Below are 1,153,433 nucleotides of genomic sequence, written 5' to 3' on the forward strand. Positions count from 1 at the left end.
GAATTAAAAAGACTCAAAAGAACCACAGAGTCGTGCATGGATAGCGGGATTGACAAAGTAGTTCACTAGAGGGTCTTGCATTTGCCCAGTGACCAAGGATAAAAGTGATAAGGAACATAGTTAATACCGATAGTCTTTGAGGCTGCCATCTTGGAAAGACAGATTAGGCTACTAGAGTCAACATACATATAGTGTGTTCCTGAATTTTTCTGCTGTTTTGGTTTAGTGTGGTTTGGTTTGGGTTTAGAGGGTGTTGATTTTGTTTGTTTGTTGTTTATGGTGAATTCTCCCTGGGCAATAGAAGGAAAATATTTGGCTATTGAGGTTTTTGTTTTTGTTTTTGTTTTTGTTTTTTTAACATCTTTATTGGGGTATAATTGCTTTACAATGGTGTGTTAGTTTCTGCTTTATAACAAAGTGAATCAGTCATACATAAACATATGTTCCCATATGTCTTCCCTGTTGCGTCTCCCTCCCTCCCACCCTCCCCATCCCACCCCTCCAGGCTGTCACAAAGCACCGAGCCAATAGCCCTGTGCCATGCGGCTGCTTCCCACTAGCTATCTACCTTACTGCGTTTGTTAGTGTGTATATGCCCATGACTCTCTCTCGCCCTGTCACAGCTCACCCTTCCCCCTCCCCATAACCTCAAGTCCGTTCTCTAAGAGGTCTGCGTCTTTATTCCTGCTTTACCCCTAGGTTCTTCATGACATTTTTTTCTTAAATTCCATATATATGTGTTAGCATATGGTATTTGTCTTTTTCTTTCTGACTTACTTCACTCTGTATGACAGACTCTAGGTCTATCCACCTCATTACAAATAGCTCAATTTCGTTTCTTTTTATGGCTGAGTAATATTCCATTGTATATATGTGCCACATCTTCTTTATCCATTCATCCGATGACGGGCACTTAGGTTGTTTCCATCTCCGGGCTATTGTAAATAGAGCTGCAATGAACATTTTGGTACATGACTCTTTTTGAATTTTGGTTTTCTCAGGGTATATGCCCAGTAGTGGGATTGCTGGGTCATATGGTAGTTCTATTTGTAGTTTTTTAAGGAACCTCCATACTGTTCTCCATAGTGGCTGAACCAATTCACATTCCCACCAGCAGTGCAAGAGTGTTCTGTTTTTTGCGGTACGCGGGCCTCTCACCGTTGTGGCCTCTCCTGCCGCCGAGCGCAGGCTCCGGACGCGCAGGCTCAGCGGCCACGACTCACGGGCCCAGCCGCCCCGCGGCATGTGGGATCCTCCCAGACGGGGGCACGAGCCTGCGTCCCCTGCATCGGCAGGCAGACCCTCAACCACTGCGCCACCAGGGAAGCCCCAGCTCTTAAGGTTTTTAACCTCCAGATATAATCCCATTTGCTCAGTACTCTGAACAAGCTATTGATGACACTGAACTTGGATAAAAATAGTCTTTCATTACAGTTCTTTATGGGTGGTTGTAGGGTATTAGTTCGATCCTGAATTCTTACCTCATTATTTCATTTAACCCCTAAACAATCCAGCAATTTATATCATAACCCATTTGAATGATGAAGCTAAAATAACAGTTTCAGCAGGACAGAACTGCAAGCATTTTAAACCTCTTCTCAACAGGAGGAAGGCACTAGGGAGGTAATCACTTGTGCCTGGCTCAAAGTCAGATTTGGGGAAAGTCTGGAGAAAAATGTGGCTAGTGTCATGTCAGCAGTCGTTCAACATACTCTTCAGAGTGATCAAGGTCTTTGACGGCTCAAGGATACACTTTTCTCCAAAGAGTCTAACAAATCCTTGAACAATGAGGAATATTTTATATTCATCACAGAGCACGTAAACTTGGATAAGTATGTTGGCTGATGAAGAGGTATTTGGTCATGGTGTCATTGAAATGAAAATTATTGATGACTTTTAAAAAATAATGGTGGTAAAAGCCCAAGGGGTTATACAGCAACTGTGAAGATCATGATTGTCTGAAGAATAAGAAAACATCACTTGGCAAAATCTGTAAGCTAAATTTAAGCTATACTGCCCAGGAAATCATTCAGCTTTATGCATTGTTGTATCTTCATTTAAAAAAAAAAGGGCAAAAGACCTAAAATATGATGTTGGGGGGGGAAAAAGCCACTATGCTATCAGACTTATATCTGGCATCATCTGCAATGTAGAGTGTTGGTTTTTTTTTTTCTTTTCCTCTCCCAGCTGCAATCAATGGGCCTTCTTCAGCTGTGCTCTGGGGGTGATAGTTTGCTGCCCTTCCTCCAGCGACTGAAGGCTTTTGTTCCATAGGATCTAGGGTCTGGGTGGGGCCTTCTGTTTTTCCTGCAGAAAGGACCTTTTCCCTCCTCCAGGCCTTCACTGATGGGAGTCTTCTCCAGTCACTAATCCTGCCAGTGATCTTTATCATTAGCACCCACTGGAAGCCCTTAGAGAAGAGACTGTAAATGGGTGTGGATTCCCCTTGTATCTGTGGCTCCCAGGAGTTCTATTATCTAAAAATTGCCTTTAGCAATTTGTGCACATTTTAACTGAATTTTTCTTACCTGCTTGTGTGCACCTGGCATCCATCGCTTCCTCTCCTCACTGGAGACCACAGGTGAAGTGTGCTCATGTCCTTGTCTCTGCTCTTGGATTTCAGGCTACTTAGTTGCCCTGCAAACTTAGCTCTCTGGTACGTTCAAGAGAAGTTATGATTTTGCAGTTTATCAGGCTTTCTTGTTGTTGTTATTCTTAGTGTAGGAGCAATACTCTTTCCACATTTCTACATCCTAAACATAAGCACCAGGCTCTGTAACTTCTCTTAATATTTACTACCTTGCTCTTTTCCTGTTATGTTTTGGGTAAGGACCTCAATACGATCACTGAATTTATCCAGTCTGGAGTTTTTTATTTTTTAGTTATTTTTAGTAATTATAACTTTCTTCCAGGACTACTATTTTTTTTTATATTTCTCTGTTCTTGAATTATATCTATATGTTTTTGATTCTTAGTTTTTATTTTTTATGAGTGTCATTTCTTACTCTTTGACAATATTAAATATATTTATGTAAAGAGATTTTTAGATGGCTCTGTTATTTTCAATTCACTGGCAGTGAATTTGTCTCTTGGATTTTAATTTTTGTGAATTGATTTTCTCAGCAATAGTTTTTCACTTGTGCTTTGGAATACTAATTTGCAAACTTTTTTGAGTAGTTGATTTCTCTCTCTGTGTGCCCGTCACCTGTCTATAGAAATTTTAGTGGTCTCTCTATCCCTGGGTCCCAGGTCTGGAACAAGATCTTATTTTTGTAACATGGAGCTCTTGCTGCACATACAGCGACATTGCATATCTCGCCTCCAAGCCAGCGGGTAGCCTGGCCCATGTCCAAGTTGCACAGCTGCCTCTTACCCTGCCCATAGGAGCAGACCTGGGTAGGGGTCACCACTTTTGTCAGTCCTTATTCCTGATGTCACAGAACGTGGCTCTGGTCATATACAGATATACACACACACCTACATATGTGTATATATATTTGCTGTTTTAAATATTGATTGGTCATTTCAAACCTTCAGTACCCCTTCAGATTACACACTTACACACACAATTTATAGATGTCCTTGGATCTTATGTCACCAAACAAATAGAAACTATCAGGCAGAATCTCCTCAACTTCCCAGCAATTCTACCAGTAAACTTATATCTGCACTTATCTCCTTGTTAGAAGGGCAGTATCTTTTCTCTTAGCTTGAGTATGCAGGCCCTTTTACATTCTCAGGAACCTTATCAATGTTCCTTCTCTCTGTTATCATTAATTTGACCTTCTCTACTAACTTCTTTCCATCAATATTTCAAAATTAATCTCTCCATTAATAAAAACTAAAATAAAAAACAAATCAAAAACACCTCCACTGACCCAATTTCTCTCTTCAGCTACAAATCTCAATCTTTCTCTTTACAGTCAAACTCTTGAGTGAATTTTCCATAACTGCGGTTTTCATTGCCTCTCCTCTCCCTATTAAACACACCTCCGTCTGGCTTCCACTCTGAGTGCTCTTCAGGAACTGTTTTCACCGAGGCCACCCATGTCCCTGCCGGACACCTTCAAGTTCTCATTCTGATCCTTCTCACTAGTGTTGGATACTTTTTACTCAGTCTCCACAAATTCCTTTTTTACCTAAACCCTAAAATTCTGTTCCTTTGATTCTAGGACCTTTCTATTCCCTGTTGACAAACTGGCCCTAATAATCTATCCCAGTCACTCATACAGCTTCAGTGACCACACATGTACCGACAATTCCCATATATATATCCACATTACTCTCACTCCAGATCCATAATCAATTGCCTGGTTGGTTTTTATCACTTGGGTCTCACAAGCACTTAAAATTCAACATGTACAGATAAAATGAATTATTTTTCTCCCTCAAGCTGCTATTTCTTCAGAATGCTCTATCTTTGTAAATGGTACAATCAGCTGCTCATTTCCTCAAGCAGGAAATCTGGAAATAATCTTGAATGCTCCCTCTCCCTCACTTTCTTTGCCGTGCCCTACTAATTCTATCTCCTGAATAGCTTTCATAATTTTCTGCTTACTCCATTTCCACTTCTAGCAGCCTAGAGTATATCAACATCATACTGGTATGAAGGGCGAGAACACCACTGAATGATTGGAATCGCCTCTTAAATGTTCTTCTTTCTAACATATCTATTTTTCACTCATTTATATATTCACAAGTGTTTTTGAAGTATTTATATGTGCAAGATAACCCATGTGACAGGCACTCTAACAAGTATTTGAAAAAAGAACAAAAAACTTTATAAACCATTTTTCAAATAGGGTAAGTGAGAAATGCATAAAAATTCAGTGAGGCAAATTGTTGATGCCTGCAACAAGGGTACTACAGATAAAGTGCCAGACAAGTTCAGAAGAAAAAGTTCTACTTCCACTTTGGGGGAAAAGGGAGGAGGTTTCATGGAAGAGGGAATATTTGAGCTGAACTCTACTGGTTTGGTCTTGAGAGTATTGGGTTGGAAAAGATAAAGGGAAGGGAGTCATGGAAAGGAAGGAAGGAAAAAAAGGAGAAAACAGTGAAGTAAGTAAGACCCGGAGAGTGCAAGGTGCATATCATTGAATCTGGCAACAAGGCAAGGTGCTTGAAGATGTTTATTAGAAGATGAGCTGAGAAGTAAACACTTAACATAATTAATGGAAGCGCATTGTTTCCACATTCCCTGCCCCTCGATACACTGCATTTTGTTACAAACATATAGAGATAGAGAAGGCCATGTATGAAATTCTTAACAGATTGAAGGAGGAAGGAGACCCCTCCAGCCTCTGCAAAAATGATGAAATGACCTTTCAGTGCACATTACTCATCACATCTAACAACTTTAGAGTCACATTTTGCCTGGTTCCTCCCTCCACATGTGATTTTTACAAGAGAAATTTTCTATTGGCGGAGAATCCTTCTAATAGGATGGGAGGCTTCATTACTTCCCAGTACCTGTAGGAACAAACATCTACCACTTTCCAGTGACCAAAATGTTTTAGTTATCGTTCTGACTGCCACATAAATACACAGAAAGCGTATAAGAATATGGGTTTAAGGTAAAGCCTAAAATGTTCCTCTTCATAATTACGTAACAAATATCAAGTTCTTCTAATACATTTTCCATTGTGAGAGCCCTAGAGTAAATATGCAACTGCTACTTTAGGCTTGCAATCTTGTTCATGAATTTTAAAATTATAATTATTATTTTAGGTATCAAATATAGTACTTTTATTTCTCTAAAACGGAGAAAATGAGAAAGAAATGTGAGAAGGCAATTATCTCCAACTTGAATCCTAAGATACTTAAATCATCTCTTGTTTCCTTTGCATTAAATACTTATATTGATTTCCTAATACTGTAAGGGACACTTAACACCTCTATTTATATATAAATGACTGGAAGAACACTTTTATACTTTCTGCTGAAGTAGATTATTAAGAAATAGGCACTCGATATTGTATGAGGAAGTATTCTGTTGCTTTAATGTAGTCCATAAATTATAACTGAGCATATTTAAAACAAAACACAGTGATCCATTATAAACAGAGAAATTCACTCTAATCTTTGCTATTTTAAATTTAAGCCAATTATTTAAAGAAAGGCATTTTCCTATAGCACTTTGTATTTCTTTTTTTTTCCTAAATCTATTTAAGATTTTTTTCCTTAGAAGATTGGCTTTAATGCTCCATTTATTTTCTGAATCTCATTCTCATCTTTCCTGGACCTGAATCTTACATCTAATTTTTCTTAATGAATTTAGTATATCCCATTTTGTATTTTTCTTCAAATAGACTCAGTTCTTCAAATAGACTCAGTTCTCTAACTTAAAAAAAAAGAAAACATCTTTTCTTGACTCCACTACTTTTTAGACTTAAAAACCTAATCTTTCTTTCTTTATGGAAGATCTAAATTTTATATGCTTTATCTGTTTTTTCATTAATATCAGTTCATTCATTTGTTCATCTATTCATTCAAAAAAAAATATGCACTGAATCTCAATCACTTTTAAAAGCCAAATCAAACACTTCCTTCTTAACAAAGCCTTTTCTGAAGTCCATTTTCCCCTGCCCTAAAATGTCCTTGATCCTTTCTTCTCTGAATTCCCATTACTCTTTTTAATTCACTTGCACTGTTTTGTTTCATACTTTGGTTATTTGTATGTGTGTTTTCTCTAACCTACTAATTAAATGCTCTTTGAGGGCATAATCTTGTCTCCTGAATGTCTAATGAATTACTTAGACAATTCCCTTAAATGCACATTCATTCAGCACCTGAAATATGCCATGCATTAGTTTCTAAAATTTATATTTCATCAGACAGGTTTAGAGAAGGAACTCAAAGTAGCATAAACAAATTGAACAAAGACTCAGAGATGGGAAAGTGTGAAATGTGGTTTCACAACATCTAATCCACTTCTGCTAGATAGAAGGAACTGGAAAGGAGCTAATGGGAGAAAAATTGAGAGCAGCATGTGGTAAACTATTATTATGGCTGTAGTTGAAGTCTGCCCAGAAAGCTTTTTCACCTCTCTTCTTCTGGTAACCATCCCCGGGCCTTTCCTACATCAGCCTCCACTGCATGTGTAAGTCTTGGTGGGGCCCCTTACCTGGCGTAGGGGTATACCGTGTGTCAGTGGGCTTGGTACAGCAAATTAATTTAATCTCTTGTCGCAGAAAAAAGGGTGTGATTCAAGCAAATTATTTAAAGTCCTTCATGTGATTTCTTTTTTAGAGTTAACAAGGTAATATTTTCCCTAGGGATGCTTAGCTGAAAGGGCTTATCGGGAGTTGCTGACGGGCATTCAGCCCCAGATATGAAGAGAGTCTGCCTGCTAATAAAGCTGAGGCAAGCCAAGGAATGAAAAAAAGGGAAAGAGAAAAACTTAATGACCTCAGTTAAGTCTCTGAATACAGTCATGTGAGAGCTCAGTGCATCCTGGACTTCTCAGTTACATAACCCAATAAATTGTGTTTTTGCTTTTCAGGAGTTTGCTTATTTTACTTAATTGGACTTGAGTTTCTGTCAGTTACAGGGTAAGAGGAGTGGATGCTGTTGAAAGGTAGTTTGTGCTTTTACTCTAAAGATGGAAGACCATTGAAGAGATTAAGAAAAGTATCAGGTAATCAAAGTTATATCAGCTTTTTATTTATTCATTCTCTAATTAGTTTTCTTAACTCCAATGGTCTTCCCCTGTTTCTTCTACTCAAATGTCTTCCACAAAATTGTTGCTAGATTCAATGGTTCTTTCTCAGTTTGTAGTTTCCTTGATTTCATTATAGTGTGTGATGATATTAATAATTTATTCTTTCAATATAGACTAGGGCCAAAAAGAATGGGATTTGTGCCCGATTTTAGTTTGAATCCAGTTTTATGGTGTTTTAGCTGTGTGATCTTGAACGATTTATTTTAACATGGGACTTTAGTTCCCTCATCTGTAAAATGGGGTTAGTAAACCTACCTCATAGTTTAATTGTGAGGATTAAGAAAGATAATAAATGGGGAGCAACTGACATGGAGTAAATGTTCAATGTGGACATATGCCATACTTTTTATGGCATAAAAAGTAAAAACTGTAAATTCTCACTCTCTCCCAATAGGTAAACACTGATGAAGTATTTTGAGTGAATGCTTTCATGTCTTAGTTTTACATTTATGTGCAGTATTTTTAATTTTTTCTTTTATTAATGAACCATATTCCTAATAACTAGTTTCTTCCTTTGAAATGTTTCATATGCATCCTTTCCTTTCCATTCCAACTGCTACCATGTAAGGTTTGACCTGATCACGTGGACAGATTTCTAGCCCATATTGCTTTCTCTTTTAGCATATCATGTATTTTGCTGTTAATCTTTCTAAAGCATGGATTTTTTTTTCATAAATAAGAACTTGCATTTTTTTCCCTACTGCTAACTGCACTAGGTTCCTTCGCTTCAACTGCAAAACCTTCCATAAGATTTCACATTAGCTTTTCAACTACATACCATTTCTTTATTTTTATTTAGCTCTATTAGGGTATAATTTACATACAATAAATTTCATTCATTTTAAGTACAGAGTTTGATGAATATTGGCAATTGTATACAGGCTTAGAACCATGACTATGATTAAGATACAAAACATTTCCACTGGTCTTAAAAGTTCCCTCGTGACCCTTTGCCATTGATTGACTACGCAACCCTGGTGGTAGGCAACCACTGATCTTCATTCTATTACTATAGTTTTGCATTTTCTAGAATTTCATGTCAATGGAATCATGAAGCAAATGCTGTTTTGTGTTGGATTTCTTTCACTTAGCATAATGTTTTTGAGATTTGTGTTCTTTTTGTTGTTTCTGAGTAGTACCCCAAAGTATGGATGTAATACAATTTGTTAATCCATTTACCAGTTAATGAACATTTAATGACATGTTTCCAGATTGGGGCCATTATGAAAAACTGTTGCTATGAAAATTTGCATACAAATCTTTGTGTAGACCTATATGTTCATTTCTTGTGGTAAATACTTATAAGTAGAATTGCTGGGTCCTAATACAGACCCTGGCATGTATATGTTTGTTGTCATAAGAAGGCAGTAAACTACTTTCCAAAGTAGATGCAGCATTTTGCATACCACCAGCAGCATATGAAAGTTTCAGCTACTATTTAGTCTTTAAATATTTTTGGCACCCTTATTGTTCTTCTCCTTCTGGAACTGCATTATATTATGTTTATTTTCTTTTTATTTTCTCTGTTCTTTACATTGGATAATAGATTCCTGACTACTAGACAAGAATTCTCTGTCTCTTTCCTCAGTCATCACCATCATTTCACTTTCATGCTTATCCAGTGAATTTTTAATTTCAAATATAGTACTTGTCAATTCTAGAATGTCCTTTGGTTCTTTTTATTATTTATATTTCTCTGTTTAAATATTTTGTATTTTTTATGTATTGCAAGCTTATATTCTTTTATTTCATTGAGGATTGTTATACTGGCTGTTTAAAAATCCCAGTTGGCTCATTCCAACATATAGATAATCTAGAGGTTGGTGTCAACTGTTTTCTTTTTTCTTGGCAACCCATTATATTTTCCTGAATTTTTATACATCAGGTAATTTTGGATTCTGTCTTGAACATTATGAATGTTAAGTTGTGGAGACTCTGAATTCTATTGTTTTTCCTCCAAAGAGTATTACTTCTTTTATTTTAGCAGGAAATTATCTTGGTTAGATTCCAGCTGCAAACTGGGCAATGGTTCCAAAACTAATTCAGATCTATTTTCTTTAACTGAACTGTTATGGACCTACTGCACAAGTGTGTGGTTCAGGAGTCAACCAAAGATGTAGGCAGACAGAATTTGAGCATACCCTTTATGTCTATATTCTTTTCCCTCAGAGTCCCCCTCTTTACCAGTTTCCCCTGGACTCAGTCTTCTGATTCCCCAAACCAAGGAATCACTGGTTTTCCTGCCACACTGACTGCTCCTGGCTCCAGGCTAACAACTGCAAAAGAGAACTCATTCTGCAGAACTCTCCTTTTCTGTGTGTGGATTCCCTACAAGAATCTGCCTGCTTCTGTTTATTATAAACTGCCTTTATGTAACTGCTGTTTTTGTGTTACATCCATGAGTTTATAGTTATCTTCAGGAAGGTTAGTCTAATAAGATCCTACACAGCCATTACCTGAAGCCAGTTCTTCATATTGCTTAAAAATACTTGTGTCGATCTAGAAAATGAATTTATTCAGGCCATTAACTCTTTGTCCTTTCCTCCACGTATTTAAGTCAAATTGATACTATAAGACACACCAGAAACTCAATCCTCAGTTGACATTTTTCTAGCTGCAGCTTGTGTTGCTTCTCTCTCAATCTTTCTCTCTCTTCCTTACTCCCTCCCTCCCTCCCTTCTTTCCTTCCTCCCTTCTTTCCTTCCTTCTTCCCCTTCCCCCCCTTCTCCCTTTTCTACTTCCTCTCTTCCTTCCTCCCTTTTTCTTTTTTTTTCTTTCTGTATCTCTCTCATTCTCTCTCTCTCCTGTATGTTTGTTGAGGTTTTGGACAATTCTTGACATCAAACATACTAACTTCTTTTAATAAGCAATGCAGAATATCTAAACTTTACACATTTGCCAGTGATCTCCAGCTGAAGTAGTTTTTTCCTGTACTCATATTAAATACAAAGTTGACCAACTTGTATTTGAAAGGCATAATCTCATACCTGTTCATTTCTTTTCTGTTCAGGAGGATAGTGTGTGATGGTGGTAAGTTAACTGAACTTAAAATCAGAGGATATAGTTTCAAATTTAAACTTTTATGCCTCGGATCTAGTTTCTCCATCTGTGAAATAGGTATACTAAAAATTCCTATTTCGTAAAGATATGATTGACAGTACCATTCATCTAGTTGCTCCTGCTTTAAAACCAAAAGTCTTTTAAACTTTTTCTCATGTTTCCAAGTTTTTCTTGAATTAACACACTGCTCTTAATTCCTTTTTTGTTGTTGTTGTTATTACTGTTGCAGTTGTTACTACGTAATGCAGACACCCCCACCTCTTTTCACTTCATTTCAATAATTTCATAACTGGCTGCCTTACCCTTGGTTTTACCATTTCTTCCAAATCCGTTCCTCATGCTGCTACAGACAGACTTTTCTAAAAGGTAAACATGATCACACTACTTTGCTGAAAGCCCTCCACTGTCCTTGCCTAAGGGTTAAGTCCAAACTTCATTGTCAGACATGCAGGTCCTCTCATTATCTGACCCCGCTTACACAAAACCTCAGTTTTTGCTACTCCTCTACATGCCTCCTATGCTCCAGCTAAACTGAACTGCTTGCCTTTAGTAACACATTTTGCACTCTTGTGAGCTCATGCCTTTAAATATGTTGCTCCTGTGCTTGGAATGCCTTGCCCTGGAAAGTCTTTTTGTATTGTGCATGAAGGCATCATATTGTCTAGGTATTATCCTACCTCAGACTCAGAGGTACTGTACAATACAAGTGGGAAGGGAACACATCTCATATTTCTTCTTATCCTTCCATAATGAAATAATAGGTACAGACAGGCAGTCAAAAGATTGGTGAGAATTCAGTTACTGAATAATACAAAATAATCTTGACTTATTTAAGAACTAACTACACAGTGTATTATTAATGTGATTTTAGGGTTTTATAACTGCTTCTATAAATTTCAAGGTTTTTTTTGGCATTTTTTTTTGGCTGCAGGTATGCAGGGTCTTAGTTCTCCAGCCAGGGACAGAACCCGTGCCCCCTGCTGTGGAAGCACGGAGTCTTAACCACTGGACCACCAGGGAAGTCCCATATAAATTTGTAGTTTTTAAGTAATAACAACAAAGGTATTTTAGAACATAAGTAAAAGAACATTACCTAGATACTCTATTTCAATAGTAAAACTCTGGGAAATGTGCAAATGTGAAATCTAAGTCATATGTAATAAAGTACCACTGGCTCTTAAAGGAACAGAGTATCTTTGGAAGTAGGGTATCTCTGCTTTATGAATACATTTGGGGCTAATAATGTCCATTCTAAACATTATCTCAAAAAGTGGGGACCTATGTAATTATGGCTTTAATGTATTTTAAGTAAGGCATATGTTTTAAAAATATAACTTTCAAGGATACCTGAGCAAATTTCTATGCCTTTATGTTCAATTGTTGGATGAAATCATGATGGTCTGTAATCATGCCCCCAGAATTACTATTAGTGAATCAAATGGACGGCAATCATTCATTCATTTGTTTGTTCAACCATTACAGACCACAACAAGTCAGGCATACTTCTAGGTGCTTGTCATACAGCAGTAAACAAAACAGGCTAAATTCCTGATTTTGTGGCAGTTACCTTCTGGTAAGGGGAAACAAATAAATATAATCAGGTTATAATAAGCATTCTGAAGCAAATATAAGAAGGTAAAAAGACAGAGAATAAGGGAGGAGGAAAATGCTATTTTAGATAGTTAAGTCAGTGAAGACATCTTTTGAAAGTGACATCTGAGCAAAGACCTCATATAAATGAGGGAGGGAGTCATAGAGCCATTAGGAAGAGGAGAGACCTGGGAAGAGGGAATAGTAAATGGAAAAGTCTCAGGGTGAGAGATTGTTTAGTATCCTGTAAACAAGCTAACAGAGACAAAAGATCCAGAAATAATGGTAACAAAGAGAGACTGTGCAACTGCATTATGAAAGGTGCGCATTAGTTACATTCAGAGTAAATAAGGGAAAATAATTTCTGATTGAGGGGATCTTTGAGGTAGTATTTTTGGAAGTGTTTAGAAGGTAGGGATGGTGATTTGAAATCACCATGAGAATAAATCATTAGAATTGTCCTTAGGGACCAGCAAATATTATCTTTCAGGAGAAATGTAGAGATTAGGAAGAGAAGTAATGGGAGAAGCAGCTGAATAAAGGTGTGTGGGATTGAGAGTATGCTAGATTTGGATTTTAGAATAAGGACTTTGTATTTCACATGATAGGAGATACAGGTTCATTAAGCATTTTCATGAATGGCTTGATTTGGTAAGGGCTAGGTAAAAAGATGAATTTGGCCATGCTATACAGACTATATGGGATGGAGAGGGGGTTTGTGGGTATGCTGGACTTGGAGACCAGGTGGATTGTGGCCAAATGGATACTAAACTCTATCAGACTATGCTGGTAATTCTAAAAGTCAGTATCTGTCTTCTCTCTATTAATAACATCTATATCTTTTGTCCAGGTTATAATAGTCTGCCCAGGAAGCTAGGCAGGTGGTCTACCTTGCAATGCCACTTGACAGATTATGAGGCTTCATGTTTTATTTCTTTCACAGCTGAAATGTGAACTCTCATAGCCCCCATAAACTCGTTCTCAGTATATTATTTATATTTAGACCATTTTAAGTAAAATACATATGATTTATGAGAAAGGTTGTAGTAAAATTTTATCTAAGCATAACATTTTATTAATACTTTCTCTTCTGAAGCCCCTTGAAAAAGAAAAAAAATGTGCTAACCTCCTGCTGTGAGCCTTCGGGCTTTTCCAAAGAATGAGAAGTACTCTTGCTTTTTCTTTACTTTAGGAGAACATGCCATTAAATTTTCTTTATATATATAATTACTGGGGAAAAAAATCTTTTGAACCAATATTTTCAGAAAATGCTAATACGTTACATTTGTGTTATCTTAAGATTTCCTTCCAAATCTATGATAAGCCCATATGTTTGGGCAAATTTCACACAGTTTTTATTTGTAATTGACTTTACATAGAGTTCCAGTATTCATTCTAAACAGTATGTAACATGGTAAAAGGCCACAAAGTCCAGCGCGGTTAATGTCACAGCCTGGAAGACTACATGATCTGCAATGTAAATTGAATCCAATTTCTTACATTTTATTGCTGCCTTCATCATCTATTCATGTGTTTAATGTTTTCTTTTCTGTCTCATCCACATTTAATATGCTCCCTTACACTAAAGTTAGCTAATAGAAGACAGATACACACCATAAGGAAAAGAGAAGGTAGGGAGGGCCTAGGGATTCAAAAATCACTAATGATTTTCATGTTATAGATAGCATGTATGCAACCAAATTTCATGATCAGTTTTTAACACTAAGCCCAAATGTCACTACATATATTGATGTTTGAAGCAGTAGAGGAAACACATCCCATAGATACTAAAAATAGAGTGAACCCTGAAAAATTACTTACTCATATGTCAGGTGCTTTACATGCATTATTTTAGATACTCCTCACAACATTCCTGCAAAGTAGGTATTATTATTATCTGCATTTTGCAGAGGTAGAATTTGAGGTTCGGAGAGATTAGGAACATGCACCAGGCAATAACATATTAAGTGTAGATCCAGGATTCAAACCAGGCAATCTGATTCCAGAGTCCCAGCTCTTAACTGCATACCAACAAAAGAAGAAAAAAATAAATAATAAGCAAAATTTCTTGCTTTTTAATTGCTTGTGGGATTCAATGGTATGGTATGGATTTATCTCCCTCAGGGGGTTTGTTTGGGAAAGTGGAGAAGAATAGGCGGGAGAATTTGGTTCATTTGCCTGTATTTACAGATTATGATAAATGCTATTTGTGTGACAATTCTATTGTGTTAAAATTCTTGGGCTTCGTAAGACTAACTCATAAAAATGAGATAATAGTGCCCAGCTGATAAAGTGTAGCTGTGAAAAGAATAATGAAAAAACACAGTAGAACCTATTTAGAATTAATCTATACTACAAATGCCAAATATTAAAAATGAAAAATGTTCAGTCATTACCTTTAGGGTTCTGATATTAACCTCAGCAGATGCATTTAGAATATGGTGCCCACAGCCTTGGGAAACAAGAGAGTATACAAAACTTTACATTCTGTAAATTACAATGGACAGTTTATCAAATAAGCCCTATTTCTTTTTTAAAAGTTTGGTTCTGCAGTTATCATAATGATACCCTCTATTAGGCTACCTTAATTGTGTAGTCCCATGAAAGATGAAAGGATTCAATCAGGTACTTTCACTGACATTGGAATACTTATATCTCATCTTTTCTAGGAAATTTCCAGAGAACTCTCCAGATTCCAGAGACCTTTCACAGGATTTAGGATTTAGACAAACTGGGCAGGGTAGATCTGTCACCAAGAATCAGATACATGCTTTAGTCGAATGAAATTTCACTTTCCTGGGAGCAATATCAAAATCTACTACAATATTTGTCAACACATCACCTAAAGGTTACTTCTAAAAAGAAGGAAAAAATGACAAGATACACTGATGTCTAAAACTATGTCGGGAGAATGTGGTACTGAATTCCTTTTAAGGAAATGGAATGTTATGTCATATTTCAGATCGTTTTTAAAAATCAGATCACATATTCTGGAACCTTAGGTTTCTTATTTATTATTATTGGTAAATTAATGAGTAATACTTCAGAGCAATTGCATTCTAAGTGCTGGTTATTTTAAAGTTCCTTTCTTTGACCTGAATTTTACAGATTAAAGGATACATGCAAATGAGAAATACGAAGCAAGCTCTTAAACAAGAAAAAACACTTTTCAAGACCAAGTGTGACGGACTTCTCTTAGGGATTTCCTACTGGTGAATTTTATTATTATTATTATTACACGTTGCAGTCAATTAATTCAGTGGTTCTGTTGGTAGGCCCCTGTCCCCCAACTCACTTGCATTTAAAATTCACACAGAGAAGCTGGTAGGAGGTGGGTAGGTGTAAACAATGTGGTATAGTGAGTCACACCCGTCACAAAAGCCAACACTGATTAGCTACGATGAATTTTTAAAAATCACCTATCCAGCAGCAGAAGATGTGGGCGCAGTCCGCGGAAAGAGGCCAAAGGCAGTGGCTTTGCATTTACACTACTCCCACATAGGAGACTACAACCGACACGTCAATTCGGAGCTTACTCTGCCTCTAGCTGGTGCAAACAGAAAACAGGGGCGAGTTTGGTGGCAAGGGATCTACCAAGGGGGTGGGGGGGGGAGAGGGAAAAAAACAAAAACAGAAACTGAAGAAACACAGTAGAAGGCTGTTGCCTCTAACTCTTCACTCATACACCAAGACGAAAACGCCTGGGAGGGAAGCACAAGGACTCCGAGAACCGAGAAACCCGTTGCGTCCGAGGCCTCGCGGCTCCGCGGCCGTGCGGCTTCACTCACACGCTCCTCCGAGTGAACGTCACACGTGACGCCCGGGGCCTTTAACCCCTCCTGTCGCCGCGGACGCTGCGGGCGCTGCGGGAGGAGGGAGGGAGGAGGGCGGAACTTGTAAAGGGAGGGACCACCGCCAGCCTCAAGTCTGCCACCGCGGGACCCGCGCCCCTGAAGCCCACCCCCACTGAGATCGTGGCTCCGGACCCGGGGAGGGGACTTGCGGGGCGGGGGCGGCGGGGGCGAATGCTGTGCCACAAACCGGGAGAAGAGACGGTGGCAGGGGTGGGAATCGTGGCTCTGAGGGGGCTGGACGGGGTCGGAAGGATGGGTCTAGCTTGATTCAGACTCCTGCACCCGGCAACGCCACGAGAGAGGGGGGAGAGGGAGAGGAGGTTGTGCTGTGTGTGTGCGCGCGTGTGTGTGCGCGTGTCTACAGGTAGCGGCGGCGGCGGCGGGGACCGGAGCAGGGGACGCATCTGCAGCCACCTCCCCTCCTGTGGCTTTCGGAGGCGATTGCTCACTTAGCTGACGGATCTGTACCTTCGGGAGCTCTTCTCATCCTCTCCATTTCCACGCGTCTTAGGCGTCTTCCAGTTTCAAGTGTGTGTTTTGGGTATTTTATTTTTATTTTTTTTCCTTCTCCCTCTAAATCTTTTCGGGAATTCTTCATATTGAAGCAGGTGGCTCCTGGGACGAAGTCTTTGGATACATTTGGCCTGCCAAGTTTTTCTTTTCCCCGTCCCCTCCCTCTTTCAGAGGCATCTGTGGTGCTTTCTTTTTGGATTTACATGCAGAAAACGTATATATGTTTATATACCGACCGCTTAATATATAAATACATATACGCGTGCCCTAGCGCTTGGTTTTCGTCTCTCTTCCTGACAAAGCGGAATGTTTTGGAGCCGATGGATAACGAGAACAGTATTAACATTCTTTTGAGCCTGTATTTTAAAGAGGGGAGGGAGAGTGAAGAATTAACATTCGGCCATCGTTTGGCTGCACACTAAGCATCACGAAATATTTATGGTTGCAGATCAGGTGCAAACGGGGCTTAGAGAGAAAGGTAAGGGAGCTTCCTGCGTCCGCCGAGCTCCGGTGTTTTTCTTTATCCCGGGGATTGCCGAGAACTTCCTACTCCCTGCCTCTCCCTCTTCTTCCCCACCTTCCACCCACCCTGCCCCGCTCTCTCCTCCGTAAGCTTAACCCTTTCTCAGTTACGTTGGGTTGGGGCGGGGGCCGGGGGAGAGGGTTGCTGGAGGTGTAGACTTCTGTTAGAGTTTAAATGCTTCTTTCCCCTCTCTTCCCTCTCTCTCTTTTCCTCTCTTTCTCTCCCTCCCTCCCCCCCCAGCTGAGTAACTGAGTTTCCCAATCCCCTTTTAGCTGTTTTAGGAAGCCCATTTTGTCGTTTTGAAAAAGAATGCTACCTCGATAGCTGTTTTAAATATTTCTTGGTGCCAACCCCTACCTTGGTGCGTACCTCTATCCTCTGACGAAAATAAAGGCAATAAAAATAACGAACTTTCATGAACTGGGTGGTTTCTTTAGCACTGGGGGTCATGGAACCTCCCAAATGGTCATTTTCATTTAAAGAAGAGCCAATACCTCAGGAGGACTCCACAGTGGAGGAAATTCAGCTTCCGTTTCTGCGTACTGCCAGGTCATTCACTTGGAGGGTCATTTACCAGAGTTGAAGGGGATGGAGCTGAGTCTAGTATAGGAAAAACTACACGACACTTAATGCCTTTTTAAACCCACCCTTTACAACAAGATCAGTCCCTGTTTAACTCTCTCTGTACTTGGGAAGCGTTTTCAGACTCGACCTTTTGGGGAGAGGTGGGAACTTGCCCTTATTTTTCCTTTTTTCCTTTCAGCCTCCTTCCTCCTCCGCTCACCAGCTCTCGCCCCGGCACTTTGTAAATTTCCCGTTTTGCCCACCCCTCCAGGTGGGTGTTCTCGGCTCTTCTCCGCTCCTGCCCCCTCCGTCCTCTCTTCCTTGGCGCTTTCAGAGCAGATGCCTCTTCTCTTTTCTTGGGCTCCCTCTCCCCCCACCCCCTCGCGCCGCCCCCCGCGCTCTCCACCTGCCCCGGCTCGCCTCGCCCCTCCTCCCCGCCTCCCGCGGCGCCCTGACCCTTCCAGCCCGAGACCGGGTCTGCGGGCCGGGGGGCGTCGTGTCAGCGCGCCGACGACCCGGCGGCCGACGCGGAGCGTGCGGCGCGCGCGACGCGGGTGTGAGGAGAGACCGCGGGGGAGGCGAGCCGGAGTCGGGCTAAGAGGCCGGGAGAGCCCGTCGGAGCCGGAGAGCCCCGGAGAGAAGGGAGGAAGCGAGAGTGAGGCGCGCACGCCGCCCGAGCTCGGGCGGAAGAGTGCAGTCGCCTCCGACGCCTTAGAGCGGCGCCCCAGTCGCTGCAGCCTTTCACCTTAGAGCGGTGTCCAGGGACCACAGAACCCAGGAGCCGAGAAATCGGCAGAGAGGTACCAAAGCAATAGGGAAAAGATTACGAGAGAGCGGGGAGGGTTTCCTGGCGAAACACGAAGGCTGAGCTGCTGGAGGAACAATGCCGCCTCCACTAGAAAACCCTTGCTTGAGGCCGGGGCGGAGCGCGGAGGAGCTGCCTCCAGCCTCGGGCTCTCTCTCCCCAGGCCCGCCGGCTCGTTCCGGGACCGGTTCCGCCTCGGAGTTTGGCGGGGATAAGAAAGTTGCGCTTCCGCACATTTCCTGCGAAGTGGTTTTCAGATCTGCCTGGTTTGAGTCAAGATGTCACTCTCGGTAGATCCCCGCGATGAGCAGTTAATAGATTATGCATTATGGGGCAGTCAAGTCCCCTGGGCACAGAAGGTAGTCCAAACATTGCCGACCTTCTCCCTTGGCTCCCGACCGGCCAGCACAATGCTTTGGGAGTAGAGATGAAAAGCCGCCTGCAGTGAATTTAAAATTATTTAGGTTGAGATTTTTCAATTGGGAATGATTTATTCCAGAAGAGGTTGTTAGAGGGTTATAAAGATGAGAAAAATTCTGTGTTTATCTGAATCACGAGCAGTTGGCGTCCACAAAGGTATTCTTTCTTTTTTCATTTCCAGGACCATAGTGATATATGTAGGACTTAGAAAACATGGAATCAGAGAACTAACCCTGTATCTATTACTCTGCCTTTTTATAGGTACTCAATATACTCATTTTTCTTTTTTTTATACTGAAACTACAGTAGACTATTTTTGCTTAAATAAATGATCATGCTCTACATGAAAATTACAGTTATGTATTTCTCAAAAATTAATTGTGCTTAATTATAAATAAGACCATAGGTATAAAAATATCACTAAGGAAAGGTGTGGGTGCATGTGTTTGAGCATAAAACGTATAAAATGTCTCGGCATTTCATTCAGCCATTGTAACCTAGCAGAACACCAGCTTTCTGAAATGAGCTCAGAAGCAAGGGCCATGCACGTACTTAAAATATTAAGTGTTAAGTACAAAAACATTACGTTTACCGTGCCCTTGGCAGAGAATGAATCTCGTCTACCTGCTCTGCGGAGTGATTCACAGAGCAAGTGGAAGTTAATTATTACTCAGGCCTTCTGATTACATGGTTTGATTAAAAGAAGTAACTGTTTTCTGTAAGCCTGCTATTCTGCAGTTACTCTTTCCAATCCTATTAACGTAAGCAAAAATTGAGGGAGTCAGTCTTTCAACCGACTGTACTAGACTTCCTGCAGTGTGGGCTTCAGAAAAGCCCTCTTAAGCAACTCTTCTTTCCATAGTCTCCCTCCTCCCACGCCAAAGTACTTTCTGTCAGTCTTTTATTCCCTTAGTGGCGGTTCATTGTGTGAAATTTTCCTTTTATATTTAGGTATAACATATTTTCAAATATAAATGTCTGAATTGTTTTGAAATTGAAGGTGGAATATATACTTACAGAAGGTAGGCTGAGAACTTCATTTGCTGCAGGCAGAGTGTTTGAAGGTTTGATCACTCTTTGCATGGTTGGCTGACTTCCCTGACTTTAGAAAGTCTCTTCCAACCCTGAAATTCTCATATTTTATTCTATTCTTATTATTTCCACATGGTTATCCAGTAGCAGGGTCTATATCTTCCTTCAAATTTCTTTAAATTAGTTAGATACAATTTTTATAGGATAATTAAGTAGCTATAACTAGAGAATACAGATATAAATAAATCTAAGCTCCAGTGTTATTGACAACTTTTTGAGGGGCAATATTGATATAGTAGGCATAGTTGAAAAATACCTCTCTGGGATTCCGTATGCTGAAACAAACCACTTCTAACATTTTTTTTTTTAAAGCAAAGCATAGTAATTTTTTATTTCTAGAATTCTTTTTTAAAATTTTTACACAAAGGAATTATTTTATGAATTATCAAACAAATACTAATTTGTAGTTTCTGTAAGCAAAACACAATTGGAATTAACAATAACATTGGAAACTGCAACAGTTCAACAGTACACTTCTGCTACATTTTCAAGTATTTTGAAGTGAAGTTTGGTGTCTGTTTCTATCTTATTAGATTGTAAAGAGAAAGATGTGGTTCCTCAGTTATATTTAATTATTTGTAAATGGAATCACCCAAGTCCAGTTCACCAAACATTTATTTATTTTTTTCTAAAACACAGTCTGGTCTTGCAGATCTTCTATCAGCCATGGCCAATGGCTCCTTATAGCTTGGATGGTAATATTTAGACCTCTGAGGGCATTCAGGTCTTTTCACAATTTACTCCCCAACCTTCCTTTTTAGATTAAAACACCTTCCACCTGGAACTCCTCCCAATTTACTCTGCATTCCATTCACCTGACTCCTCCTTACCATTTTCCCCAATACTACTTGACATTTTAGGCTTCTGTGCTTTTCTTATACTAGTCTTTCTTTATGGATTACTTCCCAGCACATATACCCCAACTGTAGGATGGGAAAACATTTTGTTTCCTTAGAGTGGTCTTTTCTCTGTCACCCTGCTGTCCTTACTCTGAGCTCCCACAACATGTTATTCATGCTAGGAGTCCCCCACCTTTCACACTTGCTGATGATTGGCTCCCTCCCTGGAGAGTAAGTTCCCAGAGGTCAGAAGCCATGCCTAATTTATTGTTTCATTCAGAATGCTTAGCTCCATGTCTAAATATAAAGCAGGCCATAAGTGAATGATAAATGTATTATTTAGAAATACGTTTGGCTATGAGGCAACAGAAAATCTGGCTAACCGTGGATTAAGCAAATAAGGATTTATTTATCTCACATTATTAAAACAAAATCAGGAGAAGACAGTTGCTTAAGCATTTAAACAAGGAATCAGGTTTCATCTATCATCTAGGTGCTTTCCTTCTTATGGTCATAAGATCACTGCTCTGCCTCTGGCATCATGTCTGCTTTCTAGACCCAAAGAAGGAGGGGGCAAGGGAATGTAACAAAGGGTTTTCTAGCTCAGGATTTCTCAACTTTGGCGCTAGTGTCATGTGGGACTCATAAGTCGTTGTCTTTGTTGTGGAGGGAGTATCTTGCATGTGGGAGGCTGTTCGGTAGCATCGCCGGCCTCTACTCACTAGATGCCGGTAGCACCCTCCACCCACTCACCCACCTGGTTCTGAAAACCGAGACTATCTCTAGACGTTGCCAAATGTCCCTTAGAGGTTAAATCCTCCTGGGTTGAGAACTTGAGAATGATTAGAGTCTGAAGGAAGGAAATTCCTTGTTTCCTACTTCCCCATTTTTGCATTGCAGTGGTAGTGAGGATCTGTTTGATTTTTGTTTAATAAATGGTAGAGGGCTCTTTATGAGATTAAAAAAAGAAAAAAGGGAGAGGAAAGGACCAAACAAGCCTTCTCCTTGAGCATTTTGTCATTTTTGTGATGTGGACATTCTCCCCGTAGACTTCTATACCTACCAGAACTGTGTCAAATCACTACTTCTACATACCCGACAGGTTGGGAAACATGTTTTTCCTCTGGCATACCACTACCTTGGAGAAAATCAGAATCTGTGAAAAAAGAAGGGGAAACTGATTCGGGGTTGGAAACTAGAAGTGTTTGATACTGTGACAGAATAAATGAATATGTAAAAATCACCTAAATATTTCAGAAAGGAGAAAAAGTAAAGAAAAAGTAAATAGCCATAAAAGGGGATAGATATAATTTTTCACATGCTAAATATTCATAAAATAACTGTGATAACACTGTGATTTTATTTTTCCTCTGGATGATAGTTTACTTGGAAAATAACAGCAGAATGGAGGCATCCTACTCTTCCTAGCATTTTTTTTTTTTTTTTTTTTTGGTCAGAGAGCACCCTGTCTTCTTCAATCTATTGAATAAAGCAATAAAAGTTGCTATTCATGCTTACAAATTAGTCATCAATCATATGAGAAATGTTGTCAAGGAAAGAAAATGCAGATCTTTGTTTTAGTACTCTTTTCTAATGCATGTATAAAGATAGCACATGCGAGTGATGGCATTTGGTAAAATAATGGTTTTTTGTACAGGTGTATTAGCATGGACTGTAGTAACTTTAAATTAGGTTGCTCAGTTATTCACCTCAGTGTAGTTTACCATTATAGGGAAGAATTCTGCCTTACAAAGATGTATCAGTATTGCCCTGATGACCAATGATCTTATCTGATTGATACAATTTTTTCCCATGAGCTTGTTGAATGCTGATTTTTGCTCATGTCTGTGTAGAATATAGAAATATAAAATATGGTGTCTGTTACGAAACCTTGGCATGCAAGCAACACAATACCCAATTAAACATCTAAACAGTAAAGAATCATCTCTCAGGACAAGGATTATGGAGGTATACTGGTCCACAGTTGGCTACCTCAGCAGTTCAAGGATGTCACAGCTCTGGGACAGCTTTGCTGTAATTCTCTTGGCTCTCCATTTTGGAAACAAGATAAACAATATGACTACCACCAAGCCAAACACTACCTCTTCAAACAGTCCCACCCAAAGCAAAAAGAAGAGAGGAAGTCTTCTTCTCATGGAAATGTCTCTTGTAATCAAAAAGGAAAATTTTTTTCCAGAAGCTATCAGCAAACTTCCCTTTATGCCTGATTGACTAAAACTATGACATCCCACTCCTAAACTAATCACTGGCAAAGAGATAATACATTGCATGACTGGTTTTGATCAATCATAGTCCTTCCCCAGGGGCTGGAGGAGAGGTCTGCTTTCCCTGTGGACATGGCAGTGTTACACTTAGACAAAATCAGAGCTCTTGTTAACTGACAGGAAGGAGGCAATAGTTGTAACCTAGGGTACCTAATAGGATGTGCCATAAACATCATGCCCTGTCCTGCTTGAAGTTCTTATAATATGGAATGTCTACACTGGAATTAAGTGCACACGCCCACGCACACACACACACTCATACACACAAGAATTAAACAGTCTTTGGATCCGTGGACATAAACTGTACACATGTCAGGCTGCATGCTTCTGATATAGAATGATTGCTTTCATAATGTTCCAGAGATTTTTTTTCCAGTATTATCTGGAGAACTATTATGCTACATTCCACATATAAATCCAAAACCCTACATTTTCAACTTATAACTGTATCATAATAACAGAAACCACAGTTAAAGCAGAGCATGTTCTTCTTACTAAACAGGTCATCTATGTTTGTCATATTATCTTATATTCATAAATCAGAAATAATGTGAGAAATGACTGAACACTGTTGCCAGTTATTCTCATGAAGGACTTGATATCAGTTATGCCCAATTAAAATTACTTCCCTGCTTTTGATAATTGTTTACTTGGAGAGTCTAGGGGAGGGAACTAATTTTCAGCTCACAAGCCAGTATCTCATTAAGCATTATGAGTCTTTTTTTTAAGCACAGAAAGCCGTATTTTCATTTTTTTTTGGTCTGACTTCATGGAAGCTCAGAGCCAGTTTTGTGTTCAGTTGAAAAAGAGGTCCTGAATTATCTCCTTTTACCCTGTTTCATTATTTGAATCCATTTTAAAACTTAAACTTTGGTTGAAGATTTGATTGTATTTGGGCTTCTTATCATAAGCTGCTTCAAATTATTTTTGGAAGGAGGAAGTATATGTACATGTATATATACATGTACAAAAAATGAATGGTGTCATACATAACTCAATAAATGTTTTCTTCCTGAAAGAATATATGTTTAGAGATTAGACAATATTGTGTGCAATAAACTCTGAATTATGCTCCCATCAACATGTACAATAGGATTTCAGGGAAAGGAGATGTGAGTGATGCCTGGGCCATTCGAGAGAGATACACATTGTACTTTTGCAGACAGATGGAAAATTAAGGCAGGGTGGGTGGAGGATGTATAGCTGAAGTCATTATATGTATTTTGCTCTATGACCAGATAGCAATTGGTTTTCAATTTTTTTACCCTCTATCCTCAGTATTTCAATAACCACCTTTCTACCCTATAACTTCTCCCCAATATAAAGGGGCAATTAAACTTTAACACCAAAGCTACACGGTAAAAGAACCGTGAACTAGAAAAGAATGGATCTGATTTCTCTCTTTGTTCCAAAGCAAATTTTGTGGTCGTTGGCAATCTTCTCTGTTACCCCTGGCGTTTCAGAATGTATGTTCAGAGTCACATCTTTGCATCGTCAGTGCTCTATTTTCAGGCTCCAGGCCTGAAGCGGTTTGCAGCACAGCTACCACCTCTGACCTGGGCTCCTTGCCTCCAGGGAAACTGATTTTTGAATCAAACTTAAAATGATAATGAGTAACTCCATTTGTGTTTGGGGTCAGAAACATATGCTTCCCCTTTTTGTTTTAAGAAGGCATATTTGAAAATGAAAACTGAGTGAAATTGGGTTTTAAATAGTTCACATTTTAGTGGGCACATTTGTATCAAGTAAAGACCACGAGGGGAGGGCGTGTTCTAGGCATCTGTCTGACCTTCTCTCCACTGGACTTAGCAGCGTCTTGTACTTCAGCATATCCACTGTGAAATAGTATGGTTTACAGTATTGACCCTAAGGTACTGCAAGTTTCTGAGGCTTCTCTTAGGGAATAAAATGTTTAATTTTATTGAATACTTTACAAATATTTCATTTAAACTAAGGAACCACTGACTACAGGACACATCGTTATTTTACGAATGCTTTAGAAAGAAGCAGCATCCCAATTAAATCGTTATACAATGCTTTCCTACCACTTAGAATTTTATACTTTAACAAAGAGCAATTTAGACTTAAATAGATGTAGATTTTTCTAATATATTAATCTTATGCATGTATAAAAAGTATATTAAAAAACACATTGGTTTAAGAATTCAAAAATTTTTGTCCTATTTAGATTCTCACTCTTTTGAATCATTTTTTTTTTGACTCAGAGTCATATCCATATCCATGTTTTTCCCGACAGTAGTCTGTGTGTGTTGGTGATGGACCCTTTCTTAAGCGTACTTCATGGTTGTCTTTAGGATTTCATTCCAAGCAGCTGATACCTTCTGAAAGTTTTGATGGTGGTGTTTTGTTGATCTTACTAGAATGTGACAGTTGAAGATTTTCAGACAGCAACCAGATCTCATATTTCTTCCTTCAATTGTCCTAAAATATCAGGAGTGATGGTTGTCTGGTCGTGGCAAGAGAAATACAACCAATTTTCACATACAAAGTCAATGGCAACTATGCCTCCACTACTGCTTGGCTATAAGGAATTATAAAATGCATCCTGATTTCAGAGATATTAAAGGTTAAAAAATAGTGTGTCAGAGTCAGTGAAATATGGCAACTTTAATGATATATGTGTTCTCATTTTTAAACAAGCTAGTGGAATAATGATAATTAATTAACCAAGCTATTTAATTAATCTCTAAGCTTTTGGATAAGAGAGAATAATACGTAATTCTTAGAGAGTGTGATTAGAATCTAATTCTAACCCTTTTTATTCTCTATTTACCCTCCCAGTTTGCAATGTACAAAATGTAGCTAGTCTTCCAGATGGATAATGGTAGGATGAAAAAAGCACAAGACTAGGAATCAAGGGACCTGAGTTTATAGAGCAGACTCTTCTGATAACTATATGTGTCACTTCCTATAATTCACTTCATCTCTCTGGGCCTTGGTTTCAGTGTTTAAAATATATAGTTGGACAAATTGAAATTAAATGTGTCTTTTGGGTCTCAGAACTGTTTTGGGGAAAGATTATCAGTAATAAAGAATGTTTATAATAATAATATATATATATATTTAAGCTGGTATTATATAGGTATATAGTAATAGAGATGTGTCACTCTAAACTGGTAAGCTTAAGATATACAATATGTATTGTATATCTTTAAGATTATACAGCTTTTTTGGAGGTTTACACATGCATATCTTATTTGCTATTTAAAACAACTGTAAGCAATGCAGAAGGTTCAAAAGAACACAGTTAAAACTGAGGACCCTTCTTCTCAAACATACTGGAATGGAAAGATTATTGAATAAATCAAAGCCAAATAAAGGATGTAGACCTGGGAAGAGGCAAGGAGATAATGCATTTTCCATCAAGAACAAAGAAAACTTCCACAAGGAATGAACTATCACTATATATAAATGTTCTGCTTAAAAAGAGAGTCATCAGTAAAAAGCAGGAGAAAATTAGCAGGTAAAAATGAAGTTTCTTTTCTAATTTTTGTTTTATCATTACTCAACGCCATACTACTGATTTTAAAAAATATGAATAAAAGGAAGAGGAGTCTTGGCTTGGATCAGTCAGATGCTACTATTTGTGGATATATCTTGACAGTTCTTACTGTGCAATTCCACAGACAACAGTGATTCTTCTCTGTATTGTATTTGAAAATTGCCACTGCTCTTAAGTGGTCAGAAAGCTGGGTACTTACTTTCTGATGAATAACAAGCTCTCCAAAGGTGCCCCACTCTCTTTTCTCTCATTGTAGCTGTAGTCACCACAAAGAAAACATGATGTTGCCATAAAAGTGAGTTGATTTATACAGCATGAAGAAACCTTTCCCTATTTTTTTAAACTACATATTCTGGAAGCTCTCTTTTAAAATAATTAAAGCGTGGAATATGTAAGATAGAGATATAATATTGCTGCAAGTAAGTAGATTTTTATTGAATAATTAATTAAATTATTTTAATCCTCTATGTAGGTCCATTTGTCCCTAAGAAAAATATTCAAGATAGTAGTATTTAACATGGAGAATATTATTTAATGGTAGAGTCTTACACCATAAAATAGGATGTTGAGATTATATTTACATTGCAATCACTATTTTATGACTAAAAGGGAAAAATCACAATTTTTGACCCCAGATGATCTGTAAAACATGTTTTAAAAAGAGAACAGTTCATTTTTAAAGCTCTCAATAAATATTCAGTGGTATTTCCAGCTGAGAAACTGAATGGGCCATAATGGTTTTTTTAGACAATTATAGGGCAACCTTCTTAGATTGCAGGTGGCAAAACTGAAGCTGAGATAAGAAATGACTTGCTCAGTACATACAATGATAGAACTTGGACTGGAACATCCCAATCTTCATGTAATATTTTCATGCATCAGTTTTACATACAGGACAGTAATACATATACCAGCATCATATATGATTTGTATCTGTGATTATAGAATTATTAGTTTAGAAGTATAGGCAATAATTGCCAGAATATAGGAAGAAGAGAGTTTTATTTTTAGGAAGGTTTAGTGAAGAAAGTGTTACTTGAAGGACATTGGGATATGAATGAATGAATGGAGAAGAAGAGGAAGTAAAGCACGGCTTGATCAAAAGCAGTAAAAATTAAGAATAGGACATGTTACAGAGGTAACTGGTCATTCTAGACTTTTTCAAAAGGAAAAAAGCAAAACCAAAATCAAAAAACATACCAATCCACAGTAATGTTACTGTAGAAAAGAAAGAAATGTACTCATTGAGAAAATTCATCTCATTCCGTGTTCAGTAGTTTGGCTTAGGACCTATGCAGATCAGAAATATAAATTATATACTTATCCTGAGATAAACAGGTCCTTGGAAAAACTGGTTTATATTACTCATATAAGAAGAAACTCATTTCTACCGGAAAGCAAATTAAATTATTTAAAATGGAAAATATGACTTTCTGAGTATGTGTTTATGCATATGTGATTGATAACAAATCCATCTGAGATCATTTGATTGTTTGTCATCAAAAGAGGAGATTCTTATCATAACCTGCCTAGATACTATTTTCTAACCTGGGTACCCTCTCCGCAGGAAGTACTAGAAACACTCTGCCTCTCCAAACATACCTTCTTTCCCAACCTCCCTTTCAATATAATGCTTGAATGAATCCTTCCAGATCTGCTGATTATAGGACACTTATTGAAATGTCCCACTTGCTTAAGGGAGAGAGGCTCTAGTTGGTGCTAATCTGCCTTTTAATACCCAGCAATCATCCTCATCATCACTTAAACAATTGTAACATTTCTAAGGTCTTGGAGGTGCAGTTTCAAGTGAGATACATTCCTCAGTTTCTACTGAATTGCACATGAAATCAACATGTCCCTCCTGACTTTCCTTGAATCCACTCTCTGTAAAAACAGCAGCTCATTTTGGGAATCGGTGAGTAGAATAACCAGCACCCAGGGAACAAGGAAGGAATCAGTTAGAAGAGCATGAGCATGTTTTCTACAGAACTCCATAAACATGATCATGATTTCTCACAAATCGGTGCATTACGACTCTGCTAGTCAGAAATACGCTGGGAATAGTCTTGGTATTCAATTTAGAATGTCATTCCCTCACCAGTCTTCTCTAAAACTCTAAAGAAGCATGAGGCTTCACAGAACCACCTCTCCTCCTGGGGCCCTGTCTGTACCATGCAAACCCATAAAGAACAAGAGAGTGAGGTGATGCTGGTATAGGGCAGAAAGAGGGCATAATCACTGGAATGGAAACCTCTATCAGGGAGATAGAATATAAAGAGCATATTTACGTTTGCAATATGCTTTAAATCTGCTATACTTAAGCTTGCAAAACAGTTTTATATATGTGTGTGTGTGTGTATCTATTATCTATCTACCTGTCTGCCTATGTATCTATCTATCTGATTTAATTGAAAATTGTAGATGACTGCCTGATATCAGAAAGTATGAGAAGAAACAAGTACTTTTCTTGGAAAGGTTATTAATATTCCATATACTCTTTAGATGAGAAAGGGGAGAGACACTAGGAAATGTGCTCCTGGCTGCTGGGAAGATTAACCCAGCATCCATCTATCAGTCTGTATATGTTTTTCTTATCCTCATGAATCTTATTTCTCTCCTGCCTCCCACCCCTGTACTCATGACTCCTGATCCCTGCAGTATATTCTGTGGTTCCCTTTCTGTATCTAAAACCAAAACTCAAATTAAAAATGTTCCATTGTACCATGGGACTATTGCAAAAGCCTCCTAACTATGAATGTCAGCAACTAACACTCTAGTACAAATATGTTTGTCTGAATTTTTCCCTCCCCCATGTGATACTTGGCTAAAATGGATGAAATAAAAAATAGACAGGTATTGATGAGGAAGGCCTGGAAGATCAGTTTAAACTAGGACCATTTCCAGTGAGATGAAGCCTCTGTTCATGCCAGGTGCTTACCAGAAGAATGCTTTAGGGTTCTAGAGAGAGTCCAAGAGGCAATCCCTGGAGATGGTGGGGGATTGAGGAACTGGGCCATGGGAAAGGGGCAAAAAATGAACAAGACTGAGGAAAATGAACTTATTCTGCCTCACCCTTTAGCCCCAAAGGTGATCCTGTTGCCAAGATAGTACAAAATGCATTATTCTTTGTAGTCTTCAAACTTTCTTTGATTTAGTTTATGTATCTGTCCAAAAGGGTTGATGTTGTCAACTTCATAGGGCTGTTGTGGGATTAGATGAAGTAATGTATTATAGCACCTTTGTCTGGCACATAAAAAAATGTCCAAATGTGTTCTTATTACCATGATAACCCTCCACAAATATATACAAACACACTCTCTGCTTACTCAGTAATAGGCACTTGATACATATTTTTTTATGCAGCAGGTTAGACATAGTGCTAGGCATAGTAGAGAAGGCAAAGCTAAGTCAGACCCGGTCTGAGACATTCAGGGAATCTTTCTTTTTGCCTCTGGAGGCTTTGAAATTAGGCTATAGGGTGTTCTACATCATTGTTTTGGCTAATGCAAGGAAGATAGGGCTGTTTTTATTTTACAAGCTCATGGAAGGAAGGGTAAAGCATTTAGAAATGGTGAAATTGGCAGCTTCAAAAAAATTCAAGGACTCTATCAGCATTAGAATGTGAAAACATTTGAGTCAGGCTTGCTAGGGAGTGAGTGTTTAATAGGCGCCTTCGTAAAATCTCCAAACTAAGCTGTATCATTTTCTATACATGCTTAAATCTATTAATTACAAAGCAACTTTAATTATACATAAAGTATGCCTCTTCAATCATGTTTTAATCACACATGAAAAAAAATTAAATTTATCCCAAAGTTATTTTCTGCATTTCAATTCTGATTTTTAAACTCTGGCATATTCTGTACCAAAAAATTGCATTAAGCTAATGTTTATGCTTGCACATAATCCCACACTTTCAAGGCAACACTTAAAATATTCAGAAGAGCTTCACAAGACGGAGTAGTTTAATTCTGTTGTTGACTCAGAGCCATTGTTCTTCACAGTTAGAGCTCTGCTGGCATAGGCTACATATGGTCACTTGTTTTCTCAGTGTACAGAGTGATATAATGCATTAACATTCTGGCTGATGGTGGAAGCTATGCTGTGCTTTAGAGAAATGTATCAGGGAGGATGTACTGCCTCTTGGAGAGAAAGGAGGACAAGATCAACATGGGAGAGCCTGAAGATTGCAGATTGCCTTTGACTAATCACCGTTGCCTTACAATGTGGAGACTGACCTAGGAGCCTAGACTTCAACCATTGGCCGTCTGTGGGTAGGACTTGTTTTGAAAGAGCAGTCATTGGAGACAACTATGGATCGCAGCCATGAAAGGAGATTTTGCTAGCTTCTTTCCCACTGCCATTAAGTGATGCTGTTCTGGAGCCCTCAGTTGCCTTTTGCAACAGACTATTTATGACACCATGTTTGCTCCAATCACTACTATGGAGTCCACAAGTCAAAGTGGAATCCAGGGCTGGAGAATTGATGGCCGTATGGAGGTCTGTTAGAAGTACTTAAGAAGTTTCTTGGGGCATTAGAATTTCAGGAACAAGGATGGGGGTATCTTGCCAGGGTTTAGTGAACATGACTTTTCTTTTACCTTTTGCAGTTCTCTTTGGTGTATATGAAGTGAAGGAAAAAGGCCAAGGAAGAAATTGTGTCTATTCCCATATCATAAAGGATGTCACCCTTCATCTAATTTTATTCCAAGTGGAATTGTATTCCAAGAGACAATTCTAGTGATGCAGGCCCTCAGGGCTTCTACTTACCTCAGGGCTTCTACTTACCTTTCCCAGCAGCTAATCTGGTTTACATCTATGGCTGTGAATATTAAAAACAAACAAAAAAATAAAACAAAACAAAAAATCCCAAAACTAATACTAGTGGCAGCACCAGAGGGAGCCACTTACACAGTTTTGTCTCAAGCATCAGCAAAGCTGACACTAAGGCTTGAAATGCAGAAATATTAAGATTTTATTGTATTTTCTAAAAAAGAATAGCAGAAAAGTTGATGATATGTAAAATCTGTTAGCAGCAATCCCAAATTATGGGACTAGTAGCAACCACTTCATTTCTCCCACTTGAAATATTTGCCAATGGTAATTGCCTGGCTGTAGTCCAGAAAGTAAATCATATTTCAAAATGTTAAATTGTATTTGGAGCAAGAGGTATCTCTCTGATCCTGCCATTGTCCCTTTGCAAAAAACTATCAGCAAGTTTGTATGCTTGAAACTTATGCCAGTTTACTGTTTTTGTAATGTAAATGATGCTATGAAAAACAAAGATGAAGGATAAAATTCTAGATGCACGTTCCAGTGCTCAAACACATCCTCTCTCTCTCTCTGTCTCACTCCCTGTCTCTCTCTCACACACACCCATACACATGCAAACAGACACATACAAACACATGCACACACATATTTGCACTAGAGATTTTGTTGTAAAACAGTGGAACCAGGATTGCTTTAAAGACATCAGGTAAGCTTGTCTTTGAGTCCCATAGTGGGGAAGAGAAAATCTGTACACTGAAAGGAAAATAGAAGGCACATAACATTATTAGCATACTGACATTTTTTATGAAGAGTTAGTCAAGTGCGTACAGTCCTGAAGATAGTCTCTTTAATACCACGCTTGACAAGATATTTCAGGAAAATGTATTGATTCCAACTGTCTGTTCTTGGAGGGGAGATTTCTAGGTCCTCTGTTGTTTTACCTTTGCCAATTCTAACCCCAATCATAAAAACATTGGAAAGGGAGAATTGCCTTTGTTCTTTGAACAGAAGGGCTTTATTCTTAATACTGCTGAGCACCCCCCAGCCTTGACAGCATCAGGTAAATTTCATTACACACAATCACAAGAAAGAATGATTCTATCAAGTAAAATGATCTCCATGCTCATGTAATGGCACTTTCTTGACCTGATTACGGTAAAGTCTGCAGTGCATAATGCTGACAATGAATGCTTTTTCAGGTTCCTTTCCAGGTAACAGTCATTCTCTTCAAGACAGTACTTGATTATTTGTGGTTTGTGCTACAGATGGAAAGGAGAAAATGAGAGAGAAGATTAGTTGCACTTGACTCTCTGGCAGTACTTATCCTTCTTTGTTTATAACAGTCTTTCATTGTCTTCCTGTACTGCCGCCCCAGCCAAACTGCTCCCCTGATAAATTGCTCATACTTAATCTGTTTATGAAGGAAGTGGTTGAGGGAGGGTAGTTGGGGGTATTTAATGTGATCTGATCTAATGTCCTTCTGCCTGTGGGACTTCAGTCATACAAATTTGCCTCTGAGTCAAAGAAGCATGTACCGCTTATTTTTTGGTTGGTTTTTCTATCTGTCTACCTATCTATCTACCCACCAATGCATCTCTGTCTATTTTATATTTCATTTTTAAAATAGTACTTCCAAATCTAGAGCGATGAACCATTACTGGGGAAAGAATCCAAAGGAATTTTGCCAGCTGCCAGGAGTCTAACTGACATCCATTAGCACTTCCTGAGGGAGCCTTGGCTCCCAGATGTCTAGAGAAGTTCTGGGCCTAGGCCATGGGTCACGTGGGGAGGCCTGGATCTAAAGATATCAGGTGATCTGCCCACTCCATGGGCAAGAAGGGAGGAAGAGACCTTTTCTTGCTTGGAAGAGGATGAGGGAGAAATCATCAGTGGCGATAATGTGGAAGGCAGCCATCAATGGCAGAGGGGTTGGTGTGAGCTTTGCAGAGAGGGGGTGCCCCAAAGTGCCTCAGTGGCATCTCCATTCTTAGGTTTCACTGGGATGTGTGACATATCAGAACAGGAATCCCAGAGAAGGGGGCATGTAGGATCTGAAATGGTCATCCTCACACCTTGTTGACCCTGAGCTATGTCTTGCAGCAACGTGGTAGCTGTACCACTGGCTTAAGAGAGAGAGGAATTCCTGAACATTGACTTGAATGTGAGAAAGGAGGTACTTATTATGTAGTACTTGTCTTATTCTGTTCTGGCTGCTGTAACAAAAATACCATAGACTGGGTAGCTTAAACAACAGAATTTTTTCCCTCATACTTCTGGAGGCTGGGGAGCCCAAGATCAAGGCACCTACAGATTCAGTGTTTGGTGAGGGTTTATGTCCTGGTTCCCAGACAACTGTCTCCTGGGGTCTCTCTTATAAGGGCACTAATCTCATTTGTGATGACTCCACCCTCATGACCATATCACCTCTCAAAATTTCCACCTCAAAATATCATCACATGGGTGATTAGGTTTCAATATACGAATTTGGGAGGGACACAAACATTCAGTCTGTAACAGTACTATTATTGGTAGTATGCAAAAAGCTGGGCAAGGGCAGAGGGCAGGGCAAGTAGAAGGCCCAGTCTCTGCTCAGGAATGATTAGATGGTGATATTTGCGTTGGGCTGGCAAAAGAGCAATCTTCAGGCAGCTAGGATAGCAATGGACTTAAGGGATCAGTGTTTTTTTCTTTTAATCTTCCCAGAATTACTGCTATACTTTGTTTAGCAGAGGGCACATGGAGGCTTCAGTTTGCTACCTCAGAGGGAGATCAGGAGCTTTAGATAAGTAATTAGAATGACATTGTGTGCTGTACTACTCTTAGTTTCCCTCTGTGATTAGCAGTAAAACCCTTGAAAGGAAAAGGACCTGCACGTTTATGTCTTTGGGGAGAGCAAGGAAGGAGGATTTGGGGGGCAACGTCTCACTTTGAAGTCAGATTTATTGGAGCTGGACCACAAGGGGTGGAGTGAGTGGTATTAAGGCTGAAGGTGTAGGACCTAAAAAGATAAACAGTAGGAAATAGGAAGTCTGACATGGGAAAGAATCTTGGGAATTAACAGTGGAGAGGCCCTAAGACATCCACATATGAAAACCTCCATCAAAGAAATTCACCTGGAACTCCTAAACAAATAAATTGAAATAAGAACTCACAATAAGATGCAGAAGGAGACAAGGGGCACTGAAGGAGGAAACTGCAAAGTGAACAAAACTCTTCCTTGGTCTTTGGTTCAATGTTTATCAAAGCAAAGTCAGAACACCTGGAGAATCTTGAAAACCATATTTGTTTTTTGAACTAATTGTGATTAAAGGGTGATTTCAAATGCTTTGATTTAACATTCCTTCAAATAATTATAGTAACTCAGTCGTATATAGTTAAATTCTGTACCTTCAAGTAATGGTTTCAGCAAAAACCTCTTTTGTCAAGTGCAAAATAGGCAAATATACAGCTCCCTATTATACAGGGATTGCTGTTTAAATCTAAGGAGATTGTAGGGGATGGGAGGGGGCGATAATTTAAGGCAATTGACAGGCATTATATCTCTTTCTCTGATCCTTATTTTTTTTAGTCCTCGACAAGTAATTTAACAGTGTGAAGACAAATGTTGGTTGTTCCTAGAAGAAGTCAGATGAAGAAGAGCTTGATGCAGTGGATAGTGCACTGCATTTAGAGTTGGATGATGTACATATAGGTCCTGTCCTAACTTTGCCATATATTAATGATTGGTGGAAGCTGCTTAACCTAGCTCAGTTTTTACCCATGAAATGGGAAAGATGACATATCCTTGCCTATTTCACAAAGTAGTTGTGAGGATCAAGTGAGTCAAAGTCTGAAAGGGCATTTTATACACTATTAAGCTCTATGTGAATATAAGGTACTGTTGAATACAGCAGAGCTGAAGGTAGAATCCTCTAGTGGAGTCAGGAAGTGGAGGGATTCAGAGTATAGGCTTACAGTCAGAGGGCCTAACTGTGAATTCCAGCTTAACCATCTGTCATTTGTCCTCTCTATGCCTCAGTTCCCTTATTTATAAAGAAAGATAAGGATAGCTCTACCTTTGAAGCATTTGGAAGTCTAGGGAGAATGTAGATAAAATGCTTGGCACAGAGCGTAACACATAAGGATAAGTGAATCAAATAAATATTAGCTATTACTAGGTGTGATTATTATGGTTGACTCTGCTGAGTTTATTTAACTTGGAAATAATAAACCTTTGAACTTCACAGAAAGGGATCTCGAAACCCAAGCACTATATTTCTATATAATACTCACATCAGTTTATCTGGGTATGTAGTTTGGAAGAGTGAAGGACTGAAATCTATATATTTTACAGCTAACAGTGTACAAGAAGTACATCAATTTTTTTTTTCACTTGGGGAATTTGGTGACCCAGAATTTAGCATTGTATTATTGGGATCTATCTATCTATTTATTTATCTATCTATCTATCCATCTGTCTATCATCTATCTATATCTATCTAGTTTTATGGGCTGCTGCATCCTTCAGCCATCATCTCTTGTGTCACATCAACATCAGGAGGGTGAATGAACATCATGCTGAAGGGGCAGACCTGTTTGGTTACAATGAAGGAATCCTGAGAACTCCCCTTCCCCATTCTATGGCCACAACCATGTTTACTGTGAGGCAGAAAAATACAGTATCCAGTGGTGCACAGATGTTTTGGAAACCACAGATGGTTTAGAAAAGGGAAGTGCAGAGGTGTTTCTTTCAACTCCTTGTCTCTCTATTTTCTGCTATTACCTTCCTTTTATTTTTTTGCTCCTCTTCTTTTCTACCCTAAACATGGCCCATCCACATTCTTCCCATCTTCTCTCATTTTTTCTTTTCTTTTTTTTTTTAACATCTTTATTGGAGTATAATTGCTTTACAATGGTGTGTTAGTTTCTGCTTTATAACAAAGTGAATCAGCTATACATATACATATATTCCCATATCCCCTCCCTTTCACCCTCCCTATCCCACCCCTCTAGGTGGTCACAAAGCACCGAGTTGATCTCCCTGTGCTATTCGGCTGCTTCCCACTAGCTATCTATTTTACATCTGGTAGTGTATATATGTCCATGCCACTCTCTAACTTCGTCCCAGCTTACCCTTCCCCCTCCCCGTGTCCTCAAGCCCATTCTTTAGTAGGTCTGCGTCTTTATTCCTGTCCTGCCCCTAGGTTCTTCATAACCTATTTTTTAAGATTCCATATATATGTGTTAGCATACAGTATTTGTTTTTCACTTTCTAACTTACTTCACTCTGTATGACAGACTGTAGGTCCATCCACCTCACTACAATTAACTCAATTTTGTTTCTTTTTATGGCTGAATAATATTCCATTGTATATATGTGCCACATCTTCTTTATCCGTTCATCTGTCAATGGACACTTAGGTTGCTTCCATTGTCCTGGCTATTGTAAATAGAGCTGCAATGAACATTGTGGTATATGACTCTTTTTGAATTATGGTTTTCTCAGGGTATATGCCCAGTAGTGGGATTGCTGGGTCACATGGTAGTTCTATTTTTAGTTTTTTAAGGAACCTCCATACTGTTCTCCATAGTGGCTGTATCAATTTACATTCCTACCAACAGTGCAAGAGGGTTCCCTTTTCTGCACACCCTCTCCAGCATTTATTGTTTGTAGATTTTCTGATGATGGCCATTCTGACTGGTGTGAGGTGATACCTCACTGTAGTTTTGATTTGCATTTCTCTAATAATGATGTTGAGCATTCTTTCATGTGTTTGTTGGAAATCTGTATATCTTCTTTGGAGAAATGTCTATTTAGGTCTTCTGCCCATTTTTGGATTGGGTTTTTTTTTTTTTTTTGATAGTGAGTTTCATGAGCTGCTTGTAAATTTTGAAGATTAATTCTTTGTTAGCTGCTTCATTTGCAAATATTTTCTCCCATTCTGAGGGTTGTCTCTTTGTCTTGTTTATGGTTTCCTTTGCTGTGTAAAAGCTTTTAAGTTTCATTAAGTCCCATTTGTTTATTTTTGTTTTTATTTCCATTTCTCTAGGAGGTGGGTCAAAAAGGATCTTGCTGTGATTTATGTCATAGAGTGTTCTGCCTCTAAGAGTTTTATAGTGTCTGGCTTTACATTTAGGTCTTTAATCCATTTTGAGTTTATTTTTGTGTACGGTGTTAGGGAGTGTTCTAATTTCATTCTTTTACATGTAGTGTCCAGTTTTTCCAGCACCACTTATTGAAGAGGCTGTCTTTTCTCCATTGTATATTCTTGCCTCCTTTATCAAAAATAAGGTGACCATATGTGCGTGGGTTTATCTCTGGGCTTTCTATCCTGTTCCATTGATCTATATTTCTGTTTTTGTGCCAGCACCATACTGTCTTGATTACTGTAGCTTTGTAGTATAGTCTGAAGTCAGGGAGCCTGATTCCTCCAGCTCCATTTTTCTTTCTCACAATTGCTATGGCTATTCGCGGGTCTCTTGTGTTTCCATACAAATTGGGAAATTTTTTGTTCTAGCTCTGTGAAAATGCCATTGGTAGTTTGATAGGGATTGCACTGAATCTGTAGATTGCTTTGGGTAGTATAGTCATTTTCACAATGTTGATTCTTCCAATCCAAGAACATGGTATATCTCTCCATCTGCTGGTATCATCTTTAATTTCTTTCATCAGTGACTTATAGTTTTCTGCATACAGGTCTTTTGTCTCCTTAGGTAGGTTGATTCCTAGGTATTTTATTCTTTTTGTTGCAGAGGTAAATGAGAGTGCTTCCTTAATTTCTCTTTCAAATTTTTCATCATTAGTGTGTAGGCATGCAAGAGATTTCTGTGCATTAATTCTGTATCCTGCTACTTTACCAAATTCATTGATTAGCGCTAGTAGTTTTCTGGTAGCATCTTTAGTATTCTCTATGTAGAGTATCATGTCATCTGCAAACAGTGACAGCTTTACTTCTTCTTTTCCAATTTTGATTCCTTTTATTTCTTTTTCTTCTCTGATTGCTGTGGCTAAAACTTCCAAAACTATGTTGAATAATAATGGTGAGAGGGGACAACCTTGTCTTGTTCCTGTTCTTAGTGGAAATGGTTTCAGTTTTCCACTATTGAGAACGATGTTGGATGTGGGTTTGTCATATATGGCCTTTATTATGTTGAGATAAGTTCCCTCTATGCCTACTTTCTGGAGGGTTTTTATCATAAATCGGTGTTGAATTTTGTTGAAAGCTTTTTCTGCATCTATTGAGATGATCATGTGGTTTTTATTCTTCAATTTGTTAATGTGGTGTATCACATTGATTGATTTGCGTATATTGAAGAATCCTTGCATTCCTGGAATAAACCCCACTTGATCATGGTGTATGATCCTTTTAATGTGTTGTTGGATTCTGTTTTGCTAGTATTTTGTTGAGGATTTTTGCATCTATGTTCATCAGGGATATTGGCCTGTAGTTTTCTTTTTTGGTGACATCTTTGTCTGGTTTTTGTATCAGGGTGATGGTGGCCTCGTAGAATGAGTTAGGGAGTGTTCCCCCCTCTGCTATATTTTGGAAGAGTTTGAGAAGGATAGGTGTTAGCTCTTCTGTAAATGTTTGATAGAATTCGCCTGTGAAGCCATCTGGTCCTGGGCTTTTGTCTGTTGGAAGATTTTTAATCACAGTCTCAATTTCAGTGCTTGTGATTGGTCTGTTTATATTTTCTATTTCTTCCTGGTTCAGTCTTGGAAGGTTGTGCTTTTCTAAGAATTTGTCCATTTCTTCCAGGTTGTCCATTTTATTGGCATGTAGTTGCTTGTAGTAATCTCTCATGATCCTTTGTATTTCTGCAATGTCAGTTATAACTTCTCCTTTTTCATTTCTAATTCTATTGATTTGAGCCTTCTACCTTTCTTCTTGATGAGTGTGGCTTATGGTTTATCAATTTTGTTTATCTTCTCAAAGAACCAGCTTTTAGTTTTATTGATCTGTGCTACTGTTTCCTTCATTTCTCCTTTTTTCTTTATCATTAGCATAGATGATTTTCTTTCAAGAACCATTAGAATAGTATTTATATATTTCAAATATTTTATAATGTTTTGCCAAATAGTGTTTTTCTTACAGTAGCTTATGACTTGGCAGGTCTGCAAACAAATGCTTAGAAGTATAATGAATGCAAAAATTATTTTTACCTTTATCTTTGTTGGCCCCTCCTAATTCTTATCCTCTGCAGTTCTTTCCCAAAGCTAATGTCAATGGAGCAATAGCTATAGCTATAGCTGTAGTAAGTTACCACCTTACTGCTTGAGAGCATAATGACATAAACTTGTTGAAAGGCTCTGGGGGCTTCCCTGGTGGAGCAGTGGTTGAGAGTCGCCTGCTGATGTAGAGGACACGGGTTTGTGCTCCGGTCCGGGAAGATCCCACATGCCGCCGAGCGGCTAGGCCCATGAGCCGTGGCCGCTGAGCCTGCGCGTCCGGAGCCTGTGCTCCGCAACGGGAGAGGCCACAGCAGTGAGAGGCCCGTGTACCACAAAAAAAAAAAAAAAGAGAGTCTCTGGAATTTGGGGGTGCTATATGTTAGTGGTAATTTGACTTCTGCCCATCCCATTCCTATTTTGTTGTTCAACAGTTGGTAAATGGATACCTGCCTCATAAAGAGATACTTTGACAGGGAATGGGCCCCGGAGCCTTACCTGAGAGACTGAGGTCCTGCTACCTGCTCTCTGCACACCCTGAAGCCAACTCATCATCTGTGTTATGGTACATGCTTCTAAATTTCCCTAGCACCATGCCTGCCCTAACACTGGATATTTTATTGCTCCTGGTTCCCTTCCTGCCCTGATCCATGCCCAAGGCTGTACTCTATGCTTTTGTAGCCCATTACCATCTATCTCCCTCACTCTATCTGAACTCCATGAAAGGGTGGTGCTATGGTCAGAATGTTTGTGTCTTCCCAAAATTCATTATGTTGAAATCCCAATGCCCAATGTGATGGTATTAGGAAGTGGGGTATTTGGCAGGTGATTGCCATGAAGGTGAAGACCTCATGAATGGGATTAGTGCCCTTATAAAAGAAGCTCCAGAGAGCTCCCTTGACCCTTTTGCCTTGTGAGGATACAAAGAAAAATCTGTGACCTAGAAGAGATCACTGAACCAATCTGGCACTCTGTTCTCAGACTTCCAGGCTCCAGACTGTGAGAAATTTCTGTTAATAAACCACCCACTCTGTGGGTTTTTTTTTTTATAGCAGCCTGAATGACTAAGACAGGAGGATAGTGGTGTTTAGCTCAGTATTCCTAATATCAAGCAGATTGAGAGCTTAGTCTACTGGGTTCTCAGTATAAGTTTTTAAGAGTGATGGACCACTCTGATGCCTCCCCCAGTGGTTTGTTGCCATACTACTGGAAGACTTCCTCCCAACCTCTGCTGGTAGATTTGCATAGATAGAGTAGTAAATGTTATTTGTTGATGATTGGTGATGCTGTGACAGAGAAGGGCACATGAATTCAGTCTCTAAAGGAGAGTGGGAGTTTGCCAGTTATTGAAGTCTTGAAGTAGGATATTCAAACAAAGCCATGGTGTTTTTTTGTACCTGTGGATAGTATGGTATGAGAATCCTATTTTTTAAAAAAATTCCAGTTATCTTTGCCATTTGGCTCCAAAAACTTTTGCTTTGACTTATAGCAAAATTCTAAAAGGTTTTGCTTTCTGAATTGTATGAGTGAGCTTTAGAATCAGATAGAAATGGTTTCTAATCCACTGTTTCTGGCCATTTCATGATCTCATTAAGTTAACTAACCTCTTTGAGCATCAGTTTGTTGCTAAGTGCCCGATATGTGATGGAGGATGAGCTCAATAAAGGTTCATTTCCTTTCATTCTTAACTCAGCTTTTTCTGGACAGATATTCACTTGCTTTCTCAGAAAGTGTGTGATACCGTTCACCAGTAGCTTGATAGGCTAAATATTTCAGGTGACTTCTACCCTTTTTCTTTTATTCTCATTCCTTAAGCTTTTGTAGAGATTTTTTTCATGATTCAGATCTTGAAACATTAATTTCCATGTCATGGAAATTAATCTTTCTTGATGACCTTTTGTAGATAATTTTTCTGATTTGTCCTTGCATTTATCTTTCACTCTATTCTTTCACCAGATTCTTTCATACTTGACCATTTTCCTGATTTTGTTCCTCTGGCCATATATTCTTTTTTACTGAGAGTAATAGAAGATAAAGAATTAAGACATTAAGATGGGAATCTCTGCAAAAAATGGCTGACGAAAATTAAGTGGAGGATAGACATTTTCATGTATGAGTCAGACTGGTTAAAACATGGCATGTTTTTATGAAGATTCCATTGTAGCTGAACAATCAGATGTTTATGAAATTTATGGTAATCAATCCCAATTACCATAAACTAAAAGTAAAATTCTCCTTAGTGAGAGACAAACAAAGAAGTGTGGCTAGGTAGAATTAATAGTGAAAATTGACTAATATCCAAGTTAGGTTGATTCATTCACTTTGTCAAAGATATTTATAATGCTAGGCTCAGTTCTAGGATCTTGGGCTACAACAGTGAACTGTACAAAAGGAAATCCCTGAGCTCATGGAGCTCACATCCTACTTTTGGGGAGACAGACTATAAACAAAATGAATAAATAATCGTATAGTGTGTTCAAAGATGATAAGCACCACGGAGAGAAAATGTGTGGGGAATATTGAGGAGAAAAGGTATCATTTCAATTCAAAATCAGATGGTCAGAGTAAGTCTCACTAAGAAGCTGGAAAAGACTTGAAAGAAGAGCTCTTTAGGTGAAGAGAACAGTCAGTGCAAAATTCCGCCTGGTGTGATCATCCAGGAAGCAACTAAGGCAGGAGTTGCTATAAGGGGGAGGAAGAGAGAAGTAGGAGATGAGGTCACAGAAGTCAGGGGAGTGGTGCAGATCATGTAGGACCTTATAGGCCCTTGTAAGGACTTTGGCTTTTAGTCTGCTTAAGATGAGTCCATTGAAGGGTGTGACCAGAAGACTGATGTAATCTGACAATTTAAAAGGACAATTCTGTTTTTTGGGTCAGTAACAGAGTATAGGGAAACCAAGTTTTTAAGTGGGGAGACCAGTTACAACACTATTGCAATAATATAGGTAAACAGTGTCTTTTACCAGGATGGTGATATGGAAGTGGTTTTAAAAAAAATGCTTGGATTCTGGAAATACTTTGACAATAGAGCCTACAGGATTTGTTTGTGGATTAAAAGTAGTTTCTAGGAGAAGAGTTGAGTACAGGATAACTCTAATAAGGTTTTGGGCATGAGAAAATGGAAGGATGAATTTGCCATCAACTGTGATAGAGAAGGCTTAGGGTGGAGCAGGTTTTGAGAGGTGAATTCAGGAGTTCAATTTTGGACATATTGAACTTAGTAGTCTTTTAGGGATTCAAGTAGAGATGTCTTTTGGGCTGTTGTACACAAGAATCCAGAGTCCAGCAAGAGATCTAGGCTTGCTATATCTCTGTCTCTATCCCTGTGTATCTATATCATCTATAATATATCGATATGTATTTGGCAGTTGTTGACATACAGATGGCATTTAAACCATGAGACTGGATTAGATCACCAAAGGAGTAAGCAAGATCAATGTCCCAAATATGCATTCCATTCCGCAAATTTATGAGCTGTATAACCTTAGGCAAGCCCCTTATCCCTCTGAGTCTCATTTTTCATCTGTAAAGTGGAAATAGCAGTATTTTCCTCTTAGCATAAGAAGATTAAATGAGATAGTGTATATAGAATACATGGCACCTCATGGATTGATTTTATTCTGTTCTTTCAATGATAACCCAACCTTCAAAAATGGCATTGAAGGGTCAAATGAAAAACAGGGCATCAAGAAGGAGCATGAATTTTTTTCCCTTAACTCACATTTCTTTTGCTTTCCCAATTTCTAAATGACTGCTTCAGTTCCGAAAATACTGTCTTTGATCACAAAGTAGATGCCTGTCAAGTATAATCCTGAGACTGCCAAGTAAAGCCATGTAAAAATTTACATGTCAAGTAATGTCTTTATTCCTTACTTGGATACCATTCCAAAACATGGAGGAATCAAGATTGGAAAGGAGGGATACAGAGATATATGCTTGCAAATGATAATTGTATTCTTTAGAACTCAGTATGATCAAATTTATGCTGGCATGGTTCAAGCACAAAGATTACACCCCTTTAAAATATATAGCTGAAGTGAGTGTAATATACTTGGTAGAGATATAAGAAAACCCAAGTGTTTATTTTGAAGTCTACAAATATGTTTTTATAATTTTTTATGGAATAAATCCTTTTGTTACCATGGATTGAACTGTAGCATTTCACCTGTATGTTTTAATTCAAAGCTTATGTCCAGTAATATCAATATATGCTCTTATAATTGTAAAATTAAAACTTTTTGTGAGTACAGTCTGGTGACATTGGGAATCGGTTATTTGGAATTAGTACTTTGTGTTATTTGTTTGTTTATAGAAAATGATCTACCTTTTTGTATTAAGTATTGTATTTGGACATATTCTTCCATGTCATGAGGTATTCCCTGTGGCTGCACAAATTACTTTTGTATGTCATTTATGTCATTGAATTTTAGAGTCCTATTTCAAATTTTTAGTCCAAGAAAGTTTGTAGTGTAGAAAATAAATTAAAATAATTTTTCTGATATTTTTTAGAAAAATGGTATCTTTCCCATTTTAAGACTATAGAATTGGACAGTCATTTAAAAGTTTACTAATTGAAATGACTTAAAAATAGTTCTTGATATGATGCTTCAACTCAATTCTTCAAATAATCTATTTACATTTAAAATACATGTTTTCATATTTTGCTTAATTATTTGAATCAAATATAAGCATTTCTAATTTCATGGAAACAATCATTCTCTTCATAAAATTAGTAATTCATATTTTATCGTCATGTGGATTTAAATTATCTCTTAGAAAGTATGATTCAAATACCATTGCTAAATCTTTTGGGTTGCTTAGTTTTATGTCATACATGACACAGAAACGTACAAATTTATAACATTTCTTGCAACAATGACTTGCAGTTTTATAAATATAATGTTGGATCCCTATCAGTTATACAATTCTTCTGTAACTTAATAGCAGATATTTTAAATTGCATAGCAGATAATGTTATACAAAATATGAAGAGAATGCACAATATGAAAAATTAAATTAACTACATTCTTTAGATGTTTTGTTTCTTCATTAACTAAAAATTTTGTAAATTTTCTGCCTCCTTATTCTCAGATTGTTTTCCTCACAACTTTTTAAAGCTTTTATTATTTTTATTAAGTAAGAAACACATGCTCACTTTATAATCATTAGAAAAGAAATAGTGCAGATAGAAAGAAAAACCCTAGAATCCTATCATCCTGAGATAACTCCATTTATCCTTTCAATTTCTTTCTCTGCCTTTCTTTTACTCTTTAATTCTCTCCTTCTGAGAAGTGTCACACACACTTTTTAATACAAAAATGACCTCTTAAGCTCTGTCATAAATTTATTTCTCATGTTTGTATGTGAAATTTTAGATGACATAATTATTAGCTTGTTTTAATGACATAATTTAACACTTAGTTACTTGACTTTTTTAATTGTTTCTAGATTTGTGGTTTGTTTTTCCCGTTATCAACAACAAACATTGCATACACATTATACAGTTGTTTGATTATTTCCGTAGGGTAAATTTTTGATGGGGAATTTTTTTGGTGAGGAATCTGTACATTTCCAGTCTTTTTAATGTATATTCCCAATGTGCTCTCCCTAACGGTGGTGGCCATATATAATCCCTCTGGCAAAGGTTCATTGTGCGCTCTTCAGTACTGTAAATTACATTCCTTTTTAAAAATATTTTATTTATTTTTGGCTGCGTTGGGTCTTCGTTGCTGTACGCAGGCTTTCTCTAGTTGAGGCAAGCAGGGGCTACTCTTCATTGTGGTGTGCGGGCTTCTCTTGCTGTGGAACACAGGCTCTAGGCATGGGGGCTCAGTAGTTGTGGCACACGGGCTTAGTTGCTCCGCGACATGTGGGATCTTCCCGGACCAGGGCTCGAACCCATGTCCCCTGCATTGGCAGGTGGATTCCTAACCACTATGCCACAAGGGAAGTCCCTACATTCTTTTTAATATATGCCATTTCAATAGGTGTGATCTTCTTTCTCATTGCCTAATTGGAAAAACTTTGACTACTAATGATTTAAACACTTTATTAGCCAAATGAATTCCATCTTTGAGATTTTTCTAATCTATTGTCCCTTTATTCTATTTATGGGAATATAGGTCTCCTTTACGGTTTCCTTCTTTGACTTCAAGCTTAGCTTCTGTGACACCAAATTATGTACATATTAACCTATATTTTCTTTAGATACCTTTATGTTTTGAGTTTTTTACAAGTAAACTTTTACTTCACTGTTGTGAAGTAGAGATAAAGCTCTAAATAGCAGTATTGAAGAGCGCATCTTTCCATCCTAATTTGAAATGTGTTCTTCATTATGTCCAAAATACTTACATGTACATGCATCTTCTGGACTTTTTCTTCAGTTTTGTTGATCTGTTTATTTTTGAAAAATGCTACATTGTTATGATTTATTGTTTATTTCTTATATGTTTATAATGTCAAGTAATACAAGTCCTGTGTATTACACTTTTTAAAGTATTTTATTTCTGTCTTATCCAGGCTTTCTTGCAGACGGATTGTAGTATATTTGTTAAGTTAAAATAACATTCTTAGAATTTTATTAACTTAACCAAATGAATTTTAAATAATCTTTATGCTGTTAAATTTTCAGAATCAGGAACCCAGTCTACCTATCACTTTTTTCAAATTATTATACACTTTTTATTTTGAAACAAACAAACTTATAGAAAAGGTGCAAGGAGAAAACAAATGCCTGTCTTTCTTCTAAGCCATTTGAAAGTAAGTTGCCCATCTCCCCTTCAAATACGTTAGTGAGCGTTTTCCTAAGAATAAGGGCATTCTGCTTCCTAATCACAATATAGCCATCAAAATGAGGAAATTAACATAGATATATTACTCCATCTAATTCTCAGACTCTGTTAGTTTTTGTCAAGTGTTCCGTTAATGTCCTTTATAACAAAAGGATCCAGTTTAGAATCATGTTTTGTATTTCGTTGCCATGTCTCTTTAGCTTTTTTCAATCTGATACAGGTTTTCAATCTTTTTGACTTCATAACCTTGACAGTTTTAAGGATATAGGGCAGTATTTTGGTAGTCAGTCAGTTTGTTTCATATTTCCTCATGATTAGCTTTATGAGCATGAATCTTTGGGAAGAATATCATAGACGGGATGTTACGCTCTTCTTCACTGAATCCTCTCTGGTAGCATTGGATTAAGGTGATGTCTGCTGGTTTTCCTCTCTGTAAAGTTACTCTTTTGCCCTTTGTAATGAATAATTACTTTGAAAGCGATGCCTTAAAGTTACATAAATATCTCATTCCCAGCTAACTTTTAATTAGTTATTTAACTGCTTTTTATCAGGATGTACTCATGATATTCAACTTTATTTAATGGGGGTACAACAAGTTAATCTCTTCTTTCTTTTTTCTGCTCAAATTTTCCCATATTTGACCAGTGGAGTGCTTTGGGGCAGAACTTGTGACCTTTTGACATGCCTCTATCATGCTTGGAGAAATAATACCTTGCTTTCTGGCACAGTAAGATGTTCCAGGCTCATCTTGTACTTTCTCTTCTCCAGCCGCGAAACCAGGAATTTCTCCAAGGTGCACTATTTCCTTTTTTTTTTTTTTTTGTCACTTAACGCTTCATTTAGTTTTTCTAGGGAAAGAGTAGTTTGGGGCAAATAGGAAGTCAATATCTGTTTTCAGTCAGTCTACTTTTCTTATCAAATCTAGCGAATATATGTAATATATAATATATAAAATCTTTATCTCATATATATTAATGTTTTTATTTGCATGGCATATTTAGTGACATTTTTGATTAAACCAATATCTGTAAGCATATTTTCATTTTGGTAATTAATTTCCTTTGTATGATTTTGGAAATAAAATAGACTAATTTTGAGAGCAGTTTTAGAGTCAATGCAAAATTGAATGGAAGGTACACAGATTTCCCATACACCCCTTGCCTCCACATACATGTAGCCTCCCTCATTAATGCCACCCAACCAGAGTGGTACATTTGTTAAAATTAATGAACCTACACTGACAAATTGTTGTCCCCCAAAGCCCATAGTTTACATTAGGATTAATTCTGGGGGCTATACATTCTATGGGTTTTGACAAATGTATAATGACATATGTTTACCATTGCAGTGTCATACAGAAATAGTTTTACTGCCCTAAAAATCCACTGTGCTCTGCCTATTCATTCCTCTGTCCCCGCTAACCTCTGACAGTCACTGATCTCTTAACTGTCTCCATAGTTTTGACTTTTCTGGAATGTCATATAGTTGAAATCATGCAGTATGTAGCATTTTCAGATAGGCTTTTTCCATTTAGTAATATGCATTTAAGTTTCTTTTATGTCTTTTCATGTTTTGATAGCTCATTTCTTTTTCGTGTTGAATAACATTCTATTACCTAAGTGTGGCACAGTTTATTTATCTATTCTCCTACTGAGGGGCATCTTGGTTGCTTCCAAGTTTTGGCAAGTATGAATAAAGCTGCTATAAACATCTGTGTGCAGGCTTTTGTGTGAACATAAGTTTTCAACTTCTTTGGATCAATACCAAGAAGCGTGGTTGCTGGATAGAATGGTAAGAGTATGTTTAGTTTTGTAAGAAACTGCCGAACTATCTTCCAGAGTGGCTGTACCATTTTGCATTCCCACCAGCAATGAATGAGAGTTCCTGTTGCTCTGAATCCTCAACAGCATTTAGTGTTGTCTCTGTCCTGATTTTGGCCCTTCTAATAGGTGTATAGTGATAATGTTTTATAGTGTATTAAAGCACTATAGTTTTATAGTGTTTTTTTTTTGTTTTTTTTTTTTGAGGTGTGCGGGCCTTTCACTGTTGTGGCCTCTCCAGTTGCAGAGCACAGTCAATCCAGACGCGCAGGCTCAGCGGCTATGCCTCACGGGCCCAGCCGCTCCGCGGCATGTGGGATCTTCCCGGACCGGGGCACGAACCCGCGTCCCCTGCGTCGGCAGGCGGACTCCCAACCACTGCACCACCAGGGAAGCCCGTAGTTTTATAGTGTTTTAATTTGTATTTCCCTGATGACATATGATGTGGGACATGTTTTCATGAGTTTATCTCCGATGTATGTATTTTCTTTGGTGAATGAGGTGTCTTTTAAAGTCTTTGGCCCATTTTAAAATCAAGTTTGTTTTCTTATTGTTGAATTTTAAGGGTTCTTTGTATATTTTGGATAACAGTCCTTTATCAGTAAATATTTTCCCTCAGTCTGTAGCTTGTCTTCTCATTCTCTTTCACAAAGTCTTTCCAAGAGCAGATGTTTTTAATTTTAATGAAGTCCAGCTTATCAGTTATTTCTTGCATGGATCACACATTTGATGTCTCTAAAAATCATTGCTATACCCAAAGTCATCGAGATATTCTCTTTTGTTATCTTCTAGCAGACTATTTCCTTTTAGAGGAAAATAATATATAAAAGCCAAAATCTGGGTGCTATGTACTGCTATTGGAGTGTCACTCCCTCCAGGCTCTCTCAGTAGACAGATCTGGGAATATATATTCACAGACATTTACATCAATATTACTATGTCTTTCTACCTATTTAAAACAATGAGTTATCATTAATACTTCAAATCTAATCAAATACCACAGAATTCATTCTGGTCTTGTTCCTTTCCATATTTGCAAATTGCTTATCTGTAAGTGAGGAGCACATCTTCCAGTATTCTTAAGATATTTATTCATTTGATCAGTTGCCCTGTATGAAAAATTTCCCATTGCTGCCACTGCTCCTTCCTCTGCATAGATGCCCTCTTCACCCAACTTGTACTCTGACAGTCCTCATTGGGCTGCTCCCCGCATGAACACCCTCCCCATCTCATTTGGGCTCCAACAGCCTGTGTCTGGGCTTGCCCCTCTATGTATACTCTCGTTGCCCTTCTAATGCTCTGATTCCCCACACTGGGTTGCTTTCCTCTGTGAAACCCTTCCTCAACCTGCCAGGGTCTGACACCTTGCTCTGGGCCATCATGGATCCATGCCCTACCTTACCCTGCTTTACCCAGTTATTTTGACTTGATTGTTTAGTGATGAAAAATAAGGGGGAGAGAAGAGAGACAGATTTTTTATGTCCTTTAGTGAAATTTATACTTTGGTGTTATTTTCTTTGTTAGTTTTCTAGCCATTTTATATTTTTGTTTGTATTGTGAATGCTTTTTTTCTATTTTCATGCTATTTTTGGTATATAAGAAAGTTTTATTTATATGTTGAGTGTTTAATTTATAGCCAGCCAACTTCTTAAGCTCTTCTATATAGATTTAATCATTTTCAATTTAGGAATCATAATTTCATCTTCAAATAGTGATCTTTTTGCTTCTTACTCATATGTATTTAATAGAACTTTTCCTAGAACATGAGTTTCTTATTTTATGCATAATGGAAGTTTCCTTAAATAGATAGAAGTCCTTTGCATTTGGGAACCTCTTAGCTTAAGTTGTATAATTTGTATTTATAGGAAAAAAGTTGCTTAAATAAACATTTCTGTAAAATTTATTGCTTAGTATTAAGATTTATTTCTGGTTTATATTCTGATTAATATATTGTATTAATGTATATAAAATTATTAAATTTATAAGAATGAGGGCCTTTTAAATATACTTAAGAATCAGCTAACATACTGATTGATCATTAAGTTTAGATTTTTTTTTCCTTCCAGACTATAGAAGTAGAAAATCCATGATTACACAGAATTCTAGAATCTACTGAATCCAAAATCCTTAACCAGAAGGTGGGGGTCAGGTGGGATGGGAAATGTATGAAATTAAAACTATGTATTATGATTGATTCATATTAGACAATTTTTGAACTACTTAAGTTACTCAAAAGATTCTTCCATCATTTCCTAAAATCTTCTAAAAGTATCAGAAGCATAGCAAAATAGATTCTAATTTTCATATTCTTCTGAAATAATGCATGAGCTCTTTGTAGCAGTGGTTTTCAGACTTAACAGGCATATGAATTACCTGTGTATGGGGGCTGGGAATTCACATTTTCATCAAACATTCCAGGTGACAGCAGGTGTGTGAGCCTCACCTAAGAAACATTGATTTAGAGTGAGACAATGTTTGAATAAATATTTCACTGAACACACAATACACTTTTGTTCCAAGTGTAACAAGCAGTTTCCCAATGAGGATATCAGAATTCATAGAATAGAAGGTATTATGTAGTTGGAGTCAACTTCACTCTATAAAATCTACTTCTAAAATAGACTGTTGATGTTCATCATCTGTCTGGGACCAAGACCTAAGTTCTTTGAATGTTCCTATCATTTTTTTTAGGTTTTTAGGAAAATGACACAATACAAAATAGTCTAAAAGGAGTTGCGAATCTACTCTAGTTATTTATCCAATTTTCAGTCTTTCAGAAGCTTTCTTCTAGGCAAGAGTAAGTTTAGAATTATCTGTGAGTAGCTACAAAATATCTGCTGTTGCTTGGAATTTCCTAAGTATAGCATATGTTTTGGAGGAAATTATTTGGTCATTTAGTCTAATGTAAAACTGAAAAGTGGCCCGAAGTTCGCCCCACAACTTAAAATATGTTGGTGTTCAGTTCTGTGTAACTAACTTTCTCTGTTGGTCTCTTTGCTATCTGTCACTTCTAAGGGCCAGAACTGTGAAGCTTGAGGCCACTCAGGTTCCAAATTTGTGACAAATCCCCCAGGGCTCACTGGAGTGGCAGTAAGTTCTCACAGTTTGATTTCCTTTCAACCACTGAAGTGTTAGAAAAGTAGCAACAAAAGCTCCCATGGAAAACAGCAATTCTGTTTCCTGACTGACCGCCATGGTGATGACTTACCTCTTTTGTTCCATTGATTTTTGTTGTTGTTGAATAATTTTAATACTTTTCTCCATATAATATATGGTATGGTTTTCACAAACTGGTGTAATCCTTTAACTGTGCTGTGAATGTAGCCACTGTTTCTCACATTCTTCTTCCGTCTATCCCCATCATCTGCCATAGAAAAGTTGATTTTATTTTTAAAGATTTCTTTACCCTTTTAAGCTGTTATTTTCACTTTAAATATATGGTGTTTTTATGTTATAAAGTTAGATCCTCTTTTAATAGTATAGATATGAATAAAAACCTCATGTTCACTGAAACATTATTTTGTGGTATTTTAGCATCAGTCCAGTAAAAGAAAGTCATTTTTAGGGAAAAATGTAGTATAGTCTATGCATTCAGTCAAGAAAGAAGGCTAACATTTTTAATGAAGGAGGGATATTATGAGGGGGAAATAATGACTTTTGAGTCAGACAGAAACACCAGTACCAAACCAAACTGCTTGGCTTTTTGTAACTCTATTCAGAAACTGACTAATCTACAAGGACAAGGGCAAAATCAAACGCACATGATCTCTATTACTAGCAGTAATGTTTTTACTTTTGAGCATATGTCTAAAACTTCCTTTTAAAATCAACTTATCAAATACTAGGCACTTGAACAAAAAGGCAGAAATGATTATTATGTAGCCTTTGCTAAGAAATTAAGCATCACCTTTAAATGACCGACATTAAAAGCAAAATAGTTTTTCATCACCATTCAAATATATTAACAAAGAAAAATCTAGACTATATTTCCCAATATTCAAATTATTTCAGTGTTTTTAGAAACAAGCAAAAAGCTGCTACTTATCATACATTTTCTGTTTGCTCTGGCTCATGGTCCCATTCTTTGGCAAATAATGCATGGCACACATAGGAGTTCTGGAACGTATTTTAATAACTCTGAATTCCCTACCACTCATGACCCATCTGATAATTTGGGGACCCCATACTATAGGGAAGTCAAATGGGGAAGACTGTGCTCAGGAGAGTTGATTTCTTGGCCTGGTTTAACTATGCATCCTGTTAATGCTATAAACATGTACTGGTTATTATCTGTTCGTGACCCCACCTCACCCAGGTCCCTGTTCTGCCCTTCTGTCTTGTTCTATGCCCTGGGAGGCTGGCCTTGACCTCTTTGAGCTGCATTTACCCAGGCTCCCTGGACAGCTGGCTTCCTGTTTAAATCTAGCAGGTGCCAGTCAATGGCAGGAGAATGGAGGGTTGTAGAAGAGAGGGTTTTGGGTTATTTTTTCCCCTTTCTTTTCCTCTTTGGGCCATGGTTTCTGGCATCCTTCCATGACTACAACTTCAACAAGTTTCTTTCTTTCCACCCTCCAGCTCTAACTGTACTCCAGTAACACTGTTATTCCTCTTGCTCTGGGCCAGGAAATGACTTCCTTCAGTTGCTCTTCTTTAGGTGCTGCAGCATTCCTTTTTGGTTCCCTTTACCCTGCCCTCACCTCTATAAGATGTCCTCTTAAAATCTTCTGAGTTGGGTTCTGATTCCTGCATGACACAGCATGAACCAGCAATAAGATGCACTACATGACACACTTGATTGACAAAAATTCCATTTTTGGATATAGAAATAAGGTGGGAAACCTAAAGAAAAGTCTTAAGGCCTGATCTACCTAGAAAGTCCTTACATTTCATACAGCTTGACTATTGCTCCCTACTGCTTCTCAGCTCCTGCTTTCTCGATGACTGCAACCAGCTCCTCAGCTACTGGCATTACCTACCATTCCCATTGCCAGGACCCTATTGCCCACAGTGATCAGAAATCTTTTAAGGTGGGGTGAAAGAAGGCAAGGCTATTTCAGGAGCATTAGTAGAAGATAGTTGAGGCTGCAATAAAACATGCATTGGGATTTATCTAGCACTCCTGTGGGCAGCCACCGCACCTCTTGCTATTGAATCTTGATGGAAATGACTTTTCTTCTAATCCCAGTTGTGATCCTGATACTTGGGATCCTGATCCCTACTCTGACCTGACTCTTTGTTTGGCTTACTGGACTTACTCTCCTCTCATTTGTCTGTGCATTTTTGATGTTCTTTTAAGTCCTACTCCAAGACTATAATATGCCAAGTATCACGTAGACGCTACCATCTTTGTCTCCTCTATTGCTGTTCCTGCCACCATCACTCTTGGCTTAGCCTCTGCTAGTGCCTTTACTTTCACCACTGCCATCCCCTACCCTTCACACTCCCCTCTACAACCCACCACACGTGCCATCCTGCTGTTCCTTGGTCTGCCATCATTGCCTTCCTTGACTCTGCCTTCCCTGCCATTGATCACCCTTCAAGCACTGCCATGATCATCTCCGCCACCAGCTCTGTATTTTGCACCAGCTGCCAATTTAACAGTCTGTTTCCTTCTGCATTTCAGCCCTTAAACTGAGCTCCCAAATATCTAGTCCCCACAGATTGTGGAGTTTGGTATTTTAAATTTTGTTTTTAACACTGCAGAAAATATAAAGAGAGGTTAGTTCTCAAGGATTCATTAGTTTGTGGTTTATAGCAGATGCACATGAATATATTTTTCTCTTGAGGAAGTAGGAATATGCCTTTGATCACTTTGTTATTTTGAGATAAATTTCATTTTTATAGTGTTTCTTTTTTCTTCCTTTGGACTCTGTTTCCAAACCCAAACCTTGTTCATTTGACAATGGAGAAAATCTTATATCCTGGATGCATAAATTTTTTTTAATTTTTAAATTTAATTTTATTTATTTTTTTATACAGCAGGTGCATAAATGTTTTGTGCAAAAAAGTTTCTATAATAGAAATCTAATTTCCTGGTTAACACAGGAGTCAAGTTTAAATAAGATGATGAAAAACTGAATAATATACATATTGTCTTTCCTATTAAAACAATGTAAAGAAAAAAATGACAGAAATGAAAGAGATAACTGAACGAGGAGACCCGCCAACTTTCTTCAGAAAAATTTCTCTAGATTCTGGGCTATACCACTAGTGCTGGGATTACAGACATAGTATGCAGCCTTTCCTAAGCAGTGTATAATGTCACACTCTTATTTTTAAAAAATGAACATAATCACTAAGAAAAGCTTTTACTTATTTTTATAGTTTTATTTTCAAAGTTTATGGTTACCATTTTTAAGAAAGTCATAGACAAACTGTAGAAGATTTAGGAAGCATTAAAAATGACTCAAGAATTTTAAAATGGGAGCTCTGAAGAAAGCTTAAAGGAATTAGAATTATTCAGTAGAGAGAAAGATGAAGGTCCAGTTGCCTTCAGGGGATTAATAGGGACTGAATGTTCCTTTTTCTTCCTTAAATGTAAGGAGAGGGAACAGTGATATATGTTAGTAAGAAAAGTAAAAAACAGTTTCTGTGTGGACATTTTTAGCATTCTCTTTTCTGAAGTTCTTCAAAAATAGACTTATCTGGAAAATTTTTCCAGCATTTCCCAAATTACTTTCAGTAGAGACGTGGTTTTTCAGCAAGACTAATTTTTCTAAGATTTCCTTGGTCAGAGATGCTCGGGAAAGGTTGCATACCCCATCCTCTCCTTGGATGTGAACAGTACACATCAGCGTATTGCAGACTCTGAGAAGTCCTGGAAAGACAGGAGCTTGCTGAGGTCTGTTTAATGCTTAGGCGACAGTGTTTATTTCCAGAAGGGAAAATTTTTTATCCGCCTGTAGCACACATCATATTCTTTAGATTTCTCTTTAATACCTGTCTAGGAAGCACTGGTTTAAAGCCTGGAGAATGAATTTCCAAACCTGTTGAGGCTCACTGTTGACTTTTAAGATTACATTAAGAAATGGTTATGAGCTTGTGGAATTTAATCCAAGAGATGAATGGGAGTTACATAAGAAATATGTAGGAAACTATACAAAGGAAGTACCTGGAGGTTGGGTAAATGCTTTATACTTCTATTCCTATGAAATATGTGTACCAGGATGGAGAATGCAAGGAAAAATGTACTGGTTCCACATATTTGGAGAAGCTGAGGTTTATTTTATACTAGTAAAAGTGCTCTCCATGCACCTGCAAAATAACCTATATGAAGTGTATGTTAAATATATTAAGCCACCAGGCCCTGATGTAAATGTCTGGATGCTTTTTGCATTAATCTAATTTTAGAATTTTGAAATAAACCTATTTTTATTATAGAAAATTTTATTATAGAAAGTAGAGGTGCATATTCACCCTTTTAACTTAAAAATCATGACACTTGCATTCAAATTATGTAAAAAGTATGTACAAACAGCAATTAACTTAAATTTGGAGGAACGAAAGTGTCTTTGTAGGTTGGAAAAATGCCAGCAACATTCTGGAGCTTAATTCTATCATCCAGTATTCTTGCAATGATTTATGTTGAGTACATTGTCAATTTACTCTTGATTCTAAAATTATTCAATACTGAAAATTGTAATGCTATAAAGAACTAGAAAAGATTTTCAGTGTATGAAGAATATTGAGTTATTATAGTTGTATTTAACATGTGTTGAATGGTTATTTTTTCCCCTTTGAAATACTAATTATATTTTCCCTCTAATTTGTTCTCATTTTCATTATAGGGTTAACTTGGTTTAGTCCCTCCATTTAATAAAATAGATCACATTTTCCTTTTATCCATCAAAAAATAATGTATAACATGCAAAATGTAAAGTATTCAGTGTTCTCCAAGGAAGGAGAGACTCCTACAGACTAATTTTTGTAACTTTACTTTGTTACCATGTGACTGTATATAGATGTCTGTGTTAAAGGGTTTAACTTTCACTTCAGTCTTCTTGTATATTTTCAGTAATTAATGAGTCTTAACATTAGACTTGAAACAACTATAATATATATTTTCATGATTATGTTAAAACTTTAAAAAATTACATTCTTTTTGAAAGGTGCTTGATTTATTCTATTAAAGTTTTACAAGATATGATAAGCAGTAGGGGAGACAATGAAACCTAGGGGTCTTAAATTTAAGAATATTAATGACCTGTCTCTTTTTATTAGTAGTTATAAATCTTTAAACATTTTTACTCTGACTAATTAATTATAGTATGACTTGGTCGAAAAACTAGGATACACACATTACATACATATATGTGTGTGTGTGTATATATATATATTATATATATATTTAATTAAGCCAGCAATCTTCGGAATTCACAAAATATAACTCTGTATAACCAGTTTAGAGGAATGACAGAGTGGTTTGAAGCTAGTCGGTGTAATAAAGCATTTGCATCATTAATCTTTCCAGGGGATGCAACTAGCTGTATACTTTATTTTATTTTTTATTTTTTTTATTTTTGTTTTTTGCTGTACGCGGGCCTCTCACTGTTGTGGCCTCTCCCGTTGCGGAGCACGGGCTCCGGACGCGCAGGCCCAGCGGCCATGGCTCACCGGCCCAGCCGCTCTGCGGCATGTGGGATCTTCCCGGACCGGGGCACGAACCCGTGTCCCCTGCATCGGCAGGCGGACTCTCAACCACTGCGCCACCGGGAAGCCCTAGCTGATTTTAAAGTGGAAACACAAGATTTAAAATTGAGTACCACATTTTAATTTTTTCTCTTTGATAACATGTATTCTTAAAAGAATAGATTGAGGTATTTTGTGACTTTTGTTTTTGAAAATGTACTTTACTTCCAATACTGTTTTACACAATTGTATCAATTATGATTTCTGTTGCCTTGAGATTTTTCTAAAAATTGTTTCCTAATTCTGAAAGCAGTTGATGAGAAGGGAGGAAGGAGTAAACGAGACATATATGTGTATTTGCAGTATTGACAGATTTGGCCTCAAGTCTCTATAGATCACATCGTTGATTATGTGGAACCGCTATGTACATGCTGGCCCATAGCAGATCTTTTCAATTTATTTTTAGACTTGAACTTTGGATATTTAATTCTCAACTTTCAGCAACATATATTTTTCTGCCAATTTATGAATTTCCATTGCTTAAGGAGGAAAAAAGTGTAAACATTACTGTTAAGCTGGAAATTTTTTCTAGAGAACAATTGCATTGTATTTTCTCAGTAGGAAGACTATTCTGCCAATTAAACCCATTACCATTAAGTACTGAAAATTGGAATGCTGTAAAAAACTAGAAGGGATCAAATTCTTGCAACGTAATTCACTTTTGATATAGATCATTTATACCTACTCATAGTTATTCACTGGCAGCATGTCCTCTGTAAATAACAACTTACTTAACTGACCAGTGAACATACTTTCTTGGCTAATAAGCTATAAATGATTGTATTGACACTTTGGTATTTATTTCATAATTTATGTTCTATTTTATTTTTGGTGATATCTATGTGTAATTTTAACTTGAAAAAATCTTCAAAAAATGCAGTTTGAAAACTATAGCACGTACTGGTCACCTTTTAACAAATCTTGGCGATATTACTGGAAAACAATGCAAAGATTATTGAAAATCAAATTAACAGTCCTCTTCATAAAACTCTGACTTAAAACACCTTTTCAAAAAGTTCAGTATCTGCTTTTTAAAGGTTATTGTGAAATCTATTTCATATTTGATATCATGTTGTATGCCTAGATAAAACGATTGATAGATTTCTGTGACTGTCTGTATAGCAGAAGGAGAGCAGGTAATGCTGCTCATCAAAATGGGTAGACTCTAATATCCATAAAATGGAAGATAAACCTTAGGCTTCTGCTTGAGTTAAATGAGCCACTGATGTAATTTCATGCTAGTCCAGGATACATTTATTTCACCTTTACTTCTGCCATTCTCTTCTTCCAATCTCGACAAGGTAACTTTTATATAGTTGATTTGTGATCTAGATATTACAACTGTTACTTTAAATACAAATGTGTAGATTTTGGTCTTTAAAAACTTCCTGCTCCTGACTCTTATCATTTTGTAAAAATAAAATCAAAAGCCCAAAATATATCTTCCTTATTTTACTTTCTTCAATTTGGCTGCCCTGAAGAAAATGGGTAATGATCAAAAAGGTTAACATTTAAAAGTGCCTTTATCATATTAGTTTATTTATTATACTCTCTACCTTCAAAAGCTAGATGTTCACCACTATAGGCTGCAGGAGTATACTGAGATAATTAATTCATATATACATGCATATATTATATTTTGTAGCTTATTTAAATTATTTTTTAAAGTTTTTTTGGTGTTTTGTTCTGCTGCTTCAGAAATGAAAGCTGTAAGGAAATACATAAAAAACTTACTCGTGTGGAGAATCATCATGGTTTTCTGTCAATCAGTGCCTTTTCTTTTATTGGATATAATAGTAGAATGATCTGTTTCATATGTATGACATTGCCAGGTTAATTAAAGCTTAATTCCCAGGCTCAAAACAACTCTTCAAAGAAGGCATACATGTTTCAGATTACAGAAGCAAAACCTGAGACTTGGAGAGATTAGGTATTTTGCCAATGATCACACAGCTAGTTAATGGCTGAGCTGACTCCAGTTCTGAGCTTGTTGCCCTCCACATACAGTGATCTCAGTTGTTACCCTCTGCAGTAATACACTAATGGTTTTAGATCCTGCTGAGGTATGTTGGACAATTTTCTTCAGCACTAAATAGTTTCAGGTAGCTAAGCCTTTGGAACATTGTGCTTTTTATATATCATCAGCCTTCTTCCCCCTTCTTGGTTGATTCCACTAGGGACTGTTTTCTTTGTGTTTGCACCAGGGCACCTGAGCACTGCTGGAGGAAATCTGAAAACAGAGAAGTTTGGGAATACTTTAAATTCATATTGACCAACCTCAGCTGAGCTCTCAGCATAGCCTAAGCAATTCTAGTGCTTTTCTCTAGTCTCCTGCTCTGCGCAATGAGGATTTCAAAGCTTCTTCACCTTTAGCAGACGTTTGCTCTATCCATCCTCCTATTACTTTGAACAGATAACCCCTCTTTCTGCTTCATAGAGAAAATAAATGCTATCAGATATAAATTCTGTCAACTTTCTGGCCAGCATTCACATTCAAACTTTCTTACTGCTGCATTAAAATGAAACTCATATTTTGTTGAAAACTTATGATATATAAACTTTATTCTGTGCATTGTGTGTGTAGATATTAATAAGCCAAACTAGTTTCCTGGCCTCATGGAGTTATCATTTCTATAGTAGAGACAGAGAGTAAACGCCTGTATAAATATAAATAATAATTTTTAAAAGTGAGAAGTTCTAGGAAAAGAATAAAGAGTGTTTGGGAGAAGGCAGCATTTAATAGGGTGGCAAGGAAAGATGCTTCTTGGGAAGCAATATAGCGTGGTGATTAAGAATATAGATTGAGATCCAAATTCTACCACTTATTGGCTGGGAAACCTTGAGCAAGTTAAACTTAAGCTCTGTTCCTGAGTTTCCTCATTTGTAAAGTTGAAGCCTTGACAAGACCTTTATAATAAGGTTAATGTGAAGATTAAATACATGCAATGTGTTTAGAATAGTGCCTGGATTGTAGAAACTGTTCAGTGATCATAGCCATCGTATCTGTCAAAGGTCAATTAGCACCCTCAAAAGGTTCAACTGAAGAGAGTTTAATGAAGGGGGTATTTACAGAGGTGTGGACTTAGTTAAGGGAACTGGCAGGACATGGCAAATCGCCCAGGTAATAGTAATAATGGGAAGCCATTACTACCTTTAAGCCTAAAGGGACAAAAAGAAGGAATGATGTTATTTACCAGAGCCTGTGGGACAGAAAAGTCACTATGGTTGAGGATCCCCCAACAAGAGCTGAGGTGATGGGGAAACTCAGCCACTGTTTGAAGAATGGCTTGAAAGAGGAGAAACTGGGGATGGGAGTGTGGGCAACACCTTGACCTCTTTCTTCCCACCCTTCAATCTCCTGGCAGTGTTTACTATCAGGACACCCAACCAGAATTCAGGGATAAGAGAATTTAGGTGGGGCCATCATTGGAGGTCCTCCCTCCAAGGCACAGAACAAGGAAGAGAAGAGTAGAGAAATAATTTGGGGAAGACAGTAAGCAATCAGCTGTTATCATCATCATCATCATCATCACCATCATTATTTTGCCATTTTCCAAATTTTCAAATTTTATTTTTTAAAGAATTCAGATTTCAATATTCAACTTTTTAAGTTAGAAAAGCTGCAAAAATATTGGGTTGGTCAAAAAGTTCGTTCAGTTTTAAGTACAAATAAAAGACACGTTTTTCATTTTCTCACCAAGAACTTTATTTATTCATTAACCGAATGAACTTTTCGGCCAACCCAATAGTACACAAAGTTCCAATATCCTTCACCCAGGTACATTTCTTCCATTTCAGAATTGTCATATTTTATTTTATTATTTTATTTTTTATGATTTGATATGCATATATATTGGGAAATCATTGTCATCATTATTAAGTATATTTGGAGCTGAGAAGTCAGGCCATTCAGAGATCAGGGTGAAAGTACCAGAAAGAGAGAAAAGTAAGTAAGTGTCAGTGCTCTGAAGCAGACTTGCTGCGTTGGTTGTGCAGATTTTGTAGGGGCTGGTATTCACAGAGGCTATGTTCCCAAAGCAGAGAGATGAGTATGGTTTGAATAAAATAAATAAGGGAAATTGAGGGAGAGGTGCAACTGAAGAGATAGGCAGGGCCAGGTCATGTAGGTTCTTATAGTCATGCTAAGGAATTTGATTTATTTTAAATGTAATAGGAAGGCCCTTGAGGTTTTAAATGAGGAAGTGGCTTGATTTGGTCTATGCTGATAAAAAACAACTTTGGGTGCTACCTGGAGATTGAATTTTGGACAGGCAAACAGAGAAGCAGGAAAGTTGTCACAGTACTCGTGTGCGAGACTATGGTGGCTCGGACTAGAGTGGAGGAAATGGAGAGAGAAGTGGACTGAATCTGGGTATGTGGGAAGTAAAGCCAGTAAGGCTTTCTGATTGGTTGAATATGAGAAGAGTTGAGGATGATGAAAAAAGAGGAATCAAGGATGATTCCAGACCTTTGGTTTAAACACCTAGGTAGATTAGATTGGCATTTACCAAGAGTGAAGGCCTGGAAATAGAAGAAATATCTGTATTTTGCATGTGTGTGGGGTTTGGGGGAGGGCAGGACTGGAGGGAGTGATATGTGGTAATTGCAGAATCAGGACCAGTGTCTGTGAGGCAAAGAAGTAGGCATATTGAGGAGATAATGCAGCAATCGGGGGTTAATTAAGACCTGAAATATACATTTAAATGTCACCAGCATATTGATGGTAATTAAAATTATGGAAAGTATAGTTAAAGAAGAGGATTAAGGATTGAGCCCTCCGGGTCTACCCCAACACTGAGAGATCCCACAAAGGTATAGACAACATAGGAGAGTGAGAATAAGCTGACAGCGAAGTAGGGGAAACCCAGCAGTGTTTGTGACATGAATGTCAAAAAAAGAAAGAAAGAAAGAAAGAGTTTTAAGGAAGAAGAGATATCCTGTGTCCTGTGGAGCTGTACATATCATTTCCTTTCAGTTTCAGTAAGCTTATGCTAAAGTTGATTCTTTTTTTCCTCTGTATCATTTATCTTCTCCTAAGTATTGTATCCTTCCAATCATCACTTAAGTATATTCAAATCTTTTCTCTCTTAAAAACAAAAACTAACCAAACAAAAGAAAACCAAAAAAAATTTAAAAATCCAAATCTCTCCCCAAACTCCTGTTCCCGCAACTTCCCCACCCCTCAGTATTTCAGTCATTTCCAAGAGCAATCTAAACTCTGTTTCCAGTTCTTTATTACCCAGACAGTTCTTAATCCCCTTAACAGAGATGTGATTCTTTTGGTAGCAAGTTACTAAATGCCCAGCTAAAAGTGACTTTAAAATGAGGGTTTATTTTCTTTCTCAGATGATTTCTATGCATTTTTATGCATGTTTAAGTCAACAATTCAAGGGTGTCATACTCTGTGATCTTGGCTTTCCCCTCATGGTTACAAGGCGACTGCAGTGGTTCTAAGAATATGTCCTCACGTAAGACATGTTTTTATCTCTCAGTGTTTCACATTTCATTAAGGAAGAAAAACCTTTCAAGAAGCCACCAGCAGTCGTCACTTAGGTTTCACTGGCCAATACTAGGATACATTCTCTAGCTACAAGGGAGGCATCTTTAGCTTCAGTGGTGGGAGACAGGCTCTGTCAACAAGAAAAAAGAGGGCAATGGCCATTAGGTAGGCAACAGAATGCTCTCTTCCACACCACTCCAGTATTGCTCTCACCATATCCCTCCACTAAGAAAGCTTTTACATCGATTAGTGATAGTAGCTCCATTGTGGTTTTTAGTTTTGATTTCACTTGATCTCCCTCCTTTTTGGAAAAACTTTTTCCTTTGAATTCAGCGTCACCATGCTCTTCTGGATTTCTTCCTCATGTGTCTACTTCTCAGTGGCTTCCCATTGTTCTTGGGATAACCCCAAATGCCTATCCTACCCTACTAGCCCAAGCAAGTTTCATCACTAGATCTCCTGCCATTTCAGCTCTGCCAAAGAGCACATTACCTCATGATCTCTGCCCTTCAGTTACATGGATCTGCTTTCAGACACTTGAACCACACTCCCATGCCTTAGGGCTTTCCTACATGCTGTTCAGCCTTTTTCCCTGGAGTTCTTGCAATGCCTTTATCTAGTTCATGCCTGTCTATCTTCCAATTTCAGTTCAAAAGTCACTTCATAAGGGAAGTATTTCCTAATTCCCTCCACCTGATCTGCCCCATGCTGCCTGCCTTTTTCAGTCTTATAGTTTTCTGTACTTTTGCATTGTTGCGTTCATCAGTTTGTATATATATTAGATTACCAATGAATACCTACTAGACCAAACTACTTGATCTTATAGCAGTATCTGTTTTGTTCACCATTTTATTCTTGTTTTTTTTTTTTTTTTTTTGAGGTACGCGGGCCTCTCACTGTTGTGGCCTCTCCCGTTGTGGAGCACAGGCTCCGGAAGCGCAGGCTCAGCGGCTGTGGCTCACGGGCCCCGCCGCCGTGTGGCATGTGGGATCTTCCTGGAACGGGGCACGAACCTGTGTCCCCTGCATCGGCAGGCGGACTCTCAACCACTGCGCCACCAGGGAAGCCCCACCATTTTGTTCTTAATGCTCAGCTCATTGCTTAACTCAGTTAAAATACCGTTGTTTAATGGGTGAATGAATGAATTTCAGTGTGTCTTTTCAATTAACTACACTCAAAATTCTAATTTTCTGTTTCCAATTTGCTGGAGATTAGCCAAATCCCCAAGTCCTTTCAGGTGTGTGTGTGGGTGTGCGTGTTCACGCACATGCATGTTGGTATGTGAATATCATAGCAAATAGGCTTGGCAAGAATGACTGACAACTCTCGCATAACAATGCACAAACTCTGTGACATTTATTTAGTTACTCAGAAGCCTTACATGCTAATTTTCTGCTTCTTGAGTTTGTTAAGGTCAGCAGAGATTGACAAACAGGTGGCATCTAGACCAATGAGGTTATTTAATTTCTTGTTGAAAATAAGATTCTGAGAAAGTATGGCAAACTTTCCTGTATTCACATTTTTTCCTAAAACTGAAATAATCTGAAGAAATTAATGTCTGATTGCACTTAAAGAAGAAAAGTAAAACTATTACCATAACTGTATTTATGATAATTTTATGGTAATGATAAGATATAAACAGACCCATTTCAAGAATCTTTATAACAGGTTTGAGTGAAAGGCTAGTCTTAAATAATTTGGAGTTAAACACTGTAACAGCACTTTTTTGTAAGAGTGTCACATACATATTTTTATTTTATTTAAAAAAGAAATTATAATCAGGGACCTTATTTATAAATCTGTTATCCTGGGTTATTGGGAATTTTTAAGCTTTTATTTAAAATAAAAGTATTATATGAGATGCAATTATTTTTTAGCATGTGTGGATGAAAATTGGCTATGCAAAATTATATTTTGCTATGAGAATTCTTAGATACATACCCTAAATAGTAATTTAAAAAAATCAATATTTATTAATTAACATTAATTAACACATATTTAGAGAGCTACTAATGTAGGCTAGGCACTGTGGTAATGAGTTGATTGCACATTTCAGAGTTGCAATATGTATTTTTATAAATCATGTAGGAATTTTGATGTGCTGTAATTACCCTTTGGACTTAGTGTAATATAGGTATCTTAGTTACTTGTGAAGTACTTCTAAGCTAGCTGAAAACAGGCCAAAAGAAAGAAAGAAACAGTAATAAATTTAAAAAGCCAAAATGTTCATAACTAAGACAACAGCATGGCTTCTGGAAAATTCTAAACCTTGAGTATTTTATTGTTCAAACACTGGCATGTGTTCCTCCTGTAATAGTTCAACCAGCTAAGATTGAACTATTAAAATGTTGGATGTTGGACTTCCCTGGTGGCGCAGTGGTTGAGAGTCCGCCTGCTGATGCGGGGGACACGGGTTCGTGCCCCGGTCCGGGAAGATCCCCCATGCCGCGGAGCGGCTGGGCCCGTGAGCCATGGCCGCTGAGCCTGCGCGTCTGGAGCCTGTGCTCCGCAACGGGAGAGGCCACAACAGTGAGAGGCCCGCGTACCACAAAAAAACAAAACAAAACAAAAATGTTGGATGTTGTGACCCAAATATTACCTAGAGCTCAGGAACTCAAGGCATGTTTTATTGATCTTTCTTAGGAACCAGTAAGGGTAGAAGTACCAATCAGTAGAGTTCAGCAATTGATTGGATCCTTGCATTTGTACTGTTTGCCAAAAATTAGATGTGGTCTATATTGCAGAATTCCTATTTCCCTGGCCCAGACAAGAGTTGTATCTACAAAGGATAAAGAAAGTTTAACTTGGTTATAATCAGTTTTTTGGTGTCTACATGACAATAAAAGAGAGGTTTTCAGAGATAAATCATCTTTGGGGATAGGCATTGGTCCCAGGTGACTGTCATGTTCCCACAGTGTAAAGATCTGTCTAGGAATTCTCTTTCCAGACCTAAAGCACAGTTCTGACCATTCTGTAACCATCTTACAGAGTTGGGTTTGAAAGGGACTTAGGCTGTTTCCCCAGGGACATATAGACAGCATTAAACATGAGGATGAATCAGAGAGAAAGGAGTATGAAGAGACAGGAATTTACTCTAGAAATTATTGAGTGCCAGAGAGGTCCATTACAAGCAAGTCAGGTACATCTCCCGATCAACTTCAAGCAATTAACACCTATATGAGCTTTGATGTAAAAGAATCAATCAGACAGATTGAACTGTCTATGCATGGCTGAAATCCTTGATTCTGAATTAAAAGGGTGGTAAAGTACCAAATTCAGTTAGAGCTTTTAGTAGCACTTGGGGAATTTTACAGTCTAGCTAACCATATGGTTATCCAGTCCTCTTGGGAAAATATAGGCTCCTGAGTACACTCGTTCCTCCCACCTCATTGATTTCTATTTTTATTTTTTGAGGCTTTGCATTAGTCAGGCATTGCACTGAGTTTTACACGGACCACATCATTTAGCTCTCAAATGGGGAAGATTCTATTATCACTACCATTATGTAGATATGGAAACTGAGGCTTAGAAAAGTTATCAACTTACTTAACTTCACCCAATTAGAATATCTCCTTCCCCCAGGGCCTACCTTTCAGCATAGCCGCATGTCATACATGTAGTAGGCCTTCAATACATATTTGAGAAATAGAATAATAACTCACAAGTCAACATTAATACCATTCTTTTAATTTTCAGGTTGGTTTTATCATTGTTCTATAAACATTCGTGATTTAGGCCACAGATATTCAACCATGTGCTGTGTACTCACAAAGGAAACTAGAAAGATTCTCTCCCCATGTGATATTTTCTTTATACTTTGAAAGTGTACTGTAATATTCTATGAAAAATCTGTCCTTCCCTTGCTGCTCCTTCCTTCTCCTCATGCATTGTTTTAAACCTTCTATGTGGGTTAAATTTCTTACCACTTAATTGTTGTATGAGTTTGCTCAGTGCCTAAATTCTTCACCTGTACAGTGGGCATGAGAATAATGCTTCATGGCATAGCTTAGAGAAATAAATTAGATAAAGCTTGAGAAATTGTGCTTTTCAGACTATCTCTGGTGAAGGACCATTTTTGGAAGGACTGTTTTCCTTAAGGAAAAATTAAATGAAAAATCAAAAGAAATTTTTATGGTTAGATTCAGCAGATGATGTTACTGTGCCAAATTGCTATAAAATTTTGCAAAGGTTACTCTCATTTCTGTGCCTGTCTCATGGCAGACTGATAGGGAATAGATCCCTGAATGGTGGTAGTCCTCTGGTCCTGTTTTGAGTTAACACTGACATAAAGCCCCTAAAAGACTGCCCTGCACATAGTAAATGCTCGGTAAGAATTTGCATTTCCACTGAAAATAAGCAAGATACCAAAGACACTAGGAGTCATTTCTTGCCCTTTTAACCCTCCCTGTCCTCCAAACTACTTGTTTCTTTCTAGATTTTCTCCCTTAGATTTTTAACCACTTCCTATCTTCCTCTGCACCTTTATTGCTCTTGTTAACTTATTTTGATCTTCCTTAAAATTTAACCCTTGGACTCGAGGCTCTCTCTTTTTCCATGCATTTCCTTGGGTTGTTCATTTCATGAGAAGGTCACTTCTAAATCTGTATCACCAAGTCTCTCCTCCCTGCCTCTACCACTTCCTCCCTGGGTTTTGTGTCTTTCCATAGCAAGTCTCTAATTCAGATAATTCTGCCTTCAGGGTGACTTTAACCTTCAGCTTTGTTATTGCACTCCCAGATTAAGGCAACTACCCCCTACTGCACTCTCTACTATCATTTTCTTTCTGTTTCAAATTATCTCGTATGCAGTGGTTATTATTCACCATCTTAATACCTCCCTCTACTTCAAATGATTGCCATTTATTAATTTTTCCTTTTCAAATTTCTATTAGGAGTTGATAACTTAGTATTTCCAAGCAAATTCAAGAGGAGATGTTCATTTTCTCTTGAGGTTTATTTTAACTCCAACAATGTCTTCTACCTAGCTCTTCTATTAAAAATTCACAATCCATCTCTTCTTAGCTTCTTTCATTTATCCATCCACTGTTCATCCCTCACATCTTCTGTGAAGATTGTTTATAACTCTGGTCATGGTGAATTGTTTTATGTAAGAGAGGCACAGTCTTCACTTTGTTCTAATCCCTCTGGGACATTTTCTTTGTCCAAATCTAGCTCTGTGAAGAAATCGTTTGTTCTCAAACTATGGGCTGAAGATCCTGGGGGAGTGCTAAAATTTCTGCAAGTGATCGGTGACTCTATATGTACCCTAAGCATCAGTATTATTAACTATTCTGAATAATCAAAACTCTACTTTCACTAGTATGAATCATTTTGCTCAAAAACATCAGCAGAAGATTATTCGTCTAAAACGATTTGAAAACAAAATACAAGTCAATACAAAATATAAATACAAGTATGCTTACTCCCAATTTCATTCAGAAGTTTTCACATCCCACATTTCCTTCACCCCTGAGCCCCCCAATTTATCTCCTTTTTTTTCTTAGTTCTCTTCAGTACAGATCTATTACCCCTCCTGACCTGGTTCCCTCATGATATTTTACATTGGGTACGTTCTATTCCACATTTCAACTTTCACCATAGATGTTACCATTGCCTAGAATGTTTCTTTGTAACTTTTCTGCCAATTAGTATTCATTTATTATTGTTGTTATTGTTACTATTATCGTTGTCATCTTCATCATGGTTTGACTTAATGACTCACTTCCTCCAAGAAACTATCTTGACTAACTTCAGGCAAGCTGTTTTCAAAGTGTGATCTGAGAATCCCTCAAAGTTCCTGATATCCTTTCAACTCCATATCTGTGTGTGGACAGATTTTCTTGTAATATATCAAGCAAAACAACATATCCCAACAGATTGAATGTAGAAGTAGATATGACAACCCAGCTGTCTTATAATAAGCCCAGCATTAAAGACACTTAAAAAAGTGTAAACCAGTGCCACTATTCACTTCTCACTGAATAGTTTTGATTTTGAAAATATTTTTATATTTATAAATATATGTTGTTAATATTGATATGTAATGGATTCATTACTGTTTAAAAATAAAGCAGTAAATAAATATTTTAATTAAAAAAATTAATTTCTATTATGGTAATCTGTAGGTGTATACAAAATGAGAAAAAGTCTTTGGAGTACTCCATAATTTTTAAGAGTCTAAAAAAATCCAAAGACCAAAAATTTGAGAACTGTTGTTTTAGGCATTAAGATGTAAGGGGCAGGGCTTCCCTGCTGGCGCAGTGGTTGAGAGTCCGCATGCCGATGCAGGGGACACGGGTTGGTGCCCCGGTCCGGGAAGATCCCACGTGCCGCGTAGCGGCTAGGCCCGTGAGCCATGGCCGCCGAGCCTGCACATCCGGAGCCTGTACTCTGCAATGGGAGAGGCCACAACAGTGAGAGGCCCACGTACCGCAAAAAAAAAAAAAAAAAAAAAGATGTAAGGGGCATTTTGTTACTATTTATCTGCTCATACTCTCTAGCTTTATAAGTAATAATAAATATCATTTACTGAGAGTCTACTATAGAGAGGCATGTTATGTACTTTATCTCTAATCCACATAATAACCCTGTAAATTAGCTTTCTTATTCTAATTTTACAGATCGTAAACTTGGGTTTAGAGAAATCAAGGAATCCTCCAAGTTCTCCCAGAAATTAAGTGGTAGAGTCAGACTACTGCTTGACTCCAAATCCTTAGTGCTTCTTACTATTTTACACTGTCTTTCATAAATGCGTATTATTCCTGAAACCACCTCCTGTGGCATGAGTTAAAATTCTATGCACAAGGAGTTAATGAACAAAATGATTATTGAATAGATATGGACATTCTTCAGAAGCCCTCAATGGTGAAGGTTAATCTTAAAATGACCTGTTTATCTTTAGAAGTATTTTTTTCCAAAATATTTTCAGTTCTGGATTGCCTTCTGTAGACAGTGGATATTGGTTTTACAAATCAATACATTTTAAAGAATGAGCACAATTCATTCAGCTTTTCCTAAGGTAAGCTTTTGAAGCCCAATTCTATATTAATTCACCTGTAGATGCTTAATTTGATCTGGAAACATTTCATAATTCCATTTCTCAATAATATGCTTAGTCATTTCTCAACAGAGGAATTAAGATTTTCAAAGTTGCTAGTGCACAATTAAGCTTTGTTCAATTAACTAGTCTCCTACCATGCTTGCAGGGTGCTGTGTCCTGCAACTCAGAGAACTAAAACAGCATCACAGAGGATACTGGCTTTTGTAGACTGAGCCAACATTGAAGACATAATGCTTAGGGGAAAAAAATGAATAATTGATTTTATTTGTTTCTGAGAACTTCTTGGAGGAAGTAGTACTGCAGGACAACTGACTCATCTTGTAGGAGCCTTACATAAACTTTGTGCTGGGAAAGATCCTAGTGGATGAGACCTACCAGGGCAACAGGGAAAAGAGAAACACCCCAGCTTAGCATACAGAAACACAGTAGTTACCTGAGGAAAGGAATTGGTAAAAAAGATAATACATTTAGTTTTAGTCAAATTTGATGTAAAGACTAGACTTTCAAATGGAAATATCAGAGTAGGCAGTTAGAAATCTCTGCGCTTAAGGAAAGAACTGGATGGAATTTACAGAAGTGAATGTTTGGGATTAGAGGTGAGAGATGAAGCCATATTTTTTTTGAATGGAAATCACAAAGAAATAAGCTTAAAGGGATGACTGCTAAACATTGTCCAAATCCTATGTTAGACTGAAAGATGAAGAAAAGAACAAGATAAAAATGGCCAAAATAAAATATGGTAGAACATGCAATTATAATACACAAGTGCCTTCAAGTTCTAGTGAGAAAGAAGTTTCAGGAAAGAATATCAACAGTATAAAATGTTCCAGAGGATGTGGAATTAAGAGAGGAAAAGAATATTGTGCTTATTAATCAGGAAGTTACTGGTGACCTGTGAATTGTTGGCGTGAAGGGTAGATCCTGGAAACATGAGAATAGAAATGAGACGATAGCTTAAGGAACTAATGGAAAGACAACAATTATAAACAAAGAAATGAAAATAGACAAGGTTTTAAAGAAGACTGATAGATGAGGTTAGGGTGATGCATGGTTGACTTGAGAGAAAAGTTTATCTGCAGGTATCTGGTAAACACATGAAACATATATTCACTGAGCACCTATGGTATACAGGCACTCTTCTAGGTGCTTGGAATACCAGTGAGCATTTTAACTCCAAAGCTCTACACTGTGAAGCCTGATGTCTTTTTTGACTACTTAACAATCTCCTGGCCCTGAGTTAATTAAGCAAAGTTAGAAGAATCATACTGTTGTGTATATGCTGTGGTGTGCTAGTAAACTAGCTCACTGCAAAAAAAAGATAAAAAATAAAAAGCCCCGATGTAGTATTTGAGGACTTCCTAGGTGTAAATATTACACGATGGCCAGTTCCTAGCTACAACATGATACCACTGACATGAGTTGGGGAAGATGTGCAGAATGACCTCCCAGAAGCCAGTACAGCTGGCTCCAGCATGGTCCTGGCATGTCTTGTTTTGTGTTCTAGGTATATATATATATATATTTTTTTTTTTTTTCAAACGTTTTATTTTATATTGGAGTATAGCTGATTAACAATGTTGTGATAGTTTCAGGTGCACAGAAAAGCAACTCAGCCATAAGTATACATGTAACCCTTCTCCCCCAAACTCCCCTCCCATCCAGGCTGCCACATAACACTGAGAAGAGTTCCCTGTTCTAGCTATATTAACATACCTCTCTGCCTTTAGTTCATTCATCTGTACAATGGAGAAAATATTTTGCAATTATTATGGAGAGGGAGTTTATTGTTGAATAGTTTTGGTGGAATCAAAAACAGGAGGAATGCAAGCTATCAAAAAATTTACCATAAGTCATAGATCTTTATATGTGAAAATAATTTTAAATTTAGATGTGAAAAGCAACAGACAATTAAAAAATAAACTCACAGATGGTAGACAACTTTTAGAAATACTGTAATAGCACTTCACTTATCTAACATCATCAGGAAATGAGCTGCTTCACATAAGTGAATTTTCCTATTAGAACTTGCAGATTTAAGCACTAGCACTTTTTAATTTTAAACAAATTTATGTGGAAACTTCAAAAATGGATTAGAAAATTCCTTGCTTCCTTTATTTTTATAACATATGTTGTGAATTCAAAAATAATATATGATCATTATATAACATTTTAAAATAGAGACAGAAGATAAAATAAAGATCTTTCTAATCCCACCATCTAGAGACAATTAATATTAACATGTTGGTTTATTTCATTTTCATCTTCTTATTTGCATTCATATTTGTAACAAGTTGAAATATTTTGTATCTAGCATATGTCACATAAATTTATTTGTAAGCATTTTCATACATTATTAACCATTCTTGGAATACGTGATTTTTAATGGGTGCATAATATTCCATCAAATGGATATATTAGAATTATTTAAAATATATACATAATGTTAGTTATTTAGGTGGCTTCAGTTTTTTTACAATTATGTGCCAAATGGACAATTTTATTTATCTCTGTGTACATCTTTGACATTTCTATTTTTTTTTTTTTTTTTGCGGTACATGGGCCTCTCACTGTTGTGGCCTCTCCCGTTGCGGAGCACAGGCTCCGGACGCGCAGGCTCAGTGGCCATGGCTCACGGGCCCAGCCGCTCCGCGGCATGTGGGATCTTCCCAGACTGGGGTACGAACCCGTGTTGCCTGCATCGGCAGGCGGACTCTAAACCACTGCGCCACCAGGGAAGCCCCATCTTTGACATTTCTGATAATAAGTTCCTGGAAGTGGAATTAGTGGGTCAAAAGATAAGGTTATTGTTTTAGACTCTTAGTGAAATTGGTCAAATTTTAGTACAGATTGGTCAAACCTTGACTTCAGAAAGATTATGATAATTAATACTTCCACAAGAAGTGTATGAGAGTACCCATCTCTTTGTGTTCTTGCCATCAGCAAGTATTGCCATGTTTGCCATTGTTTTCAAACTTTGTGCTGTATGTCATAACGATTCAGAGTCACAATCGTTCATATAAGTGGGATAAATGAGATCATGTAAGGGAGAAAACTTACTATACTCCCTGGCACATAGTTATTATTTAGTAAATAGCTTCATAGGTCCGAGTTGTGAGTTCACGCAATAAAGATTTATTTCTCATTCACATTTCAGTATGCGTCAATGAGGAGTCTGCTCCATGCAGGCATTCAGACATCCAGGCTTCTTCCATCTTTTGGCTCCACCATCACTTGGGGCCTCAGAATCCTTCTTTTTATTTCTTTTTTGTTTTTCCAGCTTTACTGGGATATAATTGACATATAAGTTTGTGTAAGTTTAAGGTGTACAACGTGATGATTTGATACACATATATGTTGCACAGTGATTACCGTAATAAGGTTAGTTAACACCTTCTTCTCCTCACTTAATTACATGTGTCTGGTGAGAAAATTTAAAATTTACTCTTCGCAACTTTCAAGAATACAATACAGTATTGTTAACTATGGTTACTGTGCTGTATAGTACACCTATAATAAGTGAGTTCAATCACTTTCATATTATGGTTGAAGAAACTGCAAATAAAACTTGTTCTAAATGTTATCCACTGCAATTGAATTAAAAGTTAGTGTATAATAGGGAAATTCATTTAAGTATTCTGGAATTGAGAAACTGATCTGAATTGGTGTATGACTAGGGTATGTGAAAGAGCTACTTGTGATTCCACAGCTACTAGATGTGTGATCTTCATCTAAAAGATGTTTTATAATACCTGTTCTATCTCCATCATAAGGTTGTTAGGCTTGGGTGAGATCAAGTATTCAGAAGAAATAAAAATGATATCAAAGCTTAAAGTAATACTACTATATTAAATAATATACTATTTATACTTTTTGTAAAGTTTTAAGTTTTAATCATCTCTTTTTTCTCTATCTATTGCTAGTTTGGATATATTTTACACAAAATTACAATAATTTATCCTTGACATTACGATAGATAATGCACCTTTAAAATAGTTACTGAAACATCTCTTCAAAGGGAGCAACTTTGTAGATTTCCAACTAGGTATCTGACCACCAGTAGGCCACTGAAAGATAGCAGTACCCTCCCATGTTGTTAATTAGTTCTCCTACTCCCACTTATAGTGGTGGTTGCCTCCTTTTCTCTAGTTGTTCCTGGCAAAGCAGTCCCATTACATAGGCTGCTGTATGTTTAGTTGGGTGATTAGCATCTGTCATTTGAAAATGCTCCTTGGCTTGTAGCACTTGTACCTGTTAACCTTCAGAGATTCACGAGAGTATTCCTAGGGTAGAGATTCACGAGAGTATTCCTAGGGTAGCTGGATTGAAACTGGCATTTGGGGGATGTCTACAAAGCAGAATTAAGTCCTCAAACTGTTGGTGTATATATCTATATCTATCTATCGATCGATCGATTGATCTATCTATAGGAAAACACAAAAAAATCAGTGGTATTTAGCACATTCACAGTGTTGTTCAACCACCACCTCCATCTTGTTCTAAAACATTTTTATTACTACAAACTAAAACCCCTAACCCATTAAGCAATTTCTCCTCATTTCCCCACCCTCCCGCAGCAACCACCATTCTGAAGTCTGTGCTTTTAAAAACTTTTTATTTAGAAATAATTTCAAATTTATGAAATGTTGCAAAATAAAAATAGTACAAAGGACACCTATATGCACTTTATCCAGATTCACCTACCATTAACATTTTACCCCTTTTGCCTCTCCCTTTATATATATAATTATTATAATTATATATATATTAATTATAGATATATTTTCTTATATATAATTATACCTATGTATATAGATATAATTATATTCTGAACCATTTTGGGGTGACCCTTGGAGACCCGTGTGGTTTGGACAGATTCGACTTTAGAACTGGCTTGTCTTCTTCCACAAGCCACCAGGGCTGCATCTAAAGCACAGACAAGGCTGTGTCTCTCATATGCTCAAAACCCAATGAAAACTCCTTTTATCTTACAGAGTAATCTGCAAACTGCTTTGTAGGGCATTCAGTGTGCTTCACACTCTGTCTTCAATTTCTCTGCCACTTCTTCTGCTGCCACTATTTCCTTATCTGTCATCAGCTCCATCCATACCGAACTGCTTCTGATTACCTGTGTCTTGCATTATTTTTCTGGAGATTTCTTCTTCCAGATATATACATCTCTTTATCTCCTTGTCAGATTCATCTGTGGCTCAGCTTAAATGCATATTTTTGTTATGGCTTCCCTGACCTCTTCCCCCACCCCTAACACACATAGCGTTTGTAGCAGAGACACTAAAATCATAGATTTGTTTGGTTGAATCCTGACTCTGTCACTTTTTAGGCATGTCATTTTGCTACATTCCCTTGTCTTTTCTTCTGCCGCTCACCTGCAAGGTGATAATAATAGCAGTACCCACCTCCTGAAGCTCTTACAGGATTAAATGACATAAGGATTCTAAGTGCCTAAAGCAGTATGGAAAATAGTAAGCAGTCAATAACATGTTAATTACAGTTTTTTGCAGAGCACAACTCAGTGTATTTTAATTAGTTGTTTATATATCAGTCTCCCATGGAAGATTATGAACTTCTTAACAGTTAAAACCTGTGTTTATTCATCTTCATACCTCTGGCCCAGCCTTCAGTAGAGTTTACTCTTGGATAATAAATACTGCTAATTCTACAGGTAATGCAGAGCAGAGTAGATTACAAGAGGCATCTTGAAGTGACACACTGCATTGAGGAGTCTTTAGTTCATAACTGCTTTTGTAATCTGTAATGAGCAAATAAGAATTCTAATGTTTTTCTAGGAAAAAATCAAGTGAAAGAATATGTTGATCTTCAGAAAAAAAATACAGTAGAAACCCTTGTCATTTCAGCAATTTACTGAAGGAAGACATTACGCTTTGGGATACTTCTGTTGGTGCATGTCATTCTCGAGGAAATAAAGGCCGTTTCTAGGAAATGACTCCCATGCGGTGCAGGTGGCAGAAATATGAAGGAGATAGACTACAAAGAAACACATCCATTAGAATAAAAGTTCACAATAAGCCAACAGTATCTCTGAGTCAGTTACTAAGGTCAAAATTTATCATAGATGTATTAGGGGTGCCATAACCAGGTACCACAAACTAGGTGGCTTAAACAACAGAAATTTATTGTTTCATAGTCCTTTGAAGTCTGAGATCAAGGTGTCAGCAGGGTTGATTCCTTCTGAGGGCTGTGAGGAAGAACCATGCCTCTCATTGAGCTTCTGGTGTTTTGATGGCAATCTTTGGTGTTCCTTGGTTTATAGATGTATCACCCCGATCTCTGCCTTTGTGTTCACTTGGCATTCTCCCTGTGTGAGTGTCTGTGTTTAAAATTCCCTTGTTTATAAGGACGCAAGTTATATTGGATTAGGAGCCCAACCTACTGTAGTATGACTTCATCTTAATTACATCTGAAAGGACCCTATTTCTTTTGCTATAGGTCACATTCTGAGATATTGGGGGTTAGGACTTCAACATATAAATTTTGGAGGGACATCATCAACCTATAGCAAAAGATTTTAGAGAATGTGTTTAAAATTTATTAAAGGCAGAATTTCAATGCATGTGATTTTGTTCTTCTATTGGGCTTGGAATAGCATTGTTTTAGATGCTGCTTTTTGGAACTTAGGTGCTGAGACCAAACCCATTTAATGTTTCTCAACTTGTGTCTGTGATACTTGATATTCCTGTGTACTAGAGCAATTTCCTATCCAAATAGATAGATTTATGATTGCTTAGAGATCATGAACCTGAACTTTGCTGAAGCAGGCAGGTTTGCAAATTTTAGCAGTATTGACATCCCAAGAAAAAAGGTAATGAATTCCAGCTTTCAGAAATTCAAATCTTATTATTCATGCAGAAGTGTTTGGGGTTAATATGAAACTCACCAGAAGTAAAATATTTAGGAGAACTGTGGAGATGTCATAGAATTTAGGGACTTGGGAAACATGCAGTCCTTCTACTAAGATAATTATGTCCAAAATAAAGAATACTGTATTCTCAGTCACTAAGCACAGAGACAGGATGCTGGTTATATTACAGTGTAAGATAAATTTGAAAATGCTTAGCTTCTTAGTGTGCCCAGTGGTGGTATCTCTTAAATTTGACCGTAAACTTTAAAACTATCTCTTTCTTTCTTCTTTCTTTTTTCCCTTTTCTCCAACAAAGAAAACCATCTCCCCTATCTTCTCTATTATTTTATCCTTTTTGTAATGTCTTTATGAATGATTTCATTGTTTTATCTCCTTAAATCTTGACCTATATAGAAAATGTATATGTGAGCCCTACAGGGAATTATGTTCCTTACCCAGAAAGAATATTTCAAGAATAAAATTTGTAGTTAGGAATTATATCAAATATTTCAAATAGAGAATAACTTCAGTTAGCAAATTGTATTTGAGTTAACCTTGAGGAACTGCCAGTATGTAGCATGGTGCCTTGGATAGAAGGAATTTATTAATATTGCCAACCCCCTTGGACTTCTTCAAATTATCCTCTATTCAATATTTTTTACTAAAAATTAATATTTTGCTCTTTTATTATTACTAATAAAGAAATAGTCCTACCTGGAATGTAAACACATAAAAAATGTCACAGGGACACAAGTTCTCAGAGAATTTAATTACTGTGCCAGCAGTGTCCTGTTCTTAGTATTTTTCGATTATCAACTTTAAAAAATCTGTTATTTATACTGTGTTAGGTACTTTTATTCAACGCTGAGTTTTTAACCCAAATAAGATAGCAATTTGTTTTTATCTATCTTCTCAAGAATCTTTTGGGTTGATGGATCTCTCATCATGAATAATTGAACAGTGTTGGATTGTAAATTCCATCGAGAACGCAGTATCTCAGAGATTAGTATTTATTTCACAAAAGACAGCTATATTGAGGAAACAAATCTGTCAGTTCTATATAAAGCTTACTTTCAAGTGTGTAGCATGAGAAATTTTTCGTGGAATGAGAAGTCAAAACCCTTGATAGCCAAAGAGTCAATAAGCACACAGTAGAAATCCATGAATGGTCCATTATCCTTCCTAGTATTAAGATCTATGAAATATTTAAATACTGTCTCTAAGTATGTGAATTTAAGCTATACAAAGTAAAAGAAATATTGAGAAGCTGTATTGATAATTACTGCAAATTGAGAATCTGTATTTTCCCAGCAAGAGTACCAGGCCTTCCCAGAAGAATGAAACAAAACTTCAAGGAAGACGTTGTTTTCACTGTTCATTTTGAATGTTGGCCATCGGGTTAAAAGTAGAGATGAATTCCCCACTGTGGAAAATGAGCTTCGAAGTTCTATAAATGCTGATTTGCAGAAAAGATGTTTAGAATGAATTCAGTTTTCTCTGCTTTGACCTTCAAATATAGACCTTGAATTCCAGAAAGAAAAAAATTATAAACATGAAACTTTAGTGAAATAATTGTCACTTGAGGAATCTGAACCTTGAGTACTGCTCCTCTCAGATAGTGACACAACATGGTCTCTTCCAGAAAACGCTCTCTCTCACCCCTCCCCTCTGATTTTCCCACTGCCAATGGTCTGTTTTTAAATAGGAGTATTATATAATAAAATAATGACTTTCTTTATCCATCGGGCAGTAATTCCTAGTCTACTTTCATGTGTGCATTCCCTTTTCAGTCCCCAAAGAAGTATTCTTAAGTCAGCTTCTCAGCATCTTCTTAATGGTCAGGAGGACAAGCCTGCTGTGTGCTCTACAGCTGCCAGGATGCCCGCAGGCTGATAACACAGGGCTCCCTTTAACGAGGTGGCGGATCTCCTGCCTCTGAAAATTATGAATGTTGGTCTCTACTGTACTTTGGCATAGGGTTGCCTTTCCCTTATAAAATTTCTTCCAGTAGCAGCAGAAAGAGTGCCACTGTCAGCCTCAAACCCAGAACAAAGGAAAGGAAGTAAAATATATGGTTAACCTAGGCCAGGTCTCTAGTGAAGTTTATAGTCCCGTGTATATGTTTTTCTTCCCCTCCTCTCTCACTTTTCCTCCTCCTCCCCCTTCATCATCTTCCCTCAGGTTTGGTTTGTCATCTTTGGGAGTCTTAAAACCACCCTCAGCTAGTATGAGATAGGATCTTTAGTACTTGATAAAAGAATTATCTTTCTTTTACTTGAACACAGAATAAACCTGAATCAGTAGCTGATTGAACAAACTGTTCTGGGATTGTTGCATGGGAAATATGCTGTATATTCTGTGGAATGTTACATCATCCTAAAAAATTAATTCCAAATAATTTCTTAAAACTATCTATGTATCTATAGATATAGATATGTTCATATAGGTACAGACATAGATGATACGGATTTAGATACATACATATATGTATATATAAAGTATCTGCACATATATATATGCAGCATTTAACTGAAATGTTCAAAGTTATTTATAAGAACAGAAAAAAATGAGAACATTTTGCTAATATTTTAAAAGTTATTCTGATGTAGTTTGATATATATATACACACACACACACACACACACACACATACATATACTGATAGCCACAATATTCCATGCTTACTTTAAACATAAAATATACATATTTTTTATTATATGTCCTAATGAAATGGTAGAAGTTATACATAGCAAGTTAATATGGTCTCTGATATTTTGATATTATATGTAAACTTAAAAAGTTTTCACATCAAGTGCAGAATGAAATTTTTTTTCTCTCTTTTTTTTTTAAGATCTTTATTGGAGTATAATTGCTTTACAATGGAGTGCTAGTTTCTGCTTTATAACAAAGTGAATCAGCTATACATATACATATAACCCCATATCTCCTCCCTCTTGCATCTCCCTCCCTCCCACCCTCCCTATCCCACCCCTCTAGGTGATCACAAAGCACGGAGCTGATCTCTCTGTGCTATGCGGCTACTTCCCACTAGCTACGTATTTCACATTTGGTAATATATAGAAGTACATGCCACTCTCTCACTTTGTCCCAGCTTACCCTTCCCCCTCCTCATGTCCTCAAGTCCATTCTCGACATCTGCATTTTTATTCCTGTCCTGCCCCTAGTTTCTTCAGAACAATTTTTTTTTTCTTTTTTTAGATTCCATATATATGTGTTAGCATACGATATTTGTTTTTCTCTTTCTGACTTACTTCACTTTGTATGACAGTCTCTAGGTCCATCCACCTCACTACAAACAACTCAATTTCGTTTCTTTTTATGGCTGAGTAGTATTCCATTGTATATATGTGCCACATCTTCTTTACCCATTCATCTGTCGATGGACACTTAGGTTGCTTCCATGTCCTGGCTATTGTAGCTAGAGCTGCAATGAACATTGTGGTACGTAACTCTTTGAATTCTGGTTTTCTCAGGGTATATGCCCAGTAGTGGGATTGCTGGGTCGTATGGTAGTTCTATTTTTGGTTTCCTAAGGAACTTCCATACAGTTCTCCATAGTGGCTGTATCAATGTGCATTCCCACCAACAGTGCAAGAGGGTTTCCTTTTCTCCACACCCTCTCCAGCATTTATTGTTTGTAGAGTTTTTGATGATGGCCATTCTGACTGGTGTGAGGTGATACCTCATTGTACTTTGATTTTCATTCCTCTAGTGATTAGTGATGTTGAGCATCCTTTCATGTGTTTGTTGGCAATCTGTATATCTTCTTTGGAGAAATGTCTATTTAGGTCTTCTGCCCATTTTTGGATTGGGCTGTTTGTTTTTTTGATGTTGAGCTACATGAGCTGCTTGTAAATTTTGGAGATTAATCCTTTGTCAGTTGCTTCGTTTGCAAATATTTTCTTCCATTCTGAGGGTTGTATTTTCATCTCGTTTATGGTTTCCTTTGCTGTGCCAAAGCTTTTAGGTTTCATTAAATCCCATTTGTTTATTTTTGTTTTTATTTTCATTTCTCTAGGAGGTGAGTCAAAAAGGATCTTTCTGTGATGTATGTCATAGAGTGTTATGCCTGTGTTTTCCTCTAAGAGTTTTATAGTGTCTGGCATTACATTTAGGTCTTTAATCCATTTGGAGTTTATTTTTGTGTACAGTGTTAGGGAATGTTCTAATTTCATTATTTTACATGTAGCTGTCCAGTTTTCCCACCAACACTTATTGAAGAGGCTGTCTTTTCTCCATTGTATGTTCTTGCCTCCTTTATCAAAAATAAGGTGACCATATGTGCGTGGGTTTATCTCTGGGCTTTCTATTCTGTTCCACTGATCTATCTTTCTGTTTTTGTGCCAGTACCATACTGTCTTGATTACTGTAGCTTTGTAGTATAGTCTGAAGTCAGGGAGCCTGATTCCTCCAGCTGCATTTTTCTTTCTCAGGATTTATTTGGCTATTCGGGGGCTTTTGTGCTTCCATACAAATTGTGAAATTTTTTGTTCTAGTTCTGTGAAAAATGCCCTTGTTAGTTTGATAGGGATTGCACTGAATCTGTAGATTGTTTTGGGTAGTATAGTAATTTTCACAATGCTGATTCTTCCAATCCAAGAACATGGTATATCTCTCCATCTGTTTGTATAATCTTTAATTTCTTTCATCAGTGTCTTATAGTTTTCTGCATACAGGTCTTTTGTCTCCTTAGGTAGGTTGATTCCTAGGTATTTTATTCTTTTTGTTGCAGTGGTAAATGGGAGTGTTTCCTTAATTTCCCATTCAGATGTTTCATCATTAGAGTATAGGAATGCAAAAGATTTGTGTGCATTAATTCTGTATCCTGCTACTTTACCAAATTCATTGATTAGCTCTAGTAGTTTTCAGGTAGCATCTTTAGGATTCTCTATGTAGAGTATCATGTCATCTTCAAACAGTAACAACTTTACTTCTTTTCTGATTTGTATTCCTTTTATTTCTTTTTCTTCTCTGATTGCTGTGGCTAAAACTTCCAAAACTGTGGTGTATAATAGTGGTGAGAGTGGACAACCTTGTCTTGTTCCTGATCTTAGAGGAAATGGTTTCAGTTTTTCACCATTGAGAATGATGTTGGCTGTGGGTTTCTCCTACGTGGCCTTTATTACGTTGAGATAAGTTCCCTCTATGCCTACTTTCTGGAGGGTTTTTATCATAAATCGGTGTTGAATTTTGTTGAAAGCTTTTTCTGAACCTATTGAGCTGATCATATGGTTTTTCTCCTTCAATTTGTTAATATGGTGTATCATATTGATTGATTTGTGTATATTGAAGAATCCTTGTCTTCTTGGAGAAACCCCATTTGATCATGGTGTATGATCCTTTTAATGTGTTGTTGGATTCTGTTTGCTAGTATTTTGTTGAGGAGTTTTGCATCTATGTTCTTCAGTGATATTGGCCTGTAGTTTTCTTTTTTTTTTTTTTTAAACATCTTTATTGGAGCATAATTGCTTTACAATGGTATGTTAGTTTCAGCTTCACAACAAAATGAATCAGTTGTATATATACATATGTTCCCATATCTCTTCCTGCTTGCGTCACCCTCCCTCCCACCCTCCCTATCCCACCCCTCCAGGCGGTCACAAAGCACCGAGCTGATCTCCCTGTGCTATGCGGCTGCTTCCCACTAGCTATCTACCTTACGTTTGGTAGTGTATACATGTCCATGCCTCTTTATTGCTTTGTCACCGTTTACCCTTCCCCCTCCCCATAGCCTCAAGTCCATTCTCTAGTAAGTCTGTGTCTTTATTCCTGTTTCACCCCTAGGTTTTTCATGACATTTTTTTTTCTTAAATTCCATATATATGTGTTAGCATACGGTATTTGTCTCTCTCTTTCTGACTTACTTCACTCTGTATGACAGACTCTAGGTCTATCCACCTCATTACAAATAGCTCAATTTCGTCTCTTTTTATGGCTGAGTAATATTCCATTGTATATATATGCCACATCTTCTTTATCCATTCATCCGATGATGGACACTTAGGTTGTTTCCATCTCTGGGCTATTGTAAATAGAGCTGCAATGAACATTTTGGTACATGACTCTTTTTGAATTATGGTTTTCTCAGGGTATATGCCCAGTAGTGGGATTGCTGGGTCATATGGTAGTTCTATTTGTAGCTTTTTAAGGAACCTCCATACTGTTCTCCACAGTGGCTGTATCAATTTACATTCCCACCAACAGTGTAAGAGGGTTCCCTTTTCTCCACACCCTCTCCAGCATTTATTGTTTCTAGATTTTTTGATGATGGCCATTCTGACTAGTGTGAGATGATATCTCATTGTAGTTTTGATTTGCATTTCTCTAATGATTAGTGATGTTGAGCATTCTTTCATGTGTTTGTTGGCACTCTGTATATCTTCTTTGGAGAAATGTCTATTTAGGTCTTCTGCCCATTTTTGGATTGGGTTGTTTGTTCTTTTGTTATTAAGCTGCATGAGCTGCTTATAAATTTTGGAGATTAATCCTTTGTTAGTTGCTTCATTTGCAAATATTTTCTCCCATTCTGAGGGTTGTCTTTTGGTCTTCTTTATGGTTTCCTTTGCTGCGCAAAAGCTTTTAAGTTTCATTAGGTCCCATTTGTTTACTTTTGTTTTTATTTCCATTTCTCTAGGAGGTGGGTCAAAAAGGATCTTGCTGTGATTTATGTCATAGAGTGTTCTGCCTATGTTTTCCTCTAAGAGTTTGATAGTTTCTGGCCTTACATTTAGGTCTTTAATCCATTTTGAGCTTATTTTTGTGTATGGTGTTAGGGAGTGATCTAATCTCATACTTTTATATGTAGCTGTCCAGTTTTCCCAGCACCACTTATTGAAGAGGCTGTCCTTTCTCCACTGTACATTTCTGCCTCCTTTGTCAAAGATAAGGTGACCATATGTGCGTGGGTTTATCTCTGGGCTTTCTATCCTGTTCCATTGATCTATATTTCTGTTTTTGTGCCAGTACCATACTGTCTTGATTACTGTAGCTTTGTAGTATAGTCTGAAGTCAGGAAGCCTGATTCCTCCAGCTCCATTTTTCGTTCTCAAGATTGCTTTGGCTATTCGGGGTCTTTTGTGTTTCCATACAAATTGTGAGATTTTTTGTTCTAGTTCTGTGAAAAATGCCAGTGGTAGTTTCATAGGGATTGCATTGAATCTGTAGATTGCTTTGGGTAGTAGAGTCATTTTCACAATGTTGATTCTTCCAATCCAAGAACATGGTATATCTCTCCATCTATTTGTATCATTTTTAATTTCTTTCATCAGTGTCTTATAATTTTCTGCATACAGGTCTTTTGTCTCCTTAGGTAGGTTTATTCCTAGGTATTTTATTCTTTTTGTTGCAATGGTAAATGGGAGTGTTTTCTTGATTTCACTTTCAGATTTTTCATTATTAGTGTATAGGAATGCCAGAGATTTCTGTGCATTAATTTTGTATCCTGCTACTTTACCAAATTCATTGATTAGCTCTAGTAGTTTTCTGGTAGCATCTTTAGGATTCTGTATGTATAGTATCATGTCATCTGCAAACAGTGACAGCTTTACTTCTTCTTTTCCGATTTGGATTCCTTTTATTTCCTTTTCTTCTCTGATTGCTGTGGCTAAAACTTCCAAAACTATGTTGAATAAGAGTGGTGAGAGTGGGCAACCTTGTCTTGTTCCTGATCTTAATGGAAATGCTTTCAGTTTTTCACCATTGAGGACGATGTTGGCTGTGGGTTTGTTATATATGGCCTTTATTATGTTGAGGAATGGCCTGTAGTTTTCTTTCTTTGTGACATCTTTGTCTGGTTTTGATATCAGGGTGATGGTGGCCTCGTAGAATGAGTTAGGGAGTGTTCCTCCCTCTGCTATATTTTGGAAGAGTTTGAGAAGGAAAGGTGTTAGCTCTTCTCTAAATGTTTGATAGAATTTGCCTGTGAAGCTATCTGGTCCTGAGCTTTTGTTTGTTGGAAGATTTTTAATCACAGTCTCAATTTCAGTGCTTGTGATTGGTCTGTTTATATTTTCTATTTCTTCCTGGTTCTGTCTCGGAAGGTTGTGCTTTTCTAAGAATTTGTCCATTTCTTCCAGGTTGTTCATTTTATTGGCATATAGTTGCTTGTAGTAGTCTCTCATGATCCCCTTGTATTTCTCCAGTGTCAGTTATAACTTCTCCTTTTTCATTTCGAATTCTATTGATTTGAGTCTTCTCCCTTTTTGTCTTGATGAGTGTGGCTTATCAATTTTGTTTATCTTCTCAAAGAACCAGCTTCTAGTTTTATTGATCTTTGCTATTGTTTCCTTCATTCCTTTTTCATTTTTTTCTGATCTGATCTTTATGATTTGTTTCCTTCTGCTAATTTTGGAGTTTTTTTGTTCTTCTTTCTCTAATTGCTTTAGGTGTAAGTTTAGGTTGTTTATTTGAGATGTTTCTTGTTTCTTGAGGTAGGATTGTATTGTTATAAACTTCCCCCTTAGAACTGCTTTTGCTGCATCCCATAGGTTTGGGTCATTGTGTTTTCCTTTTCATATTTTTCTAGGTATTTTTTGATTTCCTCTTTGATTTCTTCAGTTATCTCTTGGTTATTCAGTAGTGTATTGTTTAGCCTCCATGTGTTTGTATTTTTTACAGATATTTTCCTGTAATTGATATCTAGTCTCATAGTGTTGTGGTTGGAGAAGATACCTGATATAATTTCAATATTCTTAAATTTACCAAGACTTGATTTGTGACCCAAGATATGATCTATCCTGGAGAATGTTCCATGAGTGCTTGAGAAGAAAGTGAATTCTGTTGTTTTTGGATGGAATGTCCTATAAATATCAATTAAGTCCATCTTCTTAAATGTGTCATTTAAAGGTTTTGATTCCTTATTTATTTTCATTTTGGATGATCTGTTCATTGGTGAAAGTGGGGTGTTAAAGTCCCCTAGTATGATTGTGTTACTGTTGATTTCCTCTTTTATGTCTGTTAGCATTTGCCTTATGTGTTGAGGTGCTCCTATGTTGCGGGCATAAATATTTATAATTGTTATATCTTCTTCTTGGATTGATCCTTTTGATCATTATGTAGTGTCCTTTTTTGTCTCTTGTCTTTATTTTAAAGTCTATTTTGTCTGATATGAGTATTGCTACTCCAGCTTTCTTTTGATTTCCATGTGCATGGATTATCTTTTTCCATCCCCTTACTTTCAGTCTGTGTGTGTTTCTAGGTCTGAAGTGGATCTCTTGTAGACAGCATATATACCTGTCTTCTTTTTGTGTCCATTCAGCCAGTCTGTGTCTTTAGGCTGAAGCATTTAATCCATTTACATTTAAGGTAATTATCAATATGTATGTTCCTATGACCATTTTCTTAACTGTTTTGTGTTTGTTTTTGTAGGTGTTTTCCTTCTCTTGTGTTTCCTGCCTAGAGAAGTTTCTTTACCATTTTTTGTAAATCTGGTTTGGTGGTGCTGAATTCTCTTAACTTTTGCTTGTCTGGAAAGGTTTTAATTTCTCCATTGAATCTGAATGAGATCCTTGCTGGGTAGAGTAATCTTGGTTGTAGGTTTTTCCCTTTCATCACTTTAAACATGTCCTGCCACTCCCTTCTGGCTTGCAAAGTTTCTGCCGAAAGATCAGCTGTCAATCTTGTGGGGATTCCCTTGTATGTTATTTGTTGCTTTTCCCTTGCTGCTTTTAATATTTTTTCTTTGTATTTAATTTTTGATAGTTTGATTAATATGTGTCTTGGCGTGTATTCCTTGGATTTATCCTGTATGGGACTTTCTGTGCTTCCTGGACTTGATTGACTATTTCCTTTCCCATGTTAGGGAAGTTTCCAACTGTAATCTCTTTAAATGTTTTGTCAGTCTCTTTCTTTTTCTGTTCTTCTTCTGGAACCACTATAATTTGAATGTTGGTGCATTTAATGTTGTCTTAGAGGTCTCTGAGATTGTCCCCAATTCTTTTCATTGTTTTTTCTTTAATCTGCTCTGTGGTAGTTATTTCCACTATTTTATCTTCCAGGTCACTGATCCGTTCTTCTGCCTCAGTTATTCTGCTATTGATTCCTTCTAGAGAATTTTTAATTGTATTTATTATGTTGTTTATCATTGTTCATTTGCTCTTTAGTTCTTCTAGTTTCTTGTTAGACCTTTCTTGTATTTTCTCCATTCTGTTTGCAAGATTTTGGATCATCTTTGCTAGCATTAGTCTGAATTCTTTTTCAGGTAGACTGCCTATTTCCTCTTCATGTGTTTGGTCTGGTGGGTTTTTACCTTGCTCCTTCATCTGCTGTGTGTTTTTCTGTCTTCTCATTTTGCTTAACATACTGTGTTTGGCATCTCCTTTTCGCAGGCTGCAGGTTCGTAGTTCCCGTTGTTTTTCGTGTGTGCCCCTAGTGGCTAAAGTTTGTTCAATGGGTTGTGTAGGCTTCCTGGTGGAGGGGACTGGTGCCTGTGTCCTGGTGGATGAGGCTGGATTTTGCCTTTCTGGTGGGCAGGACCGCGTCCAGTGGTGAGTTTTGGGGTGTCTGTGACCTTATTATGATTTTAGGCAGACTCTCTGCTAATGGGTGGGGTTATATTTCTGTCTTGCTAGTTGTTTGGCATAGGGTGTCCAGCACTGTAGCTTGCTGGTTGTTGAGTGGATCTGGGTCTTACCGTTGAGATGGAGATATCTGGGTGAGCTTTCACCATTTGATATTATGTGGAGCGGGGAGGTCTCTGGTGGACCAATGTCCTGAACTTGGCTCTCCCACGTCAGAGGCACAGGCCTGACACCCAACTGGAGCACCAAGACCCTGTCAGCCACATGGCTCAGAAAAAAAGGGAGGAAAAAAGAGAGAATGAAAGAAAGAAAAGAAAAAGAAATAAAGTTATTAAAATAAAATATATTAAATATAGAAAAATGTGATTTAAAAAAAAAAAGAAGAAAGAAAGAAAGAAGAAAGCAACCAAACCAAAACAGAAATCCACCAAGGATAACAAGCTCTAAAAAGTATTAAAAAACAAAAACAAAAAAAAATAATGGACAGGCTGAACTCCAGGACAAATGTTAAAAGCAAAGCTATACAGACAAAATCACCCAAAGAAGCATACACATACACACTCACAAAAAGAGAAAAAGGAAAAAAAAATCTATATATATAAAAAAAAGAGAGCAGCCAAATCAATAAGCACATCTACCAATGATAATAAACCCTAAATACTAAACTAAGATAAACATAAAACCAGAAACCAGCCAGTTGCATACAGCAAACCCCAAGTCCACAGTTGCTCCCAAAGTCCACTGTCTCAATTTTGGGATGATTTGTTGTCTTTTCAGGTATTCCACAGATGCAAGGTACATCACATTGATTGTGGAGATTTAATTCGCTGCTCCTGAGGCTGCTGGGAGAAATTTCCCTTTCTCTTCTTTCTTCGCACAGCTCCCGGGGTTCAGCTTTGGGTTTGGCCCCGCCCCTGCGTGTAGGTCGCCTGAGGGCGTCTGTTCTTCGCTCAGACAGGACCGGGTTAAAGGAGCAGCTGATTCAGGGGCTGTGGCTCATTCAGGCCGGGGGGAGGGAGGGATTCGGATGCGGGGCGAGCCTGCGGCGGCAGAGGCTGGCGTGATGTTGCAACAGCCTGAAGTGCACCGTGTGTTCTCCAGGGGAAGTTGTCCCTGGATCACGGGACCCTGGCAGTGGCGGGCTGCGCAGGCTCCCGGGAGGGGAGGTGTGGATAAGTGATCTGTGCTTGCACATAGGCTTCTTGGTGGCGGCAGCAGCAGCCTTAGCTTCTCATGCCCGTCTCTGGGGTCCGCGCTGATAGCCGCGGCTTGCGCCCGTCTCTGGAGCTCCTTTAAGCAGCGCTCTTAATCCCCTCTCCTCGTGCACCAGGAAACAAAGACGGAAGAAAAAGTCTCTTGTCTCTTCAGCAGCTCCAGACTTTTTCCTTGACTCCCTCCCAGCTAGCCGTGGTGCACTAACCCCTTCAGGTTGTGTTGACGCAGCCAACCCCAGTCCTCTCCCTGGGATCTGACCTCCAAAGCTGGAGCCTCAGCTCCCAACCCCCGCCTGCCCCGGTGGGTGAGCAGACAAGCCTCTCGGGCTGGTGAGTGCCGCTTGGCACCGATTCTCTCGGTGCCAACCGATCCTCTCCGATCGGTCGGCACCGATCCTCTCCGCCTTGCCTTCTGCACCCCTGTTGCTGCGCTCTCCTCCGCGGCTCAGAAGCTTCCCCCCTCCGCCACCTGCAGTCTCCGCCTGCGAAGGAGCTTCCTAGTGTGTGGGAACCTTTCCTGCACAGCTCCCTCCCACTGGTGCAGGTCCCATCCCTATTCTTTTGTCTCTGTTTTTTCTTTTTTCTTTTGCCCTACCCAGGTACGTGGGGAGTTTCTTGCCTTTTGAGAGGTCTGAGGTCTTCTTCCAGCGTTCAGCAGGTGTTCTGTAGGAGTTGTTCCACATGTAGATGTATTTCTGATGTATTTGTGGGGAGGATGGTGATCTCCACGTCTTACTCCTCTGCCATCTTGAAGGTCTCCCAGAATGAAATTTACTGAAATAAAGTTACACCCTAGTAAGTTTTCCAAAAATGAACAAATAATAATGATACTTTATCTTTTAGTAATTAACTTAAGACTTTCAAGTCACACCTCTATAATTACTAATATTTGTGAAAAATAGAATATAGTTGCAAAAGTAATGTTACTGCGATAACTTGTTAGTGTAGTTAATGCTATTTCTATATGTAAAAAGTTACATGTTTATAATGGTTTAAACTTTTTCTTAAACAAATCATTCTGTTGTTTTCTGATTAATTAAGAAAAAGCCTTATGAAATAACTGTAATCTCTGTGTGTATGCATTTGTATATATACATGCTTGCATGCATCCCTCCATACATGTGTATTTATTGCTTAGTGTTTGATTACTCAGCTCTCTTACCTGACCTTTAAATATGTAGAGTTATTATTTTTTTTCCAAATTTCCAACAAAATATATGAATTGCAATCAGCTGATCAAAAGCAAAACATCTCATATGATATGCTATTTTTTGCTTACAAGTCTGGCTAAATATTAATACAATCTTTTGGGGAGCAAGCACTATATCTTGTCCACCATTGAATTCCCAAATCCTTACATGGTGATCGATATGTAGTGGCGATCTAATAAATATTTGTAGCATGCATCAGTGAATGAATGATTGATTTGCTTAGTGAATAATTATTACTAATCATTCTTCAAGTGTATGTTTCATCTTTTCTGACTAAACACATTACTCTTAGCAAGATTTATAAAATTTGAAGGTGATGTAAATACTTTAATCTTTGCATCTGGAACAGTTTCTAAAAGAGTCCATCTGCTAAATGTTGTTGGAAATCAGTTAATTGGATTCATTTATTAACTAAAGAAGCATTGTGCTTTAAAAGAATTGGCATCCAGTACAGCTAATGGGGTGAAAGGAAGGAAGGGAGTCCTTTTCTACTCTGAGAAATTAGAGAAGTCGGCATGGTGTTATGATATTTTATGACTGTAGTTCTCTGCCTCCAGTGTCTCATAAATATTGATTACTTGAGAGTAGAGTGAGATAAGCTGGAGAATTACCTAAGGAGAAGGCCAAGAAGAGAACAAAAACCCCATTGGCAGGAACACATAATTCAACTCAGAAGCAAGCTGATGTCTCCCTTTGACCAGCAGAGCATAGCCTGAGCAGGGACTTCATCCTCTAGAGACAGTAGTAATGCTGTAAGTTGAAGATAGGTTTCCAGACAGGTATTAGCAAAAAGTCAAAATTTTATAGTAAGCTATATAAAAATGATTTTTCTTCTCTTAACCTGTATGTGGAAGAAAGATTTGGATAATCTTAATATTGTAGCTTTTAGGAGTTAAACCATTAGGCAAGATAACCGCATACATAATTTAAATCTATTTATCAAGTCTTTGAAGATTGCTGTAAAAATTGGTGTTTTTTTTGGTGTATGTGAGCCTGCTTCACAATGGAGTAGGTGTTCCAGGAAGAATAAACAGGATGGGCAGAGCCCTAGAGGCATAAGACAATATGGAGCATTTAGGGAACTGTATAATAAGTAGATGTCATAGGTGGTTAAGATGGAATGCAGAAATAAGAAGGACCTGAAGATGAAAGGTCCTTCTGTGCTAACATAAAGAATCTGTGCCTTATTCATCATTAAAGTGGAGTGAAACATTAAAGTTGTATTTTGAAGGGCCATTCTGACATCTCTATGGAGTGTGAGTAGATGGGGTTGTACCAGAGATACAGAGACCAGTAATAGAATATTTCAGTATGCTAGAAGAGGTAGAAAATTTGTTTATCTGCATGTAAAAGGTAGCATCCATAAGTATTGATTATGGATTGCTTATGAGTTGGAGAAAGAGGGAGGAATCTAAGGTGTTAACTTGAACCAGGGTCATTGTGGGAGCAATTGAATGGTTGGTGGTGACATTGACCAACATAAGGAAGGGAGGAGGAAGAACAGGGGAGAGACAAGTTCATATTTTGATATGTTGAGGTTGAGGTATCTGTAATATCTAAATGGAATGAGCATTGGCAGCCAGTTGTATATATTGCTCAGAATTCAGAAGGGAGATCTGGACTAGAAATGTGGACATGGCTGCCATTTACATATGGGTGGTAGGTGAAGCCATGGAAAGTGAGATGAAGCCAAGAATTAAACTCTAAAAAATAATAAATTTTAAGGGATAGTCATGGAAATGGAGCCTCTATAGGGACCTGAGATTGAATAATGAGAGAGGAAAAGCAAAGAGAATGGAAGCATGGAAGCCAAAGGAAGAGTAAGTTTCAAGGAGTTAGTAATCAACAACATCATGTGTTGGAGATAGGCCAAGTAAAACAAGGACAGAAAAATGAAACTTGGATTTGGAAAACAGTTATATCAATTTTAACTGTTGCATATTGCATTTCAACGGAGTAAATAGGGTTAAAACCTGTTGAGGAAGTGGATGAAACAAGTATAGACTTTTCTTTCAAGAAGCTTAATTGTGAAAGAAAGTAGAATGAGAAGGAGGTAAATAAAGCAGGATATGCCAAGGAAGCTGTCTGTGTTTGTTTGTTATATGAAAAAAGACTTTACATGCAATGGAAAAAATACTTAATAGAAAGCCATGATCTGAAGACATAGAAAATGAAGGCTGTGATGGAATGAGTTGGTGAAGCAAAGTTCCTGAAATGATGGAAGGAATCCTTGGGTAAGAGTGAGGATGAAGGAAGTAAGAAAATAAAGGAGGGAGGCAGAGAGGGAGGGGAAGAGGGAGGAAATCGAACTGATACATATTTTAAAATACCAAACCAAAATATCACAAACAAAAAAGGGAATTTATTGGTTGTCGTTTTTTGTGTAACTCAGGGCTGGAACTGGCTTCCATAAAGCTAGATCCAAAGGATCAAAGTCATTGCAGCTGTGACAATCATGGTCCTTTATGGTTTAATTCTGTACACAGGCTTTCTTTGTGTCATTAGTTTGGTGGTCTCTGAGAGGTCCAGATTCCACTCCTCCCATTTTAGCAGCCTCTGGGGAAAAGATTCTTCTACTCTCAGTGTTGATATATCAATCCAGAGGAGTTCTCTGCTTGACTTTTCCTGGCCATGTGCCTGCCCCAGATTACAGACAAAGGTGGGGGTGGGGAACATTGTTGACAGCCTAGCCAAGACCACGGGAGATGGGAATGGGATGTGGGAGGAACCATCAAAATTGTGTGGGACAGGGAAGAAAAACCAGCAGTATTCAACAGAGAAGAAAATTTGATATGATTTGAGAAAGGGCTTAAGATTGAGGGAGTAAACACACAATCATTTTTATCTTTTGTGTGTGTGTGTGCGTGTAAAGTAGAAAGATGTTATAAAAGTGAGAAGTATTGGCGTCAAGTAGGAGATTTGCAGACAGTGATGGAGGTTTGCAACTGTCATTGAAGAGACCTAGAAAGGAATCTGACCTGAATATGTAAAGCGATGGACAAGTTGTAGGATGTTTCTTATATAAGACAGTTGAAAAGTTACTAGATTTGGTTCAGAGGGATTGGAGTATATTCTAGTGCTGTCACATGTTGTTTGTGTGAGTTTAGGCAACTCCTCTGACCCTCTATTATTTTCTTTTTTTCATTTTTTACAAATGAAATGTGCAAAGCATGTGGATCTCAGGGCTGGCCACAAACTGGATATTACATTATGGATTTGTAGACTCAAAATCAGATGAATGACATTAAAGTGATAGGAGACAATGCATGACTTGCTTCTTGGAAAAGAAATGAATAATGGGTTTCCACTTGAAATGAATATTTAACTTTCACTGAACAGAAAATGTAAAAAAGAAACCAAAGTTCACTTTTCTTTCTCTTGACATATTTAAAAACTGAACCTGTTATATTGGTGATGCTCTGCACGTGTGCACTCAGATTTGAATAAACCGATGGAGAATATAAGAAGAATAGGTCCAAGATGTTACTCACGGGGTCTGGACAGATACTAAGATTTATAGCAGTTACTTTCCATATCTCATTACATAATTACCCAATCAAGGACATCAACAGGATTTAGTCTGATTAAATTGGTAGTAAATTTTCTAATTTGTCAATAGGAAATCTCTGGATAATTTGGTTAGGTGATAATTCTTGCTTTTTAATTATTCAGCTTAGTCAATCACTTATCTTGGTCTCTAAGCTGTTTCTCTAAGCTCATTCAAATGTTACTTGAATTTAGTAACTACAGAATCTTTGAAACTACCTAGACTACAGCAAAACTCCAAACTGTTTAGTTCATTTGTTCATCACAAGAGAAGTAAAATAAGATCAATTGCATATCAGGTAATTAGTGTTTCATGAGCACAATGAGCGTGTGTGTGTGTGTGTGTGTGTGCGCGCATGCACATGCGCCCATGTGCACACGTGCGTGTGTGTGTATGTACACAAACCCTTATACTGTACTTTTTGTGGCAGGCACTGTTATAAATACTTCACATATATTAACTCATTGAAATCTTCACAAACATGCCTGGAGGTAGATATTCATGTTATTATTATTAGTCTAGTGGTAGTATTCTGAATTGTTAGATGAGGAAATTAAGACAGAAAACGCTGGTGTTCAAACCAAGGCAGTCTGGGTCCGGAGTCCATGTTCCCAATGATACAGTGATTATGCTTTAAATATTTGCTATTTTAGAGAGGTTTTATGTACAGAATTTAATTTTTTTCCAGAGTTATTATTTTCCAGTAATGATTCATAACAACTACAGAAATATTTGTAGTAACTACCTACTATTTTAAAATAACATTATTTTTCTGACTATAAAGTAATATGAATCATCATGGAAAAAACAATAAAAACTAAATATTACACATAAACTATCAGGCAGAGCTATTAACTGTTAACCAATTTGGTCTATTCTGGCCTTCTTAGTAAGATATTAATTTTTTTGTTTTATAAAATTTGGATCAAATTTTAAATAAATTTCTGTATTTTGCCTTTTTCATTCAACATTTGATGGGGACCATATATTTTCCTAAATTTATACATATTCTTTAAATTAAGTATGTTTTTGGATATGACATTTTCATATGGGTGTATCGTGATATATTAAATGTCTTCTATTGTTGGATACTTTGTGGATCCAGTATTTTATTTACTTAAATAATGTGATGATCATTGTTATGCATTTTGAAAAATTTGTAAAGGTACTTACTTAGATGTTGAATTGCTTAGTTAAAATACGTGGTTTTTAAGGCTCCTTGAAAGACACTCCCAACTTGCTCTCCAGGAATATTATTATGCCAGTTTACATTCTCACCAGCAGAGTGTGAAAATACCCATCTCATCACACCCTAATTAGCATGAATATTTTCACTTAAAAAAATCTTTGGCACTTTGATAAGTGACAAAATTACATTTCATTTGTACTTTAATTTTCATTTCTATGATATTAATAAGATGAAACACTTTTGTTAGTCATTTTTATGTCTTTTATGAATTGCTGATATCTTTTATTATTTATCTCTTTCTTATTAACTTACACATAGAGACTTTGTTTTCCAGACCCTCTCCACTCTCCCTAAATTGTCATTGGTCTTCCAATTTTGTTTGTAGTAGTATTTGATATTTCCCTTGTATGTAATCAAATAAAGTGGCCCTTTATGTGTTATTTTCAATTCTGATGGCACATGGAAACATCTTCTTCACTCTTATGTTATGCTAATCTATGTATATTTCTAGTGTTTTTATATTTTCATTTTCTACAATTAAACTTTAATATTCCTCAATTTCTCTTTTACATAAGGTGTGAGGAGGAGCTCACATTTCTTACTAAAGTACTTTTGAAATTACTAATTTATTATGCAATACAAATGTTTTAATATAATTGATTATTTTTCCCAGTATGGATCTACCTTTGTCTTTTGGTTTTGGTAATCATTTATATTCCTAACCACTATCCCCTCCATCTCCATACCTCCAATACACTATCAAAAATTTCCTGGATATAGGTTTTCCTTTCTACGTGAATTATAGGAACATTTTTCTATTTCCTCAAAATATCACATAGGAATTTCAATTAAAAAATTTGTAAATCCCTTGGTACTTTGGATGAGCTCTATTGATTTTTAATGTTTCTCTTGGAGCTATTATAGGTAGAGTGGTCAGGGAGGTCACTCTTTTCTTCTCCCCCTTCCCATTTCCCCCATTTCTTTTCCCTTGGGAGTGTTGCCTACTCTGTCAGATGATCCTTATGGGGAAGGCTTAGATGATAGCCCCTGTTAGCCCCAGTGAGCCAGGGAGTGAGGGGGGTGGGTGAACCATAGGGAGTGGAGTGATGCCCAAACAGTGCAAAATCATAAAAAGTCTATCTTGTGCCACAGAACAAATCCTCAGGTCAAGGCCTCCCTCTTTGACCCTCAGGAGAAGCAGCATTAGGGGAAAACATCGGATCAGGGGGCCCATGAATATATAAAACAAAATCACATTTTTATTTAAGGCTCTTTGAAAGACAGTTACTATTATCTAACTGAATTTTAGTATTTTCTTTTTCTTTTTTGGTTAGTATGATAACTTTTTATTTGACACCTATAAGATTGTGGTATATTGAAGCTTTTGACCAGGTTTATACAATCTTAGTTTTTCAATAGTGCAACCTGTGCAAGCAAAAAAAAGGAATGAAAAAAAAAAGAAGCAAAAAGACCAATTGCCCCATCACTTGTTTTTATAAACATCTATTATAGGTGAAACAAAACTTACCCATATTATAGATGTGTCTATTTACATTTGTACATTACCATTTTTAACAGCTTGAGATAAACTCTACAATGTCTTACAACACATTAAACAATATTCAAGTTACTGGGTAACAACAATAACAACAAGAAATAAACGTACAGCAGTGTAGACGTTATCACAGTACATATCACAGATGTTTTCATGCCCCTTATAGTTAGAGATATATCAAGTATTATTTCTGCTTATTATTATTTTGAAATTACAATAAGAACTAGTCTTGTAGCTATCATAGTTAATGCTTTATTTTTTAAGAAAAAGCGCACACAGTGCTATGTCATAAATTTAAAAAAATATTTTGGTGGTTGAATTTTAATTTCTTTGTAATGCTGTATTTATGGATATTTTGAGATGAAGTTTATAGGTTTCAACAGACTGTCAAAGGGGCTCATGGCACACAAAAGCTAAGAACCTTAGACTGTAATTATATGTCCAGGGATTTGGAGCAAAAGTTGTGGAGAAAAGACTTCCTAAGGCTCTTTAGTACTCCTATTTTTTATCCCTCCACATACACGTGGCTCTGTACCACACTGATGTACTTCTTAGATACTGAAGAAGAGCTCTGAGTCACTGCAGCTCTTAGAACAGGCATTATTTGGCTCAAGGCAATGGCAGGAAGGAAGCAAGAGTATAATGCTAGTTGTTCTCTACTATTTTATCCTCCCACACTGGTGGATGGCTGTCTCCTGCTCAAGATGCATACCTGAGCAAAACAGTCCTCTTCAGTTTTGGAGTTTCTGTTTTCTCAGTTTCTTTTCACACAATCAACTTTTGCCTGATTTATTCTAACTAATCTGTATATTTCATTAATTTTTATTCAAATAGAATTTCCTTTTAATGATTTCAAATTTTAAAAAAAATTTCTAATGTCTTAAGTTAGACTTCTACCTTGTTCTTTTTTAATCTTTCTTCTTTTCCAATATATGCCTTTAAGATTATGAATATTCCTCTAAGTACTGCTGTAGGTGTATCCCAGAAAACATGTAGTGTTCTTATTACCATTTCAGATCTATATATATACTAGCTACTTTTGTGGTATCTTCTTTGACCCATGAGTTATTTAAAAGTATATTTATAAAGTTTCAAACCATGATATGGAGGGGTTAAATATTTGTTATTTTGTTGCAATGTGGTTTGTATATCATTCCTTTTGTCTTTGTTAAGCTTTTTTGTGTGATCAATATTTGTAGATCTTCTGTGTGCGTTTGAAATAATGTTAATTCACTAATTGTTCTCGCTAGAGTCTTGTACTTGTCCATTAGATATCATTATTTGTCTTTTCCACATCCTCTGTATCCTAGCTTTTTTGTTTGCTTTGTCTGTCAGATATTAAGAAATCTAGGTTAAAACTGCCAAATTAAATGTTTGTTTTTGTTCATTTCTTCTTGTAATTCACTCAATGGTTTTCCTGGGAAGATATAGGAGAAATATTATTATGTCTTCCTAGTGAACTGTTCTTTTTTTATCACTGTGTAATTAATTACTCATTTTACCTCTAATATTTCTTTTTGTCACAAAATGTATTTTCTCTGATATAATTACACCAGTTTTCCTTTCTATTTGCTTAATTTCTTCTTTTTCATTACTTTTATACTTTCTCTGTTATGTTTTAGTTATTTTTGTAAACAGTATACACTGTCATTTTTAATGCATTCTAAGAGTTTCCGTTTCATCTAAACTTATGAGTTTATTTAATGTATATTCATTGTGGATACTGATCCATTTTAATTTCTTCTTTTTTATCTTATATGTTTCATAATTACTAGTTTTTGTTTTTTTTTTTGTGGGGAGGTATTTTGCTTTTTCATTCTTTTTTCCTGCCTTATGTTTGTTGACATTTTTTGTTCTATTTTGTATGTTTTATATTCTATTTTTCAGTATTATATTTAAATTTAAAAAAAAAGACTTTTCGTGCCAAAACAGTGCCTAACATTAAAGAATACCTGTACCTTCCTTTCTAACAATATAAAATCTTAGAATACTATATACCTTTAATCACTACTACCTCATCATTTTGTGTATTGTTTTACCTTTTTTTGGATTTCAACTTCTTTTGATACATGTGTACTTCTTATGAGTCAATACAGCAATATGTAAATGCAGAAAGGATTGAAAGTTATAAATGGTAGCATTTTGTTACCTTAGGATTTCCTGTAGATTTGGATGTTTTCTAGCGAAGGTTAAGATTGGTGTGCGTATATGTGGTTCATAGTTCTAGTAAAATTATAAATATATTAGAATATAGTAATGAATTAGTCATAATTACATAATAAGAAATAAAGTTAGCAAGGGAAGATAGTCTTAAACATATTGGATCAGAATCCATTTCACATACAATACAGTTGGCCCTTCATATCCATGGATTCTGCATTCTTGGATTCAACCAAACTTGGATCAAAAATACATGGAAAAATAATTCCAGAAAGTTCCAAAAAGCAAGACTTACTTGAATTTGCTGTATGCTGGCAACTATTTATATAACATTTTAATTGCATTTACAACTATTTACATAGCATTTGTATTGTATTAGGCATCATAAGTAATCTAGAGATGATTTCAAGTATATCAGAAGACGTGTGTGAGTTATGTGCAAATACTATGCCATTTTATATAAGGGATTTGAGCATCCTTGGACTTTGGTATTGGTGGGGGGTAGGAGGGATGGTCCTGGAACAAATTCTATGTGGATCTCAAGGGATGATTGTAATTCACTGAATCAGTGGGCCAATAGAAAGGTAGAATAGGTAGAAGAATATCAAAGGATAAAGGAAACAGTAACCTTTGATTTATTTGCACTGAATTATTAAAGAGCATGATAGGTGAATAAATTGGTTTTAAGGCATTGAGCAACTAGGCAACAAGAATGGTGTCTCTTCGAATTTGTGGTTGGTAGTAAAATGCAGACTTTTTAAAAAAAATATACTTACGCCTCTCATTTTTAAAATCCAGAGAGGCAAATAAATTACCTGAGAAGGTGATATCAACTCAAAGTAATAAAATATTCAAACAATGTGAATGTAAACTATAGAGTACTATGCATAATCCATATTTCTCAGGAATTTTTTCAGTCATATTTCTCTCTGGCACTTACACAGTCTTTTGGTTTACATTATAAAAATAACGTAGTAAAAATACAAATAATGGTCTCCATATCTGGAAATTTAATTTTGCTATTGCAACCCTCTTACCTTGGGCTTAAAATTTGGGACACTGATATTCTAACATGGCGGTTATGAGTATCTTCCTAAGAGTCCTGGAAGAAAGAACTTTCTGGATCTTTGAGCCTATCATCCAGCTGCAGGTCATTGTCAGCAGTCCCTGAGACATATTATTATATATATATCAATAAATATTTCTCAGGTAGTAAAAAATGAGAACTCCACTTATTGAGTTTATATTATATGCCATACTCTGTACTAAAGTTTTACATATAGTAAATTTCATTTATTCCTCAGTATATGCCTGTGAGGTATTATCAACCTCATTTTACAAATGAAGAAATCGAAGTTCAGCAACATTAAATATCACGCCCCAGGTCACACAGCTGTTAAGTCACTTGTCTGAGAATTTAATCCAGGCATGTTTATGAAGTATGAATCACAGTCTCTGCCTTCTGGATATGTGCCATAGTTTGCCTGCGTAGTGAAGGAATTCGTTTTTACATGCTCCCTGGTCTAAAGAACATAAAATGGCTTTGTTTCAGCATCTAATAACAGACGTCAATTTGTGTTTATCAGATGAAATTGCTAATAAAAACGGGGATCAGTTATTCAGCAATTTCACTGTGTACTCTTGTCTGTTGCAAATACATGTGGAGTGGATGATGTACTTGAGTTAATTTGTGTATGTCATAATATTATAATAGCTAACATTTTTAAGTATTTACCTTGTGCTAGGTCAAATTAGAAGTGCTTTGCATGCATAAGCTCTTTGAATGCTTACAACAACCGTACAAAAATGGTACTCTTATTACTCATATTTTACAAATGAGGAAATTGAGGCACAGTGACGTTAATTGTTTCATCCACATCCACTCAAACGGTTAAGTAGAAACCTGAAATTAAAACTCAGCCAGTGGAACACAAGAATTTATATACTTGACCGCTACTCTGTAAAACAAATACTACACGTAGAAAAAGATCTAACACATGCACAGTGAATGATTTATTTGCTATATATATATATATATGTGTGTGTGTGTGTGTATATATATATATATATATATATATATATATATATACACACACACATATATATATATATGTAAATAGTATTTCCTTGGGGTTTATACTCTGATTTTTAAACTTTTTTTTAAAAGCTTCTAAGTTGAAAGAAAATTACAAAAAACTTCCATATAGTCACTGCCCATATTCAACAATTACTGCATTTCACCATATCAGAATGATTGTTCTGTAGTTACTGTGGTATCTTATTGTGTTTTTAATTTAAATTTGTCTCCTGACTGAAGATGTTGAGCAGTTTTTCATGTGCTAATTGGCCATTTGTAAGTCTTCTTTAATGGAGTGTTTCTTTCAGGTATTTTACTCATTTGTTTTATTGGTTATCTTTTTATTATTGAATTGTAAGTGTTCTGTAATATATCCTCAATACTAATCCTATGCCAGATTTATGTTTTACATATATTTTTCTGAGTTTGTTGCTTTCCTATTCATTTTCTTAATGATCTTTTTTCTTTATTGAGTAGAACTTTTTGATTTGATGAAGTCTAATATATATATATATATATTTTTTTTTTTCTCTCTCTCTCTCTCTCTTTTGGTCTGTTTTCTGTGGCCTACCTAAGAAATTTTGACTATCCTCAAATTATGCAGACATTCAGTATCTTTCTCCAACAGCTTTTTATTTTGCATTTTATGTTTAAATGTATAAGCTGAATTATTTTTATGTGGTATGAGGTAGGGCTGAGAGTCTTCTTTTTTCCCGCTATGGATATCCAGTTATTCCAGCATCATTTGCTGAAAAGACTTTTCCACTATCATTTAATTGCTTTTACATATTTGTCAAATAAGTGGGAATTTGTTTCTGAGCTCATTATTCTGTTTCATTGAGCTATTAGGTTTTATGCCAGTATTATTTAGCCTTGATTACGGTAGAATTATACAAACTCTTGAAGTCAGATAGTATGAATCCTCTAATGTTGCTGTTCCTTAATAAATTGCTTTGAATGTTCTAGACATTTCCACGTAAGTTTTAGAAGCAGCTTGACAATTGTTTTGGCTGTGCAAATTCCTTTTTATATACATATAAATTTTATAATCTGCTTGTCAATTTCTATAAAAAAGCTGTAGGGATTTTATTAATGATAGTATTGAATCTATGGATTAATTTGGGAGAATAGATATCTTTCAATTCATGAACATGAAATATTGCTCCATTTATTTACAACTTCTTTAATTTATGTCAGCAATGTTTTGTGGTTTTAACTGTCTTGCATAGATCTTCCACATCTTTTGTTAAATTTATCTCTTAGTATTTTGTATAGTGATGCTGTCATAAATGGAATTGCTTTTAATTTTAATATTCAGTTAGGTATTGGTCTATATAAATATAATTTTTAATATTGACCACATATCCTGCTAGTGTTAAAAAATCACTTTCTAGTCTTGCAGCTTTTTGATAGATTCTTTATGGGTTTCTATACATATGATCATGTTGTTCACAATAATGCTTTTACTTCTTCCCTTCCCATATGTCTGGTTGTATTATTTTTTCTTGCCTTGATTCACTGACTAAAACTTCCAGCAAAACTTCCAGGCTGCTGAGTGGTAAAAACAGATATTCTTGATTTGTTTCCAATTTAAGGAAAAGTGTTCAATCTTTCACAATTAAGTAGGTTATTAGCCACAGTTGTTGGTTTTTTAAAGAGACTTTATCAAATACGAGTTTATTGTTTTTTTAACATAAGACTATCTGGAGGTATGTCTCTAATTGCACTTGTTTGGCTAGTTGACTGTGCCAGAGCTATCAGAAATATACATTCATTTTTATACTTATTTCTCAGAAATCTAAGAGATGTCACAAAAGGATATCAGTACCCATTCACTTTTTATCTTGTTTTGAGCTGTAGACTTTAAAAAAAATAGATGCCCTTTATCAGTTTTAGGAAATTCCCTTCTAATCTCCCTTACTAATTTGCTGAGACTTTTTTTTAAACCATAAGGGGTATTGAATTTTCTGAAATTGTTTAAAAAAATATCTATTGAAAAAGTCATATTGGCTTCTTTTTCAGTCACAATAGTTAGTATGACTGGTTACACACTGAATTTCAATCATTAAACCAACCTTGCATTCCCCAGAAAAGCCCCACTTAGCCAAGATGTATCATCATTTTTGTATATTGCTGATTTCAATTAGCTAATATTTTGCTCAGGATTTTTTTGCATCCAGGTTTATAAGGGTTACTCGTCTGTAGATTTCATTTCTTAGAATGTCTTTTTTTTTTTAAATTTTGCTATCCCATTAAAGTTAGCTTCATAAGTTGTAAAGTTTTTCCTTCTATCTTTTGAAAGTGCTTTTGTGGGATAGGTATTATTTCTTCTGTAATTGTTTAGAAGAATTCATAAGTGACAACCATCTGGGACTGGACTTCTATTTATTGGAATATTTCTCAATTTATTCAATTTCAGTTTAACTATTGTTGCGTGGCCTTTATAGATTGTGTCTTTCAAGGAGTCTGTCTGTTTTATCTAAGCTGTCAACTGTATTAGCATAAAGCTGTTCATATTATTCCCTTATTACCCTAATGTCTGTGACAACTGAGTGGTATTTCTTCTGGCGTTTCTTGTTATTGTTAATTTGTGTTTCGTTTCCATATCTCCTGATCATACTGATTATGTGTTTACTGATTGTTTTGAACTTTTCAAAGAACCAGCTTCTTTTTTTCACTGATTTTCTCTATTGCTTTATCATCTCCTATTTCACAGATTTCTACTAACTTTATGATTTTATTTCTTTCTACTTACTTTCAATTCAATTTGTTCTTTTTATTTTTTCTATTTTTCTTAAGATGGAGGTTTAGATACTTGGTTATGAATCTTTATTGTTTTCTAATAAAGACATTTGAAACTATAGATTTCCTTAAAGCACTGCTTTATGGTTTTTTTCCTGTACATTTTGTATGTTGTAACTTTCTTATCATTTAGTTAATTTTCTACTATCCCATGTGATTTTGTCTTTGACCTGTAGATTATCTCTATGATTTCAATACTTTTTTAAATTATTGAGGTTTTGTTTTTAATGGCCAGTCACATTGTCTACCTTGGTGAATGTACCATGTTCTTGGTGAATGTACCAAGAGTGTGCTTTCTGCAATTGTTGCATGCTCTATTCTATAAATATCAAATCTAGAGGATTAAAGTCTTGTTCAGATCATCTATGAGCCTACTTAATTTTGGTCTAGTTTTTAAAGAATATACCTACATATTCTTAAAAATGGGTATCAAAATCTTCAATTGTTATTATGTAAATGTCTTTGTTCTCCTCTAATTCTTTTCATTTTTGTTTCATGTATTTTGAAGATTTCTTATTAGGCCCAAATATCTTTATGAATGTTTTGTATTCCTGACGAATTAATTCATTTATCATCAGTAAGTGCATCCATGGCAATATTCTTTGCTTGAAGTCTATTTATCTGATATTAATATAGATAATCCCCATTATGCTTATTCTTTTGCATGATATATCTTTTTATATCTTTTTACTTTGAAGTATATCTTTATATTTAAAGTGTATCTTTTGTGGCTACCATAAGTTTAAGTCTCTTTTTTAATGCATTTTGAGAAAGTCTGCCTTTTAATTAGAGTGTATATTAGTCTCTTATCATTTTATGTAATTATTATTATTAATACTTGAATCTGTGCATACTATTTTTATTATTTTTCTGTTTGTCTCTTCTCTTTATTTGATCCTCTTTTCCCTTTTTCTGGTCTTCTAGATTATTTAAAATATTTTTAGAATTTTAACTTAATTTCCTTATTAATTTTTTACTATACCTCTTTGCTTTTATTGCAGTTGCTGTAGGGATTCCAGTATATACCTCCTTAACATATTGAAGTATGCTTATAGTTAATATTTTATCACTTCACAGAAAAAAATACAGCAATCTTGAATCCATAAAGGTCCATCTACCCTTATCCCCACCATCCTTTATTTATAGTTGTCATATATATTATACCTACATATATTATAAAGCCCACAATATAATAATGTAATTTTTAAATAGTCATATGAATTTTGAAGAGATTATAAGAAAAAAAAGTCTTTTATAGTTACCTAGATACTTTCAGTTCCAATGCTTTCATTCTTCCCTGAAGATCCAAATTTTCTGTTGGTAAAAATTACCCTAACCTAAAGAATTTTATTTAATATTTATTTCACTATAGATTGGCTAAGAGTGAATTCTCCTTAATTCATCTTTATCCTTGAAGGATATTTTCAAGTGATATAGAATCCTGGATTGACAGTCCTTTAAAAATAACTTTAAAGATGTTTTCCTGCCTCTATAATTTCTGATGAGAATTCGGTGGTCATTTGAATCATTTTGTCCCGCACATAATATATCCTTTTTCTCTATCTGCTTTCAAGACTTTTTGTTTATCTTTGTAGGTGTGTTGTTATAATTCTATTATTTATGTGCCTAGGTGTACTTTACTTTCTTTCTTTCTTTTTGGATATACCCTATGTGTATTTAGTTTATTAAGCTTCTTGAATAGGTAAATTTATGTCTTTTACCAAATTGTGCAATAGTTAGCCATTAATTCTAGTATAATTTGTGTCCCTTTTTCTTCCTTCTATCCTTCCAAGACTCCTATTGCATGTATAATAGACCTTTAGATATTGTCCCTGAGGTCCTTAAGGCTCTGTTAACTCTTTAAAAATATTTTTTCTCTCTGTTCTTCAGATTGTATAAATTCTATTATTGTCTTTAAAGTTATCTGTTCTTTTCTCTGTTGTCTCCATTGTGATATACAATAAAGTATTTTATTTCAAATATTTTATTTTCAATTCCATATTTTGTTAGTTATTATCAATAGTTTCTTTTTTTCTGAGAGTTCTTTAATTTTTATTTGAGGGTATTTTAACTTGTTGTGTACGGTTATAAGGACTTCATTAAATTCTGCTAATTTCAGCCTCAAGATCATCGATCATCTGAGCATTATCCTTCATTATTTTCTTGAGAATAGTTTGTGTTTCTTGGTCTTTCATATGCTGAGCACTTTTGGATTTATCCTGGACATTGTGAATGTTATGTTGTAGAGTCTTTGAGCTTTATTTTCATCCTGTCAAGTGCTATTATTTTTGATTTTATCAACTAACTTGGTTGGATTCAAACTACAAACTGTTTTGGGTGCCAGCTTAAATTTCAGGTTTGTTTTTTTTTTTCTTCTTGGATGTGCTGTTTTTTTGTGTGTTATTGGTTTTTCATGTTATTGATTTTATATGTTAATTCTTTCTTATTTTTAGTTCTTGGTTAACTCTTTATTTTTTCTGTAATAGTTATTAAATCTCTTTTTTTACCCTTTGGAGTTTTGCTAATAAACTATTTTAAACTTTTTTTTTTTTTTTTTTTTTGCTGTACGCGGGCCTCTCACTGTTGTGGCCTCTCCCGTTGCGGAGCACAGACTCTGGACGCGCAGGCTCAGCGGCCATGGCTCAAGGGCCCAGCTGCTCCGCGGCATGTGGGATCTTCCCGGACCGGGGCACGAACCTGTGTCCCCTGCATCGGCAGGTGGACTGTCAACCACTGCGCCACCAGGGAAGCCCTATTTTAAACTTTTAGCTTTTGTTGTTTAACATATTTTTTCTTTATGCTTTAATAAATCATATTTATTAAATCAAGCCAGTCACCATGGATTTAGCAGTAGACTTCCCTCTCACTCATCAAGGAGGATTGGTACACATTTCTTTTATTTGGCTTTCTCCTTAATAAATGCATACTATGTATACCACCCACACCCTGCCATCCCCTTATCATTCTTGCAAATATGAACTCTAAAACTGTAAACAGAGACCCCAAGCCTTCTCCAGTCTTCAGATATGATAATAAGAATAATAACAGCAACAACAACAACAGTAAATGTTTAATATGTGACTATTATGTGAATTAAGGGAAGTGACCACTATGGATTTTATTGAAGGTTTTCCTTTTGAAATTGAGTAAACAGTATTTTCTCAGGTTACCAACTGACAACTGAACAAGGAGGAGAATCATTATCTGGATATATTTATCACCGGTGAAGTTCAGTTTTAGTTTCTTTTATAGTTATCTAGCCAGAAATGACCAGAGTTAAGTACTGAGACCCTGCCATAGGCTCTACTTTCTTTATATTCTTTATATCTGGTATGTATAGAATCTAAAATTGTACCTTGCTTCTGAGACTGTGCTGATAGATCAGTGTGTTGACAGTTGTTTTTATGTCTACCTAGATGTTTTATGTCTATACCATCAGAATATAATTTATATACAAAGGTATTACATGATATTCTGGATAAGCAGAGTTCTATATTGAATCTAATTTCACTCTGTTATTGTTAGAAAAGCTATCTCTGGCATAAAGCAATAATTGAGATTTTAGTTACTCTTACATACAACTCCTTTTTTTCTGTACTTGGTACAAAAAAACCCAACACATTTTCTTAGTTATGGAGTATATATTTTGCCTGCTATTTAACTTAACTATGTAATTAAGTTTTCCTGGATCCTAAGGTCAAGCTCTTCCTTGTCTCTGGATAGCAATTAACAAATATTTTATCCATTCTTTTTGTACCGTCTGTATTATTTATGACAGCTGTACATGTACCCCATCTTCTAAATGTCTTTCCTTGTCACAATTTGGTGTTGGTTCAGCCCTACTTGTTTTTTTCTCTTTCTCTTTTACCCTTTTCTTTTTTCTCTTCATTATATCTTCCCTCCTAATTTCCAATTAATTCAAATAAAGTTTTGTTTCATTACTTATTATCTTTCTGCCATTTTGTTATTTGTCCATATTGCAGATTCTGGCTGCAAAATTAATTACTTCCTTCTCCCTTTCAAAGTTCACAATTCTAGACCTCTTTTTGTTTTTACTAGACAAATCTCTCTATGCTTTTGTTCTCATCTCCCCTCAACTTCCATGGATTTTGTGCTACCAGTTACACTTGGATTTTTATATCTTCATGCCTTTTCTTATGGTTCTTCCTAACAGGATTCTATTTTCTTTTCGTCACCCAGCTCTGAGAATAGAGATCATGTCTTCATCATTCTGTATTCATCAATCAGTCCTTAACTGAGTGCCTGTGTTGTGTCTGTATTGTTCTGAGAATCTAGGTTGCAAAGATATAGTTCCTGTCTTTGCTTGTGTAGAGTGCGCACTCTTTCATCCCTCATCTTTACCACTCTCATCAGTCCCTAACTTAACACTTTGTAATAAAGAGCGTATTACTGAACTGAATAGCCACCAATTATTTAAATAGTCTATAATTAGATGCACCCTCACTTAAAAATTTTTGTCATACTGCATATTCTTTTTAAAGTTATAGTTAATTTTCACTTATGCAAACTTTGAGCTCTAGACTAAACTTCCAACTTCTATTGAAGTTGTAATATTTTATTAAAATTTTTTTCTTATTTAGCCCATAATCGTCACTACTTGCAGTCCATCAATAGTTATCTTAACCTGGTGATTGAGACAGTTGTAAAATATCCTGGTAATTGCTCATCTCTAGTGATACTCAGAAAGTTCTTAGAACAGTGTTTCATAAATTTTAATGTAAGTATGAATTATCCAAAGATCCTGTCAAAAGAAGATTCTGGTTCAGAAAGTCTTGGTGGGCCTGGGTTTCTTTATAATGGGCTATTAAGTAATACCTGTACTGCTGGTTCAAGAATCACAATTTGAATAGCAAACTTCTAGAGTATTCTGGGATATTGGGGACAGGTAAAGGTTAGATCAATAAATATTTTCCCGTCTAATAAAAATAAATGTAGTTTTATGTAAACATACAAAATACTGAAATTTATATTCATCAAGAGGCAGCATATAGCACAGGTGAGCAGGACTGAATTGAAGATATATAAACATGCAGTAAATTTTATTTTTTTTATTTTGCTGAAAATTGGAACCAATTAGGTGATCGATATTAAATAAACAAATACTTTTAACCAAACATGGGAAAATCTGGGATACATCGAAATCATGAGCAGTGGAGAGACTAGCTATGTAGATTTTTCAATCGGGGCACATTAATATTTAGCCTTTCTGTTGCTATCTCATCACAATTAACAGAGATCCTTTGGTTGTGAGTTTGGAATATGAACATAAATATCACTGATAGAGGAAAGAAGAAAAGATTTTTCTTGGGGAGAATACATAAAAAAAGATTGGTGTAGCTATTAATGTTACTCATATGTTTAAACAGAGCGCATACTTAGAGTAAGATTTAAAGAAATATGACTTCTTGTTTTAACTAGATGTCTTTTAATCTTTATTAATTACTAAATCCCTTCTTAATCCAACTCTGAGATTTTGAAGCCCTGGGGCTTCTGTTACTCTACCAGCAGCTTTTTTCAGCTTTTCTTATTCTGTTTTTTCATCTTTTTTAGTAAAGCGTACCAATTACTTCCAAAATGACGGAATAAGACAGTTATGCAGCGGTGTAAGAGCACTGTTCTCCATGAATCACTGTGAATACATTTTCTCTAGACAAAGAATTTTTGTTTTCTGACTTTGTCATTGTTTCTTTAGAAAGCCTTTTATTCATGTCCTCTCCTAAACTTCTACAGATATCCAGTAAACCAGCAGAATCAGCTCACAAGATAATTTAGATACTTCTTTTTATGAAAATCTTGAGATTAAAATTATTCAGATATACATATATACCTATTTCATATCATACTTTTTAATGTACAGTTAAGTAAAACAAAACATTCCCACCTGCAGGGTGGTGAATTCCAGTTTTCTTAAACCCTATCCCAAAACTGAGCAGGATTATTCCTTTAAATAGCTTCATTTGCACAGAGAGGCCTTTTCTAACTCCCCAGTGTTGGTTTACTCCCCTTGCTACTAGCTCCCATGACATCCTAGGCTTATATTTACCTAATCACGACATTTAGCACACTTAGTAGTATCACTTGACCAATTGTGTGTATTCCTTGCTCTACTGTGAGTTTCTTGAAGGTCTGTGTCAGGTTCTTCTTGTTTTACCCCAACACCAAACACAAAGCTTGATACATGGTGGACACTAAAGAAAATATCTGCTGCGTTTCAGTGGTTATCTAATGACTATGTGTATGTACAAGCTGACATCCTCCAGGTTTATTTAACTCTTCCAATAAGATATTTCAGAGTTGTGAACAGGAAATAAGATGACCTCTGAAGACCTGGCTCTCAGAAGTCTAGTACTAATTATTTTGTAAGGACCTAGGCAATATTAAAAATAAGCAAAAACAAAACCCAAAATTGAAGAGGACTTTCCCAACATACTTTTCTCACTTAGAAGTTTTCCTTTAGCATACAACAATAATTGTTTTCTATGTACCATTTCTGTTACCACTCAATTAATGATTTTCAGTTATAGATTTTGTTCAGTTTTGAGAGAAGGGAAAAATGAGAATGGAAATAATTGTAAATATATTAATTTCTTTTCTGTTTAGTGCATGTAAAAATTATCATTAGTGTAAAGAATAGATATAGTTTATAAAATTTTTATCAAAAGAAAGTTGGCTTCTTCCTGGCTCATTAATTAAATGCTGCACAATCACTTAAAGGCTGTTGATTGGAAGTGTTCCGAATGGTTAGCCTACCCAGGACACCCACATGCCTTAGTATAGTCATAGCCCTATAATAATAAGACAGTGTGTTTGAGTACCCACAGTTTGCAAGTCCATGGCTGATCCCAAAATTGTATCCTTTCACTCATTCTTGATTTAATAATACCTGTCATGACCTACACTTTGAAGTTGCTAGACACTTAATGAGTTTATATTTTAACTCATACTGTAATAATTTTTCTACAAAATATTTTTGCAAGTTTAAACATTTCAAGTGGTAAGTAGTTCATTTCGACAACAATCAAACTCTATTATCAAGAATGGATTTCTGTTTTTCAGTGTTCAGAAGTGATTATTAATTTTTTTGGCCATAAACATTAAACTCTAGTTCTTGGCAATTTTCCTGGAGACTTAGGAAGATAGGATCTTATGTGTCAAAATCTCTAAAGTATATAAATAAATCTCCAGGTCTAAAGGGGTAATTTCAATGAAATGTGATACCTTTATTCATGTGTGAACTCTTAGATGACACAAATTAAGTTGATTTGAGGTTTGCGCCATGTCAAGTCATGTATTTAATAAATGCTTCCAGAGAATATGACTACTACTCTGATGTTGCCACAATTCTCAGTTTTTCACAACAGGACTGTATGCTTTTCTAGCTAATGTTTTCTTCCTGTGCCCACATATGTTTCAAGTTCATTTGTGTGTGTGTGTGTGTGTGTGTGTGTGTGTGTGTTGCTAAATATTTTTTATTCTTCATACTGAAAAATATATGGGGGTTTTGTTTTTTTCTATGACATCAGTCACCTGCAGGAGAGGTATTAATAATTTGGTGCAGAGTATAAATACTAAGTGTAGAACAACTGGGAAAGAGATATAGCAAATGCCACACATCACTGAATTTTAATTGACATCCTCTCCCCTGGCAGTACTTATAAGTTCCTATATGACCTTCACAGAGGGGTTTCATGTTAAAACATTTAGAGGAAGCAGTGTTCAGGTTAGCAGTAGAAGCTAAAAATGCACTTCTAAGTCTTGGAGGCTACTTATATTTGAGTTGCTGTTTGTTGTAGTTTTATAAACTAAAGCTGAATTATATGTGAATTACATTATATTTATTAATTATATATAATTTTATAGACCTTTTACAACTCATTGAAGCCTTATTGTGTATGTGTATAGTATCTCCTTTTTTCCACAATAATGTGCAAGAAGATATGGATGTTTGTGTATATACATTATATATGTATATAACATAATTATATGTACATATTATATTTATAAAATTAACCCCATTTACAAATGAGAGAACTGACACTTAAAGACATCCAATGACTAACCTGAAGCCTCATAGCTATTAAGGCCTATACACAACAGCTTGGATACTTAAAATCTTGGTTAAAGCCTACTTCAGTAAATATATAAGAATTAAGCAATATGGCAACAAATAGAACAAATCTATTGGCAAATATTTGCTGAGTGCCTACTGTGTGCAAAGCGGTGTAGGAACCTCATTTTCTCATTGCTTAGTGGCACTTTCTAAACTCCTTGGCCGTTTTATAGTTGCATTTTCCATCATTATAAAGGCATGACCCTCTCCTGGGCTTCAAGCCAAATACTGAACAGCATGAGATAATGTGCAGAAACTTATTCTTGTCGTCTGATAATTTATAAGAGCAAAATTGTCCATGAGAAAGATCTCTATAAATATGCTTTATATAAAATCATGTGTAAGATTTTACTTTTTGAGTTAAACCACTTGTTTTCACTTATATTTTAAGACTGTTGATCAAGGTGGCCTACTTAGTCGTTACAGAAGCAGACATTTCTAGTGCCTGCTGTTCTCCCTGGGAAGGCTTGTCACTTTGCAGGAACCATATTATCTTTTTGAGGCCACCTGGGGATAGTTTATTAATTTGTTGGTTTACCAGTCTCTAATTATCCTGAAATACTTAATGCCATTTCCAAAGGTGCTACAGAGAACAGCACTGTAAGTCTGATACTTGGTAATTTTCACTTTGTGATATCTTTCCATGGGAAATTCTAAATGCATATCTAGAAGGGAGCCGTGGCTAGGGTTCTTTCTCCTTCACTTAATATTCTCCACTGAAGACAATTTGTTTCCCTTGCTCAGTGAAGAGAAGAAATAACACACGAGAGTTATTGGCAGCAAAATAGGAAAATAGCAACATCAGAAATGTGACAATTAAGAGGCCTGTAATGGCGCATATGTGTCGTAAACTGCCAATTAACCTTGATTATAAGAAATGTAGTCAACCTCATTTACCAATATTCCTCTTCCAGAAGATCTTGACCACCGTCAATGGTCAGTGCAGTGTCTAACTTGGCTTTTGTTTCATTGGACCACTATGGGCAAACCTTTTTACTTCACTTCAGAATTCTCATCTGGAGGTTACAAGGGAATGTTGTTTCTAGTTATTGAGTATAATCCATGTATTTGCTTATTTGTACATAATACAGAACACATGTATAAAGCAATTGGTGAATTCATGAAGAAACATGTGGAATATATTCCAAGACTTTTAACCTGATGGTTCATAAGTGTGCTTCAGCATTTCCAGAAATAGTCAATGTTTTGATTTCCTTTACATCAAATTTATTTCAAGCTTATTTTTTCCGTCAGCTTCAATAACTCAAAATTTAGCCTAAAAAGAGAAAAAATGTAGTTTGCAAAATGCATATCTTGTGGTTCAAATGTTCTGATAGTATGAGGACCCGTGAAATCTCTTGACCTCCCATTTATTTTCCACACTAGTCTGCTACCATTCACAGTCCAAGGTTAAAAAAAGAACTGTTTACATCCAAGTTTCCATGTCCTCTTTTCTCATTCACTCTTCAGACCACTCCAGTCTGGCTATACATCAACTCTGCACCAAAATAGATTTGATCAAATAATATCTTTCGGTCCTCTTTATTGTTGATCTCTCAGCAGCATTTGACCTCATTGGCTACTTTCTCTTTTCCTTATCTTTTCTTCTTATCTATCTCATTTCTTCTTTCAGAATTCCCTGAAGGCTTGTATTCTTAAATATAACTGTTAAATGTCAGTTTCTCAAGACCAATAACTCCTGGATGTAAACGGGCGAGGCCCCGATTCTAAGTAGCAGGCTCAGAGATTCAAGATCCTGCTTGATATCTCCAGTTGGGTATCTCATAGATGTCTCAAGTTTAACACATTTATAACTAAATAAACTATAATAAATAAAGTATACCTTTCTTTTCCCCTCACACACACACCACACACACACATCTCACACATCACACACATACCCCACCCCACCCCACAAACACACAACCACACACCACACACTTCTTCATAACCAGCCTTCCTCTTGTGTTCTGTGTCTCAGTAAATGGTGTCCCCCTTCAACCACTGCATCAGAAAACAGGAAATTATGCTGGGCATCTATCTCTTTTTCATCTTCTTTATCTAGTTATAAATTTAAATTTCCAAATCCTCCTTGATTTTGCCTATTTCCAGTTCCCACTGTCATAACCCAAGTTCAGGTTACTTTCTTCTCTTGCCTGGGTTAGGATCTGCAATGGCCGATCCTCACTGAACTCCCTGCATTAATCTAGCCACTGCATTGCAGCCAAAGTGAACTTTTGAAAGCATAGATCTATCATGTCCCTGCCTTACTTAAAACTCTGTGTTTTTTTTTTTTTAACATCTTTATTGGGGTATAATTGCTTTATGTGTTGTTTTAATGTAACACAATTTAATTATATACTATAATTCTTAGGATAATGATCAAGTGTTTAATACATCCCAAGATGCCCTACAGAGTATAATCCCTGCTACCTCTCCAGCTTTATTCTGTGCCATTCTTCTCCTAAGTGCCTTTCAGGGTACCAGGTTCCTTTCTGTCTCAGGACTTTGGCATAGTCCATTCCCTCCATTTAGAAAGCTTTCTGCACCCATTGAACCCTATCTCATCTCCCTTCACCCAGTAAATAACTACATATTCTTTAAAGCTCAGTGAAAATGTTGGTTCCTCAGAAGCCTTCCTGACCATTCAGAATCCTCTTGTTATAAAGTCTCCTTGGCTGTCCTTTTCTGTTGTTGAATCTAACAAAAATATTAAATAATGGCTTAGTTAACTACTTGTTTGAAGTTTTTCTCACCTGCTGTAATATATGCTCCATGGGATGAAGAACTGTATTTATATTGCTTGTTGCTGCACAACGCCCGAATAGTACCTTGCCATGAAAGCAGTTTCATTTATGTGTATTTAATGAATGATCAAACGAACAAGTAACAATTTAAATGATAACTGATATTAGGAATTTCTAAAACACTGGCACATAGTAGGCACTTAATAAATGTTTATAAATCAATCAATGAATGTTTAAAAGATACCATTTTTTGCTTAAATAAAGACTGCTCCTGGTAAATATTGAAACCTGGCCAGATTATTAACTATACCTTTTATTATCAAAATGATGTTTGTTATTTTTTGCTTTGGCAGAGGGAGTTTTCTATTCTCTTAAAAGCATACAATTCAGAGAAGAGAACGTGGAATGCTTGAATGCCATCATACTAAAGCTGATAGTTACCATGTTATATATAGGAAGTTTTTTCCTGTCAGAGTCTACGTATTTCAGATTTTTTAAAAATGCGGTGGAATAAAATTTTCTGCAACTCTTAGGTTTAACTGATTTTGTCATTATATTATTCTAGATGTTTTAAACTCACAAGACTTCACTGACAAACTCAGTAACCTCTGCTGAATTGTAGTATTTTCTTTAATTATGAATTTAGGCAATACACACACTAGTACTAGCTCTAATTGTGACTCCATTACCTATAGAAATTAAAAGCTTTTCATATATTAGAGTTGCTGCAGACATCTCAAATATCATTTTAAGTAATCTCTACTTTGAAATTATGGGTAGTTACATTTTGTTACTTAATGTTCTAATAGAGACATAAAATGCTATATTACGAACTTAATCATTTAAAATATTGATGACTGTATATTGGTTCCTTTGAAATTCTATGTGTTTTTAAAATGAATTTTAAAACATTACTCTGGAACGAGGACTTTAGGTTTTACCAGATTGCCAAGGATTCCATATCACAAAATGTAAAGAACTCCTGCATTATACTATTTTTTTAGTTGTGTCATTCATTGTGTTTAGTGTTCATTCAGAAAACAATTCTTTAGCGGGGAGACTCCAGTCTTCAAAAGAAGGGTCAAAATGAAAAAGAATGCCACAGGTCCTACATTCAAATTCAGTTGTTAAAATCTTGGTTTTTCAAACTGTTTTGTAAATTTCTTGCTTTAACATGTAGTATATTCTTTTCCATCCCTATCCTGTTTGAACCCAAATTCTACTCATTTGAGGCTGAAACTGAGGTTTTGAAGTAGAGCTGGGTCCCTAAACACTTGCCACTTCACACCTCTCTGCATGGAAGTAATTCTTTGGGACTAAATTTTTCTCTTTCCCTGTAGGGAATAAATACATGTTTGCTGACGATGAGAAAGAATTAACCTCAGGCTCACTCTATTCTGGGCCGCATAAGCCTATGGTTCCGAATGGAAGGAGGTTGCAAGAAGCATTCTTATTATTTTGTCACACTGAGGGTGGAGGAGTTGGTCAGTGATTGCTAATGAAAATATAGTCAGACTCAGTATTTCCACCATGCTATAATGGCTTTAAACAAACTAGCAATGAACTGTCTGTTTTAGTGAACTTTCTAGGTAATTGTTGAATTGTTTTTGTAAATGTAGAAACTTTGATCCATATTATTTTATTGATCAGATTATTTATAAATGCATTACATATCTTCTTGCTTTCCTAAAGTGTGTTTGTGGATGTATATACAGATATATACACATCCACACACACACATACTTCTTGCCTGCATTCTAAAAATGATTTAATTGTGACCATAGTATTGCATTCTGTTAATTATGGTTCACTTTTCCTGACATTTTCAGATTACCTATAATGAGAGCAAATGTTGTTATCCCGAAGGACATTGGCTTTGAAGCAAGACATCTGGGCTTGATTTCTGGCTCTTCTGTTCAACAAGCAGTTTTGTGACCACGGGCAATTTATTTAGCCACAGCTCAGCTTACTCAACTGTAAAAAGAGGGTGTTAATACTGCCTCATTAATTGAATGAAATAGTAGATGTACATTGAGAGGTACATATCTGGTACCTAATAAATGGTAGTGACAGAATTAGTGTGTTGTAAAATTCTATCTTCAGGACAACTGAATACTTTGTGCTTTTTCCTGTATGAAAGATCTGTTCTAGTGTTCTTTTGTCTACTTTTAGTGGCTAGCATATCACTGCTGAAAGAGTAATTGTACTTTCTAGCTCCTTCCTTATTTTTGCCTTGTTTTTTTCTTCCTCTCTTTGTAATTTTGGTTCATAACTTTTAGTGTTATGATTACCAATTCTTGCATTTCATAGGCAGGGTTAGCCATTGCACATGCTTTTTCCATTTGATCAATGAACTAATGAATTATACTTCAAAACATGCGATAATTTTTTCTCACATATCCTATTGTCTTTTGGGAAATTTTATGTTGTTCAGAGGCTTTTCTTTTTCTTTTCTGTTTGGTCTCTTTTGAGATTATGGGAACTACCATGAATAAACAAATGTAATCTGAGGTTGCTTTCCTGTGTGATGTCCCCTAGGCTCTGCAAGTCATACATCTGGGGGATGTCACTACTCCTGCTGTCCCTCTGTTACTGTGTATGCTAGAGATTTGGGACATTTGTCAGTCTCCTGAGTTGTGCAACCTACTCTTCTTTTCCTGCTCATTAAGAGAGAAGCCCACAACACTTCAGTTTGCTCCCCCAGGAATATAGTTCTCCAATCATATGAAACTGTCCTCTCCAAGGCAGAGAGCAGCCACAGGGTGAGGTTGGAGGCATGTTGGATCCTGGTGGGGTTGAGTTCAACCTAAACTCTATGCTTGGATTGACTGCACATTCTGACACCCATCTCCATTAGATGTCTCTTACTCATTGTCTCACAATTTTCCTTGAGAGTCTCGCCGTCTTCCTGTCATTCCAAAGTCATAATTCCGTCATCCCAAGTCCATCAGAAAGATGCTACTTCTGGAATAGGTTCAAATGTATTTCCTGCGGGGCCCATATTTAAGAATATTTTGGGACAGGGAGTTCATCAAACACTCACTAATAGAAGGTTTCCTTCTCTTTCTCCCCTCCATCCCAAACAAACACAAAGTAAAATTCTAATAAAACCTTCACCTCTGGCTGAGTTAAAATATGCTGTTACAAAAGTAATTCTGACAGATTTTGATGTTTTCAACATTTAGATATTTTGAAGAAAGATTTTAAAACTCATTTTCATCCTGTGTGAAGCTTTCGCCGTACATTTTTCCTCTTACCCTGTTTTTATGGATTTACATTTTTAAGTCAACTTTTTTGCCATCAAAAATGTACTTAAATTATAAATAGTATTTCTATATTCATGGATTTTTCTTTTCACTAGCAAGCAAAAAGTCAGGATATCTTAGCTGTGTAATAGTTCTAAAACTTTTAGGTAAATTTGTGAATATTAGAAATTGTACTTCACATGAAAATATAAGGTTCATGTGGTACTTTTTTGAATTTAAAAAATATTATGGTATAATTCTTTTTCTTTGAATTCATGAATTGATTGTATTGATGTGTTTTTCATCAACAAGTTAATCTTAGGAGAATGGATTTTCTTTAAAAGGACTGTGGTAAATCTAACTTCAATGTTCAAATGACCCATAATGTGAAGGAGATAAGCACATGGAAGATGCTTCAGTACACAGAACAGAGTTTAGTCATAGGAATAAATTTGATAGGAATCACATTCGGCTGTAATGGGAATTTACATGAGGAGCAATGTAGCGAGGTAAATTCTTCACTTAAGGGATCAAAATGTAAGGCAGACTTACATAGCTTCTAGGTTTGCTGCATTATGATTATGCTGTTGTTTCATCATTCACTCCTAGGGTTTATTTTGTGCCTCAATGTGAAAGGGAGCTTTTGTTTGTTTGCTTTTTGTGGGTTTTTTCACCGTTATTTGTTGTAAGCTGTTTATTTCTTCAGTAATGTTTCACAATTTCATTCAACAAACATTTATTCCATTTGGCTTTTTCCACAGCAAAATCTGGAAAAAACTGTGTCAGGTTCTGTGGAGAAACAGAAATGAATAAGGTATGAATTTGCACTATCTTCTAATCCACTAGCGTAAAGAGACATACAGACAACTAATTCACACAGAGTGGAAGGAAATGAGAGCTGTGGCATGTATGCAGAGGGACAGCGTTAAAGTGGATGTGGAAAGGAATATGTCTATTTCATGAGCGAATTCTTGAAAAAGAGGTGGGATTTATGGTTGCTGGACCTAGCATTCAATTAATAGCTTATGAATAATATGGATTGTTATTAGAGATTTATTTATTTATTTTTGTGTTCAAGAACGTTAGGTGAAAAAAGTAATAAATTTTAAAACCAAAAAATTGTGACAAGTGAAAATGCATACAAGCATCCATGTCACATTTCCTTTTCTTTGGGGAGCAATATTAAGTCAAGTCAGAGAACAGGGAAGTGGCTTTATCTGAAGGGTTCTTTTAGGAATCACTAACATTTGAGTTCAAAGTAGATAATTACTTCAGATAAATGTAGTTTAAATATAGTTTTCACCCCAATGACTGTGTTTAAATCTTAGGCTATCTAGTCAACAGAAACATGAAGTTTCACATTGCTAGACACAGTTAAGCATTCCACAATTGCCCTTTCTTGCCGCTGTGTTTGCAGTTTTGAACAAAACTGATTAACTAAATCCAAAAGTTTTTTTGTTTGTTTTTTTTTTGTTTTTATTTATTTATTTTGAGAATAAGTCAGATGGATTTTAAATGGCTTAGGAAAAGATACTTATTTTTATTAGAGGGCTTACTTTCCTGTAAGAAATACAGCAAGTTTTATGGCCTTATCAGGGGCATATTTAGAAATCAAACAGAGAAAAGGTTTTAACAAAACCATGTTTCACAGTATTTGTCTAAAACTTCCTCATAACCATTAGCTCAGCTACCAAAGCTGGTACCATTTTGTGATGGTGGAACTTTAATATGTGCCCCTATACCCCTCTTCTAATTGTTAGGCCTGAGAAATGTATTAATTGTCTTCATACTAAAAAAATATGCACAAAATGGTAAATCACGTGGCTAAATCCAGAAAAGAAAGCAATAAAAAATATGACTAGAGCCATTCCTCAACATTCTCTCTTCCTTTCCTCAATACTGCACAGTTTTAGCATATTTATTTCTGTACAAATTTTATAAATCGACATGCTTTTTTAGAGTCAGAGCTGTCTTTGTGTTCCTTGCAACAGGTAGCATGGTCCTTGCCTATAAAAGACACTTGGTAACTATTAGACCGAACCACATAAATTGCTCTTTGTATAGAGTCAGAAATACTCAAACACTAGTGATATCAAATGGTTCAATCTAAATTTGTTGAGTGAATGAGGAAATCAGTGCATGAATTATTCTTCCAACTCATAGTCTATGGATTTTTATCACATAACATAGAGCTTTTACTGGATAATGCACCTTACTGAGCTTTGTCACTCTAGAACATTGCTCTCCAAGCTCCTTTGATGACACACCCTCATTAATAAAACATGTTTGAGATGACACATCCAAACATGTATTCTTATTATAATCTATATACTTACGTTTTATTACAATACTAAGGTATTCTTGCAATTCTGTGCACCATCTATCAGTTCCCTGGTGTATGCATGCCTCATTTTGTAAACACCATTCGTAGCTGAGCTCTCTGGTTCTTGCAGAGAACTACAAGTATGTTATAACTGATCTTCAAAGTTAATAATTTCTGAATAATTTCATCTAAAAATATAACTTCTGTGTAAAAATTTAATGATGGATTCCAATCAAAGTGGGAGAAGAGATATTTCTCATATACAGACACATTAATTAAACAACAAAGGGAGCCCTCATGCATCCTAGCAGATTCCCCCTTTTAGGATTCTATTTTAATTCAATTAAATATGGCCGCTTTTTGTTCAAGGTCATGTTGTTTTCAATTTGTATCTATTCAATCTTTCATAAATTGCAATGTATTCTACCTAGGAGTTATGATTTATACCATTTATACTGCCTCATAAAATGTCTTTAATACTTTAGCCTACATTTATTTCTCCTTAAAAATTCTAATGGCATGTATTGTCTAATTCAAACAACTGCAGTCATTACCATATGCTGTTTTTGTTGGGAAATCTAAGGAAGGGACAGAGGCTTGAAGTGGATGATCTGCTAAGTTTGGTTCTAAGATTTGATGCTTCTGAGTTTATGAGAAGGCTTTTAGGACTTGAATGTCACCTTTCTCGATCTATACAAGCAATAACCACATAACCAAAATTATTTTTCTATTTTTTAAAAAAAAGAAAATAAAAAAAGGATGCTGGAGGACAGTTAGAGAAACTGAGGCTCTAATTCGTCCTTTAAATGTGGCTCCTTTATTCAGCGTGAGGATCAACATCACTCACCTGTCATTTAATTTGATACTCTACTCTTGGCAAGGTTTATTCTCCATTAGGCTCAGTGGGTGATATCGTCACTGTCCATATGATTAAATGACACTTAGTAATATGGATTTTCCAAGTTGTGTAATATCTCCCTACTATGTCATCACTATCCCCACTTTATAGCCAGAACACAGGCAAATTTGGCTCTACAGTGAAGGGTTCAGATAGATAAATACGAGAAGGGGAGGTTTTAATTTGGCACTAGCGTTGTTTAGCATTCATAAAAAATTGTTTTACTGCCCAGATGTTGGAAATTTATTAATTATCATATTGGCTCTTGGGCCTCGTTCTTGCAAGAACTATAGTAGGTGCCAGAAGCTAAATAACCTTTTGTCATCTGCTGAATAAAGGATTGTTTGTGCTCTCCAGTTGATGAATTATCTCTGTGCCTTGTCGTTATAAAAAGAAACTCATCTTGTTCACTGGCCTGGCAGGAGATGAGAAGGCCCTAGAGAGAGCACAGAGGATTTTTCCTTTCACAAATCATATGTAGGATGTATGCTGTGAGTCCTGTCTGGAAGTGAAAGTGAAAAGAACTCAGGACAAAACATAAAACTTTCATTGTTAGTAATAGTTGATATATGATAGATCATTACAAATTTATAGGATTAAACATCTGCTTTTACCCATACTAAATTATTTCAAACTAGAAATCAGTTGTAGCATAGACAAATGTACTTTTGCATGTGCTTTGGAAGTCAAGGGAAATTTAAAATTAAAATTTAAAATTCTAATGAAGCTAAGATAATACCAATAATTTTATGTTATTATACTCGTTTATGACAGATTTATGGAAACATTTGATATCAGAGCATATCATTGTGTATTGAAAAGAAAAGGCTAAGTTATTCCTTATAATCATTATGTTTCCACTAAATAGAATGGGTCAAAACCTGCAACGGGATTCATTGCTTTGCTGTTTTTTCTTTTTTAATTAGTGAATAAACTTTATTTTTTAGAGCCGTTTTAGGTTCACAGTAAAATTGAACACAAAGTGCAGAGTTCTCATGTAACCCCTGTCCCCACATTGATAGTGGGTGATAGATTCACCCACTATCAATATCCCACACCACATGGTACATTTGCTATTATAGGTGAACCTACACTAATACACCATTATCACTCAAAGTCCATAGTTTACATTAGGGTTCACTCTTGGTGTTGTGCATACTTTGGGTTTGAACAAATGTATAATGAACATGTATCCACCATTATGGTATCATACAGAATAAACTAAGCTCTCTGTGCTCTACCTATTCATCCCTTCATCCCCACCCCCAACCAATGGCAACTATTAATCTTTTTCCTTTCTTCAGAGTTTTGTCTTTTCCATATTATTGAAAACATACAATATGTGGCCTTTTCAGATTGGAATTTTTTCACTTAGTAAGATGCACTTAAGTTTCCTATGGAGGACTCTCTTTTTAAGGCTTGATAGCTCATTGCTCCTTGTCTGGGTGTATCACAGTTTATTTTTCTATTCACCTACTGAAGGACATCTTGGTTGCTTCCAAGTTTTGGCAAGTATGAATAAAGCTGCTATAAACATCCATATACAGCTTTTTGTGTGGACATAAGGTTTTAGTTTTGAGGGGTAAATACCAAGGAGCACAACTGTGGATCACATGGTAAGAGTATGTTTTGTTTTATAAGAAACTGCCAACTGTCTTGCAAAGTGGCTGTACCATATTGCATTCCTACCAGCAGTGAATGAGGGTTCCTGTGGCTCCACATCCCCACCAGCATTTGGTGGTGTTGGTGTTTTCTAGTTAGCCTGTCTAGAAGCTTATCAATTTTTTAATCTTTAAAAATAATCAGCTTTTGGATTTGTTGATTTTCTCTTTACAATTTCTTTGATTGTGGCTATGATTTTTATTGTTTCTTTTCTTCTGCTTACTTGGACTTAATTTGCTCTTTTTTTCTAGGTCTTGAGGGGAGTTTAGATTATTGATTTTTAGATCTTTCTTCTTTTTAAATATATGTGTTCAATGCTATAAATTTCCCTTTAAGCACTGCTTTTACTGCATCCCACAAATTCTGATAAATTGTATTTTCATTTCCATTTAGTTCAGAATATTTTAAAATTTCTCTTAAGATTTCCTTCTTTGACCCATGTGTTATCTATAAATGTATTGTTTAATCCCTGAGTATTTTGGATTTTTCAGCTATCTTTCTGTTTTTGGTTTCTATTTTATCTTGATTGTGGGCTGAGAGCAGACCTTGTATATCTATTTTTCCAATGTGTGAAGGTGTGTTTATGGCACAGAATGTCATCTGCCTTGGTGATCGTGCCATGTGATCTTGAAAAAAAATGTGTAATCTGCTGTTGCTAGGTGAACTGGTCTATATATGCCCATTTATCTAATGAAGTGATGATACTGTTGAGTACAACTGTATCCTTACTGATTATCTACCTTCTGGATCTGTCCATTTCTAATAGAGGGGTGTTACAGTTTCCAACTATAATAGTGTCTTTATTTCTCCTTGTAGTTCTATCAGTTTTTGCCTCACTAATTTTGATGTTCTGTTGTTAGGCACATACTCATTAAGAATTGTATGTCATTTTGAAGTATTGACACTTTTATCATTTTGCATGACCCCTCTTTATTCCTTATTGTTTTTCTTGCTCTTCCACTGTGAGCTTGTGGGCTTAAATGAAGTAATGAGGAGGGAATACAGCAGGAGTTAGAACGAGAGCATTATGGAGGTTTTAGTTGGAGGAAGAAGGCACAAACTCTTTTCACCAATCTCACTTATTCCTCAACCAAATGCAATTATGAATTCTGCACACATAACTCATTTATGAAATTACTTGTTCCAAGTCCAATTAACTAATATTTAGTCTTTATCTTATTTGTTCCCTCAACTGTATTTGACACACACAGACTACTAGACTACTCTCTTCTTTTGAAATATTCTCTTCCTTTGCTTTCTGTGATACTGCAATCTCCTTATTCTCTAACTTTTCTTTCTACTCTTCTCTGTTTCAGATATTTCATTCTCTCTTACCCTGCAAACTGTGGTTCACTTTATGACATTACTTTAAAGCCTCTTCTCCCTTTGAGTACTTTCCTGGAACAGATGTGTCCACTTCTATGGCTTAAGTTTCAACTGTTATAGTTATGACTCCCACGTCTACACATCCAGCTTAGGTCAATCTCCATAAGCTACAGACCAGCATATTCAAGTGCTTACTGGACAACTCCACTGGGAAATCTTTCAGACACCCTGAACTCAATGTATAGAATACTGAATTCAAAGATTTTCTCCATAACTCTAGTCCTTTTTCTGTGTTCCTTAACCTAGTGAATGATATCAGTCCACCATACCATGTTGCTCTAGCAGAGAAATTTGGGATAATTCTTAGCTCCTCTTTCTCATCTCCAGTATACAATCAATCATCAAATCTTGTGTATTTGAACTCCGTAAAATCTCTTGAATCTATTCAATTTCCCCTATCTTTTCAAATTTGTGTTATTATCATAGTTGAATGGAATTGCCACCATTAGCCCCTAATTGGTCTTCCTCTCTCCAGTCTTTCTACTTATCCATTCTTTATCAAACTCTTTTTTTTTTAACATCTTTATTGGAGTATAATTGCTTTACAATGGTGTGTTAGTTTCTGCTTTATAACAAAGTGAATCAGTTATACATATACACATGTTCCCATATCTCTTCCCTCTTGCGTCTCCCTCCCTCCCACCCTCCCTATCCCACCCCTCTAGGTGGTCACAAAGCACCGAGCTGATCTCCCTGTGCTATGCGGCTGCTTCCCACTAGCTAGCTATTTCACGTTTGGTAGTGTATATATGTCCATGCCACTCTCTCACTTTGTCACAGCTTACCCTTCCCCCTCCCCATATCCTCAAGTCCATTCTCTAGTAGGTCAGTGTCTTTATTCCTGTCTTACCCCTAGGTTCTTCATGACCTTTTTTTTTTTTTTCTCTTAGATTCCATATATATGTGTTAGCATACGGTATTTGTTTTTCTCTTTCTGACTTACTTCACTCTGTATGACAGGTCCATCCACCTCACTACAAATATCTCAATTTCGTTTATTTTTATGGCTGAGTAATATTCCATTATATATATGTGCCACATCTTCTTTATCCATTCATCCTATGATGGACACTTAGGTTGCTTCCATGTCCTGGCTATTGTAAATAGAGCTGCAATGAACATTTTGGTACATGACTCTTTTTGAATTATGGTTTTCTCAGGGTATATGCCCAGTAGTGGGATTGCTGGGTCACATGGTAGTTCTATTTTTAGTTTTTTAAGGAACCTCCATACTGTTCTCCATAGTGGCTTTATCAATTTAATTTACATTCCCACCAACAGTGCAAGAGTGTTCCCTTTTCTCCACACCCTGTCCAGAGTAGTTGAAGTTTCAAACACTTGAAACTTCTTTCAAAAAGGGTAATGGGTTTGCTCTCCTGTCTAAATGTGCACTCAGGTTGTTTTCCTTGAATGGAAGTCATTCTCATGACCAATTCCCTTCTACTTATCTTTCTTGTGTAGGTTAAATGTTGCTTTCTCTTGAAATCACTTTATGGACATCCAAAGTGTGTGTCCCATATGGTCTACAAGTTCCAAATGGTCCTGTATACTCTGTAGTGTAAGACTTACTGCACTGTTTCTTTACTGCCTGATTAGTTGTCTCCTCCCTTGGCCTGCAAGCTCCTTGACACTCCTTGGCCTTTTTCACTATTATGCCTCTGGAATCTAACACAGTGTTTGACATGGAATAGGTAGTTAAAATTATTTTCTTAATGGAGGAATAAAAACTAAGGCAGAAGAGAGAAAACAATATAAATAATAGCAGGGATTTTTGTTTGTTTGTTTGCACTTTTGAAGTTCTTACCCATAAAGATTTCTGACATTTACACAGAGAGAAAGGGGAGGCTACATTTGAAAATGCTTGGAAGCAAAGGAAGGAAGGGGAGCAGCTGGAAGATGCTTCTTAGGAAAGATGTGGGAAAAGTATTGGAGAGAAGGGATATCTCTTACTTTAAATATTTAAAATAGATTTTGTTTATCTTCATGAACTAATTTATACCTGTTTTACAAAATTCAAAAGTACAACAGGGTGTATAGTGAAAAGTTAATTTCCCATGTTTCCTGTCACCCAGCCATCCTTTTACTCACCCTGGGGACAATCACTGTGATTAGTTTTCTTCTTTTCCTTCTATGTACAGTCTATGTATTCCTAAACATCTATATATGTTTATATGTATGTTTTTTAAAATATATTTTATAGAGTCAGCAGCATGATATACACTTTTCTATTCTGTGCTTTGTTTCTGCTATTATCTATCATCTATCTGTCTGTCTATCTAAAGTATGTATCCATCTATCTATCTGTTTATTTATCATGTGCTCATCAGCATAACCTTATTCTTTTTAAACTTTCATAGAATTCCATAATATGTATGTGTCATATTTTCTTTAATCTGCTCCACACTATGGACAATTGGACTGTGCTCTATCTTCTGCAGTGACAAAGAGCATCACAATGTATACCCTATACCAGCATCATTTTGCTTACATGAAATATAAATACTTAACATTAGAAATGTCACATAAAAAGATGGAAATATTTTTAATCTTGAAGGACTTTACTAAGGTGCCTTCATTGGAAGCTGCATTAGTTACACTCCCACCAGCTGCATCTTCAGCTGCCTTTACTGGCACTGTCACCAATGCAATATGTTGCCAGGCAAGTTTATTTTTGCCAAACTAATGGGTTAAAATACATCTCATTTTAGTTTTAATTTAAATTTCTGCTAATATAGCTGAGAATACAGTGTCCTTTTCTATGTTTAAAAGCCATATGTTGTTGATTTTTTTTCTTTTTGGTAAACAGTCCATATGCGTTGCTCATTATTTTCTTAGTGGGCTATGAGTATTGTGATGATTTATTTCAAAGTTCTATATCATTATAAATATTTATGTAACCTATAATTATATTTAAATATTTATAATGGTAACTGTAATTATTATATATGTATGCGTATATATATATATATATATATATATATATAGCTATAGTTACATATCACAAAGATATATGTGTGTGTGTGTGTGTGTGTGTGTGCGCATGAGTACGTGATACGAATAGAAAATATTTCCCCCATTTATCTTTTATCTTCTGACTTTGTTCATGAAGTTGTTACCCCTTTGGAGAATCTTTTAGCACTGCGTAGTCAGACTTATCAGTTTTTCTTTTACTGCTTCTGAGTTTTGTGTAATTTGGGAAGTCATTCCTCATTTTAAATTATGTTTTAAAAATTCTCTGCTGTTTTCTTTGAGTAATTAATTTAATTTTACATCTAAATCTTTAATTCAACAGAATTTTATTTCATTATAAAATATGAGGTCATATCCAACTTTTATTTTTCAGATAGTTTCCCAGATTGTCACAGTGTTATTCAATGTATGATACATATTTTCTTCACTGCTTGGAAATGTTATTCTTTTTATATATGTCAATGATGATTTGCTCAGTTTTCATATGTGATTTATTTATAGGGTTTTTGTTTGATTCAGTTTGATTCTTCTCTCTTTCTACTTCTCCACCAGATCAATTTTTTAATTATTAAAGCCTTATCTAATATATTTTGATATCTAATAAATAGTCTTTCTCATTAATCTTTATTTTTTTACTACCTAGCCTTGATTGTTTATTGTTCTATGTGTTCTTTAGACTATCTTTAGACTAGTTTGCCTAGTTTTTACAAAATCTGTTGAATATTATCATTAACGCATATTAAAATAGATTAACTTACAGATACTAACAACTTAATAATAATTTTGTATCTTCTGCAAGAACATGTTTTTTATTTGTTTTAGTCCTTTTATGTTCCTCAGAGGATTAAAAAATTTTTCTTATATAGAATTTGCACATTTCTTATTAATTTATTCCTCGATCTTTGATATTTGATGCTATTTAAATGGAATATTTTCTTTCATTATTCAGCACGATTGGTTTTTGTATGCATGTATGAAAGCTATAGATTTCTGCATATTAATTTTTCACTTACTCATTGATATCTTTGAATTTCCAGATAAAATAATTTAATAATTATATTAATTGAATTAATATAATATTAATTAATATAATTAAATCAATTGATGTTTGTTTAATATATCAATATCAAATAATATATTTTTCAACTGTCTTCCAATTTGTATTTCTTTTCCCTATCTAAATGTGTTGGATAGTACCTCCTTACTTATGATGAAAAATGTTTGTAAGAGAAACCATCTCTATCTTGTTTCTGACATTAATGGGGGTATTTCTATTGTAAACTTATTAAACTCATGTTGTGAGTTTATGATTTCAGGTAAATATATTTATGTTTTATCATATTAGTAAAATAATTCTTTATTCCTCTCTTCTCATTAACAATTGTAATCATTATCAAGAATAGGTTTTGATTTACATAAAATCTAGTATAGTATAAAAGGTAATATCTGTACATAATAATAATAATTGTATGATTTTTTTCACTTTAGATTTGTTATCATGGTGAATTACACTAATGCATTTCTTAATATTTGGTTTCTTCACATTTCTGGGAAAAAATACTTGGTATTTTAATATGCTGCTGAAATCTGTTTGTACTTAGACTAATATGATGGGAATAGATGGAAAATTATGTTGAGATAGGAACAAGCAAATGTATGCGCTATGTGCTTATTATTAATAACCTTGGTCATTTCACTGAAGTAAGAGGAATGATAATCTCTTTAATTACTAAACATTTTAAATGCCCATCCTAGAAGCGAGGATTGTGCTTAACACTGGGGTTAAAAAGATGAGTAGGACATTATTTGTATCTTCAAAGATCAGTCAGAAAAACATTCAACAAATCATAATGCGTTGTGGTCAGTGCTTTTATGATGATAGCGGCCATGGAAATTCAGAGGCTGGGACAACCTGGATGTATGGTGGTGTTGGGGAGGGCACCACAGATGGTGACACATCATCTGGTTTGGAAGGGCAAGTTTAGGTTTTGCCCTAAACTTGGGAAGTGGAAAGAAAGAAATGCAGAGGGTGGCAGGTGGGACATCCTCAATTCATGATGATGTGCTGGAGACTGAAGTTTGATTTGAGGTGTATCTGGAGCAGCAACAGGGTGTAATTTGTTAGGAAACAAAGTGGAGATGGTTTCTGGTAGCCTGTACACAGAAGGAAGTGCCAACTTGACTAGAATTATTATATAAAGGCTGAAAAGAAACTTAGGACTTATTTCATTTATATGGCTACCTTGGTTGACAGCACCTTTCTCTAGCCTGAGAGATGGTACTAAAATCACCCAGGTGTAACCAGGTGGTAGAAGTCAATGTGTGCAAGAGCCTAGTGAGGTTCTGGGCACAATGAGCATTTCTTCCAAAGAGGGGTAAGAATGATTGCACTATGTAAAGAGAGAGGCATTGAGAATAAACACATTCTGATGGTGTCAAAGAAAGAAATCAGCACTGCTTATTGAAGGGGGCATCTTTTCTCCATTGTATATTCTTGCCTCCCTTGTCTTAGATTAGGTGACCATAGGTTGCGTTGGTTTATCTCTGGGCTTTCTGTTCTGTACCATTGATCTATATTTCTGTTTTTGTGCCAGTACCATACTGTCTTGATTACTGTAGCTTTGTAGTATAGTGTGAAGTCAGGAAACCTGATTCATCCAGCTCTGTTTTTCTTTCTCAAGATTGCTTTGGCTATTCAGGGTCTTTTGTGTTTCCATAAAAATTGTAAAATGGGGAGGGGGAGGGAGGCCCAGGAGGGAGGGCATATAGGTATACATACAGCTGATTCACTTCATTGAACAGCAGAAACTAACACAACATTGTAAAGCAATTATACTCCAATTAAAAAAGAAAAAGAAAGAAATCAGATGAGACTGTGTAGCTAATATTTAACAACTTCCAGCTGAATGCATGCCAGACACTGTATATGTACTATCCCCAAACCTCAAAGCAACCCCGAGAGATAGGTATTTCATAAGTGAAGGGTAAGATACACTATGTAGTGTGCTTAAGTCACAAAGCTGGTAAGTGACTGAGTCAGGATTAGAACCCATGTCTGCCTGGTTTTGGAGTATAGTGAGAGACACAACATCACAAACCTGAAGGGATGCCTTGAGAGGTCACACAAGTCCTGTGTATGTTCATGCCAGTGTGCAGCTTATGTGAAGCTAGAGATCAATTATGGAGAAGTATGTAAGAGCTCCCTGGGGGACCAGCCTTCTATCTCTACAAACTGCCTACGTTAAGATCCCAGTTCTCCTTGTGGCCACTATGTGCCTACAAGTATTGAACACCCAAATGTGGCAGTGACTCTAAAAAAGGGTGGCAAAGCCTAGATTCAACATTGTGCTTATGGTCTGGTCTCTTGTTCTTCACTAATTTTTAAGGTCAAGAATTCTTGACCCCTTTTCTGACCCTCCTAATTGTATCTGCTCTCATAGAAAGTTTGACCTCTATACTTTACATACAAAGTCCTATACATTAGGACTTTGTTGTTTCCAGAACCTACCAGCTCACTTATTCTGAGTCTAGTAATAATAATAATAATAATAATGATAGTGCTTATATAGCATTTATCATTTGCCTGACACTGTTCTAAGTGCTTTACATATTTTAACTTATTTAGTCCTCCCAGCAATGCTGAGGTAGGAACTGTATCAGCAAGAATTAAGCCACAGAGCTTCTAATGGCAGAGCATGATTTGGCTCAGACCTTAACAGTGAAACTAATTTATTAAACATTTTCTATGTGCCGAGATGCAGTAGGTGCTTTATTTGCACTGTTAGCTCTAATTCTCACAATAACTCTGTGAGGTGGATATTATTATCCCCATTTGATAAATGAGGAAAGTAAGCATCATAGAGGTTAAACAACTTGCTAGTAGGTGGTGGGTGAATCCGGGATAATTGAAGCACAGGCCTGTTTGACTCCAAAGCCCAAGCTATCTCAGTCCATCCATGCCTGGAGCCTACCCGTCATTCTGAACTAGCTCTACTCATCCATGTTGGGTCCTAAGAGTGGGGAATGAATAAAGGACGCTGATGGATTCAATGTGCTGTCATACTGGATAATAAAGAGAGATGGTGGGGGGAATGAATGGAACAGAAACTAAACTCACTTAAGGAAGAAATGTTCTCTTCCGGACAGTAGTAGATATTATCCTCATACACAGAAAATATTTGTGAGGGTAATTTACAGAAGTGAGCTTAGCTGGATTACTTTCAGATATTTGAATGAAGAATTTCCATCATCTGTACTTAATTTAGCACTTTTGACTGAGAGCTACTGGTGTTGGTCTTTTACCAGCAGAGAAAACATTACTGAGTTAATTGTCACTTAAGGTGTTAAACTGCTGGTTCTTTAATTTCTCATCTTTCTACTCATAAATCTGATTTGATGCTAAGTAAATGCCTGCTCCTTTTCTTTATTTCTGAAGATAGAGTCTAAATAATTACTTCATAGACTATTTCTTTACACTTCATCACTTTTCTTTTGTCAGTTGCTTAGTGTATAATTGTATTTAAAATATTTGGTTTTAGTCGATGCTCTTTTTTAAAAATTAGCCTTCTTGAAGTATTTTTGATTGTCTTGGGCTTTGCTTTAATTGACATAACCTTCCAGTTCTCCAGCTTTTTTGAAACTTTCCAAATGTTTTTTTTTTACTTCCCAAATTCCTGCTATTGTTTTGGTATTCTGTGACCTATACAGCTCTTCACTTTTAACATATACTGTTACCCTATTCAAAAAATTATATATTCATCTATTGTGACACTTATTTTTCTTGAAAATAACATATATTCCGTAAATTTGGTGTTCAAGCATGTAAATCCAGAGAACTTTTGGATTTCGCCTTTATCATTTTTTATTGCTATTATTTTTCCAAACACCTTGATGTCAGGATATATGTTAGAAAATAGGGGAGAAAATATAGAAGTATAGTGCTTGAAGACCTTGATTTTTCAAGAATTGTGAAACTTGGTATAAACAGAAGAAGAGTATATAGGCAAAATAACATGGCAATAGGTATTGCAAAAACTTTTCTGGAATTTCCTACTATTGCTAATTCTGTAGGACATTTAAAATTACAAGTCTTTATGGTATTCAATTTTGTGAAAAAATTCAATTATTGTCTTTAAATTTTTCTTCATTCTTAGGCTATTTCTAGCTTATGTGATAGACTTGATTTCGATTCCTTTTTATTTTTCCTAAAAATTTTATTAATTTTTACCTGTATGGAAAAATACATACACATTTCTATAGAAATCATGTTATTAGACAGTCAGGTTCTTATCTTCTTTATTGCAGCTAAACTTCCAACTACCTCTAAATCCCATGCCTCCTTTCATTCAAAGGCAAGGTAACCAATTATTTAAACATGTAATTCTCAATAGATCAAAGATTTTACCTTTGGTTGGCAGACAGTCTAAAGCTCTACCTTACATTTTCCTGTAAGGAAATAGGATATTTGATCCTTGGTCTAAGTCCTCTGCTATTTTTTGCCGTGATGCCACTCATCTCCTTATAAAATCCTGCATTTCATTATTAGCTTCATGCAGATCTGCAAATGGCTGTTTTCTCTTATTAAGTTTCCTTGGGCTCTTCAGCTAAAATGGGGCTCTATTTTATAGAAATGCATTTCTACTCTTACTATTACTATATCCTTTTAGTCATTATTTCAATTTCCTCCTCACTAGATTTCTTTTGAATTTCCTTTAATTTGGTCCCTTAACTCATGAATTCACCAAAGCTATATTTCCAAATGTCACTAATAATCATTTCTTGTTAAAAACCCAAAGCTTTCTCTCTGCTCTTGCATTTCTTTCACTCTTGATTACTTTAGACACATTTAAAACTCTCTTTATTGCTTATATTTTTTTCTCAGCTCTAAGACCCTATGAGTTGTAGATGTTTGATGTCATCTCTTTCAGATATGTCTTTCAAACTTTTAAAAGTCATTTATATTATTTGGTCTCTTGAGGACCAACTGTGGACATTTCAAGGTATAACTCTTCTATTTTCAGGAACTGGCAAAGTGAAGGATAATTGGAACTACATTTACATTCCTAATGCGTTTTTTCTTCAGTTTTCACACTGTCCAGAGGACAGATCCACTGGAATAACCCATTGCCATCTTAAAGCAAACCAGAATTTACCAACTCTTTCCTATTTCTAAGCCATTTGTCTTACTGTGTACATGTATATGTGTTTCTTGAGGGAATCTCAGTGATTAATTAGATACTATATATTGTCTGTGTCATCATAATAAGCAAAATCTGCTCTAATACAGTAGTTGCTAGCCATGTTTGGGTGTTGAGCACTTGAAATGTGGCTAGTGATTAACTTCACTTGTTTCGTTTTTATTTTTAAACGCAAATGATATATTTTCTATCTATAGGGATAAATATTAGTAAAAGTTTCACCTGTTTCTTTTTGCATTTTTAAATGTGGCTACTAGAAAACTTAAAATTACATAGGTGGCTTACATTTTATTTTATTGGGCAGTTCTGGGATAGGTTATGCTACAGTTACAACTCCCAAATCTTAGTGACTCACAACTACAAAAGTTTAATTCTCACTCATGCTTCATGTCTGTTGCAGCTTGACTGCAACTTATGCTCTAAATCCCCTCACTTTAGAATCCAAGTTGATGGAACAGCCACTATCTCAAAGTCTTTCAGTCAGTGGGATAAAGGGAAAGGGAACTCCAGGGGTCTTGAACAAATAATGAAATGCTTTAGCCTGGAAGTGACTCACTTTACACCTCTAGTTTTGATTCATTTATCAGCAAAGGTTGCATGGTCCAACACAGCTGTAAGATCAGGAACTACAGCACTACTATGTCCAGAAGGTAGAAAGCCAAAACCATATAACAAATAGCATTAATCTACTATACAGTCTTTTGGAAAGTTCTTTCTGATTGTTTTTCTCCATTGATTTTAGTGTCTTTAATGCAAAATGGCCTCAGTTGTCTGTTTTCCTTTAGTTGCCTATTTGGAAATGCTATTTTCGCAATCATACCATTACATTTTTTATAGAATAATGGAAGTAGTTATTTAATCTTCAGAGGTATCTTGAATTATTTTCAGTTACTGATTAGAACTTAGTCATTATTGGATGTCTCATACAATTGTTATAGTTCAAATTAAATATGTATTAGAAAATTTAGAAAAGTAAGTATTGGCAGTTTTCACTTATCCTCTTTGTTTATAGATTATTTCCTCATGATTTTTTCCCAAGTTAAAGGACTTTTATATTTTTCATAATGCTACAGAGATGTGTTTCCAGTTTAGCAGAGACTTCATAGCAATTAACACACTGTCACGAGCTGTAATCACTAGAAGAACAGAAAATATTGAGTTATTTGTTATCCTATGATCATGGGGGCAACCATTCTTTCTATGAGACACTGCTGGAGTTGGTGTCACCTGGTTCTTCTGGAAAATAAAGCCTGTAATTTTACTTATTCAAATTCACCTTATGCTTTTTTCAGAGAGTTGATGTAAAATCCTATATGAGATGCTCACTCTCCATGAAAACGACCAAACTACATTATTGACACAATCACCACAAAGATCCCATAAGATGCAGTTATGCAGAGAGGTGAAGGGTGATAATGAAAATATCACAGGTTTTGGAACACAGACTTTTTAGCCAGGAAGCACCTCCATGTTACCATTTGCTAACTGACCTTAATTAAAGTATTTAAGCTTATTAAGCTTCATCTGCTCTGGGAAATGGGGGTAGTTCTTACTGTGTAGGACTGATATGTGTCTAACTGACTTCTGGCATGTATTAATTTCTCAGTAAATGCTAGTTGTTATGAGAAGAGCTATAATGTAGCCTCATACCCTAATTGGTGGCAACAAAGAGCATATTACTTTTCACAGATGGATTCCTTTTGCAGAAGAAGTGTCCTCATTATTAGTTTCTTCTCGATAGCTTTTTCATTTTATTTTGAAATTATACAGTCTGTTTCAATTTGTCCTTCAACCCTGAGTCTTGTTGTACCTTTACTATGTGTTCTCAAACACCTTAGGTAGCCCTTCATTTAAATCACTAGAGGCTTTCCTTCAAGTTGGCCTCACAGCTGGGTCTCTGACTTTGATCATTTCTTTCTGCACCTTTCCCCACTATGCTTATGCCACTTTCATAGCATTTATTACATATGCCCTTCTACTATAGTCTTATGTATAAGAGTTATTGCTCTATAAATCTTAGGCTTTTAAGGGAGGGAACTTTCACAGTAAGAATCAATTAAAAGTAAATGGAAAACACATTCTGTACTAAGCTTTCCAATGCCTTTATCTCAATTTAAAGCTCTAAGGGACACAAAAAGACAGATGCTGTGTTATTCCTGTTTTATAGACAAGGGAAACTGAGGCTAAGACAATAAGTACCCAAAGTAATACTGATAGGATTCAAAGCCAAGCTGGCCTCTATTTAAAACTCAGGTTCTAAACCACTGCCCACATTTCCTGCCCCACCTCTGCTCGACTCCTGTGGACCTCTCCACTCCCTGTAACACTCAACATACTGTCTTGATTCATGCTTTCACTTGATTAATAAATAAATTTAACTTTTCTTAAACATCATTACTTTTATTAGTAGTCAACTCATGTTATTCATGAAAACCGAAGGGATCAAAAGCATCAATAACTTAAGAACTACACAAAGTAATACCTCTATCTTCCATTATTTTAGATAAAGAAGACCAGTCACAGAACATGCTGAGAGGGCCTGTTTCAACTGGGCAGGAGCTAACTTCTAAGCTTAGGGCCACAGTTTTGAGCTTCCTTCATGGTGCATGGTTCCTCTACACTCTTGAGAACATTTCCTCTTCTATCTCTATTTATTATCTACTTATTACTTCTACTTTTTTAGCCTATGTTTTGAGATAGTTCATAAAGATACAATTTAATAGAATTACAATGAAAAGATGGAAAAAATAAAACATGGAATAAAGGAAAATAAGAATAGAAAAGCTAGATGCCAGGAGTATGGTTTGTTCACAAGGATATATCATAAGACCCTAGACAGCTAGGGGGAAAAGACTGGAAATTTGTTGCTGGTCTTCTTTACACCTAAGTAAAGTAGAAATGTAATCAAATGTGAGGTCTAGTGTTCCTAATATGGAAAAGACTGCTTTCTCAAGGGAAATTTAACATATGTAGGCATGTTTTGGTGTAGTGAAAAATACCCTTTATTAAATACATTACATTTTCCATGGCTACTTGATAAGTTTTGCTTTGTGTCACAGCAGTGCAACAGAACTCGCTTATTAAATGGTGTGTATTCTGTCTTTCTACCAGATGCCCATCTTATTCCCTACTACATTTAGATATCAGGCTGCAGGTGGCAGTGGCAGGACTGAGGAGGGAACTATGAGTCTTAAAATATACATATAAAATGAGGGGGAAAATGTAGGTAGGATTGTATTTAGGCTACCAAAAAAAAATGTAAGTAGGATTGTGTTTAGGCTACCAAAATGAACAGACTCCAAAACTGGAGTGAGATGGTCCCACCAGACTAAACAATGACCACAGATGTTGACTCACTTACTTTTGATGATGATGAACAAGACCTATTTTCAGTAATGATTTCACGTATATTTAATACTTGCTCACATTTCACTGTTGTTTCTTTAGCACCCATTGCTAGCTTTTGGTTTTCTGCTGTCAAAATAAGTGGGAAAAAGAGAAGGTCAGGGCTTTCCTGGTGGCGCAGTGGTTGAGAGTCCGCCTGCCGATGCAGGGGACATGGGTTCGTGCCCCGGTCCCGGAAGATCCCACATGCCGCAGAGCGGCTGGGCCCGTGAGCCATGGCCGCTGAGCCTGCGCGTCCGGAGCCTGTGCTCCGCAATGGGAGAGGCCACAGCAGTAAGAGGCCCGCATACCGCAAAAAAAAAAAAAAAAAAAAAGAGAAGGTCAAATGGATATGGCATTTTTTATTCCAAAATAGGGCATGAGATTTGAGTATAGCCAAGGACATACACAGATGAGTTTTGACAAAACTAAGAATACGTTCACAGTCATCAGGTCAGCTGTCATGATCTGAAACTGATTAACTGATTTACAGAGTCATGTGGCAAAAACGAAGCACTGTGACTAGGCAGCAGAAGTGAGTTGGAAAATATAAACCAAGTTGCCTTTTGGAGTGATCTTTTTGAGTGGAGTTGGGGTCTCCAGGAATTTGACTGGCTTGGTAATTCCCTTTCTCTTTGACCCTCCTCTGCCTCTCCTGGATGTGTCCGTAGAGATGGGAAGATGGCCATTGATCCAGTTGATATCTTACCAATCACTGAGCTCTTCTGAGAGGTGACCAAGCATGACTCTCTGGTTTCTACTCTGTCTTAATCACAGCCAGTTCTTTAGATGGTTAATCTTCCCTGATAATGAGGATTTAATAATGTTTTAATTGTGATTTTTACTTCCTCCCATTTTCCATTTCCATTACTTTTTTCACTGAGAGTTAATCATTCATCAACATTTGAAGCAGAAAGTAAACAATCTTTTGAACTTTAATGTGTAAATAGTAAAACATTAAGGCAGTATTCCCAAAGTGTGTCTAAGGGCTACCCATATCAGAATCTCTTCATGTGGGGACTTCCCTGGTGGTCCAGTGGTAAAGAATCCACTTTCCAATGCAGGGAATGCAGGTTCGATCCTTGGTCGGGGAACTAAGATCCCACATGCTGTGGGGCAACTAAGCCCACGTGCCTCAACTAGAGAGCCCGCGTGTCACAAGCTACAGAGCCCACGTGTTGTAAGCTACAGAGCCCACGCACTGTGGAGCCTGCACACCACAATGAGAGAGAGAAAACCTGCATGCCAAAACTAGAGAGGAGCCCCAGTGCCAAGGTCCCACGTGCCGCAACTAAGACCCGTTGCAGCCAAAAAATCCCCACTCCAGACTCATTGAAGTTTGAAAAACAGTACCTTATGTAAACTAGCATAGCAAAAAAGTAATTTTTACTTACTCTTCATTGTTTTAATTATTTAAAGGTATAATAATGCTAGCTATCTTTCCATGAGTTACCATACTAACTCCTGTGGGGACTATGGTTCTCAACTGGTGTCCCACAAGGAATTAAACCCTAATGACTTAAGGTATCTGTTATATGTAATGAGCTTTTCTATTATGCCTCTAGAATGATACTAGTTATGTAGCAACTACCAGAGAGTGGAAAAAAATAATCATTCAATTTTCCATGTTCTGAGGTTCAGAGGGGCAACCTTATTGAGAAGGAGAATTAAAATCATTTTATTGAGTTTATAAACTTGGCATTCTCATCCGTTAACAAAGACATGATATTTATGTTACTTAGGACAAATTAGAAATTGGCAATGTCTTTTGATGTTTTAAAATGTCTTATTATCAAAGTAAATCATGCACATGTTGAAAAAAAATCAAGTAGCGTTCTTCCCCTAAATTCTGCTGCAGTGAAAAGCAACTCCAAAATTGCATTGGCTCACAATAGCAAAGGCTTATTTCTAGCTCATACTGCATATCTATCCCAAGTTGTCTGGGGGCTAGCTCTGAAACATGTATTCTCATTCAGAAACTCGGGCTGATGATTAGCCACCAGAGTTTCTGACTAATGTTACAAAGAAAAAGGGAGAGGGTGGTGAATTATGCACTGGTTCTTAAAGCTTCCACATGTCACTTTCACTCAGCTCCATTGTCAGGAAGTTCAGTCCTGCCATATTCTCACAGGGCAGAGACTGGGAATATTTGGTGAATAACACTAATGATTACAAGTTTACTGAAAAGCAAGTTTATTTTTTAAACTCCTCCCTCCTCCCAGGCTCTGTCCCCAAGCGACAACCACTTCTGTTTCTGTGCTTACCTTTTCTGATGTGTATTTTTAAATGATATGTTTATATCTCTTTTTTAAAAAATATACTTACACATAGTATATTGATTTCTGCTATGAAAGAAGAGTTTAGTTCATTCACCCCATCAACCTCTCTGTTCCCTGCCCCTGACCTGTCCCCAACTATCTTGCCTTCTTTGGAAGTGAATTGAAGATGTACTATAGTAAGAAGAGGTTATACCAAGGAAGATGAATACATGTCGAGGAAAGAGTGGGCTTGACTTAGAAGCACAGTCACATGCTGTCCTACTATGATAGCTATACTGCTGACTTAGAGAAGAGTAGAACAACTGGTTTTGGGTAGAAGACTGGAAAATAGGAGTCTGTAAGATACAAAGAATGATTTAACAACTTGCACAAAATTACGAATATGGTAAAGGCATTTGGTGGAGGATTAAAAAATGAGAATTCATTCTAAATGACACAAAAAAGTATTTTCCTTATAGAAATATAGGGGCTATTGGACTTAGATGAAATAAAATCCTAGTATATGACTCAAGGGTGCAACTGACTATACTTGCAGCAGCAGCATCACAGTAATAACAATTACTAGGTTTGAGAGTTTGGAACTAATCTAACTATATAAATATAAAAGTAAATTTAAGGCTGTCAAAGCTTAGGTAGAGCAAAAAAGAGGGTGAGGAATGGGTGGGAGCATTAATGTCCTTTCTCATTCTGCAAAATGTGGAGTCAGTGCGTATTGTCTGTGATTCCTGACATTTGAAGTGGAGGTTTGAAATTTCAAAGGTATCAATGAGGGGACTGAGGATAGTGATTTAATTATATGTGGATTGGAAGATTAACTTCCTGAGAAAGGAAGCAAGAGTGGTAAACTTTCTGATACTTTGCATACCTAAAAATGCCTTTATTCTACCTTCATATTCAACTGATAATTTCATTTTACATAGAATCTTTTTTTTTCATTTATAGTCCATTACTTTGAAGGTTTTGCTCTAATTTGTTTTCATACTTCCAGTATTACTAGAATCCAATCTGATTCATGTTCCTGCATTGCTGACCTATTTTTTTTCTCCTTAAAAGAATTTGTGATCCCATCTTTGAACTTGATGTGGTTAATTTTTACAAAGATGTATCTATACGTGGATTTCTTTTTTCATTCTTTTTACTAGGTACTTGATGAGCTCTTTCAATTGAAAAGTCATATCCTCCAGCCCTGGGAAATTCTCTTCTATTTCTCTGATAATTTTTCCCCTACATTTTTTTCCTATTCTCTCATTCTTGAATTCTGGTTAATCAGATAATGGACTTCCTTGTTTGACCTCCTGCATTACATATTTTCTCTTATTTATTTCATCTTTTTAATATATTTTTACTCTTTATAGAATATTTCCTTTAATGTGACTTTCATTTCTTCTACTGAACATTTATTTTGGAAATTTTATTTGCCTTTTCCAAGAGCTCTTGTTCTTTTATTGTTCCATTTTTGTTGAATCCATTTCTTATTTTATGCATTCAATGTCTTCCTATATCTTCTTCCCAGATACTAATGAAAGCCTCTTTTAAAGTCTTATTCTGTTCTCTACATTTTTTCTATCTCTTTTGGAGTTGATTTTTCCATTTGCATAGTTAGGCCATTTTTTTTCCACATTGCTTTTTTTCCCTTAATGATTGGTTACCTTTTATGGTTAGAAATGAAGTATGTAAACGTTTCCTAGAAGCTCTATAGATGTGGACAGAATTGATCATTAGTTTTCTCTTTATGGTGAATAGGAAAGAGGCCAGCCCTTATACTGGGGTTCTGTAAATGTCAGATACTGAGTTTTCTTATATTTTCATTAGAAAAGAACTCTCTGTTTATTCTTTGTTTGTTTGTTTATTTTTGACCTGGGATAAGTGATGGACTACTGGGTATTTTGCGGGATCAGGAATTTTATTTAGACTTCCGTTTAATCTCCCTTTTTTCAGTCTCATCCCTCAATTTTAGTGTTATTTATATAGAGTTGTCCTTTATATTTAAAGATGTTGTTGCTGCAGGTGTCAACTATTACTCTAAGAGCGATTAAAAATCCATGCTACATGTCTGTTATCCCTTCCATTCCAATAACTATAAAATACATATTTTTGTTCAAATAGCTGTAGCTGGTGTGATTTTTCTCCAGAGTTCTGAATATTTCCTGTAACTTTTCTACCTCATCATACTCACATGACCTGTCTTCAGCTTTTCGTTTGCAGTAGGTGGTCTATTGTATTGAATGTATTGAAGAAAACTCAGTATTTACTTGCATCATTTTATCTAGTTCTCTTGCTACCCTGGCTTTAGACAACTCAGGTGAGCATATTACCTAGCTTAATTTTGTCCAATTTCTTAATTCTGTTTGAAACATCCATTATTGGTTTTATTTTGGGTTTCTTGGGGGGTTATTTTTTGTTTTTGTTTTTTTGCACTAAAATGTCAGAAACTATGTCATTGAAACAGAACTTTTCATCCAGAAAAGAAAAATCATTGCTTATATAGCTTCCAGCTAATTTCACAACATATGTTCAGATTTTCTACTTTTGACTATTATCATAGCACTTAACAATGTTCTACAAATATAGCAAAAACGGATGTGCTACTAATGAAATCTGTCACTTGGATGTGGGGCTTCCCTGGCACAACTTAGTAAAGAACTCAGAGCTTCTTCAAAGATAATGATTAATTTTAGCACTAGTCTGCCTTTTCAAAGCAGTACATAAACTCCTGATGTATATACATATGACATATTCATTAGGATAAAACCAGTTCTTGAATAGTCTTGAAGTTTTCTGATAATTTTGACAGTGTCCAGTGAGTTGAAAGTTTATCAGAAGATAGCAAGCATATTCTAATATTATCTTATATTCTGAAACATGACTAAAAGAGATTAAATAAAGTCAGATATCATAAGTTAAATTCTTATAAGAGTAGCCAAAGAATCTTGGATTTCTGAGACTAAGACATCAATAAGATTGATGATGATTCATTCATTTATATATGCAATTAAATGTTTATTGAACTCAAAATCTGTGCTAGTCACTACACTGAAAGCTAGAAATAAAATGGTAGAGAAAATAGATGCAGTTCTTTCCCTCATAAAGCTTAGAGATAAGTAAAGAGAGAATTGTAATACAATGTGATAGTGTAATAAAATATTGTTTGTCATGGGAACACAGATGAGTGACAGTAAACAAAGACTTGGGTGGAGGGATGGAGGTCAGGGAAGTTTTCTCAGTGAGAATAATGTCTTAGCTGAAATCTAAATGATGTATGGAAGTTAACCAGGTATATAAGAGGTCAGGAGTGTGTTTTAGAGAAAAAGGACATGGAAAATTCTGAAGCATGGGTATAATTGAGTACCAAAATAATGTTTAGAGTGACTGAAGTATTGTGTTGAATCATGTGTGAGAGTGGAATAAGGTGGTAAGTCATAATAGTGTGCTAACAGCAAAGGAAACCATAAACAAGACCAAAAGACAACCCTCAGAATGGGAGAAAATATTTGCAAATGAAGCAACTGACAAAAGATTAATATCCAAAATATACAAGCAGCTCAATAACAACAAAAAAAAAACAACCCAATCCAAAAATGGGCAGAAGACCTAAATAGACATGTCTCCAAAGAAGATATACAGATTGACAGCAAACACATGAAAGAATGCTCAGCATCACTAATCATTAGATAAATGCAAATCACAACTACAATGAGGGCTTCCCTGGTGGTGCAGTGGTTGAGAGTACGCCTGCCGATGCAGGGGACACGGGTTCGTGCCCCGGTCCGGGAAGATCCCACATGCCGTGGAGCGGCTGGGCCCGTGAGCCATGGCCGCTGGGCCTGCGCGTCCGGAGCCTGTGCTCAGCAGCGGGAGAGGCCGCAGCGGTGGGAGGCTCGCGTACCACAAAAAAAAAAAAAAAAAAAGCTACAATGAGATATCATCTCACACCGGTCAGAATGGCCATCATCAAAAAATCTAGAAACAATAAATGCTGGAGAGGGTGTGGAGAAAAGGGAACCCTCTTGCACTGTTGGTAGGAATGTAAATTGATACAGCCACTATGGAGAACAGTATGGAGGTTCCTTAAAAAACTAAAAATAGAACTACCATGTGACCCAGCAATCCCACTACTGGGCATATACCCTGAGAAAACCATAATTCAAAAAGAGTCATGTACCAAAATGTTCATTGCAGCTCTATTTGCAATAGCCAGGACATGGAAGCAACCTAAGTGTCCATCAACAGATGAATGGATAAAGAAGATGTGGCACATATATACAATGGAATATTACTCAGCCATAAAAAGAAACGAAATTGAGTTATTTGTAGTGAGGTGGATGGACCTAGAGTCTGTCATACAGAGTGAAGTAAGTCAGAAAGAGAAAAACAAATACCGTATGCTAACACATTTATATGGAATCTAAGAAAAAAAAAAAAGGTAATGAAGAACCTAGGGGCAAGACCGGAATAAAGACACAGACCTACTAGAGAATGGACTTGAGGATACGGGGAGGGGGAAGGGTAAGCTGTGACAAAGCGAGAGAGAGGCATGGACATATATACACTACCAAACGTAAGGTAGATAGCTAGTGGGAAGCAGCCGCATAGCACAGGGAGATCAGCTCGCTGCTTTGTGACCACCTGGAGGGGTGGGATAGGGAGGGTGGGAGGGAGACGCGAGAGGGAAGGGATATGGGAACATATGTTTATGTATAACTGATTCACTTTGTTATAAAGCAGAAACTACACACCACTGTAAAGCAATTATACTCCAATTAAAAAAAATAAGTGTGCTAAGTCATAATAAAGACTTTATTATCTTAAAAGTAATAGAAAGCACTTATTTGATTTTAAGTAAGAAAGTGCCGTGATTACTTGTGTGTGTATGTGTGTTTATTACTCTGGCTTCTGTTGGAGAATGGTCTAGAGAGAAGCAGCATAGGATGCTAGAAAGACAAAGGGCTATGCCTTCAACTGTGTAAGAGATAAGGACGTGGCAATGAAAACAGAGAAAAGTAGATGTCATAGAATTTGTACATTCTAGTAATTTATTGGATATAATGAATGAGGAAAAAGGACTCAGGAAGCACCATATTTCTAGCTTGGGCAACTAAGTGGTTATCAGTACCATTCCCTGGAAAAAAAAAAAAGGAGTACATGGAAAGAATTGGGTTTGGAGAAATCCTTGAGATAAGTTTGAGATATATTGAGTTTCAAGTACTTGTGGAACATCCAGAAAGAGGTATGTAGTAGATAGTTAGAAAAATCGGTTTAAAAAATCTTTGACATAGATTTGGAAAATTTCCGTATATTGGTGGCAAACTAAGCCATAGAGTTCATGACACAATCCAGAAAAAGACTGCAGAATGAAAAGGGAAAGGGTCCATAATAGAAAACTGAGGAACCTCAACATTGAAGGGATGGGAGACCAAGAAGACCCTAGAGTTAGGAGAAAAAAACCGGGAAGGGGTATTACAACAGCATCAGGGAAAGAAAGTGCTGTGACATGGAGGGAGAAAGTAATCAAGAATGTGAATTGATACTGATAAGTCAACACATGATAAAGAGTGTAAGTTATCTGTTAGATTTAGCGGCAAGATAGTCATTGATGACTCTGCAAAAATTTTATTGTCAAAGATGAACTGACGCCTAAGAGGTAGTGTAAAGGCAGAGATAGAAACAAATATACATCCCAGAAGACTTGTAACTCTAAGAAAGTATGTGAGAATTAGCTTTCTTTGAAGCCCTGTCCTGCAAGAATAGAGATTAAGCTAGGTAGATAGATTAATTTTAAGTAAAATTTGAGACTTTCTCACAAGAGTAATAAAAGAAAAGTGCATATGAATTAGATTTCACTAGATCCTCTGTCTGGTACGTATTGGTATGATAAGCCTGGGCAGTGGGTTGTGCTGTCAAATCTCTGCATTATTGTTCAACTGACAATGAAATGATAACAAATGTTCAATATCATCTCTTTATATATACTTGTACTTATACACATAAGTTGAGCAATACTCACAAATCTGCAAACAGAAAAGTATTCTGCATCTTGAATGAAGAAGAAAATAATTCAGTATCTTACTAAATTCCTTAACAAAAAGAGCAATGCTCTTTTGAAATACTGTTGTAAATTAATACATGCACATGCTTTTTTAAAAAGAAAATACTGGGCTTTCCTGGTGGCGCAGTGGTTAAGAATCTGCCTGCCAATGCAGGGGACCTGAGTTCGAGCCCTGGCCCGGGAAGATGCCACGTGCCGCGGAGCAACTAAGCCCGTGCGCCTCAACTACTGAGACTGCGCTCTAGAGCCCGCGAGCCACAACTATTGAGCCTGCACGCCACAACTACTGAAGCCTGCATGCCTAGAACCCATGCTTCTCAAGAAGAGAAGCCACCGCAGTGAGAAGCCCGCACACCTCAGCAAAGAGTAGCCCTTTCTCGCTGCAACTAGAGAAAGCCCATGCGCAGCAACGAAGATCCAACACAGCCAAAAATAAATAAATTTTTAAAAAAATTTTTTTAAAAAGCAAATACTGCTCAACTCAAAAGGTATGAAATAAAAATATAACATCTTACATTAAGCCCCCGGTTTACTCCCTGGAGAAAACCGTCTTTTCAGAACTTTTCCCTGAGTCTATAAGTAAGATATGCATTTTAGGGGAGGCTTATCCACTTTGGGGCACTTGTTAACTGAACTTGGGACTAGAGTGACTTGCATTATTTAAATTGTTCTTGGGTACAATTACTATTTTCTCTTGTGACTATCTCAGTGCATACCAGTCTGAATCTTTCCAAATCTTATTTTCATACCAGAGGCCACCATCAGCTGTCATTTGAGTTCTCTCTCATTCTGAACTACAGTCTTGTAAATTTTTTATTCACTCAACAGGATTATAGCCCATACTTTGAAAGGGGTACTTCATTCTAATTAGTTCCACAGGTGCCTTTCTTTTCAAAAGGAAATAGTTTCCACAATGTCTCCAGAAGAATGTTTTTGGGTCATTATCCCTTTGATAACTGAACTCATTGCTGAGCTGGGGTTTCCTTAAAGGGTCTCTGTGATGCACAGAAATGCTGTGTTATAACTTTTGATCCATGACTGCTCTAATTTTCTCAATTTATCCAATATTATATCCAGATATGCAATCCCAGATCTCCAATGAACCACACTGATACTTCCTTGTTAATTTTATGTACTTATTTTTTCTCAGGTTGCTACTAAACATAAGTTCTTCTCTTCATACTAGTTATCATGTGTCAGCATTTACAGAATTAGGTTGTTTATGGCATTGGTATGAGAATAAAGTATTTACAGACAATGGATTAGTGGTTTGAATTCTTCCCATGCTATCAGTAATCAAAAGTTGTTAGTACTCTCTTGGGGTCTATATAAAGTGAAGGTGGTCAGAGTACAATTCTAAGGCAGGAACAGAAGTCTTGGTAGAGACCAGATGTCTTCTTTGAATAGCCTGTTAAAACCTGAACATGTTTGAATTTTTTTCCCAAAAGTTATATCCGTGGAGTAGCAATAAAATGTTTCATTCTCTCTTCCCAGCAATTTGCTCATACTATAGTAATTTATAAATTTATTAACTTACCCATTTACTGCTTTCTCCAACGGTAAAAGCTCAAAATGTTCTTTGAGATTGTTTCTGTTTTCCTTGTTCCAAACCAAAGCCTGCCAAAACCAAACATCTTTGGTCCTTCACTTAACACCTGCAGCTACCTTATTACTGATGTTTCTCTGGATCTCATAGTTTATCATCCTGTCAAATGATGGCTGTAAATCTATCCTGCGTCTCTAAAATTAATGGTTGGTCAATATATCAAAGAAGCTTTATGTACATTTAACCAAGTCAAACTAGGATACAGAAATATATATAAGATGATTTTTAAATGCTTCTATGATATCAGCCAGACTTTAAAGTTTTGCATACCTTAATATAATAAAAAGGTGAAAGAGAAAGCATTGAGGAAATCAAACTGGAAACTGTGCTTGAAATCTAGAATGTTTCGATGCGCCTAAACTTTCCTTTCTAGACATGTGATGCTTCTGAAGTGGTTACAGAAATAATGTGATCTGTCTGGAGAGCTAATAGTGGTCAGTATGTTTTAAGACAATTTTCTGAAGGAAAGTACAGTATATGATTTTTGTTTGATAATAAAGACTGGACTTTGATATTATTTATTGAAGAATTTTTCCATTATTTTTTACTGTGGCCCGCAAAACATGTATTATTTTATATTAGGATCAAGTATACACAAACACACTGACACGTATGTGTATGTGTAAATATATATATATAAATATGTTTAGATTTGTATGTGCATGTATATGATATGGAGCAGAGATTTTATTAAACGATTCTTACTTTACAATGTGCAATGCTGTCTGATATATTCTGTTCTATTCTACTGTGTACCATTAAAAAGTAACTAATCATATTCCATTAGATTTATTTCATGCCCGATTAATGGGTTACACGCTACAGTTTGAAAAACACTGCTCTATTGTGATTCCTTGAGAATTGTGAATATATATTTCTATATTATGTTCTTCCTACCACAATTGCTTTCATTTAAGAAAAAGATTTGTCATAAGATATATTTATGTGTTAGGGATTTTTTTAAACCACTAACTCTGAATTTCTATTAGATTAAAGTACCACATGTTCTAAGGGAAGACCACAGGTATGGTCACTATCATTGTGGATCAAAATAGTCCATAACTATCCCTCTTTCACACAACTAGATAGTAAATCCAGGTAAGCTATGTGTTTAAAAGGAGTATCAAGTGAGAGAGTGGCATGGACATACATACACTACCAAACGTAAAATAGATAGCTAGTGGGAAGCAGCCGCATAGCACAGGGAGATCAGCTTGGTGGTTTGTGACCACCTAGAGGGGTGGGATAGGGAGGGTGGGAGGGAGGGAGATGCAAGAGGGAAGAGATATGGGAACATGTGTATATGTATAACTGATTCACTTTGTTATAAAGAAGAAACTAACACACCATTGTAAAGCAATTATACTCCAATAAAGATGTAAAAAATAATAATAAAAAAATAAAAGGAGTATCAAGATTTTTCTTTTCACTTGTGCTTATCTGTTCCCTGAATAAATGAAAGCCTGCTTCCTAGACTAATATTCCAGCATACTTACAAGCTCTAAATATTCTTTAGCAAAAGACAAAAGTAAATATTTCAAATTTTGGTTGAACAAAGTGATTATATAATATCTTTCACTCTGTATATCTATTTTAATATAGTTTCAGTGAGCCATACATGTTTTTTTTCCTGTTTACTGATCTATGCTCCTGTGTCAACAAAATGTTGCCTATCATTTTATACTAAAATTTACTTTCTCCCTGAATGAAAACAATGCTTCCTCTTTTTTTATTAGATTAAATTATTTACAGGAGGGATGCTAAATCATGCAATGCTTGTTATAAAAATTGTTTGAACCGGTTCTTTATGATGCTTACGTTCTTGGAGAAGATGACTGTGCATATTTCTGAACCAAATTTAGCCTGCTGACAATGTTAACCCTTAAAATTTGGAGGACAAAGCAGTCCTTTGTAAGTTATGTTCATATTTCCTTTGCCTGCAAGTCATCCAACATTTTTCACTCTATTACAGAAGTCAGTCACATAGTCTCTCCTAAAAGCTAACCCTTCCCAGTGGGCCATGATTGGTGACATAACCTTATCTTCTACCTTAGTGATTAATTCCACAGGTCACTGGCAGATGATGGTTTTCAAAATGCAGAAAGTGATGAGGAGATTATGAGGATATGTGTCACTTGAGTTAGACTCTGAAAGCCTGAAAGGAGTCATGAATTCTATTGTTGGCTCAGTCAAGGTTTGACTTTTAGTATCTCAATTGAACTTACCCTTTTCGCTTTTCCTGCAGAGTATTGCAGTTTGTTATAATTTTTTTTAGCAATCTTGAAGATTTTTTACAAGTGGAATGTGAATGAGAAGTACATTTAGGCAATTAAGATGGAGAAAATTTTGCTTTTAATAAATACATGCAGAGGTTTAGAGCAAATATCAGTGTAATTGGGTATCGGATCCAATATATGTCACGTTTTGATAAATAGTGCGTTTAGGCACATGTGCCTGGTGTCAAGGAAGGATCTAATGCTTGTATGTCCTTCATCAGTCTTCACAAACGACTGAAGTTTAGGGAGAGCAGGAAGAGTAAAAGTAAAGAAAAGAGGGCTTCCCTGGTGGCGCGGTGGTTGAGAGCCCGCCTGCCGATGCAGGGGACACGGGTTCGTGCCCCGGTCTGGGAAGATCCCACATGCGGCAGAGCGGCTGGGCGTGTGAGCCATGGCCGCTGAGCCTGCGCGTCCAGAGCCTGTGCTCCGCAACGGGAGAGGCCACAACAGTGAGAGGCCCACCTACCGCAAAAAAAAAAAAAAAAAAAAGTAAAGAGTCTAAATGAGTTAATAAGAATAATGTTAGATATTTACCTTATTATTTCCCTTCAACACATTAATCACATAGAATTTTCGAATGACCTGAGAGTCATCATAGTCATCATATGGCTACTGGGTATTTAGTATATTTCCTAAAACTACTGAAAAAATGTTGAAAGTATTTGCTAAATTCTTAAAGTTCACAAGCCGCATTTGTAACCTGTGAAGTCTTTGTGAGACTATTATGCTAATATTTAGTGAAATTAATTTTACTAACATAAACTTTTCTCGTAGACCAGCGACTAGAACAATAGAATGTAAACTAAGATTTTATCATGAAACATCTTAGACATTGAGAAGTTCTGACTCATTAAAATATGCACTACAATTTAGTCACTTATAGCTATATCCTATAAGAATATTTTTAATTTAAATTCCCTGACATTCTTCCAGTTTTTTTCCCTACACATATGGTCTTTTTTCATCGCAAACATTTCTATAATCAGATTTCTTCACTGCACTATCACTTTAATTGAAAAACTTCATTCTGGTTCTTTCTTCTAATCACCTCCACTTCTGTCTTAACCCTCATGTGTAACTTTTGCAGCAGAGGAGTCACAGATTGAGTTGGGCTGGAGTTGCGGACAGGTGGTGAGGTGATGACTACAGAAAGTAAAGGAATATCAGTGATGAGCGGTGTAATTGTCAGATTCTTACCTGAGTTTTTACAGAAAAAAAAATAAGTAAAAAATGGAATTGAAGTGAAGGATTATCACATCTTGGGAAAAGAACACAGAGCTAAGCCAGCTCAGTGCTAGCTTGAACTAAACATTGGAGATGTTAGTTCTGCTACCGTCTATATTATGGATTGATTAAATTGGTTGGATACTCTTCGTCACTTAGTTAATATGCAAGATTTAAATGGCTTAACGGCTGGAGTAATTGTTTTGTGTTTTTGAAAGTATTGTGTTTGACATAAATTTTTTTTTAATGATCTCTGATCCTAAGAAGGGTTATATTTATGCCCTGAGGATCCACCCTTTAAAAGATCCTTTTGTCTTTTACATAAACTTTGGATCTAGTTTGATGTAATCTCTCAATTTTAAAGATAATTATAATTACTTTCTTCAACAGAAAATCTCTTTTTTAAAAAATTTTATTTTATTATTTTTTTTAGCTTTTTATTTTATATTAGAGCATAGCTGATTAACAATGTTGTGATAGTTTCAGGTGCACAGCAAAGGGACTCAGCCATAGATATACATGTATCCATTCTCCCCCAAACTCCTCTCCCATCCAGGCTGCCACATAACTTTGAACAGAGTTCCCTGTGCTATACAGTAGGTCCTTGTGGGTTATCCATTATAAATATAGCAGTGTGTACATGTTGATCCCAAACTCCCTGACTATCCCTTCCCCCCATGCTTCCCCACCCCAGTGTGGTTCATTCTCTAAGTCTGTGAGTCTAACAGAAAATCTTTTATGCATCAATATGAAATCCCTTCCAGAGGCAGGGAGAGTTGCACTGTGATCATGGAATCAAAGCCATCCGGCTCCAAACCCCAACTTAACTATTTACTACTCAGGTGACCCAAACCAAGCTCTTTCATATCTATAAACTTCTGTTTCTTCATCTATATAATGGTACCAATTGTACTTACTTATTCAGAATTCTGTAAGCATGACCAATGACAGTACTTTGCAAGAAAAAGGCACTTAAAAATGGTAGTAGTAGCTGTTTTATTATTTGTTGTTATTAACAAAAGCTCTGTATAAAGTTCCTAGGCACTATAGTAAGTTAGCAGTAATTACAATTTATATAGTTATAAATTACAGTGATTCCTATCAGCAGATTAGTAGAAAACTAAATAAAACAAATATATCCAAAATGATAGAGAATACTCTTTGTAAGCCAGCCATAAGGTGATGACTGTTAAACAATGGATGATCCTTTCCTTAGAGAAGAGAAAATTATTTATTCCATATTGAAATAGATGCACTGTGTAAAATTCATGCTGTGACACATGGGAAATTTTCTGTAGAATGTGTGACTAATCCACTGTATAATAAGTTCATTTTCACCTTTGTGAAAGCATGGAAAAGTCTTTTTGATGGCAAAAGTGAGAGCTGGCCACCTGGGAAGAAAGGAAGTCAGCCTATAGAAATCAGATTCTTAACAGGTACAGGGTCAGAAAAGTTACGGTGGTTTTAAATACAGCATGACTTTTGAGCAATTATTGGCCTCTAAATAATCCAAGATAATTTGAAAGAATATTTTTTTCTTAGCTCAAATCATCCATACTTCAGATAATAATTGTTGGCAGTGGAGAATTAATGTGATAGTCTCTAATTTTTCCTACACATTTGAGATTTTTGTATTAAATAGCATCACTTATTTATATATATGTACTATTGTTAATGTTTTGCCTTATTTATATGTTTATATAATACAGTAGTGTAGAAAAGCATACTATATTTTTGAAACTTAATGATTTCTATATAAGAAACTATTTAGATATTCAAAATATGATCTGTGGACTAGCAACAAGGAAGCTTATTTAAAATGCACACTTTCAGATTCTGCCTCAGAACTATTGAATCAGGTATTGTGTTTTAATAAAATTCCAGGTAATTCAGTGCACATTAAAGTTTGAGAGGCCTTGGGTTAGATCCCAAAGTTATTCCTGACTTCGGAGGTCTTTATATTTCCAAATTATAAATACTTGCAAATTAGTCCTGCAGATCCAAATTTCCAAAGTGATGGGAATTACCATAGTTAAGTGGTTCATTAAGAAAGAAATCCTAATTAAACAAACAAAAAAAATCTAAGTGCACATAAATATGTATGAAAAGGAAATTACATTGTTTACCAAGGCTCATACCAAATCCAAAGCAATGACAAGAGTCTCTAAATATATGAAGGGCTGTTCACCAGAAGAGAAATTGAAATTACTCCATGTATTGTGTATGCAGAGAGAATTACTAGCATCAATGAATAGAATATAGAGGAAAAGAGATTTTGGTGACAGGTAATTGAACTGTGCATATGTGCATTACATTCCTTCACAAGTAATATGTTTATCTCCCTTCCCCAAGCATAGGTTACCCAGTTATCTGTCAGGAACACTGTTGAAAGAGCTTCTTGGGTAGGAGGTTTAAACTGAAACACCTCAGAAGAATGACCTCCGAGGTGACTTTCAACTTTAAAATTCTAGGATTTGTCTACTCAGGTACTAAAAATGCCTGTGAATAGTTGGATATATGTGGCAAGTGAAAAGAGAACTGTTTGAATGAACATAAGTAGTGGTTAGGTTTAACAGCTAATAAGAATAATCAGCTACACTGCCTGTGTAGATTTAAGAGGCAAATTACATGTTTAACAAAGCTGACTAACAGAGGTGCTTCAAACTATTTTGTGAAGACGTGGAAATTCTCTCACTGAGCCCTCTGCTGGCTGATATGCAGGGCAGCACTGATTTTGGGGTAGGAAAGGAGACAAAACTTCCCCTCTGGGTATAATGTTAGCTGTTGTTTGTACATAAAGAGAGGTACAGAGAAAGAGCAGGGATCAGTTGATTAAGATGGCTCGTGAGAGTTGCAACTTGTTTGACTCTTGGAAATTTCTTTTTGATTATCTTTGTTATAGCAAGTTGATTCAGTTGGTGCCATGTGGTGACACCAGTAGATGACTTACCAAATTTTAAATATTAAAACCAAATCTATTTTCAGAAATTATGCTGAAATTTATAATTATATAAAGCTTTAAAAAGTATAATTAATAATTGGCAGTTTCCTAAGTTAAGAGTGAAAGATAATTCAAAGTTACTTTAGAAGAGAAACAAAACTGTATAAAGGTCTACCCCTGCTTCAATATGTTTAAAACTAGGTTTGTTTAAGACTGAATCAACAGTGATGGTTAATTCACTATCATTTTTAGGTTGCACTGGTGCTATTGAGGGAGAATCCAACACATGGGGGGAAAATACCCTAATGTGGAATGTTTCCATTATCCCCCAAAGTTCCTACTGTGCTTTTTTTCCAGTCAATCTCTAACACCTACTTTTCTGAATTGAATCACACTTTAATCAGCATAGCTTAGCATTGCCCATTCTTTTTTTTTTTTTTTTTTTTTGCGGTACGCGGGCCTCTCACTGTTGTGGCCTTTCCCGTTGTGGAGCACAGGCTCCGGACGCGCAGGCTCAGCGGCCATGGCTCACGGGCCCAGCCGCTCCGCGGCATGTGGGATCCTCCCAGACCGGGGCACGAACCCGTGTCCCCTGCATCGGCAGGCGGACTCTCAACCACTGCGCCACCAGGGAAGCCCCAGCATTGCCCATTCTTGAACTTCAGTGTATATGATTTACGTTTGGCTTTTTTGAGTCTGAAAGATTCATTCAGGTTTTTGACTTTATCAGTAGTTTGTTCCTTTTATTTATGAATAATATTCCACAGTTTATTAGTTCTCTTGATGGTGGACATTTAGCTTGTTTAAAGTTTTTGGCTCCTATAAATTAAGTTACTATGAATTTTTTTAATTTCTCTTGTGTAAATAGGTAGTAGAATTTTTACTCCTATGGTAGCTGTGTAAATATAAAAAAACTAACAAACTGTTTTTCATAATACTCAAACCTTTCTACATTCCCACTAGCAATGTCTGAGAGTTCCAGTTGCTCCACATCCTTGTCAACACTTGGTATTTTTAGTATTTTAAATTTTAAGCCCTTCTCGGCTGGGGGGTGGTGATTATGAAAATGTATTTCATTGTTCTTTGAACTTATTTTACTCTAATGATGTTGAACACCTTTTTGTGCCCTAATGGACCATTTATGTGTCTTCTTTAGTGAGTGGTTTGTTCAAACTTTGGCTATTTTTTATTGTGCTGTTTATCTATATATTGTTGATTGCTTAGTGTATTTTATATATAAGTCCTCTATCAGATCAAGAAAAAATCCTGTTCTTGTTGGTTTGCTTATAAATATTTTAAAATCACAAATGGGTATAAAATTCTATAGTTATTTTTCATCAATTGAGATGTTTATATAATTTTTAACATTTAATTGATGAATTACATTGAATTATTTTTGAATGTTAAGCCTGCCTTGAATTAATGGGAAGCTACAAATTGAAGCTTTTCTATATATTGCTGTATTCATTTTACTAATATTTTGTTAAGGACTGTTACTCCTATATTCAGAAGGAACATATGTAGTTTTGTGTTTGATCTCCTTGTCACGTTTTGGTATCAGGATTATGTAGAGTTCATAAAATGAATTGGGAAGTATCCCATACTTTTCTAACATAAAAAGTTTTTTACATAAAGAGTTTTTTAAAGATTGAAAGATTGACATTATTTATTCCTTAAATATTTGATAAAATGCAACAGGGAAGCCTCTAGGCCTATAACTTTTTTGTTGTTGTTACTTTTTTTTAAGAAAGATTTTTAATTATTCAGTTTTTAACATAGATATGGGGCTATTCAGATTTTCTCTTTTCTCCACTACTTTTGATAGGTTGTGCATTTCAAGCAATCTATTTATTTTATTTAAGTTGTCAAATTTATTGGCATAGAGTTCATAATATTCCTATGATTTCCTTTTATTATCTGAAAGTTTTGTTTTTACTTGATCTTACCTCTTTCATTCATGATATCAGTAATTTATGTCCCCTTATTTTGCTTGACCAGTCTTCTAGGTGTTTTTCAATGCTATTGATCCTTTCATAAAAACAGCTTTTGGTTTTGTTGGTGTTTTAAATTATTTCTTTATATATATATATATATATACATATTTGGGGGTATTATTTAGTCTCTTTCTTCTAACATTAATTTATGGCTATTAATTTCTATCTAAACACCATTTTAGCTGTACCTCACAAATTTTGATATTTTATAATTGTATTATCATCTACTTAAAATGTTTTCTGAATTACCTTGTGATTTGTTCTTTGATCAATGTGTTTTCAGGAGGGTGTTTTTAATTTCCAAATGTATGAAGTGTTCTTTTTTAAGATTTTTTTTTTTTTGCTGTTGAATTCTAAGAATTAATTGTGGTCAGAGAAAATACTCTTCATGATTTTAATATTTAAAGGTTTTAAAACTTATTTTGTGCCTCAGCATATATTACATCTTGGTAAATGTTCCATGTACATTTGTAGTTTTTGTTTGAATGAATAAATACATAATAAATATGTAAATAAATAAATATCTATTAGTTCAAGATAGTTGATACCTTAATCCAAATTTCCCTAGACTTAACTGACTTTTTAATATGCTTGTTTATTAGTTATTGAGAAAGTAGTGATAAACTCCATAACCATAATTGTGAATGCATTTACTTCTTCTTCAACTAAGTTTTGAAGCTCATTTATTAGGTATATACATATTCAATTTTTGTGTCTTCCTAATGAATTGACTTTTTATCATTATGAAATAATGATAAAATTTTAATCTCTCATAAAACTCTTTATTTTAAAGCCTATTTTTATGGTATTATGATAGCCACACCAGTGCTCTTATAATTAGGGTTTGCATGGCACAGGTGTTTCTATCTTTTTTATTTTTAACCTATTTGTGTCTTTATATTTGAAGTGTGACTCTTGTACACAGCATATAATTCATCTCACCTTTTAACCTAATTTTAGTCTGGTCTTTGAATTATTTAATCCACTTACATTTAATATAATTATTATAAGATTGTGTTGAAGTCTCCTATTTTCTTTTATTATTTTCTGTTTACCCTATCTAATCCTCTTATTTTGTTCCTGCTTTTTTATATTCTTTGAATTGAGTGTATTTGAACATTCCATTTTATATCTTCTGTTAAAATTTTAGCAAAACCTCTTTGTTTTGGTGATTGCTTTAGAATTTATAATATGGATTATTAACTCATCAAAGTCTACCTTAAATTAAGTATTTATTACTTACCACTTCACAGAGCCCCCTCCCTTATATTTTGTCCTATTGCTACACTTATTTCTATACTATTAACCCCTGACACTTTGTTATCATTTTGCTTTGTTTTTAAACAAATTGAGAAATAAACTGCAATGCAACACCCTCCTACTTCCAATATTGTAAGTTCAAAAAGGCAGAGGCATCACTGATGGTAGTTGGTACACCTAATTGTAGATGAATTTAATCTAATTAAATATGAGTGCCATTGCCAGATCAACTCAGCCTGCAAGGATGCTGAAAGAGCAGTCGCTCATATTAACTACCAGAGAGAGGAAAGAGCTTGTACTTTCAGATATTTGGATTTATTTTGGATTGATCCTTAGCAGAGCCCCCAAATCTGAGGTGCTGGGAATACTGTGCAGTCTCTCAACTTTCAGCCCCTCCTCCACTGCTGCTTTCTTGGAAAGATTCAGGAGGGAAGAATTGATGGTCCAAACAATTTGTTCTAGCATTTGGGTATCTTTTAGATACACACACAACCTACATGCCCTACACTGTTATCTAAGGCATGACTGATTTGCCCTTGTCCTTGAAAAGTCTCTCTGTCTATGACAGACCTAGTCTCTCTCTGCCCAGCTCAAGCACTTAACTCAGTGTGTAGAAGCTGCTACACTCATGGCTCACCTATTAAGTGCCTGTTCTTGTCTGGAATTTGGTTCATCAAGGCTTCCTAGCATCTACCATGCTTCATTCACCACACAGAATGTTATGATTTTTTATTTGTCTAGTTTTTCCTTATTATTACAAAGGTAGTGAAGGTGTTTTGCACTCCTCTACATCCTATTTGGAGGTAGAAGACTCACCAGCAAGTAAATACTTTAAATCAATACTCTCTTTCTCTGCAGATATAACTAGAGATAGAGATATATAGAGAGATAGAGACAGATATACAATAGATTTAAAGAAATGTTTTAGCTTAATGTATGTTTTATGCTCTGTGAATGCTAGAAAGCTTTTTATATATATTTTATATGGCTAGTTAAATGAGAGTTATATATTAGGAGACTTTAAAATAGTATATGAAATATTCTCTCCCATGAAGAGAATACATCTGATCATTAATAAAAGGCAGTAAAGTATATTATCAATTGACTTCAGTGATAAAATTACTTTATCTAGGTCAGCTTTGCAGTAAATCTGAGCATTACGACTTTCCTTATAGTCCTAGAGATGTAGAATTGTAATGAAGAGAGAGAGAAAGAACAGGAAGAAAGAGGGGAGGGAAGGAAAAGGGAGATGCTGTGAAAAGTATAGAGATTACTTGAGACATTATCACTGCCTGGTTATTTACTGCTGTAAATTTAAAGCAGTCAACAGAGTGATTTTTTTTCCTTGTTCAAATACTCACCAGTTTTAGGTCAGTGCTAGTTTTTCTGCAGGCCTTTACATTTTGGACTAGATTCTTAGATATATTCTAACATGTTAAAATTGCAGAGGTTTATAAAACTTACAGAAAATTTTAGTTAGTTGCATTTACCCCAAGATAAAAAGGCAAACATTAGAAATGGTGAAATTACTCAAGATTAACTAAAATGCCAAAATAACTTATATGTATGCATATCTATATCTACCTACCTACATATCTATCTATCTATCTTTATATATATTTGTCTCTGGAAAATTCTTCTCTTCAAGACTGTAAGACTGTTCAGGCCTGGATATTCTTGGGCTTTCACAAGGTAATATAGCCATACCTTCTCATCATTTGCATCAGTGATAAGGATTAAATATGTTGAAGAACACAAGATCATACACTGCTATAAGCGATTTAGCTGAAAAATCAAGATGTTAAAATATATAACAGTTTATCAGTTATCATCTATACAATAAGGTTTATTTTATTTTGTTTTCTGTTTGTTTCCTTAGTCTTATATCAAAGAGAAGCCTAGATTGTTCCTGTCAAGAATCGTCTACAATACACTCGAGAATCAATAAGTACTTCCTTCTGGGCTTAGATTTCAGCCACTGCAAAAAAGTTTGTCATTACTTGACAGAAGCTTTAGGTGGCCTCAGCTTAGTGTTGGCTGCTCTCTAGGAAGGTTATCACTGGGTCCTGCTCTAGCAGGCAAACCATCAGAGAATTTCTATCTGAGGAAGCATCGCCTTCACTTTCAGCCTCTTGTCTCTGCCCTGAACACATTGGTTGCTTATATGGTTGTGATGTTGACTTCTAAGATCTGTGTACTCCCTTCCACATTTTTCCTAGTCTTTGTTTTCAGATCTCATGTCTCCCTAGGTCTTAGCTCAAAACCCCATCCAAAAGCTTTATTATCTTCTGGCAGAAACAGGGGTGTAGGTCACTATGGTTGTAGATATACCTCTCACATCAAGATCCCCTGAGGGCCACAAACAGCACAGGGACTTCCACCTTCAACTTAAAAACACAATAGCAGGCATTACATATGTTTGGCAATAATATAAAATTAATTAAAAAGTACTATATCATAAGAAAAATATTAGTTGAAGACTTTTTGCTGCAAAAGAAGTAAGACATTGCTTAAAACAAACATATGTATTACTTTATTCATTAACTGATTCATTGGATTACTAGTTAATTCATTGAGCCCATATGACATATTAAGCACTAAATTAGATGCTGTGAAAAGTATAGAGATTACTTGAGACATTATCACTGCCTGTAAAGAATTTAGCCATCCAGTAGGAGAGATGAAATATGTACATTAAAAAGTATAATGAGAGGTATAATCTGCTGAAGGCTATACAACATTCTGGGAAAATGCTTTAATGGTCCAATTTCTTCGAAGTGTTGTGGCAGAAGGATTGAAGAAGTTGGGTCATGGAAGATCAGCACAATTGGACTTTTTATTTATTTTATTTTAGTTTTTTAATTAATTTTTATTGGAGTATAGTTGCTTTACGGTTGTGTTAGTTTCTACTGTACAGCAAAGTGAATCAGCTATACATATACATATATCCCCTCTTTTTTGGATTTCCTTCCTATTTAGGTCACCACGGAGCACTGAATATAGTTCGCTGTGCTATACAATAGGTTCTTATTAGTTATCTATTTTATACATAGTATCAATAGTGTATATATGTCAATCCCAATCTCCCAATTCATCCCACCCCCCCTTTCCCCCTTGGTATCCATACATTTGTTCGCTACGTCTGTGTCTCTATTTCTGCTTTGCAAATAAGATCATCTGCACTATTTTTCTAGATTCCACTAATATATGATATTTGTTTTTCTCTTTCTGACTTACTTCACTTTGTATGACAGTTTCTAGGTCCATCCACGTCTCTATAAATGACCCAGTTTCATTCCTTTTCATGGCTGAGTAATATTCCATTGTATGTATGTACCACATCTTCTTTATCCACTCCTCTGTTGATGGACATTTAGGTTACTTCCATGTCCTGGCTATTGTAAATAGTGCTACAGTGAACGTTGGGGTGCATGTCTCTTTTTGAATTATGGTTTTCTCTGGGTATATGCCCAGTAGTGGGATTGCTAGGTCATATGGTAGTTCTATTTTTAGTTTTCTAAGGATCCTCCGTACTGTTCTCCATAGTGACTGTATCAATTTACATTCCCACCAACAGTACAAGAGAGTTCCCTTTTCTCCACTCCCTCTCCAGCATTTTATTGTTTGTAGATTTTTTGATGATGGCCATTCTGACTGGTGTGAAGTGATACCTCATTGTAGTTTTGATTTGCATTTCTCTAATAATTAGTGGTGTTGAGCATCTTTTCATGTGTTTGTAGAGAGGCAGAAGGGTGAAGATATTTCAGACAGCAAAAAGAATGTGAGCCAAGAATAAAGGGGAGCCACTGAGAAGCATATGCTCAAGGAATGAAAAACAGTGCAATTTGAGCAAATGCTAGGGAATGTGGAGATGGTATAGCTGGAGATAATCCTAGAGAAGTAGACCAGGATCAGATGTGTATGTGTGTGTGTGAATGTGTGTCTTGGAAGAGGGTAATGATGTAAGGGGCCTTACATCATTAATTCAACCACTAAAGACTGCAGTAACTAAAATATATATAGCAATCTACATTTATATATATCATCTTATTTAATCTGTCCAGCAATTGTCGTCACTCAGTCTCCTTTGTTGGTTACTCCACTTCCTCTAGACATTTTAACATTGGAGTGCTCTGAGGTTCAGTTCTTTGTTCTCATCCTATGTGTTTACATTCACTACCTTTGTTATTTCATTCGGTCTCATGGCTGAAAGTAGCATCTATACGCTATAGTTTTTCAAAGCTGCATCTCTATTCCAGGAAGTTCTTTTGAATTCCAAATTTTTATATAAAGGCACAAGTCAGTACTGCCTACTGGACACTCCACCAAGATGTCTCATAAACTTTGCCTAACATATCCAAAGTTGCAATCCTTATCTCTTCACATCCTCCGAGAAAAAAAAAAGCCTATTCCACCTGCAGCCTCACCACCTGAGATAATATTGATTCCACCATTCCAGTCACTCAGCTTGTAGTATATATTGCAATAGTAGAGAAACGTGCTTGCAGTATGGGTCATCTGAAGACATGAGCTGGCCACAGCACAAGCCTGCAGCTTTGCAGTCATCAAACATTGTGTAATGAGAACACAGTGTGCCTGCTCAGAGTGAATTGCTGTTCGATAAAAATTCGAAAACAACTTGGAATTATTGATAATATACATGCATTTGCTAGTTGAAAAACATCAACGGGGCCTTTTAGAGATGCTCCGAACTCACCTGAAAAGGTATTGCATGAGAAATTCAGAATAAACAAGTATATCTGTAGGAAAAGATAAAGGAAGTTAAATATAGGTAAATGGGCTCCAAAAGCCAGGAATGATTTAAGTTTATTGACTATCAAGAGACATTTATTTACATCAAGTAGTAAAATTATATTACTAAAAAGATAAGAAAAACAACAACAACTTTATCTAATTAAGAGCCTCTAGCATTACCAGGACTCTAGATTCTCTCCAATCTGCTTGTATATGTTTGCTCTCAAACAGATTTATATTTTACTGAGATCTTTGAAAATGTGATAACGTTATGCAACAAGGGCACAGACCTTAGAGTCATCCTTGAGTCATTTCTTTTTCTCACTCCCTCCTATATTCAGGAAATCTTCTTGCGTCTACCTTCAAAAGATACGGGAATCCCACACCTTTCTCACTACCTCCATTCCTGTCACCCCAGTGAGAGCCATCAGCATCTGCCATTTGGATTTCTGCAACTGGCTTCTCACTGGTCTTCCTGTTTCCACACTTGCCCCTCTACATCCATCTTCAACACAGCAGGAGACTGAGTTTTTACAAAATAAAACTTATTTTCCATTCTCATGTTCAACATCCTGCTAGGGGTTCCCATTTCTCATAATAGTCAAAATCCCTATAATGGCGAGTAAGATCCTATGTGATCTGGACCTTATTACCTGTCTGACCTCATCTTCAGTCTCTTTCCCCTTTCTCTCTGCTCCAGCCACACTGGCCTTGTTACTGCTCCATGAACAAAGATACCAGGCACACCAGGTACTTACTTGCTCTTCCATCTGCATAGAATGTTTTTCTCCCCAAAAGAAGTTTGCTTCGTTGAGCACCTTCCACCTGTTGTAGGCACAGGTTTCTGTTAAATACCTCTGCTTTTTCTCTATGCCCTTTATAAACCTTAGTGAAGGAAACAATATAGGGATATAGGATTAATAATGAAGAGTGCAGGTTTCTATTTATCCTACTTGTTCAAGTAGAAAGACATTAAGTAGAACTATGCTGATCCTACTGAGAAATGGATGCTTAAGGATATCATCCCATCAACTCTGAGCTCCTGAAGAGCTGGAAGCATCACAAGATGGTTCAGTCCTCATTCCCTGAACTCTTCAGTGTCTATAAGGACCAGAATCTCTACTGAGTCATGTTGTACATGCCATGCACAAGAAATCAATCTTTATTGTTATAAATAACAGGGATTTTAAAGTTATTATTATAGCCCAACCTAATCTTTTCTGAATAACATACTATTGTTTTAATTCACTTATCATGTTTACCAAGGTTACAATTAAGAGTTCAGAAAGCTAACAGGAATGAATGAGGAAAATCTTCCATTCAGTTAATATGTGTTAACCACACCTATTTTCTGGATACTGGGAATATAGTGATAAGTAAAATTTCCTGTCTTCTTAGAGCTTACAGTCTAGGAGAAGTTGGAATCAAGTGTTGGGTAGAGGGAACTATGAAGCAAATGTCCTGCCAAAAGGGAAACCCAGCCCAAGGTGATGAGGATGAGGAGCACAGGGCAAAGTTGGACGGGATGTGGAGCTAGATTACAACCATTTTAAGTTGGGGAGGTCAGCAGAGGACCATTAGAACTCAGTCCTGGGAAATGGGGAAAGCGAGCACTGTGAGGATGTGGAAGAGAGCAGGCAGCCAGGTGAGGAATTCAAGAGAGTAGTCACCATATAACTTACTTTGGTCATATGGGAAGATGTTAAAGGTATGCTGTTTGTACATCTAAGAGCCAGTGTGCAATTATCCATGCTTTCTTCTCCTTTGTGAACTCTGAGCTCATGAAGAGACGGCAATATCCCAAGAAGTGCCCCGTGTAGACTGAATAGAGTAAGATAGGCTGCAGGCTGCCTTACAGATGGAGGATAAAGTGGATGCCAAGGTGAGAGCAAGTATTTTGCAGTGGTGCAGCATGGGAGTGGGAAAAGGGAGATTACCCGAAAGTGACTGGGATTTGGTAGCCGAGCAGCAAAATTATATTTTGCAAACTCTAGTAAATCCCAGGATCTGGGCTGCTGAATTCTTACTTGTTCTACTTCCCTGAAGCCAGGAAAAGAACCAGAGTGCATTTAGAAAGCTGGAGCCTTCTTCTAACAATTATGATGGGCCTAGGAAAGGCTAGGTACTAAAAGATGGTGGAAGTAACATGGGCAGTTCTTCAGAGAGATAGCTTTATTTTTCCCATTGCATAGGGAAAAAGAGAGAAGTTGTAAGATATCTGTCACCACAGAGAAAGGAGGAAAAGTTCCAGAAACATGATTTTGAGACATGGCTCTTCAGATTCCTAGTTATATGTAATATCACATAAAGATAAACTGATTCATACTACCACCAAGGTGCTTTGACAGAAAGAAATGCTCTGACAGACTTGACAGTTTCAAATTCAGAATTAATTGGAGTGAAGATGGAGCAGATGTTACAATGAGAATTTTATTAAGACTATAGATGTATGTATTGAAGAGCATTTCCTTTGAATGAAAGAAAACAATGCCAATTAAAGCTGTTTTAGGTATATTAGAATTCAGTGAATTAAACTGATTTTTTCATTAATTGTGAATAGAGATTTAATCCATCACTATGTTCATCCTCTTCAAACTCAAAGCAAACAGAATTATTCATAAAGAAGAGGGCCTGAGAGAAGTGGGATTAGGTAAAGAATTGGCTATAAGGGGTGAGGTATAATGGAGAGATGTAAGCCTATAATTAATGGCACTGAGAGCAGCTGATGTCAGGCAGTTATTACAAAATACTACTTTATTCTTTCAAATTAGTCTGAAGAGGGCTTGAAAGCATGCATCACCGTATCTTGTTTGTTAATGGGTTAACCATCCACAAATTTCATGCGTCATGATTTCAATAGGAAATAGCTTTAGGATGGAGATTGAAGCTACAGAGTCTAGCTTTTCCCCTAGGCTTTTCATTGTTCGGCATTGTTCTTGACCTTCCCTCACCTCAACTTCAACAGCATTCAGACAAATTAGTTAATTATATGGGTTAGTAGGTCACCAAAACATGTATAATTGAACAAACCATATGCAAATCAAGACTAAATTATTTGGGAATTAAATAATGCTTGTAAAATTAGATTCTTTAGTGACACTCATTAACAAAGTTCTATGAAATCCTTAAATTCCGAAAAAGAATCTGCATTCTAAAATAGTATCACTCTCTGCCCTACTTTATATCTCAATACTAACTGATGCTCATCTTCCATACTTAGCCTTTCTCAAGTATTTTTCCCAACATCCTCTATATCCCCATCACACAAATGATTAAACATTTTCTTGTCTATGTGCTGTCAATAGCTCTACTTCAGCAGTTATCTCTTTGGCTCATACCTCTTTATTTTTTTAAAATAAATATTTATTTATTTATGGCTGCATTGGGTCTTCGTTGCTGTGTGCGGGCTTTCTCTAGTTGCAGCAAGCGGAGCTAGTCTTCATTGCGGTGTGCGGGCTTCTCATTGCGGTGGCTTCTCTTTTCGCAGAGCACGGGCTTTAGGTGCACGGGCTTCAGTAGTTGTGGTACATGGGCTCAGTACTTGTGGCTTGTGGGCTCTAGAGTGTAGGCTCAGTAGCTGTGGTGCACAGGCTTAGCTGCTCCGCGGCAAGTGGGATCTTCCCAGACCAGAGCTCGAAGCTGTGTCCCCTGCATTGACAGTTGGATTCTTAACCACTGTGCCACCATTCCTAGACTGCAAATCCTTTAAGGATAAACTGTAACTTAGGCATCTCTTTATCTCTAGGGCTTGGTAGACGGCCTGGTACATAGTGTGTCTTCAAATTTTTTTGGTTAAAAAAGGAATGAACAAATGAAACGTAAAGAAGAATTTTCCTGCAGTTTGAAAACTAAAAAAAAAAAGATTTATCACCCATAAGTCAAATATATAATGAATTATTCTAATATCAAATGGTGTCATTGTTAGACCTGCGCGGTCTCCTAGGAGTTTCGACTCGCCCAGGAAACAACAAGAGTCGGAAGTCGATGCAAAACGCAAGAGGTTTATTGAAGGCCGGTGCACCGGGGTTCCTTGGTCCTCACGCAGGAGGTCGAAGAAGGAACCCTTTTGGGCGCGAATATGTCAGTTTTATAGATTCCCACTTCCCCGTATGTAAATTATAGATTTGGTTGTGTTCTCCTGCTGATTGGTCCCGGCTTAGGCTCGGACCAGAGAGGGAACTTGTCCCCAGCTGCCTGATTGGTCTTTGACAGACACCTTTTTTACATTTTGTTTATCTCCCTCCTTCTCCCCAGCTGCCTGATTGGTCTTTGACAGACACCTATTTTGTTTATCTCCCTCCTTCTCGGAAGGGGGCCGGACATCCTGGAAATTCACCCATTGTCTAAGAAGCCCCTATTGTCTGGAGAGTTCTTAATCATTAGCTGGAACAATGTCCCTCGAGTCCCACATCATAAGATGACACTAATGTAGAAGAAAGGTTTGCAATGAGTTTCATTCTATGACCCCATAGGACCTTAGGAAAAAATTTTAACCCCTTTACCTGTTAAAAAAGGATGATAATACCTATAATACCTACTTCTGTTATCTACTTTAATCTTTGCTTTGAAGATAATTGAGAATTGCATAATCGTGTGTGTATGTGTGTGTGTAAATTCTGAAAACCATGATATGTTAAAACATGTAAGTTTCCACTGCTCCATTAAAAGTGGTCACCTTCTATAAAATAAGATAAATTAGAAAAGGCATTAGTCAATTTCAAGAACCCCTATTTAATATTAGGGTTGAATGTATGAACCATACATATATTTTACTATTAATTCTAAACTGAATCATTTTTTTTTCTTTTGGGGTACTCTTTTTTTTTTTTTTTTCTTTTTGCGGTATGCGGGCCTCTCACTGTTGTGGCCTCTCCCGTTGCGGAGCACAGGCTCCGGACGCGCAGGCTCAATGGCCCTGGCTCACGGGCCCAGCCGCTCCGCGGCATGTGGGATCTTCCCGGACCAGGGCACGAACCCGTGTCCCCTGCATCGGCAGGCGGACTCTCAACCACTGCGCCACCAGGGAAGCCCTCTTTTGGGGTACTCTTAATCTCACTAAGTTTGAGATATTAATGGGAAGGATGGAAAATTCTGTTTTATTTTTCCTTTTTAAAAATCCAGTGTACTAGTTTTATTAAATAGAAATAAGGGAGGTATACATTGATTCAAATAAATCAAATATTTTATGTTTTTGTTATCCTTCAAAATTCTTCAAACCCAAATGTTTACGTTTTTATATAATTGAAAGCAGAGCAGAAATTTAATTTTGAATACTGTTTCCTTTACTTGCATTGTATCTTGAATGTTTTTCCAAGTTGCTACAGAATTTCCTAATAATATTTATCAAGCATATTACCATATTTTACTTAAATATTTCACTAATTCTGGGTATTTTGATTGTTGCTAATTTTGCTATTATAAATTATATTGGAAGGAACATGTTTCTGTAAATAGGTTTTCCTTCTTTGGGATTATTTCTTTGGATTAAATTTCTAGAGTAGGGATAAATTAAACCACTCGGCTAAGTTTACCTCCAGTAAACACCTATATAGGAAAGGGGAAATATTTTCCTTGTTAATAAAGAATTCTTCTGTTGAGCGTCAAAATCCTGAAGCTAAATTAAATAAATGACAAATAAGAATTTGAGATATTTCATGAATATTCAAAACCATTACTTAACAAACAAAATTAAAAAAAGAAATTGGGGAAATAAAGGTAGCTTCAGAAAACAAAAAAAGATTCCAGGACTTATTTCTTCAGCACTATGTGTTTGTTTTGTCACTACTTTTGCCTGAGGTGAAAAATGCAAAATTACAATGGAAATATTATGGTTCTTAAAAAGTTCAGTAAAATTACTCTCCAAAAGTATTTAACACCAATAATGTACTAGTTTATCCTATCAGTTTTGTGAGAGTGTTTTGTACTATGGAAAATATGTTTTATTAGTCTTAATTTTAATAAAATTATTGTATTGTTTACCTTTAAAGCAAAAGAAGTAAAAGAAACCAAGGGAAAGCCCAGGATTGTGAGCCTTCATACAAATGTTTCTTCACAATCTATTATGTATTAGATTTTAAAACGGAGATTTTTACTTCATCTTCAGTTTATGACTTAATCTGTAGCCATGTTCATTTGGTTGCTGAGGGCTTCTATTAAATTTTTCATTTCAGTATTTAAATTCTATAAGAACTCATCATTCTTTTATCGGTATGTTTCAGAGAAGCCTATTTTTGTTGTCTTAAAACAGTAGTCCCTTGAGTCTCATTAAGAGTAACAGGTTAGGGCTTCCCTGGTGGCGCAGTGGTTGAGAGTCCGTCTGCCGATGCAGGGGACACGGGTTCGTGCCCTGGTCCGGGAAAATCCCACATGCTGCGGAGCAGTTGGGCCCGTGAGCCGTGGCTGCTGAGCCTGCGCGTCCGGAGCCTGTGCTTCGCAACGGGAGAGGCCACAACAGTGAGAGGCCCGCGTACTGCCAAAAAAAAAAAAAAAAAGAGTAACAGGTTAAATGAAAAAAAAAATTTCCTCTGTTTTCTTAAATGTATATTTCCCCACCATGGTTTTCTTTCTTTCTCTTTTTTTTCCTATTTATTTGTTCTTTCTTTTTAATGCTATGGGTTTTCCTTAAATGCTTGCTGGTTTTCTGTTCGAATTTATGAATAAAAGATTAGATTGTTTAACATAGGTATCTGGCAAGGTTTTCCTCTCATGGTAATGGAAAGTTTTAGAGCTGTGAATTAGGAGCCGCTGAGGATCATGGTTGCCCTATTTTCTGGCAGTGTGATACAGTATATGCAGCAAGTTCAAGTGAGGCCCACTTCTCTGGAATGTATACCACATTGTCCCACATTCGTGCTTTTTGTAAAAAATTACTTAGAAAATAGCATTCATTCATTCTTGCGTTTTTTCTTTCAACAAAATTTTTTGTTGTGACACTGAATAAGTTCAAAGTGCTTGTGAATAAAGGTGACTCTCTCCCTCAAAGAGCAATTAGTAAAAGTGCAAGTGTGGGGCTTCCCTGGTGGTGCAGTGGTTGAGAGTCCGCCTGCCGATGCAGGGGACACGGGTTCGTGCCCCGGTCCGGGAAGATCCCACATGCCGTGGAGCGGCTGGGCCCATGAGCCATGGCCGCTGAGCCTGCGCGTCCGGAGCCTGTGCTCCGCAACAGGAGAGGCCACAACAGTGAGAGACCCGTGTACCGCAAAAAAAAAAAAAAAAAAAAGTGCAAGTGTGATAAAAGAAAAGGAAAAGTAAAGGTTGACTAAAATTCCTCCCTAACCCAGGTTGGGAGTGAGACCAAAGGCTGGTAAGAGGTGGGGTTGGGTGGAGTGAGTGGTGTCATGAGCTCTAGAGTCAGTGCTGACTATAGTAAGATTTGATGGATCTGTACAGGTAAGAAAGGTGAATTGGTTGAGAAAGAGGGCTTTCAAAGAGAACTTTCGAGACAAAAGGAAAGTCATGTGAAGCCGTCAAATGCTTAAGAAAGGCCATGGTGTATTTGAAAAATCACAAGTAGCTCAGCATGCTTAGAGAAAGTAGTGTGTGCAATGGCTGGACAGGAGGAATCAAGGGACATGACGTCAGTAACTGGATGAGCTTATTGGACGAATCACTTGATTACTTTGTTTTCTTATCTGTAAAAGGAGCAAGTGGTTTTCCAGTGGTGCTCCAAATTGCCCTCCTAGGGGCTGGAGGAGCATGGTGGGCAGACCTCTTGGTCCCCTGCCTCCTTCCCTTCTACTACATCAGTTCTGTTTTCATCTGAAATATTTGACTTATAATTTCACGTAATTTTTTTTGAAAAACTTATCACCGCCAAAAATATTTTGAGAACTAAAAGACTAAACTATTTAGGTCTTTCTGCCAATTTAGGAAAAATAGCAATGTGTACTGTTAGAAAAAAACGTCAGACTGGGAGTCCAAGGTCTGATTTCTACACTTGACAAACCCCTGCGTGACCATAAGGAACTCAGTTTTCCTCTTGGTCAATTTCTTCAGTAATAAAAAGGAACAAATATTATCTGCTCTCTTGTCTGAAAGGTTTTTTTTTTTTTTTTACAAGTCAAATAAAATTAGATATGCTAAAGTACTTAATACTCAAAGTACAACCATGATTGATATTCTTAAGGAAAATATCACCTATACTGAAAGGTCTTTCTATGTGCAAGAATCTCTTATATCAAAGATGCTCTTGGCATGAAGGATTTGGTTATTTAAGGGAAGTATCACACTTATGTCACACATTTCTTGGCTCAAATTCCTTTACCTAGAATTGAGATAAAAATCTCTGTAGTGGACAACTTTCTCCACAACTTTCAAGATATATCAGAATGAGTTTTATTTATTTTAAAGTTTTATTTTAATAAAATTTAATATTAATAAGCATTATATAGTTCATTGACCAGTGATGGTAACCCTGTATCCCAGGATTTTTCCTTTTTTTTTTTTTTTTCCTCTTTTGGCTGTGCTGCACAGCTTGCGAGATCTCAGTTCTCTGACCAGGGATTGAACCCAGATCACCGCAGTGAAAGCACTGAGTCCTAACCACTGGACTGACAGGGAATTCCCTTCAGGATGTTTCCTTGAGTTATACATTCCCTCTCCCAAGTATATAGAGATACTATGTATGAAATAAAATGTATCTGTTGTTCATAGTACATTCCTTACAAAGCTCTGGAGAGTAGGTTTAGATATTTGGTTTTCTTGATTGTTGGCGGTGTTTTAGTAGAGCATTTACAAAAGCAACAAACCTTTCTCTTATTAATGCTGATCATTCCCAATAACAGAACTTAGACATGTGTTAGGTTAAGAGACCTTTCTCTATCCAAGGTGAATAGGTGAAAAAATTGAGGAAAATAGATAATTCTGCTTTTCCACAAATAATGTGGCCATTTCAATATTGCACATGAGGAAAGAGAAACTCAGAGGGAATAAAGTGTCACTAGCAAGTGGAACACTTAAGAATTGAACCCAGATCCATCTGTTAGCAAGCAAATCCTGTGTACATCACTCTGTGCTAGAAGGTCCAGTTTAATTCAGTTAAATATATTTAATATTATATACACTTATACATTATATATTGTACTGTATGTATGTTAAAAGAGAGGTAGAAGGGGAGAAAGCGAGAATGAGAAAAGGAGGGAGGCAAGCTATATTGAGACTGTATTCTGTTTTCTGTTATTATTGCTATTATTATTGTTATTATTTTGTCTTTTACATTGGTTCCTGGTCTACTTCTTGAGGTATTCAGGGAACAAGAGGATAGAGAAAGATTTTTTAATTTCACCAATATTAGGAGTCAAAAAAGATGAAAGAACATTAGCATTATATCATAAAATTTCATTTCAAATGTATGTAGCCAAAATTAAGATTCATATTGAGTTGTAGTTTGACTAGTTTGTTTTAGATTTGGATTAATTTTGAAGCTTTTATTAAAAGCACTCTATTTATAACCCAAAGTTCTTTGTAACTCAATTAAATGCTATCAATAAGAAATACCTTTTGAGTATGGTGTAAGGTAGTGTTCTAATTTCATTCTTTTACATGTAGCTGTCCAGTTTTCCCAGCACCACTTATTGAAGAGGCTGTCTTTTCTCCATTGTTTGTTCTTGCCTCCTTTGTCATAAATTAGGTCCCATATGTGCATGGGTTTATCTCTGGGCATTCCATCTTGTACCATTGATCTATATTTCTGTTTTTGTGCCAGTACCATACTGTCTTGATAACTGTAGCTTTGTGGTATAGTTCAAAGTCAGGGGCACTGATTCCTCCAACTCCATTTTTCTTTCTCAAGATTGCTTTGGCTATTTGGAGTCCTTTGTGTTTCCATACGAATTGTAAATTTTTTTTGTTCTAATTCTGTGAAGAATGCCATTTGTTCACTTTATTGTACAAAAGAAACTAACACAGTATTGTGAAGCAATTATACTTCAATAAAGATCTGTTAAAAAAAAAGAAATACCTTTTGATAAAAATATGGTTGATTAATTAAATAGAAATATTCACATAATATTGATGAGTAAACCAGAAATAAGGAGACCTTACTGCACTATAAGATAGAGCAAGATACTAGATGTTAAAATTTGATTAAATAAAATTAAAATTCAATTTGAAATTTAATAATTAAATAATTTATATCAGGCTTCCTATAAATAAGTAGTTTGAAAAAACATTATTGGAAAGCATATTTCCAAAAACACTTGATCATTTTAGGTATTCTGTTTTTAAAAGCGTATGATCCAAGGCAGGCTCCTACCAAAGTTTCTCATTTATACCCATCATTAGACTAATTTGCTTAATGGACAGTCTTGATTACAAAACAAATTCCTTTGGAAACTTTAATCCTCAAAGAAAGGGAAAAGAGAACAGGTCATCAAAGAACATTCATTGGATGCCACAGAGAATGATTGTTCAACTTTCAAAGGATCTACTCAACTACTCCATCATTCAGCTTCAGAAGAAAATTATGAGTGGTTTTTATAAAAGGCCTTGGATGGAGTCAGGATAAACAAATCGAGCCACATTTTTGATCTGCCACCCCAGTAATTCTAATAAAAAGATTTTATTCTGATTTGTCATACACTTAGTGAACACATGTGAATGTGGGTTCTAGAATTTCAGTTAATGTCCAGAATAGTAAACTTCAGTTTCTGGAATTCTGTTTGAAAAACAGGACAGTTAACAATTTTCATGGCATTTTTCCATGGTGACTCAAAGATAATAGATATTAGTTCCCAGAATACATCTTCATGTATTTTTAGTATCCTATTAGGTAATTGATTTAGACTTGGAATCTTAAAACTAATTTAAATCACCTTAGGCTTTCTTACCATTTCCTCACCATCATATTCTTTTCTAGTTCGAGCATCATTCTTCTCTGTGGAGAAATTGGAAGCTAGGGTTTAATGGTTTGCTTTTCTATTGGTCATTTGTTCATATTACCTAGTTGGCCCCAAGCAATGTCATTCTTATCCTATCCTTGGTTATCTTTTTGCTCTGAAAATATCAGAGAAATTTCTTTTCTTATATCCTTAGCATTTTTCACAAACATCAGACAACTCAGTATTGTTAGGTATTCATATTCTTCTTTCATGTTATGTTGTTCTTCCTTTCCCAGTTTTTCTTTTTAAACATACTTCTTAAGTGCAAAGTTACAAGAAAATCGGCCATATAATCATCCTGATTTCTTTAGATTCCTTTATGATTCTTAATCTAGATTGTTATAGATAAGAGAATATTAGAATCAACTGTAGAATAATATATGAATTTTTCTTTTTAATTTGTTTCTTACTGTCTGATGCTGGTAGTCACTTATATGTGGCTTTTGAGCTCTTGAAATGGAATTGGATACCAAGATGTCCAATATAAAGATTAGATTTTATACTTTGTATGAAAAAATTATAAAATATCTCAATAATTTTTAATAGTGTTGCATGTTGAAATGATACTTTAAAAAAATACATTGAGCTAAATAAAATATTGAATTTACTTTCACCTGATTCTACTTCTTTTTAAAAAACATGTTAGAAAATGTAAAATTGCATATGTCACACACACTTGTTTCTGTTGGGTAGCATTGATTATTCTCAGAATACTTCTAATATTTTTAATTAATTGTATTATCTTCCTATTGCTGCTGTAACAAATTACCATAAATTTGGTGACTTAAACAACAAAAATTTATTAATTTGTAGTTCAGGAAGTCAGAAGTCTAAAGTGGGTTGGCAAAGGCTGTCTTCTTCGGAGGCTCAAGGGAGGAGTCCATTTCTTTGCCTTTTCTAGCTTCTAGCGGCTACCTGTATTCCTTGGCTTATGGTCCTTTCCTCCATTTTCTAAGCCAGCAGTGTAGCACCTTCAAATCTCTCTCTATTTATCTCCCTGTGATCTCTGCTTCTGTTATCACATTTCTTAGTCTGACTCTGACTCTTCTGCCTCCTTCTTATTAAGGACCCTTGTGATTACATCAGGCCCATCTCAAGATCCTTAATCACATCTACAAATTCCCTTGTGTCATATAAGGTAACATGTTCACAGATTGCAGAGATTAGGATGTGGATATTTTTGGAGGGCCATTGTTCTGTTTACTATATTAAGTACATTTAATGTTATGCATCCTTGGTTTGTTTGTTAATTACAATTTTTAAAATCTAGTTTAAGAACAATGACACTTTAATACAAGCAACCAAACAGAAACAGAAACAAGTCTGAAGTGGCATGGTGCAATGGTTTCTCATCTATCAATGCCATGGACCACAGTGTGACCTTAGTTACATCAGTCATTTGCCTTCTTGGGCTTTTTCTATTTAGCAAAAGGAGATTTGGGGTATCTATGCAAGGACTATAAAACTGTAATTCTTTGGGTCACAGTTCAAGTATACTCTACTTTGTTTAATGATTAGTTTGAATCCTGGTACAACTAATTTCAGCTATTTTTCCTGTATCTTTTGTCAGATTTGTGAATGAGAATATGAATTATTAATTGGTTTAATGTATTGCAGATAGCTAAGAATTATACTTGCTTCATTGTATAATAGGTAAACTCCATTTTTCTAAACTACCTTATAGTCTGTTAACTTTGTGACTTATAACAAATCTTGCTTTGAACTTTTTTGACATTATCTTCTCTGCATAATGTACTTAAGCAACTACTTTTTAAAAATTACTATTTTGTCTCTTTCCTTCTCTCCCTCCCTTCTAGTAAACTTAGATATAAGTGGTCAAGATTTCATTTTTAAAATAACAAAACATCATTTATTAGCTTGCTTATCTCTAGGGAGGTTTGGGAAGTTTTTAGAGAAAAAACCAAAATGCTTAAGCTGAAGGTCATGATTTTTAGAATGGATGGTTGGAAGGTTGAACAACTTCTTATGCATTGAGTGTAATGTGGTTTTATCATTCTGTTTGATTGCATCATTCTACTGTTTGTTTCCAGGTATCAGAAATGATTTTATTCACATACAATCAAAAAACAAGCTCTAAATCCAAATACATGTGATTTTAGAAAAACATCCTTTTGAAACATTTGTTACATAATTCCTAGTTCAATGTAAATAATCAAACATTAACTAAAGAGGCAGATTTATGTATTCAGAGATCCTGAGAGGGAGAGACAGACACAAACAGAGAGAGAGAGGGAGAGAAAGAAAGAGATGGAGACACACACAGAAACATACAGAAACAGAGAGAGAGAGAGAGAGAGAGAGAGAGAGAGAGAGAGAGAAAGGGAATATCCATTCCTTTTTAAGATGTAATTTAAAGGTCTCCTTTATTTAATGTTTTAGGAAGTTATGGAACTAAATATTTTGGGACAGGTAGATCATGCTCATTAAATCACTAATTGAACAATAATGAAAATCCAGGCTAGTGTTTACTTTTAATTGTGTAATTGGCATAAAATCCTATTCAGAGAAGAAAGAGTAACCAACCCATGTGTGTGAAGTCAATGAGATGGCAATGCCATTGGGATAGAACTAAAAATTTTTTTTCCAGCTTGAACTACAGAACATTAATTTTCATGTGACTTTTCCATAGTTAGGTCAAATTTTACAATAAATTTTATTAATACTGGAAATAAGACTCAAATAAGCTAATATACAATAAACTTTAATGGATGATGTACAATAGGATGGTTTCCTGGTTTCCTGGTTGTATTTATTTGGTACTAAAGGAATACTTAAGGAATACTTTTAATACTTATTATAAAATACATTTTAGACTGCACTATAATGTATTAAAATTAATCATGGTATGATGGAGTCAAAAGCAGCTAAAATATCAAGAGAATCTGCTGTGACAGTTATGAGAGGGTCAGCATAAATACTATTCAATCTTACAAATATATAAAGATCTACAATTTAAAATAAATCAGATTTTCCACAAAATGATAATGTATTAAGCTATTAACTAAAATCTTTGAAGTTGAAAATGTATATATATATATATATATATATATTTTAAACATCTTTATTGGAGTATAATTGCTTTGCAATGGTGTGTTAGTTTCTGCTTTATAACAAAGTGAATCAGTTATACATATTCATATGTTCCCATATCTCTTCCCTCTTGCATCTCCCTCCCTCCCACCCTCCCTATCCCACCCCCTAGGTGGTCACAAAGCACCGAGCTGATCTCCCTGTGCTATGCGGCTGCTTCCCACTAGCTATCTATTTTACATTTGGTAGTGTATATATGTCCATGCCACTCTCTCACTTTGTCACAGCTTACCCTTCCCCCTCCCCATATCCTCAAGTCCATTCTCTAGTAGGTCTGTGTCTTTATTCCCGTCTTACCCCTAGGTTCTTCATGACCTTTGAAAACGTATATATTTTTAAGTAAAGAATAATTTTACCAATTAAAGATAAGTATCAATAATAGGTATTTTAAAAAAGAGCTCCTTCAAAAAGAAATGAAACAGATTCTTAATTATTAGCATATTATTAGCATAATAGCACAAATATTTGGAAGTTTTTAATAGATCAAAATGATTTAAGCTTGTTTTGAAATTTTGGATGTATTTCTGACTAAGTCTCTGAGCTTTGAAAATATGTTTCATTATCTCATACAACCCTTGATGAAGAAGCCCCATTTCTCTATGTAATAGTTTCATCCTAAAATATCTAGTCTTGATCATTCCTTCTTTGGTTTCCATTACAGGTCTTCAAACCAAGAAATATAAAGATGCATCTGGTAAATTTAGCATTCAAGCAGGTGTGTTCTCCCAATACATACCTGAAATATTCAGTATCAGTCAAGTGTTTTAAGTAGTCTTTTCTAATTAAGCAGGCTTATGTGAGCAGATTCTTCCCTGTAGAAAGAACCTCTTCGTAAACAGCCACCTTTGCAGTAGTTAGACCTTGTAATGTTGCAACACTTTTTATTTTTATGCCTTTCATAATCCCCAATTGCCATTCATTTAGATTCAAGACTTGAGCACTTAAAATGAGGTTACATCAGGGGAGTTCTGAAGATGGTAGAGGAGTATTTTTTCCGAAGACTTGCTTTTGAAATATGTTTTACAATATTTTATAAGGTATTTTTTTTTCAGACATAGACCAATCTTTCATAACATCCTAAAATGTTTACTACCAGGCAGAACTTGATTGATTTGACCTGGTCATTAAAGTGCGCTTTTATATCAATTATCCAAAAAAAAAATTACAGTTCTCTTTTCATAATGACTCTTGTATTAAAAGCAACAATTAAATACTTTCTCATCTAGTTTTTCATAGAACCATGCAATTTCTTTATATGATCCATTTGGTATTAATCATTTTTTAAATTTGTTTACAGTAAAGAAATTGAAATAGGATGTGTAATCCTACCTACTGTGGGTTTTTTCAGCTGAAATTTTAGTGACGCAATCAAATTAGAATCCCATATTCCAATTGGCACTCAAGTTTGCCCTTCTTGGCCCTTCATTTCCCATTATTGTTAGACATAGTAATTTTTTACTTCCCTCCTCTATTTCATTCTCTGAAGAGAGACTAGTGAGCCCATCCAGCATAGAGAATAAATTTGTTTTCTTCATGTACTGACTAGTTTCACTCTTTGATCTATTGAGTCATTCATTCACTAATCATTTGCACTATGAGGAATATAAAGATTAAGTAAGTTTCTATCATCTCTGTAAAATAAACCATCAGGGAAAGAAGTGAATTTTATTCATATTTTATTCTCATCCTCCTACTTCTTTTACTTTTCCACCTTCAGCGACTCTTTCAACCTGTCAAACAAGTTTGCACTTAAACACACTAAAAATGAACCTTCATTTTTATATTAATATCTATATCTCTTCAGTATGCATGGTGAAGTATTAATTCAGAATAACTGGTAACCATTTACAATCAACAAATCAATCATCAATAGGAAATTCAGGGTTTGTGGTTGTTGTTTGTTTTAAAGTCAAGTCTTCTGTGATATGCTTTGTACCGTGCCCAGTATGCAAGAGGTATTCAATAAGTGGTTACTGAAAGAATATGTCAACCTCTCCAAATTTCAGAAATATTGTGTCTGCTTCTTGTAGACCCCTTGTCTGCTCTATTCTCAAAGGAAATTAAATTGTTCTCTTACTCTTTCTTTATAACAAAGCTTCTTTGCTTATTGCCCAGGAACACTGTTCTGAATGGTTGACAATCTATTGTTTGACGATTTGTCCAGACATCTTTCCTGAGTTCACTGTGAGTTGAGAATATTAACTGCTAATATAGCTCATTTTACTTCTAAGATTGGGCTCTAAAAAATTCTTCCCGAATATTTGGTACCTTCTCCTATTTTACATTAATTATGAAGAATACTATCTAATGACTTTGAAATGAGATTTCCAGTTCTCATGTTTCACATCAACAAAGTCGCCTTATTTGAATTCACATGTGTGTTTTAAATGTTCTGGAAGAATCTTCTTTTGTGTTGTAGTTTGGCTTGGGGCTACTCTGAATTTGGTGGTTTCCAGTTAACTGGTCAGAACTGAACATGGTCAATTAATTGCCTGTTTCACGATTTCAGAGGCCCAGTTGCTATATGTAAGATCAAAGGAAAATACCGCCCCCCAAAATAGCTAGTTAAGCATTACTTTTTCCCCCTATTTCAACCATATTTTTCTCATTTAGGTGGTGATTTTTGCTTGCTAGCTGGAAATTTTTATACCCCTTATAGAAATAAATAAGCATCTATGCATTTCCAGTTCTTAGAAATATAAAGAACTACAAATTTAAAAAAATCTGTATAGATTTAAAAAATCTATATAGACTTCTATGCAGACAGTACATTATGAAATTCTGAACTCTCATATTATTTTTTTCACTTCTACATATACTTATTCTAAACAGAAATTTTTCTAAAACTACAAGCGTTCGTAGAAATCACCTCATTTAAATATTTCATTTTAAGAAAATGGTTCAGACCTACAAACACTTTACAATGTGATATTATAAATACCTGTGTGGTCAACATTGAGTATGAGAAAGAAAGCGCTGAACATTGGGTTGAGGCTCCCCACAATGTCTTTCCAATTTCATTAACTTTGGTTCATCCCAGAGATAACCTATGCCCTGAATTTCATGCTTATCATTGTCACGCATGTTTATATAATTTTGCTACATACACATATGCTCAAAAACAATAGATATAATTAGATATAACAATGTTTTAAAACTTGATATATAAATATATCATCCCACAAGTACCTTTCTGCAACTCTGCTTTTGTTGTTGCAGCTCCACATTGCACTTTTGAGGTGCAGTCATGCTAACTCAAGTAGCTATAGTGCATTCACTTTTCTTTTTACTGCATCCAATATTGCAGTATGTGAATATTCTATAAATTCCTTGTTCACTAATATATCCAAAGATGTTTTTATTTTTTCTCTTTCAAGTAATTTTGCAATGGGTATTTTCCATACATGCATAGAGACCTAGAGAAGAATGCATGAGTGGAGAGACTGGATTTTGGGATGGAAAAATCTTTATCGCTCAACTTCTCTTGAAAGTTGTACTATTACCTGTTCTTCACGGTTTCTCCACATCCTCATAAATATTTCATATTGCTGGACTTATAAATAATTTTGCCAATTTCATAGTTGTGAAATGATATTTCATCATTTTAACTTGCATTTCTCTACTAACTAGGGAAATTGAATACCTTTTTCAGATGTTTATTGGACATTGAGAATCCTCTTCTGTCAACTGACTGTTCATCTTGTTGGCTCATTTCTTTTCTATAATATTTTTGTCTTTATCGATTTATAAGAAATCTGTATGTACTTGGATACCAATCCTTCTTTGGTTATATAACCAGAGATATCACATAGCAAATATATTCTCTCAGTCTATACTTTGACTTTTTGTATGTACATACATTTTTTTCATATGCCTAATCTATTGTCTGAATAATTCATCTTTCCTTACTGCCCTCTAATGCCACCTGGTATTTATCAAGTTTCCATAAATGTGGGGATATATTTCTAAGCCCTCTATTTTGTTCCCCTGGACCAACTTCTAGCTATGAACCAAAGCTCCATTGCCTCAATTACTGTCATTATATATTAAGCCTTAATAGTCAATATAGAAATTCCCCATACCTTGTTCTTCAAAATTGTATTGACAAGTTTTGACCCTTTCCTCTTGTATAAACACTTTAGAATTAACTTTTCAAGTTCTATGAAAAACTACAGTGGGCTTTCAGTAATAATTACTTCAGTTTTATAGATTAATTTACAATTGAGTCTTCCATCCAGGAGCAAGTATACTTGTTAGTTTATTTGAGTTTACTCTTTAATTTTAATAGATAAATTAACCCTGGGTCAGAAGTGACTGCTCAAAGTCACATAGCCAATTAATAACAAAACCAGTGGTAGAAGGAAGATCTCTTGACTCCTTAGTAGCTCGTACACTAAAAACGTTTATTTAGTCAGTTAAGAAAGAAGACCTTGGAGTCCTTGCAGCTACTGCACCCACCAGCAGGAAAGTGAATTCAACTTCCCGAGTTTACTAGGCCCTTGATAAATCAGAGTGTAGTCAGAGGGCTTGCTAGAAATGCAGAATTTCATCCCTTCCCTGGTCCTACTGAATCAGAATCCTCATTTTTAAAAGATCCCTGGGTTATTGGTAGGCACATTAAAGTTTATGAAATATTGCTTACCAAACAATCCTGAAATTCATTGCATTGGCTGTTTTTCTCTAAAACCTGCCAAAAATACATACATACATACATATATATATATACACACACACACACACACACACACACACACATATGAATATTCCTTTAAAGGAAACAAAATGTTAAGGGTTTTTCTAAAAACAGCATATCTCAGGAATATTGAGGCTTCTTTTGATATCTGTAGTTATTCAGGAAACAAATACATTTGCTTTGAAATCACTAGCTGCCCCAAATTGGCCTTTTAGCTACTATAAGCCATTGGGGAAAATTCTGTAGAAAAAAGATGGAATACTGCAGAGACAGAAGCACAGAAGATTCAGTCTTTAAAGTAAAACAAAGAAGAAAGATCAGACGATTTTTTCAAGTAGTCACATACTATTCATGTTAATCTCTGTTCAGCCTTCTTCTTGTTTCACTACTATAGCAGCCAGTTATCTACAGGGGGGAGAGGGGAGGGGAAAAAAAACGGTGAGGAGAGGGGATTAAAAAAAAAAAAAAAAAAAAGTGAGATCCCTGCAATATCACGTCAAGCCACTAGGGGTATCTTTGCACCATTTTTCATCCTGCACTGATTTGGAGTAGAAACCTATATTAGGGGAAAACCAGGGTCCTCGGCATTTTTTGCGAGCAGTGCACCCAGAATCCAAAAAAGACTTTAAAAAGAAAGAAGGAAAGAATCCACAGTTCTTTTGGTCATCTGAACAGGGCTACGAAATCGCTCTACTGGACATCAGCACCAGGGATTCATTTTTGAGGTCAATTTCCAATCGAGATAAATCTATTGGATTAGTAGGATTATCTGATTGCAGCTGAAAGAAGTAACGTTGTTTGATCATTTGTATTTTTCGCCTGATGGTCGGATTTACATGGAGGTGGCTTTGAGTCTCAAGGATTCTGGATCGTGGTTGCATCTGGAGAGAAAAAAGGATCAATCGACACGTTTTGGAAGTGTCCGTGGGTGAATAAAAAAAAGAAAAAAAAAGGAAGGGGGGGCGCAAAACTGGGGTTGCGGCTGCTTAGAGAAGAAAAAAATAAATAAAATAAAGGAAGCATCTTGAATTCTGAAACAAGAATTAACCGGGTGCTCGAGATTCCAAAATAAGCGTCTAGAAACTGGTAAATACTTAGAGCAATTCAGCTTGAATTTGACGGCGAAGTGTTACAGAAACTGTCTCCTTGAATTATTGGAAGGGGACTGGGGGAAGATGAGGGGGCTCCTTCTGTGGATTTATCTTACTGAGGGTAAGTGTGGGGTCTTTTATTGGGAGGGGGCTGCCTGGGTCTGTGTGCCGCCGCGCGGAAGGTGCTGCGGACACGGTGCCTGTGAAATGGAAAGAGAAGTGGGGGATGTAGACCACCTCGCGCATCTCCGGTGGATCGCTAGGGAGCTACCTAGATCGAGCTTAAAAACCTTATTTTGTGGCGTCGGTGGGGAAGCCAAGCAACCCTCCAAGCTCTCAAGTTTGCATTGAAAATCTCTCAGTTGGGAGATCCCTCTTGGATCTAGTGCTTTCTCCTAGTGATACTTTAAGGAGAGGCGGCAGCGATGCCTTGGAAAACCTGCATGTGGAAGGGGGGGGAAACCCAAGTAGAAATCGCTGCTGCCTTGGCCGCGGTTTCGGTGGCTGTCTTGGCTTCCAGGGGGAATTGGCCGTTTCATATTGTCTCTTTCTCCCTCGCTATTTCTTCCTTCCCCTTCCCGCCTCTCCCTCCTCTCAGAAACACCAAAGGGTTACAGGGTCACTGCATCGGATAGAGACAGTAGAAGTGGGTGACTGGCCACACATGTTGTTTTGTAATTCACTTGCTCGACTTTGCATAATACAGTCCGAGGTAACTTTCTTCGAGTTGGACGAGTCCAGGAAGGCGTTGCAGCCTTTCTGCCGAGGGCCCAGGCTGGCAAGTGCGCCAGGCAGCCGGCTGCATTTCTGATGGATCCCTACCCTGGCTCCCTCGCCAGTTTACTGGCTTTTCTTTCCAACTGAGCAGTGCGCGCGTTCCCAGACATTTTCTTGCAACTGAATTCAGGGATTTTTTTTCTTTTTCTTTTAAAATGTTATTTCATTGCTCTCAGTAAAAGCTCGTCGTTATTTACAGTAGGAAAATCAATTTCAGCAGATATAATTAAAATTAATCACTCAAATGAGTGAATATTAATTGACTTAGGAAACTGTAAGTTGCTTTGGAATCAGAAAAGCATATTATTCTGAACCAATTTTGGAGTCCACATAGGTTCAGAACAATTATATATAAAGAAGTGGTTCGTTTAAAATATGTAGATAGATATGTTAAATAAGTTAATGCACTCCCCTCCCTTTATAAGCTTCTAATACCTCAGCATCATAGTTTTAGTTGGCTTTTCCTATTTAAGGCCAATTTGTTAAATTTTAAACCTCAGACGTTCAGCTGTATTAGAATAAAATGGAGATATATAATAGTTAAACTATAAAATAATGTATTTTCTACATTTTAATCTTTTAAAGAAAAGCATCAAATATTTTTTCAGGGGTTTCTGTTTATAGATTATGAAATGTGACCTTTATGGTTTTAACATTGAAACCTCTTCATTAAGTGTGAACTCACTGAAAGGCAACTCTTCAATATCATCTAAAGCACTCATCATCCCAATACTTATTTCAGGAATTCCAGATACATCAGACATTCAGGTATTAAAAGAGGAGCCTCACCAAACTTTCTTCCTGGATTTGTGTGTGTATATGTGTTTCGTAAATCTAAACACTGAAACAAGAACAATGCCATTCCTTTTTTAAGATTAAATAGTAAAATATGAAACTCTTGTCTCCCAAGGATTCTACAGTGGAAAAGTTACTTATTTCTGCAGGCTTTGCGTAAGTTTTTCTAGAGATGATAAAAACAGTAAGAAATAGTTTCTACAAGCCTAACTGTTAGTTTTAAGAAGATATCTGAGAGGTTGGGTTTGCCTTTTTTTTTAAAAAAAAACGCAGCTCTAAATCACGTGGTTTATGTGCAGCAAGAACTAGAAGAATGGATATTCTGCATTTTGTTACATTCTAGCCACTGATGCTGGCCACAGAGTCCACTAATATTAACATCTTTTTCAAAGTTTAAGTTAAAAAAGACAGCTAGCAAGTAACACATTAAATGATAATAGTAAATCAATAATGAAGGTGAATGGGAGATGGGCTGGGATTCCTCTTTTTAGACTAGTAGAGAATATAATGTTGATACTATAAAAGTAGATGGAGAATATGAAATATGAAAAAGGAAGTCATTTTAAAATTTAATTTGCATATTTCACGACCACTGATGCAGTGGTCATGGCATGTGCCATAGTGCTAAAGCCAGAAGAGTCAGCTTAAAGGGCCTTTGTAATGGCTGAACAATATTTTCGTTTGTTAAGAATAATCAATACTTAGTAGTCCCTCGTTCCATTTTCTTTTGGCAGTAAAAATGAAAAGGGGGAAACTTCGGCCCACTCTATGGTTTCTACAAGCGGTTCCTACATAAAACTCTGGTAAACTTTGTAGGTGGTAGATCCACTTTGGAAGGTTAATAATGATAGAAATAAAAATAAACAAAATGATACACCACAAAAAAATTTTAAAGCTGTAGCCAGTAAATGAAGAGCAAGTTACCCAGTTACATAAAAGTTCTCTATTAATAGAGTGGATGACTCTAAGAACTATTGAAAAACCTGAAGAGTTCATTTAGAAAATTAATTACATTTGCTCTACTTTATCCAAATACATGTTTTTTGGGTCATGATTATTAAAAAGAACATGGTAGCCTTGATCAGCTGTTTCAGTTTTGCTATTGAATAACACAAAATGTGGTAGTTTGGGGTAAAGAAATAGAAACTCTCAATTAGCCCTGAAAGTTGCAAGCACAGTTCCTAATGTATGTGACAAGAAATAGCGTTGGATTCCCCCAAGCTTATCACCATGGAAAAACTGATGTTGATTCACTGGAGCTTTGCCTCACCTGTCTCTCGAAAGCCTTCCATGTGTTCTAGCTGGCCTGACATTCAGGGGGTGCTGAATACATTTGCTGCAGACTCGTTCCATGATTTTGAGACATTTAAATACAGTTAAATATTATTCTACATTAACTGATTTTTTTTAAAGAAAATTGCTACACACTCTTAATTGAAAGAAAAATGAAAAGGGCAATCCTTTTTTAATGATTTGTTGAAATTTAACACATGGCTTCTCAAAGTGCAAATCTTCCATCTCTTCTGCTTTATCAAGAAATGCAAAAAAATAAAACCCTTAAAACTTAAAAAGTTTCAATATTTAATTTTGCAAAGCACAGAAACATTAAAAAAATTAACATATAGAACACTCACGATGAATTTAAGGTGTCCTTTTAAATGCCTTTTAAAAGGTAATTTAAAACATTTTGAGGTAGCTAACCTCTTAATGTTGTGGGATAGCTACATTCTCAACTGTTCCTAAGAATAATTCCTTAATAGTAACAGGTTTGATTATTTATGCTTTGTTATTAATGGCATCACATTGACAATGTCAAATTTTGCTATGTTGCTATAAAAGGATATGATATATTTCTGCCTTCAATATCTCCCCCCCCAAAGAAAACCCACCTATTTGGTAGCAAACATGTTTGAAAGAGAAAGACTGCCAACTCTAAGCTTAACTAAAGTCAGGGAAACTAGTAAATCACTCCAGACATTTGAAATTATTAGACATTAAACTTTTGGGGGATTTTATATGAAGTCTTTTTATAACAGTCGATATAATCTCTTCTGTGTCTATTTCCGTTGCATGTAAGAGAAATTCTAGTCAATGGCAAAATGCTTTACTGCTGCCATTACTGCAGACTTTATAGATGAGAGATGTGTCAGCATGTTAGCTTTAGCAGTAATACCTCTTTTGTGTGAAACCTTATGGGCCTTACAGGCACTTTCTCATCCTGACACTCATAAAACATTCAATTCCCCATATTTATTATTTAATTTTCTTCCTATATATAGCAACAGAGCACTTCAGTATATGAATGCGTACCCAAAAAAATGACAGGCAAGCATGAATGGGACTAATGAGCTTTAATAATACACATATTAGGGGTTGCTAAAGGAAGTTTAATTAAGAAAAACAAGTTGAGCATGAAATTCATTTTGGAACAAATGCAAGTTAAGTTATTTCTACAGATGTAAAATCAAAAATCACAGGGATACATCACAGGAAATAAAGTTCCAGGCTGAGACTAGACCTACTAAATGCAGTTGACATCTTAGGACCTGCCTTTAAGTTGATGAGCTTGGATCTGACTTATGAAATCGAAGAATATACACTTTTTCACAGTTTTCACTCTTCTATAGCAATTTTGGTTTAGTACATTAACTCTGTATCCAGGCATGTTCTGTATTAGTCCCCTTGAGACAGGCCACACAGTAGCCTTTCATTTTTCTATGGTCTACTTTTCTAATACCACATATGCCTGCAGGTAGGGCTACCTGCCAAAACCCATGCCATCCCTTTGGGTGTGCTGTAAGTGGTGCTTCCATAGGAGGTCTGCTCATATATCAATTTACCTGCACCTATAGTTTAATTTTTGGCATAATTTAGAAAATAAGTGGATTTATTTATCTGTTTGCTTGCTTATTTATTTATTTGGTAGTGGCATTGTATATTGGGGCAGAAATTGAAGGAGGGAGAGAATATTGGGCAAATATTTCCTTAGAATGTGGTTTTCTCATATTTTGTCTGTATTTAAATAATGTAGGTACATTCTGGGAAGAGTGAAGCAGTCAGGCAATAATATGAAGGTCTTATGTGTGCTCCTCAACAACTGCCTTTTTGGAAACATCCAATTGATAGGCTAATTTATTATTCATACAGACCTTTGGCATCACTTGTGTGTAACAGTAGTTTTTTCTTCCTTGAAACACCCAATGAATATTGAGTCTTCAGAAGAAAAGAGGTTAGTTGTAACATTTCAAAATGAATTGAAAATCTTGCCTTTTTTTTAGATAGTTATGGTGAATACTTTCATACTGTTGTATGGAATACTCCATATTGGAACTTTAACATGGTCACACATTAAATCAATAAATACTGATTTGATAAAAAACTAACTTAGAATTATCACTGGCGTAAGTTTTTCCCATAGGACAACCATTCCGCTTACGATAGAACTGACCAGGAAAACAGTGATTACTACATATCACATTGACCAACAGTTATCACAGTATTCACACCTGAAAATAATACTTGAGCCATCAATTCGTTAACCGTAATGCTAAAAGGAGTAAAATTTCACTTCTGTAACCATTATGTTTCAAGTCAGTGCATCTGTCATTTTTAATTTAAATCTATATTACTTAGCTATCCAAAACTTTACGTGCAAGTGACATTGTTATCTATCCTTTCTATTATGGGTTAAAAAAAGAAAGTTACTAGTTTCTTTACCTCTTTAACTGTGCCAAGTATTCTACTGCGTGTGTTGCTCTAAGATTGATGCCAAAAGTTTCTATTATTTAGAGCTGTGGTCTTTAGTAATAAATCTGAGAATTATTTAATATATAAGAGTAAAACATTTTACATGCTGCAATAATACAGTAGTAGTAGTCTGTATAACAGGCATAATGGCAGGGATTTTTTTCTGGCTTTTCAAAGCTATGTGTGTTTCTCCCCAACTCCTAGAACAGTGCCTGGTATATCAGTAGTGACCAATAAATATTGCTAAATAAATATAGAGACCTGGTTCTAGCCTTGGATGTTAACAACTAAATTGGTAACCTCTTGCTTAATACCTGATCTCTTCATTTTTGCTTTTAATTTTTTCTTAACATAAATCGTTGTTTGAATTGATAGATATTTAAAGCTATGTGCAAAATTCCAAAAGTAGAAAAGAATATATTTAAAAGATTGCATTTTAATCAAAGATAAATAATAATTAAAACTTTTTAGTGAAATTTTTATACAGTTTATTTTATTTTGTTAAATTATTTTATCAAGACTCATAAGTATAATAGGATTGTTTGTGGTTATACTTTACTAAAATGTACATTAGAATTATTTTCTGCCATGTAGAAAATGTGATATCTCAAGGAACTTTGGAAGCACTAAAAATTATTTCAAACACTTAGAACACGGGCAGTAAGATCTAAAATATAATGATGTTTGGCATTTTGGCCATTAATTCTTTTTTCAATTTTTAAAGCCATTTATAATTACAAATTCCCTATTGTTCAGTTTTATTTAAATGGTGAAATAATTTAAACTTACTCCATGTGTATATTAAATTCTTGTGAATATATATTCATTGATGTTTTGTTACACAAATGGCCCATGAATAGAGCATTGTTTTGAATTTTGTTATTATTAGTACCAATAATACTGTAATGCATCAGTGTATAATGGATCTGTAATACGAAGAGAAAATAAAAGATGTGGATATCTGAAGAAGATTGCAAGTGTAATAGCCTTTCCCCTTTGGGGCACTGGTTGAGCTCTAAGCCAGGTCAGGAGTGACAGAACCCTTATTGTTGTTTGGTGCCTTACACGAAAGGAGTTGGTGGTCTCAGTCCAGTTCCTAGCAGACAGTTACTGCTTAAACAATGGTAACTATAGTATTTGCCAATTCCAGCAGAAGCCTAGGACTGAATGGGCACAAAGGTTTAACTCCCGCCTCTCTGCTAATCATCCTCCAAGGGGTCAAGATTGACTCACCCTGGCACAGGGCCATACTGAGAAACTTAGCCCTTCCTCTGCCAAAGTTGTAGCTATTCTCTGGCAGCACGGGATTTTTTAAAGAGGAATTTAATTAAACAGGGCACCAGGAATGGCAATTCTCCACTCTTCCCAGGCACAGCAACTCACCACAAAGAAAAATAGGCTTAAATACTGAATTGAGAAGGTAGCACTGCTCTTAGGTTGTACTGTCTTCTCTATAAAGATACTGGCGGGCACAATTAAGTTGCTTCTGGACACGATGACTTGCAACCCAAAAGGGGCTCTTGTCAGACAAAAGCCTCATTAATATCAAGGGAAGTAATCAGCTCTACCTAGCTGTCTCTCCTGAGCTCTTGAGTGATTATTCATTTCTTTTGGGAGAATCACAGGGTCACCAAATGGTTTTAAAAATGTGTCCTGTGGTATTTTACATATACATTAAAACTGTTGCCCATGCTTTTTTTTTTAACAACCTGTTTTACTGTTCTTGCCCTTCTTGCCCCCTTAACCTTCTTGCTCCTCAGTAGATTTTAAATTTAACAATTAATATTTAGATATTCCATCTGAGAATAGGTTCAGAGTAAACAGAAAGTAAAACTTGTTTTATACAGTTAGATGTTAAATGGATTGTTTTACTTGCATACCCAAAACAAAACAAACAAGAACCACCCAATGTTTAGCCATTTGTGTAATGATGGTCTTAGTAGAAATATTCAGTTGCAGAATGCAGAAGGAAACACTACCACTTAGATCTCTTTTTCTTTGTGTTGTCAGAAAGCTGTTATGGCATCTTAAAATCCCAATTTTTGCCAAACAGTAATGGAATTAGTCACCAGTCTATATGACCGTCCATGCACACCTCTGCATGATGAGGAATTTTCATTGTACTTCAACTTGTCATCGCCTCTTCTCTGTTTTATCTTCTCTTGCTGCAACTGTAATTAAGATAATGCCTTCACAGAGGTCAGGTATCACAGATGAATAAATAAAATCTGAGGATAGGGTTAATTAGTGAAAAACAATATAATGAATGAATGGGTTATTCATTCAAGAAATATTCTCCAGTGACCTACAATGTAATAAATTGTTTGGGGGATGGTAGTTACAAATCAGCAATTCAAAAGCCATAGCCTCTGTTCTCAAAGATTAAGGCTAATCTGATTATGTTATTTTTGTGATTATAATTATTCTCATCATACTTGGAGTAAGATCTCACATCCCTAATTTTTTGGCCTAGAATTTCTTGAAATGTCACTTCTTCTCCAGCCTGATGCCCCACCCTTCTCTCAAGTTACACTGATCTCTTTGTTAATAGGGAGCCCCAGGCTTCACAGCATTTGGGTCTCCCCTTGCCTCTGTCTGACACAGTTTGCCCCCTGACAACTTCTACTCATCTTTCAGAACCCAGTTTATAGATCACTTCTTCAGGAAGATCATCCTTTCCACTCCAGACTCATTAACTCTCCCCTCAGAGCATTATCCTTCTTGGCAAAGCATTTATGACTAAATAGTTACCTGTGTGATTGATTTACATAAAATTTGTCTTCCCCATTGAACTTTAGTCTCTTTGGGAATCATCACCATGCCTCTCTCCTTCATGTTGGCCTTCCCCGTGCCTGACAATAAATGATGTAATAATATAAGAATGAATAGGGAATCCAAGTTTACAAATTACTACAGTAAAAAGTACTACAGGTTCAGTTACAAGAAAGGCAACAAATGCTTTGAGAGTTGCGGGGAGGGAGTGTTTTTGTGACTGGGAGGGTCTGAGAAGGAAGTACTGACATTTGAGCCAGACCTTGAGGGATCCTAGCTGGAGTCCCTCCAGGCAAAGTCTGATGGGGAGAGTATTTTTCAGGAAGGAAGATCTTGGTAAACAAGTTAGGTCCAATTCACCGACCATGGCTCCCAGTGCTGTGTTTTGTTTGTTTGTTTTAGTTAATATTGTTTTTTCACAAAGATAGTTTGCTACCAGGTATAACCTCTGTGATATACTTGTGATTTTTTCCTGTTAAAATATTTTGTTGGTAAAATTTTTTTCTCCTATTTCTGTCAAATTTTAGTTTGCCTTTTCTCCGTAACATTCTATTTTCTCTGTTATTTACTTACATCATTGGAGAAGTTCATTCAGAGTAGAAATAGCCCAAGGAGAGAGAGAACAAGTAGAACCCTGCTTACATGTTCTGTGAAGGAAGGGAGAACGGGATGTAACCTGGGAACCCACTGAGGCCTGCTTACCCTTCCTCCTAGAAGGAGGCTCTGGATAGAATTGAGGAAGAGGCAGGGTTTATCTTTAGAGTCTCTAAATTCTTCTGCCTTATCTCTTTCTATTTGTTGGAACTCCCTACGTTCATAAAAATGTTTTCTTTTTTTGTTGAAAAGTGTTTCAGTGGCTTTGTGTTTCTGATCTTTAGTTTAATTATCTGTTACATAGAGTTGATAGTTGTCTCTAACTCATGGTATTTAGACACAGCTAAATGAGATGATATAGTTAGCTCACTGGCCCCAGTCCATACTTGTTGGTGCTAGCATTAATCAAGTTATTAATTAATTAACGATGATCATGCCAGTATATACTTGTCACCATATTGTCCATAGCTACAGGTTGGCATGGCCACAACATGGGCTGTGATAGACCTTGAACTTCTACATGATTAAGGTCTTGAACTTTGATATTCCCATCTTTGTGATTTTTGCTTCTAATTCTTTCTTACGTTTTCTCCTTGTACCCTTCTGGTTCTGCCTGCCTTCCTACCCAGATTTAGTTAATCTATTCAACACTAGAATTACCATTTCTTATAACCTTTGCTCCTTGAAATTCTACCATTCTTGCCTTGCTTATCCCTGTTCCTAACTGTTGTCATTTACTCTCTGACCCAGGTTATGGGATGTTGCTGGAAAAACTTTCAATACCACACCATTTGGAGCCGCTCCAAATTATGCCTATTAATTAACCTCAGCAAGCTAATCAGCCACCTTCCTATTTCCCTCCTGTTGGTGTCCTGTGTATTTCACTCTCCTGAATACCTTCAAACTGAGCGTACGACTTTATTGAGTTTGTCTCATTCAGGAGCAAAGCAAAATGTCATGTATCATAAAGGTTCAGGACATATTCTTTAGAGTTAGGGAGTCTGCCTTTTTATTTATTTATTTTAGCTTTGTGGCCTTAAGAAAGTTATCTAACCACATAAAGCCTCATTTTCCTCATCTCAGATAATAATACTTGGCTTATAATTTTGTTGTGAGGACTGAATGTAAAGTGCTTTGGACAGAGCTTGGCAAATATTTGATGATCTATAATATTAGCTTTTCTTGATGTCATTTTCACATAAATGTGGATGTATTTAGCTGTACTTCAAACTGTACATGAAAATAAAACTGTTTCCAGTTTCTTTCCCACCAATTCATTCACTAAAGTAATGGTTTCCACACCTTTGTGGTCACATAATCCTCTGTTTTTGATAACCAAATCATAAAAAAGTATAAAATATATACTTATACACCTACATAAATATCTCGACCATCAGGTTGCAAAACATACACAAAAATAGACACTAAGTGATGAGAAAGATGTCAGTTTTTTTTTTTTAACATAAACTTGATGCCTTCTTCCCATGATTCATTAATAGCTCAAGATGTAGAGATTCTTAGGGCACAGTTCACAGCTACTAAAATGGATATAAATTTGCATTTCAAAATTATCTTTCTGATGTTTGCAAATATTTTTGTCTGCTTGTTATTATATATGATTAGATAGCCATTATTTTCAGTCTTGCAATGTAGCTGAAAAATAACTTATGCTAGAACTAGGAGAAGTTTCATTTCTGCTGTTTTTGTCCATATATATATATATATATATATATATATATATATATATTTTTTTTTTTTTTTTTTTTTTTTTTTTTTTTTTTGGTACGCGGGCCTCTCACTGTTGTGGCCTCTCCCGTTGCGGAGCACAGGCTCCGGACGCGCAGGCTCAGCGGCCATGGCTCACGGGCCCAGCCGCTCCGCGGCATGTGGGATCTTCCCGGACCGGGGCACGAACCCGTGTCCCCTGCGTCGGCAGGTGGACTCTCAACCACTGCAGCACCAGGGAAGCCCTGTCCTTATTCTATTACTAGTATTTCCTTTAATCTATATCTTGTGGGAAAATCTTAATGTAGTGGCCAATTTTTTGAGTGTTACATGAACTAAAACATGATGAAAAAGGTATACATCTGCTTATCCAGTGATATTAACTCTAATACATCACCAAACATTGAAAAGGAACGGTAACAACAAAATGCCACCTGCTGGCAAACCCACCGCAGTGTAGAACCATCACCTTCCAAAGAACATCTCAAGTGTTATGTGCATCACACAACCACGTGAAGACACTGGCATGAAACCATATATTCATATTAGCAAAGCTTAATTTCTTCCTCTTTTTGCTTTATAAAAAAATTACAATACATAGAAGTTCAATGATTTACTTCCCTTCTCTCATCTGGTACTCTTGTGGTGGGGTATGAACACACTGCTCTGGGTATCTCTGCTCCACAGTACCGCCAGTTTAATTTTCTTGTGAATAGATTTGATAATACTCTTCCCCTGCTAAGAACATTTAATGGCTTTTCATCATCCAGTGAATAAAATCCAAACTCTTTAGCCTTTTAATTAAGGGCTTGCTTGATTTGGCTGTAACCTGCCTTTCCAGTCTCATCCAGTGCTCAACCTCATTTACTCTGTGTTCTGCCCAAACTAAACTGTGCCCTCCTCAAATGTGGCTGCTGCTTTCCTTTCTGTCGTAGGTCAGGTTTCCCAGGGAAAAAAAAATAAAAAGACTCTGAGATGGAGGTTTGCCTGCTAAAAGTTTATTTGGACATACCATCGGGAAAAACACCTGGGAGGGCAGTCAGGGAATCACAACCAACTCCTCCCTCGGCCCCTTTCCACAGGGAGCTTTGCGTCTGGGATGGCCCCTCAGAGTGGGTCTGCATTGAAGCAAGAAGACCAGACCTTTCTACACTGGTGTGGACTTTCTACATGGAGTGTGAGCTGCTCCCAGGGAGGTTGAGCACCACACTACCACTACATATCTTTTCCACTGTTTCTAGAATATGCCCTCTACCTGGAACCCCTTCTGTAACCATCAGTGTTTGTCCAATTCTTTGAGGCCCAGCTCATATTCCCCTTGATTCATTAACTCTTTCCTTATCCACTAATTCAAGGTAGACCTGTCTCTCCTTTTAAAGCCTAAGAACATTTTTTTTTTCTGATTGCATTCATTTGTTTATTCGTCTCATTTTTAATTACTATGTGAATTAATTACACATTATTTACTTTAAGTGGTCAGTTACTGAACTGACCCACAGGACTCAGATAGGTTATACTCACTGGACAGCTTTATTACAGGCAAATAATATAATAGAGCAACAGCAGGAGAAGGGTATGCACTGAATAGGGTCTGTAAATCTCAGACTCAGGCTTCTTTGTTCTCCCGTTCCTGGGTCCCACGGGATACCCCTTGTCTCCAGGTCTTGAACCACCAGCAGTGTGCATGTGAAACATCTTGGTATAGGAAGCCCACAATCTGCTGGTGGTCAGGTTCTCTTACAGTGAGCCGTTCCCATAAGCACATTTCAGTTACATGGCCAGCATTGGCCATTGTAAACTGCCACACTCCACTGAATCCAGTTATTACTAAATGCAATTATTATTAAATTATTATTACTAAATCCAACTCTTAAATCCCATTATTATTACTAAGTGCTGTTGCCAGGCTATGTTCTGACTTCAAAACAACTTATAGATTCATAGGTATGAAACATTGTTTATCTTTAGTTAATACAGTCAGTCATTTATTTCTGGATCTGGATTGCAAATTTGCATGTTCACTAAAATTTATTCATAGCCCCAAAGTCAATACTCACGGTGCTTTTGCAGTCATTCACAGACATGAGCAAAGCAACAAAAAATGTGAGTCACCCCATGAGCGTGCTTCCTGCTGAGGTTGAGCAAGGTGATGATGTGACTTCTGGTTTCAGCTCTCACGCAGAGATGAACAGAGGATGGAGATGGTAGAGAATGCAGTATAGTGAAAGAAGCTCCAGCTCTGGGGCCCGTGGAGGGGACTTGAATCCCAATTCTGGCATCTATCAGTGAGGTGGCCTCAGACAAGTCACTAAACACTTCTGAACTTTGTTTTCTCTTTTGTAAAATAAAGAAAATAGACTCTACTAGGATGAATTGTTTTAAGGGTTTAAGATGATAATTTGTAACTATGTGAAATATGTATATATAATATATGTTTGTGTGTATATGCACATACACATGCACACATGCATGTATGTATACACATGCATTTCCCTCGGAGCAATGGATTCATATTCCCTAATTCAGTGTTTGCAGTGACTTTATAGACATAACTATGGTAAATAACAACCATCAGTTGTGTAGCATTGGCCAAGCTCCATGCAGCTCTGGTGATAAGCGTGTAGTCAATTCAGATCTTTACAATATTGTAGCTGCTTGGGAATAATGACTAGATTGTACTTATCTTTAAATTCTCATAGGATTTAGTACAATAGCTTATACGTTATAGATATCCAATAAATGTTTGTTGAGTGAAGGAAAAATTGGATGCATGTGGCCACCCACTGTGATTATTTAATGTCCTAGAAATTTCTCTCTACTCTCTCCAGCATCATCTCTTTGATCTGGGTCACTCAGGAGCAAACTGGTTGATGGACCAGGTGTTATGATAAATTAATGCAAGGAGGTAATATATTCCCATTTATTATGTTTTTTTAAATGTTATTTATTATTGTTTTATTTATCTCAGTGGGATTGCACATGCTTTAACCCAAAGGGAAGAATAATGGAAGAATTTGTGAGCTAGTATCTCCACCTACTGCAAAGTCAGAGAAAGCTAGTCCTGTGTGGATTGATAAGCTCATCTACTTGCCTGGACTACTGAATAAGGCTTTTCTGACCTCATTATTTTAATGTATTTATTATAAAATATTTCAAACATACAGAAAAATACAGAGAATTCCATAACAAAGATGTGTGTGCTTGTGTGTGTTTGCATGTGTCACCCAACACCATCAAATCTTAGATTTGTAAAACTTGCTGTAGTTAATTGTGGTCTTTTAAGGCCTCATCCCAGATTATCATTCAGAGTTCCGATTAATCAATTAATAACATTAATTGCTAGAACTAATTTCATACCCTTTTCTCCCTACCCATGGATAGCAAATATTCTGTTATTACATATTTATGCATCTGTGAATAATATATAGTTTTGTTTTTCACATTTTAAGCTTTATTTAAATAGCATTTTACTATATCTAATCTTTTTCAAAAATATTGAGATTTATTCTTGCTGATATATTTAGGTCTAGGTTCTTTATTTGCTCTGAAGTATAGAATTCTAATTTGTGAATATATCCTAATTCATTTATCAATATCTGTTAATGGACATTTATCCTATTATGAAGTTGGGCTTTTTGGGGTTACTCATTATTTTAACATGATCTTGCGTAAACACATATAGATACCCAATCACTGCATTCAATGTAAAGTAAAAAAAGGTAAAAAAGGTAACAAAATCTAAAGTGCCAGTAAGAACAAGGTAGACCATTTAAATTTCTGTTTCTATGAAATTGTCAGAGTATTTACCTCCATTCTGTCTTCTGAAGGAACATAAAACACTTTTACAATTCAATTTTAAATGCACTAGGATCAGTTTTTTAAAAAGTGTTCATTGTGAAGTGAGAGACTGTATCATGTGTAATGATCAAGGGGATGGCCTTTAAATTAGATGCCAGTGGGCTCCTGGATCTGCTGTTGTTTAGCTGAGAGACCTGGGCCAAGACACTTAACCTCTAAGTCTCAGTTCCTTGTAAGTAAAAAGGAGATAACTGTTGAAGCTAGTTTTTAGAGTTGTTGTAAATGAGATGTAAATGCCTAAAAACTAAGGGTTTGGCATATACTGTACTAATAAAGCACCAATAAATAGGAAAAAAAAAAACCCTGCCAACAAATTTGAGAGTCTTTATATTTAGGCATATATATACGTATATATGTAAATTTTCAGTTACTTAAACAAGCCATATTTTTACATTAAACTTGGGCAACTGTTATTATTATAACAGTGACCTCTGAAAAATATTTGGGGTCGATACTGTAATTATACAGGTAAGCCCATGTATAATGGGATATTTATGTAACCTTAAAAGCTAACCATTAGAATTTGAAAATTTACCATGGAATGCAGAATTCTCATCCTCCACAGTTTGTGTTAAAGTAGCACATTAAAGTGGGAAACAGCAGCCCTTTTATTTTTAACACAGTTAAGGATTTGTGAGTACAAAAATGAGCGTTATTTTGTTAGTAACCAAACAAGTACTTTTTTTTAATTTTTAAATTTTATTTTATTTATTTTTTATACAGCACGTTCTTATTAGTCATCTGTTTTATACATGTTAGTGTATATATGTCAATCCCAATCTCCCAATTCATCCCACCACCACCACCCCACCCCACTTTCCCCCCTTGGTGTCCATATGCCAATCAAGTACTTTTTATTCTGGATGAGATACCAAGTATGTAAAGAAGAAGTTTTAGAAATCACTGTATTTGAAAATTAAGCTGAATAAAATATGGTGATGGAAATTTTTAAGTCCTCACCACAGGTTCTCTATTTTAGGTGTCAAAATGCTGCTCTTTAACACCAAAAGGTGAGTAGGGAAGACTGAGTCATGCTGTGGCCCACCACGATTCTGTGCAAGAATGAGCATTATGTACTCTTAACAGAAGTGGGTTTGTGTAGCTAAATCTTCAATACATGCTAGAGTTCTGGCACAGAAATGGGATGGGTCTAAGCCTGTCTTTTGTATGTTAATGTGCTTTCACAACAAAGGTATGAGCATTAACACAGACAAGTATTCTTGAAGAAAGGCATTTATCTTATTGCCATCTGTGATGAATTGTTCAGAGCTAAAGGAACACCAGGCTTGAACCAAATCTCCTGCTGCCCTAAATAGTTTTTGCAATCTCCTTTTCAATAATATAAAGTCAGGACAGCCTCACTGCCAGACCAGCACTTCTTCAGGAATCTTCCCCATAATATGACAGGATAGAACCATCTATAATACAAATCAACACTGTTATTTTCAAACTATGCACTTTAAAACATTGCTTGAACAAGAAAAGACAGATTTCCAGTTGTGTGCTATTTTGCAGTTAACGCAAGATTACACTGTGAATTGCATTGCACTGAATGTTACATTTTATTCTGATGCATCCTAAGTTGGACTGGGTAAAGAGTGTTAGATGTTTGATTAATGTCAGTATGCAACGCTATGATTAGGTATGGTTGCTCTTTGAAACTGCCGCACTCTTCTTTTTGTGTTGTTCCTTTGACCTTTAACAGGTAGTGAGAACATTTGTAATTTAAAATATATTGACTGACTCAGAAGTTAATTTTCCTGTTGCAGATTTACTGATATCTAAAATATATAGCTAGCTAGATGGTAAAAAGAAAAAGTCTGCAAAAAATGATGCCAACTTCTGTCTCTTTTTCAAGTTGTGTCTAAAGGCATTTTGTCTTTTAAATTCTTGAATCTTAATTTAAGGTGAATGACCTTATAAGGTAGTTGATCATAGTTGAGCTAATATTGGTTTTCTTGTTCTAGCATAATCTTTGTTTTTTCTATATAGCACAGGATTGGGGAACCATCCTTTTATTTGTTTGTTTAATATATATAGTCATTCTTAAAAAGTTTGTTTATGTTCCACTAATTCCCTACCTATATATATATATATATATATATTTTTTTTTTTTTTTTTTTTTTTTTTTTTTTTGCGGTATGCGGGCCTCTCACTGTTGTGGCCTCTCCCGTTGCGGAGCAGAGGCTCCGGACGCGCAGGCTCAGCGGCCATGGCTCACGTGGGCCCAGCCGCTCCGCGGCATGTGGGATCCTTCCGTACCGGGGCACGAACCCGTGTCCCCTGCATTGGCAGGCGGACTCTCAACCACTGCGCCACCAGGGAAGCCCCCTACCAATATTTTTAAAAAGTTTTTCTGCTACTGAATTCTAATTTTTAGTATGTTTGGTGATTAATACTGTGGTCCCTTAAAGTGATTGAAGACTTTCAACAAAGGGAAAACTTCACACATAACCTTCAGTATTTTAAGAAAATTATATTGTGAAATGCTCCTGAAACTGTATATTTTAACAAGGCCTGCTTTCTATTAAGTGTGTATAAAGCCAGGAGGCAAGTTTCTGAATATTCTAATTATCGGTGATTTCATCTGTCATCTCACATCAAACCATAATTTTCCTATGGTAGTATTTAACTCACCTGAGTCCAGCCACTATAAAAGTATTTCTGTAGCTTGTAAAACATCTAGTTATCACTCTGTCTATTTTAGCTTGTTTGTACTAATGATTTATTTTCATTTTCTCTAGGATATAGACCTGCAGCTAACTGGATTTGATTTATAAGAGGGAAATGTACAGTCAATGGCCACTCTCACTATGTTGCTACTATGGAAAACAGAATGGTCAATAGGATATGGCCTGATAAATAGCGATGATTGAAGATGCTACTTCAATACATGTGAAATCAATGGGAGATACTGGCTGCATGAAGAGCTTTCTGAGCTTTTCTTGACAAGCTCGCCTTTGAGAAATCTGAGGTGTATTCTACCGTTATACGGTTTTTCTCAAGTGGATACAAATACCTTTGCCTCACTGCAACCAGACAACTACACAACTGATGTGGGACCATGGCACTGCCCAGATGCATGTGGCCAGCTTATGTTTGGAGAGCAGTAATGGCAGGCTTGGTACACAGGGGATTGGGTGCCTCATTGACTCTTTGTTTGTTGGGCTGTTTGCTTCAGGCTGCTCACGTGCTCTCACAAAAATTGGATGATGGAGACCCACTGGTGACTACCAACTTCGGCAAGATAAGAGGGATTAAGAAAGAACTCAATAATGAAATTTTGGGTCCAGTTATTCAGTTTCTTGGCATTCCATATGCAGCCCCGCCAACAGGAGAACATCGTTTTCAGCCTCCAGAACCACCATCTCCTTGGTCAGATATCAGGAATGCTACTCAGTTTGCTCCTGTGTGTCCCCAGAATATCATTGATGGCAGATTGCCAGAAGTCATGCTTCCTGTGTGGTTTACTAATAACTTGGATGTGGTTTCATCATACGTACAAGACCAGAGTGAAGATTGCCTGTATTTAAATATATACGTCCCAACTGAGGATGGTGAGTTTACTACAGGAAAAACAGGGAGATATATTTATATTTTTCTATTCTAACAATATTAATTCATGTGTACTGGTAGCATGCATGGCTTTTCCTGTCGGCATGTAGACATATTTTACATGTGTGCATGCAGCTCTTTTTGTTTATGTGTGTTGGCGTTCTTATTTTTTTCCTGTGCCTACTCATTTTCTTTCCTCTGCAGCACGTATATTTAGGTAGAAATGGGTTCCTAATTTCCATTTCCTACCGAATGACTTCTGAGAAGATGCATCAACATTTCTCCATTGCATGTGCAGGCTCACCGAATTGGGGATCTTTCGCACTCAGTAAATGCAGGAGCGTATTAAGTTAGATAGTGGTGTTGCATGTTCCGGCGGTCTGTGATGGAGCGCCATGTTATTTTCTAGTCTTCTATTCATTTTTCAGTAAAAAGAATATCCAAGGAATGTGCCAGAAAACCCGGCAAGAAAATATGTAGAAAAGGAGGTATGTATAAAAGTGAAAATAAAAAATGGGGGAAACAGCTTGCAGAGGAAGAACAAGATATTCTCCCTAAGGATGATTTGCTGACGCTGGAAAGTGAATGGTTAGGCGATATTTGGAATTTATTGAAGGCTGTCAAAGAATAGAAAGATGGTTGAGGAGAGCTCTAGCTGAGTAGATGACATTGACAAAGCTCATTGGTGGTGCCCTGTGTGCTGGCGCTGGTGGCATGGACAGGAGTTGAATCTCTGCTTTGAGTTTGTGTATAGAGAAAAAGATAGTTAGGTTGTTACATTGCCTGCAGGGAACCCAAAGATGCTGCCTTCCCAGCTGTTCAGCTTTGATCTCTGAACGCTTTTCTACAGATAATAGATTCCTGTTTCTCTTAAAATTAATCAGTTCAGTCACAAACCTAGTGTTTTGTTTGTTTGTCCTTAGTTCCTTCTGAACACCCTATGAACTTTCTCATGTCAGGGTAAATTTTCCATAACTGTTGGGCAATTACCATTATTAAGTAATGGTATTTTTTCCCAGACAGTCTTTCTGTTTTCAGTCACTCTTCCAGAAAAAAATGAGATTTTGCAGCTTTTTATACTAAATATTTACAGTCTTAAAATTGCTTTAACATTTTTATATTTATGTTAAACAATTTAAAGCATAGGGAAGAACATGATTCAGAAGCTACAATTAAATCAACCTTCAAAGCATCCTCTAGCCAGATTGAGCAAATGTAGACACTGACAGCTGCAGGCTTGCATCTGAATGTAGCTTGTCCACACTCCATTTTTATAGAACATCTAGTAAATCACTCATAGGAGAGTATGATTTTCTCTGGCAGTAAATTATCTGTGTTATTTTGACCTTATTATAACTTTGTAGAATTTTCAATCTTCATACAGAAGTCATATTAATATTCCAGTTCTGTACATTCTCTCTCTCTCTGTGCATTTCTAATCTCCTGGCTGGACCAAGTCAGATTTCATTACAACATTCTTGTGGGGTGGGGAACGTCTAAACTGCTTTTTTTCACTGGGATTGCATTATGTGGAAGAAGCTTCATATCACCAAATCCTCAATTGCAGATCAGAAGTATTTGCATTAAATTGAATTTTGCTTTGTTTTTGTTCTTATTTCTTTGGTCAGACTGATAGAATGGAATTTAACCTTTATTTTATTATTAATGTCATGATTTGGGTTAAAAGAATAGTATACTTAAGAAGGTGGATATGGAGGCAACAAAGATGTTTTAGATAACTAAAGAAGTCTCTTGTTTTTTCCCCAATGAGAATAACTGCAGTAATTTATATGCTTTCAACTAATGTACAGTACTGCAGTGGTTATTATTATACAGCTTATCAAGCACGTGTAATTAGCTAAGTGACTTTTGCCTCCTATCACAAAGATGTTGATTCACAAAGTCATAAATAAAGATGCCATTGAAGAATGCATAAATATAGCATAATACATAAAAATGTGTACAATTAAAAATTGATAAGGACATCAAAAGGTAAGCTAGTAAGTGAGAAAGTGACCTTCTTCTCATACAACTTCAGAAAGAAATGGATTCATTAAAAAATTCTTTTTCATGGTTCTTTCGATGGTTGGTTCCATCTGCTTTATGAGAGAGTTGGCAAAGAAGTATGTAGGCTGTGCTATTTACTTTGGCAAACTTTGAACTACTTTATAATTAGCCTGAGGACAAGATCTATAGATACCTACATCAGTCTGTGGTTTATAGTCCAAATCTACTGTGTTTTCATATTAAGAATTCTAAAACATTTGTTCACTTTGGTATTTAATATATTATTATAACTAAGTTGTGCTGTTTATTAGCTCTTTGTATATTATCCTAACATCTAAATAACAAATAATTTAAATGTAATTTTCTATATAAATAGTTTTTTTAAAAAATAAACAAAATCAAAGTTTAGAGCTTGACTTTTAAGCAGAGGAATAGAACTTTTTCCCCAAAACTTTCAGCTTTTTTTTCCTTCTCTATCGTGAAGGGTCTATTCACTTCAGGAAATCATATTTTCCTGGTTCAAAAAATATTAGTTGTTTCATATTTATGCATATGCTAATATATATACTGCATATGGACTTTGAGTTCTTCAACAGAATTGTGGAAGTTTAGGAAGTATAGAAATAGTTGTGTTGCATTTTATCTAGGTGCTAATAAAATTCTGGCTTATTATTTATCTCTTTTTTTTTAATTGTGTATGGTCATCTGCAGAGGCAGATGGACCACCACCCTTGTGCCAATCTGTGTATGCTGTATTCATTCAAATCTGTTTCTTAATTGCCTATTATATGCACTATCAGTAATGAATGAAACAAAGATCTCTCTTCCCATAGAACTTATGTTCAAGTAAGTTTACAAAGAACAAAGCATTTTCTGCACTTTAATCTGTATGAAAGGAAGAACATCTTCTCCCTCCTCCAAAAGATGCTTTGCTGTAATTTTTAAACAGAGCTTTTATACTATTTTTCCTATACAATTGAAGAAAAAAACATATTTTTACCAATAGGCTGCCTCTCATTTACAAAAGGTCCCAGTTGCACTTTTTAATCCATCTTTTTAAATTTCCCATGATAGTTTTAGCCATATGTTAACTACTCTTGTAGATATTTCTTCAGGGCTTTATCCTTGACAAACTGAAAGAAAGGATGAGTGCTTAAAATGAGATAACTGTCAGCACTTGGCCAAATAGGCAGGCAACATGTGATAGAAACTGGAATTTGGATGTAGAGACTGACATAATTTATCACCAAACTTTATGAAGAAAGTATATGACTGTCCTTATTTTACAAATTTGAAAGAAGGTTCTCAGAGTTAAGCATTCTGACCCAGTTTCTACTGCTAGTAAGTGGGTGGAGTCAGGTTTGGCCCTAGTTCTTGCTTATATTAGATGCATTTCCATTATGTTAAATTACATCCTGTAGATGATTTCTACAGCAGAGGCTTGTATGTCTCCACCCCTTTACCCTCCTTTTCTTCCTGCTTGCTTTTGCACATTCAAATATATCGTGAATTCTTTTTATTCTATCAGTTGACTCTATTTTAGATGGGTTTAATGCTCACGTTATTGAATTGGGTCAAGCCAATGTTAGCAACTGATTTCCAGAAAACATGCTTAGTACACATTTTAGTGAATACTTTTAAATAGTACACGTTTTCTCACTGTCCAGACAAAGATCCCAGCGTATTCCTCCTGGCTGCTATCAGGAGTAGCTTTAATTTGCTTATGTTTCATTTTGCTTCTCTAGTTCACTCTCTTATGAGAGTTGCCAACAAACCATAAAGTGGTCAAATATTAGGCAGTAAACATGAGAAGAGGAACAAGAGACCCGGAGAATCCACAGCAAATTGATTGGCTTACGGATACCCTAGAGTTGTTTAGCTTTGTATTTCTCCAGTACTTTGACTATAATTTGCATAGCTCGTGTGAGACGAATACCGAATTAATTTTCGTTTCTGCATAAGTTAACTCACTTTTTTCACTTACCCCAGTTTTATTGTATAGAAAATTACAATCTCTGTAGATGACTGTGGTACAGTTCTTGACTCCTTGAGAATTTTATTCCTGATTTTCATAAGTATTTAACATTTACACACTCTGCTTAGTAGTCTTTACCTGAGATAATATTGAATTCATTCAAGAGCCTTTTCCATAAATTTAGGGTTTATTTGGTCATTTGTTGAACAGAAACTGATTTTTTTCCTAATTAGATATGTATAAAAATGACTGCTATCACTGTCAGTGTGTTTAGGATTTTAAAAGGGGATTATATTCCAGAATGCTCTTCCTTCATGCTTATACATTTCTATCTGATTTATTATTCACTTAACAAATGTTTATTGAGTCCTTACTCTGTACTGATTAGATTACTACTCTAGGCCCCTGAGATACATCAATGAAAAAAAAAAGCAATTAAAAAATCCTTGCCCTTCTGGAGCTTATATGCTAGTGTGTGGAGACACATTGTAGACAATAAACACAATAAACAACTAAATTTAGAGGGTATAAGAAGATGAGAAATAAACAGAGTATGGAGGCTTGGGTGTGCTGGTGTGGAGGGTGAAGGTAATTTTAAATAAGTTAGCCAGTATTGTCTTCTTTTGGACAAAGCCCTGAAGGAAACGAAATGAGTATCTGAGGAAAGAACATGACAAAGAGCAATCACAAAGGCATTAAGATGAGATTCTGCCTTGTGTATTTAAGGAACAACTAGGGGTATGGTAATCTGGAAAGAGTAGAGAGAGCGAGGCAATGAGATTCAGAATGATCTGACTTTATGTTAAAGAGATCATTCTGACTGACTTATTGAGAGTAGATTGTAGGAGGGTATGGAGGAACCGGGAGAGCAAAGAAGAGGTTGTTGTAGCTTGGACAAGATGTCAGCCTGGTCCAGGCTCAGACTAGAGGAGTAACAATGGAAGTCATAGTCTTGATATATTACAAACATCACATTTCTTGCTCATTTGGTTATGGGTTGTAAAAGAAAATGAGCAGTCAGAGAAGATTCCTAGATTTTGGTCTGAATGTCTAGGAAAATAGATTTGCCATCAATTAAGACAGAAAAAAGGAATGTAGAATAGTGTAGGAGGAGGCACAGTAGAAGAATGATGTTTAGCTTGGACATGTTAAATCTGAGGTGACTCTTAGACATCCAAGTGTAGACATCAAGGAACAAGTTTGGCATTCAGGAGAGAGGTATAAATGGAGATATATATCTGGGAGTCATTGTGATATAGAAGGTAGAGTTTTAAAGTCATGAGGCTGAGTGAGAATAAAAGGAATTGAATGAAAATAGAGTAAAGAGATGACACTAAAGATTAATCCAGGGACATTCCAACATTAAGAGGTCTGCAAGAAGAGAAGGAAAGACTATGGAGACTGAGAAAGTGTTACATGTGAGATGGGAGGTAAACCAATATATTTTTGTTGTCCTAGAAGCTAAGTAAAGAAAATGCATCAAAATAGACAAGAGTGATCAACTCTACCAAATGAACTCTTGTGGGGTGGTGTGGGTCTGACACACTGGAGTGGGTTGAAGAGAGAATGGCGGAAGATTTGGAATCACTAAGCATAAATGATTATTTTAAGGAGTTTTGCTGTAAGAAGGAGCAGAAAAAATGGAAGTGTAAGGACAATAGAGGTTGTTTTGTTGCTATAGGTTAAGATGGAAGAAATAGAGAAATGTTTGTATGATTAAGTTTGACATAAATACACTACCATGTGTAAAATAGATAGCTAGTGGGAAGCAGCCGCATAGCACACTGAGATCAGCTTGGTGCTTTGTGACCACCTAGAGGGGTGGGGTAGGGAGGGTGGGAGGGAGACGCAAGAGGGAAGGGATATGGGGATATATGTATACATATAGCTGATTCACTTCATTGTACAGCAGAAACTAACACAACATTGTAAAGCAATTTTATTATAATAAAAGAAAATTAAAAAAAGAGAGAAATGTTTGTATATAGTAGGAAGGGAACAATTAAAAATATAGAGGAAAGATGATAGACTTCTAGAATAATATCTTTAGAGAAAGTTGGGATCTAGTATACAATTGGAGGTTTCAGATTAAAAAGAGCATTAGTAGATAATTTAAATTAACATGTAGCTAGGCAGAGTACATGAGTATGAGTACATGGGTAGAAGTAGTAATATGATTCTGTTCTCATCTGATTGTTCCTATTTTAATTGTTCAGTGTGTAACATTAAGGGAAGTGGAGATAGAATTAGCATTGGTGAGCTCTTAATATGTTCTAGATATTTAGCCTTATTCATTTATTTAATATCACAACAATCCTATGAGATTTTTATTCCCACTTTACAAATGCAGAAATGGAGGACCAAAGAGATTAAGTATCCTGCCCAAATATACATAATTTGTTAGTGGCCAACTGTATTTTCTTTAAGGAGATGATTTTAGAACAGAGGGAATAAAGCAAAACAATACAGCAGCAACAATAACAATTCTGTTTATGTGGGATCCCAGATCAAATAGAAAATTTGGTGGCCAATTTGCTAGTAGAAAAATCACTACATACTGAAATAATTAAAACGTCTGGTTTATTTGGGGTCTGAAGATAAATGGGAAATCAGATTAAACCAGAGATTTGGCTTCATATTTGAATTAGTATCCTTGGACAGATGTGGTTAAGTCTTCTAAAAGCTAAACAGTTTAAGTTGGAACTCTGAAATGAAGCAGATCTAAAAGGGTTGTAAAGTTTTAAAAGAACAACATCAATTGTTCCATTGTCTACTGATAGGCAGAGAGAGTCTCCTGAAGCTGATGATTAAAAGACTGTTATAGGTGTCCAACTCATTTTTTCCAGAGAATAAATACTTTTTTTCTTGTAGAAATTGGGGTTGAAGTTGAAAACATATGACATGCCACCAGCAAAAAGAGCTATGTCACAGAATAAATCCTCTGTAGAAAATGCTTTCCTTTCTACTATCCAGTGTAATGATACGTGTTTTAAAGTGTTGTTTTCACATATAGAATATACGACTAGCTTCATAATTATGATGTAATTTTTGCTTTAATTAACTTCTACATTACTTTCTTTTACAGATTTTGTTGATAATCTTTTGTCCTCTCATATTTCTCCCCCTCTTCTTCTTCCTCCCATGGAGGTACATGCTGAAGTAGTTTAGGAAATGACCAACTTCAAAAATCACACCAGTACATATATTTGCTAGTAACAATCACATAATCTCATTCTGGATTTGATCATCTTAAGCTCTGGACTAGATGTGGAAGCATAATTTCTAATCATAAATCTTCACATAGTCCTTTGTAAGTGGACAGAATACTCTATGTAATACTCCCTATGTTAGATTCCTAGGGCTGCTGTAACGAATTGCCACAAACTCTGTTGCTTTAAACACCAGAGATTTATTCTCTCACAGTTCTGGAGCGGAGAAGCCCAAAATCAAGGAGTTGGCAGTTTTGGTTACTTCTGGAGGCTCTAAAGGAGAATCTTCCTACCTCTTTTTGTAGCTTCTGCTGGTTGCCAAAAGTCATTGGCATTCTTTGGCTTGTAGTTGTATTGCTCCAGTCTCTACTTCTGTTGTCATGTGGCTTTCTTCCCTGGGTGTCTCCCAGTGTCTCTGTGTCTTCACATGGCCTTCTGAGAAGCATACCAGTCATAAGATTTATGACCCTTCCCAATCCAGTATGACTTCATCTTAATTACATTTGCTAAGGCCCTATTTCCAAATTAGGTCATTTCTTTGCTAGGGTTGCTGTACAAAGTATCACAAACTGCGTGACTTACACAGCAGAAAATTTTGGCCTCACAGTTTTAAAGGCTGGAAGTCTAAGATCAAGACACTGGCATGGTTGGTTCTTTCTGAGGGCTGTGTAGAAGATTCTGTCGTAGGTCTCTCTGGCTTGTAGATGGCTATCTTCTCCCTGTATCTCTTCACAGGGCATTCTCCCTTTTTCTATTGAGGCATGATTGACATGTAACATTATATTAGTTTCAGGTGCACAACATTATGATTCGATATTTGTATATATTGTAAAACAGTCACCACAATAAGTCTCGTTAACAGCCATCCCTATACATTTTTTTCTTATGATGAGAACTTTTAAGATTTAGCAACTTTCAAATATGCAGTACAGTATTATTAGCTATAGTCACCATGCCGTACCTTACATCCCCATGACTTATTTATTTTATAGCTGGAAGTTTGTACCTTTGACCCCCCCTTCACCCATTTTAACCACCCCTCACCCCCAGCCTCTGTTCTATCTATGAGCTTGCCTTTTCATTTGTTTGTTTGTTTGATTTTTAAATTCCACATTTATAAGTGAGATCATACAGTATTTGTCTTTCACTGACTTATTTCCCTTAGCATAATGCCCTCAAAGCCCATCCATGTTGTCTCAAATGGCAAGGTTTCATTTTTTATGGCTTAATAGTATTCTATTATGTGTTCTTTATCCATTTATCTATCAGTGGACACTTAGGTTGTTTCCATATCTTGACTATTGTAAGTGATGCTGCAATGAACATGTGGGTACATCTTTTCGAATTAGTGTTTTTATTTTCTTCAGATAAATACCCAGAAGTGGAATTGCTAAATCATATGGTAGTTCTATTTTTAATTTTTTGAGGAACCTCCACATTATTTTCCATAGTGACTGTGCCAGTTTACATTCCCACCAGCAATGCACAACAGTTCCCTTTTCCCAACATCCTTGCCAATGATTATTATTGGTTGTCTTTTTGATAATTACCATTCTTATAGGTGGTATCTTATTGTAGTTTTGATTTGTATTTTCCTGATGATTAGTGATGTTGAGCATCTTCTTACATACTCATTGGCCATTTGCATGTCTTCTTTGGAAAAATGTCTATCAGATCCTCGGCCTGTTTTTTAATTGGATTTTTGTGTTTTTTTGCTCTGGAATTGTTAAATTACCACTTTTTATAAGGACACCAGTCATATTGAGTTAGGGCCCACCCTAATGACCCCTTCTTAACTAATTATATCTGTAAGACCCTATTTCTAAATAAGGTCACATTCTGAGATACTCAGGGTTAGGACTTCACTATATGAATTTTGGGGTAACACAATTTAACCTGTAAAGTCACATTCTGAGGTTCTAGTTGGATATGAGTTCTTGAGGGATACCAAGCACTCTTCCATTTTTTTCATTCAAACTGAATCCCCGGAAAGATCTCAAAACGGTGTTATAATTATACCCATTCTATAGTTGAAGAATTATTGCTTGTTGGGGTTAAATAACTTACCCAAGGTCACATGGCTGCTAGTTAGGAATGCTGGGGCTCTTTTCAAATCAAAACTCAAATTTCACTTGATATCCAGTCCTTCTAATAGACACAGATTCTCTCTCCTCTACTGAGAAGTTCCTTTAATTTGTTTTTAAGCATTTTTCTATCAAGATAGTGTACTATGCATTAATCTAGATACTTTTAAATATCTAAGTGTTTGACTTTGTGTAGACAAAATGATTCAGACTTTTAAAAAATTTTCCCTGAATTTTAAACATTTTATCCAGATGGTTGCTTACATGCAAACACTGTTTTAGTTAAGATTAAGATCTTACCAATTTAAAGCTGTAGTAGCATTGATTTTCAATACTGTTTCATTTGTCATATTTAGGAAATTGGACCAAGTTCTTTTTAAAATAATTTTTAATTGAAGAGCTATTTCTTTGTTCACTTTAACCCTATTCATCTGGTATCTATGTAATGATAGCATTAGAGCAATTTAATTATAGCCCATAATTTTCATTAAAGTATGTGAAATGTTACAAAAATTAGTTTTCAACAATGACAAAAAGAAATCTTAATAAAAGGCTGGGGTCTTTGCAACCATTATTATAATTTTCAAAAGTAGAAAAACTGATTAATCAATAATAGTCTTAATATTCTCTTCCTTGTTTCAGGACTGAAGGAAGAAATTTTCACTCTCCCCTTCATCCCTTTCCTTTGAGGCAAAGACTTTTGCCACTGTTACGTCAAAAAGGAAATGACATATTGTCTCCTAGTTAGGAGGATGATACAAAAATACCTTCCCTCTCTTCTTTTTGGCTCACATTCTGTTCTTCCAAAAACGGTTCAGGGCTCCTCTTCTAGAACCTTCTTTTCCAAGTTCTCCAAGTGGAAGGAGGAAGAGAGGATAGAGGGATAAGTGTGCACAGCACAGGGATGACACAAGGACAAATGTAACACTTCCAAGTAGATATGAAGCATTTGTAAATATTGCTGCTGCCAGGAAAGGAAGAGGGAGGCCTGGGTAGAATTATTAAGATCACTTATGCTCCTTCTGATTTGGATTCCTAGGCCTCTCAGGAACAGATATGTCCCCATGAAGCGGGTCTGTGGAAAGGGGAATGCCTCTGGCTAGTGATCACTCTCCATTCCTGCTAAGTTCTCATTCACCATCTTCTTCAAGCTCACCATCGTTCCAGGTAGTGAGAGGTCAGGCCTCAGTCTGCAGCTCTAAGCTTTGGCCAGAAAGAATTGATATGTCCCTTTGGCACAGTAATTTACAAGCCAGGCAGTTCCTGAGGATTCTGAGTGCCAGCGCCTCTCCTGACCCACACCCAAGTCCCCACCATCACCCAGTGCCATGCCCTCACACATCCACACCACCAGCACAACTTGGCTTTCATTCCTTACACATATAGGGAGAGACTACCTACTATGTCAAGATTTCTTAAAAAAAAAAGAAAAAAGGAGGGGCGGGATTCTGTTGTTTAAAAAAAATTGGAAGTCATTTATTTAGGGGATTAACTTTATTTCAATGAGAACTGAAATATCTATAAATTTGGATTCGGAAGAGGAATATTTTCTGTAATGACCATTTAAAATATTTTGTATTTCAATTTACTCTGAAAGACCAGGGATGAGATTTTTTTCCTGTTTTTATTTTATGAAGATCTTTGGTCAGCTGTGCAGTTTAGCAAAGGGCTTTTTGAGGGAAACACACATACACGAACACACACACACACACACACACACACACACGTAAAATGTGGAATATTTACTGGGGCCTCATATTGCCATTAGTGGACTCTTTGACTATCCAAGCCGTGCTTTTCCCTATCTATATCTATCTATCATCTATCTATGTATCTATCTATGTATCCATCTATCTATGTATCTATCTATCTGTAGATCTATATATTTATGTATTATTCTTTTGGTGTTGATGTTGCTTTGCTCTGTTTTGTGTTCTGCATCCAGAAAGCGGTGCTTCAGATTTCCTACATGACTGTTTCTTCTCTCTGCCTGAGCCCACTGTGGACAAAGCACTCATGTCCAGAACTTCTGGAGGCTCAGTTGGGCAGGACATATTCTTTGCTCTCAGGGAGCTTAACCTGCAGTGACAGCCAACAGGACATTTTTGTTAGTGACCATGTCAATATGACCAACCAAATGTAAGCCTGATCTGTATTGAAATCTCAAAACAAAATGAGGGAATGGCTGTTTCTGTGAGAAAAAAAAAAGGTAATGAGGCTGATATTTGGCACTGTGTTCCCTATAATAAAACATTTAATTAAATCTTTAAATGTGTTTGGAGAACAAAATATGCACATCAGGCATAACCAAAACTATAATTATATCAGTCCTGTTGCCTGAGCCCACCTTTGTTGCTCTGCCAAGAAGCAATGGTTTAAAACTTTCTATCCATCTGTTTAAAAAAAAAAAAAAACAGCCTATGCTGTACCTCTGCAAATCTCTGTAAACCTTGGGAATGCTTTGGCTACTGATACAACAGCTGCCAGGTTACTGGGCTGCAGGCTGTCTCCTCTAGAGGTAGGTTGTCAGCTGCTGCTCTGTGGTTCTTTCCACACTTTTGTTGAGCATCTACTCTATGCAGGGCCCTGTGGTGGGCCCTGGAGATACAGAGATAAAAAGGGCATTAAAGAGCTGTCCTCAAAGCGTTCCCTGTCTTGTGTGGGTAGCAGATACAGAAAGAGAAAACAACAAGGTAGTAAGAGCCCTGAGGAAGGGAAGCAAGGACCATTATGGGAACACATAGGAGAGGTGTCTGTGGTGTAGAGATGTCTCGTGGTAGAAAGTTGTCCCCTATGTGAGCACCCAGGAATAAATATTGTAGTCCCTTCATGCCTTCAAAGGCTAGCATGGTCTGTGGGACCATTTTACCAAGTAACCCCAGATTAAAATATTTCTGAGTGTTTATTTCAAATGTTTGCTTGTTTATTTGTGGGTGGGGATGTGTAAGTATGTATATCTGTGTGTCTCCACCTTCTTTGCCCAGATATCAATTGTCTTCTGTTACTGCTCTTACTTTGCCAGGCTTTAGAAACACTGCCTGACCACTTCTGAGGTAATGAATCTGATCTGTCATGGGTTGGGAAACTGAGCAACCACAATTAAAAAGAAACAACAAAAAAAAACTTGTTTGTGAAGTAAAAAATAAATAGGCTCGAAATGACTGTCTCCACTATGAGTAATCCATAGCAACTTAAATATATGGTCTTTCTTCGAAGATTTTTTTTAAATTTTATGTTCTAAATAACTGAGGCTTTTGAAGATCGTAGCCTCCGGATAAATGAGGTGTTTACTAATTGTGAAGCTATAGGAGCCAACCTCGTCCTCATGAGGTGACCCCTCAGGGATGTGTGCAGGCATCACTTACTCCTGATACTCAGGATACTGCAGGCATTATCCCTGCACCTCAGTGCACCCCTTCCCTCCTTCCTTCTCCACGTCCCTTACCTTAATCTAGAACCTCCATCATTTCTTGCCTGAACCACTACAATAGCCTTATAACAGGTCTTTCTATTTCCATTCCTGCTCCTGCAGTACATTCTTCACATAGTGGCCAATGTGATCTTTAAAGTCTGAAATCAGATGCTATCACCCCTTTCAAATCCCTTCAGGGGTTTCCTATTGCTTTTAGAATAAATGTAGTACTACCAACCATGGTCTACGAGATCCTACATGATGATTCCTGCCCATCTCTGCAGCCTCCTTCCATATATTTCCCCCTTGCTCTCTAAATTCTAGCCTTGCTGATCCTCTTTTGATAACTGGAATAGCCAGTTTCTATCCTACCTCAGGACCTTTGCACTTGCTGTTCCTTCTACCTCAAATGTACAATGTCTACCTCTTTTCCTAAGTCTTGTAAATCAAGTCTTGGCAAAATGCCACCTTATCAAGGGAGCCTTTGCTGAACACTCTGTTAAGGTAACCTCACCTCACCATTTTCTTCCACTTATTCTTTTACATCCCCTTGGTTATTTCCTTCATTATATTTTTATCTCTATATGAAATTATCTTGTTCATTTATGTGCTTACATATATACTTTGCCCCAGAAGAACATTTCTCTTCTTCACTGCTCTATCCTCAGTACTCACAAGGGATTCAATAAATATTCATCCAAAACATAAACAACCTTAAGAAACAATGCACTTTGTTGGAGAAAGCCTTCATCTCCCACCATCTACATTTATTTGAGTAATACTACACCTGCTATCATTCCTCACCAGACAGAGCAAGTAATAATATATTCTGCTCCTCTCTGCTATGCAATCACTATTTGTTTATGGCTCCCAAAATAAAGAAAATTTCAAAGCCAACACCAGAGTCCTTAACTAAGAAATAACAGTGTTCAGTGGCTCAGTGTCTGACAGATATAACCTGGACTCTGTTGCAGGGGCCCGAGTGGCTGCCAACAGCCGAGCCGAGGCTCTTGGCCCTCTGCCTTTGCACGTTTCTGCCAGCCTTATTGCCTCTGCACTGAATTTATATTTTAATATAGGACGCCAGCAACGCATTTGTGTAATAGGAGCACGGAGAATGATTTTCCTTTTCCAGGCCAGATGCTTCATTTTCCCTTCCCACCTTCTAATTTAATTTTCTTTCCCTCTTACCCAACCCCAAGTTCCCTCCTGTGACAAATATATCTTCTTTTGTCATTATTTTACCTTCTTTTGTAATTATTTTACATTCTTTTGTCCTTGTTCTACCATCTACCTCTGTGATAGGACTCCTCGCCACTGTTTCTACTAAGGCATTTCATTTGAGGTTACTCAAGAAGCAGCGCCTGAGTGCTAGATGAGCTAAGAGGAGGTCTAACTGAATTTGCTCAAGGGATTTTCTAGATAGTATGAAATAACTCCTCCAGTGGCCTGTGCTGGGGAGCTCCTTCCTTATGATTTAGGCTTCAGTTCGTTCATATCACCATTAGCATGTGCGTGTATCCAGAGGGTTATTTTGCCCTTTTCTTCTTTTATTAGGTATTATCAACTACTGGCTTTCCTATGAAAAACCAGAAATTTCTTTTTAAAATGAGGCAAACCAGAGATTGAGACCTTCCTATATGTACAGCACCATAGGCAGAGTTTTGGAACATGGTTTGTGCCCCCAAATGACTGATAAATGAAGGAGTATTTTGAGCCTGACGAATAATGGGCAGCTTATATTACTGAGATAAATGGAGAGGCCAGTGTCTTTTCTAGTGGATGGTGGAGGCTGGATCTTGTACAATTCAGGGTGGAGAGGCATAGTAAGAGCATGGTAGAACTAGAATCTCTTAATCTAGTTGAGAGAGACAAATCTGGCAGTAACGTAGACTAAAGCTGTGTTTCAGAACACATTGCAGAGCTGATGAGTAGAGGATATTAGATTCCTGATACGGCTGGCTTCATAGGAGGGTAGTCTGTGCAGTCAAACTGATCCCTGTATGCAGAATGTCTTCACACTTAGTTAAATGCTCTACTGTTGCCATCTTGAAATTCATAAGAATTTTTGAACAAGGGATTCTGCATTTTCATTTGGCATTGGGCCTCACAAATTATGCAGCCAGTCCTGCTTCCTGGCTTTGCTGGCATTTTCCCCATTCTGCATACCCATAGATGCTCTTGTAATTCTGAGAGACAGTAGAACAGAAACCCTCTGTGCATGTCGGAAAGTCTGATTAAAACTCTCAACTGAAACGCTATGAACACTTGTGTTTGTACCCTTAAAGTTCCCTTCACGTCTAAGGGGAACAATGAAAAAGGGACATGTTGTAATTTGGGGAAATAAAAGGTCTGTTTTTCTCTTATTGCTATTTTTATGCCTTTGTTCATTTCATGAAGCAGTTACTGTGTCTAATATGTCCTAAGGACTATGCTAGAAGCTGAGAATAAAAACAACTAGATATACTAGACATGGTATTTGCCCATAAGGGGCAATCAAGCAAGGAATAATTTTTAAAAAATAATTATTATAATAGCTACCATTTGTGCAATGCCTATCGCGGACTAGCCATCGATTTAAGCATTTTATATATTAACTTAATTCTCGTAGAAGCTCTTTGAACTTGTTACTGTTTGTGTCCCCACTTTACTGATGAGAAATGTAAGACACAGATAGGTTCCATAAACTGTATGAGATTCCACAGCTAGAGAGCGGTGGAACCAGGATTCAGAACCAAGCAGCTTAACTCCTTTGACAGTGCCCTCCGTCATTAAGTGTAACAGATGTTAGGGGTGCTATGAGGGAAGTAAATAACAGTTATGTGTGGTAGGGTGCTGTCCTGAGGAGGGAATGGCTACTTCCATCTTGGATGGGAGCTGGAGAGAAAAGGGCTTATTGTAATCATCTTGCTTGAAATGGACTGTGAAGCATGAGGAGGTGGCCCATCCACTGAGGAAGAGGGTCTCCTGGGATGACGAGGGAGGGGGCTTGACTAGGTAGAGAGCAGCATGTGGTCAGAGAGTACACTGAAGCCTTGATAAGGCAGCTCCCAGATCTTTGTGTCTAAGGACCTTGGAGGTTTTATCTAGGTGACGCCAAGTCATTAAACATTTTAAGCAAAGACTTGACATGATCAGATGAGCACTTTAGAATATTCTCTCTGACAACAGTGTAAATGGTACAATCCACGAATGAAAAACCACAGTAAAGATGAGTAGAGGGCTATTGTAATGGTGTGTTAGTGACTATGCCGGCCTTACCAAAGGCAATGGCTGGAGGATAGAAAGGAGGAAATGAAGGATAAGAGGTGTTTATTGGCAGCCTGATAGGATTGGGGGGTTGACTAGTGTTGGGACGGCCGAGGAAGGAATGGAGCACAGGATGTCTCTGGGATGTCTCGATGCCCAGTGCCTTCCATTCTGACCCACTGACCTTGCTTCCCCTAACCAGCCTTCTCTAACGTGCTTTTTCACCAGGACTCAAGAGGGAAGGGCAGGATAGAGAGTGAGTTACAATAAAGAAATGAAGTTTGAGGGAATTTCCTGGCAATCCAGTGGTTAGGACTCCATGCTCTCACTGGCAAGGGCCCGGGATCAATCCCTGGTCAGGGAACTAAGATCTCACAAGCCACATGGCAGGGCCAAAAAAAAAAAAAAAATTAAGAAATGAAGTTTGAGAAAAGGGAAAATGTCAGTAGCAGAGGAGAAAGAGAAAAGGAAAAAAGCTTCCAGAAAACAAAACAAACAAAAGGACAGGATAGTACACTGAACAAGTTTTTAATCTCCCATATGCCAAATGTAAGTTAAACTTCTGAAAATAATGCCATATATATATATATATAACTGAGTCATCTTTTAACTGTAGAACTTAGAGGGAGAGAGAAGTATGTCAGCACGAGAAAGACTTAGACGCTTAAAAAGAGTCCTAAGTCTGTAACCTACCCTTGGTTGGTGCAAGCTTGAAAGTGATAAGAAAGAAATGCATAGACAGCAAATCGCAAACTGTCAACTAGAAAGAGAGTAAAATTATTTAGTTACATGTAAATTGTTAAAAAGAACATACAGGTGCATAATTTATGTAGATTTGTATTAATGACTAGACAAACGAACGTAAATTTTCAGAACACTAATAACTCAGAAAATACATGTTGATTGAATTCAACATGTATTTGTGGAGCATTTACTGTGTGGCATGCCTCATGCTAGCTATTGGGATATAAACTCCAGTCTGTACAAATTAATAACACATACAGACGTACACATTATACATGCTGCACTCTGGTACTTAAAATCTAGTATGGGGCTTCCCTGGTGGCGCAGTGGTTGAGAGGCCACCTGCCGATGCAGGGGACACGGGTTCGTGCCCCGGTCCGGGAAGATCCCACATGCCGCGGAGCGGCTGGGCCCGTGAGCCATGGCCGCTGAGCCTGCGCATCCGGAGCCTGTGCTCTGCAATGGGAGAGGCCCCAACAGTGAAAGGCCCGTGTACCGTAAAAAAAAAAAAAAAAAAAAAAAAAATCTAGTATGAAGGTAAATTATAGATAATCAAGTATGTGTACTAAAAGACTAGAGAGGTCATTAAAGAAAGACATGTTATAGATCCTTTTAAGAATGCAAGAACTCATCAAGTTGGTTGTGAATCAGAAAAGTTCCTTAAAAGAGGTAATATTTTGAATCAGCCTTGAAGGATGGGTAGACTCTCAGCAGGCAAAGATGTAGGACTTGTATCCAGCAAAAGGAAAGGCATAGCAGTTAACAAAGACTGGGGACAATAGTATTCAGTTATTTATATCACAGAAAAGATTGAATTATAGTAAAAGATCAATACTAGTTTTAGTGAAATATTAGAAGGCTAAGATGAGTGATTTTACTATCAACGGTTATGCATTAATGATTTTGGGGGCAAGGGATTATGATAAGTGTGGTTTCAGAAGAAAGTGGGCAAGGAACAGGAAGGTTGGAGAATTGACTAGATTACAGGAAAGGGTACTAGATGGGAAATAATGGTCCTATAGTTCAAATGAAAAGTGGCTTGCAGTGGAAACAAAAAGATGATGAATTTGAGAGAGATTTCAAAGCAGAATTAGCAGAATTGGAAATTGATTGCAAAAATATGGGGGTGGACAGTGAACAAGGAGCCATTGTCAAAGTTGACAGAAGATAGGAGACTGTATGATCCTGAGGAAATTGATGCTGTTAACAAGTCATATTTCCAGATCTACTCCAGGAATAGATGAGCTTGTGAAGTTTTCAGCAAAATTGATCATGGAAATGAATATGCCCTCCTTTCCTTTATTCTTATCAAAATGAAAGTACAAGAAAAGCTATTTATGCCTTTGTAGTGTGTTCAAATAAAATATTAACCTCATCAAGGCAAGGAAAGCCCCTGAAAAAAACCCTACATTCATTTTTTTTATCAAAGAGGGGAAAAAAAGATGATGCATCTTCTGCACTAAAATTCCTCTATGACTGTCATTTCAGAGCTGAGTATAGCTCTAGATTTCCAAAAGAGAAATGAATAGGGTGCATAATACTTTGCTCAGAAAAAAGCCACCCATATACTGCCATAGCCTGTGTGAGTATAATTCTCATTGACAAGCCAAGATTGAGAAATGTATACAAGGCCAATTACACAGACTCAGCCTGTTTTTCCAGCTACTTAACTGTTCACATCAAGGGCTGTGTTTACTTGCATGGAAGTGGAATGGACCCAAAGAACCTGAAAGCAGCATAGCCGCATGTCTTGCTGTGAGAAGTACATGCAGGGGCTGGTGAGGCTTTTTCCTGAGACTCATACTCCTAGATCATTAAAACCACATAAACCTCAGAGAAAGACTGAGAATACAGAATGTGGGACATGAGGTAGAAAATTATCTAAAGCAGTGGCAGGAACATCTGGCAAGATCAGAGCATGATAGAATGCCCAAATTGCTTTCTGATGCTGACCTGCTAGAAGAAGAAGAAAAATAGTCCCAGGAAAAAGGGGGAAAAACAATCAAACTCATTTTGAGATTTTAGGAAAATGAAAGTTTACATTTCTAAAGTGATCACAGTGATCACTTTTAATAATAAGTTTCAAATAGGAAAATTACTTATTTGGGGGGATTTCTGAAAAATAAAAAGAGAACAAAGTAACTAGCCAACCCAATTAGTAAACACAGCAAGTTGCCATATTTCCTGCCCAATAACAGATGCAGGCCTTAGGGGAGCTGCACGCCGCCTTCCAGATCATTGAACAAATGACTTCTGCAGTGCACTAATTATGCTGAAAGAGTTAAAAAAGCATCTAAATATGTTCTACACCCAAGGAAATTTTGGGTCTCAGGGAAGCTCAGCTGTGGGAAGAACCAAACTATGACTATTCCTGAAACCCCACATGCCAGCATCCAGCATCCTGTCCCATCACCATCCTGTCCCATCACAGCAATGCATGTTTATTCCTCTCTGTCCATCTTGTTTGCCATGTCCATGTTGGTGGCCTGCCTCTAATATGGGCTTCCACATAAACCTCAGTGAAGGTTAAACTTAGTGAATGTTACGTCATTCTTATGTGTTTTGTCCTGAAAATCCTTTGGCATGAAAGTCAGTGATACTGATTGCATGTTGACAGCAGGGGAGCCTATGACAGGGTTTTAAAAGGGCTCAGTGGATGGCAAAGGAAGTTAGGACAGGTACGTATATAATGTAAGTATAAGGGAGTGTGATAATCTTCATGAAAGAAGAAAAAAGTGGAGTCTTTGGAGGCTTAAAAGATAGGAGGGATGATATCTAATTGTGAATGTGTTTTAGATCAGGTTAGAGAGTGGGCAATCAGAAAATGACAGTATTTAAGGTGACCTGGACTTTTGACAAGCAGATATGGAAGGAGAGCAGGTGTGCCAAGAGGACAGAAGAGCATGAATGAGAAGAGGCAAGGAGGTAGGAAAGAACAAGGATTGTTACTGTCTCCTGGCTGGAGTTGGGCTGGGAAACAGGTAAGGAGTACCAGGAAAGAAAGACTGATTGGGACTTTGTGAAGGACTTTGAATGCCAGTGTGAGGATATTACATTTAATTTGGTAGGCAAAGGAGAACCGCCAGATGTTTGTGCATAAGAGAGTGACATGACTAAAACTGGTTTACGAAGATTAATTTGGTAGTTGTCTTTGGTTAGATTGATGTTGCAAGAGGCTGGGACTTGGAAAAAATTGGTTAATAGGCTTTTACAATTGTGTCATCTGATCAGTAATTTAAAAAATCTTATAAATATTTAAAATTTCCTGTAGTCCCACTGATATCTGTTTAAAAGACTCCAAAAGAGTATAAAGAACATTATTAGCTTTTTCTTTCTTTCTTTCTTTCTTTTTTTCAAAGAAAGAAAGTTGTGCTAGGAGAACCAGTACATGAAGTTGAAAGGTTGTTTTCTGGGAAAGGGGCTGGGCCCTCCAGCCTCCTGTCAGCACATTAGCTGTGGAAAGAGCTCGGGCTGGATTCATGGCTTCCTGTTCTCCTTCTGTCATTGCATCGCTGTGTGACTTTGAACAAGTCGTGTCACCTCTTTGGGCCTCAGTTTTCACCTCATTTATGAGATGAGGTTTGGGCTCCATGACCTCTAGAGTCATTTTCATATTTCACTCTTTCAGTTTTTTTTTTTTCTTTTTTTAATAGGAACAAAGGGAATTGCAATGGATAAAGGATTAATGTCTGTCTACATTTTCTTCCGCCTATTTCACTGACTCACCAAGAATTCTAGAGAGGAGGATGAGTTGAACACTTCACTTCGTGCGTGGATTTAATGTAGCATGAGCTTGTTTCATTTCTTGCAACAGTTTAAATGCCATCTTTAATGTTTTCTTGTCATGCTACTGTTGCTGTTTTTCCCTGTTTCCAGGAAACTAAACTGTTGCAGATGTCTGTTCCCATCTTACAATGAATTAAGGATACCTTAAAGATATAGTTTCTTCTTTATATTTAAAAAGACTTAGAATACCAATTTAAATAAATTAGCTGTGGTGTAATATTGGTATATCTTAGTTTTATCTGCAAGGGAATAATTTAAATCAGCTAGCTATGAAGTGTAATACTTTAAAGACGTGAATGCAAGACAGCTGCCGCATGCAATAAGAACAAACAGAGGCTATTTCTACTAATTAATTAAATTATAACAGAACATAGCTAGCATTAGGCAACCAATGGTAGTATTTCCAAGACTAATTTATAGCTCACAGGTTGCCTAATTTTTCTTAACTGGGGGGGTGATATTGTTTATAATTCTTATATTTTTTTCTTTCCTTCTTTATTTATATATTTTTTTCTGGAGGCTTCCAGATAGTCTTATAAAAGGCTTGTGAGGATAACATTATTAATATGTATTTCATTGAGAATCTTCTTGAGTTGTATATAATTTCATCCATGTAAGTTTGGTCAGACAGATAAGTCAAATATTCTTAACTCTACTCCCTTGCCACTTTCCTGATTCTATTTAGAGAATCATCAACTGTTTCTGGATATAGTCTATTATGTTTAAACAGTATTCAGCAAACAGAGTTTGAGTCATTGGGGGACTGGGGATACTACTGTTAGAAGTACCACTCCCCTTTTCTTTAATTTTACAGAAAAATGGACAGGTGAACTACGGTGGTAAAGAATTAGGGTAAAAGAATGACATTAATACATTAGGAACAGTATCCTTGATATGAGTTTTAGAGATAAGCTAATGTGAACTGTTTTCTGAGACGTGGACAAGTATTTTGACGTTGTAGAAAATGGAAAATTTTTGCCTCTTTCCCACCCTAACCCTCCCTCAGACACACATACCACCATTGCTACCACCCTGGTACTTTTGCTTATATTGCAGTTGAATAAACAAATTTGGATTTATTTATTGGTTTTAGTATATTTGATTAAGTGGGGATATGTGTACATTTACTCATGCTTCTACATCGTCTCCCAGGTAGCATTTCCAAATGGGTCTTGGTCTTTCCCTTTCCTCTTTGAGAAGATACAAAAGACATGTTTGTTTCAAGCTACAAATCATGAACCATTTACTAAATAATCTGTTATGTATTATTTATGAATTAACTAACACATCAATATTTTAGTTATTGATCCAAAATTAAGAGCAACTGTTAACTAGTGAAATAATAAGGTAATTAAGAAGTATTCATTCAACTTGCCTGACCTAGTCACCTAAATCTGCCTCAAAAATCTTGGAATGTTTAACGTAATAAAATAAGTATTTAAGGAGTCTACAGACACAAATCAATTGACTTTTAACAGAGTTATCAGTTTGAAAAGCTCAGTACCAAATTGAAAAAACTTAGTGTTAGGACTATGGACTTTGATTAATATAAAGGGTGATAGAAACATCTTTGAAATTTAGTGTGATTACTTCTTCTTGTAGCTAGATATATAGCTTTGGCAATTGAATTTATATTAGCATCTGTATCACAATACATTCAAATTATGAAGTTTCTTCTCTGTTTATAGCCTGTATATCAATGTTGTCTAATAGAACTTTCTGTAGTCATAGAAATGTTCTATATCTGCTCTGACTGGTATGCCAGCTACTAACTACATGAGGCTATTAAGAACTCAAGATATAGCTAATGTGACTGAGAAACTATTTAATTTTACTTAATTTTTATTAATACAAATTAAAATTTAAACAGCCATCTATGATTAATTGCTACCATTTTGGACAGTGAAGCTAGAGGATGAATACTAGTATCACCAGAAGAAAGATAAGGGTTATCTAGGATTCTCATATATGAGTAAAAACTTAGTGTCTTTATTTTCATGAGTTTGAATTTAGAAGATAATAGCTATTAACTGTTACAAAAAAGGAACTTATTCAAATGGAATATGTCAAGTATGATTATTTTTAATTTCAGGCATTTTTAGAATAGGACACTATAAAATTTATTTTAACCAGCTCTTTGCAAAAGTTTTTCCTTGAAATTTTATCATCAATGAAAAATTGAAACAAAAGATATTCAGAACAGTCTGTTGCATCAAAGGTTATTATTTTATACAGGGTACTCTTGATAATATTTTTTTCAGAGAGATAGATACTTAAGAGCTTCTTTTTGTTATTGAAACTAATGTTTACCAAATTTTCTCTCAAGGACATATACCATTGTGGGCCACATTCCCCTAGCTATTCTAGAATTGGTCTCTGAATAGTGACTTAATCATTTGGAATTATTTTTATTAGTTGTTTTTATGACTCTCAGCTTACAAACTTGTCATATGGTTTGTTTTTAGAGATTTTAAAGTGACCATTATAACTGTTGAATTTTCAAATCGTTTTCTAAGACTGTGCTGATGAATCATAATCTATCCTTCATTTTCAAAAACTAGCTGTTGCCAAAAATGGCAAAACTATCCCAGTGGGAGACAGAAGTAGATTTTCCTCGGGATCTTTTGAAACTCACTGTCTGGGGAACAAAAACATTTTCATGAGATTGGTTCATGAGGGCTTCCCTGGTGCGCAGTGGTTAAGAATCCACCTGCCAATGCAGGGGACACGGGTTTGAGCCCTGGTCCGGGAAGATCCCACATGCTGCGGAGCAGCTAAGCCCGTGCGCCGCAACTACTGAGCCTGCGCTCTAGAGCCCGCGAGCCACAACTATTGAGCCCGTGTGCCACAGCTACTGAAGCCCACACACCTAGAGCCCGTCCTCTGCAACAAGAGAAGCCACCACAATGAGAAGCCCGTGCACTGCAACGAAGAGTAGCCCCCACTCGCCACAACTAGAGAAAGCCCGCGTGCAGCAACAAAGAACCAATTCAGCCAATAAATAAATAAATAAATAATAAATAAATAAATTTATTTAAAAAAAAAGATTGGTTCATGAGTAAGCCAACGTCACCAAAAGTGATGTCTTCTTTCTTGCCTTTCTTTACTCTGATTACTATGGTTTTAAGCTGAATGCATTATATGGAAACATTTGCAATTTGTGATTTTCTAGTATATTAACTTGCAGTATTGCATCATCTCACCTAGCGTGGCTTTTGATGTTGTTGTTTGTTTGTAGCAAATGAGTTCATTGCAGCCCTTGGTACAAAACCTCTTGCTTTTAAGGCTATTATTCTTTTACTCATGATTTTCTTAATAGCAGCTTGAGTTTTTTCTAATTTTTAAGAAGATTACATGTCACTTATTTTGCATACTTTTTTTGTCACAAGGACTCATGCTTTAAGCTTTCAAGAAGCTGGCTGTGCTTATCATCCAGGTGAGACTTTTTATCTGCTGCCTGTTCAGCAAAAGAATCGTTCCTGAAAATCTGTATTCATTGTCTGAATTCTTTGGCTATCTTCCCATGAAGCTTTTGTTGATGTTGTATCTGAATCCAGTATTTGTCCTTTGAACTTCTCTCTTTTATATCTCCGTATCTTTCTCTTTTACGTGAATGCTTGCTTCTCTTCTTGTCAGATACTGCTCTCATTTTCTATCATTTGCATAGCTGGGAGTTTAAGCAGTGAAAAATAGTTCTTATTGACTTGAGCCTGTCCTGCCTGAATAAGCAACCTTCCTGAAGCCTTCCTGAAGCCCCAGGGTCATCTGAACCGGCTTGGATTCCTCACCTGTGAGATAATCTTGCTCTGTAACATGCTCTTCTTAGTGAAGACTGTTTTCTGTTCTTGTTTATAGATGTGAGGATGTCATTTGACATTAACCTTAGGGTGAGCTCACTCATCTGGAGGGAAAAAACCTCTTTCTTATTCTTTCATTATTACTGAGTTTTTCTGCCTGCAATTCATATGAATTTCCACACATTTCACGAATTTTAGGTTTTGCCTTTTAACAATAGTCATCGAGCATCCAAGCTGTGCAGAGCAACATATTGGCCTTGTGATTGGTTACATATGAAGGAATCCATGTAAATATGCACATAAAGAAAGGAGTTAGAGGGTATGCCAAATGAGAGCTTTAAACATATATTCACTCAATATGTAAAACATTGTATAGTTACTGTCTAATAAAATTGAGGAGAATCTTAGAGATACTTCAAGCCACATTATTTTTTAGGAAAGTAATTTGTTTGGGACCTGACATAACTTTAAAATTTTGTCTTAAGAAGCTAAATGTAATATTTTCATTACTTAATGAAGTCAAGGCACTTTGTGGAGCTTTATATAAGTAATTATTATTACTTTATAAGCAGTTTTAGGATTCCTATAATCTTTTTCTTTATTGTTTATTTTAATTACAGTGGTAAGGGGCATATCTGACTTGTAGAATATCTTGTTGCCTTTTTTTTTTTTCAGTCCTCTAACCAGGAGGATCTAATTATTTCCTTGCACATGGACCAAATCCTCAGACTAGAGTTGATCCAATGTTAATTAGGTTGGCAAACACCATCTCTAAGTTCTTAAAAATTAGACTTCAAGAATAGCAAAATGATCAATAGACAATTACCTTTTTAATTAACAAGTACTTCTCAAATTAAAAAGAAATATTCTTTATTCAGAGACTTAGCTTTGGTTATCATTAAAATAGAAAAAAATAATTTAGGTTTAAAGGAAGAGCCATGTAACAATAGGTTGTAAAATATCCAATGAAAGGTTATTTGAAACTTGGGAATCCTTAGATAAAGGGCTTTTAAGCAAGTTTCTATTAGACAACTCCCTTTGAGTCATGTATGCATAACTAATCCCTTTATCTCCAACCCCTTCGCGTCTTGTTTAATATTGCTGGTTTAAACATCTGTACCTTCATTGCTTTAAAAAAAGAAAAGAAGGCTTGACTCTGTTAAGACATTGAAGAAATCGATCTCCATTTCAGACTTTATCAGACTTGTATAATTATAGTTGAAAAAGCCTTCAAAATTCAATAAATTCTTTTTCTAACCTTTATAGAAAAGTTTTTTAATACTGTATACCAAAAATTCAAGAGAACTTGAAAAATGCTGAAAGTTAAAAAAAGGTAGGAGTTGTTTGAGGAGGATTTCTTTTCTCTAGCAAAGGAAACGAGAGAAAAATGCATGTCTTTAGAATAAACTATGTTTCTTGGTTACTTATGAGACATGCCTGGGAAAACGAACAAAGGCAGAGCCAGTCAAGTGTAATTGGGAAGCTAAGCTATTTTGGAAGGAATTACCAAGTCTACACAGACAAGGAGAAAAGTATTTCCAGGGAAGCGCTTAAATGGCTGACATTCTCTCCAAAGGATGAGGAAAATTTTCAAGGCACAGAGCTCATGTTTTCCCCTGTTGGCATCATGAATAGAGAACAGTAATGTTTTTTAAAGTAATGAATATGAAGTTCTAGAACCCCTAAGTGTACTATAATTATTCATAATCTTACCTGTTTTTCTTTAATTTTGGAGTAAGTCTGCTATGTTTAAGGAGATAGAACCAAAAAAAAAAAAAAAAAAAAAAGAGAGAGAGAGAGAAAGGAAAGAAAAGAAAATTTTATTAAAATATGTGTGGATGGCAGTGTTCTGCATTTCTCCCCAAATCAAGTGGTTCAGTATATTCCTTTCAGGTAGTTCCTACTGACCTTAGATACTTAGACAACACCCCCCACCCCACCACCAATTTTGTGCAGTAATCAATTTAACAGCATTCTTATTTAATATTATCATCCTTCAGAATTTCTTCTTTTCCATAGAGGGAAGCTCAATCCTTTGTGAGGTCTGTCTCTGCAAGGGCATCTGTCAGGTACCAGCATTCTTTAAATTTCCTTTCTTACATGTATCCTCGATGTAGAACAATATGCTTCTGACGTGCCTTGCTTACATTTTATTTCAAGTGTTATAAACCTCCTTGACTTTGTTACCCCAATTAACACTGCATACAAATATTAGAGTTGTTGAAGGTTGAGGAGGAAGCCTCTTGAGAGAGATGAGACTTGAGGGATGTAGTAAGGAAGAGATATGGTTTGGTTGAAGTTGGTCCAGATGGGGAGCCTCAGATAAAATTCCAAGATAAGAGCCAGTAGGTAAGTTGCCTTCTCAGGACTTAAAATGTGGTATGACAATTTGGCCTTCTCAGTGATCTTTCTGATTGGTAACTTCATAGATAGTTTTAGATTTCAATGATTGGAGAGAGACAAGTCCATTCTGAAAGTGGTTACTTTATATCAAATGTGTGGTTCAAATCATTATTATTAGCAAGTATCTATTAACTGATCACTGAATAAGGAGTATTCTATTAAGTAAGCAGGCAGGGGATTCTTACATGTAGAGAATACAGATTCTTTGTTTTGAAAAAGATTGTTTATAATGCTATTTGTTCATCCTAAGTGTAGATTTAAAAAAAATCTTTAGGGTTAACTTTTCTTTCCTTTTTTTCTTATTTATTTTGGGACTTAACTTTCCTTTTACTCCTGAACAGCCAAAAACAACAAAAGACTTTGTGCTTGGCTCATATGTTTCTGTGTTTCTGTGTGTGTATGTGTATGTGTGTGTTTGGCGGGTAGTAAATATTTCTATGAAATATGTATATATGAAAGAAAGTGCTGCTACTAGGAGCAAGGGTTTCACTTCTATCTTTGTACTTCAGAAATGTTGGTTTTTGTCTGAGAGTTATTTTTGAAGTATAATATCATTTGACAACTCAGTAAGTGTAGCTATTTGTAGTTACCTATAACCATGGTTACAAGAGTAAATCCAGTCCAACTACAAGTAAAATCTACTCTGGAATAACAGTTATTTACTTGGGAAATTATTTTCCAGCATGCCTTCAGAATAAGTGAAAATGGGTTTCCATCTCACAAATTTCTGGTCATTATTTTTCTTGCATTGTACATTAAAATTAAGTTGTGGCACAAAAGCCTTGAAAATTGTTTTTTGGTAATTTATAATTTAAAGATGGAGTTTAAAAATGTTCCTTATTTCATAATGAACTTTAATATTTTTCTCCTTTCTTAAGCCTACAAAACTTGATCCAGGAGCAGATTATTTTACAGCTGGGGTATAAAATTTTGGAAAATGTTTTTTATAATAGAAATGCTGCCATAACTTTAAATCTAGCAGTGAAAGGAGGCAACCTTCAATCTTCATGATTTGCTGACAACATAGAAGTTTGTTTTCAGATGCATCTGCAATGTCTATCTTGAGCAGTCCAGATTGTAGGAAATAAAGTATCTTCCTCTTAGAGAAAAAAAATTCATTTTGCTGAGGGCAGCATCAGTGGAAATGGGTTTAGTATGCTGTACATTTCACTTAGTGCTTCTTGAATTTTGCTATATATTTTGGTTATAACATGGGGCTTCCCAAATGGTGGTTGTGCAAACATTTGTTCTGCATTATTTTTTCCCCAGAGTGTCTGGAAACCGTAGCTATGAAGTTTCTAGGAATAGAGTAAAAAATTTCATCTTACTTTCCTTTCAAAAATTTTGGTGCATCCTAGACTTGTGGAAAATGCCTGAAGTTACTGTGAGATTATTTTATCTGAAGGGATGCTTCTGTTGATGGTCTGTATATTATAAACACTCAGAAAAAATGGCCATAAACTGCAGCAGAAAAAAACGACCTTGGTTTACTTTTCGCCTTGTCATTTTGTGCTTTATGTTCAGGTGAAGGCCAGAGAATTCAGTCAATCAATCATTAGATATTTGAATACCAGCTGGGTGCTTGACTATTTCTTAAAATTTTTATTGGGGTATAATTGCTTTACAGTGTTGTGTTAGCTCCAGGTGTGCAGCACAGTGAATCTCTGCCTGTCTAGCAAAGCTCAAGGAGGCAGGGTTGCTTACAGGTCACTCTGCTCCCCCTGTCCATTCTTTCTCTCTTGAAATTAAGAGACAGGGAAACCAGCTCCCAGATATTTGTGTTCCTCTAATACTGTGGGCTCACTAGGTACACAGACAGGATTTTTGATAACTACAGAGGGTTCACCTTGAAGGATGGTTTTCGTAGTTGTCTTCCAAAGAAGGATTGGGATGAGATAACTTCAGTATCTAGTCTCAGAGAACTATGAGTCTAAGTGCTTCTGGAAAGTTTTTTCGGTAGTGAAAAGTTTGTAGTTCTTAAAATATTCTTAACTTTTGATACGATGAAATATTTGTTATATAAAAGAGGTTCGTGGGAGCTAAAATCTGATAAATGGCGGGGGAGGGGTACGGAGCAGATCATAGAAAGCCTTGTAGGCTACATTATGGACTTTAGCTTTTACTCTGTTTGAAATGAGGAGTCTTTGAAGGATCTTGAGTCAAGAATCATAATGAGCTGACTTTTTTTTAGCTCCTTTCAATCTTAATAATAGTATATCCAGAATTGATATCTTCAAAACATGACAGATTATTTTACCATCCTTTCATACTCTAGTTAAAAACCTTCTGTGGTGTTCATTTGCTCTTCATATAATATCTTTCGTGGTTTGGTCTCTGCCAATTTTTTCTAGATTTATCTGGTTCCACACTCACCCTTGCTATCTGGACTGCCTTCACTTTGTCCTTCCTTTAACATTTCTAATGTACTTTCACTAGGACAGTTTCTCCTATTGTATGCTCTTAGCCATATATATGTATATCATTAAGTGGCAAGATGGGTGTTTACAACTGATCTGATAGGAAGTGGGAGATTTTGTAAGTTCCTAAAAAGACGTATTTTGTAGCCCAGGAGTTCACCCTTGGAAGAAACTTTGGAGGTATCTGGTTCAAACAATTTCCTAGCATTCCAAAATGGCGACTTGGGTTCTATGTGGACACCTCCAGCGACAGGCAAAGGAATTGCCACCTGTGAAGAAAGCCCAGTCCTTTGAGCTATTAGAAACAACTTCTCTGAGAAAAGAATTCCTGGTGAAGTGTATCAGGTAAAGAAAATTAGACTTCTAGGGCCACAACAGAAAGAAACTTCCTGATTCTCCTTCTAGCTCTCATTTAACAGTACAGTATTTATAGAAAAACAGAATATATTGGTCTGGATTTATTTTTACTCTTAACCCTTACTGATCTCCCACAGCTTGTTAAACTTCTTACGCATAATCTGCTTCTCTTAGCTTATACTAAAAACGACACTGCAGGGCATTGTTCTGTTGCCTATTTTAGTAGAATTCTGAGATGGTGTGATGAATGACAACTTGTCTAAATAGTTCCCTACTATAATAAAGACAATCTACTCAAGGCTTTATATTCCAATAAAGGTAACCTTGCCTAAATCCATATTTTTAATTTAAAACATTATAGGCCCTTAAACTTTTCAAATTACTTGTGAAATACATATTCCTTGTTTTTTTAAAAAACAAACAATATAATACTAGATAAAACAGTAAGTGAAAATCTCCATTGACCTCTTGCATCTTACTAGATAATTTACTGACAGAAAATATGAAAAATATGGTTATAAAACACAAATTAAACAAAATGCCCATTATATGCCCCATAAAAGAAATGAATAATTAAATAAAATCTCCTCCCTCATGCTCCCCAATCCCATCCCACAAATATGATTACTATGAACAAATTCATAATCCTCTATATTTACATATATTGCTGTGCCTCATGTAATATATTCTTACATACATATTACAAATATCTATCATATGAATAAGTATATAATTAACTCTTTTACAAAACGGGATAACATAATAGATGTTATTCAGCAATTTGCTTTTTTTCACTTAGCGATAAATTATAGACATCTTCCCACATTCCCTTTTTTTTCTTTTTTACTAATTTTTAAAACATGTAATAGGAGGTTTTACCATGGTTCATTTAACCATTCCTGTCTTGAAAATGTATTTTAAGATGCATACTAAATATTATTTTATTTAGTGCATTTATACTTTAGCTTATTTACTGTTGTTAATGAAAACTGTGCTTTAGGAAGATTGCTTTGTCATCAGTGTTCAGGAGAAATTGAAATTGGGAAAGAAGGTGCACGAGAAGAGCAATAAGATATTATTTCTCCCTGTGATCATCCCGATCTGAGATGGAGAGAGACTGGGATGGTGCAGAGGAAGGGCTGAAGCTGAGAGCTGGAGGAAGCACAGTCAGGGAAGGGGCCCATGGGATGACAGTAGAACATCTGAGTGGACATGAAGAAGATGAGAGGGCTTTGTCACACAGTGTAGGAACGTTGCCACTGTGACACATAGATAGATTGAAATTTTGGATCTCTTCTAAAATAAAACACACTTAAAAAAATAAAGTCATCAACAGAGTCCATGAACATTAATTTTGCCTAAAACCCACTGATAGTTATATAATACCATAAATAATAACAGAAAATATTTACAGGCCATTGTTATGTTTCCACTTGCCATTTGCTTCTTATACACATACCATCCACTTTCCACAATCCCCCTGTGAGGCAGGCATTGTCATCCCTATTTTATTTTATCTGTGTGGCTCAGAGATATTAAGTAATTTAAGTTTATAAGGAGTTATTATCTTTGGAGCTATGCTGCTTCTGCAGATAAGGGCAAGGGAGCTCCTGCTTCCTATATTAATTCTCATTAGTTCTCTAATAAACATGAAATAAGGCATGATGACAATAGAAGTAGAGTCCTCTGTCTAGTTTTGAAATACAGGTACTATCGTTCCACTTTTCTGTTTTGAATTGAAAGTTTGGGTTTATTTTTTCTGTTTGTTAGAAGAGAAAAACAATCACAGAGATCTATGGTGTCTTGACTATATTTCTAATAGGAGTATACAAGATTTTTCTGAAGAAAATGATTTCAGAACACACTTTTCTGGAACGTATGCTCAGGCCATTCAAGGAACTGACTACAATTTGAATTCTCTCCCTTTGTTTGGGTTTCTATACTCAGAAATAATTTTTCTTTATTATCTTAATTTTTTCATTACTGTTATTGATTGGAAGACATTTTATATCAATGAAAAGCTTAAAATATCATTCATTTGTTCCTCAAAATTATTAGAGACTCTGTCTATGGGGAGCTCATTATATAAAACATTTTTGAAAGGACTGAGTTTTATGTTTAGTAAAATGAGACCCACAATTCTGTGGAATTATTTTACTACTGAGTCTGTTAATAAATAGATATGGAAGAAGATAGTGATCAAGAACATTAGCCTCCTGATGTGCAATTCCAAGCAGAGGAGAGCTATAGTTTATTTATTGGCCATGCAAAGACATCAAGGAGGGAGTGTTGTATTCCCAACTTCTAAATTATTTTAATTTGGTATTTGCCAAATTGCCTACCCTAGTTTCTGTATGCCTACTAAAAAGTAAGAAGGGACCTTAACAATGGTGTTTATCAATTGATTGTTTAGTAGGATATAATTAGTCAGTATATGGAAAAATTGCTCTGTATAAATTGTATCTGTGATTCCCCCTACCTCACCCCTCATTTCTTGAGTTCCAGGAGAACTCACCCCTGTTGATTTCCAGAACTTCACATTTGGTCCTTCCCTTTTGGTACTTCCACCAGTGCCAAAAGAGAAAAGAAAAGAAAGAGGAAAAAAAAAAAATGCCTTCTGTCAACCACCTGTTTCCTGTATAATTAATTAATAGAGCAGTGAAGTGGTCCTATTACACTTAGAGGTAATATAGAGCCCCAGAGAAAAGTAAGACTCACAGTGCCAGAGTTGGAGGGGGAGGGTAAACCCTGAAAGGAAATTATAACCTAGTATAGATTACAAAACTGAGATTCAGAAGTTGAGTATCTTCCCTAAGGTCATAATTTGTCCATGACATTTCTGTCTCTTCTTCTGCCTTTCTTCCTTTTATTTTATTTTATTAACCAGAAAACCACTCATTCCTCATCTTTAGTGTGTCCTTTTTTTAAACTCTTCAGCCTGGGATATTTTTGGTATAACTAAAAATTTCTAAGCAAAAGAGAATTGAGTTCATGGCATGGAATTTCAGAACACAATTATAGTAAACTGTTTGTTCATTTTTGGGACTAGCTGGAAAATTGTTCTATGGGTACTGTTAACTTGACCAAATTTTAAGAATAGGAAGGATATTAATCTTCCAGATAACACAGTGACTCTCATATTTCTATTGGATTCATACACTGTTGGGGTCATTAATAAATATAATGGAAAAGATTACAATAACAAACAAAATTAGAAATCTAAAAGAATTAGGATGAAAATGACTTCCCATGTAAAGAGTTCAAAAGAGGACCTTTGGGTGTCTCATGACAGTGCTGTGCTTAAACCAGTGTAAAAAGTAAATTCTCCATTGTTAACTTTGATTCAAAGTAGAATAGAAATAAGATAAGCTCTGGGAAAAATTTTTGTCTCATATTAGTCTCACAGTGAATAAGGTAATGTAGGTTACTCTGATACATTCATAAGAAAAGTGTTACCTTGGCTGAAGACACATACTGGGTCCTTTATTCTCAAGAAAAGGACTTGGCTCACCTATCTGTAAAATCTGAAGGTCAAGGAAAATCAAGAGGCCTGTGAGATGTCTTAGCATATTATACATGGAGTGAATAGGTAGCTGTATCTAGGAGACATTTTATTATAAAATAGCTTTGGAAATACGCAGTTTAAAATATTGAGAATAATTTTAGTTTCCTCCTGCTTTTTCATTTGCTCTGCTATTATAATACATAAAAGAAACAGTGATCACAATAGTCCATAGTTGGTTTCTGAATAACATTCAAATTGAATGACCCACACCTGGTATGAGTCAGATAGAAAATAATTTTTTTATACCTATTCCTCTATAGGTAAGTCTTTTACATGACTTTGTTTCAGTCACTAGAAAATGGTGAAAGTAACATTTAAAAAACGAGTTAAAAAACAGTACCGTATACCTATTTAAGGCTACTAATATAATCAGAATTTGATTTTTATGACCGTTATTGCTTTTACAGGCATTATTTTATAGTTGAGATATTGGGATACTGTGATGTTATGAGGCGTGTCTACATAGCACAGATGTTTGTTCTCTGGAAGCTGAGCTTAAGGAAGCTTCTGTGATGCCTTAACATATAGAACTGAGTTATGGGTGAGAAGGCCATGGGGAAATTACATCACTAGCTATACTATTATGCAAGGACATAAAGATGGTTTCTTTTGTGCCTAGGTCACTATAATATGCACATAGGATATAAACTTTGATGGGTGCTTGTGCTTCTCTGTATCTATGTATTGGATTTGGCCCTCTGGACCCAGATAAAAATCACTAGAGACACTGTTTCATTCCTTACCTTTCAGCATTTGGAAGTGGAAAGTTGTGAAACTGGTGGTAAACCACTCACTGCAGTTGAAGGTGTATGCTGTTAGGTATATTGATAGATTTTAGTAGAGGTGTTTTCTTTCCCTACATCCTCCAGAGATCTAAAACTTGAGATAAGACTTTTTTTTTCAGCTAGGATAAAATTCTGGTTTTATGCCACTTCATGTTTATCAATACAGTTCCTGTTCTTTTTTTTAAAACCAGTGAATAGATAGGGGAATGCATTTGCTAAAATATTTCTTTTATATACAGTAAAGGTGAAAAACCATGGATGTGCCTCTATTTTGATGTTCCAGGCTGAAGAAGTGTCACTATAGCTGTGAAATGAAGTGGGTGTGAAATGAGTTTGATGGTTCCATCAACTTCAGTAGGCATATGTTTATTTTATCCTCTAATAGGAATAGATAATGCAAAAATTGTTATAAAATTAAAAGTACAATAAGTTGAGGAAGGAACCAAGATGGTGGAGTAGAAGGATGTGTTCTCACTCCCTCTTGTGAGAATGCCAGAGTCACAGCTAACTGCTGGATAATCATTGACAGGAGGACACTGGAGCTCACCAGAAAGGGTACCCCACATCCAAAGATAAAGGAGAAGACACAATGAGATGGTAGGAGGGGCACAATCACAGTAAAATCAAATCCCATAACTTCTGGGTGGGTGACTCACAGACTGGAGAACACTTATACCACAGAAGTCCACCCACTGGAGTGAAGGTTCTGAGCCCCACGTCAGGCTTCCCAACCTGGGGCTCCGGCAACGGGAGGAGGAATTCCTAGAGAATCAGACTTTGAAGCCTAGTGGGATTTGATTGCAGACCTTTGACAGGACTGGGGGAAACAGAGACTCCAGTCCAGGAGGGCACACACAAAGTAGTGTGCACATTGGGACCCAGGGGAAGGAGCAGTGACCCCAGGGGAACTGAGCCAGACCTACCTGCTAGTGTTGGAGGGTCTCCTGCGGAGGCAGGGGGTGACTGTGGCTCACCATGGGGACAAGGACACTGGAGGTGGAGGTTCTGGGAGGTGCTCCTTGGCGTGACCCCTCCCAGAGTCTGTCATTGGCCGCAGCAAAGAGCCCAGGTAGTCTCCACTGTTGGGTTGCCTAGGGCCAAACAACCAACAGGAAGGAAACCCAGCCCCACCCATCAGGAGTCAAGTGGATTAAAGTTTTACTGAGTTGTGCTTACCAGAGCAGCAGTCAGCTCTACCCACCACCAGTCCCTCCCATCAGGAAACTTACACAAGCCTCTTAGATAGCCTCATCCACCAGAGGGCAGACAGTAGAAGCAAGAAAAACTACAATCCTGCAGTCTGTGGAACAAAAACCACATTCACAGAAAGAAAATATGAAAAGGCAGAGGGCTATGTACCAGATGAAAGAACAGGATAAAACCCCAGAAAAACAACTAAATGAAGTGGAGATAGGCAATCTTCTAGAAAAAGAATTCAGAATAATGATAGTGAATATGATCCAGGACCTCAGAAAAAGAATGGAGGCAAAGATCGAGAAGATGCATGAAATGTTTAACAAAGACCTAGAACAATTAAAGAACAAACAAACAGAGATGAACAATACAATAACTAAAATGAAAACTATACTAGAAGTAATCAATAGCAGAATAACTGAGGCAGAAGAACAAATAAGTGACCTGGAAGACAGAATGGTAGAATTCACTGCTGCGGAACAGAATAAAGAAAAAAGAATGAAAAGAATTGAAGACAGCCTAAGAGACCTCTGGGACAACATTAAATGCAACATCATTTGCATTATAGGGGTCCCAGAAGGAGAAGAGAGAGAGAAAGGACACAAGAAAATATTTGAAGAGATTATAGTCGAAAACTTCCCTAACTTGGGAAAGGAAATAGCCACCCAAGTCCAGGAAGTACAGAGAGTCCCATACCGGATAAACCCAAGGATAAACACACTGAGGCACATAGTAATCAAATTGGCAAAAATTAAAGACAAAGAAAAATTATTGAAAGCAGCAAGGGAAAAATGACAAATAACATACAAGGGAACTCCCATAAGCTTAACAGCTGAGTTCTCAGCAGAAACTCTACAAGCCAGAAGGGAGTGGCATGATATACTTAAAGTGATGAAAGGGAAGAACCTACAACCAAGACTACTCTACCCGGCAAGGATCTCATTCAGATTCGAAGGAGAAATCAAAAGCTTTACAGACAAGCAAAAGCTAAGAGAATTCAACACCACCAAACCAGCTCTACAACAAATGCTAAAGGAACTTCTCTAAGTGGGAAGCACAAGAGAAGAAAAGGACCTACAAACACAAACCCAAAACAATTAAGAAAATGGTCATAGGAACATACATATCGATAATTACCTTAAACGTGAATGGATTAAATGCTCTAACCAAAAGACACAGGCTTGCTGAATGGATACAAAAACAAGACCCATATATATGCTGTCTACAAGAGCATATATATGCTGTCTAAAAGAGCATATATAGACTTTAAAATAAAGAATGTTACAAGAGACAATGAAGGACACTACATAATGATAAAGGGATCAATCCAAGAAGAAGATATAACACTTATAAATATACATGCACCCAACATAGCAGCACCTCAATACATAAGGCAACTGCTAACAGCTATAAAAGAGGAAATGGACAGTAACAAAATAATAGTGGGGAACTTTAACACCTCACTTACACCAAAGGACAGATCATCCAAAATGAAATTTAATAAGGAAACACAAGCTTTAAATGACACAATAGACCAGATAGATTTAATTGATATTTTTAGGACATTCCATCCAAAAACAGCAAAGTACACTTGCTTCTCAAGTGCTCATTGAACATTCTCCAGGTTAGATCACATCTTGGGTCACAAATCAAGCCTCAGTAAATTTTAAAAAATTGAAATCATATCAAGCATCTTTTCTGACCACAACACTATGAGATTAGAAATGAATCACAGGGAAAAACACATAAAAAAGACAAACACATGTAGGCTAAACAATACGTTACTAAATAACCAAGAGATCACTGAAAAAATCAAGAGGAAATAAAAAAATAGAGACAAATGGCAATGAAAACACGATGATCCAAAACCTATGGGATGCAGCAAAAACAGATCTAAGAGGGAAGTTTATAGCTATACAAGCCTACTCAATAAACAAGAAAAATCTCAAATAAACAATCGAATCTTACACCTAAAGGAACTAGAGAAAGAAGAAGAAACAAAACCCAAAGTTAGCAGAAGGAAAGAAATCATAAAGATCAGAGCAGAAATAAATGAAATAGAAACAAAGAAAACAATAGCAAAGATCAATAAAACTAAAAGCTGGTTCTTTGAGAAGGTAAACAAAATTGACAAACCATTAGCTAGACTCATCAAGAAAAAGAGGGAGAGGACTCAAATCAATAAAATTAGAAATGGAAAAGGAGAACTTACAACAGACACGGCAGATATACAAAGCATCCTAAGAGACTACTAAAAGCAACTCTATGTCAATAAAATGTACAACCTGGAAGAAATGGACAAATTCTTAGAAAGATGTAACTTTCCAAAACTAAACCAGGAAGAAATAGAAAATAAGAATGACCAATCACAAGTAATGAAATTGAAACTGATTAAAAATCTTCCAACAAACAAAAGTCCAGGACCAGATGGCTTCACAGGTGAATTCTATCAAACATTTAGAGAAGAGCTAACACCCACCCTTCTCAAACTCTTCCAAACAATTGCAGAGGAAGGAACACTCCCAAACTCATTCCATGAGGCCACCATCACACTGACACCAAAACCAGACAAAGATACTACAAAAAAAGAAAATTAGAGACCAATATCACTGATGAATATAGATGCAAAAATCCTCAACAGAATATAACAAACAGAATCCAACAACACATTAAAAGTATCATACACCATGATCAAGTGGGTTTTATCCCAGGGATGCAAGGATTCTTCAATATATGCAAATCAATCAATGTGATATGCCATATTAACAAATTGAAGAATAAAAACCATATGATCATCTCAATAGATGTAGAAAAAGCTTTTGACAAAATTCAACACCCATTTATGATAAAAACTCTCCAGAAAGTGGGCATAGAGGGAAACTACCTCAACATAATAAAGGCCATATACGACAAACCACAGCAAACATCATTCTCAATGGTGAAAAACTGAAAGTATTTCCTCTAAGATCAGGAACAAGACTAGGATGTCCACTCTCACCACTATTATTCAGCATAGTTGTTTTTTTTTTCTTTTTTTTTTTTTGCGGTATGCGGGCCTCTCACTGTTGTGGCCTCTCCTGTTGCAGAGCATAGGCTCCAGATGCGCAGGGTCAGCGGCCATGGCTCATGGGCCCAGCCACTCCGCGGCATGTGGGATCTTCCCGGATCAGGGCATGAACCCATGTCCCCTGCATCAGCAGGCGGACTCTCAACAACTGCGCCACCAGGGAAGCCCTCAGCATAGTTTTGGAAGCCGTAGCCACGGCAATCAGAGAAGAAAAAGAAATAAAAGGAATACACATTGTAAACTAAGAAGTAAAACTGTCACTGTTTGCAGATGGCATGATACTATACATAGAGAATCCTAAAAATGCCACCAGAAAACTACTAGAGCTAATCCATGAATTTGGTAAAGTTGCAGGATAGAAAATTAATGCACAGAGTGGCTTCCCTGGTGGCGCAGTGGTTGAGAGTCCGCCTGCTGATGTAGGGGACACGGGTTTGTGCGTCGGTCCGGGAAGATCCCACATGCCACGGAGCGGCTATGCCCGTGAGCCATGGCCGCTGAGCCTGCGCATCCGGAGCCTGTGCTCCTCAACGGGAGAGGCCACAACAGTGAGAGGCCCGTGTGCTGCAAAAAAAAAAAAAAAAAATTAATGCACAGAAATCTCTTTCACTCCTATACACTAATGATGAACAATCTGAAAGAGAAATTAAGGAAACACTCCCATTTACCATTGCAACAAAAAGAATAAAATACCTAGGAATAAACCTACCTAGGGAGACAGAAGACCTGTATGCAGAAAACTATAAGACACTGATGAAAGAAAATAAAGATGTTACCAACAGATAGAGAGATATACCATGTTCTTGGATTGGAAGAATCAATATTGTGAAAATGACTTTACTACCCAAAGCAATCTACAGATTCAATGCAATCCCTATCAAATTACCAATGGCATGTTTTCCAGAACTAGAACAAAAAATCTTAAAATTTGTATGGAGACACAAAAGGCCCCAAAAAGTCAAAGCAGTCTTGAGGGAAAAAAATGGAGCTGGAGGAATCAGACTCCCTGACTTCAGACTATACTACAAAGCTACAGTAATCAAGACAATATGGTACTGGCACAAAAACAAACTTAGATCAATGGAACAAGATAGAAAACCCAGAGATAAACCCATGCACCTATGGTCAACTAATCTATGACAAAGGAGGCAAGGATATACAATGGAGAAAAGACAGTCTTTTCAATAATTATTGCTGGGAAAGCTGGACAGCTACATGTAAAAGAATGAAATTAGAACACTCCCTAATGCCAAACACAAAAATAAACTCAAAATGGATTAGAGGCCTAAAAAACTCTTAGAGGAAAACATAGAACACTCTTTGACATAAATCACAGCAAGATCTTTTTTGATCCACCTCCTAGAGTGATGGAAATAAAAACAAAAATAAACAAATGGGACGTAATGAAACATGAAAGTTTTTATACAGCAAAGGAAACTGTAAACAAGAAGAAAAGACAACCCTCAGAATGGGAGAAAATATTTGCAAACGAATCAATGGAAAAAGGGTTAATCTGCAAAATATATAAACAGCTCATGCAGCTAAATATTAAAGAAACAAACAACCTAATCCAAAAATGGGCAGAAGACCTAAGTAGACATTTCTCCATAGAAGACATACAGATGGTCAAGAAGCACATGAAAAGCTGCTCAACATCACTAATTATTACAGAAATGCAAATCAAAACTACAATGTGGTATCACCTCACACCAGTTAGAATGGGCATCATCAGAAAATCTACAAACAACAAATGCTGGAGAGGGTGTGCAGAAAAGGGAACCCTCTTGTACTGTTGGTGGGAATGTAAATTGATACAGCCACTATGGAGAACAGTATGGAGGTTCCTTAAAGAACTAAAAATAGAATTACCATAAGACCCAGCAATCCCAGTACTGGACATATACCCAGAGAAAACCGTAATTCAAAAAGACACATACACCCCAATGTTCACTGCAGCGCTATTTACAATAGCCAGGACAGGGAAGCAACCTAAATGCCCATCAACAGACAAATGGATAAAGAAGATTTGGTACATATATAGAATGGAATATTACTCAGCCATAAAAAGGAATGAAATTGGGTCATTTGTAGAGACGTGGATGGATCTAGAGACTGTCATACAGAGTGAAGTAACTCAGAAAGAGAAAAACAAATATCATATATTAATGCGTGTATGTGGAGCCTAGAAAAAATGGTACAGATGAACCGTTTTGCAGGGCAGAAGCTGAGACACCGATGCAGAGAACAAATGTATGGAGATCAAGGGGGGAAAGCAGTGGGGGGTTGGGGTGGGGGTGGGATGAATTGGGCGATTGGGATTGACATGTATACACTGATGTGTATAAAATTGATGACTAATAAGAACCTACTGTATAAAAAAGTAAAATAAAATGCAAAAAGTAAAAAAAAAAGTACAGTAAGTTGCAGCTTTGTGAACATTTTTAAAAGAACTGTATATGGAGAAGTTTAAAATAAAGTTTTTGGTCATAGTCTTATAAATATTTTTGTTTCATTTTTTTAACAGTTACCTCCTAAGTATGTGAGGTTAGGTCTCTAATTCCTTTGATATTTTGTTTCTCATTTGTAAAATGAAGGTGATACCTACTATACAAGGATTAATGAGCAGTTAGATGAAAAAATGTGAAAGAGTTGTAACTCTATCACCCTTTGCATGTAATGGGTTATTTTGTCAGAGATGAAATCTCCATGAAGTGCTTTTTATGGCAATATCAATTTTTTAAATATGATCTATAATCTCATGGTTCTATGATAATTTTTCCTATAAGACCATTATAAGAAGCACCCAAAGTAGCTTTGGAGAGAGGAATTCTTTTGCTGTATTAATTTTCATGTACTAATTAAAGGCATTAATTGCTTTCCCAGCTGATAGAATATAGGCACACAGTACAGGAAGGTATTGCCACACATTAAAGGAAGTGTTGCATAAATTGAAGAAGTATAGTCACAATGTTTAAAAGTCAAAGAAGTGGGAATTTAAGAAAAAGTTCGAACTTAGCTCCAGGTTTGATACCACCCATACTTACAAATTATAACGTATTCATATTTGCTGTTACCAAAGGTTAATCATTCATGTAAAATATGAATTAAGGGATTCTATTTTTAATAAAAATAGAAAAAAAAAGAATTGAAACTTTAAAGTGAGTGATTGTCACACCTTGTATTACTTTTAGCCTGTTTCATGTGCTAAACAGGAATGCTGAAGGCCTTGTGAGACCTGCAGGGATAGGGAAAGTAGCAGTATTGTTGAACTTGAATCTTTGATACAAGGTACTTCACCCAGTTAGAATTTGATTCCACTAGATTTGTTTTCTGACTATAAATGTGAATGGGACAGACCATTAAGAATAAAATATCTAATCAATAAACAGTTTTCCTGGCCAGCATGCTCTTTCTGACTCAGGGCTACATCCTAGGGAAAATGCTGCTGATTAGCAATCTCTCTCATACCTACCCAATGGAGTGAGATAGTTATTTGGGGTCTTACAGTCCTGAAAGTTCATAGTTATTTGGGGTCTTACAGTCCTGAAATTTCAACCAGGCAGGTGACTAATTTGAGTCCAGAAGTAGAGTGAAGGGTGTAGAACTTGGTCTGACAGCAAACAACATGGCAAAATGACAAAGAGGTTAAGAGAACATAGCCAGCCTAAATGTTTATGCCCTAATAGTAGTTCTTCAAAATACATATATCAAAACTTGATCAAACTTCAAAGAGAAATAGATAAATTAGAATAATCTTCTCTAAATAATTGATAGAATCAGTAGGCTGAAAATCAACAAGAACGTAGAAAAGGTGAACAGTTTTACAAACAATTTGAACTAATTGACATATATATAACATTCCACTCAACCTAGAGCAGAATACACATTCTTTTCCAAGTACACACAGAACATTTACCAAGATAAACCATATTCTGGGCCACAATATTCTCAATGAATTTAAAAAGATTAAAGTCATGCAAACTATGTTTTTTTTTTTACCTTAATGGAATTAAACTAGAAATCAGAAAGAGAAATTCTCTAGAAAATTCCCAAATATTTAGAACCTAAATAATATACTGTTAAATAACACATGGATCAAAACAAATCAAAATGAATATTAGAAAGTATTTTAAACTGAGTGAAAACAAAAATACAATATATCTAAATATATGAGCTGCCCCTAAAGCAGAATATAGGGGGACAGTTATAACAATAAACTCCTATATTATAAAAGAATGGTCTCAAATCCATGGCACCAGCCTCTACTTTATGAATCTAGAAAATTAGGAGCAAATTTTACTCAAATTTAATATAAAAACACATGAAGTACTTAGGGATAAATCTGCCAAAAGATATTCAAGACCTGAAAAATATTGTTGAGAGAAAGTAAAGAAGACTGAAATAAATGGAGATATACCTTGATCTTTGGTCAAAAGAGTCAAAAGAATATGTATTGTTAAGGTGTCAGTTCTCTCCCTAATGATCTATGGATTCAGTGTAATGCCAATAAATATATCAACAGGCTTTTTTCTTAAAACAAAGATTGATACCTGATTCTCAAGCTCATAGAGAAATGCAAAAAATCTGGACTATCTAAAACAACTTTGAAAAATAAGAAAAAATTAGGATAATTAGTACTACCTGATTTCAAGAAAAATATTAATAAATTGAACATCACCAAAATTTAAAACTCTGGCTCATCAAAGGATACTGTTAAGAGAATGAACAGAAATGCCACACACTGGGAGAAAGTATTTGCAAATCATATCTCTATAAAAGATTTATATCCGGATTATATATAACAAAACCTCAAGAAGCAATAATGAGAAACCAAAACACAAAATAAAAACTGGTCAAAATATTTGAACAAATATTTCACCAAAGAAAATTTAGAGATAGGAATCAAGCACATGAGAAGATGCTCAACGTAATTATTCATAATTACTCACAACAGCAGTATACCACTATATATGTATTACAATAGATAAGACTGACCATGCCAAGTCAGTGGAGGATGTGGGGGAATGAACACTTTTGTACATTGCTGGTGGGAATGTAAAATGGTACAACTACTTTGGATAACAGTTTAACAGATCCTTAAGAATCTTAACAGACACTACTATATGATCCTATCATCTGATTGCTAAGTAATTAACCCAGAGAAAAGACAGCATGTGTCCATGGAAAGATTTATATGTGATGTCCTTAAAACCCTTATTTGTATTAGCCGAAAACCTTAATCTACCTAAATATCCATCAACAGCTGAATAGATAAATTGTAGAATATTCATAAAATGGAATACCACTCAGTAATAAAAAGAGAATAAACTACTGATAAAAGCAACAACATGAGTGAATCTCAGAATAATTATTCTAAATGGAAGAAGGCAGACTGTCTTTTTGCCTACATTTCTCTTTCATCATTCTTTACTCAAATCAGTTTCCTATAGATAGCATTTAGATGGTGTCCACTATTTTGCCATGGCAAATAATGACACAGTGAATAATCTTTTGCATGTACTGTTTTTTACTTTTGGAGGATTATCTTCTGGATGAATTCCTAGAAGTGGATTTGCTTTTATTGTGGAAGAATTGCCAACTTCCACTCCATGTGGTTGTACATTTACACTGCCACCAGCAATCTATAGTCTACTCATTTCCCCCACAGCCTCTCCTTTGTGTGTGTTGCCAAACTTTTGAAGTCTTACCGATTTGACAGATTAGGAATGGTCTCACCTTTTAGGTTAAATTTGGTATTATTTTACTATTTGGGTTATAATGAGGTTGAGTACCCTTTAATATATGTTCAAAGACCATTGGTATCTTTTTATCTGTACTTTCATCTCTGTCAGTCTCTCTAGGTCTCTGTCTCTGTCTCTGTTTTTGATTTTTAGAATCTTTTTCTATATTAGGGTGGTTTTTCTGTGAGATAAACTGCAATTATTTTATTGCAGTTAGTAATTTGTCTTTTGTTTCTGCTTATGGTATCTTTTAGAACATGGTAGTTTTTTTTGTTTTAATTGTAATTGAAGTTATCAAACTTTCATTGTTTCTGGATATTTGGTTATAATTAAGAAAGCTTTAGTTATAATTTAGAAACCACACTCAGTTTATAAAGTGATTCATCCACTTATATGTCCTTTTAGTATCAACATGGTTTACTTTTTTTTAACTTAAATGTGTTTCATTTGGAATGTATTCTATTGAGTAATGTTAGATGCAGAGCCAGGTTGATTGTTTTAAAAACGACTATCCACTTGTCTCAACATAATTTATACACTCCATCTTTTTCTTATTGATTTAGAATACTACTTTTTTTTTAACTAATTTATTTATTTTTGGCTGTGTTGGGTCTTCGTTTCTGTGTGAGGGCTTTCTCTAGTTGTGGCAAGCGGGGGCCACTCTTCATCGTGGTGCACGGGCCTCTCACTATTGCGGCCTCTCTTGTTGCGGAGCACAGGCTCCAGACGCGCAGGCTCAGTAGTTGTGGCTCACAGGCCTAGTTGCTCCGCGGCATGTGGGATCTTTCTGGACCAGGGATCGAACCCGTGTCCCCTGCATTAGCAGGCAGATTCTCAACCACTGCGCCACCAGGGAAGCCCTAGAATACTGCTTTTATAATACACTAAATTTTCACATATCCTTGGGTATACTTTCGGTCTTCTATTTTGTTCTATTAGAGCTGCTTCATATAGTTTTAAGATTGTAAAGGCTGAAGAATATGTTTTCATATGTGGCAGGACTGGTACTCAATTATTCATATCTAGGGATTTCCTAGCTATTCTTGCATGTTTATTTTCTTACGTAAACTTTAGAATTAACTCTTTTAGCTCAAAAAATGAAAAGTTAGCATTTTTGTAGACATCATAATGAATTTATGTGTTGATATGGTTGATTGAAGATGGCTACAAATTCTTGGTTACTCATACATGAAGACGTGGAGTTTAATAGCCCTTCTGGTTTAATAGCTCTTCTAGCAGTATTAAGGAAGTTGTATGGCTTTGGGATCCCATAGTGTGTTTGCCTCTTGAATTCCACTCACTATGGTATCTCAGGTAGGAGCCTTAAATTCTGGGGATGAGGGAATCTATGGATCCTTCTGCTTGTTAAATAGATTTTCAAACAATCCTGAAGTTTTTAGGCTTGATTCACCACCCTTTCAACTACTTATTTGCCAATTCTTGGAACATTTGGAGTTCTGCAGTGAAATTGGGTTGGTTTTTGACCTTCCTACTGCAGCTTAGAAATCAACTGTTTTAGCTAAGTACTTCATTTCTTGTTTTTCAGTGTTCTAGCTTCCAAAATGGTACGATTGTCTGCTTTCTCTTCTTTCGTTATTTTGATATTTTGCCTCTTTCAAAGGATCTGAACTGTCATTTTAAGGGGAACTGGGGAGTAGTGAGGACTGCTAACACAAGGTTTTTGCTTTGAATTCATTTTTATCGAAGTATAAATACTTCCTCCTTAAAATCATTAGTTAGAAACCTGATAACACACTCTTGTTTTAGAATGTTTTAAAATATGGTGCATATATTCTGCCTTCAGCTAAAAAAAAAAATTAGAATTATCCCACCCACTCCAAAGTCCCAGATTCACTCACTTCATCCTCAGTAACACTAGATAACTAACTAACTAAATAAACAAACACCAGGGCTTCCTGAGAGACAGAGCCATGAAAAATGGATAATTTTGAGAAGTACTGGATGATGATCCTTGTTGGAAATGTTCTTCCCAAAAGTTTCTTATTACTTCATGTTATTTTTCTCATAAAAGCTGATAAATGTGACAGCAGATGTATGCCCGGATCTGCTGTGGGAGTGATAAACCTAAGTTTGAAAGTGCATAGACACTTTCACCAAAATTCAGTAAAAGGGATTGAAAGAAATTAGGCTATAGCAACTCTACCAATAAAACATAGATAATTAAGGAGAGGAAAACAGTATAACTTGTATATCTAAGTTGAAGTAACTTAACAGACGAGGTGACAGTGTATATATTAGTAGAAGCTGTGGCTGTACATATTTATAACACAAGTCCAAGATACCACATCCTACAACTATTAGCATTCAGCAGGATCTTGGAATTCAGGATAGTGACCTACAAGAATGATAATCTGAATTTTGTACATGCTAGGATAATGCTACTTCTGATTTCTATACTGAAACATTTTGGCTACTCTAACCTTAATCTGGAAATAGCATAGAACCTTCCTGTTCCATCAGATGACTTCTGATGTGTCCGCTCTCAGGTGTGCATGCTTTTGCGGAGCTGGCAAAAATTAGTCAGGGTGAAAAGGTATCAAAGCCTTCTTGCTACTTTGTTTTGGTTCAAAGCTAAAGGTGCTGCTAACCCAAGACTCTCTTTGGGTTAATCTTGCTAGTCTCTCCCCAGGGCCCTGTTTCAAGGGTACGAAGGTGGGGTGTTGATTCCAGTGCTAGCCATGGTCTTTAAGTGGGGGCCCCAAATGATCCACTGGGCCTAATATCTCTGTATGGTTTATAATGTACATTGCAATCTATTCTTACAGGACTGTGTCTGTATGATTTATACACATGCATAGAATGGAGGTCCATCCTTAAAACATTTGTAAAACTATCCTATAAAGTAAAAAAGTTATTCAAAGAGAATAAATATCCCAGATAGCCTTATTTGGCACTTCTGTGAAGACAGGCACATAATTATCACAGCCCTCTCTTCTCCAAGGGAGAAATGTAACACGAGGAATGTAAAACCTAGTGTCGTCTCATTAGGCAGATGAGTCCCTTAACTTCTATTGCCTCTATTTTTATATTTTAACCAGAGAATCTTGGCTTACCATTTGTGTCACTGTGAGCAATAGCCAGTGCAAGTAATAATAAAATATCCAGTGAAAATAAAATATAGAAGAATTCTAGAGTTCAAAAGGGTGCCAAGTTAATATATACATATTCTCATATTATATTTAATTGTGATGTATTAGCTGTTAAAAACAAAGTGGATTAAAGAAAAGGCACTTGTATTGTAATTTTTTTCAAATAAACAAGTGGTGATTTCTAAGTCTATTCTATTTGCTGACTTCTCTTTTTGCTGTGTGTCAGCTCTTTGTGACACAGCTAAAATGACAATCACTGCATGATATAACCATGTACCTGGCGTATACAAGGGTATGTCAGAAATATTAACCATGTGGGAGTCATTTAAAAAGCAAGTAAGTATGACCAGAATCATTTAGCACTTAGAACCTTCCAGAGGAGCAGTTTAAAAAATAGGCTTGGGCCACAGGGTCTTCTTTGACAGCTAACATCCTGGGTTTATTATATAAGAGAGACACTGTGATGCCTTGATCCCTGATTCACACATTTTAGAGCATTGCTAGCTTCAAATCTTGATGTGTGTATTGTTGCTGCTTATTTGTGACTCTCTGAGCTTCTTCGTGCGCCTTTGAGTGTATTTTCTTCACTGCTTTCATCATTTGCATGCTTGTGTTTGTCTTTAGCTAGGAGTTATATGTGTGTGGTTCTGGTTTGTCAAAATCCGCTATCATAATGGTCTCCCACCTCAATATCTTGTAGGCTAAGTGTGATTCCTGAAAGTCATGTGTTTTGTTCTGAATTTACTTAACTTCTTGTATTTAATTGATAGACAAATAAGTTTTCTTCTTCTGTACTCTGTTGGTTTATGTAGGTCTCCTATCCTAAGTATATAGCAAGAGAAGATGTGATACATGTTGTAGTAAAATGAGTGGTTATTCTTGCCATTCTGTAGAAACCTCCATGACATAGAGACAGCAGAGGCAGGTGAATTATGTTCCTCTATGTCAGCCCCAAGCTAAATGGGGCTTTATCTTTTCCACACAATGAAAGCATCTAGAGAGAATGCAAAGTAGTTTCCATTGTACAATGAATCACTCATTAAAGTCAGTTGACATCCATGGAACACTTGTTTCAGGTATCACAGCCATTGGGGCAAAAGCTGGTTATCAAAGAAAGACGGAACACTACATTGGACTAATTGTACTTTTATATTCTTTTCAAGTGAAAAACATATTTGGGGGTACATTAAAGACATTTTCTGTATATGTGCATTGAAATTTATGTCCCCCAACTTTCAAGTGTTGTGTTTGTTATAGGTTTCTGAACATATGTGCGTTATTTTAACTTCTAGAAAGTTGTCAAACCTCTTAAATTGCCTGAATGATTGAGGATCAAAACCATTCTAGTCAATTAATATGAGAATGCTATTTGAGTGAAGATCTTTGGAACATGATGCTTTATATATTAATTCAGCTTTACAACTTGGAAGTAAAAACAAAACAATTTTGTGCAACAAAAACTGCTTTAATATACTTTATCTTATCTAAGACACTATTAAAATGCTAAAATGTACTACTAGTTTAAAATGAGGAATCAGAATCAAAGAAACATGAGGTTCTGCATGATAAAGTCCTTTTGACTGGTAACAAAAATACTGGTTCATATATTATCTGAGTCTCCCCAGTCTGTCCTCTCTTCATATTACACTTTGAGGTATCATTATGCCCTGGAAAGAAGTTTGGCTCAATTTCAGACTCAGCCATTTACTCTGTATGACCTCAAGTTAATGAACTTCTCTGGGCTTGAGTTTCTTCAGCTGTAAACCAGGAGAGTGTGAGAGTGCTTTTAAAACATTCTTTGAAGAGACTGGAGAGCAAGCAGGAATGAGTAGTGTCCAGTTAAAGATCTATTATAATAGTCCACTTGAGAATGATTGTGCCATTCGTAAATGTAGTAGCGGCAGAATTGAAGAGAAATGAACTAATTAAGGAAATGTTTAGATGAAGAAGATCAAGAGAATTAAAGGTAGAGTAGTGAGTTGAAAAATTTTGTAGAGTTTCTCTAGGACTCCAAGAGAAAATATTTGGTTGATGACTATGATAATTATAATACTTAATGTTTATTAATGGCTTACTACTATGTGTCTTAGTAAAGGTGAATGATATTATCCACCTTTTTCAGATGGGGAAATTGAAATCAGAGAAGGCATGTGCCTTGCTTAGCATTACGTGGCTGGGAAGTGGAAGCATCTGGATTTGACTCTACATCTGTCTGAATTCAAAGTCTAAGCTCCCAGAATTAGGTACAAACCAAACTATATGGTAACAGTATATGGTTAATATTGATACTACATTACATAGTTGTAGTGATGGTATGTACAAAGCACTAATAATTCCCCTTAGGATTCTGAGTTTCCTTCCACCATTTGAAAGAAGAATTTCTTCTTTGATTAGATATTTGGCATGTGTATTCCTAGAGCTATGTATCACCAGACATAAGTCTTTGTTCCCATTAGAGAAAGGTATACTATTCCTTGTCTTCAGCTGTCTCTTAAATACAGCTGCCATTCATGACTATAAATTATCCAGAATCATTAGGTAAAGATTGTAATCCAGCATTTTGGGCCGTTTAGTGAAGGTCATTAGAATAACCATTTTATTGATTAAAAAGGAATATTTACCAATATAGTTAATGTAAACAGTGATCTACTTACGCTATGTGCATAGTAATGCAAATCAGAACAAGAAGTAGTGTGTGCAACAACATTTGGGATCCCCATTAATCAGACAACCGCAGCTTTTTACTAATTAAGTTGCTGTGGGATGATTGCTGAAGGCATTGGTCTGTCAGAACTCAAATAACAAGACTCATGCCAGTGTTTGCACAGGTAAATTCTTTAATCAGTTCACTCTTCTTTGTATAGCTTATAATTCTGTTACCCTTCCAGTGAAAGATAAACAAGCTGTCTTTCACTGGTTACTGAAGTCTCCTTTCAGCCCATGTGCGCTCATGACAAAGGACATTATGGGATCTTAAGAAGAAAAATATTAAGGCTGTTCAATTCCATTGTCAGATAGGCCCTTGCAGGTCCTAAACTTAATACATAAAGAAGGGATGATAAACTTAGACTCAGATAATTTGCTTCTAGACATAGTTCTGCTACTTACAAAAAAAAAAAATTCAACCTTGACAAAGTCACTTTATCTCAGTTTCCTCACATATGAAATAAGGAGGTTGTACAATTTAGGGTGTCTCTCATCTATAATATCCTAAAACCTGGTCATCTAACTATGTTTAATTTTATAAACTATATTAAAATTGTTAGAATAATCTGTGCAGTTTAAGGTTGATTCAGAAATCCATTTGTGGTATCTATTTCTTTCAAGATAGCTACAGTCTTGCCTTTTTTATTCCTTATAAATATTAGATGTTTGGTTCTCTGGAAAATTGGATTTTTTTTATTCATTGGCATACAATTTTATTAATTTCCTTTAACTTAATCAGTAATTCCCAACTGGAAGAATTTGGCAATGTCTGGAGACATTGATTGTCACAGATCGGGGAATAATACTGGTACCTATTGGTAGAGACCAAGGATGCTGCTTTATGTCCTATAATGCACAGTACAGACCCCTACCCCCAATAAAGAATAAAGTGTCAACAGTGCCAAGGTTGAGAAATCCTAAACTAAATATGCACTTTAGAGTAAATAGGAACTAGTCTGGGAGTCTTACTTTGTACCATATTATATAACATATTACAGGGAAAATATATAAATCAATTCATTACCTATTTTAAATCCATCAAGCAACATTGAGTTGTAAATAATGTTTTTCAGTTTCTACAGAGGAATATTTGAAAGGCAGTAGGATAGATAGTAAGAGAGATTCTGGAGTGGGCAGATATAACTTCATAGCCCATATTAAAAGAGAGCATTAAGTGCTTATAACTAAAAGCTGTTTAAAACTGACACATGGCAATGATTATGTTAACAATGATTTCAATGAATAGTATACTTTTGTTAATTGATTTCCTAAAAAAATTCTATGAATCAAAAATTTCTTTGTACCAGTTGTTTGACTTATTAAGGTTTTACAGCAGAAAAGGAATACTGAGCGATGCTTCTGTTTCTTATTGAAATTAGAAAAGAAAATAGGACAAAAACAACTTTCAAAAAAGTTTTTTCCCATTTTTAAATAATGTATGGAAAAAATAATTTTATATGCTGTAAGAAAGAAAGTACTTGCATATATAGAAACTGGTGCCAAAATAATAAATAGCATTGGAAAGATACTGTAAAGAACTGTGCTGAACAAGAGAAGCTCCTAAAGATATTAAAACCACCCACAAATGAATCAGAAAAAAGCTACAGTTGAAAGATGACTAGAAATGTACTGGTAATTGAGCTGGGAACCATCTTCAACATACTCCTTTTCTAAATATTCCATCTTTTCTGTACTAATATGACCTGTAAGGGTCAGTAACCATGACCAGAAAATGGTCAAGTGTAGAGCAGTGAATTCAGATACTTGAAAGCCAAGCTTCTTGAAAATGATCAGTTTAAAATCTATAAATCAGTGCTATTCTTTCCCATTATGAGCAGTCTTTTTCCCAAAGGAATCCTGGCTGATGAGTAGGAGTGCATTGTTGGAAAGAACTGCAGGAGTACTTCTTAGGTGTTTTTCCCCTTTAGCAAACCGTTGGGTAGCTGGAGGAGTATTCAGCATGAGGTATACTGTCATTATATTTATTCTAGGGCTTTTTCAGCACTGTAATTTATTTTTGTGCCAAAACAATATAAATTGTTAAAAAATGTACTTCTTCACAATATGAAACAATTGGACTGGATCCCTATGGAATTATGCACATATCTTAGCTAAGAGGATGGTATTTTCTGAATAATAAAAACCACATCCTTTTGCAAAAACAAAACACTTAAAATCTTTATCAGTACATTTTTAAGGGCTACTCTTCTAGTTGGACCTAAAATGAACTTTTGAAAAATTTTAATGATGCCCTGAAAGCTCACCACATCTTTATTTTACAACACATTACATCTACTATCTCTTGCCTTTTTACTGAGCTGCTTCCTTCCGGAAATGAACACTTAAGTAGAAGCAGTGTCTAAATTTTAGAAATACAGAATCACTTCATTGTGCAGGGAAAAAGTTCTAGAAAAAGTAAGGCCAAATCATCCCCTTTATGAAAAAGTAGTGGGCAGCTTAGATAAGAGAAAAATTAAAAGTAAAAAGTGAGCACTAGACAGAGCTAGCAATTCTCTCCTCTGTGATCCTAAGGCAAAGGATAAGGAAGTTCCAGTCACTGAGCACCTGCAGTGGGTAAAGCACTCTTCTGATGCTTTCACATATGTTCTCATGGAATCCTTTGAGGCACCATGCAGGGTGAGTGGCACTGTATTGTGTATATTTCATAGATGAGACTACTGAGGTGCAGAGAGGTTAAATAAGCTCATTCAACTAGTGAGTAGACAGAGTTTAAGTCCAAATGTGAGGTCTCTAAAGTTTGATACCCTTTCCTCTAATCACACTGCTTACATTCTTTGCTGTTCTCTTATATGTATTTCTATTAAAAAAACTTCCTCAACCACCTTAAATCTCCACTGCTAGATGAGTTAGTTCTTCAGAGTCAGAAGCCAGGGTTTACACATGTTAGTGCTCATCAAATACTCAGTATTACTGACTGGCATATGGTTGGTCCTTACAAATATTTGTTAGATAGATGCCAAGATTGAAAACATTCACAAAGTGCATCATCCTCCATTTGTCAAGCAAAGGTTGTAGAATGGCATACCTGTCAAAGCATTTATATATTCTGAAGGTCAATGTTAAATAAACGTGTGGTTTTAGTTCTGCTGAAGTGACAGAGTTTACGTGATTGACACTGAAGACTTCAACATGTGTAAAGACTGCTTAACTTCTGTCTACTTGAATCACCTTACGAAAAAAAACCCAATTCTTTAGGTATGTGTTCAAAAATAGTGTTTGTCTAAAGCAACATGGGAAAAATAAGAAGATATGTATTTCAAAGGAAAACATTTACATTTACCTATGTGGTGTGTGTATTTCTCAGTGTGCAAAGGGAACAAATCACCTGTAATTAGAAGATCTAAAGTAGTGGTGACCAAATCCTTTTGGTAAATTGTTTCTATAATAGGAACTTTGTTATACTTGTTCACGTTTGTTTGCATTTGTAATTGGTATTAGTTTCTAGCCCCAACTGATATTATAATGGAGCGCTGCCCAAGTATTTTGTTTATGTCTGACCTCTTCTCCTGAACTCCTGGTGGGCAGGGACTGGCTATTCATCTTTGTATCCCTGCTGGTGGTTAATGGGTGAATTCGTAGTTTACAGTACTGTTGTATGTGATTGAAGATGCAAACTGTGATATAACTGGAAAAAGCATCATGCCTGGACTGGAAACTCTAGCTCCACATCTTCTCTTAAATGTCTCTTGACTTTGAGTTCCTGATAAGTAAAATTATAGCATTGCAGAAGTTATATGAAGCCTTTTCCCCCTCTGCCAATCATATTCTATTGACATAGATACACACAAGCCTAAGGATCCTCTTCTCTATTAATAGAATACACTGATGCAATTCTGGACCAAACCATACGCTCTGACCAAGATGTGTATCATTTTGAGTGAACTATATTCAGTGAGAGTTAAAAGTTATACTCTGCAGGGAGTTGAAAGCATGCCTGATGTGTTCATGTTAAAACAATTTATTGTTTTTGAAGGAAAATTGTGTTCAGTTAGATCTGTCTTAATCAGAAGATGTCAGAATTTAGGGACCTTTTCTCCTGTACAGAGATATGACTAACAGATCAATCATTCCATAACAGGGAGTCTCCTGATGATGTTGTCTTTCTTTGAAAATGATCCCAGTTCTTTCTGAATGTATCATAGCTTCATTGCTATCCTGAGGGTGAAAACTCTGTTCCAGTCACATATTAAAAAAAAAAGGCCTACATTTCCATGAATACTAACTAAATGGATAATAAAGATGAGCAGCTTTATTTATAATATTACTTTTTATTTATTTTTATTTATTTATTTTTTCTTATTAGTCATCCAATTTATACACATCAGTATATACATGTCAAACCCAATCTCCCAATTCATCACACCACCATGCCCACCCTGTGCCGCATTCTCCCCTTGGTGTCCATACGTTTGTTCTCTACACTTGTGTCTCTATTTCTGCTCTGCAACCCGGTTCATCTGTACCATTTTCTAGGTTCCACATATATGCATTAATATACTATATTTGTTTTTCTCTTTCTGACTTACTTCACTCTGTTTGACAGTCTCTAGATGCATCCACATCTCTACAAATGGCCCAATTTCGTTCCTTTTTATGGCTCAGTAATATTCCAGTGTGTGTGTGTGTGTGTGTGTATATATATATATATATATATATATATACACACACCACATCTTCTTTATCCATTTGTCTGTCGATGGGCATTTAGGTTGTTTCCATGTCCTGGCTATTGTAAACAGTGCTGCAGTGAACATTGTGGTACATGACTCTTTTTGAATTATGGTTTTCTCTGGGTATATGCCCACTAGTGGGATTGCTGGGTCTTATGGTAATTCTATTTTTAGTTCTTTAAGGAACCTCCATACTGTTCTCCATAGTGGCTGTACCAGTTTACATTCCCACCAGCAGTACAAGAGGGTTCCCTTTTGTCCACACCCTCTCCAGCATTTGTTGTTTGTAGATTTTCTGATGATGCCCATTCTAACTGGTGTGAGGTGATACCTCATTGTGGTTTTGATTTGCATTTCTCTAATAATTAGTGATGTTGAGCAGCTTTTCATGTGCCTCTTGGCCATCTGTATGTCTTCTTTGGAGAAATGTCTATTAGTTCTTCTGCCCATTTTTGGATTGAGTTGTTTGTTTTTTTTAATATTGAGCTGCATGAGCTGTTTATATATTTTGGAGGTTAATCCTTTGTCCGATGATTCATTTGCAAATATTTTCTTCCATTCTGACAGTTGTCTTTTCGTCTTGTTTATGGCTTCCTTTGCTGTGCAAAAGCTTTGAAGTTTCATTAGGTACCATTTGTTTATTTCCATTACGCTAGGAGGTGGATCAAAAAACATCTTGCTGTGATTTATGTCAAAGAGTGTTCTTCCTATGTTTTTCCTCTAAGAGTTTTATAGTGCCCGTTCTTACATTTAGGTCTCTAATCATTTTGAGTTTATTTTTCTGTATGGTGTTAGGGAGTGTTCTAATTTCATTCTTTCACATGTAGCTGTCCAATTTTCCCAGCACCACTAATTGAAGAGACTGTGTTTTCTCCATGTATATCCTTGACTCCTTTGTCATAGATTAGTTGACCATAGGTGTGTGGGTTTATCTCTAGGTTTCTATCCTGTTCCATTGATCTATATTTCTGTTTTTGTGCCAGTACAATATTGTCTTGATTACTGCAGCTTTGTAGTATAATCTGAAGTCAGGGAGTCTGATTCTTCCAGCTCCGTTTTTTTCCCTCAAGACAGCTTTGGCTATTCGGGGTCTTTTGTGTCACAATACAAATTTTAAGATTTTTTGTTCTAGTTCTGTAAAAAATGCCATTGGTAATTTGATAAGGATTGCATTGAATCTGTAGATTGCTTTGGGTAGTACAGTCATTTTCACAATATTGATTCTTCCAATCCAAGAACATGGTATATCTCTGTATCTGTTGGTATCATCTTTAATTTATTTCATCAGTGTCTTATAGTTTTCTGCATACAGGTCTTTTGCTCCCCCTAAGTAGGTTTGTTCCTAGCTATTCTATTCTTTTTGTTGCAATCGTAAATGGGAGTGTTTCCTTAATTTCTCTTTCAGATTGTTCATCATTAGTGTACAGGATTGCAAGAGATTTCTGTGCATTAATTTTGTATCCTGCAACTTTACCAAATTCATTGATTAGCTCTAGTACTTTTCTGGTGGCATCTTTAGGATTCTCTATGTATAGGATCATGTCATCTGCAAACAGTGACAGTTTTACTTCTTCTCTATCAATTTGTCTTCTTTTATTTCTTTTTCTTCTCTGATTGCCATGGCTAGGACTTCCAAAACTAGTTGAATAATAGTCGTGAGAGTGGACATCCTTGTCTTGTTCCTGATCTCAGAGGAAATGCTTTCAGTTTTTCACCATTGAGAATGATGTTTGCTGTGGGTTTGTTGTATATGGCCTTTATTAGGTTGAGGTAGGTTCCCTCTATGCCCACTTTCTGGAGAGTTTTTACCATAAATCGGTGTTGAATTTTGTCAGAAGCTTTTTCTGCATCTGTTGAGATGATCATATGTTTTTTCTCCTTCAGTTTGTTAATATGGTGTATCACATTGATTGATTTGTATATATTGAAGAATCCTTGCATCTCTGGGATAAATCCCACTTGATCATGGTACATGATCCTTTTAATGTGTTGTTGGATTCTGTTTGCTAGTATTTTGTTGAGGATTTTTGCATCTGTATTCATCAGTGATATTGGTCTGTAATTTTCTTTTTTTGTAGTATCTTTGGTTTTGGTATCAGGGCGATGGTGGCCTCATAGAATGTGTTTGGGAGTGTTCCTTCCACTGCAATTTTTTGGAAGAGTCTGAGAAAGATGAGTGCTAGCTCTTCTCTAAATGTTTGATAGAATTCACCTGTGAAGCCATCTGGTCCTGGACTTTTGTTTGTTGGAAGATTTTTAATCAAAGATTCTATTTCATTACTTGTGATTGGTCTGTTCATTTTTTCTGTTTCTTCCTGGTTCAGTGTTGGAAGATTACACCTTTCTAAGAATTTGTCCATTTCTTCCAGGTTGTCCATTTTATTGGCATAGAGGTGCTTGTAGTAGTCTCTTAGGATGCTTTGTATTTCTGCGGTGTCTGTTGTGAGTTCTCCTTTTTCATTTCTAGTTTTATTGATTTGAGTCCTCTCCCTCTTTTGCTTGATGAGTCTGACTAATGGTTTATCAATTTTGTTTATCTTCTCAAAGAACCAGTTTTTAGTTTTATTGATCTTTGCTATTGTTTTCTTTGTTTCTATTTCATTTATTTCTGCTCTGATCTTTATGATTTCTTTCCTTCTGCTAACTTTGGGTTTTGTTTGTTCTTTTCTCTAGTTGCTTTAGGTGTAACGTTAGATTGTTTATTTGAGATTTTTCTTGTTTCTTGAGGTAGGCTTGTGTAGCTATAAACTTCCATCTTAGAACTGCTTTTGCTGCATCCCATAGGTTTTGGATCGTCGTGTTTTCATTTTCATTTGTCTCTAGGTATTTTTTCATTTCCTCTTTGATTTTTTCAGTGATCTCTTTGTTATTTAGTAATGTATTGTTTAGCCTCCACGTGTTTGTGTTTTTTACGTTTTTTTCCCCTGTAATTGATTTCTAATCTCATAGTGTTGTGGTCAGAAAAGATGGTTGATATGATTTCAATTTTCTTAAATTTACTGAGGCTTGATTTGTGACCCAAGACGTGATCTATCCTGGAGAATGTTCCATGCACACTTAAGAAGATAGTGTAATCTGCTGTTTTTGGATGGAATGTCCTAAAAATATCAATTAAATCTATCTGGTCTATTGTGTCATTTAAAGCTTGTGTTTCCTTATTAATTTTCATTTTGGATGATCTGTCCTTTGGTGTAAGTGAGGTGTTAACGTCCCCCACTATTATTGTGTTACTGTCCATTTCCTCATTTATAGCTGTTAGCAGTTGCCTTATGTATTGAGGTGCTGCTATGTTGGGTGCATGTATATTTATAAGTGTTATATCTTCTTCTTGGATCGATCCCTTGTTCATTACACAATGTCCTTCTTTGTCTCTTGTAATATTCTTTATTATAAAGTCTATTTTATCTCATATGAGTATTGCTACTCCAACTTTCTTTTGATTCCCATTTGCATGGAATATCTTTTTCCACCCCTTCACTTTCCGTGTGTATATGTCCAGAGGTCTGAAGTGGGTCTCTTGTAGACAGCATGTATATGCGTCTTGTTTTTGTATCCATTCAGCAAGCCTGTCTTTTGGTTGGAGAATTTAATCCATTCACGTTTAAGGTAATTATCGATATGTATGTTCCTATGACCATTTTCTTAGTTGATTTGGGTTTGTTTTTGTAGGTGCCTTTCTTCTCTTGTGTTTCCCACTTAGAAAAGTTCCTTTAGCATTTGTTGTAGAGCCAGTTTGGTGGTGCTGAATTCTCTTAGCTTTTGCTTGTCTGTAAAGCTTTTGATTTCTCCATCGAATCTGAATGAGATCCTTGCCGGCTAGAGTAATCTTGGTTGTAGGTTCTTCCCTTTCATCACTTTAAGTATATCATGCCAGTCCCTTCTGGCTTGTAGAGTTTCTGCTGAGAACTCAGCTGTTAAGTTTATGGGAGTTCCCTTGTATGTTATTTGTAATTTTTCCCTTGCTGCTTCCAGTAATTTTTCTTTGGCTTTAATTTTTGCCAATATGATTACTGTGTGTCTCGGCATGTTTTTCCTTGCGTTTATCCTGTATGGGACTCTCTGCGCTTCCTGGACTTGAGTGGCTATTTCCTTTCCCATGTTAGGGAAATTTTAGACAATAACATCTTCAAATATTTTCTTATGCCCTTTCTCTCTCTCTTTTCCTTCTGTGACCCCTATAATGTGAATGTTGTTGTGTTTAATGTTGTCCCAGAGGTCTCTTAGGCTGTCTTCATTTCTTTTCATTCTTTTTTCTTTATTCTGTTCTGCAGCAGTGAATTCCACCATTCTGTCTTCCAGGTCACTTATCTGTTCTTCTGCCTCAGTTATTCTGCTATTGACTCCTTCTAATGTATTTTTCATTTCAGTTATTGTATTGTTCATCTCTGTTTGTTTGTTCTTTAATTCTTCTAGATCTTTGTTAAACATTTCTTACATCTTCTGGATCTTTGCCTCCATTCTTTTTCTGAGGTCCTGTATCATCTTCACTATCATTATTCTGAATTCTTTTTCTGGAAGATTGCCTATCTCCACTTCATTTAGTTGTTTTTCTGGGGTTTTATCTTGTTCTTTCATCTGGTACGTAGCCCTCTGCCTTTTCATCTTGTCTGTCAGATTTATTGAGCAGCTACTATGGGGCCAGAGAATGTTTTATTCTCTGGCTTTAGAGTGGATTCCTTAAAGAGAAAGAGGATTTACATTTTAGTACAAATATTGCAACATTATTTGTAATAGCAAAAACTTGGAACCATGAAAACTTAATACTGTGTTATATTCTCACCAAAAAGAAAAAAATTGTAAAATATTAGGTGATGGTTGTGTTAAGTTGATGGTAGAGTCCTTTCCCAATGCAGATGTATATCAAATCATCACATTGTACACTTTAAATATCTTACAATTTTTTTGTCAGTTTACCTCAATAAACCTGAAAAATAATGTTATATCTCATTCATTTATTTATGTAATCCATAAATATATGTTTATTGTAGGTTGTAGGCCCTAGGGATACAATGTGCTTTCCTTAAGAAGCTTACAGTCTAGAAGGAGGATATAGACCTGTGAATAGTAATATAAATGTCTAAATACTATAATTGGAATTTTTCCAGGTTATCATGAATTCAGAAAGTAGGCAGTGATCGTCAAATTTTCCTTAAGGAGAACCTAACTAGACTTCATGGAAATGGTAGTTGACAGGTCTCAAATATGAGAAGGCAGTTGTCAGTTTGGTTGAGATTTCAAATCTGAAGAAAAAGAAAGGTGTTAGCAGAAATAATGAACAGGGAAACACCCAGCTAAATTAAAAGGCACATAATTTAAAATGGGTGTATGAGATGGTAGGTAGGGTAGTGGGAAGGTTGGTGTGACGTGAAGAAATAATCTTGAATTACAACACAAGTAGAAACCATATCTGAATGGGCCTTTCAGTTATTGTAGTTTTCACATGGTCCATAACTATCTGTGCTCTCAAGAAAGACAATCCTGGGTGAAACCCTGGCTTGGCCCTTCTTTAGTGGTATTGCCATGGGCAATTCACTTCCTCACTGTCTTATTATTTTTTTAATCTTTAATATGGGAATACTAATGCTTAATTCAGAAGGATGCTAGTAGTATATACTAGTTGTGGCTAAACCCCATGCATAGCCTGTAGTAGTTTATCATAAATATTAAAGCTATCATTGCTGTATTTTTGTGCTATGTTTATTTTTTTTTCCTATAGACGTTGAGAAGTCATTACTGTCATTTTAAGCAGGAAAGTAAATGATTACATTCTTTTATTAAAAAATTGGGATGGGATAATTTTATTTTCATTTTTAGTTTAGTTGAGGAAAATGATCACATTCTCTTTTTTCTATCTATTATCTCATGTATTTTTCTTTTTTCTTTTTTTCCTTTTTTTTTTGTGAGAATATTTCAGTTCTATTCTCTTAACAAATATCAATTGTACAATTCAGTGTTATCAACTGTAGTCACCACATTATACATTAGATCTTCAGACCTTATTCATCTTATAGCTGAAAGTTTGGACCCTTTTATCAACCTTTCCCTAACTCCCCCACCCCCAACCCAAGGCAACCACTTTTCTACCCTCTAGGATTTTGACTTTTAATTTTTTTTTAAGATTTCACTTATAAGTGATACCATGCAGTATTTGTCTTTCTCTGGCTGGCTTGTTTCACTTAGTATAATGCCCTCAAAATCCATCCATGTTGTCAAAAATATCAAGATTTCCTTCTTTCTTGTGGCTGAACAATATCCTGTCATATATATATATTACATCTTCTTTATCCTTTCATCTGTTGATGGACACTTAGGTTGTTTCCATATCTTGGCTACTGTGTGTAATGCTGCAATGAACACTGGAATACAGATATCTCTTTCATATCTTGTTTTCATTTCTTTTGGATATATACCCTAAAGTGTGATTGCTGGATCATATGGTGGTTCTATTTTTATTTTATTTTTTTTGAGAAACATCCCTTCTGTTTTCCATAGTGGCTGCACCAATTTGCATTCTCAAGATGATTGTGTTTTTAATTTAAGAAAGAGCAGTGTGGTGGCAATTTGGGAATGACTTGAAGGGACTTAAGAAACAGACTTCTTAGGAAAGTGTTACATTTATTGAGTGTGTAGAGGGTAATGTGGGACAATCTTTTAATATATTGTTTGTATTAGTTTCCTAGGGATGTTGTAACAAAGTACCATAAACTAGGTGGTTTGGAACAACAGAAATTTATTTTCTCACGGTTCTGGAGTTCAGAAATCTGAAACCAAAGTGTCAGAAATGCCGTGCTCCCTCTGAAGGTGCTAAGAAGGAATCTAGCTTCTGGTAGTTCTTTGGTTTGTGACAGCATCACTCCAGTCTTCTTACATCATTCTCCCTGTGTGAATGTCTGTCCTTCACATGGCTTCCTTTTCATAAAGACACCAGTCATATTGGATTGGGGCCCATCCTACTCTGGTATGATCTCCTCTTAACTAAATACATCTGCAACTATCCTATTTCCAACTAAAGTCACATTCTAAGGTCCTGGGGGTGAGGACTTGAACATGTGAATTTGGGAGGACACAATTCAAGATATAACATTGTTCTTTCTGACTTCTGAAAGAGCATTGTGGTAAAGATTACAGAGTGAGAATTCAAAGCTACTTTGTAGTTATAAGGTCAGTTTTATTATAGAACCAACTGCCTCTGTTCATCAGTGCTAATCAGAAACAAACCTCACCATTCAAATACTGGGCAAGTATGGGATGGTGCCTATAACTTCTCTTAATTATGCATGTATTCATGGATCAGGCAGTTTAAAATTATTAAGTGATATCAGGTTTTAACAAAGCAAAGTATAAAATTTTGTTTATAATATAATTAAAGCTATATAAGGAATATTCATGTATGTGCATGTCTAAAATTTAACATACTAAAAAGAAGTGTTAGTTTTATTATGATGCTATGATTATGAATTTTTCCAAAATTGTCTTTAAGTTGATTTTTCCTATAAATAAAGAGAAAGCAGATAAATCCAAAACATCAGCTGATTTGTTAAAACTGATTGCTTTGACTTCTAGATCTTGATTTCCATGCAGTTTGAAACCTATCATCATTATTCTGAGCATATAGAAGAAGCTTAGTAAATGCTTGGTGCTTTGATGTGATTATTAATACCACAGCTCAGATGTGACATGGAAAGTGAGTAGAGTGCTGAATTGTTTTAACTGCATCTATTCCATTTTTGTTTTAACTGTTGGCCCATTTCTTGATGTTGAGAGAGATAATGTTTAACTCAGTCTCATTTTAACTTAGAGTAAGGATGAAAAAGTGTTGATCATCTCATTCATTTACAGAAGAATTATGGTAGTTTTTTCTTTCAGGAAAAAATAATTTTGGACGCCACCTAAAAAGGCACTGCTTTTGAGTAAGATGAAACGAGAAATAGAGGTGTGCCGTTTGTTAATTATGAGTTATTGGTGGTATTTTTAGAAATTCTATAAGTAGCTCAATTTAAAAATGGGCAAAGTGTGTGAAGTTATTTTGAGAACAAAATGTCATTACCGAAGGTGTACTTTGTCATATACTGAACTAATAAATAGTTCAGAAAGTCCTTTGCAAATTTATCAAAATGTCATCTTCAGGTACTGGGTTGGAAAATTAGTAACTGCTGGAGTGTGTGACTACTGAAAGGTGTCACTGTAGGCAGGGGCCTATCAGTTTTTAGCTTCAGGCATAAAGCAAAACTGTTAATCATCAGTGTTGAGATTTAAAATGTCAGAAGTTCTTAACATAAAGGTTAAAAGTTAAGCATCTATGGTAGTGTATATCCCAATGTACCAAAAGAAAACAGAATGCTAAAAATGTACTCAAATAAGTATCTGAGTACTTAGAAAATACTCAAATAAATTACAATAGCTAAGAATGACATAGGTAGCAAACACCTTTATAGTATATAATGGCATGTTCTTTAGTTTTATTCCTATAAGATGATTTGCCTTGGCTTTTAACTACTATAGGTGGGCTGAGGGATGGTTAGTATACCCTTCACACATACACCTAGATACACATACACATAGATACATATGTGGCTATTAATGTGTTTGGGAAAATATAATTTTGCTTCCTCAACGAAACTCTTAGCATGTGGAAGTAGCCTAAAACCTTTAATGAAGTGATATAGAATTAGACCATTTTACTTTAACATGTTTATCCACTTGGAAGAGAGAAGACCTACATAGGAAATGACTCTATGCTCACTATACCTGCAAGAATATTTCTCCTGACACTTTATATTTGGCTCTTTGCTCAACTTCCCAACACTTTCACATACACTTTGCTCATTTGCTCCTCCCCAGGATGCAGATGGAGTCAGTAGGAAATCCCACTTGACAAACGAGGTCAAAAAAGTGACCCTCTGGTGTTTCTAGTATTTGACCCAAAGGCAAACACAGGCTAGACCTGGGATGAGAATTTGGGTCTTCTAGAGGTCAGAGATCCACTACAAAGTATTGTGGATAAAATGATATTTTAAGTGCAGAATAAAGATTTAGGGCTCATCAGAGTTCAAGCAAGAAAGGAATAGCTTATTTTTAGTCATGAAGCTATACTGGTCTTTAAGATTTGAGCAGAGTAACACTTGGGATTTATCTGCTACCCTTCCTTCAAAGAGAATACATAAATATTTCAAATGCTATTAATCTATACCAGTGAGATAGCAGATGGTGACTATTAGAGTAGATAAAGACTGGCCCAAATGCTTAAGGGACCTGCATAAGGCCACTGTTTACAGCACAGTCTATTCTGACACCTAATGATTTAGAAACCCTTGGAGAGATAAAGATTAAATCCTGGCTGAATTCTCAATGGCCTTGGACAAGTTATTAAACCTCTGAGAGCCTCTGTGCTTCATCAGTACAATGGGCTGCTGGTAATTCGTCTTGGATAGAGTTGACCTAAGGATTAAATGGGAGAGCGCATGTAAATTCCCTAATAGAGGCCTGACACATTCAAGAAAACATGCTTCTTCCCTTTCTCTCTTCTCTCCATCACCTAAGACACTTCTTTATGATTTCAGCCTAGTTTACTTCAATCAAGCCTAGTTACTATTTACCTCGTTATCATATTTATAGTATTTTGTAGTTTTATCCTCAAGTTTAAGTACTTATTATAGTGTGCCTCTTTCAACTAAATTGTTTTATTCTCCTTGCTGAAAAATAGAGGTCAGTGTCACTTTATAACAGCATAAATGATTATACTCATTATTTGGGGGACATTTTAGAAGGAAGCAGACCTTTAGGGACTCATTGGAGGTTTTGCTGGCTTAGGCCTTCTCAGTAAGCAATTGATCTCTCAGAGTAAGGGAATTTGGAATGACAGAGTTTTATTTTTAAGAACTGTTATGGTATAACAAGGGAGCTGGTTTGTGGTAAATAAAAGTTGTTTTTTTAAAGGACTAAATGGATATTTTAGGAAATTTTATTTATAATTCAAAGACTTGTATTTGTATTTATTTATAATAAATTATAAATTTATTTCCTCATGGATAATATGGAAGAGACAAAACAGCATTTTCTGACGCTATGAAATGTACCCCTGGGTAACTGAGCAAACTAAATTGCCAAAAGACATAGTGAGTCGAACTGTGAAGAGTGTCTCCAAATACAGTGATTTTACTTGAGCATAATTCATGTTATGTCATTTGTTTGGCAATAATTAGGTTCCAGTCCTAGTTAATCCCTGATAAAATCTTTAACGTATGATGATGTGGTCATGCCATCCACATAGAGGAAGAGAACGTCTTCCTATTTGCTACAGCAGAATCCTTGTGCATTTACTCTGAAAGCAGTATCAGAGCTTTAGGATATACGTTAAGAGGAGAAGCTTTAAAATACGGCCGCCTTTTGAAATACTGGTCTGGTCTGTCAAGGTAGCATACCTTCTGACCATGATTTTTGCAGTGATGTTAAAATGCCAATTTTTAAGAAAAAGAAGGGAGTATCAAGCATGATACCAGTATCTTACCTATATTATTGTATTTAGTTCTTAGAATAACCTTGTAAGCTCAGTGGTGTTACCTCATTTTACACATGAGAAAAACTGGGGCTTGGAAAAGATTAGCATCTTGTTAATGTCACACAACTAGTTAGACATTACAGTGCAATCTCTGAATACAATATCCATTTTTGTTAGTTTTTTTTATTGTTTTAATTACGTGCAGTCACCCAATAATCATTAGTGTCTGGAGATCCATATTAAGGTCATGAAGGTTTGTTTCATTTTCTGGAGTAATAAGAAGTGAATGAAAAGTGTACAATATTAAAAATTTCTTTTGGCAGATTTCTGTAAAAGATAAAAGAAAATATAAGAACAATCAATATTAAAATGGTCTTGTCTGAAATTTACTTATTTCATATAAGAATTATTCGTCATTTTATCAAGCATATTTATTGAGCCCTTATTGCATACCAAACGTTAAGCATTCACATTATTATCTCAGTTTTACAGATGAGGAAACCAAGGCTTAGAGAGTTTAAATAACTTACCTAGGTCACCAGGCCTTAACTGGAAAAGCTAAGATTTGAGCCAATGTTTGGATGACTTCAAAGTCTGTGCACTTAATAGCTTTGGTTTATCTTGGGCTGAAGAGGAAGCCCTGTAGGGGAAAAAATGTGGTAAAGTTTGAACACATTATTCAAAGCTGTAGGAAAATTTGTTAAAGATATAAAAGACTATCCTTTCAAAAATGGTATCTGTATAAGAAACCAGTACTGGGGAGTTTTTAGGACAATAGTAAATTAAGGGTTGAATCACAGTAATTATTAGGGTAGCTTTAAAAATTTCCATTGCAAAGACCTTTCCTGAAGTTAGTTTTTTTCTGAAATTATGTAAATAAGACATGGTAAAAGAATTTAGAGAGTCTTAGTTGGCATAAGACATAAGTTCATAGACTTAGAGGAAGTGATCCAAATTAGGCAAAGTTTTCTGTCCCCAGGTATCTGTAATGGCAGTAATAGGACCCTGAGATCTATTTTTATTGTTACAAAAAATCTAACTCTTTTCATGTTTTTTGCATGATGAGGTTATTCAGGTTCACTACATTTCTTTGTTTTTTACTCATATCCATCAACCAGCAAGGTAACATTATTCTCCCCAAGCTGACCAGGAGTTTTGATTGACAGATATATCCTTTTAATTTATAAAATGCATTGATTATTAATAAATGGTATTTGTTAGTCTTTAAAAATATGAAGCTTTGGATTTAGTATAAAGAAGGAGTGAAGCAATAAAAAAGAAATCTTTGTTGATTAAATATTTGGAAATGATTATACTGAAATCTATGTGGATCTTTTTTAATGAAATCTTTTTACACAAATATGGATGAATGTCAATAGAATATGCTTTTTTTGTTCTTTTTGGTCTTCAAAGTAGTTGATTTTCAAAATGCCGGTATCCCAGGCTCATTTCATTGCACATACATTTCTCAATTGACCAGCCAGCTCAATATCCAGACCTGATCATATTAATATGTTTAGGAGCTTCAGGTAGCAGAAGTAAACTGAGCAATTTATTAGAACAACAACAAAAACAAAAACAACTGAGAAGTCCGTACATAGCAGAAGTAATCTGAAAATCAAACTACAAGTAAATGAGAAAAAAGCAGTTGTAAGTAGGGGAAGTATCACATTACCCAATAGTTTTTTTGTTTGTTTGTTTGTTTTTTGGTTTTTTTTTTTGCGGTACTCGGGCCTCTCACTGTTGTGGCCTCTCCCGTTGCGCAGCAACAGGCTCCGGACGCGCAGGCTCAGTGGCCATGGCTCACGGGTCCAGCCGCACCGCAGGATGTGGGATCTTCCCGGACCGGGGCACGAACCCGTGTCCCCTGCATCGGCAGGCGGACTCTCAACCACTGCGCCACCAGGGAAGCCCTACCCAATAGTTTTAACCAATTCTTTTATTCTTGGTGTCTGCTAATACTTTATTAACTATCATTTATTGATGCCAGGAACCAAGCTAGATGTTTTGTAAATATATAATTTCATGTTCTAAAAAACATTCGAGGTTGGTTTATACATGAAAAATAAGGTTAAGTAACTTGTATAAGGTTATATAGCTCGGGATTAAACCCATGCTTGCTTGATGCAAAACCCCATCTCTTTTATCATGCCATTTTTAAATGCAGTGTGATAAAAGATGTAGCAATGGTACCATGGCATACTACTCAGCAATAAAAAAATAATGACTTGTTGATACACTAAACAACTTGGATGAACCTCAAGAGAATAATGCTGAGTGAAAAAAACAAAAAGCCAATCCCAAAAGATTATGTACTATGTGATTCTGTTTATATAACATTCTTGAAATGACAAAATTGTAGAAATGGGGAACAGATTAATGGTTGCTAGGGGTTAGGAGGGAGTGTATGTGGAAAGGGGCAAGACGGAAGTGGATGTCTTTACAAAAGAATAATACTAGGGATCTTTGTGGTGATAAAATTGTTCTGTTTCTTTTTTTTTTTTTACACAATTATTACTTTATTTATTTAAAGTTTAATTTGATTGGCCTGCAGCTGGTTTACAATGTTGTGGTTTCAGGTGTACAGCAAAGTGATTCATACACTTTGTATGTATACACATACATATATTTATTCTTTTTTAGATTCTTTTCTCTTATAGGTTATCACAGAATATTGAGTAGAGTTCCCTGTGCTATACAGTAGGTCCTTGTTGGTTATCTATCTTTTATATCGTAGTGTGTATATGTTCATCCCAAGCTCCTGATTTACCCTTCCCCCAACAGTTCCCCTTTGGTAACCATAAGTGTGTTTTCAATATCTGTTAGACTGTTCCTTTTTGTAAATAAGTTCATTTGTATCATTTTTTAAAAATTGGATTCCACATATGAGTGATAACATATTTGTCTTTCTCTGTCTGATTTAATTCACTTAGTATGGTAATCTCTAGGTCCATCCATGTTGCCGCAAATGGCATTATTTCATTCTTCTTTATGGCTGAGTAATATTCCATTGTATATATGTACAGCATCTTCTTTATCCATTCATCTGTCGATGAACATCGGTTGCTTACATGTCTTGGCTATTGTGAATAGTGCTGCAGTGAACATTGGGGTGCATGTATCTTTCTGTTTCTTGACTCTGGTGGTGGATACATGAAACTGTACAAGTGATAAAAGTGCACAGAACTACACACACACACTGACACCACCCACATATACACATGTACATATACACACATACATATACACATACATACATATACACATACATACACACAGAAGTACAAGTAAACTGTGGAAATCTGAGTAACGTCAGTGGATTGCATCAATGTTGATATCCTGGTTGTGATATTGTATTAAAGTTTTGTAAGATGTTACCATTAAGGAAACTGGGCAAAGAGTACAGGGGATCTCTCTGCAATATTTCTTTCAACTGTATGTGAACCTACAATTGTCTAAAATAAGAAGTTTAATTTTAAAAAGGTAGGAAAGGGAGTGCAGAAAGGGAAACCTTCAGCAAACTTTGGGGCTTGCTAATCTTTCCTGCTTTCTGAACGGTCAGAGAGGTGGGGTAGTGATGCCTTGGACAGATTGTAAAATCTGAGCAGGCTAACGGGCAGACCAACAGGACTGGATGTTAACAGGGTCCAGATGGAAAACTGGAAAAAAAAACAAGGCCTGGTAATAGGGCCAGAGCCCTGCTATATTTCAAATAAGTGCAAATGCCATGTAAAGAATTTTAGCCAGTCCACCCTCCTTAGGCCCTGACAGTGGCCATTTAGCCCCCAATAACTGATAAAAGAGAGAATACACAGGCTATCTTTTCTAGATAAAATGAAATTTTAGGGTTTTTTCCTAATAAAGGTACTATGTTAAATGTATAATTGATTTTATGTGTATACCTTTGGTGTACTGTTCATGAACATTTATATGTCAGAAAATACATTTAATACAAATGATAGTTTTGTTGTGAACATATAGTTGCTACATACTGGAGATGTTGAGTAAATATCCATCCTTAGACTTAAGAATGCCTAAATTTCCACTGCACATCTCAATATACTCCAAACAAAGCAATTTTTCATACTTTCTTTTCATTATTTGTTTTCATGTTCTCCTCTGTCTAGACATTGAGTCCTAGGATTGTGGGCCAATTCTTCATTTTTTTAAAATCTCTTCTTCTTTTACTGTGGGCATAATACCATGCAAATAGTGATCTTAATTAATGTGTGTTGAAATAATATAAAAGTGAATGGTGAGGAGAAAAAGGGTAAAATAGCATGTATAACTGCCCAGAGCATATTAAATTTCCAGGGAAGGAGAAGGCTACAGAATTGGAACTGAAGGACCTGAGACGCAGAGAAAGAATATTTCTAAAGCCATCAGACAAGTGCTTTGTTGAGGGACCAGGGCAGGATATACAGATGTCCAAACAGGTATGGAATGAAAAATGCCTATCATCGGGGCCAGAAGGGTGATCTGGAGACCAAGATTCACACCTGAGGATACAAATAGGAAGCCAGCCAATTATTAGAGAATTTTGTCTTTTACCAGACCTAAAAATAGTTCCATTTTACATCTGCTTGGAGCTAGATGTTGGAATATATTTCTGACATCCAGTCTAGTCCAGAAAGTGTACGAAATTTAAGCTCTTCTTGCATGTAATTCTATGCATTTCATATCTCTTTTGTCTGCTTTTATTGCTTCATTTTCATTCCTCATAACATATTAATAAATTTATCATTTAAGGTCTTCAAGTTGCCTTTAAACTGTTTTGGAGAGAATTTGATTTTGACTTCCTTAGCAACAATTTTTTTGAACTAGAACAGTTTCTTTACAGATAGACAGAAATATTGTTGTTCAGAGACCACCATATAGACTTGATAACTGTATAACCAATATATGAAGCTTATGTATTCTGAACGTGTATTCTTAAAAATATTTTAACATAGATAGAAATAGAGATGTAAATATCTAAATACTTACATCCATGGGACAAAAAGAAACTACTATAAATGAACCATCTCACGATCAACCAGACACTGTGTGCTAACCACTCATATAATCTTCCTAATAATCATCCCTTCATTGTGTACTAATGTACACATTTGGTAGGTATAGAAACTAAACTTTGGAAACATTAAGTAATTGATTGAAAGAGATACAAAAATACTTGAGGTGGGATTAAATTTGATGGCTGACTCCAGAGCCCTGTTTATTCTGTGACATCAAGTGGCTATTTTCAGGAAAAAAAAAAAAAAAAAAGCCCCAGTAAAATATAATTTAATTTTCAGTTATCTATAATTTCTGCTGTAATGTTTAAAATTTATGTTCAATTCTGTCACTGGGATATGTGCAGTTTCCTCAGTTTGTCCCTTATCTTGCTATATGTATGTGGAAGCAGTTATGATTTAAGCTGTTGAAACAGTTTCTGAATTGAAATGCAATACATCTAGTCAACCTGAGTGCCCACAGGCCTTTAATGTGACAAGAGCAGTTCATTCTCACAGTGTCTCTGATGTAGTCATACAACAAACATATAGTAAATGTCTACTATTTATCAGTACTTGTTCTACATACTGGAAACACTAAGATGAATGTGACATGATTCCTGCTCTTAAGGAACTTATAGATTGGTGGAAGGGATATGTAAGAAATAAGAACTCCATAGAGTAATTAGCATTAGAGGTAAAAGAAAAGGCCATATTGCTCGTACAAAGAAAGGAGAGCTTATCGTTGCCTACTTATTATGAAGCCATGGGGAAACTAGGGCAGGCTTCACAAAAGAGATGGTGCTTGACTATGAATTGAAGGAGTAGTAGGAATTATCAGATAGACACATCTCGGGTCATTCCAAAGAGAAAGATTCATGCCCTGAGGTTTCAAGGGTGCTGTGATAGTTCATTGTTGTTATAATAACTACAGAGTAAAAAGTTGAGGAGTGGCTGAAGAAGAGGCTTAGAGAGGTACACTGGGGCCAGATTTTAAAGGAACTTGTACAGTAGCCAAAGAGTTTAGTCTTCATGTTGGTGGTAATGAAAACCATTCACGAGCTAGTTTTTTATCAGGAGAGTGACATGATCAGATAAAAATTTCGAAATGATCACTTTGGCAACCGCATGGAAAAAGGATTAAACAAAACAAAAGCCCTGGAAGCAGAATACTGGTTAGGGGGCCACGAATGTAATCTAGGTGAGAAATACAGGGGTCAATTCAATAGGAATTGAAAAGAGGGCCAGATTTTAGAGATATTTAGAAGAATGTGTTGCTCTGTAACATGTTGGTGTTGAAGAGTCTGTAAAAGCTGGGTGGTTCCATGAACTGATATAGAGAATATAGTTAGTGGAGCAGGGTTTTGTTGAGAATTAAATAAATTTGGTGTAGCTATGTTGCTGAGTTTGAGAATACTCTGGAGACCATCAATTAGTACTGACCCAGCCTGTCAGTACAAAGAATTCCATTCTGCAATGTTATGCAGTCTAGATGTTAAAAATGTACAATTAGATTTTAGAAGCAACCTAAGGTTGATGAAGGACAAGTGGATGAGTTGCCTGAGGTTTTTTGTGAGAGAAAAATGTGATTCACTAGGGCTGGTAAAAATGAATAAGTACAGGGAGAAACTGGTAGATCAGCAGAAAATACACAGATCAAGGACTTAGAGGTCCCAGGATTTCAGAAAGAATAAGGGAATGAAAGAGCTGAAAATAGTTTAAAGATTTTACAGGTAGAAGAATTCTGAGTCATATGGTACTCTATAGATTAAGGTTATATGAATGGGTTGCTGAAATTATTTGGGGATAAATTTTATTATAAAAGAAGAGATCAAAAAACTGAGAAGCTAGGAAATTGGATACATGTACTGAAATCACTCAAAATCATTACATGAGTTAGACTGCAGAGGGAGATTGTAAGCCAAGTTATTTTTTTCTGTGAATATAGGGGATTGATTTGAAGATCAGTAAAAGAAATGATTAGAGTGAGGAGTGAAGTATAGTATAGTAAAATATTTTGGCCTGTAGGAGAAAGGACTTTTTCAAGAATGCATTAATAATATTCTTAAAATTGAAGCCAGAAGCCAGGACAATGCCTGAGGTAACCCCTGTGTCTGATGAGAAACCAACTGCATGAGTACTATCACCAGATGCTGACCATGGATGACTGAGTCATGGAAACCAACTCCATGTTCTAAAGAATATGGCCTGTTCTATGATAAAAGTTCTTTGGAAAGTGCCTGCTGAAGGAACAATTAATTATGATTGGGGGAAGTCAGGGAATGTTCTACAAAAGATAAAATATTGGACTAATACTTGGGAGGTGTATAGGATTTTCACTGGAGGAGAAAAGAGGAAGAAGTTGGAGGGAAATATTTCAGAATAGCAAATATTTTGAGGCTACAGTGAAAAGAAGATGAGGTTGGAAAGCTTTTATCCTGTCTTTTAAAGTTATTTTTTTTTTCCTTAGCAGGGGTATGAGTTTTGTGCTAATTTATGTGAATATACTGCAGGTTTCTTAGAAATTTTACTTTTATATTGCTTACTGATAAAGTCATTTGTCGAATAGTAACTTAGCATTTATTTGAAAAAGGAGATGCCATTTTAGGGGTAATCAGAGATATACTTTTAATATGAATCACCACTGTCATAGTTTTAGAAATGCCTAAAAGTAATAAAAAGCAAAGGTGGAAAGGTCAATAATGTAATCTTTTGATTAATTTAAAATATTAGTTAAATCATTAGTTTTTAGAACACGGTTCTCTATGTTATGGAGGTGGTAAATTTTAAAAATTCTAAACAACTAAATTCATTTTAAATTCTAATTCTCTGAATGTCAGGCGGCAAGATGGATCAAGGTCATGCATGGTCCCTGTGCTTTCTCAGTAATACCATTTTATGACAATAATGGTATTCCAGCGTGAATTTGAAATGTGTTAAGGGCAAATAATTGAAGGAGAGGAAGTTGGTTGACAATCCATTTAGGCCTCTGTCATTAGGGGATTTGTAAGGAAACTGAAGTAACTTTGGGGATTAAATTATATGTATATATAATTGTTTCAGATCTTGGTGCAGAACATTTTTGATCTGATTTATATATATATATATATATATACACACACACATATACACACATACACATATATATACACACACACACATATACATACACATACACATATATATATACACACACACATACATATATATTAAAAGTATATATACAATACATATATAATATATAGTACATATTAAATATACCTACTAGATATGATATATTTATATATTATGTATATGATATATACATTATATATATATATATCATATACATAATATAAGGTTAAAGAATGTTCTGAACCAAGAACTGAAACAAATGCACCCTTTCTAACCCAAATTAAGCAATCTGATGCCTAGGAATTGGAATTTGAGACATGGGAAATTGGGTCAGACTTTCTTTCTGCTTCAGGCTACATTAAAAAGAAAGCTAGAACAATTCATCTTAAAGATTGCCCATTTGTCTCATGTTAAAGCAGTATTTTTCAAGAAAATAATGTTTACCAGTAGGGATTTCAGCTACATTTTTTATTTGAAATTTGTTAGTCTATCAAATACATGATGACAAGATTGACTGTTCACTTGGTATACCTTCAGACTACTCTCTCTTCAAAATACGTGTAGCATTTTCTGTCCTGTAAGATGAGATAAGCAGAGGTTGTTTTATATGCTGAGCACTAATACGGTAAGGAAATATAAACATGAAATGTTTTCTCCAAGCCAAGGTAACAAAATGACTTTATGGTCAGTGTTTGGGTATGAAAGAGGAATAGAAGATTGATGTTTTGATGGATAATGATTGACTCTTAGCTGTTCTCACTCTTCTAAAGGCAAGGATGAATTTGCACTGATGCTTCCTTGCTGTCATTCTAAATTATATATTTCTGTGGCTCAAGCTGTTATCAGTAATTGTAAGAGGGTATTTTTGTGACAGTCAGCCCTCTGGAGCCTGTGTGATGAATCTGTCCTTGGCTTCTTCAGCCCTCCCTGGCTGCTGTACTTGAGGTGTGCCTCTGCACTCCCTACCTCTCAGGATGAGACCTGCACAGTCTTTTCGAACTGTTTTTATGACGAACTCCCTGAGTAAGAAGCAGTTGAATGCCTTGATTAAGCACTTGTGCTCTGGACTCAAACCTGCTGGTAACTACCTATTCGATATATGATCAGGGCAAGTTATTTAAGCTCTCTGCACCAGATTCCTGCACTGAGAATGGGAATGCTGACAGCAACCTACCTCACAGGAATGTCAAGCTGAATAAGCAGGCGTGGAATGCCCTCAGTAAAGAGCTCATATGAGCTCAATGAATGCTCAGTACTGTACTTACGATGATGTTTCTTTGGGAATTCATCTAACTACCCCACTCAGCCTCCTTATTTTTTAACAATATTTATAACAGATTCTGAGATTTGTAAAATGAACTTACTAAGAATTGACAGACGGTGTAAGCCCTATTAAGTAGGAAAGCAGGCTATGAAGTTTGTTAGACCTGATTTGAACCTGACTGGGCCATTTACTAGTGTTGTCTGTGGGCAATTCATTTAAACTCTCTTTGCTCTGTTTTTCATTTTTGAAATGGTGATAATGCTAGTAATATCCACCTTATAGGGTTTTGAAAGAATTAGATGGGAAAGTATATATATACCACTTCACATAGTGGCTGACATAATGAATTCAAGAAATGATAACTATTGTTCTGACATAATGAATTCAAGAAATGATAACTATTGTTATTATTAACATTACTCTGAAATTTTTCATTAAGTGATTCCCTTTATGAAGTTATCTCTGCCCACCTACAATAACAATAGCTATTACTGTATATGCCATGATTTTCCAAAATATATTCCTTATCTTTTAAATTGCTGCCTGAGGTGTCAATGAATTATATATTAGAATGTCATGGATGTTGAAACCTGAGGGTCATACCTAAACTTAGGTATCTCTTTAGTTGAAGAAATCCACCAAAGCCAGTGTAATTTAAGGAGTTTTCTCCATCATGAGAGAATATTTAGAGATTGTTATTAAATTGTCATCCTGTATAAGTTGCTGCTCTTGCAACTATTGACAGAGATGAAAGCTGTGCTTTTCATTATAGGGCATTCTGTATACAGCATGCGTTTTTGTGGTTAGTTTTACAAAAATAAATTTAAATGTGCTTTCTTTCATTTAGTATTAATATGCAGCTGGCATGTGTTTATAACTGATGTATAAGTAGCTATTTTTTGCTCCTTTTAAAATACAGAGATTTCATTTGATTCACTTTTCTTTCATTTTAATCCTCTTGTGTTCTCAGTGGAAGAAATGATCATTCCTGCATATGTCAGGTTCTCCTTCCCAGCCCCCTCCTCTGCTCCTCATGAATTTAATGCTGCTTCATGCACTGTGTGTTTGAAAACACCATGTTTAGTGAGTGCCGGCATTATCTTTCTGGAAAATAGCGTTGAAATTTCCCCAGATCCCACTAAGCTTTCCTCAGCCTGTCACAATTGAGGATGTGAAATTGACTCCAAATGGGGGGAATCTCCCAGTGACAGAACGATGACCAGTGCTGAGACATGTAAAAGGTAAAGAATTAGAGAAAAGACTAGATTTGATAACCTAGAGGCAGTAGCACAAAATATAGTTTTCTTATCCTCTTTCTCGCACTCCCCATTTTCATGGTAATAAAAAAAATGACTTAATTACAAGTTAATCACTTCCTGTGAGCAAATCATTTATACTTAACCTCAGGTCCATACAATTAAGACACAAGTAATTCCCTTCACTTGGTTGATAGGATCAAATAAGATAATGTATATGATGAAGGCACAGGATAAACTGTGAAGTTGAGAAGGGTATGTCAAGTATTATGCTTTTGTGAATGTTTTCAAATTTAATCATCCTTTCAACCCTAAGAGATGCATATTATCACCATTTGGCAGATGAAAAAACAGACTCTAAGGATACATGTTAGTAATTGTCTGTAGGGTTTGATTTTAACCAAGATGCAGCTGATTCCAAAGCTAGTGGTTTTTGTTTTTTATCACAATATGCAAATGTAAGATATTATTATTATTACTTAATTATATATAACAAGAGTACCTTATTTTGTTCAGTGAGTTAAAATTCAAACCTGCTAAAACAGAAAATAATTCAGAGTGATTATTAACTTTTCAAAAGAATTCTATGCTTTTGATGACACAATAGTGTCTTTTAAATATAACTTTTTTTTTCTAGTGCAATTAAGATACAATTTGATATTTAAAGACTTCATTTATATTCAAATTTCCAGAAACGTGGTTTGCCTAAATTGACATGTCCCTTCAGTGCATTTTCACTTTGAGCTCAGAAAGTAGATGAAGCATATTTGACAAGGATAAATTTGGAGGTTAAACATCAGAATCTGCATAGTGTACTTGCCGTGTTCAGCATAGTTTAAGTCTGAATTGTACCTGAGTAATAAGATATAAGCGATGTTTATTGCTCTAACATACTTACAGGACATTAGCTTTTCTCATCTGGACTTTGAAGACCTAGGCCAAAGAAAAATATGCTTGTGATGTCCAAAGAACTCAATGTTTAAAATGTGCTGAAATGGTCCCATTAGATCTGTGAGCTCATGTGATACCCAATTTAGAGCATATTGGAAGTGCTGGTCACTGAGTCAGGTTATTGTTTGCTTCTTTGTTAGTTTTAAAATTATATACGGAGAATTTATGTGGAATTTATATTTCCTGGAGAAGATATTTAAAATCTGAAAGTTGTATGTAGTTTAATTGACTATATAGTCATCTCAATTTAGTATTTTCCTGGCCATAGCAGCTAAGACCATAACTCAGCTATTCTAAAACTTAAGCAAATGAACAATGGAATGATACTCCAGAAGCTTTAAAGGTAAATAATCCTTGTCCTACATCTAATGATTCAGAAGTTACTGTTTTTAATAAAGTTCTTTATGTTGAGGATAATATATTACTTCATACTGATAGAACTTAATTTATGTCACCATTTTAAGCCTCTATGCCCCAGTATGGTGCCAGATGAGTCCTACCGTGATGTTAGCCTTCATTATTAGACTATCTAAGGGCCTTTCTCTTTCATAATGGAAACTCATTTAATAATGTACGGTTTGTGTTACATAAAAGATAATTACAGGATACCCAGTAGTTGCCCCAGTTGAAAATCAATTTAAATAAATTGCTCCCAGTATTACAATAGACACAAAATGAAACATATTGGTAATTACTAATTATGAGACAAAATCATTAAGAACTCTGTGGACAAGAAGAGGACACATTTGAATCATTTTTTATGTATGGATAAGACATATCCTCAGGTTTTATGAGCTATGTGGGTTGAGGTTACTAATATCTTAAGAAAATTAAGTGCTAATGTTTTGGAATGCATCAATAATTTGAAGTGTTCTAAACACTATGGTAAAAATGTTCCCAAGATTCCTACCCACACAATATTGCTATGTGGTTTTTGAGACCTTAAGTTATTAGGTATCATTGTTATTCCATAGCTGCTGCATAGAACATGGGCTGCTAGGCATGAAGAAAGGAGGATATTAGGATCTAATTATCAGAGATAGGTTGAAAGTCAGTGATTCAAGAAGGTGAGCTCTGTGTTGATAGGGAAGGGAGATGAATGTGTCAGGTAAGAACCCAAATCCAGGAAATTCAGCAAATCAACCTAAATCAAGGTTGGGTGATTCTGAGTGACTCTGAAGCAGGGACTGGGATTTTCTATATACACTGTATCAAACAGGCAAGCCTTAAGAGAGGGTTTAAAGTGGGTGTGGACAGATCATTACTTTTTGTAAACCTCAGGTGTCATCACACAATTAAAATCAAAATAATAAACTTCTCCCATTTAAGTATTTTTGTTTTATTTTCATTACTCGAGGAGGTGGGTCAAAAACAAATCTTGCTGTGATTTATATCAAAGAGTGTTTTTCATGTTTTCCTCTAAGAGTTTTATAGTGTCTGGTCTTACATTTAGGTCTTTAATCCATTTTGAGTTTATTTTTGTGTATGGTGTTAGGTAGTGTTCTAATTTCATTCTTTTACATGTAGCTGTCCAGTTTTCCCAGCACCACTTATTGAAGAGACTGTCTTTTCTCCATTGTATGTTCTTGCCTCCGTTGTCATAGATTAGGTGACCACAGGTACATGGGTTTACCTCTGCATTTTCTATCCTGTACTATTGATCTATATTCCTGTTTTTGTGCCTGTACCATACTGTGCCTGTACCATACTGTACAGCTGATTACTGTAGCTTTGTAGTATAGTCTGAAGTCAGGGAGCCTGATTCCTCCAGCTCCATTTTTCTTTCTCAAGATTGCTTTGGCTGTTCAGGGTCTTTTGTGTTTCCATACAAATTTAAAAATTTTTTGTTCTAGTTCTGTGAAAAATGCCATTGGTAATTTGACAAAAGCTTCTGCATAGCAAAGAAAACCATAAACAAGACAAAAAGACAACCCTCAGAATAGAAGAAAATATTTGCAAATGAAGCAACTGGCAAAGGATTAATCTCCAGAATATATAAACAGCTCATGCAGCTCAATATCAAAACAGCAAACAACCCAATCAAAAAATGGGTGGATGACCTAAATAGACAGTTCTCCAAAGAAGACACACATATGGCCAAGAGGCACATGAAAAGATGCTCAACATCACTAATTATTAGAGAAATGCAAATCAAAACTACAGTGAGGTATCATTTCACACAGGTAAGAATGGCCATCATCAAAAAATCTACAAACAGGGCTTCCCTGATGGTGCAGTGGTTGAGAGTCCGTCTGTTGTTGCAGGGGAAACGGGTTCGTGCCCCGGTCCGGGAAGATCCCACATGCTGCGGAACAGCTGGGCCCGTGAGCCATGGCTGCTGAGCCTGCACATCCTGAGCCTGTGCTCCGCAAGGGGAGAGGCCACAACAGTGAGAGGTCTGCATACCACAAAACAAAAACAAAAACAAAAACAAACAAACAAAAACATCTACAAACAATAAATACTGGAGAGGGTGTGGAGAAAAGCCAACTCTCTAGCACTGCTGGTGGGAATGCAAATTGATACAGCCACTATGGAGAACATTATGGAGGTTCCTTAAAAAACTAAAAATAGAACTACCATATGACCCAACCATCCCACTACTGGGCATATACCCTGAGAAAATGATAATTCAAAAGGACACATGCACCCCAGTGTTCATTGCAGCACTATTTACAATAGCCAGGACATGGACGCAACATAAATGTCCATTAATAGAGGAATGGATAAAGAAAATGTGGTACATATATACAGTGGAATATTACTCCACCATAAAAAGGAACAAAATTGGGTCATTTGTAGAGATGTGGTTGGACCTAGAGTCTGTCATACAGAGTTGAAGTAAGTCAGAAAGAGAAAAATATTGTATATTAACACATATATATATGGAATCTAAAAAAATGGTACAGATGTACCTATTTGTAGGGCAGGAATAGAGACGCAGACGTAGAGAATGGACATGCGGACACAGAGGGGGAAAGGGAGGGTGGGACAAATTGGGAGATTAGGATTGACATATATACACTACCATGTGTAAAATAGATAGCCAGTGGGAACCTGCTGTATAGCACAGGGAGCTCAGCTTGGTGCTCTGTGATGACCTAGACGGGTGGGATGTGGGGGGGGAGGGAGGTCCAAGAGGGAGGGGATATGGAGATGTATGTATACGTATAGCTGATTCACTTCGTTGTACAGCAGAAACTAACACAACATTGTAAAGCAATTATACTCCAATTTAAAAAAATTAAAAAAAAATCTTCTCACTTGGTTGAGAGGATCAGAACCTGAAACTCATGAGGGGTGTGTGTGATGTGTTTGGTGTAGTGACATGTGTCCAGGAAGAGTAGTTATCATGTGTGAGAAAGTGTGTGACACTGGGACATTGTTAATCTATGTATGTTGGGTTCTTCTGTGGTTGCGAAGAAACTCCAAATGGAATCTACAATCATGTTGTTTTCCTCGGATTTGGGACTTAACCATATGTTTGTAGAACCATGATAGATTCCCCTGAAACAGTGGTTTGCAAAATGATCAGACTCAATAACTTGTTTGTATAAAATCTTTTGTAATGTACTTTAATTATACTGAAATGAAGCTAATAGAGAATATTCTCTACCTACATATGCCTTTTTTCAAAACTAATTTTAAAATGAATATGTACTTTATTATGTAAATGCATGGGAATGGCTTCACTAGAAGATAGATGAAGTAGTCAGATGTCTATGCCTATGCATAGAATTGCTAAAATGGCTAAAATGCAGACAGATACAGGTAAGCTGTGTTGGAAACACAGACACCATCAGCAGTTCTGCTGTCAGTCACCCTATTCTCCAAAATGGTAAGTGACTCTTGATAATGTTCTGGAAAAGAAAATACAAACTTCCCTAGATTTATATAAATAGTTGTATTTGGGGAGAATTCATATTTCTATTCGACTGTGACAAAAATAAAATGTTTAAATATTGATAAGCAAAAAGGAGTCAAATTATGGGCTCAGATAACTACATATAGTCTTTTTACTTTATATATATATGTCCAGCAAGGTGTTTGAAAGGTGTGTGAGATGAGATGTAGGATAATTCTTCACTCTACAGGATTGTTCTTAGAAACAGAATATCTAGCAAGTAGTGTCCAACAATCAACGAGAGAGGCTTCCAAATTAAAAACAAACAAACATAAAACAGGCTAGAGGACACCAACCACTGTAGGTGGAAACTGTTGCTCTATACTAGTTTTTAAATCTGAATTAAATTTCAGGAAATATTAATTTTCTAACAAAGGTCTAAAATCAAATAGAATGGTAAGGAATGCAATAATAAGACATGTTAGTGTCTAAAGTGCCTGATCTTATGGTCATTCTGCAGTTCATACATGGAAATGTATGTATTTGTTTGGGTTGTGGACCTAGACCGAGTCTGAGTGAGAGTGTGCCTTGACTTTTCAAAGCCCTTTTCTTCAAATTTTAAATGACACTACATGACATAGTGTATGTGAACATGCCTTGTAAACTGTTAAGTCAAATATGAATGCTAGCAATTCTATTATGGAAATTTCCTTAAATACTGACATAAGGGTTTGTTAATGGCTCCTAAAAGGCAATGGAATCCTTTTAATTTGTGTGCTCTCCTGGGGTAGTAAGTTTAAGTAAGCTTAGACAAAGTTAATGACTCATTAGGATTTGAACTTTGGCCCCCCAAAACAATACTGTTTTCTTAGGACTTTGTATTCCTCGGAGTGCTGCATGGCTGGGAAGCAGAGAACAACTAAAAGGTCATTTGCATTTTCTTTTTAATCTTAGTAATCCACTGGAATCAAAGAATCATAGTCACTCAGAGAGCCCTTTAATTGTTTTAGTCCTCAAAATAAGGCTGTTTATCGAATACTAAACATATGCCAGGCACTATGTTATTAAAGACATTGTAGGCAAGTCTCATGGTCTAACTCTCCCTCTAACTGGATGTGTAGGAAAACTAATCTTGCCTTCCTCTACATCTGTTTTAAACAGTCCTTACAGTCAGTATTCAAAAGTGGTCTTCAAAATCTCACGGACAAATTGCCAATTTCTGAAACAAACTTTTCTTATTGCCTTTTCTCTCCCTAAAACTGTCAAGGAGTATTTGGAAGGGTGTTATGTATGAGACGATGGCAAAAGTTGAGTTTCTCCATTTCAGCATCCTGTTGTCAAATTTAGTCCCTGCACATTCCACGTGGGTGTACCAATTATTTGTACTAATTACTGACATCTGAAACTAGTGCAATTTATGTCCTGCTCTGATAGACCTTACTCTGCTCTGACTGGCTGCATTGGCCCCATTTGGCATCAAGACAGTCAGACCCTGTTTTCTGCCCTAATTCACTTCCAACCTCTTCTTTGGATTCTTCTACATTATCCTGGTGGACTACTCAGCAGGTTTGCTGGTTCTCAACTCAATATCTTGACCATGTGAGATAGTGCTTGCAACATAGCAAAACCTACCCAAGAGCCTTTCTTTGTCTGACTACTTATGCTTCTAAGGGTATGAAATTTAGTTGTGTTCCAAGACCATGTGGGATAGCACATGAGTTGGCTTCTTCCCCAAGTCATAGAGACTAGATAAGAGTCATGGTGGAGCTTGCAACTAGTACAAGACCCATTCCGCTCTTAAGGTTCCTCGCACTTACCTGATGCTCCTCCCTATGTTTTGGACAATCTAGGAAAGTCAGGACATGCATCTACTGAAATGGCTCTTCTACTTTCCTTTCCTTCTTTCCAGTGTTCTCTGGGGCCAGAAAGGGGAGAGTGGGATTTGGCTCCATGGCCTTTTCCTGTTGACCCTGCCAAGGTCTGACCCTCATTACCCTAAAGGAGGAGCCTAATTAATTTTGACAATTATTTCTCAAGATAACGGGAACCTCGTTTGCAAGGCTTAGATGTGCACAAAAATCAGATATTGACTAAATAAAAGCTAACTTTTATCTCCATTTTTTCTTCCTTTTTGTATTTTATCTTTAACAAATCCTGATCTTCCCATTCTACCTTGCCCCATTCAATTAGGTGCTTTGGGTGAACTGCAATAAAAATCCTCTGCTCATGATAAAAAAACACTTTGATAATTTTCAAAATATATCCCCAGTAAACTAAGCATTTAAGATACGGTGGTAGAGAGGTAGACATTTATCCCTATTCTCATGGAGTCCACATTCTATTTGTGGAGAATGGACACAAGATAAGTAAGTATTAATATAAATAAAATAAATTGAAATGAGTATACCAAAAAAGTAAACAGAATGTTAAAGCAGGGAATATTGGTGGGCTTGAAGATATTGGGTGGTTCTGATTTTTTGTTTATATTTAAAGAAACTGAGACTTAGAACTTTTCAAATATTAATCACTTAGTTACTGGGAGAGTCAGGAGTAGAGGCCGAACTCCAGAATCCTTTCTGAGTGAACCCATTTTACAGGTGACATTTAAAAATAATAATAATAATGATTCTGGCGTGAGTGTCGGTCTGACTGGTTTGTATAAAATATTATGCTATAAAATATCCTCTGCTCCAATTAAACTAGGGTGCTCACCACCTCCGTCATAGCTTACATATTTCATACCTTTGTGCTTTTTTGTTTTTCATTCCTGGAACGTTATATGCTCTCACTTCTAGGCATCATAATTCTCTTCCAGCTTAGACACATCCTTATTCATGAATCTAATTCTGAATACCACATCTAGAAATAAGCTCTCAGCTCCTGTAATTACCTCATATGGCATTTTTCACATACTGCCTGAATTACTGTTTGGTTTCCCACTGAGTTGAAATCATGTTGTGGTCCAAATACTATATACTATAAATGTATATAGCGCTTTGCTCACAGTTATTGGTAATTATTTGGTGACTAAATACATGAAGTGTGTAATAAAAACCCATGATTCTAGATTCCATAGAAATTCCTGGTACATAAATGGTTCAAGGGCCTCATTATCTAATCTAGTTAATGAAGGACATAGTTTCTGCTTCTGTTTACAGCAACACTGAATGCATGCAAGAATAAAAGCACAGTGAAGCATAAATATAGATACGTGACTAATTTTGTATATGAGGAGATCAGAACCAGGTGTGCTTAGTGAAGGGAGCCGAAGACAAAGAACTTGAGTTTAAACTGTTTTTGAAGTACAGGCTGAAAAAGTTGTGGTGCCTTGGAAAAAGTGGCCTAGGAGAAGCTTTAGAAATTGCAGAAGTTATAAAGGGTGAAGACAAGTTCTGTGTAGAGTATACGTTGATATGCCTGAATGGAGTATTAGCTGGAGAATCTAGGGGATGGGGAGGTGGAAGCTTTGAAGCCTGTGATTAGGAGTTTTAATTATATTCAAGGGATAATTGGGAGCCATTGTTGGCTTCTGAGAAGGGGAACTTGAAATAACATTTAGGGAATACTCCTACTCCTGTCCTTTGCTCATGCTGTTTTCCCATCTGGAAGGTTTCTTTTCCTTTCTTCCCACCTCTCTTTAGCCCATTTTCCTTCAAAGATTTGTTCAGGCCCTCCATCTCTGAAGCTTTTCTGATGATTCTAGTCAACGTGCGTAATCTCCTTCTCTCTCTCTCTTTCTCTCTCTCTCTCAATGTCTCTCTCCCACCTGCACCCCATTGCATTCACTACAAAATTAGCACCCTTCTTAATTCTTTCTTCTTAATTCATAATTGACTCCTTAATTTTTTTTTTTTTGTGGTACGCGGGCCTCTCACTGTTGTGGCCTCTCCCGTTGTGGAGCACAGGCTCCGGACGCGCAGGCTCAGCGGCCATGGCTCACGGGCCCAGCCGCTCCGCAGCATGTGGGATCTTCCCGGACCGGGGCACGAACCCGTGTCCCCTGCCTCGGCAGGCGGACTCTCAACCACTGCGCCACCAGGGAAGCCCCTTAATTTTTGTTTTATTTTATGGTCATATTCAGTAGTCTAGAGTTTCTTGTGTACATCAATGGAAAATAAGGTCTCTGCAGGAAGGTATTGTATATTATATTCTAGAATAGATCTAGGTGCATGGATGATTAATACATATCTTTAAGTTACACTGGAAAAACCTATGACCCAGTTATCAGCTCAGAAATAAATAAAGTTTAAGGGTTAGAAGGGACCTAGAGTCCTCTTCAGAGCTTGTGTTGGGATCAAATATGGAATCAGTACCAATGGTTTGTATCACACTTTTGACCCTCGGTGGTGTTTTAGACTGATCATATGCTAGGTTCACCATACCTGGTTCTGAATGATATTGATCTGTCTCAAAAAGAAAATAAAATTAAGCAGCAGCAACAAATATTTCCTCTAGGTGAAATGTTTTCACTGTTGAAGGTTTTGGAAAAGTTATTGGCCTCTAGGTGGTAACTAATAGACAAATTGAATTCCCATCTGCAGAAGGACTTTAGTCATGTGAAAGCCAAGATGGTCTAGCACAATGCATCTTTTTATAACTCAATACAAGATTAATTTCATTGCTCTTAGGTACATATATCTTGCGTACTGTGGATTTAATATATCAGAAATTAGTAGAAGATTTATTTTTCTGGTAGCAATAATTAGTAAGTAAAATTCAATGTACAAATAAATTCAGTGTACTGATTATTATGTCAAATCTGGCATCTTTAGAAAAAACTGGCATCATTATGATTTCCTTTGTATTTAGTTTCTAGAGATAAGAAATTCTTATTTGAAATCAACATTTTGTTAAAGCCCACTAGTGTTTAAAGAAAGACTTGTTCTGATATTAACCTGGTAGATGTCATTGCATCACTTACTTAGGTAGCCACTGTCTTTTCGAGTATAAAATAAGTAAGCTGTAAACCTTGTTTGGCAGATATCACTCCTCTGTGCATGGCAGAAGTGCATTTTTACTCAATTATTTTTTAAAAAGCAATGATATATTTACATATGTGGCATAAGAATTAACTGATAAATATCTCTGAGGCCCAAATACCATGTGACTGCTGTATAATATAGCAAGCAATCTTTGAAAATATAGAATACTATATAAATGCAAACTGTGACTCTTTTCAACCACATTTCTCTGAAGTACAGAGGTAAGATTGGACTTATCAAATATCTGCAGTGGGTGTTGAAAATCCTTGGTAACGTACTAGTTTAACTTTTATATTATTTTAGAAATGTGTTTGATAGCTGAGATTTGGAAGTGCACAGAAATCTTCAGAACCCTGAAGGCAAAGATGAGCTACTTGAATTTAATATGAACTAAAATGGTAATACCTTATACTCAAAAGCTAACTTTTTTTGCAAGATACTCTGAAGTCTTTAGCTGCATTACGTCTAATACTCAGAATACATCTGTGAAGATGGTCTCTGTGAACAGGGTTAAATGCAACGGAAAGAACACTGATAGAAATAAGGAGGGGTCACTTCCCCATTAACAGTTACTGTATAGAGTGAAAAGTACGTGCCTGATTTCAGAAAGAGCTGATTACACAACTGTCTTCTCCACTAGTGGGACAGGTCAATCAAATCAAATATCTTTGCTGTTTCACATGGTACAAATTTGTGGTCTTGGAGAGTTTTGTTACATGATTTCCTCAAGAATACACTAAGTGAGAGTAAGAATTATGAGAAGCTGGCTTAGGAATCTTTCTAAGATAATTTTATGGAAAAATAATACAGCAAGCAATTTTGACATCTTAAAGTAGAGTGAGATGAAATACTGAGGATCTTGCAATATGGGGGAAATATTTTGGGTGACCAGTGAACCATCTGTAAGTTCAGTCTTATTAAGGACTGGGAATATGTTTTAACTATAAATTTCAAGGAGCAACTGAAATAAAATTTACCTATCAACTACAGGAAACAAGGGCCATTATTGCAAATTCCTGCATAGGTGAGTGGTAGCATCAGAGGTAAAAGCAAAGGAGAATAATGGAGCGTGTAGGAAAGTGAAGAATAAATAACCCACCATGTATTCAAATCCAACTTACACTTTTGCATTTGGGCCAGAAAAACAAACATCTGCAGGCCCAATTTCAGGTTGCAGTATTTTAGATTGAGCTCTCTGATATATGTCAAAGGGTTTTCCAGAAATATTAAGACTGTAATTAGAAAATAACATTTTGTAGAGATTCTAAACCATGAGTTCAAACTTTACCAATACTTCAAACACTACATAAAAAGTTACCTAAATATTGATATGGTATTTATAAGTTAAATGATCCATTTATTGAAGAGAATTTCTGTAAGCATCGCTTTAACAACCTGGTTATACTTGTGTTTTATTAGAACTTTAATTCATATTAGCCTTTATTCTCCTGAATTTAGTAGCATGAATTAAAGAATTTTTTCTCTCTAATACTGGCTGTAGGACAGAATCGCAGATAACTAATATTTGGGGTTGAAAACATGGAAAATAATGAACAAAAGGAAAACAAGAAATTGTGGTTAGAAAGATGAAAAAAGAAGTGAATTTACCAAAAAAAGGTTTTTTCTTGGGCTTTATTTTGGGTCTCCAGATATCCAGAGCAAATATTTTCAGGGGGAATTGGAGATACTGCATTGGAGAAAAAGAAAAAGTGATTAGAAAACTCTTAATATAAGAGATCTTAATTTAATCCATGCCGCAGAATGAAATTTATAAAGAAAGCATAAAAGCACACACTTTGGGGCTTCCCTGGTGGCGCAGTGGTTGAGAGTCCGCCTGCCGATGCAGGGGACACGGGTTCGTGCCCCGGTCCGGGAAGATCCCACATGCCGCGGAGCGGCTGGGCCCGTGAGCCATGGCCGTTGAGCCTACGCGTCCGGAGCCTGTGCTCCGCAACGGGAGAGGCCACAACAGTGAGAGTCCCGCGTACCAAAAAAAAAAAAAAAAAGAAGCACACACTTTAAGGGCAACACACTGACAGCGATATGAAGACACAGGAAAATAATAGTTCTTGAAAAGCATGGCGAAAGTCCAGAGGAAACTGTATCCTTATATATATAAACAGAGAGTGCTGTGAAATTGACCAACACTATTAGTAATTTTGTGGGACATATATTGGTTGCTACTGGTTAAAAGTGTAAAACTCAGGGGTTTTTCTCTTTGTGCTCTAAATTAAATAATATCAATTATCAATTATACCTATTTTTCTATATGTTTAAGTCAGTGATTCATTGTGGTTAGGGTAGGACAAAATAGGGCAAGATGAACCACCAAATAAAGCTAAACATAATGTAGAGGTGCTAAGCAACCTGAAAATGAGTTGGACGCTTGAGGGGCAAGTGGTGTGCTGAAAGCTTGTGAACAATAATGACGAGGTCCTATTTAGTGTCTCAGTGTGTTTGGTGCATTGGGACACATTGAGGGGTGCATGATCGAGGGCTTCAACGATATCAAGATATGAATTGATTCAACAACGCATATTTTGTTATTACATTGTCTTGTGCTACAAAAAGAAGCAGCATTGCACAAGCTCTTGTTTGTCTGTCAGAGTATATGGTTGGATAAATAAGACATGCTTTTGTGCCTAGTTTCTGGTATCCAGATTGAAAGCCTGCCATTGTTGCATAGGCATCATTGAAAATATTACTTGCCTGATGGATTTCTGCCTTGATTGTAAATTGAAAAGTAAGATTATTAAGCTAGGACCCTCAGCATATGTATGCAATGCTCCTGATTGGAAGGTTACTCTCATGTGCAATTTTGTGTTGCCTTTTATTGACTGTGACAGAACACACTTGCAGCATTCGTACAACCAGCTGCTCCAAAGAGTATTAACAAGAAATGAATTCCAAAGGTGGAAAATAGAAATATATTCTGCTGCCAGCCCTTCACTGAAGTGTAGACAGATAGTTGAGCTGTTGAAAATTTGCAGGTTTATCAGATTCTACTAATAAATTTCTACCTATATCTTTATTTGTCCTCCTTTTTTGTAATGATATTGAGACTCTTTAGCTTTGTTATATGACACTTTTCCAGAGACTTTTAACCGTGTATATGGAGACTTATATGTAGTCACGGACTTCCAATTTTTTAAAATTACTCAATTTTTAAAGTATTACACATTTTATGGCCAAATAAAGTTGCCAGTAAATAATGCATTTCAAAATACACTAATTTTTCAGAAGAAAAAGGGAAGAATATTTACCTTCAAAACCTAAAGTACTTTGAAAATGTAGTACTGTAATTTTAAATATTCTATCAAACTGAACAGTATTAATACAGTCAGTCCCCAAGTTTCAAAGGAGTTGTGTCCTAACATTCACTTGTTAGTCAATTTCTTGGAAGTAAAAAGTATACATACATATTTTTATGTAGGAAATGGTGATTAGGTTCCCAGACTGACTCACAAAATCCTCCTCAATAAGTGCCGCTCATGGGATACATTCATACTGGGGCTTTTATTACCACCCATTTATTGTTCTGAGTTACTGGTAAAGTTTTAGTGGCAAAACTTGGCCTCATATATGAATCTTTTTTTTTTTTTTTTGCAGTATGCGGACCTCTCACTGTTGTGGCCTCTCCCGTTGCGTTGAATCTTTTGATCCTATTATTTTCCAATGCTATTTACACTGGTATGCTACCTCTAAAATTTTTGTTTTTGTTTGTTTCTTTTAATTGGATATTGGTGAGTAGTCCATAGACTTTCTGGTTTGGATATAGGGGGCATACCTGCAAGTCAGTTCTGTCTTCCTCACTCTTGCAGTAAAATCTTGGGCAATTTACTCTCTGACTCTCACTCAGTTTCTCTCTCTACCTGTAAAATGCAGAGAGTAATTCCTTTATCATAGGATGTCTGTGAACATTAGAGAGAAAGTTTGTGAAAGGTCTGTCACAGTGCCTAGCATATGTTGAGACACTCAATATGTGGTAGCCATTTATGTGTGACACTTTATGGTGCCTCTGAAGAAATTAAGTTCCTACTAACTTGATCAAAAACTGGAAATCTATTACATTATATATTTCAAGGAAAGAGCGAACAATAAAATAGTGGCATGCGACAGGAGCAACTGGCCCTCAGAAATAACTACAATCAAAGCTTTAACTACTGACAGCATTCTCTCCCTAGCTTTTATTTCTGTTTGTCTTGGTATCTTGACTTCAGGGCCGCCCTGAACACTCTAACTTCTCTGATGACATAGTGGGAGAATGGCTATGTAATCTCCTAAGACCTTCTTTTTCATCTCTAGTTCTTTAAATCTAGGGAAAGGACTTTGAGTTGACCATGTTAGTTAAGTGGTCTACTCACTGCTAAACCAATCATCTGTGGCCCCAAATGGAGTCATTCTGAGCTAAAGCGAACATTCATATGGCAACTGTCTATGAGGAGGGTGTAGACTGAAGTTTCTAGAAAATGGAAGACAAATGCTGGGCAAACAACCCTGTTTGTTATGCTTCTTAGTTCTTTCCTCTCCTTCACATTTCTTCTCTTTCCTTTACCTAAAAATATGGCCAATTGACAATTGAAGGAACACCAGTTAGACTTGTTTCCTTGTTTCTAACACCAGTTAGACTTGTTTCCTTGAGCCACATAGACATGTTGCCCCACATACACAAAAAATTCTCAATTTCTGCAGTCTAATCATACTTCCATGATTATATTATGATCATTATTCACCTGCAAGGAATTCTACAGACATTATGGGGTAAATACCTAACAGAGTAATATGTTTCATAGGAGTGTTTTGCCAAATAAGAACATGTTTGTTGTAAAGAAAACGATCGTAAGATATGACTCTTCCAAAAGTGGACAGTCTACTATAACCATAGAGGAGGCCCGAGTATCCCTGGCTGTACTTACCAATGCTACTCTTCTCATATAACTTTAAAAATATGATCAGAAGTAATATTATCATATTGGTTTTGATCATGGGGAAAGTTAAATTATCAGTTTTTGTGCTATCTTTTATTAACTAATGTATAAATACATATTTTAATTACAGTGAGATTTCATAGCTATCCATAGAGAACTCTGATGAGAGTCAACGTGGCACTGTGTGCGAAGCACAGGTCTGGGAGTGGACCAGTGATTTTTTCTTTGTTTTTTTGTGGATATTTTGGGGGTCTGGATTTCCAGGTCTATGTGACCTCAAGCAAGTTATTTTACCTTTCTAAGCCTCAGTTTCTACATCTGGTAAACAAGAAAATGCAGATATAAATAGTGCTTACCTCATAAGATCTTTTTTGAGAAATATAAATAATGCATGCAAAGTATCTTGCACACAGTGCTTTCATATAGGTTAGTGATAATAGAGGTGATTATAAATGAATTAGTGACCATTTTTATCTCTTGTCTGATTTTATGGAATTTTTAAATAAGATTGAGAGCAATATGCAAATGTTTATACTGTTTGTTAGGGAGAGGGAAAAAGATTTTCAATCTGATTTTCATGCCTATTCTCTCGTATAGGCTGGACCCTCTCTGTAATTAGAGAGTAAATTACTCACCTTTTATTGTTACATTAATATTTTTCAGATTACTGTGGCCATTTTGTAAATGTGTGTTGCAGTGCATTGAATGGTAACCAGTGGCCTAAGAGCATTAAGATAAGGCTTAAGAAGTGAGAAAAAAATATACCTTATCTCTAGCTAATTTAAACACTATCTGCTTTTCCATGTTTTAGTGTATCAGTCCATAAACTTTTTGGAGAATCATTGCTTTGTTGCAGGAGGTTGTTGATTTGTGGAACTTTGTATTTTTTTGCAACTATTAGACACTCAATAAATGCTACTTGAAGATAATGGTGGTATTTTCTTTTCCCCTCAAGAAATGGAAATTCAGAAAAGAAAAGCATCACATTGCAATAATGAATTATCAAATTGAAGATTTTTTTTTCTATATACAGTGAAAATAAAATCAGTGTTCAGGTGTTCTTTTCAATACTGATTCTTCCACTGATGAGAAGTAAAAAACCTTTCAAACTATTCCATTAAATAGATTCTGGTAACCTAACCTATTCCATGCACTTTCTAATGGGAGAACAACAAAATACTCCCTTTTGATATGTTAAGACTTCACCCACTGATGGCAAAATGCCTTAAAGTGGGGGCTTCCCTGGTGGCGCAGTGGTTGAGAGTCCGCCTGCCGATGCAGGGGACACGGGTTCGTGCCCCGGTCCGGGAAGATCCCACATGCCGTGGAGCGGCTGGGCCCGTGAGCCATGGCCGCTGAGCCTGCGCATCCGGAGCCTGTGCTCTTAGTCTACACCTTGTTCTTTACCATGCCCTGTGGGACATACTAAAGAAATATGTCCTCAAAAAGCAATATTTTGCTAGATAAATTTTCTACATTATGAAAAAATATCTGAAATTCTTAACAATAAAAACTAGGACCATTTACCTCTTAATCATGGCAAAACCATTTCTTAGATTACTAATCTGTTTGGTCATGCTCATAAACCATGGTTAAATCCTTGCAATAGCCAATCTTAGGGACATATATTTATTGTCCCTACTTCTCCCAATTTTCCACATTGTGTATTGTGTAAAAAAAGTAAGGCAAATGCCAGTTCTAAATAACAATTTTAGATGAACTAATTATACAGTAAGGCTGACAAATATATGCTTTGACTGGTATTGTAGAATTACCTCATTTGTTTTAATAATAGTATGAGTTACTATATCACTTGTCACAGTGTTTCTTATAATTAATTGAAGGGGGTTAATCTAAAATTAATCTAAATTTTCTTCTGTTTGAATTAATATCATTACATAATTTGTGAAGCACATATGACCTCACTCCTGTAACCTGTAAGATAACTGTTTTTATTTTAGTTGTTATATGCACCCTTCTAGCCTTTCTCCTTGCATTCATAGTTGTAATCAAAATTGATAATAATATGGATACTAAATTACATTTCCCTTTCAAAAACAGGGCATGGCCTTAAAATTATGGGATGCCTCATTTAAAAAACACCTTACAAAGCCTTACCTCAAAGACAAATGTTTGTATGACTCTGATTTAAAACTTAATGACAATTTGTGCATTATATAGCTGTGCATACATAGATATTTTCAGCAACTTGATTGTTGATTTTCGTAATGTATCCTATTTTTATTTGGTTTTTATTTCCTTGAATATGAATAAGCATTTTTTTTTTTACTTGAAGGAGAGATTTAAAATGTAAGTACCACCTTCATCTTAATTTTATTCTGTGTTCTATCCACTTTATCTATTTTTCCATTTCAGAGCCCAAATTTCATGATGATTTACCAAGCATGAATATAAGATAAAGGAATCCAAACTAAATGTCACCAATACAGTTAAAAACATACATCTATAAATTTTAGGAAAAATCCAAAATCAGCCTGATATTAAATATGTTAGTCTACTCTTGTGAAGCTCTTTTCTTCTTTGTTTGCTTTGACCTAAATTTCCAGCCTGATATTCTGATTCATATGTGTCATGAGGGCAGCCAGATGGCCTGATTTTTCCAGGCCAGAAGCAAAAACTGTTCTGCTTTCTCATGGATTATTTGAAATAAGTTGCTCTTGCAGTGAATATAAATGTAAGCTTCCTGTGTCAGTGAGCTAAGCAACAGAATGGGCGGTTTAAAGTCACAGGCCTGAGTCCTCGTCTCCAATACTGTCATCATAGCCTCTGTGACCTTGACTTGTTTTTCAGTCTTGAAAATGGGAATTATAATATGATCGAGAGCATTTTATGTCCTAAGGTTTGGAGGAAAGAATAATGTAGAAAGGTATAGGAGTAGCAGCAGGTAATTTGGGGGGGACTGGATAATAGAGACATTGTAAATTGCCTCACAAATAATGAGCTCTCTTCTCCTACCAGTGGGGAGAAAATTACCTACTATTGGAAGGTTAGAGGATGATAAGAAAAGAAAAAGAAAAAAGAATTTTGCTGGTCACAGAGGTACCATTTAGTGCACTGGAGTGCAATTTATTAAGTGGACCTTTGTGGCTAAAAAGAGCTAATTCACCTACCAAACTGAGCAAATTTACATTATTCCCATCCAAACGATGAGACCCTGCATAGCTAGTTATTCATCTTTTGGGAAATAACTTGGTAAGATATGAGCAATGGAGTAAATCAGCAAAATGAAATGTATTCTGAAATGCTGAAAACCACAGGCTCCTGGGAAATATACTAGAATATTATTGTTAGTTGTATATCTACAAAAATTCTTGTAAATGCACTCATGTTAATCACTACTGCAGAAGCGCTCTATTTCCTTATGTCTTATAATGTTCTGTTTCTCAGAAAAATACAAGATAATTTAAAAATTAATCAAAAGGACCAGATTAGTTCATTTTAATTAAATCTTATGGAAAACTGCCTTGTTATAGATGTGAATCCTAGTTAGTGACTTTCTCAAGGTGAGAAAAGATATACCCAAACCTCCATATTACTATAATGTACTTTGTACTCTACAAGTAGAAACAAATAAATTCCACCATCATTAAGACTCTATGAAGGAAGCTGGGCAGTAGTGGTTTATGTTTTCACAGTGAGTTTCTGGTGTTGAATGGAGAATTTCTATCATATTTTCATTGAGTTTTCATAGCATCTGTACATAACAAAATGCCTGTTTTTCCTCTCTGATGCATCATTTTTAGGCAGAAACTTGTGTTTTTGGTGTTTAGCTATTACCTGAATCTAACCCAGTCTCCAAAGATTTCTGCCACATTTATCTTTTGCATGCAAAAGATTTTTCTATAGAAGCTATGACTGATATATGGCAGGGCAAGCCAATGATCAAGAAGCCAGAATAGAGTGCTAATGTGTGTATTTGGGAGTGGCTAATAGAAATCTTAAAACCTAGACTTCACAAAGGTGCCAGAAAATCCCATTAAAGTTTATCTGAAGATTTTCTGAAGCATATAGTCAGAAAAATGCCACCCCCCCACCGAAGGATGTCCATGTTCTAATCTGAGTCTATGAATATGTTACGTTATATGGCAAAAGGAACTTTGCAGATGTAACTTATTTATTTTTTATTGAAGTATAGTTGATTTACAGTGTTGTGTTAATTACTGCTGTACAGCAAAGTGGTTCAATTATACATCTATACATTCCTTTTTTATATTCTTTTCCATTTTGGTTTATCATAAGATATTGAATATAGTTCTCTGTGCTATATACAGTGGGACCTTGTTGTTTATTCATTCTATATATAAAAGCTTACATGCAGATATAATTAAGTTAAATACCTTGAGGTGGGGCAATTATGCTGGATTATCTGCATGGACCCAATGTAATCACAAGTGCCCTTATAAGAGGGAGGCAGGAGAGTTAAGGTTAGAGGAGAGGTGAGGAAGTAAATTGAAAGCAGAGTGATGCAGACTTGAGCCAGGAAAGAGGGTAGCTGCTAGAAGCTGGAGAGGGCAAGGAAGCAATTCCCCTAGAACCTCCAGAAATAATGCAGCCCTGCTGACACCTTAACTTAGCCTAGTGAATCTGATTTTGGACTTCTGACCTCTGGAACTGTCAGATAATAAATTTCTGGCATTTTAAAATCAGTAAAATTTGTGGAAATTTGTTAACAAGAAACTAATAGACAGTTGTTAATCTGACTTTTCAACTTTAGAATATAGATTGAGGTTTAAATTAGAATAGAGTGATTCAGACACGACCCTGAGCCATGCTCTTAGTTCTTTTCAAATAACAGAGCTAGAATATATCTTAGTGATATAAGCCTATTGCACTTGAGTACTTAAAGCCAGAGGAGATAAATGATCTGCTCAAGGTAACACAGCTAGTTACAGTGCAGAGTAACTTTGGGGCTACATAAGACTCTTAGACTACTGATATGTAATTTCTCTTCAGCTGCCTCCGTTTCATGATATGAAAACATTTGCTTACAAAAGGTCAGTGCTTAAGAAGTGTTTTCATATGTTGTGATAAGGAACAGGGGTAAAAATGAGTGTGACGGTGAGGGCATAGGGCTGGGGAGAGGTCACTTCAGAACAAGAATTTATACATGTCCTACTGAATTCAAGACTAGGCAGACAGTCATGAACTGATTAGCCATGGCCCCTGCCCTCTTGGTTTCTGTTAGTTAGGAAGGCAGACATAAACAATTATAATTAATAAATAACTTGCAAGGAGGAAGATTCTGCAAAGAAGCCTTCAATCACAATATGCAAGGAATTTTTTCCATAATCTATATGGTCTTTGAATAAGATGATAACCAAAAAAGAATTTAGTTTCACCAAGAGACCACCATAATTTTGAGCTGTTGTTCTTGCCCTGTAGAGATTTCATAATCACCTGTTACTTTGGGGAAGGATGGATATATGTGTTTTTCAATATCTTTGGAAACATACTTGTGTATATTTTAGAAGCCCAGGTTTGCTGATGACACTTTACTGCGTTACCATCAGTTTCTATGGAGACACTAACTATTGTGCAGTTAAGGGGGGGGGGGAAAAAGACTCCTCTGCTTCCCTGTGGCTTTAAAACTGTTTTTACTTGTTTTCCTATTCTGCGTATTCAGAAATAAAATTAAAATGGTTTTCTTTTCAAATAATGTTATCTGAATGCCAATAGGATTCTCTTTTATTTCCCCAAGACTGTAAACATTTACAAATTAAATACAGTCCAACAGAAAATGAGATCTTCTCTGACCATCCCATTCTAATGGCAAAGATAGTGTTTCCTCTGTTTGCTTTATAAATCTAGAAGTTTTTGGCATTATATTTCTTAAGTTCCTTTTTAATAACTTATACATTAAACATTACCAATAACTTTACCTTTGATCTTTTGTACAACTGTGGTGTGTAGATAACTGCCATTTACATTAACTGAAGTTACATTTGTATGCTAATAGGAAAGTACCCTTTATACAACCAAATTAGTATAAAGCTATATGAAAGAACAAGTCTTTTCTACTTAGAAGAGGCATGTGATTCTATTTAACAAAGAAATTCACATTAGCGTTTGTTTCCTGGATTCTGGTGGATCCATTCTGTTTTCTTTTGCATCATTTAAAGTAAGTTTTTAAAAATGTATTTGGTAAACAACAGATAGGATTTCCTGCTCCAAACTCCCTTTTTACACTGGCTTTACTTACTGGGTGGATCCTTTGATTCATTTTAATTCCTCCTTAAAATAGGATTCTCTGCCTACTGTTTTTTGTTTTTTTTTAAGTTCTATGAAATGATGAATTACATACATATCAGTAAATATTAGAGTTGGTGAAGGCTTAAAACCTTTCCTAAAAATGGTTGTAAGATATTTTAAAAAAATTACTCCTGAATTCACACATTCAAATGCACTTTAATATCAAAGTTAAATGTTAAGTGTTAACATTAGATGGTGTCATACTTTGCAGTCTAAGTACTTTTAAGTAGCACAAGGTCTTTCAACATAATTAGCACAGAATAGTGAACCCTGCCAGAAATATGGGATTCACCATTAAATTTAGAGGCTTCTTTATCTCTCTAAGTCTAATCATGTGTGCAGAAGACTAATTGTTAATAGCATGGTCTTTATTGCTCATAGCTTTCTTTTATTTTAAATGGAATGGTCTGCTTTGTGAGAAATTATTAGGTTTTATAGGCCTACCTACATAGAACCTTTTGTTGAATGTCTTATGGTTTTGCCAATTCAGATCCTGAGAGCAATTAGAGGCTATGGCAGAACTGTTCCTTTAATCACACACATATTTTTTATTGCCTGCTTTTTATTTTTTTTACCTGCAGTAGCAGGTGCAAAAGCTTCAGTTACTTGCGAGTACACAGAGTAATTGTTAGCCAGTGCAAAAGCTTGGATTGGGAGGCATAAGCTAGGAAGAGGAACATGTTACATAAGTCTGGCACATGGCAGAATGTGTCCTGATGTCCAACATTGTCCCCACAATGCTTATGTTCTCAATCATAGAAGAACAAGTCTTTAACCATTCTCTAAAATGACAGGGTGGTTTCATTGTTTAAAATGATGGTCAGAGTTGGTCAGACTGCAGTCTTTTCGGACGTATGGATTTGTTCAACCAAAATAATTTATTTGCTTCCCATAGTCAGTTGGGAATTATTTGTTGTTCAGTGAGGTAAATAATGGGGACACTTTTCAAACGTGCTCATAACAGTGGTCACAATCAACATTTCATTTCTGAGAGTTCAATTTATATGATGAGTCAGAGACTTTCCTGGTGAGATCCGATAGAGGCATTGTCAAAAATGTTGCAAAGTTGGATAGTATTTTGAGAGAAATTCATGTTACGGTAGAAAATTTTGCTGAAACATTTTGGCCACTTGGCCTACTGAGCTTCTCCATGTCACAGAAGGACTCAATGAGATTACTGTTAATAATTTAATGATGATGAAAGTCACTGTTGTTTCTATATTAAAATGCCTGTATAAACTGCATATTACTTAGAGTTGTCAAATAGTGATGAAGAGTTGGTATTCACTTTCCAAAAAGCTTTCATCAAATGACAGTAAGCTCTATGTGTGTACTGTTGCATGTGCCTTGAACTTAACAGTGCTTTTCCTTCTCTGTATCTTCAATTTGTTAGCCAGTTACCGGTTGCTCAGGCAACTCTACTTCTGCTACCATATAATCAATAACAGTCAGGGTACTCTCAATCTTGACAACTTTCTTTAGTGGAAAATTACTTTGCATAGGCTTTTTACCATCCCGGCTGACAAGCCATCTTCACTCAAATCTACAGTGTCAGGCATTATCAACCCCCAAAAGGTACTGACAGCTTTAGATATATGCATGTAAAAATCAATATTATTTTTCAACTAATATCCTTTGGAAACATTTTTTTTTTTACTGAAATAATAAAAACTAGATAAATTTGTGACCTAAATCTAGTGGCAAACCTGAAGCTAACTTTGAAGAATGTCATGTGAAGTTTCAGGAGCCACAGTGAAATATACCGGTGGGGAGTGGGATGACCTGTCATTTTTGATATAAAGAAATAGGTCATTGTGAAAATGTTGTCATAGCAACCAGTGGTACTAAGATGTTTCTTCCTCCCTTTCTCCCCCTTCCTTCCTTCCTTCCTTCCTTCCTTCCTTCCTTTTTCTTTCTTTCTTTCTTTCTTTCTTTCTTTCTTTCTTTCTTTCTTTCTTTCTTTCTTTCTTTCTTTCTTTCTTTCTTTCTTTCTTTCTTTTTCTTTCTTCTCTCTCTCTCTCTCTTTCTTTCTTTGTCTTCCCCCCAAGGTAAAGGAAAAAATAGAAAAACACCTTTACACTACCTGGTAGATTCCATTTTGGGTAATGGATTTCAGACAGGTAAAAATGCATATTGTTGCTTTGAAGCATACCTGAGATCTTTGAAATCCTAAGAGGGGTTTACAGTTGTATAAGTACTTGTCTAATTAAAATATTGATGAGAGATTGAGGGAGTATTTCTTTTTATGGAAAAGATGAAGAAAATAGAAAATCCAAGAATAACTTTAGCAGGTAGGAAGTTTTATTTGAAATAATCTGACTTCTTTGGTTATAAAAACATGGAAAAATTATTCTGTCATCAAGTGGAAAACCTAACCTATCTGTCCTTTTTCTTCTTTGGACATTTTGGCCACAAAAAAACCTTGTTTGTATTTATGAAAATTAGTTGTTGTAGTGCTGTTTTGTGGTCTTCAGATCAAACGTAATTAAGAAAAAAATTCTAAAAGAGGTTGAGAGTTTTTGAGTAATTTACCCCTCAAAGGCAGTAAGGTTGGGGAGAATAATGTGTTATGAGTTATGACAACTTATAATATTTAAACTTAAAATAATTAAACCTACTCCTTGCAAGTATTCAAACAGTGCTAGTGTTAAGTAGAACTTGAAAGTTCCTTGTAGTTCTACTTTCAGAGATAAATATTGTTTATGATTTGGTATAGACTTTTCCATACTTGTCATACATATGTACATATATTTTATCTACTTAAATGCAGGCATACTGTATTTACTGTTCCATCAGTTGCTCTCTTCACTTAACGATATAATGATGATTTGTTAATACATGTAGATTTACCAGTTTTTAGAAAAAGATGTTCTGTAATTTATTTTTTAAATTCCATATGATTAAGATTCGGACTGTTCAAATTTTCTCCATTATAAATAATAACACTACCATACTATTCTACTATAATAAATGTGCGTATGCATATGTCTTTGAGTACTTGTTCAGGTACATCTTGGGTATCGGTTTCTGGAATTGGATTTGCTGGCTCCAAGGTGTTCAGGCCGTTAATCCTATTTTACATCCCCACCAGCGATATATGAAATTTTGGGTTTCCACATCCCTCATTTACATTGTTCTTAACTATCTTTTTTTGTTCTGTGTTGCTATGATAAGTGAAAATATATTCAGTTGGTTTTTGAATCCGCTGCTCTCTGTTATTAGTAGACTATTGTTTTTTTCAGCCATCAGATCTAGCAGGCATTACCAAACCTGTAGACATGGATATCTCCCTATAGATATCTATGATTATAGATCATATAGATATAGACATAGTTATAGATATAGTTACAGATATAGTTGTAAACACAGATGTAGACATAGATATAGACTATAGACATAGACAAAGATACACACACACACACACACACACACACACACACACATTTCTTTTCCCCATCGCTAGCTTCTGCTTACGCTGTTTCATCTATCTAGAAACTTGGATTTCTCCCTATATACCTTGATTCATCCTGGGAAACTGAGCTCATGTTCTTCTATCCCTACTGAGTCATAACTCTTTTGATTGCAAGAGTCAGAAATGGTATCTCCCTCCTTAGGACGTCTGTGGTGCCTTGCACTCCTCTGGGACACTTAGACTTATCTTATCTCTTTAATTTGACATAGGCATTTCTCAACTTCAGTATTAGTAGGTACACTCCCTGATTGCAGGAACTATGTCTTACCCATCTTTCATCCTCCACAGCTACCTTATGATTTGGCAATATTTATTGATTTGGGGAAGGTAATAAGTCAGTGTTGTGTACTTATGAGTTCCCATCGTTGTCTGCCACAAAAGGTGTGATGTTTGAGAAATACGGTGTTTTGGAAAAAAAACATAGGATGTGGAGTCAGAGAATTTGCCACTTACATGCTGTGTGATTTGGGGATGTTCCTCATCTTCTGTGCACTTCATTTTAATTAATCTGTGAAATTAAGATAATAACAGTATACTTCACAAAGTAGTAATGAAGAATAAATAATAGTTTGATAAGTGCTTTGTACATTTTTCTATAATCATAAATATTAGGGATAAGATGTGAATTTTTGTGTCAGTAGAAAGTAAATAAGAAGGCTGAGTCCCCATCTCCCAATGTGTTTCCAATGATGTGAATCTTAAGTAGGTAAATAGATAACAAGATTCCAGTTGTAAATGTTATGACCATATGCATCCATCAGAAACTGTTTAGTAAAAACCGAAAGAAAAATCAACTCACAAATAGGGTTATACTCTCTTTCCTGTATGATAGAATAGTTAAATTAATGGCTAAATCTAATTAAGAAACTGAAAAATTACAGCATTGCCTGCTGCCAATACAAAACCCAATGGACTGTGAGATAGGGGTATGGTAACACTTGAAATTACCTCACATTATTGAATATTAAGGCAATTTTGCTACCTGTCCTTAGAAATAAAACAGCCCTTGCAATTACATTTTGTAATTTATCATTGGTTCAAAAATTAACGACTTTTACTGTAATAAGTGGATCATCACAGATGACAAAGCACAGTTTTAATTAACAGTGACAGGTAAAAGTCCTTACAGTCAGATTGAATTTATATTAGCAATTATATAAGAAATTCTATTTTAATTATCACAGTTTTACTTTGAGGTTAAGAGTACTAATCATATATAGTCTTACCCCTAACAGTTTGTGAGGCATGAGCAAATATTAAAGAATTGTAAAATTCTTAAATATGTTCTTCTTGATAAATACATTTTCCTAATGACCTAGAAGCCCAGGTTTGAATTTAGAATTCTCTAACCCTTGGGTTTCTATGTCTGACCTTGGCTGAAGAGCAGGTCTCTCATCTGTTGACTGAGGCATCACTTTTCTATCCCCAGCTCAACGCTACACCACAAGGGATCTCATGCTTCGATTCTAATGAATCCTATCTCTAAGTCCCTTGATGCTACTTCCCAGCCCCCAAAGCTCTGTCTTGGCCAACCTTCTGGTCTAGTGATACACATATTCTACCTTTAGGAAGATGGACTAGGAAGGAGTCCTACAAGTTCCTGGATTAACCTTAGGAAGATTAGGGCAGGAAATGTCAGAGTTTTACATATCCTGGAGAATGGTCTAGAAAAGGTACCATAACCTGCAGGTGGGCACATCCATTTGGCCCTGCATATTCTTTATCACTTGAGGAGTGCAGAATCACAGGGAGTCATAGATAGGCCTTAAAAAGTACGGGGTCCAGGGGCCCACCTCACCTGGGTCTAGGGGTGGTAATGATTGCACATGAAGGACTTGAATATATCTCAGAGTTATCAATAGATAATGCCACAGATATCTCAAAGATAATAATGTCTCATATACTGATTTTAAATTATATACACTTTATGTAATAAAGAAGGCTTTATATTTAAACCAATGCATTATTTGGTATATTAATTTTGTTTTAAAAACAAGGTTTCTGTTTGAAACAAAATTTCTGTGATTTCTGTTGAGTTGTGGTATGATTTCTTTTTTAACATTTTTGTATGGCATGTAGTTATTACGAAATCTATATGTCAAAGGCGTATATGTCAAAGTCACAAAGTGTACCAAATAGTTCACATAGACAATGCTACAGCTATAGATATATGCACAAGTCTGGAGAGTCTAGGTATTTGTCCAGCAGGACTAATGACTATCCTGTACACTGTATAGAAGTATATATCTAGAAAAGCATAAGAAACATTAGAAGCATATGCATCAAATTGTTAACAATGGTTTTCTTGGGGGTGGAGTCTATATTTCTAATGTTTTGTGCTTTCAATACCTTTGTAATATTTTTAAAACTAAAGCCATTGATAGACTTTAAAGGTATAAATACCTAATGCAGTACTTATATGTTGAAATTTCAATATTTGTCTACCTGACATTACTTTTTCTTTTATGCCATGCCGAACTGGTGATGGACATATCTTTCATTAAATTTGACATTCAGTAGACACAACTAATTCTGGATTTTCAAATATTTAATGAATGAATATATATTTAATCTGACACTGTAAGAAAATTTTAATGAACATATGAAAAGATACAGTAGAAAACATTAGCCTTACATAAAATAGAAAAGGAACAAGAAGGTACCCTTGTTGACTTCTTTGGAATCCTATAGGTTCTGGAATCTCACTACTGTCATGTTTAACATTTCATTTAATAATACTCTATTTGCTGTATTCCTACTCACACTCACAACAAAAAAAAATCTCTGCATTGATTTCCCAGGATTCATGCTTTTCTTTCTTACTTGACTATCTAGCACAGTCTAATTTTTCAGCATTTAAGTACCCAAACCTAGTTTTAAATGCTAAGTTTCTGAATTATTTCCATTTATTACCTACTGAAAGCAACTAAAAACAAGTCATATTGCTTAAAGATGATTTAATTTTCTAAAGCTTGGTTTACGTAGAATACTAAGTCTATGTCTGCAATGACCATTGAATGCCTCACAGTGCATGAGTGCAGTGTCTCTGATAGCGGGGCTTTTGTTAAATTAATGAAAGCTTAATAATTGCATTTTTAATTGTAGCCATAAATTTTTTGTTAACTGAGGATCTTTTCACAGTGAAGTCCCTTCATACCTGAGACAGTTTAGAGGTACTACATACTTTTAGGGGCATCTAATTCAGGCTTAGCAAACTCCAAAGCATGTATAACTGATTTACTTGCTGTACACCTGAAACTACACAACGTTGTAAATCAACTATAGTCTAATAAAAATTCAAATAATAAAAAATAAAAATAAATTAATTAAAAAAAAACCCAAACCAGTCAAGTACTATGAGAGAGTAGATCGGGTAGTCTATAAGAAAAGAGGAACTCATGGTTCGTGCGGTGACCTGAGAGTGCATACATCTCCTAAAGGCATCCGTTAGAGCTCTTCTAAAGTGTTGTGCCAGTGAAACTAAACACTCTTATGGGCTCTGAGTTTGAGACTCTAGAACTCAGATTCTCACTTATTATACATATTTAATATTCTGTATTTACCAATGCAGATAAGAAGGTCCATAGATTGCCATATTCTAAATTGAGGAAACAGGAAAAACACAAAATCAAGAGATGCAGACATTTGTGGATGGAATAATAGTATTGATTTTATGATGGATATTTGGTATTATTGAGCTCATTTGGGCTATCTGTTAAGATTTAAGTGATTCAGGGTACTATTTCACAGATATCCCAATTTAGATGTTTTCTGGCTTAGAACCAACAGTGGGCTTATTAGCTTGTTTCTGGTGACGAGGGAGAAAAATCAGTGTGTAACTTGCTTTTCAAGTCAGGGAGGTAAAAGGCAATCTCTTAAGTCAAAACATGGAGCATAAAGAAAAGAAGTCCCCCAATGAAACAGAAACAGTTAAAGCTACCACTTACTGCACGTCTGTTTTCTTTGCTAACATATGAAGGCAGCAAGGCTCATAATTTTCATATTACTAGGTTCAGGTCAATCAAAGGGTTAAAAAAAAAATGGAGGCTGAAGGGACTTGTCCTTTTGCCAGGGGATGTGTCTCCATCATTCTTATCTTTTACCTGCTCTTAGGGGTACCCAGTAAGTATGGTGGCTGCTTATGCTTGTTATGGGAATTGGCTCACCAAGGTGTGGCCAAGTCCCCATGAAATGGGAGCCCAGCTACCTAAGGAGGTTAGGGCCTAGAACCTGACTGGCAGTGAGCCTGTCTGGATGCCACCTGACATATTGATCAACAGCCCTTTACATTTCCCAGAGCAGGGACAATACTTGTTCCAGGTTTGGAGTGGCACAGAGATCACGGCTCACTAAGTGGGTCAGAGAGTGAGCAATAGAAAACTGTGAGGGCACAGAGCAATACAGGTCATTTTACTTTTGAATCTGACATTTGTCAAGAGCCACGTGTATTATTTGGTTCCTGCTTTTAAGCAGCTTTAAAAAGTGAACAGAATGTAGATCAGGAAGTACTGTACATTCTTCTATGGCTGTGCCTAATAATAATTTATAAGGCATGTAGTATATGATAGTGATTTTTTTGTTTTTAGTGGATTTCCATCTGAGGACACTGAAATTTAGAGAAGGTGAGTTGCTTGTCCAGGAACACATAGCTAGTAAGAAGGGGGATTCACACCCATGTTTGTTGAATTTCAAGCCTAAGCTAGCCACTCTTTATTAGCTATGATTAAGCTAGCTACGCTTAAGATTCTGAATCACTAAGCTTGTCTAGTCATTTTAGCATAACGGCTAAGATTTGGACTCTATACAAGGCTGTCTGGGTTAAGAACCTGGCTCCACCACCTACTACTTGTGTGACCTCAAGCAAGTTACTTTACTTAGTTGAAGCTCAAGTTTCTTACTATAAAATGAGGATAATAGAATTCAGTTCCTAGGGGTCTCATTAATATTAAACGAATTAATACATGGGAAATGCTTAGACTAAATCCTGCCTAGTGCATAGTGAGTTCTCCATAAATAGCAGCTATTATTGCTATCATTATCATTACTATTACTAATTATCAAATACCACCAACCCTACAAGTAAGGACTAAACAAAGCCTTATAAATAAATGACTTTTTTTTTAACTTGGGGTATTAAAATTCAAATTTTTAAAGTTATGATGAGCAATGTGCTATATGTTAAGTAACAGATTAATTTCAACACTTCAAAACAGACTGACAAGGGTGGAGAGAAATGCAAAACAGCAAGAAAACATGAGAAGGAGAGAGACAGACAGACATGGACAAAGAGACAGTGAGAGACCTATACAGCAGCAGCCAGGATAAAGTCAATGATAAGCCCAAAGACAAAGAGGCAAATGTACATTCTAAGAGACTGTTCATCAAGCAATACAATTAGCTTGTGATTTCAAATGAACTATTACTTTAAACAAGATTGCATTTTCATAATTCTAGGCAGACATCAAAATATCCTCTCTTTGTATTGATTCAGATGGAGGCTTAAATAAGGCTTTCCAAAAAAATAGCTGTCACAGTATCACTGAGAACTCTGTGATAATGTGGAATCAGAATAAAGAACAGAGGCTAGGTCCCAAATAAGCAAAACATAAGAAAATGGATACTTTATTTGTGTTCTCTTTACTCAATAAAATATTACCATCTTGGGGTTTACAAATTACAGAGACACATGGCTTCATAACTTAGTTCTCATTTGTTTAAAAATCAACTTTATTTTTTCTTTATCTGTGGGGAGCAAAGTGATAATGAGTTAGTACAGTGTAAGAGTAGAACAGTTAAAGAAAGGAAAAGGATGGCACAAATGTTAGCTTTATATTTTCAGATATGATGCTTAGGACACTGAAAATTGCCCTCCTTTTTGGGAAAAACTGTAAATTATTTCCATTTTCAAAATTATAATAATCCTATAATATATGGCCAGATTGCCTGGCTTTGAATCCCAACTTCACCACTTACTATATGACTGACTTTGGATAATTATTTGACCTTTCTGTACTCTTTGTCTTTAAGATGGGATTAATGATAGTAGAGGGTTCTTGTGGGAATTAAGTAGGATAAATATGCAAAGTGTTTAGAATGCTGCCTTACACCTATTTGTACTCAATAGATGTTTATTATTAGCAGTAGATATTATGTACGTGATTATGTTCTTTAGCTGACTTTCCATTAACCAGGCTACATATGCACTCGTTAGATGTTATAAAAATGTTTCAGTGATATTTTATGGCTTTATTCCTAAAGAGTTAATGCTTTTTATGTTTTGCTCCCTCCAACCAAGTTAGAGATGGCCCAGGATACAAAGATAAAAGAGAAATATGAAGAGACAAATAAACTAAGGAAAAGAGGGATGAATATTTGAAGGCAAAGAATAATGGGAATATATTTGTAACTCTGTGTTATTAGAAAATAATATCTTTTAAGGATATTAACTTGTTAAGTTTCAAATTACAATGTTACATTAGTTGTAATAATTGGTTATAACAATGTTTTGAAAACATTCAATTTTTTGTGTTATATCATCAGCTCAGCTGAGAATGTCTTGAAAGTGGAAATGCAAGTGTTGATAACTCTAAGGACATACACTTTCACTCATCCATTTATAAAGTCTTTGTTAAATACTTAAAAAAAAAGTGGCATTTAAGAAAATGGGTTCTGGGGACTAGAACAGAAAATTTCACAATTTGTATGGAAACACAAAAGACCCCGAATAGCCAAAGCAATCTTGAGAACAAAAAACGGAGCTGAAGGAATCAGGCTCCCTGACTTCAGACTATACTACAAAGCTACAGTAATCAAGACAGTATGGTACTGGCACAAAAACAGAAAGATAGATCAGTGGAACAGGATAGAAAGCCCAGAGATAAACCCACGCACATATGGTCACCTTGTCTTTGATAAAGGAGGCAGGAATGTACAGTGGAGAAAGGACAGCCTGTTCAATAAGTGGTGCTGGGAAAACTGGACAGGTGCATGTAAAAGTATGAGATTAGATCACTCCCTAGCACCATACACAAAAATAAGCTCCAAATGGATTAAAGACCTAAATGTAAGGCCAGACTCTATCAAACTCTTAGAGGAAAACATAGGCAGGACATTCTATGACATAAATCACAGCAAGATCCTTTTTGACCCACCTCCTAGAGAAATGGAAATAAAAACAAAAATAAACAAATGGGACCTAATGAAACTTCAAAGCTTTTGCACAGCAAAGGAAACCATAAACAAGACGAAAAGACAACCCTCAGAATGGGAGAAAATATTTGCAAATGAAGCAACTGACAAAGGATTAATCTCCAAAGTTTATAAGCAGCTCATGCAGCTTAATAACAAAAAACCAAACAACCCAGTCCAAAAAAGGGCAGAAGACCTAAATAGACATTTCTCTAAAGAAGATATACGGACTGCCAACAAACACATGAAAGAATGCTCAACATCACTGATCATTAGAGAAATGCAAATCAAAACTACAATGAGATATCATCTCACACCAGTCAGAATGGCCATCATCAAAAAATCTAGAAACAATAAATGCTGGAGAGGGTGTGGAGAAAGGGAACCCTCTTGCACTGTTGGTGGGAATGTAAATTGATCCAGCCACTGTGGAGAACAGTATGGAGTTTCCTTAAAAAACTACAAATAGAACTACCATATGACCCAGCAATCCCACTACTGGGCATATACCCTGAGAAAACCATAATTCAAAAAGAGTCATGTACCAAAATGGTCATTGCAGCTCTACTTACAATAGCCCGGAGATGGAAACAACCTAAATGTCCATCATCGGATGAATGGATAAAGAAGATGTGGCACATATATACAATGGAATATTACTCAGCCATAAAAAGAAACAAAATTGAACTATTTGTAATGAGGTGGATAGACCTAGAGTCTGTCATACAGTGTGAAGTAAGTCAGAAAGAGAAAGACAAATACCATATGCTAACACCTATATATGGAATTTAAGAAAAAAAAAAGTCATGAAAAACCTAGGGGTAAGACAGGAATAAAGACACAGACCTACTAGAGAACGGACTTGAGGATACGGGGAGGGGGAGGGGTAAGCTGTGACAAAACGAGAGAGAGGCATGGACATATATACACTACCATACGTAAGGTAGATAGCTACTGGGAAGCAGCCGCATAGCACAGGGAGATCAGCTAGGTGCTTTGTGACCGCCTGGAGGGGTGGGATGGGGAGGGTGGGAGGGAGGGAGACGCAAGAGGGAAGAGATATGGGAACATATGTATATGTATAACTGATTCATTTTGTTGAAAAACAAACAAAAAAAAATCTTTTCTTTTTAATCATATACTGAATAAAGTAGGACCCTGAAAATGGAAAAAAAAAAGAAAAGAAAATGGGTTCTGGGGGCAAATGACATAGTGTTCAAAATTCATTTCCATCACTCATAGCTACAACCCTGGTTGACCTCTCCAATTCTTGATTTCCTCATCTGAAAAAAAAGGGCAAACGATATGTCTATCACAGAGGTTGTTGTGAGATTTATTGGACTAATGCACATAAAGGGCTTAGAACTGTGCTTGATGCCACATTTGCATTCCCTAATTGTAACTTATTATATTAATCCTTGGGTTAGGAGGGACAGTGATCAGAAAGTTGCTGTTCTTTTTTCTTTTTATTGGAGTCTAGTTGATTTATAATGTTGTGTTAGTTTCAGGTGTACAGCATAGTGAATCAGTTATACATGTACATATATCCACTCTTTTGTAGCCTCTTTTCCCATACAAGCCATTACAGAGTATTGAGTAGAGTTCTCTGTGCTATACAGTCTGTCCTTAATATTTATCTATTTTATGTATAGTAGTGTGTATATGTCAATCCCAGTCTCCCAATTTTTGCCTCCCCCCACCCCTTGTTCTTGGTCTCAAGCAGATTGCAAGTCAATTGGAAGACACTGAAGAGTAAATAAGCTTCTGTAATATGGTATGGTAATTATTCTGCAGCAGATAGAAGTATGTATAGGTCGCTGCTCATAATGAGTAATGAGAACCCAATCATTTTAGGGAATGAAGGATGCCTTTCTGGAGAATGTGATCTGTGAACTGGATTTAAGAAAATTTAAGAAAATGAGATTTAACCTGAGAAGAGAGTGGGAAGGGTATCAAAAGTTGAGGGCACTGCATGTGCCCAGGATACTTTGGGAAAATTCAAGTTGTCTAGTATTGCTGGAGAAAAGTGAGCGAGTAGGCTGAGGAGAACGGAACAGTTGATAGAAGAAGAAAAGTGAGCAGGGGTAAGATCAGAAGGGTTTTGTTATAGGTGTCAAGGAGGTTAGACCACCAGGGATTCCTCAGAATAATCACATGTTGAGAATGAAGCTGTAGAAGGTCCCTTTGGTACAACATAGAAGATGGAAGGAAGGAGGTTTCTGGCAAGGCAACCCCTTTGGAGGCACTTCCTAAACTCCAGTCATGAGGTCAGAGTAGCCCCCAAAAGGGCCCAACAGTGGGGAGAGGGATAAGTGGATGGATTTTACTCAGGTGGAATCAAGGGAACTTGATGTTTCCTCACTTCTTTAAATATGAATACAGACCTTCCCTCAAATGATTATTCCATACCCATTTTCACTTTATTTCCTGAGTATAAATCTGGACCTTGTAATTTGTTTTGCCCAATAAGAACTTATAATATGCATGTTTGATGGCCTCAGTATAAGCATTGTTCTTGCCCAATTCCACAACTATCATATAGACCATTTCTGCTTGAAATGTATTAGGTTCGTGGTTCCAATACCAAGAGAAGAAGAGGCAAAATAAATACGCCACTTCTTTTTTCCTTATTTCATAAGTGACAAACAATTTTCTTGGTGTGATTCATCTCACTTATTAAAGAGCTTTAACATTTGAGGGTCTGATTTTGTGCTATTACAGAATAAAGGTAGCAAGAAAGGGACTATTTCTCTGTGAGAGGAGAAAGGTTTTACATCCTTTTTATTACAAACAAACCTGACTTCAGTTTTCTCCTCATTTTCTATCCATTGGCCAGTATATAGAAGTCTTATTATGCTTTCTGATACTGCATTGATGAGAAAAATTAAGTTACTTAGATAAGTAGCATCCATTGTTTTTATAGTTAGAAAGTTTATTGGTCAAAAATATATAAACTATTCCACACAGTGCATTGGTTGATAGTTAAATGAAAAAATAAAATCCTTGTTCTGTTCACACTGTCTTTTATGTCATAACAATAAGAAAACAGGGTTTCAGACTTATTTTTTTTCTTTATTTAGAGTTAATGAATTTTTTCAACTCTTGCTGAACAAATAAAATTACATAAGACAGCAGAGAGTTGTATTTTAAATTATTTGGAGGATTTTAAAAATCCCTAATAAACATGTTTACTATGTTTAAAATCCCTAATAAACATGTTTACTAATAGCTAGAGATATTCATAAAACAATTCTACCATTAATATAAAAAGCTTTGAGCGTTTTTTTTTTTGCAATACGCGGGCCTCTCACTGTTGTGGCCTCTCCCGTTGCAGAGCACAGGCTCCGGACACGCATTCCCGGACCGGGGCACGAACCTGTGTCCCTTGCACTGGCAAGCGGACTCTCAACCACTGCGCCGCTAGGGAAGCCCCGCTTTGAGTTATTTTACAAAACAAAATTGAGTCTACAACCTTATTGGTTTCCTGTCAAAATTGACTATATACAAGATCTGGTTGAGAAAATGAATTTGAAGTTTTAGAAAAGGGATTTAAAGGAATTAATCTTTACAGACATTTTAAATTTCTGAATTTAACTAAAATATCTCATTTACTGGAAAGATGGGTCACAAATTTTTTAGGTATATTCATTTTACTTAAACATGAGTGCTTGTCTGTAGGATAATTTTTTATTTATGTATAATATATACCATATATACATAATGTTTGCGTTTCAGGTAAAGTATCATTTATATAATCTATAAGTAAGTGACTCATTTAAACTCTAGTCTCTCTTACAACAGCCTAAGCACTACTAATATATAGGAAGCAAGAGGCAGCGCGGTCTTTACCTCCAGAGAACCTCAGATCTCACACCTTTGGAGCTCATCAGAGCCCATTCAGATTTATCCCGAGGGGTCACTTGATGCACTGCCTGATTCTCCTTCTTCCTGGGGGCTGAACGCACAGCTTCAGTAAGACACCCAACTCCTGCTGGCTTAAGAACAGTGTTATTTTAATGATGATTATAATGAGCTTTAGTGTTGCTGGGAGCCAAATGTATCCTTAAGTCCAAGAGAGAACACTGCAATCAGGGTGAAGTATAACGTAGCTTAGATTATTATTTGATAAGTTGGCCTTTTAATTTTTCCCTTCTTCTGTACTCATTTATTGCCTACTGTTCCAAGGTGAATAATTACCATGTATCTTTATGAAGATATAATAGCAACTGAAACACATTGAAGGCACTGAGGGGAGGGAACTGCCTCAGAACGTCTATCCTGACGCGTAAATCAGTGAAACTGTGCCTTTGATCCCAGGACCTGAATTCATTTCTAGTATTTGATTGCACCTCCAGCAACGATTACAAGCTACTTTTTATTAAGTGACTCCGCCTTAGCAGATGACTTTTAACAACTGCTAAGCCCATCCTTGCACTGCATTGTCATGAGAAGTTCATTTAAGAAACATCTAATAAAAGAAACTTCAGCTAGCCATTCGATATGATGATGCCGTGGCAATCCTGAGGGTTAGTGGACATTGCGAGTGAACTTTGGTTTTAATAGAATTTGATGTGATCTGGTCTGAAATGGTTCTGTTTATTTTCTCTCCTGCCAGACTTTACGGTTGAGAAATTTGTGGAAAAGAATCAAGTCAAGTAGTTTTCATTTTTAAGCTGTTAAAATCTCTTAAGGGAAGTGCATTCACTTGATATTGCTCATTTCCATTTTCACGAAAAAAGGTTTATCCCGCCAGATAAAATTGGGAGTGCATAAGAAGCAGGAAACTAGAGGTCTTCGTCCCAGCTTGCTATGTAATGGCTCCTAACCAGTGGCTCCCGAAGTGTTTAGGGTATGATCCTCAGTAAGCAGCACATTTTCCATACAGTATACACAGTATGTTAAAAATTGAAAAAAAAAGTTTCACAGAATAATACCTTTTGTAACAGACAATGGACTCTGTTTTCTATTCTATTTCATTAAGAAGAGATGTTGGTCACAAATCACTAAATTGATTTCACCATCCATGAATGGGTCTCAGTTTGTAAAACACTGCTCTAGACCACAAATTACACAACTCAGAATAGAGGGAGGCATGCAATCTATTTCTAAAAGTTCCTCCCAACTGTAAAAATCTATGACTCTGACTAGAAAATGCATGTAGATGTGATCCTCACGTGGTAGATTCAAATCAATGAATATCCTGACTAGGCCGATAGATGCATCACCTGCCTGTGTGATCCCATTCAGTATGTGCCTTTCTGATGCAAATTGTTTCTAAAATAAGTGGTAAAATGTAAGATTTTTTAAAGAACATTTTTTAATAATCCCCAAAAAATGCTTATAAAAATACCTGAAATTTTACAGTTATTGTACAATATGTATTACAATTGGTGAACTGAATGTGAAAAACTTTTTTTGAACCACTAATATAAAATAATTTCCTAATTGCTGAGCCACAGTTGAAGGTAATTTATGTAATGAGATCCACTTTTCACACCACTATCATTTTCTCTGTCCCCAGGATAGACCAGGCTGGCATGGAAATTTCATGGGGACAGGGCCATTGTGTCTTTAAGACCCATTGACCATTTTTTTCCCAAAGCAAGGCAGTATTCTAGGCCCAGTTCCATGGCACTCACTGGGTATTTATAGAGTCTATGAATGTAAATGAATGGATGAATGGATGGATAAGTAAGTTTGTTTTATTAAGGCTTGTACTAGACAACCCAGAAATAACAAAACTGTCTTATTATATCTGGTTTTATTTTCTTTTAGTCCTTCCTGGACTTAATTCCCTTAGTAAATGTACCCATTCTGATCTCTTGTTTCACCTAAACCACTTCCTTCTGAGTACCTTCTTGCCTGACTTAGCTCCTGACCATCTTCTTTTTACATTTTCCTCACAAAACTGACCAGCCTATTATCTGGTTCCTCAGATCATTAGTTACACACTAATGCCCATTATTTGGTTCTTCAGTCCATTTAGTTACACACTAATTAATTCATGTAAAGGAATGAAGAAATCTCACTAATTGCTTATAGTATAACTGCTTTCAGAAGAATTTACATCTCTTTTCTGGGAGAAGGCATCCTATTGGATGGTGTTATTAGCACTGTCAGAAAGATATGGGAAAGTTAAAGGAGGATATTTTGTCACTGTCTCACAAATAACCTCATATGGTTGATTTTGAACTTTCCTCAAAATACTGACACTACGCTGGGGACATAGACCTTTCTGTGGTCTAGGAGAGTTTTCTTTTATTTATTTATTTATTTATTTATTTATTTATTTATCTATCTATCTATCTATCTATTTAACATCTTTATTGGAATATAATTGCTTTACAATGGTATATTAGTTTCTGGTGTATAACAAAGTGAATCAGCTATACATATACATATATCCCCATATCTCCTCCCTCTTGTGTCTCCCTCCCACCCTCCCTATAGGAGAGTTTTCTCAAACTGTGGTTGTGGATTTTGGGGTGCTTCTAAAAAGGGTCAATCTCTGAGTCATAAATCAGACCTATTAAATCAGAATTTCTGAATATAGTAACCAGAAATCTTTATTTTAAAATAAACTGTCTCAAGTGGTACACATGCATTAAACTGAAGACCCACAGTTTAAATATTTTTTTTGCATGTTGCAAAGTATCTGTGATAACTTGTTTGAAGATAAGTTTCAATGTCCCTCTATTCAAATGATCCAAACATCACTTATTTTTCCTCTTGCATTATAAATGGGCTTTGGGACCATGTGACATGAAAGCACAGTTTAGTAGGAATGTACAGTGAATTCTAGACTACTTATCAAGACTTATCAAAAGTCTACCTCCTTAATAGGCAGAGCTAGTGTTCATTTATCACAGATTATTTACTTAGGAATGACCAAAAATGTTTGAGACGATAGAGGTAGATGATCTTTTAATCCTGTTTCAGCTCCAGGGGAAAAAAACCCAAAACGTTCATCATACTACACATTATTTGGAAGTTAAATCCACTAAGGAAAAAACACAACAAAACTAAATGTTTTACTCGTATTTCTATGCAAATATATTCTGAATATTCGAGACCTTTAGATTTTTCCATCTGAGTTTCTCTACTAGCGAGGGTAACAGAGTTAAATTTATTCTTTAAATGAATATTATTAAATGCCTACCAGATAGAAGGCATAGTGCTAAGATCTGGAGATGGAGGAAGAAACAAAGACTTCATACTTGTTCTCATGGAGCTTTTGATAATTCTAAGGAGATAATTATTTGTGAAGTTAATTTTTAATGATACCGAAGTACAGTTGCAATGAGAAGTATGTGAGTGGGAGGCCAGGGCACCTGATTCAGCCTTAGGGGTCAAGAAAGGCTGCCTTGAGGAATAATATTTCATCACAGTCCTGAAAAATGAACAAGAGGTAGATGACCAGGCAAAGGATCAGGTAAAGCATTTCAGGCAGAGACAGCATCAGTGAAGAGCCTATCCTTTCATTTGTAAAAGATGTTTTGTTTTGTTTTGTTTTTGAGTGTTCATATGCAGCACAGCACGTATTTTCTAAGTAAACTCTATCGTTTTAGTTGTACATAATCAATTCTTTACTTTCTACTTCCAAATTTGTCAGTTTGGTCACCAAACTCTAAGGAAAAATACAAATGCGTAATAATTTATAATAATAATACTATGTTCAGGGTGCTTGCTGTGTGCTAACTACTGCTCTTAGTATATTTATGAATTATCTTATTTCATCTTTACAACAACCCAATGAGTTTTTCAAAGGCAAAACACACTATATAAATTTTATGTAATTATTTATAGAGATTATTAGAGAAGGCCTTGAGATAGTAGAGAATTTTAAAAGTAAGAAAATATGTTTATTACTTCTAGAACAATTGTAAAATAATTTTGTATCATCTCTGCAGTATGGTAGTCACAAAACTACGGCTTGCTCTTCTCTCTGCATACCCATTTAATCATTTTAATGGAATGGAAAAGTGGCTCCCATTTGGCCAGGATAAGGTACCAGACAGGCATTGGTCCTGAGTAGGAAGCTGCTATGACTTGGTGGACATCATGAATATATGCTGGGCAAAAAAAGGGCCCCCATGGACCTGAGTTAGATATTTAATTATTAGAGTTTTAGAGTCTTTTGTATTTTTCAGGAGTCTGTTGTAAAACTGTAAATTTCTTAGAATGAAGAAATACCTTAAGCAATGGCACCTCTGAGAGATTAGTAAAATAACAGAATTGATTGAAAAATTGCTCCAAAGTTAGTATCTACAGACTGGGTTGGTATCCTTTGCTGTCTCAGTAATAAACTCTGTGATAGCTTTGTAAAAGCCATTACCCTGTACAGACTTTGCTTTCTTTTATCCTCATAAGCGGTCTTAGACTGTACTCATATATTAAGCCACAGGAGACAATACTAAGAAAAGTTTCATTGTGCAGGCACTGTAGCCACACCAAATCCAGGGTCTGACAACTATACTATCATGTGACCTTCATAAACTTACTTAACCTCTCTGTACCTCCCTTTCTTTATCAGTACAATAAGACTGATAATACTCTCACTATCATTGATAAGCTTAATACCTATCATAAGATTTTTGTAAAGACTCATTCATTCATTCATTTATTCATTCAACACATTTTTAAGAGCACCTACTATGTGCTAGGTACTATGGTACTTTTCAGTGGAGGAAAGAAAGACATTAAATAAAAGAAAAAAATAATAGAGTATGGAGAAAAGTTAATTTGAGAGGAGGAGGACTGTTTTAAATAGCATGTGTAGGGAAGATATTGCTAATAAAATGGCATTTGAGCAGAGAACTGAAAGAAATGAGTGAATAAGTCTTACAGGTGTGGAGGGAGTGGGAACATATTGGTAGAAGGATTAGCAGAGGCAGAGGCCATGACACGAGTGTTCATGACATAGTCATAGAACTGCAAAGAGGCCATTGTGGTTAGGGGAGAATTTTGCAGAGATAAGTTCAGAAAGATATCAGGATGGTAAGAGCATATAAGGGCCTTGTAGAACATTATAAGTACTGGCTTTTACCATATATCATCACATTTAAGACAGTTTTAGTTTCACCATTATTCCATATATGACTAGGAAAAAAACAAACCTTCTATGTAAATGGTGGTACAGTGTTTTCCAATTAAATTTTTTATTTTGTTTTTATTTAAAGAGCTCATTTAGCTTTATTTAGGCAAAGATTCTTCTTTATGCCATTCATTCTGGCCTGCCACTGTGTCTTGTTGCAAACACAATAACTTCTAATTTCAGTGTTGAATCATAGTAGAAACTTATTGAAGACGTTAACTCAAGATATGTAGTCCCAACAGTATCTATAATTCAGCTGAAGTGATGTGCTGTGAGCACCTATGACCAAGTTTGCTCATGCATAAGCAGTGACCACTATATCAAAACTGCCACCTGGCTGACAGCAAATATCATATACCTTTTGATTTCATATATAAAAAGTAAATGTGTATTATTATCAGTTAAATATAGGCCTAAATGAGATAGAAATTCAGAAGAGAGGGTATTGAGAAAAGGGGTAATGATTTACTTCAAGAATCATTCTTGTCCCCATAAAGGGAATAGACTGACTGAAATGAGCAAAGGTGGAGGCAGAGAGTGGGCAGGAGGTTTATTTTAATTACAATAATTCAGTTAGATGGTAGTGGTTTGACTCCAGTGGTAGTTCAGAAATGGTATGACATGGTTAGGTTCTTATATATTTTGAAGGTAGAGCTGACAAGGTTGTTGATAATTGGGTATGGGGAATGAGAGAAAGAGAGAAATCAGAATGACTCCCAGGTGATGGGGAAGACTGTGGGCAGTTGGTTTAAGGTCCACAGAGAAGGTTAGGAGTCTGATTTTAGGCATGATACATTTGAAACTTATTACTCATTCAAATAGAAATGTTGAGTAGGCAGTTAGAAAATGGGCCTGGATTTCGGAGAAGTACAGTCTAGAGAATCAAAATTGACATAAAATGACTCCATCCTAGGATAGATGCTGTTTAATACCATGAAGCAGGATGGCATCACCTAGGGCAGTGTTTCTCAATATTTTTGGCACTATCCACACTTAAAATAACATTTTACATCACAAAGGTACACAACCTACACACTGGAGAAAGAGGTATTGTTCCATGTAACTTTATCTTACTATGGGTGATACATTTTGTTTTTCCTGTCTCCTTTTCTCCTTTTGTTCAAAAACCACAAGTTACTGCATGTTTCTCACCTTGAAAAACAATAGCCTAGAATGACAATGAGGATGGAGAACAGATGAGTTCTAAAGACTGAACCTTGGAGTTCTCCAACATTTAGAAATCTAATTGATGTAGTATATGCAAATATCTTCAACAATGCCTAACTCGAAAAGTTAAGTTTTCAAAAAAATGTTCATTTTTATTATTAAAATGCACTCCCTCCCCCAAATAGTCCTTGATTTATTGTTATTGATCTTACAGTTAGAGGGCTCAGGCTGTAGTTTACAGAAAAAGAAATAGGTACTATGTTAGTTTTCTATGGTGTATAAGTAATAATCACAAATTTAGTAACGTGAAACAGCATACATATATTATGTCAGTTTTGATGACTTAGAAGTCTGAGTACAGTTTAGATGAGTTTTCTCTTTCAGGATCCCACTAGGTTACATTCTAGGTGTTAGCTAGGGCTGTAGTCTCATCAGAAGCTCAACTGGGGAAATATCCAATTCAAAGCTTCTCAGGCTGTGGGCAGCATTCATCTCCTTAGAGTTGTAGGACTGAAGTATTTAGTTGCTGGCTGTCTCCTAGGGGTCACTCTCAGCTCCTAGATGCCACCTCCTTTTTCTATTCCTTGACCCTCTCCATAGATAGTTCAGAGCATATATCTTACTTCTTCAAGCACAGCAGGTGAATTTCTCAAACTCTAGTCTGCTAAGATGGACTCATATAATGTAACATAATCATGAGAATGACAACACAACCTTTGCCATACACTATAATATAATCAAGGGAGTGAAATCACTTTTGTCATACTCTATTGGTCAGAAGCAAGTCATTTGTTATGCCCATAAGGGGAAAGGACTATAAGAGGACCTGGCTTATTGGAGGTCACCTTAAGGTGTGTCCTCCTGCCTTTCTCCTTTTTATTCAGGTATTCCTCACAACCTGGAACTTGTAGAAAAGAGTTAAATTTCTGTTCTTCATCTTGATTATGAAATAGGAGAGCACAAACTAGGGGTTAAAAAGACATGACCTCTACTATGAGTACTTTCACTGTTATCAGGTGAATATGACAATGTAATTAACTGTCAGAACCTCAGTTTTCCCATCTTTAAAATGGTGGTGGCAGTGTCTTTTTAGAATCTTTTCTCACAGGACTCTCATGAGTATGATATGAAATAATTTATGTAAAATTGAATTTTGAGCTATGAAGTAGTGACAATACAAAAACTATAAGGTGACAATATTCTATATGATGATTATACTCTAATTCTCTAAACTTTCATTGGCCATCTGGGAGGATACAGCAATATTATAAATGGCTTATGGCTTTTCACTTTGCTCTAAACCTTGTCCATAGCAAGCTCTCAAATATTTATTGGACAAGTAAGACGTGTTTTTCTCCATTTGGTTTATAACTAGTTTTGTTTATCTTGGGAGCCATAGATAGTTTTACCTTCTTTTATAAAGTATGTTTGATTTTTAAGAGAAACCACAAGTGTTGCACAGTTTGTACTAAAGGACTACTTTATTGCTTTTTTTATTACCTGAAAAATGCAACAAAAATTTAAAATTAATAACAGTCAGTAACAGGGAATAGGGATAATAAAGGTTATGATACTTGCTTCAGAAGCAACTGACTTTCCATTTCTTATTAAAAAAAAAAGATGAGAAAACCTTCTGGTGGTTTATCAGGGGAGTATTAAAAAAGGAGATAGAGAAAGAAATAAGAAACTTTTAAACTTGAAGCTTAAATTTGCTACTTAGCATCTTTCAATTGAGAACAAAATTGGGGATTTGCTTGATTTGGATGGTTCCTCAACTCCCAGAAGAACCATATTCATATTTGGGAGGAGAAAACAATGAAACATTAGGGGGGGAACAGAGCAATCTGGGTACCATAATTATTTCATGGGACCATGTCAGTTGGTCAAAGTGGCAAGCTTAAATGACCATTCCCAGAAAACTTATGTGATATACAGAGCTGAATCCCTGGGAAAGAAACATATTTTCTTTGTAGAACAATATCTATTTTGTATTTGTTTTAATTTTTTTTTATTTCATTAAACACATCTTCCAGTGCTCATCATTTAAAATAATTGCATCTTGTCAGTATCTTGCATTTATGCCTGTCACTGTCTTTCTAGTGCTGGAGTTTTATGCTCTTTTAGCATCTCAATCGATCTCCTAGAAATAATATTAACATGTCCAGGGTCGCCTTTCACCATCTGCTGGGTATTTCCAAATAAATCTTCTTCTTTCAACTGAAATTCACTTCAGCAAAAGCAAGTTTCTAACCTTTCAACCTGGTTCTTGCCCAGCCACTTTTCCTTCTTTATCTGTATAAGGACAAGAACATCCACACCTGGCATGTGCTATGGGCCCTCAGTCCACAAAAATGTATCTGAACTCTTTATCCTTCATTCAGGGAAGACATTCTGGTACATTTACCAATCTTTTCTACCCTGGAACATTGGTTTATAGTGCCTTTTGAGATGAAGGCAGAATTATTCTGATGTAATGTATTCTGTACATTTTTTGATATTGCTGAGGAAGAATTTTTGTAATTACTGCCTCTTGCAAGCAAGAAGTGAAGGAGGGCAAAAGACACAATACACTCGGGCTTACTGGAAGTGATGTTTCCCATCTAGTTGTAAAAGAAAGTATATTTGAGTAGGTGAGTCAGGTCAAAACGTAAAAGTCTTTGTACCTGGTCTAAGGAGTTTAGATTCTACCCCAAAGAAATAGGGAGCCACTGAGAGTTTAGGGATTATGAGGAAATGTGAAAAAAAGTAAGAAAGTAATCTTTAGTGGTTTGTCCTATGATTCAATCACACACCTTGAGGCTGGTGTTGCTTTGAAGGTGGTTATACCCATGCTGGTGTGAGGTGCTGAGGTTGGGTAGAATTAGAAGTGAGAAAGACAACTGCATGTGTAGTAGAGAAAAATGACTAGAGTTAGTGATAGATTTGAGTGACAAATGGTTAAGATGTGGCTAGACTGTAAGTCCTAAGAAAAACAAAAACACAAAAACTTTCATAGAAGCTCTCTTAAAGGCAAGTTTTGGAAAATGGAAAAATAATATTTTTACACTACAGATCTAGGTAAACATTGCACGTATGTATGAGAAAACAGTGTATAACAGAGATGATTATTTTGTTTTTTGACCTTTCTCTTATCTTGCTTAAAGCCATGTGAGGCTTAGAATTAGTTAAGTATCTATAGTGGTTTGAATAGTGCCCCTCCAAAATTCATGTCCACCCAGAAGCTCAAAATATGACCTTATTTGAAAATAGGGTCTTTGTGGCTGTAACTAGTTGAGTCATGCTGGATGAGGTGGGCTTTATATCCAAAGACCTGTGTCCTTACAGGACAAGGAGAGAATACACAGGGATACACATATAGGGGAGAATGCCATGTGAAGACAGAGTAGACTTTGGCATGAGGCAGCTACAAGTCAAGGAACACCACATATTGTTGAGAGCCACCAGAAGCTAGGAAGAGGCAAGGGAGGATGCTTCCCTAGACTTTAGAGGGAGAATGGCCCTGGTGACAGCTTGATTTCAGATTTCAAGCCTCTAGAATTTTAGCAGAATAAAATTCTCTCATTTCAAGCCACCAAGTCTGTGGTAATTTGTTATAAACACTGTACTTAGTGCTTTGTTCAGATGAGTTCACAGAAATCTGTGTTGGAGGGCTTATTATTACATACATTTTAAATGAGGAAACCAAGGCTTTGAAGGACTTTGGACCTAAGAACACAGTGGTAGTATCTGGTGGAGCTGGGATTCTTAAAATTACAGTTGGACTCAAGATCCACCAAGCAGATGACCTCTCCTCCATTCCTTCAGCTTCAGAGCAACTCCTAGGAAATGTATTTCAAGGTTTAAGGGTCTCTGAAAAACATTTTTCGTTGGAGTAATTAGAATCAGGAATGGGTCAAGTGTTTCTGCCCCAGATAAGACATCTTATTCCTGTGCTTCGACTTCTTGGGCTTTCTGTGGGCCTCTGAGTCTTTGGGGATCACAAAAACTTCATTTTGTTTCCATCCTTCCCAATTCTCCAGTCTTTGGTAACTAAAGATTTTTATAATCTCTAAAGTTTTTTACACAGGGACATAAGTTGTGTGGGTGGTTTAAAATACACACACTTCCATAAACTTGGAGTCTCAGTGAAGCAATATGCAAAATATTTAAGCTTTTTTTAATGATTTCTTCTTAATTTATCATAATGCCTTTGATGGAATGCAAATCTGCACTTTGGAGTTTCTGCTGTTTATAGAAGATGTACACTGGCAAGTGAACTTTTTTCCTTTTGAAGGAGAAATATCACCAATATTGAATAGAATCCTTTGAAAATGTCTTTCGGGCTTCCCTGGTGGCGCAGTGGTTGAGAGTCCGCCTGCCGATGCAGGGGACACAGGTTCGTGCCCCGGTCCGGGAGGATCCCACGTGCCGCGGAGCGGCTAGGCCCGTGAGCCATGGTCGCTGAGCCTGCGCGTCCGGAGCCTGTGCTCCACAATGGGAGAGGCCACAACAGTGAGAGGCCCGCGTACCGCAAAAAAATAAATAAATAAAAATAAATGAATAAATAAATAAAAATGTCTTTCATAGCCATGCTTGTATATATTGAAGGTAAATTCAATTTTTAAATCTCCAGGTTTCCCACATTATAAATGTATACATTGTTGGATTCATAAATGGGTGATTCAATAATATCATATAAATTTTTATTTATTGCCAATTTCCATATTATTGTAAATGCTTCAGAAATCTCATTTTTCATTTACATGTCTCTTTGTTTCAAATATTTCATTTATCGGACTTATAATTTCTGAGTGGATCTAGGAGGCAAATTCTCCTCTGCTTGCCCTCTGCTCTGAATTGTGTTTACTGCTAGAAAAACGCATTGGTTCGTAATACAATCAACATTTACTTATTGAGTGCATACTATTGGCCAGACGCTATTCTAGATATTGAAAATATAATAACGAACAGGAGAGTGTAAAATATGGTTATATGCTTATGTGTATGCATACATAAGAGATTAATTTGATCAATTCTCTGGGAAATACTAGGATATAAAAGAAATAGTAAAAGAAAATTGTTTTAGGAAATATCACGTACAGAATATCAATGACTTCTGACTCAAACTGCCTCAGGGTTTGATTTTCTAACACAGTGCAGTCCCAAAGAAATAGAATGTGAGCTACAAATTTCACCATATGTAATTTTAAATTTTCGAGCAACCATGCTTAAAAAATGTAAAGAAAAATAGATGGAATATATTTAATATATTAAATAAATGTATTAAAATATGTGGTAACTATATATTTTATTTAACCTAATATTTCCAAGCATTATCATTTTAACAAGTAATCAGTGTAAAAATTATTGAGATCATACATTTTTTGTACCAAGCATTGAAATTCAATGGGTATTTCACACATACAATATATCTCAGTTTGGACTAACCATATTTCAGGTGCTCAAAGCCGCACGTGGCTAGTGGTTACTATATGACACAGTGCCTATCTAATGCCTTGATTGTTTCCTTACCTTTTCCATTTAAAATAGGGACATCCGATCTTTTTTTTTTCTCTAGTTCAACATTCTACAAATGGAAAAGATGGGGGAGAAAAGCGAGGATTTATACTCAATTATTTTCTCCAGTATTCCAATAAAAACACAAAGTATAGGATTTATTAAAAGGACATTTAAAAAATATAAAGCTAAAATGTTCCTAGCTTGCTTATAAAAGTATCAGATTTGGATAGCAGAAGCAGATAATAAAATCCCTGATATATGCTTTTTGAAAATAACTGAGCAAATGATATTTTCTAAGTTTAGAAATTTAAAGAAATTTGGAAAAGACTTCAAAAGAAGCCATGATATGAGCCTTGAGAGATCTTTGGCCAGCACCAAGGGATTTTTCTTTCTCTTCGAGCAGCTCTGCAGAGGAATTTTATAATATAACCTGTTACTGTTTTCTTTCCAATATCTATCACGTTGAGTCTCAGATGATGATTTTTTCTTTTTCTCTGGCAGAATTCAGTACTATTTTATGCATAATTTAGATTGTGTTATTACTCTGGCTTTAACGAAAAATAGGTTTTTTGCAATTCTTAGGTTCATTTTATTCTTGATGAGTTTATAGTTTTGATGAGTTTTATACATTTGTTCATTTAATATGACAATGAAACCTAGCACTGAAATCTGGAGAATGAAAAGAGAAATGGAGTTACTTTATAATTCTGTTTCTAACACTTTGTAAAATCATTTAATTATAAGATAGACTATGTTTAATTTTAAATTTTTACTTCAGAGGTGCACAAATGGTATGAAAACTGTATGCACTTTGAATCTTGGGTCCCACCAGGATTATGAGTTTCCTCATTGTGAAATGGGAACAATACTACCTTCACTGCAGGTCTGTTGAGAGGATTAGATGAGATAAATGTGACATACAGCGTTGTAAGAGTATCACAGCATTGTGTGACTATTAGTAAAGGTTAACTACTCCTTCTCCCTTACCATAATCACGGCTTATTTTTCTGTTAAAACAAACAAACAAACAAAAAACCAAGTTCTATCTTCAATCTGAACAACAGCAGATGAAACATTTTTTTTCTTCTTAAGGAAACTGATAAAATTAAAAAAAAAACTTGGTTTTAAAAAATAATGCATCAAGAACAAAATCCTGCTCCTATAATTTATGTAGGCATATAAATATTTAAACAAAAAGTGCAAAGTAACATGCATTTAGGTTCTTAGATCATGACTGATTAGTTGAAGCAGTCAAAAAATAAAAAATCAAAAATGAAAATACTGCTCTTTGCCAACAGGTTAATCAAAAGACAAAATCACTGAAGAATTAACTCAATAAAAATCATAAAAGAATTATAGTTTAGAATAACTGATGTATATTTTTTCAAGAGAAATACAGACTAAATTATTTTCTACATTTATTCTAATGCACACCTCCAATTTATCAGTGGTTAGGACAGTATTTTAAGCTAGTTAAGATAAAATATTGTCTGTCATTTAAATTGCTTTAAACCTGCTTCACTAGAACCCTACATGCCCTAGTAGGATGTCTTAGCATAACTAGATGTTTTCCGTCTTTTAATTACTATGACTAATTTTTACAGCTCAGTTACAAACCCTTGAAAATAATGAATATGGTGACACAATCTTAATTATAATGGTGCAAATAGCACCACTCTAATACAGTGTGAGGCTTACATTGAAAAGGAATTTCCCCGGAATTGAAGCTCCTCTGATTGCTTTCCACATCACGTTTTAAATAAACACTGTGGTGCTTTAGCCATTACTTGGTTGCCTAGGATACACAGTTAATGTAGCCCTAAGATGCTGCTACCAGTTAGGCTTTGAAGCCATGCCTGGAAGTGCTGCATATAGCTGCTTTTTAATAAATTAGAGAAATTTAACAGAGACACTTTGGGGGAGGTGCATTTTGATTAATGAAATAACCAACTATATTTTTTGAGTAGTTACATTGCTAATAGTTATTTTTATTTTAGTTTAGTGTAATTTTCTGTGAGACAGGCTAAAAGTGACTGTTTATAAAACAAATGCAAAATTGATTCAGTGACCTAATTCTCAGGCCATTCTCCAAGATTATAATTTTCTTTGTTACTGAAGTACTGAAAAAGGTAACTAGCTAATCAGATGGAGTCATCTCTATAAGCTTCTTCATTGGATAGTTTCTTTTATTGTTACATTTTTATTTAGTCTGTGTGACATACCACAGTTTATTTTTTTAAGATAGTGCAACGTTCATATATTATCATAAAAGTTTTATTACAATAAAAATAAACATTAGCAAGACAGTATTTGTAACCAAGTAACTAATGAGATGCTGAACCACAGAAATGTACATAAATTTCAACAGTTGGTGTATAGGTTACTATATCTTTCGGATTAACAAGTTACCTTTCAATTCCTGTAATAGTACATTTTTAATGTTTCACCAAAAGTTGGTTTGCGATTAAATGTAAGATGGAAATACAAAGCTAGTTTTAAATCTTAGCAAAATTTGGGGTTATCTGATTTTAAAAATCAGTAGTGGTCTTGCCTTATTCCTATGAAAAATTGAATTGTTTTCGTGGCCGACTTGAATGCAAATCAAATTGGAATTGCTGTTGAGTGGGAAAATCCAGCACTGAGCCAGCACGTGGTGCTTGAGTTATAAGTGCATTTAGGATAGAGTTTTGTTTGTTTGTTTGTTTGTTTGTTTTTAAATCTTGCACAGTCTTCAGGGATGGTTGCTCTTGTTTTTGTTTATTCTGTAGGAGTCTTTACATTTTAGAGGGGAAAATATTATTTAGGGATTCTGAAGTATCTCTGGAATTGAGAGGCTTAACTCTTTTCCTTTCTTTCTTTCCCTCCCTCCCTCCCTCTTTTCTCTAATCATTGTTTCCTGCTCCACAGTGGCTTTCAGCAGCTGTACTGTCAGGTAGGAAGGGTGAAATCTTTTCTCCAAAGTAGAGCACCTGGGTGGTAGGAGTGGTAATATATTGTTTCTACAGTCAGGTGCACAGGGAGAGATTCCGGCATGTAGTGTGCAAGTGCATCACTTTCTTATCTGGGAGGGATTCAAGGAGGTTCCTACCTTCATCTTGAAATCTTAGTATATGTTTATGGCTCCACTTTCCAAGTTCACTGTTCTGTGCCTGCTCTCTCTTTTTGCCTGTGGTTATTAGCATGCAGCATTCTTTATTGTGACTTCACTTTCTTAAATCCTCAAAACACATATGGTCTGAAAGGTAACAAAGTTATGTCTTTTCGCATTTGTTACAAGTAGGAAGGATGGTGTTTATGTACTAAATTCTCCAGAAAAGAGTTTACCATTTGGCCAAATTCAACAGGACATCAAAAATCATTGCTTTTCGGTAGATTGTGCATTTTTTATTGAAATATAGTTAATTTACAATGTTGTGTTAGTTTCAAGTGTACAGCAAAGTGATTCAGTTTCATATATATATATATACATATATATAAACTAACATATATATGTTAGTTTCAAGTATACAGCAAAATGATTCTTATATATATAGTGCACTTTTAAGTTAGATGTACTAACACTAGTGAGTGACCATAGTACCTAAATAACAAAGGACATTATACTGCTGCATACCTAGTGTTTTTTCTTTCCATGAGCATATCCAGTATATTTTACTCTTACATTTTGATTATTAAATCTAAAAAAAGTGCCAAATAGTCCACTATTGCTACAGAAATAATCAGAGAGCAATTTATAATTGCATTAACTTTAGAGAATCCCTTTATTGGTTGTTTTTATTAAGTAATATTTTGTTTTGTAGTAAGGATAATTTTAAGGTCCTAGAGTTTATTTGGACCGTCAGGTTTCTGATGCTTTAGTTTGGGTGTTAACTAAGTTATATTCCTAAAGTAATAGGTGTGCTGTTTCTCCATTTATTATGAATTATATTAGATAATAATTAGACTATGTGGACAGTTGATTCATTTTAATATAAGCAATCTGAATAGATCACATTTTTCCTTTCATAAAACGTCCCCTTTCTCCTATTTTTTTTTTTTCTGTAGGAATTTTCCCTCCCAGAGTTAATTCTTCAACCAATTATTGTAATGGTTCCTTTCTAACTCTGATTTAAAGTGGTCAGACCAGTTGGTATCAGCAATGGCAGAGTAAAGCAAATAAAATAATGGGCCTTCCTTCTGTATGATTAACATGGCATCACACATCCTTTTCTTCAAAAATTTTTCTTTTCCCTCTTAGAATTAAACTTAATACACTATTTGTCAGTTATAAATCAGGCTATGAAAATGGGGGTCTGCTAGGTCTCTGATGAAGGGAATGAAATTCATTTTGCCTGTGTAAGCTCCATTGGTTTGTACGTTACATTAATGTTCCATTTTCCAGGTTTTTATTATTAGGAGTGGACATAGATGCAAAATGTATACATGGTTCATTCAGACTCCAACTGCTATTGAAAAACATAATAACCAAAATACAAAGTCCTAATGATCTTGGGTCCAGGGAGTGAATATTTTGTTTTTTATTCATGGGAGCTTATTTTCATATCCTTTCTCCCTTCAGATCTTGCACATAGAACCAGTGAAACAAATTTCTTCTTTCCCAGTTCATCCTTGGCTACTTGAATTTACTGTAGAGCTAGAGAAAAGGAATGTAAAATACTAATGAAACAATGTCAGCTCACAATCCCAGAGTGCCGCAAATCAAACTCAAAGGGTTAGGAAAAAGACCCCTCTTACGAATTTATGAGAAGGACTAAAATTTCTTACCAGTTCACAAATTATATTTAACTTTTCATTCTTTTTCTGCATATAAAGCTTGTTGTCAGCTGGCTGATTCTTTACACACCAGGCCAACTCTTCTGTCTCAAATCTGCCTAGAGATAAGTTTTGAGAGGAGCAGAGACCCTTGGGGATGAAATTTGGTTTTGCTAGTTTTGTTATTCCCTTTTCACAGGACACTGTATAATAATTTTCTGCTCTGGGGTCTTGAAATAACATTAAAGATTGACAATTCAGTTAGGCTTGTCACCTTCAGGTCTAAAGTTGACTCATATTGTACAGGGGAATTATGATATCCACATGACTTTTAAAAAATACGTTTTATATATAAATATTATTTTTCCAATTACAGGTGGCATTTCAAAATACTTTCCTGTGTTGTGGGTCATTCAAACACATTATAAAAATACGTATTTTATCTTTGTATACCCATACTCTCCCTTAGGGTGATTTTGGTCTTTGGAGGAGCTCTTAGAAATTTCTTTCTCAGGCAGACACCAAGCAGATGGGAGCACAGAAAAGTTGGAAGATTCCATGATTGGAAGATAGGCAAAGACTGAAGGAAGTAGATGCCCTAGGTTAGAGATAATTCCCAGGATTTAGGATTGTGGGAATGGGGTAAAAATGAACTCAGCTTGATTCATTTTAAGGCTTTATATTTACAACTTTGTACAATATATGAAAATGAGAACTCTTTCTACCTACCTTTGTTTTTGGCCTTCCTTCTTCCCCCCAGCCTTCTCAACTATGGAAGTGAAATTGCTCATTGATTTCTGTGGTTGAAGAAGGAGGAAATTTATTCTGTGCCCCACCCTCCTTCCCTGCAAAGCCCTGCAAATGTGATCACTGAGCTTAGAAAAAGCATGTAGGTTCATTATGTACATTTTGTATGTAATGTCTTGGCAAGCTTAATGTCCAAGGAACATAATTTATAGACAGGAATGCAGAACCAGTATCAAAGGAATGGAGAAGAAATGCAAACAGAGAAAGGGACCAGAACATAGTTATGAGATGTGATTAAGCCTTCTCCCTTTTGTTTCTATTTCTGAACAAAAATGTTTCCTTTGTCACTTCTCATGGAGCTTTCTCCTATGTAGGAGGCAGGCTTGGGAGCTTGGGGAGGATTGCAGTGTGAGAGAGGAGTCATTAGAGTGACCAAAATGAGTTTTCACTTGAAAATCCATGTACCTATACAAGTTCCTTTTTCCTGTTCTGTGGGTGGTCTTTTCAGTTTCTTTATAGTATTCTTTGCAACACAAGTTTTTAATTTGGGTGAAATCCAGTCTATAAATTTCATCTTTTGCCATTTGTGCTTTTGGTGTCATATTTAAAAAGGCTTCACCTAATGCAAGGTCACAAAGATTCACTCCTATATTTTTTTCTAAGAGTTTTATTGGCTTTGCTCTTTAGGTTTATGGTCCATTTGGGTTAATTTTGTGTGTGGTGTGAGGGAAGGTCCAACTTCATTCTTTTACATATGGATATCCAGTTGACCTAGTACCATGTGTTGAAAAACCTATTCTTTCCCCATTGAATCGACTTGGAATCCTTGTCAAAAATTAGTTACTGCAAATGTGAGGGTTTATTTCTAGACTCTTAATTCTATTCCATTGATCTATATTTCTATCCTTAATGCTAGTACCACACAATCTTCCTTGGTAGTAAGTTTTCAAACTGGAAATTGTGACTCTTCTAACTTCGTTATTTTTTAAGATTATTTTGGCTTTTTGGGGTCCCTGAAACTTCCATTTAAATTTTAGAAGCAGCTTGCCAATTTCTGCAAAACAGTCAGCTGAAATTTTGATAGGAATTGTGTTGAATCTATAGATAAACTTGGAAATTACTGCCATCTTAACAAACAGTAAGTATTTTGATAGATGAACATGAGATGTCTTCCTTTTATTTATGTTTTTAAAAATTTCTTTCAATAATGTTTTATAGTTTTCAGAGTATGTTTTACACTTTTTGTTAAATTTATTCCTAACTCTTTTATAATTATTTTTATGCTTTAATAAAGAAATTGCTTTCTAAATTCATTTTCTGATTATTCATTGCTACTATATAAAATTAGAATTTATTTTTTATATTGATCTTGCACAACACAAAATTGCTGAACTCATAAGTTTTAATAGTTTTTGAGTGGATTCCTTAGGATTTTATGTAACAAGATACATCGTCTGCAAATAGATTTTTTACTTCTTTTCTAAAATGGTGCCTTTTATTTCAAAATCAAAAACATCCAGTCCAATGTTAAATAGAAGTATCAAGAAAAGACATGCTTGTCTTGTTTCTGATTTTATGGGAAAGCATTCAGTATTTCACCATTAAAATGGTAAAATTAGCTCTGGGTGTTTTGAGCATGTCCTATGTCAGGCTGAAGTCGTTCCTTTCTATTCCTAGTTTATTGAGTGTTTTTCTCATGAAGAGCTGTAGATTTTTTTCAAATGCTTTTTCTGTATATGTTGAAGTAATGGTGTGATTTTTGTCCTTTATTCTGTTGTTATGGTGTATTACATTAATTAAATGTAAAACCAAACTCAGATTCTTGGGATAAATCCTACTTGGTCATGGTAGATGATCTTTTTATATGTTCCTGGATATAATTTGCTAGTAGTTTGTTTAGGAGCATACTCACTTCTACAATGCAAAGCACTTGTAAAAGCAGGCTGAAAGACAGATACAAACAGACTATGCATCCACCCTTGCCCTGTTTTCATTCAACATGTTTGTCATCAGCAGCAAAAATGAGGAGATACAAATTTAAAGTATTTGGTATCTTAAATATACGTGTGCATTAGTGACATAGCTAAAGAAATACATAAGATACCAAAATCATGCCAATCCTAACCTCCAGTTTATAACCAGGAAAAACATTTTGAATCTGAATCTAGGTGTCCCAGAAAGAAAATGTCCCTGCCTCCATTTTGAGGTAAGGAGAAAAAAGTTGTAGATGTAGATCTATATATCATCTACCTATCTTATCTACTTATCTATATCTATCTACCTAATCTTCTCACAAAAATTAAAATATATTTGCTGAGGAATGTCACTTTCTATGGGTTTAGCCTTTACTTGGTAAGCAATGGAAAAACACTGCCATCTTTTGATTAAGGATGTGCTATAATAGACGTGCAAAATCTGGTTAGATGAAAAGCACACGTATCTGTAAAGGTTTTAACCTGCACAAAAGGCTACCGACTAAAGGTCCACGCTCTGACAACCAACCTAGTAGATCTTCTGGAAAACAAAGGGAACCATTGTTTATCTTGTCAATGGAAGGGGTTTGCATATATTAATTCAGGTTTAATAGCAAGCTGAGCCATAGGGAGCTGCTATCATGATGATAAACGCCATTGGAGTCCTCCAGAAAAGGTACTTGTGATGTAAAAGACCTCAGGGAATGGTTTCTGGGGAATCCATGATTAAACGTCACATCATGGCAAGGGCAGAGATAAAAAATGACTTGGAAAATGATAAAATACGAATGTCGGGTCAAAATATTTTTATACCGTGTAAAAAAGGCTGGCTCTCTATCTAGTGGCTCTGGACTTCCCATCAAGCAGCTTCGGTGAATAAACTATTTGTAAACAAAACAAAGATAGTGAATACACTTCAGCATTGCTTGTCTTGATAATGTTGATAGAAATTCCTGGATTCTAAACGGGATTTCTTTCATTCTGGATTGATGTTCACAAGAAAATTGAACAGAATGATACAACAGTAATTTGTTTCCTAATAGATAGTTTAAAATATGTTAGGGATGAAATAGTTGTACTTGCTTTCCTCACTTTCCCTAATTTAGTTTGTTTATTTAAAAAAGGAAAAAAAAAAGAAACAAATAAACCTACTTTAGTTTTTGGTCGTATAGTCTGATAAGAGAGTATTGTGATTCAAAACCAGTTCATTCCTCCATATGGATCCAGCTCACTGTGTTAAACACATAAAATATGAAGGTAGGTAAATTTATACACAGTAGTACCCCTGGGGGCTGCCATAGAAGCCAAACAATTAAAATTGCTGGGCATCAACTGAACTAGGTAGTTGGAACGACATCAGTGATTTTGGAAAATACTGGTTTAATCCTACAGTAAGGGTAATTGAAAAATTCTGATCTTTAAAAAAGTGGATTCCCACTTTCATGACCTTCTTAGGTGAGTTTAACAGTGAAAGAATGGACCATCTTTTGCACAAGGTACAGAATGAATATGACTCTTTAGAGATAAAGAGATAAAGATAAAGTCAGATATAAAACCAATATAAAAGCAGTGTCCTGGCCATAGTTTCTCCCTAATCTCTCACCCAACCCCCTTTTCCCAAGAAATGCTGACTGGTAAGAGAAGAAAATGAGTTAAGACAAAAAAGAAAGAAAAATCTCAGGAATAGAAGTTAAACAAAATACAGTGAAGTTTAGGAAATAGAGAATACAGAAAACAAAACTAATGACGACAGGCAACAACGTCTAAAGTGAAAATATGCTTGTTTTTTCTCATACCACAGGTCATAGGCAAGGAAGCATTCTTGGATAATGACAGATTTTGGAATTGAAGGAGAAACTGAAAGAATAAATTGTTCTCAAAAACTAAAATAGCTGTACATAGGTGGAAGAGGTAAGGGCTAAGGACCAGCACTGACAAAGAAGAACCAAATGAAAGTAGATGAGATGTGAAATCAAGAAGGAGTCAAATTATCTTCTGTGACGCTTTCAAGGCCTATAGAAAAAGTTTTGACCTTATACAACACACACTGTATTATTAACATCCAAAAACCAGCTAGTAGATTTAGGAAAACTCTTAGCAAATAGATATGGAAATAGTTATGAGAATGACTAAATACAAAGAAATTTGACTTAGTCAATATTTTATAAACTAATAGAGTTTTATAAACTAATTAAGATAGTTATTAGTACATAAGTATTATATCTTAAATATCATAAGAATCAATGCAGTAATAATCCATTAACTTGCTGCTTGATTTTCATTAAGTGGCACCAACTGTATTTATGTGCCTAGCACAATATCTGGTACATAGCAGGCAATCAATAACTATTTCTTGAGTTAGTATATAAATACGTTTTATCCAGTGCCTTCATAGAGCAGATGATATTATTGGCCTTCACCCAATATTTCTTACATGCCCATTATGTGCCAGATAAAAGGGACACAGGACACACATGTTCTGAGGGGTTGATAAACTTTGAAATGGCATAAATGGGCTCATTGACATTTATTCTATTTACTGTGGTCTTTTATAACAGCTCTCGAACCCATGAAAACATAGTTATGTTACAGCTAAGAAAATCTAAGATACAAAGACTGGGAAAAGTAAGAAAGCTTCTATCCCTGAGAAAGTTGAGTATGTATCCATACACCTACCGCATCCCTCTATTTCATGCTCCCTTCATGGAAGCTGGCATTCTTGCTCCCTCTAAGCCCTCTGGGGAGCAAGCAGAACTGGTCTCACTTCAGTTCTTACATCAACCAAGTCACAGAGATGTCTTAATTTATCCTGCAATGCTGTCCATCCTTTCTGTAATATGATTTGTTTCAACCATCTCTCTTCCTTCCAGAACCCCATTCCACTTCCCTTTCTCCAAGGATAACTATATTACCTCTCTTAGGAATGAATAGTATATCTATTTTCCCTTTAAAGGAGGCTGACACTTTTAGTGAAACTGAAGACTCAAGTAGTCATCAACAGGGACATTGAAGAAGAAGAGGGAGGAGATAAAAGAGCTGAGATTCTTTAAAATTATGACCAATTGTTACTGTACCAGGTAGTACATATAGAATTTTTCTATTTGTCTCAATTGATTAAATGTAGTTAATGCCATTTCCAAAATACTTTGTTTTCCTTAATAAAAGAAAGTGAGTGAAATATTTTCAAGCTCCTACTACATGCTATACATGACTACTACATTATGCATACATTTTATATACACGATCTTATTTAATCTTTACAATGATCTTTTAAAAAGGTAGCTACTGTATTCCCATTTTACAGATGAAGAAACAGTGTCAGAAAGATTGAGCTTTCGTTAAGGACTCATAACTAGGTATATTATAGAAATAGCTCTAGACTCTTATACTTTCTTTCATAAAACATTATTGCCCATATATGAAAATAAAGATTTAATTTTTTATATGACATATTGATGCAACAAATTCTACCTGAGTTCAGGCATATATTTCTCCTTCACTTTTGATTTATGCTAGATTCCTTTGCAAGAGGGCAAGTTGTGATTTTGTTCTTATGAAAGTGGCTTCTGGTTTCCTTATCTTAGTTGAGGTTTTAGGAACCTGTTCCTATGGGTCATCCCTAATGTAGGAAAAGCAGAAAGCATATTTAATGCTATTTTGGATAAATTATTTTTCTAGATTTGGGGGTGGATTGTTTGTATATTACCTGTAAAATTATTTGTACATGTTTGAATTTAGTATATTTCTCCCAAAACTTGTAGAGATTGCCTGGCTAGACCTATGTCTTAATAGCAGCAACTTTGCTACAGAAGATCAATACGGGGCATAGCTTGTTTCCCTCAATATGCTTTGTCTACCAAAACTTGTATTATTATTGAGACCTTTCTGTAGATGGAAGTTTTCTGCTGTCGACCCTTAAAGACTCATAATAAACTCACACTTCAGCAATATATGGCAACAGTTGAGTTCTGCAGTCTAAATTTAATTTATCGTTAATATTTGATAGCAGCTCTAATATTTAAAATCACACAAATATCTAACAAGGAGTGGTGACATGTATAGAATCTTGAGTAGCTTGTCCTGGAGTGTAGTCTAAATTATGTTCTCTGTGATAATGATTTCGTAGTGAGTAAGTACTCATCAGCTCGAGGGACAAATACACCATTTACTCTACTGTGTTATATTTCCTCCTTTGAACAGCTGCTACTTAGTATTCTTATTACTTCATGTCAGGGCTTTGTACTATCAAATATATCATAGCAAATATCCATTTATTTGCTTCCTTCACATAGAATTTGAGAAGAGAATCAGTTTTTTTCTTTAGAATTTCCTCTTCACTTTTTTCAGCTTTGAAACAGTATTGCCAACATTCTGTTTTCTGTGTCTTAGGGAAAAGTGTTTCATCCTTTGTGGGGCTACAGGGATGAAATAACAGAAGCAGCAAGCTGCTGGCCTCTCATTGGGCAGTTTGATGTGGAGGGGGTGGGAATTGTTCAAGAATGAACTCTGATTCACTAGGCAAGTTCTCTGTCTCTCCTTCAAGGTTAACTCCAGCCTCTGCAGTTTCTTTGACTACCTGCAGAATCCGATGTTCAGAGATAGACACTCATATTTCATTTGTCATATGTTTAATGTTTAATATAGTAAAACCTGTCAGAGGAGGCAGTTGTCAACTGTGTAAGATTTCTGAACACTGGAACATCATCATTTTTTAAAAAATTTAAAATAAGCCAGTTAGGAATTCAGACAAATTTCTGTAACATAAAGAGGCAGCATGATATAGTAAGGAGTAGTGGAAAATGCATGGATTTGGGGCTACACTGATCAAGGTTTATGTCTGTGCTCCACATATTTTAGTTATGGAACCTAAGACCATTGACTTCATTCTCTGAGATTCAATGAAATGCAAATAATAGGACTCACCTTGAAAGGTTGACATGAGAAATATATATCACATCAGGATAATAGATGCCACACAATATGTATACAAAAGTGTTCTTTAATTTCTTCCTTCCGTTTCTTCCTCTTCCTTTAAACAGACATTTATTGAGCCCTCAGACACTATGCTTTGGTCTAAGGAGACAGTGATAAGCAAAAGCAGATGTACTATCTGCTCACAGCGGGTATATAACTGAGTGGAGAGAACCACAACAAAAAAACAATCATACAAATAGAGGTACACTGTCATTGGAGCAGGTACTACAGAAAGGAGGGACAGATGAGAGCATATTTCAGAAGAATTTGAGTCTGCCATGAAGGTCTGGGAAGACTTTTGTAAGGCAGTGACAGTAGATCTAAGGTCTAAAAGAGAATTAGTAGTTAACCAGGCATCGTAGGGGGTGAAAACCCATCATCATCATCATCATTATCATCATCACCACCACCATCATCATCATCATCATCATTATCCCTACCATCACCATTATAAAACACGAGCCTCTTTTAATGTTTTTCCAGAGAAGGAAACTCCATTCCAAATTTTGCAATTCATTAAATTGTGTTGTGTATCACATCGTTGTCTTTCCTTCTGCCTTTCTGTATGCACATCCCTGCCTTTGGTCACTTTTGGAGGCTGCTGATCAGCAGTGGTACTGAAGAGGCTGTTATTAATCTTTTGTTTTCTTTATTGCTTTGTTGGGGTGAGGCTGATAGATCTACTGTACATGCCTTCCAACAATTAAAATCCTCTCTCTTCTTCAGCAGAGTCCATCACTCACTCTTTGTCCACATCACCAACTCCAGATGTTCCTAGCATTGTTAACAGGCTACCTGTCTTTCCTAGCACTAAACTGAAACTGGGAAGTCCAGTTGGGTCAGTGGTGTGCATTCCTAATGGTCCATTCCTGACCCTGGTAGATGAGCCCTGTGTATGGGCAGACCATGGCAAACATGCACAATGGCACTTGTATTCTTCATCTACTGGGAAATGTCTGTAGAATTAATGACTTGATAATTCAACTCTTACCATGTTTTCTGAGTTCAGAAATGGCTTGCTTGTGACTAATGTCCTTACTACAGTTTAAATGAAGAAAAAAGGGAAATGGGGGCAGATGATAGCTTTATAGTAACAGATATCATAATATAGTTATGTATGCAATTATTTACTCAAGATATGTAAATTACTTATCTTCTTTATCACCGGAAGATAAGTAATCCCCACGAAACACAGATCATGTCTTTTTGTTCAATATATCACATAAGGAAAGTGGAAGTTATTGAATATAATGGAGGAAATGGTATCAATATCTACCTAGTATGTGTGGAACAATTTTTGACACCTGGTGACAGCTTCTGGGAAGAAAATGTAATGGTGGGATGGTTTTCGCTCAGAGTTATCCACCAATGTATGTGAGCAGAAGAGTTTTCATCTCTGTATAAACATTGCCTGTTTGCCTTCCCATATCTAAATGAGGGAGGGAGAATAAGAAAAGGATGGATGTGAGGAATTAGCCTCACAGTGACTGGCTGTATCTACATATTATCACAACATCCAGATATAATTTTTTTTAAAAAATCATCTTTCTCCATATGATCAACCATTAACGACTAAAAACTGCCTGAGCATGGCCTTATGTTTTTACTTTTCATCTGGAGAATGAAAAGTGTAGACATCTACCTGTCTAAAATGTGTAGACATCTACCTGTCTATAAATGTGGCCGTTATATCATAACCCTAAAAAGTGTATTTAAAACAACTGCAACACAGCATTGGAATATTGACATAAGGTCTGAGAAGCAATTCTGATGGTGGCTCCAAATTCTTCTCGATGCAGGTGTCAACAACTTTTTCTGTATGAATCTATCATGGCTAGATAAACTGCTATTATTTACTAATAACAATATTGTCCAACATTTGAATTACCTTTGAAAGTTTACCTAGTGTTTTTGTATATGTTTTCTCATTGAATCTTCACAATGATTCTCTGAAGGATGTAAAAATATTATCAGAATCTTATCTTGATTGAGGTGACAAAAACGTTAAAGAAAGGAGTCAAATCCAGATTTTCAGATGCCAAGTCTTATTCTCTGAGCATAATCAATTTAAATCATGTCCATTAAATATACAGCCAGATAAAAAATAGTTTCAGAAATTTAGTGTATAAACTCTTAACATATTGTGCATTCAGGTTCTTCTGTTGCTAACATTGCCCCTTGTTAACAACAATATCTATCTCATTGAAAATACTATACTGGTAATAAAGTGTTACTTGGAAATAGTTTGGAAACACAGCTTGGAAATATTTAGTTTGTGTACACAATTTAATTTGCTGTAATTCTTTATGTATATATATATATATATATATAGCATTATATCTGTCAGCAGATATAATTAGCATTAGTATCTGTCAGTCTTTTGGAAATATCAATACTTTTAAAGTTACAGGTAAAAAGATACTCCAGTGATTTTCTATCTAGCTGATAAATTTTGTTTTGCCTCTAAAATTTAATTTGAAATAATTTTAGTAGCATTTAATGCTCATTTTTTAATTTAGTAAGTTGAAATCACTACCCTTAAAATTAATTTTACTTGGGTATATATGGATTACCTATTTCTAGCTTATTTTATGTGGGTGTTTAGGAATGGAGAGTTAGCTGAGACGTTCTCCTTCCCCATAGATGACCAGAAATGTGGCACTTCCACTATAACTATCTAAAAAGGCCTCTGTGGAACAAAGTGGAGAATAAATAAGTAAATAAATAGATAGATAGATAAATAAATACAGATGCATGCAAAGTAGAAGTGGCATTGGAAAACTGTCAGAATTTCAGCCTATTTACATACTTTCATATTTTTTTACAGGGGTTATAGCTCATAGTGCATTTCCATCAGCCTCTGAGAAAATGACATGGCCCCTGAGAAATGATGCACTTTGGACTCAAACCTGTCTCTGACCCCCATCTCCTCAGTCATCATGTGTAAACTTAAGGAGATTTTACCCCTTCTGTAAGATAGGAAGAATGATTGATCTCCTGGAGAAATGGAGGAGCTGAGATGATTATGTGCATATGCACAGGAGCACACACATGGCGTGGTGGTGACCAGCACAGTGTGAACCCATATCCAGTACTTAAAACATAGGAAAGTACATTCTCTTGTGTTCTGTTTAAAGTCAAGGAACAAACTAGCATTCTTATAACAGTATCAAATAGAAGAATCTCTTCTCAATATAAGATGTGAACTATACAATTAAAAGATATAAAAAATATTTATAATTCAATTCCTCATATAGGGGCTAATTTATCCATCATATCTCAAGTTACCTAGAAGTAGAGCCTGAGGTGGAAAATTCTTGTACAGGTGGTTATTGAGGGAGTGCTCATGCAAGAAATGGCATGAGAGAAGCAGGATAGGGTAGGAGATAAAGCTTATAAGTAAGGTGGTCTTAGTGGGAACTGAGCTTTTGCCTGATGGCTCCAGGAGCCCTGGAGCATTACTTACCCCACAGAGCTGGTCCCATCTTGCTGTATGGGGGTGTGGCCTTTTGTCCAACGTGTGCATGATGGGGGAAGGCATGCCAGGGGTGCGATATGTAATCTCCTGGGCAAGGTGGCTCCTGTTTGCCCAAAGACAGCTCTCCAAAGAAAGGGGAAACTGTGACTGTTAGCGGCCACTGAGGAGAGTTCACTTGCCTGATAAAGGGTATGTGGGCAAGGCCACCACAGTGGTCACAGCAGTATCTCATTATATTACGCTGTATCTCACATGCCAACCAAAGTAAGAGACACATCGGGTAAAGTCTGGGAGAGTTCCAAATGAGAAACTTCCATCATTTTCACAGATGAGTTACCCTCCTGACATCGATATATGACAATACTCAAAAGAGTATTGCCAACCAGGAAACTCACCTGAGCCTTTTGTGTCCAGCATTTTGTTGAGGCTTCATCACCTGGGCATTATTGATTTAATTATTGCCAGGAGAGTTAAATTCAATCAGCCCCCTTCTCCTCCTTGGACATATGTAGAGATATGTGGCTCAAAACCATGTGGTTGATTTTTGTTTTTTTTTTAAGATTTGTCAACTCCCAATCCCAAATCACCTTGTTAACATAAACTATCAGGTGTGGTCCATGGGGCCCTCCATGAGTCATCCGGTTAGGAAAAATGATCAGGTAAGAGAGGAGGGACACGATAGGTACAGACACTCTTATCACTCAGGAAATTCCAAGAGTTTAAAAAGGAGCCCGGCCAAAACCCAGACCTCTCTGTAGGTGAGGCCAAATTCTTTACTACACATAGGCAATAATTCTATTCTTTAAAATAGTTTGCGTCTTCTTATGATAAATGCTTTGCTCATTGGTTTATTGGACCTGAATTCTCACACGGACTCCAAATTAAAGTCTATTACAAATTAGCCTAAGGCCTAGATCCTCTCTCTTAAATATTACTCTATGAGTGTGATCCAACCTACCTGTACAATTCTCATAAAGAAAGGATCAGAAGAAATTTTAAAGTTCCTAAAAGGAGAGGATTTTGGTAGCAATACAGTTGGAAGAATGGGAGATTTGTGTCTAAGTATCCTCTGAAAGCTACATTTGTAGATCAAGGCTGCAGTTTAAGACTGCTTATTTATTTGGAGAAGTTTTGATTGCTGCTAAGAGAGGCTAATTGATGTAATAAAATGGCTACTCCTTGGTGCTGCCTCTGCGTATAGAGAATCCAGGCTGTTTGTGGCCCTGTGATTGCAAACATGTGGAGTCATGATATGCATATAGTATGATTAAGTTGTGAAATTGAGTTCAAATGCATGCTTATGTTTTGTTTGCATATATGTGGCATCTTCTGTGTGCTTGATGCCATCATATAGAGGTGAACAGATATACCTGGGTATCACTCAGGTGTACTCAGAGGTTCTGGTACATGGATTAAACCCCTCTGGCTGCATCCCCTATTTTGACACCTAATTGGATCTGTGGTCATCTTTTCCCGGTCATACTCTTAGGCACAGTTTCTTTACTTTTTTTTACCCTTTCTTTTATTCATCTACATTCTTTCTGTTTGACTTCTTTTTCTAGGAAACCAGAAATGCTATGACAGAGAAAGAAAAAACCTTAGGTAGACTATATTTTATTTTATGCCTAATTTACTCTAGTTAATCAAAGACTGAAAAGTGAAGGTGAAAATATAAGGTGGAGAACCCTATGATTGAATTAAATACACAGCTTGTCTTCAAAAAATGTTTCACTTGTCCTTTTTCTTTCTTAATTTAAGCATATTTTTGCTATAATTTAGAAAGCAAACTTGGATAAAGTCACAGGAAAAAATAAGACGATGATTTATGGCCTGTGAGATTTACAAAGTCATTTTTCTGTATGATCACGTAGTTTAGTCAAAAGGCTATTGAACAGGCCCTGAATGGATCAATTTGTCTTTCCTAGCCCTCAGTTTCCTCTTCTGTAAAATGAGATTGTCCTAGCTGAATGGTCTCTAAGGATCCCTTCTAATTGTAATATTATACATTTTACATTGGGTTACATGACTTGAGAATTTGCCATGTTAGTGACAAATTCAATTAATGTAGACAAATAATTTGATGTCAGTAAACCAAAGCATAACTAATGATTTCATTAACCAGAAAGACCTTTCGTCCAAAATAAACGCTCAACTTTCTAGTTTGAAACAACACCAGTGATCCTTATTCCACATGTAAGACATCATTTCCTAACTAGTACTTCTACCGTGAAAATTAACTGTGAAGGTAATGTGTTTATTCAAAACGATTCTCTTCCGGCAAAAGGTGATTATAACCCATTAAACATTGCTGTCACTGGGCTGTGATGACCAATACATACTAACTAAGAACAGAATGAAGTGTTCCTCTATCACCTGGTTTTCTGAGAATAACTCCCTGTGTAACAGGGTAAAATTTTTATATTACAATAAAATCTTCATACACTACATTAAGTTATCTGGACAGTGGGAATGTTCCACTGGTAAATTTTGTATACTTTTTGTTTATTCGTGCTCAGTTGAAGATAACAGTGCCCGAAGTAGGTAAATTTAATGAAGTTTGTCTCCAGTCTTCTCCCCTGTGCTTTTCCTCTGCTCTGGTCAGAAATTTGTCCAACTGGAACTGTGGAGACCTAGACTGAGTTGATTCTGTCATCCCATCAGAGGCTTCTTCCAGAATGTGGATACTGCCCTCCCCTGATTTACGCTATACCAAAGCAATCTTTCTCACGCCCTGCCCTTCTTCTCTTTCCGCCCCTTGTAACCCTGCTCATTATTTTGGACTTTCTGCTGAAGCCTATTTCATGTTGTCCAGGCTTTGGGACTTTATTTTGCTCCATATTTAATGAAATTTTATTATCACAACAACAGTTTTCTCATGTCTTATACCATAACCTTATGCTTCCTGTATTTGTTTTAAACTTGGGTAATGAAGTTTCTGGTAACAGTGTGTCACTGAATTGCATCACCTCTGCAAATTGGAGGTTACTGAACTAAGATAGAAAACTCATTTCCTTGGCATAGTCAGGGTATTATATTTTGTACTTAACAAAACGTAACAAAATATTAGCTTACAGACTGAATGGAATTTCCCAGTTTTCTAAGAATTAGAACGCGGTACAGTACAAGTAGTTGTGGATCTGTTCCAAAATAATTTTATATCTGTTGAGAATTCAGAATGCACTTCTGTGCCTCAGAGGAATCATTATGCACACTAATTACTATTGTACACTGCAGAAATAGCAGTTAGTAGAAGTTTCTTTTGATAGAAAGGCAGATAAATCAAGTTCCCTGTAGTTTAATTCTTTAGATGGTACATAATCCCTTTATGCAAACGCAGGTGTCCTGCAGTTTACATTGAGGTCTAAACTCCAACAGAGTTGTGTGGAAGAAAACTCAAAGGCAAAAAAGTTCTTTGTAATGTACTTGACCCTGGGATCATCAGAACATTTCAGCACAACTCAACTGCCTGAAGAAAGAACAGTGCTGTAGAGGAAGAACTTTAACTATGGTGGATGGTGGAAAAATCACATTAAGTGTAATAGCTCCAGAGAACGTGTTTCAAAAAACAGTTGGAAGGCCAAGTGTTCAACCATGTGACAGATATGTCCCTTGAAACTGAATTCTGGTTACAAACTATAGAAGTATAGCTTTGAATTTTAAAATATGATTTTAGTATAACCAAAGTAGGGGAATATCTATAATTGGACTATACTAGTTATAATTATGTTTTGTGCAAAGACAGACCATTTGCTTTTTTGGAAAACAACAACAATAAAACTGACATGATCCAATTTCAAATGACTTAAATATTCTGCATTTCCATTCATTGCTTGCCACGGAGGATCATAGAAGCATATAATATGTTTGTCAATTATTTAATATATATAATAAAGACATCATGGTCATAATGAAACCACACAACTCAGATTGGGACTTGAACCCACTGTCTTTTAATTGAGATCACACACATGGTCTCAGAACTTGGTGAAGCTCAGGTTCTTGATGTCTTATCTCAGAAAGAATTTAGTGAGAGACAAAGTGATAGGTAAGAAGTGGATTTATTTAGAAAGATACACATTCCACAGACAGAATGTTGTCTGTCTCAAAAGGCAAGAATGACCCTGGAAGAAACACACACCACAGACAGAGTGTGGGCCATCTCAGAAGGCAAGAGGCCCCAAAATATGGAGTGGGTAGTTTTTATGGGCTGGGTAATTTCATAAGCTAATGAGTGGGAGGATTATTCCAACTATTTCAGGGAATGGGTGGGGATTTCCAGGAATTGGGCCACTGCCCACTTTTTGACCTTTTATGGTCAGCCTCGGAACTGTCATGGTGCTGGTGGGTGTGTCATTTAGCATATGCTGATGTATTACAATGAGCATATAATGAGGCTCAAGGTCCACTGGAAGTCAAACCTTCTGCCATCTTGCACCTAGTTGGTTCTAACCAGTTTATGTCATATCCTCACCTCAAGGGCTATGTTATTCTTTTAAAGGTTTTGCCCTGCCCCCTTCCCTCCTGTTCCAATAACTTGTGGATTTAATCTAACACTTATTTGTCAGTTTTCTAGTTCTTAACGAAGTAGTTTTAATTCCGTCCATTTTATTTGCTGTATGTTTTTGTAAAAGGAAACACATGTAAGCACAACTATCACATCTTCCTAAATGCAGACGTGTTGCATCCATTTATCCAATTCATTCAAACAGGCCTTAACTAAGTTACCTCTGTGAGTGAGAGTCTGCTGTGCTAAGAATCAGACACTGATAAGACAGAGTCTTCCGCCAAGGCATCAAGAGTCTAGATAAACAAGTCAACGATTTTGTCGTATACAGGAAGGAAAATAATATCCTTAAAAGGGAACAACAGAAATAAAGTCATGGAAGTGTGAAAGCTTAAGAGAATTTGGGAATAAAACATAATAATTGTTAGTAAGCCCTGTTCTAGGTACTATGCTAGGAACTTTATTATCTAATGTTATAATATAATAATCTATTTTATTCTCTAATATTATAATATTAGTGTTATCTATTATGAGTCCCATAACCATCCTTCAAGTTAAGTTTACTTTCCCAATTTTACAGATAAGAAACTGAGGGTTAAATGACTTGAGCAAATTGTCAAATCTAGTAAATCATGGAGCTGTGACTTGAATCTGGTTCTGACTCCATTTCCTGTGATTTTAAAACTCTGAGTCTTTGACTGAGTGGTTTGTCACAGCTGGAGAAAAGAATTCTGGGAAAAGTGGCTGAAACACAGTCTCTTTACCAGGCAGGTGAAGATCTTACGGACACTGTGCACTGCATTTGTATTTTTCTGGTCTTCAAAATTTCATTCATGAATGTGAGTTATTTCCAGGATTATGGTGATAACAAATATCCCTCCTGCCAGACTTCTGAGTGGCAAATAACATATATTTTCTGGTTTCTGAAAAATGCAGATTTGCATTCTTGACCTGACTTTTTTTAACTTGGAAAACGTACGCAGTTTTTGCTGTGAAGACTGTTGACCTCTTGAACTCTTTTCTTTCCTTCTTGCCCTCAGCCCTATGTCAACCACTCACTCCCACAGACACACCCTGTATCTTCCGTCAGAAGCAGAAATTCCTCCATGAGCTTGCTTTCAAGTATTCCTCTCTCCAATCATCAACTATTCTTTTCCAAGCTTACCCTTGATGCCCCAAAATCTTAAAATTCTTCAGTCCTACTCAGTAATGCATCTGTCGATTCAACCAACTCTTCCCTGTTTCTCATCCCATTGATATCTTCTTCCCCAGGTTTAAGAAGCTCACAGTCCATCTTTGTTATCTCTTACCTACAACTATATTTAATTCCCTACCCCTCTCTTCCTAGACCCTGATTGTCTGCTTCTTCACTCATTCTGCTAAATATGATAGGAAAGGCCACAACCACGTTGAGTGGCTGGCCACTCTAAATATACTGCCAACTTCAAGTGGTTCTCAGGCTGCCCAGTAATTATATTGTAGTTTCCTTGTTTATTTTCCTTCCTTCTGTCATTGACCTCTCCTGAATAACTCTTTCTGAGTTATTGTTTTCTCAGGATATATGCCCAGTAATGGGATTGCTGGGTCATATGGTAGTTCTACTTTTAGTTTTTAAAGGAACAACCATACTGTTCTCCATAGTGGCTGTATCAATTTACATTCCCACCAGCAGTGCAAGAGGGTTCCCTTTTCTCCACACCCTCTCCAGCATTTATTGTTTGTAGATTTTTTGATGATGGCCATTCTGACTGGTGTGAGGTGATACCTCGTTGTAGTTTTTGGTTTGCATTTCTCTAATGATTAGTGATTTTGAGCATCCTTTCATGTGTTTGTTTCATATGTCTGTATGTCTTCTTTGGGGAAATGTCTGTTTAGGTCTTCTGCCCATTTTTGGATTGGGTTGTTTGTTTTTCTGCTATTGAGCTGCATGTGCTGCTTGTAAATTTTGAAGATTTTTCCTTTGTCAGTTGTTTCACTTGCAAATATTTTCTCCCATTCTGAGGGTTGTCTTTTCCTCTTGTTTATGTTTTCCTTTGCTGTGCAGAAACTGTTAAGTTTAATTAGATCCCATTTGTTTATTTTTGTTTTTATTTCCATTTTTCTAGGAGGTGGGTCAAAAAGGATCTTGCTGTGATATATGTCATAGAGTGTTCTGCCTATGTTTTCCTCTAAGAGTTTTATAGTGTCTGGCCTTAAATTTAGGTCTTTAATCCATTTTGAGTTTATTTTTGTGTATGGTGTTAGGGAATGTTCTAAATTCATTCTTTTACATGTAGCTGTCCAGTTTTCCCAGCACCACTTAGTGAAGAGACTGTCTTTTCTCCATTGTATATTCTTGCCTCCTTTATCAAAGATAAGGTGACCATATGTCGGTGTCTTATAATTTTCTGCATACAGGTCTTTTGTCTCCTTAGGTAGGTTGATTCCTAGGTATTTTATTCTTTTTGTTGCAATGGTAAATGGGAGTATTTCCTTAATTTCTCTTTCAGATTTTTCATCATTAGTGTATAGGAATGCAAGAGATTTCTGTGCATTAATTTTGTATCCTGCTACTTTACCAAATTCATTGATTAGCTCTAGTAGTTTTCTGGTAGCATCTTTAGGATTCTCTATGTATAGTATCATGTCACCTGCAAACAGTGACAGCTTTACTTCTTCTTTTCAAGTTTGGATTCCTTTTACTTCTTTTTTTTCTCTGATTGCTGTGGCTAAAACTTCCAAAACTATGTTGAATAATATTGGTGAGAGTGGACAACCATGTCTTGTTCCTTATCTTAGAGGAAATGGTTTAAGTTTTTCACCATTGAGAACGATGCTGGCTGTGGGTTTGTCATATATGGCTTTTATTATGTTAAGGTAAGTTCCCTCTATGCCTACTTTCTGGAGGATTTTTATCATAAATGGGTGTTGATTTTGTTGAAAACTTTTTCTGCATCTAGTGAGATGATCATATGGTTTTTCTCCTTCAATTTGTTAATATGGTGTATCACATTGATTGATTTGCATATATAGAAGAATCCTTGCATTCCTGGGATAAACCCCACTTGATCACGGTGTATGATCCTTTTAATGTGCTGCTGGATTCTGTTTGCTAGTATTTTGTTGAGGATTTTTGCATCTATGTTCATCAGTGATATTGGCCTGTAGTTTTCTATTTTTTTTTTGACGTCTTTGTCTGATTTTGGTATCAGGGTGATGGTGGCCTCGTAGAATGAGTTTGGGAGTGTTCCTCCCTCTGCTGTATTTTAGAAGAGTTTGAGAAGGATGGGTGTTAGCTCTTCTCTAAGTGTTTGATACAATTTGCCTGTGAAGCCATCTGGTCCTGGGCTTTTGTTTGTTGGAAGATTTTTAATCACAGTTTCAACTTCAGTGCTTGTGATTGGTCTGTTCATATTTTCTATTTCTGCCTGATTCAGTCTTGGCATGTTGTGCATTTGTAAGAATTTGTCCATTTCTTCCAGATTGTCCATTTTATTGGCATAATTGCTTGTAGTAATCGCTTATGATCCTTTGTATTTCTGCAATGTCTGTTGCTACTTCCCCTTTTTCATTTCTAATTCTATTGATTTGAGTCTTCTTCCTTTTTTTCTTGATGAGTCTAGCTAATGGTTTATCAATTTTGTTTATCTTCTCAGAGAACCAGCTTTTAGTTTTATTGACCTTTGCTATAATTTCCTTCATTTCTTTCTCATTTATTTCTGATCTGATCTTTATGATTTCTTTCCTTCTGCTAACTTTGGGGGGGTTTTGCTCTTCTTTCTCTAATTGCTTTAGGTGTAAGGTTAGGTTGTTTATTTGAGATGTTTCTTGTTTCTTGAGGTAGGATTGTATTGCTATAAACTTCCCTCTTAGAACTGCTTTTGCTGCATCCCATAGGTTTTCAGTCGTCATGTTTTCCTTGTCATTTGTTTCTAGGTATTTTTTGATTTCCTCTTTGATTTCTTCAGTGATCTCTTGGTTATTTAGTAGTGTATTGTTTAGCCTCCATGTGTTTGTATTTTTTACAGATTTTTTTCCCTGTAATTGATATCTAGTCTCATAGCGTGTGGTCAGAAAAGATACTTGATATGATTTCAATATTCTTAAATTTACTAAGACTTGATTTGTGACTCAAGATATGATCTATCCTGGAGAATGTTCCATGAGCATTTGAGAAGAAAGTGTATTCTGTTGTTTTTGGATAGAATGTCCCGTAAATATCAATTAAGTCCTTCTTGTTTAATGTATCATTTAAAGCTTGTGTTTCCTTATTTATTTTCATGTTGGGTGATCTGCCCATTGATGAAAGTGGTGTGTTAAAGTCCCCTACTATGATTGTGTTACTGCAGATTTCCCCTTTTATGGCTTAGCATTTGCTTTATGTATTGAGGTGCTCCTATGTTGGGTGCATAAATATTTACAATTGTTATATCTTCTTAGATTGATCCCTGGATCATTATGTAGTGTCCTTCTTTGCCTCTTGTGATAGTCTTTATTTTAAAGTCTATTTTGTCTGATATGAGAATTACTACACAGCTTTTTTTTGATTTCCATTTGCATGGAGTATCTTTTTCCATCCCCTCACTTTAAGGCTGTATGTGTCCCTAGGTCTGTAGTGGATCTCTTGTGGACAGCATATATATGGGTCTTGTTTTTGTATACCTTCAGCCAGTCTATGTCTTTTGGTTGGAGCATTTAATCCATTTACATTTAAGGTAATTATCAATATGTATGTTCGTATTACCATTTTCTTAATTGTTTTGGGTTTGTTATTGTAGCTCTTCACCTTTTCTTGTGTTTGCTGCCTAGAGTAGTTCCTTTAACATTTGTTGTAAAGCTGGTTTGGTGGTGCTAGATTCTTTTAGCTTTTGCCTGTCTGTAAAGGTTATAATTTCTCTGTCGAATCTGAAGATCCTTGCTGGGTAGAGTAATCTTGGTTGCAGGTTTTTCCCTTTCATCACTTTAAATATGTCCTGCCACTCCCTTCTGGCTTACAGAGTTTCTGCTGAATGATCAGCTGTTAACCTTATGGGGATTTCCTTGCATGTTATTTGATGTTTTTCCCTTGCTACTCTTAATATTTTTTCTTTGTATTTAATTTTTGATAATTTGATTAGTATATGTCTTGGCGTGTTTCTCTTTGTATTTATCCTGTGTGGGACTCTCTGTGCTTCCTGGACTTGATTGACTATTTCCTTTCCCATATTAGGGAAGTTTTCAACTATAATTTCATCAAATATTTTCTCAGTCTCTTTCTTTTTCTCTTCTTCTTCTGGGACCCCTAAAATTCAAATGTTGGTGCATTTATTTTTCTCCCAGAGGTCTCTGAGACTGTCCTCAATTCTTTTCATTCTTTTTTCTTTATTCTCCTCTGCAGTAGTTATTTCCACTATTTTATCTTCCAGTTCACTTATCCCTTATTGTCCCTCAGTTTTTCTGCTATTGATTCCTTCTAGAGGATTTTTAATTTCATTTATTGTGTTGTTCATCATTGTTGTTTGCTCTTTAGTTCTTGTAGGTCCTTGTTAAACGTTTCTTGTATTTTCTCCATTCTATTTCCAAGATTTGGGATCATCTTTACTATCATTTCTCTGAATTCTTTTTCAGGTAAACTGCCTATTTCGTCTTCATTTGTTTGGTCTGGTGGGTTTTTACCTTGCTCCTTCAACTGCTGTGTTTCTCTGTCTTCTCATTTTGCTTAACTTACTGTGTTTGGGGTCTCTTTTTCACAGGCTGCCGGTTTGTAGTTCCCGTTGTTTTTGGTGTCTGCCCCCAGTGGCTAAGGTTGGTTCATTGAGTTGTGTAGGCTTCCTGGTGCAGGGAACTCATGCCTGTGTTCTGGTGGGTGAGGCTGAGTCTTGTCTTTCTGGTGGGCAGGACTGCGTCTGATGGTGTGTTTTGGGGTGTCTGTGACCTTATTATGATTTTAGGCAACCTCTTTGCTAATGGGTAGGATTGTGTTCCTGTCTTGCTGGTTGTTTGGCATAGGGTGTCCAGCACTGTAGCTTGCTGGTCGTTGAGTGGAGCTGGGTCCTAGCATTGAGATGGAGATATCTGGGAGAGCTTTCACCGTTTGATATTATGTGGAGCCGGGAGGTCTCTGGTGGACCAATGTCCTGAACTCGGCTCTCCTACCTCACAGGCACAGGCCTGGCACTCGACCAGAGCACCAAGATCCTGTCAGCCACACGGCTGTTGGGAAGTCTGAGGTCTCTGCCAGCGTTCAGTAGGTGTTCTGTAGGAGTTGTTCCACATGTAGATGTATTTCTGATGTATTTGTGGGGAGGAAGGTTATCTCCATGTCTTATTCCTGCACCATCTTGAAAGTCTCCCCATGCTGAAGTTTATAGGTTTGAAATGATATGATTTCTGAAAATTGCTTTGAGATACTTTGTAACAAAAGAAGAAGTAGGACGTATAATTTAAAAATCTTCATCAATCTTAGATGATGGGTGCTGTGGACTGAATTATGTTTGTCTCAAATTCACCTATTGAAGCTCTAAACCCAATGTGACTTTGGAGATAGGACTTACAGGAGATAATTTAGATCAAATGAGGTTATGAGGGTGGGATTCTAATCTAATAGTACTGGTAGCCTTATAAGGAGAGGAAGAGTGAGGGCTCTGTTTTTCTCCCAATGCAGTCACATACCGAGGAGCAGTCATGTGAGGCCACAGCAAGAAGGTAGCCTTCTGCAAGCCAGGAAGAGATTTCTCACTTAAAACTGAATTAACTGGCACCTTGATCTTAGATCTCCCAGCCTCCAGAGCTGTGATAAATCAATTTTTGTTGTTTAAGCCACCCCATCTATGGAATTTTGTCTTGTCATCCCAAGCAGACTAAGACAATGGATGGGGGGAATTGATTATATTAGGCTTTCTAATTTTATGTATTTTGAAAACAAAAAATTCTTCTGCTGACAGTTTCTGACTTTGTCAGTAGAAATAAAATGTTATTTAAAAATAGAATTCTCATTTTACTACTCTGTCCCCTAACCTCAATCCATTTGATCTTGTAGGTTTCCTGCTAATATGTCACTAGCAGCCTGCAGCCTACAGGAGACAATCCAAACTGCTTAGCCAGCCAGTCTTTCCCATAATTAAGCTCTAAGTAAATATTTCCAGAAATGTCTCCCTCTGCTCTCTGTAACACATCTTTATACTTTAACAAAAGAAACTAACTTTACATTACCAAAAATGCCCTCTCTCCATTTATATTTGTAATGATTCTTCAAGTTCAGCTCAATTTTACATTAAAATAAAAATAACTAAACAGTTACTATATCCAATTATATGCAACCAAATAAATGAAGGCTGCATAGGTTCCGACAGCACCCCTTGATTTTTCCTTCCTAGGGAAATTGTAATAACCTTCAATCAGTGTGGCTGTGAAATTACTTCAGATAGAACTGTACATCCTCTCTTATGACTCTCACTCTGGGAGCCTCATTGGTGCAGGCATGTTTCCTAGTTTCAATACCTTTATTGATGAGTTCATAGTTTTGCACTTATATACTTGCAGGATGTTCAGCCCATATTATTGTGTTGCTTTTCTTTTACCTTACACATTTTCTTTCCCATCACCTTCTTTTTACATAACCCCCACCCCCCAGGATGTTGATTTTAACTTGCTACTTCCATATTCTTTTAATTCATGTAATTATATACACACACACATACAAAAGTTTCAGTCTTTGGTTTACAAAATGGGAATATTTCATCTATACTTCTCTGCATCTTGCTCCTTCTCACTTAACAGCTCATTACAGAAATCCCACCTCATCAGATGATGAAGATTTGACACATTCTTCAAAATAACTTCATAATATTCTCAGCAGAGATAAACCACAGTTTACTCAACCATTTCCCTATTGATAAGCATTCACTTGTCCTCTTCTAGTTTTGCCACTAACACCTTGTGGGAGTGGAATCACTAATATGTGGATTTTAATTTGAACACATGCTTTCAAATTGCTTTCTGAAAAGTTTGTGAGAGTTAACATTTCTTTAAGCAATGTCTAAGAGTCCCCTAGTACATGGGGGCATGTTAGGCATTATTACACTTTTGGTCATATGCCATCCAGTGGGGAAAATAGTCGTATCTCAGGTTTACTTTCATTTGCATTTCTCACACTCTCCATGGTGATTCATCATACTTCCATCTATCTTTGCCCATTTTGATTTGATCTGTAAATTATCTATTCTTATCTTTGGCCCATTTTTCTGAGATATAAGTCTTTTTGTTATCTGTTTTTAAATAACTTAGAATATTAAGCATAATAACCCTTTTAAATTATCTACATTACAAGTATTTGTTTTCTCTAATCTATCATTTATTAACTGCTTAAAATTTACTTTGGGGGCTTCCCTGGTGGCGCAGTGGTTGGGAGTCTGCCTGCCAATGCAGGGGGCGCGGGTTCGTGCCCCGGTCCGGGAAGATCCCACATGCTGTGGAGCGGCTGAGCCCGTGAGCCATGGCCGCTGAGCCTGCGCATCCAGAGCCTGTGCTCCGCAACGGGAGAGGCCACAACAGTGAAAGGCCCGCGTACCGCAAAAAAAAAAAAAAAAAAAAAAAAAAAATTTACTTTGTTCATAGATGAATTTTGAATGTTTATGTAGTAAATATGTTTATCTTTTGTTTCATACCTTCTAAGTCTTTTGTTTATAACAAACTCTCAAACATCTAGGTTGTATTATATAATCTCTAAATTGTCTTCTAAGATTTTTATTGTTTTATAATTACATCTTTAATCAACAGGAATTGGGTGAGACAGGGATCCAATGTATTTTCTTCTAATGGATAGTCAGTTATAATATCCACTTACTAAATTAGACCATCCTTTTCAAATAAATTGAAAAACCTCCTTAGTGATTCATTATATTCCACAATATACTGTGATCTATTTCTGAGCCATGTGTGCCTCTCTGCCAGTGGCTTTAAAATTTTACATTCATATAAAATCTTCTCTCTTACTAGTTGGAAGTTCTGTCTTCTTGCTTTGGGGTCCCATAGTACTTTATTTTTACTTCTCTTAAGGCAATTACCACTTCCTACCTCAAATTATCGTTGCTTATACACGTCTCTATTTTGCTATAAAATCCTTTAAGGGAAAAATGCCCATCTAATTTATCTGTGCATGTTCCACAGTTTCTTGAGCAATTTAGAAACTTTGGACATAGTTATTGAATGAACACACTAATGATTAAACACAAATTATGAAAACCATAAGAGTTTCATACAGTTTTAGAAACCCCAAATGATGGTGATTCTAATCAAGATGATGCAGGATTTGTTCTTGCTTTACCTCAGAAGTTCTTGCTACAGTGAATGGATTTGAACCAAGAAATTTTATTTATGTAATCTCTTAATGTTTTACTCATTGGTGTATAAACTCTTCTTGCATAGTTCATTCTACTATATGAACATTTAGTAAGTGGTTCAGTTTAATTTAGTTTTATACTTAGTACCTTTTCCCACTTATAAAGTCATGAATGACATAAATGAGTTCATACATCTACAAGATCCAGAAAACTTTGATAATATTAAACCAAACCAGAGAAAAGCATTTATTATTAAAGGTGGTTTATTCACATATTTTTCTTAATCACAGCTTTTGAAATGCCAATTTTGCTGTAATACAATAACAAACAACAATCAGAGCAATTAAAATTTCTAATTCATTAATATGTTCGCATTACATAAATCTTGATATTCAAGTCAGCAAAAAAGAGGGATTAACAAATGTTCACCTGGAGCTACCTAAAATCTTGCAGCTTTAGCTCTGGGCCTATAACAATTTGCAGAGGAACTGTTTGTGGTAGCCTCTGGGTAAAATAAGATAGGAAATTCTGCTTCATTTCCAGCCATTCTGTGAAATACACTGAGAAAACCTGAAAGCTGACTCAATTTTGCCCTTTTTGACAAAATGTTTTCTTTCTTTATATTCAGCATATATATATAAGGCAGTGTGCAAAAAATTTTAATACTCAAATGAGCATGTAATGATAATACTGAGATGCAGTCCTTGTGTTAAAAAAACACCCTAATTTGCTTGTTCTGGTAGGGTGCTCAAAGTGTGAATCAAAAGTGCAGTTGCACTGGGGCAAAAGCTAAGGGGTCCTGATGAGGCAGACTGATAGGCAGGATTTATGGAACATTGCCACTTTTAAATATGGTTATTCAGCTCATTTTGGACAGCTCTTTCTGAGATTTTTTATTAAATAAATCATCATATTTCTGAGATCAGTAGCTCTCCATTAATGTTTTAATAGACTTCATCTTCCTTAATGACCTTCATTTCCTACAGAAATATTTCTTCTAGCCTGGTAACTCCAAAATTAGCAAAATGAGCAAACAAGGCCTTGGCCATTGTTGTATGAATTGAGTGGATGCTCTTTTTGTCCTTGTTACTTTTTTTTTTCTCTGATTTAAGCTTCTCATTTGAGATAACATAGACTTTTTACCAGGAACAAATCAATGTCAGAAGGCCAACCTAATAACAATAAGCCAAGAGCCATCAGCTTAATATCAAAGTCTTTGATTAAATCCTTGGAATGGGCCAGGAGACACATCTAGTTCTCAGAGTTCAAAGCAAAGAAATAATCCCAGAAAGCAGTTGAAGGGTTAGAGAAAGTCAGAGGGACAAGAATCATATGGCTTGCTAGTAATTTTAGTGCTAGTCAGTAATATTGAGACATTCTTCTGATTTAATCCTGATTATTTTATTTATTTCTCCAGTACAGGAAATAAGCCAAGGGTGGTTTGGGTGGTGCTGAGTTTAGAGGAAATGCAGAGAAGTGACTCCCTTGGAAAGAAGGGAAATAACAAAAGAACAGTGTTAAAGTAGACACCAGAGAATGATGTTCTCTGACAAGCAAACATGCTGGGTCTAACTTGCCTTCCCTGGTAATGAAGCACTTTTTGTTTTGTCATAAAATGAAAAGCAGTTTACTATAACAGTGGGTTGCTAAACGTGAGATCCATCATAAAAGTGATGATGTAAACAGATATTTGACCCATTTAAAAATATAATACATAAAAAGAAGTGAACAACAAAACAGTTGAGTGATTAAAATCTAAATGAGATTAAATATACCACGGTTACATAAAATATGCAAATGATCTGATCTTTTTCTTCATTTACTATGTCTTAATGGTCGGGGAAATAATGTACTTCCAATTGATACTAAAAAGAAACTGTTTTATTATGTTTACTACACAATGAGTCTGCCTAAGGCATTCTCTAGTTATGTTATACATTATTAACTGTTATAAACCATTACTCTGAATAGCACCCAAGAGTCCTGGAAGTTAATGTATCTCTTTAAGTGCTTAGCTCACTACAACAGGGTAACTTAGACATTGAAAAGTGACTGCTTGTTCATTGACTCTGATTCTGCCAAGATTAGGATAAAGTTAGGAGTGGGGTCAGAGCATGTCATAAAACATAAAAGGAAGAAGAGGGGAAAAATTCAATTCATTGAAACAGAAATTCTCAATGCTGATTTTATGATACTCTAGGGTATCCATTTCAATAACTGTCACAGAATTCTCCAAACGATCAAAGAGTATGGCTCTGACATGCCCTTCTAACTGCCCCCTCACATAGGTCCTTAACAGGCACGAGGCATGTCTGTAGCCTTTCCCCTGATACCACTGCTGATAAGGACATGATTAGAGAAATGTACAGGGTTTGGAGAACTTACTTCCCTCTTTCTCTTCCTCCAATCTGTTAAACATATTTGGTCAGAAAATTTTTCTGTACTTCCTGTACTGCTAAGGACAGAGATAATTAACTGTTGATTATTTCATTAATGTTATCCCAACACATGATGTAAGGGAAGCTCCCCTCCATTTTTTGTTCCAATCTCTACTAGAAAGTATAAATACATATTCCCTTGTCTGATTGAATTTATTTCTTTATTCAGCAAACATTTATTCACATATCTACTATGTGCCAGGTAGTATGCAAGGAGTAGGAAAAAAATAAGATATATGTATCCATGTCCTTTTGAATAAAATTGGAAAACACTTAAGAGAAACTCATGGTTTTGGTTTGTTTCTATATTACAAGTATAATTTTGGTTTGATAGGACATTTGTGATTTTTTTAGTTTACCTTTCTTTATATCTCATTCATTGTGAATTTTTCCTAGACCTGTAAAACATTTTTTGATACCATGAAGTCTCTCATTTAATTTGCATACATGGTACAGCTAACAGAACTTAATATTAGTTAACAGGTAATAGAACTGTCCCATGCCTTCAACTTTGTTCTTTCTGAGCTTCTTCCTGGTGGACTCTCCTTTATTATATGCCAGAGATATAAGGAAAAGGAGAGATATGAGGAAGAAAAAAACTGAAGAGGGAACACAAAAAATGGAAAGAAATAAGATGGAAAGGATAAAGGGATAGTATGTAACAGGAAGACAAGGAAATTCAGAAGTGGGGAAACAATCAGTAATGTTAAAGACAGAAGCAAACTCATACTTATTTATTGTTTCACACATCAAGCACAGCCCCTCACTGTTTCCTAAGAGGTAAATAATCATTTATTATCCAAACATTTACAAGCAGATCCTCACTGTGTCCAATAATCTAACAAATGTCTGAGAGATTGCATTCAAAAAATTACAAAACACTGTTCATCTATTGTTTTTAAACCTTCTTTTCATTGGGCATGTTCAGTTTTTGAAGTTGTCTGTGAAGTTTTTGTATTCTCACAGATGAGTTCCAAACAAACAGCACAAAACAAGCAAACAAACAACAACAACAAACCCTCTACAGTTCAGGATGGAGAAAAGTTTAACGGGAGCTCATGACAAAACACACCTTGGAATTGCAGTAGAGTGGGGTCTTAAAAATGTGTTAAAGTATAATGTGGTCATCAGGAAAACCAATATGATCTTAAGTGACATAATAGAAGTATAATGTGCAAAAAGGAGGTGATAATTATACTGTGTCTGATTAGACCTGCCTTAGGTTTTACATTCATCACGGAGGACTGCAGACAGACTATACTCCTATACTCTGTTTAGAGGGTATGACCAGGAGAATGAGTAAACTGCCTCCTGTGGGCTTGGACTGTTGAGTAAGCAAGATGAGAGCAGAACTAGGGGTACAGCATGGCTGTCTTTACTTATCTGAAGGGCCACCATGTGGAACAGGTATGTTTGTTCCTATGGCCTCACAGCATTAGGAGTAAGAAGTATATTCCAGTTCACATTTTAAAGGGTATTCTCGTCCTCACAGATGCCAGTAATAGATTGGGCTATGCCAAATTCCTATTAGCCACAATTAGCATAATCTGGATACCTACCCGGTAAGAATATTGTTGAAAGATTCGGTCATCAGGTGGATAGCTAAATGAAAGGATTTCTATGTCTCCTTCTACTCTAAAACATAACTTTCTGAATATTAATAGAAAATAGAAATATAGAGTTCTCTAGTCTATCAAAAGGTATATGTATTAATAAATATCTTAGTATAGTTTTCCTCAATAAATAATTTTTATTACCTTATGTCAATGAACCAGTCATTTGTATTGGTTTTTATAACACTGCATGATACTATATGATAATTTCTATCTTATTCATTAGAAAAAATATCCTTATGTCCATCGTTAGGGCTTCAAGACGGATAAGTGAAGACATGTGCCAGAAATTACACATGTAGATGCGTATGTACACAAACATTTGTATGGAGGAGGTTGTCTATTTAGGAATAGAATTACTTCTGGCTCACAGAATTACTTCTGGTTTGTGAATATTAGAAAGAAAGAAAGAAAAAGAGACACGAAATCTGGCATAGCAGAGAAAACTTTAATTTCGTGGAGAAAGATATACAGGAAAATGAGTTTTCAGAATCTAAAACAGTGTGAGGGGAAAGTTCCATTGGTTTAATAATAATAGGTAATTGACCAGATAGGCAAGAGCTGTTTCTACATTGTAGACTAAGCAGATTGAGAGAAATCAGTGATAATGTCCCTGGAGAGATGGTAAAATGATATGCAAAGAAACAAAGAGAAAATTTACCAGTATGAGCAGAAGGTGAAAAAGGATCTGGAATTTCTTGTTTCTTATTTTGAAATTGAAATCTTTCTCCTATAGCCTCCTCCTTTCTCTAGAACCCAAAAGAGTAAGCGAGCATCTAATTGGAATGGTATCCTGTTTTGGAGAATTTTACATGCTCTTTTCACACCATACATTCCATTGGTCCAGTCTAAATCTATAACTCTGTCCAGTTTCCTTTAATTATTGGGTTTTGGAATGAGCACTGATGCCATGGAGAGTCCTACTCTTATATTATGAGGTTAGGACTCCAAGAAAAGTTGCTTTACACACTTTTACTATCTGCTTCAATGAGAAAAGAAAAAATTGATTTCCATTTCTTTTCAGCACATTTTATTCCAACATATAATTATTTGGTCAAGATCCTTCCATCACCTTTGTGTTACATCCATTATGTCCTTTGGAGGTAGGTCATACTCAGGGTTTTGGTGACATAGTAAAACTTGGTGGAGGAGAAAATCTATTTTCTAAGTCACTGTATTCATGTTATTATATAGATGCATATATATATATATATATATATATATACACGCACAAACATAATTTCTTTATTATGTTTTGTCTTTTCTTCCTCTTTTCCTCATACTTTTTCTTATTCACCTTATTCTCCTTCCTCCTCTTCCTCCTACTTTTATTACTAGTAGCAATAGCAACAGTAATATCTTCTACTTATTGAACAATGACCATATGTTTGGTGTGTGCTTGTCAGCCTACATACATTATGTGTAGCACTAAAAATGTTAGTATTTCCCCACTTTATAGGGGTAGAAACAGAGGGGGGAAAAATGTTAATTCACAGAGTTAGTAGAGCAGGATCCCTGCATTGAATTATTCTAAAAGTCAGGTAGTGCTGAAACTAAAATTTCACAATTCGTAAAGTTAAGAGGACTGGTCTCAATGGATGTTGAAAGAAGCAAAGGGAAACTTGTTTTACATATGCAAGTAATGATAAATATTTCCATTTGTATAATTTTGGGACAAGTTTATAAATGAAAGCAGGGTGTGGACATGAGTTATTTCTGGCTGTCATCTTATTATAGTGCCATTTAAAAACTCCTGTGTTAATTGAAAATGATTCTTACCAAAGTTTTATCTAGATAAATAATAATTTCGAAATTTTGGTTAAAAGTTTCTGCTGCCTATCTCCCTAAAATATCTCCTTCATTGATGCTCCATTCTCTAGATCAGTAATGATAAATAGTAATTACAGTTTATCTTGAGAGGGTACTTTAAAACTTCAACTATAAGTGGCTGTAAATGTTTAATGTGTAATTATAATGTGGAAATAAATTAATAACCTGGAAAAACAAAAGAAGGGGTTGGCATGTGTTCCCTTCATATTGAACATTTGTCTTCCAATAGACACTGAATCAGTAATATGAAATTGGTACTTAAAACAATAATGTAAGCCTAAAGGGATTTCTTACACTTGATGACCAAATTATATTTGGTACATAATTGATATTCAGCATATGTTGGAATAAATGAAGGATGGACAACATAGACCGAAGTTGGCTTGTACTTAGCATAAAAGATATTTTCTAATATGTAAGGAATGATGGCCAAAATCTTGGAGGGTCCAAAGGTATTTACAAGGGAACAGGCATTTTCACCTAAAAGATATTAAAAATAATAATACTAGAGAATTATTCAGACAGTCTCAGATACTGACTTTTCAAGACCTCTCCACCAGAAATTTATTATTTGTTTTAAATTATCCAGCTAATTCATTAAATCATTCAACATATGAATACATTGTTTAGTAAATAAAAAGAGTGGACTCAGAGTAAACAATGATGACCCATTCAATCTGGAGGAGTAAGGCACACATTAATTGATATTCTAATTGTATATGTTTTAAAGTTTCAAATTTTTTTTGAAATTAAATGATAATTTCAAAATCTAGAAACTAGTCTGGACAAATCATTTGGCAAAGTTCAGCGATTAAAGGAATCTTCATATTTGATACAACTGCATCCCTAATCATTTCACTTCCTGCTTTTGAACAATAATTTTTTGTAATTTAAATTGTAATTTTTAAGGTTTCTTTGAACGTTTAAAGATTAATTTTATTTAAATTTCTCTGTTCATCTCAGTATTACCCAAGCACAGTTATTCAGAAATAAGTTCCTGAAGGCTTCCCTGGTGGCGCAGGGGTTGAGAGTCCGCCTGCTGATGCAGGGAACACGGGTTCGTGCTCCGGTCTAGGAAGATCCCACGTGCTGCGGAGCGGCTGGGCCCGTGAGCCATGGCCGCTGAGCCTGAGCGTCCGGAGCCTGTGCTCCGAAACGGGAGAGGCCACAATGGTGAGAGGCCCGCGTACCGCCAAGAAAAAAAAAAAAAAAAGTTCCTGATATTGCCTTCTATTTTTTTTTTTTCCTATCTGAAGTTCTGTCTCAAATTCATATGTATTCATGAAATACTTAGAAAATTTATCCATGTTAGAAACTGGAAATTAGGTAACCAAAAACAATTTGACTTTCCAATACCTGAGTTTGGCCAAAAAAAAAAGAGAGAGAGAGAGATTAGAGTTATTTTTCAGAGAATAGTACTCCACTGATTTTTTAGAAAATATCCAATTTCTGCTATGTGAGAGCTAAGATGTTCTTTGTGAAGCTCTTATCTGATAAAGAATGAGTTTACTCATCAGTTGTCAGTTACTCAAGATGATTCAACAGAGAAGTGAGAGAAAAATTGCTGAGACAATGCATGCACTAAGCAGTGTATTAATGAATGAATAGCCCCCTCCTCCAATTCTAGTAAACAATCCTGTGCAGATTTGCTTCTTAGCATCTTGAGAAGGTTTTCATCTCAAATGTACCTCTTTCAGAGATGCTCAAACTCTTGGAATGGTCACCATTCATCAGCTTACACTTTACATATTACATATGCTAAGTATTTCCTCAACGTCACCTTTTATTTACCTCTCCCTAGGACCGTGTATTTTTAAAAGAAAAATATTTCCATCAAACTACATTTATGTTTTAATTAATTTTCTTCCTTTTACCTTTCAAATACATATGATATCCAATCACAAGTACTAAATTATTTTTTCAGTCAAAAGCAAAACAACAAAACTTAAATTTTAATTGACCTAGGTGTATCTCCATTACTTTATTTGAGACTCTTCATGGCTCAAAAAGTCTGAATCAGGAAGCATAGTTTTGTTTTTTGGGTTTTTTTTGTTTGTGGTACACAGGCCTCTCACTGTTGTGGCCTCTCCCCTTGCGGAGCACAGGCTTCAGACGCGCAGGCTCAGTGGCCATGGCTCACGGGCCTAGCCGCTCCGCGGCATGTGGGACCCTCCCGGACCGGGGCACGAACCCGTGTCCCCTGCATCGGCAGGTGGACTCTCAACCACTGCACCACCAGGGAAGCCCAGGAAGCATAGTTTTGATTATTGTGATTAATAGTGATTTTTTTAGTATTAACTGATTTTTTTCCCCTTTAATCCATCTTCTTCACAACTGTCAGAATATCATATTTACCATGAAACTCCTCTGCCAAAATCTTTCAGTGATTAACTGTTTCTTCCAGGAGAAAAAACAAGCTAATTAGCATGGTTTACAAGAGCAGCCATAACCTGCCCCATTCCTCATCTTCCACCAATGCTTGTGTTACAGTACATGTTCAAGTGACTAAACCATTTGCCTTCTCAATCTGTACTTCACTTCCCAACATTCTCCCCAAGCATATATACTAGTATCTTGTGTTCTCTGCCAGTCATACTCCTTCTCAGCTCAGAAAAACCCAACTTTCCACTCAGAAAACTCTTTTGAACTTTTCAGCATGTGCTCCCTTGGCAACTCATGTGTGTGTCTGGAGTAAAACATGCTATGCATGCAGCTGTCTGCCTTTCTAGGTGCTTAGCTCTTTGAGAGGTGGGTCTATGTCTCAAGAATCACGTACTCAGTGCTTGGCACACACAATGGCAGGATTGGAGATAGGCTTTAAGCTGGTGAGAGAGACACTGAATGGAAAGATAGAAGAGTATAAAGTTGAGTTCATCTATTTAACTTCCTTTAGTCATATGCCAGTGAATAAATGAACAGGAGCATCTTGTTATGATTTGAAATACACAAAAGAAGAGTTCAGAGTCAGTTGGCTTCTGATACACTCTTCCATTACATCACCCACCCCATTGGAAAAAGGTGGCATTTCTCCTACAGGACAACAGAAAAATATCCAGTATTTTTGTTGTTTATATTTTCTTCATGCAAAATCTATACTTTTCAAAGCTCAAGGCAGTTAATGGAGGTCCCTAGTTTCTACTGTGTTCCAAAGATGCAGCAAAGTTTGGAAGTTACGTTCTTTTCCTGGACTTCTGGAAAATGTCACACCCTAATAGAATTCTCAAGCTGGTAGGAATCTTAAGAGATCTAGAGCAACTCCTTATTTTACAGGTGAGGAAACATTTGCTTATTTATCCATCATCCATTTCATAGTTGAAAATGTCAGGAAAGTGCCTGGTGCCATGACAATAATGAGTAAGCATGCTCTTATTCGGGGAGTTCACTGTCTAGTTAGAAATAATGCCATTTAATAAGGTAATTACACAGATAAAACATTTACAGAATTTGGACCCAAAGAGGTGAGTTGATTTGCCCAAAGCCTCATGCACAGAAAATTGGTGGTTGATCTAAAGTGTAGGGTACAAATGAGTTAACTTCTGTCCTTTGCTCTTTCTAAAATTGTTTTTAAAAGTTTTGTAAACTATAGAGTGATATATGAATATTTTAATTACTTTGTTGTTACCCTTTGATGTTTTGCTTTTCTACTGGTAGAATATTAAATCAGTATTTACTACAGTATATCTAAAATTCAGGTCAGTGCTGTCCCTCATAGACTTCTAATTCCTTTGAGAGAAGGTATGGTATAATGATAAAGACAACAGCCTTTTGAGTGAGAGCCACGTGAATCACAGCTGTAGTCCACCACTTAACAAAAAATACAACCTCAGACAAATTAATTGACCTTTCTCTCCTAGTTTCCTCATCTGTGAAATAAGAATGGAAGTGTTCCTCCCACATATGGCTTTTAGGGGATTTAATAAGACACCGCATGCAACATACATAGTAAGCACTCAATAAAATGGAAAAAAGTTTGCTATTTTTGTCATTTTGCCACTTATATACAGTCTTTATAGTACAGTCTGTGAACCAGAAAACATACTACCAATAACATAGCACTTCAGAACTGAACTTGGAGTTCACTCAGTTTACAAAGTAAAAATCATTTGCTCACTCCTTTGTTCAAGCTGATTCATCAGCTTGCAGTAGTCTTGCTCCTGTCTTTCACCTCTCAAAATCCCTATGATTCTTTAAGTTTCACCTCAAATGCACTTCCACAAAGAAGCCTTCACTAAGACTGCACAGAAAAATTGAATCCCCCCTTTTTTCCCTTCCCATAGTAGTTTGCTGTTATCACTGATTTCAAACATCCTGATTTTAAAATTGTCTGCAAGTCTATCTTCCCATAGTATGATGAGATCTGTAAGCATATGGGGAATGGTTAGCACAATTTTGTGCATAGTAGGTTCTTCTAAACTGAAAAGAAAATGAGGAACTTCATTATCCTTGTGACTCATCTTAATTTTGCAATCATATGCCATCATTTAGAAACAAATTTATAAACGTAAATGCAGATGTGATGATTAGGGTATTTGAGCACATTGAGGAATATCATAATTCTAGAAAACTGTAGAGGAAGTAATTTTCTCGACTGGAGAGCAGTGGTAAATTCACTCATTTTTTATTTTTTATTTTAGTTTTTATTGAACTATAATTGACATACAATATCCTGTTAGTTTCAGGTGATTTGATATTTTTTACACATTAAAAGTGATCACCATAAGTATAGTTACCATCTGTCAGCACCATACGATGTTATTACAATATTATTGACTATATTCTCTATGCTGTACATGACATTATTGTGACATTTATTTTATCACAGGAAGTTTATAACTTTTAATCCCCTTACCCTATTTAGTCTGTCCCCTGACCCCTCTCCCTTCTGGCAACCACCAGTTTGTTCTCTGTATCTATGAGTCCATTCCTGTTTTGTTTTATTTGTTCATTTGTTTTGCTTTTTGGATTCAACATACAAGTGAAATCATACAGTATGTCTTTCTCTGTCTGACTTATTTCACTTAGCATAATATCCTCTAGGTCCATCCATGTTATCACAAATGGCAAAATTTCATTCCTTTTTGTGACTGAGTAATATTCCATTGTGTGTGTGTGTGTGTGTGTGTGTGTGTGTGTGTGTATGTGTATCACATCTTCTTTATCCATTCATCTATCGATGGACACTTAGGTTGAATACATATCCTGGCTATTGTAAATAATGCTACCATGAGTATAGGGGTGCATATATCTTTTTGATTTAGTATTTTCTTTTTCTTTGGATAAATACCCAGAAGTGGAATTGCTGGATCAAATGGTGGTTCTATTTTTAATTTTTTGAGAAGCATCCATACTGTTTTCCATAGTGGATGTACCAAGTTACATTCCCACCAATAGTGCACCAGAGGTCCCCTTTTTCCATGACCTCACCAACCCCTGTTATTTCTTGTCATTTTGGTAATAACCATTCTAACAGGTGTGAGGTGGTATCTGATTGTGGTTTTGATTTGAATTTCCCTGATAATTAGTGATGCTGAGCACTTTTTCATATACCTGTTGGCCATCTGCATGTTTTCTTTGGAAAAATGTCTATTCAGGTCCTTTGCCCATTTTTTGATAGAGTGCATGCTTTTTTATATTGAGTCATATATGTTCTTTGTACATTTTGGATATCAACCTCTTATTGACATATGATTTGCAAATATCTTTTCCCATTAATGGTTGCCTTTTCACTTTGTTGATGATTTCCTTGGCTGTATCATGTATTCCTATTTGTTTATTTTTTCTTTTGTTGCCCTGGCCTGAAGAGACATATCCAAAAATTATTGCTAAGTTCAATGTTAAAGAGCATGCTGCCTATGTTTTCTTTAGGAGTTTTATGGTTTCAGGTCTTACATTTAAGTACTTAATCCATTTTGAGCTTATTTTTTTATGGTACAAGAAAGTGATCCAGCTTCATTCGTTTGCATTTAGCTGTCCAGTTTTCCCAACACCATTTATTGAAGAAACAGTCTTTTCCCCACTGAATATTCTTGTCTCCTTTGTTGTAGATTAATTGACCATTTGTGCCTGGGTTTATTTCCAGGCTCTCTATTCTGTTCCATTTATCTATGTGTCTGTTTTTGTACAAGTACCATACTGTTTTGATTGCTATGACTTTGTAGTATAGTTTGAAATCAGGAAGTATGATACCTCCTGCTTTGTTCTACTTTCTCAAAATTGCTTTTGCTATTTAAGGTCTTTTGTGGTTCCATAAAAATTGTAGGATTATTTGTTCTATTTCTTTGAAAAGTACCATTGGAATTTTGATAGGGATATCATTGAAGCTGTAGATCATTTGGGATAGTATGGACATTTTAACAATGTTAATTTTTTCAATCCATGAGCATGGAATATCTTTCCACTTATTTGTGTCATCTTCAGTTTCTTTCATCAGTGTCCCATAGTTTTCAGAGTACATGCCTTTCACCTCCTTGGTTAAATTTATTCCTAGGTATTTTATTCTTCTTGATGTAGTTGTAAATGGGATTGTTTACTTCATTTCTTATTCTGATAGTTTACTAGTGTATAGAAGTGCAACATATTTCTATATATTAATTTTGTATCCTGAAATTTTACTGAATTCACATAATACCTTTTTTGGTGTGGCCTTTAGGATTGTTATATATAATATTATATCATCTGCAAACAGTGACAGTTATACTTTTTCCTTTCCAATTTGGATGTCTTTTATTACTTTCTTTTTTGTATGTGTAATTGCTGTGGCTACAGCTACTGATACTATGTTGAATCAAAGTGGCAAGAGTGAGCATCCTTGTCTTATTTCTAATCTTAGAGAAAAAACTTTCAGCTTTTCATCACTGAGTATAATGTTAGTTGTGGATTTGTCATATATGGTTTTTATTATGTTGAGATATGTTTTCTGTATACCCATTTTATTGACATTTTATCATAAATGGATGTTGAATTTTGTTAGATGCTTTTTCTGCATCTACTGAGATGATCATATGATTTTTATCCTTCATTTTGTTCATGTAGTGTATCATGTTAATTGACTGTAGATGTTATACCATCCTTGCATCCTGGAATGAATCACACTTGATTATGATATATGATCCTTTTAATGTATTGTTGACTTTGGCTTGCTAATATTTTATTGAGATGTTTGCATCTATGTTTATCAGGGATACTGACCTATAATTGTTTTTCAGTGTCTATCTGGCTTTGGTAGCAGGCTAATGGTGACATTGTAAAATGAGTTTGGAAGTGTTCCTTTCTTTTCAATTTTTTGGAATAATTTGAGAAAGATAGGCATTAACTCTTTTTAAAATATTTGGTAGGTTTACACGTGAAGCCATCTGGACCTGAACTTTTGTTTGTTGGGAGTTATTTTTTGATTACTGAGTCAATTTCATTACTAGTAATTGGCCTATTCAGATTTTCTTTTTCTTCATAATTTAGTCTTGAAGATTATATGTTTCTAGGAATTTATCCATTTCTTCTAGGTTGTCTAATTTGTTGTATTATCTTTGTACATAGTTTTCTTTTATGATCCTTTGTATTTCTGTGGTATTGGTTATACTTTCTCCTCTTTAATTTCTAATTGTAATTATTTGAACTCTCTCTTTTTTTCTTGATGAGTCTGACTAAAGATGTGTCAATTTTGTTTATCTTTGCAATGAACCAGCTCTTAGTTTTATTGATGTTTTCTTTCCTTCTTTTCTTTTATTTTTAGTTCATTTATTTCCACTCTAATGTTTGTAATATTTTCTTCCTTCTACTAACTTGGGGCTTTGTGTATTTTTCTTTTCCTAGTTCCTTTAAATGTAAATTAGATTATTTAAGAATTTTCTTGTTTCTTCAGGTAAGCAGGCATTGCTATGAACTTCCTTCTTAGAATTGCTTTTGCTGCATCCCAAAGATTTTGGAACATTGTGTTTTCATTTTCATTTGTCTCAAGGTGTTTTCTGATTTCCTCTTTGATTTCTTCATTGACCTATTGGTTGCTTAATGGCATGCTGTTTTGTCTCCATGTGTTTGTACTTTTTTAAGTTTTCTTGTTATAATTGATTTCTAATTTAATACCATTGTGGTTAGAAAAGATACTTGATATGATTTCAATCTTCTTAAATTTATTGAGACTTGTTTTGTGGTCTAAATGTGATCTATCCTAGAAAATATCCCACGAGCATTTGAATAGTATTTGTATTCCGCTGTTCTGGATGGAATAGTCTATATATGTTTATTAAGTGAATCTGATCTAATGTGTTGTTTAAGGCCAATTTTTTTTTAATTGATTTTCTGTCTGGATGATCTACCAATGATGTAAGTGGGTGTTAAAGACCCCTACTATTACTGTATTACTGTCAATTTCTCCCTTTATTTCTGTTAATATTTACTTTAAATATTCAGGTGCTCTTATGTTGGATGCAAAAATGTTTATATTTATCATTATGTAATACCCCTTTATTATTATATAATACCCTCTTCACCTTTTGTTACAGTCTTTGTTTAAAAGTCTATTTCATCTGATATAAGTATTGTTACACCAGCTTTTTTTTTTTCCATTGGCATGGTATGCCATTTTCCATCCCTTCACTTTCAGTCTGAATGCCTTTGGATTTGAAGTGAGTTTTGTAGGCAGCATAGAGAAATGTCTTATTTTTTTTTAGTCCATTCAGCCATCTTATGTCTTTTGTTTGAAGAGTTTAGTCCATTTACATGTAATTATTGATAGGTAAGTACTTAATGCCATTTTGTAAATTGTTTTTGGATGTTTTTGCAGTTCCTCTCTGTTTCTTCTTCTCTTTCTCTCTTCCCTTCTAGCTTGATTGCTTTCTTTAGTGTTATGTTTAGATTCCTTCCTCATTTCCTTTTGTGTATTTATTATAATTTTTTTCTTTGTGGTTACCATGAGGTTCACATGTAATATCCTATATATATAACAGCCTCTTTTAGTTTGATAGTAATTTAATTTTGAACACTTTCCAAAGCTTTATATTTTTACTCCCCCTGGCACATTTTATATGTTTGATAACACATTTTATGTATTATGTATTATCTTTTATGTATTCCTCAAGTAATTATTTTATGTCAATTAATTTTACTACTTTTGTCTTTTACCTTTTATACTTGCTTTAGAAGTGATTGATTCACTACCTTTATCAAGTATTTATATTTTTCTCTGAAATTTTTCTTTTGTATGCCTTTTAAATTATTAGTGTCTTTTAGTTTAGAGAAGTCCCTTTAACTTTGCTTGTAAGGCTGGTTTAGTGGTGATGAACTGCTTTAGCTTTTGCGTATCTGGGAAACTCTTAATCTCCTCTTCACTTCTGAATAATAACCTTGCCAGGTACAAAATTTTTGGCTGGCAGTTTTTTTTCCTTTCAGAGCTTTGGGTATGTCACGTCACTGTCTTCTGACATGTAAAGTTTCTGCTGAGAAATCTTCTGAGAGCCTTATGGGGTTTCCCTTGTACATAATAAGTTGGTTTTCTTTTGCTGTTTTTAAGATTCTCTCTTTATCTTTAACTTTTAACATTTTAATTATAGTGTTTCTTGGTGTATTTTTCTGTAGGTTATCTTATCTGGAACTTCCTGGGCTTCCTGGACCTGGATTTCTGTTTCCTTCTCCAGATGAGGGATATTTTCAGCCATTATTTTTTTCAAATAAATTTTCTGACCATTTCTCTCTCTCTTCTTCTGGAACCATATCATGTGAATGTTATTCCACTTGAAATTGACTCAGAAGTCCCTTAAGTTATCCCCACTTCTTTTCATTCGTTTTCAGTTTTGCAGCTCTGTCTGGGTGTTTTCCAGTGCTTTCTCTTCCAGGTCTCTGATTTGTGCTTTACTTCATCTATTCTGCTGTTGAACCCCTCTACTGTATTTTTCACTTAAGTTATAATGTCTTTTCGGTGCTTTCTTATATTTTTCTATCTCTTTGTTGAAATTCTCACTGTGTCCATCTATTTTTCTTTCAAGAATGGTGAGCATTTTTATAACCATTACTTTGAACTCTTTATCAGGTTGGTTGCTTATCTCCATTTCATAAAATCTTTTTCTGGGGATTTGCCTTGTTCTCTGTTTTGAAATATAATTCTGTCTCATTTTGCATATCTCTTTGTGTTTGTCTATATGTATTAGCTGAAATGGCTACCTCTCTCAATCTTGAAGGAGTGGTGTATATAGGAGCAGATCCATGTAGCCCAGAACCACAATCTGCCCTGACCACCAGAGCTAGGCACTCTATGGATGTCCCTCATGTGGGCTGCATGCATCCACTGGCTGTGATAGGGCCACGACTGCTGTGCAGGGAGGGAGGGGCTCAGTGCACTCCCCCCGACCAGATGATGGCTCAATCATCGCATGGGGAGGATCAGATTTGAGTCACTTAATTGTCCTGGTTACAGCTTCATCTTCGTATGAGATAGGCATGCCTTGGGGCATTTGCCTGGCCCAGTTGCAGCTCAGCTGCTGGAAGGATGTAGCTCAGGACTCTCATCCTTCCTGGTGTGACATGGGATGGTCAGAGCCCTTCCTCTGGTACTAGCAGGATATAGACAGTGCACCAAAAGTGACAGCTGTAGGCTCCATAACCAGCAAGTTAGAATGAGATTATAAAAATGGCATCCACCAGTGCTTCCATCCTCAGATAAAGTTCCTGTTGGTCCCTAACTCTCTGACAGATGGTTTAGAATTAGTAGGTGGGTCTCCCTCACTTATGGTATAGCTGCTTCTCAATCTGTTGCTTTTGCACTGGATCTCAGGGCCAGTGGGTTTGTCCACAAGCCCTTTAACTGCAAGATCTCTCTTCCCTACCAGCCTATGATTCTCTTTATCGTAATCCCTTTTGATTTTCAAACCAGACCTTTTGGAGGCTCATCTTTCCAGTCCCAGCCCCCAGATTTGGTGTGGCTGATGTGGGGCATAATTCCTTCACCCCTAGAGGGAGAGTTCTGTAATTTTGGGATCTCTTCTGATTATGAGGACACCACAACTGGGGGGAGGTCTGAGGAAGGCTGTGTTTCTGACTCTCCTACCCTCCCTGATACATCTCTTTTGTTTTTTTACTATGGAGGTACTGTTCATTTACTGCTCAGGTCCTTTTCAAGGAAAATTATTTCATATGTAGGTATAAATTTGTTGTATCCTTGGGAGGAGGTGAGTTCAGGGTCTTCCTACATGGTCATTTTGAATGCCTTCATTTTTAATTGATGGGCTAAAGAACTACTCCTTGAATGAGTAAGTACTCAAGGGATAAAATGAGAACTTGAGTTGTACAAGGTTTGAATGTGACACTGTATTTTAAAAATAAAAGCTAGTAAATGGGTAATTTGAGTTTCATTCATTTATCCATTCATTTCTTTCAAATATTTATTAAGCCTTCAATAGGGCTCTAGAATCTAAAATATTATTACCTTACCCTCCAAGATTTCAACATTGTTAAAATATGGTAATATTAGACTTGATAATTAGAATGTTTACACCTGATTTAGATTTTAAAAATAAGTTTTGATATTTATTTAAACAAATTATTTTGTACATGCTGTATTGTAAGAATGGGAATCCTTTGAGGAAGAAGATGGGGAAACAAATTAAAATATTCTAATTCTAAATATATATATATACATACATATGTATATATATATATACATCTTCAAATAGCTGTGCATTCAAATTTTAACATGTTATAATTAACTTGAAGTCTTTTCAATCTTGAATTTAACCAAAAAAACAGTAAAGTGTAATCTTATTTTTAAAAATTCTATAGTTCTCTTTGATGAATGATAGTAATGATCAGTACACTGATAAAAGAGAACTATAGAATCATTAGTATTGATCATTATTGATCATTAATCATTAGTATTGACCATTCATTAGTATTGATCAGAGGGAACAAAATCCTTGGTACATTTTTATTAGTCATATAAATATGTGTTTCAGTTATTTAAAGGGAGAAGAGATTTAAAAGATTATTGACTCATTTCCATTTTCCCTTATGTAGATGTTAAAGTTTTTGGGTTTTTTAAATCAATTAATTAATTTATTTTTGGCTGTGTTAGGTCTTCGTTGCTGTGTGTGGGCTTTCTCTACTTGCAGCGAGTGGGGGCTACTCTTCGTTGTGGTGCGTGGGCTTCTCATTGTGGTGGTTTCTCTTTGTTGCAGAGCACAGGCTCTAGGCACACGGGCTTCAGTAGTTGTGGCATGCGGGCTCCGTAGTTGTGGCATGCGGGCTATAAAGTGCAGGCTCAGTAGTTGTGGCGTACGGGCTTAGTTGCTCTGTGGCATGTGGTATCTTCCTGGACCAGGGCTCGAACACATGTCCCCTGCATTGGCAGACGGATTCTTAAACACTGTGCCACCAGGGAAGTCCCGAGGTTAAAGTTTTGACTAACTTATTCTCATCTTAAATAGTGTACAGTGGAAAGAATTTTTTTTTAATTTGAAAGAACACTTTTTATTATAATGAAGTAAAAATCAAATTTTTTCACATTTTCTCATACTGAATAATGAAATTTTATAAGATACTCTGTTTAAAAAAGAATATGAAAAAATGAATAAAGCAAAATTATAATGATTGTGCTTCTCAAATTTACACAAAATCAAATTTTCATATATGTTTAAATTCACTTATTTCCTAACAAGTCAATGTATTCAGAACTGTATAATCTCTTTCCTTTATTTTACTTTACCTTTGCAAAGTTATAATTACAAAAAAAAAAGTGATTATATTGTGTTTGTAAACACTCACACTCTAAAGATAAAGTTAAAATCTCCCTTTACCCTTATCCAAACTCTCTTCCATTCCCAGAAACAACTACTGTAATCAGTATATCTGCCATCATTTCCTATATATTTACAGGCCTACTCATTGAGTTTGCAAGAACATTTTATGTGTATTTTAAAACATACACATCATTCTGCACCCTTTTTCTTTGGCTTTTTTTTGGTCTTTTGTACGTTTTAGTAAGTTAATGGCTTTATCTCTAATGCATTTAAAATTTTTTAAGTTTAGCTTATATTTTTGGTTACTATTATGAATGGACACTTTTCTTTATAATATTTTCTGATTGCTCAAATATAATTATTATATTTGAAAGCTTTTGATTTTTATGTGTTAAACCTGTTGAACTCATTCCTATAGTTTGAACTAGATTCTTAAGTCATCTATGTAAATGCTAATATTTCTTACAGATTTTGAAAATATTGTTTCTTCTTTTCCTATAAATACATCTTTGTGGGGGGGTTTCTATTTTTTGGCATAAAATTCTTCTCTATTGAGTAGAATCAATGATGGAATTAATGACTCATTATATCACAATCATAAAGCAACTTCTTTTTTTCCTATTGTGCCTTTTTATCCACTTGGTGGACAATTTCCTGTCCCTTGGAGGAAATTACAGTGGTCCCCTAGACTACTGTAATTGTGAAAAACTCACATTTTATTCAAAGTTAAACTTCTCTTCTCCCTCAACTTGCTACTGCTACTTGCTACTGCTTCAGATCAGAAGCTTGCACCAGAGAATGGGGTGTGGTGGCCTTTTTCTCTTCCCATTCCTGCTCCTTAGTGACTCTGATCCTCCTTCCCACTCATTGAGTGTGTTCTTTTTTTCTTTTGTGGGTTGCCTGACTCCTTCAACTGCAGCTTCCTCTCCCTCTGCCAGCAGGTTATAATTCCTCTCAATTTTGCATCCAAGGGCACCACTTGGACATCTTTTGAAAAAGCTGTTTTAATGTGGCTAAAGCCTGCTTGGGTAAACTTTCTTTTCAAATAACCCGTGGTCAACATCTCTACCATGAATTCCATATTCACTCTCCTGGAAGTATTCACCTTTGGTCTTCAATCAGTGCAAGGGCAGTTACTGCCCCAATACAACATTCTGCCCCTCTGCCATGACTCATTTCAGTCAATTTTTTTTTTTTCGTTACGTGGGCCTCTCACTGTTGTGGCCTCTCCCGTTGCGGAGCACAGGCTCCGGACGCGCAGGCTCAGTGGCCATGGCTCACGGGCCCAGCTGCTCCGCGGCATGTGGGATCTTCCCAGACCGGGGCACGAACCTGCGTCCCCTACATAGGCAGGTGGACTCTCAACCACTACGCCACCAGGGAAGCCCCATTTCAGTCAATTTTTGCCTGTACTTTTTCCCACTGAGCTCCAAGGCATGCATACCAAGCTCTCCAATCCACTCTTTGAAGCTGCTCATACTGAATGGGAAGTGAGGCAAAGCATTCATCTTCCCTCCTCCATGGGGAGGGGAAGGAAAATGTGTCCACATATAAATCATTTATTTCCGTATAATCAGTATTGGGGTAGGAGTCACAAACCAGCTTTTTGGTCACCTCCTTTGCTAGTTTTACATAGACAATCTAGAAGCTCACTTAGGAGTAATTTTGTTCTTGACCTTGTCTAAGAAAGAAAACATTCATATAAATTCATATAAACATCTTTTTTAAAAAAGATTTTTTGATGTGGACCATTTTTAAAGTCTTTATTGAATTTGTTACAGTATTGTTTCTGGGTTTTTTTTATATGTATATGTTTTGGTTTTTTGGCCCTGGGGCATGTGGGATCCTAGCTCCGCCACCAGGGATCGAACATGCACCCCTGGCATTGGAAGGTGAACTCTTAACCACTGGACCGCCAGGGAAGTCCCCCTAAATATCTTGTTTTTAAAAAAATCCTGGGGCTTCTCTGGTGGTGCAGTGTTGAGAGTCCGCCTGCCAATGCAGGGGACACGGGTTCGTGCCCCGGTCTGGGAGGGTCCCGCATGCCGCGGAGCGGCTGGGCCCGTGAGCCATGGCCGCTGAGCTTGCGCGTCCGGAGCCTGTGCTCCGAAACGGGAGAGGCCACAACAGTGAGAGGCCTGCGTACCGCAAAAAAAAAAAAAAAAAAAAAATCCTGGCCATTCTTGATTTCAGCTGATCTGTTACCACTAAATGTGGGTTTTGTTATAAATTTCAAGTAGATAACTTTCATTACTTTATTAAAATTTGTTGAATTAATAATTAAATTAAATACCTATTTGTGCCATGCACTGTTTTTGATCCTGGAGATATAACAGTAGGAGGAAAAGTACTCTTACATTGTAGTTGGAGGAGGAGTCATAAATGTATAATACACACAGATAATTACATATATAAATATACCCAATATTTTAGAAGTTGATAAGTGCTACAAAGTAAACAAAACATGGTTATGTGACAGAGTGACAGAGTGACTTTAGAAGTTGATAAGTGCTATAAAGTAAACAAAACATGGTTATGTGACTTGGGTATGAAAGCAGATGAATTGGGGGAGAAAAGGTTTCTTTATAGAGATGGCATTTAAGGTGGATTATCAAGTGGAACTAATCGTGTAAGGAACAGAGAACCTTCTAGTCAGGGAAAGTAGCATCTGTGAAGTCATAAGATTAGGATATAATTACATATCTAAGAAACAGAAAGAAGGACTGTATAGCTATAGAACAGTGAGGAAGGCAGAGAGTAGATTCATTCAAATAGCAGAGCATGTGGACCATGGTAAAGAGTCTAAATTTTAATTTTTTTTTTACATCTTTATTGGAGTATAATTGCTTTACAATTGTGTGTTAGTTTCTGCTTTATAACAAAGTGAATCAGTTATACATATACATATGTTCCCATATCTCTTCCCTCTTGCGTCTCCCTCCCTGCCACCCTCTCTATCCCACCCATCCAGGCGGTCACAAAGCACCGAGCTGATCTCCCTGTGCTATGCAGCTGCTTCCCACTAGCTATCTACCCTACGTTTGGTAGTGTATATATGTCCATGCCTCTCTCTCCCTTTGTCACAGCTTACCCTTCCCCCTCCCTGTATCCTCAAGTCCATTCTCTAGTAGGTCTGTGTCTTTATTCCTGTCTTACCCCTAGGTTCTTCATGACATTTTTTTTTCTTAAATTCCATATATATGTGTTAGCATACAGTATTTGTCTTTCTCTTTCTGACTTACTTCACGCTGTATGACAGACTGTAGGTCTATTCACCTCATTACAAATAGCTCAATTTCATTTCTTTTTAAGGCTGAGTAATATTCCATTGTATATATGTGCCACATCTTCTTTATCCATTCATCCGATGATGGACAATTAGGTTGCTTCCATCTCTGGGCTATTGTAAATAGAGCTGCAATGAACATTTTGGTACATGACTCTTTCTGAATTATGGTTTTATCAGGGTATATGCCCACTAGTCGGATTGCTGGGTCATATGGTAGTTCTATTTGTAGTTTTTTAAGGAAACTCCATACTGTTCTCCACAGTGGCTGGATCAATTTACATTCCCACCAACAGTGTAAGAGGGTTCCCTTTTCTCCACACCCTCTCCAGCATTTATTGTTTCTAGATTTTTTGATGATGGCCATTTTGACTGGTGTGAGATGATATCTCATTGTAGTTTTGATTTGCATTTCTCTAATGATTAATGATGTTGAGAATTCTTTCATGTGTTTGTTGGCAGTCTGCATATCTTCTTTGGAGAAATGTCTATTTAGGTCTTCTGCCCATTTTTGGATTGGGTTGTTTGTTTTTTTGTTATTAAGCTGCATGAGCTGCTTATAAATTTTGGAAATTAATCCTTTGTCAGTTGCTTCATTTGCAAATATTTTCTCCCATTTTGAGGGTTGTCTTTTGGTCTTGTTTATGGTTTCCTTTGTTGTGCAAAAGCTTTGAAGTTTCATTAGGTTCCATTTGTTTATTTTTGTTTTTATTTCCATTTCTCTAGGAGGTGGGTCAAAAAGGATCTTGCTGTGATTTATGTCATAAAGTGTTCTGCCTATGTTTTCCTCTAAGAGTTTGATAGTTTCTGGCCTTACATTTAGGTCTTTAATCCATTTTGAGCTTATTTTTGTGTATGGTGTTAGGGAGTGATCTAATCTCATACTTTTACATGTACCTGTCCAGTTTTCCCAGCACCACTTATTGAAGAAGCTGTCCTTTCTCCACTGTACATTCCTGCCTCCTTTATCAAAGATAAGGTGACCGGGTTTACCTGGTGGCACAGTGGTTGAGTCTGCCTGCCAATGCAGGGGACACGGGTTCGTACCCCGGTCCAGGAAGATCCCACATGCCGCGGAGTGGTTGGGCCCGTGAGCCATGGCCACTGAGCCTGCGCGTCTGGAGCCTATTGCTCTGCAATGGGAGAGGCCACAACAGTCAGAGGCCCACGTACCGCAAAAAAAAAAAAAACAAAAAAAAGATAAGGTGACCATATGCGCATGTGTTTATCTCTGGGCTTTCCATCCTGTTCCATTGATCTATCTTTCTGTTTCTGTGCCAGTACCATACTGTCTTGATTACTGTAGCTTTGTAGCATAGTCTGAACTCAGGCAGCCTGATTCCTCCAGCTCCGTATTTTATTCTCAAGATTGCTTTGGCTATTCGGGGTCTTTTGTGTTTCCATACAAATTGTGAAATGTTTTGTTCTAGTTCTGTGAAACATACCAGTGGTAGTTTGATAGGGATTGCATTGAATCTGTAGATTGATTTGGGTAGTAGAGTCATTTTCACAATGTTGATTCTTCCAATCCAAGAACATGGTATCTCTCTCCATCTATTTGTGACATCTTTAATTTCTTTCATCAGTGTCTTATAATTTTCTGCATACAGGTCTTTTGTCTCCTTAGGTAGGTTTATTCCTAGGTATTTTATTCTTTTTGTTGCAATGGTAAATGGGAGTGTTTTCTTGATTTCACTTTCAGATTTTTCATCATTAGTGTATAGGAATGCCAGAGATTTCTGTGCATTAATTTTGTATCCTGCTAGTTTACCAAATTCATTGATTAGCTCTAGTAGTTTCCTGGTAGCATCTTTAGGATTCTCTATGTATAGTATCATGTCATCTTCAAACAGTGACAGCTTTACTTCTTCTTCTCCGATTTGGATTTCTTTTATTTCCTTTTCTTCTCTGATTGCTGTGGCTAAAACTTCCAAAACTATGTTGAGTAAGAGTGGTGAGAGTGGGCAACCTTGTCTTGTTCCTGATCTTAGTGGAAATGCTTTCAGTTTTTCACCATTGAGGATGATGTTGGCTGTGGGTTTGTCATATATGGCCTTTATTATGTTGAGGAACGTTCCCTCGATGCCTACTTTCTGCAGGTTTTTATCATAAATTGGTGTTGAATTTTGTCAAAAGCTTTCTCTGCATCTATTGAGATGATCATATGGTTTTTCTCCTTCAGTTTGTTAATATGGTGTATCACATTGATTGGTTTGTGTATATTGAAGAATCCTTGCATTCCAGGAATAAACCCCACTTGGTCATGTTGTATGATCAGTTTAATGTGCTGTTGGATTCTGTTTGCTAGTATTTTGTTGAGGATTTTTGCATCTTTGTTTATCAGTGATATTGGCCTGTAGTTTTCTTTCTTTGTGACATCCTTGTCTGGTTTTGGTATCAGGGTGATGGTGGCCTCATAGAATGAGTTTGGGAGTGTTCCTCCCTCTGCTATATTTTGGAAGAGTTTGAGTAGGATAGGTGTTAGCTCTTCTCTAAATGATTGATAGAATTCGCCTGTGAAGCCATCTGCCTGGGCTTTTTTTTGTTGGAAGATTTTTAATCACAGTTTCAATTTCAGTGCTTGTGATTGGTCTGTTCATATTTTCTATTTCTTCCTGAAATAGAAAGGGCAACCTTGGCAGGTTGCCCGTTGCTAAGAATTTGTCCATTTCTTCCAGGTTGTTCATTTTATTGGCATAGAGCTGCTTGTAGTAATCTCTCATGATCTTTTGTATTTCTGCAGTGTGAGTTGTTACTTCTCCTTTTTCATTTCTAATTCTGTTTGAGTCTTCTCCCTTTTTTTCTTGATGAGTCTGGCTAATGGTTTATCAATTTTGTTTATCTTTTCAAAGAACCAGCTTTTAGTTTTATTGATCTTTGCTATCGTTTCCTTCTTTTCTTTTTCATTTATTTCTGATCTGATTTTTATGATTTCTTTCCTTCTGCTAACTTTGGGGTTTTTTTGTTCTTCTTTCTCTAATTGCTTTAGGTGCAAAGTTAGGTTGTTTATTCGAGATGTTTCCTGTTTCTTAAGGATTGTATTGCTATAAACTTCCCTCTTAGGACTGCTTTTGCTGCATCCCATAGATTTTGGGTCGTCGTGTCTCCATTGTCCTTTGTTTCTAGGTATTTTTCTATTTCCTGTTTGATTTCTTCAGTGATCACTTCGTTATTAAGTAGTGTATTGTTTAGCCTCCATGTGTTTGTATTTTTTACAGATCTTTTCCTGTAATTGATATCTAGTCTCATGGCGTTGTGGTCAGAAAAGATACTTGATACAATTTCAATTTTCTTAAATTTACCAAGGCTTGATTTGTGACCCAAGATATGATCTATCCTGGAGAATGTTCCATGAGCACTTGAGAAAAATGTGTATTCTGTTGTTTTTGGATGGAATGTCCTATAAATATCAATTAAGTCCATCTTGTTTAATGTATCATTTAGAGCTTGTGTTTCCTTATTTATTTTCATTTTGGATGATCTGTCCATTGGTGAAAGTGGGGTGTTAAAGTCCCTTACTATGAATGTGTTACTGTCGATTTCCCCTTTTATGGCTGTTAGTAGTTGCCTTATGTATTGAGATGCTCCTATGTTGGGTGCATAAATATTTACAATTGTTATATCTTCTTCTTGGATCGATCCCTTGATCATTATGTAGTGTCCTTCTTTGTCTCTTCTAATAGTGTTTATTTTAAAGTCTATTTTGTCTGATATGAGAATCGCTACTCCAGCTTTCTTTTGGTTTCCATTTGCATGAAATATCTTTTTCCATCCCCTCACTTTCAGTCTGTACGTGTCTCTAGGTCTGAAGTGGGTCTCTTGTAGACAGCAAATATATGGGTCTTGTTTTTGTATCCATTCAGGCAATCTGTGTCTTTTGGTGGGAGCATTTAGTCTATTTACATTTAAGGTAATTATCGACATGTATTTTACTATTCCGATTTTCTTAATTGTTTTGGGTTCATTATTGTAGGTCTTTTCCTTCTCTTGTGTTTCTTGCCTAGAGAAGTTCCTTTAGCAGTTGTTGTAAAGGTGGTTTGGTGGTGCTGAACTCTCTCAGCTTTTGCTTGTCTGTAAAGGTTTTAATTTCTCCATCAAATCTGAATGAGATCCTTGCTGGGTAGAGTAATCTTGGTTGCAGGTTTTTCTCCTTCATCACTTTAAATATGTCCTGCCACTCCCTTCTGGCTTGTAGGGTTTCTGCTGAAAGATCAGCTGTTAACCTATGGGGATTCCCTTGTGTGTTATTTGTTGTTTTTCCCTTCCTGCTTTTAATATGTTTTCTTTGTATTTAATTTTTGACAGTTTGATTAATATGTGTCTTGGCGCATTTCTCCTTGGATTTATCCTGTATGGGACGCTCTGTGCTTCCTGGACTTGATTAACTATTTCCTTTCCCATATTAGGGAAGTTTTCAACTATAATCTCTTCAAATATTTTCTCAGTCCCTTTCTTTTTCTCTTCTTCTTCTGGAACCCCTATAATTCGAATGTTGGTGCATTTAATGTCGTCCCAGAGGTCTCTGAGACTGTCCTCAGTTCCTTTCATTCTTTTTTCTTTATTCTGCTCTGCAGTAGTTATTTCCACTATTTTATCTTCCAGGTCACTTATCCGTTCCTCTGCCTCAATTATTCTGCTATTGATCCTATCTAGAGTATTTTTAATTTCAGTTATTGTGTTGTTCATAATTTCTTGTTTCGTCCTTAGTTCTTCTAGGTCCTTGTTAAATGTTTCTTGGTTTTTGTCTATTCTATTTCCAAGATTTTGGATCATCTTTACTATCATTGTTCTGAATCCTTTTTCAGGTAGACTGCCTACTTCCTCATCATTTGTTAGGTCTGGTGGGTTTTTATCTTGCTCCTTCATCTGCTGTGTGTTTTTCTGTCTTCTCATTTTGCTTATCTTACTGTGTTTGGGGTCTCTTTTTTGCAGGCTGTAGGTTCGTAGTTCCCTTTGTTTTTGGTGTCTGTCCCCAGTGGCTAAGGTTGGTTCACTGGGTTTTGTAGTCTTCCTGGTGGAGGGGACTAGTGCCTGTGTTCTGGTGGATGAGGCTGGATCTTGTCTTTCTGGTGGGCAGGTCCACGTCTGGTGGTGTGTTTTGGGGTGTCTGTGGACTTATTATGATTTTAGGCAGCCTCTCTGCTAATGGGTGGGGTTGTGTTCCTGTCTTGCTAGTTGTTTGGCATAGGATGTCCAGCACTGTAGCTTCCTGGTCGTTGAGTGAAGCTGGGTGCTGGTGTTGAGACTGAGATCTCTGGGAGATTTTCGCTGTTTGATATTATGTGGAGCTGGGAGGTCTCTTGTGGACCAGTGTCCTGAAGTTGGCTCTCCCACCTCAGAGGCACAGCAGTGACTCCTGGCTGCAGCACCAAGAGCCTTGCATCCACACGACTCAGAATAAAAGGGAGAAAAAGTAGAAAGAAAGAATTAGTAGAAGTAGAAAGAAAGAAAGAAAGAAAGGAGGGAGGGAGGGAGGAAGGAAGGAAGGAAGGAGGGAAGGAAGGAAAAAAGAAAGAAGATAAAGGAAAATAAAATAAAGTAAGATAAAATATAATAAAGTTATTAAAATAAAAAAATTATTATTAAGAAAAAAAATTTTTAAAAAAAGCGGACGGATAGGACCCTAGGACAAATGGTGGAAGCAAAGCTATACAGACAAAATCTCACACAGAAGCATACACATACACACTCACAAAAAGAGGAAAGGGGAAAAAATCATAAATCTTGCTCTCAAAGTCCACCTCCTCAATTTGGGATGATTGGCTGTCTATTCAGGTATTCCACAGATGCAGAGTACATCAAGTTGATTGTGGAGCTTTAATCCGCTGCTTCTGAGGCTGCTTGGAGAGATTTCCCTTTCTTTTGTTTGTTCTCACAGCTCCCCGGGGCTCAGTTTTGGATTTGGCCCCGCCTCTGCGTGTAGGTCGCTGGAGGGCATCTGTTCTTCGCTCAGACAGGACAGGGTTAAAGGAGACGCTGATTCGAGGGCTGTGGCTCTCTCAGGCCGGGGCGGGGGAGGGAGGGGCACGCAGTACGTACGGGGCGGGCCTGCGGCGGCAGAGGCCGGCGTGACGTTGCACTAGCCTGAGGTGCGCCGTGCGTTCTCCTGGGGTAGTTATCCCTGGAACCCGGGACCCTGGCAGTAGCGGGCTGCACAGGCTCCCCGGAAGGGGGGTGTGGATAGTCACCTGTGCTCGCACACAGGCTTCTTGGTGGCGGCAGCAGCAGCCTTAGCGTCTCATGCCCGTCTCTGTGCTCCGCGCTTTTAGCCGCAGCTCGCGCCCGTCTCTGGAGCTCCTTTAAGCAGCGCTCTTAATCCCGTCTCCTCGTGCACCAGGAAACAAAGAGGGAAGAAAAAGTCTCTTGCCTCTTCGGCAGGTCCAGACTTTTCCCCGGACTCCCTCCCGGCTAGCCGTGGCACTCTAACCCCTGCAGGCTGTGTTCACGCCGCCAACCCCAGTCCTCTCCCGGCGCTCCGACAGAAGCCCGTACCTCAACTCCCAGCTACGCCCGACCCGGCGGGTGAGCAGACAAGCTTCTCGGACTGGTGAGTGCCGGTCGGCCCTGATCCTCTATGCGGGAATCTCTTCGCTTTGCCTTCCGCACCCCTTTTGCTGTGCTCTCCTCCGCGGCCCCGAAGCTTTCCCCCTCCGCCACCCGCAGTCTCCACCCGCGAAGGGGCTCCTAGTGTGTGTAAACCTTTCCTCCTTCACAGCTTCCTCCCAGTGGTGCAGGTCCTACCCAGGTACGTGTGGGGTTTCTTGCCTCTTGGGAGGTCTGAGGTCTTCTGCCAGCGTTCAGTAGGTGTTCTGTAGGAGTTGTTCCACGTGTAGATGTATTTCTGGTGAATCTGTGGGGAGGAAGGTGATCTCCGCGTCTTACTCTTCCGCCATCTTCCCGGAAGCCTCTAAATTTTAGTTTAAAAGCAACTGGAAGAAATTAGAAGGTTTTCAGCCAGGAGAGTGAATTAAGGTGTAAACTGAAGTTGTCACAAGCAGACATTGATGTGTGATCACCCTAATTATAAGACTCCTGAGATAGCCAAAGCAAGAAATGTTAGTGGCTCAGATAAAGCTATTAGTAGTGGAGATGGGGAGAACTCATAGGAAGTGTGCATGGGGGAAGAAAAGGACATCCTGCAACATAAGGTGCTTCAAATAGCCAGTCTTTGCCTCTGGGCACTCCCTAATCTTCCTCTGAGTTTTTGGCTACCCGGTCAGCCTATCTTTCCAACACAAATTCTATATTTAAAAATCCTTTCAACAAATAGTGACTCCTGTTTCTGGCCTGGCCCAAGACAGGGGTAGGAGGACGTTATAAGGTTCCACAACTGCTTCTACTATCATATCCCAAATAGCTACATTATGGGTTCTTTGGAGTCCTTTCTACTTCTGGTCTCTCTTGGTATTGAAGCCACCTTTTGTGGTAATTTTCAGTGAGTGTTTTGATGGTGTTTTCTATGTTCAATCCAATTTCATTTGTTTTCTGTATTTCTGGAATTCTGTGATATTTCTGAGTACATTGGTAGTCTTATTCATATCTTTTTCTTGGAATTTCAAGATATGTGGGGAGTGAGAGAGATTCTAGCTTTCATTTAATCAACTGTCTTCATCTTGAACGTCTCTAATACAGCCCTGCAACACACACACACACACACACACACACACACACACACTGGATATTACATATCATTTTAACATAGAGTGCTTTTCCTTATTGCTACAATATTTAAACTCATTCAAATCTTTTAGTTGCACTTCTAATGTAATATCTACTAGTTTTGAAAAATCAGGTTTGATACATTACAGTTGTCTTCCTCAGGTATTGAAAATGTTGTCTAAACATTTTATCATCGCATTAAATTAATGCAGACAATCTTAAGTCAATAAAATAATTTTATATTTCCTGAATTTCCTGTCTTTTTTTCATCTAGATGCTTATTACCATAATCGAATATGCTTGTGTTTTCTGAGTATTTATAAGCAATACTAGGTTTACTAAATCTGCATTGAATTTGCAATAATTAAACATTAAAGTTACAAGAACTGAAATCTTTCAAATATAACTCATTATTATATATTCAGATTATATAATTTAGATTATTTCATGGCTTTACATCCTTCATTACTTTTATGAGTTTTAAAATACATATGTGTCTTCTGTCTACTTTTTAATCTTTTAATGGGAATGTGCTGCTCTCCCTTAAGACTTTGGTCTTTGGAGTGGACCAGACCTGCATTTGATTTCTAGCTGTGCACTCTGTATCCTTTGGTAAAATACTAATCTCTGTTACTTCTTTTTCCCATCATAAAATTGGGATTATGTCTACTGCAGGAGGTAGTGGAAATTTGGTGATGTAATGTATTTAAGGCTTTTTCATAATGCCAGATTTTTAATAAACAATCATTGCTATCGTTCTTCTTCCTGATTCCACGTTCGATTTCAATTTTGGCATCACCACTTATTGGTTGTGTTGATATAATCTCACATAAGCAATTTAATAATTCTGAGAGCATAGAATTTAGGGGTTAATTAAATATGAGTGTAGATTCTAAAGTACTTTAAAAACAATAAAGTATTTGATAAATGCAAAGGTTGCAAAACAGAATTAAAGTGACACTTTTCTTAACTTAGGACATCAGAAAATACATCACTATTACATAATTACAGAATAGAAGGAAAGATAAAGACAGTAATCATGTAGTAGGACTACACAGCACTGAGATTAAATGTGGACAGTCATAATAGACAATCAGTATCAGATATGGAAACATCAACTCTTGTCTATCTACTTCAGATTTTCTGCTGGAGTTCTTTACCGTGCATTATAGCCAGTTTCTACCAGGAACATTAGCTTGTCCGATCAACTTGTATTTTTCCTACAGGTTCTCTCCCCTTTGCTTCATCACAAAACATCCAGGTAAAGAGGCCCCATTCATATTTTTCTTTAACTAAATTTCTGCCTTAACCATTAGTCCCAAATGTGCAATTCTAAATAATTGCAATTTCTTACAAATATTTGGGTACCAAACAAGAATATTTCCTTAGAAATTATCATGTTTTACTACACCTGTCATTTGTAAACTTCATCAGCGGGTTTTAGGGAGCCCCTAAGCTAAATATAAATAATATGCTCATAAATGGAATTTATTTATTATGGATTATATGAAGAATTTGGTGAGATATAATAAAGGAATAATGGCTTTTTAAAAGTATAATTGCATCTTTTATCCTTTCTTATTTTAATATTTGATGATATGAGTTATTTGAAGATACTTGGTTTTCTTACTGTAGATTGATATAATCAACTGACATCAATGATAAGGTCTAATCTACTGTAGTGTTGCCAATCTGATACAACTGGGATTGCTCCAGTAATGTGTGGGGAGAAATTGATTTAGTTGATGGACCTTCAGCAACTGCCATCGAGTACCACATTTTCAGTTCTTTCTTTGTCTTTCTTTCTTTCTTTCTTTTTTGTGTCAACCTTAGTGCATGTATTTTTTTAATTGAAGTATAGTTGATTTATAATAATATATTAGTTTTAGGTTTACAAAAAGTGATTCAATATTTTTATAGATGGTACTCCATTTAAAGTTATTACAAAATAATAGCTATATTTCCCTGTGCTATACAATATATCCTTTTTGCTTATTTATTTATACATAGTAGTTTGTGTCTCTCAATCCTGTACCCCATCACCGCTCCCCACTTCCCTCTCCCCACTTGTAATCACTAGTTTGTTCTCTATATCTGTGAGTCTGTTTCTGTTTTGTTATATACATTCATTTGTTTTATTTTATAAATTCCACAAGTAAGTAATAATATAGAGTATATTTCTTTCACTGAGTGTAATAATCTGTAGGTCCATCTGCATTATTGTGTATATATATATAATATATATATCCCACATCTTTTTTTATTCATTCAGCTGTTGATATGCACTTAGGTTGCTTCCATATCTTTGCTACTATAAATAATGCTGCTGTGAACATTGGGGTGCATGTATCTTTTTGAATTAGTATTTTTATTTTCTTTAGATATATACCTAGAAATGGAATTGCTGGATCACTTGGTAGTTCTATTTTTAGTTTTTTGAAGAACCTGCATACTGTTTTCCATAGCGGCTGCACCAATTACAATCCCACTGACAGTCTACTAAGGTTCCATTTTCTCCACATCCTCACCAACATTTGTTATTTCTAGACTTTTTGATGATAGCCATTTTGACAGGTTTGAGATTATATCTCAGTGTGGTTCTCATTTGCATTTCTCACCTGATTAGTGATGTTGAGCATTTTTTCATGTGCCTGATGGCTGTCTATATATCTTCTTCAGAAAAATGTCTATTCAGGCCTTTTGGCCATTTCCTGATTTTTTTTTTATATTGAGTTGTATGAGGTATATATATATACATATGGTATTAACCCGTTTTGGTCATATCTTTGCAAATATTTTCTCCTATCCAGTAGCTTGTCTTTTCATTTTCAGTGGTTTCCTTTGTTGTGCAAAAAATCTTTTAAGTTTGATTAGGTCGCATTTATTTACTTTTGGTTTTATTTTTTTTTGCATTAGGATATAGATCCAAAAAAATATTTCTGTGATTTATGTCAAAGAGTATTCTGCTCATGTTCTTTATTTTCTAGTTTTATCGTTTCAAGTCTTACATTTATGTCTTTAATCCAGTTTGAGTTTATGTTTGTACATGGAGTGTGATTCTTTCCTTGGAACTGTACAACTTTCCCAGCACCACTTATTGAAGAGACTGTCTTTTCTCCATCGTATATTCTTCCCTCCAGTATTGTAGATTAATTGACCATAGATCTGTGGGTTTATTTCTGAGCTCACTGTTCTGTTTCATTAATCTGTGTGGCTGTTTTTGTGCCAGTATCATGCTGTTTTTATTACTTTAGCTTTATAATGTAGTCTGAATCAGGGAGCATGATCCTTCCAGCTTTGTTCTTTTTTCTCAAGATTGCTTTGGCAATTTGGAGTTGTTTGTGGTTCTCTATAAGTTTTAGGGTTATTTGTTCTAGTTCTGAAAAACATCATGAGTATTTTGATTGGGATTGCATTAAAACTGTAGATTGCTTTGAATTGTATGGGCATATTAACAATATTAGTTCTTCCAATCCTTGAACACAAGGTATCTTTCCATTTCTTTGTATCATCTTCAATCTCCTTCATCAATCTTTTATAGTTTTCAGAGGACAGGTCTTCACCCCCTTGGTTAAGTTTATTCCTAGGCATTTTTTTCTTTTTGGGTCAATTTTAAATTGGGTTGTTTTCTTGCTTTCTTTTTGTTATAGTTAATTATTTGTTTATAGAAAAGCAACAGATATATGTATATTAATCTTCTATCTTGCAACTTTACTGAATTCATTTGTTAGTTCTAGTAGTTTTTTGGTGGAGACTGTCTGCATTAATTTAATGCATTGATAAAAAATTTAAACAACATTTTCAATACCTGAGGAATACAACTCTAATGTATCAAATCTGAAAAATTTTCAAAACTAGTAGATATTACATTAAAAGTGCAACTAAAAGTTTTGAATGAGTTTAAATATTGTAACAATAAGGAAAAGCACTCTTTTATTTCCTTTCTATCTTTATTATTTTCTTCCTTCTGCTGACTTTGGGCTTTAATTTTTTTAATTTTTTTTTTTTGCAATACGTGGGCCTCTCAGTGTTGTGGCCTCTCCTGTTGCGGAGCACAGGCTCCGGATGCACAGGCTCAGCGGCCATGGCTCACGGGCCCAGCCGCTCCACGGCATGTGGGATCTTCCCGGACCAGGGCACGAACCCGTGTCCGCTGCATCGGCAGGCGGACTCTCAACCACTGCGCCACCAGGGAAGCCCTAATTTTCTTTTTCTAATTCCTTTAGATGGTGGGTTAGGTTGTTTATTTGAGATTTTTTTTGTTTCTCGAAGAAGACCTGTATTGCTATAAACTTTTCTCTTAGAACTGCTTTTGCTGCATCCCATAGATTTTGGAAAGTTGTGTTTCTGTTTTTCTTTGTTTCAAGGTATTTTCTGATTTCCTCTTTGATTTCTTCATTGACCCATTTTTGTTAATTAGCATGTTGTTTAGTGTCGATGTGTTTGTTCTTTTCTCATTTTTCTTTCTGTAATTAATTTCTAGTTTCATTCCTTTGCAGTTGGAAAAATTGCTTGATGTAATTTCTATCCTCTTATAATTGTTGAGAATTATTTTGTGGCCTAGTATGTGATCTATCTTGGAGAATGTCCCATGTGCACTTGAAAAGAATGTGTATTCTGCTGTTTTTCGATGGAATGTCCTGTAGTTATCTGTAAAATCTAACTTATTTATTGCATCATTTAAGATCACTGTTATCTTATTGATTTTCTGTCAGCATGATCTGTCCGTTGATGTCAAGGGAGTGTTAACGTTCCCTACTATTATTGTATTATAGTCAGTTTCTCACTTTATATCTGTTAGTATTGCTTTAGATATTTAGGCACTCCTGTATTGGGTGCATATATGTTAAGGAGTATAATACCCCTTTCTTGTATTAATCCCTTCATTATTATATAAAGCCCTTCTTTGACTTTTATTATAGACTTTGTTTTAAAGTCTATTTTGTACGATAGAGCATTGCTACCCATGCATTCTTGTCATCTCCATTTGCATGAAATATATTTTTCCATCCCCTCACTTTCAGTCTTTAGCACTTCAAGCATATAGATGGGTTCTTTTTTAAAATCCAGTTAGCCACCCTATGTATTTTGATTGGAGCATTTGGTCCACTGAAATTTAGAGTAACTATTGATAAGTATGCACTAATTGCTATTTTATTATTTGTTTTCTAAACAGTTGTTTTTGTAGTTTTCTCTGTTTATTTTTTTGTTTTTCCCTTGTGTTTTGATGATTTTCTTTAATAGTGTTCCTTTCTTTCTTGTTTCGGTGTATCTATTGTAGGTTTTTGATTTGTGGTTACCAAGGGGTTCCTATATGTTGACCTATAACTATATCTATGTGTTTTAAATTTATAGACATTTCAATTCAGACACATTCTAAAAGATCTGCCTTTTTTACTCCCCTCCCCTACATTTTGTGTTTTTGTTGTCTTACTTTACATCTTCATGTTTATCTCTCTACTGCTTATTGTAGTTATAGCTGCTTTTACAATTTTTTTGTCTTTTAATTTTTGTACTAGCTCATTTAATTGGTTGATCCTCTGTTCTTACTACCTGTCTTTCCCTGTGGAATTTTTCCTTTCCTATAGTTTCTTTCTTCTTGTTATAACCTTTTCTTTCCACTTAGAGAAGACACTTTACAGTTTCTTTTAGTGTAGGTTTAGTATTGATGAACTCTTTAATTTTTGCCTGATAAGGTCTGTATATCTTTTTCAATTCTAAATGATCTTGCTGAGTAGTCCAAGTTGCAGGTTTTTCCCTTTCAGCATATATTCCCTTTGAATATATCATGCCACTCCTTATGACCTGCAAATTTTCTGCAGAAAAATCAGCTGATAGCCTTACGGGGGTTCCCTTGTATATTACTCTTTGTTTTTCTCTTGCTGGCTCTAGAATTCTCTCTTCAACTTTAACTTTTGCCATCTTAATTATAATATGTCTTGGTGTGAGTCTGTTTGGGTTCACCTTATTTTGGATGCTCTGTGCTTCCTATACCTGGATATCTGTTTTCTTCTGCAGGTTTGGAGAGTTTTCAGCCATAATTTCATCAAATTTATTTTTAACCCCCCTCTCTATTTTCTCCTTCTATGACCCCATAATGCAAATGTTGGTACACTTGATGTTATCCAGGGATCTCTTAAACTGTTCTCATTTTTAAAATGAGAACAGTTTAAATTTTAAATTTGTTTTTCTTTTTGCTCTTCTAATTGGGTGATTTCCATTATTTTGTCTTCTAGATCACTTATGCATTCTTCTGTTTCACTTAGTCTGCCATTCATTCTTTCTAGGGTTTTTCATTTCAGTTATTGTATTCTTCAGTCTGATAGGTTATTTTATTCTAGTTCCTTGTTAAAATTCCCATTTTGTTCATCTATTCTTTTTTCTAATTCAGTTAGCATTCTTATTACTAATGCTTTAAATTCTTTATGTGGTAAATTGTTTATTTCTGTTTTATTTATTTTTTGAGGGATTTTCTTTTTCAGTTGAGACCAGTTCCTCTGTCATTATATTTTGCTTAACTTTCTCTTTCTCTATGAATTTAGGTGAAACAGTTACCTATTGAGGTTTTGAAGAGGTGTTCTTATGTAGGAGTATTTCTATATAGTCTGCATGTGCCCATGCCTTTGGTGGGAGAGCTGGATTTGATGTGAACAGAAGTCACGTCTTTCTTCAGGGTGCAGCTGTCACCTTGGTAAGAAGTGGGGCTGGAGATGGAAGAGCTAGAGCTGGAGCTAGGTGTGAGGTGGGGCTCCCCCTCTGTTCAGTGACTATCGTCTCCATATTGGGGGTGGGGTCAGATACCAAGGTGATGGAGCAGAAGCTATGAGTGTCAGGGCCAAACTGGCTCTATTCCCAGTTCTCTCTCCCAGCACCAGCATCCTTGCCCCAAGGGGTAAAAGTATTGGAGCAAGAGGGGCCCATGCAGGCTCTTGGCTCATGACATGGTGTGAGCTGGAGTAGGCTGGCCGCAGACAGAGGCAGTGCTTCTGATGCGCTGCCTGTGCAGATGCTGGCAATGGCAGCCTCCACTGTCTCAGAGTCTCCATTGTCCTTTACAGCTGATTGCTCCCCCCAGCCTCTGCTGCCCCCACCCTTTTGTGGAGCAGGCAGGCCTGCATTGGCTCTTAGTGTGTATCAGGGTGCAGACTGTCACAGTCCAGCCACTCTCAAGAGATCAGGACCACCTGTGATGTGCAACCTGTGTAAGTGCCAACAATGGCCACCCCCCCTATGATCAGACACTGCCCAGGGTCCAAGTCGCCTTTGCGTCCCATGGCTGAGGGCTGAGCTCTCTCACCATTTATGGCAGTCCTCACTCCAGTGTGGAATTGCGAGGTGAAGTATGCAGAGATGGAGCATTCACTTGGCTCAAGCTGAGGCCCATGCCGGGGTGGTCATGGGAAACTGGGCAGCCACTGGAGCAGTCCTCAATCCACCCTCCCACCCTACCTTGTGAGTATGTCAGCACTTGCACACTCCTCCCAAGTGGAGTACACACTTCCCACAGCCCTCTTGTTCCAATGGCCCTCCAACCAGCCAGGGGGGCTCATCTTCCATGTCAGACTCCAGGACTGAGGCACCCAATTTATGGCTCGAACTGCTCACTCCCCAGGCTAGATCTCTGCCCATGTAATCTCCCTTTCCCTCCGAGTCCCCTCCTAGGGGCACAGGTTCTGACTTGATCATTTTCCTTCCCTTCCTACCCAATTCCATGTGGATCTTTCTTACAGCCTTGGTTGTACAGGAGTCTTTCTGCTAGCTTTCAGTAAGATTTTTTCCCCATGTTGATGTATTTTTGATGTGTTTGTGGGGGGAAGTGAGTACCAAGTCTTCCCACTCCACCATCTGGATCAATCTTTGCTACTTTAAGTGTAAGAGAAGGAAATCAATTAAATGATTAAAGGGGATTTCCTCATAATTGATCACTCTCTGATGGCAAATCTAATTCCTGTGGAAGCCATGTGAATGACTTGGCTGTTAATATGTTTATTTTCCTCTATACACAGAAATAATATGTGTGACCCTACAGTGATTCTCCAACGAGAGTGACTGGTTTTTTTTTGCCAAACTAGATGCAGATACCTCTCCAGTCTTTTCTTATGATTCATTGAAAAGGAACTCTTGTAGGGAGGTTTGATAGATGGGTTTTTGATAGCAATGGAATAGACTTTCATAAGACAACATCAGCTGAACACAAATCAAACCTGTGAGTCTGACTTCATTATTGCCAGTATCTTTATATCCAAGCCAACAGTGTAGACTGTGTAGACCATAGAGAGGTGTTGATGAATTAAAATTTTTAAAAATAAAACTTAGTCAAAATAGAGTATCTATATAACTGGGTAAGCAATAATAATGATTAAACTTGCAGGCTCTGTGACACTGCTTTAAATTCAGGTTCTCCACTCATTGATTTGGACGAGTTACTTAATCTTTCTAGAAATATCAGTTTACTCACTTATGAAATGGGGATAATAACAGTATCTACCTCACAGAGTTATTGAGTAGAATTAATAAGGTAATTCATGCAAGGTTGTTTTGCCAGTGCCCAGGGTATAATAGATAATAAAAGCTAGCTTTATTAGATTTTATTACAACCATAAGATAGTACTTTGAATATCCAAAGTAGTGTGTTATAGATTCTGTGAGTGAATCTTCATAAATAAGTGGTAGAATCCATCCCTGAACACTCAAATGACTTATGTTAAAGAGCATTTACCACTCTTTTCCAAATTCCATGCTGGTCTGAAAGGGTTCATGCAACTTTCCTAAGTATCTATTTCATGCATGAAAAATCTAGCACATTTGTGACTAATAATGAGAATAAACATTTTATTAAACAACCGATGCTCCAGTGGTTATAGTGCATTCCTAAGGAGTATAATCCTATGAACATTAATCAAATTCATTTTTCAATTAAGGTGTTAAAGTTGATGCTTGGTCCCTGAAAGGCCATTCCTGATTATAGAAGCTGGGATTGTAAAAGTGTATTTTAAAATAGCATACAGTTTCTTTAGTGTTCTTTTTTTAATCATGTTTTTCATAGCCTGTGATCATACATTTATATTTACAATATGAGTGTCTTATTCATGTGGGTCCACTTTATTTTTTTCTAGCTTTATGAATCTCTTATTTATTTTGAAATTAGACTGTAAATTGTCCAAAACAAGTACCTCAGTATCCCTATCATTGTTGAAAAATAAGAAAAATGGAAAAGACTAGAGCCCTGCAAAATATTCAGCAGACTTTATTAAGCAGTGGTTTTAGGAAACAGAAGTGAATTTTTTTGTGTGCCAGTGTTTCCATCTTATTACAGATGGCTCTTGCTGGCAGAGGATAAGGGCAGAGGGAAGCCAATAAACTTGCCATCTTTTTCCTAAGAAGATATGAATAATATAACATATACCTCTTAAAAATATTTTTTTGCCATCATTCTCTAATAATATCTGTTTCCTCTTGTTTATCTGCCTTAAGGTTGCTATAGAAAGACAATATTTAACCTCCATATTTCTTGTCAAAAAATATTATATTACTGTTGAGTGTATTTTGTGTCTTAGTCGTCTCTTTCTTAGCAATGAAGTTAGTGTTCCAAACATGGATGGCAGAAATCAATTTTAACTGTCAGGTGATGTTTTTTCAATAAGCAACTTAAATCACTTCATGTTCTTTAAATAGAGGAACAAAAGTAGAATTTAGGATTATACATTACAAAAAATAGAATTTAGGATTAAGGATTATACAAACAAAAATAATAATCAATGTGATTGAAGATTTTGATATATTACTGTTTAACCAATAATACTTATAATGGTAAAAATTATTCTTATGGAGTAAAAATAAATGCAGAATTATCCTATTTAATTTGAATATCTAATATATCCCTGGTATAACAAATAATTTAAGGTAAGTGGGCTAGTATCACATTTAATGTTTTATTCATAAAATATCAAATATTTTAATAATAAGAATATTCATTAAATAAGAAATAGTTATACTTGATGTATTTTACATCAGTAATCTGTGGAGATAAATAGTAGGATTGTAGAAATAGTAAGATCTGATAAGCTAGAAAATTTGAATATTCTCATTAATTAGACATTAGTTCAAATATTCATTTTATTTTAATACTTCATTTTTTTTCTGGAAAATATTGCTTGATTTTTCTTAGTTGAGTGTACTTTATTGAACACAGACTGCATTTTTTATTTTTATTTTTCTTCATGTATAAGGTGTCTGAAAAGCCTCAGAATAAACATTGTGAATGCTATCAATTAAACTTATAGCATGTGGTACCTGTAGCTATATAGGTAGAAGAGATTTGTTTGACTGTAGAAGGCATCCAGTTTAGGTGAAGTGCTACTTTGATTCAAGTGATTTCCCTTAATTTTTGTTACTCCCCCTTATTTATTTAACAAACCTTTACTGAGTTCTAAAATGTGTCAAGCTTTGGGCAGTGACTTCAGGTGCAAAGATGAGTTTGACATGGCCTCTCTCCTTCAGATGTTCAAAATATATTGGAGAAACCAGAGAAACATCAAACCAACTGAAAGCAGTATGGCAGGGATTAATGTAGTTTGGACTAATTATTGTGGAGCATAAGTTAAATCTGTATATTACAGAAATGTTAAAATTAAGCTGATTGTATTTCAGTTAAGTAGATTTTGAGAAGAGTTGTCAGCTACAAATCTAACTGTATGGGTCCCAGGCTCGGGGTAACAGACCTTAAGGATGAGTAGCTGAATATGGAGTCAAATAACAAAAAATGTTTTGCTAGTTTTCCCTCAACTACTATTTTTACAAGATTATATGAAATGTTCACAAATTGATGCTTCAGTTTACAACTAACCATTTTTTAAAATTTTCTGTCAGTTATTTCTTTATTTATTTTTGGCAAAAATGTGCTATCCATTAATCTGCAAGGTCTGTGAGTCAGGGAATTAAAATGCATGAATAAACTTTCAAACTTGCTCTGCAAAAATGTAAAAAGCTACACGTTTTCTAGACAGCTGTCCATGGAATATGTCATTTGTTCTTTGAAAAGTCCTTATTTAAACTTAAGGTTGACACTTTGTCCTTAATTCATGCTGCAATGCTTCTAACTTCCCTACATAATAATGTGAGTTAAGGAATGTATTAATGTATAGTTGCTAGTGCTGTCACTTGGTTCATATATTTAACAGTATAATAACAATGACTCTTACATGTTTCTCTCTGTATGATACAGAAATACATGCATACATGTGTATGTATGTGCTTATTGGGATCATAAATGGATTCACAGGTTATATTTATGTCCTAAATATGAGTCTCAAATCATACTCTGTAGTTTATCAGCTGAAATAATTGCTGTGGTAAGTTCAAATAGCTGGAAGACTTAAAAGGTTCAGAGAATGTTTCATGAAACATATACACTTTTGAGTTGCCCATCTGCATCTTCAATGTCATGTACACTGGTAATCAAGATAATAGCGTGTGTCTTGCTAATCCAACTGGAATGTCATTCTGAGTGGCCATTTTATTGATGAGGTAAAAATTCAACACATTTATCCCTGTGTAGTTTAAACTCCCCACTAGTGTTATAATTAATTGGAGAAATTAAATATTTATTCAGAAGTCAATAGAGATTTTGGCACAAATAAAGTCAAAGCATCATAGAGCAAGAAGTAGTCTAAGAAAAGCAGACATTTAAAGGTATGCCTTGAATATTTATTTGATTTGTCCCAGGTTTAACAAGTTAAAAATTATGACCATATGATATTTTTAGTGATAAAAAAATGGAAACACTGAGAAGAGTGCAGGTGAAAAAGTAAACGTTCACACTATTTCCCTATAACACATACCATACTAACTCCCTAGAGAAAACAATTTATAACAGTTTCTGGATATCCTTCCAGGGAATATCTGTGTACATTTAAACATGTGTGTCTTTAATTCTTTTTCTATACAGATGAGATGATACTTTCCATATTGTTCTGAAATTTGCCTTCTCTTCTTAATCATGTGTTACATAACTTTAATATCAGAACATATGGATCTAATTCATTTTAACAAATGCCTAAGAGTGAATTGGTTCACTGCTAGTGAGTAGATGAACTTTAATAGATATTTTAGTTTCCATTTTGCTTTTTTATCATTCCCATTTTTGGATTGACTTAATTACCGTGTGTTATCATGGGCAGTTGGTTATTTCTGAAGCTGAAGATGGTTTAAGTTGGTCTCCATGAAAAGTATTGGATCAAACATGGGTAACAGGGTTGCCACCACTAATTAGTGATGGGATTTTGGACCAGTGGAGTTAACTTCCAATGTTTCTGTGATTACATTTATAAGATGGATATATTTTATTTTTATTGTTCTTTTAGAGCTTTCCTTTGACTCTTTTTTATTTTACTTATTTATTTTTGGCTGCCTCCCGTGGCATGTGGGATCCTAGTTCCCTGACCAGGGATGGAACCCGCACCCCCTAAAGTGGAAGCACGGAGTCTTTTTTTTTTTTTTTTTTGCGGTATGCGGGCCTCTCACTGTTGTGGCCTCTTCCGTTGCGGAGCAACAGGCTCCGGATGCGCAGGCTCAGCGGCCATGGCTCACGGGCCCAGCCGCTCCGCGGCATGTGGGATCTTCCCGGACTGGGGCACGAACCCGTGTCCCCTGCATCAGCAGGCGGACTCTCAACCACTGCGCCACCGGGGAAGCCCGGAAGCACGGAGTCTTAATCACTGGACCTCCGGACCTCCAGGGAAGTCCCAGATGGATATATTTTAAAACAGGAACATCAACCCTTGACTTACAAGGTGGTTAGGAGAACACAGTGAAACAATGTGTGTTTTGAAAAAGATGAAGTCTCTTTTAAATGTAGATTTAGCGTCCCATGCTCTTATAGAGTTGTAAACTGTTAGCTCAAATCTGGACAATGTTACATGCCTCAGTCATGGAAAAAGAACTTCTGGTAATTTTATTTTATTAGACTTTACTTAATCTGAGACTTAAGGGAAGTTCGAGGTCTCACTGGGCAACACACAAGACACAGTGGATGAATCTGCCTCTCCTTGTGCCTTTAGTTACTGTTATTACAACTGGTCCTGTGAGCCCAACAAAAGCAATCCTACTGTCAGAGAGTCTTCTGAAGTTTTTAGTTATCTTTGTCTATCTGTAAATTGTGGATAGAGAGGAGTAAGACAAATCAGTTGTGGAATCTAATTGTGTGGCCCTGTGGCAATTGGGGAAGATAGGACTTTGAAAGTGCTAACTAGGCTAGGATAAAGTACATGCAACACCTAGCAAAGTTCCCTCCTATTACATAGATAACCAAGTTAATCATAATGTAGTACAGGGGTCGCCAATCCCCGGGCCACAGACCAGAACCGGACCGCACAGCAGGAGGCGAGCGGTGGGCGAGAGAGCGAAGCCTCATCTGCCGCCCCGCTCCCCATTGCTCGCATTACCACCTGAACCCTCCCCCGCCCTCTGTGGAAAAATAGTCTTCCACGAAACCGGTCCCTGGTGCAGAAAAGGTTGGGGGACCACTGATGCAGTAAAGGCAATAGGTAGTGGAATTATAATAAAGAAAAATCTCAGCAAGATATTTCATTTTACCATAAAACCATAAAAAATGTATTGTACAAAACTGTGAAAAAACTGTGTGTGTGTGTGTTTTGGTAAACTGGTAACTTACTATGGCAGTTCTGAGCACGGCATATTTCAAAAAGTTCAGTACCTTCTAACAGCTCCTATTTTATGAACGTTTGTATTTTATGGACTTTTGCTCCTGGGAGTAAATAGTAAAATAACTGTAGGTATTTTATCTACTCATTCCATGCCTCAGGCAGCCCCTGGGAGAACAGGAAAGGGAACAGGTGTGGTGTGGCCAGGCAGCTTTTATTGTGTTCTCAAAGCTTGCCTACTCCCTTTTCTTTGCATTGTTCCTTAGCACCCATGAATTAAAATTGTTATAGGAATTTCTCAAACTGTAGACTTATATCTAGTTACCACACTTCATTCCCCCCTTCTTTGGTTTAAGTATTCACAACTAATTAGATTTCTTTTCAAAAATCTAAAATCACTATGCAACTGTAAAAAAAAGATGAGGAAGTTTTACATTTATTGGTATAGAAAGATCTCCTGGATATATCGTTAAGTAAAAAAAAGCAAGGAGCAAAACAGTGAATTTAGAATATCATCCTTTATGTGAAAAAGAGTAAAAATAAAAATATATATAGTTAATAATTGCTTGTGTCTGTATAAGTAATTTCCTTGAATTTGCATGAAGGATACAGAAAGGACACACACAAAACTGAAGAGTAGTTACTTATAGGATTGGGAATAAAAGGCAGGAATAGGGGAGTTAGGGGTGGATGAAATGGGACTATGACTTTTCAATGTACTTTGATATTTATTGATTTGATTTTTCAACTTTGTGAATGAATTATCTATTTAAAAGATACACTAAATGAAAAAAAATTTTGAAATTCATAGTGGATGTAGCAAAATGCATTGCAAACAGCACGGACTATAAACCTGAAGGGAATGGGTTTTTGTAGCACATGTGTCACTGTAGCCTGTAACTTAGGACAAGTTTCTGAGACTCTCAGTCTCCCTGGCCTCAATGTCCTCACCTGCTTCAGATGAAGAGGCTGCAGTAGACTATCTCATGCTCTAGATGTCATTTGGGTTGTATTTTAATTGATCTAAGACTGTGCATAATCTAGAGCTACCGGATTAGTGCCATAGGCCACTGAAATAATGGAAACATATCTTCTAATATATTTTCCATCCAAAAAGTTGTCATAATATTTCTTTGAGGAGGTCCCTTTTATAATGTTCTTCTAGCTGTATTTTTTAAAGGTAGGGACATTGCGTGAAATAATCTCTCTGTAAAATATTTGATTATATAGCAGTTTCCCTTAGAGGAATTTAACTTTTCCACAAAATTTTAGCCTAGAAATATGCCCTGATGATAGTGATAGAATTTATGGAGCATCACCTATGTCCCAGGTAGTGTACTAGGAAGTTTACATCTGTAATTTTCACACCAACCCTACAAAAAGTTGCTTTTACCCGTATATTTCCTCTTGAGGAAATAGGGCTTAGAGATATTTAGATCATGGAATAGGTATTCTAAGTGTAAAACTTGAGTGTCAACAGAATGTATTTGAAAAGGCAAGGAAGATGAATATTAACATCCCTCCATAGAATATGTTAGCTGTAGCCCTGTCTAGAGGCAATAAAGGGCTAGATAATTTCTTTAAGTCTTTTCACTGACAGACTGGGTCTGAGAGAGTGTATGTATCATGGGAGCTTCTCTTGTCTGCCTACTGTCCCACAGGCATGCTCAACAGAGAGACATATAGAGAAAAGTGGACACACTGAGACACCCACTCAGTGATGCCCATGTAAATGGGAGCAAACAAGCAAGACCCACAAACTATACCCACAGGCACAGAAAGAAAGAGAGAGAAAGGGAGATACAGGGAAAAATGCAGAAACAGAGATACATGCCCTCAGAAACACAATCTCAGAGAACCACTGCAGAGATACAGTGAGATGGATCCGGGAGGCTCACGGAGAAATACACAAAAATACAGATAGAATGGGACACAGAGTGTCAAAGACATTCAGAAGCAGCAAGAGAGAGACTCATAAATGGAGACACAGGGAAATATATACAACAGATAGGAAAAAGTACGCGCCTGGTCAGAGAGATACACATGGCAGAGCGAAGCATGCAAATAAGCAGCAAGACATAATTGGGCAGAGTCTCATACATTCAGAGCCATTTAGACACACAAAAAAAGTGGCGACACGTAACTCCACAAGAATGAAACATGCACTTAACTAGACAGAAAAATTCACACACACCTTTCACATACAGAGAAATAAAACACAGACAGACAGATGTAACATTCTTGCACACGAAGATAGGCACACACATAAACGGGGGGGAGACATAGATACCCATAGCCTGGAGACAAAGAGAATAAGACTTTAGTTCTTAATATAATAATTGTTCCAAAGTTTGCCTGCTTCCCTGGCTCCTGCTTCAGGCAGAGGGCCAAGAATTCCTCGTTTCCCAGGCCACAGATGGCGCCACCACCCTTGGATTACTGTGCTCTGTTCTTATTACATTTTTATATTTCTGTTGATTTCATTATGTTCTAGGGAACAAATTTCTTTCACTCTTTGATGTTTATCCCCCTTGGATATTTCTTGACAATTTTCACATCTTCCTTACATTACACTCCTTAATTATCCTAAAGGAAAGTTCTGAACTGCTTCAGGTTGGGGTCATTGTTTTGTCTAAAAATGACATTTTCCTATTTAGGATTTCCTACGTAGCATTTTTTCCTATATTATGTATAATAGTAAAGTGAATATTCTTACTAATAGGTGAACCCCAAAGAATCAAAAATATTATCAGTATTAAATAAATTTTATTTATTCACACCAATATGGTATAAAACATTTTGAGGTAAAGATTATTTTTTGACTAGACATAAATATGAAAGCAAAGGAATGGCGCTACTTAGTACTTTTAATGGCACATACATGTTTACATGGAGATCTATATATATGTGTGTATATATATATACATACACACACACACAAACACAATCTATCTGTATATATATATATCTATTTACTTATCTACCTATTTAAATATTGCCACGAAATACAGCATTTTTTGGGAATGGGCAACTCTGTCTCTTCTGGGCATTGTCTTCTCAAACAGAAAGCACCATTGGCCTTCAGCTTGCAGTCACACAGACATTTCCAGCTGATGTGTGTCATAGCCAGACATGTACACAACTTGGTCAGTTTCATATATTTATGTACAGCTTTTCATTTTACTCCACGTTGAGAGTTAAAACAGAAAAAGAGTCAAGATTCCCCAAATAGGAAAAGGGTCTAGAACCCAAGTTTTCCTCAAAGTATGGCCCAGGGACTTCATTTATCATTAAATTGTTGAATTCTAGACTGAACCCTGACCAATCTCAGGGGGAAGGGGAAGTAAGAATTGTCATTTTTAATAAGCTCCTTAGGTATTTTTTATCCACACATGTTGGAGAAGCACTATCTGGAGAACTAAATTATATTGATTTTCTTACAGGGATTAATTCTGAAAGATATGTTCAGATACAGATGAAGGACAATGTGGGAAAATATTCCAGCTGTGAATCTTGTGCAATGAAATTGTCCTGAATATCCCTATCTATTAAGTTTTCTTTCTTCCTTTTTTAAAATGATGAACCATTTTAGTCTTTTTATGCTCCTGTTCTCTTGTGAGTTTCTTCACTGCCCTTCTGCTTAATAAGGAATATCTAGAACAATTAAGTTGCCTACAGATTTCTACACCATTCCAACAAAATAGTGTTGAAACTCATTCATTCTCAAGGAAAAGTTATTTTCAGGTGAATCACAAAGGGTAAATGAACGCTGATCCTATGCAGTTAAAACATTAGATACTGTTTCTTAATGTGTTCCAGAAAAGGTGAGTTTTAATACTAAATAAATTCAGATGTAATCCTATTCAAAGGAAAAATACCTAGGAATGGTAACTTAGAAAACTCACATTGGAGTGATTTTTCTCTTATAAAAGGGATTTATTTATCCAAATAATTCACCACAGGGTGTTCAACAATGCAGCATCTCTTAGTGTCTTTGAAATTTACAAACATTGATTCATGTGCAAATTTTTGAAACACATCTCTTGCTTGAAGTCAACTGCATATTTTTTATTGCTTTAAATTTTAGTACAGCTGTTTTGAGCTTTCTGTATTAAAATAAAAATTCTGTGATATTTGTGACATGGCTGTTTAACTAAATGTGAAATATTTCACAAAATCAAATGTGATTTCCATATATTTGAAAAATGTGCTTTTTGTTTTCATTGTAAAAATACTGGAGACTAAATATAAAAGTGTTTATATTTATATGGGTAACATATTTTTTTTTCTTCAAAGGAAATCTTGACTGCCAGTAGCAAAATATAAGTTATTAAATATGTTGTTTTTGATAAATATTATTATTCTGAACTATCTTACAGAAAGTAGCTTGATTCGAGGCATTTTAATGGCTTAAAGGGAAGAATGAAAATCAGAGGAAGGAGAAATCAATAAAGCATGGGACCTCTTATCCTATATTGATTCTTATAATCCAGTAACCATTAAATACTTGAGAGATAAGCCTCTTTTAAAATGGCATGTTTATATTTTGAAGATCAAATACGCTAATTTTGCTCATGGGTTTCCCAAAATACAGTTCATGCACAGGATAGAATGCAAGCTTTCAGTGGTCATGCTTCCTATTACAGATATTCTTTTTTTTTTAATTTAATTTTACTTATTTTTTTATACAGCAGGTTCTTATTAGTCATCAATTTTATACACATCAGTGTATGCATGTCAATCCCAATCACCCAACTCATCACCCTCCCCCACCCCCCTGCCGTTTTCTCCCCTTGGTGTCCATACGTTTGTTCTCTGCATCTATTACAGACATTCTTAAGCTGAGTGTCTTAAAGGCACATTGTGAGTGGGGTTACCCTCAAGCAATCGCTTCTTACAATGCAATTTCACCTTTTAAGCAATGCTACACATTATAAAAATAAAGCTAGAACATCCAAATTGGTAATAGAATTAACAATAATATTTTAATATTCAAATAATTTAAAAGCATAATGTCATCCAGAAGATCATTGTTAACCTTTCTGCAAAAATTTTTGGCATCTTAACTGGATAAAGTATGAGAATGCTAGCTTGTCCCAAACCTGAACTCACTTCTTGATGAGTATTATTACAATGGAAATAAAGAATTGCTGTGACATTTTGCTTTTAAATTTTCTTTTTTTTTTCCTCATGCTACAAACTCAGACCTGACATTTTGCCAAAAATGAAAAAGTACTTTTTAATCCTCATTTGCTGGTAATCATTTTCAAATCTATAATGACTAAAAATTAAATGGGTAATGGTTATATTAAATACATTTGGAACCTTTTATAAAGACACCATAAAATACCTATTTTTTTCTCGTGCAGTTCTAGTATTAATCTAGTTTTTTAATGTTTCATTTACTGTGTTTTATTAATAATTCTTAATATTTAGTGTGTCCTTAAAATGTTCCAGGGACTGGTCTATTACTACATTTAATGTATGAGCTTGGTGTTATTTCTGTTCCCAATTAACAGATGGTTAAGTCAAGGGCCAGAGTTATCAAGTAACTTGCCTAAAGTCTGATAACAGGTAGGATAGTGCAGCCAGGGTGCAACAACAGGAAATCTGATTCCAGAACTTGTATTATTAATAGGCATGTAATAGGAAGCAAGGGGATTTTAATTTTTAAAAAATTGTTTTAAGTATATATGGACTTTCTTCTTTAAGATAATACAAATACTCTTCTTTTGAACATGTGATGCAGTCAGTTCTTTGTGTCATAGCCATGACCTTTGTAACTGGTAGTCCCCACTATTTCCACTTCACTTAATTCCAATAATACAAAGCTCCCACGTTACATGTGAAAAGTCTTTCACAATATGTTCAGAACCATCATCTTATTTGATTCTACAATAATCTCCTGAGATGGCTAGAAGGCAGTGTCTTTTCCTTTTTACAGCTAAAGAAAGGGAGGCTTAGAGATGTGTAGTAACTTGAACAATGTCACACAGATTATCACCTAGTTAAGTGGCAGAGTTCAACCTAGAACCCAGGCCTTTTGTTACTAATTTGCGCTCTTTCACTACAGAATCTGACAGCTGTCATTTTGAGATGAGCCATCTCATGCCGCTAATTCCTCTGGGTACTTACTGTGAGCGCAATTGCCTTACAGCTTCACCATCTGGGCCCTAGTGTGCCTGTGGGATCCATACCGCTGGGACGAAGTAACAGACTCAGGTTCAAATGTGATGTTCTCCATTTAAATAGATCATGCTTCCTGCCTTCTTCCAGGCTGCCTTGCTTGCATGAAGCTAATTTCCTGCTTACTTAGCATCTCTGTTAGGGACAAGCCCCTATGAGACCCATTCCTTCTGCAGACCACAGTACTCACGTATGTCTTTATTGTTTTAATCCTGGGTATACAACCTTGTTTCTCTTTCCTCATACCATAGAAGAGTTACTCAGCACATCTTATCTTCCACTTTCCCACATTTGTAAATGATTCATTTACTGTTTTCTTCATCATTTTAATGCACCTAATGCCATATAATAAATTAGCCGCAGAGTTTACTCTGAGTGGGTTGGGAGTCTCATATATATATATATATATATATATATATATATATATATATATATATATATATATATATATATATATATATATATATATATATATATATGTCTCCCAATGAGACACTCCTGGATTTTGACTGCTATTCTATTGATCTCCCTGAAAGCAATTTAATGACATTTTTGTGATATTCCGCAGGGGCACAGAATAATCCTGATGGTATGAATTCCAGAACAATACAGATCTGGCTCCACATCCTGGCTCCCTACTTATTAGAAAACAGATACTGGACAAATTTCTCATTTTTCTAAGCCCTGGACTCCCCTTCCAACTCACCTGTAAATGGAATAATAATAATTCTGGGATTTGGAATAGTTGTGAGGAGTCAGTGAGATAATCCCTGTGGAGTAGTTAGTATAGCATGCTTTCTTAAACAAGTTTATTCATCTCTATTTCCCAAACTATTAAATGAAGTTAATACCACCTATGTCATTACAATAGCTAATATTTTGATTGACCATTACATTGCATCAAGTAAGCAATTTGATATATTGACTAATTTAGTTCTTATTACAACTCCATAGATAGTAACATTATTAATATCCTTATTTTACAAACCAAGAAATGGAGAAATAGATAAATTAAGATCACAGAGCTTTTAAGTAGCAGAGGCAGGCTTTGAACCCAGGTAGCATAATTCTAGAACCTCTACTTTTAATCACTATGCTGTATTGCTTGGCTTAGCCTATTAAAATTATATGAAATTCCATTATGTGTTAGACACAAGATAAACACTCAGTTGATGGCTCATCCAGAAAACTATTTCTGCCAGATGGTCATTGTCAAAATATGGAGCTACGTGTAGCTAATAGGGAAATTGTTCTTGGGTGAAGAAGTACTTTAACATAATCTTTCTGGATTCTGTTCTGTTCTGTTCCGTGGGCACTGTCCAAATTTACATTTGAAGAAACAGTAATACAGAGGGTAAGAACATTACAAAAGTCACATAACTAGTAGATGGCTGAGTAGGGATGACCTAATTCTAAGTCTTTTTTCTTTAGTACATGATATGATAGGAGGTATGTGTGTGTGTATGTGTGTATGTGTGTGTATGTGCATATTAAGAATTTGGTTTGAGGCAATGGATAGGAGAGAAGTGAAAGACAGACAAAAATTTAACCAAACTTCTCTATGTTAAGCCCTTTCCTAGCCATTTATAATTATTACAACAATATTTTTAGGGGGGTTAGCATTGTGCTACTAAGAATCTATGAAGTTAAAAAAACATGTCCAAACATGAATGAGTCAGGATCCGAACATATATATATGTGTATATATATATATGTATAGGTTTGGAGATATATATATATCTCCAAACCCATTACAACGTAGTGGCAATATCAAGAAGTATTAATATATATTTTAGGGAATACATTTTAGAGTCATAGACTTCTGGGTTTGGAAATGTCTTTGAGATTAATCCAGAGGTAATATTAAAAATATAAATTGTCTAGTTAGAAGGAATATCAGCCTAGCAATGTGGCTAGGTGCTAGGAGCCCCCTGCTATGCCAGGCATGAACCCTTTAGTTTCTTAAACCTGCTGCAGTGAGGACATCTGGGGAAGGGACTAAAGCCAAAGCATCTTAGGTCCTAGAGTACAGGGTTCTGGGCAAAAGTAATTTGCTAATCTGTGCAAGAATTTCACTATTTCATTGGCCTATATGGCCATACTTTAGCCCTAGCTATTCTTGTTCTTCTTTTAAGTCAAGTTGACTTTAATTTGTCCACACTTAAATTATTCCATAAACAAATCAGTTTAATAATATGCACTACTGGGAAACTGTTCCTCTTGACTTGTATTACTTATTTGATTTAAACCCTATGCTCTTTGTCTTTCCTAGTCTGTTGCCTTGTTTTTGATATTTTTCTGGTTTTCTATTTAAAGGCATTTCTGTGACTTCTAAATAAAATGCTGATTAGGGGAATACTAATGGCTTTATAGTTGTTATATAATTATGGTAGGTCTATTGGTTTGTGGTTTATTTAGAAGAGATCTATACTACATCAGATACTTCCACACCCAGTTTTTCTATTTCTCTGCTTGTCTTTTATTGCCATGTGACTTATTGTAAAGGAGCTAACTAGATAAGAAATTTGAGATCTAGACCTGGCTCTACTTTTGACTAGCTCTGGGGCTAGGCAAAGTCATTTCACACTCTTATTTTCTTCAGGACCTGTGAAGTGAGAGGGTTTGATAGTCACTCAGCAGGGCCCCTTCCAGCTCTAGTGTCTGCCCTATGAATCTGGGCATGTATGATCACTGGATTCAAAAGTGTTTCTGTAGTATCTAGTGTAAGCTTTACATTTACTGTGTCAGGTGAGAAGGAGCACAGAATTGTGTCCCCAGCAGATTTCCACTTGCATGGTAAGAGAGAGACAACCCGTGTGGAAAGGAGTGCATGGAGTAGAAAGAGGATAAAACTGGTTCACTGAGGATCACAGATGTTTAACAAGGACGGGCATGTGTGAGACTGGAAACTCAAGAAGTCATCTCAGGAACACACACTCATCACTAGCCTGGCTTCCTCAGGACTTTAGCATTTGAGGGCTTGTCTTCACTGGCTTATTTCTCAATGAGACCCACTTGGATAATAGGAACTTAATAACTGGAACTTCATAATTACTTGTTCAATTTATTTATCTCACTTCTGGAGATAGAATGTAGTCAGGTCGAGGAATTAAGGTATTTTCACAATCAGGTCTTGCTGAGGAGTATAGAACTACCTCTAGTTCATATCCTGAAGACAGCACTTGAGGCTGAAACACACCGTAGTACTCCTTTTTTTCGGTGTAAAAATTTTTACACATTACTCTAGAGGAGATACCCATGATTATCCATCTCTTTTCCTCCTCTCTGAGTTGATTATAATTAGAACTTTAATGAATTAACTCTATGGTATAAAACACACAAGGTGTGAGTGTGAGAGCTCTCTTCTGTACAACAGTGATAAGACTCACACTGGAAAAAGAAGTATTCTGTTTTTATTGTTTGTTTTTTCCTCACATATGATTTTTGGTAAGAACATTTAAGCTCTGCTCTCTTAGCAAATTTCAATTATACAGTACAGTGTTATCAACTATAGCTATAGTCACCATGTTATGCCTTAGATCCTCAGACCTTATCCATCTTATAACTGAAAGTTTTTACCCTTTTACCAACCACTCTCTATTTTCCCCACTCCCCAGACCCTACCACTTATTTTTCTACTGTTTCTATGAGTTCCACATATCAATTGATACCATGCAATATTTGTCTATTTGTCTTTCTTTGTCTGTTTTGCTTCACTTAGCATAATGCCCTCCAGGTTCATCCATGTTACTGCAAATGAGGGGATTTCCTTCTTTTCTAAGGCTGAATAATATTTTATTGTGTGTGTATATGCTACATTTTCTTTATCCATTCATCTGTTGATGGACACTTAGGTGGTTTCCACACTTTGGCTATTGTGGATAATGCTGCTATAAATATGGAAGTACAGATATCTCTTTGAGATAATAATTTCATTTCCTTTGGGTATATACTTAGAAGTGGGATTGCTAAATCATATGGTACTTCAATCTTTAACTTTTTGAGAAACCTCCATACTGTTTCTATATTGGCTGTACCAGTTTACATTGCCACCGACAGTGTACAGGTGTTCCCTTTTCTGCACATCCTCTCCAGCATTTGTTATCTCTTGTCTTGTTTGTTTGTTTGTTTTTTGTGGTACGCGGGCCTCTCACTGTTGTGGCCTCTCCCGTTGCGGAGCACAGGCTCCGGACGCGCAGGCTCAGCGGCCATGGCTCACGGGCCCAGCCGCTCCGCGGCATGTGGGATCTTCCCGGATCGGGGCACGAACCCGTGTCCCCTGCATCGGCAGGCGGACTCTCAACCACTGCGCCACCAGGGAAGCCCAATCTCTTGTCTTTTTGATAAGAGACATCCTAAGAGATGTGAGGTGATATCTAATTGTGGTTTTGACTTACATTTACCTGATGATTAGTGATGCTAAACACCTTTTCATGTACCTGTTTATCATTTGGAGGTCTTCTTTGGAAAAATATATATTCAGGTCCTGAATTTTTAAATTGTGTTTTTTCCTACAGAGTCGAACATGTTGCTTATGCATTTTAAGGTATTAACCCCCTATTGGATATGTTGTTTGCAAATGTTTTCTCCATAGGTTCCATAGGTTGCCTTTTGATTTTGTTGATGGTTTCCTTTTCTGTGAAGAGCTTTTCAGTTTGATGTGGTCCCACTTGTTTATTTTTGCTTTTGTCGTGTTGCTTTTGGTAAATTCAGAACCAACGTTAAGGAGCTCACCCTCTAGGCTTTCTTCTAGGAGTTTTAATGTTTTATATTCAAGTCTTTAATGCATTTTGAGTTGTTTTGTGTATGGTGTAAGATGGGGTTCTGTTTCAGTCTTTTGCATGTGGCTGTCCAGTTTTCCCAACACCATTTATTAAAGAAGCTATCATTTCCCCATTGTATATTCTTGGCTTCTTTTTTGAAAATTAATTGACCATATATGCATGGGTTTATGGACCATACTGTTTTGATTTCTATAGCTCTGTAATATAGTTTGTAATCAGGATGTGTGATGCCTCTAGCTTTGTTCTTCTTTCTCAAAATTGCTTGGGCTATTTGGAACCTTGTGGGTTCCATACAAATTTTAGGATTACTTGTTCTATTTCTGTGAAGAATGTCACCAGAATTTTGATAAGGATTGCACTCAATCTGTAGATCCCTTTGGGTAGTATGGGCATTTTAACAATATTAATTCTTTCAACTTGTGAACATGGAATATCTTTCCATTTATTTGTGTCCTCTTCAGTTTCTTTCATCAATGTCTCATAATTTTCAGTGTACAAATGTTTTGCCTCCTTGGTTAAATCTATTCCTAAGAATTTTAATCTTTTTGATGGCATTACTTGTGGGATTGTTTTCATAAATTCTCTTTCTGATATTTCATTGTTATATAAACACAGCTGATTTTTGTATATTGATTTTGTATCCTGCAACTTTACTGAAATAGTTTATTAGTTTTAACAGGTTTTTTTTTTGGTGGAATCTTTAAAAATTTCTATATATAATATCAGATCATCTGCAAATAGAGACAATTTTGCTTCTTCCTGTCTGATGGATACATTTCATTTCTTCTTCTTGCCTAATTCTTTTGGATAGGACTTCTAGTACTATGTTGAGGAAAAGTGGTGAAAGTGAGCTTCCTTTTCTGGTTTCTGATCTTAGAGGAAAAGCTTTCAGCATTTCACCATTGAATATGATTTCAGCTTTACATTCGTCTGTCATATATGACCCTTATTAAGTTGAGATACCTTCCCTCTATACAGAGTTTGTTGAAAGCATTTTTTTTTGTTTTGTTTTACAAAAAGATGTTGAAGTTTTCCAAATGCTTTTCCTAATCAATGATCCTTGATTTTTATCCTTCATTTTATTAATGTGGTGTTTTCACATTGATTTGCAAGTGTTGAACCATCCTTGCATCCCTGGAATAAATCCCATTCAATCATGGCATATGATTCCATTAATGTATTTGAATGATAATGTATTTGTAATGAATTTGGTTTGCTAACATTTTCTTCAGGATTTTTGCCTCTGTGTTCATCAGGGATATTGCCTGTAATTTTCTTTTCTTGTAGTGTGTTTGTCTGGCTTTCATATCAGAGTAATGCTGGCCTCGTAATATGAATCTTGAAGCACTCCCTCATCTTCTATTTTTTGGAAGAGTTTACAAAGAATTGGTATTAGCTCTTCTTTAAATGTTTGTTAGAATTCAGATACAATGTATTTTGTATCTTTTCAGTGGAATGAAAAGATAAAATCTGGAAACAGTAGAGAGGGTCTTATGGTTCAGTCTGGGGCATTTAGTCTAAGATAATACAGAATAAGGAGATAGTAAAGGTTTTTAAATAGAGTAGTGAAACAATGAAAGTGGTGTTTAATGAACACTAATCTGAACTGTATTTTAAAAAATATTTTACATGATTTGTTTCTATTTTGAATTTTAAAAAATCTTATTTTTGCTCATGAATTTCTAAAGCATCAAAATGAGTGCTAAACTATATTTAGTTTTCATCTGTCTTTATAGCTATTTTAAATCTCACAGTACAAGATTGTTGTATATACTTTTGCATTCCCATTCCCTTGGAGTGCTTTCAGTTTTAGTCTTAGAAGGAGTTGAATGTGTGTACATTTTAGCTGATGATGATTATTAAATCCTTTTCTCTTTGGGTTCACCACTATTATAATCTACTACTTCAAAAACTTATAGAATACAAAATGGCTTGAGAGACAGTCTAGAGTCTGGATGATCGTGGGAGCAACTACAAGACTACTGTAATAATTCAGGCATATGGTAACTGTGGCCACAGACCAGGTTAAAAATAGACAGTTTGGGGAGAGGGTGACAAGAACAAAATTTCTCTTGGAAAATTTATGAAATCTGGCTAAGGCAAAAGGGAGGAAGAAGGAATGGTTCAAGATTATTTCCACATGTATAGTTTAGAAACAGGGAAGCGTTATACCTATGAAAGCAAAACCTGTGTTGGGAGGTAAAACTGGTTTTGAGGTGGACATGCTGGGCATCCCTGTTATACTGAGATAGGAGTGAGATATCCAAGCAGAAATAGCTTGTGGACTATATTTTTCTATGAATATAAGAATAGTTAGGATATGTTAATTCTCAGGCAAAATAGATCTAAATATGTGTTTAATAGAAAACTTTAAAATATTTATAAAATCTCAGATATGCTGGAGTCTTAGATTTTACATTTTGGTGACATTCATTTTATTTGCAAACAAAAATAGAATAAGACATTGTAGGCTCTTTTTCCTGATCTAATTTCTTCTAATAAAGCTATGCTCATCTGATAAAAATATAATGCAAAACCTCTGTATAAAATATCCTCCGCCATATTTCTTCTAATGACTTTGCCTCTTTCTAATTTTCTGTTTAAGATTCAGATAGGGCAGAGTTTATCAGTCTGTGCTTAAACCTTTTAAATGGCTTCCTATTGCTTTTAGGATTAAGACAAAAATCCCCAGGCTAGAGGAGCTGCATGCTCTGAATGATGCCTGTCTATCTCTTCATTCTCACCACACACTACTCTCTCTCCTACTCCCCATATGGCAGCCACAGTGACCTTCAGGCTCCCTCTCATTTTAAGCCTTTGCACACGTCATTGTTTTCTGTCTGGCATCTTCTTCACACCCTGCCTACCCATCTGCAGCCTCCTTTTTTGCTTAGTACTCACTTATCCTTCACTCTTCAGGCTACATTACACTCATTCAATGAAGACTGCCTGGGCTCAACCAGGTCCCTTTGTATAACCTCTGGTAACATCAAGACTTAATATCCTTAACACAATTTGTATGTGTTTATGTGTGTGATTATTTGTTTAGTGTTTCTTTCTCCAACAAAATTAATTTTCATGCAGACAAGTGTCTTGCTTTTTTCCCCCACTGTATCCTAAGGACCTAGCATAATATGCATTTGTTGAATGACTAGATGACTGAATACTGGCAGCCGTGACAGGGAGGTTGGACTATTGATGCTATCTCAATCTTCTAGCCTTGTTGAGATAGTGCTGAGCATCTGGTGGCACTTGTGTCCTCACCATACTCCAGGTACATCTCTGGATAATATGTGGAAAGCCAGGGCAGTGGAGAGTGTATCTTCACAAAGTACTGAAGGGTTTATATAGCATACAGCCAGGCTGCTCCAGATGGGAAGGGAACATTATTCTGACATTCTTCAAGCTATAAAAATACTGCATCTGCATGTTTTAAAAAAATCAAACAAATATAAAAAATAATGAGCATGTGCAAATTTGGTGATGCTCAGATTAGGGATTAACCTATTTTAGTTACTTTTTATCTAGTTAAAAAAATTTTCCCCAGATCCTATAATTTTTATTTTAGACAGGATTGCTTTTGACTTCAAAGTGTTGTAATCAGGGTAATTTTATGAAGATAAAACTTGTTTTTCATATAAATATAAATAAGGTCTTCTTAGTATACTGGACCAAAAAGATTTTTCTTCCCCTCTTTCTAGATTTTAACATCAGATTCTGTTTTTCCCAAGAGTCATGTTTTCTACTGTGTTCTTCCTCTAAAGGAAGGGAGGGAATATGTTTTGTGTTCATACTGGCATTTTCTTCCAACACAAAGATAAACATAAAGCATGCCTGCTGCTTTCATACCCTTGGATGCCAGTTTCCATAGCATGTGTACATATGAACCACTAGCCTAAATAGTCAGCTCACCTAAAAGATACTCAAAAGTCATGAATGACATGCTAGTGCCACCAAAATTCACACAGGTATGGATTCTTTGAAAACTATCAATTGTTCCAAAGTTTGCTTCCAGTATCTCAGCACAGCTGTTTGCTTTACATTTTAATTTTATCATAATGTAGATTTATGACATTATTCAAAGATGTTGTCTTTTAAATTGAAAAATTTTCAGGAAAGAAAGTTATTTTCCAGCCATGATTTTTTGATATATGTTCGTATAATTGATAGTTTAAGAAGGGTGATAACTTTAAGTAATACAGTAGTATCAAATTAATTATTATTCCAAATCAGTTTCTTTCACGCATTTCTCCATTCTTAAGAGGTGTGTATCGCAGTTATATAAAATCGACTAAATTTCAATGGGTAAAATTTAATACCTTTGCAATGACACCAATTGTTGTGATATTTGATTTCTTAAAGTCATTGTATTTTAATGTTTATCAGTTTGGAAAACAATCAGATACAGTAATATACTGCTATTTTTATCTAAAATGGATCAAATTCTGGTATTGCCCTCCATATGTTCTTCAGACATAGTTAGATTTTTACATCTTTGACCTTAGTTTTATAAATAAATTTGTCCTAAGAACATCCCTGAAAAGATTTAGCCTGCTTCCAGTTGTTCCAGAACAACAATGGTAGCATCCTTAAATTTTCCCATTCTGTGGAAACTGCCTTAGGAATCCTTCAGAGTCAGTTTACCTCAAAGACTGTTGGGTAAAGAAAAGATTTAGCCTGCTTCCAGTTGTTCCAGAACCACAATGGTAACATCCTTAAAATTTCCCATTCTGTGGAAACTGCCTTAGGAATCCTTTAGAGTCAGTTTACCTCAAAGGCTGTTGGGTAAAGAGGGTGGGGAAAGAGTATAGCAGTGTCATTAGCCAGGGCTCGCCATTTATCCCAATGGGACTCACTGGAGCCTGGAGCTCTCAATAATCCTAAAAATTTCAAAGACATATTCTCTTAAGAAGGACACATATTCTCATGGACAGCTTTCTAAGTCGGGAGCTAATGATACCCTCAACCTACTTGCCTTTTTGGGCAGATATGTGTGACACAAAGTACGGAAAATTTCTGCTGAATTGAACCTGTAATGAAGGAATTTATAATCAGTTCTAATGTAGGTGAGACCTAAAGTATATTAGACTTTCATCAAAGGGAATGATAAGAAGCAGCATTAATGTGGGTGGATAGTAATTATTTCGAAGCTCGTAATTATTCTCCAGTTAACTACAGAGAAATGCTGGTATTTTTATTCCTTTTTGAAAAAGTAAAAGGCACTATGGTCAGATTCTGAAATGTAAGAATGCATCATACATCTTTTGTAAAGGCTGATAACTTTGAATTATACTTATGTTAATAGCAAAGGAACTATTTTAGATTTAAGTGAGTTCAAAGTTCATGGTTAGGAGTCCCTTTACCTTTCGTAGTACTGTTGTTTCACCACTGAATCTATTTGTTGCCCTTAGGAGATATAAAATATAGTATTTACTCTCACTCTCTTTCAAAAAGACATGAGGTCCACTTTCTTATTAACTCTTAATAAGAGTTATGTGTGAGTTCCTCAAGGAGGACAGACCCTATAGTGTTTCAAGATAGGATAAATCACTTCTACACTCAGGTTTTAGAGGACTCATTTGCTTTATATTTTGGTGATTTAAGATACCCCTTTAAACTGCTGGTATTGAAGATGCACTATCTGTAGTTTAAAAGAATCATAAGCTGTGGTTGGAATGTTGATAATGATTGTTATTTATTATGACGGATAAATGTTTTACCCTTTAGGGAAATCATGTTGATCAACTTGCAGGAATACATAATCTAAATAGTGGTTGCCTAATTTTCATAAGAAAATTAATGACAGTTACCCCTTACGATATTTTATTTCTGCTTAAAATTTTTTAACATCAGTAATTATATCAACAGTAATAGATTAAAAGAAAAGAAAAATGAGCCAGAGTTGCTAATATCCTTGAAAGAAGGGAGATCAAGGCAATGGTTTTCTTTCCAGCCTGGGAATAATGAATCTTGAGATCATATAGGGATGTTTCTGTAATCCACAAACATATGTTTACTCTACTGAGGCTTCCTCAGGGAAACCAATGTTGAATTAGTTTCTCAATTTGCAACCCAAAACCTCTCAGATATGTATTCTCAGTTTCTTTAGGCACACGACATAAAGGAAATCTGCTTTCTTTCTTTTTATAATCTTTTTTTTTTTTTGGTGGGAAAACTGTTATCAGTCCTCTTTTTCCCAGGTAACCTTCAAAAAATCAGATGTGTAAAAAATTCTTGATGTTAAGAAAACCCAGCTATGCTTGACTCACTAAAGTACTGCTGGAACCCATAATGTGGGAACAATTTAATATCATCCAATAATAAGGTTTTAAATAAAACCTATAGTATTCAATAAATGAAATTCTTTAGCTGGGAGAGTGACTTTATCCTTCCCTAGGGTAATGATGCCCTCATCTACTCATGATGCTGAAGCAATATCTGTAATCTGTTTCTAACCCTTCCGATTTGCTACAGTAAAGGATGTTCTATATAGTGTATGTATGTAATCATTATCCCACATCAGTTAGAGGCATGCAGCTTTCTGAATAGGGAAGGTGATAATAAATAATGTAGCAAAAGGCTGGTTCAACCATTCCCTTCACAGAAAAATTCTCGTATATACAGTATCATTTCCATGGTTTATCTACTAATGCAGACCCAGAGTCAAATAGCAACTGAGATCTATGTTCCCCATGCAAACAACTGGGAGATCATATGTTAATAAAGATTCTGTTACTGTCCCATCTCATGAAGACCAAGAGCTAACAATTCTGTATGTGTACAAAGTATGTAAAACTATTGGCTCTTGTCTGTAGAACCTGAATGATTTCCCAAAGAAGGGAGTCATGTAAATTGCCTTGGCTACCCTAGGAGGAGAAATAAAGATAATCATCCAAGAGACACCTTATAAAGCCCCACACTTAATTTAATTGTGATAGGTTTACATTTGTCTCCAAAAATTATTGAACTAACAATTCAGCAAAGAAAAACTTGAGCTCACATTAACAGTTTCCTAATATAGCCAAGAGTCAAGCAAATTAAGTAATTTAACTAAAATTGGAAAACAGGTGTGGTTTTGGCAGCAATAAATAACTACCACTTAATGTGTGTCGTTAACTAGTAAATAAAACCATAATTTTTATATAGTATCCTTGAAAATAAAAATGCAAGAAAATATTTTTGTTGAGGTTTGTCCATTTACTCCTTTAGGTAATTACAGAAAAATTAAAATTTTTCTAAGTCTAATATTTTACATGATATTTTAAAATTGGAAATATTTCAAATATAGTTCTGATACAGCAATTTTTAAATTTAAATTTATTTTTTTTTATTTTTCAGAAATGCAGCAACATTGTTGCATGAACATTAAATAATACTGAGATACTTTCTGCATTTAAACAGGGTCATATTCAAGAAATGTAGATTTCTGTGAACTTGCAACTGAGTGCTAATGATAAACTATTGCTTTCATCTAGGTTTTTTCTTAATGGAATGATTGCTTGCAGAACTGTGAAATATATCATTTAACTTACTGTGTACAGCTCCTCTGTCTGTATTTGGAATGGCCTTGAAACTATGACCTTACAATCAAGTAGTCAATGGGTCCCTTCAGTTACATCATCAATTTCTCCATTTCCAATCTTTAGATCTTTGCCAGTTATTACTGTTTTTCAAGGCTGTCTCTCTGAGCTGACGAAACTCATCTATATCTCATATTTTCCTTCTGTTTTCTGGGATGGTGTTCTTGAATTCTTTGAAGACTGTGATATTAGGTGTAGTTTTGAATTACAAACATAATGCATAGTAATCGCTGAGAAGAGTTCGAAATCTTTCTCAAAATGTTTAACAATCCTTCCCTATGAAGTGTGCTTAGAGTTAATGCCTGCTTCTTTACTATTTATATTATTGAAATCAACATATGACTTTCAGCCCTTTTTTTCCTTCCTTTTTCTATAACTATTATTTTATGCATGACAAAATTCTCTTGCTTACCGTTATGTGGTTGTCTGTCTTTTAACTTGAGTGTTATGTGTTTGTAATGATTGCTTTTTGCATGAGGATTATGAAATGCCATACAAATTAAATGGTTGTGAAATGCAGGGCTTCACCTGCTTTTTTGTACACTGAATATGTCAATCATGTGACACTTAAAATTACTTTCATATGGCCTGTGACTTCCCCTTTGGTGTGTGCCTTTATTCTTAGCAAATTAGTGTGGTTAAGAATAATAAAACATTTATTAAACATCCACAGTATTTTAATACAATTATTATCCTAAAATATGATCCCATTATAAATAACTATACTGGGCATGGAATTGCACTAGGGCATAATTCCATTATATTTCTAAATTGATTATGAAATATAAGCCCTGACTCTGTAACTACCTTAATTGCTAAACACCAACTTCTACAGTGGTACCTTTGCTCTACCAAGTGATGAGATTATTTATTCATACATTTGTGCAAGTTGAAATTTCTTAAATCCACAGTTAATATTTAATCAAAACACATGGGGAAATATTTGTATAATGACAAGTAATTTTAAAAAGTCACAGTTTTGAAAAATGTATGATATAAAAATGTATAAAACTTAAGTGTTAATGCTTTTACAAAAAAAACAGAAGAAAAAAGAAAAAAGAAGCCTAAAATTTTTCGTATCTCTGTTTTCCCTAATGCTATTATACTGTCCCAAATTAAAGAATGAGTTTGGCCTACTTTCTTTATTGTTGTCTCCAATTCAGATTAGAAAAGACACTGAATAAATTAAGTTCTTTCATCTAATAAAACTGTTTACTTTTTTTGTATGCAGTGGGTATTTAAAAAAAAATCATTTCCTTTGCTTATGACTTGAGTTTCAAACCATAACGTATTTTTTTATGCTGGATATATTCACAAACCAAATCTTCTATGAGATATTTTAGGGAAAGGGTATTTTTTCTTAAACAAAATAGGTAATCAACTTTGATGTAACCACTTTCCCACTCTTTTTTGGAAATATCCTTGAGAATTTTGGTATTTACATTTATTTTTTTCCCCTCAGTCTTGTTTATTCTTGAATTGTCTTTTTTTTTCCCCTCCATTTCTCCGTTCTCAATCCTAGGTCCCCTTACAAAGAAACAGACAGATGATTTAGGTGATAATGACGGTGCTGAAGATGAAGGTATTTTTTTCCACCAAATCTATTTGCATGACAAGGGCCTCAATCACTTTTTCCACCCCTTTCTATTTTTTTACTTCTTGTCTTTTTTTGAAGAGTTGTTTTTAATTCCCGTTTTTGATGTGTTTTGTCTTCTTGCTTGTTGTTACATATAAATACGCATTTTTAATTTTTTAAAAAATGAGTGTTAAGTTTTGCTTTTGATGCCAACCATTACAACCTTTTAAAAAGGGGGCATTTTTTTGTTTTCTTGAACTGACTTTTGATATGTTTCATCCCACATTTTGACTGAAACTTGTCCATATTCTCTGAACTAACAATCTCTCCCCTGTAGTCTCTCTGTACCCATTTTGCATGTTTTCTAATCTATGTAAATATTTTACCCAATATCAAAATGTTTCATTTTTACATTTGATATTTGTTTAAAAAAACCCACACCCAATAAAATGAAGGACAAGCTAAAGACTGAAATAAAGTGTTTCTTGAGCAGTATAATTTAGATTAAAAAAATACTGTTTTCTGTTGATGTGCTTAAATATCACATAAATAAATGAAATCGTATAGATATGAAGGATATTACACCTATTTATATAACTGTAGTAAACATTATGCAACCACTTAAGTACCCTGAGAAGATTAGATGGATATCCCTTAATTTCAAAGGCACGTAATTTTGAGATTGACAAATGAAAATATTCTGAATTTCAAATTGTTGCCAACTATAAGTAATAATTTTTTCCTACTGTACTAATAACAAAATTCTTTTCTCTTTCCAACTTTCTTATGACATACAATTCTGACATACTCTGTAAATGTAAGTACTCACTAGATTGATTTGATATTTCTCATTCCATTGTGTACCTTTACCTGGTATTAAATGGAGTGTCTAGAGAGGACCGTTAATTCTTTCAGTTCATTTTGGCTCCAATTAGTTTTTTTTTAATACCATCCTAGTTATGATTCTTATAGAGATAATTAATGTAATCTCAGGCTTAAAAATAATTCCCAGAACCCTGGCAATTAAATCTCATAAGGATATTAATAATATGGTAAGAAAGATTTTCCAAAATAAAATAATCCACAAGCAAGTCAGTAGACATGCTAGTTCCATGAGGTACAACTATGAATGAATGCATCCTTAACTGTTTTCATTAAGATATATATATTTAATAAACTACTTCATAGTAGAAAATTAAATTATAGAAGTAAAGTATTAAAAGCTTAAAAATTATATTGAGTGTTAATATATTTATAACATTTAAGAATTCTTCTGATTAAATGAAATTTATGACATTTGATTAAAAATTCATTTATCATGAACACCACCAGTGGATTAAAGATTAAATACAATACAGTCATTAATAGTTGAAATAAATCATTATAGCTGCACAAGATTGTCATTTTGAATGCGAAATAGCTAAAAATAGACATAATATCAAAATGCAAATTGTGATTGTTTTTAACGTTGTTGGAAATCTGAAGTATTAAAACATCAAAGACATTTATTCACTTTGAGGACATGGGTTTTTGTTCCTAGTGCTCTCCCTATGAAGAGTGCTGCCACTTGGGGGCTTTGAGATTTGTTGAACCCTCTGAAAATCCTTAACTCTTAGACATTTGTTATCTAAATAATACCTAAGACTTCCTGAATTCTTAGTGTGTACTCACAAGGTTAGTATACATCATTTTCCTGTTTTAAAAATATTTTGATTGCTGATTTAATATGCTTTTTTTTTTTTTGGTAAAACAGCATTAAGTGAGATATTTACATGTTTACAGATGATACCTCTGAGCAACCACAGTGAGCTAAGCCCTATAAACATGAATATATCTCAGAGACCTATTTTGAAGCACGTGTAACATTTTTAAATAGCCATTAAAAATATCCTCAACCCCTACTTAAATTGGCAGGTAGTATTTAGGTTACGTACTAAGCCAGTCATCATAAGAGTTATCAAATCAATAAATATATTTAAATGCTCAAAAGTGTAGAGTCAAAGCAGTTCAATTCAAGTTCTGTCAATTCCTCTGTGTTATTTGGGTAATTGTTTAGAAGACAAGAAGGATAAATTCAAATACCCTCCAGACAAAAACCTTCATAGAAAAGTCTGAGCATCTTCTGTTGAATTTGTTTGAAAATTTTTCTGTTGATGTGAGGGTGAATGAAAACCGAGGCCGATTTTCACATTTAATTTGTTTCAAATCTTGAATCAGCATTATTAGATAAAGCAACAGATTTAAACTACTTGATAAACTACTCCTTTTACTTCAGTCAGAAGTCTAGTTATCTGGTCATTTATATGGGATTGTCCATTGTTTCCTGATAGCCCAACTCTTTTACTTGATTTCTAGCTTTTTGTCTCAACACTGTATTCAGAGGCTACCTGAGACATTGACTGGGGCGCGCCCCTCATTCACTTAAACTCATCCAAAGCTTCTCAGTGGAGCACTGTTCTTTACTTCTAATTCTCATTTGTGTTTTTGCCATTATTTTTTGCCACTTTTAGGCCAAACACAATTGTATCAAATTTTAATAATAATCATAAGAGCTGCATATTTTATTGGCTTTTTCCCTAGTTTCAGAAAGACTAATCTGAAGTGATTAAAAATGGGTCAAAGCAAAATCCTAGGTTTCTACCAATTTATTTTGGGAATTTAAGAAATATTTAATTTTTTAAACTGTGCTGGGAATACCTTAATTTTTCAATATTCAAATGCAATTTTCTATCCTATATAGAGCTTTTTAAAAGTTACTCTTGTAGATTTTTGTATATTTTTTAACTAAAAATTGTACTTTTGATCATAAGTCCAGTTTAACAAACGCAGATTTATCCAACACTTCTATATTCTTTTGCTGGTCCTGAATAATAGCTGAGGTTCATCAAATGAGTAGGGGGCAAAAAAAATCTTGAAATATCTTTAAATGTATCAGGGAAAGATTTAACTGAGGCAATACCCCACAATTTAAAAACTGCTAACTGCTCCAAAACTCAAAATTATGGGCAATTAAAAACTTCATGAGTCCTTTAATGAAAGAGAAACCAGTAAACATGTTTAAGGAGTTATGTGACTAATAATTATTCACTAGGACTATTTTTTTTTTGAATTTTATTTTATTTTTTTTAATATAGCACGTTCTTGTTAGTTATCCATTTTATACATAGTAGTGTATACATGTCAATCCCAATCTCCCAATTCATCCCACCACCACCAACCCCGCCCCGCCACTTTCCCCACTTGGTGTCCATACGTTTGTTCTCTACATCTGTGTCTCCATTTCTGCCCTGAAAACCGGTTCATCTGTACCATTTTTCTAGGTTCCACATATATGCGTCAATACATGATATTCGTCTTTCTCTCTCTGACCCACCCCACCTTGCATGACAGTCTCCAGATCCACCACGTCTCTACAAATGATCCAATCTCATTCCTTTCCATGGCCGAGTAATATTCCATTGTATATGTGTGCCACATTCCTCCCATCCATTCATCTGTCGATGGGCATCTAGGTTGCCCCCGTGACCTGGCCACTGTAAACAGTGCTGCAATGAACATTGGGGCACATGAATTCACTAGGACTATTAAAGGGAATTATGACTTCAAACATAGGTTGTCAGGCAAAAATAAATCCACATTAACTGCTCTAGAGCTGTTGGCACTTGCTACATTGGCTTAAATTTTTGGTTTATCAGAAAGATAAAAAGTTACTAAAGTTAAAAATCAAGATGTCTACTCAGATTCCAGTTTATTATTTTTTAACTTGAAAATCTTAAATACTTTCTTACCATAAAAATTTTAGAAGAAAAATAATCATCAGTGTAGTATTTCTCTTTTATCTTCCCACTTTTTTCAGAGACCTAGATGCTTAGCAAAGCTTTAAAACATTGCAAATAACAGAAAATATAAACATGCTTTAGGAATATTTGTAGTTTTACTAAACCTGAACTAGTGTTTTAGTCTTTGGGTATTCTTTTGATTTTAGTAAGGTCAGTAGCAGCTAGTTTAGGCAAACTCAGATATCTTAGGTAAAATCTACTTTATTTCTAAGGGAAAATATGAGACAAGGTTTAGAGGGACAACATGGCTCTAATAAATTCATTATAAGCCACTACATCTAATATATTTGAACTAAGACACAGTGGCCACCCGAAATTTTGTTATTAAAATGATGGCATTAGCAGATAGCATTCAATGGTAGGCTATATGATATATCAATTTCACTTATAGAGGTCTGGTTCTTTTTAAAATCAAAGTAAATAGAGATATAATTTAAACTATTTACATTTATTGTTATATTATTATGATATTATATTTATCATATTTAAACAATTTACTATTATATTTACATCAAAAATGAGCTGTAGTGCTTCCCTGGTGGCGCAGTGGTTGAGAGTCCGCCTGCCGATGCAGGCGACACGGGTTCGTGCCCCGGTCTGGGAGGATCCCTCATGCCGCAGAGCGGCTGGGCCTGTGAGCCATGGCCGCTGAGCCTGCGCGTCCGGAGCCTGTGCTCCGCAACGGGAGAGGCCACAACAGTGAAAGTCCCGCGTACCGGAAAAAAAAAAAAAAAAAAAAAAAAGAGCTGTAGACTATGAAAAAAAGTAAAGTCTAAGATAGAACTTATGATAAAACACTATCAAAAGTAAAGTCTAAGGTTGACCACTCTGATAAAACATTATCAAATAATTCTAATTGCTCTGTAATATAAATATGGCATTTTCCAAGCTTTATTAGCAATATTGAGTTGTTATGTACAAAAATTGTACCTATTTTGGCAATTAATACACCATACAGCATTAACTTCAGGGTTACTTCAAGCAAAAAGAAATACTGTTCAGAACACAGCATTAGAATTTTATAAAACATTCTGGAAAAGAACTGCTGGACACACTAAGTTCTTAGGCAAATTTGAAATCATTGAGAAGTTTGGGAAGACAAATTGGAAATTAGAATCAGCCCAAACAATCAGTAATCTTTTCAAATCTAATTTTCAAAGAAAAATAGAGATATACCACTCAAAATTGCTCCTAGCATCTATTATTGTATTTTCAGTGTTTCCTGACAAAGTCCACTTCATTCTGTTATTAGGTATAAAATATGGCAGGTCTTCCCAATGTGTGCCTGCATTGTTTTCCAGGTGAACAGAACGATTCTACCAAGATTTCATTACTGTTCACAGTTGGTGCTTTGTAATTCTATGTAATTTTAATTAAAGAAGAATTCTGAAACAGCCTCCCTCTGTGCTACCTCCAAGCATACAATTAGAAGAGCACAGAGTCTGCTGTGAACAGTCAGTTAATGGCTTCAGTTTAATAATTTATTATTGCTTTTTCAGTGCCAGACATACTAGAAAAACACGCTAAAACTGTGTGCAGCGAACAGGCGTTTAAGGAGGAGAGTTTGACAATTTCAGAAGAATTGTTTTCTCTCTGTAAGCCTAACATCTCCACAAGCCCCCAGATCTTACAAATGAGTGAATATCATTTTCCCTCCCAACGATTTAAGGAGAAAATAAATTTAGGTTTTTTTTTCACTAAATGTAGCTGAGTCTGGTGAATGTCAAAGTATCCTCATCTCACCAGTTAAAAAATTAGACACTCTTCTCAGGTACACCCTCACAGGGAGAGGGGGAGATTTTGATAAATTTATACACTGATATTAAATACTAAGTCAAACATAAAGTAGTCTTTTTTTTTAAAGTCCTAAATTCTGCAATTAGCTATTTCCCCAACTTGAAAATCTGGACAAACAAGTTGAGCTACAATTCCTGATCTTAAAATGATTTTCATTGAAGGAAATCACTTTATTATTATAGTAGAAAAATGGAAGCATTTATACTAGTCATCTTTTTTACAAGAAATGTAAAGCAGCCTCTAAATTATCACCAGTTTTTTCAATGAGTTTATATCATGTTAGTCCATTCTGAAAGTTGAAACCTCAGTTGTTATGATGTAGGAGATTTGTCTGATAAAAAATGTCAAAAGCAAAGGAACAAAGCCATACTTTTAAATGACACTTTTAATATTGTCATAAAAGAAAGATAATACACGATGTAATTTTGTTTCAATTGTGGGCAGAAGAGATCATCGACCATTATCTAATGGTAATGTTTTAGGTATGTTTATATTCATAATCATATAGATACATGTACACATATAATACTTCAATCTACATAATAGTTAAAACCATGTTCACCAATATACTGTTTAGCATTTTTATCTCTAGAAATTAGTATCTTTTAATACCAATTATAATTATCCTATGTTTCCCTTATGTATTATTTCTAGACCCTTGTTGAAACTGCATAATCAGGGTAAAGTATCTTAGAAAAGCACATACATTTGATTAAAATTTAGAGCTGTAGAAATCACTTTAACATCACCCTAAACTTTAGCATTTTGCACTTGGATTTAGCTGTATTCTGTCTCAAATCTGTATGACAAAATCTTAGAGCCAAAGTGGGGCTAAGAAGAGTAGAATATTTACAAAAAGAGGGTAAAAAATAAGTTAATCTGTTTTCTTCTTCCAAAGGGTAAGGGTAATTGGAGTGAGCAGAAGACCTGGACTGAACTGAAAAATATCATTTAAATGAAAGTCCCCTAAATGTAACAAAGACAGAAATATAGATGTTTGGACTCTATTGCCTAAACATTCATCTGACAGTACTTGAATAGTTAAATGAAACTTCTTGCAACTTCTATAGCACAGTGTTGTAATTATGTTCTCAAATTGGAGCATAAGTTATTCCATGTAATTATGATGCATTCAGTACATATCTTTACAGTAATTAAGAAATGGAAAAACAGTGTTTTATTCATAGTAGCAGTGATACCATTGTACTTAGTTTATGGTTCATAAATTCCATATGAAGTTTATAACATTTGTAAAACGAAGTTTTAAGAATCATTATCATTCTATTATTTCTTTTGATTCTACTGTCACATCAGGAATCAATTAAAAAAAAAGCACTGAAATTCACACCTACTTCCAATTTGTCCAAGTTTTGTAATTCAGTTTATGATATTTAACAAAATTTTAGGTAGAAAACAATGGATATCTATTGCTCTTTTCTGCAATAGATCTTAACATAAGTTGCTTAAGAAACACTTTAACAAAGACAGTAATTTAAGGAACTATGTTAAAATCATTCCCTCTTGTCCCTAAAATGGAAAATGTATTCTCTGCTTCATTATGCATGTTGAGGATAAGAACAATTGCCAACCATTTGTTTTTCAGATATTCGGGACAGTGGGGGTCCCAAACCAGTGATGGTGTATATCCATGGTGGCTCATATATGGAAGGGACTGGAAATTTATATGATGGGAGTGTCTTGGCAAGTTATGGCAATGTGATCGTCATCACAGTCAACTATCGACTTGGGGTACTCGGTAAGAAATTTCTTTTTTCCCCCCCATTAATCCATGAAATATGTGATAGTTTTGTTTTGAATTGTTTTGTTTTGCTTTGCTTTGTTTCACTCATTGTTCTATGCTTGCTGATTCTGAAGCAAAATTTTTGATATTTTCAGTAAATTCTATAAATATTCATAAATTACTTGACAAAAGACAGCTAGGGTTGGTTTTAATATTTAATATAAAAGGTAATGAAATTATTCACATTGTTATGGAGTGCTCTTCTTAGCTTGGCTTTATAGAAATGTGAAAGGCAGCAATGGCAGGGCCTTTCTTAAGAAGAATTAGTCCCTGGGCAGATTTTTCTCTCTTCTACTTTTCTTTTTTACAGTGCTATAAAATTGCCTGAGGTTTGCCATGAATGTAGAAATAAGTTTTTATTCTCTTCAAGAATATGTGTATGGACTAGCTTTGGGGAATGATTGCCATTTCTGTGTAGGTTTGTTTGTTTGTTTCTTAAATTTATCAAATATAATTAGAAATATTTTGTTTAAATGTATTTTGATTGAATTATTTGATTTGCAAAACATGCATTGATTTCATAAAGTGTCAAAGAGTTCAACTCAATAATGTATATACATGTAAAACAAAATCAAACTAGTTATCTTTCGTTTTAAAGAAAAGTATAGAACAATATTATTTAAAATAAATTTTTAAGTACTCTGAAATAGGCATAAACTTGCTATTCTACTTGTATAAATTTATTTTTTATAGTATTGTCACAATTTGGTGAGTAAAATAACTGTATCATTTAATAAGACACCTTTATCTGTGGTATTAGTTAAAGGTATTTGCTAAGAGTACAATTCATTACAAAAGTTTTTTTTTTTTTAATCTTAATTGATCAAAGTCTTTTCCCTTCTTATGCACTTAAAAGTTATCATTTGTGTTATTTGGGCACAAAAAGATACCTCACTCATTCTTTACTCTGAAATATTTTGAAAAAATTATTTGAATTATATTCTCCTTTATAATAATGGTTAATATAATTTATTTTAGCCATTGAGAATCAGTTTATTTTTCTCTTCAGTGTTAGTTATTATTATTCTAATCCCTTCTATGTAATCATAATCTGTGTTTATGCCAATCTCAAAATATAAAAAGGAATGATTTTTGTCAATCACGTTTGTGTGTCTTGGGGAAGGAGATATGTTAGCAAAGCAAAGTGAGAGCTTGATCTTTTTCTAGTTTTCTATTTTGAATTTGGAGTATGGTGGACGATATAATAGATACACTCTGTCAATGTAGATATAAAGTATTTCTGTACCATTGTTCAAGTACACATTAGTTTCCCCATCATGTCTAATCATGCATTGCTTCAGTTATTCTTATAATTTCGCTGCATAGGGATGAATGACTTCCCACCAATGAAAACTCTCTATATTAGAATATATATAAAGAGATGTTAATAATAATCTTCTTAAATTAATCTTAAATATTATAGTGTTGTCATCTGTTTCTTAGGCAAGATTTGAATGTGAGGATCTGCACTATCTTTAATGCATTTAACTTTAATCATGGCATTGTTTATAGCTTAGTTGTTTTTAGCGATTATTATTCTCATATTTTTGTGAATTTCTTAAATTGAAAATCCTGATGCAGTGACTAGTTTTCCAATTGAAAATTTCAAATTAGATGCCAAATTGTGGTAACAGTATTTTTAAGGACTTGAACATCCACAAAGTCATATACACTGATTTTATTTTTAAAAAGTCTTTTGGCCACCCCTTACGTTGCCTCACTCTGTTACTGGTTGTACTCACATACAGTAAGGTCCCATAAAATAAACTGTGTTATGTTGGTATAAGCTTTGCCCATTTTAAAAAATGTGTTCAGAACTGATGAGGACCTGACTTTGATCCAATTTGAATCCTATATTCATGTTCATATCCTATCTTTAAATTCCATACTCTGAATAATTGGATTTCAGGACAAAAGATTAACCAGTTAAAAAATGAAGAACTTTGTCTGTATAATGGCAGGCAGTGTTGGTGTTGATGATGGATGATTTTTCCAATGGTAAATATTTGTTCTGGCTCTACTGCAGTTTAGGATTTAACCTTTAGTTGGCTCCTTTGTTCCTCTTAAAGACGTTGTAAACTAATAATCACTACTAAGAATCAGCTGTCCTTTATAGACCTCCTCTCAATATGATAAAGTACAAAACTTTGTTAGTGAAACATTCTTAGGTGAGTTTTGGGACATTAGTTCTAGAACATATGTATTCTGGTCACTTCTAAAATATGTGTTGTGCCTTGTGAAAATGTATTTAAATGAATTAATTCATGAAGAATAAGTTATCATAACATTTGTTTCAGCACACTTTGCCTGTGTGGTGTACCACAACCAGCTCAACAGCTGATCTGCCAGGAGAACTGCAACAATAAAGACTGTAGGGTTTTAGTTGTTGTTGTTAATACTTTGTCTAACAGTAACAAGGTAAGCCAAGGTTTCTTGGGTGTAGGATCCAAAAGTATTGCTGTTTAGTTGGCACTTGGAAGAGTTTTGGACATTAAGTAGAAAATAAGGTTTGATCCCATGTCAGAGGAAATCCTGAGCTGTGTTTTAATTTGGATGTTTTGGTGTTAAGGAAATGAATTTTGGGGTCCAATGTACAAATTGGCTAATTAAGAGACTTACTGTCAGCTGATTGCCAGGAAATATCAGGATGTCTGAAACAGATAATATAATTCATTTTGAATTGAATTTGCCATCCCAGAGGAAAAATATATTACAAGTTTATTTGTTTTAGCAGTAACTAAAAAGGTGATAATGTTTCAGTAAAAAATTTCATACAGCTATCTAGCAGCCAAATTTCCAGTTTAAAGTATTTAATGTTAAAAACATATTTTGTTCATTACAAAGAAGAATTAGCATAGAAGAAAAAAATACCTCCTATGATAGCATTGTTTTGAAGAAGCTATCAACAGGTTGGAGTTAGTTTCTCAACCAAGACCCTTTTGTGGTTTCCTTTGAAGTGGTAACACAGACTATCAATATCATTGCATTGAAAATGCTACTGGTGGTAAGAAAAACTGCAATAAGTTTGGAAAAAAAAAGCCTAGGGGGTAGTGGATTCTGCCTGCTAACCTCTCTTCCCCAGTTTCATCTTAGAGTTCTCCATAATCTTATCTCATTCAGTCTCACACTTCTTTTAGTAAACAGTTAGACTTTCTTTCACTTTTGGTTATATACATTCTTTGTCCTCAGCCAGTTTTAACTCTTTGTCCTTGGTTATCTAATACATGTTATATAAATGTCCTTTAAAATGTATTTAAAATAATTATTGAGTTATTTTTTAATATTCTGGTATATAGTTAAAATAAAAATAAAAATTATCGTGTTGGAAACAGTGAGAAATGCTTTGATTAGGTGGTCTTAAGAGAGGAAAATAGTATTAAATATTTTTACTGTAAATAGGGTAAACATATGTACTTATGGACAAGCATTGAAAGAGAATATGAAATAAATTCTTCACTATTAAGATGAGGTATTATACAGTAAACGTATTTGAAAATAGAAACTATCTACATATATTTTCAAATATTAAAAATGAAAAAATACATTAACTAATTTAGTGTTAAAAATGTGTTTCAGCCCCCTCTCTAAATTTAGAATAAAATTATGTTATTTATTAGAGAAAAATTTTTAAAAATTATCTTTGTGGAGATCTAACTTAGGCAAACATAAGATTTTTATCTGATGGAAATTTAATAAGGTACTTTTATTTTGCTATGGATATTTTAGCGACAATTATGCATTCATAATTCAAGCACATGTGATTTATATTAGAAAAAAATTCTCAAAGATTTCAGAACTACTGATATCTCTGGATATTTGGCAAATTTTTAGTAAAGGGTCTAATTAAATATTTTACTTAGTAATCTTATGTCTCTACTACCCATCTATGGAAAAAATAATAGAGTGCTAGTTTATTTACTAGTTACATTTGAAGAATTACATTTAGCTAACTTCATAATGCCATGTGAGGCTAAACCACTTAAAACAAGCTTTCATTAACGTTACTGTGTATCAATTTTAATGAACAACTAAATTTATATTTATTCTATTAGAAATGGTTGTGAGACCTGTTAATTCTTATAAACTATAATGTCTATGCAATAATAATGCTTCAAGTATTATCAGACAAATGACAGAAATAAATATAACTTTGGTGTGGTCAGTCATCAAATATATAACACTTGTTTGCAGAACTGTACATCTTCTATGCAGGATAAAAAGTAAGAAAAATACAGTCCTTATCTTTACAGAGTTTTCAATCTAATTGAGGGGGAAAACAAGCAGTCAATAGAGAATAATAATTGATTTTGTACTTCATAATAATATATATTTATTAATTGATTTGTATGTACATGGTCACTTGATATATAAAAAAAATCAGAACAATGAAGAAAGAAAGGAAGCATAGAATATCAGATGGGTCAATATGAATGCAGTGATCAAAATTCTTATTTGAATCTGAGCAGTCTAGCAGAAAGGAGATTTGGTAAACTCTAGGTAGTTATGATTTAAAAAGAAAAGCATATTCATTTCTCAAGTGGCACAGTGTTTTGTCATTATTTTTCTTTTTTTTGCATTGTTTTTATTTGTTTGGCTCTAAATCCTAAAGCAAAGAAACAATGCTAAATGTGACCTTATATTTGAGAGTAATATATAATCAATTATTAAATTTTATAAGATGATAATAACCCACTATCATCCAAATGTGTTCTTAGGAGGTGGGAGACGGAATCAGTCTGTACTTGAAGAGTCAAAAATGTCTTCATGAACTTGGTAGTATTTGAGCAAAACCATGAAGGATGGACTGTCTCTGGGATTAACTAAAGAGGGGAGAGAAGGAAATCCTTTTTTATTTTTATTTATTCATACTCTTTCTACTTCAAAAAATTGGATGTAATTTGTGGCAAAGACACACATTTAAATAGGTCGCTAAAATCATATTGAATATGAATACCCATACTATAAAGAAAGAGGAGAAACTTAGACTACGAATACATACTGGAATTGAACATAAATGTATATCCCAATTTCCTAGAAGCAAGGTAAAAAGGATAATGGATTGAATTTCATAATTGTTATTATAAGATAAAGGCAACATATATATCTATATTTTATAAAAAATACACAAAGTTTTTTTTCACACTATAGTACAGAGAAATTTATCATGAGTTGTTTTTAGTTGGAACACCAAGAAAACTATAGGAATCGTGTGATAGTCTTTATGTCATTAGAAGATGCAGAAATATTCTCAAGCATATGATTATGTATTAACCCTCTGTAAAAGCCAAAGACATAATAATAAATGACCACAACTTCTATAGTGTCATTTCAGCAAAGAGGTAACCAAATACAATTCAAGTAAGATTCACTTATAATAAGGTAGAGCTAAAAACCAATTTAGAGCAATGACAGTTAACCGAGTCCATAGATTTCTTCTCTCAAATACCAGTTGTGTCAACTGAGTTTTAATAAGGGCTGGATGGTAATCAATTTTAGATTGAGTGCTAAAATGATCTCCTGGAGTAGAGATATTGTTTGTCCTTTGGAAAAATAGAAACTTTAGATAGATAACGATACAGTGCAAAGTAGACTGTTCATTATTTTTATTCTACTTTTTCCCTCCAAAATGGTAGGTTGCAATAAAAGCAAGTATTTAGTTATGCCAAAAACATAGAAAACCTGAAAGTAAGCATGTCGGTCAGTGTGAGTGTTAGTTAAAAGAAGTTAGTTTAAAAAACAACAAAAATGTGTTTTAGGTACAGTCATGTAGTATCATTCATTAATTGATTAATTCAGCCATTCATTAATTCTATATAAATTGAGCAATATTAAGTATCAGGCATACTTATTGAGCATATTGTGAAAAACAAGATGGATGTGATCTCTGCTGTCCAGTAGATTACTAGCTATTGGGGGATATAGAAAATAAATGAATCATTACAAAAATGATGTCCTTTACATAGATAATGATTTAGTGCAAAGTTAACTTTCTTTATAATTACCTAGTAAGTGCAGTGAGAAGGCAGCTAATCTATTCTACACACTCAGAAAAGGTTTCCCAGAGGAGGTGACATTCAGGTTTCCCTTTCTTATACTTTACTGAAAAAGGCCTTGTTGAGACTCCCCGGGGCTTCGAGATTGTCGATTCCATTGGTGACTTCTCCGTTCTCATCTTATTTCATCTCTCCATAGCACAGGACACAGTTAAGCAGTCCCTTTCGGTCATGCTTGTTTCTTGGCATCACACCAGGGTTTCCTCCTGCCTCACGGTCTGCTCCTTCTCAGCCTCCTTTGCTAGCTCCTCTCTTACCCTGAAATCTACATGTCGAAGTGCCACTAAGCAGAAATTTTGGCTCCCTTTCTTCTCTCTCTACCATATCTCCCTAGGGGAATTTATGCATGGCTCTAAATGCCATCTGTAGATAAGTGACTTCCAAACTGTATCTTCAGGACTGACTGTTCCTCGGAGCATCAGACTTGTGTACTTCTGCCTACCAACATCTCTAATGACTAATGAATATCTCAAGCTTAATGGCTAAAATATGTTGATTTTCTCAGGTCTGCATATTTCATTGTCTTCCACATCTAGGTTATAATAATACTTGCAACAACAGTAATAACAATCACAGGCACATTCTTTGAGAACTTATATTCCAAAAGCTGTTTGGGCAGTTTGTATAGGTGACATTTTTTTTGGCTCCCCTTTGGGGAGTCCAAGGATTACATTATTAAATTCCCACAGTAAGCCTATGAGGTAGAGTTGTTATTTTCCCGATTTTATAAACACAGAAACAAATGAGTAGAGAGGTTAAGTAACTTATTCACAGTCATATGGTCAGTGTTAAGTGGTGGAGCCAGAATTCTAACCCAGACAGTGTTCTCTTGGGCACAGCACTGCACTGATGGCATTGGCACTGCCATCCATCTGGACGATCAAGCAAAACCTCTAAATTTTTTTTCCAATTTGTCTTTCCTTTAGGCTGAACATACAATTCATCAGCTTCTCTTACTGAATTGTTCCAGCATACACCCTGGGTCTGTCTTCTTTCCATTTCCCCCTCTGCCAAACTAAGCCAGTTCTCCTTGAACCTCTTATATTATTTATCTCTTTCACTTTTGCTCCCTACCTGTAATTCATTCTCCACACAGCAAAATCAAATTATCTTTTTAAACCATAAATTATACCAGCTCACTTTTCTGCTTATACCCTCCACTGGCTTCCTGACTGTTCACTGAGAATAAAATCCAAAGTCCTTCCCTGCCCTTTGTCTCACAAAACCCTGCATGAATAGGTATCTGTATCTCTCAGTACCTGTACCTCTTGTACCTGTATCTCTTAGTTTGTCTCAAAATGCTCTTCCTCTCTATGCAAGCCATCTTTTGTTCTTCATACACACCAAACTCATTCCCATTTTAGGGATATCATACTTGCTCTTCCCTCTGCCCCAGATCTTTGTGGGGCCAGTTCCTTATTCTCCTGATTTGGTTTAAATGTCTTCTTCTCAGAGAGACTGTCCATGTTCATCCAATCTAAAAAGAGCCACCATGTTACAAGTCATCTACCTTTTAAAATTCTCCCTATTACATTGATCATACCCAATTACTTCCTATTTATATTTGGATGGTTTTTTTTGTTTTATTATTGTCTAGCTCTCTAAAGCCTAAAGTAGTCCCTGGCACATGGTATTCGCTCAGAAAATATTTGTTAAATAAATATAAAGTGGATCTGAAGAGTCACTAGGTGTTGATTTGATGTGGTCATGGAGTGAAGGAGGCCAGGTTTGAGGCAGAGAAAAAGTCTGGGTGAAAGCCAGGGGAAGAGAGAGGCTTGGCATGTTGAAAGAGATGAGCAAAGCCAGCTGGAATGCTTTCAGTAAGGGGTGAGCAGTGTCAAGTAAGGCTGAAAACAGGCAGCAGGCCACACAGTATCTCATTAAAGATTTAGGAATTCTAAGAACAATGAGAAACAATGATAGGGCATTGAGCAGATAAGTGAAATGATTAGATTTGCATTTTAAAAAGTGTGTTGAGTAGGCCTAGACCTTGATCAAAGTTGACATTCTGCTATGGCTACAAAAAAAACATGGCTTGTGCCTCATTAGGGTGAGATGCTTGGTAAAGTCAGTGAATGAGACAGATATTTCACTCATAGAGGATCAAGGGATAAGCTGGGCACTGCCTGACTCAGGTGAGTATGGGAATCTGTCCTTTATACAAAGAGCAACACAGGGGTTTTGCTGCTTTTCCCTCCTTTTTTTGATAATGGAAAGAATCAAGCCATCATTGTGGAGAGGTCTACTGAACTCCTGCTTTGAGGAGTATGAATCAATATGATCACTATTATTCCAGAGACTGGCCAATAAAAAAAACTGTAATAAATTACTGTATTATGATGTTTTCTTATTTGAGTTTCTGTGTTATTAATATGACCTCATTTAAGCTCTGGGTTGTCCTAAAAAAGAGACTTTTTTTTCAATTCTAAGACAAAGTTGGACGTCTGTGGTTTAAGATTTCATTAAGATCAGTGATTTTGAATAAGGCCTAGAACATAGAAGAAACATTTCCCTCATTTCTAGTCAAGGTGTTCTTCTAGGGCCAGAATTGAACAACTTTCAGGCACTCAAAAGGACTGCAACTCACCAATACATGAACAAAAATATATTTTGTTTCCCTTTCAGAGCAGAGGCCATCATCTTAACTCAGCCATTCACTTATTCACTCATTAATTCCACAAACATTTACTATATGCCCACGATTGGTTCCTGGTAGTTGGGGGTCTGTGTTCACAATGTTGAGAAAAGATCAGACCCAATCCTTCCTTTCTGAGCCTCACAGTGAGTAAAAAGATTTCCATTAAACAAATAAATAAAACTATTAGCACAAATATTGATAAGTTGTATTTTCAAAAAGAATACACTGTTAAGAAAAAGAATATTTGTGGTGAAATGTAGACTGAGAACTTTGGAAAGGCCTCTATGTACCTTTCATGCCAGCACAGTTGTAGTTTTTAGTTTTTGTTTTTCTCCATGCATTTACACAGTTAAATATTAAAAGATAGATAAATATTTTGAAATAATTTTAAAAGATGTAAGATAATTAGAAGCAAAAAAAGTCATTTAAACAAGCAGCTGGGGTAAAAATGCAAAAATCCAGACAAACAAGCGGACCACCCACAATCAACCAGGCAAAGGTCTCTATCAGAATTAAGTGAGCAAAATTGGTTTGTGAAATACAAATACACAGGGAAAGAACCCCAGAGAAGGACTAGCTCTTAGCTATTGGATCTATAAATTGAGAGCTAAACAGTAGTACTTTTCAGAGACAATTGAAGGTGTCCTCCCTCACCTGCCTTATATCCCTGAGATGATCTATGCAAAGTAGTAAGTTAGTCCCATTACTGACTTTTTTATTATTATTATTAAACGGAGATATGGGTCCCTTCTTTATCCAGCGTCAGTTTTTCCTTTTTGTTCCAAACAAACAATGAGGGCTTGGAATTTGCTTTTAAGTTTGGTTTGCTTTCAAATGATCCTTTCCTCCCTCTGATGAGTCCTCAATATCAGACCAAGGCAGGACTCCCCCAACTTCCCATGACCTAGTGCCGTAGTCCTTGATATCCCACTCACTTTCACTACTTTGCCTTAAACACGTACTGCAATTTCATCTGCCAGGACATCTCATGAGGTCTTTCTCTTTTTCTTTCTAAAGTCTTTCCTTGAACTACTTCATAAACATTCAAATTTTGCTCCTTTTCCTTTGTCTTCCTGTTTTTAATTGGCAGAGTTAAAAAAATTTTTAATTGCTTATATTTGCTTCCTTCCTTCTATTTCTATTGCTACTAACTGTTCACCTTGGGTTAACAGGCCTTCTAGCTGACCTTCCAGCCTCTAGACTCAAATGTATGTGTCATTTCATTCCACACCACAAGCAGGCAAAATACCTTAAAAATACAAAAGAGTATCAGTTTGGTTGTTTTCGTTGTTGTTGTTTGTTCTGTTTTGTTTTATTTTCCTCTGGTCTACATCTCTAAATGGTTTTCATCAACTCTGGGATCCATTCCAGATTTTTCCTGCCATTCCAGATCTGCTAAAGTATGTTGCTCTTCATCTTAGCAAACTGTATCTTCTATTCATTTCTGGAAAGTCCCTTCCACCCAATCCAGAATGACTTCTTCACAGCCTACCTGGATCATTTCCAACCACTTACTTGCCACATTTTGCCCAGTCTCCAAGAATCAGCTATCACCCTACCTTCTGCAAAACTAACCCAGGCCAGATTGATCTATCTCTTCTTTCTGCTTCCATAACCTTCACTTTGGCATGCAGAATGCATCTATTAACTGCTTAATATGGTAGCTGCCTTGCAACCCAAACTAGAAAAAAACACTGTATGTTATCTGGTTTTCCAGTTTCCTTAAGACGAGTAGAGTACTCTGCATATATAATTCAAAAGCTATTAATATTCACTGTGTCCTCTTCTCAGGATATACATGTCTTAGGATACAGAGCAGGTGGAAATAGTGGTTGCTGCTGGAGGATGTGGATAGTAAAGAGTACTAACCATGTCCATACACAGGCCTCATGCCTAGTCCCACATAAATGAGGTTAGATCTTGTTAATGGTAGCAATACTTTGCCCCCAGTAGCAGTGGCAAGAAAAGCCCCTGGATCCTCTGGAGAAACACCCTGTGTACTGGAACGGTAACACATGAAAGCTGTAATTTATTTTAAACTGATTAGTGATTTCTGCATTTACCATGTATTTAATATTTACAGTATTCTGTTTCCTGCTTAGCACGGGGTAAGTGAAAAGATTGGTGCTCCTGAGCAATAGATAAACTTAAAAACAGTGTTAAGGGATTCCCTGGTGGCGCAGTGGTTGAGAGTCCGTCTGCCGATGCAGGGGACGCGGGTTCGTGCCCCGGTCCGGGAAGATCCCACATGCTGCGGAGCGGCTGGGCCCGTCAGCCATGGCCGCTGAGCCTGCGCGTCCGGAGCCTGTGCTCCGCAACGGGAGAGGCCACAACAGTGAGAGGCCCGTGTACCGCAAAACAAAAACAAAACCAAAACTGTTAAAACACCACTCTTTGAGTTAAAATATATACAATATGGCAGAAAGGATAACTATTGACTTTATATGTGTAATGGACTATGAAATCTATAAATTTTTTGAACTCAGCTTAGGGTTGCTCCTTTGTAAAGACAAAGGGAAACAAAAGGAAAATTTTTTTGTAATTTCTTTAACTTTGTCTTTTGATACTTTACCTATCTTGAATAGCATTACAGGTGCTCAACTATTGCCATGAACAGACAGCGGTTGGGGTGAGAGATCTTAAACTGACTGTTGATTACCCACATTCCATCCCATTTGTTTCTGATAGTGCAGTTAGGACCATAGGTTTAAATATTATTCTTCGAAATTTTTTCCGTATATGAGACAAGTTATATTTCATAACTGATTCATATATCAATAAAGTCACCATTTAGAAACCTTTCTAAAGAGCTGAGACATATCCCTGAGATGAGACAGATCCAAGAGAAATATTAATTTCTGTTCCGGTATGTGCTAGCTTCCTGTATTTGACCTTTGAAAAACAGCACCTTTTCCAGAAAAGTCAGTTCTCATAGAGAATATACAACATACTCAAGTAGAAATAAGTTTTAAAAAGGATTTTTGTGTTAGTATCATCATAATTAGGAATAGTTTTTCTGACAGAAAATAGGTAACTATTCTTAATGTTATTTAATTGTGCTAGAGTTGTTTTTTTTCATTTTGTATGAAAATAAGCTTTAACAAATATTCATTATTCCTTTTTAACATAAATAAAAACAGTGCTCCACTACATAGTGTTTTCCCTTGAAACATATCATAACGTTATCTGTTTAAACTCATAAGAAATTTGTTTTTCAGAGTGTATGTTCGACCCTTCTGTTTTAGAGCCAATGTGTAATATTTACCAAAGCAGATTTTTTTGAGTCTACAGTTTATATTTAGGTTAATTTTCTAGAAGAACATGTTTAGAGGAACCACAGCAACCCTATATAACTGTTCCCTAATTACAAGCAACTCTGCTTTGAAATGAGTAGTATCTACATACTTCCTTAGGAATACTTCACCATAAGTTACATAATCTTGATATTTAGAAAGGTTATTAACTACATATTAAATAAACACCTATTTTTACCCTTCCATTTTCTAGAAAGTATTTGTGGCAGCTTATCAGAGTATATACAATAAAATTATGGTTATATATAAATAATGAATCGGGTTTATAGAAAATAGAAGACATGGAAAAGGGGAAAAAACATAGTCTCAAAACATTTTCAGAGTTGAAGATTTGGGCTCTGAGCTGGGACTCTACCAAGTTTCATTTATGTTTAACTGTGAAACATGACAATTCTTCAGAGAAATCAAAGATATTCCAGGCATTGAGTTTTTCAAAAAAAACTCCTCATGTGTTATTTCATGTTCAAAGGACAATTATACAAATAGAATTCTATGATGAAAATGCTTAAAAATAAACAGCCAAAACCCTGTAATTTAAGCTTAATTATGCACCTTTTTTTTTTTTTTTTTTTTTTTTTGCCGTACGCGGGCCTCTCACTATTGTGGCCTCTCCCGTTACGGAGCACAGTCTCCGGAGGCGCAGGCTCAGCGGCCATGGCTCACGGGCCCAGCTGCTCCGTGGCATGTGGGATCTTCCTGGACCGGGGCACGAAGCCATGTCCCCTGCATCGGCAGGCGGACTCTCAACAACTGCGCCACCAGGGAAGCCCCTATACACCATATTTTGATGTGCTCTGTTTACCTACAATCATCTACCCCATAGGGTACCTATTCTCCACCTGTTGCTAGAGTCCAGCAAAATGAATCTTTCAGATAAAGAGCAGGTGGGGGCAGGAGATGTTGAAAATAAAGCATGTAGAGGGACGGATTTTTAAGCTATGTACACATTCTGTAAGTAAGTTTTCTAATTGGATATTTGTTTTGTATGAGAAAACTACTAGTTATCTTATTTTGCTGACCCATTATTTTTATAGGCAAACGGAATCAGAGAGTTTGGATTAAAAAAAAACAAAAGCCTCTCTGTGGCTGGCCCAGTTCATCTGCTATTCTTAAGAGGAAAGGATAATACACTTAGTTTTTTGTGTTTTTTTTTAAATGGTATCATATGATCGAGAACCCAAATTTGTTTCTGTCTATTATTCTCTTAAAAAGATCAACTTGCTATATTATCTTTTTTTCTTTTTTCAGTCCTCGTTGCTCCAGTCTTTACATAGAAGTAAAAAATCTGCTCTTTTTCTGAAGTAGAATTAAAATTGGGTAACTACAATTTAATGTCATGTCAGTTAACTGTACATGATTTCTATATGACTCAGTAGATGTCAATGGAAATTCTTGTTTGTATTAAACTGAGTAAACCCTAATTAAAAATATCTTCACATTATTTTGAAGTTGTATATATACATGTACTTTTTCAGGTTAAAAAAATGATCTGTTAGTCTAGTTTTGAATCTTGCAAAGGTTATGGAGCTATTCTCCTAAATGTTCCTTTTGTAAAACTCCCTATCTAGCACTTACTGCTTCTAGCCCAGCTGCCCAAAAGAATTATAATGCAATTGATATATGTAATTTTAAATTTTAGAGTAGCCACACTAAAGGAAAGAAACAAATAAAATTAATTTAAAAAATTTTATTTCATTCAACTTAATATTTTATTCAACCAAAATATAATCATTTCTAGATTGAATCAACGTGAAATTCTTAATGGACAGTATGTATTTTTTCTGTTTTGCAATAAGGTTTATATTTTAAACTTACAGAACGTCTCAATTCATATGCTTATTTCCAACAGATAAAGTAAAATGTAGTTCTACCAAAATAATACAGTTGAGTTTAACAGAAAACAGTATTTGACGCTGCTTTGTTTTTAAAATTAAACAAAAATTTTAAATGTAGTTCTGTAACACAAAGCACATTGTAAGTGCTCAATAGTTGCATGTGGATAGTGGCTACCATACTGGGCACCATTTATTCTAGACCTGGGTTCCCCAACCCCGGGTCGCAGACCAGTAGTGGTCCTCAGCCTGTTAGGAACCAGGCGGCAGAGCAGGAGGTGAGCAGCGGGCTGAGGGAAGCTTCATCTGCCGCTGCCCATCACTCCCCATCACTTGCATTACTGCCTGAACCATCCCCCATCCCCACAAAACCGGCCCCTGGTGCCAAAAATGTTGGGGACTGCTGCTCTAGACTGTTGTTTCTTAACTTTTTTGATTATACTCACCTGTTGGGATACACTTTTGAAGTAAGAACCCTCAGTTCATGAATATATTTGTAAATTATACACATATATTATGGTACTAATATATTATCTATATTATAAAAACATAGAAAACAGAAGTTTTAAAGATGAAATATCATTTTAAAACAATGGTTATTTTATCTTACTCATTTTTTTAACATCTTTATTGGAGTATAATTGCTTTACAATGGCATTAGTTTCTGCTTTATAACAAATTGAATCAGCTATACATATATCCCCATATCTCCTCCCTCTTGCATCTCCCTCCCTATTCCACCCCTCTAGGTGGTCACAAAGCACTGAGCTGATCTCCCTGTGCAATGTGGCTGCTTCCCACTAGCTATCTGTTTTACATTTGGTAGTGTATATATGTCCATGCCACTCTCTCACTTCATCCCAGCTTACCCTCACCTCACACCAGTCAGAATGGCCATCAAAAAATATACAAACAATAAATGCTGGAGAGGGTGTGGAGAGAAGGGAACCCTCTTGCCCTGTTGGTGGGAATGTAAATTGATACAGTCACTATGGAGAACAGTATGGAGGTTCCTTAAAAAACTAAAAATAGAACTATCTTACTCATTTTTAAGCACATTTAAAGACATGTGCTTTAAAAGCATTGCTCTGTTTAAGATATTAGTTTCATGTTTTGTCATCCAGATATTCAGAAGACTGTTTCTAAGATCCGTCTAATGTTTAGTTTTAATGGCAGTTAGGGTTGAAAAAGATGATTCACAAAGACACCAAAGTACATTTAAGGAGCAGTTCATTACTAATCATAGTATATTTAAATCCATATAATGTCTTGATAGTTCTGAAGGCTGAATTCTTGTTAGATAGGATTAGACTGTCATGGTTTCTGCCTTGGAATGTAGTTGGCTACAAGCTCACTCTTAACAGAAAAATAAAAGTGTCATTTTGTGTCTTATTGGTACTTGTAACACCTTCAATTTGTGGGTTTATTGCAGGAATCCTTTGAAGCCACTTGCCCCCCACCCCGTGAGTGCTAGTTTTGTTAAAATTAGATAACATAAACAATAAATCTACCTAACTGGGCTCATGTAATGTGCAGTATGCCTTAGAACAATGAAATTAACAAGGACATAAAAGGCTGCTAGGCAATGTCCTCCCTGCCCTCAGGAGTTGTCATGCACTGTATATGACATGTGTATGTGACATGTGCACATAAATGGTGTGTTTGATTTACATACCCAAGGAAGGCTTCAGTGTCATTTTATATATTAGAAAAGTTATATTTCTTTTTTTCTTTATGGTAGATAAATATAAATATATGTTTTGCTATTTTCTTCTTCCACTCCTTTGAATCACATCATGACTCCCTTGGGAAAGCACTTACCATTATGAAGACTACTGATCTAAGTTTAAATGTTCCTTATCATAAGGAGTATGATTCAGTGACGTTATGTACAGATATTATGATTTGAGGATTTTTCTCATTGATCATTGGTAGTAGTTTCAATATATCAAATATAAGTAACTAGAAATATCTTTCATTGTCTAACATTGAACACCATGATATTATTAAAGCAGGCTAGAAATTTTATATGGGCTCTTTCAACTTTGTGAAAGTTGAAAAAACTCCATCCAACATCTCACAGCCTAAAGTGGGCCCAAAAATCCACTTAATCCTCCTCAAACTGTTCCCAGGAGAAGAGCACAGAAAACTGTGCCAGCCAATGAACAAATGCAAGAGTGGAGGAATTAAGATCTCTATTTTTAAAATATTCCTCATATCATTCACTTCATAAGAATTCAAATTAGGCTTTATTACATTTCAGATTATGATACTCTGCTAAAAGGGATTGAGAATGCTTTTTAGCCAAAAAAAAAAACTTTTTTAAAGGATGTTTTAAAGTGTTGGAAGTATGATTTTCATTTATTTTTCACTTATTTGCAAATGCCATTATGATAATGAGCACTTACAAAGATCCTTTTTCATATTTCATGGTGGGAAAAAACATAAGCATATATCATTTTTTCAAAACTTTCAACTTGATTGTGTTTTGTATATCCTTTGCTTGGCTTGCTATATTTGTAGTGGCTAATATCAGTAAAATGTATTCTATTATTTAATATTTTCCTTTCTTTCCTATTTCCCCCAAATATAAGGCCTTTTATTAGTCAAAAAATAATTGGTGTTTATACCGTGCTCTCCAAACTCAAGAACTTTCTGGCCAAATTTGTTGGATGCTCATCTCCATGTAACATGATCTTTGCCTACATGGTGCTTGATATGCTCTTTTCCACTAATGAGAAGTAGATCTAAGAGGATTAGATCAAAGGAATGATAAAATTGAAATCACCATATGCTTCCTTTTGATTATTCAAATTATCAAATTATTTGATTGGTCCTATTATTTCAGATTCTAAAATACTTGAGGTTTCCCAGGTGAAATATTACTCATCTTCTGCTCTAAGATATTTTCTCTCAGATAGCTAAGAAGGAGGCTAATCCTAAATTGTGATTTTGGTTCATATTGTAGAGCAAATTACAGTGCATTTTGAGTCAAGGCTCTGATGGAAATAGGCAAGGTTAAGCCACCTCACTGAAAATGGACACTCATCTCCTACTTTTCTTATGTAGTTGCACCCATGAGACATACTTATTCAAGAAGCTGACAAATTTATGCAATTTAATTCCAGAGTGCTTTTTATAACAAAGAGTGCATTGACTATTGACTGTGTGTGTGTGTGTTTAAATAGGATGTTTCTCTATTAGTCAGAATAGGCTAAGTTTTGCTGCAGCAATAAAAACAAAATATCCGTGGCTTAATATGACAAACTATTTTTTTCTTGCTCACTCAAATTCTTTTGGAGATACAGGCAACTCTGTTGATCGTCTGTCCTCTGTGTGACATTTCTATAACTCAGATTGTCTTGATCTTGACCTGTGTCTCTGCCATCCCAATACATGGCCTCCTTGTTTCCTGAGGCAGAGGAAGATCACAGAATTTCACATAGCCTTTCATTGCCTCAGTTCAAAGTAACTGATGGCGTTGGCCACAACAAGTGATATGCCTCCAACTAACTGCAAGAGGGCCTGTACACATAGGGAAGCAATAGAACATGTTATTACTATTTCAGCCATGATGCTTTAGTCATTTAAGGCAACACTTAAACATTGTGTATCTGATTTCTCAGAGATTCATTCTAAGGTTCTGTCTGAATACTTTTCCTTAAAAAGCCAGTTTGCAGTGTTTTGAAAATAAGGGCTTCTGGTGAAGATATTGATAATGATTAATTCATTTGAAAAACAGTAATTAAATGGTGAATTTATCCTAAGCTAGATATTGGGGATACAAAGAGGAGTGAAACATAATCTTTCTGCTCTTAAGAAGCTTACTGATTTGTGAAAAAGATACTTAAACTTATACATTTTGAGTTCTCTCACTTATTCAACAAGTATTTATTTATCACCAGTTAGGTGCCAGGTCCTATAATAGGAATCAGGACAAAGTTTCTGGTTCATAGTGATTATATTCTACATGAGGGTAAAGAGAGTATATAAGAAATCTAATAAAAACAAAAAAGCTATATCAGAGAGTAGTAAATACTGCAAGGAAAAGTAAAACATTATGATGCTCAGAGATGAAGCTAAAAAATCTACTTTAGATTAGGTGATCAGAAAAGACTGCCCAAGGTGGGGTCCTTCCTGCTGAGACCTGAGGAGCCATCCATTCCAAGATGGAGGGACACAGCATTATGGGGAAAGACCAGGAAGGACCAAGTTTCTTAAATTGTGATTAGTTAGACTAGAGAAAACAGACCAGTGGCGCTACAGCACAACATATCAGGAGTAGTGTGATAGGGATTGAATCTGGAGAGGGAGGCAAAATGTAGATTACATAGGGTCTGTATAATGAGATGAGCATTCTAGTGAAGCAATGTAAATAAGCTTATGCTATTTAGGGGCACCAAATTGGACCTATTATCTTACAGCAGGGCAGGGATCAATGAGAAAAACTGCTTGGGGAGAAAGGGTGCCTGAGCTGGATTTTAAAGAATGAATATGAATCAGCTGGCCCAGAACAGTTGAGGGTCAGCACATGCAGGGAATGTTAAGCTGTACATTATTATTAGAGCTGAAAATGAGAGGAAGGGAATTGTAAATATATATCTGACTGTGCCGAGAATTTGCAGGCATGGACAGCAAAGGGAAAGCACCTTAAGCCATTTTATTTTTGTGGGCCCCACAAAAAAAATCAGAAAAAATTGTACCATTTCTCACATTAACATTTTGCTTATCTAAAGAAAACAAAATTAAAGGACGTTTTATAGTTTTCATAATCGTGAGTTCGCTAAAATCATTCCTATGATTGAAGCTTCTTCATTATATGTATACATAATGGCATGATTTGTGTTGCTGTCATGTTATGTAGACACTTATTTAAACACGTTAATTTTGACATTGCAGGTTTCTTTCTGTAGTGTGAATTCTGTCATGTTTTTCAGGACTTAAACTATTTTAAAGGCCCTTCAAAAGCTTAGGAGATTTAAAAACCTAGGCTGAGGGTATATGTCCAGAAATAGGGATCTCTTTCTATGTGATAAAGACAGGTGATTCCAGGTAGTAAGAGTCCTTCAACATTCATCCAACTAATATTCACAGTCTACTCTACCACGCTAGATGCTGTTTTAGGTACTGGGGACACAACAGCAAACAAGAGAAAAAATTCTCTTCCTTGTGCCTCATATTCAAATGAGAAGAGAAAAGCAATAAACAAAAATAAGTAAAATACAGAGTATGTTATGATAGTGATAGGTGCTGAGGAGAAAAACACATCATAGAAGGTAGATGGTAAATTTGCAAAAGGAGTAGTGAATTTTAATAGGGTGGCCAGAGAAGGCTTTGAATAAAGCCTGAGAGTCTGCACCAATAGATATCTGGGGAAGAGGGTTTTAAGCAGAGGGAAAAGCAAAAAGCAAAGGAACTGAGCTGAGAGAGGGACTATGTGTATTCAAGAAACAGCAACTCAGCCTACAGATAAGTCAGATAGGCCCTGGGGACTCTGCAGATGATGCAGAGTTGCCTTTGGAGGGAGTGTGGCTTCTTTTTTTTCTTTCCCTGAGTAATATGGAAAGGCTTTGAATGGTTTTGAGCAGTAATACCATGACCTGAATTACTTTTTAACTGTGATCTTTTGGCTTCTGTGTTGAGAATAGGTTGGAGGCGAGCAAGAGTGTATGAAGGGCGATTAGGTGGGAGGCTACCATGATTATCCAGGCAAAATATGATGGTAGCTCAGACCAAAGTGGTAAGTGTAGAGGTGGTAGAAGTGGCTGGATTCTGAGTGTTTTGAAGATAGAGCTGATAGGATTTGAAGGATGGACTTACAAAGTCAAGAATGGTTCTAAAGTTTTTGTCCTTAGCCACTGCAAGAGGGAGCTTCCATATCCTGAGAAGAGGATGGCGGGAGGAACAGCTTTGCAGTGGTGAGGCAGGAGCTCAGGTCTGGATATCAAATTGGAAATGCCTATTAGGTATTAAAGTGGAGGTTTCTACTTGGTAATTGGATATGCAAGTCTGGAGTTTAGGGGAGAGGTCCAGCGAGAAAGAAAAACTGGGAAAATTAGTGGTTTTTCATAATCCAAATAATCATGACTTTCGGGGTTTGGATTCTTTTGTAGGGTTTACCTGATTTGTTTCCTCAAATCTGTTTCATTTAGATTTTTATGTTTTTCTTCTGCCCTCTTGTATTCTAACAGTTAACATGCAGCCCATCTTATTTAATACTTGGCCTCGAGCATAGTCATATATCTAACGGTCTTAAACATCATCTGTGATGTTTTCTTCTTATCTACAGCAAGTAGGTAATTGATCCCAAGATGCCCTGCTGAGTGGCCATAATATTATTTTCAAGATGAGTTTTATCAGGTTATAGAATAACTGGAGTTGGGGTTTGTACATATATGTATTATATATGTGAATGTGTACATATATATAATATGTATGTATGTATGTATATGAATATATATATTCAGTCAGTTTATCAATATGTTTCCATGTGTTTAGCCTATGTTTTTATTTTTACTTGGACTTATCTGAGCATGTTAAAGAGATACCTATTTAATATAGTAAGCTATGCATACAGCCCAACCTGTCCCATCAAGATTTATAATTCTCTGATTTCATAGGTCAGTTAATAGGATTCCCATTCAGCTCCCAGGCTGTCATAACTTGTGACATTCAAGTATATGTTTCGGTATGGTTTTAGCCAAGGGAAGTCATGTAGCCAGTGAAGCAGAAAGAGGAAAGAAGATTGCCATACTTGAATCTGTACCATCAAAATGACAAAATGGGTCTATCTGTAATAAACAATAAGTTAGTGCTTGATATGCCAACAGCGTCAACTGTAATGCACAACAGGCAAGTTATTTATGAAGTGAGCCTCTTGAAAATATATAGCTCTTATAATATGAATCTCATTTCTATGTTCCTTCCAACAATATAGTGTGGCATTATCCATCTATTTAGAACACATGGTTGCTTTATTATTTTTTTAAAAATATAATGACACCATAGAGCTAGGAAATATCGAAGAAATTCAATCATGTAACAAATGGAACCCAACTATTTTTAAAAATATGTTGTGATATTTAGCTTTTTTAAAATTTAGGAGAAAATAAAATATAATTTTCTAGAACACAAAGCAGGCTGTGCTAGTGTTAGGCATGTATTGTTTACCAAAAGGGGAGAGGCTTCTCAATAAAAGATCTGTTTAGTTTGCAACTGATAGTCAATAAAATTTTCTTTCTGGCGTGATCATTTAAATTTGCAACAGTAAAACTTAGGCCCAGATGTTTTCGTTGGGAACACATTTCATTGTCAATAATCTAAGTCAGTGGGTTATTCATTTTAATAGAGATGTAGTATATATTGAACAATATACATGTTATTATTATATGCAATTAATATAGATAATAATATAGTCAATATTGCATGTACACACACACATTCTTTTATCTATGTCTTCTCTATCTCCAAAATGATTTAAAACAGCATTTGGCTACCACAGATACATAAAAAATTTTTAATATTGAATTACAGTCATGAGTCACAATCCAAGAATACTAGATGTTTCCTTCAGGGAAGAAAAAAAGAAGTGGTCATCTGTCTTTCTTACCTTGAAAATGAGAAACTTAGAATTGGAGAATGAATATAGCTCCATAGACTAAAGGACGTTAGAAAAATAATAGATTTACATATCACTGACATTTATGAATTGTTTTCACAGTTCTTTTTTCATTTGATCCTCATAAGATCTCTGTAAAGTTGGCAAGGCACGTATTAATAATTCCAGTTTGTATGTGGGACGTGTGAGGCTCAGTGATGTGAGTAGGGATGGCACTACTGATAGGTTTGCATGGCAGAGCTGGAACTTGCAACCAGGTATCCTCACTCAGGATAAAACGTAAATTCAAAATGGTTAAGATAAATCTGTAATATAAATCTACAGCATCATGACTATAGGGGATATTAAAGACACTAGAATGTTTTGAAGTACAGTCCTAACTTTATAATGCCTAATATATCGTTTCAACCATTATGACAATTCTATAATGACGTGAGTCCTATAATGTTATTGTAAGTAAGACATATATTGGAATTTTGAAGTGTTATTCATACTATGAAGTTAACTATTCTTCGAGGTTACCACCACATTACTACAACTGCTGTTTCTATTATTAGTACAACTAATACTATAGTAGTAATAATCATAATACCAGTAAAAACAATATTAATGATAGTTTATTCATTTATAGACCTTACTGTATATACAAATTGGAGGATTTTATAAATTTATTTTTTAAAGAAAAAAGTATAAAGTCCTGACAACATATTCTCACCGATGGAACAATATAAACTTGGGGAAATAATTGTGGTTTCATGGAATTTTCTTTAGCAACTTCTTCCAGGCAATTTAAATTTAACTGACTTTGTTAATTTCATATTTTAATGTGGTATTATGATTTATGAAAGAACTTTCTAGACTTTTGAGACTCTATTACTGAAAAAGAAAAGTTTTCAGACCCCTATTACTATGCCTGTGTCATAATTTTTCTATTCAGACAGTGTGGTACAATCCATTAGTGGCATCAAAAGTTAGAACAATATAGCATTTTCTATAACTTCAAGTTAAAATGAGCATTTCTGGTTGGGATTTTTTCCTAAGGCTGTCAACAAAATGATAATGCTCACATGGGGAAGTGGATCTAGAATATATAATTACTTGCTAAATTGATCTCAAGGCCCCTATATTGATCTACTAGGTAACATGGTAGTCATTCACTGTAATATGTGTTATGAAAATCATCTGAAATATACTTACATAATAGATGTTAATATCTCCTTTGGAACTTTTGCATCCCTTTTACATGTTAACACAATGGACTAAATAATTCTAAAATTGTACGTTGAGGAAACAGTTTTGTTCTTTTTCCCCAAACTATGCATGAAAATGACAAGAAATAGGAAATTAAGCGTACTCCATTTTCATTCTTAATTCTCCTCCTTGCCTTCAAGACAAAAATGAGGGTTTTTTTAAGTTCTTAATGCATATAAAATTAAATAAAACCATACATATACTTTAGGGTAACATTTCTATTAACATTTGAATGTGTTTATCTATATTTAAATGTGCTCGTCATAGAAACTATAGAATAAAGGAAAATCTGCTTTAGGACAGTAAACATAGACAAGTCCCCCTTCTTTATGAGACAACCTGAATTTTAAAAGAACGTCTGCTGTAAACGTATCTGAAGACTCTGAAAAGCCTTTTGTTCCATAATGATATTCATTAATGTACAATATGTTGAGCAAAAGGAATAGCTGTCACCTGAGGTAGACGCTGAGTATGTGAGTCTTAGCATGGAAGTGCAAACTCAGTGACACACTGAACATTCAAATTCAAATGTACTGTATGTTCTCATTTGTATCCGTATATTAAAGTGCTAATTAACTCTTTCTACTGCAGAGTATTTAGCATATTTAGTAGTATACATTTATGTTATTTTTCTTTTTAACTGTGGTAAATCAAAAATAAGTAAATAAATAAAACAATAACTAGCCAAAATGTATGTGTGTGGCTATTAGGTTCTGTGCAGAGGAGGTCGGTGGGAAGGGGTGGAGATTATGCAACTCTAGACAATGGGTAATCCTGAAATTTTTATATAATTTCAAGTCATTAAATAATCAACTTGTATTTTTGAAGGAGCTTTATTGAGGTGTAATCGATATTCTAAAAACTGGGCATATTTAATGTAGATAATTCATTGAGTTTGGACATATGCATGTACCCACAAAACCATCACCACAACCAAGGTATCAGTCAAGGTATCAAGCCATCACCTCCAAAAGTTTCCTTGTCTCTCCTTATTGTTTGTGGTAAGAACTCTTAATATAAGACTCTCCTCTTAAAAATTTTTTAATTGCATAATATACTACTGTTGACTATAGACACTACACTGTACCACAGATATCTAAAACTAATTCATCTTGCATAAGTGAAACTTTATACCAATTGAAACAACTCCCCATCCTCCTCTTCCCCCAGTCCCTGGTGATACTATTCTGTTCTCTGTTTCTGAGTTTGTCTCTTTTAGGCATTTCATATAAATGGAATCATATAGTAGTTGTTCTTCTGTGATTGATTTATTTCACTTGACATAATGTCCTCCAGGTTCATCAGTATTGTCATAAATGATAGGATTTATTTTCTTTTTTAAGGCTGAATAATATTCCATTAAATATATATACCACATTTTCTTGTTGTTTTTTTTTTTTTTGCGGTACATGGGCCTCTCACTGTGGTGGCCTCTCCTGTTGCGGAGCACAGGCTCCGGACGCGCAGGCTCAGCGGCCATGGCTCATGGGCCCAGGCGCTTCGCAGCATGTGGGATCTTCCCGGACCGGGGCACGAAGCCGTGGCCCCTGCATCGGCAGACGGACTCTTAACCACTGCGCCACCAGGGAAGCCCGTATACCACATTTTCTTTATCCATTTACCTGTTGATGGACATTTAGGTGGCTTCCATAACTTGGCTGTTGTGAATAGTGCTTCACTGAAACTTGTGTTTTTGAAATTTTACAAATGGCACACTTACAGTTGAAAAAAAAACTAGTCTTACTTTGATTGGACAGAATAGGAAATAGTGCTGTGCAGGTAAGTGACAAGAAGTAATGGAAGAACTGAGTCTAGAACCAGATTTTTTGATCCCCAAGTCAAGGCTTGTTCTTTTACATTGTGCCTGGTTAACCTGAGAATTTTGTTTAGTGTGAACAGTTGAAATTGCATACCACCTGGTCAACTTGCTATTTTGACAAGGAAAAATTGATAACCGGCTATATAAGAACGTTTTATTTGTATCAGTTTTAACATCAGATTTGGCCAAATTTGTAGCCTTGTAAATAAGTATGACCCCCTAATTTTGGATAATTTACATTTAGCATATTTGGGATACTTTAAGTGTATCAGATTTTGTTCAACCAACTGCACATTTATGACATTTTATTTTGAAAGTTAACTTTTAGCCTTTACATTATGGTTTGTTCAATTACTGATTCAGGTTATCACACTTACCAAGTGAAAGTTTTCTTAGTAATTTTGTATACCTTGAGAAGTTAAGTTCTTCTTTAGTATGATAAATAACTTTTGCCAACCCTAGTATTAAAGTCATTCCACTAGAATGTATGTTTAATATGAACTGGGGATTTGTCTGCCTGATTCAATGCTGGATTCCCAGCCCTAAATCCCTGCCTGTCACAAAGAGCCTTTCAAGAAATCTTTGTTGAATGAATGAATGATTCATTGCTGCTTTTCTATAGAACTTGTTTTAAAAAAAAGTAGATAATGATGTTTGTGGAGTTTCAGAATATTTCCAAGAACTTCTGAATTGCTTAGAGAGAGAATAAAAAAATTGGGACTTACGATTGCTGAGGCAATGGATTCTATACTCATAGAGTGAAATTGTCTCTATGTTTGGAATCCTGAGAGTGCGAATAAAAATATGATGTGCAAGCAGTCGAGGTTGACTGATGCTTCACATGAAAAGTCTTACTGACATTGAGCTATAGTTTTCTTCTGCATATATTCATCCAGTTCAAGATGTTAGAGTGTATGAATTATTTTTATTCAGGAAATAGGTTTTCTTGGTTTAATTTTATATTATCAAGAACGAAAGTTTGAAGAGAAAATTAGACCCTCACACTACTGTTTCTTTAACTCCTTGAATTAGATAACTACTTTTTCTTTAGAGATTAGGATAAAGCCAGTAATTTATTTCACCTTTGGTTAATGTGAGTAAAAGAAAACAATCCACCAACCTTTTCTTGAATCATTGAACTTAAATCATGTAACACAATAGCTATTGCCCTGTCATTTTGTTATTTTTTTTTAGTTTCAGGTGAAACTTGAATTTAGAGTGTTTACCTATTATATAAAATTGTCGTGTTTTTTTTTTTTTTTTTTTTTTTTTTTTGCTGTGTGGGGGCCTCTCTCTGTTGTGGCCTCTCCCGTTGCGGAGCACAGGCTCCGGACGCTCAGGCTCAGGGGCCATGGCTCACGAGCCCAGCCGCTCCGCGGCACGTGGGATCTTCCCGGATCGGGGCACGAACCCGTGTCCCCTGCATCGGCAGGCGGACTCTCAACCACTGTGCCACCAGGGAAGCCCGAAATTGTCATATTTTTAAACGCTGAGTTTTTACCCAGTGTTGAGCTAGGTCAAGTCATCAGCATGATGAGACCCTGAAGACCCTCTGAGGGGCTCTAAAAACTAATGTGTGCTTTTTTTTTTTATTGTGGTAAGATGATTTAACATGAGATCTACCCTCTTAACAAATGTTTCAGGCTATGCAGATAATGCTTAAATCATCCAAACAAGTGTGGCAGTCAGAGAGGAAATGTGTTATTACGGATGTACCTAATAGCCCTGTTATTGTTGTTCCCTCTTAACTGATAAAGCAAATGAGACACAGAAAAATACAACTTGAAATAGTTACACTGCTAGTAAGTGGTTTCTGTGGACACTGGAACCCAGAGACAACCTGAGGCAGAGATTACTGTGCTGTTTTACAAATGAAAACCTGGGTAAGGGTATATTTTATACTTAATTTGACAGACAAATTAAGATTAGAAATTTAGTGATGGTTTTTGAGGTAAAAAGATATGCTTGGACTGTGATTAAGAAAATAATAGAGATAATAAGTATGTATATAATGGTGGGAGACTATAAAGAGGATATCACATACCTACACAGCAAGGAGGGTTGCACTATAAACGTGAGCATGAAAAGAAAGAGGATTTGCTGCTGTTGTTGTTTGTGAGAGACATTGTAGGACACCTCATGAATGGATGCAGGAAGGAGGAGTCAAAGGTGAAACTATAGGGCTTCCCTGGTGGCGCAGTGGTTTAGAGTCCGCCTGCCGATGCAGGGGACACGGGTTCGTGCCTGGTCCGGGAGGATCCCACGTGCCGCGGAGCGGCTGGGCCCGTGAGCCATGGCCACTGAGCCTGCGCGTCCGGAGCCTGTGCTCCGCAACGGGAGAGGCCACAGCAGTGAGAGGCCCGCGTACCGCAAAAAAAAAAAAAAAAAAAGGTGAAACTATGTTTTTGATATTCCCTACCCAGTTTTTAATACTCTCACAACCTGACTTCAACTTACCTGTACAACTTCATTTCTTCCAGCATCTCTGTGAATATTATAGCTGTCACCCCACTCTAAGAATTACAACACACAGATTATTTTGCACTGTGAACATAGAAGCTACTTGCTTTATAATAATTATTCCTACTTTTTTTCTCAATGTCTAAGCAAATCTAAAGTTTTTGGAAAAATTTAAACACTCTACCAAATTAACTGTCTTCATATTTGTTCCACATGTATATATCCCAAATCAAATACCAGTCAAATGTGGTAAACTTGTTTGTTGTATTATTGTAAATGGATCATTATTTCCAGTGTATACGTTTTCCCAAATATAGATCATCTGGTATGACTTCATCCCACCCCTCTTAAATGAGAGTATATTTATCCGTTAAGGCAGCTTTAGAAAAATTTTGAATCTAGCACCTAAAGTAGATGAAATTGGAGAACTGTCTTGGCATTCACAAACTACATGGGATAAGAGAAAGTTGTTCGGGGGATGGAGGATGAGTTCAGTCTTTTACATGTTTGCTGATTTAAGTTTGTAGTGAGATAGCAAGGTGGAGATGCCCAATGAGCAATAGCAAACACTGATCAGTAGGTCTGGAGGGACCTGTTGTTGGAGATGGACGTTTGGATGGTATCCATAGAGGGCATAGGTGAAGTCTTGGGTGCAAATGAAATGACTAAAGGAGAAATACTGGATAGCAAAATGTGTTGAAGGTAGAAACCTTGGGTAATTTCTACATAGAAGAAATCACAACGAAGAAGATGGATCAGCATAAGTAAGAAAAAACACAGAAGTGAAAGGAGATCCAAAGGATGAAGTATGATGAAAAGGAATGGTTAGTTCTCCAAGAAGGCAATGGAGAAATGCTGGTGACTTTGGTGGTCATGCGTGACATTGGGGAACATTGTTTTTATAGAATGATAGGGCCAGAATTCAAATGGCAAATGGTTAAGGAACCTATGTTTAGCTGGAGTTGAGGTGGCAGGGAGGTAACCCTTTTAGATTGCTCTATCAAGAACTCTGGTAATGAAGGAAAATAAGACAGAAGGAGTGTTATGAGGGGAAAGTAGAGTGGAGGGAAGTGCTGTATTTATTTTGTTTTCATATATTGATGGAGTGTGTGGGTTTGGTTGCATGTGGGTAGGTATGTTTGGAAGGGTGGTCCTAAGGAAAATTAAATGTGGAAACATTTCTAAGGAAAAATTGAATATGAAAACAAAAGCTGTGGAGAATAATACTTTGTTAACGGGATGCAAATTTGATGCAATAAGTTCTTGAAACACGAGGGAGGGGCTGAGGTATTACCTTTTCTGTATATTTAACAGCAGAGTAAGAAAAGTTTTCAATTTGTTTCATCTGCTTCTACATTTAAATTTCTTGAGTTAGGCTGTAAATATTGGAAGGAAGGAACAGTGAATAATAATGTTTTTCATTGTTTCATTATAGACATTAACAGAGTAAGCATAGTTCTAAACTTATTTGGCATGATTATTCAACATTTGCACTCATTTGACAACTTTTATTGAGTGTCTAGTTTGGTTTACACACTATACCAGAAAAGACAAAAACAACACAGAGTTGTTGCCAAGTTCAAGGAGTTCACAGTTTAGTAGTTTAAAATGACCAACCGTTATAAAGCAAAGAAGATTATGACATAAGAATAAAGACATTATCTTATGATCTGTGGAAATTCTTTGAACTGGCAAAATACCATGCATTTAGGATGGTATCTCTAGGGAGGAAAAGGGTTTGGGGAAAAAGCCACTGGATTATGTGTAAAGGAGTTTCTCGGTGATCTTAAAAGATAGTGATTTCCATAAAGGTAGCTCACTCTTCATTTTGTTAATTCCATACTCCCACCATCCTGCTGATGTTAGTTGAACAAATTCTAATATATTAACAGACATATCATTATTTATGGTAGAACAAATATAATTTTGAAGTAGTCGTGTAAAATGAGTCTGCCTTAATGGGCAAACCCTGCAATTTTATTACAGTATCAATACATAATAGGGCATGCTTTATTGGGCCTTCACTATATGGCTGGTGTGCTGTGAGTTGTAAGGCCAAATCCTATCCACTTTCTACTGTAGAACATCTAGGCTAATGATCTTCTATAAACAAAAGCAAAGAAACAAAATAAACCAGAACACATACACACACACACACACACACACACAGACACACAGACACACAGACACACACACACCCTGGAATTATAATGAGAAATTTATATTGTTAAAAATCTACTCTTTTCAAATATTTCTTTAGGATTCAGTAATATTCATGATAGATAGATAGATAGATAGATAGGGATATAGGAATTAATCCAGGAGCAACTTAATAGGGAAAAAAGAATGTTAAAAGTGAAAGGGATTTAAATAGTATCTAGTCCAACTCTTTCTTTATAGGTTAAAAATTGAGGTGAGGTATTAGAAGAAAAAATAGGGCTGAATCTAGTTCTCTTTACTCCCATTTTAAATTTTAATTTAAAATGTTTTGATATCATAGTATTCAACTCTTTGTCCTATAACCATTTGTTTAGTCATCTATTTATCACTCACCACTGGGATGGTAATTTTCTTGATAGGCAAGAGCTATGCTTTGCTAGTTTGTGTCCCAGGTACAAGTACAGCTCCTAGAACATAATAGATATTTAAAAATATTAGTTTGAAAATATTAGTAGGAATGAATGAATGAGCCATCTTATCTAAGATGCATATTTATAAATCCTCCACTCAGGACTCCATCCAGTGTTACTGAATGAAGCCTCATTGAACAGAAAAACCTGCCCACACTCTGTTAGATCCTCTGGCTTACTAGGGTACACTCTCAGCAGATAACAGGAGACCCAGGGCTCAGTGCTTTCATATAAGTTAAACTGGCCCTGGTATTTCAGGGACATTTCTAAGCAATTTAGAATGGAAGTTAGAAACAGATCTGGAGATTACCTGGAGTGTCTGGGATGAGAGAAGATGGGAGGAGGATAGGATGGACCCAAGCTGGGGAAATCCTCATTCAGATCCCACCAAAATTGCAAGTTTCTTAATCCTCTGGATGCTACAACCATGACTCTTGACCTGGAAAGATGGGGAATCTGATTTCACTGTGTGCCATCCCCTCCCATTTCCACAAATGAATTGAACCAGAGAGAATCCTGCTGGGGAGAGAATGATGATATTTTACTGAGGAGGAAATTAAGACATGGGAAGATTAACTCATTTGCTCAAGGGTAAGATGAATTACGTGTGCTCACAATATTACACCTAACTGATACTCCCCTTCCACGTCTTAGTATCACTGGACTCAAACCGATATCACTCACCTTAAGGATGGTAATTTTCTTGATGGTCATGAGCTATGCCATCTGTGAGTCTGAGTTACTAAATTAAATGGAAGCTTTTCTTTTAATAACCATGTGAATGGTGGACAGACATTGCCCTTATGTCTAAATGAATCAAGAACCACTCTAATACATATCTCCCAGAAGCATTAATAGTCTAAAAAAATTTTAGAACCTTCCTTTGTAGTTAACATTTTTTTCTTTCCTACTGCTCCATGAGTGCACAAGAAAGGAAAATGTTAAACTGCCTCTGATGCTTAATAATATTCCAAAGTAGTTGTCTTAAAAAGTATATTAAAGGTGACTCTCTTACATGTCTTCCTTTACCTGATTAAATGTTTAAAGAACAACTGTTTGAAATGATGAACTTGCAAAAGACAGTTAAATATGTTCTTGTTTAGAAAAAAAAAACACTGCAATGAGAAGATTGTTTAAAACGTATCTTGGGATTGCATTCTGAGATGACAACTGATGAATAGCTTTGTTTTGCTCTTTTTTTGCCAGAAAGCTTTTTATACATTACTTAGATCTCTCAATGCATTTTTCTCACATCTCAAAGATGGTATGGTTTTTATATTACTTACAAAATGCAAATCAAACACAAAGGGAAAACAGACATTTTGATCAAGTCCTCAATTCTTCAAATAAATGTTTCTAACAATGACTGTTACCAGCTATATTAGAAACGTTAGCTTTAAAGACAGTGGTTTATTCTGAAGAGAAGTTTTTAAAAAGCTATATTATTGTATTACTTTAGGCACTCCTAAAAAGTGTATTCATTATAAAATTATTTTCTAAGTATGTAGAGAAAAAGATAAAACTTCTTTATATTATAAAATTCATTCACTTTCACCTTTTCCTACCTGTATTTCTCTAAAATACAGCCTTGGCTGCATGGGAACATTTTTATAAATAATAATAAAGTGAACCATACTAATTATTCCCCTTAAGAATAATTATTTTCATTCAACCAATAATATAATAGGAGAAAAGCTTACATTCACTGCTATGTACTTGTCAAGAAACATTTATTGAAGATTTGAAACAGGTTAGGTGATTATAGTGTCAAAAAGATGAATAAAAGTTATTCAGTAAACAAAAACTTTCTGTTCTGAAGAAGCTTACCGTCTAATGAAAGGAGTAAGTAACAAACAAGTATATTAAATTTCCCTCTACTGAACATTTACTCTATGCCAGCCATCTTGTTAATGGCAGGGCATGATTTTTCAAACCCTATTACCTGGACTCAGATAAAAATTCGCCAATTACTAGCTGTGAGACCTTGAGCATGTTACTTAACCCCGTTTTCCTTTTCTGTAAAATAGTGATAATTGTAATACCTGATGTTGTTATGATAGTTTAATAAACTGATAAGGGTAAAAATCCTGGAAGAGTGCTTGGCACACAGTAAGCATGAAATCAATATTAGCTATTAGTAACTTGAATCCTCATTCCACATTTATGAGGTAGGTGTTGTAATCTCTGACAGACAGAGAACCTTAGAGACATCAAGTCTTTCCAAAGTTGTACCCTAGAGAGGACAGAGCCATGAGTTAGTCCCGTGTCAGCTCACCAGACTCCCAATTCCACTGGTCTTCACAATGGCTTTCAAATTAATTTTAACGATTAGAAACCTTCAAGTCATGTATCTCACAGGGTAGTAACAGTATAAAGCTATAGATTTTATTTCTATTGCAAATGTCATCTTTGTGAATGCTAAAATACCTTACTCTTTCACTGCTTTTAGCCTTAAAATATAGAAATGTATACATTTCTACATCTATTTGTATGTATAAATATATGTATATATTTTATATAAATATATATATAAAATGCCATTTTCCTCTGAACTGCTAAGAAAAGGAAGATGTGAAATAAGCAATAGCTCTTCTAGAATATTGACCTGCATTTATTGAAGTGTACACAGTCACCTTCCAATTTGGAATACTTTGTTGATTTTCTCAGCTAATTTTTCTTCTATTTTTAATAGGTATTTCATTTAATTTTTATGTGAATTGTTTTACCTCCTATTGGGTTTTAATGAGATGTGAAGTATTTTATTTTCCAGCTGTTATAGAATTAAATAGTATCTATTGACATTAAAAATTAGCTATAATTACCTGCAATAGATGTATTTTTAAACCACCCATAAAGAACAGAAAAGCTGTTTTCTAGGCATAAAGAAAGTGTGTTGGGGAAGGGTGGGTGAGTGGCAAGTTGCACATGAGATGAGAAACCAGTTGAAGGGTTCACAACCTCCTAAAAATGCAGGAGGGGCATAGGATATTTCTAATCATTTTATGTACAGCTTATCAGCAACTCTTCCTGGACTACAGATGATTTTTTGAAATACTATATAAGCTTTACAGTAAGTAACGTATAATTAAAAGATCATTTTTTTCCATGGGGGGAAAGGTTATATTTTTTCCTTCAACTTGATATTGTTTTGTTTGAATTACTCTATATGTGGTTCCAGATAAATATGCGCTTAATTTTAGTTCACATTGATTAGTCACTTTTCTAAGTCTCTACTGAGCTTTATAGACATTAAGGGAAAAAAGGACAAATTCGATCTCTAGTTGACTCCATGTGTTGTCACTCAGCCATCTAAAAAACCATAAGACCAATTAGGCAAAGCAAGAGACTGCAGAGTGCAGTGGCTCCTTCATCTGAATATGTCTGACAACCTACAAACATTAGAAGGGTTCACGTTACTAGAAGCTTGTTTGAAAATTCATACTGTTTTGGACTTCACTGGTGGCACAGTGGTTAAGAATCCGCCTGCCCATGCAAGGGACACGGGTTCGAACCCTGGTCCAGGAGGGTCCTGCATGCTGCGGAGCAGCTAAGCCTGTGCGCCACAGCGGTTGAGCCTGCGCTCTAGAGCCCGCCAGCCACAACTACTGAGCCCGCGTGCCACGACTACTGAAACCCTCACGCTTAGAGCCCGTGCTCCTCAACAGGAGAAGCCACCGCAATGAGAAGCCCGCGCACCACAACAAAGAGTAGCCCCCACTCGCCACAAGTAGAGAAAGCCTGCATGCAACAACGAAGACCCAACACAGCCAAAAATAAAATAAATAAATAAGCAAACAAATTTTTAAAAAAAGAAAAAAGAAAATTCATACTATTTTATTAATACAAAACCTGTGGTGTGCAAAATGTTAAGTACTTCTCAGGATTCGTAATTCAGCATGAATTAGGTATGAATTCCATGCTGTCTTAAAATACTGCTTTAAGCCAATGCTAATTACTTGTCCTTAGTCAAGCACTTTAGGGCAGTGTTGGGAACATGGGAAGCAAACAGTGTGATACAGTAAAAAGGGTACTGATTAGGAAATTGTCCCTGCTTTGGCGTTAGCCTCTAATGTGGATTTTGGTAACTCATCTCAACTACCTGAGGCTCCCTCTTCATATATAGTATTATGACAGATGATTAAACCAGATGATTTCTATGTTCCTCTACTGTGATGCAATTCTCAGATCCCATGACTATGGAAAATTTTCCATTCAATAAATAGATGTGTTCATAGTTCATTGATATAACCAAGTACATTTGAGCTCAAATGTGAGAGTCATATATACTAAAATGAAATATATTTACCTAAGCATAATGTTTTCTCTATATTAATGTATTTGTTTTAATTACACACACACACACACACACACATTTCTTCATATAAGTGTAATACTTCCTGCAGAAAACTCAAGTAATACAGAAAAAAATATAATGAAGGGTGTAAAAAGCCCTAAAGTCTTACTGCTCATAGACAGCCAGTAAAAATAGTTTTGTGAACAACTTTCCAAACATTAATGCTTGCATTAATGCATTAATCCTTACATACTAAGGTAATGTAAAATTTTATATAAACTGCATTTTATACATATAAATCTGTATATGTATATGTGTATATTTATATATATTTCCATTTAGCAATATAGCCAGACATCTCTCAATGATAATGACCATACTTATTAATGATGACATGCAATAACATATAATAATTACACAAGGAGATCCTCTTAGGTCCCCGGGGGGCAAGTTCTCATCTTAAGAATCACCGTGTTATAATTTCTGGGTTATGCTTAGATTTTCCTCACCAAATGATTAGAAACATGTTTATTCTTACTTTCTTCTAGTACTTCCTTTGTGGGAATTTAAAAAATATATTTAATTCTTGACTCTGTCTGGAATTTAGTATAAAGAATGAGTTAAAGATACACATCCCTGTTTGATGGCCATTTCTCTACTCTTTTGGTTGAAACAAATATTTTCCTTACTAACTTTAAATAATTTTGTGAAGTACACATTAAGAATTTTATATTTACTTGGGTCTATTTCTAGACTCTCTTTACTCTTCTATTTGTCTTTTAATCTTTTATGTTGCTTGTATCATGGCATTTTTACTTAGCTTTATAATATGGTTTAATATTTGATGGGTCAAGATCACTTCACACACATTCATTACTTTTTTGTTCATTCTTTTCCTATGTTCACAAATTTATTTTCTGACAAATTTTAGAACATTTCATCAAATCTAACTTCCTGAAATTCATTATAGGGTTGTAATTATTCTGTAGTGAATATATAAATTAATTTAATGAAGATAAACGCTTTTTACGATGTCAAGTCATTCATTTTCAGGAATAAGGTCTCTTCTATTTTCAGGTCTCTGATGTTTATTTCAATAGACACATATATCTAGGCCATATAAGTTTGTGATTATATGTATTCCTTGATTTTTCAGGGTTTTGTAAAGGTACATTTGAGACAAGTTTTTTAAACTATATTTTACAAATGGTTACTGTTCTGAAGTGATTCCTAAACATCCAGCTTAAAGAATGATTTTTATACTTTCTAATAACTTTTCTAATAACTTAAATTTTCCAACAACCAAGATATTTGAAAATATTAATAGTGTTATCCCCAGCTTTCCATACACATTAACTGAATGAGGACTAGATCCAGGTTTGGTTGCTAACAATATTATCCCCTTCATTAACAATGCCAGGCACCTGGAAGATGCTCAATAAATAACTGTGAGTGTGTTAAAGATTTTTATCTCGTGGTTCTAGCTTAGGATTTAAATAAGAGAAGGAGCAACCTTCATTTTGCCTAATTTCAAGAATGCTTCAAGAATTCTACCATTAAACCAGACTTGGTCTTTTGATCAGAGTCACAACATACTCATGTTAAAATGTTAAAGAACTACTCATCCATTTCTTATACACTAAGAGTCTTATTAAAATAGACTTAAAATTTTTATCAAATGCCGTTTGATATCATTTGGCACTTTTTCCTTTCACCTATCAATATGGTAAATTAGAGTGTTTCCAGTTTATACGGGGCCTAAAACGTATACAATTTAAAGGACTCTCTTTAAGAAAGGAATACAGAATTATGAATGCCTAGTTGAGTCTGCAAGTGAATAATTGTTTAGGATGGAAAAAGAAAAGCTGCCATGGAAGAGTTCCCTTGGAATAAAAGGTACTGAATCTAAAGCTTTATCAAATTCATGTTGTTGTGAATTATAGAGAATTTCTAATATTTAACTAACCTTGTGTTTCTGAGGTGAACCCTATTTGATCATGACATAATTCATTAAATATCTTGTTTACTTCTATTTGTTATTAATATATTTGTAGGGGTATTTTTGCATTAAGATTCATGTAAAATTGTGAATCAGTGACGTTTATTTTGTTAAAAACAAATGAGAAACATCCTTTCCTTTCCTTTCTCTGTAGATTTTATATTCCAGTGGAGCTTAATGCTCTTGTTTAAATTATAAGTCTTTTATATTCTTGAAATTATCAATAACAACTTGATGAGTTGTTTTTAATCTCATCAAGCTGATACTGATAGAGCATAAATGCAAAGATGTTTCCAGTTAGTCTCAAGTGAGTTTATTTGTGATCTTCCAATCTTCCTATATTATTGCTATTTTAATATAATTGCTGATCAGAAATTTAGGAGAAATACACTGAATCTTCCACACCTTTATACCCATATCTTGTTCACCTTACATACTGTTCTATCTTTAAGACACAGCCACAATCACATGTAACCTGCTTCATTAGTCAACTCCTTAGATGTCTTCCCAGGTATTAACTGTATGTTGTCAGCATGGTGGTGCTGCCACAGAAAGAATAGCAACAAATGATACCTTTCCTTACTAAGGTTGGCAGGTAGTCAATTATTTGTGAGATGGAGAAATACTTCTCTCTCTTAATGTTCCTATTGCTGATGCTTTTGGGGCTTAAAGAATTAAGTTTAAGTATGAACTAATAAAATAGTTTCAGCACATCTGAAAAGTCAGGAAACGGTATAAACTGAATTTTATACAACGTTGGTTACATTTTTAAATAATATCCTTAATAACTTTTTCTTCTAAACTCAGTCCCTTTTACAGAGGAAGTACTTTTGTAAGTAAAGCGGTAGATCCAACATTAAATCCAATCTAAAATAAGTATAACAAATACACTACAGAGCGTCCCAAAAGTCTAACACCGAGAAAATTGCATATTTACACTGCAGCCTGCTCGGTGGCTGAATTTCACAAATGGATTGAATTATACACTAACACATCAACTATTTCTTGTATGTGTCTACTAAGTGCATTTTGACTGAGTCTTTGTACTGAATACATGTCTTTAAAAAAAATTTTTTTTTTATTTGGACCATTTTAAAGTCTTTATTGAATCTGTTACAATATTGCTTCTGTTTTATGTTTTTGTTTTTTGGCCCCGAGGCATGTGGGATCTTAGCTCCCCGGCCAGGGATTGAACCCACACCCCCTCTTTTGATAAACTGATACAATCTTTAAAACTTGCATCACTTAACAAAGACAGATTGTGTTTAAGCTTCATGTTTTCTGCAGATTTTTCCTGTGCCTTAAGAAATTTCACGATTTTAAACATCAAAATAAATCAACCCAATAGTGTGTTAGGAACTCAGGGTCAGCAATAATGGTGATAGTATCTTTTCTGAGTTTTAATTAAAATTATTGTGATAATCATTTTACAAGTTAGTTACCAAAATGAATATACTTTTGATGGTGATGTACCTTGTTTTATATAATTGATATATTACACCCCAAATATTTTTATTCATTATATGTAAAAATACTATGTCTTTGATGTATTTATAAATGCTATTTGTAAACACTGATCAAACACTTCAGAAATGTGAAAAAACAAAGTAGGTAACTTTTTACCATTTACCAAATGTCCAGGTTCTCATTTTATCACTTTTATGCTGTAGAATTTTGTTAGTTTTTTTTAATTTTTAAGCAAAATGCACCTTTAATATAGGGAAAAAAACCTTTTTTTTTCAAATAATTTAAATATCCATTTTCCTTTGCAAAGTACACCAGTATAGATTTTTTTAAAATGTTAGCTACTTGGGAACTCATTTTAATTAAAGTAATCAAATTATATTTGTACCTAAATTAAATGTCCCATAACCACTCATTTTTTTTCTTTTATAAATTTATTTATTTTTGGCTGCGTTGGGTCTTCGTTGCTGCACACTGGCTTTCTCTAGTTGCAGCAAACAGGGGCTGCTCTTTGTTGCGGTGCATGGGCTTCTCATTGTGGTGGCTTCTCTTGCTGTGGAGCACGGGTTCTAGATGCCTGGGCTTCAGTAGTTGCGGCACGCGGGCTCAGTAGTTGTGGCTCGCGGGCTCTAGAACGCAGGCTCAGTCGTTGTGGTGCACGGGCTTAGTTGTTCCACAGCATGTGGGATCTTCCTGGGCCAGGGGTCGAACCCATGTCCCCTGCATTGGCAGGCGGATTCTTAAACACTGTGCCACCAGGGAAGTCCCCCCATAACCACTCTTCAATTTCAATATACAAAAAGGGAAACAGTGCAAGAATGCCAACTGAAGGCTTCACTTCTTTTTGGGTTTGCCCAGGAAGACCCTTTCCTTTGAAGCATATATGGAAATAATAATTATTATAAAGAAAGAAGGGTAGGTTATGTGAGTATGAAATTGTGCTAACTTTCTGTGTGTATATAATATTCACTCATATCATAACCAGGACTAACTTTTTATCTACAGGATAATGAATAACTCCTTTAGCTCTTTTCAAATCAATATTTATTCATTCTTTTATTATAGTAATGACAGCCCAAGAAGAAAGTTGCATGATAAATTCAAAATTATTGACTGATAAAAAAATATGGAAGTACAGCGGATGGATTGCCATTAAAATTGATATTCATTGGGAAAAACATTGTGGAGGAATTGATAACTGGGGCTTGAAAGACATATAGCCCTGAAACAGAGGGAGACATGTAGAAAGGTGTCACTACTGTTTTGCCAAGATGAGGTTTGGCAAGATTGTTACCTTCCTACTTATACCTAGTTGCTAGAAAAGTCGAACCAAAAAAGCTCAGATCTTTGCCAGGCTGGTTTGCTTGTTTGAGCATACTACAAGATCAAAAATCAGAAGAGACTAAACATTTTGTTCAAAATCATGAAGAATTATTTTTTGGTAGAGCAAAGTGTATCAATCCTGTCTTATAAATATTAATGCACTATATCACATTTTTCACTATTGGAAGGAGTAAAAAGGAAATGTGACATAGTCTGTCACTTTAGATGCTTTAACAAACAGTATTTGCCAAAATGTGGATGAATTTTTTTAGGATCGTTACATTAACAATTGATGATAGTGTTCATAAAAGTGGATATAAAAAACTTGTATTTTAAAATTAGTCCTGTTTGTGCACCAAGTTACTGACTAAAGTGGACTCTTTGGAAGAATAATTATAATACAATTAATATGAAAACATTTTCTTTGCTCAAGTTGTTTCCTCTGGATGTTTGCATGTTGTCATTCAAGTGTGTATGTCTAAATAAAATTGTCACTTAAAATATTCATGAAAGGGCTTCCCTGGTGGCGCAGTGGTTGAGAGTCCGCCTGCCGATGCAGGGGACACGGGTTTGTGCCCCGGTCCGGGAGGATCCCACATGCAGTGGAGCGGCTGGGCCCGTGAGCCATGGCCTCTGAGCCTGCGCGTCTGGAGCCTGTGCTCTGCAACAGGAGAGGCCACAACAGTGAGAGGCCCACGTACCGCAGAAAAAAAAAAAAAAATCATGAAAATATTTAAAATTTTTAGAAGTTACTGTACTTTAAACATTGTTTAATAAATGTCTATTTTGGTAGGTTAACTAGAAGCTACTAATAACAAAATAGTCTTGATTTTTTTAAGTTGAGATGTACTTGGCAAAGGAGTTTTCTGCACTAAGCCTACATATTTGAAACATTAATTTTAGATGTGTCTATGGCAACATAATGCATTCTTGTAGTCTTCCAAGATGTGCCACACTTTGTAATCTTTCCTAAGAGTCACACACCAAGAGGCCTGCCATATGTAAAGTAAAGGATGACCATGACTGTTCAAAGAGAGTTGCCAATACTAACACTTTCTAACAAACTTCTGTTACTCAACATACATGGCTTGAATGTCAAGAAATACTGTAACTAATTTTAACATGAAATTCTAGATAATTCTGAGTATTGCCCATCATCCCCAGTAGAGACAAGGCAACATTACAATTCAACTCTATAAATAAATCTTTTATTTATCTTTTATATCTTTTATTTATAATATAAATCTTTTATAATTTATATTATTATGGTGGCCACACTGAAGGTTGGGGACCATACACTGCCACAGCACTATCATCCTTTAAAAAAAACATTTAATTTCACATTTCCTCATCATATCGGTTACTTTGTGATGAAATAGTAATGCTGTTCAGAATCTTCTCTCTCCCTGAATTTTCATTGCCAGGTCTTATTTTTCTCACCAACAGCAAAGAAAAGGAAAGATACTAGTTCTCTTCTGTTATTCAGCTGTGTCCAATATCAGGATCTTAAGGCATTCCTCTCGGGGTATTTTGTCAGGTGTACAGCCTCTTATTCTGGTGTGGATAGAATAAAAAAGAGGCTTTCCTAATGTTGCAGAGACTTCACTTCTAAGGAGTGTAGTTGCAACACGTTTATGCTGTTGCCATAGTAGTAATAGTAACATTGCCAAACATGAGTAGCATTTTTGTAGCTCTTTCACTACACATTATCTGCTTGCTCATGCTATCTCATTTACTCCTTAAAACCACCTGTATTTTGGAGGTGTTAATCCTGTTTTCCAACTGAGCATAACTGAATTTTAAAGAGTGTTTAAAAACTTTGTCTAAGTCACATAGTTGAAATGGGAATATAAGGCAGATCTCTCTCAGGTGAAAACTGTCTGAATACAGATACAAAACTTGATATTTAGTAATTGTATTTGCCAGAGGTTGAAAAAAGAAAGTAGCACGTATATTTCTGTCACAGAAAACTTCCCTTGTAGCCAGGAGCTATTGTCCAGCAAAAGTGGCAGCGATATTATACACCGTAGGTGTGACAGTTCGGTCCAAATTAGATTCAAAACCAGCTCTGCAAAAACAGAGAGGCTGATGATTCTTCCTGGAATCTATTTGCATGAATGCGTATGCATGGAGACTGTTCCACAGGGAATCGGAAGAAAATGAGAGTTGGTTTGTAAATGGAAGACCAGGGAGTAGTAGAAGACTAGAGTGTTGGGCAAATGGCAAGAGGTCCAAAATATCACTGGAAAGCCAGAGGTTGACGGATGCAATTTCATAACAGGTTTTGTGAGACTCAGTATAGAATGAACTTTAGAGCTCATATTCACAGGGAAGTACAAATTGCACAGAGTCACCCTTCTACCACACAGAACCCAAATTACTCTGGCTTTGGGGACACTGGGAACTTGGAAATATAGAAAACGTTTTTTTGGCATTTTCCCAGGGCATTAATTAAAAAAACAAAACAAAACAGAAAAAACTGAAGAAACAAGATCTTTCATGTGGCTCATGTTTTTATTTAAGACTCACTCTTGAGCACAAGAAGAAGTTCATGTAAGAATTACTGGCTAACATTCTAGAAACATGTAAGAATAACTGCCAAAGGCTTTGAAGTGGATGGACCTTGAATGGAAATGCCGTAAGTCAAGCAGACTGAAGCCGAGAGCCACGGTAATTTGGGTTGATCCAAATTTTTCTGTTGATCCAACTTGAACCCACTGGCTGCTCATGCCCGGCACACTCGTGATCAAAATCCTAAAAAACTACTTGATGTCTCCTGTATACTCTAAACATCCCCAGTATCATGATTTGAAACACACAGTCTTCTCAACCTAAGACTCCCTCCCATATCAGTCTTGGAGATTTTATCATTTATTTTTCAAAACCCAAGTTAACTTCCAATTTTCTTAACTAACCTGAAAGATTTTCCTCCTCTCTCACCTCCCAGTCCTACGAAGTGGACACGAAATAAATACTTTGCGAATTGTCAATATCGAACAAGCTTTGAAAATTGACCTACAAGTACAAAAGAAAAAAAAATTGCGAAAAATCATGTTACCACCTTGGAAGGAGAAAAGAGGGATAAAATTCTTAAAGACTGCGGCCTCTGAAATAGATTCCATTTATTGGGCTCTATTGGGTACCTTCAGGATATTACTTTTTTTTATTTTACTGCCCAAGAATTCCAGGATCCCCTTATTCCCTCTCTCAAGCATATTTTTTAAAAATTAAATCAATAATGACCAAGTGCTAATAACAGAAACAATAGTTTTTAAAAAACTGTTTAAATCTCAGTATTGCCCTCGGTACAAAAACATTTCTCTTTGTATTTTATATATATATACACACACACACACACATGTATGTGTGTATATATATACACACACACACACACATATATATCTTACTATTTCAATGACTTCATTGAATACACACACACACACGTGTGTGTGTATATATATATACACACACACACATACATATATATCTTACTATTTCAATGACTTCATTTTGCAGTTACCTCTTTGTTATCATCTCCACTTGCATAGTGAGCCTGGAAAGAGATTTCCAGCCTTTTCTTTTCCATTTTGAAATCTCAGAGGACAACATTGTGCTGGATTTAAAAGAAGCATGAGTGAAGAAAAATGAGGTCCATCAGATTTCTCTGCTTTAGACTGAGTTATATATTTTCCCTATATCCATACACCAGGCAAAATAGAAGGATAGAATGATTTGTCATTTCCTGTTCTGGGATGTTTAATTTCAGCCACCTTTTTCAAGGTTTGGAAAAACAGTTACCTTCTGTTTTAAAGTTATAATCTAGTAATCAAACCCATGTGTGGCCTGGGTAAAATGTTAAGATTTGATAATATTTCAGAGAGCACTGCCATTTGGATAGGTTTCCAATTTCTGAACTCTCTTATTTATCCCAGTTGTTGATTAAAATGGGTCATGATTTCTATCATTAGTTATCTCATTGTAAACATACAACTTTAATATCGAAAGGAGTCAGCATAGATGGTTCCCATGATAATTCCTAACTCATACATTATTTGATTTCATTTCATTTGGAATGTCAGTTTTAAACCTGTAAGTACTGAGCCCAAATGAAATTTTTATATGAAACTCCTTATTCATCATTAGGAATAAATTGCATGTATAGTTCATACAGGTAGCTTTGGATTTTTCATTACTACAATGTCCCTGCAAAATACTCATTCTAGGTCTGAAAATGATTCTCAGATCACTTATACACGTCTTCACAACCATAGAAGCCACACTAGTAATGTCAGTAGTTAATTGAAATCATGGATCATGTCTTAGTTTGAAAATGCCTCTCTAGCTTTTGTATACAGTAAAAACTTCTAAGGTTTTGGATTGGAGAAAATCATAGTATAATTTCAAATTGTTTCTCTACTTAATAAAAATATGTATATTTAATATTCTGTTTCTGTATGGCTTAATTTCACTTTGTTGTTGTTGTCTCACTTTGCACAGCAATGAAGCCTGAAATACTTCAGGGAAAGAAAAAATAAAAAGAAAGAAAGAAAAGAAATGAAATCTTCCCAATTCAAGGGATTTGGTATTTTATCTAGTTTGACAGTAAATAAAAGTACTTTGAGCATCTTTCTAATAACTAATACTATGAAAACGATATCACACTCTCAAAGAGCTTACAGTATTGTTATACTTAAAAAAAAAATCAACAACACAACACTGTCTTCCTATTAGTACTCTTGCACTCTAAAAATGTATGCCTTTGGGCCTCTTTTTTTTTCTGCCTCTCAGGCATATGTAACTGTGACCTAGCAAAATTATTTTGGCTTGTTTTTTAGTCTATTGCTTTGTACCAATAATAGGCCACACCCAGTATATTCAGAGAGACCACCATGCAGGTAGGAGTCTTGGAAAATATTTTTAAGGGCTGTTATTTTAGTCCTTAGGAGACAATACTCTCATGTGATATGAATGAGAGAGATAACAGTTAAAGAGACATTTGATAATATTTTTTGACTCCATTGATACAGTAAATAAAATCAGTTAATTAAAATACTTTTCCCCCCATTGAAAAGCTGGATTTTCTTCTCTAGGCCTCAGTTTCTTATCTGTCTATTTAGGGGCTTGAACTAAATAATGTATAGATGGGTTCTCTTATTTTACATACTTGAAATTCTTAGATGTTATACAGGGCATGTACACTAAACATTGTCCATTTCATCCAAATTTAAAATTTTTTGGCATCAAGTTGTTCACACTATTCTCATGGTATTTCTAAATCTCAAGGGTATCAGTAGTTATATCACTCCTACTCCTTTTTAGTCTTAATTTTTAAAAGTTTGTGCTCCTTTCTTACTTTCTTAATCAATCCTACCAGAGTTTTGTTTATTTTATACATCTTTCAAAGAGCCAATTTTTGGTATTATTAACCCTCACTGTTTTTGTTTCTTTATTTTCCATATTAGTAGTTATTTATTTTGTTTATTTTATCTTCCTTTTTATTGTTTGGGTTTTACTTTGTTATAGTTTATAGTTTTTATTAGAACGCTTAGTTTATTAACCCTAGTTTACTTTTTATTTAACATTAGTAAATATTTTATTAATTATTTAACATTAACATTTAGATGTATCTCAGATACTTTATAGGTAATATTTGACTGTTGTTCTGTTCTACGTATTTAGAAATTTCCACTATGGTATCTTCTTTGACCCAATGCATTATTTATATGCATTTTTTTTGTTTTTGAATTTCTGAGAATTGTTGGCTACTTTTAAATTTCTAATTATATTGATTTTTCTGACTGCAGTTTGTAGCCTATCAGTTATTTTATGTCTGTTCAGATGTTCCTCTATGGCCCATTGTTGTTATAAAAATATTATCTATTTCATTCCAGAGATTCAAAAACTTTTTCTAAAATTAATATAATAGCAGGAGGAAGGATGAGTGTCATCAACAGATTAGTTAAAATACATTTAAAAGAGTAAATAACCTACCCTTGTGAACAATGTGATCAGGTTGATTCCTTAAAGATTCCAAAAGGCAAGGACATTTATATCCAAACTTCTGTTTTCTTATAAAGAGAAATACTGTCTAAAGAGATGAAATGTAAATGATTTTAATTCTTTTTTTAATATCTTTATTGGAGTATAATTGCTTTACAATGGTGTGTTAGTTTCTGCTTTATAACAAAGTGAATCAGTTATACATATACATATATCCCCATATCTCTTCCCTCTTGCGTCTCCCTCCCTCCCACCCTCCCTATCCCACCCCTCTAGGTGGTCACAAAGCACCAAGCTGATCTCCCTGTGCTATGCTGCAGCTTCGCACTAGTTATCTGTTTTACATTTGGTAGTGTATATATGTCAATGCTACTCTCTCACTTAATTCTTCATAACATTGTTCTTAAAGAAGAATCTTCCCAGTGTCTGTCTGCCTGCCCTGCTTCAGTAAGAGGGCACATTCAAGGACAGGCCTATGGGATAGAGGCTTATAAGACTGTCACAGAAATGCATGCCAGTTGCCTATACTAGTCAGCATAAACATAAATGGACATCCAAAGAGTATTAGACATCTTCTTTGAGTTACAATATAGGTTTGTATATCCTTCTATAATTCAATATAGTACATGATTTATACTCTTAATGCCATTTATCTGTTTTTAGGTTTTCTTAATTAGCCTAATGTAAAGTCAGGGAAGACTTCATTATATCTCAAAATTTAAAGTGCATGTTTTAAACCTTGAAAACATAAAAATAATAATTATAAAATAACACATATTAGATGGTGGTAAAGGTACGGTTTTGAAAGAACAGTGACTACTTCCTCTTATCTTTATACTGTGAAGTCTATAGATGATGCATGATTTTGGCAAATCAAGAGAAAAAAGTAAAGGTCTATAAATCTTAAAGTCCTTATGGCAACCACTAGAAATTTTTTGAAAATAGTGATAAAATAAAAGAAATAACAAAATCCAGAGTTGGGAGATGGAGAGGAAGAGAGGGATAGTGTTTTGTCTCCTAAATTTCTTATTTTTTGTATTGGTGAGTTAATAGATATTGTTATGAGTTGGTAATTCCAGTAATTGGCATGTATGTGTTTATGTAATTGTAAATACACAACTATAATATTTAACAAATAACAGTAAAAGTTAAAATGATTGCCAACAAAACAATTAAAAATAAAACTTTGGGTAGTGCAGATGGACTGAAGTTTATGTATGTGTGTGTGTGTGTGTGTGTGTGTGTGTGTGTGTGTGTTTCTGAACTTTTAGTTTTATACCTCTCTGTGTGGTTGAAAATATTTAATTATGAGTCTGACATAATAATTTATTTATCATCCTATATTCAGGCAAAGAATACTGTTCAGATAAATGTTTCACTACATCTGTATTTACTGATATAGAAAGAGGACTACAATATATTTATAAGTAAATAAAAACATAATACATATAATGGTGTGTATTACATATTCTGATTGTTTAAGAATGATAAAGATACATATATGTTTCTATTAATCAATTCATGGAAAGTATCAGGAAAGAAACACACCAAACTAATAACAGTGACTATTTGGACAGTGCTTTATCTTGTATTCCATTGTATTATTTAAATAAATGTTTCACTACAATAATGCATTGATTATATAGTACAATTTTAAGCATAAAAGAGATTCTAGGTAAGTTAGTTGGCAGGATATCTAACTTAACCTAGTTTACTTTGTGCTTCCAGTGTTCAGGTTTTCAACTCTGTACGTATAGGAACTCTCTGTGCCTTGGTCACGGCTCAGCAGCCAGACCAGGTCAGTCACAAAACCACAACAGCAACTCTTTAAATATTTCTGGAATGAATTCATAAATTTAAGCAAATTTCTTAATATAATATGTGACATATATCAATAGAAGGTATGCAATAGTTGAAAACTTTTGTTTTGTTAAATAACCTATATGAACTAGTAAGAACGAACAGCTTTCAGTAATTAAAATTAAAAATCATTCAGATAAACAATGTGAGTGATGGCTGGTGGAAAACTTTATTTTTTCTATTATTTTTCCCTCTGTAGTTTTTAGATGATCTATTTGTACACACATTTTATTTTTAAAATAAAAAAGCTATTAAAAAGTTAACTCCAGATTGTTTGGGCTCAAGATTACAAACAGAACATTCTCACTTGTGCCTTTTTATTTCTGTCAGTGGCATATACCTGCCTTTCTTCGCAGTTTATGTTTAATCCAGATTTCTCCAAAATGGATAATACAATTCCTAAAGCTTCTTCATTATCATCCTTCATACCAGCAAATCTTTGCTTACTTTTAGGTTTTAGAATTCTGATAAGCAGAGTGATGCTTCTTTCTTGTAAGTTCTACCTACAATAAAATCCTGTTGAGTACAAGAGTATGTAATGGCATTTACTTCCTCAGTTAATTTCACTGTGAATGTGCTAGAACTTGTGTCAATGAAGTTATTCTGAATGTCTTTAATAGACAATAAGCCTCAGTCATGAACAGAGTGAGGAAAAGGGAGAATTGCACATGGACTAATTTGATGGTTATGGCTTCCGATGAGTTTCCATTTCCCTTCAGGCTTTGGACTAAAGCTGAAAGCAAAAGTATTTAAAATGCAAGATGCCAGAGGTACTTTGCTGCTCTGATTGAGCTTTAAGTAAGTCAGTTGTTTTACTGACAGGACTGGCACTCCACAGTAGGATGGTAACCATAATACAGTAACCTAGAAGATGAGGTCTGGAAGTTTTCAGGCAGAGAACTTGGTCAGTTGTCATGGAGTCTGCATCTTATATTAATAAAGGGAAATTGATCAGTCTCTTGCAAAAGACATAGTTAATTTTCTCTTCAAACTCAAAGTACAACCTGACATAGCTGTTTCTGATATTCTGATGATGGTGGTGAGAGGAAAATTGAAAGAGTAATGATCTGTCTCAAACGGAAAAATTATGATCAGAAAGGAAAAATTTAACCATTTTGCTTTGGTATAAAGCTGTCAGTCCAATAATAGGCTGTTGAATGGCTTGTTTAAATGCAAGAACTTAGTATAGTATTCAAGAAATACGATATTATACTCTTTATTTAACTAGCATAATATGACAGGAAAAATAACCACTTGTCTCCATTTTAGAAATGAGATATAAGTAACATATTATAAATTTGTCCTAGTTCGTGGATGTGACAGTTAATTGATGTACATATTGGCAATTCACTTAGTATATTATCATTTACTGTCACTTTTTAAATTAGAATGTGATCTTCCATTGTCTTTAATCTATTTATGTCATGGATGACAAATTTCTTTCCCTTAAGCAAAATCTTTATTTATCATAAGGCAATTTTACCAAAACAGTTACATAAAGGAGGAAACCATAATAAGAATCATTTAATTTTTGAATTTTCAGACTACTTGGCATCTTGAAAAAAATAATGAAAACTATTTTATTTTTAGTAAAAATATTTGTGATATTTGCCTTCTCCAAAACGCTGAAATTTTCCTTTACCTTCAATATGTCATTATTTTGCCATTAATTTCGTAACCATGCCATGAAAAATTTGAGTAGACTAAGGCAGTGTTTATGTATGCAACTGAAACTTAAGTGCAAGGTATAATCACACACTTCTGGTCAGCTCTGAAGGCAGAAGCCACTTCTACAGTTTTAACTCTGACACATGCATCCCTTTCACCTATAAAGGCCTAAGTAAACAGTTCTACTGGTAAAAAGGGGTTATTTGTAGAGGAACTCTGGGCACATGGGTTGTGGAGAAGAGAGATGGAAAAAAATAGAGTAAAAGAGTCTGAACTACATTTTGAGGGGAAAAAAATCACGTGTGCCAATCCATCAGCTTTTGTTGGGAGTATAACAGAAAGTGTATGTAGATGACGTTTAACTAACGAAACTTTGTTTAAATTATTTCAGATTGGACTATCAATTTGATGGTATAGTTAGCTAGTACTAATTCCAGAGTAAGACTGTGAGTGCAGTATGATATTTGTCAAAAGTAAATGCTACTCCACACTAAGTGACATCTTTAGCTTTATTTTAAAGACTTGGTATGAAGTAAATATAACCCCAGTTGTATTTATTCTTCACTTTTACTCTTTGTATTTATTTTCAGTTCATCCATTTTTTTTTTAAATCTCAGTTTTGAAACTCACTTTCAGCCCTTTCAGCCCCTAAGTTCTTAACATCACGATGTATTATACTATCACGTATATACTATTGTTTCAGTGCCTTTAGGAAAGATATTAATACTTCCTTGCCTCCAAAATGCTCCAACCTCAATGACTGTGCTTAGTTCTCATGCATGCGTAATTATAGCCAACATTTATTGAACATATAATGTGTCAAGAACCACTCTAAGTGCTTTACATACACTAAGTAGTTTATTCCTGACTGCATCCCAATGAGAGAGGTACTGTTATATCTGCAAGCTTACAGATGAAAACCTGAGACACAAAAATGAAGAAACTTGATCAAGGTAACCTTGCTGGGAACTAAAAATTTGGAAGTTTAAATTCAGGTGGCTTGATTTCAGACTTTGCCCTAAATCTTAAACATGGAGTTTTGATATTAGGAAATACAGATGCCTCTTGGAAGGATGCTCTTTAATGTGGCTAGTAGACATTATTTATGCTTCAAAATGAATGAATGGAGGAAAACTTGGATGAGTATAAATTTGACATTGGAAGAGGGATGGCTCTTTGGGAATGAAATATGACAAAGAGCTGAGATGCTAGAATCTTAGAAACACAAGACCCTTGCTTGACAATTTTGATTAGAAAAATGTGTGAGAACTGTATTATGCTGTTAGCCATGTGTTCTGGAGTCTGAGAAGTAAGGGGTGGTAGGCTCCCTCTTCAGGTGACTAGTTTAACAGCACCAGGCCTGCACAGTTGAGAGAACCCCCTAAAAAAAGGACACCTATGAACACATCTGCTTCTTTCCCATGAGCCTGACATCTGTTCTTTCATGAGGGTAATTTTGTGGTTTAGGAGATCTGGTTGCAAGAATATTTTTGTGAAATGCTCTGCAAGCAAATAATAAGGCAGCTCATTACTTTGAGAATTTCTAATGGTGGGGGGCCGGCATTTGAAAACAGTAATTAAATAGACAGTAATTCTTTCTCTACATTATATAGTTAATAGGAGCTAAGGTTTGTTTCTTTATATGAAAGACTAGATAGTGAGAGAGGTTGAGAGAATAATGCTGTTTTTTTGAGAAAGCAGTCATGTGTTTGGTATCACCTATTATGAGTAAAACTATTTTAGAAATTGACAATTGACTTACATAGAGTTGATTTTATATTCTCAACTAAGTTTTAGTCAATATCAAATTTGAAACCTCAGCAGCATCCAATTGATTTTCAGGTTTTAAACAAAAAGGAATCTATCTCATGGAAGATGTTGTGCCTGTGTTAACACATAGCCACCGAAGAGACCACTTTTTCAATAAAGCCATGTTTTCTTATTTAAGGATATATGTATTAGGTTGGTAGTGGAGATTTATACAGTGATGATGTTAGTTACCTAGCACCCTTTTGGGGATAGTCATTATCCTGTACTTAGATATAATAGGGTTTAATTTATTCCAGAAAGATGTGCAACATTTCTAATGTCTTTATGGGGAAAGAGGAGTAAAAATGGAGAAGAGTTAAAACTTAGAAAATTACATCATTCAGAACTGTAAGTTTCCAACTGTATTTGAACGTTTATGGCTGTCTTAGGCACAATACTATCTTCCAACAGTACAGCCTATCTGTACTACTAGGAAGATCTGAGCAGCACATTAAGGGTCAATTTTGTGATTAATTAGCACTCTTAAAACTGATTTGTATAGAAACCGTCAAGTAAAATTTAAAATGTAACCCTGTCTTTACCAAGTCTACAGAAATGATACCAGATCCCAGCACAACAATCAGTCAGCTGTGTCTCCTAAATTTAGTTTCAACCTAGCAAAAATGTGTTTGCTGTATTGACCAGAAAGTAGAGGCAATTGTGGCCAATAGCTTGAGTTCATACATCTAGTAAACGGGCTGTCTTAGATGAAAAGAAATATATATTTTTCTGTATTTGCTAATTTAGAAGTTTTTGCACAAGGTTACTGAAACTACCAATGTGTGTCACTTATATTATGGTTTTGATTTTTATCTATCTTTGGTAAACTGATTTTTATGGATATTTATGAATAATTCTATGTCGAATATAAATATTACAAATCCACTTTCCAGAAGTTAAACCAACTATACTAGTTTTTAAAGGAACATACAATCTACATATATTCTCTTGCCTCATGGCTTGTTAGTAAACTAACATATTGGTTAATATTAATTATCAGGCAGCTGCTAATTAACATTGTGAACAAAGGTGGTTTATTATTATTAGGTGATGGTGGTTGGGAGGATATGTCAATTACTCTTTCTATTGTAATAATGTAGGCACATTTCACTCCTAGAAAATAATCACCTGAAGAGGCAGGGTAAGGGGGACATGTGATAGGCTGAGAAGTTTCCAATTCAGTTACTAAATACTTGGATGTATATATATTTTTTCAAAGTGAGGTGGACCAGGATTCACTTGTTCGAACTGAGAGTTAGATTTGCTTTAGCTTTTCCAATTATAGCCCTGGAGAGTGTTCTTATGTGGCTTTATTGCCTTTTTTTTTTTGCGGTACGCGGGCCTCTCACTGCTGTGGCCTCTCCCGTTGCGGAGCACAGGCTCTGGACGCACAGGCTCAGCGGCCATGGCTCACGGGCCCAGCCGCTCCGCGGCATGTGGGATCTTCCCGGACCGGGGCACGAACCTGTGTCCCCGGCATCGGCAGGTGGACTCTCAACCACTGCGCCACCAGGGAAGCCCCATTTTTTTTTTAAAGTAACTCGCTATCCAAAACCTTAATCCCTGCAAGGACAATAGTCCAGATTTTCTACATGTCTTCGAATTTTAATGTGGATTTTAAAACTGTAGCTTTCTAATATTTCCCGTTTACATTCATAAATGCCATCCAATTCATATCTGTGGCTTTCTCTTCACATCAATGATTGGTAAATGGTTGGTAAAAGTGCAACAATTGGAGAGTCCTGAGCTTTTTTTCAGCAGTTACAGAATCCTATGGGTCCAATTACTGAGTGGGGGGAGAAGTAGTTGATGTGGGTGAGTATGGAGAAGGTGAATGTGAGAATATAAGGAGATTGGATAACCAAGAAGTTAAGGCAAGATGCTGAAGGCAGTAATATTTCAAATGATTTATCTGCATATGTTCAGTCAACACCTTTGTCTATATTGATATCATTCAGCAGCTGAAAAATACCATGTTTTCGCTACCCAGAAATTCTGGTTTATATGGCATCATGTAGAGTTTACTTGGGTGGTTGTTTTCAAATAATTAGGATACAGTAAATCACGAAGTAAAGTTACATTGACCACTATTCACTTATTAGTGAATAAAAAGGCACTCGTACATCTGTGTCCCTCTTGGTTGTGGTTTCCACATCTTTAAGTGAGAGTAAAATGGTTCTAGTTATGGCCAAAAGAAGGATTCAACCAGAAATCAGGCAGGGTCTGACTGCTTGAAGTTTTACATAAAGAAAGTCTAGAGCAGTGACTCTCAAGCTTCACCAGGCATATCAAACTTCCGTAAAAATGTGAACTTAACAGGGTCCTGTGGCCAAGGATACTGATTCATTAGTTCTGGTGGAACAAGACCCTTGCATTTTACACACACTTCAGATACTCTAAGGCATATTTCCTCTGACCATATTCCATATCTTGAGGTACTCTAGTCGCCAGTTGGGCCTAAACCCATAATATTTGCATGAGGCATTTGGAAAATGGGAAGAAGCAAAGAAGGAGGGAGGCAGCAAAGGAGGGAGAGAGAAAGGGAGAAAGAGAGAGTAAAGAAAACAGAAAGAGGAGGAAAGCCTTGGAAACACCCTCAGTTGAACTAAAAGGCAAAAGTTATCGATAGATTCTGAAAGAGCATAAGATAGTCTATTCTCGACTTAGATGTCATTTTTCATATTTTTGAGTATATTTTTACTGAGTGATATTTCACACTTTTAAGGAACATAGCAATAGATCAGAAAAAAGTTAATTCCAACTGCAAAGGATATCATTTGGCTACACCATTATTTTTTTTAAGTGCAGATAAATGGTGAGTAGCATTAAATCTGAACTTTGTAGTTTAAATGGCAGAGTCATGCACCACTATTGAAATTGCTATCAGATTCAGGAAGAAATAAAAGCAATTACTAATTGCTTATATTTGATAAAAATGAGCTGTTTTCTCAACATAGAAATGAATATATGCCTTTAAAACCAGTTCTACATATAAAAATCCTACTAAAGAGTGCCCATAAATTTGATGAAAATGATAAATAATCTTGAACTTTGCGAGATGATCTTACCTAGGATTGTATATGTATGCTAACTAATGGCCTATGGAAAATGTTGTTTGGTTTTATTCCCTGGACACCAGAAATCTATAATCTTTTATTGTAAGGAAAAATGAAGTTTCTCTTAAAATCCATACCCAGAACCTACCTTAAGAGGACACTTTTTATTTTTTGAATAGGAAATGAATGAAAAAGTCTGTCTTTAGGAAGCTGCATTTGCGGGTGGTCAGTAACCTAACCTGACCACATCAATGGAAACACAGGCTCCTTGGTGTGGGAAGAGGCCCTCAAATCAGCATGAGAGAAAGCCCATCTTTCCACTTCTACTTTCCAATTTTTGTACTGGCCTCTATGGAATTATACATATATATGTATTATATATATGTGTGTGTGTGTGTATGTGTATATATATATATGGCAAATGAGGCTCTAATTCATTGTCTCTTTGACTAGTGTTTTTGTTGCTGCTTGCATCAGATGACCGACAGAGGACAAATTAGTTTCAGTCTGTATCGAGAATTCCAGCAGGCAGAGGCATCTGATTCAGATAAATTAAGCACACATTTGAAAGAAAATCTTTTATTCTAGACACGGCTGACTTCATTGCTAGCTGTGATGTTCAGCAATAGATCCAGAGGCTGAGAGAGAGGAAGTGCTGACCAGTACAAATACATTTCAGTGTGTGAAGCATGCTGGATTATCAGAAAGTCTGTTCAGAACACATCCTCCTAGGTTTTAGCAGAGATCCTTACTTTTGCATCAAAAAACTGTGGTGTTTACCATACACGTTACCATGTATCTCTTCAGGCCTGTTATTAAGTTGCCTAAATATATTTTTGTCATTATTTTTATCTTATTTGAAATTCAAGCTTTTAAATAAATTTATTTATGTATATCTGCTCCTGATTTCAAAACCAAAAACTATACATTTCATGAAATTAAGGACCACATCATCACAAAAACCTAATAAAGTACATCTCACCTAGTTGTTGACTATTTGTTGAAATAATAAATACTTGCTTAGTTAGAAGCAGCTTGGGAAATTAAAAATAACTCGAAAAACATGAGCCCTAGAGGTTGGTTTTAGGTAAAATTTTGTGCTAATGTAGCTCAGTGTTTTCTTCTTTTTAAGGTTTTTTTATATTTTATTGACGTATAATTGATATACAACATTTTATTAGTTTCAGGTATACATCATATGATTCAATATTTGTATATTTTGCAAAACGTATACAACAATATGTCTAGTTAACATCCCTACATAGTTACAGATTTTTTTTTATTGTGATAGGGACTTGTAAGATGTACTCTCTTAGCAACTTTAAAATATGCAATATAGTGTATTGTTAATTATAGTCACTATGCTGTACCTTACATCCCCATGACTTATTTATTTTATAATTGGGAATTTGTACCTTTTCACCCCCTTCACCCATTTGCCTCCCCCCCCCCAACCCCCCGCCAATGAGCTTGGGGTTTTATGTTTGCTTGTTAGTTTTTTTGTTTTGTTTTGTTTCATTTTATTTATTTGGCTGTGCTGGGTCTCAGTTGCAGCATGTGGGATCTTTGTTGGGGCATGCAGAATCTTTAGTTGCGGCATGCGGGCTCCTTTGTTTGCAGCATGCGGGATCTAGTTCCCTGACCAGGGATCGAACCAGGGCCCCCTGCACTGGGAGTGCGGAGTCTTAACTACTGAACCATCAGGGAAGTCCATGCTTGTTAGTTTTTAGATTCCAAATATAAGTGAGATCATAGATGTTTGTCTTTCTCTGTCTTAGCTCAGAGGTTTCTGATAGTTCGAGCAAAAAGGGGAACTGTTTTAGTTTTGCTGTAATGGTCCAGTAAAAGGAGTGCGCAGGATGAGAGATTTACCTGGTTCTGAATTTAAAAATATATCAAGCTGGAAGATAGTTGAAGCTTTATAGTTTTTCAAAAGGGACAGAAACAATCTTCATGTTTCTTACATTAGCCCTCAGTGAAATGGGAGAGTGTGAAATTAAATGTTTACTCAGTGAGGATTTTACACTGAGGAGCCACCAGAGGCAGAAAGATCTTCTTGACTGTTGTTTCCCTAGGAGTTAACAAAATGCCTGGCATAAAAGAGGATCTCAGTAAATGTTGTTTGAATTGAAATATCTCAATCTCAGTTAAAAAGCAAGTTGGAGATAGATCACTGGTTTTTGTTCTCCAAAAGATAGTATAGCCCTACTAGTAGCTAAACATGTGTACGATACCTGAAACCCAGACAACTTGGTACAATAGAGCCATGTCTGGACTACAATCTTGATAATGTATCAGGACAAGCTCCCAACTGGGTCAGACCTGCATGTTGCTGCTGTTGATACCTTTCTTCTGGAAGAAGAATGGTCCAGATAGAGGCCACAAGAGCACGCATTCAGGTACGCTTGCTGCTTGGTCTAGATAGAGGCCACAGGAGCATGGTCTAGCATGGTGCAGATATGGACTAGAATGGTCTTGATAGAGGCCACAAGAGCACGCATTCAGGTATGCTTGCTGCTTCAGGTAATGTGTGAAATACCTAATCGTTGTCGTGATTCAGCTGGGAACTTTTGGGACATTACTTAGGATATAAAATTTTAAAACTTGAAAAAAAGATTTCTTTTAAACTTGCGTGACATTAAAATAAAATATGAAATATTTGTTATCCATAAAACTTTTTATTGTCAAACAGTCATGGCAGTTTACTGGAATTCATGAGAAATAAATTGCTGAACAGCACCTTTGGCTTATAATTTAAACAAATGAAGACTGGCTGGGTGATCCACCAGGTGAGGCAGTGCTAGCTGCAGCCAGGGTAGCTGGGTAATGAGACAGGGGAGTGTGATCATGTGGGCAAGGACATTGAAGTTGCCTCCCTCTCATGGACCGAGGGAGTCCCCTGGCCAACACTACACAGTCAGGAGGACAATTTGATTTGACAGACTAACTGGCTAGCTCTTTAGTCTAAATTGAACGTGTGGGCAATAGAAGGGTCTTTAATGTGTCTCCAGGGTGGGCCTGTGCTAATGACTGAGCGGCTGTGATTTAGACTGCAGTGTAATCTGAACTAAAACGAAGCAAAAAAATCTAGAATTACAAATGACTTCTGTACTATCTCTGCCATGTTCTCGTTATCTCTGTGGGCAGGCAGGATCTCTGGCAAAATGCCTAAATAATCACTAGATTTGTCCAACGATGGCTTGACTAAATAAAATTTTGTTGGTTGTTTGTTTATTAAGGGGATTTGTTTTTCTGCTACTTTTGCTGTAGAAAAGTCTTTCCACTGTGTGTGTGTGTGTGTGTGTGTGTGTGTGTGTGTGTGTGTGTGTGTGTGTGTGTGTGTGTGTGTGTGTGTGTTAGCTTTCTGAACCTCCTTAGTTCCCTGAGGCTAACCAGAGGGCCCACTGCATAGGATTCTTCAGTGTTTGGGGTGAGCCTAAGTGCCTTCAGGGCTAGAAGAATGACTCCTTTTCTTTTCCACTGAGGCCCTGCAGCTTGCTTTAAGGATTTTCTGTTTGGTTTCTATTTGGCTTCTCTAAAAGTAAAGTTTTGAAGTGGGTTTTAAAGCTTATAATCTCACTAAGTATCTAGTTTATTTCCATGCACAAAGGGCTTTCTCTTGGATAACGTCTGGAACTTCCCTTCGTCCTTTGGCAGCTTTGTCTTTTGTTCTTTATTAGACAGGGAGACAGGATATAGGAAAAGTAGGTGAAAGAGGATGTGAGCCAGACCTTAGAGTCTGATGACATGATGTCACTCACATCGTATTATGATGAAGTGACCCAAACCCTGAGGTCAACAGAGCCTGGCACATGAAGGAACTCAATTATTACTTGCTAACTGCAAAAATCCATGTATTACAGATTTTAAAATATTGTAAGCTAAGGAGATGCTTTAAAATTTTTTATCAATATAATGAAAATTAACTTATAACTCTATTCAAAGTTTTAACTGTAAATTATTTAAAAGATGGATCCATTTGTAATTCTAGATGTTTGTGCTCCATATTTATATAGAACAAGAAATTCTTTAAAGTTCTTGTTTCGTTTCACTGTGGAATTTTCTTTCTTAGTAAAAGATACTTACAAATATTGTAAATGTTTTTGAAGTAGTCTTTTATGCAAGTTAGAATATCCTGGTCAACTGTGAAAGCTTAGTATTTCTAAATTGTCATGACCTGGTTCCAGATATAATATTTTCTTCCTTCAGCTACACATCCTGTCTCTTGGACTGTAGACTTTGGACAGTAACTATCTTATGATATTGGACAGTCAAAAGGCTTCCTACCCTTACCCCTGGAGGTATACACGTGTGTAGACTGTCAGCTTTTCACTTTTAGAAGAGATCCTTAACGCTTTTTGGGCTACAGACCCCTTTGGCAATCTGATGAATCTTGTGGATCGCTTCTCAGAATAATGTTTTAAATGCGTAAAATAAAATATCTAAAATTATAAAGGAAACCAATTATATGGAAATATAAAATATCAAAATATTTTTAAATGTAAAGTTTAAGATTATATGGACGTTCTTATTAACACATTGAATAACAATATCTAGCAAGTGGGTCTAATAACAAACATCATTTCAAAGTAGTGATGAGCATAAATAATATTTTGGCGTATCTGTATCAATTATAATGTGATATGAAAATACCTATGCTTTATAATGATGACATAGTTATGGTACTGTTAATACTACTGTGGTTTATTGCCTACATTCAAAATGGAACACAATGCAAAATTTCAGTTAGAGGTTAGTGGTGATAGACATGTAATATTTTTCCTCATCCAAGTTCACAGACTGAAGTCATGAACCCCTGTCATAGAGCAGTAATAACAGCATGATCTCCACTGTATAAAAAGGTAAAGATTTGAGACTACCTAATAGGAGGTACATTTTGAGAAATAAATTTGCACAGATCTATTCCATCTCTTAATTATTCCCTTTTGTGACTAGTAGAGTGTTTTTGAAAGGTGGTGAAAGGAGGGAGCAATCTGATTACAGATGGAGAGAACCTAACCCGAGCCCTAAGACAGTGCCCTTTTTAATTAATGGATTTTGAAGTGTTTAGGGAGTACATGCTCTAAAGGCAATGCAACTAGTCATGGTTAGTAATTTTAGCAGGCTTTGGTTTTCAAAGGCAGAGGAGTATTGGGGTATAAACCCTGTCTTCTCAGGTTTTCCTGTAACAGAGCAAAGAGTTTTCACAAGCTTCCTCACTCCCTGTCAGACTGCCAGCACCACCTGAGCACCACAAGAAAAGCACAAAAGATGTTTGGCTACTGCTAGAATGTGTGCTTTGGTGGGGTGGTGTTCTAGTCTGTATGTGTGTGTCCCCCCCCAAAACTCATGTTGGAATCTTAACTCCCAAAGGTGGTGGTGTTAGTAGGTGCGGCCTTAGGGAAGTGATTAGGTGAGGCAGAGAGCCCTCATGAATGGGATTAGTGTTATTAGAAAAGAAACCCCACAGAGCTCCTCAGCCCCTTTTACCATGTGAGGATGCAAGGAGAAGCCTGAGACCTGGAAGAGGGCCTTCACCAGACCGTGCTAGTCTATTGATCTCTGACTTATGGCCTCCAGAACTGTGGGAAATAAATTTCTGTCATTTTATAAGCTAGGCAATCTGTGGTATTTTGTTACAGCAGCCCTAAAGAGCTAAGACACTCAGTACAGAAATTCATGAATCCACAGCAATTATTAGTTGTACATGTGGCAGTGACTTTCAGCTCCCTCTTCCTTTCATCCAAACTTTACTTTCCAGGCAAACTCTGTGTCTGGAACCTCAGTTCATAAGATCTGTACTTAAGTCCTGACTCTGCACTGTATGCTGAATTTCCTTCACCCTTGGACTACTCATTTATAAAATCTGTTCTGTCTTCTGAAAAGATTTGTTTAAAGCATCAGATGTAGTAATACATGCAAAAACCATTTATTGTAAGTTGTGAAACACAATGCACATACGGATAATAACATGATAGTAAAAATAAGCATACTGAACATTGTACTCATAAATGGAAATTAATGTAGCAAGACTTTTTATTTATTCAAAACAATTTTAAATAAAAAATGGCGGCACAATTTTTTTTAATGAGAAAGCACTTTGATTTTAAATCTTTAGTCCAGAAGTATTCCTAATAATGTCCTACATTTTTACAGAGTTACGTTTTCAATTGGTTTTATGATATTAAGCAGGATAGATGTTAGGAAACTTCTGTCTTTCTCAAATTCTAACAAGAGTTCAGCATTTCAATTGAACCTTTTGTCTAATCAAATGACAGACTTATTTTCATTAGATAAGCACGCAGAGCCTCAGATGTACTTTGTAAATGAAATATAACTACCCAATAAGAAATTAAGAGATGCTTACAAAGAATTTAGTGCAGGTCAGGCTGGGGTAGGTAGGAAGTTTTAAAGCTTACCACGTGCCTGAAAAGCCTCTCAAAAAATCCCTGAGGGGGCTTCCCTGGTGGCACAGTGGTTGGGAGTCCGCCTGCCAGGGCAGGGGACACGGGTTCGTGCCCCGGTCTGGGAAGATCCCACATGCCGCGGAGCGGCTGGGCCCGTGGGCCATGGCCCTCTGGGCCTGCGCGTCTGGAGCCTGTGCTCTGCAACGGAAGAGGCCACAGCAGTGACAGGCCCGCATACGGCAAACAAACAAACAAACAAACAAACAAAAAACCCTGAGAAAATTTTAAAACTGAAGATAGTGATTGATCAATGTGATAACATTCTAAGTATAGTAACAGTGCTAAAGAGCTGAAAAATCAAATTGATTTCCCTGGAAGGCAGGCACATACTAAGAAATGTCAAGTTGGTAGGAGTTCTTAGAGGAAACAAGATGTTTACGTTTTGAACAGTAGGTTATGACACCTGTGGAAGTGGGTAATTTTGATAGCACATTTGCAGTGGTTGTGCGTCAGAACAAGTTAAATCACTTTTACAAAATACTTTTTCTTCTTTGTAACTCGGTCATCGAATATTTATATCTCAGTTTAAAACATTTGGGGAGCTTCATTTTATTTAAAAAATGTAGCAAGAATTGATTAATTTTGATTAATTAAAATAATGGTCAGCTGTTTTTTTACATGCGTAAAATTGAAACAACACCTTTCAGTTTAGAACAATTAATGAAGGGACAATATTAATTAAACAAATTAAACAATAATTGGAAAATTTTAGACCGATATTGTTAATTTACATTTCTGTGAAAGAAATATGGAGCATTGCTAAAAATAGTGTGATTTAAAAAGTTATTATATGATTCCAGAGCTGGGGCAAGAAAACATAAGATAAGCCTGGGGCATCTTGTGTTGCCAGAAAGTAAAAAGTGCTAAAAAAATTGGGGCATATTCAAAAGGCACAGAAGCTAACCTGACATAGCTCCCAATGGCCAAAGGTAGAACAACTTAACCAACAAAATAAATAGCATAATAAATACATTAAATAAATGAATAATTTTTAGAATATATCCCAAATCTTAAATAAATATCTGTGAATCCATACTGACACAAATACGTAAGTAGATAAATACATGAATGGGGTTGAAGTAACAACTTTTTCTAGAGAAGAATTCCAATGAATAAATGTAGAAAGAATGAAGAAAATAAGAAAAATCACCATTAAACCCCAAAGTAATAATTGCTTTAGTCAAGATCCACTGATGAATGCTAAAATTGGTGAGTAAAAGTTTAAACAGAGGGCTTCCCTGGTGGTGCAGTGGTTGAGGGTCTGCCTTTCGATGCAGGGGACACAGGTTCGTGCCCCAGTCCTGGAAGATCCCACATGCCGCGGAGCGGCTGGGCCCGTGAGCCATGGCCGCTGAACCTGCGTGTCCGGAGCCTGTGCTGTGCAACGGGAGAGGCCACAACAGTGAGAGGCCCGCGTACCGCAAAAAAAAAAAAAAAAAAAAAAAGTTTAAACAGAAACTGGATATTTGTATAGTCTCAAAGTATCCTCCTCCCCAAATGTGAAATTACAAAGGAAAAAATAATAACATTACAATAGAGAAATCCTGACAGATACTGCATTATGTTAACCAAGTGATCAAGGTTAACATCACCAGCAATACATAATGATATGATTGATATACCTCCATTCCACACACTGAGAAAGGCACAATGCTGCTCTGGTATCTTTTCTAATAATACATAAACTGAATCTAATCATGAGAGAACATTAGATAGACCCAAATCATGAGCCAGTCTATGAAATAATTGACCATTACTCTTCAAAAGTGTCAAGGTCATAAAAGATAAGGAAAGACTGAGAAACTGTCAGAGAATGGAGGTGACTAAAGAGACATGACAATTAAATGCAGTGTAGGGTTCTGGACTGGATCCTGGAACAGAAACAATATGTTAGTGAAACAGACTGGAAAAACTTGGATAAATTCTGTACTTTGGTTGATAGTAGAGCAACCAGGTTAATTTCTAACTTTTGATAAATGGTCTCTGTTTATATAAGATGTCAACATAAAGACAACCTGGGTGAAGGATATATGGGAACTGCTACTCTTATATCAAGTCTAAAATTATCTCAATATAAAAAGGTATTTTAAAGGTATTATAATAAAACTGACATATACAAGTATAAGGTAATGACTAACATTTATACAGCAAAGTGTGCCAGGTACTGTTTTAAATGCTTTATATATACTAACTAGATAGTGTTTACAGTATTATCATATAACTGCTATTAGCATCACCATTTTAAAGATAGGAAAACTGAGGCAAAGAGAGGATACCTTTTTCTTCCAAAGTCATCCTTCTTGATAATTGTGGAGCTGGGACTTCAACTCAGGCTTGTAACTCTAGAATATGTATTCTTAAACCACTGTCTAATGACCTCCAAGATAAGTGACTTACCTATAAGGAATACAGTTACCATAGTGGTTTTACCTTTGTTTTAAACACCTTGGGAATTTATTTCACAGTTTGTGGCACTTTTTATAAAATAACCTGTATGCTAGCTAATGTTTGTCCTTTGAGAATGTCTTTGGTCTTTAAAAATCATATAGGGCCACGTGAGCTAGGTAGTTTTAAATAAAAAGTAAGATGTGGTTATTTAGTAATGACCTCAGCGGTTTTTTGTTTTATTATGGGTTTTATTTTTAAATTTTAATGAAAAGATTTTAATCACATTTCTCTATTAAAATACTTGGCATGTATATACTGTTCTGCAACCTGCTTTTTCACTAAACATTGTATCATGAATATATTAGAGATAAATACTCTTCTTCATCACTTATAATATGAAAAGCATTTAAATCAATGAATATATTAGACTTCATGTAATCAAGTTTGGATATTTGGTATTGTTTTAAGAAACAATGCTGCTATAAAGATCCTTGTATATACAATTGACCCTTGAACGATGAGAAGATTAGGGCCACTGACCCTCCATGCAGTAAAAAATCTACGTATAACTTATAGTCAGCCCTCTGGACCCAAGGTTCCACATCTGTGGATTCAACCAATCTTGGATGGTAGAAATTGAAACAAATCCACTTATAAGCGGGACTTTGCAGTTCAAACTCATGTTGTTCAAGGGTCAGCTGTACATTCTTGTATCATTTTCCATCTATACATTTAGGCATTCATCCATACTTTTTCTCATTCATTCTTTCAAATATATTTATTTTTACCTACTAGTGCCAGGCACTGTTCTAGGTGCCAGAAGTATAGCAGACAAAAAAAGAAGTTATCCTCTGCCCTTAAGGATCTCATATTCCTTTTTTTAAAAATAAATTTAATTATTTTTATTTATTTATTTTCAGCTATGTTGGGTCTTCGTTGCTGCGTGCAGGCTTTCTCTAGTTGCAGCGAGTGGGGGCTGGCTACTCTTTGTTGCGGTGTGAGGGCTTTCATTGAGGTGGCTTCTCTTGTTGCCAAGCATGGGCTCTAGGCGTGAGGACTTCAGTAGTTGTGGCCTGCGGGCTCAGTAGTTGTGGCTGGCGGGCTCTAGAGCGCAGGCTCAGTAGTTGTGACATATGGGCTTAGTTGTTCCACGGCATGTGGGATCTTCCTGGACCAGGGCTTGAACCTGTGTCCCCTGCATTGGCAGGCAGATTCTTAACCACTGTGCTACCAGGGAAGTCCAAGGATCTCATAGTCTTTAGGATAAATTCCTAGAAGTAGAATTGCTGAGTCAACAGTTATATGGATATTTATATATTTTGACCTATTTGCAACATTATTGTCTAAAGAAGTTATGACAATTTAAAAACCCATCAGAAATGTTTTAGAAAGTCCTGGTAAACTGATTCTGCAATGTTTTCTTCTCTGTTCTTTAGATTGAATAATTTCTGTTGTTCGATCTTCAAATTCACTGAATTTTCTATTGTCTCCCTTAATGTTAACTCTGTCTAGTGAAATTTTATTTCAGATAATATATTTTTCAGCTCTAAAGGTTCATTTTTTTTGACAGCTTCTATTTCTCACCTGGCATAATTTATTATTGCATTAATGTTGAGTGTAGTGTCTTTACATCCTTGAGTATAGTTATAACAGCTGTTTAAAATCCTTGTCTATTCATTCAGACCCTGGGGTACTTTAGAATCAGTCTTCGTTAGTTGCCTCACTATTGAGTGTGTATCATGTTTTCCTATTAATGTAATTTCAAATATATCAATGGATATTATGAATGATATATTGTAGAGACTCTAGGTTCTGTTATGTTCTTCCAAAGATATGCGTATCTTTGCAGTTGTTGTCCAGTGTCTTCAGATAGTTTTGTGTGATTTATAATTGTCAGAACTTATAGTTGTCATCTTAGGGATAGTTGTTCCAACAGAAGCCACTTGGCCATGACCAGAAACGTAATTCCATGTAAAATGATTCTTGAAAGCATTTCTCAAGAATATCTTAAAACCATTTGCTCTAAGATCAGGAACAAGACAAGGTTGTCCACTCTCACCACTATTATTCAACATAGTTTTGTAAGTTTTAGCCACAGGATTCAGAGAAGAAAAAGGGATAAAAGAAATCCAAATTGGAAAAGAAGAAGTAAAGCGGGCACTGTTTGCAGATGACATGATACTATACATAGAGAATCCTAAAGATGCTACCAGAAAACTACTAGAGCTAATCAATGAATTTGGTAAAGTAGCAGGATACAAAATTAATTCACAGGATTCTCTTGCATTCCTATACACTAATGATGAAAAATCTGAAAGAGAAATTCAGGAAATACTCCCATTTACCATTGCAACAAAAAGAATAAAATACCTAGGAATCAACCTACCTAAGGAGACAAAAGACCTGTATACAGAAAACTATGAGACATTGATGAAAGAAATTAAAGATGATACAAACAGATGGAGAGGTATACCATGTTCTTGGATTGGAAGAATCAACATTGTGAAAATGACTGTACTATGCAAAGCAATCTACAGATTCAATGCAAACCTTATCAAACTACCAATGGCATTTTTCACAGAATTAGAATAAAAGCTTTCACAATTTGTATGGAAACACAAAAGACCCCAAATAGCCAAAGCAATCTTGAGAAAGAAAAATGGAGTTGGAGGAATAAGGCTCCGGGACTTCAGACTATACTACAAAGCTGCAGTGATCAAGACAGTATGGTAGTGGCACAAAAACAGAAATATAGATCAACGGAACAGGATAGAAAGCCCAGAGATAAACCCACGCACATATGGTCACCTTATCTTTGATAAAGGAGGCAAGAATATACAAAGGAGAAAAGACAGCCTCTTCAATATGTGGTGCTGGGAAAGCCGGACACATACATGTAAAAGAATGAAATTAGAACACTCCCTAACACCATACACAAAAATAAACTCAAAATGGATTAAATACCTAAATGTAAGGCCAGACACTATAAAACTCTTAGAGGAAAACATAGGCAGAACACTCTATGACCTAAATCATAGCAAGATCCTTTTTGACCCACTTCCTAGAGAAATGGAAGTAAGAACAAAAATAAAGAAATGGGACCTAATGAAACTTAAAAGCTTTTGCACAACAAAGGAAAGTGTAAGCAAGATGAAAAAACAACCCTCAGAATGGGAGAAAATATTTGCAAATGAAGCAACTGACAAAGGATTAATCTCCAAAATTTACAAGCAGTTCTTGCAGCTCAATATCAAAAAAACAAACAACCCAATCCAAAAATGGGCAGAAGACCTAAATAGACATTTCTCCAAAGAAGATATACAGATTGCCAACGAACACATGAAAGGATGTTCAACATCACTAATCATTAGAGAAATGCAAATCAAAACTACAATGAGGTATCACCTCACACCAGTCAGAATGGCCATCATCAAAAAATCTACAAACAATAAATGCTGAAAAGGGTGTGGAGAAAAGGGAACCCTCTTGCACTCTTGGTGGGAATGTAAATTGATATAGCCACTATGGATAACAGTATGGAGGTTCCTTAAAAAACTAAAAATAGGACTACCATATGACCCAGCAATCCCACTACTGGGCATATACCCTCAGAAAACCATAATTCAAAAAGAGTCATGTACCACAATGTTTATTGCAGCACTATTTACGATAGCCAGGACATGGAAGCAACCTAAGTGTCCATCGACAGATGAATGGATAAAGAAGATGTGGCATATATATATATATATATATATACAATGGAATATTATTCTGCCATAAAAGGAAATGAAATTGAGTTATTTGTAGTGAGGTGGATGGACCTATAGACTGTCATACAGAGTGAAGTAAGTCAGAAAGAGAAAAAGAAATACTATATGCTAACACATATATATGGAATCTAAAAAAAAAAAAAAAGGTTCTGGGGAACCTAGGGGCAGGACAGAAATAAAGACACAGATGTAGAGAATGGACTTGAAGACACAGGGAGGGGAAGAGTAAGTTGGGACGAAGTGAAAGAGTGGCATGGACATATATACACTACCAAATGTAAAATAGATAGCTAGTGGGAAGCAGCCGCATAGCACAGGGAGATCAGCTGGGTGCTTTGTGACCACCTAGAGGGGTGGGATAGGGAGGATGGGAGGGAGACGCAAGAGGGAGGAGATATGGGGATATATGTATATGTATAGCTGATTCACTTTGTTATAAACCAAAAACTAACACACCATTGTAAAGCAATTATACCCCAATAAAGATGTTAAAAAAAAAAAAGTGCTTTGAGCATCAGAATAGCATTTTGCATATAGACCATCACTGGATAGATAAATTCTCTAGACTTTGTTTAAGTTTCATTACTTTGTACCTGTAGTCTATAAGTAGATATGCTTTTTTCTTTCTAAGTTTTAAACCTATTGACGTGTTTGATAATTCAGAGATTTTCTTTCTTGTGAAATTAGATCAGCATTAAAAAAATAATAAATTTACATTGCCTTTACACAGAATTCTCTGTAATTGACAAGAATTCTCTGGAGGAGATAGAATTATAAATAGATATTTTTAAATATTAAAAATAAGCCAGAAAAATCGGACAGAAGGGATCAACTTCAATTTATGACTTTGTTTCCTAGAATCTAATTTCTATTTCTGGGCATGCTAAAACTACCTGTCCTAGTCTTAAAGTTTTACCCTTATGTGCTATTTGTAATGAGGCACATTAGAATATAGGTGGTTTCAGATTTATGGCCTGCCGTGTTCAGAGTGATCTTCAAGTAAAAAATATAAATATAGCACTTTCTGTACTATTGGCTAACATATTGTTAACAGTGAGTGATGGGAAGTTCTGATTTAGGTTACTTAATAAAGACCTACATACTTTGGAGTGAGCTGGAATTTTTACACCCACATATACCCATAACACACAGAGGAAACTGAAAGGAAGTCTCCTACGTATGTATATGCATAAAACCCTAGACTCTGTACACGTATTTTTATCTCATATAAATTAAAATCAGATGAACACATATATAATCTACCAATACAGTAAGATTCAGCTAAACTGTCGCAACTGTTTGCAATCCTCTGAAGATCATTCCTGAGGAATCTAGCAAATATTAATGTTTTACTGTGAAATTATGTTGCACATTTTTCCCTGACCTCAACTTTATTCTTTAAAGTGGTTTTTGTAATCAACTCCCCACGCAATTTAGAACAATATTCATATCCTGTATTCTGTTATTTTTTCATAAATACATTATATCCGTCCAGCTCATCTGAAGCACTTTATTTAAAGGAAACTCAAAGTACTTGTGCTAGGTACAGTAGATTGATTGAGAAGTGAAGGAATGGCTAAGTTGTTTATTGTCATTGCCATATTAGAGTTTGAAAGCAAGGAAACACTTTAAGACAAAACTGAAATACTTAAGATAGTAAATGCTATATAGTTAGCCTAGAAATAGATTCTGTTACATATAAGAATTTGATATATGTACTATATTAAATACATGATAAATAAGAATTTTAGATCATTAATAAAAAGGAAGGTCATTCAGTAAGTGATTAAGGGATAAGTATCTACAGGAAATAAAATGTATGTCAACATTATCAATTCACTAAATATTCAGTTAAACACTTGAATATTTTTTAAATGCTGAAAATCAAAACTCAGGAAACAGAGAAAACACAGAGAAGAAATAAGCTGCAGGAAAGAAAAAAAAATTAGTTGTCTGAGACATCGTTTTCAGCAAATATTAAAAAATACAAATCTTTATTACTAAAGCATTAAATACTGAAATATATTAAAACTCAGAAGATAAATGGACAAAGACATGAAGTAATCACTGCCAAGAAAAGTAATTAATAAATCTATAAGAAAGAGTTAACCCCTCTTTATTTAAAGAAATGTACATTGGGGCTTCCCTGGTGGCGCAGTGGTTGAGAGTCCGCCTGCCGATGCAGGGGACGTGGGTTCGTGCCCCGGTCTGGGAAGATCCCATGTGCCGCGGAGCGGCTGGGCCCGTGAGCCATGGCCGCTGAGCCTGCGCGTCCGGAGCCTGTGCTCCGCAACGGGAGAGGCCACAACAGTGAGAGAGGCCCGCATACTGCAAATAAATAAATAAATAAATAAATAAATAAATAAATAAATAAATGTTAGGTATAAAAATTTTTAAATTTGCATGTTGAATACCAGAAATACTCTAATACGTAGTCAACATTTTTAACACTTTCGTCAATTTTACCAACTATTATTTTTCTTTCCTTATGAAGACAGAGAGTATTAAACAGGAGGCAAGTGCAAGTATCCCTCTGGTTCTCAGGATTTCCATAGCACTTAAATTATAAACTAAGCCCTTAAACTGTACATAAGGCAAAATATTTTAGAAGCAAAAATAATTTTAATAATGCATTTTATCAGTAAAAGCCTAAATAGTTCATAATTCAGATCTCATACATCTTTTCTCAATTTTGTTTCCTTGACTTCTTTCACCATCATAGCTAAATGCTGGACTTTTTTTTTTTTTTTTTTTTAACATCTTTATTGGAGCATAATTGCTTTACAATGGTATGTTAGTTTCAGCTTCACAACAAAATGAATCAGTTATATATATACATATGTTCCCATATCTCTTCCTGCTTGCGTCACCCTTCCTCCCACCCTCCCTATCCCACCCCTCCAGGCGGTCACAAAGCACCGAGCTGATCTCCCTGTGCTATGCGGCTGCTTCCCACTAGCTAAGTCAAAATCCAGTCAAAATGTGGACTTAACTTTTCTAGTGATCTTGATAAAAAAGTATTTGGTAAATTTTGTCTAAAATATCAAATAAATATGTTATATTTAGAGCTGGAACAAGTCGTAAAAACTGTCATCCAATTCCCACTCTCCACCTCACAAAAATTTTGAAAACTTTAAGTGAAGGGCAACAGCTAATTAGAGACAGAGTTCTCACAGGAAACTCAAGTCTCTCAACTCCTGTTCAGTGCTCTATCCAATATATTATGTTGCTATTGAGGATAATTTTAATTCTAATTTTCCATGGTTAGTCTTAAAGCACAGCCATTTCCTAAATATACTAGGGAAACATATTTTTTGGCTTTCTAAAAATAGCCAGCTCTGAAAGAGATCTTTCCAAGTTTTATCATATTTTAATAACTGTTTTTTAAAATTATCAATCTGTATTTATAAAAATTTCACTCTGAAAATTCAAAACAACATTAAAAAAAAAACACTTCAGCCACTACCATCATCGCCAAAATATGAGCTCTTTTCAAGGAAATAATTTATGAACTTTAATTAGAACTTTCTAAGTGACTTTTAACTGATATTCTAACTGTATCTCATTCCTTAAAATAATGCATATATGTAGCATCAATAGGAAATGTTTATTGCCAGTGACAGTGGAACATGCTGGTGTATGTGATATGCATATGTGAGGCAGGGAATAGAATCTTTGTGAATCACAATACCCTCTTTATTCTATTCCCAGGACTCTCAATTATCAGCATATCTGAACTTCCCAGTCCAATAATAATTGATGTATTAACAGCTATCCTAAAGCAAAATAAGATACTGAAGTGCTTCTTGACATCACAGATAAACTAAAGAGTGTTGAACATATTTCTGTGTTATGCTCATTTCAATATAGGCTAATCTTTTGAATGAATGTATATTATAGTATGAAAATGTATTAATATGAATATTTGATTCCCCAGAACTTCTACCTAAAATAATAGATAGCAGAAAGTTATTGTGAAGTGTGTCTTTCTCTACATTATGTACCTACATGATTTTTTTTTCAGGTGTTGAAGAGGGCATTGTGATTTTGGGAAGTATTTCAACTCTGCAGTGTCCCAGTTAAAACCAAAACTCAGAGGTCCTCATTTTTTTTACCTTCTTTGTCATTTGAATATGGACTATTGACAGCTCATCATTTACAAGACATGCACAAAGACAGGGTTATCATGACAGGGTTATTTAGTTGTTAATTAACTTCTTTGGCTGGAAGCTTCCTATTGTTCGGGTAGAATACTACATTCCACAGCAGCTATAGAAATATTTTGTTTGTATTCACTATTTGCATGTAGAATGATTTTGAAACCAAAGTTGAAAGCTTCTAATTTTATGCAGAATGACAGCTATGTATTTCCATAAATGTCTGAGCATTTTGATGTGAAACTGTTTTTTCTCATCTGAAGTCATAATTGTTCAGGGTGAAAGTAGGACATGGGAATGAATAATAATAATAATTTGCCTTTTTGAGATCATGGCAATAATAAGCATAATTGTCAGAGCTGCATATAAGCAAAAGGAGCTTTGACTATAGGCAGCATGACAAGATGGTTATTGAGGGGAGGAGGTTTGTGAATTGCTGACAGGTGGATTACCCATCTTTGCAGCCATCTTGCTTCTCTGTCCTCTTTCTGCATAACTGTAGTCTCTAGCCACCTACCTGCTACTGCTATACTGGAGACTGTGACAAAGAGAGCAAAATAGAGGTCAGTGTAGGAATCCCAAAGGGTTAATACGTTTTATCATAAAGCTCGGTGGCATGACCATTTAGATGTGACATGCCGGTTTTTTAAGCAACCTGTTCCTCCTTAGAAGGATCCATTACTCTGGGTTGTCAAGAAGCAAAAGGTTTTTCATTGTTGTTAAATGATGTTTTAAAATCCTGTCCAATTTATGTTAAAGAAGGTAGCTAGGATGGTTGTGTCTGAAAGACAGCGAAACATGAAAAGGAATAAAAGAACACAGCAAACATGAGATCTGGCAGCAACCATGCTAGTTGTTTGGCTGCCAGTACCAATAATAAGGACTAGTTGTTCTGGTTGAGAAAGCTGTTTAATTCAGATGCATCCAACAAAATACACATCCTTCAAAAGATATACAGTATATAAATTTATACTCTAACCAACTCCAATTCTGAATGACTCGAAAAAACATTTAAATTCCTCAATCTCATAGACATAAAAAAGAGTGTGTCGAATTGTGGGAATCAGGAGAGATTTTGCCACAAATAAAGTGTTCACTGTTTGTGTGTGTGTGTGTGTGTGAGCATGTGTCTGTGTGTGTATGATTAGGTAAAATTATATGAGTTTATTTGGACTCGGTATCATTTTCTGGTTACCCAGTAATCATTTTCAGTCACTCCACTTACCTATAAAGAGTATAGCATAGGAATCTGCAACCAAAAGCTGTCCCCATTAACATTCTGTATTAACCTGGCCTATGAGAGGAAATTCCCTTTTAAATTCCCATTTCACACAGGGAACTGTCTTTCATGTGTTCAGACCAAAATACTGACCCTCATTCCTGGGACCTATCCCCTCAGTTGTTTTTCAGAGAGCGGTGAGAGGTTTATTCAGAACCACCCACACATGCTTGTCTATTTCCTGGGTGATTGACAGAATGCATTTGTGAAAAGGCTGCTTGGATCAGAGATGCAGCCTGTGCCTTTGGTACAGAGATGCTCCACAGTGTAAAATCTAACCGCCCTTATTGGATATTGCATTAGCATCATGCACAAAATGTTCAGCTGCCTTACTCTTGAACCCTTTTCCCTGACCCCAAACAAATGCTTTCTGGAGATATAAACGTGTGAAAGGTGGTCATTTATATAAACCTGAAGAAATACAAGGAGATAGCATTGGAGGCAAATTGTTATTGCACTCTGACCTTGAAGGAAAATTGATTTATTATCATGAAATAACAAAGCACTCTTAAGGCTAAAACATTTTTGCCTTACTTCAACCTGATGAAAAGGTTTATTTCCAAGTTATAAACCCATCCAAAGTGTGGCCTCTAATGGAAAATCTGAGAGCTCCTTCACACGTGGCAGTAGGAGCCACTGTGCTAATAAAAGTCTTCATTAAAATATGGTCGGGATCTGTGTGCTATGGCAATTTTCAGCTACAAATAGAAAAAGAATTGGTTGCACCTGTAATGAGAATTCAATTAAATAACTTTGGGGAAAAAAACTAGGAGGGCTTCCCTGGTGGCGCAGTGGTTGAGGGTCCGCCTGCCGATGCAGGGGACACGGGGGTTCGTGCCCCGGTCTGGGAAGATCCCCCATGCCGCGGAGCGGCTGGGCCCGTGAGCCATGGCCGCTGAGCCTGCGCGTCCGGAGCCTGTGCTCCGCAACGGGTGAGGCCACAACAGTGAGAGGCCCGCGTACCGCAAAAAAAAAAAACAAAAAAAAACTGAAGGAAATAAATATTGAATCCTTCATCACTGAGTGTTTATCTTGAAGGGAACAATGTATAGACTGGAAAAGAGTGGAGATGAGCAGACATGGCCCCTTTTCTGTTTATTCTTTCCTGCTAAGGACCTGTTCTCCAACCAAAGCCTTGCCTGCATGTCTAGTTCTGTGAGAAACAGGGTGAAACAAGACCACTTGTTCCACGCAACACAGAGATGTTGGAAATGTTGACAGGTAATGTCAGTAAAGCACTGTGAACTTTCTGGACACAACAGTAATACTGCACACTGTTCATTTTTTGGACTATTGATCAGATGCAATGGTTACTAAATAACCAAAAGTAGCAAATACGTACATTGATCTCTTGGTTCCCAGCTGGGAGCATTGTAGGCTAATAATATCTCCCTAGATTCTCTGTAACTTGATGTGGTATTTTGTTGGATTTTCAAGTTATCTGAATAATCTGAAAATCATTTAAAATATTTATAGAGAAAAAGGGTTTCAAATCCCTGCAGTGTATTGCATTTGGTCAAAGCACAACCCTAAAATAATTTCTCTTTTTTATGTACATTATGCCTTTGCCCAGTACATCCCTCTTCACCTGTATGCCTAGCTTGACCTTTACCTTTTCCTCTAAAATTCCCGAATCCAATTTTTTCTAGCTGAAACATCCACAAATGTTGAACAGCGGGGATGATTTACTCCTGGCCAATGTTCCGGGCCATTTGCCAACCTCCGCAGCACAATCCCAAAGCTTACCAGGATAGTGGGTGTGAGTGGCCCCCACTGAGGTTTCCTGGGGACTCTTCTCAAATCCAACATATTCAAATTCAGAAAGGTTGGTCCTTTCTAATACCCAGTGATCAAATGAAATCTAATTATGCTATCCCTAAATAAACCCTCCAGCTCTGTCCTAATCAAGTCATAATAATGCCCATCGCGCAGAAAAGACAAAATTGCTTCTAGCACATTGCCTCACACCTAGCAGTAAGTAATAAATACTTGATGAATGAATATGCAGGCAAGTGCACTAAACAGCAGAATGCATATTCTACAGCCAAGGTCAGAGCAATTACATTTTGGAAGCAGACTTCACGGGGAAGTAACAGTCGCCTGCATCACTGTTCTACTGAAGCACATAAATGAAATGGTTTTGTTTATCGTGGAAACTTGATAATTGAGAGAAATCATCTATTTTTGTTTTATTAGTATTTACTTATTTTAAATATATTTTATATCAGAGTTTGTTACACATATTTAAATAGTTTTTTGCAAGTGCCTTATTTTATGCATTTTCATTTTTTATGTATTTTCGTTTTTAGTTCCCTTTTTCTGTTTGGGCCTGTGAACACAGACTGCTTTGTAAGTTTCTATATCATGGCCTCCAGTAGCTCTTGCCATCTCTGTTCTCTGTTTCCATTTTAGGCAACTTCTTTTTTCAGATGTGATGCATTCTTTCTAAATGTGGGTTGGCCAGAAGAAGGGTGAGAGGAACAAAACATTATTAGGATTTTCCTATACATGTTTGGTATGCATCATTTTCTTTTAAACTTCAGAATAGCACTGTTAGGTAACTAACAGTAGCCCCAGTTTACAGAGGAGAAAACTTGAGTTTCAAAAAGTGTATAACTTCCCGCAGGCTAATGTATCAGCACACTATTCAGAACCAGGAAAAGACAAAACAACAAAAAAAGAAAATGACAGTTAAGAAATGAGAGACATAAGACATTATATCATAACATCTATAAATTTGAACGCTTACTATGACTTCCATATCTCTCTACTCATGTGGGGTTCCTACCCAGCTCTATATCCCAATTATGGTTCAGGAACCACGAGACAGGCAAATGTGAGGTAACAGACAACAGTGACTGCAGCAAGTAGAGGGGAAGGGGAAGTGAAGAGTGCCAAAGGGTTACTGCCATAAGCAGCAGTGAGGTTTTAAGCTGACTCAGAAGATATATTGTCCTTGACAGTCATTGCAGTAGGTGGCGATATTGTACTACCTTGGAAATTTGGGGAATTTTTTTTTTTTTTTTTTTAATATCTGAAGTGAATCTATACTACAGCTATGAATCTCCTGGGCCCCTGCCTCTTGTATACCTGCTAGTTACATTAATTTTTGACCCAGCCTGAGCTTCAGACAGGAAACAAGTATCTCCCTTCCACAACTCTCTGAGAAATCAGATCCCAATATCTAAGGGCCCTTTGGCTCTCCACCTGGATGTCTCCTAACACCTCAAACCCACATCCTAAATTGAATATATTTCCAGCCTCAAGCTATTTATCTCTCTTTTCTGGCTTTTCTAGTTAGAGATACCCCCGTCCACCCAGTCATCCAAGCCATTAACATGGGGGTAAGCCTTGTGGGCAATGACATAGTGGTTAAGAGCACAGCTTTTGTAGTAAGTGGGTTTTGAGGTCAATTGCCATGATTTGGAATCTGGCTCTCATACTAACAGTGTGACTTTGAAAAGGTTAGTTTACCTCTTTAAATCTCAGTTTTTCCATCTTTAAAATGGATATAAGAATCATACCTTTCTCTTAGTATTATTGTGCAGGTCACATGATATAATCCAAGTTAAATACTTAACATAGTGACGAGCATATATTAAGACACAGCAAAAATTAATTATGGTGATGACCGTGATGATTAATGATGGTCCTTGACTCTTTCCTCATTCATCCTCACCACAGGTTACCAAATCCTACACATTCTAAGTACTTTCAGATCTTCACCTTATGTCTGTCACTTTGCCTTAATCCTTGATCTTTTTTTGTATAATCATTATTGTATGGGCTCCTAACCTGTTTCTTTACTTCTTGCTTAACCCACCTCCATCTGTCCTTTATGCTGCCCCAGAAGCATAAATACAATTTTGTTTTCCTCTGCTTAAAATTCTATAGTAGCTTGCCTATTGTTTATAAATCCCAAACTCCTTTTCACGTCATAAAAAGTTTTGTGTGATATGAACTCTGAATATTTATCTAACAACATCTTTGGCCTCCTGCCACTTATACCCTTCATTCTTTTTCATGCAGGATGTGAATGAGACGGAACCAAAGTCATTCCCCCTCTTCGTGCCTTTACTTGTGCCCCTACTCCTGCCTGAAACATCCTGCCAATTTATCCAACTTTCAAACTCCTATTTGCTATTTAAAATCCCATGAAGCACCTCCGTGTCCTCTTTCCTCCCCTTCCCAAACTGGTTGCTTTCTCTCTTATGACATACTGGATTTGGTATTGAGTTCCACTGTAACACTATCACGGAGTATTGCAATAATAATAATGCAACAGTATGATAATTATTATTACCATTATATAGCTACTCTGGTCCCACTGGATGCCGACATCTAGCACAACACCTAACAGGAACCTGAGCAGAAGCCAGGGAACCAATGGAGCATAGTGGCTTACCAAGAGGTAAAAGGAAGACATACAAGCTCATTGCCAGGCACAATTCATCTCAGAGACTCAAGTTTATAAGAATGGAGTAGTCCTTGGTAGCTGATAAGTTTTCCAACCACTTGGGGTGGGGGAAGGAGTCTCCAAGTCGTTCACTGTCCTGGAAGATCTTCTTTGATGTTCTTATTTGAGTGTAAAGATACACTCTAATAGATACTTCAGTCATACAGTATATGAATTTTTTTATTGCTGCCATACAAATTGCCACACACTTAGTGGCTTAAGATAACACATATTTATTATCTTATAGTCAAGGAATTAGAAAGTCTTTCACAGGTCTCACTGGTCTAAAATCAAGTGTCAGCAGGATTGCGTTAGTTATTGCAGGCTCTACGGTAAAACCTATTTCCTTGTTTTTTCAGGTTGCCGACAGAATTCAGTTTCTTGCAGTGGTGGGGCTGGGATTCATTAAGAACTAATGTGACTAGATTAGGTCTATCTGGATAGCACAGCTGCAAAGTTCCTGTTGCCATGGAAGGCAGCATATTCACAGGTTCTCAGGATTAGGGCATAGTCATCTTTGGAGAGCATTATTCTGCCTAGTGTACACAGAACCCAGTAATTACTGTCAGGCTGGTCCGTCTGAGAACTAGGAGGTTTATAGTATGTAGAATAAAAGTCTCTTTGGTTTTGGGAAATAGGACGTCTCCTTTAAGTTGAGTCTTCCAAATAGCCTGCTGTGAAGTATCTGAAAGAAGTAGATAGGCTTCCATCTCCAGTGTAGCAAGGCTTGGGGATTGCTTATGTGAATTCCCCATGCCCTGGAAAGGCATTTTACTTCCCTAGTATTTAGGACCTTAGTTGGCATGTGTTTGTTTGGTTTACAAAATATAGGCATGTGGAGCAAAGTTGGTATATGCTCTATTAGGAATTCTCTGACATTACCTCTGCTTTTCATTTTCTTTTCCATTCCAACCTTGGACTGTAGTTCCCATTCACCCAGTGGACATTGGCATACATCATTATAAGGTGCCTCTCAGCCCTGAAATCTCCAATTCTTTCAATCCAGCCTTCTTATATAGCATCACTCCCACTCCCTTTTCTCACCTAATCATATTCTTCCTCAGCAAGGGACCTTGACTTCAATTCTCATTTCACTCAAATAGATACTTCCTTCCTTGTCACACTCCCTTCTCCCCTTCCTTGAACTGGATTGTCAGTTGGTATTCCCAACCTGCCTTGATTCCCAAACCTACTAGTAAATATATCCCATCAAATTTTCACAATAATTATTCTTATGCCTTACCAAATGCTGTTTCCAGGGTCCCCAAAGATCTTCTTTGTCAGACCAATGTTCTGTCACTCACAAGCAAGTACCTTACTTCTCTTTTGCACTTAGCTACTTCCTTTTGGAAACTCAATTCCATTGAATCTATGATTTTTTACTCTTTTGTTTTTTACATATTTTTAAACTCTTACCATCTTTCTGGACTTTTTTTGCCTCATAATAAGATCCCCCAAGATTCAGCCTCACTGCTTTCCCTTCTGGGAATCCTAGTAGAGATCATCACCTTTGTAGCACCTAGATGTCTTTGTAACAAAATCTTCAAGCACCTACTATTTCGCTAAAGAACTACCATGTTAAATTGAGAGAGTGAGATTTGGTACTTTCCCTCAAAGGGTACTTTTCCATATCATTGCTACCCTTTTCAATTCCTATAAATATATTATTAAATAAACACACTGGCTGATGTCCACTGTGGATCTGTAGAACCTGGAAATTAGGTTGTAAATATGAATATCTAAGATTGGATAAGTTGTTAAGCTACTAACTATAGTCTAAATATAGCCTCAGTCACCAACAGGCACGGTTCATCCTAATAAAGAGATTTTACTTTTAAAGTGTGTACCCTAAATCCAGTGAGAATTTACATTTTGATCTTATTATACCTAGGTTACGTATACTGTCATACTGATACCCCCACTTGAACGTAGAACAAGTAAAGTGTTTTTGTTCTAACTAGTGAAAGGCAAGATAAACAATAAATATCTTAACAAGAGGCAAGTCTTTCACTGAGCTGGATAAACTTTAGGGACTCAGTTCTACAAGGAAGCTATAGATTTCTTCTCTCCTTGCCATAAACATCTACCACTCATGTTACAAATCAATATTAATAAAATAGCAGGGTGTTCTTGCCCCTTTTAGACTACATGAGTCATTTCAATCAATCAAATTTATTCATAAAAGCCACGGTGTACTGTAAAGAGTTAATATTGAGGAAAAAAAGAATTTAAAAGCCACACATAAAAGAAATGCATTTTGAGATTATAGTTGAATTGTCAAGATTTGAAAGAGAAAATATATCTAATGAAAGGTTATGTCTTAACAATTAGCTTCTACTGATGTAAATGATCATCTTTCTACTAGATGTCCCCTCGTTGTATGTAACAATTTTGAACTTACTAAAAACTATAAAGTGTCAAGCTCTTTATTTGTAAGTTATCCTGAAGATGTATTTAAAGTCCAATATTTTTCCATCTTTTAATCATTTAGAGGATTTTATTTTTATAACTGTACATTTATACAATTATATTTCACCATGCATTTTTATTTTACATTTTGCTTAAGTAAATATAGGAAGGAGTTATGCTTTTCGGTTTCTCTTTTAGATATAGGGAGAAAAATTACTATAGTTTCTTAATACAGTAGCAGGCAGTGATGTGCTGGAGCTAGCTCATACTGGTTTGTAAAAGCCAATTGCATCCATCTTTCCCCAATTCTGCATTCAAATATGTCACATTCGTAGCTTAAAATTGGGCATGGTGGGCATAGTCACACCATAGAAATCAGCAAAAGCTACAGATCAGGGCTCTTCTCCCCAGACAGCTGGTTTTTAAAGTATTAACCAGCATACCACTGATATTAGGGTATATACATTTCCCTAATATACTTAGCTGCTAGATCAGGGGAGCCAAAGGAACTGGTTAATTGGCTTTGTTTTGTTTTTGTTGTCATCTGTGTGGTGGTTGTTGTTTGTGTGGGGTTTTTTTTTGTTTTTTTTTTAGCAGTTGACTAGGGACTTATCCATTTCTATGGTAAAACTGCCAGTATGAACTGTGAATCCTTTTTTAATAGTGGGGTTGTGCACTCCTTGACAAGGCACCAACCATAGTCACTGTAATAAACAGACTATCAGCCACAGAGTCAACACACTTTCAAAGAGATCCAAGGACTTTAAGCAAATTGAAATTTAAAGGAAAGATGAAATTGTCCTGTGGATGATTCAGATAGAGCTTAAAGGAACATTGAAAATGATAGTAGCAATAAAAAATCAAGTTTGATCAGTGGGTTAAGAAATTAGTTTTTCCCAAAGATAATAGAATTATTTGATAATATTGTGTTAAAATATTTCAGTTTAGAGAGAGAATGATAGACATATACATCTCTGAATCTTTTAGCAAAATAAGATAGACAGGAAGCCAATTCCATTCCTTCTACTTTTCCTTCCTCACCCCCATTTCAATCTCCATGAAACTGTGGGCTTTGATTACTTTAGCAGAGGTGAAAAGCTTTGAGGTGTTGGGGTACATAAGCTTCAAAACTTAAAGGATGATCTCAGAAAACAAAATTTTGCTGAACTTGAAACAGAGTCTGCATTAATGATTTTTGTGATTAAAATTAATGCACTGAAATTTTTTTCAAACTAACTGGTAAAAAATAATTTAGAGTGACTTGCATTAGTAGACTACATTGTTTAACTTTCTCTCAAAAAACAAGCCTGAAAGATGTTACCTCTATGAAACTCTTCAGTTGGGAACATGAGTGACCCTTGGTCACTGCTTTACAGCTCCTACTTAAACTAGACCAGCGAGATTAAACCAGGCTTGACAAACTCTGGCTGGTAGGCCACATGTAGCCTACCACCAGATTTATACAGTTGCTGAGCTCAGTATGATTTTTACATTTTTAAATGATTGAGAAAAATCAAAAGAAAAGTATTTTGTGATGTAAAAATTATATGAAATATAAATTTCCATAAGTAAAGTTGTATTGGAACACAGCCATGCCCATTCTTTTACATGCCCTTATGGTCACTTTCAGGCCATAATGGCAGAGTTGACTAGTTGTAACAGAGATTATATGGCCTGTAAAGCCTAAAATATTTACTGTATGTCCCTTTACAGAAGAAATTTGCTTAAGCAGGGACTAAATTATACTTATTTTTTTGATGGTTTTATTCCATTCCTTTACTTGAATCAAATTAGCAAAATCAACAGTTTTCTTAAGGGCATCAAAGAGCTACATAAGTTAATTATGAAACATCTAAACATGGAAATAAAACAATGCATATCAATCAACTGAGTTCATTGCAGATTATGTGTTCAGATTTTCCCTTTCCCCTCAGTTGTCTCCAGCCAGTGGCTCTTGAGCAGCTGGTGGATCTTCTACTCCTCATGTTCTCTCCTCACCAAAACACAGAGGATAAAAGGGCAAAGCCTTTGGAAATATTGAAAAGAGATCAGTAAAGATAATGCTCAAGACAGAAAATAAAGAAGAAAGCTCATAATGATATTGTATTCTTTTTTACTGAATGCTAAAAACATTGATTTCTCAAACATAAACTTTAATATGTGCCCAAGTTTTTGACTGGAATAATCTGGACCTTCTCAGAGTCTGACCATAGCTTTGGGTGCATCTGTTACATTGTAGATGTGACTATACCCTAATGTCATTTGTCCTGCGTATATGCAAATGCAGGTAGCCAACCAGAGGAAAAGAAGTAATTATTGGGCTTCCCTGGTGGCGTAGCGATTGAGAGTCCGCCTATGCAGGGGACACGTGTTCCGTGTCCTGGTCCGGGAGGATCCCACATGCCGCGGAGCGGCTGGGCCCGTGAGCCATGGCCGCTGAGCCTGCGCGTCTGGAGCCTGTGCTCGGCAATGGGAGAGGCCACAACAGTGAGAGGCCTGCGTACCGCAAAAAAAAAAAAAAAAAAAAAAGTAATTATTGCTGGATTAAGGCTGCCCAAATGAAGAAAAAAATGGATTTTAAAATATCATGGATTTCTCCCCATGGTTCCCTTTTAATTACTTTCCTTATAATTAAATGTGGTTTTGAATAACTCTATCTCCATCTCTATCCCGTGTAGGTTTTCATAACTATGGGGGGACGGCAGTGGGGGGAGTAGAAGAGGGAATCTATTGTAACTTCTCATTTTTAAGAGGCAGGGTTTACTTAGGATTACCTATCCAAATCCCAAACCATCTTGAGGTCTTCAGAGTTTCAGAGGAAGGCAGGTATGCAAAGTACAAAGGTTCAGAGACAGAATTGACACTGAGACGGGGCAACATTTATTTTGACCAAGAAAGTAATCCTAGAAACTCAGTGAAACAATTCAGGCTTAATTATTATTTGCTTAGCATTTTATCCTGATAGGGGATGTGTGATATATTGCCAATACTGCTGCAGAGAAAACTAGGTAGTTATGAAGCGACTATTTTAAGGTCGTAAAAGCGATAATTAACATAGTCCTGTTTTAAAGCCAAGTCTTCTGTCTCCAAACTCCTATCTTTTGCAACTGCTCTTCAAGGAAAGCAGCATAGAGTTCAAGAAAAGCACATAGAAATTCTCTCTTAGGACTTTTTGACCATCTAATTTAAAAATATTCAGTTACTGTCATTTAGCCTAGCAGAAGCTAGAATATAGATATATTTTCCCTCACCTTCCAGAAGAACGCTTTTCCAGTTTTGAACATGGCATTGTGACTGAGCATGCATTAGGAATTCACATGCATTGCTCTCTTTAAGATGTTCGTGTACAGTGTGTGGCCCACCACGGTGTGGGGAGGGAGGAAGGAAGAAGCACAATTAATACATAGACTCACTTCTGAAACCAATAACTAAAAAATAGAAATAGAAACAGAATATTTGGAAGCTAGTGTGATTTTTTTGTTGTTGTTTGTGTGATTTTTTTTTTTTAAAGAATGTGTTTTCTTTTAGGAGCTTGGCATTTTTCTCTATTGCGTGTTAGAGTTGAATAATAAAATTATGGTTAAATCTGTTTGCAATCTCATTTTGGAGTTTGTTCCATTTGTTAGCTGCCCCCTAAAGAATATTTCCTATTTTGCTTTTTCAAGATTTGCATATTTTGTGTATAAAACTTAGGTAAGTGAGATCCTCATTTCTAAGATTCCCTACAAAGTGATAAAGGGTTCTGTTTTTCAAAACTGAAGTATAAAATAGTGGTAACTCTCTTCATGGTACTTGGGACATTTTGATTTTGCTCATTTCATTTTGGAAACTATGTTGGGAAATGATCTGAATTTACGCAGGGGATTTAACTTCTTTTTCAAGAATAGGCCCTAAAATGGTGTGGAATTTTATTGATTTACTTTGAAAATCACTGCACCACCCTTCAAGAACTCTGAACTGAATTGAAAGGACATATTGCAGTTGCTATATCAGAGACAGAGCCATTTGTCTCACAAAATTACACAGTGTATATTGAAACTTCAGATAGATTTTGCTTGTCTAAAATACAACTTTTATATTTAAGTCATTTTAATGACAAGCTAGTATAAAAACTAATGATCAGATCTTCTGGTGTAGATTTTCTTTTTGTAGATTTTGTAGATTTTCTTCTGGTGTAGAAAATCTTGTTGCTTACACAGATAGCCCTTGAATAAATGTTATTTAATTATCCTAATCAGTGCTCATACTTTTTCAAGAAACCCTCCAATTTCCCTCATTCTGCCATATCTCTGTATCCCAACTTCTTTTAGCTTGGATACTTTAACTTTTTCCAAATCCCACAGTTTTCCTATTCCTCTTGGATAGGACCCATGAAACAGTCCACATAGGGGTCTCAGCTTCTGTCCTTTGTGTTGGCCTTCCCACAGGGATGGATACATGACTGGCCTGTGTCTTCACATTCCTCCTTGTCTGGTGACGATTTCAGGAATAGAAACAGCTGATTCTTGGAACTTCCCTGGTGGTCCAATGGTTAAGACTCCACACTTCCACTACAGGGGACAAGGGTTTGATCCCTGATCGGGGAACTAAGATCCCACAGGCCGTGCAGTGTGGCCAAAAAAAAAAAAGCTGATTCTTGGCACTAAAAATGTGATTTTTAAGAGAGTTTGTGTAAGGATAAGAAAAATGTGATATCTCAAATTTATGGGTCAACCTGATTTCATATAGCAACATTTTCTAATGGTTACATAAACTTGCTTTTCACAAAATGGAATAATTTAAGATTGTATTTATTCTTCCACATGATCTTTGAGTAACCAGGGCTATTCAACTCAGTTTTTCAGCTGGCAACTATATTTTACTATTTGATCATTGGTTCTTTCAACAGGCTAGATAGCCTTATTCTTTTTTTTTTTTCTTTGTCATTGAGAAAGCTTGGAGTAGACATGGAATAGTGCATTTTGGCTTGCTTCTGGGCCAGCTGAGAACACGATTGTAATTGTATTAGACTATAACTATTCTGTGAACTCACAGCGTCCAGTCTAAAGATATCAGGAGCATCTATTTAACAAATATGTATTTCCTAACTACTATCTGCCAGTGTTCTGGTGTTAGAAACAAAAGTGAGACTCACTACTTGTATTAAAGAGCCTCCATAGGATAAGACAAATAAACACAAAGTACTGTGCTATTACTGCCATGATGAAAATACTATAAGAGCCCTTGGGTTTGCCACCTAACTTAGCTTTAGTGGATCAGGACATCCTACACAGGGCAAACAGCACATGTAAAAGTCTAGAAAAGTTTAGCGTGGAGAAGAGACTTGTGAAGTTAACAATGGCCAGGTCAGGAAGGGCATTGCCTCTTTGATTAAGAAGTTTACCCAGGGGACAAAAGGACACCACACTGATGGGCTTTTAGGAGGGCTATGGCCTTATCAGATCGGATCTGTAACAGCCTGGGAGAGTGTTGATTAGATCTAAGGAAGAGGGATTCCTATGAAGAGAAGGGATGGTTTGGAGAAAGAACAGACCAGACCTGACTTGGCTACTGACTGAATGAGTGAAGGAAATGGAGTAATCAGGAGTAATCATGACCTGGACAGATGATGAAACTTTTACCTTAGGACATGTATGTGCTAATGTTAAAAAGCTTTTGTATGATAATGATGATCTAATTTTGTGCTTTGACCATTTAAAAATATGTATAAAATATTTATATAAAAATGTTCCTTTAAATTCTTTTTTTTTGCGGTACGCGGGCCTCTCACTGTTGTGGCCTCTCCCGTTGTGGAGCACAGGCTCCGGACGCGCAGGCTCAGCGGCCATGGCTCACGGGCCCAGCTGCTCCGTGGCATGTGGTATCCTCCCGGACCGGGTCACGAACCCGTGTCCCCTGCGTAGGCAGGCGGACTCTCAACCACTGCGCCACCAGGGAAGCCCTCCTTTAAATTCTTTAACAAATAAAGCTCTCTACTACTGCAGTTTCATATTTCCTTTCTAGAAGGGACAGATGGCAGCTTCAGACTGGGAAGAGGTGATTAAAAAGTGAGAATTATCTATTGGTGAGGCCAGGGCTACCTCATCAAGGCAGTTGCATTTGAGGTACAGGAAATAGGAGAGAAGGTAGGAAACTATACCTGTGGGTATATACCTTCTGAAACAATGAAGCGGTTGCTGAAAGCTGGGACAGTTTGTCTTCTATTTTAAAGTCTCAAATGAGAGTCAGTGTCAGTCTCAGCCAGATTCCTTGAAATACCGTCATATATTTCAGGGAGCTGTAAGGGGATCTTTTATTACATCCTTTCTAATCCTGATGTGCCCTCTAGAAGTTGGCTTTAAAATACTTATAGTCTTTTCTTCCCCAGCACAGACTGAGAAGGAGCTCTCTTTTTTTTTTTCTTTTTCCATTTTCAAGTAGCTACAAAGTTTACTGTTGAAGTAGAGATTTACTTTTCCAAGAAATTTTGAAGGTCTTCTACATGATGGTACAATTTGAACTTTAAGAACTTTGTTATATATTCATTTTATGTGACTTCAGGCTGCCAATTTTATTTTATTTTTTGAAAAGTTAAACTCTCTGAGGTTCTTAGTCCGCATAGAAATTCTTGTGGGTTCCTTTAGGCACCACACGTTATTTCATTATTGTGTGGACTTTTTTTAAAAAAAGAGGTATGGTGTAAAAATCTTCCTTTCTCATTTTTTCTGTGTCCTTAGCTCTCCCTTTCCTCTATTCAGTTTTGGCCCAACAAATATTTATTCTTGGGCTAATACATTTGAGGCTTTGTGGGAGCCCTGGAAACTCAAAAAGAGTAAGAGGCTATCCCTACTGTCAAGTGTTTAGAATCCCTTTCTCGCCTGCTTTTCTCTTTTTAACTTTCACCTCTTTTAAAAATATATCTTGCCTTATTTGTTCTGCCTTTTTTTCCCTAAGTGGACTACACTTTTGTACGTATGTGAGTAGATAGCATTTTTTTTTCCATTCAGCGTTCAAGTAGGCAAGCACAAATACGTGACATACAGGCCCACGGAAAGTTTCCATCCTCAGCACGGCGGCTGGAGGAAGATATGGATGGTTTAGCTTTTCATTTCTTCTTCTGGGTCACTTCTACTTCTGGGAGGGAATGCTTGGGGCCAGATCTGACCATATAAAGATCTGTTTGTGTTTGTGCGCCTGCTTGGTAGCCAGCAAAGTGATGGTGATGAGATTTGACAGAAAAATGCCAACGGTTGTAGACTAGAGTGAGCTCCACTCAGGGAGATGCAGGATAAGCTTCCCAATACAAACTACGCAAAGTTGGAGACACTTCAGTGTTCCCGGTGAGAAGACCAAGGTGCCCTGGATTTCTGGGACCCAGAAAGACCCTGATACCACTGCTTCCACCATATTCTTGAGGTGAGGATCCTATAAGAACTTTGGAAAAGCTCTCCTTTCTAGTCTCATGGGGTTTTGAACACCCTTGGCACCTCCTGACAATAAGTTCAGGCAAGTTCTGGTTACTTGCCTGAGGCAAGTAATTGGTAACAATTCCAGAACCTCTGTGCTTGCCTAAGCTCTATTTCCCAAATGGACCATCTCCATAGCAGGATGAGGCCTCAGGCCTGCTGAGGTCTATTCCTACAAGTTCCAGATTATATTAATTTTCTACAGATGAATGGCACTGCGAATGTCTTAGTTATTTCTTTATTCTTATTTTGCACAGTTTGAATTTGCAACTTGAGCCCAGTTGTTAAAATGACTCTAGAGCAAGGAAAGCCAAAGATTTCATATTAACTTCCAACCCCAATTTGTACTGCCTGCTTAGAGCAACACGTTAAGGAGGATGCCAAGGCTTCATGCTAGTTCAGTGAGAGAGAACCCTGGTCTATCAGGGATATATTCCATTGGCAGGGAAAGGCAGCAATGGCATGTGTTCCTGACATTTCCCATTCCTGGCCTATCACTATCCTAAATCTTTAAGAGAGCAGAAGACAGACCTCTCGTGTGGCCCGCCCTGTGGCATACACTGGCCTGTTGGATGCCGTCTGTGAGTTAGATTACCAGATCTACCAGTGATGATGGATGTGATAAGAAATACATCACTTGGGGCATTTCAAGCAAGCACAGAGATGTTTGGTAAAAATAACAGAAGACACGGATCCAGAAGCAATTTCTCTAGCAGATTTGCCTCTATAATTGCAGGGAAGTCTCAGCACAGAGTCTTTCCTTGAAGCAAAACGGATGTCACTGACATGGTAGGACTTGTGGGGTTCTGAGAACTCTTGCCCTAACAGAAATAAAAATTTCTTCCATCAGTCTGTGGGCAGTCCTTGAAATTTAATCACAAGGAACATATCCCTGTGATATACTAAGGAAACTGAGCTCTGCTACGTGAATAAATTGTAGAATTAAAGACCTCTTGGAGTGAGAAGGAACACGAGGGTCATTGATTCCAGTACTATGGCTTTCTAGTCAAGGAAACTGAAGCACCCTAACCAACTAGTTCTCTTTGATTTCAGGGGGAAAGAAAACTAGTATTTATTCACTAGCTACTAACAGCTATTATAGATTAGGAGACTTGAAAGCAGAGAGTTTAAGTAATATGTTTATGATTATACAACTAGGTTAGTAGCATAGTTGGAACTTGAACCCAACTTTATCTGGCCCCTAAGTGCCTGTGCTCTTTGCACAAGATTATATCGCTCTCTGTCTTATTATCATTCTTCCCATCTATTCTCTTCTTTATCCAACTCACCCACTCTATAGATCTCTGCTACTTTTGACTTAGTAAGCGCCTGATAAACTAATATATGACTTGTGTTAAGACAATGTCTTATGACACTTATTGTGTACCTACTTTGTGATAGTTTCTAAGAATGTAAAAGAGATATCACCCTGCCCAGAAAAATTCCAGAGCATTAATGCACTGCCATCTATCTAGACAACCTATTACTATTTGTAAACAAATTTGTGATAAAGTTATAACTACATTTTCCATCATTCCCAACACAGAGCCAAAACAGTGGCTGCTTCTTTGGGCTATTTCAAATCTACTTCTTCTGTAACACTAGATTTCTTTCCTTTTTTTCCCCTTCTTTTAATGAAATATTAAGAATGTCTACCTTACTCAGGCTCTTTTTGATTAATTAATAACTGCTTGAAAAGGTCTTTGAAAGCCTCAAATCCTAAGCAAATTATAAACTATTTTCTCCTGTAGTTTTTGGCATTTTTCCCCTCTAGGAACAGTTGAAGGGCTTTTCCATTGTCTGGGCCTAGTCATCACTAAAACCTAAAGAGGAAAAAATGGTGGCATGAAATATCTACTTATTATTGCCCCTGGCCAGGCTCAGCAGGCAGGAAAGATTCGAAACCCAGAAAGCCTACAGCTCCGCTTCATTATAAAGAAATGCCACCACCAGCATTTCTCACTTCACTTTCTGAAAGGATATTTAAGTGTAAGAGTTTTTCCCCAGCAAGTCCTTGTTATTCAGATTGAAGTATTATGTCAGGTGATACCCTCTGACTTTGAGGCACAATTTAAAATGTGCATTGCCCCTTTCAGTTGGTGGAGAGCAGTGCATTCATGGTATTTCCAGAGTCCAGGATTCCACAGAGGGTTTCTTTGGAGTCAAGGACAAACACTCTCCTTGCCCATGTCCCTACATTTCTGTCCTCAAGCTAAGTCATTTTCTCTCTTCTTATCCCATATGAAGAGTTGAGACTGACTATGAAAGAAGCATCCTGGAGAAGGTGTAACTTACAGTTGCTTCAATTATTTTTCACTTTTCAACATACTGTAGAGCTAAAAGGAGAAAACAGCACATTCTGTAGAAATAAATGTATGTCAGTTAAAGCTATAAAAATAAGGGATTAAGGGAATACTTATAGTTACTAAATTTAAAAAAAAGTATTTAAATGTTAATACCAAAGCTAGTTTGATTGCAGTGAAAACATCATACTCATCTGGTAGTTTCAACTCAGGGCTGTGCATCAGAACACCCTGGGGAGTTCTTCCAACTTTCCAATGCCAGCCTCCATCCCCACCCCAAACCCTTAGGGATGGAGCAAAAAGTGCTTTCTGAAAGAGATTTTCATAATATTTAAAGAGCAACAAAGATGTTTGCATTTCTAAACCTCATCATCTCACTGGTAGTAAATTATCCTAAAGAAATAATTCAAACTAAGCGAAGAGCTACATGAGAAGAGTTCAGAATTATTTATTATACATAAAAATTTAAAGAGTTTAAATATTTAATGGACAATAATAATTTCTATCCCCATCACCCCACACCCACCAATATAGCACCACCTGCCTGTGTTGGGCTTGAAGCCTGTCTAGTACAGAGTTGGCTCTGGAACCAGGCAGAATGAAGCCTACTGGTGGCAGATATCTGTGACTGTAGTGGGGTTGGCAAAGCCAGGGACAATTAGTACTGATGTCATTTCTGAAATTAGACTTTAAAAAAAGACACTGCTTGTAAAAGACCAGAAGGAAATAGAGAAAAATGAAAATGATTTGGCTTGTTGAAATAGTGGGCCTGCACAATAATTATTTTTCTTTCATTTGAGAAAAATGAAAATGATTTGGCTTGTTGAAATAGAGGGACTGCACAATAATTATTTTTCTTTCATTTTGAATTCTGTTAACATAATTTTAATGTCTGTACAAACCTTTTTAATGGGAACTATTGGCAGGCTAAAGATATTTTTTAGCTTTATTAATTTATCTAAAGATTAAAATGTAATAACATCAACTGGCCAGACTCAAGCAGCTTAAACCCAGTGCCTTAAGAGTCACCATTTGTCTCAACTATCACAAAGTACCTCTTCCTACCAGTGGGACAGGAAAATGGATCATTCTTCCATTACTGGCACACATTTGGATTAGGACATTGTCTCCCAAAATTAATGTTATTCATTTTTAGGAAATGACTAGCATATGCATTTTATTATGTTAGCTAGTTACTAAGTCAGGAAGTCCTTATGGAATGATTCAAGGCGAGAAGGATTTGATTGAGGGGGGTCAGGGAGGCTCAGTTAAGATATAGAAAAAGCCCGGACACTGGCATTTGGTATCTCGAAAAGAAAAGCAATGCAAACTTCATTTTAACCCTGGGATTGACTCATTATCAAGGCTAGCAAGCTGTTGATCTTCTGTTTCCTTCTGGATACTTCTGTGGATAAATTGTTCCCAGGGGCCTATGTTGTAGATCATCCTTTATCATAGGACTTTCCCAAACCAAAGGATTGCCGGCTTTGGGCCTTTCCCATAACAAAGTTTTATCCAAAAGGGATTCTGTGTGTGTGTGTGTCTGTGTGTGTGTGTGTGTGTGTGTGTGTGTGTCTGTGTGTCTGTGTGTGTGTGTCTGTGTGTGTCTGTGTGTGTCTGTGTGTGTGTCTGTGTGTGTGTGTGCGCTGTGCCAGGTACAGTCCCTGGCATCCTAGACCTTACAATCTCATTTCAAGACTCAACTTGTTCAGTCTCTGCTATTGAGCAATCAGTTCACCTGAAGATGCTCATTGTTGCTGATGAATTATGTGGTTTCTCATCTGTCAGGTCAATGGGTGAGAAATTTATTAACCCAGAGGTCTCCTAGTTTTAAACCCTAAAGTCACTGTAGTCTTAATCCATGCACTTGAAACCACTGGGGTTGATATTCAATATCTTTCTTCTTTTTCCTGATTGTTGGTAAAAGTTCCCGTGGATACAGTGCTTCTCAAATATTAAAGGCCACGTAGATCATCCGGGGCTTTGCTAAATGGCAGATTCTGGTTCAGTGGAACTGGGGTGGTGCCTCAGATTCTGCAGTACCAATGCCCTCAGGTGATGCAGGTTGTGTTGCTTATCCATGGGCTACACTTGGAGAAGCATTGGCTTAGGAATGAGCCAAACCATGAAGGACAGAGGAGGAGAGAATGCAATCTTTTCCTTCAACAAACTGAATACCAGCCTTCATTTTCCCTTCTAGTAATTCATGTGATCATTCTAAGTCAAAAATTTGAAATTTGCTACTATTTTATTCTGCTCTATTGTGACTCTCTTTTTTCTTTCTTCTTTTCATTTCCCACACAGGAAAAAAATGGGAAAAATTATGTAGAAAATTCCTTAATATAGCTCATATTTCTTTGGTATCCTTTTTGTTTTAAGTTCTATATGTGGTATACAGATTTACATGCAACTTCAGCATATATATTCTACTGTATTTAAGATTTTAAGATTACTAAAGTTTTATAAATAATATATAAGGCTCTCAGCCAATGTGTATATTATGTAAATAATTATGTGCTTGCTTGAGGAAAACAATCACCTTGGTAGTGATGCAGCATAAAGAATCTATGTTTGGAGTCAGATACTTGATTTTGTTTGGGCTGTTTTAATTTCATTTTAACTGGCAATTTTCTTATCTTCTTAAATTGTTCATCATCTGTAAAATGACTATGATAATTAAAAGAGGAAATTTACGTGAAACACCTTGTAACTGAAAGCATTTTGTATCGTTGCTAAATATTGATGATTCATTGTTTTCGTATACCTTGTCTGAAATCACAATATGTTTTATTGCATTTCACATGCCAGTATCAACGAACCTCATTAAATTTAAGTAAAAGAGAGATAGTAAATTAAAAAACAAAAGCAGAACTCCTTAAACTCACTGTACCTCTAGAAAGAAACTGTTACAATATACACACAGAATTTATTAAGAAAGTAATCCCCTAAAAAATAAAAATGTGCTAATTTTTGAGAAATAATTATTTAAGCTATTACAAGCTCCAGTGGTTTTATAGCTAACATTTTTTTCTCTAGCTTTGCGAAATCTAATAGTTTATCTCAATTATTATGTGACACTAATATGCAAGTATCTAAGAGGTGAAATAAATTCATATTAACCTTGCATAAAATGGCTTCTAAAACAATGATCAAACTTCATGAGAATGCAAAAATACTCCTTAAATATGATAATCATTCAGAAACACTGACACATATATCTAATGAGTCAAAAATATTAATTTTCTTTTACTCTCCCCCAATATATGTAAATGTTAGCTTGCCTGTTGAAAAGGTTGAATCAGAGATTAGCTCAAAACTGTCAAGGAGAATATCAAAACGGCACCTTCTAGGGCATATAGGCAAACCAGATACTTACTGGAGACAGGCTAATTTATCATAGTGCAGTTGCGATGGCAACAACAGTTCTTGATGCCATGTGACCCAAAGCAGTTTCTGTTGACTGGCTCTAATTGACTGTCAGTTCAGCAAAGGTTCCACTGTTTCCAGTGAAAAGGAAGAGAGAGCATTGATACTTGTTGAAAAGGCATAATAATAATAGTGTATCTCAAACCATGAAAGCGTCCCTTTGTCTCCTTGACGTTTATTTTTATTCTGGCTAAAGGGACCCCTCTAATTTTTGTTACACAAAGCCCCCTTATTTATTCACAGATTAAATATGTGTTTCTCTGTTTACTAAGAATTCCATCTACGCCAATAGAGTTACAAACAACAAGTATTTAAATCGTTTATGATAATAATGATATTTTACTTACAATGTGCTAGATTTTGAGCATCATTTTTCTAATATTTTTCATAAAATCACAAGAAATCTGGTTGCATGAAATATGAGCTAATAATTAAATTTCCCTGCATATCATTTTCTCAAATATAAAAAAATATAGAGCCTGATAGTGTTCCCCTCTGATCAGAAAGAGCATGAGATCTTTAGGGAAGGTAGACAATAGGCTTGCACATAAATTTTCTTGTCTCCTTTTCACTGTTAATTTTCATTGATGTGTAAGTAACAAGGGCCATTGAGATAGTCACACTCCTTGATTCCACAATTTCACTCTTGGGATTTTTGTCTTGAGGAAATTCCACTAAAGAAAGAGTTCTGTGACATAGGGGAGAAAGAATGAGATTCGGAGTCAGATAGATATGAATTTCAAATCCTGGTTCTGCCACTTGCTCACTGAGTGCCCTTGGGGAAGCATTTTACCTCTATGAGCCTCAAGTTTCCTCATTTGTAAAACAGACTGGAGAGCATCCATCCTGAACAGTGATTGGGAGCCTTATAAACCATATGTGTTAGGTGTCTGGTCTATGCCTCGTGTATCTATCAGAGCTCTCAGTATGCAGCCCTTCTCAGTGCAGCATCGTCTGTAAAGCAAAAACCTGGAAACAATCCACATGCCCTGAATTAGAAATCTGAGTTAGTAAATTCTATACTAGTAAATTAGGTATATCAACAGAATTAAATATGATGTAATCATTTAATATTTTGACCTTAAAAAAATAGGACTTATGGGGGAACTTTTATAACTTAATATAAAAACAGCAGCATTACAAATAGCAGGAGTAGAATAATGGGCTTTATATTACACTATCATGTGAAATATACATTTATGAAGAAGGTAGTTTTCCAAACGAAAATAGTATAGGTAGTATGGCTATAAGTGATTACTGTATTAATGTAGAGCACCTCCTTTATGGTACTTTACTATCTTTTCAATTAAAAATATATAATGAAAGAAAAAATGTAGAGGTTGGAGTGGCAAGGTGAGCACCCTCAGTGGCCTGCAGCAACTGGAATGCCCCCTACGTCCCTCTTTCTCTTTCACTTAAGAGAAAACCATTCACCCAAACTCCAAGACAGGAACTAAAATGTGGCTCTGCTAACACTGTTGATGTCCCCAGAGCAGTGCTGCTTCATGTGAGAAACAGAAAAGACTTTTCAAGAAAGAATCCATGTGTGAAAGAATTGCAGTTTATGCACCAAGGAGATAGTGAGTGGAAGTGAAAGCAATTTGCAAGGTTGATTAAAAGGTGTGGTTTGCATTTGGAACGCAATTTTCTTTCAAATTTAGGACTTAGACCTTAGATATCCTAGCATATGGAAGGAACAGCTGTAAGTCCACCTTCTAGTTTTTTCCGTAGCACTAAAAATTCATTATAACCTCAAACTAATGATCACAGGAACTAAGAGCCATGATTTTCTAGCTGAGTTTGTTTGTTTGTTTGTTTGTTTGTTTTTGCGGTACGCGGGCCTCTCACTGTTGTGGCTTCTCCCGTTGCGGAGCACAGGCTCCGGACGCGCAGGCTCAGCGGCCATGGCTCACGGGCCCAGCCACTCCGCGGCATGTGGGATCTTCCCGGACCGGGGCACGAACCCGTGTCCCCTGCATCGGCAGGCGGACTCTCAACCACTGCGCCACCAGGGAAGCCCTAGCTGAGTTTTTAAAGTAGCAGTTGAGCGGTTCATTGAGTGCCAGGTTCGGTGCTGACATCCCAGGAAGGAGTGAGGAAGACAGATAAGAAGGCATTGAACAAGGCAGCTGGATGAGTCTCACAGTGAATGCTGACATGCTCTCATCTCTCAATATCCTAGTTAAACTGGCTAGTGTCCAGGTACGCTTATCTACTCTGCCAAGGACAGGCCACATTTCACTTCATGCAAAAAATATGTCGAGCAGAAGAACTCAGTAATGGCCAAAGCAAAGTGCTTGATGCCTTTTTACAGTATTCTTACCAAGACTGCTCTGCTTCCAACCATGAGGTGATTCTTAATGTACCTGAAGAGTCTCTGTTGAGTTTTATGTTGCTGTTTTAAAGCAGAAGGATATATATTGAAAAAGATTAAAAATATAGACTGAAACTCTATCCTGTTGGTCTTGGTAAATTATGTCTCATTCATTGTTAGGGTCCCCTCTGTAGGCCAAAGTCACACCACACTCCAGTGGACTTATGGTATACTCAAAACAAGGAAATTACACTTTAGTCAAGTACTGTGTCATTGGCATTCTCACCGACAAGCCCAAGTGGCCTCTTGAAATTTGGTGGCCCTGTGCTTCCTTATGATGCATGGGTCATAGTTTTGGACCATGGTTCTCCCTCCCTAGTTCACCCATCTTTCCCTCGTTCATCCATCTCTCTTTGAGATCTCATCTCTCTCTAGGATGTGGCTAAGTTCCCATTGCTCTGTTAGCCACCGGCTTCTCCCCTCGCCCAAATTCCTGGGCAGATCACTTTTGAATCAGAGGGAACCTCTGCTCCACTTCAGCCTGTGTTCAAAAGGTTTAGGCTTTTGTAAAGCAAAAGCCAGCAAGGCATTTGCTTTTTCTCTTTCTGACTTACTTCACTCTGTATGACAAACTCTAGGTCCATCCACCTCATTACAAATAACTCGATTTCGTTTCTTTTTATGGCTGAGTAATATTCCATTATACATGTGTGCCACCCTAGGGGCAGGACAGGGATAAAGACGCAGATGTAGAGAATGGACTTGAGGACACGGGGAGGGGCAAGGGGAAGCTGCGATGAAGTGAGAGAGTGGCATGGACATATATACACTACCAAATGTAAAATAGATAGCTAGTGGGAAACAGCTGCATCGCACGGGGAGATCAGCTGGGTGCTTTGTGACCACCTAGAGGGGTGGGATGGGGAGGGTAGGAGGGAGACGCAAGAGGAAGGGGATATGGGGATATATGTATATGTATAGCTGATTCACTTTGTTATACAGCAGGAACTAACACAACGTTGTAAAGCAATTATACTCCAATAAAGATGTAAAAAAAGAAAAAAAAAGCCACAAGGCTTACAGGCTCTGTATGATTTGTGATCAGCCTTATATATCGCCAGAGGCAATGAAGCATAGAGGCTACTAAAATAGGGAAAAAGGTAAAGGAGAACATACAGAGAGAGGAAAAACAGTATTATCTACTGAGATGCATACCTTCCCAGTCCAGGACAAAACACACAATAAAGTCATGTGTGTGTATGTGGTGTGTGTGTGTGTGTGTGTGTGTGTGTGTGGTTTTTGTTGCTATGTGAAAGTGAAAGTGAAAGCGTTGAGGCCTAGAGACAGGGAAAGGCTAAAGCAAACATGAATCAATAACGACAAGATCACCAGGTTGAGTGGAGTAATGATTTGAGTTCCCTGATATAGGCCCTTCAAACTAATGCTAGGTCAGCTCCAGCGATCACTGTTTCATAAATCAATAACTGGTTCAAGTTTATTTGTTTTGACTTTGTTTTAACTTAAAAGAGTGCCATACTTTGTGTGGTGGGATGTTCATTAGATGATGTGCCTGTATTTGAATGAGGCATGAGATTTTATTTTGAATGACATATGATCTTTGATTATGAGTTTTTAATAAAATTACTAATAGCATTAATTGTGACTTTTTTTAATCATTTCCACCTTAAGTTTGACTTTGGCCCTTTAGATTAGCTTGTTTGGGCAGCATATTAACAAGGCTGAGATTTCAGGCATGAATTTCTTCGGACCTGGCTAACCTGACTCCATTCCATGGTTATAGATTAGACTTCTAACCCCAACCTGCCAGTTTTAAATGACTCTTCTGGTCTCAAGGGGTGTTTTGTAAGAGAATGTGACCAAATCAATGGGAATCGATTTCCTATTGGAAAAAGACTCAAATTTTATGACCTACATCTTATGAGTAACCAGCGTTTTGCATATGGAAGACATAATTGATTCATTTATTTTCAAATGTCTACATGGATATCAAGATAAAACAAATTCACATTAAAAACATTGTTTACTCTTGACAGGTAGACGGAAGTCTATATCTGCAGGCAGGAAATTTATTGCTTTTGAATAATATACAATTAAGTTTTTCAGCATTTTCTAAGAGCGTTCAAAAAGGAAAAAAAATATGTACATACTCTCCTGCCTATGATTCTTTACCTTACAACTAATCAAGTAACTTCTAGAGTTATTTTCAGTGTTGGTAATATACAAACTACTTAATAAAGACCCATTTCATTTAAGCCAGGCAGATACTGTAGTAAATGTGTCAGAAATAGTGATGGTGAACTGCTACTTGAGCTTATAAAGCTCAAGTCATGTAACTTGTCATCTGCTGCTCCCCTATTCAGGCCTTGACTAGTCTTTTAAATTTTTTTTCAAGAACCGTAATGCTTATGTGTTTGTCTCCTTTTGTTTCCAATGTCCATGCAGCTTCTTTTTCCAATTCATGCTCATGTTTAATGCCTATCTTACCTATCCTAATCTTTCTTATTCTTTTCTCATTTCTTTTGTTTGTTTGTTTTGATTAAAGTATCATTTTAGGCTGAATTAAGATTGTGTGAAAGAGGCAACATAGTTTGAACATGGATGTCATGAGCATGATTTTAAATTATCTAATCCTGTTTTCAAATCTGTAAAATTTAGGTAATGATTCACTCTATCTTAGGCTTCTTGGGAGGATGAGATCAGATAAGCACATTATTTAAACTGGCACAGTGTAAGCATATACAGTAGTATCAATACATAGTAAAAGTTAGTGTTTTGATGATTACTTATTATGATCATCAGACATTGAGGGGTCTGAGTCCAATTCCCTTTCAGCTACCCCACTATTGCTGAGGTTAATGAGCTAGTTGTAGGGAACTATGATATCTGATAACTAGGTCCTTTCATGTTGCAACACATCATGAAACACTCAGTAACTACAGTTAACATCCTATATAAAATGTATTTAAAAATTACAAATCCCACACTTTGGAAGATATTAATATTGTACTGAAGATATTTTATCTATTGTATTATGAAGCCACAAACACAGTTGGTCAAACACACCTGTGGCATGCTAGAAATATTTTGTTCGTTCATTGATTCATTCATTTATTAATCACTATAAGTTGAGGGATTTTCGGAACAAAGAAATATTAAACTCCAGCTTTAGGAAATATATAAGGGAGGCACATAATTACCATACAGTCTAATTATAATATTTAGTATCAAGTAATTGGATACATGTAAAAGTTCTTTGTAAATGTTGTCATAATAGTGACAATAAAAGATTGCATGAAAACCACTAAAAATGGTGACCAGTTAATCACTGGTGACCTTCAAGGTAGCAGTTTGAGTAGAATGTATCCTTTAATGCAATTTTTAATTATTGTAAAGCCTAAAAAGATACATAGCTTAGTGAAGATTACACAAAATGTGTGGGAAACAGAGATGAGGCTACCTTTTCATAAAAGTGCTTGAATTTGACCTGACTTTAATATAGAATGAATGTTCCAGTTTATCCATAAAGGATATCCTAGTATTATGAGGCTGAGGGTTCACTGGCTCCTGGAGAATACTGAGAACAAATCTAAAGGCTTTAATTAGAGTAATGTTGGAAGATGAGAGCAAATGAAATGTTCTGGATGGTTTCTGGTGATTGGACCAAACTGTCAAGGAAAGCAGAGAGCAAGAAAGCAGACCTTGTTTTATGTCAATTCGGGTGGTTTTTTTTCTCCCAACTTCAGACTACAGTTGCAGAATAAGCGACTTCCAGCATACTACTTAATTAAGTGAGAATAACTTAGAAAAGGAAGAAGATACACATTGCTTAAAAACTAGTTCTAGCAAGAAAATCTGAGTAAGTTCACTCCAAAGGGAATTTGAGAATTTACATAACAGAAAATAGGGCTAAATTTAGAGATGAAAGACCTGATGTGCAGAATCTGATATAGCTTCACTGGATGAGGAGGAAGTTCTTGGATTTTATCATAAAGGAAGATTAAAGGAGATAATGATCTTTTGGATTATTTTGTATTTCTCTGGATTGATACTTTTATCATAACTATTGGAGTCAGTCACGCCTGGAATTAAATTGACTGTGTAATTTTAGACAAACTTTGTGAGGCTTAGGTACCTCTTTTATAAAAATGGGAACACTAATACGTATAAAATATAATATGTTATGGTGACTGGTATAAGACCAGGTAAAAGTCAATATTCATGAAAATGGCAAGCATTAGAACATCATTTGAATACAAAAGCAGATTTTCTATGAAACAAAGTATGTAAACATACCTTTTTTTTCCCCTCTAGATTTTTCTAAGCCATGACCTAAAATGGCCACTCCTGAGTTCTCTAGTGATGGTTAGACCAGTTACTCCCTATTAGGGAAAATATTCGAACTAAAAGTAAGGCAGAAATTCTGGGATGCCTGATGCCTTCCACCTTGTTTGAGAAGCCTCATATCTATGACAAGTTTAAATACTATCATCTGAAGTCAGGAAGGAGGTACTCACAAATTTTTCCCACAGAGCAACCTCTTATACTTCAACTTTTCATTTTTGGTTCCTTATCTCAATTTATTTTTGGTGAATAACATGGAATTTTAAGTCAACGGACTCTGGTTAAAATCCTTTCACTTTCTTTTCGTTTGTCCTTTTCAAGTTAAACATAGATTTAGTTTCTCATCTGTAATACTGAAGTATGAACACTTATCTCTATTTTCAGATTTAAATGAGATAGTGTTTATAAAATGCTTATCTCATTGATGCATAGTAAATATTCAGTCAAATGTAGTAATTTTTATTATTATTTATTAATATAAACAATACATTAAATATTACTTATTAATATCTTCAAAGTTTGATGTTTGTAATCCTTTTGGTATATATTTTTATGGGATCTTTACTTTTTCAATGCTACATGATGTGTTCTCCAAAGGGTACTAGACAACAAAATGTTAAAATGCGTAGAGTGGCAGCCTTTTCTAAGTCATTTCTTATCTTCACTAATTGTGTAAATTTCCTATTGCTGCTGTAACAAATAACCACAAACTTAGAAGCTTAAAACAACCTAAGTTTATTATCTTACTGTTCTAGAAATCAGAAATCCAAACATCAAGGTGTTGGCAGGATTGCATTTCTTTTGGAAGCTCTAGTGAGGCATATATTTCCTTGCCTTATCTATCTTCTAGAGCTGCCTGCATTCCTTGGCTTGTAGCCCCTTCTTCTGTCTTCAAAACCAGCGGCCCAGCATCTTCAAATTTCATTTTCTCTCTCTGACCTTTGCTTTCATCATCACATCTTCTCTGATTCTCAGTGTCCTGCCTCCTTCTTTCCCCTGCAAGGACTCCTATGATTTTGCTGGATCCACCCTAATAATTCAGGGTAATCTCCTTTTTCTTTCATAAAAGATAATTAATACTTTTTTAAAGGTTTACGTACATTTTAGAAGATAAATAATATTAAAAATGTTAATATGGTTGCTGAAGAGTGTTGACTTTACTTAATCAAATGAGCATGCTGAGATGCTATTTCTTTTTTAAGTTGTAGTAGAGGGGCCCTAGACTGCAAACTGCCCTGAATAGTTGAGATATTTCTCAATGAGACATTGAGAAAAGAGGAGAAAACCTTATATCTTATGAATTCAGCAGTTCCAATATTGATCTTCCAATCTGATAAGACTAAATACAATTACTTAAAGGCACTAAAGTGAAATGGAAGTAAGATTATTACTTATAGTTATCAGGTATTCTACTCCACCTTTGTAGTAACCTAGCTAATCTCTAGCCCAACCTACAGGTTTTAAACAGTTTCACAAATTCATTTAGGAGCCACCAAAATGAATAAGGAAGGATTCTTGAGAAAAGGAAAACTAAGTGCTCCAGGTCTCCCAACCTATGTCAACCAGAGCTTTTCAGTTCTTAGTTTGTTTTGACTGAGAGAGAGAGAGATGGAAGGAGGGAGAAGTGTTTGAAAATCACTGTTCTAGCACTTCATACCTGGTTGACAAATGCATTAACATATTTAAAATTAACAGTTTGTAATTTCAAACATGGAATTATAAATTCAAGGAACATAATATAAAAGTAAATTAAAATTCAGCGTATGTGTTTCAATTTCAGGATCTGTTGACTTATTTTTCAACTAACATGTTAACTTCAAGTTTTGAGACTCAAAATGAGTTAAACCTAAAAAACCCTCCAAAACAACTTGGAACTTACATGGAGTACATCAACTGTTTTTACAACACTTCGATGCTTATTGTGTATACGGTAGAAACAATGAAGTTGACTTTAGTAATCTATTGTTTTGGTCGTAGTGATTTATTTTTTCTGTGTTCAAGTTCAGTTGATACTAGGAATGCATCTGGAGACATTCAAAATAGCTTTCTTTCATTCATCTAAAGGCTTGGTTTCTTTTATATTGATTGTGATCAAATCTCATCTATTTTACCCTAAGAAAATAATCCTTTCTCAACAACTCAAATTTAATTGAACATATAAATATGAATTTTCACTTCACTTAAGAGATTATCAAGGCATTTTTCCAACAGGATTGTATTATCCTCATTGAAGGAAGCAATTAAAGTGTGTATGAATTCTATGACTTGTCCCAAATTATACAGTAAATGATTGTCAAAATGAGAAAGGAAACTAGACTCTTACCAACTAGTATGTGTTCTCACCATGATGTTTCTTCTTCTATATGTAAAAACTTGGGCAGCACAAACATCAGAAATTGACACCATGAAGAATTTAGTGCTGTTGATCTTTGCTAATTGTAGTACTTGGGATTATTTGAATCGCTTGATTGACTGAAACAGACCCCGAGGACATGACTATTCTTACTTGTCACTCACTTTCTATCCTGAGCAGAACATTTTCCTCTGTGCCATTCTGAATGCGTTACAGCAAAAGATATATAGCAAGGCCAAGTTCAAGGCCTTAGCAACCAGGGTGCTGCCAGACAGTTCCTAAGTCTTGTGTAATGTCTTGGTGTTCCTTGATTATTTGCTAAATATAACACTTACAAAATAATGTTTTAAGGAAACAGCCTCAGTGATCCAGGCAATACAACTAGAAATCTTTAAGGAAGAATATAGAAATAGATTTTCTTTCTGACTTGGAATAAAAACCAAGTTGTATACAAAACTAAATATTTATGTTTTAATATTTTTGATCAATTTTCATTAATAAACTCTCCTTGGACTTCAAATGGAGAGAATCAGGCAAACATAGGTTATTTGCCAAGCATGATAGAAGAAAGAAAATATAAATATAGTTCAGGCAATTTGTCTCTATATTCATGTTTACTAAAATAAAATCAAAGAGAATTATTTAATCATTTGTTTTCATAGCACCTTAAATGAATAATTTAAGGTACATGGCCTAAAGGTTTGGAGGAATTGTCTTCTGGAAGAAAGAAATAGTTTTAGATTTTGGGGTGAGGGGAGTGGGAATTGGGCACTTGGGAGAGGATTTGATGGCTTGTTAGACACGTGTTTGTGAAAGGTATCTGGAATGACTCAGTAATAAGGCAATTATTTCAAATCAAATTGTTGTCTTCAGATGAAAACAAAATCAAAAACATTGAATTGGCAACATACGCTAATCAAATGTATGTCAACTGAGCAGCAAATTATAGGAACCATTTCAAATAATTTAAATCATATTTTAATTTTTTTGTCTAATATCAGGTCAAATGATAAAACAGCTCAATATGAGAAAAAGAAAAGAAAATCTATTGTCTGAACTCTTCAGTGTAATCAAGATGTTAAAATACCAACATAAAATAATATTTTGATGAATATTTCTTCATAGCCATCAACCCTGGTGGTCAGTGGGCTAATATATGCCACAGGCTAGCAGACAAAGGTCATAGAGGCCCGCAGGCACATGTTTGTATGGCCCACAGGGTGCCTGTTCTGGTTATCCATTGCCACATAAACCAACCCAAAATGCAGTGGCCTAAACAACAATTTATTTTTGAGTTGCCTCACGATATTGTAGTTTGCTGGGCTCATCTGGGTGGTTCTCATTTAGGTCTCATGGGTTTTCAGTCAGATGATCTCTTTGCTTCTAGTCATCTGAAGATTTGAATGGGCTTAACATCCAAAACGGCTTCCTCACTCACACATCAGATGCCTCTGTATTCCTCTGTGCGGCCACTCTTTGTAGCAGAGCAGCACGGACTTCTCAACAAGAGCCAGGAAGCAGAGATGGCAAGTCCTATTCAGGGCTTCACAGACTGTATGTAATTTGTGAAGCCCAGAGCAAGGTAAAAATGCAGGGCCCCACGTGAAGGTGGGGTCCTGTGTGAAGCTGGCCTTGACTTTATTAAAAAGTCTGTCTGCTGCTGATACAGTGTCACTTGTGCCAGCTCCCTGTTGGGGAATGTCATGTGCATATAGAGCTTAAAGAATTGATAGTGGCCATCCTGAAAGTAAACTAACATAGTAGTTTAAAAAGAAATGGAGCCAATGGCTGATATTGAAAAACTGGAATATTTTACATTAAAAAAAAATCCGTATTTCTGTCTTCCACTGAACTCTGGCAACCATTTTCTGTAACTGACTAATGGCTACCTCTTTTAGACAGAGAGTGAAACTTCCCTTTCCCACACTCTCTACCTAGCCCACTTCATATTTATGTTACCTTCCTGGCCACTGCAGGCATTTGGGTTTGAGACTTGTGCTATTAGCATAAAGTACTGTTTTTTTTTAAATGATATAAATATACTTGTTTTATAACTATTGTATAAAATTATGTGTGCTACTCTAACTTTTTATATATTTTCAAATTTGATTTTGTGCATTTATTATTTCCTTCTTTGATTTCTCATTGTTTTCCTTTTAAGATAAACTATGGATTCAATTTAGTAAAAATACAATATGATTTACTTGGACAAAACATGAATAAATAACAAAGCCTTGTATTATCTAGCAAGGGCCCATTCATACTTAATTTCACAAAATATATTTTGTCATGGTGGCATAGATTTTTATCTAGTTATTTTAATCATGACTGATCTTGTTTATAGCTATTAACATATAACAACATAGTAAAAGAAACAAATGAGCAAGAAAAAAAGTTCTGACCAATAGTCATCTTACAAACCATATTCTACAGATTTTCAGAGATATTTGATGTGGGTTATTGAAGGAAACCAGAACTTGGGTATATGAAAGCAAATATTACTATGTTAAATAATCTTTACTAGTGCTAACAATGATTTACAAAGATTCCATATCATAATTATGTGAGCAAGAGTATTCACTATATATTTTTATATACTTAATAGTACTTTTAAAGTAAAAATACTATATAAATGCTAAGGAGCTGCATTTTTGACCATTAAAAAACTAAGGTATCACAATGCTTTCCTTTTGTAACTTTCAACTAATTATAATTCCTGCATGAATATTAAATGTGAAAATATAATCCAATGAAAATTGATAAGAAAATTGAATGTCTTTCAAATACCACATCTTTCACTTTAAAACCAATCAACTCAATTTTGTGGCTAATTATTTCTCAACAAATTTTCATATATAATGTTAACTTTGTTAGGAAATATAGCTCAAATTTAGAAAGAACCATTTCTCTTCATGCATCCAAACACATTTGTATACTTTTTGAAATTGAGAAGTTATTCATAGGAAATAGATAAATACTTTAATATTATGTTTTATAAAAGCTATTATACTTTCACACAATTATTTAAAATTTATCCCAAGTGGGCATTGGCTGAATTTTTTCAACCTAGTTTATTTTTTATTAATTTTGCGTCCATCTTCAAGAACTGCAGAGTTTCTTCTCAGAATAGGGAAGATGGCAGATTTTGGGTAAAGGTAATTGGAAAAAAGAAGTTGGAAGTTCTTTATTGGAAACAACTTATCACATTGCCTTTTTGTTCTAATGCTATGTATCTTCTCTGGAAAGCAATTTTATTGACTAATAGTATGACTTTTTTCTAGGATACTGGTAGGTATGCAGTCACAGCAGGCATACTGCTTGGGGGTTAAATATTATGAGCAAGTCACTTAACCTCTTCATTCCTCAGTTTCCTTATCTGTGAAATGGGAAGAGCAGTAGTGCCCATCTCATAAGGCTGTTCTGAGATTTAAATAAGTTAATGTATGAAAAGCTTTTGTTATAGTGATTGGCAAAATAAGTGTTACGTAATTGTTTGCTCTCATCATCATTGTCATTTTTGTGGTTTCATATATATATACATATATATATATATATATATTTTTTTTTTTCCTTAGCAGAGTCTTACCTAAAAAGCTAAAGGATGAGATAGATGTTCTTGTCCAATATTTTCAAATCTTTTTGATTATATTGGTCTTAGAATTGGAGACGAAAAGAAAGGCTGAGAAGGAAAAAGTCAAATCACAACCATGGTTTCAGGTATACAGCAAAGTATATATATATATTTTTTTTTTTTTCAGGTTCTTTTCCCTTATAGGTTACTACAAAATATTGAATAACTTTGTTGTGCACCTGAAACTAACACAACATTGTAAATCAACTATCCTTCAATAAAAAAATGTTTAAAAAGTAAGTGAAAAAATAAAATAAAATCTTAGAAGAAATGGTGGAATTTAGTCCTACGGTACATTTTATAAGATACAACTTCTGACAGTATTGAAACAATATGCAAGTGATATTAATTGATATATTAAGCTACAAAAAAGTTATGTAAAAATTACCCATTTATACAAAAACTATTTGCACAGGAAAAGGTATGGACAGATAACGTTATAAAAGTGATTATTTGTGGTTGATGAGATTACACACATTTTATATTTTCTCCCTCTTACTTGTCTGTATTTCCTATTTTTCTGTAATGGACATGAACTGCTTCTGTAATAATTGAAAAGGTCATACGCAATTTTAAAAAAATCGTAACCATGGTCACTAGGGTCTGTGAGAGAGGGCAGAGGACAAGCAGGAGAGATTGGACTTTTTAGTAGAGGGTCCTGTTGATAACTGTGATCCTCAAACTAAACCAGCAAATCCTGGAAGTTCAAGATATTCCAAAGATTTCAGAATCAGTATTTCTAAAGGAATCAATATCCATCCCGAATGGTGATACACACTCCACTCTAAGATGGATCGGTCTGAGAAGGTGACTGCTTTGGGGGTATTACATGTGCTCCTTTTCTTCTCCTTTTATAAGTGCACTTCACAGAGAACAACATCCATCTCTTGCTTTCCAAAGTTTACTGATCCCTGTGGTTTAAAATTCTCAGGGATGGGTTAAACATCTTCCAAGATGAAGCAATCTTGAGGAAATACTTTTAAAATTTTCTAAGTGATATATAATATAATCTCCATCTTCTAGCTCATGGAATCTTCAGTATATAGCTGATAAATGAATTAAAAAATCTTCAGAGTCTTAAAGAAAATTTAGAATATTGGTGATTTTATTGAGAAAGAGAATGGCTGAGTAAAAAATCCTTTTACAAGTCAGTTAATTTCCAGTTCTTTCTTTTCAACAAAATTGAAGGTGATGTTAATTGAGTTGTCAGCTAAGAGATCATTAATGGTAATTTTTTATTACAGATTACTGTGTGATTTCTGGCACATAATTTGGAAGGAGTTTAAAGAATCAGATGACACTTCTATAACAAAACTCCTTCTATTCTCACTTTCTTATTTATGTGAATTAGTTTTCTCAGGACTGACATATAAAAACTAACAATAAAATTTATTTTGAATACCATCTTTTTAGAGCAATAAAAATATTCAGCCATGAATACAAGAACTGGTTGTAGAATCAAGGGCCATCCATCTCATGAAGAAACAAATTTCCAACATTTTAATTTTGGTTAGTAATTATCAAAACTTATGTTTATTTGTCTTGATCAAGTATATACTAAAAATAGTTATACTAAAAGTTAAAACTGGAATAAAAATGTTAACACAGATTCTCATGATCACAGGAAATTTTTACTTAAGTTTTTTTATATACATATTTTTGTGGCAGAAAAATTGTAAGAGGATGATCAACAGAGGTCTTTCATATGTAAAACATTTATTCTATTAAAATACAATGTTGAGGGAGAGGTGATATCAACTAAAGTTCAAGGGTAGAAAGAAACAATTCATAGGAATTCCCTGGCAGTCCAGGAGTGGTTAGCACTTTCACTGCTGAGGGCGCAGGTTTGATCCCTGGTGGAGGAATTAAGATCCCTCAAGCCACGGGGTATATTTTTGTTATACCAAAAATAAATAATAAAAAGAAAATGCAAAATATTTTAACTGTTTCAGCAAAGTTTATTGATTTCATTTATTTTGTAATATATGATGGTGGTTATTAAGTTGATGTGACAATTAGATACAAATAAAAGAGTTACAAACATTATTTTAACCTGCCAATATTTATGGTGTATTGGGAATTACATATTTTCAAGTCTTAAATTTATGAGGAAACAGTTTAGATGTGAAATGTATAAAAGTTCATAGTTTTAAAAATATTCCTTTAGAAGGTATATGAACAAAAAAATACCTAAAAACCACAGACTGGTGAAACCTTTTAAGGAATCATCTGGTCCTGAGATTATATGATTATTTTGAAAATGAAGTAATATTTATGTGCATTTAATAAAATTTTTTTGGAAATCTTATCAAGAATTGCTTTAGAAATATTTAGTGTTATGATCTTCAAAAACCTATTTTCAATTTTTTATGGGTTTTTTTTTGGTGTGGAAATTCTCTTTGACAACTTGATAGTCTTCCTGAAAATTAAAAAAGGATTAAGAACACACACATAGAAATACATGATGGGCCAGACCTTTGGGGTCGTTTGGGGGGAAGAGTAGGAGGGAAGGGAGAAGCCAGGAATATTCACTAAAGCACTATTTATTGTAATAGAAAAATCCTTTATGTAGATGTTAATAATATAATCCATTTTAAGTACTTAATTAAAAAGTGACATTGTAGAAAGCTGTCTGTGGATAATGAAATTAAGCCACTGAGGTTCTTTTGGGGATGTTGGTATTTTGATGTGAGTTTTGGATTAACAACATTTTGAAGAAAAAAAATAGTTCATTTAAAAAATTCAAAGAGTAGTAACTCTGACTGACAAACCAGCCCAGTGCATTCAAGAATAAGGAGAGAAACTTCTGGGGCAGATGCTTTTTATTTTACCAAATCAGAACAATTAAAAAACATCTACTTGTGCTATGTGACTGCTTCCCACTAGCTATCTATTTTACATTTGATAGTGTGTATATGTCCATGCCACTCTCTCACTTTGTCCCATCTTACCCTTCCCCCTCTGCGTGTCCTCAAGTCCATTCTCTACATCTGTGTCTTTATTCCCATCCTGCCCTTAGGTTCTTCAGAACCTTTTTTTTTTTTTTTAGATTCCATATATATGTGTTAGCATATGATATTTGTTTTTCTCTTTCTGACTAACTTCACTCTGTATGACAGACTCTAGGTCCATCCATCTCACTACAAAGCAGTTATACTCCAATAAAGATGTTAAAACAAAAACAAACAAAAAAAACAAAAAGAAAATCTACCTGGACAAAATGTAGACTAGTAACAGCTATTATTGTCCAGAGGTTTTCTTTAGCTGCCCACCTCACAGAACCACCATGCTTCTTCCCGCTAACCTGGGAGCTGAAGGAATTACAGTCCCATTTCCGGATATAGAACAAAAGAAAGGGAGAGCCTGCTCCCAGAGCAAAGCCCATCTATAGAACAGGGGAAGATAATTATGGGTTTTTTTCCCATGAAGAATGGATCTGTTGACAAATATATGTTTGTAAATTTATTCTAAAAAGACTAATTTGAAACATTTCTAACTTATAATTTTTATTTTAAAATATACCATAGATTTAAAAGTTTGAAAAATATATATTCATAGTTTACATAATACTAAATCAGCACCCAGATTAAGAACTAGAACAATACCTTTAAAAAAAATTTATTTCATTAAAGTAACATCTATGTCATTATTCTGATTTCTCCCACTCCAATTAGGATGCAAAGATTTTTAAAAATTATAAATGTCATTCAAAACTTCTCTAGCTGTCATTCTTTTTTATTTTAGTGCTATCCTTTTCATTAGAATCGTGGTGTGCTAAAAACTCTAAGATCTTACTATAATCTAATTCCATTTAAAAATAGTTTATAGTGACAGTGCAGTGAAATACTTCTAAATCTGTAGGCCTAAAGATAATTTGTTAAAGTATAATTTCATTCTTTAAATGCTGTGTTTTTTTCTGTTTTCATGTTATCTATGAATAAACAGATCATAAAAGACTACCTTTCTAACTACCAAAGTTATCTCTTGTGTTCTGGAAAAGGTCATTTAGTTTTCCTAATTGTAATTGAATTATACCATGAAACCTCATAAAAGTCTATGTCCCCAACTCTAGTTTCCCTAGATAATACTCTTTTATTTCATTTTCCCTTTCCAACCATAAAACTCAAAGATCAACTTCTAGCTTCCCATAGAAATTAAAGTTCACCCGAGTCTGCTTTGTAGGGATTCCTATTGTCCAATTCCAACCTTATTTCCCACTAAATTCTGAGAACAATCTGCTTCAAACAAACCCACTTGTCTTATATATTCACATATCCTCATCCTCTACCACCCATCCAGATTCTATCCACATTAAAACTTAGTTCCCTTTCTGGACTAGTACACAGTGAATTTCATCTCTTTGATCTCATGAGGTTTTTATTACTGGTTCTATCTCTAGTACCTATCGTATATGTGTCTTGTAAAGTTCTTTTACATGTATATGTGGCTACATGCTCCACAAGGGCAGGGAACACATCTATGTTAAGAATTTTAAGAAACTGAGTTGGGGGGGCATGGGTGGAGGCAGTGTCAGATGCATTATAAGTTCTGACTTTGATACTGTTGCCGGTGAATTTTGAGGTTCTTTCTTTGTTGTGAAAGAATTCAGAGACGAAGTGATAGGTAAGAATCAGATTTATTTAGAGAGAAACACACTCCACAGACAGAGTGTGGGCCATCTTGGAAGGCAAGAGGCAAGAGGCCTTGAAATATGGCGTGGTTAATTTTTATAAGCTCGGTAATTTCATAGGCTAATGAGTGGGTGGATTATTCCAACTATTTTGGGGAAGGGGTGGGGATTTCCAGGAATTGGGCCACCTCCCACTTTCTGGCCTTTTATGGTTAGCCTCAGAACTGTCATGGCACTGGTTGGTGTGTCATTTAGCTTATGCTAGTGTATTACAATGAGCATATAATGAGGCTCAAGGTCTACTGGAAGTAGAATCTTCCGCCATCGTGGACCTAGTTGGTTCTCACTAGTTTTTCTCAAGTACTATGGCTATGTCATTCTTTTAAAGTTTGTGCCCTGCCCCCTTCCCTCCTGTTTCAATATAAGCCTTAACCCAGTGTTACCAAACCTAAGACAATCCAGTAATCCAGTACCTCTTTCAAAATATCATCATAGCTGTATTGTAGTTTTACTACCTCTTGATTTTGGTAGGGTATATGCAAAAAGCCAATTGAGTCTTTATTATCACTTCCCCTTTTAATAAGCTTTGGCAAATCATTTTTTTCTTCCCATAATTGAAAATATTCTTATACCTTTCCTGGACATTTTGTGAATTTTTTTAAAATTTTTAATATTTAAAGTCTACGGTCAAAGCTGAAGTATCTCATCAAATTTGAATTCTCCCCTCTCCTAACTCAGGCCTGACCCAGGCTCAGGAAGTTATGGGCAGGGATGGGGACACAATTAGTCTTTTCTCCTACTCTTTCTAGCTATTGTACCTCTCTGGCTTTCCCCGGGCTTTGGAAAGAGAGGAAGAATAAGAGAGAGCTTGAAGTTAGAAAGAGCTTTCTTGGAACTGTGAGTGTCTGTACATTTTTCAAGAGTGGCCTCATTTTTGGATTGATGGAGACAGTGGGGACCATTGGGGGAACCTTGGTCTTTCATTCTCATCCAGCCATTATGTGTGTCAAAAAGAACATCAAAGCCTTTCTTCATTCTGAGCCAGGGAGCAGCTGGTGAGGGGTCCTACCCCTTGTGTCCCTGTACCCTGCCATTGCAGTGGTAGGAAGAGGGGCTCTGAGAGTCTCATACTTCTCTGAAGACCTGGTCATGTCCAGCCCAAGGCCTTGTATGTAGGAACTGTAGAACCCTCTTCTGAGTCCTTGAAATTCCCCAACATTCAGGGTCACACACAGATTTCCTGGAATACAAGTGTAGATAGATTTCTATAGTTTGTTTTTATTGCCATGACCAAGGAGTTGTTGTAAACAACTTTTAATATAAAACTTCAGATTTTACATCCTGAGTGCTGAGTTACGTATTGTTAATCATAGGGAGTGGTTAGTATTTGTATTCTCTTATGTGTGGAAACTGAGACTTAGAAAGTTTAATTATTTTCCCCACAACCACATACTTGTGACAGAGCCTTTTGATCCTCTGTTCTTTAGGAAGCCAGTTAAACTTTGATAACTTTCCAATTTGCCTTGTGAGGAGTGCTGTGTACCCCAACTGAGTGGTACATTACCTTCTGTGATCATGGACAAAATATTGAATTTCAATGATCTTATGTTAAAATAAAATAATCTTAATAATATCTACCTCAGGGACTTACTGGAATAATTAAAATCTACAATACCTGAGGGCAGGGACTATGTCACATAGTGTATGACACATAGAAGGCACTTAATATTGTTTGAATTGAATTGTTTCACAGGTAATAAGATGGCTTTTGCCTTAATTTTCAACTTGAGATTTGTTTTTCTCTTCCTCTATCAACAATGTCATGACATTTAGAAGTACTCTCACATAGACAATGTATAGTTAACTTCTGAAAGGAATAAAATTTTAAAAGAAAGGTCAATTATAGTTGTAAATACAATTCTTATAGAATTCTCTATTAATTGAACATCTGAATTTTCTTGTGAAAGTCAGTTTCTGTAGACATACCTAATCCAGAGGTTTTATATCAACTTGGCAAATGAGATACGTTCCATTTAATCCATGTTTCATGAACAAAAGTTACATGAAGTTCTTACTTTCCCTTGATTTGAGAGGAGCAAAGTGCTACTTGCATAATTCAATGCCTCACAATGGCTTCAGATGGAGGAAAAACTTGTAACAGTTGCACCGTGATCAGCTATGTTCTTGTCATCAAGGGTTTACAATCTGAGCACCATATGGTTGGCGTCATTTATTTTGCATTCTTGCATATTCTTTCTTTCTTGCAAATTACCAGCTAAGTTGTACATTCACCTTAAAGGAATGTAAAGTATATGGCAGGTTGTCAGATTTGCCCACACAGTATCAGATGTCAGACCACCCACTTTTAATTTAAGTTAGCTTTTTGCTGAATGGATGGGAATTATGTGACTTTTGATTCTGTAGTTATAATGGAATATTTTATAGGTAATCACTGTCATTTACAAAAAAAGAAGAAAAAAAGAGCAACTTAAATTTTCCCAAATCTTTTCTGGGAGGAACAAATCTCTTTATTAAAGTGTATGTCTATCCAATAAGCTCTTTCAAATTAATTCCTCCCTAGAACTCCTCCTGATGACACCTGATAGTGAAAGAACTAGTAGATGTTATTCATGGCAAGAAGAGAATATGTATCCCAGCATCTGCACTTGGTGCTTTTAGAAATGATGAATGTTTTAGCTAGGAAACTCTGTACCTACTGGGAGACTTATACTTTAATGTCATCTATCAAAAATGTAAATTGCATATTACCCTGGGGTTGGGGCCAATTATTCTAATTATTATTATTTATTATTTTTTTTTTATCACCATCAGTGTTGCACCAAGTGACTCTGGTGGAAATGTTCCAGTTAGAAGAGGAACTGTTATTTTCATATTTCCTAAGCAATATCGATTTGTATGGCTAACATTTTAGCAATAAAAAGCAAAATGTAAAACTGCAGCCTGCTGTGAAGGGAAGTCTACACATTGAATGAACACTGCAGGGACATACTCATAAATATTCATTAAACAGGGTTTCATTTTCAATGAAAATGAAATTTAAGTACTGAAGGTAATGCAACACCAGTAGGTGAAAAGCTATTCCACTTCAGCTAAGGAAACAGGATAGAATGAGATAATCTAAGAAAGGAGGACAGAGTTTAAAGCATGCCTTTTGTATCCCAAACTCTGAAGTAAGAAGATGGAGAGTTAATTCAATTGTCATGCTTATCCTGGTGCTTCTGATGCCCAATTTTCACAATAAAAGGGAACAGAGCATTTTTTAAACATCCTATCCAAAATAATCTGAATTGGGGAGGTGGTTTGAAGGTCTAGAGAGTTCCCTTGGAAGAGGTAGTGAAATGTAGTCTTCTGGAGATAGCACTGTTCAAGCACTCACAGTGGCCTGCTTCTTCAAATCTGTGTGGCCTCTAGTAAGTTGCTAAGATCTCTGAGGCTGTTACTTTCCTGTAAAATGAATAACACTACCTCCTCACTCACACGGTCTTGTTAAGGAGAGAGAGAGTTTGTGTATGCAGAAGTGTTTTATAAATGATAAAGAACTATGAAACTATTTACTGTTATAATTTCCTAGTATTTATTTCAGTATACTTGTGTAGCCTAGTTCCAACCTCAATGATTGCTTAGTTATACTGACACTTTTACATTCATCGACTCTATTCTCTTTTCTTGCAATAGATGAATTAATAAATGAATTCAGACACTCGATCAATAAATATTAAGTGAGAACCTATTAAACTGCAAGCATCATTCTAGGGGTCGGGTAAATCAATAAACATAACAAACAATATATCCTACCTGTGTGAACCCTATGTTTTAGTTAAGGAACGTCAACAAGAATCTAACATAATAACTACATAACAAATTAAGTTTGTTATAGATGAGAAGTGCTTTGGAGGAAAATAAAGCATGGAGGTGGAATAAGGAGTATAGAGAGTAGCAGGGGATGTAGGAGAGCTGGGTACAGTATTTTCAAAATAGATTGGTCATGGAAGCCTTCAATATGCAAATATTTAAAGACAGACTTTGAAGTACACGAGGAAGCAAGTTCTATGGATATCTAAGAAAGAGCATTTCAGGCAGAAGAAACAGCAAGTGCAAAGGTCCTGAGGCAGAAGTATGCCCCTGGTGATCAAGGAAGATCAATAACTCTTGAGGAAATGGAAAAGAAGTGAGTGTGAGAAAAAATAGGTAGAAATAGGGTCAGAGATAGGAGGCCAGGTATCATAGGGTGTTTAAGGTCATTGAAGAATTTGACCTTTTACTGTGCATGCATGGAAGAAAGGAAAGCACTAGAAAGTTTTGAGGAGACACATGACAGGTCTGACCTGTATATTAATAGGATCATTCTGACTTCTGCGTGGAGGTGTTAGGTGACCACGTAAGAGACCACTGTGATAATCCAAGTGAGACAAGATAGTAGATTGGGGAAGGGTAGTAGCACAGAGAGGGGTGAGAAGTGTTAAGATTCTAGATGTCTTTGGAGGTATTGCCAACATCATCTGTTCATAGTTTGGAGGAGAGATGGGATAGGAAAAACAGAGGCAGTATGATGCCAAGGATTTTCACCTGAGCAAATGGAAGGATATGGTTCCTGTTAACTGAGGGCAGATTTTGTTTTGCTTTGTTTTGTTTTGTTTTTTAGTGTGCTTGTGTCTGAGTGAGCTCGTTGGTACTTAAGATTAATATTAGATGAGTTACTTGTTTATTTTTTAACCACTTAGTAGTATGAGTTTTCCTGCAACTATCAAGCAAAAAGTGGTACTATTTCAAATTGATTTATGTTATTGTGGCAATAGGTTAGTCCTTAGTTTTGTTTTTTTAAAGATGGATTCATAAGGAATAAATTAGGCTATGACTCCTTTTTCTATGTCATTTCTGTTATTTATTACTAAACTATAGATGTATAGAGAAAAATACACTGGTATGTTATGATTAATTCCAGTATGCTGAGAGCAATGAATTGTGTTCCATCAGAAAATAAACCCATCCTCAGCTAGGAAATCTGTGAGAGAAAAGGAAGGTTCATATTATTTTTTAAAAAAAAAAAATTGATAGAATATTTCTACATGTTAAATCTGGGAGAAAAATAGAAAGAAAGTAGCTCCAATATTATTGTTCAGGAAAACTGGTAGGATAGTAGCATCAGCCATGGTTACTGAATTTTGGGTGTGTGAACAGATTCTTTAGGGTTGTGGTGGCAGGGGGTAGAGAGGACTAAACTGATGGAATTATTAAACTGGTTTTTATTTGTTAATCTTGATTAGAGTGATGGTTTCATCACATGTCTTATGGGCTAAAGAGAATGAATGAGTTAGCACTCTTGAGGACCACCTGGTAGATGACTGACTGAAGACCAGGGAATGACCAATGTGTGTGCAGGATGAGTCCCTGACACTACTGCCTCAGGTAGCTGCTGTGTTACAGCTTAGCTCACGTGTGAGTGTGGGATATCTGCTAAGTCTCTTTTGGTATAAGCCACCTGAAATCAAAGGAGATTAACATAAGCATAAAGGTGGCTGGTGTGATGGGTGAGGGTTGCCTTTATTGGAAGTATGCTCAGAGAATCACAGGAAGTCCTAAACAACCAGACCTTGAAAAGGACAGACAACAAGGAAGCCTAGGGAATCTTAGGATTCTTAGGAACAAGTAGGAGAGGTACCAGTGATGAGCAAAAATTGGTATCTTGGGAGTCATGGAACGATCAAGTGGGAAAAGAAGGAATCAATGGTCTAAAAGATGAGAAAGCAAACAAATTAAACATTCAGAGGGGTACTGGAGACATCCAGGGCAATTTTAGAACTTGGATTAGAAAGGACCGTAAATCAGATGTCAAAGTCTCTAGTGACTGATGGTACCACAAGTGAGACACTAGAAGTTCAGTGAATGGCAGGAGAAAGGAAAGTAGAAAGGTAGTGTTTTGGAAGCCTCATGGTGCAGAGAAAGGACATGCCTCCCACCACTGGACTGGCAAGTAGATAAAAATTGAGCCTCCATTAGCAGAACATTTCACAGTAAACCACAGTTCAGTTAAGACCACATGTTAGGGGTAGGAAAATGGCTGTCTTGGGGGTTGAATAAAAATAGCAGGCATTTGAGACAGTGTATTTAGTTTGTCACAGAATTACAAGTGACTCAGACCCACTCGTGCTTGGGAGGACCCCAAGCACTTTAGGAGAAGTCAGATCTGATGTAATTAGTTATTACTCCTTCTGGCCTTTTCTGTTTCCTCTTTCAGAAACGTACGATGAGATGGTAATGACTATCAGATAAATCAGCGGAGGTTTCTTGTGATATTTTATTTACTTTCTCTTAATGTAGACACAAATCCCATTAGGCAGTGACTAGGTGGTTTCTGTGTTCTGAATAACATCAAGCAGACTCTTAGAGCACTCCAGAGATGTTAATCTCAGCTACTTTGCCAAATCTCAAAGGCTCAGATTGGCTTTGATAGATTTTCTTTTCTTAAGATATTTGTCAGATCACAGTGCTTTCTATAAATGTATATTGTAATTGAGTAAGGATGCTTTACTAAATAACAATGTGATAAACAAATGCTTCACTCATTGGAGGAGAAACGTTAACACCTGAACAATGCGCAGTGCTACTCTCAGTGTTAGGGGAGCTGCAAAAGACATTTGATTGTTTTCCAAGACTATAATATCATTAGAGAAAAATCATATGCACAAGTAAAACAACTATATGTAAATGAACTGTTTTAAATGCATCTAACAATTTACCAGAATCACACACACACACACACACACACACAGAGAAATCGGGGATGGTTTACATTCTGTGGCAGATAAATTAAAAATTATCTTAGTTGCTCATTCTACTTTGTTGTTTTATGAAGAAGTTGCAAGAAAAAGTGAATAGTAAAGATTTGCATTTGAATTATAGGCAGATATTGTGATACAACTCAAATAAATGAAGGATAAGAATTATTTTGAGTAACTATCCACTTCTCATTGGGCTGCTTAGCTTTCTGTCCCTTTTCTGCAACAGAGATCACATTGTACACGTTGTCCTTATTCCTAGCAATTAAGATTTTCCCCTTATATATCCTGGAAAACCACATTCTATAAATAAGTTACAATTTTCTTGTTTTTCTTTGTTTTTGTATTCTCAAACTGCTTTCTTAGAAAACCTCTTGATGGATCAGTTATTTCTATATATATAATTTTGTATTGAATGAAAAATTTTAAAATCTTTATAGTGCTTTACAATTTCCAAAAGTTTCACACACGTGACTTCATATAAACCCATGATAACCCTTTTCCCCCCACCCCTATATGCCCACCCCCACAAGTGGTAACCACTAGTTTGTTCTTTTTATCTGTGAGTCTGCTTCTTCTTTTTATTTATTTATTTTTATTTTTTTAATTTTTAAAATATTTTTAATTTTATTTAATTTATTTTTTTATACAGCAGGTTCTTATTAGTCATCAATTTTATACACATCAGTGTATACATGTCAATCCCAATTGCCCAATTCATCACACCACCATCCCCAACCCCTCACGGCTTTCCCCCCTTGGTGTCCATACGTTTGTTCTCTACATCTGTGTCTCAACTTCTGCCCTGCAAACTGGTTCACCTGTACCATTTTTCTCGGTTCCGCATACATGCGTTAATATATGATATTTGCTTTTCTCTTTCTGACTTACTTCACTCTGCATGACAGTCTCTAGATCCATCCACGTCTCAACAAATGACTCAATTTTGTTCCTTTTTATGGCTGAGTAATATTCCATTGTATATATGTACCACTTCTTCTTTATCCATTCATCTGTCGGTGGGCATTTAGGTTGCTTCCATGACCTGGCTATTGTAAATAGTGCTGCAATGAACACTGGGGTGCATGTGTCTTTTTGAATTATGGTTTTCTCTGGGTATATGCCTAGTAGTGGGATTGCTGGGTCATATGGTAATTGTACTTTTAGTTTTTTAAGGAACCTCCATACTGTTCTCCATAGTGACTGTATCAATTTACATTCCCACCAACAGTGCAAAAGGGTTCCGTTTTCTGCACACCCTCTCCAGCATTTGTTGTTTGTAGATTTTCTGATGATGCCCATTCTAACTGGAGTGAGGTGATACCTCATTGTAGTTTTGATTTGCATTTCTCTAATAATTAGTGATGTTGAGCAGCTTTTCATGTGCCTCTTGGCCATCTGTATGTCTTCTTTGGAGAAATGTCTATTTACGTCTTCTGCCCATTTTTGGATTGGGTTGTTTGTTTCTTTAATGTTGAGCTGCATGAACTGTTCATATATTTTGGAGATTAATCCTTTGTCTGTTGATTCATTTGCAAATATGTTCTCCCATTCAGAGGGTTGTCTTTTCGTCTTGTTTATGGTTTCCTTTGCTGTGCAAAAGCTTTGAAGTTTCATTAGGTCCCATTTGTTTATTTTTATTTCCATTACTCTAGGAGATGGATCAAAAAAGATCTTGCTGTGATTTATGTCAAAAAGTGTTCTTCCTATGTTTTCCTCTAAGAGTTTTATAGTGTCCGGTCTTACATTTAGGTCTCGAATCCATTTTGAGTTTATTTTTGTGTATGGTGTTAGGGAGTGTTCTAATTTCATTCTTTTACATGTAGCTGTCCAGTTTTCCCAGCACCACTTATTGAAGAGACTGTCTTTTCTCCATTGTATATCCTTGCCTCCTTTGTCATAGATTAGTTGACCATAGGTGTGTGGGTTTATCTCTGGGCTTTCTATCTTGTTCCATTAATCTATGTTTCTGTTTTTATGCCAGTACCATATTGTCTTGATGACTGTAACTTTGTAGTATAGTCTGAAGTCAGGGAGTCTGACTCCTCTAGCTCCATTTTTTTCCGCTTAAGACTGCTTTGGCTATTTGGGGTCTTTTGTGTCTCCATAAAGATTTTAAGATTTTTTGTTCTAGTTCTGTAAAAAATGCCATTGGTAATATGATAGGGATTGCATTGAATCTGTAGATTGCTTTGGGTAGTATAGTCATTTTCACAATATTGATTCTTCCAATCCAAGAACATGGTATATCTCTCCATCTGTTGGTATCATCTTTAATTTCTTTCATCAGTGTCTTATAGTTTCCTGCACACAGGTCTTTTGTCTCCCCAAGTAGGTGTATTCCTAGGTATTTTATTCTTTTTGTTGCAATGGTAAATTCGGAGTGTTTCCTTAATTTATCTAACAGAATTTTCATCATTAGTGTATAGGAATGCAAGAGATTACTGTGCATTAATTTTGTATCCTGCAACTTTACCAAATGCATTGATTAGCTCTACTAGTTTTCTGGTGGCATTTTTAGGATTCTCTATGTATAGGATCATGTCATCTGCAAACAGTGACAGTTTTACTTCTTCTTTTCCGATTTGTATTCCTTTTATTTCTTTTTCTTCTCTGATTGCCATGGCTAGGACCTCCAAAACTATGTTGAATAATAGTGGTGAGAGTGGACATCCTTGTCTTGTTCCTGATCTTAGAGGAAATGCTTTCAGTTTTTCACCATTGACAATGATGTTTGCTGTGGTTTGTCGTATATGTCCTTTATTATGTTGAGGTAGGTTCCCCAATGCCCACTTTCTGAAGAGTTTTTATCATAAATGGGTGTTGAATTTTGTCAAAAGCTTTTTCTGCATCTATTGAGATGATCATATTGTTTTTCTTCTTCAATTTGTTAATATGGTGTATCACATTCATTGATTTGGGTATATTGAAGAATCCTTGCATCCCTGGGATAAATCCCACCTGATCATGGTATATGATCCTTTTAATGTGTTGTTGGATTCTGTTTGCTAGTATTTTGTTGAGGTTTTTTGCATCTATATTCATCGGTGATATTGGTCTGTAATTTTCTTTTTTTGTAGTATCTTTCTCTGATTTTGGTATCAAGGTGATGGTGGCCTCATAGAATGAGTTTGGGAGTGTTCCTTGCTCTGCAATTTTTTGGAAGAGTTTGAGAAGGATGGGTGTTAATTCTTCTCTAAATGTTTGATAGAATTCACCTGTGAAGCCATCTGGTCCTGGACTTTTGTTTGTTGGAACATTTTTAATCACAGTTTCAATTTCATTACTTGTGATTAGTCTGTTCATATTTTCTATTTCTTCCTGGTTCAGTCTTGGAAGTTATACCTTTCTAAGAATTTGTCCAGGGCTTCCCTGGTGGCGCAGTGGTTGAGAGTCCACCTGCTGATGCAGGGAACATGGGTTCGTGTCCCTGTCCAGGAAGATCCCACATGCCACAGAGCGGATAGTCCCGTGAGTCATGGCCACTGAGCCTGCGCGTCCAGAGCCTGTGCTCTGCAACAGGAGAGGCCACAACAGTGAGAGACCTGCGTAACACACACACACACAAAGAATTTGTCCATTTATTCTAGGTTGTCCATTTTATTGGCATAGAGTTGCTTGTAGTAGTCTCTTAGGATGCTTTGTATTTCTGCGGTGTCTGTTGTAACTTCTTTTTCATTTCTAATTTTATTGATATGAGTCCTCTCCCTCTTTTTCTTGATGAGTCTGGCTAATGTTTTATCAATTTTATCTTCTCAAAGAACCAGCTTTTAGTTTTATTGATCTTTGCTATTGTTTTCTTTGTTTCTATTTCATTTATTTCTGCTCTGATCTTTATGATTTCTTTCCTTCTGCTAACTTTGGGTTTTGTTTGTTCTTCTTTCTCTAGTTCCTTCAGGTGTAAGGTTAGATTGTTTATTTGAGATTTTTCTTGTTTCTTGAGGTAGGCTTGTATTGCTATAAAATTCCCTCTTAGAATTTCTTTTGCTGCATCCCATAGGTTTTGGATCATCATGTTTTCATTGTCATTTGTCTCTAGGTATTTTTTGATTTCCTCTTTGATTTCTTCAGTGATCTCTTGGTTATTTAGTAATGTATTGTTTAGCATCCATTTGTTTGTGTTTTTTACGTTTTTTTCCCTGTAATTGATTTCTAATCTCTTAGCATTGTGGTCAGAAAAGATGGTTGATATGATTTCAGTTTTCTTAAATTTCGTGAGGCTTGATTTGTGACCCAAGATGTGATCTATCCTAGAGAATGTTCTGTGCACACTTGAGAAGAAAGTGTTATCTTCTTTTTTTGGGGTGGAATGTCCTATAAATATCAATTGAATCTATCTGGTCTATTGTGTCATTTAAAGCTTGTGTTTCCTTATTAATTTTCATTTTGGATGATCTGTCCATTGGTGTAGGTGTGGTGTTAAAAGTCCCCCACTATTATTGTGTTCCTGTCGATTTCCTCTTTTATAGCTGTTACCAGTTGCCTTATGTATTGAGGTACTCCTATGTTGGGTGCATATATATTTTATGCATCTTTTCTTCTCTTGTGTTTCCCACTTAGAGAAGTTCCTTTAGCATTTGCTGTAGTGCTGGTTTGGTGGTGCTGAATTCTCTTAGCTTTTGCTTGTCTGTAAAGCTTTTGATTTCTCCATCGAATCTGAATGAGATCCTTGCCGGGTAGAGTCACCTTGGTTGTAGGTTCTTCCCTTTCATCACTTTAAGTATATCATGACACTTCCTTCTGGCTTGTAGAGTTTCTGCTGAGAAATCAGCTTTTAACCTTGTGGGAGTTCCCTTGTATGTTATTTGTCGTTTTCCCCTTGCTGCTTTCAATAATTTTTCTTTCTCTTTATTTTTTGCCCATTTGATTACTATGTGTCTCGGCATGTTTCTCCTTGGGTTTATCCTGTATGGGACTCTCTGTGTTTCCTGGACTTGGGTGGCTATTTCCTTTCCCATGTTAGGGAAGTTTTCGACTATAATCTCTTCAAGTATTTTCTCTGGTCCTTTCTCTCTATCTTCTCCTTCTGGGACCCCTACAATGTGAATGTTGTTGTGTTTAATGTTGTCCCAGACGTCTCTTAGGCTGTCTTCATTTCTTTTCATTCATTTTTCTTTATTCTATTCTGCAGTAGTGAATTCCACCATTCTGTCCTCCAGGTCACTTATCCATTCTTCTGCCTCAGTTATTCTGCTATTGATTCCTTCTAGTGTAGTTTTCATTTCAGTTATAGTATTGTTCATGTCTGTTTGTTTGTTCTTTAATTCTTCTAGGTCTTTGTTAAACATTTCTTGCATCTTCTCGATCTTTGCCTCCATTCTTTTTCTGAGGTCCTGGATCATCTTCACTATCATTATTCTGAATTCTTTTTCTGGATGGTTGTGTATCTCCACTTCATTTAGTTGTTTTTCTGTGGTTTTATCTTGTTCCTTCATCTGGTACATAGCTCTGTGCCTTTTCATCTTGTCTGTCTTTCTGTGAATGTGGCTTTTGTTCCACTGGTTGTAGGATTGTAGTTCTTTCTTCTGCTGTCTGCCCTCTGGTGATAGATCGGTCTTGATTAGAAAAGATCAAATCACGGAGCAGGTTGAGTCCATAGCTTTGCCACCAACATGTCATTATTTAAATATCCAATGAGGTTGATTTTTAAAAACTCATAAATTTCTCTTTGGAGAGATAAGAGATCATGCATGCCTCTGGCCAACTCTCCAATAAAAGAGCCAGCATTTTATGAAGACATACCAGTGCCTGTTGTAGGTATTTTATTTTCAGGAGTTCATTAAGTGCTCATAGCAGCCTTGTGAGGTAAGTACTGTTATCTCCATTATACAAATGAATAAAGTGAAAGTTAGTGGTTATGTGGGCTCTACTAGTGCTTTCCATTATTCACAAACAGAGGTAGCTTTTCAGCCCAGCCATTGTTCTTAACTTCTATGCTAAGTTCCCTCCTTCTCAGAAATTTGGAGTCTTTTCGTTTTTAATTTGACTGCCTTAGTTCAGGGCTTCATCATTTCGCTCAAATCCAAACTAGTTCTTTAGCACATAAAGCCCTTCATGATCTTGCTCATGTCAGCTCATTTATAGTTAAATCATCTGAGGCTTATAAGTTAAGAGTCTTGCCTATGGTCATACAGCTCAAAAACATATCAGAGATGGAATTTAGCTGCAACTTAGCAATAAGAGATACAATTCTTAGTTTAAATCTTGCGACCAGAATCAATAATAAAAGTCTAACCTAAAACGTTTTTATGCAGTCCAGCATAAATATATGGATTTTCTACCTTCACCGAAAGTCAATAGATGCTAGTTTTATTGGAACCCAGGAGAAACGAAAAATCCAATAAAGCCACTCCTCCACAAAGTCAACCAAGTTCCAGCCTCTTGAAGTTCAAAGTGGCTGGTTCCATCTGTTATGAGAATATGGAGTCTATGTAGCACACGCACATGCACATGCACACACACACACACACACACACGCTTTCTATTAAAGTGATGAAGGAAAAAAAAATCCATTAAAACCAGAAACTAGATTTTTGATTGTCTAGACTAACGAGTTTGTTTGAGATTTTGTCTTATTTTTGTGTATGTAGTTTTGAGTCTTTGTAACCAATGGTTAGTGTTAAAAGCAATTTTTTTTTAGTAACCAGGCCACAAAAATTATTAGAATTTGTAAACTCAAATGAAATATTGAATTACACCATGAGGGAAGGTGGTAACTGATACAGATATTTAGACCCGAAAGACATATATCAATCCCCATGGACAGTGGAAAGACTTCAGCAATGCTATTCTGAGCTAGTTAAAAATTCTTAAACATATTTTCAAGGATAATGCCTCATGGAAAATATTGAACTAGTTGCCAAAACTTCTCACAAACATGGATTCTGTTGTGCAAAATTATCATTTACTTCATAAAGATTTTTGGGTCTCTACATTAATATTAACCCTTTAAAAGGAATAGTTTCCTCTTTTATGTTATTTTTATTTTTTTCCAAACATTTATTATTTTCACACAATAATTTCTAAGATCAGGGTTATCTAAGGTAAGTGTCAGCAAACTGCAGCCCATAGGTCAAATCCAGCATGCTACTTATTTTTGTACAGCCCTCAAGCTAAGAATGCTTTTTACATTTTTATATAGTTGAAAAAAATCAAATGAAAAATAGTTCAAGATGTAAAAACTATGAAATGCAAATTTCAGTGTCCATAAACAAACTTTTATTGGAACACAGACCTGTTCATTCATCTAATTGTTGCTTATGGCTGCTTTCATGCTACAGTGGCAGCATTGATTAGTGGAAACAGACACCCTGTAACCCGCAAAACTGAAGCATTTAATATCTGGACCTTTGCAGTAAAAATTTGCTAAATCCTGATCTAAGGCAATAACTTTGAAGTCTTCTAAAATTACTTTTAACGTGGAAGACATGTTTCCTTTTTTTCCAAAATGTGAACCTCCTTTGATTTACTTTTATCAGGTCTCTCTCAAGTCCTAGCCTATTCATTGTATCAGTAAAATTGGTAATGTCAGCCATTAAGATGATTAAAAACTTAATTACAAGAAATATTTTCTTGAGAGAATATTTTCTAAACAGAGGCCTGTGTTGAAAGGATGGCTCTGGAAATCTCATTTTTAAAAGAAAAAAACTTGTTCTTCTTCAGACTCTATGTTATAATTGAAAGAGTGTGAATGTTGACTCAAATTCCTGGGTGGGATATTCGATCTGTCTCATACAGTGAATGGGGGTAATTATATCAACTTCATAAGTTTGTTGTGAAGTGTAAATGTAATAAGTTTTATAAACGAGTCAAGTTTTGAGGGTACTATTCTAATTTGTAATAGCTTGTCAATGTATTTTAATCTTTCTCTGTGTCTAGTCGAATGCTAGCTGGGCTCTCTGTTGTCTTAAGGCAAAAACTAGATCTAGAATCCTATGTAACAGCTTTAACAAAATAGGCTAGGAGTGAGTGGTCGGATTTGTATTTTTTTTTAATGTTTCAAAGACTTATTCTGATTTTTAGTTTATAAATCCAGTCTCTGCATGTGCTTTCTCCTTAAGGGCACCATGTTTCACCCTAAGCATGGCCATATAGGTGTCTACCTACACTTCCCCATAAGTACCATGCATTTCATGTTTATTACAGTGTGGTTAATTTGCATTATTTCAGGTTCCTACACTGTGAGTTTAGACACTTCAGGTTAATAAGCATTATAAAAATTATTTCTCTCATTTATTCTAGCATTATAAAGGTAATTACATCTAAGTAGTGTGACACCATTGTGAATCTGTTTGGATGACCAGAATTACAATGGCGGACGGCAACCCAAGGACATTATTATTGCAGTTTACTGTTGTATTTTCACAAGTTTTAAATTAAAATCCTCAGCTGAAAGGGTGCTACAATATTGAAGAAAGTACTTTTAAAAGGAAACAACTTGTACAGCCTTTCATGAATCAGCATATTGATTCTATCATTCTTTTAGGTCTTCAAGGTATATGCCTTGTTTTGATGTACCACTGTGGTTGTAACATTATCGCCTGGAAAGGAAGACTTTATTGCCTCAGTTTTTACTCTAGCATTGGTACTTTTGCTTCAGCATTCACTATCATATGTGAGGCAGTGAGTATATTAACAAATTGGAGGATTTTTAAGTGATTCTAGTTGTACTGTTTCTGTCTTGAATTAATACATTTATTTTCATTGTTTAGAAATATAACAAAAACATAGGTTTTTTACCTAGAGTAGCATGTAAAACCATGTAAAAGAAAACTCATGTGAACACAGAGACATATACATACATAGACATATAAGGCAAGTTTTCTGAATTAATTTGTAACACAAATTTTCAAATTATGGAACTAATAATTTTATTTCTTTCCCGTCTGCCTCCTCTGATTCCATACGGCAGCTCCCAGACCATTTAATGAGCAAAAAGATCATCAAGACTGTTAGAAAAATGGCCAGATTTAAGATACTTTGGTTCGAAGTAAGGGCATGAGCTCTTAGTTATGAGTGCAGAATCTTCAGCTAACGCCTTTTGTGAATATATTAGCTTCTCAGGTGCCTTTTTTCTTTCTTAATGATAAATTGAGTCTCATTTACTAAGTTTATGAAATAACGTGCCTATCAACGAGAGGTGTTGGGGTACGTACAAATGAAGCAAAGATTCTGCCTCAGAGGACAAAATCAATAGATTTTACGAACCTTAGTAGTGGCTCAAATGGGGAGACTGGACTCAAATGAGCTCCGTTCTCACGATGATATTACAAGCAGTAGGTATACCTTGATCAGCTCTTTATATTACAAGTGATTTATTACTACTGAGAATTAAATATACAAAGTTTGTTTTTTCATCAATTAGAATGCAAAGAAAGAGACCAGACTAGCATGCAGAAGAAAGCATATAATCTGTGACTTCTCCTACCTATACCATTATCACTTAGTAAGCAGTTGTTAGACATGAACCACTAATAGCTACTACACTTGACAGGTGATTCTGTATCATCTGTAACTCTTTATTTATATCTCTCTAAAGTGTTGGGCATTGTCCAAATGTGATTAGCCTACGATAGGATAGTAGAGGCAAATGTGTTCCATTAAAAATTGTAAAGTAGTTGCTCTGTTCAATTTTGTAAGAAGATATATATTAGTGTTTGCAGTTTACAAAGTTAATACTAGATGTTCTGTTAACATTTCAAAATTTGTAGTTGTGACCCAATAATATAGTTGTCCTGATGTTGAAATCATGTTTCTGGGGTTAATATTAGGTAAATATCACACTTAAACTTAAATTGGTCATTGTGTTTTCAAATATTTATTGAGTATCTATTGTCAAACACTGGGAATGCAATATGATTAAGTGAAGGTGCTTATCCTCAAGAAGCTTATTTTCTAGCATGGAAAGCAGAGAAAAATCGCATTGTATTTTGAAGGTAGTTGAGTAGTCTCTGGTGCTGTTCACAAGAAATTCAGTTCTCTTTCCAAGCTCAGAGTAGAATCCCACTCCCGAGTTCCTCGAAGTTAGGTGTGGCCACTTGGATAAGTTTTAACAGATTAAATGAAGCAAAAGTATCACTCTATAGCAGAAAATTTAAGGGCTAAACTATGATTCACCACAATCCTATCCCTCCCCATGGCACATTGAGCACTGAAGCATGTGTTTCCTATAGAACCTCAGCCTGAGCGGCTGAGTTACTAGAATGAGCAGGCCTTTCAGTGATCTGCGTTGGATGTGCACAATGACTAGGAAATACTTGTTTGTTGTATTAAACCACTGAGACTTTGGAGTTCTTTGAGACTGCAGTCCATCTTGGCTGTCCATCTTAGCCTCTCTTGACTGATACTGCTAGTTGTGTATAAAATGTCAGAGAGGCACAAATTAGGAACTACATACTATTCCAGGCTATGACAGATAAGATCAAATGAGTAATTAATCATTAGCTTGGTTTCTGCAGTGTTATAGCTTGACAGGAGGACCAGAACACCTTCCAGACGGGGGGAGGCTCCTACCCCTTGCTCTCTACTCTGCATCCCGTTTGATCAACTCCTACGGAGAGAGGTACTGAGAAAAAGTCTTACCTCAGGAGCTCTCGGCATCAGTGATTGATGGCAGATGTCCTTGATGGTAAGAGTGGAGTTTAGGGATGGTGATCTCTACCCCACACAACTTTCTATCTCTCAGCTGAATCAGGGATGATATTTGGGGGTGAAATGAGTAAATCAGTGTTTCCTAAATTTAGCTGATCAACACAATGGCCTGATGAACCTATTTTAAAAGTTGAATTTTTTTTTTAAGCAATTAAAGTTGAACACAAGGAAAACACAAGCCAGACCAAAAGGTTATAAGACAGTGAACATATATCTCTTCCCTTACCTAGACTGTAAATCTTATTTCAAGAAGAGATTAGTGTAAACAGTTTTTGTATGCTTCCAGAAATTTTCAATGTATGTATGTATTTGTGTAGCACATGGAAAAAAATATATGTATACAGTAAACACTTTTAATCTTTTATTTTGCTAAAATAGATTTATTTATGATACCATTGTACATGTGGCTTTTTCTTCTCAATATATCTCCATCTGAGGACCTTTTAAAAATTCGAATTACTAGGCCTCCACAGGCTCTGCTTGACTGTATCTAGAAGAAAAACTCCAGAAATATTTATATTTAAAAAGCTGATCAGGTAATTCCAGTAGTCAGTCATATTGAAAAATTTTGCAGTAGGTAATCTATAATATTCCTTTTAGCTCCAAGAGTTTTAGATTCTGAGATATGTCCATATAAATGATAAAATTGTGACAGTATCATTGGTTCTTCATAAAACCATCATCTGTTTAGTCTTAACAATTAAATAACTTTGACCTTAGATCTTCTTTGGGTCTTTCTTCACATTTCTTTAAAGTTAGAGAAGCACTGTATGGGTTATGCAAAATGGGCTTATAGAAATGAGTCATTGGCAGAGTATTTTATAAAAGCCCACCTCAAAATGCCAAATATGCACATACTAGAAAAACTACAGTCCATGATGTAGCTTAAATTTCAACTGGAAACGTTCATCTAACTGTTCTTGTGAGTAGAAGCACTCAACTGTGTTGGACTCAACCAGCAACATTGATTTTCCATGTTCCTCTCCCTTCAGCTGAAAAGAATCAAGCTAAATCTGTAGGGAATGAAAACTAAACAGCCCTTAACGTGAAGGTCCGTGTCCTGTTACATTTATCTTGTAGGTTAAAATCACTCATTGATCGCTAATCACCTGTGGTTGTTTACACACAACAGGTTCCATGGATAGCACAAAACCACAAAGAGGATTATACATACCGCAGCAAGCAATCAATAAAAAAGTCTCATAATGATCTTCCTGAGAGGAAACTGAAAGATTTTCCCTTTGTGGCAGTCTGTATATGTGCGATAGGATTGTCAAAACAGACATAAGGGTTTCCAGCTGACAGAAACATGTTTTTTTAACATTTGCCTTTCGTATCCACTTTCCTTGACTCACTATAATGATATTACAAGTGAAAAAAAATCATTTTAAAATTTATTTTAATAGTTAAATTCTTGCTTTGTATTTTTGCCCAAATAGAAACATGCCTTTTGTCACCTTTAGAGTATTACTGGGTTATTTTTGCTTTTGGTTTTGTTTTTTGCCTTGCTTTTGCATAAAGCATCCGCTCAAGTCCACTTTTATCATCTAACAAGCTGGATGATATTTATCTTAGTGTTCTTAAAAAGTGGTTCAGTGCATCTTCAAGTCAAAAATGATTATTTGGTCTTAAAAAGCACATTGTGTATAATAAACTTAAATATATTGAAACTTATGCTTCAAGCACTGATCTACGAACAGAAAATAAAGTCGTGATTAAATTAAAGCTCACCTTTACAAATTTCTTGTATCTTGTAGATTCTGGTCTACAGTATACATTATACCTCATTCTCATCAGAGGAAATAATGGAACCCATTAACTTGATCAACATGAGTTTATCTTTCCTGAGTTTTATCCTGAAACATTTATATAAAACTATAGATTTGATATTCTCCATTCTGAAAAGCCAATGTGAACAAATTAAATTTCAAAATGAGTCTTTTACTCCAACTCCCAATAACAAAATGAAGGAGACTGACCCATCTGAGAACACTTGAACGTAGGGAGACAACATCTCATCTAAAATTCCTTGAGATCTTCCCATAATCATATTCTACTATTTCCTGATTTCATAAAGTAACCTTATAATTTCTCCCCAGATGATATTTGATAGAGACATAATTCTCATAAACAGTTTAAGATTATTGAATCTCTGTGTGCATTTGTCAACCAGGTGCTCTTGAAACCAGCCAGCTGCTTATTATTTTACATTTATAGTAATAAATATTGACATACTGTATTATATGAATGCTCACTATAAATGGCTTTAATGATCATCATTTACCACCATTTATTTTCACTGCTTCTGAAACTTCACAATTCTTACCCCATTTTCCATAATTATAGAACATTTGATTTAAAAGTTTTAAATGTTACACTTGGTACAGTTTGGTAAAAGGGCTTTAGAGGAGCTTTCACGGGTTAATTATGGGGAGAAAACAGTGGAAGTTGTCTAGCTGTATAAATGTGTATAGACTTTGAGAGTGAATGTCAATATCCACATGCCGGATAGTTTTGCTTGCTGCTCCAATTATATGAAGATCACAGTATGGAATCATAATTTGCTCCCCAAACTACCCAGGCCTTCCAGAACACTGCCTGGAATTAAATCTTCTGCTCGTGCATGGCTTATGAAAAATGGAATGGCAGTTCATTTTCACAACACATGACAAACATAAAAGAAATTGTGAATTAATTTTAAACCCTGCTTAGTGAAGTCTTATCAAATTGATGGCACCCTTTGTCTCACTGAAGTCAGGCATCAGAGTTGATGTGCTTAATTAGAATCAGGCATCTCTAAATGTTTTCGAGTGACAGCTTGGATCATCCTATTGCACCTCCCCATGGTTTGAAGCCTAAAACAAAACAATTGGCTTAAAAGGTTGACTGGATATGACTTTCACTTCATGCACTACATTAAACACATCGGAATGTATTATTAAGCTGGATGTTCCAATCAACAAAAGCCAAAGGCTTTTTAGGGCTTGTTTAGATGGATGGATAGAGAGAGAAGAGAGAGAGAGAGAGAGAGAGAGAGAGAGAGAGAGAGGGATAGATAGATGATAGATAGATTAAAAAGTTGTTTTGTATTGGCTTATGTGTCCTTGACTCTCAAACAGTTTTTCTTTAATTTCTTTCAAGGGAAAACAAGATGAAGTTAGAATTAACTGCCCTTCTGCCATCATCTTTGGATTATTCAGAAGCCAACTATGCATTTGATGAATTATTTAGACTTTGTCTCTCCCATTTTGGCCATTTTGCTATTCATTAGACACCATTATCAGCTTCTAATTGACACTATACCATGAACACACGGGCATTATCTACCTTAAAAGCATTCTACTTATGAACAACATCCACAATGCTACAGGACACTGGCTCTTTGTTCTTAAGCAGATGTCAACACTGATGGAGGAGGCTGCCCACTGCTCCACATTTGTAGAACTTTGATGATCCTTCTTTACCCACTATTGTGTTCTTAGCTTTGGAGTATTTTTTCCAGGGAAATATCATGATCAGGAATATTGAGGAAAATATATATTTGTATTTATATTTATATAAAACACACACATTTATATATATATATATATATATAGTGAAGCACTGCCTGTATTTTTGCCAGCTTATAATGATTGCTATACTGTTTTAGAGCTAAGAGCTATATGATCGGGCAAGTTTAGACTTACATCTACTTAATTAACTCATAAAAGTAACACCAGAAAGAAAAACTGACTCTAATGGTATTGGTTTGAAACAGGATCAAAATGTAAACCTGACCTCTGTTATTCAATGGAGACTAGCCTAGTAGCCATTATAGGATGAGGGTGAGACAGATGGTTATGATGTGGTTCAGATTTTACTGTATTTCCAGCATATTCCAATCTCGGAACAGCACCAACATTTACTGAATGTGCGGCATGAGCTTTAGAGTTCGAGGTTTAAAGACTTTTTCTTTCAATTTGGAGGGGAAACAAAGTTTCCATCCATTAAGAGCAAAATGCAATCAAAAGAGAAGTGAAACTCTTGTGCTTATGGGAATAAACCTGTATTTGTTTCCCTTTTTTTCATAGTTTATTACAGCTTCAAATATTTCCTTGCATGACTGATAGTCTTCCATTAAAACAGTGAGAGTCATGACAAGGATGAAAGGTACAGATCTGGGTGTTAGTGTTAAAACTAAATTTTCATGTTAATTTAATTAAAAGTGCAGTTTATTTACTTTTAATTCTCTTTTTGGACTGACAGTTTAGCATATTAGTAGCCCTGAAAGTAATAAAGGACATAACATAGTCTTAAACATGTTTTCTTTGGAAGCGCTCCCATATTAATTACTTTTTTAAAGGGGCCTTATGTATCTCTCTATGCCTTGTAACTCCAGCGAGATCCTTGCTGAACCACCCATCCTTTCTTTGCATTTCAGAATCAGTTCTTCAGGTTTCAGTGCGGCACCCGTTACTCCCACCAGGAAAAGAAGCCAGATCAGGAAAGACTAGAAGTTAACTCCAGTGAAAGGCCATTCACAATCAATTACATTTGAGCTTTTTTCTTCCTTAGGTACTTGGAGTGTCTGCTCCTACTTGAGTTGGGTAACATTTTGTGTTATCTGCTTTATCAGGGAATGCTAAGAATTGAAAATGAACCAAATGATTGAAGCTTTTGGAGGAATTCAACTTCTTAGATTTGGAGGGTTTGTGCTTTTGTTGTATTTTACAGGCAAATTCCCTTTCCGGCCATCTGATTTTTCACATCTCCTACTATTATTGCCTATAAAAGTAAGAACAGCATTTAGGGAGCCCAGCAAAACTTCCCAAGTGTGACGCTATGACATTTTGTTATTCCAGAACCACTTCAGGAAGCAGTGTTGTATTTCTACTTAACATTTAATGTTTTGCAGCTGCTAAAGAATTATTCAGTAAGTAGTAAAACAGGAAAATCAATCTCTTCATAACATCATTAGTAATAAATATGTTTTCTTATATTTTCCAAGAGAAGTGACAAGAAGCGCAGATAATGAGCAACTATTTGACAGACAAATAAGTGTGCCAGCCAATATTAGACAAAGCAAAATACGACATAAGAAACTGAAACATTTTATCATTTCTTGTAATAAAACCTCATTTTAAATGTCCAGTTAATATTACCAGACATTTCCCTGTGAAAGGAGAATTAAAATAAACATCCCAGGAAGAAAACATTGCACCCCTTTCTTAAGGACAATCAGTTCTTACAAGAAAATGTATTTTCATATTGTATTTTATGATAATTCCAAATTGAGCTCAATTAAAATGAATCATGAATGATCATATGGAAAAAAATACCGTATTTAAAAAGGACAAAAAGTGAACTTCTGTCTGAAGCTTTGTTTACACAAGCAATGTGAAGTCAGTGGAAACCTTCCTGCAGCATCTCCCCGTCGCTCTATGCTGGACTGCAGGGAGAAACTGGGAGGGGCAGCCTCTGGTCCTGGAAAGGTTGGTCTGGACGAACTGTTATCAGTCAGCAATCCCTCTCCTAAACCCAGGGTGTTCACTGTCAGGGTGGAGTTTGACTAGCAAGCCTAGCTAGGAGGGAAGAAAGATGTGATTCCAGCAGAAAAGGGAATTCTCCCAATCTAGTCTCATTGATTTTTCCTATTATCGATTTTGGTGTAGCTGGAAAATTGTGAGACTCACTTGTAAGGAAGGCTGTCTTTCACCTTCTCCATCATCCCCAGGCTATCTGCTATTTGACTACCCCTTTGCTCCTTTCCAGTGTTTTCTAGCCTGACGATTTGATGCACCGTATTTTAATTATCCCTTTTGTATTTTTGTTTGCCTCCTGGATTGTTAGCTCCTTGAAGGAAATGACCATGCCAAATTCACATTGGTTGTCCAGAGTTGGTATTCAGTAATCATTATTTGTATAAATTAATATATAATAAAGAGAAGAGTTTTAACCAAAGCTTTATATTTGTTCTGTCTGAGAATTCTATGGGAAACTTTATATTGACAGACTTTGATGGTGAAGAGAAAATGACATGGAGGCCACTTTCTGAATAATTTAGATCCTTAAGTCCCCTTTACCTGGCCTTAAATAGAAATTTGATTGGATTGCTTTCATCCAATCTGAGCTTCATTTGACCTGATTTGAAAGTCAATAACATTATATGATAGCAGGACTCTAATATATGCCTCATCTGCTTGATATCAGGAGTTTTTTGGAAATTCTGAAATAGATGGTATTTTTCATCACATCTTGGCTTCCTTCAGAGAGGGTGGTGGTACCAGGAACCAGAAATCTCTCTGGTGATGTTGGTTGCATCTGTGCAGCTACCAGCATTTCCTCCTACACCTGTATCCTAACAAATACATTTTTGGATGTGTGTGTAAACCTAATTTCCCTGTGCATAATGTTAGTGCCCCTGGAGTGTGCAGAGCTGGCTGGAATCTGCACTAAGTGGTTTGGGAATAAGGCTTTCCTTGTCATTATTTGCACAGTCTGTAGTATTCAGCTTCAAACCCATGCCATATTATTTGTATGATGCTTGGTGACAGCCTGTGTTGACTTTTAGCTATGATTCTTGACATAATTTAATGAGCTAGAATGCCATTTCCCCTGTAAGAAATATGCACATATTTTCAATGCCAATGAAAAGTTGTTTATTTTACACATATATTATTTTTCTGAATCCACGATTTTGACTCAAAACATATTAACGTGATACATTCAGTATACAAAAATGTACTATTTTCCCACTTGCATTTACAAGTGGTTTGGTCTTCAGCATAACTGAGGGAGGAAAATGTACCCACTTGGTTGTACAAGGCTTGCTTCTTTTCTGCTCTTCCTAATTAGCTTTTAACAAGCTGTCAACCTTCCACTCTATGTGTTGTATTCCTAGGGAAAGGACAGGGGTGAGCTGCAGTCTCCCTGTGAAAGTAGACTGCATTTCTTAAGGGAGGGCAGCTCCAGGCTATCAGGGTGGGTCTTAGTGCCACAACTTCGAGTCAAATACAGTATGAGGGGCTTCCCTGGTGGCGCAGTGGTTGAGAGTCCACCTGCCGATGCAGGGGAGCACGGGTTCGTGTCCCTGTCCGGGAAGATCCCACATGCCGTGGAGGGGCTGGGCCCATGAGCCATGGCCGCTGAGCCTGTGCGTCCGGAGCCTGTGCTCCGCACCGGGAGAGGCCACAACAGTGAGAGGCCCGCATACCGCAAAATAAATAAAAAATAAATAAAAAATAAAAAAAAATACAGTATGACTTTTCCTGGTGCCATAAACCAATGCTGAGCGCAGCATGTGTATTTATGTGTCTGTGTCATCTGTCTCTTTCCTTAGATATGTCATCAACTTCTTCTACAGAGACTAACTTTCATATAACTGGAAAAAGCCCATTCAATGTTTTTTCTTTTGTTACATTAGATATTTAAAAATAACACCTAGTTTTTAAATAGGAGAAGTAATACACATTCAGTCTGAAGAAATGTAAGCAACTCAAAAAATTATACTGAATAAACCAAAATAACCTGTTAAGCCACCACACAGATAATCAATTTAATATTCTGGTGCATTTTGGGGGGGGGGGGTTCATGTAAAAGTTTCTGTTCGATTGTGTGTGTGTATCTACATACAGATGTTTATTGTTCATTGTTTTGTTCACAGGAAAGGTATATCGCATTTTATATTATTTTTGTAGCATGCATTTTTATTTAGCAATAGTTTATGAACATTTCCCATGTCAGTAACTATTACAGTATGATTTTTAGTACACTGTCATGTGGCAATATGATAATTTACTTAACCTACTCCCCCATTAATGGATATTTAGCTCATTTCTTGCACAAATTATCTCTTTGCATTTCCAGGATCATATTTTTAGGACAGATTCCTAGACATGGAATTATTGAATCAAAGGCTATGTCCATGTTGAATCTTTCTATATCTATTGCAAATTGCCCTACAGAAAGATGAACTCTTCTCATACTTCTACTATTAGAGAATGACTTTCTCTGCACTGGCCTCTGCTCAATGGGACATTCATTGTCTTTAATCATTAATATGACAAGTGAAATACACATTTTTTTTTTAATTCACATTGGTGAGGTCATATGTTTAATAGTCATTTCATTTAGAAGGAAAAACGAACGTAAGTAGTAGCTTAGTGTCATTTTTGAAAGAGGGGTTTCTCGAATCACATGGCCTGGTCCTCCACAATGTTTCACCCATGTCATGTGGCCTGAGACAGTTGTCTTAACTTATCTGTATAATGTAGACAATAGTGGCAAATACTTCACTGATTAGTTGTTAGGATTAATATATTCCCACATATAATAATAAGAGGGAAAATAATAATATTATAAACATCTCTATGGTACTCACTACATGCCAGGTACTGTCCTTAGTGCTTTATATATGTTAACTCTTTTACTATATTATGAAGTTATAGATAAAGCATTTAGCACAATGCTTGGTACCCTCAATAAACATTAACTGTTATTTTTGTAAATATGTTTTTCTCATGGCATGTGCAGCACAGGGACTAATGTTATGGATGAAAAGTAATTTTACTAAAATATTTGCAAATCATCCACATAAAATTGCTTTAAAATATCCAATACAGAAGTTAACTATTGTGAGCAACAATTTAAATTTTGTTTTTTTGCTTAATGTAAGACAAAATTATGAGAAGGATGGATGTTTGAAAAAAATTGATTACTAAGTAATATCACTATTATTGACATACCTAGTGCCAGTGTTCAGTGTTCTTACTCATTGCTGGAATTGGAACATACAGATTACATGGAGTAGAATCAAGTAGATATTTAGTGAATTGGAACAGCGGAGGCAATTTATTTGGTAGTCAAAAAAGAAAAAAAAAAACAATGATTTCCCCATTTTACTGAATTGTACTATCTGCTGCTATCAGAGGTCAAGAAACTGAAAGATCAAACAGTTAACTATTTGTTCATTTGCCCCTCAAAGTCCTGATATTTGGCTTCCAGTGGAGATGAGTGAGTGTTTTATTTATTTATTTTTTTACATTTGTTTTCCAGATAATATTTATTTAACAAATATCCAATGCAAGACATCATGCTAGACTCTGAGATTTTTTCTTTTTAAGTTAAAAATACTGTTTGCTTATGTTATCTTCTTCTGAAGGAGCAATTAACACTGCTTGCCTTCACTTCCATTTCAAAAACACATAACCTTTAAAATCATCGGTTGATATTCTTTTTGTTTTGTTTTGTTTTAAATTTAATTTTTTATCTTATATTGGAGTATAGTTGATTTACAATGTTATGTTATTTTCAGCTGTACAGCAAAGTGATTCAGTTATACATATACATATATCTACTCTTTTTTAGATTCTTTTCCCATATAGGTCATTACAGAGTATTGAGTAGAGTTTCCTGAGCCATACAGTAGGTCCTTATTAGTTATCTGTTTTATGTATAGTAGTGTGTATATGTCAGTCCAAATCTCCCAATTTATCCCTCTCCCCCTTCCCCCTTGGTAACCATAAGTTTGTATTCTACATCTGTGACTCCATTTCTGTTTTGTAAATAAGTTCATTTGTACCATTATTTTAGATCCCACATATAAGCAATATCATATATTTTTATTTCTCTGTCTGATTTACTTCACTCAGTATGACAATCTCTAGGTCCATCCATGTTGCTGCAAATGGCATTATTTTGTTCTTTTTATGGCTGAGTAGTATTCCATTGTGTATATGTACCACATCTTTACCTATTCCTCTGTCAATGGACATTCAGGTTGCTTCCATGAGTGAGTGTGTTTTAAAGTTAGTATCAACATTTAAGACTCTGTGAGGCAATGCAGGAGGAGGCACAGAGATATGGCTATGAGCACACACATTTTTTTTTTTTTTTTGTGGTACGCAGGCCTCTCACTGTTGTGGTCTCTCCCGTTGCAGAGCACAGGCTCCGGACACGCAGGCTCAGTGGCCATGGCTCACGGGCCCAGCCGCTCTGCGGCATGTGAGATCTTCCCGGACTGGGGCACGAACCCGTGTCCCCTGCATCGGCAGGCGGACTCTCAACCACTGCGCCACCAAGGAAGCCCTGAGCACACACATTTTGGTGTCAGAAAAACCTATCTTCAAACCACAGGTCTGCCACTTCGAGCTGGCTGGCACTGGGAATGTTACTTAAATTCTCCAGGTTCTGATTTCTTTACTTACAAAATGAGGATATTTACCTCAGAAGTTAATGTGAGAATTAAATAAGATAAGGAATGCCAAACGTATAACACAGGGCCTGGAACACAAGGCACATTACTAAACTAAATGTTAGTTGTTGATTTTATAATTATTACCATATGGACAATGCTGAATTATCCAACATGTGTTCTGTTGATGTGTCAAGATTTGATACTGAGGCATCTGCAGAAGATAAATGTGAACATGACCAGAAGATAAGTAGGTGTGGTTGCCTTAAATTCAAAAGAAAGATCTGAGCTTGAGAAATGGATTTGTTTGTCAATTAGTATATGGGCAAGTAAATGGACAGAGATAAAATTTCAGGAGAAAGATGGTACCTGAAAAAGTAGGCAGGAGTTGGGCCTAGGACACAGGAAGAGAACATTTTTTAGAGATAGGAAGAGGGAAGTCTATGCCATAGCAACAGGAGGGAAGGCAAAAATGTGTGGACAGATTCATGAATATTTACGTATTTGTCTTAAACTGTTCTAAAACTCCAGTACTTGTGCTTATGAATCTTAAAAAGTAATGCTTTTTATCTTGATTCTTACTAAAGTTTTATTTTAAAGTATTCTATGTCTGGAAGTTTTAATTGATTACAATAAACTCTAATTTACTGGCAATCCAGAAAAAAACCCTAGCTAAAATAAAGGAATTTGTGGAAATTGATAAATAATGCATTCTAAAAGACATTTTTAAAAATGGAAGGCACAGTTTGTTAAACTTTTAGGAATCATGATTTTGTAGCCTAGAAAAGTTTTGCCCAATGGGAGGACATCTTTCTTCACTCTGTTTTTTAACTACTGTCAACCCATGTAAAAAATGGTACTTAACAGGGCTTCTCTGGTGGCGCAGTGGTTGAGAGCCCGCCTGCCAATGCAGGGGACACGGGTTCGTGCCCCGGTCCGGGAAGATCCCACATGCCGCGGAGCGGCTGGGCCCGTGAGCCATGGCCGCTGAGCTTGCGCGTCCGGAGCCCGTGCTCCGCAACGGGAGAGGCCACAGCAGTGCGAGGCCCGTGTACCGCAAAAAAAAAAAAAAAGAAAGAAAATGGTACTTACTCATAAAGAGAAACAGTTAAACAATTAGATAATCAGTATAAATTAACATCTGGAGAAAAACTCCTCGCACATTCTATCTAGACTTACAGTTCCCTTTATGTAAGGAGAGCATGTTTTTAGATGCCTTTTATTACGGTTGCAAATCCTCAAGGTATAAATATGCTTTCTGCATCTATTCTTAATTATTTCAATAATTGGCTACCAAAAGGGGAACTTTATGTATGATGCAGCCTTTAGTCATTTTTCATTCCTAGCAGAAATGATACATTTAAGAAATATAAGACTTCTTAATCTACATGGTGGAAAAGAGCAAAACTGTAAACAAAACATAATTAGAAAGATTTATCTTCCTATGTGACTTGGGGCATTTTACAAGTTCTACTTCTGCTTATTTATATTTTCAGAAAAACTCCTCTAATAGCCAGTACTATAAATGTCAATTTATAGACTCTGAGGTGAAAGAGGCATCTGAATTGTGCTTTTGAAACCCTGTCTTTACTACCTGGAGACTAAATATGATGAATAGTTAAATAGTCTTCCATTGGTAGAACCAAGTCCTAAAAAATGAAGGCATCTAATAAACATTCAGCTTAAAAAATACTACAGAATATCTGTATAAAATTGTGTCAGAAAGTGAAGTACGGCATTGCAATAATAAATGAAAATTAAATAAAACTAGAATTTATATGAATTTATTACCGTAGATTTACCAGAGTGTTGCTAGACTTTAATGTGTCAGGAGGAAATCATTATGTCTTGCATTGCTGGATCAGTTACCTTTGCAGCTTCTAATAAATTTTGTCTTCTGATTTTGATGGATGTTTAACCATCTGCTTCTGGAAAGATTTCCATTTATAGACCTGGAAAATGCTTCAACAGAGTACTTATTAAGTGTTAGCAATTGAAAGATACAAACAGGTTTTGTGTGGTTACAGTGGCTTAAACAAACGTTGGAACCGTATTTTGTAACTAAGAAAATGAAGGGTATTTAATGAATTATTGTTTTTCTTCATTTCTTAAAATGCTCCAAAGAATATTTCATGGAGTAACTTACGTTAAACTTTTAAATTATATTAACGAAATGGAACAAATTGGTAAAAACTTTCAAATTTGTCTCTGTGAATATTAAGACTTTCATTTAGACAAGTTTTAGTCTCATTTATAAATATTAGTTAAGCATTTGCTGACATAAAAAATATAGTTACTGGAAAATATAAAATATCTTTTCATAGCTACAAAAGAATCTGGAATTGGAATGTTTAAGTGTGTGCTGTAAATTTAATCATATTAAATATATGTTTATATGCAAAAGAGAGTTTAAATAAATATATTCATATTCACACTTATTCATAAGAGGTCCTAAGTAATAAAAACAAAAGATGTTTATATAACTAGATTTTAAAAGGAACTATGTCTCCATCCTACTTGAAAAATAAATATTAAGAAAATTTTCTTTGGAAAATTTGTGGTAGCTTTTCAGTTTATTAAAATTAGTCGAATACATTTATATATTATCTAATAAAATCAGACAATGTCGAAGACTTTTGCTTGGCATTTTTAACAGTATTGATTAGCATATTAATAATACTGAAGCCACAGCACAGTTGATCTTGTTTCTTCCTATTAGATATAACCTCTTTAAGAGCAAGTATCATTCTGATCTTCGTATTCTATATCTTATAGAATTTTTGTGAATTTTAATGTATGTCTTTATATATTCACGTAATTTCACCGTGGTTTAATGTTACATCATTTTATGTAATTCTTCCACAGGATAATTCACGCACAGTGCAGTAGAAAGTACATGTACCTGTGATAAAGGCCATACTGTGGTGGACACATAATACCACACTTGATGATGTACCTGGTGTGATTTCCTCTTCTTTTTTGTAAAAACACTATTGTGGCAGGGGGTGGAGGATGAGGGGTGAGTATTCTCCAGGAAAAACACCTCTTTCTCACCTCGTCAGTCCATACACTTTAGGCGTGAGAACTTCCTTCCTACAGACCCATAGATGGGCATGTGACCCGGGACTAGCCAGTCAATCCATTCCACCCTAAAGAGACAGGTTTAAGGGTGGGTACGTGCCCCAGTCAGATCAGTGAGTCTCAAGTCCCAGACTTTGGTCCGACTCTTTCTACTGAGCCACGGAGATGGGAAATGAAAGCCTAGAGCTTCTGGCAGCCATATTGCCCATAAGAGGAGATATCCTGCAAGGAAGAATCCTTGTGACTCTTTGATTCTGGGATCCTGTCCCGTTTTAAACTAATACTACCCTGGATTTTTTAATTAATAAATGACCTTATTTTTGCTTAAGCTTGTTTAAGTTGGACTTATATTACTTGCAACTGAAAGATGTCTGACAGATACAGTAATCTGTACTGTGGTTATTTCATCTATAAAACAAAAGATTAGAATAGATGTTCCATGATCTCTCTTTCATAAATCAAATTCTATTTTTATGATTATATGGACTTGGTAACAGAAAGCACATATGTTTTTTATATCAGAATAAACCATAAGTATTTAGTACTTTCCTTCATTTTATGTTTTTTCTTAACACTAGTTTTTAAAGGTACCTAGTTTCTTTCTAACCTCTATATCTTTCAGTGATTAATTACCTACTCTGCTATTTATGAAAATTCATCGTAGCTTAAAATTATTAATTTAAAAAATTAATAAAGGCAACCAATTGTATTTAACCATATAATTGACTGTGAAAGAAAAAATTCACATTTATAAATGAGGTTATTGTACTAGGTTCTCTTGCCTAATACTTACCCAAATCTTATTATCATCACCTAAATTGTTTTACCACAAGACAAACTTTGTTTAAACCCCCAAAAAACATATTAATTGTCTTGCAGAAAGAGCTTCATTGAAAAAAAAAAAAAAAGACTGTCACTTTTTTCTTTTTTTTTTTGCCATACACGGACCTCACACTGTTGTGGCCTCTCCCATTACGGAGCACAGGCTCCGAACGCGCAGGCTCAGCGGCCATGGCTCACGGGCCCAGCCGCTCCGCGGCATGTGGGATCTTCCCGGACCGGGGCACGAAGCCATGTCCCCTGCATCGGCAGGCGGACTCTCAACCACTGCGCCACCAGGGAAGCCCGACTGTCACTTTTTGAAGTAAGTTCTGTTAACTCTTAGAGCTGCACTCCAAATGGGTGCAAAACTAGGGTGATAGCCTAGTTAATGGTAGGCAGTCCTGGATTGCCCGGGCCTGTTTCAGTTGACATCTGTTTTCCTGATGTAATTATTAATGGTCCCTCATTTTACCATCATAAGTATCTCAGTTTGGAGAAAAATTATATGGTCACCCCAGATACAGCCACCAAAGATACTCCATAGCCAAATGGTAAAAGAAAAAGGCCAATAAATGATGTATTTGAGAGACATAACTACAGATGGTACATATGGAAACAATTTATAAAATCTAAAATATTATCATCATTATACTACTGTAATTTATGGAAGAAAAGAATGGAAGAAATGTAGATGCTTATTGATGAATTTTGCTATACTCACTAACCTTCAACAAACTGTTCCTGAAAAATAATAATCAAATATGACTCACAGATAGTACCTGGTTCATCGACATCAGTGCATTCTATAACAAAACTCTGTGGTAAATGAACTAATCATCTTTACTAATCATCTACATCAGTAGTCACCACTAAGAAGCTCTTTCTAAACTGTAAATCTTGAGATAAACGTAAAATGTTATTATTGTTATTAGCATTATCATTGAAGTGCATAGAAGTATAACCATTTTCATTGGGAAACCTGCATTTAAAATTTACAGAAAATTTGCTTTGCAAGATGAATTTCATTTTTTACTTCCTGGATAAACTATTAGGTTAAAGTGAAATCATCATTTTACTACATCTGCCACCTATTCCAAATGTCACTTCTTGATTTGTTACTTCTCTTGTGTCCTGCTTTCTTCATGTATATTCTTTGAGTAAAAACACAATCTACTTCTGAAGCATTAAAAGAAACAAAAGCTAATTATTTAGAACTTACTTATAATTTATTATTCATATTAAATCACAGTAAACTAGGTTCAGACACAGTGGACAAACTAAAACCAAAGCTGCTTTTCCTGGACTTTCTTTTTAAATATATTTCCATCATTTTATTTAGATTACCTTATACTGCCACATACACATATACACACAAATATAGGAATAGTGGGCTGGCTCACAAATATGATAATTATCCATTGAATCTGGAAATAATACTGTGTATTTGCAGGATCCATGAAAACCCCTTTAGGTATCAGCAGACCATAGGGAAAGATTGGCAGACTTTTTTAGTAAAGGGGCAGATAGTAAATGTTGTAGGTTTTATGGACCATATGACATTGGCTGCAACTATTTCATTCTGCCGTTGTAGCAGACAGACAGCCATAGATAAAACATTAACAGTAATGTGTGGCTATATTCCAATAAAACTTTATTCATGGACACTGAAATTTGGCTTTCATATAATTGTCACAAGTCATGAAATAAAACTCTTCTTCTGAATTATTTAACCATTTAAAATACAAAAGCCATTCTTAACTCATAGGCCATAGAAAAACAGACAAGGGACTACAATTAGCCTGTGAGCCATAGTTTGCAGACCCCTGTCAGAGAGCATTAACACTGTGCCCTATCAGGAAGAAAAAATAATAAAGAATTGTGTGTGGTATTCAACCAACCTTCCCCAGTGTGCTTCAAGATACATATAATGTGTTGAAAAAGAGGAGCTGTATCTTTTCTTCCCTTAGAAAATTCAGAATATTATAGCACTGGGAAAATTTTATAACAACAGCTTCTAACTGGTTTTTACATAAAGAGTCCATGACAAATACACTGTCAAAAGAATGCTTTATTATGTGGAGATATGATTTCAGTTTCATGTATAACCAGCTTCCTTGCCAATCAAATAATGCTATAGATAGGTATGACATCATGTCTAGGCATAATCATAGTTTGACTGATAGGTTGGAATATGGAATATAAACAGGAAACTAGAGAATAATTGCTTGACTTAAACTTTAGGTAAAAATAGTTGAAGAGGAACAATATTACTAACATATGAATGTATTAGGAATTATCCTAAAATTGTCGCTTCTATAACTAAGACATGATCTAATGATGAAAGAACCTTGAAAGTATTTGATATTTAAATTATTCGTTAGTCAAATACTTCATTTTGAATACATTTCCATTATATAGATCAGTATCATTAACAGAATTATAGACCATTCCGAACACTCAAGAATAAATACAGGGTGGGAGGGAGGGAGACGCAAGAGGGAAGAGATATGGGAACATATGTATATGTATAACTGATTCACTTTGTTATAAAGCAGAAACTAACACACCATTGTAAAGCAATTATACCCCAATAAAGATGTTAAAAAAAGAAGAAAAAAAAAGAATAAATACAGCTTATCATATGAAAGAGTAAATTATAATCTAATGCTAATTATTAGCAAAATATAGAATTATTTTTTTATGTTTTTAACTAGTGAAGTAAATTCTTTTTTAACATAAAACTACATAGAAAAACCTTTTCTAGGTGTTATAGAGATCTTTAATGACATAATGACATTAAAATAAAAACATCCAAATTTGATGAAGCAGAGTTTTCTTTTGTTTTTTAACGTCTTTATTGGAGTTTAATTGCTTTACAGTGTTGTGTTTAGAGGGTTTTTTTAACATTATTATAATACTGTTATCTAATCTACAGATTTTATTCAGATGTTTTCAACTGTCTCAAGATATATATTTTAAAATTTATTTTTAAAATGTATTATCTAATATTTCATATGTAAGCAGGGTTGAAAATTATGAAGCATAATAATAAAATGATCATCTGTCAACCAGTCACTTAACTGAAGATCTAGAACAGGGGCCCATAAACTTTGTGTTATATTTATATAGTAGGCCAAATCCAGCCCGCTACCTGTTTTAGTAAATAAAGATTTATTGGAACACAGTCACTTGGTGAGTCAGAGTTTAAATACTTAATTGCACCATGTGGTCTATCCAAGTTTTTCATTTTAGACAAGGAAATTAAGCAGAGATGTAGAGACTTATTTAAGGTTATACGGCAAATTAGTGGTAAATCAAGATAAGAATCCAGTTTTTTGTCTCTTACAATATTCTACAATCAAAGGAAGCAAGTGAAAGCCAGCTTGTGAACTGAGAAAAGAAAATGACAGTATTTTAAATTGGCCACAAGATCTTTCATTGCCATGATCATCTTCTTCTGCCTCCTCCTCTTCTACTCAGTCCCCCCATTCTCCTCCTTCTTCTTCTTTAATAAGTTAGTTGTAAGCTTAATGTTGTAATTTAAAAGAAACTAAATTAATTCAATTTAGATGTAATTGAATATTATTTGTAGGTATTGCTATCCTAAAAATGTATTCTCAATTAAATTGTATTTTATGAAACATTAATTCCTCCATGGTGGTCCTGATTGTATATTTGAATATTTCTTAACATTTCCAACACACTAAATACACTTAAAGAGTTGTATTCAGTTGTATTTGTTTTATTTAGAAGAAAGCATGATGATACTGTTCATGATTGAAACTTATTGATAAATAACATTAAATGTAATCTTCTCATCCATGAATCCTAAGAAAGATTAGCAAAATCCTGCATATTAAATAGCTCACAGATTTCTATGGGGATGGGAAAATTTATTTTCCCCACTAAATTAAGCATATGAAGGATTTTCTTTCTTTAGAGAACTCACTGATTCCTACCGAGCTGGATATTTTTTAATAAGTTGATAATATGGTGAGCATCATGAAATGGTGATTTCAGGCATCTATGTGAAAGGCTATCAAAACAAAGAATATAAGAGATATAGCTACAGGACTATGATTCATGCTATAAAATTACAGAAAAAAATAACTATTTGAAGGGTACTATATAAGATGAATTTTAAATATGTTAGCATTAAATATGCATGTCTTTCTGAGGAAAATATGATATTTATCTATGTAGATAAGTTGTTTGGATTAAACCAACCTTAATTAATCACTGCCTACATGAAGTCAAAAAGGGCAATATTATGAAAATTTTCTCCTCCAAACAGATGCTCAAACCTTGCAGATCATAATGCATATATAAATACCAAAGCTCATTATATTTTAGATAGTTATAGTCTACTGGGAACTTCTGAAATATTATTTTGCTTTGTCTATTTTCTTTTATGGGTTAGAATAAAATACTGACATATAAAAGAAACATTGATCTGAAGCAGATACTACTGGTTTTCCCCAATATCCATTCTTCTTGGATAACCCCTGATTTTTTTTTAATTTATTTATTTTAATTAATTAATTTTTGGGGGCTGCGTTGGGTCTTCATTGCTGCGCACGGGCTTTCTCTAGTTGCAGCGAGCGGGGGCTACTCTGTTGCCATGCACGGATTTCTCATTGCGGTGGCTTCTCTTGTTGTGGAGCACGGGCTCTAGGCGCGCAAGCTTCAGTAGTTGTGACACGTGGGCTCAGTAGCTGTGGCGCACGGGCTTACTTGCACTGCGGCATGTGGGATCTTCCCAGACCAGGGCTCGAACCCCGTGTCCCCTGCATTGGCAGGCGGATTCTTAACCACTGTGCCACCAGGGAAGCCCTTAACCCCTGATTTTTAGCCCAGAATAATGGCTGTATTATTTAGACAACAAACAATCATTTAAATGGGGCATGTGCGTAATTTCTGTCTACTAGGACATGAACAGAAGTTTCTTTCCATCCCCCTCCTGTTGTCCTGAATAAAGATGTAGTAGTGAGCCCTCTTTATCCAGTTGGAAGGAGGAAATACCTAAGGATGGCAGAATGATAAGAAGACCTAGGCGCCTGAATCCTCCATGCTTGGAGCCAGCATATGAACCCTGGATTGATGATTCTTACACTGAGGCATGAGAAAGATACTTACTTTTTATAACCTAGCTGGTAAAGTTTTGTTATTTATCAAGATGATTCATTGTTTTTTCTTTAATGTTACGAGGAATTACATGAATATTGAATTTTAATATTCAATGAATGAACATCTTGCATTCTTGAAATAAGCTCTACTTGGTCAAGTTTGCAATAAATTCAGTTTGCTACTATTTTATTTAGGCTATTTATGTTAATATAAAAAGTTCTATTAGTCTGGAAATTTTTCTTTTTTTTAATGTTATGATATCAGATTCCTGCTAGTTGCTTTTGAACCACTTTGGTCCCAAACATTTTTGCCAGCTTTTCCAGTTTCTTCCATAATTACTGATATTTTAAGGTTTCCTTTTTTTTTTAGGGGATGGGGAGGGTCAATTTGGTTAACCACATATATCTAGAAAATCATCCTTATGCTGAGATTTGTATACCAGATTTTACAGATTCGTATATCACATTCTCAAACTTTTTCTCAGATTTTGGATATTCTTTCATTCTTAAATGATGCTTCTTGGGTTTTTTCCTCTTTTTCTCAGTATTACATAAGGCATAAATTTGTCTATTTGATTGCCATTGTCAAATAACTTTCACTGATTTTTTTCTGCTTTATAATTCATTAAATTATTCACTGCAAAATTTAATTGATTTATTTATTTTTAGTTTTTATTGATTAATAATAAAAGCATTTGCAGATAAAATTTTAACTTCTGATTAAACCTTTGACCATGCCCTCCAATTTTTGATATGTACTACTCTCACTGTCATTTTTCTACTAATATCTGAATGGAACTTTTCCCTCTCTTTGGCCCCAAAAGTTACTTTGTGGAGTCCTTTTTGTTTAAATTTCAGGGAATTTTGGGAGATTTGCAATTTTATTTCTAACCTTATTTTTTATAGTACAGTTATCCTTCTGTATCCATAGGGGATTGGTTCCAGGACCCCTCATCCCCCTGCAGATACCAAAGTCTGCAGATGCTCAAGTCCCTTATATAAAATGCTGTGGTATTTGCACATAACCTATACACATCCTCCCATATACTTTAAATTATCTCTAGATTAGTTATAATACCTAATGCAATGCAAACGGTGTGTAAATAGTTGTAAATATAATGTAAAATGCTGTGTAAGTAGTTGCTGATGCTCGACAAATTTAACTTTTGCTTGTTGGAACTTTCTGGAATTTTTTTTCTGAATATTTTCCATCTGCAGTTGGTTAAATTCATGGTTGGCCAAATCCATGGCTGCAAAACCTGAGAGTATAGAGGGCTGACTGTATTGGGATCAGAGAATATGGCCTAAGGGCTATGTACTATTGGAATTTATTCAGGTTTTTGGTATTTATATACAATAATTTTAAAATATTTTCATGGAGTTTTAAAACAAAGATATAGCATATAGACTTTAATTATAAACTATATAAAGGGAAATATATTACTTATATGTATTAATTTTATTTTTTAGATCCTTGGTATCCTTATCTGTTACATATTTAAGGAAAAACAGAGAGGCAAGTTATTTTTTTCCTTTATTCTAAAGTTTCTGCCCATTTTATCTTGAAAGTATAAAAGTTTTTTTCTTTCTATGTTTAAATACAATATTATTCCTTTTGTGAATGTTTATATCTGGTCAGTATATTGTACAGATTATCAGTGTTGCACCACCAGTGTCTGAAATACCACTTAGATTTATATTATTGTGATTCCTGTCTTCACATCAAACTTAGATGTTATTTCCTTATCTGTCTTTTTATTTTTAATTGTCCTATAGCACATTCTTTAGATGTGGTGTCATGAGTCACATTTGGATTTGGTATTGTAAGCCAATTTGATAACCTACTTTCAATTTTTGTGATTCTTTGCCATTTCCTATGTATACTTTACATCCTTTAGCTATATGAACTAGAATATAAATTATATCTGTCTATCTATCTATTTACCTGTCTATCTCTTCATACTTTTTTTTCAGGCTCATCTCCTGCTTCTTTCTTTACTATGGTGGAAATAATTGAAGGGAAGCTCAAAAAATTAGTACCTCGAACGTATACCAAAGATGTGTAGCAGTTCTTGGGTTTGGGGACACCTTTAATCTACTCCCAACTTAACTAATCACAATTGTTATAATCGATTTCTCTTCCATTCCAGGGCCATTTTAGGAGTTCTATGAAAATATTGTTTATACATATGGACTATTTTTGAAAACGTTATAAAGTAGACAAGTCATTTGTAGTAGTTGAAATATATGCACGTGTAGTTCTCTTTTGTGTACTGCTTAAGATGAAGACAGAGAAGGGCATTAAATATAGGTGTTGAATATAAGGTGGATGTAATTTTTTGTAAACCTGAAGAAAACCCGTATGGCAAGACAAAGGACTCAGTACAGCAGAGATGGGGATGGTGCCTTCTCTGCAGATGAGGAAGGATAGACTCCATGCTGCATGGAGGGTCTGGATTCAGGCTTCTGAAAATTCCTCCTCTCTTTTGAGAAGAAAACTGAGAAAATAACTTCACATAAACTCCCCCACGTCAGAGAAGCTTCATCTGTCTCTTGACCTTAAACCTTAATGAGGGCAGTCCCTACTATCTACTTAGCTATCTTGAGCCCCAAAGTGACTTACAGCTACTCTGTCACTCATGAAGGTCTTCTTCCTTAAAGCATCTCTCTGTCTCCTGCTTCTTAACTTTCTGCTGGTCTGAGTAAAAAGTGACAGGGAAACAGAAAAGTAGTAAGCTGTTTTTTAAAGCCTTGAGTCTTTGTACTCTGTTCATGAACAGTTTCTACTGGGAAGATGATTTTTAAAAATGAAGTTGGACTTTGAAAATCAAATGCAAGACACTGGGTTTGCAACAAGGTTAAGTTCAGAATACAGAATATATATATATATATATACACACACACACACACATATATATATATGTATGTGTGTGTGTGTGTGTGTGTGTGTGTGTGTATATATATATATATATATATATATATATAGTTTTATTTTCTGTGTTTTTGAAGTCATTTTGGAAGTCACTGAAAGGAGGAGTCAAATTTGAAGCTTCTTAGTCAGGTGCTATCTTAAATTGGAGGCCCAATGAAGAAAGTGTTTCATCCTCTCTTTTATAATACAATGTTGTTAGGTCAAACATCCTTTTCAGTCTGAGCTTACTCACCCAAATCTATTCTTGGTGAAAGTTTTACCATGAACTGTCACATTTTAGTTAAAACTTTCAACATGGATGTTTTATTTCTCCCTTTTATTTGAACATACTTGAAAGTAGCTTTCAATTCTAAAACAGATGCTAGAAAGGCTCAAATATTTCCTAAAAAATCATTTCTTTTTCAAATGGAAAATCTAGTCCCAAAGATTAAAGTTCTGTGAGGATAAAGAATTTACTATGCAATAAACTAGGAAATTCTGTTAATACAAAGGCCTGTGTTAGTTCCATTAACTAACAAATACATTCTTGGATGTGACTTAGTAACTACAAAGTTATCCTCCTGATACAGAATAGCCTAAGGGTGCTTTCTAATTAAAAATTTGAAAGCTGATACTCAGTATACCATATCTCTCTGCATTTCTAAATTAAGCTGGGATCTCTTATGTTGAGTTAGTCTATAGTCTTTCACTGCTGTGTAGCAGTTGAAAAAATGCTAATTTAATAAATCAGACCAAGTTCAACCCTAAACTATTATTACTATAGCAAATAAAGTTAGTGGTAGTTATGGTCGAGCTGCAATTTATGGAACCCCATAATTCTACTTAATAAAAATAATAATTCCAACAATAACAATAATCTACCCTTTATTGCACTCCTGCTGTGTTCTAGGCCTTTTAAATGTATTATTTCATCTGACTCATGCCACGACTATGTGAGAGTTATTCCAATTCTATGGTTAAAGCAGCTGAGGTGAGAGAAGAGGATGGTTTTAAATAAGACAAGGATGGAAGCCATGGAGTTGAGTGGGGGTAAAGGGAGCAGTTAGAAAAGGGGTTCGTTAAAGAACTTTAAAAATCCTAAAAGTAACATTTTTGTAGGTTTATAAGTTACCTTTGTAATGTATTTGTGCCTTAGATAATGTGGAAAGATAAAGGAAAATACAGAAGAAAATAAAAATGGCCAATTCCATTTCACACGTGTTGCACGTAACATGCTTTGGGAGATTTCAGGAGGGACTGCCGATTATTTGGTTGTAGGAATCAGGAGTTCAGGAAAAGTGGTCTGAGTTATAGCTTTGAAAGTCATCAGTATATAGTAGAAGTTGAACTTTGAGGTATGGAGAAGGTAATTTAAAAGAACTGTGTGGACTGAGTAGAAAAGAGGACAAAGGATAGGGTATGGGGAAACATTGGTATTTAAAAAGCAATAAAAATTAGGGATATTAGGAGAATTATTCATTCAAACAGGGGGTTATCACCAAAGCTAATAGAAGAGAGATTTTATGATATAGAAATAGTCAAGAATGTTCAACTCTGGGATTAAGTAAGATAAGGCTTAAAAGTATCTAGTGGGTTTGCCAATTGGTTAACAAGGGAACAAGAGGATGTGGGCAGGCTTGAAAGCTCAGTGCTCTTTTCAGGAGCATGTGTTAGGTGGCTAGTGGGGAAGTGAGTGAAACTTTATAGAAACCAGAGTGTGCAGAGAAGTAGATTACGGGGTCAATAGCTAGAAATCCAGAGAAGAATTTTATTAGAGGGACTGAAACACATGTATTTGTGGAGAGAGAGAAGATCAAGATATAAGAGAGATAGATGATACCAAAAGGAGATCTTGAAGGAATTCCTGCATGTAGATCTCAACAGGATGTCCCAAGAAGGCTGCCCCAGATGGTGATGTAAGGCACTGGGGAGGGGAGACTGGATGCTGAAATCCAGCCTGAGCCTTTCTTGCCCAGCCATGTCAGCTGGAGAAGATGGTGTTTTTTTGTTAATAATCCCACCAAATGGGACTTTTTTTCTATTTAATCTTCACAGAAAGGACACCTTTTACAATTCATCCTCCCAGAAGAGGTGGCTTTTTTCTAATTTGCAAAAGTATTTGCTAGTAGCAGCCCAAAATTTAGCATAAGAATGACAGTGTTTGGGTTTTTTTTTTTCCAATTCTCCATGTCATGTTATAGAAAATCTTTCAAACTTCAAACACAATTTTAACAGTTACTGTCAAATATCTTATTGAAACAGGAATGTAGCATACATTTTGAACATCTTTGGATAGCTAGATGAAGAAACAAATGACAAGCAACATCAGATAGACCTACTGTATACTTTTGTAGTTAGCCAAAATGTATTTGCTTTTTTATTTTTTAAGTACATAGCAAAGCAGAATCTTTATTTGTAATGATTGTAGCATTTGGTTGGGGTTCATTACCCCTTGAGAAGAATAAGTAAATCTGTGTATTTTCATACATCTTCCACACTAAATTTTATTTTATTGTTTTTTAAAATTTTTATTTATATTGGAGTATAGTTGATTTACAATGTTGTGTTAGTTTCAGGTGTACAGCAAAGTGATTCAGTTATACATATACATATGTACTTCTTTTATGTACTTCTGAATAGTGAGTGACAGAACAAAGTCCTGTAGTTCATCCCGTTACTGTACTGAAATGACAGAATGTTGTCATTAGAAAGTACCTCAAGGTTGTCTACTGCAACCTGGACATGTTACATTTGAGCACATTCAGGAGGGTGCAGGACTTGCCTGGGATCATGTAGCTAGTCAGCGGCAGAGCCAAGACGGCTTCTGATTCCCCATTCAGTGTTTTTTCCACTATGCCTGGAAACAAAGACTTAAACTTTCGCTTTTGGTGGCAGATGTTAAAGCACTTCTTCGCAGCAGCGTCCTGAATGTCGAATTCACCTGATATGAGGTGGAAGCTTGAAACGCAGTCCTCTTGCTTTCTAAACTTGCCCTGCTCATGAAAGCTGGAGGAATCAGCTCTAATTCTGACTTTTTTTTCTTTTAATTTTTAATAATGGTTCTTCCTAAATGGATAAAAATGGGCATGGTTGAAATATGGCAGTTTCATTTTCCATGATAGTCTTATATATTTATGTCCTTGAACCCAAATAACATTTTTTTGAAATATTATGCCAATATTTTTTAAAAATAAGAATATTGTTTGAGTTACATTTAACATTTTGAAGTAGTATGTGAGGATAGGATTGGCAATCACATGGATTAAATTTAGAGAAGATCTTGGATTTTGTGGTAGCTGTTTAGATATGAGATCTGCATGGCCGTTCTGAGTAAGAAAATACACAATCATAAGGAGCTCTGCAGGACAACACTGAAGAGTGGCGTGCCAGTGTCTTGGTTTATATTTTCAGCCATTGTTTTCCAAATTGTGTTTCTTGAGTTATTTACAGGTATTATTTCAATAAATAAGTCTGTGATCAAATGATGCTATACTTTTACTATTGCCTCTCCCTACCACTATGTGAAAACGTATATAGAAGTATTCCACAGTTGGGAGAAATTTTTCTTAGGTTGTTTTCTTTTTTCCTTCAGGATCTTTCACTAAGTAGGCAAATTTTTAAAACATCTTTGAACACAAATGCCTATCTTCTCCTGAAGTAAAGGTTCACATGCTGCTCTAAAGGAACTGCTAAGCTAAATAGCTGAAAAGAAAACATGACACACTTTGCTATAGTAATGCAAATGCTACTGATACTAATACAGTAAAAAATAACTTAAAAAATATATAAGTATACATATTTTTATATTATGCACGTGTATGTTTGTGTGTAGATTTTGGGGGGAGGGAACTAGCAATGCAGCTATCTGTCTTTAGCCCGGCTTATTCATATCTTAAGGGTGCTTCAATTTTGTACAATTTAGTAGTATTTACCTTGTATTCTTTTTGACAATTAAGCTTTTAACTTTGAATAGCATGAACTAATATTTGAGATAAATGTTATTTCCATCGCACTTTGATTTCTTGTCCCTTTCTGTTAACAATGGAGCCAGTGACCTAAAATCTCTTCTTCTTATGGTTAATATCTTTCTGATCCAGTCAGAAGTCTACAGCTCTGCCTTTCAAAGCACACTTTCATGCATTCCCTTTCTAGGGGATAGCATGTTTTCCTGAATCCCAAAAGTGTATCACATGAGTTAATCTGAAGATGCCAAGATAGATATAATTTTGTTTGTTTTGATATGAAATACTAATAGGAAGTAAAAGGTCAATCTTGAAAAAGCTGTCATCAGAAACAAATATTACTATGTTACCAAACAAATAATATAAAGATAATTAAATAATAAACTAAGAAAGTATGTGAATTATTTGTACCACCCATTTGTTATATTACATAAAAGAATATGGAAACTTATAGATATCAAGTTAAGAATGTTCAGATGTCCCAGCTGATTGCTGATGCATTCCATACACTGACTCTCTGCCATGTATCACCAGACTCAGTAATAAGCAGACTTTGTGTTGTGATTCTTGCTCAGCAGAATCAACCATGATAATCTGATAGATTTAAAAAGACAAAAGTTGAACAGAACACTATACGAAAATAGAGGAAATATTCCCTTAAAATAGTGTCAATGTCTAGCATTGACCTTGGTAAACCCCCAAATTGAGAGTGGTTTCATGAACTAGAATACATTTTGCAAGGTAAGTACAGTATACAGAACTATGACCTGAACCAAGCCTTTACGTTCATTCAAAGAGAAAAGTCTAGGACTAAATAATGACAAGGCCAAAATTTCTTCAGTAGATGAATTGGAAATGAATGTCAGAAGAAAAAAGCATACAGTTTCTAGAACAGTTTTATCAACTTTGCCTACAAGTCGTACTTAACATCTAATAGCAAGACAAGGTCAACAACAGCAGGATCCTGGGACATCAGCATGGAAGTCAAGCTCACTGAAATTCAGATTTACTGGGCTGGACATGTATAGAAGATGAATAACAGCAGGGTGGTGAGGCAGCTGATAGAATAGCTGAAATGGAGTGACTGTAAGCACAGTAGGCCAAAGGAATACTCAAAGGCCTTTAAGCAATGTGGCAGAGCTCCTGACTGCCAGACAGTGATTGCAGCAAACAGACCATGCTGGTGCACAGCAGTCAGAACCTGCGAGCCTCACTTCCAGTGACCGTGCTGGGCAAGCTCTAGGACTCTTGCCTGAACTGTAATAAGGTCACTCTGTAGGGTTGTATAATAATATGTTTTCTCTTAGAAATACTTTAAATACAGATAGGTCTTTATTGTATTGATTTGAACACAACTAATATTTCCTTTAAAAAAGAGTCCGTGTCAAAATCTGTCCTTTGGCATCTTCACAGGGGCCTTTTTTCACTCCTAAGCCACCCCAAAGTTCCCTATAACCTCTGGTTAAGTTTTTATATTACTACACATTTCAGTTTCTCAGAAATATTTATTTACTTTCTGCCCCCTTCAGCATGCTCTGTGTGATCCTTACTTCTCGCTTTCAAGGTCTACTATTATTCATAATCCTTCCGGAAAGCATTTCATCCCATTTCCCTCTGCCTTACCCTGTCTTTGAACTTGTCTGTCCTATGAGTCCTTACTTTCACAGAGCTAAGAAAAAAAAAAAAGTAAATATGCATCATCTTATTTCATCCTTGCTGCCATTTCTTTAAACACTCATTTTTCTTCCTTAGACAAAAACATAAAGAAGACATAAAGTCTAAGGCCCAGCATGAAGTCTTCTCAAACTAACAAAGTTGATTGATTCAAGTTTCTAGCCTTAAGGAGCCTAGGCTCAGGCTTTGTAAGCTCTGATGGTAGGTGGCACGCGTCCCGTAATGTGTATATATAACTCAAATGTCATGATATCAAACTTGCTGGAGTTTTCAACATTACCTTCATCCCTTAAAAGTTGACTGGTTCACATTTGTGTTTGTTTTTCCATAATTTATAGAAATAAATATAAAATTACAGTAAGAAATTATACAACCCTTGAAAACATCTTGGTATTTCAGTGGTAAAATAAGGCATGTAACTTATAGCATGCATTTCTCAAGTCTACGATATCTAATCTAGTTTAGTTACTCTTAAGAGTATCTCTTCCTCCTGTGCAAAATGAAGTTTTAAAATAATGACTGGATTTTGAATTGCCATTTTACCTGCCACACAAGCCATATGGTTACTGGACTTTTGCTTTTCAAATATAATTAAATCTAATGTCTTTTAACAATGGATTATGAGATATATCTTTATCTACATGCATACATACATATATATGTGTGTGTGTGCATATATATATATTTTTTCTGTACCCATATAGGTCTCTCAAAAAATTACAGCCCTGTACAATTTCACTAGTTCTGAAAAATGGGTTAATGACAACTTTTACTTCTTTGACACAATATCGCCTGAGGCTTTTAATAAAGTGTGTTAACCAGAAAAATATATTTTATAACCAGAAGATACACAATGAATGCTTTATTGAATCCTAGGCTTTCTGGAAAGTTATCACAGAGCGAACTTTGATGAATTCAAACATTTTCTCTCACACTCTACAGTTATTGAGAAATCTTCTTTAACACGAACAAATTGGATAAGACAGGAATATGCAAGGAGATTTAAAAGAAAATTTGCTTGTCACTGTCAATGTGTTTAATAGGTATATATGTATTTTTCATTTTATTTATTTTTATTTCTTATTGTCTAAATGAAAATGACTTGAGGATGATTTCAGCATCAAAATGTGACCAAAGGAAACAAAACTTAAATTATAAGGAGTTTGGGCTTCCCTGGTGGCGCAGTGGTTGAGAGTCCGCCTGGCGATGCAGGGGACACGGGTTCGTGCCCCGGTCTGGGAAGATCCCACATGCCACGGAAAGGCTGGGCCCATGAGCCATGGCCGCTGAGCCTGCGCATCCGGAGCCTGTGCTGCGCAACGGGAGAGGGCACAACGGTGAGAGGCCCGCACACCGCAAAAAAAAAAAAAAAAATTATAAGGAGTTTCAGTTTTCCTGTAGTCAAAGTAACAAGGACAATATGCCATGTGCCATGATTTTAATTATTTGCTAAAGTAGTGCAAACCAGTTCATCTGGAGAGACAAATTATTTCCTAGTATTGAATTTTATATGACTTTATCATATGAGTCCTTACAAAGGGTTTTAAAGTAATATAGTTGCAATGTATTTTTTGCAGAAGAAAGGCAAAGTTTCTTCAAATATTTTCATATCATCCACTTATAAAAAGCCAAGAATTAAATACCATTAGTAAATATTTTAGGGATTATCTAAAACTTTGATAATTTATATTCTAAATTAACACATGGACAGCATATAGAAAACTAAAGCAAGAGTTATCCTGTCCCTTAAACAGTCTGTCTCAAATATTCTAGATTGAAACGAGCTTGTTTTAAGATCAAGCTGTAGTCATTTCAGGGCTAGATTCTATGATGTCTCTGAAGTGTCAGTATTTTATGCTGTTGATTCAATAGCAATCCATATTCTTTAAACATGATATAAGTCTGTGTTAGAACTAACATTTGTTAGGAAATCTGGGAACGTGATTTGCCTTCTCACCGCTTTTGCACAGAGTGGTGCCTACAAGTAGAATCAAAATTGTTACCAAAAAAGAGTTCTGACTCATCCTAAATAATTGCCCAATAATTTATTGAAAATCTCAGAGTTCTGCTTTGTGAAGCACGGAGACGATATTTGTGCTTAAAAAAATCTAACCATAAAATAAAACCTTTAAACGGCCTATTTTTATTACATCACTATAATATTTTTAAATGAGCTATATGCAATTATTTTAATGCACTCAATAGATGAATATCATGTACTGCATTGCTGACAAGGGTTTCTCTTTTTAACTCTTTTCATATGTTTTGATACCTAAAATAATAGGAGTAATTTAGATTGGTATTTTCTAAATACATATCAATTTAAAAATGTACTCTAGTCTCTTAAGCCCCTAGAGGAAGGTAAGCCCAGTCCTAAAGACCAACAGAGTACATATGTTTAGTCATGGGTGATTCAAGTAAATGTTAGAAAAGAATTGTGATAGTCTATGGTAAGTATTATGAGAGAAGATATCCAGGGTGCTTTGTGAAAACAGAGGAAAGTCACCTTACCAGCCTCAGCCCTGAAGGCCATTTCATTGTTAGTCATTCTAGCTAGAAGGAACAGCATTTCACCAAGTTGAATGCAAATCCAAGAAGTTCACTGTGGCTGTAGTCCAGATGTTTTATAGATAGGTAGGAAGAGATTAAGGAGGATGGATGTAGGAGCCAGATAATGAGGGCTTTGCTTACACTGGAAAGAAAGTTGGATTTTATCCAAAGTTATAAGGCAAGCATTAAAGCTCGGGCATTTATAGGAGGGGTAGATTCCGGAGCTACTAGAAGAGCACAGCATGGAGGACCTGTCTAGATCTGGATTTAAATCCTGGCCTTGCAAGCTAAGAGTTCTGTGACTTGAGCAAGTTATTTAACCTGCAAACATAAGTGTCCTTATCTACAGAATACTTGCCTAGTGTATAGTTACTGTGCAATAAGTGGTAGCTGTTGCTGATGACGCTAGCTGCTACTTCTGCTTCTTAAAAAGTGAAACTGAAGATGGAATTCTAGAGGTAATGGAGGTATTGAGTGCTACTGGAGAACTGACTGGAAATAAAGGAAGAAGAGTAGGTTTGGAGTTTGGTGTTTCAGACATGTTAAATCTGAGATGGACAGTAGAGATCTTGTGGAAATCAGTTTGTGAGTTATTGGTAATGGTGTGATGAATGGTAAAGCTGTGTGTTGGTGATTCACCACTCATTCTACTGCCTAGAAAGAGGATATAGACAGCAAGATGTCAATGGTGAAAACCGGGGTGCACTCTCTACTATTTGAGGACTAGTCTGGAAAAAACAAACAAACAAAAATCAAAGCCTCTGAATTAGGGAGAGGGAACCATAAAGGCAACTAGGGAAGAGTGGTGTCAACAGTCAAGAAAAGATTCCAAGGGAGGGAATTGTTTATACTATGGATGCCAATGAGAAGTCAACTGTGATAAGAACTGAAAAATATCCACAGAAAAGAGCAACTAGGGAGTCACTGGAAACTTTCAGGGAGTGAAAAGGGCTAAAATCAAATTGCAGTGGGATGGGAAGTGATTGAAACATGAAGAAATGGAGCAAGAGTATAGAGATTTGGCTAAAAATGGAGAGAGAGAGAGAGACATGACTCTGAGAGGGGAGGTTAAGGATGTGTTTTATCTTGTTTTAATTTGAGCATATTACCACACCCCAGGGAAGTAGCTGATTAGTGAGGATAAGTACACAAGAAAAGTGGTGAATAATTTTGTAATAGAAATTTTATTTGGAAAGTTCCCCTGGAACACAGAGAAACAGTAGATGTGAAATTCTAAAGTCAGGTACCAGACCCCTCTTAGAGATGTCAGCTTAGGTTTCTTGGGCTTCTCTGAGGCCATCATATGGGTTCCCTGCGGTCACAGGGCACAGAGAACAGGTACCCAACTCACACCAAGAAGTTAAGACCTCCCTGTGCACATCTAGAAAGAAAGTGCCCTCCCAGAATTTGCCCGGGCTAAGGATGTGTGAGGATTACCTCTGAACCAATACAGTTCACAACGGAGAACTGGCATGTAGACATTGACTCTTGCCCAAGTGGACTGCCTGGAATGCAAATGAGATGGAGGGGTCTCTGGAGAGTGGACTTCCAGGAAACCGGGAGCCAAAAAAGGAGCAATTCATTGGCCACTTATGACAGCTACAGTGGGAAGTGCCCAGCTGAGGAGCTTCTGAAGAGCACACAACATCCCCATAAAGAGAGTCTTTAAGCATATAACAGGACTAGAAAACATAAAGCATCTTACAGTAGCATTAATCAAGTAAGAATGTTCCACCTTCCCTTTCCTAGTAGGAGAGGAAAGAGTAAGAAACACAGGCTACTACGTTGCTTTCCTTGATGTCAGGAGACCTGCCTGCCTGCAATAGAAGTAGCTTCAGCTTGAATAAGAGTTCAGAGTTTTGATTACTTTTTAGGACTGGATTAGTATTTAGTAGATACAGTATTTGTGATTTAAAGTCATTAGTTTTCTACTACCTGAAAAAGACCAGAAAAGTCATGGATTGTTTGGATTTTTGTAGTGGTAGAGGAGAAGTACTTTTCCAGTGAATAAATGTAGAGACAGGAGACAAAAATAAAGTTGCAGTTTAAGTGCACACACAAGTCATGCTATTCAGCTTACTGGTACGTGTTGTTAAATAAGGTCCCAAGGAGGTGAGAGTAATGAAGCCCACATTTGGGAAAATTGACCCTGAGCAACAAACTTTCACAAATGTGGAAAGAAGGAGATAATGAGGGACAATAACAGTAAGATGTAGTTGAAGGACGGGGTGAGAGAACAGAAATAAGTTGAGAGAAATGTCCTAGTTTCTTTGGGAAGTGATGAGCTTCCCTGCTGAGAGTTAGTAATGAAGTGGTAGGTAGATTGAAAGATTGAGGAGAATGATAGAGGTTTGGGATATAGGACAGCACTGGTTCTCAAAGTGTGCTCTCTGGACCAGGAGCATAGCATCTGCTGGCAACTTGTTAAAAAAAATGCAAATTATCAGGCCCCAGCCGCACCTCTATGGGTGGAAGCCAACAATCTGTATTCTAACAAAAGCAGCTGGTGATTCTCACACACACTGTAGAATTTGAGAACCACCCTGGTACAGCAGAGTGGTTTAAAAGCGCAGGTTCTATGTTTACAGCATAGCACAGTCACTTACTAAATCAGTGCCTTTTGCAAATTATTCAACCACTGTGTGCCTCAGTTTCTTCATCTGTAAAATGAAGATATCTAATAGCAACCAGCTCACAGTATTCTTGTAAGGTCTATATGACTCAATGCATCTTAAGTCTTTAGAACAGTCTCTGGTCTACTGAAAATTAATTATTATTATTGTGGAAAATAAAATAAAATGCTAATTATCCCTGTAAGACTGGTAGCTCTGATTAGTCTAATGGGCTATGCTTTGTGATATTTGCCCCCTTAGTGGCGTGGACTCATTGGTTTAATCCCTTGCCACAAGACTGTGAGCCCAGGAGCTGTGTCATCTTTTCCTTTTTTTGCAATGTCTTTAGCAGCATGAGGCCTGTGCTCAGGGACTGTTTGATGGAAGAAATGGAGGAAGGAGTGAAATGATGTGTGCAGAGCAATGCATATGCATAAGAGTTCTGAACAGAAATGTGATAACTCATTTTTGAAGAATAAGATTATAGTTTTGAATATTTTTAAAAACATTTGAAGTATTTCTTTGAAGAAATATTGCTAGGAGACCATATCAAATGTAGTGGTCCAGTGAAGGACAATTTCTGCGTTAACTAGAGAAGCCTGGTTTCCAGTGTATTTGAAAGAAAATGTCAATTTGCATTGATTATTTTTCCATTTACTTAGATCTACATGGCTTCATTCTTTGAGTGTTTAATAATGCTTTCCAAGACCCATATCCTTTGATCATAATGTTAGCCACATAGATGCCTCCCCAGTAGTTCTGTACTTAGTATCAGTGATAAAGCTACATTTACAAATCTCCTATTTGTCTTTTTCTGGTTTTACTCTAATAGGCTGGAAATGTGTAATAAAATACCCTAATGACCACACCTTGAGAACTAAATCCCATTCTAATTGTTTTGATGCATGGGCTAGCAGGATAATTGATTGACACTAAGACCACTCAGTAAACAGCCGGCTAACAGAATTAGATTAATGAAAACATATGGTAATTACAACCGTGCAGAACAACTTGGAATCTGCAATGTAGCCTCAGGGTAAATAATCAAAAGTCTGATCAAAGAGCAATTAGAGTTAATAAAAGTCTTATAGTGCAATTAGGATTAAGAGAGGCTGAAAGATAAAACTGTAAAGTTTTAAGAAGGTATTTGATGAAAGATTTACTTCATTCCTAAAAAAATGTTTCGGTATTCTAGAGTAATCATTGAATTTTTGAAAGATGGAATTATCATTTATGTTTTTATAGCATTGTTTATGAAACATTTAAGACTTTTCATACTGCATTGGTATTTTTTATAAAACACTTGTACTTTTATTAGAGTCCTCAAACTTTGACTCATTCATTCATCTGACAAATAATTATTAAGCACTTACTATATACGAGGCTGTAAATTAAACACTGTTGAGAAAAGGTAAAACAGCCACAAATCCTGACCTTTGAAATTAGATTTTGGTGGAGAATTAAAATTTTAAAATCTATGATTCAAGGTGGAGGAAAGTAGAAAATCCTTTAGCAAAGGTATAGATAAAATACTAGCAAAGATAAAAAAAGAAGTGAATACTTTTGTGGGGACTTCAGAGAAAGCGTTAGGATTGCTTCCTAATTCTTAAAAGTTTGAAGACTCTGTGACACATACTGGTAAAAGTAGGAATGTTTTGTTTTACAGTACTCCCTAGGGTGGGCCCTATTTTATGTTTTATCCTTCCACGTGTATTTTTTTATGATTGAAAGTATATATTTGATTTTGTAGTCTCACTGTCTTATTTCCTAGATGAGTGAAACTAGAAGCAAAGCCATGGGTCATAAGTCATAAATATTAGGCTTTCCACTCTTATTTTGATACAAGATCCAGTGACACTCTTTTCACTTGCTACCCTGAATATTTATTATTAGGTTCAATGAGCTCAAATATAGTGGTGACCCATGGTCATACCTCTCTAGATAAAGAAAGAACACTGGCTAATGGGATTTATATATTTCCAAGGCTGGGATTTGAGGTGGTGTCAGCATCACATAGAAATGGATTTTACCTACTTCTGAAGATGAGTATATTTATACCTTCAGCTGTCTTCAGATACATCCATTGTTTTTTGCTAGATACCTTGGCCTAAAAATAATCTAGTTTTTGTCTCATCAATTTGGGGATTCAGGGAAAGGAGAGAGTGAGTTCACATGGATATTTGATGGATGGGGCTCAACACTGGGGATCTCCCCCAAATCCCTCCCTTGGTTCCCCTCCACTACTATCCACCACTTTCCTTTCCAATCAGTGAGGAGTAGTTGGCTGGGAAAGAGGCTGCCAAGTCCTTCCGTCAGAATGGACGTCCAGGTTCAGCGTTTGGGCTCTCCAAAATGTCCTGCAGCCCAGAACTCCGCCCTCTGCCCCCTCCCCCCAGCGCAGACCCTCAGCCCTAACCCCACTGCCCCTGCTCCCCCCAGGAACCCCCCAGGGCCCACTGCCGCCTCTTCCAGCTCTGGAATGTCCTTGGGGACCACCCACTCCAGCGCTTAGGGACCCGTGAGGTCTAGTGAGCCCTACTGTGCACGCTGCCCAGATAATTTACAACCTTTATGTCCCTTGAGCTGAGCTGTGCTAATTCAGGTCATGGCACCTGTGCCCTGGACTCCTCACACTTGGGCTTTCAACTCTTCTCTCCGACGCCGACGCCCACCCTGCTGTGATGGATGGAGGGCATAGTGCCTTCTTATAAGATATGTAATAGGGAGTGTGTGTTTTACATTTAAATAAATGAAAGAGAGCGAGAATGACAAGGCAAGAATTATGGTATGAGAAGAAGGTGACAATTGGGTGCTGTGTAAACCAGGGGATAATATTGGTTCCAGAGCAAAACTGTAATTGATCTTCAAGGAGGGGAAATGCCTTAATACTAATACTTACAAGTGTAATATTTCTTTGAAGTATGAAAAATATGTGCAGGCAGGGTGTCTTTGAAAAGATGAGAAAATGGAGATTCAGGCAGGGTGCCTGACTTACCCAAGGTTGCACAACTAGTGAGCTCTTTTCTGGAGATAGTATCTTATGATTCCTCTTGCAGTACCCTTTTCTCTTGGAACCTAAATGTCGAGGCCTTCCCTAACCATCCCAGCAGCTCCCTTCCACTCTGATCATCATCTATCATATTACCCTTCATCTTTTTTTTGTGGCATTTTTGTGTTCATGTCATTTTGATTGATTTTCTCATGTTTTTGTGTTCATTCCACTAGAGACTAAGTCTCCTGAGAATAATAATATATCCTGTTCACCACTGTTTCTACAACTGGTTATCACTGCTGTATCCCCAGCACCCAGCACACTGTTGGTAAATCCACAAGAAATATTTATTAACTGACTATTTACTATAAAAAAGCGGGTTAGGTGTTGATAAATCAGGGTAATTGCAACTGAGTGATATATTGATACATTGAGTGCAACAGGAGTTATGCAGATAACATAAATATTCCAAACCCCACGTTTGGGGGTTTTATTGTCTTATTTGGCTATATTATAAAAGCAATTGTTCTTTTACCCACATAGAAAAATTCACATCCAACCTACACACTAATATTTTGTATATACTTTATGAGAGATTTATTGACCCAAGATATTCTGAAGGATTTGCTGTAGGATACACAATTCAACAGTGTTAACAGAGTCTACTAGGTGCAGTGGTCCATGCTAGGCCCCAGGGAGTGCAGCAATGAATAAGATGCAGTCCCTTCTTTTGGGTAGTTTATCGTCTCATTTCATGTATAACTCTTCTGAAATAACAAAATCAGAATTTTAGAACCATTAAAGACAACATACTGATGGTCAGCATAGTTAAGTGATTGAACCAGTCCAGCTGAGAGGTAATAGCAAAGCTAGAACTGGAACACAGATTTTCTGGCTCTCAGTCAGTACTTCCTCTGCTGTAAAAGGCTATGAACACTAGTTATTCTTTTACTGATTCTCTATCATGGATAAGTATGACTTACTACAAGCTAGCCTCTCTAGTTTTCTTATTTTCAGTTAGTATTTCCAAGCTACACCGAAGAGCACAATTCTACAAGCCAGCGCTTCTTTCCATGACATGTGCCCTTAAGGAATCTGTGACCTTTCATATTTAACTGTCATTTTCTCAAGTAAACACTGGCAGTTCTTTTCATCTTTCCTCATAAATACTTTTCTAACTTCTTAATAATTTGATTTTTGACCACTTGCCAATTTATTAAGTGTATATATTGTCACTTTAGTGATTTGTATCCAGGTTCTATACTCAATCTCTGAGTACTACAGCAAAGAAATTCACTCGCTCATTCATTCCTTCATATGTTCTTTCATTTAACAAATATGTATTGAGTATTTACCGTGTGCTAGGTACTATAGATATAATGTGAGCAAATATAGTCAAGGTCCTTCCTTTATAGTTTCCAAACACACACACATACACACACGGATATATGTATGACTACAACTGTGCCAAATGCTAGAATGGAAAGATATGCATGCTATGTGAACCATTAACAAGGCTATTTGACATCTCCAAGTGGATAAGGGAAGGCTTCTCTGAGAAAATAACATTTCAACTGAAATCTGAAGCATGACCAGTTGGTAATTAGACAAATGGAATAAAGCATGTTTCAGATGGAGATGCAGTTGCGGGGAGTTGCCTGTGATTCAGTGATGGGAGGGATTATGGCAAAGGATAGGCATAATAGTAATGTAATAGTGTAACCAGAGTGTAAAGGGTGAACGAGAGCTTTATCTGATTTGATAAGGTGGGTAGAGATTGAAGCATGTAAGGTCATCAACAGCATATTAAGGAGTTTCTTAACCCTAAAAGAATGGGCAACCACTAAAGTTTTTTAAGCAGGGATTTAAACTTTTCATATGAGAAGTTAAGGCTGACAAAGATGGCTTTAATGATCAGGTTTGTGTTCCTAGAAATCTAATGGTGCGATTTACTGAGATTGGGAACAATGGACAGAGTCCAGGTTCTAGGAGCATGAGGGAGGGAAATTCATGCATTCAATTTTGGCCATGTTGAGTTTGAGATGTCTTTGAAATACCCAGGAGGAGATGTAAAGTAGGCAGTTGGTTATACAGATTTGGAACTCAGAAGAGTGTTATGGCCTAGAGATATAATTGTATGAATCGGTTGTGACTAAATGATAATTGAATCTGTGAGCATGGATGAGATCACATAGGGAGAAAATATCAAGTTAGAAAAGGAGAGAGAGTTAAGGAGCAGTTTTAGAAGATTGTCAACATCTTGTAGCTTGAATGAGGATCGCATGCCAACAAAGTAGAAAGGAGAGGCAAAAAAATAGGAAGAAAACCAGGAGACAATTGTTTTGAAGCCAAGGAAAGAGAAAGTATTAACAACGTCATTGTCCATGAGAGACTAAGGAAAAGATGAAAGGTCATGACTCTCATTTTTACAGGTAACAAATAAATGGTATTTATTGACTCTGGCAGTTATAATATCCAGCATTGGTCTGGCTTCATGCAAGTCTCAGTCAGACACAATGCCACCAAGAATCATATATCTCCTCCTGCCTTCTGTGGCATTGGCCCCATCTTCATCCATGGGTGATTGGATGGAAGGATGAGTGAGAAGGGAATATTAAAGACGGATCCTGGGAGCTCCAGTTGCACAATTGATCAGTGTACAATACTTATAAAGATGGATCCCGGGTTCTGGCTTGTGTACCTGGTATATTGGCATTATTCACTAAGATTAATAAAACAGTGGAAAAACAGTTTTGGAGGGAAATTTTTAATTTAGTTGAGTTTAAGAGATATGTGAGGCATCCAAGTGCAGATGTTGAATAGGCAGTTAAAATTAAAAGAAAGTGGTATGTAAAGTTATGCAAGTGTATGGAATTACTTATAAAGATATAAAGAAACTGAAGAGAGCCTAGCACCTAGCATTGAGATACTCCAGCGTTTAAGGATTAGGAACAGATGTACAGCCAATGAATAAGAACAAAAAGTAACAATCAGGAAGAAGGAAAATCAAAAGTATGTGGTATCACTGAAGCCAAGGGAATAAGGACTTTCAAGAAAAAGGGAGTGATCACCTTTGTCAAATTACCCTGAGAATCAAGTGAAATAAAAATGAGTAAAATGAGGACAAAAAATATTCATTTTAATTAGCAAGGAAGGACACTGGTGACATCAGGAATTGTTTCACTAATAAACTGGTGGCAAAGGCCGGTGGGGAGGGGAGAATTAAGTCAGATTGGAGTGAATTAAGGAGTGAAAGTGGGATCAGAGAGGTGATTTTGTTTGGTGAGAGACACTTGGGAATGTTAAAAATAGGAATAATCTAAGAGAGAGGAAGAAATTAGAAATACATAAAATAAAAGGGAAATCAACAGATGGGAGGGGATGAGATTCAGCGTATGAAATACAGCTTTTACAAGTCAGGTACAAGGTCACAGGATTATTAAACATGAGAGTTTATTAAAATAATGGCTCATAGAATCTAGGTTGAATAGGACATGCATGAAGATAAGACAGGGTTAATGGGTAAGAAGTAAAAAAGTACCAATTATGTAAAGACTCCAGTGAGACAAACGAAGGCTCCGTTTAGTTAATTGAGCAGCAGTATCTAAAGAACGTTCTGTTATAACATAGTCTGTGCTAAGCCTGGTACACAGTGCAAAATTTTTCAAGATAGCCATGAGACTGGAAGTCTTCCCAAGGTTACTGGAGGGACATTATCTTCCTATACAACCATGGGACTTTTTTTGTGTTCGTAGTCTAGCCTTTTCATCATATCCTTTTTTTGATTGCTTATGTATCTGCCCGGCAAGTCTAGACTATGAGCCCCTAGAATACTTTTTTTTTCCTTGCTTTAAGCACACCAAGGTTTTTTTAATATAAAAATACTCAATAAATGTGTTCAATGGATTGAGCTGAGATTTCTCATTAGCCCTTTTTTTTTTTTTTTTTTTTTTTTTTTTTGCGGTACGCGGGCCTCTCACTGCTGTGGCCCCTCCCGTTGTGGAGCACAGGCTCCGGATGCGCAGGCTCAGCGGCCATGGCTCACAGGCCCAAATGCTCCGCAGCATGTGGGATCTTCCTGGACCGGGGCACGAACCCGTGTCCCCTGCATCGGCAGGCGGACTCTCAACCACTGCGCCACCAGGGAAGCCCTCATTAGCCATTTTAGGGATGACTGTATTTGTACTTTTGAGGTTAATGTTGAGTTCCCAGGTAGTAGCAATGGCAAAAATTTACTTCCATCTCATTTTCTGGATTGAGGAATTGTGTCTTAAGGGTATAAAGGTCTAGAATTAGTGTGTTGTTGCTCCTGGTCCAAACCCACCTACTCAATACAAATACAGTGGGTTGAACCAGCCAGTTGTGCCTCTTGCCAAATTTAAATCGCTGGAAAGTGAATTTGAAAAATGAAAAATGATTTTATAACATTAACATATAAACCTCCCATTTAAAACATTAACTATTAAGTAAGAAGTAATGCATAAAGGACTACATTGACTAAAAATTACATTATCCTAAAATGTATGTTCTTTTTAATTTTCCTTCATGTTATTTTCACCTTTCATTCATACTTTCTATTATTTAATCATAGTATCATACAATACTATTTTTATTTCACTTTTCATTATATCATAAAAGTATTCCATGTTGCTATATAGTCTTTATATTTATCATTTTTGGTGACAGCAAAAAGTGCCACTGGGTTGAAACATCATAATTTACTCAGCTATTCCTATTTTGTTTGACATTTAGTTACTTCTATTTTTTTCCTCATTATAATACTTTAATGAACATCTTTGGGAATATAGTCGTTCTTTCTTGTTGGATTGTTTCCCTAGGATATATACGTATGGGTATATATTGCCAGATCAAAAGATAAAGACATTCATGTGATAGTTGATATGCTTTCAAAAAAAGGTTGTATAATGCCATACTGTTCCAGACTCATCTCATCAGGTATAAAAGTTCTTGTTAGTTTAATATATATAAAATGGCTCCTCTGCTTGATTTGCTTGGGTGGGGGTGGATGTCATTTCATATTAGTGTAAAGATTCCTCCAATATTTGAGTACTGTAATTGCCCATTTATATTTTGAGGAATATCAATTATTTATTATCAGTTTATTTGAGTTCTTTTTTGGAGAAACCAATTCTTTATAATTTGATCCATATATTCTTCCCAGTTCAGACCTTCCCAATTATTAAAGTTCAGTTATGTCTATTATACACAATTCTACAATTTATTTTATTAAATAAATTCTATCCAACCTTTACTTGCAGCCTATATTTAAGAGTATATTAGTGTCTGAGGCTCTGGACATTGTAGTCACATGAAACTTGATTTGGAGCCCAGCTCTGAATCTAGTTGTCCTACTGGTAACTTAAACCTCCGGTTTCCTCATCTGGAGATACTAATAACTACAGTATAGCAGTTGTGGGAGGATTCAATATAAAGTACTGAAGCATTGTGTTCAACAAAGTCCAGCTATTCACTGATTTAATTTATCAGCCGAGCAAGTCAGGATAACTGATTTTATTTTAGTTCATTTTATTTTTATCATCCTCTTGTAGATTCACCAACAATGTGAGCTGATAGTATTTGGATGGTTTTATACCAGAAATAAAAACATAGAATGTTGAAATCTTTAGTGGGACTATTGACCAAATACATTTCCATATGAAGTTGTTTTAGCTCAAAGTGCTGGAGAGTTTAGGTCATTGCTCACAGGTATCACTGATACACTGTATAATCCCAACTATTTCTATGTTATATTAAAGCAGGGATCTCATTTTATTCAATGTATTACATCTGTTGTTCAGTGACATTGGCTAGATATGTCTTCTGTTTCTTATATTGCTATCGTAGGGGCATATTTTGATGTGCTGTTTATTTTAATGTTGTTAGATGTGTCCTTTTTTAAGATATAGAATTAACTTATATCTATGTTATAGTGTCTACTCTTTGCATTGTATACCATGGTACCAAGCATATTTTCTTACAGATAATCATATTCTAGTGATAATACACATACTTATATAGCACTTTGTAATTTTTGAAGCATTTTACAAGCATTCATTAAGTCATACACATAGGAATGTCATAAATACAGAAATAACCTGCCATGTTGCTTTCTTTTTGTTTCAAGTAAAATGATTTTAATGACTGACACTATTGTACCATACTTATGACTTTCAAAACACCCTCACTCTCAAATTTTTATTTAAATCTCTTTTGATATTCACCTCAAACATGTCAGGAATAGAGAACATGTATTAGTGTCCTTAATTTACACATGAGAAAGTTAAGACTCCAAGACATTAAATAACATATTGCATGGTCATATGTATAAAAAGTTGAAACAAATAGGTCTAGGATCCAGGTCTCTAACCATTAACTCTATTCAAACCACTCATGTGTGCCATTCTTTAGTTTGGTATAAATGTAAATGCCAAGAATGAGGCACTCTGGTTCCTAAGGATGAAAAGAAAATAGACAGTTTTGCCGAGAAACATGCTAAGAAGCTTTATCTATAATAAAAAAATAGAAACTGCATAATTTATATTTTAATATTTAATTATTCCATGCAATTTTTTTCTTAAGAAAGAATAAGACTAATGGGAGGAAAAAGAAAATGCTTTTAGAAGGAAAAAAAAAATAGAACTCCAACAGCCTTGCTATCATTCTAACTCTACCACATATCTCTGAATGCTTGGTGCATAGAATTAATAAAGAGCCCACAGATAGGGAGCCAGAGGATGTCATGGATAGTAAATTTAGAGTAAGGGCAGTTAACTCTATAAGGTGAAGAATGATTGATCATTCTAGAGAATAAGAAAATTTAGGAATGAAAAGTAGTAAATGATTGATTAATGGTCATAGTCAGACATACCCTGTATCAATTTCTGAGTCAAACCTGCTTCCTGTCATATTGGTAAGGGTGATCCCAATTGGTAATAAAATTGATTTCATCTCTATTGCTACTGTGAGTTTCAGTGATGGCAATGCTGATATGTACCTGGAACATTTAAGTACCTTATAAATATGATATTCCCTTTTTGAAGTTAAGTTTTGATTGCAGTTTACTTTGAAAAATACATTCCAAATTCTAGCTCATGCATTACATTCCTTTGTCACCACCAAACATTTCTTTGTCGCCTGGCAACATGATGCAACTCCATATCTGGAACCCATCTTGAAGAGGTATTAGTTGCTAGGTGAGTAGTATGTGGATAGTTGTCTAAAGACAGTGGACAGAGTTAGAATAATAGAAATGCTATTGGAATTCTACAATTTTCCTCATAAAAACATTTTTGTTTCCTATTACCTTTATTTTTTTCTCTCTGAAGGAAAAAAAGGAACCAAATACAGAATTAAATTTAAAACTACAGTTATTGATTTCTTCTGTTCTTTTCCTTTATTATTTTGGATAAACTCCTTAGCATATTTCTCATAAACATTGTCAGTTTTCTTTTATTTCACCTTCATGTTTGAAGGGCAACACATTACTTGGTCTTACATGGATTTGTCAGGACGTTTGTCAATTGGCATGTACTAAAGAAGCAACTAGTAAGTTACTTTATTTAAAGCGTGACTACAGGACACCCTTGCCTTAAATTTCCCCAGATCAGTTGTTGACTTCTTCCCCATTTTCCCTGAATATATGAGCTGTGAATGGAGAGCACTGGTCCCACTCTGCTCAGGAAATGTTTCTGGATTTTTTTTTTAATTTTTTTTTAGGTCGCTAGAATGATTTAATATTTATAGATCCTTAGAATTGTAACAGGTATACAGTAACAGGGGTTAGCAAGCTACAACTCTTGGACCAGATGCAGCATTTGGCCTCTTTTTGTACTGCCTGTGAACTGAGAATGGTTATTACATTTCTTTTTTACATTACATATATTTTATTCATTTATTTATTTTTAACATCTTTATTGGAGTATAATTGCTTTACAGTGTTTGAGTTCAGTGCATGCCCAAAGGATTAGTGCAGAATTTTCTTATGTGTTTTTCATGAACCTCCTGAATCAGAAATACCTGGACATTTGTTTGAAAGGCAAATCTGTCCCAGACCTATTCAATCAAAATCCTTGGGGCTGGATTCCAGGAATCTGATCTCAATGCCCATCTCTCTACCTACCTCTTGGCTCCTATGCTCCAGCCTCTTTTGGTCTCTGACTCATGCCAAGTATGTCTCCACTAGAGGCCATGCACAGCTTTTCCTCTTTCTGGATCTCTCATTTCCCAACTTTCTCATGAAGGATTCCTTCTCCTCATTCAAGTCTCAGTTCAACTGTCACCTCTAGAAAGCAGAGTTCACTGACTCCCCAAAGTAACCCCCCACTCTCACCCAAGAGTTTCTATCTCATTAATATGTTTTATGCATATCAAAGTAGTTAGCAATGTCAGATCTTGTTTATTTCTTTATTTTTAACATTTAGCGTCTGTCTCTTTATGATAAAGTTGAAACTCTACTAGCACAGGAACTTTTCTGTGCTTTGTTCACAGCTGTATTTGCAGGAGGTGCTCCAACAAGTACTGGTAGAATAAATGACTGAATTTTTTAACAAGCTCCTCAGGTTAATGTCACACATCCTCAAAATTGACACCTTGGGGCTAGAGGATGTCTCAGGACTAGCATATGTTTCTCAATTAAAACCAAGCAATGTGGTGGCTGAGGTGATTCCAGTTCTTCAGCATAAGTAGATCTTCTCAGAGGCAAATCAAACCTAATTGAACCCTCCAGGAGTGCTCAAGTACATCCAAGAGCCCTGTGACAGCGCAAAAGTTTACTGGCTGGGACCAAAGAATCCTAGCTTTGGGTCCTGGCTCTGCTGTTTATTATGTACCTTTCATTTAGCCAAATAACCAAAGATTGTAGACTTTAGGGACTTCATGGTGATGCTTTATCTCTCAGAGTCTAAATTTCTGCATATATAAAACAAGAGAATGAGACCAGTTTAGTAATCCTTACTAGGTTCTACAAAATGCTAATTCATTAAAACCTAAATATTGGCTCGCTAAAAATAATGCAAGAAATTGCAAAAGCTTGTATGGTACAAAAATGTAGGAAATTCTGACCACTAAGCTCTCTCTTAGAGATTCTCAATACACATGTGTAGTTTTAAAATAATAAAAATCCTCTGGAAATAAATCTCTTTATATTTATTTAACCCAGAATTCATCAAACGTATCTGATCACAGCACCTTTGCTTATCCTGCTACAACTCTGAACTAATATTCCACAAAATTCAGTATGAGAAATACTGGATTAGATGATCCTAAAGCTGACTTCTGGTTCGTGTGGTCCAAAATTGTCTGGTTCCACATTACAAGCATGCTTGCCACCCACTCTAGAAATTCTGTAATCCCCCTGGGACTGGCTGCACATCTGCAGTAAAAAAAGAACTATGGTGATTCGAAACTTTCTGCTTTCTGTGCTGAAATCACTCGTCAACATCCACAAGGTTTGGAGTCATCCTGGATAAGATCAGCCCCCTTCTATGAGAGCATGTGCAGGCAGCCTTCCCACTCCATCCCAACAAATCCTGAATCTCAGAAGCTGTGCAAAATTAAAGGGTTCAGGCCAAGAGAACCTTTACCCAGGTAGCAGAAACTCATTCTTGTGCCAGATGATGGATTAACGAGAACATTTTGTCTATTTCTGTAGAAAATATGCATTGAAAAATTAAAACAGGGAGTTTTAAAAGTTTCCCTTTGACTGTTACTGACACAGTGTTACCATACTTCACGTGACTCATCTGCTCAAGAGAATGCATGTATCCCTGAAGTCATGCATTTGGTAATAAAGTGATTTTTTAAAGAAACTATTGCATTATGGGTTGAATTGTATCCCCCCAAATTCATACGTTGAATTCCTAACCTCTAGTACCTCAGAATATGATCTTATTTGGAAACAAAGTCATCACAGGTGTAATTAGTTTAAAGTTAATAACATTAAGATGAGGTCATACAGGAGTAGAGAGGACTTCTAGTCCGATATGAGTGGCGTCCTTATAAAAAGGAGGAATTTGGACATCAAGACCAACATGCACAGAGGGAAGGTGATGTGAAGGGATACAGGGATAAGATGCCATCTACAATCCAAGGAGAGAGTCGTGGTATAGATCCTTCCCTCACAGCCCTCGGAAGGAACCGACCTTGCCAACATTTTGATTTCAGACTTCTGGCCTCCACAAACATGAGACAATAAATTTCTGTTCTTTAGGCCACCCGATTTGTTTCAGCAGACCTAGCCAACTAATACATAGGGTCTAAATGTTGTAATCAGGTCTCTTGGTCCTATATATACGCTTATCCAGTTGCCAGATTAGTTCCTTCCTCCAGAATACCAAATGTCTGAGTGGTCCTAAGATGTGACAGAGCAAGTCAGTGAGTGATCCTCTCCAGACCACTTTCTTGGGTTCTTGTGCCCTAGAATAGCTCACGTCTCAGAGTAGATCCCTTAATGACATTTTGCTGAACTTAACTTTACTCTTCTAGAGTATTTTGCTTCAGCTGAAATAAGCAAAGATTGGAAGAAATTACAAACATTTGGAAAGATAGAAGGCAATGAAATTACTTTGAAACACACTTTGTACAGCCTCATAAGGTTGACCAAACAACATTTTGGGCAAAACTGCCTAGATTTTTAAAGTGGTTGTTAGAAGCAGGTAACATAGAAAATTGAAACGAAATCTTCCCTGAAATTACTGCTACCCTTGCCAGTGTTCTTTGAGGATTGGCCTAATGCAATTCCTACCTCTTCAGCCTAACACAGAGGGGTCAGAGCTTTAAATGGCACTTGTAACAAAGGGAAGATTTAAATTTCTCTTGTCACTAATTAGTTCAGATGTTACTTCAAATTGACTTTGGTCCTGTTATTGAATCAAGAAATCCAAATCTGAGGGAATCAACTGTGGGAATGCTACCAGTTCAGAAAACTAAATTAGAGCTCCATTTTCTTTTTGATGTTTTGCAGTTAGAAAAGGAATTAGTGCCCATGTTTAAATTCTGTAGAGCACTAATTTCAATATAAGAGGGTTGAAAAAAATATGGAAATAATATGAAAAAGATCAAGGCTTGAATCTAAAGCTTATAAACATTTCCATGACATTTTCTATATTTGTTTCTCTGTTTGTAGTTCCTTTCTATATCCGTTAACCCAGTTTTCCTTCGTAGAGTAGTTTCATCATCAGCAACATCATCATCGTCACCATTAACTTCATTTTCATCAATTAAACAGTCATTCAGTGCCTCATCCCCCTGAACCTGTGCAAAGAGTAATGTGCAGACCCAACTCTGCCCTGTGGTTATTTATAACTGTATCACTGTATTGAGTATATGCCATACTGTGATTCAGTGGGACTTAGAAAATGACTTAATAATTCTTTTTGGTTTTATCAGCAAAGGAGGTCTTACTTCTGAATTCTCACTTGCTCTGAGAATTAATGAGATTGTCTATTAGTCATGCCTTTACTGTCAAATATTCTAAATGCCTTTTCTTATCAATACCAACATTTTAAAGTATATTTTCATTTTATTAAAGCTGGTAGTTTCTACTCGGGTAATGTGACTAAAGCCACAATAAAGATGCACAGCTACATTTTGGGAAAGTGCACCATTTCTCTACCACCTAAAGAAAAATTAGATACCCTTTACTGAATATACTCACTTTTGAAATGTAGCTTCATGTGCTCATTTCTTATTTTGTTTCCAAATGCATAAAAGATTTAGGGAAACAAACATTGGAGTAAACAGGAACAAGTCTATAAAATATAATCTGTCTAGTCTGATTACTATAGTCAGGGGGCTAGAACCAGAAGTCATCACAGTTTGCTTCTCTCTGTGGGAAAAGGGTTACAACAAACGGCAGATCCTAGCTTAAATGTTCTTTATTTGTATGGAATAAAGGCTCTGTGTGAGTTAGGGAAAAGCTCATTCTCAAAAAAAACCAAAAAGGTGAAGATGCAGAGTTTTTTATTCTCTCTTCTACCATGTTTCTGTCAATCCTTTGTAATAATCTGCTGTGTATTCTTAGAGCTTCCCATAGCCACTATTTTTAGCCAGTTCTAGGATAAATGAAGAAAAAGAGCAGGTTGCTCTAACTTTAACTGGAAGAACCAAGGTGAGAGGGCTTTACCTTCTTCGCACAAGTCTACCTATCATGACTTCCAAGGAATACTAATATTTCTTCCAATAATTATTAATAATGCTTCCTGGAAGCGCAACTGTCCAGGCAGAAGTTAACCTTTTCTCCTGTACTTTCTTTGTTCCCTGCTCAACTTTCCTAAATTGCATATACTGCTAGTTCGGTTGTTAAAATTTATTTATCCCTAAATATTTTTTTTTTATCTAGTGCTTTCTTCAATTGAACTGATCGATTCTACTTTAATTTTTGTATTAAGTGCAGACCTCTTTTTTTCTTTTCCTTCATACCACTGCTCTCTCCTCAGCATCTTCCTACTTTCCCTGCCATTTCTACTTATTCCTGTCATCTTATTTAATCACCTCTCAACTTTGCTGTCTCTCTGTTCATCTCTATTGCACAATCCACTTTTGTTTTTCCCACTTAGAATGTGGAAGGAAAGATAAGGCAGGAGAGACCAGCCAGCTGATTGACAAGAATCTTCATGAAGTGGCACTTAATTTGGTGAATGCATCAGGCTTTGGCTCAGCTATCTGCATTCCGTCTCTCTCTCACAGTTTGTCACTCGTTAACTAAGCCCACAGAGCCTGAGATATAATGCAGCTGTTATCATAAAATGAGAACACCCACACTCACATCAGCTGCTATAACAGCATCAGCATGACTTACACATTCCTTACCTTTAGGCAAATCTGCACGGGAAATCACATGCTGTACTCAAAACAACCTGAGTCAGTTTTTCTTCAGAAATGATCTTTACCTAAGAGAGCTTGAAGAACTCTTGTCCACTCTAAAGATAACTTTGACAACAGCGTCATAATGCTTCAAGTGTGTTGCCAAAATCCCCTCTCCCATGGGCAGGCTTGAATGGACATTCAAGGATTATATTTTTCTCCGATGTTTTGTTTTTTCCGTACTTCCATGTCTGAGCAGGCTCCTTGAAGACTGACAATTCTTTTTAAGTTATGATGACACATTGAGTCAAGTCATAATCTGACCTAGGAGAGTCTTCCTCCATAGCTTTAAGAAGACTTTGTGTATCTTCAGTCTTACCCACTATAATGGTTAGAATGTGTCCAGCCAAAGGTAACAAAAGATCCCATTCATGGTGGCGAAAACTATAAAGACATTTAAAAAGAAGTCTGAGAGTTTGCAGTGTCAGGCCAAGTATAGCAAGCAGCTCGATTATGTCATGGAAGACCTTCTCCCAACCTTCCTTTCCCCCATGCTCAGGGTTTTGGTTTTGCATCTCATGGTTCTCACAGCTTCAAGTCGTCATAGAACAAGTCAAGAAGGGAGGGACAGGGCCAGAAGGCTCTCTCATCTCTCAGCTCTCTCTCATCAGAACCATTCCTGCACCCCACCTCATCCAAGCTCTCCCTCCCACTTTACTGCTCTTTGGGCAGACCTGGATCACCAGCTCAGCTCTAGACAAATTACTGGCATAGAAGAATAGGATTGGCATAACTGGTTTAGAATAATCATGATCCATGGTTGGCAGCTGGGCATAAAATCACCCAGGAAGGGAATGGGGGATGGATTCTCTCAACCAGCAAGAAGTAGGAAATAGGCTAGAATGAATGACTGCCACACCCCACCCCACTGAGTGATTATATAGTTATACTCTTAGGAAAATGTGACTGCCTATATTTTTAAGTCTTTGGGTGCTAGGCAACATCACAATTTTCTCCAGGTACTGCTTACTTCACCTTTCTCATCCAAACTCAGCTGTTAACTGTTTTCTTTACTCTCCCTGTCTTGGGTGAAGACATTTAAAAAAGAGAGTCAACAGTACCTTTTTAGAGAGATTCATTTTTTTTTTACGAACACACTGAAGATTGCAACTGGCTTGAAAATTTTTGCAAATAAGCATGCAGATTTTTATATGACTTGCATAACAATTCCAGTTAAGAATGTTCCATTGCCTTAAAGTTTTATTTTTCAGAGGGTCTTAATCCATTTTGAATGTTGTTTGATGCAGCCACTATCATGAAAATCGTTTGCTCTATTGGCAACTTGATTATAATGGCAGTTCAAGCAGTATGTGTCTTCTTGAGATAATGTCATTATAATTTAAAGGGAACATTAGTAAACAACTCACAGCTATTTGGTATGAAATGCGTGTGTATAGTTATAAATATTCATAAATATTGTATCCTAATAAAATATATTAGTTTTATTTTTTCTTAAGAAAGATAGCAAAGGATATTAGAATATAAAATGTGCTTTCTGAGTCTGTTTTATTTTCTTATTGAAAATGTTTTTTCTAAGCATATACTGATTTTTAATAGGCTTTATTTTTTAGAGCAGTTTTAGGTTCACAGCAAAATTGAGGAGAAAGTACACAGATTTTGCATAATCTCCCGGACCCCACACATATATAGCCTCCCCCATTATCTACATGCTCCACCGGAGTGATAGATTTGTGACAGCTGATGAACCTATATTTACACATCATTATCACTCAAAGTCCATAGTTTACATTATGGTTCATTCTTGGTGTTGTATGTTCTGTGGGTTTGGACAACTGTATAATGATATAAAACTACCATTTTAGTGCCACACAGAGTACTTTTACTGCCCTAAAAATCCTCTATGCTTGGGCTTCCCTGGTGGTGCAGTGCTTGAGAGTCTGCCTGCCAGTGCAGGGGACACAGCTTCGTGCCCCGGTCCGGGAAGATCCCACATGCTGCGGAGCGGCTAGGCCGTGAGCCATGGCCGCTGAGCCTGCGCGTCCGGAGCCCGTGCTCTGCAACGGGAGAGGCCACAACAGTGAGAGGCCCGCGTACCGCAAAAAAAAAAATAATAATAATAATCCTCTGTGCTCTACCTGTTCATCCCTCCCTCCTTCGTAAGCATTGATTTTTGAAATGTTAAAAATACCTTAATAACTGATATAATCTAATAGAAAATACTTTGAAAATCAATAAAAAATATATTGTGTCTATGACTTATATGCATTTTAGAAATTGTATGTGATTCAATATCCTAAATGTATATGAATATATTCAATGTCAGAACACAGTGTGCCGAATTCTATAATTCTTTGAAAACCTCTAGAGCAGGGCTGTCTGAATAAACTTCTGTGATGATAGAAATGCTCTATATCTGTACTGTCCAACACCATAGTTACTAGCTCATATGTCTATTGAACATTTGATGTATAGTTAATGTTACTGGGGAATTGATTTCTCAAGTTTATTAAATTTTCATTAAATTTGAATTTAAATAGCCACCTGTGACTACTGGTTACTATGTTGGATATCACAGATCTAGAAGGAAATGTAAATTATAAGGGAGAATATTTCTATCATACGTTATTGAAGGTTCTAGACACCCCCCTCTCAGAGTGTGGAGTCTCCAGTACAATGAATCCCACATATCAGGACACAGAAGAATTACCTGAAGAACCAGTTTTACTTGAATCCCCTCAACATCAGAGTTGCTTGATCAGTAGGTTTTGAATGGGGTCTAAGATCAGGTGATTCTGATACAATTGTTCTGAGAACTACACTTTGAAGAGCATTGTTCTAAGGTCTGCCTATATCCTCTCCCCTGCCTGTCCACAGGAACCAGCACCAGTGGCTGCTCTCCCTTGTAGAGTGCCTTTCAAACATTGCTGCCTTTTTGCCCACAACTCATAGTAAGCAATAAGTTTATCGTTCTCCGGAACACACATACACACACATGAATGTATGTATGTATGTTTGTATACTACATATATATATAATGTATATGTATCACACCAAAAATACATAAATTTCACAAAACCATATTTACCTTTATTAATGCAATGAACTCTGATCTTTTAAATGATATTCTGATTTCAGTTTTTAAGAATCTGGTGATGACCCATTAAAATGATTTATGACTCAACAGTGTGTCAGGACTCAAGTGAAAAAAAAAAAAATTGTGGTAGAGTCATGATTCAGGCCCTGAAGCTGCATGTAGTACCTCAGGGCAGAGACTCAGAGGCAGCAAATGGAGAAAGCTTTTTTGTTCCACCCTGCGTTAAGCCATGGGCACCATCGCATGGCTAAGAAATTTCTGATTCAACAAATGCACCAGTGGCTCTTTCTCTTTTTACTTTTAAGTGATTCAAGAGTAAACCACATATTTATGGTCTAGCTGCCATAAAAATCAAACATAAATGTCTCATGTAAGAATTATTTTCGTAAGTAAAATAGGCTTACCGTTTTTTAAATATGATGAATTGGTCCAAAAATAGATATAGTGGTAACTTTTTATGCTGAATACTAAATGAGTAGTTTTAACACACTCTCAGTGTGTTAAATACAATACTCTCAATGTATTTTTTTTTCGTTTTTATAGATCCAGAAAAGGCAAGAATATATTAATAGCATACATATAGTGTGAAGTTCTGTTCATTTTAAAAACCTAAATATTTATCATAGATCCTTAAGACAAATAATGCAGCAATGTTTGTGCTTAGTTGTTAAAAAAAATCCTGGGAGATATTTCTGTTTACAGCAATCTTAGTCTGTTTTTTCTCATGTTGGGATGGCTCTTAATTTTATCTTGTGAGTTATAAATCTGAAGCCATTAAAATTAATGATTGTCTGGTATAATAGGACAAGAGGCTATTCAATCCCTGGGGGGATAAATGGTTCTTCATTATCATTTACTATTCCTCCTGTTTCTTGTTAAAATATGTAAATAAATAGAAGAGGGACACCTTACAGGCATTTTCATTATTTTGATGTCACTGGGACACAGTTTAATACTCTCATAATGAGTGGTCTCTACACAGTTGGATCCCATATTCAGTGATATAACATTTTTATAGAGATGTCTTAAATGTGCTGTGGGAATATGTCAACCATTTTACAGATCAATTCCTCATGAGTTCACTTGTATGTGGCCAAGAAAATTCACCCATTTAGTTATTCATGTTGCTACTTGTGGTTTGTAAAAGATATACCATGTGTGCACTGAATGGTCCATTCTGTGCTAAATATATTTGTAGCATCATGTCAGATGGAATTTGGACATATGATTCACTCTCCTTGTTGCAGAGTAGCACAAGTGATTACAGCATGAAATGAATAGAGTTACTAGTGGCTAGGTCAAGAGTTAAGAAAGGATGTGTGTGTGTGTGTCTGTCTGTATTTTTGTGTATCCCTACAAATGTTATGGTAACTTGCGATCAGTAGATGGAGTTGCAGGTCCCAGAAATGTTTATTTATTTTTTTTATACTTTGGCTTTATTCATAACAGTATATATAGAGATGTATAGTTCATGGTAGCTAGAAGTAGCTCAGATTTTCCATTCAGTAATTTAATTGTAAAATGTGTGTGTGTTTGTGTATGCATATACACACACATATATATATGCACACAAATCAATTTAAAGTAAATACATTTTTTTCATGATATTATAGGTAAATATTTCACATCAGTCAGTATAAGTGGATTACCATAAAGGATTTTGCATGTTTAGCTCATGGAAAAAGTAAAATAAATTAGAAAACTTACATATGTTTCATACTTTACTTTAAAAACTGTGAAGCACATAGATGATATATTGGTAGATACTAGCTTAGTAAGATTTTCTTTTGTGTGAATATTTCCATATTTAACTTTGATAAGAAGCAAAAAAAGCTTTAATTTGTAATGCATTAACTCTATTTTAAAACCCATCAGAATTTAGCTTTCTATCTTACATCTGATGGCAAAATTTGAAGCTCATGTGAGATTTATTCCTCTTTTAGAGTGAAACATTTTGTTTATCAAAGGACCCAGGCAAAATTAGGTGACAGCATTAACCCTTTATTTCTCTCTACCAGCATCTAATTCCTTGGCTTTAGGTTAGAATTAGGGATATGTACTTTGCCTGAAGGAGATGGATATTTTTTGTTTTGAAAATCCCTGAACAATTTTTGGAACACCATGAGCACTTTACAAATGTCAAATAATTGTAATAATACAAAGCAGAAGGCTAGACCAACATCAACAGCTTTACAGAGGAAATGTCTGAAGCTTTAACCTTACAAACAAGAAACAGAAGGAGAAGGATGGAAGCTAACAGAATTGGGCACCAAACCTTCAGAAACTATTAGATATAAAAAAATATTGAATTTAAGTGAAAATGTCTAATGTTTGTGTTTTTCTTTCATTTTTCTTTTTTTACATGCTCACTTCTGTGGATTTTCTTGGACCAAAGAATTCATTTTTCCTACTCCTAGTTTCTTAAAAATTATCTAGCTACCAGCCTAAGGTTTGCAACATTTGGTTGCTTGTGAGAGAAACTAACTCAGATGGCTTAAGCTATAAGGAGATTTTATTAGAAGATTATTCAGGTGTCATGAAACCCAAAGGCCAGAATGCCATTGTTCCCAAGGAAGGGACGACAGCAAGGGACTTGGAGCCTGGTGGAACTTGGTGCTTCTCTCTGGGCGCCTACCTCATTCTTTCTGTAGACCTGCATTTTCTCTTTCAAAGGCACATGGAGGGAAACTTGGCCACTGCTCAGCTCCTGAATTTATGTTTCAAATCTAGTTTGCTTAAAGGAAAATGAATGAATGAATCTCAATCCCAAATTCCTAAAAGGGAGACTCTGAGCTGGAATAGGTCAGGTGCTCATCCTGGTCCAATCAAATGTGCACAGATGGCATCCTATTGTACAAAATGCTGCAGAGGACTTTCTGCCATGTGAAGCGAGAATTAAGGAAAAATTATTGTGAATTGATCAGACACTCCAAAATACCCCTGATTAATGGTAGACTATTGTGTGTTTTGTTTATAATCATAACAGTGACTCTAATTAGTTCCAAAATGTCAACAAATATGTATCAAATGCTCAAGAGGAATGGAGCATCAGTCAGATCAGAATCCTAAGAGTATATTAAGTTTGCTAAGAATTGTGAAATTGAGGCCAATGTGAGTGGGGCTTTTGATCCCTAATCCTACTTCAATTAAAGCTCTTTATCAGATGGATTCTAGGGTTAATAATGTTTCTTGAATTATTACTATGTTCCTAGCACTATTCTAAGCACCGTACGTCTTCATAATTATCCTGTGAGACCAGTAGTATTATCATCATCTCCATTTTTAATTAGGGAACTACAGTATAGTGCATTTAAGTAGATTGTCCAGGTTTTCAGATTGTGTTATTAGCCATCACACTACAGCTGTACCTCTCAGAGCACCACTACACCAGAGTTAAAAACAAACAAATCCATTTTTAAAAAATCCTGATCTAATCTAACCACATAATTTAAGAAGGAGGCTCTCAAAGCTCAATGAAGTAAAACACTAGAACCAAGCTTCACAGTTTCAGGAGACCTAGGGCTAGAATTGAGGTTCACAGTTTGTTTAGTGCTTTTCCCATTAAATAAGGAGTCATCCAAGGTCTTGCCCATCGTCCGTACACTTTGACAACTGATATCCCGTGGGCAACATAATACCATCAGTGCAAATTTCTCTATGGATTGAGCCACACTTGAGATTAGGTGAAGGGATGACCATGGCTAGCTTTCATGATCTGCAAAACCTCCTGGTAGGTACTCTTTTTATACTCATTTTACAGAGGAGGAAAGTGAAGTCCAACAAGGATGCATAGTTTTTCCTATGTTATGTTTTAGTAAAGGGCATAGGTGAGCTTTACACTTTGGACAACCAGCCTCCAAAACATTCATTTCTTTCACCTCATTCATTGATATTTCACTTGCCAGGTACTCTCTTGTCACGTTACTTCTGAATTTGGAATATGCTTACTTCAGAGGCAGCTTTCCTATTCATATGTAATTTATCCAAGCTTAAGGCACACTGTTACATCTTTAGAAGGAAATGTCCGTGTGCCTTGAGTGTCTATGTGGAGAAGATAATAATGTTATGACTCTTTTTAGCAAGTGACTAAAATATATTAAGAAGAAATGATAAAGTGTAATCTCAGAGTCGAGCTTCACTTGATTATGTGTATCAAATAAAAAACATCACTTTTATTAAAGCCCAAACTATGGCAATTTCATCCCTTCCCTACCCACTAGGGATTAGCCACCTATACTCCAGTTATTGCACAGAGTCCCCAGAACATTGACACGTGTTCCAGGTTAAATCTGTTTACACTGTTTTATTCTCATCAGGTGTCACTGCCTGTCCTACCACTGCTCCCATAGAGAAAACCAATGGTCCTGCTGATTTCAGTTCTCTCAAAGCAGCCAACCCCTGAGACGCTGGTATGATGCTGGGCTCTGGACAAAGGTGAAAGGAGCATCATTCACTTATTGCACCCTCCGACTCCACACCAGACATTATCACCTGGGTCTGAAAGCATTATTACCCATAACACAGTCTACAAAAGATCCCTTACAAATAGTTCTTTGTACTGCTGGTCTTCAGCTCCTAATCTCCTGTCAGAAGTTGTACATACCAACAAAGGAGGCATGCTTACTTCTATGATGGCCAGCAACAGTCTTCAGACATAGAGCATGCTTTCTCCTACTTAGATAACTGTCTCTATGGGAGCCAATATCTCCAGAGATGTGGTGAACTCTGGATGCCCTGTAAAATAGTCTTTGTTACTTGATGGAACAGTTGAACTCCTTAGAGATACAATTGATTAGTCATATCCATTTCAGAAGAGGGTGGTTCCTTGATATTCTCATAATAGAAAGTCTGGTTGGTATTTTTCCCAGAACACAAGAACAATCTTCCTCAAAACGGATTTCAAGGAATTTTGAAGAAAGCTTTTAGATGACATTTTTTCCCATATTCTACCCAGCAAGGTTTTAAACATTTTAGGACTGAATTTAATTTGAAGTACTTGGTCCTAGATGAATGACATTAGAGAAGTTCTAGGAGATGATTTTACCTTTGATATCTCTGAATCTATGTTGTAAATAGCCAGAAATATAATTTCAGCTGTACATTTTATAATAATGGAAAAAATTACTAACAGTAAGATGATACAAATAATGAACACCTTGTAGAATATATGTGGAAAAATTGTTAAAAATCACGGTTTAAAAGAATCAATATAAATTTTTTTCAAGAGTTATAGCTAAAGGGTACCTTTATTCTCCTGCTGCCACTTTGTATTTTAAAATCCTAATAATGTTTTGGGAACTTACCTCTTAATTTTCCTTCACAGCCAATTCATAAGACAAAGAGATTAATTTCCTTTCTAGTTACACCTAATATTTGCCCATAGCTCGTATTAACCAGTGTGATCACTATTTTATTCACAAAAGTATCTTCAATTGACATTTAACTAATTCCAGAGAACAGAATCCACCCTTGAATAATGAAAGCATATCACTAACAAGTACACAGGGCAAAGCATTTCAAAGTAGAGTGGCATCTTCAAGAGAAGAGTAAAAACTTATTTTAAACAATGTGGTAATTCCATGTCTTTCTAAAGTTATTAATTTGAAGAAATAACAGACGTTTTCTTTTCTAATATGACTAGATCTTTAAAAGTCAATTAACGTAGGGACTCATAATAAAGAGTTGCGTGAATACCTTAAACATTTTATTATCCCTAAACATATAAGTGCACATTACTGTGCCAATCTTTTGATGTAAGACCAGCAACTTTCCTTTGTGTCCTAGTCCATTAATGGGAATTCCTCACATTCTTTCTCATCTATAATACCCTGACTACAGATTTCCTGCTTTCATTTCTTTGAAGTGGAGTAAAAACTTTAAAAAAATTGCTCATCAATATGAGAAAAAAATACTTCTAAATGTTTCCTATTTTTAATTATTATAATTCCACACCTAATTTACAGCAACTTGAATTATTCCAAAGTATTTGTTAGTTTTCATAGCAATGACTCTATTCACGTTCATTTTCATTGTTAAAGTAAATAATTAATTTATATACATAAACAAATTTAACTAGCATAAACAGTGTTGGAACAATTTTGCCAAGCAGACAACTCTACTTGTGGAAGCAAAAGTGAGTGGAGGAATCAGAGAAAAATCTTACCACCTCCCAGATTCTGTAGGTGTTGGAAAGCCGTCAGTAGATTTTACAAAGGTCAGAGAGATTGATGAATCCACAGAATTGTTTAAATCGAGGTTATATAAGAAAATTCTAGTACATTGAGAAATTATCTGTATGTCTTGTTTAAGGTATGTTAAATATGTTAAACACCTAGTGTGAGAGTCACATAATGAGGGCAAGAATGCAAAGAACTCATTGGGTAGAGACGGATAGAGAAGAATTCATGATGTTAGTGGAACTTAGATGATAGGTAAACTTAAAAACCTGAGATAAAGGAGGGAAGGGTAAAATTGACCTGACAGGGGCAATATGGCAAGTACAGCATGTGTCAGGTGTGTTCAGTGGTAGTCAGGATTAAATTGCTTGACTGGGGGAAATGGGGTGTTCACTGGTCTTCCTTTGGGCTCTTCCAAATCCCAGGAGATCTAAGGAGCCCAGCCAGGGCCTGCCTTCTGTAGTGTTTGTTGTGTAGTACTTCAGCCTAATGCAAACTCTCTCCCACCCCAGCCCCACCCCCACCCCCATAGTTCAGATCTACTTCATCAGGCTTAAATGCAAGATTTAATTGTGCTGAGGATTCATCAGCAAAGGACCTTTGTAAAGCATGCTAATCTAACGTTTTCCGTGGAAGATAAAGTTGAAAAAGCAGATAAGGACAAAATTAAAATGGGCTTTCAAACTGACCTAAAATTTTCAATTTTATCCTTCAAGTTTATGAGAGAATGATTTGAACTGGTTATTTAATGAGTTTAAAAATCCAGGTTTTAAAAAGTTTTTTTTTTTAAAGTTGTACCAGTTTACACGGGCACCATTAGCACGTGCAGATGCTCTACTAGAGTTTGGAACACTTCTACATTTTACTTTTTTGTTGTTGTTTTTTTTTTTAATTCCATTTATTTAAACAAACAAAAAAATCCCCAGCAGAACAATTCACCCATTTCTCCCACCCCTAAACCTTCCCCTCTGGCAACCATCAATCTGTTCTCTGTATCTATTAGCTTGGTTTAATACGTGTGTGTGTGTGTGTGTGTGTGTGTGTGTGTGTGTATTATATACATATATATATCTCATAAGGTTCCACATGTGAGAGAGATGATACAGTATCAGTCTTTCTCTGTCTGACTTATTTCACTTAGCATAATGCCCTCCAAGTCCATCCATGTTGTTGCAAGTGAGGAGGATTCATTCTTTTTTATGACTGAGTGATATTTCATTGTATATATACATGTATATACATAGGGCACATCTTCTATATCCATTTGTCTATTGATGGACACATGTTGTTTCCATATCTTGGCTACTGTAAATAATGCTACAGTGAACATGCGTGTACATATATCTTTTCAAATTAGTGTTTTTGTTTTCTTCAGATAAATACCTAGAAGTGGAATTGCTGGATCATATGGTAGTTCTATTTTTAATTTTTTGAGGAACCTCCGTACTGTTTTTCATACTTTCTGCACCAATTTACATTCCCTCTGCCGGTTCACAAAGGTTCTTTCTCCACAGCCTTGCTAACACTTGTCATTTCTAGTCTTTTTGATAATAATCATTCTAACAGCTGTGAGATATCTCTATTGTGGTTTTGATTTGCATTTCCCTGATGATTAATGCTGCAGAGCATCTTTTCATGTACCCGTTAGCCATCTGTATTTGGAAAAATGTCTATTCAGATCTTCTGCTCATTTTTAATGGGATTGTTTTTGCTATTGAGTTGTATGAGTTCTTTATATATTTTGGATATTAACCCCTTGTCAGATATATGATTTGCGTATATTTTCTCTCATTCAGTAGGTCGCTTGTTCTTTCTGTTGATGGTTTCCTTTGTGTGCAGAAGCTTTTTAGTTTGATGTAGTCCCACTTTTCAATTTTTGTTTTTATTGCTTTTGCAAAAATATTTATCTTTGTTCAAAATAGAGTCTATGTTTAAAGGGGAAAATATAAGAATGAGAAAGGACTTTTAAAAGGCTATTGAGGACTACCCTGGTGGCGCAGTAATAGGGAATTTGCCTGCCAATGCAGGGGACATGGGTTTGAACCCTGGTCTGGGAAGATCCCACATGCTGCAGAGCAACTGGGCCCATGTGCCCCAACTACTGAGCCTGTGCTCTAGAGCCTGCGAGCACAACCACTGAGTCTGTGAGCCATAACTACTGAGCCGCATGCCACAACTACTGAAGCCCGTGTGCCTAGAGCCTGTGCTCTGCAACAATGAGAAGCCTGCGCACCGCATCGAACAGTAGCCCCCCGCTCGCCGCAAAGAAAGCCCACACAGCAACAAAGACCCAATGCAGCCAAAAATAAAATAATTAATTAATTAATTTTTTAAAAAGGCTGTTGAAAGAGACAATCTGAAAAGGCCTATAGCTATTAAATAATTGAGTCAATAATAATCTTCCAAAACAGAAAGCACTAGATGTGGATGGGCTCATTGGTGAATTCTATCAAATATCTAAAAAATAAATTATTCCAATTATCTACAGTTTCTTTCAGAAGACATAAGCTGAAGGAATACTTCCTAACTCATTCTGTGAGGCCAGCATTACCCTAATACCAAAACCAGACAAAGACATTACAAGAAAAGGAAACTACAGACCAATGTCTCTCAAGAACACAGTGTGAAAATACTTAACAGAATATTAGCAAAGTGAAAGTAATATTGTATAAAAAGACTTATACACCATAACTGAGTGAAATTTATTCTAGGTATGCAAGGGTGGTTCAACATTTGAAAATAATGTAATCCAACACATCAATAGGCTAAGAAAGAAAAATCACAAGATTATATCAGTTATTGCAGAAAAAGCATTTGACAAAATCTAACACCCATTCATGATAAAAACTTTCATCAAACTAGGAAGAGAGGAGGACTTCTTCAACTTGACAAAAAACATCTACAACAAAGCTACAGCTAACATAATACTTAATGGTGAAAACGTAGAAGTTTTCCTACAAAGATCTTCAAAGAAGATACATAGATGGCAAGTTAGCATATAAAAAGATATTCAATGTCATATGTCATTAGGGAATTGCAAATATAACAAGGAGATCTACCACTATACACCTTTTAGAATGACCAAAGTCTAAAACACTGACAACACCAAATGCTGACAAGGATGTGGAGCAACAAGAACTCTCATTTATTACAAGTGGGAATGCAAAATATTAGTCACTTTGGAAAACAGTTTGGTTGTCTTTTACAAAACTAAACATGCTCTTACCAGGCTATCCAGCAATCATGCTCCTTGGTATTTGCCCAAATGAATTGAAAACCTTTGTCCACACAAAAAACCTACACACAGACATTTATGGCAGCTTTATTCATAATTGTCAAAACTTGGAAGCAACCAAAATGTTATTCAAAGGTGACTGGGTAAGTAAACTGTGATACATTCAGACAATGGAATATTACTCATCACTATAAAGAAATGACCTATCAAGCTATGAAAAGGCATGGAAGAAACTTAGATGAACTTTACTAAGCGAAAGAAGCCAGTCTGAGAAGGCTACATACTATATGAGTCCAACTATATGACATGCTGGATAAGGCAAAACTATGGAGACAGTAAAAATATCAGTTGTTGTCAGGGTTTGGGGTTGAGGGAAGGATGAATAGACAGAGCACAAAGGATTTTTAGGGCAGTGAAATTATTCTGTGTGATGCCATAATGGTGGATATTTATCATTGTACATTTGTCCAAACCCTTAAAATGTACAACACTAAGAGTGAACCCGAATGTAAATTATGGACTTTGTATGATTATGAAGGTGTCCAGTGTAGGTCCATGTGTAACAACATGTGGTGGAGAATGTCGATAGCGGGGAGGTTGTGCATGTGTGGGCACAGGGTGTATATCAGAATTCTCTGTACTTTCCACTCGGTTTTGTTATGAACCTAAAACTGCTCCAAAAAATAAAGTTTATTAATTTTTTAAAAAGTCCGTTGGAAAGGCCCAGGTATGAGGTACCTAGGAAAATGATGGACTTCCAAGATAAAATACTGAGAGAGTCAACAGGAGAACTTAGTACTAGAGTGAGAAACAGATGGAGATACCTTTGAAAAATTCAGAAAATTGGGAGTGCAGGTAGGCTTTGGATGAAAAACAAAAACTCATTGTTAGATACTATTCAATTTGATAAATATTAATTCAATACCTACCATGTGCTAGAAATTGAGGATAAATCATGTGATAAGCTTCCAGAGGGCTTATAGTCTTATGAGGAGATCTGCAACTAAAGAGTCTATGATGTAAAATAAAAATATACTGTAAGGGTAAAGAGCTTAGACCCTAGAGTCATAATCAGACAGATGTAAGTTTGAATTCTGCACCCATCAGTTTCCAGGCTGGGACCTCTGGCAATTTTTGTACCATCTTTGCATCACTTGAGCTTCACTTTGCTCATAAGTAAAGTGTGTATTTACTTTATAACCATATTTTGAGGAGTAAATGAGATTAGATAATCTGTGTACAGCAGTTAGCTGTGTCTTGACATCTGGAGAATAATAGTTAATGTGATGGTGGTAGAAATATAATGACGGTAATGATGTAAAAGTAGGTTCTTAACATGATTTTTCCCACCAGGGGACATTTGGCAATGTCTGGAGACATTTTTTATGTCAAAATTGGGCGAATGCCATGGGCATCTATCTACTCATAGAGACCAGGAAAGTTGTTAAACATCTTGCAACGTACAGGATAGCTCCACAACAAATAATTACCCAGTCCCAAATGTCCACACTGCTGGGGTTAGAAACCCTGATATAGAAGAAATGCTTTAACATGAGTAAAAAGATGCCATAGACGTAAAAATGAGGGAGTTTGAAATGAAAGTGGGATACGTTAATAGAATCGCCAAAGAATTTTTTTTTTTTTAAGTAACAATGCTCAGGCCCCACCCAATGGAGTAGGACTCTGGGTCCAGGGACCAGTATTTTTTAAGACTTCCCAAGTGATTCCAATGGCATCTAGACAATGCTGGCCTAGATAAAATCACGAATAGGTAGAAGAATGTATGAAACTAGACCCTGAATTTTGTTTCCCAGAAGCAGACAAATGTTAAAGGCCACAGTGCATTTCTAGTGAAATTTTCTGCCCAGTGAGGAAGTCATTCTACACCACTTTTTGGAAAGAAATTTGGAAGAGCAGTGGAGGTATGTGGAGTGGAAGTATGTTGGTGCTGCCCAACATTTTCTCATTCATGGCTCTGTTTGAGTCAGCATCGTGACTATTCACAGCGAGTAGAAGTTTTCTTTATCAGTTAGTATTTTAAGGTAAGTTGGGATAAAGCCTTTTAAGTAATTCATTTATCCATAAAATGTCAATACTTCAGTAAAAGGAAATTAGAGAAGTGCATAGAAGACCTCTGTCTTGGCTCAGGCTGCCATAACAAAATATCATAAATTGGGTGGCATGTAACAGCAGAAATCTGTTTTTTGGAAGCTGATCTTGGATGATCAGGGAACAGCAATGTGAGGTTCTGGTGGAGGCCCTCTTCAGTGTTGCAGGTTCATACAGTGGAGAGCAGAACAGAGGAAGCAAACTCTCTCGTGACTCTTCTAAGGGTACCAATCCCATTCATGATGGCTCCACCCTTATCACTTCCCCGTGGCCCCACTTTCTAATGCCTTCACATTGAGGGATAAAGTTTCAACGTATGAATTTGGAGAGGGCACAAACATTCAGTCCGTAACAACCTCAAAAGCCTGTGAAAAGGAGTGCAGCACACCACCAAAAGGAAGTAGCAGGGAATTGAGAAGTGAGCCTGGGGTGGCAAGGGACAAGTCTGTGAGCCCTTTTGAGGTAAGGGAGGTGGGAAGAAGGACTTAATGTTTCAAAAGAAAAATAGGGGCATTAATCAGATGAATAGCATCAGAAATGCTAAGGACTTCTAAGGAAGAGAAAATTGCAAAGGTTCTTTTCCTCTTTAGAAAGTAATTTCTTTTATTTTACATTATATATTGAGTGGGAATTGTTTTAGAATAATTGATGGCACTAGTGAAGCAGAGTTCTTTAAATCCTTGTTAGTCAGTGAGTGGTCAATATGGACTGGCAGCATCAGTGTCACCGGAGAGCTTGCTAGAAATGCATAATTTGAGGTTCCACTCCAGATCTGCAGGTGTATTGTATGCACATTAAAATTTGAGAAGCACTGCTCTAAATAATAAATTTGAGCATACGTATATTAAAATAAAATGATTTTTGAGAAACCCTTCATATTCTAAATCCTGCTGAGCCTAAAAACAATTTTAAAAGATTTTTATCTAATAGATACTTTTCCTGCAGGAATACAAAAAAGGATATTTTTAAATTCTAGCATATCTCTTTAAGTAAATTTCAGTGTAAAAATAGGGTTTGTTTAAAAATGGATGGAAAATAAGATTTTTGAAGAACAAATACATTTGTCTATCTTACCTGTAAAGCCTATATGATTAGGCTTTCCTCTGAGTTAATAGGATATGATCTGGTATTGTTTCACAATTGAACTTATCAAGATAATAATTTTGATGGAAACTCATATTTAAGAAGTACTTGTAGTGCATAATCAAAGATTATATGTACAGCATTTATGGGATTTGTTTGATATAAGCATGCTCTGCAGTAGTTTATACTTTCCATAGAATCATAGAATTTTAATGCTAGAATGGACCTTATAAATGACCTAAAATAATTCACATTCAGTTCTGCATTTCCTTCCTCTGTGTCTGTGTATGAGGTTTTGATTATCTGTATCACTGAAAATATGTTTCTCAGAATTGAACCAAGCACCAGATCCACAAGCAATGATCACTTTTTATGAACTGGAATCTATATTTCAATTTGTGTAGCTTGAAGATTCCTTTTATCTTTGTTATTACTCTATTTTTTATTAACATTATTTAGAGCATTTGTTTAAAATTATGCTTAACCAAAACTATCAGAACTCTTTCCCATGAATTCTTGCCAATGTTCTCTACCAGTCTAGGCTTGTGCAATAGAATTTTTTGAAAATAAAATCTAACTGCTGCATTGACAGTTGTTTAGGTGTAGGACTGGCTTGTTAGCATTTGTCAAGATAAATCTGAATCTTGACTCTGTCACTTCTCATATCAGCTATCCCTCCATGTTTCATGCCATCTGCCAATTTTAATACCTTTTTATATCCTTATTTAAGTAATTGGCCAAAATGTTCAAGCCTAAGGAAGTACGCTGTTAAAATCAAGATATTCTTGATTACAAATTAAATTAGTTTGGAAGAAGGTCCTATGTGATTCTATGTTGGCTCCTTCTGTTTGGTACTTTCTGAACAAAAGGATGCTAATTTGTAAGCAATAGGAAAAATATTTCTACTTTACCTTTAAAATGGAGTGATAGTCATCAAGGTTTCAAAATGCAGAAATACTTTCCTGTATTTGATCAGTCCAAATATTAGCATCTGTTGTTTAAACAGAGTAAAAGACTACATAGAGAGGATGAAGCATGGCCAGATATGGCTACTGTGGGAGTCCTAACAGTGGCTTAAATTATGTTCGTGTTAAATCTCTATCATAACATCATTTTACTGTAAGGTTTTTTTTTATTAACTTCTGATTTTACAAATTATAGCTTTATTACTGGTGGAGAAAATGATAACAACCTCTAAAGATTATTCAATGTATTTAAAATAACAAGTCTATCTGGGTCAAATCCAATAATTAATATTTCCCTAATGAAAATAAAATAAAGATTTCTTCTTATTAAATAGTATTACATGTTATCTTCAGTTATTAACACGACTTCACCTCTCCAATGTACCTTTTATTCAAGGATGTAATCGTCTGTTACAGTTTGATGTCTGTTTCATTGGTGGACAAACTGGGATATCAGAGGTGTAATGACTTTCCTTGAATTGTATGTCCCATTAATGATAAAGGCAGTTTTATTATAATCTATGACCTCTGGTATAAAATAGTAGCTCCATTCTTCATCAAATTGCTGATGATCCGGGCTTCCCTGGTGGCACAGTGGTTGAGAGTCCGCCTGCCGATGCAGGGGACACTGGTTCGTGCCCTGGTCCGGGAAGATCCCACATGCCGCGGAGCGGCTGGACCCATGAGCCATGGCCGCTGAGCCTGCGCGTCCGGAGCCTGTGCCCCACAACGGGAGAGGCCACAGCGGTGAGAGGCCTGCGTACCGCAAAAAAAAAAAGAAAATTGCTGATGATCCCTTTAAGTGTCACTAGCTGGAAAATCCATAAGTTCTGGATTTTTCTTCATCATATCTTTAGATTCTAGCATAAGTGCCAGGATGTAGTAGATGTTTAATAAATATTGAATGACGGTACTAACAAAGTATCATATGTATGACTCTTTCACTTAGAAAATCACTCCAACTGCAAAGTCCAAATACATAAACTTTACTCATTCATCAGCTTGCTCTTGTTTTATCTGTTATGTGTATACAACATAAGCCCACTGCTGCATTTGCCTGATCTCAGTATACACAGCCCCCAAACCCTCACCCACACAAAGATATGCCTTACTCATTCTTGTCCATATGAAATTATTCATGCTTTTCTTGCCACCTTAAATGATTTTTTTTTTTACCATCAAACTAAATTTATATAGAGAAACAAAAGAATGACAGTTATATATGTGTGTACTGGAGTGAGATGCCTGAGGTCAAATCTAGCTCTTTGATTAACCAGCTATGTAACATTAAATACGATACTTCACCTGTGTCTCATTTTCCCCATCTGTATAAGAGGATTGTGATAGTATCTAGCTCATAGGATGTTGTAAAAATTAAATCACCAAATAGTTAGCAAAGTTGACTTTATCATATTTTCAGCTATATTTAAGACCTTGTTTTCCTACTCCCCTGTGCAGTGCAATCAAGCTTCCTTCCCCAGCCTCCACCTTCATCTCCTCCATAACCTACCCCGGTCTCTCCTGGACCATTTGACAAGATTATCAATACTTCCCTGGTTGACAAATCTAATGACCTTTCTTGGAATTTGTTCTTGTTTTCCGCATAAACAGTTTTAAAGATGCCAGTGACTTTGTAAATGCTCCCTCCTCTAATTTCATAGCTCGTTCCGGGATCTCTTTCTATCTCTCTAGACTGTATTTCTAGTTTCAAGACTTCTATTTCTCTTCTCATCAAGAGTTTTGACTTTGTGGCCATCAGTATATAGTCATCCAGTCACAAATATAAAATCAGTTATATTTTCATATTCATTATTCATTCTGTCTCACATTTTCTCTCAGACGTGTCCCCTTCCCTCCAACTCCACTGGCATTCTCTTTAATCAGGTCATCAGTTGCCTGTATTTGAAAAGATCTGTCCAGTCTCTCTCCTTATCTTATTTACCTCATGCACAAGCATGATCTATCTAAAGCACAGTTCTAATTGTTTGTCCCGCTCTTTATTACACATTTTTAATTCTCTCCAGTTTCCAACCAGCCTCTACCTTATTTTGTCTATTCACCTTGTTGTGGACTGAATTGTGTCTCCCCCAAATTCATATGTTGAGGCCATCACCCTCAGCATCTCAGAATGTGACTGTATTTGGATATAGGACTTTAAAAGATGTAATTAAGTTAAAATGAAGTCATTAGGGTAGGCCCATATCTGATAGAACCAGAGGCTTTATAAGAAAAGGAGATTAGGACACACAGAGAGACACCATGGATGCCTTTGCACAGAAGAAAGACCACGTGAGGCCACAGTGAGAAGGTGGCCATGGCAAGTCCAGGGAAAAGGCCTCAGGAGAAACCAAACCTGCTGACACCTTGATCTTGCACTTCCAGCCCCCAGACTGTGAGAAAATACATTTCTGTTGTTTAAACCACCCCTTCTGTTGTATTTTGTTTTGGCAGCTGTAGCAAACTAATACACACCTCTTATGTCCTTCACAGTCTCATACTTTAATCAAACGAGTTTTTATTTCCTGTTCTGTGCTTTTGATCATGCCATTCTCTTATTTTCAAATGTTGCAATTCTCCTCCCATCAATCAACACAAAAAAACACTTCTTTGCGAAACATCCCCTGAATCCTTCCTGACTGTGACCTCCCAGAGCACTTTGTTTCACCTTCCCTTATGGCACATATTACCTTATATCTTAGGATAGGTTATAGCTGACCATGTGCATATTTATATCCCCAGCTAGGAAGTCATCTCCTTGATAAGAGAAACCACATCTAGTAAGATGTGTTTGCATCATCCTCTGTACTTAGCACACTAAATGGGACAAAGCAGTGCTGAATGTAATGAAACGAGAACTACTTTTTCATGTTCCCAAGTTTTCATATGTGGAATCCCATCAGTATTGCAAGCCCTAGAAAGCAGGAGTCAGATCTTCTCACTGTACATATATCTGGAGATGCAGTCAGATTTAGATATAGATAGATAGATAGATCTCTATATAGGTACACACACACACATTTGTTAACATGTGAACATGCACAAACAAAATGATGCTGTTTAGGTGTGCAGTTGTTAACTGAGTTCTCCAGAATGAGTAGAGTGACTACAGTGATTTTGCTGGCCCAGACTAATCTTGGGGTGTGTGTGTGTGTGTGTGTGTGTGTGTGTGTGTGTGTGTGTGTGTGTGTGTGTGTGTTGGGAGTGTGGGGGAAGCCACTGCAGGGGTTTGTAGGAAGATTTAGTTGCCCTAAGAATAAACCCCAGAAGGGTTCTGTATTAGTCTACTTTTGCTGGGTTATGTTGTGGTAATAATTCCCCAATCTTCATCTTGCAACAATACAGATTTTGGTTTAGCTCCGTCTCTGTTTCATTCCCTCTTCATTTCTGCCAGGCACATGTCAGTAGAGGGGAAGAGGTTAATGAAAGGACCACAGAATATCTCCTAAAGCTGCTCCGATGTAGCATATGTCTCTACTGCTCACATTTCATTGGCCAAAGCGTGTCACATGACCAAGCCTGATGTCAGTGGGATGGGAATTATATCCTCCCCCCACAGAGAGGGGCCCTTTATGAATAGGGTTATATTAGTGCCTGATTTTGAAGAAAATATGTGAAAATTAAGGCAGGTACAGAAAAATCCTAAATTCCCCTTGCTTCTCACCCCAACATTTTTCTCCCAAAATTCTTTTCTGTTTTCTCCTCACCTGTACCCTTGCCCTAACCTCCTAAGAAAGTGATTCACTCTTGGCTCTTCAGGCAGACACTCAGGTTTGCTTGTACAGGTATGCCCTTCACTAGAGGAGGAGAACATGTCCTGAGTGTATTCAAAATACTGATCCTCACTCTACTGTACAAATAGAGCTCTGTAGAGTTAGGGAGAAACACAAATTAATGTAAGACAATGGCACCAGGGCCATAGCTTCATATATAATCACCTACCCAATAAGGAAGCAAATTTCTTTATGAAACTTGGTCCCTTCTTGGTCTTGGATATATAGACAGGGTTTCTTGGGAAGGATTGAAAACGCCCTTTCAAATTATAGCCTTTTCTTCTTTTTTTATTGACTTAATTTCATTCATTACTCAGTCACTAATCTAACAGTATTGAACATCTATCCTGTGTTACATTCTGTGTTCCACTATGAAAGGTACTAAATAACTATAAAATATCTAATAGCTATGGAGTGTTTAGTGTATGTCAGACACCATGATATATGCATTATTCAAGGTGCATTATTTCTTTAAATCTTTACAGAACCGTAAGAGATAGATAGTATAATTGTATAGTAGAAGAAAAAAAGCTTAGAGAGGTTACATAACTTTGCCACATTTGCTCGCTAGAAATTGGTGGAGTTGGGGCATGAATCAATCATGGTTTCTTTGACTTCTGAGTCGGCACTCTCAACCACTAAGTGTACATAGTTTGCTTCTTCAGGAACTTTATTATATAGCTCATAATGAGTGGAAGTAGTGATTTCTAAATATATAGGTTAAATTAAAAGTAGAAAGCAAAATATGGTATTTGTAAGCTGTGTTTCATAGGAGAAGAGAGAAAAGTAGGAGTGATTAAGTCTAACAGACAGCAGAAAGGGGACATGGGAATCCTTCATCACGAAGTCAATGACTCAGCTGAGCATAAAGGATGGGTAAGAATTCCATATGCAGAGGGCATTTATGGCTTAAGGAAGATCAGAGAGATGTGACCATGTGGAGAAGACAGGGCACAGATCTGGGTGATGCATGAATAGGATACGTATGAGATTAGAGAAGGTTGGGATCACAATGAACCTTAGCAACTATAGTAGTGGAATTTGGACATTTTTATGGAAGTCAGTAGGGAGGTGCTTCCCCTCTAAATCATTATCAACTTTTTATGGGTATTCTAGGGAACATGGAATGACAACTTTAAAGATGGGTTACAAAAAGGACTTAAAAATTATCTTTAATCAAAATATACCTCTGAAGACAAACTTTGTGATATTTAAGGCCAATTTAGTCTCTGAAGTTCAAATGAGCGTGAATATAATTAGCCATTTTCTCCCTCAAGATGAGGATGGATCTGTCTCATGTAGCTTGTAATTTGGCAATTGCATGTAAATCATGTTCTTCTGAAAATCACTGAAGTTATATAAAGGGACAGTCCTTTCAACATGTTAAACCCAAATGCTGACATTTTTCAAACATTATTTGATTTTTTAAATTTACAGCATAATAATATAAAGGAATAAAACTCTTTTCAGTTGAATTAAATATTATTTAAATGTTTCAGGAATAATTCTGTTAAGGCATCTGTATGTAGTATTGTCTATTCCATATACTACATTTCTTCCTGATTTGATTTTTCTACAAATAGTCACAATTCTTCTGACAGATTATACATAACAGCCAAATTGCTTATTAGTTAATGTTTTATAGCAGGTAAAATATTGAATGAAAAACTTGAATCGGTGAATTAAAGTTGGGCTTCATCTAAATTACTTGTTTCTGTATGAAAATGAATGAGTTTGTTGATGATTTATTGCATTTTCCATTTGGAAGCATTTTATTTAGTACCATTGGGTTACTGTATAAAATATAAAAGGCTAGAAAAATTAATACCATATCTCTCTCAAATCTGATGATGGGATGAGAAGGTACAATCAGCCTTCAAGGTCAAAAAGGGATTTCTTGCTTGATTCAATTACTGCTCAATTTGATAGCAGTAAAGGAGTTAAGAGCATCTCTCCTATAATTTAGCTAGACTTTCATTATAAAAATAGAACACATTAACGAGAAACCATTAAACAAAATTTATGTGTGAATAGCACCCTCAGTAGAAGCTTTGCTCCTGCCATTTACAGGATAAAGTAGAGGTAGCTGTTTCGCATCAATTACCAGTCACTGTGGACAACATACTTTTATTAACTCTGTCAAAAGCATTCATATTTATATTTTAAGAACGACACAAATCCATTCTTTTCAGTATTAATCTGTGTCCCACACAATTACTGACCTGACATTTATTGGAGTAATAAGTTGGCTTTAGTGTTTGTTGGCTTTTTCCCTCCTTTCGGCCATCCTTGCTTTGCTGTATTGTGTAATGTGCCTTCATTTTTTTAACTGGCTGGAGGGAAAATGGTTCCAATTTCACATTAGTGAATGTGGCCCGTTTCTTTTAATTTCCTTGGTGTACCCCTAAGAGAAAAAAAAGTATATATTCAGAGTTTCAACTCAGAACAGTGGCTATAAACACAAAATGCAAACTAGCTTGGGGGTTTAAAGCTTCTATTTATTGTCAAAGGTTTAGTTCATGCTTCTTGGATCCATAACTATGCCACAATGGTTGTAGCTGTGTAATTCTAATGAGGAGTCCCAGGTTCAAGTCTAGGCTATTCTTCTCTCTCTTCTGAAGCCATGGGGCCCTGGCAGTTCTGTTCATTTCTTCAAGTTTTATTTTCTCACCCGTAAAATGGGGATACTACTAGCTGCTTTCAGAGTTATTGTAAGGATGAGACTAAATAACAAATATTCAACAATATTCACTGAGGCTCATCTTGTACCAGACACTGGGCTAAGCAAAACTTACAGGAGTAAACAAAACCTAGAACAATCACTTCTCCCTTGGAACTTTTGTTTTGTCATATGAGAAAAACAAATGGCAATTTTATTGGTATAGAGTAGGTGTTCACTATTTCCAGACCTTTCCAGCCTATAACTATGAGATGACATTTCTTTTAAATGCCAAATTGATAGATGTAGGGCCAGAACTTCTCTTCAAAGCATCATTCAGTGCTTCTCAGAGCCCCCAAGGAGCCTTCTAGTGTAGCTCAGAGAACTTGCTCAAGTTCTCTCCCTTCTCTCCCTCCTCAGCCCACCATGACAGTCAGTCTGTGCTTCTGACCTTGTGGGTTGCACAGCCCAGTGGTTCCAGCGTGGCCCTGTCCACCTTCCTTCATTACCTGCACTCGAGCCTCAGGGAATGCTGAGTCCACATTGCCCTACTGCCCGGTAGGCAAAACAAGAATTTACCCCAACTCCTTTTTTTTTTTTTTTTTTTTACAGTACGCGGGCCTCTCACTGTTGTGGCCTCTCCCGTTGTGGAGCACAGGCTCCGGACGCGCAGGTTCAGCGGCCATGGCTCACGGGCCCAGCCGCTCCGCGGCATGTGGGATCTTCCCGGAGCGGGGCACGAACCCGTGTCCCCTGATCGGCAGGCGGACTCTCAACCACTGCGCCACCAGGGAAGCCCCCAACTCCTTTCTTGATGAGGCCCATTTCTCTAGCTGTTATCAGTATTTTCTAACCCTTAATTTGACCTTTTTTTTTTTTTCCCAGTATGAATGACCGGGAAATCTCACTGGTTTCAAAGGAAATACCATTTCCCACTCAAACGGCATGTGTCCTTACCCTCAGCTTCTGACAGAACAGAGCAATCAGCCTTGACTAACACTATGGGGTACCTATTGTCCAATCCATGTTGTCTTTACCATTTCTCCTCCAGTGGAGGAGTTCTACCGTTCCTCCTGATGTCCTTGAGAAAGCTTCTTAGTTTTGAAGCCAGCTACTTGAAGATTTGCAATTCTTTTCTCACCATCAGTGTCAAAGAAACCAGGGTCAAATTTTGGTCATAGCTCAGCCCTAAGATGATAGCAGCAGATGGTCTACTCCCTTTTACAGATCTAACTCCAGGAAAATAAGACTACATTCTCGTTGTCATGTTTTGTGTAATATGGTTGAGATTGTACATACCACTTTCAAGGGATGTAGCAGAGATGCTAGATTTGAATATAACAACCAAGAGCACTTCATTCTTTTGAGGATTTTTGATATGATGCTGTAGGAGAGGAAAATAATTGCCCCTTTACCCTTCTGAGTTCTTAGCTGAGGCTGCTATAATAAAAGATGTATTAACAAGAGAAAAACAAAGAAGTTGATTAACAAGTATATATGTACACAAGGGAGAACCCAGGGAAAAGTGAGTAACTCCCTGAGGTGGCTTAGAATTTCAGTTTAGATAGTATCGTCAACAGAGAACAATAAATTTTTGAAGAAATGATAAAGAAAAGCAGTTTCAGGCTTCTAAGGGTAAAGGCTAGTTAGTACAATATGTTATATAGATTCTTTTCGTGCCTTCTCCAGACTGATAAGTTCTAAAATTGTCTCTGGGGATTAAACTTTGTCCTTTTTGGTAGAGCAAGGAAGAGAGACACCTTTGTAAATTTATGTCCTGCTTTTAGGCAAATGGGGGAGAGCAGAGAACTTTCTTTGTATCTATTTCTTCTCAACTGCTTTCAACTCAAAATAATCTGTATGCCAAAGTGGCACCTTTTGGTGTATCACAATCTGCTACACTTCAACATTAAGTTACCAAGGCAGAGCACAAAGTTTAGAGCAATAAAAGTGAATCAGATAGTAAGGAGGAAACACAGGTGCTTTATTGATATTTACAGATTGCAATAAAAGAATCAAAATTGTCATCTTTAAATATAAAGAGCAGCTTCTGCAAAAATGTGAGGGGACAGTAAATTCAGAAATGAGAATAACTTTAAACTGTGATGCGCATGACAGGTGAAGTCTTTCAAATAACTCCTCCAGATTTTGCACAAAACAGTGCATCTTGATGAGTCCAATTCTTGGTTAAGGGTATTTTCTTAGAATGATAACAGACACTTGGGATTTTGAGAGTTCTTGAATAAGTTCTTTATTCCTAGCAGTCCTCACACTGTTAATATTTTACTATAAAGAATTTGAAAGGCTTTAGTGCTGTATGATTTGCAAATAACTGTTTTTTGCTTTCAAAATAACAGTACAATTGAGTTTAAGACCAATATGCACACAGTTAGATGAAATCATTTTTTTAAATGCTAAAATAATAGTATCTTACTAACCCAGAGGCAGTTATGTCGTTGAGTGATAGTTTATCTTCAGGAAGATCAAATTCAATACAATGGTGTCAGTTTCTAATTAACTACAAGGTCATCTAGCAATTATTTAAAATTATTGGCGATCGAATAGACCTTAAAATTTCAGACTAAAAGACAGAACCTAAGCATATGTGATGCCTCAGATACATTCTTTATGCCAGAGAAAACATCAGAGAAATCTCCATTTTTCTATTCTCATCTAGAAGTAGTGTTTTCTAAAGATTATGGTTGATACTGCTACATGTTTTTAGTAAACTGAAACTTTGTCAAAGATCTTACAAGTGTTGCAAAGTTAACAAGATAGTTAAGAGGTTCTCAAAATTGAAAACAAACCAAGTTCCATGGAAAATGTAAAAAAAAAAATTTTTTAATTGCCAAATAGCTTCTAAATATCTTAGGATATGTAAACCACATAGGTCTATATAAATAAGTGTCCAATTTATCCTTTTATTTGTCCTATATAAGAAACATCAAACTTCTTAACATATCGTCTTAAACATTTGCTGTATCAACACAACCTATGTTTTCAGATTTACCCATATTTTGCTTAAGTTTAAGCCACTTCTGTCAAGTGCTTGCGCATCTGTATTGTTCGCCCTCTTTTTGCCATCTGTCGACATTCCACTTATTCTTCACAGCACTATTTAAATGTTATCACTTTAGGAAGAAATAATCACCTCCCCCTCACCTGTTACACTTGGTGCATACTTAAACGTTATTACTGTCTCCCCATGTGATTGCATTTCATCCTTTACCTGTGTTTCACCATTAAATTGTATCCAGAGGAAAGAGATCGTACTTTATCCTTCCCTTTAGGCTCTGATAGCATGTCATAGAAGATAGAGGCTTTAGAGCTAGACAAACAAGGTAGGATTTTGAATCTTAGTTCACAAGTATTATGTCCCAGAGCAAATCATTCAATCTCTACAACCCTCTGTTTGCTCATCTATAAAATAAGGGTAGTAACCTACCTCTCAAGCTTGTTCTGGGAATCAAGTGAGATACCACGTAAAGCACTTGGTACAGTACCTAACCCTGAGCAGAGACTTAATAAATGGTGATCACTATTCTTGAGAGAAGAGTAGTAGAAAGGAGATCATTTCCAAGTCTGAGTGGCAGTGAAAGTGGAAATGGTCAGTAGGGGCAGGGCTGGTGAACAAACTGAGTAGCTGGAGAAAATCTCCAGCAACTCACATATCTAAGTGATTTTCATATGAACAAAAGCATAGTCTTCTTTACTCTGTGACTCAAAGTGGTGCTTTTATCTTTATAAACTATATTTTTGCTCTATTTATTGCTATAGTTTTATGTTAAGTCATTATTTTAATTTTATGGCCATCAGTTAAGAAACAGCACATTATATTCTTACAGAATCTATTATCAAATTATATGCTATATATAAAAATATTTTAATATTTAACCATAGACTCAATATAACTCTCGATTTTAAAGGGACTTAGTTTTCATTTATCTAAAGTCTCTCATTGTACAGAAGTGTATGGTTGCTTCATCAACATTTTAATCGAAGTCAGGTTTATGATGCAGATCTGTATACCTTAATCTCTGGGTTGTATATAATAAATCATTTCTTTGGCAACCTGGCCAAGTATTCTTAGTTGAGATCCATTCACGTGATTTTGTCTCTTTAGAGGAATCATAGAGATTGGTAGAGTTTGTGGTCATTTCAGAATGGGTTTATTGAGAAGGTTCTACCTGACTTCTCAAGCAGTGAGATTCCACAGATACATTTAGGCACATACTTAAGACAAAATTTAAATTGCCTTTAGAGGACATTATACACAAGGTTCTCCTTTCAAGACTGTGAAACTGTCAAGTATGTTGATTGGTTTCCCCACTTTTCCTTTGCCTCTGCAACCTCATTTGTAGGTTAGAAAGTACAAGACTGAGTATTACCTTTGATTAAAGTAGCCAAATACTCCTGTGTATAAATTAGATCCCATACAATGTGGATTGTGTGTGTGTTTATTTGTGTGTGTGTGTAACTTTAATACCGTATTTTTTAAAAATAGGACCAAACCAATAACAATGCATATATATCTATTTTAAAATATAAGAAAGAAAACCTGAAAAAAGCCCTAAACAAATATTAACTAAAAGGATGATCACCACAGCAGTGTCTTTGTATCAAAAATGGAAATTTCCAAATGTCACAAAAATGGAGTAATAGTTAAACCACTTCTTCAATAACACCAAATACTACCAGTAGTAAAAAATATATGTGTGTGTGTATATATATATATATATATATATACACACATATATATGTATATACATAGTTGAATTTAGGCAAGGAAATGTGTTCCCAAATATATCTATATATTATACAAGTAGATTATAATATTATATGTACAGTAGGATGCTATTTTGTTGCAAGTAAACACTTACAAGCATGAAAATATACCTAGAGATAGGTACATAGAAAGGCACCAACATCTTCATATGAGTATCTCTGGATGATAGACTTATCAGTGAGTTTTGTTTTTCTTCTTACTCATTTAGGTTTTCTGCTCTGGATACGTATCACTTCATACTAGGAGAAAGGGAGAAGTTAGTTTTCACAAAGGAAAAAAAAAATCCAAAGAGCTTTATTTTCTTTTAGCAATTGGTTTAAACACTTTAAAATGTTTGCATAGGTATGCACTAGAACAAGTGGTTGCCTATTATTAGAATAATAATATGTAAATAGCAAGCATGATAGAAACCATTCGAACAGTATTCCTTGACTCTTACTGTTACTCAGCCCTCAAGGTCTGTGTCACAAGATTGCATGATGAGTTTAACAACGTTCAGTAACCTGCTTCTAAAACTTGAAGTAATAAAGCCTCCAGGTTGGAGACATCCTGTTACTGAATTTTGTGCTCTAATACATTGCCTTATGGTAGCTTCTGTTGCTTTTATATTTTAACGCATGTGTCTTTTTGAAATTTTTGTTAAAAAGACAAATATCTTGGATAACATAAGTTGTAGGTCTCACATCCATCTGAACCTGTCATTTACCCAAATTGCAAAGCCATCATGTGTAATTTGTCTCAATTAGCAATTTTATAGTTAGTAATTAACTTTACTGTTAATTGATTCTCTCTGTAATAAATGCTTGAGGAAGTGAGCAAAAGCTGCATTGCCTTGGAAGGACAGATTTGTTTTTCCTGCCAAAAATGACACGAAGAGATTGATGGGATTTGTATCAGCTCTTTTGGAAGACTGAAAATTATGTCGATAATTTTGGTATTGTTTTAGTTTTTACTTTTTAATTTTTTTTTTCTCATTAGAATGCAATTTTACCTAATCTTTTAAACACTGATGTCTAGGTCTTGATGTACTACTCTCCCTAAAAGGTGTAATTAAATGTGCTTTCGTAAGGAAATCCATTACACTAACAGTTTGAGGAAGCCTGTATAAATTTGTAAAGGATTAATTTTATATTATATCTGAGTCATCCACTAATTTGAAAGCTTGGCTTGTAGTTGACTGACTGAATGTATTTCAGTGTAGCAGTTTGGGTTATGCTCTTTAGCACTGGAGAAGAACTTTCCGTTTAAAGACCTCATTATGCTTATGAATATATGGGAGGGATGGGTAAAACGCAATTAGAAAACAATACCAGCAAATTAGCATGCATGTTCTTACATGACTATTTGGAATTCAGAATTAATTTTGTGTCCTTTAGTTGGTGCTAAAAGTAAAGATTTAGGGGTGTGGGTTGTGTTTTTTTATTGTGTGGCAGATTCAAAGAGAGGAAAGGATTTAAAAGTACATAGTCCAGAAAGTGATGAGATACTTGTAAGAGGAGGAAAACCTTTTCCTCTTAGGGTCTCTGACTGGGCCTGAAAATTAAACTGACAAACACAGATTAACAGGAGAAAAGCATGCACATTCACTTACCATAAATTTTATGAGACATGGGAGCCCTCTTAAGAAAACGGAGACCCAAAGAAAGAGTTAAGCCTGAGCATTTTTATTCTAGGTTGATGAAGAGTGGAGAATCATGGAAAACCATGATAGGACAAAGGGTGTGCTCTAAGGAAGGTAAATTGGGGGAAGAGCAAAAAGGCCTGTTTGTTTGGACGCCTCGGGTGTGCCTCTGTCTTTGCGGATAGGATGCTCCTTTCCTGACGGTACAGGGAGGGCATCTGTCCTGGGAGGGGCTTCTGACCTGCTTCATGGGAGACAAGGGAGGTCAGAGAGGCCTCCCAGCACCTGCTGTTTCTATGACCTGCTTCAGGGGAGGGAATTTATGACAACTGAGTTCTTTGGGAGGCTGTGCTTTTAGGCAGAAGGTGATTTTAGGAACTCGAATGCCTTCAGCTCAAATAAATCTAATGTCAAAGTGGCTTACTTCCAGGTGTCATGTCCTAATTCCCTTCAAGCTTCACACATTTCCCACAAATGATTTTTACCACTGAGTTTATCTCTTTACCTAATTGTTTTTTCTTGCTTGCTTTTTCCCCTTGATTTCTTCCTTTCGACAAGGCTGTCTTGGCTCTGGTATCTGGTAAACTAATGGATTGAGAGGGGTGGTCAGTGTGAAGAGAAACTTAAAACAAGATTGTATGGAGAGAGAAATATATTCATACCGCTTGCACATCCCCATAATATTTTTCTCATATCTCTTAGTATCACTGAATGATGATTTACAAGGACTGGTGCTTGTGAGTGATGAGACATTCATGGGTGAAATGGAAAAAATAAAGTTTTTCCTAAAAAAACTTTCCTAAAGCTAAATATATTCAATTTAAAGAACTGTCCTTTATTTTGAGATTATAAAACTCTCTTCTTTGAGTTAAAAATACCCCTTTGTTTAATGAAATGATAGTGTTAGTAGAAGAAAGTTTGTTTTGTTTTGTTTTTTATATCTCTTCTGGGGAAAACAATTAGATGGAAATTCTGTTTTGGTTTCCCCGATATATATATATTTTTATTTTAATTTTACTATTCTATGAAACACAGTCATATCGGAAGCCAGGTAATAGAAACTAACAGAAGTAAGAAGTAAGGCAGTTCCTCTCAGCATTCAGGTAAAGATGCACACCTGGGAACTGCCAGATGCCATGATTCTAAGTGTGTGGAGAAAATAGATTTGAGAGAATAGATCTTTATGCATAGAGTCAGAGAAAAGTGATGAGAGAGAGACGGGGGAGAGAAAGAAAGAGAGAGAGAGAGAGAGACCCAGAGGTCATCACATTTCTGGTTTGTTATCTCTAAGTCCAGCTCTTCTCTTGATTTTAGTTACATGAAATAATACATTCCTTTTTTTGCATGAGATAGTTTGAGTTGGGTTTCAGTCACTTGCAAACAACAGGGTCCAGGTGAAGGAGTTTCTGGAAAAGGCAATCTCCAGTTTCTTTAGAGGGGCCCTTGAACATTTTCTTTCAAGAGCAATGCCCACAGGCGGACATGGGAGTGAGAACCTTGACCTGGGTTACTGGGGTGGGCGCAAGTCCAAGGGGAGGGTTCCGTGATGCTGCCTTTCCCTCTCTAGGCTCTGTTGCTTGGTGTTCTAACAGATGGCCAGTAGGTGGTGGAGATCTCTGCCACCTTTGGCAAACTTCTGATGTCTCTAGATTTCTTGGTGCATGCCTGCTTGATTTCTACTTAGAATAAACCTCCTTTTAATGTCTAGCACTCTCTGGCAGTCAGATGGGCAGCCCTGGGATCTCTCTTCAAACCCGGTAAAGCAGCTCCCTTTGTTTATTGCATTTGCTTTACATAGCCTTTTGCTCTGAGGCTGAGTTGAAATTTAACATAGGTTTGTTACCATGACATAAAACAATCTAGAAAATCCTGGAATTACAAGGTGAAAAGGAATACATGAGCATTTAATTTTCAAAAGCTGTGAGTACACAAACAAAGAGATTGGGGGCTTGTATGATTTTCAACACATTATTTTCATATACTTGTATGAGTTCATATCTTGGGAACTCTTTATTAAAATATGTCTAGTATTTATTTGCAATTTTTTGCCTTCTTTCTCTTCTAATGACATATAGTTTTCATATTTCTATTATCTTAAGGCCATTAAATAATAAATCTTCCTTAAGTCAGACTCAAGCAATATATAATTTATGATAAGTCAGATAGGAAATTTATTGTAAAGTTATGTATCTTTATCCTCATAAAGAGGACAGTGTTTTTTACAGAGAAAATTAATAATATAAGCATGGTTATTAAGTTAATAACTAATTTTTGAAGCACCTTAAATCTGCATATACCTGTAAACAATTGCTATGCTAATTTTAGAACATTTAAACTTATCTTCTGAAGTACCTTCACTTGACAACAAACTGGTAATTACGTATGCAGTATAGTAATAATTAAAATTTAAAATTTTCAGTCATTCTCATTGACTATACCCCATGTTGAACTGAATAATTAGGGTTGTACCAATACAAGTTTACATAACATAAAAATCTTAGGGTTGTCTTCATAAATAAATCCTAATGGTTAGAGATTTTTAAAATTTTTTCTGAGTTATCTAACAGTGTCACCACAGAATCCATGTCTAATAAATACCATTAGGCCAACAGTTATGGCTGGTGGTGGGTTATCTTGCCTCTTGAAGCATGAATTCCCCATTGCAAAGACACCATTTATGGACTAGCTTGTAGGAAGATGCAAGAGAGAGAGTAACTTTTTAAACTAGATTTTAAAGAATCTAGTTTACTGAATATTTATTCCAGAAAGTCAGGAAAGAAATCTCTGGAGTGAAAGCCCTGGGGTAAATTGTTGAAACATTGCTGTCCCTGAGTACTGAGGCAGAGTTAGAGGGAAGCGGGGGAAATCATGGTTCTAGATTTCTTCTTCTAAAGACCATTCATTTGATGTACAATGTATCATTTGTCCCCGATACAAAGTTTCTCAAGATCCTTTAAATCTTCTGGGTACAACTGGCTTGCTCTTCAAAGCCTTACAGGACCTTAAAAAACAAACAAACAAAAACCTTACAGGACCTTGAAGGGGACAAAAGGAGTCTTCTGGAAGTGACGGTAATGGTCTCTTTTAGATCTGGGTGTCAGTTACACAGATTTGTTCACCTTGTGAATGTTCATTAAGCTCTAAACTTAAGATTTGAGCACTTTTCTCTGCATATGGTTTACTTAAAAATGAAAAAATCTAAAAGGATATTTTAAATACGACTGGAACATTTACTACCATAAATTACTGGAAGGGGGAGTCATTGAGAGATAAAAAGGAAAAGGCAAAAAAAAAAATAAAATAAAATAAGAAGTAAGAGAGGCATCATCTCCATTTTACCTATGAAAAAACTGAAAAGGTATATGATTCTAGGGTCCCAAACCTGGTATCTGCAGGAGCTGGGGTTCTCTTTGGAGACAGGCTCCTTCTCCCAGGTTATGTACAAGGCTTTTTGATAATCACAGGTGCTCCCTCTTCACAGGCATCCGAAATGCTGGCCTCTGCCTGCTGTTTGCAAGGGTGAGGAATGTGATATGGGTAGAAAGGCATAGAATGAGTATCAAGGGAATTAATACCCATTACTTCCTTTGAGGTGGAAATCCATCATTGCAGTGTGGAGAGGCACTGCTGTTAAATTCTCTGCAAACAGCCATCTGTCTGAGATCTCCCTCAAGTGGCTGCCGTCCAGGATGACTGCAGCCTTCAAGTGGCTGGAGCGCTGTAATGTCTATGTTAATAGCTGGGAAATAGCAGCAGCAGCCAGACCACTTCAATAGAACAATTCGAATCTGGGTAAGTTTGAGCAAAAAAGTCATGCTGTGTGATGAAGAGGCAGAATTGGTAACAGTGACAGGCCCTGCAGTCAGCAGCTGCAGATTTTATGTGAAGGGCAGACTGATCTGGAAAATGGGAAGGGTCGACTGCCAATTAGCATTTCAGGGGGTTTTGTTCAGTGCATCCCCTGACTCCTTGTATACCACTCATCACATGTAGACACTTAGGAAATAAAACACACTTGTAACATCGCAAGTTGCGGAAGAGTATATACAGATACTAGTGTAGACAGAAGATAAAACTAGTGTTCATTGCAAAAATCCAAGCAGGGCACCAGGGCTTCTTCTACTACGTCCAGAAGTTCATAGCTCCCTGGTGTTCCTAGTAGCCCTATAATAATAACATGGGCTTGACCATAGTTAAACTTCCATAGTAACACATAGATTATCCATAAATCAGAAAATATTTTTTGAGTATCTGCTGGGTATAAGGCTTGGAGTGTTAGTTATTTAGGGGACTAGAAGAGAAGTCCCATGATTCCTGTCAGTAAACGTTAGCCTGCTAAATGAGTAATACATGCAATGAGGACCACAGGGCTACCATGTCTTTCTTCAGGAAAACAGGTTATCTTCTGGGTAGAATCAATTATATTTTAAGGAATGGGAAAGAGGCTAGGATTGGGAATACTTTAGGTTTACGACTCATATATGACATTGCAGAGTTACACTTTCTATATCCCACTGAGAAAATTTTTCTCCATGTACACAAGACAGTCATTTGTATGTGGTCCTCCATAGAGTTCCCCAGGGCATTTCTGGCAAAAAATAAAGTAATATTTTAAAAAATAGTCATCATTCAGAGTCATGAAAGATTCTGAAGTCTTCTATCAGAAGCATTGAAAAGGCTGGTAAAAGTCAGATTCCCCACCAAAGGGCACCATGAATTAAGTCTTTCATAAACACCAAAGACTCCTTGAATCCTTTCATCTGCTTATTGACAATATAAAATCACTACCGTACTGTCAGTCTAGCTGTAGTTAAATAGTTGGCTCTGTAGTGATGCCATTTGGAGTTTGTGGCATCTTTCACATAGAAATCTTTAAAAGAGAAAATAAACACATTCCATTTTATCAGCATTTAGTTGCACAAGATAAACAAATAAAGATTGAATGCCTACCTCTAAATCACACCCGTCATTTTTCATGAGCCCAGATGGCTCTTTCTTTAACTCTTTCTGGCTAATAATCTCCTCTAATAGTAATAATAATAACTGCTGTTTAGTAGATGCCTCCTGTGGGCCAAGAATTAGAGATACTTTACACACATTATTTTATTTAACTACATTCCCAGTTCTGCCTAATCATAATATTATGTAGATTTTTCTAGAAATCCAGTTTTGAACAGCTGATTAACAAGCACATAGGCCAAACTTAGATTTTCCAAATGAGGGCACCCATTGCCGAGAATTGATAAGTAACTAGCCTGTATTCTTTCTGACTTAGGGTTACAAAATATGACTTAAACATGACTCAAGAAGCACAAACCAAAAGTACAAAGCGTAAACAAGAAAATTAAGATACTCTTTTCAGTGAACAATATTATACACAAAACTGAAAGGAAGATCACAGCTTAACAGAAGATATATTCAGCATCTAAAATTGATAAAGGGGATTGTTATTTAGAACATATTAGGAGCGCCTTCAAATCAAGAACAATTCCAGAGACTCCAAGAGAAAATAAGCTAAGTATTTAGGAAAGGAAAGATGCAGAAAGGGAAGCCCAAATGGATAATAAGCATATAATACGATGTTTAAACTCATTAGTAAGGAGGGGAAAATGCAAATTAAAACAACGGGATGACACTTTATATCAATTCAATTGACAAAAACTAGAAAGGAATAACTATCAGGATTGCTGAGGATGTGGGAAGCTGGGAACACTTGTGCTCTGTTGATAGGAGTATAAACTGGATAAGTTCTTCTGGAGAAAAAGTTATTGCTGCAGAGAAGCATTTATAAGACTGCTCTGTGACACTGGCTACACAGCAGAACTTAGCTATGCAAAACTCATATAGTTAAAAAGTCACAAAGAGACAGCAACTTGTATTTTGTGGGAAATATCTCCTTATAAGAGGGAAAGGAGGCCATTTTATCAGTAGTTTTAAGCCTTTTACTAGACATTTAAATTAGTAAAAAAAATGAAAAAAATTTTCACATACAGTCATTTATTTAATCCTCTATTCCCAGAGGCCAAACACTATGCCCATTATTGTGCCTTGAACATGTTTGATACTAATAAATAGTTTTAGATGAAAAGAAAAATTAATGTAGATGAGTTTTTAAAATCCTAATAACCCAACATGTACATACAGCCATATGGCTAATTTTAAAAATGATAAGTGGGGAAAAAAAAAAGAAAAAACACAACTAAAATGTAGACTATATCACAAACATTACTCATATAAATAAGGAATAGATAAACATAAAATACTACTACATATTTTACAAGCATAACTGAAGACACATAACAAGCATAATAGAGTATGAGGTGGGGGAAGATTAGATAAAAGAAGTGGTCAGTAATAAAAGGGGAAATAAATAAATAAATAGCTTTAGGATACTTGTCATGACCATGTGCCATGAAATGTTAGGAATGGTTAACCCAATTCTCTGCCCTTGAGATCCAATAAGCAAACAAAACCCCCTCTATTATACAGTTTATTAACAACAAAGGCAGAACTTGGAGCAAACTCACAAAACCTCTGTTCCTAATCTTACCCTCTTTCTATATTGTGTACTGCTTTTAAACTAAATATTTCCACAATGTATTCATGCTATAAGGATCATTATAATTCAATTCAAAGACGTTTATTAAGTAGCAGTTGTGTGTGAGAGATTGTCTTAGGTGTTCAAAAAGAATACTGTGTAGCCAAAAGGGTAAGCCAAATAAAACTTATAAATAAGTTTTATAAAACTTATAAATAAAACTTGGATAAGTTAGGTCCAATTCCATTAAAAAAAAAATAGAGAAAAACTAAAACAGAAACTGAACTTCACCAAGCCTTTGAAGCAATATAAGCCTATACTGAAATTGTTTCATAGTATAGCACCCAGCAGGAATTCTGAAAAATGCCATTTACCCAGCTGTCTACCCAAAGTCCTATTCATCCTGGCAACTACTCCCTCCAAAATGTATCTTCTTGGACTCTTTCAACAATTCCAACCCTTCTCTCTCACACCTTCTTTTCAAACTTTGTTTAGTTTTTCTTCTTCCTAATGTAGCTACTTCTGTTCTCATCTTGAGCTCCACAGCTCTACTTATTACCCTAATACACAAAAAAAGGCTAGCACGTAAGGTTCAGGGAGGAAGATTATAAAACACTTACATAGGGTGACAGTCCTTTTGGAGACAGATGTATTTCAGAATTCCATTTTTTTTCAGATTTTTGGAAGTAATACAGTGCATAAGAAACACTATTAAGGAGACTCTGCTGCACTATGTGTCACAGTTGTATTATTTTCTCTGCAACAAAACATATGAATATTCACACTATATGGAACTGAGACTTAACATAAGTTCAGGTCAAGTTTTGCCCTGAAATAAATTCAGATCAGGTCAAGTTTTGCTGTCAAATGAGTTTTTAAAAGTTTGATTTTTATACCTTTGAATTATGAAATTGAGGATAAGGGAATGTGGTTCTGTACATCAATTTCAAAAATCATAATCACGAGTTAATATACATAAATTCATAGACCATTGTATAGGTCATGATAAATATATAATGGGTGTTGGCTATGATTATTATTAATAATAGTATACACTTTTGTGGCACTGGATAATACGTTCACTGTTTTACTTAATCCTTATAACCACTCTTTAAATTAGATATTCTTATTACCCTCATTGTATAGAGAAGGAGAGTGGGGCTCAGTACTGTGTCCAGAAGCATGTGGGTAGTTTGTGGCCAAGTTGAATCTCCATGTAAGGTATGTCTCATTTCGAGGCATGTGCTCTTAATCATACACTACACTGTGACTGCTGACCTCAAGAAGAATCGACCTCTGGTCAGAGATGACAGAATAAACATACATTTACCTATGCTTCCTCCTGAAAGCATAATAAAATAACAGTAAAGGATATTTTAAAATGCTATATCCATGATGGGGTAGGGGTATGGAGGAGAGAAAGGGTGGTAGAGGGAAAATAATAAAATTTTGGAATTTGGAAAGCAAATGAACAAATTATAAATGATTAAATACTACCAAGGAAACTAAATCCTAAACCAAAACCAACCCAACTTAAATTACAGAATCCACAAAGGCTCAGGAAATGACCAAATTAGATATCTCTAGAAGTGAGGATAAAATTGGAATTTTAAAAAAGGGAATATTGGTTAAAACTCTTTAGAAGCAGAAAAATGAAACTTCTAAGAAAAAATAAAAAGGAAATGCTAGAAATCAAAGATATTGTAGGAGAAGTGAAGACTGCCCTTGATGTCCTCATTACTAGACTTGACACAGCTGAGGAAATAATCAATGAGCTTGAAGACAGGTAAACTGAAACTTCCCAAACTAAAATGCAAATTCTCTTGAAGAAAAGAATTAATAAGGCAGATTGGAATTTCCAAGAACTGAGGGGAGATTTCTAAAGGTGTAACATATATGTAATTGGAATACCAGAAGGGAAAGAAAGAGAGAATGGAGCAGAAGAAGTAATAATGTTCAGGAACTTTATAAAATTAGTGACAGACACCAAAATACACATCCTGGAAATTTAGAGAACATCATGCAGGATAAATACCAAAAAATAAAAATAAAAAACAAATGAACAAAAAAAAAACCAAAATACCCCTACAGTTAGGCATATCATATTCAAACTGCAGAAAGTCAAAGACAAAGGGAAAATCTTAAAAACGCCAGATAAAAACAACTTACCTATAGAGGAATAAGGACAAAATTACATGGGGCTTGTCATCAGAAACCATGCAAGCAGGAAGAGGGTGGAATGAAATATTTCAAGTGTTGAAAAAAAAGGAAAATCCCCACCAACCTACAATTATATATTCAGCAGAATTATTTTTTAAAAGTGAAAGAGAACTAAAGACTTTCGTAGACAAACAAAAACTGAAGAAGTTTATTTTCAACAGACTTACTTTATTAAAAATGTTAAAAGAAGTTCTTTGGGCAGAAGGAAAATACTGTACACCAGATATTTGGATCTCCATGAAGAAAAAAAGCATCAGAGAAGAAATAATTGAAGGCAAAGTAAAATTTTTCATTTTTCCTATTCTTAATTGAATTAAAATGTAACTGTTTAAAGCAATAATAGTAACAATGTATTGGGTGATTATGGTGTATAGATAAGTAAAATGCCTGATAACAATATCACAAGAGATGAGAAGAAGGAATGGAGGATTCTCTGTTATACATCACTGTACTACATGAGAAGTGGCATGATATTATTTGAAGGTAGACTTAGATTAGTTTAAAAAGTGTACTGTAAACTCTAATGCAGCCAATAAATTTTAAAAAAATAAGTAAAATTGATACACTGAAAGGGGAAATAAAATAGAATCATATAAAATGCTGTTTGGAACCAGGGAAGGCATAAAAAGGGAGGGTGGGCAGATAGATGCAAAGAACAAGTGTAACAAATAGAAAAGAGTTACAAACTAGATATTGATCCAACAATATCAACAGTTGTTTCAGTTATGAATAGTCTAAACAGACCAATTAAAAGGCAGATTCTGAGGGTGGATAAGAAAACAAGACTCTAATATATGTATCTATAAGAAACCTACTTTAAATATAAAGACAGGTCAAAAGTTAAGGGATGGGGCTTCCCTGGTGGCGCAGTGGTTGAGAGTCCGCCTGCCGATGCAGGCGACACGGTTCGTGGCCCGGTCCGGGAGGATCCCACATGCCGCAGAGCGGCTGGGCCCGTGAGCCATGGCCGCTGAGCCTGCGCATCCGGAGCCTGTGCTCCGCAACGGGAGAGGCCACAACAGTGAGAGGCCCGCGTACCGCAAAAAAAAAAAAAAAAGTTAAGGGAATGAGAAAGATGTGCCATGCTAACCCTAATCCAAAGAATGCGTAGAAGACCTAAATAGACATTTCTCCAAAGAAGGCATACAGATGGCCAACAGGCACATGAAGAGATGCTCCACATCGCTAATTGTTAGAGAAATGCAAATCAAAACTACAAGGAGGTACCACCTCACACTGGTCAGAATGGCCATCATTAAAAAGTCTACAAATAACAAATGCTGGAGAGCGTGTAGAGAAAAGGGAACCCTCTTGCACTGTCAGTGGGAATGTAAATTGGTGCAGCCACTATGGAAAACAGTATGAAGGTTCTTTAAATATCTAAATACAGAGTTGCCATATGATCAAGTAATGTCACTCCTGGGCGTATATCCAGAGAAAACTCTAATTCAAAACAATGCATGTACCCCATGTTCATAGCAGCACTGTTTACAATAGCCGAGACATGAAGCAACCTAAAAGTCCATTGACAGAGGAATGGATGAAGATGTGGTACATATATACAATGGAATGTTACTTATCCATAAAAACGAATGAAATAATGTCATTTGCAGCAACATTGATGGACCAAGAGATTATCATGCTAAATGAAGTAAGCCAGACAAAGACAAATACCGTATGATATTACTTATATGTGGAAACCAAAATATGATACAAATGAACTTATTTACAAAACAGAAACAGACTCACAGACATAGGAAACAAACTTACGGTTACCAAACGGGAAATGGGAAAAAAAGAACGCTGGAGGAGCAACGTTAACTTCAGAGGTAGACGATTTCAGAACAAGAGAGATTATCAGGAATTAAGAAGGGTATCACAGAGGAAGCACCTGCTGTGTCTAATATCATGACACCTTTTTTCACTTACATTACCTCATTTATTCCTCACGGAAATACAATTGTTAGGAGGCATTTACTCTTTGAATATAAGGAAATTAATAAGATGCAAAAAATGGCAGTGCCTTGGTTTCATTTTATTAAATTCATTTCATTAAAACAGCAAACAGAAAACCGTCACTTGAAAACTACAAACAGGAACTCAAAGCGACATCATGTTTGCTCATCTTGTATTACACTGATTATTGTCATATAAGCCTATTCAAAACTGCTGACACTGTTGCTGCTCCCAGGTAGACAAGAGACCCAGGAAGACGTGTGGTCAGCAGAACCTTTCACTTCAGCCTGTTGGCTTGTGTGGTCTGTGGTTATCTTGTCTCGTCTTGTATGCTCCTGATGCCCTGCAGTCTCTGTCACATGCAATCTTGGTGGCAATTTCGACTGCTTCCCAGTGTCTCACAGTTTTGCCACATGGCTTGATGTTGTGTTTGGTATGTGCTTAGCAAATTTCGTCTGCCTGCCAAGTTTGCGTTTGCTCCACTTAATGCAGCTCCTGCCTCAGTATCCTGCTACCATCTATCATCCACAAACATCTCACCCTGCAGAGCAGAGCTGGAGGAAGCGTGGCTTCAGTCTTGCTGGGCTGGCTGGAATCCAGGGTCTTGTTGCCAGTGATCTGCAACTCCATTTAACAATAGAAAGGGCTGATGATGTGGCTCGTGAAACTGCCTGAGAAATCCACGTGCTGGCAAAGCTACATCTCATTACCACTGCCATGTACTTCAGTATTTCAGGCCACTGACCTTATTCATGGATACATGATCCTTTGGATTACCAACTTTATACACTCTCCATTTAAAAAGTAGACAATATATTATTTGGTCTGATGTGGAAAATGGCCTGGTTTTTTATATCTTTACAGTAAAGAGATAGTTGGTGTCATTCATTATTAAGGGTATGTGGCAATTCATTAACTTTAAGCAAGAAATTAACATTTTAGTGTTATAAATATTATTCTTTTAAAAAATTGTCAATCAACTACAGGACCATAATAAGTAAAGCCCAGATTGGACTTAAAAACAAAATAAAACAAGCAAGCAAATAGTTTAACCTGGATATTCATGCCCCAGGCCTCCTCCACACTTCCTGGCTTTGGGGGTTTATTTTATACATACAAGTTGTATTTAACACACTCTTATGTAGTGATCATTTTATGCCAGATAGTCTTTTAGGTACTTTACAAATATGACATCATTTAATGCTCATAACAACTGTATGAAATAGGTACTATTATTATCCCCACTTTATTGATTAAGAAACTGAGACACAAGAAGCTTAAGTAACATGCTGTAAGTCACGTAGAAAGTGGCAGGGCTGAGAGTCCACCTAGGCAGAGCTGCTGCATAATCTCAGATTATAACCACATCTGTGTTTTATCATCTCACCCAATGAGAGTGTATTCCCAGGGCTAAATTTCAGTATTACTTCAAGCCAGACTCTTCATTCTATGGAAGCGTAGTTTATTATTCTCTTTCACGATACATGTAAGGACACCCTAGATGTTTACTGATTGCAGAGAAACTAGATGTGATGTAAAGCAGTTTTAACCCCAAACTAACAATTAAGTAGAGCAGTGAAGTTTAGTGAATTGCTAACAGAAACCAAATGAGATTTACAGGGTTAAGAGGAACAATCTGATGAGAATTATACTGTCTGCCTCCACACTGACTGCGACCCCTTGGATAAATGGAAAACAGCAACAACAGTGTCAAATGAGTGAGGCAGCCTGGTGTGGGCAAAAGATGACAGATTGGGGATCCCAGGTAGAAGTTCTAGTCACTCTCATCTCCTGGAATATTTCAGTTATTTTGGGCGTCAGAATGTAACTCCAGTTTGTTTCAGACAAAGCAAGTCTCCAACCCAGCTTCCCCCTTTCCTCTCAGGACATCTTTGAAGGGTAGGTGCATAGCTCCTCACTTTCTTTTCCTTCGGGGCAGACATGTTTTCTACTTTTTTAATTTATTTTTGGTATTATCTGACAACATCTAACTGGACAAAGCAGATCTTACTTAAATGTATTTATTCATCCTGGTAGCCAACGAAATTATAAGTACCTACGTACTAGGTACTAGGCTGTGTAACTAGGTTCAAGGCTATGTTCTGAGAATACAAAGTGAGAGACTAGGCTTCTGTCTTCAGAAAGTTCAGTCTAGGGCCTTCCCTGGTGGCACAGTGGTTAAGAATCTGCCTGCCAATGCAGGGGACACGGGTTCGAGCCCTGGTCTGGGAAGATCTCACATGCCGTGGAGCAACTAAGCCCGAGCGCCACGACTATTGAGCCTGTGCTCTAGAGCCCGCGAGCCACAACTACTGAGCCCGAGAGCCACAACTACTGAACCCATGTGCCACAACTACTGAAACCCGTGCGCCTAGAGCCCCTGCTCCGCAACGAAGAGAAGCCACTGCAATGAGAAGCCTGCACACTGCAACAAAGAGTAGCCCCCACTCGCCACAACTAGAGAAAGCCCACATGCAGCAACAAAGACCCAACACAGCCAAAAATAAATAAAATAAATAAAATTTTTAAAAAAGCTCAGTCTAGTGGGAAAGATAGATGTTTAAGTCTGCTGAGGTAGAGATAGGTCAAAATTATTAGAGGCTCACAGAGAAAAGTAACACAGAGAAAGCTTCACAGAGAAGATAATGTTTCAAACGTTCTTGAGAATGAGTGAACTGGGTGGACCAACAGGGAAATGAATAGGGCCTGAAGATACATAGCCTGTGGGAGTACAGGTGAGAGCATAAAGTGCTTGGTAGGGGAGGATAATGGAAGAAGTGGTCCATGAATTAGGAAGGTGGCAGGTTATTCATTGGAAAAGATGAGATAATCAACGGTCCTCGGGGTGTGGTCTGAGCAGCCTCAGCATCACCTGGAAACTTGTTAGAAGCACAATTTTGGACTTCGTGGTGGCACAGTGGTTGAGAATCTGCCTGCCAATGCAGGGGACATGGGTTCGAGCCCTGGTCCAGGGAGATACCACGTGCCATGGAGCAACTAAGCCCGTGTGCCACAACTACTGAGCCTGTGCTCTAGAGCCTGCGTGCTGCAACTACTGAAACCTGCGCACCTAGAGCCCGTGCTCCACATCGAAGAGTAGCCCCCTCTCACCGCAACTAGAGGAAGCCTGCACACAGCAGTGAAGACCCAACGTAGCCATAAATAAATAAATAAATAAGAAATGCAATTTTTCAGGACCTACACCGGACCTACTGAATCAGAAACCCTGGGGTTGGGATCCAGAAATATGTGATTTAACAAGTTCTCCAAGTGATTTTCATGCAAGCTAAACCACTGACATAGAGTGAAAAGCGAAGCTCCCAAATACTCCCTTTCATATGAACCGTATCCCTCACTTTTCAGCTGGCTCCTTCAACAAGTCTGAAGGCTGAGAATTCCTAGGAAGAAAAATTAGGTAGCTAAACCCAAATAAATTCTACCTGGTGACTCCTAGTATTTATGGAAAGAGGTTTTTATCTATAGCTCAAAATATACAGGCATACTTACATTCACCTCTGTTTATGTTTCAAAACTGAGTATTGTTAGTGATATTTTCTCCATAAACTCAATTCAGAAACAAGTGCACCACCTTTCTGTTGAGTGGGCTGATCTCCACTAGCACGACTGAGCTTGAGAAAACTAACTCTTGACGTTAGAGATCACAGCGTTGAGTAAAGAACTACCAATGTAATGTCCTTCCGTGCAAAAGGCTTAATAACAGAGCTCCGTGAACAAGCCCAGTTGACCACCTTGAACAACATGGTTTTAAACTGTGCAGGTCCACTTATACCTGCATTTTTTTCCATAGTAAATACTATCATCCTTCACCATTCATGGTTAGCTGAATTCATGGATACTGAGGAATTGTGGATGGGGAGGGCCCACTATAAATTACGTGTGAAGTTTTGAGGGTTGGCGTTGTTCAAAGGTCAACCATGCATCTAGGTGGTGCCACCACACAAAATACTATTTACAAATATGCACAGGTGGGGAAATAGGAAGAAAAACTACTTACATATCAGCTAAGGTTGATAGTTAAGGATGAACTTCATTTTGTAGTGTGTTAATTTAGTATAATTAATTTTTTAAAGGCCACTGTGTCACTCATGCTATTTTGCATGTTTTAGCACCTTTTGTTTCCTCTGAAGTAAACACATGAAAAGAGTAATTAAACAGCCATAGAGGAAGGCTAAGACAGTGGTTTTGAGCATATTAATTGAGTGGTAATTTCAACAATGAAAAAGTACAATTGACAATGTGATGAAACATTATTGAAGAATGGTGCTCTGAGGACTGGGATTTTAATAGGTTGAAAGAGAAAGTGTTGGTGCAAAAAAGTAAGGGCAGGGCTTCCCTGGTGGCGCAGTGGTTGGGAGTCCGCCTGCCGATGCAGGGGACACGGGTTCGTGCCCCGGTCCGGGAGGATCCCACATGCCGCGGAGCGGCTGGGCCCGAGAGCCATGGCCGCTGAGCCTGCGCGTCCGGAGCCTGTGCTCCGCAAAGGGAGAGGCCACAACAGTGAGAGGCCCGCGTACCGCAAAAAAAAAAAAAAAAAGTAAGGGCAGAGATGATGCCTGATGTTAATGCCTCCAGTAATAATAAAAATATATCGAATGAATTTTATGACAAAAATATATTTGCAAATATGGAAAATTATGTTTCTTATTCAAAGAATGTCATGAGGTGTGAAGTCTCCTGAAGAATAATAACTAAAATAAGGTAATAAAGAGAGAATGTAACAGTCAGTGTGAATCTGAAGAATATGATTCTCATTGGGTTTTAACTCTCATTTGATTTCTGTGTGCAAGTTATGGAACTTTACTGCCCCAATGAATTATTAGGTTTTGGTCAAAACTAATTTTTTAAAAAATCTATTGTCTAGGTGTTCTGTGGCCAGTGGGCACATCTTACTCATTGTACCAAGGAGATTCACTGAGGGTCAGCCATTATAGCCTCATTTCATTCTCAACTCATTCACCGTATTGACAATGAATGTAACTATATCCTTTGCTCTTCTTGTGATGTGAGACATGTACTCTACCTGAAACACCTTTCCATAAGAAGATTCTCAGCAGTAAGCCACTTCTACAACTTATTCTAAGGATAGTCTTTTCATCATGTAAACACATACTAAAAATGAAGTTCAATGCCAACTTCTGTCATCTTTCTTGTACAAGTCTGTTCGGAATGCTCCTGCAGGTGCTGTAGCTTATGAAATATCCTAAGGTTACCCACTGAGTCCATCACTGATTTATTTAAAGAAACCCCTTTCTTTCAAGAACAGCTACTACAAAGAGTTAAAGTCTTTTGCTTTGGAAAAAAATTACGTGCTGGGTCTAAAGATGTCCTAAATCTCTTATGTTTCATTTCCTGAGTGTTCAGGTGACCTTTCATAATCCCTACACATTCTTAAAGTGGTCTTCTTCCTCCTTGTCTAGGAATCTTGAAGAAGAACTGAAGAAACATACTCCAGCTCCCTTAATCCCTTCCCTTCTAGACCTACAGTAGCCAGTGATGCTTGATTATTTTGTTTTAAATTGGTTTTTTGTTTTTTGTTTTGTTTGTGGTACACGGGCCTCTCACTGTTGTAGCCTCTCCCGTTGCGGAGCACAGGCTCTGGATGCGCAGGCTCAGCGGCCATGGCTCACGGGCCCAGCCGCTCCGCGGCATGTGGGATCTTCCCGGACCAGGGCACGAACCCGTGTCCCCTGCATCGGCAGGCAGACTCTCAACCACTGCGCCACCAGGGAAGCCCCGGGAAGCCCCTAAATTCTTTAGTTATTTGATGTATATAACTCTTGAGGCAAAGACCATGTGGCATTTTCCTTTTATGTGCTCCACACAACCCATCATAGTCTTGAGCATCGCAAATTGCTCATTGAATGTAAACATAATTCACTTAGCGAGCTCTAGTTTCAATTGAATTCGTTTCACATAGTACGAGACTCCTCAGGCAAAAGAAAACAAGAGAGGCTCCCTTAAAAGCCAGTCATTTAGGAAGGAAGTACCCAGTCTCCAGTGCCAGTTGCATCATAATTTTACCTTCAGATCCAGAACATAATTTTTTTTTTTACCTCAAAAGAGGTTATCTTATGGGAAGCACAGTCCAAGATCCCTCAGTTAATTTCTGTATTTCCAAAAGCCTTTTCACTGGCTCCAAGGGATTTATTTTCCCTTGAGAATGAAGCATTCAAGGACATCAGGGAAGAAAGATAAGACTCAGTAAGTTAGTGAAGCTGTTGGAGCTCACTCCTTGCAAAGGACAAAATATGCATACCCGAAAAATGAAAACAGCAATGAGGTGACTTCCAGACCAACCAACGCAGTTGGGGTTTCTGGCAGTGAGGGTGCGGTGTGTTTGGAATTGTCTGTGTTCACGGTGCCTTTGTAGGCCTGTGACTGCCTGTGCTTAGGAAGATAAGGAACGTCGAGAGGTAACAGTTTTCTGCGTAAGAATGTGAGAAACTCAAGTAAAATAGGTAGGACCTTCAGGTTGGGGCAACGGTAGCTGGAAAGTTTGTTGAAGTTGAGCTACTGATAAGCCCAGAATAGAAATAAGGCCAATCCTCGCATGTTCCAACCATTTTCCTGAAAATGATGTTTCTGAGGTCAATATTCACAGTTCTCACAAGTCAAAGGCATTTTTCTCTGTCCTAATTCTCCTTGACTTTCCGTAGCAGTTGACTCTGGCTCCCCACTATTCGTGATAGTCTCTAATTTGACACCCAGCCTGCTACATTCTTCTGTCCTCTTTCTTTTTGCCTACTCTTTTCTTTTCAGAGAAAAGGTGCAGGAGGCTACAAAAGGCTGAATGTCCACCATGGATCTACTTCTGATTAGCTCTGTGTGTTGTGAGGGGAGAGAGGGAGAGGAAAGCCTGTTCCTAGGGCAGGTCAAGGACACCCTTCAAAAGAAACTGAGCAAGTGACTGCCAACTCTGTACAGGAGGGATGTGGAGTGAAAGTTAGGTGGGGAAATCTGAGTAGATTCTAGCCTTCTCAGAAAGGAGCTTCCTGTGAACCTGAAGGGGAATATAGGTGAAGTAAAGTATAAAAGAAGCAATACACATTGTAGGTCAACTTTGTGCTGGGCAACACATTCATTCATTATAAAAGGAAAAATTGTTAAACTACATCAAAATTTAAAACCTCTGTTTGTTGAAGGACACCACTGAGAAAATGGATAGGTAATCCACAGTGTGGGAAAGAGTAGTTGCAAAACATATGCCTGAGATGTCATGGTCTCATTTTATCTCAGGAAAATCCTTTAGGGAGAAATTAAAATCTCCTCTTTTCCAGAAGATGAAAAACATCAGAAAGTTTTAATTTTTTCAATAATTTTTATGAAAAATTTCAAACATCAACAAAGTTGAAAGAATTTTATAGTAAGCATTCATATATCTACTATTAAATTTTGTCATTAAAATGTTTTATACCTATTTTACTACATATTTATCCATCTATTTATCCCTCTATCTATCCATCAATCCATCTTAATTTTTGATGTAATTCAAAGTAAATTTCAGACATCAGTACATTTCTCCCCAAATACTTTGGCACATGTATAACTAGAATTCAATATTTTGCTCATAATTTTTTTTCTTTTGATAGAAAACACACATACAAATGCACAAATCTTAAGTGTTTTTTAACAAAGTTTTGACAAATGCAAACAGACCTGTGTAACAAAACTGTGATCAAGGTACAGAACACTGGCATCGCCAGCATGCTTTATCCCAGTCATTCCCCAATCCAAAAGGCAACCACTCTTCTGATATTTTTTCTAGAATAGTTTAATTTTGCCTGTTTAGAAGTTCTTACAGATGGAGTCAAAGAGTATACACTTTTTCCTGTAAGGCTTCTTCTACTCAGCATAATTATTTTGAGAACTGTTCATGTCATTTGTATATTAGTACATTTTCCCTTTTTATTGTTGAATAGTATTTCATCCTATTATTATTATACCATAGTCCATTTATTTATTCTTCTATCAATGGACACCTAGGCTGTTTGCAGTTTGAGGCTATTATGAATAAAGCTTCCATGAATATTATTATACAAATCTTTTTATGAATATCTATTCTTATCTTTCTTGTGTAAATACCTAGGAATGGAATTTCTGTGAGATATTTCTCCAAGTGACTGTACCATTTTGTATATAAACAATATATGTCAGTTACAACTGCTTCACATCCTTAACCAACACTGGTGTGCTCAGACTATAATATTATTCAGTTTGGTAGGGTTTGTAGTAGTTTTATTTCCTGGAGACTAATGATCTTCAGCACTTTTAATGTACTTATTGCCATTATTTATCTATTTTTATGAAAGGTTTGTTCAGATATTTTGCCCACTTAAAAATTGGGTTGTTGGACTTTTTATTATTAAAATATAGAATTATATATGTCCTGGATACTTGTTCTTTATCAGATACACATTTCATAGATATTTTCTCCCACTCTGTGACTTCCCTATTTATCTTCTTACTGGTATCTTTTGATGAGCAGAAGTTTTAAATTTTGATGTATTTTAATCTATCCGTTTTTTAATACTTACTGTTTTCTATCATCTAAGCTAGCTTGTCTAGCTCCAAGTCATACAGATATTCTCCAGTATTTTCTTTAAGAGCGTTAATGTTTTGGATGTTACAAATTAATTTTTGTATGTGATATGAGGTAGTTGTTGAGTTTTATTTTTTTCCATGTGGATATCTAACTTTCTAGTACCCTCTGCTGAAAAGACTTTTCTTTCTCTATTGTATTGCTTTGGTTCTTCTCAGAGACTTTTAAATAAATTACCCAAGATTTCACAGGTAGTAGGCCAAGGAACAAAAGTCAAAAATCACATTTGACTGAAAAAAGCTATTTACGTCCTTTCCCAAAATGTGTATGGCTAATAAAAAACAGTGCTAATAAAAATAGCCAAGAATTAATAGTCACTGTGCTGTTTCTTAGCATAGATTGTTTCATTTAATTTTCAAATCCACTCTATTAAATAAACATTTTTATAATGCCAGCTACGAGATAAGGAAACAAACTGATAGTGGTAGAAAAATTTGTTAAAGTCACACAACTCCTAAGTGACAAAACCAAAACTTGACCCAGGTCTATTTGAATGTGTAAACTGCATTCCAAAGCAGTGTGCTGTATCACCCCGTAATGAAGATCAATATGCCAATCATACATTTCACCTGGTGAGAAGTGACGACATTAGCTAAGACTGCTTCTACTATCTAGAAAACAGGCAAATTTGAACCTATACAATACCTGGAGAAAACTGGAATTTCAAACCAGCATTTTAAAAAGTGGTATCATGATGTCTTTAATGACTTATGTTTTCATTTTTATATTTTGCTTATAGTGTTTAAATCTACTTGCAAATATGATTTGAAAATAGTGTAACAGAGATTAAGAATAGAGTGTTGAGCTTTTAAAATTCCTTTTTCTTTGTTGAAACAAAGCAGGCTGTTCAATCCTCTGAAATAATTTCTATTGAATATAACAAGAGGTCTGATCTCAAATCAGATTTTCTTAGTTTCAGGAAGTCTGAAAAAAAGGCGCTATGATTTAGAGTACTACTAGGGTAAAAACTACTTGTTTGGAGACTATTTGGTCATTATAGTCTTAGTGTTTCAACAGTGACCTAAAGAAAAAGGTGTTATCTCAATATGTGTGAGATTTATTGCAAGCATATTACTAAGAACTGTACCTTCTATTTTGCAAAAGCATGTGAAAAATTGAGGCTCCATACTATATTTTCTTAAATATAGTTTAGCAGTGACTTGAAATTGCTTTTATATATAAAAAGATAACAATAGTATTTCCTCAGATGGAACAAGAGTTTTGTTCTTTAAATAATAATGGAAAATTGAACATTGCAGAATAATATATTTACCCGTTTCATTAAGAGCAGGCACCAATGCCTCTAATAGAAACAAACAGACTTTTTGAAAAATTCTTTTCCTTTGTTTGTTTGTGTGACTGTTTAATGCTTCCTGGAGCTCTACATTAGTGCATGGGAAATGGGGCTGTGCAGAATTTCTGAGCTCTGCTAATGATCTTGCAGTCACAATCTCCACATTGTAACACTTGTTGGACTCTAGTTACCTCTTGTTTCTGTGTTTGAGCCCACATTTTGGGTCCAACAAACACATGCTTTTCTATGCTTACATGGAATAAAGAAAACAATCTAAGTGCAACCTAAGGACTATATCTTAGGAAATACAGATTTATACCTCTAATTCATAAGAGGCCTCCCTACACCCATGCTGCCTACATTTTAAAATTGAGGTGAGGATTAAACAAAATTGCTAAATAATTGTATATTTATGAAGTATCAGAGGGTGGGTTCCACTGCTAAGCAAAAATTGCTTTCTCATTCCTTAATTTTATTTAGTGTTGTATCAACCATCCAACAGTGTTTACAAGAGCTAATAGTGAATATCTGTGAAAATTGTATAGTATACTTAAAATAGTTTTTGAAAGATTTTAAAGAGTTAAAAACAAATCCACCTTGAGTGTAAAATTAAAATTGTTAGGGGAAGTTACCAATGATGAATCGATGGGATTTCTAGAGTTCTAAATATTTCTATCTTCACATTGAAAGAAATATTAAATATAATAGAAATGTGTCATTAGGTCAGAAATTCTTGTATTTTTCTCTGCCTTTACTTACTATGTTTCTTATATTTAACTTATCATAAGCACAAACCAAGATTACTAGATTCTGAACATTCTAAGTGCATTTGAATGTCATCAAGTTGCCCGAGTTTTGAATACTGTCTGCATTTAAATACAGGTATACTTCACTTTATCGTGCTTCTCAGACATTGCATTTTTTACAAATTGAAGGTTTGTGCAACTCTGTGTTGAGCAAGTTTATTGGTGCTATTTTTCCAACAGCATTTGCTTGTATCCCTGTGTCATATGTTGGTAATTTGGTAACACTTGGTAATATTTCAAACTTTTTTATTATTATTATATTGGATATGGTGGTCTGTGACCAGTACTCTTTGTTTGATGTTACTACTGTAATTAGTTTGGGACGTTGCAAACCATGCCTATATAAGACAGCAGCCAATCGATAAATGTTGTGTGTGGTCTGACTGCTCCACCGACCAGCCGTCCCACTGTCTCTCTCCCTCCCCTTAGGCATCCCTAATCCCTGAGACACAGCAATACTGAAATTAGGCTGATTCATAATCCTAAAATGGCCTTTAAGTGTCCAAGTGAAAGGAAGAATCACACATCTCTCATTTTAAATCAAAAGCTAAAAATGATTACGCTTAGTGAGGAAGGTATGTTGAAAGCTGAGGTAGGAGGAAAGCGAGGCCTCTTGAACCAAAGAGTTAGCCAAGTTGTGAATTCTAAGGAAAAGTTCTTGAAGGAAATTAAATGTGCTACTCCAGTGAGCACAAGAATGGTAAGAAAGAGATACAGCATTATTGCTCATATGGAGAAAGTTTTAGGGGTCTGGATGGAAGATCAAAACAGCCACAACAGTCCCTTAAGCCAAAGCCTAATCCAGAGCAAGGCCCTAACTCTCTTCAGTGCTATGAAGGCTGAGAGAGACGAGGAAGCTGCAGAAGAAAAGTTTGAAGCTATCAGAGGTTGATTCATGAGGTTTAAGGAAAGATGCTGTCTACAGAACATAAAAGTACAAGGTGAAGCAGCAAGTGCTGATGTAGAAGCTGCAGCAAGTTTATCCAGAAAAGCTAAGATAATTGACGAAGACTTTCAATGTAGATGAAATAGTCTTATATTGAAAGAAGATGCCATCTAGGATTTTCATAACTAGAGAGGAAAAGTCAATGCCTGGCTTCAAAGCTTCAAAGGGCAGGCTGACTCTCTAGTTAGGGGCTAATGCAGCTGATGACTTTAGGTTGAAGCCAATGCTCATTTTCATTGGCTAAACCTAGGGCCCTTAAGAATTATGCTAAATCAACTCTGTCTGTGCTCTATAAATGGAAGAACAGAGCCTGGACGACAGCACATCTGTTTACAACATGGTTTTCTGAGTATTTTAAGCCCACTGTTGAGACCTGCTGCTCAGAAAAAAGGATTTCTTTCAAAATATCACTGCTCATTGACAATGCACTTGGTCACCCATGAGCTCTGATGGTGATGTACAGCGAGATTAGTGTTGTTTTCATGCCTGCTAACACAGCGTCCATCCTGAAGCCCATGGATCAACGAGTACTTTCAACTTTCAAGTCTTATTACTTGAGAAATACATTTCATAAGGCTACTGTTGCTATAGACAGTGATTCCACTGATGGATCTGGGCAAAATAAATAGAAAACCTTCCAGAAAGTATTCATCATTCTAGATGCTGTTAAGATCATTCATGATTCATGGGAAAAGGTCAAAATGACAACATTAACAGGAGTTTGTAAGAAGCTGATTCCAACTCTCATGAATGACTTTGAGGGCTTCAAGTCTTCAGTGGAGGAAGCAACTGCAAATGTGGTGGAAATAGGAAGAAAACTAGAATTAGAAGAGGAGCCTGAAGATGTGACTGAGTTGCTCCAATCTCATGATAAAACTTGAACGGATGAGGAGTTACTTATGAATCAGTAAAGAAAGTGGTTCCTTGAGATGGACTCTACTTCTAATGAAAAAGTTGTGAAGATTGTTGAAATGACAACTAAGGATTTAGAATATTATTACATAAACTTAGTTGATAAAGCAATGACAGGGTTTGAGATGATTGAGTTCAATTTTGAAAGAAGTTCCACTGTGGGTAAAATGCTATCAAACAGCACTGCATGCTATAGAGAAATCATTGGTGAAAGGAAGGGTCAATCAATGCAGCAAACTTCATTGTTATCTTATGTTAAGAAATTGCCATAGCCACCCAGCCTTCAGCAACCACCACCTGATCAGTCAGCAGCCATCAACATCCAGGTAAGACCTTCCACAAGCAAAAGTATTACAACTTGCTGAAGGCTCAGATGATGGCTAGCATTTTTTAGCAATAAAGTATGTTTTAATTAAGGTATATACATTTTTTAGACATAATGCTATTGCATCCTTAATAAACTACAATGAAGTGTAAACATAACTTTTTTATGCACTGGGAAACAAAAAAATTCATGTAGCTTGCTTTATTTTGATACTCACTTTACCGCAGTAGTCTGGAACTGAACCCACAATATCTGTGAGGTATGCTTGTATATTTTTATGAAGTGCAAATTTTTCCATTTCCTTTAAGTTAGTGAGAAGACAAGATTCCATTTACAGAAATTAATTTTACAGTAAACCCTTAGATTACATATCTCTTCTATCAAGTGAAGGATTACAGTTTTAGCCAAGGTCAGGTAGACAGTTCTATATATAAGTGAGATGGTGACTGACAATTGAGGTATGAGTTAGGATTTAGCAATAGATTGAGAATCATCCAGATCCATCTATTGAGCTGCTACCATATGCACGTACTATTATGTTTGCTTGAGAAAATTGCAAAGAAAAATTTCTAGACAGTTCCTGTCGTTGGGGATTTTATGATCTGATAGGAGGGATAAGAAGTGAATAAATCTTAAACACACACATATACCTACACACAAACACACACACACATAAGTACACATAGCAATATGTATCAAGTAAATATAGAGAACAGCCAGACAAGATAGAGTGTGCTACTGGTAGTCTAGAGACCTTGTACCAAGTTCTATCTCTATCACTGTTTTATTTTTACAATTAGATTTTTTTTTTCTGTTTTATTCCCCAAAATTATTCAAGATGGTCCAAAAAATAGATATAATTTACAAGTTATTTCTTTCAGACAAAGATAGTTGATGAAATTTATGTGAAGGAAATATTTTAGAAGGAAAAGTAATTTGAAACCAAGAGGGACCCTAGGGTTCTAGCTGGGAGCTCTGAGGTCTTAAACATTTGCTATGGGTGGGCAAAAATTGGAGTATGAGCTTTCTAGAAGGCAATAAAAAGAAGATCTGATAAAGTTTGTCATTTAAAAGGTCTAAGGAAAGCAGTTGCATGGGAAGAAACTCATCTATTCTTAGAACTCAGCAAGAAGAGAAGTGTGTTCCATCTATCCTCAAGAAGAGAATGTTGTGGGAGAGAGTCAACATCTGCAACACATCATTGCTATAAACACAACGGATTTCATGAGATTGTTTTTAAGACATCCCTTCAGATCAGCTGGTGGTTTACTATTAATTTGGTCTGAAGATCAGTTGTGTTCTGTAGTTTTGGACTAGTCACTTGCCCTTTCTAAGCGTTAATTTCTTCATGTGAACAGTGAGAGAATTAGATTGATTAGATGATTTAGAGAATAAATTTCAGCTTAATGCGCCAAAGAGAGGTGAAGTCATTGGTGTCAATGATGGCAAAGGAGGCTTAGAGGAAGAAGTGTGAGTTTGGTCACATATAAGTTGATATCCTCACAGAAACATTAAGGAGATAGTTGGAAGCAGGGCAACAGAGAATGATCAGGAGTGAAAACAAAAGTTGTAGGTAACGTCATGTATCATAAATTAAAGATATGAGAAAAAGAACTTCTCCTGGAGGGAGTATATAGGTAAGAGACAAGAACCAATTCGTAAAGAAGGATGTGACAATCAATCCATAAGGAATACCAGAATTAAGAGATGAAAGAGGAGCCAACAAAAATGATAGAGAAAAACAGAGTTCAAGAATTTTAAAAGGATATAATGATAAATGATGATTTTATGAATTGCAATGAAAAATAATACTTGAGGATAAGATACATTAATAAGTATGATGCAATAAAATTAATTTTTTTAAAGATTCTTTTGATGTGGACCATTTTTAAAGTCTTTATTGAATTTGTTACAATGTTGCTTCTGTGTTATGTTTTGGTTTTTTGGCCGAGACACATATGGGATCTTAGCTCCCCGACCAGGGATCAAACCCGCACCCCCTGCATTGGAAGGCAAAGTCTTAACCACTGGACTGCCATGGAAGTCCCTGATGCAATACAATTAATGAATTCAAATTAAATACATAAAAAACTTTCATTAGATCAGTAATTATAGATGCTACTTAACAAAGAAAGCTTTTAAAAATACTAGTAAAACAGTTATTGCTATAAAAATATTTTATATTGTATAAAAACTGATGAAATAAGTAAAAAAAAAGAGAATAAGTTAGACTATCATAAATGCCAAAAGACAAGCAAAAATTTCTGCACCTATGAAAAATATAGGTTACGTCTGGCTAGCAGATCCAGGGTGAGCTTAATGGAAGTAGAAAACTTAAAAATGATCCTCAAAGAACAAAAGCTACAGGATTAGAGCATAGAGGGGGAGACGTGTTCTGAGCATCAGAAACAACATGGGCAAAGACTTGGAAGTGAAAAAGTTTGAGACTTTCAGGGAACAGCTAGTAACTACGTTGGTCACATAGAGTATTCAAGTATATACAAGGCAGTTACTTATTGATGTGTTTGAAAAGTTAGGTTGAGTCGCTCAGATGCTGGTGTGAGAAAAGTTATATTTAATTTGTTGGGCTATAGGAAGTTATTGAAGTGTTTTGAGCTAGTAAGTGACATGATCAGAGAAGTTCAGGAAGACACATTTGTCAGTAATAGGACGAAGCGGAACAGGATTGGCACAGGGAGTGTGGGATGGGAGGTCTCAGAGGAAGTCCAGTTATGGCAGAGTATATGTAGATGGCCTGAACTAGGGAAGTTGCAGTGGGAATGGAAAGAAAGGGATTGAGAGGGCTGGCACACTTGACCAGGGGTTGAATGTCAATTTGTAACTACTGGAAAATGACAGTGTGACCTAGGCTAATTCCCTATCTTCACTGCCATCTTTCTTACTTAGTAAAAATGGATTACAGTGTTTTGCTTCTACCTGTCTCAGAAAGGCTGTCAGAATTGATTACACATATTTCCCCAAAGTAATCTAAAGTGCTTTAATTCCTTGGAACTGGATACTATGTAAATACGATTATTCATTATGTATAAAAGAGGAACACAGGATGATGGATGTGCCGAGCCTACACAAGAGAACTGTTTAAGATTACTGAGAGAGAAAGAAGCTGGATAATCAATATGTTGTTTAATGTGGAGGCTAAAGACATTGATAGAAGGATACTGAGTGAAAGGGAAATAGAGGAGGATAACGCATTTGGGAGTTAGGACTGATGAAAGAGGGTTATGTTACGTTAAATAATTTCTAAAGAAAGAGTAAGTATTTTAGGTTCCCTAGTAAATATTAAGTAAAAAGAAAAAAGCTTAAAATAAAAGTCACTTTATTTTAGATCATTGGTAACATTTATGAAAAGAGGTGAAAATGGGGCTTCCCTGGTGGCGCAGTGGTTGAGAGTCCGCCTGCCGATGCAGGGGACACGGGTTCGTGCCCCGGTCCGGGAAGATCCCACATGCCGCGGAGCGGCTGGGCGCGTGGGCCATGGCCGCTGAGCCTGCGCGTCTGGAGCCTGTGCTCTGCAACGGTAGAGGCCGCAACAGCGAGAGGCCCGCGTAACGCAAAAAAAAAAAAAAAAAAAAAAAAAAAAAGAGGTGAAAATGGATTAGAGCAGTTATACATATAGGTGTACATTCTAAATTTTACACCAAACGTGGTCAACACTTCTATGTACAGCCACATTATAGAATAGCACTTTAATTCAAAGACAAGTCACTACAGTTCTAGAGTTCTAGTGACTAGAGGCAGGCGACTAGAGTTCAAAAGAATGGGCACAGTTACAGGGTACCAGTACTGACCTTGGGGGGTAGATGTAAAGTGCTCAGAAAAATCATGTTAGGATCAGGATTTTAGCTGATACCTGTATCAATAACCATGAAAAGAAAGGAATCCAAGTCAGTGAAACTGAGAGTTTGAAACTTCTATTTTTTTTGCATTTTCCTAGTGTGATTATGGATCACATTGGCCTAGTATTTATCACAGATTAAAAGTCTGTAATCAACTGGTAGAAAATATTGCATCATTTAGCATCAAATAAGCAATGTCACAGATGGACACCTAATGTCGTGGCTGTGTGCCGAGAGGAGGCTCTATTTTGGATTAAAAGGTGAAGTTAATTATGTCTGGCTTTTGACCCTTCCTTCTCTTGAAATGTTACCATCCCAGCCGCTTGGCCTCTTTTTCATCAAGAGTTTCTTTAAAGCTTTTTCTTCTCTCAGCTGATAATGTCTTTTCTAAAAAAAAAATTTATTGGAGTATAGTTGGTTTACAGTGTTGTGTTAGTTTCTGCTGTACAGCAAAGTGAATCAGTTATACATACACATACACCCACTCTTTTTTAGATTCTTTTCCGGTATAGATCATTACAGAGTATTGAGCAGAGTTCCCTGTGCTAGACAGTAGTTCCTTGTTGGTTATCTATTTTCTGTATAGTAGTGTGTTTATGTCAATCCCAATCTCCCAATTTATCCCTTCCCCCATGCCCCCTAATAACCATAAATTTGTTTTCTACAACTGTAACTGTATTTCTGTTTTGTAGATAAGTTCATTTATATCCATTTTTTCTTTAAAATGTACTCATGAATGCTGAAGAACATTCTAGAATCACAAGAGGAAAGCTATAATGGTAAAATGGGGACTAGAGTTATTGCTCTGAGGGTGAGAGGTGTCACTTCTATTTGTCCGACCAGTTGAGCATAATGAGTCTCATCACAGGAAGAAGAGAGTTCTGGGCTGAGAGGTCAGATATTGGGAAAAGGCTTGGCTAACTCTGGCATCCTATAGTCAGAGCATTGTAGAGGGATGCCCTTACCAGCACTTCTAAGGATGTTGTTAGTATAATTACCAGAAACTGCAGGGCATTTCATAGGGAGTTAGATGGGTGTGTGAAATCACTGATCCCACAGTTTTCAAACAGAGTTCTATGAGATTCTAATGTTCCTTAGATTTCCCTCATGGCCAAATGCAGGAGGTAAGGGACCAAGCAGGGAGGCCTCTGGTTCCCTACTTCTGGTTCTGCTGCATGTTTTACTTGATGTGTTTACCATGTTCCAAGTATTATTATGCTAGGAAATAAGAGTCCACTCCTAAGGTCAAGTAACTGGGATCCGAGGAATAAAGTGACTCACCTAGGTTCCCACTGGTCTCCCGTTTCAGAGTGCCACTTAATGTTATTAGGCTGATTTGTGAAGAGACCCAAGTGGGCTGAATTTCATAGCCCGAGTCTAAGAGACAGAGTGAAGGAAGATTTGGCATGTCCCTCTGAAGGGCTGCCAAGGCTGGGGTTTCACTGATGAGACCATTCCATTCTCACCTTTGTGAGCTGGTCAGCCTCCACATACACCAAGGAGAGCTCCCTCTTTCTTTATGTGCATTGTCTTTTGCTGTAGCAGAACTAACTGTCTGCAAGGCAGATTTCTTACAATCAATTTGGAATGGCTCTGACTTTCTCTTACCCTTATATATGGCAATCAACTCTACATGGATGCCTGGAGGATGCTTCAGGGACTGAAGGACGAGAATGAGACAGAATACCTTATAAACCAGGGCATGTCACAAAAACTGAGGGAAGAAGGTAATTACAGTACTCAGTACTATGGGGAGAACTAATTGGATCAAACTAATAAAAGGAGCTACTGCTTGAAAGTAAGTGGCATTAGCCTGTGTGAGAGCCTCAAAAACAATGTCAAATGACGCTTTGTGTCATTAAAATCTTTTCCCCACCCATCCAGAAGTCAAAAGTATATCCCTGGCAGACAGACGAGCTTCATATGCTTTCGCTCTATCTAATTTTCTGTTTGTCTGAATAAAAATGCAATGCAATAGTTTTGAAACGAGATGTAGATTTATATGCTTGACAGTAATAGCTCTAGACGTGGATTCTCTGCCTTTCCAGGGCCAGTAAAGACCCCCTTCCCCTCTGTGGAGAAATTTAGTTATTCATGTAGCATAAACTGTTTTAACACTTAACTCAAGGCTCACAAACTCCAAGCAATTCTTCAGTAAGATGTTCATTTCTTTTTTACTTGCAGCCTCACACTGATATTGAGATGTCACTGGATTCTTTCCCCTATGAACTTTATGAATGTGTCGGGTAGGAAATGTAAAATGAGGTTCATTTCAACTGGGGCAAAGAGAAGACATGTATTGGGTAGGAGAAAAATTACTCAGTGCATCAGTCTGTAATGCATGTGTTAGACAGACTCGGACACAATTCTGGCCTCTTTTGATAGCGTGTTTATTTTTCCTTTTTCTTCATAAGTATGTTAATTATTTTCTCTGGAGACTTCATTGAAGAGTTAACAAGAGAATTGATGAGATTTTTTTTTAATTAAGCAAGGAATATACTTGAGAATGCATAATTTGTAATAAATAAGCATCAACACTTAAAACCCATGAAGCAAATTTCATTGGGACCTGCTTATTTTTTAACTTGAATACATTTGGTGAATAGCCATATTTCTTATTATTGCATATATTTTAATGCATTAAATAGCGTGATATACAGGTATATTTCAATATGGCAATAAAAGTCAAATGGAACAAACCAAATTTTTATGGTGGTGAGCCTGGAGGCTAATATTTTACTATACCATTTATTTAAATTCTCATCTTACTAGTCATTAATAAGAGAAAGGTGAGGTAATTGGTTGCTTCTTGTAGAGGGTGTACAGTTTAAGCATCCGTGTCACTGCCACTAATGGCGGAGATCTGTGAGATTTTCAGTACTGCAAATCTGACAACAAAACTTGGAACCAGTAGATTTCTAGAGAATTCCCAATTTGGCTTAATCTGTCGAGATTATTACATTACAGTGCCAACTGCTTTGTGAAAGTAGCAGCAATACTCTATCAAAAATGCTTCTAACAAAATAGATGTGGCAATAATGTTTTATAACTAACTAATCACTACCTTATCCAGGGAGGAACATTATAGAATGAGATTATTTGTACTCCATGCCTATCCTTGTACTAGTCCCAAAGCACATGTATAGGACTTTTTAGAGTTATTGCATTCTGTCAGAGCAATATTATCTTTTAGCGGGATACTGGAGTGTGGAAGAAAGAGCCTTGAAGTCGACCTTAAAAGAAAAAAACAACTTGGGTGAGTGTCCTGCCTTCAAGACTTAATATCATGCAATTAGGGGCCAATTCCTCACTATCCCTGAGTCTCAGTCTGCTCATCAAAAACTTAGGAGTAGAATTCCTTGTTCCACTCAGGTCTCAGTGCCATTATGAAATTAAATATGATGATGAGGTTGAAATTATTTTGCAAACTCTGAGGCAAGAAGCAAATGATCATTGTTATATATATATATGTGTGTGTGTGTGTGTATATATATATATATATATATATTTTTTTTTTTTTTTTTTTTTTTTTGCGGTACGCGGGCCTCTCACCGTTGCGGCCTCTCCCTCTGCGGAGCACAGGCTCCGGACGCACAGGCTCAGCAGCCATGGCTCACGGGCCCAGCCGATCCACGGCACGTGGGATCTTCCCGGACCGGGGCACGAACCCGTGTCCCCTGCATCAGCAGGCGGACTCTCAACCACTGCGCCACCAGGGAAGCCCCCATTGTTATATTTTTAAAATCTATGCATCTAGTAGTCTTACAAACACAGTTTTACTAACTATAAATGCACCATTTGAAATGAACTCTATATTTATATACAGTTTTTTGGGTTTTTTTACACTATAAATGTTTTTAATAGAGATCAAATTGTCATAACCTGATGTTGTATGTCTATAATGCTTTGCCATTAATATTGCACAATGTGCTTAGCTATTTACCATAGGAAAAAACAGTATCAAATAATTAATAGTATAATAGCATTCCAACAAACCTGTTAAGAAAGTGTTCAATAGCTTTGAAGCTAGCAATTCATGTATACATTAAACAAAACAAAACAAATTTCTATCTAAAGTAGTCACACTTAAAGAAACAACATAGAATTGTGGTTTCCAGGGACTGAGGGAAGGAGGAAATGGTTAGTTAGTTGTTTAACAGATACAAAGCTTCAGTTTGCAATGTAGAAAAGTTCTAGAGAAAGAAAAAGAAAGAAAGGAAAGACATATATATGACACAGCATGTGAGTTTGTAAAAAGAACACCCCTTCACAGATGATTCTTTTTTTTTACATCTTTATTGGAGTATAATTGCTTTACAATGGTGTGTTAGTTTCTGCTTTACAACAAAATGAATCAGTTATATATATACATGTGTTCCCATATCTCTTTCCTCTTGCGTCTCCCGCCCTCCCACCCTCCCTATCCCACCCCTCCAGGTGATCACAAAGCACCGAGCTGATCTCTCTGTGCTATGCGGCTGCTTCCCACAAGCTATCTACCCTACGTTTGGTGGTGTATATATGTCCATGCCTCTCTCTCGCTTTGTCACAGCTTACTCTTCCCCCTCCCCATATCCACAAGTCCATTCTTTAGTAGGTCTGTGTCTTTATTCCTTAACCCTAGGTTCTTCATGACATTTTTTTCCTTAAATTCCATATATATGTGTTAGCATACGGTATTTGTCTTTCTCTTTCTGACTTACTTCACTCTGTATGACAGACTCTAGGTCTATCCACCTCATTACAAATAGCTCAATTTCGTTTCTTTTTATGGCTGAGTAATATTCCATTGTATATATGTGCCTCATCTTCTTTATCCATTCATCCGATGATGGACACTTAGGTTGTTTCCATCTCCGGGCTATTGTAAATAGAGCTGCAATGAACATTTTGGTACATGACTCTTTTTGAATTATGGTTTTCCAAGGGTATATGCCCAGTAGTGGGATTGCTGGGTCATATGGTAGTTCTATTTGTAGTTTTTTAAGGAAACTCCGTACTATTCTCCACAGTGGCTGTATCAATTTACATTCCCACCAACAGTGCAAGAGGGTTCCCTTTTCTCCACACCCTCTCCAGCATTTATTGTTTCTAGATTTTTTGATGATGGCCATTCTGACTGGTGTGAGATGATATCTCATTGTAGTTTTGATTTGCATTTCTCTAATGATTAGTGATGTTGAGCATTCTTTCATGTGTTTGTTGGCAGTCTGTATATCTTCTTTGGAGAAATGTCTATTTAGGTCTTCTGCCCATTTTTGGATTGGGTTGTTTGATTTTTTGTTATTAAGCTGCATGAGCTGCTTATAAATATTGGAGATTAATCCTTTGTCAGGTGCTTCATGTGCAAATATTTTCTCCCATTCTGAGGGTTGTCTTTTGGTCTTGTTTATGGTTTCCTTTGCTGTGCAAAAGCTTTGAAGTTTCATTAGGTCCCATTTGTTTATTTTTGTTTTTATTTTCCATTGCTCTAGGAGGTGGGTCAAAAAGGATCTTGCTGTGATTTATGTCATAGAGTGTCCTGCCTATGTTTTCCTCTAACAGTTTGATAGTTTCTGGCCTTACATTTAGGTCTTTAATCCATTTTGAGCTTATTTTTGTGTATGGTGTTAGAGAGTGATCTAATCTCATACTTTTACATGTACCTGTCCAGTTTTCCCAGCACCACTTACTGAAGAGGCTGTCCTTTCTCCACTGTACATTTCTGCCTCCTTTATCAAAGATAAGGTGACCATATGTGCGTGGGTTTATCTCTGGGCTTTCTATCCTGTTCCAATGATCTATCTTTCTGTTTTTGTGCCAGTACCATACTGTCTTGATTACTGTAGCTTTGTAGTATAGTCTGAAGTCAGGGAGCCTGATTCCTCCAACTCCGTTTTTCATTCTCAAGATGGCTTTGGCTATTCGGGGACTTTTGTGTTTCCATACAAATTGTGAAATTTTTTGTTCTAGTTCTGTGAAACATACCAGTGGTAGTTTGATAGGGATTGCATTGAATCTATAGATTGCTTTGGGTAGTAGAGTCATTTTCACAATGTTGATTCTTCCAATCCAAAAACATGGTATATCTCTCCATCTATTTCTATCATCTTTAATTTCTTTCATCAGTGTCTTATAATTTTCTGCATACAGGTCTTTTGTCTCCTTAGGTAGGTTTATTCCTAGATACTTTATTCTTTTTGTTGCAATGGTAAATGGGAGTGTTTTCTTGATTTCACTTTCAGATTTTTCATTATTAGTATATAGGAACGCCAGAGATTTCTGTGCATTAATTTTGTATCCTGCTACTTTACCAAATTCATTGATTAGCTCTAGTAGTTTTCTGGTAGCATCTTTACGATTCTCTATGTATAGTATCATGTCATCTGCAAACAGTGACAGCTTTACTTCTTCTTTTCCAATTTGGATTCCTTTTATTTCCTTTTCTTCTTTGATTGCTGTGCCTAAAACTTCCAAAACTATGTTGAAGAAGAGTGGTAAGAGTGGGCAACCTTGTCTTGTTCCTGATCTTAGTAGAAATGCTTTCAGTTTTTCACCATTGAGGATGATGTTGGCTGTGGGTTTGTCATATATGGTCTTTATTATGTTGAGGAAAGTTCCCTCTATGCCTACTTTCTGCAGGGTTTCTATCATAAATGGGTGTTGAATTTTGTCGAAAGCTTTCTCTGCATCTATTGAGATGATCATATGGTTTTTCTCCTTCAATTTGTTAATATGGTATATCACATTGATTGATTTGCGTATATTGAAGAATCCTTGCATTCCTGGAATAAACCCCACTTGATCATGGTGTATGATCCGTTTAATGTGCTGCTGGATTCTGTTTGCTAGTATTTTGTTGAGGATTTTTGCATCTATGTTCATCAGTGATATTGGCCTGTAGTTTTCTTTCTTTGTGACATCCTTGTCTGGTTTTGGTATCAGGGTGACGGTGGCCTCGTAGAATGAGTTTGGGAGTGTTCCTCCCTCTGCTATATTTTGGAAGAGTTTGAGAAGGATAGGTGTTAGCTCTTCTCTAAATGTTTGATAGAATTCGCCTGTGAAGCCATCTGGTCCTGGGCTTTTGTTTGTTGGAAGATTTTTAATCACAGTTTCAATTTCAGTGCTTGTGATTGGTCTGTTCATATTTTCTATTTCTTCCTGATTCAGTCTTGGCAGGTTGTGCATTTCTAAGAATTTGTCCATTTCTTCAAGGTTGTCCATTTTATTGGCATAGAGTTGCTTGTAGTAATCTCTCATGTCTTTTGTATTTCTGCAGTGTCAGTTGTTACTTCTCCTTTTTCATTTCTAATTCTGTTGATTTGAGTGTTCTCCTTTTTTTTCTTTGCATGTTCTCTCTTTTTATTCTTGATGAGTCTGGCTAATGGTTTATCTATTTTCCTTATCTTCTCAAAGAAGATACCAGCTTTTAGTTTTATTGATCTTTGCTATTGTTTCCTTCATTTCTTTTTCATTTATTTCTGATCTGATTTTTATGATTTCTTTCCTTCTGCTAACTTTGGAGGTTTTTTGTTCTTCTTTCTCTAATTGCTTTAGGTGCAAGGTTAGGTTGTTTATTCGAGATGTTTCGTGTTTCTTAAGGTAGGATTGTATTGCTATAAACTTCCCTCTTAGAACTGCTTTTGCTGCATCCCATAGATTTTGGGTCATCGTGTCTCCATTGTCATTAGTTTCTAGGTAATTTTTAAATTTCCTCTTTGATTTCTTCAGTGATCACTTCGTTATTAAGTAGTGTATTGTTTAGCCTCCATGTGTTTGTATTTTTTACAGATCTTTTCCTGTAATTGATATCTAGTCTCATGGCGTTGTGGTCGGAAAAGTTACTTGATAGAATTTCAATTTTCTTAAATTTACCAAGGCTTGATTTGTGACCCAAGATATGATCTATCCTGGAGAATGTTCCATGAGCACTTGAGAAAAATGTTTATTCTGTTGTTTTTGGATGGAATGTCCTATAAATATCAATTAAGTCCATCTTGTTTAATGTATCATTTAGAGCTTGTGTTTCTTTATTTATTTTCATTTTGGATGATCTGTCCATTGGTGAAAGTGGGGTGTTAAAGTCCCCTACTATGAATGTGTTACTGTCGATTTCCCCTTTTATGGCTGTTAGTATTTGCCTTATGTATTGAGTTGCTCCTATGTTGGTTGCATAAATATTTACAATTGTTATATCTTCTTCTTGGATCGATTCTTTTGGTTTCCATTTGCATGAAATATCTTTTTCCATCCCCTTACTTTCAGTCTGTATGTGTCTCTAGGTTTGAAGTGGGTCTCTTGTAGACAGCAAATATATGGGTCTTGTTTTTGCATCCATTCAGCCAATCTGTGTCTTTTGGTGGGAGCATTTAGTCCATTTACATTTAAGGTAATTATCGATATGTATGTTCCTATTCCCATTTTCTTAATTGTTTTGGGCTCGTTATTGTAGGTCTTTTCCTTCTTTTGTGTTTCTTGCCTAGAGAAGTTCCTTTAGCAGTTGTTGTAGAGCTGGTTTGGTGGTGCTGAACTCTCTCAGCTTTTGCTTATCCTTAAAACCTTAAAGGTTTTAATTTCTCCATCAAATCTGAATGAGATCCTTGCTGGGTAGAGTAATCTTGGTTGCAGGTTTTCTCCTTCATCACTTTAAATATGTCCTGCCAGTCCCTTCTGGCTTGCAGAGTTTCTGCAGAAAGATCAGCTGTTAACCTTATGGGGATTCCCTTGTGTGTTATTTGTTGTTTTTCCCTTGCTGCTTTTAATATGTTTTCTTTGTATTTAATTTTTGACAGTTTGATTAATATGTGTCTTGGCATATTTATCCTTGGATTTATCCTGTATGGGACTCTCTGTGCTTCCTGGACTTGATTAACTATTTCCTTTCCCATATTAGGGAAGTTTTCAACTATAATCTCTCCAAATATTTTCTCAGTCCCTTTCTTTTTCTCTTCTTCTTCTTCTGGAACCCCTATAATTTGAATGTTGGTGCGTTTAATGTTGTCCCAGAGGTCTCTGAGACTGTCCTCAGTTCTTTTCATTGTTTTTTTTTTTTTATTTTGCTCTGCAGTAGTTATTTCCACTATTTTATATTTCAGGTCACTTATCCGTTCTTCTGCCTCAGTTATTCTGCTATTGATCCCATCTAGAGTATTTTTAATTTCATTTATTGTGTTGTTCATCATTGTTTGTTTCATCTTTAGTTCTTCTAGGTCCTTGTTAAATGTTTCTTGGTTTTTGTGTATTCTATTTCCAAGATTTTGGATCATCTTTACTATCATTATTCTGAATTCTTTTTCAGGTAGACTGCCTATTTCCTCTTGATTTGTTAGGTCTGGTGGGTTTTCATCTTGCTCCTTCATCTGCTGTGTGTTTTTCTGTCTTCTCATTTTGCTTGTCTTACTGTGTTTGGAGTCTCCTTTTTGCAGGCTGCAGGTTTGTAGTTCCCGTTTTTTTGGTGTCTGTCCCCAGTGGCTAAGGTTGGTTCAGTGGGTTGTGTAGGCTTCCTGGTGGAGGGGACTAGTGCCTGTGTTCTGGTGGATGAGGCTGGATCTTATCTTTCTGGTGGGCAGGTCCACGTCTGGTGGTGTGTTTTGGGGTGTCTGTGGCCTTATGATTTTAGGCAGCCTCTCTGCTAATGGTTGGAGTTGTGTTCCTGTCTTGGTAGTTGTTTGGCATAGTATGTTCAGCACTGTAGCTTTCTGGTCGTTGAGTAAAGCTGGGTGGTGGTGTTGAGATGGAGATCTCTGGGAGATTTTCGCCGTTTGATATTATGTGGAGCTGGGAGGTCTCTTGTGGACCAGTGTCCTGAAGTTGGCTCTCTCACCTCAGAGGCACAGCAGTGACTCCTGGCTGCAACACCAAGAGCCTTTTATCCACATGGTTCAGAATAAAAGGGAGAAAAAGTAGAAAGAAAGAATTAGTAGAAGTAGAAAGAAAGAAAGAAAGAAAGGAGGGAGGGAGGGAGGGAGGGAGGGAGGGAGGAGGGAAGGAAGGAAAAAAAGAAAGAAGATAAAGTAAAATAAAATAAAGTAAGATAAAATATAATAAAGTTATTAAAATAAAAATTAATTATTAAGAGATAAAATAAACGGACGGATAGAACCCTAGGACAAATGGTGGAAGCAAAGCTATACAGACAAAATCTCACACAGAAGCATACACATACACACTCACAAAAAGAGGAAAAGGGGAAAAAAATCATAAATCTTGATCTCATAGTCCACCTTCTCAATTTGTGATGATTCGTTTTCTAAAGGAAGGAAGGAAAGAAAGAATGAAGATAAAGTAAAATAAAGTTATTAAAGTTAAAAGTAATTATTAAGAAAAATATTTAAAAAAAACGGACGGATAGAACCCTCGGACAAATGTTGGAAGCAAAGCTATACAGACAAAATCTCACACAGAAGCATACACATACACACTCACAAAAAGAGGAAAAGGGGAAAAAAATCATAAATCTTGCTCTCAAAGTCCACCTCCTCAATTTAGGATCATTCTCTGTCTATTCATGGATTCCACAGATGCAGGGTACATCAAGTTGATTGTGGAGCTTTAATCCGCTGCACCTGAGGCTGCTGGGAGAGATTTCCCTTTCTCTTCTTTGTTCTCACAGCTCCCAGGGGCTCAGCTTTGGATTTGGCCCCGCCTCTGCGTGTAGGTCGCCAGAGGGCGTCTGTTCTTCGCTCAGACAGGATAGGGTTAAAGGAGCAGCTGATTCGAGGGCTCTGGCTCACTCAGGCGGGGGGAGGGAGGGGCACGGAGTGCGGGGCGGGTCTGCGGCGGCAGAGGCCGGCATGACGTTGCAACAACGTGAGGCGCGCCGCCGTGCGTTCTCCCAGGGAAGTTATCCCTGGATCACGGGACGCTGGCGGTGGCGGGCTGCACAGGCTCCCCGGAAGGGGGTTATGGATAGTGCCCTGTGCTCACACACAGGCGTCTTGGTGGCGGCAGCAGCAGCCTTAGCATCTCATGCCCGTCTCTGCGGCCCGTGCCCGTCTCTGGAGCTCCTTTAAGCAGCGCTCTTAATCCCTTCTCCTCGCGCACCAGGAAACAAAGAGGTAAGAAAAAGTCTCTTGCCTCTTCGGCAGCTCCAGACTTTTCCCCGGACTCCCTTCTGGCCAGCCATGGCGCCCTAACCCCGTGCAGGCTGTGTTCACGCCGCCAACCCCAGTCCTCTCCCTGCGCTCCGCCCGAAGCCCAAGCCTCAGCTCCCAGCCCCGCCTGCCCCGGCGGGGGAGCAGACAAGCCTCTCAGGCTGGTGAGTGCCGGTCGGCACCGTTCCTCTGTGCAGGAATCTCTCCGCTTTGCCCCCCGCGCCCCTGTTGCTGTGCTCTCCTCCGCGGCTCCGAAGCTCCCCCCCTCCGCCACCCGCAGTCTCCGCCCGCGAAGGGGCTTCTAGTGTGTGGGACCCTTTCCTCCTTCACAGCTCCCTCCCACTGGTGCAGGTCCCGCCCCTATCCTTTTGTCTCTGTTTATTTTTTCTTTTGCCCTCCCCAGGTACATGGGGTGTTTCTTGCCTTTTGGGAGGTCTGAGGTCTTTTGCTAGCGTTCAGTAGGTGTTCTGTAGGAGTTGTTCCACGTGTAGATGTATTTCTGGTGTATCTGTGGGGAAAAAGGTGGTCTCTGCGTCTTACTCTTCCGCCATCTTCCCGCACAGATCTATATACAGTTTTGACATCATATTTAATTTACTGTACTTTTTTCAGTTGGTTTTACTGAACTTCTATTCGTTTGAAATCATTCCACGTAAACCTCTGTTTTGTATACTCTTGAAGTTGTCGTTTTGATGGATTAGTGTCTGGAAAAGGAACAGTAGGGAGTGGCTGAGGCTAAACGCTCGTTGACTCCAGGTACTAACAGTTAACAGTTGTTTCCCTTTTGGCTTTGGCCCTTCCTTACCCTTCTTTCTTTTTCCCCAGAGCCATCCTCTCTCATTTTCTAATTCCCTAATCCTTGTCCTTCTTTCCCAGTTGCTACTCTTCAATTCCTCCTTTATTTCATTTTGCTACCTTCTCCTGGGGTGTCTAATTATTAGAGAAGAAAATTCACAACGTTACCTAAAATTGATTACTTTAAAATTGTTGCCTTCCTTCACTATTATTAAAAATCTTCAGAATAGGAAATATGCATAATTTGTTCAAAATATTGTTCCATTGTGAACAACAGATATGACTCTTTCAAGTGTTTCCACTGAGTTATGAGCAACTAGACAGCTGGGACTGGGTCTAATTCATGGCTCTATTCCCAGCGCCTCACTTGGAGCTCTGAGTAACTAAACAAAATGGAAAATTGACAGATTGGTAAACCTAAGTCAGTGCTTTCAAACAGCAAAGAGGTTGCACTAACACATCAAGAAAGCTCAATTACTACATGGAGACCAACTAGACTCTTTCTATGGAGAAAACCACACACACAAACACATAATTGTACTCAAAAATTATTTGACAGTGCAGAACTGAGCAGCTGTGAGGAATACAAAGATGTCTAAAATAAAATCATTGACAAAGAGTTTATAACCTTGAGAGGATGAATTAAATGAGTTCTATAATAAAACTTGTTATATTAGTCCATAACCCTTCATGATCTGACCCTTCACTTCTTCTCTTTCTTAGTTTCTTGCCATCTCCTCTGACAGTGCTTCAGGTGTTCCAAATCGGTGCTTCTCAAACTGGGTTGAAGGACCGCTTACTTTTGTTTGTTTATTTCTAATTCACATTGGACGCATACATGGTCCTACTGCATGTGACTAGGACGCTGCTTATGCCACATGTGAATCATTTGTTCAACAATGAGAATTGTTTTATACCATATTCAAGGCAATGATGAGTCCATTGATGCTTGATGTCACAGCAGGATCAAACTTCCATGAAAGTTTCTGCACACTTACTCCCAAATTCTGAACTTAACTCTTTTGGACAGTCTGCCATCGAGTTGGGGGATCACAGTTTTAAATAACACTCTTTTAAATTACTTGCAGTTTGCAAACCACGTGGCACCCTCTGCCATTCCACTTGTGGTTTCTCCTTCCTGGAATGACCCTGACTTCTTCTCCCAACTAACCCCTGACTTGCCTGTCAAAATTCAGCACCTCAAGTCACCTCCTACAGAAAGCCTTCCAAGACTGTGACTCAAAGCCCCATTACTGTGCTTACCCTCTGCATATATCACAGTACTCATTACCTGCATGCAAGCATAAGGGTTTACTTTTCTGAGTATGAATACCTTAAAGGAAAGGTCTGTCTTTTCTCTCCAGTGCCTAAAAGTGCCTGGTGCTCAACACTGACATTTAATATTTAATTACTGAATGAATGAATCACCAAATGAACCAAAGCACATTAAGTGGCACCGGCAACACAGAATAGGGAGATGTTAATTCTGGTTGAAGGAACTGGAGAAGATTTCACTGAAGAAACTGTATTTGAACTAGCCCTGGAAAGAACAGGAAGTTGGCAGGCATAGGAAGGGGCAACATATTTTAGGCTGCAGAAAGGCCAGGGCAAAAAAAAAAAAAAAAAAAAAAAGAGGTATTGATCATGAATTCGTGAACTTATCAAGAAATCGTGACTTGTTTTATAGGGCTAGAATGCTGGGCCTTTTTCAGGTAAAGCTGGAGAGAAATCTGGAGAGAGAGACTTACCTTGGACTTGGACTTACCTTGTGGGATGTGTGAAATCATTAAAGATTTTGGGCATTTTGGAAAGATTCATTCATGGTTTCAGTCCATAACTCCTAAGTAACTGAATGTCATGTACTATGTTTGGTCCTCCTCTTAAAACATAAACCCCGTTCTCAAATAGCTAATGGAATATCCAGACAGGCAGCAGTGGAACCTATGTCAAAATTTTGGGTGAGAGTTAAATGATTTGACCTGTAAACAGATAAAACAATGCTATCATAAGCATTGTTTGCATATCATTGCAAACAGTGGTAAGCACTCCCTAAATGTTACCCCAATACATGCCTGACTTCTTCTTCCTTGATCTTATTATAAATGAATTTACAACGTTCTTAATGTCAGGTATGTCTATCCAATTCAAGTGGACATTGAATTAGTTCTGTTTGCCTCTCAGAAGTATGTTACAGCCAATTTTATCTATTCCAGCAGAATCTAAGTCTACATTGTTTTTTTCCAGTATTCAGTATTCCAGTATGCAGAGCAAATTTTGTGCTCAGGGCTTTGCATGTGTTACTTCTACTGTTTAATCCTCACAACTCAATGAGGAAGATACTATTATTATCCCCTTTTTAAAGATGAGGAACTTAAAGGGGTTAAGGAATTTGCACTAGGGAATTTGAGCAAAGATCTGTCCCCAGAAATCAAGCTCTTAACCATGATATCTTATAGTCTATTTTTCCAGAAATACTTTTAGATAATTTGCAGTTATATAATAAGTGTATTGGGTAATTCCTTATGTCTGCTTTTCCCCCTTACTTTATGCTTCATTCTCTTTCAAATGCGTTTTCTTACTAAGAGTAGAATAGTTTCTCTTTCTCTCTTTTTTAGAGTCAGGTTTTAGAGGTTCTGAAAGCAATTCATATGGATGGGAAGAAAGATGGACTGGAAGATCTTTTGTAATCTTTCCCTTCTGAGAATAATTTTTTTCTCTTTATTGAATTATATGTAATACAGAATTATTATCATTCAGATGTCATTTAAGCAGTCTACTTGAGCTTTTTCTTACTAACTCAGTGTTATAATTTTCTTGAAAGGTGAGTAAACCTTAAATCTTTCATTGGAGCAGGTTTTACTTTCAGTACAAAGGAGAATTCAAAGTTCTCACCATAGAAGTTCTGTAAGACCAGTGTATATAATGGGATTTTTATAGTTACTCGTTGAAGATAAATGGCCATTTCTGTTTCTATTTTCCTGTAATGAACCATTTAATAAAACATTAAATTTCTCTATGTCATTTGCTAATAAGCTCAAGTGCTATATTTCAGATTTAAGAAAACCATTCTCCTTTCAGGCATTTTAATAAATTGAGAAGCCTTGTCATTTATTATGGTAAATATGAACTTGATCAAATTAATAGTAAAGGACTTCTAATTCATCTTTGGATGCTTTCATTCCCTTGGGAAATACAGTTTTTATAATATGAATTTTAAGCCACTTATATTTTTTTTTCATTTTTCTACATTAAGATTAATTACTTGCTGATTGACAGTTTGAGTTGGGTCCTATTTTCCTCCCGCTTAATTACATCTAATCATTTCTTTATCCTTCTATAATTTCATGACAACTCTACTGAAAGTATTGTGACTGTAGATTGATGTTCCACAGCTTCTTATATTCTTGTAATTTAGGGCCTATTAATGGCAGACTGGGGGGAAGAAAACCAAGTACTTAATTGGCTTTAAATTGGCCTTAAACTGTAATTAGAGGAGGAGAGAAGTAAGTCATAACTTAGGTGTTTTTTATCACAACAAAATTTAGAGGCGTTGATGTGTCAGGGCACTGTTTTTGTGGGGGGAGAGGAAACTTCCTGGTAATTAGACATGTGTTAATGATGCAGCGCTTAGCAGAAAAAGAAGCCAGCCCGGTGGAGATGCTGATGAACCTTAATTTGCCAGCAGGGACTCCTGGATGTCTCATTCTAACAGTCTAGCCCCAGGTCTGTAGGTGGCCAGGCAGAAAGGTGAAAGGATAATTTGACATGTATATGAAACCTCCCACCAAGACACAGGACATAAAAATGAGTTGCTCGGCAACTGGGTTTGAGGAATGCCCTTCCATAAAGTTCTCTCATCCTCCTTATATGTCATCCTTGCCACCAGTAGCCAGCTCTGGCTGAAAGTAACCTTGATCCCGCAGTGGTCATGGTGTGGATGTCCATGGGAGGGCAGTCTGGCTGCCACATCTGTCATCCATTGATCCTCCAGAGTTGATTCTGGTCGTCTAACTTGCTAAGTGGTGGTCCCTTTTTTTTTCCCCTTCAACTGTCCATCTGTATCCATTGCAAAGCTCAGTCAAAAAGGATGACCTTCCAATATAGAGGAGAATCATCTTCAGTCAAGAGAATTGTTGAATTCCCTGGGTATAATTACAAAATTAGCTCTGCTGGGGGGTGGGGTTAAATCATTTCCTGTAATTTGCTAAGACCTCCTACCTCTTTTACAATAGAAAGGAGATAGATGCTGAAGAGAAGTCCTTGTGTGGTCAGAGATAGAGTAAAATATTTGGATTGGTATTATCCCATGGCATTGATTGTGATTTTGAGGGAAGAGAGAGTTGTAGTTAAGGTGGTTTCTTTGCATTTGCAGTGAAGTGACTGTAGAATGCAGTAACAATACACGTGGCAAATGGTAACAAGGCAGGTAAGAATATATTTACCAGAATTTTTTATGCCTCCTTTGTCAAGTGAATGAGCTCAGAGCCTTTTATATCATTATTCATGTAAAAGCAGTCTGTGCATGGGGAATTAGGCAGAGAGGCAGTTTTTATTTTCACAGTTGACTTTTAGAATTATGAAAATTTAACTTCTTTAACTCCCTTTGCTTGTACATCATTTTGACACATTCTGTAATGAAATTTTATGGCAAAGTAAAGCATTTATACTGGAGAGTACCTGTTTCAGTTAAACTAGATAAAAAGCACATGAATTGGACACACTTCCCATTCCACTGCAGATGAATCTCACTTTTACAGATTTTGGAAAAGAGCATTAGGAGTGCCATGTTGTAGCACTAATAAAGAGATTTATGTATTTCATCTTGCTTCTTTCTTGCCGTTTCCCAGGGCCCATGAAATTGCCTGAAACACAATAGGTAAATACTCATATATATGTGTTGAAGAATTCATAAATAAATAGATGAATACCAATCAAAAACTACTTGAGGAATTTGCATTATAAATCAACTTGCATATATATTTTAAATATTAATAAAAATATTAATTAATCTCCTATCATTGATTTTTTTCTGACCTACCTCTGCCAGAAAGTGTAAGGATAGTTTGGAAGTAGATATATGCATTGTACGGTTATTGTGAAAAAATAATAATCCATACCATTTTTCTAAGATTTTAAAGCAGCAAATTTCTATGCAGAAATATCTAAAGCACTGAATTTGTTGATACCCCCTTGCCTATAGATAATTTCTGTTGCCAAAAGTTCAGCATATCCTTGAGCAAGATATTGAGAACTCTTAAGCAAATGCCAGGTCTTTCACGTTCAACCCTGCAGGATTGAGGATGAAATGTGAGTAATCTGATCTACAGATATATTCACAAATGTGTATAACAGCTGTATGTAAAGAGAATATGAACAGTTTCCCATTGCTGTTTAATACTTTTCTGAGCTTCCACAATGTGCCTGGTGCTAACTAGGGCACCTCAATTATTCTCCATCTGTGCTTACTACCAAAGCTGCCAGCCATCAGACTGCTTGGGCCCTGAAGCCTATGGCAGAGAGCCTGGCAGGGTAAATGGTGCAATCTAGTATTTCTTCCTGGGCGAGCCTAGGCAGTTAATCTAGTAAAGGGATCACTTTGTGCCCAGCATTGACTTAGACTATGAAATAAAGCCATGGGTTAGCATGTCCTCCAAGGCAGATTTGCATGGAAAAGATACTATGTTGGAATTCCATATAACAGTATTTTCAGTGCCAATGGGATAAGATGGCTTAAGGACAAAGATACTATAAATGAAGGGGTTTTAGGGGAGTGTGGGGGAACTTTAGTAATCAAATTTGTGAATAGGATATAATACGCATCAGCCTCTACTCCCAGTTTCACCTCCTATTAAATAGCGTGCTAAACCAAATCAGATGGCCTTTTCTGCAAAAACCTTGGGAAAGCAGTACATGTTCTTTAAGCTAATAGTCATTTTTAAATCTTGAGACTCTGGCTGGTGAAAATGAACATCTATGACTTCTGGCAATATTTGAATCAAGTCATATGCCACTCTATTTGGATTCTTATTTCTAATTCTTTTAATAACCACTCAAGTTAGATGTTATCACTAACTGACGGGAAGAAACTGAGGCACAGAGAAGTTAAGTAATTGTGCCGAATTTGCATGGCTGTCGTGTCTAAGCTGGAGATTTGAAGCTGGCTGTATGATATATAACTCACATTGTTGTATACACTGCATCTAAGGGCTCAAGGCCCTCATGGATTTAGAAATAATTTATGTGGCTTCTGAATTCTCATCTTTGTCCCCTTTAAAACTGCTGGTGAGTGTGTGGGTTGGAGGAGAGGCACCCAAAGAAGTTACTTAGCTTTCCTAAGGGCATTGAGAGTAATCATCATGGTACCACCAATGTTGGACTAGAAGCCTCAATTCAGGATCATTTTTATTTTTCATTTGTGTTTTCACATGGCATTCAGTATGTACTCTATAATAAAAAAAGTTGAGTTGGGGGATGAATATGGTAGGGGAAGCAGTGAATTGGAATGTTTTCCCTTTTCCAGCTAAACCTGAACAGGCTACCCTATCTTATATGTTAGCAGATCACACAACTTCAGCCATGCATAACTTGGACTTTTTGAGTTGATGTGAAAATAGAGAAAGAGGAAAAAGAGGAAGGGCAGGAAAAGAGAAAATGGGAACGACCCTGGAACTGATTTAAAACTGCAAAAAGAACCAGAACGTGTGTTCTCCTTTACTCTCCTTGAGCAGTAAGGTTTAAAGCAAGTGGGACCAAACATTTCCTTGAGGCTCCTTTTCTTTACTCTTTACTCTCTCCCTCCCCAGGCAAATATTTCTGATCAGATTGCTGATCAGAATCAAACTCTCCCTTCCTCTTTCTTGCCATATCCCATCCTGCCCTACAATTCAACTTGCTTATTCCTACGCATTCAAGATTCCTCCACTTTCAGTCAATAAACGATGAGAAGAGCCGTGCTGTAATTTTGTGCTTTTCACATTCTTAACTTACTTTACAATGGGAGTTTGAGGTGCCTTTTGCCGGCTCATGCTGATAAGAAAAAATATATGAGAGTGTTGGCTTCTCGAGCTTACATCAACGTTGTGAATTATATAATGAAACCTGTCTGGCTTGGAATTCTAAAGCTATTATCCTTCTAGCGCTGAGATGGGACACCGGAAGAGCCATTTAGGATCTCTTAGCCATTTATAGCTTGTGAAATCAGATTCTTTTCCTCTTAAAAAACATTTGTTGAGGATAGTTATTCAACTTACCACCTTGTCAATATTTTGCATTACCAGCCCTTGGGGGAACACACTGAATCCTAAGGTATGATTTCTCCATAAGGTTATTCTGCCTCTTAAATGAGGTCTCAATATCTGTTCTAGTTGTGTTTGAAAAGTTTTCACTTGGGATCTTCTGTGACCTTGGTGTTGTGTGCCATTTGTGCATCATTAAAATGTTGTAATGAAGTTCTGCCACACACAGATTGTAAAAGGTCAAGCAGAAAGTTGGGAGCCAGTGAGGTTGGGAGTAAAAATTGTGCTTGCTGCAGAAGTTGAGGGATTCATTATATTGATGCTATGGGGTTTTCAGCAGAGTAATAACTGGGTTAGCAATAGAATGTAAATCTTCTCAGCCACTTAGGCTGAATCTGCTTCTTCTTGATTTGTGGGGATATATTTTTAACACAGTACAAGGAAAGTCATTACACTCAGAGGAAAGCCAGTGGAATTGGTGAATTCACTGTAGATGGGTCGGCCATAAAGAAGAGTAGAACTAGAGGAATAAAGCACATCAGCCTTCCTGGTTGCCACTCTAAGAAGTATTATCAACCCATATGAAATAATTGTCTCAGAAGAACTTTGCATAAATGATTACTTTAATTCTTAGAAGGATATACAGTATTGTTTTTAGCTTCAGTAGTCCAGAAGTGCAAGTATAGCTAATTAAAATGCTTAAAATCATCATCAACAGAATTAATTAAATGAATTTGAGATGAAAATAACATCAAAATAGCAGCAGCTTCAAACCAGTTTATTAAGGACCAGCAAGATAAGCTAATGGGGTCTTGGCTACTCTAAAAGGGGAAGAAACTCTAAAGCTACTGGTTCTCTATTGAATATCCTCTGGATGCATTTTCTTAAAATGGAATTCTAGAAATTATGTGCAAAAGTGCAGCAGTTGATTGCATGTCTCACAAGCTTACATATGGAGTGAAATAATTTCTTCTTTAAACAAGCCCTAAACCATCTGTTGACTTAAGTCAGCTCTCTGAATTTTACTTGGAAATAATTAGAAGTCTAGATAATCCATAAGAATATGTGGCTCAGTGTGTTTCTTTAATTTATTCATGGGCTTTTCTCTGTGTGTGTATGAGGGGGAAGGGATAAGAAATCTTTTCCTCCAGAAGGATAAAGAGTCAGTAAGATATGTCATAAAATTAAGACTATTATTAGGCGTCTCAACTTGATTCAGCTCCATTGATCTAAGTTGAGTGATTTAAAAGCTTTAGAAAAATGAAAATGACTTTTTAGAAAGTTTGGGAGTAAAGGGCAATGGGAAATCACAGATAATTTTATTGAAAAGCTTGTTTTGTAATTATCAAATGTTAAGGTTTCAGAGCCTATAATTTAAGGTAGAAAACCTACCTATAGCTCTATTTTCAATAGGTGGCACTCTATTTTGTATAGAAATTGATTCATTTTCTTTATCAACACTTTATAAATGACCTCCTTGGGCCAAGTGGAGTATCTCTTGCTATTGTTCACATATAATAATCCCAACATTTAAAAAAAAAAATTTGTCCAAAAATTCTAACTGATTATACATCAACTAAGAAGACAGTATAATTCGATGGCTTGAAAGTATTCCTTGAAAGGAAAACAATGATTGTATGAACTGGAATGTTACATCACAATCCTTTAGAACTAGAAGGACTTATGTGTGCCATATATACCATTCATTAATATAGTCTCATTGTTCAGAAGAGATAGCTATTTTTCTGTCCAGATTTTTTTCCTCCAAAGTATGTGTTGGTGAAATCATTGGCTTTGTGATCAAGAAACATAGTCATTTATTAATATGTTATGTCTTTATTACTTTAGAACTGCCTTTTCTATTAAAATATATGTACCCAAAATACTCTGGTTACTAATTTAACAATGATTTAAGTATGATAATTATGTATAATAAATATTACATTCATTATGTTCACCCCTAAATATAATATTATATTAAATACTAATAATAGCAACCAGAGTGTTTTCTTGGCAATGGTACCAATCTCATTTATTTACTCATTTATTCACGCATCCAACAAACAATTTCTTAGGAATTGCTCTATACCAGCCTGTTGTAACTTTCCCCTCAGAAAAGAGCCTATTATCTAGTAGAGAACCAGATATATAGGAAAATAATGGCAATCCAACATGATAATGTATATAGTAGAAGCGTACAAGGGTACGTACAGCAAGTAGAATCATTGTCGAAAGGGTACTTTGCTATATATAAGAAATCAGGGTGGTTGTGAGAAATAAGTGAGATAAGAGTATGGCATTCAGAAAGTATTCACAGCTATTAGAGTTAACTGGATCACCATCTACCAAATATGTATTGAGGATCTTCTATGTGCCACACACTGTACGAGACTCTTTAGATATAAAAGTAAAAAGGACAATCTCCTTGCCCTCAAAGAGCTTACTGCCAAGTAAAGGAGACAATAGAAGAATAGGGGAAATAAAATCATTACATCATTCCATAATGATAAATGCTTAAATCATGCTTTTAGCAACCTGCAGGGGAAGGACTTATTAGCTTCCTGAGTGGATTGGGAAGACTTCACTGAAGAGAAAAAGTGGAGGAAGAAGAAGCAGCTTAGATAGATGAATTGGAATTTGCTGGACAAGGAAAGTTGATCCAAGGGGCAGGAATAAAAAATAGAACAGTAAGATGGTCTAAAAAAGCATGGCAAGGGAGTCGAATATTAGAGTATAAATTTCAGGGAAATGTCTCATAAAGACTTAAGGGGTAAGGTTGATCACACCATGAAATTTCTTAACATATGAGCATGCAAGTTTTTCTGAAAAGCATAGATCTTTCATTTTAATTTATAACATTGCAGTCTTAAAATGGCACAGCAAAGTAAAAGAAGATTTTAATACAGTTGACTCGAACAGCATGGGTCCACTTATATGCTAGATTTTTTTCAGTAGTAAACGCTAGAGTACTGCACAATCCATGCTTGGTTGAATCTGTGGATGCAGAGGAACCATAAGTATGGAGGAACCTCAGGTACTGAGGAACCAGGGGTATGGAGGGTTGACTATAAGCCTCACACAAACTTTCAACTGTGCAGAGGGTTGGCACCCCTAACCCTCCTATTGTTCAAGGGTCAATTGTACATCAATTTCACTCTAAGATAGGACAAAATGAAATAGATGTAGAAGAACTAAATAACATAATCAATAAGGTAGATACTATAAATATATATTGAAATGTACGTCATGATAATAGAGCATATACAGTCTTCTCAGATGCACTTGGAACATTCATAAAAGTTGACCATTTATTAAGCTATAAAGCAAATCTTAGTGCGTTATAAAGTTTCAATAATACTGACATGTTCTTATCAACATACAACAAAACTAAATATTAATTTTAAAAGACTTTTCAACCTGGAAATATCAGAATTCTCTACTAAACAACTTCTGAGGAAAAAGGAAAATACAAACACTGATTTCAGAATTTCCAAAAATTAATACTAAAACTCCACATATTCAAATCTAAGTGATACAAATAAAGCAATGATAAGAGAAAAATTCATAATCTTAAATATTTATATAAATATGAAAGAATGATATAAATGAATTAATTTCTCAACCCAGAAACATAACAAGTAAAGCTTTAAAAAAAAAACCACCAGAAAAAAGTAAATAATGAGGAAAGAGAGTGAAGTTAATTAAGTATTATAGAAATGAGAAAAAGAGAAGAAATAATAGACACATTACATATTGGCATTTTGACACATTAATAAGTTAAACAAGACACTATCTACCTAGATCAAGAAAAAAGGGGAGAATAAAAAATAAATGGAAATAAAATACATATCTTACTATAGACTGAAACAGAAAAAACTAAAAATTATGACATTCTTTGCCTAACTCTCTGAAAACAGATTAGATAATATATCTTACTGTATATTGAAACCAAAAAAACTAAAAATTACGAGACTCTTTCCTAACTCTCTGAAAATGGATTAGAAAACTTAGATAACACAGATAATTTTCTAGGAAACAGTGCACATAGACCACAATACATGCACACAATGGAGCACTATGAAACTGTGATAAATAATGAGAAATATCTGATTAAAAATATAGAATAGTCTCTATGATATATTGTGAATTGAAGAAAGCAAAATTCATAATATTTATGTTGACAAATATAATTTAGACTCTCAGCAATAATATCATCCTTAATGATTACTAGAAAAATTTTAAAGTATGTTAGACGTGAGGAATCAAGGAAGTATGCCTCATAATCAACAAAATGGCAGTTAATAGAAATAGAACTTGGGTGATTCTTATTTTGGAACTATTAGAAAAGGACTTTAAAGCCTCTATTTTAAGTATATTCAGTGATTTAAAGGAGAGGGTGTTCACAATAAATAAATCTATGGAGAAATCTCAGCAGAGAAGTAGAAACTATACAAATGAGCCAGATGAAAATTTTAGAGCTAAAAATGACAATATCTGACATTTTAAAAATCAAGGAAGGGCTTAAAATAAAATTGGAGAATGCAGAAAAGGTTAGTGAACTTGAAAACAGACCAATAGAGAGTACTTTATCCAAAGAAAACAGGGAAAGCTTGAAAAAAAGTGGAGTCTCAATAACTTGAGAGACAATGTCAAAGTGATCTAAGTTACATGTAATATGAGTCCCAAAAAGAGAAGAGAGAAAAATTGGAGCAGAGAATTTTTTGAAGAAATCATAGTTGAATGCTTACCAAATTTGTTTTAAAATATCAAGTTCAAGAATTTCAGTCAATACTAGACAGGATAAATAGAAAGAGAACCTGATTCAGATAGATCTCAAACTGCTAAAATCCAATGTTAAAGAGAAAACCCCCAAACCAGCCAGAGGAGATAAAATACCATTATGTACATGGGAAAAGTGATACGAGCCATAGCAGAATACAGATAAGGATGGAATGGCATCTCAAACGTGTTGAAAGGAAGGAAAAATTGAACCCAGGATTTTATTTCCAGTGAAAACATCTTCCAAAATTAAGGATTAAATAAATACATTTTTAGATAAATGACAACAAACAGAAATCATCATTGACAGACTTGTACTATAAGAAATGCTAAAAAAAAAAAGTTCTTTATGCTAAGGGAAATGACACCAGTGGAAATTTTGATCTACAGGAAAGAATGAAGGTCACTGGAAATGATAAACTGGGAGGGGGTAAATAAGAGATAATCACCTTTTAAAAAATTTCTTTAAAAATTTCTGTCTGTTTAATAATGTACTGTGGGATTTATTCCACATGTAGCCTTAAAGTATATGACAACAATAACAAAGGATGGGAGAATAAATGAAATTATATTCTTGTGAGGTTCTCATATTTTAAAAGAAGTATTAAAATTTATTATCAAATGGCTTAGCAAAAGAATAATATGTGTGTGTGTGCACAGGCTTGTGTGTGTATGAGAGGGAGAGAGATTAAAACAGAGGATGTGGTAAAAATGTTAATAGTTGGTGAATTTAAGAAAGGGCTTATAGGTATTTATTAGTCTTTCAACTTTTTATAGTTTGAAAAACTTTAATAATAAAAAGGGAATAAAGGAAATAGCAGATTCTGAAGTACCTAACTGGATAAATTTTAAGGATGAAAAAGAAACAAACAAGGGAAGAGTCTAAGAAAAAGATATTGGAAGCTGCATAAAGACAATACTTTATTCTTAATATAATGCTAGAATTTAGTAGGTGTAAAATATTTTGGGTAAGTTAGTTAATGAATAGGAACTTGAGAGATGGGAGATTAGAAAGAAGAAAAGGAAAATAATTCTGAGTATTTATCCACCCTCTTAATTTAACAAACATATAGTATAGTAATTAAGAACATGAACTGTGGAGCCAGATTCATAGTTTGAGTCTGAATCTTGACTCCATTACTTACTACCTATGTAATATTGGACAAATTACTTAACTTCTCTATGTCTTACTTTTGAACAAGTTTAATTACAATACTGTCTGTATAGTTGATATAGGGATATACATATATATGTACATGTACACATCATATACACATATATATATACACACATACACATATACGCATCTTAATATATAAAGTACTTAAAGGAGTGGTAAGCACATGATAAGTACTATAGAAGTTTTAGCTTTTGTTATATTAAAATTTTTAAAATATTTTCAAAGAAAGCTGTATATTTAATGAGGTATCTAATTATTTTATTAATAAATACAATATATAGCCCCAGAATAAAATTTTTATGACAAATTCTTCATTCATTATTTGTCAGTTATTTAATCATATCTTCTGAAATATATGCGGAAAATATTCAAAAGACATAACCAAACCTTGACTTTTGAAAGAGAGATTCTCTTGGTGCAGCGGAATAACTCAGGCATGATCTAAACATTTTAAGACATTACTTTAAATCCATCTGCATGATGTGACAGTCTTCTTCTACACTGGCCTGCAATGATCCCACGTCCTCATAATCACACTCTTGTGTAATCCCCTCCCCTCGTGTGTGAGCACAGTCCCTACTGACTCTCTTCTAGTGAAGAGAATATGTCTAATATGTGAGGAGGTTATAAAAGAAAGTGACTTTTGTCTTGTCCTTAATTTCCTCCCCCCTCCACCAGCTCTCCTCACTTTACTTGGTCTGAGGAAGCCAGCTGCTGTATTGTGAGCGGCCCTACAGAGAGGCCCATGAGGCGAGGAGCTAGGGCAGCCTTTGACCAATGGCCAGAGAGAAATGAAGTCCTCAGTTCAACCCTCTAGGAACTGAATCCTGCCAACAACTACATAAATGAGCTTGGAAGCAGATCCACCCCCTAGTTGAGCCTTAAGATGACTGCAGCCTTGGTCCATACCTTGACCACAGTCTTGTTAGAGACTGAGCCAAAGGACCCAGCGAAGCAGCACCAAAATTTGAGACCCATAGAAAATGTAAGATAATAAATGTCGTTGTTTTAAGCCATGAAGTTTCAGGTTAATTTGTTGCATATCACAAAATAACTAATACACTTGGCTTTGTAAAAGTGTATTTTTAAAACAAATTTGAATAGCTGAATAGCTTAATGACATTTTTTGAGATCTTAAAAGGGCTGTTACAATAGATTTAATGCCAACTTCACCACTATACAAATGATTCTTAGACTAATTATTCATGGTCTCACTAATACAAATTTGCAGAGGCAGTTTATTCTTTTTTTGTTTTTCCTTCTGTTCCCCTCATTTAGAACAGATGATCTAGTAACTAAACCCTCTTGAAAATAATGGACTTTTTAAAATGAAAAGATTTCAGAATTCTCTGGCTCAAAGAAAAAAGTGAAGTTATATCAAGATAGGTATTTGACATCCAGTCAATTTATTTCAAATCTGTATATAAGTAACCTGTCAACATATTCCAAGGTTGAGTATGCTTTTAAAAAGTTTCTTTTCTTATTTAGTTTTCACTGTTGACCAAGATGTCAATTCTATCTCAGTATAGCTTTTAGATGGATTATGGAGCGAATCTTTGTATGTGTATTAGTATGTGTATCTTGTAGACTTAGTTGATTTTAGGTTATGGTCAATTCTACTGTGGTGAAGTAACTAGTATCTTGTCAACAAGCATGTCTTACAGGATCTCGAGGTAAAACCATGTCTCTGTGACACCCTTTTTCTTTCAGCGCTAACCTTAAATTGGTTCTTGTTGTGGGCAAAGTGTGTTTTGGCAGGACTTCAAATGTGAATGACTTGTGTGTGTTGGAAATTATGACCTGTATACAAAAAATCAGAACCAACAATCTTTCAAGCGACTGGCCTTGTGTTTGATAGAAGAGAGAGTTGATAGCTAGTAAGTTCTTCAAATATTCTCACTGAAGTTAATGTGGTTTTCTCAGATTGTGATCCTCTTGGTGATAAAAATAATAACACAAAGAAATTTATTTGACACAATCTAAAATCCTTTTCCTTCCCTCTATTCCTGAGTTCTTTGCTTGATAAACATTATAACTGTTTCTCTGTTGCACTGAAAGAAGTTGCCTTTGGTAACTCCAGATAAGGAAAAAAATTCAAAAACATAATCATGAAGGAAAATAGGTAAATAATGATACTATGTTTAAAGTCATCAGAGTTGGCAAATCTTGATCTTTTTCCTTCTGTTGCTAAGAGACTGAAATAAATTTGATAAATTTACCTTTCTACCTGCCAGGCCCCATTAAATTAATCATAGTACAAATGGGAATTCAGTAAAACTAGAATATATTTGGGGGTTATATTTTTACTGACTATAGAGGTAGTCTGAACAGTAGTAACTTTTACTTCTACTGAATATTCAGAAATAGTAGATCAGTAATTGCAAATTCAACATCTGGAATTGATTTTCTTCTGTTTTAAATTAGAGAAGAGATTTATAATGGTGTTTGTTTAGAAAATGTGGCTTAAAAGTCCACATGGAAAGTGTTTACTTTTCTTCTCAGTGACATTACAGAGTTTGATGAAGTCTTAATTGGGTTAAAGTAGGCAGATCTGAGTAGATTCCTATGAAAATAATTATTGTCAGGTCTCCCTTGCTCTGATGGGCATACAGTGTTCTACCAGAGGAATTTCATTTGGCAAATTTGTTATGAATCTGTGCAGACCAGCTCTGTTGCCTAGTTTAAGTCATCTGTTACACCCTGTGCCAGGGTCCCCAGATGTCTAAACTTAGACACCCTTGAAGAAATGGAATAATCAAATTCATCTCTTTGAAGAAAATACTTTGGGACATTTGGGAGAATATTCAAAAGGACATAAATATTAAAGAAAGTAAGTGTAGAATGTTCAAGCAGAGAGAATTATCTTGAGAATCAGGACACAAAAGTCCCGAAAAGCACACCCTAGTTCTTTACTTTGAAGCTATACAGGATTTCCTCTCAGCAGGCTGGCCTGAGGCAGAACTGGGAAGTAGGTAAGGTTAGAGTACTTTTTTCCCCCTTGTGTCATTCCTTCTAGCACTATATGTGCATTTGCATTTTAACTGGGCTTCCTTGCTTTAACTATTGGAAATTGACATTTCAGGTGCTGTGAAAATAACTGAGAGAAAAGTGTTTCTGAGTATGGTGACCTTTCAGAGCTTTTCCAAGTTCACTATACAGCGGCTGCCTGCTCTGTCTAAGCACCCCAGGGCCCTATCTTGAGGATAAGTTAGTGAGTACAGTGAAAATGTTGTATGAAATGCAAACATTATATGAAATACAGAAACATCTATTGGAAAGCTTCAAGTCTGTCCCAGCCCACCACCATGAGCCCAGTCTGCTAGGTATTCTGACCTCTACGTCCCCCCTTTCAAAACCACGTGTGTACTTAATTTGAACCTGATAGGTACATTTTGCACTTAGAATTACATAACGTTAGTTGCCTTTCAGAAATGTTCACCTTAGACTGACTTTATTTGCAGGCTTTTAAAGTTTTTTTTAAAATATTAATTTAGAAAATGTTGGTGTACCTGAAGGAGTTATATTTGATATAGAAATGATCCTAGCCACATGTTCCCTTTAATCAACCTTATTTCTGCTTCATTTTAAACTCTTAACATGATGTTTACCTAAAATAATAGATGGAGTAAAAATACATTTTTAATTTTTAATGTAAAATATCAAACTGAAAGCATTTTGTTGAACAGCAAGTATACACCACATTAAGGTGTGTGGGGATGGAGTGATACCAGACATTTATTTACACCTGTAACATGCCAGGTATGGAGAGAAATGAGTTGGTGGGGAGAAAAGCGTTATCGTTGTACATATGTGTGTATATATCTGTGTGATTCTGTGTTGAACTGTGGGGTAGAGTCAAGGTTTCACAGGAGGGAATCATTAGCAGACAAGAGACGTGCACAGGCTTTGGAGAGGGATAAAGAATGGGGTTTAATCTTTCCGGAAAAGCCAGAAGAAGCTGCATGATATAGAAGTCAGAATAAGTCATGTGTTACCTGTAGCAGAACCTCACAGGGTAGTAAGCTTAAATACTTAGGAAGAACTTCATTGCCTTTGATGCAGGTGTGCCCTGCAGTTTGTGAGCCTGCGTGTAATATGATCAACATGGTGTTTTGGAAGTGTAAATGATAGCCGGGCACAGGCCGGATTAGAGAGGAAGAGACCAGATGAGGGAAAGAAGCTAGGAGGCTGTTGCAGTGACCAGACAAATGATGATAGTGGGAATGAAGAGGAAGGGAATACCCTGGGAGATATTTTGAAGAAGTAATTAATGAGACTTTCTGTTTATGTAAATATAGCACATGAAGGAGGCTCTGAGACCCCTAAGATACCCAACTGCATGTGTATCATACAATTTCCTCCTATATATGGTAAAAATAAAATCTGTTTTATCTAAACATTTATTTTCTGCAGCAAGTGAATATTTTAAGGTTGGATGAAGGAAAAATACAACCAGGTGAGTTGATAGTAGTGCATGAAGGTGTGAAACTGGACCACACAGGGGACAGTGTAGGGAGTTCATTGCTTACGCAGCTGTCTAGGTAGCTTTTGGCCCGGAAGTCAAGAGATGATAAAGAAACCATCTCGGTGTGTCACGTAAGTGTCAGGAAAGTAGTTTTAACCTCAGTCTTGTTATTTCTGAGAAAACTGTATTCTCGAGTGGTTATTAACACATGTAGGGGAGGAAAACTTTTCCCTTCTTCCTTTTGAGGTGCTTTGGCTGATCTAATAATTAAATTGACATAAGACATATTACCAGGAGAAAAACAAATTTAATTTTTTATGTATGGTAGCCCCAAAGATATGAGGGTCAAGTGACCAAAACAGGTAGCTTTTATACCTTTTAGGAAAAGAAACAATAACTTTGTGTTGAATTGACAAAACAAAGGGTTTGGGGCTTGGGGTAACAAATTAGTGAAGAGGTAACAAGATTTCTTTATACAGACTTTGGCCCTGAATTTCCTGTCTCTGGTGATAGGATGTCTTTTTATCTCCTGGTACAGGGAGGTTCCCCTTCACATGGGAGATTTATTTCTTGCTTTCATGAGAAAAAAGGAGGATCAGAGTGTCCTTCTGGCACCTGTAGTTTCTTAAGTAAATTTAAATCAAAATAATCAATATGCCAAAGTGGCATATTTGGGGTGGCATATTTTGCTCCCCTTCACACAGGATCCAGAGGCAGAAAGAACAGGTTTTGGTTCCAACTCTAAACCTTAGTACTTGTGCACCTGGGCTGGGTGGAAACATCACTAAGTCTCAGTATCCTCATTTGCAAAATGGAAACAATAGAGCCTCCCTATAGGGTGATTATGAGGATTAAATGAGACAGCTAATGTACAGTACTAAGGGTGGCATTCAGTAATTGATCAGTACATAAATATTAGTTGCTGTTGTTATTACGGTGCTGTTATAACATGGACAAATGAACTTAGAATGATGATTTGGGAGATGGTTAGAGGCAATGTTGAAGTTGGATCTTTTCTGCAACTCTAAGGGGAAACTAAGGCTGTAAAAGGCTGAATTAAAGAGAACTTAGATAGAAGATTTCTGCCTAAGATTTTTTTATTAAATTGAAAATAAAAGTCTTGTAACTATGCATTATAGTTGGTTATTATTTGCCAGATAATTTATAACATGCACCTCACAGTCCCTGACATTTTAGTATAAAAGTTTGTATGCTAAATATCAGAATATTTATCTTATTAAAATGTCTGGAATGGCTAACTATATAAACTGATAGATTACTATGAAGTTGGTCTACTAATTAAGAGTAAGGAGCATGGCTAACATATGACATTTTTTAAAAAATGAAAGTCTAAATAGGAAAACTTTTCTATTTCTTGGTGCCCACATGAAAGAAGAACAGGGATTTGAGGCAGCTTTTAGTTTTCTGTTACTCTATCGTTTGATAAGCCTTTATTTTAAAAAAAGACGACTGATGATTTGATCCTGAAAGCCAGAGAAATGTTGGTAGAATATTGAAGGACATAGGTTTGTAAGGAAATAAATTTAATTAAAAAGGAGGTGATGAATGCTTAATTGTGTTGTGTGGAATATGAGACAAAAAGAGTTGGCTATACCACCTAAGAAGATGTCAGCTGCACATTTGAAAATATGAAGCTGGCAAGCAGGTAAGAAATAGTCTCAGGTCATTCCGTTATTTATTAAGCACATGTTTACTGTGAGAAACCATGATAAGAATTTCCAAGGACATAGAGATAATTTTCTGCTTTTAAGTAGTTTATATACGGGTTAGATCTGGTTGCAGGATCAGGACAGCCAATGCCTTCAAGAAACATTTAGACAAGCAGAGATTAGAAGGCGTTCCATATGGAAGAGATCTGAATGAATAAATGAGTAGAAGAGGTGTATGGTTGCTAACGTAGCAATAAAAACAGTTGTGCTACTTGGCTACAGAAAAGGGCAAATATAGTAGAGAATCTTTGGAAAGTAAGTCTGGGGTAGGCAAATACTTTTGCATTATTATATTTAATACTCACAGTTGCACTAAGTGGTAGTTGCTTGCTTTTTCTATTCTACAAATGAGAAATTTGAGAATCAGAGAATTCATTGGTTTGTCTAACATCATTTAACCAGAAAGTGTGTTATGAGGACTCCCAATTCCAAGGAGAGACTTTATGTCTTTGGGGAAGGGGACAGAGGAGGAGGAGGTTTTGATCTTGGGTGAGCTGAAAGATGGTGTTGTTATACAGGGACCAAAGAAAGCCAGCAGAAAACTAACTTTGGCATGATCATGAAGAGTTTGTTCTGAGATTGCCATGTAACAGATACCAGCAGGACATCCAAATCAAGACTGGAAAATGTAGACTCAGGAGTTAAAAGTTGACAACTTATAATAATAAAACTATGAAAGTGGTGGGCACATCAAAGGTACTGACAACAAAATAAAGGGTTGTGTTTCAACGGTGAGGTCTGAGTTGAAACTGGGCAACATGAATATGAGGCCAGCTGGATCCGTAAAGCTGTCTAATTGCTTCCCACAATGTTTTCAGTCCAGGGCAGGAACAGACAAAGCAGACACTGTGGGTGTCAGAGGCAAAGGTATTGGTGTGGCTGCTGTAGCATAAGGTAATAGGTTACTGAGGATTGTTTGGGGAACCCCACAGAAGTTCATGACCGGAGCACCTATGAAGAAGCTAATGGTGTACAAGTGACTGGGGAATAGAAGAGTGAATCATTACCACTAGAAAGTGTTCATACCTGTGCAGTGTATTTGAAACATAAAAGACTCAAATTAAAGACATTAAGATATATTGCTGCTCCCAACGTAAAGAGTATAATATTCCCTTCTTAATAAAGTGAGTGACTCTGAATAAAACATGCCTTTTTATGTGGAATTTCATCTGCATCAAATAGTTCCATTACCTAAACAATTCCTTAAGTTTTCTTTGTATGGTATTAATATGTACAACATATAGCTCAACTATTTTATTTTCTCAGATTCTCAAGAGAAAACAAATCAATAAAAAATAAAATTTTAGGTTTAATGTGTTCAAGAAGCATGGATTGTCAAAGAAAGACCTAGAAAATATTTAATCCAACCTTTTGGTTTTTTTTTTTTTCTTGAATGAAGAAACCATGTAAAGTTATACTAGGGGTACAGAGGCCATTACTTTAATACCATTAGAATAACAATATTCTAATCAATCATGAAGTTTATATGCAACTTTTACATATTTCAGTATTTTATTTCATTAAGATTAACTAAGAGTTTATGCTGTGTATATTTCAATAACTTTTAAGGGATAGATTTCAGAGTTTTTGCTGGGGGAGGCTGCTTTAGAATATCTGAGTAGCGTCAGGATGAAATGTTTAAGAGTGTATCTTTTGAGCATAGAGCTGACAAGATTTACCTAAAATCATTTTCTCCACTGGTAGAAAATTCTAAACCTTGAAATCACTCCTTTGGATTAAGACACTGATTCTCTGCCTCAGTTCTCTTCCTTCTAGAAGTCCACATAGGTAGCAGTGAAGCCTAAAAGATTATTTTCAATATTTTGGAAATCCTCATAAAAACTTTAATTTACTTCTTCACATTTGGTTGAACATATAGCAACCCTAATTTCATGCTAATCAGAAGCTCAGATTAACTGTTAGTGTCATCACTGAAACTTCTGGGATGTGATGGATGTAGAAGACTCGCTTATTGGTCATCACAGTGGCCATTTCGATCACTTATTTCCACAAAAATACAAAGTGATAGCCAAAATCTTGGAAAACATGAGATCAACGGGGGGAAAAAATAAAGTGATCCTCTGTGGTTTAAAAAAAAAAACAAGAACCACTATTTTTAAAGTAATCATAATATCCTGACTTAAAATGTAAATATTGCCTGGAATGACACAATAAACTGTTGACTCCCACCTCATACAGAAGCAAAGACTGGGTTATCAGATACACTAGCAGAAAGCAAAAGCCAATACAATATGCAGAAAAGATGTCAATCAAATTGAAAGCAGTGAAAAGGTCAGGAACAAGACTCTTCTGGGAATGTTTGTAACATAAGCTTATTTGGAGTTCAGTGTAGAAAGATCATCTCAAAATAAAAGACTTGATTCCAAATGGAGGATTGAGGTAAGTGATAACTGCCTCAGACAAGCTCTGTTTAAGTCCTAGGAAAATAAAGAGAATCAAACAGACTTTATAAATCACAATTATTGCCCATTTTCTTTTGGCAAAGATGATGATGTGCTAATATTTATTGTTAAGCTTCTGTGATTTAGGTGTTGCTTGTGATTATTTCCCACTAATTTAAATTATGTTTATTTTAGTAGAAACATAGACATGAAAAAGGAAATATTTAAGTCAAAGCTATTTTTCATAGTGATAACCAATTAAAATATGAAAAGAGTGAGTTTAATTTCTGAGGTATTATTTTCTTGTTGAAAACATTTTGAAAATCTGGAACAAAATGGAAGTCATAATATTCAGGATTAGACATGAATTTAGCTTTAGCAAATTACACAGGGTTTACTTTTCTAAAGAACAGAAAGTATAGTTAGCACAGTCAAAGTTGACAGCAGAGAAATCAGCCACATTATCCCATAGCAAACATGGTGTAAGTTTCTGGGCTTCCCCAAAGAGGCCTCACTAGTAGAAACAATTGTGCATGATCTTAGTGCTTAAGGGTCACATCAGATCTTCTAAAAACTCAACTGCTCCCTTCAGCCCAGCCTTAAAAAACACGAAGGTTAAGCTGGCTGGGACACAGCCTTGTCCAGATATATGCTGATGACCACCACACCTAAGCCAGGAGTTTCTGATCAATCTTAGGGTTCTACAATGCACAATATGATAGCTAGTGTATACTAGAAACCTTGTTTGTTTAATTCTGAACAAACTTCTCCTCCATCACTCTTGCCCTTCCTAAGATTACCTCACTTGAACCAAGCACATTCCTGAATTTAGTGCTGTGGAACCAGAGCAAGGTTTAGTTACCTAGATATCTCTTGGAGTGATGCTAACAGATCCATGGATGAGCTGTAGGAGCTGTTTGACAGAGGACTACAGGATCTACCATAAATTTTCATCCCAAATTTGAGTGGCACTTAAAGGGTGTTCTTACAATAGTCTAGCTTAATTTTTAACGCATCTAAAAAAAAAACAATTCCGGCAATATTTGAAAAATGTATATTTCCATGTCCTCAGATCTGGAGAAATTTAGGATATAATCAATAATTTATTTTAAAGAAGCAGAGTATCAAGTTAAGTTATTACATGAAGATAATGATTTTAAACCACATAATATTTGTTGATTGTATTCCTTAATCAATAAATAAATAGCAAATCAATTTAAATGATAATCAGAGCCCTAGATTAGAAACAATTTTAATTAAGTGGATCTTTAAAATAAATGACAGACATGATTTAAAATGTCACAAAATGAATCAAAATTTATTTCTGATACTCATGTTGGCAGTATAACCTGCCCAGAAATCACACATCCTAGCTGAGGGCAGAATGGAGCCACATAGGAGTAGACATTTCTGCAAATTAATATGACTTTTCCTTTAGTTTTTAACCACTAAACCGCATAAGCATTTGTGTATTAAAGAATATCTTAGAGGAAAAATAAAATAAAATATACTTCAGGATATTTATTTTTTACTGTTAGATCTAAAAAGAAAAATAAAGAGTACATAGAAGTAATCCACATGTGGATTATTGATCCTTATGTATATCAGTATTTAGATATGTCTCCATGCAACCAAAAATAAGCTATTAATATCTTAATTTCATTGCTTTAATTAACTTTATCAGTATCAAATAATGCATGGAAATAGCTAATTTAATACTAAGAATATACACTACACTGTTCTATGAAGAATCACCGTGGGTGTAACAACATCTGAGATAGTAATTAAACTAAGCAACAGCACTTTATTTTACACATCTCTGCCCACGCTCTATCATTCAATTAGCTTGTAATTGCTAACCCAATTAAATTATAATTTATATTATATTACTTATACCGTATAACATATTATATGTTATTTGTCCAATATATATATCTCATGTCCAAAATTGGACCCATAAATCACCAAGATATTTTGTAATTTTAAAAATAAATATTTTTTCAAATGAATTTTGTTCTTCTTAGAAGTGATACAGGCATGTCATAATTTTAAATTTTAGAATATATTTAAGATCTGGTCTTTAACCATTAGACCCAATTTTCCTTTATTGGTTTAGCTGCTTTGTTGGCATACAGAGAGAGAGCCTTAGTCTTCTTTCCATCACTCTATTCGAACTTCAGTGAGGTTTCCTGAACACTCACTGTGGGTCTGGATCCACACCAGATTACAGCGATTCAGGATGGGTCAGAGAAGACCCAGACAGTGTTCCACTGTGTTCAACCAAAGCTTTCATCGCAACTAGAAATGCTTCTCTACGTTCTCTTTCCCTAACAGACTCCTACACATCTTTCTCAATACAATTAAATTGTCGTATCTCCTATGAAACCTTTCTTGAATCTACCAGGGAGAGTTAAGGGTTAGTTCCTCCCTCCTCGGGGACCATAAAATTAGAGTGCTTGTGTGTGTGTGTGTGTGTGTGTGTGTGTGTGTGTGTGTGTGTGTGTGTGTGTTTAAAAGTACTGCGGGTGGATTTAAGGTGGGTAGCCCAAAGATTAATTATCAGGATTAACTTGTAATATTACTGAAATGCATTTGAATCATTCACACTCACTGTAATTTACATGACGCTAACGAAGCTTAATATTCAGGACTTCTTATTTGCATAGGCTCCTGTGAGTACTGGCAATTACCTGAAGGTATATAATGAACCACTTGCTTGTATTTCTGGTGAAGAGATCTCAAAAGAAAGGCATTTGAATCCCCAAGATTTCAATATTAGCTGTGTTTTACTTTCTTATTCTAAATAAATATTTACTTTGTGCCTAAATTAGTGTTAGGATTTTTTTTTTTTTAAAGAAGTTACCCCTGATTGCATAAGCGTCGGGCAACACAAAACCTAAATCATCTTCTTTTGAAACTGCAAAGTAGATGTAAGAGAGCAAGTCACTGAACTAGTGAGTAAGCTTAGCATTTTTTTTGCACTCATCACTGCATTCAATAGAGTCTTGCTAAGGTCCCATACTAGAACAATAAAATTCTTTGCTTTTTTCCCCTTATTTCCTGTTCACATGTAATTTTTGCAAGGCAAGTTTCTGGAGACCCAAAAATAAAGACATTGTAGTAGAGAAAGAAGAAACAACAAAAGAAGAAGAAACAAACACACTGAAGTCAGGGAAATCAAAATTCGAGGTTCAAATCCTACACCTAGCCTTTATTCACTGATATAATCATAACTAATCAATTTAAAATTTCTGATCCCTTATTTCTACATGTGTGGAATAAAGACAATAGTATCTACCTGGCAGAGTTTAGAGATGATTAGAGGTGACATATTTAAAATCTTTCATAAATCACAGGTAATCAAAAACTGATGTAACTGCCATTAGGATTATTTACCCTCTTAGTAAAAAATGTTTGGGGGAGTGGCTTCTGCCCATATCTCTTTCTTAATTCCAAGTGTAGCCATGAAAGAGTTTTAATTTGGTGCTAATATTACCTTTAACAGCTCTCTTTTAATAGTGGATAGCTTCTGATCTTCCCCAACAAGGAAAGACCTCTGAGTTCCATTTTTATGAGAAGGACATGGCCTTTCTTAACTCAAGATATTAACCTTACCCACTAAGAAAATACCAGGGAGAAGGCTGGCAGAGGACACAGAATATTTTAAACCAAAACAATCAAACATGCAAGTCAAGAAGATTTCTTCTTTAATAATATTGACTCTTTCTGGATGACTATACATTTTGGATACAGGAAAAGGCTAATATATTCTGTCTGTATGCCTTCTGTTGATTTTAAAGAGCACCAATCACTTGGTGAACAAGCTGAGATCATTTGGAAATCTTGGAAGTCACTGAAAATGGTAACTAGATAGCTCAAATTTCTTCTGTCCAAAGCAGCTCTGGGTAGGCCAGCATGTGAACGATTAACCTACAGAATTTTCTGCAGCTGTTAATAGAAGCTGAATTGTTCAAACAACTGGATATTAAACACATTCCCAAAAGAGTGTTTACTTTATGTATCTTATATGCATATTTTGCTGCTAAATCAGCACTCTGATGGACACATCAAGTGACAAATTACTGTGAAACCTCATTTTTTTTAACATCTTTATTGGAGTATAATTCTTTACAATGGTGTGTTAGTTTCTGCTTTATAACAAAGTGAATCAGCTATACATATATATATATCCCCATATCTCCTCCCTCTTGCATCTCCCTCCCACCCTCCCTATCCCACCCCTCTAGGTGAACACAAAGCACCGAGCTGATCTCCCTGTGCTATGCGGCTGCTTCCTACTAGCTACCTATTTTACATTGGGTAGTGTATATATGTCCATGACACTCTCTTACTTCATCCCAGCTTACCCTTCCCCCTCCCCGTGTCCTCAAGTCCATTCTCTACATCTGCGTCTTTATTCCTGTCCTGCCCCTAGGTTCTTCAGAACCATTTTTATTTTTTTTTTAGATTCCATATATATATGTGTTGGCATATGGTATTTGTTTTTCTCTTTCTAATTTACTTCACTCTGTATGACAGTCTCTAGGTCCATCCACCTCACTACAAATTACTCAGTTTCATTTCTTTTTATGACTGAGTAATATTCCATTGTATATATGTGCCACATCTTCTTTATCCATTCATCAGTGGATGGACACTTAGGTTGTTTCCAGGTCCTGGCTATTGTAAGTAGTGCTGCAATGAACATTGTGGTACATGACTCTTCTTGAATTATGGTTTTCTCAGGGTATATGCCCACTACAGGGACTGCTGGGTCATATGGTAGTTCTGTTTTTAGTTTTTTAAGGAACCTTCATACTGTTCTCCATAGTGGCTGAATCAATTTACATTCCCACCAACACTGCAAGAAGGTTCCCTTTTCTCCACACCCTCTCCAGCATTTATTGTTTGTAGATTTCTTGATGATGGGCATTCTGACTGGTGTGCATGTAGCTGTCCAGTTTTCCCAGCACCACTTATTGAAGAGGCTGTCTTTTCTCCATTGTATATTCTTGCCTCCTTTATCAAAGATAAGGTCACCATATGTGCATGGGTTTATCTCTGGGCTTTCTGTCCTGTTCCATTGATCTATCTTTCTGTTTTTGTGCCAGTACCATGCTGTCTTGATTACTGTAACTTTGTAGTATAGTCTGAAGTCCAGGAGCCTGATAGCTTCAGCTCCAGTTTTCTTTCTCAAGATTGCCTTGGCTATTGAGGATCTTTTGTGTTTCCATACAAATTGTGAAAATTTTTTTCTAGTTCTGTGAAAAATGACATTGGTAGTTTGATAGGGATTCTTTTGAATCTGTAGATTGGGTAATCTAGTCATTTTCACAATGTTGATGCTTTCAATCCAAGAACATGGTATATCTCTCCATCTGTTTGTATCATCTTTAATTTCTTTCATCACTGATGAAAATGTATAGTTTTCTGCATGCAGGTCTTTTATCTCCTTAGGTACGTTGCTTCCTAGGTATTGTATTCTTTTTGTTACAATGGTATGTGGGGGTGTTTCCTTAATTTCTCTTTCAGATATTTCATCATTAGTGTATAGGAATGCAAGAGATTTCTGTGCATTAATATTCTATCCTGCTACTTTACCAAATTCATTGATTAGCTCTAGTAGTTTTCTGGTAGCATCTTTAGGATTCTATGTGTATAGTATCATGTCATCTGCAAGCAGGGACAGTTTTACTTCTTCTGTTCTGATTTAGATTCATTTTATTTCTTTTTCTTCTCTGATTGCTGTGGCTAAAACTTCCAAAATTATGCTGAATAATAGTGGTGAGAGTGTGCAACCTTGTCTTGTTCCTGATCTTAGTGGAAATGGTATCAGTTCTTCACCATTGAGAATGATGTTGGCTGAGGGTTTGTCATATATGGACTTTATTATGTTGATGTAAGTTACCTCTGTGCATACTTTCAGGAGAGTTTTTATCATAAATCGGTGTTGAATTTTGTCAAAAGCTTTTTCTGTATCTATTGAGATGATCATATGGTTTTTCTCCTTCAGTATGTTAATATGGTGTATCACACTGATTGATTTGCATATATTGAAGAATCCTTGATTCCTGGGATAAACCTCACTTAATCATGGTGAACGATCCTTTTAATGTGCTGTTGGATTCTGTTTGCTAGTATTCTGTTGAGGATTTCTGCATCTGTGTTCATCAGTGATATTGGCCTGTAATTTTCTTTTTTTGTGATATCTTTGTCTGGTTTTGGTATCAGGGTGATGGTGGCCTTGTAGAATGAGTTTGGGAGAGTTCCTCCCTCTGCTGTATTTTGGAAGAGTTTGAGAAGGATAGGTGTTAGCTCTTCTCTAAATGTATGATAGAATTCGTGTGTGAAGCTATTTGGTCTTGGGCTTTTGTTTCTTGGAAGATTTTTAATCACAGTCTCAATTTCAGTGCTTCTGTTTGGTCTGTTTATATTTTCTGTTTCTTCCTGGTTCAGTCTCAGAAGGTTGTGCTTTTCTAAGAATTTGTCCATTTATTCCAAGTTGTCCATTTTATTGGCATATACTTGCTTATAGTAATCTCTCATGATCCTTTGTATTTCTGGATTGTCAGTTCTTACTTCTCCATTTTCATTTCCACTTCTACTGATTTGAGTCTTCTCCCTTTTTTTCTTGATGAGTTTGGCTAATGGTTTATCAATTTTGTTTATCTTCTCAAAGAACCAGTTTCTAGTTTTATTGATCTTTGCTATAATTTCCTTCATTTCTTTTTCATTTATTTCTGATCTGATCTTTATGATTTCTTTCCTTCTGCTACCTTTGGGGTTTTTTTGTTCTTCTTTCTCTAATTGCTTTAGGTGTAAACTTGTTTATTTGCGATGTTTCTTGTTTTTTAAGGTAGGATTACATTGCTATAAACTTCCCTCTTAGAACTGCTTTTGCTGCATCCCACAGGTTTTGGATCATCGTGTTTTCATTGTCATTTGTTTCTGGGTATTTTTTGATTTCCTCTTTGATTTATTCAGTGATCTCTTGCTTATTTAGTAGTGTTGTTTAGCCTCCATGTGTTTTTAATTTTTACAGATTATTTCCTGTAATTGATGTCTCATAGCCTTGTGGTTGGAAAAGATACTTGATATGGTTTCAATTTTCTTAAATTTACCCAGGCTTGATTTGTGACCCAAGATATTATCTGTCCTGGAGAATGTTCCATGAGCACCTGAGAAGAAAATGTATTCTGCTGTTTTTGGTTGGCATGTCCTATAAATATCAATTAAGTCCATCTTGTTTAATGTATCATTGAAAGCTTGTGTTTCCTTATTTATTTTCATTTTGGATGATCTGTACATTGGCGAAAGTTGGGTGTTAAAGTCCCCTACTATTATTGTGTTACTGTCAATTTTCCCTTTTATGGCTGTTAGCGTTTGCCTTATGTATTGAGGTGCGCCTATGTTGGGTGCATATTTACAATTGTTATATCTTCTTCTTGGATAGATCCCTGTTTCATTATGTAGTGTCCTTCTTTGCCTCTTGTAATAGTCTTTATTTTAAAGTCAATATTTTCTGATATGAGAATTCCTACTTCAGCTTTCTTTTGATTACCATTTTCATGGAATATCTTTTTCCAACCCCTCACTTTCCGTCTGTATGTGTCCCTTGGTCTGAAGTGGGTTTCTTGTAGACAGCATGTATATGGGTCTTGTTTTTGTATCCATTCAGCCAGTCTATGTCTTCTGGTTGGAGCATTTAATCCATTTACATTTAAGGTAGTTATCGATATGTGTGTTCCTATTACCATTTTCTTAATTGTTTTGGGTTTGTTATTGCACGTCCTTTCCTTTGCTCGTGGTTACTACCTAGAGAAGTTCCTTTAGCATTTGTTGTAAAGCTGGTATTGTGGTGCTGAATTCTCTTAGCTTTTGCTTGTCGGTAAAGGTTTTAATTTCTCTGACTAATCTAAATGACATCCTTGAGTGGTAGAGTAATCTTGGCTATACGTTTTCCCCTTTCATCATTTTAAATATGTCCTGCCACTGCATTGTGGCTTGCAGAGTTTCTGCTGAAAGATCAGCTGTTAATCTTACGGGGATTCCCTTGTATGTTATTTGTTGCTTTTCCCTTGCTGCTTTTAATATTTTTTCTTTGTATTTAATTTTTGATAGTTTGATTAATATGTGTCTTGGCATGTTTCTCCTTGGATTTATCCTGTATGGGACTCTCTGCACTTCCTGGACTTGATTGACTATTTCCTTTCCCATATTAGAGAAGTCTTCAATTATAATCCCTCCAAATATTTTTTCAGTCTTTTCTTTTATTTTTATCTTCTTTCTCTGGGACCTGTATAATCCAAATGTTGGTGCATTTAATGTTATCCCAGAGGTTTCTGGGACTGTCCTCAATTCTTCTCATTCTTTTTTCTTTATTCTGCTCTGTGGTAGTTATTTCCACTATTTTATCTTTCAGGTCACTTATCCGTTCTTCTGCCTCAGTTATTCTGCTATTGATCCCTTCTAGAGAATTTTTAATTTCATTTATTGTATTGTTCATCATTGTTTGTTTGCTGTTTATTTCTTCTAGGTCCTTATTAAACGTTTCTTGTATTTATTCTATTTCCAAGATTTTGGATCATCTTTACTATCATTACTCTGAATTCTTTTTCAGGTAGACTGCCTAATCCTCTTCATTTGTTTGGTCTGGTGGGTTTTTATCTTGCTCCTTCATCTGCTGTGTATTTCTCTGTCTTCTCATTTTGCTTAACTTTCTGTGTTTGGGGTCTCTTTTTCGCAGGCTGCAGGTTTGTAGTTCCCTTTGTTTTTTGTGTTTCCCCCCCAGTGCCTAAGGTTGGTTCAGTAGGTTGTGTAGGGTTGCTGGTGGAAGGGACTGGTTTCTGTGTTCTGGTGGATGAGGCTGGATCTTTTCTTTCTGGTGGGTAGGACTGCATCTGGTGGTGTGCTTTGGGGTGTCTGTGACCTTATTATGATTTTAGGCAGCCTCTCTGCTAATGGGTGGGGTGTGTTACTGTCTTGCTGGTTGTTTGGCATAGCGTGTCCAGCCCTGTAGCTTGCTGGTCGTTGAGTGGAGCTGGGTCTTAGCATTGAGATGGAGATCTCTGAGAGAGCTTTTGCTGTGTGATATTATGTGGAGCCAGGAGGTCTCTGGTGGACCAGTGTCCTCAACTCAGCTCTCCCACTTCAGAGGATCAGGCCTGACACCCGGCCGGAGCACCAAGACTCTGTCAGCCACACAGCTCAGAAGAAAAGGGAGAAAATTAAAGGAAGAAAGAAAGAAAAATAAAACGTTTTAAAATAAAGAATAAAAAGGTAATAAAAAAGAAGGGAGCAACCAAACCAAAAAAACAAATCCACCATATGGTAAAAGTGCTAAAAAGTATACTAAAAAAATTAAAAGGACAGATAGAACCCTAGGACACATTGTAAAAGCAAACCTATACAGACAAAATCACACAAAGAAGCATACACATACAAACAAAAAAAGGAAAATAATATATATATTTAAAAAAAGGAAGAGAGCAACCAAATCAATATACAAATCTACCAATGATAATAAGCTCTAAATATAAAACTAAGATAAACATAAAACCAGAAACAAATTCGATGCAGAAAGTAAACCCCAAGTCTACAGTTGCTCCCAAAGTCCACCGCCTCAATTTGGGATGATATGTTGTCTAGTCAGGTGTTCCACAGATGCAGGGTACATCAAGTTGATTGTGGAGGTTTAATCCACTGCTCCTGAGGCTGCTGGGAGAGATTTCCCTTTCTCTTCTTTGTCTGCACAGCTCCTGGGGTTCAGCTTTGGATTTGGCCCTGCCTCTGCTTGTAGGTTGCCTGTGGGCAACTGTTACCCCCCCAGACAGGACGGGGTTAAAGGAGTGGCTGATTAGGGGGCTCTGGCTCACTCAGGCTGGGGGAGGGAGGGGTACGGAGTGCCGGGCGAGCCTGCGGCGGCAGAGGCTGGCGTCACTTTGCAACAGCCTGAGGCGCACTCTGTGTTCTCCCGGGGAAGTTGTCCGTGGATCACGGGACCCTGGCAGTGGCGGGCTGCACAGCCTCCTGGAAGGGGAGGTATGGTTAGTGACCTGTGCTTGCACACAGGCTTCTTGGTGTCTGCAGAAGCAGCCTTAACATTTCATGCGCGTCTCTGGTGTCCACGCTGATAGCCACAGCTCACGCCCTTCTCTGGAGCTCTTTTAGGTGGTGCTCTGAATTCCCTCTCCTTGTGCACCCCAAAACAAGGTTCCTTGCCTGTAGGGCAGGTCCACCTTTTTTCTGGACTCCCTCCCGGCTACCTGTGGCGCAGTAGCCCCGTTCAGGCTGTGTTCGCGCCGCCAAACCCAGTCCTCCCCCTGGGATCTGACCTCCAAAGCCAGTGCCTCAGCTCCAGCCCCCGCCCACTCCGGCGGGTGAGCAGACAAGCCTCTCGGGCTGGTGAATGCCGGTCGGCACCCATCCTCTGTGTGGGAATCTCTCCGCTTTGCCCTCTGCACCCCTGTTGCTGCACTCTCCTCTATGGCTCTGAAGCTTCCCCCCTGTCACCTCCCGTCTCTGCCAGTGAAGGGGCTTCCTAGTGTGTGGAAACTTCCTCCTTCACAGCTCCCTCCCAGAGGTGCAGGTCCCATCCCTATTCTTCTGTCTCTTTTTTCTTTTCTCTTTTGCCCTATCCAGGTATGTGGGGAGTTTCTTGCCTTTTCGGAAATCTTAGGTCTTCTGCCAGCATTCAGTAGGTGTTCTGTAGGAGTTGTTCCACATGTAGATATATTTCAGTTGTATTTATGGGGAGGAAGGTGATCTCCACATCTTACTCCTCCGCCATCTTGAAGATCCCCCTTGAAATCTCATTTTTAAAATGAGATTATGGAGACTATTGTGGGAGGAAATGAAGTATTGCATTACTTTTAAAGTGTTGCTCCATTAAGGTCAGAATGCATCAACGTAGATACCCTGACTAATTTTACAGGAATTTAATGCACTACTACATCATGGAAATCTGTGAAATAGCTTCACAAACTTGGTTTTTAAGTGAAACTTGTCTTATTTAAGCAAAGCAGTTTACTTTCTAAAGTTGTTATAATAGAGTAGGTAATGTAAGACTAATTATATAGATAATAGCAAATGCTCAGAAAATAGTCAAATAACATGAAGAAAGTTGGCATATTTAGACCTTTATCTTCATTGCTCAAATTTTTGGTTAACAGCAATCAGGCAAGGAAGGCACATTTTTATAGAGCTCAAAATATCAAAAATTTGGTCTCTAGAGGGAACAAAAGCCAGAAACATCTCACTGATGTGCAGTTACTCTCTGATGAATTACAAAGCTGTTTCCTAAAGTCAGTCCATGGGGATGTCAGTGATGGAGGAACAAATTCAAACAGTTAAATGTCTACATATGCTATGTAGCCTTTTGCCTACAAAGGGAAAATACTCAGTACTGCTAAAACTTAAGTAGAATATTTTAACATCTAATTTATATGATGGATTTATTGTATTATTAGAAAAAGAATTACTATTTAGTGAGGTTTTTAAGGAGAGCAGCAAATGTAAGTTCATTTTGCTAATCAATTTATGACATGTCGTGTTGCAAAAGGATGACCAGCATATGTGTTAGATTCATCCCTTTTGGAGAAAAGTTTGCAAACACTTGATTGTGTTATGTTCTGGAATCAGCCCAGTCTGTTCACTGAGGAAATCAGAGGTGTTCAGTAGCATTTATTACAAGTATTAACAGTAATCAATTGTCCATCTGAAGGGTTCTGGGCAGAAATTTAGACCATATCATTTCTGAAGGCTCTTACAACACTAAAATTCTATGTTGTCTCAATTTTGTTCTCCTATTCATGTATATATAGGATTCTTCCTCACAAGAAAGCATATGGACATTTCAAAAACAAAAAGCAAACAAACAAAAAATGGTAATGGCCTAATGGAAAGAGCTTATTACTCTTTAGGGTCAGAAGAAAGATCAAAACTTAAATCCTGACTGCCACTTCCTACATAGGTAACATTAGGGTTATCATCCAATCTTTGCGACCTGGTTCCTTTTTCATAAGGTGATATTAAAGATAGAAATTACTTTCCCAGTTCTGCATTAAAGTCTCTGAAAAAAAATGGACTGGCAATTTATTTATGGCTGTTTTACATTAGAAGCAATATTGGATTTGTCATTTTAAGAGAAATTTTATTTCAGTCATGCTTTGCAACTTCCTACTCTGGGAGTATCTTGCATAATCCTTCCCCATCTACAAATCTACTTTTATATTAGCTGTATTTCTGTAAATTCAGATTACTTTTCTTTATTACTTTAGTGAAACAAAATACCATGATATAATTACGTGTGTGCATGTGTGTGAGTGTAAATATAAGTATATTTTTCTCCTCCTTCTTTTCTGTTAGATTGCAGTGTTAATGCATTTGGCTAAAGACTGTGCATGATCTCCAAGTATTACATCTGATTCTTTTCACTCTGCTGTCATAATTTTTGTCCAAAAAAGCATTGCACCAACAATGCCTACATCCAGAACGTATAGCCAATGGGACAGAGATGCTAAATCATAAGAGACAGAATAAATTAACCCTTTTCTATCATTCTGGTAGAGATTAAATATCAGAAATCTGGTTGCTGTATTGTGTGGGTGACTGAGTTTGAAGATCATATTCATCAGTGGGTGGGCTGCACATCTCTGCCATGGACTTAACTGTGAGTTGTAAACTGCACAAGAAAAAGTCTGCATTGCTCCATGTTACTTACGTCAGAGGGAGAAAGGCATGCATTGTATTTATTTATAACTTGGAAAAAGAATGTCACTTAAATTATAGAAGTTTACCTTGAATTATTTAATCAAATTTAAGGACATTTCTACTACCCAGTTTGTTCATATCAGAGAGCAAAAGAGGGGTTCTTATATGAGGTATTTAGGCTGTAAGACTGATACTGAAAAGTGTACAATGGCTACAGTATTATTATTATTATTTGACTTGTGATATGTTTTAAAATGAGAGTCTAAGAAATGGATTTCATTATTCAAATTATACTTTGTACTTGCCTCTCTGTTTAAGTGAAAACATCAAGCAATTTTAAAAGAACCTTCAATTTGGGGATTTTCCAATGAGGCAAAACACACATTTATGTGAGATGTATTCTCAGTACTTTCTTGATATGACTGCCCATTCTTCCCTTTTTATATGCATCTTAATATACTTTAATCTGAGACTTTATTTAGATCACTGGGCCAAGGAGAAGTTCATTAAAAAAAGAAAGTAGCAATTTAAAGAGGTAGATGGTAGATATTCTGTCAGGCTTATTCATACTAGCTTTAGCAATCATTTTTCTATGACTTTTGGTTTAAAACAAGACCAGTATGTAAGCAGTTGGTGGCATTTTATTCAGTCACTGAAAAATAATAAGAAGAAGAACTGCATAATAGATTGGAGATTTTAAGATATAATAGTAAATTGAATAAAAGGATATATAATATATCTCAAACATGAATGGAGCTTTGTTTATAAAAAATGTGAAACATTTTAAAAATAGGAAAATATACCAAAATAGTAAGTTTCCTTTCCTTTGTGTGGTAAAATTCTGATCCTTTTTTTTCTTTCTACTTTTTTTTCCTATTTACAGTATTCTTTTCTTTTTTTTTTGAATTTTATTTTATTTTATTTTTTATACAGCACGTTCTTATTAGTTATCCATTTTATACATATTAGTGTATATATGTCAATCCCAGTCACCCAGTTCATCCCACCAGCAGCACCCCCCAGCCACTTTCCCCCTTTGGTGTCCATACATTTCTTCTCTAAATCTGTGTCTCATTATCTACCCTGCAAACTGGTTCATCTGTACCATTTTTCTAGGTTCCACGTATATGCGTTAGCATACAATATTTGTTTTTCTCTTTCTGACTTACTTCACTCTGTATGACAGTCTCTAGATTCATCCACGTCTCTACAAAAAACCCAATTGCTTTACTTTTTATGGCTGAGTAATATTCCATTGTATATATGTACCACTTCTTCTTTATCCATTCATCTGTCGATGGGCATTTAGGTTGCTTCCATGACCTGGCTATTGTAAATAGTGCTGCAATGAACATTGGGGTGCATGTGTCTTTTTGAATTATGGTTTTCTCTGGGTATATGCCCAGTCGTAGGATTGCTGGATAATATGGTAATTCTATTTTTAGTGTTCTGAGGAACCTCCATACTGTTCTCCACAGTGGCTGTATCAATTTACATTCTCACCAACAGTACAAGAGGGTTCTCTTTTCTCCACATGCTCTCCAGCATGTGTTGTTTGTAGATTTTTTGATGATGGCCATTTTGACCAGTGTGAGGTGATACCTCATTGTAGTTTTGATTTGCATTTCTCTAATAATTAGTGATGTTGAGCTTCTTGCCCATCTGTATGTCTTCTTTGGAGAAATGGCTATTTAGGTCTTCTTCCCATTTTTGGATTAGGTTGTTTGTTTTTTTAATATAGAGTTGCATGAGCTTTTTATATATTTTCGAGATTAATCCTTTGTCCATTGATTCATTTGCAAATATTTTCTCCCGTTCTGACGGTTGTCTTTTCATCTTGTTTGTAGTTTCCTTTGCTTTGCAAAAGCTTTTAAGATTCATTAGGCTCCATTTGTTTATTTTTGTTTTTATTTCCATTACTCTAGGAGGTGGATCAAAAAAGATCTTACTGTGATTCACGTCAGAGTGTTCTTCCTAGGTTTTCCTCTAAGAGTTTTATAGTGTCTGGTCTTACATTTAGGTCTCTAATCTATTTTGAGTTTATTTTTGTGTATGGTGTTAGGGAGTGTTCCAATTTCATTCTTTTACATGTAGCTGTTCAGTTTTCCCAGAACCACTTATTGGAGAGACTGTCTTTTCTCCATTGTATATTCTTGCCTCGTTTGTCATAAATTAGTTGACCATAGGTGTGTGGGTTTATTTCTGGGCTTTCTAACCTGTTCCATTGATCTATATTTCTGTTTTGGGGACAGTACCGTATTGTCTTGATTACTGTAGCTTTGTAGTATAGTCTGAAGTCAGGGAGTCTGATTTCTCCAGCTCTATTTTTTTCCCTCAAGACTACTTTGGCTATTCAGGATCTTTTGTGTCTCCATACGAATTTTAAGCTTTTTCGTTCTAGTTCTGTAAAAAATGCCATTGGTAATTTGATAGGGATTGCACTGAATCTGTAGCTTGCTTTGGGTAGTATAGTCATTTTCACAATGTTGGTTCTTCCAATCCAAGAACATGGTATATCTTTCCATCTGTTGGTATCATCTTTAATTTCTTTCATCAGTGTCTTAAAGTTTTCTACATACAGGTCTTTTGTCTCCTTAGGTAGGTTGATTCCTAGGTATTTTATTCTTTTTGCTGCAATGGTAAATGGGAGTGTTTCCATAATTTCTCTTTAAGAATTTTCATCATTAGTGTATAGGAATGCAAGAGATTACTGTGCATTAATTTTGTATCCTGCAACTTTACCAAATTCATTGATTAGCTCTAGTAGTTTTCTGGTGGCATCTTTAGGATTCTCTATGTATAGTATCATGTCATCGGCAAACAGTGATAGTTTTACTTCTTCTTTTCCAGTTTGGAGTCCTTTTATTTCTTTTTCTTCTCTGATTGCCGTGGCTAGGACTTCCAAAACTATGTCGAATAATAGTGATGAGAGTGGACATCCTTGTCTTGTTCCTGATCTTAGATGTAATGCTTTCAGTTTTTCACCATTGAGTATAATGTTTGCTGTGGGTTTGTCATATATGGCCTTTATTATTTGAGGTAGGTTCCCTCTGTGCCTGCTTTCTGGAGAGTTTTTATCATAAATGGGTGTTGAATTTTGTCAAAAGCTTTTTCTGCATCTATTGAGATGATCATGTGGTTTTTCTTCTTCAATTTGTTAATATGGTATCACATTGATTGATTTGCATATATTGAAGAGTCCTTGCATCCCTGGAATAAATCCCACTTGATCATGGCGTATGATCCTTTTAATATGTTGTTGGACTCTGTGTTCTAGTATTTTGTTGAGGATTTTTGCATCTATATTCATCAATGATATTGGTCTGTAATTTTCTTTTTTTGTAGTAACTTTGTCTGGTTTTGGTATCAGGGTGATGGTAGCCTCATAGAATGAGTTTGGGAGTGTTCCTTCTTCTGCAATTTTTTCGAAGAGTTTGAGAAGGATGGGTGTTTGCTCTTCTCTACGTGTTTGATGGAATTCACCTCTGAAGCCATCTGGTCCTGGACTTTCGTTCGTTGGAAAATTTTTAATCACAGTTTCAATTCCATTACTTGTGATTGTTCTGTTCATATTTTCTATTTCTTCCTGGTTCAGTCTTGGAAGGTTATACCTTTCTAAGAATTTGTCCATTTCTTCAAGGTTTTCTTTTTTATTGGCATAGAGTTGCTTATAGTAGTCTCTTAGGATGCTTTGTATATCTGCGGTGTTCTCCTTTTTCATTTCTAATTTTATTGATTTGTGTCCTCTCCCTCTTTTTCTTGATGAGTCTGGCTAATGGTTTATTAATTTTGTTTATCTTCTCAAAGGATCAGCTTTTAGTTTTATTGATCTTTGCTATTGTTTTCTTTGTTTTTATTTCATTTATTTCTGCTCTGATATTTATCTCCTCTTTCCTTCTGCTAATGTTGGGTTTTGTTTGTTCTTCTTTCTCTAGTTCCTTTAGGTGTAACCTTAGGTTGTTTATTTGAGATTTTTCTTGTTTCTTGAGGTAGGATTGTATTGCTATCAACTTCCCTCTTGGAACTGTTTTTGCTGCGTCCCATAGGTTTTGGATCGTCGTGTTTTCTGTATCATTTGTCTCTAGGTATTTTTTGATTTCCTCTTTGATTTATTCAGTGATCTCTTGGTTATTTAGTAATGTATTGTTTAGCCTCCATGTGTTTGTGTTTTTTTACCTTTTTCCCTGTAATTGATTCTAATCTCATAGCATTGTGGTCAGAAAAGATGCTTGATATGATTTCAATTTTCTTAAATTTACTGAGGCTTGATTTGTGAACCAAGATGTGATCTATCCTGGAGAATGTTTCATGCACACTTGAGAAGAAAGTGTAATCTGCTGTTTTTGGATGGAATGTCCTATAAATATCACTTATATCTCTCTGGTCTATTGTGTCATTTAAAGCTTTTGTTTCCTTATTAATTTTCTGTTTGGATGATCTGTCCATTGGCGTAAGTTAGGTGTTAAAGTCCCCCACTATTATTGTGTTACTGTTGATTTCCTCTTTTGTAGCTGTTAGCTGTTGCCTTATGTATTGTGGTGCTTCTCTGCTGGGTGCATATATATTTATAATTGTTATATTTTCTCCTTGGATTGATCCCTTGATCATTATATAGTGTCCTTCCTAGTCTCTTGTAACATTCTTTATTTTAAAGGCTATTTTATCTGGTATGAGTATTGCTATTCCAGCTTTCTTTTGATATCCATTTGCATGGAAGATCTTTTTCTATCCCCTCACTTTCAGTCTGTATGTATCCCTAGGTCTGAAGTGGGTCTCTTTTAGACAGCATATATATGGATCTTATTTTTGTATCCATTTAACAAGCCTGTGTCTTTTGGTTGGAGCATTTAATCCATTCATGGTTAAGGTAATTATCGATAAGTATGTTCCTATTACCATTTTCCTAATTGTTTTGGGTTTGTTTCTGTATGTCCTTTTCTTCTCTTTGTTGTTTTTTTTTTTTTTTTTTTCGGTATGCGGGCCTCTCACTGTTGTGTCCTCTCCCGTTGCAGAGCACAGGCTCCGGACGCACAGGCTCAGCGGCCATGGCTCATGGGCCTAGCCGCTCCACGGCATGTGGGATCTTCTCAGACTGGGGCATGAACCTGTGTCCCCTGCATCGGCAGGCGGACTCTCAACCACTGCGCCACCAGGGAAAGCCCTTTTCTTCTCTTGTGTTTCCCACTTAGAGAAGTTCCTTCAGCATTTGGTGTAGAGCTGGTTTGGTGTGCTGAATTCTCTTAGCTTTTGCTTGTCTGTAAAGCTTTTGATTTCTCCATCGAATCTGAATGAGATCCTTGCCGGGTAGAGTCATCTTGGTTGTAGGTTCTTCCCTTTCATCACTTTAAATATGTCATGCCACTCCCTTCTGGCTTGTAGAGTTTCTGCTGAGAAATCAGCTGTTAACCTTATGGGAGTTCCCTTGTATGTTATTTGTCGTTTTCTGTTGCTGCTTCTAATAATTTTTCCTTGTCTTTAATTTTTGCCAATTTGATTACTATGTGTCTCAGTGTGTTTCTCGTTTGGTTTATCCTGTATGGGACTCTCTGCACTTCCTGGACTTGGGTGGCTATTTCCTTTCCGATGTTAGGGAAATGTTCGATTATAATCTCTTCAAATATTTTCTCGGGTCCTTCCTCTCTCTCTTCTCCTTCTGGGACCCCTGTAATGCAAATGTTTTTGTTTAATGTTGTCCCAGAGGTCTCTTAGGCTGTCTTCATTTCTTTTCATTCTTTTTTCTTTATTCTATTCCACAGCATTGAATTCCACCATTCTGTCTTCCAGGTCACTTATCCATTCTTCTGCCTCAGTTATTCTGCTATTGATTCCTTCTAGTGTAGTTTTCATTTCAGTTATTGTATTGTTCATCTCTGTTTGTTTGTTCTTTAATTCTTCTAGGTCTTTGTTAAACATTTCTTGCATCTTCTTGAGCTTTGCCTCCATTCTTTTTCCGAAGTCCTGGATCATCTTCGCTATCATTATTCTGAATTCTTCTCTAGAAGGTTGCCTATCTCCACTTCATTTAGTTTTTTTTTTCTGGGGTTTTATCTTATTCCTTCATCTGGTACACAGCCCTCTGCCTTTTCATCTGTGTATCTTTCTGTGAATGTGGTTTTTGTTCCACAGGCTGCAGGATTTAATTCTTCTTGCTTCTCCTCTATAGTTTTCTTTAATGAACACAGATTTCGTTCTTAAAGGAAAATAACATATATGTTAGATGAACATATATTAATATGATGTTGCATAGTATAGCAAAGTGGTTAAGCATGTAGATTCTGGATCCAGACTGACTGAGCTTGAGAGGTGATTCCTCTTCAGCAAGTTGTCTCAACTTTCTCTACCTCCATTTCTTCATCTATGAAATGTGGATACTTAAAGAGTTTTCACTCATCTCTCTTTTGTGAGTAATCATGTTAATGTATATAAAGCAATTAAAATAGTGCCTGGCACATTGGAGGTAGTCCATATGTATTAACTATGATGGTTAAATTTATAATTTAAAGAACGTTGCAAATTGAGAACAACCTAACATTCAGTGTTCTTTGAAAACACAGTTATATCTAGAATTGGATTTATAATATTCAGTAGCATCCCATATTTTGAGGTCACTTACTTAAAATTTGTAACATAATTAGCTATTTGGAACATAGTTAAAAATGGATATTTAAGTCTTTGAATATTTAAAAGATAGATATAAGAAAGTTCATATATAGTTCTTGTGTAATTCATCCTTTAAAAACTCTCAAACCTTCAGAGTAATTGTTCTTATTTTGCAACCAGTGCTAATACCCTGATCTCAATTTTTTCCCTTCTAACCACAGCAAGTAAGGCAGATGAAAAATGCTGGCCATAGTAACAGGGTTTCTGACAAGAATACGGAGAGTTAGCCAGTAGCCAGATTGTTAGGACAGGGACATTATAGCCGTGTATTATGAAAAACAACAACAACAACAAAGTGCCCAAGAATTATTCATTCTGTGGAGGACAGTTTCTGGGAGAAAAAATATAATTTTGTATTTTGCAGTACAATGAATACAAAAAGATGATGCTTCTGCTAAATTGTTAGTAAGTTACAATTCGAATTCACTATCTCATAAAGCAGAAACATTTTTTCACACATTTTAGAAGGTTTTTTTTTTTTTAATTTAGTACTTTTGTGTGGGAAGGGATATGGGAAGAAATAATTACATGAAAAGGCTGATCACCTAATTTCAGATAACTGAGTACTAATACAGAAATTCCAAATTACAGTTTTTAAAGTTCTCTCCTTTTGAGTTTCTCATATATTTTTCTAAGATTGTACAGGCACTTAAATTACAGCTACAGTCAATTTATTTAACTAACATACATTCCTGAAGATTTATTAATGAGTAGATTACAATAAAAATCCATATATCTTCTCATAGCCCTTTCTCTCTAGGTTTTACTTGAAACAAAAACAAAAACAACATACTCTTTTCCACTCTTCGAAAAGATGGTATGGAGTGAAAAACGGGGATGCGGGAGGGAGAGTCAAAAGAAACTGAACATGTAAATCATATTCTTATATTCTTTGTTCTTGAAGAACATGTAAATTATATTCTTATATTCTTTGTTCAGGAGAACCCAGATAACTGAAATAAGGGTGAGATTATGGTTGGGTTTGTCAATATTCAAAAGTAAAGAGTGATTAGAAAGGATTATCTGGTCTAAATAGAGTTATGTCAACCTGTTAATAACTTCTCTGAGAAAATACTGTTCCTAACATTTAATGCTCCAAATTCTTCCTATAATCTTTGTTTCACTCTTATATGCCACAAAAGCCGATTCTTCTGTAATTCAATCATGATTCATGTTTTTACACTAGAATGATGAGCTTCAGTCTTGATAGCTTACTAAAGTTGACTTCAAATATTTAAACTGTGCAAACTAACTCTTTTTAAAAAACCTAATAGGAAGACAATTGTAGTTCATCTTTTTTTATCAAAACTAAGACTATATTTCCTCAATTATAAAATATCTTTGATTGTAAGAATTATCACTGGGCTTCCCTGGTGGCGCAGTGGTTGAGAGTCCGCCTGCCAATGCAGGGGACATGGGTTCGTGCCCTGGTCGGGGGGGATCCCACATGCCGTGGAGCGGCTGGGCCCGTGAGCCATGGCCGCTGAGCCCGCACGTCCGGAGCTTGTGCTCTGCAATGGGAGAGACCACAACAGTGAGAGGCCCGCGTACCCCAAAAAAAAAAAAAAAAAAAAGAATTATCACCAAGTTAGAAACAATCCTTGAAAGAAAAACAGCACTATCATATTTAAAACATATGTTGATAGTTGGTTGTGAAATGCAATCCAATTTCATAAAAGCTACAATTATAAAAATATAAAAATGATTTCTTAAAATTTGCACCTTAGGAATGGATAGGTGGTACATATATGATAAAGCAAATGTGATAAAATGTTAGGTATAGTTGTTATATGAATGCTTACTGTATTCTTTTGACTTTGCTGTATATTTGAAATTTTTCCAAATAAAATGTTTGGGAAAATATACTTCTTAGAATGGGACAATTAAAACCTCCTGATTGAAATTAGGAAAATAGCATTTATTAGGCCTTCAGTTGCTTCACTGAAGTATCTTTCTATTATCACTCACTTATGAATATGCTTTCATGAAGCTGTACTCTCATAAATCAAGTATGAGTCAAGTCATTTCCTTGGCAATATAGTTCCTGTAAGTGATTTCACTCTTATCCAGTGGGTCTTGTTCAAATTTCCTTCTTCCATTACTCAAAACTTCATGCTGAAGAATTTTCATAACACATAGCTCTTCCTCTTAAGCTACCTCCCACCTTCTAATTGCATTGTAGTCACTGTGTCTGATTCTTAACATTTTGAGGGAAGATCCTTTGTATTTTTTCCTTCACAGCAGAGGATTACAGAGTGGGAAAGGAGACCCTGAGGAAGAGAGGAAGGAAGGCATTTTTTAATTCTTCAAATTAAAAATCTAATTGGTAAAATTCTAATTTTTATCTATTGTTAAATAGCTTATTGAAAGTGAAATAGCTAGTATACCCAGTTTATTGTCAGCAAACAGATTTTTTAAAATATTGGAATCTAAGTTCAGATTTTTTAAATGAATTTATTCTATAGTTTTTAACAAATAGTATTTTAGCTCTTACCATGGTCAAGAAAAGTCTTTGAATAAAAGTCTTCTAATTTCCATTGCAAAAAAGATTGTCAATTGATTTTCAAGTAAATGAATGCATTTTTGGATCAAATCATTAATCATCTGTGATTTTTTCTTTTTTCTTTTTTTTTTTTTTGCGGTATGCGGGCCTCTCACTGTTGTAGCCTTTCCCGCTGTGGAGCACAGACTCCAACGCGCAGCCCCAGCAGCCATGGCCCACGGGCCCAGCCGCTCCGCGGCATGTGGGATCCTCCCGGACCAGGGCACGAACCCATGTCCCCTGCATCGGCAGGCGGACTCCCAACCACTGCGCCACCAGGGAAGCCCCATCTGTGATTTTTAAAAAGTCAAATAGTACAAAAAATATATATAGTGTAAAGTTATTCTTCTCTGACCGAATGTACCAAGTATCTCACCAACTTCTTATGTCAACCACAATCAATTTGTCCTTTCATAAATATTTGATGAAGCATGTATATATATGTATATATATTTTTATGTGTATATATACAATTTTGGATTTAATGTGACTGTTAAACAAGTCATTTTTAACTTTTTCCTGATCTTGAGACATTAATTCAATTATTAATAACTTTAATATGTACTCTTAGAAGAAAAAAGTCATATATGTAAAAATGGTCATTACAGCCTTTGAAACTATAGGATAAAAAGCTTCGGTAGAAATACAGAGAAGTAGGACTTCCCTGGTGGTCCAGGGGGTAAGACTCCATGCTCCCAATGCAGGACGTCTGGGTTCGATCTCTGGTCAGGGAACAAGATCCCACATGCATGCCGCAACTAAGAGTTCGCATACCACAACTAAGACCCAGAGCAGCCTAAATAAATAAATAAATATGTTTTTAAAAAAGAAATATAGAGAAGTGAATACAGCATAATGTTAAGTTCAGAAAACAGTACAAATTTTATAACTTAATGTAAGCAACTATATAAATCATATACTTGCTTAAAATGATTGGGACGGAAAACTCTAAAATTTTAATAGCCTTTGTGTCTCTGTGGTAAAATCCATGAAAACTTTTCCTCCTATTTCCTAAAACAATCTCAAAACCTTCAAAGTATTACTTTATTTGAAATAAATATTTGAGAAATGTAATCTTAGATAATATATAATACAGGAATCTATTTTTTCTTATTATAAATCAAAAGATTATAGCAGAATCTCTATAAAGTTAAGTTTGTATTGTTTTAAATTTTTTCTAGTTGTACATCTCCAAAGACAAATTCAGAATGTTTTTTAGCATCCAGAATGCAATTAATCTGGGGACATAATGTAAAATCTTTTCTGAAGGATACTATCAGTTTTTCATAGACAAACCATTACTTTTTTTTTGTAAACAAGCAGGTAGGCGTTTGTTTCAAGCACTCATCTCCTTAGAGCCATTTTGTTTTATATTTGTCACAGTAAGAACAAGCTGATCAACCTTTCTATAATAGTTAAGTGTAAAATTACAAAGCTTACCAATGCATACATAAATTGCTAAAGGTATAAAATGCCTTTATTATCTTGAGCCACAAAGATAGTATGAAAGAAAAAAAATGTATACTGTTGCCAAGTTTTAAGTGATTTAACTAACAAGTATGCCCTACTCTCTCTCTCTCAAATCTAGATCCAAATATGAGGTTTAGATCTTTGCATAGACTCATTCTCTGGGATTTTTCATGACTGTATCCTGGCCTTTAAACGTGGTGTAAAGTTGTATGACACAGCTATACCTGTGGACACTACAAAATTACTTTTAGCATGTTTATGTTTGCCCGTGTTCTTATGATACTCTTCATAATTGACCGTAAGGATCCATTGCCCCATGCTTTTCTCATTTGGATAGTTATGAGTGAGAACTGTGGTGATGTATGGAATTCTCTTAATCCCGAACTACATAACAGAGAAAGAAAGCAAATGAGTTCTCAATCTGAGGAAGGAGTTTTTTTTGTTTTGTTTTGTTTTTTGCGGTTCATGGGCCTCTCACTGTTGTGGCCTCTCCCGTTGCGGAGCACAGGCTCCGGACGCGCAGGCTCAGCGGCCATGGCTCACGGGCCCAGCCGCTCCGCGGCATGTGGGGTCTTCCCAGACCGGGGCACGAACCCGTGTCCCCTGCATCGGCAGGCGGACTGTCCACCACTGCGCCACCAGGGAAGCCCTCAGGAAGGATTTTTTATTGTCATCTTTTGCTTTGTATTCCTGCAGTGTGGCACCATTTGCTGCCCAAGGCAGAGACTTTTAAATCATTATAAATGCAAACAAAATTTTAATAGGTTTTACTACATGATACTTATTTAGCATTCATTACATTTTGTGTTTTTCCCTACGATGTCATGATGTAAAATAAGGTAATATCATAGAGTGATGGGAAAAAATTCATTTTGTTTCAAGATTTACTTTGCATTGACTTTAATAGCCTAAGTTAAAAGTTAATTTGTAGAAGTGTAAACAATTCATTCTGGGGCCAACAAAGTTCAGATACCTTCCTTCAGGAGAGAAGGCAGTAACATTCAGAGGCAAGTGAAAATTTCAAAAGTGACCAGAAAGGAAAATAGATTACTTAGGAGCCTTGAGAGAATATAAAAATAAAAACCACATGAAAAGTGCCCATTTTGCAACCTCTGTTGTCACAGTTGAGGCCTTGTTTATTAAATTGTCGAAAGAGGGGAGAAGAGAAAAATCATCAACCAAAAGAAAATGATTTTTTATTCTTTAAAATTAAACAAGTATCCAAATTTTTCAAGACAGTGTAAGGAAGGTGCCTAAAATGCATTACCAAGTGCTGGACCGTCTGCAGTAAGGACCCATTTTATGACAGATTTCAAATAGAAGTTGAGGATACCAGAGAATAGAGCTACGGTCTCTTTTTAAAAAGTCATTAGCTTTTAAAATCCCAAACGCTTTCATGGCTGAGATTAGTAAAGACCAAGAATCCATCCTGAACACACACGATGACTTCTAATACAAAAGGAAAAATGAAAACACTGCTGTTACTGACACAGTCAGTAGATCCCACCACAGTGTATACTGTACTTTCTATATTTTTAATTTAAATGCATATAGTTCCAGGGACTGGAGAATGATCAGCACTCTTTCACTGCAGAGCATAATAGAAGATGGGAAGTTTGTCCCATAAATAAACATATAACCTGCCTTGGGTACCATTTTGCTTAAAATATTTTCCCTAGAAACTTATCTAGCCATTCTCAGTATGTGTTTCTTCCTCTAACCTGCTCTTTATTACTGCTTTCCTTCTTTCAACTAGAACTTGAGCAGAATATTATGAAATTGTGGCTTTTGCCTCAGGCTTGTGTACATGTAGTCCAGAGTCCACAAAAACAGAAGCCTTGTTCCAAAAGAAGGTATTAAAATATTTACATTCAGAGTTTCGCAAACTTAAAGAAATGCACAATTTACAAGCACATAGTTTTTCCCAAGGACCTGGAAGTATTTCTTACCCTTTGTGTTTATAAGTCCTTGGGGTAAAAGGGACCTCTACTTAAAAAATTTTTAAGTAATTAATAAATACTAATGTAAAACATATTTCAGCAGCACTTTTATTCTTACTGTAAAGGGTTAGGCTACCAATAAATCATCCAGGAGAGCTCTGCAGTATTCATGTGGAGTGTGCAACAGATCCATTTCATCCAGTTATGTTCAAGAAGTGATTCCTTCACTGATAGGCATCCAAAATTTCTATGGCCAATTCACAAATGTATCCAGAAAGCAAAATATACTACACAATATTTGCCTTAGAGACTGTATAAACAGACCATTTTTTCTTTCAAGGTAACATGTGGTAGACCCAGGTTTTTGTGGTGGTACGTTTACTATATCTAGATTTATCATTTTTCTTTAACCCATTAACTCTTTATCAGCCAAAAAGCAGTTCAATAGAGATTTGCTTTTCATTAAGGATCTGCCACCATTTGTCTCATAACATAGGCATCCACTCAATGCATTAATTTCTAAATTGAGGAATAAAGAAAAAACTTTCCATGAATATAAGACAGACCAGAGGTGTACAAGTAGAGAGAAATCAACCTGCCTGTTGTAAAGAAGAACATGCATCCCTATGTGTAACCATTTGGTTTCTGTGTAAGAATCAACAAGATGTTCTATATATAATGCAAATTACTTTGCATTGGAATTTTAAATAGAAAAAAGAAACAAAATAGATAGTGCCTTAAGAAGGAATGGTTTATTGCTCTAGAAGCCTTCACAAAGATATTTCAAAGGGGAAGAACACTTGGATCAATTCATACAGGGTGAGTTGGCTCTTTGAGAACCAACCTAAAAGGAACTCTCTATAACCAAACCAGTAGAACTCAGGTTGAATACAAAGGCACATACGGATCAAAAACCCGAGGACTGGCAATATTTGTACATGATCCATACTGAAATTTAAGAAAACAAAAATTTTTTGCAGGAAACCATAACAATTTTCCAGAAAACCCAGGGATTTCTAGTTGCTTTCTGTTTAAAGTGTGGTCCTCAGGGCTTCCCTGGTGGCGCAGTAGTTGAGAGTCCGCCTGCCGATGCAGGGGACACGGGTTCGTGCCCCGGTCCGGGAGGATCCCACATGCCACGGAGCGGCTAGGCCCGTGAGCCATGTCCACTGAGCCTGCGCGTCCGGAGCCTGTGCTCCGCCATGGGAGAGGCCACAACAGTGAGAGGTTCGCGTACCGCCAAAAAAAAAAAAAAAAAAAAAAAGTGTGGTCCTCAGACCAGCAGCATAGACATCATCGGGGAGCTGGTTAGAAATGTTGATCTCTGGCCCTAGTCTGACCCACCTAGGTGAGTTTTACTCACTTTAGAGTAGTAATGTCTCACTTTCAAAGATATTTGCTGCCTCCTCCAGATTTTCACAATTGTAAATCACATTGCAACCTTGATGCATTGATAGACCATAATCTGTGTAGCCTGAGGAAACAGTGCTGAAGCAATGAGGCAGAATTTCTCTTTTCCAGACAGCTCTGACCTACCCAGAGCAATGATTGATCTTAGATGACCTGGTGCTTGAAGGAAATTAACCTGGTGTTGTGAAACCAAGGTGAAAATTGTAGTTATCTCTAATCAATCTGGCAAATGGATTATTTGAGGGCTTCATTGCTGCTCATCTCTAGTTAAACTTTTTAGAACAGCTATTTGTTTTCATAGTTTCTATTTTGATTGCCAGTGCTTCATGCAGTTTCTCTGTTTATTCAACAAGTAAAGAATGTATTTCCATTCTGGGAATTTTTAAATTTCTTAAGGTGATTTATGAATTAGACCTAATGATAGGAAATATTTTCCAATTACTTAACAAGGAAAATCCAAATTAATAATAAGCTTGCCTTTAACCTTTGCCTGTTGCAGAAATATTTTCTTTAGCTAGTATAGTATAGTATCTAGCCAGGGGTCATACTAGATCCAAAACTATTGTTTGATCTTTCACAGTGTTTTCTTCTTTAAAACTAACAAAGAGATCATACTGTGTTTACTATCATTTTTAATCCAGAAATATCATTCTTTAAGATAGTTTGATAAATTATTTATTTCTCCTTTCTTTAGATACTGGAAAACATATTTGTAAAACCAAGTGTTAAACTTTGGTTTTCTAAAAGTAATAACATTTGTTTTGGGGAATTTTCTTTTGCATTTAAGATATATTATAAAACCTTATAAAGTCTACCTAATTCCAGTTAAATTTATAAATATGTTTAAAAGGCAATTTATAATTCATTAATTACTAACCAATGGTTCCCCTCTTTCTGTCATCTAAACTTTGATTTATCACTACTATTATAAGTCTCCTCAAATATGGCCAAGTCCCAAAGTGAAGAGCAAATGAAGTAGCTGAATCTACTCTACAAATACTGTGCTAAAGAAATCCTAGAATAAATGACTTGAAAAATAAATCTCTGACTACCTCTGAGCTTTTGGATCTCATGTATATGAAAGAATAGACAAATGTATCTAAATTATAATTACAAATAAAAATACATTGAATTTTAAAAAGTATGAAGAAAGAGAAAAAATACGTTTTGTGAAAAGCATCCCTCAAGTACCTCATAGCCACATGACTGTGGCTATAAAGTGAAGGAGTTATTCTGAGAAGGTACCAAAAACAGGTGACTCTTTAGAACTTTTAAGACAGTAGTGGACCGGCAAATGCAAGGAGGCAACTATGAGCTGGAAAAGACACATAAGAAAAACCAGAGGAAAGAGGGTATGCACAGGATAATATACAAGTATAATAGAAAAAAGAGAGAGAATAATCTCATTTTAAAAAATGGACAGCAGTTACCATTGGTATGACAGATAAGATTTGTTGTTTTCTTAGCAATTATAAGAGAAAATTTTGTGGAAGGTACCATGAGAATTTTGGTATATCAGAAGGTTTCATTTATCCATAGGTACACTGAGCTGTGTTTATGTCTTATTAAAAACTGTTATCAAAATAAGTTGCCATTTACAAAAAATAAATGAAAGTGATACCAACGACAGGATCCTGTGTTTCACATTTTTGAGACAAACCAAAAAGTGATATTATTCATAACATTTCTCTCTCTCTCTCTCTCTCTCTCTTTCTCTCTCTGTCTTTCACTTCAGAGGGGAAAGTGGGTCTCTGGAGCACTTTGGTACATGTTGGTACATGACAGTTCTGGTCGTCTCATGAAGATATAGTTAGTCCAATCATAATATTCCTAAAGAAAACATGAACATTCAGCTTTATGGTTATTCAAAAGTTAATGGGCAATTGCCATTTCACATGTGGCCCATGGATTCTAACTTCAAAGCGGTCCTCTATCTCCCTTCCCCCTATCTTTAATCCATCGAGTCTTTACATTTTCTAGGCCATTATCAAAATGAACTGAATCTGTACCAGGATTCTGGAAGGGAGCAGCCCTGTAGCTCATTGTTACTCCCCTGAGCTAGTCAGTTCTAAGGGCCATACCTAAAACAGTGAATACAAAAAAATAAATCAAACTCTAGGATGGCTTTATTATTTTTTTTATTGGAGAAAAATTGCTTTACAATGTTGTGTTAGTTTCTGCTGTGCAATGAAGTGAATCAGCTATATGTATACCTATATCCCCTCCCTCTTGCATCTCCCTCCCACCTCTCCCCATCCCAACCATCTAGGTGGTCACAGAGCACCGAGCTGAGCTCCCTATGCTGTACAGCAGGTTCCCACTAGCTATCTGTTTTACACTTGGTAGCATATTTATGTCAAACCTAATCTCCCAATTCATCCCACCCTCCACTTCCCCCTCTGTGTCCACATGTGGGATGGCTTTAAAAAGCTTAGTTTTCTTATAAGAATGAAGCTTTAGCCTTGCCTGGCACATCAGGATCTAAAGGAATACAATCTTCCATTTATTTGCATTAACTAGAAAGGCATTGTGACAAGACGGAACCTTATTTTCTGCAAACACAATTTTGCAGGAGAGAAGGAAAAGGAAGAATTGAGATACCTATCTGAAGTAAATTTAACCAGATACAAGGATCCAGTTATGGCTAAATAAGTGCAAGCAATAAAGATACATGTTTTCAGAATAGTGCTTTCTTTACTAAGATCCCACATAGCCTGTTAGAAGATGAGGGCATTTTAGAGGCACAGCTTCCAGCTAAGCCACTGTAATACATACCCCGCTGTCTGTGAGATATTGGTTAGAGGAAGGAAAGAAAGGCAGATTACAGTGTAGTTAAGAAAAATTAAAACAGTAGCTTGTCTCTCTGAAGCGAACTGATTAACAGTTACACACAAACTCATCAATAATGCTAATACCTAGCAACAGATTAATGCAACACTTTAGCCTACTTGATATAAATGAAACCCCGGAAAACATTTAATAAAGGTGTGAATTTGATTGCCTCTTTCCCAAGTTTGACCTTATAAATAAATTGTTCAAACCTTGAATATAATTTTTTCTGCTAGCTGGTATACCTTTAATATTTGGACAATCCTTTTAGCCAATGTCACAATAATTTAGTTAATATCTATTTATTACTATACATATTTATTAAAATACAAAGATTGAGCCTCTTTCCTGCTTCTTCGCATCCCAACACATACTCATTCTAAAGTGTTTCATAAATCTTTTTTTTTTCTCCATCTCTAATGGTCTTCTCTGTATTCTTATATATCTAAAGGGGAAAATATAATAAAATTTAATATTATGGTTTTGGAATATAAGGAAAGGAAATTATATAAGGAAATTCTATTTTCTGTGGAAATTAAGTTGAGGAAATTTGTCTTTATTACATGGATGTACAAATCTGAACATTATCCAAGAAAGTAAAAATCTATATCCTAGTGTTCTATATAGTATAGACTATACAATTGTAGTACAGTGACCCTAATCCAAATCTAGGGTAGCAAAGCGATTTTACATATTTTCTTTTTTGTTTTATTTTGTTTTTTAATGTTTATTTTATATTGGAATATAGTTGATTTACAATGTTGTGTTAGTTTCAGGTGTACAGCAAAGTAATTCAGTTATGCATATGCATATATCTATTCTCTTTCAGATTCTCATACCATATAGGTTATTACAGAATATTTACATATTTTCTTAAATTTTTTAATAACTTTATCTTTTACTAATAGTCCAAAAAGCAATTTATGGATTTTACATCCTCAAAATAGCATAGTGTAGAAACAAAAATGAAAAGGTGGTTTCTACCTTTTGTTTTACATCGAATATGTTTTAAACATTTATATTTTAAGGACTCAATATCTCTTACAGGAACTGGTAGCTACAAGGTGAAGTCACCATCTTGCAGCTTGACTGAAGTTTGTATGGCTTGAAGCTCAAGTCCTTTCATGTCACTTTGCCTCAGTGTCCCCATATGTGAAATGGGACTTATTATCACACCATATGCTATTAAGATTTAATAAGTATCCTTTGGATTTTATTTTGGTTGGACTCATATTTGAAGGTTACAATTTCTATTAATCTACGCTAAATCTCTGTGAAAAATTCTACTTGAAACTTTCGTTGTGAAGCATAATTATCTCATGGAATAAACGTGGGATTTTAGGAATGTCTGGGCTTTAACTATCTGCAAGTATAATGCCCTAGGCAATTTTCTTCTCTCTGAGCTTCAGTTTCTTCCTTAATAATAATAATAACAACATTTGTCTCACTAGATTATTGTAAGAAATATTCGATAAATGGATGTGTAAAAATCTTTTTATAAATTGTGAAGTTGGACTACATATATATTGATATCAATCAGTAATATCACTCTCAAAATTGCCATTGCCAGGTTTTTTTGTGTGTTTTGAAAAGCAAACAAAATTTTGCATTCACATTTGAAATAACAGATTTTAAAAATGTACATTCCATGTTAGATGGTATTTATAAACACATGGCTTTCTTCTTCTCAACCATAACAATAGTTCACATGGATTTCACCTTCCCTGTCTCATAGCACAGACCCACAACGATAAAACACCACTCCTGCATTTTCTCCATTGAATTCCTGCTCTGCTTCATTTCAGTGAGATGCTTCAGAATGGGGGAAGGAGTGATGTCAGTTAAATGGAAGTCAGAAAAATTTGTATCTTTTCAAAGGAGTCCTTTGTTCTTAGTACACATCCTTCCTCTTTCTGGTCCCCAGCAAAACTGGCTTCTTATCTGACACATACTTTACATCTCCGTTTAGAGGTCTCCATCATTGCAGACTTAACTTGCCCACCCATTTCATAGCACAGTACAATGTTCTTGAATTCCTAAAATTGGCAAGATCTTACGGGCCTCAGGATCTATATACACGTTGTTCTTTTTGCCTAAAATAATCTCATCTTTTGAGTCTTAGGTTTGATGTCACCTCATCTGAGAGGATGTCTCTGGCTACCAAATCCACAACACATTCCACCTGTACTACCCTTTCCTTTTCCTTCATAGCATTGATCTCACTGTGTAATTATGTATCTGTTTATCTACTTACTTGTTGTTTGCCTCCTCCAGTTTACTGTGAACTCCATACGAGAGGGTTACCATGTCTGTTTTGTTCCTCTCCATGTATCTAACAAAGTACCTGATACATAGAAGGCATTCAATAAATGCTTATTGACTAAATGAGTAAATTAATAAAAGGAACAGAGAAAATATAATTTTTAGTGTCTTGTGAAATTAGAATTTGTCCAGAGGCACCATCTCGGAAGGCTGGATTAGGTCATTGTAATTGTTGGGTGAACATCTCCTTGTGCATCTTTTGCCATCATTTTAGCTTAGTATGCCTTAAACTTAATTCATTATTATTTCTCTACTTGCTGTACTCACCTGCTCATCCTTATGCACTGCCCAGCTCTTAAAATGGCTCCATCCACCTCCTAGTCTAAAAGTAAAACTTGGGGATCATACTTAGGTCCTTCATCTTCTTCACTCTATATATCCAAATAGATTTCCTTCTCTGAAAGTTTCTTCTTCATTCTTATCTTACATTCATGTGTCTCTTATCTGAAAATCTGCATAACTCCTGACTAGTCCATGTCTCCAGTTCTTCCATCCTTATTTGTATGCTGCTATCTCCTATTAAATTATAAAAATCTTAAGGGCAGGGATTCTCTTAGTTATCACAGTTCATAACATAGTGACATACATATGGTCAGTTCCTGCTTAGTGCTTATTTACTTACCCTAAGGTTCAGTAGTTCCTATAAGTCTTTGTAGAGCCAAGCTATAATATGTAATAACGATGAGTTATATTTGTAAAGTTGTTTACAACACATCTTCAAATCCTTTGTCTCATAATTTAGCTTTAATTTGGTAACCATTCAAACATCATTTAAAACCTATATTGCTGATTCTTCTGTCTCTTTCAGGCAGTCTGCCCTGAGGGTATAAATAATAGTATCTATTATTTACTTTTTAGGATTTCCATGTTATACCCTATTAAACCTTGATAAATATTCTCCCTGTGTGTTTCTAGGGAAAATAAATTGCTTTTCTGCTCAGCATTCCTTGGCCCTACACACAAAAAAGAGTTAAGCATATATTTTCAGGTAGAAAAGGGAAACCTGGTGACCCAGTCACAAAGACTAACTTTTTTCATCTCAGCAGCTGTGGGACTTGGCCAGCAGCGGTCCCACCTTTTGAAAAGTAATAGCCTAATCAGAGTGGAAAGAGGCAGAGGGATCAGGTTGATCAGAGGAGGCTTGTCTGTAGCATCTAACCATTTCTCTCTGCCCCAGCAAGGGGCAATGAGAGTTCATCAGGCATGCAGCCCTCATATCAAATGTTGTGGACACTTTCTTGGGGGCATTTGTGGATTTATGACTGGACAAGCCTTTTTCTGCCTCAGCACCCTTGTCATGTTGTTTCTTCATGGTCAACATGACTGAGTTAAATGTACGAGGGTAACTTGACAGGGTCTGAAAAATAGATACACAGACCTTGAACCTGCTGAAGAAGTTTCAAAAGTTAAAGTTATAAAGGTGCTTTATGGAAAAAAATGTAACACAGGTATGGAGCTGGATTTAGTTCAAGAAGAAAAATCTAATTTTAGTAACAAACAGGTAGCCTGAACATTAATGAAATCAATTTAATGAAAATTAAATTAAGGGCAGTTGTCACACATCTTGCAGGTTACCTGGAAAGTCACTAGCAATAGCAATGATGTGTGCTAAATTAGATTGCTAAAAAACATGATAGGGGAGTCACTGTCTTGTGTAAGAGCCCATATATACATACATATTATATGTGTAACATTTTACAGACACTACTATAAATATCACATTCAAGGAGTGAATTTTCAAACATGTTTAGCAGTAGAATAGTTTTTCGTATGACATTTTTAATGGACACTGAGTGTATAAAATAGATTAAAATGGAACTACTGTGGTTAAAACAATTATGGGGAAGAATCGGAAACCCACGCACTTGGCCTTCCCACCTGTCTCCCATGGTGACCCCTAAAGGTCTTCTACACAACTTGAGCTGATTTAATCAGGTACCAATACAATCTATATACTTTAATAGTGTAAAACTTTCTAAAATGCACTTAATATAATCATGGAAACCTTATTTCATAGAGCATTAGTTACCTGTGTAAGTTATATGTCTTACCTTATTTTGTAGCAACAAATCAGAAAGTAAATAAATATTTCACAAATGTTACTGAATTCAGAAAGGCTTTGAGGGAAATTTGACAAATGATTTTGAAGAAAATGAGGCTCATAGTGGTTTTATTCTCATAACTTTTCCTAGGAGGGCATGGGCAGTAAAGAGCAAATGATTTCTCTGCATTTGACATTAGAAATCCATTTCCTGGAACTTGCATAGCAAACATATTCATCCATGTGTTAGTCATCATAAGGGTCGTGAAGAATATCAGATGTAATGACAAGAGATCAGTACATTCACAACGACCTCAGATCAGAGTAGTCTGAAATTAGAAGATCAAAGAAGACCAGATCATACAGTAAGACAATGCTCTTTTTCTCAAGCTGCTCAATATATTTAACTGTGTTAAAGGAATTTGCAAATATCCAAGTATACAGTTCTTTGAAAATTTTAACAAAGTAGACTTCTATTAATATTCAAATGTCTGAATGGCAAAGCTGGTCATATACTTTGGACTCTAGAGGGAGGTCAGAAATCATTCTCATCACCTCCACTCCCAAAGAGAAAGAGTGAAATGGATTTCTTCTATTCGTCATGCCCCAGGCATAGAAGGATTCGTGGCCTCAGAAATCAATGTGATACTAGGGGAAAGGAGTCAAAAGGTGGACTACCCAAGTCGATCTCCAGTCCAGACTAGCTTTCTGCTTAAAGATTCCCAGGATCACACTTACTTTGTTTTGGCACAAAGTCATGATAGAAGATTATATTCATATTTAGAAATGAAGTAGGCAATAGGTAGAGACTTCCAAGTGTAGATTCATTGCTAATCTATGAGAGATGCATGCTGGGTGTAAGTGGACTAGCTTCTGGCCCCAGAAACCTGGGAGAAGTAAGTGATTTGTTTAAGGTTTGCTCCTCATTTCTTTTCTCAATCACTACTATCAGCATGCTCTTTCAGGTTCCCAATAATGACAACTGCTGTATGAAATCCATGAACATTTTTGTAGACATCATGAAAATAAGAAGTAAATCCAAAAATAAGAATGTGCCAGAGTAATTATAATATTAATTATCATCATAATCCTTAATAAAAATTACAAATGTGAGTTTTCAAAATCAGTATTGAAAAGGACATGAACATTGATGACTGTTGTTTATTGAGGTAGAGTTGATTTACCCTATTATATTAGTTTCAGGTGTACAACACAGTGATGCAATATTTTTATAGATTGTACTCCATTTAAAGTTATTACAAAATAATGGCTATATTTCCCTGTGCTGTACAATATATCCCTGTTACTTATTTATTTTATACATAATAGTTTGTGTTTCTTAAACCCATACCCCTATCTCATCCCTTCCCTTTTCCTTTCTTCACTGGTAACCACTAGTTTGTTCTCTATATCTGTGAGTCTGTTTCTGTTTTGTTATATACATTGGTTTGTTTTATCTTTTAGATTCTACATATAAGTGATAACGTAGAGTAATTGTCTTTCTCTATCTGATTTATTTCACTAAGCATAAAACTCTCTAGGTCCATCCACGTTGTTGCAAATGGTAAAATTTCATTCTTTTTTAAACCTGAATAATATTCTACTGTAGAACTTGGATAATATTCTACTGTAGGCACTTAGATTGCTTCCCTCTCTTGGCTATTGTAAGTAACGCTTCTATGAACATTGAGGTGCCTGTATCTTTTCAAATTAGTGGGTTTTTTTCCCTTTGGATTTGTACCCAGGAGTGGAATTGCTGGATCATATGGTAGCTCTATTTTTGATTTTTTGAGGAACCTCCATACTGTTTTCCACAGTGACTGCACCAATTTACATTCCCACCAACAGTTTATGAGGGTTCTGTTTTCTCTACATTCTCACCAACACTTGTTGCTTGTGCTCTTTTTGATGACAGCCATTTTCATAGGTGTGAGGTGATATCTTATTGTGATTTTGTTTTTCATTTCTCTGATGATTAATGATGCTGAGCATCTTTCCATGTACCTGTTAGCCGTCTGTATGCCTTCTTTGGAAAAATTTCTATTCAGTTCTTCTGCCCATTTTTTAAGTGGGTTATCTGTTTCTCTGATATTGAGTTGTATGAGTTGTTTGTATATTTTGGATATTAACCCCTTATCGGTCATATCATTTGTAAATATTTTCTCCCATTCGGTAGGTTGTATTTTTGTTTTGTGAATAGTTCTCTTTGTTGTGCAAAAGTTTTTAAGTTTAATGAGGTCCCTTTTGTTTTCTTTTGCTTTTGTTTCCTTTGCCTTAGGCAACAGACCCCAAAAAAATATTGCTGTGATCTATGTCATATAAATGTTCTGCCTGTGTTCTGCCTATGTTTTTTTCTAGGAGTTGTATGAGTTCACGTTTTACGTTTAGTTTTTTAATCCATTTTGAGTTTATTTCTGTATATGGTGCAAGGAAATTTTCTAATCTCATTCTTTTACATGTTGTTATTGTCCAGTGCTCCCAGCACCACTTATTGAAGACACTGTCTTTTGTCCATTGTATATTCTTGTCTCCTTTATCATAGAATAATTGACCACAGATATGTGGATTTATTTCTGGGATCTCTATTCTGTTTCACTGATCTATGTGTCTGTTTTGTGTGTGTGTGTGTGTGTGTGTGTGTACCAGTACCATGCTCTTTTGATTACTATAGCTTTGTAGTATAGCCTGAAGTCAAGGAGAGTGATACCTTCAGCTTTGTTCTTTTTTCTCAAGATTGCTTTGGCAATTCAGGGATCTTTGTGGTTCTATACAAATTTTAGGATTATTCTAGTCCTGTGAAAAATATCATGGGTATTTTGATAGGGATTGTATTGAATCTCTTAGATTGCCTTGTGTAGTATGGTCATTTTACAGTATTAATTCTTCCAATCTACAAATACAGTATACCTTTCCGTCTGTTTTGTGTTGTCTTCAATTTCTTTCATCAGTGCCTTATAGTTTTCTGAGTACAGAGCTTTTACCTCCTTTGTGAGATTTATTCCTAGGTATTTTATTGTGTTTGATGGGATTGTTTCCGTAATTTCTCTTGTTCATGATCTTAGAGGAAATGTTTTTAGGTTTTCACTGTTGAGTATGATGTTAGCTGTGGGCTTATTATATATGGCATTTATTATGTTGAGATATGTTCCCTCTATACACACTCTGTGGAGAGTTTTTAACATAAATGGATGCTGAATTTTGTCAAAAGCTTTTTCTTCCTTTATTGAGATGATGATATGATTTTTATTCCTCAATTTGTTAATGTAGTGTATCACATTGATTGATTTTTGGATATTAAACCATCCTTGTATCCCTGGGATAAATCCCACTTGATCATGGTGTACGATTCTTTTAATGTATTGCTGGATTCAGTTTGCTAATATTTTGTTGAGGATTTTTGCACCTATGTTCATTAGTGATATTGGCCTGTAATTTCCTTTTTTTGTGTGTGATATCTCTGTCTGGTGTTGTTATCAGGGTGATGCTAACCTTGTAGAATGAGTTCAGAAACTGAACATTGATGATTCTTTTTGCTTCATAGCACTTGCTGTGAGTTTCTATTATGTGGAAACTGTTCATTTTGGGAAACACAATTGAAGTAATTTTTTTACAAAAATGAAAATAAACCTCTCCTCAAATTGATAAGCATTTGCTGTATTTTCTCTCGACATATTATTAACCTCTTCTTCTGGCATGGTTCCAGTGAGTGGCTGGTTGCAACTTCATTAAGTTGACTGAAATTCTTCTCGTAACCTGTTCACAGAAGCTTGTCATCAGTCAGTTAGTGTCAGTGCTGCCTTCTTTCTTTTTCTGTGTGGATGAGAATTAAGTAAAAATTAGGACATCTGACATAGAACATTAAAGAACCATCTGAGATTTAGGAACTCTTGGTTTCATATTCTTTCTCATGCTTTGCTGAGAAATGGCAAAGCAATTGTAGTTAAGTATTGAAATCTCATCTGAACACACTAATACAAGGTGCCCTTCCTCTGACTCCCTTTTTCAACTGAATTTAACTCTCTAATTCCCCCAGGCTGGGCCAGCTACCTCTTTTTTCTATTCCTTTATCCCCTAAGACTCCATCATAATGCTTTTCACATGGTCCAGGAGGTACGTGAGTATTTTTGTGGGTGGTAAATGAACCACAGATTCTGTGAAGACAGAGACCATGTAATTTTGTCACTGTAGCCACAGTATCTATCACAGCCCCTGGTCCTTTGGAGACTCTCAATTTTACATTAATATAGAAACATTAATTTTATGAATGGATAAACTCAAATCATGCCAACAAATAGCACTCTTGATAAATAAGAATGTAGATAAATTCTTTTTGGAGCGAGATAGCATGACTCCTTTATGCTTCTGCTTTTAATTAGGTAACACCCTAAAATACTGATAGGAGAGCAGGAACAGATGACACAGCTCCCCAGTTCTGTCCCTGAGAACCACTCATAAGAAAGCCAGTTCTCCTATCATTGATACCTCCTACCATCACACTCATTTATACAGATTCATTTTTTTCTTTTACAATCTGGATTTCCATATGAGAGTCAGCTCATCTAGTAAACTAATTCACAATTAATTTATGATTAATAAATATGTGGTATTATGATTAATAAATATGTGTTATTAACAGAATGGCTTAATACCTAGGTCTCCTTTACTCTTGCAGAGAATACATGCATTTAAAATGACCTATAAGGCTTAATCAGAGGGAATAATCCTAACTGGAGTGTTAGGGATACAATGGCAAGAGGTTATGACTATATCTCTACTGCTAGATTACAAAAGTAGAGAGGAGTTCAGTTTGAAAATGGATAAAATTTAAATGTGGAAACCCCCCCAAAATATGTAAATTATTATGTTTGACTGAGATGGGATTTCTGCTAATATTTTGTGATTTTTTTGAATAACAGAACTTATAACAATGGAAAACCACTGGTTTCTTTTATATTATTTAGGTTTTTGTTAGGAGTAATAATTTTTGAGAAAACCTACTGAATTATGTTATTTTAGTGGGAACTCTCAACACTGCCCTTATTAATTAAGAATATTTGTTAATTTTTTTTTAAATGTGATTGACTTTGTAGAACCCATGTTAGTGGTATTTAGAAACTCTCTGAGACTTTCATAGGTGACCTTAAAAGGTAAAGCAATATCTTTCTGGGAATAACATCCTGGAGTAAATGAAGTAATTAAGTAAACAAACACACAAACAAATGTGTGTGTGTTTATGTGCATATGTGTTTGTGTGTGTGTACTTTTTTAACTAATAACTTGTGGCTTTCACCACCACTGAATATTCAAAGGGCTTCCATTTTTCCACTCTGGCAATGATTTGAGGGTTAATGAGACAATGGGTCTATGAGTACCACTGTAGAAAGATGCTAGCTACATATAAATGATTATAATTATCCAATTTTCTGAATGTTTTCTTAATAAGCAGATGGGAAATTTCCGTTCATGGCAAGGAATTTCAAAGGCTTAATCATTTCATTTTTGTAACTATTCAAAGTTTCAAGTAGAGCTCTGCTTAGAACTCAAATCACTTTTAGAAACCATTCATATTTATTCTTCAGAGCAAAAATTAGTGAATGAATGTGAATAACTTTGGACGGTCTACACACAGCAAAGTGAAAACTTGGCAGCTGTTCAATTTATTTGATCAGTGTAGATTGTCAGATGGAATATTCATGGCCCCAAAGGGAGCCTTTAAAATTGTTTGGATTTAGATCTGCAAAGAATTGTTTTTATGTATTAATATAATGTATGTGAGTCCATTCTATCAAGCCTGTGTTAAAAACAGATAATTCCTCTAGTCACTCACTCAGCCTTTTGAATAGTCAATCATTAAATCCAAAATTATTTCAATTGATATGAATATAGGGTACAATTATGTAGTGTTTTGGAGTCAGTGTATCCAGCTGTGAATAAAAACACAGTGTATAATGGAACATCTCTGCTCTAGGTTTACAAAGAAAGCAGTTATAAAGAGTAACTGAAATAGCTCCTGGAATTTCATAGAGAGATCAAGTCCTGACAGAAGTAGTCAGAGGTGTGGCACAGCCTCTAATTAATGACAAAGATACCCGCCCATTATCACTCCACACCAGCTCCCCCTAATAATGCAGTGATTCATTGTCAGTGAGTGAGTGGTATGTACTTACAAGCGTAACTGCCCACAGTTTAATTAATGTAGCTCCAAACTTATGTCTGGATTAGCTGTTTTATCTTTCTTCTCCAAGTACTTTCTCTGCAGCATATCACTGAGGTGGTATTAACATTCATCTGATAAAATCAAAGCATTTCCCCATAAATGTTGGACCAAAGCAAACGCAATTCACAGGAAAAGGAAATTTAAATACAAATCTCATGCATAATGCTGCTAATTTGTTACAACTTGCAATAAAGCTCTTAATGAGATTTTACAGGATTGGACCTGTTTCCACTGAGAGTTTCATTAACCTCCCTGAACAAAAATTTTTCCTCTGTTTATGGCTATATACTTAGTATATTTGATTATCTATATTTCACATCTTGTAATTCAGTCTTTGAAAATTTGTTTTATCTTAAAAGTAGAAAATTCAGATGTGAATGATAAAATTGTTCTTTGTGTAATATATATATGTCTATGTCCATCTGCCTATATACCCACTTAGAAAATTATTTGGTAAAGGTAAAAGGAGGAGAACATTTTTATCAATAGCAGGGAATTTGCTGCTTCAAAGGTTGTTTCAAGTGTGGAAGACAATAAGAAAATATGTTAAAAGTTGTGTGTCTGGTAGTCACAGTTTTCTGCAGTCCTATTCAGAAGTGATACACTAAATAGAGTATAAAATAATACTTTTCAGACTTTCATATGCATCTGAGTCACTTAGGCATCTTGTTAAAATTCAGATTTTGGGGCTTCCCTGGTGGCGCAGTGGTTGAGAGTCCGCCTGCTGATGCAGGGGACACGATTCGTGCCCCGGTCCGGGAAGATCCCACATGCTGCGGAGCGGCTGGGCCTGTGAGCCATGACCGCTGAGCCTGCGCGTCTGGAGCCTGTGCTCTGCAACGGGAGAGGCCACAGCAGTGGGAGGCCTGCGTACTGCAACCAAAAAAAAAAAAAAAAAAATTCAGATTTTGATTAGTTCAGTGTGAGCCCTGAATCTCTGCATTTCTAACCAAATCCCATAAAGGCGGCTCCTCCGTAAATCAGTAGCACTTTGAGTAGTAAAAGGATTGTCTATTAAACTACTAATAGGTAGAATCACTTCCAGTTTAAAGAACAGAACATAAAGCAAATGAGTGTTATAACCAAAAATCAAAAAGTGAACAATGTCTTAAAAATACATAAGCCATTAGAAAATCCATTACATAAAAGCCTGGTTATGCATTTATCAGGAATCTTAGCTTTGTTTATTTAAATAAGATCTCATTAATTGAATGAAAATGCCACAAAATGAAGGTATCAACTAAGTTGGGCTCCCTGATGTGAAATTCTGATAGTTACTCATATTAAAGATAAATTGCTTTATTAAAACTGGACATTTCTATTAAAACCAAAAGCAGTCCTTGAATCAACTGTATAAATCAAAAAGCAAATGTTCAAGGGAAAACAGTAGGAGGTATGAAGCAGACATTTTAGTCCAGGTTCTGCGTGGAACCAGCTTTCTTTTTCTATAAATTGAAGATGATAAACATCTGATCCAAATCTCATAAATGTGTCGTGAGATCTGAATATGAAAATCCACATGTATGCATTTTGAAATAATTTATAACTTATACCTAAAACCTTTTTAAAATTGCAAATATTATTTTCTGCTGTAGATACCAGGCCATGATATAGGCCATGCTGGTATATGTGCTAATTTACAGTGTTTGATTTTGTTTATGATCTCCAGGTTTTAACATATGTGAGGGAGAGAGCGTTCAATTTTATTTGGTAGTACACTTTCAAAAAGGCCCGGTTTCATCTGAAAATATGCTAGAGATTCTCTTGGCACAGATTCCATTTAAACGTGTGGTAACATTATTCATTCTCATTGAAGGCTGTCCCTAGAGTTCTGAGATTAAAGGAGAGAATACAGTTCCGTATCTGGATAAACAGTTACAGAAAGTGATTAAAACTTATTAGTGGTAGGTATCAGTGATTATGTTAACTGGCAGTATATATGCCATCATTTTAACCATTTAGTTAAACATGGTAAGGAAATTGAGAAGGAAGCCTTATTTAATTAATCTCAGAAATAAAAAGTTCAAAAGAATTTGCTAGCATGAAATAGGTGCCCCTGTGAAAAGAAAACTTACTGTTAGTCAATGCAGAGACTCAAAGAGAGATAAACTGTGAAAAAATCTGTGGAGTTAATTCTGTCAGGCAATGAATTTTTTTCCAAAAGTTGCAGTGTTTCTCGATGCTCTGGCTGGGATGCAGCGCTGATGTGATTTGCTGAGTCAGGGATTCCTCATGGCAGCTGTCAAGGTTGATGCGTCCTCTTTAAAGATGTCCCCTAAAACTTTGCTATGACCCATGGCGACTCTTAGAGCTTTCTGTGGATCACAGAAGGCATGATTAGTTTAGTTTATTCAGGTTTTGCATTAATGGAGTATGGAGTTTGTGTTTCTTGTCGAGCAAAAAAATGGCAAGAAAAATCTTCCTTGAGTTTTCCAATATTTTACTTAAAATGAAAACCCACAATGCGATCATATGCTCTCATTGCCGCTCACATTTTGCTAAGCCAGACTCTAGACAACATAGGAATCTTTCAACATGGGTTAAATTTTGCATGACTCAGCACATCCTTATGTTAAAAGTGTTTACCTACCCACAGTTGTTTTTTAATGTCCACCATGAAGTAAATTATTTTTATGAATTTAACATGCTTATATTAAAGCTCTGCCTCACTGCTGAAATCATCTTTTAAAAGTTCATGGCTAATCTTGTCTCTCGGTTTGAAGTCCTGAAGTGACTCTGCTTCCCAAAGCTTTTGAATAAAGTCAAACCTCTTTAGTGCAGCAAACAAGGTTCCTTGTCATCTGACCATGCCTGCCCTGATTTACAATCCAATATCTTCATTCTCACATCCTGGCTTCCAGTCATATTAACTTCTAAGGGTGGTTTCCCCATGGCCCATTGGAGGAACCACTGTCTCAAGCCACCAGGCTTTTACACAGGCTGTGGTTTATATCTAAAAAGTTACTTTGTGTTCTTTCTCCCAAATTCCTCAAGTTCAGTTTACAAGTCATCCCCGCCAGAAGCTTTCTAAAATCCTTGTAAAGGGTAAGGAAGGTAGCTCTCTGGGTAGAGTGTACATTTTTCTAGGTTATCTAGGGACACTCCCGATTTATGTGTCTATTTTCAGCATTCTGTTCGGTTAGTACCCCCTTTCCCTCTCAATATAGTATTTATATTGTCCTGGGTTGGGTGATATGTTATGTGGCCATCCTGCTTCTAGGGCCTCCACATTCCCTTGTGCAGCAAGAAAGATGCCAAGAACATGACTGTTGTGAAGTTGGCCAGGTCTGATTTCAAAGGCTTCTACCTCTATCAACTGTGTGATGTGAACATAGGCAGTTAACTGACTCTTTTTGGCCTCAATTTCCTCCATAAAATTGGGACAATGATAACTAACATTTGGTAGTTTGTGATTTAAATCCAGTTATGCACGCAAAGCACAGAGTTTAGCGCCTGCTACATTGTAAGCTCTCAGTAAATTACAGTTGATTTTTAACTTAGTAATGACAGTGTGTTTTAATTATATAGTACCTCTTTCACTGGACCGTGAGCTTCCTAAAGACAGACTTCTGTTTATCTTTTATCTAATTTTCCTTGACTCCTAGCACAGTAGCTACCACATTATAGATTTGTAATAAATGTTTATCAAATGGATAAATGACTAGAAGAATGATTGACCAACTGACTGAGTGAATGAATGAATGAAGACTTACTACCTGTCCTCAAGGGAAGAAAAGTGCTTTTACTATAAGCCATGCTATGTCAGAAGTGCCCTAATAAATCAAAGACAATGGGAACAGAGAAGAAATTGCAGTTGTTTTCATAGGGGAGATCAGGGAGTACTCACAGAGAAAAGGGTACTTGAATAGAGCTTCAACATGTAGAGAAGAAATGACATGTCAGACAAAGGGCATGATCACTATATTTTCATTGTACAATGAATATCTTTGTAAATAATATATAACTTTAAAAAAATCAAGAGTATTTCTAAAATTGAATGCAAAAGTTCAGACTTTCCACCCTCTGAAGAGACCTTTGTGGTCGTCATTTTTTCAAGGACACAGGTATTGCTGAATGTGAATCCTCCTATGTTGATACACACTTTTAAAAAATCACAGTCAGGTTTTCTTTTTCCTCTTGGTTTAACGGTTGAACATTCATGTGTATGTGTGGTGGTGGAGTGAGGTGTTCATTTTTTCCCCCTTTGCTTTTTGATGCAATCGTCTCTTAAAACTAGAGTTAAAATTAATAAAGATCTTTTTTCTAAAATTAGAAGGATCTATTTGCTTTGACAAGTTCTAACTGTTTATAGTGTCAGATTATTTTCAAAATATTACAGATGTGGAAAAGGGGTAGAATTAGTTTTGAGTAAATTATGGCTTGTCGGCAGATAACACAATCAACCTTTCAAAAGCAAACACCTCTTTCCAAGTATAGTTGTTAGGAAATGAAAACCTTATTCAAATGCTAAATAAGAAAAATGAGGATAGGAATATAAACTCCTCTGGAGAAAAAATAACAAAGAACAGTATTTTAGGCATGGTTTTCAAAGAGATTCCCAACTGCAGGTGCTACCTAGTTGTTGATTGGTTCATTGGATGGCCTTGATGGTGTTGACAGCCCATGAAAGTGGGGAATTCAAGTTAATGGACAGCTAATAACATGACTGAATGGTGCCTGATCTATCTGAGGGTGGAAAATCAATAGTGTATTAGATTCCTCAGGAGAAGATGGGGAAGGGAAAGCAAGCTGTATTTGCCCTCATCACCATGGCCACACTAATTAAGCACTGCCTTAAGATGGAGAGGAGCCTGGAGAAATGAACTGGTAATGAGATTCAGGCTTGAAATAAATGAAGCAACTTCACCATAAGGCACACTGACAGACAATTAAACCTCTTTATCAATGCAGCTTTCATCCAGAAATAAAATCTCATATGGCTGCTATAAAATAAATGGGGGACTGGGAGGAACTGTAAATCTTTTTCTCAGCTTGCAATTGTTCTTATAACTTCCACATTGTTTTGACATTTGGGTTTATTTGCATTAGAAGTTAGTCATAGTGAGTAACATTTCATTTTGCTACATAGAATTTCCTGGTGTGTCACATTTGTTGAAATGTTTCAGGAAAGGTTTTGATTAAGCATAAAACTGATTATAGATAAAAAGCAATTTCCTCAAAAATTTTTGGACTGGAAAGAGGGAATATTCTAAAGAGTAATAATTGCTGTTAGCATATCAAAAATCCTTTCAAAAATATTTCAGAGTAGTTAATTTTATAGATAAAGGCTCATTTTTGCTTATCCAAATATCACCTTTTCCTCCAGTTAAAAATTCTCTGTTGAGAAAGACCGTCACAAATAGCCAGAGAACCTTCTCATCTAAATTTTTGGAAATGGAGTAGATTTTATTTTAAACACAATGATGGGAGAATGGGTTTTTATTGGCAGGTAAATGTTCTGGAGAATGGACACATATCAAATATATTAAATATAAAAAATATATATATAAACCCATCAGCATTTTACAAAAATGTATGTCTTTGAATCAGAGGCCTTTTGCTGTGTTGCAGTGTATTAGTGTTATGGTGAACTGCTGTACATAACATAAAAATATTATTACCTATTAGAATCCCACCAAAATCCCTCATCACCAATATTCTTGAATATAATTTGTACTGTGTGGCATAGCCGTGCATTTACCCATTAAGTTTCTATACACATGTTGTAAGATTTTGAGGGGAAATGGCTAGGGCATAACAACATCTTTCCTTTTTTTTTTTTCTTTCATGTATCCCTGATACCTAACACTGTGTACTTCACACAACTGACATTTATCATTTTCCTTTTGCTATATATTGGTTTTTAGTAACATTTCCTAGCTTAGCTTCTGTGTAAAGGCAGAAAAATAAAAACAACTGGCTGTTTCCTCTCATCTCATAGAGTCATGATATTTCACTTTATCTTTTGTTTACTCTTACATATTTAATACAGTTTTCCATTTCCCACTCTTTCACAATGGCTTCTCATTTCATCCTTCAGCATTACAAACTATCCTTTCTTTAAGCTTTTGTTATTTCCTTATTTCTTCCGCAGTTGTTTATTTGTCCTTCTATCCACGTTCTATGGCTTGGCTATTTAAGCTTCAAAAATATTATAGTGATGCTTCACTCAAATTGACTCTGTGAGTTCTAGAAATATAATAATATTTCACTAGAGCTATTTTACTCAAATAGCTTTTACTGGGTATTTACTAGATATATTGCACTGTGGTATATTCGTCCAGGGATACAGATGTGTGCAGTCATTCCTTCATTTACTCAAAAAATATCTGTTGAATGTTTAGAACTCAGTGTACTGTGTGTGGCGAATACCAAGGAGCATAGCATACTGTGGATTCAAAGATAGTCTTACTAGGCATAGATTCGGCCTTTGAGTATTTATAACATTATTTTTTAATTCAACATACAATCCAAGTTAGAGATATTAAAATTAAATATAATCTAAATAAAAATCAAAGAAATAATACAATAAACATATTTGATGAGTTGTAGTGCTACATAAAAGTTGAGTTTTTTCTGTTCACTTTCATTGTTCTTAGGAATTAAAAGGGGTTTCAGGGAGGAAGTAGGATTTGAGTTCATTCTTGCAGATGAGTAGGATTTTTGTAAGTGATGGAGAAGTGGAGAGATTCCCATATTCATGAAGATGTGCAAGTCAGCAGGATTAGAGTTAGTTTCTTTTGGCAGGATCATAGACTGTGTTGAGATGGGTGGCATGAAATCGGGGTCAGATCACAGAGGATATTAAGTGCCATGCTGAGGAGTTCAGACATTATGCTGGAGCCAATGGAAATCTACCAAAGATTTCTTCTGACCAGGAAATTACATGACATTATGAGTTTTCAGGATATGGCTAGTGGTAATCATTGGAAAGAATGCGCAGCGTAACTGTGTGTTCTCAGATTGTAACTAGCAGCAAGAAAAGAATGAGCATTCAGAGTTCAGTGAGGAGGCTATTGCATAGATATAGGTGAAAAATAATATACACTTGTGTCTTGGCAAGTAGGGTAGAGCTAAGGCTGAAGAGCAACCAAGAGGTAGGTTAGAAAGTTTAATTCATGGAACTTAAGTTCTCGCTGGATGTGGAAGGTGCCAGAGGGGGAGGAATTGAAACTGATTGAGTTTCTAGCTTGACTGAATCAAAGGGTTTTGTTGTTGACTTAACTCAGTGACCCCAGATTATTTTCATTCTGGGAAAGTGTCTTCACCATATTGAAAGGATTGTTTTCTTTCTTGGGTATATACAACTCTTTCTGACTCTTCAGGTATTTCCACCTTTTTAAATTTTAGCTAGTGAATTCCTGCCACTTCTCCATTAGAAAATAATAGTACAGAGGACGCTTAGGGACCCTTGGAAATGTATGTTACCAGTGATGCTGGTTTGGGAGCCATTGTATGAATGGTTACAATATCCTATGGCCATGAAGTGTGTGCTGGGCACATGGGTAAACTGCTCAAGAAGGTGGAGGCTTGGTCTTTGCCTCAAATGCTTGAACCCCTGAAAACAGTGTAATAACTACCATTGATTGGATATCTATACTGTACCTGACCCAGAGATAAGACCTTTACACAAAATATCTCATTCAGTCTTTGGTAGGAACCATTAGTCTTTTACAGATGAGTAAAATGAATTTCAAAAAGATTAAATCATGTGACCAAAGTCTCACTACCAGAGTCACTGAGGAACGATTTCAACCGATGTTAGAATCTAGCCCTAGTTTAAAGTTTATAAGACATCGTTAACTTTTTGAGATTAAGGAGCTCTTTCATATACGCTTTTTTCTCCAAGAACTTAGGGTTATCCTTTGTATATAATACTTTCTCAAAAATTCAAGAATGGTTACATTTTTCCATTATAAACTGAAGCTAGATTTTTTCTATCTGATTTTTCGCTCAATATTCCTGGATATAGAAGCAAATTATAAAATTCTCTCAGACATCCATGCTCAGGCTTCCTCAACAAAATATTCTCTTCTTGTCTTTTATAATGGTTTTTAGAATTATTTTACTTCATTTCATTTATTCAAAGTGATTAATAGCCATGCATTTCTGTAACACCATAATTTTTAATTGAACATTTTATTTGAGATAATTGTAGATATACATACAGTTGTAAGAAATAATACAGAGAGGTCCCATGTTGCCTTTACCCAGTTTCCCACAATGGTAATATTTTGCAAAACTATAGTACAGTATCACAACCAGGATATTGATATTGACACGGCAAGATAAATAATAACTCCATCACCACAAGGATCTCTCATGCTTCCTTTTATAGCCACACCCACTTTCCTCCAGCTTCACCCCATCCTTAATCCTTGGCAGCCACTTCATTTCTATAATTTTATCATTTCAAGAACATTGTGTAAATGTAATCATCTGAGTAAGATTGGGGATTGGCATTTTTCACTAGGCCTAAGTCTCTGGAGATTCATCCAGGTGATATCATATATATTTATATCTATATTTTTGCATACTAAAATATAAGCAGTGTCTTTAATATTGAGTGAGTCTATGTATTTTATAAATGTGGGTGTTTGATATGTTTATAGCAAAAAATGCTCTGTAAATTTTAATAGAACTGTGTAGAGTTGCATACTGAGTATTTTAAATAACTTTTATGCTGAATTGTCTTATTGTTTTGTTTTGTTGCTAAGCTTTTAGAATTAATTGGCTTACTTGGAAAAAGAAATGGAGAACAATTAATGGTATAATATAATCTGAAACAAGTGTCTTCTAATAATTTTAAGGTAACATTATTGTACTTTATGGGTGATTTCTCCTTCTGGGGAAACTTGTAAAAATAATAACCTCCCTTATCTAAAGTTTCAAAAGTACTTTTCCCCTATGTCTATTTGCAGCCCCCTATTGAGTGGGCATTCTTTCTTGTTCATCACTTTCTAGTTTGGATTTAACTAGCTTTGAAGTCATTGTTAGGTGCTACTGAATGGCCATTACAGCTTTTTGGAGTTGCTTCTCAGTTTTTATTCTCTATGCCTAACTTACAAGGACTCCTTCCTCTTGTTTGATCATGCACATTTTATTAAGCCACTTAATTTTCATAAACATTTGATTTGACCTACACTGTCAAAAAGGTTCTCTTTCTTTTTCTTTGATAGTATTTTTCTTTATTGCTGAACTTATGTCTTTATAAAGAAACTAACATATTAAAAATTTTTTTTATCCTTTTTATTTTGGCTCAGTTGAATTTTTATCCAGGGTGGAAAAAAGCATTAGCCATTAATATGTTGTACCTTGTTGGAATATTTATGATAAGCAAAAATGTGAAGATATTTTAAGCATCTAAAGATTCCTTTCAGGGTTACATTTGATGTTACTCTCCAGGAACAAATCCTTTGAAATTTAAATGTGGATTCGTGTCTGCTGATGCTGTAGCATTCATGTCTGAAGTAAAATCAGAAGCTGTCCATAAGTTCCTAAACCATTTCTCGCTTGGCCAACTGAAAAGGGAGACAATGCAAAGGCCTTTTTGTGAATTAGAGCATGTTAAAGAACTGCAAAAATCTAAAACACTGCCTTCGCTGAATTCTGTGAAGTGTTCCACATTTTTTGGTTTTCAGGGTGGTATACACTTGATATGTCATTTTTAGAAGTGAACATTCTACCAGTACATACTTCCCCAGACTTGTTAAAGCTTGAAACTACAGATGTTCACTTGGGTGGCTCTTCCTCAGCGAACATTTCCCTGATTTGTAGTTATTTAATTCCCTATTCCATCGGGTCCTATGCTGCATTTCCTTGTAGATTTGTACTTTCTTTTCCATATCTCTACATCCCAAATGAACTAATCACAGCCTTCAGTTTGGCTGTGTCTGGGTTTTATTTCTATCTAGCTATTTTAAAGGGATGTTTATTTCCTGATACTTTTTTCAGGTAAGGTTAGATATTATTCTTCTTGCTGTTTGGATCTAACATCCAGAAGAAAAGCATAAAAACCTGAAATCAATAGAAAACAAATATTTTATTTTTTTACTAATTGGCTTTTCAAGTATTTTTTCTTTGGGTTTAAGTACATTGTGGCAATGAATGAATATTATCAAAAGAGAGCTATTATGACATAAACCTCAAGGACAATGCCTAGCACATAGTAAATACTCAAAAAATATTCCAGTGTATGAACAAATGAATAAGAGATAAAGAATGTTTGCTTGAAGTAGACTGCCAAAAAATGTCATTTTGACCAAGGACCCTAGTCAAGGAGATTATTTTCCTAACATCATGGCTCTTTGCTTAAGTTATCTGGATGAATGCTTCAATTTGTCAATATATTTTGACTATATAAACACAGAACCTTAGAACATTTTCTTTTAATAAATGACCCAGGGTAAAATGTAGATAGGTTAAACAAATTTAAAGCACTAAACAAGAAATGTATTATTCCAGACCTTTTCTGGCTTTTGGTAAATAGTTACTGCTGCTTTTTAAAGGTCACACTCAGAAAGACCCAAGGCAAGTGTTGAGAAATATTTATTGTCAGTCCTTCTTACACACGCTTGGGTACCACCTGGTACTGAGCAGCAGTAAATTTGTCCTCATGAATCATCCGGAGTAGATCATTTTTAAATTATCATTTTAATTTTTTTAAAAAAAGCATTTTAAAGGGTTGAGGTTCTGTGATTTTCATAACTATTAGCTATTACTTTTATTAATTACTAATCGGCCAGTCTAAGAACAGAGGTACCAACTCATATTCCACAATATGGCCATGTGAGGTAGTGAAGTTGGCAGGGGTGGGACTGTAAAGCGTGCACACTCCCCAGGGAAAGCAGTAGCTGCTTCTAAGCTCTGATAGGTCATGTTTAAGACTGCAGACCAAATAGCTCCAGATCATACAATTGTTTCAGAGAAGCTGGAACTTTGAGTTTTTATGTAAACTCTCCTCTCCCAATCCATAAATGTAGACAAATATTTCCTGTGTTTTTTAACCAACTGTGATTAAAACAAATGAGCTACAGGAAGATGCAAAATACAGATGAAGCTTAACAATATATTAAATAAAAAATAGAATCCCAAAATATTTCATATAGCTTTTTTAACTTTTTATAAAGTTAAAGTTATAAAATCTACTTTTAATGAATATATGCATGTGCAGTAAAACTCTAGAAAAAGGAAAGCAATGAAATGATGAACACAAGTGATACAGAATGGTAATTATATTTGGTGGAGGAAGAAAAGGAATGAATTATTAGATACATGTTATCATTAAGGTCCTGTCTTATGGATTGAATGGAGGGTTACTGGATACGATTACATTATTAAAAATAAAATACGAACTAAATAAATGAGCACATGAACTTACTCATGAACTTAAAAGGAAAGTATGTCATAAGACAAGGGTCAAATTCTGTGCATATTAAGTCTAATTAAAAAGTGTATTAGACCAAGCTAAATACACATGCTATTAGATCTACCAGTGAACCTAGTCCTGGAACCACGAATTTTCAACCTAAGAGAAAAACCCAGCTAGCAAGATTATTATGTAGGTGAGAAGTTGATATGTAAGATCAACAACAGTTTAATAGAATGACTAAAGAAAGGTCACAAAGTAATATCTAAATAATTGCCAAATTAATATATAGGCAGTTGACACTAGGTCATGAATTAGGGAAATCTCTAATTGCTTAGGAAGATGTATGTATGAGGTATAAGAACCAAGTCTTAATGTATAGGTGGTTTAAATGTAGGAACTTCACAAGGTCAGACTATCCAGTTGAAAAATAAAGTCACCTAGATATTGAAATAGATACATAGATAGATATTAATTTAAACTTTCTCTTACTCCATTGCCATATGTATAAATTTAAAAAAACAAAAAAATTCCCTATACTTCAGAAGGCTGTTATGAATATAAGAACTAATTCCCAAAATAGAGTTTGAAGTTCATGGATACAGTCATTAAAGTAAATGTAGGAGAAATCAGTGTTATTGTTATTATACTGAACTAATCACTGAAATTCCTATTTTTCTCTCTTTTTTTTTTGACTCAGTGCTATTTCAGTGATGTTTCGCTAATACCACTCTGTTCTGCTCATTGTTCAATAGATCCAGGACACAGATTAACTGCCCAGGTTGGATGCAGAATGTACTGTGTATCTCCAGCTGTATTGAAAAGTCATTTTAAAATGTCACTCATTACTCCTGCTTCTCTATTAAAATGATGAATTCAAACACTAGGAGACCAAAGTAAATTGATTTAAAAGTCTTTATTTATAAGCCAGTACTATCACATTTTTAAGATATGTTATACTAAAATCCAAATATAATTTATTCTTTACTTTGGTCTCATTATTACGTAGTAACAATAACAGGCACAGTGATGAGCATTTAAGTAGGTATTCAGTAGTCAGTGAACAAATAGATTAATGGTTTGCCTTTTTTTCTTTTTTAATTGATCCTCAGAACAATGATACAAACCACAAACCTTTATGGCTAAACACAAGCATGTATGTTATTCCTGTAGAAAATGTATATAAGCATATATGCCTACATGCACATGGTATCCTCTATAATTTTTGCTTTTCCATTTTCAAGGAATATTAGCATTATCATAGAACAGATACATTAGTAAGGATAGGAAAATGAGAAAAGTCAAAATAGAAATAATCCCACTACTCATACCAGATATTTAATGTTTTGTTTTTTTAATGTTCTATACCATGAGTAAATGCTTTGACATTTTTCTTCATTTGAAGGCATCACTCCTAAGAGCATCTGCTTATCAACACTCTATAAGCTCCAAAAGACACATTTTCACATGCAAGTAGATTAGGGTATTAATTTCATATACGTTCAAAGAATTGATCTTCAAAGAATCAAACAATAACATACAGAGATTTTGAGCTCCTAATGTTTCTAAGGAAAAATGGTAAAGTGAAAGCAATGCATAAAGGATGTGTTTTATTTCCAAAGTAAGACAAAGTTTTCTGACACATATTCTTTACTATTTAAATATATTCTATTCTAGTGTTAATTAGGGGAAAGTGTCAGTAAAAAGTGATTTAAGACTTTGATTTAAAACTATGACTTTCTTTTCATTCTTGCATCCCTTAGCTAAATGAATTTAAATCCCCTTTTGTCTTGAGAACTTTGCAACAATTATTGCCATAAAAACAACTGGAGATGCTCTGTGTTGTTTTAGATCTGGTAATAGGAACTAGTGAGCTTAACTTCTACACAATTAAATAATTGGAGCTAAACTCAACCTCTCTAGGTTTGCATCCTGGCTTTGCCATTTGTTAGCTGTGTGGCCTTGGAATAATCACTTAACTACTCTGAGACTCATTTTAATTATTTAAAATATGGATACAAATAGCACTAGTGTCATAGAGCTGTCATATAGATTTAATAAAATGATTCTTGTATAGGTCTTAGGTGCCTAATATTTAGAAATATATTAATACTTTAAAATACTTCTGATATTTGATAAGCCTACTGTTAAATTTTTATATATCAGTAATTGTACATGAATGAATGAACTTAAATCTTAAGGCCTGAAAATTTGAAGGCTCTATATCAGCCCTTTTTTATAATCACACTATAAATCTTTGGAAAACAGGATTTATAACACCAGCTCAGACAGAACTTAACTACAGCACAGCAGAGGTAGGTGCCACTCTAATAAAGGTAATTTTTCACTTTGCCAGAAGCTCTCTTCTCTACCTTTATCTCCCCCTCCTTCTCTATTTTTAGATTGAGTGGTACAAAGATTAGCTAGAAATTTTCAACATGTTAAATGGTACTACTCTTGTGTAACAGAAATATATTTCTGCATCATATTTATTTAGGCTAAGGTACCAGTTTTTTCAGTGTTGTACATGAACAAGCTTTGGTTTTTATGCCAGCTGATCCAGCCTGCTTGTATTTCCTTGCTGTTTTCACCTTTGTGGCTATTAGAGTATTAGAAGTATTTAGGCATTTAAGTTCTTAGAAACACAGCTTGCAGGAACAAACATATGTCATAAACATTAAGAGGGAGACTTTATGTAGCTCATTAAAATACCAATCTATGAATATCAACTTAAAGCCCCCAGTAATATGACTGAAGTTGTAAAAATGATCTCTTCTCTCATTTTGCATAATCCTCTATTTTTAAATGGCATATAAAGAGTTTCAAAACTCCCAGGAGTGCTCTAAATATTGTAAAGTGGATGCTTCACACCAGTTTATCTGATGCCTCACTCAATGAGCCTTTCAGTTTCAACTAGATCAAGTCACAAAAATAATTACTATGTCAAAAACAACCCCAAAAATATAAACGTGCTTTCTTTCCTTCAAAATCTGTTTCCTCTTAAGTTACAAATTTGGTAAACATGATTTTATTCACATACTTTCTGGTTATGTTTGTCACATTTACATTATGCTGCATAGTTTACATGCATTTCTACGTTATTTGTAAGGTGCTGTTATCATTGTCTACCTCACAGATGTACCCAGCAAACACATCTTTCTGTCGAATACTCATTTTTACCTTGGCTCGAAGGTTCCAACAATGCTTCTAGGTCTCCTCTCTCAGTGACTACGGCCCTCCAATTTATAGTCATCTCTCACTCTCCAGATCTTGATCTCAGACCTCTACTACAAACTAGTAGGCATAATTATTCATCTGTTAAAGGCAAGGAAACTGCAGTTCAGAGTGATTTGCTCAAGATTATAAAGCCAATAAAGAGTAAAAGTTGGACAGGAACCTAGGTTTTCCAAATATTGATAGAGACATCAGTGTTGCCTGGTTAGCAAATGACTATTGACTACACTAACATATAAAGTTGTTCCATGATTGTAGACTGTCTCTGTCCAAATTTATTATGATTTTTGGTTTCTCCTATTTGCAAATTAAAAATTAAAGTCAGCAGAGTATGGTCGATGGAATAGTACATTGAAGTTAGATTTGGTTCAAATCCTGTATGGCTGCTTGCTAACACTATGACCTTGGAAAATGATACAATCATCCTGGGTTTACTTCTTTGCCAATGAGAAGATTAAATGAGATAACTAAAGTGCTTAGTTAAGACAGCGCTTGTCACTTAAAGTCAATAAATAATAGCCATTATTTTGTAAAAATTAAAATGTGGGAAAAGAGGATTAGATATCAGACAATACCGAGCCCTGGCTAGGTATCACTAACTGCTGTGTGACCTTGAACAAATCTTACTGTCTGGATATTGTTTTCCTCATCTGTTAAACAGATATAAAACCATATTACAGAATCCATATAAAGATAAATGATTCATGGAGAGGTCCTTTAAGCAGAGAGCCTGGAGGTCATGGAGATAACTTTTGAATTCCTGATCCAAGAAATTAAAGGTATAAAAATGTCTAAGAATAGGTGAGAAGGGAAAGGTGGCAGGATTAACTTAGACACTGGGCAGAGATAAAGGAAGCCTGGGGCTATTCTTCCATCTTAGAAGATATAATAAAAAAGACAAAGCCCTAGGGTTTAAAAGCTTGGTCTGTAATTTCTCCTCTACTGCTAATTTGCTGTGGAGCCTTAAAACTGTCACTTACCTCCTCTGATCTTCAAAACCCTATCTGCTTAATTAAGATGTGGAACTGGATGACATGTGACTGTGGTCACCTCCAGCACTAAGGTTCTATGTGTCTATACATTAGGTGACAGCATCATAAAATATATTCCACTAAATACTTAATATTTTCAATAGTCTACTGATGTTTTAGGGTGAGAGAATGAAATGTTCCCATAGGGAGTTCTGTATATGCCATCTACCTCCTAAAAGTTCATAAAAGAAAAATTTCTTGGAATATTAAACATCTAGGAAATCAGCATAGAAGGAAAACAATCAACCCCTCAATTTACAAGCTTAGTAGCCTCCACGGAACTTGTATTATCACTTTTATAAATGTTGCACTAGATAATATACGAGCTTTAGAAAACACAGAGGTTTAGTCAAATGGAAGAGATTTTTATCATCATCATTACTACCACCATCATTGTCAACAGCATCAACATTACTACCTTACATTTATGAACACCAGTTCTATATACTGCAAAATGGATTGGGACATGAACAATTTTGGTTCCTCACAGGCTAAAATAGCATTTGGAAACTGTATGCTCACATTTCAGAAAGCTGAATGTTGATTTTGGACTTCAGTATTAACTTGGTGCATGTTTAGAATTCAAATATTCTTAGATAATGGCAATTGAAATAGAACACATAGGAGCCATGTTCCAGTTAAATTTCATTTCAGTCCTGAATGACTTTCACTTATAATATTTTCTCACTTCTTAGAAGTAACAGAATGATGCATGTAAAGAGAGTTTTATTCCACAGAGGGAGAAAGTATAAGCTGGCGTTGACAGCCAGCCTTATAATTTAATAATACACAGTCTCCAAAACACTTTTACATCCACTATTTTATTTGGTATTTGTAACAATCATATAATAGTAAGATTAGAAGATATTATTTCATCCATTTTATGAACAAAGTAAGAATAAAAGGTGAAGTCACTTCTTCAAGGGTGGAAACCATTTTGAATTTTAATGATCATTATTGTTTAACTTTATTTTGTTTTGCTTCCATTCCCTTCAATTATATTACCATTTGTATTAGATATTTATCCAAAAAGCTGGTTTATGTGAAAGAATGAAGATTGCACATAACAGATCAATGTTTCTCAAGTTGTTTTGTCATAGCACACAAAGAAAATGACTGGGATAACTGAACCAGCCTGCTTATGGCTGGTGAGGAATGGGCCATGAGGGTTGCTAGAGGCAATACCTAATACACCTGCAACCTCTGCAACACCCCATTGTGAGACTGCCCCCCAGCTGGGAAGCTCTGAAACCCATAAAAATATATGATTGATTTATCCAAAGAATAGAAGGAAACTGTTACTTTCATTTTCCTAAGTCATTTTTTCTGTTGCCCATTACAAATCCTTTATTAAACATATAATCTTGGGACTTCCCCGGTGGCGCAGTGGTTAAGAATCCACCTGCCAATGCAGGGGACATGGGTTCGAGCCCTGGTCAGGGAAAATCCCACATGCCGTGGAGCAACTAAGCCCGTGCTCCATAACTACTGAGCCTGTGCTCTAGAGCCTGCAAGCCACAACTACTGAGCCCGCGTGCTGAAACTACTGAAGCCCACACGCCTAGAGCCTGTGCTCCGCAACTAGAGAAGCCACTGCAATGAGAAGCCCGCGCACCACAACTAAGAGTAGCCCCTGCTCGCTGCAACTAGAAATAGCCCGCGTGCAGCAACAAAGACCCAACGCAGCCAAGAATAAATTAATTAATTAATTAATTTTTTAAAACATATAATCTTAACAGACATTCAAGTCCAATACTCTGTTTCAGGATCTGAATCTAATCTGTTTTCAAAGAGAACAAAGAAACGTTATAGGTAGGGGATAAATTTGTGTAACAAGGAGGTTTATTTTTTTTTTTGCTAATTAGGGTCATGTCATGAATACTTTTTTTTTGTTGATTTTTCATCTACCTTTAAAATTGCTAATTTTTCTTTTTTTAATTATTTTTATTTTTAAAATTCATAAATTGTTTGAGCCACTACCATTTAGCACTGCTGAGGGTTGTTTTTACAGGGAGGAAGGGAATAGCATATATTTTCTCCAAATTTCTCTCATGACCCTGATCACTTTCTTAGTATTATACTTATTTGTAGGCATTTAACTTGTTTTCCTAGAGGGAGCATACATGCCTGCTTCAGTTTCAGAGCCGTCAGAGAGCTTACTGTAATATATTGCACGTAGCATCCTAACACCACAACAAAAGCCATCCATTTTCTGTACACTTAATTGGGCACCTACTATGAACCCTATTGTATGCAGACACTAGGAATTAAAAATAAATAAATGAAGATGTATTTAGGGGGTACATAATTTAGCGATAAAAGCTAAAGTTATACAGCAGTTTCATTCAATACATTATAATAAGTGCTAAGGTTTACATTTTTAAAAGCATCCTTTATTCACTTGTAGTGCACAAGGAGCTAAGTCAGGAAACATTTCATGAAAGAGTAAAATCCTAAAGTTATTCTTGATGGATTCTTAGATGTTCAGTGAGACCATGAAGGTGATATGGGAGTAGAAAGAAGGCTCTCTCTAGCATTTGCCTACCAATGGGATCAAAAAGAGACACAAAAAAATCTAAGCATTTGGCAGGATCTGGAAAGAAGTTATGTACAAGTGGAGTGTAAAGTAAGGTACCGGTGGGTTTGTGTTCCATACTAAAGGCAATAGTGTGCCTTTTCCTGTTAACACCCCTAGCTTATATAGGTTGCATAGTTGGATGTGAGCTCTACCTAATGTTGTCCATAATCTATAGTAAATAACCCTGTGTACTCTCAATATTCTTCTCTGTAATCTTTTTAAAGGTGATAATAATTGATATTCCAACTCTAGCTAAGGCAGAGGAACTAGGGGAAAAAACACTGGAATATCTTATTTGTTCATGGTTAGAATATGTGTGATTCAATTAAAATAAAATTCATACAAAAGTAATACATGTCTGTTATGAAATGTCAAATAATACTAAGGCTTTTAGAGTAAAAGATGAATATCTTTCTTCATCCACAACTCATCATCCCACAGAAATAAGCCACCATTGAGTGTTTTGTGTGTGTATTTCCAGACCCATTTCTATTCTTTTCTAAATGTGCATGTTTCTTAACATTATAAGTGCAATCATTATATAATGTGCTTTCTTCATTTTGTTTCTTTTTCATTTAGTAATATGCCATAGACAACTTTCCCTACAATACATATAAGTTTCCTTCATTCTTTTTAATCACTCCAAAGTACTCCATAGCTTGGATTTACTGTAATATTTTTTAAATCCCCCCATCTTAAAATTTTGTGCAAACTCATTAAACTAGACAATGTTGTATTTCACATAGATCTATGAAAGCTTTGCCATATACCCAATTATTCTGTGGACTTATATCAGGACCCTCTTGTTCCATACCACATGCTCTTGCTAGGGGCTCTAAAATTGCTTCAACATAATTGTTTCTTCCTGGAATGACTGCAGGATTACTATATGACTTACTTAGACGCCAAGCCCTCAGGTGGTAGCAGGCTTTTTTTGACTAAGAAAGTGTTCCAGGAATATTTGCCAAGGACTCATCACTCTAAGATTACTTTATCTAGATCAGAATTTCCCGAACTGTGTTCTATAGAATACCAGTGTATCTCCAATAGGCATTCAACCAAAAGGAATTGCTTTGTCATATAATACAGTATTACAATAGTTTCCCATGGATATTCACAATGCACCAACTTCTATTAAAGGTCAGGAAGTTCCTATAGTAAAAAAACACTTATATTTGCTTAATTTAGGATTTCTTAATATGAATGCTGAACGCTTTTTAAAGTAATAGCTGTATCTCATGAAATACTGGTATGCACAGCTTGAGAACCACTGGTCCAGATGCCTAGATACTTCACAAAATGTCCCTTAACATTAAAAATAACAAATATTAACAAATGAAATACAAAATATCATAAAATAATAGAGCTAGAAATATCTTTAGAAATAGGTGTTAGGTTGTTGTGAGGATTAAATGAGATGATAATATGAAACATCTGGGCATCAAGCACATAGCAAGCATTCAAAAAATGCTAAGTCTTGTCATTATTAGTCCCCTCTATCTGGTCATCCCATTGGTTCATTTATTAATTTAACTCTCTAGAAAATATTTACCAGAGATCCACTTTGCCTTCCTAAGGAATTCAAATTTTACCCTGTGGCACTGAGTAACAATTAGAGATTTTAAAGCAGGATATGACACGGTCATGTTTGAGTTTTAGAAAAATCTCTCTCTCTGCACTGTGGAGGTTACATTGACAGAGGAGAGTTAAACCCCCGAAAAGGTAAAGTTTTAATCCTCAAAAATATAAAGTTTCTTGGGCAAGTTATCACAACTTATAAGTGCTAGAACAAAGACTAGAACTCAGATCTACTTCAGTCCAAATCCAGGCTTCACTCAACAGTACTCTGCTGGCTGTGTTCCCAGCTATCAGTAAAATAAGGCCCAGCAGTCATTATTTGACCCGCAGTATATCTGAATCTGCAGGGCAATAGGCTTTGTTGTTAGCGATTCACTTCAGTGACTTAATAGCTTGCAGTTTTCAAGTCTCTGTAACTTATACACTAGGAAGTACCTTAGAGCCATAGAAATTCAAGTTCAACTTGAATGATACCTTTAGAGTCAACTGCGTAGCCTTGAGTGTGAACTATAGTTGGTAAAACATGGAGGGTTCAGGCCAAGTACATATGCCCATTATTTCTGCTGCTCTGGAGCAGTGACTAGCAACAGCATTTGAAAGAACAAAAGCAGTGAGTTCTGTCTGAGAGCCACTTGACCTTTTCAACTCTACTTGACCTCCACTCTGCCCACAGTTCCAAAGTGGAATGAGTGTTCCTGAGAGTGCTATTGTCTATGGCAGCATGTTATTTTGAGATTACTGACCATACACATTTCCATCCAATAGGATGACCTGTGCTTTATGTGAAAAGATTGTCTGTAGAGCACAGGGCAACATTGCCACATTGGTCCACATATGTATTCTGGACAAGTTGGCAAGTGTATGAAATTAGCTAATTCAATCAGCGATTGGGTCTTAAGCTTCAAGTCACCATGTAAACTAGTTCTAAAGTAGGCTTTCAGAAGTCTACTGAGAAGATGGCGGAGTAGAAGGACATGCGCTCACTCCCTCTTGCGAGAGCACTGGAATCACAACCAACTGCTGAACAATCATTGACAGGAAGACGCTGGAACTCACCAAAAAAATACCCCACATCCAAAGACAAAGGAGAAGCCACAGTGAGATGGTAGGAGGGACGCAATCACAATAAAATCAAATCCCATAATTACTGGGTGGGTGACTCACAAACTGGAGAACAATTATACCACAGAAGTCCACCCACTGGAGTGAAGGCTCTGAGCCCCACATCAGGCTTCCCAACCTGGGGGGGTCCAGCAATGAGAGGGGGAATCCCCAGAGAATCAGACTTTGAAGGGTAGAGGGATTTCATTACAGGACTTCAACAGGACTGGGGGAAAGAGAGACTCCACTCTTGGAGGGCACACACAAAGTAGTATGAGCATCAGGACCCCGGGGGAAGGAGCAGTGACCCCATAGGAGACTGAACCAGACCTACCTGCTAGTGTTGGAGGGTCTCCTGCAGAGGCGGCAGGTGGCTGTGTCTCACCGTAGGGACAAGCACACTGGCAGCAGAAGTTCTGGGAAGTACTCCTTGGCATGAGCCCTCCCAGAGTCCACCATTAGCCCCACCAAAAGCCTGTAGCCTCCAGTGCTGGGTTGCCTCAGGCCAAACAACCAACAGGGAGGGAACTCAGCCCCACCCATCAGCAGGCAAGCAGATTAAAGATTTACTGAGCTCTGCACACCAGAGCAACACACAACTCTACCCACCACCAGTCCCTCCCATCAGGAAGCTTGCACAAGCCTCTTAGATAGCCTCATCCACCAGAGGGCAGACAGCAGAAGCAAGAAGACCTATAACCCTGCAGCCTGTGGAACGAAAGTCACACTCACAGAAAGATAGACAAAATGAAAAGGAAGAGGTCTCTGTAACAGATGAAGGAACAAGATAAACCCCAGAAAAACAACTAAATGAAATGGAGATAGGCAACCTTCCAGAAAAAGAATTCAGAATAATGATAGTGAAGATGATCCAGGAACTCAGAAAAAGAATGGAAGCAAAGATCGAGAACATGCAAAAAATGTTTAACAGAGACCTAGAAGAATTAAAGAACAAACACCTATGCTTCCTCTTGGAAGAGCAGTTGCAGCAGCGATGCTTCAGGCCCGATTCAGCCATTCTCGAAGCTGCTCCAGACACTCAGGGCTTACCAGCCCATCATACCTGGACCCGAGCTGAGTCCCCTGACACACTTGAGATGCCATATGTGAGCTGCCCTATGGAGAGGACCCTATGGCAAAGAACTGAAGGGAGCTGCTCATTCACAGTCCTTGAGGAACTGACGCTGTCAGTCCAACAGCCCTCAAAGAACTGAATCCTGCCTGCAACCATATAGCAGCTTGCAAGCAAATCCTCCCCCAGTGGAACCTTAAGCCATGTGGCTGACAGGGTCTTGGTGCTCCGGCCGGGTGTCAGGCCTGTGCCTCTGAAGTGGGAGAGCCGAGTTCAAGACATTGGTCCACCAGAGACCTCCTGGCTCCACGTAATATCAAACAGCAAAAGCTCACCCAGAGATCTCCAACTCAACACTAAGACCCAACTCCATTCAATGACCAGCAACATATAGTGCTGGACACCCTATGCCAAACAACTAGCAAGACAAAAACACAGCCCCATCCATTAGCACAGAGGCTGCCTAAATCATAATAAGGTCACAGATTCCAGAAAACACACCATCAGATGCGGTCCTGCCCACCAGAAAGACAAGATCCAGCCTCATCCACCAGAACACAGGCAACAGTCCCGTCCACCAGCAACCCTACACAGCCCACTGAACCAACCTTAGCCACTGGGGGCAGACACCAAAAACAACGGGAACTACAAACTTGCAGCCTGTGAAAAGAGGACCCCAAACACAGTAAGTTAAGCAAAATGAGAAGACAGAGAAATATGCAGCAGATAAAGGAGCAAGGTAAAAACCAAGCAGACCAAACAAATGAAGAGGAAATTGGCAGTCTACCTGAAAAATAATTCAGAGTAATAATAGTAAAGACAATCCAAAATCTTGGAAATAGAATGGAGAAATTACAAGCAACATTTAACAAGTACCTAGAAGAACTAAAGAGCAAACAAACAATGATAGATAACACAATAAATGAAATTTAAAATTCTCTAGAGGAATCAATAACAGAATAACTGAGGCAGAAGAACAGATAATGACCTGGAAGATAAAATAGTGGAAATAACTACCACAGAGCAGAATAAGGAAAAAAGAAGGAAAAGAATTGAGGACAGTCTCAGAGACCTCTGGGACAACATTACACACACCAACATTCGAATATAGGGGTTGCAGAAGAAGAAGAGAAAAAGAAAGGGACGAGAAAATATTTGAAGAGATTATAGTTGAAAACAACCTTAATATGGGAAAGGAAATAATCATGTCCAGGAAGTGCCAAGAGTCCCATACAGGATAATTCCAAGGAGAAACATGCCAAGACACATATTAATTAAACTATCAAAAGTTAAATACAAAGAAAAAGTATTAAAAACAGCAAGGGAAAAGCAACAAATAACACACAAGGGAATCCCCATAAGGTATAAACAGCTGATCTTTCAGCAGAAACTCTGCAAGTCAGAATGGAGTGGCAGGACATTTTTAAAGTGATGAAAGGGAAAAACCTACAACCAAGATTACTCTACCCAGCAAGGATCTCATTCAGATCAAACCTTTACAGACAAACAAAAGAGAATACAACACCACCAAACCAGCTTTACAACAAGTGCTAAAGGAACTTCTCTAGGCAGAAAACACAAGAGAAGGAGAAGAACTACAGTAACAAACCCAAAACAATTAAGAAAATGGTAATAGGAACATACATATCAATAACTACCTTAAATGTAAATGGATTAGATGCTCCAACCAAAAGACATAGACTGGCTGAATGGATACAAAAACAAGACCCATATATATGCTGCCTACAAGAGACCCACTTCAGACCTAGGGACACATACAGACTGAAAGTGAGGGGTTGGAAAAAGATACTCCAGAAAATGGAAATCAAAAGAAAGCCGGAGTAGCAATACTCATATCAGACAAAATAGACTTTAAAATAAAGACTATTACAAGAGACAAACAGGGACACTACATAATGATCAAGGGATCAATCCAAGAAGAAGATATAACAATTGTAAATATTTATGCACCCAACATAGGGCTAACTCAATAAATAAGGCAAATGCTAACAGCCATAAAAGGAGAAATTAACAATAACACCTTCATTGTAGGAGACTTTAACACCTCACTTTCACCAATGGACAGAACATCCAAAATGAAAATAAATAAGGAAACACAAGCTATCAATGATACATTAAAGAAGATGGACTTAATTGATATTTTTAGGACATTCCATCTAAAAACAGCAGAATACACTTTCTTCTCAAGTGCTTATGGAACATTCTCCAGGAAGGATCATATCTTGGGTCACAAATCAAGCCTTGGTAAATTTAAGAAAATGGAAATTGTATCAAGTATCTTTTCTGACCACAAGGCTATGAGACTAGATATCAATTACAGGAAAAAATCTGTAAAAAATACAAACCTATGGAAACTAAACAATACACTACTAAATGACCAAGAGATCACTGAAGAAATCAAAGAGGAAATCAGAAAATACCTAGAAACAAATGAAAAAGAAAACACGATGCCCCAAAATCTGTGGGATGCAGGAAAAGCAGTTCTAAGAGAGACGTTTATAGCAATACAATCCTACCTCAAGAAACAAGAAACATCTCAAATAAACCTAATCTTACACCTAAAACAATTAGAGAAAGAAGAACAAAAAACCCCCAAAGTTAGCAGAAGGAAAGAAATCATAAAGATCAGATCAGAAATAAATGAAAAAGGAATGAAAGAGTGCTTCCCTGGTGGCGCAGTGGTTGAGAGTCCGCTTGCCGATGCAGGGGACATGGGTTCGTGCCCTGGTCCCGGAAGATCCCACATGCTGCGGAGCGGCTGGGCCCGTGAGCCATGGCCGCTGAGCTTGCGCTTCTGGAGCCTGTGCTCCGCAATGGGAGAGGCCACAACAGTGAGAGGCCCGCGTACCGCCAAAAACAAAACAAAACAAAAAAAGAAATGAAGGAAACAATAGCAAAGATGAATAAAACTAAAAGCTGGTTCTTTGAGAAGATAAAGAAAATTGATAAACCATTAACCAGACTCATCAAGGAAAAGAGGGCGGGGACTCAAATCAATAAAATTAGAAATGAAAAAGGAGAAGTAACAACTGACACTGTAGAAATACAAAGGATAATGAGAGTATACTACAAGCAGCTGTATGCCAATAAAATGGACAACCTGGAAGAAATGGACAGATTCTTAGAAAAGCACAATCTTCTGAGACTGAACCAGGAAGAAATAGAAAATATAAACAGACCAATCACAAGCACTGAAATTGAGACTGTGATTAAAAATTTTGGGGCTTCCCTGGTGGCACAGTGGTTGAGAGTCCGCTTGCCGATGCAGGGGACATGGGTTCGTGCCCTGGTCCGGGAAGATCCCACGTGCTGCGGAGCGGCTGGGCCCGTGAGCCATGGCCGCTGAGCCTGCACGTCCAGAGCCTGTGCTCCGCAACGGGAGAGGCCACAACAGTGGGAGGCCCGCGTACCGCAAAAAAAAAAAATTTTGCAACAAACGAAAGTCCAGGACCAGATGGCTTCACAGATGAATTCTATCAAACATTTAGAGAAGAGCTAACACCCATCCTTCTCAAACTCTTCCAGAAAATTGTAGAGGACATAACACTCCCAAACTCATTTTACGAGGCCATCATCACCCTGATACCAGAACCAGACAAAGATACTGCCAAAAAGGAAAATTACAGACCAATATCACTGATGAATATAGATGCAGAAATCCTCAACAAAATACTAGCAAACAGAATCCAACAACACATTAAAAAGATCATACACCATGATCAAGTGGGATTTATCCCAGGGATGCAAGGATTCTTCAATATATGCAGATCAATCAATGTGATACACCATATTAACAAATTGAAGTATAAAAACCATATGATCATCTCAATAGATGCAGAAAAACTTTTGACAAAATTCAAAACCCATTTATAATAAAAACTCTCCAGAAAGTGGGCATAGAGGTAACCTACCTCAATATAATAAAGGTCATATATGACAAACCCACAGCCAACATCATTCTCAGTGGTGAAAAACTGAAAGCATTTCCTCTAAGATCAGGAATAAGACAGGGATATCCACTCTCACCACTGTTATTCAACATAGTTCTGGAAGTCCTAGCCACAGGCAATCAGAGAAGAAAAAGAAATAAAAGGAACCCAAATTGGAAAAGAAGAACTAAAAGTGTCACTGTTTGCAGATGACGTGTTACTAGACATAGAGAATCCTAAGGATTCCACCAGAAAACTACTAGAGCTAATCAATGAATTTGGTAAATTTGCAGGATACAAAACTAATGCACAGTAATCTCTTGCATTCCTATACACTAACAATGAAAGATCCGAAAGAGAATTTAAGGAAACAATCCCATTCACCATTGCAACAAAAAGAATAAAATACCTAGGAATCAACCTACCTAAGGAGGTAAAAGACCTGTACTCAGAAAACTATAAGACACTGATGAAAGCAATCAAAGATGACACAAACACATGGAGAGATATACCCTGTCCTTGGAAGAATCAATAGTGTGAAAATGACTATACTACCCAAAGCAATCTACAGATTCAATGCAATCCCTATGAAACTACCAATGACATTTTTTACAGAACTAGAACCAAAAATCCTAAAATCTGTATGGAGACACAAAAGACCCTGAAGAGCTAAAGCAGTCTTGAGGGAAAAAAATGGAGTTGGAGGAATCAGACTCCCTGACTTCAGACTATACTACAAAGCTACAGTAATCAAGACAATATGGTACTGGCACAAATACAGAAATATAGATCAATGGAACAGGATAGAAAGCCCAGAGATAACCCAGGCACCTGTGGTCACCTTATCTTTGACAAAGGAGGCAAGAATATACAATGGAGAAAATGCAACCTCTTCAGTAAGTGGTGCTGGGAAAACTGGACAGCTATATGTAAAAAGAATGAAATTAGAACACTCCCTAATACCATACACAAAAATAAACTCAAAATGAATTAAAGACCTAAATGTAAGCCCAGACAGTATAAAACTCTTAGAGGAAAACATAGGAAGAACACTCTTTGACATGAATCACAGGAAGATCTTTTTTGACCCATCTCCTACAATAATGGAAATAAAAACAAAAATAAACAAATGGGACCTAATGAAACGTAAAAGATTTTGCACAGCAAAGGAAACTATAAACAAGATGAAAAGACAGCCCTCAGAATGGGAGAAAATATTTGGAACAAATCAATGGACAAAGTATTAATCTCTAAAATTTATTAACAGCTCATGCAGCTCAATAGCAATAAAACAAACAACCCAATCCAAAAATGGGCAGAAGACCTAAATGGACATTTCTCCAAAGAAGACATACAGATGGCCAAGAAGCACATGAAAAGCTGCTCAACATCACTAATTATTAGAGAAATGCAAATCAAAACTACAGTGAGGTATCACCTCCTACCAGTTAGAATGGTCATCATCAGAAAATCTAGAAACAACAAATGCTGGAGAGGGTGTGGAGAAAAGGGAACCCTCTTGCACTGTTGGTGGGAATGTAAATTGATACAGCCACTATGGAGAACAGTATGGAGGTTCCTTAAAAAACTAAAAATAGAACTACCATATGACCCAGCAATCCCACTACTGGGCATATACCCAGAGAAAACCATAACTCAAAAAGACACATGCACCCCAGTGTTCATTGCAGCACTATTTAAAATAGCCAGGTCATGGAAGCCACCTAAATGCCCACCAACAGATGAATGGATAAAGTAGATGTGGTACATATATACAATGGAATATTACTCAGCCATAAAAAGGAACAAAATTGAGTCATTTGTAGAGACGTGGATGGACCTAGAGACTGTCATACAGAATGAAGTAAGTCAAAAAGAGAAAAACAAATATCATATATTAACGCATATATGTGGAATTTAGAAAAATGGTACAGATGAACCAGTTTGCAAGGCAGAAATAGAGACAAAGTTTTAGAGAACAAATGCATGGACACCAAGCGGGGAAAGCGGAATTGGTGGTAGTGGTGGTGGGATGAATTGGGAAATTGTGATTGACATATATACACTAATATGTATAAAATAGATAACTAATAAGAACCTGTTGTATTTCAAAAAACAAAATAAAATTAAAAAAAAATAAAGTAGGCTTTCAGCACAGGAAAGTATTTTAAAAAAAATTTTTAAGCTTTGCTTCATAGCTATGTTAATAAAATTTAGTCTAATAGATTCATTTCTGGATGTTCAAGTCTCCAATATTACCATGGAATTTTCCATCAAATATAAACAACTAGTTTTCACTTTTAAACTTCAACACCTTCAGGATCTATACACCCATCTGTTAAAGCACCCATCATTTCAGGTACATGGAATTTTATGGGGACAAAATCAAAGCTTAGGATGTACTACTAGGGCATGTTTCTAATTTCTTTTCTTTGTAGAACTGAACTTACATGAGCATATAAATATGAGAAACTGAACTCACTATTCTTACACTTGTCAGTTTCTTTTTTAAATGAAGCAGACTTTACTGCTTCTAATTTACACCCACACTCTCCTCCATCTATTCTTTTACCCTATTTCATATATGTGGAAAATTTTCCCATCTTTCACAAGTAAAGACTTCTCTTTTTCCTCTTCGAAATCCCTTTACCTGTGGACTGGCTCTTAATCATGCTGCCTTGAAGTGTCCTGTGGAATAAAGGAAATAGATGAAAAGAAAAATGGGTAAACATTTTTCCCAAGCCCAGTCATACTGTCTATTTTCAGTATCCATAAAAACATAGCAATCTGTGTAATGCTGCCTGCATCTAATTGTTTTTTCTCTTTCCGGAGGTAACCTTCTTGAGAGAAAAATTTTTTTCACCTAAAACTTTAACCCATTTTGAAAACTGTCTTTCTGTATGTTCTATAAGAGCTTGAGCATGAAGGAAAGGCTTGATAACCATAAAATAAAAATAGCAGGGTTGTACAAAAGAGATGTAACCTTGCCGCATTCTTTCTTGCTTTAACTGAAAGAAGGTTGTGCCCTCTGTTAGCTGAAAATCCACCAGGATCCCTTAGTCTTTTATTATCTTCTACCTAGAGGGGGAGATTATTTTTTTCCACCTCTCTGATGACATTTTCAAAATAATCCTTGTTCTATAATAACCTCTTCAGGGAGAAGGAAAGAATGCAATTTATGACATCCCCATGATTATCGTGTGGCAAATTTGCCCTTCAGATTCAGCAATGACATTGTTTTTAAGCCAAAACCTAGAGCTAGGTCTCCTAAAGCGAAGATTGCTTGCTCTGGCTTCTCTGTCACACGGAAAATCATGCCTAGCCTTGCTTAGTTTATGGTTTTAAATAACAGAGGAGAGATTTCTCTTCTTTTTTTTATAGCTGGATCTGCCATGCTTACACATGGCATGCATACATGTTGGTAGATTCTGTAGTCACAGATGTACCAAAAAATTTTGTTTCAGCAGCATGTTATTTAAAAACAAAGACAAAAATAAAAGATACACAAATCAATGAATACATATCCCATCCTTCAAATAAATAAGGAGGAACCTTTTTAAGATGGTAAGCATATATTCAAATATTCACTGATATTTGAGCATAATTTGGAGCCACCAAGAATGGGGATGCCAAATGCTACCAGTTATGCATTTAGGTAGCTGGTAAATATAACCATAGATGTTCAATCTGAGATAAATTCACCTAACCTGAGGCGCTCTGGTGTTGACTCTAACTGTAAGGGAAAACTAGATTTTTCTTCTTTTCTCTCATGACACCAGATGTGTGGGGATTTTTCTACATCAAGCAATTCTTTATTTCTCAGCAGACAACAACTGGGTGTCCTACGAAGTTAATTCTGATACTGTCTACCTGCAGATAGCATCAAATCCCTCAGATTAAGGGCTCAATCCCATAAGACTGCCCCCACTGTGGATGTCAATCTCAAATTCAGGTGTCGTGGATACTTCTGACCAATCAGCTGTAATTCTGAGTTCCCACAATCCACCTCCACAGGTTTGATAATGTACTACAATGGTTCACAGAACTCAGAGAAACATTTACTTTCATTAACTGATTTATTATGAAAGGAAACTACCTAGAAACAGCCAGATGGGAGATGTGCATATGGCAAGGCATGGGAGAGAAGGCGTGGAGCTTCCTTGCTATGTCTGGGTGCACACCCTCCCAGCACTTCCACATATTCACTAACCCAGAAGCTCATCAAATCTGCTTGTTCAAGAGTTTTTCTAGAGCTCAATCTCTAGCCTTCTCTGCCCTCCTCCCTTCCTGGAGGCGGTGGGTGGGGCTGAGAACCCCTCCAGTCACTTGGTCTTTCCCATGACCAGCCCCATCCTGAGGCTATCTAGGGACCCTACCCTGTCACCTCATGAGCATAAATTCAGCTGTGCTCAAAGGGCTCCTTATGAATAACAAAAGACACTCCCATCACTAAGGAAATTCCAAAGGTTTCAGAAGCTCTTGTCCTAGGAATCAGAAACAAAGACCAAATATATTTCTTAATATACCACACCAGCTCACCAGGATTCATAACTGGGAACCCCAAGGCAAAGAGAAAGCCATTTGCAGGTAGGTTTTGAAGATGAAAATCAGTGGCAAAGGCAGAAAAATTATGGTCACCTGAACATTGGGATTCGTTGCTGATGAATTACAGGAGATAGAGAGCAGAGAGCTCCTGTACCTGGTGTGGTGGTCAGATTTCTGCCCATGGGCAATCAGTGCTGAGTTTTGTTGTCAAGTGGCTGTGTTGTTTTGTTTGCAGGTCTACCTTGAGATCTCTACTCTAGTTTAAAATTTTTTCCTTCACAGCCTCCTCATTCTTATAGTGCTTTTTTCACCTTCTTGCCTCATAGAGTCATAAATATATATATTTTTTCTTCCAAGCTGTTATAAGTTTATTTTCTCTTTCTGTGAAAAATTTTCCTAGAATGACTCTCTTCCATCTATTCCCATTGTCATTACTGAAGCTCTTGCTTCCATGCCTTATGCATGGTTGAATATCATAGCCAGAACCCATCTGATCCATCCTGCCTATACCTGCTGTTATTTCCTAATGCCTCCTGCACTAATCAACACTTCTGCTTGGCTTTTAAAATCTGTAATATATACTATGTACTTTAATTTTCTTCTCCTCCCATATACTTTGGCCCATCTTAAGTCTTACCTGTTTTATGAAACATTATGCTATGGACTGAATTGTATTCACCTAAAATTCGTATGTTGAAATCCTAACCCTCAGTGTGATTATATCTGGAGATAGGGTCTTTAAAAGGTAATCAAGATTAAATGGCCTGTATGGGAAAAGAATCTAAAAAGTGGATATATGTATATGTATAAATGATTCACTTTGCCATACACCTGAAACTAACACAACATCGTAAATCAACTAAACTTCAATAAAAATTTAAAAAAATGATTAAATCAGGTCATAAGAATGCATCCTAATCCAATAGGATTGGAATCCTGTAAGAAGAGGAAGAGATCTCTCTCTCTCTCTCTCTCTCTCTCTCTCTCTCTCTCTGACATGTGGGGACAAAGCAAAAAGGTGACCATCTTCAAGCCAGGAACCCAGTTGACCAGTACCTTGATCTTGAACTTACTAGCTTCCAGAACCATAAAAAAATAAATTCCTGTTGTTCAAGGCAACCAGTTTGTGGTATTTGTTATAGCAGTCTTAATAGATTAATATACATTGTAACTAGTATCATTGTTGCTCTATTAATAGCCACCATTTCTTGAATCCGCTGGACATTGAACATTAATCCACTGGACATTGAACACTGATCCACTAAAAATGTTTCTTGAACTCCTATTTTGTATAAGGCCCTGTAGTGGGTAGGGGAGATAGACTGGAACTGGTGAACAGTTGCTGCCCTCTAAAGCAATCTTCAGGGGGAGATGGAAGAGATATATATATATGTATGTGTATATATATAAATGAATGCTCTAAGTATTAGGAAGGAGAAATACAGAGTTCTATGAAAGCATGTAACAAAAAAACCAAGCTTAGTCTGCTTAATTTGGAGGTTCCTGGAGGTTTCTCTGAAAAGTTTAAGCTAACACTTGAAATTTGACAAAGAATTTACTAAGCAAAGAGGTAGGAAGGACAATAGGTGCAAAACGTCTGACTCAGGAAGGAACTTGGGGTATTTGAAGAACTTAAAAAAGAATAGTCTAGCTGAAGATTATTGAATGTGATGGTGAATGGCATGAGATGAAGCTGGAGAAATACTTACATGGCAAATTACAGTGTGGCAGTGTAGGCAAAGGCAAAATTTTTATTTTTATACTCTAAGAGCAATGGAAAACCATTGAAGTGCTTAAAGTAAAGGTATGGTGTGAGTGGATTTTCAACTGGTTGGGGGAGTTGGTGTGATACACAGAGTTCAGGTGTGGACATAGTCCCCTTGGGAACTGGTCAAGTAGACAGTCAATGGAGGTATTGAATAGGCAATTGTATAATCCACTTTGGGACTCAAAAGCAAGGTTGAATTCTGAAATACCTTTGGAGTTATCAGAATATACATGTATATGTCATGGTTGTATGTGAGATTCTATAGAAAGAGAGTACGGTGATAAAAGAAGCAGACTAAGATCCAGCACTGAGCCCTGAAAAAAATCAAGAAGTATCCAAAGAGGTAGGAGGAAAGCTTTAAGACTGAAATCTCAGGTCATGAGGAATGAAGATGTTTCTAGAGAGTTGTCACCAGTCACTTTGTCAAAAATTATGTAGGTCATTTAACATGAGGCAGAAAATGCCCATTGAATTGCATGACACAGAGGTTCTACTTTGGGGCAGACATTATGCAAGGTGTTTTACATCTAGCTTTAATTCTCACAGTGCAGTACATATTATTGTCATGGGACAGATGAAGAAACTGAGCATCAGAGTTCAAGGTCACAGAGTTGGAAAGGGTGAGGGCAAATCTGGGCTTCAACCGAAGTCTATGATGTTGGAGACATAGAGCCCTATACTTCTATTCTGCCACTTAAGCCCTTCCCTAAACTGGTTTTGGTTTTGTTGTTGTTGCTACTTGTTTGTTTGTTTTGGTATTAAAATCAAGGCCACAGAACTAGATTCTGTTTATTCTCTTACTGCTTTATATGTATGTAGTAGCCTTGTCTCTCCCACTGGATTTATGAGTTCACTAAGGGCAAGCATCAGAGCATAGTGTAGGGAAAGAATATAGACTTTGCAACCTGACAGACCTCGGTCATAGTTTAAAAATTGTAATGTTCATGAAGTGTCTAGCGGAGTGACAGGTACAGATGAGCCAAGTGTTGAATGCGACTTTCATTATTTCTTTGTATCCCTTTCAGCCCAGTGTGCTGTACAGAGGAAGGTTAAATAAATATCAAATTTAATTCTTAGGGTACTGTAAGTGATAATAAATTCTTTATCAGTTAATTGTACCCATCATAATTGCTAATATAGTTTAGGAGTCAATCCACTCCCAATAATGAAAACTTGCCTTACCCTGGGACTGAGAAGAGAATAGATAATGAGATACTCTGCCTTTCCTTCTACTTGTGCAAATGCCACATTGGAAAACTAGACCCCTGAAAATCACGAGCTCATTGACAACAAGTTCTTTGATTTCTCCAAGCTACCATTTCCATTGTACCTAATCTAGCCCTAGGTGCATGGTATTTACACAGTCCTTACTAAAATAAAATAAACAAATTGCATGTTGATGAAGAAGAGATTTCTTGGCCCCTGAAGACATCAAAAGTTTTCTTTTCTGAACTACAAAATGTCAGGTGCTAGCATGGCATTCTAACTTCCTAACTACCACACTCACTTCTGTTTGTAATACAGTTTATAGGCATACACAATAGGGTATATCTTATCATCCTTTCCAAAAATGTCATGGAAAAATATGATTTCAGAGGTTATTTTTGACACACGAACAAGCTAAAAATGTTTCTTAGACTGAAGCCAAGACTTAATAAGTACTTTACTATCATGACTCATCAAACTTAATATACTGGAATGCTGTGTGAGAACTCTTATCTGAATGGTTCAGTCATGCCCAAGTATGAGGGAATTTATTTGGGACCAAATGTAGATGTTTAAAAACTGCTCAGTTGTCTGTTTTTCTCCCTTTCAAAGCTTTACAGGTATAGTATACTGCTCATTTTCTATTATATAGGTATTATAAGAACGTAATATTTTAAAACCACTTGATTCTTTGTTATCCTGTTTTTTCCCGGAGGATTTGTTTACCTGTGATTGCTAATTTTTTGGACAGAGTGACAATAGTACCTTTTGGATCATGTGTAGGGCCATGAAATAGTGCTGTTCTCTCCCTCATCCCATGCTCCTGCCAAACTGTCTCTTCAACATTTTCAAATGTGCCGGTTCTGCTACCTTCTCCTGAAATGGCATATACCTCCCATGCATCCTACTGTGGAAATTCCCCTCCTTCCAAGGTTCAATTCCCTCTCCAGGAATGTATATGTAGCAGAGACTCAATAGAGGCTTGAGTTTAATTTAATAACAGACAGCAATTTTCTTCCTAACTTAATCCCTCATGTACTATTAAGAATGAATAATTTGGGTCCATTAAATGTCTCTTTCTACAACTTGAATGAATATGTGCAAACTGCAGGTGTACTGCAGGCATCTCCAACACAAATGTTTACGGGGACCAGACAGTTAAAATAAATGAATATAGTGGGCTTGATGGTCAGAATGTAAAGTAGGGGTGGTATGGCTCTGATAAAACTAAAGAGCATATTCTCGTATGTAGTAGCAGCTCCTGCTACTTTTAGCTGATTTTTGTCCTACTTTGTTCTGTCATGTTCTTAATGCCTAGAAATGTGCCTGGCACATAGTAGAACCTCAATAAATATTTGTTGAATGAGTGACTGAATGAATGAATGAATGCTAAATGAGAAATCAGGCTCCCAAATCTCCCACTTTCTCAATAAAGAAAAGTTCAAATTTTTTTTTTGGAAACATTCTGAATTTTTAAATATGATGACTAGTCCATTGAAATGAAAAGTATGCTCTGACCAAATACATCTACTGATCAAGCTTGACCTGAGAGCCAGCAGTTTGCTACCCATCCTACATTTGATTTTTAAGAGGGAATTCTCTTCTAACAATTTTGTAAAGAGTAATAATTTGGGTACTATTTCTAGCTTCTCTCTGGCTGGAATCATGAAAACTAGTTAAATACTTAGAGAATGTGTTGGATAGATAGGAATTACACTTAACATTTTCTGAAACATTTTCATTTGGATTCTCACTTGATCCTTACAACAGCTCAGTTAAATGGAAAGAAAGTTACTCTCACCTCCATTTAATTGCCTTTGAATACATCCAGTCTCTTCACTGCTGTTCTGATTGAATGGTGATTATTTATTGACCCATTTTAAAAGCAGCCCCAAAGTCAGTGTAGTTCTTGTCTTTGTACATTTAGTCAAACTGACGGACCTTAGAGAACCCCGAGTGCAGTGCTTTTACCTACTCAGTTGGGAGCTTGTCACTTGTCCATTTTGGGGCGAGCTATTTCAGTGGCTTCATAAAGGAGCCACATGTGTGGACATTCAGGAAGGCTGGGTTCTTTAGATATGGTGCTGCATAAAGCAACCTGAAAAGTACATCATAAAACATGTCCTGATTCTTGCCTTCCTCACTGCCTCATCTGGAAAATGTGTCTGCCTGCCAAATACAGCAGGCTTAGGAAATCAAAATAGAAACAGGAAACAAAGGAAATTAGAGACAAATTTATTTTCAGAGTGTGTCCTTGTCCTGTGAAGAGCAAAAGAACAACTGCATCTGTTTGAGGCTATTACCTAGACATTATAGGAAACAATCCTCAATGCAGACATGTCCAAATACGTGTGGTTAAGCCTGTTGTCAAATCTGGAGATGAAAGACTTAATACAAGCAGATAAGTATCATATAAAAGTGGATGGGGGCTTCCCTGGTGGCGCAGTGGTTGAGAGTCCACCTGCCGATGCAGGGGACACGGGTTCGTGCCCCGGTCCGGGAGGATCCCACATGCTGCGGAGCGGCTGGGCCCGTGAGCCATGGCCGCCGAGCCTGCGCGTCCGGAGCCTGTGCTCCGCAACGGGAGAGGCCACAACAATGAGAGGCCCACGTACCGCAAAAAAAAAAAAAAAAAAAAAAAAAATGTATGTATAGAAAAACATCTTGAATGATATATACCAAAATATTAGAAAAGATTATGTCTGGAAGGAATAATTAGGAGTGATCCTTGTTTTTCTTTTTATAATTTCTGTTAATGGCATATCCAATTTTTATATTCAGAAAAACAATAAAGGAAAACCTCATATTTCTATAAGCTTGCAAAATGACAGGCTGACTAAACCAGTTGGGTAACTCTAACTCACAAACTCAGGTTTGCAGATGAGCTGTGCTTCTTCACATGTCAAAGACTCCCATCGCTTTGTACTCATTCAATCCTTGATTTTGGTAGTGTTAAAATGGTCTGAACTAGAGAAATTAAGGAATTCTTTCCATTCTTGAAGATATCCTTTTGTCTTTCTAGTTTAAATTACTTTTATGATCTTATTGTTCATACTTCAAAGGTATTTGCTGTTTATGTGATTTTCCCCTCCTATGTTTATTCTTTCATGGGAGGTGATTCTAATATGCTTGCTATCAAACTGTTCCAGATTCTCATAGACTAAGTAACCAACAATTGATGAAGACCACCAAAGTGGTCATAATGACAAACTGTAAAGATTATCCTCTTCAATCTTCCCTAAATCTTTAAACTATTTTTCAAATATCTGTTCCATAGAAGCAAATATGTTCCACTATGTGGTTGACATATCCCATCTGCTATCTGTTTGTGTGTGTGTGTGTTTTTTTTAATTGACGTATAGTTGATTTACAGTGCTGTGCCCATCTCTGCTGTACAGCTAAGTGACTCAGTTATACACATATAGACATTTTTTTTAAAATATTCTTTTCCATCATGGTTTATCCCAGGAGACTGGATATAGTTCCCTGTTCTGTATAGTAGGACCTTGCTGTTTATCAGTCCTCTGCTGATCTGGAGGCTTCCAAATGAGTTCAAGACAAAACATTTTTATTAATGGTTTGGCTTCCTCTTTACACTTCCTCTAGGATATCACTTGTGTCTATAGTAGTAATAAAAAGTGCTGAGTAATCCCCAGTGAAACAATTGATAGATCACCAATGGATGCTAAAGCCATTATGTGAAAGTTTGGAGTGGGAGTGGTGGTAACAGAATAATTGCAAGGTTTCAAGGTATTACTCTATAGATTACTTATTAATTGCAAATGGGAAAACTTCATTTTACTATGGAGAAAGCGGTGGGAACCACCTTAACCAAGAGATCAAATTTAACTTCATTAATAGTGGGATAAGCTGACATTATGTGCCTTCTGATTTGAAGTAATATGAAGAACAAAGTATTGCTTATAGGGTATTCTTGCCAAGACTATTTAACTTAAATCTAACCAAACCTTTAGATATAACTTCCAGTTCACAGGAAGTACAGAGGACAGAGGCACAGGTTAACTAAAACCAGGAGGAAACATAGAAATCCAGATTGTAAGCCCTTCTACAAGGCAGTTGGCCTGGTCTTTTCTAAAAGTCAGTGTAATGGGAGAAAAAACTGGTGGGGTACTGCTCTAGACATAACAGACAAATGCAATATGGGAACCTTGATTGGATACTGGTTTTAAAAAATAGCTATAAAAGACATTTTAATGACAATTGGGAATATTTGAATATGAATTGGATATTGAATGATATTACAGAATTGTATTTTTAAGTGTGATAGTGATATTATAGCTACATAAGAAAATATGCTTATTCTTAGAAGATGAAAACTGAATTATTTGAGAGAAAGACTTACGTATGAAATTTACTTTCAAATAGTCCCTTCCAGAATGAGAAAGAAAGTAAGAGAGCAAGAGAGAGGGCAAGCAAACATGGTAAAATATTAATTGTTGATTTTAGACGGTGGGTATATGAGCACTCGTTTTATTACTCTTTCAACTTCCTGTTGTTGAAATTCTTCATAACAAAAAGGGGGAAAAGGGAAGGTTAAACCAAAAAAATCAAGCCTTTTATAGTAATACTTGGCATTCTGATTGTATTTGCAAACCTGTATCATAAACATAGGATATTTAAAATTTTCCTTTCATGGAAAGGAAAATTTCTTTTTCTTTTAAAGAAAACTTTTCTTTTAAAACTGCTTCAGAGAAAATAAGATTGTAAGACTGACCCTGTCTTGAGGGATTTATGGATTTTTTTTTTTTTTCAGTCTGTTTGTAACCTCCTGTAAATCTTCTGGAACCTTTTGGATTAATCATCAATAAACATTTACTAAGCACTTCCCAGAGTTCAGGGCACTCTGCTAGTCACTGTGGGCTTAACAGTGTTCAGAGTAGACTCTGTCACTGCCTCAGGTGTCAGGAAAATGATTCTGTTCTTTATCCAGTAATAGATTATTTTAAGTGATCTCAATAAGGAAATTCAATCTGGCAAATGATTATGTTCTAGGTATAAGACTCAGTGCTCTGTGCCAAGGGAGTAGATGAGAGAACCATAGGGAATGTTCACCAAGCATGGAATCCAAGAATCTGCTAGGGTCACTCTGTCCTTTGGCCACAGATAAGCTAGGCTCAAGCTCTAGTCCATGATTTGTGGAAAGTCCAGCGCCCTCCCCAAACTTGCTGTGAATTCCTGGGTACCACAAAGTCTCATGGTCACCTCAGACTCTACTCAGCTTCTGCCAGTGAATCCATTCTCATTCCATCCATGTCAGCTCAGCCCCACTTCTTTATTTTAAAATAAGGATTTTATGATTTATTGGAATTTTGAGAGGTCATGTGGTCAATAACATTAATTGTATGTTGGAAGGGGAGAAATGTAAAACCAAAGAAAAAGCAGCCAAGGAATTAAAACCTTCACAGATCATAAAAGATTCCAGAGCCTATCCTGTTTCCTTATCTTTAGGTTGAGCCTCACTGGAAAAATGTCTTTCTATCCTTTGCCATCTAAATTTCCAACTACTTTCTAGGCAATCCCATCTATTTAATCTCTCCTTCAGGATCCATCTCTCTTTCTCCCAACAGTACAAGTCTCAAGTCTAAAAAATTCAGTGTGAATTAATCCCTGGGTGACCTGCCAGTTAGTTCTTGGAGGGATATTGCCCTTTGAATCGAGCACAGTTTTGACTTTTGTTAGGAGGTGGGTGGAACGTTGGGTACCAATGAGATGGAGGATGGGGGAAGAGGCTTTGGCACTCCCAGTCAGGCGAAATAGTCTATGGTGGACAAGACCTCCCAGCCTAGTCCCCTTGTAGGTCTTCCCTCTAGCGAAGACCTTAATTACTCCTCTGACTGTAGGAGCAAATTCACACACTTCGCAAAGATAAACAATAACTTTTTGGAAGCAGATTGTCAATCTTATGAAAGAAAACTTTTTCCTACCTGCCTTCTTAATTAGCAAGGCCATCTTTCTCACAATGGAATGAATATTTCTTATCCCAAAAAATAGTGATTTTTAAAATCTTTCCCCTACCATCCGCCCCATACAATACACCCCCCCAATACTATTAGCACACACAACCTCACACCACAAGCCCATACATACCCCCCACATACACACCCACACACATTTTTTATTTGAGCCTTTTTAAGCATTGGAAATAGACCTGGGTAACTCTTTTGGTTATTCCAATACCCAGAAAATACTTTGCAGCTACAACCAATAAGGTCTTAAACTGTTAATAATTTCTTAGGCAAGGCATTCCTCATCCTCTGTTTTGATCTTGAAGGTGAAGGAAGAGGGCAAATTATTTTATTGTAGCTCTAAGACCAAGAAGGAATGGCTGTGATTCAAGAACAGAAATAGGAGAGTAACCTGAAAAGTAGTCAACAGACTAAGGAGAGAATCAAAAGGACCATTTTAGAAAGTGATGAATGGGAAAGCCAGTTTGCAAAACATTAAGGAATGAAAAGATTATGAGGAATTGGTGAGGTAAAAATGAACGCTTTTTACACAGTCTACGAGAGAAAAAGAGAGAAATGAGAAAGCAACATGGTCCATCTTGTTTGGTTATCAGCTCAGTACTTTCATGTACATGAAGCCATTTACTTAGCCAAAAAAATTAATTAAATCGTTTTGGGAATCTTTATAATTTAAATTATATCAGCATTTAAGGCTTTGGAATAGAAAAGCTATATTTCTTTGTGAACCTGAATGAGATGTCCTGTCCCCTTCCTGACTTTGTACTAAGTGGCTAAGTAACCGACCCCATGGTGGGTACCCAGTATGACACTACATAAAGAGACTTAGGTATGTGAAGTACTAAGAGAAACCTGATTTATCCTCATATTTCTGGACAGCCCAGAGGAGCCTGCAGCTTCTGAGTAAATGACTTGAAGCTGGATAGTGTGGGCCCCGGCAATTTTGAAGAAACTCTCTTATGCTACCATGGGAGTGAAGACTTGATCAATTTATCATACACAGTGAAATGCTACCTGAGCAGTGGCAGTACAGCTGGGTGCCCAGGTGCAAGCAGAGGCCAGGGTCTAATCCCGTCTTCCCAGATATCAAGCAAATTCTCCAAAGGGTATGCAAGAGAGATCCAGGGCTGTGCCCTCTTGTCTTCCTGGAGGGGCTGGCGCTCTCCCTGCAAGAACCTGCTATTTATTCTTTCCTTTCAGAAACAATTGTAGCTACTTCTGATATAGAAAAAGGCAATTTAACGTTCTGCCAAAGTTCTGAGATTATTCAAACCATTTTCCTAATATCTTTATTATAATAGCTATCATTCTGATCATCCCACTGCTAACATTATTGTTTCTTAAGATTTCTAATGCATCTTAATCAGACATTTGGTTTCCTAAGTTAACCACTTTTGAGGCAATTTCATGAAGATTATATTACTCAGAGCCCTTATTTTAAATCATGTGTTAGGTAAATGTCTAAAAATCCTGAGTAAGTGGATAGGGTACAACTTTTATTTGTACTTTTTTGCAAATAAGATTGTGAGTAGTTAGCTAGAACATATAGTAGGTTTGTTTTCTGTTATATCCTAATGACAAGCAGAAGATGGGAAGGTGTAACGTGTTTGAAGGTTAACAGTGTTAAATATGCTTGGAGAGGGGGGTAGTTTCCTATAAAATACATAGTTGAAAGCAAATATTTTTCTAACCCTCTGAAGGTTTTAATGATTCCTATTAATAATCCAAATATATTTTTGAAATAGCCAGCTTTACTGTTTACTCTAGTTCTGGGTAAGTGGGTTTAAAGTTCTAACAGTTTTGACATTTAAAAATACATTCTGTCATCTCCAGATCTTTCACAGAACAAAATGTATCCACCTATAGGGTTCAAAATATGGCCTGTTAAATACTAGGGGCTACAGGGTCCAGTGCTGAAATGATCACTGAGATCATCTGATGCTTAAGCTTAATTTAAAATAAAAATTGAAGTTTATCTATTACTAAGTATGTAGCATAAAATTTACAGAACTATCTTGACTAAGTAATTATTATTTTAAACTAGTAGCTTCTGGAAAAGCCATTTTTAAGATTCAGACCTAGATCAAATCTGGTGAAGTAAAGAAATATATTAGTGTATCATTGGAAATTAAAATTCAATAAAGAGAAAAATGACTATTATTTGCAGACTATTGTTTTTAAATTTTAAAATTCTACCTTCCTTTTTTTTTTCTCAACCAACATGGCTTAGTTTCTGTTCTAATGTGTTTAAAGCTATGCACATACATAGGGGGCTTTGATCTTTGCTTAATCTGCAAATAATTCCAAAATCATAAGATTGAAACAGTCCTCGATTACTGAATACTTTGCAACTCACAGGATATGGCAGATGTCTGTAAGCTGTGAAAATGTGTCTGATGTATTGGTGGGTTCACATTAATGTTCAGAACAGGAAAATAAAAGCCACATCGCAATACTTATATTATTGGCATTTGTTACCTCCACTTTTCAGATGCTATAGGAAGGAACCCAGTCAAATGAATACTCAAGACTTTTCATGAACCCTAATGCTAAACATATGTGTCTCACTATTATCAAATTTTGACTTAGGTCACTGAATTCCGAGGCTACAGAGGCAGGTAAAATATAAGGAAAACTTTATACTTACGGGGTAGACAGAGCAACATTTTTCTGACAGTGAAAATTATCTAACTATAATTTTTTTTTAGGAAAAGCATACCTAGTACAGACCACCTGATTATTAAGAGGAAGTTGGGGGAAGGGATTCTACTAGAAGCAAGGGAGAAATACTGTTTTCTTGACATTTTTCACTAGGTTCAAGTGAAACAACTCAGTTTACCATGAATAAACTAGCTCTCTTCCATTTGAAAATATGTCTGCTGTAGGCAGGTCAGCTTTGCATGAGACTTTGGGACAGGGAGTTGGATTCCTGTGTTAGGCAAAACCCTCTAGGTTCCTTAAATATCTCTAGAGTCAGATATGACGAAAGAGGAGCCATCACTCAGAATTGTAATAGGACCTAAAGGCCACTTTGGTCCTGGCCCAGAGTTACTAGCATAGCTTGCAGTGATCTAACCCTGCAATTATCTTGCTGTGCAACTCCATGCCTGAGGATTTAACCAGATACACAATACTGTGTATTATGTCACTGCTTTTCACCTCTTGGTTAAAGAGTGTTTTCCTGAAAAATTATTTAGTGAGAAAAAACTCTGAGAAGAAAATAGTAGGAGTTTTCAACTGAAGATACTCTTAACTCTCTGGCCCAGTGAGAAAACTAATCAAATGATACTGAAAAGGGAAGGACTGATGGTACACTCATTCATTCATCCACTCATACAACATGTGTCTACCATATGTCAGCCAAGTTCCACGTACTGTGTGATGAAGGAAATATAGTCTCTGCCTTCATGGGAGTTAGAGTTTAGCCATAACATTCTGCTAAAGATGTTAAAGTGTTACACTCAATGTTTGAAGATACGCACACTTTCTTTCATGAAAGTAAGTGTTCAGTCAATGCACTGCCCCTCCCCACGGTGCTATATTGCATTTATCTGACTTAAAGAAATGTGTGTGTGATTGTGTATAATTCTAGTTTATCTTGTCAATAGTGGAACCAATTTTCCCCTGTTCAAGTGGGGATTTTGCAGGAGAAATGTGATTTCTGCCTCTTCTTTTGGTCTCTTGCAGAGTAGGATGCATTTGTATTCTCATCTGAAAAGAGGAGAAAGATCTCAAGGTTAGATCTCTCATCTTTTTTCCTTGTCACTTATTTATTCAATTCAAGGAAAATTATTACAAATTGGTTATAATTTCTTTTTAACTTTTAATGCAGTAGCATGTTCCTCATAGTAACTCCATAAATGTCTGATCATTGTATTCATATATGAAATCTAAAAAAAAAAAATGGTACTGATGAACATAGTGGCAGGGCAGGAATAAAGACGCAGACATAGAGAATGGACTTGAGGACACGGGGAGGGGAGGGGGAAGCTGGAGCAAAGTGAGAGTAGCATCGACATATATATATACTATGTAAAATAGTCAGCTAGTGGGAAGAAGCCGCATAGCACAGGGAGATCAGCTCGGTGCTTTGTGACCACCTAGAGGGGTGGGATAGGCAGGGTGGGAGGGAGGCTCAAGAGGGAGGGGATATGGGGATATATGTATGAATATAGCTGATTTACTTTGTTGTACAACAGAAACTAACACAGCATTGTAAAGCAATTATACTCCAATAAAGGTGCATGAAAAAAAAAACAAACTTACCATTGTGTGCCCAGCAATTTTTAGTTAGTAGGAAAGAAGAGGATGAGCAACATCTAGTATCTGCCCTCTAAGTGCTTAAAATGATGATAATTTAATCATTATAACTAGTGACAAGTCAAGGCTTTTTTACTAGAAAAAGTAAAGACTACAAATAATTTATTTTTCATGACATTTTCTCTAAAGAAGTATTTCACAAACTGTTCTAAAGTCAATTATACTCTAATTCAGTCCATAAGAAAATCAATTTAAGTTATATCATCGGTGCACGAGGGATACGTAACAAAGTTAAACAGGCAGCTTTACTGCAGGACTTAGTACACTGACTGTTCAAAAGGTACTAATATGCTAGATTTCCCAAACTAATTTGACTGTAGAATCTGTTTTTTTTCTGGAATACTCATTAACTTCAGTCTCACAGAACATGTGTCCCACTGAACAGTTTGGGAAACACTGCTGTAAATTTTATTGCCTTGAATAATATCTCCTGGAATATGTTTCTACATGACCTAAAAGAAAATGAAATACACCAACAAGCACAACACAAAAAAATCACAAATATGAATTATGCAGTTTCTTAACACTGTTTAAATATTGCACTTTAACATTAAGAATGTAAACAACAGCATTTTGCAGCTAAAAGGATTTGTTTAGGAGTCACTAACCTAGGTTTTCATGTAGACTCCACCTAACTTACTAGCGAAATGATCGTGGGAAAGCAATGTCAACTCTCTGAACCTCAGTTGTTTTCATCTGTTCTATGTGAATACTAATATCTATTTTGACAACCTTGCTGGAACATTGAAAAATCTCAGACAAGGTCATAGATATGAAACAACTTTCAAAAATCTTGCATGGAAGGATTATTATGATGTACCACCAGAAATACTATCTGTCATTGAATGTCCTGGTATAACAAAAGGCTGTAAATCTGTGTAATGAATCAGTACAGACATACTAATTTTGACTTTTCTTTGGGTAAAAAAAAGAATAGTCTGTATTATTTCAGCTATTTTACATGTGGGGGAACTACTGAAAACTGAAGTCATTTTCTCTGGTTTTATTGGGCAGAACGGGGCAATAACATCTATTCCAGCTCCTGATTTCTAGAAAGAAACAAAAACAGGCTTTATTTACACATATGGTGCTCAAACTATTCTGGAAACCGTTTATCTGGTAATATTTGGTCAAGTGTCATTCTGCTTGTTAACACCATTAGCATAGAAGAAATTGATCATTCCAGTTGGACTGCTAATCCATTTGACTCAAAGTTAGAACTGACACTGTTTTCCAACCACTCTATCCGTTAATCTATAGGCATCATGCAGAACACTAGGAAATTTCAGGTCCCCTAAAATCTAACATAATGCTTAATATAAAATACAAATAACTTGACACTGGGGTAAATAAAATAGTGTAACAGATAGCAAGTTTGGTCTCAGTAGAATTTGCCTGTTTTCATATATATATATATATGTAAGTATACATATACATATATAACTGCCATATATATATATGGAAATTACTTGAAATTTGGCATAAAAATTTAGTCTCCAAGGAATAGGGTCTCTTGTTAAGTTAATTCAAGCTACTAGAAAGAAATGTTGGTTGCCAAAATTTATGCAAATTATTTTTAATAAGGTTATTTTTTACCTCTTCAAGGCTTACTCAAAGTTGCAATTCAGAATGATATAATTATTTTTTTAATTGAAGTATAGTTCGTTTACAAATTGTGTTAGTTGCAAATGTACAGTATAGTGATTCATTTTTTTTTCAGATTATATTCCATTATAGGTTATTGATATCATTATTCTTAAATTATAATTTATTCTACATTCACTACTATTACTAATTTATACAACTCTTGGCTTAATATTTAGTTTGTTCTGAATAACTGTATAATTGTAAATGTTTTTATGAGTATATCACTTCAATTTTCAATCTTTATTTCCTCAATTTTGGGTGTTCACAAAAATATAAAAAAGAAGGGCCAGGTATTTAAGGTAAAAAAATTAAATCACCTAGTTGATTAATTTTGGGCAGTAAACTTGCAACTTTTTTGTTTGTCTATCTGAACTTAATTTTCTAGTTGTTTTATAATCATGGCTAAAGCATATATAAGCAAAACATACTTTCAATATCTAGTTTCAATTTCTTATGCAGAAAAATTAGATTCTATATTCTGCTAACATTACTGTATTATTGCTTAGTCGATATCTACAAGCCAGATACTTTTTTTTAATGAATAGACTTTATTTTTTCAGAACAGTTTTAGGCTCACAACAAAATTAAAGGGAAAGTACAAAGAGTTCCCATTAACTTCTGTTACCACATATATACTACCTCCCCCACTATGGACATCCCCTACCAGAGTGGTACATTTGTTACAAATGATGAACCTACATTGACACATCATTATCTCCCAAAGTCCATAGCTTACATTAGGGTTCACTCTTGGTGATATACATTCCATGGGATTCAAGCAAATTAGGACAAAATTAGGACAAATATATGGCATGTATCCACCATTGTAGTATCACACAGAATAGGTTCACTGCCCCCAAAATACTGTGCTCTGTCCCCCTAAGCCCTGGCAACTACTAATCTTTTTACCGTGTCTATAATTTTGTCTTTTTCAGACTATCACATAGTTAGAATCATACAGTATGTAGCTTTTTCAGATTGGCTTCTTTCACTTAGTAATATGCATTTAAGTTTCTTCCATGTTGTTTCATGGCTCGATAGCTCACTTATTTTTAACGCTGAATAATATTTCATTGTTTGGATGTACCAGAGTTTACTTATCTATTTACCTCCTGAAGGACATCTTGGTTGCCTCCAAGTTTTGGCAATTAAGAATAAAGCTGCTCTAAACATTTGTGTGCAGATTTTTGTGTGGACATAAGTTTTCAGTTTATTTTGCTAAATATCAAGAAGCAAAATTATTCAATTGTATGATAAGAATATTTTAGTTTTATAAGAAACTGTCAAACTGTGTTCCAAAGCGGGTACCATTTTGCATCAGCAATGACTCAGAGTTCCTATTGCTTTAAGTCACTGTCAGCATTTGGTATTGTCAGCGTTTTAGATTTTGGCCATTCTAATAGGTGTGTAATGCTATCTCAGTGTTGTTTTAATTTGCAATTCCCTAATCTTTTCATAAATTTACTTGTCATCTATATATCTTCCTTAATGAGGAGGCTGTTCAGGACTTTTGCCTATTTTTAATTGTGTTGTTTCTTTTCTTATTGTAGTGTTTTAAGAGTTCTTTTTTATGTTTTTGATAACAGTCCTTTATCATTTGTGTCTTTTGCAAATAATTTCTCTTAGTCTGTGGCTTGTCTCCTCCTTCTCTTGACCAGATACTTTTCTTCTGTCGAAATATTAGCTATACCTTTCAGGTGACTTGTGATATATTATTTATTTTATCCTACTTTAAAGACATCCTGTATTTTAGACAAGCAAAAAACATTTATAAGAATGTAAACATAGAGTTGATCCATGGTTTCTTGCCAGATAAATTTATATGCTAACTTGACTATTTCTAATATATTTTCTCAGCTTTTTTTAGACATGTTCATTGTCTTGTTAGGCTTCAAGAGATATTTTGTAAGACACCCGTCATTTCTTTCACACAGAACTTAAGAGTCAAATACATTAATCTTGACATTTAAAGTTTTGTATTTCAGATAACCAATGGTAAAACATATACTATATGCTGGGGGTATTCCAAGTATTTTAAATGTATTATTTCATTCAACCTTCAAAACTCTATGAGACAAGGACTGCTATTATTATCCTCATATTATGGATGAGGAAACAAGACAAAGAGAAAGTAACTTTCTGAAGGTTAGTGCCTGGGCAGCAAAAGTAGTATTCAGACTCCAGCACTATAGTCCAGAAACCTGGGGCTGAGCTATTACATCCCATTATGGTAGGTCATGTTTCTCCTCTCTGCAGCATTAAATCTGTGATTGTTATTGGTTGGTAGTATCTCCTTCAGTTTTCTATCTTGTGGATTATTATTATTTTTTTAATCAGCAATTTTTTACAGTGATTAAATTTTGAGGAAAAAGCTGAGAAGGAAGATTAGGTTACTTCATAAATTGTAAAGCCAAAAGTTGAATGGATTTTTTTATAACTCTGTGATTGGAAAAAAAAATTATATTAGCTAACGACTCAGTTCTTGGGAATGATGTTAGGAATTTATTTTTAATCTCTACATTAAAGTATTAGCATTTATTATTTCTGAAATAATTAAACAGCCAAAGAGTCCAATTTGAGCAAAAGCAAAATTTTAAAATACATATGCTAAATGTTCTTTAATGGCTTCTTGGCCCATTTTATAATTGTTGTTACACTTCACTTAACATTTTTCTGGTCTTCCTTTAGTAATTAAGTACTTCTGGCTTTTCCATGCCATTTAAGTAATAGTTTTCACACTGTTTTTCATTAAGAAATTAACAAGAAAAAGTCATTCCTTTAATACAAGCAAATTATTTTTCAGGCAGTTAACAGGAATAGGATTACATCCTTCAGGAAATTTACGAGTAATTTTCCTATCCAGTGATAGAATAGATGAGAGGAGGGTTGCTGAAGTGTTTCCTAATGTTTCATCTTGTCACATTAGGATTCATTAGATGTCAAAATTAAAAATGCCTCCCATGAAGAAAATAAAATCACACGTTTCGATGGTCAGCTATTCAAGGAAGAGCAATGGGTGCAGAAACAGGAAACTCAGTTTGATGAGAAAATGGTTTGATTCACTGAAGATATAAATAAATCCAATTAAAATCTAAGGCCCCTACAGGATCAATATATAAATACCTAAAAATGTCTCCCTCACAGTACTCTGTAGTTAATATATCTGTAATACATACTCACTAGTGATTCATTAAATCAACAGATTAGTATATTCAGTGCTTACTAAGTGCAAGGTACTCTCTTATTTTGAGCCCAGAGAGACCAGGTACCAGTTTTATCCTGCAGTCTGGTGGGGAAAAGGAGAGAGACAAATAATAAACAGATCATCAGTAAATGAATATAGTAATTTCAGTTAGTGATAAGTATGAGAAAATAAAACATGATGAATACAGAGGGATGGATGGCCAATTTAATACATAAAAATATTATTATTTATATTATTTATTCCATGTCTATACCACATATATAGAAATAAAATACACAAATGTGTAAAATCTAGCTTAGGAAATAAAACATTTGAAGCCTTCATATACCTGCTGATCTCAACTTCTCCATTACCACCACCTCCAGAATTTGCCACCATTTTTAATTTTGTTTGTCATTTGCTTAGTTTTCCTAATGATTTTACCACACACATATATACGATTGTCTAGTTTTCCATGCTTAAAATGTTATAAATCATAGCTTTTTCTGTTTGTCTGCAACTAGCTTTTTTAGGTCTACATTTTGTTTCTGATATTCATCCATGCTGATGCATATTTATGCATATTCAGTGCTATGTTATAATATTCCAGTGTGTGAATTCATCACAGTGTATTTATCCATCCTGCTCTCTATTGACATTTGGATTTTTTTCAAGTTGTTTGTTCTCTTCTTGTTTGCTATTACAGCTAACATAGCTCTGATCACTTTTTTTAAATCAAGCTTTTTATCTGATGCATATGTGTTTCTCTATGGGTATGTACCTAGATATGGAATTTCTGTGTCACAGGGTAAGTTTGTGTTCACATTTTCTAGATACATTTTCTGTTCTTTCAAGTAGTACCTATGCACACTAGAAATGTGACTGTTTGAACACAGAATGTTCCACCCAAAGAGAATACAAGCAAAGGCCATAAGGTGGGATGAGCTCGGTTGTTCTAAGAAAAGAAAGAAAGGCCAAAAAGCTAAAACATAGCAAGAGGTCTAAAAGCTGGGAAACAGCTAGATCAGATAGAGCCTTTAGGACCTTTGAAATAGTGATCAGGATAAGAACATGATTGTATGTACTACACTTAATTGTCAGTAATCTTCAAATATATATACATTAATTTATATCAATAATATATGTTGATAATAAATAGTAATACATTATAATACACAGTTATGTATTACAAAATGTATAATACATGTTATCATGTAGAATAGAGATATAAAATAATTTATAAGATAATAAAATTATATATATATTATTTATAGACTGCTACAGACTACGTAGAACAGGGAGACAATTGAAGCCACAGTTAGCCACTGGGAAATTTGTGTTTTACAAAAACTCCAAGCTCTGAAACCAAAGTGAAGAGAACCACAGAAGCTAAGGTGCTATGATTGATGTTTGGCCATAACTTTACAATTATTATTGCATCATAAGATGCAATTGCTTTTCCCCAAGATGTCACCTCTAATTATCTCTCTGCTCCAAGTGGCCTCGGTGGTTGTGTAGCCTGGCTAAGAAGTAGCCAGCAGAGACTTGTATTAGATTAAAATCTAGCTTTCTTTATTCAGGGTGAACTTCGTGAGGTGCTGATGGAGATGATCGAGGTGGAAAGCCTCTCTCCACAACACACCTGTCGGCACAACCACAGAGAAAGAGTTCAAGTATGAATTTATGGTCAGTTATTAGTTCCCAAACAGGCCCCCTTACACGGAGGGTAGGGAGAAACTGAAGAAAAAGGCAGACCACTTCAGATTGGTAGACGGCAGATTTAATTAGCAAGGGAACTTCCTTACAAGGCTCCTCTTGGGCGGCCACAAGAAGAGTAGATCTTTACACCCCTCCTACCAGCATCTTAAAAGTGTATATAGAGGCCTTACCTGGGTTCAGTCACAAATACCGTCCAGATGGTCTTAGCGACACATCGCTGTCTCAAGGCTGCGCCCTTGAAAATGGCTCCCGCTGTGGGAACAGTGGGCAGGATGTACATTCCAAGGACAGGGAGGGGTTGAGGAGCCTCTAATTACCCAGGTCCAGTTCTCAGGACAAGGCAGTCACATCCTCTCAATTACCTCCTCCAACAGTTATTTAAAGCTCCAGTGTGTTTATTTTTCTCCATCAGACACGAATTTAGGATTTGTTAACAAACTCTTCACAGCAGAAATTAATTACTGATTAAACAACATCTACAGAGCTGAATAAATCAATGTTGCTTGATTAATTAATGTGTCTACCTTGTATTCATAGAAGATAGAAGGCATGTAAGATAAAGTAGACAAAATAGTTATACGAAAAGACATTGAAGAAACATATTGCACTTTTTTTTAAATGAGGCATCAGTCTTAAATCTCTGACATTGCTGCTTGCATTTTGCAGCACATTGATTTTATTCTAATAACATTCTCTGTTTTAAAGTACCAAAAAATTCCCTGAAATCTAAGATACTACCATTATTCTTAGTTTGTAAAATTATAATACATTTTAGTAATTTTTTTGCACTATAAAGCTAAAGGAACATAATGTATTTAAAAAGATGTTCAAATCTAAACTCCATATCTACCTAAACTAGTAACACAATTTCATTAAATATTATCAGCTCTAACAGGTGGAGACAGTGTGCTCTAGTGCAGTGGCTGTAAACTTTTTGACCACATTTCCAGTAAGAGAATATTTTACATTATTCCTAGCATGTACACACACATGTTTACACATGTATATACACACACACACAAATCTTATAACTGCATCAAAAGTTTCAGAGTCAAAATTTACCACTAATATATACAGGTGCCAAAATATAACCCCTTCTATTAATCGATTCTATTCTATTCTATTCTACTCTCCTCTATTCTTTTTTTCCTTCTTTCCTTCTTTTATCCTTTGCAGTCTTTCTTTTTTTATTTTTTTTCTTTCTTGTCTTTCTTTCACACTGTTGTAGTGGTTAAGAAACATGACTCTGAAATCAAACAAAAGTGGCCTCAAGACGACTTCACCACTTTCAGACCTTAGGGAAGTTATTTAATCTGTAGCTGTAAAATTTGGGTGTACTTCATACGGATTTTGTGAGATTAAATGAAATAATGCATATAAAGATATCAGCACTATTTTATAACCAGTAGTAATTGCTCAATAAATGTTAGGTATCAATAAAAGTGTTAGTAGTTCGAATTTTAAATCAAACCAAATACTTTCAAATATTTGAAGATAATTCAAATACAATTTGTTGTTATACAATAGCTGACGTGAATCTGAATTACAAAAAGTGGGCCTTTAAAACAGTAATCCGAAATCTATGGTATACTCTTTCCCTTAGTAGGGTTTACATAGAACAGGTTTATGAGAGAAAGAAAATCGGTTCATGGACACTGTGCTTTAACAAGGGTGAAAAACACCTTTTTAAGCAGAATTGAAAACTTTGTTTCTTCAAGATGTTTTATGGATATAGATACCCAGTGAACCCCCCTAATAGTTGAGATTGGCTTTATCATTCATCCCCAGTTACAGAAACAGCATTCCAAATGTAGCCAGTATTTTTTATTCACGCCAAACTACAACTAACACCATAGACTATTAAGTTGAACTGGGCTGCGTGTAAGGATGTCATGAGTTGCTCTAAGTGTTCCCAGAGCCTGGAGAAGTCCTCTTTAGACCTAAGGAAGACAAGTCACGTGCAGTGGGGCATGCATGGAATCAGAGCGCAAGGGTGTCCCCTACAGGCCTACCGAGCTACAGCAAGTCGTTGGCATGAGAAGTGTAGGCTCCCTGTTGCCAGCTCTTCTGATTTTTTTTACAAAAGGGACTGAAAATCTAGATTTTTGTGTAATAGCTTCCTATTTCTAGATTCTGGCAAATAATCTTTAAAATATTACACAGCGTGTGGGCAAAACAAAACACACTGCTAGCTGGATCTGGCCCATGAGGGGCCAGTTTAGAGGCTGTGATATAATTCATCCTGAAGATTTATACTTGCTGAAACCAGAGGAAGGGAGGGTGTGGGAATTAATTAGATTATTGTGAATAAGAGTTTCTTAATATATTTGGAAAGACCTCCACTTCAAACACTGCATATGAATAATACATGATAATGACATGAATATTATTGTACTTAAAACATAAATGTACTACCACGTTAAAATAGCTTCTAAGTCCTCCTCTTGTTCTTAGCTGCAGAACAAATTTGCATGCCCCAATTACCAACATTCTGGTGTGCATTTAGCAGAAGAACACTTCTACAAAAGAATGTGTGTCATTCAGTGAAGAATGTGACATAACAGGGTTTCAAGCTACTGAACTGAACAATGAATTTTTAATTTTGTCAGTGACGAACATCAGCTATTCTCCAATTTGATTAAGGGGTATGGGTGTTTTCCCACTTTTGCACCCTTTTTCTAATTAACAAAAAAAGCCTTAGGGAAATGTGTCACTTATGAATATACTGTTTTTCTATTCAGTTTCACTAATTTAGATTTCAAAAGTGACATAATATGTCCTGGACAATCTTACAGAAGCCATACATTATCTATAGAAGTTGTAGGGTAAAAGTAATGATTCCTAGATGGGAGGTATTTCCCCATTACTTACATATGCATAAATATATAAATTTATGAAATTGTCCCCTAGCTAATTTGGAAATATATGACAAATTACCATGATCCAATAGCTACACTTACATTTTTTTCTCTGCTTCCCACTCTCTTGCATATATTCCTTTAAATTCATTTTCAGTAACATATAATTAATACTCAGCAGCATAACTGAATTTACTAGCAGTTAATTGTGTCCTCCCACTTAAGTATGTAGATCTTGATAATTCAGATACCATCTACACATATACATGTATTCTAAGAAATTTTACATGTTATAAATCCAAGTAGGATTATTAAATAGGGGTCAAAGATATTAAGCTATTAAGAATTATTAAAGACTCTATAATAACTATTTGTGTGGTTTCAACCCTTCATTTATTCATCAAATATTTACTTAGCACCTGCTGTATGCCTGACCGAAGTATACGTGTGAACAATACAGCAGTAAAGCTTTTATTACTTATACCACACATTTCCACAATTATATTATTCTGCTATTATAGACCTACCAAATGAAGTACAGGTTGCCGTAGTATACCATCTGAAACCTGTTGCAACAGTACATAAGCTCTTTCTGACATTTTTCCCTACTCTTCTTGTATGTACACTAATAGAATACTTGTATTTGCAAGGACCTGGTGAATAACGACATTCTTAAGGTGTGATTTCATCCAGCAGTCATGACCTCATCTAGCTCTCATATTTTTATGTTTAATAAGAAGGATAACTTTTCAGATAACATTAAACCCCTCCCTAATTTCCACCAGGGTTCAATTGGCCAGAATTGGACCCAGTGATGCCCTAGCCAGAAGTATTGAGCAATCACCAGTAGCATCTGCCACAAACGCTTATTGTAACCCAGATTTAACATCCTCTCTTAAATCTTCGTCTTCCCTCATAGGACTCCTCTGAAATATCTTCCTCTTCTGACATCTTCACCTGTTAAAAACCTACATTTCAGTAGCCAACTGAAACTTATCCTGAAGTTTGCATACACCTCTCCTTCCCAAAGAGAAGAACTTCTGTATTTTGAACATTTAGTCTGTCCCTATTTTCTTCTCTAATTTCTCTGCTTTGTTTAATAGTTATTAGCCTGTATATCTTCAATTGTATTTCAAATAAACATCCTTTAATGTAAAGACAGTTAGGTTTTTATTTTTTATGGCTTTCAAACCTTTCATTACTTTCTTTAAATGATATAGGTGCTGAACAAATATTTGATAAACTGAATAAAATTCAAAAATTTTAACCCAAGAAATTCTAAAAATATTTGAAGTGATTTATATGTCAAAACCAGAACAACATATGATAGATAACAGCTCATTTGTCTTTAACAGCATTTTCCACATTGCAGGTACTCTCCTCTGCCTTTGAATACCCTGGGCCATAGACATGTTTTCCCCAAGTCTGGAAACATTTCTACTGCTCACATAATTCCCTCTTTCTTTTCTAAGTGTACGTCTAACAGAGCAGGGCTGTGATGTCATATATTGGCAAGTGGTGGCCTTTACACATAGAAATCAACAAAAGCAATCTTCATTTTGAAACAGTGAGTTACATAAAAGAGGTTAATTCCTCAATTTTACTTATACAAGTTTAGAAAAAGCTGTTTTGTATTTTCTATATATATATAACGTTTTGCTCTCTATCGATTATCAATCGATCTCTACATGCTAATATTTAAAAATTTTACTTTCTACCTTCATTACCTCCTGACAACCTCCACAGGTGTTTGAAATAGTTTCTCATGTTGAACATGCTGATCGTGTGCACAATCTTTCAAACATTCTTCTGACATCTCAGCCATAGTATGTGTGTGTTTGCATTTCTCTGGAATGTTGAATTGTCCTCAGGCCTCTAAGGTAGAACATATTTATGTTCCCAAATAAATTTCTCATAAGAACTGATCACAGACAGATTAAGTTCCCAGGAATATCTAGAATATTTGGTCTTTGTAAACCTTTACATAGCCACCAGAAAACAAGCACAGCTTGGTACAGACGTATTCAGATCATTGTGTTCTGTTGACGGATTTCTTTGTGAGATCTAGTGCTAAAAAGTTTTTTGCATCAAGGACTGAGTGACTGATTTAGATGAAATATGCTGCCTGAACCATTGTGTATTAAACAGGGATCCAGATATTCGTAAAGTCTTTGAACAGAGTTCCTCTTCTTCTCTTTAGCTGATTCCCACACTGCAAGTGGACGAAAGATTTATTTCAAAAACCCATTTCCTAGTTAAAAGTTAGCTGAGAAAAAGAATATCTCATGAACATTTATTAGCATTTTTTTGACCTCATAATGTAAATAGAAAAAAAATGGCTATGAAGGAAAGAATACATATACAAAAACACCTCTGTATATCAGTTTTCATATCAAAACTTTAAGAAAAGTCTTCAATCACAAACCATGTGCAAAAGCAGCCAACCAAAATAGGTCTGATTTTTTTTTTAATAAATTTATTTTATTTTATTTATTTATTTTTGGCTGCATTGGGTCTTCGTTGCTGCACGCGGGCTTTCTATAGTTACGGTGAGAGTAGGCGCGTGGGCTTCAGTAGTTGTGGCTCATGGGCTCCAGAGCACAGGCTCAGTAGTTGTGGCGCACGGGCTTAGTTGCTCCATGGCATGTGGGATCTTCCCGGCCCAGGGCTTGAACCCATGTCCCCTGCATTGGCAGGCGGATTCTTAACCACTGCACCACCAGGGAAGTCCCAGGTCTGAATTTTTTATTCTTCTGAATTGCAAAATACAATGGTGGGAAATAAAAATTATTAACTAAAATGCTAAACTGCTTAAAGAAAAGTAGAACTAAACTTTTCATCTAGGCCTGCCCCAAAAGTACCATATACAGATAGCAGAATGTACTTATAATATCTATCTACCTACCTACCTACTTATCTATATTTATATATATATAAATGTATCATCTGAACCATATTTAGCATACTTAGGATTCTTCACCAGAAGGAAAGAACCAGATGTTCTCAATTTCAATGAAACAATAAAATAATTTAAAGATGAATAGTATTTTGCTTATCAAATATATTAGTTTTAAAGGACATATCATTTAGGCCTTCATATGTAGTATTCATTGAGGATCCAGAGAGTTCTATCATATTATGGGAAAATTTAAACAATTCTATACTCAACTACGAAATCCAGATAATTAATGTAACATGATGATCCTAAATCATCTATTCCTATGTACCACCTGCTGTGACCACTGTCTATTATCACTGGCATTAGCCAGTATGATCATTTTTAAAAGTTTATAAAATCATTTTACTCATCTGCTTATAAGTCTACAATAGCTTTTCATGCATTTAGAATAAAATGCAAATTCCTTGCCAGTCTCTACTAGTTTCAATATGATCTAGCCCTTGCCTACCTTTCCAAGTTTACCTCATTCTTTCCTCTCTCTGTCTCACTACACTCCAGGCAGCCTGAAAACACCAGCTCACGTGTTTGTCTTGTTGGTGACTTCTCTATCTTCAAGTCTTAGTTTAAGTGGTCCTCCCTTGAAGAGGTTTATCTCTAAAACGTTACTCTCTTACGTCTTCCCCAGCATGTCCTAGAACTTACCGCAATTTATAATTTTGACAAATTATGACAGTTGTATTTTATAGGCCAATGGTCAATGTAATGTGTGTACTTAATATAAGCAAGGTAACATTTCAAGGACAATTTTCAACTCAATTTCCCTCAGGTTTGAAAAAAATGTATAGCTAGACGTGGTGATATTCACTTTCCCAAGCGTATTTAAATTACCCATAGGTATAGATATATGTAGCATTTTGCTTACAGAGCAAATTATACTAAAACAGCATATAGTCTGGCTAGTCTTATCTTTTATCTTAGTTCCCCGACCAGGGATTGAACCCAGGCCCCCTACAGCAGAAACGTGGAGTCCTAACCTCTGACCAGCCAGGGAATTCCCATCTTTATCTACAATGTCAACTGTACAACTTAATTATTACATTCATATTTATACTTAATTTTTCATGATTTTAAAATAGCAAACATCTTTGAAATGCTTATGATTTTATTAAATTTAAATTGAATTGAAGTTGGCACATTATCACAGAACAAAACTACAATATGTTGTAGGATATATATATTTTTTTAAATCAGCTGCACTTTGAACCATAAGGATTTAAAATTTTTAAGTGAGTGCTGTTTATATTTTTATGTTTATATGTTTATATATTTTTTATGGAGTAGCATTTTCAATTACCAAATTTCAATTGCCAAATGGTTATTTTTTAAGTTTTTTTTTTTTCTTAAACAGTACTAGATTATAATAGCTTACAATATTTGGGTCCAATCAAATTATCAATATAATTTGGCTAAGAAATAATGGATGAATACGAATTTAATCACTTCATTTATAAATGCAGATAATATAAGTGAATTCATCTGAATTTTGTCCCTTTAAAGCCTCATCATTTTTCCGAACACTAGCCAATTCAAAATGGCTATCCAGGGCTTTCTCAAATAGAGAAAACCCTGGATATCTTTGGCATTTACAGAAAAGTCACAACGTAGCCAAAATAAATGTAACTGTGATTCATTTCCATATTTGGTTAATGGCTCATGGCAAAATCTTGAAGGTCTTCACTGAATTATATTAGGTTATTAGAGAATTAAGAAGGAGTCTAAAACTATCATTATTCTTTAAGATGGCATATTTTTCTTCTCAAAGCAGAAGTTAGCAGAAGGATCCTGGACAGAAAATGAATCTCAAGAGATAGTTTACACTTCATTTTATAAAGAACTTCAATATTAAACTGATTTTAAATAAATTTCTCTATTAGAGTGATAGTATAATACACTTTAAGATTCTACAGAGGAAAAATGAGGTTGCATTTCTGTGGAATAAGTGGTGACTTTTCCAATTTAATTTAGGGCTCTCTGTCCTCAAGTAAATTGTTCTGTAGATGACATAAAGAAAGCGGTTTGGTCCTTTCTACACAGGAATTTTCAGATATTTTATGAAGAAATATTACTACAAGGAATTTTACTGAACCAGAAAGTGTAAATGAAGGATCACTTATGAAATGTGTTGAGAGGAGGGCAAAATGTGAAATACTGCTGAACTAAAATGAACTTTGTTTTGTCTCCAGGGCAGTCCTGACTTAATGAAATGCAGCTATGAGCAGAATAAATCAGACTTTGCACAGAAAATTGGCAATGAAAGCACTTAAAAAGAAACCACAATGTTCCCAAAATAGAATCTATATGTGTGTATATGTTTGTGTATATGTGCTTGTGTGTGTATATAAAAGATTTTCATTTTCCTTCCTGAATACATCTGATATATTTGAAACACTTTTGTTCCTCGGTTATTGAGAGATCAAAAGCCCATCATTTTAACATCAACTAGCATAACTTGAATTTCTTTTTTTATTAAAAAAAACCTTGCCCTTACTAGGTCTTTTTTCAAAGACAAGACATTGGTGCTCTAGGTGGAGGCTGTTTACGTTTCTTTCTTTCAAGAGATGCTTGACAGCTGCTCCCTGGAGAGGCACTCGGACTTTTTAAATTTTTATTAGACTATGGTATTTGAAATTTGGACAGTAGACATTAGCCTTTGAGGTGCAGTGTTTGATGGTATGAATCTTTTAGGCCGTAGTACTGTGAGAAAAGATTTTAGAGATTTGCTACAGACCATTTGTCAGGGGACAATGAAGCATTTGTGAACAATATACTGTGAAAAAATGCTTGCAAAGTTTTCACTAGACAATATGGGAAAATCTTACGGGTATGTTTTTCAGGTTTCAATGAGATGTCAAATAGCATAGCTACTAAGGGTGTAATGGATTTTTTTTACCATTTAGTTCTCATTTTCAGACAAAAGGAATGTCTCCTTGACTAGAGTTGTTTTATGTTACAGAAGTAGTATATAGCACAAATTGCAATGAAAATAAGCAAGAACATGCAAAGTGAATAATGAAGTATCAAAATGAATAAAAAAAGTAAGGGTGGCAAGAGCTGGAGTGTGTGTGTGTGTTTACATTTTTTTATAATGTAAAGGAAACACTGCGTGGTTCTCAGAGAGCAAAGTAGATCTTAGTGAAATCCATTTTATGTGCTTACAGAAAGAATGTTATTCCTTTAATTTTTTTCCTTACAGTTGTTTCCGTCTTCATTTGTAATCTAGCCTTTCCGTGGTAACATAAACTGGCAGGAGGCCAAATTCAAGGCACATGTTGATTATTTTAAGTAGCATGGTACACAGGCTGTGAGAAGAAAATTCATCAGCGTTAACCAGCCAAGGCATAAAGAGCAATGGTAGCAGCTTTGGTAAAAAAAAAAAAAAAAAGTTGTGTTTCTTTAATAAATAACATCATGCTCCGCTTCTCTTCTCGAAGGCCTATATGGGGTAAAGGCAGCTGAAACATGCTGTGTGCTGGATAGTGGCTTTAGCAATACCATTTAAGCCAGTCAGCTGCCGTAATACTACAGTAAGCCTTTTTAACTAACAGCTATTTCCAGAATAGTTCATTTCTCTGGGAAATCTGTCCAGGAGATATTTCAATTAGGGTCAGCTGGGCTTCCAGAAATATGTTCACCGTCTTGTGTGGTATCTTAGTCAGCTCAGACTGCCATAAGCAAATACCATGGACTGGGTGGATTAAACAGCAGACGTTTATTTCTCATAGTTCTGGAGGCTGGGAAGTTCAAGATCAAGTTGCCAGCTGATTTGGTTCCCTGATGAGGGCCCCTTGTCAGCCACCTTCTCACTGGGTCACATTGTGGGGTTGGGGTGGGCAAAGTGTGAGGGAGAGAGAGAGAAAAGAGAGAGAAGAGACAGAAGGCAGAGAGAGAGAGAGACTGAGAGGGAGAAAGAGAGAGAGAAAGAGACAGAAGGGACAGAAGGCAGAGAGAGAGAGAGAGAGACTGAGAGGGAGAGAGAGAGAGGAGGTATTTTGTATCTCTTCCTTAAAAGACACTACTTCCATCATGAGGGTCCCACCTTCACAACCTCATCTTAACCTAATTATCTCCCAAAGGCTCCCATCTCCAAAGACCATCACCTTTGGGCTATGGCTTCAACACATGATTTGGGAGAAGGAACAACACAACTTAGTCCATAGACTAAGGACTAAGTTGGACTTAGTCCTTAGTCCAACTTAGTCCTTAGTTTTCTTTTTGACCTATTTTGTTTTGTTTTGTTTTGTTTTTTGGGTACGTGGGCCTCTCAGTGTTGTGGCCTCTCCCCTTGTGGAGCACAGGCTCCGGACGCGCAGGCTCAGCAGCCATGGCTCACGGGCCCAGCTGCTTCGCGGCATGTGGGATACTCCCGAACTGGGGCACAAACCCGTGTCCCCTGCATCGGCAGGCGGACTCCCAACCACTGCGCCACCAAGGAAGCCCTTGTTTTGTTTTTTTTAATGCTCCTAGTTTTCTGAATAAAAATGAGATGATCAAATTTGAATGGAATATTTAGAAATCCTTTTCATTCAATGGCTTCATATAATTACTCATCTGTCAATAGGAAGAATGAGTTTTTTCCTATAAAATTATGTTAACATATAATGTATATGTTAAAATTATATACATTAAAGGTAATCATTTTAAGAATGATGTTAAGATATCTAACATAAAATATAAGGGGGTATCTCACTTAAGGAGGTCCTCGTTTTTAAGAGGTAAATATAATTTGTAATGTGCAGATTTAAAAATATGAAATTAATAATAGTAACAAAGTCTGAGTTTTGCACAAAATTTACAATTAATGCCAAAATTTAAAACAAACTGATGTTGAGAAACACTTATGGGGAACAGTGTTTTTTGTATGGGTGTATATGTATCTCATAAGGTCAGGGGCTGGGGAGGTGGGAAGAGGGTGAGGGGAGCCAGGGCAGGATATATGTACTACAGTTTGAAAAAGCCATTAATCAAACTATCAAGGCTTACTTAATACAGACGTCAGGCTCATCATGTCTGAGCTCCTGAATTCCACCTTATAAATCAATTTTCGTCATTCTTCAGGTCTTTCCTGTCTCCTTCTATGTTAATCTAGACCATAGTAACAGCTGCTCACAACTCCTGGATGCCCTTATCTTTTTCTAGTCTTCCTTTCTAAAATCTTGTTTCTGAAGTCTTCACAACGTATATGAAAGATATAAAAATTTCCTTTCTGAGGGGTAGAGAAGAATTCCCTCCTGAGTAACCACTGGGTCAACTCAGGAATAGCCAGGTTGATATTCACCCAGTATGCACTGGACACCATTTTATCTGTAGTAAAATATCTTGACTAGCTCCCTAGGGAACGGCCACAACAACAAAAGTAAGACTTCCTATTCTTTATCCACATTTCTCTGAATTTATGGCACTCTGAAAACCAGTATGAAATAAGATACTTGAGAGATTTTCATCTTTGGTGTCTGTACCTACCTGACTACAGTTAAATTTTGATCCATTTTTAGAACTGATAAGTGTCACTCAACCACCAACCAACCAACAAACAAATCAACAAAGGGCCAAATCCAAGGAAATAGAAATTTGAGGGTAGTTTTTAATTGAGAGAAACATTTTTAAAAATTCAGTTCTAAATATGATAAGGCTCACATTGTATTCACTAAATACACCAACTCAATTTCATAAAGGCCAATTTATTCTGATTATACAGACAGGAAAGATAAGAAAGAGAAACAGGATCTAATGAACATCTGGGAGAGGAAAGGAGAAAAAAGCTCAGTAGGGAAAGAGATTTTCTAAAAGAGGTGGAGAGGGAAGAAATATTTACAAAGAGCAGATCACACAGAAGAGAAAAACTTTAGAGAGGCAGCAAGAGACAAGTTCTCTAGGCTGTGAGGTTGCTGTGTTGATCAAGTTAGGCTTCCAGTCTGACTCCAGTTTATTTGTACTATAACCATCAAAGGAAGTGATCACCTGTTATCCCTCTCCTTTGAAATTCCAATGAGCTTTTCAGCCGTTATCCACTAGACATTGCTCTTCAACTATTCTTATTATGCTTAACCTTAAGAAGGCATTTAACAAGATGCCATGACAGCCTCCACAGGGGATTGATTTCATTCTCTTAGATGCAGTGTTACAACCATAGCAATATCATTTCATAAGTACTTAGAATGGAACAGGTGAAATCAGTTTCTTGTGGGATTTTCTTTTTCATGCAAAGCATATATTCCATTTATTCCCTGATTGTTAGCATGGATTCTTTTCCTTTCACCTAGCTCCAGAACCCCCAAATAGATACATGCACACACAAGCACAGACTCTACAAACAGAATCCATTACTTGTTTTTCTTTTTCAACTTCTCTTCATAAATAATTTCAAACTTACAGAAGTGTTATAAGAATTATACAAAAAACTTCATCAAGATTTTTCAAATGTTAATATTTTATCACATTGGCATTCTCTCTCTCATTTTTTATCTGAGCCATTTGTGAGAACATTGTAGACCTGTAGATCCTGATTGTCTCTTTCTCCCAAGTACTTCAGTATTTCCATCCCTCCAAAAAAAAGGAAAGAAAGAAGGAAAAAGATTTTTTTTTACATTTAATTATAGTAATCAGTTATTTAAATATTGTTTCTACTGGTAAGATTGTTTGGCCTCCTCCACCACTGTATACCTTATATATAATAAAATCGAGGTTAAAGAACATCTTTATAATATAACATTTGTTTTTCCACAAGAGGTTTACTTGATTTGCTGATATCTCATTTCTCCATATTCATTCTTATACTTTTGTGAAGTATTTTGGAGGAGATGACTGCAAAGCATAATACCTTAAGTGAACATTTTTGCTTTTTTCTATAAATATTTATCCCCATCTCCTTCCTAAACTTCGTGCTTGACCCTACAAGTAGTGTGATGCTATCTCACTTCCAAACAGATCAATATAATATACACCTTTAACAATAGCAACTGAAGAACTGAAAATGGTTTATTTTGGGCAGTCAGTATCAAATTCCAGAACAACAATTTTTGCACTTCTAACTTCACTGAAATCATGTCAACTTGGCTGTCTGTACATAAAGTTTTTGAGGATTAAGTTTGCTAATAAATGTAAAGCACTTAAGAAAAATGTTTGGCAGGTAGTAAGTTTTGTATGAGGGCTGCTGTTATTACTTTTTAATATCAGATAATTCTTCAAAACCATTTTCCCTTCCCGTTATTTTCCTACTACTCTCCATGGTTATGTCATATTCTTAGCCACATAGGTTCAATTTCTTAGAGTGATCGTCAACTTTCTTGTTCTCCTGTCACTTCATTCCTACTTCTACCTCTAGGCAAACACATCTGATTATTTCTACTTTTGTAATTGCATTTGTTCCTGACGTTACTGCCACCAGTCTGGGCCAGACCTCATCACATCATATGTCTGCTGTAACATTAGTACCCCAGTTCCAACTCTTCCTCCCATCCAGTCTTTCTATACAACATTATCAGATTACCTTCCCCAGGTGATCTTCTTCCAAGGTCTTGGAAACACAACATCCTACCTCAGCCTCTTCACGCCAAATACTCCTGCTCACTGCAATGTATTTCTCTTTTTATCTAGCCATTAATTGAGAATATTTGTGAAGGTACTTTGTAGAATATAAAGTCCTGTGTGGAATTTTATTGTTATGCTACATTTTAACTGAAATATCTCTGGATTTAATTAGTTGTTAGGAGAAAATTCTATTTAGTGTTATCTATAGTTCTATTCTTGAATCAATGTGGCAACACGAGAAAACTGAAGATTAGTGTGTCTTTAAAGGGTTAACATAGCTAAATGTCAATTGTAGTACTTCCTTTACATACATATTTTGTCACTTCCATTTTTGTGGAACAAATAGTGACCAATTTTTAAACAACCTGATAATGTAGGTTTTTGTGTTTTCTTTATCTTTCCCTTTTCCTATTCAGTTGAGTAAAGGATTGTGAAAGCAATTCCAAATCTGTGATGGAAAACTGTATGAATAATATTCATGCTCGTGGATCATAGCTTAGAAATGCAGTAACAACCAAAACAATTCACCTGAAAACTGTTTCTCACTGGCAGATTTTCATATGTCAGAAGTAAAATATTTACTTAGGAAGGAAAATATTATTTTTTGGCTTCCACATAGTTTTAGGCAGTGTCTACCAGAAGCTTCTGGAGGAAATCAAGAAAGGGAAATATTTATTGAGTATCTACTATGTGCTCAATAAATGTGTGCTTATATGTGCTTGTATAAAAGTCATTTCAGAAAGAAGAGGTGTTACAACTGTTACCACAGAAATGCAAAGGATCATAATAGACTACTATGAACAATTATATGCCAACAAATTGAACAATCTATAAGAAGTGGATAAATTCCTAGAAACATACAAGCTACCAGATTGAATCATGATGAAATAGAAAATCTGAACAAATTACTAGTAAGGAGATTGAATCAGTAATCAAAAACCTCCCAACAAACAAAAGTCCAGGACCATATGACTTCACTGGTGATTTCTAACAAACATTCAAAGAAGAATTAATACAAATCCTTCTCAAGGTCTTCCAAAAAGTAGAAGAAGAGGGAAGTTCATTTTATGAGGCCAGTATTACCCTGATACCAAAACCAGACAAGTCTATGACAGGAAAAGAAAATTATAGGCCACTATCCCTGATGAGCATAGATGCAAAAATCCTTGACAAAATATCAACAAGCTGAATTCAACAATACTTTAAAAGGATCATACATCATGATCAACTAAGATTTATTTCAGGGATGCAAGAATGATTCAACATCCACAAATTAATCAATGTGATACACCATATTAACAAAACAAAGGATAAAAACACATACGATCATCTCAATATATGCAGAAAAAGAATTTGACAAAAACATCTATTTATAATAAAAACTCTCAATAAAGCAGGTATAGAGGGAACATACCTCAACATAAGAAAAGCCATTTATAACCAGCCCACCACATGACAGCATGCTCTACAATGAAAAGCATGTAGAGAGGAAAAACTCTTAGAAGTAATAAAGGCATTCATAATGTTACAGGATACAAAAGCAAAACCAAAAAATCTGTTGTGTTTTTATATACTGAAATAAAATGAAATATCAGAAAGAGAAATTAAGAAAATAGTTCCGTTTACAATTGCTTCAAAAATAATAAAATATCTTGGAATAACTTTAACCAAGGATGTGAAAGACCTATATATTGAAAGCTATAAGGCATTGATGAAAGAAATTGAAGAAGACAAAAATAAATGAAAAAAATATTCCATGTTCATGGGTTAGAAAATTTAATATTGTTAAAATGTCCATACTACCCAAAGCAATCTACAGATTCAGTTTAATCCCTATCAAAATTTCAATCGCATTTTTCATAGAAATAGAACAAATAATCCTAAAATTTGTATGGAACTCCTAAAGACCTCAAATAGCCAAAGCAATCTTGAGAAAGAAAAATAAAGCTGAAAGCATTACCCTCCCTGATTTCAAGCTATATTACAAAACTATAGTAATCAAAGCAGTATGGTATTAGTGTAAAAACAGACACATAGATCAATGAAACAGAATAGGGACCCCAGAAATAAACCCACACATATATGCTCAATTAATGTATGACAGAGGAGCCAAGAATATACAACAGGGAAAGGACAGTCTCAAATAAATGGTGTTGGAAAAACTGGAAAACCACATGCAAAAGAATGAAACTTGACCATTGTCTTACACCATACACAAAAATTAACTCAAAATGGATTAAAGACTTGTACAGAGACTTGAAACCACAAAACTCCTAGAAAAAAACATAAGTGGTAATCTCCTTGACATAGGTCTTGGTGACAATTTTTTTAATAGGACACCAAAAGCAGAAGCAATAAAAGCAAAACTGTTAACCAACTGGGGCTAATGCAAACTAAAAAACTTCTGCACAACAAAGGAAACCATCAACAGAAAGAAAAAGCAACCTACTGAATGGGAGAAGTATTTGCAAGATATGTATCAACAGATATCCAAATGGCTGATATAAATATCCAAAATATATAAAGAACTCATACAACTCAATAGCAAAAAAAAAAAAGCAAAAAAGACAATCCAATTAAAAAGTTGACAGAAGATCTGAATAGACGTTTTTCCAAACAAGATATACGGATGGCTAACAGGTAGACAGAAAGATGCTCAGCATCATTAATCATTAGGGAAATGCAAGTCAAAACCGTGATGAGATATCACCTCGCACCTGTTAGAATGGCTATTATCAAAAAGACAAGAAATAACAAGTGTTGGTGAGGATGTGGAGAAAATGATACCCCTGTGCACTATTAGTGGGAATGTAAATTGGTGCAGCCACTACAGAAAATACTATAGGGGTTCCTCAAAAAATTAAAAATAGAACTACCATATGATCCAGCAATTCAACTTCTGGGTATTTATCTGAAGAAAACAGAAATATTAACTTGAAAAGATATATGCACCTATGCACCTCCATGTTCATTGCAGCAACCAAGATACAGAAACAACCTAAGTATCCATCAATAAATGAATGAATAAAGAAATTGTGAGATAGATATATATATATATATATAATTCAGCCATAAAAAGGAATGAAATCTTGTCATTTGCAACAAAATGGTTGGCCCTCAAAAGCATTATGCTAAGTGAAGTAAGTCAGGAGACAGAAAAACAAATACCACATACCATATGATCTCTCCTACAATTAAATGTAAAAAACAAAAACAAGATCATAGATACAGAGAAAGGATTGCTTGTTGCCAGTGGTAAGGGGTGGGAAGTAGAAGAAATGAGTGAACTGTTCCTTATTTGTTTGTTTGTTAGTTTAAATCAACTGAAAAAAAGCACTAAACTTAGTTTTACCCCACAGTTCTTTGGTGGAAAAATATGAGAGAACAATACCAAAAATAGGGTTCAATTAAATGTTTCACTTCATTGACAAATTTCTGCAGTGAATATAATCAATATATTAGTTACAGGTTGATTAAGAAGTAATATTAACTTCGAACAAGTATTAGCCAATTTTTATTATAGTCACCATTTAATTGGTAAATACTTAGCTACTACTCCTCTCTGTACATAATTAAGTTTTAATATAATTTTTAAAGTAAAGTATTATAAGGTTAGTTTTTGTTATTGAATTGACATTATTTAGAATCCAGAAAACTTGTGGAAAAAGAGCATAGTATCTACTGAAGTTACTTTTTTCTACTTAGGAACTTTGTGCAAAAAACTAAAGAGCTAAATAATAAAGAAATATAATATTAATTTCAGCACTGTGCATATTGCTTAGAAATTTCAACTATCTTGATGGTAGTAAGATCTTAAGTAAATAGGCCTAATTTTCTGATGAACAGATTTCTAAATCGGAGAAAGAGATTTCCATTTTGAATTTTTAAAAATAAGCTTTTAAATTTTAATTGTTTTTATTTTTATTATAGTATATTTTTCTTTGCATTGATCAAGTGCATGGCTTTAAAATAACAATCTATTAAGAAGAGTTGATTGCCATTGAATATTTGTACCTTTACATGAAATAGTTTGAGGCACATGAGGAATATGCCAGGCTCAGTTTCCCTCCATATATCACATTTCATCAATACAGAGACAATTTTTCCCCTATGTTTTGACTCAATTCTAAGAGTTGATGGCATCTTACAATCACTATGAGCCAGACAGCAATTTTGATGTGATTGTCATTGACTGTGATGTGATTACTTGGCCATAACTGTTTATACTGTTGTCATTTCAGTTGAGTTATAGTGGATACACAAGTGGACTTTAATTATTATTTAAAGTCTTCCACAATAAAAAATGAAAGCATATTACTAGTATTTAAAAATAAATGAAGAAACACCAGAGGTATTAAAAAATGGTGAATTCTTATTAAGCTATAATGAAAAACAATGATATCTTACCCTACCTATTAGTACTCTTAAGGGAAATTAAGGAATGACTGATTTATCGCTTCCCCTCTGACTATATGCACAGGATGTCAAGTATTCCTTCTACTGTTGAGAAGTTCAGGATGTTTAACAGCCACTGACCAAGATTCACTATGTGTCTAGGGAGACTTTGAGCGCTTAATACAGGAAGTTTCCAAATTTTCTTCATTTCTCTTCTCCATAAAATTTCTTGAGCCTGTTGATTAATATTAGCACAAATACAAGCCTGAGATATTTTCATTTCTATGGGCTGTCTCTTTTGTGTTACAGTTTCAAATAAAAGAAAGTAATGCTATACTATACCAATTTTTAAAAAGCACTGGAGTTCTAATTGTCTTCTTTAATTTTCCTTAAGCCTAATAAACAAGGCCTACAGATTAGACCAGAAGTTCTCAATTTTTTTCTGCCACAATATAAACCGTGGAAAACACTCCCACAAATATCGCCGATTTTGACAAAACACCAAAAATATTTTGTAAAATAAAAGGCTGTTTCAGTATGACTCAAGATTTTCATCATCGTGAGCCTCAGCTTCCATCTGCTTCCACAAAAATCAGGAATTCCAGGGTTGGAAGGGCTTAGAGGACTGATCCAAATCTACATCCAATACAGGAATCTTCCAGCATGTAGTTCAACAATTTCCTCGGTAGTCACATAAAAAAGCAGCAGAACCTATTTCAGGACAATTTAGTATCTAAAGTGAGGAACAATCTGGCCCCCCCCAGTATCTCATACAATGTGTCCTAGCTATGACTTCTGAGAAATATAAACATGATTACCCTGTACCCCTCACCCACAAATAGAAATTAGAACTCTCATGTTCTTTTTAGGGCTTTTTTTCCCCCCTTCTCCTGGCTCTATGTAGTCAATTTTTCTGTGCCTTACTAACATGAGATGGCTTCCGGACTCTGACATCATTCTTTAGTTTGTCAAAATGAAACATCCAGATCCGCACCAAGTAATCCAGGTATGGATTGAGTTTGACAGGACTATAAACTCTAATCAAAAGCTGTTCCCATTTCGTTAACTTCCAGAGCAGCTGCTTCATAGTTTTTCATTCATTAAGAAAGTAATCTATAAGACAAATATTTTTGTTCTGCTTTTTAATATCAACTGCTATCAACTGAATTATGTCCAGTTCTGTATCGCGTGATTGGTTTATTGAATTTACTCAAGATTTTGTATTCATTCTTCTAAATTTTACTTCATTATTTTCCAAAGAAACGATGGGATTGTCCTCAGTGATAAAATGGCTGTGGATCCTGATTAGGGATTTGCACTAAGAAACATGATGAGTTTAAAGCATTCTAATGGCTCTTCTGCCATCTTGTGAATATGCAAACTCTCCATGGGTTGACATCGAGGATGTTATAATAGCCTATAATTCAAGGCAGAGGCATCTGATTACATGAGGATGAGGGAAAGGAAAGAAAAAAAATCACTTTAATTCTTCGGCTTGTTCTCTGTCAGGCACAGGATTAGGTATATGAATTATCACTCTTTATTGACACCCAATCCTAAGAGGAAGATATATACAGATCTGTTCTCTTTGTACTCTACCACACTTGTTTTAAAGTCCAGAGGCTTAGGTTTATATCTTTTCCCTACCATTTGCTAGCCATGTGTTTTAAGCAAGTTCCTTGAATCTACATTTTATAGTGGAGAACAGATGAGATTAAACCTTACAAAGAGAATTCTCATTAAGTGCTATTTGTATTAAGATTATTACTAACTACAGGACACCACTATCTACTAGACTAGAATATTTTCTAGATAGGACTGGGGATAATACCAACCTTCTTCCGAAGGTTAGGAAGTTAATTTTTTTCTTTTTCCTCCTTTCACGAGATCATCATTCACTACCCATAGTTATTTCTAAGCTCTCTAATCAAGCTTATGTTGTTTCTTTAATATATAAAGTAAATTTCCATATGAATCAGAACCTAGAAAACTTTTTCTTTTCTGTGATAACTTTTAAGTTTTGTTCAATTTGTCCATCAACATTTCTCACCTGCTACAACCTTTAATAATATCTTTTGAGATTGAAAAATAAAATCCAAACAGTGCTTTTCCTGGAATCTTTACTTCTTTAAAAGCTACTTTGCTTTTGTGCCCCAGTAATGGTGTATTACAGAGCAGAGCGGCAGGTGGATGAACCACTGCTGTAATCCATCAACAGGGCTCCCTGGCTCCATGATGGATTCTTGTATTACATCATCAGCCCAGAGGCTGACAGGAAAGAAAGTGCTTCAAACAGGCCTCTTTCATAAATTGTTTTAGTCCTAATGAAGGAAATAATGGTTTGAAAGGGTATAGATGAGTAGGAAAACTCACTGTACCTTCCAGCTCTAGATGAATTATATACACGTGAGAGTAGCCACCAAAGTTTTCTAGTTCGCAAGATGGAATTTTCTTTTTGTTGTAAAATGATGATACCAGCTAATGTGCATAACAGTGACCACCGTATTCAACAACATCTTGAAGAGACTTTGGATCATCTGAATTAAAGAAAAGATTTAAGTAATATCAGAATAGGTTTTATAATACGTGAACTTTGGTTCTTCAGTAACGTATTACATATGTATGCTATTGCTCTGTTAACCCAAATGTTTAATTAACTACTTTCTGCATTTTGTATCCTTATTGGGTAACAGATTTGTCACTAAACTTAAATATGTGTTTACATATTTATACATGAAAAACGTGAAACAAAAATTTGCATTCTTATTAAGGAAAAGCAGTCATGAGTCCTGTTATCCATTTACTCGACACTTGACATTTAATAGGATTTTAATAAGTTTGTTGGAAGAATAGGTAGATAATTATATGATTAAATCTCTAAGTTAATTTCTTTCTTTTTCTAAAGAAATCAGTTTGAAAAATATAATAACATCATGTTTTTGAGAATAATAAAGTCAAATGTTTTTGCAAGCAAATTCAATAAATATACAACTCTATGAAAAATAATTTAAAATCAGGTGTCTCTTATTGATTGTCATTAGAGAGTTGTATGAAAAACATGAACTTTGCAAGAGTTAATGTGTATTTTAATTTGCCTATGCTGCTCTATTTTGTTCCTAAATTAAATAGCATCATGAACAAAATGAGTTTTAGGACAAAGTCTGTTATATCTCTTACCCTGAATATGCCCCCCTCTGCACCATTTTCCAACTGTAGGATTTGCTCATTAAAAATAAATAGTGGCACACTATGCTATGGGCAAAGAGAACACTGATTTGGAATATAAGCTTGTAAACTAGTTTTGACCCTTTTCTAATAACTCATTTAGTGTTTTAAAGAGATCTTTTATGTTGAAAATTTAATATTAAAGTCTTTAATTTTCTTCTAATGCCACTAATAAAATTGGGTAAAGTGAATTCATAAGCATTTTTCAGAGCTCTCATAATACCAGCACCTCAAATCATATTTTACTTCACGATTTTGAAGTTTCAGGTATGACATTACTCCCAAACTTGAAACATTTAGTTACATCAATTGACTTCTTCTTTCATAGTCCCAGGACTCTCCTTGTCACCAATTTTCTCACCTCTCACTCCAAGTTTTGTGGCCTTGAGAAGCTCACATTCCACATGTCAGGGTCACCAGCTTGGGTGACAGTAAGTCAATTCTGTCATTCTTCTCCCAAACTTTTATTTCTATGCCAAATTATTCATCATTCTGGTCAATATAATAACATCTTCCTAATTTACTTGCTAGACTCCAAATTCTAATGTAATCCTTAGATAGGGTTTAAACTTGGATATTTGGATCTTTGGATGCCAAGAGTTTTCCCAAGGCTTTCTCTATTATGCCAAATATCTCTTTTCGAAGCTCTTCTGGTCTTTAAAATATCCGCTCACTACTTTAGTGACATGGATATTACATGGAAGATTATCATTAAAATTCCACTCCCAGAGCCCTGTGCTATCTACTAACCCCTCTACCTCACATGTGCAGAAGGTATTAGCATTTATAAAGTGCTTCGATACTTAATTATTGTAAATTATTTGTGAGGGACCACAAATCTTCACCATTTTCAGAGTGAGGAAAAGGAGACTCAGAGGAGGTTAAAAGACTTGCCCAAAGTAATGCAATCCTAGTACAATAAAGAGCCAATCATGGGTGGATCCATGCTAGAGATATTATAAGGCATTCTGAACAACTCTGCCATGCTTATCACTGGTGTGATTGCCAATGAAAAATCTTTGTAATATTTCTCTTTTCCCACCTGTGGTGAAAATATTAGATTTGTCTTTCCCATTCACCACACTCAGCATATGTTTTCTGTATTAAAACCACATCCACATCCACAAACAGGTCAAGGAATACATTATTAGGAGGGTTTTGTACTTAACACACATCCATGAGCTCTGTTTTGCGGTCAAATTTCTGGCTCTGAAATCAGTTTTGTTGAATATTGTATTTTACGATGTAGTTTACAAGTCATGTCGGGAAATAGGAAAATGCAATTGTATATTTTTAAGTGCAAAATACCCTTCACCTTTTACCTTACAGTACCCTAGTAAAGCCTCATTAAATATATTTATATCAAGTAAATATAGGAAGCAGTCAAATAAGAATTTTCCTAATTCTGTTACCTACATGAACATTCAGAATTTTTACAGTAAAAATTTTCAAACGATGTTTAAAACTGTCTTAAGTTAACTCTAGTTGTACACAGATATAAATAAGATAAATCACTAGAGGCATTTTAACAGTTCCAACCATGATGTATGGAAAAACAGGACTTTGTGTTTATAGTAAACAGCTTTTCTGCAGGCCGTCAGCTGTAAGATCCCTTTCTCTACTGAACAGACTGCCTCCTTGGGAAGGAGGAAGCCATAACAGCTTAGTATTCTGAATTTTTTTTTTTTTTTTTAGAAAGATTGTAAATTGTTTTGCCTGTTCAAGTGCAAAATAGTGAAGGAACAGTGAATAATGACTTTGTGATATAGATTGGCTATCCAAAGGGAAAAGAACAGAGGCCAGTAACATCATTTTAATTGGACCTAAAAATCAAAAGCATACATCTTTTTTTTTTTTTTTTTGCGGTACGCGGGCCTCTCACTGTTGTGGCCTCTCCCGTTGCGGAGCACAGGCTCTGGACGCGCAGGCTCAGCAGCCATGGCTCACGGGCCCAGCCGCTCCCCAGCATGTGGGATCTTCCCGGACCGGGGCACGAACCCGTGTCCCCTGCATCGGCAGGCGTACTCTCAACCACTGCGCCACCAGGGAAGCCCAAGCATACATCTTTAAATGCAAGTGTGCACATGCAATCATTCAGACACTCATGCACACTCACAGTTAATATCATTTAGCCATAATTTATATGCATAACATACAGACAGAAAAGAGAGTTCCTACTAATGTGTATGTCTTGCCTCAACTGAAAGTTGCCTTAGTTTTGATGACTCAAAATTAATCCACGCAAACTTTTAACTGCTCAGTGCTAAATTTTATGGAACACATCAGATAAAGAGTTATCTAGTCAACCCTAGAGAAGGAGATTTTTACAACCTGACAAGTTATAAATATTTAATTTGAAATGATGCTATTGTACAACATAGAAATAGTTTAGAAAAATATACTCTTGTAATTTAACTGTGTACTATACTGAAAATTTGGAAATTATTTCAGAATTTTTGGCTATATAGACACTCTACTTCAATAACAAAAATATTCATGGAAAAGATTTGGAAGGAAATGTATCATTTTTCTCCAACTGAGGGTACTGTGGGTGATTTTTTCCTACTTTTTACATTTCATTTCTCCCCAGTTTCCTACAGTACATATTTTATAGCTTTGGGTTTTAAAAAGCTACTTTAAAAATAAATGAGTATAAAATTTTAATATCTACTGAGAAACATTCATTTGTATTATGATTAGAAGGAGTGGCCATATTGACTGGTGATAAATTCTGACTCCTTTGTTCATAAGCTCCATTATTGATTATATATATGTACTGTATGTGATAAATATGAAGAAATAACTAAGTACAAGGCACTGTCTCCAGCAAGGGAGAACATTACTGAAAGTTATGGAACACAATTCTTTTCAGTTTTATAGTTAAGGAATAATCATTTGGATATCAAGTAAGAGATGGTTCTTTTATTAACAAGTCTCAATATTTTAAAAATGCAAGGTTTTTAATTTAATATACTCCCATACAGTCAAAATATCACTCATGACCTTTCATTGTGTTATATTCCTGAGAAATATTAGTCTAGAGAGTAGAAGTAAAAGCATAGTCACAATTAATTAACTTATGCTTTATTCTTCATGCTGCAGTCAGTCTTTAACCATGACGTAATGACATTTCAGACAACAATACTGCTCGGTGAGGCATTTGGCTCATCCTGGGAAAGTAGAAGAGTGAAGTGAGGAGAACACAGGCTCCAGAGTCAGGCCCAAGATGAATTCTAAGCTCTGCCACACACTAGTTTCATGAATTTGGGCAAGTTCTTTAATCTCCCTTTGCCTCAGTATTCTCATCTGTAAAATAGGTATAAAAAAAGGTAATGGGCTTAATAGTGCCTGACGTGGTAGGAAATTCTTGATGAAGATTAACAATTATTATAGTCATTAGTGATTTCTGCCAATTATGGTTGTTGATAAAGGAAGCTCTACATACTACGTGGAGTATTCACAAATTATTTATAAAGCAGGCAGTGCATTATTTGTTTTATATTTGCCACTTAAAGTGCTATCTCTGTACTCACAAGAATAAGCGGAAAGAAGAAGAAACTAACTAATCTAGGGCAAAAGATTTTCCCTTGGTTTATTCAGATAACTGACCCCTGAAGTATGCTTTCATTTTTAATTGAATTACAGCTATAATTTTCTCCATTCTCCACACAATGTGTGTAGTCAGCCTAGGTGTTATTCAATAGACCTGTTCCAACGTCTACTGTAATTTATTTATTTAGAAATACCACCAGACCAAAATGAGAATGAAAATAAATGGAACATATCACAACATTGTAAAACAATTATACTCCAATAAAGATATAAAAAAAATAAAATAAAATTTATTCTTTTTAATCCTAAAAGAAGAAAAGAAATGAAATGGAACAGATAAAAGTGCCCTGCTGCAAGCAAGAGCTACAAATTGAGGTTAAGAGTAATTACTTTGGCTTAATCGTTATTTGTAATCTTAGAGCAAATGCAAATCTTCCATTAGAAGCAATAAATCCGGTGCATAAAGTAGAAGATGAGTATTTCACTGCCTAGCAATGGGAAGCCATAGCTGAATGCTAAATGCAGCCATGTGAAAATTTCCTCAGGTCCTTCAACTGAACTGATAATGCAGGGGATATGGTGGACACAGAAATACCTCAGAAAATGAATATCGAGGTATGATTTATTTGCTCTATGTATTTTCTTTTTCCAAGACACTTTATAAAAACTTTGTACTTACAAACTCTTCATGTGCTCTTTCTCAAAAATACTTTATATTTATCCTGAGTCTGGTTTTCATAAAGCCTGATGTGCTTTTTGTGGTTATGCGTCTTCACACCTTCATCACTGAAGTAGATGATAAGGTGAAGTTATTATCTTTATTTTAAAGAGATGAGAATAGAAATATTGAGAGGTTCAGTGACTTTCCCAAGGTTATAAAACCACTCTGTGATAGATCTGGGGAGAGTATAAAGTATATGCAATTCAAACTCATTTCAACTACCATATCATTGTTTTTCAGATTATTTTTTAAAGTCAGTAGGTTATTATTAGTAGTGAAATTATGATAACCATAGTGATAAACTAAAGGTTGTCATTAGATTCCTCAAATATTCAACAAATGCAGGGCCAAGATTATGATATAAGAAATACCGTATTATTTTAAAATAAATGGCTTGCCTCATAGGAGAATAGTATTTTAAACTATTAAAGCCTAGATAGGATGATATTGAGTTTTTGGCTATATATCAGTTACCTTGTTGTCTTCATTATGAAGAATAAATGAGATTCCAAGGTCTGTGTGTACCTACAAGATTATTTAGAAACATAAGTTGCAGAAAAGACTTGGGTAGGTAAAATTGAATATGTGTATTTGAGAAAGTGATGGCTGCAGTGGGAGAGAAAATATATTGGAGTGTTGCAATAGAATAATGAAAAACATCAGTATTCAGACAGTTTCTGCTGTATATATAGTCAGGGTCAAGCATCAAGTAGATTGTTTTAGTCTCCCCGACTGAGATCATGCCACCTTAAGATTATTTGTTAGATGTTGGCAAGAAGAAAGGTTAGTATGGTATAAATGTATTTTAAACTTAATACATTTATTTTGTTGATATTTAAAGAATACCGTGTCAACCCTTGAGAGGAAGGAGGGCAATGCAGAGTCTGTGGCAAACCCAGAGTAGTTACACTGCTTTAGACAAATGAGTATGTTTCAGCTCTAGCGAAATGGAACATTTCTGGGGGTTATTACCCTAAGACTGCTATCCAAATGTGATCTCAGCTTTCTCACAAGATCCTTAACAGTTTAAGAAGAGAATTTTAATTTGAAATCCATTTCTAAGGGGCAACATCCACAAGGCCACCCTACGACACCTTCTTTTAATGTGTGACCTCCTCCTGTAGAAGCCACCTAGTGAAGTTTTGATCTGCACTCATAGTTAATCATCTATGATGCCCTGGATTGGGAGGGACATTCTTTCCAAAACAGTGACAGAATTATAGCAATATCATCCCAAGTTGATTCAGTGAGACCATCTATTTTCCTTTAATAAAATAAAAGAGCTGTCAAGAACCATTTATGCCCCACACCGCCATTTCTATATGAAAAGAACGCAGCCACCTTCTTTCAATTTAGTAAGGAGGCAAAAAAATCAAAGAAGAGTTAGAGATGAAAGAAAAATTAAACACAATGCAAAAATGAGAGTGCCTTTTAGCATACATTAGGGAGATGAGAGTAAAATATCAAGGACACTAGTATCGCGGGCAATCGTTCCCTCACAAAAAGAAACCACCGGTAACTGAAGGAAAGTTTGCAGCTTTATCACTCTTTCTTTCTCTTTCCTGTAGACTACAATGTGTTGTCCAATTTTCGTGCGAATTTGACCTAGCTGAATGGTTGCATTTAGCTAACAAAGAAAATTAACAAGTGCAAGTCTATTTTTTAATTGTTTATAGAGAAATGTCATGTCATTATAGCAAAAGCAGATGTGGTGGTCAGAAATATTTTACAGGGTACAAATGGCTTTAATGAAGGGGCAAAGGTGTTAATCCTTTGCCCCTTAAAGCCTAGTGTTAAGTTACTGATGATTTATACATATAAAGCAAATGTGGGAAAAGCTCACTTTTAATTTTATTCCTGTAAAGATGGTAAATCTCACCTTCATCAATTATCTGCCTCATTCAATAATTAAGAATCCAGTTAATTTGTCTGAGATAATACATCTGTTCTCTGAGCGCCTACTCTGTACCAAGCATGATGTCAATGACTGCGATGTTTATAAAAATAAATAAGATAATATTCCTTACTTCCTGGATATCATAAGCAAGTAGAAGACTCAGACTATAAGAAAGAGAAAAGGCAGCCTATGAATTTTGAGGTACAAAAAACTTGGGAACTATGGAAAAGGGAGAAAGAATATGGTTTAGCTTCTTTAAAAAGAAAAAAGAGGTATTTAAATGGGTTTTGAAAGATCAACAAGAGTCTAACAAGAGATTGGCTTGCAGAGAAAACAGATTTATATTTGATTTATTTCTTTGCAAATGAGGAGCAAGGATATCACTAAGTTGCTGTGTTTTTCACGTGAGAGACATGGTTTGCAAGAAATTACTGTGTACCTTGATCTGCAATAACCAGACGAGTGACACTTCATAACATTATTTACCTGTATTTTTCAATATAGCAAAACTCCTCTTGACACAGCATACTACTGCCACATGCAACAACATAAATTTACTGAACAAACCCTCTCGCAGGCCTTCTCTGCGTGGTTTCCTTTGTGTTCTGGGAGTCCACACCACCCTCCCATCTTATCCACTGAACATATGCACATATACCTGGCTATTTATTAGGTCTTGATGGCTCATTGGGGAAGTCCCCTCTTCTGAGAAGCATTTTCTGAAATCATGCATCCCAAATCTAGATTAAATATTCCTTCTCAGGGCCACCAGCCCATCGCTGTTACCTTTATCATAGCACTTACTTCATTCTATTTCAGTTGTCAGTTTGTTTTTCTGTCTCTTCCGCTGGACTGTAAATTCCTTGAGGGCAAAGACCAAATAATATTAGGATAAGCCTTTTTATCTACAACACCTAGAAAAGAGCCTGCTTTCTGGAAGGCACCGACTCAATAAATATTTGTTGACTGGGAAAAATACAAATAGAAAAATGTAGAAAGAATGGCTCTGAATAAACTTGGGATCTCATCCAGGCTTCAGTTGGCCAGTAAAATCAGTAAGTGATTATATTCACCTCACCGTAGGTCTTGTACTTCCTCTCACCTTCACTTTTCATATCTGTAATTAGCAGAACCTACCAATGTTTCCTTCAAAATATTTCTTTTCCCTTGCCTCTTCTTTTTTTATCTCTACTAACATTTCCCTAATGTAGTACCTCATTTTTCACCTGGACAATATTACAATAACCTCTTAACTGGTCTCCCAGTTGCAGTAAATGCCTATTAAATTGAAATGGCTGAATTGTTTAAAGTAACCCTCTTATTTTGAAAATAAATCAACCAGCAAATACCTGCTACCCGCCAACAATATGCACTGTTACGTGCTTTGGGGGAGTCAGAAGAAGCAGAGCATAGAAAGTGCCACTCTACTCCCAAAACACTGTCATATGGGCATGGAGAACCGTTAGAAAGTGCTTCTTAAAGTGCGTCATGCATGCAAATCACTTGGGGGTCTTACTGAAATACAGACTCAGTAGGTCTTGGGTGATGCCTGAGATTTTGCATTTCCAATAAGTTGCCAGGTGATGCTTGTGTCGCTGACCTGTGCACCATCCTTGCAGTAGAAAAAAAGTAAAACCCATTAAGTGACTTAGAGTGGCCTTACAGTGAAGATTCTAAGGGCAGGCAGAGTTCCGAGGCAGCAGGAGATAGAATGAGAAAGTCTTCAGGTTGAGAAAAGAATGTAAGCTGAGAAGATGCAAGTCTGTGCCCTATTCCAATCAGTTTTGGACTTGGCTCACTTCTCATCTCTTTAAAGCCTGTGAATCCCCGCAGCACTGCTTCTCTTCTTCCCAACTCCATTCTTATCTGTCCTCTAAAGTACACTCAGAAAGATCTGTATAAAATCCAAATCTGATGTTGCCACTCGTAGGCTTAAAGCCCTGTAGTGTCTTCCCATCACCTGCCATATAAATTCCAGACTTGAAGATCTGTCCCCCAGGAGCAGTGCCCAGCTCTCTAGCCTCACTTTCCACCACTTCCACCACTCGTAACCTGTGTTTGCCAGCCTTTACCTCATGCTTTCTTACCTCTGCTTTTCACAGGCTGCTGCCTTTGTCTGGAAAGCCCTGCCCCATTGTCTATCCTGTCTGTCATGCAAGGCAGAATTAGGTGTCTCAGTGCCCCTTTTAGTTCCATAGCACAAAACACGTGATTGCATTCTTCTGTTTATTTCCACTGATGCCATTGCTCCCATATGAGCCTCTATTTGGAAGGATCTGAATCTCATCTTTCTTTGTATTTTCTACCTATAAGACTTTGTTCAAAATATCGAAGGTGCTTCAATAACCATTGGCTAAGAGAATGAATGAATGAATGAATAAATCCCAACTAGTTACTTAAATATCTTCACTTACTAAAAAATAATTTATAACAGCACTAATAAACAAAACCAATACATACTGGGATGAGTTTTCAATATACAGAGGAAGCAAATGTTGGGGTGAAAGGGGAGGAGAAAGAAGGTTGAGGAGGGAAATTCTAGGACACCCTGCAACAGGAGAGGGAGGACAGATATTTGTCACTTACACTTGTCTCTGCTCTCCTGCACATGCACACACACATGCACACATGCACAGGACATTCGTAATTTAAGCTGCCCTAAAAAATCCTATCAAATCTGAGCTCATCTCCAGAAATCAGTAGAAAAGGCAGGAAAGTGTGTAAATACTCCTTATTTTCAGGTCACTTATTATTTGCCTAAGTCCTGGAAGTCGTGTCTCAGATATTGGATTGAACTGAAATGAGGGTCTCATGGTGAGAACAGTCAATGTTCCCCCTATTTACAGAACGCATGGCTGGGCTTATAGACAACATATATGAATTATTATTTTTCAGTTGAAAGCGAAGCTCAACCTTGAATGTCAGGGAGCAATTCAAAGATGATCCTGAGTAAAAATAAATCATGCCTCATAGCAACGCCTAAGAAAGCCACATAAATGATCACGTTGGTAAAAGAGAAAATATCTCTAGCATCTTTTCTAGACCACCTCTCAATAGAAAAAATATAAAAGTCAAAAATATTAGATATAGTGATAAGCAAACATGAAAAGATTACTTGCCATTTACACTGAATAAATTATATTATCAGAATTGTTACTCAGAAATCTTACATCATTAATATGAAAGGAACTTGACAATAAGTAAAATGACTTAAAAGTATTCTGTACATCTCACTCCAAAAAAAAACACTAAATCAAAATTAATGTGTAAATAGAATGTGTAAAAAATAGAAACATCAATGGGCAGTTATAGTGTAAAGAATAGTGTCACATTATGTAAGTATTAGCCTCAAGTTTACTTCAGATAATTCTTCTATAACAATTAAATATATGTAATTTATTTCCCTCCAAAATTGTGATATTACTTTTCTGTATCATCCTTCATTTTAATCTTTTTTACCCCCAATACTTTAGAGTGTTTTACCAGGTTATAAATGCAATGCTTATTGAAGTCGAACAAAAATGATTTATGATTAGTTACCATATCAGTCAATCAGAGCATCTACCTATATGCCGAGCACTACACTGAAGGAAATATAAGAAACAGACACATGGGCACTGCCTACCTTCCTGGGCATTAAAATGTAGACAAAAGACAATACAAACAGTGAGAACAGTGAGGAACTGTGGAAGCTAGTACATACGCTCTATCCTGTAGCTCAGAATGAAAGTGCTGTTGGGATTCAATGTTGCGAAGTTCTACAGTTCAGGCTTGATTTTATGGGTTGGGGATGGAAAGATGAAAAAGACTTACAGGAGGAGCTAGGTATGAAGTGAAGTCCAGAGTGAAGAGACACGAGGAGATGTAAAGCTCTTCAGAGTCAAGGAAAGGTGTGATCATAGATCTAGAGACAGGAATGAGTATAATACACAGCCAGGTAGGTACCTGTAGCACAACTAAGATTTAAGTGGGACCCTTTAGAATTGCTACACGCACAACCTGCCCAGCTGTATTCAGAGGCCCTGCTGTACAGCTCCCTGAACACATTGTGCTGTTTTAAGCCTCCTTGAACTTACTTGATTCTGTCCTTTGAGACCCAAACATTTCTGCCTCTGTGAAGCCTTTCCAGATCCTCAACTTTGCATCCAACTCTGTACATCTATTAACAATTCTCTTCATAGGCCAGGATTCTATATAATCAACCTACCAACTCCTCTACTAACCTCCCCACATATTCTAAACCAGCACTGCTCAGTAGAACTTTCTGTGATGATGAAACTATTTCTGTATTTTTCAATACAAGAGCCTCTAGCCACATTGGCTACTGAGCACTTGAAACGTGGCTGTTACAGCAGAAATGAGTTTATGTTACTGAATTTTGATAGATTAAAATTAAAATTTAACCAGCCACATGTGGCTGGTGGCTACTGTATCAGACAGTGCAGTTTTAGACTATGAGCTTCCTGAGGGAAAGAATTGTGTACTATCATCCATATACCTCAGCATGTTCAATCACGGTGCGTATTCAACAAAGTAATCAAGCAAGTTCTGTTGAATGAATAAATGAGTGAATGCTCAAATCTGAGTGGATCCCAGTGTGTATGACAAAGTAATGAATGTAAATATTAGATACATGAAAAAGTTACAAATCTTAATGGCACTTAAAATAAGTATTAAAAGATGAGAATGGGGCTTCCCTGGTGGCGCAATGGTTGGGGGTCCGCCTGCCGATGCAGGGGACACAGGTTCGTGCCCCGGTCCGGGAAGATCCCACATGCCGCGGAGCGGCTGGGCCCGTGAGCCATGGCCGCTGAGCCTGCGCATCCGGAGCCTGTGCTCCGCAACGGGAGAGGCCACAACGGTGAGAGGCCCGTGTACCGCAAAAAAAAAAAAAAAAAAAAAAAAGATGAGAATGGAAAGTAATGAGGCATGTAGGCATACTTTTAAATAATTACTGGCAATGGTGGCCTAGAATAGAAATTAACAAAAAAAATCTGCTGAAATACTGATGCTCCATACAGTTTATATACAAAGGTTTAAACTACATTTATCCCCTTACATTGTACTTTCTTCATTATATTTAAGTCTTCACATGCTAAGCTGTGACCTCCTTGAGAACAGGGACTTTTAATCTCACTGTATTTCCAGATCCTAACATAAAGCCTAGAACATAGTAGGCACTCAATAAATGTTTATTGGGTAAATGAAACAAATGATAAAACAGGAAATAAACTATATTAATAAAACTAGCAGAGTCAATGTTCAGAAAGGAAAGATAGCTATTTCGAAGGCCCTAAGTGACTCTCAGCAATAAAGCATCCTGAAGCATCTACTTTATGTGTACATTTACACCTTGTGCTTGAGAAAGTTGTGTTATTTCAAGTAACTTTTCCTAAAACAAAATCTCAATTATCTTTTTCTCCCTGTCCCCCACCCGTTGTTGTATAGAGTCCCATTGCTTTTAGTTTTACATTTGGTGTCAGCCTTTTCAGCTCTTTCACTATTTTCTTTTAGTATTTTTGTGACCTTAAGGAATTGGAATGGAGTTTCTTTCACTTTCTCATAGTAGGTAGTTAACATTATGCAAGGAGAAAAACATCACCATAGACTAATCAGAGCAGATTGCAGGAGTTTTGCCTAATGCTTGTGCATCAGACTTAACACATCGACTAGCATATCCAATTTATCATTTCTGATAGACTAGAGTCTAGTTTATATTTTCCAGCCAGTGATGGTTCTCAAAGCATAGTTTTCCACCCTGTCACATCAGAAGGGATTATTTTTACTTCTCCAAGTTTGGCTACATTCTTTACTTTTTTCTGTCCTCCAAGGGCTCAGGAATCAATATGAAAGCAGGTCTTTGATTGTCAATGCTTAAATGAAACAGTAATTCCAAAGATATTTATTGAGCACTTACTACGCAAGACCACGTTCTAAGTGCTTTGAGGGATGTAGAGGTAAATCGTGCATGAACCTGAACTCAAAGAACATGGTCTCTTCTGGAACTTCAGATATGTATATATTAGTTACAAAGTAGGAATGAATAAATTTAGTACAATGGTTTAAAGCACAGACCTGGGAAAGCAGCCTTGGATTTGTATCTTGCCTCCCATGTTAGGAGCTGTGTGACATCAGGCAAGATACATTAACCTCTCTGAGCTTTATTTTCCTCATCTGTGAAATGAAGAATACTGATTTCTGTTTCTGGATTCTTGAGCTATAATTTGAATAAAGGCAAACCCTCTGGTGGAGTATGAAAGAGACAAAGCATGTGCTACCTTAACATTGTTCTGTTCCTGGCACACGTATGAAACACTTAGCTAGTACCTGGCACAAAGCAAAGTGCTTTCTAAGTTTAGAGAAATGATGTTTCTGCTGTATGGATTACCTGAATTTTATCTGAGACAGAAAGACCGATAAGATTTAGATATAGAAAACGCAAAGGCAAGGTGTAAGAAGAAGGGTGTTAACATTATACACAGTAATTCCAAAGGCCGGGAGATTTGGTGTAGGTTATTAATTTTCTTAATAGTTGTATTTATCTAAATATTAAATGTCTACAGTGTATGAAACACCATGCTAGGTGCCGTGGGGAGGGATGGCACAAATATAAATGGTCTTTGCTCTCACAGGAGTAATTAACTAGTCGAGGAAAATATGTACAAACATCATGGTGAGGGATAAAAAAGAAAGGGGCCACAGGACCAGGACTCAGTGAGGGGTAAGTGTGAAAGTAGCCATTCTTTATATCTCAAATCAGGTCAATTCCTTCATGATGTATCCTGTCTTAAACATGGTTCCAGACCTGTGGAAATAATGGTTGATTATTTTATCCTCATCTAGTAGCTAGATCAGGGGCCAGAGAGAAGAACAACTTCAAATCCCATCCTAGTGGGACTTCCTGGTGGCGCAGTGGTTAAGAACCCGCCTGCCAATGCAGGGGACACGGGTTTGAGCCCTGGTCTGAGAAGATCCCACATGCCGCGGAGCAACTAAGCCTGTGCGCCACAACTACTGAGCCTGCTCTCTAGAGCCTGCGAGCCACAACTATTGAGCTGTGTGCCACAACTACTGAAGCCCACGGGCCTAGAGCCTGTGCTCCGCAACAAGAGAAGACACTGCAATGAGAAACCCGCACACCGCAATGAAGAGTAGTCCCCACTCACCTCAACTAGAGAAAGCCTGTACACAGAAACAAAGACCAAACACAGCCAAAAAAAAAAAAAAAAAACCCATCCTAGTGACATGCTTACTAAGATCAGAAGGTTGGGGATTTGTAAGCAGAGAGCTGCCTAGGAAATTTGGCAACCATGATAGGGAGTCAACCAAATCCGACAGGGTCCCAAAAAAACCTGCAGATCTTAGGATGAGGTCTCTAACTGGAGAGCTTCTTAGAAGTCATGAATTATGACACTAACTATTTCTAGCTCCACCTTGACTTGATGGGCTCCTGGGAGAAACATTTCCTAATCACTAACCTCTACTCATGATTTTTTCATTGGTAAAAGTTAATATTATGTGTTGGCCAGTATGTCCTAGATGCCAAGGACAATGCTTCAGTTACCTTTGTATCCTCTAAGCTCAGCTCTTAGAACACAATAGATACTTGTTACATATTTATGGAATGAATGAATCAAACCACATATTACTGAATGAATATATTCTAGTTTTATTCAATAGTAAAGTTTAAAAACTTGTAAAACAGTTTTTAAAAATAGCTATTTGAGTTCCAGAATGTAAATACTTAAATGATGTTTATCAAAGAGAACAAAGTTTTGAAGGCAGAACTAACAGCTGCCGAATGATTTTAATAATAAAAATAGTATTTATAATAATATCATCGCATGTTTGTATTGCACTTTATGCTTTTCTAAAGTTCTTTCGGTTTTTAGCTTTATATTTTGTATTTTTATGAAATATGGTCATCTGAATTTGTTTAAAATAAGTATCTTTTCACCCAGAAAGTTTCGAGAAATGAAAAGGCATAAAATAATAGCCAATTATAGTAAAAATAATAACAGCAGTAAGGTCAAAAACATGAGCTACCATTCACTGAGTAGTTGCTATGTTCCAGCTAGTGTAATAAGTACCTTTCATGTGCCATCTTATTTAATCCTCACAGCAATCCTATGAAATAGGAACTATTGCAAGCTCCCTGCCACCATGGAGGAAACTCAGAGTTAGAAATCTTAGAATGTCAAAGATCATACAGCAGGGATATAGCAAGACCAGGATTGGAACCCAAGTCTATCTGCCCCCAAAGTCCTTGCTCTTAACCATCCTGCTAAACTGCCTCCCCAGTGCTAAATAACAAAAAGAACAACTAATACTATTTATAAACCCATCATGTGCTCCATGTATTGGATCTTCATTGTATTATTTATCCTCAAAACAATAGGAAGTTGTAGGTTTGATTATCCTGTATTCCAGATGAGAGAACCGAGGCTTAAAGAATCTTGGCTCCTTGCCCGTGTTTACAAAGCTAGTCAGTGGTAGAGTAGAGAACGGACTCAAGTTCACTTCAAAGAGCCAGCAGGGTCCTTAATCACCACCTGATGTTAATGGAAATTAAGTGTTCTGGTTAGGAGGAAATTATTATATTTAGAGTATATGAATTTTTACTATGGCTAGAATAAAATAACATACCTACACTTAATATTAAAGTCATACTAAGCGTAATTTCCTCTTTCTACAATGATTAGAAAGGCACTTCAGAATCTTGAAGTGCCTCGTCATCATGCCCATAATTAGCATATAATAATATTTTTAAAGTGCTGGTATTTGAACCTTTGGGCCATTTAGTTTCTGAGGATGTGGGGGTTTGCTTGAAACATTTTCCTTTACTGCAACTGTGTTTGAGTAAATTTGTTTTGAAATCAAGTATGAATGGAAGGCACAGAGCACAGAGTACTTTTAATCCAAGCCGTACACCCTCACATGAGAGAAAAAATATCACCCTTCCCTAGTGGAATGGAAGCATTATGGGAGAAGGGTAGCATAGCTCCAGTGTCCTCAATTTTTTAAATTACTCTTTAACATCTAACTCATTCCATTAATAGTGCATTCAACTACCACCCTATTTAAGTAATTGTTAATAATCAGGAAAACTTTCCCCATCCTTCGAATCTATTTCATGAAAGTGAAATTTTCCTAGCACCATAAGGAAAAAAATTCAAGTTATATGAAAGAACTTGCCATTGCATTTGAGGTAGTGGGATTTAAATTATGTATATGTCCATCATTCTTCAGCAGGTTTCAAAATCTGCTGTGTATTATCTTTTTTACAACTAATAAAACTCATTAGACTAATAGTCTAGTATTATGTAAATGTATTTTATCCAAATATCTAGTATCCATAAGTAGTTTATTCTCTATATCCCTAATGTAATATATCAGACAACAACTCATTTGTCAAAGGGAGACAGTTCATTAAAATTCAACAACCATTTGGCCAGGATAAAACAGCAACAGTATAAAAATTGATGTTGCGAAACTTAACAAATGAAGGAATAAGGAAATTGTGAATCAGGAAATTGCAGGCCTGCCCTCTAGGACCATTTTTGGGTCACTTGTCTGAATTTTAATATTACAATTGTTTTACAAAAAGTCTCCAAGTTATTAGGCTGGGAGGAAAGCCAGTTTACAGCTAGGTGACTTGAATATCAGGGGCATTCAGTAAATGAGAACATGATACCACTTGGGATTTAAGAGTAGAAAAGGTACAACACTTGAGCGCTATACTACAATTCAGTTTCTAAAAGTGAATTATTATGTGATTTAGAAAGTATGTTTTCTACTTTGTTGAGTCGTATTTAAGTAGCACAGTGAATAAGAGTTTTAGACTTTTTTGTTTATGATTTCAAATGCAATTTTTGCTCCATATTTCTAAAAAGAAAGAAAATATCAAGTGAAAAAAATAGCACCTACCAGAATTTTGGACTGTTAAAAAAGCCAAAAATAAAAACCAAAACCCTCATCCTATTGTGAAAGTATTATAAAAGGTAACCACTTTTAGAAAAAAAATGAAAACATGCAACTTTTTAAGGCACTTGGAGAAGTACAATTAGTTTTAAATTAACAATAAAAGATTATAATTATATATATTATATAATATGTATATATAATTATATATGATTATAAAAGATTATAAAAACATCAGATATTTTTAATGTAGGTTATGTTCACCAAGATTATTTTATTCTAATCATTAGTATATTCATTTGTGCATGTGTACACATTTAAGGAAGAAAGTTCATTATGTTTACATACAGTTACTGGTTTGCACATGATTTATTCGTTGGCTGTGTATAATTTTTACCTAAATACCTTAGGCTGTACATTTCCAAAATCCTTTCCCTTGTGCCCAAACAGGTTCTGATCTACATACAGTTATCAGGGAATGTCACATTTGACTCTTCACATAGCCAAAGCAACTGATTTTCCAGAAATCTGTCTTTCCAAAGGCAAATATTAAGGGTTTGATTGGGAGCAGAGATACCTGATACTTGCTATGATTTTATTCTATTCTCTCCTCTTTCTGTTGACAGTAATGTATTATATAAACTATATGTATATTAACTTATTTAGGTATCAGTTATATACAGCCAACTAATAAATCATATATGTATATAACTGTATATTTATAAAACTGTATATACTTATGTTATTTATGTATATCATGTATTATATATAATATGTAATACAGACTTATATATAAAACTTACACAGATTTTATATAAATATATTTGCATATTTTATATCAATATGTATTTATGTTTAAATAACAGATGTATTTATAAAATTTATTTTCCTACATAAACCCAATATATTACACTTGTTTTTTCAGTTAACAGAAGCTTTTGCATGTGGTAAAAATGGCATGCATTGTGAAAGGAAGCCAAAGTTGCCAGACTTGTTTGGCCCTTCATAGATCAAGTCTTCCTTAGAAATCCACTTTCTGTTCTCCATAAGTTTATTGTGGGGAGATTTTCTTATGCAAATAACCAGACCTATACAGTGATCTCCCTAACATATTTCTGCCCTATCGGAGTTCCACCTGCTATTAGAAAGGAGCATTTGGTGTCACAATTACTGCTTTGCTATGCACATGAGAAGAAGTAATCAAAGTACGGTATGTAGTTATTTATTAGTACATAGTGAGTGGTACAGCTATGCTTCCTTTTAAGCTGTTAGTCAAATTATGCAGCTAATAAGCAAAAGACAAATGAGCAAAGTTATTTTTGCCTCCCAGTTTTTCTCTTGACAGAGATCAAAAAGGGGGCTGGCTTGCAACTCTATGGCCTGTCATTATGTAAAAGCGTGTTCCCTGCCAAAAATGAAACTACAAATCACACGTTGTTTGATAGTGTTCATGTACTTGTTTGAACAGACCGCCTCACTGAAACTATGAAGAAAGTCTGACAGCCACTGTCTGCTTAGCAAATTTACAACTGCAATAACGCATCAAGTGGAATCATTGAGAATACTTAGAAGCTGCATTCCAGGCATTGGGGCTTGAACCTAGACTTTCAGATTTCGGGTTTTTGGTTTTTTTTCTGTTTCAAAGGTCTGTCTTCAAATAAGATAACCTGACTGTTTGAGCATGGTACCTGTCTCTAAAATTTACTTCAGGTGGGTTCCTTATTCAGTCCTGCAAATGACATCTATTAGAACTACTTGTCCATACAGTTTAATAGAGGTTTATTAAAACAAACAAACAAACATGATTGTGGCTTATAATACTTATACTTCAATTTTTCTACTGTGCCTAAACCCCTGAAATTTCACTGTGTGTTGGCCATATAGCAGGATATCCAGAGCAGATATATGTTTTATTTTTGACAGTGTCAGATTGTAAAAAAAACAATGTTTCATTTGAAGAGATCATAGAAGATACACTGTAATAGGATTTTTGAAACACATTAGAGAAATTTTGACTTGAAAAATTTAGTCTTAAACAGAAACCTTATTTACTCTCAATTTAATTTTTGAAAAATGATTGAATTCACTCAAGTGACCAGGGATTTTTGCCTACTTAATGACTAGTAATTTCTTCGGGGAACATTACCTTTTCAACGAGGTGCTTAGGTGTCCTATCTAAGATGCAATTTAAGAGAAGATTAAATTCTTATAGAAATCAGTGATACTGTGCAGATGTTATAACTCATGAATTTTTTTCTCAACAAGTTAACAGAGGAAATATATTTATTTAAGTATGCATTCAATATTTATTTATTAAGTGGCTGCTCTGGGCTTAGCATTGAACTGGGCTCCCAGAGAAACATATAATACAGACAATGTAGTTCCTGCCACGATTACTGTTGCTTAGTTTTTCTGTGTTTTTGTCTTGTCTTCCTCACTGGCCTGTAAGCTCTTGGGGAAAGCTGTATAGTCTTATGTGTTCTCCAAAGTGCTTTCCACAAAGAACTATTGATAGATTAGTAAACTTTTTTTTTTTTTTGACCGATAAAGAGCATGTTTTATGAGCTTCCTCCCTTCACATTCATTTCCTGCCACTCTGTTTCCCCCAAGGAACTCTGACCATACAGACTACTCACTATTCCCCAGAATGACTTGTGTTTCCACATCTCAAGGACTTTGTTATTGCACATCTCCTGCTAAAAAACTGAAAAAAAGCCCTATGCCCCTTTGTCCTTAAACTTAACTCCTCCTTCGAAACTTGCCACTATTAAAATACTTACCTCATTGGTATGTAGTTAATTGTCTCCCCCCCTCACTAAGCTACTAGAAGTTTGGTATCATTTTGTTGTTGTTGTCTTTGCATTCACAATGCCCAGGAGAATGCCTAATGCCCAGGAGAGGTATTCAAAAAGTGTTAGCTGAATTCAATCTAATCAGTGAGACACACATAGTTATTCCTCCATTTTTTTTTATTTTTTATTTTTTTTCGGTACGCGGGCCTCTCACTGTTGTGGCCTCTCCCGTTGCAGAGCACAGGCTCCAGACGCGCAGGCTCAGCGGCCATGGCTCACGGGCCCAGCCGCTCCGCAGCACGTGGGATCCTCCTGGACCAGGGCACGAACCCGTGTCCCCTGCATCGGCAGGCGGACTCTCAGCCATTGCGCCACCAGGGAAGCCCTCCTCCATATTTTTGAAAAACATATTCTAAGCTTTTATTATTTGCCAGCAACTGTGGGACACATGCTGTTTTGCTGCCAGGGTTATTTTGAAACAATCTAAAAAAAATAAATAAATATCAGCCTTTTAAATTTACCTAGTAGTCTATAAACAGACCACATATGAACCCTGGTCCACATGCCTCGTGCCAGATACGTTGAGAAGTGGAATAAGTTTCAAATATAGGGTGAGAACCACTGATAGGTTAGAGGTTAGTGAGAAAGTGAGAGTGAGGGATAGGATGACCATAAAAGATATCTATTGGCAAATTGGCAGTTTTACATTTTGGTATAGCCTCATCAAAATTACCATATCAAATACCCAGCCACATATGAACATCTATAAGATGACACAGAACAGTTGGTACAGTGGAACAAAGAAGATGACCATATTATAGAAAAATGAAGTTGGGGACATTTCAGACTTTGTCCAAGAATAATCATTGCCAGTATTGGCTAAACTGTTAAATGGGATAATTCTGTCTTGTGGTTGCTTCCAACTTTCTCCCTTTCCTTTAGACTTCTCTGCTCTTCGGATTCCCTAGCGTACCTTCCCCACATATCCTCTGCTTCAAAAGCCTCTCACCTTAAAGTCTTCCACACCACAGTTTGGAAAGGGATCATTGGTTTAATGATGATACTCTTTCCAGGGGTATTTATATTTCAGTGAGAGATAAATGAGCTTAAGCCAAAGAAGTAGATTTTGAATTGTGAGGTCTCAGGCAGCAGCAGAAATAAAGGTAGGAACAGTTTTCTCAGAGGCCTACACAACCCAAAATCTTCTTCCCACTCCACCAGTATCAGTCCTGTGTCTCCTGATGAGGTTTTTGTGAGAGATGGACATATTGCTATTATATGGGAAATGAGTTATGATTAAGATTATTCCATCCTGCCGTGGAAAAATAGTGTAAATGGGCATATGGGAAGAGTGAATGAATAAGTGCTTTTATGAAGAGAAAGCCAAAAAGATGATCCATCTCTCATTTCTAAAAGCACCACTGTGCTATCTGGTATAACATTACTATTTTTAAGTGTTGCTTCAGATAATATACATTAAAAAATTATTTTCTGGTATTATAAGGTTTTCCATTTGTTGTTTATTTTTAAAATTAATTTAAAAGCCAAGAGTCACCCAGAGCTTAGAATAAATTTAGATTTTTTTATTATTTTTCTTCATTTATATTTGCCCATGGAATTCCACACCACACCATTGTTAAATGGTGCTTCTATTCACTGTATCATGATACTCCTCTATTTATTTATACTAAAGGAACACCATATTTCTTAATTGGATTTCAGATTCACTTTCTAAAACTTTCCCCCAATACCAAAAGTGCAAACTCTTACTCTAAATTTGAGAAGTAATCTCTATTATTCTCTTTTATACATTTTCCACCTATCCTTTTCAATGCTTTCAACTAAATCAAATTATTTAGGTTATATCCAGAACTAAAGCTAACTGTGATGTAAAAACACTATTTGTAGAGAAAGAATTAAATTCTTTGAAAAGAAATTAGATTGATAGGTATAGATGATATAGACATAGACATAGATATAAACATAAATAGATTTAGCACTACCTTTTATAACTAAGAAGAATCTTGTTGATAATAAAAGTACAACCTCTTCACTCAAAAAATAAAGGGAAAAAAAGGCCCAGAAAGATTCAGTGACCTACTCAGGGTCATATTTTTTATTCCACACAGACCTGGATGCAAACACAAAAGTCTTAACACTTAGACTACTTTCTTTCCATAATAGGTAATAATTATTGGAATTTTACGTTCAAAATAGAGTAAACAAGCAAGTTTATGATCCCACTTGTTTGGAAAATGGAGGGTTTTTTTTAACTTCTTTATTGAGGTATAATTGCTTTACATTGTTGTGTTAGTTGCTGCTGTATAACAAAGTGAATCAGCTATATGTATACATATATCCCCATATCCCCTCCCTCTTGCGTCTCCCTCCCACCCTCCCTATCTCACCCCTCTAGGTGAACACAAAGCACCGAGCTGATCTCCCTGTGCTGTACGGCTGCTTCCCACTAGCTATCTATTTTACATTTGGTAGTGTATATATGTCCATGCCACTCTCTCACTTCGTCCCAGCTTACCCTTCCCCGTCCCCGTGTCCTGAAGTCCATTCTCTACGTCTGCGTCTTTATTCCTGTTCTGCCCCTAGGTTTTTCAGAACCCTTTTTTTTATTATTATTTTTAGATTCCTTATGTATGTGTTAGCATACGGTGTTTGTTTTTCTCTTTCTGACTTACTTCACTCTGTGTGACAGACTCTAGGTCCATCCACCTCACTACAAATAACTCAATTTTGTTTCCTTATATGGCTGAGTAATATTCCATTGTATATATGTGCCACATCTTCTTTATCCATTCATCTGTCGATGGACACTTAGGTTGCTTCCATGTCCTGGCTATTGTAAATAGTGCTACAATGAACATTGCGGTACATGACTCTTTTTGAATTATGGTTTTCTCAGGGTATATGCCCAGTAGTGGGATTGCTGGGTCATATGGTAGTTCTATTTTTAGTTTTTTAAGGAACCTCCATACTGTTCTCCATAGTGGCTGTATCAATTTACATTCCCACCAACAGGGCAAGAAGGTTCCCTTTTCTCCACACCCCCTCTAGCATTTATTGTTTGTAGATTTTTTGATGATGGCCACTCTGACCAGTGTGAGGTGCTACATCATTGGAGTTTTGATTTGAATTTCTCTAATGATTTGTGATGTTGAGCATCCTTTCATGTGTTTGTTGGCAATCTGTATATCTTCTTTGGAGAAATGTCTATCTAGACCTTCTGCCCATTTTTGGATTGGGTTGTTTATTTTTTTCATATTCAGCTTCATGAGCTGCTTGTATATTTTGGAGATTAATCCTTTGTCAGTTGCTTCGTTTGCAAATATTTTCTCCCAATCTGAGCGTTGTCTTTTCATCTCAGTTATGGTTTCCTTTGCTGTGCAAAAGGTTTTATGTTTCATTAGGTCCCATTAGTTTATTTTTGTTTTTATTTCTATTCTCTAGGAGTTAGGTCAAAAAGGATCTTACAGTGATTTATGTCATAGAGTGTTCTGCCTATGTTTTCCTCTAAGAGTTTTATAGTGTCTGGCCTTACATTTAGGTCCTTAATCCATTTTGAGTTAATTTTTGTATACGGTGTTAGAGAGTGTTCTAATTTCATTCTTTTGCATGTAGCTGTCCAGTTTTCCCAGCACCACTTATTGAAGAGGCTGTCTTTTCTCCATTGTATATACTTGCCTCCTTTGTCAAAGATAAGGTGACCATATGTGTGTGGGTTTATCTCTGGGCTTCCTATCCTGTTCCACTGATCTATATTTCTGTTTTTGTGGCAGTACCATATTGTATTGTTTACTGTAGCTTTGTAGTATAGTCTGAAGTCAGGGTGCCTGATTCCTACAGCTCCTTTTTTCTTTCTCAAGATTGCTTTGACTATTCATGGTCTTTTGTGTTTCCATACAAAGTGTGAAATTTTTTGTTCTAGCTCTGTGAAAAATGCCACTGGTAGTTTGATAGGGATTGCTTTGAATCTGTAGATTGCATTGGGTAGTATAGTCGTTCTCACAATGTTGGTTCTTCCACTCCAAGTGCATGGTATATCTCTCCATCTGTTTGTATCATCTTTGATTTCTTTCATCAGTGTCTCATAGTTTTCTGCATACAGGTATTTTGTCTCCTTAGGTAGGTTTATCTCTAGGTATTTTATTCTTTTTGTTGCAATGGTAAATGGGAGTGTTTCCTTAATTTCTCTTTCAGATTTTTTGTCATTATTGTATAGGAATGCAAGAGATTTCTGTGCATTGATTTTGTATCCTGTTACTTTACCAAATTCATTGATTAGCTCTAGTACTTTTCTGGTAGCATCTTTAGGATTCTCTATTAATAGTATCATGTCATCTACAAACAGTGACAATTTTACTTCTTCTTTTCTGGTTTGGATTCCTTTTATTTCTTTTACCTCTTTGATTGCTGTGGCTAAAACTTCCAAAACTATGTTGAATAAAAGTGGTGAGAATGGGCAACCTTGTCTTGTTCCTGATCTTAGAGGAAATGGTTTCAGTTTTTCACCATTGACAATGATGTTGGCTGTGGGTTTGCCATATATGGCCTTTATTATGTTGAGGTACGTTCCCTCTATGCCTACTTTCTGGAGAGTTTTTATCATAAATGGGTGTTGAATTTTGTCCAAAGCGTTTTCTGCATCTGTTGAGACGATCATATGGTTTCTATCCTTCAATTTGTTAATATGGTGTATCAGATTGATTGATTTGCATATATTGAAGAATCCTTGCATTCCTGTGATAAACCCACTTGATCATAGTATATGATCCTTTTAATGTGCCGTTGGATTCTGTTTGCTAGTATTTTGCTGAGGATTTTTGCATCTAGGTTCATCAGTGATATTGGCCTGAGGTTTTCTTTCTTTGTAACATCACTGTCTGGTTTTGGTATCAGGGTGATGGTGGCCTCATAGAATGAGTTTGGGAGTGTTCCTCCCTCTGCTATACTTTGGAAGAGTTTGAGAAGGATAGGTGTTAGCTCTTCTCTAAATGGTTGGTATAATTCACCTGTGAATCCATCTGGTCCTGGGTTTTGTTTGTTGGAAGACTTTTAATCACAGTCTCAATTTCAGTGCTTGTGGTTGGTCTGTTTATATTTTCTGTTTATTTCTGATTCAGTCTCAGAAGCTTGTGCTTTTCTAAGATTTTGTCCATTTCTTCCAGGTTGTCCATTTTATTGGCATAGGGTGCTTGTAGTTATATCTCAAGATCCTTTGTATTTCTGCAGTGTCAGTTGTTACTTCTCCTTTTTCATTTCTAATTCTGTTGATTTCAGTCTTCTCCCTTTTTTTCATGGTGAGTCTGGCTGAAGGTTTATCAATTTTTTTTATCTTCTCAAAGAACCATATTTTAGTTTTATTGATCTTTGCTGTCGTTTCCTTCATATCTTTTTCATTTATTTCTGATCTGATCTTTACAATTTCTTTCCTTCTGCTAACTTTGGGGTTCTTTTGTTCTTCTTTCTCTGATTGCTTTAGGTGTAAGCTTAGGTTGTTTATTTGAGATGTTTCTTGTTTCTTGAGGTAGGATTGTATTGCTATAAACGTCCCTCTTAGAACTGCTTTTCCTGGATCCCATAGGTTTTGGATCATCATGTTTTCATCATCATTTGTTTCTAGTTTTTTTTTTTGATTTCCTCTTTGATTTCTTCAGTGATCTCTTGGTTATTTAGTAGTGTAATGTTTAGCCGCCATGTGTTTGTATTTTTTACATTTTTTTCCTGTAATTGATATCTAGTCTCATAGTGTTGTTGTTGGAATAGATACATGTTATGATTTCAGTTTTCTTAAATTTACCAAGGCTTGATTTGTGACCCAAGATATGATCTATCCTAGAGAATGTTCCGTGAACACCTGAAAAGAAAGTGTAATCTGCTGTTTTTTGGATGGAATGTCCTATAAATATCAGTTAAGTACATCTTGTTTAATGTATCATTGAAAGCTTGTGTTTCCTTATTTATTTTCATTTTGCATGATCTGTCCATTGGTGAAAGTGGGGTGTTAAAGTCCCCTACTATTATTGTCTTACTGTCGATTTCCCCATTTATGGCTGTTAGCATTTGCATTTGCCTTATGTATTGAGGTGCTCCTATGTTGGATGCATAAATATTTACAATTGTTATATCTTCTTCTTGGATTGATCCCTGGATCATTATGTAGTGTCCTTCTCTGTCTCTTGTAATAGCCTTTATTTTAAAGTCTATTTTGTCTGATATGAGAATTGCTACTCCAGCTTTCTTTTGATTTCCATTTTCATGCAATATCTTTTTCCATCGCATCACTTTCAGTCTTTATGTGTCCCTAGGTCTAAAGTAGGTCTCTTGTAGACAGCATATATACGGGTCTTGTTTCTCTATCCATTCAGCCAGTTTATGTCTTTTGGTTGGATCATTTAATCCATTAACATTTAAGGTAATTATCGATGTGTATGTTCCTATTACCATTTTCTTAATTGTTTTGGGTTTGTTATTCTAGGTCTTTTCCTTCCCTTGTGCTTCCTGCCTTTAGAAGTTCCTTTAACATTTGTTGTAAATCTGGTTTGTTGGTGCTGAATTCTCTTAACTTTTGCTTGTCTGTGAAGGTTTTAATTTCTCTGTCAAATCTGAATGAGATTCTTGCTGGGTAGAGTAATCTTGGTTGTAGAGTTTTCCCTTTCAACACTTTAAAAATGTCCTGCTTGGGCTTCTCTAGTGGCACAGTGGTTGGGAGTCCGCCTGCCGATGCGGGGGACATGGGTTCGTGCCCTGGTCCGAGAGGATCCCACATGCCGCGGAGCGGCTGGGCCCATGGGCCATGGGCGCTGGGCCTGTGTGTCCGGAGCTTGTGCTCCGCAATGGGAAGGGCCACAACAGCGAGAGGCCAACTTACTGCAAAAAAAAAAAAAATGTCCTGCCACTGCATTCTGGCTTGCAGAGTTTCTGCTGAAAGATCAGGGGTTAACCTTATGGGGATTCCCTTGTATGTTATATGTTGCTTTCCCCTTACTGCTTGTATTTTATTTTATTTTATTTATTTATTTTTTAACTTCTGTATTGGGGTATAATTGCTTTATAATGGTGTATTAGTTTCTGCTTTATAACAAAGTGAATCAGTTATACATATACATATGTTCCCATATCTCTTCCCTCTTGCGTCTCCCTCCCTCCCACCTTCCCTATCCCACCCCTCCAGGCGATCACAAAGCACCGAGCTGATCTCCCTGTGCTATGTGGCTGCTTCCCACTAGCTATCTACCTTACGTTTGGTAGTGTATATATGTCCATGCCTCTCTCTCACTTTGTCACAGCTTACTCTTCCCCCTCCCCATATCCTCAAGTCTGTTCTCTGGTAGGTCTGTGTGTTTATTCCTGTCTTACCCCTAGGTTCTTCATGACATTTTTTTTTTCTTAAATTCTATATATATGTGTTAGCATACGGTATTTGTCTCTCTCTTTCTGACTTACTTCACTCTGTATGACAGACTCTAGGTCTATCCACCTCATTACAAATAGCTCAATTTCGTCCCTTGCTGCTTTTAATACTTTTTCTTTGTATTTAATTTTTGATAGTTTAATTAACATGTGTCTTGACGTGTTTCTCCTTGGATTTGTCCTGTGTGGGACTCTCTGCACTTCCTGGACTTGATTGACTATTTCCTTTCCCATATTAGGGAAGTTTTCAACTATAATCTCTTCAAATATTTTCTCAGTCCCTTTCTTTTTCTCTTCTTCTTCTGGGACCCCTATAATTCGACTGTTGGTGTGTTTAATGTTGTCCCAGAGGTCTCTGAGACTGTCCTTAATTCTTTTCATTCTTTTTTCTTTATTCTGCTCTGCAGCAGTTATTTCCAATATTTTGTCTTTCAGGTCACTTATCCGTTCTTCTGCCTCAATTATTCTGCTATTGATCCCTTCTAGAGAATTTTTAATTTCATTTATTGTGTTGTTCTTCATTGTTTGTTTGCTCTTTAGTTCTTCTAGGGCCTTGTTAAACATTTCTTGTATTTTCTCCATTCTATTTCCAAGATTTTCTATCATCTTTACTATCATTACTCTGAATTCTTTTTCAGGTAGTCTCCCTATTTCCTCTTCATGTGTTTAGTCTGCTGTTTTTATACCTTGCTGCATATTTCTCTGTCTTTCCATTTTGCTTAACTTACTGTATTTAGGGTGTCCTTTTTGCTGGCTGCAGGTTCGTAGTTCCTGTTGTTTCTGGTGTGGGTAAGGTTGGTTCAGTCGGTTGTGTAGGCTTGCTTGTGGAAGGGACTGTGTTCTTGTGAATGAGGCTGGATATTGTCTTTCTGGTGGGCAGGACTGCGTCCAGTGGTGTGTTTTGGGGTGTCTGTGAACTTAGTATGATTTTAGGCAGCCTCTCTGCTAATGGGTATGGTTGTGTTCCCGTCTTGTTAGTTGTTTGGCATGGGGTGTCCAGCACTGTAGCTTGCTCGTCATTTAGTGGAGCTGGGTCTTAGCATTGAGACAGAGATCACTGGGAGAGCTCTTGCCGATTGATATTACATGGGGCCAGGAGGTCTCTGGTGGTCCAAAGTCCTGAACTTGGCTCTCGGCTCGGGTCTGACTCCTGGCTGGAGCACCAAGACCCTGTCAGTCACACAGCATAGACAACTGTGGCAAAAATCTGACTGGTGTCTTGGATTTTTCTTTTCTGGGCAGTTTATCCAAGCCAGGTTCCCTTTGTCAGAAACACAGCAAGACAAAATGCTGAGGTATACAAGGTCTGCAGTGAAGACAGGGCTTATTCACAAGGCAGCCAAGGAGAAGACAGGAGAACAAATCTCAAATCTGGCTCCCAGAAGACAAGGGGCTGGGGTATTTATGAGATAAAGGATAACACAGCAGGGCGGTCTCCAACTATGCATTTTTGTTCATCACAGCTCACACAATTCCTTTTTATTTTGTTTGAATAGTGAGCATAATTCTTCCTCTCTTGACCAGGCACCACAGATAGAGATCTGAAGAGCTGACTTTGGTAAGAATTCTCACCCCTTGCTCACTTCTGCCAGTTTTCCCAGGATTCTGTGTCTGGAAAATGGAGCTTTTAAAGATATCATTGATGATATTTCAGAGGCATAATTCTTAACAGCAATTATCATTGTATCATTATAACACAAGTTAAAAAGCTGCAGTAAGTAGATGTATGAATAATTAAGCATTTATTATATTAACACTCAAAAGTGACAATCTGAAGAAACAGATTAATAAACCAGGAAAAGACACTACAGATATTAGGGGGCCAATTAATCTATGAGATTGTACATCCAGCCAAATATCAAGTCTGAATTTGGACTTGGACTTCGTGGGGGCTTAGGGAAATCTCTAGGGTCAAACCCATTGATTGTACAAGACAGGCCAAGTGTCTGTGTACAAGCAATAGCCCTCTCCTGATGTGCCGCATCATCTTGATTCCACATGTTTCATCTAGGTTAGAAGAGATGTCACTAAAGAACAGCAGGTACAGAACACATGGCCCAACTCTTGGAAACCACCAGTGATGCAGGCTACAGTTTAGAAAAAGTTGCCTGTTTTAGGGGAGATGAAGTATAATCAGAGGTTAAAGTGGAAATCTACTAGTGGAGAATGGCCAAACATTCATACGGATTGGGGGTAGGCTGCAGTTCAGTGAGCTCATTTCAGGTTCACCAATTGCCAGGCCTGGAGAGTAAACCTAACTCCTAGACCCCAAATATTGAAGGTCATTGAACTCCTAATCTGATGAGGATTAACTAGAAAAGACGCAGCTCTAAATTTGTAAGTTGAATCTTCAGCAGTGTATATAGGTAGACTATTCTAGAAGGCATAGACTGACAATAATAAACTTAAAAATTTGGTTCCTAAAAAGATTTTCATTAATGTAATGCATTCAGTTAAGTAGCATCATTTCGTTCACAAATGCCTATTGTGTACCTGGCGGTAGTTTCTAAACTTTCTATAATCTAGGATTTTGTCATACTCAGTTTTTATCTCCAGAACCTAACATAACTTTATAGCTGTTGATAATTCAGAGGATAATTCTGTGTATCAACTTTTCTCTTATTTTATTCACATTATAAGTAATCTGAAAATCTCCCAATAGTCATCCAAAATTATACTTACTTAGATTTTCATTAATATTCACTTATAAACTAAAGTAAAACTGAAATTTATTTTCAAAAGTTCTCAATTTGAGTTTTGTAATCTTGGATACATCTTGTATGCAAGACTATAAGTTAAAATACATATATGTTTAAAAAATTATTATAACCATCTACCATGACTACTGATCCTAACTTTTCATGCACAGAAGTTGCTATTTCTTTAGAGTTTTGGTGTGTTTTTATAGACTGGACTCTTTTCTGCAGCATTTTCATTGATCATAGATCAAAAAGCACCCTGAAATATTTTGGGGTTTATTTTCTATAACAAATACTCATATGGCACTTAAGTTATAATGTGAAAAATAAATCAGTTACATTTTAAATAGTGGCCAATAATCAACGTTGTCAAGATCAACAGTGTGTAGAAAAAATTAACTAACACACGTAGAACTTTGTATATGCCAGGCTCTATCTTAAGTGCTTTAAATATGTTGACTTTATTAATCTTTACAACAACTCTATGAATAGGAACTGTTATTATCTCAATTTTACAGGTGAAGAAAACTGAAGGTTAAGTAGCTTTCCCAAGGTCATTTAGCTTGCAAGTGGAGAAGTAGGAATTAATTACACCACTCAGGTGGTCAAGCCCCTGAGTCCATGCTCTTAATGAATATTTCATTTGATCTATTTGGAACAAAGTATTTTGTAGCGTGTCTTGTTATTGCGGATCCATGAATGGCAAAAAAATCACTATCTTTTTCAGCTATCACCTTTGCTGAAATGTTGAGTAGGCCATACCCACAGAAAGTGAGAAAGTTTTATGTAAACAGTTTTAACAAATAGAGCATAGGACTGAAAAAACAAGGCTACATTTCAGCAATGTAGTGCATATGTTGTGTTCTAATAATGAGCCAAAATTCTTGTATATCTTGAAGCCAACACTAATAAGCTAATGAGCTTTTCTTTAGCCATTTCTTCAAACCTATAGATTAAATACAAGTGAAGTGATCTCTGGTTGCAAGAAACAGAAGACAACTCTGACTACCCTAAGCAAAAGGAAATGTACTGAAATACAGTGGGAGGCCACAGAATCACAGGGAGGTTGGAGAACCAAGCTTGGAAATGCAAGAACCAAGTCATGTTGCTGGAGACGTAAGACAGAACTATAGGTACAGTTTATATCAGGTACAGTGTGGTCAGGGGAGCCATACCAAGATGAGTGAATTCCAAATATTTACAACCTGTTTGCTGCTCTACTGAAATTCTAGATTCAAATTCTAATAAAGGAGGAACCGATTAGCTTGACTTTGAGAAAATGCTAGGAGAGGGAGGGAACTGGAATACAATCCTGCTAGGCTATGTTCAGTGAGGACAACATATGTTTCCTAAAGACAATTGAGCCTGCTATTAGGAAATGGAAATAAGATATGGTCAGTCAAAATCCCACAAAATCCATGGTTGCAACCTTCAAAATAATTACCATTATCTCATGTGTGAGTGTGTTTGTATGTTTATTAAAGCAATCTGTTGTGAAAACTGCTTTAAAATTATATTTTAGTATATTTTTCTGATTATAAAAGTAACACATATCCACTGTAGAAAATTTGGAAAATACACAAAGGTCACCTATAATCCCAAGAGCTCTCTAGCATTGACATACTAACGTTTTCCCTTTTTTCTTCCTACAAACAGTTATGCACACACACATATACACATCTGTCCAAAGCCCACATTATAGTCAAGTTCGTCTGCCACTTTTTTCCCCTGCCAGTGACCATTTTTCTGGACATCTAGGCATGAAGACCTCTCTCTGGAGACCAGATTTGACAGGGAAAGTTTGGGAGTTCCTGGTCTGGCCAGCAGGGGGCGTGGGTTCCAGTACTAAGGCACCAACAGCCCTGGCTTTGAATTCTGCCTCTGGCCTCTGCCCTTTACTCATTATGGCCCCTTGGACAAAGTACTTAATTCCCTGTTTCCTCATCTGTAAGGTGGAAATAATAACAGCTACCTTTCAGTGTCAATGCTGGGAGGAAATGTAACTTTGAAAGCTCCTAGCACATGATAGTAATTTATAGTTATTATTAATAATAACTCAGACACTGGCCACTCAACTTCTAAGGCTTGAATTCTGTGTTCTCAATTCAATTGTCTCAAAATCAGCACAGAGCTTAAGTCTTCATATCCTGGCCCAGAAACAGACCTCCTCTACTGCTTCTGTCATTTATACACCAAATGTAAGGTGAGTGCTTACCGTGCACAGGCTCTATCTAGGTGCTGTGGAAGGCATTAAGATTAGTCAGACACAGATTCAGCATTGAACGTCCCTACAGTCTATCGGACGCGATGAGGTGCGAATTGGTACACATAGCAGAAAGTGGTAAATACTTCAGTAGAATAAGATTTCAGAGACAGTGCTATGAATGTTGAGGAAAGATTAATTTCAACTAATAAAGGTCACAAGGTAATAATATTAACAACCCTTTCCTCTTCTGTCGCTTTTATCTGGGACTAAAATCTCACTCCAACCTCCCTCTCAGCCATTAAAGTGGGCAACTTTATCTTACTCGATCTTAAAAAGACCAGTTAGCCCTCCTCTCACTAGTTATTCTCCTTAGCTATCAGAAGAAATATTTCAATAGTGTGGGGGTCCAAAGTGCTGATAACCTTTTTAGCTCATCTAGAGAAGTAGTATCCTCAGAATCTGTAAATGCTTAGATCCCGAAGGTAGAAACTGGTTTGTTTGTTCTCACCCCTGCTAAGGTCTCTTTTCCTTAGTGGCTCTGCTGAGACTGATTCCAGGTCTCTCACCTCTTTACTCTTCTCCTTACTGCATTGGCATCACCTCCCCTCAGCAATGCTGGGTCACTGACAGCTTTCCCACCCTGTGGACAGTTGGGTTAAATTGCAGCCTGGAGATCCAGGGATTGTAAGTTTGGATGAATGAGGTCTAACAAGAAGTAGGGATCAAGATGTCAGAAAATCCTCAAGTTCTTCTCAGAGCTTAAATGTAAAAGGTGAGGGCAACCTTGAAAGAGATTTGTCACACATAAATATCTCCCACCAGGATTGCCATCCACTCTCAACTAAAGTTTGTGCCTGTTACTGAACCAAACTTGGTTCCACTCACCTGCTTGCAGTAAGGCCAATCTACTGACACCGGGTTGTGGTGAAGGAAAGTGCAGCATTCATTGTAAGACACCAGACAAGGAGTCCAGGACAGCTAATGCTCAAAAAACCCAAACTCTCTGATGGGTTTCAGGAAAGCACTTTTAAAGGCCAGGTAGGGAGGGGAGTCACTGGGTTTGTGATCCGCTTGTGAAAAATTCTCTGATAGGTTGAAGGTGCGGTAATAGGGTGGTGTCACAGCGGTTAACATTATCAGTCCTCAGGCTCCAGTAGATCTGAGGGCTATGAGTTCATGATCATCAAGTAGTTAATGTCTTCCATTTTGTAGGGGTTTTGGTATCTGTAAAACAACTCAGGAAATGTGCATCAGATATTGTTACAAGTTCTGCTGGCCTGACTGTTCCTTGTGTCACTACATATTCACATCCTTTCAGTCATTCATTCTGAGCCAGGCTTTTTTGACTCAGGGGAGGCCTGGGACACTATAGTTTTTCTACAAACAAGAGGCAGGCAGAGGACATGGGAGCAGGGGTCGGTCCCAGGAAGTGCCATAGTGTCTTGCTGGGTTACATGCTTAGGGTGTGAGGAATAGAAACCTCATTAAATGGACAAGATAATGAGTCTATGACAATGTTAACATGCACTGAACTTACTTCTTTCCGTGGTTCTCCTTTACCTAATTTTCCCAGACCTTTTAGGTGAAGTTTCTTGTTGAAGGCAGATTTTCTTCCGCTTTGTGTTCTCTTTTTCATTCATATTTCTTCCCATTCATTTCCTCTCTCTGCTCATTATTCTTTGATCATACCTTCTTTTTCTCTTATGCATCTTTCTTTTCCCATTTCTGTTTCTTCCTTTTGCTTCTTACACTCTCAATCCACTTCTTTTTTCTCGTCTTACTATCTTGACACATCCTATCGCTTGATGTCTCTCTTTTTTCTTATCTCTCTCCCTTGACACGTGTCTTGTATGCACAATACCCATGGTACCTGAGGAATTTGGGATAAAATGACCTGGGTCCCACACAAACCTTCTTGCTCCACTAAGCTAAATACAGAGGCTGGTTCCCGGCATCTCTTAGTCACGTCTATTTCCAACTGAAAAGACTGCTGATGATCTAGCAGGTTCACTGTGTAGCTGGAATCCAATTATCTGCTGTTTGCTGCACAATGGCCTTGTATCTGCCAGCCATGTGCCAGGTGGTGAAAATAGTGAGCCTACTTTATTCCTAAGCATGAGGATGCTTTTCTACTATTAAAAAAAAAAAAAAAAAAACCCAAAAGCAAAAGACAAAAAAAAAAAACAAAACTGAAAAATAGTTTTGTAACTCAAAGTATTTTATCTAAAAGGTCAAAGATTCAATGGAATTCTGTTCTATTTTCCTTGTTATTCAAGTTGCCATTTTTCTGTAATATTAGCTGTGGTGTGTATATGTTTTCAACCTGAGTTCTTTCTGTCCCCTACTTATTAGGCTTTGCCTTCAACTCATAATCCTGCCTGCTTTTCAGAATGTTCCTTTTTCCATGGCAACAGAGATGCAGATGAAATATTCTGATGTTACTGTGGGGAAGAAGTAGAGGAGAACCTGAGTGTGACTCATCTAAAAAAGCTGTTATTTGAGACTAAATATCTGGCCGGCCCTCACCAAAGTCAGTGAGTTGCACAGGAGTGGCGGAGGGCAGGATTTTAGCCCTCAGTGAGTATTGAAACATATCAGTCAAGTAAATGGCCCTTATTTTTTTGTTAGAACTTCTGGATTTTTTTTCTTATAAAAGAGAAAACACTTCCTTTACAATTTTTTGCAGACAGATTTGAATGTGTCACTGAACAGATACGTCTGTATGAAGGGCTTGCTTACTGAAACACACACTTAAGATCTCTTCTCCTATGATTATTAGAGTTCTTGGCACGGGTACCCACCATCTCACATCCCCCTAGCAGAAATTCCCTGATGCTGCAGTGACCTAGACAAGAGAAGTAGTATTCTGCCCCTGTGCAGTCTGGCAAAGGTTACTATTCCAATTGCTACTGAGGATTTCCTTCATTGAGAGATGTTTAGAATTCTTGTTGGAGGGTCCTGGGGTGGGCAGAGAGTGACAGGAGGATGTAAGCATTCACCCGGCAGATTAGTTGGTTGCACATTTGTTCTGGGACAGCTCAAGGTGGATGTTTCCTGTGGTGTTTTGTCTTAGGGCTTTCTTCCCTTGCCCAGGGCACTGTTATCCCATCATCAACCACGCTGTTTCAGCTTCAGAAGGCAGATATAGCTCCGATTCATCCAGGGTACCCAGATATATGAAGAAACTGGATGAAAGACCAGAGAACACCCTTCCATCCCCTCTCCTCCAGCATCATCAACATAGGATGCTGTCTGACATGAATATAGACTAGGAGTTGTGGAATTTCTCATGAAGCAAGGTCTTGAAAGAGGCAGGTTTTTTTATTAGGTCTACTTCTACAGAATTTCTAGATTCGAGTGATAAAGCCGTGGCTATTCTGTTATTATCAGAGACTTAATCAAATCATTCTTTATTTAAAAAAAAACATTTCCATAGCAACATAGACACAAAACAGATTTTCTGGGTAGATATCATAATTTGATTCAGATAATACAGAACTTCTATTTTAAAATTATAATGACTGTACAGATATTTTTCTTGAAGCAATAATATTAAGATTTTTAAGGAAAGGAACTCATGCCCAAAACAGGTTTTATACTTTTCTATTAAACGTAAGAGAAAACAGACTTATATCTCCATAAGTAAAATTAAATCAGATGATAATCATTAATTAAATATGGTTTATTTCTCTAAATCTCTAATTTTTTTACAGTAGTGGGGGGTTTTGTTTTGTTTTCTAAAAACTTCATAAAATTAGCATATCATTAGCTCAAGTCTTTAATAACTTCTAATGCCAGAGTAGTTTTGTTGTTCTTTAAGGACAATGAATCAGAATATATTTTAAGATTCTACAACACCCTATATGTGTTTCCAGAGGGCGAAGTAGTCTCTGCATGTTAAAAAAATTTTTTAACTTAAAATTTAATTAAGCAAAAGCATGGATTAATTGTGTTTCCACTGATGTAAAGAAGTCTTTATTGGACATTTCAGCTGATCAGTCACTGGATTAGTTCATAAGATAAACTCATTCATGAGTGGTAACTGAAGTCCTTGTGGTTTCAGTGGAGTGTGTCAGATTCTGTTGGTATTTTCTCCACTAAATATAGGGTTTTTTCTTTCCTAAACAATAAACCTTGGGGTGAAAGTTCTGAGACAGTATAAGCTCATGAGGAAGCAAAAAATGTAATCTGATTAGTTGGATTTGTATCTGTGCATGGTAAATTATAGAAGATTATGGTGTTTCTATGACTAACACCCTAGAAAAGCTTCACAGATGAAGACTTTGTTGTTAACACGGATACTCTTTTGTGTCTAAGACAGTTTAGTATATCATCTACCACAACTTTCCAACTTTTGAATTTCTAGGCAGGCAAAATATTAAAATGCATATTAACTAAACTTCAAACAGGTTTTTTTTTTTTAGATGCCACCTGTAAATCCTTCTGGATTACCCACCTCCAGATAGCATATCTTAGTCTGCAGGGGTTTATTAAAGAAGGATTTAAACGTGATTACCGGCAATGAGTTGGCAGAAATGGAACTTAGAAAAGTAGTCACGTGATGATATGGCCTCAAAGCCTCTTGATCCAGAAATTATTTAATTGTGCTTAACACAAATAGTTAGCAAATTATTGTGGCACTTTTATTAACTTCAATATGATTCAAAATAAAAAACCATTTTTATATGTTCAACAGATATCTCAAGTGACATGAAAATATATTTGTGGTAAGTTTACCCTTAGGAATCCACTGAATTTCCCTCTTAAGAAAACTAAGATATTGAAATCAAAGCCCTTGAAAATCTTAACATTGATTCTGTCATATTCCCTTTTCAGAATACAATTAGCCTGAGGTTAAAGCTAAATATTATATCATTACAATTTTCAAAAAGAAAATGGAGATGTTTAGAATTCCATTGTTCACAATTACTTCAACACTTCTTTTATAATTAGTCTGTACAACTCTCCAAACATAAGAATAAATGAACATTTTAACTTTAGTTAACATTGAAACATCAAAGTAACTGTATTTTTGTTACTGAAAATATTTTAATGCTTATATTATAGCTGCCATTTTTTTCTCTTCCCTTATGGTTTATCACAGGATATTGAATATAGTTCCCTGTGCTATATAGTAGGACCTTGTTCATCTATTCTATATATAATAGTTTGCATCTGCTAATCCCAAACTCCCAGTCCATCTTTCCCCCCACCGACCTTGGCAACCACAAGTCTGTTCTCTATGTCTGTGAGTCTGTTTCTGTTTTGTAGATAAGTTCAGTTGTGTCATATTTTAGATTCCACATATAGGTGATATCCTATGGTATTTGCCTTTCTCTGTCTGACTTACTACACTTAATATGATCATCTCTAGGTCCATCCATGTAGCTGCAAATGGCATTATTTTATTTCATTCTTTTCTATTATAGCAGCCATTTTTAAAGTTTTCAACTCTTCAGGAGTTTTGTATGTTTTTGCAGTCACAGTACCTATATATGTGCAGTTCTTTTGTATTTCTTTTTAAGTTGTATTAGCATAGGCATTTGGAAGTTAAGTTTTACAACAGTAAAATAATTAAACCACCTGAAAGTATATCCCTCTTTCTAATTTCTATGATTTTTGCATTTAAAAAGAAAATATTGAGACAGATGACTATACATTATATATATTTTTAAATAAGAAATAAGGTAGCACTTAAATTCTGATTAGTAAATGTGTGCTCTTTTAATTTTAATATGCTTCCACAATATATTGTAGAGAAGGACTCTGTTTTAAAGACTGTTTGTCAGGGCTTTTATTCAGTAAGTTCAACCTTACAAGGCTCTTGTGAAGGTTACTGAGATAACTACATGTAAAGTGCTTCAATATAATGCCTGATATCCAGTGCTCAATAGCCAGTGGCTGTGATTATTTTTATTAAATATTTTAATCAACATAGTGAAGTAAATATGGAAGTCATATGGTTAATTTGATTAGTCTAGAACCTAGAATAACAAATGGAGCAACTGGGCAAACACCTCAACTGTTAAAGTCCAAATGAGTCTACCAGAACTCTTTAGCTATGTTGACCATATTTGTTTCAAACCAAAAGTAAGAACACATGATTTGATTTCAAATCAAGAAAATGCAGCATGCATTCTCAGAATAATCCCAAGTCATCTCCTGAGCAGATGCTCCAAAGGCCTTGAGGAGGCATCGTGTTCCTTTCCTCCTTTGGTCTCCTCTGTGTCTGCGGTGGGAGGAGTGAACTCAGATGGTGTTCTCCAGGCTCACATCAGCTGTCAGCCACCAAGGTCAAGGAGGCAGGTCCAGATCGAGGAGGCAATATCAGGCACCACGGAAGCAGGGCCAATCCTTGACAAAATTATGAATTGCATTTTAGCTACAACACCCTTCCATCTTTCCGGAGAGAGCCCTTCTTTTACCTCACACCACTTCCCTTGACTCACAGGCTTCCGCTCAAACCCCTTATTTGCTCAATACCTCTCATCACTGCTCTCTACTGAGGTCCCCTACTCCCAGACAAGGAAGGAGTGCCTTATGTTCTAGACTCATCCTCTCACTGCTGTTCATTCTGAACTGCTTTGGACACCTGTCAGTGCTCTAGAGAACTTGCCTCCTGGAGTTTCCTAGACCTTCTTTTCATCTCCTGGTGAGATAATGCAGGCTAAGATCTCTACTGAGAACTACTTGCTGGGCTTCCCTTCTTAAGTAGCATTCTGAAGACCTGTGTGGAAAAGGGAAAAGAGCATTAGAACCCAGGCAGCACCAGACGTTCCTATTCTTGTGAAACTAATAGGCTTTAGAAGGCAGAGATGTGGTTTATTTACCCAGCAAGACCTAGTACAGGACTGGAAAAAACTTGATACTCAATTGGCATGAGCCTCCTAGATTATTCCATATTTCTTGTTGGGAGTGTGAAGTATGCTTTCCTGCATATTTGCCTTATCCTCCCTTTCCCTAGACTCTGGACTGCTTTCAGAGTTACACACATCAAAGACTCACAATGGGTAAAATAACCCTGCCCAGCCCCAAGAGCTGCCGATTTAGCCTTCTGTGGGAAAAGTGAAAGGATATTAAAACTTCTTTTTTCTCTTTCCTCTTCTTCCAGCCCGATGAGATTTGAAAAATGAATGGTGCTTATGTTTTGAGGATTTATACCTCTGGAGAACTAAGTAGGTCTGAAAAGAGTGAAAAGAACAGTAAATAAAAACGATCTGGGTGCTCAGGCCTAGTAGGTTGGCATTTAGACTTGTAGGGGTTACATGAGGACTCTACAGTGTTTTGTACAGCTCATCTGTGATGAAGAGGGCAAGATTTACCAAAAAAAAATGGTAATTATGAACAAAGACAACATACTTGGCCAATGTAACCTTTTATTCTATTCAATATAATGGCAATGCCCAGATCCCACATAGGATGAGACCCCGAAAGATTCTTAGCCTCAGGCACAGGACCTGGCATGTAGTAGGCACTCAATGCTTATCTGTCCAACAAATGCACCAGTACAAGGATACAGACCGAATGCATGCAGTACTGTTCTTAGCTCAATTAGAAATGAAATGAGTATTTTTTTATTACAAAGAAATTGATTCATATTGTCTTGCCAAGCTAAGTGTGTGAACTGAATGGACTTTATTTATAATCCAAATGTATATGGCTCCTGTACATAAGTACCACAGATTATGAGACATTTTTACTATAAGGACATTTTGTACTCCAGGATTATTTTCTTATCCTATTTTCCAAGTAAGACAGAAATAACTGTCCCCACAGACATTTGCTTGTACTTTTTATAACTATTAATTCTTTGTGTGTCTTGCTGCCTGGCCAAACTATAATCTCTTTTTCCTCTCTGAACCCCTCATGGTGCCAAGCATAGAAATTTACACATTCTAGACCTTCAGTAAAAGTTGAATTAATATTCTTGTTAATGATGTATAAATGAATTTCTCTTAATACAAATATATGCAAACTAGAAGTGCTTGCCAAATTCTAATTGGTAAATAATGCAAGCACCACATGTGTTTGCTTTGCTTTCTTTGAATACTGCCTATATTTTTCAAACCCCTTGACACATTATAAAACAAAGCTTTCGCAAAAGGCATATCAATTTATTTTAACAGAGACTTCTTAAGAATGCCTTTGGGGAACATGAATGAATGATATAAAAAAGGCATCCGCTCACCATTATTTCCAGATCATGAAAATATCATTCATTTCCAATTCTGTGCTTCCTGCCTGACCACCCAAAGGAAAGCAGCAGTCTGACTTTTTATCCTCATTTCAAACAGAGGGTAGTCTGTGAGAGGTGGGAAGACGCAGTTGAATTCAATCAAGTCAAACTTTGTCTTAGCAAAGTTTGTACTAAATCTACAAAGCAAAGAGCAGGGTGAGGGTGATCCAGTTTGCTACCACAGCTTAACAGTGAGTTTATTCAGACAAGAGGAGGAAATAAATGGTAGGCCAAGGCAGATGATTCACCATTACTGTAGCTGACATGACCCCCATTTCAAACACCTAATTTAAATCTGATCAGATCTACCTCAAAGAGCTAAGACTGGGATCAGATATAGTCTAAGTCCTCACTGAAAGTTCCCCAATCCTCTGTAGTATTGCTGGCACATAGCTGGCCTTAGGTAACTTGCATTTATAAATCTGACCGCCTGTCTATATTTTGCCATCAAAGGTGTACCATTATTACTAGATAATGCCATTACAGAGTAAAAAGAGAATGATAATTCATCCATCTTAAGAGTTAAGAAAATAAGCACAGTGCCTAGAACCTCAATTCAATCAGCAAAGACCCAAAGGAAATCACCAACAGCCGCAAAAGTACTGAATACTCATTTTTCTTTCTTCGTCTGTGTTTGTGAAGGTCTTTAGTACATTTGCGGCAGGGAGCAATGTGTGTCTTACCCTAGTGGTATAGGTAGGTAGTAATTCTATGTTTTTAACTGAGGTGCTGCTACTTTTGTTTTGATGATTTGTTAAATTCTTCCTTCATCCTTCCCTTTGACCGTACCATTACTCTGTTTCTTTCGTATTGCAATCTTTAGCCCTTTGCATTATACATTCTTCAAATCAGAGTATGGAAGAACATCACAAAGTTTGTTGTTACTTAGTTCTTGTCACCATTAATATAGTATTTACCCTGTATTTTCTAGTGGATCTCTCCATCACACAGGGGTAGACACATTCCTGCAGGTAAATGTTTAATGAAGTGGTTGGATCAGATGGGATACATGTTGATTTGAGTAGGCATGTTGTCACTCTGGAGAAGGATGATGTTCACCACACTGGTACGTCCCCACTGGCTACCCTGTCTACCTTTCTACCCTTCATCTCCTCCTCTGCTCACCCAGATCGCTATGCCTTGGGCACCCTGGCATTATCTCTCTTTCTAGACCCACTGAGGTCATCCCTATCTTAGGGACTTCCTGTTGCCTCTTCCTGGAATGCTCTTCCCTCAGATTGTCACCTGACAGGCAGGCTTCCCCTTAACATTTCCTTCTGAGCTCATATGTTATTTACATAAAAGTCACATGGCCTATATTCCCTGACCTCTTTCTTACACATTAACACCAATTTTTGTCTGTCACATCCCCTTGTTTGATGTTCTTCATTTTACTTATCACTATCTGAACTTATATTGATTTTCATATTTGTTCCCTGTGTATTTCTCTCTTCTCCACTGTAATAAAAGATCTATGAGACTAAGGGCCTTGTCTATCTTGCCCACTGTTGTATCTCCAACACCTTGAGGAGTGCCTGGTACACAGTAGGTGTACAACAAGTATTTCTGGAAAAATAATGTGCCCTTCAAAGAGAACTGTAGGCAGGATTAGTGAGGTGACTGATGTTAGCAAAGGTCGGAGAGAGGGGGAATCATTGCCTATTTTCCCCGATGACTAAATTTTCTGAGACCCTGAAATGTCATAGAATTTAGAAGCTGGAAGGAGCTTAAGGCTCAAAGGAAATGAGATTCTTAGTCTCTTGGCTGATAATTGGCAAAACTGAGGCTAAGTTCAAAGTCTTTGTACTGCTTTCCCTCTCCTTACCAACCCCCAGCTTAAGAATTTGAGGCTCTAAACTGTATTCCCCTATTAGCTTTATTACAAATGGCATTTTTAAATGCAGAGAAGTTTGTTTTCCATACCTGCTATAACAAATTACCTCAAATATAGTGGATTAAAACAGCACAAAGTTATTATCTGACAATTGTGTACATCAGAAGTCTGACACAAGTCTCCCCGGGCTAAAATTAAAGTGTCAGCAGGACGGCATTCCCTTCTGGAGAATCTAGTTGAGGAATCCATCTCCTTGCCTTTTTTGGTTTGTAGAAGCCAACCATGTTCCCTTCCTCCAACTTCAAGGCAGCAACAGCTGCTCAAGTCCTTCTCACATCTCATCACTCTGACCTTCTCTTCTGCCTCACTCTTCCACATTTAAGGACCCTTGTGATTACACCGGACCACCCTGCCTAATCTAAGATAATGTCCTAATTTTAAGGCTAGCAATTTAGCCATCTTAATTCCATCTGCAACCTCCCACTGTGTAGCAGATTCGCACATTGTGCGGAATAGACTATGAAAATTGGGGAGTGGGGGGGGTGCATTATTCATCCTCCAAGAAGCAATGTGAAAAAAAAAATTGATAACTCTCCCTCTTTCAAAATCCCTGTGGTTTACCTTTTGGAGTATGCACCATTTGAGTTGTAGACAATTTTTAATGTTAATAAAATTCTGATGAAATAGTTGCCCACAGACGTAGTTAATTTTTGTGTTAAAGTATAATTTTTCAAAAGTTAAAAATAGGACTCATATATGTTTAAGATAAACACATGTTATATTGAGTTTCTAAATTATGCAATTATTCACCTGTATTTATATTAGCTATTCTGAAATGCTTAGTAAATTTCTGTGAAACTAGCTTATAGAAACAGACAATTATTAGTGAACTTAGTCTTTTTTGCCATGCAACAACAATGGTCCCTATTAAAAGTGTTAATAAGTACTTAACACATTTATGGGCATATATTGTAGTGTTATCTTTTGAGATAATGCTTATATCTTTAAGAATGGAGCCATACTCACAAGACCCTTTGGTACCCCTTTTGGTTATCCAAGATGGCAGATTCCTAAACATTCAGTTACTGAGAGTTTTTAGAAAGCTTTCAGTTGTTTTGTTTTGCTTTTTTTTTATTTTTATTTTTTAAGTATAGAATAAGCTAGTGAGCAGTTAGATTAGTCTTGACTATATGTAATATTATAGAAAACCCAAAATATAGTGCCTCATAAAAAGGTGATCATTTGTTTCTCAAGTAGAAGAAGTTCACAGATGATCAGCAGGGTAGATCTATGGTTATCAGCAACCCAGGATTCTATAGTCCTAGCCTGAGTTCCTTCTTAAAGGTCATTTTACAATCCAAGATGGCAGCTTCTTAGAAATTGCACCAAATCCTTACACTTAAATGTTATTGTCTGAAATGTACTGGGAAATGCAGTGTTTTGACTGGATGCATGGATGCCCCGAATAAAATCAGAAAAAGAAGGGAAAAATTAATATTCGGTGGCAATGAGTAGTTTTTGCCATGTTTAATTAATTATTTAAACTGTTAGAATCTGATGGAATTGACAGGGAGCTCTAATCAAAGTCAAGACTTCAGAATTTCAGGTCGAGCTATTATTAATTAGGAGTTTTCCCTGGTTAATGACCTAAACTTTGAACCTCAAATCGTCATCTGACTTAACAGTGAACATATCTTGGGTTTCTTCCAGTTCAAAAATCCAGTGATTTTGTAATATTTATTTATAATAAAATACAAATTATAAAATTTATATTTTCCTATTTTTATAATATTTCTTTCTTGGCCTAAGAAACAAATTATGGTTGGATTTAACTATTATTATATAGGCTTCTGGAATGCTCAAGACAGAAACTAAAAACATTTTGGAGAAATTTTTAAGCATATGAGTGCCACTTGCTGTCCCACTAATAGAAATGTGATACTTCCAGAAGCCTGTGCATAAGCCTCAAAATAAAAACACTATTTAAAATTATATCTCCTGCCTATGATTGAACCAACACACTGAATACTTTCCTTCATATAAAAATCTGAGAACTATTTGCATTTTAGGAGTATACATTTTAGCTAAGCTAGCAGGAGGGAAAGTATTTATTTTGTACTGAGAAAATTTTGTTTCAGGAAGAGTGAAGATATGTGACTGACGATTGTCATCTTTTATATGCCTTGTAACTGTGATAGATGGTCTCGAGCTTCAGTGCTTCATAATGGCATTTGGAGGCATGTACAAAAAGCAGCTAATTCAAATGAAGGAGTCAGTAAAACATTACAGCAAATGTAGGTCGCAGAAAACCATGGAAATCTAACAGAAGGGCAGTGTGTTGCCAGTGAATATACTTGAGGACAGTAAAAGAAAACTATTTCTACACTCATCACTGGCTCCAAATAAAATGGTGTTTTTATCTTTTCTACTCCAGCTTCCCAGCATGACAACCTTCCTCCCTCCATTCCTTTCACTCTTGCAGACCCCTTTACCCCACAGAACCAAATGGTTTTATGCTTTCCTCTTAAATATTCAAATCTCCTTAATATTCAGAAGAGAAAACTGTGACCCAGAGGAGATTCATGAAAACCCCACGGGTGAAGTTTTGGCAGTACAGAGATTAGAAATCCAATTTTACTGGATTTCCAATTCACTTTCAATTGCAGTGTGGTGTTCATTAATAATTCCTGTTAAATTGTGCCCTGTCCAGGTTTGGGGATCTGGTTAGTAGCTGAGCTGAGGCCAGTATCTGGACTCCTCCCATTGACTCCTCATACCTCCCTCTATACATCCTGTCATCAGCAAATGGGTTTGCATTCTAAGATTTTTAAAAAGGCTTCATGGAACCAGTGAGAGAGTTAAACAGAGAGACATAGGGCTCCCCCAGTACAGGTGACAGGTGACCCCTATCAGGAGGATAAGTCAGTTCAAGTTTTCCAGACTGATCATTATCTCATTCATTCTTTCAAACAGGTTTTGAACACATGCTCTGTACCATGCACTATGCAAGGTGCTGAGAATTCAAGGGGAACAAATATTTCTCTTCCTCCATCTGTCAGTTATGTTGGCCTTGAACAAATGGGTAGAGGGAAGTGCCCCTTCCTAAAATGGAGAAGGCTGTCTGAGGAGCAAAATTGCAGGAGAAGACCAAGGATCTACAAGAGCGCCTGATACTTTAGGCTCTCAACCAATGATAACTACATCCCTGGCCATGTTCCCCTCTGTATTTGCAGTATTTAGGAAGAGCAATATTTAGGATAGTTTAGATGTCAGATTGTGAGATTGGGTAAGCTCAGAGAACCCTGACACCAGGATCTGTCATGTGTGGTTGATGGATGCCACACATCCGTTTCCATCTCAAAATACCTTTCCCCTTGACCTGTCAGGTACCTGAGTCACATCATTAGTAGGATTGCTTCTGCTATGTCTACTGAAGGCCTTATTGTAATAGACATATGCAAGTTATTCAGAAATAACATTTTAACAAATTAGGCTCTGTATTGGTGTTCTAGGGCTGCCACAACAAAGTACCACAAACTTGGTTGTTTTTTTACTGTTTTAAGTGCTTTATTTGTTTTTAATTTTTAAATTTTCTGTACAATATTTAAAGGTTACTTTCCATTTACAGTTATTACAAAATATTGGCTATATTCCTTGTGTTGTACAATACATCCTTGAGCCTGTCTTTTACCCGATAGTTTGTGCCTTCCCCACACTGGTAAGCACTAGGTTCTTCTCTGTATCTGTGAGTCTGCTTCTTTTCTGTTATATTCACTAGTTTGTTGTATTTCTTAGATTCCACATATGAGTGACATCATACAGTATTCATCTTTCTCCGTCTGACTCATTTCACTTAGCATAATGCCCTCCAGGTCCATCCATGTTGCTGCGAATGGCAAAATTTCATTCTTTTTCATGTCTGAGTAGTATTCCACTGTGGTTGTTTAACAGAAATTTATTCTCTCACAGTTCTGGAGGTTAGGACTCTGAAATCAGGTATTAACAAGGTGTAATTCGTTAATAGGAGGTCACACTCTATTAGGGTGGGCCATAAGTTCAATATGACTGGGGTCCTATAAGAAGCAGACGCATGAAAAGAAAACACCATGAGACGTCAGAGGCAGAGATTGGAGTATGCTGCCACAAGCTGAGGAATACCTAAGGCTACCAGACGTTGGAAAAGGCAAGGGAAGACCTCATGTTAACTAATTACACCTGTAACTAATTATACCTGTTTCTAAATAAGGTCATATTCTGAGATAATGAGGGTTAGAACTTCAGGATATCTTTTGGGGGGACACAATTCAATCCATAGCAGTTTCCATTAACACATAAAGTTGTTTATCAGATTAGTTAGACCTTACCCCAGCAGGAAGCAAAAACCCTGGAAGAATGGTAAAGAGGGCTGAAAAGTTTGTATGAAGTGAAGGGGGAGGGTGAGAGGGCAGGGAGGAAATATGAAGGAGAAGGGAATGAAGCCACTATGGCAACCCCAAGTAAGATGCAATGATGAAAAATCCTTGGTCAACCAGAAGACCACAGAAACATATCAGGCATAAGAGGGGGCAGGGGGGGCCACCCAAAGACTATGCTGGCGAAAAGAGTGAGGGTGGTGAGGAAGACTTTACCTACTTCATAAGTTTGCCTGCGCCAGAAGATAAATGAACTTTAGAAGCAGAGTTTTGCAATTTAAAGTCAATTAAGTCAATGAATAATTTCCTCAGAAAATTGTCTTTGGCCCTCTCACTTTTATGGCTTATACTATATTTTTCATGGGAAAAATTAATGCTTTAGACAAGTTGAATCCATACCACTTAAGTTCCCTTTAAATAATCAAGCAAGGCTAAAATGAGAATATTCATGGTAATAGAACCTGCCACCAGGGGAATATCTCTTACCAAGTAAACTATGACTAATACCATTCTTTGACCACCCCTTACCTTCCTGAGAGTAATAAGGTAAAGTTGCAGTAGGGAGGATTTAAGACAGATAATAAAAATGCTCCCAATACGGGTTTTTTGTTTTTTGTGCTTTTTTCCATAATTGCTGCATCATTTTTCATTGAGGGAGATTAAGGAATAGTAAGGAGGTTTTCAGAAATGGTTTAAGTACGATGCTGCTTTACTTCACTGAGTCTTAGAAATTTTTCTTAGTTTAACCAAAATATTTCCTAGCACAAATGCTCTTTTTCTTTGCCCCTCGGCACAGAGAGTTGCTTTTTCAATAAACAGCACTTATGTCCTTGAGAACTTCACCTCATGTAGTATTGCAGCCAAGGTCCATGTTGTAGACCTCCTTCAAAAAAGGCATTCTCATCTTTGGAAAACTCTTGGATGGAGGCCAATGTGTCCCTTCAAAAATAAGACCACTCTGAAGAGAAGTGTATCAGAACAGTGTAATTGAGGCATTGATCATTAAGCCTTTGATCAGATAGGTAACCAACATTTCCCAAGCTTTATTTTCCCCCATAGAATTCACTGTAATTGTAGTTTCTTGGTTCTTGACATCCTCTAAGTTTTCCACTCTGTGCAGGGATCCAGATGACAGTAGCCCTTTTTCTGTTGTTTGGAAGCATTTCATCAGTTCCCTAAAGTGGGAGGATTGCCTCTGGCTGTTGTTGCCATTTATCGAGGTTGAGATGATGCTCTAGTTCTGACAGAACAATTCTGGTTTATGTTCAGCTGGTGACTCATTCTGACCTAGATGATTTTCTGCCATATTTGTTCATACTCAGTCTTCTCTCTTTCAAATAAGTATGAGATACCCAACTTTATTTCAGGTAACTTGTCAAGATACCCAAAAGGTGGTTCCCTATTTTCTAATGCTTTTGTATTAGTCAGAGTTCCACAGAGGAACAGAGCCAATAAAAGAATACACACACACACACACACACACACACACACACACACGCACGCATGCACATATATACACACAGTATATATATAGTATTGGTTCATGCAATCATGGAGGCTGAGAAGTCCCAAGATTTGCAATCTGTATGCTGGAGACCCAGGAAAGCTGACAGTAGTTCCAGTCCAAAAGCCATCAGGCACAAGACCCAAAAGAACCAGTGTTTCAGTCCAAAGTCCAAAGACCAGAAAAGACCAACATCCCAGGTCAACAGTCGGGCCTTCTTTCTCAGTTTTTTTGTTCCATTCAAGTCTTCAGTTGATTGGACAAGGTCCACCCACATTAGGGAGGGGAATGTGCTTTACTCGGTCTACTGATTCAAATGTTAATCTCATCCAGAAAGTATTGTTAAACAACACATATAGAATAATGTTTGGCCAAATGTCTGGGCACCCCATGACCCAGTCAAACGGACACATAAAATAAACGATTGCAGCTGTTAATAGTGCCAGCTAGTGCCGTAATCACACAGATTGTTCGGGAGACCACTCTGAAATGGAAACCAGGACCCATGGAAGAGACAGGTAAGAGCCTTTGTGAAGGAGTAGAGTGGAAATGCCAAGGATTTTAAAACCAGATAGACTAGGTTTTGACCCTGCCTCTTCCACTCTTCAGTTGGGAAAGTTACATAACTTCCCACTTCTCGGTATCTCTATCTGTAAACAGGGGATTAATAGACCTACTCCATAGACTTGTTCTGAAAGTACTTCTCAAGATAGGGTCCTCAGATCATCTGCTCCATAATCACATAATCATAGTGGTTGCTTGCTTAGGCAGATTCCTAGACCCCACCCCTGAAGCTTCTGATTCAATAAATTTGGAATGCAGCCCAGATCGCTGACATTTTAGCAAACATCTCAGATCTTACCAGGCCTGCCAAACCTAGAAAACCACAGTTGTGAGATTTAAGTGTAAACCACGTGGTACATAGTAGGAGTACAACAAAACAGATCTATCCTGGACAAATCATCAGCTCCTGGAAAACAGGGCTGCTGTCTGTTCACCCTTGCATCACCATTAGTCCAATACCCTGGCACATGACAGATGCTCTGTAAATGTCTGTTGATGTGGATGGTTAGAAATCACTAGTCAGAGTTGGAAGCAAAGACCAGGAGAGTCAGAGAATGTTTGGTTCAAGTGCAACAGCATAAAAACAAGACATCCCATCAGAAAATAAGCGGGATTGCTCACTGCAGTTCAGTTTTCCAGATGTCAGCATTCGTGGGGAAAAGCAGCCACCAGGTATCAGGTAGAAACCATCAGGAAGACAGTGGAAGGAAGACGTTAGAAATATCATGGATACTGTAGCAGGAAGGAACCAGGCAGAGAGATGATGCAGAACTCATTGGCAATCAGGATTAAGGTGTCCACAAAATCTGAAGGACAAGACACCACAAGATGAAGAGCAGAGACTTTGCCCTGAGAGTGTGAAGCAGAAAATTTGGACACCCAGCTGAGTGTGGGAATTTTCGGGGAGATCTGGTGGGCAAATCACCAGAGGTTGGCAGTTTCAGGGGTGGTACCAGACTAAATCAAAATTAAAAACATACTGAAGAAAACTAGAAGCATCATTAGTTGTATGATAATATCAGACAAATTGAGCAGGCCCAGTTAATCAAAAATTTGGTTGTAAATTTGTATGGCGATCTCCTGCAGAGATGCACCTGTTGGGACCCTATTTCACACACTCTCCACCTCTGATCTAGACCTAGGAATATATATAATTAATGTTTTATAACTGGAGCAAACATGGTTGTTAGTGGAATCATAACCAAGCAGTGATTTGATCCTTAAGTGCAGAATATCCTGACAAAAGTACTCTTTGCCTGCACACACACACTTGAAGACAAATTTAGAGGAAGATAGCATTATTCCAAAAATAATAGCGAATTGACCATGTGAGAATGACCTCACGGATTTGAGAAATATACCTGACATATGTGTACCTAAAGCTTTATTCCTCTTTCATTTTACAGTTGATTACCTCAGACATTGTCCATATGATGTATGGATCTATTTTCCTAGTCTTATCATAATACGGTTTTCTAGGGCATCACTTTACACATGATTGTGCTTTCCCAGTACCTGAGTTATAGTCTTATATCTTATTATGCATATGAAATATTTAGGCAGCAATCAGTCCAGCAATTCGTGTATTAATTACTTGATTTTTAGAAAGTAACTTGCCAGCAATCTGCAAAGAAAACCACAAAATAATTCTATGGCAGTACAAGCACTTGTGTGTTTTTACACATAAATCCATTACAGCGAGTCATTCATGGGGAATAAATGGCAAGCAAAAATAGGATTTATCAGGGTAAAGCCCTAAGGGTTGTAGGAAACACAGGAAAATCCAATTAGAACTGCAGGGAGTTGGTTCCATCTCTTAATCTGCAGCACAGCAGATTAATATTATTGCCTACTATTTAAATTTTATTACTCCATTTTTCTGTCTGTGGTCCTCTGCTTTGCCAGCCCACCTTGAAAAGATGGCAGGCAGAACCATATAATACTTTTTATGGCCTTGGCATCAGTACTGTTTTGTGGCTTGAAAGATAAGTACCATTCTAGAAATGATGAGGTAAGGAAGCAGGCGACACTTTAGCTTGTTTTATAAGCCAGAGTGTGGGCCTGTTTACACTGCATTCTAATCAAGAAAGCCATCAGCAGGGGCGCTTTGCCAGCTCCTACTGACTGACAACAGAATTTACAGGAGTCATTTTTCTATAGCATTATCCTCATAAAGTCAGAGGCATCAAGAGACAGTGACTACAGCAAAGACTCCAAATGGGTGGTGGTCTTGTGTTCCAATTATAACAATGACACAGATTTACCAAATGACCTTGGACAGGTCACTCAACTTCTTGGTGTTATGAACAGTCCTTGAAGTTTATTTAAAACCAGTTTCCTGGAGCAGCAGTACTTAACACAGACATACATAAACATTTTCTTTTCTGAAAAACTCATGCAGATTGTGTAATTCCTTCTTGTATTTTACTTTGCAAGCACTTCAACTAACAAAAGACTTCTAGGCTTAAGAGTACATTCTTCTGCTCTGTATAGAAACTTGGTAGGCAAACGCTAATCTGATTCAAAGTTTAGAAAACTGATAAATCAGAGCCTTCTCCCTGCCCCAATCTGTGCACACATTATTTCATATAGTAAACCGACGTAGTATGTGGCTTGCAAAGTAAAGAACTTATTATTTCACAATCAACATGGTGCTGTCTCACTTAATCATATTTTTGCATAAAAGGTTCCTAGGTTAGGTTTGGGGTCCACTTTGCACTGGCACAAGAACTCATTAGATTCAGCGCAGTCAATATATATGGCCAAATAAGATTCCTGTTTGGACAAGCAAAGTTTTCTTTTCTCTGAGTTTGCAATTCTCTTCCATTTTTCAGGTTCACAAGACACATGTAAATGTAATCTCCCTTATGCACACCACGGATCCACTTCTTTCTTCCATTTCTTCCCAGGTGTTGATTAGACAATCCCAGTTGCTGTCTGTATCTCTTGTACCATACAGAGTTGTTGAATTGATACAAATGGAAGTGTTTATTTGAAAATATCACTTTTCCCCTTAGCCTTTTACTATTCTAAGGTCATACTTTACTTTTTAAAATGTACCACTAATAATTTTTTCACATTTTCAAAATCAATTCTTACGTTTCATGGAACTTATTTGCTGGGATTCTTACATGGTTTGTGCCACCAGAGAGGGGAGTAGCCAATCTCGACTCCCTCGTGGGTTTTATATTTCTTCCATATATTACTGAGAATATTTTACCTTCTCCTCACAGGGTTCTCACATGGATCAGAGGAGAGCTGACAACTTCACATTGTTCCCACCCCCAGAATGTCCCACATCTACCCTTGCCTTCCTAACTAAATATGCGCTTTATTCTCCCTTTGTGCCAAATCAGTGTGCGCTTCTGCTTTTTATATTTATTGTTAATCTGGTGAATGCCTTTTTTGGTCCTTGATGATAAAGGGAAGGTTCAAATCTGTGTAATTTTTTGGCACTTAACCAAAGTATCACACGCGATTAAGTTCCTAACAAGCTTGGTCTTCTTCCTTCACTTGCACTTTCTTTCCCTGTCTCCTTTTCCTCTGTCAGTCCCTTAATATTGTTATTCTACAGGGTTTCTTCCTTCTCACTTTGCCTTTTCCTAATCTCACCTACTCACCTGCCTTCAACCAACCTGCCCACTGGTAACTCTCAAATCAGTGTGTGCAGCCAGGTGTCTTTTGCTGACTTCTAAATATGTGTCCTAGATCCAGAACAAGTACTTTGTTGACAACTGAATATCTCATGTGTACTTTTCCAAGAAATGTTTTTCAAACTTTGTTGACTTCTTTCCACAGAAATAAATGCATTTTGCATTTCAAATCACAAAGTATACCCAGAGACACAAAAGGGCTGCGTGACTTGGCGCTCCCAGTAACATGACCATAATGTAACAAATCATCACTACTTTCCAAATTGCTCTTCCTTCTGTATTTTCTCTCCTGGTTTATGAGACCCTAATACAGAAATCCAAAAGTTATTTTGGACTCTCCTATACCTCTTACCAAGTTGGCCACCAAGTCATTAGCATTCAACTTCTTAAATATCTCTCGAATTTAACCCCAACTGTCTATCCCACCGCATGGACTATTATTGCATGATAATTCCGATAGTGCTGCTTGTCTCTTATCTGTCTCATGACGTTTAACGCATCTTCCATCCTGTTGCATACATTATTTAATGATGTTTGCTTATCTTTCTCCTTCCATATATCAACCACTTTCTAGGTTCTAGATATGAGCAAGAAATAATGCCTCTCCTGAGTTACTTACAATCCAGCAGAGGAAACAGAATTGTAAACTAATAAATATAAGATATAAAATATAGATCTAAATATAAAATATTAATAAAATTATAAATATTAAATATAAAATATTTTAGAAGTTTGAACAGTTTCAACATCTCAAGAAAGGGATGACATGGAAATCCAAAGGAATTAACTTAAAGCTGTTGTCTTCAGAAAGCAAGTGTATACACATACACTCATCTGGTATCTACCATCTCTACCTTTCCCTTTAGGAGATGTGTGAAGCTAACTGAACTTTTTTTGCACTAGTCTTTCATCTTTGGAGAGTCACTCAAATACTTTTCCAGAACCCCCAGGATTTTTCACAGAACATGCTTTGAACATCGCTGATATAGCCCAGCACACTCTGTTTAGAGGTAAGGGACCTGAGGCCAAGAGGGGACAGTTGATGTGTCCAAATTCAGAGAGCTTCTCAGAGGCTGAATCAAAAGGAAAACCCAAACCTTCCAAGTAGTAGCCCTTGTTTTTATTTTAGGTTTGATGCAGGTTCTTTCCTCATCTCTGCTGCCCTTTTCCCCTCTCCCAGAACAGAAAATGACAACAGTCCTAAGTATCTCATTAATTCAATACCTGAGTTGGGAAGGGCTGTCTGTGCAGTCTGAGATGTTAGTTACAATATAATACTCTGAAAAAAAATCCCAAGACAGGAGTTTTGAATCTTGTTTGAAATTTTAATGAAAAATACAGCCTTTTTCTCCAGACAAACAAAAGTATGCCCAGAATTTTAAGGGTTTTCAGATGCCACTAAACCCTTCCAGAGATCCCATGGACTTTCAATTTGTGTAATGGGCAAGGGGAGAAGAAATTCAACAACCAGCATTTGGTCCAACCAACTTGCAACATAAACAACCAAAGTGATGCAATATGCCTTGTACTGTTGGTCTATCCTTGTATTATTATTATTAGATTATTCTTGCAAGTCAGAAAGATAAGGGAGGAGACTTCCCCGGTGGCGCAGTGGTTAAGAATCTGCCTGCCAATGCAGGGGACACAAGTATGATCCCTGGTCTGGGAAGATCCCACATGCTGTGCAGCAGCTAAACCCATGGGCCACAACTACTGAGCCTGCGCTCTAGAGCCCGCGAGCCACAACTCCTGAAGCCTGCATGCCTAGAGCCCGTACTCCACAAGAAGAGAAGCCTCCGCAATGAGAAGCCTGCTCACCGCCACGAAGAGTAACCCCCGCTCGCCGCAACTAGAGAAAGTCTGCACACAGCAATGAGGACACAGCACAGCCAACAAATTGATTAATTATTATTATTTTTTTTTTTTGGCGGTACGCAGGCCCCTCACTGTTGTGGCCTCTCCCGTTGCGGAGCACAGGCTCCGGATGCGCAGGCTCAGCGGCCATGGCTCACGGGCCTAGCCGCTTCGCGGCACGTGGGATCTTCCCGGACCAGGGCACGAACCCGCGTCCCCTGCATCGGCAGGCGGACTCTCAACCACTGCGCCACCAGGGAAGCCCTAATTAATTAATTTTTTAAAAAAAGAATGGGTATTTAAAAAAAAAAAACGAAATATAAGGGTGCAGAAAAACAAGGTTTATAGTTAGGACCATGAAGTATCTTCATTTTGGGGGGTATTTTGAGTCCTTTTTGTGTTTGTTTTTTTGTGTGTCACTATAATTAAACTCTAGAAAAGCAAGATATATTACGCACATCAAGGAAAAGATTTCTAGAGCAGAAATACCAGTATGAAATATAGCAAAAAAGCATAAAGACCTTATTTTATTAGAAGTTGTGTAGACATCATCACAAAATTCCATATAGTTTTCTCCTTTATACTGAATGTCGTGTTTCCTATATGAAATAAAATTGAAACTCACTAATGGCCACCAAGACTTAATTACCCCCTGGATCATCAAAATCTGTTCAAAGAGACAGATGGCTGGAATTGTCTCTGTTATGAAGAGAGCATGGAAGTTCTTTATAAGCACAGCTAGGAAATGATCGTGGATGCTAAGAAAGTACATGGTTTCTAATTAAAGGCATATACTATCTAGAGGGAAGAGATGGACTGTTAGCTGCTCCCCCCTCATTATCGAGGTGTATTTGTGACTATCCATTTCTCATATAATGCAAGACCTTGACCTAGCTCAGTATGAAAAGCTAAGCAGGCCATACTGTGAGAGGGATTTTCTCCAGAGTTGTGTTTTGTTTCTTTTGTTTTTGTTTTGTTTTCCAGGTTCAGTTAGCATGACACAGAAGTGGTAATTTTAAGTTCTAGTTTGAATGTGACTTTCAATATTGCTGTAACATTGGGATACTATTAAAGACAATATATAAGATGCTTTTAGGCTAGTTTTTGTTGAGCTCAGCTTTTACTAAACTCATGATGCATTGAATTTTATTGTTACTTCCCCTACTTTTTAAGTATCTCACAACATAAGGACCAGGTGCTGTATGTCTGTTACTCAATTAAAAAGGGCTATATACCATCCACTAAAATTTAAAACAACACTAAAATGAAGAAGTGACTTGCTGAAATGTTCCTTTGTGAATATTCCCCCCATTTCTTGGGCTGCCTGATTATGGCCTTTCTATCCAAATTGGCAGTTCAGGGAATTATTCACTTCTGGAGGTGATGACTTTTTCCATTTGTCCCAGCTGCAAAGGAGTGCATGTGTTTTAATGAAGTTACATCTTAAAGACCTGGTTATTTATTACTGGTATACAAAAATTAAAAGCAAATAGAGATAGGATCCTTGACTTTAAGTGACTCAAATATTGAAAATAATTCCAGGTTAGGTCTAATAAGGTTTATAATAGGCAAGTTAAGGATAATAAGGATTAATTTCATAGGCTTTACTTAAATTTGTAAATGGGAACGAGCAATTGTTATACTTACCTGCCAGGTTCACATAGACAGTATATGAAAAACATAAGGCAATGTTTATTACCTGTACAATTAGCTAATTGAACACTTAGGTAATTTTAAACACAATGAATTCATTACGTCAACCAAATTCCTTGAAATTGTGACTAAAACATAGCCACCCAAGGGAATACCCACTCTTGCTACTTACTGGGGAAAAAAAAATTAAGATTTTTACTATCATCTCCATTTTAGTAAGGAGGAATCTAAAGATTAGAAAAGTCAATGGAAGTTCACAAAACTCATTTGAATGTTTTCAGTTCCTTAATCTCCTCTTCATTTATCTACAGCACACAGTAGTCATAACACTTAATATAATTATTTTATTTTTACTTCCAATTATTTCATAATTTATCAGTGTAGTCATATTTTTTAAGAGTATAATTTTTATAACAGAAAAAGTTTCAGAACTCATCTAGTTCAACCTGTTTATTTTACAGATGAGAAAACTGTGACCAAAAAAGGCAAAGAAAATTTCTTAAAGACTAATAGATGTCTGGTGGTAAATATTTCAAGTGTTGGAACCTAGATTTCCAAGTCTTTTAAAAATATTTATTAAATAGTGTTATTTAATTAATTCAAGTGGAATTATATTTAAAGTACAGAGATGGAAAAAGAAATTAATGCTATCATAATCTAATATTTATTTGTCATACAAATATACCAAGTGTATTAAAAATATAATTTTGTTTGTTGCCATTAAATTTGGCCAGAGTATGAGCACAAATAACAGAATCAAATCTGATATTATTTGCACATTATATATACTTAAATGATTTTTTTTTTTTTTTTTTTTTTTTTGCGGTACGCGGGCCTCTCACTGTTGCGGCCTCTCCCGTTGCGGAGCACAGGCTCCGGACGTGCAGGCCCAGCGGCCATGGCTCACGGGCCCAGCCACTCCGCGGCATGTGGGATCCTCCCGGACCGGGGCACGAACCCACGTCCCCTGCATCGGCAGGCGGTCTCCCAACCAGTGCGCCACCAGGGAAGCCCTTAAATGATTTTTAATATATATTTGTATGTATACTTATGAAAGTTCTTACATCATATTTGATAGTAGTGAGAAAGTTTGATATTAGTTCAGAATTGTGTTTTTTCTCTATTTCCTTATATTGAAATCATTTCTCAGTTGGCTTTTCCAAAGGGAATTCCTCAGTTAATTATGTAGGTATTTATTAAGAAAATTGATTCATGAAATTAAGATTACCTTTGTTCATTTGATTTTGGAGGAGCACTACTGTAACAAATAAACAACCTTGTCATTTGCTACTGTTTTCCAGTGAGTGCTCAGGAGAGAAATTAAAATGATACATCATCAGTGTATCTTCCTGTAAAGTCAGATGGAACAACTTTTGCAAATCAAATGTCATGCAGTTCCACATAACAGAGATTTGGCTCAATTATGAGTCTAATCATTGTTCTGTTAGCGTAGATCATTTACCTTCATCCCCAAAGGCACATACTTGTAGGATACCTACTACATAGTAGGGACTAAGGAAACAAAACTAAAGACATCAATGTATTTTCTTTACCATGTATATAAGAGGATGTAAAATATCTTTTATTTTTTAACATCTTTATTGGAGTATAATTGCTTTACAATGGTGTGTTAGTTTCTGCTTTATAACGAAGTGAATCAGCTATATCTATACATATATCCCCATATCTCCTCCCTCTTGCATCTCCCTCCTTATCACACCCCTCTAGGTGGTCACAAAGCACCGAGCTGATCTCCCTGTGCTATGTGGCTGCTTCCCACTAGCTATCTAGTTTACATTTGGTAGTGTATATATGTCCATGCCACTCTCTCACTTCGTCCCAGCTTACCCTACCCCCTCCCCATGTCCTCAAGTACATTCTCTATGTCTGCGTCTTTATTCCTGTCCTGCCACTAGGTTCTTCAAAACCATATTTAGGGCTTCCCTCGTGGCGCAGTGGTTGAGAGTCCGCCTGCCGATGCAGAGGACACGGGTTCGTGCCCCGGTCCGGAAAGATTCCACATGCCACGGAGCGGCTAGGCCCGTGAGCCATGGGCGCTGAGCCTGCGCGTCCGGAGCCTGTGCTCCACAACGGGAGAGATCGCAACAGTGAGAGGCCTGCGTACTGCAAAAAAAAAAAAAAAAAAAAATTATACTTTTTAGATTCCATATATGTGTTAGCATACAGTATTTGTTTTTCTCTTTCTGACTTACTTCACTCTGCATGACAGACTCTAGGTCCATCCACCTCACTACAGATAACTCAGTTTCATTTCTTTTTATGGCTGAGTAATATTCCATTGTATATATGTGCCACATCTTCTTTATGCATTCATCTGTCAATGGGCACTTAGGTTGCTTCCATGTCCTGGCTATTGTAAATAGAGCTGCAATGAACATTGTGGTACATGACTCTTTTTGAATTATGGTTTTCTCAGGGTATATGCCCAGTAGTGGGATTGCTGGGTCATATGGTAGTTCTATTTTTAGTTTTTTAAGGAGCCTCCATACTGTTCTCCATAGTGGCTGTATCAATTTACATTCCCACCAACAGTGCAAGAGAGTTCCTTTTTCTCCAAACCCTCTCCAGCATTTATTGTTTGTAGATTTTTTGATGATGGCCATTCTGACTGGTATGAAGTGATACCTCACTGTAGTTTGATTGGCATTTCTCTAATGATTAGTGATGTTGAGCATCCTTTCATGTGTTTGTTGGCAATCTGTATATCTTTTTGGGAGAAATGTCTATTTAGGTCTTCTACCCATTTTTGGATTGGGTTGTTTGTTTTTTTGATATTGAGCTGCATGAGCTGCTTGTAAATTTTGGAGATTAATCTTTTGTCAGTTGCTTCATTAGCAAATATTTTCTCCCATTCTGAGGGTTGTCTTTTCATCTTGTTTATGGTTTCCTTTGCTGTGCAAAAGCTTTGAAGTTTCATTAGGTCCCATTTGTTTATTTTTGTTTTTATTTCTAGGAGGTGGGTCAAAAAGGATCTTGCTGTGATTTATGTCATAGAATGTTCTGCCTATGTTTTCTTCCAAGAGTTTTATAGTGTCTGGACTTACATTTAGGTCTTTAATCCATTTTGAGTTAATTTTTTTGTATGGTGTTAGGGAGTGTTCTAATTTCACTCTTTTACATGTAGCTGTCCAGTTTTCCCAGCACCACTTATTGAAGAAAATATGTGTGACATAGATGCTATTCAGCATAACTACATAGTTGCTATTTTAATTCCACAGTGATATGCTCCTGCAAATAAAATTCCATTTGCCCTTTATCTACATCAGGTGAAAAAAAAAATCATTTCAGGGCTTCCCTGGTGGCACAGTGGTTGAGAGTACGCCTGCCGATGCAGGGGACGCGGGTTCGTGCCCCGGTCCGGGAGGATCCCACATGCTGCGGAGCGGCTGGGCCCGTGAGCCATGACCGCTGAGCCTGTGCGTCTGGAGCCTGTGCTCCGCGACGGGAGAGGCCGCGGCGGTGAGGGGCCCACGTACCGTTAAAAAAAAAAAAAATCATTTCAAACTATAGCATGAAATATGCCCATCCTTTCCACAGCTCTTCTTCAGAGTATGCCTGCCCCCAATAAGTATGTTTATACAAATCTAGTGATGAAATAATAACATGGTTTTTCTAGTCTGTGAGGTTTCTGTGGGAACCAAGAAATAGCAGAAATATCATGTAGGTAGACTATTGTATTATATAGATTATAAAGCACACATTGATAATTTCCTGGAGGGTGTTACCACATAGAAATTAGTCTGTAGTGTCCTCTTCCCACTGAAGATCAGCGATTCCATTTGTTTCCATAGCACATTGTGGTTCATTGCACAGACTATAGCCTCAGACTCTTTGGATTTTAATTTTTAGCTCTGCTACTTACTAGCTGTGTGGACTTGGGTAAATTCTTTACCTCTCTGTGTTTTAACTTCACCACAGTAAACTAGGGGTAATTATAGTTCCCACCATATAGAATTATTAAGAAAATTAAATGAGCTACTATTTCTAAAGGACTTATAGGAGACCTGAGAGACAGAAAGAAAATGTGCTTTGTTGCCAGACAGAAGTAGATTTTAATTATGAGTCTTCCATGTATTAACTGTGTAATCTTGGGCAAGTTTCTTAAAATTTGTGTTTCAAATGAGACTAAAGTGGGACTGAGATCTCCATCAAGCCTGGCTCATGATATACACCCACCCAATCCCTTTCCCCTTCTTCTCAAATTCTCAGTTTACAAATATGTAACAAAATCAAACTATATAATTCCCAAATCAATAAAATTGGAATGATGCTTGTTTTAGTTGCTTGATTTGAGGTATAATACACTTTCTTTCAGATCTTTGTCTTAGGCAAAGTTCTCCCACCAATGAATGCTTAAAAAGAAAACAACAACTAGCAGATATATATATTGGATCTGTAGGATTTGCTAATTAATTCAAGGAAGTTTTCAATAAGAACAAAACAAAAGGATATAATAAATATTCATGTTTTTGTAATTGTGATGTTGTGATACCACTTTTAGAAGGATTTCTTTCAGTAGGAAGGTGACTACTTTCTTTCAGTAGGAAGGTGATTCTTAGGCCTGGTTTCCCTAAGCCTGTTATTGTTGTTTATATTGCCTGCATATGGGAACCTATCTCTCCACTCCTGTCTGAGCAGAATATACTTGAGCCTCCAGTTCTTGTGTGATATTAATTTGACAGGAAACACACTCATCCTAAATTGATGAATTAAAAGAAGTTCAGAAAAAGTGCTTAAATTCATTCTCATTAAAAAATTTTTCCCCGGGCTTCCCTGGTGGCGCAGTGGTTGAGAGTCCGCCTGCCAATGCAGGGGACACCGGTTCGTGCCCCGGTCCGGGAAGATCCCACATGCCGCAGAGCGGCTGGGCCCGTGAGCCATGGCCGCTGAGCCTGAGCGTCCGGAGCCTGTGCTCCGCAACAGGAGAGGCCACAACAGTGAGAGGCCCGCGTACGGCAAAAAAAAAAAAATTTTCCCCTATTTCATTATAGTCTTCCAATACACTTTTTCCAGAAGATTTTCTTTCACGTGAAGGCCTCCCATGTTCCTAGGTGAAAGAGTAGCAAGGTTCAAATAAGGCTCTCACCCTGATATATCTTGAACACCCACTGTGTGCACAGCAACTTCCTCTGTGCCTCATGAGCCCCCATCATTGGAGAAGTGTAAAATTGAAAAAACACTGCATTCAATCTCAAAAGCTGACTGAGAATTGAGATGAATATTTTCCTGGAAAATTTCAATCAAGAAAATTTAAATGTGTTCATGAACAACATGAGAAAATTTGCAGTCTCACTAAAAAATCAAAGAAATACGAATTAAAAGAAAATGAGATGCCATTTCCCCCCATGAAGTTATCAGAGATGATTACAAAAATTATAATATCCAGTGCTAAGATTAATACAGTGATATGGAGCTAACATTCACAAGTATTGGTGTGTAAAGTGATATAAACTTTCTTGAAAGAAATTTCGTAATATATATCTACCTTAAAATATGAATAGAGTTCTTCCCAGTGTTTTCACTACTAAAAATCTAAAGATGATCAGAATATAGAAAAAAATGATTTATGAACAAAGCTGTTTACTTCAGCATTATTTGTTTTAGTGAAATACTGTCATTAATCTAAACGTTTAAGTATAAAGATATAGCTAATAGATTATAGTACACTTATAAGACAAAGTATTATCCTGTTATTACATATTATACTTTTAAGTGACTTTAATGGTATAAGAAATTATTTCTGATACAATTTTAAATGAAAAAGCCAAATGAAAGTTGTACATATTGTGTATATAAATGTAAGAAATTCTCTTATCATTTAACAGTAGGTACTCGGATGAAGAAATGATGGATAATTATTTTCATTTTCATAGTCTTCTTTTTCCTAATTCTCCAACAATGGCAGGTACTGCTATTACTGTCACTTAAATGCCTTTTAAAACTATGGAAATGTGATTACAAATGACATTATGAAACACAGCAAAGTATTCAAAAATATTAACATATGATTGGCTTATGGAAATTAATTTAATCCCTAATCCACATGGCAGGAAGTTTTCTAATGAATTCAAAGGGGAAGAAATTCCATTGGCACAGAGTGTTTTCTGGTATTTTCTCCTCTCATCTCAGTGTCAACTTGCTGTCCAGCAGCAGCTCAAAAGCACATCTGACTTTTTGCTAAATTTTGCGCTGCTCAAACTCTAAGGAGAGTTTTTTGAAAGCTTCTGCTGTATCAGTTACAGTCCAGCTGGGTTAATGGAATATTCTGCCCCTTCAGCTTTGTCCCTCTGAGGAGCTCAGAGAGAACTAGGGGATGTCCCAAGGAAGAGTATACTAGAGCCAGGGGGAAGTGTGTGGTATTGAGAAATCACCCCAGTGAAAAGTTAGTGGTTACAGTAAGTCTGGAAGCTTCTAAATGTTGGGTAGCTTTATATCTGATAGTCATAGATGAAAAAGTATGCACATCTACCTTCTGCTTTCCAAAAAACACATTGAGTTAGGTTTCAGCAGGGCAGTCCTTCAGAGCTGACCACTTGTATCTTAGGTATTCTGAGGTTTTTCTTTCCTTTCCACCCCTAAGTGACCTCTGTCAGTTTACCACTAGTTTCTTAAAACTAATTTAAACAGGTTACCTAGAATAGTCCTTCTTGCTTTATACCTCCTGTCTAGATACAATTGTTAATAGTGTCCCCTTTCATTCTCAAAATGCCCTAGTTTAGTGAAGGTGTAACCCCTGAAACTATGCAAATATACCTCGAAGAGTAGCAGATTAAACTGCTGTTTATTTGCAACAAACCGTCTACTATTTTCCCTTCTCATTATTATGGCTTTAGTTTTAGGTGACATCATACCACACTAAAAGTAATCCAATAGCCTTTGAAATAAATTCCCTCTCTCTAGCCTTACATTTCTCCAATATACCTTCCATGTGGATGCCAAATTGACAGAAGATCCATATAACCTCCTATTTCCCCTGCTTATTAAAGCCCTTCTTCAATTCCTCATGGTGTAAGGTTAAAAGATAAGCTTTTTAAGATGGCACATATGATCCTTCATAATATGGCTTCTACCAACAGCATAGAAAATACTCAACGAATGCTAGCTTTTGTTTTTATTATCCTGCCCAAACCAGCTATATCAGCTCCTTAAGGAATCTTTCCCTAGTTCTTTTGTGCTACCTCACTGTTTTCTACACCTTTTATTGTTACACTTTTCATACTATATTTTACTGTAGGTCTGTGTTCCTTATTGATCTGCAAAGACTGGATCGTATATGTCTCTGTTTCCCAGAGTACCTAGGAATTGGTGCTCAAAAATGAATAGTAAATGAAATTTAATTTTTGATTGATGTTTATCAGTCTTTCCAATGAGTCAGCTTGTTAATGGTGGATTTACAAAGGGGAATGGAGAAAATTAGGGCCTTAGGAGTCTAAATATGGGTGGCTAACTTACGACAAAAAAGAAATACTTATGGTAGAAGTGAGGGGAGATAAGTAGTCTGGATAACAGACTCTTCCACAGTTTCCCAAAGCAATGTGCCTTCAATGTTCAAGACTGCAGGCTGCCAACAAGATGGCATTGAGGAGTGGCATTGAAGGAGAGGATTTTGCCTTTGGTATTTTCCATCTTCTCTGCAAAGTATCACTCTTCCCTAATTTGGGGTCTCCACACTCATGATTCCTGACATCCAGGGCTCTCATACCTTTCTGTCACCCCAGAACCCCAAACTGGGATATCGCTTCTAAGTCAAGCTGGCCTCGCCAGTGCTGGCGTGCTCCACACTTGCCTCTTTCCTTATCTCGACTCCACCCTCAAGGTTCCTTTTCCTGGCAGTTATGTAGAGAAATGGGTTTGCCTTTCTAAGACTGGGTTGATCTTCTATAAAATTATGGAGTTGCACATTCCTTGGCTTTATGCATAGTGATAGCTGAACCTTTAGATGAGTATTCTCTTGAGCCAAAGGAATGATTTGCAAGTATGGGAATTTCAGCCGCGAGAGAGTCCGGCACTGAAGATGGCATTTAGTGAATACAAATATCTGAAGAGTGGTCACCATTACCACCCCAGCCTTTTACTTCTTTGGTAATAATGCAAATTCAGTATTTATTACAATCTGTATTATATGCTAATTTCTAGCTTATTTTTGGTTGTTCCTATGACAAGTTGACATATAGTTTCTCTTTCCTTTTATTCTTTATGTGGGCATTTAAACGTTAATTTTCTGTATTTCTTTTCAGTAATCTACTTTAATCTTCATGTGAATAAAAGAATATGAAACTTAGTCCTGCCCCACTAAATCACTCAGTTATGCTTTTAGCACCAAATTAATGTGAAATAAAATTGTGCAGTTTATAACTGCAATTTTTAAATATATAAGAAAACCTTCTCTTCCTAAAATTATCTTGTATCATCTTGAATTTTTAAACAATTTCCCTTCACATTTCTTCCTCTGATGCATGTTTTATATCCCATCCTGCTGGACTGTGTAAAAATAAAAAGGCAATCGTTACTCTCATCATTCTAATGATGGCTAGTTTGTTGTTTGTTTGTAGCATTAACACATCATCAAACCAACATGAAGAGCATTAGATCTGAATTTTATCAACCTTGTCACTGACTTGGGCTGAGAATTCATAATTCATATGTTCTGAAGTTTAAGGATGTCTCCCCTAAATTCGTTTAGAAATCTACTCTTGAGAACATTTAACCCAATGAAACCGGGAACTAAACAAGAATTGTCCACCTCCTTACCCCTCCTTGGTATATTCAAAATCTGTAACTCCCACTCATTCCAGCTCCTTCCCCTGAACTTTTCTTCTTGGCTGAGACCTCAGTTCTAGGCAGTGATAATAATTAACTTCAGTGAAACTGGTGTGAGGAAAAAGGAACAGTGGACAGCACATACTTCTTAATTCAGTTACTTCTTCACACTCCAGCACTTCTCTGTATCTGTGTGAGATAATGTGACTCCAGCTCAGTGGTTTAACAAACCTTTTTTAGTACATGTTACCCTATTATCTCTTATAATATCCTGGTCCGATACATCATAACTTCAGATTCCTAAGACCCAGAGAAAGTAAAATAGGGGATGTGTTTTAATTAAAAATGGAAAATCCTTAATAGGCTTGCTATTTTATTGATTTATGTCCTTTGTGATTAAAAATAGGATTTATGGTTGCTACTTGAATATTGAAAGTGTGGATTTGTTAACTTATCCTCTGTATGATGGTCAGATAGCTTATATAAAATTATAAAAGGCGTCATTCCAAATAGAATAGTGTTCTCTTAAAGAGCAGAACTAAGAATAGATTTGAGAAAAATGACCCAAACAGACAAGGAATAAATTGAACTCTTCCAAAATCATCACCCCCTTTTCCTCTTTACCCTCCTTTTATTTATCTCTGTAGAACTTTTCACCTTCTGATATTCAATATATTTACTGGCTTATTAGTTTATTGCTGTCTCCCTCACCTAAAATTAAAATGCAAGAAGGCAGGAGTTGGTCTGTGTTGTTCATGGCTGTATCTCCAATGCTTGGAAGATTGCTGGTACATAGTAGACCCTCAATGAATAGTAATAAATAAATGATAGAATGAATATTATTGATATGCTTTTTGAAATCTACAAAGGTTTGGGGCCTAGCATGTGATCAATTTTGGTAAATATGACATAGGTCATTGAACTTGTGTTCTCTGTAGGGTGCTTATGGTATAATACAGGCAAATTAATTCAACCTGTAATCCAAACATCACAAAATTCAAATCATGTAATTCAAATTCTCTGTGCCCATTTATATTTACTGCATAGTCTGTCAAATGCTCAAAGAGTTACATAAAATTCTTCTAAAATAATTGTTCTTCTACCAGTGTTTCCCTTATTAATTTTTAAAATTGTTATATTTCTAGGAGGCTTATTTTTATGTTTTAATGTTATTCTCTTTGTCATGTAAATATTCATGACAACTATTTTCAATGTAGGTTATAACTCTGATCCAAAATGTGGATTTTTCTTTAGGAAATAAATATGTTATTTAATATTTTCTTTCTTGACTTTTACTTTATCTAAATTTAATACTGCCCTCAATGCTTGCTTTTAGTTTCTTAACCTTGTAATGTTTTTCAATCCATTGACTTTTATATTTTTTACATGCTACTTATAATCAGCATGTATTTGGATTTTGTTTCTTAACCAGTCAGAAATTCTTTATCTTTTAAAAGTAGAATTTATCCTATTTATATGTATTATCATCGCCACTCTCCTGGCTGTATGTATTTTAGCTTTAGTGTTTTCTATTCTTTATCTCGGTTATAATTCCTGATAGTTATCTTTATTTTAGTAGTTTTTATTGTATGGATTCTGTGGGTTTACTTTTAGTTTTCCAGTGACTACAGGTGTTTCCAAATCTACAGAAGTAAATGCACATACACACTGTGCTTCTAACTCTAAAAGTAAGTTCATTAATTCATTCAACTAATATTTATTGAGCACCTACTATATGCTAGGAAATGTTCTAGGCAGTTGAGGTACATCAGTTATCAAAACACAAAAAAACATGTACCTTGAATCCTAGTGAGTTGCTTTTTTTTTAACATCTTTATTGGAATATAATTGCTTTACAATGTTGTGTTAGTTTCTGCTGTATAACAAAGTGAATCAGCTATATGTATACATATATCCCCATATCCCCACCCTCTTGCGTCTCCCTCCTACCCTCCCTATCCCACCACTCTAGGTGGTCACAAAGCACGGAGCTGATCTCCCTGTGCAATGCAGCTGCTTCCCACTAGCTATCTATTTTACATTTGGTAGTGTATATATGTCAATGCTACTCTCTCACTTCCTCCCAGCTTACCCTTTCCCCTCCCCTTGTCCTCAAGACCATTCTCTACATCTGTGTCTTATTCCTGTCCTGCCCCTAGGTTTATCAGAACCATTTTTTCTTTTTCTTTTTAGATTCCATATATATGTGTTAGCATTTGGTATTTGTTTTTCTCTTTCTGACTTACTTCACTCTGTGTGACAGACTCTAGGTCCATCCACCTCACTACAAATAACTCAGTTTCATTTCTTTTTATGGCTGAGTAATATTCCACTGTATATATGTGCCACATCTCTTTATCCATTCAACTGTGGATGGACACTTAGGTTGCATCCATGTCCCGGCTATTGTAAATAGTGCTGCAATGAACATTGTGGTACATGACTCTTTTTGAATTATGGTTTTCTGAGTATATGCCTAGTAGTGGGATTGCTGGGTCATATGGTAGTTCTATTTTTAGTTTTTTAAGGAACCTCCATACTGTGGAATGGTATGGAAAGACCAGAGTTAAACCCACGCACCTATGGTTACCTTATCTTTGATAAAGGAGGCAAGAATATACAATGGAGAAAAGACAGCCTCTTCAATAAGTGGTGCTGGGAAAACTGGACAGCTACATGTAAAAGAGAGAAATTAGAACACTCCCTAACACCATACACAAAAATAAACTCAAAATAGATCAAAGAACTAAATGTAAGTCCAGACACTATAAAACTCTTAGATGAAAACATAGGCAGAACACTCTTTAACATAAATCATAGCAATATCCTTTTTGACCCACCTCCTAGAGAAATGGAAATAAAAACAAAAATGAACAAATGGGACCTAACGAAACTTAAAAGCTTTTGCAAAGGAAAGGAAACCATAAACAAGACACAAAGACAACCCTCAGAATGGGAGAAAATATTTGCAAATGAAGCAACTGACAAAGGATTAATCTCCAAAATATACAAGCAGCTCAGGCAGCTCAATATCAAAAAAAAAAAAAAAACCCAATCCAAAAATGGGCAGAAGATCTAAATAGTGAGTTGCGTTTAAGAAATTAGAAACAATAGTTATATTATAGTTAATTCATGGGTAAAGTCAAAAATTAAATAAAGTCTTTTTTTGCTTTTCTAATTTAATGTGAAGAATTTCAAATACGTTATCTTCACCTTTATTTGCTGCCCTCCATTCAAAGGCCTTATTAATATTATCTACTTGTTTAGACCTAAAATTTTACATTAATTTTTATTTACAGCTTAAACAGCTTCTATTCCAGTAATGTTTTATGTTTTATTCATTTGTCTATCCAAAGCCACAGTTACTTAGAGTATTAACTATGTTTTATAATTTTACATCACACCAGTCCTTTAATGATACATTTTTCCAATTTTTAAATTCTGAGTTTTAATTCGTCAGTCAGCTGGAATGCATCTTTAAGTAATATCTGCAAAATGGACATAATTTCTGAGCCAAGCATATCTGAAATTCTCATTCTTTTGCTTTCATGTGTGAATAAATATTTAATTAGGATAAAAATTTTTAGCCATCGGTTGATATCCTGCCCTCGAAACTCTGTAGCACCTTTTTAGTTGTCTCCAGATAGTTCATGTCTCAAAGTAGTCAGTTGCTAGTCAGACTTTCATTCCTTTCTGGGAAAACTTTTTACCTGTATAGTTGACAGTAGGATGTATTAATTATACTTGTGATTCAAACATTTTGTTCTAGTAGGTGTTTATATATTTGTATCTTTTTATTCTAGGCCATTATAATACTGATGTTTAAACTCAGGGAAATATCATCATTGTACTTAAATTTTTGCCCTGCTAATTTGCACTTGCTAATCGCCTTCTTTGCAATTGCCCTGATGATGTTTTCCTCTAAAATGTATGTCTATAACTCTCGGGTTACATAGCCATTTTCTCAAACTCTAATTTCTTTCCTTTCTTTGTTTTTGTATTGTTGTCCTTTATGCTTTATTATAGGGGAGCTTCTTAAGTTTTTCTTCCTCCTTGCAGATTGCATTTTCAGTTCAGACTTATTTTATCTTTATAACTTCCTAATCCAACTTCATATACTATATATTTTTGTACCACACAAAGAATGCAAAGTAGTATTGTCCATATTTGTTTTCCAATCCCCATAGTAAAAATTTTTAGAGATAAGCACTGGCTCTCAGTCATGCAGATATTTTCTCTCTCTGTCTCTTTCTCTCAGTGTCTCTAATTTTCTTTTCTTATTCTCAAATGGAACGTCATCTACACTGAATATTTACTACTCAATAGGGTGGGTGAAATGCCCTGGCTCTGATTTTTGATAACCTACCAGCTAGTTACATACCCATTTCATACCTATAGCTAAAAGGCAGAATGCGCTGCCCAAATCCGAGAATTTGTATCTTGGCATCTAGCATATTTGTACTATACTGATATCCTCTTGGCTGCTTGTATCTAGAATTTATGCAAGAGAGGGTCCTGATGGTAGAGGAGATTAAACCTTTGGATTAACCCATGCATGATGTCAGTTACTTTTTAGTTATTTTATTATATGACCCAATAAATTCCTTTTATTATTGTTGCTTTTTTTGCTTGATTCCTTTAAATATTTTCCCTTCTTATAAATTAAAAGAATCTTAGCTAATACAATAGTTATTATTTCTTTATGTGTTTTAGCATGTTAAGAGACTGAGGCAGTCTGTAAAATTGTAACTGCTGAAAACCAGGTCAAGGAGCACGTTCATTAACCAGCTATTCAGTCTTAGATCTAAGCAGGGAATTTTGCCAGTTGAAAAGTTGACTGAGTAGGACTCAGAACAAGTCAAAACTCATAATTTGACAGATTCCAGGTCTGGATACCATGCTCAAGGGAAAAAAAAGGAGAAAACATCAAAAATTTAAAAAAAATTTCCTATTTAAAAACATTATCAAGCAAAAGAAAGGTATCGCCATACTGAAAGAAAAGCAGACCTTTGAAAATGATACAGAAACCAGAATATAATTTTAGAAATTTGACATTCTTCCTAGAATGTATAATATATTACCTCTGCAACAGAGGTATAAATCAACTTGGAAAAAATAAATTGAAATAAAAGACATCAGTCTGATATTTTAAAATGGGTGGTGAGATAAGGAAGGATATCAAGAGAATTAAAGTGGCAGATTTTAAGTCAACAATGATTGATGTTAACAAAGAGTAGAATCAATACAGTAGAAAACTGATTCATTGATGTGGAGGTTATACGTTAAAAGCCCACTTATAATCTAGGGAAAAAAAGAGACTAGAGTTGCAATGAGGAGGGAGAAAATGATAGGTATGATGTTAAAAACAGAAAACTAACTTTAGAATAGTAGAGTTTTCTAAGAAAGATATAAAAATTGGAACAGAAGCATAAAGAAATGTATTATGGAAGAATTTTCTTCAGTTGAAAAAAATGAGTAACCAAATTGAGAGAGCTTTTCTTATTACAAGCAAAGGCTAGAAAGAGATACCCACATTTAGACAAGTCCTAAAACTTTTTTCTAATTACAAAGACTGAAAAAATGCATACTCTCACCCCCCGCCCAAATAAAGTATATAAAGAAAACCAACACACAATAGGATACCTAGAAAGGAACAAAAAAAATCAAGCCCTATATCCAACTTCATGCCAGAAGACAACAGAGCAGCACACACAGAGTTTTAGGCAAAAACATTGTGACCCAAGGACATTACACACAACAAAATTCCTGTTCTCAGATATTCAAGGGCTCGGAATTAGTACCACACCTGCATTCATCTTGAAACAAAGTAAGAACTCAAGTACATGATATATGTAAGAGAGTTTATGGTTCTTTCCCTACTTCGGTCCCAACTCAGGAGTCCAGGTGGAAACTGTCTTGTCAGGGAATTCTGCAACCTAGGGGAGATACTAGGTTCTACATTTTTCCTCAGCTCTTTGTCTTCTGCTTCCACACTTCACCAATTTCCAAGATGTGCGCTTTGTGCCACACCTTCCACTTTACAACTAAGATGGCCTCGCATGACTTACCTGGTGTCTACTTAAAATAACAGGTGCTATCCTAGCCTAATAGTTGCTAACAATTACAAAACTTAGTGTTGAGGGTTACGCAATGCTTTGAACACCACATCTTTTTTCTCCTTTATTTTCCACCTAGAAAAGCAGAGGTGAATAAAGTCCTGTTATAATCATTTTAATTACTAGAAAATGTAATTGCAGCCCTCTGTATCTTTTGAAAATTCTTATTTCAAACCTAAGACAGTTTTTCTGTCTTTCTAGTAATAACTGAGTGATTTTTTTTCTCCATTTTATGTTTTTATTGTTTTCTTTTACAGGTTTCAAGTTTTCTTTAATGCACTGCTTTTTTCATTAAAAAAAAACAGAGACAATTAAAAAATTTTAAAGTAGTTCTCATGCAGTAGAGAGATGAATTCACCACCAGATGTTGACCTTGGACTTCTGAGACAGGAGTCCTTGGAAACAGTTTTCTAAGCAACCAACATTCAGGCATACACTTATTTGCCAATACAAAAAAAATTATTTTTGAACACCTTCCTGGTACTTAACTTACATAAGAGAACAAACTCAGCATAGCTCTTGTCCTCAAGCATCTTACAGTCTTTTGGGGAGACAGGTTCTAAACCAATAAACCTACCTACACACACATCCTTGCCAATTTGGCTGTGTGTGCAGCACTGCAACTCTGCTCCAAAAAGTAGTCTTTTATCTGGTTTTCACAGTAGCAGAGTATGTTGGTTTTGAACATGGACTTTGGAGTCAGAGCATCTGAGTTCAAATCCAGGCTCTACTACTTATCAACTGTGTGAGTTTGAGCTGATAATAATAATTATCAGTTAATAATACTGACCTAATAAGATTAATCAGGATTGAATGAGTCAACATTTGTAAGTTGCTTAGACTGCTAGCTATATTGTAAATGATGTATAGGTGTTAAATATATAAAATCCAGTTTGATCAACTTTATGATCAGTTCAAAGTTCTCCAAGATGTTTGTCATAGTCTAACTTTCAGACTTGATTTTTATTGTCATTTAAAGTGTTTTATTTCTCTACGTCTTTTTCATTATTTGAGGGAAAGTTGAGAGAGGGTGTGTTGGGCCTGTTTTAATCACACACCATTTTTAATCACAAATCTTGCAAAGCTGAATAGAATATCTAAACAGGCCCAAGGCACTGGGGTATTTAAATGTTCACTTACAAACATTTCTAATTTCTACAACAAGTATGCCCTTTGCCTACTGCTTTGATAACCCTTTGCTTCAAGGAAGACAAAGATCATACTTAAATTCCTCCTTTTAAACATGTCTGTGTTCCCAGGTCCAGGGCCCACAGAATGACTTAACTGGATTTTCAGGCTTGTGGGTGGGCAGGCTGGAGACCACAGTCACTATGGCAATGACAGGTTTAAATAAACAGTGTCAGCAATACAAATAAGCGGCTGCCACAAAGCAAGACTTCCAAATCAAACTCAGAACCATAACTCAGAACCATGACTGTAAGCTCAGAAATTTTTACCTAACATTAGATTAGCCGGGTCCCTACCCCTGGGTCTTTTCTTTCTCGAAATCTCTTTCAAATCCCCCTCTGTATAATTTTTTCTGTCCCAGCTTCTTTTTAAACTTTCCTAATATGTTCTCTGGAAGTCATGTTAGGTTGGTGATATTTCAGGCTCTCACTAATTACAGTATATATAATTCCTTATTCTTAAAAAAAGAACCACAAAATACTTGTTACAGATAGAAATAAACATTGAAAAGTTTTTCTGGGATCCTACTTGAAAAGTACCCTATAAAAATGACAACTGCCCTTAGCACACGGGGTCAACACATGTTAATGCATTTAGTCAACACAACAACCTAGTGAGGTGTTGTCCCAGTCTTCAGAGAACACTGTTGCGCAAGAGGCAATATATTCACTGAAATTCACACCTCTAATAACTGGGAGAACTCACCTTAGTACCCAGATTTTCTGACTTGTTAGGTCCAGGCTCTCTGACACTTCCATCATCACAGAGAAAGGGGGAAAGTCAACTTGTTTCACTTGTGTTTAATTGTGGTCTTTCATCTCTTAGAAGAAATTACTAACAACTGAAAGTAGACCATTTTCTTTCCTAATAAAATAAGTGCAGGTTTTCTTTATGTTTTAGTTTGTTTTTCTTCAGACAATCACTGAAGAAGGGAAAGGGAGTAATGATTTCAATAAAGCTATTTTTAGTCTTTTTTTTTCTTCATTTAATGTTTCTTAACCATGTCTTTAGACACTTAAAGAAGATGGTACTGATTTGAGAGCTGATAATCAAGGGATAATCCTCCTGCTTAATTTGTGGAGAGTTTAAAATGGTCAAATATTATGCACAAAACTTTCTACATGATAATCATCATCAACTAAGACTTAAAATTCTAGTTTGGAGAAAGCAGTAATTAAGAATCTGGTCTCTACTACGAACACCACATTTCCTCATTGAGAGTTAGTTATGTATGCTCATTGAGGTGGAAATACAATACAGAACATTTGAATAACAACATTATTCCCCCCCCAAATGTCTTTTTATTGTCACGTTATTGAAGAAAACGCTAAGTAAAACTTGAAGAATTGAAATTTTAAAAAAGTGTAGGGAAAACAATAGAAATAAAAGAGGAGATTAAAATTATTACTGCAAAACAGTGTGTTTTGGAGAATTTTTAAAAGGCGAAGTCATAGATGTACAAAACAGGTATATTGAATCTTTTAAAAGGCAGATTTAGAGTATTCCTAGTTTCTGACCAGATATTAGGACAAGAGGTGACAGAGAGACCCCCATTAAAATGCTTGGTGAGCACTCCAGAGGCCACCTTTCAGTTAATCGGTAATTTTTCACAGACATCTAATCTATGAGTTTAAATTACTTTGCACTCCTATTATTCTTTAATTGAAGTGCACAAATGTGAAATTGCCATAGATATCACAGGAATGATTCTAGCCTCAATTAACTTGGGTGGAATTGAAGCCCTTTTTTCCCTGAACTGGGACTATTGTCTGACATCTTGTATTTATTTAAATTGTTGATAGAAAATTAGAGGGAGACTGTGTGTGACTAGGTGTTTTATAAGGATGTTCTAGAGCCAAAAGAGCATCTGCACAGTCTATTGCTATTTTAATCCATACCCTCTGATGCAGCTGTTTTGTGTAACAGATGTGCAGCCAGCAGTAGCTTAATCTCCCCAGATTCCATTTGGAAAGCGTAGATTCATAGCACTCATTTTTTTTCAAAGTGGCATTTAGAGTCCCCGTGATATTTAATTCAAAAGACAACCACCCTATTTTTTTAAACTAATTCTACATAGCTGCTGTTGTTTAATATATGAAACATGACTTAAGCTTTCTGTTGAGATTGTGGGGAAGGGCAACAAGAGTGAACTCTATATTAGGCATTCCATTGATCAATTCTAAAAACTTGGAAGAATATATTGCCAATAACTGATGTATTAATAGGCAACTGATTTAAAACTATGGTCTTCTGTTTTTTCTAGCCAGTGTCACTTGGGAAAATATTCTTGTTTGAATAGTTTTTACCTGGAATTAAAAACCATGAGGAAAATAAATCTGGTCTCTAAACACACAGTAACTGAACAGATATAGATACAAGCTCCACAAAGGCTGTAAAGTAATGATGAAATTATTCCCTAATTCTCCATATTACTAGTAAATATTATTTATATCAAGGATTATACCTCTAGGTGTTTTCTAAAAGTAAGTTTCATAAGTTCTCTATATGGACAAATTGATCAATTTATGTTTTGAGTCAAATATTCTGCCCAATTTCTTTTCACATTCTTAAGACTCATAACCAGCTCTGAATGTTATATCCAAAAGTCTCCTATTACATGAAAATGTTACCTGGTATGGTAACCTAATATGTTATCTAATATGGAACCTAATTGGCATTACTTGGAGATTAACATCAAAGGTGATTTTCTAGCCTTGACAAAATTGTGCCCATTTTTTATTCAATTCAAGGTATATTTGAGTACCTATTATGTGATAAGCCCTAGGGATATACACCAAGTGGCTCCTAGGCATTCAATAGTCATTCACCAGATTATTTAGCTAGTCCCAAAACAAGTATTTCAGAAATGAGAGTGGTAGTGCTGACCCTGGTTAAGGCCTGCTGAGATTAAAAGAAAGCAAAAAGATCTAAAAGAAATGCGGAAATGGCAAGATTCCCACCACACGCTTACTTATCTATTTTGCCTAGTCAAATTTAATGAAAATGAAGTCATTCATCTTTCAGTTGTATTGGTTGCTCTATATATGATTTTATCTCTTAATCCAACTGGTTATAATTGCAAATCCAGCTTTCCACACACAGACGAAATTTTGTGGGAAGAATAGGCAAGGCTATGCTTTAGTAAAAATCTCACTGGGATGGCCCTAGTTTCAGTTTTAATAAGACATTTTCTTGATTCTAGAGGAATTACACTCATGAATGAATGGGTGGTTAGGTTTCTCGCAGTGAAGAAAAATGGCTCTTGATAATCAGCAGGGCCACACTGTTGGATGGAATCAGTCGGAACCAAAGAGAGCATGGTTAGTCTACCTTAGGAAAGTGACAAGTAAACTGAGCTAATTCAACTTAAATGCCCATCGATCCTTAACAGTATTATGTTATGGGCCAGGTAGGCATATGGGCCAGAATAATCCTCAAGAACCAATAGCTCAAAAGCCTATTTAATTGGAGCATTTCCACGTCTGAAGATTGATACATCTTAAGCATTCTCTAAATTACTGTAAATCAATCATGCATTAGGGAAGATTATCTATGCTTCTTTATAATGCCACTAAAATTTATGAATCGTCCATGTTTTTAGGCATTACTTAGAGACCAGCATCAAATATGATTCTCTAGTCTTGACAGTACTGTGTCCATTTTCAGTTCAAGTCCATGGACTTTTATTGAGAGCCTATTTTATGGTAAGCCCTAGGAATACACAATTCCTGGAAATTGTACAAATAATCCTTCACTTCAACAGGCTCATCAATCATTGAGTTTCTTCTTAACATGGGTTCTTCATCCTTATCTGGCAGAAGGTATATTCAATGTCTTTGAAAGAAAAGCCCACCTCCATTTCTCTCTTAAGAGTCTGTTTCTCAAAACCTGTATGAAGGGCCTTGTGACGGGTCTCTCTCGTCCCAGCTCTCTCTCACATCTCTACCTCTTATTCAGACTTCTTATCTAAATGATTTTATCAGTTCAGCAGGGAAGTCTCTCCGATCTTTTAACTTGACTCACAGTTATCTATAATCCCTGCGTAGCAGACAGCTGTCAGCTAGACCAACTTGCATTCATCATTCACCAATAAAGAAGATGAGATAGCAAGCCTACGCCAACACTCCATCACAGCTATGGCAGGAAGTCACTAACAGCCATCTCAGCCGCAAACCTCCCGTCTGTGAAAGACTAGCTGTTTCAGGCTCCACAGCGATGGCTACTGCTCTGTTTTGCTCCAATGTCTGACCTCATCTGAATAAGGACTCAGAGTGTCTATAAATTTGCCTGAAAATTTGCCAATGTGTGATGTATGTAAATTACAGATTCTTGAAAACATAATCATCCACAGGACATGTTTTTAGCCTGTGTCTGTACACAAGAAATAAACAGACCGGGAATGCCTCAATCATTCACATTGGCTGTGTTAGCAAGCAACGTGGATCACTGCACAGTCAGTTCAGTTTCAGATCTGGTAGGGGCCAGGCTTCCAGCTCCACCTTCAGATGTGCAAGTGGAGCTCAGCCAGATCATTAGCAAGTGAGGGGATGCACAGAGGGAACAGCAAAGCCAAGACCCCGAACTGGCTAGGAGAAATGATACTCAAATTCATTTATACGTTGTATCATTTTACAAATCATGGCCTACTGTGTGCTAAAGGCTGGCAGGGGATACAAAGCTGAAATTTTTTTCTCTCCCCTCCATCTCACTCAAATGTTTATAGTCTAATATGGAAGAGTCATGTATTTATAAAGATTATCCACAATAAATATGTATAGTCACCAATTCAGCACACATTTATTGAGTACTTATGGTTTGTTAGGAAGTGTACTGGGGACATACTGCAAAATAAAGAATTCTAATATAAAGATTGTATTTCAGATTATAGCGTGGGAGGTTAGAACCAAAAATGGACACTATAATCCCATATACAGCCTTGATATTAGAGTTCTTTATATTACTTCCATAATGTCATTTTCCCCGCCCTTGCTTCTCTGCCCTCTACTCTGTGGCTTTTCCATGTCCAAAAGATTTGTGAGGGCTCTCCATACAATGGAAAGTTTCAGATGACAGTGTAAGGAGCCCTCAAGGGAATGTTAACAGTTGTATTAGTGCGCATATATTTGTCTCTTAATGGTACAGCCTTAGACTCTGAATAAAATGTTGGACACCTGAAGTCCTAGTTTCTAGATGTTAAAAACATACCTGTTATGGATAGAGCCCTTCCCCCACCTTTAATATTTTGTCACTGCTTCATTTAAGAACAGCAATAAGCTGAGAACTGCATTTCATCCTTCATTTTTATTATAATGTGATTGTTCCAATGTATGTGTTGCTTATTTCCCATGCCTCTCTAAACTTGGTGCCCAGTGTTGTGCCTGCACATGCTCCAGTGCATTCTCCCTTGAGCTGAACTATAAGGTATGTTATGAATATAATTAAGACAGCCCCCTCCCGCCAGAACCGTATGGTCCTATATAGAAGATATGAAGAATGGAGCACTCAGGCAAAGATCCAATGCCAGTCTCTTTAAGTTACATGACCAGGGAACATAGATAGCCCCTCCTTGAAATAAGACTAGACAGTTCTGTCCCCAGGAGCTCTGACTGACAGCTGGCTTTCTCTGAGATGAGTGCTGATTTCAAGTGAAGCTATTTCACATTCCCTTTAAAATTAATGTAGAAATGAATAAGTACTTTATCCACTTACCTACTTTATGAAAAGTGAGTCCTATTCTACTTACATGAAGGCTGAAGAAACCACAAGTCATTAGCCCGGAAATACTTTTGATGAAAGACAAATTTTCTCTTGAGTTATGTTTAAAACCAGAGGAGTTTCCTTCACTTTCCTTTTTTGCTTCATTATTTTTCTCTTCTCTGATTGTGCCTTTTGTATCGTAAGGAGGAGGCTGCTGTGTTTCATTGTTCACAAATGGATCATGCATTTGTTCCAATGTGTGACCTATAGAAAGGAGAAGATTATATTATCAAGGAAGAAAAGGAGGTTATGTAGGTTGGATGATTTGTTAAGGGAGAAAAAAGTTAAGTGTTCAGAAGAGAAATGCTTAGAAGCCCAAGAAAAGTCATCCTTTAGGTTGCTACAGCAGATGAATATTTGGCTTAAAAAAAGATCATACATAAAGGCAAACTTCTTTATCAAAATATTAAGTGCATTTTTTTTTTTTTAGGACAAAACCTTTATCTTACTCTGTCAATAACTCACTAGGTGACCTCAAACTCTTATCTACTATTCAGGGTCATTATCTGGATTAAATGAAACATGGTATGCAAAGTACTTAGCCAAGAGCCTAGAATAGTGTAAGGTTCTCAATAAATTCTAGTTATATTACATAGGACAAGAATTATTATTAATTTCTACATAATGTTAGAATTGGTATTACTAAAAATCATGTAATTAGTCCATATTCTGGAAAGACCATATATATATATAATTATAATTATATATGTATTAAAATAAAAACACATAATTTATTATAATATATATTAAAATATTTTAAATTTTATTTATTTGGTTTAAATTAAGGGGTTTATTTGTGTGCAGGGGAAAGGGTTTTGTTAAAAGAAAAAATGGCGGCTTGAGGAGTGAGAATCTAATGCAGAGAAACTTCCAGATGGTAGAGGAAACACAAGTAGAAGGACATCGACTTAACTGAAAGCCTGGAGGAAGACTGGAGAAAAAAAAGGAATAGAAGTCTGACCTGGCTTAATCAAAGAGGCTGTAAAAAAGAGAAGGAGAAGGAGGTCATACTAGTGGAACAGACTTGGTGCTGGGTCTGGAAGTTTGAGAAATTAACATTCTTTACTTCTGATCACAAATAATTTAAGAGGAGCTGTGGCCCAGCTCAGGAAAGGAGCAGCTGTGACCTGGGATATATATAATCAAACATTGATCACCCCTTCTTACCCTCGAAGCCGTACTTGTTCCTCTGAGTGAAGTTTCTCTGGGCAGGATCTGACATGCTGTTTTTAATAAGGAAAGGGCTTTTCTGTTTTACCACTGTATAACTATACCAGCTCAGCTGAGGAGGAAATCAAGGTTTGCTCTATTGCCAAACTTGCACCTGTAACTCGGGCTATTTTTTATGAGTCAGCCCACCATGTGTGCTTTGGTGGAATTTTTTATCTTTGATGCTAGTAATATTAACCAACTCTAATTTTAAGAAACACAAGGAAACTACGTATAAAATAGAAAACTGCTATTTTTATAACTCTAAAATATTCACAGAAATGATTACTAAGAAATGAAAACTTTACAAATAATGTGCATTTAATATTGGAACAGTTTGCAGAGTATAATTTTTTTTTCTTTGTAAGAATCGTGGGATAGGCAAAGAGTCTAAGCCTGTTTACACACAAATATAATCCTGAACAATTGGAGGAAGCGTGTTGTGGACCTCTTGGACCAGCTACCACTAACTCATAATGCACTTATGTGCAAATTAGAAAAAGGCGCCCCCTGCAGGCCAACTCCCTTGTGCTGCGACAATTTCCTCACACAGGTGGCCCTGTTTATGTGCAACCCTATGGTACCAGGGCAGAGCTGGTCAAATGCAGTATGCCAGCGGCCTCTCCTCTTAGATAAGCTGAAAACAATCCTTATCGTGCTGCATGATGATTTTTCTCTGGGCATGGATAAGAGGTGAAAAACCTAAAAAGCAAATTATTTTCTGTAGAATTTATAACATTGCTTTTGTTATAATTAACTTTATTCAAATAAATTGCAAATTAAACTACTATAACTTGGCTCTGATCAACAAATATTCATCTATATTATGTATTTATCCATTGGTATAAGAGCCGGGGAATATCTTCATACAATGTAGACCAAAAAGAATTTGGATTATTTTGCCTGAAGAGTAAAGATTTTCCTTGAATATCCTGCCAGAAGAACCCACCAGATGTTTAGCATCTCAGAGTGCAAAACAAAAGGAAACTGGCTTGAACTACACAGATATTTCAACTCTGAAAAGAATTTCCTAGCAAAGAGAATAATAAAATTAGTTGATAAGAGAACTTTTCTTCCCAAGGTAGCTAGAACTTTAAAAGTAATATTAAGGATTTTATTGCCCCACATTTTAAAATCCAGTTTTTCCTTTCCTTTGGAAATGTAAGGATAATTTGTAGATAATAATCGGCATTCTTAACTGCAAGAAAAATTAATAAAGGTACATAGAATAGGCTTCACACATTCATTTTTTGTTGTGGGAGAACTGATTTTTGCATGAGTAAATACCCCTTCTTGTCTAGAATAAAGGGCAAATGAAAGGTAGTCTGGAGAACAGGTCAACAGAGCACATAGCTTCATATAGCAAACTTTTGCCATCATAGTCCTATAACACAAAACACTATTACATGGAAATAGTTGATTAGTAAAGCAAAAAGAAGAGGAAACAGACAATGTAGTGAATAAGTTTGAGTAAAGAAATCCACAACCTATTTCTTACCCTTTGCAAGCATGGGGCTTAGAAGATAGGAAACCTGGAGTCCTAAACAGCTGTGTGACATCATGCAATTTATATTCACTCTCTGATCCTCAGCTTCTCATCTGTACAATTGTGTGGTTACACTAGTTATTAACATTCCTTCCAGCCCTAATATTTTTGGTAGGAATTCCTTACACTCTTTACCTCTAAGATATCAGAATTCTCAAATTTTAGTGTACATGGAGATTCTGGGCTCCTTCCCCAGACATTCTGATTTCCCAGACATAGATTCCAAAGAATCTTTTTCACATACTTTCTCAATGTTGAGACTGCAGGAAGGCCAAGAAATATATTCAAGAGACATTTGAATAAAACCTAACTTTCTGAATAACAGAGGACATGTCTTATTAGACTTTGTACACTGAGTAACAAGCAGAGTGCTTGGGAAAAAGTAGGTACCCAATGAATGTTGATTCAGTGAACTAATTTTCATTAAAAGATTCATATTTGTGATATTAATTGATCTCCACAATTATCTGATTCTCTAAGAGAAAGAAGGGTATTTCTAACAGAGGGAAGATAGGCTATATATAGGTTTCTCAGAAACTACAAATTGATGCAGAAGTACTTTGTAAGTTAGCATTTTTTTTAATCATACTTTCTCTTCAATGTGGCTCCCTTACAAACCTCAAAGTAAAAAAAAAAAAAAAAAAATTTGAATTCTGCCCTTGTATGCCTTTTGCTAAGTGGCATGATAACAGGATGCTCTTTTTACTCTGAAAAGAGGACTAACTCTTTACATTTAAGTGCAAGAAAGTCAAGCTGTCACTTCAACCCACAGCAACTGTCTCTTGCAGCATCTCTGCCAAATGTTACCCTTCCTCGCTGGGGTTTGATTCTGCCACCGGATCCGGGGGAGTATGCCTCGCTGCACAGCTTGTAACATCAGTCTCTGTGCCTCCAAGCCTCAGGTTCTTTCTCATTTCACCTCATGTAAATTAATACGGTGATTAGTTTCACTTTTTTCTTGAACAGCTAATCACTTGGCAGCCAACAGCCTACTGTAACATTGCAGGTCAAAAGCAGCTGAAAAGGACAGTGACTTCAAGCTGGAAAATATAATGCTTCGTGAAAACTGCACCCGGGACAGGACCTCGGACTTGTCACCCAGACATGAAAGATTTATTTTCAATTACAAATCCAAGCTTAATGTGAGGGCACCCTGGGGGAGATTCAGATCACTGCTTCTTCTCAATTGACCTTCTACTTGTTTCAATATTTCCTTCGCTATTAAACAGTATTCCTTGACCCTCTAAGCTGAAGATCCATATTAGCTACTGTAAAAATTGCTGGGCTAGGAAAACTTTTGAAGAATTTCTCAGCTGAAAGCCAAGTTACACGAATAATTTCCTCTATGATGAGCCTTCACTGGTTAACACAGCAATAGATTTGGGGCTTCAGGCAATATTTCTGATGCATTGCAGGGGCCAATATCACCAAGCTACTTAGGCTTCAGTAGAATCCAAAAGCAAAGATTTATGCCAGTTTTCAGTATTAGGTGGATTTACTGTTAACATCTAATCAAGACCTATCGTATATCCCTTTGGCATCAGTAAATAAGATTACCCTAGGCTGGCTGTCGGTGCTGCTACCTTGGACTCTGGAATTAATGATTTGCCTCAGGATATTTAGGGTCTCTGTTCTAGTGCCTTTATGTATACACTTAGCAGCTGCTCCAAAATGCATGCCATATGGCCCTAATCTAGGGTTCACAAGCTTGTCTTTTAAGAACCCCTAATTGAAACTTCCTAGGAAACGTTAGGTTTTAAAAAAATCGTTATAATTTAAAATTTGCAGGAATGAGACATTTGGATTTTCATTCAAGTTTAATCAGAGATCTGATTATTGGGAAGTAAGTTAGTGTAATTTTCTTTATATTGCAGATTTCACTACTTTTAACCTGAGACTTCTCTTTTGACATATGTTTCTAGATCATTTATTGTAGAATACTTACAGCATTCTTGGTTTTCGCCTTTGAATCTAACTATTATGCCTATAATCATGGATAATTGTATTAGAGGAAAGTAAACATATTACCTTCACTAGGTTTATCTTGTGAATGTTCAGTTTTTACTTAGTGATTGTGTTTATAAAACATCAGGAATGGTGCTAGATTTTTCTGGTATTTGTAAACCAGGATAGTCCAATTATATGCATATTTAGGCTTGCATAAAAAAATCATTAACTAATTCTCTCTTGCCATATGTATTTTTAACTGTTTTTTTCCTAGAATCAAAGGTACTTAGAAAGAGCCATCTTTAACTTCACAAACATTTACTGTACACCTACTATTTGTATGGTACTGTGCCCCATCTGGGGATAGGGACAAACAAATAATTACAATCCAGTGTTCGTATATACTTACAAAAGAATGTCCAGAGTAAACTGGGCATTTAGAGGAAAGTGGACTAGCTGTGTTTGAAGTTCTCCCAACAATAATATTTGAGCTGAGCCCTGGAGACTGAGTAGAAGTTGACCACTTAAGCAAGCCAAAGAACAGTGGTCCTCTGCAGAGAAAAATCAGTGGATGAGAGTGATGAAGTGATGCAATCAAAGCCAGGTTCTTGCTAACTGCAATGACTGTAGTATTTTGGTGACTTTTGAGATTTAAAGGGAATATTCAAGTTTATTATAGTGCTTAGGCTTTTTCTTAAAAGAAAGTTTTTATTCAAAACGGACCAAGGGGGTTCTAAATGTATTAAATATAGTGTATATTAATATTATCGCATTCGTAGGGTATTTTGACAATCAACTGAAGGCACTATACAAATTTAGCTACATGCTCCATCAAGCAAGAGAGCATAGTGATAAAAGTTCTACTAGGCAATTCATTCATTTGTTATTTATGGATTGTTTCATGGAATATTTATTCAATGGTAATTAAGTGTCAGGAACACAAAGATGGTTTCTGTTTACTCAGGGAGATAGACCTATACACCAGTGATAATACACTTTGGCAAGAGCTCAGGTAGAGATAACCCAGAGATTGGGTGCTAAACCATCTGGTATATATCTTTCCTGTCTTTTACAGTTTTCAAAGTACATTTGAAGTGTTCAAGGAAGGAGTTGTTCCCCTGTTCTCCTTATTGCCTTTATTTTATTCTGTTGGCATCATCTAGGTTATTCAAACTACCAAGCTATTTCCATAATCCTCAAACTTTAAGTCATTAAAATTATTTTTTGCTAGGGAGAGTTATAGATTTATTATCGCTACCTGTTTTGTTTGATGTGTGCATGTGTGTGTGTGTGTGTGTAATGGGGTGTTGGTACTTCTATATGTGGTATTGGTGAGATTAGTGTTGCTCCAGATTAGCGGTTTTAACCTCATTATATGCCACTTTTTCACAAATGAGATATCCTATACTCCAAAATTCAGGATGCTTCAGTTTCTATTTTTTGAAAGTACTAAAATTTTTTGTAATCAATTTTTGTGATATTAATTAATACACTTGACTAAGTTACTTTGTAAGTTTACTTAATTTTGTAATTACTAAATATTTTTTATTGCTTTATATATGAAAACACTATTCAAAAATTTTAACCAAAAGGAAGTTAAAGACCCCAACTATTAGAGGTTTCTTGCAAAACATGCTATTTTACTGCATCAAAGTAAAAATGTGCTCAAAGATGATGGATACATGTCAAAATGACATAGGAACCAGTATGGAGAGACTCCCACTGGCCAAATATGGGACAATTTAAGCATCAAAATAAATAATAATAGTAAAAGATTATAACCCCCAGGATAAAATAAGAACCCATGAGGCTATAATGATAGGAAGGAATGAATGAATGCAAATTGGGGAGAAAGAAAACCTTTTTCTTACAGCCAATTCCAACTAATAATAAAATGTAAAATTAATATTTGTTTCAGATAAGAATCATGAACAGATACTAAAATTAATTAGTGGATGAAAGTGTGATGAAAAACAGGATTTCACATAGTCTCAACATAATCTCTCTACTTTATACTTACTAACTGGAAAGGGAAAATAAGTTAGTAGTAGAAAAACCTGGCCAACAGTCACGGGACAAATCAACCAAGTGCCCCCTGTTATGATGCACTGAGATAAAAACAACATTACTTCTATGATTTTTCTGCAAAAATTCATAAGCTGAGGAAATATAATCATGAGGAAACAGCAGATAAACCCTAATTGAGGGACATTCTACACAATAACTGACCTGTATTTCTCAAAACAATTTCAAAGTCAAGAAAAACAAAGACAGACCAAAGAACTGTTTGAAGTTAAGGAGATTAAATGGAAAACTAAATTCAACATGTGATTCCAGATTTGATAGGAAAGAGAGAGAGAAGGAGGGAAGGAAAGATGGAGGAAGAAAAGGAAGGGAGGAAGGAAGGAAGGGAAAAAGGAAGGTGTTAGGATGTGAGAAATCTGGGTGAAGGGATACATGGTCATTTTTTATTCTATTTTTTGAAATGTTCCTGTAACACTGAAAGTTTTCAAAACTAAAGAGTATTAAAATCATTAAATCAGTCAGATTAGCTTTTAATAGAGAAGAATATAATTAAAACAGCTGGTCTTTTAATAAAGACCAGATTTTACTAGTCATACCTTATACTGATGTTTATCTTCTCAAAAAATCCTATGATGGTAGAAATAAAATAAAAGAATCTGCTTTGGATTGCCAACAAACACATGAAAGAACGCTCAACATCATTAATCATTAGAGAGATGCAAATCAAAACTACAATGAGATATCATCTCACATGAGTCAGAATGGCCATCATCAGAAAATCTACAAACAATAAATGCTGGAGAGGGTGTGGAGAAAAGGGAACCCTCTTGCACTGTTGGTGGGAATGTAAATTGATACAGCCACTATGGAGAACAGTATGGAGGTTCCTTAAAAAACTAAAAATAGAACTACCATATGACCCAGCAATCCCAGTACTGGGCATATACCCTGAGAAAACCATAATTCAAAAAGAGTCATGTACCACAATGTTCACTGCAGAACTATTTACAATAGCCAGGACATGGAAGCAACCTAAGTGTCCATCAAAAGATGAATGGATAAAGAAGATGTGACACATATATACAATGGAATATTACTCAGCTATATAAGGAAACAAAATTGAGTTATTTGTAGTGAGGTGGATGGACCTAGAGTCTGTCATACAGAGTGAAGTAAGTCAGAAAGAGAAAAACAAATACCGTATGCTAACACATATATATGGAATCTAAAAAAAAAGAAAAAAAAAATATGGTCACGAAGAACCTAGGGGCAGGATGGGAATAAAGATGCAGACCTACTAGAGGATGGACTTGAGGACACGGGGAGGGGGAAGGGTAAGCTGGGACAAAGTGAGAGAGTGGCATGGACATATAGACACTACCAAATGTAAAACCGATAGCTAGTGGGAAGCAGCCGCATAGCACAGGGAGATCAGCTCCGTGCTTTGTGACCACCTAGAGGGGTGGGATAGGGTGGGAGGGAGGGAGACACAAGAGGAAAGATATATGGGGATATATGTATATGTATAGCTGATTCACTTTGTTATAAAGCAAAAACTACCACATCACTGTAAAGCAATTATACTCCAATAAAGATGTTAAAAAAATAATAATAAAATAAAATAGGTAAACAACAAGGTCCCACTGTAGAGCACAGAGAACTATATTCAATAGACTGTAATAAACCATAATGGAAGAGAATATGAGAAAGAATATGTATATATATGTATAACTGGATCACTTTGCTGTACACCAGAAACTAACACAACATTGTAAATCAACTATACTTCAATTAAAAACAAAATTATCTCAGGAAAAAAAAAAAAGAATCTGGTTTGGTCAATATTAGTATGAAATTAAGTAAGTTGTTTTGTCAGCTTTTTTCATTGCCCAGACTTTATGTCCTGTTCTTCCCTTTTTATTATCTGTGTCCTTCTCAGGGGTCAGCTAGTGTGGGATTGAGGAACACCACCTGTCTCCTTCCCACTCAGGTCCCAGCTCTGTGCAGTTGACTACTGCTGCTTGTTTTATAATTGTCAAAATTACTCAAATATCACTTGTCTTCTTTTTTTTCTCTATTTCCTCCTACAGTCTAAGATATGTCTACTAGGAAATAGTCTCAGAGGAGCTAACAAAAGTGCTCACACTGTAACTTTCTTATACACCCAAGTTGTCCTACTACGTCCGGGTGCTCTTTTCACAACACCAACTACTGAGAAAAGCTCAAATGCCTTTCAAATTCTGTGTCCCTGGGCAATAATCTGGGCCAATATTTTGGGCCAGCCTGCTGGTCCATGTGTTCTCTTCTTTCATGTAGGCCTTACCCAGTACTGTCCTATTTTTCTGCCTTTAAAATTACTGCTACCCACTTTATGTCTAAGAGCATTTTCCCCAGAGATTGGCTGCTTGAGAGGGTTTGCTCCTAAATTTCACTCTGCTGCTGCCATCAAAGAAATACACACAGACCTCTTTCATTTGGAAAGTTTAGTTGTTTGTCTCCATGTGGTAACAGAATTGTAATATATTAATGCCTGTTCAGCAAACAGGTATAGCATGGCCATTTGGGGCAGATATAGTGGAACACCCAATCCAGAAAAGATAAAGATGGGCAAATTATGAATACAAATTATAATTTACAAAGTACACACACATACACACACACATTGCAATGGAGTGCATGAGAGAGACCAAAATATATGTTAGATGGTTAGATATTTACAAAAATTTTATAGTCCTTATTGTTCCTAAGGCAATATAGCATAGCTCTAAATTACATAGTTCGTGAAAATTTTTCTTTATATGGCAACCACTGTGGGTCCCTCATTGTAAAGTAAAGTATGCATTTAAATTGCTAGACGCATTCCTGCATAATCAAAACAATTAGAAATGAACAATGTGATTTCTTTTCTCTCAGTAGGCCTTTTAAAAGGGAAACTTCTCTTTTTTCACTTCTTTGTGAGAACAGGTTATTCGGAAAGCACAGAAATTTTTTCAATTTTGGTACAGGTTTGTTGTCCAGATTCAAATAGACAAGAAGTACACAATAGCCTAATTCAGTGGATGTTGGATAAGCTTTTCTTGACATGCAGACCAAGAAGTGTGAACATTAACAACCTTAGGTTGGGGTGGAGAATAGAGGAGAAGGTGTTGGAGCTGGGGCTGGGGATGACTTTTTCCCCAGCATCTTGAGCCCTTCTTGTAATGGAAATAGCATGCATAACTCAGGGCTAAGCAAATCATGGCCTTTTCCTCTCTATTACTATCTATATTCAGAAGAAATTGGTTAAAATAAATATTTTAGTCCTGTTTGGGGGAAGGAATCACAAAATGTTAAAATTAAATTATAATACAGAAGGATCAATCTCACCTACTGACCTTGAAAATATTGAGAATTTGGGGACTTAGAAATATCTACAGGTGTTTTCTTTCCAGGCATCTGTTAGCAGTCACCTTCTTTCCCATTGTATTCCTTCATGTTCAGCTACCAGGAATAAAAGCCTTGGCCAGTAACTCAATTTGCTCTTCCCAAAGATGGGTCATTAAAAAGCAAACTATCTCACAAGACACAAATAAAAAAATGCACCAAAATATAAAAGTTTAGAAATACCACCAAGTTATATGATATTAAGATATCAGCCTCATTTTACAGCAGTTTTTTTCCAGAGTATACATACAAAAAGGAAATTATTTTGACTTTATCCTTTGTCACTTTCCAAGAAGAATTTGGACAGTAGCTCTCAAGAGAACACAACAGCAAGGAAGCTAGGTAGGGATGATGGGTAATTAAATGGTGCTGTGTGTTCTTTTTCCCTACACAGACCCCAAGTTATCCAATTTGAGGAATTTTAAGCCATCATATTTTAAACAATCTTGACTCAAAAATATAAAGGGAAACTATCCAATTATGTATTAATATGAGGGTTTTCCCATATCTTTTTTTTTTTTTTTTTTTTTTTTTTGGCCGTGCCATGCTGAATGAGGGATCTTAGTTCCCCCACTAGGGATCAAACCCAGGCCCTCAGCAGTGAAAGCATGGAATCCTAACCACTGGACTGCCAGGGAATTCCCAGTGAGAGTTTTATTTAGGTATAACAGTGTCCCCCATCAGAACAGAGTATTTTTCAAAAGTGAGTTTGCAGACAGAAAAAAAGGAATCTTGTTTGCTGCAAGATTGAAGGTTGAGTGACTAGTTAGAAGGATTTTATGGGTCTAAGAAGAAAAGAGGAGGATCCAGACTAAGTCAGTAACATGAGTAGAAGACAGAAGACACAAACATAATGCAGAGGAAGAACTGACTTGACTTGGCAACTAAGAAGATAGGGAGAGTTAGCCCGTGGGATTTCCAAGTGTATTTTTAGCCAGAGAAGTTGAGCTACTATTCCCACAGTTTTAAATTCAGTTATGTTAAAGGTGCAAAATTCTTAATGAGCTAATTTGCTGATCCATATTCCCAAGTCCCTAGAAGGATGCCTCACTACTATTCAAAGTCTCATGTCTGCAAGGCTGGCTTTTTACTAGTCATTATGGTCTCTTGAAGTGCTTTATCAATTTGACTCAAGGAGTCAACCACAATCATCTGTATCCAGACAACAGCATTGATAAGCACAAAAGATTTCTTTTCTACTCTGTATATCATGAATTACATACTGTAGAATCTAAAATGTATATATATTCTATTTAACACATTTAGAAATTAAACACAATAAACATAGACATTCAAATCTCCCCCCTCCCAAAGAAAAGAAAGTATAGAATCCCTGATATCTTAAACTTCTGACATTCTAGATGTCATCTCAAATGTAAACATTCTGCATTTTTCCTAATCCCAGGTTTCTCCTTGAATATGTTTAGATATTTTTTTCTACTAAGAAACACGATTCTTTCCTTTCGTTTTACATTCTAAAGATGTTGCCTATATGGTTGTATTGTAAGAGATTTGAATACAGATTGGGTCAACCACTAAGTTGCAAGGCTGCTGCCAGACAATTTAACTTAGTTCTTCCCACACTCCTTAGGGTCTGCCTATCAGAGAGCTATCTGAGTTCATTGTGCATCAGTAACCCAAGCCAATACCTTGGTCACAGTAATTCTTTACTTTTTTTCCCCTTTCCCAATTTATTTTAGGCATAAACTGATTTTTCTACTCCAAGGGCCTGTGGACTTATGATCAATTACGTGGTTTCTCAGTAATACCTAGAAAGTACCTAGTTGCTAAAGCAGGTAATCATCAAATTGAAGCCAAATCTGCTCAGCAAATTAATCAGATCAGTAGTAGTTCCATGTAGGTAGGTACAACAATATTTGGAGATTTTTAAAAAACAGAAAAAAGTTTTAGGTGGGAGGAATGACATTAAGTAAATTATATTTGAACACATAGTTGAATGGCAAATGTAGTGGATACATGAGCCAGTGACATCATCCTTGACAAAACTGTAATTTTGAATTTTGTAAGTTTGCCTTAAATTTAAAAGTAATAATTTTTTCATGGTCTTGTAGTCATGAGTCAAGCAAGTTAAAGAGTTGAATACAAATGTAAAGTTACAGCTAGAGTGATCTGAAACGATTCTGCTGTTAAGGACATGACAGCTGAGTCGATATTAAAAAGAACTTTAAATGAATACTTCATTCAATAGCAAGGTATAAAGAATACTGCCAATGCACATAAGTTGGACAATTAGCAAACTGTGGCTCTTTCAAGGTAGCAATTTATTTAACTTTCTTCATTTTGTGCCCTTAGCTGAGCCACAAAGTTTTGTTTGGATATAGAACCAAAAATCAAATAATTCATACAAGCATATAATATCACTTTAACAAGTCTAAAGAGATACGATTTTATTAGTTGGCTGGCCTTAATAAAGCACATGGTTACCTTTTTTTTTTTTTCTTTCTTTTTTTGCGGTACGCGGGCCTCTCACTGTGTGGCCTCTCCTGTTGCGGAGCACAGGCTCCGGACGCACAGGCTCAGCGGCCATGGCTCACGGGCCTAGTCGCTCCGCGGCATGTGGGATCTTCCCAGACCGGGGCACGAACCCGTGTCCCCTGCATCGGCAGGCGGACTCTCAACCACTGCGCCACCAGGGAAGCCCTGCCTCAGTTAATCTTAAAACTCTTATTTTGCAAAGAGGCGATTTTAGGCTCCTGATAACATTTGGAAGCTTCAAAATACCAATTGAAGTACGTATTACATTCAGTTTTTGGAAATTTTAGAGCTATGGTTGCCCAATTCAGTTTCAAGAAAAGTAAGTTTGGGGATTTCAAAAGCTTCCCATAATGGCCACTGATATTCTAAATCACCTTTAGTTAGGTTGGTCCATTAGTTAGAAAGGTACGTGAGGAAGGACCATAGTTTTGGGGGTTTCTTTTATTTTTTATTTAATATTATTTTCATTTTTTTTTTCCACACACACACTGTATTTTATTCTTACAAGAGATAAATAAACTGACACCAAGCATTGTAAATGGATGACCACAACAAAAGCAAAAATGATTGCAATTACCAAACACGAAACACTCATACTATGTCATAATATTGACATTCAGTCCAGTAATCCTCCACTGTAACAGCTCCTTTACTTTGCAGTGAAAATTGATTTGTATATTTTTTGCCTCTGTTGTCAATTGCATTATTATGAACTTTCATCAAATCTTTAACTGTGGTCATTTTTAAGTCTTTTGTCATTTACAGACAGTTCTGGGTGTACTCTGATGCTTTTGCAAATATTTTCCTATAAAAGGGTTTCATCTTCAAGGAATTCATGGAAAAGACTCTGACAAGTACAGGTTTCTGGTAACTGACTATACTGCTAAACTGAATGAATAAGCATTTTCAGAACTCTAATGGAAAATTGATGAATTCATAAAAGTGCTAACAAAAGATCAAGATGAAAAAAAAATTAATTACATGGGACTGAGTGAACTGATGAGGATGATTATAATTTTTGTGACTTTCTGTTTGAATAAAAGGACCATAGTTTTTTTTTTTTTTTTTTTTTTTTTGCGGTACGGGGGCCTCTCACTGTTGTGGCCTCTCCTGTAGCAGAGCACAGGCTCCAGACGCGCAGGCTCAGCGGCCATGGCTCACAGGCCCAGCCACTCCGCGGCATGTGGGATCTTCCCGGACCGGGGCATGAACCCGTGTCCCCTGCATCGGCAGGCGGACTCTCAACCACTGTGCCACCAGGGAACCCCAGGACCATAGTTTTTAAACATAAAACTGGTCAAAAGGTCCCTGTAAGTGGGGCATGCTCAAAATGTTTAGTTAACTGGGATCCCATTCCTCAGAGGTTTCAACCTAGAGTAAAAGAATCATTTTCAAACAGCCTAAACAGCTCAAGCAACTCAAAGAGCTCAAACAGCCTGCAGGCCTAATACCAGCCAGTTGAAAAGGAACAGTCTAGTCCAGAGGGAGCCAAGCCAAAGTATGCTAAGTACAGCTTTAATGGAGCAGCCCGATTTGAAGGGAGTCAGGCTGAAGGCTTAATAGTGCAGTGCCAATGGAACACCCCTATTATAAAAGGAATTGGGTCAAAAGCTGAACTGGCACAGTTCTAAAGAAACAGCCCCTGTTCCTGAAGGATGGGCAAAAAGCTAGGCGATTCCAGGATAAACAGCCAGCCCCGTTCCAAAAGGAATCCTGCCAAGGTGAGCACAGTTCCAATTCAAAAAGCCCGATTTCAAAAATCAGGCATAAGTGCCAAACAAGTACTTGCATACAGAACAAAGTCGTAGCCAGAGAAGAAAGCCTTAAAAGAGATCCCCAATAAGATAGACTCATCCACCAGAGGGCAGACAGCAGGAGCAAGAAGAATTACAATCCTGCCTGTGGAACAAAAACCACATTCACAGAAAGATAGGAAAAATGAAAAGGCAGAGGGCTATGTACTAGATGAAGGAACAAGATGAAACCCCAGAAAAACAACTAAATGAAGTGGAGATAGGAAATCTTCCAGAAAAAGAATTCAGAATAATGATAGTAAAGATGATCCAGGACCTCGGAAAAAGAATGGAGGCAGATCGAGAAGATGCAGGAAATGTTTAACAAAGATGTAGAAGAATTAAAGAACAAACAAATGGAGATGAACAACACAATAACTGAAATGAAAAATACACTAAAAGGAATGAAGCAGAATAACTGAGGCAGAAGAACAGATAAGTGAACCTGGAAAACAGAATGGTGGAATTCACTGCTGCAGAACAGAATAAAGAAAAAAGGATGAAAAGAAATGAAGACATAGGCTGACATAGGAGACCTCTGGACAACATTAAATGCAACAACATTCACGTTATAGGGGTCCCAGAAGGAGAAGAGAGAGAGAAAGGACCCTAGAAAATATCTGAAAAGATTATAGTCAAAAACTTCCCTAACATGGGAAAGGAATAGCCACCTAAGTCCAGGAAGTGCAGAGTGTCCCATACAGGATAAACCCAAGAAGAAACATGCAGAGACACATAGTAATCAAATTGGCAAAAATTAAAGACAAAGAAAAATTATTGAAAGCAGCAATGGAAAAACGACAAATAACATACAAGGGAACTCCCATAAGGTTAACAGCTGATTTCTCACCAGAAAATCTATAAGCCAGAAGGGAGTGGCATGATATACTTAAAGTGATGAAAGGGAAGAAACTACAACCAAGATTACACTACCCGGCGAGGATCTCATTCAGATTTGATGGAGAAAGCAAAAGCTTTACAGACAAGCAGAAGCTAAGAGAATTCAGCACCACCAAACCAGCTCTACAACAAATGCTAAAGGAACTTCTCTAAGTGGGAAACACAAGAGAAGAAAAGGACCTACAAAAACAAACCCAAAACAATTAAGAAAATGGCCATAGGAACATACATATCAATAATTACCTTAAACATTAATGGATTAAATGCTCCAACCAAAAGACACAGGCTTGCTGAATGGATACAAAAATAAGACCCATATATATGCCGTTTACAGGAGACCCAGTTCAGACACAGGGACACATTAAGACTGAAAGTAAGGGGATGGAAAAAGATATTCCATGCAAATGGAAATCAAAAGAAAGCTGGAGTAGCTATACTCATATCAGATAAAATAGACTTTAAAATAAAGAATGTTACAAGAGACAAGGAAGGACACAACATAATGATCAAGGGATCAATCCAAGAAGAAGATATAACAATTATAAATATATATGCACCCAACATAGGAGCACCTCAAACATAAGGCAACTGCTAACAGCTATAAAAGAGGAAATCGGGCTTCCCTGGTGGCGCAGTGGTTGAGGGTCCACCTGCAGATGCAGGGGACGCGGGTTCGTGCCCTGGTCCGGGAAGATCCCACATGCCACAGAGTGGCTGGGCCCATGAGCCATGGCCGCTGAGCCTGCGCGTCCGGAGCCTGTGCTCCGCAACAGGAGAGGCCACAACAGTGAGAGGCCCGCGTACCGCAAAAAAAAAAAAAAAAAAAAAAAAAAAGAGGAAATCGCCAGTAACACAATAATAGTGGGGGACTTTAACACCTCACTCACACCAATGGACAGATCATCCAAACAGAAAATTAATAAGGAAACAGAAGCTTTAAATGACACAATAGACCAGATAGGTTTAACTGATATTTGTAGGACATTCCATCCAAAAACAGCAGATTACACTTTCTTCTCAAGTGCACACGAAACATTCTCCAGGATAGATCACATCTTGGGTCACAATTCAAGCCTCAGGAAATTTAAGAAAATTGAAATCATACCAAGCATCTTTTCTGACAACAATGCTATGATATTTGAAATGAACTACAGGGAAAAAAACATAAAAAACACAAACACATGGAGGCTAAACAATACATTACTAAATAATGAAGGTATCACTGAAGAAATCAAAGAGGAAATCAGAAAATACCTAGAGACAAATGACAATGAAAACACAATGATCCAAAACCTACGGGATGCAGCAAAAGCAGTTCTAAGAGGGAAGTTTATAGCAATACAAGTCTACCTCAAGAAACAAGAAAAATCTCAAATAAACAGTCTAACCTTACATCTAAAGGAACTAGAGAAAGAAGAACAAACAAAACCCAAAACTAGCAGAAGGAAAGAAATCATAAAGATCAGAGCAGAAATAAATGAAATAGAAACAAAGAAAATAGCAAAGATCAATAAAACTAAAAGCTGGTTCTTTGAGAAGATAAACAAAACTGATAAACCATTAGCCAGACTCATCAAGAAAAAGAGGGAGAGGACTCAAATCAATAAAATTAGAAATGAAAAAGAAGAAGTTACAACAGACACCACAGAAATACAAAGCATCCTAAGAGACTACTACAAGCAACTCTATGCCAATAAAATGGACAACCTGGAAGAAATGGACAAAGTCTTAGAGGAGTATAACCTTCCAAGACTGAACCAGGAAGAAATAGAAAATATGAACAGACCAATCACAAGTAATGAAATTGAAACTGTGATTAAAAATGTTCCAGCAAACAAAAGTCCAGGACCAGATGGCTTCTCAGGTGAATTCTATCAAACATTTAGAGAAGAATTAACACCCATCCTTCTCAAACTCTTCCAAAAATTTTCAGAGGAAGGAACACTCCCACATTCATTCTATGAGGCCACCATCACCCTGATACCAAAACCAGACAAAGATACTACAAAAAAAGAAAATTACAGACCAATACCACAGATGACTATAGATGCAAAAATCCTCAACCAAATACTAGCAAACAGAATCCAACAACACATTAAAAGGATCATATACCATGATCAAGTGAGATTTATCCCAGGGATACAAGGATTCTTCAATATACACAAATCAATCAATGTGATACACCATATTAACAAATTGAAGAATAAAAACCATATGATCCTCTCAATAGATGCAGAAAAAGCTTTGACAAAATTCAACACCCGTTTATGATGAAAAAAAAAAAAAACCTCTCCAGAAAACAGGCATTGGGGGAACCTACCTCAACATAATAAAGGCCATATATGACAAACCCACAGCAAACATCATTGTCAATGGTGAAAAACTAAAAGCATTTCCTCTAAGATCAGGAACAAGACAAGGAGGTCCACTCTCGCCACTATTATTCAACATAGTTTTAGAAGTCCTAGCCACAACAATCATAGAAGAAAAAGAAATAAAAGAAATCCAAATTGGAAAAGAAGAAGAAAAACTGTCACTGTTTGCAGACGACATGATACTGTACATAGAGAATCCTAAAGATGCCACCAGAAAACTACTAGAGCTAATCAATGCATTTGGTAAAGTTGCAGGATACAAAATTAATGCACAGAAATCTCTTACATTCCTATACACTAATGATGAAAAATCTGAAAGAGAAATTAAGGAAACACTCCCATTTACCACTGCAACAAAAAGAATAAAATACCTAGGAGTAAACCTACCTAGGGAGACAGAAGACCTGTATGCAGAAAACTATAAGACAATGTTGAAAGAAATTAAAGATGATACCAACAGATGGAGAGATATACCATGTTGTTGGATTGGAAGAATCAATGTTGTGAAAATGACTCTACTACCCAAAGCAATCTACAGATTCAATGCAATCCCTATCAAATTACCAATGGCATTTTTTACAAAACTAGAACAAAAAATCTTAAAATTTTTATGAAGACACAAAAGTCCCCAAATAGCCAAAGCAGTCTTGAGGAAAAAAAGCGGAGCTGGAGAAATCAGACTCCCTGACTTCAGACTATATTACAAAGCTACAGTAATCAAGACAATATGGTACTGGCACAAAAACAGAAACATAGATCAATGGAACAAGATACAAAGCCCAGAGATAAATCCAGGCACCTGTGGTCAACTAATCTATGACAAAGGAGGCAAGGATATATAATGGAGAAAAGAGTCTCTTCAATAAGTGGTGCTGGGAAAACTGGACAGCTACCTGTAAAAGAATGAAATTAGAACACTCCCTAACACCATACACAAAAATAAACTCAAAATGGATTAGAGACCTAAAGGTAAGACCGGACACTATAAAACTCTTAGAGGAAAACATAGGAAGAACATAAATCACAGCAAGATCTTTTTAGATCCACCTCCTAGAGTAATGGAAATAGAAACAAAAATAAATGGGACCTAATAAAACTTCAAAGCTTTTGCACAGCAAAGGAAACCATAAGCAAGACGAACAGACAACCCTCAGAATGAGAGAATATATTTGCAAATGAATCTACGGGCAAACAATTAATCTCCAAAATATATAAACAGCTCATGCAGCTCAATATTAAGAAAACAAACAATCCAATCCAAAAATGGGCAGAATACCTAAATAGACATTTCTCCAAAGAGGACATACAGATGGCCAAGTAGCACATGAAAAGCTGCTCAACATCACTAATTATTAGAGAAATGCAAATCAAAAGTACAATGATGTATCACCTCACGCCAGTTAGAATGGGCATCATCAGAAAATCTGTGAACAACAAATGCTGGTGAGGGTGTGGAGAAAAGGAAACCCTCTTGCACTGTTGGTGGGAATGTAAATTGACACAGCCACTATGGAGGACAGTATGGAGATTCCTTAAAAAACTAAAAATAGAATTATCATATGACCCAGCAATCCCACTACTGGGCATATACCCAGAGAAAACTGTAATTCAAAAAGACACATGCACCCCAGTGTTCACTGCAGCACTATTTACAATAGCCAGGTCATGGAAGCAACCTAAATGCCCATCGACAGACGAATGGATAAAGAAGTTGTGGTACATATATAGAATGGAATATTACTCTGCCACAAAAAGGAACGAAATTGGGTCATTTGTAGAGACGTGGATGGATCTAGAGACTGTCATACAGAGTGAAGTAAGTCAGAAAGAGAAAAGCAAATATTGAATATTAACGCATATATGTGGAATCTAGAAAAATGGCACAGATGAACCGGTTTGCAGGGCAGAAATTGAGACACATGTAGAGAACAAACGTACGGACACCAAGGAGGGAAAGCAGCGGGGGGGGGGGGGGTGTGTGGGGGTGTGATGAATTGGGAGATTGGGATTGACATGTATATACTGATGTGTATAAAATGGATGACTAATAAAAACTACTGTATAAAAAAAATAAAATTAAATTAAAAAAAAAAAAAACAGATCCCCAGTAAAACCTGGAGGACTTCAAAATGCAAATAGAGCAGACACTTTAGTGGAGAAAAACTTACTCTTCAATTCCAGGGCTGGCGAGTAAAGCAGTGAGTAACAACAGGCTCAATGAGGGTATCACACTTGTTTGCCACCAACCTGGAAGTCATCAAGGGTCTTCTGTTGATCCCCATGCAGGCTATCAAAAGGTTGACCTAAAACAAGTAGACTGCCAGCTATTTCTGCAGTAAAAATGGGTTTGTTGGGGATCAAGAGAGAATTGCTGTTTGGGTCTACAACTATGGCAAGCCACATGCAAGTCCCCTCACAGCAAGGAGAGGAGAACTTTTTTAAAAGGGGGAAAAGGAAGCTGGGAGGGCTGTAGTAAACAAAGAGTCCATTGGAGGAATTGAGAGTTTGAAGTAGAGTGGCTTTTCACTGGCTGAGTTGTGAGAGTCTCTCATTGGCTGAGTTCTTGCCAGGCAAGGAAAGTTTTTGTTCTTCCTGCTGAGCTCTGCTATTGTCATAGGGCATGAGCGCTTTCCTTTCTGACCTCCCAATTCTATTTTAATTGAGGTTTCTTTTCATTAATTTTAGACTCCTTTTTTCTTCAATTGCCTTTTCCACTCTATCAGTTTAGATCTTTATAATGTCTCACCACCTCCATTCTTTCTATTATTCAACATATATTTCTTTTCATTATTAAATTCACTATAAAATGGAGCTTTGAGTACTGGAGAAATATGAATCTCAACTTTTCAAAAATCTTCAAATATTCTACACTGTTTTCTAGTTGAGCAGATCTCCTCAGTTTAGCATTTAGGGCGTTCTAAAATGTAACCTCAAATTACGTCAGGTATAGTGATTCTTAACCATGGGGCATCATCAATAAAAATGTGCATACACCTATATATTGCAAAGAGTTGCGTATAATTTTATGCACCAGTCTTGGAAAAATACCCCTGCTCTATACCGTCATATCCTGCCACTCTGCCACACATACCTTAAATTTCAACCATATTAGACCACGAGCAACTTGAGGACTGACAGTATTTATGCAAAAACACATTTTCATACACCCCATGATACTATCCCAAATATCTCCACCAGGTAACTTGGCCCCTAGAATATCTCCCTTGAGGTCTTTCAGAATGTTTTCATTCTCTTTATCTGCCCCGTTACCTGTTACCTGGATAACTTGGGAACATCTGGGGAAGATAAATGTCATTTTTCAGATTTTAGTCTCTGCTATTCTTCCTAAAGTAAATTATGCTATTCTGGTGGGAAATAAATTTTTACTAAAGAACTTGGATTGTACTCATCTTGATGAACACAGGCTTCAATTTTATTTAAATTTGATGTCTATCTGATTCATGTCAACTCAAAAGGGTGTTCTTTGATGTCTTTTTATTTGTTTTCCAGGTTTCTTGAGCACAGGGGATCAGGCTGCAAAAGGAAACTATGGACTCCTTGATCTCATACAGGCTTTAAGATGGACTAGTGAGAATATTGGATTCTTTGGTGGTGACCCCTTAAGAATCACTGTTTTTGGATCTGGTGCTGGGGGTTCATGTGTCAATCTGCTGACTTTATCCCATTATTCTGAAGGTAACCGTTGGAGCAATTCAACCAAAGGTATTATGCAGGTTGCAAATTTTGACAAATTTGGTGTCTGCATGCCACGACCATCAGTAGTATGTGATGCTCTGTATATATTTCTCTGTTTAAACTGTTAGGTTGAACTCAATAACTGTTTACAACTTTGTTTCTTCAGCTTCTCTATGCATGTTTAAATTTTTGTCAAACTCTTTTCTTTGTCTCCTGTGGAGCTTGGTATGGATGCCCTTTCAAACACACTTCAGAATAATTAACATACACTACTTTCCTCTCCTCCAAAGGGTGATTTTGGGGAAAATCAAAGATGTTCACAGTTCTGTTATCTCTGTTTATTCAGTAATCAAAATCAAAGACAAGGGTTCTTTTAAATTATTTTTTTTAATGCAAAGCTTGTATATAATCTATTTTCTAGATAGTAGATGTTTTAAACCCTTTACTAGTATGAAGATAATACGGAGGCAGTTGTAAGCTGCTTTGTCTGGAAACGTGATTTTCACTTGTTGTCTGAGTAGAGAATGGAGTTTGATTATTTTGCATGCGTGATCCAAAATTGTCAAAGCATCAAGGTCACTAGTAGAGCTTTTGATTAAAAAGAAAAATATGTTTGAATTTGTGCTTTTTCTATTTTCAACTCCAAAAGTGTTCATTTTTTTTCCCCTGAAGGCTGGCAAAGCAGCATGGAGCACTGAGGCTGCTTAAATCCATGAAATATTGTTCTTGTCTCCATTTTCTGGCCTTGACATCCGTTTTCCAAAATGCCTGCCCAAGGCTTATCATGCTGGTCTTGATGGAATCCCATTTTACCATGAGTTTAGTCACCCATTCTTAAAGCATTATTAACTTGAAATATCCACAAAAGTATACACTGTCAATTGTAATTCATGAAGCTTCTTAATTTGTAAGACTGAGTTTTATGATATGAGCAACAGACATAGAATATTTGGTTTTGGTATCAAAGACACATTAATGTGGAATTTCAAAATAACAGTCATTAAATGAGTTTGTATATTTGGAGGATCATATATTATTATAGACTTAATTTATAGACATAGTTTATGTAACATCTCATTTGTATTAGTAGAGTTCTGAACCGAGATGACAAAATGACACATGTGTGAGAACTCTTTCAATTGTATAGAGATTTTGGTCTGTAGTGAAATGACTTATTTTGAAATAACAAACTTCGTTGCTGTTGTTTTTCTTAATTGAACAGACTAGACTGTTCTAGCCTGAGGACTATACTAACGCCAATACTTATCTAGGATAACATTGGACAATCTGTTCAGACTTCTTAGGATCATTTGGTCTCAAATGCTCTTTGTGCTGATTTTTTCTAAAACTTTTTCTAAATGTAAAAGTGAACATGGGCACCAAAGCCATTTTCAGCCAGTATAACACTAGCATTGCATAAAGAGATGAATCAATTAGTTCATCAGCTAGCATTGCTATTCATCAACTCATAATATGGTAAACAGTGGCAAATGGCTATGCAAACAATTGAAAATATAGCATTCCATCACACTCTTCAAGGAAATCTGTCCATGCCTGGCTAGATAAATGGACTTACGTTTGATCTAGTCATAAGTTTATCTCTATTAGCAAAGCTGCCTGAATTGACCAGGAGATGCCCAGAAGAGGTCTTGAAATCATCAGGCTAATTTTATCTCCACTGCAGACATAGACTTTAAGGTCTGGGAACTTCCCAACAATGCTCAAGCCTGTATCTATCAGGAGTCAACCACACATAACAAGCACTCTCGCTGACAACAGAATATGTGGTTTTTCCCAGTATCATCTAGATGGCATATTTCAGACTATATCAAATGTGATGTGTATTGTCCTTAAAACCTTTTTTGATATATTTAATTAATGTCATTAAGTCCCTAAAATGGGAAAGAATCTTATAGAAGTCTTATTTTAGCTATAAAGTTTTTAAGCAGTACAATATTTCTCTGAGCAAATGTTGACAAACACATAGCCTATATAATTTTTTAAAATTATTTGTATTTATATTATTTGCTCTGGCAAACTTTGCTCTAGCAAACTGAAAATATGTTCATAAAGATGTCAGAAACCAAAACAAATTTAAATTAGTATTGTTTGACTTTTTGAATATTTTTATAATTATCTAGAAACATATTACAGACATTTTGAATACATATATGTGTTTGGAGAAAAAATGAAAACTTTGCTTCTAATTCAGTCATTACTTTAACACCTCTGTGAAAGAGTTCTTACACATTAACACATATGAATGATTGAGCATGTGTTTGAATAACTGAACTACAAAGCTGTATTTGGAAATTGACAATAAATGTAATTTCTTAAATAAAATAGATAAATTATATTTTTAAAACAAGAATTTTATTAGAGAATACCTTAATAAGTAAAGTTCATTTATAAATTTGAATGGTATGCAGCTCTTATCAAGCTGCATATGGGACCATGATTTATAATTCTTAAATGTAATTAAGTGAAAAGCAGTGGACCATGTACTTTTCATCTTTTATGATAAAATAAAGCAGTGCACATTCAACAGTGGAGAAAGTTAAATCACCCCCCCACTAAATCCTTCTGCTGATGGCTTTTTCTTTAACCTAGTGAAAATACTTCAAATGTTATAACTTCTTCTGAAAGATGAATATTCAGCATACTATGTCTGACATAAAGAACTGGAAAGAGTATGTCTAAAGTAATATTCTGTTTCGTGTGCCTTTAGGGCCATCCCCAGGGTATTAGCAAATACCCAGCCCCAGTAGTTATGTGAGGTCTGAACAATTTTTTTTCAGATAAAATCTGATTAAAACAAACACACAGAGCCATTTTGAAGAAGTGCTTGCAGCCAAATTGGAGGAAATATACTCAAAAGACAATACAAAGTCTGATGATGAATTAAAGGGGAGAGAGTTAGCCGCATCTGGTTGGCTATGGTAACAGCGTAGGTGTTTACATGCTGAGCAAATAAATACTTGGGCCAAGTATTTCCACACTCTCCTTCTCTCCTTGCTTACTGCTTTTTTGAGACATTGCACAATTTAGATCTCTTGATCCCAAAGTAGTTGCTACTCAAAGCAGAGGACTAATGTCCACCTCTCGAATTCATTATACCCTGGGGATGACTTTATGTACCTTCTCTTAAGCAAAACTGTCTCTATCTCCCTGTTTCTTGAGTCATATCTGGGACATGTCTCAAATATCAGATTTTATTGTTTTACCACAGCATTATTCAAAGGTCATCTGAAACTCTTTGTTGTTTTTTCCTATAGGACTTTTTCAACGAGCAATAGCTCAAAGTGGAACTGCCCTTTCCAGCTGGGCTGTTAGTTTCCAACCTGCAAAATATGCTAGAATGTTGGCCACAAAAGTTGGTTGCAATGTTTCAGATACAGTAGAGTTAGTGGAATGCTTACAGAAGAAGCCTTACAAAGAACTTGTTGACCAAGATATTCAACCAGCACGATACCACATAGCCTTTGGACCTGTGATTGATGGTGATGTAATACCAGATGATCCTCAGATACTGATGGAGCAAGGAGAGTTTCTCAACTATGATATAATGTTAGGAGTTAACCAAGGGGAAGGGTTAAAATTTGTTGAAAATATAGTAGATAGCGATGATGGTATCTCCGCTAGTGATTTTGACTTTGCTGTTTCTAATTTTGTTGATAACTTATACGGATACCCTGAAGGCAAAGATGTTTTGAGAGAAACCATTAAATTCATGTATACTGACTGGGCTGACCGTCATAACCCTGAAACCAGAAGGAAGACATTATTAGCTTTGTTTACGGACCATCAGTGGGTGGCACCAGCTGTAGCTACAGCAGATCTTCACTCAAACTTTGGTTCACCCACATATTTCTATGCCTTTTACCATCATTGCCAAACAGATCAGGTTCCAGCTTGGGCTGATGCAGCTCATGGTGATGAGGTTCCCTACGTACTAGGAATCCCCATGATTGGACCTACAGAGTTATTTCCTTGCAATTTCTCCAAAAATGATGTGATGCTGAGTGCAGTCGTAATGACATACTGGACAAATTTTGCTAAAACTGGGTATGTACCTAAGGAATGAAGTTTGCTATAATTTAATTAAAATATCCTCTTAAGCACTTAAAAAATACATATTTTGTGTCCAAATGATTTAATTTAATAGATTAATACCAACAATACATTAAGTTCCTTTATTCAAAATTTATATTTGTGGTGTTTCAAAAAAATCACTGCTTTATTCTTCCTTTGTAAAGTTTAAGACAGTCATACCTTTATTGCATTACTCAATAATTAAATTTATCTTGTTTTTTTAATTACACAGGACTTATTATTGTTATTCAATAGTGACAAATATTTTATAAAGACTTTTCAATTTACAGTACTGTATGCCTTTTGATCCTCCCAACTACCTTGTGAGGTGAGCAGCTCAGATACTATAATCCCATTTTACAGAAAAGGGACGTTAGGCTACGAGAGCTTTACCTCAATATTCATATGTTTAGTGTACAGCAGCATCAGGACTCAAATCCTCACCTGCCAATTCCAAATGCCAAGTTTTTTCCAATGCTGTCTCTGCTAGCTTGCCTATGAGACAACTCATATGTACATGAATTTTTAAATCTTTGGGTATATAGCAGCCCGTGGGTAGAGAGAACAAGAATGTGAGATTTACTTATACTACATTATCATCCAACAACCTGCCTGAGCTGGGATTGATATTTCTAAATTGACCCAAGTTATGTTAAAACACAGTCTAAAGCCTGGCTGAGTTCACCCTCTTCAATTAGATGTTAAACCAGTATTGTTTTGATTTTTAGAAGAATAAAACAATTTTTTTCTCATAATTTCTCTTTTCTAGCGACCCAAATCAACCAGTCCCTCAAGACACAAAATTCATCCATACCAAACCCAACCGTTTTGAAGAAGTAGCATGGACCAGATATTCCCAGAAAGACCAACTTTATCTCCATATTGGATTAAAACCAAGAGTTAAAGAACACTACAGAGCCAATAAAGTAAACCTCTGGTTGGAGCTGGTACCTCATCTGCATAATCTCAATGACATTTCTCAGTATACCTCGACAACAACTAAAGTGCCATCAACTGACATCACTTTCAGACCTACGAGAAAAAATTCTGTATCTGTCACATCAGCCTTTCCCACTGCCAAGCAGGATGATCCCAAACAACAACCGAGTCCATTTTCAGTGGATCAAAGGGACTACTCAACAGAGCTGAGCGTCACTATTGCAGTTGGAGCATCACTGCTGTTTCTGAACATCTTGGCCTTTGCAGCCCTGTACTACAAAAAGGATAAGAGGAGACATGACGTTCACAGGAGATGCAGCCCTCAGCGCACGACTACGAATGATCTGACCCACGCACAAGAAGAGGAGATCATGTCCCTCCAAATGAAGCACACCGATTTGGATCATGAATGTGAGTCCATCCATCCACATGAGGTGGTTCTTCGGACCGCCTGCCCCCCAGATTACACACTAGCTATGAGGAGGTCACCTGATGATGTTCCCTTAATGACACCCAACACCATTACAATGATTCCCAACACTATACCAGGGATTCAACCCTTACACACATTCAATACATTTACCGGAGGACAGAACAATACTCTGCCCCATCCTCATCCCCACCCCCACTCACATTCAACAACCAGGGTATAGCCAGATAAGAGAAGCAAACTCTATTTTTTTGATGGATTGCAGTAAAAGATTACTGAAGATTCCTTGGCTTTCAACCTACAAGACGCTTACTATTTAAATAAGGAGGAATACTATGTGAATATACATATCAAGAACTTTGGGGGCTTTGAAAAAAACATGAATTGTACATATATACACAAATCAACTTTAAAAATGAATTTCAATTGCTTGAAGCAATTGTTCTGAATGATACTTTTTCATTCACATTCAAGAATTAATTTTTTGAAGATTTATGTTACATGATGGAATTAGGCATGTGGAACACCAAACAGGAAAGAACTATGTCTGAAATATAAAATATAAAAAATTAAAAAAACAACCATGAATATGCACAAGGGACACACCAATGGAATGTCAGCTAATTTTCACCAGTTTTTATTTGGAGCTGTTTTATTGTGTAGACCATATTTACATATTTGGATAAGTACACAAAGCACCAATGCTGTTAATGGCCTTAGCGGAGGCTCATGCTGAAATTTGCCAGTAAAACAACGAAGTTTAAAGACTGGCAGGTACAACATTATCACATAAGTGCTGTCAGTATAAAGTTGTGGGGATAAAGGAAACTGGATATTTTTAGCACGATGTGCATGATAATTTATACGCTTGGTGGCTGTGCTGCTGATTAAGCTGTAATTAAAATTCTTCTCATCCCATTGGAGTTTTTAATAGAAGCTTCCTCCATCAATTGGCAGAACCTAAAGAAGATTTTAAGGGGCAAAAGTAATTACAATAAAATAATTCACAGTAGTTTTGATAATAGATGGAATTAGTTATGAAAGGTATTTGAAGAAACTATAGGTATAGTGGTGAATACTCGCTGATATGAATCCCAGAAAAAAAAATTCCTATACTTTTAATATTCTTTTCATTCCCATCTAAGTACTTCATGGAAATATAACCCTAATTGGACATGTGTTACAGGATCTATACTTTGCTGTGGTTTTTGTTACTCTGTATTTTGTTCCTTTTGGTAAGGTGAAGTGTGTCCAAAGAGTTACTTACTAGTCTTTTATGATACAAGGATGCCCCAAATTACCACTCTGATTACAGTTCTCAGTTCATTGATTTACTCATGTTGCATGACAAAATGTTTACTAATAATAACTCAATATAAAGTTATGTCCCTTCTCACGTCACTTATCTTTCTCGCTGAGGTTCATTCACTGGAATTTATTCACGCAATCTCAGTAGAGTGCAACGTAGATGCAAAACCTAAAAGGAGAGTCAACACCTGGAGGATTTTAGTCTTAAACATGCGTGTGATTTTAAATGAATATTCTAAGACCACAGGAAACTCTTCATCCCCCTGTTGTTTACCAGTAACAGTATATCACAGACCTTTCCAAATGTTTGTATATGTAATCAGATGTACATTTGTATTAAAAAAAATTGAGATGGACTTAAAGAGCACATCCTGATAAATACTTTCTCTCTTACCTGTACTATATTTCTATTAGACTAAAGTTATGTGATTTTTTTTTACATTTTTTCAGATGACTAGCAATTTTGATAGTTTGTAAGATAATGCAAAGAACTTTCTCTGACAGACTAACTGCAGTAACAGAAACCTTTCTTTTCAGTTACTCTTTTTCAAGAATGAAAGCTTATTATACAAAAAAAAAATTGTATACTACTTGATGGAAACAACTTTGTACATCTTGGCCATGTCACTGGTCATTGCGTGAAATAAAGATAATAATGACTATTAGTCCAATGCTAAGAGACATGATCTTTGCTCATTAAAGAGCTAAAATGTTTATTGCTGTTTTGTCTTTTTTTAAAAAACAAGAACAACAGAAAAAGAAACATGACTGTCTCAGAGAGTCATTTTTCTAGACAAGTCAGGTTTTTGAAGACATATAGGTAACTTCTACAGAAAACACACCATGTATTTAAAGGCAAGTCTCATCTAAGATGAAACTGATGAAACTTTAATATTTTGAATTTTTAAGCCCAGGAACTCATGAAAAAAATACTAGCTTTGTATTTTTAAATACCTCTTATGTGAAAGTGGTGTGGAAATAAAATGTGCCAATTGTTTTCAGTTAGAAACACAGGTTCCAATTCTGATCATCAAGGAACAGGTCTATTGGAAATAAATGTGCAATATTCATGAAATAGGATAGCTAGGTTCACAATATAAGGGTGATTAAATTATCATAAAGTAGTGGTTAGAAAGTTATCCTTCTAAGAAAATTTTAAAGTGCTGAGCAAGACATTAAGCTAACACTAAAGATAAAAATCTTTTCTTTCAAGGAATTTGTTTACTTATAATTCCCCCTCCCAATTATTAACTATCAGTAAAATGTAGATATTGCTCCGTAACTTCAAATAAAAATCTGTTAGAAGCAAAAAGTCTTCAAAATCCAGAGCAGTCTACGTGCAGTTTTTGCCTGATTGGTTATGCTTTTAGACTGTGAACTGCCAATGTAAACAAATAAAAAGAATTGTTTTAACATCTGAAATATTGTTTAATCAGAAACTGTCTTTTACTGTATTGATTAAACAAAAGATAAAAACAGAAATAGAAATGACAACAAAATAAGATATAAATGAAATCTTTCACATGCATTACTTCACTTAGCAAAACCATTCTATTATATTTTAATGATGGCCATATTTATATCTATCTACCTATCTGTTGCTCTAAACTTATCTATTACTTGATCTACATAGCTATACCATAACAGACATCTATTTTATACTAATTTAGGGAAATGATTTAGGAAAACAAAGCATAGCCCTATTCTTTTTTTTAAAATTAATGTAGCATCAACTTTGTGGAAGATAAAGCAGCTCTAGGTTTTATTACTGTTTCAGGTCGTGATGAAGTCATTGTGAATGAGTGTTAGTTGCTAGATTTATAATTACAACAGCTAGTTTTCTGAATGTAAAATGATGTCCCACAATAAAAAGAACATTAAGAACTGTTTTTAAAGCTGAAACATAAATTTTAAATGCAAGAAATATTTTGAATATTGTTATGAAATTTTACCCAATATGTTTAAAGTATATTTATTTAGATGATAATTTTCTTTAGAAAAAAAGTTGCAAAATTGAAAGAATATTCCTGTCATCACTTATTACTTCAGATTTTCCTGCCTCTGATGAAACTGCAAATAGTCAAGGCTGCTTACAGTTTATACAAACATTAAGCCAAAATTGACTTTATTTCATTGTCTTGCTAGTATACAAAATTCTTGCCAAATGTTTTCCAACAGATTAATGTTGTTTTAGAGGATGGCATTAGCAATATAAGAGTGACAGCTCTCATAGTTTTAAATTTTTATTGAATATGTTGACTGTGAACAAAATCTAGTTGACTGCTACAGATATATCATGAGTTTCATTATTAACTTTAGGAAACTGGAAAGTCATTTGCTAAAGCATTAAAAATACCCAATTTGAATCTGGAGAGATCATGCTAATAGCTCAAAGTAGAAAATCTGAGTAAAGTATAGATTATTTCATTCTTCATTTCAAATTTAAAAGTTGACCATAATAATTCTTTAATTCAATTTTTTTATCTGTATAACATAAAAACAGCAACAAATTTTTTTAAAAAACAATCAACCATACGTAATACTAAAGAAGAAAACAAGGATGGCACTAATCTTCTAACAGAAAAGAAATACCAGAACTCAATTGTTTTATCTATAACATATTATTCTCAGTTATTTCACCTGTTGGCACACTTATACTGACACATGTTAATGTAATGAAAGGATTCAGAGAATGTGGTTTTGTGTTCCAGCTTTAAAGACACTACTACATAGAAATTACTGGGATTCTTTTCTTTGGCGAGTTTCACAGAAATATTTTCATAGGGCAAAATGATGAATGGAATTCTTAGGAAGCTGTCGAATATGGTGGCAGTCCTTTGATATTTGTTTTCTTCTGTGTTATTGGCTCAAAGTACTGGCCTTTCCCTTCATTTCTAGTAAGTAGTTGTTATAGACTATCACTTTTTAATATGAGTGAAAATTAGATAATTTGGTTATACATGTGAAATATGCTCCCAAATAAATTCAATTAATGGGCACTTCCCTGACGAGATTTTGTTATCATTCATTTAATTATCTTGTCAAGCTTTTTGTTACAACAATTGTTTTGGCTTTTGAGTCAACAAACTAAGGAAATTTCTCCAACAGCCTTATACCTCTCCTGCACTTGATATAACAACATACACTTCAAATTTCCATCAGAAGTCTCTAAAGAAATTTCCTACTGATGTGAAACATTTGGTAACAAACTTGATTATTTTTCATAAGCATTCTGATATTATTTTATTCTGGCACTTTGCTGTATTTGTATGCAGGCCAGAAACCAGTTTCATTTGAAAAGGGTTGTAGCATCTACAGACTGGAATAACCATGTGCAGGGCATAAGTGCCTTTCTTTCTAGGATTTTATTTATGAACATTATTGTCTTTTTTAAATCTGCAGATCCTAATAATTCAATTTAAAAGTTATAATAGGGTGACCATGTTATAAGTTAACAATAAGAAAATTTTATTTAGAAAGGTCTTTTCTTGCATTTACTTTGATTTTTGTATGTTATCAAATGGGTCCAAATGACTTCTGGAAAAGAGCAAGGTGAATTTTTGAAAAGCAACAGTTATTTAGGAATTTGATTTAATTGTACGTGTGGAAACTTAAATCTCTAGCAAACTTAAACTTTTTCTGCCAAATAAGTAATTTTAATGTAAAAGAAGTCTGAAGTTGTTAGGGACAATCAAATCAGACAGGTATATAATTTTATCTAGTCAACCATCATATATACCATATGGTATATATAGCCTATGAACTATATAGTTTGTAGGATATTTATCATGGCCCTTTCAGACTCATATATTTCCAAATGACATTGTATACCTCCCTACATATGTATTAGTGTGATAGAATTCAGTCCTCTATGAAAAGTCAAGCCAAAGTGCTAGCAGTTTTGTGTTGAAATGAATGATGACAATTAGAGCTTTAAAGAAATTTGTAAAAGTACAGTAACAAAAAATCAGCAGATGAAATTAAAGCAGAGGAACTATTTTTGAATGCCGTTTCCAGAATTGATATCTATATTAGATGGTGTGTTTAAAAGGATTTTAGTGTTTTTGATTCATCCTTCTCTGCACTCGTATCATTTAGCAAATTAATGGGACATATGTCATGTTTTTTGTAACAAAAGGCCATTGGGTTGTCATGATTCAGTTTGTGTTTGGACATCCATGGATTTCATTAAAAACAGGTTTATTATCATGAATAAATATTGCCATGTTTTCCAAGTTGTGTTGACCATTTTTAAACTCAGAAATAATTTCATCTCTGTTTGACACACACAAAAACATTTCCAAGATAAATGTTCCGTTGCAACTCCTTTCTCTTGCCCACACATGTGCTGACAGTTCTGATTTCATGGAAACAGTATTTTATGGTCTGTTCACCTCTTGGTGAAGGCAGGGAAAGAATTTGGAGGGTAAAAAGTTTGGGAACTTGGATACAGTTGTTACACAGCTTGTCAGAAAAGAGAGAGGAAAGTGGGAGGAGGAAGAGAAAATGAAAAAGGGAAGGAGTGAGGAAAGAGGGAGAAAGAAAGGAAGAAAAACTTCTCAATTTTTAATTAATGACTTCTTGCCTCCAAATAGTTTTTTTTTTTTTTTAAGCAGAGATATATGACAGTTACTTAAAAAGAGCACAAAGGGATTTAAATAAATCCCTTTAAACCATAATCTATTGTCCTTAGAGAAGAAGATTCATAATGTTTAGGAAGAGGCACAAAATTTAATCGTTGATACAAGTCTTTGTCAAATTGTGTCACTAGAAACAAAAATAAAATCTAGAGATATGTATTTCTCTTCTTGTACAATCTAATCAATAATGATCTCTGTAGGGAAGACTAAGTGAAGTGTGGACATCTCTCATCTGACTATCATCCAAGATAAGAGTACAGTTAACAATTAGGACATCATAGAATTTCCCCATGCATGGTCTAAAGACCAATATTTTCAAACTGCTAAATAGAACTGTCATGGCCTTGCTGGTCTCTGTGACCACATATAGCCATCAGTACCAAATAAACAAACAGTTCAAAAACACATTCTAAGAGTTTCACTTTCCACAAAAGGATTTTGATGTTTAGTAGGATTTCATGTTGTTTTATATGATTACACTTTTTCATTACATTTTTACATTTCCTTACAGGTTACAGAATGTTATTTTTGAGTTCAAAAGAGTTGTCCCAAATATATTCTATAAATGTTCATATGAAAGCAATCTTTTCTAGTGGAGTGCCATAATTTGAAGTACTTTCTCTACTGCCCCCATCCTGGAGAGTTGCCTTGAATCTCCCCTTAAACATTTCTATGTCTCTCCTGAAAACCCTCAGCCTCACTCTCAGAGCTGACTTCCTCTGCACTGCCAGAGATCTCCCCACCAGTTCCTGCAGCTTCCATTCCCATGCCTTCTCCCATTATTATGTATGCCTCCTTCTTCAAGGATGTAGAATTTGTGGGGAAAGTCTTAAGGTGAATTAAATAAATGGTGCTTCGGGCAGGTTGGAAGCTAGTGATCACCAATCAAGCAATGAGAGGAATTAGCCATCCATTCACTCAACAAGTGGTGCCCAACGTGTGCCAGACAATGTACTGAGTGTTAGACACATGAACCAACTCTGTGATTTACCCAATAACAATTATTGCCACACTAGGAGTAGTTTTAAACACTTAAACTACTCAGATCACCTTTTGTGCTACCAACTATATCATCATTTTGCAACATCTTGTGTTATCTATTTGATAGGTCTAAAAATAGTAAAGATAAAACAACATTTGTTCAGTTCCCACAATATTATATGAATTCTATTGAGCAAGTCAATCAACAGAGGCAGGTGTATAATAATGCTTCCTAATAATAAATATGGCCATATCTGAAGTCACCCTATATTAGGCCAAAATAGATCATGGAATACGAAATACTCAGCTTAAAGCTCACCTGATCCAACCACGTAACTAATTCCTTAATCCTCTACTACAATCCTAACATGTGGTTGTGAACCCTATCATTGCACAATACCATGAATCAGGAATTCTAAAGCAACTGGCTACGTTTGGGACCATTTGGACTTTCTTCCTTATACTGATCTATTCTTTTTTTTCCCCTAAAAGTCATAAAGTCTCCATCATCTGACTTCCTTTTAAATATTTTAAGACAGCTATTATATCTTCCATGAGTCATTCTCTTCTCAAAGGAAGAATTTCTATTTTCAATACACCATTCTGAACACTTTTTTGAATATCCTACCAAACTAAGTTTCTCAGGAAGTATGATGTCAAGAGTTGAACATAACAAATGTTTCAAGTATAGGTTGATCTTTACTTCACAGAACACCACTGTAAGTGTCCTCATTGTAGAAAATAGTTTTTAAAATAAAATCTATGATAGTATCACCTTCTTTAGTGGCCATAGCACACTAGTAATTCAGGCTGAGACATACTCCTTACTAAGACTCTTTAAAATCTTACACATACAGCCATTAAGGAAATTCTACCTTCACCCTGTCCTTGATAATTTGAGTTTTACCTCATCTTTAGGATACTGAACACTATTAAATGACACTTCATTAGATTCAGCACATTGTTCTAGCCTATGAAGTTCTTTCCATTCAAGAGGAGTGAAATCCATTAAAATGATGAACATCCTTCTATCTTTACCCAGATCATTAACAAAAAATACTGTCCAGAGTTAAGTTGAGGACAAAGCTCTAGAGTAATAGGAATAGAAGTATGTATAGTACTGAGAACAGCAATAGATATATTTGCTGAGCACTTGCTATATTCTAGGTTCTGTATTTACACCCCACAACAAACCACCACACACCACCCTCACAGTACCTATCAATCATTTTCTATGCACTTATTCATTAATTCATTCTTTAAAAGATACTTATTAAAGATCATTTACATACAAGTCACTGAGCTATTTGTGATAGAAAAGTGAATAAACTATAGCCTTTTTCACCCATTACTAGCAACCAAATGATTAATTCTTCATCTTGTTTACACACATAGCCTGAGACATTATCAGATAAATTTGAAGAATTGATTTCTGCCATTTAAAATATTTGAATGACATCATAGTCATCTTCAGTAAGAAAATTGGGGTAATTACCCTAGAACTTCTATTTAAAGATTTCTGAGTGGCTAGAGCTTTGTGGTAAATGGTAGAAGATATCACAAAAAAAGAATGTGGTTTTGCCACTTCAATATATTCCCCAATTCTTACACTAATCATCTGTCATAATTAAGATGCTGGCTTAGGCAAGACAACTGTACTCTTCAAATGGGATCATTTAATAGAAAAACTACCTCATGAACAAAGTAGAAAAATTGAAATAGTATAACATATTTTACAGTGAAAAGTAAACATCTGTCTCACTTCAGATCTCAATTCCTTCCCCAGAAACATTGACAGTTACTAGTTTTTACATATATTTCTATGACTATTCCATTCATATATGAACAGGTGCAAATGTGCATTGCCTATGTCTAGACGTGGAGAATATGTATATATTCTTTTTTAACTTATCTGGAAATGCTCCATGGGAGCACAGTAGGTCTGCTTTATGAGATAACTGAAGTAAATAAAAATAAGTTTCAAATTTATCCATGAATCCAAACTACTCTAATCAAAATTGCAGCAGAGTATATTTGTTTCTTTCCAGACCTTAGAGGGGTAAATGTCAAGAATGACCAAGATCATTTCGAAGCAAAAGAATAAGGAGCAACAACTTCACCTACCATATTTCAAGAGTTACTAATAAGCTGTGGTAATTAAAACAGTGTAGTATCAATTAAGAGAGACAGATGGAGAAAAACAGTGAACTCATAAATAGATCAATGAAAAAGGAGGAATTTGGTGTATGCCAGAGTAACATTACAAATCAAGGGGAAAGGAAAAATTCTTCAGCTAAAAGTAGCTACCTACATGACAGAAAATTATCTCTATGTCTTACTACACACAAAAATTAACCCCACATAAATTAAAGATAAAAATATGAAAAGCAAACTTTAAATGTTTTAGAAGAACACATAAGAAAATATTGTCACATCTGAAGTAGGGAAGAATTTATTAAACAATAGTATAAACTATAAATGAAAGGATAAGAATTGAAATTAAAATCTCAACACCTCAGATAAGATTTTTTTAATGATGACAAGCACACACTGAAAGTAAATATTTACAACATATGTAAGCAATGAAAGATTAATGAGTTGAATAGAAATCTCCTGTAAATAACAGGAAAATAACCCACAAGAAAAATGGCACTGATGAAATATTGTGGATTGAAAAGATGTCTTTGTTTCTTCCCTCTCCCTAATCCTCACAAAAATATGAGAGATGAAAAATACATAAATCCATCAGAACAAGAAGAATAGAAGAAGAGATTACAGATTGGGATTTCTATAAAGCTTCTGGATGATAAAAATTAGATAAATTAAATGATATTAAGGAAATAATACAAACTATAAATAATAACATAAATCAGAATTAGAGAGGTTAAAAAGTGCCTTAATAGAACTCAAGAAATAATTGTAAATAAAAGAAACAATGATTTCAAACGTGAAGATTAAATTGAAAGAAACACAAGAGCAAAGAATGCTTTAAGAAACTTAAAAAATGCCTCAAGACCAATAGAGGTAAAAAGGAGAAAAGGTCCAAAAATAAAAAAGAAAAGAAAGAAGAAAAAGGATTCAAGTATAAATGACAAATAAGGAGGCAAACAACTCTCAACATATGTGTATATGGAATCTTCCAAAAAGAAAACCAAAACAGAGAACAAAATAAATACAATAAAAGTATAATTACAGAAAATTTTCTCAATGTAATAGAAAAAGATTTGAAATTACATTTTGAAAGGATGTACTGAGTATCTGAGAAAACTGATAAAAAATGACTAACATTAAGACATATTCTATTAAGATTATTAAATATCAAAGAAAAAAATTCTTCGGGCATTCACAGCCAGGTAAAAAGATCAAGTCTCTTATGATGGATAGTCTCATAATATAATTAGGTTATCATCAGAGTTTTCAAAAGCAACGCTTTATGCCAGAAGAAAATCGAGTAGCATATGCAAGACGCTCAAGGAAAGAGAATGCGAGCCAATGATTTTTATATTGAGCCATAAACTAACTTTACTTAAGATACAAGTATGAAGGCCATAGACAAATCATTAATGACATTCAAGAGCTTAGGGAATATTGTTTCCATGAACACTTCTTAAGAAATTTAGCAGAAAGTGACCTCAGACAAACAGAAAGATGACACTGATGTAAGGACTTATGATGAACACTAAATATATATTCACTCAAAGAACTATGACTAAATGAGGGTTATAAGGTAGAGAGTACATTAGACAATGGCTATATACTTTGACAATGTAGACATAATACATTTATAAAAAATGTGAGAATAGGAAAATCATATGCAAAAATTTTTATTACTTTCAGTAATCATATTGGTGTTGGTAATAGTGCTACTGCTACACTGAAACTGTTACCTGTTATGAGGGATACAGCAAGTGAGGAACATTGTGATATGCTAGTTCTATCATCCCCACTGTTTTGAGAACCAGCAATAGTTTTTTATGGAATTTTTGAATTTTATTTTATTTTATTTTTTTATACAGCAGGTTCTTATTAGTTATCCATTTTATACATATTAGTGTATACATGTCAATCCCAATCGCCCAATTCATCACACCACCACCACCTCCGGCCACTATCCCCTCCTTGGTGTCCATACTTTTGTTCTCTACATCTGTGTCTCAATTTTGCCCTGCAAACAGGTTCATCGGTAAAGAACCAGCAATCTTAATGTAGAAGAAAGGATATTCTGATGCAAGATAGAATAGGTTAAGTAAAAGCCCTGTGGTTTGGATTTTAAAGTAGAAGTGTCAGAATAAAAACTAAAAAAAAGCAAATAATGACCAAGCCAGTAGCAATGAGAATCTCCAGAGCTCACATTGTGGTCTTGAAATAACAGTCACTACTTTAAAAGCAAATCACAGGGAGAGAGACAAAGAAGGAGAGAGGGAGAAACAGAGAGAGACACCTGGGGAACAAACTGTCTGAGATGAATCTGGAACATCTTGTCAAAGACTTCTATAAATATATCAGAAGGACTCAGGAGCCTCCTTGAAGATCTCACTATCTAAAGATGGGACGATTTGAGTAACAATAAGGATCATTTCAATTGACTGAAACAAATCAAATTGAAATCCATAAGTCAATAACAGCTAAAAAAAAAAAACTCTTCTGTCACTTATGGAGGATAACTGGAATTCAACTCATTGTTTTGAAAACGATAAATAAAAGGAAGCATTAAAGAATTTGTCCTATCATTCTTCTACAAACTATGTAATTAGGTAGCCAAATCATAGATGAAAGGAATTTACTCGTTATAGAATTATTTCAGCTAATAAAAGAAGGATCATTGTATTAGAATTTCAGATTTTCTCACTTCCAATAAATTAATGGAGCTAACTATTGAGCACTGGTATCATTATAAAAATAGAAACAACCAGTCATGATGTGCCTCTGGATGGAAATTCATAGCACCAATTCTGAAGAGGTCTTGCACCCAAAAGTGAACCTATATCTGATGAAGTCTCTATGTCCAACTACTAAGAAATACATAGGACAAAGAAGCAGCTTAAAATACAGCATGGGGATAAAAACAACAAAGTTCATACTATAGGATATTTTATCAATTAAATTTCCTGGCTTCTTCAATGAACAAATTTCAAGAAAAAAATATGGTGAGATATTCTGTAGATTAAAAGAAATTTACAAAAACAAACAAAAAAACTGCTTAGGGAAGTATCCCTTGGTGATAAAATTATAAAGAAAAGCAAGATGGGTAACAAGCACCCAAGATGGTGTCAATTTAAAGGAGAGGAAAAGAAGTTGTGATCAGCACGGGGCATGTGAAGGACTTTTGAGGTGGTCTGCAAAGTTTTATTTCTTAATCTGGGTGGTTTTTTCCAGAGTATTTTTCTTACAATGATGTATTATTAAATAAACATTTATTTCATGAGGTTTTTCTGTACCTCTATCATAATTTACAATAAAATAAAAAGAATTGTAATAAAAGAGGTAATACAAGAAAATGTTTCAGCCTTAAAGGACATGAGTTTATTAAATGAAAGGGTCTACCAACTGTCTAGTATAATGGATGGAAAGAGCACCCCATCAAGGCACACAGTCATGAAATGTCAGGGCATCAGAAGAAAAGTTTCTACAGCTTCCAGAGAGAAAGAGAAGTGGTTCTCAACGGCAGCTCTGGAAACAAATGCCTTCACATTTTTTAGAGGAAACTATGATCTACTTAGAATTTTATATATAAACAAAATATTAGTTCAATGTATCAGTCCAAGAAGACATGGATCCAGGAGACAGAGGGAGGGAACAGCCAGGACAACTGCTCAGGAGGCCAGAGAACAACCAGTCCCACTCAGAGTGTGATGCTGGGGACCCCAACAGAGAGGTCTGTAGAATAAAGTTGAAACTGATGGAGTATCTGATATGTTTCATCATGTAAAAAGAATGTCATTTGTATGGATTTTATAATTTTTTGCTGAATTTGAGAAGGATGTAGAAAACTAAGCAACAAATAAAATGATCATTGTTGATACAGAGAAAAACAAAAAGTGCTATAAGAAATGGAATGTAATCCTTGAACATATATTTGTGCACATGAATGGAAGTACACTTAAGGGATAATTCTTACAAGTAGAAAGGTTGGATCAAAGGATATTTTCTCTTTTTTGACTATTTCCTGATTGATTTTCAAAGATGTTATACAAATTTACACTCCCACCAACGGTGTATTAAAGTACCCATTTCCCTCCACTATGGCCAAAAATATAATTATCACTTTTTTATCTTTTCCATTTTACTATAAGTGGAATGTCATTATTGTATTAATTTGCATTTTTAAATTGAGGTAAAGCATCTTTTCTTATGCTTATAAGCCATTGTATTTCTTTTTATATTAAAAGTCTTTCTTTACTCTGTATATTTTTTCTATTTCTTATTAATTTCTTCATATGGAATTATGAGAGCTCTCTATAGATAAATAAAATCAGTACTTTTTGTCACGTGTGTTGTAAATAATTTTGCTCAATTTTCCTTTGAATTTTATGTTATTTTGTGCTGGGCAGAAATGTTTGTGTTTTGTTATTTAAGTGTATTGTGTTTCCTTTATGTTTTCTGGATTTTGTGTCTTGCTTAGAAATACATTTCGCATTCCAATATATTTTTTTTAATTTGCTCATATTATCTTCTGTATTGACAGTCTCATTCTTTATAGTTCAATTTTTTGATCCATCTGAAATGTATATTGATGTGACAGGTAAGGAGGAATTTAGGTTTTGGGGGTTTTTTTCCCCAGCTAAGTCAAGATTTTAATTCATTTCAGACCTGAGTAAAATGAATGTTATTGTATTGTGAAACTGAGAACTTTTTAGTTTTAGCTACTGAAATCTACAAGAGCGTAGAAGAGCAAGATGTTAGCTAAACCACATGTAGGTCGTTACTACCTCTGTCTCCTTCCATGCCTATGACTGAAACCTACCTGTTTCCTTAGTATGTGACATCTTACAATCAGATGGGAAATTCCCAAGGAGTTTAAAACTATCTAGCCAGTGAAGGGAAGGTCCTCTGGCTTATGATCCCAGTCTGCACATGGGTGCCATCATAGGGCTTTGGGTTATTAAGTATATTTACATCTACAGACCATATTTTCTAACTGCTACTCACTATCAAACTAGCTTAAAAATAACAAATTTGCTGGCCCTATAATCAGAAGAAAATCAGTAGTAAGAAAAGTATTGTGGTGGGTTAGTAGTTTGATCTAGGTTGGAGTCAGGAAAGAGCAACAACAAAAGTATATCTTCACCTGCACCTGGATTTACAGACCTAAACCAAATGCTTAATAAATGTTGCCACAAGATTGCATGGGATGTCTCCCAAGTAGGGTATCTTAAAGACAAGAGTGGTTGTCTTGACATTTTCAAGATACCTTACATGATGGTCTTGAGTTTCTTCCCAAATTGTACAGCAATAGACAGTCCTCTAATCACTTTTTCCCCTGCTACTGAGAAAGATCTTATTTAATTGCTTGCTTAATTTCTTTATCCATTGCCCAAGATGTCTATTGCAACTCTAATTTTCTGGCCATCTTTTTTGAGGTTGATTCTTGGGGACCACATTTTGCTAATGCTATATGACTTATAACTATGCTTTTTTACTCTAAGTCCCAAAGAGCTTAAGAACAGCTATTAGCTATTTAAAAAAAAAAAGAAGTAAAAACTAAAAGGAAGTGATAAAAGAAAGGATCCACATTAGAGTTGGAGAATATCTAATGGAAACTACTTTTGTTCAGATTTCCATGAAGCCTTTTAGCAAAGATGAATGAGCTCATGCCATGAAGCTGTGTATGTTTTAAAAAGTGATAAAAGGTTAACTGGGTACAGTGTGAGCAAGACTGTATACAGAAGGAACCCTTTAGTTGATGATTTAAGTACACTTAATATTCATATATCTTATGTCTACATCAGGTTGCTGTTCTACACAAAGTCTACACAGTGTTTTGGGAGACAAAAATAAAAGAGCTTAGCAACATGTACACAGTTTATAATAAAACATTTTTGGGGAGTTAGGTGAGGAAGGGAAAGGGGAAAGAACTGGGATGCCCAGCAGATGTGAAAAGATGTGTTAAAGAGAGAAAAGTTTAAGTATTTTTCCCCCCGGCAACCAAAAGGTTCTTTGAAGAGTAAGCACATATGTCTGTTTCAAGGGCTCTAAAACTATGGGAAAAGATTGAGGCCCCCCAAAATTAGAGCTGAAGCTGACAAATCATCATTCTTAAGAGGAAGGAAGTAGTCATCAAGACAGTATTCTTTGATAGGATTCAATCTCATCAATTTCCCCTTGAATTTTCCACAGTTCAAATTCTATGTTAAATTACATTTTCTTTCCCTGTCCTAAATCAGAAAGTTCTTTTTACCAAAAACCAAGAAACATAATACTATAGCTCTATATACATTTGACATGGAGGTAACCATGCTAATCTATCAGAAAATATTTTGTCCTTTCTTTGCTATGTGGACCAAAAAAACAGTAAAGTGGAGAGGTGAATTAAGACTCATGAGATTGCTTTTTTCTTGTGAGGATTCAGCCTTAAATATCTTGGTCAAATTGTCAAACCACTTTTCTGTACATTAGATAAAAAGATCCATCAAGTTGCATTTACCCAGCTAAGGTGACTCCATTGCAAAGGCTACCTTCTACCTACCTTTTTATTTTGGTGGGTTTTTTTTTTCCTTCTACATAGTTTTGTCTACACTCACCTCTATGCAAATGAACATCTCATTGCAAATCCTGAGCTTCTCCCTCATTTCTCCTGCCCTCCATGGCCCCCAACCTTTCTTTTCCTATTTGTAACTTATTTTGCCCTTTCTCCTCAGATGCACTACTTAGTCTTTCTCACCTCGACTTTACTCCTGAGTAGGTTTTCCTTATTGTTCTCTATAGCAATGCATTCGTAGAGCCCACTTTTAGTGCCCTCCCAGTTAGACAGGTTTCTAAGGAATCTCCTTTCATGTATCTCATATCTATCTCATCTGTAACATCTTTATTAATCCCCAGTGACATTTTATAGATTTGACTCTCAATCACTCTAATCTGGAAGTTAAAACAGCCTTCTACATTGTCTCTAAAATCCTATATGATCCAGCTGCTGCTTACCATCAATAAGCTTCTTCATCTTCTTCTCCCAAAAGCCTAGACTTCAACCACAAAGAAATTTTCTGAAGTTCTTCAAATGCATTGTGCTCCTGGTCTCTCTGCTCTGGGTCTTTGCACAGACATCTCCATCTTCCTTCTCTTTGCTTGGCCAACTCAAAGTCATCCCTCAGGACTCAGCTCAGATGGACCACATCCTCTGGGTAGCTCTCTCTGGTCTTGGTGACTTCTAAACTAGGCAAAAACCGGGCTCTCTGTTTTGTCTCTGCCACAATATAAATCACACTTTACTTGATTGTCTTTCTCTGTACCTTCCTCAAGGCTATAAATTCATCAGTCAGGGACCATCTTCTTTGCAGTTTCACTCCCCACGATTACTGCTCAGTTCAGATTTGGGGAAAGAAAATGACATGGAAGTCCCTGAAAATGACTTGACTATTCTACCTCTGTGATTTTTCACCTGCAGCTCTATTTGCCTGAATTTCATCCCTACAAATTTACCCTCCCTCCAGCCCTCTAACCATGCCTTCGTCTATTGTAACCCTGCTTATTCTTCCAGGTCAGACTCAGGTGTTCTCTCTCTCATGAGCATTCCCAAATCAGACCCACTAGAATTGATCCGATTTATCTCCTAGCCATGTAATGTGAATCAAACATGGCTTTATCATGTACTCAATCTCTTGTTTTTTCTCCCAAAATAGATGGATTAAAAATAGAGACTATGTCTTAAAATATTTGTATTCCCCATATCATCTATCACAGTGTTTTGCAGAGTGCCAGTGCTTAATATGTACTAAATGATTTATTGTAAAATAATTTTCCAAATTTTTCTGTGTTTCCTCTAGAAAGTGTTCAGTAATAGTACTTTTCCCCCTTGGGAATTTCTTAATCTTTCCTTTTCTAACAAGGAAGTATGTGAGTTATTTCTATACATTTTCCTTACCAGACTGCAGCAGAAATCCTTCTGAAGATTTGGTGGGAGCAATAGAAATGTGTGAATAATTCTGCTTGGTACAGGTGAAATTGTAATTAGAATTCACATTTGTTCAACTGATGTTTCAAAGACTCAAAGATATCTGGCAGGAACGTTCCTCTCCTCTACTTAAGAGCAATGTGGAGCACATGACTTTTTAACGTTTTCTCTCATTGCCAATGTAACCAAAGCCCAACCACCCATCCTTCAATACTCCAGCTCAAATCAGACATTAATTGCAAAGTCTTCCCTGCTTCCTCTAACTTGAAAGTACTCCCTTCCAGCCCTGTATACACACAATATTATATCTATATCTCTCTTATGACAGTCATCTCTTTCTCCCTCATATTTTTGTAAAGATGTATGCCCATGTCTTGTATCCCTTCTGAATTGTGAGTTCCCGGACAGCAGAATTTGTGCCTGATTTGCTATTCCCCTTTGCCCATAGAAAAGTGCCTTGCATTTATGTGTTGGTTCTATAGCTTATATTAGCTGTTAAATGGCATGTTGCATATACATGAAGATTATGTGTATAAACATAGTATGTACATACAGTACCCATATTTGTATCTTTGCAGCAGAACTAATATCTATGTTAAGCCAGTCTGATGACCACTGTAAAAGTGAGAGAATCAGATTGATGTTATTAGAATCTAAATTGCTATACCAAACTTATTTTGGTGCCATTATTCTCCCTCCTAAGATGTAACAAAAACCTCAAATCGAATTTTAGTCATGTCTTAGATATCACTTCATTCCAAAGTCTTCCCTGATTCCCAAAGAAATTCTAGAGTTTGTATTATAATTCCACAGCAGTAATTACATAATATTGTAGCTGCCCACTCATCTAACTGCTTTGTCTTTCATCTCCTTGAGGGCAGGAACTACATCATGATGTTGACTTTTTTGTTCACACTGCTTAGGAAGATAGCTGTGGTGGATGGAATAATGTTCACCTACCCACCTCTGCCCCCACCAAAGACATCCATGTCCTAATCCCCAGAACCTGTTCACGTGTTACCTAATACGGCAAAAGTAACTTTGCAGACGTGACTAAGCTACGGATTTTGAAATGGAGAGATTATCCAGGTGTGACCTCAATGTAATCACAAGTGTCCTTATAAGTGAAAGCCAGAGGCAGGAGAGTCAGAGTCAGAGAAGACATGTCAACAGAAGCACAGGTTGGACCAACACCATCAGTAGCTTTGAAGATGGAAGTGACACAAGCCAAGGAATGCAGGCAGCCTCTAGAAGCTGAAAAAGACAAGGAAGTGGAGTCCTCCCTAGAGCCTCCTGAAGGAACACAGTTCTGCCTACACCTTGATTTTAACCTGGTAAGATCCATGTTGGACTTCTAACTTCTGGAAGTGTAAAATAATGTGTAGTTTTAAGCCACCAAATTTGTAGTTAAACGTATACAGTAGCCAACACATGGCGGGTGATTCATAAATATTTGTTCACTAAAAGAACCACAGGATATTAGGCCTGAAAAAAATGTCTGATAGAGTTAATGGATATGATAGAGTTAATGGATATGGGTAACACAGAGGGTGCGCCTATGAGAGAAGGGCAGGTAAAGGAAAACTTCCCATCGCTCATTGACAGTGAGCTTGTGAGAGAGGTGTAGGTAAAAAAACAAAGCAAAAACAAAACAACCCCCCCAAACTCCCCATTTTATGGCTTAAGCAACTAAATAGATAATAGGAAATATATAAGGAAAGGTTATGATCTTAGTTTTGGACACTTTGGAATTAGGATCACTATGCAACAACCAGATGGAGATATCCAGGAGACAGTGGAAAATTTGGTCCAGGAACTCAGAGGAGATCAGATATAACCCAACAGCCTTGGAATATGAGGTTAGAACAGTAAAATAACTGGTGATAAGACTAGAAAGGTAGCATGAGGTTTCTTAAATGCCAAGGGAAGCCAAACCCAATTCATCAGAAGGAGGTTGGAATGGGCATCTGGAGGTATTTGGACTGGGAAATGATGACATCAAACTGATGATTTAAGAAGACTCCTGTGGTGGTCTTATGTAAAATAGATTGGTAGAAGGGGAGAATTAAGGCAGAAATACTATTTAGACTTTATAGATCACTTTCAAAGACACTTTCCTATTTGATCCTCACAGCAACCTTGTGAGACAGTTAAGACAACGCATTATCAAAGGCCAACCTTTTTGTTATATCATCAAAAAACACTTGTATTATATTGACAATTATTTCAACTTACTTTTAAAGCTTTGCTTGTAACTTGCAATGTGCTCAGTTTCTTACTACTCTAATCAGTGTATCAGGGTTCTTGGTCAAATTCTTAGTCTCTAATATTCAGGATCTATTTATCAATAGAAAATCAACAGAAGTGAATGATTATCATCCATATAAAATATTTCAATCCTTACATAAACCAAGTTGTCCTGAGGGGAAGTGGAGAGAATATTGTATTTTCATTAAAAGGAATAATAAAATATTGCTGTCAAACGAGTCAGATCAGGTGTTTTATCACAAATAACTTGTTATGAGAGAGTCATATTAGCCCAACCTTGTGAACCAAGTAAAAGCATTTGGATGAACCAACTGCAAACCTTCTCTATAAAGTCTCTGACATGACACCTTGAGATTTCAATTTTGACTCTAACATCCACCTGACCAGGCTTTAAAATCAAAGAGCTTAAAAATCACATACTGCAATGAAAGAGTCTCTGGGGCTATATTTAGGTGCTGCTAAATCACCAGGAATGATTAGGTCAGAACAAAAGAAAGATAACTGAGAGAGTGCCCAGGTAAATCAGGTTAGGAGCTCAAAATTTCTCACCATTACAATTCCCAATTCAATTCTCGCCATTTGATTTATAGAAGGCTGCTCTGAAGCATTCATATGAATAATTCAGCACTTACAGACATGAGAAACAATGTAGGCTTATCGTCACATGGATTAAGACAAGTTCTAAAGCTGATTTCACTATGACTGAAGCTCATCCTGGAGTTTACTTTTGACTCATGTTTTGGTTCTACACCATCATTAATCCAGATAAAACCACTATTTTCAAAATGCAAATATTAGCAATTATTTTAGGGGATCTCAGTGTTTCAGCAACCCAGAAATGGTCAACATGGTCTAGAGCCCTATTGCTCAAAGTACTGTCTGAGGACCAGCAACATCAGCACACATGGGAGCCTGTAAGAGAAGGGAAAACTAGTGACTTCCCAGGACTTACTGAATCAGATTCTGCATTTTCACAAGATCCCCAGGTAATTCATATCCACCTCACAAATTTGAGAAGCTCTGATCTAAAGCATAGAAATTTCAGAAACTGCTCTGAATTTTGTCTCCTAAAATCCTTCCAGCAAACATTTCTATGACATCACAGGAGCTCCAAGCCCATATACATTTCTTATTTCTTTTACTTCTGATCACTTTCCATGAGATCATAAATAGCCAATCATCCAAAGGGTTTCCAGGCTCCTTATACTGGAGCATAGTGGTTGAATGCATATAAGGGTTTTTTTTTTTTTCACTAAACACACTTCTTACTTTTTTCCAACTTAAGTTGTACAAATCTTAGTATGGGAAGAAGAGAGTGCAGTTGGCAGAAAGAATGTGTTGGGATGAAGTGGAATGCATTACAGGTCAATATCTATTTCTCCCTAGTTCCACTTCATGGGTAACAATTTCAATTACTGGATGTATGATTTTAACCAATTTATGTTAACTAGATATTCACTCATGAGAAACAGATAAATCTCTGTAATTTAATAAATTACCTACAACTTTATTATCTGTATTTTGTTAATCGGAGATGGCTTGAGTGTGACATTTCCTCATGAGTAGAACAGGTGAGCAGAAGTCTTTCTTGCTGTGTTTCATTTTTGTTTTTCCTAAACAACCAGCAGCTGGTTCTGCATGGGGTGTGGAGCACGTTGGCTGGCATGGAATCTCCCTGGGGCTACCCTGCCCTGTCTACCTCAATTATCCACTGGTCCTGATCCTGTCTGTTGTCTTCCAGGTCCACCTCAGTGACTCTCCATCATCAGGCTACTCACTGTAATCATTCATCTCTTCCATATCCTGGATGACCTCATTGCTCTCTGAGTCTTCACTCTCCTCGTCTTAATTACCCTCCTCCTCCTTCTTATCACAGTGTTCTGAGGCTGGCTTGCCAAGAGATACCAAGTTGCTGTCTTTCTGTGTGATGCTCTGGAGCTAGGCTTAGTGCTGCTGTTCCCGCAGCTGCAGCTCTCTCCTCCACCCAGGGTCCATCCAGATTCAACCACAGTGTCTCAGGCACACGAGGCAAGAGCTAGGGCAATAAGGTAGACATGGCTCCTAAATAGCTGTTTGACCTTGGACGAGTCTCTTAACCTCTGAGAACCTCAGATTCATCATCACACCAGGAAGCAGCAGGCTGCAGTGGTATCTTAGGTTATGGAGTTTGCAATGGTAGCAGGATGATAGCAAAGGTGAGGAATTTCCAGCTTCCTGCAGGAATGTGCAGTCTCAGCCCAGAGTTAAAGCACAAGGGAACAGGTATGTGCATACGCTTTGATTCCACTCCTGCTTTTGTTACTGTTTGCAATCCTTTGCCAGCCATGTGGCCTTGGACAATCTTTTAGCCCATCTAAGGCTCTACTTCCTAGGCAGTGTGATGGGGAGAGGTATCTTCACTTATGTGAAGTGTCAAATATGTATCACATGTCTTTATACTCACATGTCACTCTTTCCTCCCAACAATTCTGTAAGACTAATTTTTAGTCTTAATATGAGAAAACTGAGGCTTAGAGAGATTAAAGAATTATCCCAAGATCCCATAGCTTACAGATAGCTGAGAAGGAAGTCAAACTCAGGTCTGACTGACTCTAAGACCATGTAAAAGATCATTTATTTTTTTTTCTTTACACCAATGCAGCCTACTGATATAGGATGTTGTGATATTCAAATGAATTTTTGTAAATTAAAGATCTCTTTAAAAAAGCAAAACATACAGAAAGATGTGATTGTAATACTTTAACTAACTTCATTTTTATTTTAGTAGGAAAGCAAAAAGTCTCAAGCCTTGTCCCAAAGATGCTGCCAGTCTGGCTGTGACAAAGCCTCATAAAACAGATAATGGATATACTATATCATATACATTTAGTTCATTGACCTAAGTATGTAGTAAGAGTGGCTGGGTTTGATTTTGTTAAGAGATACAAAGATGAATAAAATAGGCTCCTTCCCTCAAGGAAAGAATATCATACTATAGTAAAGGTGATATGTAAAGAGCTTGTTGCAAAACAGGGCAGAATGAAATGAGTACAGAGAAAAAAACACTGACTGAGCACACCAAGAAAGAGTCTACAGAGCATGTCGCTTTTCAGGGTCTTGAAAGATGGGCAGAGAATGTGAGAACACATTCCAGGCAGAGAAAAAAACGACTCCAAAGGCACAGAAGCGTGAAGGCACACATGTGAAAAAGTTGAGTTGACGCAGTTACATCTGGGAAGGAAATGGTCCTGGAGAGGAAAAAATAGAAAGACTTACCACTTTAACTATAACTATTTAGTATTATTTTGAGTTCTTTTCAACATGCCCGCTCCCATGGTTTTTCTTTTCAATTTAAGTGATGTCATATCTGAAGGAAAAAAATGTGTTACATGGTACAATAGAAAAAAGTTGGAATAAAATTTTCTACTGCGTAATGTGCTAACTACAGGTGCCAACAGTAAAACCAAACAGGTTAGAAAAAAGCAGAGGGTTCCCAAAGAAGAAAATTTGTACAAAAGAAGCAGGGTTTGAGGTGGCCTTAAATAATAGGTTAGAGATGACTAGCTAGAGAGGAGGAAGAATTGAAAGAGAACTCGGATGATTTGTCATTTCAGTCATGCCTCCTTGCCTGACCCAGTTTGCCTGAGTGGAATTGTGCAAACAATTGTGGAACGTCTCTGCCACCACGAGTACATATCGCTGTGGTTAAGTTTAAAAACCCATGAAATGAAGCATGCTACAATGAAATAGAGTGTTTTTCAGTTTGTCTTTAAAGTTCCTCCTTAGCAATTTGTATCTTCTCTCCAAAAGCTTAGAACAAATTTAAGTTCATGGCATTTAAGTTCATCTCTTTCTTTTCTTTGCTCTCACATTTCAGTGTGAATGGTGAACATGTAAGTAGAAAATCTGGGAACCTATATTTGAGGTTTTTAAAGGATATTATGACATCATTCGTTCTTTACAAACACACACAGGCACTTAATTAAAGTCTCTATTTTTCACTTCAATAATTACATTTGTGAACCTAAGTCCAAGTTTTTCGAGCATTGGCATAGTTCTATCCCTTTCCTAAGAAGAGGGTCAGAGTCTGCATAAGGGCCTTACCATCTGCAAAAGGCAAACCAACTGGATGGAAGAGAGAGTCGACCTAAGAAAACCAACTTAGATGTTCCAGAGACAACTTTCTATATTACTGAGGTCTAGTTTTTGCCCTGGACACCAGGAGTCTGATTGTTCACTAGGAGAGAAACTCAGATTCAGATCCTTTTAATGAGTGAGTAAGAGAAAAGTTAGGTACTCTGAGGATTTCCCAAGTACACGGCTAACAGGGTACAGAAAATGCACACTCCTTACCTAACAGCTCAAATGTGGGTATCCCATAAAAGACATCTTTCTCCCTCAGTGTCCCATTCTTCCAGGACACTTTTCCAAATCCCCCCACACATCCAATGGCATCACCCTCTGTCTTTCCCCCTATATCTAGAGTTCCATTCTGGTGCCTTATCCAACTCTGGGTCCTGGGACCTCAGCAAGGTCTACAGTCCGAGTCAGCCTGGCCCAATTAGCAAAACAGAGCTCCTGACATGTAGTTCAAAGGGACCTTAAACACAGGGAACTACTTACAAATGTGTTGGAAAAGATGCACAACCAAAATGGGTGATGAGAGAACCCTTAACATTAGCAACAGCAGAAAGCTACTATCACCCCTCAGGCTGCAGGGATTTAAAAAAGAATATGAAATTACTAGAACCCTGGACTCAGGGATGCCTGATACGAACAAATACCACCAGGGGGTAAACTGAATGGTAAGCTGGTACCACAAGAAAAGGCACAACCGTTATGTTAAACATCTCCCAAGTCAGAGTACAAGAGGGAGAATAGAACTCTGGCTTCTTGATTTTGCCTTCCAATTTTCTGCCAATTCCCTCCATTGGCCAAACCAAATGAAAATCAGCAGGTTAATCCCTTGTGATACAGATCAGGAGAAGGCTGGCAATGGATCTGAGACCAAATGCCCAATGACTGTCATAGTCCCCTTCTCATCCAGGACTGGAGATCAGGCAGGTATTTTATATCCCATCTCCAGGAAGATGTCTGGGACCCACACAACCAGAATACCCTGGAGTAATATCTTTCATGAGCCTCTCTCTCTCTTTAAGTGACTGATTTTTCTCTCCCCAAGCAGCAACTGAGATGTGCTGCAGAGCCTGACTTGTGGCAGTTTGCTGAAGTCTCCTACCCAATTTTGCCAGCCAGGAACCACGACCTAATCACAGATGTGGAATCTACTCCCTCACTGTAGAACTCAGCACCCTTATCTCCGCAGTAACTCTGAAGTCTTTGATGCCTTGTAGTGATTCACTGTGGAACTGGAGATCTTCCACTTCTTTCTCCAAGTCATATTGCATCTAATGGGGATAATCATCTTTAGCTGTCACAATAATGATACCGAATCTTTAGTCATGATCTAACATAATAAAGGTTTATTTCTCATTTGCACAAAGACTGATGTGGGTCAGGATCTCTCCTCCATCTTTAAGCCAAGTTGTTAGGACTGCATGGCCTCCAAGGCAGCTCAGCGCTGAGTTGCAGCTTCTGACAATCTCTAAGGAGACAGCCACTAAGGTCATTTACCAGCTTTGACAGGAGGCAAGATCCGAAGTCCACAAAGCTCTGCAGTTCTGGCACCTCAGCCAGGAACAAGAATGGAGTAACAGAGCAGAGACAGGGGACTGGCAGCCCAGATTCACTGGCACCAAGATTCAGAACTATCCAGCAGCATCAGGGTCCAAACCTTGGTCATGTCAGCCTAAATCTCTTGTCGAAATTGACGATTGTCTCCATTGATTCATATGTCGGGAGCATATCAACTACTTAGTCCTATCACTCACCCACCAGCCAAGCTGCTCAATGGTGCAGTGTCCACCCTGGCCATCACCTATGACTGATACTTCCTTTTAGAGATCAAGGCTGAGGCCATTTCAAAGCACATTGATACAACTTTTGGAACACAGATAAGTATATCATCAGGATTCCCCCTCTTCTTAGGGCACCTGGTGTTTTTGTTCAAGAGGTAACAACAAAATAAAAACATAAACAACCAGAATGGTGAGCTCTTTCTCCATTACAATCATAAAATGTGAGGTAGCTCTCTGCGTTCCTCTACCCACAAATGATCTCTGACCTCTTGAGCAAGAACCAGTAGTTAGTAAATTGATTTTCTAGGGCACCTACAATGTGCCCATGAAGCTGAGGTATAGACGATGACCTATGTCACCTATGTCAGTAAAAGCATGTAATGATTTCATTTGATTTGGGAAATAGCCTAGCTCGGGTAATCCTTCATGAATAAATTATCTTGTATTATCTCTTAAGAAAGACTGAACTGAGTGGCCATAGGGAATGCTGTCCTCTCTCCTGACACGCAGACTCCCTGTATTTCATCTTTGACTTGTCCCGCATATGGCTATCACCCTCTTCTGGAGTGATTCTCAATGAATTGAGATGGTATACTTTTTTTTCCTTATACACGTAGATAAAACTGCTTCAGCATATTTATCAATGGGTTTTCTGATTCCGTGAAGCATCTGGCAATCTGATCTCTTAGTCTGCCTATTTGACTTTTTTTCATTTAAAGCCAGTGTTTAGTTTTTAGTCAAAGTGTTGCACTCATAGTGTTTAAAGACACAAATAGTACTGAGTCATATAATGAAAAACAGCAGACAGCCACTATTATCAGGTTTTTCTCTCCAGAGACAATCAATTTCAACTCTTTTGACTAGTTTTATGTGGTATTTACCTTTATATTTATAAACATGCTTGTATTATTTCTTTTACTCTCCAACTTTCATTTTCAAAATTCTCGAAGCCCCAGAAGCATTTAAAGAATGGTACCTTTCACTGAGATTCACCAGTCGTTAACATTTTGCAACAGTTGTTTATGCCTCTCTCTTTTGACTTAAGTATTTGGCTGTATGTTGCACATATTATGACACTTTACAACCAAATACTTAAGCAGATATATTCTAAAAAAAGGGTATGTTTGTTCCAAATGTCTTCCAGCTTTTGACAGTACTATTTAAGGAGCTCTCAGGCTCCATTAACACATCCGCAACTCAGAAATCAAACTGATGACCTAGTGGAACGTATCCATTGATCATTAGAGAATTTTTAATCCTATACTGCCTACTAGCACATACCTGGTGCATCTACTTGACACCATAGAATTTGAATATAGTTCCCTGCATTCCTCTACCTATAATATTCTCTTCCATGGAAATTATAAGTTCCATTTGCACTGCTTTCCTTCAACCTTCAGTGCCACATCTGCTTTTTACATCCACTAATAATTTCCAGCTGACTTGTACAACTGGGGACCAAGGAGGACCTCAAACATACTGGTAACTGTGTAAGAATGACATTAAGCAGCCACAGGCTCTGGTGTGAGATGGTCTTTGCATCTTCTTGCAAATTCTACACTTACCTTCATCTTAAAAGCAGGATGATTTTCATTTTCCTTTTGTAATTTTTGGTGACCACATATCTCTCCTTGTCAGACTTCCCTTTTTGGCCAATAGAGATCCAAATCCTTTATAATGATGCTTGCTGAGAATGTTTTGCAAAGCCTATTTAACTTTCTTGAACAGGGAAAGCTTTTGTTTCTCTTTCTAGTGAGAACCCCTGCTTACTTACAACTTATAAAAGAGCAACCATTAGCTTTTCTTCACAATGATCCTTCTACTCCCAGAACTTTGGCCAAAGGTTTTTAGCTTGGCTTTTAAGTCTCCCCATTTATCTTTTATTTGTCTGCCTCTCTCTTCATGGGCCGAGACAGAAAGACAAAGTAGATCATCCCAAGCATTTCTCTACCAGAAGAATGATTTTCTAATTTTGCTTTAACCAATAAGAGGAATGCCTTTTTGTATTGAACTAGTATTTATTTTTTCTAATAGAAACCCAAATTTATTTCATCTTTCCTGAAGAGTGCTTCAGCTATGCAATTTATAAAGCTTCAGCTATGCAATGTATAAAGTTAAATATTTAATAATCCCCATAGCAAATATTGTAGACAGGATCAGAAATGACTGCTTTCTAAAACTAATACCTCCTAAAAGAAGGGATAAATCCTCAATTTATTTAGGAGTATAGCATATAGATCTCATTTACATGAAACTTGAAAGTCATTTAAACAGAGAACAAATGTAAAATTATCACAAGGGGAAATGGCAAATAGAACATTGATGAGTTCTAAATATTAATATTTATGATGAACACAGAGAAAACAACTTTAAAAGTGGACTTCACATGAAATATTTTACTTTTAACCTCACTGAATTACTTTGAAACTCTAGTATGAATTTCCAAAGTCATGTTTCTCGAAGTGTGTCCCACAGATCAACAGTATCAAAATTTCCAGAATGTGTGTTTAAACTACACATTCTTGATCTCTATCCTAGATGCTTTCCTGATGATTCTCACCCACACTAATGTTTGAGAACTATTATGAGAGAGAAGAGGAAGTAGAGTAATTATTTGAGAGAAAGGATTTTACAAACATAAAACATCAATGGTGACTATTAAAATGGCAATAAACATCCATGTCTTTGGAGATGAGTGTTAAAATATTATTTACTAAAGAAATTATGTGGTGTCCAGGTTGAAAATAATTAATCCTGAGTTGATCATTACTGAAGCTGGGTGATGGAAACACGGAGTCATTATTACCTTAGTTTTATATATATTTTAAATTTCCCATACCACAAGGTCTTTTAACATGTTGTTATATAATGTTCCCAAAATAAGGAACAGACATTGGCCGTAGGGTGACCTATCTTTTTTCACATGATGAACTAGAAAAGATTAATCCCACATGCCCTGAAATCAGTTCGTGTACATCTGGTATTTAATCTAATTTCAACTGAGCTATATCTGATTGAACACATGGAAATTTGTCTTTGAAAGTATTTTTTCTTTTTAAAACAACATTCTAGATTATAATAGTCATTTAAAATTATGTTTTTTACTTTCTCAACATTTCTCATAGTGTTTCCAGCAAGACTTATTAATTATTACTACTCTGATGTAACATCACCTTTCATTTTCTGATCTTTTTCTTTCCCACATGACCTTGTCTCTCTTGAAGAATAAAACTCTTACTTTGGAAAAGCAACTTTAATATCTGGGATCAGGGGAAACGGTCATGTCTCATTTATTAATGTGTTGGACTCTTTGTCCCTTTAGTCTTTTTTGATTTGAAGAAAACTAACTTTATTTTTATCTACTAGCCCCAAATACTCTGAGGTATTGAACTCTTAGCCTCTCTATGCCCAGCAGCTGCTTTTTAAAGGACTAAACTCTTCTTACATTGGTTTGTACAAGTAAAACAATTTGAAGTACATCTATAAGTTTTACGAGATCAATAGACTAGCCTACACAGGAGATGGCAGAATGGTACTGAGAGTTGTCCAAGCCACAACTTTCTTTCAAACAGCTCAACAGTCTACAGACATCAGCAAGACTGAACTAATCAATACCTCCCAGCTTCTGCCAGTCGCACTGCTGTGTAGGGAAATAGCAATTGATTAGCTTAATCAAAGTCAAGGTTGGAACAGTCTACAGCCATGAATATAGAAATAGCTCATGACTTTAAAAAAAAAAAAGCATTATTATGAAATTATGTTTAACCTTTACATCCAGTGACATTTTTCTTTTTTTTTTGGCGGTACGCGGGCCTCTCACTGTTGCGGCCTCTCCCATTGCAGAGCACAGGCTCCGGACGTGCAGGCTCAGTGGCCATGGCTCACGGGCCTAGCCACTCCGCAGCAAGTGGGATCCTCCCGGACCAGGGCACGAACCCGTATCCCCTGCATCGGCAGGCGGACTCTCAACCACTGTGCCACCAGGGAAGCCCCAGTGACATTTTAAAGAAGAAGGGAGATTAAAAAGAAGGAATCAAGAGGAAAAGAGTTTAAATGGTAGAAAATATTGCTTGAAAATCAATTAACTTCTTGTTAACGAAGACACAGCTAAGCTGTTTGGGGGGAAGACACTGCCTCTCATGTTGTCAGTGGAGCATGTTGGCTGTGCTTAATCAGTACTGAATGGTGATGACCTGGGCTTCTGCAAATGCTAAATCATTTCTAGCCAAAAATATGCTCTCTTCATAAACAAGCAAAACTAAATTCTATTGTTTAAGAGTTCAATCTTTGGTGTGAAAATTATCAAATAAAACAAAGAAGTGGGGCTTCCCTGGTGGCGCAGTGGTTGAGAGTCCGCCTGCCGATGCAGGGGACACGGGTTCGTGCCCCGGTCCGGGAAGATCACACATGCCGCAGAGCGGCTGGGCCCGTGAGCCATGGCCGCTGAGCCTGCGCGTCCGGAGCCTGTGCTCCACAACGGGAGAGGCCACAACAGTGAGAGGCCCGCGTACTGCAAAAAAAAAAAAAAAACAAAGAAGTGATTACCACAGAAGCTGGAACTGTGGTTACTTCTAAGGGGGAGACAGAGAGTTGTCATTGGGAAAGGGGACACACGGGTTCAGGGGTGCGGACAACATTCTCTTACTTGAACTGAGAGGTCGCTACACAGATGTTGGTGTATACAATAATTCAACTACCTATATATTTATGTTTTATGCCTTTTAAAATGTATTTTGTATTTTACAATTTTTCTTAAATGTGTAAATAGAACAACTACCTAAGCTAGTGTGATTTACACATCTGCTTTGCTAACAATGGTTCTGACCAATCTGGAACAGGAACCAACCAGAATTTTCAAGAGGAAATTCCACCGTTTAAGAATATTATGTAGCGAATTCCCTGGTGGTGCAGTGATTAAGAATATGCCTGCCGATAGGGTTTCCGGGAAGACGGCGGAAGACTAAGGCGTGGAGATCACCTTCCTCCCCACAAATACACCAGAAATACATCTACACGTGGAACAACTCCTACAGAACACCTACTGAACGCTGGCAGAAGACCTCAGACCTCCCAAAAGGCAAGAAACCCGCCCACGTACCTGGGTAGGGCAAAATTAAAAAGAATAAACAGAGACAAAAGGATACGGACCGGGACCTGCACCAGTGGGAGGGAGCTGTGAAGGAGGAAAGGTTCCCACACACTAGGAAGCCCCTTCGCGGGCAGAGACTGCGGGTGGCGGAGGGGGAAAGCTTCGGAGCCGCGGAGGAGACCACAGCAACAGGGGTGCGGGGGGCAAAGCGGGGAGATTCCCGCACAGAGGACCAGGGCCGACCGGCACTCACCAGTCCGAGAGGCTTGTCTGTTCACCCGCCGGGGCGGCAGGGCTGGGAGTTGAGGCTTCGGAGCGCCGGGAGAGGACTGGGTTTGGTGGCGTGAACACAGCCTGCAGGGAGTTACTGCGCCACGGCTAGCCGGGAGGGAGTCCGCGGAAAACTCTGGAGCTCCCGAAGAGGCAAGAGACTTTTTCTTCCCTCTTTGTTTCCTGGTGCGCGAAGAGAGGGGATTAAGAGCGCTGCTTAAAGGAGCTCCAGAGACGGGCACGAGCCGCGGCTAAAAGCGCGAACCCCAGAGACGGGCATGAGACGCTAAGGCTGCTGCTGCCGCCACCAAGAAGCCTGTGTGCGAGCACAGGTCACTATCCACACCCCACTTCCGAGGAGCCTGTGCAGCCCACCACTGCCAGCGTCCCGGGATCCACGGACAACTCCCGCAGGAGAACGCACGGCACGCCTCACGCTGTTGCAACGTCACGCCGGCCTCTGCCGCCGCAGGCCCGCCCCGCACGCAGTGCCCCTCCCTCCCCACCGGCCTGAGTGAGCCAGAGCTCCCGAATCAGCGGCTCCTTTAACCCCGTCCAGTCGGAGCGAAGAACAGACGCCCTCTGGCGACCTGCACGCAGAGGCGGGGCCAAATCCAGAGCTGAGCCCCTGGGAGCTGTGAGAACAAAGAAGAAAAAGGGAAATCTCTCCCAGCAGCCTCAGAAGCAGCGGATTAAAGCTCCACAATCAACTTGATGTACCCTGCATCTGTGAAATACATGAATAGGAAACGAAACATACCAAATTAAGGAGGTGGACTATGAGATCAAGATTTATGATTTTTTCCCCTTTTCCTCTTTTTGTGAGTGTGTATGTGTATGCTTCTGTGTGAGATTTTGTCTGTATAGCTTTGCTACCACCATTTGTCCTAGGGTTCTATCCGTCCGTTTTTTTGCTTGTTTTGTTTTTTAATTTTTTTCTTTTAATAATTTTTTATTTTAATAACTTTATTATATATTACCTTATTTTATTTTACTTTATCTGCTTTCTTTCTTTTTTCCTTCCTTCCCTCCCTCCTTCCTTCCTCCCTCCCTCCCTCGCTCCCTCCTTTCTTTCATTCTTTCTTTCTACTTCTACTAATTCTTTCTTTCTACTTTTTCTCCCTTTTATTCTGAACCGTGTGGATGAAAGGTTCTTGGTGCTGCAGCCAGGAGTCAGTGCTGTGCCTCTGAGATGGGAGAGCCAACTTCAGGACTCTGGTCCACAAGAGACCTCCCAGCTCCACATAATATCAAATGGCAAAAATCACCCAGAGCTTTCCATCTCAACACCAGCACCCAGCTTCACTCAACGACCAGCAAGCTACAGTGCTGGACATCCTATGCCAAACAACTAGCAAGACAGGAACACAACACCAACCATTAGCAGAGAGGCTGCCTAAAATCATAATAAGTCCACAGACACCCCAAAACACACCACCAGACGTGGACCAGCCCACCAGAAAGATAACATCCAGCCTCATCCACCACAACACAGGCACTAGTCCCCTCCACCAAGAAGCCTACACAACTCACTGAACCAACCTTAGCCACTGGAGACAGACATCAAAAACAACGGGAACTATGAACCTGCAGCCTGCAAAAAGGAGACCCCAAACACAGTAAGATAAGCAAAATGAGAAGACAGAAAAACACACAGCAGATGAAGGAGCAAGATAAAAATGCACCAGACCTAACAAATGAAGAGGAAATAGGCAGTCTGCCTAAAAAAGAATTCAGGATAATGATAGTAAAGATGATCCAAAATCTTGGAAATAGAATGGACAAAATGAAAGAAACATTTAACAAGGACGTAGAAGAAATAAAGATGAAACAAGCAACGATGAACAACACAATAAATGAAATTAAAAGTACTCTAGATGGGATCAATAGCAGAATAACTGAGGCAGAAGAACGGATAAGTGACCTGGAAGATAAAATAGTGGAAATAGCTACTGGAGAGCAGAATAAAGAAAAAAGAATGAAAAGAACTGAGGACAGTCTCAGAGACCTCTGGGACAACATTAAATGCACCAACGTTCGAATTACAGGGGTCCAGAAGAAGAAGAGAAAAAGAAAGGGACTGAGAAAATATTTGAAGAGATTATAGTTGAAAACTTCCCTAATATGGGAAAGGAAATAGTTAATCAAGTCCAGGAAGCACAGAGAGTCCCATACATGATAAATCCAAGGAGAAATATGCCAAGACACATATTAATCAAACTGTCAAAAATTAAATACAAAGAAAGCATATTAAAAGCAGCAAGGGAAAAACAACAAATAACACATAAGGGAATCCCCATAAGGTTAACAGCTGATCTTTCAGCAGAAACCCTGCAAGCCAGAAGGGAATGGCAGGACATACTGAAAGTGATGAAGGAGAAAAACCTGCAACCAAGATTACTCTACCCAGCAAGGATCTCATTCAGATTTGATGGAGAAATTAAAACCTTTACAGACAAGCAAAAGCTGAGAGAGTTCAGCACCACCAAACCAGCTTTACAACAAATGCTACAGGAACTTTTCTAGACAAGAAACACAAGAGAAGGAAAAGACCTACAATAACGAACCAAAAACAATTTAGAAAATGGGAATAGGAACATACATATCGATAATTACCTTAAATGTAAATGGACTAAATGTTCCCACCAAAAGACACAGATTGGCTGAATGGATGCAAAAACAACACCCATATATTTGCTGTCTACAAGAGACCCACTTCAGACCTAGAGAGACATACAAACTGAAAGTAAGGGGATGGAAAAAGGTATTTCATGCAAATGGAAACCAAAAGAAAGCTGGAGTAGCAATTCTCATATCAGACAAAATAGACTTTAAAATAAAAACTATTAAAAGAGATAAAGAAGGACACTACATAATGATCAAGGGATTGATCCAAGAAGAAGATATAACAATTGTAAATATTTATGCACCCAACATAGCAGCACCTCAATACATAAGGCAAATACTAACAGCCATAAAAGGGGAAATCGACATTAACACTATCATAGTAGGGGACTTTAACACCCCACTTTCACCAATGGACAGATCATCCAAAATGAAAATAAATAAACACAAGCTTTAAATGATACATTAAACAAGATGGACTTAATTGATATTTATAGGACATTCCATCCAAAAACAACAGAATACACATTCTTCTCAAGTGCTCATGGAACATTCTCCAGGATAGATCATATCTTGGGTCACAAATCAAGCCTTGGTAAATTTAAGAAAATTGAAATTGTATCAAGTATCTTTTCCGACCACAATGCTATGAGACTAGATATCAATTACAGGAAAAGATCTGTAAAAAATACAAACACATGGAGGCTAAACAATACCCTACTTAATAACAAAGTGATCACTGAAGAAATCAAAGAGGAAATCAAAAAATACCTAGAACCAAATGACAATGGAGACACGACAACCAAAACCTATGGGATGCAGCAAAAGCACTTCTAAGAGGGAAGTTAATAGCAATACAATCCTACCCTTAAGAAACAGGAAATATCTCGAATAAACAACCTAACCTTGCACCTAAAGCAATTAGAGAAAGAAGAACAAAAAAACCCCAAAGTTAGCAGAAGGAAAGAAATCATAAAAATCAGATCAGAAATAAATGAAAAAGAAATGAAGGAAACGATAGCAAAGACCAATAAAACTAAAAGCTGGTTCTTTCAGAAGATAAACAATATTGATAAACCATTAGCCAGACTCATCAAGAAAAAAAGAGAGAAGACTCAAATCAATAGAATTAGAAATGAAAAAGGAGAAGTAACAACTGACACTGCAGAAATACAAAAAATCATGAGAGATTAGTACAAGCAACTCTATGCCAATGAAATGGACAACCTGGAAGAAATGGACAAATACTTAGAAATGCACAACCTGCCAAGACTGAATCAGGAAGAAATAGAAAATATGAACAGACCAATCACAAGCACTGAAATTGAAACTGTGATTAAAAATCTTCCAACAAACAAAAGCCCAGGACCAGATGGCTTCACAGGCGAATTCTATCAAACATTTAGAGAAGAGCTAACACCTATCCTTCTCAAACTCTTCCAAAATATAGCAGAGGGGGGAACACTCCCAAACTCATTCTACAAGGCCACCATCACCCTGATACCAAAACCAGACAAGGATGTCACAAAGAAAGAAAACTACAGGCCAATATTCCTGATGAACATAGATGCAAAAATCCTCAACAAAATACTAGCTAACAGAATCCAGCAGCACATTAAACGGATCATACACCATGATCAAGTGAGGTTTATTTCAGGAATGTAAGGATTCTGCAACATACGCAAATCAATCAATGTGATACACCATATCATCAAATTGAAGGAGAAAAACCATATGAGCATCTCAATAGATGCAGAGAAAGCTTTTGACAAAATTCAACACACATTTATGATAAAAACCCTGCAGAAAATAGGCATAGAGGGAACGTTCCTCAACATAATAAAGGCTATATATGACAAACCCACAGCCAACATCATCCTCAATGGTGAAAAACTGAAAGCATTTCCTCTAAGATCAGGAAGAAGACAAGGTTGCCCACTCTCACCACTCTTATTCAACATAGTTTTGGAAGTTTTAGTCACAGCAATCAGAGAAGAAAGGGAAATAAAAGGAATCCAAATTGGAAAAGAAGAAGTAAAGCCGTCACTGTATGCAAATGAGATGATACTATACATAGAGAATCCTAAAGATGCAACCAGAAAACTACTAGAGCTAATCAATGAATTTGTAAAGTAGCAGGATACAAAATTAATGCACAGAAATCTCTGGCATTCCTATACACTAATGATGAAAAATCTGAAAGTGAAATCAAGAAAACACTCCCATTTACCATTGCAACAAAAACAATAAAATATCTAGGAAAAACCTACCTAAGGAGACAAAAGACCTGTATGCAGAAAATTATAAGACACTGATGAAAGAAATTAAAGATGATACAAATAGATGGAGAGATATACCATGTTCTTGGATTGGAAGAATCAACATTGTGAAAATGACTCTACTACCCAAAGCAATCTACAGATTTAATGCAATCCCTATCAAACTACCACTGGCATTTTTCACAGAACTAGAACAAAAAATTTCACAATTTGTATGGAAACACAAAAGACCCCGAATAGCCAAAGCAATCTTGAGAACGAAAAATGGAGCTGGAAGAATCAGGCTCCCTGACTTCAGACTATACTACAAAGCTACAGTAATCAAGACAGTATGGTACTGGCACAAAAACAGAAAGATAGATCAATGGAACAGGATAGAAAGCCCAGAGATAAACCTACGCACATATGATCATCTTATCTTTGATAAAGGAGGCAGGAATGTACAGTGGAGAAAGGACAGCCTCTTCAATAAGTGGTGCTGGGAAAACTGGACAGGTACATGTAAAAGTATGAGATTAGATCACTCCCTAACGCCATACACAAAAATAAGCTCAAAATGGATTAAAGACCTAAATGTAAAGCCAGACACTATCAAACTCTTAGAAGAAAACCTAGGCAGAACACTCTATGACATAAATCACAGCAAGATCCTTTTTGACCCACCTCCTAGAGAAATGGAAATAAAAACAAAAATAAACAAATGGGACCTAATGAAACTTCAAAGCTTTTGCACAGCAAAGGAAGCCATAAACAAGACCGAAAGACAACCCTCAGAATGGGAGAAAATATTTGCAAATGAAGCAACTGACAAAGGATTGATCTCCAAAATTTACAAGCAGCTCATGCAGCTCAATATCAAAAAAACAAACAACCCAATCCAAAAATGGGCAGAAGACCTAAATAGACATTTCTCCAAAGAAGATATACAGACTGCCAACAAACACGTAAAAGAATGCTCAACATCATTAATCGTTAGAGAAATGCAAATCAAAACTACAATGAGATATCATCTCACACCAGTCAGAATGGCCATCATCAAAAAATCTAGAAACAATAAATGCTGGAGAGGGTCTGGAGAAAAGGGAACCCTCTTGCACTCTTGGTGGGAATTTAAATTGATACAGCCACTGTGGAAAGCAGTATGGAGGTTCCTTAAAATACTAAAAATAGGACTATCACACATCCCAGCAATCCCACTGCTGGGCATATACCCTGAGAAAACCATAATTCAAAGAGTCATGTACCAAAATGTTCATTGCAGCTCTATTTACAATAGCCCAGAGATGGAAACAACCTAAGTGTCCATCATCAGATGAATCGATAAAGAAGATGAGGCACATATATACAATGGAATATTATTCAGCCATAAAAAGAAACGAAATCGAGCTATTGGTAATGAGGTGGATAGACCTAGGGTCTGTCATACAGAGTGAAGTAAGTCAGAAAGAGAAAGACAAATACCGTATGCTAACACATATTTTTCCCACATTTAAGGGGAAAAAATGTCATGAAGAACCTAAGGGTAAGACAGGAATAAAGACACAGACCTACTAGAGAATGGACTTGAGGATATGGGGAGGGGGAAGGGTAAGCTGTGACAAAGCGAGAGAGAGGCATGGACATATATACACTACCAAACGTAAGTTAGATAGCTAGTGGGAAGTAGCCACATAGCACAGGGAGATCAGCTCAGTGCTTTGTGACTGCCTGGAGGGGTGGGATAGGGAGGGTGGGAGGGAGGGAGACGCAAGAGGGAAGAGATATGGGAACATATGTATATGTATAACTGATTCACTTTGTCATAAAGCAGAAACTAACACACCATTGTAAAGCAATTATACTCCAATAAAGATGTAAAAAAGAATCTGCCTGCCAATACAGTAGACACGACTTCAAGCCCTGGTCCAGGAAGATCCCACATGCTGTTGAGCAGCAAAGCCCGTGCGCCACACCTTCTAAGCCTGTGCTCTAGAGCCCACAAGCCACAACTACTGAGCCCATGTGCCACACTACTGAAGTCTGCACACTGAGAGCCCATGCTCCACAACAAGAGAAGCCAGCACAATAAGAAGCCGGCGCACTGCCAAGAAGAGTAGACCTGACTTGCGGCAGCGAGAGAAAGCCTGCACACAGCAACAAAGACCCAATGCAGCCAAAAATTAAAAATTAATTAATGTAGAAAATAATAATATTATATACAGGGAGTTCCCTAGTGGGGAAGGATTAGGCCTAGTGGGGCCTAGTGGTTAGGATTCTGGGCTTTCACTGACAAGACCCAGGTTCAATCCCTGGTTGGGAAACTGAGATCCCACAAGCCAGATGGTATGGCCAAAAAAATAAGAAAAGAAAAAGAATATTATGTAGTGAGAAATATTATGTTTATGTATGTATGTATGTACACACGCACATTTTTGTACATGGTTTTATTTCTTCAGTAAAGATGTACCTGCAGTAACATTTCTGACATCTGGTTAAATCTAGAGGATCCACTTTTGGCTAATATTTCAGACTGAACTTTTTTGGTTTGAGTATGAATAGCCTAAAAATCTTTTCTCAGCTTTATATTCTTTCATAATACAACCTCACATTTCTTAATCTTCTCCTCTAGACTGTCTTCAATAAGGTCTCCCAGACAAAAGACCTGTATGCAGAAAGCTATAAGACACTGATGAAAGAAATTAAAGATGATACAAATAGATGGAGAGATATACCATGTTCCTGGATTTGGAAGAATCAACATTGTGAAAATGACTCTACTACCCAAAGCAATCTACAGATTCAATGCCATCCCTATCAAACTACCAATGGCATTTTCACAGAACTAGAACAAAAAATTTCACAATTTGTATGGAAACACAAAAGACCCCAAATAGCCAAAGCAATCTTGAGAAAGAAAAATGGAGCTGGAGGAATCAGGCTCCTTGACTTCAGACTATACTACAAAGCTACAGTAATCAAGACAGTATGGTACTGGCACAAAAACAGAAATATAGATCAATGGAACAGGATAGAAAGCCCAGAAATAAACCCGCACACCTATGGTCACCTTATTTTTGATAAAGGAGGCAAGAATATACAATGGAGAAAAGACAGCCTCTTCAATAAATGGTGCTGGAAAAACTGGACAGCTATATGTAAAAGAATAAAATTAGAACACTCCCTAACACCATACAGAAAAATAAACTCAAAATAGATTAAAGACCTAAATGTAAGTCCAGACACTATAAAACTCTTAGAGGAAAACATAGGCAGAACACTCTACGACATAAATCACAGCAAGATCCTTTTTGACCCACTGCCTAGAGAAAGGGAAATAAAAACAAAAATAAACAAATGGGACCTAATGAAACTTCAAAGCTTTTGCACAGCAAAGGAAACCAAAAACAAGACTAAAAGACAACCCTCAGAATGGGAGAAAATATTTGCAAATGAAGCAACTGACAAAGGATTACTCTCCAAAATATACAAGCAGTTCATGCAGCTCAATATCAAAAAACAAACAACCCAATTCAAAAATGGGCAGAAGACCTAAACAGACATTTCTCCAAAGAAGATATACAGATTGCCAACAAACACATGAAAAGATGCTCAACATCACTAATCATTAGATAAATGCAGTGTACACTAGCTTTCATTCACAGCTACTTCTGGAATAAAACAGAAGACCCTTCTGGAGCCTAGGTTCAATTTACCAAAGGCAAATGAGGGAATTTTAGGGTATGGACTGTGCCCAGGCAAAGGAGTAAATGTTACCACTCCGGTCCCTTTAGGAAGGTTCCGCCTGCTCTGTGCACTTGACTGTGTGAGCTGAACCAAACCTTGGCACAAGAGATCTAGAATTCTTGGAACCCAGACATCCATGAAGTAGCCACGGTAATCATAACTTAAATATTTGAAAAATCCTTAGAGAAAAATTCTATTTTCCCAATATAAGACCACAGTAAATTATTGTAAACAGTTTACTTGGAAGACAAAATATTTGTCTGAACCGTCAATGGAAAGACAAATTACAATAAGGGCTCTTGGTGGTGTAATGTTGGAAACTACTGCTCCAGGGAACAGAGATTTAGGCCATTTGTATACTGCTCAGAATCTAACATATACGAGAACTCTATAAATATTAACAACTACCTTTCAGAAGTGACATTGTGGTGAGTAGCTGATACTTTGAAAGCGATTAACAAGGATTCCGAAAATAAATTTTTGATCTTATGCCATTACAGAATGCTAGTGCAAGAAGATTCCATACAACATCAACTGAAGCATTATAATACTACTCTGTTACAGGCCCTAAGAGATTTGGAAGAAACTGATGTACCAATTACTTTAGTGCTGGCAATGAAATTTGTTTATGAATGGATGTACTTTATTGTTGTTAGGGATTTGTTGGTTTGTTTTAGGAAATAGGGTACTTCTGCTTCTCTTCTCAAGGCTGAATGACATGTTTCATAAAACACACACTGAACAGATATGTTCCTAACAGTTTGTCTGTAAAATATGCCCTTGAATGACATGAGTTCAACTGGCATATTTGCCACATCTTTGAGATGAGAAATGTTGCAGACATTGCTTAACTTCTCTGAACTTCTGACTCATGAGGATAATAATATGGAGTTGAAAAAAAAAAGACATGTGAAAGCATTTTGCAAACTGTAAGGGCGAAATTTTATAAAGGACCAAAAAAAAAAAATTCTTTCATAATATGACCTCACATTTCCTTCCATAAGGTTTCCCAGTCAAATTACTTAGGACACTTGGCGCTCTTGTTTTGGTACTCTATGGAACCATTGTTTTCCCCCACGAACTTCTGTTACATTATTAAGTATGCTATTATTCTGGTCAGGTTCAAGAGAGAATTATTGGCATGATTTATCACCAAGGCAGCATGTGTCAATTACATCTGAGTCAAAAAAATTTCAATTCCTTAAATACAGCTGGGAATCTCTATTTGTGATTAGTAGGAATAAAGGCTTGCCAAATCTAGACAAGTAAAAAATTAAACGTAAGGCAAAAAACATATAGGTATAGACAAAAGTCTTCGCTGGTGATGGAAAAACCCTTTCAGTAAATAAATTTATGATTGTATGAGTATATAGATATTAGATGAAATATGTAAAACCTTAAAAATTAACATTAAAGCAAATTATCTTTGAAATCTGTCCAAAGCAAATTGAAATATAATATCACATATTGGTTTTACAAGTTTAAAACTGCTTTGGTTGCTGTAGGCTGAGTGATATGCAGTGAGCGATTGATTTATATGAATTCTCCAGACTTCTTCCTTTTATCTTTTCCTCTGGAGCAATGTCTGCCCCTAAACTTTTTCTTAAAAATTTCCCGTCTTTTATTTCACTGAGGGAAACAACAACAAAAAAACAATATAGCATTCAGAGAATTAAAGGGTCAGCTACCTGCTTTATTTGAACAGAGGCTTATGCTCAAATGTGCTGCTTCTCTAGAGCACTAAAATTACTAAAATCCATATTGCCCTTGAAGAGGAAAATAAAACAGTTGCAAATAGGTTGAAAACCGACAATTCCTGTGTTAGCTGCTCCAGGGATATGGTAGGAGATTGACTTTTTTTTTTTTTTGGTTGCGTTGGGTCTTTGTTGCTACGCACGGGCTTTCTCTAGTTGCGGTGAGCGGGGGCTACTCTTCGTTGCAGTGCATGGGCTTCTCATTGCGGTGGCTTCTCTTGTTGCATAGCATGGGCTCTAGGCATTCGGGCTTCAGTAATTGGGGCACAAGGGCTCAGTAGTTGTGGTTGCTCCGCGGCATGTGGGATCTTCCCGGACCAGGGCTCAAACCCGTGTCACCTGCATTGGCAGGCAGATTCTTAACCACTGCGTCACCAGCGAAGTCCTGGAAATTGACTTTTGTAATGAAGTGTTATGCTTGCCTTCAAACACGGATTACTTGTTGTGCTTCCTAGGGTTAAGACATGGATGTCACTCTCTCCTTTCAAACCCTCATGCTTCTTAAAATTGTGCTGGCTTTCTGAATTCAACATTTATGGCATACAATTATTCCTGGCACATATGTTTATTGATTGGTGATGTTAGAACACACGTGACACCACTAATATTTAAATCCATTAACTTATTCACAGATTCAGCAAACATTCAGCAAACCATAAGCCACCAAAACACTGAGCTAGGCACTGTGAAGACTAGATGAGAATGTGCCTTCAATGTACTCTCAATCCAGGCTGCTGTGTGCAGTTGTATAAGCAACTATTAGAATGGAATGTGATATGTATATTATAGAGATGGGCATGGGATGCTACAGAGAAGAGAGGAGTTGCTAAATGTCCCATAGGCATACAAATTTAAAAAGCAATTATCATGAAAGCCATATACTAAAATATTCATTTAAAAGTCTATCACGAATAGGTGGAAATTAAACAACATACCCTTGAATAATCAATGGATTAAAAAAAGAAATCAAAAGAGGAATTAGAAAATATCTTGAGACAAATAAAAATGAAAACACAACATACCAAAACTTATGGGATGCAGCAACAGTAGTATTAAAAGAGAAGTTTATAGCAATAAACATCTACATTAAAAAGAAGAAAGATCTCAAATAAAAAACCTAACTTTACACCTCAAGGAACTAGAAAAAGAAGAATAAACTAAGTCCCATGTTAGCAGAAGGAGGGAAACAATAAAAACGCGGGCAGAAATAAATGAAATAGAGAATAGAAAAACAATAGAAAAAAATCAATAAAACTGAGTTGATTTTTTGAAAAGGTAAGCAAAATTGACAAATCTTTAATTAGACTTACTAAGTAAAAGGAAGTTGTCTATCAAGCCATAAAACGACATGGAGGAAATTTTAATGCATATTGTTAAGTGAAAGAAGCCAGTCTGAAAAGGCTACATACTGTATGATTCCGACTGTATGAAATTCTGAAAAAGGCAAAACTAAGGAGACAGTAAAAAAGATCAGTGGTTTCCAAGGGTTGAGGGGAAGGGAGGGATAAATAGATGCATCACAGGGGATTTTTATGGCAGAGAAACTATTCTGTGTGATACTGTAATGATGGACACATGACATTATGCATTCGTCAAAACCATGGACTGTACAACACAAAGAGTAAACCCTAATGTAAACCGTGGACTTTAGTTCATAATAATGCATCAATATTTGTTCATCGATGTTACAAATGTACCACACTAGTGCAAGATATTCATAATAGGGGAACTGGGAGTAGAGGAGGCATGAAAAACTGTACTTTCTGGGGAATTTTTCTGTAAACCTGAAACTACTAAAAAATAAAGTCTATTTAAAAAAAAGAAAGAAAATGGGTAAAATTAATTTTAATAATATACTCAATTTTACAGTTCCAAAGTATTATTTCAACATGTAATCAATATTTTTTAAGTATCAAGAAAATTTTATACTTTTGTTCACACTAAATATTTGTAATCCATTAGACAAATTTCAAGTCTAATGAAGTCAAATTAATAGTCACATCTGGCTAATAGTTACCATAGTTGACAGTGCAGGTGTAGATTAATTATGTCTTAATTGTTAGGATAGAGGTGTTTACGGATATAATAAAAGTGGGGGGAGGGGTATTTAAGGCAACCTCTGTGGGACAAGAAAGGCTTCAGAGTGAGGAGAGGGCTGAGCTGGGAATTGAAGGAGTCAGGAATTATCTATTAAGCACAAAACACCAGGCAGAGCCAAGGCAAGGGTCAAGGGTAAGCCCTGACTGACTCAGTCAGTAAAAATATAATAAGCCACAGTTAGATCCAGGAAGCTTATTACTTACACTGACAGTGAAAGAAAGAATAACTAAAAATACCAATTCCCTGGGTCTTTATCCTACACACCAAAAAGGGTGACAGGAAAACAAAAAGGTGCTGGTTGACTGCTATATGAGTTTTGGGATAACCTACTGCTGAAGACTCAATTCTAGACTGTGGCTAAGTGGTGTTATACAGCTGTTCTCTGAAGGAGATAGGACAGAAAGCCTCATACTTCATCAGAGGTGATGAGAAACTGTCTCCCAACAGCCTCCCAGAGAAATAGGGAAGAAAGTGAGAGATGACCTCATAGCTTCTTCTCACAAGCCTCTCATCCTTTCAAGTCCTGGAAAGAAGAAAAGGCATTCTGCCAAGACTCAGATTAGCTGTGGCTCAAGCTTTTGCCTGCATGATCTATGTGGATATGTGCAAGGTTGCCAGGGAGCCATGGCAGAGATATTCCCCTACATTGCTGAGAAAGAGAAAGAAGAGGGGACATCTAAGAAAATATAACAGCATGCAGAAAGGCAAAAGGGTGCAGCCTCTGGCTAGAATTCGATGTCATGTGGCAGAAATATGACAGAGGAGACTTGAAACTTAGGCACAGATTAACCTTGACAGGTCTTGTAAATCCTAATGAGAGTTTTCTACCTAAAGGAGTTTCAGGAGAGAAGGATTGGATCATATTTAGATATTAGAAAGGACCTTCTGACAGCATTGTAAAGGAGGACTGAAATGGACCTGGACTGGAGGTGAAGCTGGGGCTGCTAGAATAGACAGTGAGAGCAAAGCATCATCAGTTTGCATAGTGTCCTTTTATGGTTGAAAAGGAACACTCACCAATCCATAGAACGCAGTTCCCATAAGTAGGCAAGGAAGGCAAAGGGCTCAATGCCACATGCCCCCTGTCCCATTTGTCAGTAATCCAATTCTGCCACCTTCCTTTTCATGTTGTAAATTTCGATCTTGTCAGGATTGCTTCCTCCCCATTTTTTGCTAAATGGAGTTCCATCACTTGGTCTTGAAAAATGAGAGTCTGAAAGACTGGTGAAAAAGCTTTCAGGAAGACAAGAAGGAAACACTGTTGCGTGTTCCCTTACCCTACAGAAAAGCTCGTACTATTATGTGTCATGAAAATGTTATTGCTAATAGAGTACTCTGGCAAACATCCAGACTCCTAATCTGGGTCTGCCTGCCCATGCCCTAGGCCTTTGCTAAAATGTCTCCTTCTCACTGCAGCCTTTTCTGACCACTTGATTTAAAATTGTAATCTTCCCGGGCCCCCCGGCAACATACTCCATCTCCCTGCAATGCTTTATCATCATCTAACATTTATTTTACTTATTTTATTTTCTGTTTATTTCCACTAAAATATAAGCTCCATGAGCTCCTGAGTACTGTATTCCCAGTACTGTAATAACTGGCCACATGGTTATTAAATTTTCAAAAAAAGTATATATATCTTGTGATTCCATTTATATGAAGCTCCAAAACAGGAAAAAATATTTAATGGTGAATAAATAATTATTTATACTCATTATTTAAAACAAATATTTTAAAATAATAATTATTTAAAAATTATTTAATGATTATTTAATGATGATAGACAATAGTGATGACCTTTGTGGAAGGGGATAATAACAGGTAGAAGGTATGAGAGGTGCTAATACTGGTGCTAATACTATCTTGATTCTAGTAGTGGTTACACAGATGTGTGCTGTGTTCTTATGACTTCTGTACTTTTCTATATCTGTTATATGTCAACTAAAAGTTTATCTAAAGAAGTTGGGAAGAAGACACATCTGCCTAGCAGCTGCTTTTTCTGTCTTTCTGCTTTTTTGTGCTTGGGTTTTTTGTCTTTATTGCATCACCATTTCTAGATGGCTGCTCCCCCTTGAGGCATTACTTCTGTGTTCCCAGCAGGGAAAGGACTGAAAAGTGAAGGGGTAAAGGGCTTTCTCTTGGTGAGATTTTGCTTTTCATTATGAAAGAAAGCCCTCCTGGGGACTTATGCTTACCTGTCACTGGGTTACATGGTTACTCCTGTGGTAGGTGTTCAGCTTTGCAGCCTCTGTACCAGAGAGATACTAGATGTGGGTTTTTCAGGAATCAACTTATATTATCTCTACTTATCGAAAAGAAATTTGAGGACAATGTGAATACGAGTATTTGTAATGTAAATGTAATGTAAAAGGAAAATACCAGGACCCCAAACACTTCAAAGCACACATCATTAACTAACCCCACATTTGCAGTATATATATTAGACCCCAAAGCTCCTTCATGCTCTTTACTTCCAACTGGTGCTTTGGATTGGTATTTCAATCAGGTCTCCTCTGATCAAGAGAACTGGACCAGATGTAAGCATCCATACTTTACATACAAGGCTTAAAGACAGGCAAGTGTGGCCCTCACTACTCTTTCCTCTGAACACACCCAGATTCTTGCATGACTTCTCATGTTCTCCCAGGCCTATCATATGTTACAAATGCTAGTGAAAGGAATCAAAGAGCATAGTGCAAGAAAGATTTAGGAGAGAGCCTACAGAGGGGTGTAAGAGAAAGATTAAATGAATCAATTTAATTTGTTTCTAGATTTGATACATTTGTTTCTTACTCAACTTGCTTCTGAAAGTGTTCATGATGGATTCAATTTACTTGTAATGTATATCTCTCCCACAACCAAATTAAGCCCGAAGCCATTGTCTTAAATTTTTATGTGATTGAGGGTTGCACTCTATATTTGTCTTATATCTAAATTCTTCTTCCCGAAGACTAATGTGGCAGAAGGAGTGGGAACACTTCAACTCCCCTTAGAGGTTAAATCTTGTGACCCACACTACCAGTCATGTATTCTTCCTGGAGTTAACCCAGTGTATTTATAAGTTTATAGTCTTTTCTGGCTGTTGTTTTTCCCTATTAGGATTATTCCTGAACACTTCCTGCACCTTCATGAGAATTATTTCCAGCCTCAAAGTCATTTAAAAATGCTGTTTGATATTGCTTAGAAGCCATTGAAATGTTTCAAGTGACCTTAGCCCACCTTATACACTAAATGTAGCAGTCACCCCTAGACTATTCCTAATTCTCAAAATGTTACTGACTCTGTTGTCCTACTACATCAATGGCACCATGTTAACATCAATTAATTACTATGTGTCAGGCAGTATGCTGAGTACTTTGACAGACATTAATCAATTTGATCCTCACATAACCCTATTTAGTAGATGCTACTACTATTCTCATTTTATAGATTAGAAAACACAGAGGTTAAGTAACTAGCTCCAGTTAATTCACCCAGAGGGGATTAGAATCCATAAAGTCTGGCCCCAAAGAGAGAGTACTTCCCTCTACCCCATCTTTGCCCCAAAGTAATATCATCTTAATCCAAATAATATATAATTATCTAATACTCCATTTCATAAAATGTAAAGCTTCAAACCCTATCTAATGTTCAAGTCTGCTAAACCACCTATTGTATATTTTTTTAATTAGCTGAGTATACATAAAGAACTCCCCTCCTGATTTTCTTCATATTCTTCTCAGAGGGTCACTGGTTGGAGTCTGGGTTTCTCATTCAGAGGCCACAGCTGGGATACTCTGCCGCAACCTCCAAAATTCTGTGACTTCAGCTCCAAGATTTTCTTATAAACTTTCTGTTTTCTGAAGTTAGTGACATACAAATATGCTAGCTCTGGGACTTTCCTGGTGGTCCAGTGGTCAAGACTCTGTGGTTCCACAGCAGGGGGCACAAGTTCGATCCTTGATCAGAGAACTAAGATCTCTGATCTTAGAACTAATGGGCATGACAAAACAAACAAACAAACAAACAAAACAATGCTAGCCCCATACCCCCAGATTTTTGAGAACACAATCAGCCTTAGAAAAAATAGTAACAAATTTAACAGCTATTAATCTATGCATTGTTTCTCTTTGCAACTATATTTCCCTTTCAAAAATTTAGTAACAGATTCCATTATAATTTTAATTTCTAGGACAATAATTCTCAAACAATTTTTCATCAACAGCACACTCAAAAGATAGTATCTACTTCTACCAGTAAGGTGGTTCATTACAATGATTTGAGGGAATGGAGATGAGTGAGAGGTAAGCAAACATCTTTCTTAGGATGTGTAACCCCATAGAAAAGGTAGGGGGGAAAAAAGAAAAAGAATTATTTAAAAATGTGTCCTAGTTGAAATGTGTACTCATTTTCAAACTGAGAATCATCATCTGAATACTAAATCAGAGAATTAGTGAGTAAGTGAATCAGAGGAGCACACAGATCGCTACAGAGATGGATGAGAGTTCTGAGTTTCAAGTTCTGAGTTTCACCTTGTGCCAGGCATCTTGTGCAGTTCTTTAGAAACTACCACAAGTAAACTTCATAACACTTAGAAGATACATCCTCAAAAGAGATAAATTGTGGAACTAAGATTTCCATATACTTGGATTAAAAACAACAACTCTGCTTAAGAAGACATCCTTCTTTCTCAGAGATCAGTACCTGTAAGATATCTTACTGTAAGAAAAATTGGAATTTTCTGAAATGGACTCTAGTCTTGGACTAGTCATGGACTCTAGTCTTCAGCCTTTTCTTCATGTCTCCTTCCACAACTTCTGTATATGTAGAGAATACCTGGAGCACGATAAAATAATCAGACTTTCAGGAAGTTACATTAAAAATGGATATAACTTCCAGTCCTGGGTATATATCTGAAGAAAATGAAAACATTAATTTGAAAAGATTCATGCACTCCAATGTTCATAGCAGTATTAGCTACAATAGACAAGATATGGAAGCAACCTAAGTGTCCATCAACAGATGAATGGATAAAAGAGATGTAGTATATACATGCAATGGAATATTACTCGGCCACAGAAAAGAATGAAATTTTGCTACTGGCAACAACATGGATGGACTTGGAGGGTATTACGCTTAGTAAAATAAGCCAGATAGAGAAATGCAAATATTGTATTTTATCACTTATATGTGGAATCTAAAAAATAAAGCAAACTAGTGAATATAACAAAAAAGAAACAGATTCACAGATGTAGAAAACAAACTAGTGGTTACCAGTAAGGAAAGGGAAGGGGGGAGAGGCATGATAGGGATAGGGGATTAGGAGGTACAAACTACTATGTATAAAATAAATAAGCGGGCTTCCCTGGTGGTGCAGTGGTTGAGAGTCCGCCTGCCGATGCAGGGGACACGGGTTCGTGCCCCGTTCTGGGAAGATCCCACATGCCGCGGAGCGGCTGGGCTCGTGAGCCATGGCCGCTGAGCCTGCGTGTCCGGAGCCTGTGCTCCGCAATGGGGGAGGCCACAACAGTGAGAGGCCCGCGTACCGCAAAAAAAATAAATAAATAAATAAATAAATAAATAAATAAATAAATAAATAAGCTATGAGGATACATTTTACAGCACAGGAAATATAGACAATGTTTTATAATAACTATAAATGGATTATCTTTAAAAATTGTGAATCACTATGTTTCACACCTGAAATTTATATAATATTGTTAATCAATTATACCTCAATAAAAAAAGAGAGAGAGAAAATTTTTTTTAATTTTTTAAATGGATGGATCAAGTCAAAGATAACCAAAGCCCTCCCAAGGAAACAGAATGGTTCAAGGGTCAGTAGCACTTGAGTCTAAACCCTTAAAGAATATGTCCATCAGAAGAGGTTGTGATCATAAAGGGTGCATAGACAAAAGACAAAGCACCCAACATCGACACAAGCGATGTCCAGGGCAGTAGTGCTAGGCACACCCAACAGTTGTTCTATTAAGTAGGTGGCAGTAAAAGGAAACACATGCAGTATAGAGGTGAAGCAGACTGACTTTGCGTCCTTCAAACCTAGGTTCAAATTCTGTCCCAGCAGTTGCTGCTTGTGATACTTTGAGCAGGTTATTCTGGGACGTTCCAATTTTTTATAAAATAAGACTAATAATACCTACTTCATAGGGTTTTGTGAGATGAAATTATGAGATAAGGCATGTAAAATGCTTATCATGATGCCTGGCACAAGTATATACTCAATAAATATTATGAGTATAGTAGACTGAATAAGAAGATGGACCCAAAGATTCCCTTCTCTCATGTACACCCTGTATAATCACCTCCCCTTGAGTGTGGCAGGAACCAATGAATATGATGAAGTAATCGCTTCCATGATTAAGATTCCTAATCAGTCGACTATAAGTTAACCAAAATGGAGATTATTCTCAATAGGCCAGGCACAATCAGGTGAGTCCTTTAAAATTAGGAGGATTCTCCTGCTGGTTTCAAAGACTAAGCAAACTGCCATTTTATGAGAGGAGATGGCCATAGGCAAGAACCTGAGGGCAAGCTCTAGTTGCTGAGAGTGGTCCTGCGCTGAAAACCAGCAAGAAAATGAGGACCTAACAGACCTACACGGAAATAAATTCTGCCAATAGTCAGTGAGATTGGAAGAGGACCTCAGACCTCAGGTGAGACTATAGCCCTGGCTGATATCTTAATTTCATCATGAGATCCTGACCAGTTGACCCAGTTAAACCATAATCAGACTCCTGACTCGTGGAAATAGTAAGAATAGATGTGTATTGTTTTGAGCCACTAAGTTTGTGTCAATATGTTATGCAACTATAGAAGATTAATACAAGTAGTATCTGTTGTTGTGATATTGTTACTATAAGTAAAATCATATAACTATATTCCTGTTTCTGAATCTAGGCTCACCTCAACTTTCTGATAATGTTGGCATCTCCTATGGCTTGTTCATAAGCAGAGTGTGCTGGTCAAGCTAACAATTACAGAATATATTTGGTATTTACATTTCAAATCAATTTATTAGTAAAACCTGGGAGGTCACAGTTACTTACAGTAAGGAATAATTGAACTAATAAATACTCCACTTTTTTTGAACCTTTTTTCCATCCCAGCCAGTGCAATCTCATTTGTATACTGATTACAGCCAGAGGGCCACCAAGGAGGGCTAGTTTTTTTGTTTGTTTGTTTGTTTGTTTTTCAGCCACACCATGGGGCATGCAGGATCTTAGTTCCCTGACCAGGGATCGAACCCGAGCCCCCTGCAGTGGAAGTGCAGAGTCTTAACCACTGGACCACCAGGGAAGTTCCAAAGAGGATTAGTTTTAATCTTTGTGGTAGACAGCAATGGTCAACAAATATCCCACTTGTTATTCTAAAGGGTCCTACTTTCTATGCAATGAAGTGTGATTGAAACGACACTAATCACTTCTAGACTGAGGCAATAAAAAGCCCGTGAGCAACGTCCATTCTTTATCTTCTTTGGCCAAGCCATCCAAGGAGACCACATGTGCCAGATGATGCAGGTACAAGATGGTGAAGCCATCATCAGCCTAGGTCCCTGAGTAACTAAGTGAAGCAATACCCATATCAATCCTCACTGAAAATGCAGCATAAACAAGAAACAAATTTTTATTACTTGAGTATCTAAGATTCCAGAGTTAATTTGTCACAACAACAAAACCTAGACTATACTAACAGATAGGTTAAATAAGTAGAAATGGATTAGGAAGGATCACTCATTTAGAGTTTTTTTTTTCTCTGCCCTCTGTGTATCTCTCTTCTCTTTTTTATCTAATGTGGATGGTTTAATAATATTAAGACCCATGGGACTTCCTGCTTGCCTGACTCCTTTCTCACTAGTAGGTACACCATATAACAGGCTAAAGTTTGATCCTTCACATTCATTCATCCTCCATGATAGCATGGTTGAAGCCATAACATACAAGAAAAGGTATCAGTTTGGCTATCACATTTCATGTGTCAAAACTAAGGGTAGGCAGCAGCAACTATATCAGCAACTGATGACTGGAAGAGATTAGAAGACTTAGGGATCCTGGCTATATTTCCTTTAGAACTGACAACCAGAAGCCATCCTTATCTTGTTCATGACTTTTAAAGGCAATTTTCTAAGTGTTTCACCATTAAGCATGACATGAGCTATTGATCAAAGTAGATATTATGATTTTTAAGTAAGATTTTTCTTTCTGAATTTCCTTACAAATATTCTCAGGAAATAGCTTTTTTTGGACTCAATGTGAAGGATGATAAGACTGTTCTCCAGGGCTTCCCTGGTGGCGCAGTGGTTAGGAATCCCCCTGTCAATGCAGGGGACACGAGTTCGAGCCCTGGTCCGAGAAGATCCCACATGCCGCAGAACAACTAAGCCCGTGCGCCACAACTACTGAACCTGAACTCTAGAGCCCGCGTGCCACAACTACTGAAGGCCGCGTGCCACAACTACTGAAGCCCGTGCGCCTAGAGCCTGTGCTCTGCAACAAGAGAAGCCACGGCAATGAGAAGCCTACGCACCGCAAGGAAGAGTAGCCCCCGCTCACGGCAACTAGAGAAAGCCTGCGCACAGAAACAAAGACCAAACACAGCCAAAAATAAATTAATTAATTAAATAAATTAAAAAAAAAAAAGACAGTTCTCCCTTGACAGTTTGAAGTGATAAATTATATTAACAGATTTCCTAAGCTTGAATCATCTATATTTCCTGGAATAAACTCTACTTGGTCATGATAGATGATAATTTTTAATGCAGAGTTGAATTCAACATGCTAATATTTTGCTTATAATCTATACATATATATTTCTAAATGATACTGACCTAGAGTTTGTTTTGGGTTTATTTTGTCAAGCTTAATATCAAGGTTTTCCAGTTTCAAAAATAAATTTGGATAGTTTTCTCCTTTTTGCTATACCATGTAATATATTATGTAGTATAAGCATTATATGTCTTTTTAAGTTTTAAATAGTTGGCCAACAAGCCATCTTACTCCAAATATATGCTAGAATAATTATTTTATTATATTATCAAGTTCCCTGTATTTTTCTAATTATATTTTTTAAATTATTCCTGATTCAAATTTGGCAATTTATACTTTTCCAGAAAATTATCCTTCTCGTTAAGGTTTTCCACTGTATTAAACGGTTTGCTCTTTTTATTATCTTTCTTAATTTTAATTTTGGTGATTTTTTAAATGACAGTTGTTAAATAACTCACCTTAGTAGTTTCTAAATCAAGTCAGAATTAAAACATGTAAACTGTTGCATCTGTGTTAATACAGGAAATGCCCGTTAATGTTCATGAACTCGATTTGCAACATTATCTATTCATAACATTTCTAATCCAAACTTTCTGCACAAGACTGCAGATAATAGCAAGGTGATACCTTAAACTATTAAATGATGTTTAGTGATAATAACTCATAATTTCACATAATGTAAAAAGGGAATTACCTCTGGGTTGCTTTGTAACACGTGGGACATCAAAAGTCATGCAAATTATAATCAAAATATGGAGGAGAGTTCAAGGAACATATTCTGCTTATTGACAAAGGAATCCTATGAGAATGAAATGTAACAGATGTAAACAGAAACATGGCTCTAAATCACGATGTTCATTTTATAACATTTTTTCTTTCAAAACACAGATCTAGAGCATAAAGCAAGATCAACATGCATCATATAGTTACAAAGCCAATCACTTTATAGTAATATAATGCAAAGAGTAAAATGAGAAATAAAGTCTCACTAACCTGATTAAAGTTTAACATAAATGGATTGGCAACTCAAATGCAGGAAATAATTTATTTTTCCCAAGAGAGCTATTCATAAGAACACAGTCCTCTACAATGTCTGGCAGTATCATTTATGGAATATAATCTTCTCCATATATTAAGCTAATAACTTGTAATTTGGTTAAAAATGAGCTTCCTGACCCCATCCCATTCTTTATCAGAAAGAAAGAGACACAGTTCTGTGGGTATTCAGTTTGTTTTCATGGAACCAAAGGATTATGAAAGCTCAGATAGGCTATGAAAGCTATCTTTTGATATTAGGTGAAACCTTCTTAAAATACATTGGACAAACTAAAAGATACAGAGATACCTCAGCAAAGTCCTGTATACTTTCAACAAGCTAAAAGGTAATCAAGAGTTTCTGGAAGGTTGATACAGTGAGCTAGAAATTGTGATATTTGATGTAGAGGGTCATATACATAAATACTGATGTACTCTCAGTGATGAAAAAATTTGAAATGGAAAAGAAAAATGAGTTTTTTGCATCTCTATCTTAGACAGATGTTTGGGAATAACCAGGAGTTTGGTAAATGATCACTATGAGTCAGAATAAAGAGTGGCATATACTTCAGAGGATAAGAATTTGTATATCAAGACAGAGGAGGAGGAGTTTGTAAGTGACCGTGACATGCATGATGGATTAGGGAAATAACTGGGTACAGAGAGTTCAGATGGAAGTCTATTGTAATAGTCCCTGCAAAACAAAAACAAAAACAAAAAACAAAGCAGATAAAAAACAACAACAAAAACAATGAACCTTTGATTCAATCCAACTCAACAAATATTTATTGAACAATGACTATATACCAAGTACTCTTCTAGGTGGTTAGGTTAAAATTGTGAACAAAACAGTCTAACATTCTTACCCTCTAGTGACTCACATTTTAGCAACTGAGGGCAAAAGCAATAGAAAGAAAGACTATGACAGCAAGAGATATTGGAAAGACTGAGTTGACAGGACCCTCTTGATATTGATGGTCAAGAAAAGGAAGAATTTGCAGAAAATTCTATGGCCTTAACCTAAGTCACAAGTAAAATAGAAAGACCATTGATAGAGAGGGAGCAACTTATTCAGCATATGTTGAAGCCTTCCCAAGTACTAGGGACATAAAGATGAAGAGGAAGGAGCACCATTCTGGAAATGTGACTACTGTGATGAGAGTGGCAGTTCTGGACAACTTGAAATTCTGATTCAGGCAGGACATCCTTGTGAAATATTCAATAAAACAATTGAAAAGGTGGTTTTGAAATTCAAGAGAGAGGTTAGGCTAAGAGAAATCTGATTAGGAAGTGATTTTTCTGGTTATCATCATATATGAAATCACCAAGAGAAAGAGAATAGAATAAAAGGTAACAGCCAGAGACAAAAACTAGAACCCTGATATTTATAGTTATACATTGTAAGAGGAAACAAAGAAGACTAAGTTAGAATAGCGATAGAGATGGATATAAAATAATAGAAAAAGAAAAATGCTGGAATATCATCCAAGTGATATTAATCTATATGAATGTTTCCAAAAGGATGGAATCATCAATATCAAAATGAGCAGAGACTGAATAGAAAGAGAAAAGACCAGAAGATAAATGTTTCAGAAGGAAAGTGGGAATTCATGAGAGGAAAAGCCAGACTGCAAGAGATTGTTGGTTAAAGATCAGAAATGGAGAGAGTTCATGTAGACTACGCTTTTAAGAAAACTTGGTGGTCTACAGAGGTAATTTTGGCTCTTTGTGGGAAAATTGATTAATAGAGATTTGAGTATGTTTATAAACTGAGGGGTAGCAGAAGGTGCCACTCCAAAATATGCTCCTTTGGCATAAGGATTATTTTGAGCTGATTATTTTGAAAAAGTGCAGACACAAAAGAAGCTCTGAAAACAGTAGAAGTTTCCCTTTTGTAAGGGAAATTTACATTAGAAAGGGGGCCGTACCAGGAGTTAAAATTGTTTGTTTGTTTTTTTCTCCTGTTAATCTGTTTTTTATTACATGGGGGTCTCAGCCAAGAACCTAATAGGGTAGAGGGAAAATTATTTTCCCTCCCTTACACAACTAAAGAGAAAAAGTTAGTGGTCAAATTGAAGATCCAAAAGCAAGAGATTGAACAGTTCTCAGAAGAGACATGATCATTTGGAATCTGGACCATAGTCAAAGGGATTAGCATTAATATGCCAAGGCATTTCTTCTGTCAAGCAAGCAGGACATGCTATATGAATATAATTTGAGTTGCAGAGAAGAAGAAATCAGAGGGAGTCTATGTATGAGAGCTTAGGTTTTACTCAATAAAGGAGGAGGAAGTTCATATGCCTTGTCTTCAGGTGATAAGGGTGATGAGAAAGGTAATGAAGATTATGGAAATTTTTAAAATTACCACTTTTACGTTCCAGCAACTTAGTGAAAATTCAAGACCGTAGGAACTTAAACCAAGAAGAAAAAGAGGGAAGTGTATAGAAAAGAAAGAAACATGTGCCTAAGGGAGATATTGAAGAAAGATCTGAACTGGAGGAAAAAAATCTGCCTTTCAATTCATTGAGGGATGACTTGGGAAATGTAAATTAAAAAAAGAAAGAAAAAAAGGGAAAAATTTTTTTTCCTGGGAAAAACTTCACATGGAAATGCAATGGTAAAAAATAAACACCCTGATATATGCTACATTTTCAATCATACTAGCCAAATTAATATGTTCTAGAATTCACTTTGGTAATCATCATATATTATCACATATATTTTGAAATTAATAAATTTCAGTAACAATATCATATACAATGTTTAGATATCAAATGGAACTCTGCTATTAAAAAGCCAAGATTTTTATCTAATAGTAGAATTAGCAGGCATGAAAATTTGATAAATTAATCTTATACTGGTTTCTATGAATGGGTAAGTAAAAGTGAAGCTGGATATTCATATTTATTTATTACCACAATCATTGGTACTAATGGCAATTGAAAAATTTTATTTGCATTTTATCAGGTGAAACAAAGTAAGTATTTTATATGGATTGCAATTCTTAAAGAGAGTATCTGAATTTCTATCTACTACCTTGTTTTTCAAAAAGTGGCATAATCAAGAGGGAGTTACTGCATGCCTGATTGCAAATGTCTTAGGTGAAATGCACACATTTCTTGTTTAAAGAGTTTAATACTTTCCAGAGACAAACAAGGTTTAATCTAATGATGGGGTGAAAGGTCTTGAAAATAAAATATGAATAAAACTTAAATAAAATATGAATAAAACTTGTTCATCATGAAACAAGATGAAACAATCCTATATTTAGTGTAACTCTAAAAAACTGTCCAAAAAAAGCATTCTTTTTGAATGTGTTTCTTCATATGGTGCTATTTTTTATTTTTCATTTCTCATTTCTATCCATATATCAAGACTTTGCCTCAGTATTTAGGCTTTAACTGATGATCCCAAAATACAATGTCTATTTCAGCATGAGTGCAGAGTCTACAACATTTTTTTCTTGTTTTGTTCCATGTTCATCATTATGTATGAATAAAAGCAAAATGCAGTCAATATTCATGACAATTAATCACAATGAAGAATGCCTTACATTGTCTAATGTAAATCTAACAAGACATAGCACAGATAAAAAAGATAACATTTTTTTGTTTTTTTATATTTTTTTGTACATCTTTATTGGAGTATAATTGCTTTACAATAGTGTGTTAGTTTCTGCTTTATAACAAAGTGAATCAGTTATACATATACATATGTTCCCATATCTCTTCCCTCTTGCGTTCTCTCCCTCCCACCCTCCCTATCCCACCCCTCTAGGTGGTCACAAAACACCGAGCTGATCTCCCTGTGCTATGCGGCTGCTTCCCACTAGCTATCTATTTTATGTTTGGTAGTGTATATATGTCCATGATACTCTCTCATTTTGTCACAGCTTACCCTTCCCCCTCCCCATATCCTCAAGTCCATTCTCTAGTAGGTCTGTGTCTTTATTCCTGTCTTACCCCTAGGTTCTTCATGACTTTTTTTTTTTCTTAAATTCCTTATATATGTGTTAGCATACGGTATTTGTCTTTCTCTTTCTGACTTACTTCACTTTTTATGACAGACTCTAGGTCCATCCACCTCATTACAAATAGCTCGATTTCACTGCCTTTTATGGCTGAGTAATATTCCATTGTATATATGTGCCAAATCTTCTTTATCCATTCATCTAATGATGGACACTTAGGTTGTTTCCATGTCCTGGCTATTGTAAATAGAGCTGCAATGAACATTGTGGTACATGACTCTTTGAATTATGGTTTTCTCAGGGTATATGCCCAGTAGTGGGATTGCTGGGTTATATGGTAGTTCTATTTTTAGTTTTTTAAGGAACCTCCATACTGTTCTCCACAGTGGCTGTATCAATTTACATTCCCACCAAGAGTGCAAGAGGGTTCCCTTTTCTCCAGACCCTCTCCAGCATTTATTGTTTGTAGGTTTTTTGATGATGGCCATTCTGACTGGTGTGAGATGATATCTCATTGTAGTTTTCATTTGCATTTCTCTAATGATTAATGATGTCGAGCATTCTTTCATGTGTTTGTTGGCAGTCTGTATATCTTCTTTGGAGAAATGTCTATTTAGGTCTTCTGCCCATTTTTGGATTGGGTTTTTTGTTTTTTATTATTGAGCTGCATGAGCTGCTTATAAATTTTGGACATTAATTCTTTGTCTGTTGATTCATTTGCAAATATTTTCTCCCATTCTGAGGGTTGTCTTTTGGTCTTGTTTATGGTTTCCTTTGCTGTGCAAAAGCTTTTAAGTTTCATTAGGTCCCATTTGTTTATTTTTATTTCCATTTCTCTAGGAGGTGGGTCAAAAAGGATCTTGTTGTGATTGTTTTTTTAAAGATAACATTTTTAATAATGACACTTAGAGAAACAACATTAAAATTCTTTAAAAAGCAATTCTTCTGTTACATATATATATATATATATATATGTATGTATAGTTTTTGTTTTATGTTTCTCATCCAAAGTTGCTTTACATTAAAGTAATTTGTCATTTTCAGGACTAGATAGAGAGGATCTCAAATTTAGCCCTCAAATATTTTCAGAAATTCCAGTTTTCAAGTTTGAACAATGCTATGTATGCCAGGCTATGAGGAGCATGTGTGGCCAGACTGCCAAGATCACAGCACAGATGCTGAAGCCATAGTGTTTCATGAATTTTGTTCTGCTGAATGGACACATCAGAATCACTATTAAAATATGTATTCCTGGGCTGTCTCTGAGACCTACTGAGCCAGAATTTCTTAGGACTGGTAGCCAGCAATCGGCAAATTTAATATTTTCCTGGAGATTCATGCATATTTAAATTTGGAAACCACTACCTAATGTTGTGTCATAGCCTGGCAATTTTCACAGCTGTGGGGAGGGAGGGCAGTGATAGATAAGTAGAAACAGGTTGAAAACTGGAGTGAAAATACTTTGCTTGAAATATAGACCATTATAGAGTTAGCCACCTACGTTTGGGTGAAAGAAAGATACATTCTGGTAGGCAGAATTCCAAGATGATTCCCAAGATGCCCCCTCCCTGGGGTACATAGCCTGTATAATCCCTGACACTGTGAATATGATGGATTTTACTCCCATTATTAGGTTATATTATTACTATTATTATTATTTTATTTATTTATTTTTTTTGCAGTACACGGGCCTCTCACTGTTGTGGCCTCTCCCGTTGCAGAGCACAGGCTCTGGACGCGCAGGCCCAGCGGCCATGGCTCACGGGCCTAGCCACTCCGCAGCATGTGGGATCTTCCTGGACTGGGGCACAAACCCGTGTCCCCTGCATCGGCAGGCAGACTCTCAACCACTGCGCCACCAGGGAAGCCCTAGGTTATATTAGATGGGACAGTTGATTTTAAGAAAGAGAGATTATCCTGGGTGAGCCTGACCTAATCAGGTGAGCTCTTGAAAGAGACTGGGCTCTTCCTGATGTTTGTGATTCACTGTATAAGAAAGGCTTGACAAGATTCCCCATTGCTGGATTTGCAGTTAAAAGGAGCCATGTGGCAAGGTATGCTGGCAGTCTCTAGGAGCAAAGAGAAGGCCCCACATGACAGCCAGCAAAGAAACAGGGACTGCAGTCTTACAACCACAAGGAGCTGAATTCAGCCAACAAGCTTAATGAACATGGAAACAAATTTTCTCCCAGAGTCTCCAAGTGAAAAAACAGCTGGCCAACACATCAGTTTCAACTTTGCAAGACCCTGAACAGAGAACTCAGTCATTCCACATCTGAACTTCTGACCTAAAATACTGTGGGGTAACAAATGGATGTTAAGCTGTTACATGTATGATTATTTGTTTCACAGCAATTGAAAACTAATCCATACCCAGCTGCACAAAAGTGACCTGGCCTGTGGTGATAGGTGCCTAACTGAACTTAGCCACTGCTATGCACACTTTGACTTTCTTGAACCTCAGCTATAAATGAGATTGGTGTAATGAACCAGCAGATTTTACATATCAAAGATAGGTTTATAAAATCACCAAGATCTCTTGTGTCTAGGTTAAAAAAAATTCATTAAGAAATTATTGGTAGGGGGCTTCCCTGGTGGCGCAGTGGTTGAGAGTCCGCCTGCCGAAGCAGGGGACACAGGTTCGTGTCCCGGTCTGGGAAGATTCCCACATGCCGGAGCCTGTGCTCTGCAACAGGAGTGGCCACATCAGTGAGAGGCCTGCGTACCGCAAAAAAAAAAAAAAAAAAAAAGAAAGAAATTATTGGTAGGAAAAGCAGAATCCCAAATACAGTAGTTCAAAACTATGTTCAAGTTTATATGTTACAATCAACATTATAAGGTAGATTAATATTTTAATCGCCATTACCAAAGAGGCATAAGAACTTAATTGGAGTAGATGGTCCAAGATTGTGCACTAAAGCTGCCAGCATAAGACCTCATTTTCAGAACAATTATTTTCCTTCACCAAAGAGAATCTCATGAGTTCATCTATTCAGCCAAGATAAATCAATTTTTTTCTCTTAATGTGTCCACGAACAACATCTACTTTCCATTATTTCTTGTGGTCACAAAAGCATTTCACTGAATATTTCTACAAATAGCTCTCACATGCCCATGCCTCCTTTGATGACTTTGCAATTCTAATAAAGTGATTAAAACTCCTTATCCCTGCTGTGGCCTCTGCTAAACAATGTGAAAATACCTCTCCTGCTGGGGTTATCCTGCCAGCAAAATTCAAATGACCCACCAACAAGTACATCTGTTGTAATTTGACTTTCTTTGCCCTTGTTACTTTTTTCTACTATTCTGTAAGATTTTGAATTTTCCCCTTGAAGCTCTAAATTCCTTTTTAATTATTTATTTGTGGAGAATCTCTTCTACAGATAAAATCAAGTTGATTAGTCTTCTAGTTTTCCTCTAACGGAATTTTAACAAGTCACTTGCTCTCTGAAACCTCACAGCTTCCTAATTAATAGGTGTTTGAACATGACAGGGTCATCCAATTTGTCTTAGGTATTCATTGTGTTCGATTATGGGTCCCAAATATCCTGATTAACACATGTACAGTTGTGATCTTGCTGGGGAAGAACATGGCAGTGAATCGGAAATACAAAGTCAATGAGATTTTGACAAGTAGTTTTGCTAAATACAGGAGGTAATTTAGAGTGGCAGAACATTTAGGCACAGACCATTAAATGTTTCATCAATATTCAAGAAATGTTAAAAACAAAACTGGCTTTGGGGACTTCCCTGGTGGCACAGTGGATAAGACTCCGCGCTCCCAATGCAGGGGGCCTGGGTTCAATCCCCGGTCAGGGAACTAGATCCCAAATGCATGCTGCAACTAAGAGTTCACATGCCACAACAAAGGAGCCCACATGTCACAACTAAGGAGCCTGCCTGCTGCAACTAAGACCTGGTGAAACCAAATAAATAAATTAAATAAATTTTTTTTAAAAAACTGGGTTTGGTGGAAGAATTTTTTTTTTTGGACTTTCTGATTTATACGTTTCACACTGATGAAAGAAAACTTGGTCCTTTGCTGAGTTTTCCTTTAGTCTCATGCTCTGGTAGCAGCACCTGCTCTTCCTTTGGGCAGAGAGCCCTTTCCCATTCACTCTATGGATCAGACAATGCTGAAACTATTGACTCCTGGATCCACTAGCAGCCCAGCCCTGGCTAACAGAGTCACATTACACTGACCACAGTGGGGAATGCATCACCACTGTGGGCCAAAGCAGTCTGGGGATTTTCATAAAACTGTTGGGAGAGATAAGCTGTTGTTTCCTCTGGGGTTTCCACATGGGTTAAAAAACCTCTGAAGCTACTATTGACCCAGTTTGCTCTTACATAGGAGAACTTGCCTGAAAATGGCAATAACCTAGGAGGAAGCAGGACTGAGAACAGACAGACGAGTGTGGCCATTTCATTGCTCCATCTTCTGGCACCCAGCCAGACCTGAAGTTATACCACCCGCAGCCTTTTCAATTACTTGAGCCAATCAATTCCCTATAACAGTTAAGCCCCTTTGGGCTGTGTTTTCAGACTTGCCACTGAAAGAATCTTGCTGCATAGAAAAGGTGTCTCTCACAAAAGTTAAATTAATCCAAGACTCTACCCTTTGAATTTAGTAAAAATGACATTATAAAGCTAATTTATTGACTTAATAATTTTTGAATGGAATACAATCAAACTCCTAAAATATACCTTTGGTGATTATTTTACAGTCATAACCATTACATCGTTTGAATTTTTCCAGTATTTAAAGGTACTTCAATGATATAATCTCATTAATTCTTACAATGTCCTTTTGAACTAGCCAGGGGACAGGTATGCTTATCTAATAATATAATAGTCCCGTTCTCTCTTGCACTTCATGACATATTTCAGTGAAGGCTGAATAACAAAGCACAAGGTCACCTATATAAGCACCTACAGAAAACAGTGATTACTTCCCTTATGATGTAGGTAGGATATCACTGTGGAAATCAGCATAAAGATTCCAGCACAAATTAATCACCTGTGAGGAACTGTGTGGCCAATAGAATTTTTAATAGTGTAGGTAGATGAATATAAAATTTACATGATGTATATTATATGCACTGTGTAGATATTTAATCAACACATTTTAATGAAAGTCCTTCTACTTGTACTTCATTATATGTATATTATATGTAAGATAATTACATAATTTATAAATACAATAATATGTTTATTAAATGGTTACTGTATGTATGTTCTTATAAAATGTATATTTAAAGTATATGAAAATATACTTTATTTGAAATATGCTGAAAGTAAATTTAAGTGTTCCCCATTATATTTTTCCTCACCATACAAAAAGTGTGCTTTTTTCCTCTCAAAAAACTAGCAGCTATTTTGACTCCTGAGTAAAGTAAGATTGGGGTAGAAGATATTCCCACATTGCTAAATATTTTTCTTATTAAGATTCAGATTATATTTTAATTTTTTAATAGAAAATTTCCTAAAATATATTACATGACCCTGACAATTTAATCTGCTCTTGATGACTGAGTGGCCTCCTCATAAGCATCCTTCTGGGTTATAAAATTTTAAGTGCTCTGGATCTATTAAAATATGTAGTGTGGTTTAAACACAAATGCTGTGCTTTATGAATTTATATGTCTGCTCTTAGTAATTTTCTATTTTTTTGAATTCTGTGGAATTTGTGTAGCTTGCAATAAAATCCTTTTTACTTTAGTGGATTTGAGTTTCTATTACTCATTAGATGTTTTAGGAGTGTTTACAGGAGGCATTTTAATACATAGCCTTAAAAAAACAGCTATATAACCCAGCAATTCTACTCCTGGATATAATCCAACATAAGACACATACAAAAATGTTCAGAGAAGCACTATTCACAGTAGCCAAACCTGGAGATAAAGCTAATGTCTATCAAAAGTAGAACTGATTCCTAAATTTTAGAATATTTGTTTCAGGAAAATGGGGCAAGAGAGAATGATCATGTCCCAGGTCTCGGGCGAGTTCCTGGGACAGGCCACCAAGTAAGATTTGTTGGCTTCGTGCAGGAAAGAATTCAAGAGCGAGCCATAGTAAAGTGAAAGCAGGTTTATTGAGAAAGGTACACATTCCATAGGCAGAATGGAGTCCATCTCAGAAGGTGACAGTGGCCCAGGGCTGTGGAGGTGGTTAGTTTTTATGGGCTGGGTAATTTCATAGGCTAAATAGTGGGAGGATTATTCCAACTATTTTGGGGAACGGGTGGGGATTTCCAGGAAGAAGGCCACCGCCCATTCTTTGGCCTTTTATGGTCAGCTTCAGAACTGTCATGGTGCCTGTGGGTGTGTCACTTAGCATATGCTAATGTGTTACAGTGAGCTCATAAGGAGGCTCAAGGTCTACTGGGAATCAAATCTTCTGCCATCTTGGGCCTCATCAGTTCTAACCAGTTTTTGTCGTATCCAGTTTTTCTCAACAGCTGTGTCATTCTTTAAGGGTTGAGCCCTGCCCCCGTCCTTTCCTGTCACCTATTCATACAATGAAATATTGCATAGCCATGAGAATAGATAACTTCACAGAATAATATGCATGAAATTCCCAAGCAAAAAATCTCATCAGTGAAGCTGGATACAAGAGAGCTTGGTATGAGGAGGTTCTGGAAGGGAACAAGGTGGGGAAGGCTGGGGTTCTGGGTGTCACTAATATTCTGTTCCTTGATCTTGGTCCTGGCTCCACAAGCATGAATACTTTCTGAAAAGTCATTGAGCTATGCTGTGGTTTGTGCATGTTTCTGCATGTACTTTATAGCTCAGCAAAAGTTTACTCAAAAAAGAAGATAAAAATTAATTATGATATATGCCTTTCTATTTATATTGAACACCACTTTCAAAGCCCATGTATTATCTCATTTTATTCATCCATTTCATAACTGTTCATTTGTCTGTTTGCATATGTATTTCCTGTCATGTTCCAGGTAACAGGCAAGGGGCTGGAGATGCTGCACAGATTAAGAGACCTAATCCCCACTTGCATGGAGTTTACACCCACGTCCCCCCATAACATTCCTGTGAAGTAGGTAGAGAAGGTATGGTCTTTTGAGTTTTTGTTTGTTTATGTGGTAGGATTACATTTTTGATAGAAAACAGTTTTGTTTGTTTATGTGTTTGTTTACATGTTTGTTTGTTTCATTGGGAGATAATTAAGCATGCTTATGTGCTTCACAGAAGAACCCATTTGAGAGGTAACAGATGCAGGATGTGAGAAGGAAGGAAGAAATTTTTAAAGTGAGACCCCTAAGAAGGACACAGGAAAGGACCCCAGAAGCAGGAGAAAGGAAAGAAAACTGCAAACTGGGAATTATCAGGGGTCATGTGCTGTTTGCTAGCAGAGCATGGACTTGAAGGAACCTGGCACCTCAGCCACATCCAACCAAATTTCTCTTCATCGTTGCCATTTCTAGGATGCCAACAAATCTCATTTATAGACATGTGCTTGCATGCATGCACACGCATATATACTCTAAACAATAAGCCTGCTTCCTATGTACATAGTTCACCATCATCTGCTGGTGATGTGTTGTATTCCCTTCAAAAAAAGGAGGCCTGCAGGCCAAGTTTCATGGCTTAAAACTGGTGGAGGTCTTTGCTTTCTCTGGCAGCGGAGAGAACTAGAATGGAAAGGAGGGAAATATGACAAGTGTGAAGGGTCAGAAAATAGAATAATGACACTAATGAAAAATATGGGAGAAACTCCTCTTTGGAAGTTATTGATTTGCGGAGTGAATTTGTAAATACCTTGGGATTTGTCATCAAAATGCTTTCTAGGAAAGCAAAGACCTGAGCAAGAGGCAATGCTGTGTGCCTTGAGCCCTGGGGAGAAAGTTCCTTTATGTGTTATTCCAGTTTCTGCAAGCAGCAGACAGGGAGACGGAGTTAAATGTGGAAAAGATTGACAAGGATGAGTGCCTATGAGGGAAAGTGAGGAGGAAGCTAGGGAAGCTTGGAGGAGCCACAAGACTAAATGTAAGCCTGGTTCTTACAAAAGACAGAGAAGGAATGAAGTTCGGATAGAAGAATCTTAGACTAGGGTGCACTTCTAAAATAATCCAGCAATGTCAAGGGGAGTCCTCAAAGCAAAGTTGTCCATCAGACAAGTCCCACATCCCACAAGACTGGGCCTGCCTTAGTATTCCTGCTGCACTCAGTCACCGGCTGGGAGCAGCCCCCAGAAAGTGCTGTGTTGTCATGAATGTGTTGTTGAATTTCAGAGCACAGCAGCTAGGGCCATACAGGAATTATATTCTCCCCAGTTAGAGATCCTAGAGAGGCATTTTTGTGGCCACCACACCTTGTATGTTTTGAAGGATAAAAATGGGACAATACTCATTTGGAGGATAAGAGAATCTGGGGATTTTTTAATATTGTGAATCTTCCTCCGGACTCTGCAGATGTGATGCTTGCAGATATATATTGCCATTTTAGAGAGTGCAGGCGTTACAATTGTCTCTGATAGGTAACATCAAGCAATGGCTTGAATCAAGTGCGGAAGTAATCCACTTTAATGCCTGCAGGAGAACATTCTAGGCAGAGGGATCAGTAAATGCAGAGGTTATGAGGAGGGAATATGCATGTCTTGCTCGAGGAAGAACAAGGAAGCTAGTTGAGAAAATAAGAGGGAGAGTAGAAGCCTACTGTAGAGTGACCAAGATGCAGTGTAAAAACAAACAAGGTCAGGGAGTTAGTTGGGGACCAGATCATATAAGCCTTGGATGTCATGGGGAAAGCTGCAGCTTCACTCTAACATGGGAAGTCCCTGTAAGCTCAGGGTAGAGAATCAATGTTATTAAAGGGATCACTCTGGTGCCTGTGTGAAGGATCAACTATAAGTAGAAAAAGATTCCGAAAGTCATGTTTTCTCAACTTCTCTGGATTTATCTACATATATCAATTATTGTCTCAATCCTTATGTACTGCCTTTTTCATGGGCTTCTTTCCAATAGGCGAACATTCAAATGGAGTAACTGAAACACGTAAGAAAGGGATTGCATATGAGAATAGGGGAAGGGTAAAGGGAAACCAACAAAAGAAAGTGATGTTCTCTGGTTCCCACCCACAGGCCTGAAGGGGGAAGAGGAAGGAGCAGTTACCAGAAGGTGGGGAGAGAACCATTGCTGTGGGAGAGTATCACCAGACAAAAGCTGTGGAGCACTTAGCCACTGCTAACCCATGACACCAGCAGGGAGGAAGGCTGGGCAATAAATACCTTGATCTCACTTTTGGACAATGCTTCCACATCTGCTGGTGCCTCCCACTGACCAAAACTCACCAACAGTCAGAGTGCACGAGCGCTCATAATGCGATTCATACAGGTCGACTTCCTGATAGAGTCGGAGAAGGGTGCTGAGTGGGTCTGTAGGCACATTCAGCAATTGGTCACTACAGATATGCAAAGTATTTATCTTTTTTAAGAAGTTATGTTTGCTCCTTAAGTTCTACGTGCCTCAATTATCCTGTCGCTCTCATCTCCTTCCAAGAGAAGCTTCTTGAATCTACTTACTGTCACCATCTTTTGAATTCATTCCTCTGCCCACTTCCCTCTGGCTTCCACTCACTCCCATCACTCACTTGAAAGGGATCCTCCCAGCATCATCACTAAACTCCTACTTGTCACTTCTACCAATCTCAGTCTATTTTATTTGACCACTTTTCAGCATTTGATCATAATAATGACACACTTTGCCTTGAACTGGCTTTTCTGTTGATCTCCTCTTTTCTTCATCTTACCCTTATTAGTTTCCTAGGGCTGCTATCACAAAGTACCACAAAATAGGTGGCTTAAAACAAAAGAAATTTCTTCTCCCACAGTTCTGGAGTCTGCAAGTCCAAAATCAAGGTGTCAGCAGGGCCATGCCCTTTCCGAAGTCTCTAAGGAGGATCCTTCCTTGCCTCTGCCTAACTTCTAGTGGCTGCTGGAAATCCTTGGTGCTCCTTGTAGATGCATCTCTCCGATCCCTGCCTCTGTCATCACATAGTGTTTTGTCTGTGCATGTGTGTGCGTGCATGTGTATTTGTGTATGTGTCCTCTTATATGGATTTTAGTCATACTGAATTTAGGGTCCACTCTAACTCAATATTACCTCATCTTAACTTGATTACATCTGCAAAGAGCTTATTTCCATATATGGTCACATTCATGGGTTCCCAGTGAGCATGAATTTTGACAGGAAACTATTCAACTCAGCACAGGCTCCTTTCTTGGACCTTATTTCAAAGCACCCATCCTTTAAAATATAACCTTGCCCAGGGTTTTCTTCATTCCCCACTCTCTTATTTTGCACAAGTTTCAAACACAAATGCCTACAAGGAAGCAAACATATGACAAAAATGAGTGATATGGTTCTTTTATAAAGAAAACTAAAAAACGCCTGCCTAGTAAATAACAATCGACCCTTGGTCTAAAGGCAGGTGGAATGGCCTGTGGTCAACTGAAGAAAGCGTGTCCTATTCTAAAGGTGACAAGCTGTTCAGGCCCATCTGACTGTTGTCATTCAGAAATGCAAGCTTAGTGACGTTAAGCTGATTTTGTTTTTAAGAAAAACTGGAAATCTTGATTTTTATATAAAATCACTTAGAAAATGATTCAAAAATAAATAAAACAAACAACAAAAAATAAAAATACCAATATGTGGGGAAACACTATGCAGACCAAACAAAAGCCATTTATGTGAATGGCTCACAGGTCCAGTTGGTAACCTCTGTTCTATTTTTTTTTTTTTTTTTTTTTTGTGGTACGTGGGCCTCTCACTGCTGTGGCCTCTCCCGCCGCAGAGCACAGGCTCCGGATGCACAGGCCCAGCGGCCATGGCTCACGGGCCCAGCCGCTCCGTGGCACATGGGATCCTCCCGGACCAGGGCACGAACCCGTGTACCCTGCATCGGCAGGCGGACTCTCAACCACTGCGCAACCACGGAAGCCACCTCTGTTCTATATACATCTCTCTGATGATGTTGAGGGTCACTTAGGATCAGTGGTAACTTGGTTTTTAGACTACCCATCTTTCTAGTTGTAGAGAAGTAGAAAGAACATCATAATGGACAGTCACACTTGTCTACTCACAAGAATATCAAGCTTCATACATCAGATATTAAATTTGGCGTTTGCCGCCACTAAACCTGCCTCTCTCTCTCACAGTCACTTCCTCAAAGACTGTCAAAGTCGTCTCAGATTTCCCACTATCCCTTAGCATATTTAACCATATATTTTACCCATGCAGTATCTTTTAAGTCTCTCAGATGAATACCCCAAATCTCTCAAATGAATCTCCTTCTCTCCAACCATATAAACACTAGCTTGTTTTGTGTCCTGTTCTAATAGCAGCTTTTATCTACTAAGCACTAAACCTATTTTAAATAAATATGTATCTCACTTAATTTCATAGAAACAGTGTAATAATGTTGTAGTTCAGGTTCTAAAATAGAGCATGAGAAAGGTCTTAGGTGAGAAAAGCAGAAGTGAGGGAGGGAAGAAGAGCCAATTTAAGGTGTATTGCTATGATTGCTTCTATAGGCAATAGGAGCTGGAATATTTGAGAAATGAACAGAAGGCTTCCAAGAAATGGCCATCCAAAAGACAAGAGTTTGAGCCATTTACCACATCTGCCATCCCCCTTTATTAGAGGACTGGCCCTGGGCCATTTTTGCATTGATTGAGAGGCTCCTACAGCTCAGGGACAAAAAGAGAAAAGATACACACCATACACTTGAGTTGGACTACTACCAGGGCAAAGTGAGCCTGAGCTCACGTGGAACTATTAAGCACAGCTGCAGCTAAGCCCAAGGTAAGCTAAGGGGAGGTGACACAGAGCACCAAAGGCATCTGCTTCTGATGAAGAAAGTAAAGGTTTGAGAGGTAACACAGATTGAAAAGTAATCAAATGCGGATTTATATTCATGTGTGACTCCAAAGCTTCTACTTTCAACTCCTATGTGTAAGAAGTTTCAGCCAACCTCAAAGTTAGATGGCACAGTTCCCAAGACTGACCTCAATTTTTATACCAGCTGCCAGTTTGGCAGTGTGTGTGTGGTGGGGAGGGGGGCTGGGTAGGGGAAGAGCGGTGTCCCAAAGCCATCATCAGTTTTAATAATTCATTAAAAAGACTCATAAAACTTACTGTCTAGGAGAGTTCTGAATGTGAGCTTCCTTGGTCTGCTCCCCATGGAGTCAGGATGCATTACTCTCCCAGAATCAACATGTGGCAATACTCATGGAGCACTGCCACCAGAGAGGCTCACCCAAACATCAGAATTCATCATTTTTATTGGAGTTCCATTACACAGGTTTGATTTTCTTTTCTTTCTTTTTTTCTTGGCCACACCATGCTGAATGCGCGATCTTAGTTCCCTGACCAGGGATCGAACCTGTGCCCCCTACAGTGGAAGCACACAGTCCTAACCACTGGACCGCCAGAGAAGTCCCTACATTGGATTGACTGATTACCCATGTCATTGATCTCAGCCTCCAGTCTGAATGATACCACATGACCCCACCCAAAATCACAAGGTTGGTCTCTCTGTTATAACCAATCTCGACCCTAAGATTATCAGATGTGATTGACCCCACCCTAAAATCTGGTATGGCCACCCCCACTCTGAACAAAGATAATTCTATCAGGTATGACATGGATTACCTCCAAGAAGCTGAGGACAAAAGCCAGACTTCTCTTTGGGCAATGCCAAATTCTTGACTACATACTATGAAATATGATTCACGATTCAGAATAAATCATGGCCATTATAAAATATAGGTCTGATTGTGTCTTTCCCTCCTTGAATAGCATCAGTGGCTCTCATCACCTTCAGAGTAAGATCCATTCTCTTTAGAATGGCATACTAAGCACCTCGTCATCTGACCTCTATCTACCTTTCCAACCTCATACTATGCACTCTTTTCTTTGTACCCTATAGCCCTTCCAAACCACTGGAACTTCCCCTAATGACCCTGTCCTGTTCTCATCAGCAGCCTGACTAGTAAAAATGAGCACATACACTCTATAACAACAAGACAGTTACTTTTTTTTTGTTGCTGTTGAGCAGTGCAAATAGATAAAGACAAGGTCCTGAGACCTGTGAGTGTGTGTGTAGGAGGTGTTCCTTGCTGAAATGTCAATTGAAGAGGAGAGGAGAGGGATTTGAGAGAATAGGAGAGAAGAATGGATATACTCTAGTTTGGCAGGTGAGTGGCCGAAGTAGGATTGAAGTTCAACTTTCTTCCACCATTTGGAGCAGAAACAAAATGTTCAGACCTCTATCAAATTCTAGCACATGTGGCCCTTTCTTGCCTCAGAATTTCTGAAGATGCAGTAACGTCTCCCCAGAAAGCATGTGCATATGCACATATTCACACACAGCTACATTTCAAGACTCCATTCAGAACGTCTTCCCTCACCATTGTCCCTGCCCTCTTTCCTCTTTATGTGGATCACTCCTCTTTCTCTTTATTGCACAATACTGCCTGAACAGTTACCGAGGTGTATTCCTACTGTTTATTTGTATATTCTTCCTCTAGGAGCTTTAGGAGAAAAAGACCATACTTTTTATCTCTACACCTTTATCACCTAGCACAGGCCCAATAACATTGGGATGAAAATTTATAGAGTACCTGAGCAAATAAAGCAGGAAGAGAGAGACAGAGAATGGCAGGAAAGAAGACAGGGAAGAAAAGAGAGAGGGAGGGTGGGAGGGTTGAAACTTCATTTGGTTTGCAAAGAAGCAGAGGATGAGTTAGTGTCAAGTTTAATAGAATACTATTCCTTGAAACCCCCAACCCTTAGCCCCCAAGCAGCAACCCTGCTTCTGATGGCAGAGTTTGGTTAGCGCAAGGATAACACAAGGCATAAGCTGAATGATATTAACCTGCTCATGGGTTCATGCCCAAACCAATTCCCTCTGCAGGGAGGTAACATTTCTGTAGTCTTCTGTGGTACTTGCAGAATCTCTCCAGGCTATGGTGACAACAGATTTAGTAGACAAGAGGGAACTAGCAGCACATCACATGAACTGAACTGGAAAATGTCCTGGCCAATTAACAGCAAATGTTTGTGGCAATTAACAAACAGCCTGGGAACAAAGACTATCTACCCTGTTATGCTCAGTCCTGGAACGTTCATAGTCTCTTCCTGTCTTGGTTTTATAGTTTCAACATCTGAAAGATGGATATTCCACTCTTTAACTAGTTTGTAAGCTCCCTTGAGGACCTAAACCCATCTAATACATCTTTTTATTCACACAACACCTAGCACAGTGTTTGACTCAAAGTAGGTATGTCATAAATATTTTTGAAATAAATAAAAAATTCTACCCCAAACTTAAAACTATAGTTTGTCTCCTGCTATCAGGTGACCGCACAACGACATGGGCATATAAATTAAATAGTGTGGTTTAAACATTTCTCCACCCTTTTTAGTTGCCTTAATCAAAATCAAAACAGATAAAGTTAGGTTTGTATGAGGAAGGACATTTAGAGGTTATTTAGTTCAATTCTCCCCTTTTAGATGAGAAACCTCTTAAATTGGCTCCTCTAATATAATGGAGCTAGAACTACGGCCAGACTATAGTCAGAAGCCAGTCTCCAGACCTTCAGTCTAGTGCTACTTTTTTTACAGCAAGTTTTTTTCTCATAACTTCTTTTTAGTAATCAAGACAACAGGGTGTTTTTTTAACAATACTTAAGAAAACATAAGGCACTTTGGTACATTTCAGTAGTTTTCTCACTAACACACATCAAACAGCCTTGAATCTTTGTTAGTTTGCATTCAAGAGCTCTTTTGATGGTTTGTCATCAACATTCCCCCCATTCCTCTGAAAGAATAGAGGCCATCAGCCAAGGTCACTTTTTCCTTCTGATTCCTCTTGATCTATTTCTGATTACTTCTGATCTACAAATTTATCTCTCTCTCTCTCTCTCTCTCTCTCTCTCTCTCCTGAGGCTTAGACTTCTCTCTAGCTCCTGGCACCACAAACAGGCTTAAGTTTCCTCCATCTTGAAGCCTCCTGATCCTACCTACTTGAATAACTACCTGCAAATCCTACCCTCCCCTTCTCATTCAAACATTTTGAAAGAATACACTCAGTCTCACTTTGTTAACTTCATTCATTTCTCAGCTCGCTACAATCTACCCTCCACCCCCAGAATATTACTAAAATGGCTCTAACCAAGACCACAAACTGCTTCCTAATAATCAAACACAGGGGAAATTTCGAGTCTTATGTTACCATCTTGCTTTTTTCATCTCAAAACCTTTTCCTATTCTCTCAGTTCCCATGACTCAGTATTCATTTGATCCCCTGAAATGTTTTATTCCTGTTTTCTGTGTGGGTTCTTCTTCCATCTACCCTTAAAATGTCAGTTTCCCACAAAAAATATAATCATGATTTCAAGTACCAATATACACTGATGGCCACCAAATCTGTATTTCCATCTCAGACAGTTTTGATATTCAGATATAGGTGTTCATATACCTATTTAATGAATTCCATGTTCATGCGTGATAAGCACCACAAAAACTCAATTCAACATCTTTGATCTTATTCCCTACTTATACATACTGCAGAACCCCACCAAAATGCTATATGTGGAGTCGAAAAAATTGCTTTGGCTAAAATTCAAGGTCACATTATTGTAAGGTTAATTAAAAAGTCATGCTATAAAATTGTAATAGGCACAAAAGTAAAGATAGTGAAACATATATTGAGTACAGATGGCCATACACTGACTGAAAAAGGCTCAAATGATCAAAAGGCACTCACTTCCAAACTATTCTTTGTTCCATATTCCTCCCCCCTGTTTTTCTTCCTTATGTTCCTCTTTCCCTGGGGCTGGGAGGAGGATTGGAACCAATCATAAATCCCATTATATCCAAATTCATGTTATAAAGCAATTTTACTGAATTTTCTCTCTATCTTACTTAGTGGTATCACAATCAACCTAAGCGACATCACTTAGAATAAAAACTTGGGGCTGATTCTTGTACCCTCATTTCATTACTCTCTAGATCCAATTAATCAACAATTCTTGAAAATTGTACTCCTTTAAAATTGTACCTCTTTAAAAGTCCTTGAATTGGCACAGTGTTGCCATGTTCCCTAATCCATACCGTAATCTTTTTCTGGATTACCCAAAGAGCCTTCTATCAGGTCACTCTGCCTCCAGGTTTGTCCCACTCAAATTTCAGAACTGAGATTCTAGAGAAAATGTAAGGTACTAAGGCCCTCTCCCTGCCCTACATCTCACAATCCCACTTGTGAAATATACCAAGATTTTTCACACGTCAGGAGTTTGCACTTTCTCTGCCTAGAATCCTATACCAACGCATTGTTCACTCAGCAATAGCCTATTGGTCTATTAAGACTCACCTCTAATTTAATCTATGAAGTCATCCCTGTTCTTCCTTCCTCTTTCCAAAGAATGCAATTGACCACGCCCTATTTTTGGTGTCCTCTCTTTATAGGCATGTGTCTGTTAAAATATCTATATCATTTCTTTATTCTCGGTCACTTACTTCTTTATTTTTCCAACTAAAATTTTAAACTTATTGAGGAATGGGGCTAGAAGTGATTCAGCACTGGGTGTAGACGGTGGATACAGGGTATGTATAATTATTTTTTAAACTACATTAAGTTCTATGCATTGTATAATATATCTCACAGTTTAAGAAAATAAAGGGAAAATAAAAGAGATTACACAGAGCCACTAAGGTCATGTGAAAGGCAGAAGTCAAATTAGAAACAAACAATAGGTAGGAAAAGGGAAATTATGACAGACCATCCTTGATAAGGAAAGGAGTCTGTGTTTGCTATCTATCACTTTCCAAACTGTGACTCCTTGTTTGAAGTGAATCTTTTGCCTATTTCCTATTCTTTTTTCCCATCTAATGAGCAAGTGAAAGCTGCCATTGGCTGAAATCATACACAAACAACTGATCACTCTAACTCAACATACAGATAAGAAACTAGTAAAAGCATGAAGCGTGAAGTAGAGAGAGAATTTCCCCTCAAAATAAGTTTATAAAACCCTCCAAAATTACTTCAAGCAAGTATTATATATCACACATTAATGACCTTACCCATCCTTTCATGCTCTTTCAATAGTTTTTATCCCAGACCTCTTCTGTCATAATTTAAATCATAAATTAGTATAAATAATAAATATCCAGATATTATTTTTCCCATATGCTGCAAATATCTATTTGAAGAAGTGGGAAGTTTTTAATGGGAGCCAAGTGTTCTAATGAAAATTATGTAAACAGTGGCAACTTGAAAATTTCTATATAGAAAGGACTTGTAGACAGTAATTTGGCTGGAATCAGAGGCTGAGAGACTTACTAGAGAGAAGTGTCGGCCGTGCACGCTCTCTGTTTTATTGGCACATATGTTTGTTTGGGGAAAGCTTAAGGAGAAGAGCGTGGCTAATGAAGATTGTGAACCGGATAAATCTTCTCAAGCCATCCATGTGCGCCGACACTAAACACCATGCATACCTGGGTTGTTGGGATTTGGGTTTTGTTTTTCACTTTATGAACACACCAAAAATAACAAAGAAACACATTTAGAATGAAAACATCTGAAAATAAATGAGTGGTCATCTTTTTACAATTTCTGAACCGAAAAAATTAAAAATATACAAAACAAGCATGGCGGGAATCAGTGTAAAAGTTTTCTTCATGCTATTTGTAAAGGCATAGAAAGAGTAGTAAAAGAGCCCTGCCTCTACCTCCCTCTATGTTCAATGATTAGGTAGTATCTCTCATTTCATATCACTTGACTTGAGTGAAGGATGCTATTACATGCATTACCTGAGGAAACATTATGAAATTGTGGGATTGTGTCCTAAATTTCCCTGAAGGCACAATAGAATGGATGGGATCTCTCACTTGTCTTAGCTTTTATTTGAACAGAATTTGAAGTGTGTGTCATCAGCAAACCACACATTTCCCCTAAACAATAGTTTTTATCCCCTAAACTCTTTTTTAGTTGTAGGGTGGCATAATGTGACAGTAAGTGTCTCCAAGTACTAGTCAAACCAAATTACACTCTTGAGCCTGTGCATGCTCTGCCTGTTGATGGCAATGTCCCTGTTCTGTCATCCTTCCTCATCAGCTGTCTTGCTAAAGTGTGCAGTGAGTAATGATTACAAGGTGATATTTAATGAAAATGCTAGCCATGACTCTGAGCCAAATGTGACCCCTACTATTCTTCTCCTATTAAAGAATAATTACCCATTCCCCATGCAATTGCAACTGCGTGTGCCAGAGACCTTGAGTTGCCAAATATGCCAGTAAACTACTCAACTTTTGAAAAGTTCTCAACATACAAGGTGCTAATATTGATAAAGGAATGCATAGGAAGTAAAAAGTCTAGCTCTTGGGAAAATTAAATGTAAATAACTCCTGTTAAAAAAAAAAAAGCAGAAACTAACACACAATTGTAGAGCAATTATACTCCAATAAGGATGTTAAAAATATATATATATAAATAACCTTGCTTCTACTAATTTGGGTGAGAGTTGCAACATGCTTTTTAACTAACTTTTATATAGGAGATGAAATGAAGATGCCAAAGATTAATGCTGTCAATTTCAATGGCCAGCATGTATCCAAAAGGCAAACATATAAATCTAAAGCAAATAGAAGTGCATTGCTTAACTTCTGCTTATCATTCATTACACAGCTGCCCGGAAGTTAGCCATTATATTTTGCAAATCCATCACATCTCAAATTCATCTTGGAAAAGTTCCTTCCTCCATTACTGGATTGGGCTTTTATGGACCTTTGATGGCTTTCACAGTAATCAGCACTGGAAGATCTACAAGATTAACATGGACTAAAGTTTTGAGAGAAAGAAAATGAATGTATTCCACATTATTCTCTAATTTTTTTTTTTACTGCCTCAAAACTAAGAGTATTAATGTAGGCTAAGACACTTTACTTACAATGACCATAATTCTAGCAAAGAGAAAATAAGTTTAGGGTTTCTAGTCACCTGTTTCTCAATACAGACACAGTAGTAAGCAACTTGTAATTTTTCAAAATGCCCAAAGCCTAATGTTCTCAGCTTTGGAAAATTCTTTAATATCATTTTGGAAAGCAAATCTGGCTTGTAATAAATAAATTTTCTAGTATTCATAAGCTTCACATATACTCTCATATGTCTTATTCAATACATGTAATCATACATGTAGTAATAACAGCAGGTATAAGGAGTAGAGGTACAATGGAACAAATGATCAATTTGAAAAAGGGAAAGGAATAAGGTAGGACATGAACATGGTCCAAAGGCTTCATAGTGGAGATGACTGTCTTGAAAGATAACAGGTATTTGCTATATACATACAGTGGTCTGAAAGCATATCCCCACATTCTTTGACACTCTTTCTACCAAGAGGTGGAATCTAATAACCCTTCTCTTGAACACTGTTTGTCCTTAGTGACTCACTTCTAATGCATAGAATGCAACAGAAATTACACTGTATGACTACTGTAAGGCTAGTCCTAAAAGATGATATAGCTTCCACCTCTCTTGCTCACTTGAGACATGTATGTTTGAAGGCCCAAGACACCATGTAAAAAGTCTGACCCTCCTGAAGCTGCCATTCTGGAGAGACCAATTCAAAAGACCACATAGAGAGATGCCCAAGGAGCCAACTGTTCCAGATACCAGCTGCTTGAGTCCTTTGAGCCCAGGAACAAGGCATGTGAATTAACAAGTCTCAGACAATTCCAGTTCCAGACACCATCTTTTTGTATCCACAGCATAGACCTCACTGGGCAAGAACCACCTAACTAAGCACCACCAACTCTCCTGACCACTGCTAGTGTTGGCATGATTTATTACGCAGCAGTAGATAACTAGAATGGTAGCCAAAGGGAGCAGCCTGTGAAAAATTGTGGAGGCTTAAAACATCCTGGTGTTTCAAGCAAGAACAAGTAGCTGAGCATGGCCAAAGGACAGAGTCTGAGTTAGGGCAAGGCGAGAGACAAGACTGAAAGGGGTTAGCAGAGGTCAAGTTATGGAGGTCAGAGTAATTCATGCCATGGAGTTTTATCCTGGAACTAGTGGTTATTCATCCATATTTTGAAACACATCTATCTAGAAAGATTAGTCCAGTACTTGTGAAAACGTTTCAGAATATTATTAATAATATTCTGTGAATACTAGTGAACACACACACTGCATTGTCAGTTTAAGAAATAACATGTTTTGTAAGTGTGCTTATCTGTTGGTATACATCTCTTTAGTCTCTGGAAACTCTGAAGAACTAACTGCTTAGATTAACACTTCACTTTACTGAACTCAAAGCAACCCATCCTGGATAATGGCTTGTCCAGACTTATTATCATTCAGGGGTTATTTTCTAGTTAGCCGCTTCAATGGCTCTGGTTTTATTTAGAAGGATTTCAGCGCTTCCCTGAAATGGTTCATCTGAGCACTCTGTGCATGGTTAACATTTTGTGGCTATAAAGATTACTTAGAGTCTTTAATGATAAGAACCCTGAGTGGAAGAGAGGTTAACATATTTGCCAAGCTCACACAGCTATGTAGTTCTAAGGCCAAAAATAAGACCTACACCTTTTTTCAATAAGTGGTTCTTTGCAGAACACTATTTACTGGCCAACTAGTGGCCACGTTGGAAAGAAACTAGAATAAAGTGGTAAAGTCCTTAATGCTCGATTGCAACTATTTCCATAGAAATATTGCTGGGTTTGGCAAATCCTGACATTTTGACGATCTATAGTTGTAATTCAATATTATATTTGTAGCAGAAAATATGTATCTCATGTTCATAAAAGACAAGAGAGGTAGAAAAGAGCTTCACAATGTAAGGTCTGCTCATTTTATATATTATATATACATTTATTTTCATATTGAACTCATAGATTACAGGGCATTTGAAAAATAGGAGTAGATCTGACTTTTTTCTTTTTTTCACACTAGAAATTGTTTATTAAAATGCAAAGCAATGGACAATGAAAACATCCTGCGTTTTGTTTTTGTTTTTGGTTTGTTTTCGGTTTTTGTCATTGTTGTTGTTTTACTTTCTGGTAGGGGTAAGATGGGGCATACAAGGGTTAGGGACAGATGGAGACAGCCCAGAAGGAAAGACAGCTTCACCTGCTCCTACAGCTTTCCTGGGGCCAGCCATGTGTAGTGCCTCTCAAATTTTGGGAAACAGCATGTTATAGTGAAAAGAATATTAACTCTAAAAACAATATAACAGGGTGTTAGCTAGGGCTTGTCCTATTGCCTCTAAATTTCAGCTGAAGCCCCAAGTCTGAGAAAAATGGATGATAGGTACTTCCTACATTCTAAAGAAAAGTGTTAGACACATCCATGTGAGACTAACTTAAGGCAGCAAAACCAGGGCAGCAATGAACCCCTACTTCCTAGCTATATAAAAGAACACTAGTTCATCAGAGAGGTAACCAAGGTAAAGAGGCATCAGCCTTATTGAAGTATTCCCCCCTCCACACCAAGATAAGTAGAATAAGAGAATTACATAAATATTAGGAGTGTCTAAAAGGGGCACACTGGGGATCTCACTCCCCGGTTGGCTGTTTGGGGAACCTGACATATATTCCCCGGACCCATACAAACATGGAAACTGGTTGCTGCCTCTCACCTGGAGAATGTTAAAGGTGGGAGGATGGTGGAACTGATTTGATTTGCAAGGCAAGTAGAGAGGGCAGCAGTGGGAAGCAGACGGCACTTATATTGTTTTGTGAAGCAAGGAGGTTTGAGTTCCCTCATGCCAAATGGATTCCTTGGAAGGTAGGGTTCAAAACATATCGATGGACCCCAGCCAAAAGGGCATCCCTCAGGAAGAAGCTGGAAATGTTCCTCGCTGTAAGCGAAGTGAAGTTTCAAGGAGTCGGCCAGAGCATGAATCCCCTGTGTCAGCCAGCATTTGGAAGTGTGCCGTCAGAGAGGACACCGAGAGATGAACTATAGAGCTACTGCAAGAGAGACATTGCTTTGTCCTCCTACCTCAACCCCCTCCAGCCCCCACTGGGGCCGCCCCCCCCCACACACTGAATACATTGAAGCAACCCAGTGCCGAGTAAATGGAGAGGGGTAAAAAGCCTACAGCAGCTTTCTCACTTCCGATCTCTGATGCCCAGCTCTGACCTTAGCTAGGGCAGGGGAAGAACTGAATCAGATGGACGTTTGAAGATTTGTTTTAAGAAGGATCAGACTTGGTAACACCTGATTATCAAAAGTATTCTTAAGCTGAAAGTGACTTGAAAGTTGTGCCATCTCCTGATCAGGTGAGGGGGAGATGCAAAGGACCTTTTTAGAATGCAAACATGGATGAAAAAAAGCTGTGTCCTGGTTATAACCTATCAGAATTTCACTCGTGCAATAAAGTAGTTACATACAGAGAAGTCTGAGTATCAATATTGTCATGTCAGATTTGTTTGAACCCAGCTTAATTTATAAAAATGGGGTGATAAGACCTATGTCACAGGCTGACGGGAGAAATAACTGAGGTAATGCATGTGTAACACGTAGCACATAATTTACAATAATATCCTGTTTCTTCTGCCTTCTTTTCTTGGTTGCCATATTTTTTTAAAAAGAGAGTTAAGGCAGCTTATACTTAGGTTGCCTAATTAGAAGTTGAAAATCAAAATAATAAAAAGGAATGAGTGACATATAAGCCAATAACATATTAAGAACCAGGTTTATTAATATGATTAGGGCTCCAATTTGAATTTATTAGAGACTGGAACAAAAATTATCTGACTAAAAGAAAACTTTCCAGTTCTTCAAGAGAGAGCCACTCTTTTGGGGTGCTTAAACCCTAAAGATAATCTTATTATATAAAACATCCAGGAGACTCTCCTTTTATTTATGGTGTCTAGAGATTCTAAAATGTATAATCCAATTATATTGAAAATGTTCTTTTTTTTTTTTTGGTCTGTACTTTGAAATTCAGAAAGGTGTTAAAAGGCCAGTCCATAAAAGCTGTTTAAGCCACAATATAGCTTATTTTTATGGTGCTACTGTTATTCCCTGAGTTCTATTTCCTGACAGAGCAGAGATCTTGAATATAGCCTCTGTGTATATGTGTGTGCATGCGTGTGTGTATGTGCATACAAGCTCCCGCACAGAAAACAGAGGATACTTTTTGAGAAATCTCTTTTCTTGTAATTCATTAAAATTATTTTCAATATTCTTCCTGTACCACAATATTGCCCACCCAGGCCTGGTCCACAGCAACCAAAGTGTTTCATGTTTTCAAATTATTTGCTTTCCTTTCTACAAACAAAAACAAATATTGCCAAGGGCCAGCTGAGTTTAGGAGGAAAGCAACCTGATTAAATGAGTTCATACTAACATGTAAACACCTAAAACCCATTTACCATTCACATAAATGTTTGCAATTTTATCAGTGTTCATTTTTGAGCCCAAATATTCTAAGAATTTCAGGTAGCATAACAAAAATGAAATAAAAAACAATACCTAAACTCAATCAACATAGCCTATCCTTTAAAGCTCCAAGTCTTTGTACAGCACCCATGAAGTGATTTCCTGTGCTGGGAGGATGGAGCTACAGAGAGAGCAGTCAATTTTTTGTTGTTGTTTGTTTTTTGGCCACACAGCACAGCTTGTGGGATTTTAGTTCCCCGACCAGGGATTGAACCAGGGACCTTGGCAGTGAAAGCTCGGAGTCCTAACCACTGGAAGGCCAGGGAATTCCCAAGAGCAGTCAATTTATGCAAGGGCTGTGTATGAAGTGGGCTTTTCTCCTTCAAAGATTGACTTCTTTTATTACAAAATCTCATTCAATATACACCTCTCATCTATATTGCATTTTTAATTAAGTTGGATCATTTATGACATTTGTAAGTGTTTCTAAGTTACTAATAATCAAGCTAAATGAGAAAGGAAAGTCTGCAAAAGAATAATCTCACTGAAAAAAGAAAAAAAACTACATGATTTGTCAAATGAGAATGGACTCTGAGTTATCTAGAATGAAGAGCCTCTTAAAATGGAGAGGCCCACAAAGCAAAGACACTGCATTCTTCAAGGAAAGTTTGTGTTCCTGTTTTTCCCAAGATTTTCAGTGTTTTGGAATGGACAATCAGTCTGTTCATTTACATGTGATGAATGATTTTCTGAGCATCTCGGCTGTAAATTTAGAGAATTTTAAAAGGAGTGAATTGTTCCTGCAGCCAACAATGCTGAAGAGGCTCCAGGGAGCAGAACAGTAGAAGGAGCAATAAGACATTTGTCAGCCACCCTTGATAACTTAGCATGTTCCCTGTGGATTAAGGCATGTTGTTTAATAAATGTTGATGTTTACTTGGTTGGGGCAAACCATTGTTAAAGTGGTTTTGAAACAGAAAGAACTTCCTTAAGATACTCTAATTCCTCCTCATTTTTTAGAAGCTGCCTGGTATGATGGCCCACTAGACAGAAGTCTGGATTCTAATACTATCTGTTAGTAAACACTTGTATGACTTTATTTAATCAGAGAAGTTCTTCTTTCCCTTTACCTTTTAAGTATGAATAGTACACTGTACTCTCTATGGCCCCCATCCTGTAAGCCTGGCTATCATCTGAAGCAGCACTGCCTGTCCGCCGTGCTACTGCTGGCTCACAAAACCCATTTCTGACTCAGGCAATTTTTTCAGGCTTTGCTTTCAACATTGAAGCATACACTTCTCAATAAATCAGCAATGAAGTCCTGGACCCTTTGTCTTAATGTCTTAACTGATCTGCCTACTCATCTTATTTTACCACTTCGAGATGTAGAAAGAGCATATATTATGGGTGATTTAGAAATACTGATGTTTGTTATTTTCTAGGTTCTTCTCCCTATCCCACAAGCTTCATAACTTGTAATCATAGCAAAAAAAAAAAAAAATCCATATCATGACATTTTTCTATCGTTTAGTACACACCACCTGGAATACAAGCCAAGAGATTCCTGCTCTATCCAGAGAGGGGGAGGGAGCATCTCTGAGCTCAAAAATACTATGATGACTCTTTTATCTTAATTTAAGTAATTCTATTATCTTCTACATGCTTTGAATTCAATGCCTTGGGTTAATTTTCTTTTTTTAAATAACTAGGGCCTATAAATTTACTTTGTAATTAACTGTATTGAGTGTTCTCTTATAATGTCTACAATTATCCTTCCACTTTTATTACCCAGAATGTCCACTTTTCCTTCTTAAAGTAGTCCCACTTTCCTTTGTCTGATCCATTTAGATTTTGTATTCATCACTACAGTAATGGGAGCTGCAGCCCTGGTAACAGATGAGATCACTCAGCATTAGCACAGATGGAGAAGGCTGGGGAGAGCAAACCAATACTTTAGGACCAGGCAATAGAGGAGACTTCAAAGAAAGAGATTTTAAAAGCATTACAGTTAAAAAAAAAAAAAAAAAAGGAAGGAAAAATATATACAATGTTATCCAGGAAGCCAAGAGAGAGAAGACATTTCATGTGGGAAGTAGGGATGGGGTGCATACAGGGAACACAGTTCATGTCAAACAATAACTTAAAGAGATCTGACAATATGAAGATAATTAATAATGAATCAAATACAGTTGAAAATGACAGTTTGCAAAGGATTGAAACATGAATGGTAAATAAGTTTCACCATGTTTATAGGTCAATGAAAGAAGTTATAATGCAATACACAGAAGGGAACAGGATCAAAGGAAGTTGTTTTCTGACCTGAGATTATTTTAGAATGTTTATAGAAGTAGCTAGCAGAGAGGAAGAGATAGAAGATATTAAAAAGAAGATAAGGCAGGCAAACTTGCTAAAAGTGGCAAGAGAGAATAGAATATGGATTCTGATAACAATTTAAGTAAAAGTGAATCTCCTTAGTAGAGGAGACTTAAAAATTATTTTTAAAAATTATTTACTTTTCCTAATTAACTTTTCAAAGTTATGTAACAATTGTTTTCCTTCCACTCTAGGAACTCATTGACTACTTTTATATTTGTAGTTCTGGTCTACCTAATCTGTACCTTACCATTCTAGTGTATCTTAATGTTTACTCTTATCCATCAATAAAAACCTTAAAAGAGCCTGCTTTAAATAGAAATATTTAGGTTTTACGAAAGTACTCTGCTGATTGTTATTTTTATCTTGTTCTCTTCACGTTCCTAGGTAAAAAAATAAGAAAAAATGTCCCCAAGTGATACTGCACTTTAAAAAGCACAATTACATTAGAAGAAATGTTTTCCCTGTGGAAATAAAACACAGCATAACAGAGGTTTGATGTAGGGAAGGACATACTTTGAAAAATTCATTTCTCAGTTAAAGTATCTGCTCAAGCTTTGAAAGGGGAATTGCTAAATCTATCTTAAATTAAATAATACCCTACTGACAAACACCAAGAGGGTAATGTTCATTTCAACTGGAGTTTATTTGATACCTGACAAAATGACTGGATCTAAGACAATCATTAAAATCATAGACTACTAAATTACACAGTGAAGAGCGTATAGGTCTTGGTCTTTTAACACAAGGAAAGGGAGCCTCAGTCAATTTGCCAATCACTTCCTTAGATAGAGCCTCCCATTTTGGATAAAATGTTACAAGTAATGGAAGTGTTGCAAGTTAAGCAGGAGCTCTGTTTACAGAAATGTATTTGAGTGACTAAAACATAATGTAATTTAAATGTGATATCTGATGTGACAAAGTGAGAGAGTGGCATGGACATATATACACTACCAAACATAAAATAGATAGCTAGTGGGAAGCAGCCACATAGCACAGGGAGATCAGCTCGGTGCTTTGTGACCACCTAGAGGGGTGGAATAGGGAGGGTGGAAGGGAGACGCGAGAGGGAGGAGATATGGAGATATATGTATATGTACAGCTGATTCACTTTGTTATAAGGCAGAAACTACACACCATTGTAAAGCAATTATACTCCAATAAAGATGTTTAAAAAAAAATGTGATGTCTGATGGAAGCAGTTACGCAGAGTACCGTCACAAGCATCTGTAGTCTCACTCCAGAATAATTCCAGGTCAGCGTCTGTGGGACGCTCCATGATGAGTTAAATGATAAGAACCCACACAGCCTAGAGCAGGGAGTCTGTAGTGCTTCTTCCCCACTTGGAACAAATGAGCCCTCCCGTATCAATCCTCAATGGGGGTGAATATAGATTGGTTTTCTCCTTAGACCTAATACTGTGTGAGCCACCCCACTAGAGCTCCTAGCTCTTCCTCTGGAAGTGAGCCCTGTGGGACACCCATTGACCATTTCCAGTGTGATCTCACAGCCTTGCTTTACAACTCCAGTAGATTAGGAAAGACAAGCCCATCTTACTTAGAAAGTTCAGAATAATGCTGGCAGTTGATGAAAACCCCTGCCTTTCAATGTGTAAGCAACCTATTCTAAGTAATGCTGGAACAATTTGGCTTATAGATAAAGTCGTGCAAGCAGCTGAAGATAGGCAGAGGTTTATAGCCAGAAGAGGATGCAATAGTATTAAAAGGAGGGATTAATGTCAGTAGCTGGGGTCTTAACCATTTCTTAAATGCATGTATATGAAACCCAGGATTGAAATTGGAAATATGTGTTTCTAACAAGTCAATTTCTTAATAATCAGGAGAAAGTCAGGATTGTAAAACTAAATAAAATTTCAAGTAATGTTTAAATATTTTACTCTTTGCCAGTTTCTGCCACCTATGATTTCAAGACTTCAACTAAATCAAAACCTCCTCTTTCAGAAAGTAATGGTTTTAGATTTTAGGTTAGTACAGATTATGTAGTCCCTATAAACACTATCTTGTACATATGCCATAAGAAATTAAACAAATTTATTATTAATTAGTCTATGGCAAAAGATCTTATTAAAACTCCTTATTATATTTATTGCAAGGATGTTGTAAGAACCAAAGAAAGAAATGTCTCCTGAATCTCACTTTCAAGAGAAACTGGCCTTCTCCTGAACAAGTAATTTGGTTTTGTTTCTTTGTTTGTTTTTTTAATAAATTTATTTATTTATTTTATTTTTGGCTGCGTTGGGTCTCCATTGCTGCATGCTGGCTTTCTCTCTAGTTGCAGCAAGCAGGGGCTACTCCTCCTTGTGGTGCAAGGGCTTCTCATGTGGTGGCTTCTCTTGCTGTGGAGCATGGGCTCTAGGCACGCCAGCTTCAGTAGTTGTGGCCCGTGGGCTCAGTAGTTGTGGCTCACGGGCTCTAGAGTGCAGGTTCCGTAGTTTTGGCACACGGGCTTAGTTGTTCCGTGGCATGTGGGACCTTCCCGGGCCAGGGCTTGAACCCATGTCCCCTGCATTGGCAGGCGGATTCTTAACCACTGCACCATCAGAGAAGCCCCTGAACAAGTAATTTGATTTTTTACATATGCTTGTATTTTCTAGGAGTCCTGTAACTTACTTTATTCTCTGTTTTGACTGCTTAGAAACGCAGAAGAAATATGCAGTCCATCTATAGAAGCATAGAGAATAAGATGGAATTTTTGTACTAACCCTACCCTGGGCTTTATCTTAGTTATTCTTCCATGTCAAATTCTTCATCAACTTACTTTTTGAAAATGTATATCTGTGTGGTCTTATGGATATTTATTTTATACTTTGGGTTATAATCCAATACTACTTTGTGTATTTCGGTGCTCAAATTTTTTTTAGTTTTAGCCATCAAGAGCTATTTCAGTTGGTTCTTTTGTCCCATGGACATACCCCTATTATTAGTTTTTTATTGTTCTTTTTAAACACTTCCTTACTTTCTGGCACTAGTAGATTCTCTAGGATCATCTTGTGTGTTTCCTCTCTATTCCTAGAATCAACCATTTCTCCAAGCAGCCCTGGATACATTTATTGGAGAATGGGGTTAGAAACCAAGATCTGAGCTCTAAGTGTGCCATTGTTTCTAGTTCCTCTTACCTGAAAGAACAAGGAAATATATGCATGTACACTAACACGTCTGTGAACACATAGCTATAAATATTTCTACATGTAACCATATAAATCACTTTCTAAGTGTTTAACACATTACACCTTTAATTCTTACAGCAGCTCCGTGGTATAAGTTCCATGTGTGTCCCTATTTTATAGATGAGGAAACAGATGTAGAAGCCATAGGAACTCACCGTAGGCTACACAACTTATGAAAGCAAAGATGTAGTTGTTTTTGTCCCATGCTTGTATAAATTAAAAACCAAGTTATAAAGAAAACAATGTGACAGTTTCATGAAAAAGTAAACATAAGTTTACCATACAACCCAGTAATTCCACTTTTAAGATCCTACCCAAGGAAAATGAAATTATTTGTTTACACAAATACCTGCATGTGAATGTTTATAGCAGAATTATTCATAATAGGCAAAATATAGAAATAACTCAAGTGTTCATGAGTGAAACAAAATATGATTTATCCAAACAATGAAATACTATTGAGGAAAGAAAAAAAAGGAATGAAACACTGATACTTGATACGACTGATACTTACTACGACAGGATAAACCTCAAAAATATTACATAAAGTGAAAGAGGCCAAAACAAAAGATTACGTTTGGTGTAATTCCATATATGTGAAATGTCTAAAAAAGGCAAATCTAAGAAGACAGAAAGTTGATTAGTGTTTGCATGGAGCTAGAAGTGAAAATGTAAGTAAAATCTAAATGTACACAAGAATCTTATTGGGGTGATGGAAATGTTCTAAAACTGGATTTCAGTTTTGGTTGTATAGTTCTACATTTATAAAACTCACTGACTTGTGCGTTTTAGATAGAGGAATTTTATAACATGCAAGTTATACCTCAAAAAAGATGTTTTTAAAAGTTATGGACAGAAGTGGTAGTTGCACAACATTTGAATGTACAGAATACCACTGATTTGCATACTTTATGTTATGGGAATTTCACCTTCAAAACCTAAATAACTAAAAAGTTTGAACACTGTCAGAATGTGTGTTTTTTGTACTTATTTTAAGTTTTTTAATCATGTTCTTATTCACGTCTTTACTTTTAAATACACAATTCATATTTATTATATAAAAAGCAGGAAAGAAAAAAACCTAATTGCCCATTATCCTACTTCTTAGTAATAATTTCATTTAATTTGTGCACATATATCCTGCCAGTCTTTTTTTCTGTATGTTTTTATCAAAAATGTAATCCTACCACATATACATAGTCCTACAATATGTTTTGCGGCTTAACAATATACATAAATGTTATATTATGCTAAGATGTCATGGTTTTGAAATTTGAAAACAAATGCACACCTCATTTAAAGGTTAAATCTACTCTGTGGGAGACACAATGGCCAATCCACCAAATACAACCTGAATCACCACTCTCTGTATGCCATGTGCTATGGATGGAATTATGTGCCCCCAAAATTCACACATTGAAATCCTGATCCCCAATGTGACTGTATTTGAAGATAAAACCTATAAGGAGATACTTAAGGTTAAATAAGATCATAAGGGTGGACCCTGACCCAATATGATTAGTGTCCTTATAAGAAGAGACAACAGAGCACTCTCTCCTTCTCCCCCTCTCTCCTTCTTCCTCTCTCTCTCTCTCTCTCTCTCTCTCTCTCTCTCTCCCTCTCTCTCTCTTATTCCACCATGTGAGGACATGGCCAGAAAGTGGCCATTTGCAAGCCAGGAAGAGAGACTTCACCAGAAACCAGACTGGCTAGCATCTTGATGGGTATCTCAACCTCCAGAACTGTGAGAAAATAAATTTCTGTTGTGTAGCCACCCAGTCTGTGGTATTTTGTTACGTCAGCGCAAGCTGACAAATATACCATGTTTTCCAGTCAATCCTAGCTCCTGGACTAATCAAGAAACTATGCAACAGGCTTTCTTGAGTGTGAACTATTATGTTTCAGGCACTGTACTAGGTATTTTAATATTTTTTATTTTGGTTGCACTGGGTCTTAGTTGCAGCAGGCAGCCACCTTAGTTGTGGCATGTGAACTCTTAGTTGAGGCATGCATGTGAGATCTAGTTCCCCAACCAGGGATCCCTGCACTGGAAGGCAGACTCTCAACCACTGCGCTACCAGGAAAGTCCCCTGTACTAGGTACTTTAAATATGTTACTTCATTTTATTCTTAGAACCCCTTGAAGTCATTTTATAAATAAGGAAACCAGGATTCAGAAAAGAAAACTAACTTAGTCAAAGTCACACAGCTACTAAATGCCAAAGTTTGAACTTGAACCCAGGCATGTTGTACTGCACAGGCTATGTACATGCCCTGACAATTCACTGTATGCTGTCTCCCCATAGGACAGGAGACTGCTGAAGCTAAGAGACTGAGCTAGGAATTAATAGAGCAGGATTTATTTCCAGCATAAAATTTTACATATATTATACTTTTATTGATCACCCACTATGCACTAACTACCATTTACAGAAGGCCATAAATGCCAGGCTGTAGAGTTTTTATTTTGTCCTGTAGTTCAGAGGTCAGCTAACTTTTTTCTTTAATTCTGTAAAGGGTAAGACAGTGGAAAGTTTAGGTTTCGTGGGGGATACTGTCTCTGTGGCAACCGCTCAACTCAGCTGCTATAATACCAAAGCAGCCATAGGCAATAAGAAAATAAATAAGCATGTCTGTGTTCTAATACATTTCATTTATGAAAATAGTAGGTTGAATTTGGTCATCACACCATAGTTTACCAACCCTGATATAGCCAATAATAAATGATTGAAGGTATTTGAGAGGGATTTTATCAAAGATGTGTTTTTTGAAGATAGATTTAACAGTAATGTACACGATGATTTAGGGGAGGGAGAAAATAGAGGCAGATAAAGCTTGAGAAGACTAAGACTCAACAGATTTGGTATAAAGCATGAAGAGAAAGAAGCAACATTCATCAAGTATGAGTCGGTCAGGTTTTTAGAACATATGATCCCCTTCAGAACTCAAACTGAGAACTTTCCCTTTGACAACTCACAAGAATAGATTATATGCCAGTTTAAGTCAATAATTAATTTTTTTTTGGCAAAACCCAGAAATCCAATTTCCAAGGAGTCTGAAGATATTCAAAAGCAAATACCTCTGTCTCTCTCTTTCTCTTTGTGTGTGTGTGTGTGTGTGTGTGTACGTGTCTTATAGCCCAAGGAACCCCAGAATATCCATCAAATGTCTTTATTTGTAATCACATTATTTAGTAAATCAACCAAAGAGTCAGGATGTGACAATAAGGATGATGCTGAGGAGTTCATGCCTCACAAATTGCCAAAGTCTAACACAAAGCTGGGTTGATAGATTAGAATAAAACCATTCGTTTACACAAGCTTCCTTGGAAAGAGATAGGAACTGGGCCACTTGTCCCTTTATTTCTCTCCACAAAATCCTCTTTTATAAAAATGTTGCCATGGCTGGACTTCCCTGGTGGTGCAGTGGTTAAGAATCCGCCTGCCAATGCAGGGGACATGGGTTCAAGCCCTGGTTTGGGAAGATTCCACATGCCATAGAGCAACTAAGCCCGTGTACCACAACTACTGAGTTTGCAGTCTAGAGCCCACGAGCCACAACTACTGAGCCTGCATGCTGCAACTACTGAAGCCCACGCGCCTAGAGCCCATGCTCCGCAACAAGAGAAGACACCGCAGTGATAAGCCCGCGCACTGCATTGAAGAGTAGCCACCGTTCGCTGCAACTAGAGAAAGGCTGCGCACAGCAATGAAGACCCAAAGCAGCCATTAATTAATTAATTAAAAATGTTGGCATGGCAATTTCCTTGTGAGGCAATGAGAGGGTAGGATTGACTACACCGTTTAGTAGATGAAAAGCAGAAGACCCAAGGGGACTTTAATTTACATGGTCAAGATCACCCAATTAAACATTGCTTTATTTGGGAAAAATGCAAAACACTATGAATTTCTATCTATTTGATCTCAAAGCCACAAACTGGAAAGTGAACAATCCAGTTAATGAGCCAATTTTTGTCGATGTGATGACAGAACATTGGTTTGACTCACATTACTTAAATTAACCAGCTGTTTAGGTAATGTGGTACAGAACAACTGGCATTCCAAACCATCCATTACTTCTTCCAGTTAAACTGTATTGCCTTATAACTGTTAGCAAAAGAGCATTCACTCATTTGTTCATGCATTGTTTACTGGTTAAACATTTAGTGAGCACCAGCTGTTTCTCAGGGCAGGGTACTGTGCCTAATAATAAAGGAAATACAGAAATGAGGGAGACTCAACCTCTGCCTGTGAAGAGCTTCCAATCTCAGAGAGGACATAAGACAACAAAACATGTATTGATAAACAAATGACAGAATGTGATGTGTCCTATGTTCATAAAAATTCCGGTGCTTACAACCCACAGGGCTTCTCTCTTTGAGGAAACTGCACTTGATACAACTGTGATATATCGGATTCAGGTCTGAGCGCTGCCACTAACTAGCTTTTGGCATTTGCTTAGTCACAACTTTTCTGGGCCTTAATATCACCATCTATGAAAGGATTGGCAGTATTAAGTGTTTGTTAATGCTTTTTCCTACCAGTACTATCCTAAGTTTCAATATTTTAAGTTGGGAAAAAACATGAATCAGAGTACTTTTCAAAGGATAAAGGAAACTTTGATGAAAAAGGTAGAAATATGGATGTTCTCAAAGACACAAGAATGGATCTTAATTGATGCAACTGAGTTAGGCATACTCTGTAAGCAAAGGGAATAGCATAAACCAGCCACATATGTAAGAAAACATAATGATAACAATACCTACATTTGTGGGGTAAATCTGGAAACAGAATCTGCTCAGAAAACTGGAAGGAGGCATGAGGCTGAAAGCAGATAGAAATATCAATGATTAGCATTTGGTGGGCAAAAAAAATTCTTTGGGTCACCCCCTTTTCTGCATAGACAACTGCATGGGGAGAGGGAAAGTATGGATGTGGGAAAGGCTATCCAGTGAGGGAAGTGACATCCTGGAAGGTCAGTCCTGAGTACCGAGAAGCTACAATAGTGCCAAAGCCAGAACGAAGCATCCTTGCTCCCATGGCACAGGGCTACTAGGAAAAGGCAAAGGGAATTCTCAGGATTCAGTCTCCAGGCTGGATATGTTATGTGCAGCTCGGACCACCTTATGGAAATCTCTAGGTCAACCAAGTGAGTGAAAATTATAAGGGTGACAGGAATCTGGAAGTTTAATTCATGGCAACATCAACAGTGAGGAAAAAGATCTTCAACATTTGTGTTGGAGTTGTTAAGGTTTTTTTTTCCCCCCAGCCACACCGTGTTGCTTGAGGGATCTTAGTTCCCCGACCAGGGATTGAACCCAGGCCCTCAGCAGTGAAACCGCAGAGTCCTAACCACTCTTCTGAGTTAAAATTAGCAAACCATTCTCATTTAGAGCAGCAAAAGCAGGAGCTTTCTAACTAATATAGCTGTGGAAGTTTTGGAAATTTAATAGTATGTGAGACACTTGAACAGTAGTTCATCGACCCCTTTCCTTGATTTCTCACTAATACTGAATTTTATCCCAGAGGAGAAGGAAAAAGCAACAATTTTAGAAGCTTCTGGGACCAAGTGTAACGCTAGTAGCTGTGGCCTAACCTAGGCCTTGGCGGTGGACGTTGCTGCAGATATAGATCTATGTCTCGAGATTAAGTCTGTGGCATGGAGGCTTCTGTAAGCATGAGAGGCCAGATATTCTTCAAAAAAAAAAAAAACCCACAACCCCTTATTCCCTCCTCCTTGGTCTTGTCTTAGAAACACCCGTGGCCTGAGCCCAGTTTTCTTGCGCTCTGAGGTATCCCCAACATCTGAGCAGAAGGAGAGTTTGAGGTGAAAACTGAAGTCAGTCCCTACAGGCCTGGCTTGTGGGATGTGCCCAAGGGGAGCAGCCCGGCATCACGTTAGACGATTCAAGGGCATTTCGGGAACAATCTAGGAGGATTGCTTTGTAGGAGATTAATGACCTGAGGGATCATTTTAAAGAACTGTTGGTTAATAGGATCATTACTGCATCATAGCCCATATGCCTCTCCAATTGTGGTAGTGAGAAAGGAGACTGGAAAGAAATGGAGAGAGTGTGAATCATCATACAGTTCATTGCTGAACCAAGAGTCATGAATAGACTGCTTGTAAAGAATGTGGAGAGTTCACCTGGTTAGATTTGCAGAATGGGTATTACTAGATAGATAGGTGGCTGAGGATAAAGAGAACAGAGCTTTCATCTGAAAAGCAAGGTCTCAGCCATTTGAAATGATGCCTCAGGGTCTCTCAGGAGGCCCTACTGTCAGCTCTCAATGGAGAAGGTTGTTGGTGACAGAAGCTAGCTTCAGGCAGTTTCTTCCCTTGATCAGAAACATCTGTTTCTTGATGGTAAGAGATGAAGTACCTCTCACCTGTGTACCAGTGAAGGGCCCCTGCTGCTCAGGAAGCAGTGCTGTCCAGTCCCACCCACAGCTTCTCAGTGCTCACCTCTAAGCTGAAGGCTGCTTATTGTGAATAAGTGTCGCTCCTTAATGGAGGTCTGCCACCCCACCCCAGCCTGGTAGCCCAATAGACTTGCCATCAACGCTAGGCAAAAGTGATAGGAGTTAATGGCCCTAGAAGCAAGCCTCAACCAATGAAGAATACTCACCCCTCTCTTGAGGTAATTCTAAAGTATGGTCAGCACAGACCTCCAGAGTTCTTTAATGGGATTACCTTCCTGTTGCCCACAGTGGTAACTTGCTTGATAATTTACTCTCTATTGCCTTCCTTCTTTTTCTTGCCTACTTCCCTATTTCCCTACTGGTGTTTCCTGGAATCACCTCCCCACTGACTCTCAATCTTTGCCTCAGCATTTGTTTCTGGGGGAATCCAAACAAAAACACTCAGGTAACACACCTTGTTACAAATCAATTTCAAATATTTTTTTGGTTTTGGTTGTGCCTAAAGCATAGGAACACAAGCATATATACACTTCTAATTTAAATACAAAGGCTTCCACCTTTTTCTACCCTTTGGCCCAAAACAGGAAGAAAGGGCAGGAGAATTGTATCATTTCAGGACATAACTTACATCTTACCTATCTGGGGGTCATCTGAGCATCCTCATTAAGGGGAAAAGGGGAGTAGGGGTCTCTAGGTCCTTTAAAAACTTACCACTCAAAGTTTAGTATCACTCTGGAACTTGTTAAAAATGTAAAATGTCAGATCCCATCCAAACCTACTGAAAGGACCCGTATATTTTTTAAACAAGATCTCCAGGTGATTCATATGCACATTATAGTTTCAGTGTCACTGCCCTCAGATACCGGGCTGTGGTCTTTTGGAGGAAGAAGACACAATATTTCTAACAGCAGATCTTAGCAGCTGCAGCTCTCTGCTTAGGTGTATAGCGTATCACTGCTATGTCAAGTAACCCAAGAGGAGTCCTTGAATTTCCCTTATATGGGGTTACCTGGGTATAGATGAGATTTTACCACTTGCCACCAGGTGTAACAAGCTGTCAGGTGCAACAGTGTCCTCCAGCCAAAGACCCAAGAACACAGGTAATTGAACAAGTTGAGTTTATTACCAGTTGCCTGAAGAGAGAACACACATCATGGGGAATCCTGGGGTGTCTCAGTAAGAGAGTATCAAAAAGAACTTATTAAAGGATTTGGATTTTGGTTGAGTGATTTTGGAGAGAGTCCAATGAAGTAGGGTTTTGCTGTGAATTGAGTGCTGTCAGAAAACAAGGATAATTTTGTAATTGGGTATCCTAATAAATCTTATCTATGGGAAGGGCAAACTAAAGTGAGGCTAAAGTTATAATTGGAAAAAACCACAGAGTGAGAGTGAAACAGAAGATATGAATCTGATTTCTCGCTTGTAGGTTTCAAATCCGTTATGCCACAATATACCACTCTTAATTTGAATCTAGGGATTAAAGATGCATACTATTTGTACAACATGGCCTTTAAACAAACCAACTACTTTCTTTAATGCTCAACACAAGAAATGGTGATATGTTCTACAGTTTTAAAACACTGGTTGTATTGGACTCATTGAAAAATAATATCATTCAATAATTTATTGAAAACAAAATTGATACTCTGCAGTTACTGTGTACCACACAGTAATTTCTTGTTACCTAAAGATACACGGTAAAGAAGACAGATAATGTTCTTACTCTAATAGAGTATGTGAATAGTGGAGAGGGACAGACAATAACAAATAAATAAGATAAAAATTCCGATAGTGAAAATGTCATAAATAAAATGAAACATAGTGGGATATTAAAAAATGGAGAAGGGGACTGCTTGAGTTAGTTTAGTCAGGGAAGGGTCCACTGAGGACATGACATTAGAACTGAGACCTGAATGAGGTGAAGAAGTTAGCCATATATAAATCAGAGGGAAGAGTTTCTGGGACAGAGAGAACAGACAGTGGAAAGCCCCTGGGTTTGGTACAAGATAGGTGTTTTCAAGTAAATAGAAGGTCAGTGTGGCAAAGTGCAATAAATCAGGAAGAGAATGGTACAAAAAGAGCTAGAGGTAGAGAGGTGATGCTTACAATTTTGTTTGCAATTTCTGAACCTGTGAAGTTTAAGAGGCTTAATAAACAGTTGGTAGTTGGATATTTGAGCTTGGGATTTGAGGTAAGAGTTCAGAACTGGAGATATAAACTTGCGAACCATCAACTATGCTGTATGCTCTGTTGTTCAACCTTGAGTTCTGCTTAGGATAGGTCTTCAGTATATAAGTTCTAGAAACCAGGTATAGCAACTGTTAGGTAAAGAAAGATAAAATAATGGGAAACTATGGCTATTGGTGTAAGCCAGTATCCTTGGAATGGGGTGAAAAATTACAAGGTCTTTGAAATGTTTTGGTTTTTTTTCTAGGTAGGATTGGAAGAAGATGCCTTCCAATCGACAAAATCCTGAAGAACAACACCCTTGAGTTGAATCTGCTTATCGATAAAGAGTGATTAGAACAGAACATTACTCAAAGTAATCTCCATAAAAACATTAGCTATTATTATTTGTAATAGTTGCAAAATACTATTTCATGGTATACATGTTCCAAAATGTATTAAACCAGAAAACCTGATGAAATAATGGATCTAGAAAATAATGATCAATGGATGCTAAACCCTTTAGGTGAAGACTAGATTGGTGATCATACCAATAACATGTGAACACAGTAATCAATGTTAACACTGAAAAGTGGGACAATTAGACATTACATGCCTACAAATGTGTTGTAACAGGCAGTATTTAGCACCACCTATGAAATATTTCTATCTAAATAATTTAACTAAAATCTAGTAGACCCTCAGTATCTAATGGCTGACTAGTTTACGAGAAAAAAAAAAAATGAGGAATCAAGTAGTATGTTAAATAAGACCACAAGGAAACAAACAGCTAAATCTAGAATGTAGAAAATGCTACAAAACAAATAACCAAGTTTTCTCAACAAATAAATTGCATAAAACAGGAGGCAGGGAACTCTTACAGATGAAAAGAGACTTGAGAAATATACCAACAAGATGCAACGTGTTGGTCTTGTTTGGATTCTGATTCAAACAAATCAACTGTAAAAAGCATTTTCGAATCAAAGAGGAAATTTGAACAACAAGTGATGTTAGATATTAATGAATTACTATTAATTTTCCTAGGTATAGTGATATTGTGGTTTTTTTAAGAATTCTTATTTGAAGTATTTATGGATGAAATGATATCTTTTGATAATCCAGGAAAAAAAAATTGGAGGGTAGACACATAAGATAAAATCAGAAAAAATGGTCATAATTTTCCATGTGATTTGATGAATTTATAGGGATTCATTGTGTTATGTCGTTCACTTTTATGTATGTTTAAATTTTCCATAATAAAAAGTCTTCTCTTTAAAACTGTATTCAAACATAGCCATATCAAGAGGCATTTACTTGCGTCTGGTTTTTTTAACATTAGGAAAGATGCTGTAATAATATATTCATGTTTCCCTTTAGTTCTACAGAATAGATTTCCAAGAGTAAAACTGCTAGACCGAAGGGGTATGTGTGTGTGTGTATATATATATATATATATAAATTTAAAATCTATCATCACATTGCTTTCCAAAAAGATTGTAAGCTTTTACATTTCCATCAGCTGTATATAGCTTTACCCTCTCATGCTTACTAACATTTGGGGTTACTACTTTTAAAGTTTACCAATCTGATGAATGTAAAATGTATGTAGCTCATTTTTTTTTAATTTACATTTTCCTTACTACTAGGGAAGTTTAACACACTATTAGTGTTTAGCAGTCATTTAGATGGGCTCCTTCATGAACTGCATTTTAATATTTTGATATTTTTTCTATTGGGATATTTGTTTTCTTGTTATCAATTTATATGAGTTCTTTGTGTAATAGACATTAAATTTTTATCTATCATATGTTTGTTTGAAATATGTTTTATTATCTATAATCAGACTGTCAACTTTGTTTATGGTATGTTTTTCCAGGCAATATGTCTTATTTCCCTTAATATGTTCATATAGCTAAATATGTCTATCTTGTACCTTTGCTTGTTTTCAGGTTTTATTTGCCTGGTATCTCTTCAACAACCTCTTTCTTTATCACCTTACACCTTCTTTATTACATTGTTTCTTTTTTTAATAAATTTATTTATTTTATTTATTTATTTTTGGCTGCATTTGATCTTTGTTGCTGTGCGCGGGCTTTCTCTAGTTGTGGCGAGCTGGCGGCTACTCTTCATTGTGGTGCACGGGTTTCTCATTGCGTTGGCTTCTCTTGTTGTGGAGCACAGACTCTAGGCATGCGGGCTTCAGTAGTTGTGGCTCGCGGGCTCTACAGTGCAGGCTCAGTAGTTGTGCCGCACGGACTTAGTTGCTCCGCGTCAAGTGAGATCTTCCTGGACTAGGGTTCGAACCTGTGTCCCCTGTGTTAACAGGCAGATTCTTAACCACTGTGCCACCAGGGAAGCCCCTACATTGTTTCTTATAAACAACATATACCTAGTTTTTTTTTAATTATAATTTCTGTTTTTTAGTGTCATTTCTGTTTTTAAATAAGAAAATTAGTTTCACTCATATTTAGGTACCTGATATAATTGCTTTTATTCCTTTCATCTTACTTTGTTTCCTACTTACTTTAATATTTTCTCCCTTTCCCTGTCCTTCTACTTATTTTTTTCTGATTTTTAAGTTACTGTTCTTTCTTTACTTGTTCCCTCCTAATTTAGAGTTTTATTTCATTTTCTATATTTCTTTACCAACCATTGCCATATTTTTAAAGACACTCATAATAAAACATATATCACTTCCAAAATATAAAAACAAGAGAGGATGAGCTTCAAGATAGCGGAAGAGTTAAGACGCGGATATCACCTTCCTCCCCACAGGTACATCAGAAATACATCTACATGTGGAACAACTCCTACAGAACTCCAACTGAACGCTGGCAGAAGACCTCAGACCTCCCAAAAGGCAAAAAACTCCCCACGTAACTGGGTAGGGCAAAAGAAAAAAGAAAAAACAGACACAGAGTAGAGACGGTGCCTGCACCAGTGGGAGGGAGCTGTGAAGGAGGAAAGGTTCCCACACACTAGGAAGCCCCTTCGCGGGCAGAGACTGCGGGTGGCGGAGGGCGAAAGCTTCGGAGCCGAGAAGGAGAGCACAGCAACAGGAGTGCGGAGGGCAAAGCAGAGAGATTCCCGCACAGAGGATCAGGGCCGACCGGCACTCACCAGTCCGAGAGGCTTGTCTGTTCACCCGCCGGGGCGGCAGGGCTGGGAGTTGAGGCTTCGGAGCGCCGGGTCAGGACTGGGGTTGGTGGCGTGAACACAACCTGCAGGGAGTTACTGCGCCACGGCTAGCCGGAAGGGAGTCCGGGGAAAAGTCTGGAGCTGCCAAAGAGGCAAGAGACTTTTTCTTCCCTGTTTGTTTCCTGGTGCGCGAGGAGAGGGATTAAGAGCGCTGCTTAAAGGAGCTCCAGAGACGGGCGCGAGCCGCGGGTAACAGCGCGGACCCCAGAGACGGGCATGAGACGCTAAGGCTGCTGCTGCCGCCACCAAGAAGCCTGTGTGTGAGCACAGGGCACTATCCACACCCTCTTCCGAGGTGCCCGCCACTGCCAGGGTCCCGGGATCCAGGGACAACTCCCGCAGGAGAGCGCACGGCACGCCTCACGCTGTTGCAAAGTCATGCCGGCCTCTGCTGCCGCAGGCCCGCCCTGCACTCCGTGCCCCTCCCTTCCCCCCCGGGCTGAGTGAGCCAGAGCTCCCGAATCAGCGGCTCCTTTAACCCCGTTCTGTCAGAGCGAAGAACAGACGCCTTCTGGCGACCTGCACGCAGAGGCGGGGCCAAATCCAAAGCTGAGCCCCTGGGAGCTGTGAGAACAAAGAAGAGAAAGGGAAATCTCTCCCAGCAGCCTCAGAAGCAGCGGATTAAAGCTCCACAATCAACTTGATGTACCCTGCATCTGTGGAATACCTGAATAGACAGCGAATCATCCCAAATTGAGGAGGTGGACTTTGAGAGCAAGATTTATGATTTTTGACCCTTTTCCTCTTTTTGTGAGTGTGTATGTGTATGCTTCTGTGTGAGATTTTGTCTGTATAGCTTTGCTTCCACCATTTGTCCTAGGGTTCTATCCGTCCGTTTTTTTGTTTGTTTGTTTTGTTTTTTAATTTTTTTCTTTTAATAATTATTTTTTATTTTTATAACTTTATTATATATTATCTTATTTTATTTTACTTTATATTCTTTCTTTCTTTTTTCCTTCCTTCCCTCCTTCCTTCCTCCCTCCCTCCCTCGCTCCCTCCTTCCTTTCTTTCTTTCTTTCTTTCTACTTCTACTAATTCTTTCTTTCTACTTTTTCTCCCTTTTATTCTGAACCATGTGGATGAAAGGCTCTTGGTGCTGCAGCCAGGAGTCAGTGCTGTGCCTCTGAGATGTGAGAGCCAACTTCAGGACACTGGTCCACAAGAGACCTCCCAGCTCCACATAATATCAAATGGCAAAAATCTCCCAGAGCTTTCCATCTCAACACCAGCACCAAGCTTTACTCAAGGACCAGCAAGCTACAGTGCTGGACATCCTATGCCAAACAACTAGCAACACAGGAACACAACCCCACCCATTAGCAGAGAGGCTGCCTAAAATCATAATAAGTCCACAGACACCCCAAAACACACCACCAGATGTGGACCAGCCCACCAGAAAGATAAGATCCAGCCTCATCCACCAGAACACAGGCACTAGTCCCCTCCACCAGGAAGCCTACACAACCCACTGAACCAACCTTAGCCACTGGGGACAGACACCAAAAACAACGGGAACTACAAACCTGCAGCCTGCAAAAAGGAGACCCCAAACACAGTAAGATAAGCAAAATGAGAAGACAGAAAAACACACAGCAGATGAAGGAGCAAGATAAAAACCCACCAGACCTAACAAATGAAGAAGAAATAGGCAGTCTACCTAAAAAGAATTCAGAATAATGATAGTAAAGATGATCCAAATCTTGGAAATAAAATAGACAAAATGCAAGAAACATTTAACAAGGACCTAGAAGAACTAAAGATGAAACAAGCAACGATGAACAACACAATAACTGAAATTAAAAATACTCTAGATGGGATCAATAGCAGAATAACTGAGGCAGAAGAACGGATAAGTGACCTGGAAGATAAAATAGTGGAAATAGCTACTGCAGAGCAGAATAAAGAAAAAAGAATGAAAAGAAGTGAGGACAGTCTCAGAGACTTCTGGGACAACATTAAACGCACCAACATTCGAATTGTAGGCATTCCAGAAGAAGAAGAGAAAAAGAAAGGGACTGAGAAAATATTTGAAGAGATTATAGTTGAAAACTTCCCTAATATGGGAAAGGAAATAGTTAATCAAGTCCAGGAAGCACAGAGAGTCCCATACATGATAAATCCAAGGAGAAATACGCCAAGACACATATTAATCAAATTGTCAAAAATTAAATACAAAGAAAACATATTAAAAGCAGCAAGGGGAAAACAACAAATAACACATAAGGGAATCCCCATAAGGTTAACAGCTGATCTTTCAGCAGAAACTCTGCAAGACAGAAGGGACTGGCAGGACATATTTAAAGTGATGAAGGAGAAAACCTGCAACCAAGATTACTCTACCCAGCAAGGATCTCATTCAGATTTGATGGAGAAATTAAAACCTTTACAGACAGGCAAAAGCTGAGAGAGTTCAGCACCACCAAACCAGCTTTACAACAACTGCTAAAGGAACTTCTCTAGGCAAGAAACACAAGAGAAGGAAAAGACCTACAATAACGAACCCAAAACAATTAAGAAAATGAGAATAGGAACATACATATCGATAATTACCTTAAATGTAAATGGACTAAATGCTCCCACCAAAAGACACAGAATGGCTGAATGGATGCAAAAACAAGACCCATATATTTGCTGTCTACTAGAGACCCACTTCAGACCTAGAGACACATACAAACTGAAAGTAAGGGTATGGAAAAAGATATTCCATGCAAATGGAAACCAAAAGAAAGCTGAAGTAGCAATTCTCTTATCAGACAAAATAGACTTTAAAATAAAGACTATTAGAAGATACAAAGAAGGACACTACATAATGATCAAGGGATCAATCCAAGAAGATATAACAATTGTAAATATTTATGCACCCAACATAGGAGCACCTCAATACATAAGGCAAATACTAACAGCCATAAAATGGGAAATCAACAGTAACACAATCATAGTAGGGGACTTTAACACCCCACTTTCACCAATGGACAGATCATCCAAAATGAAAATAAATAAGGAAACACAAGCTTTAAATGATACATTAAACAAGATGGACTTAATTGATATTTATAGGACATTCCATCCAAAAACAACAGAATACACATTCTTCTCAAGCACTCATGGAACATTCTCCAGGATAGATCATATCTTGGGTCACAAATCAAGCCGTGGTAAATTTAAGAAAATTGAAATTGTATCAAGTATCTTCTCCAACCACAGCCCTATGAGACTAGATATCAATTACAGGAAAAGATCTGTAAAACATACAAACACATGGAGGCTAAAGAATACACTACTTAATAACGAAGTGATCACTGAAGAAATCAAAGAGGAAATCAGACAATACCTAGAAACTAATGACAATGGAGACACGACGACCCAAAACCTATGGGATGCAGCAGAAGCAGTTCTAAGAGGGAAGTTTTTAGCTATACAATCCTACCTTAAGATACAGGAAACATCTCCAATAAACAACCTAACCTTGCACCTAAAGCAATTAGAGAAAGAAGAACAAAAAACCCCCAAAGTTAGCAGAAGGAAACAAATCATAAATATCAGAACAGAAATAAATGAAAAAGAAATAAAGGAAACGATAGCAAAAATCAATAAAACTAAAAGCCAGTTCTTTGAGAAGATAAACAAAATTGATAAACCTTTAGCCAGACTAATCAAGCAAAAAAGGGAGAAGACTCAAATTAATAGAATTAGAAATGAAAAAGGAGAAGTAGCAAGTGACATTGCAGACATACAAAGGATCATGAGAGATTACTATAAGCAACTCTATGCAAAAAAAATGGACAACCTGGAAGAAATGGACAAAATCTTAGAAAAGCACAAGCTTCTGAGACTGAACCAGAAAGAAACAGAAAATATAAACAGACCAACCACAAGCAAATTGAGACTGTGATTAAAAGTCTTCCAACAAACAAAACCCAGGACCAGATGGATTCACAGGCGAATTCTATCAAACATTTAGAGAAGAGCTAACACCTATCCTTCTCAAACTCTTCCAAAATATAGCAGAGGGAGGAACACTCCCAAACTCATTCTATGAGGCCACCATCACCCTGATACCGAAACCAGACAGTGATATTACAAAGAAAGAAAACTTCAGGCCAATATCACTGATGAACCTAGATGCAAAAATCCTCAACAAAATACTAGCAAACAGAATCCAACAGCACATTAAAAGGATCATACACCATGATCAAGTGAGGTTTATTCAGGAATGCAAGGATTCTTCAATATATGCATATCAATCAATGTGATACACCATATCATCAAATTGAAGGAGAAAAACCATATGATCATCTCAATAGATGCAGAGAAAGCTTTTGACAAAATTCAACACCCATTTATGATAAAAACCCTGCAGAAAGTAAGCATAGAGGGAACTTTCCTCAACATAATAGCCATATATGACAAACCCACAGCCAACATCATCATCAATCGTGAAAAACTGAAAGCATTTCCACTAAGATCAAGAACAAAACAAGGTTGCCCACTCTCACCACTCTTATTCAACATAGTTTTTGAAGTTTTAGCCACAGCAATCAGGGAAGATAAAGAAATAAAAGGAATCCAAATTGGAAAAGAAGAAGTAAAGCTGTCACTGTTTGCAGATGACATGATACTATACATAGAGAGTCCTAAAGATGCTACCAGAAAACTACTAGAGCTAATCAATGAATTTGGTAAAGTGGCAGGCTACAAAATTAATGCACAGAAATCTCTGGCAATCCTATACACTAATGATGAAAAATCTGAAAGTGAAATTAAGAACACACTCCCATTTACTATTGCAAGAAAAAGAATAAAATATCTAGGAATAAAAAAAAAAAAAATCTAGGAATAAACCTACCTAAGGAGACAAAAGACCTGTATGCAGAAAATTATAAGACACTGATGAAAGAAATTAAAGATGATAGAAATAGATGGAGAGATCCATGTTCTTGGATTGGAAGAATCAACATTGTGAAAATGACTCTACTACCCAAAGCAGATTTAATGCAATCCCTATCAAACTACCACTGCCATTTTTCTTTCTTTCTTTCTTTTTTTTTTTTTTTTTTTTGTGGTACACGGGCCTCTCACTGTTGTGGCCTCTCCCGCTGCGGAGCACGGGCTCCGGATGCCCAGGCTCAGCAGCCATGGCTCACGGTCCCAGCCACTCCACGGCATGTGGGATCCTCCCGGACGGGGGCACGAACCCATGTCCCCTGCATCAGCAGGCGGATTCTCAACCACTGCGCCACCAGGGAAGCCCCCCACTGGCATTTTTCACAGAACTAGAACAAAGAATTTCAAATTTGTATGGAAACACAAAAGACCCTGAATAGTCAAAGCAATCTTGTGAACCAAAAACAGAGCTGGAGGAATCAGCCTCCCTGACTTCAGACTATATGACAAAGCTATATTAATGAAGACAATATGTACTGGCACAAAAACAGAAACTTAAATCAATGGAACAAGATAGAAATCCTAGAGATAAACCCACGCACATATGGTCACCTTATCTTTGATAAAGGAGGCAAGAATATACAGTGGAGTAAAGACAGCCTCTTCAGTAAGTGGTGCTGGGAAAACTGGACAGGTACATATATATGTATGAAATTAGAACACTCCCTAACACCATAGACAAAAATAAACTGAAACTGGATTAAAGACCTAAATGTAAGGCCAGACACTATCAAACTCTTAGAGGAAAACATAGGCAGAACACTCTATGACGTAAATCACAGCAAGATCCTTTTTGACCCACGTCCTAGAGAAATGGAAATAAAATAAAAAATAAACAAATGGGACCTAATGAAACGTTAAAGCTTTTGCACAGCAAAGGAAACCATAAACAAGACCAAAAGACAACCCTCAGAATGGGAGAAAATATTTGCAAATGAAGCAACTGACAAAGGATTAATCTCCAAAATTTACAAGCAGCTCATGCAGCTCAATATCAAAAAAACAAACAACCCAATCCAAAAATGGGCAGAAGACCTAAATAGACATCCTCCCAAGAAGATATACAGACTGCCAACAAACACATGAAAGAATGCTCAACATCATTAATCATTAGAGAAATGCAAATGAAAACTACAATGAGATATCATCTCACACCAGTCAGAATGGCCATCATCAAAAAATCTAGAAACTATAAATGCTGGAGAGGGTGAGGAGAAAAGGGAACACTCTTGCACTCTTGGTGGGAATGTAAATTGATACAGCCACTGTGGAGAACAGTGTGGAAGTTCCTTTAAAAACAAAAAATAGAACTACCATATGACCCAAGAATCCCACCAGTGGGCATATACCCTGAGAAGACCAGAAATCAAAAAGAGTCATGTACCAAAATGTTCATTGCAGCTCTATTTACAATAGCCAAGACCTGGAAGCAACCTAAGTGTCCATCAAGAGATGAATGGATAAAGAAGATGTGGCACATATATACAATGGAATATTTTTCAGCCATAAAAAAAATGAAATTGAGTTATTTGTAGTGAGGTGGATGGACCTAGAGTCTGTCATACAGAGTGAAATAAATCAGAAAAAGAAAAACAAATACCGTATGCTAACACATATATATGGAATCTAAGAAGAAAAAAAAAAAAAGAGAAGGTCATGAAGAACCTAGGGGCAAGACGGGAATAAAGACACAGACCTACTAGAGAATGAACTTGAGGACACTGGAATGGGGAAGTGTAAGCTGAGAGGAAGTGAGAGATTGGCAAGGACATATATACACTACCAAAAGTAAAATAGATAGCTAGTGGGAAGCAGCCACATAGCACAGGGAGATCAGCTCGGTGCTTTGTGACCACCTAGAGGGGTGGGATAGGGAGGGTGGAAGAGAGGGAGATGCAAGAGGGAAGAGATATGGGGACATATGTATATGGATAACTGATTCGCGTTGTTATAAAACAGAAACTAGCACACCATTGTAAAGCAATTATACTCCAATAAAGATGTTAAAAAATATTGTTTAGCATAAATAAGATCATACTGCACATATTGTTCAGCTACTTTTTTCTAATTTAATTTGGTTGTGGACAGGGAACATGATTTCAAAACTTTGAAATTTATTAATATTTGTTTTATGGTTCAGCATATGATTTATCTTCGTGCATGTTCCATGCACTCTTGAAAGAAATATATATTCAGCAGTTGTTGGATATAGTGTTTTGTAAATGTCACTTGGATCATGTTGATTTATAGTGTTGTTCAAATCTTCTATGATGACCTGCACTGATATTTTGTCTACTTATTCTACCAATTACTGAAAGAAGTATTAAAATCTTTAACTTTGGGGATTTATCTATTGCTCCCTTTAATCCTGGCCATTTTTGTTTCATGTATTTTGAAATATTATCATTATTTTTTAAAATTAATTTTTTAATTTTTATTTTTGGCTGCTTTGGGTTTTGATTGCTGCACGTGGGCCTTCTCTAGTTGCAGCAGGTGGGGGCTACTCTTCATTGTGTTGCGTGGCCTTCTCATTGCGGTAGTTTCTCTTGTGGAGCATGGGCTCTAGGCGCGCAGACTTCAGTAGTTGTGACCCACGGGCTCAGTAGTTGTGGCCCACGGGCTTAGTTGCTCTGTGGCATGTGGGATCTTCCTGGACCAGGGCTCAAACCCGTGTCCTCTACATTGGCAGGCAGATTCTTAACCACCGTGCCACCAGGGGAGCCCTTGAAATATTAAGTGTATTCACTTTAGGATTTTTATGTCTTCTTGATGAACCGATCTTTTCCTGATTATAAAATGACTCTCTTTAAGTCTGACGATGCTTCTTGTCTTGAAGTCTGTATTGTCTGACATTGCTATAGCATACCAGCTTTCATACGTTTACTGTTTGGTGTATTCCCATCTTTTTATGTTCACTCTGTCTTTATTATTGTTCAGTGGATCTCTTGTAGGCAGCAAATAGTTAGGATTTGCTTTTTTTTTTTTTTTTTTTTTTGCGGTATGCGGGCCTCTCACTGTTGTGGCCTCTCCCGTTGCGGAGCAACAGGCACCGGACGCGCAGGCTCAGTGGCCATGGCTCACGGGCCTAGCCACTCCACGGCATGTGGGATCTTCCCGGACCGGGGCACGAACCCCATCGGCAGGCGGGCTCTCAACCACTGCGCAACCAGGGAAGACCAGGATTTGCTTTTTTATGCATTTTATAAACTCTGAATTCACATTATCGATGTAATTGAGATGAAATCTACTATCATGCTATTTGCTTTCTATTTGCTATTTGTTTATTTGTTCTTCCCTTTATGTCTTTTTTTGATTTAATAAAATTTTTAATATCTCATACTGTCTGTTCTATGGGCTATTTAGCTAATACAGCTTTGTGGAGTTTTGCTTTGCTTAGCTTTTTGAGTTTTGGCATGTTTCCTCTAGGGGTTATAGTGTGCATCCTTAATCAATCACAATCTTCTTGAATTAATATTATGTCACTTCACATATTGTGTAAGAAATAGTGGTAAAATTCAGTTTGCACTGTCCCTCTCCTTTGTGATACTGTGTCACATATTTATCTCTGAAAGTGTTATAAACCTCAAAATATACTGCTTTTACTTTTCTTTTAAGTATTTGATGACTTGAAGAATTTAAGAAAGTAATTAAGTTAATATTTTGTGTTTACCTGTGCATATAATATTTCCATTATTTTCCACTCCTTCCTATATACCTGAATTCCCATCTGGTATCAATTTTCTCAGTCTGAAGACATTCCTTTAGCATATCTTTTACTGTGGCAAATTCTTCTGGCAACAAGTTCTCTCAGCCTCCATTTATCTGAAAATGTATTATTTTTCTTTCATTTTCAAAAGATATTTTTGCTGGATCTAAAATTCTAGGTGAGACTTCTACTTACAGGCATGGGGATGTAATATGGTCTAGAATTACCTCTTGCTGTCAACTAGAAAGTGGAAAAAATATAGAAAACAACTATTTTCAGATAGTGGGCAATAGGTAAGACAGATCTGTGATCCTTAAGAAAGGAAATCAAATGAGGTGAGTCCTATCATGGCCCTGACCTCTGACTGGAAATTATTCCCAGATTTTGGCATAAGGAAGGCAAATGCAAAAAGAGTCCAACAGTCTCACTGAATTGAGGAGAGAGCTTAGAGACAAGTGCAGCTAGAATTGTCAGAAATCAGAATAAGGAGATACACAGAGAATGAGTTTTGTCAATCTGTATGGGGTCTCCTTCTTCCAAGGTTCAAACTCCCTCCAGTTTCTGATTTTGGTTGCCTTTAAACAATCTTGTTTCTAATGTTTTCCCCAGAATTTTATCATTGTTATCAGCAGGAGGATGAGTCTGATACTCCAGAACTCCTATGATTTTTTTTCACCTGTTGATAGAAGCCAGGACTGCTATGAGTTTCACCTATGTCTTAGAGATCTTTTGCATCAATGTCACATATCACATCTCATTCTTTTCAGAGCCAGCATAGCATTCCATAACAGAAGCAGCATGATATATTTAACCATTCTTCAGTGAAAGGCACTTAAGTTACTTACAGGATTTTACTATTAGAAATAATGTTATGTTAAATAGCCTTACAAATATATCTTTTGCACTTGTTCTAACAATTTTTAAAGTTTGGATCCCAAAAGTGGAATTGCTGTGTCAAAGGGTCTAAACACTTAAAAATTTTAGAGATACTTATAAATAGGCTCTACCAAATTAAACTTTACAATGTATATGTTTCCCTTTTCATTTACTCCTCAAGAATAACTTTCAAATCAACCTATGAAATTCCACTTTTAAATATCATTAGAATCTTAATTTAGATTATCATTCTCTTATTTTATTTGTTTATTTGGTTCACATTTCTTTTGATTTTATTTTATATTTTTAACCCGTTAGAATTTTTGTTGGTGGTAGTGCTGTTGGTGGTTGGCTCTACTGTTAATAAACTTGGTTTTACATTTCCAGTAAAAATTAATAAAGCACTAAATAGAGAAACTTTGAAAAACACAAAAGAAAATATTTTTAAATGAGGAAAAAGTATTATTTTTCTTTCTTCTTAGGACATTTTGTTCCAATCTTTTTTTCTTTTTTTTTTTAATGCATAGGTTTTGGTTTTAAAAAGTTTGATCATATTGTATATTTAATATTGCAAAATACATTTCTACTTAACATTACACAAGAAGAATTTCCTCTCTTGTTAAGTACTTGGATTCTTTTCAGTTTTGATTATTTTAAGTAACACTGAAATTATTTTGTACAATCCCTTTATAATAGTTTCCCAGAAGTGGAATTACCTGGTCAAAGTTTACTGATACATATTTAATAAATATTGTTAAATTACTTTCCAAAATGTTCCAATAGTTTACATTCACATTTATTAAAGTGTCTATTTCATTACACCCTTGACAGTGATTTTTTAGAATTCTGATAATTTCATAGATAAAATATAAGGTTTCTCTTTTTTTCTATTTACAGTCATTTTATTACTTGTAAGTTCAGACATTGTTTTATAGGCGTATTAATCAGTTAATTTTCTTCTATTGAAAATTATTAATTTTTTCATTTATTTACTTTTGGTCCTCACCAATATACTTTCATCTACTAATATCCCGATCACTGTCCCTCATTTATTAAGGGCTTTGTTAAATCACTCAGACTTGCTTAAGTTCCGCAGCTATTCTGATTATCTACAAACGTCCATCTAATATCTTTGCCTCTCATTTAATGACTTCCTCACTTCCAATGACTTCCATTTCCACTTCACATTTGCCATACTCTCCCGTTGCACTCACCACTGCAAATGCTTCATAAAGTCATCAATTCACAATTTTCCTCTCACCTTAACCTCACTCGTCCTTCCACCTCTTCTATTTCATTATTACCATAATACTTTGTCTTCATCTAATTTCCAAGTACTGAAGAATCATGAAACTTCTCTCGCTCCATCAAATCTATCTGTAATCTATCTGCGAAACACCCCTTATCTTCAGATCCCACATCGACTCCATGAAATATTTTCATAATTATCCTTTAGACCCTTATCTCTCTGGCCCATTTATCTTTTGTTATATATATTCTTAAAAAATTCAACCCAACCCAGCTCACCTATCCTCCTCCTCTCTGACCAAACTTTGCTTGATAAGCACTGCTGATAATTAGCCCCATCACAATTCAAGATCTTTTGCCTCAACTGGGCTTTCAGTGCTTTTCAGGAATCCTTTATACTTCCTCTAGTTGCTCCTACTTTCCCCAGTTGTCAACAATTACTACCACAAATTTTCTTCACTTTCTCAAACTACCAAGATACCTCTTCCAATGTCACTTTCAGAATACGAACTCAATCATTACTTATAGAAAACAGTAACCAAATCTTCCTCAGCTTCCTGTCGCTCTATTTTTATCTTTTACTCCTCCATTGTTGCTCTTCTGCCTTCTCTGCTCCATCCATCGCTCCAGCTCTCTCATGTGTCTTCAATACCTCCAGTAATCAATTTTTTTTGGTCAGCATTTAAATTTACTCATGTTTCTCTTACATTAAAGAGAGATAGAAGAAAGGAAGAAAAGGATAGGAGGGAGTTCAGGAGGGCAGGGGGGAGAAAGTGGGAACTTCATCTAGGACTCCACTAGCTAATATGCTTGCAGATAAAAGGTTATAATAAATATTTGTGGAATAAATGTTAAAGAGCATTAAGTTTCAGTGTGATAAACCTTGATACATGAGCTTCATGGTGTCATGGAAAAAAACTCTACCATCCTTCTAGAACTGTAGATATAACCAAACAATGCCCTAAAGGATGTACGTGACCCATCCATCTATTTTGTAACAAAGATTACATGCAAACATAAAAGTAAAGTAGTATGCACTTGTATGTTTTCTAATCATATAATGTATTTCTTTTTAAAGTTTAGCTTTTTCAGCAGACCTAGAAATGTTTATTAAGGGACAGAGAACTTCCTTAATTATTCTAAAAAATTCCAACATATAAATTAGTTTTACATTTTAATTACCTTATAAACATAGTATTCCTGTATATTTGTATTTTGTTTTGTTCAAGCTTTTTTAGTTTAGGTTAGAAAGAAAATTGCGTATTTCACAAACCTTAAAGCCTTTCACTTTGTGGCAACATTAAGGATAGTGATTTGCATTTTAAAATATTGTCATTAGTACACATCAAAATAGCATTTCTTCCATAAATCTGTTAATCTTACCTAATTACTTGACCTATCAATTATTTATGAGTTTAAGAATTTTATTCTTAAATTCTTTGTGTTCAAAGTGAATACATTGTAGATTAATTTTAATATCGGATACAAGAACTATAAGTTCACTGTACATATGGATTCTTGTGACATCATATCACCTTTAAGAATAGATTCTCTAAAAAGTTTCAAATATATACCGAAACCTGAAATTCATTGTTTTATGCACCAGATGTCACTGTTTCTCCATGCTAGTAAAACAGGTCAACAAATTTTGGCAGTTAAAAAAACCAACTTACCCTTTATTTCTATTCTTAAGTCTATATCCAACAGAAATATGTAAGTGTGTAAACCAAGGCAAAACCAAAGATGTTCATAGTGGTACTATGCATAATATTTAAAACTACAAATTACCCAAATGACAATCAAGAGTAGAATGGATATATACCCTGGGGGTGTATACACACAATGGAATACTATACAGCAATGAGAATAAAAAGTCTGCAACCACGCACAACAAATCTCAAAAACATGTTGAGTGGAAGAAGTCAGACAAAAAAGAGTATATTGTATAATTCCATATATTTTATAAAGTTCAAAAGCATGCAAAACTAACCTATGATTTAGAAGTCAGATTAATGGTCAACCTTGAGGGGAGACTGTCACTTGAAGAGGCCAAGAGGGGACTTCTGAGGGTGCTAGTAATATTTTGTCTTTTGACCTGGCTGGTGGTTATAGGGGTTTATTCCATTCATTGAGCTATAATTTTATGATTTAGGCAATTTTATTTATATATGTTATACTTCAAAAGTTCAATAAAAAAACAAGTATGAAGAATTAATTGAAACTAGGTTAATAAACCCTCTGAAGATTTACTCAAAATATAATCCAAATTTAATGATTAAATATGTTGAATGAAATGCAAGAATTCCTGAGCTTTTCCCTTCAGTTGATTCCAAATCCCCAAATATTTTGCTTTGACTTCCACAGTTGCTCCCTGGGAAAGAGAAATCCCTTCACTGTGGCTTACCAGTTCATCCTGCGGCATGCACCCTTAATTGATCAGCTCCACTCTTCATTATCTCAACCATTTCCTCTCTACTGACACTTTCTCCATAGCAAATAAACCTGTTTATGTTTCTCCCATCTTCAAAAACAAAAAAATCTTCTCTGCTTCTCATCTCCTGCTAGTTAGTATGCCATTGTCAGGGTAGAACAATACTTTTTTACTACCCTCTTATGTTCAGTGTTTGGGGGCCTGCAAATTACACTGACAAAAGGCAGATTAGTAAGAGAAAAGACATTTTTCTTTTTTTCACAGCCAGGCTTCTTTGTCTCCATATCCTTGTCTCCCAAGGATATCTCCCATGGCAACACAGAAGTCCATGAAGGTTGTTCTCCCTTAGGTCACAAGTAGCCTCCATATTGCAGTTAGCTTTTGCAGTTAGCTTATTCCCTGAGGTATTAAAATACACTATTGACAACTATTTCTTGGGTACAGCTAAGCTGTCTGAAAAACCATAATTCCTCACCTAATGTATAATGGGGGAAAAATTTAGTTCTATGTAATAATTTAAGTAACATCATTAGATCCTATTTTCTTCAGGTAAAAATTCCTAACTTCTCAGATATCTGTTGCTATCCCAGAAATCTCTCCAAGATGACAGTTAGGTACAAAGTAGCGTGGTCGCTTATCATATCTTTCTAGCAATGAGGAAAAAAATGGAGATTCTTTAATCCATGTAATGTACTTATGCTGTTTTGGCACTTCTCTCTCCTCTTAGTATTACCCTCTAGGGGAGGTTTTGGAAATATTGGAGTAAGGGGAAGTAATGTTGTTTGTCGCAAAGATTAGTAGATGATACTGGTATTCATTTGGGTGGAAGAAGGGCTGTTAGATGTTCTGCACAATAAGCACTGCCCCACATTCCATAAGACCTTAAAATGTACCACCAAATCTTCCCATAGATTAAAAACCTTTTTATAACAATAGGACTCTGAAACCTAACTTCATTGTATATATTAAAAAAAAACTATATTTCTTGCAAGTTTAACATATATTGAATTTTCCAATAAAGCTAATACTGTGTAAACTGAGGGAAGATTTAACTAAGAGTGTTCACCATTGCTGAAATTCACAGTGACAATGCTACTTATATACTTGATTTGTCATTAAAACATGTCTCATCAGTCCAGATTTGTGGTTATAGCATTCACAATTATTGTACATATGGTACAAACAATTGTCCACTTTGTTATATAGTCTAGTAACTAAGGAGATGGAACATTCACATATTGAAGTACATACTATTTTATTGTAAATTGCATTTTTTTCTCCCTTATATCAGGTTAAACATATTGATTCATTAATTTTGTTATTGTGTAGATAAGCTATATTAACTATGAATTTAACTTTAACACAATAAAGAGAATATTCAAAATATTTGTTAAAAGGGGAGCCATTGGATATAATAGGTTGACAGTCATTGGTATAATTTCTAGATCAGGCCACTCTTTACTTAGTGACAGTCAAGTGATGCTCCCCGGCTGACCATGACCTTCTTCTAGTTTCACAAATAATTCATGATGATGGCCAGAGGGCAGAAGAGGGACTTACTTACTCATAAAAGATTCTCATTTTAAACTTGATTGTCTCTTCAGTACCCCAGTTACCTCAGTCTGCCCAGTACCTGAGGTATGTCCTAAGTGGGTATTTGCAATAACTCCAATAATTTTGATCTCCCGCCCCATCTCTTGACTATAATTAACCACCATTCTCTTTTATGGGTAGAGGCTAAACTCAGTTTAAATCAGGCATTTAAACTATCCAACTATTAGGAAAAGGGATAAAGTGTTCTGGTGGATAAATAAATAAAATAAATAGCTCTCTTGGTGTTGGAAGGAGTGCAAAAATAATTATCTGTACCAGGCACAGATCTAAAAACTTTGATGTATTCCCTCATTTTATCCCTGCTATGAGGGAAATACATATTATAATCTCCATTTTACAGTTAAGGTAATTTAGGCACAGAGAAATTAAGTAACTTGCACAGGATGACATGGATAATTTTTTTAAATGAAGAACATTGGAAATATGAATTACCAATGTCCTACTTATGTCTAGGAAAATTCAATCTTAACATGAGAGTCAACAATTAAAAAAAACAAAACAAACAAAAACACCAAAAAACCCCAATATATAGAGCTCTAACGCAAACAGTAAATTAATGTAGGATGATGTGGTTGAGTCTATTGTTGCATGAAATAGGGAGATAAAATATAACTGGAGCTATCAAATTTGGTTTCTGTTTTTGCTTACTGATATTTTTCTTTACAGAATTTCAGTTTAACAGTCAGGAAGTAGGAGAGGAGAGAAATGTGATAGTAACCTAGGGTAGTGAAACTTTGTCAGAATGAACAGGGATGGTTAAAGGAGATATAACTGGATTTAAGGAAAATCTTTTATATGGAACCTACATTCTCTTTCACAAAAAGCTTGTAATGTTTGTTCATACTCTGTCTTCAAGCAGTTCAGACAGGTCACATGGAAATTTACAAAGGCTGGTACACAAAGGCTTATAAATGCAAACTTCAAAAGAATATCTGCAAAGCTTGCATGCTTTGAATCTATAAAGTAGGTATCTGGGTTAAGACTGTAAGCTTTTGGAACAATACAAAAAGCCATAAAAGAGGCTTTTAGCTGTTGCCAGGTGGTTTTGAATTTGGGAGGTACAGGTAAGGGGTGAAACTTATGGAGAGCCCAGGAATGATATTTTCCAAGTTTACATCTTAAGAACTGGGTACAAATATATGCAATTTTCAACTGTACACACCTCCCCCACTCCCCCCAATAAAAAAAGATTTTGTAATTTCTGATGGGGCAGTTTCAATCCAGCATTTTAAGAACATGGACTAAGGAACCAGACTATTTGGGTCCAAAATCCAAAATCTTGGTAGGTCAAAAATGAATAAAAGTGGTTTACCTGTACAAGAAAAGAGAGAACAGGAGAGAGAGCTCAGGATGAAAGCTAGTTTTGAATACAGAATTATATAAATGTCATACATATTTTTTGAAAAAATAATAAATCAGGATGACAGAACAAACCATGCCCCAAATTTGAAAAAAAATTGAAACAACCTAAGTGACAAATTGTCAACCTAAGTGTATATCTGGTTGGTACCATAACTGAATGGACAAGAATTATTCCAAATAAGTTTAAAACACAATATTTTGACTCTACATCCCTAGTGGACATATCCTAAGGGAAACAAAGAAACAATACCAAAAGCACACTGAAATTGTATTCAATGCTCTTGTGAATAGTAATGTTGATATCATTATTCTGGTATTTCATATAATGATATTATTAGTTTGAAACTAATATATGTATTATATATGCACATTGATAAAGCAAATGAATAATTATATTTATATCATTAAGAAACAAGGTTTTTCAAAGTAACAGAAGAGATACAAATATAAAATCAAATAGATAAGTAAAACAAATAACAAACTTATGCTTTATTTATTTATTTCTAAAAAAAATTTGTTTTCTAGCACGGTTTGCAAAAGGTGCAAGAAATTGCAATGAAAAGACAATGTCTGCAATCATTATCAAAATGATATCAAAATATGTCTCTCATATATATGTGATTTATACATATATAAATCATATATATGGTTTATATAAGGAAGGAAGGAGACAGGGCACAACTTTTGAAAGAATGACATAGCCAGAGGACAAACTTATTAGACCCAAATGGATCCAAGATGGTGGACAAGTCGACTTTTTCTACTAGACCTTGAGCCTCAGTATCAGCAAGCTAAATGACACACCCACAGGTGCCATGACAGTCCCAAGACCTACCATAAGGATCAAAAAGTGGGCAGTGGCCCAATTCCTGGAAATCCCCACCCCTTCCTAAAATAGCTAGAATACTCCTCCCACTCATTAGCCTATGAAATTACCCACTCCCGTAAAAACTAACAACCCCATACGCTGGTGCCTTTCTCACATTCTGAGATGGCCCACACTCTGTCTGTGGAGTGTGTTTCTCTCTAAATAAATCCACTTCTTACCTATCACTTTGTCTCTCACTGAATTCTTTCTGCGATGAGACATCAAGAACCTGAGCTTCATTAAGTCCTGAAACCAAGTGTGTGATCTCAGTTGGAACACTGTGGGTTTTGGCCGGGTTCGAGTCCCAGCCATGTGGATTCAAGTCCCAATCTGGGTTTTGGCTGGGTTCAAGTCCAGACACGTGGGTTCAAGTCCCAATCTGAGGTGCACAGTTTCAAAAGTAGGACAATCATATTATGTTCTTCTTGATAAGATGCAATAGGTAGTACACATAATATCATCTTTCTGTGGTTTATTATCCAAAAGAGAAAGAGAGAGAGAGAAAACAAAGCTGATCTAATCAAGTCTCTATCTGCTGTCATATTACTGTAAAGACATGAGTGTGAAGGAACATGTTAATTAATACCACACTGATATAATCAGTCCAGTGGAAAATGTGAGAAATTCTGCAGTACAAATGATCTGGTGCTTTAATGAGAAATGGCATAAAAGGATGGAAGCGGGGGGTGGGAGGGTCGTTAGCATGCTAAACAAAGATGCTCACACTGTATGCCCGCTGTCATAGCTCTAAACACAGTCCCCAGTCTTCCAACTGTGCTCCTTTCAGACTTCTGACCAAACGGCTAACCCATTCAGCACTGCCTAAGTTATACCCTTACTTTGGACCACTTCTCTCTCTACACAAAGTAAATGACCAGATTCCCTGGCTGAAGCTCTGCCCTTTGAGAGGATTTCCCCTTACCTCCTTCAGGACCATTCTGGAGTAGGAGATATAGGTTAAAAAAAAAAGTTTATTTTCAGCTTGCAACCATATGCCAAGAAAATCCATTCATGAATCAAGTCCAAACTTCCCTCCTCTATCAGCTGGTAATGGAGAACCCCTCCCAAGAAGCTGAAGGAGAGCTGTTAATACAGCAGTTGCAGCTGACGTGGGAGTCTGGGCCATTTGCTCTTATAGGTTACTTATATTCTCTGGACGTATGTGAGCCTGAACATTGATAGACCACTTCCATCTTACAACAGATTGCTACAGGGCTCGCCCAATTTTATGACTTGATAGGTCAAGATTGATAATTTTTACTACTTGTTTATTTGATGCTCTCAGGTCAGAAGCTCAGTTTCTATCTGAGTTCAGTAGTAGTATGCCAGGAGCTGTTTTTGAATTCTGGATAGCTTTCTCTTACAGATGGTATATCCATCTTAGTCCTATTGAAAGAGAGAAATGACAGAGTAATTTGAATAGGAAAAGTGCAACACAAAAAAAATTATCAACTATAGGTCCTACAACTAGTGAGAAGTGAATGAGGATTCTAATGCAGATATTTGTAGCTCCAGTACCCACACTCTCTCCACCAGATCTTCCAACTTTTGGCCCCTTATAATTCCTATTTGCAGGGCAGTTCAGGCAAATATTTCTGGAGACCTCAATACTAAGGATATAAAACAATTGCTGAAAATTTACCCTAACCAGGGGAATTATTTCCCCATGGACCACACTCTGGGGTGATTGTATGAGTCCAGGATTCATCCAGCAAATATGTCTGCAGTTAAAATTTCATTCTGCAGAATGCTGGGGAATCCTGCCTGAAACTTTACTATCTTAATGTCTTAATAGTGTCTTAATAGTCTTAAGTATTAATGTCTTAATAGTGAGTTTCTCTTTGCATTTCATCATCTACTGGATGGATATTTTAGAACAAGTCAAAAGCAAACATTTTTGCATCACAATGACCCTCTATATACAAAGTCTTCTGGTTACACCCACACCTGAACTGATGACAGTGAGGTTTCCCCTCATAGGACCTGTCAATATGCTATGATTATTAACCAGATCTCCTATTCTAATTGAGGGAACCAAGATGGGACTCTGGGTCCAGCATAAATTCAGACCCTTTAGCCAAAATTCTTCAATACATGCATTTCTCTTTCCCCAGAGTATGTTTATCTAAGTAAATAGCCATAGATACCTTTAAATAATGATGGAGGAATCATGGCTGTATACACTTGCTGTGATATTGTTGAGTTCTTCTTCTTGAGATGCCTCTTTTTCAGCCAATGAGTTGTGGCTCTAAGAACTAGCTAAGGACTAAAAATTGGGATTGAGATAGTAATTGCAGCAATTGTAAGGATGTAAAATTTTCCTACAAAGATGAGGAAATGAATACCTAAATATAATAACTCAATCTATCACATCTATCTATACTACTAATACTAATATTAAAAATGTTATAATAGATAGCATTCCCACTATAGAATTCTTCAGGATATATTTTATGTATTGTTTCATCTAATACTTACAAAAAGGGATAAAAAGACAACATAAGGAACATCATGACCTAACTTCCATTTTCCTCCCCTTCTTTTCTCATACTCTAAGTCTAAAGTAATTAATATAAATAAGCAAATGAATGTTGTTGAAGCCTCTGGATCTGTTGAGATCTGCAGTAGATTCCTTGTTGTCTCTTATTTTCATTATCTTCTTTCCATGTATTATAATAAAGTTTTAAGTGGCCACATATTTGCCCAACTAAAGATTATAGTTTCCAGATATCTTGTAGTTAAGGGTGACCACATGACAGAGTTTTGTAAATTTAAGAAAATTGAAATCATATCAAGCATCTTTTCTGACCACAATGCTATGAGATTAGAAATGAATTACAGGGAAAAAAACATAAAAAACACAAACACATGGAGGCTAAACAATATGTTACTAAATAATCAAAAGATCACTGAATAAATCAAAGAGGAAATCAAAAAATACCTAGAGACAAATCACAATGAAAACACGATGACCCAAAACCTATGGGATGCAGCAAAAGCAGTTCTAAGAGGGAAATTTATAGCTATACAAGCCTACCTCAAGAAACAAGAAAAATGTCAAATAAACAATCTAACTTTACACCTAAAGGAACTAGAGAAAGAACACACAAAACCTAAAGTTAGCAGAAGGAAAGAAGTCATAAAGATCAGAGCAGAACTAAACGAAATAGAAACAAAGAAAACAATAGCAAAGATCAATAAAACTAAAAGCTGGTTCTTTGAGAAGATAAACAAAATTGATAAACCATTAGCCAGACTCATGAAGAAAAAGGGGGAGAGGACTCAAATCAATAAATTTAGAAATGAAAACAGAGAAGTTACAACAGACACCACAGAAATACAAAGCATCCTAAGAGACTACTACAAGCAACTCTATGCCAATAAAATGGATAACCTGGAAGAAATGGACAAATTTGTAGAAAGCTATAATCTTCCAAGAGTGAACCAGGAAGAAATAGAAAATATGAACAGAACAATCACAAGTAATGAAATTGAAACTGTGGGGATCCCTGGTGGTGCAGTGGTTGAGAGTCTGCCTGCTGATGCAGGGGACACAGGTTCGTGCCCCAGTCCGGGAAGATCCCACATGCCGTGGAGTCACTGGGCCCGTGAGCCATGGAGGCTGAGCCTGCGCGTCTGGAGCCTGTGCTCCATAATAAGAGAGGCCACAACAGTGAGATGCCCACGTACCACAAAAAAAAAAAAGAAAAGAAAAAAAAAGAAATTGAAACTGTGATCAAAAATCTTCCAACAAACAAAAGTCCAGGACCAGATGGCTTCACAGGTGAATTCTATCAAACATTTAGAGAAGAGCTAACACCCATCCTTCTCAAACTCTTCCAAAAAATTGCAGAGGAAGGAACACTCCCAAACTCATTCTATGAGGCCACCATCACCCTGATACCAAAACCAGACAAAGATACTACAAAAAAACAAAATTACAGACCAATATCACTCATGAATGTAGATGCAAAAATCCTCAACAAAATACTAGCAGACAGAATCCAACAGCACATTAAAAGGATCATATACCATGATCAGGTGGGATTTATCCCAGGGATGCAAGGATTCTTCAATATACCCAAATCAATCAATGTGATACACCATACTAACAAATTGAAGAAGAAAAACCATATGATTATCTCAATAGCTGCAGAAAAAGCTTTTGACCAAATTCAACACCCATTTATGATAAAAACTCTCCAGAAAGTGGTCATAGAGGGAATCTACCTCATCATAATAAAGGCCCTACATGACAAACCCATAGCAAACATCATTCTCAGTGGTGAAAAACAGAGAGTATTTCCTATAAGATCAGGAAAAAGACAAGTATTTCCACTATTGCCACAATTATTCAACATAGTTTTGGAAGCCCTAGCCACAGCAATCAGAGAAGAAAAAGAAATAAAAGGAATACAAATTGGAAAAGAAGAAGTAAAACTGTCACAGTTTGCAGATGATATGATACTATACAAAGAGAATCCTAAAGATGCCACCAGAAAACTACTAGAGCTAATCACTGAATTTGGTAAAGTTGCAGGATTCAAAATTAATGCACAGAAATCTCTTGTATTCCTATATACTAATGACAAAAATTCTTGAAGTGAGATTAAGGAAACAATCCCATTTACCACTGCAACAAAAAGAATAAAATACCTAGGAATAAACCTGCGTAGGCAGACAAAAGACCTGTATGCAGAAAAGTATAAGACACTGATGAAATAAATTAAAGATGATACCAACAGGTGGAGAGATATACCATGTTCTTGGATTGGAAGACTCAATATTGTGAAAATGACTATACTACTGAAAGCAATCTACAGATTCAATGCAATCCCTATCAAATTACCAATGGCATTTTTTACAGAGCTAGAACAAAGAATCTTAAATTTGTATGGAGACACAAAAGACTCCAAATAGCCAAAGCAGTCTTGAGGGAAAAAAACGGAGCTGGAGGAATCACACTCTCTGATTTCACACTATATTACAAAGCTACAGTAATCAAGACAATATGGTACTGGCACAAAAGCAGAAATATTGATCAATGAAACAAGATAGAAAGCCCAGAGATAAACCCACGCACCTATGGTCAACTAATCTATGACAAAGGAGGCAAGAATATACAATGGAGAAAAGACAGTCTCTTCAGTAAGTGGTGCTGGGAAAACTGGACAGCTACATGTAAAAGAATGAATTTAGAACACTCCCTAACACCATACACAAAAATAAACTCAAAATGGATTTGAGACCTAAATGTAAGACCGGACACTGTAAAACTATTAGAGGAAAACATAGGAAGAACACTCTTTGACATAAATCACAGCAAGATCTTTTTTGATCCACCTCTGAGAGTAATGGGAATTAAAACAAAAATAAAGAAATGGGACCTAATGAAACTTCAAAGCTTTTGCACAGCAAAGGAAACCATGAACAAGACAAAAAGATAACCCTCAGAATGGGAGAAAATATTTGCAAACGAATCAAGGAAAAGGAATTAATCTCCAAAATATATAAACAGCTCATGCAGCTCAATATTAAAGAAAAAAAACCAACCCAATCCAAAAATGTGCAGAAGCCCTAAATAGACATTTCTCCAAAGAAGGCATACAGATGGCCAAGAAGCACATGAAAAGCTGCTCAACATCACTAATTATTAGAGAAATGCAAATCAAAACTACAATGAGGTATCACCTCACACCAGTTAAAATGGGCATCATCAGAAAATCTACAGACAACAAATGCTGGAGAGGGTGTGGAGAAAATGCAACCCTCTTGCACTGTTGGTGGGAATGTAAATTGATACAGCCACTATGGAGAACAGTAAGGAGGTTCCTTAAAAAACTAAAAATAGAATTACCATATGATCCAGCAATCCCACTACTGGGCATATATACAGAGAAAACCATAATTCAAAAAGACACATGCACCCCAATATTTATTGCAGCACTATTTACAATAGCCAGGTCATGGAATCAACCTAAATGCCCATCGACAGATGAATGGGTAAAGAAGAAGTGGTACATATATACAATGGAATATTACTCAGCCATAAAAAGGAACAAAATTGGGTCATTTGTTGAGACATGGGTGGATCTAGAGACTGTCATACAGATTGAATTAAGTCAGAAAGAGGAAAACAAATATCGTATATTAACGCATCTATGTGGAACCTAGAAAAATGGTACAGATGAACCAGTTTGCAGGGCAGAAATTGAGACACAGATGTAGAGAACAAACATATGGACACCAAGTGGGGAAAGCCACAGGGGCGTGGGGATGGTGGGATGAATTGGGAGATTGGGATTGACATGTATACACTGATGTGTATAAAATGATGACTAATAAGAACCTGCTTTCTAAACAGTAAATTAAATAAAATTCAAGAAAATAAATAAATAAAATATAAGTTAGAAGGCATGATGAAATAACCAGTAAAAGGGTGGTAAGTGAAAGCTTTGATTTCTGGACTCTTGGTTGCAAATGCCAGAAATCCAACTGAAACCTTTTTAAGGAAAATAGGGTTTCATGGCTCATGTGCTTGGGAGGCTTAAGGGTGTGCACAGAGGCTAGGGCTGATATATCTGTCTCAACTCTGCTTTCCTCTAGAGATTTTCAACTCTTTGTCACTTAAGAATTATAATTGGTGTTCATGGATCAAGAATTTGCCTCTGGGCTTCCCTGGTGGTGCAGTGGTTGAGAATCTGCCTGCCAATGCAGGGGACATGGGTTCGAGCCCTGGTCTGGGAAGATCCCACATGCCGCGGAGCAACTAGGCCCGTGAGCCATAACTACTGAGCCTGCGCGTCTGGAGCTTGTGCTCCGCAACAAGAGAGGCCGCAACAGTGAGAGGCCCACGCACCGCAATGAAGAGTGGCCCCTGCTCGCCGCAACTAGAGAAAGCCCTCGCACAGAAAGGAAGACCCAACACAGCCAAAATTAAATAAATAAATAAATAAAATTTAAACATGAAATCCTGAATGCTAAATATCACTTAAAAAAAAAAAAAGAATTTGCCTCTGGTCGTGGAGTCAGGGCTCTTTTCTAGATAGTTCTATCAAATTCATCTGGGGTGGAGAAAACCATTTTCCCAAAGGCAAGGACATATGGCAGGGGAAAAAGAAGTTATGTCCATTGCATAAACTGGAATGCTAGTATGGAAGATATGAAAGTTACATCAATAGTTATATTGTATACTTAATGGAAAAATCATGAAAGTGATGAAACCTCAAATATATATACTATATTAAGAAAGTTGGAGGGCAAGTGTTATGTAATATTTGGGATGGGTTATCTTGTCCTTACCTTTTGCAAGGTTTATTAAGTTATTCAAACCATTCTGTATTCTAGTAGACTTCTTTTTTCTTAATCATTAGATGATCATTTTATTCTATTTCAAAGAAGACTCTAAATTATATTAAGAGTGTTTTGCTTATAGCTATTTAAGACACGTTCTAGTATGGAAAAGTCTCACAGGTATTCATGCTAAGCCATCCATCCAATAAACAGAGCTTGGGCTGTACATACCATTTAATATTTTCTTCTGGATCATTTGGTATATTGACAGAGCAGGAAAAGAGAAATTCTCAAGTTTCTTTTCCACCATACAGTCTAGCCATGTATCAATAATTTTTGTAAAAATTGGATTTTCAAGATGTGAACATATTTTAAAGGCTTTATAATGTGATGAAAAAGAAAACTGGCAATTATACAGTTATTCTTTTAGTTAATAAATCACTCTGGAATACCAAAAGTAAAAAAAGGAAAGAAGCAAATTATACTGTGCATTAGAGGAAAAGAGGAATAGAGAAAACTTCAGTTTAATGTTTTTGAGTAATTAAAATTTTGATTTCATGAATAGTCCTTCACGGATTCTTTAATGAAACATATCCTTTAGACAGATAGAAAGAAATCCTTTGAACTACTTGGATATTGATATTTTGAAAAAAAAAATCAATCAATAGTAATAGTAATAATAATAGTAATAGTAATAATAGACAGTAGTAGTAATAAAATTTTTTTAGAAATCCTCATTATTTCAGACATAGAAAATCATTTCTGAATGAAGATAGAAAACTTAATTCATAGATCAAACATACAAAAATATTTCTTAATATTATATGTTAAAGAAAAGAATAAAGTTTTTGTGTATAATAACTAAGTCCTTAGTTCCTTCATGGATCTTTAGAATTCTTTTATTTCTCATTGAAGGGAAATTTGTTGCTTGAATTAGTCAAAATAGGCCAAAAGCTATTACAAACAACACCAAAATGTCAGTGTCTTAATGCAATAAAAGTTTATTTCTCACACACAAGGTCCAAAGCGGATGTTCTAGATTCAGTGGCTCTCTGGTAGCCCTCCTCTAAGCAGAAGGTCAAGGTCCCAGGCTCCTTTCATCTCATGGCTCCTCTATGGAGGGTACAGAGATTGGACATCACAAGAAGGCACATTTATTCTGGGTATGGATTTGCTTTACCTGCCAGCAATGCTTGGCCAGCAGCACCATTCATGGACTTACAGAACACCTACATTCACCATCTTGAAATCCCACACAACATTGTTTCACAGCAAAATAAGTGAGGCAGAATGATATTCACTGGTTCTTCCACATATGTCACTGACTGGGATGCAGCATACAGTATATGTTTTGAGCACATATGATGCTGTTTCTCCCAAAGTTGGAGTGTATGGCTCCAGGAATCTAGAGGGAGAAATATGAGTGGCTTCTCTCATGACTACACCTAGTTATCTGCTTACAAAAGTTTGCTTCCCATCCCTGAAACTTTGGATGCTTCTGATTTAGTGATCTCAATTTCCAAGGAACTAAGGAATGTTAGTACCAGGGGACATGACTACTGTTCCATTGAATTGGAAGTTGAGACTTCTTGCTGGCCATTTTGAGGTTTCCATATCACTGAATTAACTGTCAATGAGGGGCATACTTAATTAGCTGAAGCGATTGATCTTGATTATCAAGGAGAAATTAGGCTGCTGCTATATGATGTCCAGAGAGGACTATATCTGGAACCCAGCAGCTTCTCTGGGTTACCACTTACCATGTACATATTTAATAGTAAAAATTAATGGAAAACTATAGAAACACAAAAAAGACAGAATTACTGAGGCATTAAATTCTTCGGGAATAAAGATCTGAGTCATTCTACCAGCTTAATAACCATAACCAGCAGAGATACCAGGTGAGGTACAATGGATAATGGAAGTTACAATTATCAGCTTTCTCCTGACTGGTTACAGAAACAAGGACTCCAGCATTTTGTATGTAGTATTTTCCCTCTTTCCTCCTTATGTCCTTATTATTTTAAATAAAGTTTGGTGATGATTTTTATTACTTTTACTTTCATGTTCAGTTATAGAGTATCCAAGGTGGGTTTATGATTGAACCAATAGAGGAACTAACCTAACTAATAAATCAGAAGGGTGATGTTGCTGCTCTTGTCTGTGTCTCCTTTTTTGGGGGAGAAGGTGAGAGTACTGCTGTTTGAATAAATGCAGGAGCATGAAGTTATTGCTATAGAAGTGAAAAAAATGTGAGGAGAGATGTGCACAGATGCTGAGATGACAAAGGTGAGGAATGTGCTGGGTGTTTGCCCATGGACTCTGCTCCAAATCCACCCTTCCACAGTGTCTTCCATGATGCTGGGGCGAGGATAGGTTGCATTTCTGAGACACTGATGAATTTCTACTCACAGGCAGCACGAAAGGGATTTTGGAAAGTAAAAGAGGAGAGAAGGGACTTTATTTTTCCCTGTCAGCATGGTTTGAGCAGCAGCAGATAAGGGCTCAGTTGTCTCTTGCTGCTCACCAAACTGGTCTTGCGTTGCTCTCTCAGAGGTATCAGCTGCAGCCAAACATGCCCCTTGTTAAGAGGTCAGAGTACCATTCTTCTGGGGACCCTGTTCTGAGCTCCTAAGGTAAGAGCAATAGCTGGGAGACACCCTGTAACAAAGAGCTCTGACTTCACTTTTTGATCTTTGATTTCTGACTTTAAGCCTCACCCTCCCTTTCCTATTTGGCCCCATATGTGAACAGGCTGATAAGAAAGCCCAGGGTGCCTCCTCCTTTCACTCCGGTGGGCAATTTAACACCTTGCAAATCTCCAGCCCATGCACAGGAACTTTTTCCCCAGACCCACACCCCTAGAGCGCCTATGAGGCATTCTAGAGGCCCATCACTCCCTCTGTCTCCCCCCAAGTCAGCATGAACCTACTTGAGCCTACTCTTCTTTCCCCAGGGCTCCCTTGTATGTGTCATCAACTTTTTCTCAAATTCTCGTGGTGTGTGTAGTGTTATCAGCTTCTACATCCCACCCATAATTGGGAGGGAGTCCATTCCACCTTTATGAGGTAACCATAAAATATAGTTCCTCCTCAGAGGACTGAGAACCCAATCACACATGGTCATTCTCTGAGTTCCCAGGTTTTGGTAATCCATCTTTTCCCTTTTGTTTTCCTAGTGCATTTATTACTGCTGCATAACAAATTACCCCAAACTAGTGCCTTAAAGCATTTATTATTTCCCATCTTCTACAGGTCAGGAATGGGGACACATTAACTTGGTGCCCCTGGATCAAAGTTTCTCATGAGGTTGCATTCAAACTGTTGGCAGGCACGGCAGTCACATCTGCAGGCTTGACTGGGAGGAAGAATCAGCTTCCAATCTCTCTCACATGGCTTTTGGCAGGCCTCACTTCCCTGACACAGGAGACTTTCTCCCCACAGGACTGCCTCATGGCTTGTCAGCTGGCTCTCCCCAGATGAATAACCCAGGAGAGAGTGAAAGCAAGCATGCTTAGAGAGAAGCTATAGTCTTTTCATACCTTAATCTTGGAAGTGACATCTCATTACTTCTGCTTTATTCTGATCAATAGAAGTATCACTAGATCCAGCCCATAGTCAAAGGGAGGTTATTGTACAGAGCATGAATACCAGGAGGTGGTAGCTGTCTCCTGCAATTATCTCCGAATTACCTGAGTGTTCCCTTTCTACTTCTGAATTACCTGAGTGTTCCCTTTCTACTTCTTCAGCTTCACAGATTACACTCTGTGTAATCATTGCCTTGATATGAAATTGCCTCTCTTTAAAGAGTGTGGTTATTTTTGCTGACTTGATATGGAGAGATACAGTACTTAGAATCCTCTGCTGAAATTTCTCCAACCATCCGGCTCAACAAATAAAGACAGCATGGCATACTGTCATCCACACTGCATTGGTCAGAACTCAGTCACATGACTAATATAACTGCATGGGAGGCTGAGAAATGTATGGGGCACACCAACATCAATGAAACGAACAGCTTCTGCCACCCTGCTTAATATTCAAGAAGTCATACACACATTGTCAACACCTCCTGGATGCCACTTTCTCAGCTAAGTAACTTTCTTTACACAAAAAATTTCTGCAAAAACTCAAAACACTCTGTAAGCCGAGTGATTTGAATTTATTTACTTATTTTTCATTGAGTTCCTCACACTGAGGCCATTAATTTCTTGAAAAGCATTGGAAATAGCAGGGACTTTATATAGTTAACAATTACAGAGAGTCTGCAGACCAAAGGTACTTTAATGTAAGAAGTATTTTCTTTTAGTCATTACAGAATTAAAATATTAGTACTTGCTACTTACTATCCAGTATTTGCAGCAAAAGAAAATGGCCAGTCTATTACCATAAAATACACTGTACTTTATGCATTAATTTCTCTATTACTGGGAACTTTAAAATCATTAGAGAGAAATGAATATGAATTTTATTTGTGTGTGAAGGTTTACCTGATATTTTCAAATAGTACAGACCTTTATAGTCAAAACAGATGTAAATAGAATTCATAGTTTAGTCAGGAATTCTTAATGGTAAATTTCAGTGCTTTGGGATTATGACAGGGAGATTATTCAATTTCAAAATAACTTTTCCAACTTTATCTTTTTACACATTATGCATACTATTTAGCATTTGTTTTGTTTTTTTAAACCTGATTTTTCAAACAGATAATATATTTACACAGCCCCCCAAAAGAAAACAAAAAGGTATGTAGTGAAAGTCTCTTTTCACCCCATTCTCAGTCCAGTCAGCACATTTGAGCTCCCCTTTATATGAGTAACTATTGCTAGTTTCTTATGTTTCCTTCCAGAATTTCTTTATGCATGTGCAAGTAAATATAACCATATCTCCTCTTTATACAAAAGGTACTATATTTTACACACTGTTCTGTACCTTGTTTTTCTTTCACTTTATATATCTTGTTCTATTTCTCAAACCTGTTTACAGAAAAGTTCCTCATTCTGTTTCTTTATTTTTCCCCCAACAACTGCATATAGTACATTCTATTGAATGAATGTATTATAATTAATTTTACCAGTCTCCTATAGATGGACTTTTAGGTTATTTCCAAACTTTTGTTATTACAATGAATAATACTGTACATGCATTAGTTCTATAGCATCAACTCCCAAAAGCAATTTGGTGGTTCCAGGGGAATATAATCCTGGTGTTTGTAATTTTGATTGTTACTAAAGAGTTCTCTGTAGGGGGGTAAAATATTTTATACTCCAGTCAGAAATGTATGAGAATGTCTATTTCCTAAAGTTGTTTGTTTTTCCAATGAAAATTTTAATTACCTGAGAATTTCTAGTTGTGACAGTGCCCAAAAACCAAACCCATAAAGTGACCATTCTTCAACCTACCGCAATTGTCTAAAGTGACCAGAGTGCTGATTTTTAGGTTTGAATAGTTTCATGTAGACCTATTCTAAAATACGTACAATGGATTCCATAAGTACATATGCGCCTTTGACAGGGCAGAACAAGGATCTGTATGTTTAAGATTGTCCTCCCCTACTGAGCTGGATAAACTAGCAATCTTGGAACACAGTGTTCTCAGCTAAAGTTCAAATTTGGCTGGGGAATCTCACTTCGGCTCTGATACAGTCTTTATTATATGAAATTAGTTTAGAAAACTATGAATTTGTTAAAGCTGTCTACCTGTTTAACTAGTGCTTCTGTTACATGGTAATTTAGCAACAGATGATGTTGTAACACTGTTCAGAATGTGACATGAAATCCTTACTACCCTGAAGATTTAAGTTGCAGTCAAAACAATCAATCCTTTCCAATATAATCTTATATGAAATCTTAAATAAAAATCATATTAACACACTAAGGTTAAAGTCAGTTGTGTAAAAGGGACTTGTAATGTTATCAAATGGATATAATTTAATTATAACTGTTCTATGTATAAAACGCCTTGAAAAGCAGATCACTCTATGCTTTACATTATTAACACTAATTAATGATGGATTTAAAAGTTTTAAAAGCAAACGCTTACTAGTCTAAATCTACTTTTGGATAAATTCACAAAATGCTCAAAAGGCCTTGAGTCAAGGTTTAGTTTACAGAATGCGAGAAGTCAAACTAAAAAGTGCATTCAAGTGGATTCAGGTGATTGAGGTGTTTATGGGCACACAAAATCATGTGGGGAATTTTTGTCTCTACCTAAAATGAATGGAATTACCTCAGACCAAAACATTTCAGGCAAGGAAGGCTTTTTTATCTGAACTGACCAGATCTTCTTGGTTCTCAGCTTTGGTTTATATTGTCTATTTGTCTAAAGCAAGTCGTAAGTATTCATATTGCAGAAAGTTCAAAGGTTCCCTTAGAAAATCTTCCTAATCTTTCTCTATTTTTGGGCTTGGGTTTTGTTTTCTTGCTCCTTTTAGTTTAAGGGCTTCACACCATTTGAGATTTTATCTCTTTGTTTCACTTTAATACAGGTTTAATGATAGTCTGCTTGCCTCAGGCCCAAGGTTTAGCAAAACAGAAACAGAGTGGGATTCTTATCTTACTTAGGGTTTTCCCCAATTCTACAAAATTTAATCTCCTCAAATATTTTGCTTGTGCTTCTACACCGAAAGAGGCACCTACAAGTATTTTACCCTGTAGGAGATCTCCTAGGAAAATGAAAATCTGTAGAAATTCTTCTACAGGAATCTGATAGAGGTTTTTCTTTGTTTTGTTTTTCTATGTTGTTTCTTCTTCTTTCTCCTCTCTTTTTTTCTTTCTTTTATTCCTATTTGAAAGGCTGGGTGGTAGAGCAAGGCACCCATCTTTCTTTATCTGATAGAAAAAATCTCCTCTAGCCTTTGGTGCTTACAGTTAATTACGGACTAGAACCGTTTCTGATTTCTTTTTGATTCTTGCACAACAGTTCTACTACTGTTTTCTTGTTTGTCTAAAACAACTTCTGATTCACATCTGTCAATTTACCCTTACTCTTATTAAAACTTCAACTGAAAAATCTTCCTTTCAAAAAGTCTGACCCTACTTACAGAGGCCTAGCTAAAATTCCTTCCATTCCTTAGTATTAATTAAAACCACCTTTCCCCTAGGCAGTTCCATTGTACAAAAATAATATAACAAAAGTAGAAATACACTGAAAGCAGAAGCAAAGGGGAGGGAGAATGAAAGTGGGAGAAATTGTTACTTGGAACCTTTAACTGCATGCTCATTGTGGGTGGATACTCATACATTAAGTAACTAGTTTGGCTTTTATTTTCAAGTTCACTCCTCAAATCTTTATTCAGATTCCTTTCTTCCAAAATTGACAATACAGAGGGAGCATAATACAGTTATTAAAACTAAGCAGAATGCATCCATCTGGCATGCCTTTCAGGAATCCAGCCCACTAATTTTTGCTATGGTTTGATGACTCAACCCCCCTAGGAGGCAGCACGGGAAGAATTTCCTCATTTTGCAGAACTGCCAAATCTCATTCATTGGAGCAAAGGCTCCTCATTTGGGGCTCATTTTTAAACAGTTGTTTATCTGTTTAAATATTTAAAAAAATCTCCCTCAGTAGAGGGAGTTTGTCATGCTTTTCTAAACAGCGAATAAACACACTCCTCCTCCCTTCCCCCCATGAAGCTTCAGCTTTCTGGCCACTGGGCCTAGTTTTATTGGTTTTTCTTCTCCCCCCACCCCTTTTTCCCTCTCCCATCTCAGCTACATCTCTCGGCCTCATTTGCTTCTTGAAGGTTCCAGTTTCTTTTCTTCCACTGAGACATTTGTCTCATTTATCCCTCGTGAAAAAAAAAATCCTTGCCTTATTTTTCTGTCTTCTTCCTTTTAAAGCTGTTCACTTATCCCCCCTTTTATTTTTCACTCATAATTAAGCTTTAGTAAGTGCAAACTGCAAGCACAATGCCAAGTACCCTCTCAATATTCTCCCGCCCGAGGGACATGCCTTTATTACCCCGTTCAAGGGATGAAAGAAACAAAGGTACGAACTCAAGTAACTTGCAGAATAAGGTCCTGAAGCTGGAAGGGACGAGGCTCAGCACTATACCCAGCTAGCTACCTGTCCGGAGGCAATGCACTTAAAAAAGTAATCTTTAAGAAGTCTTAAAAAAAAAAAAAGTCTTATTAGATATAGAAAAGTACTTGTAAAATATATTCAAATTATAAAAGAAGCTCATCTCTCTCCTACCATGGGGCAAGTTTTCCAGTTTTGCCCATTTAAAAAAAAAAAAACTTCCCTATTCTTGAGCCTGTTGCCATTTAACAAGGCTCCTCAAGCCCCCTTCCCGCTTCGCTCGGCAAACGTGTCTTTTATTATGACTCAGCCCAGCCCGCTCCTTGCCAAGCGGCTGACGCTCGCGGCGGAGGCGCCGGGGCAGCAGCTCGGCGGCGAGAGTTCGCGCGCTCCTCCCGCTTTACGGCTGCTGAAAACCCGGCCCGCGCCCGGCAGCCGTACCGCAGACGAGCCCGCGCCCGCGCCCGCGCCGCTCAGGTAATTCGAGTCCTTCTGTTTCCAAAGTTTTGCCCCAACCAGCTCGACGCTCGGAGGCGGCGCGGCCTCGGCCCAGCCGTCCGGCCCTCCCTCCCGTCCCCACGACCGGACCGGCGAGGCTGAGGCGCGGGCCGCACCCCTGCGTGGGTCCCGGCGCGCCGATCGGGTGTCAGGTCCCCGGGCGGAGGGGCGCTCGGGCGGCGGCGGCGGGGCGGGAGCGACCTGGAGGGGCGGCGCGCGGGGCACCGGGCTCCGGCCGCTCCCGGGCACGCGCCGGCCGGAGCAGCCCGCGGCCCCGCCTCGCGACCCCCGCTCATCTCCCGAAGTCAGTCGTCTAAGTGCAGAGACCCGCAGCTCCAGAGCGCCCATTTCTGACACGTTCACACACGCACGCACGCACGCCCGCCGGGGTAGACAGCGGCGCTGCTGACCCTGCTTTAGTGATGGCTCGCCCGAGGGGCGCCCTCGCGTGTGGAACGCCTCTCTTGAGGACGCGCACCGTCGCTTGCTCTAGGAAGTTTAGGAGAGAATGTTGAAGGAGCAGCCTGTGATTAGCGCCTGCGCTGCTTTCTACCCGAGTGTCTGGCTCTTACTACCACATCTCCCCCACGGTCTCACTCTCCCATCCTCTTCATCCTTTAGTCCTCCCTCCCCCTTTCTTTATCCACACTTACTATTATTATTTTTCCTCTTTATTGGGTATCTCATCCTTTGGTGTCTTGTATTCTTTTGCCCCGCACTGTTAGAATAACAAGTACACAGACAGTATCCTTTCCTGTTCTGTCGTCCTTAGCAAGACTGCTTACCGTGGCTTGTGCATCTTGAGGAGCAGAGTATTGGATCCTGGACCTGTATGTGTGATTAAGTTATTGGACTGTGTGTCCTGTTGCCTCAGTTGGCCATGCTGTACAGAGGACAAGAGTTTGTTTGAAACCAACCTTAGGAACTTAGAGCATGGTGTTGCTTCTGTTGATGGACTACATCTTGACAAACAAGCAGTTACATCATAGGTTCTTGTAGTATTCATTCCATTCAGTTCAATCCACTAACATTTCTTTGAATGTCAATCATGGAGAGCTGGTGAAGGACTAAGAGAGAAAAGAGATCCAGTTCCTGTCGTCCAGAGAGTGCATACCTAGAAGGGACCATGGTGAGCACTGGGATAGTGGTACCAAGTGCTCTGGGTGAATGGGGGAGGAAAGGATTAATGAAAAGGTTAGGTTTGAAACTGGGCTTTGATATTTGAGTAGAATTTTCCTCATTTTCTTTATTTTCCCCTTTAAGAATTCTTAATAGAAAGAAGAGATCTTTCAAAAATACTTTCACCTCAGGGCTTCCCTGGTGGCGCAGTGGTTGAGAATCTGCCTGCTAATGCAGGGGACACGGGTTCGAGCCCTGGTCTGGGAGGATCCCACATGCCGCGGAGCAACTAGGCCCGTGAGCCACAACTACTGAGCCTGCGCGTCTGGAGCCTGTGCTCCGCAACAAGAGAGGCCACGATAGTGAGAGCCCCGTGCACTGTGGTGAAGAGTGGCCCCCGCTTGCCACAACGAGAGAAAGCCCTCGCACAGAAACAGCAAAAATAAATAAATTAATAAACTCCTACCCCCAACATCTTCTAAAAAAAAAAAAAAAAACTTTCACCTCAAACTACTCAGGTTTTTCATCTTTGCAACTGGCAGTAATCTCTGATCTCAGGACTTACAGGGAATGTAGGAGAAATTCTGCTTCACAAGAATGATCTTATGATTCCTGGTACCATACAAAGAGTATTATAGACTATTATAGGACCAACAAGAGTGAAATGGTACAATTATTGTTTACAAAAAGCATTATCAGATTCACATAGAGAGCTCAATACTCATTTATTAATTTAGTCGACAAATATTTATCATGTTTACTGTGTGCCAAGCATTGTTTTTGGCACTGGAATAAAGTACTGCCTTTTTGGAATTTACATTCTAGTGGAGAGAAACATTATATATAATACATAGAAAAATATAAGGTGATACTGTACAGGAATACCTTGGAGATACTGCGGGCTTGGTTCCAGACCATCACAATGAAGGGAATATCGCAATGAAGGAAGTCACAGGAATTTTTTGGTTTCCCAGTGCATATAAAAAGTTATGTTATGCTATACTGCAGTCTATTAAGGGTGCAATAGCATTATATCTTAAAAAAAAAACGCTTTATTGCTAAAAAAAAATGATAACCATCATCTGATAATGCAGGGTTGCCACAAACCTTCAATTTGTAAAAAAAAAAAAAAAAAAAAAGCGTTATCTGTGAAGTAATAAGAGAAGCACAGTAAAATGAGGTATACCTGTACTAAGTGCTATGAAGAAACATAAAGCAAGAAAAGGTGTGTGTGCATGTGTTCAGCAGTTTCAAATATGATTATAAGGGAAGGCCCCCAGAGTAGGTGACATTTCAGTAGACTTGAAGCAGATGAGGCAGTGAGCCAGGTGATATTTGGGGCATGAGTTTTCCAGTCTCAGAGAAGATAAAAATGCAGAGGCCCTGCATTTTGGTGTGTTCAAAGAAGCCAGTGTAGTGGAGTGGTGTAGAGGAAGGAGGAAAGTAGGTTATGTGGTCTTAAATGAAATAGAGGTTAGATAGTACTGCATGGTCTAGTAAGCTGTTGTAATGACTCTGGCATTTACTTGAAGTGATATGGAAGCCTTTGGAGTGTTTTGATCAGAACAGTCCAACAGAACTGTTGAATTCCATTACTCTTGCTACTGTGTTGAGAACAGATTGAAGGAAGGCCAGGGCAGAAGTAGGGGTGCCAGTTGGGCAATTATGATAATCCATGTGACAGAGATGGTGGCTTAGACCAGGATGGTAACTGTGGAGGTGGTGAAAAGTTCATATGCTGGATGTGCTTTGATAGTATGTTCCACAGGATTTGCTGACAGATAAGATATGGAGTGTGACAGCAAAGAAATTAGGGAGAACTCAATCACCTAAGCAATTGAAAAGATAGAATTTACATTTACTGAGATGGGGAAGATAGCAGGAGAAAGACATGGTGGTGAAGATTAATAATTTGGATTTGGACATATTAAGGGTTAGATGCATTTTAAATATCCAAGTGGGGATGTCAAGCAGATGATCTGAAGGCCAGGCTAACGATATGCATTTAGGATTCTTCAACCTACAACTGGTTTTAAAAGCAAAGAGATAGGGTAGATTCATCGAAAATATGTGGGGTTAGAAAACTGAAGAGGACCAACAACTGAGCCTTGGGGGCCTTCAACATTAAGAGATGAAGAGCTACCAGCAAAAGATTCTGAAAAAGAGCTAGCTGTATGCTAGGTAAGGGGAAGGGCAGGAGTGTGGAATCACAGAAGCCAAATGAAGGAAATGTTTGAAAAAGTAGGGAGATTGTCAAAGTTGAGGATTGAGAGTTGATTTAGCAAAGGAAATCATTGATGACCTTGATGATATCAGTTTCCTTGGAGTGGTGGGTGGTGAAGCCTTGTTTGGAATGTTTGGCAAAGCAGCAGAAGCCGAGGAGTTAGAGGGTAATGGTATACATCCCTTGAAGATTTTTATTGAAAAGGAAAGGAGAGAACTGGATCATTAGTTGGAGGGCCATGTGATATAAAGAGTTTTAAAGATGTGCAAAAAAAAAAAGTATGTTATGCTTCTGAGAAAGAGTCAGTAGAGATGGAAAAATGATGCAGGAGAGAGAGAGGGGAGCAGTATTCTAAGGATGGAACAGGAGAGGCTATCTGTTTCTAGGCTTATGGGCTATTTATCTATACTAATAAGAGAGAAGGAAAACTGTGTGGACACAGGTGCAGGTGGGGGTGTGCGCATGTTCTCTTTGGATTCCTTCTCATTGTGATGAGTGGCACACAGTGCATAAGAAATTTGTAGGAAATGGTATCTTTTTCCCATTTGGTCACGGATGTATTTGATGAGAAAATACTTTGAGATTCTCAGAATTTCTCGAATTTCTGCTTGAGAGAAGACTTAGAAAGAAAGTTGAGATTATAAAATAGAAGGTAGCTAGAGGTGAAGGGGGAAGTAAGGTAAGCAAGATTATATCATAAAGTCTGAGAAAGGCTATGGTGAGGACAGTAAAAACATTGAATCTTACCTCCATTGCTGCTGGCTAACTACAGTAATGTTCTAAAAATATTATTATCATATCAAAGAGATAGCTTACTTTTTAAGTACCAAGTGTGATCTAATAGAGAACCGTGTTATTGCTGGTGGTGAATCTACTTATGGAGGGGTGGTATTAGACCTGGAAAGAGATGTTAGCTAGGAATAGATTTCAGTTGGATTTTGAAAATGATGTAATGAAAACTGTATTGGCAACAAATTGGGTGTAAGGAAAGAGCATCTTGACAACACTGCTCATGGATACTAAGCCACTGCACTTAGTAGGTGGAGAGAATTTTGCAGTTGGAAATAATACCTTGTTTGACATGACTTTCCTTCAGTTATTTAGGGACCATTTGTTTATTAAATCATAATTATAAAATAGGGTTTTGTGTGAGGTCTTGGCAAGAAATGGTGATACCAAGATGCAAATGACATGATCCTTGCCTTCAAATTACCGTCTCTAGTAGAGAAGAAAAGAACGTACACAAATATTCTGAAGAATTGATAAATGCCATATGAAGAGAACTGAATGCTTTGATTTTCTTTTCTTAATTTATTGTGGAAATTATCAGACACTCAAGGGTAGAAAGAATAGCATAATGAACTCCAGTGTACTTATCACTCTTCAAAACCTATCAGTTTTCTGCCAAACTTGTATATTGTGTGAGAGTAGGGAAGGGAGCAATTGTTTCTGTTTGTAGATCGGGATAGGGAGATTTCATGAAGCCTCTCCTATGTGGAGATGTAGAAAGAACATTGAACTGAGCCAATTGTAGAATTCTTGCTTCTAGTTCTGTACCTGCCAGTGCTTTGCTGGCTGACTTTCTGTTACTCAACTGACCTCTCTGTTCTTTACTTTCTCAGTAGAGTGTGGCTGTTATTCTACATCAGGAGGCTGCAAACATTGGCCCTCAGGCCAAATCCAGCCTGCTACCTGTTTTCATGAACAGTGAAGTCTTATTAGAACACAACTACATCCATCAGTTTATTGTCTGTGTCTGCATTTGTCATAGATTATATTTTCGTAGTTGAGGCAGAGATGGTGTGGCTGAGAAGCCTAAAATATTTACTCTCTCGCCCTTTACAAAATGCTTGCCAAGTCCTGTTCTATATGGTCTCTGATATTCCTTTAGCTCCAATATGTTACTCTATTAGCTGACTAAAAGTTAGTAATTTTTGAGCATTTACTAAGAGCCAGCACTGTTGTTTTGGTTTGTATGTACTAACTCATTTAATCATCACCAAAACCCTATTAGGTGGGTTCTATTATTTCTACAAATGAAACTAAGGCATACATTAACTTGCCCAAGGTTACATAGTACTAAGTAGTGGAGACAGGCAATCCTGTTACAGCATCGCATCTATATCCTTAATTGTAATGTTGCATTTCCTTTAGATACATAGAAAAATATATATATGAAAAAAATTTAGTCAATTAGAGAATGAAAATTCATAAATCAATGATTTGCACTTAAGTAAAGTTCTATATTGTGATTATAGATGTAAAGGCTTTAGGATGCTGACTAATCCTGAATGTACATTAGAGGTGAATAGTGTGTGAAATCCAAATATGCCTGGGTAGAAAATTCTAGTACATCATAATTTTCTCATGAAGCCTTAGTGGATTTTTGAAAGTAGAACGCTGTACTTAAAAAGAAAATAAATATAAAATGATATACCAATAGGAGTCTATTATTGTTTCTTTTGACAATATTTACGAGTTTTCAGGAGTCCATGTCATTAGGATATGACATGATTGTTTGGTGCGAAAGATTAGGAGTCAGGGGCCCAGAGTTCTAGTCCCAGTTCTGTCCCCAGCTCGCTTTTGTGTCCTTTGTCTTCTCTGGCCTTTGGTTTTTTTAACTGAAAAATGAGCAGGTAGCCCAAGATCATTTTAGGGCTTCCTACAGCTCAAAAATATGATGCTGTAACTTTTTACATGGCATATTCAAAGAAATAGATGAGATAGCAACATGGAAGAACTAGGCTTGTAAACACAAAACTTTAATCTCCCCTTTTATCCTGTCTACACATACGAACACATATAAGATATGTATACATAAAAATTCATGCACGTATAACTATAAAATCAGTGTGATTCATTTTATATGTGATTTCTAGTCACATTTGATATAGAAGCAGTTAAATATCTGTCCTTATGTTAGTGTATTTTTGTATTTATATGAGAGAACGGGTGATTTCTTTTCTTCCTTAGCCAAAAACATACAGTTGTATAGAAAGCGAGTCTTGATGAATTCCTTGACCTCTGTGATCTGGCAGTGTGCCTCATGTTTTCTCTAGCAAAATTTGATTCATTGTTCAATTTGTTTGCCAGTTAAAAGCAAACAGTATGCCCGAAATCAGGGTTGTCTGTTTTGCACTGTTGCATGGGATATTGATGTCAGACAAAATTGTGATTTAATTGTTTTGATATTTTGATCTGAGCAATTCAGATAAGAAAGGTGATTTATCTTTCATAGAAACCTTGTATTTTGAGCTCAGCATAATTTTTCCCCAACTACTTGCTTATAAATGTGGTTTCAATTTTTAAAATGTTGGGTTTTACTCATAATGGGAATTTGCTCTCAGTATTAATTACGAGTTTGGTTAGGAGTATATTACAGATACTTTATGTTTTAGATGTTCAGTCATGAAAAACTTTAGAAGAGTTATGAATCCTTTAAAAACAGATAATGAAAATTCTATACCCTTTGACTTTTCCATTTCCATACAATATCACATGTGAATGTTTTCTATATTACGGATAGCTTTTTGCTTTTTTACAACCTTTGCATAGAAAATTATTCATGAACTTCTTCAGTTTTAGGGCTTTATTATGTTGGTCCAGCCTCTGTTGGTAAATTTATAACTCTACATAGGCTGTGCTCTCTTACTCCTGTGCATTGAGTCCAGTTATCATTGGTGAAAAAATAACCTCAAATAATGTATTCCTAAATATACTTTGGGTCTCCTTATCTTTTTACACTTACTGGAGGAAAAAAATAAAACACAAAGCAGAAACACTTTTAAACAAATTATACTCTCTCTGTATATAGTAATGATTTAAAAATTTATTTATTTTCAATTTAACACACCAGTCAATGATTTGACAACCTCTTGGAGCATCTCCTGCTTCTAAGAAGCACTCACAGCCTAGTCAGCTTCCAGAGGGGAACGTTCAGCTTTTCTGAACCAAACCTGAAACATATTCCCCGCTAGGCTTCAGAACTCTCAGAGAGTGCTCAAACCAAAGTAAACACCTTCTGGTGCACTGTAACGCTTTTCTGAAATGCTGGTTGTAGAAGTCAGTTTTAATTTTTAATTACATTTAGGTGATAAAAGCATCCTTTATCTGACCTTCTCAAGAGATGTGAATCTGTTTGGGAATGACTTAAGAAGGCTTGTAGTCTTGGACCCTTTCCTTTAATTTTCCTAAATTCCCAGAAAACTTTAAAAACCAGGTGTTTTCAAGCACAACAGCTGCCAATTATGCAGGAAGCCTACTCTTGTATGTGTATGTTTGTGAAAATGCTTGCTTTATTGCTTCTTGTTGAGATGAGATAGCATTTGAGTTATATTTCCCAGGGAGGCTCTGTTTACAGGAGGTACTTGGTTCTTAGGATAAGCCCTTTTCCAGTAAATCACAGCTGAAATTATAGAGTGCTAGCAGTTATCCCTCTTCTAAGAATTTTCCCCAAGATAGCCTAATCACCAGGGGTCTAGTGTCTACCTCAGAGTAGGCCAGCCTAAATGATTTGTAAATCACCACTTTGGAGCTGTAAAATAAGATGATGATTCTCCAACTGGGGTACTCTGAGCTATGTTAGAAGGCTCCAAGCCACAGGTAAACATGACTATCTTCTTGGAATGTCAAATACACTAAACAATTTTTTTTGAAGGAAGTAGTTAAGTCACTTATATGGTAAATTAAATGTTTAAGATCATAAAAAGATGGTGAATATGACATCCAATGCAAAATACATAGTTTTTAAAATAAAATTTAAGACTTCAAAATAATTTCTTACATATAGTAGGTCTTTATAGAATATATTTTCAGACCCCAGGAAAGGATATGGGTTGACATACAGATAGTAGTTTGGTTGTCATATTCCCATCATGTTTAGTCCCATTAAGCATATATTCAGAAGCTTATAATCAGTCCCATCAAATCTTCAGGTTATAACCATTGTCCACCTGCTTTGGTTTACTTGCTGTTCTGATGTTTACCCACACTGATCTTTTAAATTTGCGGGAATGATTTTCCTCTTTACTCTTTCTATGTTTTTCCTATACTTTTGGCATTGAGATATTATGATTTCTGTGAGAAGCTGCCCCCGCTTTTTTTTTTTTTTTTTTTACGAAACTGTAGATAAATAGGAATTTGCAAAGATAGTACCAGAGAGGTCCTGTGTTCTCTTTACCCAGTTTCACCCACTGGTTATATCTTATACAACTATAGTATGATATCAAAACCTAGAAGTGGACATTGGTACAGTTTGTGTATATAATTCTGTCATTTTCTCTCATGTGTGGATTCATGCAGTTACCACCACAATCAAGATATAGAACTATTTCATCACCACAGAGATCCCTCTTACAGTACCCTGCAAAAGAGATACTAAAAAAATCATAGGAATTTAATCTAGTAAAGGAATTATTCACTTTCTTATTTCTAGTTTTTGAGATTTTTTACACAAATGCAACATTGTTTTGTATTTTGGGCCATGTAAGAGAAAGGTGAAATATTATCATTACACTGCAGGAGAGCTTAAATAATCAAAATAGTTATAACGGGGCTTCCCTAGTGGCGCAGTAGTTAAGAATCTGCCTGCCAATGCAGGGGACACAGGTTCGAGCCCTGGTCCGGGAAGATCCCACATGCTGCGGAGCAACTAAGCCCATGCGCCACAACTACTGAGCCTGCACTCTAGAACTCGCGAGCCACAACTTCTGAAGCCTGTGCACCTAGAGCCTGTGCTCCGCAGCAAGGGAAGCCACCCCATGAGAAGCCCACGCACCGCAACGAAGAGTAGCCCCCGCTCACCGCAACTAGGGAAAGCCCGCGTGCAGCAATGAAGACCCAATGCAGCCAAAAATAAAATAAATTAAATAAATAAAAAAAAAAGTTATAACAGATCAAGTCATCTGTGAAAGAAGTTTTTGAAGGCTTAATCTCAAGTTGTCTTCAAAAACCTTTGTTTTGGGACTTCCCTAGTGGTGCAGTGGTTAAGAAACTGCCTGCCAATGCAGGGGACACGGGTTCGAGCCCTCGTCCAGGAAGATCCCACATGCCGCGGAGCAACTAAGCCCATGTGCCACAACTACTGAGCCTATGCTCTAGAGCCCAAGAGCCACATCTACTGAGCCTGCGTGCCACAACTACTGAAGGCCGTGCACCTGAAGCCTGGGCTCTGCAACAAGTGAAGCCACCACAATGAGAAGCCCACGCACCGCAACGAAGAGTAGCCCCCACTCTTTGCAACTAGAGAAAGCCTGCGTGCAGCAACAAAGACCCAATGCAACCAAAAATAAATAAATTAAAACAAAAAACAAAACAAACGAAAAAAAACCCTTTGTTTTGGAAGGTTAGACATTCGTATACCTGAAGGTAGGGACCATGTGGTTCCATCCATCTTTGTGACTAATCCTTATATGTGTGCTGGAATTGCCTGGACAAAAAAGAGAAAATGGGGGAGCAAATAGAAAGAGGGATCTTGTTTAAGGTCCTAAGTAGTCAAGCAGACTTGTCTCTTCCTGGGGAACCCAGAGTTGGAGAAAAATAATATTTCAGTATTATCAAAAGTGCTATTAAATGTTCATGTCTACAGCTATGTCAGAATCACTCACTTTCTTATTTTGTTTAATCAGATTATGTGAGAATAATTATTCTATTACTAGGGCCTCAGAAATCCTTCCTGATAGTTTTTCTCAGAAGTACTTTCAGCAATCATGATCTGGGATTTTATTCTCATTGTCATATGAACAGTGTAAATGTATTGTTAAATTACAGTTTGCATAGATCTTAGTTTTAGCAATTTACAAGATTATATATATATATATATATATATATATTTTTTTTTTTTTTTTGCGGTACGTGGGCCTCTCACTGTTGTGGCCTCTCCCGTTGCGGAGCACAGGCTCCGGACGCGCAGGCTCAGTGGCCATGGCTTACGTGCCCAGCCGCTCCGCGGCATGTGGGATCCTCCCGTACCGGGGCACGAACCCGCGTCCCCTGCATCGGCAGGCGGACTCTCAACCACTGCGCCACCAGGGCAGCCCCTACAAGATATTTTAACTTCATTTATTTGAAACTTTGTGACTTTGAATGTAAAAAATAGCTATCTTCTGTACGGTTTTCAGCTATACAAGCAATAAAGTATTTTTGGAGTTTTGGAGATACTATTGAAAATTTGTACTGTAATTAGTAATAGCTGCTTGTCCATTAGTCCTTCCCCAATCTTTTTAGGTTATCTGAATAAAGCAAAGAATTCCTGTTTCTCTTCTCAGTTTTTGCTTTGCTATCTGAATAATCTTCATAATATTATTGTTGTAGTGATAGTTAAACATTAGGTTCAGATTATTGTCATCTTCATTATGTTCCATATCAATTTTCCAAGGTGAAAACAGCATTATATATGTATAACTATAGATATTGTTTTCATTTGCTTTACTAAATTTGAGTTGGGTGCACAGGAAGGGCAAGGCAGAGAGTGAGCATGCTCATTTTGTCAAATATATTTTATTCTATTACAGCAGTTGAAAATGATGTAATTCCCCCCCAAATCCTTAATTTCACTTAGAATGAAAAAAATCTATTTTAATGGTTATTAAATATCAAACACTTTTAAAGTTAATAAAAAACCTGACATTGTGTAAGTATAGAAAGAAAGGGTGGCTTGGTTTTTACTTTTACCAGGATTAGCATGGTATGCTGCCATGTGTCTCTAACTTCTGTATCATCCTCAATTTGGGAATGTTGGTATGGATTCTGCTGGTACTGAGGGTTTTATTTATTGCCAGTATTAGAGACAGTGACATTAGTGAGATTCAAGTGACTCATCATCACCAGTTCTTCCCTTGAGTGGAGAAAGTTGCTCTTGACTTCATTGCTGCCTGGTGTATATCTATAAAAAAGCAACTGTTCTCTTACTTGCTCAGTATCGAATGTAAAAATCTAATTGTGTGATTTTTCATATCACTGTTACTAAGAATTCAATTTTAAAGCAAGCAGAAGACTACATAATAGAAGCTTGGTGTGTTTGTATTATAATCTAAACTCTTCTTGGTACGTATCCAGTTTGAACTCTTCTAAGCATTTTTATGACAAAAACAAAAACAAAAAACCCATCAGTGTATTTAGGACAAAGTAGTTACAAAACTTTTAAATTAATGTTTGATAAAAATGGACTTGCCATTATTACTAGTTTCTATCTCTGATTAGAATTGCTCTATTTCTCATGTCTTCTTTTTGGTTTACATGTTTTTGGGGGGGGGTAGTGAAAAACAATCTTTACCTATTTTCATAACATGTACATTTTTGTTTCTACATAGTTATTCCTTCACTTTAATATAGACAAAAATAACATAACCAATAAAACAATGTTCATTAATGCAGTGTTAAGGATAGTGGAGGGATTAAGGAAGAATCTTGTCAAGTTTGGTATCTGTTTCAGTAGCTCACTTTTAAGCAATTAAAAATGTCTTTAGGACATCTGCCTTGTCTTTCTCTTGCACCTCATCTCCTTGGCCCACTTATATGTATGACCACCTTTCAGAATTTTAATTTCTTTATTTATAAAGTGATACTAGTAACACTCGACTATGTAAGGATTATTGTAAGAATAAATTAAGATGGCATGTGAGGAAACTACATTATCCTACATACATGAGTGTATTTGAAGTTAGTCAAGTCTGGGTTTAAATGCCAGTTTTTTACCTTGGTTCTATTACTCTGTGATTTTTGACAACTTGTTGGCCTCTGCTTTCTCCTCTCTAAAATGGAAATGATTTTACCTACCTCAGAAGGTTGTTTTGGAGTTAAATTGATAATACTGTAATGTATGTGAAGCACTTAGTACATTTCCTGGCACCTAATACTTAGTAAATGCTATTTCCCTTTTCTTTTCCCCATTTTCTCATTCTCCCCAGACATGGGAAAGGGGACCTGGAAAAGATCAGATATGGGTTAGGATGAAATCATTTTGTTCTGTGTTCTTTGTCAAGCTGTAAGGGGCTTTTCGTTCCCAAAGGAAAGTTAGTGAGGGGCTTTCTTTGTGGGTGAAAGACCGGGAAGATTTTCCAAGTCACCATCCACCAACAGTTGTTTGATATCTGATCATCTAATACTATCACTCCTCTGCTGAAACGTCTTTGGTGGCTCCTCACTGCCTTTGGGATGAAGCTAAACTTCTTAGCCCACTGAACAAAGCCAGTTATAATCTGGCCTCCATTAAAGACTCCATCCTCATGTCCTGTCCCTTATCCTAAACACACTTTGTGATATAAGTAATCCTCCTTCTATGCTCCCATCTTTACACACATGTGGACACTCTGCCTGGAATGCCTTTCTCCTTTCCCTAAATGACAGATGCTCGTATATCCAACCATATCTCTTTTTGTAAATGTCCCCACCCCTTTTCCCCAGAGCCAGTCACACTCCCTCTACTGTGGTCCTATATTCCTTGTATATATGGCTGCCTTTATTAGCACCATTTTCAATGTATCTTCATCCCCCACCCCTGCCATGTTTTATTTGCCACATGGTCAGACACAACGTCTTTTATTCTTTGCCTCCTTGTCTATCATTATATTGCCCAGAGTGTGCTTATTAAACTTTTTTTTTTAATTTATTTTTTTGGGCTGTGTTGGTCTTTGTTGCTGTGAGCAGGCTTTCTCTAGTTGTGGCGAGCGGGGGGCTATTCTTCGTTGCAGTGTGCGGGCTTCTCATTGCGGTGGCTTCTCTTGTTGAGCACGGGCTCTAGGCGTGAGGGCTTCAGTAGTTGCAGCACGTGGGCTCAGTAGTTGCAGCTCGCGGATTCTGGAGCAAAGGCTCAGTAGTTGTGGCGCACGGGCTTGTTTGCTCCGCAGCACGTGGGATCTTCCCGGACCAGGGCTCGAACCCGTGTGCCCTGCATTGGCAGGCGGATTCTTAAGCACTGCGCCACCATGGAAGTCCCCTTATTAAACTTTTTAAATAAATTTGTCTTCATGACAAAAGCTAAGTACCTATAATGTGCTGTAACATAACAGCCCAAACCAAAGCTGTTCCCGAATTCCTCCCCCACATCCCTTGTGAAGATGTACTTCCCCAAATAGATTATAAACTCATAAGTATCCCTGTACTTAGCTTTGCCAGGCACACAAAGGTTGCCTAGGCTCACATCAGGTGTGATTGGGGGTTGAAGATACAACTTCATCTTACAACTTCACTGCCTTTTGCTGCTTAAGCAAAGCTGGTGCACTGAAAGGAGAAGATAGACTAATAGATAGGAAGTGAGGATTTCCTTACCTGAAACTGTTTGAGAATAGCCAATAGGGCCAAGTTTGGCCCCTTTTTGAGATATCGCACGCATTGTGTGTGGGGATGGGTGGAGGGGGTGGGTAGGTGTGCTTGGGAGGGTATGAATGGGTGGGTGGGTAAGTGGGGCAGGAATGAGGAGGACCATGACTCCTAGGGTCATACAAGGGAGGTCTGTTTTGAGGTAGTCCCCAAAGACACTTGATATAAGTAGATAAGGAGAACTTTGTGAGTAAAGAAGCAGGAAGCCTGAGAGTATAAAAGATGTTCAAGAGTTGTATTAAGCAGGAAGAGCTAAACAGGAATGAGGGAAGGTCAATAACAGAACTGGAGCTGAACTTAATTATAAATGGGTCACATGTAGATCTCAGGAATGTCATCTGCTGGGGCCATGTTCACTTCTGGGGACACTTAAAGGCAACGAGTTACACTGCACAGTAGGGATGGCATGGGGAAAAGTAGAGAAATAGATTAAATCAGCTTGGCTGTGTTTTTTCGCAAAATAAATATAGGGATATATGGCCTGAAACATGGTTTGGGGACGGATATAGGAAATCAGGATTTTTTATTTTTATAGTGATAACAGATAACTGTAGACAATTTGGGCCTAGAATTCAGGTCACTTCAGTTAAATTCAGTAAACACTGAGAGCTATTCTTTGCTGAGAGAAAAACCGAATACCCTGATTTGCCTTTCACAGAACTTTTATTGTACTTGGAGGAATGAGAAAATAAAAGCCACTAAATGGTAAGATATTGTTTTGTCTTATTTTAATTTTTTTTTGGCAGTACGCGGGGCTCTCACTGTTGTGGCCTCTCCCGTTGCGGAGCACAGGCTCCGGACGCGCAGGCTCAGCGGCCATGGCTCACGGGCCCAGCCGCTTTGCGGCATGTGGGATCTTCCCGGACCGGGGCACGAACCTGTGTGCCCTGCATCGGCAGGTGGACTCTCAACCACTGCGCCACCAGGGAAGCCCCTATTTTTTTTTTCTTTTTAATTTACAAAACTGTTTTTATCTGAGACTCTGATTTATATTTTATTACATAGACGAGAGATGATGGTTTGATGCTAATATTATTAGATAGCAGTAGCTTATAACATATATTTAGGATTTGCTTTTTCAAAAGTTTATTTTGCCTACTCCATTTTCAGCTCACTCTATTTCTTCTTCTACTGATATTGAAAATGTTGAGTGTGAAAAATGAGGTTGGTAAACTTGAAAAAAGTAGTGTAATATTTTTAGAATGTCACTTTTTTTTGCTATAACAGTCTTATGTGTCCTTCATTAGAAGCCACATCACATCCTTTTTGGAAATATATAACTAATTAAAGTAAAACTAATAAATAAGCACAAGTGTTGGGATACAAAAATTGACACTGTTTTACATTTAATTAATTGTATTCTCTATTCTTATTCTTAGAGCTGTAGTTACTTTAAGAGGTCATCTAGTTTACCCCTTTTCATTTATAAAGAAGTATTAAATGACCTTCTCAGACTCACATAGGTCTGACTCAAATGAGACCAAGCTGGGACTAGAAGTTGGTGTTCTGGCTTACAATCCAGGCCTTTTCCACTATCCAAATCCACATATTGGTGTTTAAAAATAAAAACACCAACTTTGTTACAAGTAATGGCCTTCCCATTGTTTTATTAAAATGTGCAGAAGCACTTTCAGTGCACTTTTATTCTTTATTTCACATTATTCTAGTGGAGCTACTAAGCGACTCAGGATTGCTTCCTAATTTAGTTAATATTTTCTTCAAGCTTCTCTTATCTCTTAGGGGGCTATGAAGGTAGACTAGCGAGCCATTATTCTTCCAGGGCAGAGGAAAACCTGAGGGAATGGGCAAGAGAGTGAGGGGAGAAGGGTTCTAAGGAAGAGGGATGGTCCAGAAGAGTGGTTCGCAAGGTTTTTAGGAAATTTCCACTGGTCTTTAACAAAATGAGGAAATAAGGATTATGCAGTGAGTTTTTCCACTCTCTTTTATTCTATAATCAAATCTGTCCTACTCTTTCTAGTAACATTATTGAGAAAAAGTTGATAACCCTATATCAATACTCTCATATATATACATTTTTTGTTTTGTTTTGTTCTGCTTTGTTTTTAGCTTTATGGGTCCGTGAAGTCCAAAAGGTGTAGGAGATGCTCATCCAGAATCTATAGTGCTGTTCAGGGAGAAAAGCCCAGAGGAGGCCTCTTATAATAAAACCACTGGGTGACATTTGGGGCTAGATGCCTGGAATGAAAGAGGTGTTAAGAGACAAGTGTGTTTTAAAGTGGAGGAGATGTCAGATTTGAGGATAGTGGGGAAATGGGGAAAATGAAAGTGAAGACTTTATTTAGTTGGTTTTCTCAGGACTGGTGTTAAATAAGGTTTACATGTGAAGAACGTGCAGTAGACAGTGACTTGGAAGAATGCTTGTTTGGAATTCTTGCTGTCTGCACAGGATTCATTTGGTACTCTTACCCCAGTTATGGAATCACTGAGTGTTTTACCCTCAAAACAGGAATTTAAAATGCTGATTTTTAAAGTGCTTCGTGATCTTCAAGTATACCACTCTAAGCTTCAAAGATAGTGTCTTCACTTGGATACAGTCTTTGAAATGGGATTCCACTGAAGCTTTACAAAGTGGTAGTGCAGCACCTAATGACAGCAATCTTGCCTTTTTTTCATGTTTTCAAAACCACCTGCATGTTATATTGTACATGGTCTGTAATTATGAAGTGATGTGAAAAAATTATTTAATTTTTTGGAAAGTTGGGTCAACATGTTAGTGGGATAATGGCAACATATACCAGGATTAAAAAAATGAAACCCGCTTTCTAGATAATCTGACTTTATAGGAACATAAACACATGCTGCTAAAGCAAAATGAAGAAACAAGACAAAACCAAAAGCAATTCCCCCTCTCCCTCCACAAATAACATCCATAAATAATCCCCCATAATAAGTGGATATGCTAGAGTGCATTGAGTCATAGCATCTGGAATCAAACATACAGAATAAAGCATACTAAGAACTATTTTTGATTTTTCTTCTCCATATCATATAAGCCCTAAATGTGTTTTCCTCTTGCATAAGGAAGAGAAATAACTCAAAGATCAGTTTTGTGTTTGGCTGGCTTTTTTGTTCATATATAAAAGCAGTGTGTGAAAAATGGAAGCATTTAGCATTTACTTCTATTTGAAAAAGTTTGGTTAGAAAGATCCAGGTGATATAGATCATGTATATAAGACTTGTTTACTTGTGTTATTTTCTGAGAGCACAGTACAGGTGAGCCTTGCACAACTTGAGGGTCAGGGGCACGTATCCCTCCTCTTGACCCCGCCTCTGCCCCCCACCAATTGAAATTCCACTTTTAACTTTACAGTTGGCCTTCCATGTCCATGGTACTGTATCCGTGGATTCAACCAACTGAGTATTGTGTAGTACTGTGGTATGTATTTAGTGAAAATAATCCAGGTATAAGTGGACCCACGTAGTTCAAACCCATGTTGTTCAAGTGTAGTGTCAACTGTACAACTATTTAAAAATAGAGTATTACTCTGATTTGTTACATTAGTTTCAAATTGACTTTCAGAGAATATTTTCTTTGAAAAATTTTATGTTTATAAACTTTTTTCTAGTGATCAAAATAATATAGTCATTGCAGAACATTTAGAAAGCCTAGAAATATATGAAGAAACAGAAAAAAATGTCACCTATAATTCACTACCCAGCGATGTCCTGTTAAAATCTCGGTATTTTTTACTTCTGATTTTTTTTCTATTTTATTTTATCCTTATATTTTTGAGATCATACCAGATATTTTAACATTCTGCTTTTTCAACAAAACATGTATAGAGTATTTTTAAAATATTATTTTAACTTTATAAGTGTAATTATTGATGACTGCATGGTATATCATCTGACTTGGCCATAGTAAATCTAACTATTTCTCTGTTGCTGGACATTCAAGTTGTTTGCATAAATATTCAATCTTTAAATTAATGGAAGTTTGTTTTCTTGAGGCTTTTCTGTTCAATTGAGTTAGCTTATTGAAGAGATTCTTTTTAGGATTAGATTTTCCTTTTCTTCTCCCATCCCCTCAATTACATGCTGGCTAATTCCTGGAATTTTCCCCTACCTGTTCTTTGTAATTTGAAAAACTCCTTGTTCTCTATGACTGGTCTGGCAGCTTCAGCTTAGTTGTGATGGATGTATTGTGACTGTAAAAGGTAAGTACATATGGCTCCTTTTGTTAGGTTACCCTGAACCTTAACAGGAGGTCCTTATGCAACTTGAGAGCCATAAATATACTTTAGAAAATATATGCAAAGATGCGAAATAGAATGTAAGGAATGAAATACTACGCGTTCACTATAGTTTTTTCACTAGTTAAGTTTTTTACCTCAGTTGTATGCAAAATGAAGTGTTTTACGCCAGTATTAATACTGATGGTTGCATGAATTAAGTATTGATTTTTTTACTCATAATGTATTTTTTATTGGTTTCAAGAGTACAGCAACAGTTTGTCAGTATTATATTATAAACATTCTATTGGTTATATGGGACCTATCTGAGTTTATTATTCTTTTCAATAATATTTTTCATTTTGTAGGAAAAGATGGATAGTGTTGTGGACAAGATTATTGAGCAAAATGCTTGGTCCTTAGATCCCTTGATAAGGTTATGTGGATTTTTCCCTGCTTTAAGATCTTTTTATTCATGTTGGAAAAAGTACTACTTTGTGCAAAAGTAGATTGCTATTCAAAATAATATATATTTCTTCGGGAAACTTTCTTCAACATTCCTTTTCCTAACCTTATGATAAATTTTATTACACAGGCTTATTTTGAAAATAAATTAATTAAATGTTAAGATTATTTCTGGAAATAGTCATAATATATGATAATAAACTAGTTTACATTTTTATTTAACAAGATGCTTTTTGATAGCATTAGACTTTCTATACCACAATTCCCTCATGTACTTTGAAGAACTTCTAAGAGGGACTTCCCTGGCAGTCCAGTGGTTAGGACTCCACACTTCCATTTCAGGGCGCATGGGTTCGATCCCTGGTGGGGGGGTGGGGGAGGGAACTTCTAAGACAATAACTGTGTGTGTGAGTTATTGTGTTTCTAATAGCTATATGTTAAAATTACTTTAAAGAATAAATAGCTTATCTGGCATTATAGTCTATGAATTTTACATCTCATTAAAAGAATAATTTGAAATGGATATAATGAATTGTGTGTTCTATGGTTGTATTCCATTTAGACTATTTTAGGAATTCATCATGAAACAAGGCATGATTTATTGTTTCTCAGGGTTTTATTGTTAAAGCAGCTTTAATGTTTAATATTCTATTCATTTAATACCATTGTTTTACATGGAAGGCATGAGAAAAATATTAGTTTGCCCATAGAAAAACCTTGATTTTTGTTTTTAAATATTTTTTCTTTAAATATTTCTTCTTAAATGTTGTTCCTTACTTCCATAAAGGAATGATTATTAGAGCATGTATCCTTGACTTGTGGAAAATTCTTCAGAACTCAACACAAAGACAGCACTATATTTCCAAATGGAAATCAAATCAGAATATATAATCATTTTATTTTCACACATCTACTGAAATCAGAAGGAAAATTTCCTCTCTGTATGATTTTTTGGGCTATTTTAATAATGGAGCAGTTCTTAAAATATTTAACAAATATTTATTGAGGATACCAAGGACTTTTAAAAAATATTTTTTAGGAATAAAAATATGGAGGTACTATGAAAACCAATGAAAAATTGCTAAGATGAAATGGAAAAATCTTCAGTAATGTGGAAATCTCTTTAAAATGGCTGGTGCTCTGAAAAATAGAGATAAATCTGGATTCAAAATTGACAAGACTGAGATAGTTTAGAGAATTAAGTCAGTTGTTGGTAGAGAGGTGAGTGTCAGTGTATGTGCATCTTTGAATTAGGAGACAATAGTTCTCACTATGCTCTTGAAGTGAAAGTAAGGAAAGGTGAAGGGACCATTTAGAACAAGTATTAACACACAACAAAGTTAGTTAAAACAAGTCAATTCATATTGCAGAGTTAGAATAGGGAAGGGTCCCACAAAATTGAGGTTTATTTGTTTTCTTTTTAATTGATTGACTGATAATGTAGAGGTGCCAGTAGATTCTGGTTTATAAACATGGTAATTCTGTTATCCCATTTGCTTCATTGTCAGTGTTCTGTTATATTACAAAGCTACTGTGAACAGTCTATAAATTTCTGGGCTTTAATTAGCCCTGGAAATATGCAGAGTTTAAAAGTAAAAGTAATTGCTCAGCCTCTGATAACTTGTGCACAGTGAATCACCTTCTTTAGAAGAATGCTACATAAAACAAACAATTGTACAGAAGAGACAATTAGGAAAATATGGTTTTGTTGCTGGGTCTGCAAGGAGGGATTTGCAGATTTTGTGAGATCCTGCAGAGAGTCAGTGAAATCTGCATTATAGCACATTATCTCCTGTGGGGAAGAACCTGAAGGGCTGCTTAGAGGTCTCAACTATCTCTGCTCTGTATGCTTTTGTCCTACTATGTAAAAAGCCTTCCATTTGCTGGAAACAGTAACAGTGTTGGAACATTGAGAGAAAAGGATAAAAGAATAATGAAAAATTTCAGCTATCTCAGAAGGACTTTTATAGGCAAGCTTGACAGGAAGCCTGGGAGTCAAGTTGAAGGGTGATTAGATAAGCTGATATGATTTTACATACACTCTTTTATTTTGAAAAATAGCTATCATATTCAAAGGGGAGAAAGCCAATAGGTTGAGTGAAGAATACCTGATATGTAGGTATATCTGAAGTTCTTTTTGTGAGAATCCTAAAAACTAAATTTAATGCTATACACTAATGATTAATTATCTTCCAATTTTTTTCTTTTTGTAGTCAGATTTTGAAATTTACCCTCTCAGGTGCCTTTTTAAAAAGAAGTAAAAGTTGCTGAAGAATGCAAAGTTGAGAAAGAAATAAATTTAAAAGTAATCACTAGAGGTTAGAAGGTATATTTGGAAATTAGGATGCTGATATATGTATTGGTGGAAAAAAATAAGGAATTCCAGAAAACCTCATATTTCTGAGCTATAATATTTCTTGATTTTAACCTTTATTATTTTCTTGATTTAGATCTTATTGTTTTTAGTTTGTAGGCTTATTCCACAAACTAATGTTCAAGGTTTTAAAAAGTGTTTTATATTTAAAGAAGTAATACTTATGAGATTGTAATATCTTATTCTAACCTATATCTGTAACAATTTTTAGTTTAAAGTTACATAATAACAGGTTTCATAGTACAAAACTTCATATGTTAAACTCTAAAATGATCATTTTAAAGTTGGTTGTTAGTTTCATTTCTTTTTTTGTATAATTTTGCCTTAGTTTCTTATATTATTGTAATTTCTGGCACTTTTTGGGGGGGTGTTGTCATCAGTGAGCCATTTACATTGTCTTAAATAAGATCTAAGCTTATTTCTCCTTCACATAACAATGGTAGGATAGTTTATAAGCTTCAAACAGTTTTTTAAAATGAATAAAATTGTTACAATTATGTTTTCACTTGACAGAATTTATCTAATATAACAGCTAGTTACTCCAGAATTTTAATGCATTAAAGTGAGTTAAAGCAAATAAAATGTTTGATTTTGGCAAATTCCAAGTGAATGTTGTTAGATTAATTATAGATTATTTTTCATTAGATTAAATATTTGTCATTTTTAGGTAGATAACACTTTAAGATATCCTATTCTATGATTCACTTTTCAGGTGAAAATGTAAATGAAATAGCAAGGTGTTTGCCAGTATTTTCCTTCCTGTAATAATTAGAATAAATTCATGTAGAATAGAAAGGAATAATTTAGTACATGCTGTTATTTTTAAGTATTTTACAGTCTTTATTGAGCAGATAGTTTATATATAAAGGCCTAACAAACTTCAATATCTTACTTCTGGAACAATGCTTTAATAATTAAAGGGCATTAATAGGGCTTCCCTGGTGGCGCAGTGGTTGAGAGTCCGCCTGCCGATGCAGGGGACACGGGTTCATGCCCCAGTCCGGGAAGATCCCACATGCCGCGGAGCGGCTAGGCCCGTGAGCCATGGCTGCTGAGCCTGCGCGTCCGGAGCCTGTGCTCCACAACGGGAGAGGCCACAACAGTGAGAGGCCCGCATACTGCAAAAAAAAAAAAAAAAAAAGGGATTAATAATTTTAAAGTATATGTAATGTGAATTTTCATTACATTTCAAAATAAATTTTTTTTGTCTTGAAACTCATTTTTAAACACAGTGAAAACTTTTTCTTGAAGGATCATTGTATTAAAGAGATTGAGTGTGTATGTATAATTCTCTGTGTGTTTTTAAAAAATAACTGTTCAAAAAATTGATAATAAAGTAATTTTGACACAATTGAACTGAAGAATGTTTACCTTTATATATCAACACAATTAGTGACATTTGCTAGTGATCTTTTCCCAAACAAGAACTGTGTTTTATTCACCTTTGTATCCCCAAATCCAGCACAAGTGTCTGTCTAGTACATATTCAATAATGTTTACTGGGTGAGTTTCAGTATCTTTTCTGCTAAATTCTTATTTGTCATTATTTAATCAAGCTAAGATAACATATTTGTTTTATAATTCACTGTAAGTTTAAGTGTATTTAAATATTTCCAAATACAGTTAATTATATTTGAGTTACTGTGCTTTTCTGCTTGTGAGAAGTAATTATTTGAATATAAAACAAGATGTCTGAACTACAGTGTATTTTTCTTTCTAATGCTTTTGCAATAACATCAATTTTCTGAGCACAGAAAATATCTGTTTCTGATGTCATTCTTCTGTTTTGGTCAGTTTTTTATTTTCTTTCTGTTTATTAATTTTTACTCATTTTTATTTCTTAGTTGTAGTCTTATATCCTGATGCCTAAACCTACACACACCTTTTTTCTTTTATTTGTACTTAAAAAATTTTTACCTTTTCTTAATACCTCCCTTGGCCAATCTTTGTGTATGTGCATATGTTTGTGTATATCTGTTTGTGTGTGTATTTGAGAGACAAAGTTACTGTAACAAAGATATCCATTGGGTTAAAAAAGATAGAACCTTATTTCTCCTTGACATAGCAATAGTAGGGTAGGGTAGTCAAGGTTGTCAAAGTGGTTAGTTTCACAAGGTTACCAGTCCCAAGTTTGTTACATTTTTTTACTTTGTAGTCTAGAAGGAAGTTGTCCTTGTCTGCAAAGTTAGATCTGGGTCACTACCATTTCTGCATTCTAGTTTGAGAAATAGGAGAAAGCATAAGTAGAAGGCAAACAATTTCCTTTTAAGAAAGTGCCTGAAAAATTTCACATTCCATTGGTTGGAACTTTGCCACATGGCTACACATGGCTGCAAGGAAGGCTGGGAAGTATAGTCTCTGTATGCTTGGCCACTGAGCTAAAACTCTGTTACTATGAAGCAAGGGAAAATGAATTTAGGTGACCACTACTAGTTGCCCATTGCATTTAACTTGTATCCTGCTGGCTGGTAATTGTGTTTCATTTGTGCTATTAAGGAAAGGATCAAGGGAAGGATACACTATTCCTATTTTTCTGGAATACGTCTACTGTGACCTAGCAGCATGGTGTGTCAAGCATAATTAGTAGGACTCCCAATGAGAAAATCCTAGGAAGCAGTAGTTGTTTTAAAGCCATATGACCCCACGTAAGGACTGTCCCTTCAGGACCAACCTTAACAGAATTTGGGTTTGAGGGGTTTTATTAAGGGAGATTGGGTTTCACACACAGGATATCTGGGTGTCCATTGTGAAATATACTTCTTTAGGTTAGTGTTTTTGTGATAATTTGCTTCATTTCTTCACAGCACTTTGGTGAAGTCTTAATTCCCAGTGCTGCTTTTAGTATATCGTTCACTGCACTCTCTTAGCTTAATAAATGTTGGACATATTAGAACATTTAGTTTTGAATTTTATTTTATTCACTTTTTTTATACAGCAGGTTCTTATTAGTAATCCATTTTATACATATTAGTGTATATATGTCAATCCCAATCTCCCAATTCATCACACCACCACCACCCCCGCCACTTTCCCCCCTTGGTGTCCATATGTTTGTTCTCTACATTTGTGTCTCAATTTCTGCCCTGCAAACTGGTTCATCTGTACCATTTTTCTAGGTTCCACATATATGCGTTAATATACAATATTTGTTTTTCTCTTTCTGACTTACTTCACTCTGTATGACAGTCTCTAGATCCATCCACATCTCTACAAATGACACTATTTTGTTCCTTTTTATGGCTGAGTAATATTCCATTGCATATATGTACCACTTCTTTATCCATTCATCTGTCGATGGGCATTTAGGTTACTTCCATGTCCTGGCTATTGTAAATAGTGCTGCAATGAACATTGGGGTGCATGTGTCTTTTTGAATTATGGTTTTCTCTGGGTATATGCCCAGTAGTGGGATTGCTGGATCGTATGGTAATTCTACTTTTAGTTTTTTAAGGGCCCTCCATACTGTTCTCCACAGTTGCTGTATCAGTTTACATTCCCACCAACAATGCAAGAGGGTTCCCTTTTCTCCACACCCTCTCCAACATTTGTTGTTTGTAGATTTTCTGATGATGCCCATTCTAAACAGTATGAGATGATATACCTCATTGTAGTTTTGATTTGCATTTCTCTAATAATTAGTGATGGTGAGCAGCTTTTCATGTGCTTCTTGGCCATGTGTATGTCTTCTTTGGAGAAATGTCTATTTAGGTCTTCCGCCCATTTTTGGATTGGGTTGTTTGTTTTTTTAATATTGAGCTGTATGAGCTGTTTATATATTTTGGAGATTAATCCTTTGTCCGTTGATTCATTTGCAAATGTTTTCTCCCATTCTGAGGGTTGTCTTTTCGTCTTGTTTGTAGTTTCCTTTGCTGTGCAAAAGGTTTTAAGTTTCATTAGGTCCCATTTGTTTATTTTTGTTTTTATTTCCATTACTCTAGGAGGTGGATCAAAAAAGATCTTGCTGTGATTTATGTCAGAGTGTTCTTCCTATGTTTTCCTCTAAGAGTTTGATAGTGTCCAGTCTTACATTTAGGTCTCTAATCCATTTTGTGTTTATTTTTGTGTATAGCTGTTAGGGAGTTTTCTAATTTCATTCTTTTACAGGTAGCTGTCCAGTTCTCCCAGCACCACTTATTGAAGAGACTGTCTTTTCTCCATTTTTATCCTTGCCTCCTTTGTCATAGATTAGTTGACCGTAGGTGCATGGGCTTATCTCTGGGCTTTCTATCCTGTTCCATTGATCTATGTTTCTGTTTTTGTGCCAGTACCATATTGTCTTGATTACTGTAGCTTTGTAGTATAGTCTGAAGTCTGGGAGCCTGATTCCTCCAGCTCTGTTTTTTTCCCTCAAGACTGTTTTGGCTATTCAGGGTCTTTTGTGTCTCCATACACATTTTAAGATTCTTTGTTCTACTTCTGTAAAAAATGCCATTGGTAATTTGATAGGGATTGCATTGAATCTGTAGATTGCTTTGGGTAATATAGTCATTTTCACAATATCAATTCCTCCAATCCAAGAACATGGTATATCTCTCCATCTGTTTGTTTCATCTTTAATTTCTTTCATCAGTGTCTTATAGTTTTCTGCATACAGGTTTTTTGTCTCCCTAGGTAAGTTTGTTCCTAGGTATGTTATTCTTTTTGTTACAGTGATAAATGGGAGTGTTTCCTTAATTTCTCTTTCAGATTTTTTATCATTAGTGTTAAGGAATGCCAGAGATTTCTGTGCATTAATTTTGTATCCTGCAACTTTACCAAATTCATTGATTAGCTCTAGTAGTTTTCTGGTGGCATCTTTAGGATTCTGTATGTATAGTATCATGTCATCTGCAAACAGTGACAATTTTACTTCTTCTTTTCCAAGTTGTATTCCTTTTATTTCTTTTTCTTCTCTGATTGCCATGGCTAGGACTTCCAAAACTATGTTGAATAATAGTGGTGAAAGTGGGTATCCTTATCTTGTTCCTGATCTTAGAGGAAATGCTTTCAGTGTTTCACCATTGAGAATGATGTTTGCTGTGGGTTTGTCATATATGACCTTTATTATGTTGAGGTAGGTTCCCTCTTTGCCCATTTTCTGGAGAGCTTTTATCATAAATGGGTGTTGAATTTTGTCTACTGTGTAGGACAGAAAGCTTTTTTTGCATCTATTGAGATGGCCATGTGGTTTTTCTTTTTCAATTTGTTAATATGGTGTATCACATTGATTGATTTGCGTATATTGAAGAATCCTTGCATCCCTGGGATAAATCCCACTTGATCATGGTGTATGATCCTTTTAATGTGTTGTTGGATTCTAGAACATTTTTTCTTTATGGTTTATATATTCTATCTTGAAATGTAAGGCTTTTCACATTAAAACACTGTGGAATTGCTGTGTTGTTGAAGCTGAGGGAAATCAGACCCTCCCATATTGTGGGTGGGATTCTAAAATGTCAGTCATTTGGAGAGCAATTTATTAATGTTTATGAAAATTACCAATACATATTCCCTTTAATATAGTATTTATTATATATATTTAATATATCTCCCTGCAGGTATACTTACACATGAGGCATGATGTGTTTATAAGGTTATTTGTTACAACATGGTTTGTAATAGCAAAGAACAGAAACATCCTGAATAACTATCAATCATGGAGTGGTCAAATGAACAATGGTACTGCTATAAAATGGAGTACTATGTAGCTATATAAAATGTTGAAGCTATTTAAATACTGAAATGAAAAATTCTCTAAGATTCATCACTATGTGGAAAAAAAAGTACAGAACACTGTGTGTGTTAAGACTCCTGTGTATAAAGAAGGGAATGAAATAATATATATTCATATATGCTTGTAAGCACATAAAATACCTCCCACAGAATTACAAATGCATTTGATAGAGCCAAAATATTTTTATTTAGGAATTACACTATAAACTCCCTCTTAGGAATCCTAATTTTATCCTTATGAAATTATGTCAATTTTAATGAGCAAAGGAGATTTTTCTCCATTAAAATATAAATCTGTTTATTTTAGAAAATGTACTGATTGGCTAGTTCAGTTCTCTCTGATGTAGAAGTTCTGTTCTACAGTATCCCCACTTACTGGTTATCGTTTGTGTGTCTGAACACTGCCATTGATAGGCACTTGATTACCTTCCCAAGGGAGCTAGTTCTGTTCATTTAGGTACAGTGAGAAAGCCCAAAAAAGATCTGTCTAGGGTGGGACAGAGATCTGGGAACTGGATATGTTACTAGCCTACAGGTACTAAAAATTTTAGATCAATTTTCTGAAATAAAGGGTCAGATTGTTGAGGAACATTGTAAAGAGCATAGTTCCTACTTGAGGCAGTGCATACCATTCTTAAATAAGTGCTAGAATTCCTCTTTATATAAAGCTAAAATCCACCCAGATTTACCTCTTCCATGACTTCCATACATTAAATTTTATTTCTGTGATTTTTATTCAAATAAAAGCCTTTCAGATATTTGAAAAGACATCAGGCTACAGATCCTTTGTTCCTTTGATGTTCTTCATGTTATATAATTTACAGACTCTATCATACTGTTTCTCCTGTAGAGGTTCTTCAGTGGAAGCATGGTATGCAGAAGTGAACACAAGGATCTCAATATACAAAGACCAGTAGAGCCTTGTGTAAATAAACCTGCCTTGTTTTACATGGTGTGTGTGTGTGTGTGTGTGTGTGTATGCACGCATGCATGTATGTATGTATGTTTTAATGCTAAGAATATACGAGTTCTACTGGCACCTAATGCACATTGTTGTCTTATTTTTAAGCTAGAGGTCCATTAGAGTAACTAGATATTTTTCACATGAACTGCTATTAATTACTGTCTCTACAATTACTATCTCTACAGTACTTTTTATTTCTTACATAAAATATTCTTGTATTTCTCATTTGTTTATCATAGAAGTTAAAAAAACAGAAAAGCAAAAAAGAAATTCCAAATTGTACTTATTATAGCCTCTATTAATACATCATTGTGTATCCTTGCAGGCATTCTCTAGATCTGTGTTTCTCCAAACTGTAGGATGCTACCTATTAAGTCAGCTGTGAAGTTAACTTAGTTAATTACAACTAGCATTTAAAAAAAGAAATAGAATAGTATAAATTAGAAAATATTTTACAGCCTTATACACAGAAAAAGTGAGTATTGTTCCATGAAAATGTTTCGATTAAGTACTTGTATCTGTGTTTTAATTAAGCACTTCTATATGTGGAAGAAGATGTACAATGCATTTATTAGAATGGAACACAATGAAAAAAAAAGTTTATTAGTAGATTCACTTTCCCTCTTTTCTTTCCATTTCTTTCTGTTTCACTGTCGTCCTCCCTCCTTTTACTTTCTCCCTCCTTTCCTTTCTCTTTCTATTTTTTCCTCCAAAAATGAAATCCATTTTGCATGCTGTTTATAATGATTACTTCATTGAACTATGTTGTAAACAACTTTCTGTGTCAAGCATTTGTCTCCAGAGGCGTTTTAAATGACTGAAGAATATTCCATTGTATAGATGGCCCCATCATTCACTGATTCTGTAATTTGTTTTAACTGTTGTGTTAGATTCTGGTGTACAGCAAAGTGATTCAATTTTATACACATATACAATTTATACACATACACAATTATGTGTATATATGTTAAATTACATAATTTATGTACATATATATAGTCTTTTTTATTGTAGGTTATTGAGTATCTTGAGTATACTCAAGATATTGAGTATAGTTCTCTGTGTTAAACAGTAGATCCTTGTTGTTTATCTATATTATATATAGTAATTTGTATCTCCTAATCCCAAACTCCTAATTTATCCCTCTACCCCCTTTCCCCTTTGGAAACATAAATTTGTTTCCCCTGTCTGTGAGTCTATTTCTGTTTTGTAAATATGTCCATTTGTATCATATTTTAGATTCCACATATAAGTGATATCATGTGATATTTATCTTTCTCTGTCTGCCTTACTTAGTATGATAATCTCCAGATCCATCCATGTTGCTACAAATGGCCTTCTTTCTTTCTTTTTTATGGCTGAGTAGTATTCCATTGTGTGTATGTATGTATGTGTATATATATATATATATATATATATATATATATATATATATATATACACCACATCTTTATCCTTTCATCTGTCAATGGACATTTAGGTTGCTTCATGTCTTGGCTATTGTAAATAGTGTTGCTGTGGACATTGGGATGCATGTATATTTTCTAATTAGAGTTTTCTCTGGGTATATGCCCAGCAGTGAGATAGCTGGATCATACGGTAACTGTTTTTAGTTTTTAAAGGAATCTCTATACTGTTCTCCATAGTGGCTGCACCAATTTACATTCCCACCAACGGTGTAGAAGGCTTCCCTTTTCTCCACACCTTCTCCAGCATTTTTTTCTTATGAACAATCCCTAGAAATAGGATTGGTGGTTCAAAGGACAGGCATATTTTCAAATCTTATAAAAAGTTCCCAAGTGCCTTCCAACAGTGCTCTTATTTGTGGTGCCTATCAATTTGATAGTTTAAGATGGCAGGTTATTGTTTTACATTCTATCTGTTCAAAATGATTTTTGTAACTTAAAGGTGAAACCTTGTATTTGTTTCTTTTATATTTCAACATGTAAATATAAGCTGTTCCTTAAAACACTTTGGGTCCTTTTAAGTTACTCTTTCTGCCTTCTAAAAGATGAGTTATAACTCCAAGATGTATGCTATCTGAAAATATTTTATAAGCCTATTGTGTTTTCACCCAGTTCACTGATAACAATATTGTTAATAGTTTGGGTCCAAATATAGGATCACAAGGCACGATACTAGAAACATTCTACATTGATAAAGATCTACTGATCAGTCAGAGTCTTGGGCAAATGTTTAGCCAACTTTGAAACTACCTAACGGAAAGGTCATCCAGCCTAATATTTTCCATCTTTTCTATAATAATTTCATGAGAGCCTTAATCAAATTTTTTCCACTTATATGAGGCCATATGCATAGTGGTTATAAGAACAAAACCTCGGGCTTCCCTAGTGGCACGGTGGTTGAGAGTCCGCCTGCCGATGCAGGGGACACGGGTTCGTGCCCCGGTCCGGGAAGATCCCACATGCCGCGGAGCGGCTGGGCTCATGAGCCATGGCCGCTGAGCCTGCGCGTCCGGAGCCTGTGCTCCGCAATGGGAGAGGCCACAACAGTGAGAGGCCCACGTACAGGAAAAAAAAAAAAAAAAAAAGAACAAAACCTCTGCAGTGTTCTGGGTTTGAATACTACACCCATAATTGACTAACTCCATGACCTTTGGCAGGTTGCTTTACTGTCTATTTGACTCAATTTCCTCATCTTTTGTTTTTTCAATTTCTTTATGTTTAAAATGGCAATATTTTCCCTCATAGGATTATTGTGAGGATTAAATGAGATAATACTCAATTCTTGGCATAAAGTAAGTGTTCAATGAGTGTTGATATTACTGTTAGCAACTTTGATGTGTCTATAATTTTCCAGGTTAGTAATTCTAATTAAAAAATAAAAGAAAATTAAAATCTGGTGTGACCTCTTAAAGAACTCATGACAGCTCTTGGTGATCAGTGCGTCCATTTATAAGAGCTCACAAATCATCTTATTAAATAATTATTTTTATTTATTTATTTAAATTTATTTATTTATTTATTTATGGCTGTGTTGGGTCTCCGTTGCTGCACATGGGCTTTTTCTAGTTGTGGCGAGCGGGGGCTACTCTTCGTTGTGGTGCATGGGCTTCTCATTGTGGTGGCTTCTCTTGTTGTGGAGCATGGACTCTAGGTGCACGAGCTTCAATAGTTGCAGCATGTGGGCTCAGTAGTTGTGACACACGGGCTTCCATAGTTGTGGCTTGTGGGCTCTAGAGAACAGGCTCAGTAGTTGTGGCACACGGGCTTAGTTGCTTCGTGGCATGTGGGATCCTCCTGGACCAGGGCTCGAACTCGTTTCCCCTGCATTGGCAGGCTGATTCTTAACCACTGTGTCACCAGGGAAGTCCCGCAAAATAATATTTAATAAATGGCGTTTGGACTATTTCATAGGGATTAGGAAAATATTTAGATCCTCACCTCATAGTTCATAGCAAAATAAATTCCAACTGGTTAATAGCAGAGTGAGAAAGAAATCAAGCCACTGTTGCATTAGAAAAAGTAAAATTGAATATCAAACATCTGGAAGGGAAAGGAATTTCAAATTCTAAAAGCAAAGAAACACATCATTAGGGAAAAGATAAACGGATTTAATTAAAGTAAGATTTCTTAACATAAAGTACTTAAAAGGGAAAGAAAGTGAACTATTTGCAGAAAACAAAGTAGACAATATGTTACAGCATATATAAAATACAGTTTAGAGAAAATATTAAATTAGTGAATGAGTAAGGTATATAAGGGATGATCGTAAAAATAATGAGTAATATTTTGTATAGTTTATGAAATGTTTCTTTTAGTCTCATAAAAAAGTAGTTATAGGGGCTAAAGTTAGAACAGAAGAGAGTAATATTCTATGAAAGCATCAACTAAGTTTCTAATTAATGATACAAACTTACACTTGTAAGAATCACATTCTCAGTGAAATTCTAACATAAATCATGCACTCATTCATTTTGCAAACATTATTTGAAGATTTAATATATGCCAGATATCACACTTAACTGCTAAAATGATAAATATGAATAAGAATGAGCTCTTTTCAAGGAATTCACAGACTGGGGATGCAGCATTTCTTCCCCCCTTTCCTCCTCCTCTTCCCTTTGTAAGCCTAGTCCATCAGTCCATTCACTCATCTGTTCATCCAAAAAACAGACTTAATGAGTCCCCTAGAATATATAGCGCCTTATCTAAGTGCAGGGGTATTAAGATAAAAAGTGAAACTCTGTTATGAGGGGGTTTAGTCAGGGAGATGGGCTGAGGAAACTGGTTAAGAGATACCAGAGATGCCATTCCAGAGAATACATATCTCTAGCTCTGTGAGGGGAAAACATATACTGTGTTGGCAGATCTTACAAATCAACACCAACAGTATTAACACATCTTATTCAGTTGTACATTCTTAACACAAAAGTGTTATCATTCTTTTCAAATATAATACTTAGTAAATGAAATAATCAAATCCTTATGAGAATAACATCATTACTTGTCAAGGACCCCATGCAAGTTTATTAAAGTGTAAGCAGGTTTTGCCAAATATCTGTCTTTGTGATTTTTTAATGGTTATTCAAAGGCTAAAAATAGAACAGTCTTCTTTTGACATAAAAACCACAGTTATTACTGATAGAATGAAGTGGGAGCAGCAGGAGAGGTACATAATATCTAAGAGCTTTATAGAGATCAGTTATATTTTTCCTGTGTTTGGCTATTTTCATTTAATGCTTTTATTTGTCCTGTGGTACTTTGCTCTTTTCATTTTCAGTCTTCCTCTCTTTTCTTTAGTTTTATATCTGTTTTTTTAAATTAATTAATTAATTTAAAAAATTTTTTTTGGCTGTGTTAGGTCTTCGTTTCTGTGCGAGGGTTTTCTTTAGTTGTGGCAAGCGGGGGCCACTCTTCATCGCGGTACGCAGGCCTCTCACTATCGCGGCCTCTCTTGTTGCAGAGCACAGGCTCCAGACGCGCAGGCTCAGTAGCTGTGGAGCACGGGCCTAGTTGCTCCGCGGCATGTGGGATCTTCCCAGACCAGGGCTTGAACCCGTGTCCCCTGCATTAGCAGGCAGATTCTCAACCACTGCGCCACCAGGGAAGCCCTTATATCTGTTTTGTAGATAATTTAATCTTTCTAATATTTCATTATAATGTCTTAATTTTCTAAAAGTTTATTCAAGTTGTCCGTTCACTTTACACTTAAAATTTTTTTCTAGGAATATAAATGATCATAAATGAGTACAATTCTTAAAACGTTTCTGTACTATATAAACTTTGAAATAAACTATACATGTTGCATGTTATAGAAATGCTAAGGTTAATTTTAAATAGTAGTAAATAAATGTTTAGAAATGAATTAGTTCTTATAAACCATTATTTACTTGTCATTGTCAATAGTTATTATGTTGTGTTTATTTTTTTCTGCTGACACCTGGATACATGTTTATTTATTGACTGAAGTGGTTTCATGAATTATACCCAGATTGGTTGAACATGGTTCAACAAATCTAAGTGTTTTAAATGGGAATTACTGAGGAGGAGGTGCCGAAGAAACTCTGTCTAGGGAAGGTGTAGCAAAAGATCAGATGTCTTTTGAGCTGGGTCTCACTAAATATTTCCTGTTGAAATTGACCCCAATGGCTCATAATCAGGACTAAAGTTCTGTGATAATTAAAGAGAAAAACAAACAGCAAAATTATCCATATACATTAACTTTGTTTCAAAATGTGCATAAAGTCTTGAAATTATGAAGTAGCCTTCCTTATGGCCATCGTGTAACTGGTGTTTGGACCAAATACAGTTTCCTTGATATAAACCTGGGATTATAATCTCATTCTGATGATTTTTAGCTCTGTGCTCTTTCTACACATTTTTTTCCAATTTTGTTTATAATACGACACTAAAAGAATGAAACCACATGACAGAGGTAGGAAGTGAAAATAAATCAAAATTTACATTTACCATATGCATCCCAGTAGAATGCTTGTGTAGGCACCTCGAGTCACTTTTAAACAGTCACTTGCTACAGATGTGCACTTAAACATTGACATCTTAGAATCACAAAACATCATGTTGGGTGAAAGTAAGGGGCAGTGATTTGTATTAAGTTGCTGCTTAAATTGGTTAATTGGCTTTCTACAGAATTCCCTTGTTTAATTTGTTTTTGAAATAATAAGAGCTATGGCATTAAGAAACATGCTACCAGAGCAGAAATTTGCATGCTGTAACTTAGCTGTTCATTTCCTATTATCTGGAACAAATCTGCAAGTGCCCTAGAGCAAAAATTACCCACAGATAGATTTCCTCTGGGGAAGGATTAAAACTGGAAAAGTCAGTGAGCTAAAGAGACTTAATATTCTTGGTTTAGAAACATCATAGAATAGGTGAATAATTTTCCTAAGGAACTATACAAGTTCTTTCACTGTTATCCATGAGTATTTCAATGGAAACTGTTAAGGAACAACTGTAGTATGAAGGTGGTAAAAAAGTAAAGAGGTTTCATAGATTTAATGGAGTAAGGTCATTGATTATATATATCTATGCAGGAGGAGTTTAATGAGGAATTGAGTGGTTTCTATATTTAGCTAAAGAGAAAAATACCCTAATTATTGGCTATTTAAAGTAAAATATGGCTTATTATTTTCCATTTTATATGTGAAAACTGTGATCTACTTATGATATAAAACAAAATTATCTTTAACATTATATTTTACAAATGTTGATTGGTTGTGTTTTCAGAAACTTATGACTGAATTAGAAGGTGGAATTTTGTCTTGTGTTTTGAATTGTGTCTTCTGAGATATATTTATTCATAGAAATGTACAATTGTAAGATTTATGTTAATTTAAATTTAGCCTCTGGAAAACAAGACTTCCCCCTGGTGACAGTCTCTAACAGTGTTTCCGAGAATTTAAGCATCAGAAAAGCAGTACTCTCTTACGTACTGTGGTTACACAAATACCTAGAGTCTATTAAGATTGACATTTAAACTATTCCTAATAGATATAGAAAAAATAATGTTTGTATTATTACTTGTTCAAACCATGATAAAAAATATGTCAGTTTTAGAAATCAGATATAATTTGCGATATCTTCTTTCCCTCTAATTCTATAAAAATATATTGCTCATAAATAACCTCATTAAAATATATTAATAAATGTGTATTAGATATCAGTTGAAAAGATATTCAATGATAGTATTCATGGGTAATTAAAAATAAATATATTTTTAACATTTAACATATATTTTAAAGAAATGTCAGATTTTGTTTTAAATGTCTTTTTTTTTTTAACATTTATCATAGCTATGTATGAGACTACACTTTTTGGCTCATCTACACTAATAATGGTTGTAATCTGTCTTTTAAGTGTTTGCCAATCTGATAGGTGTGAAATGACAGTTCATTGTTATTTTAATTTACAAATCTCTGCGTTTGAGCTTCTGTTTAATGTTTTTTCCCCATGAAATTTGAATTTTCTTTTATGTAAATAGCCCCTTAATTGCTAATTTTTCTACTGGGTGTTCATATCTGCCTTACCAAGTTTTAAGAATTCTTTATAGCATAGAGTTTACTCTCTTTATTTAATATTTTCCCTAAATTTATAGTTTGTTGATTGAGTTTGTTCATAATATCTTTTGCCATACAAAAGTTTCAAAGCTTTGAATAAATATGTTTACTTTGATAATTTTATAATAAATTCATTCTTGATCATGAAAGTCTTTCAAAACTCTTTATTATACATAGAATGTGCTGTATTTTCTTATGGGATTTTTATTGTTTTCTCCTTTTATATTCAAGTCTTTAATCCTAAATTTTTAAAGATACGATGTAAAATTGTAATCTAATTTGATTTTCCTCAAGACATATATTTAGTTTTGCCAGTACCATTTCTTAAGCCATTGACCCCTTTCTCAAATCCTTGGTCTCATTATTGGGGAGATTATCTATCTGATAATAATCATATTATCTGATGCACTTTGTTGTTAAGTCCATGATTTGATAATAGAGGCTTCCAGCAACATTTTTTTTTTGATGTTGTTGGGTTTTTTTGGTTTGTTTGTTTGTTTTCTTGTACTGCATTTTCTTATCAGTCATCAGTTTTATACATATCAGTGTTTACATGTCAATCCCAATCGCCCAATTCAGCACCCCACCATCCCCACCCCAGAGTGGTTTTCCCCGCTTGGTGTCCATACATTTGTTCTCTACATCTGTGTCTCAACTTCTGCCCTGCAAACCGGTTCACCTGTAACATTTTTCTAGGTTCCACATACTTGTATTAATATATGATATTTGTTTTTCTCTTTCTGACTTACTTCACTCTGTATGACAGTCTCTAGATCCATCCACGTCTTAACAAATGACTCAATTTCGTTCCTTTTTATGACTGAGTAATATTCCATTGTATATATGTACCACAACTTCTTTATCCATTTGTCGGTCGATGGGCATTTAGGTTACTTCCATGTCCTGGCTATTGTAAATAGTGCTGCAATGAACATTGGGGTGCATGTGTCTTTTTGAATTATGGTTTTCTCTGGGTACATGCCCAGTAGTGGGATTGCTGGATCATATGGTAATTCTATTTTTAGTTTTTTAAGGAACCTCCTTACTGTTCTCCATAGTGGCTGTATCAATTTACATTCCCACCAACAGTGCAAGAGGGTTCCCTTTTCTCCACACCCTCTCCAGCATTTGTTGTTTGTAGATTTTCTGATGATGCCCATTGAGGTGTGAGGTGATACCTCATTGTAGTTTTGATTTGCATTTCTCTAATAATTAGTGATGGTGAGCAGCTTTTCATGTGCTTCTTGGCCATGTGTATGTCTTCTTTGGAGAAATGTCTATTTAGGGCTTCTGCCCATTTTTGGATTGGGTTGTTTGTTTTTTGATATTGAGTTGCATGAGCTGCTTGTAAATTTTGGAGATTAATCCTTTGTCAGTTGCTTCATTTGCAAATATTTTCTCCCATTCTGAGGGTTGTCATTTCGTCTTGTTTATGGTTTCCTTTGCTGTGCAAAAGCTTTGAAGCTTCATTAGGTCCCATTTGTTTATTTTTGGTTTTATTTCCATTATTCTAGGAGGTGGATCAAAAAAGATCTAGCTGTGATTTATGTCAAAGAGTGTTCTTCTTATGTTTTCCTCTAAGAGTTTTATAGTGCCCAGTCTTACATTTAGGTCTTTAATCCATTTTTAGTTTATTTTTGTGTATGGTGTTTGGGAGTGTTCTAATTTCATTCTTTTACATGTAGCTGTCCAGTTTTCCCAGCACCACGTATTGAAGAGACTGTCTTTTCTCCATTGTATATCTTTGCCTCCTTTGTCATAGATTAGTTGACCATATGTGCATGGGTTTATCTCTGGGCTTTCTATCCTGTTCCATTGATCTATGTTTCTGTTTTTGTGCCAGTACCATATTGTCTTGATTACTGTAGTTTTGTATAGTCTGAAGTCAGGGAGTCTGATTCCTCCAGCTCCGTTTTTTTCCCTCAAGACTGCTTTGGCTATTCGGGGTCTTTTGTGTCTCCATACAAATTTTAAGATGATTTGTTCTAGTTCCGTAAAAAATGCCATTGGTAATTTGATAGCGATTGCATTGAATCTGTAGATTGCTTTGGGTAGTAGAGTCATTTTCACAATATTGATTCTTCCAATCCAAGAACATGGTATATCTCTCCATCTGTTGGTATCATCTTTAATTTCTTTCATCAGTGTCTTATAGTTTTCTGCATACAGGTCTTTTGTTTCCCTAGGTAGGTTTATTCCTAGGTATTTTATTCTTTTTGTTGCAATGGTAAATGGGAGTGTTTCCATTATTTCTCTTTCAGATTTTTCATCATTAGTGTATAGGAATGCAAGAGATTTCTGTGCATTAATTTTGTATCCTGAAACTTTACCAAATTCATTGATTAGCTCTAGTAGTTTTCTGGTGGCATTTTTAGGATTCTGTATGTATAGTATCATGTCATCTGCAAACAGTGACAGTTTTACTTCTTTTCCAATCTGTATTCCTTTTATTTCCTTTTCTTCTCTGATTCCCGTGGCTAGGACTTCCAAAACTTTTTTTTCCCTCAAATTTTGGGCATCTATTCCTCCATATAAATTTAAGATAATTTTATTTGATAAAGGACAAAAATTGGGATTCTAATAGGGAATTCATTAAATATACATAGTAACATTGAGAGACTTACTTTAAAAATAATATTTAGAATTCTTATTCAAAAACATTAAATATCTTTCCATTATCCTCTAATAAGATTTTAGTTTTTTGTTCATAAAGGTTCTGTGACCATTCTTGTCAACAATAGTTCTAAGTATTTTATACTTTTTTGAGTAATATCAGTGAAATTTTTGTATGTTTATATTGTTTTTCATCTCCTTAACCAATTCTCTTACTGCTAATTTCCTTTCAGTAGAACTTTCAAGTAAGTGTTTTGTTTTATTTTGTTTTGTTTTAAGTAGTGTAACAAACAGGTTTTTAAGCTCAATTTTAAGTGTGGTCTGATAAGTTTGGCAATAGTAATGCTACTATTTAGAGGCAGTGCACATTAGTATTTAGTTTACATGAAAGTATCACTCTTTGATACAAGTATCACTCTTGAAAGTATCATTATCTACAGAAACTTTATGTCATGCTGAGTTTGTACTTGTATTATCAGTCTCATTGATTCATTTTATTGGAAGATTTTTTTGACAGAGATTTTCTGAAAATAGAATGATAATGATAATAAATTATTTGACATCTCTCATTAAATTATTTTTCTTCATGCATACCAAATAACCTCCTTGGAATATTACTTAAAATAGGAAATATACACCTTTTTACTTTCACATTAACTCCTACCCTCACCCCCCTGCTGTACATACACACACACAATCTTGATTTGATTGTTTTGATAAGTACTGCAGAAGTACTTATACACTGAAGTATCCTTAGGGGAAAATAAAGAGGGATACCTGGATTGCTTGAATTGCTACTCACAGTGGCTGTTTAAACTGGTAGAATGTGTATTGGCTTCTGCCTTGGATGTAATAAAGAATATAGGGATGATTAGACCTGTGGGCCAGTCATGGCTTTGTTACTTAACTAGATGATAACAATCAGTAATTCTCCAAAGAATATCTTTTCCTTAGTTTTGTTTTTTCTTAACCATTTTGCAATTATGAACTTTTTTTGACTCTGATGAGAATATATAAAAAATCCTTTCCAAGAAGATGTTTACATACACATACACAAAATTTTGCAGCTATACATTTTGAGGGAGTTAGCCTATCTCTTGAAGCCTGACCATGGACCTGTCTGTTCCATTATCTCTAGCATACATGAGTTTTAGTCTTTGTTCTAACAATATTTAATTTATCCTTGGCTAATCGCTTAAACTCTCTGGACCTCAGTTTTTTCAGGTAAAAAAGAGCAGATTGGATCTGATGAACTTTAAAGCCTATTCCAACTCTGAAATTCTTTGAGCTAAAGGCAAAGGTTATTGCAGTATCATAGCCTAACCTGATGAAAGCAGTGCACTCTTATTATTCCACAATTAAAAGCTATTCCTAGTGAGTATCTGCTGTTGATTTAACTCTTTTCATTCAAATTGCCTGATTTAACAGATGTTTATTGAGAACTGCCGCAAAGCACAGCATGGTGCTTGTACAATTGACTCCCTGCCCTTAAAGATCTTAAACATAAGTTAAGAAGATGAATAATATAATGAATGCTGCTTAAGAGAGGTATGAAATGTGAGAATTTAAAGGAATAAAACTGGGATCAGAAAACTTTGCCTATAAAAGGCCAGATAGTAAATATGTGGTTTTGTGGGCCATACAGTCTCTGTCATAAGTGCACAACTCTGCCATTGTATGATGAAAGAGGCCATAGATAGATAATACCTAAATTCATGGGTATGGCTGTGTTCCAGTAAAACTTCTACAAAAACAGGCAGCAGGCCAGGCTGTAGTTTTCCCACTCCTGGAATGAAGGATTATATTCATCAAGGAGCACTTTAATAGAAGAGATGGCATTTGGGATGTGTTTTGAAGGAAGCATAGGCATTTGGATGGAGCAAAAGAAGTCAGGGGGAGGAATTCCATGTTGGGGAGACAACATGATCAAAGACTTAAAGTAAGAATGTTTCAGAAACTGTTGTATCATTGATCCAGATGGAGAACTGGTTTTTATTCATGTCATTCGATATTGGAGGGATTCCATGAGAAAGTCTGTCCATTATCATGAGCCAGAGGACGTTTAGCCTTATTTTAACATTCTAAATGTTGTTTTACTACTGTTTGTGCTAGGAATTTTGATAGAGGATGGATGACTTGGAGAAAATTGTGGTCTGTTACTTCGTTTTAGACTTAACATTTGCTTTTGATTATGGTAATCAGGAGAAAAAGCTCTTTCAAAATTCTTCTCTCACGTGTTCTTAGATTGGTAAGGGATGCATCTCTCTCTCTCTTTTAACAGTTTGAGATATAATTGACACACAATGTGCAATGCCTACTTAAAATATATAATTTGATAAGATTGGATTTGTTTATACATTGCCAAGCCTCATAGCCATCAGGATAGTGGACATATGCATCATCCCCAGACATTTCCCCATGCCTCTTTGTAATCCCTCCCTCCCACTTCTCTTGATCTCTTTCTTTGCATCACCAAGTAACAGCTGCTCTGCCTTCTATCACTCTGTATTGGTTTGCATTTTTGACAGTTTTATATAAATGGAATTTTATGGTATGAACTCTTATTCTTTCATCCAATGTAATTTTGAGATTCATCTGTGTTATTTGTGACAATAGTTACAATTCCATTCACATGCAGGTCTTTCTGTTTCTAGTTTTTTTGCTATCCTAAGTAAAGCCCTATGAACATTTGTGTACAAATCTTTGTATGGTTATATGCTTTCTTTTATTTTGGGTAAATACCTGTGAGTTAAATGGCTGTATGTTATGGCAGATATATGTTTAACTTTTCAAGAACCTGTCAAACTGGTTTCCAAAATTGACCATTTCACATTCCAATCAGCAATGTATGTAAGTTCCAGTCCTTCCACATTCTTGCCAACACTTGGTATGGTTAGTCTTTTAAACTTCAATCATTCTGATAGGTTTGTAGTGGTAATATCTTGCCATTTTAATGTGTTTTTCCCTAATGATTAATGATTTTAGCATCTTTTCTTTTGCTTATTTGCCATCCACATATCTTCTTTGGTGATGTTTCTGCTTAAATCTTTTGCTAAAATTTATTGGATTGTATGTTTTCCTATTGTTGAGTTTTCAAAGTACTCTGTATGTTCTATATACAAGTCCTTCATCAGTTATATGATTTCCAGCTATTTTCTTCTCTTTTGTGACTTGTCTTTTTGTTCTCCTAAACAGTGTCTTTTGAATAATAGAAGTTATTTTTTGATGATATCTAGTTTATCATTTTATTCTTTTATGAATCGTGCTTTTGGTGTCATATCTAACCTCATCTAAGGTCACTTTCTCTTTATTTTTTTTCTTTAATTTTTAGTCCCAGATTTTATGCTAAGGCTGTGATCCACCTTGATTTAATTTTTATATATGGTGTAAAGTATGGATTAGAATCCTTTTTTTTGCAAATAAATTTATAATTTTTCTAGCACCATTTGCTTAAAATCTTTTCTCTGCTGAATTAATTACCTTTTCCAGAATATTTTGTTCATGTAATTTGGATCTGTTTTTGGAATCTCTATTCCATTGATTCACTTATTTTTGTACCAATAGTATACTGTCTTGATTACTGTAGCTTTATAATAAGATTTGAAATCAGGTAGGATTGACTTTCAAATTTTTCAGAGTTGCTTTGGCTATTCTAAGTCCTTTGAGTTCACACATGAATTTTAGAATTAGTTTTTCAATTTTTTTAAGACAGCCTGATGGAATTTTGGTTAGAATTATGTTGAATCTATAGATTAATTTGGGGGAGAATTGATATCTTAACACTACTGAGTCTTCTGACCCACGAACAAAGTTTATCCCTTTGTTTGTTTAGGTCATCTTTTATAAATAAAGTTTTCAATGTACAGGTCTTGCCCGATTTTGCCAGATTTTCCCCTAAGTACTTCATATTTTTAATATGATTGTAAATGGTATTGTTTTTATTTCAGTTTCTGTTGTTTATTTCTAGTATATACAAACAAAATTAATTTTTCCAATATTATATCAAAGTGTATCCTGCAACTTCCTAAACTCATTTTTTGGTGCTAATGGCTTTTTTATAGATTCCAGCGGTTTTTCAACATAGATGATCATGTTATCTATAAACAAAGATATTGTTATTGTGTTATCTAATTTTAAATGCCTTTTACTTATTTTTCTTATTTTATTGGCTAGAAGTTGCAGTACCATGTTGAATAGAGGTGGTGAGAGTGGACATTCTTGTTTTGTTGGTGATCATTCAGATTTTCACACAGACTTATGATAGATGTAGATTTTTCAGATTCCCTTTATCAGGTTGAGGAAGTTGACTTCTATTATTAGTTTTCTGAAAATTTTTATTAGAAAACGATGTTGGATTTTGACAGATGCTTTTTCTTTGACTATTAAAATGGTTTATATACTTTTTTCTTTTTGTTAATATGATGAAATACATTGATTTTTGCATGTTTAATTAACCTAGCATTCTTAGGATAATCCCCACTTTGTAATGATGTATTCCCCTTCTTGTGCAATGTTGGATTAGATGTGCTAATTTTTTTTTTTAGGATCCTTTTACTTGTGTTCATAAGGGCTATTGTTCTGTAGTTTTATTTTAAGTCTTTGCCTGGTTTTGGTATCAGTGTAATGTTGGCCTAATAGAATCACTTGGAAGGTATTCCCTTCTCTTCAATTTCTAGATGGATTTGTGTAGAATTGATATTATTTCATCCTTAAATGTGTGACAGAATTCACAAGTTAAGGTATCTGGGTGTGGAGTTTTCTTAGTTTCTTTGGTTTTCTCCTATGTTATCTTCTACGGTTTTTATAGTTTTGTGTTTTACATTTAGGTCTGTGATCCATTTTGTGTTAGTTTTTGTGAAGTGTGTAAGTTCTGTGTCTAGATTAATTTTTTTTTTTTTTTTGCCTGTGGACGTTCAGCTGTTCCAGCACTATTTGTTGAAAAGACTATCTTTTCTCCACTATATATTGCCTTTCACCTATTTCAAAAATCAGTTGACTGTATTTATCTGGGTCTATTTATGGGCTCTCTGTTTTGTTCCATTGACCTACTTGTCTGTTCTTTTACCAGTACCACACTGTCTTTATTATTCTAGCTTTATAGTTAAGTTTTGAAGTTGGGTAGTGTCAGTCCTCCAGCTTTGTTCCTCTCCTTCAATATTGTGTTGGCTATTCTGGGTCTTTTTCCTCTTCATATAAACTTTAGAATCAGTTTGTTGATTTTGATTGGGATTGAGTCTGTAGATCAAGTAGGGAAAGAATGACCTCTTGACAATATTGAGTTGTCCTGTACATAAACATGGATTTTTCTCTCCATTTATTTAGATCTTTTTTGATCTTATTTTCTTTGTGAGAGAAGTTTGTAACTACAGATTCAATATCTTTAATAGCTATAGGTCTGTACAGGGTTTTCTATTTTTCTTGAATGAACTCTGGTAGTTGCTGTCTTCTTGTTAGGTTTTCCATCTTATCTAATGATACTGTTAATTTGTATTGAGTCTCCTTTTTTTGTCATCATTTTAGATGTTTATCAATTGTTCTGATTTTTCTCAGAGAATAATTGATTTTCATTATTGTTTTATATTTCTATTTTGATTTTTTCTGCTCTGTGATTAATCTCTGACTGTAATTATGGATTTATTTATTTCTCCTAAAGTTCTATTAATTTTTGTCTGGCATATGTTGATATTCCCTTATTAGATGTATAAATCTTTAGGATTATTATGTTTTCTTGATTAGGGGTTAACCTCTTTATCATTATAAAACCCCTTATCCTTCGTATTATTCTTTGCTCTGAAATCCAATTTTCTGATATTCACAATTAATTCACAATTAATGAATTTGAATCTGACTGGATCTTCTAATAACAAGTTTGTTGTTCTTTCCATTGCTTCACTGTATAGATATTTCACTTCTATTAGTCAAGAAACTCCTTGAAGCCTGGAAATATGATTAAATGACATACAACAAATAAGGGCTATAGAAATTCAAAGAAAGAGGTATCAGTTTGGCTGATAGCAGTTATAAATGCCTTCTTGAAAAGGATGAAGTTGAGCAGTTTAAACATTTAAACTTCTTGTTATTTAAGTAACAAGAAATAAACAAGAATGCCAATAAATGCTGGCTGTGTGATCCTTTTAATACCATATGAGAAGGCATCTATAAGAGTGAATCGATTATCCATTTGACTAACGTCTTCAGGGGTCATTTTTAAAATTAGATTTGCCTATGCTTCCCATTAATAAAAGAAGAATGATTCTCATGTAAATGTTAAAATTTTAAGCAGTGTTTTAGTGGACTGAGGCCAACATTTTCTTCTGGAGAAAGTAGTCTCTACTATTGGAATGTAATTAATAGAAAACCATGATTTGATTTTCAACTCGTTAGTTTTGTACATAAGCATTCATTCAATGAGTACTTGTTGAACATATCTACAGAAGATTACACTGGCAGGTCAGGTTTCACCTGCAGATTTGCTCTGTAAAGCATTTGAAAAATACTTCAGTTGGTGGCTCACAAATAAAAATCAAGGGGTTTCATGTATAACCCTGACTTTCTGGAATTTTTTAATATAAGGAACCACCTGATTTAACAACACTCATCTGCCTTCTCTCAGTTGGCTGGAGTAGCATAGCAGCTGCCCATTTCAAGAGTAGACACTTTTCAGATCACCTTATTTCCTACTCATTTATGTTGTCTTGCTGGCCATTATAGTTATTTGAGACTATAATTCTTGATGTCCTGTGCATATGATACTCTGCAAGATACATGGTGGATCCTTCCAACAATAAAAGTAGGAGAGATAAATATGATGCAAGGAAGTAGAAAAAAATAATCTACATGAGAAAGGCTGAAATTTATATTCAGTAACACTGTTTATATCATGGAATACTGGATTCCCAAATAGTTATGATAAGCAGCCTTTTTCTTTTCCATATCAATCTGGGAAATTTATCAACAGTTGTACATAGTCTTACTTCTACATAAACTATGCAAAATCTGAACCTGCCCACTTAGGAATGCTCGAGAAAGAACAGTAATATGAGAAATGGGAAAACAAATGATACCTTTTGTTCCAAAATGCTATTTATATATTGATAGACTAAAATTTTCTTTTCCTTTTTTTTTTTTAAACTCAACTGTGAAGCAGTAACTAGTTATTACCACTGAAACCTTTCACTACTTATAGTAGACATTAAATATTTGTCTATATAAACCCCTTCTCTCATTTTCTGAGAAAGCACTCTAAAAAACTCATACACACATGGATGCCTTACTTTATCCATGAGGTCTTTAACAGGAGCTACTACCTTCTTATGCTCAAGTTTGACCACTGTCAAAATTTCAGTGAATCCGTGAATCAAGCAGGGCCAGTCAGAGACTTTTTTTCTGGTATTTTTTTAAACAGGTGCAGGTGTAGAGGTGAGTGTTACAGAAGATTCCTTTTCTCTCTGGTCCTGAAGCTTAGAGGATGGAAATTGGGAAGCTACTAGTGGCCATGTCTCTGGCAAGGAAGACAAAGTCAGTCTTTAATAGGTAGGTATGAAGCCAACCCATAAGAGAAGAATAGCAACATGATACAAATCCCTGTATCTGTGATATTTGGAAGATAGCCCTATCATTCCTTTTCCATAGTTTGTTCATATGAGCCCAAAACAATTCTCTTTTGGTCTAAGTTAGATGGAGCATTTGTCATTTGCAACCAAGATAGTTCTGATTAATACACCACTATATTTTTTTCAACGTTAATAATTTAATCCAATGATTTTTTTTAATGGCCATAATTTCAAAGCAACTGCTAAGTGTTTTGGAATTCAGACAAGAGTAATACACAGGCATTGTTGCTTTCAGAGAACTTGAAGTCTAGAAAGGGAGATTAGGAAAATCCACAAAGATATAATAATTTAGAGTTATATGAGCTATATAAGAAAAAAATGTAATTAAAAGAGGAAGGAATTATTGTTTTGAGGGAATTGGGATAGTTTTCCTGGAAGAGGTGGCATTTGAGATGGATTGGATTTCACTGGGCAGACATGTGGGGAGGCATTCCATGCCCAGAGAAAAGAATAAATAAATGCATTAAGTTTGAAAGTATGGAGTAGTTTTCAACAATAGTAAACGGTACAGTTTAGCTGTAGGCAGCTAAAATGTCTAGGCTGGAATGGGAAGTTATGGCTACATTGTGGAAGCCAGGAACGTGAAGGTCAATTAGCTCTATTTGATTTGGTGAACATGACGGGAGAATATTGAGTATTTTTGAACGTAGATATGCTATGATCTGAACTGCATTTCAGGATTAGTTTTGCAGTAGTGAATCACTTGGATTTGTATAAGGAAAGCTAACAGGTAGAAAGATTAGTTTGGAAGATACTGCAATTATCAAGTTTAGGAGTGATGATTACTTGAAATAGATCCGTGAGAATGGAATGGAAAATGGATGTCAGATAGAAGTGACATGTTGGGAGAAGAAATCAGAGATAGCTCAGAAGTTTCATATACAGATGATTAGTTGGATGGTAATACTAGTAACCAATGAAGATTAGAAGCCCTATGAACCTCTAGCACGCAAGCCACATACCACGTTTTATTACTTAAGTAGAAGACTAAGCTTGATCTGAATGCAGTTTTTCTTCATCTTCACCATTATAATCAAAAGACCACATAATTTGGAGTTAGCTAGATCTGGTTTTAAATCTAGTTTCAGCTGTTTTATAGCTGTGAGACTTAAGTAAGATACTTAACCTTTTTAAATCTTAGTTTTGTCACCTCTTCTATTAATATAATAGGATTAACCTACTATGGTACTCATGAGAATCAGGTGAGTTAATATATGCAAAGCAACTGGAAGCATACCTGGGATACAGCAAGGATTCAGTAAGTGCTTCTTAGTTGTAGGCATTGATATACTGCCTAAGTCCCTACAAATTCATAAGCCAGTCCTTAATAAGAACGCAGTATGTAAAAAGCCTCTTTCTACCGTAAGAGTAGAGACTGTTCTCAACTTCTCATCTAGAGTACCTGGGGTAAATTCTTAGTCTATTTCTTTACAATCTGATGGCATTCCCCAAATTTTGTCATATTTGCCTTGTCTGCCTGGCTTGGTTTCTTCCTTCATTTCTTTTTTTTCTTTTTTTTTGTCAGTGTCATTTTTTTTTTAACATCTTTATTGGAGTATAATTGCTTTACAATGGTGTGTTAGTTTCTGCTTTATAACAAGGTGAATCAGCTATACATATACATATATCCCCATATCTCCTCCCTCTTGCGTCTCCCTCCCACCCTCCCTATCCCACCCCTCTAGGTGGTCACAAAGCACCGAGCTGATCTCCCTGTGCTATGCGGCTTCTTCCCGCTAGCTAGCTATTTTACATTTGGTAGGTATATATAAGTCTATGCCACTCTCTCACTTCGTCCCAGCTTACCCTTCCCCCTCCCCGTGTCCTCAAGTCCATTCTCTACATCTGCGTCTTTATTCCTGTCCTGCCCCTAGGTTCTTCATAAACAATTTTTTTTTTTTAAGATTCCATACGTATGTGTTAGCGTATGGTGTTTGTTTTTCTCTTTCTGACTTACTTCACTCTGTATGACAGACTCTAGGTCCATCCACCTCACTACAAATAACTCAATTTCATTTCTTTTTCCTCCTTCATTTCTTGATTCACAGCCTCTACTGGATCTAAACCCTATTCTGAGCCAGCCTACTGAGCAATTGGTTCTCACATCCTGCTTAGTTCCTGCCATTCACACCTATAAACACCCCAACTCACCCTTTGAGGCTGCTCTTTATAACATCTTCAAACTAGATGAATCACATAAAATCACAGCCACCTACTTGACTTTGGTCATGACATGATGTAATAAACACATGATATTATTGCCTACCTGTGATATTTCAGCCTTTCCCCCTCCTAACCCATTATCAACTTTGTTACTGATGTGGATAGAGTCTGCATTGCCACATTGTATCTGTCATCTGGATGTTGACCAGCTATTTCTCGACCCCATTGTTGGTTACTGGATAAATCTCATCAGATTATGATTTTAGAAATTTTCAGGTCATCTTTTTCCTTAAATTCTTTCTGTATTATTAAACACAAATTTTTGGTCAGTTGCTTTTTGACAAGAGTACCAAAACAATTCAAGGAGGAAAGAAGAGTTTTTCAACTGGTACTGAGACAACTGTATATCCACATGCAGAGAATGAAGTTGCATAGCCCTACCTCATACCATACAAAAAAATTAAGTTAAAATGTGTCATAGACCTAAATGTAAGAGCTAAAACTATAGAACTCTTAGGAAAAAAAAATATGAAGAAAACTTCATGACCTGGGCTCTGCAGTTTTTTTTGTGTTTTTTCTTTTAAAGATATGACACCAGAAGCACAAATGACGAAAGAATAGATTACATCAAACTTTGTGTTATAGATTATACCATCAAAAAAGTGAAAAAATCCATATGATGGGAGAAAATATTTGCAAATCATATATCTGAAAAAGGATTTGTATCTAAAAGATATAAAGAACTCTTAAACTCAATGCTAAAAAGATAAGTAACCCAATTAAAAATGGGCAAAGAATCTGAATAGACATTTCTCCAAAGAAGATATGCAAATGGCCAATAAGCACACAAAAGGATGCTTGACATCATTACACATTAGGAAAATGCAGATCATAACCACAATAACATACCACTTTATATCCACTAGTATGACTCAGATAATGGTATGTGTTGGTGAGGATGTAAAAAATTGGAACCATCATATATTGATGAGTGGAATGTAAACTGGTGCAGCTGTTTTGAAAATGTTTGGCAGTTCCTTAAATTAAACATAGACTTTCTGTATGACACAGAAATTTCACTGCTAGCTATATATCCAGGAGAGATGAGATCATGTCTATCCACACGAAGATACGGACATGAATGTTCAGTATTTTTCATTATAGCCTAAATGTGGAAACAACCCAATTGTTCATCAGTTGATGCATGGATAAATAAAATGTGGTATATCTATACAGTGGAATATTATTTGGCAATAAAGGATTGACGTATTGATACATTCTACCACATGGTTGAACTTTGAAAATATATATGTGGTAAGTCAGAGAAGCCAGTCACAAAAGACCACATACTGTGTGATTCCTTTTATATGAAAGGTCCAGAATTGGTAAATCTATAGAGACAAAGTAGATTATTGGTTTCCTAGTGGTGTGAGAGGGGGGAATGGGAGGGACTGAAAATAAGTATGGGATTTCTTTTTGGAAGGATAAAAATGTTCTAAAATTGACTGTGGTGATTATTGCACCACTTTGTGAATATACTAAAAAACATTGAATCGGGCATTTCAAATGGGTGAATTTTATTGTATGTGAATTATATCTCAAGGATGATTTTTTTAAAAAGTCAAGAACTCCTGGTTTCAAGTTTAGAGGAAAGTGGCAGTCTTATAATTTGCAAAGCCTCTGGAGAGTAAAAGGAGGGAAAGCTTAGGTGAATTGAAAATAATGGAATGAACTAATTAAGTAGGGGGGAATGTCAGCTCTCATCCTACAGGTAGGAAGAGCCCTTCTATTCAGAGAGCAGCCCTCTGAGAGCCTTTTTTTGGGTGTCTTATTAAGTGAAGTGGGAGTTGGTGGGTTTCTATTTCATGATTAGCAAAATAAGCTGGCCATTTAATCTCTTCATACTTTAAATTCACACATAAAATATTTAGTACCACTTCTCTTAATTAAAATTTGCAGTGGGGTTTACATCATGGGAGGAAAAGGAGAAATATTTACTTTTAAAATATTATATAGGTATATAAAGTAGTACCTATATTTTCCAGAGCTGTTGCCAGAAACAATGAGTAAATCATTTTCTGGGAGCACATAGCCATAAGAAGTGAATGAACCACATAAGAACATTGAGACACTCAGTATCTTGTAAGAAATTACTTGTAGAATGGGATATTGCTTCAATGGAAGAAATTACTTTATCAATTTTGGGTGATCAGTATACTCTCAGAAAGTACATTATGAATCTCAGATCACCGTAACGTGCATTAATATTGCTGGTGTTCTTTTTTTAACCCTGTATCACTTTTCACCATTATATCAATTACTAAATCTCGTAACTGTAGGCCATGATTATATAGCCATCTGCCCCGTGCTCTGTAGTACCTTTTGGCTATCCAGAACAGCAGCAGTCGCAGTAAAATTTTTAAGTCTTAGAAGCTTAAGGTATTCAAAGCACCATCTTAGACTCACGCTGTTCATTATCATAGTTATAAAAAAAAGCCCAAACACACTCTACTTTTCTTAAAAGTTTCATTTTGGTAGTACTCTTTAAACTATTTGTCATTATTATTATTGTCCAATATTGGTTATTGAGACAGTTGATTTTCGATGTCAGCTCACTTGTTACTCTCTAACATCTATTATATGCTTAAATAAATTAATACCAGTTTAATATATATCTGATACCCTCAAGAATTAGTCTCAGCTGATAATTTAAGTAGATGTCCCTTCTAAGGAGTCTTTTGTGTTTTAAACAATCTTCTGAAGTACTGGATTTTTTTTTTCTTCCAGCATTGATATTGCTTCAAATTGTCCTAACATATATGATAGGTTTGTGTTGTAATATGCCATGATTATTTCTCAAAGGAAATGTTTGTATGAGTCATTCTCTTTCAACAAAAAGTTTCCCAAAACTTTTGATCATTATACTTTGTATGCAATTTATAAAAGTACTTTTATCAAAAGAAATGAATCTTTTCTAAATGCATTCTTGTTTTTCCTGCGTCAATAAAGATCATTTCATTGTCTTGATTCTGTTGTCACTTGGCGTATTTAAAAAATATATACTTTTAAAATTTACTATTTCAGAGTACCTGGATACCATTTAGTAAGTTGCTTTGAATTGTATCATAGAATCCAAGATAATTTTTAGAAATTAATATATAACTTAAATTCTGTAACCTGTTGTGATAAGTTCTATTTTTCTAAGACTAATTTTTGAGAAAATGAAGACAGCTAGAATACTCAATCTTGATGAAAATTACTTTGGAGTAGCTTAAGGCACTGCCATGAGCGATACTTACCGTAGGTACTTTTTTGTGCTGAAAGCAACATCTGTGTGCATTTATAATTCCAAAGGCAGTTTGTCCTCAGAGAACGGATGGAATTTGTCTAAGAAGTCTGGAAGGTTCATGGTCTTCAGCTGTGCAAACATTTCCAAACTCGACTGAATTTATATTAATCTCTTCATTTAAATAAGTACTCTTATGTTATTTCTAGGTCACCTCCAACAGTGTCAGTTGCTGTGGCAAAATAAGACCAGGTAGAATCAGAGTCTTTGGGCTTGTGGGATTGCAGAGGGATTCAGCCCAGACACTTCCTTTTCCAGGTGAAGAACTGAAGCACAGATTTTTTTTTTTTTGGACAGGCATCATATCATTTTATTAGTAAATAAGTTAGCACCTATCTATAAAAGATAAGGAATTCTTATTAAACCATAAGCACAATACCATCATCACTCCTAAAAAATTTATAATAATTTCTTAGTATCGTTAAATATCCAGTGAGTGTTCAGATTTCTCAATTGTCTCATGAATATTTTGATTCTCTTTGCTTAGATTAGGATCCTAACAAGATTCATAAATTATGATTAGTTGATAGGCATCCAGTGTCCTTTCCATTTTATTTATTTATTTTTTAACATCTTTATTGGAGTATAATTGCTTTACAATGTTGTGTTAGTTTCTGCTTTATAACAAAGTGAATGAACTATGTTCATACGTGTATATATATCCCCATATCCCCTCCCTCTTGCGTCTCCCTCCCACCCTCCTTATCCCACCCCTCTAGATGGTCGCAAAGCACTGAGCTGATATCCCTGAAGCACAGATTATTTAAGGCCTGTGCCCAGGGTAAATTCAATGTTTAATGTCTGAGCCAGGACTAATATTAGTCCAGTTGTTCTTCCTTCAGCTCTGGTGCCAACTTTGATGTAACAACTGGGTTTCAAAACCACTGCTAGAGACCTTAGGGATTTCTTCTTGATATAATGTTTTAAAGGTAATAGAAAATATTCTGAAAAATCTGGCTTATTTGGAAACATTCTGAAAAGACTGAAGAACATAACCATAACACACCCTTTTTATATGAGTGAGGATATGTGTTACGGGTTGAATTGTGTTTCCCCAAAAATTCACGTTCAAGTCCTAACTGCCAGTATCTCAGAATGTGACCTTATTTGGAGATAGGGTCTTTAGAGAGGTGATTAGATTAAAATGAGGTCATTAGGGTGGGCCCTAAACCAAATCAATTGATATCCTTGTAAAAAGAGGAAATTTGGACATAGACATGGACAGAGGGAGAGGTAAGACCGTGTAAAGACACAGAGACGACAGCCATCAAAAGCCAAGGAGAGATACCTTGAACAGATTCTTCTACACAGCCCTCAGAAGGAACCAACCCTGCTCGTTCTTTCTTGATCTCAGACTTCTAGCCTCCAAAACTGTGAGGAAATAAATTTCTATTGTTTAAGGCATTCAATCTGTGGTTCTTTGTTATGGCAGCCCTAGAAAACAATGAGTTTTATTTAATTGTATCTAAGGATGTGGGAACAAGTACATTCTGAAAGTTCTAATATGTAAAAAAAGAAAAAAAATTCATGATCGAAACAGTTACATATACAACAGAAGAGGGATCTTAGTTCTTCTGTATCTTTTCATTCATTCATTCACTTATTTCCTCAGCCAACATTTATACTTACTATGTCTTGAGCATTTTATTAGCATCTGTGGGCACAAAAATTTGCTTGGTATAGTATGTGGCCTTGAAGTGATTCTAATGGTAGAAGTGAACACCTAAACAAATCATAATATATATATATATTACATGTATAAAATTGTTTGCCCCACTCTTATGCACTGCCTCAGACAACTGTAAAGTTTAAAAAAAATTGCCTGTCATTATTTTCAACAAATGCCTTTGGGAAAAAGTCTTTTCCCATAAGGTGCTTTAGGTTAAATATAGGTAAGCTTGAAGTAGGTCTTTTAGGAACCACTAAATAGGTCAAATCATGCCATTTTTCTGAGAATGAGATTTTTAAGATGCTCCAGCCCCATTCTGCTTTTTGTAGCAGTTGCTGGTTTGTTGGTATTCACCACAAACGTGAACTACAGTATTAATTTTCAACTAATGGGATAAGGGACTAGGGCAAATTCAAATCCCACAAAGATCACTATTTTTACTGAGATCAGTTACTTTTCTTGAATAAAAACTCCCCAGAATGTTGCAAGTGTTTGGTTAATTTCTAGAGTTCTGAAAAAGTTGATTCTAACAATTTTTTCTAGTTCTCTTGTTGCTTTAAGGAGGAGAATTTTTGGAGTTTCACTCTGATTTTCACGGATGTCACTCCATTTCTTGTACTTTATATAACATGTATTATAATCTTTTAGTATAAAATGTTTTATAATTTCCCTTGTTATTCCTCTACTGACCCATGGGAAGTTTAGAAGTGTGGTATTTCAGGATTCTAGATATCTTTTTGGTATTGATTTTTAATTAACTTTCATTGTGTTCAGATAATATATTTGACTTCAGTATGTATATTTCATAAAATATTGTTTTAAAAGTTCTATGCTAGAAATATGGAAAAGTGTGCTAGATTGGAGAGCAAAGAATTAACTTCACATGGGGCAGACAGGTATGTTTTTTTTTTCGCAGCCTTAATTAACCTTGAAGGAAGGTTAGCTTCTGTGCCAGATGGAAAAGGTGTCAGGGCACTTCCTGGACTGGGTATGGTATATGCTAAAAGTTAAGGGAATAAAAAATGAGGCTGACATAAGGAAACTTGACAAGATCTCTAGCCAGGTGGTTTAAAGACCTGTGGGAGATGCTATGGGTTGCTGGAGATGAGAATGGAAAGAACACCAAGATTTAATTACCAAAAGCCTTGTATTTTAAGGCAAAAATGTGTGTACTTGGATGCAATAGGAAGATGCTGATAGGTTTTAAGCAGGAGGAAGAAATGATCAGGTTTACTTTTTAGAAAACTAATTCTGATGTCATATTCCAGGAAAACTAGAATGGGAGCAGTTAAAGGTAGAGAGGACCTGTCAGTTCAGGCTCACAGTGTTGAGGGCCTCCAACAAGGTAATGACCATGGGAAAAAGGAAGGCATGAATTTGATAGATGTTTATAAGATATATTTGATTGGATATCCTTATTCAGTGCATGTTTTAAGTGAGGGAGAGGAAAGTTTAGTCAACTTTTTGGACTGGGGACTAGATAAATTATAATGCTCCTAATCACAATAAATATAGAGAAAGAAGCAGGTTTAGCAGGGGAAACACTTTGTTTAGATTTGAGATGGAGATTTACTTTGTACAAATTCATGTTCAGTCTGTTGGCAACGTGCCTAAGTCAGCAATATGTTATTAGACCCCGGAGACCACTGTTAAACCATCTGAAAGTGAATCTAATGGTGTTATTAATTTAATGAGAGATTCTTGTTCATTAGCCAAAATACCTTACTGGAAAGGTATCATTTTTTTTAATAACAGCAACATTGAGAGAAAATCTTGTTAATTTATTGAACATATAAAAGTCCTGGCATCTAGTTGTAAATTGAGAGCCATTTTGGAATAACTGAAAGATTGATCAAAATATATATGGAGTTGCTTAACGAAAGCCAATTTAAAAAAAATAGCCTTAGTGCATTAATAAGGGGGGCAATTCTTCTTCCTCTGGGAACCATCAGGGTGACCATTTGTTAGATGGTTTATACACCAATTCAATTCAATTTAACAAACATTTGTTGAGAATCATTTATATACAAGGCAGTGTAAGTAACTATGTAGCCTTGTCCTTGCACACTTATAGTCTCTCAAAACCTTTTTAATTTTTAAAATTTTCAATTTTTTGCACAGAATTTTCTATCTGAGAAAAAAAACCAGGGACCTTTTAATCAAATCCTTTTTCTGAAGTTGATAGTATTTAATATCCTATTAACTGAGAAGATAAATGATACAATCTGGAATTCTTGTATTTCCATTGATGTTTTAACAGGGACCTGATTTACCTCTCAATTTCAATTAACAATATTTTCCATTTATAATAAGAACAAAAAATAAGAGAAATTCAGAGAAGGTAGAAAAAAAAAGACATATTCCCTTGATGTTCTCCAGTAGCGTTAAGAGTTTGGAGTTTCTGGTCTGCTACAACTAATATATCCTGTTTTCACCAATGCAGATACTAGTAAAGCCACACTTACTTTGATAAGCCAAGTTATCTCACTCTGAGCCCTTACCTGCCAAAGGAGGAAAGGCCCACTCGTCCCCCTAACATCTGTCCCTTCCGTGTGTGCAGCCTCCAGACACCTGCCTGAGATTCTGACCTGACTGTACTGCCTGCTTGCAAGTGAAGCAGGACTGGATCTGTTCTCAGCCAAAATTGTATCCTCTATTTTCTCCCTTGCATATTCTGGCAGACTTACTTTTGGTTTCATGAGCTACTTACGTCAGATATTGTTTCAACTGCAAAGGCTGCCAGAAAGCAGACATCACACAGGTTATATTTGGCGTGTTTACAAGGAATGGCAGTATAAATGGGCTCATGGAGAGCTTATTGAGTGATTACACAGAAGATATTGAACCTTTCGAGAATCAGGGATTAGGGATTCCAGCTGTCTATCTTCTGCTGCAGTTAAGATTTTTAATACTTACTGATAATATTAGACAACTTGGTGTGATAGCAAAATCAAATAGCTGGGACTCAAGAGATGCTATCTCCAATTTAGGACTAGTGAGTTGTGGTTCAATTTCAATGGAACTGTTTCCTCATCTGTTAAATGAAACAGTTGAACTAGATCAGTGGTTCTTAGGCATGTATACATGTAACTTTACATGTAATTTCAAGAAATTCATGGAATCACTGAGGTACAACAATGACCTACAGATTTGTGGACACTGAACTACATGGTCTCTTAGAGCCTTTCCAGCTCTAAAATTTTCTGATTTTATTACGCCTGAGCTCTTGAACTCCAGTTATGCTTTCTTTTGGTTTAGCAGCTGCTCTAGATGGGACACCTCTGGCTTTTCTAGGGTGGCTGATGAACAGTCAGCAGGCCAGCTATGTTGATTTGTTCCATAACCTCATTAGGCATCTGTCAGTATTTCCCAGTTCAGTCCATGCACATACTGTCTCTACTACCCTGAAATTTTCTCATTTGATGGTCTATGAGAACACTGGGCACCCTTGAAGCACTTAATATGCCAAGGAGAAAATGCAACTTCCATTAGCACTTTGGCTCTCTCTGTGTTGACGTTAGATGTTGATAATGCATTTGACTCATTTCTTGGCTATTTGCATGATCATATACTGTAAGGGTTTATTTTTCCTTTACCTAAATTGTAAGGCAGAGAATTTTCTCCTACTGTAGAATTGGTTAAAGGAAAGGATTATTTGTCCATCTATCTATCTATATATATATGCTGAGATTTGTTCAATACTCAGGGTTGGAATTATTAATCTTTTAAGTATCCTCAGTTAAAACAGTGTTAACATCTAGTTTCCATCTCAGCTTATTGCTATCCTTGACCTTGATGAGATCACTTACAGTTCTATTATTCTGATGGATGCTGTAATAATAGAAAATTAATAACCCTGAACCCAAATTATGTTAGAACACTTCCATAACTATTTCTCTTTACCATCATAACCGCCATGATCCCTGTGGAACTCCTCAAGGGCTATAATACTACAAGAAGTTAAGCATGAGGCTATTGGCAGTGAGATCTAGACTAAATGTGTTCATTAATGTATTAATTAATTCATCCTAAGTGATCAAAATAATAGCAGCCAGCATCCAGATGAACTGTCTGTCCTACACCATTATTTACCCGTTCCATTACTTGCTCGTGAATGCAAAAAGTGAATTATCTATTTAAGCTAGTTCATTTACAAAAAACTATACCTTTAGAATCTTATCCTTAATCTTTTCTTAACATTTCCTTATCAATTATTTTGCCAAAATATTTTAATATTTGAAAGTACAGTGGCCCCCCTTTATCCCAATTTCACTTTTTGCCGTTTCAGTTGCCCAAGGTCAACCTTGGTCTAAACATATCATGGACAATTCCAGAAATAAACAATTCATAAGTTTTAAATTTTGCACCTTTCCGAGTAGCATGATGAAATCTCACACCATTCCCCTCTGTCCTGCCAGGGACATGAATCATCCCTTTGTCCAGCATATACCACTTGTTAGTCACTTAGTAGCCATCTTGGTTATCAAACCTATTGACTGTTGGTATCACAGCGATTGTGTTTAAGTAACCCTTATTTTACTTAATAATGGCCCCAATGTGCCATTATTAAGAGTAATGATGCTGACAGTTTGGATATACCAAAGAAAAGCTGTAAAATGCTTACATTTTTTTCATCTTTTAAGTGAAAAGGTGAAAGTTATCGACTTAACAAGAAAAAAAAATGGTACGCTGAGGTTGCTAAGATCTATGGTAAGAATGAATATTCTGTACTTAAATTGTAAAGAAGGAAAAAGAAATTTGTGCTAGTTTTGCTTTCACACCTCAAACTGCAAAAGTTACGGCCACAGTGTGTGATGAGTATGTTTAGTTAAGATGGAAAAGGCTTTAAATTTGTGCAATAAGGTCTGTTTTTTTAAATTGAAATTTAGTTGACTTATAATAGTATATTAGTTTCAGGTGTATAACATAGTGATTCAATATTTTTATACATACACCTACAAAATTATTACAGTATTACTATTTTCCCTATGCTGTACATTACAGCCCTGTGACTTATTTATTTTATAGCTAGTAGTTTATACCTCTTAATTCCCTTTGCCTATTTCTCACATCTCCCCAGCCACCTTCCTTCTGGCAACCACTAGTTTGTTCTCTATATCTCTGGGTCTGTTTCTATTTTGTTATATTTGTTCGTTTGTTTTGTTTTTAGATTCCACATGGAAGTATAAATATACAGTATGAAAACATACCTTTTAGGTCCATCCATGTGGTCACAAATGGCAAGATTTCATTCTTTTTTTATGGCTGAGTAATATTTCATGTGTATCACTACTAAGTGATTGGTATATGTATATATATACACACACATATATATATGTCACATCTTCTTTATCCATTCATCTATTGATGGGCACTTAGGTTGCTTCCATATCTTGGCTATTGTAAATAATGCTGCAGTGAACCTTAGGGTGCATATATCTTTTTTAATTAGTGTTTTTGTTTTCTTCGGGGAAATACTCAGGAGTAGAATTGCTGCATCATATGGTAGTTCTATTTTCAATTTTCAATTCAACAGAACCTCCATACTGTTTTCTGTAGTGGCTGCACCAGTTTATATTCCCACCAGCAGTGCACGAGGGTTCCCTTTTCTCCATATCCTCCTCAACAATAATATATTTTGAGAGAGAGAGATTGAGAGAAAGAGACCATATTTATATAACTTTTATTATAGTATATTATTATAATTATTCTATTTTATTATTAGTTAATGTTAATCTCTTGCTGTGCCTAATTTATAAATTTATCATAGTTATGTATGTATAGTAAAAGAAAAAGCATAGTACAAATAGGGTTCAGTATTATCTGAGGTCTCAGGCCTCCACTGGGGGTCTTGGAACTTATCCCTCATGGATAAGAGGGGATTACTATATAGATGATGTGCAAACAGATAACATTTTTCAAAATCATTACTTTAGTTTTAAATGGGTATCATTCCCATATATTCATCTTATATTTATGTTAAAGTTTTTCCAGTCCTGCAACTTGTGTCAGTAGGGCCTGAAAGGAAGAGATTTTTCTTTGTTAACTGAATCGTCATGTTAATTCAATGTTACCATTTACTTTACACTTAGCTTAGAAGAGTCTTCCTTTAGAAAGCTTTCCCTCCCTTAGCCTACACTGTGTTTCTTACCCCCAACTCCGGTATGCTTCCTCCTTGGTCACGTTATGCCTTGAACACATCTCTGTATACCTCTATTATTGTACTTGCCACATCTTTTGAACATTAGCTTCATAAATGTCTGTCTTCCCCACTAGACCATGACCTCCTTTATGGTGGGGACTTGATCTTATTTAACTTTTTTCCTTATTACCTGGCACAGACTGCAACACTCAATAAATATTTTTTAAATGAATAAATAATTCCATTTCCTGTTGATTGCTTGTGATAATGTTGAAAATTAGAGGACTTTGACTAAATATGTGACAATATATTTAATTCTAACAGTTTTCAATGTTAGAGTCTTTAATATCAAAAACTGAAAGATGAACCTGACAAAGAGTATTTTTGGAATGAAAATAAACAAACGTTTTCAAACTAAACGTGTTAAATGCTTCAAGAGTAAATCAGTGAATCCTAACATTTTGGAAGCGTATCTCTTTTCTTTTTTATTCTTCACAACTTTATTGAGATATAATTGACATACAATAAAGTGCCTATATTTAACAGTCTGTGAAGTTTTGACACATGTATACACTGATGAAACCATCACCACAATATAATGAACATACCCATTAGGTCCCCAAATTTCCTTCTGCCTCTTTATAAGCCCTCCCTCCTGTCCAGGCCCTGACCCCAGGCAAACACTGATCTGCTTTGTCATTATATATTTAGTTTTCATTTTCTATAGATTTATGTAAATGGATCATATAACATGTACTTCTTTTTTGCTTCTTTAAGCATACTTTTGAGATTTATCATGTTGTATTAATCGTTTATTTTCTTTCTAGTTGAGTGACATTCCATTGTATGGATATGCTACAATTTCTTTGTCTTGTCCCCTATTGAGAAACAGTTGACGTTTTCCAGGTTTTGACTCTTACAAATAAAATGGTTATGAACATTCTTATACAAGACTGTATATGGACCTGTGGATATCTAGAAATAGAATGGCTGGGTTGTATGGTAGGTACATGTTTAACATTTTAAGAAACTGCCAAACTGTTTTCCAAAGTGGTAGTATCATTTGCATTCCAATCAGCAGTGCAATGAGATTTCCAGGTCCACAGCATTCTTGCTAACCTTTGGTCAGGCTTTTAAATTTTAGCCATTCTAATAAGGGTATAGTGGTATATCTTTGTGGTTTTAATGTGCATTTCTCTAATGACTAATGATGTTGATTATCTTTTTATTTGCTTATTGCCATGCATATATATTATTTGATGATGTATTCAAATCTTTTGCCAAATTTTTAATTGTTTTGTTGAGTCTTCAGAGTTCTTTATATTATTGAGATTCAAGGGCTCTTTATGCTTTTTAGATACGAATTCTTTATCAAATACGTGATTTGCAAATACATTTTCCTAATCTGTGGCCTGTCTTTTCATTCTCTTTAACAGTGTCTTTTGAATAGTAGAAGTTTTTAATTTGATGAAATCCAATTTGTCATTTTGCTCTTTTATGGATTATGCTTTTTCAATATCATACTAAGAAATCTTTGTCTACGCCAAGCACACAAAGGTTTTCTTTTATGTATTATTCTAAAAGTTTTAAGTTTTAAAAATTTAGATCTGTGATCCATTATGAGTAATTTTACATATGGCTTAAGGCATGGATCAACTTTCTTTTTCTTTTGTTTGTTTGCATATTGATTTTCAATTGTTGCAGCATCAGTTGTTGAAAAGACTGTCCTTTTCCCACCCAATTGTCTTCTTTCCTTTGTAAAAAAAAATCAGTTGTCCATCTGTGTCTCTTTTTGGAATGCCTATTTAATTCCATTGATCTGTTTGTCTCTGATCCACCACTATTCTTCCTTGATTACTGACTGTATAATAAGTCTTTCAATCAGGTAGAGTTAGCCCTAGAAACAACACAAGTTGTTTTGATTATTCTGAATCCTTTGCATTTCTGCTTGAATTTTAGAATTAGTTTTCAAATTTCTACAAAAATCCTGCTGGGATTTTGTTTGGGATGTGTTGGATCTATGTATCAATTTTGAGAGAATTGACATCTTAACGCAATTGCATCCTCTGACCTATGAACAAGTTATGTCTCTCTGTTTACATATATCTTCTTTAATTTCTCTTAGCAGTGTTTTGTTGTTTTCGCTTCACAAGTCTTGTGCAGGTTTTGTCAGATTTACTCCTAAATATTTCGTGTTTTTATCTGTTTTTAAATGGTATTTTTTTCCCTAAATTTGAATTTTTTGATAATTCATTGCTAGTATGCAGAAATACAATTAATTTTTATGGATTGTATGTCAATGTTGGATCTTACAACCTTGTAAACTCATTTATTTCTAGTAGCTTCTTTGTAGATTCCATTGGATTATCTATATAGGTGATCATATACTATAATTTACTAAGGCAGTTTTAGTTCTTCCTTCCCAATCTGAATGCCTGTTATTATTTTAAATTCCCTTTCCCCCAACACATACACACACACACACACACACACACACACACACACACAAACACAACCACACACACAACTACTGTGGCAGGAACCTCCAGAATTATGTTGTATGTAAATTGTGAGACCAGAAATCTTTATGTTGTTCCTGATCTTAGGTGGAAAACATTAATTCTTTCACCATTAATAAGATGTTAAATGGAGGGTTTTTGGTAATATTAGGGTAGGATGTTCCCTTCTATTCCTAGTGTGCTAAGAATTTTTATCATGAATGGATAAGGGATTTTGTCAAATGATTTTTCTGCATCCATTGAATTGTTTTCTTTTTTAGTCTGCTAATATGGTGAATTTTGTTAATTACTGTTTGAATGTTAAGCCAACCTTGCATTTTGGGATAAATCTCACTTAATCATTATATATTGTTAGATTCTATGGGTCAATATTTTGGTAATTTGTATCTTCTCTCTTTTTTTCCTCAGTCAGTCTGGCTAGAAGTTTATTTTTTTCTGATTATTTCAAATAATCAGTTTTTTTATTTCATTGAATTCTTCTATTTTCTGTTTCTCTGATTTCAAGTATATTATTTATTCTTTCATTTCTTTTACTTTAGTTTTAATTTTCTTTTTTGTTTTTAAAGGAGTTATTACATTTTTTAACTAAAGATTACTCATATGATAGATATCTGTGATCATATTCAGGTTTTTTTTCTTTGTTTAGTTTTATATTTTGTAGGTTAAGAAGAAAATTAGAGAAGCTTAAGGGGAAGTTACTCATTTCTCCTCTGGAGCAGAGTAGAAGACTTTAATGCATGCTTAAGCTAAGTGCATTTCCCTTCCATCCCTTTCCAATGCCAACCTGAAAGCTGCTGTTAATGAAATGCATTGTCTGATTTGCAAAGTATACATGCTCTAAATTTCAAGTTTACCATGCTTTAAGAGCATTGGTCTAAATTAATATTTATTATTTTCGTTATAATATATAATAGTTTTAATTGATGTTAAATTTACATTCTTATAATTCTTTTAAGATATTTTTAACTGCTCAAAATTTTTCCTGGTATTCTAACTGCCTGAACTACTTCTACTTCTTGAACAGCATCATATTCATTTAATAAATATATTGTGATAACCTATTAAAAACTGATACAGCATTTTTGATACACATTATTTGTGGTCATTAAATTATCTCAAATGTTTTTTCTTATAGTTTTCATTAGTCAATCATTTTTATTCCTAATATTAGTTATTGGCAGGTATATATATTATGTTTTACAATTTTGAATGGGGGAGCCTGTTAATTGGAGAGAATAATAATTTTTCCAACTTCTCAATGATATGTTATACTTTTTAAAGTGTGTTTCTGAGGCAAACATAACAGGCTTGATATGAATAAAAAATAGTATTGGTATTTTTCATATGTTCAGAAAATGTTGACAGTGCAAGAAAGGTGGGGTGGTCAATTCCGAAGCAAGGGAAATAGGAAGGAGCTATTTGATTCTGCTTAGTCAGTCAGATTTTCAAAAGTTGAAGATATAAGTTGTAGAGCAGTGAGGACATATAGGACATAAGGCTAATGTCTCCTACCCCCAAGTAGCATGACTCAGTACTATAATAGTACCCAAAATTTCTGCATTTACATAAAGATTTTTCAGATGCTACATGTAGTTCTTGATATCTTTTTTTTTAAAGCAAACCTAACCATAAATTACCTACTTATATTTTCTATTTTATTATCTTAGTCAATGATAAAAACAAAAAAAGACCAAAAAAAAGACAAAAAAAGAAGATATCAAAATCAACATTTATCTTAAGGGATAGACAGTATTTATTTTTGGTGATTTGGTTCATTTACCTTACTGATTAAAAAATATAATTGTCCAACCTCTGTTTTTCCTGATGATATTTATTGTCTTTCAAAATGCCTTTTTTGAATGTTAATTTAATAATTTGACTATTTAAAACTAAAATGACTGGCTGAGGTTTGTACTTATTTCACTTATACTAGAAATGCTATTTTAAAAATAATGCAGTTTTGAACAAATGAAAGTGTTTGGAAGTGGTAAACATTTTATTGGATTGTCTTATAGTATAAGAACAGCAAATGAATTTCCTTTAAAAATTTAGTAATTTTGCAAGAATAAAAAGGTTTAGAAGTTTTGACTAAGAATTTCCCTTTTTATTAGAATATAATGAAGCCCTCTTGCAATAGATCTTCTAATAAAATATTTATCAATCCATGTTTCCTAGGAGTTAATGCTAAGATAAGTCATTGTGTACCATCTTTTAATTTTCAATATTTTCTCTGGAAGAGTCAAATCAATAATTTTTGAAATATAAATAATGAACCTTGACAGTATTTCTCAAAAGTAGGAAATTTTAATGGTAAGTTTCTCTGTAGCTTCTGCACCAAATGCTGCTACCTTAATGCATAGCAAATCTGAGCTAACTTTCCTTTTCTGTACTACCGGCTTTTATAGAGGAGCAAACCAAACTACTCCACTTTTTGGTTGAAATGGGACTTGATTGGTAGGACAAGAGTAGAGCTCATTCTAATCTATGGATCACTGTCTTTATGTCTTTAGAGCATTAGAGAAATAAAGAAAAGAGAAATTCCCTCCTCTTTGCCCTCCTCCTCTTCCTTTTTTTCCCCCCACTATTCTTCCCCCCCCATCAGCCAGTGGCTGATAGAAAAAACAAATATCGACTATGTTGGCTTAACAGTCTATTTGCTATTAATTAGTATCTATAATAGAAAAACATTATATTGACAAAAAATTCATTTAGGTACTATATTAAAAAATGTTTTTATCATCTTTGTTGTTTTGCTTTTATTATTTGTATTAAAATAACTTTATCTTAATCGTATTTCTTAAAACTCCAGCATGTGCTGTATATGGTACAGATTAATAAAGAAGATGCTATGTGATATTATAATTTTTGCTGATCCTCTTTTTTAAAAAGTTTAGATTAGAAGGCCCCTCTTTGCCTCAATGTAATGGTTAATTTCATTTCTGCATATTATTCTGGAACATCAATTAAAGCAAAATGTTGCTTTCTCTTAGTTTTTTGCTGCAAAAGTATCCAATCTGTGCAAATCTAGGGTACTGTAGTCACTCAAAAGAAGCTCTTTACTATGCAGCTATTCTGTCAATTTACATATCTTGCCAGTGGTTGGACAAAAGAAAGATCAATTAAATCCCCATTTGTATCAAAGTTCTATTGTGAGGTAATCATAATGTCCTATGGTGAAACAGTATGTAGTTTAGTTTTATGTAGAGGACAAGATATTTTATTCCACAATTAGATCCAAGCCCCAAATTCAGATGTTCTGGGGGAGAGCAGCAATTTAATTTTCCTTTCAAATAATATGGGGGTGATACACTGGGGATGACATACTTAGAAAACTTAGAGAAGTTACAAAACTTAATGGTTTGCTTAGCAAGTAGTTGTCCCTAGTTTGGTATTCCAACTTGATATTACCCTAGGTGCAATTGGGTGCTAATGGTCAAATCAAGATAAGGTAAGTCACTTGGTGTCTCAAGTGGCAATTCTTAGTTTTTTCAATCTAGAGGAGACTGGTCTCTAATTCTCCATTCTAACTACCTATTTAAACACTGTCTCCTGTTCTGGGAATATTTCCAAACTCAAATTTGTTCTTGATTTGTTGTATCGTATAATATAATTTTTTTTTATTTTTAAAATGAGTTTTCCTCCTTTACTAAAGGTAGTGACAACTTACACTAATTTTGTGCTTATTATAAGCTAGGTAGTAAGTAGCATGCTGAAAGCAGATTCTGAAAGGATATGGATATAAGTGATCATCACTATACTACTGGCATTGGGGCTGGTCTTATGGAGATAAAGAAGGAGGAAGGATGCAACAAAAATAGTTGCCACCTACCTGAGACTGTCCATTCATGAATAGTAGTACAAGTCTACTTCCAATCTGTGTCATTGGATATCTCTATATAAATAAGTGTTTTCTAGATATAGAGAACAAAGTAGTGGTTACCAGTGGGGACAAGTAAGTGGGGAGCAATATAGGGGTAAGGGGGAAAAGAGTTATTATGGGATTATATGAAATGTGTGAAACTTAAAAATTGTGAAGCACTATGGAGTTTAATGAATTTTTCATTCAATAGAGAAAGAAGTTTTTTCCGTTTTCACAGACATTGTCTTTAACCCCATCCAACCATCTCATGAAGGCACGAAGTTGTCAAAAGGAAAATCAGCCCAAACCATCTCCACTAATGAAAATATTTCCAAGTATATATATATATATATATATATATATATATATATATAGGTCATAACATCAACTCTGTATACAAAAGGGAGCACTTTAAAAAAAAACTTAAAATATGGTGTAGATCATTACTGTTATATTAAAGTCTTATTATGTATCGTCAGCTGATAATTTGTCCCAAATAGAGCTTCATTTTGTAACCTAATATTATGGAGCAATGGGTGAAATACCTTTGTAAAAATTCTGCACTACTATCTCCATAATCTCTACTTCACTGAGTATCATCCAAGTGCAAAAATGAAAAATTATAACCTGCCAAGCATCAGTGGCAGAGTGAAATGAAAAAATTGTGAGCTAATAACAGTGATGCCTCAAAAAAATTTCCTGGCCAATTTAACATTGCTTCATCCAAGGTCATTTCTCAAAGCTGATTATTATTAGTAATTTGCAGATGAGACTATGCTACCTCGGTCATCGTTAGTGAAGATCAAGAAAATGCCAGAGAAGGTTTAAGACAAGGTTATCTATCTTTCTCAAATAAGATGCCAATAATAATTCCACTTTATTTTCTTAATACCTGGCAGAAAATAATTTTTAAAGAAAGGAAAATGAAAGCCTGTCTTATCTTCTACTAGACATATAATGTTGCAACATAAAACACCAGAGGTAAGGATAATAGAGGGACAATGTTTACTAGGTCCTTAAGTAGCATTCATTTGGGAAAGAAATCCTTGGGATATTTTCCTAGAATTTTAGTCTGATGCTTAAAAAAAAAATTGTTCATTGAATTTTATATAGACATTGATTCTTATGACCACCTATAGTTCATTTTTAAACTTCTAGAAAACTTCCAAATTTACTTTCTCTTGCCCAGTTTGAAATTATATTATAAATAGTTCTTTAAAATAATTTTATTTGTATACATAACTAATTCAAATATAGACAAATACAAAAAAGAAAATGAAGCTTGTCCATAATTTTACCAATCACAGGTAACTTTTCTTGATCTTTTAGTGTATACTTTTCAGATCCGTGTGTGCATCAGTGTGTGTGCATCTGTGTATATGTGGGTAGAGAAGAGAGAGTGATGAGTAGAGGACAGATTTTTAAAAATGACCTCACAGAAGATATACTCACATTTTATCTAGCAACTTGCCATGGACATCTTTCTTGCTTTTTAATTTTTTTTACTAGTTAAGTTCTTAATTTTGAAATTAGAAATAGTGCATTATTTTTATTTTTTAATTGGGGTATAGTTGTTTTACAATGTTGTGTTAGTTTCCACTGTATAGCGAACTGGATTTCCATGTGCTATACAGCAGGTTCTTATTATTTATTTTATACATATTAGTATATATATGTCAATCCCAATCTCCCAATTCATCCCACCCCCAACCCGCTTTCCCCTCTTGGTGTCCATACGTTTGTTCTCTACATCTGTGTCTCTATCTCTGCCTTGCAAACTGGTTCATCTGTACCATTTTTCTAGATTCCATATATATGCACTAATATATGATATTTGTTTTTCTCTTTCTGACATACTTTACTCTGTATGACAGTCTCTGGGTGCATCCACATCTCTAAAAATGACCCAATTTCATTCCTTTTTATGGGTGAGTATATTCCATTGTATATATGTACCACATCTTCTTTATCCATTTGTCTGCCGATGGACATTTAGGTTGCTTCCATGACCTAGCTATTGTACATAGTGCTGCAATGAATATTGGGGTGCATGTGCCTTTTTGAGTTATGGTTTTCTCTGGGTATATGCCCAGTAGTGGGACTGCTGCGTCATATGGTAGTTCTATTTTCAGTTTTTTAAGGAACCTCCATACTGTTCTCCACAGTGGCTGTATCAATTTATATTCCCACCAACAGTGCAAGAGGGTTTCCTTTTCTCCACACCCTCTTCAGTATTTGTTGTTTGTAGATTTTCTGATGATGGCCATTCTAACTGGTGGGAGGTGATACCTCATTGTAGATTTGATTTGCATTTCTCTAATAATTAGTGATGTTGAGCAGCTTTTCATGTCCCTCTTGGCCATCTGTATGTCTTCTTTGGAGAAATATCTATTTACATCTTCTGCCCATTTTTGGATTTGGTTGTTTGTTTTTTTGATATTGAGCTGCATGAGCTGTTTATATATTTTGGAGATTAATCCTTTGTCTGTTGATTCGTTTGCAAATATTTTCTCCCATTGTGAGGGTGGTCTTTTCATCTTATTTATAGTTTCTTTTGCTGTGCAAAAGCTTTTAAGTTTCATTAGGTCCCATTTGTTTATTTTTGTTTTTATTTCAATTACTCTAGGAGTTGGGTCAAAACAGATCTTGCTGTGATTTATGTCAAAGAGTGTTCTTCCTATGTTTATGTTTACCTCTAAGAGTTTTATAGTGTCTGGTCTTAACATTTAGGTCTTTAATCCACTTTGAGTTTATTTTTGTGTATGGTGTTAGGGAGTTTTCTAATTTCATTCTTTTACATGTGGCTGTCCAGTTTTCCCAGCACCACTTATTGAAGAGACTGTCTTTCTCCATTGTATATCCTTGCCTCCTTTGTCATAAATTATTTCACCATAGGAGTGTGGGTTTATCTCTGGGCTTTCTATCCTGTTCCATTGATCTATATTGCTGTTTTTGTGCCAGTACCATATTGTCTTGATTACTGTAGCTTTGTAGTATAGTCTGAAGTCAGGGAGTCTGATTCCTCCAGCTCAGTTTCTTTTTCTCAAGATTGTTTTGGCCATTTAGGGTCTTTTGTGTCTCCTCACAAATTTTAAGAGTTTTTGTTCTGGTTTTGTAAAAAATGCCATTGGTAATTTGATAGGGATTGCAATGAATCTGTAGATTGCTTTGGGTAGTATAATCAATTTCACAATATTGATTCTTCTAATCCAAGAACATGGTATATCTCTCCATCTGTTTGTGTCATCTTTGATTGCTTTCATCAGTGTCTTATAGTTTTCGGAGTACAGGTCTTTTACCTCCTTAGGTAGGTTTATTCCTAGGTGTTCTATTCTTTTTGTTGCATTGGTGAATGGGACTGTCTCCTTAATTTCTCTTTCTGATCTTAGGTTGTTAGTGTATAGGAATGCAAGAGATTTCTGTGCATTCATTTCATATCCTACAACTTTACCAAATTCATTGACTAGTCCTAGTATTTTTCTGGTGGCATCTTTAGGATTCTCTATGTATAGTATCATGTCGTCTGCAAACAGTGACAGTTTTACTTCTTTTCCAATTTGTATTCCTTTTTCTTCTCTGACTGCTGTGGCTAGGACTTCCAAAACTATGTGGAATAATACTGACTAGAGTGGACATCCTTGTCTTGTTCCTGATCTTAGAGGAAATGCTTTCAGTTTTTCACTATTGAGAATGATGTTTGTTGTGGGTTTGTCATATATGCCCTTTGTTCCCCCAATGCCCATTTTCTGGAGAGTTTTCTTTTTTATCATAAATGGGTGTTGAATTTTGTCAAAGCTTTTTCTGCATCTATTGAGATGATCATATGGTTTTTATTCTTCAATTTGTTACTATGGTTTATCACATTGATTGACTTGTGTATATTGAAGAATCCTTCCATCCCTGGGATAAATCCCACTTGATCATGGTGTATGATCCTTTTAATGTGTTGTTCGATTCTGTTTGCTAGTATTTTGTTGAGGATTTTGCATCTATATTTATCAGTGATATTGGTCTGTAATTTTCTTTTTTTGTAGTATCTTTGTCTGGTTTTGGTATCAGGGTGGTGGTGGCCTTGTAGAATGAGTTTGGGAGTGTTCCCTACTCTGCAATAATTTGGAAGAGCTTGAGAAGGATGGGTGTTAACTCCTCTCTAAATGTTTAATAGAATTCACCTGTGCAGCCATCTGGTCTTGGACCTTTGTTTGTTGGGAGATTTTTAGTCACAGTTTCAATTTTATTACTTCTGATTGGTCTGTTCATATGTTGTATTTCTTCCTGGTTCAATCTTGGAAGGTTATACCTTTCTAAGAATTTGTCCTTTTCTTCCAGGTTGTCCATTTCATTGGCATAGAGTTGCTTGTAGTAATCTCTTATTATGCTTTGTATTTCTGTGGTGTCCATTGTAACTTCTCCTTTTTTATTTCTAATATTATTGGTTTGAGTCCTATCCCTCTTTTTCTTCATGAGTCTGGCTAAAGGTTTATCAATTTTGTTTATCTTCTCAAAGAACCAGCTTTTAGTTTTATTGATCTTTGCTAATGTTTTCTTTGTTTCTATTGCATTTATTTTTCATCTGATCTTTATGATTTCTTTCCTTCTACTAACTTTGGGTTTTGTTTGTTCTTCTTCCTCTAATTCCTTTAGGTGTAAGGTTAGATTGTTTATTGGAGATTTTTCTTGTTTCTTCAGGTAGGATTGTATTGCTATAAACTTCCCTCTTAGAATTGCTTTTGCTGCATCCCATAGGTATTGGATTGTTGTCTTTTCATTGTCATTTGACTCTAGGTATTTTTTGATTTCCTCTTTGATTTCTTCAGTGATCTATTGGTTATTTAGTAATGTGTTGTTTAGCCTCCATGTGTTTGTATTTTTTACTTTTTTTCCCCTGTAATTTATTTCTAATCTCATAGCATTGTGGCAAGAAAAGATGCTTGATATGATTGCAATTTTCTTAAATTTACTGAGGCTTAATTTGTGACCCAAAATGTGATCAATCCTCGAGAATGTTCCATGTGCATTTAAGAAGAAAGTGTAATCTGCTGTTTTTGGATGGAATGTCCTATAAATATCAATTGAATCTATCTGGTCTATTGTGTCATTTAAAACTTGTGTTTCCTTATTCATTTTCTGTTTGGATAATCTGTCCATTGGTGTAAGTGAGGTGTTAACTTCCCCACTATTATTGTGTTACTGTCAATTTCCTTTTTTATAGCTGTTAGCATTTACCTTATGTATTGAGGTGCTCCTATGTTGGGTACGTATATATTTGATTGATCTCTTGATCATTATGTAGTGTCCTTCGTTTTCTCTTATAACATTCTTTATTTTAAAGTCTATTTTATCAGATATGAGTATTGCTACTCCAGCTTTCTTTTGATTTCCATTTGCATGGAATATCTTTTTCCATTCTCTTACTTTCAATCTGCATGTGTCCCTAGGTCAGAAGTTGGTCTCTTGTAGACATCATATATATGGGTCTCGTTTTTGTATTCATTCAGTCAGTCTGTGTCTTTTGGTTGGAGCACTTAATCCATTCACATTTATGGTAATTATTGATATGTATGTTCATATTACCATTATCTTAATTGTTTTGGGTTTGTTTTTGTAGGTCCTTTTCTTCTCTTGTGTTTCCTGCTTGGATAAGTTCCTTGGGCATTTGTTGTAGAGCTGGTTTTGGTGGTGCTGAATTTTCTTATCTTTTGCTTGTGTGTAAAGCTTTTGATTTCTCCCTTGAATCTGAACGAGATCCTTGCTGGGTAGAGTATTCTTGTTTGTAGCTTCTTCCCCTTTATCACTTTAAATATATTGTGCCACTCCTTTCTGGCTTGCAGAGTTTCTGCTGAGAAATCAGCTGTTAACCTTATGGGAGTTCCCTTGTATGTTATTTGCCATTTTTCCCTTGTTGCTTTTAATAATTTTTCTTTGTGTTTAATTTTTGTCAGTTTGATTATTATGTGTCTTGGCGTGTTTCTCATTAGGTTTTTCATGCCTGGGTCTCTCTGTGCTTCCTGGACTTGGGTGGCTGTTTCCTTTCCCATATTAGGGAAATTTTCGACTCTAATGTGTTCAAATATTTTCTTGGGTTCTTTCTCTCTCTCTTCTCCTTCTGGGACCCCTATAATGAGAATGTTGTTGTGTTTAATGTTGTCCCAGAGGTCTCTTAGGCTGTCTTCATTTTTTTTCATTCTTTTTTCTTTATTGTGTTCCATGGCAGTGAATTCCACCATTCTGTCTTCCAGGTCACTTATCCGTTCTTCTGCCTCAGTTATTCTGCTATTGATTCCTTCTAGTATATTGTTCATTTCAGTTATTTGTTCATCTCTGTTTGTTTGTTCTTTAATTCTTGTAGGTCTTTGTTAAACATTTCTTGCATCTTCTAGACCTTTGCCTCCATTCTTTTTCCGAGTTGCTGAATCATCTTAACTATCATTATTCTGAATTCTTTTTCTGGAATGTTGCCTATCTCCACCTCATTTAGTTGTTTTTCTGGTGTTTTATCTTGTTCCTTCATCTGGGATATATCTTCTGCCTTTTCGTTTCGTCTGTCTTTCTGTGATTGTGGTTTTCATCCTGCAGGCTGCAGGATTGTAGTTCTTTTTGCTTCTGCTGTCTGCCCTCTGGTGGATGAGTGGACATCTTTCTATGTCAATAGTTATTGGTTTACATTTTCATTTTTAATGGCTTCATATTGTTGTTGGTAACATCTGGTATTTCTGAACATTGAGAATTACAGTTTTTCAGCAGTTAAATAATTCTGAAATAAAGACAACTTTCTACATTCATCAGATTATGTTATAAAATAAATTTTAAAACTAAAACTGATGGAAATTTAAACATTTGATACTTACTACAAAATGCTCTCTAGAAAGATGTAAGTATATACTTCTCCTAGCACCACATTCTTACAAGGGTCTTCTTTAATTAGATGAGCGAACTGATATCTCAGCATTGTTTTTTTAATTAGTGATTTAGAATATACAGTTGACCATTGAATAACATGGGTTTGAACTGTCCAGGTCCACTTATACATGGATTTTTTTCAGTAAATGTGTGCTTTAGTACTTCACCATCTGTGGTTGGTTGAACCGCAGATGTGGAGCTGTAGCTATGGAAGACTGTAAAGTTATACGTGAATTTTCGACTGCAGGTAGGGTTGGCACCCCTAATACCTGTGTCTTGCAATGGTCAACTGTCTTTTCAAATCCTTAGTAGCTATTGCACTCTTTTTTGAATTTCTTGTTTATGTCATGCCCATTTTTTTTGATTTGTATAGTCCTCTTATTGTTATTTAATAATAATTCTTTATATTTTTTGTCTTCACGTATGTTTTATTCTTTTCCATTTTGTGAATTTTTATTTATTTATATTTTCCCCAATATTTAAAAAAATTTTTTTAATGGTTTGGCTGTGAAGCCATGCTTACAAAAGCTTACCCTACACAAAGTTTTATGATTAATTATTTTAATTTTTTTTCTGTGACCTTTTTATGTTTAATGTTTAATCCGTAAGCAGTTTATTCTCAGGTATGATTTGAGAAAAGAGTCTAACTTATTTTATTTCCAAATGGCTTGGCTGTTAACAAAGTATCGCTTAATGAGTAGCCCAACCTTCCTCACTAATTTGACATGCCTCAGTTATCATAATAGTTTTCAAACTATGTTCTGAGGTATTTTAGACATTCTGTGGTGTGCTCTTGGGATATCCTTGAAGAGCTGGAAACTTGGTAACTGGGATTTTCTTCTTACCATCCTTATATCTCCATTGAAATATCTGTGATTTTTTTCTAATTCATTTTTTACATATTTTAAAAGTTACATTTTTTAGAGGCATAATTGACATATTAGTTTCAGATGGACAACATAACAATTTGATATTTATATATATTACAAAATGATTACCACAATAAGTCTAGTTAGCATCCATCAGCATACATAGTTACAAATATGCAGTTTCTTCTTAATTTCTAAAAATCAGTTTTACTGAAGTACACTAAATACAGATATTGTATAACATACACATCAATAAAGTTGTATAACCAGTACTACATTCAAGTTAGAGAACATTTCCATTACTACAATAAACCTCCATTGTGCCTTTGTAGTTGATCTTCTTACTCTACTGTTGGCCTCTGGAAACTGTTGATCTGCTTTATACATTATAGTTTAGGTTTTTCTAGAAGTTCATATAAATGAAATAATACCAGCAGGTAGTCTTTTATGTCTGGCTTTTTTTTTTCCACTTAGCATAATACTTGTGAGATTATCCATGTTGTTCATGTTCAAATAGTTTGTTCTTTTATCCAGCGGAGTAGTATTCAGTTATCTGGATATAACACAGTTTGTTTATCCAGTCACATGTGGATATCTAGGCATCATGAATATGGCTGAGGTTTTGCCTATCATGAATATAGTTATTGTGAACATTCTTATATGGGTCCATATGTGGATATATGTTTTTATTTCTTTAGGCTAAATACCTAAGAGTGGGATTACTGGGTTGAATGGTAAGTGCACATATAATTTTATAAGAAACTTCATAAGAAATTGCCAAGCGGTTTTCTTAAATATCTGTATTATTTTGCATTCCCACCAGCAATGTATGAGAATTCGAGTTGTTTTACACGTTTGTCAACACTTAGTATGGACAGTCTCTTTAATTTTAGCCATTCTAGTGTGTAAGTAGTGGTATCTTATTGTGGTTTTAACTGAATTTTCTTAATGGCTAATGTCCTTTGCATTTCAATATAAATTATAGAAGCAGTTTCCCAACTTCTACAAAAAAACCTGCTGATATTTTAATATTGATTTTGTTGAATAAATTTGGAGGCAACAGTTTGGGGACAATGACATTGTAACAGTATTGATGAACATGGTATGTATTTTTATTTATTTAAATATTCTTTAACTTGTTTCAGCAAAGTTTGATAATTGACAGGGTACGTGTTTTACAAAATTAAAAAATTATCCCTAAGTATTTCATATTTTGATGTTATGAAGTGGCAGTCTTAAAATTTTTAATTTTTGTTGCTAGTATATAAAATACAATTGATTTATATATATTGATTTTATCCTGTGTACTTGGTAAACTCATTTATTAGTTCTCATGGCTTTATGTGGTTTCCTCAGGATTTTCTGTATGAATATTTTTTCTGAAAAAAAGTTTTCCTTTCTTTCCAAACTGTATATCATTTATTGCTTGTTTTTGCCTTATTTTACTAGTGTAGATGTCCAGTACAATATTGAATATATATGTGATAAAAGCAGATATCCTTTTTTGTTTCTGATATTAGAGGGAAAGTATTCAGTGTTTTCAGTATTTCACTATATAAGAATGATGTTAGCTGTAGGTTTTTCAGAGATGCTGTGTTAGTCTGCTTGGGCTGCAACAACAGAATACCACGGACTGGGTGGCTTAAACAACAGAAATGTATTTTCTCATAGTTCCTTAGGCTAGGAGTCCAAAATTAGGGTACTGTCAGGGTTGGTGTCTGGTGAGGGCTCTCTTCCTGACTTACAGATGACTGCCTTCTTATTGTGTCCTCAGATGGCTTCTTCTCTGTGAGAGAGGACAGAGAGACAGAGACAGAGACAGAGGGAGGGAGGGAAGGAGGGAGAGAGAGACAGAGAGAGGGAAGGAGGGAGGGAGAACTTTCTGGTGTCTCTTCCTTTTTTATAAAGAAACTAGTCCTGTTGGGTTAGGGCTTCACTCCTATGACTTAATTTAATCTGAATCATCTCCTTAAAGGCTCTATCTCCAATATAGTCATATGAGGAGTTAGGGCTTCAACTCCATATGAATTTTGGGGGGACAAAATTCAGACCATAACAGATGTTCTATATCAGATTGAGAAGTTTCTTTATATTTCCAGGTAGCTTAAATATTTATTTTAAATAGCCGTTAAATTTTGTGAAATGTTTTTTGGCATCTGTTGAGATGATCATATGTTTTTTTCTTTTTTTTTATAGTATATTAATATGGGGAAACATAATTCATTTTTGGAATGTTAAACCCATCTTTCATTTACTTGCATGTTTTATATGGCTTTCATGTATAGCACTTTAAGTATTTGTTTATTATATTCATATAAGTATAATTTATATATTTTATATATTGGGGAATACAATTTGTTAAAAGTTTGTTAGGGACTTATTTTCATGTCTAAGAAGTTATAAGAGATATTGATCTGTAATTTTCCTTTCTTGCAATGTCTTTGCTTGGTTTTGGATCAAGATGATGTTTACCTTATGCAAGTTGGGAAATTTTCCCTCATCTTCTATTTTATGAAAGAATTTATATAGAATCAATATTATTTTTTACTTAAATGTTTGATAGAATTCCCAGAGATGCTGTCTTGGCTTGAAAATTTCTTTTGGAAAGGTTTTAAACTTGAGTTTAATTTCTATCTTTGTTAAGGGCTATTTGGGCTATTTATTCCATGTTGAGTCACATATTTCAAGGAATTTTTTGTTTCATCTAAGTTACTGAATTTATTGGCATAAGTTATTCCTCATATTCCTTCCTTATGCTTTTACTTTGTGTAAAGTCTGAGTGATGTCCTTTCTGTCATTCCTGATATTGGTATTTTGTGTCATTTCCCATTTTCCTTGATAAATCTGTCTGGAGGTTTATCAGTTTTTTTCTTTTAAAAAAACAGCTTTTGGTTTCATTGATTTTTCTCTATATTTTGTGCATCTTCTATTTTATAGGTGTGTACTTTTACCTTTATTTTTTTTAAATCAAGGGACAGAATTATTTAATTAATTAATTAATTTACTTATTTACTTATTTATTTATTTATGGCTGAGTTGGGTCTTAGTTGCGGCACATGGGATCTTCACTGTGGCACCTGGGATCTTTCGTTGCAGCGCACAGGCTCTTTGGTGCAGCACAAGGGTTTCTCTTTAGTTCTTGCATGTGGGCTTTCTCTCTCTAGTTGTGGTGCACAGGCTTCAGAGGGCATGGGATCTGTAGTTTGTGGTGCGTGGGCTCTCTAGTTGAGGCACGCAGGCTCGGTAATTTTAGTGCACAGGCTTAGTTGCCCCATAGCATGTGGGATCTTAGTTTCTTGACCAGGGATTGAACCTGTGTCTCTGGCATTGGAAGGTGGATTCTTTACCACTGGGCCACCAGGGAAGTTCTCTTTTATCTTTATACACCTTCTTTCCGTTTATTTTGATTTACGGTCCTCTTTTTTTAAATCTTTTTAGTTCTTTAAGGTGAAAGCTTAAGGAAGATGATGTAAGAGTTTCCTTCTTTTCTAATACAAACATTTAATGCTCTAATTTTCTTTTTAAGCACTGTTTTAGTTGCATTCACATATTGTGATATAGGGTGTTTTCATTTCCTTCAATTACAATATTGGGTTGGCCAACAAGTTCATTTGTTTTTTTCCATAAGATTGCTCTAGTAGCAGTGCTTGGTTGTCTTTAACTTCATTGGAACAATTATGTTAGATTGTTTTGTGACAGCTGTCATGTCAGCATGCATTTAAAAAAAATCGAAATTGGTGTAGCCATTTTAATATTGAAGATGGAAGAAAAAATGCAACATTTGTGGCATATTATGCTTTATTATTTCAAGAAAGGTAAAAATGCAACTGAAATGCAAAAAAAGATTTGTGCAGTGTATCGAGAAGGTGCTGTGACTGATCGAACATGTCAAAAGTGGTTTGCAAAGTTTCGTGCTGGAGATTTCTTGCTGGATAATGCTCCACAGTCGGGTAGACCAGTTGAAGTTGATAGCAATCAAATTGAGACATTAATTGAGAACAATCAACATTATACCATGCGGGAGATAACCAACATACTCAAAATATCCATATCAAGTGTTAAAAATCATTTGCACCAACTCAGTTGTTTCTTGCTTTGATATTTGGGTTCCATATAAGTTAAGTGAAAAAAACCTTCTTGACCATATTTATGCATGTGATTCTCTACTTAAATGTAATAAAAAACATTCCATTTTTAAAACAAATTGTGACAGGTGATGAAAAATGGATACTGTACAATATGTGGAATGGAAGAGATTGTGGGATAAGGGAAATGAACCACCACCAACCACACCAAAGGCCAGTCTTCCTCCAAAGAAGGTAATGTTGTGTATATGGTGGGATTGGAAGGGAGTCCTCTACTATGAGCTCCTTCCAAAAAACGAAACGATTAATTCCAGCAAGTACTGCTCCCAATTAGATCAACTGAAGGTAGCACTCAACAAAAACCGTCTGAAATTAGTCAACCGAAAACGTATAATCTTCCATCAGGGTAATGTAAGACTGCATGTTTCTTTGATGACCATACAAAAACTATTACAGCTAGGCTGGGAAGTTCTGATTCATCCACCATATTCACCAGATGTTGCACCTTCAGATTCCATTTATTTTGATCTTTACAAAATTCTCTTAATGGAAAACATTTCAATTCCCTGAGAGACTGTAAAAGGTGCCTGAAACAGTTCTTTGCTCAAAAAGATAAAATGTTTTGGGAGGATGGAATTATGAAGTTGCCTGAAAAATAACAGAAGGTAGTGGAACAAAATGGTGAATGCGTTGTCTAATAAAGTTCTTGGTGAAAATGAAAAATGTGTCTTTTATTTTTACTTAAAAACCAAAGGAACCTTTTGGCCAACCCAATATTTCTTAATCCATCATGACTTTTTTTCCTTTGACCCATGTGTTATTTAGAAAAATGTTGGTTTCTAATATGTGGGATTTTCCATATATATATGTGTTACTGATTTCTTGTTTAATTCCATTGTGTTGAGAAAACATACTTTGTATGATTCAGTCTTTTAAATTTGTTGAGATTTGTTTTATGACCCAGAATATTGTCCATCTTGGTGATTATTCCACATGAACTTGAAAAAAATGTGGAATGTTCTCCAAATGTTAATTGGGTTAAGTCAATTGATTGTATCATTCAAGTCTTCTACATACTTATTGACATTTTTCTGTACTTGTTCTGTCAATTACTGAGAAAGGTATTTTGAAATCTCTCACTGTGAATGTATATTTTTCTAGTTCTTTTTAAATTCTATCAGTTTTTATTTCATGTTTTTAAATGCATAAACCTTTAGGAGTGTTATGTTGATGAACTGACCCCTTTATCATTATGTAAATATACTTTTTATCCTGATATTATACATTGCTCTCAGATCTGCTTTTCTGATGTTAATGTAGCTATTTCAGCTTTCTTTTTTATTAGTGTTTTCATGTCATTTCTTTTCCTATCTTTTTACTTTTAATCTATATGCCTTCATATTTAAAGTAATTTTGTTAGATAGTATATAGTGTTTTATTTAGTCTCTACCATTTCATTAGATTGTTCAGGCCATTTATATTCTATATTCTTATTCCTGTGTTTGGGTTTAAGTCAACTGTCTTGATATTGATTTTCTTTTCCCTATATTTGTTTTTTGTTACTTTCCCCCTTTTTCTTTTTTAGATAAAGTGAATATATTTTATGATTCCATTTTATCTTCACTATTTTTCCCATCTGTGCCTTTTTGTTTTATTTGCTTAGTGGTTACTCCAAAGTCTACAACATGATTTTAACTTATCAGTTCACCATCAGATAATATTATGCCACTTCATGTAAACATGTAAGAACCTTTTAACAACATACCTCCATTTTCCCCTCCCTTCCTTGTTTTCTTGCATTTATTATTTTACCTCTCCGTATGTTATAAACTTTACAATAATGCACTATTATTTTTGCCTTAAACAGTTATCTTTTAAAATGATTAAAATGAGAAACATTTTATACCCTATAGTTACCATGTATTTACCATTTTCATAACTCTTCATCTTCTGTGCAAATTCCCATTTATATCACTTTATCTCTACCTCAGAAATGTCCTTTCATGTTTCTTATGTGCTGGCAAAGAATCCTTTTTTCTTGTTGTTTTATTTCAGTGCTTTAAAGTGTCTACAGTTGTCTTCTGTCTTTCAGTTTTGGATGATAAGTTGGCTGTAAGTCTCATCTTTGTTCTTTTGTAGAGAATAAGCCTTTCTTTCCTCTGTCTGCTTTCACTAAGGCATGACCCACTGGAGTCTCCTCTGAATGTCCAGGTATTCTTTGATTGTCTTTCCATTCAATGTGGTAGAAATCTTTCTCTCAAATACTGTGAGCTCTGAGAAATGTTTATTCTACTGTTTTCCAGTGCTTCTTTCTCTGGCCTCAAGTGATTTCTACTCACATAGGGCAGATCAGTAGCCACCTAACTCCTGGAATGGACTTCATGCAGATATTTAAAGCTTTCTTTATCTGTGCAGTAGTGGTATCCTTGGTATTCTCTCCCATTGATTCAAGCTGCCTTGGTCTTTCCAAACTCCGATCTCTATCTCCCCAACTCAGTGAGACATCCATGGTCTCTTTAGCTTCTTTCTTCCAGGCTACCTCTTGGAAACTGCCTCCAAGCACAAACTGGGGCAATCATAAGGTTCATCTTTATTGTTTCCTTTCTCTCAGAAGACACAGTGTTACTTGTTTTTCAATGTCTGAAAACAGTGTTTTCATATATTTATTCTGGTTTTCTTGTTGTTTAAGGTAAGAATATGTCTTGTTTCTGCTACTTCATCTTTATTGAAGTGGAAGCATACAATTTCTTTGAACAAAGATTACCAGTGTCAGAATATAAGTTTGAATTCCAATGATAGGCTGATATCTTTTGTTTGTTTGTTTGTTTTTGTGGTGTGCAGGCCTGTCACTGCTGTGGCCTCTCCCGTTGCGGAGCATAGGCTCCAGACGTGCAGGCTCAGTGGCCATGGCTCACAGGCCCAGCTGCTCCGCGGCATGTGGGATCTTCCCAGATTGGGGCATGAACCCATGTCCCCTGCATTGGCAGGCAGACTCTCAACCACTGCACCACCAGGGAAGCCCTAGGCTGATATCTTATATACCTCCATCTCTTTCTAGATTATTCATTCTGTTACAAGTATCTACCTGCTTATTTATTTATTTATTTACTTACTTACTTATGGGTCACCAATGCCACAACAATTTAATTATTTTATTCATTTTTAAAAAACATATTTTTTAATTGTAGTTGGTTTTAAAATTATATAATTGACATGTTTTCAATTTCATGTAAATTTTAATATTCCATAGGGGATTTGTTTTAATATTGATAAGATCATTTGCAGGGGTGGGTAAAAGAAGTGTTTCACATTGTCAATATTGTTTTCTGTAAGCTCTTGTTTTTATTGAATAAAATTCAGTTTAGTTATCCTCTTGTCATCTTGTGCTTCCTAAGTTTACACTCTACAGTGTTGACCCAGATGTAAAACTCAGCTCTGTTTATGAAATCCATTCACAAAAAGCATATGAAATTATATTTTATTAAATATCTGGGTTTGGAGGGACAGCACTGAGATGTACTAATACAAACAATTTCACATAAAACATGAGATATCCCTGTTTTTAAAAGTCCTTTTGTTACCCCAACATCAGATTTTTATTTTACCACTTTCTTCAGCCCTGTGCCTACCTGAGTCTTGCTGATGTCTTTTCTTTATCTAACTCCTTTACTTCTTAGCTCTCTTCTCTCTACCCACTCACCTTTGAGATTTTGATTATTTCTAGTGCAAAGAAATTTAGCTATCTCTTTACCTGTATTGGAACTTATTCTACTAGACCTTCTGGTCCTACTTTCACCCCAACTGAAACATCATTTTTTTTTTTTTACTAAATTCTGCTGCCTACTGTTAAGATAATGAATTTTTCATCCCACTACATTTATGAAATAATGCTCTATATTTTTGAATTTTGTATTTCTATTTTAATTTTCAAAATTGAAGATGTATATTATTCCAGGAGATTTGATGGCTGTGGAGGCACTCCAGATGCTACTATCTTAATCATAGTCTTGAGCAATATAATGATAATTACCAGTATATAAGTTTCATAAGAGAAAGACAGTCATGTGAATAGTCAGATGAAAAATATCTGCAATATATAATCAACTGTAATATAAAGTTTCCAATTCAAGATATCTAACATGAAATGCATCTATTCATTTATACCCATGGATTTAATTGAAGATTATCTACATTCTTACTTGTTGGACTATTAATAGAATTTATTAGTTACTAGGTACTTATTAAATAATATTTTTAGGGAAATAAAAATGAGTTGTACACATGAAGAGATCAAATTATCTATATGTTATTGGTCCTGTTTCAAATTTGATACTCTTTCTTTCAAAAAACAGTATGTTTGCTTCCATGTTATTGTTTCTTCAAAATTGTATAAATGTTCTTATATTGGTTTTTGATCATATATATGTTTTATTATCAACTTCTGGAAAAAATAAAGTCAACTTGGAAAATAATAACAATACTGGCTTTTACTCAGTAACATTACTCTTTTATTGATTTCTGCTCCCAAAAGAATTGTATGTCATCATTTGTAAGTTACTACACTAGGTACCATGAAGCTAGTGTACCAAGTACTTGGAAGCTAGTGCTTCCAAGGGTATTAATAACTAGTTAACGCCATAGAGTATTCACCTGTGACATTAATTGTAAAGAATGTTTACAGTTAGTTCATATTTAATATTCAAAATATTGATAGATTTCAGATATAAAGCAATGACTCTAAGGGAGCAATGAGAATGAAGCACTATAAGTCAGGAAGGCATCATGAGGTGAGTTTGGAATAAGTCCTAAATAGAAGGAAAACAGCATTTCAGAAAACGTATATCAGGTGGGGAAGAAAGTAATGCTCTAAGGCATAAAGATGATATGAACACAGTAAAAGCAAAGGATAGCCCTTTACTGTTGGGCTCATGCCCATTATTTTTTTATAACTTGTAACTGTTAAAAATGTAGGTTTGGAGTCAAATATTGCTTCAAATTCTGAACCACCATATACTGGTTATGTGTTCTTAAGCAAGCTTCATTTTTCTCATTTTTAAAGTGGGGACAAAATTAACCTACCTTAAGGAAAAAATAAAATGTTGCATCAAAAATGTTTTACACAGAGATAGCCTCATCTACCAGAGGGCAGACAGCAGAAGCAAGAAAGAACTACAATACTGCAGCCTGTGGAAGGAAACCACATTCACAAAAAGATAGACAAAATGAAAAGGTAGAGGACTATGTACCAGATGAAGGAACAAGATAAAACACCAGAAAAACAATTAACTGAAGTGGAGATAGGCAACTTTCCAGAAAAAGAATTCAGAATAATGATAGTGAAGATACTTCAGGAACTTGGAAAAAGAATGGAGGCAAGGATCTAGAAGATGCAAGAAAAGTTTAACAAAGACCTACAAGAATTAAAGAACAAACAAAAAAAGATGAACAAAAATAACTGAAATGAAAACTACAGTAGAAGGAATCAATAGCAGAATAACTGAGGCAGAAGAACGGATAAGTGACCTGGAAGACAGAATGGTGGAATTCACTGCCACGGAACAGAATAAAGAAAAAAGAATGAAAAGAAATGAAGACAGCCTAAGAGACCTCTGGAACAACATTAAATGCAACAACATTCTCATTATAGGGGTCCAAGAAGGAGAAGAGAGAGGGAAAGGACCTGAAAAAACATTTGAAGAGTTCATAGTCGAAAATTTCCCTAACATGGGAGAGGAAATAGCCACTGAAGTCCAGGAAGTGCAGAGAGTCCCAGACAGGACAAACCTAATGAGAAACACACTGAGACACATAGTAATCAAATTGACAAAAATTAAAGACAAAGAAAAATTATTAAAAGCAACAAGGGAAAATTGACAAATAACATACAAGGGAACTCCCATAAGGTTAACAGCTGATTTCTCAGCAGAAACTCTACAAGCCAGAAGGGAGTGGCAGGACATATTTAAAGTGATGAAAGAGAAGAAACTACCACCAAGATTACTCTACCCAGCAAGGATCTCATTCACATTCGATGGAGAAATCAAAAGCTTTACAGACAAGCAAAAGCTTAGAAAATTCAGCACCACCAAACCAGCTCTACAACAAATGCTAAAGAAACTTCTCTAAGCAGGAAACACAAGAGAAGAAAAGGACCTACAAAAACAACCCAAAACAATTAAGAAAATGGTAATAGGAACATACATATTTATAATTACCTTAAACGTGAATGGATTAAATGCTCCAACCAAAAGACACAGGCTCGCTGAATGGATACAAAAACAAGACCCATATATATGCTGTCTACAAGAGACTCACTTCAGACCTAGGGACTCATGCAGACTGAAAGTGAGGGAATGGAAAAAGATATTCCATGCAAATGGAAATCAGAAGAAAGCTAGAGTAACAATACTCATATCGGATAAAATAGACTTTAAAATAGAGAATGTTACAAGAGACAAGGAAGGACACTACATAATGTTCAAGGGATCAATCGAAGAAGAAGATATAACAATTATATATGCACTGAACATAGGAGCACCTCAATACGTAAGGCAGATTCTAACAGCTATAAAAGAGGAAATCGACATTAAAACAATAATAGTTGGGGGAACTTCCCTGGTGGCTCAGTGGTTAAGAATCTTCCTGCCAATGCAAGAGACACGGGTGCGAGCACTGGTCCGGGAAGACTCCTCATGGCGCAGAGCAACTAAGCCCATGTGACACAGCTACTGAGCCTGCGTGCCACAACTACTGAAGCCTGCATGCCTAGAGCCTGTGCTCCACAAAAAGAGAAGCCACTGCAATGAGAAGCCCGCACACTGCAACAAAGAGTAGCCCCCACTCGCCACAACTAGAGAAAAACCTGCACGCAGCAAAGAAGATCAAATGCAGCCAAAATAATAATAATAAAAAAATAATAATAATTGTGGGGAACGTTAACATCTCACTTACACCAATGGACAGGTCATTGAGACATAAAATTAATAAGGAAACACAAACTTTAAATGACACAATAGACCAGATAGATTTAATTGATATTTATCAGATATTCCATCCGAAAACAGCAGATTACACTTTCTTCTCAAGTGCACACAGAACATTCTCCAGGATAGATCACATCTTGGGTCACAAATCAAGACTCAGTAAAATAAAGAAAATTGAAATCATATCACACATCTTTTCCAACCACAGTGCTATGAGATTAGAAATCGATTACAGGAAAAAAAACATAAAAAACACAAACACATGGAGGCTAAACAATACGTTAAAATAACCAAGATATCACTGAAGAAATCAAAGAGGAAATCAAAGAAAACCTAGAGTCAAATGACAACCAAAACATGACGATCCAAAACCTATGGGATGCAGCAAAAGCAGTTCTAAGAGGGAAGTTTATAGCAATACAAGCCTACCTCAAGAAACAAGTAAAATCTCAAATATACAAGCTAACCTTACACCTAAAGGTACTAGAGAAAGAAGAACAAACCAAACCAAAAGTTAGTAGAAGGAAAGAAATCATAAAGATCAGAGCAGAAATAAATGATATAGAAACAAAGAAAACAATAGCAAAGATCAATTAAACTAAAATCTGGTTCTTTGAGAAGATAAACAAAATTGATAAACCTTTAGCCAGACTCATGAAGAAAAAGAGGGAGAGGACTCAAACTAATAAAATTAGAAATGAAAAAGAAGAAGTTATAACAGACACTGCAGCAATACAAAGCATCCTAAGAGACTACTACAAGCAACTCTATGCCAATAAAATGGATAACATGGAAGAAATGGACAAATTCTTAGAAATGTATAACCATAACCAAACCAGGAAGAAATAGAAAATATGAACAGACCAATCAGAAGTAAAAAAATTGAAACTGTGATTAAAAATCTTCCAAAAAACAAAACTCCAAGACCAGATGGCTTCACAGGTGAATTCTGTCATTTAGAGAAGAGCTAACACCCATCTTTCTCAAACTCTTCCAAAAAAATTGCAGAGGAAGGAACACTCCCAAATTCATTCTATGAGGCCACCATCACCCAGATACCAAAACCAGACAAGGATACTACAAAAAAAGGAAAAGACTAATATTACTGATAAATATAGATGCAAAAATCCTCAACAAAATACTAGCAAACAGAATGAAACAACACATTAAAAGGATCATACCAGGCTTCCCTGGTGACGCAGTGGTTGAGATTCCACCTGCTGATGCAGGGAACACGGGTTTGTGCCCTGGTCTGGAAAGATCCCACATGCTGTGGAGTGGCTGGGCCTGTGAGCCGTGGCTGGGCCTGTGATCCATGGCTGCTGACCCTGCCCATCCGGAGCCTGTGCTCTGCAGTGGGAGAGGCCACAGCAGTGAGAGGCCCGCGTTCTGGAAAAAAAAAAAAAAAAGGATCATACACTACGATCAATTGGGATTTATCCCAGGAATGCAAGGATTCTTCGATATATGCAAATCAATCAATGTGGTACACCATATTATCAAACTGAAGAATAAAAACCACATGAGCATCTCAATAGATGCAGGAAAAGCTTTTGACAAAATTCAACACCCATTTATGATAAAAACTCTCCAGAAAGTGGACGTAGACCAAATCTACCTCAACATAATAAAGGCCATATATATGACAAACCCACAGCAAACAGCATTCTAAATGGTGAAGGAATGAAAGCATTTCTTCTAAGATCAGGAACAAAACAAGGATGTCCACTCTAGTCAGTATTATTCCACATAGTTTTGGAAGTCCTAGCCACAGCAGTCAGAGAAGAAAAAGAAATAAAAGGAATACAAATTGGAAAAGAAAAAGTAAAACTGTCATTGTTTGCAGATGACATGACTATACATAGAGAATCCTAAAGATGCCACCAGAAAAATACTAGGACTAATCAATGAATCTGATAAAGTAGCAGGATACAAAATTAATGCACAGAAATCTCTTACATTTCTATACACTAACAATGAAATATCAGAACGAGAAATTAGGGAAACATTCCCTTTCACCATTGCAACAAAAGGAATAGAATGCCTAGGAATAAACCTACATAAGGAGGTAAAAGACCTGTACTCAGAAAACTATAAGACACTGATGAAATCAATCAAAGATGACACAAACAGATGGAGAGATATACCATGTTTTTGGATTGGAAGAATCAATATTGTGAAAATGATTATGCTACCCAAAGCAATCTACAGATTCAATGCAATCCCTACCAAATTACCAGTGGCATTTTTTACAAAACCAGAACAAAAAATCTTAAAATTTGTATGGATACACAAAAGACCCTGAATAGCCAAAGCAATCTTGAGGGAAAAAAACAGAGCTGGATGAATCACACTCCCGGACATCAGACTATACTACAAAGCTACAGTAATCAAGACAATATGGTACTGGCACAAAAACAGTAATATAGATCAATGGAACAGGATAGAAAGCCTAGAGGTAAACCTACGCACCTATGGTCAACTAATCTATGATGAAGGAAGCAAAGATATACAATGGAGAAAATACAGTCTCTTCAATAAGTGGTGCTGGGAAAACTGGACAGCCACATGTAAAAGAATGAAATTAGAACACTTCCTAGCACTATACACAAAAATAAACTCAACATGGATTAAAGACTTAAATGTAAGACTAGACACTATAAAACTCTTATAGGAAAACATAGGAAGAACATTCTTTGACATAAATCACAGCAAGATCTTTTTTGACTCACCTCCTAGAGTAATGGAAATAAAACCAAATATAAACAAATGACACCTAATGAAACTTAAAAGCTTTTATACAGCAAAGGAAACTATAAATAAGATGAAAAGACAACCCTCAGAATGGGAGAAAATATTTGCAAACGAATCAACGGACAAAAGATTAATCTCCAAAATATATAAACAGCTCATGCAGCTCAATATCAAAAAAAACCAAACAATTGAATCATAAAATGGGCAGAAGAAGTAAGTAGACATTTCTCCAAAGAAGACATACATATGGCCAAGAGGCACATGAAAAACTGCTTGCTCCACATCACTAATTATCAGTGAAATGCAAATCAAAGCTACAATGAGGTATCACCTCCCACCAGTTAGAATGGGCATCATCAGAAAATCTACAAACAACAAATGGTGGAGAGGGTGTGGAGAAAAGGGAACCCTCTTACACTGTTGGTGGGAATGTAAATTGATACATCCACTATGGAGAACAGTATGGAGGTTCCTTAAACTAAAAATAGAACTACCATATGACCCAGCAATCCCACTACTGGGCATATACCCTGAGAAAAGCATAATTTAAAAAATATATGTGCCACAATGTTCACTGCAGCACTATTTACAATAGCCAGGTTATGGAAGCAACCTAAATGTCCATCAACAGACGAATGGATAAGGAAGATGTGGTACATATATACAATGGAATATTACTCAGTCATAAAAAAGAACAAAATTGGGTCATTTGTAGAGAGGTGGATGGACCTAGAGACTGTCATACAGAGTGAAGTAAGTCAGAAAGAGGAAAACAAATATCGTATATTAATGCATATATGTGAAATCTAGAAACATGGTACAGATGAACCAGTTTGCAAGGCAGAAATAGAGACACATATGTAGAGAACAACCATATGGACACCAATCATGGAAAGCGGAGGTTGGGGGGGAATGGTGATGGAATGAATTGGGTGATTGGGATATGACATATATACACTAATATATCTGAAATAGATTACTGAAAAAACAGCTCCTGTAATAAGTATATTTCCCAGAGGGGGTGAAAAATTTTAAAAAATTTAAAAATATTTTAAAAGCATGTAAAAACATAAAATAGGAAAATGTTATTTTATTAAAAGATAGATTAAAAATAACCAGTGTGTATTAGAAATTTAAAAATATAATTATTAAAATTAAAATGGTAATATATGAGTTAAACAGCTGATTAAACACAGCTGAGGAGATAATTATTAAATTGGAAGATAGAGGCAATGAAATTACCCAGGATGTATGTAACACAGAACACATTGGTTTAAATTTAGAACATCAAAATAAAAATAACATTCTAAAATGTTTTACAAATAGTAACACTAAGTTAATTACATTACAGCTCTTAGTATGTGTTTCCATTAAGATCAGTATTTAGCACATTTTACAATGCTCATTTATCACCCTGGTAGGTTACAGTTCTTTGCAGGGGCAGCTTTTATATCAGGTACTTTATTGATAAATATTATAGGTGTGTGGCCAATTTTTACTGGACAAATAAGTGTTTTGCCAAATTAGAGAAACCTTTTGGGTAAGTAACTGATGGGAATCAAAGGAATGACAACTGGAAGAAAACCTTAAAGGCTGTAGAGTAGAGTTTAAATTGGATAGAATAGCATTTAGTGATGATATTATGTTTGGGGAACCAAATTGGCAGTAGTGGTTTAAAGTTGTCTGAGACTAGTGTGAAACTGTCTCAATACGATACCTAGAAAGAAGAAAGAACGCTTTTTAGTTAAGTTCCAAAAATAGTCTCAGATAACAATAGACATTGAGCATGGGCAAAAGAGAAAAGAGATGAGAAGAAAGAAATTGTAGAGTAGGAGAAAAGAGCAAAAGAAGTAGCTTAAAATGTGAATAGAGATAAACTGGTAGGTTGATCCAATTACCTGTTTGCTACTAGAATATTCCATAGAACATTTATTATTGATTTTCATACTAATCTACAACATTGGCAACCAAAAACATTTTAGTCGTCATGCTTTCTATACTGTCTCCATCTCTTTTCTCTTACTAGAGTTGTAAATGTTACAGTCCAGGAGCAAGTGCCTCTAAAATATTGACATTGCTTCTTGTCAGTATTCTGATAGCAATCTTATTTTTGTTTATTTAATGGCATTTAGTAATTATATTTTAAATATAGGCTATATTCAGATATCAGTTATACATCTACCCATTTGACCCACCACTATATACATGAAAGGGAATACTACCTACCCAGAGACACACAGTAGCTCACCTTCTGTTTGCAGACACTTCAGTTCTACCTGCTAATCCTACTTTATTAAGCAAAAGTTGTTTTTCCTTTGGATTAGTTTGAAGGGCTTCCTATGAAATTATTGATTGAACAAAGATGATAAAAACTTATCTGTATACTGCTATCTAATAAAAGTGGTTTATTTTTTATATTATCTTTGCTTAAAACCAGAGGTATATATAATTTGGAACAACCTCTTTGATATAGGTTAAGTCAACCTCTTAAGTCATGTCTATAATGTTGTTATTCATCCAAAGAACAGCAATTTCTTTATGAAATTTGAGAAAAATATCAAGAAATGAATAAATTTGAAAGCCTAATATTTAACAATATTATTACAACATTTAAATTGTTCCTTAAGTTATTAAAAAATAAATGTAAATTGAAGCTACAATGAGGTACCACCTTACACAGGTCAGAATGGCCATCACTAAAAAGTCTACAAATAACAAACGCTGCAGAGGGTGTGGAGAAAAGGGAACTCTCTTACTCTGTTGGTGGGAATGTAAATAGGTGCAGCACTATGGAAAACAGTATGGAGGTTCCTTAAAAACCTTAAAATAGACTTGCCATATGATCCAGCAATCCTACTCCTGGGCATATATCTGGACAAAACTATAATTTGAAAAGATACATGTAGCCCTGTGTTCATAGCAGCACTATTTACAATAGCCAAGACATGAAAGCAACCTAAATGTCCATCAACAGATGAATGGATATATACAATGGAATACTACTCAGCCATTAAAAAGAATGAAATAATGCCTTTTGCAGCAACATGGGTGGACCTAGAGATTATCATACTGAGTGAAGTTGTCAGAGAAAAACATATATCATATGATATCACTTATGTGTGGAATCTAAAATATGACACAAATGAACTTATTTATAAAACAAAGACAGACTCATAGACATAGAAAACACACTTATGGTTACCAGAGTGGAAAGCAGGGTCGGGGGGAGGGCTAAATTAGGAGTTTGGGACCGCAGATACAAACTATCGTACATAAACAAGTTCCTGCTGTATACCACAGGGAACTATATTCAATCTCCTGTAATAAACGATAATGTAAAAGAATATGAAAAAGAAAACAATATAAAACTGAATCACTTTGCTACACACCAGAAACTAACACAACATTGTAAATCAGCTATACTTTAATTGAAAAAACTAAAAATAAATGAATTAATTTTGAAAGTTCCTTTGCTATAGTTACTTCTAAAATTAATTTTTAAATGGGTGTGATTTTCCTGTAGTAAAATACATATGATTTCAATGTATATTGTGATGTTAAGTTTTTCTTTCAACCGACAGGTTAGTTTTAATTTTATTTTCTATATTATTATTAGAGAAAATGAACAAACTTTCATATTCTGATTAAGACTTGGATTTATTGAGTTTTTTTGGGGGGAGGGATTGTTACTATTTATGTATCATCTACTGATTATTAAATGTTACATGAGAGACTGCTTGTCTGTGCCAGTGAAATGTTCTTTTGCCAGAAGAAAGCATTATGTACTTTCATCTTTAATTGCAGTACTTCTAGAACAATTATCCTAGCAGTTCCTTTTCATAATCTTAGAATTATATTTGCTTATTAGAGTTAATTGAAAATAGTGTTGATACATATATTAGGATGTTTTTCTGGTATGGTAATATAACATGGCAAGTATTTCTGCTTTACCATGGATATTATATTCTTTTCTTTCTTAATCAGTTAAAAAAAATTATACCCCCCCAAAGAAAACCAAAATAGACTTTAAAAAAATTATACTTTGGCTTCCCTGGTGGCGCAGTGGTTGAGAGTCCGCCTGCCGATGCAGGGGACACGGGTTCATGCCCCGGTCCGGGAAGATCCCACATGCTGCGGAGCGGCTGGGCTCGTGAGCCACGGCCACTGAGCCTGCGCGTCCAGAGCCTGTACTCCGCAACGGGAGAGGCCACAACAGTGAGAGGCCCGCATACCACAAAAAAAAAAAAGTTATACTTGAAGAAAATCTAGATGAGGTATTTAGCTAATGAGTAGCTGATTTTGTTTTTGATTAGTTTTAAGAAGTTTTAAATTCAAGTTGAACTTTGAAAAGTTGTTTTTCTTTCTTGAAGAGAAGACGTTTGTTTTAGTTATAAGACCAAATTGGTACCAAGTGATATGGCACCAAGCTAAATAAATACCTTGCGTTTACTCCTTGATTGATGGTACAATGGATTATTATTCTATTAACTTTCTCATGTCCTTCTATATGTTTCTTTCAGTATTTTGTAGTATGTTTCTGTCACTCACTGATTTCCTCCTGAAACCAGAATGTTATTAAAAAAATTACTCAAACTCAAATGCCTTAGAGCCCATGTAAGTAAAATAGATGAATGAAGTGTAAAGATGATCTCTGGTAACTAACAAAAGGCCTTTATGCTGGTGAGAAAGTAGGGAGTGTGGGGACTCAAGAAACCTGGAGAGTATGTGCTCTATTTAAGGACAGTAGTCACTAACCAACTTCACCCAGTTTTTACTATGTGGGTATGATGGCCCAGGGTTGCCAAATCTTCCAGTTGTATGGAGAAGCTAAAAATCTGGATGTGTGTGTTTAATTTCCTGATCTTTGAAGTTTGGCAAATAACTTTTAAAAAACATTGTATGGACCAACACCTTGTATGGACCATCTTTATGCAAGATGATTTTAAAAAACATTTTTGATTCCCAACTTTTTAAACCTATCTAAAAATAAACCAGACCCAAGGTTGACAGTTTGGATGACAAAGACTGTTTAGAGACCATCTCTCTCTCTCCCTTCAACATCTCTGAGCCCTCTCCTTTCTTGTGTTTCCACCTGGTGTGCTGTACTGTCCTTATTCCACCAGACCAGTTAATTCACAAGCCCAGTTAATTCTACCTCCTTAATAGCTTTCATTTCTATTCACTTGACATTCATCTCCACTAGTTGACATCTATCTTCATATCCACCTCAACTACTTAGTTGAGTCCACCATCATCTTTCGTCTGATTAATGACACTGTTTCCTAACTAGTCTCTCCTGTTTTAATCTTTCCGAATCCATTCCTCACACTGAGACAGAGGAATGACCTAACTATAAAGTAAATCACAGCCCTACTTCAGATCTTTCAAGGATTCTCCATTAACCTGAGAATAAAATCTAATCATCTTAACATGACCCACAAGGCCTTTTATTATCTGGTCTTTGGTTACAGGTCTAACTTTACCTCATGCCATTCCTCTTCATATTTTATGCTGTAGTCAGGTTGAATTCCTTCAACATTTATATTTTTTCTTGTTTATGGGTCTTTGTAAATGTGGTCCTCCATCCTAGGCCTCTTCCCCTTACCCATTCTGCAGCAAATTGATGTGTGAAGAAGAGGATGTAGGTAAAGCATAAGAAAGTTCAGATCTATTCTAATTGCACTGAGCACATGGTAGTCCCAGTTGCCTTTTCAAAGACCTGGTCAACTTTTTAAGAAAGCAGAAGTAGCAGCTCTTACATGATAAGTCTCTTTGTATTCTGGGTTTTTTCAAGATAAAGGCTCAGTGATTTGAGTTATCCAGAGTATGAAAAGCTCTGACATTACAAAGGTATGTCGTAAAATTATTTGAGTCAGCAAGTTATCTCTCTCCCTGTCTATTTGTGTTTATCTCTCTGTCTCCATCTCTTTCTCACACACACATTCACACACTGCACCTATAAGACAGGCATATCAGACAAAAAGTATTAACGAGAGTTTTATTAGAATCAATAATCCTGACTCAAACCAACATTCGGAGAGTATGCTCAGTACACAGATTTTATATTCTTAAACATGGAGATAACATTTTCAAATGATATTTTTTTCATAAGTCTTTGCAACATAAGATTATTCAAAAGCTTCACCATTAAGGTCAAGGTTAGTCCTTGGCATAGTTGTTTAAAAGAGTGAATGAATGAGTGAAGAGTAGTGGGTTTTGGTGGGTTTTTTTGCCTGTTTGTGTGTGTGTTTTTGTGCTTCCTGTTTTTCTTTCATTGCCCTTCTCTTACCCTCTTGTTTTCAATGTATCAATACCTTTCAGAGAAATTCCACGTACAGTGGCATCCTCTGTGTGCCACATATGATAATGATCTTATGCGTCCTCTACTTTGTCCCAGTATTAGTAGAGCTAGTGGTTGAATGGACTATTTTGGTAGTCATATAACACTAACCAGGAGCTTAGAGATGACTAACTAAAATGAGGGTAATCATCAGTTAAATCCATTACACCTGTCATCTGCCTTCACTGATCAAGCTTGCTTTAATTGCTGCTACAAAAGACTTGCAGGTCTTCCAAGCTTCACAGAGCCTAAACAAGATGTTCTGCCCGAGTTGCTTTCCAGAAACTTGGAGTCAGCTGTGTCTAGTTTGAGCTAAAGCTGGTTAAGACTGGTTGGGATCGCCAGTCCTCCGACTGGGCATGCGCCAATGTCCCGTTGGTGACCTTTTGACATCAGAGGGCTGAAAACTCCACCCTAACAATAATTACCTCACCTTTTTCTTGCCTCTAATCACTTTTCCTCACACTCCCCAGCCTCAGCTCTACCCCATAAATAGCCCAGGCCCCTTGCCTTCAGGCACACGGATTTGAGATTTGTTCTCTCATCTCCTCACTTGGCTGCTTTGTGAATAAAACTTTTCTCTGCTGCAAACCTGGGCATCTCAGTGTGTGGCTTGCTGCTCGTCAGGCAAACGGACCTGATTCGGTAATGTAACCTTGTTATATGATGAAACTGGTGTTTAACAAACTCTCATTTGTTTTATTAAAAATATTTAAACAATGGCAGTATCATTGGAATAGATGTAGAATCTCCCGTGAGGAAAGCACATCGTTTATATCTGGTTATACTTAATACAAATTCTTATAGTCATAACTCATATTCTGTCATTTCAGTATAATTTTGGCTTAATTCACATAAATTTTCTGTAAAAGCAAAGATCAAGGATAGTCATCTAATGGAGTATTCTGACATTTTTGTCTGCATGTCTTATACAAATGCACTTTGTTTAAGCTTTCCTGTAACAAAGATGTAATAGGTGGTTTAAGTTTGAAAACAACCTAAGACAGGATGACAACAGTGGAGTGACAGGAAAAAAAACTTCTCTGTACCAGCTGGATGAATTGAGAACAGATGAAAGATAAATTCTACCTCGTGGGATTTGCTGCCTGCTGGAGCTAATCACATTAATTCTAACCCACCTGAGGCTTCACACTGTTTATCTCATCTGTGGGAAAATGTCTTTTCCCTCATTTATGACTTTGCTTTTCATATATTGCCAGGTCATTGCCAACTTGTGCTTAAATATAACCTAATTATGTGTGTTATTATTTTAGTAATCATAATCATATGGTTCTGTAACATTATTTTCCTTTTCCTCCTTTTGAAATTCAGTTTGTGAACAGAGTAGCACAAGTCCAATAGGTACTTCATTCTCTTTTTGAGGTATAAGTGACAACAATTGATATAACATTATAATAGTTTCAGGTGTACAATTTAATGATTTGATATTTGTATGTATTACAAAGTGATCACCACAATAAGACCAGTTAACATCCGTTCACCGTACATAGTTGCAAACATTTTCTTTTCTTGTGGGAAATGTTTTTTTTCTTGTGAGAACTTTCAAGGTCCACTCTCCCAGCTACTTTCAAATATGCAACACGGTATTATTTACCATAGTCACCATGATGTGCATATATTCCCTATGACTTATTCATTTCATAATTGGAAATTTGTACCTTTTAACCCTGTTATCTATCTCCCTCCACCCCCCTGCCCCCGCCCTCAGGTAACAACCAGCCTGTTCTCTATATCCATGTGCTCAGGGTTTTTTTAGGTTGTTTTTTTTTAGATTCTACATATAAGTGAGATCACGTGGTACTTGTCTTTCTCTTTCTGACGTATTTCACTTAGCATAATACGCTTAAGGTCCATCCATGTTGTTGCAAATGGCAAGATTTCTTTCTTTTCTTTGGCTGAAAAATATTCTAGTGTGTGTCTGTCTGGGGGGCACATTTTTAACAACTATTCATCTCTTGCTGGCCACAAGTTGTTTCCCGGTCTTGGCTATCGTAAACAGTACTGGAGTGAACATGAGGGTACATATATCTTTTGGCATTAGTGTTTTTGTTTTCTTGGCATAAATGCCCAAAAGTGGAATTGCTGGGTCATGTGGAAGTTCTTTTTTAAAATTTTTGTGTTACTTCCATTCTGTTTGCCATAGTGGCTGCACCAATTTATATTCCTACCAACAGAGCACAAGTGTTTGTTCCCCTTTCTCTACATCCTCACCAACACTTGTCATTTCTTGTCTTTTTGATTATTGCCACTCTTAACAGGTGTGAAGTGATAGCTCGTTGTAATTTTGCTTTGCATTTTCTTGACGATTAGTGATGCTGAGCATCTTTTCATGTGCCTTTGGCCATTTGTATGTCTTCTTTGGAAAATGTATATTCAGACAATTCTCTTAAGAGAAAATTACAAAAGAATTTTTTTTCTTTGAATATAGTTTGTCTCTTTATTTCTTCCTTTTTTGTCTTTCTCTTTTTTCCCTCCTTTGAGTTAACAAAAGCTCCTTGAAACATGATCTGTTTCTTTATGTTTGTTTGCAATGTTACATAATTAATAGCATCGTATGTTAAAAATTTTACTGGAGTATGATTTAACTACATTAAAATACGATTGTCACTACCTCATTTAATGATGACATCAGATGGCATCCAACACAATTCTATCTTTGGTGTATCAAGGGACACATAGAGAGTGATAAAATGATATTTTTATGGTGCATTGGGAAAATTGGATGAAGTGGCTTTAAACTGGAAATAAGCATATGTTCGTAGGAGGGGGTGTTCAGCCTGTCTGGCCTTGTAAGCCTTGCTGAAGACTGAAGGATTTGTCAAAACATACTGTAGCCATCGACAAGGTAGGAAGCTCTGTGAATTGAAGTAATGTCTTAACCGTTGTATACATGTAATTTTTTCAGATGAAAGTGAAAAATTCAGTCAATCTTCTAGAGAGTTTGTCTTTATGACTAACCACAGCTGGGGTTTTTTTTTTTTTCTAATAAAGTTTAGTACATGGTAGATAATCAGTAAATTTTGAGAAACCCAAAGTTATATAGACAGGCCATTCAAATGATTGGATACATTTTTAACTTTTTATCCAGATGTCTGTTATCTTTTAACATACTATTTGACATTTCCATATTTAAAATGAATAAAACCCTGAATGATAGTAGCAGCTACCATTTTGGGGGCACCCACTATGTATCAGGCCCTCGTGAGATCATTTAATCCTCATAACATCTCTGAAAAACAATCCTGATTTGTATCCTCATTTTATGTAAGAGGATTCTGAGTCTCCTAAATTTTAATCAAGTAATCAAAAAAGTCGTGGAGCAAGGTTTTAAACAGGCTGATCAGATTCCAAAGCCTGAAATAAATGTGGTTGCCATGTCTGTAAGGAGGATTACTGACCTGTAGCATTTGTTGAATAAATGACGTTTGGACCCCCCCTCGCACTTTCTACCACTTTTGGCTTGTACTTCTATGCATTCACCTCCATCTCTTATTTCATCATCCTCTTTGTCAGTGGTGACGTTTCCCAGACAGAGTGTAGGGCAGACTGGCTGTGCCAGGAGACTAGGATTCCTGTGCAGACACTGAATCAAGGCCTTGACCTCAATAGCATTGGGAGCCTAGAACACCTGCTTTCAAATCCTAGCTCTGCTTCTTAGTGGCCCTGTGATTTTGGACAAGCACTGTTTCTTCATCATTGTATAATGAGAGTAATAATAGTACATGAATTTTTATATAGGGTTGTTTGAGTATTAAATGATTTAATAAATGTATAACACTTGACATATTGCCTGGCATATAATAATATTAGCTATTATTATTTGTGATTACATCATGGTCACCTTTCATAACTTTTCTAAAGGAAACAATATTAGAGGAAAAGGAAATTTTAGTCGAATTTTTAAATGGCTAGCTCGTGTTTAGCAATTGCATTTTGTAACACTGAAATTTTGTATTAGTGTTTTATCACTGAAATAATTGAGAGCCATATTACAACATTTCTGTTCAGAATTTTGAATGTGTTATGATACATTTCATGATGGAGGATGGAGTGAAAGGAGGAAGTTGCTATGATGATTCAGGGTACTTGTACTTATTTAATAATTTTGTTCTACCTTCTGATGTAGTGAATACTGGTTTCTAGGAAAAACGTAGAAAATTGGGGCACATCTAAGTGATAGAAAAAAGTCTTTTATTTTTATTTTAAAGTGTAATTAAGCTTTTAATTGTCAAAATTTGATATGTAGACTGTCATCTTAAAGATATCTCAGTTGCCAAGGAAATTCAATGACAGGAAGCTTAGGAAGAGCTTTATCTAGTTGACAGGTTCTAAAGAATCTGTCCTAATGGAGGGAGGAATTTGCATGGAAAATGTGGAACAATGATCAATAAAATCATCCATCATATTTTATTGAAATTACATTCAAATATAAGTGTTTTTGGTGTTCTGGATTCCAGGGTGTATCTACAAAAAATTCTACCTGGCCTGTCCCTTTCTTGCTTTCTATTCCATATTGAAAATGGGATGCATAACTTCTCAATGATGAACTTGACTGGGAATTGTCAAGTTATGCCCCCCAGCTGTTTTCAGAAATAAAGTTTTATTTGAACATACACAACCATGCAAATTTGTTTACATACTGTCTATGGCTTTTTCACATTGGAACAGCAAAACTGAATAGTTGCAACAGAGACCATATGTTCAGCAAAGCCAAAAATATTTATGATATGGACCTTTACAGAAAAAAGTTTGCCAATCCCTGAAGTAGACAGAGCTAAATACACACATGAGAGTTTATTCCAACTTGATGTTTCTTACTTTCTCTGCAGGAAAGATTAACTCTCCTCACTAGGTTTTCCTAAGAGCATCAATAGTGTTGATTAAATATGGCTACTGTTTCATGTGTTAGTCTTTTCCTTTCCTTTAGATTATAAGCTCCCATAGCATGTTTAGAATTATAGGGATAGCCTTTTATAAATTACAAAATATCACAAACATAGAAAATAGGAAATGTGACTGTTAAAATATTGAATGGGACAACTGATTCATCTCGTATGATCACCTTATTTTGTGAAACTGCTAACTAATTTGTTGAAGAAATTGAAGTTAAACACATTGACTTATATAGTTCATGTGACTTGAAAAAAAAGATGTAAGATTATGGGTATTAAGGAGCATTAAAGCAAACAAGCTATCATGAAATAGTGTCATTAAAAATCTATTGATGTTTGAGTTTATCTGGTTTTGTTTGTATGCATGTTGTGTTTCTCAATATTCTTCCCTGATTTTCATCACATTCTCTTGCACTTTTACTCATGGAGTTCTAGCCTTTTTAGTCATTTCCATGACTTTCTGGCATATTTTTTGGATTATTTTAGTTTTCTCTTAGAGTCCAGAATTGAGATCCGCTCTCAAAAAGTACTGTGATTAGTGTGGGATTAATCTCTAACCCATCTTATAAAGAGGCATGTTCTGTCATCATTATCATCAGCAAATAAAATCCATGTAAAGGCCACCTCCCTGAAGTCTCACTTATCTTTTTAAAAGTAAATTTGAATAAATACTGGTAATAGAATTTATGAGGAGCAGAATCCAGTGAGAGAATTCTCTGTAAGGATTTTAGAACTTCATATAGTTCATTTGCAGGTAGGTATAGTTTTCCTGCTCTGGGGAGATGATGCTGATTATTTAAAAATCAGAGATGAAACAAGAAACCCCTAAGCAAAATGATTTATTTGCTTTTTGGTAAACTTGATTCTGTTTTGTAACCTTTGAAACATGGATTTTATGACTGATAGTATTAAAATTTATACTCCCTCTAGAGCGTGTTGTTAATCATTATTGCTCTCCTGGGGCTCAGGATTACCTGTCTGCATTGTAATACAATTTTCCTTAATATTTACAATTGAAATACCAATGGTTCTTAACACACCTCATATATTTCTATCAGTGAAATGAAATTCACAAGAAGTAAGGGCTTGCCTCCAGAAATAAACTTCAAAATATTAAATTCCTCTTAAAAATTTGTAGAACTTTTTAAGATCAATGTTGATTTTTGTACTTGTGAAATAAAATATCTGATCCTAATGGTTGTATTTTAGTGCTCCAAAAGATAAATTCATTATCTAAGGATAGTTATAGCATAAATAAAAAGAGAGCAAACAATAGGTACTTCATTTATAATTCAGTTCAATGCACCAGACATTTATTATGTCTCTACTTTGTGAAAGTCCCTGCAGAGATGATGTCAGGTACTTATCTTTGGAGGAGGAGGATTGAAGACAGACATGAGCACCTATAATACTTTAGAGCGTGCAGATCCATTACTATGACTTTAGAAACTCCCATCTTTTGTAGAGAGGAAAAGATACCAGAAATGGAACTTGGAGCTCCAGATGAAGTTCAGGAAAACATACTGCACTTTTGAGACTCTTTCTTACTCTTATTAAGTAGTGGTAGCTGTCAGGAACTGTGTTAAGAGCAGGGCTTGATGGGTGGAAGCAATCCTGTGTCCTCTACAAAGCAATAAGTGATCCAGAGATACAGATTTGAGCCTGAACTAAAGTCACCCATGAGATTTTCAGCTCTGCCAAGTTCTTAGTGCTATCGAGAAGTCAGTCTTATTAATATTTTGAGTAGAAAAGGAAAGTTGCGTACAGAGCTTGCCTAAATTTGGGAGTAGCAGGGACAAAGACCCTTTCTGGAGGAGCTCTCCCACCTGAATCAAATTCATTTATTGTGTTCTGTTGTGATTCAAAGAGTAAAAGGCAGCATTGGTCTCAGGGGCTTGTAGAATAATGAGGGAGATAAAAGATACATTGACGTTTCCCAAACTACTGAGGGAAAACTGGTTCAAGTGCCCGTTTCACATCCTGATCTATTCTGGGGAAAGGAATGTTCTCAGAATTTCTGCCCCTTTTTCCCCCCAGCACTCTTCCTCCTTCTTCATGGAACCCACTTAGTTTTAGCTTTTTAAACTCACTTGGTCCTGCACCAAAACTATATCCTCTATTGGCTTTCACAAGAAATCCATCACATTAAGCATACCATGACAGTTGTAAGTTTGTAAATTAGTTGAAGATTTGGTGGGGTCATCTCTGCTGGCTCCCAAAAGCTAAGACCCCTAATACATGTTGCTGTCTTCTTTATCTAGCAAATACCACCTGCCAAGGGTAGTCTAGTTTCCTCCCTTCCCACAAAAGTGCTGGTGATTTTTTTATTGTTGAATAAATAATACAGAAATTGCAGATGGAATAGAGAGAGAAAGCAACACAAAAGAACTTAGAGAGTTTGGAAGTAACCAGATTTTAAAGTGGCAAGTTGGAGCATGGTGATTACAGTGTGTGCCACTTTAAAACTCCATGGTAGATCTTGGAACAAATTCCTTTTAATCGCATTCCAACTGTGTGGTTGACAGTAAAGCATCATTCCAAAATATCCCTTGTATTCTTTGAGTCAGGAAATTACTGCTCTAGTAAAAGGACATTTTGGAAGCAAAATTATAATATGGATTTTGACAGTAAGACGTACTACTTGCAAGGAATGCAAGTTATACATAGAATCAATTAAAAGGAAAAACACAGTTATTAGGAAATGATGGGATTATTATGGTTAGATGTTAAAAAACTCATTTTCTCTACTTTAAGCACGATGTGGTTGGCAATAACTTAAAAAAGCAAATACATGCACGTATTTGTACATACGGTATAAAAAATATATTTAATATTGTACATTATGTGTGTATGTAAATATTAGAACAACTTAGTACTTCTGAAAAATATTTGAATGATAGGATCTGCTATTAAATTTCTTATGTTTGCTACAAAACACTATTTCTTAGTAAAAATAAGTGCTATAAAGCCACGTAAGTAAAACTGACACTATTTAGTTTTTAAGAAAAATTGACATTTTTCACCAATTGGTTTAGTTCATAAGGATTTCAAAATATCAACAATGAAAGATATTTTTGAGCTAAACTTAGGCTTGGGATATAGCTTTTTTCTTGTTTAATATTTTTTTGGGATGCTATGTAAATCAAAGTGCTCTGATGCTGTTTGAATTTATTTTACATAATTCCAGAAGTGGGACAAGTTAATTCAGCAGCTGAATGACATTGTCACAGAATCTATTTCTACCCTTCTGCTCTGCCATTCTCAAGATGTTAGCTATATCCTCAGATTAACTTACTCCATGCTGTCAAGATGACTAAAGCAGTTCTAGGCCTCATATCCATATACAACAGCAGAAGAAAAAGCATTTTGTTAGGAGGGTGGAAAACTTTGCTAGAAGCCCCCAGAATATGTTTCCTTGCATATTGTTGGCTAGATATGGATAACATATATACGCTTAAATCAATTCCTGGCAAAGGAAATGGGTTCACTACGATTGGCTGAGTCTAATCGGGTTGGCTGAACCTGGGCATAAGTCATCCTTCCCAGAGCTGCTTGGGGAAAAGACACCTAAGATGAATCAGGGCTCTGCCTAGCAAAAAAGAGGAAACGGTGGTTTGTATAGGAAGCCAATAGTGTCTATTGGAGAAACAAAGCATCAGACTTTAAGCTAGTGGTTCTAAACCCTAGCTGCAAATAGAATAATTAGAATTACCTGGAGAGCTTTTAAAAATATGTTTATTTAATTGTGCTGGGTTGCACATAGATATTATCAATAGCATTTTATAAAAATCCTGGTGATTTTAATGTATAGCTAAGTTTGAGAACCACTGCTCTAGGTAAACTGAGGATAGAATAAGGAAACAAAACCCTCCATGAATCTGCACACATTTAGCTGCTCAAGCAGTTTTCCATCTCTACTGAGCAGTACCTAAAAATTAATCAGCAGCCAGCAGGGTAAGGTTACCAACACAAAATCTGAGACCACAGTTAATTTGCCAACGTGAAATGATGCTCACTGCCATAGTCATTGCACATTTTCCAAGAACGTATGATTTTGGGGTACTTAAATACCCAGACAGCCTTCATAGCCAAGCCGAGATGGGGTTTTATGTAAAGGTAGGAACGTTAGTCCCATTTTTGTGATGAGAGAACTGAGTTGCAAAGAGGCTGTTACTGGAAGAGAGAGAGAACTGAAGGTCTTATCTTAGTATCCTGCAGCCACGGTTTCCTCTTTTTACTTATTTATTGTTGCTTATTTATTGTATGCTATTGTTCTTGTTTTATTTGAGACAGATGTCATTTGTTTTGGTTAAAGTAAAGCTTCATAACTATAACAGGTACCCTTTATTAACAGCATATTTTGAGCCACGAACTGTGCTAGGTGCTTTATTACTGTCCCAACATTTGTTTAATCACTACAGAAATCACATGCAGTAAATAGTACTAACTCTACTTCATAGAAAAGGATATTGGAACCAAGAGAGTTTGTTACTTCTCCGAGGTCTCATAATTAGCTCATTTCTCTGGGATCTAGACTTTGAACCCATAATGCAGTGAAATGCCAAAATGCATTTTGCTATGCACAGAGATTTGATTTTGTGCAGCTTACCGGTTCAGCAACTACCTATTGGTTGACTAACAGGTGCTGGACTAGGCCTGAGTTGGATTGCATTTTCCTTGCACAGTATAATTTACATTTTTTTTTAGAAATGGGTTTAGGCCAGTTGCTTTGCACCAAGCACTTAACATATGATCAAAGAATAATTAAATGAAGAAATGACGTGGAATCTTCATTAAGACTGCTTAATTTGGAGTTGCTCAAATTTTAAAGACTAGTGAAACTACTTTGGCAATACTTTCCTTTTCCAGAGGAACTTATTAAAATATAGAAAGTAAAGCTTTTAAATATGTAGCTTATGTTGTACTCCCTGATATTTCCAAACAAATACTGAGTTACTGGAGAGTGTGTCTTGAGTTATTCAGTCACACTCCATATTACTGTTTTTTAATAAAAACAGTACTCTTTTAATAAGAGACATAATTGGTCTGTATGGTTGACATTTATTCAGATACTTGCTTTAGAATGTGTTCTTCTAATTGAAAGATAAGAGGAAAATAAACTGAGCGATGGCTATTAAGGACTCACTGGTTTAGTTTTCACAGAGATAACATTTTCCAAATTACTGAGTTATGATATTGAAAATGAAGGGCAGGCTCCTTGTTGGGGGAAAGTGTTAGAATAGCCCTAATGCAGAATCTCATTAAAGCAACTGTCAGGATTCCTCTATTTTACAATCACCTCCCCTATTCTGTAAGAAGCAACTGTCATTTTGAGTGAGTGTACTGCCAAAGAGGCATTTACAAATAAATGAAAAATGTCACAATTGATTTCACTCCTTCCAGGATACTGTGTGTCAGCTTTGTCACAAACTGTCTTTGTTATTCTCTGTTTTAGATATCCCAGCTGGACATTGGAAATAGCTTTTGATGGTTTAGGGCCTCTTTCACTTGACCCCAGGTAAGCCCTCTATTGGTGACCTTTTATAAATATTTGTAAAACGGTTTGAGCAGTTAGAGTGTATAAAAACATTTTTCCCTCTTTCTCTCTGTAACTGCTGTTTTTGTCAAAAAGCATTTCAATGTCAATATCATTTACTTGCATTTTTGGACATTAGAGAGAATAATTCCGTGCCCTACAGAGCATCGTAAAATTATACAATTATAATTCACATCCTCTTCCCTAACATGATGGTTTGTTATTATAATACTTAATCTAATAATAATTCTAATAACAATTACTTGAATTGTAATTCAAATGTAATGCTCTTCCTGTATTTTGAAATAGGTGTCCAAATTTTTATCACTCTTTCTTTATAATATTATCTTGGATATATGTCTTTCATATGATTTATATATAACATTACTGATACACATTCATTATTGCCATCACCGTAAACCAGTCCACCAGCACTACGCCATCATGCTGGCATTAGTGAGCACTTACTCTGAGCCATATGCTATATGAATTAGCTATATGAATCAGCTTATGTGAATATATCACTGTGGTATTTGAATCCAAAGTTAATATGGATTTGAAAGAAAAGCAACTAATTAGAAATTACTAACAGTTGTTACTTTTACCATGGATATTAAAGTAAATCTTCATATAATTATACTTTAAGAAATTTTAATCAGTATAATTAGTTATAGATTATGGATCATTTGGGATTATTTATCTTTCTACTTGAAAGATAATGGAATGGACCAATTAGGAATATTCTGTTTCTCTTGAAAAATAGAAGTTGAAGCAATTCACTCATTCATGCAATAGATATTTATTGAGCACCTATTAAGTGGGAGCTATTTTACACTGAGGACATGATGGTGAAGAATATGTATCTATTTCTCAGGGGCTTACAGTCTAGTGACAAACGGTCAAGAACAGGCAAGTACACCGTCATGTGATGAGTGAAAACAGTAGGGATAAGCATGGGATACAAAGTGAGAAATGAGGTGGGCATCTAAGCCAGACTAGAGATAAATGCTCAAGGAGGGATGTGGCAGAGGATGGAAAAATATTAAATTTTGGTTACAAAGTAGTTATGGTGTCTGAAGTGTAGTGTTTAAGATAGGGAGGTGTGCCTAAAGAATTCAGGAAGGGGCACATCATGAATGTCCTTCTGAACTATATCAAGGAATTCAGGTATAATTGTGAACAGTAGCAGTTAAACTGGAAAGACTTCATCTGATACTGAATATTTTCTTCAAACTAGGCCGATGAAATTCTCACAGGGCCAGCTTCCTATATCTAATAGCCAGGAAGGCAGGCCATTCTTCCTCCTTCACACCTACATAAGTAGAATATATTTCCTAGAATATAAGGTCTTTGTTAGCAAGGACCTGGGCTGATGCACCTTGTTTTCCCAGGATCTGTTGCAGTATTTTGCACATAGCAGGCTCTTGGTGTTTCTGGTGTGGGATGACAGGATCAAATGTAAATTCTGGGGAATGGATAGATTGACCCAACTGAGGGTCCCCACAAAGACTGACTACTTAAAGCCATATACTCCTCTTTCCCTGATCAGTTGTCACAAATGGCAAAACTGCTTTCTGCATCTCCTCTTGACTTTTAGATTCATAGTAAGGGGACTCCATCAAAATCAATATGAAATGCAATTTTTAAAATAAACAATAATGTATCAACTTATAAGTGAAAAAATGTATGTCAGTAAATTCTCTTTAAAGACATAAAAAATATTTGAAGAAAGCTAAGAATAAGTGAAGAAAATTATTTTTAGCAAAAGAAGAAATAGCCAATATATCCAAGTTTTATTTATTTTAACTCTAGAAAATTGTATAGTCAATATACATTATAAAAGCTTTCTTTTGCAATGAGAAAGAGATGATAACTATCATTAAATTAATCATATAAAATAATGTATCAAGAAGATAAAGTGTACTTGTTTTGTAAGAAAAACTAATGAGGAGTCTTTAAAAAATATGGTGATTTACAAATCACAAAATTACTGGTGTATATTATTGTATAGTGTGGACACTTTGGGTTCAGTTATAAAAAAACTTACCATTGTAAAGTTCTCCAATCTAGAGACTTTGCTATGACCATCTTTTCTGGAGTTATTCCTTTAAAATATGCTGTCTTATGGTCACCTTGCTGCCAGATTGGGCTTGAAACCTGTGGAGCATTTCTGTGATTTTTTTTTTTTTTGGTATGGCCACATAAAATTCTGGAAGGACTAAGACACCCACCCAAGGCTACACAGAGTAGGATATCAGCTCTCATGTGATATTTTAGTGACCTAAGGATAGACACAAACTGGAAGTTTCAATAAACTCGATAATTTTAGGACATTTAAAATATTTTTTTCCAAAATGAAAATAACTTTTAAAAATATAAAACCTGGGCTTCCCTGGTGGCGCAGTGGTTGAGAGTCCGCCTGCCGATGCAGGGGACACAGGTTCACGCCCCGGTCCGGGAAGATCCCACATGCTGCAGAGTGGCTGGGCCCATGAGCCATGGCCGCTGAGCCTGCGCGTCCGGAGGCTGTGCTCCGCAACGGGAAAGGCCACAACAGTGAGAGGCCCGCGTACAGCAAAAAAAAAAAAAAAAAAAATATATATATATATATATCAAACCTAAACTATATATATATATAGCAATAAAGAAAATATGAACAAGGATACCAAGTTGCGCACAGAATCTCTCAACCTTAGAGTCACCTGTTGTTCATAGGGTAATGTTAACATTTTGCAAAGTGAAGAAGAGGCAGTTCTCAAAGAAATGCTGCCTAATGTTTTGGAAAAATGGACATTTCTCTGGCTTGCTATCACTCAAAATACAGGTTAAGAATAGCCAAATTAAAGAAAGTCTAATGAAAGTAGAAAAGAGGCAGAAATGAGAGCAGTAGAACTGGAAATGTTGTGAAGGATCAGGATATGCCACCCCAAAATATGCTTCTTTGTCATCAAAATGATTTTGTCCCTAGTTTTCATTTTTTATTTTTTAAAAATTTTGATTGGAGTATAGTTGATTTACATTGTTGTGTTAGTTTCAGGTGTACAGCAAAGTGAATCAGTTATACATATATCCACTTTTTTTTTTTTAGATTTGTTTCCCATATAGGCCATTACAGAGTATTGAGTAGAGTTCCCTGTGCTATACAGCAGGTTCTTATTAGTTATCTATTTTATATATAGTAGTGTGTATATGTCAATACTTTGGGATTGGGCATCAAAATGATTTTGAGCTGAATGTATTTAGTTTCTGAAATCCTGTATCTGCCTAAAAGCAGAGCCTCCCCAAAGATCTCAAAAGTCACTGAATCAGGCTACCCTGGTGGCGCAGTGGTTGAGAGTCCACCTGCCAATGCAGGGGACACAGGTTCGTACCCCGGTCCAGGAAGATCCCACATGCCGCGGAGCGGCAGGGCCCCTGAGCCATGGCCGCTGAGCCTGCGCGTCCGGAGCCTGTGCTCCGCAACGGGAGAGGCCACAACAGTGAGAGGCCCGCATACCGCAAAAAAAAAAAAAAAAGTCACTAAATCTGCTTCTGCAAAGCTACTGTAATCTTCTCATCACACCCAAACAGACTTTGTCACAAAACTGACATAACCCCCCTTGGTTCTTCTAAGGTCCCTTTTATCTTTCCAAAATGTCCTTTGTTTTTCTGTATGTGGCCTTTCTTCCCTTCCCCTTCCCCTAGTGAATTAAGTCTATAGACCCCAAATTCCAGCCATCCCTTTGAGGTATTCATCTCTGAGTTCTCTCTTATGTATGCTCAATGCACATGTAAATGAATTTGTTTTTCTTTTGTTAATCTGTCTTTTGTCAGTCTAATTTACAGGGACCTAGCCAATGAACCTAAAATGAGTAGAAGAAAAAAATATTTGTTTCCTCCCCTACTAATTGACTACTTAGGGTTCTATACCACACAGTCATACTGAGTACTAAGGACTTCACTTTAGGAACATTTAGTGTAGGAACTTGCTTCCCCACATCAAAGTCAACACTTGATCTAAACTAACTCTTGGTATCTGATCTCAGTTTAACAGCCCTGCCTCTAGGTTACAGCTGGTCCAGGTGAAATAATACTAATGAAGAGATTAAAGTTGAACCATAGAGGCATTCTAAATGTCCTCATACTGCTAAATGACTTTAGCAAAAACATGACCCTCTGTCTTTAACAGCAAGTATCAATTTCTAATAAGTAAAATGAAAACCTAATTACTTCCTTTAAAGTAAGAAAGTGCCCAAAGAAATCAGCCCCAAATCCTTCAATAACACCTTTAACGGCAAAAGGGGATTTCTAACAAATAAGACAAAAATGATTATTTTCTTTATTGTAACAAGAGCTCAAACAAATCAGAAACATTACTAACTCCTTTATATATTTAGAGTAAAGAAGTGAATCAAAAGTTCACAAAACAGGCTTTCGTCTAGTAAGAGAAAGAAATTTTTTTAAAAAAGAAAGAAAGGCAGACGATGTGGCCAGGCCTGTCAGTGGGATGTGTAAACAACTGCTGGCCGGACAATTGGCAGAGGGCTGGCTCTGGCTGGGCCAGGTGGTGGGAACAGTACGAGGCGCCGGCTGCCTTGTTTCGGGGTCACTTCCTGTGCTTATTCCGTCTGTTGGTTTCCTTCTTTTGCGTCCACCTTCTGACTTGGATAGCACCTGTTCTGTACCATTACCTTGGCGGGCAGCTTTCATGTACATTTTAACAAATTCTCTGTGCCAAATTCTCTCCTTAAGTTACCAAAGGCAATTGTTAAAATACTTTCAGAGCAAGTGAGACAAAAAACAGTTTTCTATAAAGACTAAGGAGTCAAGTATGCTACTGGCAGGACGACTGCTTGTGAATTTTGCACACAACATTTGAAGCTGGCTTGTTGATGAGAAAAACGTTAATTGTTTTTAATTGTCTGAGCAAAGGGGTGTAAATTTCCTCCATTCTGTTGCTGTTTATTGGATGTCTGTTCATGCTAACGTGCCCAATCTGGCTTCTCTTTTTCTTTAACATACTTCTGCAAATTTCCAGGAATTAAGACAAAAACAGTTCTTTTATATTAGGACATAGCCTTTTCCCAGCAATATAGTGTGGCTTATGCCAACCTGTTGTCTGGAGACTAGGGAACTTTACACATGGGTTTTATAAATGATAGGTATTTTGAAATTTTCTATAAAAAAATTTGATAGAATTTTTTCTCTTTGTAGCTGTAGCCCATTTATGTACTTTTTGCCTCATGAAGATGGAGGGGGAGAATCAAAACATCCCTCAAAACTGGAATAATACAGTTTTGGGTGGGACACATAGTCCTTTTACTAGGAGTAAGATTTTGCACACAGGAGAACCAAAGCTTTTCTCACATTTCTTTCTCTTACCGTATCACTCTTCTTTACCTCCAAACTCTTACTGGATGTTTATTCCTAAAATATTGACATTTGGGTAACATGAATTTCAAAGAAAACTTTTCAGAAGCTCTTTCATCTCAATGCCTATCATGCCACATTCCACATTCCATTTAATTTTAAAGCCATTTAATTTTAATTGGGAATGAAATAAGATACCTATTATAAAGACAATTTAGAGATGAATTCCGGTAACAGATTATTTTTGATAACCATGTATCTGAATCATCTTTTGTGAAATTTTTACATACTGCTTTATTTTTTTTCTAAATTAGAAAATTGAAATGTGTGATGATACAGCTAAAGCACAGATTCAGCCCAGAAAGATGAAAGGCGATGGTTAAATAACAAAGGTTAATAGTCAAAGGATTTGACAGCTTTAAAAATACAATGTGTTTATTTAGTGCATTTAAAGTGGGTTAATCAATCAACCATTCAACATATCCTAAGTATGTGGCATGTGTGTGAAAATGCACTGGGTGCTGTAAAATACATATTTTTAAACAATTCAAAAGCATTACTGGGCTCCATTTATGATTTTAATTATTATAGAGTATAGAGGAGTTCGGTATGTTTCCTGATACAGAACTGTTTACAATTATAGGAAAACAAAATAGGCAATGAAAATATAATACAGAAATAGAGAATAGGAACATATTTAAATAGGTGCTAATTATGAGATGAAGGCAGTATTTGTAAGAGTCATTAGAAAAGGCCTAAATCTGTGTGCTGGGGACATCTCAGAGAAGGCAATTTAGAGGCACTATGGTTTGAGGTGGACTGTGACACGAGAATTTGGGTAGATGAGAGAGGTAAATAGACACTTTTTGTTTGGGGGGAGGGGGGTGACCAAGCAGCATGACCCATAAAGGCAGTGGTTTAGAGGTAAATAGACACTTTTTGTTTGGGGTGAGGGGGGTGACCAAGCAGCATGACCCATAAAGGCAGTGGTTTAGAGGTAAATACACACTTTTTGTCTGGGGGGAGGGGGGGTGACAAAGCAGCATAACCCATAAAGGGAGAATGGCAGTTGGAGAAGTAGGCATTAGTGACTGGCACAGAGGATGTGTCCTGGGAACTTACTGGATGTGAGGAGAGGTAGAGGCAGGGCCTTCAAAGCCAGGCAGCATGCTTTACACCAAGGCAGTGGACTGCAATAAGTTCTTGAGCTGGGAGTGCCATTATGAAGATAGGGTCTTCTGTGAAATGATCCTGAGCTGGGACTAGAGCAGGATGGTTGGTGGGAGGGAGCTGTGGACATCTAGGCACAAGAGGAGTAGGCTGAATTAGGGTGCTGATGGGGGAGTGAATGAAGAAATACAGTGTAAGTAATTAAGCCATATTTTACTGATACTTATTTCTTATTTACAAATGTGGTACAACAATTAACACATTCCGGAGTTAGTAATCAGGTTAAATTACTTTGATTACCTCTTTTACATTTAATGAAAAACATTTGAAGAAAGCTACTTTCTAAGATGTTTTATAGTCTGCTTTCTCTCTATAGTTTCTCTTTTACTGATCTTTCATTCTTCTCCTTCTACCTCTCTCACCCTTTTTCTCTGTCCTCTCTCACTTTCCGTTCTAAAAGAACAAAAATTTAGGGTGCTTTTTATTAAGTTATATAAATAAATTAATCATCATTTTATATAAGTATAATAGTTTAAACCTCATATAGGCTTAAAATTTAAAAGTAGCACCTTGCTAATATTTCTTTCCAGGCGGCTCCTGAGACAATGATTTTCAACTCTTCTATTTTTTTCTTCTGATAGCTCTATGCTTAAGTAGTTATTTCTTGATTTATAGATACTTGATACTATCTATTGACTTCTTGTTTTGTTGGTTGAGAATTAGTTTTTCTAAGATCTCATACCCAGCCATCCAAAATATCCTCCCTTTTAAAAAAAATTACGGTTATATCACAATTGCTCATTAAATTGTTTTCACGTTTGTAATAATAAGTGAATATCACTTCTTATTCTTTTTTTTAACATCTTTATTGGGGTATAATTGCTTTACAATGGTGTGTTAGTTTCTGCTTTATAACAAAGTGAATCAGTTATACATATACATATGTTCCCATATCTCTTCCCTCTTGCATCTCCCTCCCTCCCACCCTCCCTATCCCACCCCTCCAGGCGGTCACAAAGCACGGAGCTGATATCCCTGTGCTATGTGGCTGCTTCCCACTAGCTATCTACCTTACGTTTGGTAGTGTATATATGTCCATGCCACTCTCTCGCTTTGTCACAGCTCACCCTTCCCCCTCCCCATATCCTCAAGTCCGTTCTTCAGTAGGTCTGTGTCTTTATTCCTTACCCCTAGGTTCTTCATGACATTTTTTTTTCCTTAAATTCCATATATATGTGTTAGCATATGGTATTTGTCTTTCTCTTTCTGACTTACTTCACTTTTTATGACAGACTCTATGTCTATCCACCTCATTACAAATAGCTCAATTTCGTTTCTTTTTATGGCTGAGTAATATTCCATTGTACATATGTGCCACATCTTCTTTATCCATTCATCCGATGATGGGCACTTAGATTGTCTCCATCTCCGGGCTATTGTAAATAGAGCTGCAATGAACATTTTGGTACATGACTCTTTTTGAATTATGGTTTTCTCAAGGTATATGCCCAGTAGTGGGATTGCTGGGTCATATGGTAGTTCTATTTGTAGTTTTTTAAGGAACCTCCATACTGTTCTCCATAGTGGCTGTACCAATTCACATTCCCACCAGCAGTGCAGGAATGTTCCCTTTTCTCCACACCCTCTCCAGCATTTATTGTTTCTAGATTTTTTGATGATGGCCATTCTGACTGGTGTGAGATGATATCTCATTGTAGTTTTGATTTGCATTTCTCTAACGATTAATGATGTTGAGCATTCTTTCATGTGTTTGTTGGCAGTCTGTATATCTTCTTTGGAGAAATGTCTATTTAGGTCTTCTGCCCATTTTGGGATTGGGTTGTTTGTTTTTTTGTTATTGAGCTGCATGAGCTGCTTATAAATTTTGGAAATTAATCCTTTGTCAGTTGCTTCATTTGCAAATATTTTCTCCCATTCTGAGGGTTGTCTTTTGGTCTTGTTTATGGTTTCCTTTACTGTGCAAAAGCTTTGAAGTTTCATTAGGTCCCATTTGTTTATTTTTGTTTTTATTTCCATTTCTCTAGGAGGTGGGTCAAAAAGGATCTTGCTGTGATTTATGTCATAGAGTGTTCTGCCTATGTTTTCCTCTAAGAGTTCGATAGTTTCTGGCCTTACATTTAGGTCTTTCATCCATTTTGAGCTTATTTTTGTGTATGGTGTTAGGGAGTGATCTAATCGCATACTTTTACATGTACCTGTCCAGTTTTCCCAGCACCACTTATTGAAGAGGCTGTCCTTTCTCCACTGTACATTCCTGCCTCCTTTATCAAAGATAAGGTGACCATATGTGCATGGGTTTATCTCTGGGCTTTCTATCCTGTTCCATTGATCAATCTTTCTGTTTTTGTGCCAGTACCATACTATCTTGATTACTGTAGGTTTGTAGTATAGTCTGAAGTCAGGGAGCCTGATTCCTCCAGCTCCGTTTTTCGTTCACAAGATTGCTTTGGCTATTCAGGGTCTTTTGTGTTTCCATACAAATTGTGAAAATTTTTGTTCTAGTTCTGTGAAAAATCGAATATCGCTTACTTCTGAGCCAAGACTTAGATTATGATTTTTTTTCCTTTCTCATACATTTTTAAGCATTAACACTTTCCTTTTTTGTTTACTTAGTTTTCTGTATATCTGTTACTATTTGTTCCCAAATATTCTATAAAAGACTGATTAAATGGCCATCAGTAACATTTTAAAATGATTTTTTATTGTTGTTGTTCTCAGAAAAGTGTGGCCTTGAATGGCTTCATTATTAAAGCAAATAGAGGCCCTGAGAAAGAATTTAGTCCTCAGCTTAGTATACAAGAAAAACCAAAGAATCTAAAAGAAACGAGAGAGTGTTCTGAAATACCAACAAAATAAACTCCTCTTGAGCTTGATGAGAGAGAGAAGGATAAGAATAAAGAAGGGAACAGATTCAGATGAAACTCATAAGCGATTGGCTACATTAAACTTTTTCTGGTTTTGGCCTGGAGATATTCCTGTTGTACCCCTTCATCCTCCTGCATCAGTTGTGGCTATTGTTTCTAGGCCTAGTACAACTGTCATTCTGGAATGTTTCTTTCCCACTTTTTGTATTAGGACCCTTTGGTACCTACATCTTATTTCTGCCTCCAATGGCTTTCTGAGAAAGGGTGCCTGGGAAAGTCTTCTGTTTCCTTACAAGCTAGATGTGTCTTTATTCTGCCCTCCTGCTTGATTGATAGTTTGGGTGATCACAGGCTGCTTCCTCTCAGAAGTCTGAAGCCTCTACTTTCTTATAGTCTTTCTATTGAGAAGTCAGAGGCCATTCTAATGGTAGGTGCTTCTTTTCTTAGGAAATTTTTGATCTCTTTAGTGAGCATCTGTGTGCCTTTTCAAACTGAATTTTCAGCTTGGTAATTTTCTTATTGGTATTGTTACATTATTGTGATTTTCTTTCCCCTTTATTTTGGCAACTCCTATTGAAAAAAAATGCTGGCTTTCCTGGATTAATTCTCTGACTTTACCCCTGTTAACTTTCCATTTCTTTTTGTCTCTTGTGGTTTCCTTGACTTTGTCTTTTATTATTATATTCCTAATTTTTAGGAACTCTTTATTCTGTGATTGTTCCTAATTTATGATATCCTGTTCTAGTTTTATGGTACACTATATTAATTTTATTTTGTTGAAGTATTTCTCACTCTGCATAGTCTGTTTCCTCCTGGTTATCTTTTTTTGCTGTTTGTTTTTGCATGGGAAGCATTCTTTACATATTTAATAATCCTTAAACATCTATTTTAAGAATTAAACACTAAAAGGTGATAAATATATGCTTAGGTGGGATTTGGTTTCTGGTGAGCTTCACTATGGAAGGGTGATGAGCAAGCCTTTTCATTTTCAATAACTGATATATATATATATATATCATCAAATTTTATAACCCAGAAAAGTAGATATTTCTCGCATTTTAGTGTTGAAGAAACAGAGTCAAATGGGGTTAAATAGTTTTTTAAAGTTAAATATCTCATTAGGTCTATGTGAATCAAAATCTTGTGCTCTTTCTAAGACATCATTGTCTAATTTTATTTTTTCTCTTCTGGAGCTACACCTCTGAGTCAAGAGGCATTATGGTAAAATTTTGTGAAGATAATCACAGCTCTTTAAACTGCAGAATAAAGGCAGTTTCACGTAAGTGTAAATACATTTTGAAATGCCCTCTTGAAGGCTTTCAGTTCATAGCATTTAAACTGAATGTTGGACTAGTAAATTATAAAGGAATTGAAATGCTTCACCAGTTTGTACTTTGCTGATATTACCACATTCTTAAAGCATAAAGCCAGAAGTGGGAAAGGAACCACCTTCATACACTGCAGAATTGAATAAAAATATGTACAATCTTTTGAGAAAAGAATTTGGTAATATACATTAATAGCCTTTAAAAAATTGATACCTCTGACCTAGACATCTAATTTTAGAAATCTCACAGAAGGAAAGCAGAGGTGTAGATAAAACTACAGATAAATATACAAAATTATGATGTTCATTATTAAATATGCCAACTTAAAATTAGAAAAAAACAAAATTCGTACAATGGCAGGACTTTTAAATAAATTACGGTAAAGCCATATGATGGAGTATTATGTAGTTCTGAAACATGGTGTTTTTAAAGAGTATTTAAAATACAGAAATGTCTGGTGTGTTAAGTGAAAAAGCAGAATGCCAAACTGTACTCACTGTGCGGTGCAAAGTAGGTTAAAATTCATGTACATTTGCATAGAAAAATGACTGGAGGAAAATATACCAAGCTGCAATAGTATTTGTCTCTAGCTTCTGGAATTACAGGCAATTTAAATTTTCTCACTGATGCTATTCTGTAATTTCCAAATTTCCTAAAATAACTACATATTACGTTAATAATAAAAAAAGTATGTAGCCTTAAAAACACTCGAAGGAGAACAGAAAATCTCTCTCTAGTCTCTTTGCTATTGAGAATAAGTGAGGCTAAGTGTCCTTTGGCTCTTCCCTGCCTTCATGTAACCACCTGGGGATAGTACTAATGGGACAGAATTGGACTCTTTACTGCACTGGATTGTTATTAAGAATTTTCTATCTTAGGAAAATGTGCTGATTCCTGTTATCTTTATTGCCCATTTTCTTCTTTTCCCTAACTCCATTCTCTCATATTTTTATTATTTATTTATTTATTTATTTATTTATTTTGCTGTACGTGGGCCTCTCACTGTTGTGGCCTCTCCTGTTGCGGAGCACAGGCTCCGGACGCGCAGGCTCAGCGTCCATGGCTCACGGGCCCAGCCGCTCCACAGCATGTGGGATCTTCCCGGATCGGGGCACGAACCCGTGTCCCCTGCATCGGCAGGTGGACTCTCAACCACTGCGCCACCAGGGAAGCCCTCTCATATTTTATACCTTAAACACTCATCATTGGATTGTCATAAATGTGATTTATTTAAGTCACTAATGTACATTTTAAATTTATTGTGCATTTTTATTTACAGTGCAACTCTATATATGATTCATACACAAATTGGAACTTGTTTCTGAAATATTTTGTAAAAATCTATAAAAGCTTTCCTAGTGACAAAAGTCACATATGAAGAAAGTTAAAGGTGTGTAACTGGATTAAATGAATAAAATGTAAGGGGAAAAAATCATCCTGATTACCTATAATTAATACTAGCCTATCTTTTAGACATTTTTCTAGGTAAACAGTCATTTCATATAATTTATTTACTAACTGCAGTGATTTTAAACACCTGGGCTCCCTTTGCACTATCTATAAAAATCTTTAGGTAATAAGAATTAACACACGTATGATGTTGAAGTGGAGTGAAATGGGTAAGATCTAGATATTACAGTTGTCACTCGGTATCCTCGGGATCCAGGACCCCTTGTGGGTACCAAAATCCACAGATGCTCAAGTCCTTTATATAAAATGGCATACTACCTTAGCTTTCCCTATTCATGGGCATCCCACAGACACAGAGGGCTGACTGTACTTACACTTTTATGAATTTCAGGTATACTGAATTCTAGAATAGAAATTATGTAAGCAGCATTATCAGTTTTGTGGATACAATTTTAATAACAGAACTTTTTAAAATGAATATTTTAAAACATATGTTTTTTAAAATTTCAAAGCACAGATAATTTGGCCAAATTAAATAATTAATTCGTAAGGGCGGGCAGTAGATAATGTGTTCTTGAATTTTCAAGAGAGATTGCAGTGCGTATTTTTTTTCTATAATCACTGTGCAAGTATTCATTACACATCCAAGAGCTAAAGCTTTGCTCACTCTATTAAAAATGGAATTATAAAACATATGGGCTGGTATTATATATGAATAGAATGAAATTTGGGCAGATTGCTACTATTAAGCAGCAATGTAAAAATAGTGCTTAAAGTCAGAGGCAAGGAACATCTTCAGCACAGCTTCATTTATGAAATATGGCAAATTAAATGACTTTTTAATTTTTCCCCTAATAGGTTAAAGAATTTATGTTTGGTCTTAGTTCATAATTATCTTGTTTGTTAATTTACAATTTTGGAAGGTTGCTTTTAACTTCACTATTTTAGGTTTGACTTAGACAACTTTACATTTCCATCCACTGAAATGAGGCTGATGGAGTCAGTGGCCTCACTACCTGGGGGGATGGCTTTCTTAGTTACAGCTTCCCATCTGCCTCAGAATTGTCACACACTTTGGTTCCTCCTGTCCCCAAATCCTAGATGTGACTTTATTTTCCCACTTGGTGTTCTTCTCAAAGTTCTGATCCTGCCCCCGAGGTTTAGTGTGTTTATATTATCAATGAAAAAAAAATAGTTTTCTAACGGTCTCATCCTGCAACATAGTTAAAGGATTAAATGATAGCCACTGATGTGTTTTCTGTTGGCTAAAATACTTTTCCCCTTTATTAAGTAGACAGTTTTTCTTTTTCTTTTTTTGGTTATAGAAGGAAAAAGGATAATTTAAACAAAATTTAGTTTATGTTAAAAGACAGTTGAAACACTAAAAGTCTTTATCTTTTGGACCATTTATCTCTGTTACCTGGGATAAAGGCAGAGATTCAACTAAGTCTTTAATTGTGAGGTATAAGAAGTATTTACAGTATGCTTACAGTGTATTCAATTGAATATTTTGTTCAAAAAGGAAATTTTGCTGTTTTATTCCTCTTTCTGGGACAGACATTCACTTTTTTCCCCTTAAATAAGCAGATAATCGAATACATATTTTACAGGAATTTAAAAAATCATAAAATGTATGTGATAAAATAAATGTTGTTTAGTTCTCCATATTTTTATCCATTAGCTTTGGATTGCCTATAAGAACCATGACTTGAATAATAAAGGATTCTGTAGCATATGTGTGTTTTACACATTACATACACTGTGTTCTTCATTATCGACAAAAAGTCAGTCTTAAATGTTTTCGGTCTGTCCTTGACTTTAAACAGAAATAAGTTCATTCAGTTTTCTTTTGGTGCATTATTTAATGACACCAACTTTTTGTACTGATGTCTGACATATAAGGAGCTCCTTATAAAACATCTTCCCAGGTTAATGTATGGTTAGTGTGTGGCTCATGTGTTCCCAGATGTTGTGGACTTTTACATAGTCCTCAAATATGTTTTTCAGCCGATGTTTATATAGGAAAAAAATATATTGATTTATCTAAATTCAATGTATGATTTTTTTTAATAAAAATAATGTTTGAGTAGAGACTAGATATAGTTGTTAGAGTGTCAGGATCAGGTGTAGCCTCTGCAGAAAACGTTGCATATAGCATTGGTGATGCACTTGAGTATGGCTGATGCTGGAAGCCACGCTGCTGCATCGAAATCAGCCATCTGCTAACTACTGTATTAATCGCTTGATGATCATGAAGCAATGTCTTCAGCAGTTTATATCCTAATATAATAGTTTGCCACTTAGAGTTTTATTTTATTTTTATGAATTTATTTATTTTATTTGTTTATTTTTAGCTGTGTTTGTTCTTCATTGCTGCGTGCGGGCTTTCTCTGGTTGCGGCGAGCGGGAGCTACTCTTCATTGCGGTGCACGGGCTTCTCATTGCAGTAGCTTCTCTTTTTGCGGAGCAAGGGCTCTAGGCACGCGGGCTTCAGTAGTTGTGGCTTGCAAGCTCTAGAGCGCGGGCTCTAGATCGCAGGCTAAGTAGTTTTGGCACACGGGCTTAGTTGCTCCGCAGCATGTGGGATCTTCCCGGACCAGGGATCAAACCCATGTGCCCTGCATTGGCAGGCGGATTCTTAACCACTGCACCACCAGAAGTCCCCACTTAGAGTTTTAATGTGTTTTATGAAACTTATTGTATTGGGGTTAATGTATAACAAATACTAATATTTCCCATTCAGTGCAACAGGAAAAAAGGTTAACTTTTTATGTGTGATTTTTAGGAGCTGTAATACTGACATTCAATGGGAGAGATACCTGAACTCTATTTTGAAAGTCTGACGTGGTGGAAAGAAACATAGGCTTTGACATCCATGGTCCTTGGTTCAGATTCTGCCACTGCTACATTAGATGTACTTGGATAAGTTCCTTAAGGGTTTTGAGCCTTAGTTTTCTCCTATTAAAATGAGAACAGTAATATTCATCTTTTACAGTTGTTTTGAAGGTTAACAAAAATATAAATAAAACATTTCAATGCCTTGCACACAGTAGTCAGTATATTAGTGAAGGCTATTAGGATTAGTGATCATTTGCAGTAATTTACTATGTAAAAGTTAATAATAATTGCCAAATTTTGTATAATGCCTTCTGGTTGGTGGAGCACTTTCATATACAACATATTTAATCTTTCCTAAAGCTCTGGTGAGGCATCTTATTCTTATTCTTAGCATGTCCCATATGTAGCTTACGTATGAGGTTAACTGATGTGGCTAATAAATGATGAAGTAAAAATGTGAGCCTAATCTTGTAACTTCCAAGTCTCTGCTCTTTGTACTATAGGATATCAATTTCTTATTAATAATTAGTAACTTCACATTCTGGATGACAAACATTTATTTGGCTTAAAAGTTTTAGATAGATAGATAAGTAGATAGGTGAAAAATTTTCTAGTGGAATCAGGTATTAGTTTTTACTAAACATCAATAATGTAAGGAGCTGTTAGCACTGGATATATTACACAGTGATTTGCAATCCCCTAGAGTCTTCACAAGCTTTAATTTACTGAGACACATGTGGGCACTGACTGGGTAGCTACCATCCATATGTTACAGATGATGTGCCTGATGTCCTGAGAAGTTGTGTTTTGCTTTTAATAAATAGAAGAATGTTGTGTCTCCAAGTACAGGTTTTACATGAATTTCCCAAATTCTATTTTATTTAGCACTTAGTGAATAAGTATTATGTCTAGAGTAGATGTTAGAAGTACAAAAACAAACAAGGCAAGTTTCTTGCCTTTATAGAGGTTAAAACGTGTGTGTGTTTGTGTGGAGAGACAAAAATGCGTTTAAATGATCACAATGGAAGGTGCCATATGTCAGTGATCACAATGGAAGGTGATGTATGTTATAAGAATTGGAAACCCAAGTCGAGTGTGATGCAGAAGAAAACAAAATAAAACGAATGTAGATTATATCTTTGGTCAGAGAAACTCCCAAAAGGTGTAATAGTTTATGTGGAAGAAAACTGGAAGTGACTATACTTTTTTTAAATTCTAAAACTATGAAGAACTGCATTTTTTTCTTCAAGAGATGATGGACTGTAATGAGTGCACTCTAAAATGTGCCAAAATTTATGATAAGAAAAAATAATTAAGCAAGATAATATAACTGCCTATTGATGCTTAATGGAAATACTTATGTATTCATTAAGTTTAGAACATGGAAAACTTAGTTCTGTGTCTTAATTCATTCTACTTATGTTTAGGTGGGAATTAGGTTTAATGAGTTTTAATAATATCCTTGAATTTGATGTATTTAGCTTCATCTAGAACACTTAGGTCCATACTGCTTTAAGTAGCACATTAAGATAAAGATAAATTCTTCCTTTTCTTTCATCTATTCCTGAAAAATTTGAGTGTATGTAGTTTGGAATTAGTCATTTTCCATTTCTCATGATTAATTCAGGAAACAAGCATTCTGGGCTTTCCAGGTACGTTCTTTTTAGTAATGGGTGATTTTTTGTTTTACATTTGAAGGTGTTGTCCTCAGGTGAATGTTAGGCAATTCTCTGTCCTTAAGTGCAATGAAAGCTGCTAAATTTGTTCATCTTAATTTAGCTAATCATGTTCTCCATGCTATATTTTACATGCAAAGTAAAAATCTCTGTGCCTTAAAATAATCTAAACTGACATAGTTCGTGAAATTTTACAATTATAACTACCACATTATATTTTACATATTTTATAAATATCTTTAAAATATTTCTATTTTCTCCAGAAAACAGAAAAATAAAGAGAAATCACCCAATCTTTGCCACTCATTATGCTTATTTAGCCTCTCTATCCACAAATAAAAAGTTATCATATCTTTCATGGTTTTCTCTTTTAGTTAATATATTTTGAATATCTTTCAATATTATTAAATATTCTTCTATAATATAATTTAATGGCTGTAATCTGATACATATACTGTAGAATAAGCTGTATCACAATTACTTATTTAATCTGTTGTTGAGCACTGAAGCATTCCTTCCCTCCTCCCTCCCTCCCTCCCTTCCTTCCTTCCTTCTTTCTCTCTCATTCTACCTTTTAATTAAAACACTACTAAACTCCTTTTCAGCAGATCTGTGAGCACATTTTTTACTGTTCAGGTAGAAAAACTTCTAGAAGCAGTATTGAGAAATTAAAGTATATGTACATTTTTAAGGGTAATTAAAGTATTGTTGCATTTTCTCCAAAAACGTTGTACCAATGTATACTCCTATATTCATGGTGATTTTTGTAATTAAAAATTTGGTTTTGTGTAGTCATAACTATCGATATTTTCCTTTATGTTATTTGCTTTTGATATCATGCTTAGAGAAGCCTCATCTTCCCAAAGTGTGTGTAAATATATAATATTTGTATATATATTCCTTTCAATACTGTAATGGTTTATTTCATATATCTATACATAAATATATAGGTATGGATATAGATATAGATGTAGATATAGAGGTATAAGACCCTTTGGTCCAAATAGAATTTATTCTGGGCTACTCTTTAATACTCTAACAGTTGCTGTCCTGAGAATGTTATCAGCTAACTACAGGCACAGGGTTTACTATGGTCCAGCTAAGTGTTTTATAAGCATTATCTATTTAAACATCACCTATGACAGCAATCCCCAAACTTTTTGGCACCAGGGAACAGTTTCGTGGAAGACAATTTTTCTATGGATGGGGCCAGGTTGGGGGGTGGTTCAGGCAGTAGTAATGTGAGTGATGGGGAGCAATGGGGAGTGGCCCATGAAGCTTTGATTGCTCACCTGCCGCTCACCTCCTGCTGTGCCGTCTAGCTTCTAGCAGGCCACGGACCACTACTGGTCTGCGGCCTGGGGGTTGGGGACCCCTGACCTATGTTATAGAAACTACAACGATTATCCTGTTTTACAGATAAAGAAACTGAGACTTAAAAACAAGATTTAAAGCTAAGTATCTGTGGCTTCAAAGCTTGTTATCTTAATCAGTAAGCATACTGCCTTTCTTTAAAAAGAAGAGCTACACTGTGATTGAATACAATAATTAGTATTGTTGAATAGGAGATTTCCTGAAGGAGGGATTGCCTTTGATGATTGATGAAGAAGCTCAAGAGTCATAAAAGGAATCAGAGAGAGTTCCTGCGGGTTCCTAGACTCTACATAACTTTTTTCTCTGTCTTTTTTATATCACACTTTCATTTTGGATAGTGTAACTTCTCTGTCATCAGGCAATTGTAGTTAAATAAGTTTTCCTCTTAATATAATACAAATTTAAGGTGATAGGTGCTTGCATTCTGTGTGGAATTACAATTTCAGTTCAGACGTCAGGAAAAGGAATC

At 36.2% G+C, this 1,153,433-nt stretch overlaps 1 protein-coding gene and 1 long non-coding RNA gene across 7 annotated transcripts; both read left to right on the forward strand.

Annotated features, from left to right (window-relative positions):
* Positions 1 to 16,411: 16,411 nt before the first annotated feature.
* Positions 16,412 to 903,321, forward strand: NLGN1 (neuroligin 1). Of its 5 annotated transcripts, none has more exons than XM_049709777.1 (7): positions 16,412 to 17,215; positions 196,847 to 197,659; positions 413,483 to 413,542; positions 420,776 to 420,928; positions 895,653 to 895,865; positions 899,114 to 899,903; positions 900,700 to 903,321. In XM_049709777.1, the coding sequence occupies exons 2-7, from the start codon at positions 197,167 to 197,169 to the stop codon at positions 901,520 to 901,522; spliced, it is 2,532 nt and encodes an 843-aa protein (XP_049565734.1). In that variant the 5' UTR covers positions 16,412 to 17,215; positions 196,847 to 197,166; the 3' UTR covers positions 901,523 to 903,321. The 5 variants fall into 5 exon arrangements, with proteins under 5 accessions (XP_049565734.1, XP_049565735.1, XP_049565736.1 ...); XM_049709778.1 differs by lacking the exon at positions 16,412 to 17,215 and adding an exon at positions 18,361 to 18,624; XM_049709776.1 differs by lacking the exon at positions 16,412 to 17,215 and adding an exon at positions 179,288 to 179,955.
* Positions 903,322 to 964,570: 61,249 nt separating this feature from the next.
* On the forward strand, positions 964,571 to 967,352 carry LOC125964396 (uncharacterized). 2 transcript variants are annotated; one of them, XR_007477383.1, is made up of 3 exons: positions 964,571 to 964,760; positions 965,064 to 965,174; positions 967,205 to 967,352. It is a non-coding gene; the product is annotated as an uncharacterized LOC125964396 (long non-coding RNA). The 2 variants fall into 2 exon arrangements; XR_007477382.1 differs by having other exon boundaries at positions 964,571 to 964,732.
* Positions 967,353 to 1,153,433: the final 186,081 nt, after the last annotated feature.

This window comes from Orcinus orca, chromosome 5, assembly GCF_937001465.1.
Source record: "Orcinus orca chromosome 5, mOrcOrc1.1, whole genome shotgun sequence".
NCBI classification, from domain to species: Eukaryota; Metazoa; Chordata; class Mammalia; order Artiodactyla; family Delphinidae; genus Orcinus; species Orcinus orca.

Coding starts and splice junctions, on each gene's coding strand:
- NLGN1 (XM_049709777.1), top strand. CDS start 197,167: ATGGCACTGCCCAGATGCATGTGGCCAGCTTATGTTTGGAGAGCAGTA. Junction 413,543..420,775: donor TGACGGTGCTGAAGATGAAG/GTATTTTTTTCC, acceptor TTTGTTTTTCAG/ATATTCGGGACAGTGGGGGT. Junction 420,929..895,652: donor CTATCGACTTGGGGTACTCG/GTAAGAAATTTC, acceptor TTTGTTTTCCAG/GTTTCTTGAGCACAGGGGAT.